This window comes from Typopeltis vanoorti, chromosome 14 (assembly GCF_054136105.1).
Source record: "Typopeltis vanoorti isolate ZY-2024b chromosome 14, IOZ_Tvanoo_1.0, whole genome shotgun sequence".
NCBI lineage: Eukaryota > Metazoa > Arthropoda > Arachnida > Uropygi > Thelyphonidae > Typopeltis > Typopeltis vanoorti.
The window spans coordinates 86,954,570-88,070,522 of NC_143562.1; the positions used below are offsets into that span (position 1 = coordinate 86,954,570).

General features: G+C 35.5%; 6 protein-coding genes across 9 annotated transcripts; 4 read left to right on the forward strand and 2 right to left on the reverse strand.

Moving 5' to 3' along the window:
• Positions 1 to 11,979: 11,979 nt before the first annotated feature.
• On the forward strand, positions 11,980 to 516,618 carry LOC150099731 (death-associated protein kinase 1-like). The gene is made up of 28 exons (XM_090403485.1): positions 11,980 to 12,126; positions 16,549 to 16,770; positions 23,913 to 24,051; positions 34,502 to 34,625; positions 45,287 to 45,362; positions 83,037 to 83,189; positions 93,917 to 93,962; positions 106,977 to 107,066; positions 131,427 to 131,543; positions 247,530 to 247,643; positions 266,901 to 266,999; positions 279,931 to 280,029; positions 292,999 to 293,097; positions 320,639 to 320,737; positions 337,475 to 337,573; positions 369,590 to 369,688; positions 384,387 to 384,485; positions 389,540 to 389,638; positions 399,389 to 399,466; positions 419,498 to 419,705; positions 420,022 to 420,138; positions 428,739 to 428,933; positions 440,302 to 440,564; positions 456,288 to 456,476; positions 480,047 to 480,229; positions 490,977 to 491,183; positions 507,381 to 507,553; positions 515,925 to 516,618. The coding sequence occupies exons 1-28, from the start codon at positions 12,065 to 12,067 to the stop codon at positions 516,616 to 516,618; spliced, it is 4,242 nt and encodes a 1,413-aa protein (XP_090259611.1). The 5' UTR covers positions 11,980 to 12,064.
• A 61,894-nt stretch (positions 516,619 to 578,512) lies between these two features.
• mRpS7 (mitochondrial ribosomal protein S7) lies at positions 578,513 to 580,630 on the reverse strand. The gene has a single exon (XM_090403911.1). The coding sequence runs from the start codon at positions 580,562 to 580,564 to the stop codon at positions 579,872 to 579,874; it is 693 nt and encodes a 230-aa protein (XP_090260037.1). The 5' UTR covers positions 580,565 to 580,630; the 3' UTR covers positions 578,513 to 579,871.
• Positions 580,631 to 606,500: 25,870 nt separating this feature from the next.
• Positions 606,501 to 767,263, forward strand: LOC150099733 (protein PRRC1-like). Its single transcript, XM_090403998.1, has 7 exons — positions 606,501 to 606,619; positions 654,381 to 654,502; positions 670,103 to 670,439; positions 679,185 to 679,398; positions 712,075 to 712,129; positions 731,092 to 731,362; positions 766,723 to 767,263. Exons 2-7 carry the CDS (start codon positions 654,385 to 654,387, stop codon positions 767,021 to 767,023), a joined length of 1,296 nt encoding a protein of 431 aa, XP_090260124.1. The 5' UTR covers positions 606,501 to 606,619; positions 654,381 to 654,384; the 3' UTR covers positions 767,024 to 767,263.
• Positions 767,264 to 794,010: 26,747 nt separating this feature from the next.
• LOC150099734 (uncharacterized) lies at positions 794,011 to 891,874 on the forward strand. Of its 2 annotated transcripts, none has more exons than XM_090404390.1 (7): positions 794,011 to 794,116; positions 817,365 to 817,513; positions 839,424 to 839,510; positions 853,554 to 853,596; positions 874,499 to 874,761; positions 883,568 to 883,697; positions 891,421 to 891,874. In XM_090404390.1, exons 2-7 carry the CDS (start codon positions 817,371 to 817,373, stop codon positions 891,529 to 891,531), a joined length of 777 nt encoding a protein of 258 aa, XP_090260516.1. In that variant the 5' UTR covers positions 794,011 to 794,116; positions 817,365 to 817,370; the 3' UTR covers positions 891,532 to 891,874. The 2 variants fall into 2 exon arrangements, with proteins under 2 accessions (XP_090260516.1, XP_090260517.1); XM_090404391.1 differs by lacking the exon at positions 794,011 to 794,116 and adding an exon at positions 828,217 to 828,334 and having other exon boundaries at positions 817,371 to 817,513.
• A 25,018-nt stretch (positions 891,875 to 916,892) lies between these two features.
• On the reverse strand, positions 916,893 to 1,057,682 carry LOC150099735 (HAUS augmin-like complex subunit 1). 2 transcript variants are annotated; one of them, XM_090404240.1, is made up of 8 exons: positions 1,057,524 to 1,057,682; positions 1,022,980 to 1,023,154; positions 1,005,193 to 1,005,325; positions 989,836 to 989,970; positions 968,117 to 968,240; positions 952,326 to 952,391; positions 945,138 to 945,209; positions 916,893 to 917,055 (listed from the first exon to the last, which is right to left on the reverse strand). In XM_090404240.1, exons 2-8 carry the CDS (start codon positions 1,023,140 to 1,023,142, stop codon positions 916,948 to 916,950), a joined length of 801 nt encoding a protein of 266 aa, XP_090260366.1. In that variant the 5' UTR covers positions 1,023,143 to 1,023,154; positions 1,057,524 to 1,057,682; the 3' UTR covers positions 916,893 to 916,947. The 2 variants fall into 2 exon arrangements, with proteins under 2 accessions (XP_090260366.1, XP_090260365.1); XM_090404239.1 differs by having other exon boundaries at positions 1,057,520 to 1,057,682.
• Positions 1,057,683 to 1,072,742: 15,060 nt separating this feature from the next.
• On the forward strand, positions 1,072,743 to 1,105,325 carry fh (frataxin). 2 transcript variants are annotated; one of them, XM_090404448.1, is made up of 5 exons: positions 1,072,743 to 1,073,139; positions 1,080,515 to 1,080,618; positions 1,086,008 to 1,086,128; positions 1,089,265 to 1,089,359; positions 1,105,116 to 1,105,325. In XM_090404448.1, the coding sequence occupies exons 1-5, from the start codon at positions 1,072,984 to 1,072,986 to the stop codon at positions 1,105,264 to 1,105,266; spliced, it is 627 nt and encodes a 208-aa protein (XP_090260574.1). In that variant the 5' UTR covers positions 1,072,743 to 1,072,983; the 3' UTR covers positions 1,105,267 to 1,105,325. The 2 variants fall into 2 exon arrangements, with proteins under 2 accessions (XP_090260574.1, XP_090260575.1); XM_090404449.1 differs by lacking the exon at positions 1,072,743 to 1,073,139 and adding an exon at positions 1,073,342 to 1,073,463.
• The last annotated feature ends 10,628 nt before the right edge of the window (positions 1,105,326 to 1,115,953 follow it).

Sequence of the window (1,115,953 nt, forward strand, 5' to 3'; positions counted from 1 at the left end):
AATTTCTAAGATTCTAGAAGTTTGGCCTATGTATGATAGTCCACATGTAAAGGTGTGCTGTAAACACCTGCATATTTGAAGGGGATCTTAAAACAGTCATCCCAAGGATACGGTATAATAGTCTATGCAAACACATCAAACAGCCACCTAACAAAATTAGAAATATTACATAGGAAAATTGTATCAACAGTGATTTGGACACATTATACACAACAGCCAATATCCGACCAGCACATGGCGATACACAGAATCTGAGCGATACACAGAATCCTGAGCATTAAAAATCTGAAACACTACATAATACTAGAAAGGAATTACTTCAACATCACCTGTCGAAACAACAGAAACACGTTTCGTATAACACCACCCACAATAACACTCTACATCCCTACACCCTTCAACTACTCATATGGTTCTTTGGTTAGATCGCATGAGATATCCACGCTACTCAACAACCTACGAAGTAATTTAAAACACACAGACAACTACAGAACATTAAAACACGAACTCTGGAAAATATGCCAACAAAGTTAATATACCATTCACACTAATATACATATCACAAATCACCAACATCCAATGCCTACATCCCATCCATAAACAGTAATAACAACATAAATAGTGAAGGCTAATCCCACTCTCTTCATAAAAGCTAACCCGAGCTTCGAAGTAGCTGGGATTAATCGGCCTCACTCATCCACACGTATTCCTCATAATCAAAAACTGGAAAGCATGTAACAAAACAGTCAGTCCAGTGTATAATAATAATGAAGGTACAGATATTAAAAAAAGCATATGAATTTGTATCCAAAGAAAAAAAAAACTTTGAAAAGAAATAATGTGACTTAAACTGCTTACAGTATAATGTACAGAGCATCAAGTGTAATATGCATTAATTGTAACTATGTAAATACTCTGTACGATGAAAATAGAAAAATTGTTATTTTATATATAATGTGTACACATGCAAAAAAAGTCTGTAATAATCATATGTATGTAATTTATCTGAGACATTATCATATTATTATTATTATTATTATTATTATTATTATCCATTATTCAAAAATTCCGTGTAAATCTTCTTTATTAATATTAAAAGACCATGCGTTGTAAATATAGATGCAAAAAATTATGATTATCAAAATTTTAATTGAAATGAAATGTAGAAAATGAATCATATGCAGTACTTAGTGCTGAATTTGTAAAAATTACTAGCTTGAATGTCACTAAAGACGATTATTGTAATTGTTCAATATTTCAGAAAATATTTCAGAAATTATTATTAATTTATTCACATAATTCTTACACATTAAAAACAAGATATCTTTGAAACAACAATTTGACTGGCTGTACAGAACAATTCAGACTCTTCCCAAGAATCCAAGAATAGTCTGTCAGGTGGAGTCGTAAAATATGGACTATTCCAAGTAATGCTGTTTTTTGTAGATCTTAAGGGAGTCACTTCGTTTATGTTTAATTGCTGCAAATAGTTGGATAACTTCTTTGAAATTGCACCAAGTGCACCGATAACTATTGGGATGACTTTGGTCTGTTTAAGCCACAGCCGGTCAACTTCGATTGTCAGATCTCGATATTCAGTACTTTTTTCCAGTTCTTTGTTTTTAATGTAGTTATCACTTGGTACTGCGATGCCCTAATCCAAACATGTCTATTTTAGAGAATTGTGATATCGGGTCTATTCTGTTCTAAATGCCGATCAATTTGTATTCTAAAGTTATAAAGAATTTTTGCTGTTTCTATTTAATATTGCCGCCAGTTAGCAGAAGTAGGAAAGCCATATTTTTTGCATACATGCCAATGCATTATTTTGGCCACTTGATCATGGCGGTATTTATAATCGGTTTGAGCTGGCTTGCTGAAGACACTAATTAGATGTTCTACAGTCTCATCATTTTGATCGCATAATCTGCATTTGCTGTTATTATTGATGTTCAAAATTTTTGCTCTGATTGCATTAGTTTGTAATGCTTGTTCTTTAGCTGCTAGAATAAGTCCTTCTGATACTTGTTTAATATATCCATATTGTAACCACTGATATGTGTTTCCTCAGTATCTCGAAGAAATTGGCCATGGAAGGATTTATTTTTCCAGCATATCGGTTATGTTGCTGATCCGTTGAATCAGATTTGTTTCCTCTTGCTTTTAGAAGGCCCTCTTGTATAATTGCTTGAAGCATTTGCTCAGAGCGATTGTCGATGCAACTTTTTATGCTAATTTCTTCTTCTTCCACAGTCAGTCTCACTTGCAGCAGACTTCCTCCACCTATTCTCCTTGGTAGCTAAAACCGGTCAACATCCCTTAGTGGATGTAATGCATGATGCATAGTCATTAATTTTCTAGTTTTGCAGTCCAATTTGTCTAGGTCTTCTTTTTTTCAAATCTATTATGCCAACTGTGTATCGGATCACTGGTATAGCCCAAAGATTCATTGCTCTAATTGTGCTTAATCCATATAGTTTTGTTTTCAGTATATATCTAACTCTTTTGGTGTATTCTGCTGCTGCCTGTTGTTTAACTTTCGAGTGGAAAATATAACTGACTTCTAATATTCCTAGGTATTTAAGAATAGTGTTCGTTAGCTGAAACTGCTTCATTTCTCTAGATCAAAGTTAAAACTGGTAGGGTTATTAATTTTTCTTCGTTTAATAGATAAAATTCTACTTAAAATTCTAAAACCAAACTCCGTTTTGATCTCCTGACTGAAAATACGAACTGTGTTCAGTAAAGAATTTATTTGCTGTGCTGATTTTCCATATAATTTCATGTCAACCATATACAATAGATGGGAAATTTTAATATTATATTTAGAAATTTCACATCAAAGTTTTGTTTTTTTCAAAATCATACACAAAGGTATCAAAGAAATGTTGATGAGTAATGGTGGCAAGGATTCACTCTGGAAAATTCCACGTTTAATGTTAATATCTCCGAATCATTTAGTTTGACACTACTAAAGTTGTTTTCCATGATTTCATAGCAGCAGCCAGTATCGAACGTACGTTTTTGCTGATTGCAAATATTTCTAGTGATTTTAGAATCCAAGAGTGTGGAAGGAAATCGAATGCTTTCTTATTGTCTATCCATATCCCGTTTAAGTTAGTTTTTTTTTTTTTTTGAATTTCTGAGAATCCTTTTATTAATTAGGATCTGGTCTTTTGTGCCTCTAGATTTTTGAAAATTGCCTTTTTGTCCAATCGGATAAATCTGGTTATATGATTAGTAGTGGTATATGTAATTTGCTATGATTTCAGTGAACAGCCTAAGCATAGTTGGTAGGTATGTTATTGGACTATAGTTACTTGGGTCTGCACCCTTATCGTTATCATTCATGAAGAGAAAAGTGCACCCAGATATCATCCAGCCTTGCACTCAGCCTGACTGCAACAAATAATTAAATTGTTCTGTCGTTCAATCGCGCAGACTTGTTAGATGCTTTACCCAAAATCAATGTAGTTCGTCTTTGCCAGGTAAACTTCAGTTTTTTAATTTTCTAGCTCGTGCATTACTCATTTCTTTTGGGATAATGATGTTTTGCATTGTTTCTGTTTCATTTCGGATACTGTTTCCTTTATTCACGAGACATCTTTATTATGTTCACTAGGATTCTTCTTCTTCTTCTTCTTATTATTATTATTATCTGAGACCTCCATGGATTCAAAAACTCATCGAGGGAGGCTATAAATCATCCAAACCAACTGTCATACATTCTCTTAAATTCATTGACACTAGATGTACTCACTACCCCTAAAGGCAAATTATTCACCTCATTCACTGCTCTCTTGGAGAAACACATTTCTTATCCCTTTCGTGACTGTGAACAAACTTAACTTCCATGGATGCTCCTGTGTTCTCTCGCAACCTTTCATGTAACGAAAAATATTATCAGACGATATCCTATAACACCGATTCAAAAGCTTATATACCTCCATCATACCACCCCACTTTATACAGTTAACCAGAGTCTTTAATCCAAATACTCTCCTCCTAATCTGAATCCCATAAATCCCAGGCCAAACTGTGCATAATAAACCGTGTGTAGATTATTGTTCTTACATGTCAAGGTTCGCTTCAACATCGCAATTATCTAGTGAGTTGTATTTGAAACTTTTACTATGTCACCTTTGAACTTCAAATTCCTATCGCCATTACGCCAGGATCACCAGCGTCATCAGTTTCTTGTAGCATAACTCTGCTATACAGTAGTTCGCCCACCACTTCTAGGTTCCTTCTTGGCTTTGTGCCAAGAATAGTCGATTCATGCTGAAGGGGAGAAAGAAATGAAGGATGTACGAATTGGTCGCCAACATGCGAAATCACGTGCTTTCTTGTCTGTCGCTGTACTAGTACTAGCTTGATTTTTGTTGTTCTCTTTTTGCATTATTTTTTTATTATTAATTTGTATATGATGGATCCAGTACAGTCAACAAGTTCTATTGTTACACGTTTCAGTAGCTCTTGCAAAAGAATATTGAATAATGTGCTGACATTCTGCGAAAAAGAATCGTCAGAAGGCCGTCTTCTTGTTCCCCTTTCTCAAGTCATAAAACGTGCAAGTGCAATTGCGGGCGTATCGGGGTCGACCGTTAAAAGAATTCGTAGGGAATCAAAAGGTGAAGGTAAGCCAAAATTTAAATCTCCTAAAAAAAAGCGCCAGAGAAAAAAAACCATCGAAACCGTAGCTTTGAATGATTTTGATGTAGACGTTATAAGAAGAACTATTCACGAATTTTAAGTGGTCGAGAAAAGAGTGCCAACTGTTCCGAAATTGATTCCTGTGCTTAAAGAAAAAATTAATTTTTCTTGGAAAAGAGAAACTTTAAGGAAAATACTTCATGAAATCGGATTTTGTTTTAAAAAGTCCCAGAATAAAAGGAAACTTATCATGGAGCGAAGTGACATTGTTTTATCTAGAACGCAGTATTTGAGAGCAATAAGAGGTTTCAGGGAGCAGAAAAGACCGATTGTATATCTAGATGAAACTTGGATTGATAGTAATTGAACTTATGGAAAATGTTGGCAGTCTAAAGAAGAATGTGGAGTGCTACAAACCGGAAATGCCTCGCGGCGCATAATAATTTTGTGTGCGGGTGGAGAAATGGGTTTTTTAGCGAATTCAAACTTACTATACAAAGCCAATTCAACTATTGGAGATTACCATGGGCAAATGAATTCTACGATTTTCGAAAAGTGGGCAGAAGAAAAACTGATTCCAAACCTTCCTAAAAATGCTGTTGTGATAATTGATAACGCTTCATATCACTGTATTCGATTAAACAAAGTTCCAAATTGGTATAATAAGAAGCAAGTTCTTATGGATTGGCTCTCGGCAAATAACATTTCTCATTCCCCAGATATGCGAAAAATTGAATTGCTTAATTTGGTCAAAAGAAACTCGCCCACAACTAAACTATTTAAATTCGACACGATGCTCAAAGAGCATGGATTTCTAGCTTTGAGGCTACCACCATATCATTGCGATATTAATGCTATTGAGTATGTTTGGGCAGAAGTGAAAAGTTTCATTCGCCATCGCAACGTAACTGGGGATATTGACATGTCGAAACTTTTTAAGCTTTCAGAACAGGCGATTGAAAGTATTACAGTTCAAAAGTGGGGAAAATATTGCTCTCATGTCATTGGAAAATTTTTATTGGAAAATATATATTGGGATAGAGACGGAATTATCGAAGAATTGTGCGAACCTTTGGTGATCAGTTTAAGTGAAAGTGATGGCGATTCGGACACCGATTCAGATGACTCTGAAGAGTAAAAGAATTTGACAATGGTATTTTTTCCAACATTTTTTTTGCATGCTATTGAGAGTCACAACAACTCATAAATAATTAATCAGTTTAGGACATTAAAGTGCCTCAGTTCTCTCAACTGTAAGTTTGGAATATCTAAGTTCATTTGAAATAATTTCTGTTTTTCTGTATAATTCTTTTTATTTTATAGAAAACTTTCTTAAAAATAAACTTAGTTACATTTTTGTTCTATAGCTTTTTTAATTTTATTAACACTCTACGTACATTTTTCCAACTGTTATACAAGCAAAATAGTTACACTTTAAAAACAGCAATGTTCGTAAAAGAAAAGCTAAATTTTCCGACCTGTAATAATAAAAAACTCAGTTTGTTTATTATTACATCCCAGAGGACAGACTGATTACCCTATTATCAGAATGGATTCTCCTTTTCTGACATGCGCAGAAGTGTCGAGGGACCTCAAATCGGTGGGCGAACTATATTATAATACACTGCTGGAAACCTTATCATGCCAAAGTGCATAAATTGACACTTACTAACTTAAACTGATCGCGAGATTCGTTTGCCGAAATTTCCAGCCTATTCAAATCGTTATGTAAGTGCTGGATATCAGTAGCCTTTCCCTGTTTTCCCCGTATATCTTGACATGATCGGCAATCAATTTCACATCTCCAGTGATCTTTCCTAATGTCATTAGAAAGGATCTTGAAAAACAATTGCCCAAGGACTGAACACTGCGGTAAATCACTGGTCACCTTAAATCTGACAGATTCACACCCATGGTATAACACTTTTTGATATCTGTCTGTCATCCACTCATCCAAGTCAAGAATTCATATTCCATTCCGATATTCTCCAGTTTATGCAACAGCCTTTCGTGTGGTATCTAATAAAATTTTTCTTAGCAAAATCCATTTGTATTCATTGGATAGTGTATCCATTCGCTTTACCCAACTGGACCGTAAGATTGTCACAAAATATGAGTAAATTACTAAAACATGATCCCCCTTTAGTAAAACCATTATGCTCCTTACAGAGCATAGCTTGTTTATTCACCCATTTCTGATGCGAGTTCTTACCAACCTCACGAAGGGCGCGCCAGTAGTGTCCTGCGCCTGTGTTGCAAAACATTAGTTGGCACACTATCCCTCCCCCCTCCAATAAAAAATGACTTTAAAAAAACGTTTTTTTAAAGTATTTCCTCCTTTTTGGCGCCTTTACTATCCTGGCGCCTGTGTGCATCGCACACATTGCACATATGGCCAGCGCGCCCCTGAACCTAATTAAAATCTTCACTACCACACCAAAGACACTTATAAGTCGGTAGTTTTTGCACCAATATTCTACCATGGAATTATCATACATTCCTATGATATCATTCTTGAACTGAGGCTCAAGTTATACAAACATGTGAAAGGCCTATCCTATTCGGCTGAACATTCCTTTAACAAAAGTGTTGATATTCCACCTGTCCCAAATTGAAAAATTCTTATCCAGGTTAAGCAATAGCTTTTGAACCTCATTTTCAAGTGCCTCTTCATTCATACATTCAATGTAGCAGTAGCACTTTGCACCATGTTACATACATCTGGTTGGTATGTCTTATGAAATTCAGCACTTATTAATTGAACAATCTCATTCGCTTCTGCACTAGTGTACCATCTGCATTCAATAAAGTTATTCTTCCATCTTCATTATTTCTTTTGCTTGCAGCATAATGATAAAATTTTGGAGTGCTTTTAGTTTGAATAACCAATTTATTTCACACTCCGATTTAGCTTCCCGTACAATAATTTTTACTTTTTGGACTGAGCTTTATATATTTCATAACTCCTCTCACTCTTATTCTTACGATATTCTTTCCACATCATCTTCTTGTGGATCACATGCTTAATAAGTTTCCACATCCCTTTCATCCCCAACTTATTTATTTTTCGAACACTAGGGATACATTCAGGTACCGCCTCATCTACATAATTTTTCAAAATTCCTATGCATTGCTGACATTTTTCCCATTCAGTAACTGATTCTTATCAAAAGCCCTACTGACGATATGAATAAACCCAGCACACTTTGACCCCGAGTTCTTTCTTTTCATGCTGCTTGAGAATGTTGTCTCGTATGAATTCAATAATTTTCTCTTCATTCTTATCATTTGATATCTCTTCTACGTAATGAATGTTTGGATAATTAATCTCAACCATATTCATTACTCATTTAGTACCCACAATGCTAAATTGACAATCCATTTCTTCATCCCCTACAATCGAGCAACCAGGTCTGTAGCAACATCCCACCATATATTTCATTCTGTTAGCTTCCACTTCACACTACATAGCCTTTTGCACCACATAACCGTCGATCATCCGATCTGTTCAACTTGGACAGTGAAATAATGTTTCACACTTTCTTTTCTTTATAAAGCCTTTGAATTATGGAAACGACTTTTATGAATAACTCATCTTTTTTTGTGTGTGGAATTTTTTTTTTTTTTTATTGTTAGTGTGATAGCATGCCCTGCAAGTCCAGATGTAAATGCACAGGGTATCTATAAGACTTGTGTTCTTCTAGTCGTATAAAAACAGATCTTCCTGATTGTCCGACATAAGATAATCTACAAGAACAAGGAATATGGCAGACGCCTGAATAATTGAGAGGTGGAAGCTTGACGTTATAAGAAGCGAGATAGCTAGAGATTTTTTTGTTAGAGCAAAAGATAACAATAATATTCAGTGGTTTTAAAACTTTCGCTATGCGTTCGCTAATGCAATGCACATAAGATTATTTCTTCTGTAATCGAAGCGATAAAGTTAACGCAATGTTAGAGCTGTTTTGATGAAAGAATCATTAAAACGATTAGAACAAAAATGTTGGAATTAATATGTTGTAATTCTCTCTATATAGTTCTGAAGAAGAAGATGAACATAAAAAATGGGCATGATGTAGTAATGTTTAAAAGTTCCAGCCTTATGTCTAGGACGGTGATGTGATTCTCAATGGATATAATGGCCTGTATGGTCTTCTTCTGAAAAACTGAAAAATGTAGGCTAACATCTGGTTGACAAAGAATTAAAAGATCTAAAATAGGCTAATTGCTTATTTACTTCTTCTAAGGTGAATTGGATCCTGGGATTAAGTTCATTTAATTTTGAAAGAAACTGCTTTAACTCAAAGGAAGAGCCATTCCAACCTACAAAAATATCATGCATATATCTGAATTAATGGGTATGGCTCGGTGAAATGTTATCAAAAATACGTTGTACAAAGTGTTCCATGAAGAATTTTCCGATAGTAGGAGAAATTGAATCGTCCACAGCTGTTCCTTCCTTCAGTTTGTTGATATGATTTGTTTTTAAAGGAGAAATAACCAGAATGCATTTCAAAATCAAATAGTTTAATAATACATGAAGGACATGCTCCTTGAAGTAATGCAATGGTGTCAGATAAAATAATATTTTAAAAAAGGATAAAATATCTAAACTAATGATAATATCCGAAGCGTCTAAATAAACATCAGAAATTTTATTTTTGAAATCCAATGTTTTTTTTTTTTATATAAGTAGCAGTTTTTCTAGTTGAAGTAACAAGTAAATTAGATAAGAATTTAAAAATTTTACTGTAAGGTCAAAGTTCATAAATTAAATTAAGACCCATCATAGACAATATAGAATGCTCCCCCTATAAAATTTCCAAATTCTTATCTAATTTACTTGCTACTTCAAGCAAAAAAAAAAAGCTTCTAAGAATATATTTTCTAGTACAGGTGATAGAGGGTTGCCCATGACTAGCCAGTAAATGCAATCCTCTATAACCTGTACTGGCAAAGATATAAGAAACATCCGTAGAAAAGCAATAAACCTCTTTCCATTGAAACCAACATTTTGCAAAAGAATCTCCATCTGTTGGCCAACACATGCCAACAGATATCTTCATGCTCAATGCCATCATTATACACTTCAAAAGTTAGGTATTATTTTAGGAACTCGTGCAGGTATTTTCATCAGCGAAGAAGAGATCTCCAAAGATTTAAAGGTGGTATTGTGAATTTTTAGAAGAATGGCTATCGTGAAAGTTGATTGCTCAACTCTTATTTAATCCTCCCACACACCGTGAAAGAACGTAATGATGTAAAAAGTTATATTACTTTTCGTACTCTCTCTATTCGTGAAATTGGCTAAAATTCTCAAGATATATAAGTTTTGTACTTTATTCATCCCATTAATAAGCTTCGATTTTGGCTTCGACCAGTAAAATCTAAACATAACTGTTTGAAGTATCCAGGTGTGTCCGTCTTTGGTGTTGCTATAATTCCCCACATTATGGACAAACGGAACTTAGTATAGTAGAACATTTCAGAGATATCAAGTATGGTAAACCAGGTTCTCAACCTTATCTCGCCATGTTTTCAATACTTCTCATCCCCATTAGCATCGTTTCACTGTTCTTCTTCTTCTCTCTTCCATCATCTATGTGGATGATAATGAGACCGAATGAACTCTTTCCACTTCTGTCTATCCCGGGAAAGTCCGAACGATTCTGTCCAGTTTGGTGTTGCTTGTTGTGATTTGGTTTTCAGGTCCTCTTTTATTTTGTCTATCCATCTAATTCTGGGTCGTGCTTTCGATCTTTTACCTCCCATCGTTGTGTTCACGGCTTTAGATGGTAGTCTTTCTGTTCTCATAGCTAAACCATCGCAGTCTTCTTACTTGGTTCTACTATACACGTAGTAAACTCGGACAGATCGAAATAATTTACAAATTGTGTGATGAACTTGAAAGAAAGAAAAGTTTTTGAATCAACAGAAATCGCAAAGTGCACTAAATTTTGTTCACTTTAATGTCAACTTCTGCCACTATCTTTCTAATTGGTGTTCCTCTGCTATTCAGCTTTTGCGGTCTCGAGGCCTCGAAAAACGATGCAGCTAGTCTGCAACTTCATTCTAACGTGAGCAATCCTTTAATTATCAGTGCGTACTTATGCACAAGCACTAGCTTGGGGACACGAGAATTTAGGGCCAATTTAAGGGTTCCCGGAGGACTCTAGCGCCTCGGACCCCGCCAGTCTCGCGAAAACAGTAAGTACGGCCCTGCTTATATTTTATAATTCAGCTTTATACTATATATATAAAGTGTGGGTTCTATGGTCGATTTTCTTGAGTTTACGGGACGAAAAAGCCTTGGGCCAGCTATCTCTGATTGGATACCAGTGGAGATTGAACTGCCCACTATCTAACTTTTCGAGACTGATAGGGCTAAAACGGCCTCACCTACTCCCTATATACGGGAATAAAAAGGCGTTAGCTGATTTTTTTGATATATATATATATATATATATATATATATATATATATATATATATATATATATATATATTAAAAAAAGCTAACGCCTTTTTATTCTTGTATAGAGTGTAGGCGAGGCCGTTTAGCCCTATCCAACTTTTGGAGACTGAGTGGACAGTTCAATCTCCACTGGAAGCCAATCAGAGATAGCTGGCCCAAGGCTATACTAATTAAGTGGCTATACTATAAAAGTTATTTTTCATAACCAGGCCGGCTGGTAGGCTAACCACTCAGCCGACCAGCCGGCCTGGTCGGCCGAGTGGTTAGCGTATCTGCTCTCCATCCAAGAGGCTACGGGTTTGAATCCTGTTAGGCATGGATGTTTGCGATTGTCTTCCATCTTCATACATTCCACCCAAGTATAGATACACTGTCTCAATATGGACGGGGTTACCATGGGAGTAGTAAGCCCCAAACCTCTTTCAATGGGAGAAGCTTTCACCCTGCGGTGGGTAAAAAAATAGGCTGTTCATCATCATCATATATTATATTTACCTTTCAGGTTCCCAAACTTGCCTTTACACACACACACACACACGCCCCCCCCCCCACAAAGTGGTATGCTTCTGTTCCGATCTCAATGTTACATTATATCAGAGTTAGCAAGATTACACTCTATAGATTTCCCAAGAATTGTGATAACCGGTATCCATTTATGTGATATGATATGACAGATGTGACGAAGGCCAATAATCGGGGGGGGGGGGGGAAGTATAATTGCCTGTATATCAGCTGTTTATGACAGTTTCTTTGTTGATACATAGGGAGCGCTGTGTTGTTTCATGTTGTTGCTAAGTTAAAAAATAGTGTCACAGAGAGTTTATGGATGCTCATCGCAGGTTTAGTTGGCATTTCAAATGTTTTCAGTTTGTTTAAATTAGTTTTGAAAAATGGCTAATGTGCAGAACTCTGTGGATTTGCTCCAAACTCGAGAATTATGATTCGATTTAAGCAAACTCCTTTTAATGATTATTATGATATCTTTGAAGAGATCGGCAGGTAAGCGCTATGGAATTGATAGAACATGTTATTCATGTGAATTTATTTATTTTTTATTGTTGTAAGTGGCATGTGGATATCGCAGTATTATGTATTTTCTTATTAAATTCCAGAAATATGTTTTATATTCGTTTATAAGGATCCACGGATTAATGCTTTCATTCGCTATTGAATACCGCCTTCGTGTCATTGGTTTCACTGACCTAGCCGGATTTTCAACCTCCACCTCCTTGCATGCCAGTGAAGCTTATGATCAGCAGGAGTGTTTCCATTTGTTTTTAAAGTAAATTGCAATATATAATTGTTTGTTCTTCTCTGCTATTCCATTCCTCCTCGCTGTTTTGCTCTGAAAATGTATTATATTTATTTGATTTTTTTGAAGTTATTGGCACATATTATAAATATATATTTTGCTTGCTGAAAATGTATTATATTTATCTGATTTTTAGAAGTCATGGCGTGTATTATATATACATATGATTATCAAAAAAGTAATCTTTCGAATGGATCATTATGGACATTGCAAGAGGGAAAAAATCAGTAGTCAGCTTTGAAATTAAAATTATGATTGATAAGAATAAATCTTGTTTGGGTTAGATGTTTTGGATTTTTGTCCAAAGCAGTAAGCCTTACTGCCATGAGGCTAGTGTGTTCTATTTGTAAATTGTGTTTCTCTGTCTGGTTTGTCTGCTTTGCAGTTTCTGGAAGGGAAAAATCCTACCACCTCTGCATGAGACCAAACTTTCCTTCGGTTGAAAAGTTCTAAAGGTTCTTTGCATTGCAGATTGGATCTGAAGCAAGGTTTTCTTTCCAACCAAAAGGAATTGTTGAAACCAACTGATCCACAGAAAGAAATTTTGGCAACTGCATTTTATGGTGGTGATATCATGAATGCGACTGACAAATTAGATATAGTAATTGCAGTGTTTGACTACAGATTTTGTTGATATTTTTGAATTATATTTTCAGTATTTTTACATTACTTATATAGACTTATTATACAATAGGAATTACATCATCTGTTAATAGCACTTCTATAGTGAATTTCAAATAGTGATGTAAAATGAACTACCATTTAGTTGCAAAAGACCAGGATTTGAATATCAGAGGAAAATTATCAATAAAGTTGAGTTAGTCATTTCATATATTTGTAGGTTACAGGTTTTCATGGAGTGGGAGATCCTGCTGCTTAGATTTGCTTTCCAAGCAGGCAAACTGGTCTGAGAACACAAATCTTCATGAATCTTTGACTTTAAGAAAGTCAATTAAAGGTGAAATAACCAGTCTCATATATGTGTGGATGACAGAGCAAAACATATCTGAGAACCCTCAGTTGACACTTTAAAATACATTGTGAAGGGATAGTTGCTGAAATTAATGGTTCAAATGGTAACTGAAGTGGTCCTTGAGATGGGTCATGATGGGAATGATGAATAATTATATTTTTTTTTATACCAAAAAAAAGTTTGAAGCATTTCAATGACAAGCAAAAATGTTTGTATTATTAAAATTTTTAGCGAATATGGAGTTAGGAAATTCATTTTGAGAGACCAAATTACTCAGTAGACCACAACATATGTTATGCCTTGCTTTGAACACATGCAGCATTGATGCACTTGATACTCACTCCATTAGTTCTAAGATTCCAGTTTGCATTCTTAGCCAACCCCCCCCTTTGTATTATTTTTTATCATCCCCACATGAAAGAGGACCTGTGACATGACAGTGCTCTGTGTGTATGCAATCAATGGAGAGAACAGTGTAGGAAAGACATGAAATGGAGGAGGAAAAGTTGGTTTCTGGTTGAACTGTATGTGCGTGTTGACCAGCAGCCTGATATATGATTAGGGGAATAGGAGAATGGTAGTGATCCATTGGAGTGGCATCCATGAAAATACTAGATACAATGTTTCCATAGAGTGTATATGGGAAAGGAACAGATGAGAAAGAAGAAGGAAGTCTGCTTTGGATGTTTTTGATGATTTTTTGTTTTCGAAGTTTATAGGCTATAGTGTAAGTTGAGTGAGAAGCTAGAGTTTTTACTTGAGCCATTGGATATGTGCTGAATTTTTGGATTGGACTGCATTGGCACATATACTGGAGAACCAGGGATAAGGGTTTTGAGTGGAATGGGGAATACAGGCAAAAAAAAAAAAAAATCGGGTAGTATTTAAATACCAGATGCATGGAATTTGCATATTACACAATTTGGTTGGTGCTAGAAGCATTCAAAAAGATGGACATGGGATTCTTCCCTTCATTGTAGTTCGTAATACTATCCACAGTGATGGTACTAATCTTCTCCGAATGTGCTTTGTTCTTGAATCTATACTACCTGAACAATTACAATGCTGTTGCTGCACTCTGCGAATTTTGTTGCCTGAACAAATGTTGACAAGGTTCACCATCTCAATGTGCTCTGTGATGAATGATTAATCATTTTGAAAAACTGGATAGTTACGAGTTAGACCTGGCAAAGTTTGCAAACCAATAAGTTTATAAGTGACTTATTATCATTCACAAGTGAATGAAGTTGATACTACCATTGTTGAGCAGGTTGTGAATAACAGCATTGGTTCCTGCAATACAAATGGATGTGCCTTAAACAGCTGTCTGGAAAATTCTACTGAAGATTCTGCATTTCTACTCATTCAAGATAACTCTAACTGGAGTTGGACACTGCTTGGCCACAGATGATTTTGTGTGGAGATGAGGCTCAGTTTCACCTGAACCATGCTGTGAATACCACAGTTGCTGGGTGTGGGCTATGCAAAACCTGCATGCAATCCAACAAACTCGCTTCGCATTCACACAAAGTTACTATCTGCTGCAGGTTTAATGATATAAATGCCATCAAAAGAAGAATGGACCATTCTTCTTTTGATGGCATTTGCCAGTCAAGTCCTATGACCTGCTCAGTTACTACTGAATGGTATCACGATATGATAAGCAATTTTGTTGTGCCATAGCTACAGCAGCATCTGTTTATAGATTCAGTCATTTTCTTGCAGGAATGGGCCCCTCCACACACCAGTTGATCCATGCAGGAAGTTCTTAGAGTACATTTCTCAGAAGCTAGAGTGTGATCAGCCATGCATTTCCTACTGACTCCTCTGTGACTTCTGGCTCTGGAGATTTCTCAAATACAGGGTTTATCAGGATCATCCCAATAACTTGCCAGCGCCGAAACATCATAACACAGCATGTATGCAGCATCAGTCCCGACCAACTGTGTTCTGTCATTGAATATGCTGTGCAAAGGATGCAGTTTGTGGCATATCAGGAAGGGCATCACATTAAACAGTACAGTCCGTGAATGCATAATGGAAGTTAATGTGTTGTTTATACTTGTCACTTCTCGTTACACACACACACAAATTACTAGATCTACATTCAATACATCATACAGTGTCCCTTGTGGTGAATTTTGAAACTACTATTCCCTCCCCCCCCTCAGATATCTCTTCTGCGTGATGTACAATGTATTCCTGCAAAGTTTTGCATCATTTGGATCACTGGGTTGCACTCCACAAGGCCTTAAACAGTGATATAGTTTTATTTTGATCACCTGTACATCTGTGATCATCTATATGGCAACTTAGAATTGGCATACCATGCTGTGGATATTCCTTCACACAGGATTAAATGGAAGACCTGTAGCTACTTCTACACAACTGTGCTGTGTAGAAGTAGCTACAGGTCTAAGAGATGATTTTAAAATCAATATTAGCTATGAAGCATGCCCCTAAATTCAACAAGTATTGCTGTCTTAATTTGCCAAAGATCTTGGAGGCAGTCATTCTAAGACAACATTGGCATGAACATTTTCTCCAAATTAACTTTGCTGTTATCTGATCCTCCAGGAGTTAGATAATAGCAAAGTTAATTTGGAGGGCACACCTTGTTTTGAACATTAATTCCTCTTCATTTAAATTTGTATTGTTTTCATAACATTCTGAGTGCTGTATGTCACCAGATTTGTAATTTGTGCTTTGCTGCTTAGAAAACCAATGAAGTATTAGCAAGTTCAATAAATTAATTCATTTTTGTTTCTTTTTCTGCTGTTTATACCATGACATGTACATGACAGCTTCAAATTTATTGACCCAGTTTCTCATTCTCTTTATTTTCCATCTGCTTCTCTTCTTTTGATTAAAAAAAAAAAAAAAAATCTCCCCAGAGACTATGAATATTAGATTTTTTTTTTTTTTTTCTTTCTTTCCCTTCAGACACTCATCCATGCTGGGATTATTGCAAATTTTGTGACTTCTGGCATGTGTGTGTGGAAGGGGTTGATATGTATAAAATTACTTTTCTGCAATTTATAATTTTGATAATTAATTAATATTTGTATAGTAATGAAGATTTATTTAAAAAAAAAAAAATGGAGTTAACACTTAATATGGAATTTCTTATTTTCAGTGGTCAGTTTGCTGTTGTTAAAAGATGCATAGAGAAAACAACCGGAGTCGAATATGCTGCCAAGTTCATTCGGAAGCAGCGAACAGCAGGCAGTCGACGTGGTGTTCCTATGGATGACATTTGTCGTGAAGTATCAGTCCTGCAGGAGATGAATCATGAGAATGTAGTTACATTGCATGATGTTTTTGATAATGGTCTTCAAGTCATATTGGTTTTAGAGTTGTAAGTCTGGATGTGGTGATATTGTGAAAATATTATATGCAGTTAGTTATTGAAAGCACAGTAACACACTATATAATTGAACACCTGATATGGCAACTACTTTTTATTTATTTATTTTTTTTTCTGGAGTAGTTGCCAAATAGGTGATGATCATTGTTGTTATTTTCCGTTCGATGTTTTCACTTTTTCTCTTTTATTGTGATTTGTTTTTAATTTTTGTTTGTTGTTAAATTTAACCTTAAAGATAAATTATGAAATATTATTAATTTTATGGCTATTTAGCCTATTTTTGTTTAGGAGTGCCCTTTTTTTTAATGTCGTTGGCTTCTTACTCAGTTCTAAGGCATTGCGGAAGTTTTACATATATAAATATATGAAGAATATAAGAGGGAAGATTCGGACAATACCTTTAGGATGCTGTTAGGTGTTTTCTTATTCAGCAGCATCCTGGCGTGTGGAGACAACATTCATCTACTGTTTGACAGGAGTATGATTGGAAGGAAGGGGGTTTTGGAAAAGGTGGGGGATAGAGCAACGTGGGAGAGTTATTGGTGAGGCAAGGGGTATGTGAATTTTTTTGAAAAACCCAGGTTTTTTATATATATTATTGAGGGTTGGTAGAGAATACTTTTTTTTTGGGGAGGGTGAATTTATGGAGAAGGAGAAGGATATGATGGGATAGGTTCAGAGTTGGGAGTAACAGGGTGTGAGCCATTTCGACAGTGTCATCTTTGGAGCTTGTGGGGAAAGTGGAGAATATGTTATGTCGGCATGGTCTTTCTGTCTTTAGTGTAACTGCGTTATTTCTTATTCAAGAGTCGTGACCTAATTTTTATGGAGCTTTCAACACTCGGAGATTATGTAGGGAGAGTGGACGTTTATTGAGTTTTCGTCATATTTTATGGCTATCGTTTCCAATATTCTAAGCATTGTTTCATTATTTTGTATATCTATAATTATGGCCTTGTCAGTTTGAGGGGTATGTTTCTGTTCAAGGGTGTGGACTTCTATTTCTGTTTTTCCTGTACTTTGTATTCGGTTTTTCTTTTGGTTGTTGCATTTTTTTATTGTTTAAATGTTCTGGAATAGGTATGTTACAGTCGCGGAAGTGTTCTTGTAGTCTTGCCCATAAAGACCTGATAGTAGAACCTGTGTAGGTGACATCACAGTATTTTTGGCAAGGAAAGTTGTAAACAACATTGTAGTGTTCTAATATTTCTTTGTGTGTGTGTGGGTGCGATTTTGTAGATTTTAGAAGTGTTGCCAATTTTTGGTTTGAGGTGAATACCAGTTTATAGTCAGTATGTTTGAAAATGTATTTGTATGCTTTGTATGTGTTCTGGGTGTATGGTAGTTTGTTGATTTTTTGTGTTGGGAAGTTTGTTTTGGTTGTTGGATTGTTTTGACAGGTTTTTGCTGTTTTGTTGGCATAATTTATTAGTTGTGTTGGGTAATTTTGATTTTGAAAAATCTGTGTTAACTTCTTAATTTCTGGTTTAGGTAATTACATGTTTTTGAAAACTTGTAAATTATGAAAGTTTGCATTAAAGTCATTTAGGTTTATTAAATCTCTGTGTGTTTTCAGTCCAGTAATGTTTTAAATGATTACAGCATGGAACCTGGTCGTTTTTTGTGTTAACGTCCGTCCTTTACAACTAGTAAAGGGATATATATTTGTGTTTAATCTACAAAATTTAATCCATAAACTCAGTTTTCTTGTTACTTGGAATTATGCATCAAAAGTAAGATATTTCACAAAAGAATGAAATTTTAAAATTTTAAGAAACACTGTTAATCATTATATCACTTCCTGTTCATTTTATTAAATTCTTAAACATTAGATTAATGATGATTACTTGTAAAGAGTGTACAGGATACACTAATGGTACTACATGACAAGCTTACATTATTAAAACTTCCAGTTGATAGTGTCCTACTAAATGGAGCTGTTATTTTGTATTTTAGTGTTATGAGGCACTTCTAGAAGGTTCAATCCATCTAAATCTCCTCCTCCTCTCTATTCTTCCTCTGGATCTTTTTCTTACCATCTTCATTAAAAAAACAGTTTGCTCACCTTTCCTCTCCAATTCTTTTAAAATGACCATACCATCTTATATTAGCTCTTCTCAAACTTTATTTCAAATCTAGCTCTAAGATCCTCAAGTTAAAATTACTCTCATCGTTGTCGTCATCATTTTCTTTATATGCACTCTTGGGAAGGTACAATAATATATTATGATAGTACTGCATGAAAAGGTTGCATTGTTACTAACTTTCTGCGAGCAGTTTTCTTCCAAATTAATCTGTTATCTGTGAGGACTCCAATATTGTCATATTATATTTATCTTCTAAGACACTTCTTACTGTATCAATCCACCTAGATTTTGGTTCTCCTCTGGGTCTTTTTCTTGTCATGCTGGCATTATGTTTTGTAATCCTTCCTGCTCCATTCTATTTAAATGACCATATCAACTGAGATTAGCTCTGCCAACACATTCTTGAATGCTAATAATGTCAAATTGCTTCTTAATATAAACATTTTTAATGATTCTCTCATTGATGCCATCTGTTCACTCTACTAATCTTTCTCAGAACTCTCATATTGTGGTCTCCAGTCTTTGATCAAGTGTTTTATTTCTAACCTGACTCTCAAATCCATAAGTTAAAATTGGTTTGAGCACTATATAAGATATATAAATGTCTTATATATAGCTAATTTAGTGTTTTGACTAATTTCTTTCATAATCCATATAAATTTATTCAGCTGACTTTCTAACATACCAGCTTTACTAACTCTGTTGTCTATTTCCATACATATTTAATTTACCATCTTCAGTAAAAACTGTGCCTAAATAGCAAAAGTGTTTCAGTTGTTTTATTGGTTCTCCATTCAGGATCTAGCTGATGTTTTTAATGTTTTTACGGATTTTCATACCAAATTTATTACATCAATTATTCAGTTGAGTTATTACAAAATCCTGCAGACTTGTATTGGACTTACTTAGGAGTATTACTTAGTTATATGGGAAATTCTCATTTCCCATATAACCTATGGGAATGGTTAGCATTTTGGTTGGTTGGATTGGAGATTAGCTTTCTGAATGATAACATTGGTTTGTGTATGATGGAGTGAAAAAGGATAGTAACCAGTGCTGTGCCCTAGGGGTATATTCTTGGGTCACTGCTGTTTAACTTATTTGTTAATGATGTTTCTTGTGGTTTGACTGGGATTCTTTTGTTCTTTACTGATGATGTAAAATTTGGAGAATCATAAGGTGTACTGCTGAAGTTAATTCTCTTCAGAAAGATTTAAATATTAGCTTGGACAAATGAGTGGGGTTGGAGTTTTAATTTTAATAAGGGCAAAATGTTGCATTTTGGATTACAGAGATATGAGGCTGTGTACTATATTGAGAGAACTATTTCAGGAAGGGGATGAGATTCAAGATCTGGGGATGATGGTGGACAGATTTAAGTTTATAGCACACATTGAAAGAGTTGCAAAAATTTTACATTGCTGCTATGATAAGGAGTACTTTTGATGTGAAGGATAAGGATGTGGTTGTGCAAGGGTCTAGTGCAAATATTCCACTTCAAGAAACTCGACAGCTTTTGCAAATAGATTTCTGTGACGACATTGTTAGATTATTCAAGTTTACTATCATTGCTGGTTATTTTAATTGATATAATAAATTATTTCAACAGATTGAGGGTACTGTGATGTGTAGCCCTATATCCTCTGTTTTTGCTGATTTCTTTATGGAGAGAATTGGATTTCTAACACCGTTTCTCTTTGACTTCATATTTGGCTATGTTTTGTGGATAATATCTTTGCATTCTGGTCTCACTTTGAAACAGAACCACTTCAGTTTCTGGATAAAATTAACTCCTTATATACTTGCATCAAGTTCACTGTTGAACTTGAATCTAACAACGATCTTCTCTTTATGGATACTTTAGTATGCTATAAGTCTGCTGAGAATATTGAATTTTCTGTTTATAGGAAGCCATCCTTTACAGGCAGGTTAGTATGATGATGTGAAGATGTATGGATATATCCACACATCTTTACATCATTATACTTCACAAAAAAATAGGTATTATTAAAAGTCTTGTGCACCGAGCACTCATAATTTGTTTTTCTGAGTCTCTTCTATTTGAAGAATTAAATAAAATTAGACCTACTCTATTACTCAATGGATACAGCTAAACCTCAATACAGAAAATAATTGATATTTTCTGTATATCATTTCCAGATTGCAATCTGATGTTAAAAGGATTCATACTCTACTTTAAAGGAACATCAGAACAAATATCAAGGATCCATCGCAGATATAATCTGTATGCCACCTTCAAACCAGCTTGGAAGTTGTCATTTTTCTTACTGCCTATCAAAGATACATTATCACCTCTATCTTTGCCTGGTGTTTATCAAATACCCTGTTTTTGTCACATTTGCTACATTGCACAGACTGGCCGTTCTGCTACAATTAAAATCCAAAGATTTTTTTTGAATCTGAAGGTTTAGGCCTGGATTCTCATGCCATTCAACACTAGACATTGAGTTCACTCGAACTATACCAAGATGTTACACTACAGTAGGTTTAAATTTGATCACCTATTGTTTTAAATTGTGTGAAGTTCTATCCTCCAACTGTCCTAATCTTAATCGGACTGTGTGCCTGTCTCTAAGTTTTGGGAAGTGATTGCTGTTAATTGTTTATATATTTTTTTAAAAATTAATTATAAATCTATGCCCATCTTTTCTGAACTCTTAATAGTGTTTCCTCCTACTTGTATAGTTGTGACCATGACATGTGATATACTTATGCTGTATGACTCATTCTTGCATTCATAATTTAAATGTTATCATTTCTTCTGCCTTCTCCCTGAATGAAGTTCTTGACATATTGAGTGAAATAGGCATAATAAATTCTATTTAGTTTTTTCTTACATGCATGAAGCTGTTATTTAGAAGTTAACTTTTTTTGAATTGGCCTTATAGCTTTAGATGTAAAGAATTTGAAGTTATTGCAAAGAATTTTAAGTTATTTTGCTTTTCTTACTCTTATATTTCAGGTCCTGAATATGACTGACTTGATATTTTAAGAATGGACAATACTGCCATCTATGTCCTTCATAAGGTTCTTTTCTTCAGACTGTGAATGACTTCACAGACATTAGGGAAGGTTATCCCATCCTCTGCAACAGCAAAGGAGTAAGCAGCTGACTTTCTCTATAGTGGTGACAACTGAAGATGGGCCTCATTCTGGACCTCCATCAACCGTCACAACTGAAGAAATGGTGGACAATTCCACAGTTTAGTAATGTCAGATTGATCACTAGGTACATTAAGTATTGTGGCATCTCACAAAAATGAATTAATCATATCCTCACTATACTGGAGATGCATAAAATGTCTTCACAGGTATTGACATTGTTGAATGCAGAAATGCAATGCACATGGCAGGTGATTCAGTGACAGCCTGATTCATTTTGAAAGGTACACAGATAATTGTGGCAAGATTTGCAACTGTGAAATGTGGAAGGCTGTTAATATCAGCATTCCAGTGGTAGCTTCTGTGGCCAGAGACAGCTTGTTTTGTCAGAGGCTAAAGAAAGTGTCAAGAATTATGCATTGTAAGAGGTGAGTTACTCTGGCTCTAAGGTACAGCAAGCAGTGTTTTATAAAGAGCATATCGGAACACACAGTGCATCAGATGATATGATGAATTTGTAAGATTAATTAATCTTACAAATCACACTTTCAATTGTTCCATACTTAGTGCCAGGATCAGATACAGTTGCAGCATCACTCAGTGGAAACATGTCAATTGGCTATACTGGTGGTGGTGTGGGAGTATTTTTTTCATAGCGTATTTGGTCTGGCTGAATAGTGTCATGGCCTACTTCAATATTATTACTGACCACTTCAAGTCCATAGTATATCTTTCTGATAACATTTACTTCTGTCAAGATAATACATCATGTCACAAGGAACAGAACATTCAGGAATAGTTTCAGGAACAGGAGGGTGAATTTACTATATTTAATTCATCAACTCATCTGCTGGTTCTTACTCAATTGAGTATTTGTGTCATGAGATGAAATGATCTGTTTGCAACAGGAATCTGCCACAGTCTACTCTGAAGTAACTCTAGAATGCAACTGAGTCTGTATGAGCTGGTCCCAGTGAGATGATTTCAACACCTTGTGGAATCAAGCTGAGGACTAAATCCATTGTTAGGTTATACCTAGTAAATTGGCAACTACATTTATATGTTATATACTATAACATATAAAGAGCACTGAGTTTTCTGAAAATACTTGATTCAATTACAGAAGAGAGCAGTTAGGTTGACTGATGACCTATCTCTCACTGATTCACTCCACCTACTTTCACAAGGCATTCTGTTTCCATTGTTTGCAATGGAAACATTATTTGTAGATGATTCTTGAATCTTCTACAAATACTTCCATAGTCACTAGCTCATCTGAAGTGGTACTGGCAATTCTTTCACCTTCTCTTAAACCTATTGAAGTATATGAAGCAGTTATTAAATACTCCTTCACAGTTCAACTCCAAACATACAGACTTGCCTTCATTCATCCCTTCTACTGTTGCCCTCTGGAACAGTCTTCCATCTTATGTGTTTCCCAAGGAATACAGTCCACTGCTCTTCAGATCAAATCAAACATGTTTCTTCTTGTGTATTCACAATAATAATGTACTGTAGGTTGATCAGCCTTTCTTTATGGGATCAACATTACAAAATAAATAAATAAAAAAGTGATGGAGGATCCCTTTTAAATAACTGATCAAAGGACATGCTTAATGACTTCCCATTTGATCACTTTAAACAGATCTATCATTTTAAATTTATTCTTTTAGTATAATTAATTTTCTACTGCACATTTATACATTTTCTTCATTGTTTAAAATTGTTTTTTGATATTTTGAAGTCCATTAGAATAATTCATTATTAAAAACCATACTAAAAATAAATAAATAAAAATAACTGTATAATTGAATTTTAACTTTGATGATAGTCCCAGTTAATGTGAAAATGATCTTAAGAAAGCATTTCTATCATCAAAATGTTTTTAAATGATGAGTTTCATTTCATTCATATTGTTTTCAGAGTTAAAGGAGGAGAGCTATTTGAATACATTTCACAGAAGGAATGGCTTAGTGAAGAAGAGGCATCTGCTTTCATAATGCAAATTTTACATGGTCTAGAACATCTACATGAAAAAGGAATTGCTCATCTTGATCTCAAGGTAGGAATGAAATATTTTGTTTCATAGTTTTTAATATTATTATTCAGTGATCATGTAGTGCCTTTATTATAACTATGTCAACTAGTATTGTTTTATTATTATGTAACACCTCCAGAGAGTTTAAAGACACATCGAGGGAGGGCACCTATTCTCCACCAACCACGTTAATTGATTTTTTAACGATACTTGCGACATGTTTACTCTTCTAATACTTAGCAATACGACATCACGCAGCTCGTTCTATGTATGAATGATCAATTGTTTGTATTCCACTTTGTTTTCTAAAACTATTCCTTTGTAGCCACTGAAGATAGTCTGTAATATTCAGACCGAAATATTTGACAAATTAAACATTATTCTTGTGCTAATGTGTATATATTTCTAACCACAATTACCTCCATCTACACCAACGCTATCTACTGCCGACCACCACTAGCATTTTCACAGACAATCACAAGCATCCATGTCCACATGGATATATGTCCTCCCCTTAATCCGGCACTCCATAAATGCAGTGCCGGATTAAGGGGAGGCTGACTCGGCACCTGCCCTGGGTGCCAAACGTAGGGGACATCAAAACTAAGGCTGGAACTAGGGCCTCTGAGCCTGCACCCCCTTCCAAAAATAATTGCCTATCCATGTAAAGTTATACGCAATATGTGGTATACTGATAATACTTAGTGAAAATTCAACCTATGCAGCCACCAAATCTGAATCTTTAACTCTCTTGAGCCGTAAATGCTGTGCCAGATTAAGGTGAGGGCTGACCGGGCACCCGCACAGGGTGCCAAACGTAGGGGGTACCAAAACTAAGGCCAGAACTAGGTCTTTGAGCCTGCGCTCCTTCCAAAAATAATTACCTATCCATGTAAAGTAATACACAATACGTGGTGCACTGATAATACTTAATGAAAATTCAACCGATGCAGCCACCAAATCTGAATCTTTAACACTAAGAGAAAAAGTTTACGACTATTCCTTTTTAGTTATGTTAGTGATGTGGTATGACATACTTCATCGGATAAACATAGTAAGCAAATCTATGCAAGCAAAAAATATGAATTTAAAAACTTATAAATTTATTAAAGCTTTTAGGAACAGATCCAAGATTTGCAGAAAAAAGAATAGAAATTATTTAATTATGAAACCAAAGACGCCATCGTTGCTGTTGATGAGAAAACAAAGTTTAGAACAACGATTTTCAGTATCATTTTAGACAATATTAACATCTCTGGAAGAAAAATTTGAGCAAATAAAAACATATGAACAAAATTGGGGTTTTCTCTTTAATTTAACTAAAATAGGTGATTTAAACTGATTAAGAAAACATTGTGTGGATTTGCATTCAATTCTTAATGATGAAAATAGTAGTGACATTGATGGGAATGAACTCTTTGAAGAAATTAAATCTCTAAACAGTTTACTTCCAGAAAACATCAATTTGCCATTAGAAATTTTACAATTTCTAACAGCAAATTAATTTAATATAAAAGCAAGCAATTTGCAGAATATAGTTCCAAATATGTGCATCTCATTGAGAATTTTACTGACAATTTCTGTAATGCTAGCAACAGCTGAAAGAAGTTTTAGCAAATTAAAACTTATCTAAACATATTTGTAATCGACAATGGGGAGTGAGAGATTAAATTCTTTAGCCTTGTTATCTATTGAAAATGCTGTTCTTAGAAAATAGATATTAATGAAAGAATAAAAGCTTGTTTTCTTTAAACTCAAGAAAAAAATATATCTAAATTATAATTGATTAAATTTAAATTACTGTGGAAAATCAATAATTTTTGTTTGTAATCATTTTTATTTGTTTCTTTTTTATGTAGTATATCTTAATGAATAAAAATGATAAGTAAAAATAATGAAGTTATGAAATTATTAATAATTTGAAAAAATACTTATACTTACAATTAGAAAGTACTGAAGTATAAAAAAAACTTAGGGGCATCACACACGAAGTCTGCCTGGGGCACTAAATTATCTTGGTCCGTCACTATGTAAATGATAATTAAGTTAATTATTTATAATACAATCTAGTTAACACAATTGAGTAAAACAATTTCCCAAACTTTTGAGATGATAAGACAGACAGTTGTTATAATTAAGGTTTGGTTGATGCAGTAGAGCTAAAGTACTTTATTGAATTGCCATTTATATCTGTACATAGATCTTACAATAATTTTGTGTTTTCTCATTGTATCCTATGGTTTGTATTTTCAATTCCATGCTCTGTCAAGCCAGATTCGTTCAGTTTGATGAGCGGGATGTCTATTGATGTTCAGAATTCCTTTATTGACTGATCTTTCTATTGGCCAGCCGTATGACAGATTGCATAAGCATGGTACTTGGTATACTTCAGGTAGCATCTTTGGGAGAGGGTAACAGATTATAAATTTGGTTAACAGGTTTGAAGGTAGCATATAAAATGGGTTTGAAGGTAGATTATAAAAAAATACCGACATAAGTTGGTATTTTTTTATAATCTTTGCTACTCGTTCAGAGATGCCTTTAATATAAGGTTTGGGACTCCTGTGGAGTTGTATTTCTTCTCTTGAATGTTGTCTTAGAGTAGCATTAACTATTTTTTTGTGTTTTTCTTGGATTGTATCCAGGTAATAGAGCTGATTTGTTTGATAGTTTCATATTCCTGTTTGAGCAGTTCCTCAGAGGAACAGATCTTATGTGTTATGATCACTAAGACTTTTATGATGCCATATTTCTGAGATGGGTGGTGTGCTGATGTATTATGAATATAGCATCATGTAAAGGTCAGTTTTCAGTAGACAGAAGAACTGACCATCCAGACAGAAAGGAAGTTCCTCTTATTGTTTCTTTTTCTAGTGTGAATTTAATTTGGGGATGTATTTTGTTGATTTCTTGTACAATTGAATGGATTTCTGACTCTTTGTGATTCCATACTTGCAAGTACAGAGTGATCAAAATTAAGGTATCCCTGTTTACAGCCTTGTGGAGCACCATCCACAAGGATAAGAAAATCATTGACAAACCTAAAGCAGAGTTCATATAGAACAAATACCAAATGGATGCCTCTTGCACATGTGGCATTTGAGCCTTGTGGTCCCTCGCAATGCTATTGAGTGTAATTTTTGTCCTTGCCTTGTGGTCCCTCGCAATGCTATTGAGTGTAATTTTTGTCCTTGTGTCTACATTTCTATCATCCTGATAGTATCATGACACCACCAAAAGACAGAGCACTCCTCTGACATAAGTCATTACCTCCAACTCTTGTAGAGATGACTAAAGTAAATTGCATCTACTACACAACAAACTGGTCACTACTTGTTTCCTCTAGTCATTTGCCTGAAGGTTAATTTTCAGAAAAATTAATAATCAGAAAAATTTTCATTAGTCTTGATACTAGTCTCCTGGTCTGATAGTATTACTCCATTTGTGCTAAAAACTTGTGTTGTATTGCCTACACAAGCTGTCATTCTTCTGGATTCTCCCCAACAGCATGGAAGCAAGCCTGTCTCTAAAAAAAAATGGACACAAAAGACACCAATCAAGCTATCATTATGGTGGGAAGTCAATTGAATAAATTCATATGGAATAAGAGAGAAATTAGTCGCAACACTAAATTAGCTGTATACAAGACAGTGTTCAAACTAGTTTTAACTTATGGATCTGAGAGCTGTGTCAGAAGTAAAACACTTGACCAAAGACTAGAGACTGCAGATATGAGAGTCCTGAGAAAGATTATAGGCGTGAACAGATGGCATCAATGGCAATATCGTATTAAAAAAGAGGATATTAGGAAAGAACTTGACATTGTCAACATCCAGGAATGCGTTAGCAGAGCTAATCTCAGGTGGTATGGTCACTTAAACAGAATGGGCGAAGAAAGATTAGCAAAACAAGTGTTCTCTGCCAGGTTGGCAGCAAAACGACCCAGAGGAAGACCAAGATATAGGTGGATTGATATGGTACAAAGTGCCTTAGACGATAGAAATATAAGATCCGATAATGTTGGAGTCTTGACAAGTAAGACTGATTTGGAGGAAAATTGTAGATAGGAAGTTAGTAATGATGTAATTTTTTTCATGTAGTACCAACATATCCTGTTACACCCCTTGAGGGTACATGGCAGGAATTTGATGATGATGATGACATTTCCTTATTATATTGATTATATTACTGATAAAGAATTCTGTAAGAGCCATTCCTGAGTTGTTGCTTGTACCATATATGTTTGGTCCTATTGTATCTATTTGGTGAATGGGATGAACTACTTTGGCATTAAAATCACCCATTAGTAAAGTTTTGATTGCTATTTCTTTTTTTTATCTAGATTGTGCTGCAGTGAGGCATAAAATGCTTCTATTTCTTCATCAGTGTGGGATGAGGTGGGAGCATATATTTGGATGATCCTGATTTTAAGTTTAGAGTTTATTTTAAGTGCAATTTCTATTATTCTTTCATCTGTATAATTAAATTCTTCTATAAGGTGTGTAATTGTTTTCTTAATTTGAAATTCCACTCCGTATTGTCCTTTAGTTTTCCCATAATAGTATAAGTAGTCTCCATTTTTAGTTTTATTAAATGTTCATCCTGCCTGCAAACTTCACTTAATCCTATGATGTCCCATTTAATTTTTAGTTCTTGCTGTGAAATGGTAAGGTCTTTCTCTTCTTTAAGTGTTTGACAATTAAATCTTCCTATATAGAAGAAAAGAGGATTGTATTGAGTACTGTTATATTTATGAATGCTTTGGGCTATTCCAGTACTGCTCATTATTTGGGAAAGCTTCCCCACTGCATCATGCTCTGGTCTCCATAAATGGTTTCAATCAGAGTAGTCATATAGTTGGGGAAATTTAGTCATATCCAGTGATTATCCATTCTGGCCATGGGCTTTATGGGTAATGCCCATTTTGGCCCTTCTTTCTTCTTCTTGGTATTGTAGTGGAGGGGTTGTGGTCTAATCTCCCATGCAGCCACATATTGTCTTGGGAGATGCATTTTATAGCTTTTTGCCAGCTCTTTGCTCAATATCAACTTTGCCGTGGCTTATTACTACACCATGTTTTCTGGGGGCATCCACGTGGAGGCATGATATTAAGACTTCCTGGGTATGACCCTCCAGACTTCACCGAAATATTGGCACTGCCATCTGTATCAGTTCCATCAGGGTTTTTGACCGTGTTCTAGGTTGCCAGCCTACCACAGAAATCCATCCAAAGATTATATACTGTGTAATATAAATATAAAGAGAATAAAATGTAAAAAACTAAACACTGTGTGTAAAACTACCAAACAAAAGTCATGGGAAGACTTTGGTAAGAACATAGAAAATAAATATCAAGGAGGCAAAATCTTCTTCCAGAATATTTTGCCGCCTCCTTGATATCTGGAAATCGGGTTAGATATGATAAAGGTAACATGAAAACGGAAGAAAAAGAGATCCTTGAAGTATGGAGTAATTACTTTGAAAAATTGCTAAATGAAACAAGCAGTGATAGCACAGTGGTAAAAAAACACTCAACAGGCATAGTCAGGAATACATATCCATACTTGAAGAAGAAAAAGCCATCAAAGGCTTGAAATGTGCAAAAGGCAGACGTTGTATGTAGATGATATTCGACCAGAAATGCTGAAGTATGGTGGTATAAAAGTCTTACAGTGGCTGCACTGCATAGTTCAGAAGGCCTGGACAGAGGGACAAATTCCTCCTGATTGGAGTAGAGCTCTCATAGTACCCATATATAAGAAGGGAAATAAAACTAAATCTGAGAATTACAAAGGTATTTCCCTACTGAGTGTTCCTGGTAAGATTTATACAAGTATACTTGAGAAACAGTTTAGAAGAATTGTGGAAGAAAAGCTTGGTGAAGAACAAGCTGTATTCAGGCCAAATAGAGGCTGTCAGGATCAGATTTTCACTTTACGACAAATAGTTGAGAAATCATGGGAATATAACAAAGATCTGTATTTAAGTTTTGTCGATCCGGAAAAGTCATATGAAAAGGTGCCAAGAGCAAAGCTATTATTATTATTATTATTATTATTATTACCACGGGCTACTCCAGGAGTCCTTAGACTCATCGAGGGAGGCCCTAAACATCATGTTCACACAGCTGTTCAACATTCTCACAGTATCTATCATACCTTGCCTTGAACTCGCTCACTGTCATAGCACCCACAACAGACTCTGGCAGCTTATTCCACTCATTTACCACTCTAAAAGTAAAGAACCCAGCTCTAACACCTCTGCTAACCACGCTCTTGCCCAGCTTCCATGGGTGTCCCCTAGTTCTCCCACCACCAGTCCTGATCTCAAAAATATCATCTGAATTAATCCTATAGAATCCTTTTAGCAATTTGAATGTCTCAATCATATCTCCCCTTTTTCGCCTATCAACTAGTTTCTGTAACCCACAAATCTTCAACCTGTTCTCATATGGTGCATTCCATAGACCTGCTATCATCTTAGTCACTCGCCTCTGGATCCTCTCAACCTCCTCCCCATCAAGAAGGAACCGAGGTGACCAAATCTGGGCACAGTAGTCGAGATGAGGTCTTATCAGGGCTCGGTACAGAGGTACAATAACTTGTTTTTCTCTGCTCGTCAAGGTATTTTTCAACAACCAAGTGAGTTGATGAGCTGATTTAGCTACTTTCGCAATGTGCCCCCTAAACTTCATCTCCCTATCCACCAACACTCCCAAGTCCCTGGCCTCATCAATCTCTTGGAGTACAGTTCCACCAATGTGGTATACTGCTGCTAATCTTTTCACTCTGAAATGCATAACCTTACATTTTGTCACATTAAATTGACATCCATTCTCCTTAGTCCAGAACTCCAATCTATCTAAGTCATCTTGCAAGACTTTGACATCTTCTGCATTCACTATCTTCCTACCCAACTTTGCATCATCAGCGAACAAATGAACTGTCCCACTTAGACCCTTCCCTATATCGTTAATGAACAGATTAAACAGCAGTGGTCCAAGAACAGAAACCTGTGGCACACCACTAGTCACAGGCCGTTTTTTGGACTCTACTCCTGAATAAACTACTCTTTGATATCTCTCCATCAACCACCCAGCTATCCATCTCACCAACCCTATATCCATTCCCATATGTTGTAGTTTACGGATTAGAATTCCATGTGGTATCCTGTCAAACGCCTTTGCCAGGTCCAGCAGTATCACTGTAAACCCATTTCCCTTATCCAGTTCAGCCGTCACCCTGTTATAAAACTTGAGAGAAAAGATGAAAAGTCATATGAAAAGGTGCCAAGAGCAAAGCTATTCAAGACGGTACAGTTATATGGTGTCAATGGGGCATTATGTCAAGCAATACTTTGTTCTTTATTTGAGTTGTAAGTCAGCTGTTAGAAACAAAGAAAGTACAGGAAGATGGTTTAATGTTAAATCTGGTGTGAGACAAGGATGTACATTATCCCCACTGTTATCCATTATCTATATGAATCACATTATGAAGGAAAGTGGTATTAAACATGATGTCAAAATTAGAGATGATGATGTCAGCTCTTTGATTTATGCGGACGATGTTATACTTCCAAATAAATCTGTTACAAGTCTGCAAGATTCCCTGACTAAATTGAATAACTGTTGTAATAGATATGGTATTAAGGCCTGCAATAAAAAGACAAAGACAATGAAAATAAGCAGCATCGTTGAAAATGTCAACTGTGTTGTGAACTGAGAACCTGTGGAACAAGTAAAACCTTTCAGCTACTTAGGCAAAATTTTTAGTGAAGATGGTAAATTAATTATGAAAATAGACAACAGAATCAAGAAAGCTGGTATGGTAGGAAGTCAATTGAATAAATTCATATGGAATAAGAGAGAAATTAGTTGGAACGCTAAATTAGCTGTTTACAAGACAGTGTTGAAACCAGTTTTAACTTATGGATCTGAGAACTGGGTCAGAAGTAAAACGCTTGACCAAAGACTAGAGACCACAGATATGAGAGTCCTGAGGAAGATTAGAGGCGTGAACAAATGTCATCAATGGCAATATTATATTAAAAACGAGAATATTAGGAAAGAACTCGACATTTTCAGCATCCAGGAATGCATTAGCAGAGCTAATCTCAGGTGGTATGGTTAGTTAAACAGAATGGGCGAGGAAAGATTAGCAAAACAAGTGTTCTCTGCCAGGTTGGCAGGAAAACAACCCATAGGAAGACCAAGATATAGGTGGGTTGATACGGTACAAAGTGCTTTAGACAATAGAAATATAAGATCTGATAATGTTGGAGTCTTGACAAATAACAGACTGAGATTAGGCTACATGGCATGACTTTGAAGATGATGGAAATAATATAATTCACCATGTCACAAACTTACTAAATCTATGCCTAGAAGAAGAGAAGATACCAAAAAATTAGAAAAATGCTACTCTGATACTTTATTTAAAAAAGGGGACAAAGATGAAGTAAAGCACTATAGACCAATTAGTATTCTTCCTAATCTGTACAAAATGCTCACAAAAGTAATAACAAACAGGTTAACACATCTTCTAGACTCAAATCAACCAATAGAACAAGTAGGATTCCGTAAAGGCTTTAACACAATTGATCATATTCATGTAGTAAAACAAATAATAGAAAAAGCAGAATTAAACTAATTGCCTCTCTGTTTAGCCTTCATTGATTATGAAAAAGCATTTGATTCTATCAAAATTAATGCAATAATCAAAGCACTCCAGAATCAGTGAGTTCCTGGAGAATATATGGACCTCTTTCAGGCTATATATCTCGCTGCAACAATCCAATTTCACTCGAGTAGCAATAAAATATCAATTGAAAAAGGTGTCCGACAAGGAGACTCTCTATCATCCAAAATCTTTACAGCAGTCCTTCAAGAAATATGTAATAATATAAACTGGACGAACCTTGGTATAAAAATTAATAACAGAAACCTAACACACGTAAGATATGCAGATAATATCAAAATTTTTGCAAACACTCCAGAAGACCTTAATATAATGATAGAAGATCTATATCATGCAAGCAGTCTAAAGATAAACAGAGAAAAAACTAAAATCATGTTTAATCATTTTGTGACACCAAAAAACATTAATAATAGAAAACAATTTCTTGGAAAGAGTCTCTTCATATACATACTTAGGTCATCTTATTGATCTAAACTATGGATTATCAACTTATGCAGTAATCTATGAAAAGCCTTTTCAAAGGTCTAATTCTCTTATCATTTCCTTTCTTCTTCTGTCCACTCCTGTTACCTTCAAGTTTCTTTGCTTTCAGAATGTAATTTTGGCCAGATAAATTGGTTTATCTGGCCAAAAGGTAAAACCTCAGCTCCTAGTAGAAAAAAAATGTTTTCATTTTTTTTTCTCTAGGACAAAATATGACATTTTGTCAAAAATATCATATTTGGCATTTTTACTGACCCCTTCCCCAAAAAGCTTAGAAATTATTTCCATCACTTAGAGGATTTGAACCCAGTTCTCTTTCCCAGACAAGCGATTTGGTAAAACGATTCAGTTATGAAGGTTTGAAAATAATTGTTTTCCATAATCATCAAGTTTTGAATATGGTATCATTTGTCATCATCTGTACAAAGGAATCTTTCTGTAAAAACAGTGCTATTCTCCAGTTATATCTAATAGGAGCCATTGACTTCAAATGCATTATAAATTAAAATTGAATGTATAGATGTATTTTTCCACATGCAGTTTTGAATTGTTGTGTGTTCAGAATACATTCTAGTAATCAGAAATGCAAACTTTTATATATGGGGTACACAGAGTTGTGTTTGCAAAACCTACAAATACCATTGCTTGATCCTTGATAAGGTTTTCAAATCCAACACTTCTCGGTTATTTTTTCCTTTCTTCATTTCACAATAACATTTCAGATAGTGTATCTAAACATTTTTTTTTTATTAAAACCTGAATTCAAAGTTTTTTCTCTATAAATTTAATGAAAAAAACATCAGATATCTATCTGCTTTTTCTTTAGAAGATTTAGAAAACCTCAAAAGAAATTGCCATACAGTAAGTGATTCTTCTTTTCAGTTTTCTGATTGAACCTTACAAGTTAACTTAAAAAAATTACTTTGTCAATCAACAACTACAAACAAACAAAAAAAAAAAATAAATAAATAAAAATAAAGTAAAATAAAAAAAACCTTACCTTCTAGGGCAAAGTTCACATGATTGAAGTCAAAAATTGCTTGGGAAATCCATGCAAAATTTTGTAGTGGCAGTTTCATTCGTGCAAATTTGTATACCAGACAAACAATCTAATTCACATGAACTTTATATATGAGATTAAGGACCATTGCTTTTATTTTACAAATATAATGAAATAAAGTTTCTATCATACTTTATGTATATTGCATATACACACACACACACAGACACACACACACACACACACACACACTGCAATTTCAGGTGTTTTCATCGTGACTAATTTTATTTGTTAGCCGGAAAATGTTCTTCTTTTGACCCGAGCTTCACAACATGTGAAACTTATAGATTTTGGCCTCTCTCAAAAGATACTTGAAAACAGTGAAATAAGAGAAATGAGGGGAACACCAGAATTTGTTGGTATGTATGATTTCTCTGAGAATTTTTTAAAAATTAATAAAATTATGAACATACTTTTTTCCATGAGTACATTAAATGTATTACAATGAAATAAATGCTATTACAAACTACTAAAAAGGTGAAGTCACAATAGCAATAGTGTATTTTAAGAGCAGAATCATTGAAGTTCAAAAATTCTCTACAGTATATTTTCTAGCAAGTTCCATCAAAATTCATTCCCTAAAATTGTTCACTTGTGAATGCAGTGAGACTTTTTTTTTTTTTTTTAATTAGCACACTCAGTACAGTAACCATGTACAAGCAAGTGCTATGCTGGCAGATCTGAAAGAAGATCATCACCATAACTCCCATCTAAGTGCCAAGTAATGTTTACAGTGATTGGTCACTAAAAAACAACTATACTATTATTATTATTATTACAGGCAACTCCAAGGAGTCCTTAGATTCATCAAGGGAGGCCCTAATCATCAAGAACAATTCAGCATTTGCACAGTACCCACAACAGACTGGCAGCTTATTCCACTCATTCATCAATCTCCAAGTAAAAAAACCTGGTTCTAACACCATTGCTAACGACATTCTTACCCAGTTTCCATGGATGGCCCCTAGTTCTCCCACTGCCACACCTGTTCTGAAAAATTTCCTCTGAATTAATATTGTAAAAACCCCCTCAGTAATTTGAATGTCTCAATCATATCACACCTTTTCCACCTATCAACCAGTTTCTGTAATCCACAAATCTTCAACCTGTTTTTGTAAGGTTCATTCCATAGACCTGTTACCATCTTGGTCACTCACCTCTGGATCCTCTCTACCTCCTCCCCATCACCACGAAACCCTGGCACCCAGATTGGTGCACAGTACTCAAAATGGGGGTCTTATCAAGGCTCGATAAAGAGGAACAATAACGTTATCTCTGCTTGTCAAGGTATTTTTCAGTAACCAAGTGATCTGATGAGCTGCTTTAGCCACTTTTGCTATGTGCCCCCTAAACTTTTAACTCCCTATCCACTAATGCTCCCAAGTCTCTGGCTTTGTCAATTTCCTGGAGTATGGTTCCGCCAATGTGGTATACTGCTGATAATCTTTTCACTCCAAAATGCATAACCTTACACTTTGCCACATTAAACCGACATCCATTTTCCTTAGTCCAGTCTGTAAATCTATCCAAATCATCTTGCAAAATTTTGACATCATGTGCATTAACTATTGCCCTACCCAACTTTGCATCATCGGCAAATAACTGAACAGTTCCTCTCAGATCCTTTCCTATATCATTAATGAACAAATTAAATAGCAATGGTCCAAGAATAATCTACTCCTGAATAAACTACTCTGATGTTTCTCCATCTCACCAACCTTATATCCATCCCTATATGCTGCAGTTTACTGATTAGGATTCCATGTAGTATCAAAGGCCTGAGGGAACCAATGGCTTATCAATCCTGTCAAAGGCCTTTGAAAAGTCCAGCAGTAGACCTATTACCGTTATTCAATTCAGCCATTGTATTATAAAACGTGGGCAAGTTACTGAGGCATGATCTACCCTTCACAAAACCATGCTGCCACTTCCATACAGCATCCCACTTTCATCTGTCCATTCCTGTATTTTGCTCTTGACCAACTTCTCCAATACTTCGATAAAGACTCCTGATATGCTGATCAGTCGGTAATTTGCTACATCCAGTCCTTTATGCAATGGAACTATTTTCCTCTCTTTCCAGTCCCTCGGGACTAACCCAGAACTGAAACTTAGATTAAACAATATGGTCAGGGGCACTGACAATTTCTTTGCCACTTCACATAAGACTTGTTGGTATACCATCCAATCCCACAGATGTATACACATTAAGGTTCTGTAATATGCTATTCACCTTAGTTCCCATATAAGCATTGGTTCCCTCATTCCTGCAACATCACCGCATGGATGATATACTCTTGCAAAGTGTTCACTTAGTAATTCTACTATTTTGACTGATTCTGTTACCTTCCCACCATCAGCATTCCCTAAAATCATCCTGCCATATGCATTTTTTCTTTTACTTGCAGCATGTCGAAAGAACTGTTTGGGATTCTCTTTAGCCTGCATTGCTAACTTCCTTTCATAATCTGCTTTTGCTTTTCTTACCACACTAGTTACTCTTGTGTCTTGTACTGTTCGTGTGCCAGCAGTTCACCTTTCTCCTTAAATTCCTTCCACAATTGTTTCTTTTTTTGCAGCTCCAGCTTAATGGTGTTATTCATCCATTTAATTCCCGCTTTATTTACTATCCTGAGTCCAGGTATGCAGTCAGCTATTACCTCTCCTTAAAACACTCCTTTACCACCTCCCATGCCCTATCAACATCCAGCCCTTGCAGTTTTATATGCCATGGCACTGATAAGCAATCTCCTAATCTTGTCATACTTACCAGCCCAGTAATTCCACAATGTACCCTGTCTTAACTGAAAATTCCACACATTTAGCTACCTTCCAGGTCAAGACCATATGATCACTCTCACCAGTTGGTGGCAACGTGGTCATATTCGTTATAGACAAATTCTCAGATGCAATTACTAGATCGAGTACTCTCAAACCCATATTATATTCCATTACATGCTGTCTCAGATAATTATTATTATTATTATATCAGGTGCAAACTTTGTTTGCTAACACTTGGATAAAGGGTAAAACCCAATTAGTAGCATAGCCAAGTGGGGGAAAAAATTATCTCTAATCCAGAGAATTTTAATAATAGGGTGCAACACCCTTTGGCAACTCGTATAGGTAAATGACTTCTCCATTACTTTCACCTTATTATCACCACCTCTGGGTCTGGCTCCCACTGATTCGACCTCAATAGAGGTCGAAACCGGTCTGGGTAATGCCCCTTCCCTTAATGCATAGCATTATACATGTCTGCAAGGAGATGTGCTTTGCATTATGGGAGCTACTGAGGCAAGTGATGAGAACTTATACCACCTTTGCCACGAGTTTCCCCAGTCCTGAAAGTACTTCAGGTGCAAACTTTGTTTGCTAACATTTGGATAAAGGATAAAACTCAATATATAATTAGTAGCATAGCCAAGTGGGGGAAAAAAAAAAAAAAAAAAATTCCATATTATTATGGAAGATGCGCTCACTAGCCCTAAGGGCAAATTATTCCACTCACTCACTCACTGCTCTCTGGGAGAAAAACCTAGCTCTTATCTCTTTCTTGACTGTGAACAAACTTAACTTTCATGGATGCCCCTGTGTTCTCTCGCCACCTTTCAGATAACGAAAAATTTCATCAGACGATATCCTATAACACCCATTCGAAAGTTTATAGACCTCTATCATATCAGCCATCTTTCTCTTGTTAACCAGAGTCTGCACTCGACATACTTTGCATACTTTGTTCTTTTGTACTTGTTCTTAATGCTCCTGGCATTAGTGTAGATAAAGTGTACATACTACTCAGAATAAAAGTTTGCTTGTGAGCCTTGGATTGCACCACTGAAAGTAATTGGAAAATTTATAATCAGTCAGTGATACAAAACATACTGTGATAATATTACATGATTAAGTTTATATTATTACTGTCAGCAATTTTCCTGGGCGACAGTTTTCTTTGCATTAATCTTATTTGTTAGTTCTACAATATTTGTCACATTTTGCAATTCAGTATTCTAAGGCAATTAACTCCACAGTATACGTAAATGTTTATAAATTGCTATAACAATTGTTCAATTTCAGGAGAGTCTGAAGGCTTGTACCATATTTGTTTAGGAGTATCTTGGGAGAGTGGATGCTGAAAGTGGCAGTGAATGTGTGTATGAAGATGGAGTATATTGCGATATGGGCGGGGAAGTTGAGACTGAGCAGAATATGTGATAAAGGTGATTGGGCATGGGTGGTAGAAAAATCATAACCAACAAGTGGCTAGGATAGGTAAGTATACATAAATGTCTATAAATTGCTATAAAAATTGTTCAATTTCAGAAGAATCTGAAGGCTTGTACCATATTTGTTTAGGAGTATAATATAGGAGTATCTTGGGAGAGTGGATGCTGAAAGTGGCAGTGAATGTGTGTGTATGAAGATGGAGTATATTGTGATGTGGGCGGGGAAGTTGAGACTAAGCAGAATATATGTGATAAATGGTGATAAAGGTGATTGGGCATGGGTGGTAGAAAAATCATAACCAACAAGTGGCTAGGATAGGACAAGTGGCTAAAAATGAATTACTGTGTTTGTTTAGAAATGCCAGAAGTATCAGAAATAACGGAGATGAAATGGTTTCACTGATTGAGTTCATTCGCCCCAAATAATAAGGAATAAGTGAGACATGGTTGAATGAAGATGATATCTAAACAGGAATAAAAATGGAAGGATGCAATATTCTTTGTGAGGATAAAAAGGACATAATTCCCTGCTGATGATAGCAGGAGAATTATGTCCACATAAAGTAAACATGAAAGAGGGAAATAGTGGCAATGGTTATGAGGCAGCGTGTTGTAAAGTGGAGGTTGATATGAAGACATATTTAGTTGGATGTTGCTATAGACTAGGGAATGTGGAGGTTGGTGATGAAGAAATGTATAAACAACTTGGAGTAGTGAACAAAGGAAGTGGAATTATTATGGGTGATTTCAATTATGGTGGTATAGATTGGAATGAAGAGATTTGGGAATAAGTAAAATGAATTTTTCAAGTTCTTGAGAGATAACTATCTCAGGCAGCACGTAAAGGAGGGCACACAAGGGTCGAGAGTTTTAGATCTGATCATTTCATAGAGGATGTAATTGTAAGTGGGATTTTACACTTTCCTCCAGTTGGTGCATGTGATCATGAAGTGATCATCTGGGTTGTGGCAAGCCATATGCAAACTTCTGTGAGGAAAGGATATGTGTGGCAGTACAAGGCTGGTGATTATGACAAGCTTAGGAGACAGCTTAGAGCTATAGCATGGAATGAGGAGTTGAACAGTAAGGAAATAAATGATGCTTGGGAACTGACAAAGAAATACATAATAACATCAATTGTGAATGTATTTTGAAGGCCAAAAGGCTGAATATGGTAGGTGTAAAATGGATGAATGAGGAGCTTAAACATGAAATCTGGAAAAAGAAGGTACTTTGGAGGTATTACAAGATGGGATGCAAAGTATACACTTGGTGGGGAAACTTTAAAAGAAGTAGTGGAGATGAGAGATCTGGGAGTGGTGGTGAACAAGTACCTGAAATTCAGGGGCCACTTCACAAGTTGTGAAGACACCACATCAGATAATGGTAGCGAAGCCTTGATCAGACCTCATGAATTATTGTGCACAGATTTGATCGCTGGGTTTTCATAGTGTGGATATGTTGGGAAAATGGTCCAGAGAAGATTCACAAAGGTGGTTAGTGTTCTTTGGAATGTTGAGTAAGAAAACAGATTGAGAGAATGTTGTTTCTCAGGAATTGTTTTCAGGTTGACATGGAAGAAATTTTTCATAGAATGGGAGATGGAGTAGAACAAGAGGCCATCACTGGAAACTGTATAAAGGTTTAACTCACTAACAACTCTCCATGTCCTGCATAGGGAGTTTTTAGTGAGTGGAATGCATTGCCTGAGTGTGCACTGGGAATATAGACACATTGAATCAGTTTAAAGCATGATTGGATAAGTATTATGTGCTTATCCAATCATGCTTTGGATAAACATTAGTGTGAGTCTGATTCCATGGAGGTCATATGATAATAATAATATCACCTATATAAAATGAAGAGCTCAGTCAAGTATCTCCTGTTTTGATATTAAATTTAATATCTCTTTCCTTTATAACGTTTTCCATATAGATGATGAATAACAGGAGGTAGCATGCATTCTTGTCTGAGAAATGATTTTATATCGAAGTATCTTTCTGTACTATCTTCAGTTCTGATTGCTTATTGTTGTATTATTATTATTGTATAGGCACCTCCAAACTATCCATACAATCTCTCATATCTCTCCATGAACCCATTAACAGACAGTGCACTCATAACTGACTCTGGCAACCCATTCCACTCATTCACAACTCTCCCACCAAAAAAAAAACTAGTCCTCCCATCCTTACTAATCACCCCTTTATTCAACTTCCAGGAACAACCTCTTGTTTTGGTCCTTCTAGCCAAGTGCTTAAACATTTGCACTGCATCCTATAAAACTCTTTAAGCAGCTTAAATGTTTCTGTTGTATCCTTCTTTTTCTCCTATAAACCAACTTCTGCAATCTGCACACCCTCAATCTGTCCTCATAAGGAACATTCCACAGACCACTCACCATCTTCGTCACTCTCTGAATCTTCTCTACCACATCCTCATCCCCCAAGAAACCCAGGAGACTAGACCTGAGCACAGTAATTCAGATGTGGATGTATCAAGACCTTATAAAGTAGAATAACTTCCTTATCTCTACTTGTTAGTGTGTTTTTCAATAGCCAAGTAATCTTATGGGCTACTTTAGCAACCTAAGCAATATTTCCTCTAAACCTTAACTCTCTGTTTGCTGTCATCCCTAAATCTCTCACTTTATCTGTTTCCTGGAGTTCAGTTCCACACTGTCGTACTCAGCCTGTAATCTGTTTATCCCAAAATGCATAATGGTACATTTTTCCACATTAAACTGATATCCATTATCTTTGCAAATATAGATAGCCTTTTAAATTGTCCTGCAAGCTCTCCACATCGCCTTAATTAACTATTACTGTACCTAATTTTGCATCATCAGCAAACAACTGAATATTTCCTTTCAGGTTATTTCCTATATCATTTATATGCAAATTAAACAGTAGTGGTTCCAGCACTGAACCTTGTGGCACACCACTAGTCACCTGTTTTCGCCTAGATTCTGCTTCTTCATATTATACTACTTTCTGATATCTGTCCAGCAGCCATCCTCTTATCCACGTAACTAGTGTCATATCCATCCTCTTTTGTTCTAATTTGCATAACAGAGTTCCATGTGGTATTCTGTCAAATGCCTTTGCAAAATCCAGCAGAATCATCATGTAGCCATTTCCTTTATCCACCTCAGTTGTTAATCTATTATAAAAAGTTAGCAGATTACTAAGGCATGCCCGATCCTTCACAAAACCATGTTCATACAGTAGCATAGTTTTATCTACCCATTCTTGAATTCTCTTTTTGACGAATTTTTGTACTATGTTTACCACCACCTGAGATACTGATTGGTCTATAATTTTCTACTGCAGTCTTAGAACCTTCCTTATGCAAGGGAATTATTTTGCCCTCCTTCCATTCCTTTGGAAGTCTACCAAAGCTGAGACTTAAAGTTCTTAGTCAGAGGCATTGTCAGTTCCATTGCACATTCTAGCAAAACGAGAGCTGATATCCCATCTAATCCCATATCTGTATTTGCATTGACGTTCTGCAATATCTTAAGAACCTATAATTCATCTATCTCTGTTCTCACAGTCTCAGTCACTCATGTTACAGCAGTAATCTCACTTAGATGATATTCCCTTGCAAATTAGTCACTCAATAACTCTACTATTTTATCTGCTTCTGTCACCATCAGCACTCATAAAGGCCAATCTTCCACAGTCATTCTTCCTCTTACTTGCCACGTAATGAAAGAACTCTTTGTGATTTCCTTTGGCCTGCTCGGCTAGATTCTTCTTATAATCTGATTTTGCTTTCCTTACCATGACCATTCTGTTCTCATGCTTTTGTAACCATTTATTTTGAATTAACAACCTGATCCTCATAACTCATATTTGGCTTGAATGAAATTTGTTTTACTAAAAGTTTTTTTCCCCACAATTCTTAGCATTTTCTCAAATTTGCTTTAAAGGTTCTCTACCAAAAGTTCCAAAGAGTATCTTTTTATTAACCAAATTGTGCTCAAATTTTGTGCTTCACAATTAACACCCATCCTATATCATATGCACAAACTTCCGTATTCATCTAGTATTTACCTGACCACATGGAAGTAAATCTATATTTGATACATTCCCCCAAAAAAGGAAGTCAGCCATTAAACTATCTTCCCATTGTCATTTTCTTAATTCTCTTGAAAATGCAGACTAGATCACCAACAGCCAATTTCTTTGTTATCTTAAGTTCCACCAGTTAATTAGCAGATACCAATCTTGATTATGCCACTCTCATATCACAGCAGATCACTCACTCTTATCACCGTTGGGTGTAAACCATGGAGAGGTTTGGTGAAAGTTGTGGTTGCTAATGACATTTTCAAGCCATTTGATTAGGTATGTGATAGAGACTTACGTAACAAGTTACCATGTTATAATCTGCCTTCAGCCCTTTATAATTGAGTCATCAGTTTCCTCAAAATTGTTTGCCAGTTCTGAAGTATGTAATGCTCTGTATCTTACTTATCCACTGCTCATGCTTTTCCTCCTTTACATTAATGATCTTCTCTCACTAATTTCAAATCCTATTCATAGGTTTGGTAATTACTGTATACTCATTTTCCTCTTCCTCATTGAAGTCTTTAATATCTTCTATGAACAATGCCTTAAACACTGATCTTCATTCCATTCTCTAGTAAGATGCGGACAACCTTGTGAATTTCAGTAAACACAATCATGTCTTCTAATGCGAAAAATCTCATTTAACTATAATGATGTTGATCTATAATGTTGATTTGATACAATTTCTCTTTTTAGTCTGATTTACACTTCTGTCTTTTACTGCACATAACTATCACATCATAAGTTTCTCAGCCATAAAAAAAAACAAAAAAAAAAAACAGTCTTTGTTTTCTCGAGACATTGCTTCTCACCATTATAATTACAAACTATATAAATTCCAATACTCAACCTTAGGATACTATTCTCATATATGGGATGGTTCATCAAAAAGCCCCCTAAAATGCTTGATGCTATCCAGAATAAGACATTGATAACTGCATAGATAACTTCTGTCATTCCAAGACTTACTCCAGTTACTTTGTCATAGAATATTCTGTCTCTTCTTTGTCTTTTCTACATGTATTTCATTGTCATTGTTCCATTTAACCAGAAGCTATTTCTCCATTTTATTGTAAGCATCTGCTTATATAGGCAGTTTCTGGTCGACATCTATACATAGTTCACCTTCAGAAGTAAAGAACAAACTTGTCATATTCTTTAATTCCATTTATTGTTGTTCTCTGGAACAACCTTTCTCATACTGCATTTTCCAACGACTATAACATTCATCATCTCCTGCACTATCATCAGGAAATGTACAGGATACTATGATAGTACTACACAATTGAGTTTACATTAGTATTAACTTCCTAGCAGTTTTCTTCCAAATTAGTCTGTCAGGATTCCAGTATTATCAGCTCTTAAATTTTGATCTTCAAAACCACTTCTAACTGCTGAATTAATATTTTTAGATCTTGGTCTAACTCTGTAGCGGTTTTTTTTTTTGTACCAGCATCAAACAGTTGCTTTGCTATTCTTCTCCCATTCTGTTTAAGTGACTATACCATCTGAGACTAGCTCTGCTCTCACACTAATCAAATCTAACAATGTCAAGTTCATTCCTAATATCTTAATGATTTTGCTATTAATGCCATTGTTCACTCTCCTGATTTTTTTGATTTTTTTTTTAATCCTCATATCTGTGGTAATAATATAGTTTCACCTTGTTTCCATCTTTTATTTATAACACTGATTTTCAAATTTTCATTGATTCTTCAGTAATGATTTTGATAAACTTTTTAACTCTGTACTTTGCATAAGATAATGTTCATTTTCTCTCTCATTCCATGGATTATTCTGTCCTTGTAACTCAACTTTTATAAATCACTGTCTCTACAACCATTGAACATCATTCTTATAGTTATTTTGATGGTTACTATTCAACTTATAAGGTCATCTCCTCTCTTTCTAAATCTGTTTGCAGTCAGCTACTCATTCACTGCTCCAATCTATATTCATAGAGTTGAAACGATCTTTTTTGTAACACCCTTCCTTCATTTCATATGATATACTATCTACAAGTTTTTAAATGTCATATTAACAAGATTTTTCTTTTTGTTCAACCTTCTTCCTCCACAGTACTAGTGTACTATAGGGTGAATAATAATAAAAAATTTGGAGGACCTCAATAGTAAGAACTTCATAACAAAGGATGCCTAGTGAAACATTAGTTTTTTCTTACAGTTCATTTCTGTTTCCACAGCTTAACATTATCTGTAATGCCTGAGCAGTGTCAAATTACTTTTTTAAGTAATAAACTATTAACATTGTTAAATAATTGCTTTTTTGAAAACAATATTTGTATCATTTGTACTTTTGTAATTTTTATACTTTATTTCTGACACTTGAAGAAGGTATGCTGTTCAAGTATATTATACCTAAATTAAATACCTTTAATTTTAACTTAAGTTTCATTATAATGTCCTTTTCAAGATGAATTAAGAATTCATCTTATTAATTTATTATAATTGAATTTAAGGAAATTATTTGTTTGTTTAATTGTTTTGAGCATTGTAATTTCTTCTAATTAAATGTTATTATTTAGATGAAATTACTATGTTCAAATGAAAGAATATATACTTATTTATTCTATTTATTATACTTAAGTAATTAGTGAAAAACTTTACTAATTTTAACTATGATAAATTCATTTGAGCATAGTAATTTTATTTGAAATTGTTTACACTTTATTAATAAAATATTCATTTCATTTTACAGCACCAGAAATTGTAAATTATGAACCAGTGTGTTTAGCCACAGACATGTGGAGTGTTGGAGTTATTACATACATACTGTATGTTTGAATTCTTTATTCATTCTTTCATTAATTCTTCAATAATAAAACAATTGTTGATATTAAAAAAAATCAATCATTAGCTGCATTTTTAAAATGTTTGCATTTATTGTAGGTGCTGACCATAACATATTTTTTCAATTTTTAAATACCATTAGTCTTGAATTAATTAAAGCATTAATTATTCACAGCATTAAATAGGACCAAATTTATTTTAGTTATGAACTAAATATTTTGTCTTTAAAATGTATTGATTTGTTATGAAATATTATAAATTAAAGATACCAAGAAATTATATACTTGGTTTAATCCTTTATCCAAGTGCCCCAGTCCTGAAAGTAGCCCCAGTCCTGAAAATAGTTCAGGTGAAAACTTTGTTTTCACCTGAACTATTTTCAGGACTGGGGCAACTCGTGTATTGAAGCTAATGACTTCACCTCCCTTGCCTTAGTATCCATAATGCAAAGCACATGTCTTTACAGGTATGTATAATGCTATGCATTATGGGAAGGGTCACTACCCAGACCAATTTCGACCTTTATTGAGGTCTCGTCAGTGGGAGCCAGACCCAAAGGTGATACTAAGGTTGAAGTGTTATGAAGTATTATTTTAGATAGTGAAAAAGAATGTACTGTATCCTTTCAGTACGAAATGATTACAAGAATGCATGGGAAAGAAACAAAAAACTTGATCAATTCATCATCATCGTCATCAAATTCCTGCCATGCACCCTCATGGGGTTGCACAGCATATGATAGTACTACATGAAAAATTTACATCATTACGAACTTCCTATCTACAATTTTCCTATAATCAGTCTGATACTTGTCAAGACTCCAACATTATCAGAGCTTATATTTCTGTCATCTAAGGCACTTTGTACTGTATCAATCCACCTATATCTTGGTCTTCCTCTGGGTGATTTTCCTGCCAACCTGGCAAAGAACACTTGTTTTGCTAATCTTTCCTCACCCATTCTGTTTAAGTGACCATACCACCTCGGATTAGCTCTGCTAACGCATTCCTGGATGCTGACAATGTCAAGTTCTTTCTTAATATCCTCATATTTAATATGATATTGCCATTGATGCCATCTGTTCATGCCTATAATCTTTCTCAGGACTCTCATATCTGCAGTCTCTAGTCTTTGGTCAAGTGTTTTACTTCTGACCCAGCTCTCAGATCCATAAGTTAAAACTGGTTTGAACACTGTCTTGTATACAGCTAATTTAGTGTTCCGACTAATTTCTCTCGTATTCCATATGAATTTATTCAATTGACTTCTTACCATACCAGCTATGTTGATTCTGTTGTCTATTTCTATATTTAATTTACCATCTTCAATAAAAATTTTGCCTAAGTAGCTGAAATGTTTTACTTGTTCCACAGGTTCTCCATTCACAACACAGTTGACATTTTCAATGATTCTGCCTATTTTCATTGTCTTTGTCTTTTTATTGCTGACCTTCATACCATATCTATTACAACAGTTATTCAATTTAATCAGAGAACCTTGAGAATTGTAGCGGATTTATTTAGAAGTATAACATCGTCTGCATAAAGCAAAGAGCTGACATTATCGTCTCCAATTTTGATATCAGGTTTAATATCACTTTCCTTCATAATGTGATCCATATAGATAATGAATAACAGAGGAGATAATTTACATCATTGTCTCACATCAGATTTAACATTAATCCATCTTCCTGTACTTCATTTAATTTTAACGGCTGACTTACAACTCAAATAAAGACTAAGTATTGCTTGATATAATGCCCCATTGACACCATATAACTGTAGCGTATTGAATAGCTTCTCTCTTGGCACCTTGTCATATGCCTTTTCCAAATCGACTAAACTTAAATACAGATCTTTGTTATATTCCCATGCTTTCTCCACTATTTGTTGTAAAGTGAAGATCTGATCCGGACGGCCTCTATTTGACCTGAATCCAGCTTGTTCTTTACCAAGCTTTTCTTCCACAATTCTTCTCAACCGTTTCTCAAGTATACTTGCATATATCTTACCAGGAACACTCAGTAGGGATGTGCCTCTGGAATTCTAACATTCAGTTTTATTCCCCTTTTTATATATGGGTACTATGAGAGCTCTACTCCAATCATGGGGAATTCGTCCCTCTGTCCAGGTCTTCTGAACTATGCAGTGCAGCCACTGTAAGACTTTTATGCCACGATACTTCAGCATTTCTGGTCGAATATCATCTACACCTGCTGCCTTTCCACATTCAAGCCTTTGATGGCTTTTTTCTACTTCAAGTATGGATATGTATTCCTGACTGCATGCCTGGTCAGTGTTTTTAATCACTGTGCTCTCATCACTGCTTGTTTCATTTAGCAGTTTTTCAAAGTAATTACCCCATACTTCAAGGATATCTTTTTCTCCCATTTTCACGTCACCTTTATCATCTCTAACTCCTTTTACAGTACTCTATCCTCCATTCCTACGCTTCTTCAACAACCTCCAGAATATTTTGCCACCTTCTTGATATTTATTTTCTATGTTTTTGCCGAAGTCCTCCCATGAATTTTGTTTAGCTAGTTTTACACACTGTTTAGCTTTCTTACATTTGTCTCTGTATTCTCTAAGAGCACAAGCTTACTTATTTGCCAGGAACTTTTGATATGCTTTCTTTTTTTCCTTCACTGCCTCTTTAACTTCCTATGTCCACCATGGAGTTCTAATTTTTCTATACTTGAAGACAATTTTACTACATGCCTCTCTAGCTGAATCAATCAGGCCTTTCTTCAAGGCTTGCCACTGAATCTCCAAGGTTTGATTCCTGTTCTCAAACTCTTTCATTTTTTCTTCAATAATCTTTGTGTATTTTAGTCTACAGTTCACATCTGAGAGATGCTCAACTTTTATTCGCTTTAAAACTTTCTTACATGTTGTTCTTTTCATTATGAAATTCAATTTTATCCTGCTCAAGACTAAATAGTGATCACTTCCAATTTCAAATCCTCTGTACACTCTGGTGTCCTGCACCAGGGAGAAAACATCACTATCAACAATAATATAGTCAATGAGACTTTTCTTATTCCTTGCCTCTTCTCTCCATGTGAATTTGTGCATATTTTTATGTTGGGACATGGTGTTAGTAATAACCAATCCATGTCCTGAGCAGAAATCCAACAGGTATTTGCCATTATTATTAGCTTTGCTCTTTTCTCCAAAATTTCCCAAAATATTTTTGTACGTCTGACAATCATTTTCTACTCTGCTATTTAGATCCCCAACAAGGACCAATTTTTCTTATTTCATCGTGTCAGTTGCTTTTTCTGAAGCCTCAGAAAATTCCTCCACTTCTACCTTAGTAGAACCTTGTGTGGTACTATAGGCACAAATAAGTCTCATTGTCCATTTCCCACTTCTCTTATTTGCCCACATTACTCTACTTGAGACTGCCTGCCATATAAGAAGATTAGCCTCGTATTTTGTGTTGAATGCTATGCCTATTCCTTCTTTTCCTTGAATGTCATTGCCTGAATATAACATTTTATATTTATTGCTCAGAAAGATCTCACCAGTTTTGGTCTTTTTTTGTTTCAGTCACCCCTATTATGTTGATCTGGTATTTATTTAATTCCTCAGCTAGCTCCATTTCTTTGCCATTCAGGCTTCTTATGTTGATAGTACCGATCTTTAACTCTGGTGATGTTGAGTTGGGGTGTGTTTTCAGATTTGTTCCAGTAGCTGACTTTTCGCTGTTCGCCATGGTTCCCTGATCAAAACAACGGGGGCCTTGTTTAACCGGGCGATGCCCCAGCCGGCATGAAATTTTGTCATGTTGTACCATCATTTTGTATTTTGGTTTAACCAATAAGAATACAATTTGGTCGGCTAAATCCCAAATTGCCAGCCCATCCTCGTTCGTTCAGTATCCAGGTAGATACCCGACAGGGTACACCACGAGAAGGTAAGGATTGGACATTAGGTCAGAAGCCGTGGTCTGTTCTTTGCATCCCTTTAAAGGCTATGTGGAGGTCTCCTCTCAGTTATACACTTTGACCCTTAAGCACCCCTTGATATAGATATTGATCAATTCATAAACAGGCTTAATTGTAAAAATTGACAATCATCAGAGGTATATTACCAGTAGTATTTTAATTAATATGACTTATGTATATTTATCTTTGTTGCATTATTCATTACAGTTATTATGATAAGTGTAGCAGATGCATCATACAGAATGCATTAAGGAGAAAAAAATAATGGCCCCCTACATACATAGACAACGTTCAGAATGAATTTTTACATTTGGCGTCAACTTTAAAGCATCATTGTGATTTTTATCCTGTATATCTAGGAATATTTTGTTTTTCATTCTTGGCTCATTCTGTATAGCACATCTCTAGACCTATCAACATGGATGTAAAATAAGGACGGTAGATATTTCTTCTTGAGGAAATGAAGCAAGATGTTACAACTTCTGCCATGTCATGGAACTAATCCTCAGAAGCTTAATGCATTAATGGAACTTTTGGTATTTAGGTGATCTGAAGCAGGTGAAGTTCAGTCAGTTAGTGGTAGCCATATCCTTTGCCTTCATGTTGATACCTTAGTGTAGTACTCAGTGATATAGACCATCACTATCCACAGGTATTAAACCATTAAGTTGGAGGAAACTGTCTAAGAGTGAACTTACTGATGGCAGGATCAAAGTGAGGTATTCATATCCCTTCATAACAAAGGACAAGCCTTTGCAATTAGCAATCACTAAGTAGTGGATAAATTTTTCACCTAGTGTAACATCAGTTGGCTTATTGGAGACTAAGATATTATATAATTATAAGACATCTTGAGCTGCTGGGTTGTATATCAGATTGAACCTAATGGTTATTTTCACAATTCTTCCAAATAAGGTAGTGAGTAATTGCCACTTATTCTGCAAGCAATAAATTTAGTGCATATATCACTTTTCTTCAAATTTCAACTATGAAAAGTGAAACAATGCAATAAATTACACACGAAGAATGGGGAGGGAAATGTAAATCTTCCAAAACTTTCAATAACACAGAATTATGACTACAAATATATGTAGTCATAATTCTGCATTATTGACTCCTATTTCCATCTCCAGTCTTCTAAACCACACCTACTTCTCTTCACAGAAACTCAACCATCAGTTTTCTTTGATATGTTATTCATCTTACTATTCCCAGTTAAATTTACAGCCTCTGAGTCTTTTTATCTCAAAATCATTTGTGTATAAATTCACTCTTATATCAGAAAGTATCCAACTTAGGATTTCTTGATATGTTTTTCTTCTTCACCTCATTCTATCATATTAATTTGTTCTCTCTCTCTCTTGATCCCTTCCTCCCTCCCTCCTAGTGCTATCATTCATCCTGAGCATTATCTATTTTTTTTTTTTTTTCAATTATTTATTCTGTCTGACTATAGTAGTAGCAACGAAATTATATTCCTTGGAAAATTCAGTATCCACGACTTTATCTGGTTTCCTCTTTCCAACTGCACCAATCTAGTAGTTAAATGTGATGAAGCATTTGCTATTACCAATGATTTCACACATATAATTAGTACAAGACTATCTTGAGCACTTTCAAAACATGCTTGATCTTTTCCTCTTCAGTAATCCTAAATGTGATAATTTCTATCTCTATAGCAAATGAATAGTCATCTCACTCCCTATAACAAATTACTAAAAAGTTCTGGCCAAAAATCCCATATGAATAGTCATCTATAGCAAATGAATAGTCGTCTCACTCCCTATAACAAATTACTAAAAAGTTCTGGCCAAAAATCCCATAGCATCATTGTTATGAAGAAAGTTCGCTATAGCAAGCCACTGCTATGACATCTCCAGTCTATTTCTTTGTTCCATGTGAGTTTGCTATAGTATAAACTTATTGTGTACTGTGGTGGTTTGTCCTCTAAATCAGAGTTCTGCAGGCTGCATGCGGCCCAAATGTGCATTTTTGGTAGCCCATAGAAGGTTGACCATACTTATATGGCATGTGGCCTGTATGTTGAATTATTTAAATAATACATTTTATAATGAATAATAAATTGAAAATAATTTTATACCTATACTTCATGATATCGGCATGCAACTTGGCATGAGTCATCATGAATGGGGATAACAAAGGCGACTTCATTCGACGACAACTGAGATTTTGGCTCACTTTTGCAGTTGTTTCCTGGTCCTTCTTTTAATATAATTCAATAACATCAACTATTATTTTCAGAGGATATATATTTGTTAAAAATAATTTCAAAAATAGGTTCAAGAAAACTTTAAATTACAGATGAAGGATGAAAGTTTAATGATGAATGGAATAGCAAGTACTTCTTTATTTCAAATGGGTAAGCCCATTTATCTTTTTTGTCATAAAAGTGTTGCTGTTATGAAAGAATATAATATCAGATGTCATTATGAGAATGAACATGAAAACCAATACAAGGATTTGAACTGTGAATTTAGAAAAAAATCAAATGAATAAATTACAAGCTTCTTTGCGACTGCTCAGCAAAACATATTTAAGAAGCAAAGTATTCATAATGAATGGGTTGTTCATGCTAGTTATGTTGTACTGGAACTGGTTGTGAAAGAAGGAAGGCCTTGTACAAATTCAAAATAATTTATTAAACCATGTTTATTAGATGTAATTGAACAAATATGCCTAGAAAAGAAGATGTTATTTCAAGATATTAGTTTATCTGCCAGAACTTGTACAAAGCGATCAGAAGAAGAAGCAGTATTACTAGCAGAACTGTTTTCTGACATAAAAGCTTTTGAAAGCAAACTATGTCTGTTGAAGAAACATATCATGGAAGAAAATCTACATCATTATATATATTGCAAGTCTGCATCTACAGTTGGATGGCTAACACAAAAGGAAACTTTTGTTGGTATTATTGAAGATTTACAAACGGAACTTTCAACAAGATTTGTGGCTTTTCATAAAAATGGCATCGAAATGCGATTATTTTTGAACCCTTTTAATGTCGACATTGATGACATACCAAACCAACTACAGATGGAAGTTTTGCACTTGTAACAAATGAAACGTCAAAGAACGCATTTTCGTTAGTAAATATCCAAAAATTTTATCGATTCTTATCAAAAAATTTGAAGGATTAATCAGTTTTGCAAAGATGATAGTTGCATTTGGAAGCACATTTGTGAACAAAATTTTCTGCCATGAGTTTTAGAAAAAATTAATTTCTTCTTGACTGACTGATGAACATTTGCATGCTTTGATTTGAATTTTGCACCTCAGGTTATAAAGTGGATATAGATAATTTGTCTAAGGGAAAACAATCACAAAAGTCACATTAAGCAGGGAGGCACACATATTGTGATGCATAAACTAGATTACTTTGTTTTTACGTGATAATTTTTCATTGAGTTTCATTTTCATGCTTTTTTCATATCTTGTACTTTAAATATTTCTGTGTTTTTTTAAGATTGATATAATAAAAATTGATAACTATTTTTTTCACTTACTATTTTCTCTTAATTACACGCTTGGCACGATTATTAAAAATAAAAGTTGAATGTGGCCTGTGAGTCTGAAAAGATTGCCGACCCCTGCTCTAAATCAATGGATGCTGAGTTTTTTCTCACATGGATTAGAATCAGGAGTAGATCATAAAGTCTAATTCTAGCAAGATATATTTTCAGAGTTGATAATTTATAGTGTCCATCCTGGATACTGTAAATTTTATAAAACCATAATGTTCCTTTCCTTTCAAATATATTAATTTTTAATTTAATTCATAAAGCAATCCATATAGGTGATGAATAACAGAGGAGATAAAATGCATTCCTGTCTTACATCTGGTATTACATCAAACCATCATTCTGTACCTCTTTCACTATCTTAGATTGCTTAGACAGCTTACAGGATTGCTAAGGTTTATGCTACATAACTGAAAATTGACCTACTTATAGCCTTTAAAAAGAGAACTGACTATGGATATAGTAGGCAAAAAAACTGTTCTGTTTTGGCTTATTAAACTATGCAAACATGATGGTATAATCTGAGAAAATTCATGCATTCTGGGATGTCATTTGAATTGAGGATGGTCATAGGCATCTGGAGAGATTGCTGTTCTAAATGAGTCGGTGTGTTCCAGGGGAGATGGTAGCAGGGGTGGCTTCTTGTGGGAATGGGTACTTGGGAGAAGGGGGTGACATCAGGTAATGCTGAGCTCAGTGGAGTTGAGGGGATAATGCTGGGTTTAGAAACAGTGGCATTTTTATGCTTTATACTAATGCCAGGAGTATCTGGAATAAAGGAGAGGAATTGTTGGTGCTGATAGCATCAGCCTGGCCAAAGATTATTGGGATCACTGAGACATGGTTGACAGAAGAGGATATAATAACAGGAAGAGAAGTAGCAGGGTACAGCATTTTTTGCCAGAAATGGAGGGGAAAGCGTAGTGGCGGAGTACTGCTTATGATAAGTGACAACTTATGTCCTCTAAGAGTGGAGGCTTTGGAAGGTGGTGACACTAATGTTTTGAAAGCATATGGTATGAGGTAGAGGTGGGCAAGACAGGATATTTAGTTGGGTGTTGCTACAGATCAAGGAACACAGAGGGGACCAGGAGATGTTTAGACAGTCGAGCTTGTCAAGTGCAAGAAGAATGATTGTTATGGGAGATTTTAACTGCAGCAGTATAAATTGGGGAGAGGAAGATGCATGTAGCAATAACGGAATGGAATTTTTAGAATTCTTGAGGGACAAATGTTTTAGGCAACATGTAATAGAGGGAACAAGAGGTTCAAGAGTTTTTGGAAAAATAATTAATATTTAATCCAATAAAAAGCAATTCCGCATCCACTTCACCAACATCTGCGACATCAGTGCAAAAATTAATGATGTGTGTGTGGGCACGTACTTACATCAAAATCCCATTTTCGTTTCCCTGAACCCCAACTGGCAACTTTGAAGACTACAATTGATCTCATCCATTCTAACTGCATCATTCATGATGCCTTTGATAAAAGGGAAGAACAAGTGCTGTTGTCAAATCAGACATTTCTTGCCAAAAGTTATTAAACTGCAGTCCCCACCTTATAATCTGCTCTGGCTCAAAATTTTCTTACTTCACTTTATAGCTCTCATATATTGGCTCTCTCCTTATTTTGAGCTGCCCTCTAAGCTGATTTCATATCTAATTACCCAAACTGAGATTATCTCCATAGAAGACTCCTTTTAGTGCCTTCACAGATCAACTTGGAAGGGAAGCAGTCATTTTGTATCAGTCATGATCTACAACAAATAGTTAACCTACCAACCAGAATCAGAATACCAGACAATCCTCATCATTCTTTCAACATATGAGACCTTTTGTTAACCAGCTCTTCCTCCAAATATACTGTAAATGTCTGTGCTCTTGGCAGTTCTCACCATAATCTTATCCACATCTTTTCTGCAGATCGATCTCCTCCAAGCCATTCTCAGCCTCTTAACCTATGGCACTATGACGGTGCCAAATTGAATGACATCAGTGATTTATATGCTTGATTACAGTCACCTAAACAGAATGGGAGAGGAAAGATTAGCAAAACTGTTCTTTGCCAGACTGGCAGGAAAAAGACCCAGAGGAAAACCAAGATATATGTAAATTGATGCAGTAAAAAATGTCTGAGTAGATAGAAATATAAGATCTGGTGATATTGGAGTCATGACAGATAACCGATTAATTTGAAGGAAAATTGCTGATCGAAAATTAGTAACAATGTAATTTTTCATGCAGTATGATCATAATATCCTGTACATCCTCTGAGGGTACACATCAGGAATTTGATGATGATAGTGATGATAAAATAAACAAAGCTAGTATAGGAGTCATCTTCCCATTACATCCTAGGTTTGAGAGCTTGTCGTTACGAAATAACTGTAGAAACCTAAATGGGCACTTAATCATATCTGCATAGTCTGCAGTGTCTGACAGTTGCATATTCTCTGGCCAGTATGTTTTTCTTGCATGAGGGAAACCCTGCCAACTTAACTTTAGATGAAAAGCACTCATGAAGGTTTTTCATCCTAGGTGTTTTTACACACTGTTTCCAACCAAAGGTATGATCATTACTGACTGAGCTACAGAAGCTGTTTAGTCAAGAGTCATTTGTTAAAAATTTATATGAAATAGCCAAATTTAGCCAAAACACTCAGCAGAAGATAGTGTTCAAACCAATGGTTAACTTGGATCGCAGAGGTGGATTAGAAATAAAGCAGTTAATCAAAGTCTTGCCACTACTGATATTAGTGTTCTGAAGGAAATATATATATATATATATATATAAAGGAAAGTGAACAGATGGCATTCAGTGACAGTCGTATTAAAAATGAAGTTATTAGAAAGTAACTTGACATTTCTTGCATACCAGACCAAGATTTGGGTGGATTGATTCAGTTAATAATGCCTTAGCAGATCAGAACATAAGATCTGACAATATTGAAGAGATGATGAATAACAATTTGGAAGAAAATTGTTGATAGGAAGCTTTTAATAACGTACTGTCATGCTAATCTGCACATCACTCTGGATACATGTCAAGAATTGATGATGATCTTCATCATCTATAACTTGCATTATATGTAATGCCTTTGAGTAATACAAATTATTTTTAAGTAGTAAACTATGCACTTCTTTAGATAATTATTTTTTAATAGCCATGTCGATCATGCTTTCATTCAAGAACTTGACTGCTGTCTAGGGCAAAATTCAGTAAACATTTGGTAGCCACTTAACACTGGGTGCAGTCTGTTAATGAATATTAAATTTTAACATAAGTTGTCTAAGAGTATGTTGAAAAATTTCTTTTGTGTCAATCTTATAAAATCCCTTTCATAACTATAAGTTTCTATCATATCCCTGTAAACTCTGCAATTCACACATCCTTATTCTATCCTCATAGGGAAAATTCCACAGACATGTCACCAGCATGTTTACTCATCTCTGAATTCTCTCCACCACTTCCTAATTCCCAAGAAACACAGCTGACCAAATCTGTGCACAGCGGTCAACATGTGGCCGAATCATAGCCTTATAAAGAAGGATAATAACCTCCCTACCTTTACTTGTCAGTGTGTTCTTCAGCATCCAAGTAATCCTCTGAGCTATTTTGCCAACTCTTGCAATATGTCCTCTGAGTTTCAAATCTCTATCCACCATATCCTCATCAATTTCCTATAAATTAGTACCATCAGTATGATATGAAGTATGTAATATTTTCATTCTGAAGTACATTACCTTACATTTTACTACATTGAATTGACAACCAATGTCCTTTGCTCACAGTGCTTTAAATAAATTAGCACTGTGGGAAAGGACAATGATTGTCAGTTCAATGTAGTAAAATGTAAGGTTTGTAAAATGTAAGGTTTGTAAAATGTAAAATATCTCCCTTCAAATCTTATGCTATATCATTAATGTACTTTAATAAAATTAAAGCGTAATGGTCCTAGTACAGATCTCTAGGGCACTCCACTAGTCACCCTCATTCACCTTGATTTCACTCCACCATAAACCATCCACCGATGCTATCTATCGGCCACTCCTTATCCATTCCACCAGCCTCATATACATTCCCATTTGTTTGCTCCAACTTATGTAATAGTTTTCCATGCAGTATTCTGTCAAATTTCTTTGCAAAGGCCAGCAGTATCATGGTGTAGCCATTCCCTTTATCCATTTCTGCTATCACCTTATTATAAAATGTGATAAATTACTGAGACAGGACCTACCTTTTACAAAGCCATGCTGTCCCTGTAGAGAGAGTATCACATTCCTATCCATTCATTCCTGAATTTTAACTTTAACCAACTTTTCCAGTGCTTTAGCCACCACTCCAGAGATACTAATTGATCTGTAATTTGCTACTTCTGTCTTGAAGCCACCATTATGTAATGGAACTATCTTACCCTTTTTCCATTCTCTTGGAACCTTGCCAGAGCTGAGAACCCAGATTAAACAACTTTGTCAGAGGCACTGCCAGTTCACTTGCACATTCTCATAGACACGAGCTGACATACTGTCCAGGCCCACTGTTGTAGTCACATTGATATTTTTCAATATACTGTCTACCTCTGTTTCATCTACCTCAATGCTCACATCAGTCTATCACCTCAGTAACATAACAGCAAACCTGGATGATATACCCTTGAAAAGTGATGCACTTAGTAACTCAACTATTTCTTCTGCTTCTGTCACTTTCCTACCATCAGCAGTGAGTAAAGTTATCTTTCCATAATCATTCTTTCTCTTACTTGCTACCTAGCGAAAAAAAACTCTTTTGGATCTACTTTGGCCCTGCTTAGGTAATTTTCTCTCTAAATTTGAGTTAGCCTTCCTTATCATACTAGCTACTCCTAGTTACTCTTTTTGTTTGTGCTTTATATTGCTCATTGGCATGCTGTGATCACCTTGTTGCTTATATTCCTTCCTCAATGCTTTCTTTTTTTTTTGCAGCTCCTGCTTTATATTGCTAATCATCCATTTTTGCTAATCATCCACTAATCTCTACTTAGTTTATCCTTATGGATAAGTAAATAATTATTGAGAAATTGATTAAATAGAGAAATATAATTATCACAATTAATGAATTACTGAGATGAACTGAAAATAAATAAGAAGTTAAGTTTCCCAAAATTTAAATAGGCATACTGTATTCTTTTCCTTTCTTTCAATCGGGAAATTAAAAATAGTTTTTTATAACATGGTTATAAATTCCATAATTTCTAAAATGAAAAATGAAGGCATACTGTATTTTATTTTTTTGAGATAAGAAAGTTAAAAAAAAAATTAGAAACTATTATTATTATTTATATGTGACACCTCCAAGGAGTCCATAGACTCATCGAGGGAGAGTGTGCCAACAGCATTGAACGATTGATCCTCTTCCAACTACTAACCACGCTCAACTTGCTTAACTTTTTGCAAGCCATTAGTAACAGAGGCTCTACCAATCGTTGAATACTTCTTTCTGACTGAACCTCAGACATACACTGACAGGCTCCTTTCCTAAGCAGCTAGATACCACATGTACTATTGAGTTATCAACCCATCTAGTGACAGACCCTAAGTACTACATTTTCACTTGCACTGAATGAGTCTGAATTTTGTCTTTCAGGATCTGCACCTACATAAAGATCAAAACAATATACGTAGCCTGAAATGCCTGCCCTCACCCACATTTTGAAACCCCATTTTTTTGGTTTTTTTAGGTAAGTATTGTTTGAGTTGTGAACAACTCAACCCTTGAATGGAATCATCATCTCATCTACACTCTGAAATTCTTCTGGGCTGACAGCAGCATGGGATGTTTCATGAAATTTTTGTAGCACTGGTCTTATACGTATTGCTTTGTCTTTATTGTTGGTAGGTAGCGTGTCTGAATCAACAAAATGCAAATATCGCCTTATGTCCTCCCATCTGTTCACTGACATAGCATCAGCTATAACATCCATGCACAGTTCATGTTCAGAAGACCAATACTGCCTTATATGTGGGTATTTCATGTATGTAGTAACAAGTACAATTCCAAGGTAAATTTTGATTTCAGATAATTTAGTCACGGTAAGTGCTAAATTATCTGTGCTTTTATGGCATGCATACAGACAGGTCCAGCTAGTGGCATGTGCGAAGTGTGCAATATACACAGGCGGCCCAGAAGAAAAGGTTCCTAAAAGATGTCAAAAAATATGAGATAAGAGTTTAAACGAACGGTACAGAATGGTACATATAATTATGAATGTACATCGTCTTCCGTTCGGGCCCTTCAGATCTTTCTGGAAACGAACAAATAAATTCTGAAATTGTATTCTGGACCCGATTATATCACTGTAATTTTTGATTAAAATTTATGAAAATATACCTAAAATAGTTCTTTATTTTTTGATGTATCATAAATCAACTTATGATTAATTCTTGAGTTCCATGTAAGGGCAGGACCACATGCATCCAATCTGATTAAAATCCGGATACTAGACAAAAAAAACAGCTTCTGTGTGCTGTCGACTATAGAGTCGCGATGTACTGTGACAGGATTTCGCTAAAATGAAAACTAGACGAGTCCCTTTTAGCAAAATGAATGTAAAGAATATTTGAATAAATCTCTTAACTTTTATATTACTATTTTATATTATTTTGAAAATTTATATAACTTGAAAAAATTTGTATAAGCAGGACTAATCCGTAGGTAACATTATACTGTAAAGTGGTTTTCATTTGTTTTTCATTTCCAGTTCGTTTTATTCACACTTTATTAAAAAGAAAAACTTTTTTGGTAAGGCGCTGAACATTAATCGCATTCACAAGAAAAATACTATGCGCCATCCTGTATACAGATTAGTTTGTTTCACAATTTCATCCATCAATTTATTTGGAAATAGCTGTGAAAAATAATCTACACTGTTCTCTCTCCATGAATATTTACTTGGTGTTTTGCTCTAAACTGTGGTTCAGTACAGCAAAGGAATTATTTTTCTCACTAACCCACACTGGTTTTCTCTGCAATGGCCTATGACCAGCAACAGCTGTATTTTGCACACTAGCTTGACTTTGAATGTTGTGAGTCTGACCAACAGGGGGAAGGACACTGAAAATCACTGTCTTCACTTGAACTGTCACTCTCTGTAGCATTTTGTGGCTGCTGGTATGTAGGATCATCATCAGAATCACTCAGCTCCAAACCATCTTCAGATTCCTCCAACAGTTTTTCAATCTCCTCTTCAGTAAGTCTCTTGTGGTAATAGGCCTTTTTTATGCCTAATTGACCTGGCTTTTGATTATCCATCAGTAAAAGAGATGATAATGCCAATTAACACACTTACTATTCATTTATGTTTGCAAAAATAAAATTATAAAGTATTGTACAAGAACTTTCTAATCTCAAACTATTTGCTGCATAGATTACCTTACAAACATATTGACCTCATGGTGAGGACAGGTTGTTTTCAATTTCGTTTTATGAATATGGTAACAAACACGAACAAATTAAAAATTCACATCTCATCTGCAAGGTATAACAATATATAAAACCATACTAACCTTTCCAGAAGACTCATAAAATTACCAAATTCAAATCAATAAAACATAGGTTTTCACTTCCTCCTTGATGCCACCATGCACTGCAGAGAGATTGGTATTCCTATAACTCTATTGAAACTTCTACCATCTGGTGTGGTTTCTAAGAACACCTTGGTCTCGCCCATATGAGGACTACATGCATACAGTAGCACTAAATTATGAATGAATAATTATTATGAGAGAAAATATGTGCTCTGTCCTCATACAAGTCCCTTATGCATGAGAGAGTTAAAATGGTGCCAAAAACACACAAAAAAAGTAATGCTAAAAAGAGCAAGAAAACTGGCCTCCTAATGAGGTTATTGGAGTTGTGGAGGAGGTTAATGAAAATGAATTAACTCCAAAATAGCAAAATTAAAGCATATCATCAGAGAAAAGGTGCAGGAATTACAAAAAGTCGAGAGACCTTTATATGAGCATAGCAAATGAGCATTTCTGTTATCTCATACCAGGTATTAGTAATGATCAGATTGAGTTGGTGGCAGAACTCCAAAAGTCTGTCTCCTCCTTCATTTCAGCATCCAAGTTCATACTTTCCCATCTTTGCCTTCACCAATGATTGCATTCCAATCACTCATGAGAATAAATTTATCTTCCTTTTTGGTGAGTTTTAGATTTTCAGTATTTACATATACTCTCTCTGAACTTCATCATCACTGTGGTCACTAGTAGGCATGTAGCTTGTATTATTATAATATTTGTTGGTTTTGCTTCTAGTTTTACTATTATCAATCTGCTACTACATTTTGCTGAGTTGATTACTCTTCTTCCCTATTCCTTATCAAGAATCACCGTGACTCCATGTTTTGCCATCTTGTCACTTGAATAAATGATTCTGTAATCACTGCTCCAAAAGTCTCCAGTTCCATTTCATCTCATCTCACTAATTCCCAATATGGCTATTTTTAATCTATTCTTTTCTCTCTTCAAATTTTCAGTTTTCCAATTTGTAGTAGGGTTATCACATTCCACATCCCAATCAATGTACAAGGATTTCGCTGGTTTATGATCTGGGAAGCCTTGCTTCTTCCCTGCCTTGCACAAGTATTGAGCCATTGTGCGCTTGACTATCTCTTAGAATATCTCTAATATCTATCATTAATAAGAGATGAAAAGGAGGTCACAAGACAGGATGTTATGATGTGCTGCTATAAATGACCAATCTTTAGATTGATGCACCAAAGAAGAAGAGGGAGAAAATGAAAATTTAGCAGCAAAATAAGAAACATCCAAGCACGGAAACAGGTGAGTTAGGAAGTAACAGAAATCAGGTAAGTGACGTTGTTAGTAAAAAGAAAGATGTTATTTGGTATGTTAATGTGAATAATGGGAATGCGCTTTGTCATGGAAATGTTGATGAGGAGAGAACAATTTCGACGTTGTGCTCGTCCGGTTCAGGCCCATCAAACATGTGCAAAGATGTCTGCTTGTACAAGGCAGAAAAGAACAGAGATATGGAAGTTGTCCAACTGTCATGCAGACTGCAGACAAGAGTATACAAAAGAATATGCAGGTAGATTATTATGTCTATACATGAATGCTATTAGTATCCGAAACAAAGAGGTAGAGTTTGTTGCCTTAGTAAATATGTTCGGACTTCAGATTGTAGGCATTAGTGAGACCTGGCTATCAGAATCAGACATACTAGCTGATATCGAGTGTAAAGGGTGCACTATTTTTAGGAAGGATAAAGAGAATAGAAGAGGAGGGGGCATGCTGCTAATGCTATCGGATGACTTGAATCCAGTTAGAGTTGACACGTATGATTGTAGTAGTAGTACTACTAACAGCATTTCATGTGGTAGTGAGTTTGAAGCCATCTGGCATGAGGTATAATCTAACAAGATCAATTACCTAGTGCGATGTTGTTGCAGACCTGGTAGATCAGTTGCTAGTGATGAAGAAATGCATCACAAAATAGACAAGATGAGCACGAAAAGAGTAATCATAAGGGGAGACTAATTATCTAAATATTGATTGGGTAGCAGTAGAATCTCATGAGATAAATGCATTTTCATTCTTGAGGACAACTTCCTCAAGCAGCATGTGACAGAAGGAACTCGAGGTCAAAGAGTGTTAGATTTAATTATAGTGTCAGAGAGCATTTTAGTTAAAGATGTAACTATTCTGCCTCCTGTTGGTGACAATGATCATGTGGAACTCACTTGGGAAGTGACTAAGTTTATGAATGTTCCATTCAGAACTACAAAGCATGAAATTATGACCAACTGAGGAATATACTGAGTTCAGTAGAATGGAGTCAGTTGATGGATGGTAAGAATATTGACAGCGCATGGGAAGCATTTAAACAATACTTAAATAATGCAATTCAGAGTGTCCCGAGAGTTCAAAGAATAAATAGGGTGGGAGTCAAATGGATGTGTAATTTTATTAAGCAAGAGATTTGTTTAAAAAAAAAAAAAGAATGTTGAAGGAATACTGAGTGCATAAGTGCATTATGAAAATTATAAGCAGCAGGCTAGAATAGTCACAACTGTTGTATGGAAAGCAAAGTCTGAGTATTAAAAGAAAACTGGTGCTGCATGCTAAAGATAACCCACAAAAATTCCATCAATATGCTAAAAGGAAAAGAAAGAATGAATATGAAAGAATAATTCTTCTAAATGCAGATTTCATGAAGGTTACAGATGTAGAAGAGGTTGTTTAACTAATGAGTGCTCATTTTGTTAAAAGATACAAACCTGGTATATGCAACATTGAGCTCACTGCTACATCTTCACTTGATGAAGAAACCCAGTTGTATGAGGACGAGGTATTAGAGCAGTTACACAAACTGAATAGGAATTCAGCAATAGGACTAATGAGATATGAGCAGATATGGTAAAAGAGTGTTCAGGTGAACTGGCTATTCCTTTGACCAGGCTGTTTAATATGCATCTCAGAACAGGAAAGAATCTGAGGAATGGAAAGAATGTATGGTAATTCCATTGCATAAAGGTAGTGCAAAGACCGATGTATCCAACTATCGACCAATTAGTATCTGAGGAGTGGTGGTGAAGATTTTCAAAAAATTAGTTAGGGCTTGCATTCAGAAATGGGTTGAGAGTGAATCTCCCCTGCAATGAGCAATATGGGTTTGCTAAGGGAAGGTCATATTTTAGCAACATGCTCATTCTATAACAATCTTACCATTGAACTAGACAAGAGGAATGGATACACCATGATACTTTTGGATTTTGCTAAGGCTTTTGACAGAATACAGCATGGTAGACTGTTGCATAAATTGGAGAATATGGGTTTGGATTATAGAATATTAGTGTGGATAAGAGGATGGCTGACTGACAGATATCAAAAAGTGGTATATTGGGGATTGTGAGTCTGCAAGATTTAAGGTAACCAGTGGTATACCACAAAGGTCAGTGGTTGGTCCACTGTTATTATTCAATCTATACATTAATGATATTGGGAAGGATTTGCCAAGTGACATGCAGCTATTTTCTGATGATACAAAGATAGGTGGGGGTAATCAGAAAGATGGCTGATATGTGGTAGTTGCAGAATGATTTGAATAGGCTGGAATTGTGGGGATGGGAAAATGGATGCTAGTTTAATGTCAGTAAATGTAAAGTCATTCACTTTAGCATGATTAGATATTCAATGTCATATTTTATTGGCAGGATTATGCTTGAAGAATCTGATGAGGCTAGGGATCTTGTAGTGTTAGTAAATAGGAAGTTGAAGCTCGGGAGCCATGTAGCAAAGATTGCAAATAGAACTCAAAAGTTAATTGCATTGCTGAAACTAATGTTCACATGTAAAGATAAGGATGTCATTTTGCATCTTTACAAGGCCTTGATAAGACCTCATTTGGACTATTGTGTGCAGGTCTGGTCTTCTGGTTTCCATTGTGATTCTGATATATTGGACAGTGTTAAAAATGATATCTGGATTGCAGAATACTGATTATCAAGACAGATTGAGAATTTGTAGAATGCAGACACTAGCAAATGGGAGAAAGAGGGATGATATGATTGAGACTTACAAACTTCTGAAAGGGTCATGCAGGATTTTAGTTGATGGAATTATTCAGTTTATGGAAAGTTGGGAAAAGACAAGAGGGCATCCTTGGAAGCTGAGAATGAATGCTGTTAAGAAGGGGATAAGGGCTAGATTTTTCTCTCATATGGTGGTGTGTAATTGGAATGGATTGCCATTGGATGTTGTGAGTGCAAGCATGTGATTGAATTCAAGAATAAGTATGATAGCTTGTGCGTGTAGTATGTGGCCTCCCTCAGTGAGTTCTTGACACCCTGGAGGTCTCTCTCTTAATAATAATAATACATCATAATTAGTGGGCTCAGACTCAACTAAGTGTATCAAAATGAAAACCAAGTTAATCTGGTCTCATTAAATACTGAAACTATGTTCCCATGTCCTCAGAAATTACAGCCTTTTTCATCTTCATCATCAGATTCCTGATGATGAAGTTGTGCTAATCTTTACTCTCCCATTCTGTTTATGTGACCATACCACCTGAGATTAGCTCGCTAACACTGTCAAGTTCTTTTTTACTATCCTCATTATTAATATGATATTGCCATCGATGCCATCTGTTCATGCCCCTAATCTTTCTCAGGACTCTATCTATGGTCTCTAGTTTTTGGTCAAGTGTTTTATTTCTAAATCAGCTCTCAGATCCATAAGTTCCAATTGGTTTGAACGCTGTCTTGTATACAGCTAATTTAGTGTTTTGACTAATTTCGCTTTTATTCCATATAAATTTATTCAGTTGACTTCCCACCATACCAGCTTTGCTGATTCTGTTGTCTATTTCTATATTTAATTTACCATCTTCAGTAAAAATCGTGCCTAAGTAGCTGAAATGTTTTACTTGTTCTATAGATTCTCCATCCACAAGGCAATAGATATTTTCAATGCTTCTGCCTATTTTCATTGTCTTTGTCTTGTTATTGCTGACCTTCATGCCAAATCTTTTACAACAGTTATTCAATTTTGTCAGAGACTCTTGCAGACTTGTACTGGATTTATTTAGAAGTATAACATCATCTGCATAAAATAAAGAGCTAAGATTAACATCTCCAATTTTGATAACAGGCTTAACTACCTTACCAGCCATTAAAGATCAAATACGCACCCTCAAAAGCTTTGTATCCATCGTAAATTTCAATGTAATATCAGTGGTATTATAATTTTAATATGCACTTCACATCCATGGAAATGTGGACGTATATATATATGTCCTGGCCAGTAGCGTGGCTGCTTTTCTTCATAATATGATTCATATATATAATGTATATCCTTGTCTGACACCAGATTTAACATTAAACCATCTGTACTACTTTCATTTCTAACTGCTGACTTACAACTCAAATAAAGACTAAGTATTGCTTGATATAATGCCCCATTGACACCATATAACTGTATCGTTTTGAATAGCTTTTCTCTTGAATCATCTATTAGCATTTTTTGATGTAATTATTTATCGATGTAAACTATAAATACAGTACATTATTTTCATTTTACATCGATTTTCATGATCTTTAATTCTTTGGGAAAAAAGTATTCAGAATTAATACAGTTTTAGTGCTATTTCATATATAAAGATGGTATATTTTATTAAAAATCAACTAATTAATTAATAACAAAATCCTAAATTAAATTATTTCAGTTTAAAAGCAAAAAAATCATAAAACTAACAAGTAAAATATTAAATTACATACACTTACCTTTTAAAAATGTATTTTTCTGTTTAAATTTGTTTCACTATAAATTTACAATTTACACTTCACTAGTGACTCACTAGACACAGAGGGCAAATGAACTGGTCTAGCTGTTCACGAATCAGAAAAAGATGAACCAAAAACCAGAGCACTTGTTTTATTGCTGCAATAAAACACTTATTCTATGGCTACCTCGCCATGGGCTGAAACAGGCCAACTCATAATAAAATTTTAAGACAGACAAAGTTTACACATAAGGTTATAAAACATAAGGTTACATATCTCAATCACTTTTACGATTATAATTTGTGGAATTTTTTAATCGAGCCCAGTGGGAGTTCCCAATTTTTGTCCTCCTCCCTCTGCAGACGCCCATGACTGTATGATTGCATTTTGCAATCATACAGTCATGGGCGTCTGCAGAGGGAGGATAACTTAATTGCAGGATAACTTTGAATACTTCTGCCTAGAATGGGGGGAACAATCTGTTTGTTTTAAGATTTATTAGAAAACAACAATGAAGGAGAATGCTATAGTTGGTTGGTATAGTTGAAATACTCAAAGATGAAAATATGTGAATCATCATTTATAAGACGTTAGAATAGGAAATTAAAAGAAAGAATAAGTGTGAATAGAAATACTTTCATTAATGGTAAACGAATTATTAATAATTGACATTTGTGTGCCCTATAAGTTGCTGGGTAGACCAAATAACACGATCCTATAAAGTCTAGATATGAATAAGTGAATTTTTTCATGACATAATTGAAAAAAAAAACTTACGAGGAGACAGAGAATGACAGGAATAAATATCGTTTGATGGAGCAGCAAATCATCTCGTAAAATTTGTTGCCCATGTTATGTGTATTTCTCAGGTTTGTGTATATTTCGCTCCGTTTTCCAAGAAATTTCTTTTGTTTGCTGAGACTCAGTATACATAACATCCGATCATCGGAATTATCCACACTTTCAAGAATCCTACATTCATCAGTTTTTTTTTTTAGTATCAGCAGTTCTTCTGTATTAATCTCACATATATTGGTATTTTTTTGTAAATCAACAATGCCTTATAATACACAGAATATTCATTTTTATTCAGGAATAGATATTTTTTTACTGTCTGTTGTTTCCAAAGACTAGAATAAAAATGTCTATATACCGTTAAAAACTTTGCAACTTCAAGAGATGCTATATACTACATAGCAAGAGAAATATTTAGTTTTTTTCTCCTAACATCCACTTTCAAATTTTCAGTTCCAGAAAAAATGGGTAACAGCTGTTTGAAATAAAGCCATCGGATATAGTAATCGCTCAACTCATGACAAGTGACAACATTCAATTGGATTGGTTGACACAATAATCAATCACAACCGCAAGGTGCTAGGTGAGCTCAAAATTTTAGCTCGCCCAGTCCTGTCTTCTCAGTGGTTTAAAAATATTAGAAACCTAAGAATTTGACCTGCTGCACCCTCTTTACATCCTTTCAAATGGCACAAAGGTGTATGCATTTCGAAAGCACACCTGGGCTATTAACGCGAATGTGACGCAATGTGTACATGGCAAAAAGTGCCTTCTTCGTGAAGCACTAATGCTTTATTACCTTCGTGAAGAGGACAATGAAGTATTAGAACAGTATATTGTGTTCAATTTTAGGAATCAAGCAAAGTCTGCAAACAATTAATGGGAATAATTGTAAAATATAATATAATATGGGTGATACTGATATTTCGTGGATGAGCACCTAGCACACCCGGAATATTCGCTCCTGTATGAGAACTACTCCAATCATCTGGAATTCGTCCATCTGTCCAGGCATTCTGAACTATGCAGTGCAGCCACTTTAAGACTTATACCTCTATACTTAAGCATTTCTGGTCGAATATCTTCTACTCCAGCTTCCTTTCCACATTTCAGGCTTTTGATGGGCTTTTTTTTTATACTTCGTATATAGATACGTATTCCTGATTGCATGCCTATTAAGTTTTTTTTTTACAACTGTGCTGTTTCTTTTAGCAAGTTTTGAAAACATTTATTTCATACATCAAGGATATCTTTTTTCTCCAGTTTTCATGTCACCTTTATCATCTCTAATTCCTTTTACAGCATTCTTTCCTCCGTTTCTGAGTTTTTCAACACCCTCCAGAATATTTTGCCACCTTCCTGATATTTATTTTCTATGTTCTTACCAAAATCTTCAAATGACTTTTGTTTAGCTAGTTTCACACGGTGTTTAGCTTTCTTACATTTGTCTCTGTATTGTCTAAGAGTAGAATTTGACTTATTTGCCAGCAACTTTCGATATGTTTTCATCTTTATCTTCACTGCCTCTTTAACTTCCTGTGTCCACCATGGAGTACTGATTTTTCTATCCTTGTAGACAACCTCACCACATGCCCTCTCTTGCTGAATCAGTCAATGTTTTCTTCAGGCTGAACCTGCAAGATTTGGTTTCTGTTTTGAAGCTCTTTCATTTTTTTCTTGAATAATGTTTATGTATTTTAGTCTACAGTTCACATCTGAGAGCTGCTGAACTTTTATTTATTTTATTCTGCTTAACTTTAAAACTTTCTTAGATATTCTTCTTTTCAGTATGAAATTGTTCTGCTCAAGACTAAATGGTGATCAATTCCAATTTCAAATCCTTTGTACACTCCAGTGTCCTGCACCAGTGAAAAAACATCACTATCAACAATGACATAGTCAGAGACTTTTCTTATTCCTTGTCTCTTCTCTCCATGTGAATTTGTGCACATTTTTATGTTGGAACATGGTGTTAGTAATAACCAATCCATGTCCTGAGCAGAAATCCAACAGATATTTGCCATTATTATTAGCTTTGCTCTTTTCTCCAAATTTTCCCAAAATATTTTTGTATGTCTGACAATCATTTCCAACTCTGCTATTTAGATCCCCAACAAGGACAAACTTTTCCTGTTTCATTGTGTCAGTTGCTTTTTCTGAAGCTTCAAAAAATTCCTCCACTTATACCTTAGTAGAACTTTCTGTGGGGTCATAGACACAAGTAAGTCTCATTGTCCAGTTTCCCATTCTGATATTTGCCTACATCACTCTACTTGATATTGCAAGCCATTCAAGAAGAATAGCCTTGTATTTAGTGTTGAATGCTATGGCTACTCCTTCTTTTCCTTGATTGTCATTGCCTGAATATGACATCTTGTATTTATTGTTCAGAAAGATCTCGCCGATTTTTGCCTTTTTTGTTTCAGTCACCCCTATTATATCGATCTGGTACTTATCCAATTCCTCAGCTAGCTACATTTCTTTGCCATTCAGACTTCTTATATTGATAGTACTGATCTTGAACCCTGGTGATGTTGAGTTGGGATGTGTTTCAGGATTTGTTCCAGTAGCTGACTTTTTGCTGTTTATCCTGGTTCCCTGGTGAAAACAACAGAGACCTTGTTTAACTGGGCAATGCCCCAGCCAGCATGAAATTTTGTAACATGTGGTAATTTTTTTAATCTTAGAAAGATGAAATACTGCTTTAGCCACTAGTCAAAGGAATGTATAACAACTAAATTGTTACTTAGGCAAGAAACTCATAGTAGCAAACATGATGCTCTTAGATCTTTTTCCCTCCCACATACAAAAAAAAAAAAAAAATATTTCACAGACAAAATGTTGCATGGCTAATAAATCATTGCTGAGTGTTGTGCACTCAACAGCCATGATTTATTAGTCTTAATGCATAACAATAGACATATCCGCAAGGAGATGTGTTTTGCATTATAGGAGATACTAGGATAGGAGTGTTGGTAGCTTGCTCCACCTTTGCAACGAGTTGCCCTGGTGTGTACCACCTTAACCCAGTCCTGAAGATACTTTCAGGCGCAAACTGTGTTTGCTCACACTTGGATAAAGGATTAAACTAAATTTATAATAATAATCTGTAATAAGGATACAGATCTTTATGGTTATGATTTATCCTGTTTGGCTTTCATTTTTCAGGATAAGGTAGGTAATTAATTTTATATTACTTGTGTGTAAATTGCATGTGTTCTCAAGCATTATACTGATCAGTGATCTTTCTCCAGTTTTCTCAGCATGTTAATATTTGTCATGCTCCTCGTTTCCCTTTCAAGTGTCATTATGATCAGATATTTTTCTTTTAAGGCAAAGATTACTTGTGAGCATTCCACAGTGTTTTTTTTTTTTTTTTCTAAAGGCTGCCCAAACCAAGTTGAATTTTTTGTATAATTTCTTCCTCAGTCTTCTTCTTCATCCCATCTGGCCCACAGGAAAGGTAGAGTCCCTTAATTAGGATCATGATGAATTAATGCAGCCGGCATCTCACTCCTCTGCTGTACCTCCCTAAGGGCAAGTATTTATGGCTGTAGATCTGTATGTTCGTGGACCAGTTTTCCTGTTCTGAGGGATGAAAAACCCAAGTATCCAGGAGAAAAAAAAACTCTACCTTCATATGAGACTGGCTAATTGAGACCTGATAAACGTTCCTAATGTCCTAAACTGGATTTGAACCTGTGTCTTTCCAACCAACGGGCTTGTCTATATCAGCTGAGCTACAGAGGCACCTTCCTTGGTCTGCTTCCACAGTAATCTTTCACCCTAAGTAAATATGTTTCTGTAGCAATGTCATAGTTTTCTGTCTCTACACACAGGACAGAGGACAAATTATTATATTACATGACCCTTCCAGGGAGTTCAATAACTCATTGAGGGAGGGCACCTACTCCACAACTCTCTGTCTCTACCACTCAAATCCTTCAACTACAATGAACTGCAACTACACCAACTCCATCTGCTGCCCACCACCACTAGTATTTTCACAGACAATCATAAACATCCATGCCTACGGTGGGATTCACAGCCTTTTGGCTGGAGAGCAGATATGCTAACCACTCGACCAGCCAGACTGGCTGGCTGGCTTGGTTGGCTGAGTGGTTATCACAGAATTTTTCAGAACCATACTTATGTGAATTGTAACAGGAAGCATGGCACTGTTTCTCATTCCAGTGTTGCAAATCATAAAGTGACTACAATGTTAGAATGGTAAATGGTAAGGTGACACTGAATCTGCCTGGCATTTTTCATTGGTTTTCAGTGATGATAAAGAAATTAAGAAAAATGGTACAGTTAACAAGATTGCATCATTAAATAGAAATCTAAGAAAATGTTGCAGTTGGTAGAATGAGTTAAAGAAGAAATATCTTCCTTCCAAAAAAAAAATTTTTTTTTTTCAACTTGAATTAAAAAAAATTAACTTGTCCTACCCTGTCAGGTTTCAGTATTATGAAAGTCTTATGTTGATTTTCCTTGCTTCAGAAAACATCCAAAAAGAAACTGCTGTGGCCACTCTTACTTAATAATTTGTTTAAGCAACTCTTTCACTTGATGAACTGTTTCTAATTTCTGTCTCCAGAATTACCATTCTTCTTTTTCTCCAAAATATGTAATACTCAGAATCTTAAATTGTGCAAACATTATATGAATAACATTGTTATGAAAAATGTATAAATTACTTCCTTAAAACAGTTTATAATGTTCTATCTTCACTTTAAGTTATTGGTTAGAACATCTCCATTAGGAGTACAATAATAGTCCATACCAAAGGAAATTAGGTTTCACTAAAACCTGTTGTACTACTTTCTTTTAGTAGTACAGCAGTATTTAAATCTTCTGGTTGTGGTTCACTGATGAAAGAAAGTCTCTCAGACAGTGTTTCAAATAAAATGAGTGTGCGTGCACACACATACACCAGTCTAAAAGGCAGTACAGCTGCCTAATAACTGCATGCACAACATGTTTCAAAATTTTTCTACTTTACAGCTAATTTTTGAAGGTACTATAAAAACAAATTATATGATGTGTCATACTTATAACTTATTTTATTTAGTAATTTCTACAGTGTCTCCATTCCAACATTACTTTAGCCCATTACTTAATACACTTGAATTAGCTACTTTTAGCCTGCACCATGTGGACAAACTGATGCTTATCAGCAAGTTGCAGAGGCATACTTTTGGAGTGTCTACTGCAGCTATGCAGATTTAAGCAAATTATTTTAGTGCTCGCAGTTTTACAGGTTATAGCTAGATGAAAAAGCGTAACATTAATATGAGAAATCTTACTTTAGTGCACACAATGAGACTGGACACTTGCACACAAAATGTTTTTCACATAAGCCAGCAAAAATTAGAGGAAGAATTGCTTTCCAATAATTCTATTGGTTTCAGTGTTTCCTTTCTTAACATTTCATTTTCCCCTCTAAAAAATTATTTCACATTCTGATATCAACACCAATTTTTACATTCGCAGCTGAGAGTTGTTCTGCTTTTTTGTTAAGTCTTCTCCCGCATGCACTTGCTTCAAATTGATAGTTAAACTTAATGGAGTTCTCCTTGTAGGAGAAAAGAACATGTAAAAAACTTTAAGATAAGAAAAATGTCTTTATTATACAGTTTGTCTATTAAAGTAAAATATGACAAATTCTTGACAGTTGATGAAGTGAATGAGTGTAGTTCTTGAACTTTGAAAACTGTCATCTCTGTGCATTTAGCTTCATTGCCATTGTAAAATATTGCTGAAGTTTAGTGCCACTTTATAACATAAACTTAAGTTACAAAGATTGTTTGACTATAATCTTTAATGTGTTTGACTACAGCCTTACAAAATAATTTCATTTAACATCAAATTTTTTTTTTACCATTCTTGTAGTGAAGATACAGACAAGTGAGTTTCCTTATTTATTATGAAAAATAAAAATCATAATTAGACAGCATTAACTATTATTGGGGGGGGGGGTAATAATGTATAATTTATTTTCCAAATTTATGTAATTTAAAATCATTCAGATATACATGATTATTATGTTTTAATAAATTTTTAATTTATTAAAGTATATGTTGCATACCTAAATGATCATCGTCAATTATAACACAGTATCATTACTTGCAGAAAAAGCCAATCCTCTGTATTTTTCCCTCTACCTTTTATTTTCACTCTCATTCTTGTACAGAAGATTTTAGTAAATTTCATTTCACCATACCTAATACACAATATTCAGTCCCCCCCCCTTGATTTTTTACCTAAAAGAGATCAGAAGAATCTTATCCAAACTAGATATCAGAAAATTTCCTGCTGGCATTTCTCTGATTCCACTGAAGGTTTTTGTGCCCCATAGTTGACTCCTGTTTTATGTTGCCTTTCTGCTTTAACTTATTCCAGTAGTATCTATCCTACAGCCTGAAAATTAACCTGTATTCAATCCATTTAGGCAGGGTGACAAATTTTTGCCATCTAATAACCATGCAATTTCACTTACTAAGAAAGAAAGAATTCACCTTCTTTCTAAAGTAACAGAGAATATCATTGATATTCAACTTCTATGTTGCCTTGAATCTTCTCAACTAATAAACAGTAACCAGTAGTATGGATTCTGTTCCTGTTGGTGAACATTGATATTCTTGTTTATTTCATGAGAAGATCTTTAGTTTAGGAAAAATTTGGAAAATCTCATGTGATTTTGGGATATCTTTAATGTATCCTTATTAAATAAGCCTATTGAATAAGTTCCATTATATGGTTTGACTACATGCCTTCTGCATCTGGGTGCCAGCTTTCTGTTTGCATGCGCAAGTGTGTGATGATGGATGGATCTAAATTTATTCTAACTTTGGAACTATTGCTTTCCATAAGGCTCTGTTCTCTCACCTACTCTCTTCCTTCTGCACATCAATGATCTTCTCCAGTTGACTACAACTCTTGTACATAGTTTTGGTGATGACAGTACGCTACACTTCTGTTTCTCGTTTGACAATCCTTACACTAACAAATCATCAGAGCTTCCAGAATATCATATTTTATAATCTTAAATTCTGATCTCCATAACGTTATTCAGTGAGTTTCTGATAACCTTGTTAATTTCTGAGCTAGTAAAGCTTAAACCTGTTTTTCTCAAGAAAGATAAAGAAACTTCCATTCTTACTTTTAACAATACTCACATTTCTAGACAAGTTGAGATTTCTTTTTAGGGAGGATTATTCTTACATCAAATCTCTTTTGGCATAAATGTATTACAATTATTTTCTCCACAGCATAAAAATAAAATGGGTTTTCTGCTCGCCCCATTGAATACTCTCATATTTGGAATGAGAAGAGTATTCAGCAGTTTGAAACATGAGCATTTTCAATCGATCGTTTCATGATTAATATCTCACCAGTTCACTTCAGTCACTTTCACGGTATTCAGCTTGCATTCTCTGCAAATATTCCCATGGATGATTATTAAGAATTGACATTGATAATTCTATCAGTTTCTTCTAAATAAATTAAAACAAGTGCAGCAGCTATTCAATATCTATTCACAGTTTAACTCCAAACTTACAGAGCAATATTTTTTCATTCCCATTCATTTTTTCTGCTGGAAATACATAAGAGGGAAGACTGTTGTTTTAGTACAGGCTTCCCTCTTATGTATTTCCTAAAGAGTACATTCAACATTTCTTCCAAGTCAGTGTTCACTTTCATAACAGGGCTTCATGGTGTAAGCAACACTAGAGGAAAATAAATCATTTATTGAGGTTACTAATATTTTGCTGGATGTCCAACCAGTCATCTTCAGAGCACAAAATTACTTGAATTAGACACATAACAGTTAATATATTCATGATAGAAACAAACTGAATTATACTTGAAAAGGAGCTAATGTCCTAACGAAGTCCACTAGGGGGGCAATAAAAACAAATTTAATTCAGAAAAATCAAGGTAAATGTGGTCTTATAATATTCTCCCAAGATCTTTGACAAATTTTTCAGTTTATTTGTTAAGGCTTGAGGAGCACTCCATAGCCACTGCTGATTCTAAAAAAAAATAGTTTCTCAGACCTATAGTGATTTCTGTACAGCAAAATTGCCTTCTTCCATTTAGTATGTGTGAAGGAATGTTCAGAGATTGGTCTGCCAGTCATATCATGGATATAGTTTTTATGTTTAAGGCAAGTGCTAACAGATCTACTAATCATCCCTTATATTCAAGGTACATAATTTGTTCTAAAGATCAGCTTCATCCTTTTGCACAAATTATGTACCTTGAATATAAGGGATGGCAATAGTTTGTTGTGATCATACATGAATAACAGGAGTATCAGGAACAAAGGGGTAGAGTTTGTGGCCTTAGTGAATATGTTGAGACCTCAGATTATAGCCATTAGTGAGACCAGCTCTCGGAGGTAGATAAAACTAACTTGTATATTGAGTGTAAAGGTACAATATTTTCAGAAAGGAAGGAGTATGCTGCTAATGATATCAGATGATTTAAGTTCAATTAGGGTAGAAAGCTATAGCTGCAATAATAGTAACAATTTTCCACGTAGCAGTGAATTCGAAGTTATCTGGTGAGAGTTTGAGTCCAACAAGATCAAATATATAGTGGAGATATTACAGTATTTTTAGAAAGGATAGGAGAGGAGGCAGTATGCTGCTAGTGATATCAGATGATTTGAGTCCAGTTAGGGTAGAAAGCTATAGCTGCAATACTAGTAACAATTTTCCACATAGCAGTAAATTTGAAGCTATCTGGTGAGAGATGAAGTCTAACAAGATCAAATCATAGTGGAGATGAGTTGCAGACCTAGTGGATTGGTTGCTGGGGACAACAAAATACATCACTATATCAATCTGACAGGTGCTAAATAAGTAATTATCACAGGTAACTTTAATTATCTGTGGTGAAATCTCATCAAAAGAATGAAACTAAATTTATTGAGCTGTTGCAAAACTTCCTCAAGCAGCATGTAATGGAGTTCAAGGTCAGAGAGTTTTAGATCTCATGATTTTGTCAAAGGGTTTCAGTTAAAGACTTGAATATTCTCTCTTTGGTTGGTAATAACAGTGATCATACTGTACTGACCTAGAAAGTGGCTAAGTACATGGATGTTCTATTCACAAAAGGGTACATGCTGAACTACAAATTACCTTGATGGACCTGTGAATTCAGTCAGGATTTCTCCATGACTGCAGGTCATAAAGAGTCCAGCTATTCCTGTCTTGGGCCTTTCTTCTCCATTTTCTTCCAATTTGAACTACAAATAAAGCAGGAAATTATGATCATCTGAGGGGTATATTACATTTGATCCCATGGTATCATTTGCTAAATGGGAAGGATATTGGCAGTGCATGGAAAGCATTAAAAAAAAAAAAAAAAAAAAAACTTCATCATCATCATCATCATCAAATTCCTGCCATGTACCCTCAAGGGGTGTACAGGATATGACAGTACTACATGAAAAAATTACATCATTACTAACTTCCTATCTACAATTTTCCTCCAAAAAAAAAAAGGGGGGGGTGCTTAAGGGTCAAAGCTGTATAACTGAGAGGAGACCTCCACATAGCCTTTAAAGGAATGCGGAGAACCGACCAGGGCTTCTGACCTAATGTCCAATCCTCACCTTCTCGTGGTGCACCCTGTTGGGTATCTACTTTGATACTGAACGAACGAGGATGGGCTGGCAATTTGGGATTTAGCCGACCAAATTGTATTCTTATTGGTTAAACCAAAATAAAAAATGATGGTACAACATGACAAAAAAAAAAAAAAAACTTAAATGATGCAATATTAGAATGTTTCCTTAAAGTTTGAAGAATAAATAGGCTGGAAGTAAAATGGATGCACACTCTTATTAAGCCAGAGATTCTTATGAAAAAGATGATGGGGAAGAAATGCAATGGGCATAAGGATGATGTCAGTTATGAAAATTACATGGCACTGACCAGAAGAGTCCCAAATATGTACAGTAAGCTATGTCTGAGTATGAATAGAAACTGTCTCTTCAAGTTAAAAAACAGCAAAGAGAATTCTGTTATTCTGCTCCAAGTAAATGAAAGAATGGATGAGAAAGAATAACTACTGGAATGCAGATGGTATGTGGGTGAAAGATGCAGAAGAGCTTGCTCAATTAATGAGTGTCTGTTTTGTTAAGAGATATCAACTTGGTGTATGCAATATGGATCTTACTGCTACCTCCTTACTGGATGAATTAACTCAAGTTTATAAGGAGCGGGTATTAGAGCTGTTGCATAAATTGAATAAGAATTCAGTAGTAGGTGCTGATAAGATATCAGCATGGATGGTAAAAGAATGTTCAGCTGTACATTTCATGGATATGTAATTTTAGCCCCAAAAGAGGTATGATTCCACAGGAGTGGAAAGAATGTAATAATTCCATTGCACAAGAGTGGTTCAAAGACTGTGAACTTACAGAAATGTAAGTTCACATACAGAACTTTTACCAAATTTTACAAAATCATCACCACCAATTCCAGAGATAATGATAGGACAATGGCTAGATACATCAGTCATTGTCCTATCAGTATCTCTGGAATTGGTGGTGATGATTTTGTAAAAGTTGGTAAAAGTTCTGTATGTGATACAGAAATGAATTGAGAGAATCTATACTTTACAAAGAGAGCATGAGCTTACTAAGGGGAGGTCATATTTGAGCAATTTGTTATTATTTTATAATGATATTCAAATAATAATTAACTTCACAATTTTGGACGTATTGTACACTATTGATATGTAATAACATCCAAAAATATCATGGGTTTTGCTAAGGCTTTTGACAGGATATAAGGCTGGATGGAAGGCTGTTGCATAAATTGGAGGATATAGGATTTAATCATAAACTATTAGTTTGCATAAGAGGATGGCTGACTGACAGAAAGTGATGTATGAAAGATGTGAGTCTGTAAAATTTAAAATAAGTGTTGTGCCACAAGGATCAACCTTTGGTCCATTGTTATTTAATCTTTACATTAATGATATTGGGAAGGATTTTACAGGGTGAAAGATAGACATAGTAATCAGGAATGTGAGTGATATGCACTATTTGCAGAATGATTTGAATAGGCTGGAATCATGGGCATGAAAATGACTGTCAGTTCAGTGTTACTAAATGTAAAATTATACATTTTGGTGGTATGAGATATTCAGTGGTGTAATTATGCTAGAAGAAACTGATCAGGTTGTGGATGTTGGAGTTTTAGTAGATAGGAAGTAGAAGTTTAGGAGCCATATAGCAAATATTGCAAATACAACTCAGAGGATAATTACAATGCTGAAACAAACATTGACTTGTAAGGATAAGGAAGTCATTTTGCCTTTTTACAAGGGGCTGGTATGACTTCATCTGGACTACTGTGCAGAAATCTGATCTCCTGGTTTCTGTGTTGATGCAGATACAGCAAAGATGAGTGTTGAAGGTGATAATGGGACTGTGGAATGTAGATTATGATCTACTGATTAAGAATTTATGGACTGCAGATACTGATAAACAGGAGAAAGATAGGGTGATATGGCAGAGGCATTCAAACTTCTGAAAAGGTCATATAGGACACAAGTAGACAGCATTTTTAATTTCATAGTGTATGGAGAGAGGACAAGAGGGCATCCATGAAAGTTGAGAGTAAGATATCTGTATTAAAATTCAGATATCCCACAAGTTAAAAATATAAAAATGAATTAAAGTTGAGTTTGTACTAAGGCATTTTATAAGAGTAGTTATTTAAATAATTTCTTTTTGTATGTCGCAAGCAAGACGTTTTGCAATGTTATTCTTATCTGTAGTTACTGAAGTCTTGCTAAGATGAGAAATCATCATCATCAAATTCCTGATATGTACCCTCATGGGGTGTACAGGATCATTATAATAGTACTACATGAAAAAAAGTTACACTATTACTTATTTCCAATCAACAATTTACCTCCTGATTAATCTGTTATCTGTCAAGACTCCAATATTTTCAAATCTTAAGGTGTCTGTCTTTTAAGGCACTTTTTACAGTATCAATCCATCTATATCTTGATCTTCCTTTGGATCTTTTTTTTTCTGCCAACCTGGCAAAGAACACTTGTGTTGCTAATCTTTGCTGTCCCATTCTGTTCAAGGGAACATACCATTAACTTTACTAACACATTCCTGAATGCAATGGCAAATTCTTTTATAATATCCTAATTTTTAATGTGATACTGCCATTGATGCCACCTGTTTACTCCACTAATCTTTCTCAGAACTCTCATATCAGAGGTTTCCAGTCTTAATTGTTTTATTTCTAACTCAGCTCTCAGATCTGTAAGTTAAAATTGGTTTGAACCCTATCTTGTATACAACTATTTAGTTTTTTGAGTAATTTCTTTCTTATTCCATATAAATTGATTCAGCTGACTTCCTACCATACCAGCTTTATTAACTCTGTTGTCTATTTCCATTTTTAATTTACCATCTTCACTGAAAATTGTGCTTAAACAGCAAAAATATTTTACTTGGTTTATAGGTTCACTATTCAAGATACAGTTGATATTTTCAATGTTTTGGCCTATTTTCATTGTCTTTGATTGCTGGTTTTCATACCAAATTTATTACAACAGTTATTCAGTTTAGTGAGGGAATCTTGCAGACTTGTACTGGATTAATTCAGAATTATAACATCATCTGCATAAAGCAAGGTGCTAAGATTAACATTGCCAATTTTGATATCAGGTTTAATACTACTTTCCTTTATAATGTGATCCATATAGATAATGAATAACAGTGCAGATAATGTGCACCATTGTCACACACCTGATTTAACATCAAACCATCTTCCTGTACCTTCTTGAATTCTAACTGCTGACATATAGCTTAAATAGGGTATGTACTGCTCAATATAATGTCCCATTTACACCCTATAACTGTAGCATTTTGAAGAGCTTTCCTCTTGGCACCTTGTCCACAATACAAAACAAAAAAATTTGCTTCTGATTTCTCAAAATGACAAAAAATCACTTGAGATGACAGCACATGTTCTCTCTTTTGGTCAGCATGCAAACATTTGGGGACCCACTTTGCTGAGATCTTCTGCATGGCTAGATGTTGGCGGATAATGATCCCAACTCGTCCCCTGGATATCTCCAGTCTTTGCAATGTTTTTGGCTGGTATTCATCTGTCACCAACATGGCATGCACTGCACCGATGTTTTCAGGTGTGTGGAAGGTCTTGCTGACCTGGGGGTGGGGGACATCTGTTGTCTCAGGATAGTTTAAAACTTGGCCACCCATCTGGCAGCTGTTCGATATGCTGGGGCACAGTTCCCTAAAGTCTCGCATAAAGTTTGGTGAATTTCAATCAGACATTTCTTGCAGCATGATAAACTTGATAACAGCCTGCACCTTTGTCTTCGAATTTCTTCAAAACCTTTGACATGTCTTCTTATATACCCTAAAAGAAAAAGAACAAATTATTACAATTTGATGAAACATGGGAGTTAAAGGGTTTTAAGATGTGTTCTTTCTTTCTTGTGGTTATATCATTTGCTTTAATATCATTTTTTGTTTATAAGAAATTTTTAGCCCCCCCACAGATCATTGTTACATTCCCAAAATTTCTGAACTATTTGTCTTAAAGTGAAAATCTGATCTTGACAACCTCTGTTTGTCCCGATTCCAGCTTGTTCTTTACCGATCATCCAGAATTTGATCCTCTGACCAGGCCTTCTGAGTTATGCAGTGCAGCCACTGTAAAACTATTATACCTCCATATTTGAGCATTTCTGGTTGAATTTCATTTACTTTAGCTGCCTTTCCACATTTCAAGTTTTTGATGACTTTTCTACTTCAAGTATGGATATTTATTCATTCATATGACATCTTATGAATATGTATTCATAAGATTTCAAATAAATTTATTAAAATTAGTTGTTAGAGGTTAATTATAGCTTTGTATGAGCTGTTAAAAGTTGTAATGCTAATGTTGTTTATTAAATATTAATTGATGAGGGAAGCAAACACACTGGTATATTATTAGAAATTATTAAATGAACTCACCTTAGTGCATAAAAGAATGTGGAATAAAGAACTGTTATAAATTTTGATGTTTCATAGTGAAAATATAATGAAATAAACTTTTCTGCACTGTGAAGAAAGAACTTCATCCTTTCATGCCCAATGCTGGAAAGTAGCATTGGGCATGTTATTTATCATTTGTTAGAAAGACTAAAAGATTTCATATGGTTTCATTTGTTCTTTCAGCATTATCATTGTGTGTCATTCTCCCCAGGAATGTACTATGATAATCTGCTATATTAGTATCATGATTGCTTTCCCTGTCAGTATCTCTTATTGTGCAAAAGAAAAAGTACATCAAATTATTTACATTTTAGTGTTTTTAATTTTTTGTGTTTTTTGGTATATACTGTCCAAAAATCAGAAACCTTAAAGTACTAACTATTTTGGATTTAAGAATTAGTACCTGTATGTGTTTGGTATACTGAATATTGTTTAGTAATACATTACCATTCCTAAATTCATAATAAGTACTTTGGATGTCAGCAAGGCTGTAGGACTGGATGAAATTTTGCCACAAGTCTTAAGGGAGTGCACTAAAGAACTAACAGCTCCCTTGACTTGGCTGTTTAATGAAAACCTTGTAACTAGAAAAGTCCCTGGAGAGTGGAAGTAGGCTAAGAAAGTGGCATTGCAAAAGGCTGATGGAAGAATGGAGACAATGGGAGTATATTTTCCTGTCTATAATTTGTACCTTGAATTATAGACCAGTTTGTGTTACTTCTGTGGTTCTTAAAGTTTCAGAAATATTGGTAAAAGCTGGTATACAAAACTGGGTAGATGAAAATAATATCGTGAAAGTTAGCATGGATTTCTTAAGTGGTGTTCCTGTTTCAGTAATCTTGTTAACTTGTATGATAAAGTAACAGTGGTTGATGATAGAAATGCATACACTGTAATTGTTTAGATTTTGCAAGGGAATTTGGTAGTTTACCACATGATAAACTGACATTTAAGCTGCAATACATGGATTTGGATATTAAGTTGGTGGAGTGGATTACCTACCAGTTGATTGTTTGATGCTATCAAAGGGTTATGTATGGAGGGCCAATGTTGCAGAAAAGGAAAGTCTAGTGGAGTTCCACAGGGCTCTATGCTAGGACCACTACTTTTCAACTTTAATATCAATGATATTGTCACTGAAATACAATTGAGTATCTCCTTGAATTTCAGTGACAATATCTTTGATATTAAGGTTGAAAAGTAGTGGTCCTAGCATAGAGCTGGGGAAGGTTATTAAGAGTAGTGCCACTTCAGGAAAACCTGATAAGCTGATAATGTGGGAAGATAAATGGGGATGCCAGTTTAATGCAAATGTAAGATTTTGGGATCTTGGGGTTATGGTGGATCAAAATTTGAAATTTAAGGGACATGTTGCAAAGGTGATTAAGACATCTCAGAGGATTGCTGCAATATTAAGACGAACGTTAATTAGCAGGGATAAAATGGTAGTGATTCCACTGTATAAGGCCTTGATCAGGCAACATCTGGACTATTGTGCACAAATCTAGTCACCGGAGTTTAGAGGGATGAAGATACTTTAGAGAGGATACAGAAGCAGTTGACAAAAATGATTTCAAGACTGTGGAATGTTAGCTATAAGGATAGACTGAAGTCATGTAATCTGCAGAGTTTGGCTGATAGAAAGCAAAGGGGTGATATGATTGGGACTTTTAAGCTCTTGAGAGGTATTTACCGGATGGATACTAGAGAGATTTTTCAGATTGTGGAATTATTTTTCACAATCTGAAAAATCTCTAGAAAGGGATGAGAACCAGAGGCCATCTCTGGAAATTGTGTGAGATTTTCCGTAAGCCTGTGGACTTGTAATACATGCAATGTCATATAATGTATATTTCTTATATATTTTTAATTGTTAATGGTATAAACCTCTCTCTCCCTCTCTTTCTTTCTCTTCCCCCTTGATGAGTCTTTAACTCCAGGAGAGTTAATGTAATAATAATAATAATAATGATAAGTAATGTTTGCATTTAGCAAAAATATTTTCATTTTTTTATATAGGCTCAGTGGTGCCTCCCCTTTTCTTGGAGAAGACAAGCAAGAAACATTTGCCAACATTACAGCTGTCAATTATGATTTTGATGATGAATATTTTAGCCATACAAGTGAACTTGCCAAAGATTTTGTATCTCGATTGCTTGTCAAAGATCCAAGGTAATTTATTGCTGCTTGTTTGGGTTCCAAAAAATCATCAGATTATGGAATTTTGTGTAATAAAAATAAAAGGTTACTCAATAAAAATGCTACCTTTGTTTTAAACATCTTAAATTCCTAATAAATATAGAAGTTTTTTTATTAGAAATAAAGAAACAAGTAATTTTTATATTTTTGAAGCAATGCAGATTCTTTCAGGCTTGTTGCTCTCACAATATAATGTTCTCTCATTTCTTTCAAGATGCTTTATTATTTCAACCTTCTCAATACTTGAGGCTTTCCTTTTACATTTACTTGGATTCTTATAACAAGGGCACTTATTCTTGTTTGGGATACTGTATTAAGTGCTTTTCTCAAGAAAAGTATGCTGAGTTTGGAGAATAGTGTGGTCATACACTCCTAGGGCAGTGTACTTGGATGAGACAGAAGATGGTGTGTGCGTGCATGCATGTGTTTGTTCTTCCATGGGTTGCTATGTTCAGTGGCATTTTTTATCTTTATCTATTGTTACTGATTAGTGCAAAGTGTAGTTATCTCATGAAAAATCACATTTTTCATAGCTAACACACTTTTGCATTTTGGTGATTTTATTCCATTTATTTATCCATCACACATGAACAAATTTGTGCATTTACAAACACATGTAACAGAAGCAACTGTATCCATGTATGTTAGTGTATTATACATAATTTTTATTATGTGCGAGTATTTTCTCATTATACACTATAGAAAGTGGTATAGTACAGTTTGGATGGTACTAAGAAATATTAGCGTGTAATTTCCAAGTTTTATAATCATCTTCATTTACTGCCTTAGAGAGGGTGTAGGATACCAGGATAGCCTAACATAAATATTTCATTACTATTTTCCTCAATAAATTTATCCCAGATTGTTATTTTATTTTATAGATAATTTGAAAGAGCCTGTGTAGCTCAGTGGATGTGGCGTTTGCACACCATCGCGCTAGACCGCACGAAGGAAGTCTTGGTTTCGAGTCTAGTCGGCAACTAGAGGAAATTTTTCTAAGCCTTTTTTCGACCGGTTCCCGAGTTAGTCGATCTCTGGCACGGGCAAGCAGGTTTTTCCTCCCAGGAACTCGGGTTTTTCGTCCTGTAAACTCAAGAAAATCGACCGTAGAACCCACATTATTTCAGACATTAAATATATTGTGTTAGGGTTAGAGACCACGAGATGGCGGCACATTTGAGCCGTCTCTCTTCACTGCGTACCGCTTAATTAGTGATAGCCTTGGGCCATCTGTCTCTGATTGGGTACCAGTGGAGATTGAACTGCCCACTCAGTCTCCAAAAGTTAGATAGGGCTAAATGGCCTCGCCTACTCCCGTATATATGGGAATAAAAAGGCGTTAGCTGATTTTTTTTTTTTTTAGATAATTTGATCAGCTTATGTTCACTTTTCGAAGCACTACTGACTGCATCTATCCATCTCTATCTAGCTCTGTCTTGGTCGTCATCTTGTATTTTCTGTTTCTACCATTCTCTTTTGGTAGCTTCACTGCCTTAGATTAGCTCTGTTTACACATTCTTGAATAATAATCACATCCAATTATTTTCTGATAGTTTTGTTTTTGATCTAGTTCTGCCTAATTTAAGTCTCTTAATCCTATTTACTGCTATTGCAGACTCGTTTTTCATGAATTTCATTGTAAATGTCCTGTTGAGAGCATTTCTTTTGTAAATGAAATCATATTTACAGATTTTATACCATACTATGAAAAGTTTTGGCATTCAGTGTAACACCGACTGTTCCACTGAATGCCAAATACTCACCCACAATATTTTTTCTGTGGATCTTTTTAGAACCTATGTCTCCCCCATCCCTGTCAACACTTTAATCAGGCCTGCGAGTTGTCTGACACACACACACAGACACAAGATTGCAAGGTTTCATGCCATGGCAGTTGTGTTTGTGTATGTAACATTAAATATGCTACATGCATATTTAATCCATGGATTACTGAGATGTGGTTGATGGAAAATATACTGACAGGCATAGAAGCAGCTGGATATAGCATTTTTTGGAAGGGTAAACACTGTGGTGGGGTACTGCTTATGATAAATAAGTGAGGAGTTGTGTCCTCCTTGAGTGGAGGATTTGGAGGGAATGACACCAATGGCTTGAGAGCATTTGGTTGTGAGGCAGAGGCTGGCAGGACAGGATGTTTAGTGGGGTGTTTTGCTATAAGGCCGGAATCATAGAGGATGAAAAGCAGGATATGTTTAGGCACTTGAGCTTGGTGAGTGCAAAAAGCATGATTGTTATAAGAGATTTTAACTACAGCAGTATAAATTGGGAAGAGGAAATTGCATTTAGTAGTAGGGGAATGGAATTTTTGAGGGACAAATGTCTTAGACAACATGTAGTAGAAGGAACAAGAGGTTCAGGAGTTTTGTATTTTGTCATAACATCAGAAGATCTGATTATAACTGAGATGGCATCTCTGCTCCCAGTTGGAGGGAGTGACCAGGTTTTGACTTGGAAGATGAATAGACATGCAAGAGTATCAAAGATAAAGGAATGTATATGGAATTATAAGGCAGATAATTATAATAATAATCTTTAATTAATAATAATAATATTATAATAATCTTAGAAATCAGTTTGAGGTAGTTCCATGGATGGAGGAATTGGAAGGGTGAGATATCATCAGTCTTCGGGAAGGAATTGGTGGAGGAATATTTATTAGCTGTAATAATGGCAAGTTGTATACTACAAATGAAAAAGAGAACACAGTGTAAAGTGGGTGACAAACAATATCATGCAGATAAAATAGAGGTTATGGAAGAGATATAAGGAGAGAGGAGGGGTGGAGAGAAGATGCATGAAGAATATAAGACTCAGGCAAGGAGAGTGACTAGTATGATAAGGAGGACAAGTAGAATAAAAGATGAGATTGGCCCTGAGATCCAAAGAAAATCCTAATATGGATAATAATGGGAGTAGAGTGACTGATGCAAACAACATAATTGGAGTTGTTCAATGAACACTTCGTTGGAGTATTTCATCCTGGAGAAGTAGATTTTAATACTAGAGGGATGGGGGTTCAAGGTTTAGAAGTGCAAGAAGAGAGTGCTTCTTGAGTGTGTTCCAAATACTAAGTACTTTGGATGTCAATAAAGCAATGGGACTAGATTGGATTTTGCCATGGGTTTTGAGAGAATGTGCTCAACTCCATTGATCTGACTTCAGTGAAAGTCTGGCCACAGGGAAAGTGCCCAAGGAGTGGAAGGAGGACAAAAATAGTACTACTGTATAAATATGGTGGTAAACTGGAAGTGTCAAACTATAGACCAGTTCACATTTCAGCAGTAGTTAAGATTTTGGAGGATTTAGTGAGGGATCATTTACATCATTAGGCAAATGAGGATAATGTTATCTGTGAGAGTCATGGATTTGTTAAGGGGCACTCTTGTTTTAGTAATCTGATAAGATGTCTTTTATAATAAAGTGACAAGAGCAGTTAATGAGGGAAAGGCATATTCTGCCTTTTTTTTAAATTTTTATTTTACAAAGGCATTTGACAGAGGTACCACATGATAAGCTAATATTTTTAAGTTGCAGCATGTGGGTTTGGATGTTAGATTAGTGAATTGGATTGGGGATTGGCTGTCTGATAGGTATCAGAGAGTGTGGTATCAAGCAAGCAGAAGGTTACAAGTGGGACTCCACAGGGCTCAGTACTGGGACTTGTATTGTTTAACCTTTATATCAATGATGGTGCTGATGTAGTAACCCTTCAAGAGGATTTGAATAAACTGGACTTATGAACCACAAATGAATGAGAATGTCAGTTTAAATCAGCTAAATGTAAAGTCTTGAAGTTTGGGATACATCGATGTGAGGCTGCATACTCTGTTGGAGGAACTGCACTGGAGGAAATGGGGAAGGCAAAAGGGGGGGATGATTGATAGAGACCTGAAATTCAGCTAACATATTGCAAAAGTAGTGAAAGTAACTGAGTGGTTTCTGCAATACTGAGAAGAATGCTGACCACTTGAGATAAGAGTTGTTGTTCCATTGTATAAAGCCCTGATCAGACCACACCTAGACTATTATGCTCAAATTTGGTCCTTAGGATTTGAATGGGATAAATTAATTGTATAAAGAGTGCAGACATAGATAACAATGATGATATCAGTACTATGCAGTCCACATTCCTTTGGTCTATCCTCGTAACTAATAATGTACAGTGGACTACCCAGAAAAAGGAGAGGTGATATGATTGAGACATTTAAACTGTTGAGAGGTAGTTACAGGGTTGACACTGAAAAGTTGTTTCATTTGGTGGAATAGGAGGAAGGAGTGAGGACAAGGGACCATTGTTACACCTGATACCTTAAGAATGTAGAATTCCCAGTTATCATGGTGTAACATGAAGAGAAAATAAAATAAAACCCCTGTATAAAAGCTAATACATAAATTACTTAAAGAAAGAAAAATATTCTTGCATCCAAATAAAATATGTCAAAAAGAGTATTGTTGAACTAAATAATAAAAGAAGGAATGTATTACAGTTGTGATATGAAAAAATTTGCTAAGTAAGACAGAAAGGATTAGTCATAAGAAATTGTATGTGAGAGGCTAGAGATTAAAATATTAAGTAAATTCATAGAAAAATCTTGGAAGGGGGATTAATTTAGAGGCAAGCAAAAGAAAAACAATAGACTATCGCTCAGGGTCATTTCCCGGATTTAGACATCGTCACGTGCTCACCGACCTCAGGGTGTTTGGCAGAAAAACACCACCCTAATTGGTCGGTGAAGTCGAATCCAGTAAGGGGCGGAGAAAAGAAATTAATGAAGGTGCCGGTAGGGGTCAAGTTATAAAAGGGTTAAACCTCCCACCCACGAGGCTTTTTTCCCGGATAGTTTCTTCACAAGCTCCTTCGTATAGGTTTCACGTGGTTTTCCTGAGTGGCGGGATTGGAGTTAATCTCCGTCGTCACAACAAGGAAACAAAAGTGAGTGGGATTTCGATTCCGTATTTCTTATGGTAAGAAATGAGGAATGCCACTTAGCTAAAGGAAAGAAGGTATTATCTATTGTTTCATCGTCCAGTGACAACTATGAGAAAAGAAAATCTGTAAAGAAGCCGGTGTCCACATGGTGAGTTTCACAGCTATGGTATAGATGATTCTAAAGTGTATTCTTAATTCAAGTACGAAAAGTAAAGATCGCATAAGCACAGTTTAATGCCAAAGGAACTTAGGAGTGACTGATTATAGGATAGATCATACTAGGATAGTTCAATCGGAAAAAGGTAGAGGCCAATATAGAAAACTCAAGAGAAAAGGGTACTGTAAAAATCTCATGTTAACTGAAAATCGTCTGTAATTGTAATCATTATTCTTTTACTGAACTGTTGAAGAGACTAAGGAAATTTATACTAGGACTTTAGTACATGACTGATTATAATGAAAATATACTTGTTAATATTAATATTATATAAGTAATTCATGTGTCCTGAGAATTATGCATGTGTATTGTAACGTATAGGAAAGTTTTAAATGTCAAAGTTGTGTGTTAACACAGTGAAAGGATAATTTAATCTACATAGTTTTAAATAGTTAAATAGAGTGAGTTGATCACATATGTTCAGGTGCTACAGCATATAGTATATTCAGACTAATATAGGGTTAACTAAGGTGTTAATTAGATCTGGGATTATACATATAATTTTATGTGTTGAATTTGTTATGGTGGCATGATCGTAATACCCATATAGGATCATAGCCAAATTACTTGTGATAAGCTAATGTTAATTTGTAAATGTTTTCTTAGTATTGAATCGAATTATATTAGAAATTGAATTGTACCATGCTAATGAGTTTAATAAACCTTTGTTCATTGATAATACAGTTGTCTGAAATTGCTGTCCAATGCACCACTTGAAACGTATGAACCTAATCATGCGGGAAATTAATGTGTTAAAAAACGAGATAAAGTGTCACGACTGCAATATTGTTTCACGTTCAGACATATTTTAGTAATTGCTCCTTGTTTTTGTTATTTAATATCTCAAACTAAATGTCCCAAAAGGCGCAGTATAATATAAATATTAGGGACACTAAGGGGAGAAATAGCTTAAATATCTGTATTTTGGGGTGATATTTCGTGCATAGATAATAGTTGAACATAGATAAGCAGAATTTCACTAGATAGAATAATAATCACAAAATGGGACACAACACCATCCCTGAAAGTTGCGAAAGGATGTTGTGAGAGTAAGAGGGCTTAGAGTAGTTTCTTTGCATGGAGCATGGTAGAACCATGGAATGTATTTGCCTGATACTGATGAGAGAGCACTAATGATTAATGAGTTCAAGGAGTGGTGCGATAGACTTTGTGCTTTCTGGAGTGGACCTCCCACGATGAGTTTTGTGACTCCATGGATTTTCTGAATAATAATAATAATATATAGCATAAAACTTAGGTAAATTTATGTGAAATTGAAAACACACTATAATTGTGTAATAATAAAATTATTATTAGGTATATTAGTTACTCGTATCATATAATACCAGTTAAAGAAAGGTGTTAATGCAAACCATGAAATAGTTAATCCTGCATGGTATTCATGTGTTTGTCAAAAATCAAGTGATACAGTCTTCAAATTATGTTTAGTTGTAATTTGGTTAGCAGTTGTATAATATTTACATCATTGCCATGAGCTGAATTGTTCTGAGTACTGTTCTTAGTTACAGTATGGCAATATATTCATTGTCTGACCATAACTGCTCACTTTAATTCATCTTTTGAAGATTTCAGAGAACAGAGTTTTTATGGGTATTGTCTAGAAGCCTGAAAGTATTGGCTGTGAAGGTAAACAGGAAATTCTAAAGCTTGGTTAAATTGTAAAACAATGGATGCTATGAATGGTTCAAATAAAATGAAGCAAATTTATTAAAATGGAATGCACAATAGAATGAATTTATTGAGTGCTTCTGAGAGATAACTACCTTAGGCAGTGCATAACAGATGGTACATGATAATAATAACAGTCTTGGGTTTGATTATCTTATCAGAGGATGTTATTGTCAATGAGACATCACGTCTTCTTCCAGTTGATGTAAGTGATCATGAAGTGATTACTTGGGTGTTGACCAGCCACATGAGGACTTTTGCGAGAAAGGGATACATGCGAAACTCTAAGGCTAGTGATAATGGCATACTCAGGAGATGTCTTACAGCAGTATCCATGAAGTGAACAGTTGGATAGAAAGAGATAAATGCTGCTTGGGCTCTGCCCGTGCAGCATTTATTTCTATCCTAGGAACTGTCTGGAGAGCAATGTCTATCCATTCCGAAGGTCAGGAAATCAAATAAGGTAGGTGTGAAATGGATAAATGAAGAGGTGAGGCATGCAACATGGAAGAAGGCATTATGTAGGCAGCCCGAAATCAATGGTAATAGTCAGTTTCAAGACTGCAAAGAGCAGGCAAAACAGATTTGCTTGGTAAAGATAGTAGAAGTGTAGTATGAGTAAGCTGCATAGTTAGCTAATGAGGCCAAAAGAATGATTGATTATGGAAGGATGATATTAGCTATAGTGAAAATGGTAAAATGATAACCACTGAGGAGGATATAGGAGAGATGTTAAATGAGCAATCATAAAGGCATTTCATCCCCATGAATGTAATATCATGCAGAACTAGACAGAAGTGGAAAGGAAGGAATTACTAATGTTGAGAGAGCAAGAGAGCAGGAGTTATATGACGATTGAGTAAACTTAATGTCAGTAAAGCTGTAATACTTGATGGTATATCCATACAGCCTAAGTCAGAGGCAATACATTCCCTTGCACATTCTTGTATTGTGCGAGCCAAAATCGCTTCTAATCCCATGGCTGTATTTTAACTGAAATTCTGCGATAGCCTAAGTACTTCCAATTCATCAACCTCTATTCTCTCATCAGTTCTTGTAACGTTTGTCACGGTAGACTCCTCACTTGGATGATAGACCCTTGCAACATGGCCACTCACTAACTCAACTATCCCTTCTGCTTCTGTCAGCTTGCTACAATCGACACTCATTAACAGTATCTTCCCTAGTTACATTTGCTTTCACTTGTCATATAACAAAAAACTCTTTGCAATTTTCTTTGGCCTGCTCAACTAATTTATCATAATCTAATTTTGCCTTCCTATCATACTTGTCACGAATCTTGCCTGAATCTTGTACTGCTCTTGAGCTTGTCATCACCTTTCTCCTTATATCCTCTGCATTATTTTTTTTTTTTTTTGTAGCTCCTGCTTAATGATTCTACTTGTCTATATAATTCCTCCTGCTTGATATATTCTCCCAACATTATATGTAGTCTGATATTTCTTTACCATCTTTTATTCTTTTACCACCTCTCATGCTTTGTTAACATCCTTCCCTTGCAGATTCTTATCTTCTCTTCTCTTGATTAGTCATGTTCTTATTTTGCACCTCTTGCTATATTCTCTTCTCAGCATTTCCATTCACCTAACATTTCTGCAGTCTTTTAATCTTGTGCTTTGCTGGACACCACATAAGCATGCTATGCATGATATTTCTTTCATGTGGTGGTCCTCTTTATTCTCCTGACTTTCTCCTGCTAACACTTTCTGGACTTCTGTCAGTATTCCTCTACTCTACTATTGTGTTTTATTCTCTCTACACAAATGGAACTCACTCTCAGGATACTTCCTACTTATTCACTCACCAGTCTTTGCTTTCCTTCTGCAAATCTTTTAACTTCCCTGCAAAGACTGGTGTGTGGCTGCTGTTGTTCTGCTTTGCATTGGAACTATAGTGAAAATGTCTGTTTTCACTATAACATCTCAATCTATCAAATTCATAAAAAATAATAAGCCACAAGACATAACTTAATATTATTAATTAAAGTAAGAAAACAATTACTTTCAGCAGTGCTCTAAACCCACATTCTTTCAGTATTTAGCTGTGAACCAACACAAACACATTACAGACACAAAGCAAAGGTTACTTCCTTCAGATACTTAGGATCTAAATAGATAATTCCTTGATCTCAGCTTTATTACACTTGTTCCCAGATCTGTGAATATATATGAAGCATCAATTCATTTACAGTTTTCTTTTTGCTTAAGTTGGTCTCTTATTACCACCTGAGGTTATGAAAAAATCTTAGTTCTCTGTCTGGCACTAGCTGGAAACAACTCTCCCTCTTGAATGGCAAATGTCATTGTGGTGGGTTCACTGACTGACTAATTACTTTAACTGCAAAGCACACTGATTACCACAACCAAACCAAACAATTCTAACACAACCTGACTTAAACTCTGCCTTACACCTACTATATACTTCACTTACATATAGTGACTTCCAGTGAATATCTTATTAGTCTTTTTAACAGCATAGAATACAACAACATTCCTCACTAAGGATGTTGGAACAAAAATTCACAAATTTCAGCTGGTCATGCAGACATGTAGAATGGTCAGTGCAATGTAGATGCAGGTAAAATCAGTAATTATGATAAAGTAGTTCAATGAAAAGATAAAATAATAGCACTATATATATAAATAGGACAGTAAAAAAAAAAAGATTGAGGGAAAGCAAAAATTCTTGAAAAATAGATACCATTGAGCAAACATAACAAGACTAATGAATAATTTTTCTTCATACTATGTGATCAATCTGTATCTTTCACCATCACATGAACTTTTGTGGTTTTTTTTTATTCTTTATGATAAATTGCAGCAGTAATTCATCATCAAGAATGAGCAGTAATGCCAATAAATCAAAGTTACCATAAAAAAAGTAAAATTCTTAAATACAAAATATGAAACAAAACAAGTGTTATTAAGGTTATCGTTCAAATCCTACTCCCCCATTAATAACAGCACATGAAAGATAAAGGAAAGAGCGACAAATAATGCTCCTTGCGTTAAATTGTGCTACATTGCGCTCATGTAATAAGTGCATATAAATATTACATTAGATGGCATACAATGATAATAAGGTGGTAAACGAAGTTACTTGTTCCTCCCCACTTTCCTATCAAATCCATACAGAAGGCCGCAAAACTTATAACTTCAGAGTGCCACGTTCGAGCAAGTAGTTAAAGAGGAAGAAGGAACCTGTTTGATACATTTTTTGAATGAAGGTGTTAATCATTGGGGGAAACATTGTGAGGAAGGCTGTTCCATATAACAAAGGTAAAGAGAGAGAGAGAGAGAGAGAGAATGAAAGAGATAGTGAATGAGAAGCTAGTTTAGTAAGTTTAAAGGTTTAAAGGTGAACTAAATTGTTAACCATCAGTTGCTCGTTTTTTATACATGCTTACAAAAAAGCATAGGAAATAATGTTGCAAAGTTTAACAGAGTGGCTCAATGAAAATACCTGTAGAAAAGGCATAAGACAGAAATAGAATATCTTTGAGAAAGTGAGTCTGTGAGATGGTGGTTGCTTGCTGCCATATTTTGGATAGCATTAAGAATTTTTAAAGAAAATTTTGGATACACAACTCCAAATGTAAGAGTGATACGTTTCTCTTAGCATACGAAAAGTTACATATGAAGGATAATATGCATCTAATTAAGTGTAGTAAATATAAACTAATTTAACTATATTTATTATCGGTGGGATTTCAAGATGCTCTCAATGAGTGAATCTTGCTCTTCTTTGAAGACTTTGTCAAATATGAGTAAAATTTTGCAGTTACAGTTTTGCAAATTATTTATATCTGTTACAATTTTTCAGGAAAAGGGCCACTGTAGAACAATGTTTAGGACATTCTTGGATTCAAGTAAGTACCACTGTTGAGCTTAACCATTTGTAACCACCAGCTTTAACTTTTTGTTTCCTTTTATCTCATGAAATTTTACATTTTTCTTTTCTAAAAATAAGCATGCAACATCTTCAAATGAAGGAATGCTGTATTTACAACTATTTCTTTGTATATTACAGTTTCCACAGAAAGATGGCAGTGCTTGATATGCAAATATTTACTGAATGAAGTTACAGTAACATGTTTTACAAATATTATGAATGACAATTTTATGAAATTTCTTAACTTGAGGTGGACAAGTTTAATGTGGATTTCATGCATAACATTGAACACATCCAACTGTAATAACTCAGCTTTTACCATAGCTAGAGTGCCTTTAATTTTTGCCTTTTCACTCCTGTAGGGAACTACTTTTGATGTATATACTGTCCTTTAGTTAACCATTATAGAAAAACACCTCAGGATGTATGATTAGGATTATGTGATGCAAGGAAATTACCCATTTCTGCTCAGCCACATATTTGAGAAAAGGTCATCCAAAGAAATTCTTAGTATATTTTAGGCTTATGTTTCTCATATTTACCAGTTTCTTTAAATTGATTAGAACACTGCTTGATGCATTTAACGTTTGGTGGATTAACATAATAGATTACCCTAATCTCTTGTTGCATATGAATCACTGACTCATGTTATGTATACCATAAAAAATTTTGAACCTCTTTTGTTGAATCATCATCTTGATTAGAATAGGATGGGTGAACATATGAACAAAACTTTTCACCATCATGAAATTCCTGATAGGTTTAACTGCATCATCTGTATATCTAACATGACTCTTAATAAAGGTGCCAGTACTACATTGTACTACTGCATACTGTCTCAAAAAACACTGGTTACACACAAGTGAAATCTTAAAATTTTTATTTTTTTATGGTTGTCACTCATGTAAGTCAGTTAGCCTGCAGTGTGCTATATTAATACCACTGTTCAATTAACTCTTTGAGTAGTAATGCTGTATATATACATCCCCATGCTTCTATCCTTAAAACAGCCTTGAAATAGTAAAGCCATAAAATTATGTTGGCTTTTGAGCTTTTGCAGGGAAGTGCTGCTATCTCTTAGCAACTTTCCCAGTTTTTTATTTCATATATGCCATAGAAGATTTGCAGTAAACAATCTTTTCAATGACTATGCAAATAGTCCAAGTTAAGATGGTCTCGGCCCAAAGGCATATAGCTGCTACTGCTGAGGAAATTGATCATATTTGACTGGACTTGAATCAAATTATGACTTTTCAGAATCTGAGGAAAGAAAAGATTTAGACAGTGACTGTGTTTAGACAAAATTTTTAGCTAAAAACTTTGACAGTAATGCTTCTAAAGTTACTGATAACCATGTGATTTTTGGTGATTCAAATAATAGGACATCACCATACAGCATCAGTGAAGTCAAAAGGATATTGGAGAAGCATGACCTGCCCTTCGTGGATAGGGTGTACTTCTTCAATACCCTTACAACTATTCATGAGATACTGATTGATACCTCTGGCTTGAAGCCCTTTTTTATTGAAAAAGCTGAGAGTTAAACTACTTAGAAGAGGCTGCCAATTCTCTTTTAAATTCTAGTAATTTACAGACTGATATTCTGTCTAATCCTATGACCTTATTTGCATTAAGGTTCTGCAGTATCCTAAGAATCTCCAGTTCACCTTGTTGGATCGTCCTTCTTCCTTGTATTTGATCTGCCATCTTGTTTTAACTTAGTTTTTAAGCAAGTAATTAGTTGCTGGTTGATTACTAATTTTAATATAGAGAAATTTATATTTTTAGACTGCACCGCTCTATATCTAGATTAGTCTATTGGAATATACTGGAACCAACCAATAACAAATTTTTTTATAGTAACTTTATTTCTTACACAGGCCAAGTTTATCTCTTAATTTTGAGGCTCCCGCTAGGTCCGATAATTTTATGAACGTGCAATAAACAAGATTCAGGCAAACACAAATTTAAAATCAATAAAACAAAACATTTAATTCAGGGTCATATATATATATATATATATATATATATATATATATATATATATATATACACTTAAGCTCAACTCTGACAAGAAAATAATATAAATATCTTAGCACACAGGTCACAACATCTTATAGAGTCAATCTATGATCACTCTGCTGTCAAACTTACAGCTTTCACAACATTGAATTAACTTCTAATAGAGTTCAGTATCACAAAATCTCTTAGTAACAATTTTTACTGTTATCACACAGTCAGCAAAGTCTCAATACATTAATGGTGGCAACAACTGCTTCACAAGTATTCACTTTCATACTTCTTACTCCGGCTGATTTCAGCAAAAAATGTTATAGTTAATGTGGGGAATAACAGGAGGAATCACACATATATTTATGCACTGAAGTAACACATGAATGGATAGTTCATACCAGGTAAATCCTTTGCTCATCAATTTCACTGTGGGAACTCATTTAATAACTGTATTTATTTAGCACACTATGGCAGCACTAATTAGAATAAATCTTCTCAATGAAACTGAACTTTTAACGGTCGCACTTTACATGTATGGACGTATTTGGATAAAGGAAAATGCTCATTCTTTCCTTAACACTATTTGATTAATTCAGTACTCTGTTAAAGTTCCATGAAACTAATGGAACACGCAGTAATTCTTTAACTTCTAGAATTATTCTCAGTTGCCTAATACTTTCCCGGTAATTTAATAGCTTAATTACAGCACTAAGGTTCTAGTTACAGCAATCCTTTGCATTCCTTTTCTGCTACTCCGTATTTTCCTCGTCTGCCTGTGCTTAAATGCTCTCCTATCCCTGAGTGGTCCGTCCTGATAAAGAAAAGAGCCTCAGTTTTCTCTGCTCTTAGCTTATATACCTCTCTTCTATTTTCCCGCCAAAATGTTTCTCATGCTCTTGTTTATGTCAAATTCCTTCTCTCAGTTCAATACAATATCTTGCCATTCACGCACGCACCAGCTATTTCTTGCCCGTCTCCATAGTAACAAACAAAATCAAATAAAAACAGAAGTATTGCATAACATTATACCTTTACATACTGGTAATGATAAATAAAAACTAAAATATTATATTTCACATAAGGCATATTAAGTTTATATATACAGTTTCTTATAATATTAAATCAGAAATAAACAAAATAAACAGAGTGATATTTCAATACAGAGTTCTATTATTGCTAACACATATTTTAGATTAATTAATAAAACTTAATAAATAAACTCAAGGCAATTACATGAATAATAATTTATAACAAGAGATTTACATAAAATAATATTTACAAATGTAGCCTTTGCCATGGTGGATTATGTTGGATTCCGAAAGGAATATTATAATTTAAATTTCTCTTCATTCAGAATCCAACAACCTACCTCTGTTCTCACATCAATCAGTGTCACATGTACTGCTGTTTTTCATTTGGGTAGTACACCATTGCAAGACGATCACTGAGTAACTCAACTGTTTCATCTACTTCCCTTCATACATTGCTGTTCCTTGTAGTCATCCTTCCAATCATCTTTCGTTTACTCACCACATAGGAAAAGAATGCTGAGATTTCCTTCGGCCTCAGCTCACTTTCTCTCATAATCTGCTTTTGCCTTCCTTGCCTTACACTGTCCATGAACTTGCTGATCACCTTGCTCTGTATATACCTTCTGCAACTTTTTCTGGAACCTCCTACTTAATGATTTTAACTAACTATTCTCCATCTAACTCCTATATGATTTATCCTCCTGACTGGGTATACAGTCTGATATTACTTCCTTCAGATACCCCATGGTAATTTTCCATTCACTGCTGACATCTTTCCCTTTAATATTCTTATGACATGTCAGTTCACCAAGCTGGCTCCACAGCATGCCATTATCATCTGCTCTTTAATTCCACATATATTCTTCCAGCTCAAGATTGCATGAACACTGTTTCTCTCCTGTTGGAGGCATTATGGTTTCCATGGTTACTGAGAAGTTGCTTTGATACTGTCTCCAGATCCAACACTCTTGAATCTGATATGCCTCATTATATGCTGTCCCAGGTTATCTTTTAGCAGCTGTGTAAATACTATTTCCATCTCTTCCTCTTTCCAGTCTACATCCCCATAACTGAAATTCTCCCCATCAGCAATTAGCATAATTGCTGATGCACCATCTACATTCTCCCTTGTACTTCCTAGCTTATAGCAGCAACTAACTATATATAGCATCCTATTACCTTTCTCTCTTATATCAGATAGCCCCTAAAGCATTGCCCTCTGCATTTCTGTCCTTCTACTAACTTCTGCAATTTTTGGCTTCAACTTTTTTTGCTGTTGTTAGCAAAACCCCTCCTCCCATCCTGTTCCCTCTGTTCTATTCTAAAAATACTCCTTGCATTTTGTCCCTGTGACTCTACTCTACTGTCTGTCAACCAAGTCAGATTAATGCATATAACTTCTGGCAAAGTTGAACCAATGCTAAAAACTTAAATCATATTCCAGATACTTCTGGAATTAGTATACATAAGCTCTTTTTGCCGGCCTGGTTGGCCTAGTAGTTAGCATATCCACTCTCCAGTCAAAAGGCTGTGCAGGTTCGAATCCCACCATGGGCATGGATGTTTGTGATTGTCTGTGAAAAATACTAGTGGTGGGTAGTAGATGCCATTGGTGTGGTTCGCTGTAGTTGGTGCCTTCCCTCAATGAGTCTTTGAACTCCCTGGAGGTGACACATAATGATAATAATAATAATTTTCTTCCCTCACATCTTGTGTTGGCTCTCTCATTTCAGAATTTGGAGAGCTATATTCAGCATCATTTGAACATTCTTCCACTCATTTGTTTCAATCATGCCTGCACACACATGCACACTAGTCCGACATATGCCTTAGCAACTTGTTTCCTTGACTCTGCACTTGCAAACTCTAACTGAACAACACTTTTTTCCAGACACCTAACTCCAAATATATTCAAATGCAACTGCCTGCAGCCTTATGTAACTTACATGCATTGAAATCACACCACACATTCATCAATTCCACACCATTTTTTTCTTCACAACCTGCATATTGAAGCATTTATGATGGTGGGCTTTTCTGCTATCAAATCAGTAAGTTTACAATTGTACTCTTCTTATTGCTTGTGTCAACAACTCTTTCATATCCTCTTGCTTGCCACACATCACCTACCAGTTTGCTTGTACCTGCCAAAATAATCATATCTTTTCCTTTACTGCTTTGCATCCTTACAGACTCAATAATATCCTTAAACTTTCATCTAGGGAATTACAATTTCATCATGCTCTCATCAAACACCACTTTTAAGAAACTCTCCTTACTAAACTCTCTCTCCTTATCCTCTTTTTGCTCTTTCATACTGCTTTCTCTTCCTTTGCACCTATCTTTTTTTTTCCCTTCTGCCATACCAGGCAATTTTCCAACTGTTCTGTCTTACATTTTCTCCTGTGAAGGACTCCATGTAAACATGTTATCTCTTTCATTACCATTGCGTCTCAAACCCAGTTTTTGAGAACTGAGTTATAAAATGAAATACTTGATCAAAGACTGAATTCCATATATTTGACATTTCTGAGAATCATTATGGGAGTGAACAAATGGCATCAGCAGTTAGAATGGAAGGAAGTACAGAAGATGGTTTGATGTTAAATCAGGTTTGAGTTAACGATGTACTTTATCTCCACTGTTATTCATCAGCTGTATGGATCACACTATGAAAGAAAGGTGGCATTGGCCTGATATCCAAATTGGAGGTATTCATTCACTGGTGTCCAAAACCTAAGGACGAACACTATTTCTGAAGATTACAACTACAAATTGAGACGAATCAGCTTGTAGCAATTTGTATAATTGGAATTTTTGAGTACAAAATGGGTACACATTCAAATTTTTGAATCGTATGCCATGTGTCATTCGCTTGGTAGCACTCAGTAGGATAAAAGGCAAAAGGCTGCGCTAAATGAATTGGGTTTGAAGGAAGCTCTTTTCATGAAGAAATAAAGTTACAAACCTGGATGTCTTGAAATGTCTCAAAGACATCACACTGGGAAGAAGGCCGCAGAATTACTGATATTGTCAGAGAATTTAGAATCTCACATAGCATTGTATTCAGGCTCTGGGTAGCATTTCAAACCAATGGAATATGTCGAATGTGTTCAGGATGTTTGCTAAGAGGTCACCCTCATTCTACCACAGATCACAAAGACAGATTTTTGGTTATAACAGCAAAACATAATAAACGCACCATGGCAGGTCAGCTTCATTCAAGCACAGGTATGTAGATCTCTGACAAGTAGGCCTATACACCTGAAGGTCTGTAGTCTGTGGCCCTTTATCCACAGCTCATTGCAGATCACATTTTCCATGGTGTTTTATCCATAAAAATTGGACAAGACACGACACGAATGGACTAATGTACTCTTTATAGATGAGTCGTTTTAGTCTTTCCTTTGATTCTAGATGACACTCAATCTGGTGGGAAAGTGGTACTGTTTACCATCACATGAATGTTCTTGAAAGGGATACAGCAGTGATTGGATCATGGTGTAGTGAGGCATTATGCTTAATGGACACATATGGCATCAGTGGCAGAACCATATTAGACATTAGGAAGGAAGGAACTTAACATTGTTAACATTCAGTAATGCATGAGCAGAGCTAGTCTAAGATGGTATGGTCACTTAAGCAGAATGAAAGAGGAATGTTTATGTAAACAAATGTTTTTCCAGGATGGCAGGAAAAATACTCAAAGGAAGAATAAGATCTAGAATTGATGCAATAAGAAGTGACTTAGAAGATTGAAATATAAGATCTGACAATATTGGAGTCCTGACAATTATCAGATTAATTTGGAGGAAAGTTGTTGATAGGAAGTTAGCATTGATATAAACTTCATGTGGTACATCATAATATACTGCACACCTCTTTTGAGTATACATATCAAGAATTTGATGAAGTTGAGCAGGTTTATACAAGAACTGTATGTAAACTGTAGACTCAATTATATAAATATTATTCAAGAAAAAAATGAGAGTTTGAAAGTAAGAGCCAAACCTTGAATTCTCCTGCCAGATTCTGAAGAAAACATTGATTGATTCACCAAGGATGCTATATGGTGAAGTTGTTTGTTAGAGAATCAGAACTTCATGATGGACTGGGAGTTAGAGAAGCAGTCGTGTAATGAAAACATGTTGAAAGTTTAACAGCAAGTAAGTCATCAGATGTTCTAAGAGAATATAGAGAGAAATGTAAAAGAACTAAGTTATGTGTAAAAGTAGCTAAAGAAAAGGCATTGAAGACTGATAATGATATAGGAAATAAATATCAGGAAGGTGACAAAATATTCTGGAGGCTGTTGAAAAAACTTAGGAATGGAGGAAAGTGTACAGTGAAAGGAATCTGAGATGATAAAGATGATTTGAAAAATGAAACTAAAGATATTCTGGATATCTGGAGTAATTATTTTGAAGGACTGTTAATTGAAACAAGCAATGACAGAACAGTTCTACCACTCAGTAGGAATGCAGTCCAAAATACATATCAGTACTTGAGGTAGAAAAAGCTGTCAGAATTCTGAAACGTGTTCAAACAGCAGTGCTCAGAGATGGAGGTATAAAAGTCTTACAGTGGCTACACTGCATATTTCAGAAGGTCAAGTTCCAGATGATTGGAATAGAAGTTAGTAAAATATTTCCCTTTTTATAGGTTAAAAATAAAAATAAAATAAAGATCTTTCTAAGTGTTTCAGGTAAAATTTATGTAAACATACTTGAGAAGAGGTTAAGAAAAATTCTAGAAGGGAAACTTGGAGGAAAACAAACTGGGTTTATGCCATATAGAGGTTGTAAAGTTCAGATTTCTGAACTTTACAACCTTTATGACAACTAGTTAAGAAAAAGAATCTGTATTTAATTTTTTGTAGATTTGGAAAAAAAGCACATGACAAGACGCTGAGAGAAAAGCTGTTCGGAATGCTACAGATATATGGAATAAATAGAACATTATACAGTTTTCAGTACATAATCCATATTTAAATTGTAAGTCAGCCTTTATAAGTGAAGGAAGTATGCAGGTTTGATATAAAATTTGGTGTGAGAGAAGTATGCACTCTGTCTCCATTGTTATTCAGCATCTGTATGGATCACATTATGAATGAAGAGGCATTAAATCTGATATCAGGATCAGAGTTCATACTTAGCTCTCTGCTTTTTGCAGATGACGTTGTTCTGCAAAAAGCAAAAGAAATCCAGTGCAAGAGAGACTAAGATTTGCTAAGCAAATTTGAACAACTACCATTAAAAAATTTTTGGAATGAAAATTAGCAATAAAATGACCAAAACTATGAAAATAAGCAGGAAAACTGAATACTAAGTGAAGATCTAGGTAACCAGAAAAATATTTTGGGTATTTAGGCACAATGTTTAGTGATGATGGCAAATTAAATGTGAAAATAGAGAACAGAATAAGCAAAGCTGCTATGGTGGGAAACCAGTTGAATAAATTTATGTGGAATAAAAGAAAAATTAGCAAGAACACTAAATTAGTACTAAACACCAAACTGTAATGTATAAGCTATCCATATACAAAACAGTGTTTAAACCTATTTTAAATCATCTGAGAGTTTAATTAAAAATAACAATTGATTATAGACTGAAGACCCCAGATAAGAGAGAAAGAAAATTAGGTGAGTGAACAGATGGCATCAATGACAGCGTCATATTAAAATTTATGGTATTAGAACAAAAGTTGGCATTGTTAGCATTCAAGAATGTGTGAGCAGAGCTAATCTAAGATGATATGTTTACCTAAACAGAATGAGAAAAAAAGGTTAGCAAAACAAGTGTTTTATGCCAAGATGGTGAAAAAAGACCTGGTGGAAACTAAAATCTAGGTATGTGTGTTCCCTAGAAGATAGAAATATTACACATGACAATATTGGAGTGCTGATAAATGATTATATGATAGGCTAATTTGGAGGTAAATTGTTGATGAGACTTTAGTAATAATGAAAACTTAATCATGTAGTACTGTTATAGTATCCTGTACACTTTTTGAGGATATATATCAGAAAGATGATTAAAAAAAAAAAAAAACCATAAGTATTTTTGGAAACAGTTCAAATTGCACAGACTGAAAAACTGTTATCCTGTCATGATGTCCTTGTCATCTTACCTCAGAGAGTGCCATGATTAAAATAAATTTTGATCAGTTTTCTTTAATGTAGCAAAACATTAACCATATTTATGTTGTTCTATAGGTGTTATCAGTTAATTGCAATTAAAAATTAAGATGTATTTGTAAAGGTTTTGTGTATTACTTAGTAGGTGGCACATATTTACTCACAGAACACAAAACTAACTACATTGTTAAGTAATAATAATAACTTTACTGCAAGCAAAGATAACTTTAAAGAAATTATCTATCTTACAGAAAAGATAGAGCTAATTATGGTGTATACTGTATGGCAGCAATCGCTGACCAAGTTATACTAGAACTGTTTTTCTTTTGTTTAAATGATCTGGACTGGAAACAACATTTCATCTGAAACAACATTTCAGATTAGAAAAGTGAAACATTATGATTGGGTAGACTGGAAAAGTTTGAAGTTTTTTTAAACATTGAAATACAGCACACGTATTTAAGCTTGTTCTCATAATATAATTTAATGGAATAACTACAGCACAAAGAGAAATAATTAAACAGGTTTAATCGTTTCAATATTTCATCTCTATCACAGAAACATCTTCAGGAATACAGTGTTAAAATTGTAATAACATATAAAAACACACAAGAAACAATAATTGGAAGAAACAGAATTCAACGAAAAAATGCCCTCCACCCTGCTGACATTATTGATCTCTTTAATTTTGCTATCTGTACTGGTTACTTTTCTTGGAAGAGCACCTTATATCAATAAAATGTTCTACCATGGGCTCTCCTCTCTCTGGCCTTTTTCTCTATGGAGCATTTTGAAAAACATGCTCTTGATATTGCCATTCTCAAACCTTCTATTTTTTAAGAGATATTTATGTGTTCTCTATTTAGCAACATAGCTCACACATTACTCTTTCCTCCTTCACCCCAAAAGTCAGCATCCTAGAATCCAGTGCACTATAGAAAAATAAAATAACAATAGCTTGCCTTTTTTAGATACTCTAATCACACAACTGCCCAATGTCAGCCTTTCTTTTCCAGTTTACAGAAAACCCACCCACACAGGTAGATACATACATAAACTTTCCTAAGGTGTTTACAAAGTTCCTTGTTCTTGCAACTTATCATATTTCTCAATATATGATGTCATCAAAACTCTTGATAACAAATCCACCTAAGCTTCCCTTACAGCTGAACTTGCCTTTTTTTTACCAAATCTTCCTGGCCAATGGGTACAGTTGCCAAAAGATTTACAAATTATCTGTACCTTTCACTCACCTTTCAACATAAAGACTACAGTAATGCCATAACTAGTCCCTATATCTGGTGCACTTGAGAAAAAATAGCCAGAACTTTAAAGAAATATATTCTGCATTGCATTCAAGCCTCATTTAAAGCCAACTTCCCTTCTCTGCTCTCCTTAGGATCTTCCACTTCCTCCTCCTCCTCCTCTATTCCAGGTATTTACAAAGTTCCTTGTTCTTGCAATGTATCATATTATGGTTAGAGTGGGAGATCTGCTAACATCTGCCTAGATGAACACAAAAATATATCCACCACTATAACTATGTGCAGTTGTGGGTCTTGCTGACATGCTTTGGATACCTTGCACAGGATCAGATGGAAGAAAACTATTATGCTCCATCATAGTATACAGTATATATATTCAAACTTAAGCTCTTTTTAGAATTAGTAGTAGATTTTAAAAAATCAGCCTAATCTTAATAAATTTGGTTCTGTTAAACTTCCCAAAATTTGGGAAACTTTAACTCTTAGGCTTCCTGCCCAACAACCATGGCAATCCAATAGCACTCATAGAGGGCACATCTCATAAGACTTATTTTTATATTGTCTAAAATTAAAGTGGAAAGTAAGTGGAAGAAATTTAATTTCTTTCACTTATTGTTTCTTGTATATTATTATAATTTTAGCATTATTATCCTGAAGATGTCTGCTAATTGTTTCTCTTTGTGCTGTAGTTATTCCATTAAATTGTATTATGAATGAAATACAGCTTTTAATATAGATTATTTGTTTGGATTAGTATTTCCCCCTTCTCCCAAGAAGTAACATATTTTTAGTCTCATCTCAGCAGAACTGACTGCAGACCATAGAAATAGATGCACACTGTTTTTTGTTTTCACCAGTCTCATGCAGTTGGATGCAATCAAAAGACCAATTGAAACTAAAGCACAAAGATGACTGATACCCAGGTAGTTAGCTTTATCTAAGTTAACTGCCTGGAGTTGGCCTTCTCTGCTGGGGATTGCTCTCCAGTCATTCCTGCAAATTGACCATAAGACCACATAAGGCATTTGATTATGGATTTATATATTCTTTTTATTTACTGTGTTATGTTCTAATAACTTTTTACATATATTTTATACTATTCATAATTTTATCTCCTTGTAATTATTTATTTATTTATTTTCCTACCAACACCTGGGTACTGCTGTAACCTGTGTCCTGGTGCAGTATGACCTTTGCTGTTCCTTACACCATAAAATCTCAAACCAATCAATCGATCCATCAATCAACCACAGCAGACTAAGAGGATGAGAACCATTTGAAAAATCTCTCATAGTAAAAATAGACAGAATTTTATCTCCTCTTTGACTATTGCATAATATGGATGGTCCACACCACCTGTGTGACTGAACAATAAACTTTCCACAATACAGTATTGTAAAGCATTTGTATATCATATTGCTGGTTTTCAAATTCATGTTTTTTCTTAACATTCCATAAATGGTAATTTAATTCATTAATTATAAAAATCAAAATTCTTTTCCCATTGCTCACAGGTGGGAGATACTGCAAAAAAAAAAAGAACATGTTCTGTTGTAAGTAATGGGAAAAGAATTTTGATTTTTATAATTAATGGACACTCCAAGTAATGGAGTGTCCAATACATTACGTAATCTGTTCCAAATATGCAGGGCAAGCGGGCAGCTGTAGAATGCATGTTCTACTGTTTCCATTCGGTAACAGATGTCACAGATTGGATCTATGATGTTCAAGTACCTCCATTTGATGGCATTTACTGGAAGTTGACCACATGCAATTCTCCAAGCAAGATTGCTCCTGTTAAGGTATCCTGTACTATAGTAAGTTATGAAACAAAGTGTTATTGTCAGTACCCAACTGTGTGTGTGATTCATGGCAAAATATATCAAGTTTTGCTTTTATTAATGGAAAGAATGTCAATGTGAGAATATTGTAGCAATCTTAGAGTTAAGCACAAAATATTGTAGTATTCATGAACAGTCTCAGCTTTTGGATTTTTATAATCATATACTCCAAATAGGGGGAAAATGAAAACCCAGGTAATACCAGAGAAGGTCTGCACATGTGTGATTAGTCTGCAACGTTTTATGGATTTTTGAAGCTGTATTGCTTAAATAGCAGAATTTTAACACCGGAAGTCTAACTCTCCATTCTTCTTTGATAGTTGAAGAAATTCTTTTTAACTTCTTGGTATTGGCTAGAGCAAAAAAAAAAAAACAGCTACTAGTGCTTTACTCAATCCTCTACCTGAGTTTGTGACCAGCATGATGTGACATAGCTACATCATGGCTTGTTTTAGATAGCAGTATAACATCAGAGTACAGACATCAAAATAGTATATCAGATGTTTAGGTTGCATAAGTGGAAGATCATATTGTTGGAGACCAGATATCATATAACTCACTGTAGAACAGAATTCACATATTTTAGGATTGAAACTATTTATATCAAGCACCAAAATTTCACAGAACTTATTTATTTATTATTGTTATTATGTTTTTAAAATTTATTCTAATTATTATTATTATTTTTTTTGGTTTCATTTTCAGCCTCGAGATCAAGCTGAAAAGTCAGAAAGGAAAAGTAAAGAAACTAATATTGAAAATTTTAGGGTGTATCTTATTCGACAAAGGTGGAAAGTAAGTCCTTATTTCAGATTTAAACACTTCTTAATATATTTGTTATATAATAAAAATCATAAAATTAAAATTTTTTTCTAGTTTATAATTTTCATTTTGCATCATATCTTTAATGAAACTTTTACCAGAATTGTTATACCATAACTTTCATCTTGTTAAAAATGAAGAGTAGAGCCAAACACATAATCACTTGTTAATTATAGATTATTTATTTCTAAAGAATTGAACCACTGTCTTGCTGAGTTTATATGATATTTACATTTAATATTAAATTAGATTTCACAGATATGTAATTATTTAATACTTAACTATAATTTTGTCACTTGTTGCAGAGTTGCCATGCTGAAAGTAAAAAATTTTTTCTGCCATTTAATATAGAAAGCAAACCTTCTTTCTGTCTGCTGTTATAATAAATAATGTAATTTAATATATGGGCATGCGATATATGAATCATCGATAATGGAACAATAAATGACTTCTGTTCTCAAGTTGGATATTTCAGCTCTCTATGGTGCATCTGTTTGCTCAGTTAGTATTGACAATGTCCTTCTATTAGTATTGAAAATTTAGTACCCACTCTCCAGCCAACGGGTCGCAGGTTTGAATCCTGCAGTGGGCATGGATGTTTGTGATTGTCTTACCTTGTGTATTGTTATATCCTTTGATATGGTGCAGTGTGCACCTTTGCTGTCCTTGCACCATTAAAAAATCACAAATCATCATCATTATCACCCTTTAGTTGAAAAGGCCTGGGTTTAAATCCAATCTGTGATGTAAGGAACCTTTATCAGGGATTTTCATCTGAAGGTAGGTTATGGCTTCATACTGAAGTGGCATGGTTTCCCCTCCTGGAAACTCAGTTTTTAATCCTGCATAAAAAGCAAACCAACCAGAAGAGCGCACACAATTTACAGCCACAATTACACTGGTCTTATAGCCTTAGTTACTTCAGCCATAAATTCAGAACAACCACTCAGTTAACTAACTACTTCTAGCATTGCTTGCCAGTGATTACTAGAATAGTTGAGATGTGATATACAGCTATAACTGATTAGGGATTTCCACTGATCCCCCCCCAATCATCAGCAGAATCTGACTTGCTAACAGTCAGCTCTCCCATTAGTGATAGAGTGAATCAAGTTACAGGGTGTATAATACAAGCTGCAAGTTTTGAACAAAGCATAGGATATTTTTTGCAGGTACCCTGCAATAAGAAATTTAATACCATTTAAAACATGCTCATACCCAAGCATGACACCATCTGTTTGTCAGAGCTAAAAGGACTTCTGGATGTAGTTTACATCTTTGTTAATGAGATCAAATAACCCCAGAGAGAGATCCTGAGATAAAATTATGGAAAATGAAGGACAAATATACCATCTGCCCACTTTCAACACAGTGGATGCACAGTTGCTGATCCCAAAGCAATTGCAGGTACCCTTCAGGAGAGCTTTGCAAAAAAACATCATCAATATCTTCATACCCCCTCCCAAATTGAATTTAAAATGCACACCATAAAAACAAAAAATTTTCTCTTCAAGCAGTTTGGAATTCTGCAGTAGACCCTTCAGAAGAGACGAACTGAACGATTCTTTATTTCATTGTCATCCAAGTCCTGTAAGAAGAGATATTGTCCATTATGAGATGGGCAGACATCTTTCACTGACTTCCATTGATCAAGTTGTATGTGAGAATAAATTTCTATATTTTGGCTAAGACAGTTATTACTGCTTTTTCAAAGCCAGGCCAGGATCCAATAATTCTAACAAATTATCATCTAATAAATCTGACCAGATGCTTATGCAAGTTCCAGATTATGCATATCACATCTGCCTTCCCAAAAATCATTTGATATTAGATCACTTAATTAAACTGGAAACATCCACGAGGAATACTCTTTTATAAAAAATGAGTTAGTATCCGTTTTCTTTTGACATGGAACAAACACTTGACACAGCTTAGGGGTTTGTTATAGATTTTGTGTGGATCTTTAGAACTATACAAATATATTAAACATGTATATAGGTGTCCATTTTTTGTTCTTGAAGGAACCTCTCTTTCTTTACATCACATATTTTATATCGCGCAGAACCTTCCAAGTTTGATGGGATCTACTCTTTTCTCTCGGCCTGTCTCTAAGGGGAGGTAGCTCTGCAAGGCACCCTGTCTTAAGTTTCCAGCTCTTTGCTGTCCAAGTTAACTTAATAGGAAATACTAATCTGAGCATCAACCAGAGAAGATGCCAATGAGACCTTATTTCATTGGTATACCCAAACTAGTGTTCTTAGCACTCCAATTTCTGGTCCTCTTCTCCTTGAAGAAAGCAGAAGTTGCTATACCTAAGCAACCGAATGTGCAACAAACATTTATTTAACAGCAGATTCATTGATGGGTAGCACCCAATGATTCAGTTTAAAAAATCACATGGGATCATCCAAGTGAAATCATGAGGGATTAAAGCTGCATAATTTTTGATGAAACCAAGTTATTTTGTCATCCTATCCTTTAAATGGAAGAAAATATTTTTTTTGTAAATTTTTCATGGCATCTTGTTAATTATAGCAGCCAGTTTTGTCTGGTGGATCCACAAAATTTTCACAATTTTGGAAGATTTTTAAAATGAATTAGCTTTTTTCTTTCTTTTTTTTTTCCCCAGATCGTCCAATTTCTGATGTTTTTTAATGTATATTTGTTTTAATTTCCTATTTGCATTTTCAGACAAACTAATTTTTTTAAGCTAGTGGCCACCTGCTTTAGGAGCTTCAGGTGTTCTTTTCTCCCACATTGTACTCTACCTTGCAAGCTGAATTCAACTAGGTTGAATTCAAAAGTCTGATTTGTGTGTGTGTGTGTGTTTCATTTATATATGTAATGCAGTATATATATGTGTATATATATATATATATATATATATATATCCAAAATTGCTTTGATTCATGCATTGCTTTTGTGAAAAATATTACTTCAAATTTTGCAAAAAAATTAAAAATGGCTAAATTTTAACCCAAAACATTATACAGAGTACCAAGCAATTTGAAATTTTTGGGAGATAATCTGATTAGGTGGCAATAAAGCAGAATTGGTCCATTCTTTTATTATTGTCCTTTCAGCTTATACAGCCTTTTAAAAATAAAGAAAGTCACAGTTTTTTGTTTCATCTTTAAATGTGTTTAGTACATCTACTTATCAAGATAATTTTTAGGCCCTCCTGAGTAGTGTGAAGTAAGTATATTGCACGTTGAATTTTTACATATCACCAACATTAATATAAAAGAATAACATATTAAAAATACGTTTTTTTTTCTCTTTTATACCAGTAATTTTGTTTTATTTAAATCCAATTTTAATTAGCTAGGTAATAAAATTAACTGGTACTCATCATTTAAATGTAAACTATTTTTTCAAAGGATATGATCTTGATATCAGTTTTAATAGCAAATCTATGGTAAATCAGTTTTAATTTTACTAGTTACCACTGTAAACACTGCACATAATCATTCATTTGTGGTGAAATAACCTTCGATGCTCCAATTTAAAACTTTAAAGCTAACTGAAGCAGAATAGTGGTAGAGAGCGACATTTTTCTCATCCACCAACACATAGCTCTGATAGATTCTTGCATAGTCAATTTTCTTTGTTTTTTTTTCAAGTCTTTCTGTAATGCTTGCATTCATGATCATCTTCACTGGACTTAAAATTTTATACCAGCTGTATTGCCAGTATAAAAGTAATCTAATTTTAAAAATAGACATGGCAATATAATCTTCAATAATGATATTATTTTATCATTTTAGTTATCAAAATTCCCTTTTTTTTACTCTCTCTCTCTCTCTCTCCTGAAAATGAAATGCAGTTAATTGTAAAAAAAGAACAGAAATTAAATTAGAGTTCTTCCAATTAGATAAATTAAAATTGACAAGAAATTATATTCTTGTTTAATCATTTATCAGTGTAAACAAACAAAGTTTGTGCGCAAAATAACTTCACGACTGGGCAACTTGTATAATGTTTTGGGAAGGATCTCTACCCAGAAGATGTGAAGTCATTAGCCTCTATACAAGTTGCCTAATCGTGAAGTTACCTTACTCACAAACTTTTTTTTTTTGCTTACAGGTTGGCCGAGTGGTTAGCATATCCGCTTCCCAGCCAATAGGCTGTGGGTTCGAATCCCATGTAGGCATGGATGTTTGTTATGTCCTCTCCCAATATGGACTGGGTCACCATGGGAGCAGTAGACCCAAAACCTCCCACAATAAGAGAGGCCTTCACCCGGTAGTGGGTAGAAAAAATAGGCTAAAATTTTTATTTTATTTTTTTATTTATTTGTATAAATGATTAAACCAAGAATATAATTTTTTTACTTCTTTAATTTATAGTATAACCAAGTGGAAAAACTTTCAACTTCCAATTCGATGTTTGGCACTTTATGTACCTATATATGAATGTTAATTTTTTTTTCTTATTAAGCATTCATTCTTTTATTTGATATTTTCCTATCTGCTTAACATTATCACATGGTACATCACTAATGATCCTTTGTTTAAAAAACAAAATTGTCATAGGTATTAAATATGCTGAAAGTGCAACAAAATAATTGCAGTTCTCATTTTCTTCAGGCACTCTAGCTGAAGGGATGAAAATAACAGATGGGGCTAATTTTGTTTTATAGCCACCTCTCAAGAGTTAGTATTTCTTATAAGCATTTTAAATATTTATTTGGTCCTGCACATAATTTTTTTTTTTTTTTTGGGGGGCGGACTTTTGTCAGATGTTTTTTAAGTTAAAAATTTGATGCAGGCCATTTTTTTTAAGAAGAAATGCTTCAGTCAAGGAGATTTTGGGCATACATAATTCCTCTACATGTATAAATAAAACACAAAAAAATCCAACTTGTGGATTCAATCCAGAGTATTGCAGAATAGAATACAAAATAGGGAAAAAGACAGCACTTGGAACCAGGGATATGCCAAAACATGATTTCACTGAGTATTTAGCTGAAGCATACTGAATTAAATTTTACAAAAAAAAAAAAGAAATAAAAATAAAAGAAATACTACTAAGTTAAAAATTGATTTTATAAAAGAAAGATTGAATATGAAAATATATATATATATTTTACATGTTAATATATATATGAACATGTAAAAATAAAATGACATGAAGTCATGATAAATTGAGATGTAATAAAACCAATTTTTTGGAAGAAATCTACTTCTGGTTCCTTCATAAATATTTCCTTCTGAAAAAAAAACTTTTTGCTGTATACACTGCTAGCTGATGTTGAAAGAAATTTTCTTGCCATTCACTGAAAATGGAAAATGTGATTTTCCATTTGCTGATCCTAATGGATCATCTGTTCTTTTTAACAGTGGTTTATCATTATCATCAATTTTCTATATGTACCTTCAAGAAGCATTCAGGTTACTATGACAGCACTACATGATTAAGTTCACATCATTATTAATCTCCTATTTACAATTTTCCTCCAAATTAGTATATTACTTACAGGCACTCCAATATTGTCATATCTAACATTTCATGCTTCTAAGCCACTTCTGACTAAATCAATCTACCTAGACCTTGATCTTCCTCATGGTCTCTTTCCTGCCATCTTGGCATTAAACACCTGTTTTGCTAATTGTTCTTCATACATTCTATTAAAGGGCCATACCACCTTAGATAAGCTCTGCTGATACATTCTTGAATGATAATAATGTCATGTTTCTTTCTAATATCTTCATTTTTAATATAATTCTGCAATTGGTGTCATCAGTTCACTCCTTTAATTTTTCTCAGAACCCTTATATCTGTGCTCGGTAGTCTTTGATCAAGTGCTTTATTTCTAACCCAACTCTCAAATCCATAACAAAACTGTCTTGAACACTGTCTTGTATGCTGCTAGTTTGGATGTTTTGGCTACATTCTCTCTTATTTCATATAAATTTATTCAGCTGACTACCCACCATACCAGTTTTGTTTATTCTGTTGTCTATTTCCAGACTTAATTTGCCATCTTCACTAAAAACTGTGCCTAAATAGCTGAAATATTTTACTTCTATAATATCTCCATTCAGAATGTAGCTGAAGTTTTTTATTGCTTATTTTCATGCCAAATTTGTTACAGCTGTTATTTATTTTAGTGAATTCTGGAGACTTACACTAGATGTGAGTCTGCATCATCTGCATAAAGCAAAGATCTAAATTTGACATCTCCAATTCTAATATCAGGCTTGATGTCACTTTCTTTCATGATGTGATCCATATTGTTGATTAATAAGAGTGGAGAATGTGCATCTTTGTCCTACCCGTGATTTTACATCAAACCATCTTCCTGTATTTCCTTCAGTTCTAACTGAAGGAAAGTGCTGACTGACAACTTAAATATTGACTGTGTATTGCTCTGTATAACGTTCCATTCACCCCATACAATTGAAGTGGTTTGAAAAGCTTTTCTTTCTCTGGGCACCTTGTCATATGCCTTTTTCAGATTTACAAAACTTATGCACAGATCCTTGTCATATTCCCACAATTTCTCAGTTACTTGTCTTAAAGAGAAAATCTGATCTTGACAACCTTTACTTGGCCTGAACCCAGCTTGTTCTTCTCCAAGTTTCTCTTCCACAATATTTCTCAACCTGTTTTCAAGCATGCTTGCTTAAATCTTACTTGGAATGCTTAGTAATTCTTTTTATTTTATATTCTTAGTAATTCCTCTGTAATTCTCACATTTGGCTTTATTTCATTTTTTTTTTATAGATGAGTACTACGAGAGCTCTGCTCCAATTATCAGGAATTCAACCTTCTGACCAGGCCCTCTGAATTATGCAGTTTAGCCATTGCAAAACTTTTAGACTTCTATATTTAAGCATTTCTGGTCGAATATAATCTTCTCCAGCTGCCTTTCCACATTTCCAGTTTGATTGCTTTTTCTACTTCAAGTGCTGATATGTTATCCTCTTTGCATTCCTCTTCAGAATTTTTTAGTACAGTTCTGTCACTGCTTTTGGTTCATTTAACAGTCTTTCAAAGTAATTACTCCAGACATGTAGTATATTCTTATCTTCAGTATTTCATGTCACCTTTATCATCTTTGATGCTTTTTACAGTATTTTTTCCTCCATTTCTAAGCTTCTTCAATAGCCTCCAGAACATTTTGTCACTTTCTTGATATTTATTTTATTACATAATCTTACCAAAGCCTTCCCATGACTTTTATTTAACCACTTTTTCACATATCTTTACTCTCTTACATTTTTCTTTGTATTCTTTTAGACCATCTGCCGACTTATTTGCTAGGAAATTTTACTATGGTTTCTTCTTTTCCAGAACTGCTTCTTTAACTTCTTGTGTTCACCATTGAGTTCTTATTTTTCTATTCTTGCAGAGAACTTCACAGCACACCTCCCTAGCTAAATCAGTCAATGTCTTCTTCAGAGTTTGACACCGAGACTCCAAGGTTTGGTTCTTGTTTTAGATTTGTTTCATTTTTTCTTCAATAATTCAAATGTTTGTATAGTCAAACCTATAATTTACCTGTAAAAACTGCTCAACTTTAATTCTCTTTAAAACTTTCTTAGATACTGTTCTTTTCAGTGTGATATCATTTTTATCCTTCTTAGTGCTAAGTAATTCTCACTTCCAATTTGAAAGCCTCTGTACACTCTTGTATCTTGAACTAGCTGATCAGATCATTATCAGCAATGATATAATCAATGAGGCTTTTCTTGTTTCTTGTTTCTCACCATGTGAACTTGTGAGCTTCTTCTAACTACTATATTCTTATGGTAAGTATTTACTGGACTTCTACTAACACCATGTTTAAACATGGTGTTAGTAGAAGTCCAGTAAATACCATTTATTAGCTTTGCATTTCCCAAAATGCCTGGTGAGATTTGTTTCCAACCCTGCTGTTCAGATCTCCAACAGGGACCACTTTTTCCATTTTCTTTATGTTAGCTACCTTTTCCAGTGAATCAAAAAAATTTCTTCACTTCCTCCTTAAAAGAACCCTTTGTTGGACTTTAGGTACAAATAAGTTTTATTGTCCATTTCCCCATTTTGAAGTTTGCCCACATAACTTTACTTGAAACTGCCATCCAATCAAGAAGTTTATTTTTGTGTTTGGTATTGAATACTATCGCTACTCCTTCCTTTCCTTGATCATTATTGCCTGAAAATAAGATCTTGCACTTAAGATCCTGTACTCACCTGTTTTTGTCTTCTTTGTCTCAGTCATGCCAATTATGTCCAAATGTTACTTTTCCAATTCTTCTGCAAGTTCGATTTCCTTTCCATTCATACTCTTTATATTGATGGTTATCTTCAGTTCTTCTGATGTTGGGTATATTTTTGTTTTTCTAAATGTTGAGTTGGAGATTGTGGCTTAACAGCGGTTTATTAAATTGTATAATCATCTCATCATGAATGTTTTTCTGCAGCTGTTTCTATTTCGAATCACATGATAATAAACATCAAACATTTTTTTAAATTTATTCACAGATACACTTTTTCATTGTTCATGCTTTGCAAAAAAAAAAAAGTGTCATCTTCATGCACCTTTAGATAAATACTTTTTCAAAGTCCTAATAGTGCATAGCACTTCTGAAATTAAAGCAACATTTGAACTCATGGTTTTGGTAATTTCCTTGAAAGGCTTCGATAAATTTAGCAGTGATTCCATTAAAATTAAACATCATTGATTTTAAGCTTTATGTATCTAAATTTTTTTTTTTACATGCTGTGTATATATATAAAAATCAGCTAACGCCTTTTTATTCCCATATAGGGAGTAGGCGAGGCCGTTTTGGTTCTATCTAACTTTTGGAGACTGAGTGGGCAGTTCAATCTCCACTGGTACCCAATCAGAGATAGCTGGCCCAAAGCTATCACTAATTAAGCGGCATGCAGTGAAGAGAGACAGCTCAACAAGTGCTGCCATCTCGTGTTCCCTAACACAATATATTTAATGTCTGAAATAATATGGGTTGTATGGTCAATTTTCTTGAGTCTACGGGACGAAAAACCAGAGTTTCTCGGAGAAAAAATCCGCTTGCCCATGCCAGAGATCGACTAACTTGGGAACTGGTCGAAAATATCACATATAGAAAATTTTCCTCTAGTCGCTGACTAGATTCAAAAGCAAATCTTCCTTAGTGCAGTCAAGCACTGTGGTGTGCAAATGCCACATCCACTTGAACTCTCCTGTGTGTGTGTGTGTGTGTGTGTGTGTGTGTGTGTGTGTAGGTAGGAGAGTTCAACTTGCCTGGAGTGTATTCAGAAAATTGAAAAGCATTTTTCAAAACAATGATGTCCCACTCTGTTTAAAAAAGAAGACATTTAACCAGTGTACACTTCCAGTCATCACATATGGTTGTGAAACTTGGTCTCTAACAAAAGCACTGGCAAATAAACTAGCAACAACTCAAAGATAAATGGAGAGTTTGATGCTAGGCATCACATTAAAAGATAAGAAGCCCGACTCATATCACTGACATAATTCTTCATCATAAGCGACTAAGATGGAAATGGGCTGGACATCTATCCAGAAGAGAAGATGAGCGATGGACCAACATACTAATGAACTGGATTTTAAAAGGAGGGAAACAAGGCCGAGGACATCCTAAAAGAAGGTGGAATGATGAATTGTCAAATTTTGTTGGGGAAAATTGGTCAACCATTGCCAAGAACAGAAAGGTGCAAAGAAATGGAGGAGGCCTTTGTCCAGCAGTGGACAGAAAATGGCCGAAAAAGAATAAGATATATATATATATAATGTCACCATGCTTTTATCCCAAAACAGTCAATGTATATATATACATTTAAATTTTAACTATAGTAAAGTGATAAATTTTAACCAGCTTTTGAGTGTTTGCTGAAGTGCTGCAATTTCATAGCTGTCTTCCCAATTTCTTTTTCATGTATTTATAAGCTATAGAAGGTGAGTTATGTTTTTAACAAGCTGGTCATCAGGTATACATTAACTGCAACTTGTAAATTAAATGAAATTCTTACACCTTCAGTAGCATTACATCCCTTAACAATATTGACACCACTGTCTTGAACCATTACTTGAATGTACAAAAATCTGCATTTGTAATGGATGCTATTGTTTAATGTTTGTATTTCACCTTTTTTGTAAACCTGCTTTGTCTCTTTACTTGTACTTGTGAGATGTCGTAAATAGTTGACTGCCATAACTATCGACTACCGCTGTTTATTTATTTATTTCTACTATATCTTATGTTCTCATGATCTATAGTTTAACAAATTTATTTGTTTCCCATCTACGCCAGTTAGACCACGTATTGAGTGCGAGATTATAAGATTTTTCAAACTAAAGACAAAGCAGATATTGTTTTATTTCCCACTTATGTTAATCTTTACCTTTAATTAGTCATGGCTAGATTATCGATCTCTTAAACTTACTCTAATGCAGGTTCAAAATTTTCGGGATAGTGCATTGACAGAATCAGTCCAATGTGTTGTTCACAAACCATTTAATTAAATCAAAAGGATTATTTATGCAGTCTGATCCACATTAACATATATATACAATTGCATTACAATTGTTTGTTCATTTCAATTCTTCCTGATTCAGACTTAGTTCTATGTTTCTTCCGTTGAAGTTAAATCACTATCTAGAATATCCTGCTATTCATACATACACAAACTGAAAGTAAAGCATACCTTGAGTAAGCTTAATTCAGTATTAATTTACATTGTCTAGCACAGTACTTTTCTTACTCTTACAATAATTATTTATACACAGTTGAGATTAAGACACACCTTGAATCAGCTTATTTCGATATTTACTTACACAATCTTGTTATATCTATACTCAGATACACTTGATGTACATTCTTGCTCAGAAATATCACATATATAAGTACTTAAAAATCTCGTTCAGCCCTGCCTTTAACATGAATCTTTTGTCCACACAAAAATGCTCTTTTCTCTTTTTCTCTTTCTTTCTGCTGGCTCATTCTTGATCTCCCACCAAATTTCTTATTTGTCCGAGTCGTTGATTATTCTATGCCCTTTAGGATCCTTAACATGGTTGCAACGTGCATCTCTTTCCTAGCAAGACGTCCTCCCAATGATCGACACAATACTTCTCATGGTGATGGATCTAGGCAGGAGAGGGTTGAGAACCCTAAGACCTATGATGCTTCTCTTTCGACTACAAAAATGGACCTCATGTGGCAGTGGACCCAGGTAAGAGAAGATTGAGAAACCTAAGACAAAATCCTTCTCGATGATTCGGTTTATAAAGGACCGGACTTCCATTGTACGCATGCACGCATCTCTCAGAACTTCCATATATGGTCATATGTTGAAATCCAAATATGACATCATACTTTGTGCATCTTTTGAAATGCTATAAATGAACACGGGTTAACAGCATTACATAATGATGTCATGTGCCACATTATTTTAATAAAGGCCTATGATTAAGTCATTACAAATACAAAATTATTACAAACAAAAATTGAAATTTTTTTAAGTGTAATTCTCCTAAAAACACGAACATAAGTTACTTATCATGAAAGATTTTACAATATTAATACACAGATATCAATATCAAATTTAATAGTAGCATGCAGAAAAATAGTAGCTCAGTTCCACTCTTTTGTTCTTCAAATTCATTACTATGCTTGCATTTTTTTCTGTCCCATCCCGAGTTATTTGTTTGCAAATTTTACATTTTGCAAATTTTGAATTTTCACACGAATCATAACATTCCTGCTTTAAAAAAAAAAAAAAAAAAAAATATATATATATATATATATATATATATATATATATATATATATATATACACACATTGCTTTCTTTTTTTTTTTAATATTCATGGCCAAAACTGTATTCTTTTTTCAGTATTTTAAGGATTAAGCAAGCACAATGAACTTTGGTATGCTTTTGCATAAAGCAAGGGGAAGGCGGTCTTTTGTATTTGTTATTGATATGATGCATGTGACAGGAAATTTTCAGTTTTGGCAGTCCAAATACTGACTGTTTCTATTGATTTGGCTGAAACTGCATATCTGCAAAACATGCTGAATCAGCCAAACGTCAAGGCAAAAACAAATATTCAGCACATCTACTTGAAATGCCTAAAACAGGTGAGTGCCATCTTAAAAAAAATTTGTCTGAAAATGCTAAATAAGAAATCAAAAAGTACACACCTTGAGTATTAAAATGACAGTAAGGAAAAATCAGAAATTGGACTAACTGGAAGTAAACTGTGATTAATTTTAAAACCCTCTAAAATTTTAAAAATTCTGTGCATCTGCTGAATAAAAATGGCTGCCATAATTAACAGGATGCCAAGAACAATGTCAAAAAAAATTTCTTCCTAAAGGAGATTGTAATCAAATAACTCCCTTTCATGAAAATACAAAATCATGCAACTTCAATGTAATTTTTAATTTCAAGATTTCACATGGAATGATTCTGTGGTGTCCATGCGATGAGCTTAGTGGTTGTGCGCTTCACAACCATATGCCTGGGGAAGGAATGTCCTAAGTTCAATTCCCATCAGTGACTTGAGGAGCTGAAGGATCTTTCTCAACCATAGCCAAGTTAGCCAGTCTTGGGTGTGGACAGTAGGGTTTTTTCCCCTAGTTTATCCTGGGGTTTTTCATCCCACATAGCAGGCAAACCAGCCTTGAGAACTCAACACTACAGGACATAGGATACACTAGGGCGTAGGACTGACCACCGTATCCTATGAATGGTTTGAGGTTGATGATTAATAATAAACCCTCGACACCGCAAGGTAAAAGAGGGTAAAAGGAAGATGAGATGTGATGAGATGATTTTCTGGTGAAAAGCAAAATCGTGACAAGAAGGTAGTGGAACATTGCTGTACCATGTGTAGCCTAACATACATAAGTTCTACATACAAAGTTTACATTTATAATTGTGGCAAAATGTGGGTCTATTACTTTGCACCCTTCCTGGTCTTGTGTCCACAAATGAAAAACCATCTAAATCTAAGGCAAGCAAAGAAAGAATAACAGCCTTCATGGTATGCAACTGGACAGGAATGGACAAGAGGAAAGCTGCTTGTTTTCTGTCTGGTCTCACCACTGATGTGTCTGTAGTTTCTAAGGTATGCTGTCTGATCAAAAATATCCAGATGCCAGCCCATCCCAACTCTCACTCTAATAGGAAATGCATCAATATGGAGTTGGTCCACTCTTTTCTGCTATAGCAGCCTTTAGTCTTCTGGGAAAGCTTTCCACTAGGTTTTGGTATTTTATTGCAGTATTTCCTTTCTATTCTTCCATAAGAGCTGCAATTTATCCCACAGGTGTTTGATAGGAATGAGATCAGGACTCTTTCCAAGCCATTCAAGCTCTTCAACCCTCCTCTCATCAAACCATTCCTGCACAGACTTTGCTTTGAAGATGAACGCATTGTCCTGTTCATACGGGCTTTCAACAAACTGTTGCAATAAAGTGGGACGCACAGAATTGTCTATGTCATTATACGCTCCAGTATTAAGATTCTCCATTTCTAAAAATAAGGGTGCCGATCCCAAATGAAAAACAGCCCCAGACCATGATGCCTCCTCTCCAAAATTTCACAGTTGACACAACATATTTGAGCATGTAGCATTCTTCTGGCATCCACCAAACCCAGCCTCATCTGTGGGACTGTCAGATGGTGAAGTATAATTCATCACTCCAGAGAATGCATTTCCACTACTCCACAGTCTCATGGCAGTGAGCTTTACACCACTCCACCTGATGCTTGTTGTTTTTCTTACTGATGTCAGGCTTGCGTGTGGGTGCACACATATGGAAACCAATGTTCTTCAGCTTTCCACAAACAGTTGTGTTTGTAGATGCCGGCATTGCTTGCAGAGGCATTTGAGAACTTGGTAGCAAGTGTGCTTCAACTGAGGACAGACTGTTTTTTTTTTTTCTTTCATGCCATGGGCTTCAGTACTTGGCAGTCTTCTCTGTGATTTTGTGTGGCTTACCAGGTCGCAATTGTGTTGTCTCCCTTTTTCTCTTTACAGTCCACCACAACAAAATCAGGGCAGAAATTTCCTGAATTAAGTTGTTGCACAGGTGGCACCCTATGATAGTGACGACAAAAGTCACTTAGTTCTTCAGTACAGCTCATTTTGCTGTAAATGTTTATCTATGAAGATTGGGATACAAGGAATATCTGGATATTTTTGATCAGATAGTGTATTTTTGAAGGAGGATGTATTTGAAAATGGATGAATATGTGTAAGATGTTGGAAGTTTATTTTGCACTTGGTTAGACTATAATAAATTTAGTTTAATCCTTTATCCAAGTGTAAGCAAACAAAGTTTGCACCTGAAAATATCTTCAGGATTTGAGGTAAGGTGGTGCAACAGTAGCAAAGGTGGACCAAGATCTCATCACTCCTTGTCTGAGTATCTCTCATAATGCAAAGCACATCTCCTTGTGGACATGTATACTGCTATGCATTTAGGGAAGGGCCACTATCCAGACCAATTTCAACCTTTATTGAGGTCTTGTCAGTGGGAGGCAGACCCAGAGTGGTGATACTAAGGCAGAAGCACTAGAGAGGTCATATTTACCTTTACAAGTTGCCAAAGGGTGTCGCACATTATTATTAAACTTATTATAGTCTAACCAAGTACAAAATAAACTTCCAACATCTTTCTCTAAATCCAGAGTAATTTAATAATAAGGTGGTACACCGGTTGGCAACTCGTATAGGTAAATATAACCTCTGTTGCTTCTGCCTTAGTATCACCACTCTGGATTACCTCCCACTGACGAGACCTCAATAAAGGTTGAAACCGGTCTGGGTAGTGGCCCTTCCCTTAATGCATAGCAGTATACATGTCCGCAAGGAGATGTGCTTTGCATTATGGGAGACAAGGAGTGATGAGAGAGCTTGGTCCACCTTTGCTATGAGTTACCTAGGATTGCACCACATTACCTCAGTCCTAAAGATATTTTCAGGTGCAAACGTTGTTTGCTTACACTTGGATAAAGGATTAAACTAAATTTATTAATGTGTATAAAATGATATGAGTATAATGCAATGCACCAACAGATGGGAACTCATGGACAAGGAATTATATGCTGATCTTGGAAAAAATGAAGAAAATGTAGCAAAAGAGAAAGAACAGGAAGGAGGAGAGTAAGAAAAGGCTGTTGCTGAATCATGAAATATGCTAGACACCCTTGGGAATTGCATCTATGCTAGAAGAGAACTGCTGCAAATGGGAGACTCTTTAGCTGCTTTAAAAAAACTTTAAAAAAAAATTTGTTTTAAATACATAAAAGAAACCAACTATTTTTGTGTGTTTTGAACTTGTGCAATACTGGAATACTTTGATTCTAGTATTGTTCAAGTTCAGTATGGTGAAATTTAAGTGTAAACAAAGTCTGTATGTGAGGTAGGATACTTTGTACAGAGACTGTTGACTTCATATAAATAACCTTAGCCTCCCATAATGCAAAGCACACTTTCTTTTGGATGTGTATATTGCTATATGCATTATGGGAATTATAGGTCTGTTCATCAGTGGAAGCCATACATAGCTGTTACTCATGTTGGATGCTAATTTCACCATAATAAATCACCATAACTTCATTTCACTGTAATTTCATCATTGGATGTTTAAGAGATACAGCTTGATTTTAAGATTAAATGTCTAAACTTTATTGAATGTCATTCAGCCACTTTATAGACAAATTTGTGTGTGTGTTTCTTCATAAACAAAAAAATATGAAAAATTTATTTATATTATATATAAATCAATGTGTATATATATATATATTGGGGGAATGAACTGGCTTGAAAAAGTTCCATGTGTGGTCTCTGGAGTAGGCTTTCCAGATCATACAAGAAATAAATAAAAATATTTTAAAAAAATGAGATTAATAAAAATAGAAAAAAATCTCTAGGCCAACCATGATATTAATGTATACTACAGATTTTTACAACCTTTCATGGGTGTGCATAATAAAGGAACATATTCATGCTGCCAATGCATATACCTTTGGTGTCATGGTGACTCTCAGTCCATAATCCTGTAAAGTCTGTCCCAATAATTATGCATAACACATAATGGCTTATTTTAATTTGAAAAATCTACTATGCAATTAAGTATTAATCTATTATACACATACCAAAATACTTCTAAATGTGGACATGGCATAGGATAGCTATCGATGCTTGATCCAATAAACATAAGCTAACAACACCCCTGCTTGTGATTTATTCCAAAATATCTCAGATATTAGGATTAAGCGGTTCTGAAAGATAAATTCTCAGTTTAGCAGTGTGTTATGGCTTCTGTTTCCTCCCTCCCTTTTATTATTTTTTTAATCTCTATAATCTAAGTAGTACTATTTCTGTCTGCAAATAAATACAGCAAATTTTGTTCAAAGTGGCCTTTTTTATTAAGAAGATTAATGCACTTTGGGATTAAATCACATGCCTTACATAATTTTAGAAATGCCAGAATAATTAATTTCAACATCTTAATTTTAAATGTCATACTTGATAATTGTTAAATTGATGTTGGTTCACCATTAATGATCACCACTTTGCTAAAAACAGCGGTCTTTTCTGTAATTTGGTGAGTTGTATGTTTGGAAGTTTAAGGGACACGATGTGATTTTAAGAATGCATGTCTTAAATCAAATAAAAGTAATATTCAACCCTTCTTCCAAGTTCGTAATCTTATCATTCAATAAAAGACATGGTAAGCACATGATGATACATTCTACTGAATCAGTCTGTTTTTTTCCTAGTTTTGACATCTTGTGAAAAAAAAAAAAAACACAGTAAAAAAAATAAAATACATTAAACAACAATATTGAATTACATCTCTTAACATTGGAGTCTCTAATTGTTAACGGATGCTAAAAGTCATTAGTAAATATTTACTAAATGCATTTAGGGATGGAATTTTGACATTTGTGAGGCATGGATAATTGGCCATAGTTTGATAAACTTAATTTCAATGATCACTTACCAGAAGACTAAAGGAGATGCGCTTGAAGTTTCCAAGTTAGATTATAGAAGCATAGATAGCCAGATTCTGTTATACTGGCTGAACAATGCCCTATTAGAATGTACACTGCTTGGAAAGAATTCAACAGACACCATAGCATGAGGAACAAACAACGACAGTGCCCAACTTAATAAGATGTATTCTTGTAGATAAGCTTATACGTTGGTGATACATAACTGTTAATTTTAAGGAAAGAACAATGTATATTATTATATTAACTAAATAACTTTAATTAATACTTCCAATATTTCAGTAATATTACATTACCATCTTCAGGGAACATAAAAATTAATGAAATGTGCACACAGGCACTAACACTGAGCAAACGCTCAGCTTATCTACAAGAATAAGTATAATCCACGGAGATTCCTTCGCATGCAAGGCTCGTCAATACGGCAAGTTAAAACTGAAGATCGCTAGACAACTGAATCGATTAGCCTTTCTAAAACGCTGCCAGGATAATAATGTGATCCCTAATTGTGTAAAATTGAAGCGCCGATTCACTTCTCCTAAAGCTCTCCACATATATAGATTTACTAGCTTCGCTTTATTATGTGAGCAAATTACCGCTACTTGCTTTCTCTTGGCCAACACTAACGAGGCTATTCGTATGCTAGAAGAAGAGCTTACCGCTATGCTAAATGATGATCTTTGGACGATCCTCTCCGATGTCTCTAATTATTCAGCAAATAAGGAATTCCAAAAAGTGCGTTATTGGCACATCGAAAAATTTGAAAGTTTGAAAAAGAACTCAGTTAGCAAACCTCAGCTGCCTCTCAACACAGTAATAAACCTGTCATTCCTAACCTTGAAGTCTGAAGCTATCAAAAACTGGCATCCCTTAGTTGGCTGAGAAAGTGTCACGGGTGACACTTTCTCAGCCAACTGCTACCCCCTCCAAAAAATCCAAAAAATACTTAACCCAGTTATCCACAACCCACCACCCCCTCCCCTTCACAAAAAAGATTACTCTAAATCCATCACTATTCCCTACATCAGAGGCACCTCAGAAAAAATCAATAAAATCTTAAAAAAACATGACTTGACCACTTGTTACAGACCACATAGAAAACTGGCATCCCTTATCCGCTCCACCAAAGACCAACCACTTCCCCTAGACCTACCTGGTGTATACCAGGTCCCTTGCAGCTGTAAACTGTCCTACTTTGGCCAAACAGGCAGGACAGCAAATATCAGAATCTCGGAACACAAGGATTACATCCGATTTCACCAGTACAGCCACTCTGGGCTTGCAGACCACGCTCTGGATACTCGCCACAGAATAAGATGGAAGAAAGCCACAGTAATACACCGCAGCAAGTTCAAGTATGAAAGACTATTCATGGAATCAGCCTCGGCCCTTAGGAACATGCCAAACCTCAACAAATTTGGATGCATGAAACTGCCCCAAATTTGGGAAACTTTTATCAAAAGAACTTCAGCCCAAAGGCCAAGAACTACCAATATAGCCCGCCAGGGGGCACCATCAGGACTTTAGGAAAACGCTAGCGTCCTAGCCTCAGTCTCATTTGTTGTATTAGTACTTGTGTGCACGTGTCCTTTTAGTAAGTTCCCAAGAAGATGGCAACGTAACGTTCGCCGAAATATCGGAAAGTGTATATTAAAGTTTATTTAATCTATATTTCCAGTATACGCTGTCAATTTCCTTAAATATTAGTTATTATGTCTAACCAGCGTATAAGCCTCTCAACAAGAAAACTGACTGCACAGATAAGCTTTCCTCCTTGCTATTAGATAGGTCTACTTACCTCCCTATAGAATATGATCCTACCAACTACCAAATCAGAACACTCCATAGGCTCCTTAAGAAGGCTATTACTTCTTGGCCTGTGGAAATTACTAATAAACTAAAACCTTTTAACTCTAGACCCCCCCCCCAGAATATATGGACTTCCAAAAATCCATAAACAGAATGTGCCATTATGTCCCATTGTGGACGGCATCGATTCCCCCACATACAAACTAGCCAAACATTTAGCCAAAGTGCTCACACAATATACTGGCAACACACATCTTCACGCGTTAAAAATTCATCCCACTTTAAAGCCAGTATAGAAAACCTCTCACTCCAACACACTGACATAATGGTCAGTTTTGATGTCTCCTCCTTATTCATCAATGTCCCACTCAAAGTTACTTTGGACCTCATCCAAGGCAAATTTCCTGCCGATATCTCAGCCCTATTTCAGTTCACCATGAACTCGGGCTATTTTGTTTGGCAAGGAAAATTCTACAAACAAAGTAGAGGGGACTGCCATGGGTTCTCCACTCTGGCCAACTTCTTTATGGAGACCCTCGAAGAAAAAGCCTTAAACTCGGCCCCACTTAAACCTATTGTTTGGCTAGGTTATGTAGATCACGTGTTCGCTATTTGGCCGCATGGCCTAGACACACTCAAACTTCCTTTCACACTTAAACAATCAACACCCCAGGATCCAGTTTACCTTAGAAAAAGAAAACAATAACAATCTTGCTTTCCTAGATACTCTGATTACACGCCAGCCTAATGGATCCCTGGCTTTCTCAGTTTACAGAAAACCTACACATACAGGTAGATACATTCACCAGCGTTCACACCATCCCTCCCAACAACATGGGATTATAAAAACCTTATATAACAGGGCAAAATTAATCAGTTCAGATAACAATGCCCTTAACTACTGAACTTATTCATATTCTTAACACCTTTGTAGCCAATGGATACAACCCCAATAAAATCCAAAAAATATTAAAACCAGTTAACCCCAATCCCTCTCCACAACAAGGACTACTCTAAATCTGTCACTATTCCTTATATTTGGTGTACTTCTGAAAAATTAACAAAAATCTTTTTAAAAAAAATGACTTGACAACTTGTTACAAACCATATCAAAAATTGGCATCTCTTATCCTCACCCAAGGACCAGCCACTTCCTGTAGACCTACCTGGAGTTTACCAAGTCCCTTGTAGTTGTAAACTGTGTTACTATGGCCAAACAGGCAGGACTGCTAATATCAGGATATCTGAACATAAGAATTATAACCATTTCCACCGTTATAGCCACTCAGGACTTGCTGACCATGCCTTGGACACCTTCCATAAAATACTTTGGAAGAAAGCTTCCTTATTACACCGCAGCAAGTTTAAATATGAGAGATTATTCTTAGAATCAGTCTCAGCCTTAAAAAAGCTCCCCAAACCTCAATAAATTTGGATGCATGAGACTACCCCAAATATAGGAGGTTTGCATTCTTAGAACATCAGCCCAAACAGCCAAGATTAATACCCAGTTTGGCCCACTAGGTGGCACCCTTTAGGACTCTAGGACAGCCTTCAGTTGTTTTCTTCAGCCATTTTTTGCTCAGTGTTAGTGCCGCCATGCACATTTCATTAATTTTTATGTTCCCTGAAGATGGTAACGTAACATTACCAAAATATTGGAAGTATTAATTAAAGTTATTTAGTTAATATAATAATGTACTTTGTTCTTTCCTTAAAATTAACAGTTAATAAGATGTAGGAGGACCACCTTTTGCTGCAATGACTGCAACAATCTTGCAGGGCATACTTTTCACAAGCATATACAATAGCAATTAATGGGAATTTTGGACCATTCTTCTTGCTGGCATATAACGAGGTCCTGGAATTATGGGGATAGATGTCCTTTGACTTCACGCAGTGCTCCAGTTCATCCCGCAGAAGTTCATTAGGGTTGAGATCAGGGCTGTATGGAGGCTAGTCACATTTGGTGATGTTTATGTTCACAAACCACGGAGCAGCTTTATGACTCTGTATGTTGTCTTTTCTATCGAACTGTACGTGGTCAGTTTGATAGAAATGCCACAAAGTAGGAAGCATTGTACTGTCCAGAATGTTCAGATACCTCTGAACATTCTGGATACAATACAATATGTTTGTGGCACCACAAACAGAGATCCAAGACAGGAGAAACGGGACCATGCCATCACACTTCCACCTCTGAATTTCATAGTTACACACTGGTAAGAGATGTTTACTGGGCATCTGCTCAGTGAAGGGTGTAGCATGATTCATCATTTCATAACGCAGCTTTCCAAAATTCCACGTCCTGCTGTACAAATTCTTCGCATCACTGAAGATGATACTGCATGTTGGCTTGGGTAATGTGGGCCTGCATATTGCAGTCCTACCATGGAAACCCATGTTGTCAGCCTCTGTTCTGAATGTTTTTGTGCAGATTCGTGTTCCAGTCAATGCTCGGAACTCCATATTCAGTGTGTCAGGCCAAGGAATGGCAGTTTTTGTTATACGTATTATTCTTCGTAGCACCCTACGGTCATGTTCAGTGATGTGGTGTGTCGGCCACTGCAGGTAACACTTACAGTTGCCGACACACTTGGAAGCACTTTATAAGACCAGATGCAGAACATTTACTCTAGGCATTGGGCATAACTTTGTCGTTCCATGATTTGACCTTTGACATCTGGGTGGTAGTAGTATGGTAATAACACCTAATGATAAGGCTAACCCTATGCCATAAATCTTCTCTTCCAACTCTTGTATAGACAACCAACAAAAATCACATCTTATTGTACCAAAAACAGCTCACTAGTCAAAAATCCTCAATAGTCTAGATCAGGGTTTCTCTGGAAGCTGAATAGGTGTTCCGCAAGAAGTTCTATAGTTTGTCATTTTATTTTTCTAAGCATTTTTCATGAATAAATATTTTATAGTAGAAATATTCTGAGGAGAATAATATTCATGAATATGTCGAAAAGCTCAGACCCAGAACGCCTAAATAACATCTGTGTATCGTTAAATTTTACACATCGAAACCTTTCAACATTTGGGAAAGGGAATACCGCTGTTTATGATGGGTCATAAAAATTGCCTGCAAGCGGATTATAACAATGTGTGCCATATCCTCTGTTCTCAAAACTGAAGGAAATGACATCTGTGTAGCAAATGTCAGTGACCAAGAGTCATATTTTTAAACATGGAAATATTCATGAATTATCGTTAATTTTCACATATCGAAATCTTTCAACAATCGGGAAAGAGAATACTGCCGTTTATGGCCGATAATAAAAATTGCCTGCAAGCCGATTATAATGGGTGGCGTGTTCTCAAAACTGAACGAAATAATATGTGTGTTGCAAAAGTCAGTGACCAATCAGCAAGGAAGTATAAAGGAAAGTTTCCACTGAAATTGAAGATCAAGGTAGTCTGTATCTGGTTCTCAAATCTATTAATAGTGAATACTTTCTTCGCAAGTTCTTATTGCATAAGTGCTTGTTCTGAAACCAGAATGCCATGGTTTTTTAAAAGTAATAGGAACACAGATTTAAATTTTAATATGAATAAGAGACTAGGCACTTTTTTAATTTTGGCATTAAGAAATCTCTTATTGAAGGTGTTTGTGACGGAACAGATAGTGAGTCATCCACCTCAAGCCTACAAAGATCTCCAGGATGTACAAAAGGAGTTGAAAACTACCAGCACACAAGAGAAAAAGTCTGCATTCACTCACAAGTACTTATAATAATATTATAAATTTTTAGTGATCAGAATAGGATATGTCAATGAAAATCAGCACAAATTAATTTAATGATGGTTTAATTGATGTTTAATTAATTATCAATTATTAATTAATAATAAAATCACCTAAATTACCCATTAATTATTACATTTGCAAAATAACCAAGGTGTTCCGTAAAAATTTAAGGATTTATGAAATGTTCCGTTGTAGAAAAAGTTTGAGAAACCCTGGTCTAGATACTGAGTTTCATGATCTGGAATGTATCTCTCTCTCCATATGTGCTAAAAACATGTACTCCAGGATTAGCACCTATTTTGTATATTTATTTGTCATACTCATCTATCCACAGCATGGAAAAGAAGCTATATCTAGCTTGTCTTTAAAAAGAGAGATAAAAGTCAGCTATTAAACTCTAGGTTTATTGTGCCCACCTCATTACTCTTGAAAATAATGGTCATTAATGGCCAACTTTGTCACTATGTGGAGGTCCACCAATTAATGAACAGCCTTGGCAACTACTGTCTGTCCCAACTATCCAAACTACATTCTGTGTATTGCATATTACAAATGCATATTTACCACCTTCTGTAAGAAGGTGGTAAATATGCATTTGTAAGAGCTGACCTTCCTTGCCATCAACTTATTTTTGTATCCCTTTCTGTGGATTGTTAGAATATTTGATGTTCATATATGGTTTACATACATCTCACAACACATATTCCTGATAAGGGTTCCTTTTGAGTGAATAATTTCATCATATTCTTTAAAATAGCATAAGACATTTTTTTCTTTGTGTATAACAGTGGAATTGCTACTTTCTGTAATTTGATTTGATATATGTATGCACTTCATCCTAGTTATTTGTTTCTGTTATGAACATCAGTTTGATGTTCACCTTCCCTAATCACATAATTTTCCCCTTGTCTGATGGAAATGACTTTCCACTGAAACAGTGAATTTTGTAATTTTGTGGATATTTCTAAAAAGGGTGATTTTATAAGCCTGTCAAAAAAATATATACAGTCTCTTGAGGGCTGCAAAAAATAGCAATATTTTCAATAAACCCAGGGGTCTCTAATGGTTAGAGAGAAAGAAACATGAGGTTAGAGAAGGTGAACATTGCAACAACATTGTGACAGAAATAAAATGGTAGGCTTAAAAAGGTAGATTGAGATATGCACATTCTCATCTATGAACCGTGCTTAGGAGTAAAGTACAGTTATATTCCCATACATGGAAGATAATTTCTTATGACACCATTTTAAAGAATCTCATTATGCATAGCAATGAAGTCACTTAAGAGATATTGTAATATACATAAGACCTCAGTTATTCTAACAAACCAGAAAAATTATTTAAAGAAATAAAGAAATATGGTAGTAAACACAATGCTTGCAAAATATGAGAAATTTAAATTTTGTAAAATATATACTATTAATAATTTTTATTGTATCATTGATAAGCTATCTTCTTTGCAGTTTATGTTAATTAATCATGACAAAGCTATCAGATACTGAGTTAGCAAAACTTGTTGGTTATTTTTTTAATTTTTGTATTTATTATAATAATAAACCCAGCTATTATATATTGCAAAGTATTCTCAACATGGAAATTGACTAGATTGAAACTTTTATTCACTATAACATACTTTCTCTGGCTTCATTGTCTACAATGAGAGTGGACTGTATAAACTCACCACATTCTCAAAAGAATATTGACACATAATGATAACTGCAACAGTTTCTAAATAGCTTCTAAATAGTTATCTATAGTTGGTTTTAATCATCCTGATTTTTCAGCACTCCCTTAAAATTGTGACATTGTGCAATAAGCTTTCAAGAAGTGGAAAACTTCAGAGTAAAAGCAGTATTGATGTACATTCCAGAGATACCTCAGATGTTTGGGGATACAGAGAGGTAAGCATTATCCTTCCTTCCTTTAATCTTTCTGTAAAGAGTTATTAAAGATTAAGATCATCATTATCAGATTGCTAATACATATACATATGTAGAAAGTTTTTTAGCTTGGGTATACTATACGTTAAAGATACCAAGCAATTTTATAAACTTGGTTTTTATCCTTTTTCCCAAGTAAACAAACATACAGTTAAGTCAAGTTTGCACCTGAAATATTTTCAGGTCTGAGGCAACTCATGGTAAAGGTAGAGTAAGCTCTGATCACTATTCTTAGTGTCCCCCCTAATGCAAAGCACATCTCCTTGCGGACATGTATGATGCTATGCATTAAGGGAAGGGCCACTACCCAGACCGGTTCCAACCTTTATTGAGGTCTTGTCAGTGGGAGCCAGACCCTGAGATGCCAAGGTTGAAGTAATGCAGAACTTATAAATTTTACCTATACAAGTTGCCACAAGATGCTTTGACCTTATTAAATAAAAATCTCAGGATGAGTTAAAGACATAGAAAGTTTTTTATCTTGGGTATACTATACGTTAAAAATACCAAGCAATTTTATAAACTTGGTTTTAATCCTTTTTCCCGAGTAAGCAAGCAAACATATAAAGATAGTGATCAGAGCTTACTCCACCTTTACAACGAGTTGCCTCAGACCTGAAAATATTTCAGGTGCAAACTTGACTTACCTGTCTGTTTGCTTATGTGGAAACCTTGTCCTTAACAAGAGTCAGAACTTCATCTGTAGGTACATTCGTAAAAAGAGACATGATGTCAAAACTCACCATTCTGTCAGAGTCTATGAGATTTAAATTTTTAATTTTTGAGATAAAATCTTCAGAGTTTTTGATGAAGGAGGAGGAATTGCCAACTAAATGTTTTAAAGAAGCTGCAAGATATTTAGACAGATTCTACGTGGGTGAGTCAACACCTTCAACAATAGGTCTTAGAGGAGTGTCAGCCTTGTGGATCTTAGTTCTGACTCTTCTTAAGGACCAGGTTTCTAAAAATAAAAGATTTGCTCTTCTAACTCACTGCATCAATTCCGGCTATTTCTGCTATGAGAATAAAATATATAAACAAACTAGCGGGTTAGCTATGGGCAGCCCTCTATCCCCAGTTTTAGCTAACATTTTTTTAGAAGATTTTGAAGAGAACTATTTTTATAGCTACTTTAAAACCTAAACTGTGGTTACACTACATTGATGATGTCTTCCTTATCTGGGAGCATGGTTTGGAGGAACTTCAAAACTCCCTAAACCATTTAAATAATCAACATCAGAACATTAAATTCACTTCAGAACTAGAGATTAACGGCATTCTCCCCTTCTTAGATCTAAAGATCAGTAGATCACCTGACTGTCTTAAATTTTCAATTTTTCGGAAAACCACCCACACTGATAGATATTTGCATGGCTCTTCTCATCATTTCCCTCCTCAGAAACTGGGCATCATCTCTTGTCCATCGAGCAAGATGTCTCACTTTCACAGAAGAAGACCTACAAACAGAGCTTAACTTCCTGAAAAACACCTTTTTAAATAATGGATATTCATCTCGTAGCATCACTAAATGTTTGAGACCATGCCAACAACCTTGACAAGAAGATGAATCCAACCCTATCACTCATATACAGTTACCATTTATCAGCTCTCTTACCTCAAAATTATCTAAGATTATGAAGAAATTCAACATAAAGACCGACTGTACTACTCTGCCAAAACTTCTTTCTTTTCGGAGTTGACCAAAACACAACCAACTGCATTATCCTGGTGTTTATAAAGTTATGTGCGACTGTGGTCAATCTTATTTTGGCCAGACAGATAAATCTGTTTCACTTCATCTTGAGGAACATAGACGTGACATCTCCTACAGTAGAACACGAGTGAGCACCCTTTCCAGTCATGTGCTCTTCTCTGCAAGCTCTAACCTCGAAGAATGGCAACATCAAGTTGATTGGGACCCCACAACCAATTTATATATATGTAAGGATGAATTTGAAAGACGTATTATAGAATCAAAAGAAATAGTTCTGGACCCTTCACACTTGAATAACAATCTAAGCTACAATTTGCCTGATTCACATAGCACAATAATCCAATACTGGTGCTCTAAAATTAGCTGTCACACACATTCTACTCATGCCAACAGTAACATGCTGTCACCTATTCAAATATTACTGTTACTATTCTGTTTCTTTTTATTAAACTAGAAAGTCCATGTTTTTTACCTTGTTATTTTTATAAGTCTTATGTTATTTCTTACTCACCTGAAGAAGTCGGAATACCGATGAAACTAGTCGTGGTTTATTAAAGGTTTTTATTATTTAAATATAAAGAGCTAATAAGCTTCATTGCGGCAATATAAACATTATTTAAATTAAGGGGATATTAAATCCCATATTGTTTTAAAACCGAAGCAGAGTATATAACCGTATAGCAGAGTATATAAGTTCTTTTCGCTTATACACTTTGGTATTAATTTGGTCTAGCTACTCACTGATGAAGCCTCAAAAAAGGCTGAAACCGGTCTGGGTAGTGACCCCCCACCATAATGTAATAACAGCATACATTTCCTAGGAAATGTGTTTTTACATTATGGAAAATACCTAAGAATAGCGATCAGAACTTTACCGACTTTGCTGCTAGTTCTCCGGTACCGGTATTGTACTACATACTAGGGTCACTTGCACTAGCTCACACTAGTGGTCGCCAATACTTTATAGTTTACTATATTCAGCATGAAACTCTCTGATTCCAATCTTTGAGTTTCTTATTCGGTTTTAAAACAATGTGGGTTTTTATTATACTTTCTCGGGTTCTAGTCAGTTAAATTTTAATCTTATATATATATATATATATATAAGAGGGGGTGCTGGAAAGGTCTGATAAACACCTAGAACAAAAATGATATTAAAGTAACTGATATAACCACAAGAAAGTACATACAAGGATATAAGAACATACCTTCATAACTCTGCTACTAGTATGTTCTTGCTTGTGGTTATATCAGTTGCTTTAATATAATTTTTGTTCTAGGTGTTTATCAGAACTTTCCATTCCCCCTCTCATATATGTATATATCAGACAAAAACTACCAACAAATGTCTGTTTTTAGTGCATGCATAAAATCAGTAGTGTAGCAGTGTGGCACTAGGGCAATTTCCAAGGGTACCAGTGTCAGAAGAATGCCAGTGACAGGATATTTTACTGATTATTGAAATCATCACGCTGAAAAAGGCACATGGCTATGAACTTGTCAAGGGTGCAAAAACTTAGCTGTGCTTTTCTGTTTTAGTAAAACTTCTTGTATGTCATATGGTATTTGCTTAGAGATTAGTTTGGTCCATTGGATTTTTCTCATAATATTGCTATTCCCATGCATCTCCTCCTATAAAGAGTCTGCTAGACTTGTCAACATACATCTTTTAATTCATTTCCTACCTACAACTGTCTTAATATTAATTAAATAATGTGTACAGCACTTCTCTTTTATTAACTGATATACCGCTGTTTACTCGTGAGGTCAGCATTAGCACAATTGCTGATAGCACAGTAACCAGTAACTGATTTTAAATATGTGCTTGTTGCATGTACATATTTGGATTCATGAAAATATAGTTCTCTAATACACAACAATTAGATTGTTTTAAATCAAGAAATCAAGCTCAGAAAAATAATTTGAGAAATTTGTCATTATTTAAAAGAATGAAATTTTGTTTCTTGCAGTATTTTGCAGTAAAGTAAAATATAAGTCTTTGATGCTTCTAATAATAACAACTGACCTCCATGCAGTCAGAGACTCATCATGGGAGGTACACACTATCACACACAAAGTTCATCCAACCATGCTTTATACTGATTCAATGTATCTACATTCATAACACACTCAGGCAATGCATTCCACACACCAACCACTCTCCATGTAAAAAAACCTGCCCCTCACTTCAATGTTTACCCATCAAAAAGTATCCTCTGCACAAAGCATTAATATAGTGTGTTTAATTTTAGGAATCATGCAAATCCAGGAAACAATTAGGGGAGTCTTTAACAGGAATAAATGCAAAAATATAATATCTGTACTTTGTAGTTTATCTCGGTCTGTTCTCATACTCCACATCACAAAGATCACTGACCACTTTTGTGAATCTTCTCTGGACCCTTTCTAACATATCCTCATCACCATGAAAACCTGATGACCAAATCTATCCACAATAATCTATATGAGGCTTGATCAAGGCTTTATACAATGATATCATAACTTTCTGCACATCAGGGTCCTTCACATTGGCATTATCCTGACGTCTTCACAACTTGTGCAATGTGGCCCCTAAATTTCAGTCCTTGTCCACCACCACTCCAAGATCTCTTATTTCCTCTATCTCCTTTAAAGTTTCCCCACTAAGTGCATATTTTACACCCCATCGTTGCTTACCAAATTTCAAACCTTACGTTTGCAAAATTGAACTGATACTTTCAGTTACCTGTCCATTCATGCAATCTGTCCAAGTTATCCTATAAGGCCATGACATCTGCTTGACTCTGCATTGCTCTTCTCAATTTTGCGTCATCTGCAAAATTGAGAAAAGCTGCTTATCACCAGCTAAACCCATCCCAATATCATCAATATACAAATTGAACAACAGTGGTCCCAAAACTGATCCCTGCAGCATACCACTAGTGACCTTCCTCTTTCAGAATACCACACCTCCATATACAACTTTCTAATATCTATCAGTATTAGAAAGCTGTATATGGAGAAGTATACTTAGATTTTGTAAAAGCTTTTGACATCCAGCCATCACTAAGTATGCCACTCCATATACAGCTTTCTAATATCTATCAGTATTAGAAAGCTGTATATGGAGTGGTATACTTAGATTTTGTAAAAGCTTTTGACAGCCAGCCATCACTAAGTATACCACTCCATATACAGCTTTCTAATATCTATCGGTATTAGAAAGTTGTATGTGGAGTGGTATACTTAGATTTTGTAAAAGCTTTTGACAGCCAGCCACTGATCCAACTCAGAAGTCTGTTTCAATTTATTTAACTGCTTGTCATGTGGCAGTGTATCAAAAGCTTTTGCAAAATCTAAGTATACCACTGTATATTCATCTCCCTTATTCAAGACATTTGTCACCATGTTATAGTACATAAGTCATCATCATCATATATCAAGAATTTAGGCCTAGCATGGCCTGTTCCGGCCTTAGAAGTTATCGTTGAATCGTTTAAGAGGATGTCCTGGTTTTCTTTTCCCTAATGGCTTGTACTTTAAGGCTTGTTTTGGTAATCTTTCTGTTTTCATTCTTTGAACGTGCTCCATCCATTTATGTTTATATTTTTTAATTTTTTCTATTACTGGTTCTTGGTTTAATTCTTTCATAATATCTTCGTTTCTTTTGTGATCAAATAGGGTATACTTTGCAGTTTTTCTCATAAACTTCATTTCTGCTGTTGTTAATCTTTGTTTGTCTTTTTGTTTTATTGTCCAGATTTCGCTTCCATACATTAAGACCGGTATGGCTAATGTATTGTATACTTTTAGCCTGGTTTGTTTTTGAACTAGGTTTGGTTTAAATATAGAGTTAATTACACCTGTTATTTTTAAATATTTTGCAATTTTTACGTTTATATCTTTTTCATTTTCATATGTGATTATACATCCTAGGTAGTTAAATGAATTCACCTGTTCTAAGATCTTGTTATCTATTACTATTTTAGTTCTTGCTGGATCTTGTCCTTTAAAGGCCATAGTTTTGATTTTTCCGTTGATATTATCATACCATAATCTTTGGATATCTCATTTAGATTTAAAATAGCTTTCTGTAAGTTATCTTCAGAATTTGTAATTATTATTTGGTCGTCAGCAAAGAGGAGAGTGTTTAAGTTAACTGTAGGTGAAAGTTTAATTCCTTGATGTAAATTTTTACTCCATTTTATTATTATTTCATTTAAGTAGATATTAAAAAGAGTTGTTGAGAGGGGACATCCCTGTCGGATTATCTCTCTTGTATATAATATCTCGTGATTTAATCTTATTTGTATTTGATTATTTTCATATATACTTGTGATAGCTTTTAGGATATTATTTGGTATTTGTCTTTCTTTTAATATGTTAAATAATATGTTTCTTTTAACTTTGTCAAATGCTTTTTCAAAGTCAATAAACAATATGTGTTTCTAAATTATATTCTCTTCTTTTCTCTATTATTAATTTTAGGCAAAAGGCTGGGTCTATACATGATCGTCCTTTTCTAAATCCATTCTGTACTTCTAGAATAAAGTTTTCAGAATATTTCATCAGTTTGTTATTTAAGATTCTGCTATATATTTTGTAACAGGAATTTAGTATACTGATACCTCTATAGTTTTTAGGGTCATCTCTATTACCTTTCTTAAAGATAGGAATTACAATTGCTTTTTTCCATTCTATTGGGGGGATACCAGTTGAGTAAATTTTATTTTAAAATAATAATTAGAGTCTTTCTTTGAATCTTGTTCCTGCGTATTTATATAGTTCTGTCTAGTATAGTACATAAGTTTTAGTAAAACACAATATCCCTTTAACAAACCTATGCTGATAACCACAGAGAATACTGTTATCAACCCATATCTGTATCCTACTTCTCACCAATCACTCTTGTACCTTCACCACAACTCCAGATATACAGATTAGCCTATAATTTGTAGCCACAGCTTTATCACCACCTCTATGCAGCGGAACAATTTTACCTTCTCTCCACTCTCTTGGAACCTGTGCTGTTGTAAGACTCTTATTAAACCAGCATACCAATGCCACTGCCAATTCCCTAGAACATTTTGTAATAGCACTAGCCTCATGAGCTAGTGCTATTAAAAGCTAGAAATGCATATTTCCTTACAGTATATCTCCAAGTTTAAATACATATATTAGATAGACCAAAGTGTATGCAGTATATATTAGAAAGAAATGTTCATTCTATAATACCTTCCACGATGAGTCTCTGACATTGATTTCAGATGATAATAATAATAATATGATTTTTTTTATCATCAGAAAAAAAAAAGGACCATGCTTTTTTATTGCAAAAGTGAAATCCATTTTACTTTTCCCAATCCATTTGATTAGGAAAATAGTAATAATTCATTAAAGTAATACAAAACCAGCTACCCATAATATTAATAATTACTAGTTCTGTTGCAATTTGAATATATAATGTTTTGCTGAAAGGTGTAAATGTAATTAAGCAGATAAATCAAATTTTTCTTTAAAGATACTTCTGAAATCATCCTAAAGTACTTTTCATAGTTTATAATGACTACACTATATACACTTTGTAACTCAGTCTTGGGGAAAAATAATAGAAGTTCTGTGAAATTGAAAATTAAAATTGTAACCATCAGTTGCAGAAAAACAAAATGGGACTTACCACCATTAATTTATTGTCGAAATTTACTATTAGATATATTTATGATAATCATCCTTTTAAACTTTTATTTTCTGCAGTTAAGCAAAAGACTTTTGAAAACACCACTTGATAATTAAATATTATTTATCAAGCTCCTTGATAAATAAATGTCCTTTGGTTCCAGGTGGGTAATTAATGTGGGAAATTGTTTTTTTTCCTGCACTTTTAGTAGAAAACATGAATAATATTATGATAATTTTTTGTCTAAGTGACATGTTGCTTTTTTTTTTGTAATGTCCATCCCATGGTGAGCATAATTCTGTTAATAAGAATAAATAATGCATACAGAAAATTGAAGTGATCATCATCATCAAATTCCTGCCATGTACCCTCAAGGGGTGTACAGGATATGACAGCACTACATGAAAAAATTACATCATTACTAACTTCCTATGTACAATTTTCCTCCAGATCAGTCTGTTACTTGTCAAGACTCCAACATTATCAGATCTTATATTTCTATCGTCTAAGGCACTTTGTACCGTATCAATCCACCTATATCTTGGTCTTCCTCTGGGTCGTTTTCCTGCCAACCTGGCAGAGAACACTTGTTTTGCTAATCTTTCCTCTCCCATTCTATTTAAGTGACCATACCACCTGAGATTAGCTCTGCTAGTGCATTCCTGGATGCTGACAATGTCAAGTTCTTTCCTAATATCCTCATTTTTAATATGATATTGCCATTGATGCCATCTGTTCACACCTCTAATCTTTCTCAGGACTCTCATATCTGCGGTCTCTAGTCTTTGGTCAAGTGTTTTACTTCTGACCCAACTCTCAGATCCATAAGTTAAAACTGGTTTGAACACTGTCTTGTATACAGCTAATTTAGTGTTCTGACTAATTTCTCTCTTATTCCATATGAATTTATTCAGTTGACTTCCCACCATACCAGCTTTGTTGATTCTGTTGTCTATTTCTATATTTAATTTACCATCTCCAGTAAAAATCGTGCCTAAGTAGCTGAAATGTTTTACTTGTTCCACAGGTTCTCCATTCACAACACAGTTGACATTTTCAATGATTCTGCCTATTTTCATTGTCTTTGTCTTTTTATTGCTGACCTTCATACCATATCTATTACAACAGCAATTGAATTTAGTCAGAGAATCTTGCAGATTTGTAGCGGATTTATTTAGAAGTATAACATCATCCGCATAAAGCAAAGAGCTCACATTATCATCTCCAATTTTGATATCAGGTTTAATACCACTTTCCTTCATAATGTGATCCATATAGATAATGAATAACAGAGGGGATAATGTACATCCTTGTCTCACATCAGATTTAACATTAAACCATCTTCCTGTACTTCCTTCAATTCTAACTGCTGACTTACAACTCAAATAAAGACTAAGTATTGCTTGATATAATGCCCCATTGACACCATATAACTGCAGCGTATTGAATAGCTTCTCTCTTGGCACCTTGTCATATGCCTTTTCCAAATCGACAAAACTTAAATACAGACCTTTGTTATATTCCCATTCTTTCTCGACTATTTGTCGTAAAGTGAAGATCTGATCCTGACAGCCTCTATTTGGCCTGAATCCAGCTTGTTCTTCACCAAGCTTTTCTTCCACAATTCTTCTCAACCGTTTCTCAAGTATACTTGCATATATCTTACCAGGAACACTCAGTAGGGATGTGCCTCTGTAATTCTAACATTCAGTTTTATTCCCCTTTTTATATATGGGTACTATGAGAGCTCTACTCCAATCATGGGGAATTCGTCCCTCTGTCCAGGTCTTCTGAACTATGCAGTGCAGCCACTGTAAGACTTTTATGCCACGATACTTCAGCATTTCTGGTCGAATATCATCTACATCTGCTGCCTTTCCACATTCAAGCCTTTGATGGCTTTTTTCTACTTCAAGTATGGATATGTATTCCTGACTGCATGCCTGGTCAGTGTTTTTTATCACTGTGCTCTCATCACTGCTTGTTTCATTTAGCAGTTTTTCAAAGTAATTACTCCATACTTCAAGGATATCTTTTTCTTCTGTTTTCATGTCACCTTTATCATCTCTAACTCCTTTTACTCTTTCCTCCATTCCTAATTGAAGTGATTGACAGAAGAAAAAAAAAGGAAAAAAGATGCATCTGAACTGTAGGTTTATTTGAAATGTAAATTGTTAGCTTTTTAAAAGTTGACAAATACAAGTTGTCAGTGATACATGTCATTTGTGCACTGTGGAGAAAAGCTTCCTATTTCGTAGTGCAAAGTTTAGTTTGCTATTACTTCACCAAATGCAAGATGAAAGTGATTTTTTTTTCCTTGTGCTCAGTTTCCTATGTATTGGCATATTTGTTTGTTGTAAGTGTTTTGTATTAATTAAAAAACACATACACTAATATTTCATATTCCAAACAAAAGTACACTTCAGGCATTTTTATTTTATCAATTTTTTTTTTTTTCATATGCATTAAAAATTAATAGTTCTTATATTTGCAACATAACCAAGAGCACTAGTATTATGATGACAAAAACTCAAATATTCGACACATAATGGCATCACACTCATGTATCATTGGAAAATCTTGAACTTCAGAGGAAAATTCTCTTGGTACTTATATTCCCATGAGAATTTCAGACAAAAATGAAGGGTAGTTCTTTGCAGACATCGCTATAGGCCACATCACTCAATGATTTCAACTAGTTTAAAATATAATTACTAAAGGTCTGAAAAATTCAACCTAATTGAATTGAAGTGATCGAGGAATTGCAAGTTAGGTCCCTTTCTTTGGAGACACTCAGATCATGTTATTCAATATTTTTTAATAAATTTGAATATAGTTATTTACCAGGCTGCTTAAAGCACTTTTTATGCACTGTAAAAATAGACTGTTCACACACACACACACACACACACACACACACACACACACACACACACACACACACACACACACACACTGTGGGACCTACACATTGCACCATCCATCCAATTTCAACAATGTATACTTCAATGTTTTATCTACTTTTAAAAAAAAATGTAACATTTAAAAAAAAAGTAAGTAATGAGAAAGCAGGAGATTACCTGCAGTTTAGAAGTGGTTGCTTGGCTGACATGGTTCTGATTATTTAGAATACAAATTTTCCTCTGAAGTTCAAGGTTTAAATAATAACCATAATAGCAGCAACAACAGTACCATTAATTATTAAAAAGAATGTCAATAAAGCAGTTTGCTTCTCATAAAAAAAAGGTTCATAGAAAGGAAATTGAAAATAAATATCAGAGAGCACTGGAGTTAAATTTAAATATTGTAGTTTGTTAAAAGAAAATTACTGATTACAGTGATTCCCTTATTTACTCTTTACTCAGTTATACATACAATGTTATTACACCAGGAGCAAAACCAGCTGATGATAATTGGCATATGTAATATTTTAAGTAGGAAAATCAAATAACAGTGCGTCATTGACACAATTTAAAAATGCTTATAGTATCATAGTAAACTACAATCTTTAATTATTGTAGTCTATTATGATAATTTTCATATATATACAAGAGTGTAGGGACTGAAAAGTTCTGATAAACACCTAAAACAAAAATGATATTAAAACAACTGATATAACCACAAGAAAGAACATATCTTAAAACTCTCTAACCCCCATGTTTCATCTAATTGTAATAATTTGTTCTTTTTCTTTTAGGATATGTAAGAAGACTTGTTAGAAGTTTTGAAGAAATTCAAAGACACAGAGGTGCAGCCGTCATCAAGTTTTTCATGCTGCAAGAAAAGTCAGCAACTGAGATTCACCAAAGAGACTTTAGGGGACTGTGCCCCAGCATATCCAACAGTTACCAGATGGGGTGGTCAAGTTTAATCTGGGTATCCTGAGACAACAGATGCCCCCAAGTTAGGAAGACCTTCCACAGCGATCACACCTGAAAACATTGATGCAATGCATGTCATGATCCTTGATGATGGACAAATACCAGTCAGAAACATTGCAAAGACTCTGGAGATATCCAGGGAACGAGTTGGGATCATTATATGCCAACATCTGGACATGCAGAAGCTCTCAGCAAAGTGGGTCCCCAAATGTTTGAATGTTGACCAAAAGAGAGACCATGTGCTGTCATCTCAAGGGATTTTTTTTTTTTTTTTTTTTTTTTTTTTTTTTTTTTTTTTTGAAAAATCAGGTGCTAATGTTTTTGCACATATTCTGACTGTTGATGAAACATGGTTTCATTACTATGACCTAGAGACCAAACAGCAGTCAGTGGAGTAGAGGCACAAAGATTTTCCACACCCAAAGAAGTTTTGTACCCAAAAGTCAGCAAGGAAGGTTTTTGGGATATACATGGTATAATCCTTACCAAGTACTTCAAAAAAAAATTAAACTGTTACAACAGCAGTTTATTCAACAGCTCTGAATTAATTGAAGGAGTTACTGAAGGAAAAATGGCACAGGAATCTGAGCAGAGACGTGTTGCTTTTGCAGGACAAAGCACCTGCTTACACTGCTCATGAGACTCAACAGACAATACACAACTTGGGCTTTTGTCTGCCTCACTCACTTTATTTACCAGACTTAGCTCTATCTATTTCCTATTCCCAAATTTAAAGAAACACTTGAAATGAGCAAAATTTACTGCAGACGATGAAGTCATATCTGTAGCTGGTTTGTGCAACAAGAGAAAGTCTTTTTTCTCAGAGGATTGCAAATGATGCAGCAGCATTGTGAGAAGTGTATAACACTTTGTGGGGAATAGGGAAAATAATGTGTAAGTTACATGGTTCTATCTCAATTCCTTCATGGTGATTATCACAACTTTTCAACACACCCTCATATGTTTATATGCAATAAGAGAGAAATTAGTGAAAACACAAAACCAGCTGCATACAAGATGATGTTTAGACTAGTTTTAACTTATGGATCTTAGGGCTGGTTTAGAAATAAAACACATGATCAAAGACTAGTGACCACAGATATGAGAGTTATTATTACTTGGGACCTTCAGGGAGTCAAGGACTCAAGGGAGGCAATAAATTACCCAAACTAACTGTCATACCTTCCCTTAAATTCATTCACACTAGATGCACTCACTATCCCTAAAGGCAAACTATTCCACTTACTCACTCTAGAATCCTAGCTCTTATCCTTTTCTTGACTTTGACCAAACTTAACTTCCATGGATGCTCCCGTGTTCTCTCATCACCTTCCATATAACAAAAAATTTCATGAGATGCTATCCTATAATACCCATTCAAAGGTTTATAGACCTCTATCATATCACCCCTCTTTCTCCTGTTAACTAGAGTCTGTAATCCATATACTCGCAATCTGCCCTCATAATCTAAATCCCATAATCCAGATATAATCTTTGCAACTCTTCTTTGCACTCTTTCCACAGCTTCTTTATCCCCTTGGAATCCGAGAAACCAAATCTGTGCACAATAATCCAGGTGTGATCTTATCAAAGGCTTATAAAGAGGCAAAATGACTTCCTTATCCTTACATGTCAAGGTTTGTTTCAACATTGCAATTATCTATAGATTCAATGTGAAGAATTTATGGAGATACAACACATGTGTTAGAAGAATTATTTTACTTAACATTAGGAAAGTAACATTCGACTTTTCGACCTCTGTATTGAGGTTATCATCAGGAAAAATACACACACACACACACACACACACACATATATATATAAAAGATACAAGCTATTAGGAAAGTAACATTCGACTTTTCGACCTCTGTATTGAGGTTATCATCAGGAAAAATACACACACACACACACACACACACACACACATACATACATACATATATATATATATATATATATATATATATATATATATATATATAAAAGATACAAGCTATATGACACTGCACTAAACAAAAGTAAAATGAATCTAAATGCTTGTTAATCTTTTAACCTAGCCCTCTTGTGGGGAAAAAAAATTAAATAAAAAATAAATAAAATTAAAATACAAATAAATTAAAAACGGAACTACATTGAACATTTCTAAAGTCCTCTGATATTGAGATTTTGTTCTGGTTGTTATAAGGGTTGCAGATTGGTCCCCCACATTCTTGGAATGATTAATCCATCATTTTTGTTCCAAGTTTGGATAATGTTTTAGCATTTCATAAGCTTATTTGAATTTTCTCTGAAACCAGGTTTTGGTGCGGTGAGAGACTTAGTGTAGATTCTGTGGCATGTTTGGAATGTGTGGTCTGATACACCTGTTTTTACCATAGTGGAAGTATTTAATGTGTCGTTTGTGTTTGTCTTTTCTGATTGGGATAGTGCATCCTGTTTCCCCTATGTAAGGTAAGTGGCAGGTACATTGGATTTTGTAAACCCCCAGGGATAGATATGGAAGAGGATCTTTGGAAGAGCTAAGTAAATTTCTTAATTTTCTCAGGTGTTTGAAGGTAGTTTTAATGTTATATTTAAGTAGTGTTCTGTCTATTTTTTCTGAAATGTCTCTAGTAAAGGGAATGGCTATGGCATTTTTGTAATCTTTTTTGTTTTTAGTGGCATTTTTATGGAGGATCTTGTGAACCCTGAGGTACACCACTAGTTATCTTAAATCTGGCAGATTCACACCCACTGTATACCACTTTTTGATTGTGGTTGATTGTGATTTTGAGTTGTGGGAAAAATTATTGGAATGGACAGCTGGCATCATTGGCAGCATCATATGATAAACAGGGATATTAGGAAATATATTGACATTGTTAGCATTCAGGTTAACTCTGCTAAAAGAAAAAAAGAATTGTAAAAAGAAAGAATTCCTTGCCTCCTCAGTTTCTTACAGCATAACCCTGCTAATAAATATGCTGCTGGAAATCTAATCATGCCAAAGTGCATAACTTTACACTTACTACATTAAACTGACTGCCATTTTCGTTTTCCCAGTTTTCCAGCCTATTCAAATCATTTTGTAAGTGCTGAATATGAGTAGCATCCCTTATTGCCTTGCCTATCTTTGCATCATCGGCAAACAGTTGTACATCTGATGTTAGAACCTGCCTGATGTCATTAATGTATAGATTGAACAATAATGGCCTAAGGACTGAACCCTGAGGTACACCACTGGTCATCTTAAATCTGGCAGATTCACACCCACTGTATACCACTTTTTAATTGTGGTTGATTGTGATTTTGAGTTGTGGGAAAGATTATGGGAATGAACAGCTGGCATCATTGGCAGCATCATATGATAAACAGGGATATTAGGAAATATCTTGACATTGTTAGCATTCAGGTTAACTGTGTTCACAGAGTTAATCTCAGGTGGCATGATCACTTAAATAGAATGGGAAAGGAAAGGTTAGCAAAACAAGTACAGAAAAATCTCGCTTAATGCAAATTCAATATGCGCTATAATCAATTAGCACAACTGAGTGAAATGATACTGTTTCCTGCTTTAAGCAAGTGATTAATCAGTTAACGCAATTTTTTACGTTATGTGAAATTTTTGTTGCCAATCTGTAGCAAGCGGAAAAGCTGGAAGTCATTAAGAAATATGAAAGTGGCGCTAGCAATACAATGATCGTGCAAGACCTGGAATACAGCAAGTCTACAATTTTGACTATATTAAATAATAATAGCAAAGAATACAAAGAAAAAGGAAAAGTTGCTACTGCTTCTTTAAGCATGCAGATCACCAGAAATAGAAGTCATTTAATGATCGAGATGGAGCATCTTCTATCACTCTTGATTGAGGATAATAACCAAAAAAGAATACCTCTTAGTACAGGGAATATTCAGGCAAAAACTCTCAACTTCATTGAAAGAGACCAAATTTCAAGAGGAATGTGAAAGCATTACTGTGAGTTTAGGATGGTTTGAATGTTTTAAAAATCGAATGGACTGCATAACGTAAGAATAACTGGGGAATCTGCTAGTGCTGATAAAGATTCTGCGGCCAAGTTTCCTGAAGAATTGCAAAGCATAATTCAGGAGGGTGATTATGACGATCTGCAAATATTCAACATTGACAAAATTCGTCTCTTTTGAAAGGGTATGCGAACAAAAACTTTCCTAGCTAAAACTAGGAAAGTTTTAGCATCTCAACCAGGATACAAAGTATCTAAAGATCATCTTAGCTTTTATTAGGAGGCAATGCAGAAGGCGACTTTAAACTCATGTCTACATTAGTTTATCTTGTGCAAAATCCAAGATCTAACATTATTGAAGAAATCAGCACAATTGGAAATGAGCTGGATTATGAAGATGTAAGAAACTTGCTCGATTTCCATTCAGCACAGTTAAGCAAGAATGATCTTCAACTAGAAGAACAGTGTGCATATGAAGAAGAAGAAGAGAATGTTACAACTAAGAAGCTAACTGCAAAAGAATTTGAGTGCTAGTTTTCAAAACAAGCAAAACAAGTTTCATTAGCATTATACTCAATCACATTGAGTATATGCTAATGAAATTTTGTTTGATGATGATTCTGATATGGAACGAAGCTTTGAAGTCCGCCGAATTCTTGATAAAGCTATCGCAAATTGCATGACAAGATGAAAGAGTCGAGCACTATTCAAACATTTGTACTTAATTTTTTTTTTGTAAAAAAAAAAAGTAGCTCATTCAAATGTTTAGACATTAAATAAAAATTTAAGCAATCGATTTTTTTAACTTTGATGATTTTATTCTCTAATATAGCTTATACTGTAACTTTTTTCCAAATTTACGCTAACTGATGGTTGAATTATTATTATTCTTATTGTTTTTTGTTCTTATTATTCTTATTGTATTTGCTTATCACGCATTAATTGATGGATTCATTAATCGCGTTAATCGAGGTTTTCCTGTATTCTATGGCAGGATAAAGATCCAGAGAAGACCAAGATCTTGTCTTCCTCTGGGGATTAACACAGTAAGAAGTGCCTTAGAAGACAGAAATATAAGATTTGATAATATTGGAATCTTGGCAGATAACAGATTAATTTGCTTGAAAATTGTTGGTAGGAAGTTAGTAATGATGTAACTCTTCATGATGTGCTATCATGATATCCTGTATACCTGCTGAGGGTATATGTTAGAAATTGATGATGATTATGTTTATATATGTAGATCCCACACAAGAGGTTACAAAAAACCTGTAATAAATAGTGCTGTGGGTCATCGTACATTACTCTTTCGCACAGGCCTACACATTTTACCACGTAAGCTTCCGTAACCAGTAATCCCACGGAATAGGTTGGTTGCTCCTTATTCCCAGTAGTATCCCATGTCTGTCAAAGCGTGTGTTCACCGGGCTGGTTTGCTTGCTTTGTGGGAGGAAAAATCCTGCTGTCCATGCCCATGATCAGCTAACTTGGCTATGACTAAGAAAGATCCTTAAGTTCCTCAAGTTGTCGACGGGAATCGAACTTAGGACACTCCTTCCCCAGGCATATGGTTGTGAAGCGCATAGCCACTCGGCTAACTGTGCGGACAGTGCTGTGGATACCTATAATAAATAGTATGGTAGAAGGCTTCTCTAAACAACTAGGTAAATGGAATGAAACCAGAGGATAAGGTGACATGATAAGTTTGGTGTGGAGTTGTTTATGAATGTTGACCAGCAGAACTTTTCATATATGATTAGAGGAAAGCAGAGGAATGGTGGTAGTAGCCATTTCATTGGAAGAACAGTATCCATAAAAATATCCATGAGAAAAACATAGATGTGGAGTGAGAGTCGCAAAATCCATAATGGTGATCACTGATTAATTGTTGAGCCTCTAGCCTCCTTTCTGAAAAAGTTGGCTATTGATAACTTTATCTGATACTATTGAATTGGTTCTTTTTATTGCTCATTTTCATGTCAAATTTGTAACAGCAGTTATTCAATTTAGTTAAAGAATTCTGAAAACTTGCCCTGGATTTCTTTAGAAATGCAACATCATCTGAATAGAGATGTTAGTTCATGTCTCAGATTTTAATATTAGAATTACTGGTGCTTTCCTTAATGGTGTGATCCATATGGATAGTAGCACACTCAGGATTTAATCTTAGAGGGGGCCGAGCATGCAAGGTTTAATCTTGGGGGGGGGGGGGGTGAGTTAAGTATACGATTTGAGAATACACACTATGCATTGCATACGAGCTATGACTGAGCATTTGCAGTGATCGCCAATGAATGATACCCATGATCTCCGTTGGCCCGGCTCGGGCAAACGAAGTAGCGCTTCATCCGACGGAGCAATACTTCGTTCGCCTCGCGTTCAACAGTGGCTGTGATTCCCAAAAGCTATAGGGTATTGCCACCTTATGTGACGGCTAATTCATAAGTAGTATAGAAATAGAAGATATGGCACAATATAAATTTAAAAAAATCATTTTAATTAGGAAAAGATTTTTGGAAAATTTTCTAGTGTTTTTTTCCTTTTTTTGGGGGGGGGGGGGTCCTTGGCCCCCTCCCTGGGTGCACCACTGCATGTGGATGTTGAATAATTGTGGAGAGATGGTTTGCACCCTTGTTTTTTTTTTTGCACAATTCCATATTGAGCTATTTATATATGTCGATCATTTCTTATATCTGACTTGCTGCTTAATTGTAGCTGTATATTACTCTATTGTTTCATTTATGCTATATACTTGTTTTTCACGTTGTTTTTCCAGATCTGCATAACTTAAAAATACAGATCCTTTTTCCTTGATTTCTCAACTGTACATTGTTAAGTAAAAAATGTTCCTTAACACCCTGTTCTACCTGAAAATTTAGCTTGTTCTTTAGCAAGTTTCTTTTTCTCTGTTTTCCATAACCTTTTTTTTTTTTCAGATAAGCTGCATAAATCTTATTAAATCATAAATCTTATTTCCACAATTTGCACTAAGTAACTTAGTGCAAAGTGTGGAAAAATTCCTATGCAATTCTGATAACTGAGTTTTGTTCATGTAGTTATGTACTTTGAGAACTCTACTCCACTCATTCAGAATTTGACTTTTTACATCAGACCTTCTGAATTATATAGCCATTGTAAAATTTTTATTTTTATATCTCCATGTTTGAGCCTTTTAGCAGAATATTGTCCACTACAGCTGTTTTCACATTTCAGGTTTCTAACCGATTTTTCAATCTCGTGTATTATGATGGGTACTTTAGATTGCCTTTCTTTTATCTCATTTAATGTGTTTTCAGAGTAATTAAAAAAAAAAAGAGTTGAATGTTTAGGGTTGTTCCAGCCATCATTCAGAATATTCTATTTTCCTCTTCTCTCCAAGGATTGAGGATTTGCATATTCTGGCTTCACTGGTTTTCATCTTGCAACTGGTCTTCCTCTCTCTCTCTCTCTCTCTCTCTCTCTCTCTCTCCCAATTTCTCTCTTGGTTTATATTTATCCACCTCTTTTGGTAGCCAATATCTTTTCTATCCTAAATAGATGATCTGATGAGATTAGGGATGAAAATATATGATTCTATATTTTCTATTTTAATATAAGATTTAATGTAACATTATATAAGATTTAATATAAGAAATAAGATTTTTTTAATAGCCTCTAGCATTTTGCTGCTTTCATGATACTGATATTTTATATTCTTTCCAAAGCCTTCCTTAAATTTTACACACAATTTTTTATTTATTTAATTATTTATTTTTAAATATTCTTCTCTATATTGTTTCAAAGCATTCTTATTTTTCTGAATTACTTCTTAACATCTTGATTCCATCACAAAGTTATTATTTTTTCTGTCCTTGTAGAAAAATAAGAACTAAATTATTGATTTAATCTTGTTGTACTGCACCATTTTATGTTAATACTTTTGTTATCTTACATTGATGTGGTTGTGAATTAAGTCATTTTAAAATAAATATCCTTGCCTCTTTTTAATAAATCGTGTTCTTTCCAAGGCATTGGAAAGAACACGATGTTTGAATTGAATCAGATTAAGATGTGTTTTTTAGCACATAAATATCAAAGTACTGTATCTATGTATATACACTATGTTGACAAAAAGTATTTGGACATCTTACATCTTCTTCTTCTGCAGCTTCTCCCACTTAAGTGGGGTCACTGTTTATTATGAGTCTCCTCCACACCTTCCTGTCTTGGGCTGTCACCACATCCAAGTTCTTCATCTTCAAGTCCTCTTCTACCAGCTCCCTCCATCTCTTCTTTGGCCGCCCACGCTTTCGCCTTCCTTGCACATCCATCTGCATGACCCTTCTTCCCACATATTCGTCCTCCCTCCTCATCACATGACCAAATCATCTCAACCTTGCCTCCTGTATTTTCGCTCCTAAGTTCGTAACTTTCACTGTTCCCCTGACATAGTCATTTCTCAGATGATCCTTTCTGGTCACACCGCACATCCACCTAAGCATTCTCATCTCTGCTACTTCCATCCTGCTAATGTTATTTTTCCTCAGGGCCACAGTTTCTATATTTGGACATCTTACATGCCGTGCAAATTTCAGATCCTACCACATGCACATAGTTAGGTGTCACATCCATGGTCTTGTTTCCATGATATTGCTACCTGTCTCAGTATACTGAAATGCACTGTTGCTTATGTCATTCGTAGATGGAATGTTGATGGTGCTACCACAGCAGGAAAATGCCCTGGGAGGCAACTGACACAGCAACCAAGATCGATGAGCTTTGTCTCAGAATGTTTGAGCATCCTGCATGTCATCAGCAGCAGCAGACCTCGCAGTCAACCTGAAAAATGCTTCAGGGACATCTGTCAGCACTAGAACTGTTTGCAGAAAGTTGAAGCCTAATGTGACCACAGCAGAGTTGCTGCAAACTAGCTACACATCACCCCCCCCCCCAAAAAAAAAAATGCCAAATGATGTTTGGACTGATATCATTCACACCATTCCTAGACTGTAGATGATTGGAAAAGGGTTCTGTGAACCAATGAATAATGCTTCCAAATGTTTCACTCTGATGGTCATGTTTGGATCTGGAGATTACCCTGAGAATGATTCTGACATGACTGCATCATTCCAACTGTCAAGTTTGGTGGAGGCCCAGTAATAGTATGGGGGGTATTTCAGTTAGGTGGTGCTTGGTCCATTGGTAGACACCCAAAACCACAACATCTAGTGGCTACCTGGACATCCTGGACAACTTCATGCTTCTGACACTGTGGAAGTAGTTTGGCAGTAACTCTTGCATGTTTCAGCACAACAATGCTCCATGACATACTGCACTTCATGTCCGAGACTGGTTTCTATAAGACAACATTGAAGTGTTGGACTGGCTGGCTGGCTCAGAATCCAGACCTCAACCTCATTGAACATCTTTAGGACAAATTAGAATGGAGAATTTGTTCCAGACCACAGCGGCTGTCATCAGCAGTGAGGATAGCTTTGCATGAGGAATCAAAGAGTATTCCTGTTGCGACGTATCAGAAATTGGTTGAAAGCATGCCCTGAAGGGTAGTTGCTGTCATTCAAGCCAAAGATGGGCCTACTCATTACTAGAATTGTAATTAAAATGCTTTTTTTTTTACCACAACTAGGTGTCCAAATACTTTTGTCAACATAGTTTATGTGTGTTTGTACACACACACACACACACACACACACTCACTCACTCACTCTTGACATAGTATATTTGAGTAGCACAATCAAGGCAAGGCTTTCTCTTTACTTCATGTCTAATTTATATAGTCAGCAGAAAATTATATTCAGGTGTTTTAGTTCTTACAATGCTAAAAAAAAACAAGCTAAAATCTCATCAGCATTACAGTATCCACATCCATCTTATTCTGATTTTAATAATGAATGCAAGAAATAAAGTTTGTCCATAGAAAAGATATGTAAAGATATTTAATTGTCTTGACACAGTTACATGATTCTATTGCTGAATGTTTTCTTTGTATTTTGACATTGGCTATTTAGATATTTGGTTCTTGTTCTTGAACCCTCTTACTTTTTCCTCCAATAATATTTGTATTTTTGAGTGTGTAGTTTACTACTTGAAAGTGGCTAAACTTTTCTTTTGAATATGATACCCATTTTTATTCTGCTCAAAACTGAATCATAATCACTTGTTGTTTCAGTTTCCCCTGTGTGTGTGCTTATGTATTTTGAATTAGCATAAGTTCAGTAATAACATAGATATAAAGACTTTTCTTGAGTATTTCTCTCCATGTGGATTTGTGCACATCTTTATGTTGAAGCATGCTAATGACTAGTCTATGTTCTGAACAGATATACAGTCGAAATTTATTGTTATTAGCTTTATTCTTTTTTTCCAAATTTTCCCTGAACAGTTACATTTGTCTAGAATTTATTTCCTACTCTGATGTTTAGATCCTCAAGAACTGTTTCCCTTTTTAATAATATTTTATAAATAAGATAACTCTTATTTGTTAAGAACAATTTTGCAGCAAATCAACTAGTTTTGCTGATGCCCAAATTGGTGGCTTCTTTAGGTCTTTTACATAAAGAAATGAATAACAACAAATGATGGTACCACTGAGTAAATCATTAGAACAGAAACAAGTTTATGTGAACACAACTGTGTCACATGGATATTAGCTATCATTTGATAGAGTTGTTAGGTAATAGTTTGACATATTAGATTTCAATTTTGTCAACAATCTAATAAGAGACTTCCAGATGATTGATTACGAAGAGATAAAGCATGAAAGTAGTACCAGTGTGAGTAGGTTTATTGAACATATCTAAGGAACCACCATTATCAGACCATTAGGATATTCAACAAGGGTGTTTACTATTATTTTAATGGCATTATATTAGTATGAGGCATTATATCAAGTAATACTTAGTCTTTATTTGAGTTGTAAGTCAGCAGTTAGAATTAAAGGAAGTACAGGAAGATAGTTTGATATTAAATCTGGTATCAGATAGGGGATAATGTACAAGGGTGTATGTTATCCACTCTGTTATTCATTATCTATATGGATCGCATTATGAAGTTAAACAGTATTAAACCTAATATCAAAATTGGAGATGTTCATTTACTTTATGCAGATGATGTTATACTTTTAAATAAATCCAGTACAAGTCTGCAAGATTGCCTGAGTAAATTGAATAAATGTTGTAATAAATTTGGTATGAAAATTGGCAATAACAAGACAAATGAAAATAGACAGAAACTGAATTGAGAACCTATAGAACAAGTAAAACATTTCGGCTATTTAGGCATGATTTTTAGTGAAGATGGTAAATTAAATATGGAAATAGACAACAGAATCAGCAAAGCCAGTAAGGTAGGAAGAAATTTATTTCCTGAATAAATTTATATGGAAGAAGAGAGAAATTAGCTGTATACAAGACAGTATTGAAACCAATTTTAACTTATGGATCTGAGAGCTGGGTTAGAAATAAAACACTTGACCAAAGACTAGAGACCACAGATATGAGAGTCCTGAGAAAGATTAGGGGTGTGAACAGATGACAATATCATATTAAAAACTAGGATATTAGGAAAGAACTTGGCATTGTTAGTATCCAAGAATGTGTTAGCAGATCTAATCTGAGGCGGTAAGGTCACTTAGAATGGGAGAGGAAAGATTAGTAAAATAAGTGTTCTCTTCCAGGTTAGCAGGGGGAAGACAATGATATATAGTGGACTGATACAGTAAAAAGTGCCTTAGAAGACAGAAATAAAAGATCTGATAATGTTGGAGTCTTGACAGATAACAGATTGATTTGGAGGAAAATTGTTGATAGGAAGTTAATAATGATGTAAGTTCATGTAGTACTATCATAATATCCTGTACACCCCTTGAGGGTACATGTCAGGAATTTGATGATGATGATAAAATAGCTAATTTTTGAAAATCCCTATAGCATAGTTTCTTCTTAAGTCAAACTTGCCTTAGAAAAAATTTGGACTTGTATTAATAAGCTATGACTACTAGATATAGAAGGAAATAAGTTGAATAAATAAATAATCACTACTTACTTGCTTAGAATAGGTTATAGTTGGCTAATGGAGACATTTTCCAACCTAGAAAAAGGTTCTGGTCACAGGCAACTCAAGAAATGTCTATGTAACAGACATGAATAGAGAAATGGAGCAGTAGTCCAAAGAAGTGTTTTTGTGAATTGAAACTATGAAAAATAAAGAAATAAAGGTGGACAATACATAAATAGAAAGAAATTAATATAAAAAAAAGGGAGGAAAAGAATAAAAAAATTAAAAAGACTTTTTTTGGGGGGGATCTCTGAAAAGAAAGGAATGGTGGGAGAGAGAGAAAAAGGAAAGGATAGTACCCTTTTCCTAAAGCATCCAAAGACATGCTCTTGGACTTATGGCCCATGTGCTCTTGAGAAAGTGTTCTAAAGAAGAAATTTATAATTTTAATTTCCAATTGACAACATTAATGGGATTCTTTTGGGAGTAGGAATTAATTTAGTTATTTTTCCCAATAAAAATATATAATTTTGTTTGGTGCCAAAAAATATAGCTTCAAAATGGCCATATGGCATCCATACTTTTCAGACTTTACTGTGACCCAACATAAGAAAAACTTCATTGCTCCTGTGTCCATAATTTGTTGTTTTACTAATTGTCTCAACATCTAACCTCTTCTTCAGATTTCTGTCTAACATTATAAACATCCAAAAATTAATGATGTTTATTATTGCAGATATCACAACATCAAACCATCTTCTGCATCTTAAATATTTCATTTTTCAATAAAACTCTTCTCCTGCTGGAATTGAAAAGGGATTGGATGTCATGTACCTCATTGTAATTGGAATTTTTAATATTATTTCATTGATAACTTGATGTCTTTTGGTTGGAAAAGACCTGGGTTGGAATCCACTATAGAATCCACTAAGAACCTTTTTAAGAGGATTCTAGGAAAATTTGCCGTAAACATTTTCGCATTAGGAAAAGTCGCTGTAAGACATTTTCCATTAATTTTTGTAAATAATCAATGGATGATAAAGGGTATTATAAAATTATTAAAAAGGCAAATTTTTATTAAGGTGAATGTCACTGATACACAACATAATGAAATCATTTAAAAATTGTCAAATTAATTATTTACGTAGCATCTCTTTTAACTTTTTGCTGCAGTTCGTCAATTTAACAAATCCATCAGTATCAGTAACACCGTGCATTGGAAAAAATGCTAATGTTGTGAAACATTTAATTTTCATGCTGAATTCAGCATCTATTTGATAGCGTAACTTCAAACTAATGCCAGCACTTTTGCAATAAAGATTTTGTGCCATATGAAATAAACAATCTTATAGTTGTTGATGTAAATATGTTAATAATAATAGAAATTAATAATAGAAAAAGCGTTGATAGTTGCTTTCTCGAAGTCAACCATTAATGTTTCAGGATCTAATGATGAACGTAAGCCCTTTAAGGCACTGAATAATCAGCTGTAAGTTAATTCTGATTTGCCAGGCAGCAAAGCTGAAAGCTGCCATGGACTCCTTAGGGGTCTCATGCCAGTCCCAAACCTGGATAAAGGATTAGAGTCGGTCAGATGAGTGTTGATGCTCTGACTGTAAAGAAAATACATGATTGTTATCTGATGCCTATACGATCAACAGCTACAACATGCTAGCTTGGACGTCACCCGGATCGACAAGGTCTGTGATACCAGTTGAGCGATCGGGGTTGGATTGAAAAGTGGAATACCAAAAGGAAACAGAAACTGAAATTAACAGAACTATTATCAGTAGGAACATGAAAAAATGTATGGACACTTTGGATGTCAGGAATTACTAGAATTACTTTGCGAGGAAATGTCAATGATATGCCAGTCCTAGTATATCATTGAGATATACTAGGACTGGCAGAGATGCAATGGACATCAGGAGAGATAAATGGATGCAGGCATGACACCAAGAACAAAGCAGGAGTTGGCTTCCTTCTTAACAAAAGAGCTAGAGAGGCACTGTTAGGCTGCAAACCAGTCAATGATCAAATCACAGCAGCAAGATTTCAAGCAAAATCATTTAATATATCAATAGTCCAGATATATGCACCCACATCTGACAGCACAGATTGAGGATATTGACTTATTTTACAAAGATCTAACAGAGACAATAGATAATGATAGTTGGGAAAGAGTCATGGGAAAATATGGTTTCGGAGAAAGAAATGAATGAGGTGAAAAAATGTTAGAATTTGCTGTGGACCATGAGATGATGATCTGTAACACAAGATTCCAGCAAAAGGAGTGTAGAAAATGGACATGGCAATCAAATGATGGGAAAACCAACAATATGATTAAAAGAAGATGGATAACATCAGGGCAGAAGTTTCGAACTTTTCAAGGAGCAGATATAGACTCGGATCATCAAGTTGAAATTAAAAAGAAAATATAAACCTCGTCATCAGAAACAAAGAGATACAGCAAGAATAAGTGAAGCAGAAATAGGAAAAAGGTACAGAACAGTGTTAGAGGAGAAACTTAAAAAGTGCGGACGAAGAAAGAAATTCAAATCTAAGAGTGAAAGGAGTAACGAAGGCGATAGAAGATGCAGTTGAAGAAACAGTATCAGAAGAAAAGATCAAGAAGAAATGGATTAGACAAGAAACACTGAAGTTTCTTGTCTAATCCATACAGGAGAAAAGAATGTTGAAGATAAGAAGGGATTCATCAGAACAAATATAGGAGCAATATAGAAAAAAAAAAGTGTAATGAGGTGAAAAAAGCAATCAGAATGGATAAGATGAAATGGTTAGAAGCCCAATGCAATAATATATGGAAACAGTACTATGGAGAGCAAAAAAGTAGGAAGGTGTACAAAATTATTAGAACTATTAATAGAAGGTGGCAACCAAAACAGACAGACCACAGTTAAAGATGAAAAAGGCCAAGTATTAATAATTAAAGATAAAATTGTACAGTGATGGACAAGATACTACAGCATTGGGAAACTGACTGAAGTATTGAATCAGATATCACCACCACCAGGTAATGAGTATGATATGGACATTTTAAGAGGAGAGGTAGAAAAAGCAATAGGACAGCTATAACACATGAGTCTTGGTAATGATAACATCACTGGAGAAATGATCAAATATGGTGGCAAAAGTATGGTTACAGAAATGCACCAACTATATAATATGGTATGGAAAGAAGGGCAAATGCCAGAGAAGTGGATGAAATCAATATTACTGACATTATACAAGAAAGAAAATAAGCTAGAATGCAAAAATTATAGAACAATTGCCTTGACAAGTCACCTTGGTAAAGTGATGATGATATTAACAGAAAGATTGAGAACACAATTGGAAGCATACTTTGCAAACAAGCAAGCAGGATTTAGGAAAAATAGAACCTATTCTTATAACTGCAATTCAATAGATTTTGACAATGTGGTTAATAGCAGAGAAAGCCAGGAGAAAAAACAAAATCATATATACTTGCTTTGTTGATTTTCAGGAGGCATTTGATAGTATTGACTGGAAAGTGACATTAGCAGTGCTAGAATCCTATGGAATTGATAGAAAACTAAAAGATGTATATTAAAAGATGTTTATCAGAATGCAGTTGCAGCAGTTAGAATAGGTAATGATTGGGGAAAATGGTTTAGAACAAGCAGAGGTATTAGATGGGGGGGGGGGGACGACCCAATATCACCAAGCATTTTCATTGCACATTTAGAAAGAGCAATGGATAAAATAAAGGAAAATGCAAAAGGAATATTAGTGCATGGGATGAGAATTAACAATCTGAGATTTGCAGATGACATTGTTATTATTGAAGAAGACTAAAGAGAACTACAAAAAAACACTGAAACTGTTAAATGAGGAAGGGAAGAGATTTATTTGTTATGAACTTTGAAAAAATGAAGACAATGGTATTTGGTGAGAAGAACATGAAACAAAAGATACAAGTGGGTGGAATTGATATAGAAAATGTAGAACAATTCACATATTATTTTGACACCTACAAGGCATCCAAAGACTCATCAAGGTAGTCTTTATGACACTCCAAGGAGTCCAAAGACTCATCAAGGATATTTGGGAAATAAAATGATGTATGATTTGGACTGTAAAAAAGAAATAAAGATCAGGATTGCAAAGGGAAGAACAAATCTGAAGGCCATGGATAACATCTGGAAAAGTAAAGTGATCAGCCTGCAAATAAAACTAAGAGTACTGGAAACATGCATCTTTAGCAGTATACTGTATGGATCTGAAACGTGGGTAATAAATAAGCAATCAAGTAAAAGAATTTTCGCATTTGAAAGTACTTGTTACAGGAAGATTCTAAGAATAGGGTGGGTACAGAAAATCACAAATTAAGAGCTATATCGGAAGATACAACCAAAGGAGAATCTAATACAGAAGATTATGAAACAGAAGTTGCGATTATTTGGACACATCTGTAGAATGAGTGAGGACCGGAAGATGAAGACATTTATGTTCGGTATTATAGATGGTGTAAACAGAAGAGGTAGACCATACAGAGAATGGATAGACGACATAAAGGACTGGTGTGGAATGGGTGAGATACTGTGCACTGGACGAAGAAAGGTGGAAGAAGATATTGAAGGAGGCATCGGATACTAACAGGCAGTGAGCCAATGGTTCATGATGCAAACAAAGAGATGTGGAATGCTAATACTTAGCCTGAATAACTGATAATATATGTTTGGGCTGCATTTAAATGTACCTTCGCATGCCCAATTCTTATTATTTTCAAGGTCTTTTAATATAGCTTGTGTACCAAATACTAAAATTCTCTCTTCATCATCTTCACCACAATTGTATAATAAAAACTGCTCGACATTTTCTAGAAATTTATACTTATCTGGAATTATATATTCACTTCTTTCAGTTGGTTAGGGGGTGCTTGGCCTTTCTTTTGCTTCCATCTAATATTACAATACAAATTTGCTGAAGACGCAACACTTCATCAGTGATGAAGTGTAGTTAAAATTTGATGAAATATTGGCAATTAAAGACCGAGCAGAGATTTGTGAACTAGTAGCTTATGATTTTAAGTTTGCCATTGCTTGATAAATTTTAGTCTCCAGAGTTGAGAAGGGTGACAATGCTTACCAAATGTTGTACATAACGGAGTTAGTGTATAGAAATGTTTATCAAAAGAAGCAGATTGTCAGTTAGAAAGCTTAATTTTAAAGAAATTACCTTCCTCTAACTAGTTGGTTGATAAGGTCACCAGATTGTTAGCTTAAATTTTTACGGCGAAAATGTTTACGGTGAATTTTCCAGCCATGCTTTTTAAGGGCTTTCCAACTGAATTAAACAGTCTCTTATGGAGGTGCAAGGGTTTTTCATTCTGATAAACAGGGAAACTGCTAAAAACACAATTCGTAGACAATATAATATTCTCATTAGTTGCTTTGGTCATAATTTCAAGCAACAACAAAATTCACCAGCTTGGCTTGCCAAGTGGTTAACCACTTGGCCAGCCAAGCTGGTGAATTTCAAATCTGCAACCTGTTAGTCCCCAACAATGGGTTGGTCTGCAACCTGTTGCCCAATGTGACACCAGTACCCTGATTATTAGAGGCCTGAAAATCAGGTGTTCCAGACTATGTAAAAATAAAATAAAACATGCAAGGGTAAAATAATAAATAATAAAATCCTTAGCCTGTCCATGGTGCTGATGTACTATAGATTTACAACTTTTTGTGGGAGTGAATCACAAAATAAATAATAAAATAGAATAAATTGATTTCGAACGAGACAATATAATTTGGAGAAGATATACTCTAAAAAGTGTTCTACAGATGTTACTTTAACAGATTTATTTGTATAGTTCATAACTATTGTGTATGCTTTTGAACAGGGGTCGGCAAACTTTTGAGATGGAAGAGCCAAACTTGTCCCTCACAACAATTTAAAAATTAGTCGAGAGTCATAAATATATTTTTACAAATAATGAAAATTTAAAGTAATATTATAGTAAATTTATAGTAATATTAGGGGTCCCCCCCCCCCCCCGAGTTCCAGGTGTAAGACAAAAAACGTTTCAAATTTCGGCTTATCTTTATATATATATATATATATATAGAATAGATATAACAAGTTATAATATTAATTATATCTTTCAAATACAAACTTATTTATTAATTACTGACCATTTACGAAAAACAAAACTACATTAGAGCCTACCAGTTTCGCCAGCAAACTGTCTGGCTTTTTCAAGGCGTTTACGGAGACATGAAAACTAGTAAATGCAAATTGAAAGGAACATAAAAAATGTTGTAAACCAACTAGTAGCTAAGGTTACACGTTCGCGTGACGGAGAGGACTTATTGTTCTAATTCATTATCATGCATGCGTGTTTGTTGTAAACGTGTAATGTGATTACTGGCAAGCTGTAGTTCAGATTGATTTAGAGAGAGGATCAGGTTTTTCCACGAACTGTTTAGGATTGCACCCCGATTTCTGTTTAGGATTGCACCCCGATTTCTGTTTAGGATTGCACCCCGATTTCTGTTTAGGATTGCACCCTGATTTCTGTTGAGGTTTCCACTGGTTATTAACACTATTGTGGCTTCCTTGAATAAACGATGTCTGTAGTCGTCATCCAGATATGGCATGGAGCTGTTTTGTCACTCTATCGTGTGGTTAGATGTACAGACATGATGTGCTAAGCCGGAAGAGATGCTTCTGTTGTGGTTTACATCATCAACATGTTCTTTTTGTCTGATTTCTAAACTTCATGAAGTTTGTCCGATGTAGGCAAGACCACAGGAGGAAGGAATGTAATATACTCCTGGATATTTGTAGAAAGCCACCTTATCTTTTGGGGATCCCAAAACTTGTCTTATGCTGGTGGTTGGTTTGAAGACCACTCTGATGTTGTAGGCTCTTAGTATTCTGGCTATTTGATAAGAAATTGACTTGATGAAAGGGATCACTACAGTAGAATCACTACAGATCACGAGAATCACTACAGTAGAAATGTGCTGGGAGCGTGATTCTTTTTGTCTGGGGTTGTCACCATATAGATATTTTTCGATGATGCTTTGAGGATATCCATTTTGTGATAATGTGTTGGCTATTAGTGAGAGTTCAGTCTGTGTATCATTCTCTTCTGATATAAACTTTCTGGCCCTATATTTCAACATGTGGATAATGCTCAATTTGTGTGTCTTGTGATGGTTTGAAGTATAATGAAGATATCTTCCAGTATCTGTGGGCTTTCTGTAAATAGATAATTTGACACTATTTTATTGTTTTTTTATCAATTGTTTCTATATCAGCTAAAAAAATTTATCTACGCGCTTCATTGGCGCTTGCAACAGAAAGGATTCAACACACGAGATACGAACTAAATGAAAGTGATATTAATTGCTGCAAGTTATTTGATGACATTTCTAACAATTTAGAATATACCATATGGAATCATTTAGATCAAATGATATAACGCAGTTATGAAAAAACTTTCAAACTTTATAAGGACAAACAAATTAGGAAATTCAATGAACTTTACAAGAAAAAATATCTGACACAAAACAGCCTCCCAAAATGGATATCCTCCGAACATCATCAAAAAATATCTATACGGTGACAACCCTAGACAAGAAGAATCAAGCTCCCAGCACATTTCTACTGTCGTGATCTGTTTCATCAGGTTAATTTCTTATCAAATAGCCAGAATGCTAAGAGCCTACAACATCAGAGTAGTCTTCAAACCAACCACCAGCAAGACAAATTTTGGGATCCCCAAAAGATAAGGTGCCTTTCTACAAATATCCAGGAGTATATTACATTCCTTGCTCCCGTAGTCTTGCCTACATCGGACAAACTTCACAAAGTTTAGAAATCAGACAAAAAGAACATGTTGGTGATGTAAACCACAACAGAAGTATCTCTTCCGGCTTAGCACATCATTTCTATACATCTAACCACACGATAGAGTGGCAAAACAGCTCCATGCCATATCTGGATGACGACTACAGACATCGTTTATTCAAGGAAGCCACAATAGTGTTAATAACCGGTGGAAACCTCAACAGAAATCAGGGTGCAATCCTAAACAGTTCGTGGAAAAACCTGATCCTCTCTCTCTCTCTAAATCAATCTGAACTACAGCTTGCCAGTAATCACATTACATGTTTACAACAAACACGCATGCATGATAATGAATAAGAACAATAAGTCCTCTCTGTCACGTGAACATGTAACCTTAGCTACTAGTTGGTTTACAACAATTTTTATGTTCCTTTCAATTTGCATTTACTAGTTTTCATGTCTCCTTAAACGCCTTGAAAAAGCCAGACAGTTTGCTGGCGAAACTGGTAGACTCTAATGTAGTTTTGTTTTTCGTAAATGGTCAGTAATTAATAAGTTTGTATTTGAATTATATAAACGACCAAATATGTTTAGTTTAAACAGTTTAATTATATCTTTATTAAATGAAGAAAAAATCACACAAAAAATTGCTCTCATTGGTTTTAATCAGTGTGAGCAATGAGCTTTCATTTCCTTACAAAGTTTCTGTATGTCTGGTTTGTAAATAGTCGTTTTTAATTTAAGGCACGATTCCAAGTTGGCATCAGTAATTTGGCTCCTCAATTTACATTTAATGAAATTCATGTTAGAAAACGATTTTGTTCACATAAATATGTAGACCCAAAGATACTGAGAACACCAAATGCAAATTTTTTTCAACTCGTGATATGAGTCCGGAAGACTATTCCAAGTATTGAAAATCATTGAGTCTGCCTTCTGTAGTTCTTTTATAGCAGTCTGCTTGTGCTGTGAAATCAGACACATTTTTCTTTTTCCAGTTCTTCCATTTCATTACCAAGATGTACAAATTTGGAGCTCCATAAGCCTTTGCTTGTCAAGTCCAGCAATTGTATTTCAAAATTAGCCGTGTCAAAGATCAAGTGGAGAAAAATTTAATTCCTTCACATTGGCATTAAGAGGATTTCTAATAAATGCTAGAGTTGCTTTATTATTTCTGAAATTCCTGAAACATTTGAAGAAAAGATTCTCTCATGTTTAAAACTGCTGTCTTGAAATAATCTTTGTTAATGAGTGCATTGTTTTCTCGGCGATATTGAAACAAGTTTGGGAAATGAACTAAAGTTCTCTCTCTAAATCTTTAGTGAATGGAATCAATTTCTTTTCAAACGAAATAACTTCCTCTAGCATTGAAAAAGCAGTATTTCCCTTGCCTTATAATTTACGATTGAGCTGATTCAGTTGTGATGTAACGTTCCACCATAAAGTACAATTTTTGCAACCACTGATCTTCTGTTAATTCTGGATATTGAACATCCTTGTTGTCAAGGGAATAATTTGATTTCATTTATGCAAGATGCAAAACACTTTAACATGTCGCCTCTGGAAAGCCATCGAACCTTGTTGTATTGGAGAAGATCTGAATACTCTCTCTCCATTTCACTGAGCAACTCTTTAAATTGTCGATGGTAAAGTCCTCTTACTATAATGGTGTTGGTAATCTTAATTACCAATTTCTTCTGTAAATGTTTGTGTACAAAGTGTTTCCTGTTGGAGTATACAATGGAAAGCAATCACTTCATGATTAATTTTTCCTTTTAAAATTGAAACAAAACTCTTTTTCGCTCCCGTCATACTTTTTGCATGATCGGTTGCAATTGACACAATTTTATTGAGTGGGATATGAATTTTTTCAAGAACAGCATTTGCTATGTCCTCTCCACATGTTTGGCCCTTGAGTGACAATAATCCCAGAAGTTCTTCTCTCGGATCCTCAGATGATACATACCACACAAAAAGGGAAACTTGGGCTGTGTCCTTGATGTCGCAAGACTCATCTACTGCAATTGATAAAGTTGAAGCTAATTTAATATCTTTGACTTTGGTTGGTCACATTTTAGGACATTGTAACTACCTGCTACTGTTTTGGCAGATAACGGTATGTTTTTAATTTTATGTAAAATCTCTGCTTTGTTTTTGAAATGCCGAAAAAGTTCTTCAGATTCATTAACAAAACAACATTTTATGTATTCACCAACTGTGAATGGCTTTTCTCTCTTAGTGATCTCATGACTCACTACGAAGCTCGCAATATTAACATCATTGGCAGACTATCTCCAATAATTAAATACAGAACTTGATTTTTCAACATTTTTCTGGAGTTCTTCAACTGCTCTCTTTCTCATGTCACCGACAGGATATTTTCTGGCAAATATGGCATATTTTGTCATGAAGTGTCTCTCCAAATTTGACTTTTTGTTGTGCGCCAGATTTTCTTGGCAAATAAGACAGGTTGGAAGGCCATCTGAGTTTGAGATAAACACGAAAGATTTAGTCCATTCGGTTTTAAAGTCATGATGCTCATCTGTTGTTTTTCTTAGTTTTTTCTTCGTAGCCATGTTGAAAAGCACCCTAAACAATATATTTTATTTAACACGTTGTATAATTACATTATATAAAAAGAAAATAAAAGAATTAAGTGATTATTCAAAATAATAAACGACAATAATTCAAAAATATAATAAAAATAAATCTCATCAGTAACACGTTTTATTGTAACAGTTGCATGTGAAATAAAACATGGCACAGTAAATCGCAACCAGCAACGTATCTAAATATAATAAAACCAGTATTATTTATATATATACATATATTTAAAATAATTGCCTTTATAATAATAATAATTGCCGGGTTGCCTTTATCACCTTAATGTAGTTTCTGGATGCACCCAGCTAAAAGAGAATACTAAGTTGCAGAAACAGCAAAGCGGAGTCGCTTTTACATTTCGCCATTATCAACGTTGCTTTGCCCAGTAGAGGGCACCCGTGTGCTCACTTATTAGTCACTTTGTTGCTCTGCAAATGACCTCAGATGTCGAGGCACCCTAAAACCTAATCCTAATTAATCACTTTGTTTGGCTGCCCTGCCTACCATGTGCTCAACCATCACCTCCACTCCCTTTGTATACCCCTTCCACCCTCGTTTTCCCCTCCCTGACATCACGCATCTTAGTGCCACGAAGTTTTGCTAGACCTATAAACCATATGAAATCACCATTATGTGAATAAAATCCTTTAAAAATTTTATAAATGAAACTATGATAGTTTCATTTTCAATTTTACTTGAGAGCCACATATACGTACCCAAAAGAGCCTTGTATGGCTCGTGAGCTGCAGTTTGCCGACCCCTGCTTTTGAACATCAGAGAGCTATTATTAATCCCCATCCTCCTTTGACATATTTGGCCCAGTAGTCTGTTACAGCTGCATAACAAAACATTTATTTCACCTAATAATTGTACTTCTTATAAACCCAATGTTAGTGATGACTCATTGGGTCACTCTTCAGAAAATGTTGAAACACTCAGATTTTCATTAAAAGAATTAATTGTTTGAGCCTTATGAAATACAGCGCTCATCAAACTGTGCCTTTTATATTTCCTGTTTTTTTTTTTTTTTTTACATTTGCCATGCAATCAGGCAATGTATTTCACTCATCATGACTCTGCTAGCAAAAAACATGGTCCTTACATCTCCTTTACACAGCTTCTGTTGCTAGTCTGCCATTCTGCTCATCTTTTTTCACTTTCTAAAAAAAATTTTTTGAATTAATTTACTACAAATCATTATTAGTTTATATGTTAGTCATGTCACCACTCTGCAAATGGTATTCCTTTAGTCTGTCCTTATATACAACATTCCACCTTAATTATTCTTCTCTAATAAAATCACTAATTTGTACATTAATGATGTAGCAGAAGATTTGAAGGGGAGGATATTCAGTTGTTTGCTGATGATGCAAAATTAGGGAATGCAATAATTGATAAAGGTGATGTAGATATTTTATGGGATTATTTAAATAAATTAGCACTGTGGGTAAAGGACAATGGTTGTGAATTCAGTGTTGTAAAATGTAAAAGGAGTGGAAGGAAGGCAAAGTGGTTCCTTTTGCATAAAGGTGGCTCTAAGACTGCGGTAGTTAATTACAGACCAATCACCATCTCGGGAGTTTTTGGGAAAAGTATTGGAAAAGTTCGTTAAGGACAGAATTCAAGAATGGGTGGATCAGAATATGATATTCTATAGGGGCTAACATGGTTTGTTAAAAGTCGATCCTGCCTTAGCAATTAACTTTTTACAATAGAATGACAACTGAGTTGGACAAGGGGAATGGCTATACAGTGATACTTCTGGATTTTGCTAAGGCTTTTGACAGGATACCCAATGGAATACTGTTGCAAAAATTAGAGCAGATGGGGATGGATACTAAGCTGGCAATGTGGATAAGAGAGTGGCTCATGGAGAGATACCGGAAAGTAGTGTATGGAGGAGCAGAGTCCAGGATGAGGCAGGTGACCAGTGGTGTGCCTCAGGGCTCTGTGCTTGGGCCGTTATTGTTTAATTTGTACATAAATGATATAGGAAATGTCTTGAAGGGAGATATTCAATTTGCAGATGATGCAAAGTTGGGTAGTGCAATAAAAAATCAATTATGTTGAGAGTTTGCAGAGAATTTAAATAAGCTGGCAAAATGGGCAAAAGGTAATGGATGTCAGTTCAGTATGGAAAAGTGTAAAGTTATGCATTTTGGGATTAAGAGATTACCAGCTGTGTACCACGTTGATGGAACAGTACTCTAAGAGATTGATAAGGCTAGGGACTTGGGGGGGGGTGTTGGTGGATAGGGAGATGAAGTTCAGAGGGCACATTGATAAGGTGTCCAAGATTGCACATAGGATTACTTGTTATTGAAGAACACACTAACATCCAGAGATAGAGGTCATTATTCCCCTTTATAAGGCGGTGATACTTCCACATTTGGATTACTGTGCTCAAGCCTGATCACCTGAATTCCTTGGAGATGAGGAGGTTGTAGAGAGGGTTCAGAGGAGGGTGACTAATTTGGTGAGTGATGCAAAAAATGCTCCCTACATTGATAGATTGCAGAGGTTGGTTGATAGGCAGAGAAGAGGGGATATGATAGAAACGTTTAAATTACTAAAAGGTTTTTATAAGATTGATGCATGGGAAATATTTCAGCTGTGTGATAGTGATGGAAGAACAAGAGGTCATCCCTGGAAATTAAGGAAAAGTGTGATTAACAAGGGTGTGAGAACTAGATTTTTTGCTTGGAGGGTGGTGAATGAGTGGAATGCATTGCCTGACTCAGTTGTGAGTTCTTCGTCTGTAAATGAATTCAAGAAGAGATATGATATTGTTTTGATAGTTTGGGTCTCCCATGATGAATCTACTGACTCCATGGAGATACCTGTAATTATAATAATAAAGTAATGCATTTCAGAATGAAAAGATTGCACACTTTGTATCATATTTATGGTACTAGTCAGAAAATTAATGAGGATAGTGATCTGCGGTAATAGTGGATAAGGATTTAAAATTCAGAGGACATGGTGCAAGAGTTGACAAAACTCACAGGATTACTTGGATGCTGAAGAACACATTGACAAGTAAAGATAGGGAAGTTATTATCCCACTTTATGAGGCTGTTATTCAGAAACATGACTACTGTGTACAGATTTGATCAACTGCATTTCTTGGGGATTGGAAGGCAGTGGAGAGGATTCAGAGATGAGTGACAGGTCTGTGGAATGTGCTCTATGAGAATAGATTGAGGGTGTGTGGGTTGAAGTTTAGCTTACAGGCAGAGGAGAGGGAATATGATAGAAACTTAAAAGAAAGTTACTAAAGGGACACTATAAGATTGACACAGAAGTAATTTTTCAATACTTTGGGAGTAAGGGGAAAACAAGGGTGTCTATGACTGTGGTTAGTAAATATTTGTAGACTAGGTCTTTACTTGGAGAGTGGTGAATGAGTTGAATGGATTGCCAGAGGTCGTGTTGAGCATCTCAACAGTTAATGGGTTTAAGGATGTATGATAAGTATTGTGTTAATGGATAGAGTGGATCTCCTGCAATTACTCTTTTGACTCCATGGAGTACCCATATAAATAATCTTTCATATTATTTTTATAATCATCAAATTCCTGGTAAGTACTCTAATGGAAGTGGAAATGTGGACAGTGCTATGATTAAGTTTGCATAATCACTAGCTTATCTATCAACAGTTTTCTTTCAAAATGTTTGTCTCTTTCCAAGGCACTATCATACTAATTTCTTCATTCCATCAAAATCATGGTCATCATAGTTCTTTCATTAAATGACTTTTGCTAGCTTTTTTTCCAGTTCTGAGTGATGTGTTAATTTAAGTAATGATACTTTTCTCTTGACCTCTGTCCATACACAGACTTTGTAGGCCTCTCTGAAAAAAAGAAAAAAAAAACATTAGCTCTACTCATTTTTGAAATTCCATTCTTGAATACTAACTGCTCAATTCTGCTGAAAGTTTTTTTTCACTTTGTAATACTATAAATTGAGGATTTAGATTATATATTCTTGGTTTGATCCTTTGTCCAAGTGTGGGCAAGCAGAGTTTATTTATGCATGGAGTGTCTTTGCAGCTTTGCTGGCTTGTGTATAGGGGCCGGTGACTTTGCATTAATTGTTTTAGTATTCCATAATGTAAAGCATAAGATGGTGGAAGTAATGGAAGAGATTGGTATAGATTGGAAAGACAGAAGGATTTCACTATATATTGGACAAACTGTCATGGTGAGAGACATATATGGTACAACAGAATCAGGTATCATCGGACGAGGAGTAAGACAAGGCTGTTCTCTATCACCGATTTTTTTTAACATGTATTCCGAAGCAATGTTAAAAGAAGCACTGGAGAATTCGGAAGAAGGAATAAAGATTGGAGGTAGACAGATATTTTCAATAAGATAAGCAGATGACAAGGCATTATTATCAAATACTGAAATAGGACTACAATATCTGTTGAACAGATTACTGGAATCCTATATCAATTATGGAATGAAAATTGACATCAGAAAAACATAGGTAATGAAAATAGCAAAGAAATAGGCAAATATGGATATCAGAATAAATGGAGGAAAATTGAATCAAGTAAAGACATTTAAATATCTTGGAAGTGTTATTAGCAGTGATGGGAGATGTAAAAGTGACATAAAAGCAAGAATAGCTATGGAAAGAGATGCCTTTAATAGAAAATGGAATTTATTCAGAAGTAAAATGGATAGAAACCTAAAGAAAAGACTAATAGAATGTTGTGTGGAGTGTTGCCCTCTATGCAGCTGAAACTTGGACATTGAAGAAAGAAAAAATTAAGACTTTGGAAAGCTTTGATATGTGGATTTGGAGAAGGATGGAAAAAATCAAATGGACAGATAAAATAACTAATGAAGAGGTCTTAAAAAGAGTAGAAGAAGAAAGAAGTCTGTGGAGGATAAAAAGAAGCCAGGGAAACTGGATGACATATTCTGAGAGGGAATGAAATCATCAGAGATGCTATCGAAGGAAAAATAGACGGAAAAAGACCCAGAGGAAGAGTAAGGAAAACAATGCTAGATAACGTGCTGAATGGAGACAGGTACAAAGAGAAAGCTCAGAAGAGAGTGGAAGGAAAGTTTCTGCTACTAAAAGAAGAACCTGCTCAATTGCAGAATACTCAAGAAGAGAAGAATGTAAAGCACACCACTTTCAGACATGTATAATGTCCATAATGCATAATATTATACTTGCCCAAAAAAAGGGGGAAGGTGATTATATTCCACAATGTGTCTAAATTGTAAAAAACTAGCTAAATTGAAAAAGATAGAATATCATTTGTAAAATAAATGTATTTGTATGATTAAATGTACATAAATTTCTAAATATATAGTTTTAACTGGTTAGTAATTCATTATTCCTTTAATCAAACTTCAATCACTCCCTGAATGATAACAAGAGCAAGCATGAATTTCAAGACCAGCATTCGCCCCTGTGTTGTTTCCCTTTGACTGTAATTTTTGTGCATTTATTTTCGCATTATTCGAATATTTGAACCACGTTGGGAATTGTTCTGATTTTGTGAATGTTTTCAAATGCCAGTTTTCTTGTAATTAATATTACATTTTTACGTGTTTACATAGTTGTATAATCTACAAAATGCGTGGATTTAGATGATGCTGGTTCATATTTCGTGATAATTATTTACAATGCAATGGGTTAAAATTGCAGGTCATTCAACGCATTTAATTTGATTGTTCTAATTTTTTGATTCGGATATGTATATTGATGGAACTGAACTGCAGTTCCATGAGACCAAGGACTTGGGTGTGGTTGTGGGTAAGAAGTTGGAAGTTTAGAGGGCATATTGCAAAGGTAACCAAAACAGCACATCATATTAAGTAGTTGTTGAAGAACACACTAACAAGCAGAAATAGGTTATTGTTCCCCTATATAAGGCTTTAATAAGACTGCATCTGGACTACTGCACACAGATCTGGATTCCTGGATGGTGATGAAGTTGTGGAGCCAGAGGCAAGTGACAAAGATGGTGGTAGATCTGTGGAATGCTCCGTATGAAAATAGATTAATTGACAATTTGTAGGCTTCAAAGATTAGCTGAAAAAGAGGAGACGATAGAAGGATTTAAGTTATGAAAGGGGTTTTATAGGATTGACACTGGTCTTTTTTTCAGTATGTGGCAAGGTAGATAAGGGATCACCAGTGGAAGTTGTATAAGAGTGTGGTTATGATGGTGACTAGGTTTTTTGCTTGGAGGGTGGTGAATGGATTGTCAGATGTAGTTCATTGCTTGCCATATGTGATATTCGTTAAATAGAACGTCTCTGTATGTGTGTGTGCATGCGCGCGTGCGATTGTATCTAAAGACGACGTGATTGAGTTTTTATATGATCTAATTTTGATAATGACAGGATTCGTTAGCTCTACTCCATAATCTGCTATGTGTATCGCTGCGTGTTTTCTCGCTGGTTTATCCGTTTCTGAGGGAGAAAAATAAAAAAAAGTTTCCATGAAGAAAAAGTCTTTCTACTTATGCCACTAGCTAACCCATCTTCCGTTAAAAAGTCTTTAAATGTTCCTTTTGTTTTCAATGTGATTAAAACTCAGGTACTTATACAGCAGATCCAGATGAAAAACCATTACTCTTGCGTTCAGATAAATTAGGGGGGGGGGAAGTATTATTGCTATATAGGATAATCATTTCACCTTTTATTTATGAAATAAAGTCATTTTCATTTAAGCTTTACCACCACATAACTGCGATTTAGGAGTATTTCCATTAAAAATAAATAAAATACGCTAACGCATTTTATTCTCTAAAGGGGATAGACGCGTCTGTGTAACCCTAACTTTTGGAGACTAGTGGGTGGCCAGTCAGAAAGCTGGCACGAGACTATCAGTGATTTTAATTGATCCGGGGTACGACAAACAATTGTCGACATCTCGTGGTCCCTAGCACTATATTATTGTCTGACATGCTATGAGTTCTGTGGTCAATTTCCTTCAGTTCCTGGAGAAAAATGCTACTTGTAGGTGCCAGAGATCGAAACCGATCTCTGGCACCTTCGATCGGTTATCGACAGAGTCGATAACCGATCGAAGAAAAACTTCGAAAAAGTTTCAGTAATAGGTGACTAGAATCGTACTTACAACCTTCTTTCTTTGAGCTGCCAGTTATAGATGCAAACACATGTCCACAGGACTACAGTCTTATTGGGGTTGCCTTAATATTTTTATGCACATTATTCATGACATTTAAAGTGATTGACGTTTACCGCTATTTAATAGCACGCATTTTAAAATCGAAACTGCATTTTTCATTAACTTCTGAAATAAAAAGTAAAAAAAAAGTCAGGGTCTCCAAAATTCAAAGGCCCAGATATCGTGTAGTTGCTGACTTTCCTTTTTACCACTTCTGGAGGTATGTGGTAATACACATAATCAATACCTGTAGAAGAAATAAACAAATGATGCATTTGCCCCACGTGGCAGGTAACAAAAAATTACCTATAAAATAGTATTGGTCTACAAAACTTGAATTCAAAAGTATTTTGCCTCATGCTTAAGGTAGCATAACATTGGCTCTCTCCGACCTGATATATACAAGTATGTGGGTGGGTGCGAAATATATTTCTCTCTCTCACACACAAATATGTATATGCAGAACATATATGCATGCATAACTTAAGTATAGGAAAGGAAACAAGTACTGTGAATGTCAGGATATTTGTTTTGTGGATAGTTTAAAATCCTTAGTTCTACTTTGTAGTTCTAACTCTTAATAGTTCTCAAAATGCCAATTATGAAATGCTGTTGTGAAGTAAATTGAAGATAAATCGCATTCCATTGTCATTGAACAAGTAGCACCCCCTTGATTCCCTCCCCCTTTATTTCCACCTGTAAAGTAGAACTGTGTCTTTTTCTCATCATGCTTCGGACAACCAACGTAACTGCATATCACCGCAGGGCAACTGTCTGTGCCACCGTAGAATGGTTGCCTGGAAATGGGGAGGGAAAAATGGGGCGGTTACTGTATACCTGTTTCGCAAGTACCTGCAGTTTACTTCCTGACTTGAGTGAGATGGCGTTTGTGGCTCGCGAGAAGGAATGTGCTTCTACTTGTATCTGTGATTTCGATGTGTTATTTTAGTCAAGGTATTTTAAGTAGATATGAATTTTCAGAAGTGATCATCATACTTGCCGTGTGTTTACCTGAGATTGCTTATTCTTATTTTTATAACGCGAGGACGTGTTTAAATTTCACACTTTACCGAGAATCCTAACTGGAAAATATTTGAAATACCTGACAGAAAAATTTTGGTGACTGCTTTCTGTACATCTTCTAGCGAGTACTGGAAATCAAGAATTTTGACATAAGCTACTGGTTAAACTTCGTTGCATGAAGTATATGCCAAGAAAGATTGTGAAGTTCAACTTTAAATCGTTTTATTTCCGTTAAAGTTTCTTTCTTTTGCTTGGAGGAACTTTTCCTTGCCTATGCTGAAAAGCCTCTATACATATTTGAATTGTGAAATCCAATTAGGCGAGGATTCATTTGAAGGGTTTGGAGGAAAGTTAAGGTTTGCAGTTATATGCTGTCATTGTATTATGACTCGGACACTAGAACAGCAGGCAGAATATGATTTTACAACTTTGTATCATCCGAGTGAAAACTTACACGATGTATAAGAGTAAAATATTGAGTTCAGGCTTTTCATTGCTTAAGATGAAAACAAAACCTTTCAAATTACTATGTGGTTGGTATTATCATATGTTCAGCATGTCTGCGTTGAAGAGGAATGGCCTTAGCTTGAACGAATTACTGTGATTTTTTTTTTTTTTTTGTTAATAAAAGTGTGGAATAATGGCTTTCAGGTGGAACAGCTACACTATACAGGATGACGACGAAGAGGAAATTGAAGAAACAATTTATTTTGATCAAGGTGTGGACGATGACGCCAGTCATTTCATTGTAGTATCGACTCTGGTAAGAGCAATCTTTTTATGCTTTAAATAAACTGATATAGTTCGCTATGCAGTATATTTGCTTGTAAGCGGAAAGTTTTCATTAAGCAAGCACATTTACTTGCTATCTTAAAATAGATAATGACAGCAGCGTGGCCAAACTCTTCACTTGGCCCCTCGAGCTGAATTAACGAACAAAGAAAACCGAAAATATTTCCTTCTCCACTATAATTAATATTTTTAATTTAAAATTATATTGTGTACAAATCCCGAAATAGTCCACTGAACTCTTATTTCACTTATTAGATGCATTTTTGTCTATTAATTGCATATCTTCTCCGCTCAATGATTACTCTGCAATCTCTATATGAGAGCTAACATATTTTCAGCGAGGGGGGGGGGGACCCTGCTCAAGGCTCTCACCTCATACTGAGATTGGAATCCATATCTTTTCCAACCACATGCAGCACGTCTCCTCCTCCAAACGACGGTATGCAAAGGTGCTGTTGAGCCAAAGCTTAATTCGTAACCAATAAGTTAGCTTTGTTTAAATTAATATTTACAATTATAATATTAAATTTATTTAACTTTTAAGAATTAATTATGATTCTTGAGTATAATCCGACTGTCCAGATAGTTTTACTCATTTTGAAATCTTCATAAGTGTATAATTATTATTATTAAGTTTTTTAACACAGTACACTTCTTCTCCAGCGAGATGTACCTCTTTCAGTGAGATCCCTTTCAAAACTAATTGCGACTCTCCAGTATTTAAAAAAAAAAAAAAAATTCTTACTTAATAAAATAACTACATTGCGTGTTGAAAGTACTCGTACCTTAAAACTACATACTGTAGTCCTTCATTGTATATTTTAGTTATTTATTCAGGGTTTCATAAGTTAATCCTAAAGTCAAATGTAGAACAACTTTGTTAAAAGCCATTTAACAAGTTGGAGAATTGCTAACCCATTAATAAACAGCAACAACAACAAAAATGTGCGGGTTACGTTAGTGGCACTATTCATTACCAACAGTTATCTAGAGCCATTTTTAGAAGTATGTGCGGTGGACAGTTATTTCATCATAAATTTATCATTTTTAATACTCATTCCACACTCAAAATTTCATTAAATTCCATTCCAATATTATCATTTTGAATAGTTTTATCCAGAGGTAAAAAAAAACCTTATCGTTTTCAGATTATTTTGCAATAAAAAACGAAATTACAATTTTTTTTATATATATATTTCACCATCCACTAATCAAAGACGACTGCGGGAAGAAAACTACTTCAATAAATATAAAATTAGCAAGTTCTTATAGTGTAGAATTATCTACTTTGAAATAAACCACCCTGCACCATACAAAGAGAGTAGGCAGCAATTTCTAGTCCCGACTTCTTGTAATTGGTTGCAGCGAAGTCTCCCATCTTTGTCATCGCCGAAATATTAGTGCAATCCAGAGGCGTAGCTAGGGGGGGGGGGGGGGAGGAGGTCCTCCCCGGGCGACACCTTGAATCTTTTTGAACTTTTGCAGTTAATTCTAAAATACAGTCTCTAGAACTCAGTTCCAAATATTGTAATACTACTGCGAATTTTCCTCACAATTGCTGTAAGTGTTGCTAGTTGCGAGAGGAGTTTTTATAAATAAAATTAATTAAGAATTACTTACATTACTATGAAATAGACTTCGTCAATGTCATCGACGATTTTGCTAACAGAAAAGCAAGAAAAATAACATTTTAGAATGTTGAAATTAAAGTTTTACTTCAAAAATAAACATAGTGTTTTAATTTTTTTCCCTATACGTCGTTTTGACTTTTTCTAGTATTTTTGGTGTATATTGAGAGGGGCGGCAAAAGCTCTAGCTACACCACTGGTGCAATCTGTATATAGCTAGCAACTGAGAATACTGCCACCATCTTTTATTCGTAATCGTTAAAACTTGAGTTTTCGGGGGTGGGGGGAGATGCGCATCATACCTACTTCTGTTGTTAAAGATAAACTAATTGGGGGGACTTTCTGAAGAAAGATCTAGAAAAAGTTCCAGTCTATGATTAGCGTCATGAACATTACCACGGGGCTTCTCATACACCCTTTTGCACGCAATATATTATGAAACTGTTCGGAGTTGAATTTTTCGATTGTCAGTATTTCTCGTTTTCGCGACCACTATGATAATATTAGTTATAGATTTACAGTATTAAAAAAAAAAAACTTTCGCGTGGAAATATTTTTGTAAAAAACCGACGAATGAGTTAAAAGTAGTCAAGCGCATTTATAAAATGTCAATTCATTTACAGGTACATTTCACAAAATTCCCCAGAATCCTATTAGATGCGTTTTATCTGGTCTCTGTCTGGATGGAGTTTGTTGAAAATTGATACTTACAAAAGTTAGGATTAAAAAAATAAATAAAAAAAGGTTCGAATCTCCCATAGGATGCGTAGAACCTTTATCAGAAAGTTGAAGGTCAGTTAGCTAGTCTCATAGAGTTGGAAGAATTTTTCTTCCGTAATATTCGTAATTTAAGCTCGTTTTTAAACTGTTATGTATAGATTTATCCTGCCCAGAAGAAGCCACCAATTAACGTGGCGAAACTAGTAGGCTGATAGTTTGTATCAAAATCTCCGACCTATTAAATCCAATTTTTATGTCATCTTATGATATATTCCAGTCCGCGCGGTTAGCCTAGTGGCTTTGCGCTTCGCAACCATATGCAATCTGGGGAAGGAGTGTCCTAGGTTCGATTCCCGTCCACGACGTGAGGAGCTTAAGGATCTTCCTCAGCCATAGCCAAGTTAGCCGGTCTTGGGCGTAGGCAGCAGGGTTTTTTCCGCCAGTTTATCTGGGGTTTTTCATCCCGCAAGCAGGCAAACCGACCCCGTGAACACACAGGTTACAGTCATAAATACTTACGGCAAGGAAGGCAACGGGAAACCACCTTGCTCATAATCATCTCTCCCTAGAATGGTAGCATATAGCTACCCTCCCGCGGCCGTATGGCAGATGGGAACCAGAAGATGTATTCCATTAAGTTTTTTAAATAAAGTTGTCACAGACAACAATATTCAGGAATACCACGAAAATATCGACAACCGAAAATTAGCTAATTTCAAAGTAAACAGTTAAAGAACTTGTTACTGTTTAAGTGTGTTGACCCCGTGCATTGAGTTTTTTTTTTTCGCGTTTAGTCCCACGAGATCCATGCATTTGAGATTGACTTTTAGATAAATTCATATCTCTTACCAGCTGGTTGAATTCCTTAATTGTTAACTTCATCCACACCGGTACAGGTGGTTTATTGTCTGTCTGTTCTGCAGTATTCTGAGGTAATGGCGAGTAGGTGCTGGATGGTTTAAAGAATAAGGCAAAAGTCTTGTGGCAGATTCTAGGTTTGGGCATACGTTATGGTTGTTTTTCATACAAAATCCAAATACATTAGTTAAACAGCAGCAACAATTTATCATCCCTTAGCTCTCTCCAAGTAACTGGCATCCCAGGATTTATATAGACCAACACTTTTTCCTGAATCTATTTGGTCATATTAACATATATAATAAGGTATGTAAAAGTAATGAAGGATCCACGCTTTATCTTCACCTATTTCACTCAAAGTAATGAAAACATTCTGTAGCCAGTTGTAAGCGAAATGTGACGTAGTAATAATCGAAAGAAAGGATGATTCGGATATGTTGGAGCACAAATGAAAACTCTAGCAGACTGAGTTTGTGTTACAGTGTTCCTTGATGTAAGGTGATTCATATGCGTACAAACGTGTTAAAATCATTGAATTTCAAACTATCGGTTACTGCATCTGACATGTGGTTGCAGTTTTTTTTTATTTATTTTTACACTTTGTTTATTAATAACGTGAATTCATTAGTAGACAAAGTGTAGAACTTTTAATAGCATTCCCAGAAATTTTAATTCTCATGAAACAAGAAGTCGAAGCATATTCCAGAATACCGTATATTGGATTAAGGAAAGAAATGACCAACTTTAGTGTACACTATACTCATTGAAGCGTTCACAGCGGGGAAAAAAAAATATATATATATATACTGTATATTTACCGTCCTTTGAGAAAACAATATAATTATAATCAAAAATATATTGTTTCATTAGCAGATTAGACAATTTTAGTTCACCCCGTTTAGAGAATAACTTTAAAAGTTTCAAATGAAATGCTGATCATTTAACCGTTCTTCCATCATTACGGTAAGTGTCTTCTTTTGGCCACATAAGATCCCAAGTCCACATTTTTTTTTTAAACTGCTTTGGTGAACTTAGTGATTGTTTCATAGATGTAATACCCGATCTTGGCATAGTTGAGTTCTGGCAGAAGCCAGAGCACAAATTACAATTCTCTCTCTCTTGCAGAGGCATAGCTGGGGGACACTGAACTTTTGCAGTTAATTCTAAAATAGTCTCGAGAACTCATTTCCAAATATTATAATACTACTGCAAATTTCAATTCACAGTTGCTGTGAGTGTTGCTAGTTGTGAGAGGAGTTTTTCTAAATAAAATTGATTAAGAATTACCTATATTGCTATGAAATAGACTTCGTCAATGTCATCGACGATTTTGCTAACAGAAAAGCAAGAAAAATAACATTTTAGAATGTTGGAATTAAAATTTTACCTCAAAAATAAACATAGTGTTTTAATTTATTTCCCTATACGTCGTTTTGACTTTTTGTACTATTTTGGTGGGTATTGAGAGGTGCGGCAAAATCAGGGATCGTCTCGGGCGGCAAAAGCTGTAGTTACGCCACTGCTCTCTTCTATTTGCATTTTGAAACGTGTAACTTAGTGTTATTACAATATGGGTTCCATGGAGTCTGACTCATCTTGAGGCTAATCTAAATACACTCGGGTCTCATTTTATGCAGTTTTGAAGTTATGCGGTGCATATTTCATGCAAATTCGGGATTTCCCCGTTGTACATAATGAACTGCTCACACGTTATATTCTGGCGTAACGTGTGAGCAGTGAGTGTCCGTGAAGTTTAATTTTGAGTAAGTGTTTGTCTTTTCATTATCGTAAGTCTAAATTTTGCTAATTTTTATTTTAAAGATTTAATTTGGCCCAATGTAGAAAAAAAAAAGCACCAAATAAAAGCAATTTCTTTGGAAATGAAAATTGCAATTTCAGATAGGTTAGCAAAAGAGAGGGATCTACTATAAGAGCAATTAAAAAGAATGAAGTCGAATAAGAAAATCTGTAATTTCTGGCACAAAACTAAGTGCCAAATTATCGTACTTAAGAGACGCTTTATTAGAAAAAACGGAACGAGCGCTGGTAATTTGGATTGAGGAATTACCTCAGAGAAGAATTCCTATAAGTGGTTATTTAATTAAACAAAAAGCTCTTCGGTTTTATGAACAGATGAAGCAGTCTACTTCCGCTTCCCACGCTGATAAAGAATTTTCGGTTAGCAATAGGTTTTGAAAAAGGAATGCATTGCATAATGTGAAGATTACAGGCGAGGTTGCAGAAGCAGATGACGAAGCAGCCAAAAATTTTCAATAGAAGTTAGCCAAAATTATTAAAGATGGTGGATATTGTCCTGAACAAGTGTTTAACGCTGACGAAACAGGATTGTTTTGGAAAAAGACGCGTAGTCGAACATACATCGCATAGTCTGAGGGAAAAAAGCAAGCAAAGATCGAGTAACGTTGTTGTTACTTTGTAGCCAGGGGCGCGCCAACCATATGTGCAATGTGTGCGTCGTACACAGGTGCCATAATAGTAAAGGCACCAAAGAGGAGAAAATCCGTTTTTTTTTTAAAGTGATTTTTTTATTGGAGGGGGGATGGGATATGGGCGCCAACTAAAGTTTTGCACACAGGCGCCGGTCACTACTGGCGCGCCCCTGTTTGTAGCAATGCATCAAGGGATCAAATGTTGAAACACCTCCTAGTAAATCGATCTCTAAGACCACGTGCTCTAAAAGGCAAAGATCTAAAACAGCTGCCTGTATATTTGATGGCTAATACAATGGGTAATGCTGCATTTACCGAACGGTTCAATAATTGCTTTGTACCAGAAATGGAAACATATATATATGAAGCAAAAAGCTCTCAATCTTAAAGTTTTGTTAATTGTTGACAGTGCACCAAATCATCCGCATTTAGAACATCCAATACAACAAGTATTATTCAGCAATTGGATCAAGGCATAATTGCTAATTTTAAAAAATATTACGTTAAGCACACTTTTCAATTTATATTGGATAAACTAGAAAATGAATCATTAACAGTAACTGACGTTTGGAAAAAACGTTTTGCTATGCATGAGTAATCTTCTCTTACTGACCAGTATAATCCTGCCCATAGTTTTCCTGATGATTGTACACTCCATTCGTCTCCTCATTTGACAAGCATTTCCAAACTTCAAGCTCTACCACACTCAGTCCCTTAAAAACTGATTTTTATGCCATTCGTTAATAGGGTGATAATGAATTGACATTGACTTTTAGATAAATTCATCTCTTACCAGCTGGTTGAATTCAGTGCTGCCAAAATGTTATATTATCTTCTTTCTAAGTGTGCCCTTTGTAGCTTAGTCATATCGATGATGCACCTTGTTTGGAAAAACTTGGGTTCGAATGTCGTCTAGGACGCAAAAAACCATTACGGCTTTAATCCCGAAGGTGATTTAGTATGGAGGTCGTAGGATTTTTTCAACCACACACACACAAAAAAAAAAAGACACGCTGGTCGATGATCATACTTAATTAACAGACATGCAACACTGCTTCATAGTTGTTTCTGCCGTAATTTCAAACACCAGTAACAGCAGTTTTCTTTCTAGCAAAAAAAAAAAAAAAAAAAAAAAAAGTACCTTTATGTCAGTAATACACAAATCACCAAATATGATCAATCTTTCTCGCTCTCTTCTTGGGGGTTGACACATGATCATATCGATAACTTCCTCAGCCTCTAAATAAACTGGATCTCTTTTCCTGCTCAAGATGCTGTTTTTCGCCCTTCCACCTAACTATATACAAATCTGTCCCCTAAAGTTTGTTGCAGGCTAGAGAACTGCGATTAGAGTAATCTCTCTCTCTCTCTTCATTTTAACTATTTTCTTCAGCTATTTTCATAGATACTGTTCCACAGAACTGACCATTATTCCTCCGTTTTCCATTTAGAATATTAACACACGAGAGCAGTTACGATCATTTGACGGGTTCACCTTCGAACTTACCGGATCTATTTCTCCTCTTGTATTTTATCTGCCCTCTGTTCTCGTGTATGGTTCCTGCATAGAGCCAGAAAACCACTTCTGATTTCCTTCTCCATCCCACCGCATTGTCACGTTAATACAAAAAGTTAAAATAAATAAAAAGTGTCAGTGTGAAACCTTTCTTTTCAATACGAGGGACAGTACCAAACTAATGGTTTTCTTTTTTTTTTTTTTTTTTTTGAAAAATACAATTGATTTTATAGTGCCTTTTACATGAATTGTCCATCTTTCGAGAGCATTGTATTTTTTTAAAGAGTCTCTATCATTCTCTATACACTTTTGCCATTGTTGAGGATGCCAATCCTGTAAAAGTGTTTATTCTGGTAATGGTGACCAATGTTTCATTAACTCGGACCGTTTGCCAGGAAGATCTTATTCTCGTAGCGCTGGAGAAATTCCGTACAGATTACTTTCCAGGCTTCTTTCTGATCATTGCTCAGCGTTTTGAGGACTCACTGTGCGTAAACCGTCTTATAGCTGAGGTAATGAATGATATCACTGTTTTTATACCAAATGCGTTACGCATTTCACGTTGTGATGCGACGATTCTCCTCGATCAGTGCAACCCTTGTTATTGTTTGTCACTGATCAGCCGCTTTGAGTCCTGTCTCTTTAATCTAGTACAGTGGTCGCCAAAGGGGTCGATATAACATTGTTAGGGGTCGATAGAAAAATATAAGACATCAATCTACGGGTAATATTTAATTCGGTTAACTTGGATTACCTCCATCCTGAATGACAACGCAATTAAGAGTGAATCGTAGGAACAGTGACATGAATAGGACCTGTAAGATGGAGAAAGGTCATGAAAATAGTTACGGAAGCCAATCAAGTAGGCCAAAATAACGTATTTACCAATAAACGAATGTCGGTGGTTCCCCCCCCCCCGGCAAAGAAGCACACTGACAACGTTAGTAAATTGTATACTAAGTTAATAAAAGTCTTATTTTCATATATGTAAGGAAGATTGTATTATGGTTATTTTGTTATCTAAATTAAATTTTATATTTTATATATTATTTATCTCTCCTATCGAATATGTAATGTTAAGAAGGACGTCAAAAACAAAAACGTATCCCTTTGACGTTAAGCCAATATAATAATATATACTATATTATACATACAATAAATACTGTAACTATAAAATAAACAATCTAAAAACTCACATAAACGTCTTTTTTGCTTGTCCTATTATAATTACGTAATAGTAAAATAGAGGGGGATCGATAAAAAGTCAAACTCTTGCAGGGGTCGACGGTCAAAGAAGTTTCGCGACCCCTGATCTAGTATCTAACTTTGCTTACGTCAATAATATCGTCTTCGTACACATTTTTCAGATGGTTATGAATTTCTATTGGCCTTGCATCTTAAGTAAGGAATTCAATTGCCAATCACTTCTTGGTACGCGCATCTCTAACAACTGCCAATTTGAACTACTTGTGGGCTGCGCTTCTATGACTGCTTGCAGCACCACTCACTGTAGTGGAACTGGAAACCACCACTGGCCACTCCTTGACATAGCTTTCTGCTGCACTCGAATCATAAAAAAAAAAAAAAAAAAATGTCGGAATTATTATTTGCGTACTTTAAACTAGATCGTGACTGTGTAAAGTGAACTTTGCAGTCCAGGCTCCTTCAGCGTCTGTTTCAGTTTTTCCTTAGTAGGTATGCATTGTAATGTTTATATTAATATTATATAACCTAAAGTTAAGCTAACAGACGTTGTAATCAAGCATTCTCTCTTAAGTCGAAAATTCAGTAGGACCAACCACAAATCGGAGCCTCTAGAGTTTTCCACAGCTTTTTTAGTCAGAATTATGGGGAGGACCCCTTTCATTCAACAATGTACAGCTTGTGATAGCAGCTCTTTATTCAGAATCGCACTGTAATGAATATCTTTCATTGGTAACATGGTCCTCATTAAATCCCAGAAAAAAAAAAAGGCATCATTGTACCTTAATAGAAGAAAGATGCCACCTTCCTGATTATATCGGTTACAGACGTTCAAATGGTTTTGCCTGTATTCGTTTGCCGAGTTGTTTGTGAACTCATCTAGCACAAACTTGAGAGACATGACATCTATTGCAGATCAGTCATAGTTCTGTTATGACTGATCTGCAGATCAGTCATAACAGAACTATGACTGATCTGCAGTCAGTTTTTGCCACTTTTATTGACAGTCACTCTCCTTTTGCTGAAAATAAGTATTTGGGTTTTTTCTGTGTACAGATTAATTGTTAATGGTAATCCTCTTCGTTATTTGTAAGTAACCCTATTTCCATATAGCTGAATTACTCGTTTACATTTCGCCCAGGCAAAACTGTTGTCATACTGTATTCCACGTCTTCGATCAGCGTATAAAAATCGAATCCGTGCAGGCTGTTCCTCTTCGGTGCCTAGATTCTACTATGGCCATGTTCACCGAAATAAGTTGATTCCCGTTCAGCTACCATACTTAAATAACATCGAGTTTTTTTTTTTAACATGTCTTTAGAGGTGGGAGAAAAATAAAATATTATGCAAATTAAGTGGATATTGAATCCAACATTATTTCTTAGCCGAATAAGAAACCCAAGGATAGAAAATCTAATAGTTTCATGCCGAATATAGAAAACTATAAAAGTTCGGCGAGTCCAAGCGTAAGCCAACACCTGGTACATGCTGGGATAACTCGTAGTAAAGGTGGAGTAAGCTCCGATCACTGTCCTTAGAATTTTCCCATAATGTAAAACACAACATCCTAGGAGATGTATGTTGTTATACATTATTGGGGAAGGTCACTACCCAGACTGGTTTCGATCTTTTTTGAGGTCTCATCAGTGAGTAGGTAGACCTAGGTGTAAATACTGAGGTTGCAGTAGTGTAGGGCTTATTTCTTTACTGTACGAGTCGCCAAAAGGTGCACTACTAAATTACTGAGATAAAGAGCCAATAGGCTACACTTCGGCGAGGTAAATTTATTCAAATTAAGTGGAAATAATGCTGAATTCGATATCTACTTAATTCGAATAAATTTCCTCGCCGAAGTGAAGCCTATTGGCTCTTTATCTCAGTTATTTAGTAGTGCTAAATAACTGAGATAAAGTTATTTAGCTTTTGGCTACTTGTACAATAAAGAAATAAGCTCTGCACTACTGCAACCTCAGAATTTACATCTGGGTCTACCTACTCACTGATGAGACCTCAAAATAGGTCGAAACCGGTCTGGGTAGTGACTAGGGATCTCCCATACGTCCCGGTTTTATTACTTCTGTCTCGGTGTCCCGTTATGTTTAGTTCGGGACGCTAAATGTCCCGGATATTTTTAGAATATAAAAATATTAACATTTCTAATAAGAATAAGTACAAGTCGTAATATTTTTGGGTGCTTTTAAAAATGTATGTTTACAAAACAAAAAGCAGGGACATATTTATTTTGTAGTTCGGTGAATTACCAGAATGTTAGAATTTTGGGAAAACGATTTAGTTCCATACATTTCATTCAGCCGGAGAAAAGAATGTCAGAATGAGGGAGACAGTCGCCCAACTAATCGCAACCACGGCATCTATTTCGTTCGTCCTGGTCGGCCGTAAATTTTTAGCAATCTTTTGTCTCAAGCTTAGTTCGCATAGCGTACGATATCCGACGGTCCGAAATGTTTCTCATTGGTCGACATGTTTTTGAATATTAACGCACCACGATAGTCCATTTTCTTTCAACCAATGAGAAACATTTCGGACCATCGGATATCATACGCTATGCGAACTAAGCTTCACCCGTCAGGCGCTAAATTGTTTTTATATCGCTACAGGGTATGTGATATAACCTAGTTTTGAACTGTTCATTTCGTATTCTTGCATTCTCGTATTAATTATGAATATTGTATTTTTTAAATTAATAAAGTTATACCGTTTGTTACAAAATGCCCAAAAGAAAGTGTAATTTCAATGAAAAATTGAAGGATCTTTTCCCTTTCATTTTCATCTTTATTCTATGTCTTTATATTTAATATACTTATTAATGTTTGATTTAAGTGTTACGTGTTTAAGTGTTGTTATTAGAATTATATTTATTTGACTTATGCATAAACATTTGTTATATACATTAATAAATCAAATTCAAATAAATATTTAATTTTTTTATTTTAAAATGCATAATTTTAACGAATAAAATTTATTTCTCTTAACCCTTAATTCTACAAACTTTATTCTGTCCCGGTTTTTTGTTTTCAAAAAATGGGATCCCTAGTAGTGACCTTCCCCCATAATGTATAACAACATACATCTCCTCCTAGGAGTTGTGTTTTACATTATGGGAAAATACTAAGGACAGTGATCGGAGCTTACTCCACCTTTACTACGAGTTGCTTATGCTTGGACTCGCCAAACTTTTATTTATAGTTTTCTATATTCGACATGAAACTTAGATTTTCTATCCTTGAGTTTCTTATTCAGCTAAGAAATGATGTTGAATTCAATATCCACTTAATTTGAATAAATTCACCTCGCCGAAGCGAAGCCTATTGGCTCTTTATCTCAGTAAAATATTATGTATGCTATTTGATTTAACCTTGTATCTGTAGCAGTCTCATATCTTATAAACTAGAAGTATACTAATTGATATGATACCAGTACTACAAGCCAGGAATTAAATGAATAGGAAACCCTACCTTTATGGAACCACTATCCTTACCCTCTCCAGAATAGATGTGTTGTCACTGGCGATGAAAAGCATCTGAACATCTGGCGTTTCATTACACACACACACACACACACACACACATCTGGGCCTACCATGTATATATATATATACATATATGTAGAAAGTTTTTTACCTTGGGTATAATATATGTTAAAGATACCATGCTAATTTAAAACTGGTTTTACTCCGTTTCCCAAGTAAGCAAACAGACAAATAAGTCATAAGTCAAGTTTACTTGGGAAACGGAGTAAAACCAGGTTTAAAATAGCTTGGTATCTTTAACATATATTATACCCAAGGTAAAAAACTTTCTACATCTATCTCTCACCCTGAGATTTTTATTTAATAAGGTCAAAGCACCTTTTGGTAACTTGTTTTGGAAAAATACTTATAAGCTCTGTATTACTTAACCTTAGTATTTCTAAGCCTGGCTCCCACTGATGAGACCTTAATAAAAGTCGAAACCGGTCTGGGTAGTGGCCCCTTGCCTTTAATGTGTAGCATCATACATCTCCTCAAGGAGATGGGCTTTGCATTAAGGGTAAATATTAAGAATAGTGATCAGAGCTTATTCCATCTTTACCACGAGTTGCCTAGACTTGCACTATTGTGAGTCAGTTTGACTCACACTACGTGCAGGCGCAAACTTGACTTAGGACTTATTTGTCTGTTTGCTTACTTGGGAAACCGAGTAAAACCAGGTTTAAAATAGCTTGGTATCTTTAACACATATATATATATATATATATATATATATATTAATGAATTGAACTTTCCATTATGCAGTGTTGGGTTCATTATAAGATACTGGTATATTTAATTGGATAAATAGAATTAAGTAGAAACCACTTATTGTGATCGGGAATAATATTATCAATCGGCTATTGTTATCAAAATCAGGCGGTCCCAAAACATACCATTTAAAATGAATTAAAAATAATCCGTCTATTATAACCAGAATTCCGGTTATTGTCAAAATCCTCGAATGTTTAGCCTTTTGCTTCTTAGAATTCTAAGAAATAAGGGATAATCAGAAGAAAATTTGACAAAGGACATTTGTCGAAATCTAATTGTTTTGTTAATCTTCCTTTAATCTTATATCTTCCAGACAAATGCAGGTGGGTAAACTTAATCTTCTTTAATCTTAAATCTTCGAAGCAAATGCAAGGAGAGGGGTGTATAAATATAGTCTAATTGTGATTTTTCGTGCTTTCTTTCAGTAAGTGAATTTGACTTTAAGTGCTCGAACAGCCCTTATCATTATGACAGAAGCAATTAAAAAATAAAGATTTATCTTTTCAAGAAAAGCAAAGAATTTTGGAGTGCTATAAGTTTCCCAAAATGGGTCAGCGTAGTGCGGCTGTATATTTAAAAATTCATAACCACTCTTGTGTAAGATCTTAAAAAACAGATCAAACATTGAAACTTCAGCTCTTACTAATGAAAAATATGGATCAGAAGAGAGCCCGATCTTGCAAGGATACTCAAGTTGAATCAGCATTAAAAATTTGGTTTAGTAATGTTCGTGAAAAGAATACTCTGATTAATAGACTTTTGATGTCAAAAAGCAGAACTTGCAAAAAAATGGGCAAAGAAAATTTTACCTTAACTGATGGTTGGTTTAACAGGTGGAAAAGCGAGAGAATATTGTGTATAAGCGTATTCATGGTGAAGAAAACAGTGCTGATTTTTTATCAGCTGATGCCTGAATTAAGACCAAATGGCTGAATATTCTCCCGAGGATATTTACGATGCAGACGAACAAAGGGCTCTGTTTTCGTGCAATGCCTGTGTTAAAAATTGAAAGCACTAAAGGATTTAAATCTTCAGAAGAGCGAGTGACAGTTCTTTGTTGTGCTAATATGAAAGTTGAGAAATGAGAGCTCCTAGTGATTGGAAAAAGTAAAAACCCCCAGTGTTTTAAAGGTGTCAGAAATGTTGACTCCGTTCTAGTGCAAATGCTTGGATGTCTAATGACATTTTCAACAATTGGTTAGTTAAGTGGGATCTTAAATTAAAGCGAAAAATTGTCTTGTTAGTAGACAACTGCACTGCACACACACACACACACACACACACACACAAACAATTTATCGTTAAAGAACATTAAAGTAATTTTCTTGCCGTCGAACACTGCATCGTTAATTCAACCGTGTGACCAAGGCATATACCAGCTTTTAAAGCTTATTATCGCAGGAAAGTTCGTGCGAGAATTATAGCTGAACTTGATTATATAAAAAACCAATCTAATGCATTGCATTTGGTAGCAATGTCATGGAAGCAAGTCTCAGAGAAAACTATTGAAAACTGCTTCCAAAAAGGTGGATTTTTTAAGACAAACTCTGAAGCTCCTTCTTTCAAAGAATTTGAATATTATTATTATTATTAGACACATCCACGGAGTCCATAGACTCATCGAGGGAGGGCACCTACTCTACAACTCTGTCTCCACCACTCAATCCACCAACTGACCGCAACTACACCAACGCCATCTACCACCGACCACCACCATAGTTATGTAGAATATCTTACAAATGAAATTTTTGATAAAACCCCAGACGGTATGTCAAAAGAAGAATTTGAAAATTGCTTGGATATTGATAACATTGAAGTGATGGCTATAATGACAGTGTCGGAAATATATCAAGCTGCTTCCGATGAGAACTTGAAACTAATAGAAAAAAGTTAACCTAATACAAGTATAGAAGAACAAATTTTAGAAACTCCTCCAACCAATGCCCAGATGCAAGAAGCTCTACGAATACTTCGTCGTGGTGTGCATAATAGAGCGTCAAACTTCGAAAGGTATTATGAGTATGAGCAATTTATTCATGAAACCACTATATTCAAACACACGACAGACAACACTAGATAAGTTTTTAAAATAAATTTTATGTTGTTGCTTATTAAAAAGTTGTTTATAACAATAAATTAAATAAAATAATGTTCATAACAATAAATTGAAATAAATGATATTCACTTTTTTATACCCTTTTCTTAATGTTATCAGCCGATTATTGTTACCGAAAAGCGACTGTACCAAAGTGAAAACAATAAGCGGGTCTACTGTATTAGCAGATGGGTTAATATTTAGAATGCCCAGATATACGCACAAGTTTAAATGTGGATTGGTATACTTGACAATGTTACTGTTGTGAATTTTTTTCTCACTAGTAAGAAAAAATCACTATAATGATACACCAAAATGACTGCACTTTATCACTATTTATTGAAGGTGAGACGAATCCTATTTCCTTTTTTCGCTTTTTTTGATACAGCTGCTGGTTCGTTTTTACTTTATATATATATATTAGGGCCACCAAGTAATTTTATAAGTTTGTACCATCTTCAGACTTGAACTATGTTTCAGGCGCAAACTTAATTGTTTGCTTACTTGGGATTAGGAGTTAAATAATCAAGCTTATAAAATTACTTGGTGGCCCTAATATACAGTATCCCCAAGTTAAAAAATCAATTATATATATATGTAGAAAGTATTTTACCTTAGGTATAATAAATGTCCTGAGATTTTTATTTAATAAGGTTAAAACACCTTATGGTAACTTGTTCTGGTAAAATACTTATAAGCTCTGTATTACTAAATCTTGGTATTTCTATTTCTAGCCTGGCTCCCACTGATGAGACCTCAATAAAGGTCGAAACCGGTCTGGGTAGTGGCCCTTTGCCTTTAATACAAAGCATCATACATCTCCTCCAGGAGATGTGCTTTGCATTAAGGGTAAATATTAAGATTAGTGATCAGAGCTTATTCTACTTTTACCATGAGTTGCCTTGGTCTTGCACTACCTGCAGGGTCACCTAGACTTGCAACACTTGCAGGCGCAAACTTGACTGTTTGTCTGTTTGCTTACTTGGGAAATGGAATAAAAACCAGGTTTAAAACTTGTGTGTGTGTGTGTGTGTGTGTGTATATATATATATATATATATATATATATATAGACATTATTCTTCCGTATCTTTAGCAGACCTAATAAAACAATGCAAATATGTAAATTCCACTATTTGGGTGCAGTTTAACTTATATTGTTTTATTAGGTCTGCTAACGATACAGACCTTTCCAAAAATACGCATGTGTGACTCATATGTACCAAACCAGGAGAAATTAGGAAATCACAGAGAGCTATCATCATACTGATGTACCTCATAAATGAATATAGAAGCTTCTGTTTTCCCGTAGTTTTACGTCTGTAAGAAATCAAATAAAAATACTGTAGACCATGACGCTGCAACAATAGTACCTGTTTATGCGGATCTAGTGAGGGTACTCACACAGAGATATAGGTTAATGTGAAAATAAAATGAAAATTTAGCCTCAGCTTTTTTATTAATCGCTGCAAAAAAAGATGAATATTCACACAGAATGAAACTCAGGTATATTGACTATGATCTGATTATTCCTGGTTTTGCATTCTTCAATTAAAAGTTATTCCCTTGCTGTTCAGAAACAGAGTAGTAGTGACTAGAACAATAGTCAGAGACTTGTCTGACATCTGGATGGATGAACCATTACGAGAATGTTCTTGAAAGGGATAGATACGGCGGTGCCTCTGTCATGGTGTGGGGAGGCAATACACACCGAATTACAAGTGCTGGGAAAATGGACTGTGAATGATATTGCAACGAAGTTCTTCAACTTCATGTTCGATTGTTCCGGGGGTGCTGTAGGCGAAGAGTTCATTTTTATGGATGACAATGCCACACCACATCGTACACGAGCAGTGGAGACCGAGGAAATTAATCGAATCGAGTGGTCAGCACGCTCCCCAGATTTCAACCCCATAAAACACGTTTGGGACGCAAAATAAGGAGGCCACTGCTGCTCGAAATTCTCCTCCATAAAACAAACACGGCCTTGTCCTTGCTCTCAAGGAGAAGTGGGCCAGTTTGCCTTAAGAACTGAATCACTTCTGAGTAAGCACATCTCTTGAGCACAATGGGTAGGATTCCACCAGGTCCGGCTGACTGTGGTATCCAAATTATTCAAGATTCTGATATCTTTCTGGCGGAAGGTCACAGGAGGCATTACATGCAATGATCTAGGCAAAGGAGGTAATTTGCCTCAAGAACTCCTGAAGTTGTGAGAGCTGTATCGCAGTTTGGGGGTGGACATATTCCATACTGAAATGTCTCTATCCGCATAGCTTTCTGTAAGCATTTCTTAATTACGTCATTATAAAATTTGTATCTTTTGCCAAAAATGTATTGCAATTTAATTTGGAGGAAATTTAAAACACATTTTTTTGTGTAATTTAATTTATTAGTATGCAGGCAATAAATTTACATCCATATTTGGTATAGTTATGATTTTTTCCCCATATATACAGGTAAAAATGTAGCTACGAACAGGTTTCTGTTTTAGAGACCAAACACGATTGATACTTTCTTTTTATCAAACTATTGTTGGCTTCTAGAACTAAGGTGATTGTCTCACGCTGGGCAATGAATATTGTCCATCATCGAAAGACATTCGCAGAAATCCATGCATAGTGGGATTCGATTCCATGGCTTTTAGATTTGGAGAGTGGAGACATTATCTACTGGACTAATTCATGTTGTTGCTTTTTCCTAACTCATTAGGCAAGTCCTCTCATAAGATCGCCACTGTTCCGCAGAACAAGCAAACGGGTTAGAAGAATAAACGTAATTTACCGACATAAATCGTCTTGGTTGGTCGAATGATTAGCATATCTGCTCTCCAGCAAAGAGGTTGCGTGTTCGAATCCCCAGAGACTTCTTTGTTTGCAAATCGTCCTACTATTTGTGGAAAGGGCATCTGTGACTCTACCACTTTTCCTAGCAGAAGGCTTCACTCCCAAAACTCGGTGAAGTAAGGGAATGACCATGCGTTATCAAGTGACGTCGCATGTGAATAAAAACTACAGACACTGGCCTTCTTTGGCTGTAATTCAGAACATGAGAACTTCCTCACAATATGCTCATCCTTATTGTAGTTTTCATGCATAATAAGCATACACTGGTTTCCCCCCCCACCACCACCACCACCAATAGGTGGGAGGGAAACCTATTAAAATTGTTCTTCATAAGTAGTAACACTCTGTGTTTTGTTTTTCCTATTTGATGTCTTCTGACAAGGCTATACATTCATTTATCTCTTCGACGTCAAAAACTTTCCTCTTTACGCCACGATTCAGAAATCTCCACAGTGGGTTGTTAATTTCGCTATTTAATCATTTGTACCCCAGAAGTTTGTTCTTCAAGATATGTGAATTAGTATATAGGGATGTGATACGATTCAGGTTACAATTTAATGTCGAATTTCCTCTTCCATTAAATCCCAGCAGCCCTCCTATTACTGTATAACATATTGTATCCCTGTTTCCTTTGGCAATTTTCCTGCGAATTATTAGTTTTTCAAGCAATTTGCAAACATTTGAAAGAGGTACTGAACCCGCTACTGCTGGAGAACCTATAATGCTTTTTGACTTGTCACTAAAATATTAAAACCGAAATATAATTTAGCCTGTCTTATAATGCAGTATATTAAAAAAAAAAAAAAAAAAAAAAAAAAAACTTTTGTTTGGCGGGGGGGGGGGTGTCTGATCATAAAGAACGTCCTTTTCTTCAAGTACTTATTTATCTACATGGTGAATGACACACCAATATATTTTTCTATGGTACATAGAAATTGTGGCTCCTTAAACCGTTACGCTTTGCGATTTTATTACAGTCTAGTCGTCGTTGATAATAAAATTCCTGCTTGCTTGACCTACTGTCCTATATAAAGTCTGAACAGACAAGGATAAAAATGAACGTTGTTTTGCGCATCTCTTAAAAAAAATAAAGTCGCCTATATCATAACCATGTATTTTAATGGTGATATAATGAACTTTAAATACATTTTTATGAATTGTGCGTTACTACATAATACCACGCACAATCCATGTGTTTCGGGATTGTGTTGTCTGATGCTTTATAAAAGTTCGAGTCTTGCCTTTTGGATATTTCTCAGGCAGTGATACTGGAAGTCTGTATAATGATCTGGATTCTCGAGTGACGATCATCTCTGCTTTTCATCCCTTAGGCTGTGCATTCGAATCCCAATATGGTGTGGATGTTTTTGAAATCCGTTAGATAATAAAGACGGCCTAAAATTTCTTACAAACAGCTGTTCGTTCTTAGAGTAAGGTTTCCGGCTTACCTAACGCGTAGTGCGCGTTTGGTTACTGATGCATGCCATATGTTTGGCTGCCATGAGTGGGATTCCCATTAATAAAATAAATAAAAATAAATTAATTGTATATTTGTATTAGTAAGAAAACTATGTAAATAAAACGTAGACAGTGATAAATTTATGGACTAGTTTATTTTCGGACAGAAACTGACACACACAAACTAGTTTTCATACCGATTTGTTGGAAGATTTTTCTGGATTCTATGACTTAATTTCAGTGGGAGATTGGAAGAAAAGAAATATAAACAAATTACTTAGAACAGTTATACTGCCATTGATACAAGCAATGTTTCTCGGCAGGCCACCGAGGAACTGCTTAGATCAGTGGCGTACGCAGTAAGTGAGAGGTGGGGGGAAGGGGATCTTGACCCCGCATTTCAGAAAGATGTATATCTGCCATATTGGATATTATTGCTTTGGCATATTCTGGATGTGATTCCAACCAGAGACATTCGTTGGTGGCCCATCTGATATCATCAAATGCCACTCTGTTTTTGTATTCACTACAATACTCAATAAAGCAAAAGGCTTATATGAAGAGTGGGGAACTTTTTACATTAGAAGTCCAAAATTCATTTGAAGTCTCCATAACGCTTCAGAGTATTGTGGAAAATTTTAATTATATGTGCAGTGTAAATATATTTTGTCATAATCTGTATGTACAGAAGTGCACACAAAAAATATTCCTTTGCCTTTACAAAAAATTATCTTAAAATGAGCCCAAAATGTATTTTTCATATAAACAATGTTTTTGAAGGAAAATGTTTAATAAATTCTTGATAAATTAACTTTTTGCATGTTATTTTAGGATTTTAAAATAATACAAAAAGTAGACCATGAAGTAAAAAAAAAAAAAAAACATTTCGCGAAAATGAGCTGCTGATGGGCCCGGTGAAGCGCAGCTTATAGTCGCTCTCTCTTTTGGTCATTCCGAACCCATCTTCTCACAGTGTGACATTTTTTCATAAATGGTGCTCTTACGAACCCGGCAAGTATCACCACCTTCAAGAACTTACCCAGCTTGGTAAGTTTTGCGGCCCCCTCGTCGCCAGTCGAGGGACTGTAGTGACACCACGGCCACCTTGCTTTTTGAACTCCTGAAATGTCTGTTGCTATTTTGTTCTCCAAAACAATGTCTGGTTAGTGTCTGCCCCTTTCTTAAATGTGGTGCATGTTGGGGAATGGATGACAAACACAGTAGCGATCCAAACCTCTTCTGACTGTGGATACAGCAGTAAACCACTTCTGTAGACCTGCCGCTGGATCATAATACAAGAGACCATAATTCAAGGTAACAAATCGGGAAGCTTCCTAAGACCAACCAGCAAATATACCCACTGCCACCTACTCTGCTAAATCAGCCTTGGAGGGATATGTGAAGGGGACTTTTCGAGGCTACGCAACGGTAGGAGACTGGGATCAATATGTGTTTATAAGTTGACCATTGAACAACATGGGTTTGAACTGCACGGGTCCATTTATACATGGATTTTTTTCAATAAATATATTGAAAAAAATAATTGAGATTTGCGACAGTTTGAAAAAACTCGCAGACGAACCGCGTACATAAATATATCGAAAAAAATTAAGAAAAAGTCAGGTATAACATGAATGCATAAAATATGTGTAGATACTAGTCTATTTTATCATTTACTACCATAAAATATACACAAATCTATTATAAAAAGGTAAAATTTATCAAAACTTGCGCACACAAACACTTACGGACCGTACATGGCGTCATTCGCAGTCGGGAGAAATGTAAACAAACGTAAAGATGCAGTATTAAATCATAACTGCATAAAATTAACTGTAGTACATACTGTACTACTGTAATAATTTCGTAGCTACCTCCTGTTATTATTGCGGTGGGTGAACTCTTGAGAGTATTATCCGCTTAAAACTCAAGCAAATGGCGGAAAAAGGATTGGTACCGTATAAAAACATTTTTAGAGAAATGAAAAAGCAAAAAAAAAAGTCAGAAATTACATTGTATTTCCGTCAAGTTTAAACCCAGTGTGCCTTCCTAATCCAGCCTCGTTATCAATTGCATGCATCATTATACCTGTAAATAAATATGAATTTCTTTTCCCTATTATCTTTTCATTTTGATGTTTAGTGTTAGTAATGCGTATAACATGTTCAGTGTTTTGTATCATATAAGACAATATTGCTGTAGTTATTGACAGACGACGTAAACTTACGGCATCGATAAATACAGTACCGTAAATGTATTCTTCTTTTCCTTATGATTTTCTTAATAGCATTTTCTTTTTCTCTAGCTTACTTTATTGTAAGAATACATATAACACAAAATATGTGTTAATCTACTGTTTTATGTTATCAGTAAGGCTTCCGGTCAACAGTAGGCTATCAAATTTTTGGAGAGTCAAAAGTTATACGTGGATTTTCGACTGCGCGGAGGTTTAGAGCCCCCTAACCCTCTTTGTTCAAGGGTTAACTATATATATCTTTTACCGCATGAGTAGCACTCATGTTGGCCGAGTGGTCAGCGTATCAGCTCTCCCGCCAAAAAGCTGCGGGCTCGAATCCCGCCGTGGGCATGGATGTTTGTGAAAATATTATTGGTGGTGATGGGCGATAGATGGCGTTGGTGTAGATGATGGTGGTTGTTGTTCGTTGTCGTTGGTGGATTGAGTGGTGGAAACAGAGAGTTGTAGAGCAGGTGCCCTCCCTCGATGAGTCTTTGGACTCCCTGGAGGTGTTACGTAATAATCATGTTACCTCTATCACTTCCCAAATTTGGAAAACCACTCTGATCTTATAGATTATTTACCACCAAAGCTCGATTTGCAGCAGTATAAACATTCATCAAGCGAGTGCATCTTCTGAGAATTTCACTGTCCACAATTCAGATTGGTTTCTTTCCTTTTCCAGTTTCTACTAACAAACGAGGAAGGATCTCGAGATATTTTGATCTTAGCAGTGACTTAAGACAAATATATAATCTTCAAAACTCTACCAATTCTGACAAGAAATTAATTCTGAGATTCTTCTGAGAGCATAACCTCGTTCAAGGTTTTGATACAGAACGTCGTTTATTCACTCACTACCTTCCATAATCATGTAACCTTTGACTTTAAATTCGTTGGGAGCGGCGGGAAGGATGACTTCTGCTGTTCCCAACGAAATAACAGAAATAATTCTAACTGCAATGTGAAAGGCTTCATCTCTCCTATCTACTTAAAATCCTCGACGATTATTCAAATGTGACAGGACACCCCAAGACAAAATTTCCATATCACGGTGGCTTGCGACTAGAACTCCGCATTCACTAAGCTCACAACAAACAAATACAGATTGATTTTTTAAGAGTTGAATGCACGAACTATTTGCCTGTTGAAACGGCATTCGTGCTTTTTCGTCCCTTTCTGGGAACCATTGAGTTCTTGTGTTATTCCATTCTTCCCACCTCTCAAACATCTGGATTGAACCATCACAACATTACCGAAAGATAGAACCTCTAGCATTGTCTTCTCCAAATCCTAGATAGAGTACTACACAAATAACCTCCCACACTAAAAGACAGCTGACCAACATGCTTTTAGTTTTTGTCAGAAAGAAACCAAAAGAGAATCCTTAACAGTTGGGATGCCAGCAGTTCATTTCCTGATGATATCCTTCCCTTGTGCTAAAATCTTGTGATCCATGTACACATTGTGTTCAGTTTTTCCTACACGTTCCACTATCTGCCGAACGTCACAGAAAAAAAGTCTATACACTAGTATCCCGCTTTCGGCGCTTTGCTTTACGACGATCCGCTGATACAATGCTTATCAATTATGACCTGTGCTCATTAATATGAGGCTTATACAATGGTTTTAGGGACATGATGCGCCCGTGAATCAACCAATGCGCAATTTACGTAAACTGTTTAGTTAATCGCTATATCTCTGTGTTTTGGCGTTTCGCTGTGGATTTGAAACTGTTTATAATTATTATTTTTTTTTTATTTTATTGTTGTTAGTAATGCCATTTAAAATTCAAAGTAAGGATATTGTTACTTCCAGTGAAAAAAAGAAGACACGTAAATATATTAGACTTGTGGATTAAGATTATTAAATTTGGTGATGATGATGGTGTATCGAACACTGAGATAGGCTACAGGCTAAACTTACCTCGTGCTACGGTTGTTAGAACAAAGCTTAAACTAAGAGTTCTTAATGAAGTGAAGAGTGCTGCACTAGTTAATGCCACGGTTATCTGTAAATGTGGCTGTCTTATTGCTAAATGTAAGAACTTTTGATGGTCTAGCTATCTGATGACAGACGGGTTGGTGTTGTTCCCATTACTCAAACTATTCTGACTTTTTTTTATTGTTGTTGTTTGCGAAAATTATTTAAAATTTTTCGTTCGCGTATCTGACGTAAATAAATGCTTTATTTACCCACATATATGACTGCTTAAAATATTATTAAGCCATGACTTGAATCTACAAGTAAAAAAAAAAAAAAAAAGATTCGCTATACGACATTAGTTTGGAACCTAACGTGTTGCATAGCAAAGGTATCATCCTATTACCACCATTCAAAAAAAAAAAAAAAAAAACCCGCAATCAGCTCTTGAATTGTCATCCCATTATTCTCAAAAGTCATGAAGGGATGGTCATCGAGAACCAATTTTTGATGGTGAAACATCAAAAACCTCACCAGTTAAACAGCGACCAACAACATGAACGCCACCATCCAGCCACAGAAGATTTCCTAGTTCTCACCACCCATCTTTTGATATTAGCCATGTGAAAGGTTTTGATCAAGTAGTGTGGGTTACCTTTGACATTTCCAGGGCATTTTGATGATGTCTGGCAGAGGTTCTTCATCAGACCAACATTTTATGGTCTGCTTTTTTACATTTCTTGCAACTAGGTCGCAGTTATCTTCTCTGCTCATTAGATATTATGAAAGATAGCTTTCCTCAGATTTTCACCTTCTTCCTGCTATACATGAATTATCTTTCACTGACGAGACATCCACATAGCTCCGCTGCTGACACTCCATTCTTCTCATTTGATAAAGTTTATAGAAAATCTTGAATCTTGGAACTTACTTCTACAACCAGTGCATTTAACCACTGATCTCCTGGCCATTTAGCGCAGATGGTTAAAAAAACCTAGATTCGAATTCCGTCCAGGATGTGAAGAACGTGTGTAAAAGTTTTCTTTGAATTGAAGGCGAGTTAGCAGTTCCTATGTACCGGGGGGAGGGGGTATATTAGGCTTTTCATCTTACAAAACAGGCAAACCGATCAGATTACACCCAGTTTATAGATAGTAAGCTTCATGGTCTTAGTTGCTTCGGCCGTTCCAAAACAACCACATCATTCTAGCCATTCTCTAGTGCAGTGTTTCCCAGACTTTCAGTAAGTGTGTGTGTGTACCTCTTTTAAAAGAGGGACACGGGTACTGAGAGAGTACTCTTTCAGTACCTCTCAAGCAAAGGCAATTTGGGAGGTCATAATATTTCATTCAAACACGAATGATTATAAAGGTTTTTATTTTTTAACACTTGCGTAATAATAAATGACAAGCATGAAATTTTTTCCGCTATTAAATATATATTTCGTTATTTATATGAATCCACAGTAGAAACAAAAATTATGAAATTTAAATTTTCAATAACAAAGTTTAATGAGACGAATGGAATTATTTCCGTTGGGAAGAAGTTTGCTGAATTCTGGTGCTAGATTTGTTACTTTAAAAAATAACAATTTAGTGGAGAGTTTCGACCATGTAGTTCGAGCTGTTTGAATTTAAACTTTTAATGCAAACAGTTCTATCAGTGCGTTTTATCGCGATAGTGTCGTCAGCCAAACGTGGCCATAACGGAGGTCAGTCGATACATGCCATGAGATACATTTCATTTTAAACTTTCTTTGGGTTTTTTAGTTATTGAAAAATTAATTATAGGAAGACCTGCGGTTATCTGCAACAATATGGCGACAAAAATATAAAAGGGGAAAAAATGGTCATCAGAATTTAAAAAAAAAAAAAAAAAAAAAGATGCCTTATATCCCATAAACACCTTTGGCGTATTCCCTCTGGGAAAACCGTCCTATACTTTGGGAAACACTGTTCTAGTGCAGTTGAGGTGAACTTTAGTGCCACCAAAAGATAGTCTTTATTGGAAGAAAGATCTCACTTCAATTCTTCTTACCTTTTGATATTCAGATCTCCAAGCAAGGTCGTATTTCTCTTCTTTGCGTTTAAACACACATCATATCCATAATTTCTTCATATCTCAAACATTTAATGTCCTTTTACGCTTGAGATATTGTTTCTCACATTTACAACTACATATATATAAATCTGAAACCCGCCCAGCCTTGGAATACTATGTATGCAACTGGAATGTTTCGTAAACTTTGCTGCTATCCATAAGAGGCATTCTAGTTAATTGATGAACTCGCGCTCGAAGATCTATCTTTCAAGACAATATCCAGTCACGTTTTCATAGATGTTCTGTTTCTACCCTGGGACTTTTCTTGGCTTACGTTTATGGGTCCTGCTCCACCGAACTGCCCACCGTCATTCTACCACTCTCATGTTCACAGTTGAGTACCACATTTACCGAACTAACTTCTCATTTTCCTCTTTCATTTTGTCTCTGTTCTTTGAAACGGCCTTCTTCACACCATTTATCTCAAGAACTAAATAAACATACAAATATATATATATATATATATATATATATATATATATATATATATATATATATATATATATATATATATATATATATATATATATATATATATATATGTGTGTAGAAAGTATTTTTAACTTGGGTATAGTTATGTTACAGATACCAAGCAATTTTAAACCTGGTTTTACTCCATTTTTCCCAAGTAAGCAAACAGACAAAAATGTCAAGTTTGCGCCTGCAATTTATGCAAGACTAGCTGATCCTACAGGTAGTGCAAGACCAAGGCAACTCGTGGTAAAGGTGGAGCGAGCTCTGATCACTAATCTTAATATTTACCCTTAATGCCAAAACACATCTCCAAGAAGGGAATGTATGATGTTTTGTATTATGTATTTTGTATTTGTATTTTTGGCCCCTTGCCTTTAATATAAAACATCATACATCCCCTTCTTAGAGATGTGTTTTGGCATTAAGGGTAAATATTAAGATTAGTGATCAGAGCTCGCTCCACCTTTACCACGAGTTGCCTTGGTCTTGCACTACCTGTAGGATCAGCTAGTCTTGCATAAATTGCAGGCGCAAACTTGACATTTTTGTCTGTTTGCTTACTTGAGAAAAATGGAGTAAAACCAGGTTTAAAATTGCTTGGTATCTGTAACATACATATATATATATATATAATTAAGAAGGATAGAAAAAAAATCCTTAATTTACCTACGGTATTGATGTGGTATAGATTTAAGCTTTTTCGTGGGCCGGAGTCGCGTAAAAATATCCCCAGGTGTTCAAGAAATACCACATTATTCCTCTTTTCCTTAACTGCTTGGCTACACACGCAGTGATCAGTTACGTTTTGCAGCCTTTCGTCTATGTGTGTGTGTGTGTGGGGGGAAGGTTTTTATATCGTGTGTTTATACACACACACACACACACACACACACACACACACACACACACACACACACACACACACACACACACACACACACACACACACACAGTGGTGTAGCTAGAGCTTTTGCCTCCCGGGGCGATCCCTGAATTTGCTGTTCCTCTCAATACATACCAAAAATGCTACAAAACAATCAAAACGATGTATAGGGTAAGGTTCAAAGTGCAGCCCAGGACGGGACCCCCCCCCCCCAACTACGCCACTGTATATCCACTCTCGCTATATAAAAAGATAAGCCGAAATTTGAAACGTTTTTTGTCTCTTCATTGTTTTGAGCCGGGTTAAGCTGATTAGCCGAAATTTGAAACGTTTCACGGCCAACAATGTGTTTTTATCCTTCATGAGACAACAATTTGTTGGAACGTTTCAAAACAATGGAGAATCGGCTTACCAGCCCGGAACTCGGGGGATTGGGCGCCAGGGGGGGAAGATCCCCCCTAGTGTATATATATATATATATGTGTAAATGTTACCTTTCTTAAATAAATAAGGCTATACTCTGTATTGGTAGCAGTGCACTGGTGGCATGCTCTCATTAGAAAGACTACGGATAGGATTTAACAGCTCCTGCGATACTTGACTATCGGTTGAGAAATCTGAAGAAAGGAAGCCATCCACGTTGAAACTTAGTGAACGGAAATTTTCTGAAAGAAAATTGTCGAAAGATAAGTTGCAAAGAGTGGGCGGAACATTACTTTCTTTAGTTGAAATGGCATAATGAAACTACTCGATGGTAAGTAGGCCTTTGTTCCAGATCCGCTGAATGCTCTTGAGAGTCAAGGAAATTATGAGTTTCACCAAATCTTTCCCATAGGTTATGTTCAAGGATAAGTGATGGTACCAAGGAGATCCACTATTGAGCAAGAGTGACGAATTCATATTAGTTGTCACTAATTAATCAGAGTTTCTAGTTAGTGAAGTTGACTGTTGATTTTCTTCATTATTTTTGAGAGCAGTGGAATGATAACTCGCTGGTTGACTTTCATGTGGTTAGACACTGGATGAATATGAAAGATTGCAAAACAATATTGTATTGAATTTAGTTTTAGAAAACACTGTATTAGTTTCGTAGGACGGAAAGTCAAGTTTTTCGAAAATCCATCAAAACTGAAACCAACCAGAACACACTGGGTAGCATAGTATCAAGACAATAAGACTTTTTTTTTTCTTTTTTGTATTCCAGCTATTCATATTTCTTCTCATGTGCCTCTGAAAAATAAAAATACTAGCACGAGCATCATACCTTGAGCAGTGGGAAGTTATTTTTCTTCTTTGCTGAAGAACGATGACTGTTGTTTTGGATGATGTCACAGTTATCCATTGTGGCTGAGAGAGAGAGAGGGAGAAATCGAAATTTGAGCCGGGTTAAGTTGATGGGATTTTAGTTGATGGAATTTATCATTTTATGGAGGGTGGGGAAAGGACCAGAGGGCATCCTTGGAAACTGAGAATGAATGCCGCTAAGAAGGGGGTGAGGACTAGATTTTGCTCTCATAGGGTGGTGCATGATTAGAATGGATTGCCATTGGATGTTGTGTGTGCAAGCAGTGTGAATGAATTCAAGAATAAGTATGATAGCTGATGCATGTAGTATGTTGCCTTCCTCAATGAGTCCCTGACTTCCTGGAGTTCTCTCTTAATAATAATAATAATCGTAATAATAAGCAAGGCAGTGGTTTCCTGCTTAAAGACAATCAAATCCGTGCCTATGACGGGATTCAAAATCATTATCTGTTGGACAGCAGGTATGTTAACCACTGGGCCCACCAGACCAAGTCATTTTCAATAATAACCACTCTCAGCCATGCTGTTGGTATTTTGCTATTAAAATGGTTCGTTTGAAATCAAAACTGCGATTGTTAAAATCTCAAAAAATGCATCGTTTCTGTATTCGATTTGTTCGACTTTAAATAATTCAGTCTTTAGAAATATATCAGTTGCATAAAGAACTCGTTATTCAATGAATTAAACATATCATCAGAGTTCACACTGGGTATAAAAGTACATGTGAATGATGCACCGCATCAAGACTCCACCCGATAGTATTTCTTGAGTTCACTACGAACTAACATATAATAAAATATATACATCTGTGTAATTCCTGTTTTTATATACAGCAGCTATATCATCTTCCTCATCTAGAATCGGAACGCTAGCTGGTAGACGGCTTCTTTGTTCAATGTCAAACCATTTCACATTAGCTGTTATCTAGTTAAGCATTGATGGAGTAAACGAAATGGATCTTTCAGGATTCATGATCTGTGACTGTTCTCTTAATTTCTACTGACAAGAGATCCTTTTGTATCTCAGTGGAAGACATGTACGTCTACCGTGCTAAACCTTGTGAAAAATGGCGACCAAGTTCATTTCCAGTCGTCGGCTAGCAGACTTTTACTAAACCTTATTTCGACCGGTTCCCGAGTTAGTCGATCTGTGGCATGGGCAGACGGGTTTTTTCTCCAGGAAACTAAGTCGATCTCTGGCACAGGCAAGCGGGTTTTTCGTCCCGTGAACTCAAGAAAATCGACCGTAGCACTCACTCATGAAACCACCCTAGAACCCACACTATATCAGACAATAAATATAGTGTTAGTGGGTGCTCTGTATAATTAGTGAGATTCTTGGACCAGCTATCGCTGACTGACCACCAGTGGAGATCGAACTGTTCCCTCACTTTCCAAAAAAGTTAGATAGGGCTAAAAAGGGCCTCGCCTTCTCCCTTTCGGGGAATAAAAAGTATTAGCGGATTTTTTTTTTTAACGTTAAGTTCAGTTTTTTCATTAATGGAATACTAGATTTGCTAACATTCACCAGAATAGTGTTCTCATTTTCATTCTATAGAAATTCTCAGTGCTATAGATGTTATAGTTATCAGCGACCTCAAAATGTTTCATCAGCTATCTAAACCCCTCCACGAAGGCAGCTGACCGTAAAAAAATAATTAAAAAAAAAAACATTTTTATGGATAGCTAAAAATAAGCAAGGCAGGTTTTCCGTAGTCGATGACACTTCAAGGATAACGTCTCGAAGAGATGATATTTTTGAAAATTGGCATTACGTTCACTGAACTGTGACATAAGGTGTACTCGACTTTGTTTTATTGATATTCACAGAAATACAATGAATATCGCTAAATGCATGGAAAACCACCTGATCATAATGTAAAACATAGAAATTTGTTTTACCTTGAATATTCCGTGGTCTCAAACATGCTTATAAACATTTAATATAATAAGTTTTATTTCTGAATATCCGAGATAAAAAATAAATTCATATGCAGTAAAAAAAAACATTTAAAACACATCGATAGAAATTTGCACAAGTACACTTTAGCCATATTCACACCACTTCGACATTTAATAGGAAGATTTAGACAGATTTCTTGCTTCCCCCCCTCTCCCTTATAGAGTAGGTATTGTCAGGAATATTCGAAAGCTCTCGCTGTTAAATCAACTGTTGCTTTAGCCTCTCTTTTCTTTTTAAGGTACCAACATTAAAAATTGTTGTTATATTAGGAAATGCAAAAAACACTATAAAAAGTATTTATCGTAAACAGTTGGTCTGCCTGCTCACTGATTATCCAAAAGAAAATGAGCAGTAACTTTAGTATTCTTGTTTATGTGGATCCATCACGCAAGATTGTAAACTTCGACGCATTAATATGATAGGTTAGATACTCAGAAACCCTGCTCTAGATACCATACATGAAACTTTTTCAAACCAGTTTCGGTATCCAATAAATTTTGTGGTGGTCACGCACGGTGTGATGAAATGCATCATCCACCTAAAAGAAGACAGTCACAAACTTCTTTGCTCACAGTGGGATTCGAACCCATAGCTTATTAGGTCGGGGTGTTGAGATATCCTCTCGGCCTACTTGTTCGTTCGCCAAACTCGGTGATTGATGTTATTCTAAACATAACAAACAGTTCTACACGACGTAAAATAGAATAATGAATTTGCAATGCTAAGAAAATAAATTACACACAAGATGCATTCCAAATTAAGAATAAATGTGGAATAGAAACGTAATAATAATATCAGGAGAAGACTTTAGAATCCTAAGTCACCTCTAACGACAAGAGAATTCATTTTTCAGCTCAGTAGTGTGGTTATAGAAGGAGGGTGAGGACAATATAAACTGTAAGATATTCCACTTGCTGGAGTGGGGAACTACTGATACATTCATAAAGAGGGGAGGAAATATAGTTTCTATAAAATTTTTTTATAAAAAAGTAGTTTTTTTTTCTTTGTTTATCCAAGCAGGACTTCTCCATGTCGTCTCTAGGACATCCTACAGCATTTGTTCTTAGCACCCTTCATATTCTTTAACACACTATTCTAATGATTGTTATTCACAGTTGTTGATGTGTTGCGTTTTCGCTTATATGAATTACTTACGTAAACATTTCTAATTCCATGTTATTCCTCTAGTGTGGCTGGACAAATTTTGGCGAAATTTGGTATCCGATAGGTGAGAATATTTGTGTAAATCGGCCAAAATTCTAAGTGCCTCTTAGCTTAAGAAGGTATCAGCGCATTGGAAGAAATTTTACGTGGCTGTTGTGTGCGCTCGCGCAAGAGAGAGATTTCATTTATTCGTGTGGGGTCTCTCCACCGTCCCTCAGGACTGGTTGAGCCCTCCTAAAATACATACTTAATGAGAGATTAAGTATGTATTTTATTACTGTAGATTCGTGTGTTTTCACGGGCAGCTTTGCCGGGTGAAAAAAATCCTCTACCTCTGTATGAGACCGACTAATTCACCTTTAGTCGAAAGAGACCAGATAAAAGGTCTCTCACGTCATGGACGGGAATCGAACCCAGGTCTTTCCGACCAACGGGCTTCGTCTATACCGACTGAGCTACGGCGTCTCTACAGAGAGAGAGATTCAAAAGAGAACAGAGGAGTGCAATTAAGATGGATTAGACGGAAGAATTCCAAGCTTGTCTGTTTAACATATAAAATTCGGTGTTTTTTTCTCCACATTAAACTGATGTCTTAAGGCAGGTAGCCTTTGTGATTAAAAAAAGGTAAAACTTACTATGCATGCGTTTCACAAGATTCCTTTCACTGAGATTTTTTCACTGAGTGAAAAATGCATCGGTTTCATTTTATGGTTGTCGTTTATTCCCATGATCCGAGACAATCATAAAATGGTAATAAAGTTGTCGTTTTTTTTGTTATTTTTGTTTTATTATTATCTTCTCGGATTATTATTTTTTTTTTTTGCTTTTATTTCATTTTTGTTAATTTCACTTTTTATTTAATTGAATGTTTTAGGTGCATTTCGCTAAATGTTTAACGCTCGTTTCATTTTTATTTCACGGCTCCTTTTGGTGACTGATTTTTTTTTTTTTTTTTTTTTTTTTTTTTGCTTTATACTGAATCCTTACTAGAATATGTGTAGTAACCTGAATTTTGGTTTCAGTTGGACTATTTTTAGTGGGAAAATGTATCAAAACTTTTTATTCGAAATGACATGAAGTATACTCGCCAATTGCTGGATAGAATTTAATTTTCTGAATAAGCCAAATGAACTATAGCTTCAGTCCGATAATACAGGGTGTTCCAAAATGAATGACCCGATTTCAAAATAATTAAATATAATTATTTGAAATCGGGTCATTCTTTTTGAAACACCCTGTACTTAGACTTGGCCAAAACGTTTCGAATTGTGAAAAGAAAAATACCTAAATCCGTTATTATTTTATGTGCTAAATTTAGAGTTTGGTGTTTTGCAATAATTAACATGTAAGAACTGCAACGACGTGTTCTTCTTGTCCAGAGTCTGGACTGTATTGACACCTGGTGGTTGCAGTTCTTTCATTTTGACTGTTCACTTGTGAGAAATCAGATGTGTTTTTCCTAGAATCAATCTTCCCGTAAATGTTTTTAGACGGACGCTGTCTCTGTGCAACCGGCCAGAAAAAGAAGGCAGATATCTTTAAGTTATGCATACATGAGGGATTATATTATGAGAAGCATCACAAGTATTATTTGGGAACACTTATAATAGTTTTTTTTTTTTTTTCTTTTCCCCGAATCACTACTTTTCATTAGAAGATTTCGAGAAATTTGTCACACTTATTAGTCAATTTGTAAATTACCAAAACAACAGTGTAACAGACGTTGAAGATGAGTGTTTAATTAACCTCAGATTTAATCTTGCTATCAATGTTTAATTGGATGAAACCTTAATCAATTTTGAATAAAAGCAAACTCCCAATATTCAGCTCTATTCATATAAAGACAATGAAAATTCGATTACTCGTTTCAACTGTGTGACGTGTGAAATAGCATTTCCGCTCATGACAGTATTTAAAAATAAAGAAATTAGTTTGCCATCGGGTTCTATACGTCTCCCATTCACATTGTTATTACAGCCTTAGCTCCAAGGGTTTTTAAAAAATAGTGCTGAGAAAGAACAACTATACTCTCGTTCTTTAAATTTATGTCTACTCTCTATACATAAAAAGATAAGCCGAAATTTGAAAAACGTTTTTATGTTACATGTTTTGTCTCCGGCTTACCAGTCCGGAACTCGGGGGGGGGGGGGCGTTTGGCGCCAGGCGGGGAAGAGGCCCCCTAATATATATATATATATATATAATTCGTTAATGGTATGTTTGTGCTTTAGTTTAATTAAAAGAAGAAATGAATGTAAAGCAATATTTTTAACCTGATTGACTGAAAAATTTAAATAAATACGCTACACGCCAATATACCTTTAATTGCCCTCTTTAGAGAAGTTAAACACTTTGTCCGTCCCTAGTATACCTTGGGTTGATAAACCGCTGATAGATTATAATTTCTTTTCTTTCTTGTATATTTAATATCTGAACAGTTCATTGGTAAAAAACGTATACTGCTAGTAGCATGTCTTTAGCACAGAACTCCATAAACTAAAAGTGTAACGCGCAACTCCTAGAAAACTTAGCATTCATCGTCGCTATTTTAATTTAATGGTTTGAAAGAAATTATTTTTACAGGTTTAGCTTCAAATAATATTCAGTATACATTAGCTGAAATACATAAAAAATAAACAAAATATAGAAAATTCTTTCACGTGCCGAAAGAGAGAGACCATAGGATTTTATTTTTACTAAATAAACATGAAATGCTATTTCCTAAAAAAATAAATAGGTACACAGATGAAAAAAATGCATTACAATGAAGTGGGGGCGGGGAATTTTATGCCAAGAAAAAAAAAAATGTCCTCGTCCTATATCTTCCTTCCCCCCCGCATATAAATGATATGCCCCAATAAGTCAGTAGGAGTTCCATAAAGTGATATTATATTAGTAGTGAAGTTTTTATTAAATAAAACATTCAGTTTTGTCCATTCTGTAGCTACTCCCCGTGTACGAGTAGACAGGCATATTTGTTGAGCTTTTATATATATATATATATATATATATATGTGTGTGACGCAATCCAAGAGATTGCGACGTTAGAATATTAAAGCGGTTACGAGTCTATCCAGCCCTTTCAGGAAATTAAATCATCGCTATTAAAACATGACATGATATACCTGTTTACAACAAATAGTTAAAATTCTGTACGAAGCAGGAAACTTTATGAAATGAAAAAAGTGTTCACAGACATTTCCTGCTTTCTGAAATGTGCTTAACTTAGGGGTAACATGAAACTCTATTGTTCCAATTTTTAATTACTTTAAAAAATGCCCTTCGAGAAAGTATGAGAAACCTCTGAAATTCCGATTTCTACGAAAATTATTATTTTCAAAATACTTAGAAATTCAGCTTTCTGACTACGTGTTGGTTTTCTCTAAATTATAAAACAGTGCCGAATGGTTCTTTGTAACGAATGAATATTATTTTTTATTTATTTTATTTTTAAATACATAGTTGACGGTGCCACTTGTAATCATGCTCTTGCACTTTTTCGCAATGATAATATTTGCAAATTCAATGTATAATTTTCAGCAGACAAAATTCAGAACAGAAATGATTAATGATTTTCTCAGTTAAAAATTATGAATACTGTTATGAAATTTTTAAATTGACATTAACCAATCGTTTATTGTATGATTACGAACTGAAACCGAATCTGAACATTCGGAAAGACGAAGAAAATTACGTCAAGGCCTTGTTTCGGCATGTTCTGAGTGGTTTCGATTTCAGTCTGTAATCAGATAATAAACGATTAATGACGGATGAGCTGTGAAGAGCAGAGTGGAAAACATCTGGACGATTTACTTATTGATTTTTTTTTTTTTTTTTTTTTTTTCATTCCATACAAGGCGAGCACCCAAATGCGCCTCTCATTGACAAGGATACTTCAAATCACTCTTCTGTCCGTTTCTTCATCAGTCAGATTAAGCGTTATCAAAGAACACTTCTGCGTTTACTGGCAATTCCTTTTCCTCCTCCACTAAAGTTTGTATCTTCCTGCTACTGTTATCCTTATTCCCCTGGTCTTCTTCCTCAACAGTACTTGTGTACCATTCTCTGGATCAACTAATTAAAGATCCCAACGAAGTTGGTTTCCTTTATTTAAAATGCTCTTCTTAGAGCCTGGTATATGATCAAGTATTTTCATGTTTTATATACTGATAACTGCATGCCTTATATCATACAAGTATATAAAACCATATGTGCATACTTGCATTATCGAGATTTGAAAGCGGCAAAGCAATCTTAAACATATAAATCAACCCAGATTTTAAAATTAACGCAGAACACTGAAACACTCATTCACTGCATATTAATAGTGCCAAATAAATCTTGACACTAATAACAAATGCTAGAAGCCACTTTTCTTTGTAAAGCTGTTAATCTTAAACTAATATTTCAGGCCATGTTTGTTATTTATTCTAATAGGTAGACTAAGAAAAATCAGTTTTCGTATAATATGATGGTTTGGTCCAATACCTATGTAAATATGTCTCCTACCCATTGTTTATTTATACTTAGTAATGCCTTCGATGTTTGCACTCGGATTCTTTTTCCAATCCCCACTCCTGATAAGTCACGAAACAGTTATAATAGTTTATAACAGTTATATAAAAAAAAATATTGATGTGGAGGTACTGAAATTAAACTCGCGCCAGCAAACTTGTTGCAGATACACCTACATTCAGTATTTCTTATGCATTCCCGTGTTATTCGGGATATCCCGGATATGCAGAGGATATGCAGTTGTTTTTTCGGATGATTATAAGAGTTATGGAAGAAGACCAAGAAAACATTAAAGATAATATTAGACAGGACGAGAACTGAGTGCAGAAAGATAGATAATTCTAGCTAACAATTCCTGTTGAAAGTTTCGAATAAAAGTTACCAGGCTATGTTGACTAATACACAGTGGCCCAGAATGCATCAAAAATACGCTATTTTACTAGAATTTTGATAATTTTCATGAATGATATAATTGATAAGGCATTTATTCAATGCCTTCGCGACGAGTGAATCAGAATTTGTTAAGCATATTTAATAAGAACAATAAATACAACAAAAAGGGTATATTAAGTCTCATATTCGCTGATTCTAGACGCTCTATGGATGTATAAATGATATGAGTTGGAGCATATCTTTTGGATTGATGCGTGCTTATGGAGAAAACATATTAATTTTTTAATGAATCCATCTGACCAGAAGCAAATGGATCAATTGTTTATTCATCTATATTTGAAATCATAGTGAAATAACGTTCACCGTGATTTCAAATATTTATTCACAGCGTCTTACTTTTCTGATGAAAGGAAATGTAAGACGCTGTAGTCGTAAATGACATTTTTGTATAGTGACATTCATTATCATAACGTTTAAACTTAGAACTATTTTTAGCATACACACTACAGACTTAATGTTATTTTCCCGACTTTTGCCATAAAACATGGTCGAGTTGTATCTAGCAAAAAAAAAAAAAAAAGTGGGGAGGGAGGGTTAATTATTAATTCATAAGATATCTTATGATTGCGAATTGCCAATAAAAATGGAATTATAACGAAAAAAAATATTCGAAAAACATTAAGCCCTGCTTTAACAATGGAAATTACTTAATTAAAACATATTAGACAAACCAGACAGCATTGACAGGCTGCTCTTATAATTGTGTACAGTGTAGATTGAAATGATTTTCAGAATTGCCTTTTCTGTTTTGATGGATTTTCATTGTTTTCTTGAGAACTAGTCTAATGTTTTTGACAAATTCAAAGAGCAAAATTCAGTTCCCGCAATTTAATTAACTAAAGTTTTTATGAAACGTCGATCTGTGATTAACTTATATAATTTAGATACATAATTTTAATTGTCGTTATTTTAATCAGAATTAAAATAACGACAAATTTTCACAGATCCATAATACCAATATTCATTGAATTCCGCTGGTACAGAATTATTAATATCACTCCGAATAATTTTGATGGATTTTTCCAATAAAGAATGGATTTGATCGAAATGAAATTTGAACTATGTGGACATCTTCCGGTTCTAAACTTAAATTCCAAATTTCAATGCAGTAGTAGCACAGTACACCATGTTGCATATACTTGGTTGATAGATCTTAGCGAATTGAGCACTGATTATTTGAACAACCTCATTTGCATTCACTAAAGTTTTCCACATTGATTTTTTTCTTTTACTGTTAACATAACGATAGAATTATTTTTGGTTGCCTGTAGCCTGCACAACCAGTTTCTTTCCATAATCCGATTTAGCTTTCCAACAATACTTGTAATTGTTTTTGACTGCGCTTTATATATCATAACTAGTCATATTCTCACAATGTACTTTCCACAATATATTCTTCGTATGAGTCTTTTACTGAATAAGATTACACATCCATGGAACACATTCCATTGGTTTGAAACCCTGCCTATTCGGGATACAATGCTATGTGAGATTCCAAACTCTCTGGCAATGTCAGAAATTCTGCAGCCTTCAAGCTTTCCAATAATTTTTCCCCGAGTGAAATAATATTTTATCCTGTTGAGTGTTACCGTGTGACCCCTTTGCGCGCGATTCGAAAATTTGAATGTGTACCCGCTTTCTACTCGAAATCGTCAGTTACACATATTACCACGAGCTGATTCCTCTGGACGTGAGAAATATTCTTCACAACATAAATTTCATAAACAATTAACTTCACAACATAGCTTTAAACTATGTGTGTTGCTGCTTTTATGAGTTCCAACTTAACTGAACACAAATCATCTGATATCATTAATAGCACTGCCATTCCCTCCTTTCGCTTCTGTCCTTCCTAAAAATATTATATTATACCGTTCCCATTCGATTCCAGTTATATCTGATTCTGATGTGGAAATTATACAGTGCTACTAATCAACTTATTTCAATAATACTAGTGATGAGAGAATCACTAACTTTTAAAACGTCTGTTGTAGCATCACTGCAAGATTTCACTTGTTAAGTCGGTACATCCATTTTATTTGTACACCTCTGACACTTTTTTTTCCTTCATAATTTTGCTATTTGTCAATGACAGAGCAATGCGAGACATTTAGAAACTACCCTTACACCCCTCTCACTATGTTGTGAACGTCGAAGATAATTTAGCCGGCCTGTTTGGCCGAGCGGTTAGCGTATCCGCTCTCCAACCAAAAGGCTGCGGGTTCGAATCCGTGGGCATGGATGCTTGTGATTGTCTGTGAAAATACTAGTGGGGGTAGATGGCGTTGGTATATGTGCGGTTAGTTGTAGTTGATAGAGATGGAGAGCAGGTGTCCTCCCTCGATGAGTCTTTGGACTCCCTGGAGGGTTTTCTTCCGAAGCACAAACAGTATACCATCTCACACTTATCAGTACACAGCCATACTTTTTTTTTCTACTATTTCTTCTTCCCCACCCACAATAGAATATAAATACCTTGTAAATTATTATTATTACGTGACAGGGGAAGAAGAAATAGTAGAAAAAAAAAGTATGGCTGTGTACTGATAAGTGTGAGATGGTATACTGTTTGTGCTTCGGAAGAAATGTATTGATTCTTTCCACAAAATCATGTCATCTGTAGTAATAGAAGAAATGCATAACTTTATTACGTTTCGTTATTCATTTCGTGTAGGGCCTGAAGTCTTTCCTGATCTTCGCTTCTTAGAAACCCGCATAATGCTTATAATAGGGCTATTCTATCTTCATTGTATGTAAATTGCGTGTGTTCTTCTAGCCGGTTGCCTGTTTTGCTGGATGAAAAACCCTTTTTACCTCGTATGAGACTGGATCAATCACTATCACTTGAAAAACCCTAATAAAGATTCTTCGCGTCCTAGATAGGATTCGAACGCAAGGTTTTTCAGCCGAAGGGCATTGTCGATACTGACTGCTCTACGGATATATATACATATATACACACATACACGCACATGATACTCATTGTTCGAATGAGAAATTTTGAGATATTCGAAATGAGTATTATGTTACAAAACTACTGATAGTAAAAATATGTGAAATACAAGTGAATCATTTCTCTACATCCTGACTGGGGGAAGGCTCTAAACGCAATTGTCAATCAATAAAAATAAAACATAAAATAGAATGATAGCATTCTGAAATATGACTGACTCTCGTAGGTCCATATTGCTATTTGTATTTTTATGTGTTAGGTTTATTGCAGTAAATCACAAGTCAATTATTGCGACGCAGTATCATTTGTTATCGTTTTTAAGAGCATTTCTCAAAATAACCTAGCACTTTAGAAGATTCGTTTCATCAATCCGTATGAAGGAACGTTATTCTTGTGCTGAATGGATTTTATTGAAATTCAGGGTGCGGGATTCTTACGAAAATTTGGCAAACGGCAATTTCGGTTTGGTTTAAATCAGATCGTTTTTAATAGCCAATCAAATAAATACAACAAAATAAATAAATAGAGTAATTAAGCCAAAAAACAACTCTTGGTTCAATTCCCGTGATAATAGTGACTTCGTTAGGTAAGAATGACGTTGCGAAACTCACTTTTTTATGACAGATAATTCCACTTCACTGTTTTATTTATTTATTTATTACGCAATATGATGACTTTTCCCCCCCATCTAGCTATTCTGATTGCCTATAGCACTTTTTTTATGTGACTATCACTTTTTTTTTTTTTTTTAATGTGATCTCACCCAAAGTTGTAAATCTCTAGTAAATTAGTACGGTGGGTTGTTAGCTTTTATTTATTTATAATTTTACATAATACGGTAACCCTAATCTAAAAACCAAACATAGAATTTTTCGGGTTACTTCAGGTAACACGGGATGTTGAAATTCTAACACTCGTTGAACTAGGCTTTCATCGTTACATTTAAGTTTAAAATCTTGGTAACAGATTGTTTTCAAGATATGCATGATACAGTAATTTTGAAATGATTATTCATTTCGGGACCACTAGCTTATGCGCAGACCCCATAGTACCATGCGAGAATTTAAAGCCAAATCGTACGAACAAGAGATCTTTTCCATATTCTAAGTATTCTATGTTTGTTAATGGCGTATATTTTCATGCCAGTTTTCGGTAAGTGAGAGAGGGGGGGGGGGGTTCTACTACCTCTGTAAGATATCGGCTCATCACCTTCAAGATGAAAAGGGCTACAAAGGGATCGTCATGTAATCGAAATGGAAAGATCCAGGTCTTTCCATCTGAAGGATAAACCATGCAAAATAGTTTCGACTGAACGTTTTGTTACCGAATATTATTATTATTAAGTAGCGCCGTTACTATGTTAAGAGATATGAATATTAATATTTCCTGCCTGACCGAATGGATCCACACTGAACAGGTTATGGGTTCAAATCTCACTGTACCATGGATGTTTGTGAATATAAAATGTACTGGAGATCTGAAGTGTGTTAAAGTTCCATGTTTGGTCTTTTGAGCAAGGTTTCCCGATTACCAAACTCCTAGCCTACCCACGACACTAAAATGTGCTATAGATTTCCACGTTAGCGGGATTGACGTAAGAAAAAAATTAGTTAACATTATATAGAATTCAGTTGATGTGTATGAAAGTAGTTAAGCTTTGTCTTTCTTCTTGCAAGACCTCTTTCCCCTCCTCTTAGTCCATCACTATTTTCGTACCACCAGACTATCTACTACCACTGCTACCCTCATATAAGCTACTACCGCAAACGTATTATTTTAACAAAGAGAGAGTGAGAAACTCTAGGCGTTATCTCATTCATCAGCTTTGTGGGAAATTTGATTGTTTATTTTCCATTTCTTAATTCACTTAAAAAAAAAAAAAAAACTTTACCGGAAATTCCGAACGACGTGAGAGAGAAAGAAAGAGCGAGACAACGACGAACACCTGAAGGGATTCGCCAGTATTATTAGTGAGAACCGGTGGATTACTGTTCGTCGTAGCGTTGTCATGCCTGACCTGAAAGTCCTTCACGGTTCGCTAATGTTCATGTCCAACTACTATCTAAGATACTTGTTCAAGCTGTGCCAGTAGCCTGTGAAAACGGCAGTCATACTAAACAAGGAGAATTTTTTTTTAAGTCTCTTCATTCGTGACAGATTTAAAACCATTAATTTTCATTTATATTGCGTAATAAACTTGAGGTTACTAGAAACGTTCATGCAAATTTTCTCGGTATGTGGATGGAGGCGTTCAGAAAACAATAACTTTCTGCACAAATTTTAGGTCGGTAGCATACACATTTCAAAAGCATTCTGTGCATAATATGCACATTCAAGAATAGTCTGTTTTACAAAAATATCCATTTTTCACAAATATTTCGTACTGAAATAGACATGTATTTCAGTTTGAAATGAAATATTCATATATCTTATTAAAACAGCTTGAATTTTTGGACTCAGCATATTAAATTATACGACAGCATGGGACAAAAGTCCCATGATCACTTTTAATATAAAATAAATAAATTACTATGCATAAAAGTTACTGAAAGTTCCTGAAGAATAATATACAATGTTACCGTGTACCGGGAAAATGCATTACAGTACGCCGTAATGTGAGCCCAGTTTGTTACACTGTGTTCACATCTAATTGGAATTCCACTTCCTGCCGCAAATGAGACGGCATAACTCTGTTGACAGCTGTAATAAACCGTGTCTCTTCAGGTTTTAATTTCCGTCACTTTTGTTGAACCGTTTTTTACATTTCTACATAATGAATATAGGTTCGGTAGTATAAGCTTTTATGAACAACTGAGCATCCAATACTGATCAATTTACTTGAGAATTCCAATCAAGGCAGACATGCGTAATCTTTCCCCTGTGTAGGAGAGATTTCTGGGACATCATCATGCTGGAATGGTACTGTTTCTACTTGCTACTTTGTAAACAGCCGAAACCATGTACGTTTCCTTTGTTATTATTGGTTTCAAAAATAAATAAATAAAATAAATTCGATGATACGGCAGAACATTAACTCGCACCACACATGTATGTACCTTGGGCTATCACGATGTTAAATAGCATGATATGGATTCCCAAAACTCCAAGTACCCATGTTGTACCGATTTTCTTGTTCAGACACGTGAAACGTTAAAATGTGCTATAGGTTTCCACGTTAGCGGGATTGACGTAAGAAAAAAAATTAGCTCACATTATATAAAATTCAGTTGATGTGTATGAAAGTAGTTCAGCTTTGTCTTTCTTCTTGCAAGATTTTCTTTTCCCTCCTCTTAGTCCATCACCATTTTCGTACCACCAGACTATCTACTACCACTGCTACTCTCTTATAAGCTACTACCACAAACATTATTTTAGCAAAGAGAGAGTGAGAAACTCGAGGCGTTATCTCATTCATCAGCTTTGTGGGGAACTTGATTGTGTATTTTCCATTTCTTAATTCACTTTTAAAAAAATAAAAATAAAAACTTTACCGGAAATTCCGAACGACGTTCGGAATTTCCGGTACTCTTGGCTTCTGCACTTAATGTTCAAGTATTTGTCACCCTTGTCCATTCACAGTATTTTCTCTGTATACGTCATGTGGTGTAGTTTATCATGGTTTTCTAAAGCATGTAAAATCTGCATCTTGTAAATTAATAGATGCCATCTTCTATTAAGTATTCAAGGCATAGTATGTGAAAGATTTACGGTTACGTAACTGCAGCTTGTGTTGACCTGATAGCTCTGCAGAAATGCTTCCCATACGACATTAATGTTTATTCCTTATGAATAGCTTGCCGCTTCTTTTCCAGTTATGAACGTTCCTAGTTTGGGGAGCGGGAGAGTAAGGAAAAACTTTTATCATGCTCTGATAGCATTCAAGTTACTGAAGGCTTTTGAAAATATATTCAAATTTTCTTGCACTCGGATGACTGATTTTGTTCCAAAAAACTAATTAAAACACATCTTTCCCTTCTGTCATCTCTATTTTTAGCTTCCTCGTTAGGTAATATTCCATGATCATCGATTCATACCTGCTACGGACATCTGTGATGATAGCGTAAATTTATAAACCTACGACTGAAATTAGCAAAGGGTGGTATCCAGTGGCAGATTACCCATTTAGACAATGAGGCACGTTCCTAGGGGGGGCCTCAAGTTTTGGGGGTCCCCAAGCTAAGACATTTTCCTATCGTGTTTTAAAATAGATTAATATTTTCAGTAAACGTCATAAAAATCTTGATTATTTGAAGCGAAAATTTTTTCAAAACAATTATTACGTTTTAATACGTATTTTGAACAGCGCGCACTATCTATGCCTTAAATAATGCCGCAATACCAATGTCGGCGCTAGTTGACAAGCTTCTTATTTTGCATTTTGAACAGCGCGCGCTATCTACGCTTTAAATTAAACCGTATTACCAATGTCGGCGCACGGCGCTGTTGACAGCTTCGAGGTCACGAAAACTGATTGCATTGCCGAGATAGGAAGTTTCGCCTGGTTGCTCCTTAACTTCATTTGTTATTGAATCGTGTAAGAGTGAGGTGTTTGTTTCAAAAATAACTTTTTAGTGTGACTTTTCGTGTTTTCATTATTTGAGTGTAGTGCAAGTAAAAAAAAAAAAACTTTGTAAAATTGTAAAAAAAAACTGATAAAAATTTTTTTTATTATTTATCATCCTTTAACAGGCAGAAAAATCAAGAAGTTCACCAAAAAATTCAAAAGTACAAAATTTCATTTATTTGCCACCTAACTTTTATTTATTTATTATTATTATTTTTTGGGGGCCCCCAAATATAATTTTCCTAGGGGCCCCCAACTATCCTTAATTCGCCACTGGTTCTATCGCTGTTGGCCGTTTCAGTGATTTCTGGAAAATTCTTAATTACGGGTAGAAAGTTGATGATGCTATATCCCAATCCCACTCCCTCTGAACCATTAATAGGTTTCATTGATATATACGTTTGGCTGTCTTGGCCACCCTTTCTCCTCAATTGTCCATAACATTAGTTGTTGGGACCTATCACTGCACTGAGTCATCCTTTATATCACTCGTATACCTATAAAGGATGCCCGCATTTTGTATCCTTTATATAAATACTATTTGCGGGCGGTAGATGGTGTTGTGTGTAGATGGAGGATTAAGTAGTGGAGTACCCGCGATGAGCCCTTGGAGGTCTCGCCTAATAATAATACTATCTAAATAGCTCGATCAGACGGAAGCAGCGGTATAGCGTGACTCATCGCTCCACGGAACCGATTTCCATTGTTCCCCTATTCAAGTTTGTGTGTGCTTTTTTTTTGCTCGTGCCAGTCGATGACATCGTTTTTGTTGTTAATAAAGGCTTGTCGATTGTAACCCGTTCATGAAAATTCATGGCACGCAAATCTCTGAATGTTGTGGAAACACTGTATGGAATTGCGTATGACTGTTTGCATCTACAATCACAGATTCTGTGCGCTGTCTTAAGACGAGTTGAGGCAATCGTCCTTCTCAAGGAGAGTGTCGACTGTCATCATTCAGCTCCTATCATCTGGGCCAGTGTTACCGCTGACTTATTTCTTAAGCATGTTGCCAAATGTGGATTTGGGAATGCTTAATTGTTGCGTAGTAGAACGTACTAACATTTTTTTCAAATTACACCCTCCTCTTTCGTGGAAAACTCTTCTCTTTCCGTGTAATCGCTATTTGGCAGAGTGGTGTAACTAGAGGGAAGCAAGTAGGGCAGTTACACTAAGAGGGAAGTGTTTCAGAAGGAAGTAAAATAGCCTGCCTTTCAAAAAAAAAAAAAATGTAGCTTTTTTTAATAAGTGGTTTTGATTTCATTATATGCACTCTGAAATTTGAAGCCTCCGAAGCTCATTATCTATCAACGATGCCATTCCGTTAGAAGACCCGGGTCCAACTCAAGTCTAGGACGCGAACAACCTTGATAACGGCATTTCAGCTGAAAGTGAGTTCGACGGTTTCATACCGTGAATGCAGAGTTTTTCCTTCCCGAACGCAGTTTACAAACATATGCCACACATCCATAGTTGCTTCCACTGTAATTCCAAATAACAAATAACTGTGAGCCAGGGGTTACAGTAATACGTCAGTTGTCCCGGGCGTAATGTTACCTAGCTATGCCTCTAGTTTAGCATTTCAAGCGCGTTTTGGATTTCCTTTACACACAATGGTTGATATTGTGTGGTAACATTCATTTTCGTGACTTTTGATTTAAAAAAAAATGTATGTCACGTTGTTTTTCCATACTATATTTTAAATATTGTTTAAAATTGCTGAAGGTCTTTTGGAACATCCTGTTTTGTGGCGAATAATGCAGGGTTGTCAGCTTTTGTTGATGTAATTGGATATCGATTTGATAATGGCAAATCCACGTCTGTTTTATATTGGCAGTTACTAATTGCATTTCATAAGATGGGATCAGAAGTTCATCAGAGCCAAGTCAAGAAAATAAGTGGCGTAGTCAAGCAGGGAAGAAGCTACCTTTTGTGTCAAATTCTTGAGATGATATTTGCAGAAGTTTCCTCATGTTTGATAAGGATTTAAATTCCCCTGCCGTTAAACACTATACGATTTAAATTTCTTTCAACATTCAATCCTTTCAGCATTTTCTTCAGTCCTGTGGGATGTTGGATTCTTTCTAGCTTTCGTTAAGTATCCCGTATTAATTTATATTGCTCGTGATAATTTTTGCCCCTCATTCACTGGTTTTAGCCTTTAAAGAGACTCGCTCGCTGATTCCGTTAACTGCATAAAACTGAAAGTCAACTTCCGGTGTTGAAATACATGCACACTCCTCGTCCCCATAGGACTAAAGAAGCAGACCCGAGCCATCGACAACAACACCGACGCAGAAAATTAGTTTCTAAGACTTTTTTTTTTTTTTTTTTTGGTACGTACCGTTGACTATCCCTCCTCCCTTATGCCATAAAATTTCCCCTGGCATCCTTGCTATTAATCCTTATAATTGCCAACATATATAATAATATGCAGAATGCGAAGTATAAAAATGCAATGACCTGTTTACAGGTTGTTGCATTTTTATACTTCATCATCCAGTAGCTAAGGGATGTATCCCAATGAGAGTTAATTGTCGGTGTAATTAAAAATTTAATCATGTCTTTGGAACTGACGGACGAAGAAAACTACAGTATCACCTTTAAATTAGAATTACGTTAGTTTGTAGGATGACATTGAGGTATGTATACCTCGCTGTCCAGGGATTACTTCTCCTTTCTGCGTATTACGCCTACAGGCCTGTTACAGGGCTCTTTTAAGTCCTTCTAAGGCGTACCCGTCCCGAGGATAAGGTGACTATCCCTATACCTCCCGGTGTATCATGTGGCTGTAGCTTGTGTGTTCACGGGGTCGGTTTGCCTGCTTGCGGGAGGAAAAGTCCCAGATAAACTGGGGAGAAAACCCTGCTGTTCACGCCCAAGAACGGCTAACTTGGCTATGTCTGAGAAAGATCCTGAAGCTCTCACGTAGGCGACGAGAATCGAATCCAGGACACTCCTTTCCCAGGCATATAGTTGCGAAGCGCATAGCCACTAGGCTAACCGCGCGGACAGGGATTACTAAAATTGTAATTTATCCCTATCCCGTTTAAGAGCTTAGTCATGGGAATATTTATTTAAATTTTAATAAAATTACAGCTATAATAAAGAATGTCTTGCCACATCACTTTAAGATAGCGTTTCCCCAACTGTGCTGCGCGGAATACTGGTATTCCATAAGAGGTTAATAGGGGTACCACTGGAAAATCATTAGCTTGAATTTTAATAAAATATGGAACAATTACAAATTTTCCATCACATACTGACATATTCGTTGTGTCTGCAAATTTTAGACGCAGTTGGCATTACGTTTCTCTGCGAATATTCGACATATCTACAGAGGTCTTCATGAATCTCGTAGTTTTGTTGCTCCCTTTTCCTTAGCTTAGCATGTTCGGATATGTTCTAATTTTACTTTCAGTAATGAAAGTTGTTTTTTTTTTTTTTTTTTTGTAATTAAGAGAATACTTGTAATATTAGCGCAATACACTTAAGTAGAATTGGTTTCGTTAGCCAAAGGTTATATTAATATATTTGTGAGATACGTGGAATAATAAATGAATTATGAATTTATAGCTAGAAAAAGAAAAGCCTGATATTCCAATAAATGGCCAAAATTTTGGAACAGTTCAAAACAAGTATGAACATTGTCTTTTATTTGCCAAAAACTTCGTTACTTGCATTAAGACGCCCAAAGGGAAAGAAAAGAAAATCCATATAATATAATAGCATACAGTTCTATAGAAACAATGCAATGAAAGACCAAGAGGAAATTATGATGAGGGTTGTTTTTCGGTTTTACTTGTGTTGGAAATAATGATTTAAAGAAGAAACACACAACTACCTCAGTTGTAGCTTTACATATTAAACTAATTTTATAAATTCGATTAAAGATGAAGGCGTAAGGTACAGATATTGTAAATATTTTAAACTTAACAGTCGCTTACGTATTTACTGTTTGTTGCAAAATAGTCACTGAAGATAACTGAAACAACGTTTCAGTTATCTTCAGTGACTATTAACAGATCTGATTTGGGCGGATTCAAGTGACCATAAAACATGGCTGAAATTTTTTTAAGTAATAATAAATACGTAAGTGAATTGTTCCGTTTTAAATATTTAGGTTTTATAAATTGCGAATAAAACGTGGGCGCGTTCAGTTCAGGTTTGTAACAGCCAAGTAACTTCATAGAAACCTTGTTAAAACTATGAACCTTTATAATGAACTGTGTTGTATTGTCATCATTTCTGTCAACTACTGGACAAAGGCCTTCCCAAAGTCCTCCATTCTGCCTTGAGTTTACTTTGTCACTAAGACTAGGTTTCTCTTCGTATTACTTTATAATAGGTCAGACAGTCGCCATACCACTTTATTACCCTTTAACAGTCACTAATTTATGTGATAATAATGCCATATTCTCTCCAAGTGCTTTGTAAAGTAATACAAATTTTAATACAAATTCGCTTTACTTATCTTAGTACATTTATTATAAAATGTAAGCTAATTATTATAATGATCCCGTCTGAACAAAGCATGGTTTACATTTTACCTATCCACTCTTGATTCAGAGTCTAAAGTTTTTTTCTGTACTTCATTAACAAACACCAGAAATGCTAACCAGCATGTGGTTTTCTGTTTCTCCCTCCGTTTTGGCATCAGTCGTGTTCAGTATATACATGGTGTTTCAAAATGATGTATATATGTTACCGCTAAAGTGCAGAAATCAGTTATTCTGCAGATTATCTAGGTATTGTGCAGATTAACTAGGGTGATCCGTTAACGTGCGGAAAATTGTTTCTTTTTTCAAATTACCTAGGTAATCTGCAAATTACCTAGATAATCTGCTCATTACCTACTAGGCACTCGTTAAAGTGAAAATAAGATCTTTGCTGGAACAACAGCAACGTTTCTGTACGCTTAAATTAACATAATGTTATTTATTTATTTTTCGATATCTAAAGAATCAAGTTAATACAATCAACAAATTAGTTGATAGAATCAATCATCAATCAATTAAAAAACTATAATACAAAGAATCAAACGGTTTAAAATATTATTACAATTAAGGAAATGAATTTGCAAAACATATGACACGGCGAAACCAAACTAAAAGTGGTGGGAGAGGGGGGAAGGAGTAGGGAAAGGAAATGAGAGAAACAAACTTTTAAACTTTAACGATAAGGAAGCCGTTAATGTGCACATTACCTAGGTAAAATGCGGAAAACTCTTGATTCCGCACGTTAACGGATCTGCAGATTACCTAGGTAATGTGCACATTAACGGCTTTCGAGCTTTAGCGGTAACATATACACTACAAAAATTTATATTTCATGAACATACACAATTTAAATTTTCTTTATCAAGCTAAGAGATAGACTTTTTCACAATGAAGTAATAATTGGACTTTATCGATTCGGTGTTACTGGTAATGGTGAAATATCTCAACATTTCGTGAAAATTATCACGAAATGCCGTGCTGTTATGCTGTAATATTAGAAACATGTTTAGAGATACATTGGTGGTTTTTTTTTTTTTTTTATAACAATATCGTGTTGGCACATCTTACGACAGTAGCGCACTCAGAATTTAATCTTGTGGGAGGGCTACTGGAGTAGACGATTTGAGAATACACACTACGCATCGCATACGACCTACGACTAAGCATCTTCAATGATCGCTAATTCATATGTAGTATAGAAATAGAAGACACGACACAACATAAATAAAAAAAAATGAATTTTAATTAGAAAAAGATTTTGGGAAAATTTTGTAGTGTTTTTTCTTTCTTTCTTTTTCTGTGGGGGTAACCAGTCTTCCCCCCCCTCGGTGCGCCACTGCCCTACGATATCATGCAGCAGTGCAGGATTATCTTGACAATGAATTTCCTGATCATTGGATCGATCTTCGAGGAAGCGCGTTTGAATACCCTCCATGATCTCCAGATCTTGGAGCGTATTTAAGGCGTTTGACGGGATACCATATGAAACTTTGTTACGCAAACTGCAAGAAATGGGGATGAATATAAAACTGGTGAAATGGATAAAAGAGTGGCTGAAGGACAGATACTAAAAAAGTAGTGTATGGAGGAGCAGAATCCAGGAGATGGCAAGTGATTAGTGGTGTGCTGCCGGGCTCTGTGCTTGGACCACTGCTGTTTAATTTATACATAAATTCAGTGTTTGCTGATAATGCAAATTTGAGTAGGGCAATAGTTAATCACTAGAGAGCTTGCAGGATGATTTGAATAGGCTGACAGTATGGGAAAATCATAATAGATCTTAATTTAATGTGGAAAAGTGTAAGTTATGCATTTTGGAATACAAAAATTACAAGCTATGTACCACATTGAGGGAACTGTACTCCACGAATTTGATGAAGCCAGTAATTTAGGGTTAGTAGTAGATAAAGAGTTGAAGTTTAGAGGGCATATTGCTCAAGTAGCCAGGGTAGCTTACAGGATTACTTGGTTATTGAAGAACACACTAACAAGTAGTGATAAGGAAGTTATCGTTCCTCTTTATAAAGACTTGATACGACCGCATCTGTCTTATTGTGCTAAGTTCTAATCAGCTGTTTTTCTTGGCGATGGAGAAGTGGTCGAGCGGATGCTCCAGAGGCGAGTGACCATGGCTGTGAGTGGTCTATGGAATACTTCATATAAGGATAGATTGAAGGTTTATGAATTGCAAAAGTTAGTCGATATGCGAAAAATGAGGGATATTATGGAAACATTTAAGTTAAAGGATTTTATAGGCTTGATGCAAGGAAAATGTTTCAGTACTTGACTAGAGGGGGGGGGGGCAGAACAATACTTCATCCCTGGAAGTTGGATAAGAGTGTGGTTAGCACACGAGGACTAGATTTTTCGCTTTGAGAGTGGTGAATGAATGGAATGAGTTGCTTGAGTCAGTTGTGAGTGCTTTGTCTGTTAATAGTTTCAAAGAGAGGTACGATAGATATTGTGTGGATAATTTGGGTCTCTCACAAAGAGTCTTTGGACTCCATGGAGGTGCCATAATAATAATCACTTCCTCCTTTGAATTTTTTTTTGTATGGGAATGCTTAAAAAAATCATGTTTACAATCGCATATCGCAAACATCGGAGGAAATGTGTATGATAATACAACCGGAAGCAGTAAATTTTCGTGTGATTTATGCCTTTCAGTTTGTAGATCAGTTGGCGAAATGCACATACCAGCCACTGAATATCATTATGCAGATGTATGTAAACGTTATTTACGCAGCGTATGTGCAAAATACTTGGTCACGGACAGCTTATAAGGGAGGGGAGTTTCTAAATTTCACCACCTGCTCTAGACAGCTTTAAGAATGCTGCTTGTCGGTAATTGTCAATAGAAATGGGGAAAACAAAGGATCTATCGGAGTTCGATAAAGTGCTTATTGTGGATGCCCGTTTGGCTGGGGCTACGATTTTGAAATGACTAGTTTCTCAAAAAGTGAATTATCTCGGGTGTTTAATCAGTGGAAAAATAATCTACGTTGCTTGTCTAAGAGGCATAAGTGTGGTCCTTATGCATTTTGTCAGGATTGTGTTCACCGTTGTCTGAGAAGATTTTGTACAAACAAAGCTTCCTGTATGCAGCATTTAATGAAGGCTGTTACCGAACTATGCACAGGAAATTGAAGAGGATTAGAATTGGCAGTCACATACCTATACGTAAACCACTGATTTCTGCGAAGTGTCAATTTAGTGGTCGGTATGTGTACACCCTCTGTCCAAAAAGAAAACCGAACTTTTCGAAAATCGAAGAAACTAGTGGCGCAACCTGTTCTCGAAAGCGACAACCTTCATTAGTGTTGTATCAACTGTTTGTGACATTTGTTTCATTAGAAGCCGAGTTATAGTGCCAAGAGTGACAGTGTGTTTTGACGGACGGTCAGAAAATGAGTTTCAAACCGAGAGCTGCGATTGACTTTTATCAAATATAGAATTGATATATCGAATAAAAAAAAAAGTTAATTAAATGCTTCAAAAAGCATAGGGTGATGAATGCTTATCCCGTACTGAAGTTTATGAGTGGTTTAAGCGATCTCAAAGTGGTCTTGAGACGTTTGAGGAAGACGAAAAAAAGCCGAGCCGCCCAAAAACTGGACTGAGCAAAGTTAACATTCAAAAATGCGTGATTTCATCAAAGAAAATCCGAAATCGTCCATGAGATTGATTGAAGATGAATTGGGGATTCCAAAATCAACTGTGCACAACATTTTGACCGAGAGTTTGGGCCTTCGTAAATTGAATTCGCGATTTGTTCCCCACAAGTTAACCGACGACCAAAAAATGTATCGAATTGAACACTGCAAGGACCTCATTATAACAGCTCGTAAGGATTCAAAACTTCCTTGAAACGATCGTTATTGGTGACGAAAAGTAGTGTTTTGAATATGAACCCGAAACAAAGCGCCGGAGTGCTGAGTGGAGACCACCAGAAGAGGAGCATCCGAAAAAAGTCGATTGGAGAAGTCAAAAGTAAAGACAAATTTTGACTTTATATTTTTAAAAACTGATATTTTTCTACGATTCCAGACGAAACAAAGAATTCGTTCCGTCTGGCTAAACGGTCAATGGTGAGTTTTATCTCGAAGTTTTGAAGCGATTGATAGCGAGAATTCGTCGCATACGGCATGAATATCGTGACGACCGACCGTTCGTCAAAACACACTGTCACTCTTGTAACTATAACTCGGCTTCTAATGAAACTTATGCCATAAAGAGTTGACACAACACTAATGAAGGTTGTCGCTTTCTACAACAAAAAGATACAACAGTTGAAGCCACTAGTTTCTTCTATTTTCGAAAAGTTCGGTTTCTTTTTGGACAGAGGGTGTATGTCGCTCATGCTAATTGCTGGCATTTTGAACATATAAACTAAATTTGTGTTATTGTGAAAAAATTCTCTCTCTCGCAGCTTTGAAATGTGATAAAGAAATTTAAAATTGTATACGTTGTTCATGAAATAAATTTTAAAGTCTGTATACATATTGAAGCTCTATATTTTATACTATCTTGTATTGAGACCAATGAAGTTCGATATTCGAGTTCCATAATTATACAATCACACGTGTACCACAGTAGAAAATTATTTATACAAATAATTTTGTACAAATAGTTCGTCTTACGTACGTAATACATCATCAGCGTGAGCGAAAAGCAGTAAGGAATTTGAACAAAAGAAACAGTAGAGCCAATTGCCTTAAATTATAAGCCCTCTAACGTGCAATCTCCTGTTTAAGTTAACTTATTAAAAATATTGGGCTGAAAATTATAATCAAAATAAATCAAACTCATTACATCACAACCTATTTAATCCATTTGAGAATAACAATTTCCCGAACTTTAAGCATGGGAAGGCGGTCATTACGATTGAGGTTTGGATGAAGTAGGACTAATAGCACTTTCTTTGAATAAACGTTCATATTTGCTCACTGATCTGTTGTAATAGCGTGTTGATTTCCCATTGGATCCCATGACTAGCGTTTTCGATTCCATTGTGTCAGTCTAGGTTTATGCGGTTTGAAAAACCGAATGTGAACTTGCTGTTCAGAAATGTTTATTCATTGAGCTTCCTGTTTATCCGTAGTATAACAACTTGTAAGAACATTATACTTGGTATACATCATCAGGTAACATCATTGTGACAGTAATCATACTTTCTTTCATCTCGTAGGATATCTCGGCACATCGTTATTTCTTTTGTAAATTTGTACACACGTCTTTTTCATTTACCACTCGAAATGTTTGTTTCATTTCATCTATTTTCACGTCACTGTTTTACATGTTTTTTTTTCTTTCTTTATTTACTTCCGACATCCTTTTCGATAGCGTCACTTTACGACTATTACGCAACTTAATACCTCGTGTTATTCTATTTCATGCGATTTTCATCAGCTTCGCCTGTTTCGTCTTCTCCCCCTCCACCCCGAAATTATCATTTTTAATCACTCTCTCGCTTCATAACTAATTTCAGCATATTGTATTAATGTAAACATTACTTGGATAGACTTGTGGAGCTAAGCCAAGTGAATTTTAACATATACTGCATTTACGCGCGCGCGTGTGTGCGTGCACGCGTTTATATATTAATTAGAGCAACTGTGTAAGCTGTTCTGTGCACTACTTCTATGAAAAAGCGTTTGAGTAATAATAATCGATTTTATTAATAGGCAAAATAATTATAATAAAAATTAAACATTGCATTTGTTTAAGTTAAAAATTAGTATATTAAAAATATACTAATTTTTAACTAATAATTATAATATACTAATTTACTAGGTTGTAATAAAGTAATATTAATTATTATTATCATCAAAATATTAAATATCATGATTTAATTTAATATATTGTTACATACTTTTGAGTAAATAAATCCTTGAGGTAGTTGAAAAGTTGTGACAGCTTATAAGGGAGAGGAGTTTCTAAATTTCAGAGCAATAGCGTTTGTCCGTAGTAGATCATTCACAATTTGTGAATGATCTCACACAAAGAAAGCCCCTTCCCATATCCCTAAACTAATTAACATAAATGTTTGACTGCAGTTTTTATTAATTATTAATTTAGTATCACCTCCTGGAATTTCCGTTATTTATCCTTAAATCTTAGCCCTTAAAGTTATTATTTAAATTAATACTTTAAAAAGATTCTTATCATAATCTTTGTGTACTTATAATTGATTTTAATACAGATTTTTAGTATTCACAGTAACATTTCACAGTTCCTAAAATCGAATAATGTTTCCGTATTTTATTTTTTTTTCTCTATGTTGTGGACACTTGCTATTTGCGCAACAAATAAGTGCTCACATCAAACTCTTTTAACCGGTTTCTCTCTCTCTTCCGCTTTATGCTCATCAGTCACTTGACTAATGTATGTGTGTGTTATATGGTACATTTCTCGGAAAACGGCATAACGTGTAAAAGTTTCGCTTGGATGAAGTTTGACGTAATCTACTTTACTATTTCCTTTAGCCTTCAGAAATGGTTGAAGATATATGATTTAATATTTACACTGTGCAGATGTTGATATACCTGCGAACATCTACCAGATTTGTTGTTGGGTCATGATTTTGTCAGGGTGTGTGCAGTATGCCATAATCGCAGTAATAAAGTTGGGCGAATATAGTTATTGAAAAGGACATTCCAGTTAATGCTGTACAGCTATTTCAAAAAGCGTAACGTATGCATTTTTAGTAAGTGAATTAATATCTCGCCACTAAAGTTGCGAATGTCAGTGAATTTTTTGTAACGTTCTGTAGTTTCTCTGGTATATATAATATTTATAATTATATACAGTACCATTGTTTACTTATTTCAGTAAGTTGTTTCAGAAGAAAAATAATTTCATCCTGTAAATATTTTGAGAGGTTAAGATAGGCGATTTTAGATTTGGGGGTCTACGTAAGCGTAAATCAGGAAGGAATACCCCCCCCCCCCCCACACACACTCAACCACCACAATGCTTATACTCCCAAGCGCTTGGCGCCCCCCCCCCACCTCGCAGTTTTATTTTTATGGTATTCCCATTGTTAAAACTAATACTTCTTTTGACAAACTGTAGATATTAAGTCACTAAAAGTGATTGCAGTTTAACTACAGAAGTATAGATTGTAATTTTTTACTTTGTTAATAGAGCATATTATAAATTTGTAATTACTAAAATAAAGAGCCAAAATGTTCAGTTTAGCGATGCCAAATTACATAAGCAAAGTGGATATTAGATCCAGCATTATTTCAAAGCCGAATGCCTAATTCGTGATTTGACCAAAGAGCTTGCTGGAATACATTCCTCGGCATTCATGAGTTGCATTAGTGTGGACTACACAGTAGTGTGTAAGACAGGCGCCGCCCAAGCGTCTATATATTCGTTTTCTATTAGTCCATTTCGATAAGGTTTCGCTGGCCTGACAGCTGCTTCGAACAGGTTGGTTCTCTAAAGAGACCAGGCTTTCAAATCACGAAACTTTCATAGTTTCTGCTGCATTTGGCTTTGAAATAATGCTGGATCTAATATCCACTTAGGGCCGTAGCCAGATTAGATTGCGCCCTGAGGTAACCAATTAAATATCGCCCCTGATGTAAGACAAAAATATAAGAAAATCTCCAATCGCTATTTTCTTTTTATTACAAAGAAACATTAATGCAAAACGACTACATAATAATATTAATTAAATATTTGCTCTACGGGGATATCGCACAATAAAACTGTTCATAAGCTCTTCTAAATTTAAATTATAAGCTATGTCCGCCTCTATCGATATAGTTGCTAGACCAAGCAATCTTTCTTGGGTCATTGCTGTTGGTAAATAATTTTTAATCAGTTTAAGCTTGGAAAAACTTCTTTCCGCACTTGCTACGCTAACAGGAATTGTCAGCATAGCGATGGCACCTACCACAATATGGCTGAATGAGCGCCCTTATTAAGCTGCTCCTTGAGGCAGGCTGCCTCTATGCTACACCCTGTCGACGGTACTGTATCCACTTATGTAATTTTGCATCGCCGAACTGAAGCCTTTTGGCTCTTTATTTTAGTAATTACTTTTACGCACCAACCGAGATTTCGCTTACGAAAAATACATTTCAAGAGTTCTTAAGAGTTTTTTTCTCTTTAAAGATTTTAGCCTTGTCTCTGAAGAGAAACAACCAGTTCGAAACAGCTGTCAGGCCAGTGAAACCTTATCAAAATAGACTAATAAAAGGCGAATATATAGACGCTTGGGCGGGGCCTGTCATTTTAGTAGTCCACACTAAGTTTTTTCTGCATTTGTTTTGAAATAATGCTAGATCTAATATCTATTTTGCTTATAAATTTGTCTTTATTCATAAAGTATCACAGGTTGAATGCTCCATTTGCAATGCTCGTCATGTTCACAAATGATTGTCTCACTAAACAGCACTGTCAGAAATACTTTACATTGTTGGATAGCTGTTCCCATACCTATTTTGGTGAAGAAAATTCTAATGTTTTTTTTTTTTTTTGCATGCACATGTGGATATTGAGTGCAAACTTTAAAAGAATTTTGACAGTGCATGTCAGAGTTTTATTGTCTGGTATAGTTCTCCCACCGATTAGAGATCCTTCGACACTTCTGCGCATCCCAGAAAAAGGAGAATCCATTCCGATAATAGGGTAATCAGTCCATATTGTGGGATGAGTTGTTTATTATTACCGGTCGGAAAATTAACTGCTCTTTTATGATTATTGTAGTTAACTATGTTGCTTGTATAAAAGTTGGAAAATTTTACCTATAAAGCACGTGATTTTGCGTGTTGGCGACCAATTCGGACGTCCTTCATTTCTTTCTCCCCTTCAGCATGAATCGACTATTCTTGGAAAGACGCGAAGCACAGACCTACAAATGGTGGGCGAACTATAACGCTATTATTGTGTCTTTTATTTATTTCCATATCTGCATTTTTTTCATCTACTAATAGATCACATTAAGTACTGAAAATTATTTCTGAAGATTGTGGAGACTGCTGGAAATTTCACAGCTGTGGGTAATTATCAGCAGAAATAGATGGAAACTATATGACTTCTGCATTTATTTAACTTCAAATATTGTCCTGTGTCTATTGTTATTATGATTTTCCTGACTTAAAAATCAACTTGTCATGTGGCACTCTGTTAAATGCCTTGGGGGAAAAAAATGACAGTGCATGCCTTACCTTCATCCACTGCTCTTGTTACTCTTGTATAAGATAATCAGATTACTAAAACAAGAGTATCCTTTAACAAATCTATGCGGGCCTGCATAAAATAATATTACCTTCATCTTCTCAATTCTGTATATGAATTCTTACCAATTTCTCCAAAATCTTAATTACTACAGAAGAAATACTAATGAGCCTATAGGTTGATACCTCCATTCTGCCTCTACTCTTATGCAGTGGTACTGTCTTACCCTCCTTGTACTCTCTAGGAACCTGTCCAATTGTGAGACTTTCATTAAATAGACAGGTTAATGGCACAGTCAGTTCTATAGCATATTCCCTCAAAACATGTAGGGAAATTCCATCTAGTCTCCCTTCCTTATTGACATTTAGTGTACTCGGTGTTTGGAATATATCCTCTTCATTTGCTTCTAACACTTCACCACTTCATCCTTCTAATCATAAAGCCTATAGTAGGATGGGACACTTAAATAAAGTTATCATTAAATAGCTCAACTGTCATTATCTTTGGTTCACCTGATTCCCATCTCCCAGTTTCGTTTTTCCTCCTCCTACTCACCACTTAGCAAAAAAAACTCCTTGGGATTCTCCTCTGAATGCAGTGCCAGTCTCCTCTCATATTCAAAATTTTCACTCCTTACAATACTAGTCACTTTCTTAACCTGAGCACTATATTCCTCATGCAACTATTCTACACCTCTCTCTCTTTATATGCCTTTCATAATCTCTTTTTCTTCTGCAATTCCCCTTTTATTCCCTTTGTCATTCATTTGACTCCAAATTGCATTATCTTCTTCACTCAATATACAATCTGTCATTGCAGTCAAATTTTTTCTTAAGTATCTCTCATGCACAAATGATCCTCCTCTTCCTTCAAATTCTTTTATTCATTGTACTGTTGCAAGTTGGTTTCTAAGTGTATAATAGCCACCTGCCTTATCCCCTGTGCCTGTTCATCTTTGAAGCCAGGACTGCATACTCATTCTCACAGTCACACTCAGATCCTCTGATGCTGTGACCAAATCCAGAACTCTTGATCCTCGTGTTCCCTCCACTACATGCTTCCTAAGACAGTTAGTTGTCCCTCAATAAATCCAAAAATTCAGTTCTCTTATTACTTGCATGCTGTCTCCTCTGCCCAGTTTATATCACTATAGTTGAAGTCCCCCCATATTGATCACTTGCTTTGTACTTGCCAAACTAATTTGTCTAAACATTTCCTGCTCATCACCATCTATATTCCCTGGTCTGTAGCAACATCTTACTAAGTATCTTGTCCTATAAAAATTCATCTCACACCATATACCCTCAAAGCAATTAGTGTTATTTCGACCGAGATTCTCCACCCTGAGAGGGCTCGATTCATCTCTTATGAGTAATGCTTCACCACCATGTTTACCTTTCCTCTCCTGCCAGAATATGCTACACCCTTTGATTTCTATCCTTGTTAAAACATTCTCTTCAGTTAACCAAGTTTCATTTATACCAACAGCCTTTGGTATAAATTGGGTATAAATGACTCAGTCAATCAATGCCATAAACTCATTCCCTTTATTCCTTTACTCCTAGCATTTGTATACAGAAAAACCAATGTATCGCAAGCTTTCTTTTAGCCATTATTGCTTCCCTCATACTCCACCAGGCTCTCTAATATGGTGCACACCCCACTGCATTTCTCATTCCCACGTGAAGTCATTCCTGCAACATTCCACCTGTGCAATTCTAGTTTTGCTGTCCTGACACACACACTCACTTGCCCAGAACAACAGTCTCTCCAAATGCCTGAATCCTTCTGCATTCAAATGCAATCTATCTCATGCATACAGTTCTCTTCTATCCTCAAATGTACTCCATGCATTCATGGAAAATTTTGGAAAAGTTGGTTAGAACTTGCATACAGAAATGGGTTGACAGCGAATCTCTACTTTGCAGTGAACAGCATGGGTTTACTAAGGGAAGGGCATGTTTCAGCAACTTGCTCACATTCTGTAATAATGCTGCTATTGAACTAGACAAGGGGAATGGATATACCATGATACTTTTGGATTTTGCTAAGGCTTTTGACAAAATACAGCATGGAAGACCATTGCATAAATTGGAGAATATGGGTTTGGATTTTAAAATATTAGCATGGATAAGAGGATGGCTGACTGACAGATATCAAAAAGTGGTATGTGTTTTGGTGGGGGGATGTGAGTCTGCAAGATTTAAGGTAACTAGTGGTTGTACCACAAGGAGCAGTCTTTGGTTCATTGTTATTCTATATATGCATTAATGACATTGGGAATGATTTGACAGGAGACTATAGCTTTCTGATGATAAAAAAATAGAAGGGGTAATCAGGAATGCAGATGTGCAACACTTGCAGAATTATTTGAATAGGCTGGAATTGCAGGCATGTAAAAATGGCTGTCACTTCAGCGCCAATAAATGTAAACTCATGCATTCTGTTGTATGGACAGTCATTAACAGTGCAAGTATCACATGTGCTGCTATTGTCATCATGGTGTTTAGCCTTATACTTTGATTATTATACATGATTTTGTTTCAGGAAATTGGCAATGTAGACCAAATAATAACTAAAAACTTACTTATTTCTAATATTTTGTCAAAGTTAATTTGAATCATCAGGGATTAATACACTTGTATCAACACGTGCATGCAAGCACACTTCAGTAAAAGAGAATAGAACAGGAGAATTCAGGAAAGCCTATAGTCTTAAAACTATGTTACCTATAGGCTTTGGTTGGACTGTTGGGCTGATTGTATGCCACTCATATAGGAAATCCTCATCTGCAACATGCCATCTGCAAAACAAACAAACCAAAGAACATATAATTAGCAGAGTTTATATGCTATCTTCATATTTTTAGTTTCTTCATCCATAACTCTAAGTTTCCATAAATAGTGGTTGTATATGTTTTCTTGATGTATTTTAGATATTTTATCATTGGAGAAGCATCCAAATAATATAAGCTACTTGAGTATTGTATTGCTGCCAATGAGGTGCATTTCATGTTCATAATTTAATGATTTTGTAATGGTTCAGAAGAATGGTTCATGGAAAAGAAAATGTTCTTATCAGTTAAATAATTCTGTTTACAAAAGCATGAAGCTGAACTTTACTGCACTGTTGGGGTTCCACTCCATAGGCAAGCCTATTTCATAGTCATTAGAAATAACCTAATTAATTATCTGTAGAATATTGTGGAATGAACCATTTGCAACAAGAATCCAAATCAGTCCTGCTTAAGACAACTGTTGAATCCACACTTCAATGTGCATTGGCTCATGTCCCTCTTAGAACACATTGGCACGTCAAGGAGTCCATGCTTAATGGATTAAGATGAGGAAGATTGACGAAGAGAATGCCCAGATAATCTAACCTCAGGACCACTCGCAGTACTAATGTGACTAAAGGCAACATTTTTGAGATAGTGTGTATGCCATGGCAGTCAAAAAAAAAAAAAAAAAAAATGGCATCTAGGCTTTAGAACGCCAACTTCAAAATAGCTTAGCTTTGTTTTGTTTATCCAACGTTAAACTTTTTTTCTATATTGAGCCCTTACCCAAGTGGTTTTTTGATCAACCTATAATACATAGTACTGTATATGGATAGTGGTTGGGAAAGGAGGAACTTGTTTACATTTGATTTAAAAGCCCGTATATTGTATTCCTTGGGAAACATGTCAGGAGGGGGGGGGGGTGTTCCACAATACAGCAGTAGCAGGGATGAAGGAAGAGGAAAAGAAACTTGTTCTGTGGATTTCAAGGTACACTGTGAAGGGATGTTGAGAAGCAGCTGCACATGTTCCAGCAGGCTTAGTACTAAGTCAGGGAATTATTGATGCTATTTCAGGTGAACATTTGCCATGGAAATATTTATAGAATACGCATATTGCAGAAATCAAATGTCTGTGCAAAAATGGGAAGAGTAAGTTGGTAAGAGATGGGTCATTAATCAATCTAATTGCTCTCCTCTGCATTGAGTCAAGCATTTTGAGAGAGCTCTTAGGGCCCCACTCCAAATGTGAGAGCAGTATTCAATAACCGGGCAGATTTGTAATTTGTATAAGGTTAACAGCTGTTCAGAGGTGAAGTAACACCTTGAGCGAAAGAGAAATTCTAGTTTTTTAGAAGCTGAGGATGTAATGTTTGTGATGTGTTTATGCCAGGAGAGGCTTGATGTCAGGGTAATTCCAAGAAGAGAAATCTCATCTGGAAATTTGAGTGTTGTCAAAAATAATACCGGGAGGAAATGGTTCTTTTTTGTGAGAAATAAGATAGAACTGGGTTTTGCTAGCATTGAAATTGATGTGGTTATCTGAATCCCTTTGGAGGATGGCTTGGAGTTCAGAATTCAGGGCAGTGGTGGTTGATGTTCTATAGGTTGAGGTGAGTTGTGTAGAGTAGGGTTTATCAAACGGCAGAGTGCAAAATTGTGTATTAGGTTGGAGGTCAACTGAAATAGGTCGTTTGATATATAGAAGGAAGAGGGTTGGTGAGAGAACAGAACCTTATGGAACCCGAACATAGTTGAATGGTGAGAGGATAAGGAACCATCCACCATCACACACCTAGTATGTGTGTGTCCAGACTGAAAGCTGGCAATTCAACTGCAGAAGTCCTGAGACAGACGAAATGATGGAAGTTTGCTTAGTAAGCCTTTGTGCCAGACCTATCAAAAGCTTTGGAGATATCAAGTGCAACCACTTGAGATTCACCAAACTTCTTCATGGCATTTGCCCAGTGATATATGTGAGTAGATCTGTTGATTGGCAGTGGAATCCATATTTGAGGTCATTTATTAGGTGGGTCCCAACTCCTATACCGAGATAGTATAGGAGTTGGGAATTGATGGTTTTCTCCATTATTATGTGCCTTTCTTGGGAATGGGTTGAATATAGGCCTAGGTGACATAGGATAGGATTCAGTTCTGGTGCACAAGCCTTCAGGACAATTGGAGGAATGCCATCAGGGCCAGGAGACTTTTTTTGTGTCTAATTCGGACAATATTTTTCTGATCTTTTTCTGCAAAAGGATATAGGGGCATTGGATGTTGGGCATCTGGAATGATTGGGGGGCATTTACCACTGTCGGTTATGCATGCATTGGAGACAAAAATGTGAAGTGAGGAGATCAGCTTTTTCCATGGGTGACGATGCATTAGAGCCATCTGGGTATGATTGGGGGAGGAATATTGTTTGGACAAAAGTTACTACCAATTGCTTTGGCAAGAGACCAAAAGACTCAGCTTCTGTTTGAACAGGCTGCAAGTTCCTTGCTTTTTTGTTCTTTCGAACTCATAGTTTTCTTGCATCTATTTCGGGCTAGAGTATAAGCACTAAAGAGGATGGAGTTCTTGGTGTGAATGAGTTATTGTAAAAATTCGATGTTGCCAAAATAAATGATCTAAAAACATCAACTTTTTTCAGGAATTCCTAAAATTTTTACAAAAAAATTTCAGGAATTCACCTGAAATTTTTTTGTAAAAATGTATATTTTAACCACCTATGTAAAGCTATCTATATAAAGAGCAAAATAAGCCCAAAGGGAATTAACTCGCTCATTGTTTAAGAAGCGATGTAGAAGTATTGAAACCAAGAGCATCGCCTGAAATTCGGCATGTCTTTTGAAGATTGTGTGCAAGACCCATCGCAAGTGACCTTCAAGGTAAATATTGAAAGGGCATGGCACGAATCAAAAAGAAAGGTCCGTAGGCAAGATTAAGGCAGTAAAGGGAGGAAGTAAGATTGTCAGCGAATTTTCGAGAATCATTACAGGGTTCTCCAAACTACTAGCAAGACTCGCACGGGGACGCTAGGGGTCTCAAAAAACTTAATCAAGGGTGCAGGGACTCTGGTGTATAAAAGGGTTGGTTTGAAGATGAGAAGGGCTTTCTTCATCTTGAGTGAACCATCCATGAGAGAGGACCCGAGGTGTGAGTTCCGGAGGGGAGGGTGGAGAGACCCATCCACCAATGTCGTTCCACTCATAGCTGAAGATATCCGGAGGCGTTAGTTTAAGGAGAAATCTTGCCATAAAGGTCCTGTAGTCGAATAAGTGTGACCAGGCCTGTGCAGAAATCCTTTGCTGGGCAGTTCAAGATGCTGGAACACCTACCCCATATCCTGCCTGCTACTACGACTATTCATCGGTGCCTGGAGTCGGAACGGGGGAGAATTCGAAAACACGGAACCGAGTAGAGAAACCTCACTCAAAATGCGATACAATATAACACACAAAATACGATAGTATTTTGTGTGTTAATATTTCTCGTAAATGTGTGTAATCACAAATGAGTGAAGCATGAGCAGTTAATTTCCCTTGGAGAAAATGTTGAGCTATTGAAATTTCTTTGATTGATTATATGTGTACTTATGATTGAATCTTTTGATAGAGTATGTTCCTGATATCATACCATTGGAATGGTTGAAACTCAATGAGCTGAATTGTATAAATATATTTGTCTAGATTTTGATTAAGTGTTTGAAAGGAATGAGATTCTGAGAGATATAATTTCTAAACATGTATGTTGTATTTTGATTGGTGCTAAATTAGGAATGTCATGGTGCAACTAACGATTTCATGTTATATGTATAACTTCCTGATATTTGTAATATAAAGTATGCATGTTGAAGGTCTAAGTAAGTGCGAGAGAATTCAATAGAAACCAAGTTGAGTGATTGAGAAAGACTAAGAATTGCCTTTCATCAATGAATCTTATGATTTCATGTGATATGTATGATTATTTGATCAGGAATTAAACTTGCTGTTATTGTTGAAAAAAATAGTTGTCCGATTCAATCTTTTTGCAATCCACTGATTCAAAAAAAAGAACACTTTTTCAGACCTGATGGCGGAACCCCAATGATTAGTAGTGATTTATGAGTAAATTTTGCCATGACTGCAAACAATTGCCAAAAATAGGATATAAGTGATTAATTGATCTACTAGGGTATAAAAACTTTCTTTTGCCTATAGGGGAATTTCAGAGGCACAGTCTTCAATCAAATAAATATTTGGAGATCCCAGGCAAGAAAAATTATACTTAAGGTAGAACAGTAAAGAAGGGAAATAATAGAAAACGAATATTAAGTTAAAGAAACATATAAGCAGAGATAAGAAGATAAGATAAAAGAATATACAGAACACAGACCTCCATATTATTACAATGCCACAGTTGACAGGATAAGATCCACAAATAGATAAAGGATTAAAAAGTGGATCAGTATTGCAAAAGATCAGATCTAAGTGCATTAACAAGTGTATATATATATATATATATGGTTAGTGATTAGAACTACTTGAAATTTTATATATAGATATTGTCAGGGCTGGCGGAAGTGGGCATGCAGTGCATATGGGCACCGCTGCCAAGGCACCGTTCATAAGTTCATTTTTAAGAAACAAAATTTTTATCATGAAAACAAAAAATTCTCAGGATGATCAATATTAAAATAAATATGGCCGGATACACCGAATAAAAATTTTAAAAAATTGTATATTGCCGCCTCTGATCAGCCGGCTGTTTACAATTTTGCAGCGAGAGCAGGCTAAATACTTGCTTGCAGAATGTTGTGTCTACTGCAGTCTATCTAAAGTGGAACGTTTTTTATGTGCAGAAACGAATTTTTGTACAAAACATTTGTTGCTAGTTAACCAGTCATATGGTACACATCTCAGTAGGCTACTGACAGTAGTGCAGTGCAGACTATTATTTCGTCTCTGTGTCGTGTTGTGTAATAATTTCTTGTGGGTATAAAATAGAAATGGAATCAAAAATTAAAAAAAAGTTATCCGATGTACAAAATCGTAAGCGTGATGCTGCAAAAGAAGCAGAATTCAAACTGGGGCTCTTAATAAATTTGTTAAAATATTAAAATATTCTGATGCAGATTGTAACCAACTCGATACATCAAAAATCAGGGTTGAAGAACCGTGCACATTCATTGAGTTTGCATCCAGTTTGCAACTATTGAACAAGATACAGGATTTAAGTGAAAAACAGTTAGGAGAAGATTTGGTTGTAGTTGACCATGAAACTAACACATTGTTAGTCTCTGTAAATTTAGAAGATCCAGGTGAATGGGGAAATATTGATGAAAAATTACAAGTTGTTTTAATTGAAATGGGGCCTGTTCAAAATAAAAATATAATATATCCCAGAGATACATATGGTCGTAAATTTGGCAACACGTATTATAATAAAAACAGGGAGCTTGTGCCAAGAACATGGCTCATTTATTCCAAAACTTTAAATTCTATTTTTTTTGCTTTTGTTGCAAACCTTTTGCACCTACCGAATCAAGTAGTCTTGTAGAAGGTTATAACGATTGGAGAAATGTAAGTACAACTTTGCATAGACATGAGACTAGTTTAACTCGCCTGAAAAATTTCTTAAAATGGAAGGAAGTTGATAAAAATAAAAAAAAAAACTACTATTGATTGCCAGACTCAATGGAAAAGAAACATTGGACGAGTGTTTTAGAATGCTTGATTGAAATTATAAAATTCCTCGGTAGCCAATGTTTAGCTTTTCGCGGATCATCTGATAAATTATATAAAAGGAATAACGGCAATTTTTTAAAATTAGACGAACTGTTTACGAAGTTTGATCCCATTATGGAAAATCATGTTGAAAGGACCCTTCAACGAAACAATAGAGTACACTATTTGAGTAAAGACAGTCAAAATGAAATATTGGAAACTTTAAGTAACACAATCAGGGATACAATTTTATTATCAATTCGACAATCTAAATATTATTCCATAATTTTTGACTGCACACCTGATGTAAGTAAAACAGAACAAATGACCATTATTATTCGCTTTGTTTCCTGTGACAATGGAATTGTCAAGATCAGGGAAAACTTTTTAGGTTTTGCAGATATATCAGATTCCACAGGACGTGGTTTATGTGCATCAATAATGGAACAACTGGAAAAATGGAACATTCCCATTCAAGACATGCGAGGTCAAGGGTATGACCATGAGGCAAATATGAAAGGGAAAAAATATGGGCTCCAAAATTTTCTTTTAAACAAAACTCCTCGAGCTTTTTACGTGCCATGTGCTGCTCATACTCTAAATTTAATCATTAATGATGCAGCAAAGTGAATGTAGATACAATTAGTTTCTTTGCAATTATTCAAGAAATATACAATTTTTTTTCATTCTCTTACAAATGTTGGGCAATCCTTTAAAAGGATTGCCCAACGTTTGTAAGAGAATGAAATGTCCTTCATGATGAGTTGGTAAAAAAATTAACATTGAAACAGCCATTAGAAATGCAATGGGAAAGTAAAATTAATGCAATCCCGCCCTCTACGATATCAGTTACGAGAAATTTACGATGCACTTTTTGAAATTTTAAATAATGAAAATTTTAATAAAGAAACTCAGCATGAAGCACAAACATTATGTGCTAAAATAAAAGACTACAAATTTATTTGCTCTCTTATAACTGGGCACGATTTACTTAGCAGAAAATGAGTAAAATGCTTATGAGTAAAATGCTTCATGACAAAAATATGAATATTACACTTGCTTTAGAATCTATCGAAAACTTAAAAATATTATCAAAAGAGTTTTGAATATTTAAATTATCCTTCCAAGAAATATCCCGGAAAGCACATAATTCGTCATATAGTTCTATTGCATTTACGTCTTTATTGTCGCCATCCTTCAAGAGAATCTCTAAATCGTCACAATTTTTTTGTAAATCTTCGTTATTAATTTGTAGTAATCTATACAAGAAATCGAAATTATCATAATATGTTTTTGGCTGTTCAAAACGTTCTATTAATGAACCGGCAAAAGAACTGAGTGAAGAGGTGGATGGAGAACAAGAATTTAAAACTGGTACGGAAGTTCGATTACGAAAATAGACACGATGATTTGACTACGAGCATCATGACAAAACGCCACAATCACTAGAAGATAAATTTAGAATCTGTTTTATACACTTCTAGACATTGCAATGTGTTCGTTAATAGAACGTTTTGAACAGCCAAAAACGTATTATGATAATTTCGATTTCTTGTATAGATTACTACAAATTAATAACAAAGATTTACGAAAAAATTGTGACGATTTAGAGATTCTCTTGAAGGATGGCGACAGTAAAGACGTAAATGCAATAGAACTATATGATGGATTATGTGCTTTCCGGGATATTTTTTGGAAGGATAATTTAAATATTCAAAATCCTTTTGATATTCTTAATTTTATTGTGTCTAATAATTTATCTTTCCCTAACTTTTCAATTGCTTTAAGAATACTATTAATCTTACCTGTTAGTGTAGTGAGCGGTGAACGTTCCTTTTCCAAGTTGAAATTGATTAAAACCTACTTAAGAACAAGTATGTCACAAAAAAGGCTTGCTAGTTTGGTGTTAAAAGCTATTGAAAATGATATATGTGCGGAATTAGACATTAAGACCGTTATTTCTAATTTTCATCATCATCATCAAATTCCTGCCATGTACCCTCAAGGGGTGTACAGGATATGACAGTACTACATGAAAAAATTACATCATTACTAACTTCCTATCTACAATTTTCCTCCAAATCAGTCTGTTACTTGCCAAGACTCCAACATTATCAGATCTTATATTTCTATCGTCTAAGGCACTTTGTACCGTATCAATCCACCTATATCTTGGTCTTCCTCTGGGTCGTTTTCCTGCGAACCTGGCAGAGAACACTTGTTTTGCTAATCTTTCCTCTCCCATTCTATTTAAGTGACCATACCACCTGAGATTAGCTCTGCTAGTGCATTCCTGGATGCTGACAATGTCAAGTTCTTTCCTAATATCCTCATTTTTAATATGATATTGCCATTGATGCCATCTGTTCACGCCTATAATCTTTCTCAGGACCCTCATATCTGCAGTCTCTAGTCTTTGGTCAAGTGTTTTACTTCTGACCCAGCTCTCAGATCCGTAAGTTAAAACTGGTTTGAACACTGTCTTGTATACAGCTAATTTGGTGTTCCGACTAATTTCTCTCTTATTCCATATGAATTTATTCAATTGACTTCCCACCATACCAGCTTTGCTGATTCTGTTGTCTATTTCTATATTTAATTTACCATCTTCAGTAAAAATTGTACCTAAGTAGCAGAAATGTTTTACTTGTTCCACAGGTTCTCCATTCACAACACAGTTGACATTTTCAATGATTCTACCTATTTTCATTGTCTTTGTCTTTTTATTGCTGACCTTCATACCATATCTATTACAACAGCAATTGAATTTAGTCAGAGAATCTTGCAGACTTGTAGCGGATTTATTTAGAAGTATAACATCATCCACATAAAGCAAAGAGCTGACATTATCATCTCCAATTTTGATATCAGGTTTAATACCACTTTCCTTCATAATGTGATCCATATAGATAATGAATAACAGAGGGGATAATGTACATCCTTCTCTCACACCAGATTTAACATTAAACCATCTTCCTGTACTTCCTTCAATTCTAACTGCTGACTTACAACTCAAATAAAGACTAACTATTGCTTGATATAATGCCCCATTGACACCATATAACTGCAGCGTATTGAATAGCTTCTCTCTTGGCACCTTGTCACATGCCTTTTCCAAATCGACAAAACTTAAATACAAATCTTTGTTATATTCCCATGCTCTCTCGACTATTTGTCGTAAAGTGAACATCTGATCCTTACAGCCTCTATTTGGCCTGAATCCAGCTTGTTCTTCACCAAGCTTTTCTTCCACAATTCTTCTCAACCGTTTCTCAAGTATACTTGCATAGATCTTGCCAGGAACACTCAGTAGGGAAATACCTCTGTAATTCTCACATTCAGTTTTATTTCCCTTTTTATGTAAGGGTACTATGAGAGCTCTACTCCAATCATCGGGAATTCGTCCCTCTGTCCAGGCTTTCTGAACTATGCAGTGCAGCCACTGTAAGACTTTTATACCACCATACCTCAGCATTTCTGGTCGAATATCATCTACTCCTGCTGCATTTCCACATTTCAAGCCTTTGATGGCTTTTTCTACTTCAAGTATGGATACGTATTCCGGACTGCATGCCTGGTCAGTGTTTTTAATCAGTGTGCTGTCATCACTGCTTGTTTCATTTAGCAGTTTTTCAAAGTATTTACTCCATACTTCAAGAATATCTTTTTCTCCTGTTTTCATGCCACCTTTATCATCTCTAACTCCTTTTACAGCACTCTTTCCTCCATTCCTAAGCTTCTTCCACAACCTCCAGAATATTTTGGCACCTTCTTGATATTTATTTTCTATATTCTTGCCAAAGTCCTCCCATGACTTTTGTTTAGCTAGTTTTACACACTGTTTAGCTTTCTTACATTTGTCTCTGTATTATATAAGAGTAAAAGCTGACTTATTTGCCAGGAACTTTTGATATGCTTTCTTCTTTTCCTTCACTGCCCCTTTAACTTCCTGTGTCCACCAGGGAGTTCTGATTTTTTTTTCCTTGCACACAACCTCATTCCTCTCTGGCAGAATCAATCAATGTTTTCTTCAGAGTTTGCCACTGAATCTCCAAGGTTTGATTCCTGTTCTCAAACTCTTTCATTTTCTTTTCAATAATCTTTTTGTATTTTAGTCTACAGTTCACATCTGAGAGATGCTCAACTTTTATTCGCTTTAAAACTTTCTTACATGTTATTCTTTTCAATATGAAATTCAATTTTATCCTGCTCAAGACTAAATAGTGATCACTTCCAGTTTCAAATCCTCTGTATACTCTGGTGTCCTGCACCAGGGAGAAAACATCACTATCAACAATAACATAGTCAATGAGACTTTTTTTAATCCTAGCCTCTTCTCTCCATGTGAATTTGTGCACATTTTTATGTTGGAAAATGGTGTTAGTAATAACCAGTCCATGTCCTGAGCAGAAATCCAACAGATATTTGCCATTATTATTAGCTTTGCTCTTTTCTCCAAATTTTCCCAAAATATTTTTGTATGTCTCACAATCATTTCCTACTATGCTATTTAGATCCCCAACAAGGACCAACTTTTCCTTTTTCATTGTGTCAATTGCTTTTTCTAAAGCGTCAAAAAATTCCTCCACTTCTATCTTAGTAGAACCTTCTGTGGGACCATACGCACAAATAAGTCTCATTGTCCAGTTCCCTATTCTCATATTTGCCCACATTACTTTACTTGAGACTGACTGCCATTCAAGATGGTTAGCCTCGTTTGTGTTGAATATTATGGCTACTCCTTCTTTTCCTTGATTGTCATTGCCTGAATATAACATTTTGTATTTATTGCTCAGAAAGATCTCACCAGTTTTGGTCTTTTTTGTTTCAGTCACCCCTATTATGTCGATCTGGTACTTATCTAATTCCTCAGCTAGCTCCATTTCTTTGCCATTCAGGCTTCTTATGTTAATAGTACCAATCTTTAACTCTGGTGATGTTGAGTTGGGGTTTGTTTTCAGATTTGTTCCAGTAGCTGACTTTTCGCTGTTCACCCTGGTTCCCTGGCGAAAACAATGGGGGGCCTTGTTTAACTGGGTGACGCCCCAGCCGCCATGAAATTTTGTCATGTTGTACCATCATTTTTTATTTTGGTTTAAACAATAAGAATACAATTTGGTTGGCTAAATCCCAAATTGCCAGCCCATCCTCGTTCGTTCAGTATCATAGTAGATACCCAACAGGGTGCACCACGAGAAGGTGAGGGTTGGACATTAGGTGTGAAGCCCTGGTCGGTTCTACGCATTCCTTTAAAGGCTATGTGGAGGTCTCCTCTCAGTTATACAGCTTTGCCCTTAAGCACCCCTATTTTTATGTATCTAATTTTGTGAATATGAAATCAAAAACCCTAAAATTTTAATTAAAAAATTTCAAGTATATTTATGTAATTGAATTTATTTTGTGTTATGCTGTAAAGATGTTATTTTTTGAATACTTATATTAAATGTTCTAATTATTTCTGAATTCTTTTCTTATTTTCTCATCTATCTTGAGTTTCTTTTATTTTCCTAAAAGAGAGTTCCACTTATAAAAATTATTCTAATATTTTTACAAGTTACTAAGAATTTAGTAACTTGTAAAATGCAAGAATTTTTGAAACCTTAGTTCAAATAAATTTTAACTTTAATTAAAATTCATTTTAATTTTGTTAGCGATTCGAGTTGGTGAGAAGGCTATAATCCCTGTATCATTATATTCAACGATTAAAGTGAAGTGGCTTTATCAAAATTTTCTTTAACTTTTGAGAATTTTTTGAATCTTCGGGTTTTTAATGATTATCCTGCCTAGTCAACAACCTTGGTTCGTTAAATTTAGCGAACCAGCATGTGGCTGTTCTGTCAAAATTTATTTAAGAAGTTTCAAATGATTTAAATTTGTATTATCGTAAAAGAATCACACACACCCAGATCGTTACAAGGGCGCTTAGATAGACATTTCATGCAGGTGACAAAGACCCTAGTGCCATCACTGGATATTGTACAAAATTTTGTTTAAAAATAAATGTGGATAATTTAAATTCTGAAGTCACGAACACAATAGGGTGAGAAAGAGTTCTTTCGAACAATTAATCCCTAACTCGTTATTCAACATTTCTCAGGGGAAGATCACAATGATGTACCATCATTTTTTAAATTTGTAGAAGAAATTAGGAACGTAGGAAATTGGTCGGATTTCCAGCTTCTGATCGTTGTGAGGAACAAATTAATTGGAAAGGCTAAAAACTACTTGTACTCTTCTCCAATATTGAGAGATACTTTAGAATATAACAAATTCAAAGATGCCCTAATATCCAAGTTCTCCAAGGTCAGAAGTATAGGTCCCAACCTATGGAGGTTGCAAAGATGCACCCAAGAAAAAAAGTAGTCCACCACAGACTACTATAACAGATTGCTAACTTTGGCAAACAGCCTTAGCATATATGCTGAAGACAGGAACCATCTAGACTGGGCAACATTTAACCAATTTAGACTAGGGGTAAGGGAAGAATTCTGTGAGACGGCATATAAAAAGAAATTAAACAATTTAGATGAGTGTTTCCTTTCTGTAAAAGAAAAAGAAGAAAGAATGGATGACGTTCATCTTGTATCTAGCACCAGTCAAATTCATGTCATAAATAAGGAATCTAATTCCAAGAAGGACGAATGGAAGGACAGAAAACCAGAAATTTTGAAGGGGAGTGCAAAAGAACAAATTGAAAAAACTGAAGACAAAAACGAAGCGTTGCCTGTAAATAAAATTGAAGATGAGAGAATGACCACCCCAAATATTAACGAATCCTTGACAAGGGAAGAAGTACAATCGATGATAAAACAAGAAGTAGAAAGATTACATCAGCCCCTAATAGAAAGACTTGATTCAATTGTTAAACAATTACATGAAGTAGTGAATAAAACAACTACAGAAAACCAGAATCAGGAACGAAGGGATAACAAGGGGAAAAGAAAGGGGGGAGCACCCCAATGCTACATCTGCAGCAAAATGGGACACAGCTAGGAACTATTTCCAAAATAGAGGAAGATTTTATGGGAGTAAACAATTTGAAATCCGAGTCAACGCAACGAGCTAATGACCGTTATTCGTGGAGAAATAAAGGGGATATACTGTGATGTTCTATTGGACACAGGATCCCAAGTCTCAGTTTTGACAGAATCCCTGTTCAAGAGACTAAAGTCTAGAATCGATAACAGAGTCACAAAATTTCGGAGCCCAATCAGATTGCATGTATAGCGAATCCTACTATTTATGCTGATAGGAAACTAAAAATAAGCATGTGGTTGCCCGATTTTGATTTGAATGTCTTACCTGAGCTACTCATTCTACCAGAGACCTCTTGACGTGGGGCTCGAATAATACTGGGAACCGACTTCTTAAAAGGTACTTTACTGGGATATGAAAGAAACAGCATTAATTAAAACAGGACATATATATAACAAGGATATGTACTAGATTTGTAATTTCATTTTTTTTTTTTCTTCTGTAAAGTAGCTGTTTGTTAATTAACTTTCCTCTCTCTTTTGCTCTATGTACAGCAAGATGAAAATTTTGTTGTTGAGGCACTGTTTTGTGCAGTTGAAGAAGGTAATCTTTCAGGCCTAGAAGAACTTTTTTCAATGTCAAACATTGATCCAAATCAGTGTAATCGGGTAGGTAAATTTTCTTTTTTATTTTTTTGACTTTAGATATTCTTAGTTTTATCACATATTGTTGTCCCCACTGAAGTGATTATATTTGTTTTTGTTATACTGTATTTCACTTATCATACATATAATTCATTAATAGGATTTTACTTGGATATTATTATACTGGTTTTATTAAATCGAACGCAATGATGTGTAGGAATTTTTAGAGTTAGGGTCATGATTGTTTTATTTTAAAAAAATATTTTGCTATCCAAAAAAAATTTCAACTTTCACTGGTACTCACTTCTGCCAAAGGACACAGAGCATACTTCTAGTTTTTTATGTGCCTCCCACCCACTTGGATGGGTTAAACCCATAGTATATTTGCACTGTGGACAGGCTAAGGATTTTTTTTCTGTTTTTATTAGCATTATATATTTATATTTATACATAAATATACAAAAACATAAAATTTATATATATTTGTGTGTGATTGAAGATATATACAGGGTGTTCGGGATAAATTTGACAGTTTCGTAAGGAAAAAGAAAATCTTCTTTGTATCTATTAAATTTAATGAATTGACAAAAAAACATTACAGGCAGAGTTAATTACAATACTATCAACAAGATTTACTCAAAATAACCACCATTAGCATCGATCACAGCTTCAATTCTGCTTCGGAACCTTGAACAAGCTGATGCTACAGTCTCCCTGGGAAGGGCCGCAAAAACTGTTTTAATTTTATCCATTAACTGGGCTTTTGTATTACTGGAAGTGCGATTGGTGTCTTTTTCAACTGCGCCCCATACAAAATAATCCATGGGGTTAAGGTCTGGGGAGTTTGGAGGCCAAACATTTGGACTGGTGAAGTCGTAGAAATTTTCAGACAACCATTTTTGACTTTTCCCAGAGGTGTGGCAAGGGGCCGAATCCTGCTGCCATACATACGGCCTACCATTGGCTACCCTTGTTATCCAGGGCTTGACTACAGTTAGCAACTCCACGAACAAAGCCCGAATTCCAATGCCAGGGTTCTTCAACACCTGTTCCTGCAGATTTGCGAGGAATTCTGCTGTACGAACGCAATCAGATCGTCTGCTAGGGATCTTTCTTCTTGCTACATCCTCGTAGTCACCATTGCAAGTCTCTAGTTCATGCCTGATTGTTTTTACTGTATTCAGGGAGCATTGGGCAGCAGTCGTAATATCCTTATTTTGATGGCGGGCACGAATCATCATGATACAAGTTATTCTCTTCCATGATTCAGGTGGGTTCCAGCTATCCATCCTTTCTGACATCTTGTATATGAATGAAGAAGGGTCCAAACTTTTAAATGAAGAGAAGTGTGTGTTAATACATGTAACTTACGGAAAAATATAATTAATTATAAATATGTCAAATTTATCCTGAACACCCTGTATATGTGTGATTGAAGATATATATTATATATATTATCTGGCCTGGTTGGCCGAGTGGTTAGCGTATTCGCTCTCCAGCCAAGAGACTGCGAGTTCGAATCCTGCATAGGCATGAATGTTTGTGATTGTTCTCTCTTCCAATATGGACTGGGTCACCATGGGAGTAGTAGACCCAAAACCTCCCTCAATGGGAGAGGCCTTCACCCTGCAGTGGGTAGAAATATAAGCTGTCAATTTTTATTTTATTTTATATATATATATATATATATTTAAATACACCCTCTGTCCAAAAAGAAACTGAACTTTTTGAAAATAGAAGAAACTAGTGGCACCACCTGTTTTATCTTTTTGTTGTTGAAAGCGGCAACCTTCATTAGTGTTATGTCAACTGTTTATGACATTTGTTTCATTAGAAGCCGAGTTATAGAGTCGTCACGATATTCATGTCATATGTAATGAATTCTCGCTATCAATCGCTTCAAAACTTTGAGATAAAACTCACCATTGACCATTTGGCCAGGCAGAACGAATTCTTTGTGGATAATGTCCTTGGAATCGTAAAAACAAATCAGCATTGTCTTTACTTTTAACTTCTCCGAGCGACTTTTTTTCGGATGCTCCTCTTCTGGTGGTCTCCACTCACCACTCTGCCGCTTTGTTGCAGGCTCATACTGAAAACACCATGTTTCATCACCAGTAACGATCGTTTCAAGAAAATTTGAGGCCTTACGACTTGAGTCCTCTAATGAAGTTCTTGCAATGTTAATTTCGATAAATTTTTTGGTCGTCAGTCAACTTGTGTGGAACAAATCTCAAATTCAATTTATGAAGGCCCAAACTCTCAGTCAAAATGTTGTGCACAGTTGATTTTGGAATCCCCAATTCATCTTTAATCAATCTCATGGACGATTTCGGATTTTCTTCGATGAAATCACGCATTTTTTGAATGTTAACTTTGCTCAGTCCAGTTTTCGGACAGCTTGGCTTTTCGTCGTGCTCAAGCATCTCACGACCACTTTGAAATCGCTTAAACTACTCGTAAATTTCAGTACAGGATAAGCATTCATCACCGTATGCTTTTTGAAGCATTTGATGCATTTCGGTAAAACTTTTATCAAGTTTAGCACAAAATTCAATCGCAGCTCTCTGTTTGAAACTCAACAAAAATCCCTTAAGTATGAATCCTTCATCTTTGAATTTTTCAGAAGCCCTCAGACGGCCCCAACCAAGTACTGATATTCTAGATACATCATTTGATAATGAAGTAAGAAATAAAAGACATCTGACTACGTTATTAGTGCACCAGTGTTTCTCATCATTCACGCAGCAAGTGAAAAGCCAATAGGGAAAATGCCACTCTTCTTTATTCAAAAGGGTTTAGAAGGACTGTTTCAACAGGTCCAAAGAAATTGCATCCAGAAAAGCAATAGTGATTTGCCTCTGTGTGGATTTCTTATTACGGTATGTTCCATTTATTTTCCACTGGATTCCAAGTTAAATGAAAGTGATCTTAATAACTTTATCTTGCAACTGCCTGATCCATTACTTCTTATGAGTGACTTTAATAGGCATTTGTGTTGGTAGTACCCCAAAGAGTATTGCCAACACAAATGGACAAGGTTGTATCATTGAGTGAATGCTTGACAATAATGACCTCTCTTTTCTGAATAATAGACTCATTACTTTCTTCCATATGCCTACCTGCTCATGTTTGTTCTGTAACAGATCTTACAATCTGATCCTCTGCCATTTTTCCACTTCTTGTATGGGATGTTGAAGAGAACTTATATGGAAGCAATCATTTTCCTGTTATTTGCAACTGTGTGCTCATAGGAACCCATGTTTTCTCCATGAATGCCCATGTGGAAAATGGACTGGATTGATTGGAATACATTTTCTCATTTGCAAAAATTAATGCTGAAACAGTCAATAAAACACCTATCAATGAAGCAGTGAATTATTCAGAGATTGTATTGTCTAGGCAGCATCATCCACACTTTCAAAAATGTCTTCTCAATTTCCACTCTATCCAAAGTCTTGGCAGAACCCTGAGAGCCAAGCTGCCAAAAGCGTTCAGGACAGAGCATGATGTATATTTTATATATACTCTGCTGCATCAAATCTCTTTACTTTCAAAGGTGCTCAGGCCAAAGCACATAGGTTAGACATCAGTCATAAGCAATCTTGCATCCAGTTTACATAACCTATTAATAGAACACCTTAAAAAATTGTATGGGATAAAATCTGGAAAATGAAAAGTAGATATATAACACACCATTTGTCTACCTTGGATCATAATGGATGTGAATCCAAATTGCTGAATCCAACGCCATTGCTGGCATTTTGGGAGAAAATTTTGCTACAATCTCAGCAACGGGTTTATATCCTATATATTTCTGCTAAATATTTCTGCAAATGGGATGCTGGAACCATACAATCAGCCATTCAATTAGGAGGAACTAGAAAGAGCACTTTTACTTTCTCATCTCAATGCAGTACAGCCTGATGAAACATCTTTCCTCACCTTCTGGATTTCCTTCTCTTACTCTACATTAAAATGCTTACAGAAGAAAAGTGTCTGGATTATTGGCATAAGCCAGTTGTCATTACAATCTAAAAACCAAGAAAGGGGTGCAACATAAGCAAACAGTTATTGGCCTATTGCTCTGATTAGCTGTCATTGTAAAACATTTTAGAAAATTTAAATTCCATGCTTCTCCTGTACTTAGAAAGCAACAAACATCTCTCCAATATGGGTTTTGTAGATGCCATTCAATGTTGGACCATGTGGTCTGTTTAGAAAGTGTATATAAGAACATTGGTTTCAGTTTTCTTTGATATGACAAAAAGCTTTTGACACACCCTGGAAATATGTCATATTGAAAGACCTTTAATTTTGGCATCAGGGTATACTTCCTGTTTTTATTAAAAACTTTGTGTAGCCGAGTCGTCAAAGTCTGAGTGAGAAGCACTTTATCTCAGCCATATCAAGAAGAGATTGTTCCTCATGGCTCTGTCTTAAATGTGATATTCTTTGCTATCAAAGTTAAATCACTGAACAGATTCCTCTCTTAGTAAGCAATGCTGTTTATGTTGATGACAATTTACTGTCATTCTTGAAATATGAGGATGATTGAAAGACAACTTGAACAATCAGTTGATTGTATCTCTTCATAAGGTTAGTAATGGGTTCAGGTTTTCAGCAGAAAAAAAAGTCGGTATTTGCTTTTGTCAAAAATGTGTTGTTCACCCAGATTTTGATTTAAGATTGGAACAAAGTATTATTCCAGTAGCACCAGAGGCTGAGTTCTTTGGACTTCTTTGACAGAAAGCTTACATTCCTTATACACATTTGTCAACTTAGGGGAAAGTGCAAAAGCGCATTCAGTATACTTCATACTTTATCCTTTACAGAATGCAGTGCAGATTAGTGTTCCTCTCCACCTTTATTGTGCATCACTTGTATGGTCAAATCTTCATTATGGGTTCCAAGCTGGACTGGCATTTTTTTCTCTTTGTTGGGAAGATCAATGTTGCTTATATGCTCCTTTGGTGTGCATATAAAAAATATTCTTATACAAGCTATTGGCATAAATGTTGACAATGTTACCAGCACCATGCATTATAGCATTCCTCAGGGGCAGGTTTACTCTCTGTCCTGTAAACCTCTCCTTCTGTCTACATGCAATTGTTTAATGCACACAGAGCAGCCTGTTCTGAATTTTTGCCCATCTTTACTCACAGTTCAAGATCTGAGACCTCTATTGCTTGTGCTGCTGTTTTGCCTCTCCAGGATCTGCAATCAAGTCAGATCCTGCTTGATTGCAGGATCTGATTTGATTGCATGCTATTCAACTTGCTCTTGTGCATATAAAATGTATCTTTATACAGATTCATTAAATTCCTTACAGCTTATCTCCTTTGTACAATCCACATCCAGTGCTTTGTGTAGCTCTACAATTGTTGTACAAAATAAAGACCCTTAATTTTGATGTTTGGATTCCTAGCCACATTGGAATTAAGAGAAATAAGACTGTAATGGCAGCTGGTAGTTCAGCTCATACTTTTTCCACGTACTGTTTCATAAGCCCTTATACAAACAGTCTATAAGATCAGAGATAATTATCTAGTGGCAGTCATCATGGCAGGAAGCACTGACAAACTAATTGCATGAGATTAAAGCTGGAATTAATCATTGGCATTCTAGTCAATGTAGAAACAAAGAGAGGAAGTTGCTCTCGCTAGTCTCTACATAAGTCACATGTAACATATTCTTATTTAATGAGGACTGGTGATCCACCTGTGTGTGAAAAATGTAACATTCATCTTACTATGTGTAATATCCTGGTGGTGTGCCAGCACTTTACACAAGAGAGATGAAATTTTTACTAATCTGGCTGAGCCTATGCACTAAAAATCTTATTAGACCTGCACTAATTCATGAAGTTTTTCATTCTTTATAGAAAGGATTAATTTATCCTTTTTATATCAGTTACTAAGGAATAATTACTTGAAATAGCATGTCGTTGTAGGGAGTAGGGGTTTGAGAGTGCTGAATCTGGTAATAGCATCAGATCTATCCTGACTACAATAGCAACTTTGCATCAAATTAGGAAAGGTGACCTTGAGAGGTTGCTCAACATGAAATTCTCAGTGTAGTAAGGGTTTATATGGAACTAGAAAGCAGATGATTATGACAAACTTCAGTTGCTGCTTGGAGCAGTGTCATTGGTCTGGGATTGTTTCAGTGAGACAGTATTTAGCTGCCTACCCAGGGTCAGGAGGATAAGCTGAGTAGGATTTAATGGATGAGTAGTACTGCAAAAGCAAGTGCTGCAAAAAAAAGTGGAAGGAACATAAATAGAAAGTTGACTAGTATGATAAGAAAGGCTAAATCAAATTATGACAGGAAATTAGCTCAGCAGGCTAAATAAATCCAAAATAGTTTTTTCATTATCTAGGTAAAAGAAAAAATGATTTACAAGGATAACCTTACTCAGTGCTGTTAGTAAGAAAAGCAGAAGAAATAGTTGAGCTACTAAGTGATCACTTTGCAAGGGTGGTATCATCCAGATGAAAACTTTGAAGTTACTGATGTGACAGAAGCAGATATGGAAATTGAAGTACATGAACTGGTGGTGCTCAGCATATTGAAAAATATCAAAATAATATAGCAGTGGGACTGGATGATATGTTAGCCCACTTGCAAGAGTACTGGCAGTGCCTCTGATGAAGTTGTTTAACACGGTGACTGCCAACTGTGAAATAACTCATAGTTGGAGTTATCACAGTTTGCATCCATATCAGGATGCCAATTGTGAGTTATCTCATATTGTATATTTCATACTGAATATTAATATGCTAGTCACCTCCTTCCGCCCTACATTTTTTTAATAAAAACACAAAGTGAAAAATGTATCAACAGTTATGTGTATCAAAGAGAAAATAAATCAAAAAGAAAATCAAAGAGAAAACTTGTCACCAATGACAACCTCTTGGCATTGGTGACAAGTTTACACAGTTAGGCCAATGGCAGTCAATGTGTTCATCTAAATCTCTGCATGGATGATATAACGAGTACCAGTTCCATTACATAAAAGTGGCTAAAGACAGAATAGCAAATTACAGACCAATTAGTATCTTAGGAATGGTAGTTAAAAGTATTGCAAAAGTTGGTTAAAGGTAAAATTCAGGAATAGATGGATAGGAATATGATACTCTGTGTGTGTGTGTGGGGGGGGGGAGTACAGCTTTGTAAGAGGTAGGTCCTGCTTTAGTAATTTATTCACATTTTATAATAAGGTGACAGTGGAATTGGATAAAGGAAATGGTTACACCATGACACTGCCGGACTTATCAAAAGCATTTGACAGAAAACTACATGGAAAACTATTACAAAAGTTGCAGCTACTGGGAATGGATATGAGGCTGACAATTAGAGTATGCTAGTCAGGGTAGTGTTTTGAGACATTCCCCAACTGATGGACTGCTCAGGGTTCTGTATTAGGGCCACTATTTAATTTGTATGTTAATGATATAGGGAAAGATATATGGGCAGATATCCAGTTGTTTGCTAAGGATGCATATAGTTGATAATGTAGATATCCTGCAGGACAATTTAAATAAATTGGCATTGTGGGCAAAGGATAATGATTGTAAAAAATGTTGCAAAATGTAAGGTTCTACACTTGGGATTGAAAAGGTTACATACTGTATATCACATTGATGGTACCAAATTGCAGGAAATTGACAAGCCTTGGGACTTGTAGGCAATGGTGGACAGAGAGTGAAGTTCACATGGCACATCACAGAAGTTGGTAAAATAGCTCAAAGGATTACTTGGATGTTCAAAAACATCTGAGTAATTAATTACCCTCTTTATAAGGCTATGATTCAGCCACATCTTGACTATTGTACACAGATTTGATCAGCTGGGTTTCTTGGGGATCCAGAGATTTGTGGAGATTTAGAGATGAGTGACCGGTCTGTGGAATGCTCTCTATGAGGAACGATATGGATTGCAAAGTTTAGTTGATAGATTAGTGACCATTGAAGACTGGAACAGGCAAATGCCTAATCTTTGAAGATAAAAAGTAGTTGATAGGCGGAAAAGAGGGGGGGGGGAGAGAACTTTAGATAACCCTGAAAGTTGTACAAGAGTATGGTTAGCAAAGGTGTGTAGACTATATTTTTTGCTTTAAGAGTGGTGAGTGAGTGGAATGGATTACTAGAATCAGTTGAGTGCCTTGATAGTGAATGAGTCTAAGGAGAGGTATGATAGGTATTGTGTATGTACAGGTTAGTGTGAGTCTCCTGCGATGAGTCCTTTGACTTCATGGAGATACATATCTGATATAATAATAATTTAATTTTGAACATATTTTTAAATTTAAATTCACTAGTTTATATCCTGTGAACAGAGAAATAATTTATAGCAAAAGTTAGTTGTTCACATATGACATCAATATGACATAGGGTTTGAGAGTGAAGCCTATGAGGATTCACTAACCACTTGGCCAATCAGGCCAGCTACCTAGCAAGGAAAGATAAAATGTTGAAAAGAAAATGTTTTTCTCATGAATTCAAAATAATGACTTTAAACTAAGGGTTGCATCATTTATTCTATTAATGGTTCTATCATTAAGGATCAAAAGTTGAACAGGATAATAGTTTGATAAAAGACTGAAAACTGTTGTTGTATTTATCTTTGAAAAATCATAAGGTGATTGATATATTGCTCCATTTTGTGTCTGGTAAGGAGGTTAAATAATACAGTTTTTAACACCATAATTAGGCAAAATGGTTAAATGTTATGAATTATGATTTAATTATTTTAATTTAATTTTGCTATCGGAATGCATTGCAGAAATGCAAAGTCATCTGTTTTATTGCATAATAAAATTATTTCATTTTCACTTTGATGTTTTTAGTATGGACAACCAATTTGACGTTAATCTAGTTGATCATCAATGTGGCAAAATGGCCACATAAAAATAACTTATTCAACAAAAACACAAAATGAATGTGTGTCCAAAACAGTGGTACTGCCATGGATTCACCTGTCTCTCCTGCTAACCAACTCTTTCATTAAATATTTTTGAACCAGAAGCTTTAAATTTTTCTATTTTAAAACCCATAGATGATCTTATGATTCATTCCAACAATATAGTATCCTTAAAATATTAACAGATAAAACCAAGATATCTGTTTCAGTGAGACAGTGCTTGTAACAACTTGATTAATTTGCCAAACACATATTTTTGCCATTGATACAACTCTTTATAAAATACTAACACCCCATCTCCCTCAAATATAAAAAGCTATAGCAAACTGCTCCTATCCCTCATATCTAGGGCATATCAAAAAATATAATGCATAATAAATATGCCCTCTATATTACATTCAAAACAAATATCAGATTATCAACCCTTATTCATTCACACATGGACAGATTTTCTTCATGTATGAAGTGCCCTTGTGCCTATTTAACATTCACCTCCAAGAACACACATCAAACAAATACATTTTGCTGTCATGATTATGACAAGTTAGTACCAGTAGACCACAATTTGGATACCTCCATTACGCACAGTGAGATGGATGAAAGCTATGATATTACGTGGACTGTTCAATAAGTAATAAGACTAATTTTACTGTGGCAAAACCACTCATCACAATATTAATTTCTGTGGAATAAAGAAATGTTGCTGTCTGTATTAACAAAAGAGGTTGATAGATGGCATATACGGGCGATGTGCCAGAGTGTCACATGACTAAACGCAAGCTTGTTTCGGCGCGCCTATGAGGCGTGAGCAGTCTTTGAAATGGAAGCGTCCTTGGAACAGTTTTATGCGATTAAATTTTGTGTGCGTTTGCAAAAATCTGCATCGGACACTTTTAACATGATATGCGAAGCTTTTCACGATGAAGCAGTGTCGAGGGCAAGTGTTTTTCGCTGGCATAAAACTTTTAAGGAAGGAAGGCAAAATGTGGAAGATCTTGAACGTGAGGGAAGACCTTCAACGTCCATCACAGAGACAATGATCAACACAGCAGCGATTATCATCAAGCACATCAAAAGGAAGCGTCCATTGCTGAAGAATGGCTTCTTATTGCACCACGATAATGCAAGGCCACATATTGCTGGACGTTTTGCAGAAGAACAACACAGATATCCTACCACACCCTCCACACAGTCCTGATCTTGCACTGTGCGATTTCTGGCTGTTTCCTCAGCTCAAGAAACCACTAGAGGCCACCCTTTAGAAAGCAACAAAGCATGTGTAAAAGCTGCAGAGGCGGTTTTGAAAGAACCCTCAAAAACAGACTTTCACTTGTGTTTAAGAAGTGGACGCAACATTGGGACAAATGCATCGCATCTCACGGTATTACTTCGAAAAAGACTATGTAAATGATGACGATTAAAGGTAATCTGTTTTCTGTATAAATATAGTCTTATTACTTATTGAACAGCCTACGTATATAGAAATCATTACAAATCAGAGAGACTAGTTGTGAGCTAGCAGTAACAGTGACCTAACTCTAATCACATAGTTATCGACTTCTTTTTAACTTGCCAAAAAATAGAATGTTAGTCTTTTCTTTTAGTTACTATAATTCTGAATGTCTACTAGTGCTTAATTGTTATCTGTGTTATACACAAATTGTGCTTTGAACTTGTTGGAAATCCACCACAACAATAGCAGGTAAATAAATAAATATATATATTTTTAAATTATTTGTCATGTTATCAAATACTGATAACATTAGTATTTGATGTTAAAAGAGATTTTCATCCAAGATGAAAATCTTTAGACTTCTGGACTGTACATTAAATGCTGTAATTATTTTTATTATTATTTACAGTATCTCCATGGAGTCGAGAGAATCGTGGGAGACTAGCACACTTAACATTTGTACACACAAAACCTATCATACCTCTCTTAAACTAATTCACTGTTAAGGCACCAACAACTAATTCTGTCAAATCATTCACCACTCTCCCTACAAAAAACTAGTTTTCACACCCTTACTAACCACACAACTACTCAACTTTCATGAATGAACCATAGTTCTCTATTTGTCATATATTGAAAATTTTCCTTTGCATCAATTTTAAAGAACACTCCTTTAATATCTTATAAATTTCTATTAAGTCAACTCTTTTCTGTCGATCAACCAAACTTTGCAGTCCACACACCTTCAACCTAACTGCATAATGAGCATTCCACAGACCTGTCACCAGCTTGATCATTCGTTTCTGAATCCTCTCTGCCATTTTCTGAGCCCAAGAAACCTAGGTTACAAAATCTGTGCACAGTAGTCAAGAGCAGCTGACTCATAGTCTTATAAAGAGGGATAGTAACTTCCCTATCTTTACTTGTTAGCACGTTCTTCAACATCCAAGTAATCCTTTGATTATTTTACCACCAACTTTTGCAATATGCCCTCTGCACTTCAACTCTCTGTCCATCATTATTCCCAAGTTCCTAGCTTCATCAGTTTTTATCTAGTGCTAATCAATGTGATACACAGTATGCAGCTTTTTCAACCCAGAGTGCATGACCTTACATTTTGCAACATTAAATTGACAACCATTATCCTTTGCCCACAATGCCAATTTATTCCAATCACCCTGCAAGATATCTACATCAACTATTTGCCTCTCCAATTTTGCATCATCAGCAAACAGCTGAATATCTTCTCCCCCTTAAATCTTTCTCTATATCATTGATATACAAATTAAAGAGTAGTGGTCTTAGTACAGAATCATGAGGGACTTCACTAATCACTCTCATTCTGTATACTACTGTCTGGTGTCTGTCTGTCAACAGCCTCCTATCCATTCTGCAAGCATTATACCCATTCCTATTTGCTCTAACTGTTGTAATAGTTTACAAGTATTGTAATAGTAAATGGATTATTCTGTCAAATGCCTTTTGCAAAGTCTGCTGGACTTTGCAAAAGGCATTTGACAGAATAAAGCTGTCACTTTATTACAAAATGTGAATTAATTACTAAGACAGGACCTATCTTTTACAAAACGATGCTACCCACTATAGAGTATCGTATCGTATCCGTATGTATCCACTTGGATTTTACCTTTAACCAACTTATCCAATATTTTAACAACCACTCATGATATATTAATTGGGCTGTAGTTTGCTCTTTCTGTCTTGGAGCCACCTTTATGAAATGTAACTATATGACCCCCCATTCCACTCCTTTGTAACCTTGCGAGAGCTGAGATTTACATTAATCAACTTCATCAGAAGCAGTGCCAATTCTCTTGCACATTCATGTAGTACACAGGCTAACATGCCATCCACTCCCACCTGTATTCACATTGATATTTTTCAATATGCTTGAACACCTTCTCTTCTTCATTTGCTTCAATTTTAACATGAGTCTCTAGCACATTAGCAATTGAAAAATCTCCATTTGGATGTAATAAATTTAGTTTAATCCTTTATCCAAGTGTGAGCAAACAAAGTTTGCACCTGAAAATATCTTCAGGACTGAGGTAAGGTAGTACAACACCGGGCAACTCGCAGCAAAGGTGGATCAAGCTCTCAACTCCTTGTCTCAGTATCTCCCATAATGCACAGCACATCTCCTTGCAGACATGTATACTGCTATGCATTGAGGGAAGGGCCATTACCCATACCGGTTTCGACCTTTATTGAGGTCTCGTCAGTGGGAGTGAGGCCCAGAGTGGAGATACTAAGGCAGAAGCAATAGGAGAGGTCATCCTTACCTATAGGAGTTGCCAAAAGGTGTGCCACCTTATTATTAAATTACTCTAGATTTAGAGAAAGATGTTTGAAGTTTATTTTTCACTTGGTTAGACTGTAATAAATTTAGTTTAATCCTTTATCCAAGTGTGAGCAAACAAAGTTTGTGCCTGAAAGTATCTTCAGGACTGAGGTAAGGTAGTACAACACCAGGCAACTCGCAGCAAAGGTGGATCATCTTTCTCTAAATCCAGAGTAATTTAATAATAAGGTGGCACACCTTTTGGAAACTCCTATAGGTAAGGATGACCTCTCCTATTGCTTCTGCCTTAGTATCTCCTCTCTGGGCCTCGCTCCCACTGACGAGACCTCGATAAAGGTCAAAACTGGTATGGGTAGTTCCCTTAATGCATAGCAGTATACATGTCCACAAGGAGATGTGCTGTGCATTATGGGAGATACTGAGACAAGGAGTTGTAAGCTTGCTCCACCTTTGCAACGAGTGGCCCGGTGTTGTACTACTTTACCCCAGTCCTGAAGATACTTTCAGGCGCAAACTTTGTTTGCTCACACTTGGATAAAGGATTAAACTAAATTTATTATAGTCTAACCAAGTGAAAAATAAACTTTCAAACTCCATTTGGATGATATATCTTTGCCAAATCATCAATCAGCAAGTTAACAGTTCCTTTTGATCTGTCGCCTTCCAGCCATCAGCATTGATTAAGGTCATACTACCATAATCATTTTACCTCTTACTTGCTATATAATGAAAAAATTTTTTTGGATTTACCAATTATATATTTGGTTTAATCCTTTATTCAAGTGTAAGCAAACAAAGTTTGCACCTGAAGTATTTTCAGGGCTGGGGCAACTCGGGGTAAAGGTGGTATAAGTTCTGATCACTAGCCTTAGTATCCCATAATGCAAAGCACATATCCTTATAGGTATGTATAATGCTATGCATTATGGAAAGGATCACTACCCAGACCGGTTTCGACCTTTATCTTGAAGTGCTGTTTAAGTAAAGACCTCTAAAAATTAGGCGATCCCTCAGACCACTCCCTACGAGTGACCGTCCAACTCAACGTTGTTCCACTCAGTGACAGGCTCACCCCACCACCAGGCAGAGCCATAATCTCAGCTGTGGCCCCCACTCAGAGACAAGCAAAAACCTATCCCAAGCAGAGCCTCTCATACCTCAAGGAAAGGGACCACTTCTGTACAAAAGCACATCAGTGGGAGCCAGACCCTGAGGTGGTGATACTAAAGTGGAGATAATGCAGAAGTCATATTACCATTTACCAGTTGCCAAAAGGTGTCAACACCTTATTATTAAAATTCTCTGGATTAGAGATAGTTGATGGAAGTTTTTCACTCGGCTATGCTACCAGTTATATATTTGGTTTAATCCCAAGTGAAAAAACTTCCATCTCTAATCCAGAGAATTTTAATAATAAAGTGTTGACACCTTTTGGCAACTGATATATGGTGAGCATTACTTCCACCTTAGTATCACCACCTCTGGGTTTTGCTCCCACTGACGAGACCTCAATAAAGGTCAAAACTGGTCTGGGTAGCGACCCTTTGCATTATGGGATACCAAGGCAAGTGGTCATAACTTATACCACCTTTAGCATGAGTTGCCACAGTCCTGAAAATACTTCAAGCACAAACTTTATTTGCTTACACTTGGATAAAGGATTAAACCAAATATATAATTGGTAGCATAGTCAAGTGAAAAAACTTCTGTCTTTTGGATTTATTTTGACCTTCCTTACTATACTAATCACCCTTCTTGCTTGCACTTCATACTGCTCATTGAGTATGCAGATAACCTTTTTCTGTATATTTCCTTCCATTTTTTTTTTTTTTTTTTTTTTTTTTTCTCACCAAGATGCCTAAGTCATAATTACCAGCTTTATAGTTCAACATAAACCCTTTCTTGACAGATACTTCCACATAGGAACTTCCCAGAACTAGACCGCATGGTCACTCTCCCTACTGGGAGACAGAATGTCTGTCCACCTTAGCTATGGATATACCAAATCGAGCACTCTCAGACATTCTGGACTGTAAATTTAATATCATTACAACATCAGCACAAAAACAGAGATTGAAGTATTGTAGTTTAGAATGTAAGAAGATTTTGTTAACTGAAAAGAAATACTAAATTCACATATAATATAAAAGAATAAATTTCAAATGCAGTATTTTCGAACAAAGGTGATGTATAATTCTAAGAATAAGAATTTTAAAAAAGAAAAAACATACTTATAGGTACATGTTTTTTTTATATATGACCTCCATAGCACAGTTTGAATAATTATATGACCCACTCTCATCTGGAAAACGTGCTCATTTGGGCTTACTTACTTGGAAGGCGAGTTCGATTTTCATCATGACATGAGAAATGGATTTTCACTTCATTTATGGGTGTTTTCATTTCATGGCAGATTTACCAATCTCGTATGGAGGTAGCAGGGTATTTTCTCCCAGAAACTTGTGTTTTTCATCCTATATAATAGGGATTCAGTGAGATAATACATGTGAATGACAGATAGAAATACTGTGTATCGTATAGTGTATGGTTTACTTCAGTGATCACCTGATATTCCTTAGTTGGTTGGTGATTTTACTCAGGTGAACAACCAAACCTGGGTGGTTCTGAGTGGATAGTGTACCTGCTCTCAAAAAATAAAAATTAAAATTAATTAATTAATTTAAAAAATAATAATAAATAATAAAAATAAACTTCAGCCCACCCATAGTACTAATGTATTATAGGTTTGCAACCTTTTTGTGGGAGAGTTACATAAAAAAAAGAAAAATAAATAAATAAAGGGTAAGCACCAATAGTAATAATGGTAGATAACTTTACTTACTTTAATGGTAGTAAATGTAACGTTATCTGTTATATGCTTGATTAAAAATAAATCATGATGTTATGATAAACTAAGATAATAAAATATGATTATTGTAATAAAACTCAAAAAGATATTTAAAAAACGGTTCCAATTTCAGTGGAAGTTAAAAAAAAGAGTGGGGAAGTAAATTGGTGTGGGTACCATGACAGTACATGTTGTAAAGGAAAATCCATTAAGTTCAAAATGCAGCATTTGAAATAATAAGAAAGATGGGAAAGGACCATGAACTCAGAATTAATGCAGCCATTGTATTATAAAAGTGGGGTGGGGGAGGATAAAATAAAAGTGCACCACTGAGCTTTGAAAGTGATGACTTGATTGTAATTAAAACTATAACAACTTTGGCTATGAAACCAATATATTATTATTATATCTGTTTAGTTATGTGTTCATTGGTTTGCCAAAAGTATTAGAACTATTAGGAATGGAAGAATAAGGTTTGCAGTGTGGTTTACTGCTGTTTAATCTACATTGTTGATAATATGTGTCTAAACTGATGACCTATCAGTATCTCTGGTGTGGTGGGGAAGATTTTCAAGAAGTTGGTAAGAACTTGCATACAAAATGGGTAGACAGACAAGATATACTCTGCAAGCAACAGGATGGGTTTATGAAATGAAAGTCATGTTTTAGCAATTTACTCATATTTTATAACAGTGTTACAGCCAACAGATAAAGAGAATGGATACACTATAATAATGTTGATTTTCTAAGGCATTTGATAGGATACCACATGAAAGGCTGTTGCATAAACTGGAGAATACGAGATCGGAATATAAACTCTTGACTTGGATAAGTAGATGGTTGACAGACAGATATCAAAAAGTGGTATATGGTGGGTGTGCATCTGCCAGATTTAAAGGTAACCAGTGGTGCACCTCAGGGTTCATTCTTTAGGCCATTGTTGTTCAGTCTATACATTAATGATACTAGGGAGGGTCTAACATGAGATATGCAATTGTTTGCCAATGATGCAAAATCAGGGATGTTACTGATATCAAGCACTTACAAAATGATTTGAAGAGGCTGGAAATTTGGACAAACAAAAATGACTGTCAGTTTTAATGGTAGTAAGTGTAAAGTTATGCACTTCAGCATGATGAGATTTCTAGCAGCATATTATATTAGTGGGGTTATGCTACGTTAAACTGATGAGGCCAAGGATCTTGCCTTAATGATGAATAGGAATTTGGAGTTTAAAGGTCACATAGCAAAAATTTCAAATACAACTCAGAGGATAATTGCAATGTTGAAGCAAACCTTGACATGTAAGGATAAGTATGCAAAGAGTTACGAAAATTATATCGGGATTATGGATTTAGATTATGAAGACAGATTGCGAGTCTATGGATTATAGACTCTGGTTAACAGGAGAAAGCGGGGTGATATGATAGAGGTCTATAAATTTCTGAATGGGTGTTATAGGATATCAGTCTGATGAAATTTTTTGTTATAAGGAAGGTGGAAAGAGAATACAGGAGCATCGATGGAAGATAAGTTTGTTCGCAGTCAAGAAAGGGGCAAGAGCTAGATATCTCTCTCTCTCACAGAGCAGTGAGTTAGAGGTAGTTACTCACTACCTCTAAAAGTTTACTTTTAGAGGTAGTGAGTGCATCTAGTGTAAATGAGTTTAAGGGAAGGTACGACAGCTGGTTTGGATATTGTATTGACTCCCTGGAGGTCTCAGATAATAATAATAATAATAATAATATAACCTTCAAGAGGAGATTTCCGATTTTCTGGTGTACAGGTGATGCAAAGCTTGGAAGTGTTATATTGAAAAATTCTGATATGAATGTCCTTTTAAGCAGATTCGAACAGACCAACACTGTTTGGATGTGATGTTAAACTTGCCAAGAAATTATTTTCTGTTTATTCCTTTATCTAAGTATAAGTAAACAGAGTTTGCACATGAAGTATCTTCACAACTAGGCTACTGTACTTTCTTATATATATATGCTCATGACTTCACAATAGTTGCTTTATTATCCCATAATGCAAAGCACACATCTGAAAGGATGTGTATAATGCTGCTCTGCATTATGGGAAAGGCTACTACCCAGACCAGTTTTAACCATTATTGAGGTCTCATCATTGGGAGCCTTCAACATCAAAACCTTTCAAAAACTTTCAACATCATTGGGAGCCAGATCCAAAAGGCAAGTTTAATTTAATTTATAGCCAAGAGAGACAAACCTTCTACATCTGTTTGGATGCTGTTATCAGTCTAGCTTTGCCAGGTGTGAAATTATCCATTTTGGCTTGAGGAGAAGGAATGCAGCTTTTAGTATTGGTAAAACTGAAGGTGAGAAGGTGGATGAAGATCTAAAAAGGATAGAAGGGAAATAAAAGAGTTCAAGTTCATTGGACTTTCATTACAAGAGTTAGAAATCATGCAGATGATTATTGTTGTTGTTATTATTATTATTACGTGACACCTCCAGGGAGTCCAAAGACTCATCGAGGGAAGGCACCTACTCTACAACTATCCGTTTCCACCAACTGCAGCTACCTTCATCATCTACACCAATGCCATCTACTGATGACCACCGCTGGTATTTTCACAGACAATCACAAATGCCCATTGCAGGATTCGAACCCACAGCCTTATAATGATGAGAACAGTACTGACAAGTACTTGATTGTGCTTGTATAAAACATTCAATAAATAAGTAATGTGGCAAGTATCACAGATTTGGTCATCTTGATTTTTGGGATATTAGGAAACGTTGAAGAGAATCCTAAGATGAGCAATCAATTGAAAGCCTGCCTGTACAACTAACATAGCTTCTTGATTCTATAAAGTCTAATGTTCATCTTATACATTGATTGTAACTGATATTAGTATTTTTAGGAAGAAGAAGATAATGTAGATGATATAATAACTAAAATAATTTGATTATTATTTGCTGTATTTTTCCAGAATCAAATTGATACCATCAGGGCACAATGCATGGATAAAGATGAGCATGCCACACCACATAAGTGAGTCAAGTGCCCAGTCAAGCCTTCTAGTGGGACTTACTAGATACATATGGCTTTGGGTTGATGGTTTCAGTATTTCCCAGATGTAAAGTATCTTTACATATCCAATGCTGATTATGATAGTTTTTACAGCATTGTCTAATTGAAGGAAGAGCATTTCTCACTTGTATTTGCATTTGCGAAAATAAGGCAGTTTTTTCCCATCACAGAATTAGATGGAAAAATGTGCTGCAATATTTCTGCTTGGGTTACCACCAACTTGAACTGCATATGACAGTTTATTTAACTTCAGAATCTCTAGGTTCAACATGTATTGTGCATGATATAATATCAGCTTCAACTTTTTTAACAACTTAATTGCATTTAACAAGCTCTTTGTTAATCACTGTTCTCAGCTTCTTTTTTCTTTTTTTGTTTTTATGAATACCGTGATCAGTTAGTTGTAAATGATTATTATTTGGCATGTTTTTACTCCAGATTTAAAAAAAAAAAAAATCAGTTTTTGTTAATTAGCATTATTCACTGAATATAAGAATCTTTTTGACTATTGTTTTTGTATGTAAAAGTTTAAGGTCAAAACATTCAACAAAGTAATGTTGGATATTGTGCTATTCACTGAGCATCTGTATATTTAATTACTAAGTTAAGAGATATTTTAAAGAAAATATTTTTAATTTTTTTTTTCTTTCTTAATAATGTTTTTAACATTAACAGCATGGAGAGACAGCCGTTCATATTGCTGCTGGTCTTGGACAGTTGGAAATCCTGAAGTTTTTGCGTACGAAAAATGCTGATATTCATGCATTGGATAGCGTAAGTATCTGTGTCTCTAATTTTGAAAATATTTTACCAAACTATGCAAGATTAGGCAAGGCCTTTTGTCTTAAGAATTCATGGCCACATTTTGTATCATTCATCTGCTACCTTTTCCCTTCTGCCAATTTGTAAAATATTCTGATCTCTTTGACTTCTTATCTTTGAAGCTCAGTTTCATTCAATCCAAATTCCCCAACAGTAACGTTCATCTTTCTTGATGATTTCACCGCAGAGATTTTTGCTGTCAGCAGTGACCTAAAACAGACCATTCATATCCCTGCCAGAATTCCCAACAATCCCCTTCACTCACCCAACACTCTGAATTTCTTCTTAACAAGTTCTCCTTCCAGCTACACTGTTGACATGTCTACTCTTCTTGGTAATTCAGATCACAATCTCATCTAAGCTTCATCTCCAGTGAAATGTCCTTCTCTCAGCCATTCACAATCTCATATACTTTGCTATCACATCAGTGCAAGTGGGAGTACTTGTGTGACTTTTACTATTTCTTTCAATGGTCAGAGCTTTATTTACTGTTTACATTCTTCAGGTCCAGATGCTTGTTGTGATCTTGTTACAGAAATAATCCATTATAAATGAAGCTTTCATTCCTTGCTGTTCAAAATTCTCACTGTATTTAACCTTATCTAGCGATAGTTTTCTAAGAGGTGTCCCAGGGCAGCCCTAGAAAGCCAATCCCAAATGATTTGAGACAAAAAACCCAGCTTTGTTCACAACAGCCTGCATAATTGCCCATATCACTTATAAAACCATAAGTAAAAGGGTTAAGCCTGATAAGGTTAAATGTAGAGCACTCATTGTCTGTGCCAATGGCAGTCATGCATTCTGTACCCTCACCAAAGCTGTTGGGCACAACTTTTGTCCTAACAGCTAAAGCTTCCTCCTCTTTCTCACCCTAACGGTTGCATTATGTCATTACCTAAAGACAAGGAAAATGACCTCCTCCATCATCTGTAACGTTGCATCACACCCTCTTGTTGTCATCTGCTAGAAAGATCCCAGAAGAATCTTGAAAAAAAAAAAAAAAAAAAACTGGATACCAAAAAGGCAGCTAATCTTGATGTAATCCCACTTATTGGGCTCAAGAGAAGTTCTCCTTATCTAACATCCATTTTTATCATCTAGGCACTATATTACACTTAGCTGGCATCCACTCTACAGTGGAAGCCAGCTAAGTGAAAACAAGCCCATATACATCCCCTCCCTAAAAAGGTGATTAGTTAGTTAGCTTATGAGAATACAACAGCTATATGGGCAGTATAGCACCATCTTATGATGCTATTTGTTATAATGTATTTTTGTTTGTCAGCTGCATGTGTTCTGGATGATTTGCCTGGTTTCATCAGAGGATGTTATTATAAATGAGGTGTCAAATCATCCTCCAGTTGGTGAGAGTGACAGTTAAGTGATTACCTGGGTGTTTGCCAGCAGTGTGAGGACCTCTGCGAGAAAAGGGTATATGTGGAACTACGAGGCTGGTGATTATGAGAAGCTCAGGAGACAGCTTGCAGGTGTAGCATGGAATGAGGAGTTGGCTGGTAATATGATCAGTGCAGCTTGGGTGATATTCAAGAACTGTCTAGTAGAAAAATGTCTAAATATATTTCAATGTCTTCATTCATCCATTTCACACCCACCTTATTTAACCTTCTGACCAAGGTTAAATAAGGTAGATGTGAAATGGATGAATGAAGAGATTAAGCATGTGATACAGGAAAAAGGCATTATGGAGGTAGCATAAGAAAAGTGGTAATAACCAATTCTATGAGGAATACAAAGAACAGGCAGGGAGGATGACTTGGTTTGTAAGGGTAGCAAAAGTGAAGTATGAGTAGCAGTTAGCTAATTAAGCCATAAAGAATCCTAGGAGGTTCATTTGATATGTAGCCAGCACAAAAAAAAAAAGGAATAATTATGGAAGATGATATTGATTGGAGAAGATGGTATAAGAAGAATTGCTGCAGAAAGTATAGTTGAGATATTTAATGAGCAGTTCATAATGGTCTTTCATTTTCTTGTGAATGTGACATCATGGAGAATTTGAGAGCAGTTGATGACGAGGAGGAGAGACTGACTGTAAGTGAACAAGAGGTATATGGGAAATTGTGCAAACTTGATGTTAATAAGGCTGTGGGACTTGATCATATATCACCATGTATTTTGAAGGGATGTGCCAGGGAGTTGGCATCTGCCTTGACATATTTTTTTTAATGAGTCTTGTACTAGGTTGAATTCTGAAGGAGTTGAAGGAGGACAAGATTGTGCTGCGTCATAGGGGAGGTGATAGAACTCAAGCATCAAATTATAGGCCTATCTGTGTGTCAGATGTGGTTTAAGTGTTGGAGAAGCTGGTGAGAACTAGAATCCAGAATTGGGTTGTGACAACAATGGTATTATTTTTGATGGGCAGCATGGATTTGCTAAAGGGAGGTCATGTTTTAGTAATCTACTTATTTACTACAATAAGGTGGTGGCTTCATTGGCCACAGCAGAGGGATGATACACAGCAGCATGTTTAACCTGTATGTTTAATGATATTGGTGAAGATTTGGATGGGGATATTCAGTTGTTTGCAGATGACACAAAGTTGAGACAAACTATGAAGACTAGGGAAGGTGTTGTGGCCTTACAAGAAAACTTGAATAGATTGAGTGAATGGGTGCAGGAATGAGGATGGCAGTTCAGTGTTGAGATGTAAGGTTTTAAAATTTGGGAACAAAGATGGGATTACGTTTGGTGGTGATATATTGTTTGAGGTGGAGGAAATAAGAGATCTTGGGATGATAGTGGATAAGGATCTGAAATTTAGATTTTGTAAAGGCTTTTGATACATTACCACATGATAAGTTGATAGCCAAACTAGAGCAGATGGGGTGGATATTAGATTAGTGCATTGGATCGGAGACCGGCTATCTGATAGGTATCAGCAAGTTGTGTATGGGGGGAGCAATATCCCAGAAGAGGAAAATCATTAGTGGTTGCCTCAGGGATTTTTATAGGGCCACTGCTGTTTAACCTGTATGTTTAATGATATTGGTGAAGATTTGGATGGGGATATTTAGTTGTTTGCAGATGACATAAAGTTGAGACAAACTATGAAGACTAGGGAAGGTGTTGTGGCCTTACAAGAAAACTTGAATAGATTGAGTGAATGGGTGCAGGAATGAGGATGGCAGTTCAGTGTTGAGATGTAAGGTTTTAAAATTTGGGAACAAAGATGGGATTACGTTTGGTGGTGATATATTGTTTGAGGTGGAGGAAATAAGAGATCTTGGGATGATAGTGGATAAGGATCTGAAATTTAGGAGACACATTAACAAAATTGTGAAGACACCATAACAAATTCTGGAAATGATGCGAAAGACACTGACTTGTAGAAGTAGGACAATTCTTGTTCCTTTGTATAATGGAACAAGAATGGAACTGATTAGGCCATACATGGACTACTGTGCACAGATTTGGTCACCTGGTTTTCAAAAGGATGAAGAGATGTTGAAAAAGGTCCATAGGCAACTGACTAAGGTAGTTTCTGATCTCCGGAATGTTGAATATTAGGAAATGTTGAGAAGATGCAATTTACAGTCTACTGAATAGGAGGAAGAGGGGTGATATTATAGAGACATGCAAGTTGGTAAGGGATTATTATAGGATCAGTGTTGAAAAGGTTTTTCATAAAATGGTGGCGATCATTCCTGGAAGATGTATGAGGAGGATGTGAACAGGGGAGTGAGAAGCAGGTTTTTTGCATGTAGAGTTGTGAATGATTGGAATGCCTTGCCTGAGAATTTGAATGTGTTTAAGATGTGGTATGATGAGCAGTGTGTATGACAAAGGGATCTCCTAGATGAGTTTGACTCCATGGGATCTTAGTGTAATAATAATAAAGACCAAACCTCTAAAGTCTAAAATGCCAATGAAAATGATGTCCTGGTCACCAGTGTGGAGAATGACAAATTCCAGAGAGGCCCAGTGAGTCTGCAGTAATCATATTCTCTGTTGATACTTTCAAACGGAGGGTCCATTTGCAGCCATGGATATACAGGGTGTTCGGGATAAATTTGACATATTTATAATTAATTATATTTTTCCGTAAGTTACATGTATTAACACACACTTCTCTTCATTTAAACGTTTGGACCCTTCTTCATTCATATACAAGATGTCAGAAAGGATGGATAGCTGGAACCCACCTGAATCATGGAAGAGAATAACTTGTATCATGATGATTCGTGCCCGCCATCAAAATAAGGATATTACGACTGCTGCCCAATGCTCCCAGAATACAGTAAAAACAATCAGGCATGAACTAGAGACTTGCAATGGTGACTACGAGGATGTAGCAAGAAGAAAGATCCCTAGCAGACGATCTGATTGCGTTCGTACAGCAGAATTCCTCGCAAATCTGCAGGAACAGGTGTTGAAAACCCTGGCATTGGAATTCGGGCTTTGTTCGTGGAGTTGCTAACTGTAGTCAAGCCCTGGATAACAAGGGTAGCCAATGGTAGGCCGTATGTATGGCAGCAGGATTCGGCCCCTTGCCACACCTCTGGGAAAAGTCAAAAATGGTTGTCTGAAAATTTCTACGACTTCACCAGTCCAAATGTTTGGCCTCCAAACTCCCCAGACCTTAAACCCATGGATTATTTTGTATGGGGCGCAGTTGAAAAAGACACCAATCGCACTTCCAGTAATACAAAAGCCCAGTTAATGGATAAAATTAAAACAGTTTTTGCGGCCCTTCCCAGGGAGACTGTAGCATCAGCTTGTTCGAGGTTCCGAAGCAGAATTGAAGCTGTGATCGATGCTAATGGTGGTTATTTTGAGTAAATCTTGTTGATAGTATTGTAATTAACTCTGCCTGTAATGTTTTTTGTCAATTCATTAAATTTAATAGATACAAAGAAGATTTTCTTTTTCCTTACGAAACTGTCAAATTTATCCCGAACACCCTGTATATATATATATCCCCTGGCTAACAGTTGATGTTTGCAGGGTGGGGGGGGGGGGTATGGCATTCACTCACAGAAAAGGCAAATTTCTGTGGTGTATTAGGCACCTCCAGGTTTAGATGACTTTCATTGTCTGGTGTAATACCACTGTTTTTGCTTATTTTCTTAGAAGCTTAAAATAACCAAAAAACATAACTGGTAATTAATTTACGGAATTAACAACGCATATAAAGTAAATTAATTAAAGATAACTTTAATGAATCACTTCTATATTTCGACAATGTCACATTGTCATCTTCAGGAACATAAAGATATGGTATGTGCACTACAGGAACTAACAAAGCAAATGAGGAAGAAATTAAGACACTAATTTTGTTCCTAAAGCCCTAATGGTGCCCTCCTGTGGGCTAATTTGGTAGTCTTGGCCGTTGGGCTGAAGTTCTCATAATGAAAGTCTCCCAAATTTGGGGCAGTTTCATGCACCCATATTTGTTGAGGTTAGGAACGTTTTTTAGAGCTGCTGAAGATTCTTTGAATAATCTTTCGTATTTAAACTTGCTGCGATGGATTATTTTTGTCTTCTTCCAACGAATTTTATGGTGGGTATCTAAGGCATGGTCTGCCAGCCCAGAGCGGCTGTACTGGTGAAACCGGATGTAGTCTTGGTGTTCTGAAATCCTGATATTTGTTGTTCTGCCTGTTTGGCCAAAGTAGGAATTTGCAGCTGCAAGGGACCTGGTATACACCAGGTAGGTCTAGGGGAAGTGGTTGGTCTTTGGTAGAGCGGATAAGGGATGCCAATTTTTTATATGGTCTGTAACAGGAAGTAAGGTCATATTTCTTGAGGATATTAGTTATTTTTTCAGAGGTGCCCTGGATGTAGGGGATAGTGATAGACTTGGTGTAGTCTTTATTGTTGAGGGGGGGTTGTGGTTTTCAGGTTTTAGTATTTTTTGGATTTTTTTGGGGTTATAGCCATTGGCTAAGAAAGTGTTGAGGATGTGGTTTAGTTCCATAGTCAGGGCCTTGTCATCTGAGCAGATTAATTTTGCCCTGTTATATAGTGTTTTTATCACCCCATATTGTTGTGAGGGGGGGTGGTGGGATTGCTGGTGAATGTATCTGCCAGTGTGGGTGGGTTTTCTGTAAACAGAGAAAACCAAAGATCCATCAAGCTGGCGGGTGATTAAAGTGTCTAGGAAGGGGAGGGTGTTGTTTTCCTCTTTTTCTAAGGTGAACTGGACTCTGGGATGTTGGTTGTTTAAGTGTGTTAGGAAGGAGTGGAGTGAGTCTGAGCCATGTGGCCAAATAGCAAACACATCATCCACATAACGAAGCCAAATAGTGGGTTTTTGTGGGGCGGAGTTTAAGGCTTTTTCTTCAAATGTCTCCATAAAGAAATTGGCCAAGGGTGGGGAAAGTGGTGAACCCATGGCTGTCCCCTCTATCTGTTTGTAGAACTTTCCTTGCCAAACGAAATAGCCTGAGTTCATTGTGAACCGAAATAGGGCTGAGATATCAGGAGGAAACTTGGCTTGGATGAGCTCAAGGGTTTCTTTGAGTGGGACATTAGTGAACAGGGAGGAGACGTCAAAACTGACCATTATGTCAGTGTGTTGGAGTGTGAGGTTTTCTATACTGGCTTTAAAGTGGGCCGAGTTTTTTATGTGTGATGGTGTGTTGCCAGTGTAGTGTGTGAGCGTTTTGGCTAAATGTTTGGCTAATTTATATGTGGGGGAATCAATGCCATCCACTATGGGACGTAATGGCACATTTTGTTTATGTATTTTTGGGAGTCCATATAATCGGGGGGGGTCTAGAGTTATAAGGTTTAAGCTTGTTGGTGACCTCCACAGGCCAAGAAGTGACTTTCTTAAGGAGTCTGTGGATAGTTCTAATCTGAGAGCTGGTCGGATTATATTCAATGGGGAGGTAAGTAGTACGGTCTCGTATTAAGGAATTTAGCTTACCTTTGTAGTCTTTTTGATTGAGTACCACAGTGGCGCTTCCCTTATCAGCTTTGGTGATTACTATTTTTTTGTTGTTTTTTAATTCTTGTAGGGCTGTGTATTCGTTTTTGGATAAGTTGGATTTTGGAGGTTTGGCTTTAGTGAGAACACCGACTACATCCAGTCTCACGTTGTTGGCGATATGGATAGGCAGGTTGCGAATTCCACGCTCTATTTGAATCATGATTTCTTCAGCAGGAATCCTTTTTGGAGCTAGGGCGAAATTGTGACCACGTGAAAGTGCGGTGAGTGCTTCAGGCTTTAAAACTGCCGACGAGAGGTTGACTACTGTGTTAAGTGGTGGCTGGGGTACAGAAGTAGAAGTCTTGGTCAGGTTTTCGTATTTTTTTACGTGCCGACTACGTATTTTTTCGAATTCCTTTCTTGCCGATGTGCATGATATGTCATGGAGTATCGACCATAGATCAAGGCCGAGTGTGTTAGAAAGCTCTTCCTCTAGCGCCCGTACGTTTTTGTTTTCGTCGGCAAGGAGAACGCGCGTCGCGGTAATTTGTTCTCTTAACAGGGCGAAGCTAGTGCGGTTATAAATGCGTAGAGCTTTCTCGGAAGTGAAACGGTGCTTCAATTTGACACAGTTGGGGATCACTTTGTTATACCGGCAGCGTTTTAGGAACGTCAGGCGATTTATTTGTCTCTATATCTTTAACCTCAATTTGCCGTATTGACGGGCCTTTCGTGCAATTGCATCTCCGTGGATGATCATGATTCTAGTGGTAAGACTTATACGTTGGTTAGACATAACTGGTAATTAATTTACGGAATTAACAACGCATATAAAGTAAATTAATTAAAGATAACTTTAATGAATCACTTCTATATTTCGACAATGTCACATTGTCATCTTCAGGAACATAAAGATATGGTATGTGCACTACAGGAACTAACAAAGCAAATGAGGAAGAAATTAAGACACTAATTTTGTTCCTAAAGTCCTAATGGTGCCCTCTTGCGGGCTAATTTGGTAGTCTTGGCCGTTGGGCTGAAGTTCTCATAATGAAAGTCTCCCAAATTTGGGGCAGTTTCATGCACCCAAATTTGTTGAGGTTAGGAACGTTTTTTAGAGCTGCTGAAGATTCTTTGAATAATCTTTCGTATTTAAACTTGCTGCGATGGATTATTTTTGTCTTCTTCCAACGAATTTTATGGTGGGTATCTAAGGCATGGTCTGCCAGCCCAGAGCGGCTGTACTGGTGAAACCGGATGTAGTGCGTTGTTAATTCCGTAAATTAATTACCAGTTATGTCTAACCAACGTATAAGTCTTACCACTAGAACCAAAAAACATGTTTGGATTCTAGAGCAGAGACACTGTTTACATTTTCCAGATTTCTTCTAGCATGCAGTATGAGTAATGTTTTCAAAATTACATCAGATATTATCAAGAGACCCAACTTATCTTCTTTTAAATCCAAATATTTGCATGGACTGTCTTGCTGAAGCAGTTCTTGTTGGCATAGAAACATTCACTTCCTGTTTCACTTGAAATTCTTGTCATTTATCTAAGATTTTTCAACAAGTGTGCTTAGTAGCATACTGTATAAAACACTGTAGCTGCTTAGTAACAGACTGTATAAAAGAAGAACAAGTCATACCATCATATTTCTAGAAATATGATGGTATAATCAGCCTTTTGGCTGATTATCTTTGTAATGATGGTATGCTATTTCTAGCATAAAGCCTTAAGTAGCTCCAAATGAACTATCATACTTCTCAAACTAATTCTGAAAGGGCTAATATCAGGAAACTTTCATCATGCACAGATATCAATCATGTTTTTTGTTCTCTTGCTAAAGCTAAAAGCCATAATGTAAGTCCAACTTTACTTCCATCTCTTTAGTATTTGCATGGTTCTTCTGCATTGTTACCCACTAGTCTTCTGGAATATTACTTTTACTATTACCTAACATATTACTTTTCTTCAAATTATTGCATACGTACTCTTAATGCATCTTTTTTCCATTCCAGATAGGTAATTTCAAATTCACTTGTCCAAATTACCAACTTATGTGGTAATTTGGACAAGTGTCTTGTCCAAATTACCACATAAGTTGGTAATTTGGACAAGACACTTAGGTGTACAAGCTGCAGAGGATGGGAATAGATAGTATATTGGTTAGATGGATTGGTTCTCTGACCAGTACCAGCAAGTTGTGTATGATGGAGCAGTGTCTCAAAAAAAGAGAGTAACCAGTGGCATGCCACAGGGTTCTGTTTACTTGGGCCCCTTGCTGTTTAACTTGTTTGTAAATGATATATCATATGCACTGACTGGGAATCTTCAGTTGTTTGCTGATAATGCAAAGTTCTGGAGAATTATAACTAGCACTGCTGATGTTAATTCATTTCAGGAAGATTTGAATAGACTTTTGATTTGGACAAAGCAGTGGAGTTATAGTTTAGAATTAATAAGTGCAAGGTGTTGCATTTTAGAGTGCAGAAATATAAGGTTGTGTACTATATTAATGGGGCTGTACTGCATTAAGTGGATGAGATTCTAGATCTAGGGTGATGTTGACAGTAGACTGAAGTTTAGAGGGCATATTGCAAATGTTGCAAAGACTGCACATCATAATGCTGCTATGATAAGAAGTATACTGACATGTACAGATAAGGAGGTAGTTGTGGCACTGTATAAAGCACTGGTCAAACCACACTTGGACTGTTGTGCTCAGATTTGGTTGTGTGGATTTTGTTGTAATGTGGAAAATTTGGAATGAGGCATTTAAGTTAGTGAGGAGATTTTATTGAATTAATCCAGAGGGGGATTATAAAAACGGTAGAAGATAAGAGAGGAAGAACCAGAGGCTATTCGTGGAAGTTATTTAAGAGTGTGGTGTGAGGAGTACATTTTTTACATGGAGAATGGTGAGTGATTGGAATACATTACTGAATATGTTGTTAATGTTGGGGGTGTTAAGGATTTTGAGATTCAGTACGATAAATATGTTGTCAGTTGAATTAATCTCCCATGATGAGTCTGCCAACTCCATGGAGGATATAATAATAATAACTAAATATCAGAAAGTCTTCTGGGTTCTGATAGCATTGTACTCCAAAGTTTACTTTTGGTCTGTGCAACCTCTTTTTTACTCCTCTATTCCAGTGGTATCCAGTCTACGAATTAGCCCATAGTTGACCCATTCCTAAGAAGAATGAAAAATCTTCATCATTTAATTACTGCCGAATTTCACTCATTCAGTTCTTTCTAACATGTCAGAGAAAATCATTTACACTGAACTTGCCTCTAACTATGCTTTGAAGCCTGTAAAGATCATCTTGGTTATGTCACCCATCTTTGAACAAATGCCATGAAAAAATATAAGGAATTCTGTGTGGTAGCTCTTTATCTTAGGACATTTAATGAGGTCTGTCATAAATGTCCTATTAACTAAGTTCCCATCATATGGTCTGTCTTCTGACTTCTACAACTGGGTTGTCATCTTTCTGTCTGGCTGCAAATGACCTGTGATAATGTTTGGATCTTTATATTCAGACTTTGCAACTAATATTTGTATCCTATAAGGTTCTGTTTATTTTTTTATTTTTTACCCACTCTTCACAGTTTTGCTGATGACTGTACGCTACATTCTTCTTCATGTCTCTTTCTAATTTGGCAAACTTGACACCACACAAATCATCAAAATTTCCAGAATCTTAAATTGTGATCTTCACTCCACTTAGCAGTGGGTTATGATAGCCTCATTAATTTCTTTACTATTAAAACCCATTCCCCTTTCATTTCTTACAAAAAAACACCCTTTTCTTCTAGTCTTGCATTTGACAACACCCAAATCTCTAGACATGACGAGATCTTTTTCTCTTCTTGGAATTGCTCCAACTTCAACAATTTGGGATTACTGTCTCTCTCTGGGTAGAAATATGTATTTCAATGACTTCAGTATCTTAATAAAAGGCTTCTCTTTTGCTGGAGAGGTTACTTTCCTTCTGATCATTTAGTAACTCTATACAAATCAAACATCTGTCAGTACTTGACTTAGTGCAGAAGAAAACAGTTAGATTTATTAATGACCCATCTCTCATTAGTTCACTCCACTTTCACACCAACATTGAATTTTTTAACCTTATATTTTGTACAAATATAATTTCAATCTCCATGGTAAACTTTATACAAGGATGTAAGGATTTGATACTGCTTAAAAAGGAAGGTAAGAAGTCTCTGTTGTGAGGCCATACAGTAAAGTTTACCATGGAGATTGAAAAAGTCAACAAGTTATCATTTTTAGACATCCTTCTCATCCATTCACCTTCAGGTATTCTTACAACAACAGTTTACAGAAAACCAACTTTCACAGGTCGTTATTTTCTCAAAGAATCTGCTCATCATCCTTGTCAAAAAACAGGAATCATAAAATGTTTAATCCGACGAGCCAAAACTAACTGTTCAACTTCTCATTTATTACAGAAAGAACTTTCGACTATCAAACATCACATGAAACTAAATGGCTTCTCCGAAAAGAGTACACAACATCTTTTCGATTCTTACAATCCAACACAGAACAGCAAAGATTCAATACATCGAGTTCCAATTCCTTGCATTTCCGGGATTTCAGAACCAATTTCAAGAATTCCGAAGAAATATGATTTAACAGCCACTTTATACACCTATTAACAAATTATCCACCCATTTTCCTTCATCTAAAGATAAACACTCAACCTTGTCTCTACCTGGTGTGTATCAAGTTCCTTGTAACTGTAATCTTTCCTACTTTGGACAAACTGGACGTTCTATAGAAAAAAGAATTCAAGAGCATCAATCATCAATTCACCACAACAAACCCAAGAAATCTGGATTAGCTCAGCATGGATTAGAAACAAGCCACAACATCCTTTGGTCCAAGACTCTCCTCCTACACAGATGTTGCTACAAATTTGAACGTTCTAACTTGAATCGTATTGTATATCTATATCAAAAATTTGGGAAAGTTTAATCAGGATAACACATTATTTTTTTAAAATTTAATTTAATTTTATTTATTTATTTATTTTTATGTAAATTTCCTATATTAGTCTAATGTTATTTAAGATGATTATATGAATTTCTGAATTAATATCTTTCATTATGACTTTAAAAATGTTTACTCTTCTAATACTTAGCGATATGACATCACGCGGCTCGTTCTATGTGTGAATGATCAATTGTTCGTATTCCACCTTGTTTTTTAAAACTATTCCTATGTAGCCACTGAAAATGGTCTGTAATATTCAGACCAAAATATTTGGCAAATTAAACATTATTCTTGTGTAAACGTGTATATATTTCTAATTTTCATGATTGATGTTCAGAATTGCCATCAGAAATTCCCCTGCTCTTATAAATCTTAAAATGCATGTAGCAGCTATTTAACATCCATTCGTAATTCATCTTCCTGAACTCGCAGAATAAATTTTTCTTTCTTTATTCCTTCTGTTGCTGTCTTTTGGAACAAAGTTCCTGCTTAAGTATTTACTAAAGGGTACAATCTGCAGGACTTCAAATCCAGTGTTAACAAGTTTCTTCTTTTTCGCAATGTTTTGCTCATCCATGGTGCTAATGTATTGTAGGTTGATTAACTTATCATAGTAAGATTACCATAAAAAAAAAAATATATATATATATATATATATATATATATATATATATATATATATATTATACTGTTGTGACCTCTAGTCACGTACATGAAATGTGTTTGAAAGCCATGACTAACACTGCCATCAGATTGTCTGTAGACTCTGAAAAGAGATAACATATATCTCTTTTCATATTTCAGGTCTTCTCTAAGCAAGAACTTGTGCTGGGCAATGAAAATCTTCATTAATTATTCATTGTTCCAAGTTATTATATAGTTTTGTATGAATGATAAAAACTGAGCTTGCTTTATGCACACATATGTATTTATTACTTTTTTTTTATCTTAATTTTTTATAGCATGGTGATAGTGCCATATATTGGGCTGCACGTCAAGGGCATGATCATGTTATCAGATACCTGTATGAGCAGGGAGTATCTGTGGATACACAAAACAAAGTAATGACTTTTCCTTAAAATTTTATTATAGATTTTTTATTAATTTTAAAATTTGGGATAATTATTTTGAATTGTTAGATGCATTTATATCAGTTATATTATGGTGTTTATCCTGAATCATACTTGAATGCTATGTAATAATGTAACTTGGGTTTAATTTAACTTAATTTTAAGCTGTAGTGGACATTCACTGTATGTAATAAAAAAAATGCCATCACATTTCACAGATCATTCATTGTGTTTCGACATTATTGAAATCGGCAAAGTTAATTTCAATAATGTTGTAGTATATTAGTAGTAGACTATAACTATAAATCATAAAAATAAGGTATTATATTTACGGCTATTTGTGTGCTTCTGTTTAGGAGTGCCCCAGTTTAATTGCCATTGGCTCTTTTTCTCATGGATTCTTAGGGCATTGTAGATGTATATTTATCAATAAATATATGTTGCACAGAGGACAAGAAATTTGCACAAAACTTTTTCTGGGTGTTGTGGCTCTTCTTCTTTTGCGTTGTCCAAACTACTGTGTGTGTGTGGGGGGGGGGGGGTGGCAAGTGGGAGAATTGAAATAACAAATGGAAAAAACCCGGGTTTTTTTTTGAATAACATATATATACATATATATTATAAGGGATGGGCAGAGCATTTTTTATATATTTATATGAGGTGGGAAAGGGGTGGAAAACAGCAATGATTTTTGGAGGGGGGGGTTGACGGGGTGCAGTCCGTTTCGACTATTCGTGGTCGTCGTCTGAACACATGGAGGAAGTGGATGCTATGTCAGGTCGGGTAGGTGCTTCTGCTTTTGAAGTGTTTGTGTTATCTCCTATTGGTCGGGGTTGTGACCTCAATTTTATGTTGTGTAGCTTCCAAACCTTGGAGATTATGTAGGGCCTGTGTACATTGATACCCCCCCCCCCACACAGTAGTTTGGACAACGCAAACAAAGAAGAGCCACAGCACCCAGAAAAAGGTATGTGTAAATTTCTTGTCCTCTATGCAACATATATATATTGATAAATATACATCTACAATGCCCTAAGAATCCGTGAGAAAAAGAGCCAATGGCATTTAAACTGGGCACTCCTAAACAGAAGCAGGCAAATAGCTGTAAATATAATAGTTTGTAAAGAGGAGTAACGTGGGATTTTTCCCAGAAATAATATCCATAAAAATAAGGAATTAATTTACATTGGAATTAAGTTACGGTTGATGAATATGAGGTTCACAGCTTTATTTATACAGTCTTTTTAACAGAAATTAGTTCGATGGAACACTTAAGCCTTATTCCAGTGAATTCTGGCAAGATCCATTGGGTGAGAAAAGCCATACTGTGAGAGAGTATTTAAAGAATCCAATTAGATTGCATGACACATTAAATCAGAATTAAGGATTAAAGTTACATAAGCTTTGGTAAATAATTTTCCTACTATAAAAATCTAATCGTTTGGTAATTTCAAGTAAGTTTGAAGATATTGGGAAAGTCTGATGAAAATGCTCAACGTTCTGTATTATACACTTGAAAGAAGTCAATAGACACCATAGTGTGAGGAACAAACAGCCACGGTGCCCACTTTAATAAGATCTAGGACCTCCATTTGCTGTGCTGACTACAACAATTCTGTGGGATGTACTTTCCACAAGCATAAGATAGCAATCAATGGGAATTTTGGACCATTCTTCCTGCAGGCATGTAATGAAGTCCTGGACTTTTGTGAGCAGGCATCCCTTGTCCTCACACAATGCTCCAGTTCATCCTGTGGATGTTCAATAGGATTAAGATCAGGGCTGTGTGGAGATAAGTCATATGTGGTGATGTTTATGTTTATAAACCACACAGTTACTACATTAGCCTTATGACACTGCATTGTCTTGCTGAAAAAAACAGTGCCTCAAAGTAGGAAGCATTGAATTGTCTAAAATGTTCAGATACCTCTCAGCGTACAATGTTTGTGGCACCACAAACAGAAGTCCGAGGCCATACCAGGAAAACAGGACCATACCATCACACTGACACCTCCAAATTTCATAGTTAGGGTTACACACTCTGCTAAGAGATGTTCACAGATTAATCTAAATTCATCTATTACTTATCAATTCTCCAATATTGTTGTATCTAACAGTTTGTTTTTCTAATGCGTTTCTCACTGAATCAGTCCACCTAGAATTTGGTCTTCCTCGGGATTGTTTTCCTGCTATCTTGGCAAACACCTTTTCTCAGACTTTCTTCTTCTATTCTGTTTAAGTGCCCATACTATGTTTGATTAGCACTGCTCATATGCTATTGAATGCAAACAATGTCAATCACTTTCCAAATTTCTTCATTTTCAATATGATTCTGCCATTGATGTCATCTTTTTGTGCCCCTAATTTTTCTCAGAACTGTCATATCTGTTGTCTCTAATGTTTGATCAAGTCCTTTATTTCTAACCAAACACTCATATCTGTAACATAAACTGGCTTGAACATTGTCTTGTATGCTGCTAGTTTGTCACTTTGGCTAATTTCTGTCTTATTTCATAAATTTATTTGACTGGCTTGTCACCTTACTAGCTTTGCTTATTCTGTTATCTATTTCCAAATTTAATTTGCTATCTTCACTATATAGCTGAATATAGTTCGTATATAGCTGAAATATTTTGCCTATTTTCATAGTTTTGGTGTTTTTATTGCCAATTTTCATGCCAAATTTGTGACAGCTATAATTAAATTTAATTAGTGAATCCTGGCAATTTGCACTGGATGTGTTTAAGAGTACAACATCATCTTCATACAGCAAAGAGCTAAGTTTGATATCTCCAATTCTAATATCAGGTTTAATGCCACTTACTTTAATAATGTGATCCATATAGATGATAAATAAGAGTGGTGATAATGTGCATCCTTGTCTTACCCCTGATTTTTAATCTAACCATCTTCCTGTATTTCCTCCAATTCTAACTGCTGACTTAACTTAAATGTAGACTATGTGTTGCTATGTATAATGTTCCATTTACCCCATATAATTGTAATGTTTTCAAAAGCTTTTCTCTTGGCACCTTGCCACATACCTTTTTCCAGATCTACAAAAGTTAAGTATTCTTGTCATATTCCCATGATTTCTCAACTAATTGTCATAAAGTGAAAATCTATTTTTGCCTTTATCCAGCTTGTTGTTCTCTCAGTTTCTCTTCCACAATTTTTCTCAGCATATTTTCAGGTATGCATGCATAAATCTTATCTGGAACACTTGGTAGAGAAATTCTTCTGTAATTCTCATATTCCACTTTATTCTCTTTTTTTTATAAATAGGAACTATGAGAGCTCTACTCCAATCTTCTGGAATTCAACCTTCTGACTAAGCTGAATGATGCTGTGTACCCCTGTAAAACTGTTGTACTTCCACATTTGAGCATTTCTGGTTGAATATCATCTATTCCAGATGACTTTCTCCACATTTCAAGTTTTTGATGGCTTTTCTATCTCTTTGATGACTTTTTTCTACCTCAAGTATTGATATGTGCTCCTGTTTGCATTCCTCTTGAAAGTTTTCTACTACTGTTCTGTCACTGCTTGTTTCATTTAACAGTCTGTCAAAGTGATTACTTCAGAGATTCACATTAACAATTATATTAATGACAATATCTTTCCTAATATCTACATTTTTCATATAATTTTGCCATTGATACCATCTATTCACTCCCCTAATCTTGGTGCTTCATTTCTAACCCAACTCTCATAATTTAAATTATGGATCTCAGATCCATAATTAAAACTGGTTTGAACACAGTCTTTGGGACAGTGTTCAAACTGTCCCAAAGACAGTTTGAACCCAGTATGTTTATATTCCCCAAGAATATAAACATACTGCTAGTTTAGTAGTATGTTTTGTTGTATATAAGTGGTATAGTTAATTTCTATCTTATTCCATATAAATCCAAAATCATAATATAAATTTTAAAAATTTATCATAGAAAACAAGTAGTTGCTCTCATCGGATGTCTTTCAAGGAGTTTTTTATGTGTAAGTGTTTGTTGCCAGTATATTGTGTGAACACTTTTGCTGAATGTTTGTCTAATTTGTATGTGGTTGAAACAATGTCATCCATAATGGGACCTAATGGCACATTTTGTTTATGAATTTTTGGTGGTCCATATATCCAGGGGAGAGTTAGAGTTATATGGTTTTAGTTTGTTTGTGACTTCCCCAGGTCAAGAAATAACCTTTTTAAGAAGGTTAAAAAGGTAATATTTTTAACAAATTAAAACTGTATAACTGTTTTTCAGAATATCTGTTTTGAAAAAAATAACTTTTGAATTAGAACTAGGAATATACTTAGCCTTTTGTAAATCTTACTCCTTAAGATAAGTTGTAGAACAGAAAGTGTAAATGTGAAATACTTCTTTGAGTCATTCCATGTGAAATTAACAATTCTAAATTGTTAATTGAAAGTGCATAATTTTATATTTTGATGAAAATGAATTATTTGGTCCATAACATAGACTATATCTTTGACCAGTTTTTTTTTTCTTTTCACACTTAGACATCAGGCTAGTAGAATAATGGTTGACTAAATTAGCATTATTTTGGCATACTGTTTGAATTGAAATACAGCTTTGTGTGCGTGCGCGCGTGCATGCGTGAGTGAGTGAGTGAGTGCTCCAGATCACAACATTGGAAATTAAAGTTATTAATCTTAACATGGTAGTAGCTGCCATAATGTAACAAAATGAATGCCGATCTTTATGTCACATTAGAAGAAAAGATTTAGCTTCAAATATTCTAAAGATTTTATGCTGAACATCTTAAGAGCACAATTAGTTTGTCACAGTACAGATGGCCATGACAATCAGTTATAAGTGGGAACAATTTTAAAATTGTAATGGACAAATACCAGGAACTATGATCCTGATTTTGGGTCATCCATTAATATAGTGATACTTGTTGAGATTTGGGAAATGTTTCATAGCTCCTGCTGATACCCAAAACAGCATTCACTAATTTTTAATGACTTCCATGGAGCTCATTAGTTTGCCAATCTCAAATTGCCATAATGTTGGTGGTGAATTATAATAGACAAAAACTTGTATTCTTATTTTAATCCTATAATCAAGTGTAAAAGCAAAGTTCATGTGTGAAGCATCTTTACAACTAGGCTACTTATATAGAAAGGCTTTTGGCTTCCCATCATTTGCCTTAGTATCCCATAATACAAAGCACTTCCTTTCATATGTAGTGTGAGAAAGGTCACTATACAGACAGGTTGCAACCTTCATTGACTTTAAAAGACTATCTTAGGATCTCCTGGATTAGTGTACATGCAAACAGTTTATCAGGTTACAATGACAGAAACTAGGACTCATCCTGTCAACCAGAAGTGCCCTAAGACTCGGTCCCTTGGACAACTGCTCAGAGTCTGCCAGCTGAATATAGAAAGTATCAGCAGGGCTAAGAGTGAATGTCTTACTAGACTTCTTTATGACAATAGAATTAACATTGCCATCATACAAGAAACCCATGCAAGCAATGAGTCACAACTATGAGAAAGAGGCTCCATTCCAGATTTCAATTTTATAGAAGCAAGATACCATCAGATGTATGGGGTAGCCACCTATGCCCTAGTCACTTACCAGGGGTCCATTTCATTTCTGTTGGCAATGTTTCAAACATATCTACCGTTATTATAGAAGTTAACGACCTAACAATAATTGATGTCTACAAGCCACCATCTGCAAGCTGGCTTGATGAAGTTTTGCCATCCTTAATGCATCCTGCTGTTTATATTGGAGACTTTAAAGTCATCATACCCAATGTAGTTATAGAGGAAACTAATACAAATAGTGCCAAGCTATCTGAGTGGGCAGAGGCAAACAACATACAGCTGATTTTCAATCCCAAGGATAAATGCACTTTTAACTCAGCTAGATGGAATAGTGGTACCAATCCTGACTTATGTCTATTATTAATTAACTTAAGGAATTCACAATGTACACTAGAATATAAATTAAATTAAACTTTAATATATATTTCCAATATTTCGGCAACATCACGTTGCCATTTTCAAAGGAACTTAAAATAAAGACACGTACACGCAGGCACTACACACAGTAAATGAGGATGAAGTGAGGAAGCTATTGTTTCTCCTAAAAATCCTGATGGAGCCCCCCTAGTGGGCTATGTAGGTATTCTTGGCCATTGGGTGAAGGTCTCCTGATGTAAGTCTCCCAAATTTGGGGCAGTCTCATGCAACCAAATTTGTTGAGGTTTGGCATGTTTCTTAGGGCTGAGACTGATTCCATGAAAAGTCTTTCAAATTTGAACTTGCCACGGTGTATTATTGTGGCTTTCTTCCACCGTGTTCTGTGGTTTGTATCCAGAGCATGGTCTGCAAGACCACAGTGGCTATACTGGTGAAAACGGATGTAGTCCTTGTGTTCTGAAATTCTGATATTCTCTGTCCTGCTTGTTTGGCCAAAGTAGGACAGCTTACAGCTGCAAGGGACCTAGTATACACCAGGTAGGTCTAGGGGTAGTGGTTGGTCTTTAGTGGAGCAGATAAGGGATGCCAATTTTCTATATAGTCTGTAACAAGAGGTCAAGTCATGTTTTTTTAAGATTTTGGTAATTTTTTCCAAGGTGCCTCGGATGTAGGGAATGGTGATGGATTTGGAGTAATCCTTGTTGTGAAGGGGGAGAGGGTTGTGGTTTACTGGTTTCAATATTTTTTGAATTTTTTTTGTGGGGGATAGCCATTGGCTGAGAAAGTGTTGAGGATGTGATTTAGTTCAGTAGTTAGGGCATTGTAATTTGAACAGATTAGTTTAGCCCTGTTGTATAGTGTCTTAATAACTCCATATTGTTGTGTGTGTGTGGGGGGGGGGAATTGTTATTGAATGTATCTGCCTGTATGGGTGGGTTTTCTATAAACAGAGAAAACCAAGGTTCCATCAGGCTGGCAGGTGACTAGTGTGTCTAGGAAAGGGAGGCTGTTGTTTTCCTCTTTTTCCAGGGTGAACTTGATTCTGGGATGTTGGTTGTTTAAGTGTGTTAAAAAGGAGAGGAGTGTATCAGAGCCTTGTGGCCAAATAGCGAACACATCATCAACGTAGCGAAGCCATATGATAGGTTTTTGTGGGGAAGAGTTTAAGGCTTTCTCTTCAAAAGTCTCCATAAAGAAGTTGGCCAAGAGTAGGGAGAGTGGTGAATCCATGGCTCTCCCCTCTATTTGTTTGTAGAATTTTCCCTGCCAAACAAAATAGCCTGAGTTCATTTTGAACTGAAATAGAGCTGAGATATCGGGAAGAAATTTAGCTTGGATTAGCTGTAAGGTTTCCTTGAGTGGGACATGTGTGAATAAGGAGGAGACATCAAAACTGACCATTATGTCAGTATGTTGGAGTTTAAGGTTTTCTATGACTTATGTCTTGTTACAACTAATCAAGGGGGGGGGCTCCCAGTGCTGACCAGCCATCATGTTTTAGGAAGATTCCCACATGGTCAACACCGTCCTGTCTTTATTGAGATGGGCCCTCAAATCCCAATTACTGAAACTACATCAATGCCACGTTGGAATTTTGCCAAGGGAAACTGGAACAGCTTTTCATCAGATCTAGATAAAAATGTGTGCTGAATTCCACTGCAACCTTATAACTACCAAAGAATTGTGAAAATTGTAATTTCTACAGCCAAAAAACACATACCTAGAGGTGCTAGAAAAGAATGCATACCTTGCTGGAGCAAAACCAACAAAGCACTTTATAATGACTTTCTGAATAGTGGACATGTGGATTTTGCAGATGATCTTGTTGACAGCTTAAATGAAGCTAGAAAGAACAAAAAGAACACCATCTCAATCCCCCCAAATTTTATCCTGGCACGGGACTGGCATAGCTGACAAATCAGGCCTATGGTTAGGTCTTAAGTATTCCTAACTGTAATCCATGTGTTCGCGAGGCCGGTTTGCCTGCCTCATGGGAGGAAAAAACCCAGATAAACTGGAGAGAAAAATCCTGCTGTCCATGCCCAAGACCGGCTAACTTGGCTATCTCTGAGAAAGATCCTTAAGCTCCTCACATCAGCAACGAGAATCGAACCCAGGACACTCCTTTCCCAGTCATTGGCTGCAAAGCGCATAACCACTAGGCTAACCGTGCAGACTACAATAAAGACTGCTCCATCATATTGGCTAACAGTTCTGAGCCACATACAACTGCCACAACCACGATGCCAAGACAACCTAATTCATAAATATAACAAAATTTGCCAGAACCCACTGCTTCCTATACATTCTGATATTGACAGCTTTACATCACAGAGGCTTATATCAAGACATCCACCTATTATAACAGCACAACAACTTGTCACTGAGAACTATGATGCAACAATAGCATGGCAGATGGAATGGACTGCCAAAGTCCCAGTAATTTGGCAGACTGTCTTTAATCCAAACTGCCCTCCATCAGGGTTCAACCTACCACGAAAAATATGGACATCTCTAAATAGGATTCACACCAGCCATGGTAGATGGAGCTTCTTTATTTACTTTGGGAATAAGACCAAACATCTTGTGACAGTGGTGAGGATAACCAAACTATACAACATATCACATTTGACTGTTCTCACAGAACCATGGGACCAGTAACTGACTTGATAACAGTTTCTACTGATGCTGTTGACTGGTTGTCAAACTTAGACATTCAATTTTAATTTTATGCTTATTTGTATATTTTTATATGTATATATGACTATGGTGTCACTTCACACTATTGTACTCTTTTATGCATTTTGTTGTCTTGTACGTGGCTTTTTTTGTGTGGTGGCATATTCATGTCTCCTTCTTCTTAGCCAAATGCTAAATAAATAAATTTAAAACACTATGGATCAGAGATAGTTTTTTTTTTTTTTTTTTTTATCTTTATTGAGCTCTTCTCAGTGGGAGCTAGACCCAGAAAGATACTGAGGCAAAATCGATGCAGAAGTCATACATTTTCCATATACAAATAGTAAAATGGAGTATTATTGTTTTACTACTTGCATATGCAAAACATACAATGTCAGTAAAAGTGGAAAGCTATTTGGGTAGTAACTCTTCCTATAATGCTCAGTACACATCTGAAAGGAAGTGTGCTTTGCATTATGAAGTACTGAGGCAGTTGATGTGAAGTCATTAGCCTCTATATACAAATAGCCCAGTCATGAAGTGATTTCATGTGCAAACTTTGTTTGCTTACACTTGGATAAAACCAAGAATATAATTTCTTGGCATCTTTAATTTATTCATGTGCAAACTTTGTATGCTTACACTTGGGTATAGTATTAAAACAAGAAGATAATTTCATGTCTGTTATAGTTTACTTGATTACTAAGTGAAAATACATTCCACAGTGATCGTTGTTGGTGAATTATTTCTTATGTTCTGCTAGGTGCATGTCAACATATCTTTCTGCCTGCTCATAGTAATTAAAGGAAGAATGATAAGGAGCAAAATTCTCTGTACAAAAAATAATCAATAACAGGTGTTTGATTGAAGTGTGACTTAGTACAGGGATCACAGTGTGTATGATAACATGATTTGTGCTGGCATTCCATAACTCATGTATGCGTTTATGAAACTCCTAGCTTACAAAACATTTAGTTTGGGATCTTATTTCCAAGAAATTAAAGAAAATCCTTGCTTATGAAATGTATTTACCAGATTGGAGAGATTTTTCATTGTAGAATAACGGGAAGAGCCAAGGACAGAGACCAAGTTGAAAGAGCTTATTCAACTTCTCAAAGGATGTCCCTGACCTACCCTGGAGTGTACCATAGTGCACCTATAACTTGCCTTATATGGGTGAAACTGGATGTATAATTCTATCCAGAAAATGGAACGTAAATGACACATTAAATTTAATTATGGTGGTTAATCTGACATTTCTGATCATGCTTTGGTGGATACTCTACACAGAATTGGCAGGAAAGGAACCCATATCTCACCAAAACCTGATAGGAGGACAAATTTAAAGAAGTCTGTGAAATTCTAATCAACCACCCTAATCTCAACAACAGTGATGGTCTAAAAATCTCATTAATATGGATGGCATATATTTGACCCACAACAGACCACAATACTTATTTTAAATACTGATTAGGTCATTACTATATTAAAGATTAATATGAGTTGATTCGCTGGCCATGGGAAATAGAATATAGCTTTGATGTTTTTTCACACACTAGAGTTTAGGCTAGTAGAATAACATTTGACTAAATTAGTGTTATTGCTTTGGCATACGGTTTGAAATTCTAATAGCTTGTCTGTGTGAATGTGTGTGTATTCATTCCAGATGTTGACCTTAATATGAAGATTGAAATGTCAAGAAATTAAAGTTATTATTCTAAACACGGTAGTACCCATAATTTCCAGAGTGGCTTGAAAAAAGTTCCATGTTTGAACTTTAGAGCAGAATTTCCAGACTATGTGAAAAGTAGATTCAAAATAAAAATATGTAACATTGATAAAAAAAGAAAAAATAGAAAAATAAAATCTTTAGCCCATCCCACAGTACCAAATGTACTATAGGTTTGCAAATAGCCTTGCATGGGTGGGAGTAACATTTAAAAAAAAATGTTGTTGGCTTCTCATAGAGACAGTGGCAAATTTGTTTGCTTACTTAGCTTTACTACTTTTTGGATGGCAAGAGCTTGAGATTCTTTTTGTCAATATTTATAATTTATTCACTGGTCTGTTTTGACTGAATATTTAGTATGTTCAGTTTTTAGCCAACATGCTGTGGTTTGAAATCTCACTGTGGATATTATGAGGTGATAGGTATATTTCATTTCCTGGTGAGTGACTGCTTATGGGAGGCCTGAGTGGCTTAAAAAAATTCTGTGTATTATTATTATTCAGGCCTCCATGGAGTCAAAGCAGGGTTTATGGATTATCAAAACCTTAGCCCCTTCAGTATTAAAAAAAATTTTTTTTTTCATTTTTATCAATTTTATATATAGGGTTATCAAATTTAAAGTATCGCTGTTTAAGGCCTTGTGGAGCACCATCCAGTGATCCAAATGCTGCAGAATGTATTCATCCAGGAATGCATTCTGCATCATGTGCAAGCAAAATCTGAGAAAAAAAAGGCCCTCCAAAATTCACCACCAGGGGCAATATAAATACCAAATGCATGGAATATGCATATCACAACTGGACAGGTGACAGGAGAGTTTAAAAGATGGACACTGGATTCTTTTCCTTCATTCTTGTTGTTAATACCGTCCACAGTGATGACACTAACCTTGCCCCAAAGCACTTTGCTTTCTTTACTACCTAAACAATTGCAATGATGTCTGCACTCAATGAATTTTGTTGCCTGAACAAACACAGAGTACATGGAGAGAGGGACCATGTACTCTGCAATGAATGATTAGTCATTTTGAAGAAACAGGATCATTGGAAATTAGACCTGGCAGAGGTTGCAAACCAATCGGTTCACAAGTGAATGAAGTTGCTACTGCTGTTGTGGACCAGGCCATGAATAATAGCATTGGTTCTTGCAGTGTATGTGCTGTATCAAGACACACGGATGTGCCTTACAGAACTGTGAGAAATTCTGCGGAAGATTCACTGGAGTTGCGCCCACAAGACTTTGAAAGTCGACTGACATTCACTTTAACCTTCCTTGCTCGAGTGGTGGTGGATGTTGCATGGCTGAGGATGATTTTAAGGAGAGATAAGGCTCACTTTCACCTGAACAGAGTTGTGGATACCCACAATTGCCAGATATGGGTTACACAAAATCCAACAAATTCCTTTGCATTCACCTAAAATTACTGTCTGGTACAGGTTTACAGCTTTGAAGACATTTGCCAGTCTGGTCCTGTGACCTACTCAGATACTACTGAGAGGTATTGCAATATGATAAATAATTTTGTTGTGCCACGCTTGAGTATGGATTTAATCATTTTTCATGAAAGATGGGGCCTCTCCACACATCAGTCGATCCATACAGGAGGTTCTTCAAGAATATTCTGTCGTTGAACACACTATGCAAAGGATGCACTTTGTGGCATACCAGGCAGGGCAGTGCATTGAGCAGTACGGCCTGTGAATGCATAATGGAAGTAAATAAAAATGTATTATTTATATATAATATATTTATATATATTATATATACATCATACAGTGGCTCCTAGTGATGAATTTTGGAACTACTTTTTATTCCCTCAGATATTGCTTCTGCATGATGCACAATCTATTCCTTCAAGGTTTTGCAACATTTGAATCACTGAGTAGTGCACCACAAGACCTTAAACAGGAATACTTTAATTTTGATCACCTTATCCTGTTTTTTTTTTGTTTTTTTTTTTTAAATTTATTTTTTATATAGTCTGTAAAGCCTACTCTAGAGACCAAACATGAAACTTTTTAATGCCAATTCAGGCCTCCAACAAGCAGGGCTGTAGTCTAACACCAAACAATGAAATTCATGTACTACTTTTTAAAAACAGCCACAAACACCCATGCCCACAGCAGAATTCGGATCTGCAGCTTGTTGGTTGGAGAGCAGGTATGCAAACTACTTGACCAACTTAAGTATACTTATAGATAGACTTAGATGTTGGTTGTTATATAATGATGCTTCATGGTATAAAAACATTAGACATGAAAAACAATAATAAAAATTTATTGATATTTTGCTGAGGTTTTGTAGTAGTACTAACATACTATAGGTTGTCTTACCAAACTCTTGTATATGGAATTAGCATAAAATAACAAAATTAGAGTTTGATCATTCTCATCGGACAAACAAAAGTTCGAAACTAGTTTCAAAGGCAAGCAATGTTGGTTATAAAATAGCAATAAAATATTTATTATTCTTTTTAGTTTCTCGTGATTTTTTTTTAGGCTTCTCTTTTTAGTCATTTCTTTTAAATGGTAACTGTGTACATTTTGTGCTGTCTTAATCTTCTATTAGCATACCAAGTTTATATATTTTTATATTTTAGGCCAAAGAGACAGCTCTCCATGTTGCTGCACGTTATGGGCATAGTAATGCTGTACAACTTCTTTGTAGGTGCTGTTCTGATGTTAACATTCCAGATGAAGTGAGCATATTTGTTAATTTTTTGTTGTTGTTGTAATGTAATTTGTAATAAAAAATATCAGATTATTAGATCACAGAGTTTAAATCTCCAGAAGAGAAGAGAATACTCCAGAAATTTACTTCAAATGTATTCCAATAAAAATAAACATGTATTTGCATGTTTTTTTTTTTTTAAATCTGTATTTACCATTCCTCTATTATTCTAACTGAATTAATATATTGCATGTTGTATCATTATTTTACAATAATATGTTGAGAAAAACAGATGTGTTGGTTCATCAGCATAAATAATTAGAAACAGAAGTTGACATCATATGAGAAAAAAATTGAAAATTATAAAATTTTCATCCTTTTAAAATGATAAAAGTAAGAATTACTAATTTATTATCATTTTTTTTTTGCAGTTGATGTTATGTGTAATGCTTGTTTTCATAGCTTGCTTTTTATGACTGATTTTCATGCCAAATTTGGCATGAAATACTGATATTAATTTAGACTAAATTAACCAAATTCTATGGAAGACTGGTCTGGTTTAGTTAGGTGTATAATATTATATGCATAAATCGTATTATTAGATTTAATGCTGCTTTTCTTCATAATATGATCCATATCGATGAAGAAGAAGAGTGGAGATAGTGTGTATTATACATATAGATTATTACTGCACTGTGTAATGTTCCATTTACCCTATAGAATTGTAACATTCTGAAAAGCTTTTCTGTTTGTGCTTTGTTATGTGGCATTTCCAGATCTCCAAAATTTAAATACAGATCCTTGTTATATTCCCATAGTATCTGAACTGTTTGTCCTAAAGTAAAAATCAGATCCTCACCCTGACAGTCCCTGTTTGGTTTTAATCCAGCTTGATCTTCTCCAGATTTCTCATCCATCATTTTTTTCAGCTTCTCAGATATGCTTGTAAAAACCTTATATGGAATATAAGGTTTTTGCAAGCATATCTGAGGAATATTCTGTAAGGAAATTCCTCTGTAATGCTTGCAGTTTGTTTTATTTCCTTTTTTATAGTTGGGTACTATGAAATTTCTTCTCCAGTCATTTCAAGAATTTGCCACTCTGACCAGGCCTTTATAATGCCCAAATATAGAGCTTAAATTTTAAGCTCCTTATTTGAGCATTTCTTCTGGCAGCAGGCATAGACGAAATTTAATAAAATTTCAAAAATTTCAACTACTCCAGCTGCCTTTCCCCATTTTGGTTTTCTGATACTGTTTTTTACCTCAAATATTAATTATGTACTCCTGATTACATTCCTCTTCAATATTTTTTACCATAGTTTGATCACTGCTTATCTTAATAATCTTTCAAAGTTTCAAAGACTTCAGACTTCAAAAATATCTTCAGTTTTTTACCACTTTTATTATCTCTGATTCCTTTTACAGTACTTTTTTTTTCTCCATTTCAAAGTTTTATCAATGGAATAAGGATGTAGCCTCCTTATTCACCAACATACCATATCATGAAACTTTCAAATCTTACATGAAGATTTTCCAGCAGTTTTTAACATTTAAATTCAGGATCAGTGCAGGCTGTTTCATTTGAATAAAAGATATATAACTTTTATTCAAAAGTTATACATCAAAGTCTACTCAAAGTCAGCTAATGCAGCTTTGAGTAGCTGCATTAGCAGACTCTGTGGAACACTTAGAAAGCAAACCTTTTAGTGCTATATTCCCTCAACCTTATACTTTGCTTCATTTTGTAGATGACATCTTTACAGTCTGGTCTGGTCTGGTCACACCCAGATGGAATCACTACAATTTCTAAATAAAATAAACTTCATGTACAACCGTATCAAATGTACCATTGTATGTTGATCAAACAACAGCCTGGCCTTTCTGAATGCCTTAATAACTGCATATGTACAGGTAAATTTCAGCTTTCTGTTTATCAGAAATCTTCTTTTTCTGTCAGATACATCTGTCCTCATATCATCACTCATTGCAGTATCAAAACTCTTTATGTACTGAGCTCACTCCATCATTCTCCTGAATTTCTTATGTGGAAAGAAAAAAATCGCCGATTTTCTAATGGATATTACCAAGCCTCCATTCAAAGAATCTTTGATAAATATTATCTGTCAGCCAGATTACAATCAAATGTTAAAAGATTTTCCAAACCTTACATTAATGGAATCTCATCTCATCTTCCTTTTATCCTCTTTTACCTTGCGCTGTCGAGGTTTTATTTATCAACAGACCTCAAACTGTTCACAGGATAAGGTGGTCAGCCCTACACCCCAGTGTATCCTATGTCTGTAGCGTTGAGTTCTCAAGGCCGGTTTGCCTGCTTTGCGGGATGAAAAACCCCACAATAAACTGGGGAAAAACTCTACTGTCCATTCCCAAGACCTGCTAACTTGGCTATGGCTGAGGAAGATCCTTCAGCTCCTCACATCTCCGACGGAATTCGAACCTAAGACTCCTTCCCCAGGCATATGGTTGCAAAGCACACAGCCACCAGGCTAACCGTGCAGACACGTTAATGGAATATTAGAACAAATAGTACAAGTTCTTTAAAAGTTTAATCTGTGCACTACCTTTAAACCATTCTGGAAACTGTTTTCTTTTTTTACCCTCTGCTGGGAATCCCCCCCCCCACTTCTTTTATGACTGAAATAAATTTTCTGTGTTGACTGTATGAAATATTGGGCTTTGAAATGAGACAATCAGAATCATAATGTGTATATTTCAGTGACAGATTGTCAATTGACTGAAGCCACAGTCTACAACTGAGAATAAATTATTTTTAGAAAAAATTAAAGAAAGAAACTCAAACGTACATGAAATAAATTTATTAGCTGTTAATTTTTCACCTAAGTATCCTCACTATAATACAACACAGTAAAAGAATCGATTTCAAAAAGTGCTGCTATAGTGTCAGTAGGACACAGATGGTTAGTAAATTCCAAATTTAAAAAAATTACAATGATATAATAATCAAGAATTTGCATAAAAATGATTTAATAATATTTTCCATAAAGGGAATAAACCAATGGCCATCAGATCTATTTAAGTTCTGTCGGTGCAGAAAGGCCTCAAAGCTCTCTTTATAAAATAACCGCTCTATAAGGAATCTGCTTTTATGTAAAAGTTTAGTTTTCTTCCAAAAAAAAAATTGTTTAGTCGAGATGGCATGTTGTGCTAGACCAAACTGCTCACATTCAAGATACTAGATATAAGATTTATGTTCTTCACGATGGATGGCTGCTGATCTTCCAGACTGTCCAATGTAAGACAAACCATAAGGAGCATGGGATATGGTAGACACCAGGAAGGTTGAGCAGAGAAGGCTTGTCTTTAGATGAAGAAAGAAAGGTCGAAATCTTCCTGCCATGATGAAAGGATACTGATACAATATTAAGAGATTTTAGAACTTTAGCTGTATGTTCAGAAATCTCTTTAATATATGGAAGTGGAAATCAAGTGATATCTTCAGGAGATCTAGAGAGAATAGGACTAAATACTAATTGTCTGAAGTTGTTGTCCTCTTGATAATATCAAGAGGACAACTTGTTTAAATAAATTAATAGTATCTGCCAAAGGAATGTTTGTGAAAAGAGATACTATATCAAGACTAAACAAAATATCTGAAGGTTCTTAATGTAGATTGCCAATTTTTGTTTTAAGATCTATGGAGTTGATGCGAGAAGTAGATTTTCTTCATTTTTAGTAGATTAAGATAATAACATAGACAAGTATTTAGAAACTTATATGTCGGACAGCTGATAAAATTTATGACTGGTCGAGAGCTGGGTCAGAAGTAAAACACTTGACCAAAGACTAGAGACCGCAGATATGAGAGTCCTGAGAAAGATTATAGGCATGAACAGATGGCATCAATGGCAATATCATATTAAAAACGAGGATATTAGGAAAGAACTTGACATTGTGGCATCCAGGAATGCATTAGCAGAGCTAATCTCAGGTGGTATGGTCACTTAAACAGAATGGGTGAGGAAAGATTAGCAAAACAAGTGTTCTCTGCCAGGTTGGCAGGAAAACGACCCAGAGGAAGACCAAGATATAGGTAGATTGATATGGTACAATGTGCCTTAGACGATAGAAATATAGGATCTGATAATATTGGAGTCTTGACAAGTAATAGACTGATTTGGAGGAAAATTGTAGATAGGAAGTTAGTAATGATGTAAATTTTCCATGTAGTACTATCATATCCTGTACACCCTTTGAGGGTACATGTCAGGAATTTGATGATGATGATGGTCGTAATGGAATACTTGATTTGTGAATCTTGGGAAGACCATATAATCTAGCTGGATGAGCTCGAAAACTTTTTAGTTTTTTTCTTTAATTCTTCATCCCAGCTGGAGATATTATCAGTCAGTTTGTTGACATTATTAATTTGACTAGAAGTTGGATCAGATGAGAGGGAAGATAAGCAGAGAAGTTGTGTAACATTAAGGAAATGTCGGCGGGATTCTAACCCGCAGTCTTTTGGCTGGAGAGCGGATACACTGACCACTTGGCCAACCAGGCCAGCAACTTGATCATGATCTTTGGCTAATACGGAGATCTCTACCTCAATAAGAGGACATCCTGAATCATAAATTTAAATACCATAAATTTACTACTAATTTCTCCTTGTTCTGTAATATTACTAAAATGACTGATAGAACAGTTAACTAGTAAATTAAATTTCTGCATAAGAGAGCTATGAGTAAAGTTGAAAACTCTCTTATAGGAATCCAAAGAAACGTGTCAAACGATATTTGAAAATTCATTGGATAACAATTCTGAAATGGAGTTATATAAAGATAATTGATTTCAATATTTAACAAAGCCAAGGATTTCTTTGTTTCTTGTTGTAATGTTAATAGAGATTTACTAGCTCTAATATATATATATATATATATATATATACAGGGTGTCCACAAATGCTTACCCTGATTTCAACTGGCTATAAATGAAACTAACGGAATAAATTTTGTTGCAGGTAAACTTGAGTACTCATAAAGTTTCCTTACTGGTATCTTCAGTATACTGCTTCTGCTACCAGGAGCGCTGCTGCTGATTTTCTTTAAAAATGGCTTCAATACAGGAAAAAGCCCAATGTGTTCTGTGTCTAGCAGAAACAAAATCTCCAGTTACAGTGCAACGAATGTTTAGGGCACAGTATGGAAAGAACCCACCTGATGTCAAGCTCATTAAATCATGTAAGACAAAGTTTTTAGAAACAGGTTCAGTTCATAAGGGTACAAGCAGTGGCAGACCATCGGCTTCTGAGGAGACATTTGAGGCAGTTCAAACTGCCTTCACCTGGTCACCACAGAAGTCAATCAGAAGAGTTTCATTAGAACTTCAAATGCCAAGGAGTACAGTCCACAAAGTGGTAAGCAAATGTTTGAAACTGTTTGCATACAAAGTCCAAATTGTCCAGGAGATAAAGACAGATGATTTTCCAAGCATGAAGAATTTGCTAACCTCATTTTGAACTGCATCAATGAGGATAATGATTTTTTGCAATGTGTTTGTTTCTCTGATGAGGCAACATTTCACATGAGTGGAGTAGTTAACAGACACAATGTAAGGATCTGGGGATCTGAAAACCCACATGCCATAAGAGAACACATTCGAGCTAGTCCAAAACTCAATGTGTAGACTAATACATGATTGAGTGATTGGCCCTTTCTTCTTTCTTAAAAAAGAAATTAATGTAAATGTGTACTTAGACATGCTTATGCCATTCCCCAGCTACAGGAGATGCAACCAAATGTTATCTTTCAACAGGATGGATGCCTCCCCCCCCCTCATTGGTCTTGTGACATTTTTTCTATATGTTATGCATTGAAGTTATAATATATTATAACCAGGGTAAACATTTGTGGACACCCTGTATATATCATGTGCTTTCAGCAATCAAAAAACTTCTTTGATTCTGCAGCAAGTAGGAATAACTTGTGCTGTTTCCATCTCTTTTGAAATATGACTCTATTAATGTATTTAACATGTATTAATGTATTTAGATAATTAGTTTATGGCCTGTTGATTAAGCAAGCTGTTGTAATTTGTTTGCTCTTCATTTCTTGTCAGTTTAATTTAAAATTATTTTCAGTGCAGTATGAGTGTCCTCAAATATCAAGAAAGAGGAAAATTGAATTTGAGAATATAAAATTCTTAAGAAAGCTGAAAGGAACAACATTAGAAAATAAACATGAAAAAGCCTTCATTCAATCAGGAATGAAGTAATAGAACTTTCCCAACTTTCAGTTGTGTTTTAAAGAATAAACAAAAAAAAAAAGTCTGTATTATGTTATTTTAGTTCTAAACTCTAACCCCAATTCATAGCCTACAAGAAATTAGAGTTTGATTTATGGCAGCTTGATTAACAATGGTTTCCAGGATCCAATGAGATTATAAAGTGAGTGTCTTAATGATACTGAAATTTCACAAAATAATAAATTTCTTACCAAAACTAACAGCATCATTAGTGTCAAACAAACAAGTAGTTCATAGACACATGAACAAGGCAAATACATGCTTTTAACCTACAACAGCAAGTTACCCACACGAGAAAGATAATATCAAACATATAATCATAATCAAATTCATGACATGTATCTTCAAGGGGGTGTACAGGATATGATAGTACTACATGAAAAATTTACATCATTACTAACTTCTTATCTACAATTTTCCTCCAAATAAATCTGTTACTTACCTGTCAAGCCTCCAACTTCATCAGATCTTATATTTCTGTCTTCTAAGGCACTTTTTTACTGTATCAGTCCAACTATGTCTTGATCTTCCTCTGGGTCTTTTTCCTGCCAACCTGGCAGAGAACACTTGTTTTGCTAATCTTTCCTCTTCCATTCTGCTTAAGTGACCATACCATCTGAGATTATAGCTCTGCTAATGCAGTCCTGGATGCTGACAATGTCGAGTTCTTTCCTAATATCCTCGTTTTTAATATATTGATGCCATCTGTTCATGCACCTAATCTTTCTCAGGACTCTCATATCAACAGTCTCTAGCCTTTGGTCAAGCGTTTTATTTCTGACCCATCTCTCAGATCCATAAGTTAAAATTGGTTTGAACACTGTCTTGTATACAGCTAATTTAGTGTTTTGACTAATTTCTCTCTTATTCCATATAAATTTATTCAGTTGACTTCCCACAATACCAGTTTTGTTGATTCTGTTGTCTATTTCCATATTTAATTTACCATCTTCACTAAAAATCGTCTCTAAGTAGCTGAAATGTTTTACTTCTTCTATAGGTTTTTCCATTCATAATGCAGTTGATATTTTCAATGCTTCTGCCTGTTTTCATTTTCTTTGTCTTGTTATTGCTGACCTTCATACCATATCTATTACAACAGTTATTCAATTTAGTTAGGGAATCTTGCAGACTTGTGGCAGATTTATTTAGAAGTATAACATCATCCGCATAAAGCAAAGAGCTGACATTAACATCTCCAATTTTGATATCAGGTTTAATACCACTTTCCTTCATAATGTGATCCATATAGATAATGAATAAGAGAGGGGATAATGCACATCCTTATCTGACACCAGATTTAACATTAAACCATCTTCCTGTACTTCCTTCGTTTCTAATGGCTGACTTACAACTCAAATAAAGACTAAGTATAGCTTGATATAATGTCCCATTGACACCATATAACTGTAGTGTATTGAATAGCTTTTCTCTTTTGCACTTTGTCATATACCTTTTTCAGATCTACAAAACTTAAATACAGATCTTTGTTATATTCCCACAATTTCTCAACTATTTGTCGTAATGTGAAAATCTGATTCTGACAGCCTCTATTTGGCCTGAATTCAGCTTGTTCTTCACCAAGCTTCCCTTCCACTATCTTTCTCAATTGTTTCTCACGTATACTTGCATAAATCTTACCAGGAACACTCAGTAGAGAAATATCTCTGTGATTTCTCACATTCAGTTTTATTTCCTTTTTTTATATATGGGTACTTTGAGAACTCTACTCCAGTCATCTGGAATTAATCCCTCTAACTCCAAGCCTTCTGAACTATGCAATGGAGCCAATGTGAGACTTTTATACCTCTATACTAGAGCATTTCTGGTCGAATATCATCTACTCCAGCTGCTTTTCCACATTCCAGACTTTTGGTGGCTTTTTCTACTTCAAATATATGTATTCCTGATTGCATGTCTTTTGAGTGTGTTTTTTTACCACTGTGCTGTCATCACTGCTTGTTTCATTTAGCAATTTTTTTTGAAGTAATTAATTACTCCATACTTCAAGGATATCTTTTTCTCCAGTTTTCATATCACCTTTATCATCTCTAATTCCTTTTACAGCACTCTTTCCTCCATTTTTGAGCATCTTCAGCAACCTCCGAAATATCTTGCCATCTTTTTGATATTTATTTTCTATGTTCTTATCAAACTCTTCCCATGACTTTTGTTTAGCTAGTTTTTACACGGTGTGCAGCTTTCTTACATTTGTTTCTGTATTCTCTAAGAGCACAAGCTGTCTTATTTTCCAAGAACTTTTGATATGTTTTCTTCTTTTCCTTCACTGCTTCTTTAACTTCCAGTATCCACCATAGAGTACTGATTTTTCTATCCTTGCAGACAACCTCGCCACATGCCTCTGTGGTTGAGTCTATCAGCGTTTTCTTCAGGGCTTGCCACTGAATCTCCAAGGTTTGGTTCCTGTTTTCAAAGTCTTTCATTTTTTCTTCAATAATCTTTGTGTATTTGAGTCTACAGTTCACATCTGAGAGCTACTAAACTGTTATTCGCTTTAAAACTTTCTTACATGTTATTCTTTTCAATATGAAATTTAATTTTATCCTGTTCAAGACTAAATAGTGATCACTTCCAATTTCAAATTCTCTGTACACTCGTCCTGCGCTAGTGATAAAACATCACTATCAACAATAACATAATCAATGAGACTTTTCTTATTCCTTGCCTCTTCTCTCCGTGTGCATTTGTGCCCATTTTTATGTTGGAACATGATGTTAGTAATAACCAGTCCATGTCCTGAGCAGAAATCCAACAGATATTTGCCATTATTATTAGCTTTGTTCTTTTCTCCAAATTTTCCCAAAATATTTTTGTTCCTGACAATCATTTCCTACTCTGCTATTTAGATCCATAACAATGGCCAACTTTTCCTTTTTCGTCGTGTCAGTTGCTTACTCTAAAGCCTCAAAAAATTCCTCTGCTTCTACTTTAGTAGAACCTTCTGTGGGACCTTAGGCACAAATAAGTGTCATTGTCCATTTCCCTATTATGATATATAAGTGTCATGTTGTACCAAAATATAAAATGATCGTACAACATGACTCTTTATTATGAATTAAATAGTAATATTTGCTTTGTATTCTCTCTCTCCGAATTGTTTGTTTGTCCCACACTGATGATGCACTATTAGTTTTGATACATAATATTTACTAATTTTCAACCAAGCTAACATTTCACTCTTGATAACAATGTCTTGGTTGTCATCTTCAATTTACAATAAAATATTACTAGGGAGATTTTGAGTCCACATCCCAAAATGTGAGAATGGTATTCTAATGTCAGTTAGATTTGACATTTATATTGGTGTGATATCTAAAGTATTAGGAATTGGGTTGGAGTGAGATGGAATATTTCTTTAGTAACAAGATTGGACCTTTTTTTTTATATGGAAATTCACTAGATTATATTCATCTCACTTAAGAGTGGTGAGATTGCTGTTTAAGATATTGCTTGTAGAAGATCTTAAAGCATGATCCAAGTTTTTATTATGAGGTTTCTGAAATGGAAAATTATAAACAGGGTTAAGTTAGTGAGGGAGATCGTTGATGTATAAGATGAAGAGCATGAATAAGAGTACAGAACTTTGGGGTATTCTAGTACCAATAAAGGAAATCTGATGAGAGAAATCCATCCATTGTGACATACAATGAATAACCAGAGAGGAATTTGACAATTCATTGAAGGAGATGAGAGAGATCATAAGTTGATAGCTTGGTAAAAAGAAGAGTTCACTATCAGACATAATCAGATGCCTTTGAAATAACAAATGTTATTACACTAGTTTCTCTAAATCTTTCCATCGCATGTCATCCAATGGTGAGTGTCATTAGCAAGTAGGTCTGCTATATAACAAGAATTACAGAATCCATACTAATGATCACTAATTAACTGATGAGTCTCCAGGTAGTGAAGAAGCAGGTAGTTTGTTATTTTTCTTCATCATTTTGGATGAAATTGAGGTGAGAGTAATGGAATGATAGTTTGATGCCTGACTTTTATCTTCCTTTTTTGGGATAGGCTGGATAAAGGCTTGCTTTCATTTTTAGATAATTGCCAGATAAGTATGACAGCTTATATAAGCGATACATAATGGGTGTTAATTTTGGAGTACATGTTTTGAGCCCAACTAGAAGGATTCCATCTGGACCAAGAGACTTAATATTACGAACCTAATTAGCTTTTCTTTCTTTCTTTTTTTTTTCTGATGTCCTTTTGGAGAAAACTCAGGGAAGCATGCTGTGAGCACTTCAGAGTATTGTAGGAGGTGATTTCCCTTGATCTTCTATTCAAGACTTGTAGGAAAACTCATATCAAGAGGTCTACCTAATTTTTGGATGATGTTACAATGGAAGAACACATTGTGCAAGACGCAGAAGCAAGTAACAGCAGACGTTATGCCCAAAAGCTGTAGTGAAGGATAGAACTGGACTGCTAAATTGCATTTGATCCTTGAAGCTTGATTTGGATTTGTTGATGATTTTTCTATGCTTGTTTTGAGCTAGTGTAGTTTGAGTGACAAGCTCAAGTTTTTGATTTGAGCCATTGAATATATGCTGTATTTTTGTCATGGACTGCAAAGTCATTTTTAATTGAAGCAGGGGATCATTGGAAATCAAGGTTATTTGCAGTTATGTGGAGAATGAAGTCCCTTATTCCTTGAAGAATTATTCAGTTATCTTGTTGGAGCAGGTGTTTGTGTCATGAGAGCAGAAACAGTAATCAGATAATGGAAAAGATTCAGAAATCTTGGGGTTATTCTACTTGGCACCACCCTAGTGCCATAAGCTACTATTGATTCCCAGATTGGCTAGGAGGAGATTGATCTGTAGAAAAGGAGTTGTAAGGTTATGAGCAAACATGTACTTTGTATTTGTAAGAAGAGCTGGTTAAGGGAAAAGGTCCACAGAATACTTGAAGAATGATGAAGACCATTTGGTATTCTGGTTGACAGATTAACAATTTGTGTTTAGATCATGACTGTTAGTAAATGATTCTGCTTCCCTTCTTGGTTAATCATTGAAGTAACAGAAAGAAAGCCAATTTGTGTTATGGACAATTAAAGTCATTTAGGGAGATAAGTAATCAAAAAGGACCTCTCTGTCTCAGTTAGTATAAACAAGCCCTTTAGTTTGAAAGATGCAGTTTCAAATCTTATCTCTGGCATGAGGAATCTATCAGGTCTTTTCAATCAACGTGAGTTAGTCAGTCTTATATGGAAGCAGTGGATTTTTCTTCCCTCGAAACAGGCAAACCAGCCCCCATGAACACACAGATTTATAGGCATAAATACTTGCTCTTAGGGGGATGCCTCAGAGAGGCATGCCAGCGGTATTAATTTGTCATAACCCTTGATTAAGGGGCTCCACCCATCGTGAGGGATGGATAGGTTAAAGAAGAAGTCAGAAAAGGAAGCATAGTCTTCTGAATTAGACTGGTAAAGGTAGCAAATTAAAGCTCAATGAGTCTTTGGACTCCCTGGAGGTGTCACGTAATAATAATAAAGCTATAAAGTGAGATAAGAAAATCTAGAAAGATCAGACTGTAAGTTGGAATTTTGTAGTTAATAACCTTGCAAGGAATATCTTATTTTATAAAAGCTCATGTTCCTCCTTTTTTTTTTTAAAGAGGGTTTCATGTAAGATGTATATGGGGATAACTGAAGTGGACCATATTTTGTGAGGGTGCTAATTGTGATTCAGTTAGGCAAGTCCACTCTAAGCAATAGTGTGCATCATTAATGTTTGTGTTGATGCCCCCAAGATGTTGATGAAATATGGAAGTCCTTTTTATTAGATGAAATTTTAGTGTTTATTTGCCTTTTTTTTTTGAGTAAATTTTTATTATTTTCTACATATTTTTGTTGCTTTTCTTATTTTTTGTGATTTTATGCTGCTTTTTTTTGTGGGAATTTTTATATTTGCAGTGACACCACTATTTGTTTAGTTATCTTTCATGGGCTAATGCATGAAACTTTAGCTTTTCTTTTACAGGATTCAGAAAACTTACTCTCACAGGCAGATATACTCACAAACTTTCTCATTGTTTCTTCCTTCCTCCCTGTCCCCTCTCAACAGAATTATTAAAACTGTAACCAGTAGAGCCAACAGTCTTTGTTCCAGTGAGACTTCTCTTACAACTGAACTTAATCATATATGTTTATGTTTATATTTAAGTAATTAACTACAAATAGTTATATCAACCATGAATGATTAACCATGTTTGTCTTATAGACTCTTTTTTAATAATTAAAACTGAACGTTTCTTTGACATGTTTCACTGTCTTTATGGCTGACATCATCTTCAGGAAGATATTTAATGCAAGCAAAAAAAAATTATAGAAATATTTCTATAAATTGTTTATTTCTATAAATCAAAAAATACTGATTATTTTTACAGAGATTACAGAATATTTTTCAATTTATAGAAATAACAGCTGTTAGAAATTTTTTATTTATTTATTTATTTTTTAGTTAAATATCTTCCTGAAGATACTATCATCCATAAAGACAGAGTTTTAATTAATAAAAAACATTCAGTTTTAATTAATAAAAAGTCCAAGTCAAATCTGGTTAATCATTCATGGTTAACCATATATGCCACACCTTCCAGCCATTTCACTAAGAACTAAGTATTTCAACAAAATACTTAGTCCTTTCACTATGGCGGGGATTTGTATGAAAAGAAATAGCCAGAATTTTGAAAAAATACAATCTGTGCACTGCCTTTAAGCCTCACCTGAAACTGGCTACCCTTGTCTATTTCTATAATGATCAACACCTTGTTCCATATTGGCCTATTATGGACAGATGGGAAGATGTATTTATATACAACCTCAGATGTTCTTCCATGTGGAAGAGCATAAAAAATAGATCTGTAATCATGACCTTGGTCATTCAGATTTAGCAGACCATGGTGTGCAGCAGCTAGGTTCTCATTCCTGCACCCTGTTAGTGTCCATTAGGGGAAGCTAAAGCTGCTGTCAACCAAACACAAGTGATCAAACTAAAATGCTCCCAAATTCTTGCCCTAAAGGTTCCCATCTGGGGCCAGGCCTAAAAATAATATCATTTAATATTGAAGGTTTCTCCAGTGTCAAGCAAGATCTCATTGCAAATATTTGCAGAGATGATGACTGATGTACTCTGCCTGCAAGAAGCTCACAGAGGGGAAGGTGATGCAAGGCATGACATCCATGGCATGAAACTTCATCAAAGAGATGCCCCATGATAAATATGGTAGTGCGATATTTACGAAAGAAAACTTAATTCCATTGTCCATTGAATCAACGAACAACAGAAATGTTGAGATTATTAGAATCACATTTAAAAATATCTCAATCACTTCAGTTTATAAACCACCAGAAGAATCTTTCTCCTTCCCTGACATTCTCCTCGATAATAATGCATGCATGACTAATGTTGTATTAGGTGACTTTAACAGCCATAGTATTAATTGGGGTTACACAAAGTCCAATGAGGATGGAGAACGTGTTGAAAAATGGACTGAAAACCTTTCTCTAAACCTGATACATAATCCAAAACTCCCTGCATCTTTCAACAGTGGCAGATGGAAGAGAGGCTATAACCCTGACCTCATATTTGTTAGCTCAGAAATATCCAACATTTGTGTCAAAAAGGTTTTAAATCCCATTCCACATACTCAACATAGACCTATAATGCTTCAATTCAACCAGCGATTATTCCTAACACAGTCCCTTACAGAAGACGATTTAATATCAAAAAAAGCTAATTGGAAGGATTTCATGGAAGATCTTGACCACTCCATAGAACAAGTCCTCCAAACCCTCAAGAGTATCCCGAATTCATAAAAATACTGAGGAAAATCTCCTCCAAACACATTCCCCGAGGATGCTGCACAAACTATTGTACATTCCAGGCCTTTCCAGTGACATACAAGCCCAGTATGCTAATTACTTACAACAACTTTTCAACCCCTTCTCAGAGGAGACTATCCAAGCAGGAGAAAAATTATGCTCCAAGATGGCAGAGGAAAGGCATTTCTCATGGAAAAAAATAATGATGGTAGCAGAAAGGCATGGAACTTAATCAACAGAATTAGGAAGGATTTCACTAAGCCATAGGAGCATCCACAGGTAACAGCTAATCAAATTGTTCACCAGCTGTTGCTAAATGGAAAATTCTCTAAAAAGCACCCAAAAAATAAGATACTTAGAACCCCAAATGAGGAACAAAATATGATTAACTCAGATTTCACCATCAGTGAACTCGTTGCCATAAACCTATTAAAACCTAGAAAATCTTAAGGCCTTGATGATATCTGTAATGAACAAATTAAGCATTTTGGATCCAGGACTAAAGAGTGGTTATTAAAACTATACAACACCTGCCTCAGAACTCTAAGGATACCAGCTATCTGAAGGCATGCTTCTGAAACCATGGAAAACTCCAACCAAAGCAAAAAAATACAGACCTATATCACTACTCAGCAACCTCTTTGAACTCTAGGAATGATTAATTTTGAATAGGCTACAACCTCTAATTGAATCCCATCTTATTGCTGAGCCGGCTGGTTTTAGACCAGGCAAATCCTGTACATCACAAATTCTCAACCTCACTCAATATATAGAAAATGGTTATGAGCAAAAACTAGCCACAGGAGCAGTCTTTGTAGACCTAACTGCAGCATATTATACCATAAATCATCTCACACTCAGAAATAAAATATACAGAATAACTAGAGACTATCTTGTTCTCCTGACCCAATCACTCTTGGAAAATAGGGCTTTTTTTTGTGGACCTGGGGGGGGGTAGGAAGACCCACTGGCATCCCCCCAAAATGCCCCCCCCCCCCCAGGGAAGTATGTCATCACCATTACTTTTCAACATTTACATCAATGATCTCCCCATCTTTCCAGGAAGTAGATATTTTATCTATGCTGATGACCTTGCCATAGCTACTCACTCAAAAAATTTCAAGTCCGTTGAAACTACTCTATTGCCTTAAATAGTCTAATCGCATATAGCAGCAATCAATTAAAACCAAACCCCTTGAAAATCCAGACTGGACCTTTCCACCTTAACAATAAGGAAACGAACATGAAGCTACAGATTTTTTGGGAAGGCTCTGATTTTGAACATTCCTGGAACCTGATCTACCTCATTGGGATTCTCGATTGCATCCTTTCATATAACGCACATATAGAAAAAATGAAGGCAAAAATGAACAAGAAAGCTTACCTCCTCCAAATGAGATGCAGACCCTAGCACCCAGAGATCTTCTGCCTTGGCCCTTTGCTATTCTTCTGCTAAATATGCCTGCCTGGTATGATCCAGATCCTGCCATGCTGAAAAACTTGACCCAGCATTGAATGAAAGCTGCCACTTAATTACAGGATGCAAAAAACCAACACCACTAAAAATACTTGTATACTTTGGCTGGTATTGCACCCCCCCCCCTCTTCAATTCAAATATCTGCATTCTCGGCTGACGAAAGATGCAGACAAATGAATGATGAACGCCATCCACTATTCGGCCAGACCATGGTGTGCCAAAGACTAAGATATCCCAACATAGCTTCCTAACAACTGTTGAACCACCTAAAAACTCTCCAGAGACAAGACTTCAACAATTGCTTACACTATACCCTGAGAATAATACTGGTATTCCAACAGTCGAACATTTTCCACATGGTGCCCACTTGGACTGAAATTGGAAAAGCCTCAACAGACTTCAAACAACAGGACGCTGCAAACAAAACCTCATCAAATGGGGCTACCTCACTGGACCAGATAATTGTGAGTGTGGGACAACCCAGTCCATGGAACACCTTCTTCTTGTCCCTTTCTTCAATCACCTTGCACAGAAAGAGCAAATTGATTGTGCAAGACACTGGAGGAACATCTGACCATATTTATTGTATATAACTTATGTATAGTTTCTTTTTTCTTCATATTTTACTTATTATTCCCTGTATAATTCACCTATCAAATTTAAGTGTTCTCATTTGTAATGTATCCTAATTTGTTTTAAATAATATTGTACCACTTACTTACTGTTCCACTTGTGTTTGGATACATAATAAATAAGCAAACCATGGTTTGGATATGCAGACGGGATCAAATGAGAAAACTCGCCATACTCCGTTGCAGAAAGTTTAGATGTGAAAGCCTTTTTTTTAAGATTCTGCAGCTGCTGTTAAAATCCAAACTAATCTAAATAAGTATAGGCACATTAAACTTCCTAAAATGTAGGAAACATTAATTCTTAGGGATCCCATTTTTACAATTGAGGCTTCTGACTGGTGCTTATAGATGCTCTATCAATTAAGCCTCTAGACTTGTATCTACTAAGTTCCACAAAGTGAAACTTAGTAGATACAAAGTGAAATGTGTTACCTTTTATGTGTCTCTTGCAGTGAAAATATTTACTCACTGCTTCATCGTGCATAGCTAAACTTAATGCAAAGAGAAACAAAACTGTACCTTACTATAGAATGAATGCACTATGTTATTACATAGTGCATTCATTCTATGATATTCCTACTATTATTACATAGTGCATTCATTCTATGATATTCCTACTGTTATTACAAAATTCCAATCACAAGCAACTGTTTCAAACATTACTGTTTGAAACAGTTGCTTGTGATTGGAATTTTGTAATAACAGTAGGAATGATTTAGGAAAAGTGCATTATGAATGAATTGGTTTCAATGTGTGAATATTTTGATATTATTTGAAAAAGACTGAAGATTATATATGGAACTAAAAATACTAGAACTACTGGAACTAAAAATACTAATAGAAAGATCACTTGAAATAAATAGGAACATGTACATATGCTTCATAGACTTTCAGAAGAACTTCGACCTGGTAAAACATAATAAAATGTTCAATAGTTAGACATAGAAGATCATGTACTTAAGATTATAAAAATGATTTACACCAAACAGATAATTCAGCTGTTTAACTCTGAGACTCCTAAAGTGAAAATGAAAAGAAGAGTTAGACAAGGGTATATCCTTTCACCAAATTTATTTAATATCTATAGTGAGACAGTGATGAAAAAGATTGAAAAAAAAAATTAGGCATTATTATCAATGGTATAAAAATATAACAATTTTAAATATGCTGATGATATAATTCTAATAGCGGAAAACACAAACAAATTAATCAAATTACTGCAGCAACTAATTGAAGGAGGTAAAGAGTTTGAATTAGATATGAATGCAAAAAAAAAAAAAAAAGACCAAAATTATAAAAATCTCAAAAGAAAACAGATCCGAGTCAGAAATATTCATAAACAATATGAAAATTGAACATACAACAGAATACAAATATTTAGGTACCTACTTTACTGCAGATGGAAAGCAACATAAAGAAATAAAAATAAGAACAGTCATAGCTAAAGATGCCTTCTGGAAAAATAAAGATCTACTCAGAAGTTTTGTGGGTATCGACACAAAGAAAAGAATGATAAGAACATTAGTGTGGCCAGTTTTCACATATTGAAGTGAGAGCTGGGTATTCAAAAAGAGAGTAAGACAACAGATAATGTTCTTTGAAATGTGGTGCTATAGGAGAGCTCTGAAAATCTCATGGACAGATTACGTAACAAATACAGATGTCCTACAGAGAATGAGAACACAGATCTTTATTACAGGAAATGATCCAGAGAAAGATACGATTAGCAGGACATGTACTGAGAGGTTCAGAAGGACAGAAGATACTAACATTATTTAAATTAAGGGGATTAATATCCCCTTAATTTAAATAATGTTTATATCGCCGAAACGAAGCCTATTGGCTCTTTATATTTAAGTAACTTAATGGTTGCACCTGTTTGACAACTCGTATAGCAGAGTATATAAGTTCTTTTCGCTATACCCTTTGGTATCTATTTGGTCTAGCTGCTCACTGATGAAGCCTCAAAAAAGGCTGAAACCGGTCTGGGTAGTGACCTCCCACCATAATGTAATAACAGCATACATTTCCTAGGAAATGTGTTTTTACATTATGGAAAATACCAAGAATAGCGATCAGAACTTCACCACCTTTGCTGCTAGTTGCCCGAGATTGTACTACGTACTAGGATTACTTGAATTAGCTCACGCTAGTAATCGCCAATACTTTTATAGTTTACTATATTCGGCATGAAACTCTCTGATTCCAATCTCTGTGTTTCTTATTCGGTTTTAAAAAATGTGGGATTAATATCCCCTTAATTTAAATAATGTTTATATCGCTGAAATGAAGCCTATTGGCTCTTTATATTTAAGTAAGGATACTAACAGTGTTAGAAGGAAAAATGATGGGAAAAGGATCAAGAGGTAAAAAACGAAGGACATGGTTTGAAGATATAAGATCATGGACAGGATCACATGTCTATGCAGAAACAAAAAGGAAAGCCACCAACGGAGAGAACTGGAAGGACATGGTGCTGCACTCTCACTGAGAAAGCTACATGAAGAAGGAGGAGGTTATATGACATGGATTTTGCTCATGTGTTAATTCAGGATAGGTGCATGCCAGAATTAGCTACATAAACACCATAACCTACTCTCTTGGGTTTGCATTCCCTGCTGCACTCAGAATATAGTGGATAGGGAATTGTTTTGCTGTGGTCTTTTATGTCTTTTTGTGTGTGTGTGTGTGTGTGTGTGTGTGAGAGAGAGAGAGATAATCTATTTCCATGAAAAATGAGATTTTACTATCCTATTTTGTGATTGATTAACTTGTCTTGCTTAATGAGGTGTCACTAATGGAGATATCAGTCCAATTATGCTATGAGGTGACACTAATGGAGACATCATTCCACTATAATTATGATAGTTAGTAATTGATGAAAAATTACTAAACATCAGTAGTGATATAGACTAAGTGAGCATTATAGGTTTTTTTTTTATTTGTAATATTGACCCCATACATAACTGGTCTCAAGACCTATAATTATCACAACAGTGTCATATGTGGCAAGTGATCTAGTGACAAGTTTCTTGAAATGCTGGAGATTGTACTCATTGGGAAAAACAATATAAGGAATGCTGTTCTAAAGAACACAGGCTGATGGAATGAAGGAAGATGAAACATTGGTTCAATATGTTTGGAATTGGACTATATATAGATATGGACTAGGCTGCTTTAGTTGTTACATTATTAGAGGAAAGGAGGAATGTAGTGGCCAGTTCAGCAGAGAAATGCCCATGAAAGTACCTATAAAAAAAAAGTTATAATATGCAAAACAGAGAATGTATGGGAAAGTAACTGGAAGGGTCTCTTAGAGGCATCTGTTAGGCTGCCCTCTTCTATATACAGTCAAGAATTCTTAGGGAGATTTTTGGTGACCACCCCAAATGTAAAAATAGTATTCTTGTTTGGATTTCAGATTTATGAAGTGTTAAGAGTTGAGCAGAAGAGAACTACTGTTTTGAATGAAAAAGAACACCAAGTTTTTTTGAAGCTGAGGAGGCTATTAATGTAGTATGCTTATACTAGGATAATCTGAATGTGAAAGATAGCTGAAGAAGGGGAGAACTGATCTTGAAAGGATACCTGAATATTATCAAAAGTAAGAGGAAGTGAAGGAGAATCTTTCTTGTGGGTAATAAGACAGAACTGCATTTGAATAGCATTGAAATTCACTAGGTTGTCTTCACACCACTTGAGAATGGTGAGGCACTCGTTATTTAAGACTTGTTATTTATTTAAGGAATTTATTAGTCGTTAAAATTTGAAAATTATACCTACTAGTTTCATGCACCTACAAAGAACTGGTGGCTTCATCAGGACTTAATTAACATCAGAAATATATAAATAGATAACAAAGTTGTCTAAACATTGAAAAACCATTCAAGAAAAATAAATAAATTCACGTCAACAAATAAACATGAAGTTGCATGGCATTTATTAGCTGTCAGCTGTTAAAGACAGAAGGTGATTGTTAACATAGTTGAAGTCTATGATGTTAAAAGATTTAATAAGTAGTACTATCTATATGTTATGTAATATCAGTCCTTTGTTTTTATTCAATGATCTGTGTTGAATGGATGACTATAATGCTGGCCTGGTTGGCTGAATGGTTAGCACAGCCAAAAGCGGGTTCGAATCTGCTTTTGGAGGAGACGGAGATTTGTGGAGTAGGTGCCCTCCCTTGATGAGTCTTTGGACTCCCTGGAGGTGTCACGCAATAATAATAATAATAACTGGTGCTTCAGAAATGTGGCATGAAAATTTTCTTCTACATAAAGCACAGTACAAGCATTCCAGTCACCTGCATGGTTGGTATTGTAAGTATGGTTGGCCATACTTATTTATTGGACATATATATATATATATATATTTCTGATGTTAATTAATTCCTGATAAAGCCACCAGTTCTATGGTGTGTAAAACTAGTAGGTGTAATGTTCAAATTTTAATGACTGATAAATTCCTTGTTATTACTGAACATCCTTTAGTCATAAAACAGTTTTTTTTAAAATAATACAGGATTTCTCAAAAGAAGAAGAGGAATGAGGAGTGCTGTCATCAGCAAAACTATGAATAGGATTTTAAGTCAGAGAGAGAGAAGGTCATTGATGTAAAGGAGGAAGAGTGAGGGTAAGAGTACTGAACACTGGGATACTCCAGCATTGATGAAGAAAGGAAGCCATTCACCATGACACCCAAAAATGACCAAAGGGGAATCTGGTAATCCAATCACATAAGACAGGAGGGAACCATAAGATATTAGCTTGTTGAGAAGGCCTTGGTACCAGACATGGTCACATGTCTTGAAAATTTCAAAGGAAACCACGAGTTTCACCAAATTTTTTCATGGCCTGTGTCCAAAGGTGATCACTTATTAATTGATGGAACTCCAGCTAGTTGTCGATAACCTTCTCTATCTCTTGCTTGAGTACTGCAGTGATGGCATTGGGATGGTAGTTTGATAGCTCTCCTTTTTATGTATAAGCTGGGTAATGGCTTGCCTTCAATGCTGTTGATCAATATTAGGTGATACAGGATTGTTGTTAGTTCTTCTGTGATGTTCTTCTATGATCTAGACCAGGAGATTTATTAGTATCAAAACTAATGTGAATTTTTTTGATGTCCTGTTAAAATGTCAGAGGTGGTCTTCAGTGGGGAGTTATGGTATTGCAGAGGAGTGATTTGCTTTGGTCAGCTAAGCATGATTTGAAGGAAAAGACTAATGCCAACAGGTGTACCCTATCTTTAGGTGATGTAACCATGGTACCATCAGGCTGTGATGGGGTGGGTAAATTAAAGGAACAGCAGAAGTAACAACTAACAGCCCTTATGAGAGAACAGAAGCTTTGACTGGGACAATTGAGTTGGAACAACTTATGGCACTCTTAGTTCGATTTCTCATTTAGCTTTTTTTTTTTTTTAACATGTTTCAAGCAAAAAAAAAAAAAATGAGAAATTTAAGTTTTTGACTTGAATCACTGAACATGTGCTGCATTTTTTTATTTCTGTATTTTGCTAAATTGATCTGCACAAGCATAATTTTTAGAGAATCAGGCTTTGTATAAAAAGTCAGGGGTTTGTAGTAGAGTGGGAGACTGAAGGCCCTCATTCCATTAAAGATTATTTTAGTTATTTCAGATCAGGTGTTCAGATCAGGAGATCAAAAACAGTAATCCACCCATGGAAAAGAGACATACGTAGAAATCCCAGAGGTCATACCTGGCACCATTGTAGTGCCATGGGTTTGCACTGAGATTGACTAGAAGGATTGATCTGAAGGAAACATGGATAAGATTACGTCAGAGCTGCCAAGAGGAGAGTAGATCTGGAGTGTTGGAAAAATGATGAAATCTGCTATTGTGGTTAACTATTTGTGTTAGATCATGACTGATAGCAAATGACTGCGCCTCACTTCCATCTTGATCTGTGAAGTTAGAGAAGGAGAACCAGTTTGTATTATGAAGTTTCCTAGGAAGATTATCTCTGAGTTTGGGTAATTTACTCAAAGTTTGGTTAAATCATCTTTTAGAAATAAGTAATCAAAAATAGCACATGGTTGTCTGAATTAGGAGAGTGGTAAATGCAACAAGTGAAAGCCGTAAAGAGATAATGTAATGGAAAAATGGAAATTCCAGGTTGGATAAACTTATAAGTTTATCCAACCTGGAATATAAGTTTATATAAACATCATCATCATCATCATCAAATTCCTGCCATGTACCCTCAAGGGGTGTACAGGATATGACAGTACTACATGAAAAAATTACATCATTACTAACTTCCTATCTACAATTTTCCTCCAAATCAGTCTGTTACTTGTCAAGACTCCAACATTATCAGATCTTATATTTCTATCGTCTAAGGCACTTTGTACCGTATCAAACCACCTATATCTTGGTCTTCCTCTGGGTCGTTTTCCTGCCAACCTGGCAGAGGACACTTGTTTTGCTAATCTTTCCTCTCCCATTCTATTTAAGATTAATTTGCCTTTAAACTTAGAGGCAAATTATAAATTCCACTTTGGTAAGTTCATTATTTTAATTTGCTCTTGATTGTATATCATCATTGTTATTCTCTGGATTTCTCCTGAGAGCCTGGGTATTCATTGTGGGTGGCTACTCGACCCATACAACAATTGTCATATTTCTTGATGAATTCATTCACCATGCACTCACTACTCCATTTCACCATTCACCATGAGAAAATCTTACAATTGCACTCTTGTTCATCTTTTAGAGAAGATTCCTTGTTTTCCTTTGTTCCATATATCTACTCACCACCGTACTCTCTTTACTGTTTCTTAGTCCTGGAGACCAAACTGTGTTCAGTCTAGTCTCCAGGGCTAAGTCGAAATGTGGTCTTATCAAGGCTTTATAATAAGACAAAATTACTTCCTTAGATAGTATTCTTGGCAGTATTCTTAACAGCTGTTATTTCTTGTTTGCAATGCTGCCCAGCATTCTTCAATATCCTCTCGACTACCACTAAAGTGATAGTGGAGAGGAAAACCACTTATTATTTTTTTTGAGCAAAGTCCAATCAATGTAATTTTCCATTTCAATTCTCTTTAACCCAAAATGCTCACTTTTCCAAATGGTAACATTCAACTAATACCTGTTTTCATTTGTTTTACATATATATATATATATATATATATATATATCATGACCTTATTCATCTTGCAAGACTGAACAGTAATGATCCATGTATAGAGACCTGTGCTTCACCGCTGGTCACACTCTGGCTTTTAGACTCCATCCCTCTGTACACTACTTTCTAATATCAGTTGATCTTCACCCTGCTTGCTCCTTCCATGCTGTCTTTTTATTCAAATATCTTGGCATAGTCCAATAATATCATTGTTTATCAATATTCCCCTAGTCAATGCAGTTCTAACTTTATCATACAAATGAAAACAGATTGCTAAGATAGGAACTCCCTTTCAGATCATGCCTTCTTGAGACCAAGACTAGCTCATAGGCATTTTAATTACACATTCTTAAGATGCTAACCTTAAGACTGATCAATATCTCTAGTTTGATCTGCTATTTTTGTAATGCTGTAATCAATATTGGTGGGAAAAATAGTAAAAAATTGTCTTCAAAAAAAAAAAAAATCAAAGAAAGAATCAATTTTCACCTGTTTAAGTTTCAGTTTCTCATTCAGAATAAACCCATAGCTCAATATGAAAATCGGTGCCTAAGCAAGCCTTAAATGCTCTGTCATGGTCACATGAAAACAATGATTTTGGTTCATTTATGCACATTATCAATAGTTTCCTTCAGATTTTCACCATGAATTTCTTTTGTATTCTGTATATTATTAACATCTGACCTCCATGGAGTTGAAGACTCATTGTTGGAGGTACACACTATTGCACACAATGCTCATCCAACTGTGCTTTAAACTGATTCAATGTGTCTACACCCACAACACATTCAGGCAATGCATTCCACTCTCCATGCAAAGAACCTACTCCTCACTCCACTTCTTACACCCTCCTTATACAGTTTCCAGCGATGACCTCTTGTTCTACCCCCTCTCCAATTCTGTGAAAAATCTCTTCCATATCAACCTGATAAGCCCTTACTAGCTTATATGTCTCAATCATATCCCCTCGCCCTCTCTTCCTCCTTTTCACAAGGCTTTGCAATTTACATATTCTCAATCTGCCCTCCTAGAGTATGAGAGCAGATTGAGAGAAACAGCACACCTTTAAATTTTCTCCACAGAACGTATACTTTGCATCCCATCATTGCTTACCATATTTCAAAACCTTACACTTTGTAACATTGAAATGATAGTTTCACTTTCATGCCCATTCATGCAATCTGTTTTCAAGTCCTTTTGTAAAGCCATAACATCTGCATTGCTCTCCCCAGTTTTGCATCATCTGCAAACAGCTGCATATCACTAGTTAAACTCATCCCAATATCAATAACATACAAATTAAACATATACTAATTCTGACACACTCTTTTTATCAATGTTGAGGATTTTTTCTTCAAGATATCTTCATGCTTCACTACTTCTTCTGATGTCACTTGAAGGCTGAGATTTTCTCCAAGCTGTGCCATTTCTTCAGTTACTTTTTGCTGTTGTTATCTCTCGTTGGATTTGAACATTTCAAAATCAGGCACAATTTGGGGTAACAAATTTTCCATGCTGTTAGCTTTGATTTCTGGCTCATACTTGCCCATTAGCATTTTTGATGTTATAACTCATTTAGAATTATTTTATTATTGGCTTGCCTTTCCATCCTTCATCATGAAACAGTATTCAAACGGAAATGGTACTTCACATTATAGTTTGCAGTAGCATTGGCATGCTTATCCATTGGTTGGATCATTGATGTGGATGGATTTAATGACAATGAATATTGTCATTAAATCCATTCGAACCTGCAGCCTTTTGGCAGGAGAGTGGATACGCTAACCACTCAGCCAACCTGGCTGGTAGTATTACAGACATACTGCAAACTATAATGTGAAGTACCATTTACATTTGAATACTGTTTCATGATGAAGGATGGAAAGGCAAGCCAACAATAAAATAATTCTAAATGAGTTATAACATCAGAAATGCTAATGGGAGAGTATGAGCCAGAATAATAAAGAATACCCAAGGTCTAAGCTCTGAGTTGAGTAATTGACAAATGGGAAAGCATTCTTTGCCAATTTCTTAGGCCAGAAATATCCTTCTACTGCTTGATATCATATAATTCACAAACAAATCTTGAACAATTTCAAGGATCACCTACAGCTTTTAATTACTACTCTTAAAAATGACCGGAAGCCAACACAGTAACATTCTTCAGCAGTCTTGTTTTTAGAATGATATTTCATTTGAGTATTCACCTTGGATCTTCTTTATTGGAATCAGAAAATATGGTCTCTGCCTTCTCATAAATCATTATGATGATATGTCTATATCTTCTCACATCTGCAAACCACTTTTCAACAGTTTTCTTTTGAGAAGCAAAATTTCCTCCCTTAGCTGAACCAGTTTTGTTGTTCTTTGTACAAGTCTTACTGATGATAATGTCTTTCACAGTTGACCATGACACTGATTATATGCTATGAGTGCAGTCTCCTGATTGAGTGAGTCATGTGCAACATGTGTCCTTATGATTTTTATTACACCTCTTTTCAGTTTGTTCTCTCCATATGATATAACTTGTTATATTGCATGAGCTGAGATGAAAAGCTGAAGATTTATTTCTCACTCATTAATTGAAAGCAAAAATAAATCTGTATAAATACATTCTATAAATGCATTTTTTTTTCTTAAATTGAATCAAATTTTCAGAACAACTTTATTTAATAATATTAGAGAAAACTCTAATTTGAAATGCAAATAACAAAAAAGTGGGCCAAAATCTGGTGAGGATAAAAAAATGAATTGAGTGCATGTTCTGGTTAATATTTATTTTATGGTGCAGCATCTTATAGGTTCAGCACTTTATTCCACTTCAATGCATATTCAGGTAACCTCTGATTTACACATCCCCAATTTATGTGAATTCATGTTTTTGGATTCACTCCCCTCCACCGTATACATATATGTTATTCCACTTGTCAGTATATTGTTGTTATTATTGTTATTTGACACCTCCAGGGAATCCAAAGACTCATCGAGGGAGAGCGTGCCAACAGCATCCAACAGCCAACAAACGATTGACCTCCTTTCAACTACTGACCGTGCTCAAACTTGCTTAATTTTTATGTGAGCCATTAGTAGCAGAGGCTCTACCAATCGACCAACATTGTTACACACATGCCATTTGTGTAGCTCATATCTGTAAATTCAACATTCGTTGCTGATTTGAAGACAAACTTTAAAAAAAACAAAAGAACGTACATGCTGGTTCAATACACTTTTGATGCTATTGTTTCCACACACACACACACATACATAATTTATTACAGTTTAATTTCCATCCTCATTAAACTTATCAGTAAGACCAGTGAAGGAAAGTCACAGCAATGAAGATATGCAGGAGTAAAAAGAAGCATGCTACTATCAATTTGGATAGAAAGTTCAAAATGATGCAAAACCTTGGTCCAGTTTTAAGATTATTTACCTTGCACATGAATTTAAATTAAGCAAGTCAACAATAAGAACAATCTTTAAAGATAAGGATAAAAGAAGTAGATGAAAATGTTACTCCCTTCTCAGCAAATGAAAATAAGTCTCTCAATTTGTAAAAAAATAGAAAAAATCAATAAAAACAATCAAAAGATATGGGGAGAAAAAAAAACAGTATTCCCTTTTTAACATGGAAACTCACTTTACACAGATTTCTTGTAATGCATCTCCCACATAAAAAGTGCTTACCAGTACTTGTTATTTGCAGGTGCTATTCCATTTAACTCACTTCAGTTGGGGGAGGGGTTCTCAAAAAATCCCAGTCAAGTAGATTTGGCTGTGGTTTTTTTTTTTAAATGTGTTTCAAAAGAAAAACTCATGGTAATGAAAATGCCATAAATAGTTTTTGATATCAAATTTAAGTAGACATCCATTATATGTGTGTGTGTGTATATATATATATAATATTTAATTTTTACAAATGTACAGAGTGCTATCCTTTGCACTTATATCCATTTTGTAGTTATAATAACATGAACAACGAAGAAGCTTTCATTAGTTCATCTAAAAATAGACATTTGGAATGGATTCACTTAATTTACGTACCGTATATTATTGAAAATACCCTAGTACTTTTTTATTTGTTTCTTTTCTCTACCTAAAGTTTATTAGTTTTTATATTTCTGTGAGTTTGCATGAAAATATTTAACTTCTTTTTTCATATCAGCATGGTGAGACAGCACTGCACATTGCTGTATGGCATGGTTTTCCCAAGATTGTTGATACCTTATGTGATTTTGGTGCTCACACAAACCTCCGAAATAAGGTTTGTCTCCTTTATATATTCTTATTTCTATAAATGCATTTTTTTTTTCTTAAATTGAATCAAATTTTCAGAACAACTTTATTTAATAATATTAGAGAAAACTCTAATTTGAAATGCAGATACCAAAAAAAAATACCAACTTTATAAAAGCTTTAGTTTATTTGGGTGAAACCAGGAACTCATTATTTCTTCAGAAATAATGAGTTCCTGGAGTGAGAGACTTGGCTCTTTGATTCACTTGGCTCTTTGACTACTACCTCTCCTAATCTGCTTTTACTTCCAAAAGCTTTCTGTGGCTCTCACTCATGAAAGGTTATTATTATTTTTTTAAATATTTTTTGTATTATTATTTATTTTTATATAGTCTGGAAACCCTGCTCTAGAAACGAAACATGGAATTTATTTTCTTCCCATATTCCTTGCTCTACTTCTCCTCAGTCTTTTTTCTATCCCTTTTTCCAGACCACCATTACTGGGATCCAACACCCTATCACCATGTTTGCCATGCTGTGCAACCTGTAGATATCCAGGAAGGGGGATCCCAGTGGGTATAATCTGCCCACAGTTGAGAGAACTGTAGCTGGCAGAGTGCCAAGAGGAGTCAGTTCATGTTGAAGGAGAGAAAAGAATAAGGGATATACAAATCCATCACTAACACGTGAAATCACATGCTTTATACATAAAATTTTCCAACTGTTATACAAGCAAAATAGTTAGTACTTTAAAAACTATTATGTTCATAAAAGAAAAGCTAATTTTCTGACGTGTAATAATAAACACTCATCCCACAAAATGGATTGATTATCCTATTATTGGAATGGATTTGCCTTCTTCTTCTGCCATGCAGAAGTGTCAAGGGTTCTCTCATCTGTGGTTGAACTATAGCTTTGCACAACTTGGGCCTCTGCTTCGTTCGGCAAGACAGATAGTCCTAGATGGCCCAGCTAGGATCATTTTGCTAGTAGGCTTGAATGCAAGGGGTGTTGAAGTCTCTCACTCCATGGTCTGGGGGTTGGGATCCAAGGCTTGCTGTGGTGCTGGTATAGCATCCAGGGTAGCCCTGATGTTTCACTCTCAAGTGCAGTCATTGCTTGCTGGTCAGTGGGCAGCCATGTGTGGTGCTGAACGAAAAATCCCCTGAACATGAATTCTTCATCCTCAAATGTTTCAGGGGACTTAACAAAACCCCAACCAAGTATTGATACCATAGATACATCATTTGGTAACAGAAGTAAGAAACAAAAGATATATGATACTAGTATAAATGTACCTGTATTTTTGATCATCCATGCAACAGATGAAAAGCCAATAGGGAAAATGTCACCCTTCTTTCTTCAAGAGGGTTTAGAAGGACTGGCAGGATTTCCCAAAACTGTTAAGAAATTACGTTCTGGTGATATCCTTATGGAAACATCATGTCAGCACCATTCCGAGAAACTACTGGGAGCTACATCAATGGGTAAAATACCAATCATAGTAAAGCACTCAACTCTTGCAGAGGAGTGATATCAGAATGGAATTGCCTTGTTCCTGATGAGGAGATATGTTCAGAGCTTAAATATCAGGAAGTGGCAGGTGTAAGGCACATCATAATACATAGGGATGGTCACCTGGTTTCAACTAGGAACATCATCTTTGCTTTTGATACATCTAAGCCTCCAACATCTATAAAAGCAGGGTCTCAACTGTCCTGTTAGAGCATACATCCCTAATTTACTGAGATGCTTTAGATGTCAGATATCGGCATGCTTAAACTGCCTGTCTTGGCTTCACCACCTGTGCCCAATGTGGTAGTAAAGAGCATGATATCAAATCTTGCTCTGCAAAAAAAAAAAAAAAGCCAAATGTGTCAATTGTTGGGGAGATCATCCAGCTTATTCACATTCATGTCAGAAATGGAAAGATGAAAAAGAAATACAAAAAATTAAAAACAGAACAAAATATATCATATCAGGATGCAAAAAGGAAGTCAATCACTACTACACCTGTTTTGAGATCTTTATGCTGAGAAGGTGGCAGCTAAGAAAATGTCAACAGCATCTCAAATAAGTATGTCTTTTCCACTATCTGATAATTTCATCATACCTGAACTTTATAATCATGGGTGCTTCTCTGTAGAGTGCATCAATCGCATGACCTGTGGTAGTCACTTATTCCAGAGACATCTCCAAAAATGGTTCCATTCAACGAGAACCCACTTGTCAAAAAAATTATAACAAAGATACCACTTAAAGATTAAACTCCCAGCCCCCCCCCCCCCCCCCCCACACACACACAGAAAAAATTGACACTTTGGTTTTCACCAAAAGAAAATTAAACTTGCCAACTAACCCTGACACATCAGATGTATTGCATGTTCCAAAAAAAAGTTGATTAATGTAAACCTGACAGAAGTAAGCTCTTAGCCTTCAGATTCTCGTGATTTCTCTCATTAGAATTATTTCTCCCATGAATTAATAATTTTTGAAGACTCGTGACATCAAACAGATTCTAGCATAGGCCATCACTCTTATACAAATCTAATCTTCCCTTGGACTCATTCCACACATCCAAAACTTGCATCCATTCCTTCTATGCAACATATGAATCGAATATTTGCCATAATAGCCCTTCTTCGTAATTCATTTCCATCAAAGCTAAGTAGTATACTAACGATTTTTACTTTCTCACTCTTCACTCTAACTTCTTCCAATAACTTTTTCATATCCTCTCTCATACTAAATTTATTGCTAGTTAAGTCATTGATACCTACCAGAATTACAACCTCTTTTGTTTTCTTTTCTGTTTTTTAGTTGTTTGTGTTACATTTTTAATTTTCTCTGGGAAAACTTAACATTATAACCCACTCATCAGTGGCATGTTTATGATAGTCACCATACCAAATAACATCCTTCTATTTATAATTACTTACCAGATTTTCATTATTGCACACTAACTTTCCTGATTCCATGCTTTGTTGTTTTCCATTTTGCTGCTGAACTTTTTTTATACTTCCTACATTCCTCTAAACAGATCTTGACTTTCTGTAATTCCCTCATTGTCTCTCTAATAATCTGTTTTAATCTAGAGATTTTGCTGGTTAAATTATTTTCAGTATCCTCCTCGATATTGTCTCTAGTGGAGAAAATTTCTTGTTCACTACTTGGCTGTTCTTGTTAGCTTCTTTCTTATGCTTTTTCAGTGCTATTTTACAGCTGTATTTAATATTACAATATCACAATAAAAATATGTTATAAAGACACTAAATACTCTAAAAACACAATCTACTCCAATATACTATAAAACTAATTTTCTAAGGAGAAAACAATAAAACAGATAAATATTACCAATTTTACATGAACTAAATTACACCAACCTCTCACAATATAACCCCAAATCCCCTGGGGTGCTTAAGGGTCAAAGCTGTATAACTGAGAGGAGACCTCCACATAGCCTTTAAAGGAATGCGGAGAATCGACCAGGGCTTCTGACCTAATGTTCAATCCTCACCTTCTCGTGGTGCACCCTGTTGGATATCTTCTTGGATACCGAATGAACGAGGATGGGCTGGCAATTTGGGACTTAGCCAACCAAATTGCATTCTTATTGATTAAACCAAAATAAAAAATGATGGTACAACATGACAAAATTTCATGCCGGCTGGGGCGTTGCCCGGTTAAACAAGCCCCCCCATTGTTTTCGCCAGGGAACCAGAGTGAACAGCGAAAAGTCAGCAACTGGAACAAATCTGAAAACACACCCCAACTCAACATCACCAGAGTTAAAGATTGGTACTATTAACATAAGAAGCCTGAATGGCAAAGAAATGGAGCTAGCTGAGGAATTAGATAAGTACCAGATCGACATAATAGGGATGACTGAAACAAAAAAGACAAAAACTGGTGAGATCTTTCTGAGCAATAAATACAAAATGTTATATTCAGGCAATGACAATCAAGGAAAAGAAAGAGTAGCCATAGTATTCAACACAAAATACGAGGCTAATCTTCTTGAATGGCAGGCAGTCTCAAGTAGAGTAATGTGGGCAAATATGAGAATAGGGAACTGGACAATGAGACTTATTTGTGCCTATGGTCCCACAGAAGGTTCTACTAAGGTAGAAGTGGAGGAATTTTTTGATGCTTTAGAAAAAGCAACTGACACAATGAAAAAGGAAAAGTTGGTCCATGTTGGAGATCTAAATAGCAGAGTAGGAAATGATTGTGAGACATACAAAAATATTTTGGGAAAATTTGGAGAAAAGAGCAAAGCTAATAATAATGCCAAATATTTGTTGGATTTCTGCTCAGGACATGGACTGGTTATTACTAACACCGTGTTCTAACATAAAAATGTGCACAAATTCACATGGAGAGAAGAGGCAAGGAAAAAGAAAAGTCTCATTGGCTATGTTATTGTTGATAGTGATGTTTTCTCCCTGGTGCAGGACACCAGAGTTTGCAGAGGATTTGAAATTGGAAGTGATCACTATTTAGTCTTGAGCAGGATAAAATTGAATTTCATATTGAAAAGAATAACATGTAAGAAAGTTTTAAAGCGAATAAAAGTTGAGCAGCTCTCAGATGTGAGCTGTAGACTAAAATACACAAAGATTATTGAAGGAAAAATGAAAGAGTTTGAGAACAGGAATCAAACCTTGGAGAAAGCCCTGATTGATTCAGCTAGAGAGGCATGTGGTGAAGTTGTGTGCAAGGATAGAAAAATTAGAACTCCATGATGGACACAGGAAGTTAAACAGGCAGTGAAGGAAAAGCAGAAAGCATATCAAAAGTTCCTGGCAAATAAGTCAGCTTGTGCTCTTAGAGAATACAGAGACAAATGCACGAATGCTAAACACTGCGTAAAACTAGCTAAACAAAAGTCATGGGAGGACTTTGGCAAGAATATAGAAAATAAATATCAAGAAGGTGCCAAAATATTCTGGAGGTTGTTGAAGACGCTTAGGAATGGAGGAAAGAGTGCTGTAAAAGGAGTTAGAGATGATAAATGTGACATGAAAACAGAAGAAAAAGAAATCCATGAAGTATGGAGTAATTACTTTGAAAAACTGCTAAATGAAACTAGCAGTGATGATAGCATAGTGGTAAAAATCCATACTTGAAGTAGAAAAAGCCATCAAAGACTTAAAATGCAGAAAGCAGCAGGAGTAGATGATATTCGACCAGAAATGCTGAGGTATGATGGTATAAAAATCTTACAGTGGCTGCACTGCATTGTTCAGAAAGCCTGGACAGAGGGACGAATTCCCGATGATCGGAGTAGAGCTCTCATAGTACCCATATATAAAACAGGAAATAAAACTGAATGTGAGAATTACAGAGGTATTTCCCTAATAAGTGTTCCTGGCAAGATCTATGCAAGTATACTTGAGAAACGATTGAGAAGAATTGTGGAAGAAAAGCTGGGTTAAGAACAAGCTGGATTCCGGCCAAATAGAGGCTGTCAGGATCAGATCTTCACTTTACGACAAATAGTGGAGAAATCATGGGAATATAACAAAGATTTCTATTTGAGTTTTGTTGATTTGGAAAAGGTATATGACAAGGTGCCAAGAGAGAAGCTATTCAATACACTACAGTTATATGGTGTCATTGGGGCATTATATCAAGCAATACTTAGTCTTTATTTGAGTTATAAGTCAGCAGTTAGAATTGAAGGAAGTACAGGAAGATGTTTTAATGTTAAATCTGGTGTGAGACAAGGATGTACATTATCCCCTCTGTTATTCATTATCTATATGGATCACATTATGAAGGAAAGTGGTATTAAACATGATATCAGAATTGGAGATGTTAATGTCAGCTCTTTGCTTTATGCAGATGATGTTATACTTCTAAATAAATCCGCTACAAGTCTGCAAGATTCTCTGACTAAATTGAATAACTGTTGTAATAGATATGGTATGAAGGTCAATAAAAAGACCAAGACAATTAAAATAGGCAGAATCATTGAAAATGTCAAGTGTGTTGTGAATGGAGAACCTGTGGAACAAGTAAAAGATTTCAACTACTTAGGCACGATTTTTAGTGAAGATGGTAAATTAAATATAGAAATAGACAACAGAATCAGCAAAGCTGGTATGGTGGGAAGTCAATTGAATAAATTCATATGGAATAAGAGAGAAATTAGTCATAACACTAAATTAACTGTATACTAGACAGTGTTCAAACCAGTTTTAACTTATGGATCTGAGAGCTGGGTCAGAAGTAAAACACTTGACCAAAGACTAGAGACTGCAGATATGAGAGTCCTGAGAAAGATTATAGGCGTGAACAGATGGCATCAATGGCAATATCATATTAAAAACGAGGATATTAGGAAAGAACTTGACATTGTCAGCATCCAGGAATGCGTTAGCAGAGCTAATCTCAGGTGGTATGGTCACTTAAATAGAATGGGAGAGGAAAGCTTAGCAAAACAAGTGTTCTTTGCCAGATTGGTAGGAAAACGACCCAGAGGAAGACCAAGATATAGGTGGATTGATACGGTACAAAGTGCCTTAGACGATAGAAATATAAGATCTGATAATGTTGGAGTCTTGACAAGTAACAGACTGATTTGGAGGAAAATTGTAGATAGGAAGTTAGTAATGATGTAATTTTTTCATGTGGTACTATCATATCCTGTACACCCCTTGAGTGTACATGGTAGGAATTTGATGATGATCCCCTGGATTCGAGGTTATGTTATATCACCCCTTAAGTCTTCTGCTATATCATTCATGTATAAATTAAAGAATAGTATTCCTAGTACAGAACCCTGGGACACTCCACAAGTCAATTTCATTTTGATCCCAATCTGCCATACACTACCCTCTGGTGTCTGTCTGTCAGTCACCCCACCTTTCCCCCATTCATTCCACCAGCCTCATATTCATCCTCATTTGCAATAGTTTCTATGCAGTATTCTGTGAAATGCCTTTGCAAAGGCCAGCAGTATCAGGTGAATTCATATCCTTTATCCAATTCTGCTGTCAATTTATTATAAAATATGAATAAATTACTAAAGCTGGACCTACTTTTTATATATTTCTATAAAATATGGAGAGAGTGCAAAGGGGAGTGAATGTTATCAGGATTGTGGAATACTGATTATGAAAACAAATTGAAAATTTATAGTCTGCAGACACTAGCAAACAGGAGAAAGAGGGGTGATGTGATTGAGACTTACGAACTTTGAACGGGTCATACAAGATTTCAGTTGATAGAATTTTTCAGTTTATGGAGGGTGGGGAAACTACAAGAGGGCATTCTTGGAAGCTGAGAATGAATGCCACTAAGAAGGGGGTGAAGACTAGATTTTTCTCTTATAGGGTGGTGCGTGATTGGAATGAATTGCCATTGGATGTTGTGAGTGCAAGCAGAAGAATAAGTATGAAAGCTGGTGTGTGTAGTATGTGGCCTCCCTTAATGAGTCTCTGAATCCCTGAAAGTCTCTCTTAATAATAATAATAATAATAATAATATATTCCTATCAACCCATTCTTGAATTACCTTTAACCAACACTCCAAAGATACTAACTTGCCTGTAATTTGTTACTTTGAGCATGCTAAATTTTTTGATTTATTTTATTTATTTATTTTTCTATAACTTATTTTTAACTTGTTTTTCTAATTTTTTAAAATAGTCTGCATGGTTAGCTGAGTGGCTGTGCGCTTCGCAACCATGTGCCTGGGTAAGAAACATCCTGGGTTCGATTTCCATCTCTGACATCAGGAGCTTAGGATCTTTCTCAGACATAGCCAAGTTAGCTGGTCTTGGGGATGGAATGCATGGTTTTTCTCCCCAGTTTATCTGGGGTGTTTCATCCCTCAAGCAGGTAAACCGGCCTTGAGAACTCAATGCTTCTACATACACGGGATACACCGGGAGGCATGGAAACATCCATTCTCACAACAAAATTCTAACCCCAAGCATATTGATTGGAGAGCAGGCGCATTAGCCTTGCCGACAGCAGCTAATAAATAGCCAGTATTATAGGCAACATGATCTTCTACTGAAGAGTGATAGATATACTGAATACAAAACAACTTGTGAAATTATAATTGTGGAAATTGAGATAAAGTAGTGCTTTGTTGAAATTTGAGTTTCTGCTAATAAACTAGGTATTGTTTTGTAGACTGGAGGTAGACATGTACATTGTTAAGATTGGAACTAAGACCACATACAGTAACACCCCTTCTTTACACTTTCTAGGGGACTGATGGAAAAAGTGTAAATAGCAGGAAATGTTAAAAACATTAAAAAAAAGTCTAAAAGATGACTTACTGCTGTTATGTGACTCTACTTAATAGATTACAAAATTTAATAACTGAAAATAAATGAATTTACAATTACTTACATTTATCTAATTAAAAAAATCTTTGATTGTTGATTGTTTTTGCTTTTTCTCCACTCATATAAGTTCCACCTGCCTCTCCACAGTGTATAAGGCATTAAATGCCCCATCGTTTCCTGATGCTTGCAATATACTGCCTCAAAGCAGAGATAGCTTCCATTGCTTCTTTACTAGTAGGGACAGTAGGTTCTTGATCACAGTCTTCTTCAACCACTTCTTCCTCTTCTTCACCAAGGTGGTTGGAAAGGATGTCCTCCACACTTGGTACCATTGATGTGATCATATCAACATCAACATAGTCTTGAAATGAGGAAGATTCATCCATCACATACCAGTTGTTGGATACTGACATAACTTCTTCCTCCTCTTCTGCAAACGTAACTTCTGCCTTCCGGAAACAGTTGGATATGGTTTCAGGAGTAATATGCAACCATGCTTTGGCCACATAATGCATCGCATCATGATTGATATGGTCATTTGTTTTGGGTCCATACAATTACCATGCATAAACACAGCTTTTTCAACAAGCATTTTTCTATATTTCCATTTAAATGCATGGATGATGCCCAGATCTAATGGCTGAAGCTCACGTCTACAATTAGGGGGAAAGAACACTAATCTAATGTTTCTAAGCTGCAGATATTCAGGGTGTGCAGGACATTTGTCTAGCAGTAGTAGTATTTTGTGGTGATTTGTCCCCATTTTAGCATCCAGAGCATGCATGGTGGATGTGAGGATGTGCTGGTTATCCATGCTGTGCTGTTGGCATCATACTTAATAGGCAGATTTTTCACATTCTTAAAACACCTTTGCTTTTTAAATTTACCAATTACCAGTGGAGGTAATTTTTCTGATCCATCAGCATTGACCATGAGAAAAACAGTTACCCTTTGCTTGTTGAGTTTTCCACTGTGACACTTTTCTCCTTTAAAACACAATGTTTTATTTGGCAGAATGTTATAAAAGAGCCCAGTTTCATCAACATTGAAAATATTTTTTGGTTCATAGTCCTGAATAATAGTCTTTAGTTCATGTTTCCACTGGTTTTATAGTTTCCCCTGCAATACCATTACTTTCTCCATGCACTTGATTATACACAATATTGTGACGAGTCTTGAAACGATCAGTCCGTCCATTTGACGCATTAAAACCATTAAATCCCCAACCTCGCAGCAAATTCAAGAACTTTCGCTTGGAGTATTCCATTGACTGGAATACCCGACGCTCTTGTAGAAACAAATCACTCCACCACAAGTTTATCCAAATCATCGTATGTCGATGTCCGGATATATTTTCATTTTTTTGACATAGCGCCAGATTGCTTTGAATTGAGTTCAATGCTTGACCTGTTTTTTACTATCGTGTTCAAAGTGGACACGGAGAGTCCAAAATCTTTTGCTAATTGCACATGTGTGTTCCGGCATGCCAATCTACACGTCGCAGAATTGCCATCTTTTCTTCTACCGAAATACATTTTCTGTTTTTTTTCTCTATGTTACTGCCACTACATCCACCATCGCAACTTGAAAGCAACTATTTCGTAGCAGAAATTCTACAATATCAGTTCATACTGTGATTGAAAAATCATGGTATCGCTCATCACTACATCACTGCTGCAACCGTGCAAGTCATGATGGTGAAAACGAAACTACAGCCAAAAGCAACTCCATCTGGAAACAGAAATGCTCAGATTTCTGCAGAAATCAATTTGAATGAGAGGAAATCGATTCGAAAATCAGTATTGCCACCCGAGAAAAAACCACAAATCACGGGAAATAACATCCATATTAAGTTGTTAATGGTGGGAAAACAATATATTGTAAGAATAGGCCTTAAGATGGGAAAAAAAGGAAAATGACGTAAATGGCAGGAAAGCGTAAATTGCGGGAACGTAAAAAAAGGGGTTTTACTGTATGTATTTATGAAATGAATGTGAAAGAATTTGAGAAAGTTGCCTTTATTCTTGTGTAATTTCCCAATTTCAGATAAGTTGAAATTTGGAGGGACCTACAATATACAGTAATGAATTCCTTATTAATCCCCTACATATTTAGAATTTCATCCAACTCCTCTACAAATCATGTGCTTGACAGTGCCTCCTCACATACTGCTACTCAGATGGCTTCTAGGAACAAGATTGTTTGCCAGCCTCTTCTCTTAGGCACCTGTCTGTGGTGGCAGGAACCTCCCAATGATGGTACTGGCCCTTTTCATTCTTACTGTTTTTCTTTGCTTTTCTTCCCATCTTCTTTGCTCTGATTCTCCTGAGTCTTTTATGCTATTGTCTTCCAGACCACCATCACTGGGAACCAAAACCTTGACACTGTTTTTGCCATGCATTCTACAATATCAATCACAGTATGAATTGATATTGTAGAATTTCTGCTACGAAATAGTTGCTTTCAAGTTGCGATGGTGGATGTAGTGGCAGTAACTTAGAGAAAAAAAACAGAAAATGTATTTCGGTAGAAGAAAAGATGGCAATTCTGCGACGTGTGATCTATCAACATCCAGAAAGGAAGATCCTGGTAGTCTGGCACTACTTTTGCCTCTGCTTCTTTAAGAGAGATGGTCCTGAATGAATCATTTTGGCTAGTAGAATTGCCTGCTAGGGTCAGTGGTGTTTCAGTAAGTCTTCCACCCCAACCCACTATCCGAGGTCAGGGCCCATAACTTGCTGTGTTTCTGATGTAGCATCCAGGGTAGCCCAGTATTTCTCTCCTAAGTGCAGTCATTGCTTGCCAATGAGTGGACATCCATGTGTGGCTCCATGGTGGGTGAAGAGCTCAGGTGGTGAACAAAAAATCTCTTCAGCATGAATCCTTCATCCTCAAATATTTCAGGGTCCCTAAACAACGTCAAAACCAAGTACTATATTGTAGATACATCACTTGATTACAGAAGTAAAAAACAAAAGACATGACAACACTATAAATGTACCAGTTTTTCTCATCATAAATGCAACAGGTGAAAAGCCAATATGGAGAAGGTCACTCTTCTTTATTTAGAAGAGTTTAAAAGGACTAGAAGGATCTCCCAGAACATTACGACACTGTTATCTGGTGATATCCTTGTGGAAACATCACATCAGCTCTGCTCGGAAAAATTATTCAGTGCATTATCGATGGGTAGAATGCCAACTACAGTAACACCTCATAAATTGCTAAATTCTTGTTGTTTCAGATGAGGAAAACATGTTCAGAAATTAAAGATCAGGAAGTGACTGGTATGAGGTGCATCCTGATGCATAGAGATGGTCACCTCGTTCTGAGAATGAATATCATCCTTACTTTTGATACTCCTAACCTAAACCTCCAATATCTGTAAAACCAGTGCATCTTAATTGTCCTGTTAGGCTGCACATGCCTTATCTGCTGAGATGCTTTACATGTCAGAAATACAGACATACCCAAACTTGCCTTTTGTGGCTCTACCACCTGTGCATGATGTAATAGTAAAGAGTAGGATGATAAACCTTGCTCTGCAAATAAAGCTAAATGTGTCAGATGGCAGGGAGATTATCCTGCTTACTCCTGTGCATGCCATAGGTGAAAGGATGGGAAAAGAAATGCAAAAGATAAAAACAGAACATAACATATCAGGATACAAAGAGGAAGCCAGTCAACCCCACACCTATCTTGAAATCTTCTTATGCTGAAAAGGTGACTAAGAAAATATTAACAACTTACCATATGTCTATTCCACCATCTGATAATTTCCCCATACCTGAACTTTGTGATCGTGAGTGCTTCTCTGTGGAGTGCATCAGTTGTACCACCTATGGTCTCAATCCTGAAACAACTCCAAAAATTATCCCATTTGAAGAGAACCCACCTGTGAAGAAAATTATGGCAAAGATCTCACCTAAAGATAAACCACCAAACACTCCCATAGAAAAAATGGATATATTTGTATCTACTGAAAGTAAATTAAACTCACCAAATGATCCTGACACATCAGATACTATATTAAAAAAATTTCCAGAACAAAATGGACACTGTGTGTCCATATATTCCTAAATCAATAGATAAATAGAAGCCTAGCAAATCTAAGCCTTCAACATCTTAGAAAATCAGATAAACCTACAAAGCTAAAACAACAACAAAAAAAAAAAAAAAAATTGTACAGTGGAACTGTTGTGGGTTTCACTGTAATGTCGATGATATCAGGGTTCTGCTGCAGGAACACAAACCTTTCTCTTTCTGTCTGTAGGAAACATATTTAAAATCCAGTGGGGATCCAACCCCTAAAGCATTTTACTTGTTTTTATAAGAGCAAAACTGGAGATACCCCAGCTCATGGTAGAGTAACTATCCTAATGGGCAATCAAACACATGCATCCTTAGCACTTGGCTGTCTGAAGAAAGACAGTTGTATGTTTGATGCTAGTTGCTGACTAGAAAAGCTTTTTGCAGGCCTGGTTGGCCGAGTGGTTAGTGTATCAGCTCTCCAGCCAAAAGGCTAAGGGTTCGAATCCCAACATGGGCATGGATATTTATGATTGTCTGTAAAAATACTAGTGGTGGTGGTGATGGTGGGCAGTAGATTGCATTGGTGTAGATCAGTGTTTCTCAAAATGGGGCATACGCTCCACAGGGGGGAAATTTGAATATTTTGGGAGATAATTATAAAATGATGTTGCATTCGTCACCTCATCACTGATATACTCAAAACACTCACCATTGTGTGTGTGTGGGGGGGGGGGGGACATCAAAATCTTTCAGCCGTTGAGGTGGGGCATGATCCAAAAATGTTGGGAAATACTGATGTAGATGATGTTGTTCATTGTAGTTTGTGGATTGAGTGGTAGAGACAGAGAGTTGTAGAGTAGGTGCCCTCCTTCGATGAGTCTTTGGATTCCTTAGAGGTATCACATATTATTAATGATACTCCTTTCCAACATGTCCAGCTTAATATTGCTTTGGAAGCAGTAGCAATTTGCATATCTGTGGGATTTCTTATTACAATATGTTCCATTTATTTACCACTGGGTTATGAGTTAAGAACTTGATAATCTTATATTGCAGTTGCCTCAGCCATTACTTCTCATAGGTGACTTGAATGGATACAACATTTTATGGGGTAGTACAAACACAAATGGACGAGGTCATAACATTGAGCAAATGCTCAACAATCATGACTGTTCCCTTTTTAATAATAGTCAATACCTTCTTCCATATCCACTTCAACATGCCTATCCACTTGTATTCTGCATAAATCTTACAGTCTGCTTCCCGGCCATCTTTGCACTGCTCATTTGGGATGTTGAAGGGAACGTCTATGGAAGCGATCATTTTCCTTTAAAAAAAAAAAGCACTGTTATTTGCACTATGGCTTCGCAGGAACCGTGTTCTTCTACATGGATGCCTGTGTGGAAAATAGACCATGCTGACTGGAATACCTGTCCCTATTCTTGCAAAATTTATTGCTGAAACAGTCAGTCAGACATCATTCAATGAAGCAGTGAAATCTAAGTGGAAAGCATGTTATCTTATCAGTATAATCAATAAGGTGTTCCTCAAGGCTCTGTCTTAAACGCAACACACTTTGCTATTATTGTTAATTGTCACTAAACAGCTTCTTCCCATAATAATCAATGCTCTTTATGCCAATGACTTCATAATTTGTCACTCCTGCAATATACAGTAATTGAAAGACAACTTAAGCAAGCAGTTAATTGTCTCTCTTCATGGCTCTCAGTAATGGGGTCAGGTTTTCAGAAATAAAACGCATATACTTCTATTGAAACATGTTCACCCAGATTCTGATTTAAGAATGGGACAAAGTATTATTCGGGTAGCATCAAAGGCCAAGTTCTTGGGATTCATCTTTGACCAAAAACTTACATTCTTTATACACATTCTTCAACTTAGGGACAAATGCAAAAAAAGCACTGAATTTCCTTTGCACTCTATCCTTTACAGAATGGGGTACTGATCAGTGTTCCTTGCTCCACTCAAGGAGATCATACTCCAATGGTTGGACTCTATACAACATCACAGTATGTGAATAACTACCAGTGCTTTTCACACATTGCTCATTCAAAGTCTTTATGTTGAAGCAAATGAATGTACTACATCAATTAGATGAAAATATTGCCTCTTAATTATGCCCTAAAAATTAAGTCTTGACCAGAGCATCCTGCATGGTCTATACTAGTATCTTTTTTTTTTTTTTCTGCATTGAGAAGCTCAATATTACATGTCAGACTGCCACTCATCCCTTTGGTTTGCATGCCAAAGAGATTATGGAAGCTATTGGCATGAATGTTGACAATATTATCTGTGCCAAACATAACAAGATGTCACCCACCTTATTATGGGTCATCAGCTGGGGTCATTATGTGTGAAAAGTGCTACATGCATCTCACCATTGTCATATTCTGGTTGGAGTGCCAGCACTTCACATGAGAGAGAAATGAAATTTTTACTAATCTAGCTAAGCCATATACACTCAAGCAGATATTATCACACTTGAACAAATTGCATGATGTTAAACTTTTTACAAAGAATTAATTTAAGCACATATGATTATTAATTCTATTTTTGTGTAGATACTGAATTGCTTAATTTATCACTTTATTACTATTTATTATTAATTTGTGTACTGCTGTAACCTTTGCTTTGGCTCAGTATAACATTTGTTGTCCTTGTGCCAATCATTCAGTTTGCCAGCTGATTTAGGATCCTCCTATAGTGTTACCCTATGTGGAATAACTATTTTAAAGCTATAAAATTTTTTGCTGCTTCAAGCTTTCTGTAAGCAACATTGATGGTATTACACTTAGCAATAAAACACATATATCACCTAGTAATGCCTACTATCACAGAGGTTTGGTGTTTCATTTGAGAGGTGTAGATACCACACCTTGACCTCTACCTAAGTTAGTCCACTCCTAAATAGTTTCTTCCATTCTTATTAGCTCATAACTGTTATCCAAGTTATTAATGGAGCCCACCAGTATAAAGATATGGGCAAATAATCTGGTTGCTGCAGACTGGCTCACACTTCACAAAAGTAACATCTATCCAACTGTTACTGTTAAAATATTAGTCTCACACTACTGCCATGCCTCTAGAAATGTGGTTTACCTCAAGCACATAAAAACAACTCCCTGCTTTATCCTCTTCTAGACACCCCTAACTATTATTTAACCAGGAAGCTAGTGGCAGCAGCATTCAAGGAATTAGTAGATTTTTCCTTTGACATTAAACACACAGTGTGAGATCCTTAGTCTTGACACAAGACTCAGGATCTCACACTTAGCACTAAAGATATTATATTCATCAGTTTAGACATCCCTGCACCAAAGACATTATCAAATCAAAAACATAATGTACAGATAGAGGACACAGTTATGAGCTTTGTCTCCCTTCCCACCTCCAAAGCAAATTTTTACATGTGTGTGTGTTGGGGGGAGGGGGGTGTTCTTTTTTACATTTGTTCATTCTGCACTTTGGTAGTTTTTTTCCAGAATGTTGTGATTTACAGTTTATCATATTAATTTCTTGATATATTAAGTACAAAGAGAGAGAACAACTGAGTGATTATTGGCCTATCTCTCACTAGTTTACTTCACTCCTTCACAGAAACATTCAGTTACTGCTCATGCATTTTCATGCTCACTGTTCATCAGAATCAGCATCATTAATTCTTCCCACTCTTTGAAACCTGTTAAAGCAGATGTACTTCAATTACAGTTTACAGTCCAAATGTTAACAGAACAATTTTTTCCTCTCATCATTCATTCATTTCTTCTATTGCTGTTTTGTAAAACACTTTTCCCTGTTATGTATTTCCTAGCACACAGTCTACAGATCTGCAAATCCATTGTTAAAAACTTTGAAAAAAAAAAACTTTACCCTCCATGTTCAATTTTCTGCCCAGCCAATGATACTGATACTATAGATTGAAAAACCTCGGGTGTATAGGATTACCATAAAAGAAAAAAAATTACCACATCATTGAGAAATGTAAAATTGTTTATTGCAGGTGTTTGTTATTGATAGTTTTGCATACATTCTCCCATACAAGTATGATATTTAAATACTCAATTTCCACAGAGTTGTTATCGTATTCGTTCAGGATAAATATGATGTAAAGACTTCCAGAGGCCACTTATTTGGCATCTATTGCAGGAACTACAACACATTAAGTATGTATTTAAAGAAATATTCAACAGGAACAAGACTAATGAATCTATGAATCATCACGATCATAAATATTTTTTATTTATTCAATATTTTATTTTATTCAGTATTTTAAGTATTCAATTCACTGTTCTGTACCAGTACTAATAATATGGTATCTCTATTTTTTTATTTTTTATTTTTTTGTTTAATGAATAATTGATATTTTAATAATCATTTTGGTTTTTTGTGGGGGGAATCATAATACAGGAGGAAGAAACCCCTTTACACTGCTCTGCAGCAAGAGGCCATACCGAGTGTGTCAAGAGTCTCTTAGAAGCAGGCGTAAAAACAGATATAGTTGATAAGGTACGATCTGTTATTGTATCTGTTATTTTTTAATATATTGTTTGAAATTTTACTGACATTCTGTTATAGCATTGCTTATTAATGTTCAAATAAATTAAAGAAGCCAAGAAATTATATTCTTCGTTTATTGTTTATCCAAGTGTAAGCAAACATATAAGGTTGCACATGAAGTATCTTCACGATTAGACTTGTATATAGAGACTAAAGACTTCACATTAATTGCCTTAGTATTCCATAATGAAAACACACATGCACACTTTTGGAGATATATATATATATATATATATATATGTATATGTAGAAAGTATTTTACCTTGGATATAATAAATTTAAAGATACCAAGCTATTTTAAACCTGGTTTTACTCCATTTCCCAAGTAAGCAAACAGACAAAAAAGTCAAGTTTGCGCCTGCATGTAATGCAAGTCTAGCTGACCCTGCAGGTAGTGCAAGACCAAGATAACTCATGGTGAAAGGAGAATAAGCTCTGATCACTAATCTTAGTGATCACAACAAGTTACCATAAGGTGTTTTAACCTTATTAAATAAAAATCTCAGGAGGAGATATAAATGTAGAAAGTATTTTACCTTGGGTATAATAAATGTTAAAGATACCAAGCTATTTTAAACCTGGTTTTACTCCATTTCCCAAGTAAGCAAACAGACAAATAGTCAAACAGTAAAATATGTAACTTGCTCTGGTAAAATATTTATAAGCTCTGCATTACTAAAATCTTGATATTTCTAGCATGGCTCCCACTGATGAGACCTCAGTAAAGGTCGAAACCGGTCTGGGTTGTGGCCCCTTGCCTTTAATACAAAGCATCATACATCTCCTCCAAGAGATGTGCTTTGCATTATGGGTAAATATTAAGATTAGTGATCAGAGCTTATTCTCCTTTTACTATGAGTTACCTTGGTCTTGCACTACCTGCAGGGTCAGCTAGACTTGCATTACGTGCAGCTGCAAACTTGACTTATTTGTCTGTTTGCTTACTTGGGAAATGGAGTAAAACAAGGTTTAAAATAGCTTGGTATCTTTAACATATATATATATATATATATATATAATGCTATGCATTATGGGAAGGGCCACTACCCAGACCAGTTTTGACCTTTATTGAGGTAAAAAAGTAAAGGGGTGTTCATCATAGGTCTAGAGTAATTAATATAGGGGCGCATGAGAGCCTGATAGTACAGGATGGTCCATAAGTCATGAAACATTCCATAGAAAGGGAACTGTCTTGGTGAAGCTAAAAATGGCAGGTATTTACTTGATGTGGTTTTTCATAACTACTAAAAAATATTGGTGATATTGGTGATGTTTTGTGAAGCAACATATACAGTTGCTTCACAAAAATAGGCCGCCCTGTATTAGGAAAGAGAAAAGACTGATGGATAGTATAAGAGGTAGAAAAAAAGGCCTCAGGTCTTTTATATCATCTTTGAAGCCAAAGGCTACCATTTTTTCATTTTCACTTTTTCATGCAGCTGAACAACCAAAAGACCAATCGAAACTAAAGCATAAGGATGATTGATACCCAGGTGGTTAGCTTTATAAGTTGAGAAGGCCAGCTGGTTAGCCATATATCCCCCCCCCCTTGTATATTCACTAAGGTGAAATACCAAAAATTTGATATTTCTTAAATCAGTGCTTTCCAAACTGTGTGTCACGACACGTTAGTGTGTCGGCTGCAGTGTGAAGGTGTGTCACGTGAACATAAAGCGTTAAACAGAATAATCGCTGAAAATTTCCACAGCGGAATCCATTTCGCAAAGTACCGGTAGGACTTTTAGTTAGTGCCGTTAAAGACTATATTTGGTCAACCGCTCGGAACCCCCTCCCTGAGTCTATACTGACTTGCATGCAACCATGACCATCAGTTTCGTTTTCATTGAGGTTTTCTATAGTTCATTCAAGTATGAGTGACAGTAAATGTAAACAGAAGCTAAATTGTGCAAAGCCACACTAAGGAGTCCCAAAAATACTTTACTTTAAATAGAATGTAATTGCAAGATGTTTTACTTTCTAGAATTTAAATTTCACTTTCAAAATTATATATACAAACTATCTTTTAATTATTTTTAACCTTTAAAAATATTTCATATCAATATATTTCAATAAATAATGGGGAATAAATACAGCTGAATTCCTCCCTTTTTTTATCACGTAGTAATCACTCGGTTTTATTATCATTCGACCAATAAAAATAAAGCGCCCCACTTATTCATACAAATGCTATTATTGATGTTTATTCTAACTGCAACATGAATAAACGAAGAGCTTTATTTTATGTTTAGTTACTGTTAAAGCTTTACAATAAATTTGCATAGTTTTATTTATCAAATTGGTGTTAATTACCTGTAAAATGGATGAGTTTCTAATTAATAAAAGAAAAGCTGAAGGTGACGTTTGTGATGAACAAAATGTATCGACTATAGAGGAAACTATGCAAGAATCAACTGTTGAACGGTCTGCATTAATATGGAAGAAGTGTAAAGGAAAATTTTCCATGGCTCGTTTATACAATAAAGATTATATGAAATTGGGGTTCACATTTTTTGGTAATGAAAACCATCCTTGTCCTCAGTGTTTAGTTTGTGGGGGTGATACTTGCAAATGAAAGTATGGTACCAAACAAATTAAAGAACCATTTTACCTCAAAACACAGTCATTTGTCAGAAAAGCCAGTAGAATACTTTATTGAACTTTCAAAATCTATAAAGAAGCAGTCTACATCGTTCACCAAGAGAATGAAGACATCAGAGAAAGCTCAAAAGGCAAGTTACTTGGTTGCTCAAATAATTGCCAAAAACAAGGAGCCACACACTATTGCCAAAACCACTATAAAGGAATCTTGCTGTGCTATTGTTCGAACAGTGTTTGGGCCCAAATTTGAGATAGAAGTTAATAAAATCCCTTTGGCAGATTACACGATTGGAAGACATATTCAAGACACATGTCTGCTGACATTAAGCTGAATAAAAGATATTTTTCAAGATGATAATATGATTTTTACATTGCAGTTAGATGAATCAAGAGATGTCAGTGGGTTAATGCAATTATTTGTTTTTATACATTTCATTCATACTAACAGAATTATTGAGCAATTCTTGTGTTGTCTAGAACTTCCAATGAAAACTAGAAGCGAAGATAATTTGCTATGGTTAAATTGTGTAGGAATATGCACAGATGGTGCTCCTTCAATGGTTGGTTCAACAAAAGGTTTCACAACTTTAGCAAAGAAAGAGAATGAAAATATTATAATTACTCATTGCTTTTTACATCGCGAAGCACTAGTCGTGCAAACCACTGGTAATGAATTAAAAAGGTTATGGACAAAGTTGTTCAAATGGTCAATTACATTAAAAATAGACTTCTTAAATCAAGATGATTTGCTAAAATTTGTGAAGACATGGGAGCAAAATTTAAAAAAACTTATATTACACTCAGAAGTTCATTGGCTGTCAAGAGGTTGAGTGCTTTATTGTGTATATGAATTGAGGGAAATGAACAAAATGAATTCCGCGATCTAATTCAAAACAAATTATGGTGCACAAAATTGGCATATCTTGCTGACATATTTGAACATTTGAATAAAATAAACACTAGTATGCATGGAAAAGGAGAAAATATCTTAACAGCAGTGGATAAAATTTGTGCTATGAGAGATAAGATGGAAATTTGGAAAAGGAAAGTGAAAGAAGGAAATTTTGAAATGTTTTCCAAAACTGCAGACTGTGAACTAAAATGTGATATCAGCTCGTTAATTGTTGACTATTTAACAATGCTCGAAGAGAAAATTCATTGCTACTTCCCAAATATTGAAATACAAGACTATAATTGGATCAGAAATTCGAGTCTGTTAATGATGTATGAAGAGGGTGATTTAGACAACTTTTGGATTCGTGTTTCAAAAATGCATCCAAACATAGGTAAAAAAGCGTTAAAAATTCTTTTGCAGTTTTCCACTACATACATGTGAAGTATTCTTTTCAATGATGGCAAACAAGACATTGAAACGTGGAAACTTAAGAATGCTTGATGATGAAATGCAAATGTCTTTATCTACTATTCCACCAAATATTGAAAAGCTGTGGTCATCCCATGAAGCTCATATATCTCATTAAAATTCTATTATTATATATTTCTTTCTTTTCTTTCTATTTTTTATAACAATGACATTAATCTTGGAAATAAATATAAATATATTATATATTTTTATTTTGTATATTTTGTTATATATAAAAATACAGTATGATCGAAAAAACTCAACAAGCGAGCTATGAAATCTGTTTTCCTTATATTAAATACATTGAAAAATTAAGAAGAGAGAATCATTTCAGCTCACTTGATGTGCTTTTTATTCGATCATACTGTATTATATATTTTTAATAAAAATGAAAGGTTTTCATGAGATAGGTTGTGTCATGAAACAAGTTTAACCTCTGGTTTGCTAATAGACTCTGTCGTGCCCTCAAGACAAGAGTATAGTCTAACTATATCATGCAACCTTTAAAGGAGTTATATGATATTTGATCTTATCAAATATCAAAAGGAGTTGCTTGTTATAGTAACTTATAATTTTTAAAAGGAGTAAGTGATTAATCACTTACTATAAATAGTGAATTTTTATTAACCCGGTATCGGATGAACAGGAAGAGATTTTTAAATAAACCTTCTAAAAGTTATACAAAATATAATTGTAAAATCATATACTTAAAACTTCATCTGATCTGGCTACATGACCCATGAGAGGCACATCAGATTGAATTACTGTGCTGCGAAATTATGTTTGTCTAAAAAGTGTGTCACCAACATGAAAAGTTTGGAAGGCACTGTCCTAAATGCTTCTTTCTAAATACAAAAATCATCTGACTAAACATAAAATTTCCACAATACATTGTAAAGCATTTGTATTGCTGGTTTTCAAATCCATGTTTGTTTGTTTTTCCCTAACTTTCCATAAATACTATTTTAATTCATTAATTGTAAAAAATCAAAATTCTATTCCCACTGCTGACAGGTGAGGATACTGTAAGAAAAGAACCTGTTCTGTTGTAAGTAATGGAATGCCCAACACATTACATAATCGGTTCCAAATATGCAATGCAACGGCTATCTGTTGAATACATGTTCTACTGTTTCCAACTATAGATATTACAGATTGGATCTCCAATATTAAAGTACCTCCATTGAATGGCATTTACTCAAAGGTGACCATATGCAGTTCTCCAAGCAAGATGCCTCCTGTTAGGATATCCTTTGACCTTCAATATAGGAAGCAAAGTATTGTCAGAACTCATCTGTGGAAGGTCATGGCAAAAGAAGTTAAAGATTTCTTTATACCAAGTTGTGCTTTTATTAATGGAAAGACTGTAGCAATCTTAAGCACAGAATGTTGTAGTATTCAGGAACAATCTCAGCTTTTAGTAAACGAGTATTTAGGCTTAGATGCTGGTTTACATTCATGTCTCACTTTAATGGAATAACTTATAGCACAAAGAAAAATGATTAAACATCAGGTTTAATTGATGTCATTATTTCATCACAGTCACAGGGATATCATCAGGAATACAATGTTAAAATTATAATAACACACAAGAAATGATAAGTGGAAGAAATAAGAGAGAAAAAATAAAGACTATAGGCCTATGTTGGGCAGGAGGCCTAATAATTAAAGTTTCACAAATTTTGGGAAGTTTAATACAACCATATTTATTAAGATTAGGCTGATTTTTTATTATTATCATCATCCTAAGAGCCCATGAAGTCAAAGAGTCATTATGAAATCCTTTTGTCATACACACACAGCTCATCATACCATGCCTTAAACACATTCAAATTCTCTGCAGACACACTCTCTCAGGCAAGGCATTCCAATCATTCACAACTCTGCATGCAAAAAATCTGCTTCTCACTCCCCTGTTCACACCCTCCTTATACAGTTTTCAGGGATGACCGCTGGTTTGCCCGTGATCTCTCGTGATAACAACCACATACCAACTTGTATGTCTCTATCATATCACCCCTCTTCCTCCTATTCACTAGACTCTCTAAATTGCATCTTCTCAACCTTTCCTCATATTCAACATTCCAGAGATCAGAAACTACCTTAGTCAGTTACCTCTGGACCCTTTCCAACACCTCTTTGTCCTTTTGAATACCAGGTGACCAAATTTGTGCACAGTAGTCCATGTGTGACCTAATCAGAGCCTTATACAATGGAACAAGAATCTCCTTACTTCTACAAGTCAGTGTCCTTTACATCATTCCCAGAATTCATTGTTGTAGTCACAAATTCGGCAATGTATCCCCTAAATTTCACATCCTTATCAACTATCACCCTATCACCCCCACGATCTCTTATTTCCTCCACCTCCAACAATATATTCCCCAAGCATAAATTCTGCATACCATCTTTGTTCCCAAATTTTTAAACCTTACATTTTGTAACATTGAACTGGCATCCCCATTCATGTGCCTAATCACTCAATTTATTCATGTCTTCTTGTAAGGCCACAACATCTGCTCTACTCTTCATAGTTCGTCCCAACTTTTTATCATCTGCAAATAACTGAATATCCCCATCCAAATCTTGCCAATATCATTAACATACAGGTTAAACAGCAGTGGCCCTAAAACAGACCCCTGAGGCACACCATTAGTGACTTTCCTCTTCTGGGATATTGCTCCCCTATACACATCTTGCTGATACCTATCAGATAGCCAGTCTCTGATTTAATGCACTAATCTAATATCCAACCCCATCCACTCTAATTTGACTATCAACTTATCATGTGGTAATGTATCAAGAACCTTTGCAAAATCTAAGTATACTACTGTGTATCCCTCTCCTCTGTCCAATGAAGCCATCAGTAGTAAGTGAGTGGATTGCTAAAACGACCTCCCTTTGACAAATCCATGCTGTCCATCAAAGATAATACTATTGTTGTCAACCCAATTCTGAATCCTAGTTCTCACCAGCTTCTCCAATAATCTTCTTAACCAGACCTATAATTTGATGCTTCAGTGCTAAACCTACCTTATGAAGCAGCACAACCTTGCCCTCCTTCCACTACTTTGGAACTTGACACAGTACAAGACTCGTATTAAAAAAATATGTCAAAGCAGATGCCAACTCCCTGGCACATTCCTTCAAAATATGTGGTGATATATTATCAAGTTCCACAGCCTTGTTAACATCAAGTTTGCTCAATTCCCCTTATATACCTCTTGCTCACTTACAGTCACTGATGCCATATAAACTGTGAGCAGTTTAACTGCTCTCAAACTCTCCACGATGTCACATTCACAAGAATGAAAAGACCTTTATTAACTGCTTATTAAGTATCTCCACTATATCTTCCACATCAGTGTGCCATTTTCTCCAATCATTGTCATCCTTCCATGATAATTTTTTTTTTTTTTTGCTGGCTATATATAGAAAGAACTCCATAGTCTGCTGCTGTAGATGCTAAAAAGAGTCTTTTAAGTTTGTATTTTACTTCGATGGAGTATGGTAGTTTTCTTCCAGCTGATTTTATGTAAGGTATCCATAACATGGTCTGCTAGACCTGATTAACCATAGTTGTGGTGGCAGATGTTTTTTTTTTTAATTATTATTTTATTTATTTTTTATTTTTTTTATGCAGGTGATAGCCAATCTCTCAGTCTGACCATAATATAATTTGCAAGAACAAGGAACTTTGTAAACACCTGCAATAGAGAGGGGAGGAAGTGGATTCATAGAAGAACAGAGAAGAGACGTAAGCATCAAACAAGGTTTGAATGTAGTGCAGAAAGTATATTTCTTCAAATTTTGGGCTAATTTTTCAGAAGTGCCCCAGATATAGGGAATAGCAATGACATTACTGTATTCTTTATGTTGAGAGGGATGTGAGGAGGTGGAAGGGACAGATAATTTGTAGATTGTTTTGGCATTGTAACCATTATACAGGACGGCTTAGCAAATAAAGACAAGTTCTGCTGTAAGGGAAGCTTGGATAAAACAGAGGTTTGAGGCTCTGTTGACAAAGTTTTTGATGAACCCATATTGTTGAAAAGGGGAATGTTGGAAAAGTTTATGAATGTATCTACCTCTGTGGGTGGGTTTTTTGTTAACTGAAATCATGTTAATCATTGGGCAGACGTGTGTGATTAGAGTTTCTAAAAAAGGAAAGCAGTTGTTGTTTTTTTCTTTTTCAATAATGAACTGGATTCTGGGGTGTTGATTGCTGAGGTGGAGTCTAATGTGAGGAAAAATTGTCTGAGCCATGTTGCCAAATAGAGAAAACATCATCAATATATCTCAACCAAATAGAAAGTTTGAGACTTGTGGTATCAAGAGCATTTTTTTCAAAATGCTTCATACAGAAATTTGCCAGAGGGGGAGAGAGGGAAGAGCCCATGGAAGCACCTTCTATCTGTTTATATAAGGTGCCCTTCAAGGAGAAGTAACTGTATGGATAGCAAAATTAAAAAGACCAATAATGTCAGGAGGAATATTTGTGAATAAGGAAGAAACATCAAAGCTCAACATGATGTCATTATTCTCTAAAATAAATTGTGGGATTTGAAATGAGTGGAATGTTTTACATAAGTGTGGCCTTGTCCTTCCTTGTCAGATGTCATTTCCTTCCAGGAGGTTGACTACCATGAGCTTCCACCATGTATGGTTTTGTGCTTCTCTTTTACATTCTTCATTGGACAAAAAGGTCCAGTCCTTAATATTTCCCATCCAATCTGTTCTTTGTCTTCCTCTTCTTTTTCCTTGTATCAGTCCTTCTAGAAGTGTTTTTTGTATGGATTCATGCCTTAGTATGTGACCAAGGTAGGTGGTTTTCCTTTTCTTAATTGTTTTCAACAGAGTTGAAATTAATGAAGGGGATACAAATCCTTTGATGAAATCCTTAGAATGAAAGCCTTTTGGCTTTCATTCTATGTTATAATAGAGTCGAAATTAGTTTTTTTGGCAGTCCATGGGACTCTAAGAATTCTTCTGAGGATCTACATCTCAAAGGTTTTTAGTTTATTTTCACAATATTTTGATATTGTCCAGGTTTCTGCTCTATATAGCAGGGTTGACCATACGTAGCATTTGGACAGCCTAATTCTGCTTTTTTGTGAATTTCCCTTTAGGTCAGAATGTTTTTCATGCTAATGAAGGTTGATCTAGCAATTTCTATTCTTCTCAATATTTCCTTATCACACTTTCCATTTTAATTAGTTGACCCAAATATATATAACTCTCAACTTGATCTAAAGTATTTCCTCTGATATTAATATTTATATCGGGTATTTTTCCTTTTTCTCTTGTTACCAACATGATTTTGGTTTTTTTAAGTTGAAATTAAGTCCATATTTCCACTTAGTTTCAGTGTCTCTTCTAGTGGGTTTTGAAGATCTTTTTTATTTTCAGCTAGCAGTACTGTATCGTCTGCATATCTTAAGTTGTTTATATTTCTGCCTCCTATGCTGACTCCTTTAAATTCTAATTGTTGGAAGATATTTTCAGTATAGAGGTTAAACAAATAGAAGAAAGAACATAGCCTTGTCTGGCACCCTTCTTTACTGGAAATTCCTCTGAGGTTTCTCTTGATATTTTTATTGAGGCAGTTTGCTCCCAATGTAGATTTATCAGTAATCTGATATCTTTACCATCTACTCCTAATTTTCTGATGCATTCGATTAGTTGTTCATATTGTATATTGTCAAAGGCCTTTGTGTAGTCAATAAACACAAGTAGACTTCTTTCTGCTTCTCCAGATATCTTTCTATAATAGTTCTAATGTTGAAGAGTCCTTCTCTATTTCCTTTATTTTCCTGAAAACCAGATCGTATTTCATTAATTTCCAATTTGATTTTATGTTTATTTCTTTCTAGGATGATATATAACATAACTTTTGCTATCTGACTGATCAGACTGATTGTTCTGTACTCTTCACATTTGATTATCTTCGATTTTTTAGGTATTGGTAGGAATGTCGAGTGCTTAAAATCTTTTGGCAGGTGTCCAGTTTTGCATATTTTGTTATATATGTCAGCCATTGATCTTATAGCCTTATCATTTAAAACCTTTAAATATTCTGTCATAATTCCATCCATTCCTGGAGATGGAATTATGGCAGAATATCCATAATATGGATATTATGGCAGAATAGACCAGGAAATCCTGGTCTCAGTTTCCTAATAGCATTTGTAAGAATAGTAGGCCCCTCCAAATCTTCTTGCATTGGCTTATCTATTCTATTGTGATTGTAGAGTTCCTTTGAATACTCTACCCATCTATCCCTTATTTTGTCTTTCTCCATTAGGATGTTTCCATTGGTATCTTTAATGCAATGAGAGTCTACCCTTTTGCAAGATTTGCTAGTTAGCTCTCTAACTTTTTCATGAAGTTCTCTGGTTTTGTGCTTTTTGTCCAAAAGTTCAATTTCCTTGCATTTGTTGTTGAGCCATAGTTCTTTTGCAATCCTACATTCTTTTCTGATATCCTTGTTTAAGTTCTTGTATTCAGGACAATTTTTGTGTTTCTTTCTTTCCTCCATCATTTTCAATATCTTGTCATTCATCCAGGGTTTACTCATCTTCTTCTCAAATTTGGGAATTGTTTGGTTTACTGCCTTTTTTTATTTCTGCCATCTATCCTCAATCTCATCTTTAGGGTAAGTGTGGCCAGTAAATGGAATTAAAGATTTCGCTAATTTAAAGGAGGTTGAGTCAGTGGTGTCTACTATGAGGCAGAGACTGTAGCAGGATATATGGATTTTTGACAATCCATATATCAGGAGTGGACTAAAAGGCTTAAATTTTTTAAAAATTCAGGAAGCCAAGATGTGACATTTTTAGAAGCCTTTTTTCTGAGACTTACTAGGACCATACTCCAGTGGTTTATATGTGGTACAATCTCTGAGTAAAACATTCATTTTTCTTAAAGACATATTTCGGTGATTACACCACATTTTTTTATTATTCAGTTCTATAAAACACTGAAATAATAGTTCCTGACAAGTTTCGTAAATCGTAGGATTTACATCTTCAGGGGGTAAATAGTACAACTTAAAGTTTAAACAAGAGAATTAATAAATACAAATCATACTCGTCTGGCTATTCATAAAACTCAAATAACAGAATGCAGATATATAACGTTATTCACGTTGAACAATACTGGATGATGTCACATGTGCTTGTTCTCATTCATACAGTCCGAGCTCAGATTGAGGTAGATTTTTAATTAGAGCTGACCACACTTGATGGAGAATTAAACTTTGATTTTTATTGCATTGGGTTGGGTTTTTTAGCATATTTAGCAGCTTCTTTAAATTTTCTTATATAACTGTTGTTTTCTATGTATGACATCGTCGTTTTTTGCCAGAGTACATCGTGTCCAGTGGAAGTGGTATGGAAAGATTCCTACATCCACCAAAACCACCTCATCATCCTCTTAAAAAACCAGGCGTCTACAAAATCCATTGCTCTTGCGGGATTTGCTACGTAGGACAGACAGGAAGATCTGGAGAAATACGCATGGCTGAACACCAAAAAGACGTACAATACAAAAGAGAACAAAAAACGGGTCTTGCTTTCCATACCACTTCCACTGGACACGATGTACTCTGGCAAAAAACGACGATGTCATACATAGAAAACAACAGTTATATAAGAAAATTTAAAGAGGCTGCTAATATGCTAAAAAACCCTACCCAATGCAATAAAAATCAAGGTTTAATTCTCCATCAAGTGTGGTCAGCTCTAATAAAAAATCTACCTCAATCTGAGCTCGGACTGTATGAATGAGAACAAGCACATGTGACATCATCCAGTATTGTTCAACGTGAATAACGTTATATATCTGCATTCTGTTATTTGAGTTTTATGAATAGCCAGACGGTTATGATTTGTATTTATTAATTCTCTTGTTGAAACTTTAAGTTATACTATTTACCCCCTGAAGATGTAAATGCTACGATTTACGAAACTTGTCGGGAACTATTATTTCAGTGTTTTATTGAACTGAATAATAAAAAAATGTGGTGTAATCACCGAAATATGTCTTTTGAACCAATTAGCCACAGAAGTTTACGCCTGCAATTCATTTTTCTGTTGTAATCACTGGAATTGAAGACAACAGTAGCATTACCTTTGTCAGCTCTAGTAATAATTATGTTGTCTTTGCGGAGTTTACGTAAAGCATGGTGTCAACATTTGTGATAACATGTTAGCTATGTTGAGCCTGATGTTGTTGGTAACATTAGGAGGTAATCATACACGATACTCTATATGCCACATGATTTGCCTTCTTCCAATTTTAAACCCATAGGAGGAATAGGATATATTGAAGAGGATATACGTAAAGCATGGTGTCAACATTTGTGATAACATGTTAGCTATGTTGAGCCTGATGTTGTTGGTAACATTAGGAGGTAATCATACACGATACTCTATATGCCACATGATTTGCCTTCTTCCAATTTTAAACCCATAGGAGGAATAGGATATATTGAAGAGGAAAGAGTAGATTTTAGGAAAAATATAGGCCAGAAATGGAAAAACCCTATCATTTTGACCACTTCCTCATTAAAAATAAATAAATAAATAAAATAAGATTACCACTTAATGGCTGCAAATAAGAAAAGAAAGAAAATTTTTAGCCATTCTAAAAAAAAATTTAAAACATTTTTTTATTAAACTAGATTACTAAATGGCACAAATATACATTGGCTATATGAACAAAGAATTAACCAAAAATTAAATTAAATAAAATTAAATGAAGTGTTCATTTTATTAAGCCATTCTGTTTTATGAATTTATTTATTTATTCATATGGAGTTTCCTCCCTTTTCTCCCCGTTCCTATTGGGGCAAGTTGAACCCCCTCATGGGGGGTTAAGTATTTATGGCTATTGATCCGTGTGTTCATGGGACCGGTTTGCCTGCATGCAAGATGAAAAACCCCAGATAAACGGGGGGGGCAAAACCCTGCTGTCCACGCCCAAGACTGGCTATCTCGGCTATGGCTGAGGAAGATCCTTAAGCTCCTCACATCAGCGACAGGAATTGAACCCAGGACACTCCTTACCCAGGTGTGTGGTTGCGAAGCGCAAAGCCACTAGGCTAACCGCGTGGACTTTTTTTAATTTTATTTTATTTTATTTTTTTATATTAAGCCATTCTATTTTATCATTTATTTTATCAATGATAAAATAGAATGGCTTAATATAAAAACAGTACTAAATACAGCAGCAAATGAAAGGTTAGGAAAGACCAAAAAATTCAATAAAAAGAAAAAACTGAAGATATTGGATAATACAATCAAAGAAATAATCAAAATAAAAAAAGAAGCATATCATAAATGGTTAAGCAGTAAAAGGTTAGAAGATGAAATAGAATATAAAGGAATAAGAGCCATAGCTAAAACAGAAGTCAGAAAAAGACATAGAGAATCATGGAAAAAATTTGTTTCTAATTTAGAATGTGATTTATAAAAAATAAGATCCAATGTATATAAGATTTTGAAACATTTAAGTATAGATACTAAAGAAGGCATAAAATTAAACACTGAATTGAAATTAGAGGAATTTCTATACTGAATTGTGGACAGATAGTTATTTTAAAAAAGATAACTGACAAACATTTAATGAAAATGAAAAGGAAATAGCTAAAGAAGAATTAGAAATCAGCCTGAAAGAAACAAGAAATGGAAAACCACCTGGAGAAGAGAAGATAGGTTCAGAATTATATAAATATGCAGGAATAAGGTTTAAAGAAAGACTCTTAGTATTTTTAAATAAAATCTATTCAACAAGTAACCCACCAATAGAATGAAAAAAAGCAATAGTAATCCCTATCTTTAAAAAAAGGTAGTAGACATGACCCTAAAATTATAGAGGTACAAGTATTCTAAAATCCTGTTATAAAATATTTTTAATTTTAAATAACAAACTAATAAAATATTCTGAAAGCTTTATTTAGAAGCACAAAATGGATTTAGAAAAGGATGATCATGTATAGACCCAGCCTTTTGCCTAAAATTAATAATGTAAAAAATAAGAGAATAATTTAGAAACACATTACATTTATCGACTCTGAAAAAGCATTTGATTAAGTTAAAAGAAGTATTTTATTTAACATTTTAGAAGAAAGACGAATACCAAATAATATTCTAAAAACTATCATAGGTATATATGAAAATAATGAAACACGAATACGATTAAATTATGAACTATGATATCCTTTTTATTTAAATTTAAATATTTATTTAAATGAAATAATAATAAAAGGGAATAAAAATATCCATCATGGTATTAAACTTTCTCCTACTGTGGACTTAAAACTCTCCTTTTTTTTTCTGATGATGAAATAATAATTATAGATTCTGGAGATAACTTACAGAAAGATATTTTAAATTTAAATGAAATAGCCAAAGATTATGGAATGATAATATCAACAGAAAAATCAAAAATGATAGCTATTAAAGGACAAGATCCAATAAAAACTAAAATAATAATAGATAAATGAATTAACCTTTTCTAAAATCTTGTTAATTACCTAGGATGTATGATTACATATGAAAATGAAAAAAGATATACATCTAAAAATTGTGACTATTTAAAAATAACAGGTATAATTAACTCTATATTTAAACCTAACCTTGTTCAAAAACAAACTGGACTAAAAATATACAATACATTAGTCCTACCAGTCCTATTGTATGGATGTGAAATCTGGACAATAAAACAAAAAGACAAACAAAGATTAATGACAGCTGAAATGAAGTTTATGAGAAAAGCTACAAATTATACTCTGTTTGATTACAAAAGAAATGAAGAAACGATGAAAGAATTAAACCATTAATCAGTAATAGAAAAAAGAAAAAAATATATAAACATAAATGGATGGAATATGTTGAAAGAATGAAAACAGAAAGATTACCAAAACAAGTTTTAAATTACAAACCAGTAGGAAAAAGAAAACCAGGACATCTTCTAAAGATATTCACCGATAGCTTCCAAGGCCAGAATGGGCACTCTAGACATAAATCCTTGAAAAGCGTGATGATAATGATTAATTATTATTAACATCTGACCTCCATGGAGTCAGAGACTCATTGTGGGAGGTACACAATGGTCATCCAACTGTGCTTTACACTGATTCAATGTGTCTATATTTACAACACACTCAGGCAATGCATTCCACTCTCCATGCAAAGAACCTGCTCTTCACTCTCCTGCTCACACCCTCCTTATAGAGTTTCCAGCAATGGCCTCTTGTTCTACCTCCCCCTATCTCCTAATCTATGAAAAATCTCTTCTATGTCAACCTGATAACAACCCCTGACTAGCTTATATGTCTCATTCATATTGCCCCCTCCCCTTCCTCCTATTCATGAGGCTCTGCAACTTACATTCTCTCAATCTGTCCTCATACTTTACATTCCAGAGACCATTGACCACCTTTGTGAATCTTCTCTGGACCCTTTCCAACATATCATCATCATCACCATGAAAACTGGTGACAAAATCTGTGCACAATAATCCATATGAGGCCTGATCAATGCCTTATACAATGATATCACAACCTCTCTATTTCTGCATGTCGGGGGGGTTCTCTGCATCATTGCCATTATCCGATGCGATGTCTTCACAACTTGTGCAGTGTGGTCCCTGAATTTCATGTCCTTGTTCACCATCACTCCTAGATCTCTCGTATTCCCTACTTCCTTTAAAATTTCCCTGCCAAGTGTATATTTCACATTCCATCATTGCTTACCAAATCTCAAAACCTTACACTTTGCAACACTGAACTGACAGTGCCACATACCTACCCATTCATTCGATCTATTGAAGTCCTCTTATAAGGCCATAACATCCACTTTGACTACATTGCTCTCCCCAGTTGTGCATAATCTGTAAACAGCTGCATATCACTAATTAAACCCATCCTAATATCATTAACATACAAAATGAACAACAATGGTCCCAAAACTGACTTCCACGGTACACCACTAATGACCTTTCTTTTTCGGGATACCCCACTCCTACATACAACTTTCTGATTCTTGTCTGACAGCCAGTTACTGATCCAACACAGGAGTCTGTTATCCAATCCCATCTGTTTCAATTTATTTCCAATTTATTCCAATATTTCAATGGTGCCAGAATATAATGGCATTTTTTTTACAGTGATGCGGTACTCACTACTTGCTTTTTGGCCTTTTTCAGGAAGATAAGATTGTTTTTTGGTATATTAGTATACCTACTACATTCGCATATTTAGAAATTAATAAGTACTGGCCAGATGCTAGTTTCAGCATTTTTTTTGTATAATTTTCTCTTAAAATGAGGATATTTCAAATATTCCAGTAATGTTTGTTCATGGTGAATCATCACAGTATTCTCACCGTTTTATTTAAATAAAAGAGGAGAAAAAAAAATTAGTACCCTGGTTTTAGAAATTATATGCAACATCAGTATAGCGAGATGGTAGCATAAATTATTATAACACCATCAGTATAAAAGAAAACAAAGACATTATTCAAGCATGTATGCTTGTTTGAATGTTGGCTAAAACTCATTGTGGTATTGCAAGAAACATTAATTTAATGATTCCAATTTTTTCTCTCTCTCTCACACAGACATCAGTAAGGGTCAAAATAAGACTATAGCATGCATGTAGATAACACAAAGAGAGTGAAAATGGTTAGATTTATATCCTGAAGGACACTGGATACTAGTTGATGGTGTTGGTATTAAAATGACAATGTTTATATTTTTGGAAATTTCATACATCAGTTTTTAAGACCAGCTGCAAGAGGAGGACTTAAATGAAGTCATGGAAGACTATTATTATTACATCCTCCACAGAGTTGGCATACTTATTGTTGGAGGTTCATTCATCTGACAAAATTTTTATCATACTGAATCTTAAAATCCTTAACACTCCCTGCATTAAAAAATCATATAAAAAATCTACTTCTCACACCATTCTTCACCACACTCTTACATAACTTCCAGGGATGGCTAATGGTTCTTCCCCTGCAAACTGTTCTGGCAAGGTGGATTGATTGGACCGGTGGCCCTTTAATCCTTTGTTGGATTTGCAATGAAATTTCTATATTAAGGAATGTTATTGAGCACTTGGTTCTCCCATGGTGCTACTGACCACCAGTAATCCCCCCCCCCTTTTTTTTTTTTTAAAAAAAACTACTTGTTTGATATGATTATTTGGGATGTTTGGCCTCTATGTTTGTTTTAGTATATTGCTTGGTGGAATACTATTGAGCCTTTAGCTAGTCCATTTTGAGCTTTTGGCAGTAGGTTGTAAACAACTTACCCGTTCCGCATAGTTTGGGGACATTTATGTTCTGCAGGATCATGCTCACTGTAGTCTACCACTTGGCAGATTAGTGGGTTATGGTGAATAGCAGCATCTGCAAAGAATTTTGCAACCTTTTCACATAGGAAAGTTTTGATTTCAGGGGCATCTGCTTCATGGTGAAGCTGTATGCTTCTTACAAACCATGGTGTGTTAAACGCTGTTCGTAAATACTTGTTTTGCATTGTCTGTAGTTTGCTAACATTTGAATCCTCTGTGTGACTCTACATGGTGAGCTGTACATCTGGACGTGGCCAATCAGTATTTTGTATAGCAGTAGTTTAAGTTTTGTACTTTAGGAGGAAAAAAAATTAGCCAGCTACAATGATTCAGTAACAGATATAGCAACTCCATTGCTCTATTTGCTTTAGAATAGACATGATCAATTTGAACTTGTAAAGTGAAGCCATTTATCTAGTTATACCCCTATTTGGCTACTGACTGACATGGAATGGGAGTGCCAAACATAACAACTTTGTCCTCTGGAGACACTCGTGTTCTTGTGAATAGCAGTGCAGTGCTCTTGTCTGCATTAACATCAGTTTTGCTATTTTTTGAACCATTGTTCTAGTACTGCGACTGCATTTTGCAGTTTTTTGGTTGCCAATCTAGGTTACAAGGAGCAGACCAATATTGCAGTATCATCTGCTTATAGGACCATTGTAGTGGCAACTGTGAGATGTCAGTCACATAGACAGCAAAGAGCAGAGGTGATAGCAGGAAGCTCTGGTAGACACCCTCAGTGATGTTGCATTCAAACGATCTAATCCCTGTAGCTTCACTCAGAGTTTGCAATCGCTGAGGTATGATTTAGTAAGTTTGACTAGTCCTTGTGGGAATTTGACCTACAGGAGTTTGAAAAGAAGCCTATTATGTCATATTTATTTCATCAGATGCTTTGGCATTGTCCAGGAAGATTGCTCCTATGTGTTGCTTCCAGTTGAACCCTACATTGATGTTTGCCACTACTCTGAGAACTTGTTCTGTGGAGTGGTTTTTCTGGTATCCAGATTGCTCATCTGATCTGGGATGAGATTTAATTTTTTAGTAACTTTCTGCAGACTTATTAGTATTACCCTCTGAGCTAAAGCAGGCTGATTGGGCAATAGTTTGGGGTAAGGTGTGCTGTTTTTCCTGGGTTTGGGATTAAAATTACATCTGCTACTTTCCATCATGCAGGAGAGTAGTGATATTTTAATATTGCATCATCAATAGCAACAAAATTTCTAATGAAATTGATGATTTTGTTAGAAATCCCGTCTGGACCTAGTGCTTTCTATTCTTAAGTTTGGTGATGATTTCATATGTCTCAGTAGGTGATGTCAGTTGGATGAGACTTTAGCATACAACGTACCCAGGTGGGTACTTTACTGGTGAAGTCTAGATCTGCATGGCTGTAATTTAGACTATACAGCTTCTCTAGGCTGTCAGCAAAGTCCTCAATTTTGTCTATGTCACAGTAAACAAAACCACATTCACCATGTTTTGGTGGGAGAGGTTTATGGTCTATGCATAGAGCTTTAGTTGTTTTCCAGAGCACCTGGTTTAAGGACTGCAGTTTTGTCTCTTACTGTTGATTTTATAGTTTTAAAGCATCGAACCTCCTTTGTAATCCTATTTGAGTGCTTGGCAGCATTCTGTGGTATGGGTGCCTGGCACTGTTTTTTTCATGGATTAGGTTTTTAATCACATCTGGAAGTCGGTCAGAGTTTGTGCATGTCACATCCATGGTGGCAGCTGTTTTCTGCTTTTCTAAGCTCAAAATTGAGTTTGGAAAAGTTCAATATTTTTCCTTTGAGTCAATGGCAAGAACTGGGCTAATAGATTCATGTAGAGCAGATTCCACCTCACAGTTGGAACCCAATCTGGGACATTTTCATGTATGACCAAAAGAAATAGCATATTGAGCCAGACTGAACTTATCAGACTCTTAGTACATAATGCAATCTTGATATTCTTTAAAATGCACCAACATTGACTTTCCTGTTTGACCAAAGTATGAGAGGATGCATGTGCAAGGCATGCAGTAGATCACTGCATGGATCTGACTTGTCTTATTGTTAGGCAAAATGCAACCAACAAATTTCAAACTTTTGTATTGCAAGATGTCTGATTCTTCTTTGAGGCATTGTAAACATTAAGTAAAGGAGACTTTCCTTTATGTTTGCAAATGTCTTCTGGAGAAAGTAGAAACAGTGATTGTAGTGTATTATTTTATCTATGCAAAAATATTGGAAAGAAAAAATAGAAAAAATATTGGAAGAATGCAAAATATTGGAAAGAAATATGAATTTGATAAACTGTTTGTAATAATGCATCTGTGGAACAGAAGGTGTGAGCATGGTGGATTAATATTTTAACAGTATCCAACTTTTTGGCTAGGAAGTCAGTATCTCCATATATTGGTGTTATGTCTGTAAACAAAGAACTAAGGATGTAACATCTGGTTGTTAAAGTGAAAGGGATCTAAGAAAGAAGACAGTTTTTAGATTTGCTTTTTAAAATAAACTAGATGTTATGGCAGATGGAATTCATCTTGTAGAACTGCTTACAATTGCATTTGAGAATTAAAAATCATGAAAATATTCACATAATGTATCTATATCAAAGGACATGGATTGATCTAATCACTCGAGGGTAGCTCATAGTTGGCATATACAGTCAGTCGACTCTCACTATGGGAAAAGTTATATGAACCAAAAAGACAATTTATAATAATAGCAGGTTTGCTATGTTGAATTTCCTTCAGTATGGAATTGATGCTGTAGTGCTATGCTTGACATTACAAATTTCAGAAGTTTATTACTGAGTGATTTTTCTTTAAGTGGCTGTTTGTATATTGAGAGTTGACTCAGTATACAAACTGTTTAAATGTAAATTAAATTAAAAATGCCAAGAAATTATATTTCTTGGCATTTTACCCAATCCTTTAATCCTTTACCCAAGTGTAAGCAAACAAAGGTTACACATTATGTATCTTCACAACTAGGCTACTTGTATGTAGAGGCTAATGACTTCACATTAACTACCTTAGTATCCCATAATGTAAAGCATACATCCTTTCGGGTGTGTATAATGTTATGCATTATGGGAAGATATACTATTTTGTCCTGTTAGCCTCTATCTCACATCAGATAGCGTCAAATGCGCCTTTCTATAGGTTAATGTGTGTGTGTGTGTGTGTGTGTGTGTGTGTGTGTGTGTGTGTGTGTGTGTGTGTGTGTGTGTGAATAAGTTTTTTTTTCGTTTTTTTTTTTTAAATAACCAAGTTTATAAAATTACTTGGTAACCCTAATATATATATATATATATATATTTGCCCACATAGGTCAAATTATGGTGTGTTCTACTATTCTTTCATTACATAAAAAGGTGATTACAAAGATATGTTTCAAACTGTTGGTTATTTATTCTTGGATAAATTAATTGTGGCTTTTGGTAGCTATTTGAATCACTCCATGAGGTGAGGTGTTAATTCTTCCTAAAAGTAGACTATAAATGGTCAGTCTGGAACAGTCTATTTTTCAATTCCTTTATAAATTAGTATTAATTCAATTGTGAATTGTGATGCTTTTCTCATTAATAATTTATGAATGCATCATGCAATCAATAAATTTGTACATATTCCTAAATCAACCACATATAAAAGAGAAGAAAATTATATATATATATCCCTCATATTTGTAGATTTAGGGACTCAAAAACACACGTGTTGAACAGATTATTTTGTTAATTATAAATAATATAAAACTTGACGTTTCGACCTCTATATTGAAGTCATCATCGGAAGAATACAACTGTATACAGAACCAAGCTACATGCTCTTGCTTTCTATACCAGTAAACTAAATCTACGTAGTTAATAAATCTTTTTTCTAGCCTGACCTCTAGTGATAGAAAAGAAAAACAAAAATAAATAAATAAAGAAATAAAATTATAAAAAAAAAAATAAATAAAAAAATAAAAATAAAAAAATTATATATATATATATATATTATAAATAGATAAATGCAACTACAATAAACTGTTAGAGTCCTCATGTATTAATATTCTGGATAGTTACAAAATGATTTCTTTCAGTTGCTATTGAATGTTCTAAACACTTCACCAGGTCACCAGGTTGTTTTCTTGTAGTGGGAATTTTTCTAATGCTAGTTTAGGATGTTATTATTATTATTACCACGGGCTACTCCAGGAGTCCTTAGACTCATCGAGGGAGGCCCTAAACATCATGTTCACGCAGCTGTTCAACATTCTCACAGTATCTATCATACCTTGCCTTGAACTCGCTCACTGTCATAGCACCTACAACAGACTCTGGCAGCTTATTCCACTCATTTACCACTCTAAAAGTAAAGAACCCAGCTCTAGCACCCCTGCTAACCACGCTCTTGCCCAGCTTCCATGGGTGCCCCCTAGTTCTCCCACCACCAGTCCTGATATCAAAAATATCATCTGAATTAATCCTATAGAATCCTTTTAGCAATTTGAATGTCTCAATCATGTCTCCCCTTTTCCGCCTATCAACTAGTTTCTGCAACCCACAAATCTTCAACCTGTTCTCATATGGTTCATTCCATAGACCTGCTATCATCTTAGTCACTCGCCTCTGGATCCTCTCAACCTCCTCCCCATCAAGAAGGAACCGAGGTGACCAAATCTGGGCACAGTAGTCGAGATGAGGTCTTATCAGGGCTCGGTACAGAGGTACAATAACTTGTTTTTCTCTGCTCGTCAAGGTATTTTTCAACAACCAAGTGAGTTGAGCTGATTTAGCTACTTTCGCAATGTGCCCCCTAAACTTCATCTCCCTATCCACCAACACTCCCAAGTCCCTGGCCTCATCAATCTCTTGGAGTACAGTTCCACCAATGTGGTATACTGCTGCTAATCTTTTCACTCCGAAATGCATAACCTTACATTTTGTCACATTAAATTGACATCCATTCTCCTTAGTCCAGAACTCCAATCTATCTAAGTCATCTTGCAAGACTTTGACATCTTCTGCATTCACTATCGCCCTACCCAACTTTGCATCATCAGCGAACAAATGAACTGTCCCACTTAGATCCTTCCCTATATCGTTAATGAACAGATTAAACAGCAGTGGTCCAAGAACAAGAACCCTGTGGCACACCACTAGTCACAGGCCGTTTTTTGGACTCTACTCCTGAATAAACTACTCTTTGATATCTCTCCATCAACCACCCAGCTATCCATCTCACCAACCCTATATCCATTCCCATATGTTGTAGTTTACGGATTAGAATTCCATGTGGTATCCTGTCAAACGCCTTTGCCAGGTCCAGCAGTATCACTGTAAACCCATTTCCCTTATCCAGTTCAGCCATCACCTTGTTATAAAACTTGAGCAAGTTACTGAGGCATGATCTACCCTTCACAAAGCCATGCTGTCCTCTGTACAGTATCTCATTTTCATCAATCCATTCCTGTATTTTTCCCTTGACTACTTTCTCCAAGACCTTGACAACGACTCCTGATATGCTGATCGGTCGGTAATTTGCAACCATAGTCTTGGATCCTCCTTTATGCAGTGAAACTATTTTCCCCTCTTTCCACGCCTTCGGGACTAAGCCAGACCTGAGACTCAGATTAAACAACATGGTCAAGGGCACTGATAATTCATCAGCCGCTTCATGCAAGACCCGTGCCAGTATACCATCCAATCCCACAGATGTATTCACATTAAGGTTCTGTAATAGACTATTCACCTCCACTTCATTCATCACAATTCCCATATAAACTAATGGTTCCTTCATTTTTTCAACGTCACCACCTGGATGATATACTTTTGCAAAGTGTGCGCTCAGTAACTCCACTATATCGACTGGTTCAGTGAACTCTTTACCATCGTCATTCCTTAAAATCATTTTGCCATGTACAGTTTTTTTCTTGCTTGCAGCATATTGAAAGAACTGTTTGGGATTCTCTTTTGCTTGCATAGCTAGTTTCCTTTCATAATCAGCTTTTGCTGTTTTTACCACACTCGTTACCCTTCTGGCCTGTACTTTATACCGTTCGTGTGCCTGCAGGTCACCCCTTTCTTTAAATTCCCTCCATAGTTGTTTCTTTTTTTGCAGCTCAAGCTTAATGGTGTTATTCATCCATTTAACCCCTCCTTGTTTCACTATTCGGACTTTAGGTATACAATCAGCCATAACCTCCTGTAAATGCTCTTTGATCACTTCCCATGCTCTATCGACGTCCAGCCCTTGCAGTTGTACATGCCATGGCACTGATCCAAGCAATCTCCTAAGCTTGTCATACTTGCCAGCACGGTAATTCCACATATACCCTATCTTAATCACAAATTTCACACCTTTAGCCACCTCCCAGGTCAAGACCTTATGATCACTCTCACCAATAGGTGGCAACATGGTCATATTCATTACAGTCAAATTCTCAGATACTATTACCAGGTCAAGCACTCTCACACCCCTAGTATTTTCAATTACATGCTGTTTCAGATAGTTATCCCTTAATAATTGAATAAAATCCATTTCCTTCCTCACATGTGTCCTCTCCTCCTTCCAATCAATGTTACCATAGTTGAAATCCCCCATAATAATTACCCTCCTTCCACTCATTTCATCAGTTTGTTTATGCATACCATCTCCACCATCTATTCCATCACCTGGTCTATAGCAGCACCCAACTGTATATTTTATTCTGCCAGTATCAATCTCACACCAAATAGCCTCAAATGAGCTCCTTTCAAATGAGCCAATCAAGGCCAAAAATTCTTCCTTCTTGTTCCTAATACTCCTGGCATTAGTATACATGAATTGCAGTGTTCCCTTTGTCCCACCCCCCTATCTTGATGCGTTATTCTAAATATCCCATTCCCATTTTTTGTCCTTATTGCTGGCTCAGGTACATTATATACATTTTTACACTCAACTGTCTCACTGATGTCTGGATATCCACTTCCCCCCCTCCTTGGTAGTTCTAGTTTCCCTGGTTCTGCACATCCATTTTCACTTCATTCAGCAACACTTTTTCCAGTCTCCGCACACCAAGTCCATTCAAATGCAGGCCATCCATCTTGTATAAGTCCTTTCGCCCATCAAACTCATTCCACACGTCCACAAATTCCACACCACACCGTCTGCATAACCTGTGCATAATATCATTTGCGATTATGGCCCTCCTTCTAAACTCCTCTCTGTCATACCGCGGTAACAGACTCACCATTCTAACTCTGTCACTCTTTTCTTTCGCTACCTTTAACAATACTTTCAAGTCCTCTCTCATAAAAAATTTATCACCTTTCAATTCATTCGTACCAGCCACAATTGTTATTTCTTTCACCCTCTGTTTTTGCACTCTAATGCTCTCACTTACATCCTTAAATTTCGCACCCGGTAAGTACGATTTAGTTACACTCCCATCTATTACTCCTCTTAATAACGAGTCACCATACAACACTCTCTCCTTCATTTCGGAAACTCGCCCACGCTGTTTATTTACATTAGCGTTATGTTATACAGGTTGTAGATGGGTCCTCCACATTCTTGAAATGGTGAGGCCATCATTTTTGTTGAGATTTGGGTTGTGTTTGAGCATTTCACAAGACTCTTTAAATTTTCTCTCAAACCAGGTTTTGGTGCAGTGTAGGGACTTGGTATTTTTCCAGTCAATTCTATGGTATGTTTGGAGTGCATGGTCAGAAAGGCCTGTTTTACCGAAGTGGAGGTATTTAATGTGTCGTTTGTGTTCGTCTTGTCTGATTGGGATAGTTCGCCCTGTTTCCCCTATGTATGGTATGTTACATGTGCAGTGTATTTTGTATACCCCTGGGTGTGCTAGGTGTGAAAGAGGATCTTTAGAGGAACCGAGTAGGTGTCTTAGCTTATTTGGGAGTTTAAAGGTGGTTTTAATGTTGTATTTGCGAAGTGTTCTGTCTATTTTTTCAGAAATGCCTCTAACATAAGGAATGGCAATAGCATTCTTGAAATCTTTTTTGTTCTTACTGGTATCTTTATGGAGGATCTTGTGAATAGTTTTTTTATTGTATCCATTTTTGATAAATGTTTGGTTGATGATTTTGTATTCTTGGTTTAGAGCCTGTTCATTCGAACAAATAGTTAAGGCTCTGTGTTTAAGGGTGCTTATGACACCTAATTTTTGTGTTGGGTGGTGGTAAGAATTTTTGTGTATATACTGGCCTGTGTGTGTAGGTTTGCGGTAAACTGAGAAGGAGAGACAGCTAGAGGGAAGACGTGTGACAAGTGTGTCTAGGAAAGGAAGAGAGTCATTTTTTTCAATTTCAATAGTGAATTGGATACGTTTGTGTTGTTTGTTTAGGTGGCTAAGGAATGTATTTAGAGCTTCGCGGCCATGGGGCCAAATGGCGAAAATATCGTCGACGTATCTGAGCCAAATTTTGGGCTTTAGATATGCTGTCTCTAGAGCACGTTGCTCAAAGTCTTCCATATAAAAGTTAGCTATTGGGGGAGAAAGTGGTGAGCCCATGGCTGTACCTTCTTTTTGAAGGTAAAAATTGTTTTGCCATACGAAATATCCGGAGCGGAGTACGTGGGCAAAAAGGGCCGTGATGTCATGTGGAAATATGTTCTGTAGGAGCAAGATCGTGTCATTTATTGGGACATTGGTGAAAAGGGAAGTTATGTCAAAGCTGACTAATAAATCTTGGTCGGTGAGTGTAATGTTTTTGATTTTACCGATGAAATGTTGTGTATTTTTTATGTAGGAAGTGGACTGACCTACCAATTCCTTGAGTGTGGCAGCTAATTTTTTTGCTAAGTGATAATTTGGGCTGTCAATTCCTTCAACGATCGGGCGAAGTGGTGTGCCAGATTTGTGTATTTTTGGCAGGCCATAAATTCTGGGCGCACGGGCATACTGAGGTATTAATTTTTTTGTCGTTTCTTCGGGCCATGTGTGGACGGATTTGATTAATTCAGTTGTTTTCTTTTTGTTACGTTTTGTGGGGTTGTAGTTAACCTTTTGGTAGGTGTTATGGTCCGATATTAACTGGTTCGTTTTTTTCAATGTATGTCGTACAGTCTAACAGGACGGTGGAATTGCCTTTATCAGCTTTCGTTATTATAATATCCTGGTTATTTTTTAAGGATTTAAGGGCTAGATTTTTGGTTTTGTTTATGTTGGTGCTTAGTTTTTTGTTAGAATTTAGTATACACGATGTTTCCATTCGTATTTTATCAGCCAGTCTTGTGAAATGCTCAAACGCAACCCAAATCTCAACAAAAATGATGGCCTCACCATTTCAAGAATGTGGAGGACCCATCTACAACCTGTATAACATCCTAAACTAGCATTAGAAAAATTCCCACTACAAGAAGACGACCTGGTGAAGTGTTTAGAACATTCAATAGCAACTGAAAGAAATCATTTTGTAACTATCCAGAATATTAATACATGAGGACTCTAACAGTTTATTGTAGTTGCATTTATCTATTTATAATATATATATATATATATAATTTATTTATTTATTTTTTTATAATTTTATTTCTTTATTTCTTTATTTTTGTTTTTCTTTTCTATCACTAGAGGTCAGGCTAGAAAAAAGATTTATTAACTACGTAGATTTAGTTTACTGGTATAGAAAGCAAGAACATGTAGCTTGGATCTGTATACAGTTGTATTCTTCCGATGATGACTTCAATATAGAGGTCAAAACGTCAAGTTTTATTTTATTTATAATTAACAAAATAATCTGTTCAACATGTGTGTTTTTGAGTCCCTAAATCTACAAATATGAGTGCTGATCCCCGTGTAACCCTAAAAGAAAGAATATATATATATATATATATATTTTTTTTATTATCATTTTCATGTTTCTTATGACCCTTTTTCAGGAGAAAAAGAAACTATGTTCTAATTGGTTTAATTAAATTTATGGAAACACAAAAAATTGATTTATACATAATTGTGTATAATTGTATAACAAGTGAAGATCATCCACTGCTCTGGCAACAAACTGAAATGGCATACAGTTGCTTTTATTGATTTTATTAACAATATCACACAAATAAATGACATAGCTTATATGCAGATTTTCATTTTAATTATCCAACAGTTAATTTTGTTACCATGTTTGCATGTTCATTTTATCTTATTATAATATCATATTTTTGTACTTTTCTACTTGAAGAAGCATGTCACAAGGAACAAAAACTAGTAGAGGATAAAAAAAAAAGTTTTCTCATAATGGCTTCCAAATTAATATATACCATAAAATTTTATGAACAAAGACTTAGATTTTTACTATTAAAAAAAAAAAAAATGGCATTCCACAATATAACATACCAATCAAGAAATGCATATTTGTCAGTTTGCTGCTTAGACTACTGACATACTGCTTGGGAAGAAGTCAATGAATACCCTATGGACAAGGTGCATCGTGCCATGTAATGAGTTGTGTTTGTAGCAGATGGATAGGTGTGGGTGTGGGAATGTCTGGTGAACACCTCTTACCACAGTGCATAACCCTAGCTATGAAATTTGGAAATGGCAGTGTGATCGTATGGTCCTGTTTTTTGCCTGGTTTGGCCTCAGACCTCGGTAGTGCCATGAACATTGACCTCCAAGAGATATCTGAACATTTTGGACAATGCTTCCTACTTTGTGATGTTTTTACAGAACTGACCATTGTCTCTTTCAGCAAGATAATGCACCATGTCATAAGGCTGCTGCTGCTGTAACTACTTGGTTTTGCAGACATGAACTTCACTCACTTGACTGGCCTCACAGAACCCTGATCTCAATCCTGTTGAACATCTGTGGGATGAACTGGAGTGTTGGTTGAAGTCAAGGAACATCTGCTCCGCAAACAGTCCAGGACTTCATGATAAAAGTTTAATGGAGTGAAACAACATTCGTAACTATTAAAAATAGTATTTAATGCTTCCAGTATTTCATCTCAGTTACAGAGACATCGTCAGGGAGTACAAAATGAGACTTATAACACACACACACACACACACACACACACACAAGGCAGCACAAAACTAACTGAAACATATTGACAAAAGTCTAGAGTCCTTAACTTAGCCTTCTGAGATAGCTAATAACATTAGGTTTTACATCACTAGTTCACTGTCTAGATCTTTGCCTCCCAAAAGAAATCAGCTCATTGCCCTCAATAAACTACATAAAGATAACAGTATAGTCATCACTAGATCTGACAAGAGAAGTGCTATAGTTATCCTCAACACCAGTGAATATAATAAGAAAATGGATATCATTCTTAGAGACTGCTCCACCTTCAGACCTTTAGATTATGATCCCACAAAATTGCAAATCAAGAAATTAAGAAGCCTTCTCAAAAAAGTTTCTTTTGGAGTTCTGATATCGCAAAAAAAACTCAAACCCTTCTGTGTCATATGGCTTGCTTAAGATTCATAAACTCAGTCTCCCAGTCCCCCCCCCCCCCATGATCCATAGTAGATACCACTGATTCTTCCTGCTATAAATTATCAAACAGTTAGCGAAATTTCTTTTCCCCTTTTACTGATCGTACCACATCATACATAAAAAATTCTTTCCATATTAAAAACTCCATTGAAAATATAATTGTTAATAATACTAATATCCTTGTTAGTTTTAACATTCACTTAAATGACACCTTGTTCATTTAAAAAAAAATTTTCTCCCTTCATATCATTGGCTTTTTTCCCTTTTCTATCCATTACAGTTATTTCTTTTCGAAGAAAAAAATTTATAAACAGAAGGTACCTGTATGGGGGTCTCCCCCTCTCACATCCCCCCCTGCCAATTTTTTTATGGAAGATTTTTAAAACAAGCCCTTGACTCAGCGCCTGTCAAACATATCTAGTTAAGATATGTAGATGATGTCTTTTCTATTTGGTCTCGTGGTCCAGACATTAGATATTTTTTTATGTCAACTCAATAGTCTTCACCCTAGAATTCAATTTACATTGAAAAAGGAAACTAATAATAGTCTGACCTTTCTAAACATAGGAAATCCACTCACACAGGCAGACATTCACAAACTTTCCTATCGCTTCCCCCTCTGAACAATATGGTGTCATAAAAACACTAACCCATAGAGCTTATAACTTTTGTTCCAATGACACCACTCTTGCAACAGAACTCAATCATATACTCCATGCTTTTCTATCCAGTGGCGATGGTTCTCACAAATATCAAAAAAATAGTCAATATCTCAATCCACGTCCTTCTCTTCAGAAAGATTTTAGTAATGCTATCACCATCCTCTATGTCCGAGGCACATCAGAAAATATGTCCAGAATCTTAAATGCAATTTTTGCACCACTTTCAAGCCCCAATTAAAACTAACTACTCTTATCTGCTCCACTAAAGCCAAACTTCCTCCCCCTCTCAGTTCCTTGGTGGCCTACTATGGACAGACAGGAAGATCAGCTACCATTCAAATAGAAGAACATAAGAAATACATCTGCAGTCATGTATAGTCAGTCTAGACTTGCAAACCGTCATGCTCCATCACAGTAAATTTAGAAGAGAAAGACTGTTTTTAATATCTTCTGCTACTCTTAAAAATCGGCCTAATTTAAAGAAATATGGTAGCATAAAACTTCGCAAAATATGGGAAACACTAATACAGTCATACCCCGACTTACGCGAATCCGGAGTTACGCAGTTTCTTATATGTACGTATTCCCGTCCCACTTCACGCCTCACCACTAGTCGTATCTTTCCGGCGTCGGCCGCATTCACCAGTGTCGCACATGCTATGAACAAGCACTGACGTGCTTCGCGTGGTCTCCATTCATACACGATTTTTATAGTCTACAAACCTTGCGATTGTTTAATGTTATGTTCTTGATAAAAATTTTATCACATAAAAAATAATAATTGTCGTCCAAAAGAGGCAAGTCCGATTCTTCTACAGCTAGCAAGAAAAGAAAAACATTGACTTTGGAAACAAAACTCAACATTATTATGAATTTTGAAAGCGGAATGAAGATTTGTGAGCTAGCAAAGAAGTTCGATTTACAGGAATCCACAGTAAGAAGAATCATAAAATAAAGGTTTACAGATTTTGGAGGACATAGATTCTGATGAGGAACGAATTGTAGCCACAAGGCAAGGAATAAAAAAACCTTGGCTTGCTATGAAGAAATTTTGCATGACAAGAAAAAGACATTATGCCGTCAGACGAATCTATTAGATTTTATGAAACCATCGACATCGAAATAACTTTCTTTTTTTTTTTATGTATGAAAAACTACAATTATGATTACATTTCTTAAAAATATAGGTGTTTTTGTAAACCTTTCCCAATTAACTAATATTTTGTATGTTTGTATATATAAATTACATGCAAAATTATACCCCGAGTTATGCAAATTCGACTTATGCACTTTTTGTTGGTCCCACATATCACATAACTTTGGGGTATTACTGTACTTTAAGATCCCAGTTTACATCCTAGGCCACTGACAAGTGGCCTAGGATGTAAACTGTTGTTTCTTTCTAAGCAGTGTATAAAGAAATTTAAATAAATAAATAAAAATATAGAAAACTCTTATGAATAAAAGCATCAGTAGCCTACTGAGAAATTTAATAATTATCTTTTGTGGGTTATTTGAACTATAGTAGGACGTATATTGATTTAAATATCCACCAGTTTGAAAATATTCTGTTAATTTCCTCAGTTTACTTCAAAAATTCTGAAAAATTCTATTCTGCAGCAGCAAAAAAGAGTGACCTCACTTCCCAAGGCTAGTTAGGCAGACCAAATATTGTGTCTCGGATTACAGTGCTGCTTTACTTTACAGTGAATTTATTTTAAAACTCAGTTTATGAACTTGATTACTGTATTGTATTTTATAATCACTGTGCTACAATTTCAAGGTTTATTCTTTACTTTTTTGCTTTTTTTTTAATAGTTCTTTAAAATAAAAAGTTTATAACATTAGAAGAAAAGTTGGATGTCATTAGAAGAATGGAGGATGGGACAGTCATGTCCAACCATATGTAGAGAATAATATATCTCTCCATCCACTGTAACAGCAATCATGAAAAATGCTGATAAAATTAAAAAGACGGTGAAACTTCTATGACTCTTAGATACACATAGGCCTGTGATTGGAAAATTGGAACAGTTACTCTCCTTGTGAGTTCATGAGTTAAACAAACATTCTCCCAAAGTGTTTTTTTTTATGCTCAAGCAAAAGATTTGCTCCAGGAGATAAAAGGAAGTGGTGACAAAATTTTCATAGCTTGCAAAGGCTTGTTAACATCAAGCAGCAAACTCAAATCGAGAGAATTTTAATAAGTATTTCAATGGGATGTGCTCCTTCTGGAGCACATCCTATTGAAATACTTTATAATTCAGTTTCATTTATGCCAATTCAATATTATATGCTGTCATCTCAAGGAACCTAATTTTGGAATAAATCAAGAGCCTACTGTATTTGCATATGTGCATTTCATTGATGTTATCCTGCATGGCAGTTACTGATATAGTGATTGGTAGCAACAAGGATGTCATAGACATGCATTTAGAAAAACCTACATGTGCATTTAATGTATTTGACTTATATTTTTAATTATTACTCTTAAATTAATAAATTAGTTGCTTCAACAAATAGATCTATATATACAGTTTCATTATTCTTTTATAGAATGGATGTACAGCACTTCATCTATCATTAAGAAGACATCATGTGGCAGTTGCACTATTGTTGTTACAAGCAGGATGTCAAACAGAAATTCTTGATCATGTATATATGATTATGTATATTTGTATTAATCATGTCTTAAGTTTAGTCAGATTTTCATAAATCATATACTGATGTGCTTTTATTGACATTTTCAAGAATTTAAACACTTTTGATTTTAGCTTCTAACATTTATTATTTTTTTTTTCATTTCAGTAAAATGTTATCTTTTCAGTATCCATTTCAATTCATCATCATCATCATCAAATTCCTGCCTTGTACCCTCAAGGGGTGTACAGGATATGACAGTACTTCATGAAAAAATTACATCATTACTAACTTCCTATCTACAATTTTCCTCCAAATCAGTCTGTTACTTGTCAAGACTCCAACATTATCAGATCTTATATTTCTATCATCTAAGGCACTTTGTACCGTATCAATCCACCTATATCTTGGTCTTCCTCTGGGTCGTTTTCCTGCCAACCTGGCAGAGAACACTTGTTTTGCTAATCTTTCCTCTCCCATTCTATTTAAGTGACCATACCACCTGAGATTAGCTCTGCTAATGCATTCCTGGATGCTGACAATGTCAAGTTCTTTCCTAATATCCTCGTTTTTAATATGATATTGCCATTGATGCCATCTGTTCACGCCTCTAATCTTTCTCAGGACTCTCATATCTGCGGTCTCTAGTCTTTGGTCAAGTGTTTTACTTCTGACCCAGCTCTCAGATCCATAAGTTAAAACTGGTTTGAACACTGTCTTGTATACAGCTAATTTAGTGTTCCAACTAATTTCTCTCTTATTCCATATGAATTTATTCAATTGACTTCCCACCATACCAGCTTTGCTGATTCTGTTGTCTATTTCTATATTTAATTTACCATCTTCAGTAAAAATCGTGCCTAAGTAGCTGAAATGTTTTACTTGTTCCACAGGTTCTCCATTCACAACACAGTTGACATTTTCAATGATTCTGCCTATTTTCATTGTCTTTGTCTTTTTATTGCTGACCTTCATACCATATCTATTACAACAGCAATTGAATTTAGTCAGAGAATCTTGCAGAAGTGCAAGAGAATTGGTAGTGTTCCTGACCATGCTGCTTAATTCAAGTCTCTGTCCTTGTAGGGTCCTCAAGGCAGAAGTTGCAAGTTAGTCAATTATAAATTATTCGTGATCTCAAGATTGATGATTTAAATATTGAAAAGTTGGTTAATGGCAGAATTTAAAAAGGATGGATAGGAATATCATACTTTTAGGGTAAGCACAGCTTTGTGAATGATAGTTCCTGGTAATTGATTCATTTTCAGTAATAAAGTAACAATTTGTTGGATAAAGGAAATGGCTACGCTGTGATATTGCTGAACTCTCCAAAGCCATTTGATAGCATAATATATACTGTATGGAACATTATTACATAAATTGAAGCAAATGGGAATGAATTTAATAATATCATATTGTACGGTAATAACAGAAGATATCACTATGATTCCACCAACTGGGAAGAGTGATCATGTCATTTTGATGTGGGGAATGGCTACACAGATGCAATCTTCATATAATAAAAATGTCTGGAATTGATAATTGTAGACTGATTAGTGATCTGCCATGTCTGGATCAATTGAAGGAGAGCGAGAAATCAGTAGTACTTGTGCTTGGTATGAAATCAGTTACTTATGGCAATATCAGATTATATTATTATTTTCCTGACCTCCATGGAGTCGCAACACTCATTGTGGGAGGTCAACACAAAGTCTGTCATACCACTCTTAAACTCGTCCACTGCCTGCATGTTCACTACCCTCTCAGGCAATGCTCCCACCACTCGCCATGCAAACTTATATCTTACCATTTTACTCACCATCTCCTTTTGCAACTTTCAGGGATGGACCCTTGCTCTTGCTTCTTTCCCTCTCCCTCATTCTGCCGTATGAAAAATTTTAGTGTTAATACAGTGATAACCCTTCAGCAGCTTAAATGTTTTGATCATATTCCCCCTTTGCCTTCTGTCCATCAAACTCTGCAGTCTGTCCTCATAATCAACATTTTACAGTCCTGATATCATTTTTGTTATATATCTCTTCACCCTTTAGAAGGTTACTTCATCCCTTCAAATCCTGGTGACCAGATTTGAGCACAGAAATCCAGATGTAGTCTGATCAAAGCTTTTTCCAATGGGACCACCATACTTGTATCTCTTGTAGTCATTGTCCTTCTCAACATTACAGAAATTCTCTGAGATGTCTTCACAACCTCTACAATATATCCTTGGAACTTCAAATCTCTATCCACAATCACCCCAAGATCCCTTGCTTCCTCCACTTCTTCCAGTATAAGCCCCACCAACTGAGTATGAAGCATCCCATTTGGATCCCAAATTTTAAAACCTTACATTTAGTTGCATTAAACAAACATCCTCATTCTTTTGTCCACCTTTCTAGCCTATTCAAATCCTCTTGAAGAGCCAAAACATCAGCATTACTAATAACACTATCAAGCTTCACATCTGCAAACAGCTGAATTTCTCATTTCTCCTTTCTCGCTACACTAGTCGCCATCGTAGCCTGTGCTTATACTGCTGAGAAAAGGGATATATGGAGGCAGTATAAGCACAGGCTACGATGGTGACTAGTGTAGCGAGAAAGGAGAAATTGGCATATGAAAGGATATTGGCTGATGCATAAAAGCAAAACCTTAGAGAATTCTATTTATGTGGCTAGTAAAAGAAGGAATGGATATGAAAGAGTGACTTTAGTTGTTAGAAATGGAACATGGATCATATCCATGGAAGATATAGTGGAAATGTTCAACAAGTATTTTGTTAGTGTATTTCATATTGGAATTGAGTATAATGTTATTAAATAACAAGGAAGGAAGATAGAAAGCTGACAGTTCAAGAATACAAAGTGATTAGAATTTTAAGTAAGCTTGATGCTAACAGGGACTGGATGGGATATCACCATTTGTATATAGGAAATGTGAAATATCTGAAGTGTCCTTGATTTGGTTGTTCAATAAGACTAACAACAGAAATGATCCCAAAAAAATGGAAGGGATGAGGAATCGATGCCACTCCATGAGGGAGAATTCAAGTCAATTCAAGAATTCAACATAGAGAATCCATGCCTGTGTTGGAGACTAAGTGCTTCTGAAAATGTGTATGGTGTTATAGATAGAATACAAACCTGCATTGATTGATGGGAATGAAAATCTTTTGAGAAAGGCTCACTTAAGCAACTTAATTACATTTTATAATAGGGTGACTAGTGTATTGCTTATGGCTGGATTTTCCTGAGGTGTCTTGGATAGAGCACCATACAATAAATTACTATCGAAACTAATCAGGTTAGAGATGGATAGTTGATAGTTTGGTTATACGAAAGGTTTGCTAGATGGAAACAGTGAGTTATGTATGGAGGTGCACTGTCCTAAAAAAGAAAGGTGACAAGTGGGGAACCATAGGATACTGTTTTAAGGCTACTATTGGTTAAGTTATGTACCAATGATATACTTTGAGGTTTGAGAGATGTTCATTTTGCCAATAATGCTAAAGTAGGAAGAGAAGCAATGTCAGGAATCTCCAGTGTTGTTTTTACAGAAGCATTTAAATAAGTTGGTACTTTGGGCTGAAGAATGGGGATGTCACTTCAGTGGTGCTGAATGTAATGGGCAGAGAATATAGAACAAGGTGTATCGTATTAGGAGAACTTTACTACATTAGGAGAAGGTGAGAGAGGGGGAGGGAGGATCAATGTCAATACATCCCACGGATGTATTGACATTGAGGTTATGCAATAGACTACTCACCTTCACTTCATTCACCACAATTCCTGTATAATCTACTGGTTTATTTGTTTCTGCAATGTCACCACCTGGTTGATATACTTGCAAAGTGCTCACTCAGACTCAACTATATCAACTGATTCAGTTACCTCCCTACCATCGGCATTCTTTAAAATCATTCTGCCATGTACATTTTTCTTTTACTTGCTACATATCTAAAAAACTGTTTAGGATTCTCTTTAGCCTGCATGGCCAATGTTCTTTCGTAATCCTTTTTTGCTTTTCTTACCACACTTGTTACCCTTCTGGCCTGCGCTTTATACCGTTCATGTGCCTGCCGGTCACCTTTCTCCTTAAATTCCCTCCATAGTTGTTTCTTTTTTTGCAGCTCAAGCTTAATGGTGTTATTCATCCATATAACCCCTACTTGATTTATTATTCGGACTCAGTTGATATAGTTGAGTTACTGAGTGAGCACTTTGCAAGTATATATCAACCAGGTGGTGACATTGCAGAAACGAATAAACCAGTAGATTATACGGGAATTGTGGTGAATGAAGTGGAGGTGAGTAGTCTATTGCATGACCTCAATGTCAATACATCCGTGGGATTGGATGGTATACCAGCTCATGTTGTACGAGAAGCAGCTAAAGAATTGTCAGTATCCTTGACCATTTTGTTTAATTTGAGTCTCGGGTCTGGGTTAGTCCCGAGGGGGTGGAAAGAGGGGAAAATAGTTCCACTGCATAAAGGGATTGTACCCAGAGGATGTAGTCAAAACAATGGAATGTTTGCTTGATATTCTATATATATTCTTATTCAAATTACTTTGTCTTCCATATAATCCTTTTTCCTTGACATGTGAAATGCTATAATAATTTTTTTTTTACTTCTTTGTTGTGAATAACTAATAAAGAGATTTAATTGTAACCAAAAATCATTTAAGCTGATACCATTACTCATTTTCATTTCCATTTTGTTTCTTCTTTTATCTTACCAGTCCCCCAGTTCTACTATATCAGTCACCTGCATTCATTTTATTTCACTTCTGTGATCTTTTCTAGCTTAGTTTGTATTTATGATGCCCGTTTGGAATGACTTAGGTTCTAATTCCATCAAGATGTAAAGAACATTGTATAGAGGCTTTACAACTGAGCATGAGTTAGTTGATCTCATTCAGAGGTAGCAAGGTTTTTTTTTTCCTCCCAGAAATATGGGTCTACCAAACAGACAAACTGCCCAAAACAAAATACGGTATTAACAGACAATACGCTGCTTATATAGCCTTAGTTGCTTTGGCTATAACTTCAAATAGTCCACTTTCTCTGTGCCTGTGCCACTTGTGATATTATTCACACTACTTTTAATGGTTTCTTTCATAACAATATTTGTTGGCTTCAAAAAAGTGCATAAACAAGAAATTCAACTATACTCTATTGTGGTCAGTAGGAAATCCCCCCCCCCCACACACACAACTCAAGATGTCTATTCAAAATTATTATTTCCATATGTAAGCAAAACAGACCCTTATATCAAATTTACTTGTGCAGTAGCACATAAAGAAGAAAGCAGCCATGGGCTGACATCCACTTACAACATCATACTGCTGTCCATCACAGAAATATTGCTTATTGAGTGATGAAAAATAGAATAACTTTTACAAACTAGAATTCTTAAAGGAAATCATAACAAAATATTTAAAAATATATATAAAAAAAACAAAACAAAACATATAAATTGTGTCATATCACCAGCATACATCCAAACCACTCTCCTTGTTTTCGACCAAACCACAAATTATATCTACAGCCATTGCATGTGTTGAGACTTAAGTGCTGCGAAGAATTCATGTTTGAGGTTTAATGGAATATTATCAGCACTGAGAAAGGATTAAAACTAATTTTTAATGCTTCCAATATTTCGTCTCAGTCACAGAGACATCTTCAGGAATTACAAAAAACTTTTTGTAACAACACACACACAAATACAATACAACAGTTAGTGAAACTAAAGTCCTATCTAAGTGGTGCACCCTCTATGGGCATTTGCAGGTGGCCTAGGATGTAAAGAGGGATCTTTGATAATTAATGTTTCCCAAATTTTGGGAAGTTTTATGCAACCATATTTGTTTAAATTAGGTTGATTCCTGAGTACAGATGCAGATTTAAAGAACAGTCTTTCTTTTTTGAATTTACTATGGTGGAGCATGGTGGCTTTTTCCTGGAGATCCTGTAGGTTGTATCCAAAACATGATCTGCAAGGCCAGATTGACCATGACCGTGATTGCAGATGTATAACTTGTGTTCTTCTAATCGGATGGTTGCTGATCTGCCTGTCTGTCCGAAGTAAGCCAATTTACAGGAATAAGGTGCTCTATATACTCCAGGCACTGAGAGAGGAGGGAGCTGATCTTTGGTGGAATGGATAAGGGTAGCAAGTTTACGGTGGGGCTTAAAAGCTGTATGGATGTTGTACTTTTTTAATGATCTGGCTATTTTTTCTGATGTGTTACGTATGTAAGGTATGGTGATGGCATTTCTGAAGTCCTTCTGAGGAGATGGTTGGGGAATGGGGAAGGAATTAATTATTTTTTTAATTCTGTAATCATTGTAACCATTGGAAAGGAAGGTGTTGTGTATGTGTTTGAATTCGGTTGGAAGGGCAGTTTGACTGGAACAAAGATTGTGGGTTCTATTGGTTAGAGTTTTAATAATGCTATATTGCTGAGAGGGGGTGGTGGTGGTGGTGGGAGAGTTGTGAATGTATCTGACTGTAAGAGTTGGTTTTCTATATACAGAGAAAGGAAGGTTACCATGAGGAATGGTAAACTATTGTTATTTTCCTTTTCCATCGTAAACTGGATTCTTGGATGTAGACTATTGAGGTGACTGAGGAAGGAGTCTAATGTGTGTAGGCCATGAGGCCAAATAGAGAACACATCATCTACATATCTTAGCCAGATAGAAGGTTTTAGAGGGGAAGAGTCTATGGCTCATTTTTCAAAATTTCCAGGTAAAAATTGGCAAGAGGGGGGAGGGGGGGGGCAAACCCATGGCAGTTCCCTCTATCTTTGTAGATTTTGTTCTTCCAAGAAAAATAAGAGTGTTAAGGTGTTAATTAGGGGAATTAGGGAAACAATGAGATGATGTCAAAGCTGACCAATATATCTGTATTATTTAAAGTAAGATTTTCAATTAAGTTTTTAAAATGGGTTTTTTACATTTTTTACATGAGTTTTTTTTACTTACACACCACTTGAACACGATCTCACAAAAACTCAAGTTAAAAAATTAAAAACCTACCTAAAAAAAGTCCCCTCCTAGCCTCCTGACATTACAAAAAAAACTCAAACATTTCAGTCCCCCCCCCCCATATATACGGTTTACCTAAAATCCACAAACCCAATCTCTCCTAAGACCTATAGTAGATGCCACTAATGCCCCTTGCTACAAATTGTCAAAGCAGCTAGCTAACTCTCTGACCCCTCACTGGTCCTACCACATCTTATGTAAAAAAAACTCTATCCATTTTGCACCACATGGGTGGCATATGTGCTTTTGTGCAGTCTGACCTTCTCTGGCTTGGTTCTTGTCATATTGTGTATCATTCATATGCTCTTTACTGCTCCCCTACTTATAATCAGTTTGATCTCTTTGACTTCTTAAGCCTTGATTTCCTCCAGTCCAATTACCCAGACAGTAAGATCATCTTCCCTGATGACTGACTTTGGTGTCCACAACTCTGGCTGTCTCCCTTTCTCAAATTCTACTGACCAGGCTGGAAGAGAAGCCATCATATGTGCTGTAAGCAGAGAACCTAAAGCAAATTGTTCATTCACAAACCATAATACCAGCCAATCCTTCCCACTAACCTAATATGAAATATTTTTGTAACAGTTCTCTTTCCAGGTACAATTTTGAGGTCACCTCCCCTAAATCAAATCATATCATATAAGTCTAATCTCTAGTGAAACACTTTTCCCTGAATCATTCTTAAATTCATGTGATTTGTCATTAAAACAGTGCTGAGTGGGAAGAATCCAGGACTTCTTCTTTTCATGGTTAGCTTACTATTTCCATTCTTCAGGTTCAGATCATTGCTCTGAATGAGTTACGTTAATTATCTATGTTGAAATGAGGACTTTCATTTTCCACTCCATTCATAATTTCCACCCAATATCTAAGTCATAATTTTCCAAGATGTGTCTGAAGGGGGGGGGGGGGGGAATCACTCACTGTGGGCATGAAACAAAAACTCCAGCTTCATTTTCAGCCAATTTCTTCTACTAATGGTAGCCACTCCTTTCTCTAGCAAAGGTTTAAAAGCATTGGGTACAATTTCTGAACATCCATGCACTGCCCCCCTCTCTCTCTCTCTCTCTCTCTCTCTCTCTCTCTAACCAAGACAACACTATTACAATTCCTAAAGACAAACTTGTCTTCCTGTAATCATTCTGCTCTTCAACCTCCTGCATAAATGGCCAGGGCATATCATCCCCAAATATACTAGGAACACAGTACACATCATGCTTTCTCTGGCATTTTAGCATTCTTTATCTACCAAAAAAAAAAAAAAAAAATCAGAAGAATATTGAACAGCTTGGATACCAAAAAGGCTTTTGGTCCAGATGGTATTCATCACCAAAACTATACTTAAGAGATGTACTCTTGATCCTTTATCATCTTTATACTCTCTCTCTCTCTCTTATAGAAGCCTCTAAAACTCAGTCGACATTGATGATATCCTTTGGTCAAAAATATGTGGGTTTGAATCCCAAGGATGCAAAAAAATGTTCCATAAGTTTTTCAACTGAAGATGGATGAGTTAGTCATTCTCATATGGAGGTTGCAAGGATTTTCCTCTTGGAAAATTGAATTTTTAATCTTGCAAAACCAGCCAGAAGAACACACACAGCCAATAGCCATAATACACAGTGCAGGCAGGAGTTCAATTGAGGAGAATTTGGGTTCTTCCTCCCATAAAGCAGACACACTGGTCTCATAATCTTAGTTGCTTTGGCTATATTCCACCCTCCTTTCATGTTAGGCACTGTGTCCTGTCGCAGCCAAGAAACTTGGCATCTTAGAAATCTGATTACTTATGACAGGACAGTTAATCCTATTTGCTATGTCTATAAATTGAATGTGTTGTTCTGGTAGTTTTGTTTGTTTTGAATTTCCAGAAAGGAAAACCCTGCCACCTCCATGTCAGACTGGCTAATTCATCTTCATTTTAAAAGCCCTGATAAAGATTCTTCACATCCTAGATAAGATTTGAACCCAGGTCTTTCCAAACAAACATCATCATTGGTACTGACTGAACTATGGAGGCCCTGCTTTGCCCATATTTCACAAACAAAACAACACCTGTTGTTATTATTATTATTATTATTACATGACACCTCCAAGGAGTCCAAGGGCTCATCATAGGATTGTTATACTCAACTAGTTTCTGTTCCAAAGCATGGAACTAAGGTCATATTCAGTCCATACAAAAAAAAAAAAAAAAAAAAAAAAAAAGGAGGGGGAAGGAGTTAAGTGTCTGCTATCAAACTATTGATCTGCTGCTTTCACCTCAGTGCTCTCTGAAGTAAAGTGTTCATTATCATCATTACCTGGAGAACTGCCAGCTAATCAGTAATCACCAATATGATTCACAGGAGATCTTGCTAACATCATCCATATACTATGGAAAGGTTTGGAGAAACTTGCACTGTCATGTTTGGGATTTCCAAGGCATTTGATAGGGTCTGGTATAGAAAGCTTCTCAGCAAATTGCCTTTTTATGATCTGCCTATCATTCTTTATAATTGGATTTTGTTTTCTCTTGTTTGCTGCATGTATAGGCAAATAGTTTTCTCTGCTAATGTAGATTTATTCCTTAGATTTCTCTAAAGAAAACTGCATTAGTAGAGAAATAACCTAACATGTAGCACACCTCGCATCCATGACCTTTAACCCTGTCCATAGTTTTGTTAGTGACAGCACTCTTCATTTATCTTATTATGTGATAAACTTTTCATTGCTCAACCATTGCAAGCTTCAAGATGTTTTATAATCAGCTCTAAACATTGATCTCCATCCAAGTTTTCAATGGTGCAGTGATAACTTAGTCACCATCTCTGTTTCCAAAACATTTTTGTTTTTATCACAAAAAAAAAACCTTAGTTCTTCTTTCCTTACCATTGATAATACTCGGCTGAACAGTCAAGACCTGATCTCTTCATGGACTGACACTCACCTGCAGTTTTTTCTTGCACAAACATGTCACTTCTATAGTGGGCTTCAGCTTCGATCAAACATGCCCCTCCCTCCCCGACATTACTTTTCATCTTTTTAGTTGACGACGCAAATCCACCCATCCTTAGAATACTGATCTTTCATTTAGATATTTAGGTTGGTACACCAAATACTTATCTTATATGTATAAGACAAAAGATATTTTATATATCTTATTTTGTCTTATCTTTTTTATATATACCTTATTTTATTTAACAAATAATATATATTATTTGTTAAATAAAACAAGGCTAGGCTATTCAGAAAAATCAAAAGGTGAACAAAAAAATATATAAATAAAAAAGAGAGAGCATGTGCAGTCAGACAGCCAAGCCTACCATATGACAAAAGTACCAGTAATCTGGCAGAAGACCAAGTTATCCTACATCTTATGATAGCTATATTAAAACATTTAAATAAACCAAAGAGATTCTCATCACTACACACAGTGCAAGAGGAACCAAGGCTTGATAATGAATTACATGTAAACTACTATCCTCAGTTATTAGTTCAACTTAGTAAAATATGGGATATAAAAAATATACCAACAGTAGCAGTTATGCATTCTGTTTGATATTGTAAATTGTTGGAAGACTAGAAACTTTTAACAGATCATTCAACTTTTGAGTGATGTAAAATCACACACACATATATATATATATATATATATATATATATATATAATGTCTATTTAGTTTATGACTACAAACTCTATAAAACTAATAGACTAAAATAAAAAGTCACAATTTCTGCAAATGTAGTGGTCTTTAATTAGTAAAACATAACTCTCACTATCTTTTTTAATATACTTTATTTTTTTAATATAAATATGTTTGAAGGAATGTGAAAAGTTTTTTCCCATTACAGTACATATATACTGTAATGGGGAAAAATTAAATATACACAAAAGCAAACATTGCTCTTTATGCTGTCTGTGAGCATAGCAGATTCTTCAGTTTCTATATACTAATGCCAGAAGTATCAGGAACAAGAGGGAGGAGTTTGGGGAATTGGCTAGTGCAACCTCGCCAAAAAATTATATGCATTAGTGAGACTTGGTTACCAGCAGATGATGTAGTTACAGGGAGAGAATGTGAAGGGTTTAGTATTTTCAGAGAAGATAGGATGGGGAGGGGGGGGGGGGGTACTGCTGATGATAGCTGATGAATTGCAGCCAAAAAGAATAGGAGATAGGTGGGAGGGTGGCTGTTCATTTGAAGCAGTGGTGCAAGATCAAGGCCAGTAAGACAAAATATAAGTTGCTTGTTGCTATAGGCCAGGGGATTCCATGGATGATCTGAAAGACATGCATTGCCAAATTACTACAATGAGTACAGGTCGAGTGATTATTATGGAGGACTTCAACTGTGGAGATATAGACTGGAAAGAAGAAATATCACATGGTGGTAGGAAAGAAATGGAATTTATACACCTCCTGAGAGATAATTACTTGAGGCATACGGAAGACACTAGAAGTTTGTGAGAGTGGACCTGGTAGGATCAGAAGAGCTATCTAACCAAGGTGACCACATTGCCTCCAATTGGCAACAGTGACCATTCAGTCTTGACTTGGGAGATTGTAAGTGGAACTTACAATCTCCCAAAAAGGATTAAACTAAATTTATTATTGTAAGTGGAACTACAAGGCAGATGATTATGACAAGCTTAGGAGAAAGCTTAAATTTGGGCATTGGCATAAAACATTGCAAGGGAAGAATGTTAGTAGTGCATGGGAGGTAGTTAAGGGTCATCTAGAGGAAGCAATATTAAATTGTGAACATAAAGTAAGGAGGGATTAATCAGGTAGGAGTTAGATGGATGAGTAATGTCATTAAGTATGAGCTGCAGAAAGAGAAAATGCTGTGGAGGGTATATGAGATGAAAGATAACCAGCAAATTCACGAACATTACAAGGCTCAGTCAAGAAAAGTGACCGGCATGGCAAGTAAGGCAAAATCAGATTACGAGAAGAATCTGGCTGAGCAGGCCAAAGGAAATCCCAAAGAGTTCTTTCATTATGTAGGAAGTACGAGGAAGAATGACTATGGAAGATGAACCTTAATGAGTGATGATGTTCATGAAGTGACAGAAGCATATAAAATAGTAAAGTTACTAAGTGACCACTTTGCAAGGATATATCATCCTAGTGAGGTTACTGCTTTAACATATGTGACACACACTGATGTGGGAACAGAGGTGGATGAATTGGGGGGGTTTTTAGGATATTGCAGAATCTCAACATAAATACAGCTGTTGGATTAGATGAGATATCAGCTGGAGTTTTGCGAGAATATGCAAGGGAATTAAAGAGCCTAGTTAAAGGCAATTCCTTTGACTAGACTCTAAGTCTTTTTAATTTAATTTAATAAAAATATGTAGATAATTTTGTCATTAACCTGTTTTTCTCTTCTTTTTTTTTGCTTGGTCTTTATTACTTCAGACCACCTGCTTCTTCCTCTTTTAAGCCCTGCTAATCTCTTGCTGCTTCTGCAATTTTTCAATTTCATGCTTTGTTCCTGTGAAGGATAAGATTCAAGCATGGTTATTTATGTCCATTTCATTCTCCTCTGTTTTCACAGCTGCATGTTTGACATTAATTCCAACATTTTCCATCCTGTTGTCGATACTGTCCGCTCTGCTAATATTTGCTTCATTCTCACCACCTAATAGGCATTCATTTTTGAAACATTTAATCTCTCTCTCTCTCTCTCTCCAATTATTACTCTACTTAATTTTGCATCATCAGCAAACAACTGAATATTTCCTTTCTGGTCATTTCCTATATCACTGATGTAGGAAATAACCTGAAATTCGACTGAAAATTGAAATTTAGGAAAAAAAAAAACCTTTATTCAACTTCTAGGGATGGCCCCTTGTTCTGGTCCCTCTAGCAAATCAGCTGTTACTCTATTATAAAAAGTCAGTAAATTACTAAGGCATGACCAACTCTTCACAAAGCCATGTTGACTCACATACAGTATCAAATTTTTATTTACCCATTCTTAAATTCTCTTTTTGATGAATTTTTCTACTATATTTACACAACACCTGATATACTGATTGGTCTATAATTTTCTACTGCAGTCTTATAACCTCTCTCTTATGCAAGGGAATTATTTTGCCCTCTTTCTACTCCTTTGGAACTCTATCAGAACTTTAATTAAATTAAAGTTCTGGTAGAGTGGTAATTAACTTAAATTAAAGTCTCAGTTCTGGTAGAGTTCCAAAGGAGTGGAAAGAGGGCAAAATAATTCCCTTGCATCAGTGAGGTTATAAGACTGCAGTAGAAAATTATAGACCAATCAGGTATATCAGGTGTTGTGTAAACATAGTAGAAAAATTCATCAAAAAGAGAATTTAAGAATGGGTAGATAAAAATATGATACTGTGTGAGCGTCAACATAGCTTTGTGAATGGTTGGTCATACCTTAGTAATTTACTAACTTTTTGTAATAGAGTAAGAGCTGATTTGCCAGAGGGACCAGAACAAGGGGCCATCCCTAGAAGGTTGAATAAAGGTTTTTTTCCTAAATTTCAATTTTCAGTTGAATTTCAGGTTATTTCCTACATCAGTGATATAGGAAATAACCGGAAAGGAAATATTTAGTTGCTTGCTGATGATGCAAAATTAGGTAGAGTAATAATTTATCAAGGCAATGTGAAGAGCTTGCAGGATGATTTAAGTAGACTGTTTATGTGGGAAAAAGATAATGGGTGTTAGTTTTATGTGGAGAAATGTAAAGTTATGCATTTTGGGACAAATAGATGACAAGCCATGTATTACATTGATGGCACTGTACTCCAGAAAATAAATGAAGCTAGCAATTTAAGGGTGGTGGTAGACAGAGAGTTAAAGTTTAGTGGACATTGTTAAGGTTGCTAAGGTAGCCCATAAGATTACTTAGCTATTGAAGAGCACAAAGAAGTAGAGATTTGTTATTCTTCTTTATAAGGATTTGATATGGCCACATCATGGATTACTGTGCTCTGGTCTGGTCTCCTGGGTTTCTTGGGGATAAAGAAGTGGTGGAGAAGATTCTGAGGTGAGCAACCAAGATGGTGAATGGTCTATGGAATGTTCCCAATGAGCATAGATTGAGGGTGTATGGATTACAGAAGTTGGTTGATAGGAGGAAAAGAGGGAATATGATAGAAACATTTAAGTTGCTTAAAGAGTTTTATAGGATTGATGTAGGGGAAATGTTTCAGCACTTGGCTAGAGGGGCCAGAATAAGAGGTCATCCCTGGAAGTTGAATGAATGTGTGGTTAGTAGGGGTGTGAGGACTAGATTTTTTTTTTTTTTTTTGAAGAATTGTGAATGAGTGGAATGGGTTGCCAGAGTCAGTTATGAGAGCTTTGTCTGTTAATGGATTCAAGGAGAGATATGATAGATTGTGTGGATTGATTGGGTCTCCCACAGTGAGTCTTTGGACTCCATTGAGGTGCCTGTTCAATAATAATAACATCAATCTTGTTAGCAATATGAAATAAATACCACAGAAAACTGACTTTATATTGATTAAGCAGGTAATTTTAGTGCAGTTGTAATTATTGAGCTGCCACTGACGGTTAACAGGATTTTATGTGAGAAGAATTTATTTATTGATGTTATTATTTGATAAAAAGTATTGTTTACTAGTTTTCATGGTCATGCTTATTTCTATATTAGTTTTTTTTTTTTTTTCTTCCATAGTATGGTGAGGCACCAATCCATATTGTTGCCCAGGAAGGGCTGTTGTCTCTTGCTCAGTCTTTGTGTGCTTTTAACTGCAAAGTAAATGTGCCAAATAAGGTAAAAATCAAACTGTTTTTTATAAGACAAAAGTTTAGCATAATTTTTTTTTGTTAGTATTTATTTAATAATTTTACCATGTTGCCTCATACAATTTAAAGTAATTCAAATAACAATATTGTTCTAATAGATTTTTATGGTTTACTATTATTTCATCTCTTACCCTGCCTTACTAGCTTGTCATGGCCAAGTTACTCTTGATTAGTCTGTCACTAGTCAGTACGTTAATTTACTTAGGTCTTCTTCTAGGTCTTTAGTTTGCTGTTTTTGCACCAAACACTTGTTTTGCTACTTCCCTCTCCCATTCTGTTTAAAGTAACTAACCATATTATATTAGCTCTAATCATACATTCTTAAATGCTAACATTGCCAAATTCCTTCTTAAATGTATTAGCGTACTGGAAGTTGTATTCATAAAGTCAAATTTGGAATCACCGAACATGTAAAGAATTAAAAACCTTCTCCCATCTGTGTAAGAGAATGAAGCATGTGTTAGTAAATTAGACAGTATCGATGGTAGACTGGACAATGTTGATGTCAGAATAACTGTTGAAGATGCAGTGGTGGAAGTTCAGGATAATGAAGTGGATCTCAATAAGGAAATAGTACACTTGCATGTTATTGCATATTATACATGGCTGGCAATACCAATCAGGAGAAAGAGAGAGTAGCCATAGTGTTTAACACTAAATATGAGAATAATCTTCTTGAATGGCAGGCAATACCAAGTAGAGTGATGTTGTCAAATATCAGAATGATGAACTGGATAATGAGACTTATTTGTGCTTATGGTCCACAAAAGATTCTAACAAGGAAGAAATGGAGGAATTTTTTAAGGCATTAGAGCAGGCAACTGGCTCAACAAAAAAGGAAAAAAGTTGGTCCTTGTTGGAGATCTAAACAGCAGAGTTGGAAATGATTACCAGACATATAGGTATGTTTGGGGAAAATTTGGAGAAAATTGCAAAGCTAATAATAATGGTAGATGCCCGTTGGATTTCTGTTCAGGACATGGATTAGTTATTACTAACACCATGTTTCAACATAAAAATGTGTATATATTTGCATGGAGAAGAAGATGCAAGAAATAAGAAAAGTCTCTTTGGTTATAAAAAGTATTGTTTACTAGTTTTCATGGTCATGCTTATTTCTATATTAGTTTTTTTTTTTTTATATTTTGTATTTTTGTATTTTTATATTATATTATACTTTGATAGCAATGTTTTCCAACTGGTTCAGGACAAGAGTATACAGAGGATTTGAAATAGGAAGTAATCACTATTAGTTTTGAGCAGGATAAAATTGAATTTCATATTGAAAAGAAGAGTGTGTAAGAAAGCTTTAAAATGAATCAAGGTTGAGAAGCTCTCAGACTTTGAACATCATTGAAGAAAAAATGAAAGAAAGAGTCAGGAAACAAGAACTAAACCTTGGAGATTAAGTGGCAAATCCTGAAGAAAACATTTACGGATTCAGCCAGAGAGGCATGTGATGAAGTTGTCTGTAAGGATAGAAAAATCAGAATTGTATGGAGGACTCAGGAAGTTAAAGAGGCAGTGAAGGAAAAGATGAAAACATATTGAAAGTTCTTGAAAGTAAGTCAGTCAGCTTGTGCTCCTAGAGAATACAGAGAACAATGTAAGAAAACAAAGCACTGTGTAAACCTAGGTGGCAAGATATTCCAGAGGCTATTGAAAAAGCTTAGAAATGGAATAAATGAAACAAGTAGTGTCAGCATGATGGTAGAAAACTCCCAACAGGAATGCAGTCAGGAATACATAACCATACTTGAAGTAGAAAGAGTCATCAAAAACCTGAAATGTGGAAAGGCAGCTAGAGTATATGAAATTCGATCAGAAATGCTCAAATATGAAGGTATAAAGGTTTTACAGTGGTTGCATTGCATAATTCAGAAGGCCTGGTCAGAGGGTAGAATTCCAGACTAATTAGAGCATAGCTATCATAGTACCCATCTATAAAAAGCAAATTAAAACTGAATGTGAGAATCACAGAGATATTTCCCTACTGAGGATTTTCCTGGTAAGATTTATGCAAGTATACTTGAGAAATGAATAAGAAAAATTGTGGATGGGAAGTTTGGTGAAGAATAAGCTGGATTCAGGACGTTGTCAGGGTTGTCAGATCAGAGGTTGTCAGAAACAGAGGTTGTCAGGATCAGATTTTCACTTTAAGACGAGTAGATGAGAAATCTTGGGAATATAACAAGGATCTGTATTTAAATTTTATAGATTTGGAAATGGTATATGACAAGGTGCCAAGAGGAAAGCTCTTTAAAACACTACAGGTATATGGCATAAATGGGACATTATATCAAGCAATGCATATTCTCTATTTAAGTCAGCAGACTTGATATGAAATTAGGTGTGCGACAAGTATGCACATTATCTGCACTATTATTCATTATCCATATGCATCACATTATGAAGGAAAGTGGTATTAAACCTGATATCAAAATTGGTTATGTTAATCTTAGCTCTTTACTTTATGCAGATGATGTTATACTTCTGAATAAATTCAGTACAAGTTGCAAGACTCCATAAGTTGAATGACTGTTGTAATAAATATAGTATGAAAATGACCTAAGAGTTAAGAAGTATTCTGTGAGGGAGGATGTGAAGGAGTTGTTAGACAAACAAAGCAAGAAGGTGAAGACTGCAAGTCTCCTGCCACACTACAATAGGGGTAAAATGAGGAGGAGGGCATCAACAAACAAAGTAATATGCATATTGTGCAGAAGGAATAATAAGGGGCTTGTGGACATGTGATCTGAGTTTGATGGATGGAAAGATTTGTATAATGCTGATGTACTCCACTTAAATTCTTTTATTGTTAGTCATCTAGAGAGCTTTGTTTACTGAGTGTGTGGAAGCACAGAGTCATGAAAACTTAAGCAGTTGGGATGGATGCAAGTGAGTGTGTATATGAAGGCACATGAAGCGAGTGAGTGTGAGAATGACCAACAAATGCAGAATCTAGTCTCTCAAACAACAGTCATGTAGGGGAGTCATTTCAGGATGTAAAGGTAGTTGGAAGTCTAAAGGGATACTACAGTTTCTGTTATACTAATGCCAGAAGTTTAAGCAACAAGAGGGAGTTTTTTTTTTTAAGACAAGACTTATAAACTCAAGGAGCTATGCAAACTCGTTCAGAGTAGGCTTTTACAAACATCCATGCCAGTGGTGAGACTTGAGCCCGTGACCTCCTGGTTGGAGAGTAGGTTTACTATCCACTCAGCTAACCAGGCCATTGATTGGTTAGTGTCACTTCTGCACACCTTGAGGGGTTCATATCAGGAAATTAACCCCTCAAGGAATTGCCGACGATGGCAATCCTCCTTGTATTCTAAATTCATTCTCATTATTGTCCAAACCACTTAAAGTGATAGTTCCAAAGCATTTTTTCAACACTTTCTGGCCCTCAAAACATCCATAAAGTCCTATTTCTGCCAACATTGTCCTCAAACTTTTCATTTTCATTGCTTGTATTCTACTTTTGTCTGTTTTTGTTAGTCTCTATGTCTATGTTACATAAAACAAAATAGGGAAAAGGAGAAAAGTAACTTCTGTTAATCCAAAACTTACACTTCAGTGGAGCTTCACTATCCCAAAGTAGACCAATCATGTTGTTAAAAAAAAGTTTGACCTCATGACTCCTCTGATATCTTGACCTAAACTTCCATCCCTAGAAATCAGTTTACCACTGTTAACTTATACATTTTCTCTGTGATTTAAAACCATTTTCTCACTTTTCTTGCTGTTAATATGTAACCCATAGTTCTTGTTGCAATGTTCCATATTTTGTCCTTTTCTGAATGTATCCAAATCGCCACATCATCTGTAAACACAGCTGTTTCTCCTGTCTGGTTATTAATCATATCTAGGACACTATTCATCATCATCATCATCAAAGTGTACAGCACTGGAGATAAGATGTGTCTTAATTGCAGTACGTTATTAAGGGTAATCCACTTCATATTGCTAAATTTAGTCTTAAGACAGCTGTTACACTTAACATGCATATTCTTGATTATAATTATTTCTTCTTTTCCTATGTCTAACTTTCCCAGACTTTTTTCCCATTGCACCCAATCAAAGATTTTTTTTTTTCCTTTCAAAATCAAGAAATGCCCTAAATAGGTTTTTGGTAAATTCTCAGTGTCTTTCCATCACGTTCCTTATAGCAAAAATTAAATTAACTATTGATCACTCTTTTCTAAAACAAAATTCCTTTACTCTTCTCTTCTCTTAGACCTTCCTCTGTTTTAATATCCCTTATTCTTGTTGGCATTATCCTTTTATAGATCTTGGCACAGTTACAAAATAATGTTATTTTTCTGTAATTACTACACTCCATTCTTGAACCTCCTTTTAACAGCAGTCTGTATAGTCCAGTCGTCAGATATTCTTCTTTCTTTACATCAGTCTAAAGATGGCACACTCCCATCTGCTCACCCAAGATGAAAAACATATTATTTATGTTGTAGATATTGAAAAATTTAGTCACAATCAGTGAATTAGGATTTTTTAAAAGTTTTTGGTTTAGTATATATATATATATATATATAATATTAGCAATAAATAATTTGTATATTTTACCATGCATATACCATGTCTGAATCTAGGTATCTTGGAAAATGCATTGAGGAGGTATGAATTTTATTGCTTAGTGTGAGGTAATCATCATCTTACTAAGTGAAGCCTGAAGTGTCAAAAAAAAAGTTGCAGTGTCTCATTTATTCCTTAGCCCATTCACAGTACACTATATATAATATGTGGCCTCAATCTTTGTGCGTGTGCATGCACTCACCTTTAAAATTATCCAAAAAAGAAAATGGCATGCCCATTTATATTTTCTTATATTCATGTTTGTGTGAAATCACTTGCAAACTGCAATTTTTATGTGATTAAAAATTGCTAAATGAAATTTCTAATAGTTATCTGAAAATAACATGCATACTAATATTATATTTTAAATATTGCTGTTTGGTCTTCCTTTATTTTCAAAACATGTTGCTATTTTGTTTTCCTTTCCAGATGGGGTTATATCCTCTTCATCTAGCAGCCAAGAATGGTCATATTGAAGTAGTCAGATGCCTTTGCCTTTCTGGTTCTAATTCTGAGCAGAAAAACAGGGTATGTCTTTAATTTTTAAAAAAATTGAGGTTATGTATTTTCTTTCTTAACCAACTTTGTGTGATCATCTTTAGTAAATAATAATAATAATAATAATAATTTTTATGAGTTGCATGATGGGAGCATATGATTTGTGTTGTTTTAAGCACACTAATAACCCTACTAACCATGTCAGTCAGTATGGTTAGTAGGGTCAGTCAGGTTAGCTGAGTGGTTAGTTCATCTGTTTTTCCCCCTCCAACCTTTCTTCTTTTCTTTTCTTCTCAAAATTCTTTGCCTTACTTCTCCTGTCTTTTTTGATATCAGACCAGATCACTGGGATCCAGTGCCTCACTGCAGTGTTTGCTGTATGATGCAACTTGTGGACGTTCAGAAATGGTGGTGGTGGTGGGGGGGATCTTTAGCTTCTACTTTGGTAAGTTGGGCAGTCCTGAATGGGTTTGCCAGGATCAGTTGGCTAGTGGGCTTGCCTGCAAGAGTCAATGGTGTTGTGTAAGTCTTCTTCCCCACGGACCAAGGACAGGGCCCAAGACTTGCCTTGGTGCCAGTATAATGTCTGGAGTAGCCTTAGCATTCCACTCCTAAGCACAGTCATTGATTGCCATAGAGTTGGCATCCATAATGGATTTGTGGGGAGCTCTGGTGTTGAACTAAAACTCCTGAGAATGAGCACTTTCATCTTCTTATTTATCAGAGACCTTAACAAGTCCCTACCATGTCAAGAAACCATTACAATATCAAATTAAAACAAAATTAAAAAAAAAAAATTATTAGCAACAACTATAATAACAATAATGCCAATGTTTTAATACTGCACTCAACTGGTGAATGGGTACTTGGAAAAATGTTGCCCTTCTTCATCAAGAAGAGTGTGAAATAATCGCAAACTCAATTACAGCATTTCCTTTCTGCATCTTTTGGTGAATACCAATCATTCTTATCCCCACAAAAACATTGAAGTACTCTTGAGGAGTAATCGGAATTGGATCTCCTCGTCATTCCTGATGAAGAGATCTGCTCTTAAATGAAAAATCATGAGGAGAATACTTATATGTAGGGATGGCCACCTGGTTCCCTCCAGTAACATCAAGAAAATTCTTGATTTCCTGAACAGCCAATTTCTTTTCATACTCAGACTTAACTTTCTGTATAATACTCCTAACTTTCTTGGGCTGTGCTTTATATATTTCATAAGATTGTCATAATACTCTTTCCATGCCATCCTCTTTTTGTAGATCTTTTGCTTAATAAGGTTGCACATCCATTTCACTCCTACCCTATTTGTTCTTTGAACTCTAGGGATGCATTCAGATACTGCATTATTTAAGCTTCTTCTCAAAGCTTTCCATACATTGCTGATATCCTTCCCATAATACCAGGGAACCAAACATAGTTTGTCATACTTTGACATTTTGTATTTTAGCATGTAACCTCTCCTAACTTCACATGCTGGCCGAGAAATTTGTCTCACAACACCTCTGTTACATCTTCATCTTAATCAGGAGTTTTTCTTGCAATCCTAATCATTGTTTGGATAATTTAAGTCACCCATAATGAGTACTCATTAGTACCCATCAGGGTAATTTAGCAATGTATATCCTCATAACTGAACTGCCAGGTCTCTCATTGGGCATTATTGCTTTTACTAGTTTTTACCTTAACTGGACCCAAACCATCTGATATCACCCCCTGCTCTATCTCTTCTGTCCTTTCATTACACTTGATTCCAGTTATTACATTTGACTCTGAGAGCCAGATTTCACTCATGTCAGTAATCTTAGATCACGCCATATTCACCAAAGCAACAAACTCAACTCTTTTTTGTCTGATGCTCTTAACATTTGTGCATAGACAGAACAAGTTACATCTTGGCTTTATTGTGTACTTACATCTGCAGTCTGCTTGACCCTGTTGGGCAACTTCCTCTTTTCCATCCCCAGATGCACTTATACAAAAAGTCTGAACCCAGGGCATATAGGTCCACCCCTTTACCAGATTCATAAACATACTCATTAACATTCGCATCATTATCATGGTTGCATCCCTGAGCCTGACACACAAATTTGTTCAGTATCTATATGAATGCTGAATGATTGAGGAAGTATTCACAATTTGGGATTTTGCCAACCAAATTTTATTCTTATACTTCATGCCAGCTGGAACATTGAATGGTTAAATGGGATCTCTGCTGTTTTCATCAGAAAGCCAGGGCAAATAGTGAAAAGTCAATACCTCAGAGGTCTTAGATGATGGAGAGGAATTTTGTGAATAGACAAGGGTAGCTGATTTTTTTATATGGCTTGAAGGAGGTCTGTATGTCATACCTTTTTTTTTTAAAAAACACTTGAAATTTTTTCTATGGTAACCCAGCTGTATGCCACTGTATTATTGGGGGGGGGGGGGTACAGAAAGTTCTCTTGATTTAGTGAAGGGGAAAGCCATTAGCTAAAAAAGCAGCCCTGGATGGCATTGATTTCTGTGGATTTCATTTGTGGATTCGCTGAGTAAGATCAACATTTTTCAATCATATTCAGAGCACTCATTTTTGGCATTGCTTTTTAAGTGTGGGGTTCTGCATATGATAGATTCCTTTTCAGAGGCTGTGCCAATTTTGAAATGTTGGCTACATCTAACCAGATATTATTGGCAGTATAGAAGGGGAGGTTGTACACACTCCATTCTATATTTACCATGATCAAGCTGTCAATGCCCTCAGCATAATGTTGCTTTAGCTCCAGAGCAAGTACCCAGTCTTCAAATCATGGTAATATTAGAATCAAACATCTACTGATGGATATCCAATTCTTTATACCTCCTCCATAATATCCTCTTTCTCAGAAGTTCCCACATAATCCCAGGCACTACTGATTTCTCTCCCTTTCAAGTGATTGAACTAATGCATATCACTAATCTGTTTCTTTAATTTATTGTAATCCCTTGCTTTGCCATTCTTCACATATCTCTTGTTTCATGAAGCTTGTATTCTAATATTCTAGTATTCTAAACTAAGGTGGATCTCAGATTAGTCACAAAATTACTAATTGTACAGGAAAGAAATGGCATCTAGAATAGAGGAGGATATGCCCATTTTTAATGGAGGCCTGAGGAAGGTAAATATCTAATATGTGAAAAGGCTAGAGATAATTATCACTCCAATAAGAGAAATTAATAGTGTCTGAGGTCAAGGCATTATCATAGGCAATAAGTTTTTTTGTTGTTTTTTTTCATTCAAGAAAGAAGAAATTACTATGTTTTAATTGTATTGAAGTTGACTAGATTTGCTTACTGCCATTAAAGAATAGCAAGATGATCAGAATTTGTGATGTTTACTGTATATGACTTGGAAGTGTCAAGGAATAAAAAACTCCTTGAGATCTGGAAATGTGGAAAAATTTTAAAGACTTTCAAATCTATATTATTATGTCAAAACCCATTTTAAATCTCTTTTATTAAAGAGAGAGAAATGGCACAGAGATTTTTCCCAAAAATTTGGTGTCTTGTATAATGAAACCTGTGGAGCCTCCATAATTACAAAATCATATGTCTATCACAGTGAAAATTATTTACGGTACAAATATTTAATCTTGAAGATATCATCAGTGTAAGTGGAGAGCAACAGTAATGAAATTTATATAAAGGATACAGTAGTGTGTGCTTTACATCAGAATCCCTCTATATATGTTTTTATCCTAACTCAGTCCTGTGTTAGGATAAAAACACTGTGGGGATTAACTCTTAATTAGTCGCACCTTTTTTGTTACACAAGTAGTCCCATGGGGCCTGTTTGATCCCAAAATTAAAGTTATATTTCTTTAATATCTCATGAAATGTTTTTATTTATTATAAGGTTGATCATGGTGAGTAAAATGAAATAAATCATTAATATTATTTTATTTTTATATGAATTATTAACATTTTTATTCAGTCTTAATTTTCCATACAGTTGTTTCATCTTACAGTAGACTGCTCATTGCAACAAAATCTAAGACATTTTTCATGCTTTGACCTTATATTACGATCCTTCGATCTTGGACATATTACAAAGCAGTCCTGGGAATATCCAGAAGTTCTTGGTTCTGGTTGTGGAGTTTCTGGAAAAATACTTGTAAGTAGTTACATGAGGTCAGAATTTAAGCAATAACTCCTTACTTCACAACTGATTCCACCAATGGCTGGCATGCAACTGATTCAGCATGGGGGCCACAAGAAACTCAGCTACTCGAAATCGCAACAAAAATTCATTATTGGTTTTGTCAGAAATCGAACTTGAATAACAGCTGGGGATCAAATTAATCCCATGCTTAAAGGTTAAAAAACTATTTCATGCATTTGAGAATAACAATTTCCCAAACTTTAGGGGCAGAAGGGCAGTCATTATTATTAAAATTCAGTTGATGAAGTAGGACCTCAACACTTTCCTTGAATAAATGTTCATATTTATGTGTTGATCTAGGTAAAAGTTTGGTATTATCCCATTGGATCCTGTAACTAGTTTTGTCAGTTCTGTGTTGTGCCCAGGCAAGCATTCATGAGGTTTGATAAGCCAAATATAGTCTTAATGTTCAGAAATACGCATTTTGACTGATTTTCCTGTTGTATTGAAGTTGTTCATAATAAGACTAGTTGCACAAATTTGGAAATGGTAAGGTAGCATCATTGGTGAAAATTTTTCCTTTGGAGAAGGAAAGAGATTGCAAATTTGGTTATGGGCCGGAAGATAGCAATGAGTTTGTATTTCCTCATAATTCTATGCATTCGGAAATGCCCTTAATATAAAGTATAGGAGTTCTGTGAACTTTTTCCCTTGGGTGCTGTATAGGGACTATTAATTATTTTCTGTGTTGTAGCTATCTATCTTGGGTTCAGCTATCTGTTTGATAGTTTCCAGTTCTTGTTGGAGATATTCCTGTGGAGGAATAAATTTTGTATGCTCTAGACACTAAGGATTTTACAATAGCAATGCTTCTACTTACCACACTTTTGAGATGGATGGTGAGCAGGTGCATTTTAAATATAGCAACCTGTAAAGGTTGGTTTACCATAGACAGAAGTCAAACACGTGATCCATCTGGTTCCCATTTATTGGGCATGTCCAAAAAGGAAATGCCTCTTGATGATTCTTTCTCCAGGATAAATTTAATTTTAGGATGTAAATTATTCTTTTTTTTTTTTTTTTTTTTTTTTTGTAGAAATGAACAGATTTCTGAGCCTTTATGATTCCAGTTATTTTTAGCCCAATTGTGTTTTTAACCTAACTGACATGACTGCATATATAGAGGGATTCTAATGTAGCACATGCACTATACTGTTTCTTTTGTTCAAATTTCATCACTATTGTTCTTCACTTACAGTGATGATGCTTTATGATATGCAAGATGAAATATTTGTACAATAAGTAATTTTTACTGTGGTAGACATGTGATTTATGTCAGAATAGGAGAATGTCCAAAAAATGTATGAATAAAATGATACCTTGTATTCACTTGGTTTAGATCAGCAGTTGACAACCTTTTCTGGAGTGAAGAGCCATGTTTAAAATTATATCTGTTAAAAAAAAAATTTAGGGAGCTGCACGCAGTGATGAGCAACCAATGGTCCGCAGACTGCATGTAGCCCTCTCAGGTTTTTTGTGCAGTCCATGGTGTTCGTTTTGTACAGCAGAATTAGTATATTTTAATTAAAAATCTATTTTACGAATGTTGATTTTTACATGTGGATTTATTTGTGCAGGTTAAAAAATTTAAATATACCTAAATAATGGAAAATAAATTAATACTTTCTTATCAAAGAAAAAGAAAATATTCTTTATGTGGATCCAACCAAGTATTTTATTTATTATTTAATTGCTCATCACTGCTTTAAATTTAGAAACTACATTGAAAAATATTATTATTATTATTCGTGACACCTCCAAGGAGTCCGAAGACTCATCGCGGGAGGAAACCCACTGTACAACTCCCTGTCTCCACTACTATACCGAACTTCTACTCCCAAGCATCTACACCACTTCTTGGGATAGTTTCTCAATATGTGGCGAATACGCTGTAATTTTCATTTTCAAACATGATGAAAGACTCGCGTTGTTTAGTTGGTTTCTCAACTTACTTTTAATAAAATTCATATTAGAAAATATTTGCTAACAGAAATATGTCAATCCGAAAATCAATAGAAATCCAAATGCATATGTTTTTAACTGAATGTAAGTGTCCGGTAAACAATTCCACATATCAAATACAATCTGATCTTGCTTTTTAAGTTCTTCTATTTCAGACCATTTGTGTTGTATTGGAAGGGTAGATTTTTGTCTTTCCAACTCCTCCAGGTCATCTGCAAGATTTCTAAATTTTGAATTCCACAAATCCTTGGTTTTCAGGTCCTCTAACTCAAGTTGAAATGCAGCCTCATCAATTCCAGCAAAAGGTGAAAAATTTAATTTGGCAGGATTAATTTCAAGTGGTCGCAATAAAAATAAAGAAAGAATAAGGCAACTATCCCTGTAGTTGCCTTGTTCTTTCTAAACTCCTCAAATCTCCCATTAAATTCAGATCGCATATTTACCACAATTTCTTTGAAAATGGTTAAATTTATGGAATTATTATCAGCTTGTTCTTGTTAATATTTCTTCAATGTAGGAAAATGTAATAATGTGCCTTTCTATAAGTCTGTTGCAAACAAATATAATTTTTGTTCAAACGAAATCACTTCTTCTAAAAGCAAAACTTCTGTATTTCCCTTTCCTAGTTTCTTATTTAATTTGTTTAAATAGGAAGTGATATCCACCATAAAGTGGAATTTTTGTAACCAATGAGTATCTTCTAGCTGTGCATATTCAAGGTCTTTTTGTCTTAGAAACAACTTAACCTCTCCAAAGCAGGTGGCAAATGGCATGAACTCCGCACCTCTGGAAAACCATCTTATTCTTTATGCAAAAGAAGATCAGAATATTCGCAATTGATTTCTTTAAGAAGTTCACAAAATTGCCGATGATGTAGCGATCTTGCCATATTTTGTTAACAATTTCTACAACCAAATCCATCACTACTGTTATCTCTTTTGGAAAAATTTGTGCACAAGATATCTCTTGATGGATTATGCAGGAAAGAAAAACACGGCATGCAAAATTTTCGGTGCCCCATCGGTCGCAATAGATATTATTTTGTTAATATTAATATCCTTACTTTTCAAGCAAGTGGTAACAGCAGATTCAATGTCTTCTCCATGAGTTTGTTCCTGTAAATGGTGGCAGTACATCGAATAATTCTTCCTGAGGTCCTTGAGAGTTTACATATCTACAAATAAGTACAATCTGTGCAATGTTATCCACATCGCATGATTTGTCACAGACAATGGAGAATCCTGGTGTTGAATTTAGATCTATAACCTACTGATTTGTTATATCTTCTGTCATTTGTATAGTTCTGTCCCTTACAATCTTAGCAGATAATGGCATTTCTTTTATTTTGTAATTATTTCTGCTTTGTTTTTAAAATTGCAGAAGAGAAATTCTGACATTTTAATAAAACATTCTTTCACATATTCCCGGTCCGTAAAAGGTTTTCCTCGTTTAACAACTTCTTGAGCAGCCACAAAACTAACAATAGTTGTATTTCTTAATGCTTTTATCCATTTGGAAAATGAACATTTAGTTAGGTTTACTTTGTGTTGCAGCTCTTCTACTGCATTTTTTCTTTCATCTCCCTGTGGATATGCTTTGTCAAATGTATCGTATTTATTTAAAAAATCTTTGTATATTTGCTTTTTTATTGTTTGAAAGCTTTTTATGGCATATTAAACACATTGGAAATCCTGCTGTATTTGCTACAAATGCATAGGTTTCGGTCCATTCGCTTTTAAACTCCCGATTTTCTTGTTCTATCTTTCTCTTCTTTGCTGACATTTTAAATACTATAAAAATATTTTTATTTTGTTAATATTTAATTTAATGTTATAATATTCACGTTACCTAACACAATCAGTAAATGAAAGCACTCTACATCCACTACAAAACCTTTACTTATTTTAACAAAGTGAGCAGATTTACATACCACACCTGCACTATATGCAAAGACAATGGGTGTGTTCAGACAGGCAAGCGCTACTGTAGCACTGCATGCCTAGCATGACATATTTGGTTTAATAAATTAAAACAACATAAAACATAACTTAAATGTAAAATGTCCTTAATTTATTGCAAATGCTATATTTAGGGTTTTTAGTTTCTAATTTAATAAATAACATTCATTTTGCATTATTCAAAAATAGATTGTTTAATAATGAAAAGAGCCACAATTATTCATTCAAAGAGCCGCAGGTTACTGACCACTGGTTTAGATCATCCAAAAAATCTTTCAAGATGTCCTGGCCTTCCATTTAATAACCTGGTTTAGATCATTCAATAAGTTAACTCTTTTACTGCTGCAAATATAGAAGCTGGTCCAACTCTCCTTGTTGACTTATTTTCTTTTATAAGTCCAATTAAAAAATTGCACATAACACTTCAGGCCATTTTCAAATCCAGGTTAACCAAAATTGTGATGCATTGTTTATGTTTTATTGAAACATTGCTCGGTAATTTTGTACAACATTGAACTGTATCACTTCCATCATATTTTCAAAATTAATCAATTACATTATATTTTTCAAAACAAGGAGTTGATACATAGGGCACCCAATTTTTATCACACATATATCTCCCTCTCCTTCTCTGCAATGTGTATTTGGACACACATTGCAATGCCTAGTGATGGTTTTTGGAGAAAAAAGAATCAGAGTTGGGAAGTGTCTTTCTTTTAAAATTTTAGTGGTTGTTCTTCATATATGGAAGACATGGGTCCAGTTTATGTTAAGCCAGAAATTATGGTAATGGATAGAGGTTTAACAGTTTACTACCAGCTACTTTACTATAAGCTTGTATCTCTTTATATACTTTTGAAAGTGATCTTACCACTGACGCTGAAACATTAAGCATGTTTAATTTTGCTGAGAAATTTTTATTCTCCAGATAGTAGTTTAATTTGTAAATCTTTGTGCAGTGAATGCTGTACGCAGGCTAACTTTTTGTGAGAGGACTATAAATCCCACAATGAGATCTTCAAATAAATTTCCCATACCACTTAACTTTTTTAGTAGCTATTAAAACCTGAAACTACCAAAATTTTATAGCTGAATCTGAAATATTAAATTCGTAGGCTAAATTTGGATTGTATCACCCAACACTTAGAAAATTTTTCTACATTAGCTTGAATGTTCCATCAGGGTGAGTTTGTCATTATGAGCTATTTATTTGTGCTAAAAAAGTGAATGAAAGATGTACAAAGTTGTAAAGCCTGGTAGGAAAAACTGAAATTCTCATGAATGCAAAAGCTAAACAGTTATCAAGTATTTGCAGTATGGATGGTAACAGCGAACAATGTTTTTTATTTAAACTTATAATCTGAATCCTTTGCTATATATGCTAAGTAAGAGACGTGATACCATAACATAATTTGCAAATTATAAATGACGTTGCTGCTCTGTTGTGAAAGAGAGGGTTACACAAGTTTAATACCAAAATGTATTAAACATTTTGGTATTAAATATATTTTGGAATCAAAATTATGTACTTTTTTTTGCAGGGTGGCGGGGGGAGGAGGAGTTGAAACTACCATAAACTTCACATTTCTTTATTATTACATTACATTTTTGTCACACCTCCTTCTCTCTTTGAAAAAATGGGATATATTTAATTATATATTTATATATTATTATTAGGAAGGTATAACACCTGAAATAACAGCTCTTGCCCAAGGATTTAGCGATATTGGAGACCTCTTGAATAGGCTTAAGAATGTAAGTTATTTAGTATCGTAAAAGTCTTATAATTTTTTTATAATATTCTTTAATTATATTAACTCTTTTTTTATGTCACTTCTATCCATGAAAGATGGCAATCTTATAGTGAATTCATACTGTGAGTGGATCAAAGTTTTCTTTTTATTATTACAGCTAATTTTTAATTACTAAAGCTAAAAAAATAAATTAGTATTTTTTTAGCTTTAGTTTTTGTGTGTAATCTTCCAGAATAGGAAATGATTGTTAGACATACAAAAATATTTTGGAAAAATTTGGAGAAAAGAGCAAAGCTAATAATAATGGCAAATACCTGTTGGATTTCTGATCAGGACATGGACTGGTTATTATTAACACAATGTTCCAACATAAAAATGTGCACAAATTCACATAGAGAGAAGAAGCAAGGAATAAGAAAAGTCTCATTGACTATGTTATTGTTGATAGTGATGTTTTCTTCCTCGTGCAGGACAATAGAGTGTACAGAGGATTTGAAATTGGAAGTGATCACCATTTAGTCTTGAGCAGAATAAAATTGAATTTCATATTGAAAAGTAGAACATCTAATAAAGTTTTAAAGCGAATAAAAGTTGAGCAACTCTCAAATGTGAACTGTAGACTAAAATACACAAAGATTATTCAAGAAAAAATAAAAGAGTTTGAGAATAGCAACCAAACCTTGGAGATTCAGTGGCAAGCTCTGAAGAAAACATTGATTGACTCAACCAGAGAGGAATGTGGTGAGGTTTTCTGCAAGGATAGAAAAATCAGAACTCCATGGCGGATGCAGGAAGTTAAAGAGGCAGTGAAGGAAAAGAAGAAAGCATATCAAAAGTTTCTAGCAAATAAGTCAGCTTGTGCTTTTAGAGAATACAGAGACAAATGTAAGAAAGCTAAACACTGTGTAAAACTAGCTAAACAAAAGTCATGGAAAGACTTTGGTAAGAACATAGAAAATAAATATCAAAAAGGTGGCAAGATATTGTGGAGGTTGTTGAAGAAGTTCAGAAATGGAGGAATTAGAGATTAAAGATTAAAATTAGAGATTAAAGATTAAAATTAGAGATTAAAGATTAAAATTAGAGATTAAAGATTAAAATTAGAGATTAAATTACAGGTGACATGAAAACTGGAGAAAAAGATATCTTTGATGTATGGAGTAATTACTTCGAAAAATTGCTAAATGAAACAAGCAGTGAACAGCATAGTAGTAAAAAACACTGACTAGGCATGCAATCTGGAATACATATCCATACTTGAAGTAGAAAAAGCCATCAAAAGCCTGAAATGTGGAAAGACAGCTCGTGTAGATGATATTCAACCAGAAATGCTGGAGTATGGAGGAGTAAAAGTCTTACAGTGGCTGCACTGCATAGTTCAGAAGGCCTGGACAGAGAGACAAATTCCAGAAGGTTTTAGAAGTAAGATTATAAGATTTATGCAAATATACTTAAGAAATGATTGAGAAGGATTGTGGAAGGGAAACTTGGTAAAGAAAAAGCTGAATTCAGACCAAGCTGTCAGGATCAGATTTCCACTTTACATCAAATAGTTGAGAAATCATGGAAATATAACAAAGATCTGTATTTAAGTTTTGCAGATCTGGAAAAGGCACATGACAAGGTGCCAAGAGAGAAGCTATTCAAAACGCTACAGTTGTATGATGTTAATGGGGCATTATATTTATATCAAGCAATACTTAGTCTTTATTTGAGTTGTAAGTCAGCAGTTAGAATTGAAAAAAGTACAAGTTTTAAAAGAGGTAAACCGTGAGTAGACATAACTATACATAATAAATAACGGAAAAACTCACGTAGAAATATTATTTAATAGTATAATTTTCGCCTGTGTGTCACAGGCATCTTCAGTACAATTAGGCACAAAAATTAAACACTAACTGACATTTCCAAAAAGCGCCACCTAAGTAGCTGGTGTAAGATAACTAAAAAGGTCAATAACTTTCCTAAAAAAAAAAAAAAAAAAAAAAAAAAAAAAAAAAAAAAATTTAATACAATAAAAAGTTAGGAAAGATTAGCTGATTTGTAAAGTACTATCTCCCATAAAGGGGATAGACGTAAGGTCAGCAATAAAAAGACAAAGACAATGAAAATAGGCAGAATCATTGAAAATATCAACTGTGTTGTGAATGGAGAACCTGTGGAACAAGTAAAACATTTCAGCTATTTAGGCACGATTTTTACTGAAGATGGTAAATTAAATATAGAAATAGACAACAGAATCAGCAAAGCTGGTATGGTGGGAAGTCAATTGAATAAATTCATATGGAATAAGAGAGAAATTAGTCGCAACACTAAATTAGCTGTATACAAGACAGTGTTCAAACCAGTTTTAACTTATGGATCTGAGAGCTGGGTCAGAAGTAAAACACTTGACCAAAGACTAGAGACTTCAGATATGAGAGTCCTGAGAAAGATTATAGGCGTGAACAGGTGGCATCAATGGCAGTATCATATTAAAAACGAGGATATTAGGAAAGAACTTGACATTGTCAGCATCCAGGAATGCGTTAGCAGAGCTAATCTCAGGTGGTATGGTCACTTAAACAGAATGGGCGAGGAAAGATTAGCAAAACAAGTGTTCTCTGCCAGGTTGGCAGGAAAACGACCCAGAGGAAGACCAAGATATAGGTGGATTGATACGGTACAAAGTGCCTTAGACGATAGAAATATAAGATCTGATAATGTCGGAGTCTTGACAAGTAACAGACTGATTTGGAGGAAAATTGTAGATAGGAAGTTAGTAATGATGTAATTTTTTCGTGTAGTACTGTCATATCCTGTACACCCCTTGAGGGTACATGGCAGGAATTTGATGATGATGATGATGATATTTTTTTTTTTTTTTTTTTTTTTTTTTTTTTTTTTTTTTTTAGGAAAGTTATTGACCTTTTTAGTTATCTTACACCAGCTACTTAGGTGGCGCTTTTTGGAATTGTCAGTTAGTGTTTAATTTTTGTGCCTAATTGTACTGAAGATGCCTGTGACACACAGGCGAAAATTATACTATTAAATAATATTTCTACGTGAGTTTTTCCGTTATTTATTATGTATAGTTATGAAAAAAGTACAGGAAGATGGTTTAATGTTAAATCTGGTGTCAGACAAGGATGTACATTATCCCTTCTGTTATTCATTATCTATGTGGATCACATTATGAAGAAAAGTGGGATTAAACATGATATCAAAATTGGAGATGTTAATCTCAGCTCTTTGCTTTATGTGGAAGATGTTATACTTCTAAATAAATCTGCAACAAGTCTGCAAGATTCCCTGACTAAATTGAATAACTGATGTAATAGATACGGTATGAAAGTCAGCAATAACAAGACAAAGACAATGAAAATGTCAACTTCATTGTGAATGGAGAACCTGTAGAACAAGTAAAACATTTCAGCTACTTAGACACGATATTTATTCAAGATGGTAAATTGAATATGGAAATAGACAACAGAATTAGCAAAACTGGTATAATATGGTATGGTAGGAAGTCAACTGAATAAATTTATATGGAATAAGAGAGAAATTAGTCAAAACACTAAATTAGCTGAATACAAGACAGTGTTTAAACCAATTTTAACTTATGAATCTGAGAGCTGGGTTAGAAGAAAAACACTTGATCAAAGACTAGAGACTGCTGATATGAGAGCCTGAGAAAGATTAGGGGTGTGAACAGATGGCATCAATGGCAATATCATATTAAAAAAGGGGATATTAGGAAAGAACTTGACATTGTTAGCATCCAGGAATGTGTTAGCAGAGCTAATCTCAGGTGGTGTGGTCACTTAAACAGAATGAGAGAGGAAAGATTTGCAAAACAAGTGTTCTCTGCCAGGTTGGCAGGAAAAAGACCCAGAGGAAGACCAAGATATATTTGTTTTTTTATCTTTTCTCATGTTGGGTCACTCAACATTTTATTTTTACCATTGCTCTGTAGTAGAACTCTCATTTTGGCTTTTAACAATGAGTGTGTGAATAACAGACTGTATTCTCCATTGTGGATAATAGATATATTCTTACGTATATCTTTACAAAATACTTTTATTAGTTCCACATCTCATCAGAATTCCAGATTTATATAAGCATTTCATGAATGTATCCAAGAGATAAAGCTTTTTCTTATTGCATTATATCTGCTGAACACCATCAGGCTCTTCCAGCACATTGTTTAGATAAGACCTTAATTTTATTTGGCAGTAAAATTCAATAAAAGATAATTTTTTTTTTTTTGGTCTTTTACTGAATATTCAATATAATATTCAGTAAAAGACCAAAGGATGTAGCAGAGGCATGGCAAGCTGGCTACATTATTTGCCAGTAACTTTCATGAGCAGGAGAAAGTCTACAAACTGAGATAGTGCTACTGCATACGGGACAACCGACGCACCTACTCGAAGACCACATAGAGTAGGTGAGAAATCAGCAATGTGGTCAGCCAAGGATGTGAAACGTAGCCATCCTCAACATAAGATCACTATACCGACCTGGAAAATTCCAATTAGTCCAGGAAAATTTAAAAAGACTGAAATGGAGTATTTTAGGTTTATCAGAGACACATTGGTGCAGAGATGGATTCATGGATTTACCAGAAGGAAGACTGTACTTCTCAGGAAGAAAAGATACATACATACATACATACATACATACATACATACACAGAAAAGGAGTTGCATTATTAATTGAAAAGAAACTTACACACTCAGTAATTGAAATAAACCCGGTGTCTCCTAGAATAATCACAGCCAAACTTCAAGCAAAAGAAAAAGGTCAAACAATTAAAATAATCCAAATATATGCACCAGACAGTAACCATTCAGAGGAAGAAATAGAAAATTTCTATGAAGAACTACAACAGGAAATAGATAATCCCAAAAATAGAGAACTCATGATAGTGATGGGAGATTTTAATGCTAAAATAGGACAGTTCACAGCAGACAAAAAATATGTGATGGGGAAATTTGGATATGGAGAGCTTAACGACAGAGGAGAACAATTACTCCACTTCTATAAAGCAAACAATCTAATGATTACAAACACATTGTTCTATCAACGCCCTAATAATAAATATACATGGACATCCCCAGATGGTAATATAAAGAACTGCATAGACTATATCATCATAAACAAACAATGGAAAAGATCAGTAAATAATGTACGAACATTAAGAAGTTTTGATTTTGACACTGACCATGAAATATTAACTGCCAAAGTGAAGATAAAATTCAACAGGAAAAACAATATCAGAAAAGAAGAAAACATCAACCTATCAAAACTAAAAGATAGCTCAAGCAGAAGTCGATTTCTAGAACAGATGCGCTTGAAATTAAAACCCTCCATCTTCCAGAACAGCAGAAAATACTAGGAAGAAGGAAAAGAAACAGTGTTATCAATTGCAAAAGACACTCTAGGTTCCAAACCCAAAATTAACAAACAGTAATTAACCCAAGAAATCATAGCTACCATAAAAAAAAGGCCAAGATACTTGTAAACCAACAAAACAATGAAGAGAACAGAGAAAAATACAGAGCACTAAAAAATAAAGTTGATAACCTATGCAAAAAAGCCAAAGAAAAATGGTTAGAAGATAAAGCTAAGAAATGCCAAGAAGCATACCAACAAAACAACCTAAAAGTTTTCCATGATACTGTAAGAGAAATTACAAAGGAATTTTCAGCAAAAGCAGTAACAATGATAAACAACAAGATGACTGAAACCGGGAATATTGAATATATAAGAAAAATCTGGTCAAACCATTTTAAGACTATCTTCCACCAAGGAAACAAAACTACGATGCCAACAATAGAAGAAAATAATGATCACCCAAAAATTTTAGAAGAAGTAGTTAGATACGCAATAAAACAGATGAATAACAATAAAGCACCAGGCATTGATACTATCCCTACAGAACTGTGGTCATATGGAGGCAGCATATCAATAGAATATTTAACAACCCTATTCAATCAAATACTACAAACAGGAGAGATCCCAGATGACTGGAGAACTGGAAAGATTATCCCAATATACAAGAAGGGAGACAAAAGAGACTGCAGAAATTACAGACCAATCAATTTACTCCCTCACACCTATAAAATATTCATAAGAATTATACAAAATAGATTAAAAAACACCTATGAAGAAATGATAGGCATAGAACAAGCTGGTTTCCGAGGAAACTATTCAACAATAGACCAAATTTTCACATTGCACCAACTAGCAGAGCTCAGCTGGGAAGACCATAAAGAACTATATTGTTGTTTTGTGGACTTTAAACAAGCTTTCGATAACATCAACAAAGAAATCCTTCTTAAAATTCTACTAGAAAAAGTAATAGACAAATATATAATACAGTTTCTGATAAAATATTACTCTAAGACAAATGCAATAATTAAAAAGGACACACTCACAACAGAACCCATAGAGATCCAAAAAGGAGTAATGCAAGGATGCCCATTATCCCCATGCTTATTCAACATATATCTAGAAGAAGTTGTAAAGAAGGCAATAGACAGTGAGCCTGGAATCAATGTCAATGGTTTAAACATAAATAATATCAAATATGCAGATGATCTCGTCCTTCTTGCAGGAACCCCAAATGAACTACAAAAGTTGATCAACAAGCTAAACGAAACCTGTAAAACATATGACATGACAATAAATATACAAAAGACAAAAGTGATGAAAATTAGGAGGAACGGAACTACCATCTCAGCCACTCTAAACGGAAAACGAATTGAACGAGTAGACAACTTCATATACTTTGGATCAAAACTAACAAACAATAGATTAACTCAAAACAATCAAACACAGAATAGCGATAGGATGGACCACCATGGGAAAATTACAGAAAATCTGGAAAACAAACAAGATATCCAAGCAAGCCAAAATCAAATTATATGAAGCAATAATTATACCAACAGTCATCTATGGAGCAGAAGCGTGGACAGTTAAAAAAAGAGAGGAGAAAAAACTGCTGGCATTTGAAATGAAATGCTTAAGAAAAATAAATAGAACAAGTTGGATAGAAAAGAAAACAAACATCACAATCAGATAAGAACTATTATATAAAAAGACAATAATAGAAAAAATTAGAAAACAACAACTGAGATGGTTTGGACACACTGTACGCATGGACGTACAGTGTGTCCAAGGCGTTAGGAAGTCTGTCACAGACAGACTTCCTAACGCCCTAATCAGTACTTTTCCAACTGAAAAAAGAAGACTGGGAAGACCAAGAATTACCTGGCTGAAATTAATAAAGAACATCTCAGGATGCAGAACATATAAGGAACTTTTTTGAACAGCAAGGAATAGAGAAGACTGGAAGATCCTGCTCAAGAGAAGACTCAACCCGTCTTAGATGGAAGAGAAGAAGAAGAAGAAGTAAAATTCAGGACCAGAAAGAAAGCTTCACAGCAGGCTTATTGGTCTCACTAGCTGACATTTATGTGACAGCTTTTGATCAAATGGTCCTAAAAAGAACTACCTGAAATCAACAAAAATCAATAGATAAGATAAATTTAAACAGTGTTTATTATTACACACACACATACACACACACACACACACACACACACACACACACACACACACACACACACACACACACACACACACACAAAAGATTGCAGATAATTGATGTGTGTGTGTGTGCGTGCGTGCATGTGTGTGTACACAAGAGGTTGACGAGAAAGGAATCTAATGATATGTTTCTTGAACAGCTAGATGAAATAAAAGAGTAATATATGCATAGAGAGAGAGAGAGAGAGAAAAACAAGTTATATTATAGTTCAAACAGTGTGCAAAATTAACTCTGATTTGGTCAACCATTAGTATACTGGCCTGACCTCTGGTGGGGAGGGAAAACACTACATCAAAGCATGCGTGTGTGTGTGTGTGTGTGTGTGTGTGTGTGTGTGTGTGTGTGTGTGTGTGTGTGTGTGTGTGTGTGTGTGTGTGTGTGTGTGTACACAAGAGATTTATGAGAAAGGAATCTAATGATATGTTTCTTGAACAGCTAGATGAAATAAAAGAGTAATAACACACAAAGAGAGAGAGAAAGAGAAAAACAAGTTATATTATAGTTCAAACAGTGTGCAAAATTAACACTGATTTGGTCAACCATTAGTATACTAGCCTGACCTCTGGTGGGGAGGAAAAACACTACATCAAAGCTATATCCTGTTTTACATGTCTAGAGATCAAATTCATACCATTAATAACAAAGTAAAAGTGGTAGCCTAATCAGTATTCAAAATAATGACTGAGATTTGTTAATAACAAAGCACTGCTAAGATCCTGGGGTACTAATTCTTATGGCCTGTTAGAATAAGAGGTTATGTGGGTTGAATATATGTCATTCGTATTCTTGAGATTTTTTTGATTATCATTATTGTTGTAGTTAGAGTAACTGTTGATTAGAATTTCAAAGGCTTTTTTAAATTTGACCCCATACTAAGTTTTGGTGCGATGTAAGAAACAGGTGCCTTTTCTGTCAGTTCTGTGTAGAGTATCCAGGGTATGATCAGAAATGCCACATTTACCATAGTTATTAAATTTAATGTGTCATTTATGTTCCTTTTTCTGGGTAGGAATCATGCATCCAGTTTCACCTATTCAAGGTAAGTTACAAGTGTGTTGAATACAAAACACTTTAGGATGGACTACAATAGAAAGGGAATCCTTGGAGGCATTGAATAAGTTCTTTAATTTTATGGGAGGTTTAAAAGTAGCATTAAGGTTGTATTTGTTTAGTAGTCTTTTTATTTTATCCATTATTCCTTTAATGTATGGAATGTAAATTTATTGTAATTTAGTTTATTTTTAGATGCAATCTTGTGAAGACTTTCAAAGGTCATATTTTTGCTGTAGCCATTTTTTAGAAAAAAGTATTGATGATAATATTTTATTCCTGCTTAAGCTCTTGTCCTTTTTATATTTATATCTCTATTTTTAGTATGTTAATGACAACCTAGTTTTATGTGTTTGATAGTGGTAAGAGTTGACATGTATGTATTGGCTGGTATGTGTAGACTTATGGCATACAGTTAAGGAAAGACTGCCCGGGGGAAGATATGTGATAAGTATATCCAGAAATTGACGTTTGTTTTAATTTTAAATTTTAACGCTGAATTGCAAGTGGTTGTTCTAATTGGTCATAATAATTAGGACCATAGTACTCTAGAATCTTAGCATAAATCTTAGCTTTCATTTGAAATACTATTAGGCTTCCATTTTTGCTGTATCATTAATGGTAATATGAATTTAATCTCTGGGCATGTAAAACAGGATGTAGTTTTGGTGTAGTGGTTTTTTTTTCATCATTTTTTTTTTTTTCCCAACTGTTATTACCATGATGGTATGGTAACAGTTGAATAAATTTGTGTTACTTTGGCATACTGTTTGAATTGTTATGTAACTTATTTCTCTCTCTCTCTCTCTCTCTCTCTCTCTCTATGTGTGTGTGTCCCTTCAGATGATGGTGACTTTAATATAAAAGTTGAAATGTTGGGAAATTAAAGACAATTATTATTCTTAAGATGGTAAAACATCTTAAGCGTATCAAAGTCTTCATAATTTTACCCAAATGATATTTGGAGATTTAGATATTATCAGAAGTAAGGAAAAGTAAAGTGTCATCTTTCTAATCAGAAAAGCCTGTGTTTTAGTAGATCGAAGTAGAATGTCATGCTCATCCCACCTGCACATAGTAAGGAGGTCAGAGTTTGAGGCATTGGTTAAGTAAGCTCTTGAAGCTTTAAATGATTATGAACTACAAAGTTTGTCAGTGAAAAAGAGGAATGAAATGTATTGTCATCAGCAAAGCTATGAATAGAATTTGAGATCAGTGAGAGCAGGTGAAAAGGTTGGGTACGCCAGCATTTGTGGGTAATTCTCGAAGGTTCTAGGACATTTGATCATGGCTTGTGTCCAAAGATGGCTAGGAGATAGGCTGTAGATCAAAAGGCACTAAGCTTGCCTCCTGTCCAAATGTCAGTTGAGCCTTCTATTCTTCTGTTTCTACCTCTCTCATATCCTGAAGATTTCGCGGTATCAGTCTTTTCCTCCATTATAGACAACTAAGGCAGATTTCTTGCCACCATTCCAGAAATTCTCCATAGCATGCCTTCCCTGATCTTTCATCAGAAGGAAATCATAAATTGCCTTATAACAAGTCATGCCTTGATGGTATCCCTCCAGTAGTTGCACCAAAAGCTTGTTCTCCAGAACTACCACCCATTTTATATCACCTGTACTAGCTGTCATACTCAATTGGCATCTGTCGTGTAGCTTGAAAGCATGTTTTTACTCAGCTCATTCCCAAACTATATAATCCATTTATAAAATATTAATACCAGAAACACTTATGTTTAATATTTTTATTGTAAAATTTTCAGCTAAGTTTCATAGCCATTGTCAATACAGTTATAGGAAAACTCAAAAAAAAAGAACAATTTAATTGAAAGTATGTGATATTATGTGCAATATTGGCTACAGGAGAATAGCTCCATCTGCACACAATAAATTAATTTAGTTAATTAATTATTTTAAATTATAAACAAAATCATCATCATCATCAAATTCCTGCCATGTACCCTCAAGGGGTGTACAGGATATGATAGTACTACATGAAAAAATTACATCATTATTAATTTACTGCCTACAATTTTCCTCCAAATCAGTCTGATACTTGTCAAGACTCCAACATTATCAGTTCTTATATTTCTATCGTCTAAAGCACTTTGTACAGTATCAATCCACCTATATCTTGGTCTTCCTGTAGGTCGTTTTGCTGCCAACCTGGCAGAGAACACTTGTTTTGCTAATCTTTCCTCGCCCATTCTGTTTAAGTGACCATACCACCTGAGATTAGCTCTGCTAACACATTCCTGGATACTGACAATGTCAAGTTCTTTCTTAATATCCTCGTTTTTAATATGATATTGCCATTGATGCCATCTGTTCACGCCTATAATCTTTCTCAGGACTCTCATATCTGTGGTCTCTAGTCTTTGGTAAAATGTTTTACTTCTGACCCAGCTTTCAGATCCATAAGTTAAAACTGGTTTGAACACTGTCTTGTATACAGCTAATTTAGTGTTTTGACTAATTTCTCTCTTATTCCATATGAATTTATTCAATTGACTTCCCACCATACCAGCTTTGCTTATTCTGTTGTCTATTTCTATATTTAATTTACCATCTTCAGTAAAAATCGTGCCTAAGTAGCTGAAATGTTTTACTTGTTCCACAGGTTCTCCATTCACAATACAGTTGACATTTTCAGTAATTCTGCCTATTTTCATTGTCTTTGTCTTTTTATTGCTGACCTTCATACCATATCTATTACAACAGCTATTCAATTTAGTCAGAGAATCTTGCAGACTTGTAGCAGATTTATTTAGAAGTATAACATCATCTGCATAAAGCAAAGAGCTGACATTAACATCTCCAATTTTGATATCATGTTTAATACCACTTTCCTTCATAATGTGATCCATATAGATAATGAATAACAGAGGGGATAATGTACATCCTTGTCTCACACCAGATTTAACATTAAAACATCTTCCTGTACTTCCTTCAATTCTAACTGCTGACTTACAACTCAAATAAAGACTAAGTATTGCTTGATATAATGCCCCATTGACACAATATAACTGCAGCGTATTGAATAGCTTCTCTCTTGGCACCTTGTCATATGCCTTTTCCAGATCGACAAAACTTAAATACAGATCTTTGTTATATTCCCATGCTTTCTCGACTATTTGTCGTAAAGTGAAGATCTGATCCTGACAGCCTCTATTTGGCCTGAATCCTGCTTGTTCTTCACCAAGCTTTTCTTCCACAATTCTTCTCAACCGTTTCTCAAGTATACTTGCATAGATCTTGCCAGGAACACTCAGTAGGGAAATACCTCTGTAATTCTCACATGCAGTTTTATTTCCCTTTTTATATATGGGTACTATGAGAGCTCTACTGAAGTCATCGGGAATTCGTCCCTCTGTCCAGGCTTTCTGAATTATGCAGTGCAGCCACTGTAAGACTCTTATACCACCATACTTCAGCATTTCTGGTCGAATATCATCTACTCCTGCTGCCTTTCCACATTACAAGCCTTTGATGGCTTTTTCTACTTCTAGTATGGATATGTATTTCTGACTGCATGCCTGGTCAGTGTTTTTTACCACTGTGCTGTCATCACTGCTTGTTTCATTTAGCAGTTTTTCAAAGTAATTACTCCATACTTCAAGGATATCTTTTTCTCCCGTTTTCATGTCACCTTTATCATCTCTAATTCCTTTTACAGCACTCTTTCCTCCATTCCTAAGCTTCTTCAACAACCTCCAGAATATTTTGCCACCTTCTTGATATTTATTTTCTATATTCTTGCCAAAGTCCTCCCATAACTTTTGTTTAGCTAGTTTTACACAGTGTTTAGCATTTTTGCATTTATCTCTATATTCTCTAAGAGCACAAGCTGACTTATTTGACAGGAACTTTTGGTATGCTTTCTTCTTTTCCTTCACTGCCCTCTTTAACTTCCTGTGTCCACCAGGGAGTTCTGATTTTTTTATCCTTACAGATAACCTCACCACATGCCTCTCTGGCAGAATCAATCAATGTTTTCTTCAGAATTTGCCACTGAATCTCCAAGCTTTGATTCCTGTTCTCAAACTCTTTCATTTTTTCTTCAATAATCTTTGTGTATTTTAGCCTACAGTTCACATCTGAGAGCTGCTCAACTTTTATTCGCTTTAAAACTTTCTTACATGTTCTTCTTTTCAATATGAAATTTAATTTTATCCTGCTCAAGACTAAATAGTGATCACTTCCAATTTCAAATCCTCTGTACACTCTGGTGTCCTGCACCAGGGAGAAAACATCACTATCAACAATAACATAGTCAATGAGACTTTTCTTATTCCTTGCTTCTTCTCTCCATGTGAATTTGTGCACATTTTTATGTTGGAACATGGTGTTAGTAATAACCAGTCCATGTCCTGAGCAGAAATCCAACAGATATTTGCCATTATTATTAGCTTTGCTCTTTTCTCCAAATTTTCCCAAAATATTTTTGTATGTCTCACAATCATTTCCTACTCTGCTATTTAGATCCCCAACAAGGACCAACTTTTCATTTTTCATTGTGTCAGTTGCTTTTTCTAAAGCCTCAAAAAATTCCTCCACTTCTACCTTAGTAGAACCTTCTGTGGGACCATAGGCACAAATAAGTCTCATTGTCCAGTTCCCCATTCTTATATTTGCCCACATTACTCTACTTGAGACTGACTGCCATTCAAGAAGATTAGCCTCGTATTTTGTGTTGAATACTATGGCTACTCCTTCTTTTCCTTGATTGTCATTGCCTGAATATAACATTTTGTATTTATTGCTCAGAAAGATCTCACCAGTTTTGGTCTTTTTTTGTTTCAGTCACCCCTGTCGATCTGGTACTTATCTAATTCCTCAACTAGCTCCATTTCTTTGCCATTCAGGCTTCTTACGTTGATAGTACCGATCTTTAACTCTGGTGATGTTGAGTTGGGGTTTATTTTCAGATTTGTTCCAGTAGCTGACTTTTCGCTGTTCGCCCTGGTTCCCTGGCAAAAACAACGGGGGCCTTGTTTAACCGGGCGACGCCCCAGGCGGCATGAAATTTTGTCATGTTGTACCATCATTCTATATTTTGGTTTAACCAATAAGAATACAATTTGGTCGGCTAAATCCCAAATTGCCAGCCCATCCTCGTCCGTTCAGTATCCAAGTAGATACCCAACAGGGTGCACCACGAGAAGGTGAGGATTGGACATTAGGTCAGAAGCCCTGGTCGGTTCTCCGCATTCCTTTAAAGGCTATGTGGAGGTCTCCTCTCAGTTATACAGCTTTGACCCTTAAGCAAAATGTAATTACGATTATGGAATGGTGAGTATTGGTTAATATGACTTCCCAAAAGTGAAAAAGTTTTAGGTAGTCATTTTTGTTCAGCTTTCTTTGTAGAGTTTTTCTAGAAGAAAGTAACTTTTATGTAAGACTTTGGTTTTATTCCACTGAATTCTGTGTTTTGTAGATAAAGTGTGGTTTGCTAAACTGGATTTGTTGAGTTCATTAAGAGAAATGCATTCCTGATTTTTTTCGAGATGAATTTGTGCTGATCGACCAGTTTGTTTATCATTTAAAAATAATTAATTAACCAAATCATTTCATTGTAATTTTTTTTTGCATATCTGTTAATGCAGATGAAGCTATTCTCCTGCAGCTGATATTGCAGAATGAATCTATTCGAAATGAATGAGACAAATATATAATCCATTATTTTGTTTACTCTCTATTCCCAGTTTATTCTCTGATTATCATAACATAAAAGATTCATCCTCAACTTCTATTTTTTTTTTTAATTCCTTAAAAAATCCCATTTTTCTGTATGAAATACTTCAAAGAAAAGCAAACCTTACAAAAACAAACTTGCATATATTCTTCCTAGAGTACTATGCTCTCTTTATTTGCACATGTGCCAACATGTCTTTTGGTTTCTTTCTGTTTCAGTCATGAAACTACACAGGTGCATTATTGTGAAGGTGGTTATTTAAAAACAGCATACTCATACACTAAGAAAAACAAGTAAGTTAGTTTCTCATATACATTCACATCTAAAAGTTAATATTTCAAATTATAATCATCATCATCATCATCATATGTATCAAGGATTTAGGCCTAGTATGGCCTGTTCCGGCCTTAGAAGTCATCGTTGAATTGTTTAAGAGGACGTCCTGGTTTTCTTTTTCCTAATGGCTTGTACTTTAAGGCTTGTTTTGGTAATCTTTCTGTTTTCATTCTTTGAACGTGTTCCATCCATCTATGTTTATATTTTTTAATTTGTTAATTTTTAAATTTTAATTTAAATTTTTAAATTATAATTATGGAATCCAGAATTATATCTGTTTCTAATTAAGTCTTTATATTCCTTCAGTTGGAAAACACAAGTTGTCATATGTGCCCTAATGATATGTAAAGAAACAGATAGATTTTGCTATAATAAAAATATGGTTATATCTTTTATGTGCTTTCTTCATAAAGACATCAATAAAAGGACATGGATATCCCCAGATGTACAACATTTAATCTGATTGATCATATACTTATAGATAAAAGAAGAGAGAAAAGATCAGCATCAAGTATTATAATAAATTTAGTTTAATCCTTTATCCAACTATAAGCAAACAAAGTTTGCACCTGAAAATATCTTCAGGACTGAGGTAAGGTGGTACATCCCTTGGCAACTCACAGCAAAGGTGGACCGAGCTCTCATCACTCCTTGTCTCAGTATCTCGCATAATGCAAAGCACATCTCCTTGCAGACATGTATACTGCTATGCATTAAGGGAAGGGCCACTACCAGACTGGTTTTGACCGTTGTATTTGTGAAGCAGGCTCTAAAAATTATGTGCTCCCGAAAGATTGCCCATCTCAGCGTTGTTCCACTCAGTGACAGGCTCACCCCATCACCCAGAAGAACTTCTCAGCATTGGCTCTACCTAGACTGGTTTCGACCTTTATTGAGATCTCGTCAGTAGGAGGCAGACCCAGAGTGGTGATACTAAAGCAGAAGCAATACAGAGGTCATGTTTACCTATACGAGTTGCCAACCGGTGTACCACCTTATTATTAAATTACTCTGGATTTAGAGAAAGATGTTGGAAGTTTATTTTGCACTTGGTTGGACTATTATAAATTTAGTGTAATCCTTTATCCAAGTGTAAGCAAACAAAGTTTGCGTCTGAAAATATCTTCAGGACTGAGGTAAAGTGGTACATTTGGCAACTCTTAGCAAAGGTGGACCAAGTTCTCATCAATCCTTGTCTCATTATCTCTCATAATGCAAAGCATTATGGAGATAATGGACATGCAGAGTATTGTATATTGTAGTAAAGTATCTCCATAATGCAAAGATGAATATTATGGAGAGGCAAAGTATTATGGCGATACTGAGACAAGGAATGATGAAAGCTTGGCCCACCTTTGCTGCGAGTTGCCAAGGGATGTACCACCTTACCTCAGTCCTGAAGATATTTTCAGGTGCAAACTTTGTTTGCTTACACTTGGATAAAGGATTAAACTAAATTTATTATAGTCTAACCAAGTGCAAAATAAACTTCCAACATCAAGTATTATAGTCATAGTGGAGCTTACTGTGATTCAGATCATTATCTGATCAAAATGAAATATATAAGTGCAGAATCACAGAGAAGAAACAAGAAAGAAAGTAAAGAGCACTAAATTTTAATTTTCAGAATCTGAAAGAAATTGAATTTAAAACCTATTTCCAGAACAAAATTCAAGAAAAAATAGCAGCTGAAAATAGAACGAGATATAGAAAGAAGCTGGACATCCATTATATAATGGATTCTGAATACTGCAGAAGAAACTGTGTGATATGAAAACAAGCAAAAGGAAAAGAGATTGGTTTAATGAAGAATGTGCTCAAGCAGTAATAAATAAAGAAGAAAAGAAAGCCTTTAATGAAATGCATGATGCTAAGAAATGAAGAACAAGGTCAATCTTAGATGAGCTTATAATATAATTAAGCAAATTAAAGAAAAATATAAGCCTTGTCTCTAGATATATGCAGAGATGAACAAGGAAACCTTAACAAACAAAGAAATTACTTTGTTAGAAATTTGAATCTTGAATTGCTGAATAAGAACATTATCTCTGGAACTCAAAATTATATACCAACTATTGAAGAAGATGATTCTGTAGAGCTACCATTAAGGCAAGAACTTAACCATATAATACACTCGTTCGAGAATAGCAAATCCCCAGGAATAGATAAAACCCAATCCCTGCAGAGTTACTGAAGCGGTATTCAGAATCCATTATATAATGGATGTCCAGCTTGGGGAGAAACTAGAAGACAAATTATATGAATTTGTTTTAACCATCTGGATAGAAGGAGCAAATGCCAGAGGAATGGAGAAAAAATCGGGTCTGTCCAATACATAAAAAGAATGACAAAACAGTTTGTGGAAATTATAAAGTTATTTCTGTTATGTACAGCATACAAAAAGTATTTACCTCTATTTTGAAGACCATATTAAAAACTTATTTATGGAGAAGATAATTGGTGCCTATCAAGGAGGTTTCAGGGAAGGCAAACCCACTATTGATCAGATACATATAGTTAATTATTAGAGAAATTTTGTGAATTTGATATAAATATTCATTAGATTTTTGTTGATTGCCAACAAGCATATAACAGTATTAATTAGAGGAAAATTATATAAGACTATGATTCACTTACCAAATAAGCTAGTAACAAGGTTAACAATGGAAAATTCAAAAGCATAGGATAAAATACAAAATGATTGACAGAATTCAAATAAAAAATGATTTAAAGATCCCTTTCCAATAACTCAAGGATTAAAATAAGGTAATAATCTTGCTCCAGTACTTTTTACCTTGGCTTTGGAATACATTATTTGTTCATTGTTTATGGAGGCCTGAAGTGGCTTGAAAAAGTTCCATCTTGTTTATCTCTAAAGCAGGGTTTTCCAATTATTTAAAAAAATAAAATACAAGAAAGTATAATTGTAATTAATAAAAATAGCCTTCTAGTTTTACATATGCCTCTTCTTAATCAAGCTCTGTCTCACATGAATTATCACCTTTCAGGTTAAAACTGCATGATCACTTTTGCTAAGAAAGCATGGAAATGCTTTCTTCTTCTGTCTGTTTTTCCATAGTTGAAATAATTGGTAATGATTTTATTTTATTTTGTATGATGATACAATGGCTGTGAGTCCCTTTTATGGGGCAGTAAGGCACCACCTCAATTCCCCCCCCCCCTATTTTATCTGGGCTCAGGACCGTCATAGCTGATGAATCTGGCTTATGGCTGGGAGGGACTGTTTCTTAAGTGTTCCTGACTGTAATCTGTGTATGTTGAATTATTCAGTTGAATTTGACAATTTATACCATTATGTATAAATGTTTTATCTATAAACTCTTAAGTGATATCTCATATGTAAAAAAATGTTTTTTTTTACTGAAATTATTCATGTCAAATATTGGGAAATTTAAAGTAATTATTCCTAACATGGTTGTAGTCTTCATAATTTTACTGATATGGATTCATATCAAAATTTCTGGAACAGAAAACTACATAGACACTCAGTGAAGACACAAAACAAAAAGAATGTATATTGTTAAAGTACCTATGATAATCCAGTGTTAAAGGTTTAATGGAGTGACACAGCACTAGGAATGAATTAAAAAGTAGTATTTAGATATATTTTTATGTGAATCTCACACATAAAAGGTTTTATAGCTAGTGATATATTAGTATTCTGGGTGGACTAAGAGTTATATGCAGGTTAAAAAAACTGCATGATCACTTTTGCCAGTTGGAGATAATAATAAATTCTCTTTTAAAGACCATACATGGAACTTTTTAGAGAGAGAGAGAGAGAGGTGCTTTCTACTTAGCCAACCTGGCCAGCAGAAGAAAAATATATATATATATATATATATATATAATAATTTTAGAAAAATATTGCTCCCACAGGATACCATGTGTGGGCAGGTACATACATATTTTGATAATGGTAGTGCATCGCAAGAAGACCTTGAGTGAGCAAATAACTTTGAAATCAGACTTAATTAATCTCTGCCTGCAGCAAAGAGTAATCAGTAAATAAATACAGCACATTCTACAAAACAGGTTCTATCTATGAAAATCAAATAATCTTCAACCAAATAATGAGTGAGAATTAAAATAAAATATGCTATTACAGTGTTAGCCCGAAAGAGATCACCTTCAAAATTGCTTTAATCGATGTTGTCATCATTTATTGATTGTTAAATGGATTGTCAGGGATGGATCTGGGAGTAGGGAGGAGACAAACCACATAACAATTATACATCACAGTAACAAATTAGAAATAAAAATGTTAAAATAACAATGGTAAGTGTATCACATTTTAAGAGTATTAACCTTGTAGTTCTTTCAGTTTAGTTGCATGCTCTCATCAAATATAAATTTAAAATTTGGCTTCTATTAGTTGATGCAACTGAAGCTTTTTTTTAAGAATATTGTATCAAAATAACCTACAAAAAAGAAATAGGTTTAAAAATGATTTTTGTTATAAGATAAAATACACATATCATTTTGGAAATTTCTGGGATAGAAGTACATATGAGCGTGGTAATTTACAAAGGTTCTGTCTTATAAGCCAACTTTTATTGGCTTATAAGATAGAAGCTTCAGAAATATTTTTGAATTTTCTAACTGAATAGTGTAAATGTAAATATTCTTAGTCGCTGAAATAAAAATAGAAGTTGCAGAATTATAGCTTTACTATTTGATTAAATAGTATGCATTGAAATTTCAAATAAAACAGTAATTCATTTTCCTAAGCCAACTGATTATGAAGGGTCTTTTTTTTTTTTTTCATAAGATTTTGATAGAAATCATATTTGGCTCTGCTGTTAAAATTTCTTTACTAAACTTTTTAAGGACTTTTATGAAACTTTATGAATGTATAAAGAAATATAACAAGAATGCAACAGGGAGTGAAAGTCATTACTGCATTTATTAGGTTTTTAATTTGTAAATTACAAACTTAGATTTTCTTCCTTCCACGAAACAGATTATCCACCTTAAGAACAATCCAGTTATTCCTGCTCCACCACTTGCCCTTGAATGTTATGGAATGTTATATAAATTTCATAAATTTATATAGAATTTGTCATTTGTGTAGCACTTTCGAAGTCTGACACCAAAGCTGAGTACATAATTAATACAGTGATAGTATATTTCACATTGTAATGTAATTCTTTCATCTCCATCCCCAAATGTTTAGATTGTTTTTTGAGTAGAAGTTGAAATTCCAATTTTCAGTAGACATTTGCTTAGGTAAAGTGGTATAAAATAGTATATATATTGGAAAAATATTGCTTTGTATTTATTGACTTTAATTTAGAAGCCATGTATATTTTTTTTTATTTTTTATATTAGGAGCAGCTTCGAGAAGAATACATAACACATCTGATTTCCTCAACCCAACCTATTTCAAGAATTAAACTGGCAGTGTTTGGACATAGCGGTGTTGGTAAAACCACATTATTGGATTCGCTGAAGTGTGGATATTTTAGTAGTTGGTTCCGAAGGTCAAAATCATCTTCTGCATCATCAGTGTCAAGTACTACTGGAAGATCAAAACTTAGTAATAACACTTTTGCGAAAAGAGTCTTCCCACTTTTGTTTAGCTGCATTCATGCTCTTTCCTTGTATTTATTATTATTATTTTTTTTTTTTGGAAATTCATTCAGAAAAATTTTAGCATTTTATAACTAGATTATTTAGCATAAATAAATATGCTAAGTTATCTCAAAAAAACAATTTTCATTGCAAGTGATTCGACAAGAAGTGGCCTGTGATAGAATAAGTTTTTTGGTAGTAAAAAAATTAAATTGAATAACTTGCTTGTAGAAAAAATAATGAAAATGATATTAAATATGTGCATATTTAATTTTTAATAGGTATGCAGACTTCCCGATCTGGTTCTGAAACAAGTAATGATGATCTTTCTTTGTCATTTGAAACCAACTATGAAAGCTATACAAGAGGCATTGATATTCACCAAGTTACTATCTCTGGTAATTAAATAAAATACTTTTTTATTTTATTTTTAAACCTTATGATGATCAAAGATATTTTACAAAGTATTAGTATTAAAATAAATATTTTAATACTAATGCAGTAGGCCTTTGATTTATGCCAGAGTTAGGTTCCTGTAGATGCTAGCATAAAGGAAACCAAATTATAACATATTTCACTGAGATACAGTCCAGATATATGAAAATTGAGACTTTCATACAATAATACAAAAATTTCAATATTTTAAACATTTTATATATATATATATGCATGAAAATCAAATTTTTTTGTCATTCATGCCTACCTAGTTACTGTATAATATACAGTAACTAGGTAGGCATTATTGATGATGAGAAGGACCTGGTTGAAGATCGACTGGCTTATTTTCTTCCATTTTTGGATCCATTGGAGGCTCCAGATTTCTTTTCAAAATAAGAAAGGAAGGGGCTGTTTGCATTTGTTGACTCCTTTTGTTCTGTAAAACATGGTAGCAACATTGCAACAGTATATTGACTCCTCTTGTAATTGAATAGCTTCATTCCCAATCAGAATCAATGCCACCTGACGTCTGCAGGTATCTCAGTCTCAACTAGAATTGTTGCAAGTGATGGGTCTTGTAGATCGTAAAATGAACTTCTTGTTCTTGCTGTTCATTAGTCAGCTGTGCAGCCCAATCATCTAGTTTGCTATGTAAGAAACTGAAAATGGTACCAACTCAACCACATTATCAGGCTCAATGTTGTCAAGCCCTGTCTCCTGAACAACTTCAGCAACTTTATTTGCAATCTGTAGCAGCACTTCCTCAAATCCCCTGAAATCATGTATATACTCCATTCATGCAAGTTGATGTGACTTCTTTCCAAGCAGCATCTATGTTGTTGCTCCTTTTCAGGAGCATCAACATCATGACAAATTTTAAATTTGCTCAGATGCCCTAATCCATTGTTTTTATTTTTTTTAAAAAAAAAAGGAGGTAGTATTTGGGCTGCAGAAATTTAACTTTTATTTTCACAGTCATCCTTATCTCTCCAATGTTTTGTGGATACCCAGGAGTGTTATCCAACAACAGTGCCCTCCTTAGATAATTATTTTCAGCACAGTAATGATGCACAGTTGGACAAAAACGATCTGCACACCATTCTGTAAAGACATCTTGTGTCACCCAAGTCCTTCTGTTTGAAGTTCAAATAATTTACATGTTTGCTTTAATTGAGCCTCTTCATCACCCTTGACATTTTAGAGTAATAGATGACCATTTACTTCAATTTTACAGTTGTTGATACATTTACTGAGAAGAAGAAGAAGAAGAATTAATAGTTCTTGGCTAGTTTAAGTCCAGAAATGTGTTTCTCATCACAAGAACTAAAAGTTCTTGACATCAAAATCTTCCGACAAAGTTCCACTGAAGCTCAAGATATGCCATTGCTCTTATACGGAGGCTGTTCAATAAGTTATAAGACTATATTTATACAGAAAACAGATTACCTTTAATCATCATCATTTACATGGTCTTTTTCGAAGTAACTACCGTGAGATGCGATGCATTTGTCCCAACGTTACATCCACTTCTTAAACACATGTGAAAGTCCGTTTTTTGAGAGTTCTTTCATGAGAGTTCCACTACACAACCAGCAATATGTGGCCTTGCATTATCGTGGTGCAATAAGAAGCCATTCTTCAGCAATGGACGCTTCCTTTTGACGTGCTGTACCATTGTCCGTAAAACATCCGCATAGTATGAGCCATTTACGGTATTCCCGGGTTCTACAGCGTGTTGGTAAACAATGCCTTCGTAGTCAAAAAACATTATGGTCATAACTTTACCAGACGATTTTACAGTTTTTGCTTTCTTGGGGGTAGGCGAAGACGGATGCTTCCATTCACTGCTTTGTTGTTTCATTGTAGGGTCATAGTGATACAACCAAGCTTCATCTGCTGTAATGATGCGTTTTAAGAAGTTGTCACCTTCTTGTTCCAGTCTTTCTTGCCATTCTGCACACACATCCACTTGATGCTGCATTTGCTCCGGTGTTAAGAGTTTGGGAATCCATCGGGCGTAAACACGTTTCAGTCCCAAATGTTCAACCATGATTGAGTGAACACTTCCCACAGAAATATTCAGGACAACATGCAGCTAGCGTACTGTAATTCTGCGATCCTCCTTGATGATAATCACTGCTGTGTTGATCATTGTCTCTGTGATGGATGTTGAAGGTCTTCCCTCACGTTCAAGATCTTCCCCATTTTGCCTTCCTTCCTTAAAAGTTTTATGCCAGCGAAAAACACTTTCCCTCGACATTGCTTCATCGTGGAAAGCTTCGCATATCATGTTAAAAGTGTCCGATGCCAATTTTTGCAAATGCACACAAAATTTAATCGCATAAAGCTGTTCCAAGGATGCTTCCATTTCGACGACTGGTCACGGCTCATAGGCACGCCGAAAACAAGCTTGCGTTTAGTCACATGACACTCTGGCACATCAGCTCGTATACGCTATCTATCAACCTTTTTTGTATAATTAACGGCTATTTTAGCCTGTTTTTGTTTAGGAGTGTCCTTAATGTTGTTTATCTTTTGGAATATTGTGTCTCTGTTTGGGTCATTTTCAAGTTTCGCTTGGATTTCGATGATGATGTCTTTTTTCGGTACGAATTTAGGGGATATTGCGAAGTTAAGACCTTTGTTTAGGATGATGATCTCATCCGGTGTGAGAACGTGGTATGATAGTTGATGGAGTTGTCAAGTGTGGGTCGTGAGGCGGAGGTGTCAGAAAGATAGGGAACAGTATGTGTAATGTATTTTGTGCCTGTTAAGGCATACCATTTTTTTGTGTGTCGAGCTTCAGTTAACATCGCGTAGTCGTTGATGTGTGTTTGGGTGATTTCAGAGAAGCCAGCCCACTCTTTAGGGGACATTAAGGTTTTCAGTCTACGTTTAGTATCGTGGATGTAAGAATAAGCTTGATTTTTCTTTCTGAATCTGTCGTGTATGGCCTGCTTGATGAGTGCTCGTGAAGCTCGATAGCAAATTTTTTTGTTCCTGGGAATGGAGCGGTTACCACATACAGTGGCAAAGTTTGGCGTGACGTTGTGATGTAGGCAGTGCTTGAGGAATGATATGTGCATTTTTTGCACGATGTATGTGAGGATGGTTTTTTGGTAGTTTGCTTTTGTGAAGGTTATACAATCGTCAAAAGTATGACGTGAGCCCATGACATAGCCTAGTGTTTGGAGCGAGTGCTAAAACGATCTTATAATTAAAGTGTATTTTGTATCACGGGGGAGAAGAGGGTGGTATGAGTAGAGAGCCAATGGTTGAAGGGTTTTATGGTTACAAACACAATAAAAATTAAGTATAATTTCTGGGAAATTCCCATGCTACTCCTCTTAAACACTATTAATATAATTAACGGCTATTTTAGCCTGTTTTTGTTTAGGAGTGATTGTGATGTGAATGGTTTCGTGACAGTAAAATTAGTCTTATTACTTATTGAACAGCCCTCATACATATCAGTACTGGCAACCTTGACTGTTATTTTTATGTTATAAATTTGAGCTTGCTGCTTGAAATGAGCAAACAAGCCTTTTCTTGCTATAAAAGTCTTATTGTCACCATTTTCCTTTCCTCTTTTTTTTAATCTCTTAATTCTCTTCAATTTATCACAAATAACACTGTGTGACTTTTCTTTCATTTAACTTGTCAACCTACAATGAGAATACCTGTTTTTTTTGTTGGTTTGTTTTTTCCAATCACAGGACTATGTGAATATCTAAAGAGTTGTAGCAGTTTTCCTTTTTTCATTAGCCTTGCCTGTTATTTTTATGTTATAAATTTGAGTTTGCTGCTTGAAATTAGCAAACCAGCCTTTCTTTGCTATGAAAGTCTGTGTTGTCACCATCTTCATTTTCTTTTATCTCGTAATTCTCTTTACTTTATCAGAAATAACGCTGTGTGTGGCAGAAGTGTTTCTTGGAAGTTTTTCCACTTGGTTATATTATAAATTAAAGATGCCAAGAAATTATATTCTTGATTTAATCCTTTATCCAAGTAAGCAAACGAAGTTTGCACCTGAACTATTTTCAGGACTAGGCAACTCATATATAGAGGCTAATGACTTCACATCACTTGCCTTAGTATCCCATAATGCAAAGCACATATCCTTGGGGACATGTATAATGCTGTGCATTATGGGAAGGGTCACTACCAGACCGGTTTTGACTTTTATTGAGGTCAAAAAGTAAAGGGTGCTCATCATAGGCCTAGAGTAGTTAGTATAGGGGTGCAAGAGAGCCTGGTAGTATTACAAGAAAGAAAAGACAAATAGATAAATAGTATGAGAGAGAGAAAAGGTACAGCTTCTTTATATCATCATATAGCCAAAGGCTATCAGTTTTCCTTTTTCACTAATCTCATATAGATGAATGACCAAAAGACCAATTGAAACTAAAGATGACTGTTACCCAGGTGGTGAGCCTTATCTGAGTTAGCAGCCTGGAGTTGGCCTTCTCAGCCTGGGATTGCCCTCCAGTCATCCCTACAGTTGACTTACAAGATGATGATGATGGAACTATTTAAAAAACCTCTATTAAAGGAACTATTAAGATGATGGAACTATATAAAAAACCTCTTATAGCAGAAATAGACAGAATTTTATCTCTTCCTGGTGAATATTATATAATGTGGGTGGTCTACACCACCTAGCCAAAAATTTAATATCTCCTAGAATGCTTCTAAGTATAAAAATTGTCTGACTAAATAATAAAATTTCCACAGTACAATATTATAAAGCATTTGGATGTTATATTCATCATCATCATCATCATCACGAACCATGGGCTCACTGTCCGTTGATGTCCAATGCCTGCTTCACTATCTTCTTCCACCTTTTTTTGTCCAGTGCACAGTGGCGCAGTTTTTGTAGACCCATTCCACACCTAATTTTTTATATCGTTTATCCATTCTCTGTATGGTGTACCTCTTCTGTTTAAACCATCCAAAATACCAAACATAAATGTCTTTATCTTCCGGTCCTCACTCATTCTACAGATGTGTCCAAATAATTGCAGCTTCCATTTTATAATCTTCTGCATTTCTTTTTTGGTTGTATCTCTCGATAGAGCTCTTCATTGGTGATTTTCTGTACCCACCCTATTCTTAGAATCTTCCTGTAACAAGTTCTTTCAAATGCCATAATTCTTTTTCTTGATTCCTTATTTATTACCCATGTTTCAGATCCATACAGTACACTGCTGAAGACGCATGTTTCCAGCACTCTTAGTTTTGTTTGCAGGCTGATCACTTTACTTTTCCAGATGTTGTCCATGGCCTTCAGATTTGTTCTTCCCTTTGCAATCCTGATCTTTATTTCTTTTTTACAGTCCAAGTCATATATCAGTTTACTTCCCAAATATGTGAATTGTTCTACATTTTCAATATCAATTCCATCCAGTTGTATCTTTTGTTTCATGTTCTTCTCACCAAATACCATTGTCTTTGTTTTTCCAAGTTCATAACAAGTCCAAATCTCTTCCTTTCCTCATTTAACAGTTTCAGTGTTTTTTTGTAGTTCTCTTTTGTCTTCTTCAATAATTACAATGTCATCTGCAAATCTCAGATTGTTAATTCTCATTCCGTGTACAGATATTCCTTTGGCATCTTCCTTCAGTTGTCCATTGCTCTTTCTAAATGTGCAATAAAAATGCTTGATGATATTGGATCCCCCTGTCTAGTACCTCTGCTTGTTTTAATCATCACCTATTCTAACTGCTGTAACTGCATTCTGATAAACATCTTTTAATATAACTATTAGTTTTTTATCAATTCTATAGGATTCCAGAACTGCTAATGTCACTTTCTGGTCAATACTGTCAAATGCTTTCTGAAAATCAACAAATCAAGTATATATGTTTTTGGTTTTTCTCCTAACTTTCTCTGCTGTTAACCTCATTGTCAAAATCTGTTGAATTGTAGTTCTATCCTGCCTAAATCCTGCTTGCTCATCTGCAAGGAATGCTTCCAATTGTGTTCTCAATCTTTCTGTCAATATGATCATCATCACTTGACCAAAGTGACTTGTCAAGGCAATTGTTCTATAATTTTTACATTCTAGCTTATTTCCTTTCTTGTATAATGTCACTAATATTGATTTCACCTACTCCTCTGACATTTTATATATGAATGTTATATTGCTGGTTATCAAATCCATGCTTCTTTCTAACTTTCCATAAATGGTATTTTAATTCATTAATTATAAAAATAAAATTTCTCTTCCCATTCTGACAGATGGTGGGTACTGTAAAAAAATAACCTGTTCTGTTGTAATGGAATGCCCAACAAATCTGTTCTAAATACACAGGGCAAGAGGGCAGCTGTAGAATGCATGTTTTACTGTTTTCAATTGGTAACAGATGTCAGAGATTGGATCTCAAATGTTAAGGTACCTCCATTTGATGGTATTGACTATCAACTTTGTTGTGGACAAACTGGACATTTAGTGGAATAAAAAAAAATACAAGAACACCAGTCTTATATCATCAGTAGGAAATTCAAGAAATCAGGCCTTTCAAAACATGGAACAGATACAGACCACAATATTCTATTGTCTGAAACATGCTTACTCCATCATTGTTACTAAAAATTCAAATGTCTCTTTAAAGAAAGCGGCAAAGCCATACTTCATCTTTTGAACTTGAATCAGAACAACTGCCTGTCTATATCAAAGATAGGGAGAGGCTTATTTTAATTACTCATCATTAAAGTTTTAATTAATAATACAGTTAATTATTAATATAATGGCTCCTCATTATGAATTTGCATTGTTTCGTGTATAACATGAAACAATGCAAATGTATAACAGGCTGAGAAATTATCAGCCTCTATGTTTTAATAAGGAAATACCATGAGTAGACATATGAATTAAAAATTATAATAAAATCCAATCTCTGACATCTGTTACCAATTGGAAACAGTAGAACATGCATTTTATCAGCCTCTATATACAAATAACCTATTTGGGAAGATACTTCACATGCAAACTTTGTTTGCTTATGCTTTGATAAACGATTAAACAAGAATGTAATTTCTTGATGAGTTTAATTTTCATCTGCTGTATTGCATAAATTAGAGCATGTATAACCAGCACAAAAACTTGCCTTAGTAGCGCAGTTAAAAATCTACTGCTCGATCTCCATGCAACTTTCAAACCTCTCATTCAGCTTGCCACCTTCATACAGTAGCCTAAAGATCAGCTACATCCTATTGAACATCCCGGAGTGTATAAAGTTTCCTATGCCTTGCAGTTTGGCTTACATTGGATAGACTGGTATTTTAGTTAACATCTACCTTGAAGAATGCACAAATTACATCCATGATCATCTGCATGACAAGTTGGGATTTACAGACCATGCTCTGGATACTCCTTCACATAGGATCAGATGGAGGAAAACATCTTTATTATATAAAAGTCACTATAGGTCTGAGAGACTATTTTTAGAATTAGCATCAATTATGAAGCACTCTCCTAACCCCAACAAGTATCTATCTATCTGTCTCAATGGTTTTAACAGGCCTTTAAGGCGGCCCACAACCCTCCAAACATGCTTGGATTTTGCAAACGAAATACGATAGAATAATATGAGGATAGAATGGTCACCCCTATGCCTTGAAGTATTCCTGGCTGTATCCCTGTGTATGTTCACGGGTTCAACAAGTATGGTTGCATTAATTTACCAAAGATCTGGGAGACTATCATTTCAAGACCTGATTTCTCTAAAGTAACTTTATGGTTATCTGATTCACAGAGGGTGCCATGCTAGGACATTAGTTCTGTTGTCATTTACAATTTGAATTGTTTTCCTCAATTACATAGTTTAGTGCTGTGTGCCTATCACAGTTATAATTGTGCTTTGATAATGCTCGTTAGAAAACCAGCAAAATATTAGTGAATTTAATAAATATATTTTTCCCTCTTTTAGTGTTGTTTATACCATAAAACATTATTATGTTTTACACAATATAATTTTTCTACCAAAAGTTCATCAGTCTTTATTTGGTTTATCTAACAAATGACCCTATGTTATATAGCTGATAAAATTTAAAGAGAATAGTTTCAACTAAAAAATTCAGTTTCCAAATTTTCAGTTGTCTTCAAAGAAAGTAAAATTAAGATGGTTGCTCCCCACCCCTTCCAATGAACAATAATGATTGCTAAACAATTTATTTAAAGACATTTCCCTGATGAATTTTATTGTTCGAGTAAATGCAATGTGATTTTCAGTATATTCACAATATCACTTCTGAAAAAACATTAAGACTCCTCTTCAAAACTTCTTTTGATGGGCTTGCTAGAAATTACAGAGCTTACTCTACTTTATATAGTTTAAATGAAATAGATTAAGTTCATTCATGTTGATATAAAAGTCAATGAAGATACTTTCATCCTGTACAGGAAGTGAAGTACTGTTTTGCAAAGCTAGTTAAGTTTATTTTCTTGTGTGTTTCTTGTAAGTTTTAGCTGAATTTTAACTAATTTTTTAAGTACTATATATATCAACTAAGGAGGAATATATATATATTTAATTATGTGGATCTTTTTGTGCAGGTGTCGGAGATATTAGTCTCTGGGAATTTTCTGGTCATGAGCCTTACTATGTTGTGTATGACAAGTTTGTTGGCAATACACACTGTCTTCATGGCATAATGTTTTCACTTGAAGACCCTTATGAAGTCCAGTTGCAGCAGGTAGTATTTTGGTTGTCATTTCTTCAATCACGCATTACACCACAAGAACCACTTGGTAAGCAGATTATAATATGAGGTGTTTTTAAATGAATTATGCCTAATTAGAAATAATTTCCTCACAGTATGTGCATTGTGTTGCAAAATTATATAGACATCTCCATTTTTCTCAAATATTACATACTAGTGACAAATCACATGGTGCAAAAAAGTATAGCTAATTAATCTATTCTATCTGCTGTTTTCAATTATTATGGGAATTGTAATAAAATAACTAACACTGTGTTTATAGGTTGTAATAATTATTTAATAAATCTACTAGTTTCGCCAACTAAGCTAGTGGCTTCGTCTGGATTAGGATAAACACACAAATAAATATACAACACATGTTAAATATGATCATTGCATAATTAAAAACACTGAATGTATAGGAACTGTTATACAAAAGTATAAGTAAAACAGAAGCAAGCGGAGCGTGGAAGCTGACACATAGCCAGTCATTGTTCAGCAGGTGTGCCCAATAGTTTGCAGAAAAATTAAAGTCTGATGTGTTTAAAGATCTAATGAGTGACTTCCAAATGTCACACAAAATCATTCCTTGGTAATTCACTCACAAGGCACTCTCAACAGAAACCAAAGGATGGTTTTTGTGTAACATTTGGAAGTCACTCATTAGATCTTTAAACACATTGGACTTTTAATTTTTCTGCAAACTATCGAGTGCACCTGCTGAACGATGACTGGCTATGTGCCAGCTTTGACTCTTTGTGCTTCTGTTTTTATTTGTACTTTTGTGTAACGGTTCCTACACATTTGGTGTTTTTATTTATGTAATGATTCATATTTAATACTTGTTGTATATTTATTTGTGTGTTTATCCTAACCCAGATAAAGCCATTAGCTTAAGTAGCAAAACTAGTAGATTTATTAAATAATTATTATGACCTATAAACCCAGTGTTAGTTACCGCATTTGCCAGCATATAAGACACACCTTTTTTTTTTTTTTTTTTTTTTTTTTTTTTTTGAAAATAGGTGTGAAAAACAGGTGCGTCTTATACACTGATACTCAGTTTTTTATTACTTTCATTTCTGGAAATTTTCTTTGTTCCGAGTTATGTGATTTCTTTCTTGCTTCCTTGAAGTGTGTGAGAGCATTCCAGTTACGTAGAGTTCAGTGGATGCACATACATTGTCATCGACGATCACAGCTGTGTTCCTGTTCGTTTAAACTTTCCAATTGTTGTCGCGGTTGTTGTGAATGGTGATAAATTTCTGCCATTAAATGTTCTCTAAATTTCTTTTCAAATTATGGCTGAAAAACGTCGGCATTGCTACAATATTGCATACAAGCTATGTGTGATTGCGTATGCTAAAGAACATGGAAACAGGGCTGCAGAGAGGCATTTCGGGCCACCCTCAACTGAGAAAATGATAAGAACTTGGTGGAATCAGGAAGAGGATCTCAAAAAAGCAACTCACAGCAAACATAACCTACGAAGTGGAACTGCAAAATAGGCAGAACTGAATACTTGAATAGGTATTTGTTGAAAGTAGGCCTACTTATTACTTTATATTTAGAATACTGTAAATTCATTATAATATTCAGTGATAAAGTTTTTTTCCTAAAAAATGTGTACAAAAAAAGAGAATTATACACCGGCAAATAAGGTATATTTTATTAGTTTTTTGGTTGAAAAAAAATCAACATACTTATTATGGGAATTATTTGGGTGAATCAAGATTTAAGGTTTAGTTTGGAATGAGAAATATTGGCCTGCATTTTAACAAGAACTTCTTGATAACTTATAGCAAGCAATCATTTCACTCTAGTTATTATTACCATATGATGAAATAATGTATTTGAGATCTACAAGAAAAGGTATCACTATCTTATTAAACTAATATATATTACTGTTGGTCTTAATGTATTTTGTCTGGAAATTGTGTGTATTCTCTAGCCAGTTTGTTTTATGGGATGGAAAGCCCAAGTTACTGGGGAGGGAAGGAAAACTGTCATCTTTGTAGGGCTAATTCACCTTCAGTTAAAAAAAAAAAAATTACAAAGATTCTTTGCATCCTAGATGAGATATAAACCTAAATCTGTCTAAACAAAAGGTATTGTTACTGAGGCTTATTTCACTCTAAAGAAAACAGTTTAAACAGGTCTCCCATTTGGCACTAATTACATTAACTTATCACTCAAAATCAACTGCACATGTAAAATAAGTACAGTGAATTCCATTTTATTCAATCTTGGATAATTCAGTACCCAATTTAATCCAAATTGAATTCCATCCCTCCACATATGAAACTAGTTTTATATGCTTTTCTACACATTTAATTCAGGTACAAATATAGGGCTAATTCACCATCATTTTGGGTTGACTAACATGACGGTTATAATATTGTACTTCCTCCAAATAAAAATGCTTCTTTTTCCCTGTGGTTTCTTTTTTTACTCTGAAGAACTTTTCACAGTTGATCTGAATGGCAACTAAATTCCATCTGAATATGTAGTGTCACCATGCATTAAAATTATACTTGTGATTACTATGGCATAAAAGCAAAGGTTGGTCGATTGGTTAAGTTAAGCAAGTTTGAGCGTGGTAGTAGTTGGAAGGGGTTCAATCGTTCGATGCTGTTGGCACATTTTCCCTTGATGAGTCTTTGGACTCCCTGGAGGTGTCAAATAATAACAAATAATAATAATAATATAAATAAAAATAAATCAGCTAACACCTTTTATTTTCCCTAATAGGGAATAGCGAGGCCTTTGTACTCTATCTAGCTTTTGGAGCCTGAGTGGGCAGTTCAACCTCCACCAGTAGCCAATGAGAGATAGCTGACCCAATGCTATCACTAATTATAGGCAGCTACTGATGAAGAGACCAGTAAACAAGTGCTGCCATCTCTTTGTGCCTAACCATAGCAGGGTATGTTATTGTCTGAAATAATGTGAGCACTACGGTCGATTTTCTTGATTTTACAGGACGAAAAACACAAATTTCAGGGAGAAAAATACCTGCTTGCCTGTGCCAGAGATCGACTAACTCGGGAACCAGTCAAAGATAGGCTTAGAAAAAGTTCCTCGAAGTTAGACCTAGGTTCAAGTAGACTTGACCTAGGTCTAACTTCGAGCGGCCAAATGCAGAGGACGCAAGCGCTACTTCCACTGAGCTACAGAGGCCTTTTTATATGGCATTTATTCAACAAATACAGTAAGCTGAGCTTTTGTTGTTCAGTCAATCGATGATGCTTGTCAGTTGGAAAGAGACCGGAGTTTGAATGCCATCTAAAACAAGATGCTTTGTCAGCACTTTTCAACTGAATGTGAGCTAGCTGGTTTCCAATAGTGATGGGTGGCAATGTACAGGCATAAGCAGATGATGCAGATAAAATTAACTGTGCTGTCATAAGCAGTAAGTGTGGTTTTTAAGAAGCCAAATTACTTAGCTGTGACAGGCCATTGAACCTAAAATGAAAGTTAAGATGGGATGGAATGAGCTGTGAGCAAATATAATGACATACTGCTTGTGGCCACACAAACAAATACTTTTGTTTGTATCCTTTTTCATATATATTTTAATTTATAATTAAAACATGAAATGCAATAGCATGAATAATTTTATTTCAAATTGGGATTAATTCAATATCCTACTTATTTCACTTACTGGGTGAGAATTTTATTCTGTAGTGTAACTGTCTGTAGAGTAAATACACCTGGGAACAGTGTTGTTAAACAAAAAATTTTTTTTAAATGTATGGGTATATTCTATAATTATTGGGCTACATAAATATAAGCAAAAAATATTTTTGAAGCAAACATATTATTCATTATATGAATAATGTAATGAATGCTAACCTGATAGTGCTTCCATTCTCCAACCAGTAGGCCATGGATTCAAATCCCACTATAGGCATGAATTCTTGCAAATGCTTTTAAGCAGGAGATGAATTTTGTTGCTTGATGTGAGCCTTCCATGTGGGACACCTGTTTGTGGTGGAGAAAACCTCACCCTTTTCATTTTTCATCTTTGTCTATTTATTCTTTTCTTCCCTTATTCTTTGCTCTGCTTCTCCTGAGTCTTTTTTCCCATTTTCCTGGTCATTATCATTAGGATCCAACACCGTGCACCTGTGGGCTTCTAGAAAGGAGGATCATGATAGTTTTGCACTGCTTTCGGCCCTGCTTTGACAAGACTTGGCAAGCCTGGCTAGCCCAGTCAGGATTAGTTTGAAATTAGGTTTAGCCATCAGAGATCAACAGTTTTGCAATAAGTCTCCTTCTCCATGGTCCACGGACAGAACTGAAGACTTGCTGTGGTGAGTACTATCCAGAGTATCCTTGGCATTCCTCTTCCAAATGCAGTCATTGCTATTTGGATAATAGCCATCTGTGTGCAGCTCTGTTGCAAGTGGGGGAAAGCTCTTGTGCCAAATTATTCCTCCTTTTGAGAATAAGTTTTTCATCATCATGCTTATCAATAACATCAACAAGAAAACAGAAACAGCAGAATCACCTACAAACATACCTCTTTTTTATTTATACATTCAACAGGTGAATATCCAATCTAGAAAATGTCACCCTTCTCTATCTGGAAGGAGTTAAAAGGATTGGAAGGATCCCCAAAATCTGTGAAAATGATTCCATTCAAGGTGTCATTCTCATAAACAATCACAGTAACACTTCTTCAGGCAACATTATTCAGGGGAATACAAACATAGTATCTCCCATAATGCAAAGCATATCTCCTTGAAGACATGTACGTAGGCTGTTCAATAAGTAATAAGACTATATTTACACAGAAAACAGATTACCTTTAATCGTCATCATTTACATGGTCTTTTTCAAAGTAACAACTGTGAGACGCAATGCATTTGTCCCAACGTTGCATCCACTTATGTGAGAGTCCGTTTTTTGAGAGTTCTTTCAAAACCGCCTCTGCAGCTTTTACACATGCTTTGTTGCTTTTGAAATGGCGGCCTCTTAGTGGTTTCTTGAGCTGAGGAAACAGCCAGAAATCGCACGGTGAAAGATCAGGACTGTATGGAGGGTGTGGTAGGATATCTGTGTTGTTCTTCTGCAAAATGTCCACTACACAATCAGCAATATGTGGCCTTGCATTATCGTAGTGCAATAAGAAGCCATTCTTCAGCAATGGACGCTTCCTTTTGACGTGCTTGATAATAATCGCTGCTGTGTTGATCATTGTCTCTGTGATGAACGTTGAAGGTCTTCCCTCACATTCAAGATCTTCAACATTTTGCCTTCCTTCCTTAAAAGTTTTATGCCAGCGAAAAACACTTGCCTTCGACATTGCTTCATTGTGGAAAGCTTCGCATATCATGTTAAAAGTGTCCGATGCCGATTTTTGCAAATGCACACAAAATTTAATCGCATAACGCTGTTCCAAGGATGCTTCCATTTCGAAGACTGGTCACACCTTGTAGGCGCGCCAATGAGCACTTGCGTTTAGTCACGTGACACTCTGGCACATCAGCCTGTATACGCCATCTATCAACCTCTTTTGTTAATACATACAGCAACATTTCTTTATTCCACAGAAATTAATATTGTGATGAGTGATTTCGCCACAGTAAAATTAGTCTTATTACTTATTGAACAGCCCACGTATAATGCTATGCATTAAGGGAAAGGCCACTATCAGACCAGTTTCGACCTTTATTGAGGTCTCATCAGTGGGATACAGACCCAGAGTTGGTGATACTAAGGTGGAAGCAATGGAGAGGTCATATTTACCTATATGAGTTGCCAAAAGGTGTCTCACCTTATTATTAAATTACTCTGGATTTAGAGAAAGATGTTGGAAGTTTTTTCCACTTGGTTAGACTGTAATAAATTTAGTTCAATCTTTTATCCAAATGTAAGCAAACAAAGTTTGCGCCTGAAGTATCTTCAGCACTGAGACAACTCGTGATAAAGGCAGGGCCGGTTTTATCATTAGGCGAACCCAGGCAATCGCCTAGGTGCGCTAAGACTTTGAGGCGCCACATTTTGCTACATAGTTCGGGGAAAAATTAGAACCTTTGAAAAAAATTAGTAAAAATTGATTAATTAATAAAAAACAAGCCGTCCTGGTGCACGCTGATGATCCTACATTATTTTCGCCTTTCTCTATTTCTTCCACTCTTCTGCTCTTTGTATGCTTAACCTCAAGTTCAGAGATTTTTTATAGAGATATATTTTATAGAGATATATTTTAGAATATATACGTTGTCTCTATTATAGAGACAATATATAGGGTCGCCTAAATTTTCTTTGCCTAGGGGCATCAGATACTCTCTCAGACCGGCCCTGGGTAAAGGTGGACCAAGTTCTCATTACTCCTTGTCTTAGTATCTCCCATAATGCAAAGCACATCTCCTTACAAATATGTATAATGCTATGCATTAAGGGAAGGGCCATTACCCAGACCGGTTTCGACCTTTATTGAATGTTCAAATACAGGTCAAACTCAAAAAAACTCAGCGTTGTTCCCCTCAGTAACAGGCTCACCCTGCATCTGAAAAGAACTCTCAGAACCGGTTGGCTCTACACCGTGGCAGGCTCACCCCACCACTGAGCAGAGCTGCTCATTTGCTCATATCTCATCCAAGGGGTAACAGCAACAGCCGTGCATCAGTTAACTTCGCGAGTCTTCTCATTAACCATGTTAATGAGAGGACAATGACAAAGCTACAGCATTGTCATTCATTACTCCACCACCACCACCCAGGACCTGAGTGACAGCAGTAGCCGTGCCTCAGTTAAAACTTCATGGGCTGCAGTATTGCCATTCATCACCCAAGCTTCCAACCGGTTTCGACCTTTATTGAGGTCTCGTCAGTGGGAGCCAGACCCAGAGGTGGCGATACTAAGGCAGAAGTAATGGAGAGGTCATATTTACCTATATGAGTTGCCAAAAGGTGTCCCACCTTATTATTAAATTACTTTGGATTTAGAGAAAGATGTTGGAAGTTTTTTCCCAATTGGTTAGACTATAATAAATTTAGTTTAATCCTTTATCCAAGTGTAAGCAAATAAAGTTTGCACCTGAAGTATCTTCAGGACTGAGGCAACTTGTGGTAAAGGTGGCCTAAGCCCTCATCACTCCTTGTCTTAGTATCTCCCTTTTGGCAACTCGTATAGGTAAATATGACTTCTAAATTGCATCCACCTTAGTATCACCACCTCTGGGTCTGGCTCCCACTGACGAGACCTCAATAAAGGTCGAAACCGGTCTAGGTAGTGGCCCTTCCTTTAATGCATAGCATCATACATGCCTGCAAGGAGATGTGCTTTATATTATGGGAGATACTAAGACAAAGAGTGTTGGGAACTTGGTCTGCCTTTACCATGAGTTTCTTCAGGTGCAAACTTTGTTTGCTTACACATGGATAAAAGATTAAACTAAATTTATTATAGTATCCCCACCCCCTTGTAGAACTGATATATTTGCTCAAAATTAAAAGAGAAAAGAATTCTTGTATGTAGGGATAGTATTCTGGTACCTACCAGGAATATCATCCTAACATTTAATACATCCCTTCTCCACATCATTAAAAGCAGGGTATCTGAATCATCTTGTCCAGCTCAACATCCCTAACTCTTTGTGCAGTTTCTAATGACAGAACTATTGTCTTGCTCAGACTACCTATTGTAGGCCTACCATCTGTCTGATGTGGATAAAAATAAAGATTGTAAAATTTATTGTAGTCTAAAGTACAAGCCATTAGGAAAAAGAAAACCAGGACGTCCTCTTAAACGATTCAACGATGACTTCTAAGGCTGGAACAGGCCATGCTAGCCCTGAATCCTTGATACACATGATGATGATGATGATGAAATACACTGAAATTCTTCACTAACTGCAAGATAGCTCATCCAGTATACTTCCAGGCATGCCAAAAAGGAAAGATGAGAAAGAGATTCAAAAGATCAAGGCACAGCTGAACATAACAAATCAGGATGTGAAGAGGAAGAATACTATAACAGCATCTAGTGGAAACCATCTTACACTGAGAAGGTGGCAGTAAAAAAAAAAAAAATAACTATGTAGACATTAGCATGCATCACTCTCCCACCCCTTCACCACTACCTCTCTCTCTCTCTCTGAACAGTATGATATACAATAATACGTCACCTTATGATGCTTCACGTTACGATGCTCTTCAATTATGACCAGTGCCCATTTGTACAACATGCATTTGCTCATACAACAGTTTTAGTGACATGACACTGCCAATCGGTGTTCTGCCATTGAACACCATGCAAAGGATGCAGTTTGCGGCATAAAGGGAAGGGCAGCACATTGAACAGTACAGCCTGTGAATAAAAATGTGTTATTTATGCTTGTGTTACTTTTCTTCTTTTTAGACACACAGAATAATTACTACATCTACATTTGGTATATTATACCACCCTGGTTGGCCAACCGGTTACCACATCCGCTCTCCAGCCAAAAGGCTGCTGGTTCAAATCCCGCTGTGGGCATGGATGTTTGTGATTGTCTGTGGAGATACTAGTGGCACAAACTTTGTTTGCTTACACTTGGATAAAGGATTAAATTAAATTTATTATAGTCTAACCAAGTGGAAAATAAACTTCCAACATCTTTCACTAAATCCAGAGTAATTTAATGATAAGGTGGTACACCTTTTGGCAACTCATATAGGTAAATATGACCTCTCCATTACTTCTGCCTTAGTATCACCACCTCTGGGTCTGGCTCCCACTGATGAGACCTCAATAAAGGTCGAAACTGGTTGGAAGGCTTGGGTGATGAATGGCAATGCTGTAGCCCATGAAGTTTTAACTGAGGCTCGGCTGTTGCTGTCACTCAGGGCCTGAGTGGGGGGGGGGGAGGTAATGAATAGCAATGCTGTTAATCACAAACAGCCTGTGAAGTTAACTGAGGCACGGCTGTTGCTGTTACCCCTCAGATGAGCAAATGAGCGGCTCTACTCAGTGGTGGGGGAGCCTGCCATGGTGAAGAGCCAACCTGTTCTCAGAGTTCTTCTCTGTGGCAGGGTGAGCCTATTATTGAGGAAAACAACACTGAGTTTCTGAATTTTTGATCCTGCCGGTCGCTCATTATTGGGTGATCTCACGAGTTTTTGGAGAGGTTACCTCGCACTTAAACAGGGAAACCGGTCTGGGTAGTGGCCCTTCCCTTAAAGCATAGCGTTATACATGTCTGCAAGGAGATGTGCTTTGCATTATGGGAGATACTGAGACAAGGAGTGATGAGAGCTTGGTCCACCTTTACTACAAGTTGCTTCAGTCCTGAAGATACTTCAGGCACAAACTTTGTTTGCTTACACTTGGATAAAGGATTAAACTAAATTTATTAAAGAGTAGGTGTGTTGGTTCAGGAGCACAACTGGTGAGATTATTAGAACCAGAAGTCTCTTTTGATATCCAAATTGTCTGAGATTCTTCTGATGTCTTTCTGGCTATAGTAGGCATTGATGCAATGTTCCAGGTAAAAAAGGAGGAGGTAATTTGCCTTTATCAATTTATGTATGAAATGGACGTGAAGAATGATGCTAGGAGGTTCCTATGTGTCTCAAGCCACTTATAATAATCTGTTTTCTTTTCTCAGGCTATCCTGGTATTTTTTTGGGGGGGAAACCATTACTTGGATAAAGGGAGGGAATTTGGAACATGAAGGAAAACCTATATTTCATCATGGATAATTTCTGTAACAAGATCACAAGTATATGGATCTAAAAAATGGAAACAGTAGTCGGACCATGGAAAGGAGAAGTAAAATTCATGGAGATGCTTTCACTTAGCATTGCTATTGTGCCAAACTTCTGAATGAATGACTGAGAGGAGGACATCACAGAAGAGATGGAACCTGGATATGGTTGTGATCTGAATTACCAAGAAGAGCACCTCAGCAGTGTAACTGGAAAGCGAATAGTTAAGAAAAGATCCCAGTGTATTGGATGTGTGGAGAGGATTGTCAGGGATTTTGGTTAGGAGATTAATGATTTGTTTTATCTTCCAGTTTGGTCAGGGAAATTAAGAAAAGGGAACCAGTTAAAATTATATACATAAAATCACCAAGGAAGATCACTTTGCTGTTTAGGGAATTTGGATTGTATGAAATCAAGCTTTCTGGATAAGGAGTTAACAGGTAAGAGTGATTTTCAGAATTTGGGGAATAGTAGAGACAACAAAGGAAAACAGAAGATCAGGTTCGAAGTCTGCAGATGATGATGCATCAGAGCTATCAAAACCTTAATCAGAGCACATAACATTTTTGTTCTCCATCTTTATAGCAAGAGCTTCTCGCAATCAAATCAATAATGGAACTGAATTTCCTATAACTCTCATCATATTAAAAGGATGTTTAACTGCTACAGGATTGCAAAAGGATGCCATATGTTTTGGGCATTTCTGAACCTATCAGCAATCTTGAAGTTTTACCTGATACCCACATATTGTCCAGTCAACAAAATTTCTGATCTCTTGCTAACTACCGAAACTTTCACCTCTTCCTCTAGCCAGTATTTACTAGATTGCTTGTGAATTTAATCTAACATACTTTGGATAGACTTGTTGGTCTGTGGGAGTGGGAAGATAAATGAACATCAGTACTACATTAAGTACCTTAAACCTCAAAAGTCAGATCCTACACAACACAGTATTGAGACTAAACACAGTATCTGAAGCAGTGTTCACCTGCTTCATGGAACCAGTTGAAATATTAATATCTTTTCAAATAAACTTATGAGGCCTAGTTACACCATCAGAATTTAAATTGGAGTGATTGTCTCCTATCCCAAAAGTTTAGGAGACCCTCATCCTTTGTAAATAAAAAAAAAAAAATATTATCTATTTGATAAGATCCTTTTCACATTGCTGTTATAGGATAGCCATTTGTTATATTTAAGTTGTATTCTACCATTTTGAATTGCTGTTTTGTTATGAAAAATTTGTTACTGATTTCAGTATAAAGTTAAATACTGTGTCTAATGTGTTTTACCCTTATCAGATTATGTAATAATAAAAAAAGTTCAGTTCACTGTTATGAAATGTCATAGTATGTTAAACAATGGATATATTTAATAGTGTTTAAAATGTTCATGTATAGAAATTAGTTGGTACACAGTTTTGGGCTGTAATGTTTTCATTTGATTTGCGCAAAGCATAACTAACCATCAGTTAAACTCCACTAACTTAGGAAAAAAACATGTTGTTTTGTTTCTAACTTAGTATGAATCAGAGAAATCTAAAAGATATAATAATTTATAAGTATAAAGAAGAATAAGCTTTAAGTAATGAGATTACACATATTGTATTCAAGTAATAGATACATGTTTAAATTGTGTACTGTATGCATGTTTGTGAATGCACCTGTGTATATGTGTATGTGAGTATATATATATATATATATTTGTGTTTTATATTAGGACACTGTGGAAGAAGTAGCAAGGCTGCTAAAGTCATTTTAATAGCTTCTCATGCAGATTTGGCAAATTGTACAAAACACTCAACAACTGGAGAATATGTTAGTTCTGAAGCAAATGTTGTATTACAAACTGTTCATCAGCGATTTCAGTTTATTTTTGATTTTCATGACACAGTAATTGTTTTGGATGCTCATGTTGTTGGTTCTTCAGCAATGAAATCACTGAAACAGTATGTTAGCAATACAAGGATAAAAATAGTTCAGGTAAATCTTAATTTTATATAGTATGTAATTTATATTATATATATAGTAAATATTTTTCTTTCTTTTTTTTTTAATTTTAATGCATCTTGCCTATTTTAAATTCCATGTCACATTAACATGAAGTTTAAAATTCACTATCTGATCAAAAATATCTGGATGCCCTTCACAATAGTGAATATAGTTGTGTACATCACAACCCAACCATGGCTCACAGAGGTATAAAAGGAAGCACAGTTTTGCAATCTTCATGGACATACATTAACAGTAAAATGGGCATGCTGAAGAGCTCAGTGACTTTCGCTATGGCACTATCATAGGATGTCACCTTTGCAGCAACTCATTTTGGGAAATTTCTACGCTACTGCAGCTGTCCCAGTCAACTATAAAGTGATGTTATTGTGAAATGGAAATGGCTTGGAGCAACAACAGCACAGTTGCAACCTGGTAGGTCACATAAAATCACAGAGCAGGACAGACCAGTGCTGAAGAGCATGGCACAAAAAATCACAAGTCCTCAGTTGAATGCTTTCTACCAAGTTCCAAAATGCTTCTGTAAGCAACACAGCACCATAACTGTTCACTGGGAGCTGAAGAACATGGGCTTCCATGGTTGTGCAGCCTAACATCAGCAAGGACAACACCAAGCATCAGGTGGAGTGGTATAATGCTTGTCCCTTTGGACTCTAGATCAGTAGAAGCATGTTCATTGGAGTGATGAATCATGCTTCATTGTCTGGCATCTGACAGATGAGTATGATTTTTGCAGATCCAAAGAGAATACTACTTGCCCAAATTTGTTGTGCCAACACTGGTTCTCCTAGTTCCAGTTACAGACAACAAATCTTAATACTCCGATCAGTAATGACATTCTAGACAAGATGAGTATGTTGATTTTTTTTCGACCAAAACACTAAGTTAATAAAAAATAACTAACACTGTGTTTATAGGTCATAATAATTATTTAATTAAACCTACTAGTTTCACCACTTAAACTAGTGACTTTGTCTGGGTTGGGATAAACACACAAATAAATATACAACAAGCATTAAATATGAATCATTACATAACTAAAAACACTAAATGTGAGGAACTGTTACACAAAAATACAAGTAAAATAGAAATCCGTGGAGCATGAAAGCTTGCACGTAGTCAGTCATTCTTCAGCAGGTGTGCCCAATAGTTTGCAGAAAAATTAAAAGTATGATGTGTTTAAAGAGCTAATAAGTGACTTCCAAATGTTGCACAAAATCATTCCTTGGTGATTTTGTGCAACATCTGGAAGTCACTTATTAGCTCTTTGTGCCTTGTGAGCGGATTACCATTGTAGCCTATTTGATGTTGCCGCCACTGAAATGGTATTCTCTGTATGTGGCATGGAGCTCTTGTTGTTGTATGGAATTCAATGTTGTATGGAAGAAATGGAATGCCAAACCTGAGCTGTCTTCTCTGTTGTTATTGACATCTCCAATCTTCTCCTTTTGTCTTATTTCTATACTTCTTGATGTTTGCCTTATGTAATTAAGGCCAAAGAACATTGAATATTGTAAACTGTTTGTTGAAAAGGTTGTGTTCTTGGGCAAGCATAAGAGATTTCATACTGTCATAATAGGTTTGAAGACCACTCTAATGTCATGAGATTTCAGATTTGCAATTTTTAGCAAAAGTTTGCCAATAAAAGGGAGAAACCAAGGTTCTGTAATGAATGTCATGGATCTGTTGTGGAGAGAGAGAGAGAGAGAATATCTTGGTGCGATTTTTTTAGGATATCCATTGCTGATCAGTAGTTAGAGAATAGAATGTAATTTTTCTGCTAGTGTTCCTTCGTCTCTTATAATAGAGATCGCCCTCTTTTTCAGCATATGTACAATATCTATTACGACCCATAAACCGAATGTTATTATTTTTTATGACATTGTAGACAGTTTTGTGCTACCAACTTTATGGCAACAGTTCAGTGAAGGCCCGTCCCTGTATCAGCATGACATTGATCCTACCACAAAGGAGAGTCTGTACAGGAATGGTTTGATTGAATGGGTGTTGAATAACTTGACTGGCCTGCACAGAGCTCTCATCTCAATCCCAATGAACTGGAATGCTGTTTGTGAGCCAGGCCAAATTGCCCTACATCATTGACTGATCTCTCTCTAATGCTCTTCTGGAAGAAAATTACTCCAGCAATGTCAAAATCTAGTGGAAAGCTTCCCAGAAGATTGAAGGCTGTTATAGCACCCACCAGATAGTGCAATAACTCCATATTAATGACTTTCATATTAGAGTGAAAGTTGGGATGAACAGTCATCCAGATATTTTGGATCAGATAGTACAGCACCTTAAACATTTTGCTGCACTTGTTGTAGACATGAAATCATATAAAAATTTGCTTACTGTATTCTGAATAAAAATTAAAAAATATAAACATAAATGGATGGAACATGTTCAAAGAATGAAAATAGAAAGATTACCAAAACAAGCCATTAGGAAAAAGAAAACCAGGACATCCTCTTAAACGATTCAACGATGACTTCTAAGGCAGGCCTTGCTAGGCTAAATCCTTGATACGCATGATGATGATGATTCTGAAGGGAAAAAAATGCATTTCATACACTATCGTACATAACTGTGAATTCAGATGTGAGTTATTGATGACCCTTTGGTTGGAAAGGCTTGGTGTGAATTCCATCTAGGACATGAAGAACCTTTATTAGGGCATTCCAGTTGAAAGACAAAACTGGTTACACAGGCTCATGTGATGGAAACTTGGGTTTTTCATCACTCAAAAATAACAGGCAAACTGGCTAGAAAAGAAACAATTTACAGACAGAATACACTGGCCTCATAGCTTTAGTTGCTTTGGCCATAAATCTTAGCAAACTGGAATAATTTTTGAGACAATATTTTGAGTTTGTATACAGATTTGTATACTTCATTATTTACTTTTTTTGTGACTTGCAGGTCATAATTTACAACCATTTGTAGGACCTTCAAATGGTTGTAAAAGTATAACACATCAGTACTATGGGTGGGCTAAGGGTTAAATAATCTGGGAACTCTGGTCTAAAGAAAACAGTTTCCTCCAATAAATAAGATAACGGTCTCACAAAAGATGATAAAATATATATGTCATTCACAACATCAATGTCCCAAAGGATTTGAATATACACTCTTTGAAAGTTAACACTAAGATAATTCACAGACTTGATGAACTTATTTTGCACACAAATTGCGTAAAGAAAAAAAAAATTTAATACAACACACAATTTCATGATGAGTATCTTGTCACATCTTCAGAGTGAATACATAAAAAGATGAACATTTACATGATGCAAGAATGGAATGACAACAGATGATATGGAGTGCTTCTCTTCTGAATCACTTTCTGGCAAGTCACATAATATTATTAGAAATCAATGGGGGAACCGTAAACATTAGTCATTGACATAGCAATAAACAAACTTAGCCAGTGGGCAAAAGAGCACGTGTTTTGTTACTAGAACAAGAATATACAAATAAAATATACATATAGGGGTGTTCAATGGTCAAAGCTGTATAACTGAGAGGAGATCTCCACGTAGCCTTTAAAGGAATGCAGAGAACTGAACACAGCTTCTGACCTAATGTCCAATCCTCACCTTCATGTGGTGCACCTGAATACTGAACGAACGAGGAAGGGCAGGCAATTGGGGATTTAGCTGATCAAATTGTATTCTTATTGGCTTAAACCACAAATAAAATGATGGTACAACATGACAGAATTTCATGCGGGCTGGGGCTTGGCCCGGTTAAACAAGGCCCCTGTTGTTTTAGCCAGGGAATCAGAACAAACAGCAAAAAGTCAGCAACTGGAACAAATCCTGAAATCCATCCGAACTCAACATCACCAGAGTTCAAGATCAGTACTATCAACATAAGAAGCCTGAATGGCAAAGAAATAGAACTAGCAGAAGAATTGGATAAGTTCCAGATCGACATAATTAGGGTGGCTGAAACAAAAAAGACAAAAACTGATAAGATCTTTCTAAGCAATAAATACAAAATGTTATATTCAGGCAATAACAGTCGGGGTAAAGAAGGAGTATCTATAGTATTCAACACTAAATACAAGGCTAATCTTCTTAAATGGCAGACAGTATCAAGTAGAGTTATGTGGGCGAATATCAGAATGGGCAACTGGACAATGAGACTTATTTGTGCCAATGGTAATACAGAAGGTTCTACTAAGGTAAAAGTGGAGGAATTTTTTGAGGCTTTAGAGAAAGCATCTGACACAATGAAAAAGGAAAACTTGGTTCTTGTTGGAGATCTGAATAGCAGAGTAGGAAATGATTGTCAGAATACAGATATATTTTGGGAAAATTTGGAGAAAAGAGCAAAGCTAATAATAATCACAAATCCCTGTTGAATTTCTGCTCAGGACATGGACTGGTTATTACTAACACCATGTTCCAACATAAAAATGTGCACAAATTCACATGGAGAGAAGGGGCAAGTAATAAGGAAGGTCTCATTGACTACTTTATTGTTGATAGTGATGTTTTCTCACTGGAGCAGGACACTAGAGTGTACAGAGGATTTTAAATTGGAAGTGATCCATTTAGTCTTGAGCAGGATAACATTGAATTTCATATTGAAAAGAAGAACATGTAAGAAAGTTTTAAAGCAAATAAATGTTGAGCAGCTCTCAGATGTGAACTGTAGACTAAAATACACAAACATTATTCAAGAAAAAATGAAAGAGTTTCAGAACAGGAACCAAACTTTGGAGATTCAGCCAGAGAGGCATGTGGTGAGATTGTCTGCACGGATAGAAAAATCAGAACTCCATGGTGGACACAGGAAGTTAAAGAGGCAGTGAAGGAAAAGAAGAAAGTATATCGAAAGTTTCTGGCAAATAAGTCAGCTTGGGCTTTTAGAGAATATGCAGACAAACATAAGAAAGCTAAACAAAAGTCATGGGAAGACTTTGGTAAGAACATAGAAAATAAATATCAAGATGGTGGCACAATATTCTGGAGGCTGTTGAAAAAGCCCAGAAACGAAGGAAAATGTGATGTAAAAGGAATTAGAGATGATAAAAGGTGACATGAAAACTGGAGAAAAAGATATCCTTGATGCATGGAGTAATTACTTTGAAAAATTGTTAAATGAAAAATCATTGACAGCACAGTGGTAAAAAACACTCAACAGGCATGTAATCAGGAATACTTGTCCATACTTGAAGTAAAAAATGCCATCAAAAGCCTGAAATGTGAAAAGGCAGTGAGAGTAGATAATGTTCGACTAGAAATGCTCAAGTATGGAGGTATTAAAGTCTTGTAGTGGCTGCACTGCATAGTTCAGAAGGCTTGGACAGAGGGAGAAATTCCAGATGATTGGAGCAAAGCTCTCATAGTACCCATATATAAAAAAAGGGAAACAAAACTGAGTGTTCCTGATAAGATTTATGCATGTATACTTGAGAAGGGTTGTGGAAGCGAAGCTTCGTGAAGAACAAGCTGGATTCAGGCCAAATAGAGGCTGTCAGGATCAGATTTTCACTTTACAACAAATAGTTTAGAAATCATGGAATATTACAAACATCTGTATTTAAGTTTTATAGACCTGGAAAAGTCATGTGACAAGGTGTCAAGAGAACAGCTATTCAAAATGCTAGAGTTATACGGTTTCAATGGGGAATTATATCAAACAATACTTAGTCTTTATTTGAATTGTAAGTCAGCAGTTAGAATTGAAGGAAGTACAGGAAGATGGTTTAATGTTAAATCTGATGTTAGACAAGGATGTACATTCTCTGTTATTCATCATCTACATCATGGGTTATCAACCCTATGCTCATGGTCACCTTGGCACCTGCCAACCTATCCAGAAGTGCCCACTCAGCCATAGAATCTTCTATTATTCTATTGATTTTGTTGTGTGAGATCAACTGGTGAGAGAACCATTGGCAGGAAATCAGCATGGGAAGATCCTGCATAAAAAGTCGCTCACTTTCAGTGTGTTAACAGCAGTTAGTTTTTCTCATCAAATTTTACTCTTCAGCTAAAAGTCAGTATCAGTCAGTTTGAATGCATCTTTGTGAGCAGTTCTTGAGTTTTAAACAGTTATCATCTTCCCCTAAAATGAATGTGGATAATAAAAAAAAGAAAATGTATAATTATCATTCGCAATGGGAAGAAGCCTACTGCGTTGGTAAAATAAAAAACAAATATGTGTTTGGTATTTGGCAATGCTGTTGCAGTTATGAAGAAACATGATGTAGAGCAGCATTTTAAGACTAGTCACTCCTCGTTTGACCACAACTGTCCTGTTAATTCTGAACTGAGAAAGTATGTGAACCAAAGTAAAAACTTATATCTCAACAGTTAGTTTTTATTAGACCAATAGTAGTGCATAAAAATGCCAGCATTGCTTCTTATAAAATTACTCACTTCATAGCAAAAAGGAAAAAACCATATCAGGATGGTGAATTGATAAAAGAGTCATTTCTTGCAGGAGCAGATTCTTTATTTGAGGGCTTTAAAAACAAACAAGAAATTATGACAGCAATATCAGACCTGCAGCTTTCAAATAAAACAATCAGAAGGTGATTGAGCTCAATTTCTCTTGACATGCATGCCCAACTGAAAAATGATTTAGGAAAATGTGAATACTTATCCCTGCAATTTGATGAGTCAATGAATTTATCAGATACAGCAGAATTGGTGTTGTAGTAAGAATGGTATTTGAGTGAGCCAAGAGAGGAATTTTTTCTTTGATGCAGGATAGACGAAATCTTATTTACTGGCTTGATAGTTATCTATAAGCCAATTTTTTATGGATGCATCTCAAAAAAAAAAAACTTTTGAGATGCATTCAAAAGTGCATTTTATATGGAATGGAAATTATCTTATTATCTGATGATGAGTTATTATTAATAAAGTAATTACCTAAGATGTATGATATATCCATGTAACCACAAGAAAGATATTTATTTAACCAAATATTTCGGTCTGGAAATAGCAGACCATCCTCAGTGGTATTACAAGAACAGTTTTAAAAAATACAAGCTAGAATACTAACAATAGATCGTTAAAAATAGAACACGCCGCACGATGTTATATCACTAAGTATGAAACGGAATATTTTGAAGTAGAGACATGATTGAAAAAAAAAAATTTAATGAGTAATCTTGATTAGACTTTCCCAGATTTTTGATATAGATATACAGTCATTACGATTCAGGTTGGGATGGTGGAGCAAGGCCTCCATGCTTTCCTTGAACAAACGTTCGAACCTATAATGGGATCTATGTAAGAGGCGAGTCCTGGACCAAAAGATGCTGTGGTCAGTTTCAATCCCGTGTTGAGCCAATCCAGACTTTTCAGGTTTGTTGTGAAGAATGGAGGATTGATGTTCTTGGATTATTTTTTCAAGAGAACGTCCAGTCTGTTTAAAATAGGAGAGATCACAGTTGCATGGACTTTGATAAACTCCAGGAAGAGATAAAGTTGGGCGTTTGTCTTTAGGAGAAGGAAAATGAGAAGACAATTTGTTAATAGGTGAATATGTAGTTGTTAAATCATATTTCTTTAAAATTCTTGCGATAGGTTCTGAAATACCGGAGATATAAGGAATAGGCACTCGACGTGTTGAAACTTTGATGTTTTATAGAGGATTATAAGAATTGAGAAGACGTTGAGTACTTTTTTCAGAAAAGCCATTGAGTTTCATGTGTTGTTGGATAGTAGAAAGTAATACCACTGAGGATGGTCTGCTATTTCCCGACCGAAATATTTGGTTAAATATCTTTCTTGTGGTTACGTGGATATATCATTCGGTCTTATGTCACAAGTATCCTTAAAACAGCAAATACCTAAGATGTGTTTTAAATAAATTTCTAGATTGGAAGGCAGTTTCAAGTACAGTTATGTAGGCAAACTTCAAATGGGGAAATTAAAATTGAAACTTATTTTTGCCTATGGTTTTTGGAGAACTTTCCCTCAGAAAGTTCTCCATAGGTAGAAATGAAGCAATGTTTTAAGTCATTAGAGAGGCAGCTGACAACTAAAATGGAAAAAGTGATCCTTGTTGAAGATTTAAACAGCAGAGTAAGAAATTAATCCCACCAAGCATATAGCAATGTTTTGAGAAACTTTGGAGAAAAGGGCAAGGCTAATGATAATGGTAAGTAAGTAAGTACCTGAAGGATGCAGACTAGTCATTACTAACACTATGTTCCAACATAGAGATGTCCACATGCTCACATGGAGAGAAGTCACAAGAAATAAGAAAAGCCTCATTGAACTATAGTGATATCTTCATGCTGCTTCAGGTGGAATGTTAGGTGGTGTATCATTACCACATACAATTATATGTGGTTAATGGAACATTATGCAGAGCAATAAAAGTCTATATTTGAGTTGTAAGTCAGAAAGTTAAAATTGAAGGAAATACAGGAAAATCATTTGATTCAAAATCAGGGGGGGGGTAAGACAAGGATTCATATTATCTTTACTCATATTCATCATCTATATGGATTGCGTTATGAAAGAAAGTGCCATTAAACCTGATATCAGAATCGGAGATGTCAAACTTAGCTCTTTGCTTTACGCAGCTGATGCTGTACTCCTAAACACATCCAATGCAAGATTCCAGGATTCTCTAACTAAATTGAATTACAGCCATAACATAATTTGACATGAAAATCAGCAATAAAAAGACTAAAATTATGAAAATAGGCAGAAACTTAGAAAACTTTGGTTGCACGTTCTTGCAAAACCCTACCTGATATTTCATCTAATCCCACATCTGTATTTACATTGAGATTCTGCAATATCCTATGAACCTCCAATTCATCTACCTCTCCACATTAGTATCTGTCACATATGTTAAAGCAGTAACCTCAATCGGATGATATACTTTGCAAAGTAGTCACTAAGTAACTCAACTATTTTATCTGCTTCTGTCTCCTCATGACCTTAATGAGTTTCATCACTCATTAAGGTTAATCTTCCATATTTATTCTTCCTCTTACTTGCTACGTAACAAAAGAACTCTTTTGGATTTCCTTTGGCCTGCTTGGCTAGAGTCTTCTCATAATCTGATTTTGCCTTCCTTGCCATGCTGGTCACCTTTCTTGCCTGAGTCTTGTACTGTTCATGAGTTTGCGGGTCACTTTTCTCTTTATATACCCTCCACACCATTTTCTTCTTCTTCTGCAGCTCATGCTTAATGATATTACTCATCCATCTAACTCCTATCTGGTTAACCCTCCTTACCTTAGGTATGCAATTCAATATTGCTTCCTCTAGATGACCCATAACTATTTCCCATGCACTACTAACATCCTTCCCTTGCAGTGTTTTATGCCATTGCACAAATTTAAGCTCCGTCCTAAGCTTGTCATAATCACCTATGTTGTAGTTCCACTTACAATCTCCCAAGTCAAGACTTTTTATTATTATATCACACCTGCAGGGAGTCCAAAGACTCGTCGAGGGAGGACATCTACTCTACAACTCTTCGTCTTACTACTCCACCAACCTTCATCTAATACCAACGCCATCTACTGCTGACTACCACCACTAGTACTTTCACAGACAATCACAAACATCCATGCCCACGGCAGGATTCGAACCCGCAGCCTTTTGGCTGGAGAGCGGATACACTAACCACTCAGCCAATCACTTTCACCAATCGGAGGCAATGTGGTCACCTTGTTTATGGATAGCTCTTTTGATCTTGTGAACAAGTCCATTACTCTCCCACCCTTAGTCCCCTCCATCACATGCTACCTTAAGTACTTTATACACCTACTAAATATATTTAGTAAGTGTATAAATTCTGTTTACTTCCTGCTATATAATCTTTCTTCCTTCCAGTCTATATCTCCATAGTTGAAATCTCCCATAATATCACGCGACTTGTACTCATTGTACTAATGCACTTCTTCCAGATCATCTGTGGAACTCTCTGGTCTATATCAACAGCCAACTGTATATTTTGTCTTACTGGCCTTAATCTCCCAACATACTGCTTCAATTGAACAGCCACTCTACTGCCTATCTCTTATTCTTTTTGGCATCTGCTATCATGAACAGTACCCCCCCCCCATCCTATCTTCCCTGAAAATACTGAACTCTTCACATTCTATCCCTTACTACATCATCCACTGTCAGCCAAGTCTTACTAATGCCTATAACTTTTGGCGAGGTTGCACTAACCAATGTCAAAAACTCCTCCTTCTTGTTCCTGATACTTCTGGCATTAATATATAGAAACTGCAGCATCACTTTAGTCCTCTGCCCACCTTTACTTCATGAATTGATCACCCTATTCAATAGTCTTGCTTGAGAGACTAGATTCTACACTTGATCATTATCACACTCAATGACCTCATGGGTGCTTTCACACAAACTCGGTTGTTTCCACCCTAATTGCTTAAGTTTCTCTGAATTTGTATTTCAGCATGCTTAGTGAACAAAGCTCTCTCTCTCTCTCTCTCTCTCTCTCTCTCTCTCTCTCTCTCTCTCTCTCTCTCTCTCTCTCTCTCTAGACACCTAACACCAAAACCATTTAGATGCAGTCCATCAGCATTGTACAAATTCTTCTTTCTGCCAGACAGACCCCAGATCAACAAATCCTACATCATTCCTTTTGCACAATCTACATATAGATTAATTGGCTGCTGCCCTCCCCCTCAGTTCACCTCTATCATAATTTGGTAGAAGATTTACAATCTTTACCTTTTTGCTGTTCAGTTTTGCCTCTTCTAACAACTCCTTTACATCCTCCCTCATAGAATACTTCTCACCTCTCAAATTATTTGTACCAACCAAGATAATCATTTCCTTTGACTTATCTTTTTGCAACCGGATGGCATGGCTAATATCATGAATTTTTGCACCTGGAAAACACGATTTTGTCACACTTTCATTAAGTACTCCCCTGATCATCGGGTCTCCATACATAATTTTCTCCCTAACTGTTTTTTTTGTTTGGTTGGTTGGGCTTTATTATTCCTACTGGCCACCTGCTTCTTTCTCTTTTCAGCCCACTCGTCTCTTGCCACTTCTGCAATTTTTTAATTTCGCTCTTTGTCCTATGAAGGATAACATTCAAGCACGCAATTTCTTTATTAGTCCATGCAGTTAGCCGAGTGGCTATGTGCCTCACAACCATATGCCTGGGAAAGGAATGTCCTGGGTTCAATTATTGTCACTGACATGAGGAGCTTAGGATCTTTCTCAGACATAGCCAAGTTAGCTGGTCTTGGGCCTGGACTGAAGGGTTTTTCTCCTCACAAGCAGGCAAACCGGCCTTCAGTACATAACGCTTCTACAGACATAGGAATACACCCGGAGACATAAGGCCAACCACCTTATTCTCATATAAGGTGGTTGGCCTTATATTTGGCTGTGGTTATAAGGAATAGAAATCCTCGACACCATAAAGGTAAAAAAGAGGGAAAGTTTAAAAAGAGGGAAAGAAAGAAAGAATTTCTTTATTAATGTCCATTTCATTCTCCTCTATTTCCATAGCTGCACATTTGACATTACGAATCCATCTTGCAGTTGAATGATGTTTTCTATCATTTGGAGTTTTGCTTCTGAGAGTTTCCTGAAAATAATTGACTAAGTACAGAAAGAGAGCAATTAGGTTGATTAATGATTCATCTCTCACCATTGACCCCATTCACATACATTTAGTTCCTGCTGCTTTCATTTTCTGCAAATATTTCCATGGTCACTGTTACTATGATATATGTATGTAACATAAAAACTAAGTAAATGCCAAATCTATATTTACTTAGTTTTTTATGTTACATATATCATCCCTGATTCCTTTCACAATACTCTTTCCACATATCAAAGCATTTCCAGTAATCTCCTTCAGAATACTTGCTACCTTTATGATAATTATCTTTTATATTCTTCCCAAAGGCTTTCCACGATGTATTACAATATAGACTGTAAAAGGCTTCAATTGGCAAGCTGAAGCCTTATAATATGAAAGATATTATTAGTCCATCAATATCCAGATAGAAATTAAACTAAAAAGTTTCAAAAATTAACAGTGTGCTAACAAGAATATAACCTTCGACAACAAAGTTGCCTTAATATGCACAACAACAAAGTTGCCTTAATATGCCCAAGAGCCCATATGTTCATTTATGGGCTCTATGGTTCAAAGGCTACCATATTGAGTAATTCATAGATTTATATTTTTAATTTTTTTTTCTGAATACCTCAGGTTTAAGAAAACTTTAAAATATAAATCAGGTTTAGCCTATACAGTTGCTCCATTAAACATAATGCATGCTATAGATGCTCTCCTTCACCAAGACCATACTACTTGGCAAAGAGTCACATCCTTCCAGAGGTGCCCCCATTTTCACAGAACAGTATAGATCTAGACTAGAAAGTTGAAAAATATTCCAGAGGAAGGCAATGGCAAACTACCTCTGTACCTTGCCAAGAACATGCCATTCTATGAACATGCCAAAAATGAGAAAGTACAATATGGTTCATACTTCTAACAACTTGGAATGTTATAAGTATGAACCAAGGTAAGCTGGAAATAATAAAGATGGAAATAGAACACAAAAAGCTGGATATATTGGGAATAAGTGAACTTAAATGGACAGGAATGGGTCATTTTCAGTCAGGGGACTATATGGTGTATTACTCAGGACATGAGGCAATTCTGGTAAAAAAAAAAAAAAAAAAAAAAAAAAAAAAAAAAAAAAAAAAATGGAGTCTCTTTCATACTCAGAAAAAAGATGGCTAGGCATGTATTAGGTTATAATCCAGTGAGTGGCAGAATCATTTCTCTCAGAGTCAATGGACATCCAATGAATATGACCATCATACAGGTTTACACACCCACTACAGAGGCACCAAAGGAAGACATAGAAGAATTTTATGGCAAGTACAAGAAGTGATAGATACAACACCAAAGTGAGATTTATGGCTACTTCTCGGAGATTGGAATGCAAACATGGGAGAAACCGAGGAACAAGGAATAAAAGGTCATTTTGGTTTAGGTATTTGTAACACTGCAGGGAAGAGACTAGTTGAGTTTTGTGCAGAGAATTCTTTGTTTGTTGCTTTAAACAGCACAGACAGAGATTGTACACATGGATATCACCTGATGGACAATACAGAAATCAAATTGGCTATATACTTGAACAAAGAAGATGGAGAAGTGCAATTCAGTCTGTCAAGACTTTTCCAGGTGCAGACTGTGGAACCGACCATGAATTATTATTGGCTACGATACATGTGAAATTACGGAAACTGAAAGCAACACAAATGTCGATCAGATTCGATCTTGGAAACATACCGGCTGAATACAATATTAGTATACAGAACAGATTCAACATGCTCAGTTTGTGTGAAAGAGAACCAGATGAACTATGGGAAGAGATTAAAGAGTGATATAATTAAAACAGAAGCAAAGAAGAATATTGCAACAGTTTGTAAGAAGAAGTTTAAATGGCTGTCAGACGATGCCATCAGAACTGCTCAAGAAAGGAGGAAAATGAAGTCCACAGGAAATTTGCAGGAAGTACGGGCATTTGAATGCAGAGTTTCAATGACAGGCCAGAAGAGACGAGGAAAAATACTTTAACTAGGAATACCAACAAACAGAAGACCAAAACAAGAAAGGAAAAACGAGAGATCTTTTCAAAAAAGATCAGGGAACTGACAGGGAAGTTTAGTGCCAAGGTGACAATTTTGAAAAGTGAACAGAAAGGATATCTTACAGAAGTTGCAGACATCAAAGAAAGATGGAAAGAGCATACAGAAGCCCTTTACATAAAGGACTCCAAAAATTACTGAGAAATTTGAAGAGCAGGATTATACACAGGAGCCAGTACCACTGGAGAGTGAAGTGAGATAAGCTCTGCAACTGCTATCCAGTAAGAAAGCACCAGGAGGGGATGTAATACCTATTAAGCTGCTCAAAGCCCTGGGAAAAGAGGCAGTTAAAATTTTAACAGCTCTATGTCAGCGAATTTGGATTACAATTACATGAGGAAGAACAGAGGCCTAGAGAATAGAAAAAATCAGTTTAGATACTTTATTGACAAAAGGCAATGCAAGAGAGAGTGCAAAAATTACAGAACTATAGCACTGATTTCTCATGCAAGTAAAGTCTTACTTAAGATCATTCAGAAAAGACTGGAACCATTCATGAAGAGAGAAATGCCAAATGAACAGGCAGGATTTCGGAAAGGCAGAGGAACACGCCAATGTGAGATGGATAATAGAAAGAACACATGAATATCAAAAGAATGTCTACCTTTGTTTCCTTGACTATAGAGGCTTTTGACTCTGTAGATCACATGAAACTGTGGAATGTGTTAAGAACAGTGGGAGTACCAGAGCATTTCATTATCCTTCTGAGGAATCTTTACTATGAACAAGAAGCTACTGTCCAAACAGATCTTGGAGAAACTGAGTATTTCACAATAGGTAAAGGGGTGCGACAAGGATGTATTTTATCTCCATACCTGTTTAACTTGTACAGCAAATACATTTTAAGAATGGCAGGGCTGGAGGAGTCTTCAGTTGGAATGAAAATTGGTAGAAGAAATATTAATAATTTAAGGTATGCAGATGATACCACCTTGCTAGCAGAATGCAAAGAAAATTTGGAGGAACTTATTATGAAAGATAAAGAAGAAAGTGCTAAATATGGCCTTAAACTTAACCTCATAAAGACAAAAGTTATGGCAACATGTGAACTTAATGATTTTGAAGTAGATGGGGGAGAAAATGGAAGTAGATAATAGTTTGCTCCCAGAATCCCAAATTGATAATGATGGGTATTGTATTCAAGAAATTGGAAGATTATTACTTGGAAAGAACGCAATCACAAATTTAAGCAAGATATTTAAAGATATCAGCCTCGCAACAAAAATCAGAATTGTGAAAGCAATGGTATTCCCTTTGGTACTGTATGGATGTGAAAGTTGGACCCCTAAGAAAGAGTGAAAGAAGGAAGATAAATGCATTTGAATTATGGGTTTCGAGACACTCACTAAGAATATCATGGACTGCAAAGCAAACCAATAAATCAGTGATAGACAGAATAAAGCCAGATTGCTCCCTCGAAGCTATGATCAGCAAGCAAAAATTGTCATACTTTGTACATATTATGTGAGCAAATGACAGTCTAGAGTAGATGATGATGCTTGCTAAAGTTGATGGAAGCAGGAGAAGAGAAAGACCAAGAATTAGATGGGTGAATGGAGTTAAAGAAGCAACTGGAATGTGCATCGAAATTCTGAAGGATATGGCCAGGGACAGATCTGAATGGAGAGTGTATGTTCGTAGAATCACCAGGAGTCAAAAACGACTCAATGGAACCTAACACACACGCTATAGATATTTATATTCATTAATCTATATCTTTGTCTGCCCAATAGAGACTAAATCATCTGGCAGATGGCCAATAGTAACAATAATGCATTTTGTTAATTCTTCAGGTGATCATGTACATAATAATAGATAATTGTATTACATTATAATATTTAACCACTAACATCTTTTCTCTGAAATTACGTTTGCTATAGTCTTGAATGCAAACCTCATGTATTTTGATCTGATGATATTTTAATGTGTTAAATGCTGAGTAATTCCTTAAAGGCTACTTATAATTTCTTTTTAAAAATAAAGAATGTTATTTCTTTATAAAGAATGATCGTACAACTAAAACTGTAAATTAATAATTGTTTAGGGTATTCCAAAACATTCTGGTTTTCTTGATTCTATGATTTCCCATCTTCAAAACTGGCGAAAATCCTCAACCACATTTCCTGTACTCTCTTGGCAACAGTTTGTTGATATGATACATACTCAGGTCAATCCCTTGGCTGGAATGGAGCATATAAAGGAAGTTGTAGAGCAGTTGCAGCTAATGGGAGAGGTATTCAGTCCTATTTAATAGTGCTTTTAAAACAGTTAATAAATAATAATAGCACTAAGAAAAATAATCTATAAATATTCTAAAATAAATATAATTCAAATGGATTTTAAAATTGTACATGTAAATAATCATATTGCTAACACAATATATACTTTATTCTTGTTTAATTTTCTTTATCTTTGCAGACCACCAGGAAATCATATTTACAATTTAACATTTAGATAATTAGAATCTTATACTCTATATTGTGTGTGTATTATAAAGTCCGTGCAGTTAGCTTAGTAGCTATGCACTTTGCAACCATATGCCTGGGAAAGGAGTGTCCTGGATTTGATCCCCCATTGTTGATGTGAGGAGCTTAGGATGTTTCTCAGACATAGCCAAGTTAGCCGATCTTGGGCATGGACAGCAGGGTTTTTTCTTCCCCAGTTTATCTGGAGTTTTTCCTCCTGCCCACAAGCAGGCAAACCAGCCCAGTGAACATACGCAGCTATAGCCATGGAATATACCGGGAGACATAGGGCTAGTCACCTTATGCTCAGGATGGGTATGACTTAGAAGTGCTTAAGAGAGCTCTGTAACAGGCCAGTAGGCCTAACACGTAGAAGGGAGAAGAAGAAGATATTATATTATATTCTCTAAGCTTAAATGACACAATTTCTTGGACCATGGATTTTTTGGACCATGATTCTTTATATGTATACAATCATCAACCAGTTTTGTCAGCTTTGGTCTGTCTGGCTTCAGGATGAGGATGGTTACATTAACATTAACTGCTACAACAGAAGAATTCAGTAACGACCTTAAAATCAGTTTAAAAAAAATTGAAAAAAAGACGCGCGACATTAAGAGCATAAAGCATGGAGAATTAATCATTGTTAATAGATCGCATTTTATAGTTTTTCGCGTAATTCAGTTCTGCTAAACATAGTGAATTTATTAAGCATTTCCAAATGTCTTTTAATATGCCTTGATTTCTACTGAGATTGTCTCTTGTATGGAGTACCACTGCAGCTTCTTTAAAGTTTCTACATTTGAAGTCTTCTTCAATGTATGGCATGGAGCTGTTGTCCCAATCAATGGAATGGTTCAAAATTGAGAAATGATGAGCTAATCCTGAGGTGTCTGTTCTGTTGTTGTTGACATCTCTGATATGTTCTTTTTTTTTTATTTCTACGCTTCGTGATGTTTAGCCTACATAATTCAGTTCACAAGAACATGGGGTGTTGTATACTCCTGCGTATTTGTAGAAAGTGATGCTGTCCTTAGGAGATCTTAATATGTGCCATGTAGTTAAAATAGGTTTAAAGGCAACCCTGATGTTGAAAGACTTCATGATTTTTGCTATTTTGGTAGAGACTATTTTGGTAGATTTCTGCTCAGGACATGGACTGGTTATTACTAACACCATGTTCCAACATAAAAATGTGCACAAATTCACATGGAGAGAAGAGGCTAGGAATAAGAAAAGTCTCATTGACTATGTTATTGTTGATAGTGATGTTTTCTCCCTGGTGCAGGACACCAGAGTGTACAGAGGATTTGAAATTGGAAGTGATCACTATTTAGTCTTGAGCAGGATAAAATTGAATTTCATATTGAAAAGAATAACATGTAAGAAAGTTTTAAAGCGAATAAAAGTTGAGCAGCTCTCAGATGTGAACTGTAGACTAAAATACACAAAGATTATTGAAAAGAAAATGAAAGAGTTTGAGAACAGGAATCAAACCTTGGAGATTCAGTGGCAAACTCTGAAGGAAACATTGATTGATTCTGCCAGAGAGGCATGTGGTGAGGTTGTGTGCAAGGATAAAAAAATCAGAACTCCCTGGTGAACACAGGAAGTTAAAGAGGCAGTGAAGGAAAAGAAGAAAGCATATCAAAAGTTCCTGGCAAATAAGTCAGCTTTTACTCTTACAGAATACAGAGACAAATGTAAGAAAGCTAAACAGTGTGTAAAACTAGCTAAACAAAAGTCATGGGAGGACTTTGGCAAGAATATAGAAAATAAATATCAAGAAGGTGGCAAAATATTCTGGAGGTTGTTGAAGAAGCTTAAGAATGGAGGAAAGAGTGCTGTAAAAGGAATTAGAGATGATAAAGGTGAAATGAAAACAGGAGAAAAAGATATCCTTGAAGTATGGAGTAATTACTTTGAAAAACTGCTAAATGAAACAAGCAGTGATGACAGCACAGTGATAAAAAACACTGACCAGGCATGCAGTCAGGAATACATATTCATACTTGAAGTAGAAAAAGCCATCAAAGGCTTGAAATGTGGAAAGGCAGCAGGAGTAGATGATATTCGACCAGAAATGCTGAAGTATGGTGGTATAAGAGTCTTACAGTGGCTGCACTGCATAGTTCAGAAAGCCTGGACAGAGGGACGAATTCCCGATGATTGGAGTAGAGCTCTCATAGTACCCATATATAAAAAGGGAAATAAAACTGAATGTGAGAATTACAGAGGTATTTCCCTACTGAGTGTTCCTGGCAAGATCTATGCAAGTATACTTGAGAAACGGTTGAGAAGAATTGTGGAAGAAAAGCTTGGTGAAGAACAAGCTGGATTCAGGCCAAATAGAGGCTGTCAGGATCAGATCTTCACTTTACGACAAATAGTCGAGAAAGCATGGGAATATAACAAAGATCTGTATTTAAGTTTTGTCGATTTGGAAAAGGCATATGACAAGGTGCCAAGAGAGAAGCTATTCAATACGCTGCAGTTATATGGTGTCAATGGGGCATTATATCAAGCAATACTTAGTCTTTATTTGAGTTGTGAGTCAGCAGTTAGAATTGAAGGAAGTACAGGAAGATGGTTTAATGTTAAATCTGGTGTGAGACAAGGATGTACATTATCCCCTCTGTTATTCATTATCTATATGGATCACATTATGAAGGAATGTGGTATTAAACCTGATATCAAAATTGGAGATGTTAATGTCAGCTCTTTGCTTTATGCGGATGATGTTATACTTCTAAATAAATCCTACAAGTCTGCAAGATTCTCTGACTAAATTGAATAGCTGTTGTAATAGATATGGTATGAAGGTCAGCAATAAAAAGACAAAGACAATAGGCAGAATCATTGAAAATGTCAAGTGTGTTGTGAATGGAGAACCTGTGGAACAAGTAAAACATTTCAGCTACTTAGGCACAATTTTTACTGAAGATGGTAAACTAAATATAGAAATAGACAACAGAATCAGCAAAGCTGGTATCGTGGGAAATCAATTGAATAAATTCATATGGAATAAGAAAGAAATTAGTCGGAACACTAAATTAGCTGTATACAAGACAGTGTTCAAACCAATTTTAACTTATGGATCTGAGAGCTGGGTCAGAAGTAAAACACTTGACCAAAGACTAGAGACCGCAGATATGAGAGTCCTGAGAAAGATTATAGGCGTGAACAGATGGCATCAATGGCAGTATCATATTAAAAACGAGGATATTAGGAAAGAACCTGACACTGTCAGCATCCAGGAATGCGTTAGCAGAGCTAATCTCAGATGGTATGGTGACTTAAATAGAATGGGAGAGGAAAGATTTGCCAAACAAGTGTTCTCTGCCAGGTTGGCAGGAAAACGACCCAGAGGAAGACCAAGATATAGGTGGATTGATACGGTACAAAGTGCCTTAGACGATAGAAATATAAGATCTGATAATGTTGGAATCTTGACAAGTAACAGACTGATTTGGAGGAAAATTGTAGATAGGAAGTTAGTAATGATGTAATTTTTTCATGTAGTACTGTCATAGCCTGTACACCCCTTGAGGGTACATGACAGGAATTTGATGATGATGATGATGATGGTAGAGACTGAGCCTGCATTAGGTATGACGATGGAACACACACCTCAGGATTAGCTCATCATTTCTCAATTTCGAACCATTCCATTGATTGGTTCGAAATTTAAAGTTTCTACATTTGAAGAAGACTTCAAATGTAGAAACTTTAAAGAAGCTGCAGTGGTACTTTGTACATTTGGAAATGCTTAATAAATTCACTATGTTTAGCAGAACTGAATTACGCAAAAAACTATAAAATGCGATCTACTAACAAAAATTCCAGTAATGCAGTGGTTCTTTTTACATTTGGAAATGCTTAATAAATTCACTATGTTTAGCAGAACTGAATTACGCAAAAAACTATAAAATGCGATCTACTAACAATGATTAATTATGCTCGTATGTCTCTTGTCTTTTTAAAAAATTTTTTAACTGATTTTAAGGTCATTATTGAATTCTTGTGTTGTGGTATTTAATGTTAATGTAACCATTATCGTCCTGAAGAAGCCAGACAGAACAAAGCTGGCAAAACTGGTTGACGATTGTATACATATATTTATAGAGAATCATGGTCTAAAAAATCCAAAGAAAATGTGTCATTTAATATAAAAAAAAAGGACCAAATATCAACAATCAAAATGAAAATTCTCTAAGCTTATTCAGTAAGAATATAAAATATCAGGAAGGTGGGAAAATGTCCTGAAGGATATTGAGGGGGGAAAAAAGCTTAGAAATGGAGGAAGGAGTACTATAAAAGGAATTAAAGATAATACAAGCAACATGAAAACTGAAGACAAGGATATCCTAGATGCCTGGAATAAGTCCTTTGAAAGACTGTTAAATGAAAAAAGCAGTAACAGAACGATAGCAAAGTTTTCAAGAAATGGCCAATAATAATAATATTAGGAATGCAAAGGAGTATATCAATTCTTGAGGTAGAAAGAGCCATCAAAAACTTAAATGTGGAAAGGCAGCTGGAGTAGATGATAGTTGACCTGAAATGTTTAAATATTATTATTACGTCAAACCTCCAAGAAGTCCAAGGACTCATCGAGGTAGGGCACCTCCTCTACAGCACTCTGTCTCCACCACTCAATCAACTAACTGCAACTACACCACCACCACTAGTATTTTCCACAGATAATCACAAACATCCATGCCCACTGCAGGATTCGAACCTGCAGCCATTTGGCTTGAGAGCAGATAGGTATACTAACCGCTTGGCCAGCCAGGATGGAGGTATAAAAGTTTTGCAGTGGCTGTGCTGCATAATTCAGAGGTCCTAGTCAGAAAGTCAAATTCCAGATGATTGAAGCAGAGCTCTCATAGTTTATAAATAAAAAGGAATAAATCTGAATGTGGGAGAGCCAGTTAAATAAATTTGTATGGAATAAGAAAGAAATTAGCCAAACCACCAGACTTGCAGTATACAAGACAGTGTTCAAACCAGTTTTGAGTTATGGATCTGAGAGTTGGGTTAGAAATAAAGCACTTCATCAAGGACCAGAGATCTGAGAGTTTTGAGAAAAAGTAGGGAAGTGAACAGATGGCATCAATGTTAGAATCATATTAAAAATTAAGATATTCAAAACGAACTTGGTATTGTTAGCATTCCAAAATGTATGAGTGGAGCTAGTCTAAGGTGGTATGGTTAGGAAAAGAGATCTTTGATGGCAGGAAAGAGACCTATTGGAAGACCAAGGTCTTGATGAATTACTTCAGTCAGAAGTGCCTTAGAAGAATGAACTGTTGGATACAACATTGTTGCAGTGCTGTACTGACAAGTAATAGACAAATTTGAAGGAAAAATTGTTGATAGGAGATTAATAATATTGTGAACATAATCATGTAGTGGACACTCCTTGAGAGTGCATATTCAGGAAATTGATTATAGTAATTAGAAGGAGACTGCTACATAACCTATAAAGAATATAGGTTATGTGGCATAATATTGTAAACATGATCATGTAGTTCTGTCATAGCAACCTAACACTCCTTGAGAGTACATATCAGGAAATTGATGATGATAATTAGAAGGAGACTGCACATAACCTATACACAGCATTAAGCATCACTTCTAATGCTTAATTCCCCATCCACACCTTCTTGTGATATATTCCTGTTAGTATTGTGATTGTTTGGAATTACAGCCAAAGAACCTAATGCTATGATGATAAAAGTATATATATATATTTTAATTGCATGTTTTGTTCAGCTATGTTCCAATTTGTCAGCCCATTCTCAGAGCCATAGATATTCTAAAAACTTAAGAATAGCCATAGATGTCACACCTCCAAGGACTACAGAAGGCACTCTGCACCACACAAACTCCATCATCTACACTAGTTAATCCTCCATATGCTTTATGCCACTATTCATCATCTACATGCTATGCCATTTACTGCCCACTAATGGTATTTTTGTCTAATAGTATTTGTTATTTGTGAGCCTTCGTATCTCAGTCGGTATAGACAAAGCCCTTTGGTCAGAAAGACCTGGGTTCAATTCCTGTCCAAGACTTGAGGAACCTTTATATGGTCTCTTTCAACTAAAGGTGAGTTAGCCAGTCTCATATGGAGGTAGGGTTTTTTCATTCCCCCAGAACAAGCAAACTAGCCCTGTACACACAGGCCAGTTGATAGAAAGAAGAAGAGGAGTATTTGTTATTTGTTTATCTCAGGCTAATTTACTTGTATGCTGGATGAAAAACTTGTTTTGTTGTTTATTTATTTTTTCTTTTTGGGAGAGGGGGGGAAGAACCTGCTATCTCTGTATGGGATTGGCTTTCTTACCCTCAATTGAAGGTGAGATAGCCAAGATAGGATTGCGTTGCTAATTAGGCTAAACTTCAGAGGTCAAATATGTAGGTTTTTAGACCACCTCACAAGATGAATGCTTAACTTCAGTGGTCTGTTCAATTTTTCAGCAATAAAATCCTCTGGCTACATCTGAATATTACTATGCATTTTATTGGCCCTGTATATATTTCCAACTAACAAGCATTTAATCACAGGAGTAAACCAACAGAGGCAAATAATTCAAGGTGCAGTGACCACACCATTCAGACCAGAGGCCAAACCTTAGCACTGTTGCTGGTAGATGAGTTTCATTGTCTGGTGTAATGCTACAACTTTTCTTATCAGAGTCTTAATATGGATAAAACCATGTTTTATCTCCTATCAATTTCTCAATTTTTTTCTTCAAATTAGTCTATTACTTGTCAGCACAGCACTGCAACATTGTCATATCCAACAATTCATTCTTCTAAGGCACTTCTGACTGAATTAAAGCAAAGTTGTGATTTTTTATTCTGTTTTTTTTTCCAGCAATACAACTAATGTTTTCAGGAGAGATCCAACGTTTCTTCAAGACTGGTTGCTAAATAGTATATTGCACAAAACCTAATAGTAATTCTTAAGAAGACCTCCAGGTCAGCTAGAAAGTAATTTTACTGCAATTGTTTTTCCAGATGTGTGTGAAGGGAGTCCAAGTTGTAGTAGGTGGAGCACATTGTCTTCCCATTGTAGAAGAGTTAATTGAAATTCTCAATATGTTTGGTAATAAAGAATGATTTAATGCATATTCTATATTCCTTTCAATTACCTTCAACAACAACCATGAAAATTCTAGCAAAGTGAAGTCCACTTTGTTCCACTTTGCAGTGTCTCATTTGCATTCTGGGAAAAAGATCAATTTTTCCAAAGTTCATTTCTAAAATGTCACACACTTTTCCTAACAGAAATTTAACTTTCAGCTGTTACAATCAACTCCATTATCTCACTTTTCTCAAGTACTAACTCTTTTGATTCATTTCAAAGGCAGCACTTGGGGATATGTTCACTGTATTTTATTTTTTCTTTTAAGTTTGCTGGATCACTCAGCATTGCATGACCATAGCCTCCCTACAGTAGAACAAACATTTATTTTCTCAAAAAAGCATCAAACACTTAGCATTCCCAGTGTTTGATCTCTTTGGCTAAATTTTTTGCCTTATTCTGTCAGATTTGTTTGTTTTCTCTATCACTCTTCTAAATCCCCCCAACTATTCTGAACATTTTCCATTCTTTAAATGTTGAGTTTCTCTAGTCACATTACTGATAGTGAAACAGTCTTCATCAGACATTTTAGTGTGCATAATTATGAATGGTTTCCTTTTTTTTTTTTTTTTTTGTCAGGACTCCATTATTGTCAGATCTTACATTTCTGTACCTCTAAGACACTACTAATTTCATCATTGTACCTACGGTTATTGGACCTTCATCTTCTGAATCTTTTTCCTGTCATTAGTCATCTGTCATCAAGCACTTCCACTTACATGGAATCTTTCACAAGACATAGTGTGAGCTCACGACTAGGTAAATAGCTAATGAATGGCCCAGCAACAGGGCCAGCTCTATCGACAGTAGTGCAACACATGCATTTACATGGGGAAGCAAGCTTTTTTTGGGGGGGGAGGAGAATTGCATTTACTCTGCGTGATTTTAATTACCCATGCAGATGCATATTTTCAAAACAAAATTCCACCATTAAAGGGTTAATTGTCTCTCTCTTTTTCTGTAAAAAATATAGTTTATGATCATTTTTCATTAGCTAATGCTACTATTTAGAATTTACAATCAGACATGTTGAAGCCTAGCTTAACATCATGGCTTTTAAGACATCATTAAAATTTTTTTTAGAGGGAAGGGGCAGCAAAATTCCTAGGGTCGGCCCTGTCCAGCAAAGAAAAGAAAGAATGAAGAGATGCATGGAAGGGAATCCTTTCTTTAATGTTACACGGTGATCAGCATTCATTTCAGACAAATTATGGAAGCTACAACCATGTTAGAAATAGTTAATTTAATTTCCTGACATTTCAATCTTCATATTAAGGTAATTATCTAGAGTAAGGGTTCTTAACCGGGGTTGCACGTATCCCTTGGGGGTATGTGGTAAAATTTTTGGAGGTACACCTTGAGAGCTCAAAAGTCACTAAGTTGGCAACACTGATACTGATTAATTTCTGAGAACTGAGTGATGAAGTTCGGCACTGTAGTTCATGTCTATACACATTTGTCAATCCTTCCTCTCCTCCCCTACCTGAGAGCCGAACCTACCTGAACACCTGATTGCCCAGTCAAAACATCCATTCAGTGAATGTGCCTTCTTACTGCTCTATGTATTTGCTGTGTTAAAGTTATTTTTAGTTTTCAGTTTACTGTGAAGTTAAATGAATATGTTTCTAAAGTGTTTATCAATATATGTAATTTATGAATACAAAATTTAATATGTGTGTGTGTGTGTGTGTTATTTTATTCCCATGTTAAACTATAACTAAAGTTTTATCTATCTATACAAGGGGTATGACAGTTATGTACACATTTCCAGGGATACATGAAGCATAAAAGGTTGAGAACCACTGATCTAGAGTACACATACCTATACACAGAGACAAGCTATATTACATTTCAAACAGTATGCCAAAGAGACAATGATTTGATCAACTGTTATTCTACTGGCCTGACCTCTAGTGAAAAAAAAACTACATCAAAGCTATATTCTATTTATAACATCATCAGAGAACAAGTTTATATGGATAATTTTATTACAGCAAAAGTGGTATCCTAATTTAACATGAGAGTTGTTATATTACAGTTAATATCCTGAATTACTTACAGTCCTATTTATAATTAACTCTTAGACAAAAAGGGTAGAATGTGTGCCTTCCATATTCTTGGGATTTTTAGCCCATCATTATTGCTAAGATTAGGGTGGTTGATAAGAATTTCACAGGCCTCCTTAAATATTACTGGGTAAATATTGAAAGAAGCTTAAGATTTCTCCCAACTTAAATTATAATTGGAAACCTCAAACATTTTAAATAATACAAAAATAATAACTAGCAACCTAACCAAATATGAATTGGCAGCTATGAAATTATTAAAGTCAAATCAGGACATCATAATCACTAGTGCTGATAAAATGATTTACAAAAGCATTTGACAGAATACCACATGGAACTATGTTATGCAACTTAGAACAAATGTGGATGGATATGACACATCCACATTTGGATGTGTGGTCTAAACTATATAGGACAGATGTCAAGAAGCCTCAAAATCCGTAAAAAATAACACATAGAAGATGTTAATAACAACAGAACAGACAACGCAGGTCTACCCCATCATTTTGCAAGTACTAACCATACCATTGATTGGGATAGCAGCTCCATGCTTACCTAGAAGAAGATTTCTGTTGTAGAAATTTCAAGGAAGCCGTTGTAGTCCTCCGTTCTGGAGAAAATCTTAACAGAAACCAGAGAATGATAATAGCTGACATATGGAAAACCTTAATAAGATCACTCAGTCTGCCAGAATTTAATTTCACTCAAAACTACAGAACGTGCTTTCATAACAGTGACTAACACAACACACTCCATCAATGTAATGTCATGCGTTCTGTTTTAATGTTTAATTTATACGATAGTGTTACTCCATTTTCTCTGTACTAGCCACTTTGAGTTTTTTCTCTTACCATTATAAGCCCTGAAGAAGCCGGACAGCCCAGTTGGCAAAACTTGTTGGCATTAGATGTTTATAAATCATGGTCAATTAAAGATCAATATATATTTCATTTTAAATTTCCAGTGTATTGAACTAATTTAATAAGCCGAAAGGCTATTTGACCGGCGACCATTTTAATAGAAAGGGGGGATGGAAAATTCCTTTATGTTTTTAATAGCCGGGTACGAAACTCGGATCGTAATCCATAGAATTTCATGCCGAAAAAAACTATCGGCAGGCCCAAGTATAAATGATCACTTGGATAGTGATCATTTATACTTGGATTTATACAACACCAGGACAACTCCATGCAAAGGTGGCGCAAGCTCCCTCACTAACTTTAATATTCTTTCATAATGTAAAATCCAGCTCCTAAGAGATGTGTGTGTGTATATATATATATATATATATATATATATATATTGTTTTATATAGCCTTTCGGCTTATTGAATTAGTAATTAACATTAAATATAGGAGTACACCACTTCGGCAATTCGATAGTAGAAGTATGTAAGTTCTTGTTCACTTAATACCTTGATATTCCAGGTCTACCTACTCACTGATGAGACCTCAAAAAAGGTTGAAACCGGTCTGGGTAGTGACCTCTTCTCATAATGTAAAACAATATATATATATATACATCTCTTAGGAGCTGGGTTTTACATTATGAAAGAATATTAAAGTTAGTGAGGGAGCTTGCTCCACCTTTGCATGGAGTTGCCCTGGTGTTGTATTATCCAAGTGATCATTTATACTTGGGCCTGCCGGTAGTTTTTTTCGGCATGAAACTCTATGGATTATGATGGATTTCGATCCAAGTTTCGTACCCGGCTATTAAAAACATAAAGGGATTTTCCATCCCCCCTTTCTAGTATTGAACTAACTTGTTTTCCTTTTCCTCTGTTCATTCCATCTGCTCTTTTTGAACAACTTCTCTCATTCTGTCACCTGTTTAGTTGTTCAAGAAACATGTCAACAGAGTCCTTCTTTTTCTTAACTTCTTTCATGTGAGGCTTTAATATCTGAAAGAATTTTTAAAAAATTTCCTCTTTTGGATATTATCAAGAATTTTTAAGGAGAATTTTAGTGCACATCACAAATGTGAGAATGATCTTTTAAGGTTGGGCATATTTGGAAGCTTTAAGGGTGTGGATGTGATCTCTTTGTGCCAGGAAAGGCTAGAGGTAAGTCAATTCTTTTTTTGAGATCTAAGCATCAACAAGAATAAGGAATTGTGAGATAAGATTTTTCTTGCCATAAAGAACAGTAGACTATGTTTTGAGACCATTGAAATTGACATGTTTGTTTGAGCATCATAAGTTTGTCCAGTGAAAAAAAAAAGCAATGGAGTGTATTATCAAAACTATGGACAAAATTTGAGGTTAGTGAAAGCTTTGTGCTATGAGGTACTCTTACATTGTTAGAGAAACCTAAAGAACCACTCAACATTAACAACAGCGAAAAACCAGAGAGAGAGAGACAGGATTACATTCCAATCACAAAGGGATGAAAGCAGACCATAAGATGATAATTTGGTAAGAAAGCATATTACCTGACCAAGTGGCCTAGGGAGCCTCCATAGCTCTGTTGGATATAGACGAGCCTCTTTGGTTGGAAAGATCCTAGTTTGAATCCTTTTTTATACAATGAGACCTGTGGTGAATTCATCACTAAAAAAAAAAAAACATGTACTAACCATAGTGATAAGTTTTAATACGTAAATATTTCATTCCAAGTATCTTGAGGATGTCCCAAGATACTTGGAATGAAATATTTATGTATTAAAACTTATCACAGTGTGTTTTTTAGTGATAGTTTCAATCCTGTCTCTGTGAGGAACCTTCATCAGGTCTTTTCAATCAAATGATGACTTAGCCAGTCATATACAGAGGTACAGAGTTTTTTTCTCTCCTTAACTTAGGTTTTTCATCTCTCAAAAGAGGCAGACTGACCTCATGAACACATAAAATAAAATATTTTATGTGTTCATATATGACCTCATGAACATAAAATAATTACCCCTAGAAGGATGCAGCAGAGGAATGATAGCCAGCTGCATTAAATTGCCTAAAACCCTTAATTAGAGGTTTCAATCTGTCTGGGATGGATGGAAATGGTTTGAAAATGCCAGAAATGATACATAAGTTACTAGGAGAGTCATTGTGGATCTACAGTAACAATCTGTATTGACAGGCACTGATAAATTGGCAAGGAGGGCTCTGGATAGCCAAGAAATTAGCTATTAATGACCTTCTCTGTTATTTTTGAAGGAATCATAATCAGGTCACTGAGATGGTAGTTTATTGGCACTGACTTTTATCTCCCTTTTTTAGAATAGGCTGAACATAGACTTTTTTCAATTCAGTGGAGTAGATTCTAAATGAGCATGAACAGTACTATAAAGCCATTATTCTGAAACACAACTGGTGGGGGGGGGGCAATCTCATTAGGGCCAAAAGACTTTGAGGTATCCAGGGTATTCAAGATTCCTCTGATGTCTTTCTGGCAAAAGACCAAACATATTGCTCTCTCCATACAGTAACTTAATTGTGTAATACTTCTTACCAAAACTTTTGTTTATTCTGCAGTAAACATAAGACGTGTAAGATAATTCAGGCACAACAGCTGTTAAAAAAGGATCTCTAATAAAAGTTTTTAATCATTATCACATGCTCTCTTTTTTTTTTTTTGTTTTCATTTTATAGGCAAAAGTCCTGTTTGTTTTAATTTATACTCAGTTTTATTGATTCATACATATACTCTTAATAGTTTACACACTTTCTGTAATTCACATTTTATGCTTTAGTAGATGGAAGATAGCAAATTGAAATAAATTAAGTAACAGTTTAATAATTCCAGTATTTCTTATATGTCATGGATATTTTGGGGGCACAGTATGAAATGCACATGCGTGCGTAACATTCACACAAGCAACACAAACCAAACTGAAAATATTTACTATACTAAAATGTTCCTAAGAAAGATGCCTTCTTTGGTCACTGTTAAGAAGCCCTGATTGTTTAAGAGAAGGCTATGAATTAATTTCACAACCACATTTCTTGAGGTTAGATTGATTTTAAGTTCAGCTACTAAATCCAAGAAAGTCTTATGCTTGTACTTGCTGAAACAAAGCAGTGTGTGTGTTTTTCCATTTGATTCTGTAAGTGGTGTCCATAATTGTGGTGTTGGATGTACGAGGTTGGTCTGAAAAGTTCTCGACCTAACAATGAAAAAACGAATCTATAATTTCATTTTTATTTTTATTTATTTATTTTTTTAATTAATTTTTTTTTTATTATTATTTTTATTTTTCAACATGATTTGGCTCTCTCTAACTTCTATCTCTTCCAAAACTTAAACTTTTCCTCACTGGTCAGCAAAATACCCCTCTACAGCTGCAATCACATCTTGATTCAAAGAAAAATGCTGACCAGTGAGGAAAAGTTTAAGTTTTGGAAGAGATAGAAGTCAGAGAGAGCCAAATCTGGGGAATAGGGTGGATGTTCCAACAATTCATAGTGCAGATCCCTTAATTTTCCCATTGCCAAAACACTTTTGTTGGCAGCTGCATTGTCCTGATGAAAGATAATTTTCTTCTTCTGCAAACCGGGTCTTTTCTCACGAATTTTTTCGTCTTGTCTGGTTAAAAGATCAGAATAATATTCCCCGGTTATTGTTTTACCCTTTTCAAGATAATTAATAAGCAAAATGCCTTTAGCATCCCAAAACACCGATGCCATGACCTTTCCTTCTGATGGAACCGACTTTGTCTTCTTTGGTGCTGAACAACCAGCTCTGTCCACTGTTTTGACTGCTATTTGGATTCTGGTGTGTAATGATGAATCCAAGTCGCATCCATAGTAATAAATCAATGCACAAAATCAGTTTTATTCTTGTTAAAATGCTCCAAGCACTGTTCAGAGATTTTCGTGTGAGTGTTTTTGATTTGCTGTGAGCAAGCGCTGTATTCATCTTGCACAAAGCTTTTTCATATGTAATTCTTCATGCAAAATATATTCTACATGTTCTTTTGAAATACCTATAGTCTTAGCAATTTCACACACTTTGACTCGCCAGTCATCCAATACCATATCATGCACTTGATCAATGATGTCTGTGTTGTTACACTTTTTGGATGTCCTTCATGCGGATCATCTTCAAAGCTGATACAGCCATGTTTGAACTCAGCAGCCCATTTCTTAATTGTCAAAAATGAAGGCGAAGAGTGCTCATAAACTTTTATGAACTTCTAATGAATTTCTTTTGGCATTAAACCTTCTTTTACAAAGAATTTTATAACTGCATGATACTCAATTTTATCCATTTCAAGGGATACAGACAACACTTTTGCTTCCGACAGCTGTATACAACAAACTACTTGATAGAATGACTTGTAATTTCACATGGATGATTATGACAGATGTACCAACTTAGAAAAAAAAATCTCTCGCCAGTGGTGTTGCCATCTATGGCTGAGGCTGAGAACTTTTCAGACCACCCTCGTATATGTTTTTCCAGGTGGACATTGGCAGATCTTTGACCTTTTATGCAAAGAACTTTATACATATATCAGGAATTGAGTAGGAAGGGAGATGGTCTTCTGTGGAGCTGATAACTGCTGTTCTAGTCAAGGTGTTAGAGAGATTAGTTAGGAATAGAATACAAGATTGAGTTGATGGATATAGCATTCTTTATGAAGATCAGCAAGGGTAAGTTTTGTTTTTGTAACAGCAGCCAGCTTGATGTGGATTTGAAATCAGTACAATGATTATTATATTTCTTGACATTTTTATCTGTTTTTATAACTCCTACCCACAAAAGGTGGTAAAAATCTATAATGATTTTTTTTCTATTTTTATTAATGTATATATATTTTTCTATTTCTTTTTTTACATAATCCAGAAACCCGGCTCTAAAGAAAACATGGAATTTTTTCAAACCATTCAGATCCCCAATAAGCAGGACTATGGTCTCACACTGGAGGATGATTTTTCATCTCTCACCTAAAAACAATTGCAGACATCTATACTCATGGTTGAATTAACTCCTGTTAGTTGGAGAGCTGATACACGAACCACTAGGCCAAGCTGAAGTGCTCCAGATGTAGAGGAATAGCAATGGCATTGCTATTTTATTCCTCTTTTCCTAAATTTGTAATTCATCAAAGCCTTCGATATCTATGCAGCCTTGTTACAACAACAGCTGTTAGCTCACCACAAATAAATCATTCCTGTATTCTTTTTTTTTATTATTATTATTATTTTATTTTTTTTTTTTTTTGTATTCTTAGTTGATAACTTTAGTGCATTCTTTCTGATGTTCCGAGAAATCTGCACACAAAGAATTTCTAAAAATAAGGAATAAATAGATTGAGAGATATATAACAGCCTTCTTGCCTATTCTAGAGCCTAGCTGCAGATTTAACCTCTTCAGATTGTCATCATCCTTTTGTCTAAAAGACACTGAAGTGGCCATTGAAAGGCAGATGTTAAGGGTGCTGAAACAGCACTCTTAGCATCTGCCACAACTTTGCAGTATTGTCTAATTGAGTACCAATGTAGACCTTATATTGCATATAAAACATGGGTTCCACAAGTTTTTGATAGCACTTGTGATATAGTAATGATTATCAGACATACCTATTCACAAGAATAAAGAATAATAATTTTATTATTGCAAATATTTCAGCCAGAAATGAACTGATCATCAGGGTAATCATAAGGTGAACTTAGAACACAAAGAACATTAATCCTATTAACATAGCTGATCCACATGTGGTTACAAAATAAAATTATTATTATTATATGTGTATAATTATTATTATTATATATATATAATAATAATTAATTACTCGATGGTGTTAGAAGACTCATCACACATGACCCACATTAACCTTAATACACACAACACCTAACTTATCATCCCTCTTCTTGAACTCATTCACTGTCAGGGCACTCAACTAATTCTGGCAACCCATTCCACTTATTCATTCTCCAAGCAAAAAAGTCTAGTGTGCATACCCTTACTAACTGCACTCTTTCACAACTTTCAGGGGTAACATCTAGTTCTCTCTCTATTTGTTATGTATTGAAAAATTTTCTTTGTGTCAATCTCACAGAACCCTTTAATATGTCAATGTGTATAGAAACCTTTAATAACTTATGTTTCGATCATGTCTCTCTTTTTCTACATATCAATCAAAACTGCAATCTACACACCTTTAGCCTATCCTCATAAGGAGCATTCCATAGATCTGTCACCAGTTTGGTCACTCATCTCTGGATCCTCTCCGCCACCTCCTAATTAACTTTGAAATACAATAAAATACAAAAATTAGATAACTAAATTGATTGAATGACATTATACATATTTTAAAAAAAAAAGGAAGAGGGAGGAAAGAAAGCTTTCTATTGCTTACTACTTATTATTATTATTATTATTGTTGTTGTTGTTGTTGTTGTTGTTCCGGGCAACTCCAAGGAGTCGACAGACTCATCGAGAGAGGCCCTAACATCATGTCAAGAACAACTATTCGACATTGACACAGTATCTATCATACCTTGCCTTGAACTCATTCATGGTCGTAGCACCCACAACAGACTCTGGAAGCTTATTCCACTCATTCACCACTCTCCAAGTAAAAAACCTAGCTCTAACACCCTTGTCAACCACACTCTTGCCCAGCTTCCATGCATGGCCCCTAGTCCTCCCCCCACCACCACCAGTCATATTTTCAAAAATATCTTCTGGATCAATCTTATAGAAACCCTTCAGTAATTTGAATGTCTCAATCATATCACCCCTCCTTCGCCTATCGACCAATTTCTGCAACCCACAAATCTTCAACCTATTCTCATAAGGTTCATTCCACAGACCTGCTATCATCTTGGTCACTTGTCTCTGGATCCTCTCCACTTCCTCCACATCACGAAGAAACCCTGGTGCCCATAACTGGGCACAGTAGTCCAGATGGATCTTATCAAGGCTCGATACAAAGGAACAACAACTTATTTGTCTCTGCATGTTAAAGTATTTTTCAGAAGCCAAGTGATTTGATGAGCTGATTTAGTCACTTTTGCAATGTGCCCCCTAAACTTCAATTCCCTATCCACCAACACTCCCAAATCCCTGGCCTCATCAATCTCCTGGAGTACGGTTCCACCAATGCAATAAATTGCTTACACCCCAAAGTGCATAACCTTACACTTTGCCACATTAAATTGACATCCATTTTTCCTAGCCCAGTCCTCCAAACTATCCAAATCATCCTGTAAAATTTTGACATCCTGTGCACTCACAATTGCTCTACCCAACTTTGCATCATCAGCAAACAAGTGAACACTTTCTCTCAAATCCTTTCCTATATCATTGATGAACAAATTGAAAAGCAGTGGTCCAAGAACAGAGCCCTGTGGCACACCACTAGTCACAAGCCGTCTTTTAGACTCCGCTCCTGAATAAACCACTCTCTGGTATCTCTCCTTCAACCACCCTCCTATCCATCTCACCAACCCTATATCTATCCCCATCTGCTCCAGTTTACTGATTAGGGTTCCATGTGGTATCCTGTCAAAGGCCTTGGCAAGGTCCAGTAGTATCACTGTAAACCCATTACCCATATCCAGTTCAGCCGTCACTGTGTTATAAAACGTGAGCAAGTTACTGAGGCATGATCTACCCTTCACAAAACCATGCTGTCCCCATACAGTATCCCATTTTCATCTATTCATTCCTGTATTCTTTTCTTGACTAATTTCTCTAAGACCTTGACAATGATTCCTGATATGCTAATCGGTCGGTAATTTACAGCAGCAGTCTTGGAAACACCTTTATGCAGTGGAACTATTTTCCCCTCTTTCCACCCCTCAGTACTAACCCAGACCCGAGACTCAAATGAAACAAAATGGTCAAGGGTACTAACAATTCTTTAGCTGCTTCTCGTACGACACGAGCTGGTATACCATCCAATCCCACAGATGTATTGACATTGAGGTTATGCAATAGACTACTCACCTCCACTTCATTCACCACAATTCCCGTATAATCTACTAGTTTATTCGTTTCTGCAATGTCACCACCTGGATGATATATACTTGCAAAGTGCTCACTCAGTAACTCAACTGTATCAACTGATTCAGTTACCTCCCTACCATCGGCATTCTTTAAAATCATTCTGCCATGTACATATTTACTTTTACTTGCTACATATCTAAAAAACTGTTTAGGATTCTCTTTAGTCTGCATGGCCAATGTTCTTTCGTAATCCTTTTTTGCTTTTCTTACCACACTCGTTACCCTTCTGGCCTGCACTTTATACCGTTCATGTGCCTGCCGGTCACCTTTCTCTTCAAATTCCCTCCATAGTTGTTTCTTTTTTTGCAGCTCAAGCTTAATGGTGTTATTCATCCATTTAACCCCTACTTGATTTATTATTCGGACTCTAGGTATACAGTCAGCCATTGCTTCATGCAAACACTTCTTAACTGCCTCCCATGCACTATCAACTTCTAGTCCTTGCAGTTGTACATGCCATGGCACTGAACCAATCAAACTCCTAAGCTTGTCATACTTTCCAGCCTGATAATTCCCCATGTACCCTGTCTTAATTGAAAATTCCACACCTTTAGCCACCTCCCAAGTCAAGACCCTATGATCACTCTCACCAATTGGTGGCAGTGTGGTCATATTTGTTACAGCCAAATCCTCAGATGTAATTACTAGGTCAAGCACTCTCTGACCCCTAGTATTTTCTATTACATGCTGTCACAGATAGTTATCCCTTAATAACCTCATAAAATCCAATTCCTTCCTCCCGTGTGTCCTCTCCTCACTCCAATCGATGCGACCATAGTTGAAATCTCTCATAATAATTACCCTCCTTCCACTCATTTCTTCTATTTGCTTATGCATACTGTCACCACCATCTTTTCCATCACCTGGTCTATAGCAGCACCCAATTGTATATTTAGTTCTGCTAGCCACAATCTCACACCAAATGGCCTCAAATGTGCTATTTTCTCTATCCTGCAATTCAACTTCTATTCTCCTTGGCTGCAGCTCATCAGCTATCATCAACAATACTCCTCCCCCCATTTTATTCTCCCTGTCATTCCGGAACACACTATACCCATCACATTCAATCCCACTAACTATATCATCTACAGTCAGCTATGATTCACTAATACCAGTAACCTGTGGTCTGGAAGTGCCAACCATGGCCAAAAACTCTTCCTTCTTGTTCCTAATACTCCTAGCATTAGTGTACATGAATTTAAGACCCCCATTAGCCCCAACCCTACCTTGATGCCTTATATTAACTATCCCACTCTGATTTGTTGACCTTATTCGCTCGGGCATATTATATTCATTCGTACATTCAACTGCCTCCCTAAGGACTGTATATCTACTCCCCCCCCTCCCACCAATAAATCTAGTTTCCCTGAATTTGCACATCCACTACATTCAGCAACACTTTCTCAAGTCTCCTTACACCGTAACCATTCAAATGCAAGCCATCCATCTTATATAGATCCTTTCGCCCATCGAACTCACTCCACACGTCCACAAATTCCACACCACTTGTCATACATAACCCACGCATAAAGTCATTCGCAATTATGGCCCTCCTTTTAAACATTTCACTGTCATACCGTGGCAAAAGACTAATCATTCTAACTCTCTCACTCTTTTCTTTTGCTACCTCCAACAATTCATTCAGGCCTTCTATCATTTCCATTTTATCTCCTTTCAAGTCATTCATACCTGCCACAACACTCATTTCTTTCACCCTTTCCTTTTGCTCTCTAATACACTCAGTTATTACATCCTTTATGGTCGCACCAGGTTGGTACGATTTTGTCAAATCCTGTACTAACACACCTCGTACTAACGAATCTCCATACAGCACTCTATCCTTCATTTTGTTCATGTTCACACTCATACGCCTATATTTCCTGTCATACTTTTTATTATTGGCTGGTTCATTCAGTCGACTTTTGCTCATACGCTCTAGCTGCTGTTTTGCCCTTTGTATCGCACCATTCAACAACGCGATCTCACTCATTGCATTTATCTCATCTTTTTTATTCTCTGTAAAACCATTAATACTATCATTCACACTTTCTACATTCACACTCTCACACTTCTCTGGTACAACCTCGCCGTTTCTTGTCATATCCCTATTTTCTTCATTCTGAAGTTTGACAAAAATATCACACTCACGATCTGAAATACTCTTCAATTTCTCATTCTCCCTACATTTTCTACACACATTCACTCCTTTATTATCATCTAACCACACTCCGACCGCACTCCGCAAAGCGTACATTTCACAGATAGTACACTGAATCATCTCCTTTATATCTTGAAAGAAGATGGCGTACCATCATTACTGGCCGCCATTTTCCTTCGTACTGGAGCCATACTTGTAACATATTTTATCAAATGATAAACTATAAAACAAACAAACAGACGCACTAAGATACGCAAGGCAAACAAAACTACGCAATATTAAAATAAATTTATCAACGATAACTGAAAGTAACACTTATCTTATCAGGAGCTATCACGAACACTACACACTACGAATCCCTCTAGCAGGGATAAGATTCTCCCAAATCTTTGCAATGGATAGGCAGTCATTCTGATTTAAGTTTGGCCAGTGTAGAAGTGCTTCAGCACTCTTAAATAACCCCTCAAATCTAAACCAGCACTGATATAAAAGGTAAGTATAGGATCAAAGGATATTGTGATTATTGACCACTCCATTCTGTGCAAAAACCAGATTTTTCTGATTTATTGTTGTTGTTGTTGTTGATAAAAGTCGAGTATTCTTGTAGTAATTTTTCAAAAACAGGATGTTTCTATCAAAACGGCATAGCTGCCGTAGCGCAATTGGAAGAATAGCAGAACATTGCGCCCTTCGATTGGAAAATACCTGGGTTCGATTCTCGTCATGACAAGGGGAATCCTTATGTGGGCTTTTTCGGTTGAAGGTGAGTTAGCCAATCTGATACAGTGGTAGCAGGGTTTTTCCTCTCGGAAACAGGTTTTTCATCCAATGTACAGACAAATTGGCCTTCAGAACACACACACAATTTACAGACAAAAAATACTGGTGTTGATGATGATGGGTTGATAGATGGTGGTTGATGGTAGTAGTGTCATAGTTGGAGAATTAAGTAGTAGTGGAGAGGATGAGATATATTTAGCAAAGTAGAGTAGTGTGCCCTCCCACGATGAATCCTTGGTCTCCCTGGAAGTGTCACGTAATAATAATAAAATGACATCAACAACAATAAACCTGAAAATAGCCTTGCACAGCACCCACAAGGCCAGATTGTATTAATTTTATTTTATATAATTTTATTATATTTCAAAGTTAATTAATTTAATTTTAGTTTTAGCTTCAACTGCAATTTCATTTTATTTTGTAATCTCCTGTATGATGGCACTCTGGCACATGGCTCAATTTTTGTAAATTAGGATTAATGTTTTTGTTCTAGTTTCACTTTGTGATTATGCTGCTGTACTGAATGGGATCTACAACTTGTTTCTACATATTTCCAATAACATCAGGTTCAGTATAGCTAACATCCTACATGTCCTTCACTGCTATAAAGAAATCTCTCCAGAAGCTAGTGCTCTTCTCTCAGTAATCTTTTTTTGGGGGGGGGAGGGGGTTATACAGATAATCCCACTCTAGTTCTAATACTAGTGAGCGTAACTTGTAAAATGAACATCTTTTTGCAGACTGCCCAATATTTATAATCCTACCAACTCCAAGGAAAAAAAGCATTAAAAAGATTACACAAAAATTTCATTAATTAAAACCTCCAAACGTTTTAGTTCCTACTCCCTAGATATATGAATCACTAAAAATCCATAATCCAAGTAACCCTCGTTGGTTCAAATAGATGATTCGTCTTTCAAATAAACCAATCAGTAGAAACCCACTCACACTTGCCATATATTTTCTTAAATAAAAAATTGTACCTTTTCTTAGTATTTGGTCCAGCTTTTTAATTTAAAAAAGCTCATATGATTGATTATGATCATATGATACCCCTGCTGATATCCCATCACTCATAGATGTCTCATTCCCCGTGGCATCACATATCTGTATAATTTTGGCATTCATACTGGTTTCTTCACTTGGAAGAGAAAAATATATGAACATATGTTGAGTGACAATTACTTTGAGTTCTCCTGTCTTATCCTCTTACATAGCTACTCTTAAATCTTCTATCTGGTTAAAATTATTGATTATGTTTCTATATGACCACATGACTCAAATACACTGGCATATTCCTTCTCCATCTCAACAGTCAATATCCCAAAATCCAGTGTACAGTAGAAAAAAGAAAACCACAGTATTTTGGCATTTCTTTATCACAAAGTAAATGATTTGAGTTTAGAATTACAATGGAGACAACTAAGACCATGATATTAGTACATTATATCATTTGATTGCATTTGTTCTTTGGCCAGTTTGTCTGTTTTGAAGAAGGGAAAAAAAAATTCTACTTGAAAAATCCTTATCAATTGAAGACAAAGTTGCCAGTCTCCCATGCATTATAAATGGAATCTGAATCCATTTCTTTCTACTCAAGGGTAAATTTCATATCATCTTTGTAACTACACTATGGAGACACTTTTGTAGATTAGGGTACCATATCACATGGTACATTATGGTTTCCAAAGTACTGAGATTACATACATTTCAACTTTACATACCTATCTTTACAACAAAGAATATCCATTTTTTTTTTCTTTGTTTGTTTTGAATGAGCAGTTTACTCAGAAATGACCTGTGTCATTAATTTGTACCTAATTGTTGTAGAGTTAGATCCACAGCAATTAGGTACTTGGTCATGTTGAAGCATCAGTAGTTGAATAAAAAAATGAGCCATTTCTATTTCTCTTTACAGATGTTATAAATGATTTTATGAAATTCCAAAATGTACAAGCACTAGGTTTCCTTTTTCATGGTAAATGGCCGGTGGATTTCATGTTTTAAAAATATGTGCATTCTCCTGACTAAGACTTAAAAGAATCTTTGTTATATTGTTTTGTTTTATTTGGGGACAAAAACTGACTGGTTACAAAGACTGCAGATATAAAAATAATTTCTGCTAACACAGTTCTTGCTATTTCATGAATTATTATTTTATACTTCTAATTCATGAATTAGAAGTATAAAATAATAACATTATTTTTTACCCATTTTTTAGATACTGTATTTAAAGTCAGATAATCAAGATTTGGTGGTGCTAAACCTGAAATGGTTGTGTACAGATATTATAGGTCATTTTTTATCCCAAGAGCATTTGGAGTCAGCAAAAATGACTGGATCCTATTCTGTCGATGATATCCAGCAGCTTTTCCCTGATACAGATTCACTTGATTTATTACAGGTATTATTAGTCAAATAAGTTGTGTATACATGAACACAGAAGCAGTTATGATTTACATTATTTTCAGTGTAAAATTCTGTATTGTAAATATGTACTCAAAATTGACGACGAGTCAGACATTCTAAGGATTTAGTTTTATAATGATAAGAGTTTATTCAAAACTAATAAATGGACGTGTTGAATTCATTGCACCTAGCATTATGACAGTGATTCTCCCAATTTCAACTAAGATAATACTATGCTTATATCCAAAATAATTAAGAGTCATTAACACTCAGCTACATATCGCACACATTGTGCATCAGGCAAAAGCTTACTTAACTGCACATTATGTGGCTTCTTTCTGCATTGGACAAGTGCATTTTTATGAAATTCATCAATATTTAAAGTCATAAACTAGGCATCTTTCTTTTAAATATGCATTAGAGAAATTATTTGGTTTTTGTTTGTTTATTTGTTTTTCCCTAATTTTATTAAGTGCTGTATTATCAGTCAAAGTTTTGAAGCATATATACTAGTTATCTGAACAGCTGTGATAACATATTTGCTACAATAGATTTTTTTTTTTTATCTAAAACAGAATACTACAGTCGTTGTTACTTTTATAAACTAATCACATACTTTTTTATTTCATTTATGAAAGAAAATTCTGAATCCTGCACTATAATATTTTGTACATATTTCTGTATCAGATAGTCTTGGATATGTTAGCAGGTTTTAAAATGCAGATTTTGCATAATGTTTCATAATATCTTATTCCACCTTCTCCCCAGGATGATTTCCAAAATTTAAAAACAGATTAAAAGATTAACAAAGATTGTCTTGAAATAAATCCCAAAAATAAAAATAAAAGAAATCTTTTATTTTACCTGGGGGGGAGACAGAATGTGAAATCATCAAAAATTCTTAGAATTATTTTTCCTTATGAGTTATTTGAAATTGGGTTGTTAGCAAACTGTATGGTATTTACCGAAAAGATAAAATTTGCCTTGCTTTCCGCATATTTATAAAATACCATGAAATGGATTCGTCATCTGCCTCCATGCTGCATGTTGTTCCTTTCTTTTAGTGTTGCACGGTGATCAGCATTCATTTTAGAAATTATGGTCTTTATAACCATGTTATAAATAACTATTTTAATTTCCCGACATTTTTGACCTTCATACTAAGGTCATCATCTGGAGTATATACAAGGACAAGCTGAGTTACATTTCACACAGTATGCTAAAGAGACAATGATTTGATCAACAGTTATTCTATTGGATTGACCTCTAGTGAAAATATAATATATATTTTTAAAAAAAAATCATATGTATATGTGTGTGTGTGTATATATATATATATATATATATATATATATATATATAATAAAAAAAAACAGATGAAATTAGTTAATTATTTAGAAACTACATCAAAACTAAATTCTATTTAAGATAACATAAGAGAAAATTCTTTCATATAGATAGTTTTCTTACAGTAACATGTTAAATTAGGACATCATTGTTACTGTAAGAAAACTATCTATATGAAAGAATGTTTCTCTTATGTTATCTTAAATAGAATTGAGCTTTGATGTAGTTTCTAAATAATTAACTAATTTTATCTGTTTTTTTTTTTAATATTATATATTTTATATTTATATTTAGCATACTGTGTGAAATGTAACTCAGCTTGTCCTTGTATATTTGTATATACTCCAGATGATGACCTTAATATGAAGGTCGAAACATCAGGAAATTAAAATAGTTATTTATAACATGGTTGTAAAGTCCATAATTTCTAAAATGAATTCTGCATGTTGTAGACAATCTCCTTTTTAAGGACCTTCAAGAAATCTTCTGAAGTCATGCTCTCAAGGTACCTTGAACAAGAACTGCAGCCTTGTTCCATTGATACTTAGATGTCTTTTGCATACCTATATAATACATCAGACCTCCATTCTGCTAAAAGTTGTTTGTGACAATGAACTGCTTGTGCCTGTTGATTGCCTGGATAATGTATGCTATTATGTTTTTTCAAGACAGAACTGTTGTTAGGTTGGTTAACTTCCTGAAGGGGAGTAGTGAATGAATTGAATAGGTTGCCAGAGTCTGTTGTGGGTGCCATGACTGCAAATGAGTTCAAAGCAAAGTATGATAGATACTCTGCAAATGTTGGATAGTTCTTGACATGTTTAGGGCCTCCCTCAGTGAGTCTAATAACCCCTTGGAATAGCCCATAATAATAATAACTATTAGACTTCAGTTGTTTAACAAAACAGTTGAAGTTTATTTGTTTCTATTAAATATATGAGCAAAGTACTATATTCTGTAGACAAGTGCCATGTGACATAAATGGCATTAATATATTGAAGAACACTATAACAGGTGAGATTCAGCTAAATAATTATGATTAGATGTGATATTCAGGCAATAATGGTCAGAAAAAGGAAAGAGTAACTATAATATTAAACATAGAGCAAGACAGTAAACTCTGATATGGCAGACAGTTCCAAGTGGGTGATGTGGACAAATATCAAAATTGGGAATTAGACAATGAGACTTACTTGTGCCTATATTCTCAAGAAAGTTCTAATGAGAAATATTTTAAGAATCTTTCTCAGGCATTAAGAAGGCAACTGATACTCAGAAAAATTTAAACAGCAGATTAAGAAATTAATGTAAACATACCAAAATGTTTTAGGAAAATTTGGTGAAAAGAGCAAAGCTAATAACAGAGGTGGGTAGCTCTGGATTTTCCATTGAGAAAAATAAACTAATCATTATTGATACCATATTCCAACATAAAGATATGTACGAATTCACATGGAAAGAAGGCACAGAAGAAAAAAAAAGTTTTATTGATCTTGTTATTGTTGATATTGTTCATAATTAATGTCTGTGACTATATATTCATATTCCTCATGACTTGCAACATTTGTCCTGTTATTGATTAAGTCACCTAATATTTTCCCCTAAGTTTATAGGTTTTTTCCTCAGGCATGTTTATTTAATGTTTCACTATGCAACATACTTGAAAACTAAGTTTCTTTTTCATATATTTATTAACAAAGAGAGAGTACATGCATACTACTTGGAAAGAAGTCAACCTATACAGTTAGTGCCATGAAGAAACAGCCATGGCACCCACCTTAATAAGATGTAGGACTTCCTTTCGCTGCAATGACTGCAACAATTCTATGGAGAGTACTTTCCACAAGTATAAGATAGCGATTGATGGGAATTTTGGACCATTCTTCCTGTAGGCATGTAATGAGGTCCTGGACTGTTCTGGGGTAGACATCCTTTGACCTCAACTCAGGCTCCAATTCATCCCACAGATGTTCAGTAGAGTTGAGATCAGGACTCTGTGGAGGGCAGTCAAATGTGGTGACATTCATGTCCACAAGTAGCACAGTGCATTCTCTTACTCAAAGAAACAATGGTCAGTTCCATAGAAACACCACAAACTAGGAAGCATTGCATTGATCAGAATGTACAGATACCTCTTGGAGTTCAATGTTTGTGGCACTATAGAGGTCTGAGGCCAAACCAGGAAAAACAGGACCACCTCCAAATTTCATAGTTGTGGTTACACACTCTGATAAGAGATGTTCATCGGGCATCCACTGCACCCAAACCCTTCCATTGGCTTGATAGAGGTTGTAGCATGATTCGTCACTCCAGAGATTTTCAAGCCCCCACATCCCACTATACATGCTCTTTGCACCACTCAAGATGACACTGCATGTCAGTTCAAGTAATGTAGGGCATACATATTGCAGTCCTACAATGGAAACCCATGTTGTGAACCTAGATTCTGAATGTTTTGTGCAGATTCGTGTTCCAGTTGATGCACTGACTATGCATTCAATGTGCTGCCTGACAAATTATCATCCTTCAAATGCAAGGTAGCACTTGCAGTTGACTCCTGGCGCTTTCATCTCGGTATGCTGTCACTGATTGTTGACCTGGGATGACCCAATTTGCCAGACAGATAGGCCTGCAATGTATTCATATTCATAGCATCATATTCCTCCAATTTATAGATTTCATACTTTAAAAGATCCAAATTCATGCTTTGAAAGGTTAGAATGCAAAAAACATTTTGGCAATTCAAGTTCCATCTCCATGTTGGGACAGGAAATCATCATACACTTCATGTAAATGTTTATGCTGTTCTCTTGAAATAATTCAAATTTAGAGCATACATATACTTCTTCCTTATCCCAATGTTAAAAAGGCTGTCCTGTCATGTTCATTGAATTTTTTTAGACATAAGAAATTGGAATCAGTTTTGTATTAAACTAGAAAGACAGTAACTTCGTTATCCAGTTGTTAAAGCCTCAAGGTGTCATAACTATAAATTCACATTATGCCATAGTAATTAACTTTTTAATAATATGTAAATATTTTGTGTTAAGTATCATAAGACATCATCAGTACAGTTATAAACAACAATAGGAATTATATTCAAAAAAACACATTAGTGCACATGCTTACATTGGAATCCATCTATGTATACAGTAGCATGTTTAAGGACTAATTACTATTGGGCTGTAATTAAATTAAATTAAAACTGATGAATTTATTTTCTACAATTGAGATAACATTTTCACAAACTTTTGGGTTAGTGAGATAGTCATTACGGTTAATATTGGGTCTGTGCCATAAGGCTTCAACACTTTCTTTATACAAAGCTTATGTTTATATATGGATCAATGTAGTAGCTTGGCATGTTGGTATTGGATCCTGTGGTTAGCATTTTCAACTCCATGTTGTGCGAGACCAGATTTGTGAGGTTTGATAAGAAGGATTTGGTTTTGATATTCAGACATACATTTATTTACAGATCTTCCTGTTTGTCCATATAAGACAGGTACAAGAACATGGCACTTCATTTGTGCCAAGTAGCATCAGTGGTGAGTGTTTGTCTTTTGGAGAAGGTAACAAATTGTGAATTTGGTTTATAGATAGCAGCGAGTTTGTATTTCTTCAAAATTTTTGACAAATGTTCACAGATACAAATCCTAAAACTTACCCAACCTCAACATCACCAGAGTTCAAGATCGGTACTATCAACATAAGAAGCCTGAATGGCAAAGAAATGGAGCTAGCTGAGGAATTGGATAAGTACCAGATTGGCATAATAGGGGTGACTGAAACAAAAACAAACAAAAATTGGTGAGATCTTTCTGAGCAATAAATACAAAATGTTACATTCAGGCAACGACAATCAAAAAAAAGGAGTAGCAGCTATAGTATTCAACACTAAATACAGATCTAATCTTCTTGAATGGTAAGCAGTCTCAAGTAGACTGGTGTAGGTAAATATAAGAATGGGGAACTGAACAATGAGACTTATTTGTGCCTATGGTCCCACAGGAGGTTCTACTAAGGTAATTTTTTGAGGCTTTAGAGAAAGAAACTGACACAATGAAAAAGGAAAAGTTGGTCCTTGTTGGGAATCTAAATAGAGTAGGAAATGATTGTGAGACATACAAAAATATTTTGAGAAAATTTGGAGAAAAGAGCAAAGCTAATAATAATGGCAAATCCCTGTTGGATTTCTGCTCAAGACATGGACTGGTTATTACTAACACCATGTTCCAACATAAAAATGTGCACAAATTCACATAGAGAGAAGAGGCAAGGAATAAGAAAAGTCTCATTGACTATGTTATTGTTGAAAGTGATGTTTTACCACTGGTGCAGGACACCAGTGGGGAAAACATCAATTTCAAATCCTCAGTGTACAGAGGATTTGAAATTGGAAGTGATCACCATTTAGTCTTGAGCAGGATAAAATTGAATTTCATATTGAAAAGAAGAACATGTAAGAAAGTTTTAAAGAGAATAGAAGTTGAGCAGCTCTCAGATGTGAACTGTAGACTAAAATATATAAATATTATTCAAGAAAAAATGAGAGTTTGAGAGCAGGAACCAAACCTTGGAGATTCAGTGGCAAGCCCTGAAGAAAACACTGATTGATTCAGCCAGAGAGGCATGTGGTGAAGTTGTGTGCAAGGATAGAAAAATCAGAACTCCATGGCAGACACAGGAAGTCAAAGTGGCAGTGAAGGAAAAGAAGAAAGCATATCAAAAGTTCCTGGCAAATAAGTCAGCTTGTACTCATGGAGAATACAGAGACAAATGTAAGAAAGCTAAACACTGTGTAAAATTGGCTAAACAAAAGTCATGGGAGAACTTTGGCAAGAACATAGAAAATAAAATATCATGAAGGTTGTTGAAGAAGCTCAGAGATGGAGGAAAAAGTGCTGTAAAAGGAATTACAGATGATAAAGGTGACATGAAAACAGGAGAAAAAACTATCCTTGAAGTATGGAGTAATTACTTTGAAAAACTGCTAAATGAAACAAGCAGTGATGACAGCACAGTAAAAAACACCAACCAGGCATGCAGTCAGGAATACATATCCATACTTGATGTGGAAAGGCAGCAGGAGTAGATGATATTCGACCAGAAATGCTCAAGTATGGAGGTATAAAAATCGTACAGTGGATGCACTGCATTGTTCAGAAGGGCTGGACAGAGAGACGAATTCCAGATGATTGGAGTAGAGCTCTCTTAGTACCCATATATAAAAAGTAAATAAAACTGAATGTGAGAATTACAGAGGCATTTCATTACTGAGTGTTCCTGGTAAGATATATGCAAGTGTACTTGAGAAACGGTTGAGAAGGATTGTGGAAGAGAAGCTTGGTGAAGAACAAGCTGGATTCAGGCCAAATAGAGGCTGCCAGGATCAGATTTTCACTTTACGACAGATAGTTGAGAAATCATGGGAATATAACAAAGATCTGTATTTAAGTTTTGCAGATCTGGAAAAGGCACATGACAAGGTGCCAAGAGAGAAGCTATTCAAAATGCTACAGTTGCATGATGTTAATAGGACATTATATCAAGCAATACTTAGTCTTTATTTGAGTTGTAAGTCAGCAGTTAGAATTGAAGGAAGTACAGGAAGATGGTTAAATGTTAAATCTGGTGTCAGGCAAAGATGTACATTATCCCTTCTATTATTCATTATCTATGGATCACATTATGAAGGAAAGTGGTATTAAACATGATATCAAAATTGGAGATGTTAATCTCAGCTTTTTGCTTTATGTGAATGATGTTATACTTCTAAGTAAATCTGCAACAAGTCAGCAAGATTCCCTGAATAAATTGAATAACTGATGTAATAGATACGGTATTAAAGTCAGCAATAACAAGGTGAAGACAATGAAAATAGGCAGGAGCATTGTGAATAGAGAACCTGTAGAACAAGTAAAACATTTCAGCTACTTAGGCACGATATTTATTCAAGATGGTAAATTGAATATGGAAATAGACAACAGAATCAGCAAAACTGGTATAGTATGGTATGGTAGGAAGTCAACTGAATAAATTTATATGGAATAATAGAGAAATTAGTCAAAACACTAAATTAGCTGAATACAAGACAGTGTTTAAATCAGTTTTAACTTATGGATCTGAGAGCTGGGTTAGAAGAAAAACACTTGACCAAAGTCTAGAGACAGCAGATATGAGAGTCCACAGAAAGATTAGGGGCATGAATGGCAATATCATATTAAAAACGAGGATATTAGGAAAGAACTTGATATTATCAGCATCCAGGAATGCATTAACAGAGCTAATATCAGGTGGTATGGTCACTTAAACAGAATGGGAGAGAAAAGATTAGAAAACAAGTGTTCTCTGCCAGGTTGGCAGGGAAAAGACCCAGAGGAAGACCAAGATATAGGTGGATTGATACAGTAAAAAGTGCCTTAGAAGACAGAAATATAAGACCTGATAATATTGGAGTCTTGACATTTAACAGACTGATTTGGAGGAAAATTGTAGATAGGAAGTTAGTAATGATGTAAATTTTTCATGTAGTACTATCATATTGTATACATGCCCTTAGATTATATATCAGGAATTTGATGATGATGTAAGAGATGCCTTTGATATATGGTATAAGAGTCCTGTGGGCTTCTTCTTGTCTAGATTGATGTTTTGGAGGGCGGCTAATAAGTTTTTGAGTTGTTATTGGATTAAATCCATTTAGTGTGGCTGTATCTTTAATAATTTCCAATTCTTGTTTTAAAGATTCTTCAGAGGAAGAAAATTTGTGTGCTCTGGATACCAAAGATTTTATGATGCCATATTTTTGAGATGGATGGTGAGCCAATGCATTGTGGATGTAACAACCTGAAAAAGTTGGTTTTCGATAGACCGAAGTGAAAATGGAACCATCTTGATTAAATTGGATGTATACATCAAGGAAGGAAATAAATTGTTAATTAAGCCAAAAATTTCCATCTAATATTGTGGAATTATTCAATTTACAATCACATCATGTTACTTCACATGGAAAAATAAAATATATAAATAAAAGGAAGGAACAGCAGTGAGCTCACCCTTATCACCTAAGTTAGCCATCATTTTTTTTTTTTTTTTTTTTTTTTTTTGAACACTTAGAAGAACGAATTTTCGCCCTTGACCAAAAACCAAGAATGTGGCTATGACATGTTGATGACGTCTTTGCAGTCTGGAGTCACACGGAACAAGAACTTTATTCATTTCTAAACAATATCAACAACCTTCATCCTTGCATCAAATTCACACTAGAAAAGGAATCATCGCAAGGTATTCCCTTCCTCAATGTACACATACAACTTAATCAAGATGATTCCATTTCCACTTCAGTCTATCAATATGCAATACATTCATACTAAAGATTTTCATCTTTAGTATGAACATATGAGAAATATCATAATCATCTGTAAAGTTTTATATATCGATCTCTTTAAAATAAAAATGGAAAATGATGAGCATCATACCATTATCAGATATTCTGTAAAGATATGTTCAACTCCAAACCAGTATGGATGATACTTTAGGGAAATCTGCTCCTTTTTACAATAGTAAAAGAAGTTGGCAGCTATGTTTTAAACATGCTAGAAAGAGAGCTCCTGTATACCCCTTGAGGATACATATCAGGAATTTGATGATGAGAAAGAGAGCTTGGAAGGTGGCCCTTGCAGTAGACAGCAACAAATGAAGAAACCATTGAGAAAAATCCACATGGTATTGAAAGACCACCAAATTAAAGTGTATAATATCATCAAGGCTATGGATTTAACTGAATGGGTGCACTATATATCCTAACTCAAGAATTTGGCAAGTCAAAGATGTCTGCAGTGTAAGTGCCACATTTGCTGACCTCTGAACTAAAACAGGTTCAGTTCAATGTAAAATTTTGAAAGTGTTTTGGAGTGTTTCATGAAAAATCCTTCAGATTTTCTTAGGAGATTTGTGACTACTGATGAGACTGGATCCACTACAAACCAGATATAGAAAGTTTATTTTTCACTTGGTTAGAGTATAATAAATTTAGTTTAATCCTTTATCCAAGTGTGAGCAAACAAACTTGGGCCTGGCTCCCACTGAAGAGACCTCAATAAAGGTCGAAACTAGTCTGGGTTGTGGCCCTTCCCTTAATGCATAACATTAGACATATCCACAAGGAGATGTGTTTTGCATTATGGGAGATTTTGCATACTGGGGTAAGGTGTTATATCACCTTACCCCAGTCCTGAAGATACTTTCAGGCACAAACTTTGTTTGCTCACACTTGGATAAAGGATTAAACTAAATTTATTAAACCAGATATAAAAGAACAGTCAAAATAATGGGAACATTGTGAATCTCCTCCTTCAAAGAAGGAAAAAGTCCTTCCATCTGATAGCTAGCAACTTCACAGAATTAGTCTTTTGAGATTACAAGGGAATAATAATAATCATTTATCTTTGAATGGCCAAACTATAAATGGACAGTACTGTGCTAACCTTCTACAACAATTACATGAAAATTTATGAGAAAAGGCCAGGACTAGACAAGAAAAAAGGTGCTGTTACAGTAGCTAAACATTGATGGCTGGAAAGAAATTTTTGTCAGATGAAGAAATTATTATAGCAGCAGCAAGAATTGTTTTTTTTTTTTTTTTTTTGCAGTATCACTCGACCAAATGTATTAGTCTAAAAGAAAATTATGTTGAAAAATAAAAAGGAATTCAAACTAATCTTGTAGTTTGTTTCTTTGTCAAAACATTAACTTTTCAAACACCCTTTCTATGGCATGTTAACAACAAACAACCTACTCACAAGAGTATACAAAACTACTTTGCATATAATAGCCTGTTTTTATCTGAAATAAAGAAGCAAACAGCAATAAGTTAAATGCATTATTTGCAGTAACCTACTGAGTGACCTTACTCCAGTGTTTGTCATATACTGCACAGTGAAAGTACTATTGATGCTCAGTTTACCACTTCAGAGATGAACATCTCTCAAAAGCACATCTCATTTATGGAATGTTAATGTCAGGAGTGGAAAAAAAGGTGTAAATATTACACGAAAAAATAGTATATAAATACATTTCTGAACTTTGAAACTAGACAACTCTTGCATTAGAGAACTGCAATTAGGTGATTAAATAAGTAAAGTGTGTTTGTCTAACTGTTTTTAACCAGATAATTGCATATGAACCTAGTGTTCCCATAATTTAAAACAAAAAATAAGACAGATGGACACCCTAAGGAAAAACCACAATTATGAATTAGATCAGTAGCTGTTCTAAGTTATATTTGTTCTGCAGGCATTTGGTATTACTATTCTTTATTAAAATTTTTAATATCACAAGTAAATGTTCAAAATAGTTTTATTAAATGTTGTAAATTGCTTTTTTCCCCCTAGGTGTTAGAATCACTACAATTGTGTACACAGTGTGATAATGATGGAGATATAGAATATGAGTTCCCTAGCTTTAATGCCATACTAGCTACTGATACAGTCTGGGAAAAAAATGATTTAAGATATGCAAATGGAGTTTATGGTGGAATAAGAATATGCTGCTGGCCATCTGAACGGCATTTACTACGTTGCATCATTCCTAAATTACAGGTATTGCTGCTAGGATAAAAATGTATTGGATGTTATTGTTATGTTGATATTCAGAAAATGTCTACATTGCATTTATTAAAATTAGCATAGTAGTAACATAGAATGTCTGAGTATTATTTCTCATCTAACCCCCCCCCACACACACACACACTTGCTTTTAGATGAAAAAGCAAGTGTGATACACTTTCTTTTTCATTTGCTTTTTAGATACACTTAGTCTAGTGGCATAACAAATCTTTGGATGTTGTTGTGGTTGGGGAGGGAGGGAGTGCTTGGCAAGAATACACATACACTGCCTCTGTCACCTCTTTATTAGTACAAAATGACAGCATTTCAAAGCACTTTTTTTTGGCAACTCAAACAAGATATGATCTGGTCCAACTTCAAACCATAACGTTAGGAGTATTTCAACAGTTTAGTCTGTAGTGTAGGGAAGGGGGATTCTTGTGCAACAACACATTCTCTTGTAACAGCAGTCTCATTAGTATTTACTCCACATCACTAGCTCAAATTTATTAAACAGCATCTTGTTATACTGTGCATAATATGCTGTTATTGAAACTGTTTAAAAATTGTCTTTGTAATTCTCAGAAAAGTGTGATTTTTTTTTTCAGTGAATCAATGGCTTTAGCTTATTAAGCTGCCTCTCACTATAATATGCATACATAATTTGTTGTCACATTCCTTTCTTGATGACATTAAAGGATTGGTTCATGTGAATCTTAGGAAAATGCAAATATTGTTAAGGTTGAAAAGTGCCTGATTGCATACTATTCGTTTTTTAGTAACAGCTTTTATCCATTGTGTTGAGCATGTGATTTCACACATATGCACTTTGCTGTAGGGGGGGAAAAACACTTAGTCTTTGATAACTAAGTAAGATCCGTAGATTTCGCACTATCAACCCCGAAAAATTAAATCACTGCACTATTCTTTTTCTGTGCATATAGTCATTGGAATTGCAATATTTTTTGGCTAAGTCAGCAACACAAGTCATTATTATTATTATTATTACGCAACATCTCGAGGGTGGACACCTGCTCTCCATCTCTACTGCTCCACCAACCGCAACTACCTTCATCATCTACACCAACAGCATCTACCGCCAACCATGACTAGTATTTTTACAGACAATCACAAACATCCATGCCCACGGCGTAATTAATCGAACCCGCAGCATTTCTGGAGAACGGATACGCTAACCACTCGGCCAACCAGGCCGGTTGTGGTCATGGTCATGGCCAACCAGGCAGGTCATGGTCAGATATATTTATAAAAACATTATTTGTGAACTGCCTTAATGATATAGAATATCTCAAACACAATTTTGATTTTTTGATTTCAAGTGGTACATAAATAAATCTGCTTTTGAAAATTTGATTTATATAAATCACAGGGTTTCTTCGCCCAACAGGTGTCATCTAGTATTCTCTGCAACTGAAAATTTGAAAGAGGATGTTAGGACACATGTATTTAGTTGGAAACTGTATTTGATGCTATAGTAAAACTTTGCTTGCCTGTGTGGTATAGTGTCTGTGGAGGAGAGTTGTCTTTCATTAAGTAGGCTCAGTTTCATTCTAATTCTTACTGTACTGTTCTTTCTTTTAAGGTTACATGGTGGTCAGCATTCATAGTGAGAGACACAATATGTGTTAGAATAATTACTTTACTTATCATTAGGAAAGTAACATTCGACGTTTCGACTTCTGCATTGAGGTCATCATCAGGAAAACATACATATGTACAGGATACAAGCTACATGACACTACAGTATACGAAAGTGAGATGAATCTAAACGTTTGTTAATCATTTACCATAGCTTGACCTCTGGTGGGGAAAAAAAATAACAGAACTACATTAAACAATTTCTAAAGTTCTCTCATATTAAGATTTTTTTGTTTGGGATTGTTCTGGATGCTATATGGGTTGAAGATGGGTCCTCCATATTCTTGGAATAATTAATCCATCATTCGTGTTCAGATTTGGATGATGTTTCAGCATTTCACAAGCTTCTTTGTATTTTCTTTCAAACCAGGTTTTGGTGTGGTGTTAGAGACTTGGTACCTTTCCAGTCAATTCTGCAACATGTTTGGAGTATGTGGTCTGACAGCCCTGTTTTACCATAGTGGAGATATTCAATGTGGCATTTGTGTTCATCTTTTCTAATTGGGATGGTGTGTCCTGTTTCCCCTATGTAAGGTAGGTCACAGGTACATTGAATTTTGTAAACCCCTGGGTGGGCAAGGTATGGAAGAGGATCTTTGAAAGAGCTAAGTAAATTTCTTAATTTTGCAGGGGGGTTTGAATGTTGTCTTAATATTCTATGTAAGTAGTGTTCTATCTATTTTTTCTGGTATTCCCCTAATGTGTGGCATGGCTATGGCATTCTTGTAATTTTTTTGCTTTTAATGGCATATTTGTGGAGGATCTTGTGAACCTTTTTTTTTTTCCTGGTAGCCATTTTTTATGAATATTTGGCTAATAATTTCAAATTCTTAGTTTAGAGCATTTTCATTGGAGCAAATTATTAGGACTCTCTCTTTGAGGGTGCTGATGAGCCCTAGTTTTTGTGTTGGATGGTGGTATGAATGTATTAGCCTGAGTCGTGTGTGTGGGTTTGCTGTAGACTGTGAAGGAGAGGCCACATTAAGGAAGACATGTGTCTAGAAAAGGAAGAGTTGGTTTCGATCTCGATGGTGAATTGGATACATATATGTTGTTTGTTCAGGTGGCTTAGAAACTAACTTCTGCAATCCACAGGCCATTCACCATCTTGGTCACTTGCCTCTGAATCCTCTCCACTGCCTCCTCATCTCCCCCCCCCCTTAAGAAATCCAGGGGACCAGACTTGAGCACAGTAATCCAGATGTGGGTGTATTAAGGCCTTATAAAGAGAAATAAATTCCTTATCTCTACTTGTTAATATGTTCTTTAATAGCCAAGTAATCTTATGGGCTACTTTAGCTTCATCTATTTCCTGGAGTACAGTGCCATCATAATGGCTTGTAATCTATTTATCCCAAAATGCATAACTTTACATTTTTCGACATTAAACTCGCATCCATTATCTTTTTCCCATATTGACAGCCTATTTAAATCGTCCTGCAAGCTCTCCACATCACCTTGATTAACTATAATTCTACCTAATTTCGCATCATCAGCAAATAACTGAATATTTCCTTTCGGATTATTTCCTGTATCATTTATGTGCAAATTAAACTGCAGCATGAACCTTGTGGCACACCACTAGCCACATGTTTTCACCTTCATTCTGCCACTTTTGATCTGTCCAGCAGCCACCCTTTTATCTACTTAACCAGTGTCATATCCATCCCCATCTGTTCTATTTTGCGTAACAGTGTTCCATGTGGTATTCTGTCAGATGCCTTTGCAAAATCATCATGTAGCCATTTCCTTTATCTAACTCAGCTGTTACTCTATTATAAAAAATTAGTAAATTACTAAGCCATGTTGACCCCCATACAGCATCATATTTTTATCTAACCATTCTTGAATTCTCTTTTTGACAAATGTTTTTAGTACTTTTACAAGCACACCTGAGATATTGATTGGTCTATAATTTGTTGCTGCAGTGTAAGAACCTCCCTTATGTGAGTGAATTATGTCCCTCTTTTCACTCTCTTGGAACTATACCAGAGGTGAGACTTAAATTAAAGAGCCTAGTCAGAGGCATTGCCAGTTCTGTTGCACGTTCTCGCAAAATCCTAGATGATATCCCATTTAATCCCACAGTTGTATTTACATTGAGATTCTGCAATATCCTAAGAATCTCCAATTCATCCACCTTTGTTCCCACATTAGTGTCTGTCACATAGGTTAAAGCAGTAACCTCACTAGGATGACATACCCTTGCAGAGTGGTCACTCAGTAACTCAACTATTTTATCTGCTTCTGTCTCCTCGTGACCATCATCGCTCATTAAGGTTAATCTTCCATGGTCATTTTTCCTCTTACTTGTCACATTACAAAAGAACACTTTTGGATTTCCTTTTGCCTGCTTGGCTAGATTCTTCTCATAATTTGATTTGCCATGCTGGTCACCTTTTTTGCCTACATCTTGTACTGTTCATGAGTTTACTGGTCATCTTTCTCTTTATATAACCTCTACAACATTTTCTTCTTCTGCAGCTCATGCTTAATGATATTACTCATCCATCTGATCCCTACCCGATTAACCCTCCTTACTCTAGGTATACAATTTAATACTTCTTCCTCTAGATGACCCTTAACTATCTCCCATGCTCTACTACCGTCCTTACCCTTCAGTGTTTTATGCCATGGCACAGATTTAAGCTTCTTCCTAAGCTTGTCATAATCACCTGCCTTGTAGTTCAACAAATACCCCTTCTAGAGAGAATATTCCTCATGTTTTACAAGTCAAGGTTGCATGGTCACTTTCACCAGTTGAAGGCAGTGTAGTCACCTCTGTTGTGGACAGCTCTTCTGATCCTATGACTAGGTCTAATATTCTCCCATCCCTAGTCCTCTCCATCACATACTGTCTTAAGTAATTATCTGCAGGTGTATAAATTCTATTTCCTTTCTGTCATGTGATCTTCCTTCCTTCCAGTCTATATCTCCATAGTTGAGTCCTCCATAATAATCACTCGACCTGTACTCATTGGACTAATTTGGCAATGCATGTCTTCCACATCATCTAAGGAACTGCCTATAACAACAACCAACGGTATATTTTGTCTAACTGGCCTTCATCTCACACCAGATTGCTTCAAATGATTAGCCACCCTCCTCCTTGTCTCCTGTTCTTTTTGGTTGCAATTCATATGCTATTATCACCAGTACTCCTTCCCCATCCTATTTTCCGTCTTCCCTGAAAATACTAAACCCTTCACATTCAATCCCTGTAACTACATCATCTGCTGTTAGTCAGGTTGCACTAACCTATGCCAAAAATTCCTCCCTCTTGTTCCTGATACTTCTGGCATTAGTATATAGTAACTGCAGCATCACTCTAGTCCCCTGCCCATCTTTGCTTCCTTAATTAACTACCCAATTCAATATTTTTGCTTGAGAGACTAGATTCCACACTTGGTCATTCTTAGACTCAGTCGCCTCATGGGTGCCTTCACACAAACTAACTTGCTTCCACCCTAATTGTGCTTCTGCATGCTCAGTGAACAAATCTCTCCAGACACCTAACACCAAAACCATTTAGATGCAGTCCATCGGCATTGTACAAATTCTACTTTCTGCCAAACACAGACCCCCAGATCAACAAATCCTACATCATTCCTTTTGCACAATCTATGTATAGATTCATTGGCTACCAATGCCCTCCTCCTCCTCCTCAATTTGCCTCTATCATAACTTGGTAATAGACTTATAGTCTTCACCTTCTCGCTCTTCAGTTTTGCCTCTTCTAACACCTCCTTTACATTCTTTTTCATAGAATACTTCTTGCCTCTCAAATCATTTGTACAAACCAAGACAATCATTTCCTTCAACTTATCTTTTTGCATTCGGATGGCATGACTAATATCGTGAATTTTTGTACCTGGAAGACAGGAATATGTCACACTTTCATTAAGTACTCCCCTGATCATTGAATCTCCGCACATAATTTTTAACTAATTTTCTTGTTTATTCAGTCGGTCAATATTATTCCTTTGGACCACCTGCTTCTTTCTTTTTTCAGCACTGCCTAACTCAAACTGCTTCTGCAGTTTTTCAATTTTGTGCTTTGTCCTATGAAGGATAACGTTCAGCATGATATTTCTTTATTCCATTTATCCATTTTATTCTCTATTTCCACAGCCACACATTCAACATTAATAACATCATTTTCCATCTTATTTTTGGCATTTGCTGCATTCTTCATCACCTAACAGACAATCAACTGTGAAACACTTAATACATACTCTCTCTCTCTAGTTTCAATTTCCTACCACATATTCTTTGATTTTTCTCAATGAATACATTTCATACACACTGCACTGAATAAAATCCAGCAAATTCAAATTGCCATACAATGTAGTCTTTGCCCATTGTTCTTTGCATTGGTGAATTGCTGACAATATCGAATAATGGCAGATAAAATTCAAAGTAAGGGTGCTGTTGCTTCCAGTGAAAAGAAGAAGATGCATAAACTTGTTAACAGTAGCTAAGATTCAAGTTATTAAATTTTGTGACAACGGTGTATCAAATACAAAGATAAATTAAAGATACCAAGAAATTATATACTTGGTATAATCCTTTATCCAAGTGTAAGCAAAAAAAGTTTGCTCCTGAAGTATTTTCAGGACTGGGGAAACTCGTATAAAGTAGTTAAGACTTCACATCACTTAACCAATGCCTTAGTATCCTATAATGCAAAGCACATCACCTTGTTTACATGTATAGTGCTATGTATTATGGGAAGGGTTACTAACCAGACTGGTTTCAACCTTTATTGAGATCTCTTCAGTGGGAACCAGACCCAGGGGTGATACTAAGACTGAAGTACTGCAGAAGTCATATTTTCATATACAAGTTGCCAAAAGGTGCACACCTTATTAAGTTACTATGGATTAGAGAAAATTGTTGGAAGTTTTTTCACTTGGTTATACTATAAATTAAAGATACCAAGAAATTATATACTTGGTTTAATCCTTTATCCAAGTGTAGCAAACAAAGTTTGCGCCTGAAATATTTTCAGGACTTGGGCAACTCGTATAAAGAAGCTAAGACATCACATCACTTGCCTTAGTATCCCTTAATGCAAAGCACATCTCCTTGCAGACATATAATACCAAGGCAAGTGATGTGAAGTCTTAGCTTCTTTGTACGAGTGCCCCAGTCCTGAAAATACTTCAGGTGCAAATTTTACACTTGGATAAAGGATTAAACCAAGTATATAATTTCTTGGTATCTTTAATTTATAGTATAAACGAGCGAAAAAAACTTCCAAAAACAAATATAAGCTGCAGACTAAACTTACCATGCATTACTATTGTTATAAATATTAAAAATAAAGTTCTAAGTGAAGTGAAAAGTGCTGGACTAGTTACTGCTCCAGTTATCCATAAATGTAGCAATCTAATTGCCAAAATGGAAAAACTTTTAATCGTGCATATTGATGACCAAACTGGTTGGCAAGGTTCCTTAACCCCTTAACACACAAAGACGTCTGTGACACGTCTTTTGTTTATTGCACCAAAATTGATTTTGAATTTTGGTTTTGCATATAAATACAACCGAATATAGACACTAGACAATCCTGTGCCTATTTCCTTTCAGCCGAGAAAAGTTGCCAACGCCTTGTATCGGCTATTTTGTTTGCATTTGCACAAATTCATCATTATTTTTCAAATAATGTTGAATTTGATCCAGCAACCCTTGCCCAAAACTCGCCCAAAAAATTGGCAGAAAAACGACCGCTTTCTGATTTTTAATTGGTACGTTAAGGGGTCAATCCGATCTATTCAGAATAAGTTTTTCATTTGCAAAAATTATTCTAAATTTTTCGTTTGCAAATATGACATAAATGAATGCTTTAGTTATGCCATTTAATGCATTTATATGACTGCTTAAAAATGTTATTAAACCATTACATGTATCTACAAGTAAAGAAATAAAAAATAAAATGATCTGATGGCCAAGCCAACAAAATCACTGCTCTGATGGCCAAGCATGGCATTCACTTCTTGGGTCTTCAGTAAGCATGCGGTGATGTTTCGCCAGACTATGAAGGTCATCTACTATCTGGTGAATCTAATTGGCATTTCCTCCAACTAGAAAGATATCTGTTTGCAGTGGGAATGCTCACCTTGTTTGCCAGAGTCCCTTTTTCAGATCATATTATACCACAAGAAGGCAAGGAGAGGCTATATATTGCACATTGCCTTCCCATTAGTGGTAATATATAGATACACTTATTACTTATTACATACATTTATTTATTCAAAAACACAGAAATAAGGCTTTTTTTATTAATTTAATTTTATTTTATTTTTCTGCAATACCATTAAGTAGAGTTTGTTTATCCTTTACAACTCTAATTACAACTTTACAACTCGGAAGTTTACTACTGATAGCAGTAGTAAACTTCAGAGCATGGTGCTTAACTTATATTATTAGAATTTCCATCCTTGTCATTAAACTTTTACAAAATGTCTGTTCTAATTATTTTGTTTTTTAAGCATAAAGACAATGTGTATGCATTTCACGTGCACACGCAGCTTTCACATATGATGACAATAATTATATGAAATTCTTAAAAATTTCTGTTGGCATTCACCTTCTGTCATTCACCTCAGTGCAAAAGCAAAACACTCCTAGATATTAGAATTCCAAGAAATTAAAATTTCTTGGGAGGAAGACTCTTCTTAAAACAGTCTTCCATGAAAAGGACAAACCAAAACTCTCACTGGGCATTGGTGGGTATATCTAAAAGAAACAACCTCTGAGTAATTGTCATTTGTCATCCAAAAATAGTTTCAGGTTAAATGGAGTTATTCTATTCTCTGTAAATACTAAACATTTCTTGTAAAGCCACAAAGTTGAGTCTGAAAGCCTCTAACTTATAGTGGCTTCTTACAGAAATAAGTTTCTTTTTGATCATTCATCAGAATGATGACATAAATGACAGTACTTGTTATTATGACAGTTTTCTTTCCTTTAGTCATCACCATCTGAGCAAACTTTTACTTTACCTAGAACCAAGTGATAATTCTCTATTGAAACAATAATAATAAAAAATAACTAAATTTTAAAGAAATTGCCTCTATCCTACTATTCCTAGAATTTGCAATCTTTCCCTAAGCTTCCATTACATACTTGACCCAATTTCATCTCTTCCAGTTTCATGGAATTTTCATTGACATGGAAGAGATTCTTAATAGAATGGGAGAGAACAAGAAGCCATTGCTGGAAACTGTATATGGAAAGTGTGAGTAGAGTTAGGAGTAGGTTCTTTGCATGGAGAGTGGTTGGTGAGTGGAATGCATTGCCTGAGTGTGTTGTGAATTTAGACACATTGAATCACTTTGAGAAACAGTTGGATGAGCACTGTGTGCGATAGTTTGTGCCTCTTACGAAGAGTCTGACTCCATGGAGGTTAGATGATAATAATAATAATTTTCATAACTACTACTACTGTTGCATTTTTTTATGCAAGAGAATGAGAAGGAATTTAACATTCTGTCCAAAATATTAACAAGTACAGGATACCTCGCTCATACAACAAGTTAGGTTCCACACCATCACTGTATAGCAAATCATTGTTTTTTTTTTTGTTTGTTTGTTTGTTTTACTTGTAGATACATGTAATGATTTAATAACATTTTTAAACTGTCATATGTGCATTAAATGGCATAACTAAAACATTTATTTGTCATATTTGCAAATGAAAAATTTAGAATAATTTTTGCGAGTGAAAAAATTATGCTGAATAAATTGGCATAAGGAACCATGCCAACCAGTTTGGTCATCAATCTGCACTATTTAAAGTTTTTCCATTTCGGTAATAAGATTGCCACATTTATATATAACTGTAGCAATAACGCGTCCAGCACTTTTCACTTCACTTAGAACTTTATTTTTAATATCTCTAACAACAGTTAGAGATATTAAAATTAGTGCAAGATAAGTTTAGTCTGCAGCATATCTTTGTGTTTGATACACCATTCTCACTGAATTTAATCATTTTTTTCTTAGCATATAATGATAATAGATTTATGCACCTTCTTCCTTTTACTGGAAGCAACAGTATCCTTTGAATTTTATCTGCCATTATTAACAATGAAGTAACAGTTATAAACAGTTTATATTTCACATCAAAACACAGAAATGTGATGAGCAATGATATCGTAATAAACTGAGTTCACAAATACTATGCATTCATTGATTTACAACTGCATCACGTTGCTAAAACTGTTGTATAAGCAGATGGTGTGTCATATTATGGGCATTGGCCATAATTGAAGAGCAAAGTATGAGCTGATCGTTTGTGAAAGGAAAGCGTCATAAGGCTGGGTATTAATGTAATGGGAACTGATTAACAGCATTTGACTAAATAAGCTATGCTAAACACATTATGTTAATTTATTTCAGCTTAATATTTTTATCAGTATTCCTATATTAATCATTTTATATGCTGATATGGAAGCAAAAGTAAATATTTCAATCCTCAATTTGAGAATCTTTTAGAAAAATTAATAGAGGACGGTGAATATCCATTATTGTTTTCTATTGTGTAGTAAAATCCTTAATCAGAAGCACTAATAAAAGAATTAGTAGTGCGATACAGATTAACTCTCATGTCAAAGTTGTATTTTCATCAGCTCTTAGTCACTTTAAAAACTTTTAACATATCATAGGCAAACATTACCTTTGAAATTTTAAAGGCAATGTATTTTATTATCTTCTCTTTTAATATTATTTAAAGCTAAGATGAGGTTTTTGGGACTCTTTTTTTTTCCACCCATTTCTTAAGAATAATTCTCCAGTCCTTATTTTATGTGACGTTGCCAATTTGTTTTTTTTCCATGACACAGCCATACAAGATGGTGAGGTCTTTTACTAAAGACCTCACCAACTCCTCTATAACATCTTTAAAGTGTTATAGAGGAGATTAGTTACAGAACTGAACAAAAGGAAGATTTGTAAAAATAAGAGACCATCCCTGAAATTTCAGTAAAAGTGTGGTGAGAAGAGATTTTTTTTAGTTTGCGAGTATAATCATTTCCAGAGAATGTGATGTATGCAGAATGATGCATGAATTTAAGGCACAATATGAAGACTTCTATTACACTTAAATACAAGATTTGAATCTAGGTCCCATTTCCAGTTAAAATGGCACTTGCTATAACGACTCAGCTGCAAAGACATATTCAGTATTGATGGATTTCAATTTGCACAATTAATGCATTTGGGATAAGGGTATGGGAGCCTGAGCTCTCTTTTGCAAGAGCATAGCTTAGAGACTTACAGCTTATATCATTTACATCAGTAATATTTTGTTGGGTATCCTGAAAATCCTTTTCTTATAAAACATAGGATTCATTTTTATTCACAGGAATAAATGAATTTTTACTCGCTATGCCTATTCTTTCAGAAGACTAAAATGAAAATTCTCCATACAGTAAAAATATCTCTTCCGAGAGGTACAATATTGTAGATGCAAGAAAAAGAAGCAGCTTTATTGTATCACCAAATACAGTATAGTAACAATTAGAATGAAACTGATCTTGTATAATGATGTAAATGGAAGGCTATTGCACCATTGTAATCTCTATGTCTAGCTATTATATCTATTTGTATACCTTCTATTTATTTTAGCTTTGTTATCTTCTTCTATATTTTTATTTCCTATTACTTTTCTTCTATACTTAGATTTACTTTATTTCTATATCTCTATTCTTTATTATCCTTATTCTATCCTTACTTTATCTTTATCTAATCCTTTCATGTATTCTAGTAACTTTATTCTCCTTGCTCTACCTTCAGTATTCTTTACTTATACCAGAGATTTCTAGCAATTTATTTTTTAATAATGACTACACCACTATAGGTCTCCCTATGGTATAAGAAATATCAATACTTCCAGTAAAGTTCGCTTTCTATACTAATGCACTTCTCAATAATATTTCACAGTTGTGGGTAACACTTAACTTCAAGTCGTAGCAATTATTAAACTCCCCGCTCACAGGATCGTGTTTATTTTTAAACAGTGCATTGCATAAAAGATCAGGCAGCACTCTTTGTAAATAAAACAGAGATGTTTATTTATACTGAAACAATTATACAATTTATAATGAATTTCTACTTCTTACTCCACTCTAAGATTAACACTTTAGAGGAAAAACTTCCTTTTGAACAATTACATAAGCATGCAACATAATATAAATCATTAAACAATTTAAGAAAAAAACATCACACAAATCATTAAGCAATTTAAAGAAAAACTATCAGCCCATTTACAATATAGGAATTAATCATGCCTTGTTAACTATACTATAGATTCCAGCCTTCACTTTATATAAACTTCTCTTTATGCAAACTATTCTCATTGTACTATATATAGTAACTATAAATTTATCAGTCCTAAAACAGTCTTTTATGGCATAGACAAAATTACATAAAAAAATAAACTCACATGACTTCTTTATCAGTATAGAGCACTTGTTCACATTTCCTTTACAGATTCCCTAGCTTCCTTTTTGTATCAGGTCTTGGGCTATTACTTAAGAGGTTTCATGGACACCGTTGTCTCCTGTGGAATGGCTCACAGGACCTGGAATGCAATTTTCCCAGCGTTATAGATACTCGGGCGAAGGGTCAGACAATCGAGACCTTATGCATTCTGGTCCTGTGCTGCTAATTCCCTCTGTAAGTTTTCGGCTCTGGTGGCTTCCCTCCACGACCTCATCCGGATTCAACGAAATCCATGGATCGACTTGTTTTCTCCTCTTTTTCTCCTGTCATCAATTCTGCCGATGGTCGATAATGATCCTTTTTCTATGATCCTTATATTTAGTTTTTTGCAGGACCCTGGATGAAGGTTTGAGACCTCCGAACATTCCCGCGCAATCTGTCTTGGCCTTGGTTTAACATGGACATCTGGCTCTCCAAAATGCACACTTAATGCTTTTTACAGAATAGCAGAACTGCATCTGATGTATACCGCCCTCTTTTACCATTGACCTTGAAGGCGGTATCGGACTCTAGCTTAGGATACAATAGGTTTCCTTTTCACTCTATACTAAATACTAACATCAGATATGTTTCCGATTTCAAAGGCATTGCCTTTGAAATTTTAGATTTTAAGATATCTTCTGTTTACACAATTTAGTATGTTAATTCCTCTGGGTTTTAATACATGGGCTTTTCGTATTACTTACATAGACAATTACAATATATTTCCGATTTTTACAACATTGCCCTTGAATTTACAATATAGGAATTATAAATATTCATTGTAAAATTCGATGCAGTGTAAATTTTTCCATTTTTTAATTCCATAGACTTTCACAGGGGTCACATCCAAAATTCACAAAAGTAAACTTGTAATTTTATATGTAAATAACACTAAAAGCCCATGTATTAAAACTCAGAGGAATCATCATCTTCATCATCAAATTCCTGCCATGTACCCTCAAGGAGTATACAGGATATGACAGTACTACATGAAAAATTTACATCATTACTAACTTTCTACCTACAATTTTCCTCCAAATCAGTCTGTTGCTTGTCAAGACTCCAACATTATCAGATCTTATATTTCTATCGTCTAAGGCACTTTGTACCATATCAATCCACCTATATCTTGGTCTTCCTCTGGGTCGTTTTCCTGCCACCCTGTCAGAGAACACTTGTTTTGCTAATCTTTCCCCTCCCATTCTATTTAAGTGACCATACCACCTGAGATTAGCTCTGCTAACGCATTCCTGGATGCTGACAATGTCAAGTTCTTTCCTAATATCCTCATTTTTAATATGATATTGCCATTGATGCCATCTGTTCACGCCTCTGATCTTTCTCAGGACCCTCATATCTGCGGTCTCTAGTCTCTGGTCAAGTGTTTTACTTCTGACCCAGCTCTCAGATCCATAAGTTAAAACTGGTTTGAACACTGTCTTGTATACAGCTAATTTAGTGTTCCGACTAATTTCTCTCTTATTCCATATGAATTTATTCAATTGACTTCCCACCATACCAGCTTTGCTGATTCTGTTGTCTATTTCTATATTTAATTTACCATCTTCACTAAAAATCGTACCTAAGTAGCTGAAATGTTTTACTTGTTCCACAGGTTCTCCATTCACAACACAGTTGACATTTTCAATGATTCTGCATATTTTCATTGTCTTTGTCTTTTTATTGCTGACCTTCATACCATATCTATTACAACAGCTATTCAATTTAGTCAGAGAATCTTGGAGACTTGTAGCGGATTTATTTAGAAGTATAACATCATCCGCATAAAGCAAAGAGCTGACATTAACATCTCCAATTTTGATATCAGGTTTAATACCACTTTCCTTCATAATGTGATCCATATAGATAATGAATAACAGAGGGGATAACGTACATCTTTGTCTCACACCAGATTTAACATTAAACCATCTTCCTGTACTTCCTTCAATTCTAACTGCTGACTCACAACTCAAATAAAGACTAAGTATTGCTTGATATAATGCCCCATTGACACCATATAACTGCAGCGTATTGAATAGCTTCTCTCTTGGCACCTTGTCATATGCCTTTTCCAAATCGACAAAACTTAAATACAGATCTTTGTTATATTCCCATGCTTTCTCAACTATTTGTCGTAAAGTGAAGATCTGATCCTGACAGCCTCTATTTGGCCTGAATCCAGTTTGTTCTTCACCAAGCTTTTCTTCCACAATTCTTCTCAACCGTTTCTCAAGTATACTTGCATAGATCTTGCCAGGAACACTCAGAAGGGAAATATCTCTGTAATTCTCACATGCAGTTTTATTTCCCTTTTTATATATGGGTACTATGAGAGCTCTACTCCAATCATCGGGAATTCGTCCCTCTGTCCAGGCTTTCTGAACTATGCAGTGCAGCCACTGTAAGACTTTTATACCACCATACTTCAGCATTTCTGGTCGAATATCATCTACTCCTGCTGCCTTTCCATATTTCAAGCCTTTGATAGCTTTTTCTACTTCAAGTATGGATATGTATTCCTGACTGCATGCCTGGTCAGTGTTTTTTATCACTGTGCTGTCATAACTGCTTGTTTCATTTAGCAGTTTTTCAAAGTAATTACTCCATACTTCAAGGATTTCTTTTTCTCCTGTTTTCATGTCATCTTTATCATCTCTAACTCCTTTTACAGCACTCTTTCCTCCATTCCTAAGCTTCTTCAACAACCTCCAGAATATTTTGCCACCTTCTTGATATTTATTTTCTATATTCTTGCCAAAGTCCTCCCATGACTTTTGTTTAGCTAGTTTTACACACTGTTTAGCTTTCTTACATTTGTCTCTGTATTCTGTAAGAGTAAAAGCTGACTTATTTGCCAGGAACTTTTGATATGCTTTCTTCTTTTCCTTCACTGCCTCTTTAACTTCCTGTGTTCACCAGGGAGTTCTGATTTTTTTATCCTTGCACACAACCTCACCACATGCCTCTCTGGCAGAATCAATCAATGTTTCCTTCAGAGTTTGCCACTGAATCTCCAAGGTTTGATTCCTGTTCTCAAACTCTTTCATTTTCTTTTCAATAATCTTTGTGTATTTTAGTCTACAGTTCACATCTGAGATGTGAACTGTAGACTAAAATACTCAACTTTTATTCGCTTTAAAACTTTCTTACATGTCATTCTTTTCAATATGAAATTCAATTTTATCCTGCTCAAGACTAAATAGTGATCACTTCCAATTTCAAATCCACTCAGAGGAATTAGCATGATAAATTTTGTAAATAGAAGATGTATGAATATGTTATTTACACAATTTATTCGAAGCTTCTTGTTCGGCATCCGATGACCAAGCGAGTCAGTCCTCTGCATTTAGACCACTTCACGTGGCTAATCCCAAACCCGAAAATACCTACCCATACAGACAGACGAGGAATTGCCTGATCATCACTAGGAACTAGAACTGATTCACCCCATCCTGAGTGGTAATGGTCGGCTGATCTTATTTGAGATCAAGACAGAGACCTTGAATTTTACAATGAATAACGACTCTCCTCCACAGACACTGTACCACACAGGCAAGCAAAACAAAGATTTACTAAGGCACCAAACAAATACAGTATACAATTAAATACATGTGTTTTAACATTCTCTTTCATATTTTCAGATGCAGAAGATACATGGTCACATCTGTAGATGATGCAATCATTGGGTGAAAAAACCAAATGATTTATGTAAATCAAATATTGAGGATATCCATCCAAAAGCATAAAAAGGCAAATATACGTGCTTTTGGGGAGAATCTGTGTGTTAAGTAGCGGCAAGCCAAAGCAACTCCAATGCTAAATGGAGTTATTATGATAAGCATTCCAGTAAACTTCAAAACTTTACGTTTCAATTCTTTTTGGCTATAAAAAGATGATTGAGCTATAACTTCCTCAATATCAATTACACATATTGCATTTTGAAGAAAAAAATAATTTGTTTTGATATTTATTGCATATATCATTTCTTATAATAATATTAAATCTAATGGTAAGTTTTGTTGGTTATCTATCTATTGTTAGGTACAGTTAAGGCGATATGCTCAGGATCATCCAAATCCAGAAAGGGATCTTTATCAATGGCATCTTGGAAGCAAATTCTCATGCAGCAGCATTGAAGGTTTGATAACATTAGGTGAACAAGGAGAGTCTATCGACATTAAAGTTCGAGGACCATCTTACATGAGATCTGAGAGGTTAACAAATTAGTTTTATATGTATTTGGCAATTGAATATTTTATATATTTCTTAATTTAATAGGGGTGTTTAAGGGCCAAAGCTGTATAGCTGAGTGGAGACTTCCACATATCCTTTAAAGGAATGTGGAGAACCAACCAGGGCCTCTGATCTAATGTCCAGTCCTCACCTTCTCATGGTGTACCCTGTTAGGTATCTACCTGGATACTGAACGAACGAGGATGGGCTGGCAATTTGGGATTTAGCTGACCAAATTGTATTCTTATTGACTTAAACCTCAATTTAAAATGATGGAATTTCATGATGGCTGGGGTGACGCCAAGTTAAACAAGGTCCCTGTTGTTTTTGCCAAGGAAATAGGGCGAGCAGCAAAAAGTTAGCTACTGAAACAAATCCTGAAATACATCCCAACTCAACATCAGAGTTCAAGATTGGTACTGTCAACATATAAAAAGCCTGAATGGCAAAGAAATGGAACTTGCAAAAGAATTGGATAAGTACCAGATCGACATAATACAGGTGACTAAAACAAAAAAAAGACAAAAACTGGTGAAATCTTTCTAAGCAATAAATACAAAATGTTATATTCAGGCAAATCAAGGAAAAGAAGGAGTGGCTATAGTATTCAACACTAAATACGATCTTCTTGAATGGCAGGCAATATCAAGTATAGTTATGTGGGCAGTATTAAAATGGGGAACTGGGTAATCAGACTTCTTTGTGCCTATGGTCCCACAGAAGGTTCTACTATGGTAGAAGTGGAGGAATTTTTTGAGGCTTTAGAGAAAGCAACTGACACGATGAAAAAGGAAAAGTTGGTCCTGGTTGGTGATCTAAATAGCAGAGTAGGAAATGATTGTCAGACATGCAAAAATATTTTGGAAAAATTTGGAGAAAAGAGTAAAGCTAATAATAATTGCAAATCCCTGTTGGATTTATGCTCAGGACATAAATGTTCCAACAAAAATGTGCACAAATTCACATGGAGAGAAGAGTAAGAATAAGAAAAGTCTAATTGACTATGTTATTGTTGACAGTGATGTTTTCTCACTGGTGCAGAACACTAGAGTGTAAGGATTTGAAATTGGAAGTGATCACCATTTTAGTCTTGAGTAGGATAAAATTGAATTTGAAGTAAAGAAGAACTGTAAAGAAGAACATGTAAGAAAGTTTTAAAGCAAATAAAAGTTGAGCAACTCTCTGATGTGAACTGTAGACTAAAATACACAAACATTATTCAGGAAAAAATGAAAGAGTTTGAGAACAGGAACCAAACCTTGGAGATTCAGTGGCAAGCCCTGAAGAAAACATTGATTGATTCAGCCAGAGAGGCATGTGGTGAGGTTGTCTGCAAGGATAGAAAAATCAGAACTCCATGGTGGACACAGGAAGTTAAAAAGGCAGTGAAGGAAAAGAAGAAAACATATCAAAAGTTCCTGACAAATAAGTCAGCTTGTGCTCTTAGAGAATATAGAGACAAATGCAAGAATGCTAAACACTGTGTAAAACTAGCTAAACAAAAGTCATAGGAGGACTTTGGCAAGAATATAGAAAATAAATATCAAGAAGGTGGCAAAATATTCTGGAGGTTATTGAAGAAGCTTAGGAATGAAGGAAAGAGTGCTGTAAAAGGAGTTAGAGATGATAAAGGTGACATGAAAACAGGAGAAAAAGATATCCTTGAAGTATGGAGTAATTACTTTGAAAAACTGCTAAATGAAGCAAGCAGTGATGACAGCACAGTAGTAAAAAACACTGACCAGGCATGCAGTCAGGAATACATATCCACACTTGAAGTAGAAAAAGCCATCAAAGGCTTGAAATGTGGAAAAGCAGCAGGAGTTGATGATATTCAATCAGAGATGCTGAGATATTGCGGAATAAGTCTTGCAGTGGCTGTACTACCTACTTCAGAAGGCCTTGACAGAGAGATGAATTCCAGATGATTGGAGTAGAGCTCTCATAGTACTTATATACAAAAATGGAAATAAAACTGAAATGTGAGAATTTCCCTCACTCAGGAGGGAAATACAGAGGTATTTCCCTCCTGAGTGTTCCTGGTAAGATGTATGCAAGTATACTTGAGAAACGGTTGAGAAGGATTGTGGAAGGGAAGCTTGGTGAAGAACAAGCTGGATTCAGACCAAATAGAGGCTGTCAACAACAGATTTTCACTTTATGGCAAATGTTGGGAAATCGTGGGAATATAACAGAGATCCGTATTTAAGTTTTGTATACCTGCAAAAGGCATATGACAAGGTGCCAAGAGAAAAGCTATTCAAAGTGCTACAGTTATATGGTGTCAGTAGGCATAATATCAAGCAATTCTTAGTTTTTATGTGAATTGCAAGTCAGCAGTTCGAACTGAAGGAAGTACAGGAAGATGGTTTGATGTTAATTCTGATGTCAGACAAGGATGTACATTATGCCCTTTGTTATTTATTATCTAAATGGATCACATCATGAAGGAAAGCAATATTAAACCTGATATCAGAATTGGAGATATTAATCTCAGCTCTTTACTTTATACAGATGTTGTACTTTTAAATAAATCCAGTACAATTCTGCAAGATTCCCTGACTAAATTGAATAACTGTTGTAAAAAATTTGGTATTAAAATCAGCAATAACAAGACAAAGACAATGAAAATAGGCAGAAACATTGAAAATATTAACTGCATCATGAATGGAGAACCTATAGAACAAGTGAAACATTTCAGCTACTTTGGCATAATTTTTAGTGAAGACAGTAAATTAAATATGGAAATAGACAACAGAATCAATAAAGCTGGTATGGTAGGAAGTCAACTGAATAAATTTATATGGAATAAGAGAGAAATAAGTCAGAACACTAAATTAGCTGTATATGAGACACTGTTCAAAGCATTTTAACTTATGGATCTGAGAGCTGGCTTAGAAATAAAACACTTGACCAAAGACTAGAGACCACAGATATAAGAGTCCTGAGAAAGATTAGTTGTGTGAACATATGGCATCAGTCGCAATATCATATTTAAAATGAGGATATTAGGAAGGAACTTGACATTGTTAGCATAGGAATGTGTTAGCAGAGCTAATCTCAGGTCACTTAAACAGAATGGAGAGGAAATATTAGTAAAACAGGTGTTCTCTGCTAGGTAGCAGGAAAATGAAGAGGAAGACCAAGATATATGTGAATTGATGCAGTGAAAAGTGCCTTAGAAGACAGAAATATAGGATCTGATAATGTTGGAGTCTTGACAAATAATAAATTGATTTGGAGGAAAATTGTTGATAGGAAGTTAGTAATGATGTAAGTTTTTCATGTACACCCCTTGAGGGTACATGTCAGGAATTTGATGATGTTAATTTAATATTTCACTGACACACACTAGCTAAACTTTTATTATTTCTGCCATTTACCTTGAGACATATCTAGATTGGAAACAATAGAAACTTGACAACTCAGCCAATTCCTGTATCCTGAAAGAATATAACGTTATTAAAAAAATGTGAGTCCATTTTTGTGTTTCTGAGAGGGAGAAACAATGCAAAACGCTTCGCCCGAGGAGAAATGATTCAAAATTACCACATTGAGACAAAAACTCAGTGCTGGCAATTTAAAGAGAGTTTGCCAACATCTGAGCCATTCCCTTGTGCTTATTCGCATTCATAATTACTCCTTTTACCCTTACCTCTTTATTATTATTATTTTTAAATCTATCTGTTATACATCAGCATCTTGAGGGAGGTTTGAGAGGTAATCAGGAAATCCTGCTGTAGAAACGAAACATGGAACTTTTCAAGCCATTTCAGACCTTTAGTAATCAGCTGGTCTTATACCTGCAATGAAGTTCATTTTACACCTAAAAGCATTCACAAACATATCTGACCATGGTGGGATTCAAACTGGTAGACTATTGGTGGAGAATGAGTACACTATCCATTCAGCCAACCAGTTTACCAAGAAAGATGGAAGTTCCTCAGTGAAGACTAACTCACAACCTTCAGATTATATGAGACAGAGGAAAAAAATAATAAGTTACCTCTGAAATTCTCAATAATTTATGCACATGCAAATAGAGCTAATAATGCAATGCTAGAGCTGAATTGATTAATAAGAAGAGTATTTATTGGCATAATGAGGATCTAATGAATGAATTTATGTGGTCATTATCAAGATTTTCATTTCAGGATCCATAGACATTTTTATGCGATGCCACCCTACAGTATTAGTATATGGGTGGCTAAGGAATTTTGCTTCTATTTTTTTATTAATTTTTAAATATTTTTTTTGTATTTTTATTTATTTTTTATGGATTGGAATGATTTCCTTTCATCCATACAGATGGTAGGGGCAGCTAATGCTACCATACTAGGGAAGTGACTATGAGCAAGGTGGTTTCCCGTTGTCTTCCTTGTGTTATGTCCTATGGCTGTATACTGTGTTTTCATGGGTCTGGTTTGCCTGTTTGATGAAAAATCCCCAAATAAACTAGGCGAAAACCCTACTGCCCACGCCCAAGACTGCTAACTTAGCTATGGCTGAGGAAGATCCTTCAGCTCCTCACGTCTCCGGCGAGAATCAAACCTAGAACACTCCTTCCCCAGGCATATGGTTGCGAAGCTCACAGTCACTATGCTAACTGTGCAGACATTTAAAAAAAATTTTTTTTTTATTTTATAATCCAGGAGAAAAAAAACTGTTCTCAAGGCCAAACACGGCACTTTTATTTTCAAGCCACTTCAGATCCAATAAGTGGAATGGTAGTCTCATACTATGTGATGAAATTCTTCTTCCATCTAAAGATGATCACAACTATCCGTTCACAGCAGCAGCAGCCAAGCCTGCTGCTGTGAACGGATAGTTGTGATCATCACAAGCCTGCAGTCAAGATTACTTGACTCAACTATGAAATAATGAAAATTACGAAGATTCAAAGTTAAACTGTTACCAACAAATGGTCAGGAGAACTTTGAAAACTTTTAAAATCTTGATTTTCTTATGCCCCCCCCCCCCAAAAAAAAAAATTGGTTTAACTTTATAGAAAAAAATTACCATGTTATATTGGGATTTTAAGCTGAAGCATTTTTTTATATGGTAAGTTTTCTGGGAGGAGGTTGGCTTGCTTTCATTTAATAGACTTGATATCCTTGAATTATTGTTATATAAATATTTCTGTGTGTATTTCCATATCAATGCATGAATTAATTTTGATGATGTGGGAAATATATGACTTCTGCATTAATTGAAACTTAGTACCTTTCTGGTTGCGGCTCTCACAGATGAGATCTCAATAAAAGTCGAAGCTGGCCTGGCCTTTTCCATAATGCATAGCAATATACACATCTGAAAGTGAGTGTGTTTCAATTAATGCAGAAGTCATATATTTTCCACATCATCAAAATTTATTCATGCATTGATATGGAAATACATTATGGGATACTGAGGCAATTGTTGTAACATTAAGCCTCTATATACAAGTAGTCTAATTGTGAAGAGACTTCACATTCAAACAAGATTATAATTTCCTGTCATGTAATTCACCAACCAGAATACACAACAATCCTCTCCATTTCACTCAACATGTGGGATCTTCTCTTAACTACTTCACTTTCCAGGTATGCTGTTAGGTGACTTCTGTTCTTGGTAGTTAAGATCATAATATTATGCACGCTTCATAGCTGTAGTACCTTTGTTACTATAACAACATGAAATGGGAAGGGCTAAGGTGACCACATTGCCTCCAGTCAGTGAAAGTGACCCAGGTGGTCTTGACTTGGGAGATTGTAAAACATGAATATTCTGTCAAGAAGGGATATATGATGTGTGAACTAGGGATGAGTTATTCATCCCTTTATTTTTTTGATTTATATTTTATGTGTAACAAATATATATCAAGATTATTTTAACTGTAGTGGACTCCTATTTAATACCCATACACATTATTTAATCTGAAAATTTGTAATTTTTGCTCGTTTTGAAAGCATTCTACTTAATTGTACATATAACAAGTAGTAACGTTTCTTAATAACCACGCTAAGAAATACACCAACTCTTTTCCTAGACAGATTGAGAAATGTGCTCTTCCCACATACTTTCTTTCTGTCCATTGTGCCATGACATGAGTTTTTCAAAGACTCCACTTTTATGAACCAAATATTTTGTTGTGTGTGTATAAAAGCAGCACCCCTGGCTTCTACGATCATTAGAACTACAACAACAGAAGGCAGCTGCAGTGATGAAATGAATTGCAGATGAATGACAGTTCTCCACCAACACTCCAATGACCCACAACAAAGGGAACCCCTATTTTCTTTATATTCTAATAGATGAGGCAATAAAGGAACTCTAAAAGCGAAGAATCATAGTTGAAGCACTGGCAGCTGCTGAAACTCCAACAACAGGTACAGATTTATGACTGTTGGGTCATACACCTTCAGCTTTCTTATAGCAGTAAGTGCTCAAAATTAAAAGTTAGCTAGACCAAGGTGTGTGTGTGGAGGAAAATGTTAGGATTGTGAATACCCCTGTAGACTGAGACTTTGTTGCTTTAAGCCTATCTAGGCTTAACACAATGCAAACACATGGTCAGTTAACTAAGTGCCTTGAAATATCTAGCTTGCACACTAGTTCAGAGAATACTGGTAGCATTTGATAAGAAATAGGATTTCTTTTTCCTTATGGTGACATCTTGGGTTGTACGTCTACTAATGCAACTAGAGTTCAGTCCTTCCCCTCTGTGGCACCTGAACTTGCTACCATTGGAATAGGATTAGGCTAAAGCTGATAATATTAGATAATATGGTTTGTTATTTAAGCATGTTTATTTTTTTTCTAATGTGAACTTGTAAGATATATATATATATATAATAATGAAAGCAAAAATCAGTGGCCTAAACTAGAATAATGCCTAACCGAACGGAATGCAGTATGCAGGTACTTCAAAAAAAAAAAACACTTCTTAAAAACTACACTGATATTTTCTGTGTGCATTTGATGCCTTGTAAATAAGGGGAAACTGGCTTTCTTGTTATTAATAGAAAGCTATATTTTGTATGGAAGTTGAAGAATTCACTGAATAAGATTCTTGACCAGGCATGTTTTATCTAGGCTAAGTTATTGAGACTGTAAGAGCACATATGTCTTCAGTGGAGTTCTTTAGTCCTGCAAATATTTAAGCCTAATTTAATGTGATTACTTTTAGAGAATTCACTGAGCTTGCAATTATGATTTCAAAAAGAGAGAGAGAGAGCCGAACACTACTGACCTTCATTAAGTCTACATTCCCCTTATTCTTTCCCCTTTCCAATTTCACAATGCCTGCCTGCAATCAGCTCAAGCAGCCAGAGTACAAATAAAATCTTAATAGTGTATACTTATTGCAATTTTTTTCATTTTCTGCTGTTGGCTCCTGCCTAGGTTATATTTTTATTCCTTTTTATTGTTATTATTATGTGATACCTTCAAGAACTCATCATGGGACGGCACATTATTCCACTACACGAAACTCACCGTCTCCACCACTTAATCTTCTAACCACTCACGACAGCACTACCCTACCATCAACACACGATGCCATTCACTGCCTATCACCAATATTCTTTTTTGTCTGTAAATTGCATGTGCTCTCTTTTTCATCGTACATCCCTGTATGTATGATGAAAAACCTGAGTTTCCAGGGGGGGGGGGGGGGAACTACTTATTTCTGTTTGAGATCAGCAACTCACCTTCAATTAAAAAAAGCTATATAAAGATTCCTCTCATCATGATGAGAATCAAATTCAGGATTTTTCCCATTTGAAGTATGCAGTGTCTCATTCTTCCAGTTGCAATATGGAGGCACTTAGAGATATAAAGAGATTTTGCATACTGCTATAGATTCTACCGAAATATGCAACTTTTGTATATTCACAGGTACCATTATTCATAGCTGCATTTTTTTTTTTTAGAAGATATTGTGAATGAATCAAAGAAAGAAACAGAAGTGTATATTCCCCTCTCTCTTGAAATGCCCAGTCATGTTACTGATAACACCTGTACATTTTGTACTATCAGCTCACATTGCTGTTCAGTTTGAGTGTACTTAAATGCCAAGATGTTACTACGATGTGGTAGGGATGGGTAGTGCGTGAAGAATAAAATTCCATTCAGTGAAAACAAAGTCTGCGATGAGTGTTTTGACTACATGGAGGTCTGATATTAATAATATTTATAGTGCATAATTTTATGAATCAAATACTTAGTGTAAATTAAGGAAGGAATCATATACAGATAATCAAAAGTACACACCACACATATATATATTGCATTTTATATATATATATATATTGTATTATTAACTTGGCTAACAACATAAAAGTAAAGATATTTTTATATTTTTAATTGCAGTTTTTATTTCTTACATGGTTTACTTGGAGTTGTCGATCAAACTCTGACTGATATTTGTCCAGGAATGCTTTTTGAAAAAGTTCTACTTAGCCCAGCAGAACTCCATGATCATGTAATGCATCCATCTGTTTATTCATCAAAAGATATAATGGTGGCTCTTATGACAAAAGGGCAGATGTCTGTGATCCAGAGCAATACATCAAGAAAAGAACAAGTGTTTGATGTGCTTTTATTTGGTTCTGCTGATATTATTCAGCAAGAAGTAACTACTAGTAACAATAGTAGTGGTATTATATTAGGACCCAATATACATTTCTCTACCCTTTTTTTACCAGTTCTTCAGCATCTCTGTGCTCTTCTTGATCCTCCAGAACCAATTGGAAGGGACTGGTGTATGTTAGGTGTGCTGTTGGGAATGACTGATATGCTACCCCACTTAGATCCAGGTGATAATCCTGCTTTCAGTCCCACAGCTCGTATATTGCAAGAATGGACAAAAGAGCCAAACAGCACTACTGGATCTTTGTTAAAAAAATTAGAAGAACTTGGTCGTAGTGATGCCATGGAAGTAATACTGCACACTGCTCCGCTTCTGAAGGTCTTCTCATCAGATGAAGATGTTACCAATGATGATATTGGTGGTGGGGGAGTTTGCAGTGGATCTCATACATCTAGTTCAAACATATCTAGGTAATTGATGTTTGCAAATTGTTTATTGTAAAATAATTTTTATCTCAGGAACATTTAATAAGTTGAGTCATCTTTGTTTAATTTTATGGCAGAAATACGTTTATTCTGTTTACGTCTAATAATTGTTAATATTTTGCAGAACTTTTATATCAGATTCTAGTAATGCATTCCATTACATAATTTCTTTATTCAGTACTCATTTGAAATCCAAACTGTCCTATATATGCATAAAAATAATCTCATAACTTTAAGGCATAAGGAAAAGCTGATTTCAAGTTATTAATCAGTTATCAGCTGAACCAAAGACTTAGCTAATAATAACCAAATTTTAATTGACCTACCTCTTTTGATCCTTTTTTTCAGTTTTTTTTACTTCATGGATCTCTCTGTACTTCTACATAGGAACATATATTCACTATATACAGATTAAATAGCTTTTGGCACAAATTAGTTTCATTAATGTTGACAGCTGTTTGCAATATGTTTTCAGTATATCTTTAAAATGATTTCTTGAGAGAAAATTTGGCTCTGTGTATTTTAACAGACAAAGTTTTAGTTCAATTGATTCATTGATATTATAAATTTTTATATATTTGTGTTAAAATTGGTTAGTTAATTGCAATTATTTTTAGCATTGATTTATATACAGACTTAAGTTCTGGAATTGGGATATTTGATGAAGTTATACCAGAACAAGTTCTGCTTTACACTTTTCAACACAAAGTAATAGCTGTTATTCCAAGAGATCAACCCTGAAAGTTAATTTATAGTAACACTATGAGATAAAATGTAGAGTAATGCAGTGTATTGTTTTTTAAGCAAACTCATTAAGAGGGTATGTGTATTAGACTTAAAAATACTGTAGATTCACTCACTATTTATCAACCTACTTAATTGCTCTGCCTTTTTTTTTTTTCATAACAGTTTTATTTGATGTGTAATGTTCATCTTTCAAGACACTTCATAGTATACAAATGTGTAGTGTTTCTATCTGTTATCTGTATTATTAGGCAATATTTGCATTTATTCATAACTCCCAAGTTTAATCACAAATCTGCTGCTATAGTTCGCCCACAGTATAGAGAGCTGTCATTGGCAGGCTGCCAAAAAGAATCCATTCATGTTGAAGAGGAGAAAGAAATAAGGCGAATATGAATTGGTCACCAACACACGAATTTACATGCTTTATACGTAAATTTCCAACTGTTATACAAACAAAATAGTTATAACTTTAAAAACTACGATGATCATAAAAGAGAAGTTAATATTCCAATGTGTAGTAATAAACAACCCATCCCACAAGATGGATTGATTACCCTATAATGGGAATGGATTCTCCTTCTTTTCACATGCGCAGAAGTGTCAAAGAGTCTCGAATCTATGGGCGTACTATAGCTGTAAATATATATATAAGACCGTAGATAAATAATACTAGTATTAAATACAGTATTAGACAGGATTCTCAGAATCCTTATATATATAAACTGTTTTTCATATAAATAGAATTAAATGAAATGTAATTTTATTTGATTTATTCATTATTTTAAGATGATGAATCTTTTGAAAAATTGCTTTTTCAGATGTGAAAATCAATTTCGAAATCTGTTTAGATTAAAGAATATTGCAACATAGGATTAAATTAATTTAAATTTGTTATACAAATTGCTTTTGTACACCATGTAGTTCTGTATTTACATGAGTTGTATTAAAGATTATAAATTATTTCTATTTAATTATTTCTAAATAAGTGATACTCTTAATAGACCATAATGTTGAGAATGCATAACATATCTTATATTACATTATAAAAATTTAAAAAATGTGAAGAAGAGAATCTCATTTCATTAAAAGTGATTCATTTCCATGAAAGAACAAAATTGCTCAAGAAACAAAAATTCAGAATATTCTTAATAAACTTTTTTTTTTTACACTGTTAATGCATTTTAAATCTCTTATAGTTTAGTTATATCAACTGATAACTAATATGAATTCAAGAATGAAATTTATCACTGGATGACTTTCTGCAAAAACATCAGTTATTCTTTATTTTCAGAGGTACTTCAAAAGTATCTATAAAAATTATTATTGTATGGGCATCTTTGTTGAGTTCAGGAGGCCCACATTAATCATATCTCTCATATTTCTTCTTGAACTCATTTACTGAAAGCACGCACAGCCACCCTGTGGCAATTCATCTCACTCATTTACCACTCTCCAAGCAAAAAGATCCTCATTCTTCCTGACCACACTCTTACACATTTTCAGGTGTGATCTTTGCTTCCTCCTTAATTTTTTTTTTCTAGCTCAAAACCTTTCCATTCATGTTTTATTCGATGCACACATATGCAACTTTTAAGATATTTCCTTATACAACAGCACTGTATACATGCTTATTGAAAAATGTTGTCATGTATTGAAAATTTTTTTTCTACATTAATCCTGTAAACCCCTTTTTGTAATTTGTTTCTATCATGTTTTTTCTACAATTTTTATAACCCACAAACCTTCAGTTTATCCTTATAGAGAGCATAAGCCAGACCTGCATCATCTTGGTCACTCATTTGTAGATCTTCTCCACCACTTCATCCCCAAGTAGCAAAATCTTTGCACAGTGTAATTTTATAAACACCAATAGTAATTAAGGTAATGGTTTTAATCAGCATTGGCTTAAATCACAACCCCACCTTTGCATTTAACCTACACTACAACATCTGTGAAAATAAATAAATAAATAAAATAGAACTTTGTACGATGCAAATACAAACATTTTGCCTCTTGTTCTAATGTGAGTCAAGCCTTCTGGTATCACTTGCTAAGACTATTTTGGACATAACTTTTGCCTCTTTGTTCCCATTTCCACCTTTCTCACATTCAGATAATGCTATGGCAACATCATCTAAATATAAGGTTGACTTCTTTGCATCATTTTTCTCCACCAATTCTTGATTAGATAACCAAAACCTTTCACTTTATTACGAACAACTCATTGTATGCCTCCTGTTATCGTTTGCAGAAAGACATCAGAAAAACAGTATGAAAATACTGTCTAAAATATTGTTCCATATCTAAAAAGAGAAATAAAAGCCATTGTCTTAATCAAAATACTCTCAAAAGTAATGGAGAAATTGTGTGCGTGCATACTAACCGATCATAAACTTGGAGTTATCAGTATTAGATTATGAACTAGATTTGCACAGTTATTTTTCCCTCTTTGTATTTTGAGCTTGGTCTTTTTCATTTTTTACTTGTTTGATTTTCACATTTGAATGTATATTTGTGTTTTTATCATCCACATTTTACTGAATTCAGATGCCCTGAACCCAGTGAAGACTAAATGCATTAAAACTGCTTGCTATTCTGACATCAAATTATTTGTTTTGGTTTCTGTATGCCTGATAAGTTGAAAAATGACTTATATTAACAAAAGATATTCAATAATATTTTAGTAAAAGATTTAATTTTTTAAACTATAGTAATATTACTTTAATGAAATTAAACTTCATAATATTTAAATAACCTGGTCATAGGTACTACTAGTTGCTAGCCTGGTTGGTAAACTGGTTTAGTATATCTTCTCTCCAGCCAACAAGCAGTGGGTTTGAATTCCACTATGAGCAGGTTTAGGTGATAGATGAATTTCATTACCCGATACGCAACTACTACCATGCTTATTGGATGCGTGAAATTGTTTGAAAAAGTTTCATGTTTGGTCTCTAGAGCAGGGTTTCTGGCGAATGTATCATAGTAGCCCATCCACAGCACTATAGGCTAACATTTTGTAGTATTTTAGTATCATTGGCTGTTAGTCTATTCTGCATTCCTTTAACATATATCTGATATTCTATGGATGTTCTCCTTGGGCAGTTTGCCTGGTCATAGTATGAAAAACCTGAGTTACTGGGAGTAAAAAAAAAACCCTAACAGGAAAAAAAAAAAAATGATACCAGCTAATTCACCTTCCACTGAAAAGTTCTGCTAAAGATTCTTTACATCCTAGAAAGGATTTGAACCCAGGGCCTTCCGAGGAGCTTCATCAAAATCAGCTGAACTGCTGAGGCTCATCCTGAATAGTTGTATCAAAATAATTACTCAGTACTTCTGCTACTCTTACCGCCCCATCATCTATGTCAGTAAATCTTCCTTTGATCTGCCACATAGTTAAAGAATTATAGATTAAAGATACCAAGAAATTATATTTTTGGTTTAGTTCTTTATCCAAGTGTAAGCCAACAAAGCTTGCACCGGAAGTATTTTCAGGACTGGTCAGCTAATTGTCTCCAGTAATCTAATTTTACCTTATCATGCCTGTTACTCTTCTAGCTGTGCTTTGTATCCTATCATTAACTTTATCACATTTTACCTTATATTCCTCTCACATGATCTGCTGGATGTTTTACTTATCCAATTTATCTCCTTGGAATGCAGTGTAAAACTGCTTCCTTCAGTATCCCATGCTGACTTCCCTTTGTAGTTTCTGCCATGGTACAATTAATCTGTTTTTTAAGTTTGTGATATTATCTTCAAATGTCCTTTCATAATTTGAAACTCTGCATGTGTCTACCTCCTGAGTCAAGAACACATCATTCTTCCAAATTGCAGGCAAAGTGGCCACTTCTGTTATGAATAAATTATTTGATGTTATCACTAGAGCCAACACTCAAACTCCTAGTCTTCTATCCCCTCCCCCCCTTGGCTATAAATTTCCTTTCATTCTGTATTCTCATAGTTAAGTGCTTTTAACAAATATGCTTGTAATGATCCACTCATTTGAGCTAATATGCCTAGATATTTGATTCATCTTCCTTGGCATCTTTAGACCTATAACAGTGTCCTGCTATTTGCATTGTTGATCACTGTTATGCACCAGCTAGCTTCAGATGCATTGCCTCTTAATACGCTGCTACTGTCTTTATGCCAAACTACTATTGTTGGTATCAATTCTTCTGTTATTAACACTGTCACCATGACTATATCATCCTTTATGAACTTCTAATGCTAAGTCTGAGAACTGAGATTTTTTTTATTATTATTATTATTTTACACCTCCAAGGAGTTCAAGACTCATCGAGGGAAGACACCTACTCTACAACTCTGTTTCCACCACCACCACTAGTATTTTCACAGACAATCACAAATATCCATGCCCCCAGTGGGATTCAAACCCGCAACCTTTTGGCTGGAGAGTGGATACGCTAACCACTCAGCCAACCAGGCCAGCAAAAAAAAGTTTCAAGTCAAACTGATTAATATCAAGAATCCCTTTCTCCATATCATCAGTGCTTCTGGCATTCATTTTGGTATAAAGATCTTTTATGGCCCCAGATGTTTCTGTATCATTCATTGACCATCATATTCCAGTCATCCCTTCTCCAGCTGTTATTTCTATCTTCATTTGGTGAACTAAATCTTCCCACAGGTGGGATCATCGCTACTATCTTTTCATTCTCCCAATTGATATCTCTCATCTCAGGAGAAGTGGACCACTGTCCACTTCTCCTGACCTTGTCCTTTTACCTCTTATTTTTTATTATTATTATTGTTATTTGTTACCTCCAGGGAGGGCATCTGCTCTACAGCTCTGTCTCCACCAACGCCATCTATCGACGACCATCGCTACTGGTATTTCTACGGACAATCACAAACATCCATGCCCATGGCAGGATTTGAATCCGCAGACTTTTGGGTGAGGAGCAGATACGCTAACCACTAAGCCAGCCTCACATTCTCACAGACTAGCATTGTCTCAAAGCACCCAATCCAAATCCATTCAAATGTAGTCCAACTTGCTGATATAATTCCATTTATCCACATATTTTATGACTGTTTATTCTTCAGATTACAATGTATGTTCAGTATTATGAATTTCTTCATTTTTTGCACTTTGAAATTTATGATATACAATCCATTGTAGATATAGCAGAGAAATTCCTATACAGGCAAGTTCCTAGATTGAAAGGAAAAAGAAAATAATTTTCTTTCATATTGCATATCTTTTATAAAAAAATTATCTCATTTGAGATCATGAAGAGGGGTGCAGCCATTGATCATTATTCCACCTGGCACAAGAACACTTCCTCCACTGTAAGTGTGTTCCTTTCTCTGATGTTGAAGGGATGGTACATATTACACTTTCACATATGTGAACATGGATTCTCAGCAGTCACTGCAATGGAATAGAATATCATAAATGCTTTGTAATAGTGCTCCACAGTATAAACACCACCAAGAGAAGAAAAAATAAATTTATTGAACTTAGTATTTCGCTGGTTGTCTATCCACATCTTCAGAGCACAAGTTATCAATTTCAATTAAATCATCATAGAAACAGTTCAAATTGTAACTGAAAAAAAAATAATGTCTTAACATGGCCCCCATAGGCCAGATAACCATAAAATTAATTTGGAGAAGTTAGGCTAGCTGGTCTCAGAATGAGTATTTCCCATATCTTTGGTAAATTAATGTAACTATATTGTTGAGGTTTGGGGGAGAGCTTCATAACAGATGCTGACTCTAAAAATAGTCTATGACTTGTAGCAACTTCTGTGTAATATTTATGTCTTCTTCCATTTTTGTTCTATTAGGCAGATGTTAACTATCTACTAGTCTGTCCAAAATAGAACAAACTGCTGGCACAAGGAACTTTATGCATTCCAAAATGTGCAAAATTCCAAAGCGGATGAAGTTGATCTTTAGGAGAACAGATAGAAGTAGCCAGCTAAATGAGTGGTTTGAAAGTGCCACGCCACAGAGATTATATTTACTGAGAAGTTTAGCTCTTTTCTGATGTACCTTTCATATACTAAATGTGAATAACTTTGCTGTGATCTTGTGTGGTGGTAGTGGTTGCAGGAGGGATGGGGTGCATGCAGTCAAGACTGTCGCCAGATTAGATCGCGCCCTGAGTCAAACAATTAAATATTGCCTCTGGTGGGATACAAGACATCTACAATTGCCATTTTGTTTTTATGACAAAATGGCAACTGGAAACATTAATACAAAACAATTACATGATAATATTAATTAAATGTTTGCTCTATGGGGATATCGCACAATAAAACTGTTTTTAAGCTTAAACTAAATGCCATATATTTGTAAAATATCTTGTTGCCGTAACACGGCGCCTACTGCAATATGGCTGAACGAGCGCACATATTGAGCAGTGCTGTGAGGCAGGCTACCTCTATGCTACACCTGTCGACGGTACAGCATGCAGTAGTTTATTTATAGGGTTTGTGGCTGTTGGCCAGAATGGTTTTGCAAAGGTACCTGAGCTGAGTTTTAATAGCTGAACATTATTTAGTCCTGGTTCGGTGAGCAAGTGTTTTGAGAATGCCATACTCTTGGAAAGGGGGGGCAATTGCTTCTGTAAATACCCTCTTGTATGTGTAGGTTTTCTGTAAATGGAAAAGGATAATGAGCCATTAGGAATTCATGCCACTGGTGTATCCACAGAAAGGGAAAGATAATTCTTTCACTTAAACTCATTTAAACCAATAGCCAAACTATTGGTTTAAGTTAGTGTAGCTGGGTTGAGTGCTTGGTTTTCAAAATGTTCCATATAGAAGTTGGCTAGTAAGAGAAAAGAAAGGAACAGAATATGCCATGAATCTGAAAAATTCAGTTGTGTCAGAGAGGAAATGTGGATTAATGAAGTTACTATTAAAGTGCTGACTATACAACCTTTCCTGATCAAGATTTGCATATTTAAAAAAGCTAAGCTGATTGGACAAGTGGATAGATCATAGCTCTTCAACCAATAGCTTTCATTTTAAATCCCACCTTGAGCATGGATGTTTGTCAATGTCTATAGATAATAGATGAATTCCATCACCTTTATTACTTAAGCAGCTTTATTTTTAGACCAGAATTTCCAGATTATATAACTTTTTCAGCTTTCTGATATTATTAATGTACAGTAGGTTTTAACCTTTGGTGAATGGTATTCACTAAAAATAAATATATCATGCAAATCATTTTTTTCTCTTTCCTATATGACAAAGAAATGTAACTGTTTTTATGCCAGTTTATTATTATTACATAGCACCTCTAGGGAGTCCAAAGACTCATTGAGGGAGGGCACCTACTCTACAACTCTGTCTCCACTAATCGCAACTATCTTCATCATCTATGCCAACGCCATCTACTACCGACCACTAATATTTTCACAGATTTCGTGATACACAAAATAAATATATCATGCAAATCATTTTTTTCTCTTTCCTATATGACAAAGAAATGTAACTGTTTTTATGCCAGTTTATTATTATTACATAACGCCTCCAGGGAGTCCAAAGACTCATCGAGGGAAGGCACCTACTCTACAACTCTGTCTCCACTAATCGCAACTACCTTCATCATCTACACCAGTGCCATCTACCACTGACCACCACTAATATTTTTACAGACAAACACAAACATCCATACCCACGGTGGGATTCGAACCCACAGCCTTTTTTGGCTGGAGAGCGGATACACTAACCACTCGGTCAACCAGGCTAGGTATCTCAGTAGATTAAACATTACTTACATGTTGCCTTGTAATTTGTGCAAATAAGGTCTCTCAATAGCCTAAGCCTACTAGCTTGAACATTTTAAGACTTACCAATACCATAGTTTGATAGATTTTGAGTACCACATGATAGAATGACCTAATTCTTTGAAAACTTTGCTCGTAATAATATTGTCTATGCTATGGAGATGTTCTCCTAATCCTTTCATGAGCATCTGTGATTGGATATGTGGTATCTCATCAGAACTGTTAAATTTTCATATAAAAAGGGATAGAAAAAAAGTAAATTGTATGCAATAGTGTTCTTACATTTCATCTGATTTTTTTTTTTTTTTTGTATAATCACTCCTGTAGATATAAATATATGGTAAAATGCATAAACTTGCATTGCAAGAAAAATTGCTAGATTTTTTGTAGATTGCTTGTAAGAAGAAGTACTGTGGATTTCTAAAATTTAAAACCTCACAGTAATGATAACATATTGCCCATTATTCTGACAGTATGTAGTTATATACTTTGCCATTATAATTTTATTGTTCTTGTTGTTGTTGTTGGGGTGTTGATTCTACCTCATAGTTTCACATACTCCTTATGAACAACCAAATTGCAGAATAGGCTGTTTTAAGATTGCCTAAAACTAGATTTAAAAATATTTTAAATATAAATTTATATCTAAAAGAATATTATTTAAAGGTTGCTATGATCACAAAAACTTGTGGTTCCATAGCAACCTTTAAGTAATTCTTTTATGATTGATAAGTCCTTTTATGATATCCTGAATAAAATTCTTTTATAAGTCCTTCCATTCCACTCACTCACCTACCCTCATACAATAACTTCTCACTCTTTCACATGATACCCTTTTGCATCATCTTTAAACAACTGAATGTTTCCTTACCATCTTTGAACAGCTTCTTTTGTTGTCCCTCCGATGAGATAACTTATATAAACTGCTCTGTGCTATATCTGATAATCTCTTTGCATATCTGATTGGTTTTTCTCCAACATTTTCTTAATCTGTACTCCTATTGAACATTTTCTATGGAGTTATTACTCACCTCTATATTAACCTCTCCCATATTTCCTTGTATGCTATATATTCAGAAGGCCAGATCTGTGTGTAGCAGTACAAGTGTGGCATAATCATTTCCTTACACAGTGACATGCTCACATGCTTATCCTATCAAGAACGTGTCTTTCCCAATGTGACAGCAAGTTTCTGGATGACTTTCAAAACCATCTGTTTTTATCTCCCTCCAAATTTTGACCTATCCTTTATCATTTTCTTGAACTCAATTTCACGTATATTAAGTATGCTGTATTGCATTTTGGCCAGAGAAAATGGAATGATTGCACTCTTACCAGAGTGCAAATCATTGGCAAAATGCCCAAAGTTGATGTATCTAACCACATTGGAATTCTCTGCTGTTGCCATCTTCAGTTTTGCATCATCTTTAAATAACTGAATGTTTTCTTACCATCCTTGAACAGCTTAGCTCATATCAGCAGACATGGGTTCTAATCCCATATGGGACGTAAAGATTAAGGGCATTTCAACTGAAGGTGAGTTTGCCAGTCTTATACAGAGGTGGTAGGATTTTTCCTCTCTGAAACTCAGGTTTTTCATCCCATAAAACAGACCGGCCAAAATAGCATACAAGTTAACAAACATAATACATAGCCTTAGTTGCTTCAGCCATAACTCCAAATAGCTGAACTATTATCATCCATACATATATTAATTGAATGACATAGTCCTAGGACAGCTGTGTCAAAGGTTCTTCCTCATATCATCCAGTCTTCTGTCTATTCTTGTTTCCTCAATTTGTGATATTATATCAAATGCCTTTGCAAAAAAAAAAAAAAAAAAATTACTTATATGCCTATCTTGGTCAAACCCAGTTGTCTTACTATTATAAGATTGCTGAAACAAAACAGTGTATATCCACATCTCAGGACTTGTTTCTTGTAAGATTCTCATTGAACAACCAAGTCATGTGCAATATTAGTTTTCTTGCAGTCTTATTAATATAAAACCAGCTTAATATCTCATGCTATTCACATTCAACTTCTGGACTCCCATTTTTTCACATTGTTGTATTCAGTGCTGTTCTTTCTCCCTGCATTACTCTAATGAAAAATTCATTAAACATTTTCTCTATCATCTCCTGTAGCAAATTGGGTCCTTCCTTGTTTACTCTTCCTTTTATTAGTTGCTATCTGAAGATTCTATTGTTTAGCTTATTCTGCCGGTTTCTTTTCTATTTGATTTTCTCCTTATCACACATTTCTTTCCCTTGTGCTTTATGCTCCTCATGCACTACTGACTGTTCTTTATTTTTACAAGATCATCTGCACTTTTTTTTTTAATACTACCATGCCTTCTGGTAAAGAAGTTTATATCATATGAGACAATGAAAATATCTCCCACTTACTCCTCTCCCCCTTAAATGCACATCACTGTATAAATTTGTTTTGGTGTAAAATCCAGTTTCTCTTATCCACAGAAATATTCTTTATTATAAATTTCTGATAGTTTCTTTATTATTACTTTGGATACTTTCATGCTTGGAAATTCAATACACATTACTTTTGTTCACATTCTGGAATGAAATAAATCGAATATTATCAAGCTTTTTTTTGTTTGCAGAGGTACATGAAATTAACATGATAAAAGTGTTATCAAATTAGATTATTAGTTTTACTTGATTAGTACAGCTGTTTTATCCCATTCCTCTTATAAATGGCATTATAAGAGGAATGGGATAAAATCTATCCCATGGGATAGATTTCATCTAATGGGATAAAAACTGCCATTTATAGAAGATGGCATCTTCTATAAATGGCAGTTTTTCTTTGTACCATTAATAATTCAGGCACATTAAGAGATCCAGATTTACAGCTGTACTATATTTTATATGAAATTTCATAAATGGTTTCTGTTTTTGAAAATTATAAGAATTTTTTTGTCTAGAGTTCTGCAGGTGTTTAACAAACATCAACTGAACACACGCAATAAAAATTCCATAAGTACCACAAATTGTCTACAATGTGAAATAAGGTGTCCTATAATAGGGGAATTTTTTTTTTCTTAAATACTTGGGGATTTCATGCTTTCTGAAGTGTCTTGATTTCATTGTGGCCTCATGAAAAGGTAAATGGATAAAAATCTTGTTACGTATATGTATATATGTATGTGTACCATTTTTCTGTATTTTTTGAAAATGGAATACTGAATCCCAAATATGTCCAATGGATAATTCATATTTTATATATTTTCATTTGGAACAAAAGAGGTAGTTCATAGCAAACAATTGAAATTGTATTCATAAAATTCTATGCGATTTATGTTATTAGCATTTTTAAATTATCAAGTTTCAGTCACTTGGATTTTAGTGTTTAGAATGTTTATTCTACATATATGCACTTAATTAAAATCAAGAGAGCTAAATGAATTAAGGTATACATTTTAAAGGTTTTTTTTTAATAATGTTAACTCAATTGCAATACAGTCAACTCTCAGTGTAGTAAACACCATTAAAAATTCTCATTATAAAAAAACTATCAGTGAAACCTTAATCAAAAGCATTAATAAAAGGCAAACATATAGATGCCTGGACAGTGCTCATCTTAATGAGAATTACTTAACGAGAATGAGCTTCTGAGGATTGTATTCTCATAAGCTCTCTGGTCAAATTTTTAAAACTTTCATATTTTTGTATTTATTTGGCTAAAAAATAAGGATGGATCTTTAATATGCTCTATTTCTATTTATTTTACATCACCAAACTGAAGCTTCTTCACTCTTCTTTTAATAAGTACAATTATGCATCGACAAAAAGGTCACTTATGAAAAATAAGTCTCTGCTGACATTAGATTGCTTTGGCATTGAATGATGTTTTTTGCCCCTCTTAAGGTTCATTCCTGGTCTCTTATGAGTACCAATAGTTTGAAACAACAAATCTCAATCCAGTGATACCTTGTGAATAGGTGGATGCCTGGGCAGTATTCATGTCTTAAGTAGTTCAAGCTAAGGCAACTCCAGTGCCAAGGAGTGTATTCTCATAAGCTGTATGGTAAAATTTTCGAAATAAATAGTTTCTATATTTTATTTGGCTATGAAATAAAAATGAATCTTTAATATCCCATATTTCTGTTTATTTACCATAAGCACATCTCTATTTTAAAGGAAAGTTGCTATCCTGCAGTCCATAAGGTTCTTTATAGTGAGAGTTAACTGTACCTTGAATGTAGGTTTTCAGACTTTGAAATCATAGTGCAGTTTGTAATAAATCAGATGGTGCCAAGTTGTTTTTCTTGTTTTTGGTATAGATATATGTTTTAATTGTATGTACATTTGTAAATAATATTTAAGTTCTTGTAATATACATATATATTAAATGATGAATCATGTGCAACAATTATAACTAATCATACAAGTACGGAGGTAAATCAGAAATCTTCGCCAACATAAAAAAAAGTTATGAACAATTTCAGAATAATCAAATGTAGAGAACTGAATTAATATATTGTTCTCATCATTTGAATTAGTGGTATGAAAAGAAGCAATCATGCTTCAGGATGTATAATATTTATTATTATTATTATTTTCCTGATCTCCATGGAGTCACAAGACTCATTGCGGAAGGTCAACACAAAGTATATCATACCACTCCTTAAACTCATCCACTGTCTACATTCACCACCTTCTCAGGCAATGCATTCCATGCTCCTACCACTCTCCATGCAAAAAAAAAAAAAAAACTTCTTACCCTTTTACTCACCACTCCTTTTTGCAACTTCTGGGAATGGCCCTTTGTCCTTGCTCCTTCCCCCTCATTCTACCATGTGAAAAATCTCAGTGTTAACATGATAACCCTTCGACATTTTAAATGTCTCAATCATATTCCCCCCCCCCTCTCTCTCTTGTCTTCTAATCCACCAAACTCTGCAGTCTGCATGCCCTCAGTCGGTCCTTATAATCAACATTGTACATTCCTGATATCATTTATGTTATCCATCTCTGCATGGTTACTTCCCCTTCAAATCTCAGTGGACTAGATCTGAGCACAGAAATCCAGATGTGGTCTGATCAATGCTTTTTCCAATGGGACCACTGTACTTTTATCTCTTGTAGTTCATTGTCCTTCTCAACATTGCAGAAATTCTCTGAGATGTCTTCACAACCTTTGTAGTATATCCTTGGAACTTCAAATCTCTATCCACAATCACCCTGAAATCCCTTGCTTCCTCCACTTCTTCCAGTATAACCCCTACCAACTGAGTATGAAGCATCCCATCTGGATAAAAATTTTAAAACCTTACATTTAGTTGCATTAAAACAGACATCCTCATTCATGTGTCCACCTTTCTAGCCTATTCAAATCCTCTTGAAGAGCCAAAACATCAGCATTACTAATAACACTATCAATCTTCACATCATCTGCAAAAAAACTGAACATCTCCCTGTAGTCCTATGACAATAGCATTGAAATAAAGACTGAACAGCAGTGGTCCCAATACTGAATCCTGTCGAACTCCACTTGTAACCTTCCTACTACCTGATACTGCTCTCACATATACAACTCTCTCTGATATCTATCAAGAGCCAATCTCCAATCCAGTCCACTAACCTGATATCCAAACCCGTATGGTGCAAATTAAAAATTGACTTGTCATGTGACACCCTATCAAATGCCTTGGAAAAATAAAAAAAAAAAATGATAGTGTATGCCTTACCTTCATCCACTGCTCTTGTTACTCTATTGTAAAAGGTAATCAGATTACTAAAACAAGAGTGTCCATTACGGATTTGTTAGTATCCTCATCTGTCCAATTCTGTATATGAGCTCTTACCAATTTCTCCAAAATTTTAACTACAGAAGAAATGAAAACAGGCCTATAAATTTGATACCTACATTCTGCTGCACACCCCTTATGCAATGGCACTATCTTATCCTCCTTCCACTCAACAGGAACTTGTCCCATTGCAATACTCGTTAAACAGCCAAGCTAATGGCACAGTTAGTTCCTGGGCAAATTCCCATAAAACATGTGGCAAAATTTCATGGTCCCCATGCCTTATTAACATTTATCATACTCGGTATTCAGAATATATCCTCTTTCTTCACTTCTAACACCTCATTATTCACTATCCTTCTAGGAAATAGCTTACTGTACCAGGATAAAACACTAATAAAGTGTTTCATCAAAGCAGATGACATATTTGAACTAATAAATAGTTCAAATATGTCATCTGCTTTGGTCATCCACTATCATTTTTCCTCCTACTTGCCACATAGCAAAAAAACTCCTTGGGATTCTCCTTGGATTGTATTTCTGGTCTCCTCTCAGTACCAGTCACTTTCTAAGCCTGAGTCCTATATTCCTCATGCAACTGTTCTCCACCTGTCTTCCATAATCTTTTTCTTCTGTAATTCTCCCTTTATTTCTCTTGTCATCCATTTTATTCCAAATTGCTTTATCCTCTTCACTCGAGGTATACAATCAGTCATTGCTCTCAACAGTCTTTTTCTTAAGTATCTCCCATGCACTAATCATCTCTTCCTTCGAATTTTTTCCATACATTGCACTGCTGCAAGCTGGTTTCTAAATCTATGATAGTTGCCTGCCTTATAATTCCACATAAATTCTTTCTGTTTTGATACCTCCACATGCCTATTCATTCTCCAAGTAAGGACTACATGGTCACTCTCACCAGTTGGGGGGGCGGTCTGAATCCAAAATTTGTGACCCTCTTGTTTCTTCCCCCACATGCTCAAGATAGTTATCCCTGAATAAATCCAAAAATGCAGTCTCTTATTGCTGCATGCTGTAACACATTTTCCCAGTTTATATCATTAATCATTATAGTTCAAGTCTCCCCCTAATGATCACTCACTTTGCACTAGCCACATTAACTTGCTTAAACATTACCTGCTCATCACCAGTTATATTCCCTGGTCTTTAGCAACATCCCACTAAGTATCTTGTTAACTATCCTGCCAAAATATGCTACATTCCACCTGTGCACTTCTAGTCTCTGCCCAGAAACAACAGTGTCTCCAAATGTCCATGTTCCTTGGCATTTAAATGGAATCCATCACTTGCATATAACTATCCTGAAATGTACTATACACATCCACATATTCCAGACCTCTTTTCCTACACATTCTCACTATCATCTCATTCGTTATTACTGCTCTTCTCCTTCACTCCATATATCATACCAGGATAACATGCTATCTTTCCTCTGACACATTTCTGCTGCACTATGTCTAATTTCAACCTCACATCTTGAGCTACACAATGCACACTACCTTTCAGATCATCTCAATTCCATTTCATTCATTCCACCCATTATCATGTCCTCTAGATTTTCACAGCCAGTGCCACACTCATTCCACCAGGCAAGCACTCCTGTGACACTCTACTCTGCAACCTTTAATCATGGGATCTCCATACATGATGCTCCAAACAGATTTATTCATCCTTCTCTCACTGGCATTTCTGACTCTTACAACTTCCAGTTGCTCTCTCTCTCCCCTCTGTCTCATTTCTATCCCTTGCTTCTACACTCTCTCAACTTTCTGCGATTTTCACTCTTCTCCTGTGTCTCTCTCTCTTGCTCTCTGATGCCATTTTGTTACAGCTACTCTTGTTTTTCTCACACTAGCCAACCTCTCCATCCTCCTAACAATTGTGGGCCTCTATCTTATGAGTAATTTGATATTATTTGGCTGGAAATATAAGAATGTTTGAATAGCATACAAATTTTATTAATATGAGAATAAAGATACAAGCAAGTGCAGCTTAGATGACAGCTAAACTGTAGTCTGAAGTTGCTGTTAGTACAGAATATTCATAACTAAGATTTTGCCCATTATTTTTAAAACAGACAAACAAAGTTTCCTGATTTTCTTATGAAATGTGAAACAGTCACCATTGTCTGGATCCTTTGGAGATTCCAGGACATGATCCAACTTCTCTTGCCCAGAAGCAAAATAAAACTTTCCATATGATGGCCAGTTTTATTTTGTTACTTGTAAAATGTTAGCTAGCAAGGTCTGTCTTTAGAGGGACTAAAACAGATGGCAACCACTAAGCTCAGAATTATAAGGAGCATAAGATCTACAGCAATGTTGAGCTAGATCCATGTTGCCCAGGCATTGTCGTAAAGCAAGAGTATGGCTCAATTACAATTCTGAAAACCTTTTTTGGAGAGGGTTAAGGAGGAATATTCTCACAACCACTGTATCTTCCTCTTATGATATAACAGTTGAACCTGCATTCATCCCCATAATCTAGCACTATAGATATTTCACCTAAATACATATGCATAGCTATTTGGTCCTCAGTAAGATTTTTGGGCTTTTCACATCATTGCTGATTAGCCATATTGGAACTGCTTATAATACCAAGTTATTGTATGGCACAACAAGCATTTCTTTCAGTTTAGCACAGCACACCTCAATATTGGTCACACAGCAACACTTCTTTGTTCCTCTTCTAAGAGAGGAATGCCATAACAACTAGTGCAGTACCACCACAGCCAGAAATTATAAAAAACATTTTGGAAATACCAATATTAGAATACATTAAAATAAAGAGTTGGCAAAGAGTGTTCAATTTACTCTCATATCATAAATGTGTAAATGTGATCAAATATTACTACTACAAAAAATTATATCTTGCAATCTCAATTTTTTATTGTACCTTTTAAAACAGACCATGTAGACAATAAGTATGTATAACTATTTTTTATTAAGATCTTTAATTTTATAGAGAATTTTTAATACTAAAGCTTTGTAGTTATATTTTTCGTATACAGAACTGAAGCTAGAATTTTTATAAAACTGCCTTAGAAGTTCTGATTTATTACATATGATGTAATCCCACAAAAAGCATTATGCATTGTTATTTTGATTAAAAGAGATCCTCTTATGTTGTAATATATAATTGAAAAAAAAAATGTTTATTCCTATAAACCAAATGTTTTGTATTATATACTTGGAAATGATTGTGTATTAATAAATAAAATTTCTAATTAACTGATTCGAGGACTGTACCCATTCATTAAATTTGCATTTTTGTCTGTTTCCTTTACACTAAGTCATGCATTAGAAATGTTCAAATGAGTAACATGGAATTAGCTATATTTACATTGTTTCTCAGACTTCCTATATTCATGTTCTCTTTTGACTAGCTTATACATCTCAGTTCTAATTATGTTTTTTAAGTTGGAGGATGATTGGTGCATACAATTTGCTAACTTAACAGATAAATTAAGCAACACTGATGAACTTGGTAACTCTGGTTGATCGAGTCAATCTCTATTCACAAACAAGACGTAAATTTGAATCCCCTGTATGTTTGTGAATCTAAATAATGGCTGGATTTCATTGTCCTATGAGACAGGAAAACAAACAAACATAGGGAGGCCAGGTGGACAGGGAGACATGATATAGGAAGAGTGGATGTTGGAAGGAGCAGTGAATGTGTGTATGGAGATGACCAGCATAGAAATGGAATATATTATGATGTGGGTGGGGAAGTTGAGAAATCACAACCCAAGTGGCTTGGGTAGGACTTGTTATAGACCTAAAAATGAACTAGTTGTCAATATTTTGTTGTGGCTAGATTAGATTTTGTAAAAGCTTTTGATAGACTGCCACACAACAAGCTGTTAAATAAATTGAAACAGATGGGATTGGATAACACACTCTGAGTTGGATTGGTGACTGGCCGTCAGATAGGTATCAGAAAGTCATACATGGGGGTGCAGTATCCCAAAAGAGGTGTGCTGCAGAGGCTACTTTTTGGATCATTGTTGTTCAATTTGTATATTAATGATATTGGGATGGGTTTAACTGGTGATATGCAGCTGTTTGCAGATGATGCAAAATTGGGGAGAGCAATGCAGAGTCGAGCAGATATTATGGCCTTATATGAGAGCTTCAATAGATCATGAATGGGCAGGTAAGTGGAATTGTTAGTTCAATGTTTCAAAGTGTAAAGTTTTGAAATTTAGTAAGCAACAATGGAATGCAAAGTACACTTGGTGGGAAATCTTGAAAGGAGGTAGAGGAGATGAGAGATCTGGGAGTGCTAGTAGTGGACAAGGACCTGAAATTCATGGCTATATTGATTGCACAAGTTGTGAAGATGCCACATCAGATAGCGGCAATAATGTGGAGGACCCTACATGCCGAAACAAAGAGGCTATGCTTCCATTGTATAAGGCCTCGTATGGATTATTGTGCACAGATTTGGTCATTGGGTTTTCATGGTGATGAGGATATATTAGAAAAGATTCGGAAAGGTGGTCAGTGGTCTTTGGAAAGTGGAGAACGAGAACAGATTGAGAGAACATAAATTGCAAAGCCATGCAAATAGGAGGAGGGGGGGGGTGATTGAGAAATTAATTAGGGGTTATCAGGCTGACGAAGAGATTTTTCATAGAATGGGGGGAGTTGAACAAGAGACCATCCCTGGAAACTGTATAAGGAGGGTGTGAGGAGAAGGTTCTTTACATGGAGAGTGGTTGGTGAGTAGAATGCATTGCCTGAGTGTGTTATGAATGTAGGCACATTGAATCAGGTTAAGGCACGGTTGGATGAGCTTTTTGGGTATGGTTGTGTACCTCCCACAAAGAGTCTGACTCTATGAAGGTCAGATGTTAATAATCATAATAATACTTAATCCTAGTACACACTACCATCTACACACTATTTCTCTATTCAACATCATTTCTGCATAACACCATCTACAGCCAAGTAATTATATTTGTACATACTCTGGCCAATTTGTCTGTATGTGGAATGAAAAACCCTGTTACCTCAATATGAGATTGAACTCACCTTTAATTGAAAAGCACAAATGAAGATTCCTCTGTCATCACAAGGAGAATGAAACAGATCTTTTCCAGTTGCACCAAAGACACTATGTTGGCCTGAAGTAGCTTGAAAAAATGTCTATAGAAAAACTAGAGCAGTGTTTCTAGATTATCTAACTTTTAGCATATTCACAGTACTAATGTGCTATGGGTTTTGTAGAGTGCGATTCACATAAAAAAAACCTTAACAGATATAAGACCTTCACATACTAAATAACATAATGCACTTTAATAAATAAGCCCTTCTACTGTTTTCAACAACACATTATTGCTTGTCATCCTCATAGGCATATTAACATCATGTATGTAGTGACCGTGCAATATATGCATAGCCAGCAACAGCTAAGTCAACCCTGCCTTCCTATGGTACAGCCTGTTTCCATAAACATGGCTCTGGTGAAGTGAGTATTGCTGTCTTAAAAGCATACCCCTCCCTAGTTGGAGGAAATGCTAATGAAACCTTGTGATAGATGAACTTCACTGCATGGTCAAATACCACTACCCTGCTTATTAGATGTGTGAATTGCCATTGCCATGTTTCATCTCTAGGGTTTCTGGTTTGTCCTCTCTTCCTACATGCAGTGATGGACTTGTGTTCAGCCCTCCACATTGCAATGTTTAACTAGAGAGCAAGCACCATCTCCTCCATTTGAGGGTATGGTAGTAAAGCAGTTTCCATTGGCCAGCTACCATATCGCATGCAGGACCAAACCAATTGGTAACACTTGAGAAGGCTTCTCAATCAACTCGCAAATCTTGCTGTTGCTTATCTTCCAGGTTGTGTCTAGAGGGGAGTCCAGGTATAGCAGCTTGCAGGAGATCATGTAGAAGCCATGCTTTGATTGGAATCTGGACACTTCCTATGTGGGGATCATGACTACAAGTCTTTAACTCCTGCTGCATGCCTCTGCTCTAAATTTTCTTAACATTCCACTTGCTCTCATGAAAGACAGCATAAAAATTATAGTGTCACTGCAGTTAAAAAATCTCCCACAAAAACCCAAAAAAACAAATATATCCATTAACTACAAGTAGTTTATAATCAAATTATGAATAATTAACCAGACTTGACTTGTAGACTTTGTTACTCCTACATGTTACACTATCTTTATGGCCGATAGCATCTTCAGGAAGATATTTAAAATGAACAAAAAAATCTCAGACATTTTGGCAGACTACTTTTAATAAAAGAAAGATTACTTAGTGCTTATTAAAGTTATCTGTCAAGACGTTGCATCACAGCATTAGAGAAGAATGCTTTAAGAAGTTTGTGACAATGATGAAGTCATGGTACTTTGAAGCAGACAAAGGAAATTCACTCATTTTAAATAGTGCCAATTATGACAGCAAGATCACATCCATGTTAACAGACTTTTCCACTTATTTAGAAATGGACTATGATCCTGCTTGGTTGTCTCACACAAAAACCAATGATATGATCTCTAATATATTCAAATTCATAGAAGATCTTAGAAAATAAGTCAAGGCACTCAATCACTCCCAGATTGTATGGAGTGCCTGAAGTACATAAATAGAATATCTCTCTCTCTGTTTGATAGCAGATGATAGGAGCTGTCTTATATATCTTCTTTCTAAATACCTATCAAAACTCAAGCTTCATTGGATATTCAGATCCCTTTCTTGAAAAACTCAGTGCATTTTATAGAGAAACTTTCAGAAGAAAAATTACCCACTTCAAAATGTCATTTACAAACATCTCTGTGGAAGAATCAGTAGATATCTTTGCAGACCTATTTCCTCCTGACATTACACATCTAATCCTCATTCTTTACTTAGAAAAAGGTTTTAGTACCAAAAATATGATCTGGCAATGGGCTCACCTCTATTGCCCCATTGCTAACTTATATATATATGGAAGAATTTGAGGAATAAGCTATAGCACAGATGATCTGAAAGCCATCTAGATATGCAATATTTTTATTATATGGAAGCATACCCACAAAAACCTTGAAGATTTTGTACAATTCTTGAATAATTGCCATCCAAAAATCAAATTCATATTGGTAATAGAAAAGGATGGTTAAATTACCATTTTTGAAATCCTTGTCAACAAAAACAGTGCTATAGGATTAACATTAGAAGTTTACAGGAAACAAATGTATAGATAGGTTCTATACATTTGTACATTCAAGCTCTTTTCATCACTCTAAACAAAAATAAGTATTATCAGAACCTTAAAAAATTAAAGTTTTAAATATACTCAGAAATGATGAATTAAAAGAAAACCTTAAAATCCTATTTGATCAATTCCTCCAAAATGGCTACTCAAAGAAGTTACTAGAGAAACTTATTTTCCAAAGAACCATCCTATTTTTTAACCCAAATTAATTACAAAAGCAGTCTTCTTACCATACATTGGCAACAGATTAAGAAAAATAGCCCAATTATTAAAATCAGTTCAACATCAGAATATCCTTCACAACAGTTAACACCTTACAAAGTTTCCTACATTCCCCTAAAGACAACATTCTGTTCTACAGATGTCCTGGAGTATACAAGATTCCTTGTTCTCGTGGAAAGGTCTACATAGGTCAAACTGGTAGACATTTCAAAATCCATAAAAAAGAATATGAAGGCAATGTTGAAAATGAGTAAATAAAGAAGCAGGTTTGTAGCTTATATCTCCTCACAAAACATCACATGGTAGATATACAAGCTTCCTCCATGAAGAGAATACTCTCGTCAGATTGTTCAGGCTTCCAAAGTCATTTACTCACACAGCACACTAAATATAAACCAAGGACTCCATGACATCTAGACGTCATTAATCAGTGTGTGTGTGTGTGTAACATTCAAGTTTACCAGTATCAGAGGACTCAGCTCTAACATTAGAGATGTGCACCACCATTTACAATGGTGCCCTTCACCAGCAGGATAGGCTTGTGTCTGATATCCTATGACAGTTACTAGACCTGGAATCTATATGATTTACTTTGATGAAGATTTCCTTGCCTAACTTTGTTGCTTTCATTTACTGACTGACTTCACTGACCTGTTTGACTATCTCAAAGTCAATCACATACACTGTAATTTACCCTAACAGTGAGCTTCCTGAAAGATTTCAATATCCATAATTCAGACTATCTTTGCTGATATCGAGCTAGAAGAGAAACTGAGCTGTTTGTTGCTAATGATGGTTTAAGACAATCAGACAAGATCCTAACAAAATTCTGTTATCTTATCTATAAATTACATAATAATCGTGAGAGGAGTTGGGGGGGGGGGTCATGATGGCTCCTTTCTACTGGTTAAGTGTTACATGACATTTTCTTATTATAACATATCAATTATCATCAGTATAGCATAAGTTTTTTAAAATATAAATAATAATTATTATTATTTGTGACACCTCCAAAGAGTCCGAAGACTCATCATGGAAGGATTAGATGAGCATTGCGTTATGGTTCATTGATTATAGTTTATTTTGACATGAATTTTAAGTCTCACCTTGCAGATCCTTATCCAATTGAATGTTAAAGTACAATGTAATATTGAAATGTGTTTGTGACATTAAGACATGTTCCTTTATGGCTGTTTAATAAAGAAACAGAAAGAAGATTATTACAAGATTCTATTCATTGTGCAATTAATATCTGAAGAATTGATTGAAGTCCTTGGTCAAAAATTTACTTGACTTACAAGACTAAAAATTAGAATATGAGTTTAATAAAGAAAACATTTACAGAGGATTTGAAATTGGAAGTGATCACTATTTAGTCTTGAGCAGGATAAAATTGAATTTCATATTGAAAAAGAATAACATATAAGAAAGTTTTAAAGCGAATAAAACTTGACCAGCTCTCAGATGTGAACTGTAGACTATAATACACAAAGATTATTGAAGAAAAAATGAAAGAGTTTGAGAACAGGAATCAAACCTTGGCGATTCAGTGGCAAACTCTGAAGAAAACATTGATTGATTCTGCCAGAGAGGCATGTGGTGAGGTTGTCTGCAAGGATAAAAAATCAGAACTCCCTGGTGGACACGGGAAGTTAAAGAGGCAGTGAAGGAAAAGAAAAAAGCATATCAAAAGTTCCTGTCAAATAAGTCAGCTTGTGCTCTTAGAGAATATAGAGACAAATGCAAGAATGCTAAACACTGTGTAAAACTAGCTAAACAAAAGTCATAGGAGGACTTTGGCAAGAATATAGAAAATAAATATCAAGAAGGTGGCAAAATATTCTGGAGGTTGTTGAAGAAGCTTAGGAATGGATGAAAGAGTGCTGTAAAAGGAGTTAGAGATGATAAAGGTGACATGAAAACAGGAGAAAAAGATATCCTTGAAGTATGGAGTAATTACTTTGAAAAACTGCTAAATGAAGCAAGCAGTGATGACAGGCTGTCAGGATCAGATCTTCACTTTACGAGAAATAGTCGAGAAAGCATGCGAATATAATAAAGATCTGTATTTAAGTTTTGTCAATTTGGAAAAGGCATATGAAAAGGTAAAAAACACTGACCAGGCATGCAGTCAGGAATACATATCCATACTTGAAGTAGAAAAAGCCATCAAAGGCTTGAAATGTGGAAGAGTAGAGCTCTAATAGTACCCATATATTAAAAGGGAAATAAAACAATGTGAGAATTACAGAGGTATTTCCCTACTGAGTGTTCCTGGCAAGATCTATGCAAGTATACTTGAGAAACTGTTGAGAAGAATTGTGGAAGGAAAGCTTGGTGAAGAACAAGCTGGATTCAGGCCAAATAGAGGCTGTCAGGATCAGATCTTCACTTTACGAGAAATAGTCGAGAAAGCATGGGAATATAACAAAGATCTGTATTTAAGTTTTGTCAATTTGGAAAAGGCATATGAAAAGGTAAAAAACACTGACCAGGCATGCAGTCAGGAATACATATCCATACTTGAAGTAGAAAAAGCCATCAAAGGCTTGAAATGTGGAAAGGCAGCAGGAGTAGATGATATTCGACCAGAAATGCTGGAAGTATGGTGGTATAAGAGTCTTACAGTGGCTGCACTGCATAGTTCAGAAAGCCTGGACAGAGGGACGAATTCCCGATGATTGGAGTAGAGCTCTAATAGTACCCATATATTAAAAGGGAAATAAAACTGAATGTGAGAATTACAGAGGTATTTCCCTACTGAGTGTTCCTGGCAAGATCTATGCAAGTATACTTGAGAAACTGTTGAGAAGAATTGTGGAAGGAAAGCTTGGTGAAGAACAAGCTGGATTCAGGCCAAATAGAGGCTGTCAGGATCAGATCTTCACTTTACGAGAAATAGTCGAGAAAGCATGGGAATATTAACAAAGATCTGTATTTAAGTTTTGTCAATTTGGAAAAGGCATATGAAAAGGTGCCAAGAGAGAAGCTATTCAATACGCTGCAGTTATATGGTGTCAATGGGGCATTATATCAAGCAATACTTAGTCTTTATTTGAGTTGTGAGTCAGCAGTTAGAATTGAAGGAAGTACAGGAAGATGGTTTAATGTTAAATCTGGTGTGAGACAAGGATGCACATTATCCCCTCTGTTATTCATTATCTATATGGATCACATTATGAAGGAAAGTGGTATTAAACATGATATCAAAATTGGAGATGTTAATGTCAGCTCTTTGCTTTATGCGGATGATGTTATACTTCTAAATAAATTCGCTACAAGTCTGCAAGATTCTCTGACTAAATTGAATAGCTGTTGTAATAGATATGGTATGAAGGTCAGCAATAAAAAGACAAAGACAATGAAATTAGGCAGAATCATTGAAAATGTCAACTGTGTTGTGAATGGAGAACCTGTGGAACAAGTAAAACATTTCAGCTACTTATGCACGATTTTTAGTGAAGATGGTAAATTAAATATAGAAATAGACAACAGAGTCAGCAAAGCTGGTATGGTGGGAAGTCAATTGAATAAATTCATATGGAATAAGAGAGAAATTAGTCGGAAGACTAAATTAGTTGTATACAAGACAGTGTTCAAACCAGTTTTAACTTATGGATTTGAGAACTGGGTCAGAAATAAAACACTTGACCAAACACTAGAGACTGCAGATATGAGAGTCCTGAGAAAGATTATAGGTGTGAACAGATGGCATCAATGGCAATATCATATTAAAAACGAGGATATTAGGAAAGAACTTGACATTGTCAGCATCCAGGAATGCGTTAGCAGAGCTAATCTCAGGTGGTATGGTCACTTAAATAGAATGGGTGAAGAAAGATTAGCAAAACAAGTGTTCTCTGCCAGGTTGGCAGCAAAACGACCCAGAGGTAGACCAAGATATAGGTGGATTGATACGGTACAAAGTGCCTTAGACGATAGAAATATAAGATCTGATAATGTTGGAGTCTTGACAAGTAACAGACTGATTTGGAGGAAAATTGTAGATAGGAAGTTAGTAATTATGTAATTTTTTCATGTAGTACTATCATATCCTGTACACCCCCCTTGAGGGTACATGGCAGGAATTTGATGATGATGATGATGAACATTTACAGTGGACATATTTCATTCCACATATACTACTTCCTTAAAAGCCTAATTTTCTTAAAATCAATTTCACAACTTTCCTAAATGTAAAACCCATATTTATCTTATCAGTGTAATACACAGTTTGTAATCTTTTTATCCCAAAGTGCCTTACATTGACCACATAAGAAGTGTGACAAGTATGGCAAGAAAGGCTAAATAAGATTGAGAAGACATTAACTAAGCAGGCCAAAGTAAATCAAAAAAGTTTTTTCAATATATAGTGAGTACATTGGGAAAATAATTATGGAAGGATAACTGGCAAGAAGGTGACAGAAACAGAACAAATAGTTGAGCTACTGACTGATCACTGATGTGTCATCATGGTAGAAATTTTGCAATTGATGTGATGTGTTCAGCTTATTGAAAAATTATTATTATGCAACACCTCCAGTGAGTCCAAGACTCATCAAGGGAAGGCACCTACTATACAACTCCGTCTCCAGCAACTGCAACTATCTTCATCATCTATAAAAACACCATTCACTGCCAACTGACAGAAACAGAAGAAATAGTTGAGCTACTGACTGATCACTGATGTGTCATCATGGTAGAGATTTTGCAATTGATGTGATGTGTTCAGCTTATTGAAAAATTATTATTATGCAACACCTCCAGTGAGTCCAAGACTCATCATGGGAAGGCACCTACTATACAACTCCGTCTCCAGCAACCGCAACTATCTTCATCATCTATACCAACACCATTCGCTGCCAACCACCACGACCAGTATTTGCACAGACAGTTACAAGCATCCATGCCCACTGTGGGATTTGAACCCACAGCCTTTTGGCTGGAGAGCTGATACACTAACCACTTGGCCAACAAGGCCGGCAAAAGAAGGCTTAGAAAAGTTTCCTTTGGTCACCGACTAAAGTTGAACCTAGTCGGTGACACCTGGATAATTAAGATGTGGAAGCTTGTCCTTAGGAGAAGTGAGAAAGGCGGAGATTTTTCTGACTGGTCGAAAGGCAACAAAATGTAACCTTTCTCACTTCTCCTAAAGACAAGCTTCCACATCTTAATTATCCAGGTGTCTACCAGATTCCTTGCTCTTGATTATCTTATTTCGGACAAACAGGAAGATCTGCCTCTATTCGACTAGAAGAACACCAGTCTTATATTCAGTACCTTAAACCTGAACAGTCTGGACTTGCAGAACATGCCATCTTAACCAGACATAGAGTTCATTGGAAAAAGACAAGAGTCCTTAACAAAAGTCGGTTCCTCATAGAACGGCTTTATAAAGAAATATGAAACTTTACTCCACTCTCCTAACTTAAACAGATTCGATGGTTTACGTCTATCCCCTTTATGGGAGATAGTACTTTACAAATCAGCTAATCTTTCCTAACTTTTTATTGTATATATAGTTTTTTTTTTTGTTAGGAAATTTTATTGACCTTTTTAGTTATCTTACACTAGCTACTTAGGTGGCGCATTTTGGAATTGTCAGTTATGAGAAAATTATACTATTAAAAAATCTTTTTACATGAGATTTTCCGTCATTGATTTTGTATTTATATGTCTACTCATGGTATTCCCTTACTAAGAGTTAATATATTTATATAATGAGAAAAATTGGGGGTGCTGCAGTTCCGGAGTGCCTATGCACAAAATGTCCCTGCCACTACATAAAGTAACAGAATAGTGATCCGTAAATCATCGCTTATAAAACTACGGGTAAACACCAAGAGATGGCGAACATAATCAGTGAGTGAATTAGCTAGTTCACTAATCCTTTATAGTTAAGTGCTACGTTTTGTGTTGATAATGGAAAGAGAGGAGATATGCAAATTTGTAATAAAAAATAAAGGAAAAACATACGCACGCCAGAGAAACGATCATAACATAAACATGTGCAATTTATATTTTGGGCTTCCCAATTTTACTCGATGCTAAAAATGTATTATATCCGAAAATTATGGGGGGAGAGGAAACAAAATTGATCAGGCCCAACATAAGGTTTAAAAGTTATGATGCCTCTAAAATTTTTAAACCCTAGGCTATAGCCTGTAGGTAAATCCGGTACTGTGCAAGATCAGCAGAAGATTGACTGGCCGAGTGAATTGCATATCTAATCTCCATGTTGTGGGTTCACATCCAAAATGGCCACGAATGTGTGTAAAAGCCTACTCTGGGAGAGCTTGTATAGCTAATTGAATTTTATTATTTTAGTAATTTCCATAGAGTCAACAGGCTCATTGTGGGAAGGCCAACCAGCAACATGTCTATCATAATGAACTTAACTTCGAAGTTACATTGCCCGCATTCACAATACAACTCTCCACCAAAATAATCTATTCCTCGCACTCTTCACCACATCTTTATACACCCAACACCCCCTAGCCAAAAAGAAGCCGAACTTTTGATAGAAAATAAAACACAAGCCAATTATAATTATTCAAATCATTTATTTCAATCAATATACTCTCCCTCGGCTTTGATACAGCTTTTGGCACGGTCAGTTAATTCGTTAAATGAGTTTTTTTATATCGGTTTTTGGTATACTGTTGTTACTGCCGCTTGAACGTTTAAATGGTGTCGTATCGTTTTCCTTTCATTGGCAAATTAAGGTGGGGGAAGAGAAAGAAGTCACAGGGTGTTAAATCAGGTGAATACGGCGAGTGATCCAACACACAAGCTTGGCTTTTGCTCAAAAACTCAAAATGTTCGAACGACGAGATGGTGCATTATCGTGCAAAAGTGACCAGCTGCCTGCATCACGATATTCATGCCGCAAGCGACGAATTATCGCTTCAAAACTTTATCGTTTCAAGGAAGTTTGAGTCCTTACGAGCGGTTTTAATGAGGTCCTTGCAGTGTTCAATTCTATACATTTTTTGGTCGTCGGTCAACTTGTGGGGGAACAAATCGCGAATTCAATTTACGAAGACCCAAACTCTCGGTCAAAATGTGCACAGTTGATTTTGGAATCCCCAATTCATCTTCAATCAATCCCAGGGACGATTTCGGGTTTTCTTTGATGAAATTACGCACTTTTTGGATGTTAACTTCGCTCAGTCCAGTTTTTGGATGGCCCAGCTTTTCGTCGTCCTCAAACATCTCACGACCAGGGCCGACGGAAGCAGGCATGCGGGCGCCGCTACAAAGGGGGAGCCAGACCATGGGTCATAAGTTCATTTTTAAGAAATAAAATTTTTATCATAAAAACAAAAAATTCTTAGAATGATCAATATTAAAATAAATAAGGCCGGATACACCGAATAAAAATTTTTAAAACATTGTATATTGCTGGCTGTTTACAATTTTGCAGCAAGAGCAGGCTAAATGCTTGCCTTCAGAATCTAAAGTGAAACGGTGAATGGTTTTTATGCGCAGAAACGAATTTTCGTACAAAACATTTGTTGCTACGTAACCAGTGATATGGTACTGTAAAAACTCGATTGTAGCTTAAATATTCCAAAGCACATTACATTCGATTGTTTACTTAGGTTAAGTCCCATGTGAATATTGTAAAAATAAACTTTGTTTGTCTCTGTATAGTTTGTTTTAGATGTTATTGTAAATAACACTCTAGAAGTTAACTGTATATACTGCTTTAATAAGAATATGTTAGAGTGTTAAAAACAAAGGCAATGTTTATATCGCCGAAGCTGCATGTAATAGATCTACATGGCGGCATTAGAAAGATTGTTATTAAAATATGTTTGTATGAGAAAAGCTTGCAGGCTCTAAGTGTAAACATCTGCTAAGTAAGTCAGAAAGGTTCAAACAACTTTCCGATGGCCAGCAACTTACAATTAAAAGAAAGCGGAAGAGAACAAAAAGCGTGTCGAACTTGAAACTTAAGATGAAAGAATCATACTGATTCTTTGGGGGTTGCCAAACTTCATGCAAGGTCTCAGAGGTGGTATAATAAAAAGGGACCGAAGCAAACAGAAGGGGTTGCACGGATCCAGGGATTGCTGCAGAAGTAGAGGGGGCCCGGTTCCAGAGACGTCCACAGAGAGACAGGAGAGGCTGCCCGGTTCCAGACGCTGTCAAAGAGAAGGCAGCTCGTTTCCAGACATTGTCAGAGAGCATCCCAGATCCAGAGGTTGGTTGAGAGAGGAGTTTTTCGCTTCCAGAATGGAGCTTCTCGGTTCGAGACATCGCTAGAGAGAAACGACTTCTAGGCCACAGACAGAACTTTCAAATTGCCGAAAGAAGAAGTCCCAAACGCCATAGAAAAGAAACGTTTCCAGTCCAGAGGATCCTGATTGACGACAACAGTTTCATTTTTCTTGGAGGCGGCATTTTCAGTTTCTTAGAGGCGGCAATTCAAGCTACTTGAGACGGCAGTCGTCCAGGCATTTTCGACGAGCCCAAGTAGAGGAGAAAAGGCGAGGCAAATTTCCCGAAGTACCATCGCTCATAAGTTTTTCTTTTCGCCGTGGGAGAATAACATTTTTCCGGAACTGTACGAGTCCCGCTACATTCCCAATTGATATAGCTGAAGCCAAAATTCCAGATGAAGATCTGAGATGAAAGAATTGCCATAGAACTTTTAGTGAAAGACTTTTGACTAATTGTGAGATACAGAACCTTTGTAAGTTCAAAACTTTTATATAATTCCTCTTATAGTTGTATTTGAAAGACTTTTAAGATATATGTTTAAGTTTAATAAGGTTAAGAAGTGTCCTTAAGAGAATCAATTGGCATGTTAGAAGTTGATATCAAATTTGTAAAGATAACAGAGAGATTTAGTTAACCTCTTTGAGAGTAAGCTTGGAGTTTAATAAGTAAAATTTGTAAACTTAGAGTAGATAACGTTTTGTGTTAAAGAAAGTATTTTAAAGTTGAAGAAAAAAGGTTCTAAATTTTGCTAAAGAGGTTTTATAGAAGGATAGAGAAAGCAATCTCCCTAATGTTTAAATTCGTGTACATTTTATAGTAATGTAAATAAATGTTATTTGACTTTCTTGTAAACATAGCACCTAATAATATAAACAAGAGAGATTCTGAGAGAGAGAAAGCGTGCACAGCTATATTAGAATAACGGAGAATAAAGTATAAAGTAAAGAAAAAAGACATCACAAGTAATTAATAGAAATTACAAGTATACAAAGTTAAAATAATAATAAAATTTTACAATGTCACAGTAGATTTATAACAGTACGCATCTCAATAGGTTACTGACAGTAGCGCAGTGCAGACTATTGTTTCGTCTCTGTGTCATGTTGTGTAATAATTTCTTCTGGGTATAAAATAGAAATGAAATCAAAAATTAAAAAAAAAAGCTATCTGGTGCACAAAATCGTAAGCGTCATGCTGCGAAAGAAGCAGATATTAAGAAACAAACTGGGGCTCTTAATAAATTTGTTAAAATATTAAAATATTCTGATGCAGATTGTAACCAACTCGATACATCAGAAATCAGAGTTGAAGAACCGTGCACATCATCCAGTTTGCATGACAGTACTATTGCAACTATTGAACAAGATAACAAGACGCATGATTTAAGTGAAAAACAGTTAGGAGAAGACTTAGTTGTAGTTGACCATGAAACTAACACATTGTTAGTCTCTGTGAATTTAGAAGATCCAGGTGAACAGGGAAATATTGATGAAAAATTACGAGTTGTTTTAATTGAAATGGGGCCTGTTCAAAATAAAAATATAATATATCCCAGAGATACATATGGTCGTAAATTTGGCGACACGTATTATAATAGAAAAATGGAAAACGGGGAGCTTGTGCCTAGAACATGGCTCATTTATTCCGAAACTTTAAGTTCTGTTTTTTGCTTTTGTTGCAAACTTTTCATACCTACTGAATCAAGTAGTCTTGTAGAAGGTTAAAACGATTGGAGAAATGTAAGTACAACTTTGCATAGACATGAGACTAGTTTAGCTAACATGAAAAATTTCTTAAAATGGAAGGAACTTGATAAATATTTAAAAAACAAAACTACTATTGATTGCCAGACTCAAAGCATGTATGAAATGGAAAAGAAACATTGGACAAGTGTTTTAGAACGCTTGATTGAAATTATAAAATTCCTTGGTAGCCAAAATTTAGCTTTTTGCGGATTATCTGATAAATTACATGAAAGGAATAACGGCAATTTTTTAAAATTAGTCGAACTGTTTGCTAAGTTTGATCCAGTTATGGAAAATCATGTTGAAAGGGCCTTACAAGGAAACAATAGAGTACACTATTTGAGTAAAGACAGCCAAAATGAAATATTGGAAACTTTAAGTAACGCAATCAGGGATACAATTTTATTATCAATTCGAAAATCTAAATATTATTCCATAATTTTAGACTGCACACCTGATGCAAGTAAAACAGTACAAATGACCATTATTATTTGCTTTGTTTCCTGTGACAATGGAATTGTCAAGATCGGGGAAAAACGTTTTTAGGTTTTGCAGATATATCAGATTCCACAGGACGTGGTTTATGCGCAACAATAGTGGAACAACTGGAAAAATGGAATATTCCCATTGAAGACATGCGAGGTCAAGGGTATAACAATGGGGCAAATATGAAAGGGGGAAAATATGGGCTCCAAAATTTGTTTTTGAACAGAAATCCTCGAGCTTTTTACGTGCCATGTGCTGCTCATACTCTAAATTTAATCTTTAACGATGCAGCCAAAGTGAATGCAGATACAATTAGTTTCTTTGCAATTTTTCAAGAAATGTATAATTTCTTTTCATTCTCTTACAAACACTGGGCAATCCTTTTAAAGTTCGTAAAAAATTTAACATTGAAACGCCATCAGAAGCGCGATGGGAAAGTAAAATTAATGCAATCCGCCCTCTACGATATCAGTTAGGAGAAATTTACGATGCACTTTTTGAAATTTTAAATAATGAAAATTTTAATAAAGAAACTCAGCATGAAGCACAAACATTATGTGCTAAAATAAAGGACTACAAATTTATTTGTTCTCTTATAATTTGGCATGATTTACTTAACAGAATAAAGCCTGTGAGTAAAATGCTTCAATACAAAAATATGAACATTACACTTGCTTTAAAATCTATCGAAAACTTAAAAATATTCTTACAAGCGTATCGATCAGATACAAATTTTAAATAAGTTCTAAAAACGGCAAAAGAACTGAGTGAAGAGATGGGTGGAGAACAAGATTTTATAAAACTGGTACGGAAGTTCGTCGACGAAAGAAGACACCACAATGTGACTACGAGTATCATGACGTAACGCCACAACCGCCAGAAGATAAATTTAGAGTGAATGTGTTTTATACACTTCTAGACGTTGCAATGTGTTCGTTAATAGAACGTTTTGAATAACTAAAAACATATTATGATAATTTCAATTTATTGTATAGATTACTACAAATTAATAACGAAGATTTACGAAAAAATTGCGACGATTTAGAGATTCTCTTGATGGACGGCGACAATAAAGACGTAAATGCAATAGAACTATATGACGAGTTATGTGCTTTCCGGGATATTTTTCGAAAGGATAATTTATATATTCAAAACCCTTTCGATATTCTTAATTTTATTGTGTAAAATAATTTATCTTTCCCTAACTTTTCAATTGCTTTAAGAATACTATTAACCTTACCTGTTAGTGTAGCGAGCGATGAACGTTCCTTTTCCAAGTTGAAATTGATTAAAACCTACTTAAGAACAAGTATGTCACAAAAAAGGCTTGTTAGTTTGGCGTTAATAGCTATTGAAAATGATGTATGTGCGGAATTAGACATTAAGACCATTATTTCTAATTTGGTGAATATGAAATGAAGAACCCTAAAATTTTAATAAAAAAATTTCAAGTATATTTATCAAAAAAAAAAAAAAATCAGCTAACGCCTTTTTATTCCCCGTATACGGGGAGTAGGCGAGGCCATTTAGCCCTATCTAACTTTTGGAGACTGAGTGGGCAGTTCAATCTCCACTGGTACCAATCAGAGATAGATGGCCCAAGGCTATCACTAATTAAGCGGTACTCAGTGAAGAGAGACGGCTCAAATGTGCCGCCATCTCGTGGTCCCTTACCCTAACACAATATATTTAATGTCTGAAATAATGTGGGTTCTACGGTCGATTTTCTTGAGTTTACAGGACGAAAAACCCGAGTTTCCGGGAGGAAAAACCTGCTTGCCCGTGCCAGAGATCGACTAACTCGGGAACCGGTCGAAAAAAGGCTTAGAAAAATTTCCTCTAGTCGCCGACTAGACTCGAAACCAAGTCTTCCTTCGTGCGGCCAAGCGCGGTGGTGGGCAAACGCCACATCCACTGAGCTACACAGGCTCACAAGTATATTTATGTAATTTAATTTATTTTCTGTTATTCTGTAAAGATTTTATTTTTTGAATACCTATATTAATATTAATAAAATGTTCTAATTATTATTTCTGAATTCTTTTCTTATTTTCTCATCTATCTTGAGTTTCTTTTATTTTCCTTAAAGATAGTTCCACTTATAAAAATTATTAAAAAATTTGTACAACTTACTAAGAATTTAGTAAAATGCAAGAATTTTTTAAACTTTAATTCAAATAAATTTTAACTTTAATTAAAATTCATTTTAATTTTGTTAGCGATTCGGGTTGGTGAGAAGGCTATAATCCCTGTATCATTATATTCAACGATTAAAGTGAAATGGCTTTATCAAAATTTGCTTTAACTTTTGAGAATTTTTTGAATATTCGGGTTTTTAATGATTATCCTGCCTAATCAATACCCCCGGATCGTTACATTTAGCGAACCAACGTGTGGTTGTTCTGTCAAAATTTGTTTAAGAAATTTCAAATAATTTAAATTTTTATTATCGTAAAAGAACCACACACGCCTGGATCGTTACAGGGGCGCTTAGATAGACATTGCATGCGGGCGGCAAAGACCCTAGCGCCGACTCTGCTCACGAGCATTTTTTATCGTATGCTTTTTGAAGCATTTGATGCGTTTCGGTAAAACTTTTACCAAGCTTCACACAAAAGTCAATCGCAGCTCTCTGTTTGAAACTCATTTTCCGACCGTACGTCAAAACACACTGTCACTCTTGGCACTATAACTTGGCTTCTAATGAAACAAATGTCATAAACAGTTGACACAACAGTAATGAAAGTAGCCGCTTTCGACAACAAAGATACAACAGGTTGCGCCACCAGTTTCTTCTCTTTTCGAAAAGTTCGGTTTCTTTTTGAACAGAACGTGTATATGCACCGGCGATCACGTCGGAAAGTTCAGGGTTTTTCCCAACTCTACAGCCATATTTGCAAGGCCCTCACAATGTAATTGTCGGAGGTGACTGGAACTGTATAGAGAATCCACAAGTCGACAAGGTTGGGGTAATCCCCATAAAGGAACAAACGGATATTATAAGTTGGCCCAATGTTTGAAAACATTTCAACTAACTGACACCTGAATAGAGGCTTTTAAAAAATGCTGTATAAGAAATCCCCAGGTCTTGGAAAAGAGTTCTATAGCGAAGTCTGGGACAGTGGCGGTGAAAATTTTAAGTGGCGGGGGGGGGGGGTGCTGCATATACAAAATAAAAAAATCTTTTTTTCGTAATCAGTAACCAATTTATTAATAAATAAATTTACACATTAAAAATATTATCTTCACCACGAACAAACGCCAATAATAAAAGTTTCGTATCTCACAAAAATAACGCCCAAGCATACGATACACTGCCCAAATGAGCAGTGTCGAGAATGATTTGTAACGTGCAATCACAAGCGCAAAGGAATATCGGCGAGATTGCTGCATTTGGCCAAACGCGATAATAATGACACTGCGTTAGATTGCAGTGTATTTGTTTCGTGTAACAATAATTGAAAAATATAATTCTTTTCATAATTTCAACAGTGACACTCATCATAATTCAGCCTTGTATCTATAATAAATAAATAATTATATGTTATTTTAACAAAATAAAATTATCTTTACAAAAAATAGCTCACCCTCACCACGAACACGCACCAATAATAAAAGTTTCGTATCTCACAGAAATAGCGCGCGCAAGCATACGATACACTGTTCAAACAAGCAGTGTACTTGTAACGTGCAATCACAAGGGCAAACGAATATCGGCGAGACTGGCTGCAATTGGTAGAACGTGATAATATCGACACAGCTTTAGATCGCAGTGTATTTGTTTCGTAATCTAAAGCGTTAATAGAACAATTCCAATTATTAACTATTCAATCACTGTCGAAAAATAAGCTGTAACCTTTAACATATTGTATTGCATTTATATAATGTTGTAAGCATTGTTATTATTTATAAACACAAACAAAATTTTCCCCTTGGGGTACTGCTGTGTTGCAGTGCTTATGTACGGGCCGCCACTGGTCTGGGGGTTCGTCGTTCCAATCCTGGGCTCAGTGTATAACTTCACACAGGAAGAATACCCTTCGAGTTTGTTTCCAGTATCATTGCGTTTATTCCTAAGCCCAACAAAGACAGAGAAACATCAACAACTGGAGACCAATTTCATTGTGCAACCTAGACTACAAGATCCTGTTCGGGTAATTAACAACAGGCTAAAGATGGGATTAGGAAGCGTTATACAAAGTACACAAACATATGGCATCCCAGGCCGCGCCTCAGAATTTAATTTGTTCCTCTTCCGAGACCTAATAAAACTAATCGTCAGCAAAAACCAGTCTATGGCCATCCTCTCGGTGGACTTAGCCAAAGCTTTTGACAGCGTGCGTCACTTCAACCTATTCAGTATCCTAGAGCAGGCAGGAGTAAGAGGAAAGTTACGTAATATCAAAAACGCCTATCAGAACACCTCAACGTGCCTATTAGTCAACTGATGTCTGTCATAGCCGATCTTAATTAGGAAAGGTGTACAGCAAGGTTCTCCATCAAGTCCCTTACTGTTTGCGCTAGCGCTATAACCATTTTAAGGAAAGTAGACAAAGCATATACAGTGCGAGGAATTGACATTCCCTCCTCAGGAAAGCAGAGCAAGATAATAGCTTATGCAGACTACATAGAAAAGACTACGTACTAGGAACACCGAAGGATAATAAATCCATACATAACATCCTAGTCATTCTAAATGAATTCTCAAATATCAGTGGACTTCACATCAATACAGACAAAACCAGACTACAAGCCTACGGGAGATGGAAGGTGCAGGAAATCCTTCCTGGAATATCATTAGCCATTGAACCAGTCCATTATCTAGGGATACCTTTCTTAGACGCTCGAATATTATCTAAGAGCAAATTAGAAGAGAAAATTGTAAGCACCATCGAAAACTGGAACATTGACCCTTTCAATTAAACAGTTTTTCCAACATCACAACATGTAGCCAACATAACAGGAATCTCAGAAACAGAAAAAAGATTATCATACAGGCAATATTTAAAATTCTTTTGGCAACGCAGCTACAAAGAAGTAGAAACGGAAATCCTGCAATTATCCTTAAACAAGGGAGGATATGGTTTAGCGGTCCCACGCTATAAATACTGTAGCAACACCATTTGTACACTCGGGAAACTATTGCACTCAAACCACCTGAGTGCAGAAACAGTAAAGCACTTTTTAGGTCACAATCTTCGGCTTTTCGACATTTTTGGGTCCTACTTTAGACAGAAAGTAGGACCCAAGGCTGAAATCTTGCCCATTCATTATTGTGACGCATGTCAAATCACGACTACTAAAGCAGTCAGGTATGAATATTCTAGAAAGTCCTCCAATAAAAGCTGTTATGAGAAAATATTCCACTTTCTAAGACCTCAGGAGCCACAGCGGGGCACAAACAACGCTATTTTCTTTCCCAATTTAACGAAAATAAAGGGCAACCTAAGAAAAAGAGACCTTGCTTGGAGAATTGCTCACGGAAAATTATCAACAAATGCAAACAGATGGCGGTACACCGGTTATGGAGATTCCTACTGTGAAACTTGTCCATTACTTGACACCGCAGATCATGTTTTTTTTTAATCCCCCTTTGGCCCAAAAAATCTGGGACAGACTGTGTGCAAGGACCAAAACAACAATGCTCACAATAGAAGTACTGTTTTTGAAATTCCTCTGACCACTAAAGAAAGCGGACAAAATTAGAATTTTCATTACAAACGAGCTCAAGATCCATATTTGAAAAGTCCGAAAGAAGTGTTCTGTCTTCTTCCAAGAAACTAACATAGAACAGGCCTTTAACATCACATTAAGCACGTTTTATGGCCCAGTGAGGAAATTTCTACAAATAGAGAGAAGCATCTTAGGGGATAAGAAATTCAAGGCAATTTGGTTCATCCCAGCGACATTCTGCGCATTAAAAAATGGTCTGTTCATGTTCTGAAGGAATATAAAGAACATCTTAAAGGCTGGATTTCTGGGAATGACTGGCTGACGAATCTGGGCTGCTCGAGACGGTTGGTCCGGAAGGACCAATCACCCGGGCGCCAATAATCCCCACAACTAGGCAAAATGCAGAGAGAACTTTCATGTAAAGATACAGGCAATTAGAACGAAAATGACAAATAACAGGAGAAATAACTTTGAACCTAAACAGGAGAAGGGGACTGATAGAGTTTGAAACAAGTGTTGTGATATGATGCCATGTGGCAAGTCCGTCTGTTCGGCATATTGTTGACAAATTGGACCATCCCAGGTCAACAATCAGTGATACCATACTGAGATGGAAGCACAAGGATTCGACTGTAAGTGCTATCCTTAGTGGATGACCTGCCACACCCCACCGAACTTGCCCGTATGGTGCCACGAATGATAATAGGAAAAACCGCCAATCATCGGCTAGCACGTTGAATCCAGAGTTCTGGGCATCGACTAGAACGCGAAGCTGCACAAATACATTCAGAACCGAGGCTCACAACTTACGAGGCTACCCGCACCGACATGCAGCGTTTTCAGTTGGATGTTTAAGCTTGGAAAGCTGAGTAATAGGGCGATGTAGCACTCTGCTACACAGTAGATGGACAGATGCCCTGTGAATACCTCTCACAGAATGCATAATCCCAACTATGAAATTCGGAGGTGGCAGTGTATTGGTATGGTCCCGTTTGGCCTCGGAACTCTTTTTGTGGTGCTATGTACAGTGAACTTCTAGATGGATCTGAATATTCTTGACAATGCAATTTCTATGGAACTTGACCATTTTTTCTTTCAGCAAGACCGTCATAAGGCTGCTACTGTAACTGCGTGGTTTTTGGGCATAAATGTCACCACATTTCACTGGTCTCCACAGAGCCCCGACGCAACCCTACTGAACATCTGTGGGATGAACTGGAGCCTCGGATGAGGTCTACAGACGTCAGCCCCACAACATTTCAGGAACTTGTTACATGCTACAGGAAGAATAGTCCAAAATTCCCATCCTAATTCCAATTGTAGAAAGTATGCCCCGTATGATTGCTGCATGCATCCCCGCAAAAGTAAGTCCTACATCTTATTAAGATTGGTACGATAGCTGTTTGGTTCTCACACTATATTTTCCGTTCCGTTGACTTCTTTGCAAGTAATGTAGTTCAATAAGAAAAACTCCACAGGAGCTAGTAAAATTCCAGGACTCTGTAGTATCTGGTTTTTGGAAAAGAGAAACTTGTAGCACTGGTCTCTCAGCGCAACGTGAGGTTTCGACATGAGTGGGTGTAAGACAGTATCACAACAGAGAAGAATGAATTACAAGAGTTCTACGGAAGAGAGATCCACTGTGTGTTAATCTCGATTATCTAACATATTCTACAGTACCAGTTCAAGTAACAAACTAACCCTAGTACTAATAAGTCCGCGTTCTTATTATCTCTGTCAGAGTAGTCAAAACATACATTTTATAAAACGTAGTCTCACTGTATAGCCCATCCTTCCTCTAACGAGTACAACATGCAACTAAACAAAACTGATAAATTCTGTTTCGATTAACAACCGACAAGACAAAATTAGATATAATCTCTTTTCGTTATGGAGATATCACATTTTGACTTTCTTAACAAACGAATCTCATTCGTGCAATACCTCACAAATGCGATTAATTTTTTAAGTTAATTGCTGGCTACAGGTTGATTTTATATCATTTTGGAGATTCCCTATCTCCATAACTACCGCTATCAAAAGAATGAGTAATTTCCCTAGTAAAGAGATATACCTGCTTGAATCGCTAGCACATCTCAGAACTATCTAACTTTATATCTTACAATACTTAAAAGTGCTTTCTTTAGTGGTCATAGTAACAGACAGTTGCCTAGTTAGCCTAAATGGTAGGCTAACTAGGCAACCGCCTAGGGTGCAAGCCATGAGGGGCTCAAAACTTCAAGCTATGCTTTATTCATACTTTACTAAAATATCAAAATTAAATAGTGATACATGATTTAGGTATCGATTCTTTTTCCTTATCCGTCACACATCACACTATTTTACTATTTAACTCTTGGTTCTTTTTTGTTCCTTACCTAAATGATTTGAACTTACCGCTATTCAAAATTCAGTTAAGATAAATATTTTAAAACGTTAACATTTTAAAATATTAAATTTCGGTCAAACGAAACGAAGATATTATGAAAGAATTAAACCAAGAACCAGTAATAGAAAAAATTAAAAAATATAAACATAAATGGATGGAACACGTTCAAAGAATGAAAACAGAAAGATTAGCAAAACAAGCCTTAAAGTACAAGCCATTAGGAAAAGGAAAACCAGGACGTCCTCTTAAACGATTCAACGATGACTTCTAAGGCCAGAACAGGCCATGCTAGGCCTAAATCCTTGATACGTATGATGATGATGATGGTGGTATTGTATAACTCTTTTTTTTTTTTTTGTAAATGAATTATAACAGAGAATTTTCAAATTAATTAAAAAAGAAACTAAAAAAAGCCTATTAATTTACCTATTAATTTAACCTTAAAGACAATTTTATTTTGTTTAATGTCAATTAGAAACATTTTCATTTATGAAATAAGGGGCGCGCTCGTGAACTTTGCCTACAGCGCAAAATAACCTAGCAGCGACAGTGGGAAATTTATATCTCCAACTTTGTATTAACCCCTTAACGTACCAATTAAACATCAGAAATTCGTTTTTCTGCCAATTTTTTGGGCGGAGTGATTTGCCGGATCAAATTGATCATTATTTGAAAAATGATGAATTTGTGCAAACGCAAACGAAATAGCCATACATGCAACTTTTCTCGGCTGAAAGGAAATAGGCACAAGATTGTCTATATTTGGTTGTATTTATATGTGAAACCAAAATTCAAAATCAATTTTGGTACAATAAACAAAAGACGTGTCACAGACGTCTTTGTATGTTAAGGGAGTTAATATCATATCAACCCTTGGACAAATTTTCGACAACCTGAAATATTTTAAACTGTACTGCAGTAAAAGTTTTTCTTAAGACAAACATAATGTGCTCTTCTTTTACTGTAATATACTGTAAAATTTACAACAAAAATACGTTATATACAACAGCAAAAGTCCATATCAACATCTACTTGTCAGCACTGTTGGTTTTAACACGAAAATAATGTGCACCCTTAGTATCAAACAAAACCTGGTCATAGGACCATCATTACTGTCCATCTTATCCATCTATGATTATGTCTTACATAATTCTTTACAGGAAAAAAGGATACTACTGATACATCAGTCAAATCTTCAATCTAGTCAGTGTGCTATAATCTGAGAAATCTCTATTATCTGCTCTTACTTAAAATTCCCTTTATCCCTCTCCAAATACTAATAATCACTGACCTTAATTATCTCTTAAGTATGTTCTGCGTCCTACTGTACACTGAGGTTATTTTGCTTAGCTACTGAGTTTTTACAATTCAAAACAGCTTCCCTTTTCTAATTCTACTAACTAGCCTCCAAGAAATGCTTAAGTATTTGCTATTATTAACCATCAAACATATATTAGCCATCCAATAAGTAAGCCGAATAATTCTCTGTATTTTTCTGTCCTGTATGCTTTATATTAACAACTATTTTCCAAAAATATTGTTTGCTATCTTTTAACTCACGCCACAACATTGTTCAGGCTTATCTATGGACAATCCTTCAGTCATTTTTCATCATGTATCCTTAGGCGCTACATTTATCCAAATGGGATGATTTATATTACGGATATTTTTGTTTCTAATCTCTCAATCCAAACATCTGAACTGATTATGTGAAATGATCTAGGCATAACTCGAGTGGCTTGAACTCAAAACCTAGCTTTGCACTTAGCCAACACTGAAACTCGTATAACCTTTAAATAATATATATCCGAATGAGGTCCAAATGCAGAAACTTTGCTTCCATCTCAAACAGCTTTCATTTCTTCTAGTTTCTCATCAAGGGATTATAAGAAATGAAACACTCACGCACACACATACAACTAATGCTATCATATGACCATTTAAGGATCAGGACGATCTCTTGAATTATTTTTATTTTTTTTTAACAGATGGACTACCAAGGAAAATCTCTGATAACTATAATAGGACTAATTCACTAGGTACCTCTCGTGATCTTTTCCCAGAAAGACATAGGTTCCTTAAAAGTGTTGTGGTCTTTGACGGTATACTGCCAAATGTGATAAAAAAACAGTCTGAATTTATCCCCGTTTCATATTCCTCGGAACTCGAACTACAGTCTCTACAACAGAATCTGTAGTTATTGGACATTTGTGTCTGGAGCTGTTTATGTAATATGCTTATGCCATATGTTGGATGTGAAAGTCAACCAAAGAAAGGAAAAACGGTATTGAAACATTATCAAAATGTAAGAAAGATCTTACTTCATTCCCACTTACAAGTAATAAGACAGGTCTGTTTTAAGAGAATTGAAATTCACTAGTTTCTCTTTCCCCAGTTGACAATAGTGAGATCAGTGTAATATTCCAGCATGCTAGCATACGTTTCGAAATGTTTAAGGTATCTAAATTTAATACACTTCCTTTTCCTATAGTGATGTGAGAATTTTATGCTCAATGGCAAATGATCATGGTGAATAATTGGATACTACAGGGTTTCTCGAATAATGCAGAGGAATGGAGAATACTGTCAGGAAACTGAATAGGTGTTGAAATTCGATAGAAAGTCTTGATGTAAAGACTTTCTGTCGAAGATAAGCATTTGTGAAAGTACAGAACCTTGGAGTACACCAAACTTAAGACGAGATTGTGACATTCAATGAATGACCAGAGAGGAAGTTGGCAATCGGATCACAAAGGGCACAAGGAAGATCATAACACAGTAGCTCGTTGAGAAGACCAGGATGCAAACAAATGCGCCTTGGAAATATCAAGAGCGATCAGGTGAGTTTCTCCAGATTTCTTCATGTCCTATGTGCAGAGATGGATAAGGTTAACATGGAGGTATACTGTAAAACGCAAATAACTGAATCCATGCTGATCTCTAATTAGAAAAAAAAATCAGCTAACGCCTTTTTGTTCCCGTATAGGGAGTAGGCAAGGCCGTTTTTAAACCCTACTAGCTTTTGGAGACTGAGTGGGCAGTTCAATCTCGACTGGTAGCCAATCAGAATAGCTGGCCCAAGGCTATCACTAATTAATCGGCACGCAGTGAAGAAGGCAGCTAGTAAGTGCCGCCATCTGGTGGTCCCTAACACAATATATTTAATGTCTGAAAATAGTGTGGGTTCGACGACCGATTTTCTTCAGTTTACGGGATGATAAACCCGAGTTTCCAGGAGGAAAAACACGCTGGCCCTTGCCAGAGATCGACTAACTCTTGAACCAGTCGAGAAAAGGCTTAGAAAAAGTTCCTCTAGTCGGCGACTAGATTCGAACGCCTTTTATCGTACGGCCAAGCACTGTAGAGTGCAAACGCCACTTCTACTGAGCTACACAGGCTGCTTAGTTAATAGTTCATCTCTAATTAACTATTTGGTCTATAGGTAGTAAAGCAGCTGGTTACTGATAATTTTCTCCGTCACTTTCGAGACTACTGTGGTAAAAGGCATGAGACAATAGTTTTTGATGGCTGGCACTCATTCCCCTTTATTGGCACAAGTCAGATAAAGGCTTACCACATTGCTTTTAGGTAGATTCAAAATGACAGCTTATTGAAGCGATACAGGATGGTGTCAATTCTGGAACATAACTTTTGAGTGCAACTTGGGGTATATTGTTTGGATCAGAAGAATTATTACCATAATACTAACTGGGGTTTTTCTGATGTTCTTCTGGTGAAATATCAGAAGGCATGCAGTGAGCAGTTTGTATTACTGGATGAAGTAATTTTAAGCCTTAGTTGTCTAAACAAGAATTGGAAGACGCCAAGGGAGTTAAGTTGCCTTTTCTTTGGTTCCTGACACCATTGTTCTGTCAAGGAATCAGATGAGTCATGGCACATGCGCTGTAATAGGAGCATATTTTTCATAACACACTAATGCTAATATTCCCGCATGCTATCATACATTTCGAAATGTTTAAAGGTATCTAAATTTAATACACTTGCTTTTCCTATAGTGATGCGAGCATCCAAGAATTACAATAGCTAATGCTTCCCGCCAATTTTATGCCACTGGTCTAGTAACTGAATAACATTCCATCCATCCTCAGTGAAGTAAAAAAAAAAAAAAAATTCTTAGTCAAGTTATTTCACAATTATAGATACAACAAATGTCTTGAAATAAAATACATCACTGGGAACTTCAGACAAGCACCATTTCTCATACAAGTAACAGACAAATTACACCTCATTTGCGAAGTGACGATGCACGTGTGCTGTAGGATGTTATGATTCGGCTCATTATAGGCTGCCTTTCAATATGAAGACACATATACCTTTATCTTCTACGTGCAGTAAAGAACTTTTGGTAATGCAGTGAGTAATGCTTTATTCGTTTCCAGTTATTCCCAGGCTTTCTTTTCTTTTGGAAAAAACGATTTCAATTCCAGCTGATGAGCAGAATTTATAACGAGTTTTTCAACTAAAATTAATGAGCTGAATTCATGTGGATGGGTCAGTGTTTCCTCTTTTAGCTTGATTTTTTGTTTTTTAAGTAGTAGGGGTGGCACTTCTGACCAGATCAAGATCAAGATAAGATAAGGAAAGTGGGCGTGTCTTCCTGACGTCATTGTGAGTGACGTCATGATTTTGGAATTTCCATGTGGGCAAGTGTGTGAATGGCTTCAGTTCTTGTGTTTTGGTTCGCGTATGGGATTATGGGTGATTTTTTTGGTTCGCCTATGGAATTATGGGTGATGATAGAGATAAGGATTCGTGTTGTGATTGGTGGGACAGTTTAAACCAAATGCTTCCGTTGTGCGTGGCTTCCTGAGTCAGGAATTTCCCTGGGAGCATATGTGGTCACTGGCTTCAGTTCTTGTGTTTTGGTTCGCGTATGGCATTATGGGTGATGGTAGAGATAAGGATTCGTGTTGTGGGTGTGTGTTGTTTTCAGATGTAGATAAGTGACGTCATTTGTTATTTGTAAATAAATGTCGTCATTTGTAAATAAGTGACGTTGTTGTTTTGAATGGAAAGGAGGATATTAGTGGATAAGAAATCGTGTCGTGATTGGTGGGACACTTTAAACCAGATCAAGATCAAGATAAGATAAGGAAATGTGACGTGAATATTTGTTGTTATTTGTAAATAAGTGACGTTGTTGTTTTGAATGGAAAGGATGATATTAGTGGATAAGAAATCGTGTCGTGATTGGTGGGACACTTCTGACCAGATCAAGATCAAGATAAGATAAGGAATCGTGACGCGAATGTTTGTTGTTATTGAGTTTGGAATTTCGCTGGGCCCTCTTCTGTCAGAAATATCACGTGGTGTGATGATAAGATATCTTTGAATTTTCCCAGGGTGGCACACATCCGTCATTGTCGTCTATGGGAATTCTTAGAGTATGTCGTGATGGCGGGTGTGATTAGATTTTTCTGAATAATTAATTATATACTAGTGTCACTCAAACATACGGTTTTTTTTTTATTTTATTTTATATAGATGTTTGTACTAATTTCCTATACATTTGGGGTATTTGTTTCCTGTTAAAGGGTGGGAATTCTTAGAGTAAGCCGTGATGGCGTCAGTCTTTCGAGCTTTTCTGAATAATTAATTATATACTGATGTCACTCAAACACACATACTTTTTTCCATACTTCATCTGTATTTTCTTCTATATTCATATTCTAATCAAGTTCATATTTTATTCATAATTCATCCGGATATTTTGATTTGTCTAAAAGTAAGATCTTAAAGTTCAATAAATAAATAAATAAACAAATCGTGTGTGTTTTCACGGTTATTTCAAAAGTGTTCTTACTTAAACATACATAACACATCAAAGACACTGTTTGTTCTTTTAAGTTTACATATTTATTTCACAGATATTATTTACATTGCCATATGCAAGAAATAGGAATTGAATTTACATATATCACCAATGCAAATGGTGCTTTTCTTGGCGTAACATTTCTTTGATGAGGCAAGTTTGATTGCCTGAATTTGATACTGCTTCCCAGATGATAATGGCAACTTCAGCTGTTACTAATATTACCAGTACTGCTATAAAAGCAAGTATCTGGCACTTTTGCGATAGTTCTTGATTTTCACCTGCAAAGAAAAAAAAAAATCATTGAGCTCAGTGGATGTGGCGTTTGCACACCATCGCGCTAGGCCGCATGAAGGAAGTCTTGGTTTCGAGTCTAGTCAGCGACTAGAGGAAATTTTTCTAAGCCTTTTTTCGACCGGTTCCCGAGTTAGTCGATCTCTGGCACGGGCAAGCAGGTTTTTCCTCCCGGAAACTCGGGTTTTTCGTCCTGTAAACTCAAGAAAATCGACCGTAGAACCCACATTATTTCAGACATTAAATATATTGTGTTAGGGTTAGGCACCACGAGATGGCGGCACATTTGAGCCGTCTCTCTTCACTGCGTACCGCTTAATTAGTGATAGCCTTGGGCCATCTGTCTCTGATTGGGTACCAGTGGAGATTGAACTGCCCACTCAGTCTCCAAAAGTTAGATAGGGCTAAATGGCCTCGCCTACTCCCGTATATACGGGAATAAAAAGGCGTTAGCTGATTTTTTTTTTTTTTTTTTTTTTAATGCCACGTTCCCTTGCTACAGGCATATAAATATGTGCGATTATTATATGTTATTAATAGAACCACCAGCTAAATGCTTTTGATGAACAGATCGACAAACAGGCTGATGAAAGTGTTAGGTGCATATGAAATCGTGATTGAGAAGCCCGAGTTATGAACAAACGCGCACACACGAAAAAAAAAAAAAAAATTGCTCAGAGTTTGCACTAATTTATAGCCTTTGCAGTAAAAACAAGCAGTGGCTTTATCAAAAGCGAGTTGATAAAGTTAATTATGCAAACCATGTCAAATTTTAAACAAAACTAATATCCTTATTAGCACTCTCTATGGGCCAGATAATTATAAAGTTAATTTAGAAAAGTCAAGCTATCAGATCTCTAAATGACAGTCCACCATATATTTAGTAAATTAATGCAGCCGTATTACTGAGGTTGAAAGAGGGCTTCATAGATGATTTCAAAAATAGTCTCAGACCTTTTATGTAATACAGATGTTTTCGTCCATCTAATCCTATCTGAATGAGTATCCAGAGCATGGTCTACTAATCCCGACTTGCCACACAAATGATTACGGATGTATTTTGGGTTCTTTTATGGGAGATGTTAACTGATCTAACATTCTCTCCAAAGTGGGTCAAACTGCAGGTAAAGGGAATTCTATATACACCAGGATATTCAAGGAGTCAGCTGATTTTAGTAAAGTAGATGAAAGTAGCTAGCTGCATTGAGTGTGGCATTTGGAGAACTTTCTGATGAGCCCTTAATGTATAGGATAGGAATAGTTTTGTGTAATTCTGTGTATTGCTTGTAGGAGGGTTGAGGGTGCATATTTTATTTATTTTACAAGTATATCCATTGGATAAAAAGGTCCACGAGCTGTTTCAAAGGCGGTGTTATTTGAACAAATAGCTCTGACGCAGCATTTGTTCAAATGAACCAGTTGAAGAAAAGCTTAGAAAATGTTCTGCTGGTTAGAGATAAGAATAGGGATTCGGTCTTTCTTCCAGCAGCCTTGTGCTATGACTGCAAGACGTTATTCCCACAGGCTTTTATAGTTTTTAATCTATTTCTAAATTTTAATATAATTTTTCCCCGAATCGAATTTCCAAAATTTTGATTCTGGCCGCTGATTAGAGTAATTTTTCACGCCCTTTTTTAATTGGTTTTCCCGTTTCAGGTTGTTCTCAAGTCGGTTCGCCGTTGATAGACACCTGCAATTCTTTCCCCTTCTCTCTGAATCTCAGACCGTTAATCCACGACTAAAAAAAGCTACCTATAAGCTCTATTGTTATGCTCTCTCTCTCTCTCTCTCTATATATATATATATATATTGTTATGCTCTATATATAAGTTGACGTCTTTTATTCCCCTATAATAGGGGTAGGCGACGCAGCTTTAGACCGTCTAACATTTGGAGTAAGGCTGTGAGGGGGAAGTTCAATCTCCACTGTTAGCCATCAGAGACAGCTGGCCAAATGCCATTTTATTCACGGCATCCAGTGAAGAGAAGCAGCTGAGAAGGTGCCGCCATCTCGTGGGCTTAACATTATGTTTATTGCCTGATAATATTGTGGGTTCTACGGTCGATTTTCTTGAGTTTATGGGATGAAAAACCCGTTTCTATGATAAAAAAAAAAAAAAAAAGTTTGCCCGTGCAGAGATTGTCTAACTTGGGAAACAGTCAAAAGAATGTCTTCATAACAGTTCCTCTAGTCGGCTACTAAACTGAACTAGACAATTTCTTTGGGCAGTCTGAAGCTGGGAATGGACATTCCACTTCCATTCACCTACAGAGGGCACTAGTTAACACAAGAATACATTAAGTATAACATATTTGGGCATTTTTAAACCAGAAACTAACAGATCTTCAGTGGAAGTCTATTATGAAAAAATAATTGCTAACGCTCTACCTTGTTATACTAACCTACCATTGAAGATGACCTGTTGAACTTGTAAAACTTTTTCGGAGAATAGTTCTGTTTTAATTAATATATTGTGTATACATCTTTCATCATTATGGCAAAATTATGTTTTAAACATAGTCTATAATTCAAGAAAACGACATCATACTGTTTCAGTTCATACACCTATCAGGGTTTAGAACATGAGATGGAGGTAATCTTTGGTACCATACCCACATCTTTCATAGAAGTGATATACATTATATCACTTCATCAGTATATCACTGATATACTGATGCCAAGCTTAAGGCTAGAGATTGGCTGCCCTCTATCTAAATCATTACTAAAAAGGGTTCTGCTTTTATTTCCTTTGGGAATAAAATGAGTTGGATGATTTATTTTTTTAAAGAACTAATGCAGAAAAAGATCAGTTTGAAATTTAACATATTTCAAGATTGCTATTGTTTGATGGCATACTGTAACTATTATCCACGAATATTGTTATGAGAGTGAGATAAAGAATCTCATTTCCAAACATAGAGGAAACCTATAGTTAATATGATTAGAATCTGAAAATAACTTATTTTCAGATTCTAATTATATTATCATCATATTTACATCATGCTTATTATAAACAACACGATATCTTCTAATTAACCAGAACACTTCACCTTAAGATGTCTATTTTTACACATTTCAACTGAACCCTATGGATTGTAACAATGATCGCACCTGGTGCATCAATATTTTCCTTTCTTAGACACACACCCGTCTCCACCCAAACTTCTTCACCCAGTCACATATACACTGTAGCAAACAACTTTAATAACAAATCTTAAACGCGCACCATATGTGCACACATTGCACATATGGCACGCTGGCCATATGTGCAATGTGCACAGGTGCCAAAGAGGAGAAAATACTTTAAAAAATTTTTTTAAAGTGATTTTTTTATTGAAGGGTGGAGGGGGATAGGGGTGCCTACTAAAGTTTTGCACACAGGCGCCGGACACTACTGGCGTGCCTCTGAATTTAATTGGCAATAGAAAATGCAGTGAACAGGTAACTAGAACCTTTTGAACTGGAATGTTATATCAGTCAGTATTAGTGGAATTAATGGTATCAATATAGCTTCATCCTCCACTGCAAGTCAAAACAGTACCTTCAATTGTTTTGCAGCAATTGCCCAGTATAGTCTCCTTTCACTGCAGAGAACTTAATACGAGATAATCTGTACAGGCTGAGAGATACCAAAATTTTGATGGTTGGAGTTAAATAAGACTAAATAATAAGTCTAATTATTCAATTAGACTAAATATAACAGGCGAGTTATATTTAGTCTAATATAACTCGCCTGTGTAGCTCAGTGGGTGTAGCGTTTGTACACCATGATGCTTGGCTGCACGAAGGGAAGACTTGGTTTCAAATCTAGCCGGCGACTAGAGGAAGTTTTTTAATCCTTTTTCCGACAGATTCCCCAGTTAGTCGACCTCTGGCATGGGCAATCAAGTTTTTTTCTGCCGGAAACTGTCTTTTGTCCCATAACTCAAGAAAATCAACCGTAGAACCCACACTATTTCAGACATTAAATATGTTGTGTTAGGGACCACGAGACGACGGCATTTGTTGAGCCATCTCTTCACTGTGTGCTACTTAATTAGTGATAGCCTTGGGCCAGCTATCTCTAATTGGATACCAGTAGAGATCGAACTGTCCACTCAGTCTCCAAAACTTAAAAGGGCCAAAAAGGCCACGCCTACTTCCTATACGAAAATAAAACGACATTAACTGATTTTTTTTTTTAACTAGCCCTGCCACCCGATTTTATTTTACGAAAAAAGAAATTAAAAAGTTTCACATATACCTCGCACACGAGGAATATGTGAAAAAAGTTTAAAACTTTAAGAAATAGACATTGAATGTTGTTATGGCAGTTTCAGATATTCTGCGAATCAAGTGAACTGAGATCAGAAGAACATAAAGGGTAAGGGAATTCTGTGAACCTCAAAATGAGCCATCCAGGAAAATGTTCAGATAAATAGGCTCTAGAACCACGTGATGTGCGACAGATTGCTCCATCCTGTTGGAATATCTGTGCATGAAATGGAATGTTTTTTTCCCGCCACATCCTATGCAAACCCTAGGGCGAATGGAACCAACATTCTTGATGTAGAGCTCACTGTTCAAGGTCATGGTTACATCACCGTCTTCAATGTAGGGCCAAATTATGCCATGGTCACTGCATGGTGTGCAGTGACCTTCTTGTTGTGAAAAGGTTTCTCTTGGATAGATTCAGGTCTCAAGAAACTATTGGTTTCTGTTTACATGACTGCTTAGATGGAAATGCACTTTGTACTAGAAGCAGACATTATGGAAGGACAGATCTTCATAGACATTGGTCAGCATGTCTGCAATGTTCCTGCAGTGCAGTGTAATCAGTTGCAGTTAAACATTGACCCACCTGAATGATATACAACAATCCAACCAGCACATTAAGGATTCTCTGTAGTGACCGCCTCAGTATCCAGTTTTACTGCTGCTCAGCGTTGATTAGATTTCAGACTGTAACATTTACTCCACACACACACGATTCTCATTTGTGTAACCAGTTCATGGTCTCCCTGAGTGCACTTTGCATTGCAACAGATCACGTCCGGTATGTCAGCAAACAATAAACATCTTTTCTTACCTCAATGGCATTGCTAGAGCTACATGTAATAGCATAGACTATACATGCTCTTCTATTAATGTGTATGCAGTTGAAAGGCATATCTCATAGCATTGTGTACTGAAGAGGGTATCAAAGTTCAGTTTTCTTTGCACCATGCCATATACTACTTAAGGTGAGCTGTTTTCATGAGACTTCCCCCCATCCACAAAAGGTAAAGAACATTATTAACGTAGTCAGCCTAATGTTTAGATCCACTGGAGCATTTGAATTGTATAGCCCTTAAGCAACCTACAGCAGGCCTAGTTGGCTGAGTGGTTAGTGTATCCGCTCTCCAGCCAAGAGGCTGCAGGTTCAAATCCCATGTAGGCATGGATATTTGTGATTATCTACTCTTCCAATATGTACTGGGTCACCATGGGAGCAGTAGACCCAAACCTCCCACAATGGGAGAGGACTTCACCTTACAGTGAATAGAAATATACGCTGTTCATTTCATTCAATCATTTCAAGCAACCTCATTAAAAATGCTCTACATCTAGTCACCTATGTGACTAAATATGAAATCTCAAGCCACTTTGTTAATTTCCATTGTTAATAATAGTGAATACAATAGAAAAATTGGAAATAAGGATATTTTACGTATCTTGGATAACTGCTTTAATAAATGATGTACCTAACAGAAAGTGGCAAAAAACCAACAGTAATGCTTCCAGTAGCATTTAACACTGGAAGCATACAAACTTCATGAGTGTTTCTGTATGTCAGAAATGTCTAATATTTACTTTAGGGGACGTTAAGTAGATAATATCAAACAATAAATAGCCAAACATGAAAATTATTCTTGTTGAGAGGCTTATACGCTGGTTAGACATAATAACTAATATTTAAGGAATTGACAGCGTATACTGGAAATATAGATTAAATAAACTTTAATATACACTTTCCGATATTTCGGCGAACGTTACGTTGCCATCTTCTTGGGAACTTATTAAAAGGACACGTGCACACAAGTACTAATACAACAAATGAGACTGAGGCTAGGACGCTAGCGTTTTCCTAAAGTCCTGATGGTGCCCCCTGGCGGGCTATATTGGTAGTTCTTGGCCTTTGGGCTGAAGTTCTTTTGATAAAAGTTTCCCAAATTTGGGGCAGTTTCATGCATCCAAATTTGTTGAGGTTTGGCATGTTCCTAAGGGCCGAGGCTGATTCCATGAATAGTCTTTCATACTTGAACTTGCTGCGGTGTATTACTGTGGCTTTCTTCCATCTTATTCTGTGGCGAGTATCCAGAGCGTGGTCTGCAAGCCCAGAGTGGCTGTACTGGTGGAATCGGATGTAATCCTTGTGTTCTGAGATTCTGATATTTGCTGTCCTGCCTGTTTGGCCAAAGTAGGACAGTTTACAGCTGCAAGGGACCTGGTATACACCAGGTAGGTCTAGGGGAAGTGGTTGGTCTTTGGTAGAGCGGATAAGGGATGCCAGTTTTCTATGTGGTCTGTAACAAGTGGTCAAGTCATGTTTTTTTAAGATTTTATTGATTTTTTCTGAGGTGCCTCTGATGTAGGGAATAGTGATGGATTTAGAGTAATCTTTTTTGTGAGGGGGAGGGGGTGGTGGGTTGTGGATGACTGGGTTAAGTATTTTTTGGATTTTTTGGAGGGGGTAGCCGTTGGCTGAGAAAGTGTCACGGATGTGATTTAGTTCAGAGGTTAGGGCTTGATCATTAGAACAGATTATTTTTGCCCTGTTGAATAATGTTTTAATAACTCCATATTGTTGTGAGGGGGGGTGGTGGGATTGTTGGTGGATGTATCTGCCAGTATGGGTGGGTTTTCTATAAACTGAGAAAACCAAGGTTCCATCAGGTTGGCGGGTGACTAGTGTGTCTAGGAAGGGGAGGTTATTGTTTTCCTCTTTTTCCAGGGTGAATTTGATTCTAGGGTGTTGGTTGTTCAAGTGTGTTAGGAAGGAGAGGAGTGAATCCGGGCCATGTGGCCAAATAGCAAAAACATCATCAACATAGCGAAGCCATATGGTAGGTTTTTGTGGGGCTGAGTTTAAGGCTTTCTCTTCAAACATCTCCATGAAAAAGTTGGCCAAGGGTGGGGAAAGTGGTGAACCCATGGCTGTCCCCTCTATCTGTTTGTAGAATTTTTCCTGCCAAACGAAATAGCCTGAGTTCATTGTAAACTGAAATAGGGCTGAGATATCGGGAGGAAATTTAGCTTGGATTAGCTCTAAGGTTTCTTTGAGAGGGACATTCGTGAATAGGGAGGAGACATCAAAACTGACCATTATGTCATTGTGTTGGAGTGTAAGGTTTTCTATACTGGCTTTGAAGTGGGCTGAGTTTTTTATGTGTGATGGTTTACAATGAACTCAGGCTATTTCGTTTGGCAGGAAAAATTCTACAAACAGATAGAGGGGACAGCCATGGGTTCACCACTTTCCCCACCCTTGGCCAACTTTTTCATGGAGATGTTTGAAGAGAAAGCCTTAAACTCAGCCCCACAAAAACCTACCACATGGCTTCGCTATGTTGATGATGTTTTTGCTATTTGGCCACATGGCCCGGATTCACTCCTCTCCTTCCTAACACACTTGAACAACCAACACCCTAGAATCAAATTCACCCTGGAAAAAGAGGAAAACAATAACCTCCCCTTCCTAGACACACTAGTCACCCGCCAACCTGATGGAACCTTGGTTTTCTCAGTTTATAGAAAACCCACCCATACTGGCAGATACATCCACCAACAATCCCCCCCCCCTCACAACAATATGGAGTTATTAAAACATTATTCAACAGGGCAAAAATAATCTGTTCTAATGATCAAGCCCTAACCTCTGAACTAAATCACATCCGTGACACTTTCTCAGCCAACGGCTACCCCCTCCAAAAAATCCAAAAAATACTTAACCCAGTCATCCACAACCCACCACCCCCTCCCCCTCACAAAAAAGATTACTCTAAATCCATCACTATTCCCTACATCAGAGGCACCTCAGAAAAAATCAATAAAATCTTAAAAAAACATGACTTGACCACTTGTTACAGACCACATAGAAAACTGGCATCCCTTATCCGCTCTACCAAAGACCAACCACTTCCCCTAGACCTACCTGGTGTATACCAGGTCCCTTGCAGCTGTAAACTGTCCTACTTTGGCCAAACAGGCAGGACAGCAAATATCAGAATCTCAGAACACAAGGATTACATCCGATTCCACCAGTACAGCCACTCTGGGCTTGCAGACCACGCTCTGGATACTCGCCACAGAATAAGATGGAAGAAAGCCACAGTAATACACCGCAGCAAGTTCAAGTATGAAAGACTATTCATGGAATCAGCCTCGGCCCTTAGGAACATGCCAAACCTCAACAAATTTGGATGCATGAAACTGCCCCAAATTTGGGAAACTTTTATCAAAAGAACTTCAGCCCAAAGGCCAAGAACTACCAATATAGCCCGCCAGGGGGCACCATCAGGACTTTAGGAAAACGCTAGCGTCCTAGCCTCAGTCTCATTTGTTGTATTAGTACTTGTGTGCACGTGTCCTTTTAATAAGTTCCCAAGAAGATGGCAACGTAACGTTCGCCGAAATATCGGAAAGTGTATATTAAAGTTTATTTAATCTATATTTCCAGTATACGCTGTCAATTCCTTAAATATTAGTTAAAACATGAAAATATAAAATTTTTAATCCTTCCAGACTTGAGCAGAGTTAACACTGCATCCTATAAAAAGGGAAATAAGAGTAATTACAGAGGAACTTCAGTAATGAGCTTTCCAGTTAAGATTTATACAAGTATATTTAACAAGATGTGAAGAAAAATTTCACAAAAGCTAATTGGGTAAATGCCAAATATCCTTGTCATGTTTAGATTGTTTACTTTAAGACAAACAGGAAATCATGAAAATATAACAAGGATACATATTTCAGTTTTGTAGATAAAATATAAAGTTCCAATGGGAAAATAGTTCAAAATTCAATTTATATGATGTAAATGAGACACTGAGCAGTATAACTTACTAAAGTTTTAATTTAGCAGCTAAAATTAAAGGTTATACAGGATTGCATATCCTTCAATTCTGATGGATAAATAATCCTGTTTGATACACAAGCCTTGTATGATGGAACTTAAGCATAAGGACAAGTATGCATGGTATTCCCATGATTATGTTTCCATTAAGGAGTACCACTGTACATTTATTCATAATCACACTGAGGATACGTGCACAGGGCAAAAATCCTTCATCCCATGCCATTATTCACATTTGTCCACTCAATAGCAACTTCATATTTGGCTAGTGATCCAGTCATCTATGCAGACAGTGATGAATTGCTGGTTACTAACTAGCAATTTACTCTAATAATAATAATAACAGTAGAAGCTTGGTCAACTGTTTTGTACACAATACTTATACTAAAATCATTATACAAGTATTCACAAGAATGTAGTGATTTTATTACTGTAAATATTTCAACTAGAAACTAACTGGCCATCACCACTGTATCAGCATAATCAAAAGGCAATGCTACAACAAAAAATGTTAATCCTATTTACAGAGCAGAGCCACATGCTGGATGCTACCTAGTGGATGGTTACAATAAAATAAGATTACAATTCAGCTCCAAATTTATAATTAAGTGATCTGAAATTTGAGTTATTGTAACCACCCACTAGGTGGCATCTGACACTTGGCTCAGTTCAGTAAATAGGATTAACATTCTTTGTTGTAGCTTCACCTGTGATTATGCTGATGCACTGATGACCAGTTAGTTTCTGGTTGAAATATTTGCAGTAATAAAATTGCTACATTTTTGTGAATACATATGTATAGTAAATGTTATAATGGCACAAGTTCTATTAAAAATTTGACTAATATTAAAAATGTTTCACAGAATGTTAATATTGAAGAAAATGTATAACTGGTGTGGGTGATCTATAGTCTGCCTCGGACTACTTGGAGGTCTCCAATAATAATATCTAGTGTCTGATTGCAAAATAGTGTGTTAAAAGGTATAATTCATCCATTTCATTTTAGTATGTTTATTTTTTTTGTCGTTTTTTTTTCTTCTGAGAACTAGCAGAACAGCCATGGAAATAATGCGTGATAGGCTTACTTTTTATCTGAAAAAAAAAACATGTTATTTTTGATTCTGTGAAAGCATTTTTAATATTAGTCAAATTTTTAATAGAACCAGTGCAATTATAACATTTACTATAAACAGATCCACTATTATCATCTACTGGTCACTTTACATCCTTTTCCATCCAACAAGGTAATTTGTCCACAATCATTTTTCCTCCTACTGGTCACATAATGAAAATCCTTGGATTGTAGAGGTACTCGTAATCTCTTCTCATATTCCATTTTGATCTTCCTTACTATATTCCTCATGCAACTGCTTGCTTCCTCTTTACTGTTTTCCATAACCTCTTTTTCATTTGTAGTTCCCATTTCATGAATCATTACACCAAATTGTTTTAACTTTTTTCACTTTAGGACTGCTATTTGCCATTACTGTTGATAAATATTTCTTCACTAGCCTCACTGCACTACTGACATCTCTCCCCTTTCATCCATGGAAATGCCTTAAGCTGATTTCTAAGATTATTATAGTCAGCTGCATTATAATTACATATAAATTTCTTTCTCCTTGGAACTACTGCATGTCAGTTCAGCCTCCAAGTCAATATGGAATGGTCACTCTCACCAATGGGGGGGGGGCAAGATTGACATCATCAGTTCCTCTGATGAAAGGACCAAATCTAAAGCTCTTGATCCTTGTGTGTTCCTTCTACTCATATTGCATGAGGCATTAGTCAGCCTCAAGAATTACAGAAATTCCATTCTCTTACTACTGTATACTGCTTCATCTTCCCAATTTATACTGCTATAGTTAAAATCTTCTATAATGATCACTTGTTTTATACTCAAACTGATCTGCCTAAACATTTACTGCTTATCACCCTCTGTGTTCCCTGGCCAACAGCAACAGCCCACAAAATATTTTGTCCTACCCTTCTTCACCTCTCATCATACACTTTCAAAACTATTAGTGCCATTTCCTTCAAAATTCTCTAATCTGAGAGGACTCACCTCATCACTTATAAGTAATGCTCCACTGCTGTTTGCCTTTGCTATCCTGCCAAAATATGTTATACTTTTCTACTTCTATTCTTGTCAGAACATCAGCCACATTTCACCAATTCCAATAATTTTAGGTCAGGCTGGGGCTATATATACCATCAGTTCACTTCCTTTATTCCTGATACTCCTAGCATTTGTATAAAGAAACATCAGTGCTTTATGAACTATTTTTGTACCCATTATTATTCCTTCTAGACTCCACTTGACTCTGCAATAAAGCATGCATTCTCCCAAGCGATTATCCTCAAAAGAGGCTATCCCTGCAACCATAAACTGTCATCTTTAGTTTCCTCCTAACACTTACAATAGCAAACAAATTAATTCAAACACTCACAGTTTAAAGAAAAATTTTAGTTTCACAAGAAATAAGTGCAAAAATCAAACTCCAACTTTACCTAACAATTGATATGTGCTCCTCTGTTCCTAATAAGTTCATTAATTCGCTTAGGCATGGACTCTACCAACATAGAACATATTTTTCTTATTTCTGCATCTCTAAACCATACCTTTATAATGGATTGTATTAAGTTATCCTTTGTATCAGAATTTAATTTTACAAGTCTCTATTACACTGTGGCCCACAAATTTTCTATTGGGTTAATGTCAGAATAGCATCTGGCCACTGAAGCAATTGTGATTTTGGAGGAACTCACTTTTTTGAAGTGTGGCATGAGATCCTTTTGGAATCCAAGTTCTTTGTCTTTCTGTGGAACCACTCTTTTCTTCAATATTTTTATGTATTGGTCACGTTACATCATACCATCCTGGACTGTCCTGTGTAAAACAACCTCAAAATCTTTTCAGCTGTGTTTAACAGCTTGTTGAAGGTGGGCAGAAGAAGTCTTCTCAGCAACTGATTTGCAGACATAAGGTATTCACTCTCCTTGGACAAAGAAATGGCTCTCACCTGAGAACATAAACTTCTTCCACTCCTCAACAATCCAATCATTGTACACTTTTGTGCACCGAAGCTTTTTTTTTCTGCATAGCATTCATCAAAAGTTGTTTCTTTTTTGGTGTGTGGGCAGTCCTCCCTGCTTCCAACAATCTTCGATGGAATGTCCTGAGAAACATTAATCATACTGGCTGTCAAGTCTCTATATAAGTCTACAGTAGATAATCTTGGATTCATTTTGCTTTTCCTAACTAGTAAATGATCTTAAGTGTAGTTTTCCTTTTTCACCTACAGTTTGCTTTTCTGTCAGGAGAAAAAGGTGCCTGTATCCCTAACCCACTTTAAAATCACATTAACAGTACCCAAACCACCACCCATCTGCGTGGTTAGCCGAGTGGCTATGCACTTTGCAACCATATGCCTCGGAAAGGAGTGTCTCGGGTTCGATTCCCGTCACAGACATGAGGAGCTTAGGATCTTTCTCAGATAGCCAAGTTAACCAGTCTTGGGAGTGGACAGCAGAGTTTATCTCCCCAGTTTATCTGTGGTTTTTCGTCCAGCAAACAGGCAAACCAGCCCCCATGAACACACACATGGATTACAGTCAAAAATACTGCCGTTAGGGGATGCAGCAAGGAGTGACAACCCGGCTGCATTAATTAGTTGCAAGCCCCCCCCCCCCCTCATGGGGGGGGGGACTCAACCAGTTCTAGGATGGATGGATGGATGGATGGATGAGTAGGATAGAATAGCAAACCACCACCACACACATTGGTAATTTGTCTCTGATTCATGGATGTGTGCTGAGAAAGGCATATTTTTGAATGCTTTCTTGGAGATGTATCCATTTTATAGCTACAAATGCTAACTTGTTTACACTATTAAAAATACATAACACTATTAATAAACATCGTAAAGACAGTCAAAACAAGCAGCAATGAACCAAAATATTGAAGTAAAACCAAAAACAGTAAACTGAAATCAAAATTATTGTGAATTGAAACAAAAACCAAACAAAACTTGACAAAAATTTGGCTTGTTCGGATTAATTTGTTCGTTACTGTACATGCCCTTCCCTTTAACACTTGCCTATCCTTTCTCTTCAACTGATACTGTGGAATCAAGTATAGTATTCTTAGTTGGTCATAATTTCCTACTTGATAGTTCAGCACATAGCCTTTTCTAAGCACCTACATTCAGATACACAGCCACATCCCAGATCAGCACAGCATAATCGCTGGCACCAACTGGTGGGATAACAGTTACATCTAACCCAAAATCCTCCACACTTAAGTCCAACACCACTGATCTGTAGTTCCTGCTGTCATACTATATGAAGAAGTTGTCCTGCCACAGCTCAAATTCTACCTTTCTTCTCATATTTCTTAATTTCACACTCACAAGACTAATTTTGTGATGCATTTCATCTTCACCAACAACTGATCTACTAGGTCTGTAACAACATCTCACCATGCATTTCATCTTGTCAGACACCACTAGAGATAGCTTCTAACTCACTGCTACAAGGAACACTGTAACTAATACTGCATTCATAGCTTTCTATTGTGACTGAAATCAAATCTCCCAATATCATTAGCAGCAGACCTAGGCAACAAACTCAACCCCTTTGTTTCCACTACTCCTGGCATTTGCGTACAAACAAAAAGGTACCACCTGTCTTCTTTGTATACTAACCTCTGTATCTTGAGTGGCTTAGTTAGACAACTTGCAGATCTGTATTCATATCTAATACCTTGCTTATGCAAATATCCTTGCCATACCTATTAAGTGTCACAAACCTGCCAAGAGCACAATCTCATCCTTTTGTATATCACAATTAATGAAATTAGTTGATCTTGTGCATGCACACAACTTGGAAGGAAGTCAACAGACACCAAAGAGTGAGGAACAAACAGCCATGGCACCCACCTTAATAAGATGGACTTACTTTTGCTGCCATGGCTGCAGGAAATCCTATGGTGCAAATTTTCCATAACCATGTAATAGTGATCAATGGGAATTTTGGACTATTCTTTCTGCAGGCATGTAACGCAGTCCTGGCCTGTTGTGAAGTGAGTGAATGGCCCTTGACCTCACCTGATACTCTATTTCATCCCATGGATGTTCAATAGGATTGAGATCACAGCTCTGTGGAGGCAAGTCAAGTGTGGAAATGTTCATGTCCACAAACCACACAGTGCATTGTCGTGTTGAAAGTAACAATGGTCAGTTCCATAGAAATGCCACAAAGTAGGAAGCAGTGCATTGTCCAGAATGTTCAGATGTCGCTTAGAGTTCAATGTTCACAGCACCACAAATAGAGGTATGAGACCAAACCAGGAAAAACAGAACCATACCATACCATCACACTGCCACCTCTGAATTTCATATTTGGAGTTAAGCAGTAAGAGACATTCACCTGGCATCTGTCACACACCCATCCATCTACTCAGCAGAGGGTAGAGCATCACTCCATAACAGCTTTCCAAGCTTCCACATAGCACTGAAGATGCTGCATGTCAGTTCAGGTGATGTGGGGCTTGCATATTGCAGTCTTACCATGGAAACCAAAGTTGTGAGCCTCAGTTGTGAATGGTTTTGTGCAGATTCGTGTTCCAGCCAATGCCCGAAACTCCACATTCAATGTGTCAGCAAATGAATAGCAGTTTTTTTTTTTATTTTATTTATTTATTTATTTTTTTTTTTTTTTACACACTCTCCTTTGTAGCACCCTATGGTCAGGTTCGGTGAGTGTGTTGAGTCGTCCATTGTGAGTTGCAGTTGACTGCTTGGTTTCTGTCTCAGTATGGTATCACTGATTGCGACCTGGGATGGCCCAATTTTTTTTAACAATTTCCTGAACAGATAGGCCTGCAATATGGTATCTTATTGCAATGTCTCTTTCAAACTCCATCAGTTCCCTTCTTGTAGCCATTTCACCCAGACATAATTACACCAACTTGGGAGTATCATACTCCTCCAGTTTAAACCGGTTACAAACACAACTCATTACATGGCACGATGCACCTTGCCCATGGGGTATTCACTGACTTCTTTCCTAGCAGAGAGAGAGAGAGAGAGAGAGAGAGAGAGAGAGAGTGTGTGTGTGTGTGTGTGTGTATACACACAACACACACCATTATTAGTTTTAAGTGATATTTACTTCCAGGGCACTATTATATACAAAGGTGAGAGGTAATTAGATTTGTTAATGATGAGAATAGTTATTTTTCATATTCTGTATTATAATTTTGGTGTTCTCTAGATTTGATATAAAAAGACAAGTTGTATTTGATGACAAATCCATATTCCCAATATTCTGTGGTGTTTAATAGATCATTTCTCTTGTCATACAGCAAATGTAAGAATTGGTTTTTAGTAATCTCCCCCCCCCCCTCCTCAGTTCTACCATTAGTTAGTTGTATAAAAAAATTATTTTCTGAGGGTTCTAACAGAGCGCTATTTAACAAATCATTTTCTTTTAATCAGTTTCATCATCTTTTAACATTAATATAACAATCAACAAAATTTTCTTTAAAAAAAAATTGAACAGTTGTTTAATCTTTTAAATACAGTAAAGTTTTATATAGTTTTATTTAATGTTTACAAGCTTCCCCCCCACATGTCTGTTGTTAAAAGCTTCTTGAAGGTGATAAGTAAAAGGAAACTTAAAACTAGATTTCATCAACATCTCATGGCATCATTGAAGTATACAAAAAATATTATGCAATAAAAGAAACACTATTTTATAAATAAAGATATAAATAAACAAAATAAAGATGCCATGCTAAACAACAATTCAACCACAACAGTAAAGTTATGACCCATTTCAGTCGCTATGTAATAAAATTATGATCTTGCTGAATGCATCATATATATATATATATATATATACTGATATACTTAAAGAAAATCTCTTTGGAGACATTGAGACATTCAGAATACTTTAATGGCTTCAGTCCAAACAGTACATCCAAAATAAAGGATGTTAGATCTAAAAGGTATTCTGTATATAGGGTCTTTTGAATGACGGTGACATCATGTTATAATCTTTATCAGACTACGACTACTGCACTTTTCACTGGAGGTGAGAAAAGAAACCTTAAGATTTTATATACATCTAGCCTAAGTTTATGATCAAGGCTTGGGATTCATTGCAGCACTAAGTTTTACTATATGTTGAACTTATTTCCAAAAACTTAATTCATTTTTGAAATCTATGCAAGTTTAGAAAATACAATATTAAATTACCAGCAAAAAATTAATTTTATAAAAACTAAAAATTGCCCTTTCAGTGTTGGAAATTTTTAAGAATTGATTGAAAAATTTATCAAGATTTCTATAAAGTTCAGCAAATCAGTTAAAAGTATAGATCCTTGGGATCTAGGCTTAATCATTATGTTCCTCAAAGGAGTTCCAGACAAATGCAGCTAAGCAATCTTGAGTTCATCTGGCATTTTTTTTTCTCCCCATTAGGATGAAAACACAAGTTTTCCAGAGGAAAAATCCTACCATCTCCCTATGAGACTGGCTAACTTGCCTTCAGTTGAAAAATCCTCACTTGTGAGGCTTTCCTATATCAGATTCAAACAGAGAATATCAGTGCCAACTAGTAAATAGAGGCTTTTCGGCATAGCAGCACCCTTTATGAAGCATATAAATATTTAACCTTAATGTACAATGTTTATTTTAGCTCTTTTCCCTTTCCTTTTTGGTTTCATTTTAATAATGTTCATCTATGCCCATCTATAATGGGCATATGCTTTGTTAGCCTCACAAGTTCTATGCAGCTCTTGTTTCTTCCTCACAACACGTCCTTCATTGTAGTATGCATCAAGGAGTTCTTTGGCCATTTGTTCCGGAAAATGAATTGTTCTCTCTTTATCTGAGGCAGCTATGATTAACCATTTCATTGCATAGTATCTTGATCTACCATCAGTAATAGGAACTGGAACCCTGTAAGTTATTCCTCCTCTTTTAATACGAGTTAAATCCAATAAAGGTTTACTGTTTTCAAGAGCCTGATAAAAAATTTTGCGTGGATTGCATTCAATTTTCTGTTTTTCCTCATCACTCTCAGCGGCATGATACTTTTCTATCTGAATTCGTTTCACATTCTCAAATGTTTTTTCTAGAAGACTGCGAGCTAATTGTTTCTTACCACATTTCATTATCATATTCACGAACTTATTAATCATATCATCATGAAAAACCGACGAACTAACATTACTTGGTGAAGGTTTTATAGGTACGAAAGCCAATTCCTTCAGCTTACCTTCCTCTTCAAGTTTTCGAAGTTGTTCTTTGTTCACGATGGGTTCAATATAATTCGAAGGAAATATGCTCCATCTAACAGTAATCGAAGAAGGCACTACAGGAACATATAATGATAATCTAGAGCTACAAGTTTTAAGTAATAAAAGTGCCATTGCATTAACAATCAACAACTGATCAATACAAGCATCGCACTTCTATAAAGACTTGTCTGTAATTGAAAAAAAAAATACATATGCTGCCACCTATTGAAGTTATAAGAGCAATATCTTGTGTGTATGTATATCTGTAATTGAAAAAAATACATACATATGCTGTCACCTAGTAAAGTTAGAATATTAATATTCTATATACAGTATATTATTATAGAAGAATCATCGATTCATCGTGGGAGTGTCATTCAACTGACATATTTCTCATGCAGAATCTTAAATCCTGAAAATTCCTTGTACTAACAACATATTAACTTAAATATCTCTGTCACATCACCTCTTTTCTTCCAATCGCCTCACTCTGCAATCCACATTCCTTCAACTTCAATTCATAGATAACATTTCAAATCCCCGATATTGTGTTAGTCATTCGTTTCTGGACCCTCTCCAATGTTTCCACATTACAAGGAAAACCACATGATCAAACGTAAGCACAATAGTCCAAATGTGGTCTAACCAGTGCTTGATATAGTGGCACAACCACCTCCTTGTCCCTTCAAAGTGACCTTCTTATCATTCCGCCAATGCGATGTTCAGTCTTTGATAGTTTATTGCCTTATATTTCTGCACTACAAAAGGCAACAGCTTGTACTTATTCATATTAAAACTAAAATTTCACTTGTTTCTCCAAGTATAAAGTCTATTCAAATGAATAATAATATTTTTGGTTTACAGATCAAGTGTTGATCAATTTTATTAACTTAACCAACTAGTTTCGCCACACTTTAGCTGTTAGCGTCTTCAGGGCACTTACATATAGGCTGAAACAATCTCACAATTATGTGTAACTATAAAACTGACAAGAATAACTGTAAAAAACTGACTAGAATAATTACAAATAAAATAGTATAGAACGTACGTGAAACACGTATCGTGTGTATAAACTACTAAGATCTCCAAAAGACAAGCACCCCTTCTATAAATATGCTGGAGTTTATAATATTCCATGCTCGTGTGGCTCTAGTTACATCGGACAGACTTCGAGAAGCCTTGAAATCAAGCAGAAAGAGCACATTGGCTATGTCAAAAACAACAGACAGGAAATTTCTGGCCTATCGTCTCACTTCTCTACGACTAACCATGTCATCAAGGAGGACAAAAGTTGTTCCCCTTACTTAGAGGAAGATTACCATTCAAGAATTTTCAAAGAAGCAGCCACAGTCGCCGGTTCTACTGTCAATCTTAACAGAAATCAAGGCCTAATACTCCCAGAGATATGGAAAACCCTAATCAAATCCCTAAAAACAAAAGAAATGAACTTTAATACAAACTACAGAAAGTTCCTTAGCAACAGCTAGCTAATATTGTACACACGATGCGTGTTTCACGCACATTTGATACTATTTTATTTGTAATTATTCTACTCAGTTTTTTTAGTTATTCTTGTCAGTTTTATAGTTACACATAATTGTAAGATTGTTTCAGCCTATATGTAAATGCCCTGAAGACGCCAACAGTTAAAGCGTGGCGAAACTAGTTGGTTAAGTTAATAAAATTGATCAACACTTGATCTGTAAACCAAAAATATTATTATTAATTCTCATGATCAAGAAAAAAAATCTTCATTATAGTCTATTCAAATGTTCCTGGAAGTAAAATTAACATCAGCCGTGCACTTTTCATCCCGCATAGAGACAAATCGGCCCTTCAGAACACACACAAAAATTACTAGTTGTGGTGGTGGTGGCATCAGATGGCGCTGATGTAGATGATTGGTAGTAGAGGATCGGTGTGGTGGTGGTGGTGGGGACGGAGATTTATACAATAGGTGTCCTCCCGCGATGAGTCTTTGGACTCCTTGGAGGTGTCACGAATAATAATAATAATAATAATTTATAATTCTCCCTCAACTTTTCATCATCAGTAAGCAACTAAAGATCCCTAGTTAATGCACATGATACATCATTTACAAATAAGTTAAATAGCAGATCCCAAGAACAGAACCCGAGGGAACGCTACTGGTAACCCTCCTTTTTGAGGCACTGCTCCATAATACACAACTTCTTGGTACTGTTTAGAAAGTCAGGTTCCAATCCAACTGACTGATATACCATCCGTTCCTCTACTGCTTGAACATCAACTTATCAGGTGGTAATCTATCGATCGTTTTTGTAAAGTTTAAAATTTTCACTATATATGATTCTCCCTTATCTAACACATTCTCTATCTTCAGTGCAGTAACGAGGGTATGAAGCTCCTGTGGGAAGTGTCTGACTTGTGCCCCCCCCCAACCCAAAAATGACAAAAATTTTGTAAAAATTAAATGTAACAAGTTAAATTTTAATAAATGCAATATGTTAAGTATTTAGTATTAACCCCATCAAAATGAGTTGCCTGTAAATCCAATTATGCATTTGTATAAATAAATAATCTATTAAATAAGAACAAATGTTTATTCATATTCAATGAAAATAAATTAAAGAAATACACGACATAGGTATAATATAAAATAATATAACAAAAACATAAATAAATTCAGCATATTTCATAAAGAAATTTTTCTAGCTTTTTCATTTGCAAATACATCTATTATATTATATATCGTCATAATTTATTGTTTTTGCAATATGTTTTTCAATTGATATTATAATTTAATAATAAGCAATTTTCAATTTGCTAAACGAATTCGCAGGAAGCTGTTGTTACAGGCATTGTTATGAAAATCCTTAAGGCTGTGTCTAGATTTTGATACGTATTTTGTAATGAGAGTTCGTAATTTTTTTACAAGATTTGAAAAGCGTCCATATCGCCTAAATTTTCAAAAACTTCCATGGCTTGATATTTGAAAGTCTCAATTTCATATACAAATTCTGGAGCATCTAAGTCGCTATTATATTTCAATGCCAGGTCAGCTGCGCATGGTTTCAGATCATCTAGCTGAATAATTTTTAAAGCGTGTCCATTAAAAAAAATGAAGTCATTTGTGACCTCTTGTAAAGCAGTAAATCTATCATTGAGTTGTATGAATATTAAATCTAAAACTTCACACATTTCTTTTTTAATAATGCAGTTTCATTCATGGCAAACGAATCATTAATAGCTTTCTCACCAGGCATATTTTTTATTTTGCACCGTCTCTTTTCTGGAATGTAAGTTTCAATATTTATTGTTTCGGCTAAACGTTTTGCCGAATTGTGAAGCGAATCGAAAAAATCATTTCGGTACTGTTGAATTTCATTTTTTAGTGCTTTTATCATTTTCGCAGCATTTTCGACTGTTTTTTTTTTTTCTTGTAAAACTAAATTTACTTTATTTATCTTTCCTAATATTGTATCCCAAAATATTACTAGTGCAACAAAATTATAATTTGTTAATAATTTTAGCAACATTCGAGCATTTCTTAGAGGCTACTATAATTTGTCTTTGTCCATCACTCATTTCACTAAGAAGTTGTATTATCAACTTTTTGGGCATTTGATTTCGTAAGGTTTTTACCGCGTTAGCTTTCTCGGATCACCTCATGTCACTTAACACTTTAACAGGAACATAATTTTTCCTTTAAAAGATCCCATCTACTAGTAGAATTTACAAAAAAGTTAAACAATTGTTGAATTGCTCCAAATCATGATTTCATTTGAACAGATGTTTGTGCAGAATGAACGCCTATTAAATTACGGCTGTGAACAGTGTATGGAACAAACCTCGCCATATTGTTTAAACGTAATTTCTTGGATTGTACCTCCTTGTATTTACCTGCCATATTCGTTCCATTATCATATGACTGTCCTCTTATATTTCTAATATTTAATCCGTCTGATATCAACTTTTTTCGATGTCATTCGCAAGTACTTCGCCAGTTTTTGCATGTGCCACAATAAAATCTATTAGGTTTCTTCAATGCTACATTTATTCGTGTTAAGATCAATGTTAACATAGCGCAAAAATTGACTTATCTGTTCCTGGTGAGAAGTGTCAGGTGTGCTATCAAATAAAATAGAAAAATATTTTGCTTATTGAATATTTGAAATAATATGCTGTCTAATTTTAGAAGCAACTATATTAATTATATCATTTTGTATTATAGGAGAGAAATTATTAACTTGATTTATGACTTCCAGTATGTTGTGCAATAATAGGATTGTAATGACTAATTATTTCTATCGTGTTCAAAAATTTTCCCCATTTGGGATGACCGATTTTTTCACAAGTTTCTCTCAATGCGTCATTATTTTTTACGCAGTGCAGAATGGCATCCAAAATAACTTTTAAAATATGCCTCCACTGTTCTTTTTCTTTTAAAATTGCTTCTTGTAATTGATCGTCTATGAAACCACCTTTCTTAATTTTTGATTCGAAAGTTTTCCATTCAACATAATTTTTTTTTATGATATAATGAATTTTCATGACGCGGTAACATAGGATTAAAATGCTGCCAGTCTCCAAACCCAGCAGCGGTCCATACATTCTTATTTTTTCCAAAAGGAATACATGAAAACAGAACAGTACATCTTTTCGCTTGCAATATATCAACCAATTTCTGAGTACTTGTTCTCCGTTTGACATGGTTTTTACAGACCATTTTTCATCAAAATGTCGATTTTCTGTATCAGGATAAACATTTATATTATCGCACAACTCGAGTCCATGTTGAACAAATATTTGTATGTCACTATTGGTTATATGCCATGTTGTGGGATCATTAAAATCTATTATTTTTGCATTATCAATAATTTCTTATTTAACATCCACCATATAATTATCATTATTACATTTTTTCTCGATTTCCTGGTTTTGAAGTGCAATTGTACTTTTCTTTTCTGTTTCAAATTCACATGAAACACGCCTACTTTTGATATTTTCAGAATTTTTATGCATTCGTTGATTATTCGAAAAATTTTCTGCCTTGATCATTCAAAGGATATTTATTTCATTAATTTACTTGAATAGGATCTTTTTTATAAGTTCAATTCTAGTTTTGTCATCAAATTTCTCTGGCCAGTAGAATGGACCAGATTTAATAAAATAATCTTGATTTTTAATTGGATCATCTGTTCGCAATTCCTATTTGTCGCCATTATCGTTTACTTCATCATTTTTGGAACAACCACAAATGGTTGTTATGTCAGTATCAGGGGCTGATGCGAGGGAATCTTTGGTATTGGTGGATGAGGATGTAGAAGCTGCTCCAATGGCTGGTGCTGAAATTTTTGGTGCTGGTTCTGTTGAAAACTTGTTCTCTTTGGTGTCTTTCGTTAAACTTCCAAATCTCCTTATATCGCTTGTTGCTTACTTTACTTGCTCTTCATTGTCTCTTTTCCTTTTGAGAAAAGCAGCTACCGATGACTTTTTCTCTTTCAATTACTGATCTAAAAAAAATCAGCTAACTCCTTTTTATTCCCGTATACGGGGGAGTAAGCGAGGCTATTTAGCCTATCTAACTTTTGGAGACTGAGTGGGCAGTTCAATCTCCACTGGTACCCAATCAGAGATAGAGGCTCAAGGCTATCTCTAATTAAGCGGTACACAGTAAAGAAAGACTGCTCGAATGTGCCACCATCTCGTGGTCCCTAACCCTAACACAATATATTTAATGTCTGAAATAATGTGGGTTCTACGGTCGATTTCCTTGAGTTTACGGGACGAAAAACCCGAGTTTCTAGGAGGAAAAACCTGCTTGCCCATGCCAGAGATCGACTAACTCGGGAACCAGTCGAAAAAAGGCTTAGAAAAATTTCCTCCAGTCGCCGACTAGACTCGAAACCAAGTCTTCCTTCGTGCGGCCAAGCGCCGTGGTATGCAAACGCCACATCCACTGACTACACAGGCTCCCTTTCAATTACTGATCTAAATAGCAATAAATTTCGTATTAATAAAGTATTCTTTTTCTATTATTAATTATTCATTTTGAGTTAATTTATTTATTATTTTTAAGAGTTTTAAAACAATAAAATTTTAAATCGAATGGACAACAGCAGACTACAAAAATATATATATATATTATACAGATATAAAATAAGTGGAAGAAGGAGAATCGGAAGACCGAGAAAGAGATGGCATGAGACTGGAACAGGCCACTTGGCCTAAATTCCATGTTAGGAAGAAGAAGAAGAAGAAGAAGAAGAAGAAGAAGAAGAAGAAGAAAACAATAAAATCTTAATTAAAAAAAAATCGATTTAAAACAGTTGCCTTCTACGAATTTTTACTGTAAATTATTAATTTATACAATAATTTGAAAATTTGATAATTAAAGGTAAACTGTAATTATTGAGGGCAATGTAAGACGTAAAGTATGTTGCCCAATGAACGATTTTGGCATTTTAGCAAAATGCACCTCTGATTTAAAAAAAAAAAATCAGCTAATGCCTTTTTATTCCCGTATATTGGGAGTAGGCGAGGCCATTTAGCCCTATGTTTATAATTTATAAACTGTTATCTTTAAAATTTTATTTGTCTATCAAAAATCCAAAATAAGTACACAATTAAAATCAGTCAAAAATTGTCCAAAGTCAATTAAACACAAAATTCACAATACACTCAATATGGTTCACATTTAAAATTGAAATGATGCTGAAAAAAATGTAAGAAGTGCATATCGCGCTGTTTCGTCTATTTAAATTTGAAGCGGAATTTAAGAAAACTAACAGCGTAATAAACGCCTATATTTCAGACTAAACCTGCCAGTCACAATCTTGAGTAGTGATGACCGCCCTTTCATCAATTCAGGTGAATGTATGTATAACAGTGTATTGTCAGTTTCTGATGCTACAGTTAATTCTCACCTGCCAGTCACAATCTTGGGTAGTGATGACATCAATCCTTTATTTTCAAGTTTTGTTATGTCATCTGAGTCAACCATTTCTTCTGTAGTTGCTAGGGATGTCAATCCAGATTACTTAACATCTTTATCATCTTGCGTTTCTATGGTATCCCCTCTTGAATCTGATGCCAAGGTAGAAACGAAAGATTGCACAATCCATTTCACATCTTCTAATATATCAAATGTTTTGCCTGTATTAATTGACTTGTATGATCACAGAAGTTTTAGTGTAATATATGATGATACATTTGGTTTGACTAATATCCCAAGTTTAAGTGATCATTAAGACTTCGCAGTTAGCTACCATCAGTCTCATAGGGAACATACATGTTTTATACAGCCATATCTCAATGTATCTGATGGAAGCATGTGGAGTAGACTGTGTTGTGCAAGTTCTCCTGAAACAAATGAACGGACATTTTTAAATGACTGTAATATATTTTATAATTTTGATCTGACCAAATTGTATAATCTATCTTTCAGAATTCCAATATGTTCTAATGTTTTTTATGGAATAGAAAGTATGGGGGATTAAGAATGACAAAATATGAGAATGACAGAAGTGAATATGTGCATGGAATAAATAGTGCAGAAATAGATACACACAGATTGCTGAGTGATATACTAAAGAATGTGAGAGAAGATCAGGGACAAAAACAAGCATCAGTGCGAGTAAACGATGTCAAGTTAAGAAGCAAAAAAGATGTGCTGTATGTGAATTCTATAATTAAGGGTGTGAAGGTTGGTAGAGTAATTAAAGCGTGTTATCCAGGGTCAAAGATTAAGGATATCACTGAGGCTGTGAAATTGCAGAAAGATAGAGTGAGTGAGATTATTGCAGTTATAGGGACGAATGATCTAGGTAGTGAAAGATTTTCTGTAAGACGGGATTTGAAGGATTTAATGATAGAAATGAATGCAAAGAGTGAGAGTGGAAAGATCATGAATGTGCTACCATGATTTGATAGTGATGAATTGAACAGAAGAGCAATTATAGTAAATGGAATGGTGTCAAGATTGTGTAAAAGGTTTTGCAAAGAAATGAAACTGAATATTCATTTTTTGAATGTCTGGGATGAGTTTGATAAAAGGAAGGAGTATTTTAAGAGAGATGGTTTGCACTTAAATGGATTAGGTGCTTGGCATTTAGAACATTTATTGATAAAGGACAGAGTAAAGGGTCATAAACAGGGAAATGGGATTTGCTAGGGAGGCAGGTGATAGAGTCAGCTGTAAATAGTACTAAGGTCATTAATCGCTGTGAATTTGGGATTAATTGTTCGCAGATTGTTAACTGTATACAGATTGGGCTAATTCGCACACAGGGAGATTATGGGAGGAAGGGAGTATTGCAGTTTATGTATACTAATGCTCGAAGTATTAGGAATAAGCGTGAAGAATTTTTGTCATTACTTAGTAAAACATGGCCATAAATTATAAGAATTAGCGAAACGTGGTTAACTAAGAATGATATAGTTATTTGGGATTGAATGTAAGGGGTACAGTATTTTCAGGCAGGACAGAGATGACAGAACGGGGGAGGAGTTTTATTAATGATAGACGAAACATTAAAGCCAAAAAAGATAGAAGTACCTCAGTGTGATAGGTATGTAGAGGGCAGTTCATTAGAGACTGTTTGGTGTGAGATAGAGATTAACAATGCGAAATATGTAATTGGTTGTTGCTATAATCCAAGGGGAATAAGGGAGAATGTAGATCGCATGTATTGGCAAATTAGCACGATGAGTGAAGGTCAAGTAATTATTATGGGGGATTTTAACTTTGGGGATATAGATTGGTGGAAGGAATGGTCACAAGAACAAAGGAAATGGAATTTATACAGTTGTTAAGATATAATTACCTGAGACAGCATGTGATGGAAGGGACGAGAGATTCTAGAGTGTTAGATCTGGTCATAGCATCGGAGAACATATCAATAAGTACTTTAATTACAATGTCTCCACTTGTGGAAAGCGATCATGTGGTCTTAACCTGGGAGATTTTAATATGTGGTGAATATTCTATTAAGAATGGGTATATGTGGAATTACAAGGCTAGTGATTATGACAAGCTGAGAAGTCAGCTTTCAGCTGTACTATGGCATGAGAAATTCAAGGGGAGAGATGTTGATGGTGTGTGGGAGATTCTCAAGGAGATTTTGAAGAAAGCTATATCAGACTGTATTCCCAGAGTCAGAAGGAGAAATCAAGTAGGAGTAAAATGGATAAATAATACTATTAAACAGGAGTTGTAGATAAAGAAAAGGTTGTGGAGGATGTATAAAGAAAAAGGTGATGAGCGTTCCAATGCAGGCAAAGAGAGTAACCTGTATGGTAAGGAAAGCCAAAGCTAATTATGAGAGGAAGCTAGCTGATGAATCCAAAAGAAACCCTAAAGAGTTCTTTCACTATGTGGCTAGTAAAAGGAAGAATATCCATGGAAAGATTACTTTAAAAAGTGTTGATGGTAGGAAAATTACTGAAGCTAATCAAATAGTTGAGTTGCTTAGTGATCATTTCGCAAAAGTGTACCATCTTCGTAGTGATAGTGCAGTGTCAAATGTGCCATTGACTGATGAGAGTATAGAGATAGACCAGGGGTCGGCAACCTGCGGCTCCGGAGCCGCATGCGGCTCTTTGAATGAATAATTGCGGCTCTTTTCGTTATTAAACAATCTATTTTTGAATAATGCAAAATTAATGTTATTTATTGAATTAGAAACTAAAAACCTAAAATTAGCATTTGCAATAAATTAAGGACATTTTACATCAAGTCAAGGATATTTTACAATCGAAAATAGTACATGCGATGCAGAAAAAATTAATACTTTCATGTTTGAACTCTTTGAAATCATACGCGATAATCCTTCTTTATATTCTATTTACATTTTACAAAAATTCTACTTTATGGTGGATATGACTTCCCATTTAAACGCACTAAATAAGAAACTACAGGGAAAGGGAAATACAGCAGTTTTGCTTTTAGAAGAAGTGATTTCGTTTGAACAAAAATTATATTTGTTTGCGACAGACTTAGAGAAAGGCACATTATTACATTTTCCTACGTTGAAGAAATATCAACAATAACAAACTGATAATAATTCCATAAATTTAACCTTTTTCAAAGAAACTGTGGTAAATATGCGATCTGCATTTAATGGGAGATTTGAGGAATTTAGAAAGAACAAGGCAACTATGTCATTTTTATTGCGACCACTTGAAATTAATCCTGCCGAATTGAATTTTTCGCCTTCTGGTGGAATTGATGAGCCAGCATTTCAACTTCAGTTAGAGGACCTGAAAACCCAGGATTTGTGGAATTCAAAATTTAGAAATCTTAAAGTTGACCTGGAGGAGTTGGAAAGACAAATATCTACCTTTGCAATACAAAAAAAAATGGTCTGAAATAGAAGATCTTAAAAAGCAAGATCACATTGTATTTGACACGTGGAATTGTTTACCGGACATTTACATTCGGTGATTTCAAACATACGCATTTGGACTTCTATCGATTTTCGGATCGACATATTTCTGTGAGCAAATATTTTCTAATATGAATTTTATTAAAAGTAAGTTGAGAAACCTACTAAACAACGTGAGTCTTTCGTCATGTTTGAAAATGAAAATTACAGCGTATTCGCTGCATATTGAGAAACTGTCCCAAGAAGTTCAACAGCAAAAGTCGCACTGAGAAGATATTTTAAATTTAAAAAAAAAAGTTAAAAGAAATAGGTATGTTATTGGATTTTATACACGTTCATGTAAGGAGGAGCAAATCTTTGTTTTATTATTTAATATTTATAAACGTCATATAATTTCGTGTGACATGCCACCCCTGTATTTTACAAGTATGATAACGTGTTACTGTAAAATATATATATATATATATATATTTTTTTTTTCAATGTAGTTTCTAAATTTAAAGCAGTGATGAGCAATTAAATAGTAAATCAAATATTCCGTTCGATCCGCATAAAGAATATTTTCGTTTTCTTTGATAAGAAAGTATTAATTTACTTTCCATAATTTAGCTATATTTTAATTTTTTTAACCTGCACAAATAAATCCACATGTAAAAATCAACATTCATAAAATATATATTTTATTAAAATATACTAATTCTGCCGTACAAAACTAACACCGTAGACCGCACAAAAAACCTGAGAGGGCCTCATGCAACCCGCGGACCATTGGTTGCTCATCACTGCGTGCGGCTCCCTAAATTTTTTTTAACAGATATAATTTTAAAAATGGCTCTTCAATCCCAAAAGGTTGCCGACCCCTGAGATAGACGAAATTGAGGTGCATAATATATTAAAGAACCTTAATGCTAACACTGCCATTGGGTTAGATGGCATATCAGCCCCTGTGTTACAAAAATGTGCAAGAGAATTAGCAACTCCTCTAACCAGGATGTTTAATTTAAGCCTCAGTTCTGGTAAAGTGCCAATAGAGTGGAAAGAGGGGAAAATAGTTCCATTGCACAAGGGAGGCTCTAAGACTGAGGTTGCAAATTATAGACCAATCAATATATCTGGAGTGGTGGTTAAGATTTTGGAGAAATTGGTTAAAATTAGAGTTCAGGACTGAGTGGAGAGCAATGTGATACTTTATAAGGGGCAACATGGTTTTGTGAAGGGTAGGTCTTGCCTAAGTAATTTGCTTACTTTCTATAATAAAGTAACAGTGGAGTTTGCAAAGGCTTTTGACAGGATTCCACACTCTGTAACATAAATTAGAGCAAATGGATATGGATCTGAAAATGGTGATTTGGATTAAAGAATGGTTGGTGAACAGATATCACTGAGTGGTTTATGGAGGAGCTGAGTCCAGGAAATGGCAAGTGATCAGGGGTGTACCTCGGGGCTCAGTGCTTGGTCCTCTATTGTTTAATTTGTACATCAATGATACTGGAAATACCTTGAATGGAAATATCCACTTGTTTGCTGATGATGCAAAATTGAGAAGAGCGATAATCAATTCAAATGATGTAAATATTTTACAGGATGACTTAAATAGGCTGACGGTATGGACTGAGGTAAATGGCTGTCAGTTCAACGTGCTAAGTGTAAGGTGATGGGAGGATGACATCACGCTGTTTACTATATTAACGGAACTGAACTGCAGGAAGTTGATGAGACAAGAGAGTTGGGAGTTATTGTGGACAGAGAACTTAAGTTTAAAGGGCATATTGCAAAGATTGCCAAAACATCACATCAAATTACATTGTTGAGGAACCCACTAACAAGCAGGGATAGGGAAGTTATTGTTCCACTCTATAAGGCATTAATAAGGCCGCATTTGGACTATTGTGCACAGATCTGGTCGATAGGATTTCTTGGTGATGCAGAAGTGGTGGAGAGGATTCAGAGGCGGGTTACAAAGACTGTTGCAGGTCTGTGGGATGTTCCCTATGAAGATAGATTGATGATCTGTGGGCTCCAAAAACTAGCTCCAAAAACAAAAAATGTGATTTAATTTTAATAGAACAAAATTTATAAAGATACTATACATTTTTCCTTAATATAAATAATTTATCATCAATGAGAGGAGTGAAATTGTTCATTTCTATATCTGCTATATTACTCTCTTTTGTGCGTTCTATAAATCCACACTTAAGAATTTGAAAGCTAAAAAGAATACCATATTTACTCGAATATAACTCGCACTTTTTTTCCAAAATTAAAGCAAAAAATCGTGGTGCGAGATATGCGGGGATTTTCGGAAACTAAAGTTTTCAGGAAAAGAAAAAACTGAAAATGGGTATGACTTACCAAGAAGCTTTTATTCTCCATCACTTCTTCTGTCCTCGAGAGCGGTTTCCTTGTGTGCAATCAAAGTTATCTACCCAAGTAGAGTCATCTACTTTCCCATTATATCAAGCGAAAATTACCAGTAATTTTAGACTTGAGATACATAATGAACAATCCTTGACAAATTACTAATGAGAAGTGAAAGATGTGCGCTATTGTAGGCCAGTAGAGAAAGAGAGCTATTAAGAAGTGCATACGATTGGTGCGGTGTTATCAAAAGATCGCGCGACCCAAACAAAAAGCAAGCTGACAGTTGAATGGAAATGCTAATTCTCTTAAACCAATTTCCATAATATCTGAAATACATTCACTATAGATTTCTTAGTTTTAACACGTTCATGACGTGGGTAGTGTCAAGCAAAACCACATGTTGCACACTACATGTGGTTTTGCTTGATTTTACATTATGGGAAAATACTAAGAATAATGATCAGAGCTTTACCTACCTTTACAACGAGTTGCCCTGGTGTTGTATCATCTTTAGACTTGAACTTTATTTCAGGCGCAAACTTAATTGTTTGCATACTTGGGATTAGGTGTTAAAATAACCAAGTTTATAAAATTACTTGGTTATCCTAATATATATATATATATATATATATATTATAAGAGTTTATAAAATTCACATCGTATGATACTTTATGAGTTGCTTCCTTAAATATCTAATAAGTAGGTTCTAAAATGTTTAGTTCTAGTATGTATGACTATAATTTTTTTATTAATAAAATATAATAAGCACATATTTAACTGTCAATGGGAAATGGCACCTTTTTATTTGGTAAACTAAACGGTGTATTATTATTATTATTATTATTATTGCCGTAATACGACTGAATGAGCGCCCATATTAAGCAGCCCCGTGAGGCAGGCTGCCTCTATGCTATACCCTGTCGACAGTAGTGATTATGACACAGCAACAACATGACTGATCTTATGAATGACAACAAGACTAATAATAATTATATGATTTTGAAATTCTCTAATCTACAAAAAGTAGAGACGAATGGAAATATTGAGGGTGGGAAGATTGTGATTTTCATTGGATCCTGGGTTTGATGGGTGTAAATAAGGGCTGGCGAATAATGTTTGTGGGTGGGTGGGTCATGAAACGAGGGATTAAGGTAGATGGAATGATATCGAAGGAGGTCATAAAGGGATTAAAATTATAATATGGAAGGTAATAAACTTGGGATCGGCAGATAGTCACATTAGGAGAATAACGGAAGAACGTATTAGATTATCTATGCAAATATTTAGGATTAGACGGAATTTGGAGATACAAATCATAAAATGCGAAAATACATTCATTAATAGTTAATGGTGCGAAGGAACAATTTGCTTGAGACAAAAACGAGAATAATTGCAAAGAAATGTTATGTTCAAATGGTTCAAGTCGTGATATTAGGCACTGTTGTTACCAGTGGCGCACTCAGGATTTAATCTTGGAGGGGGCCGAGCGCTCAGGATTTAACCTTTGGGGGGGGCTGAATTGAGTAGACGTTTTGCGAATATACACTACACATCGCATACGACCTATAACTGAGCATCTGCAGTGATCGCTAATTCATAAGTAGCACACAACATAAATAAAAAAAATGAATTTTAATTAGGAAAAGATTTTTGGAAATTTTTCTAGTGTTTTTTCCTTTTCTTTCGGGGGTGCCCAGGCCCCTTCCCCCCCCCTCTGGGTGCGCCACTGGTTGTTGCCATCTAACTCGAGACGAATTGGAACTCACCGGTGTCAAACGTAACGAATTCCTCTGTGTTGCAGAATTTTTATATCTAAAGCGGCGTATTGTCGAAATTTAATAATACAATATAAAATAGTGAACTTTTATATCTATTTATTTATTTTTATTTTTTACATTTTTTACGTTTTGCGTCCCAAAACCGAGTTGCGCCCATGGCAGGCGCCTCTTTCGCCATGCCCTCGTTACGGCACTGTCTATCTTATCACAAAATTAAAATAAATTGCTAAAACAAAACCTTTCCTTTACAAATCTATGCAGATCACAATAAAGAATAATGGTCTATAAATCCAGTCTTCTATATTCCTAACCAATCTCTTCAACACCTTGAAGGGATTGCTTAGGTGAGAATTATTAACAGAGTTCTTTTCTCCTTCCTCTCTTCCCATCTCTGTATCCCTCCCTTCACTTTCCTATTTCCTTCTTCCTTACCTTTCCTCTTTCCACACCTTCCGTTTCCCTCTTTAATATAATTAGGCCGATGATGACTTCCTTTACTCTTTCACTGATATTAACGAATTATATGTGCGAGAGAGATGGGTCGTTCTATCGCCCAAGTGCTAAGAATCCTGGGGTTCTCGAGGACAACCGTATTAAGGGTATACTGCAAGTATACCATCAACGGACGTACCAGCGCCCAGCAAGCAAATGGTGGCTGATCACACGTTATTGATGACTGGAGGCGACGTGGACTGTCCAGGCTCGTACAAACAAACCGCAGAGCAATGGCAGCACAAATCACATCTACTTTCAATGTCAGAGGTCCAAGCAGTGTCACTGAGTGAAAGGTACGGCGTACCCTCCATACCATGGGCTACGGGAGCCGAAGCTCTAATCGTGTACCACTGTTGACAGCTCGAGGCCCCAAGGTCCCAGAATTTAAATCCTATCATTTCCACTGAGCGAGACATCAGATCCATGTATCTGGGATCAATGTTTAAGGAGCAGTTTTGGACAATGCTGCAACAGGCATGGTTGGAATTATCTCTAGCCTTGGGGAGTACAGGCTGTTATTCAGTCTAGAGTAGGACCGCCACGCTACGTGATAGGCATCTCTGATGTTTTGTCCATTAAGTGTATAAAATGAATTTCGTAGTCCGGTGTGAAACCACTACTTCGCTTACTGGAGGCATGAAGTGGCATGAAAAATTCCCAGGGTTTCTGGGTTATGTTAAAAATACAAAAATAAAATAACATTAATAAAAATAAGACAGTTCTTAGCGCACCAACAGTACATGTGTTCTGTAAGTTTATAAAAATCTTTCATGGGTGGGGGCTACATAAAAAATAAGTAGGAGAATATGCAAAAGTAAATTTAGTAAAACAAAAGTGTTATGCCACACACACACACTGATCTGCATTTCAATCATCGCGCCTTAAATTTTGACATGATTATGAGGTCTGCAAATGTACCAGCTTCTAAAAGTGTTTCATATACCATAAATCTGTCATAATATCATGATAATTTTGTGAAAACTATGAAACACAAAGAGTCAGCTAACTTGATGCTTATTTGTTTATATAACTAAAGTGTGGTAGTAATTTTCAATTTTATGTTTAAGATAATAATAATAATAATAATAATAATAATAATAATAATAATAATAATAATAATAATAATAATAATAATAATAATAATAATTTTTTAATATTTTATTATGTCTCAGATAAATTACATACATAGATACAATAATAATTATATATACACGTATATATATATGTATATATAATATTTATAATACATTACAATTGTGAATAACAGATACTTGCAGGTTAGTAATATTTTAAAATAATAATAATTTTTTTTAAAAATAAATAATATTTTTGTTCATTGCTAAAATATTTACACATATATATATACAATAGTTATCTTGAGTATAATTTTACAAAATTTTTCTACATTGGATTTCAGTTAAAAATTTTTGTAATTCCCTTATTGTGCATTTACAATGCATGTTCTAATATTAACAGTGATGATTATACAGAATTTTTTTTTTTGAGTGAATAACTAATATAATAATAATAGTTTGGGAGGCATTTTTGATTTCTTCCTCGAAGCTTTGCAGTGCTTATCTGAGGAAGATAATAGATGGCGGTAGTTTTGTAGTTATGTTTCTATACTGGTCGCAAGTCAGGTGTTGATTTTACTGTTTGTTGGTACGTGCTTGGAAGGCTTCAACTGCTATTACACAGTTTACCTGTTTTTTTTTTGTTTTTTTTTTGCAAGTAGGTTGGATTTGGATATGGTGTGTTTGTTTGTGTCCTTGTAGTGGTGTTTTTTTTTGAGGGGTTTGTCATGTGTGTGTATGTGTGTGTGTGTGTGTGTGTGTGTGAGTGAGAGAGAGAGAGAGAGAGGGAGAGAAACAGGAATTTCTCTAATTTTCTTTCTCGCTTTAATATTTATATAGCGCCTGTTTCAGCTCTCTGTATGTCCCTAGGTTTCTGTCGTCGAACGGCAGTGTGTTTATCATGTCAGGTACATAGACGTTTCGGGTGGCTTTGCCATTGTGATTGTTGTACTTATGTGTTATATAGTTTGTTGACTGTGGTCTTGTTATCTGATATGTTGTTCTGGTTACTCTATAGGTTGGGCTGTAAAAAAAATAAAATAAAATAAAAATAAAAATAAAAAAAATCAGCTAACGCCTTTTTATTCCCGTATACGGGAGTAGGCGAGGCCATTAGCCTTATCTAACTTTTGGAGACTGAGTGGGCAGTTCAATCTCCACTGGTACCCAATCAGAGACAGATGACAAAATGCTATCACTAATTAAGCGGTACGCAGTGAAGAGAGACGGCTCAAGTGTGCCACCATCTCGTGGTCCCTAACCCTAACACAATATATTTAATGTCTGAAATAATGTGGGTTCAACGGTCTATTTTCTTGAGTTTACAGGACGAAAAACCCGAGTTTTCACCAGGAAAAACCTGCTTGCCCGTGCCAGAGATCAACTAACTCGGGAACCGGTCGAAAAAAGGCTTAGAAAAATTTCCTCTAGTCGCCGACTAGACTCGAAACCAAGTCTTCCTTCGTTGGTCAAGCGCGGTGGTGTGCAAACGCCACACTGAGCTACACAGGCTCTTCTGTTGGGCTGTAGTGTTTTTTAACATGACTGTGTAGTGGCATAAGTGTTTCACCTTAAATATTTTGTGTTGTGTCCGTGCTACCTGCATAAGTGTGGGTTGTTCCCAGAATATCAGTTTTACCATTTTATCTTGCAACCTTTCTAACCTGTTGAGTCTGTAGTCTGTGCAGAATGCATATGATGTGATTGCATATTTTAAAATGTTTTCACATGATGCTTTATAGATTAGTATTTTTATGTGTATCAGGACTATGTCTTTTAATCGGTATAGTTTGCTTGCTATTATCCTAAGTTTGGTGTGTTGGTAGTTTATATGGCTATTCCAACTTTGATCAGCATCGAAGTGAAGTCCGAGATAGTGTGTTGTTTTCACCTGTGTGATGGTTGTGTTTTTAGGTTCAGCACTTTGTATATAGGTGAGTGAATGTCGGATAGTGAGGTATTTAGTTTCGATGGGAAGAGTTTGGGGATTTTTGAATATCATTAGTTGAATATCATTGAATATCTTCGTTTTCGGGAAAACCTGTTAGTGATTTGAATGATGTCATGTTGCATATTTATGTAAGCAATATTTGCGTTGTTGTGGATGGATACTACTATTACTACTACTAAAAATAATAATTATTATTATTATTATAACTTGTAAGGGGATATTAATAATAATACCTCCATAGAGTCTAGAGTCAAAAGATGATCGCGAGTGACTCCACCGTGTCTTCGCGCTCACCACACTCTCGGGCAATGCATTCCAATCACTCACCACTCTCTATGCAAAACACCTGCTCTTCACCCCCTTGCTCACACTCTCCTTATACAGCTTGCATGGATGACCTCTTATTCTCTCCCTATCTTCACCAATTCTATGCAAAACCTCCTCGACATTAATCTAGTGATAACCTCTTAACAGCTTATATGGCTCATCCTTCTATCCACCAATTTCTGCAAATTGCATTTTCTCAATCTGTCTTCATACTCAATATTACATAGACCAGAAATCACCTTCGTTAATCGTCACTAGATCTTTTCCAATACATTTTCATCTTTTTTGAAAACCAGATAACCAAATTTGTGCACAATAATCCATATGTGGCCTGATGAAAGCCTTAAAGTTAACCATAACATTCTTACTTCTACAGGTAGGTTCCGTCCTCATCATTCCCATTATCTGCTGTGCTGGCTCCACAATTTTAGCAATATATCCTCGAAATTTTGGGCCCTTGTCCACAATCACTCCTAGATCTCTCATCTCCTCTAGCTATTCCAAGATATTTCCACTGACTGTGAACTGTAAATTCCATCTCTGTTTCCCAAATTTCAAAACCTTACAATTTGCAAGATTGAATGATATCCCCACTCATTTACCCATTTAGTCAGTGTATTCAAGTTTTCTTGTAAAATCACAGCATTAGCTCTACTCCTGATAGCTCTCCCCAACTTTGCATCATCTGCAAACTGTATATCACAATTCAGACCTCTCCCAATATCATTTACATACAAATTAAATAGCAATGGACACAAAACAGACCACTCGGGTACACCACTAGTAACTTTCCTCTTCTGAGATATCTCTCCTCCATAGATAAGTCGCTGATAACTATTAGACAGCCAATCTCCAACCCAGCGAAATAATTTACTGTTTAGCTCCATCTGTTCCAATTTAATTACCAACTTGTCATCTAGCAATTTATTAAAGTCCTTCGCAAAATCTAAATATACCACAGTGTATGCATCATCCTTATCCAATCATTTGTCACTTAAGTTTAATAAGAAAGCAGATTACTAAAACACGCTCTTCCTTTACCAAACCTATGGTGGCCACCAAAGCGTATTTTCTGTTGTGAACCCAATTCTGAATTCTGGTTCTAACTAACCTCTCTAACACTTTAGCCACAACCCCACGGCCTGTAATTCAAAGCCCTAGTCTTATCATCTCCCTTATGAATAGGGACAGTTTTTCCCTCTTTCCACTCCTTTGGAACTTGGCCCAGTGCAAGACTCATATTAAAAAGATATGCTGTTGTTAATTCCCAGGAACATTCCCTCAAAACACGTGGTGATATAGCATTAAGTCCTACAGCTTTATTGACATCAAATTTATTCAATTCCTCACATACCGCCCTGCTCACTTACTAACACTTCCTCCTTCTTTCCTACTGCATTCAAGTTCTGGATGTCACATTCACAGGAATGAAATACCTTTAATAATAGCTTATGAAGTACCTCAACTATATCCTCTGCAGCGGGTTTTATTCCTCCATTTTCAACAATCAATGCCATCCTTCCATAATCGTTCTTTCTTCTACTGGCCACATATCGAAAAAATTCCCTGGGATTTTTTTAACCGTATTAGTAACTGCTGCCCATACTACAATTTTGCTACTCTTATCAATAATTAATGTCAATCGAGTCACCTTCCATGCCTTCTCTTTGTACTTCTCGTGTAACTGGTTGTTACAATCACTCATCTTGTGCTTCTTCCAGATTGCATACCTTACCTCTCGATTCAACTATTTCGCACCTGCTCTATTTACCTTCTTGACCTTTGGAATGTATTCTAATATTGCCTCCACCAAATAGTTCCTGAGTGGGACCCAAGCAGCATTGATATCCTTTCCATCCAGTTCTTTCAAATTTTTTGCCGCAAGCTGTTTCCTAATCTTTTCATAATTGCCAGCTTACAATTCCACATGTATCCTCTAACAGATATCCTGAAATGGCTGTCACTCTGCAAGTGATCACCTCATGGCCACTCTCACCAACTGGTGCAAGATTTGACAACTCATTTATTATAATGTCATCTGATCAGATTATCAAATCCAATACCCTTGATCCTAGTGCTCCTTCTGTTATAAGGCCTCTTAAAAAATCCTGAAATTCATTTTCTTTGCCTCCAGATATAGTCGCTTGATTCCATTCTGTATTACCCTAATTAATGTCATAATGATAACTCATTTCTTGCTAGCAGGCTAAATCTGCCTATACATTTCCTTCTCATTACCCTCAATATTACCAGTTCTATAATAACTGATCATTTAATGAAATTTATTGTTGTCTGGTGTTGGTGAACGTTGGCGTATCACCGTTAACACACGTCATAGGTTCGCCATCACTGCCATAAGCGTGATAGGGTTAGATGATGATGACATCCTGACAAGAATAGAGATGAATAGATATAATATTTTTTTGAAACAGACAGGGAAGAAGGGAAGGAAGAGTACTGTTGATGGTTGCAGATGAGTTGTGCCCATCTAAGGTAAATTTGCAGAGTACAAATAGTGGCCGCCAAGTGATATGCCAACGTTGACCAACACCCGACAACAATAAATTTCATTAAATGATCAGTTTGGTGGAATATTTAATTATTTTAGAAGTTTAGAACAGACAATTAAAATAATTAATTTCCGGATGTAGTAGTATACACCTTATGGAATTAAACGATTTCCTTTCTTTCTTAATCTACCTTTTACGTTGTCGAGGTTTTTTATTCTTGCAACCGCGACCGTCTCGAGGATAAGGCCTTATGCCTCTAAATGATTCCCAATGGCCACAAATTAAAGGATTAGAGCTGCAGTTAAAGTTTCAAGCCAGCATCTGAACTCAAGTGTTTGTCGATCTGAGGTCTCAACTTGAGGATTTGGAAAGAAATCGCCTGCAGAATAAAGATTGCCACTACGACCAAGAAATTTTGATTGCTTGGAACCTAATACTGGAAATTTTTAGCACCCTTAAAAATCTAGTAATGCCTTTACTCACAATTTTCCCTTCTACATATACTCTTACGAGACCTTATTTTCAGTGTTAAAGAAAATTAAAAGGGACAAAATAAACCGACTGACTGACGAAGTTAGTGTTATACATAAAAATATAACGGAAAAACTCACGTAGAAAAATTATTTAACTTAGGTGGCGCTTTTTGGAATTGTCAGTTAATGTTTAATTTTTGTGCCTAATTGTACTGAAGATGCCTGTGACACACGGGCGAAAATTATACCATTAAATAATTTTTCTACGTGAGTTTTTCCGTTATATTTTTATGTATAGTTATGTCTACTCACGGTTTACCTCTTTTAAAACTTGAAGTTAGTGTTGCCTGCTTGGGCTTGAAGTGCACAAAGTAATTGCCTTCAATTTTAAGCTAATCCGTTAAGACTCAGCAACAAAAAAAGTCATTGATGATGTTGATAAAATCATATGCAATGTGTTCCATTTTTTTTTTTTTTTTTTTTTTTTTGAGTTCAATACAAAATTACGATAGTCTGTGTAGCTCAGTAGAAGTGGCGTTTGCACTCTCAAGCGCTTGACCACACGAAGAAAGGATTTGGTCGTTCAAATCTAGTCGCCAACTAGAGGAAATTTTTTCTAAGCCTTTTTTCGGCCGGTTCCTGAGTTAGTCGATCTCTGGCACGGGCTAGCGGGTTTTTTCTCCCGGAAACATGAGTTTTTCGTCCCATAAACTCAAGAAAATCGACCGTAGAACCCACACTATTTTCAGACATTAAAAATATTGTGTTAGGGTTAGAGACCACGAGATGGCGGCACTAGCTTGCCGCCTTCTTCACTGCGTACCGATGAATCAGTGATAGCCCTGGGCCAGCTATCTCTCTAATTGGCTACAAGTGGAGATTGAATTGCCCACTCAGTCTCCAAAAGTTAGATAGGGTAAATGGTCCCGCCTACTCCCTATACGGGAACAAGATAGGTATTAGCTGATTTTTTTTTTTATATACAAAATTACTATTAAGAGCAGGGTAATGTTATTGCACTATTTTATCTTCTTCTACTACGCGTTATTCCCGCTTCCCATGCAGGGTCCGCGTGTTACTTTGGATGCGACTTCTTGTTAGTACTACTCTCAACCGACCCGTCGCCTGGTCTGCCACTGAGGGGGGGATATATTTTTGACTGTAGAGGCGTATGTTCATGGGGCCGGTTTGCCTGTTTTGCGGGATGAAAAACGCCAGATAAACTGGCGGAAAAAACCCTACTGACGCGCCCAAGACCGGCTAACTTGGCTATGCCTGAGGAAGATCTTCAAATTCCTCACGTCTACAACGGGAATCGAACCTGGGACACTCCTTCCCCAGGCATATGGTTGCGAAGCGCAAAGCCACCAAGCTAACCGCGCGGTTATTGCACTATTTTATGCCAGTGTAAATTGATCAAAATATATACGAAATATATATACCTTGAGCCCTTCGGTTAGAATATCGTGTTTTATATTGTAAATCACTGATTTTTCATTATTATTATTATCTTAAGATTGCCACTAAGAACAAGACATTTTGAATGCTTCGAACCAAATACCGGAAACTTTTAACACACTTAAAAATCTAGTAATGGCTTTACTCACAATTAATGGTTCTATTATTTTGTCTGAGTTTGTTTTATTTGTATTTCATTTTTGCAATTATTTGGCGTTTTATTGGACTATATATTTTTTAAATAAATGAATATGTCGAGAATTGTTTCTCTTTTGTTCGAAGGGGGGGGGGGGGACACGCCAGCAGAATCAAGTTAGACGTTTTCGGAATTTTTGACACACAGAACCTAAAAGGTTAGCCATCACTGGCTTATACCAATAATTTTGGTTGGAAGAAATTCAATCAATGCAACAATTTCATGCCCCTTATTTCGAATACTTCTGGCATTAGTAAACATAAGAATCCGGGTTCTACTGGTCCTAAGAATCACTTCTCCGAAGTGACTCTTCAACGTGCCTCCCCCCAGTATATTACTACAAATTCTACACACTTTCCTCACACCCAAACTCTCCCCCCCCCCTTTTACGATAAAAATACTCCCTGTTTGGCCTGTGGAATTTAATTACATTTTCTATTTGAGAATTTTTTTTTTTTTTTTTTTTTTTACGTGGTTTCCACCCACGAAAGTTTATTAGTCAGTGCATTTATACCGTGGATGGGCTAAGGATATAATCAATGCATCACTATACATGAATAATGATTTTACTATATAAACATTATTTGAATGGGGGTAATTCCGCAAAAAACAGATAAACTGGCCATGTAATAAATGCAATCTAAAACCATATACCACACAATACGAATGAGGTTAACTGACCTATCATACATTAAGTAGGTTTTTATCCAGCCAGTATTTGGCAGTCGTGACTGGCCAAAAGCCTAACACTTACGAGGAAGATTGATGTAACTGGTAAATCTTTTAATCATACGCTCATCTGGATTTTCTGTTGTGTAAATTATGTCTCTTTCCATTTAGATTAACATTTAGGTAACGTCTAGGCATTCATCTTCAATTTTAATCAGAGTGATTACTACTCTTAAGAAAGTACGAGAAATGATTTTTAACATACTTAGTTTCGTGGGGTTGGGTCTGTGAGAATATCACTAACTGCTTCTTCTTTTTTTTTTTTTTCAATAAACCAGGAGGTGACTTAATAATGTGAAGTATGTTTCCTAGGCAGTGCTTGAATCATTATGAATGAAAAGGATGGCTTCAAAACTCGTCTACTCCCTATAAAGGAATAAAGGGTGTTAGCTGATAGCTTGGTATCTTTAAATATATATATATATATATAGGTTAGGAAATTCTTGGAGGAGCGATATTGCTTCGTCTTTTTGAAAGACTTACTGAGACTTTCAGCTGATGTGTAAATTGCTCAAAATATATACGATGGTACATTGTGCCCTTCGAATAGAAAATGCCTAAGTTCGATTCTCATCATGACGGAAGGAATCTTTATATGGACTTTTTTTCAACTGAAGGTGAGTTAGCCGATCTCATATGGAGGTAGCAGGGTTTTACTCCCGGAAACTCGGGTTTTTCATCCCACATACAGACAAATCAGCCCTTCAGAACACACAATTTACAGACAACAAATACTAGCTGTGGTGGTGGACAGCAGATGGCGCTGATGTAGATGATTTGTAGTAGAGGTTCGGTGTTAGTGGTGGAGACGGAGAGTTGTACAATAGGTGTCCTCCCGTGATGAGTCTACGGACTCCTTGGAGGTGTCACGAATAATAATAATAATAATAATAATAATAATAATAATAATATGTCATAATTAACCAGTAACAATGCCGAGTGGGTTTGCAGTTGCTTATAACATTTCTTTTTTCTTCCCCCACCCTCCTTTGTGTCTTAGGTAACGATGTAATCTTGATATATACTGTATCTCAACAGCTATAAAGTAAGTTACAAACCGATTGCTGCCATTTGAGGGCGTTCTGGTTCCCAAGGTATTGTAGTAGATATTATCTCATGTGTGCCAAAGTTGGGGTAGCTTTGGAGTAACAGTCAGAGAGGTTATAGCTTAGATTATATTAAGATAGACCGGACTGATGACAATTTCTGTCGATTCAGCAGTTCTTCTCTCAAGCTTATCATAGCATTGAAAACGTTTCCTGATTTTTCCTCCCATTAATTTATCCCAAATTACTGGGAGAGTGATAGAATCTTCATCATCAGGGTTAGCAGAATTAAGAACGTGATTAGGTAGAGCGGTGGCTGTAGTTCTGTCGTAGGTGACATCTCTCATTCGCAGTGGCGCACCCAGAGGGGGGGGGGAAGGGGTTCCGTCCCCCTAAAGAAAAAGAGAAAATTCACAAGAAAATTTTCCAAAAATATTTTCCTAATTAAAATTATTATTTTTTAGTTATGTTGTGTCGTGTCTTCTATTTCTATACTACTTATGAATTAGCGTTCATTGCAGATGCTCAGTCATAGGTCGTATGCGATGCTTAGTGTGTATTCTCAAATCATCTACCCCCCCCCCCCCCCAAGATTAAATCCTGAGTGTGCTACTGCTGCCCAAGACTCAATATATTCACCTTTTATTAGTGCGCTGATGGTTTATGGTTTCATTGGCCTGACAGCTGTTTAAAATTATTGGTTCTAATCAGAGACCAGCCAGAGAGACCTTAAAAGGGCATAAAACTCTCTGCTTATATGTTAGGCCTGCCTGGTTAGCGTGTCCGCGCTCCAGACAAGAGGCCGTGGGTTCGAATCCCCCCCATGGGCATGAATGTTTGTCATTGTCCTACAAACTTCATGTGGAAAGGGAATCTGCGACCCTACCACTTATTCTAGCAGAAGACATTGCCAAAACCATGTGAGGTACGGCAGTGACCACACGGCGTCTACGGATCAAATGTGAAAAAAATATTATATGTCAGAAAGTAAAATTTCATACGTGAACTCTCAGTAACTGCATAATCCAAGGCAACTCCAATGCCGAAGATTATTTTCTCATAAGCTCTCTGGTAAATTTCTAACCCTTTAAGTTTCTTTCTATATTTGGTTATAAAACGTGAATGGATTCATAATTTCCTCTATTTCTCTATCTTATATATATGGGAAATTGAAGCCTTTTGCTTATATGAGAAATTATAAGAAATTTGAGTTATAGAGGGCAAATTTAATCATTTGAGAGTATTAATTTTAGCACGTAATTGCTTATTAATGGTGAAAATGGCAGGTGAATTGTGAAAGTTAAAAGATACAGTATTAGTAATAAGTTTTATTTAGCAAACACGAGATGGCAGCTCTATTCCAATAGTAGTGGAAAGTGAGTGGTTGCTGGAGTCAGTACGTGGCTTCATAGAAGATATTTAGGTTGTATGTTTTATAGTTATTTATAAACTTCGTTTTGTTTATATATTTATTTTTAAATAAAAGTTTGTAGCGATCGTAACGTACTGTTTGCGCAGAATTTGTGCAATGTATATTCCTACTTGAGAATACACATATTTATAAACACACGCAGAAAGTAACATATGAGCTACTCAGTATGTTTTTTTGTAGGTATTATGAAACAGTTGAGAGTTTTTATAGAGAGAGTTGAAGGATGGGTATATAGAATAGCTTCTGAATTTTGCCACACATCCTGCCTATGTTTCTGACGTATTTACTTGGTTTATATGAAGTATCAGTTTATAACCGCGTGCTATATTTTTCAGCGTAACGACTAGAGGCTATAATTCACAATACTGTCATTCTACTTGTCACTTAGCAATGTGAAGGGCATTATCTGTAGCTCTAACCGAAATATCATATTAAATAATGTCATGGTTTTGTCTTATTCTTATTTGGTGCGAATATATTTTGAAGTAGTAGAGATTCAGAATATATAGCATGCTCGACCAGTTGTTTTATTGCAACATATTTGTAGTGTGCTGATGTGAAATTAGGACCACTGGATTCATTGCATTCCTCTCATAGTTTCTTATGGTATTCTGCTAATATTAGATTTAATGCTTCTATTTGCGCAATTCTTCTTGGTGAAAATGGTACTGTTTCTAATGGCCTTCTTACCATATTGACAACTGGTATTCTTTGAAGAAGAAAAAAAAAAACTGTGTGGATAGCAACATTTTCAACACACCAGGAGTGTGGCAAAAAGACACTCTGGTAATGATTGTGAGGAAGAACACAGAAGAAGAAAGGGGGGGGGAATTGCAGAAGATATACTAAACCAAAAAAAAGAAACAAAGATAGAACTTCTATTTCATACAGTACCCTAATATGCATTTTATACCAGCTTGTGCATAGATTGCATCTCCACTTCCCAATTAGCAGGCTCTGGGTTGAATCTTGATGTAGTTACAGGCATTTCTGAATTGATATGCACACACACACACACATACTAGGGGGAGGCTCTGGTGCCTACAGTGCCCAACTCCCTGAGTTCCGGGCTGGTAAGACAAAAAACGTGACATAAAAAAGTTTGAAATTTTGGCTTATCTTTTTATATAGAGAGAATATATATATATATATATATATATATATATATATATATATATTATCAAGGGGGCCAAAAATGGTTTTGAACCAAAATAAAGTGTTCCTCTCCCAACAATTCAAATTAAATGTTTTTTTATTTTTTTTCTCTAATTGCACAAATTAATAATCCTGGATAGCAATTTTTTTATCCACCCAGATAGGAACAACTTACTTGTTTCTCTGAAGATATTCTAGGTTAGAGCAAAAAATTTCACCCCCAGAAAATAATGCTCTATCTGGGGAAAAAAAAAAAAATATATATATATATATATATATATATTATTTATATATAATATAAATAATATATATTATTATTATTTATATATAATATATATATAAATAATATAAATATATACATAGATATTATAGCCAAACTGAGAAGTCCATCCTCCTGCATCTTGAAGAACATCAGAGAGACATCGCTTATAATAGAACCAGAGCAAGCGCCCTTTCAAGCTATGTCCTGTTCTCAGTGAATGCAAATAATGAAGGCCGCCAACACAAAATAGTCTTAAATACAACATCAAACATTCATATATGCCATGATGAAGTAGAACACTGCATAGTTGAATCCAAAGAAATTATCCTAGACTCTTCTCACATAAACAGTAACCTTAGTTATAGTTTGGCAGACTCGCATAGCTCTGCTATCAGATACTGGTGCACTTATGAAGTCACATGCTCACATATGCCTAACATTAGAACTTTAGCTTCAGCTCAAACTTAATTCCAATTCATGGTCTGTTATTGTAGTGGCACAATGTTTCTTTAAGGTGTTTTTTATGTTTGCTTTTAATGTTCTCATGCCTGAAGAGGTCAGCATTCCGACAAAACATGTTGTGTGTTAAATTAAATTAATTTGTTTTTTCTAATTCTGAGAATTCAGTGAGTAAATAATATGAACATATATATATTTTTTAGTATTTTTTTTTTCTTGACTATTTAGTAGAGCCTGTGTAGCTCTGGAAGTGATGTTTGCACTCCTCAGCATTAGACTGCCCAAAGAAAGTGCATCGAGAGTTCGATTCTGGTTGCCAAATAAAGGAACTTTTTCTAAGCCTTGTTTCCAACTGGTTTTCTCAAGTTACTTGATCTCTCACACAGGCATGCTTTTCATCCCGTAAACTCAAGAAAAATCGACTGTAGAAAACACACTATTTTCAGACATTAAAAATATTATTTTTTTTAATATTAACTTGTTAGTCATCTCTTATTATGATAGTGAAAAAAATGATGCAAAAATGGTATTTCTTTATTTATTGTTACTATCCACAAGGAAGGATAATATTAATAATTTAAATTTATTGAAATACAAAAAAATTGTAGCATTGGATGAACTTAAGAGAGGAATTAGGATAGGTTGTAGATTGATCAGTACTCTGAGGTATGCTAATAATATATTGAACCTTTGTAATGAAAACGGAAAAAACTAGTACAAATTCTTGACAAAGTTAATGAGATCATTAAGAACAGAGGACTTCAGCCCAATCCTAGGAAGAAAAAAGCTATGACTCTCAAAGGAAATACAAACAGGGAAAGTGTACCTTAATGGAGAAAGAATTGAGGAAGTCGGCAAGTTCAAGTATTTGGGATTCATTATTAACGTGAAGAATTGCTGTTTAGATGTCAGATGAAGATTAGGAATGGCTAAAACAGGTCTAAAATTTGGAAGGATGATTTATCACCATAGAAACAAAGTTGAGGATTATGGATGCAGTTATTTTTCCAACAGCAACTTATAGATGTGAGACTTGGAGCCTAAAGACGTCTGATAGAAAAAGGATAGTTGCTTTTGAGATGTGGTGTTACAGAAGGCTGTTGAAGATATCATATACTGAAAGGTGGACAAATGGATTGTTGCTAGAAAGGATCAGTAGAACTTTAAGGCCCCTTAAGGATATTGAAAAAAAAAAGTCGCAGTACTTTGGGCACATTGAAAAGATGGGAGGCGGATTTCTCAGAACAGCAATAGAAGGTCTACCTCCTCCTCTCTTTCCAGGAACTTATATAAGCCTCGAAAAAGAGGAAGGGGTAGACTGTCAGGTGGATGGCGTGTGTGTGATCTTCATAAAGTTGAAGCCTCCAGAAAAGCATATAACAGGACCACCTGGCAAGGACTGGTGTGGCACATCACTGAGCATCTGGGTGACCATATGGTCTGTTGATGTCCAATGAATAATGGATAGAAATAAAATAAGAGTTTTATTTATAATTGAGAAGATATAAGCAGTGTGTATGTTTTGTTATGGATTTTAAAAATTTGTTATGGTTTTTTTTTTTTTTTTTTTTTCAAATGGAGCATTATTTTCTGAGAACAAAAATTTTTTGTTCCAAACCAGAGCAAAAAAAGAAAAGAAAAAAAATCGTTCCTCTGGATTAAGTAAATCCTCGAAGAAGTAAATCCTTGAACCGAAACATCAAAAGTTTCAGTAGGATAGAAATTTATTATTATTATTACACCCTCCATGGAGTCAGCAGACTTATCGTGGGAGGTTCATTCAACTGATAACATATGTATCATACTGAATCTTAAAATCCTTAACACTCCTAGCATTACAACATATTATGGTAATGCATTCCATTCACTGACAACTCTCTCTGTAAAATATCTCCTTCCTTGCACTCCTCTTCACCGCACCACTCTTATATTAGTTCCAGGGATGGTCTCTGGTTCTCCCTTCTCACCTTCTATGCTTTTTATAATCCCCTCTCAATTAATCTGATCAAATCATCTCACTATCTTAAACATCTATCATATGCTTCTTTTCCTCCTATCTACCAAAGTCTGCAATCAACATTTCTTCAACCTCTTTCCATATTTACCAAAAAAATTTATCATTTCACTCCCGAATAATTGTCTGAGGATCAAAATGGATTTGTTATTTGGATATTTATCTCAATCCCTTGTGTGTGCATGCGAGAGAGAGAGAGAGAGAGAGACGAGCACAATATAAGTATGGCTACATGTCTTAATCATAAATTTGCTTGAACCAGTAGGTTGTAGGTTTGAATTCTACTACAGATAAGGATAGTTTGCAAATGTTTTTAGGTGGTAGATAAATTTCATTTCCCAATGTGAGACCTACTTATTAGAATCCTAAAGTAGCTTGAAAAAGTCCTGTGTTGTTCTCTAGAGCAGAGTTTCTGGATTATGTAACCCTAAGCTGTCTATAGAAATGCACTACAAGTATACAAACCTAGGTGAGTGAGATTAACATATATATTATTATTATTATTATTGACCAATCAGCATCTCAGGAATGGTGGTGAAGATTTTGGAATCTTCACCACCGCTCCCCTGTCGCTAATGCCCCCAGTTCTGGGCTAGTAAGCCGGTTCTCTGAGCTGGTAAAATGCAGGGGCGAATGCTTGTCTTGAAATTCATGCTTGCTCTTGTTATCATTCAGGAAATGAGAGGTGTGATTGAAATCTGATTATCGGAATAAGGAATTACATATAACCCTCATATAACGCGGATGTTAGGTTCCATAGAAATGCTGCATTATAAAAATCGCATTATGCAAGACTCAGATCACATACAAAAAGTAGGGTTATGTTTCGAAATTGTTTTTTTTTTTTTTTAAATTATATAAACAACAATGACATATCCAACAAAAATATATTTTTATTTAATTCAGGTAATTCAAGTAAGTTAAGAAAACATATAAACTATGAACACAAATACATAGTATAAAGTTATAAAAATTACATATTGTAATTAAGCTTCATTGCACGTAATGCATAAATATTTTAGGCGAAATAAAAATAAGTGCATATTTTAATCTTTCATAGCACGAGGATTTGAGGATCGGTTAATAAACGTTAGTTTTGTCATGTAATCACCTGATGCATTACTACAAAACAGTAGAGTAATTCTGTCTTTGGAAACTTTGAATCCAGGAGCTGATCTTTCATTTTTCGAAATATAGGTGGTGCGTTTTGGCATATTTTTCCAATATAACCTGGATTCGTTAGCATTGAACACCTGGTTTGCATTATAAATGTTTATAAACTTTGAGAGTTTTGTGTTTAATAAGATTTCCATCCAAAGGAATTTTATTTTGAGTGCATCTTCTTTCCAAATCATTAGAGATTTCTTCATTTTTCTCTTAGAAAATTGCGTATACAAGCAGCGAGCTTTGCACTTACCGTTGACCCAGCAGTAAACACTTCCTCATATTTTATGTTCATTGTGTTTGATTGTTTGAATTCTTGATTCATTTAAATTCAAAGTCCTTACAACAACTGGTTTTTCTCCATTTTTCAACCGATCCGTGATTTTAATTTTTTTTCTTCGAGATGAATTTTCTTTTCAATATTTATTTTTTTCCCTTTCAATGCAATTTGTGGCCATTACTATAAAAATAATTTTTTTACATAAAAAATCATTACATATTAATTATGCATGTAACTCACCAGAAAATAAAGTGCTCATCTTGAGATAACACACTTATGATTTTCGATGTGCTTTCCTGGCAGAAAACGAAGACAAGTTTCAACAATAAACACTTTACACGGTATACAATTGACGTACATGCGTGCTAAAGGGTGTTTACCCTAATATAAATTTGCTACTTATAACTACCTGCGCGATACGGGCAGACACAAATTTAACGAAGATAAAATTTGATTTTTAAGTCACGCAGTGAAAAATATATGAAAAGATAAAGGGTTACTACGATTTCTAGACTCTGTTTTTGTCAAACCGAGTTGTATAAGTGGCGCGTTGAACAAAGGTTACTACAATTTGTAGACCGAATTATATTGAAACCGCATTGTATGAGTACCGCGTTATACGAGGGTTACCTGTACTGACCATTTAAAACTATATATTTAGAAATTTATGTACATTTAATCATACAAATATATCATTTATTTTACAAATGATATTCTATATTTTTCAATTTAGCTACTCGAATACAAATTCTACCCTACGGTTCTTCTTTATGAACTGGTCAATAACATCGTCATAAAAAGTTGGTTATAACTTAATTTTCCCAAGCAACATGCACACTTGTAAAGGCTACTGAAGATCACTGGCTAGAGCTACGTTGACTGCATATGACCTGTGTTTAAGCAACAGAGTGAGATGACGTGAAATGGCTATGCATGCATATGAAATCACAGTGCTGCTGCAAGGACCTGTAAGCTCCTACAACCGAGCAAGCATCGGCCTTTGATACACAGTGCAAAGCTCAATTATTGCCACGCAAGCTTAAGACGTCTTCTGGTTATAAAAATAGAAGCCTAAATGGAATACTTATAAATGCATGCATTTATTAACAAATAAAGAGTACTTCTTTCTTAATCAATGAGCTTGCATAGCAAGCATGGAGAATTCGCTACTGGTAAGCTGGTTATTTTTGGATCAGATGTTCGGAGCTTGCTCCACCTTTGCCACAAGTCACCTTGTTGTTGCACTACTTCCGAGTTGCCCTCATTTTGCACTACTTGCTAAGATTTGAAAACAGCCATTTTTGTTCAATATTAGCTGTGTCTTATATAATTAAAAATATCTATAAAAATAGTGCAACGTTTAATATTTTTCTATTAAAAAAATTTATTATATAAAAATAGTGCATTAATATTTTTCTATTTAAAAAAATATATATATTATTTTCCTTAAATTTTTTATATAAAAATAATTACACAACTCACACCAATATATGTTAAAAATATATGTTATATTATATGCTGGACAAAAAACGTGACATAATGTAAAGGGGGGGCGGTGGCTGGCCTCTATAATCTTATATCTTATTTTATCTTATCGACTGTGGCATTGTAAACGTTTCGGTTTCCTTTACTTATATATCCTGGGATGCTTTACTTATATATATATCCAGGTGATGCTGCAACACTGTAATATATCGTCACTTAATTTTTTTACGTTCCCCTTTTTATACCCTACATTCCTACCTTCTGTATTCTATACTCCTACCTGAGAGCAATGGAAATATTTATTTATATTTTTGACTGTGCCATCCATGCCTCGATATGGTGCAAGAAATATAGTACTTCCAGTAGGTTATTAAATCTTTCGCAACAAAGTCTCTTTATCATCCCCAAGTTATCAATTTGCTTTGCAGTCCTGGCCCTTTTCTCACTTACTATTTATATCAATGTTTTCTCACTTAGGTTCGATTTTTATTTTTTTGAATCAGTGCATTGCAAAAGACAAGAAAATGAGACCAAACCATTATGTACTAATATATAAACAAAATTTAATTACTGATATAATAGTTGCTATACAATACATGAAATCAAAACTTCATTCATACAAGAAATTCATTAATCTTGAATAGTTACTCAAATGTAATACTTAGTGAACTCTTATTTTTTTCTAATTAAATCTCAGATAATACATTCTATATCACAAATACTAAATATTATTCACACAGAACAAGAAGTTTCTAGGTGTGCATTAACAATCGTAATTAGTCATCAACCATGCACCACACACACACATTATATGACTCTTAGATTCTCATCTTAAAGACTTAGTTAATTGAGTGATAATCACTCAATTAACTAAGTCTTTAAGATGAGAATCTATGAGTCATATAATGTGTATGTGGTGCATGGTTGATGACATATATAGAATGCATAATCACTCAATTAACTAAGTCTTTAAGATGAGAATCTGAGTCATATAATGTGTATGTGGTGCATGGTTGATGACTAATTATGATTGTTAATGCATGCCTAGAAATTTCTTGTTCTTGTCAATGATATTTAGTATTTGTGATATAGAATGCATTATCTGAGAATTTAATTAGAGAAGAAAATAAGAGAATTCACTAAGCAATGCGTGTGTTAATTTAATTGCTTATTATTTCATTCCCTTTGATTAAAACAGCTCTATGATGTGATAATAAGCAATTAATTAACACACATTAATTAAAGGAAATCTTGATTAGCCCAATCCTTCCTAGGGAAATTAACTACGCTCACTTTAAACTCAATAATAATTTTTACACAAATCTACAAGCATTTCATGTACCTTAAACCATTATTTTTCTATATTAAATAGTTCAGCAGTTCCTTGAGGGGAATTCTCTTAAATCACAAACATAAAATAATTAACATTCAGACTCACGTGGGTCTCTGACTGTCTTGCATACGCCTTCCCTCCTTATTTCTTTTCCTTTTCTTTTCTGGGGCTTGAGGGGTTTCTTCTCCATTCTGTGTTTTCTTCTTTTCCTTGATGGGAGTCACATGGCACTATCAAGGGATCGCGTCAGCCATCGGGATACTGGATAGGTTTCTCCCAGCATCTTGAACTGACCGGCGAGGAACTGTGTAGATCGGTGGGCATGCACATACTCAAACAGAGCTGCAAGGCTTGAACCAATACGGCAAGATTTCCCCTTAGACTGTAACTGCTGGTTTATCCTTGGCTTCGGACTGGAAACTCTCTTTGTGGACGGACTCCCATCTCTCCCCCTCCGAAACTAATCAGCACCTCTCCTTCTCAACCTCTTGTGGACAGATCACGCAAGATGAAAACAGGAAGCCCTTCTCAACAAAATTCCAAGCCTTATATTCTCAATACCCCTGCACTTTGGGTTAAGTTTATTGGACCCCCAAATGTCCCCATACATGTCTTGTGCGTAGTTACAAGAACCCCGTACAACAGCACGTGACTGGCAGTTCTCGAACTTTTGCTGACAAATCCTATTCTTCCCCTTTGATGTCCTTAATCCGGCTATGTTGCCTACGGGACTTTCCGACTGATGGGGGCTGTCCCTTTTCAATACTGACCTTGAAGGTCACCTACTACAGGACTCGTAAATACGTTTCAAAAGGAACTGCCGACTTACAGACACTATCCTTGGTTTCGAACATCCAACTTCTGCTCTTAAACAATGAGTGAGTTAATTCCCTTTGGGCTTATTTTGATCTTTATACAAAGTTTAAACATACAAAACATAGATACATTATATACAAGATTTTTAAGGTGTGTTCCTACAGTAAAAATTGATGTACTAGAGATTTTATTAATTTTTGTAACATCGAGTTTTTACAATAGAAACATTTCAAATTTCGGCTTATCTTTTTATATATAGAGAGAGTGGATATATATATATATATATATATATATATATATATATATATATATATATATATATATATATATATATATATATATATATATATAAGTTAAATTGACATAAGGAGAACCATATACTAGTATAGAAATGCACAATCTCAAACAGTACATCAGTAAATGAGATAAAAAAAGAGAAGAAAGGTAGGCCTATCTTAAATAGCACCTCTGCCCTCATCTCATTAGGAAACCCTCATTCACATTTGTCTATCAGTGCATGAGTTTTCTAGAGGGATGGGGGAAGCTGGATTTAACCATATTTGTTATCATTGGTGTATTCTATGAAGGCTCCATGTTGGAGGTTTAATGGAATATTATCAGCACTGAGAAAGGATTGAAACCAATTTTAATGCTTCCAGTATTTCGTCTCAATCACAGAGACATCTTCAGGGATTCCAAATAACTTTCTGTAACAACACACACAAATACAATAGAATGATAAGTAAAACAAGTGAGTGAAACTAAAGACCTATCTAGGTGGTGTGCCCTCTATGGACATTTGCAGGGGACCTAGGATGTAAAGCGGGATCTCTGATAATTAATGTTTTCCAAATTTTGGGAAGTTTTATACAACCGTATTTGTTTAAATTAGGTTGATTCCTGAGTGCAGATTCAAAGAACAGTCTTTCTTTTTTGAATTTACTATGGTGGAGCATGGTGGTTTTTTCCCAGGAAATCCTGCGGGTTGTATCCAAAACATGGTCTGCAAGGCCAGATTGACCATAATCATGATTGCAGATGTATGACTTGTGTTCTTCTAACCGGATGGTTGCTGATCTGCCTGTCTGTCCAAATAAGCCAGCTTACATTCCTGTAACAAGGTACTCTATATACTCCAGGCACTGAGAGAGAAGGGAGCTGATCTTTGGTGGAACGGATAAGGATAGCAAGTTTACGGTAAGGCTTAAAAGCTGTATGGAGGTTGTACTTTTTTAACGATCTGGCCCTTTTTTTCTGATGTGCTATGGATGTAAGGTACGATGATGGCATTTCTGAAGTCCTTCTGAAGAGATGGTCGGGGAATGGGGAAGGAATTGATTCTTTTTTGAATTCTGTAATCACTGTAGCCATTGGAAAGGAAGGTGTTGTGTGTGTGTGTTTGAGTTCGGTTGAAAGGGCAGTTTCACTGGAACAAAGACTGTGGGCTCTATTGGTTAGAGTTCTAATAATGCTATATTGTTGAGAGGGGTGGTGGAAAAGTTGTGGATGTATCTGCCTGTATGAATAGGTTTTCTATGTATACAGAGAAAGAAAGGTTACCATTAGGAAGGTGTGATACTAAGATGTCTAGGAAGGGTAAACTATCATTATTTTCCTTTTTCCATTGTAAACTGGATTCTTGGATGTAGGCTATGGAGGGGACTGAGGAAGGAGTCTAATGTATCTGGGCCATGAGGCCAAATAGAGAACACATGATCTACATATCTTGGCCAGATAGAAGGTTTTAGAGTGGAAGGGTCTCAGGCTTGTTTTTCAAACTTTTCCATGTAAAAATTGGCAAGAGCAGGTGAGAGGGGGGGGGAAACCCATGGCATTTCCCTCTATCTGTTTGTTGATTTTGTTCTTCCAAGAAAAATAACCAGAATTGATGGCAAAGGAAAAGAGTTCTAAGATAAAAGAAGGAAAAACGTTTTTTAAGAGTGTTAAGCAGGGCCGGTTTTATCATTAGGCGAACCTAGGCAATCGCTTAGGAGCGCTAAAATTTCGGGGCTTATGTTTGTGTGAGTATGACAAAATATATATAGAGAGACAATGTATAGGGCACCTAAATTTTCTTTGCCTAGGGGCATCAGATACTCTTGGCCCGGCACTGGTGTTAAGATGTCATTTAGGGGAATATTGGTAAACAATGAGATAATGTCAAGCTGATCTGTATTATTTAAAGTAAGATTTTCAATTAAATTTTTAAAGGGGGTAGAGTTTTTTACATAAGACGTGAAAAGAATAAACTCTATCCACTTCAAAAATTTAATTGAAAATATTACTTTAAATAATACAGATCAGCTTTGACATCATCTCATTATCTACCAAGATTTCCCTAAATGACACCTTAACACTCTTAAAAAAAGTTTTTCCTTCTGATATCTTAGAACTCTTTTCCTTTGCCATCAATTCTGGCTATTTTTCTTGGAAGAACAAAATCTATACAGGGTACTGCCATGGATTCCCCCACTCTCACCCCCCTCTTGCCATTTTTTAGATGGAAAATTTTGAAAAACAAGCCTGCTCTAAAACCTTCTATCTGGCTAAGATATGTAGATGATGTGTTCTCTATTTGGCCTCATGGTCCAGACACATTAGACACCTTCCTCAGTCACCTCAATAGCCTACATCCTAGAATTCGGTTTACAATGGAAAAGGAATTCCTAATGGTAACCTTTCTTTCTCTGTACATAGAAAACCTACTCCTTCAGGCAGATGCATTCACAACTTTCCCACCACCATCCCTCTCAACAATATGGCATTATTAAAACTCTAACCAATAGAGCTCACAATTTTTGTTCCTGTGAAACCGCCCTTTCAGCCGAACACATACACAACACCTTCCTTTCCAATGGCTACAGTGATTACAGAATTTAAAAAATAATCAATTTCTTCCCCATTCTCCGACCATCTCTTCAGAAGGACTTCAGAAATGCCATCACCATACCTTACATCCGTGGCACATCAGAAAAAATAGCCAGGTTGTTAAAAAAGTACAACCTCCATACAGCGTTTAAGCCTCGCCGTAAACTTACTACCCTTATCCATTCCACCAAAGATCAGCTTCCTCCTCTCTCAGTGCTTGGAGTATAGAGTACCTTATTCCTGTAAGCTGGGTTACTTCGGACAGACAGGCAGATCAGCAACCATCCCGTTAGAAGAACACAAGCCATACATCTGCATCACGATTATGGTCAATCTGGCCTTGCAGACCATGTTTTGGATACAACCCACAGGATCTCCTGGGAAAAAACCACATGCTCCATCATAGTAAATTCAAAAAAGAAACACTGTTCTTTGAATCTGCATCTGCACTCAGGAATCAACCTAATTTAAACAAATATGGTTGCATAAAACTTCCCAAAATTTGGGAAATATTAATTCAGAGATCCCTCTTTACATCCTAGGCCACCTGCAAATGCCCATAGAGGGTACACTAAGTAGATAAGACTTTAGTTTCACTCACTTGTTTTACTTATCATTGTATTGTGTGTGTGTGTGTGTGTGTGTGTGTGTGTGTGTGTGTGTGTGTGTGTGTGTGTGTGTGTGTGTGTGTGTGTGTGTGTGTGTTGTTACAAAAAGTTATTTGTAATCCCTGAAGATATCTCTGTGACTGAGATGAAATATTGGTAGCATTAAAATTGGTTTTAATGCTTTCTCAGTGCTGATAATATTGCATTAAACCTCCAATATGAATTCTTTACAGCATTTAAGCCTCAACACACGGATTTGTGAAGGCTGTGTGACTCAAGGAAAAGTCTCTCATATTTATGCTTGATTTGGATGTCTGCTAAATCTGGACAGTGGTAGAAATGGATGTACTCTTGGTGCTCCAAAATCCTTATGTAGACTGTCCTGTTTGTTTCGCTAAACAGGAATAAGAAGAAAAGAAAGGTTGCATCTGCAGGGTAGGTACATGGTAGAACCCAGTTAAACCCAGAGGTTCTCACTTGTCTTTAACATCCTTTTAAGATAAAGGATGTTAATTTCTTGTGGTCTGAAGTTGGTCAAAGATTGTATTTCTTAAGGATCATAGCCACCTTTCAGAAGTGCCACGAATTGCTGATGGATTTATTGTAGTCCGTGTGTGTGAAAGAAGGGTGGGGGATATGGGCTATTTTTAAAAATGATCTGGTGGTGGTTATAGCCATTAACCAAGCAGATATTATATATTGTTTTTTAGCTAATTGCTCTTGGGGGGACCCTGTAACCCCCTAGAGAGCACGTCCCCTGGGTGGCGGATGGGGGAGCCCACCATGTGTGTGTGTGTATGTGTGTGGTGGAGTGGTCCGAATATACTGAATAAGGACTCGTGGACCAACAGGGCCATAAAGGGCAATCATCTTGTAAGGGAAGCGGCACTCCCATGAACCCCTTGCTTGATCTATCCTCTCCTTCTTCTACTTTGAATAAGATCCACTTACTTTAATCTTTCTTATAAGGCCTTATCAGCCAACTCTTATTATTTTATGACCCTTATGCTATTAGAGTGCTTGAGGGCCATGAGGTCTTTTCATTTCTGGCCTTACAACTATGTCCTCTCTATAAACCTTACTATAATTCTTCTATAATCTACTCTTTCCCCCTTCAATATACCCTATTCCTCCTATGGGTTTAAATTCAGAAGAAGGCTAGTTCAGAAGCCTTAAGGTAGCAGCCCTACCACTGAACTATTCCATCATCAGGCTAGTCCCCTGACATGGAGAACATAATTCTACTTGTAAGCTGACAGAAAAAGATAATCGGATTGAATCTATGGGAAACGACTCTGGAATGGAAACAACAAAATATAATACACATAGCAAACTGGAATGTAAGAGGAATAGAATATAAAGAAATAGAATTAGACCAATTATTAAATGAAAGAAGTTTTAAAATAGCAGTAATCACTGAAACAAAAAAGAAATTAAAAGGAACTATGAGAACCAAAAATTTTAATGTGATATACAGTGGAGTCGACAGAGACCAAAGAGCATAAGCAGTAGTCATGATTTGGATTCATAACTCCCTTTCAAAACAGTTAAAACATTATAAATTATGGATGAAAGAATAATAGAAGCTAGAATAAAAATAGATAGAGGCTATTTAACAATAATTGGTTTATATGCCCCAGAAGGAGGAAGAGAACAGGATGATATTGATTTTTATAATCAGCTACAAAACATATAAAATAAAAATAATTACGTAATTTTAGTAGGAGACTTAAATGTAAGAATTGGAAACACGAAAATTAATAATAATATAGGAATACATGGAGAACATACTCTAAACAGGAATGGTAAAAAATTGATTGACTTTGTAGTTTATAATAACCTAAAAATAATGAATTCTTTCTATAAACATAAAGACATACATAAATATACTTGGCAGCAAGAGGATGGAAATCAATATTAGATTACTTTATATTAAATGAAAAGACATCAAAATTTTCACTAGATGTTAGAGTTCATAGAGGATATGAAATAAGCAGTGACCACTTCCTTGTTAAAATAAAATTAAGATTACCACCTAAATGGCTACAAGTAACAAGAATAGAAAGAAAAATTGAAACATTTGTTTATAAAATTAGACTATTGAATGACACAAATGTACAATGGCTATATGAACAAAGAATTAACCAATATCTAGATAAAATAAAACAAAATGAAGAAATAGAATGGCTTAATATAAAAACGATACTAAATGCATCAGCAAATGAAAGCTTAGGAAAGACCAAAAAATCTAATAAAAGGAAAAAACTGAAGATCTGGGATGATACAATCAAAGAAATAATCAAAAAGAAAAAAGAAGCCTATCACAAATGGTTAAGCAGTAAAAGATTAGAAGATGAAATAGAATATAAAAGAATAAGAGCCATAGCTAAAAGAGAAGTCAGAAAAAGACATAGAGAATCATGGAACAAATTTGTTTCTAATTTAGAACATGATTTTTATAAAACAAGACCCAATGTATATAAGATTTTGAAACACTTAAAGGCAGATACCAAAGAAAACATAAAATTAAACACTGAATTTAAATTAGAAGAATTTCTAAATTACTACACAGGACAAACAAATATTTTAAAAAAGACAACTGGCAAACAATTAACGAAAATGAAAAGGAAATAACTAAAGAAGAATTAGGAATCAGCCTGAAAGAAACAAGAAACGGAAAATCACTTGGAGAAGATAAGCTAGGTTCAGAACTATATAAATACGCAGGAACAAGATTTAAAGAAAGACTTATTATTTTTAAATAAAATTTACTCAACTTGTATCCCCCCCAATGGAATGGAAAAAAGCAATTGTGATTCCAATCTTTAAAAAAGGTAATAGAGATGACCCTAAAAACTGTAGAGGTATCAATATACTAAATTCCTGTTACAAAATATATAGCAGAATCTTAAATAGCAAACTAATGAAATATTCCAAAAACTTTACTTTAGAAATACAGAATGGATTTAGAAAAGGATGATCATGTATAGACCCAGCCTTTTGCCTAAAATTAATAATAGAGAAAAGAAGAGAATACAATTTAGAAACACATATTGCATTTATTGACTTTGAAAAAGCATTTGACAAAGTTAAAAGAAACATATTAAAAGAAAGACAAATACCAAATAATATCCTAAAAGCTATCACAAGAATATATAAAAATAATCAAATACAAATAAGATTAAATCACGAGCTGTCGTATACGAGAGAGATAAACCAAGGGGGTCTGACAGAGATGTCCTCTCTCAGCAACTCCTTTTAATATCTACTTAAATGAAATAATAAAATGGAATAAAAATTTATATCAAGGAATTAACCTTTCTCCTACAATAAACTTAAACACTCTCCTCTTTGCCGATGACCAAATAATAATTACAAATTCTAAAGATAACTTACAGAAAGCTATTTTAGATCTAAATGAGATATCCAAAGATTATGGTATGATAATATCAACAGAAAAATCAAAAACTATGGCCTTTAAAGGACAAGATCCAGCAAGAACTAAAATAGTAATAGATATCAAGATCTTAGAACAGGTGAATTCATTTAAACTACCTAGGATGTATGATCACATATGAAAAAGATATAAATGTAAAAATTGCAAAATATTTAAAAATAACAGGTGTAATTAACTCTATATTTAAACCAAACCTAGTTCAAAAACAAACCAGGCTAAAAGTATACAATACATTAGCCCTACCAGTCTCTATGTATGGAAGCGAAATCTGGACAATAAAACAAAAAGACAAACAAAGATTAAATTAACAACAGCAGAAATGAAGTTGGGGTGCTTAAGGGTCAAAGCTGTATAACTAAGAGGAGACCTCCACATAGCCTTTAAAGGAATGCGGAGAACCGACCAGGGCGTCTGACCTAATGTCCAATCCTCACCTTCTCGTGGTGCACCCTGTTGGGTATCTACTTGGATACGAGGATGGGCTGGCAATTTGGGATTTAGCCAACCAAATTGTATTCTTATTGGTTAAACCAAAATAAAAAATGATGGTACAACATGACAAAATTTCATGCCGGCTGGGGTGTTGCCCGGTTAAACAAGGCCCCAGTTGTTTCACCAGCGAACCAGGGCGAACAGTGAAAGTCAGCTACTGGAACAAATCTGAAAACACACCCCAACTCAACATCACCAGAGTTAAAGATCGGTACTATCAACATAAGAAGCCTGAATGGCAAAGAAATGGAGCTAGCTGAGGAATTAGATAAGTACCAGATCGACATAATAGGGGTGACTGAAACAAAAAAGACAAAAACTGGTGAGATCTTTCTGAGCAATAAATACAAAATGTTATATTCAGGCAATGACAATCAAGGAAAAGAAGGAGTAGCCATAGTATTCAACACAAAATACGAGGCTAATCTTCTTGAATGGCAGTCAGTCTCAAGTAGAGTGAGCAATGTGGAAATATGAGAATGGGGAACTGGACAATGAGACTTATTTGTGCCCACAGAAGGTTCTACTAAGGTAGAAGTGGAGGAATTTTTTGAGGCATTAGAAAAAGCACTGACACAATGAAAAAGGAAAAGTTGGTCCTTGTTGGGGATCTAAATAGCAGAGTAGGAAATGATTGTGAGACATACAAAAATATTTTGGGAAAATTTGGAGAAAAGAGCAAAGCTAATAATAATAGCAAATATTTGTTGGATTTCTGCCCAGGCCATAGACTGGTTATTACTAACACCATGATCCAACATAAAAATGTGCACAAATTCACATGGAGAGAAGAGGCAAGGAATAAGAAAAGTCGCATTGACTATGTTATTGTTGATAGTGATGTTTTCTCCCTGGTGCAGGACACTAGAGTGTACAAAGGATTTGAAATTGGAAGTGATCACTATTTAGTCTTGAGCAGGATAAAATTGAATTTCATATTGAAAAGAATAACATGTAAGAAAGTTTTAAAGTGAATAAAAGTTGAGCAGCTCTCAGATGTGAACTGTAGACTAAAATACACAAAGATTATTGAAGAAAAAATGAAAGAGTTTGAGAACAGGAATCTAACCTTGGAGATTCAGTGGCAAGCCTTGAAGAAAGCCCTGATTGATTCAGCTAGAGAGGCATGTAGTGAAGTTGTCTGCAAGGATAGAAAAATTAGAACTCCATGGTGGACACAGGAAGTTAAAGAGGCAGTGAAGGAAAAGAAGAAAGCCTATCAAAAGTTACTGGCAAATAAGTCAGCTTGTGCTCTTAGAGAATACAGAGACACAAGCAAGAATGCTAAACACTGTGTAAAACTAGCTAAACAAAAGTCATGGGAGGACTTTGGCAAGAATATAGAAAATAAATATCAAGAAGGTGGCAAAATATTCTGGAGGTTGTTGAAGAAGCTTAGGAATGGAGGAAAGAGTGCTGTGAAAGGAGTTAGAGATGATAAAGGTGACATGAAAATGGGAGAAAAAGATATCCTTGGAGTATGGAGTAATTACTTTGAAAAACTGCTAAATGAAACAAGCAGTAATGACAGCACAGTGGTAAAAAACACTGACCAGGCATGCAGTCAGGAATACATATCCATACTTGAAGTAGAAAAAGCCATCAAAGGCTTGAAATGTGGAAAAGCAGCAGGAGTAGATGATATTCGACCAGAAATGCTGAAGTATGGTGGTATAAAAGTCTTACAGTGGCTGCACTGCATAGTTCAGAAAGCCTGAACAGAAGGACGAATTCCCAATGATTGGAGTAGAGCTCTCATAGTACCCATATATAAAAAGGGAAATAAAACTGAATGTGAGAATTACAGAGGTATTTCCATACTGAGTGTTCCTGGCAAGATCTATGCAAGTATACTTGAGAAACGGTTGAGAAGAATTGTGGAAGGAAAGCTTGGTGAAGAACAAGCTGGATTCAGGCCAAATAGAGGCTGTCAGGATCAGATCTTCACTTTACGAGAAATAGTCGAGAAAGCATGGGAATATAACAAAGATCTGTATTTAAGTTTTGTCGATTTGGAAAAGGCACATGACAAGGTGCCAAGAGAGAAGCTATTCAATACGCTACAGTTATATGGTGTCAATGGGGCATTATATCAAGCAATACTTAGTCTTTATTTGTGTTGTAAGTCAGCAGTTAGAATTGAAGGAAGTACAGGAAGATGGTTTAATGTTAAATCTGGTGTGAGACAAGGATGTACATTATCACCTCTGTTATTCATTATCTATATGGATCACATTATGAAGGAAAGTGGTATTAAACATGATATCAAAATGGGAGATGTTAATGTCAGCTCTTTGCTTTATGCGGATGGTTTTTGCAGAAAGAAGTATAACATCTTCTAAATAAATCCACTACAAGTCTGCAAGATTCTCTGACTAAATTGAATAACTGTTGTAATAGATATGGTATGAAGGTCAGCAATAAAAAGACAAAGACAATGAAAATAGGCAGAATCATTTAAAATGTCAACTGTGTTGTGTATGGAGAACCTGTGGAACAAGTAAAACATTTCAGCTACTTAGGCACGATTTTTAGTAAAGATGGTAAATTAAATATAGAAATCTTCTTCTTCTTTGAGTGCAATCTCCTATCGGAGGTTGGCGACTACCTTGGCACATTTTGAGCGATTCTCAGCTATTCTGAGCAGTCTCTCAGAGTTCATACCAGTCCACTGTCCTATCTATCTCCTATCAGAGGTCAGCGACCACACAAATTTTGAGCAATCCTCAGAGCTCAGTCCATTGTCTATGTCTGCCAGCCAAGATTTTCTTCGTCTTCCTTGTCCTCTTCTTCCATTTATCTTCCCTTTTATAATCAATTGAAGTATCTTATATTTTTCATTACGAAGTAGGTGACCAAGATATGCAGTTTTCCTTCTTTTTATGGTATCTAAAAGTTCACGCGATTTCCCCATTTGTTTCAGTACTTCCTGATTGGACGTTTTTGCTGTCCATGGGATTTTTAACATTCGTCTGTATAACCACATCTCGAAGGCTTCAAGTCTTTTTATTGATGTTGTCTTCAAGGTCCAAGTTTCTGCACCATACAGCAGCACAGACCATGCATAGCATTTAACCATGCGTGCTCTAAGTTTAAACTGCGGTTACACAGTGTTGATTTCATCAAGAGAAAATTTTTTCTTGCCATTTCAATTCTAACTTTTATTTCCGTTTCTGGATTGCAATCTTCATTTAACCAGCAGCCGAGATATTTAAACTTTGCCACTCTTTGTATTTGTTTCCTATTTAAAGAAAGTGCTAAATTAAGAATTGGTTTCTTACTTATGACCATGAATTTAGTTTTGGTGATATTTATTTTTAATCCCATTTTTTCACTCTCTGCATTTATTAGCTCCAAAAGATTTTGAAGATCCTGAATATTGTCAGCCAGAAGAGCTGTATCATCAGCATATCAGATGTTACTGATGATTTCACCATTTACACTAATCCCTTCCTTTCTTCCTTCCAAGACTTTTTGAAATATGGCTTCTGAGTAGATGTTAAAAAGAAGAGGTGACAGCACACATCCTTGCCTTACTCCTCGTTTGATGTTAATGGAGTCTGTAATAATGTCATCAACTTGAACAGATGCCTTTTGGTTCCAATATAAGTTTTCAATGATCCTGATGTCTTTACCATCTAATCCAGTTCTTTTTAATAATACAATCATTTTAGCATGTTGGACTTTGTCAAATGCTTTCTCGAAGTTGGTGAAGCAAATGAATATTACCTTGTTTTGGTCAATACATTTTTGAAATAAGATCTGAGAACAGAAAAGAGCCTCTCTTGTTCCCAAGCTGTTTCTAAAGCTGAACTGGGTATCACTGATGGTGTCTTCACATTTTCTGTATATTCTTTTTTGAATTATTTTCAGAAACATTTTGAGAACGTGACTCATTAGGCTGCTCATTCTATAGTCATTACAAGTTTTCGCATTTACTTTTTTAGGTAGCATGATGTAGGTCGACTGTAACCAGTCTTGAGGGATTATGCCTGTATCGTAGATCTAGGGCTTTACCATTTTTAGCTGAGTTCAATGCACATTCTACCTCTGATTTTAGAATGCATGGACCTTTCATATGTTCATAAGTATTTTCTGGGTTCTGTCTGTCATCAGTAAAGAGTTCTTCTATATATTTCACCCATTCTTGTATTTTGTCATCCTTTTTGGATATAATTTCTCCCTTTTTGTTTCGAAGGATACAGAATTGTTTTTTCTTATATATACCTGAGGTCTCTTTCATCTTTTTGTGTAGATTAAAATTGTCATGTTTTTCCTGTAGAATTTCTATTTCTTTACATTTTTCATTCATCCAGATTTCTTTTGCTTTTTTGATCTTGTGTTTAATAATTTTCTGAACCTCTGTATATTTTGTTGGATTATGATTTTTATATGATCTGCGTTGATCCATGAGAGAAAGAATTTCGTCAGTCATCCAATCTTTCTTTTTTACTGCTCTATTAGGACATAAGGTATTGGTACATTTCTCTATGAAGACAGATTTCAATTTGTCCCACGATTCATCAACCCTCATGATGTCATCATTCTTGATAAGTGCTAGCTCTTGATTCAGATCTTGACTCAATTTGCTTCTTATCTCTGTGTTTTTTAATTTTCCCAAATCAAACCTTTTTTGTTGATGTTTCTTAAGCATAGCTTTCAGTCTAAGTTGTAACTCTGCCACCAGTAGGTTATGATCAGAAGCAATATCTGCACTAGGATAGGTTTTTGTACTCTTTATAGAACTTCAAAATCGTTGATTAATTAGTAAGTAATCAATTTGGTTTCTGACTATATTCCCATTATTATCCTATGGTGATCACCAAGTATACTATCTTCGAGGTGGCAGCTTAAACCATGTGTTTGTGATTATTAGCTCCTCTTCCTGGCAGAATTGAAAAAGATGGTCACCTCTGTCATTTCTTGTGCCCAGTCCATGTTCGCCAACTACATCTCCACTTCTACCTTTCCCAACTTTAGCATTGAAATCACCCATGACTATGTTAATATCATGCTTTTTTGTATTTTTCATTAGTTCTTTTAATTGATCATAAAATTCTTCAATCTCGGTATCACTCTTGTCAGCAGTAGGGGCATAGACTTGTATAAGATTAACATTTAGTGGTTGTCCTTTCAGTTTTAATAACATCATCCTATCTGAGTAAGGGATGAAGCTCAACAGTGACTTATTGATCTCTTTGTTTATTATTATTCCAACTCCGTTTTGATGGTTGTTTTCACAACTTCCAGAGTGATACATTGTCATGTCATTGACTTGAGTTTTGCCTGATCCTGGCCACCTAACTTCACGCATTCCTAAAATTCCAATTTCAATTCTTTTCATTTCTTGGATAGCATTTCTTAGCTTACCTGCTTCATACAAGGTTCTGACATTCCAGGTTCCTAGTTTTACTGAGCGCACCATGTTGAGCCCGGGGATTCTTCGCACCCCTGTCCCATTTAAGGGACGCCAGTAACTCGGGGCCATTTGTGTAGATTTTTTCGCCATGGTGGTTAGTCTGGAGAGAGAATAGAGCAGTAATTTCTCCATTTGCTTTCTGCTCTGCAGTATTACAGACATACACAATAAACTGTATTGCCATCTGCAATTTTCTAATCACAAGCTTTACCGTCATCATGAGACTTCAACCTTGTGTTAGTATACTGACAAAGCTGCTTCCCTTTGCCAGAGGATTGAATCCTTTATTTTTCCTTGTAACCCTAGGTAGGGGGCCCTAACCGGATACTGACAGCCGGAGCCCCCTGAGCCCGTGTTGTTTATAGAGGTCTGCTCCTCTGAAGATTCTTCTGCACATTTCACTGTTGGGATACAAATCCTCTTCCACTGATTTGTCCGTTGTTCAAATAGCTGGGTCAGAAGTAAAACACTTGACCAAAGACTAGAGACCGCAGATAAGAGAGTTCTGAGAAAGATTATAGGCATGAATAGATGGCATCAATGGCAATATCATATTAAAAACGAGGATATTAGGAAAGAACTTGACATTGTCAGCATCCAGGAATGCGTTAGTAGAGCTAATCTCAGGTGGTATGGTCACTTAAACAGAATGGGCGAAGAAAGATTAGCAAAACAAGTGTTCTCTGCCAGGTTGGCAGCAAAACGACCCAGAGGAAGACCAAGATATAGGTGGATTGATACGGTACAAAGTGCCTTAGACGATAGAAATATAATATCTGATAATGTTGGAGTCTTGACAAGTAACAAACTGATTTGGAGGAAAATTGTAGATAGGAAGTTAGTAATGATGTAATTTTTTTCATGTAGTACTATCATATCCTGTACATCCCTTGAGGGTACATGGCAGGAATTTGATGATGATGATGAGAAATGAAATTTATGAGAAAAACTGCAAAGTATGCCCTATTTGATCACAAAAGAAATGAAGAAATTATGAAAGAATTAAACCAAGAACCAGTAATAGAAAAAATTAAAAAATATAAACATAAATGGATGGAATACGTTCAAAGAATGAAAACAGAAAGATTACCGAAACAAGCCTTAAAGTATAAGTCATTAGGAAAAAGAAAACCAGGACGTCCTCTTAAACGATTCAAAGATGACTTCTAAGGCCGGAACAGGCTATGCTAGGCCTAAATCCTTGATTTGAGCCGAGATTCAGATTAAACAATGCAGTCAAAGCCACTGCCATTCCTTAGCATTGTAATATTTATTTCTGTCCTGTCACTACTGCGCTATTGTAAACGAATGCTGCGCCACTGTAATCATATGTTATTATTTATTTATTACTTGTAATGTCTTTTGCTCTATACTTTCTATTTTCTCTATATCTTTATATATCGTTATTCTGATTTAGCTGTGCGCGCTTCCTCTCTCTCTGAATCTTTCTTGCTTGTATTGTATTATTACGTATATTTTTATCTACCCTTCGCACTATGGGTCTTATGCCTAAGATACTAGAAAATTTATTTAATTTAGACTGTGCCACTAATATCATTTAATTAGCATAAAACTCAATAATACGGCCGGAAGATTTCTCTCTCTCTCTAACACATTCAATAAAACTTTACACAAATAGTCGTGGTCTATTCTTTTACTTAACTTTACGCTTCGGCTATCTCACTTAGTTTCCCTGCTTACAAGTCCGATTTATTTAGGAACAGTGCAGTTGTAAAAATAAACAATCGGGCAGCACTCCTTTTACAAAAAAATCAAAACACATTTATTTACATTACTAGGAAATATACATGAATTTAAACAATAGAGAGATTGCTTTCTCTATCCATCTATAGAAATTCTTTAGCACAAATTAGAACCTTTTTATTTTAACATTAAATAATCTCTTTAACTCGGAACTTATTAACTCTCTGCTTACAAATTCAACTTATTAAACTCTTAATTTACTTTGCAAAGAGGTTAGCTACCTCTCTGTTAAGTTACTTTTGCAAACTTTATATCAACTTCAAATATGCCAATAGATTCTCTTAATGACACTTCTTGTTACTGTTAATCTAAATCTTAATTGTCCAACTAAAACACATTATAAGAGGAATTGTACATATAACTTACAAAGGCTCTGTATCGCACATTCAGTCAAAGGTCTTGCACAAAAAGTTCTAAGGCAATTCTCTCATCTCAGATCTTGAGCTTCCTTCAGGAAATCTGGATTCAGAAATATCTCATCGGGAAAATAGAGGGCTATAAACAGCGACCTGTGGTACTCATACATACAGCTCCGGCAAAATGTTGTTCTCCCACGGTGAAAAGAAAAACTTCCGAGCGAAGCTGCTTCGGGTAATTTACATCGCCTTTTCTCCTCTGCTTTGGCTCGCCGAAAATGTCGGGATGACTGCCGTCTCAAGTAGCTTGAACTCCCACCTCTAAGAAACTGTAATTGCCGCCAACTATCTCTTTTGACTCTCGAATGGATCCCTCTCTCTTCTCGGCGACTGGAAGCTCTTCCAAAAACTGAAACTGCCGCCAACTCTCTGCTTCAGGAATTTACATTGGCTTTTCTCCTCTGGCTTGGGATCGTCGAAAAGCCTGGAAGTTCTCTGGTGACTGGTCTTTGAGTCGCCTTCTGGCGACTCAAAGCTCCCTCTCTGGTGGCGTCTGGAACTGGCCAGCCCACTCTCTCTCTAGTGACTTCTGGATCCGAGAAGCCCCTATGCTTGGCTCTGTCCCTTTTTATTATGCCTTTTCTGAGACCTCACATGAAGTTTGTAACCCCGAAGAATTCGGCATGATTCTTTCATCTTAAGTTTCAAGTTCAGCCCGCTTTCTTTTGATTGTAAGTTGCCGGCTATCGGAAAGTTGTTTGAACCTTTCTGACCGACTTTGGAGGTGTTAACGTGCAGAGCTTGTAAGCCTTTCACATACACACAAAGTTTATAAACAACCTTTCTTATGCCGCAATGTAGATCTATTACATACAGCTTCGGCGGCAAAACATTGCCTTGTTTTTTAACACTGAAATATTCTTATTAAAGGAATATATACAGTTAACTTCCAAAGGGTTATTTATAATCCTTTATAAATAGACAAAATATACAGAGATAAACAAGTTATTTTTACAACATTCTCATGGGACTTGACATCTGTAAAAAATCGATGTAAAGCACTTTGGTATTTTTAAACTACATCAAGATTTTACAGCACCTCTTAAAACTCAAACCAGCATACCATCCACATTTCCACAGTTGTATTCACATTAAGGCTCTGCAATATGCCACACCTCCAGTTCATTTACCTCAATTTCCATATATAATCTTTTGCCTCTCTTCTTACTGCAATATCTAGATGATACACTCCCTGCAAAGTATTCACTCATTAATTCTACTGTTGCACATGATTTAATCATCTCCTAACCATCAGCACTCATCAAAATCATTGTCAGACATCCCTTTTACTTGAAACACAAACACCAAAATAACTCCTTAGGATTGTCATTGGCCCACACTGCAGATTTCCCCCTCATGCTTTGCTCCTGCCCTTTCTACCACACTGCTCACCCCTCTGGCCCATGAAAAGTAAAAACCCCTTGTCAGCAGTGAGATACCTATTTCTGATCTAGAATATTTTAATAATAATGTGATATGCCATTTTTACTATTCATATATGGGAAATGTATGAATCCTGCTTAATTTCTTTGCTCTCACTGGCGTGGTTTTCCACAGATGTAATTTTCGTTAGTGGTTTCCTGCTGAAGTATTCTTGATTACTGCATTCCATCAGATGCTTGCCTATGGTAAGCTTCTACTGATATTGGTCTTGATTTGGTGGATGCTGGTCCTAGGTGATGAGTGGTGCTGCCTATCTGTGGGTCACTCATTCAGGTCAGAGTGATCACCTTGGTTTTGGAGAAGACTCCATTACTTACAAAGAAGTCAAAACCAGTTTGAGTAGTGATCCTCTCTTAGTACATAGCATCATGTGCATCTGAAAGGGTATGTGCTTTGCATTATAGGATGTGAAGTCATCAGTCTCTATATACAGGTAGCCTGGTTGTGAAGATAATTCACATGCAAATGTTGTTTGCTTCTACTTGGATAAAGGATAAACCAAGAGTGTAATTTTTGGCAAGTCCAGAAATGTAGAAAGTCCAGCTTTCTACAACTATGTCGGAACCAGAGTATTTTAATAATATTTAAGGTGGTGTGTAGTGTTAGAAAAGTTAGAAAAGAGCTCTGGAAAAGATAAGTTCTATTTTGAGTAATAATCGGCAATATTGTCTGAATTTTGGTGTTGTACTGTTTATTTTTGGTAACATATTGTGTCTGGTTGTTTTATTAATTAAAATTACCTTATTTAAACAGAATGCAATAGCAGTACTCACGAGGTCAACCACGTAGGTGTTGACCGTGTGAAAATCAAGTTAATGACATGGACTTTTCAAAAATGATTCAATGTCATGAGTGTAATATGTATGATGGAATATAAGAGATATGTTTGTGGAGAGAAAGTGTGGATTTGTAGGAAGTGCAATATATTATTAGACCACAAATTAGTTCATGAATTCATTAGTTCATGAATGTGAAATAGACTGAAAAAAAGAAAAGATGGTGTAAATGAAAGAAACAAAAATGAAACAAAAAAACTAGTCAAACTTAGGAAGCAAAAAAAACCCAAGAATGTAGAAGCAAAAGTTAGTGGTAAGGTAAGTGAAGTGGTAAGCAAAATGAAGTATGAATAAGGAAATGGAAGTAAGTTGATGCAGAACGAGAGGTAGCGAGACTATGTTGGAATGCAAGATTTGATGTAACAGTTATTGAAACTGAAAAATTACATGAGATGAGGGATATGCGGAGTGATATTAGACATTTAGTGGAAAACTAGTGAAAGTATGCAAAAGAATAGAATGAAAGAAAAAAGGATAAAAGAAGTGATGAGAGAGTCCATAAGGTCTGCTGTCCAGGAGGGAGAATGAGTAAGATAATTCAGGTGTTGGGCATGAGGAAGAAATGAGCAAGAGAATTAGTGGGGACGAAGTGGACATAAGGAGCATGTGAGGGCAAATATCAAGAGGTTATTGAGAAGAGTGAAAGATAACAGTATAGTGGGAAAGGTTGTCAGGTTATGTGAGGAAAAGGGACTACAGCTTGTGGATGTATGGCATGTGTTTGAGGGAAGAATGGAATTATATAGGTGTGATGGGTTACATTTGAATGGCTTTGAGTGACTGCACTGGATAAAGTGTTGCTAGATGGAAGTGCAGTGATGTAAGCAAGAGATCAGGAGAGTAATATTGAAGAGGCAGAAGTGCTTGGCAGCGAAAACAGTAGTAGCATGAGAGATGAAGAGAGAATGGGAATGCAAGAGGAACAGGGAAACGGGGGGGGGTGACTTGGCCTCATTTTCCCTGCATACATGGAGACATGGCATACAGGCAGTGGACGTTGAAAGTAGCATTGAATGTGTGTGCATGGAGATGGAGTATATTGCGATGTGGGTGGGGAAGTTGAGACCAAATGGATATATATGGTAAGCAGTGCTAAAGGTGATTGGGCAAGTGTGGTGAGGAAATCCCAACCAACAAGTGGCTTGGATAGGATTGGTTATAGACCTAAAAATGAACTGCCGTGTTTATTATTGTTAAATTATTTGGTCACTTAACATTAAAATTGAGTTATTTTCTTTTGGTTTATTCATTTTCTTCTTCTTCTTCAACCTTTTGGTTCTGTCCACTGCTGGACGAAGGTCTCCCCCATGATTTTCCAGATCACTCGGTTTTCTGCCTCTCCCATCCATCTCACTCCTGCAATTTGTTCCAGTACATCCATCCACCTTTTTCTCGGTCTTCCTCTTTGTCTTGCTCCATCCATTGGTCTTCACTCTGTTGTTTTTCTAGTCCATCTCCCATCACTGCATTTGGCAATATGGCCAGCCCATCTCCACTTAGCCTGTTTAATATATTTTGCTATATCCATGACACCTGTTTGAGATCTTATTCAGGTATTTGTCATCCTATCTCTTAATGTTATTTTTAGCATACTTCTTTCAATGCGATATTGTGTTGTTCTCAGCTTTTTGTTTAGGGCTTCTGTTAAAGTTCGTGTTTCTCCTCCATATGTTAGGACAGGAAGTATGCACTGGTCGAAAGCTTTCCTTTTTAGACTCATAGGGATGTCACTTCTGAATATGTCTCTCATTTTCCCATAAGCCATCCATCCAAGGTGAATTCTTCATTCAATTTCTTTTCTTTGACACTCCTCAAAGGATAACAATTGGCCCAAATATACATATGAAGTAACTTTTTTTATTTCATGGTTTTCAACTTTGACAGTTCTATGGTTAATATATTTATTCATCATTATTTTTGTTTTTTCTCTATTTATTTTTAATCCAATTATTCTGGAGGCTTCATTTAGCTGATTTAGCCTTTCTTCCAGATCCTCAAGATTATCTGCTATTAGGACAATATCATCTGCAAATTTCAGATGATGCAGCCTTTCTCCATTTATGTTTATTCCTTTTGTTTCCCAATCAAGGCTTCTAAAGACTTCCTCTAGTGCAGCTGTAAATAATTTGGGAGATATGGTGTCGCCTTGCTGGATGACTTTTTGTATTGGGAACTTTTCACTGTTTTTATATAATTTAATTACAGAAGTTGCATTATTGTAAATATTTTAGTGTTTCGATATATGGTTTCTCAGTTCCCTGGGTTTAAAGTGCTTGCAGATGTTTTAACTGAATCAAATGCTTTTTCGTAGTCTGTATAGGCCAGACATGAGGGTTTATTGTATTCAATTGATTTTTATGAGCTGTCTTAATGTGTGAATATGGTCCAAAGTATTGTAATTCTTTCTAAATCCAGCTTGTTCACAGGATTGCATTCCCTCTGGTTTAGATTTTATTCTATTATTTATAATTTTTGTGAAAACTTTATATATGGTGAGAGTAGGCTTATAGGGCTGTAGTTTTTAATTTCTTCCTTATTGCCCTTTTTAAAAATTAATATTAGAAGTGAATTGTTCCAATTTTTTGGAATTTTTCTCTGTTTTAGGCATTTATTAGAGAGTTTAGTCAGCTGTTTGATGACAGTGCTTCCTCCCAGTTTTAAGAAGTCTACCATAATTCCATCTTCTCCTGGGGCCTTTCCATTCTTCATTTCTCGGTGCCATTTCCACTTTGCCTTGTAAGATCTCAGGGCCATCTTGTTCTTCCTCACTCAAGTTATCCATATATGATTCTTGGATGTCACGGTCTTCGTCTTCATAGAGTTCAGTATAAAATTCCTGAATTCTTTTGATTATTGTATCTGTATTTTTCATAAGTTCACCATTTTTTCCTCTTACAGCAGCAATTTCCTTTGTTCCAACTGATGTTGATTCTCGTAGACAGGCTTATACGTTGGTTATGCATTATTAAAACACTTAAGGAAATGAACATTGTAGTTAAGGATATAAATTAAATTATACTTTAATAAATATTTTCCGATATTTTGGCAACGTCACGTTGCCATCTTCTAAAGGAACTTACAAAAAAGGACACGTGCGCGTAGGCACTACAAACACAGTAACTGGGAATGAAGAGATGAAGCTATTGTTCTCCTAAAAGTCGTGATGGTGCCCTCTAGCGGGCTAAGTAGGTGTTCTTGGCCATTGGGCTGAAGGTCTGCTGATGTAAGCCTCCCAAATTTGGGGCAGTCACGTACAACCAAATTTGTTGAGGTTTGGAGAATATCTTAGGGCTGAGGCTGATTCCATAAATAGTCTTTCGAATTTGTATTTGCTACGGTGTATTACTGTAGCTTTCTTTCACCATATTCTGCAGGGAAAATTCTACAAACAAATAGAGGGGACAGCCATGGGTTCACCACTCTCCCCACCCTTGGCCAATTTCTTTATGGAGACCTTTGAAGAAAAAGCCTTAGCCTCTGCCCCACAAAAACCAACTATATGGCTTCGCTACGTTGATGATGTATTCGCTATTTGGCCACATGGCTCTGAAACACTTCTCTCCTTCTTAACACACTTAAACAACTAACACCCCCAGAATCAAATTCACCCTGGAAAAAGAGGAAAAAAACAGCCTCCCTTTCCTAGACACACTAGTCACCCGCCAGCCTAATGGAACCTTGGTTTTCTCAGTTTACAGAAAACCCACCAATCTGTTCAAACGACTTGGCCCTAAACACTGAACTAAATCACATCCTCAACACTTTCTCAGCCAATGGTTACCCCCCCCCCCCAAAAAAAAAAGTCCAAAAAATATTAGAACCTACAAACCACAGATCCCCTCCCCCCCCTCCACAACAAGGATTACTCTAAATCCATCACCATTCCCTACATCCGAGGCACCTCGGAAAAGATTACCAAAACCTTAAAAAAAAGCATGACCTGACCTCCTGTTACAAACCTTACAAAAAATTGACATCCCTTATCCGCTCCACTAAAGACCAACCACTTCCCCTAGACCTACCTGGTGTATACCAGGTCTCTTGCAGTTGTAAACTGTCTTACTTTGGCCAAACAGGCAGGACAGCGAATATCAGAATTTCTGAACACAAGGACTACATCCGGTTTCACAACTACAGCCATTCTGGTCTTGCAGACCATGCTCTGGATACACACCAAAGAATACGGTGGAAGAAAGCTACAGTAATACACCGTAGCAAATACAAATTCGAAAGACTATTTATGGAATCAGCCTCAGCCCTAAGAAATTCTCCAAACCTCAACAAATTTGGTTGTATGCGACTGCCCCAAATTTGGGAGGCTTACATCAGCAGACCTTCAGCCCAACAGCCAAGAACACCTACTTAGCCCGCTAGAGGGCACCATCAGGACTTTTAGGAGAACAATAGCTTCATCTCTTCATTCCCAGTTACTGTGTTTGTAGTGCCTACGTGCACGTGCCTTTTTTTGTAAGTTCCTTTAGAAGATGGCAACGTGCCGTTGCCGAAATATCGGAAAATATTTATTAAAGTATAATTTAATTTATATCCTTAACTACATTGTTCATTTCCTTAAGTGTTTTAATAATCCAACTGATGATGTTCATCTGAAGACCTTCATATCACTATTGTTTTCTATTGTTTCTTTAATTTTCCTAGTATTCTATGATCTAAGTTCATGTTTCATCCTTTTACATATTGTTTTACAAATTTCCGCATATTCTATTTTATTGGTGTCATTCAAATCTCTTTTCTTCATCAGATCTAAGGTTTCCTGTCTTAGTTTTTCCTCTCTTTGGTGCCTTTTTACACCTCCTATTTCTAGTGCACAATTCAAGATAGATTTTGTTAATATTTCATTAGCATTATCGATGGTAGTAGCTGTGTTTAACTTTTTTAGTTCATTTTTGAGTGATTCTCTATAACAGCTTTTATTGTGGTAGAGGTTTTGTAGATTCACTAAATTGAACTTTTTTCTTATGAGCTTATTCCGTTCCCAGTTTTTGTTGGTCCATACTTTTGCCCTTACTAGTCTGTGGTCACTTCCTGTATTAAATCTATTAAGCACTTCGGTATTATTTATTATATATCTTCTGTTGGAGAGGATGAAGTCTATTTCATTATAAGTTTGTCCATTTGGGCTTCTCCATTTTCAGTTGATTTTCTTCTTGAAAAAGCTGTTCATAATAAAGAGGTTATTTTCTTCTGCGAATTCAATCAGTATTTCTTTGGTTTATTAGTTGACCATAAATATTAAAAGATCTACACAATTGTCAACAAGTTTCACCAGCTATTCTGTCTGGCTTCTTCAGGACAAGAAAGTCGGTACAATAACGTTTACTAGTAAAAAAAGAATGGAGTAGCACAGTCAAATCAAATAAAATTAGAACTGACGTGTAACATAAGCATGGGGCGTCAGTCATTGTTCGTTGAGCTTGTATAGTTTTTCGCAAAATGAAATTCTGGTAAGCTAAGTGAATTTATTAGGCTTTTCCAGATGTCTTTCAGTGTCATACCTTGATTTCTGTTTAGATTATCTTCTGTCTGGAGTACAACTGCAGCATCTTTGAAATTTCTACATCTAAAATCTTCATCTATATAAGGCATGGAGCTGTTATCCCAATCGATGGAGTGGTGAGAAATCGAGAAATGATGGGCTAATCCTGAAGTGTCTGTTCTGTTGTTGTTCACATCTCCTATATGTTATTTTTTTCTAATTTCTAGGCTTCTTGAAGTTTGGCCTATATAATTTAACCCACAGGAACATGGGATGTTGTATACACCTGTGTATTTGTAAAAGGCATTACTGTCCTTAGGAGATCTTAAGATGTGTCATATAGTTTTGACAGGTTTAAGAGCAACTCTGATGTTGAAAGACCTCATGAGTTTGGCTATTTTTGTTGAAACTGAGCCAGTATAAGGGGTGGCAATAGACAATGCATATTGTGTGACAGGAGGTAGTTGCTCTGGATTGTTTCTATGAAGAATCTTTTGGATTATATTTTTTGGATAACTGTTGTTTACTAGCGTTTGAGATATGAGAGTGAGTTCATTAAGGAAATCTTTTTCTTCTCAGATAATATTGGTTGCTCTATTTTTAAGCATTTTGTATAATGCTGAGTTTTTGATCTGACTGTGCTACTCCATTCTTTTTTTTTTTTACTAGTAAATTATTGTACCAACTTTCTTGTTCTGAAGAAGCCAGACAGAATAGCTGGTGAAACTTGTTGACAATTGTGTAGATCTTTTAATATTTATAGTCGACTAATAAACCAAAAGAAAATAACTCAATTTTGAACTGCTGTGTTTGTTTACAAATGCCAGAAGTATCAGAAATAAAGGAGATGAAATGGTTTCACCGATTGAGTTTCCTGAAATCATTGGAATAAGTAAAACATAGTTGAATGAAGATGATATCCTAATGAGGGAATAGAAATAGAAGGATACAGTATTTTTTATGAGGGTAGAAAAGAAAGGACAAGAAAGGAGGAGGAGTGCTGCTGATGATATCAACTTTATGTCCACATAAAGTTGATATGAAAGAGGGAAATAGTGGCAATGGTTATGAGGCAGTGCGGTATGAAGTGGTGGTGGTTGACAGGAAGACATGTTTAGTTAGATCTTTAAAGGTACCTGTAGCATGACTATAAACAACAAATTACAAGTTCATTAAAGTTAATTTTTTTATAAGTTAAATCAATTGGCATTGAGTTTTATTGAATTATCATTACATATAGAGAAAGAGTTATGTCCATACAAATTAGAGATGCAAGAGGGAAATAGTGCCATTGGTTTTGAGGCAGTATGGTGTGAGATAGAGGTGAATGGAATCAAATACTTGGTTGGATGTTGTTATAGACCAGGTAATGTGGATGGTGGTGATAACGAAATGTATAATCAAATTAGTAAAGCCAATAAGAAAAGGGTGATCATTATGGGCAATTTTAATTATGGCAATATAGACTGGAATGATGAGATAGCATCTGGAAGTAAAGAAAATGAGTTTCTTGAGTTTTTGAGGGATAACCATCTCAGACAGTATGTAACAGAGGGCACGTGAGGATCGAGGATCTTGGATTTGGTCAGCTCATCAGAGGATGTAATTATAAATGAGATGTCAAATCATCCACCAATTGGTGAGAGTGACCATGAGGTGATTACCTGGGTGGTTGCTAGCAGTGTGAGGACCTCTGTGAGAAAAGGGTATATGTGGAACTACAAGGGAGGTGATTATCAAGAGCTCAGGAGACAGCTTGCGGGTGTAGCATGGAATGAGGCGTTAGCTGGAAAAGAGATCAATGCAGCTTGGGGGATTTTCAAAAACTATCTAGTAGATGCAATGTCTAAGTGTATTCCAAGGTTGAGAAGGTTAAATAAAGTAGGTGTGAGATGGATGAATAAAGAGATTAAGCATGCAATACAGAGAAAGAGGGCATTGTGGAGGCAGCATAAAAGAAGTAGAAATAACCAATTCCATGAGGTCTACAACATGGAATTGCTAATATAAGACCATGCGAAGGAGGGTGATTTGGCTGGTGAAGGTAGCTAAAGAGAGGTATGAACAGCAGTTAGCTAATGAAGCCAAAAAGAATCCTAAGGAGTTCTTTCGATATGTAGCCAGCAAAAGAAAGAATGATTATGGAAGGATGACATTGATTGGAGAAAATGGTATAAAGACAGCTGTTGCAGAATATGTGGTGGAGATACTTAATGAGCAGTTCTTACAGGTCTTGAATGTGACTTCATGGAGAGATTGAGAGCAGTAGATGATGGGGAGGAGAGACTGACTGTAAGTGAGCAAGAGGTGTATGGGGAGTTGAGTAAACCAGATGTTAATAAGGCTGTGGGACTTGATAATATATCACCACGAATTCTGAAGGAATGTGCCAGGGAGTTGACACCTGTCTTAACATATTTTTTTAATACGAGTCTTGCACTCTGTCAAGTCCCTAAGGAGTGGAAGGAGGGCAAGATTGTGCCACTTCATAAAGGAGGTGATCGAACTCAAGCATCAAACTATAGACCTATCTGTGTGTCAGGTGTTGTGGTTAAGTTGTTGGAGAAGCTTGTGAGAACTAGGATCCAGAGTTGGGTTGACAACAATGGTATTATCTTTGATGGACAGCATGGATTTGCTAAAGGGAGGTCATGTTTTAGTAATCTACTTATTACAATAAAGTGACTGGTTCCTTGGACAGAGGAGAAGGATACACAGTAATATACTCAGATTTCGCAAAGGCTTTTGATAGAGTACCTCATGATAAATTGATAGTCAAACTTGAGCAGATGGGGTTGGATATTAGATTAGTGCATTGGATTGGAGACTGGTTATCTGGTAGGTATCAACAAGTTGTGTATGAGGGAGCAATATCCAGGAAAAGGAAAGTCACTAGTATATAATATAATATAATTTAATTTGTATATTAACAATATAGGTGAAGATTTGGATGGAGATATTCAGTTGTTTGCAGATGATGCAAAGTTGGGACGAACCATGAAGAGTAGTGAAGATGTTGTGGCCTTACAAGAAGACTTGAATAAATTGAGTGATCGGGCACAGAAATGAGGATGTGAGTTCAGTGTTGCAAAATGTAAGGTTTTAAAATTTGGGAAACAAAGATGGGATGCAGAATTTATGCTTGGTGAGAATATATTGGTGGAGGTGGAAGAAATAATAGATCTTGGGGGTTGTAGTGGATAATGATCTGAAATTTAGGGGACACATAGCCAAAATTGTGAAGACAACACAAAGGCTTCTGGGAATGGTGTGGAGGAACTGACGTGTAGAAGTAGGAAGATTCTTGTTCCGTTGTATAAGGCTTTGATTAGGCCACACATGGACTAGTGTGCTCAGATTTGGTCACCGTGTTTTCAGAAGGATGAAGAGATGTCGGAAAGGGTCCAAAGGCAATTGACTAAAGTAGTTTCTGACCTCTGGAGTGTTGAGTATGAGGAAAGATTGAGAAGATGTAAATTGCAGAGTCTGGTGGACAGGGGGAAAGAGGGGAGATATGATAGAGACCTACAAGTTGGTAAGGGGTTGTTATAGGATCGATGCTGGAGAAGTTCTACAGAAAATAGTGGGAGTTCGGGGGAGAACCAGAGGTCATCCCTGGAAACTGTATAAAGAGGGTGTGAGTAGGGGAGTGAGAGGCAGGTTTTTTTCGTGTAGAGTTGTAAATGATTGGAATGCCTTGCCTGAGAGTGTGGTGTCTGCAAGGAGTTTGAATGAGTTCAAGGCACAGTATGATGAGCTGTGTGTGTGATAAAAGGACCTCCAAGATGAGCCTTTGACTCCATGAGGTCTTGGGGTAATAATAATAATATATCATTACATTACATTATTATTTGCATATCATTACATTACATCTCATTAATTTAAATTTTCTTTCAAAATGATAGAATTGTAAAACAATGACATCATATGTATAACCCAAAAGCTTGAGCTCATCTGGGTTACAAGAAGTATAACAGTTACACAGCATAAATAGTACACAAAAATATTTACAGTATATTTAGAGAATTTGTGTGTGTGTGTGTGTGTGTGTGTGTGTGTGTGTGTGTGTGTGTGTGTGTGTGTGTGTGTGTGTGTGTGTGTGTGTGTGTGTGTGTGTTACTCATATGTACACGTGGAATAAGAACAGTGCAGTTCAGTAATTCAAAAAAATGATAATGATACACAAAGATGTTGACAATATATACAGAGAATAATGTATGCATTTATATTGCACATATGTACATGTGGAATAAGAACAATGGAATTCATTAATTATTACTTCAATATTTTGTATTGGTTAATTTCTATTGGCATAAATTAGTTAATTAGTTTTTATACAATTATTCTAAACAAGCTTTCAACATTCTTATAAAAGTTTAGGTACTGTATAATCAGATTTCTGTATGTGTTAGTGTTATTTTCCTTTCATATTAAGCCAGTAAGCCATTGATGATTTTTGGAACCAAATAGATATAATATTTGTTTATTATTCCTTTCTTTTAAGCTTACACAGTGATCTGAATGCATTTTTGAAAATTATGGAGACAACTACCGTGTTTGAATAAAAACTTTAGTTTAATATAACTAAAATCTGCATTCAACGTTTCGACCTTTATGTCAAGGTCATCTTCTGGAGCATACAACCATAAACAGAAAACAAGCTACACTACAATCAAACTGGTTTGTTAAAGACACTGACCAACTGCTACAACAATTGTTGGCCTGACCTCTGGTGAAAAAAAAAAAAATTAAATTAATTTAAAAAATAATAATAATAATAAAAAATATAAAAAAATTATACATCAATGCTAGAGTACTATTATTGGCGTTATCTATTGGTTGTAGAAATACATTGGGCACAACAAGTATCTATCTATATACATATATTAACATCATGTACATTCCAGCTAGTTGGTATGGAATGGTTTCTAATACTAGCTGTAGATTGACTAGAGCCCTGACTTATGCTGGATCTTATATATTAGGTAAGATGAATGTGTGCCATCCAGATCTTTGGAATTTTCATGCCATCTTTGTTGTTGATATTTGGGTGGTTTATCAAACTTATGATAACCAAATATCAGCAACAAAGCTGGCATGAAAATTCCAAGGATCTGGATGGCACACATTCAGCCTACCTAGTATATAAGATCCAGCATAAGTCAGGACTCTAGCCAATCTACAGCTAGTATTAGAAACCATTCCATACCAACTGGCTGGAATGTACATGATGTTAATATATGTATATAGATAGATACTTGTTGTGTCCAATGTATTTCTACAACCAGTAGACAACACCAATAATAGGACTCTAGCATTGATGTATAATTTTTTTATATTTTTTATTTATTTATTATTATTTTTTTAAAATTTATTTAATTAATTTTTTTTTTCTTTCACCAGAGGTCAGGCTAACAATTGTTGTAGCAGTTGGTCAGTGTCTTTAACAAACCAGTTTGATTGTAGTGTAGCTTGTTTTCTGTGTATAGTTGTATGCTCCAGAAGATGACCTTGACATAAAGGTCAAGGTCATTTTTTTATATTTTTTATTTATTTATTATTATTTTTTTAAAATTTATTTAATTAATTTTTTTTTTCACCAGAGGTCAGGCCAACAATTGTAGCAGTTGGTCAGTGGTGTCTTTAACAAACCAGTTTGATTGATGATTTTTGGAACCAAATTCAAACATGGTAGTTGTCTCCATAATTTTCAAAAATACATTTGTTTATTATTATTTTTTTTCACTTTAGTGATAAAATATTTTAAGTCTGTTTTTCTGCAGAAGTATCTTTTCTAATACTTACGTACTGGTTATCAGTCTTTGGGAAAAGTAGCATACTGTAAATACATAGTTGTCTAAGTGGAAGGATATTTAATATAGTATAATTAGCATTTACTGTAGTGTCTCTATGTTTAATGTTGGTTAAAATGTGTATTAACTTATTTTGTAAAGAGATTAATGGTGCCAGTGTGGTGTGATATGTTCCTCCCTTCCTAATCACTGTGGTTATCATGTAATTTGTTGTTTATATTTAGTTGGATGTTGCTAATAGGCCAGGGAACGTGGAGGGTGGTGATGAAGAAATGTATAAACAACTTGGACTAGTGAACAAAGGAAGGGAAATTATTATGGGCAGTTTTACGGTATAGATTGGAATGAAGAAATAGCATTTGGGAATAAGGAAAATTAATTTCTTGAGTTCTTGAGAGATAATGGCAGCATGTAAAGCAGGGCATGTGAGGATGAAGAGTTTTAGATCTGATCATTTCATCAGAGAATGCAATTGTGAGTGGGGTTTTGCACTTTCCTCTAGTTGGTGAGAGTGATCATGACAATCTTAGGAGATAGTTTGGAGCTATAGCATGGAATGAGGAGTTGAGTGATAAGGAAATAGATGCTACTTGGGAACTGACAAAGAAATACATAACAGCATCAGTGTGTGAATGTATTCCAAAGGCCAAAAGGCTGAATAAGGTAGGTGTAAAATGGATGAATGAGGGACTTGCCTCATGAATAGGAGGAGGAGGTGGTGAGATATGATTGAGACATATAAGCTAGTCAGGGGTTGTTATCAGGTTGACATAGAGGAAAGTTTTCATAGAATGGGAGAGGAGCATAGAACAAGAGGCCATTGCTGGAAATTGTATATGGAGAGTGGTTGGTGAGTGGAATGTTGTGAATGTAGACACATTGAATCAGTTTACAGTTGGATGAGGCATTGTGTGCGATAGCGTATACCTCCCACGATCAATCTCTGACTCCATGGAGGTCAGATGTTAATAATAATAATAAGATAATACACCTTTTTACTACTGGCATATGGGAAATATGTCTTTTGCATTAATTCAATCTTGTTATTGTCCTGAGTCCAGCTCCCACTGATGAGGCCTCAATAAAGTTGAAACTGGTCTCGGTAGTGACTTTTCCTTAATGCATAGCGTTATGCATGTCTGAAAGGAAGTGTGCTTTACATTATGTGGGATATCAAGGCAATTGATATGAAGTTATCAGCCTCTTCACATGCAAACTGTTTGCCTACACTTGAATAAAGGATTAAACAAGAATATAATTTCTTGACAATTGTAATGATGCTCTTATGTATTTCCCTAAAGTTTAACTTTCCCCACTTCTTCAGATGTATATGAAGTTCCTTGTACTCACAACTTATCTTATTATGTGCAAACTGGAAGATCCGCCACAATTCATCAGGATGGATGTTAATTCTGATGCATGAGTTTTTAGTACAACTGAAGGAATACCATCTGGGCCAAGGGACTGATTAGTGTCAAAACTATTGATATATTTTCCGATGACCTTTTGGCAAAAGATCAAAAGCAGCATGCTGTGCACAATTTGTGATATAGTGGGAGGAGATTTGCCATGGTTGTCTACAAGGGGGGGGGGGTCTGGAAATTTCTGATAAACACCTAGAACAAAAATTATATTACAGCAACTGATATTATTATTATTATTAGACACCTCCAGGGAGTCCAAAGACTCATTGAGGGAGAGTGTGCCAACAGCATCGAACGATTGAGCCCCTTCCAACTACTAACCGCATTCAAACTTGCTTAACTTTTTGCTGAGCCATTAGTAGCAGAGGCTCTACCAATATAAGAATAATAAAGGTAAGGGATATCCCTCCCCTTTTACTATTTAAGCAGGATACAGTTATTTACCCTGCATTTCCTTTTTTTTTTTTTTTTTTTTTTTTTTTTTAACCACACATTTTTGCACTATAAGTACAATAACAAACCACAAGAAAGAACATACAAGAATATAAGAACATAAGTTACCTTCATAACTCTGCTACTAGTATGTTCTTTCTTGTGGTTATATCAGTTGCTTTAATATCATTTTGTTCTAGGTGTTTATCAGAAATTTCCACTGAATTTTTATACACACACACACATCTTATTGGCTGTGGTGTAAGCCGAGTGATGAGCTAGTGTTTTTGACTTTAGTTTCAATTGCATACTAATATTCTCTGACTAAATTAATTTCAAGACCTAATAATGGGTTGAGACCTGAAGTTTGAAAAACACTAATCAAGACAACTTTTTCACCTTTCAATTTAAAATGGAAGGTGATATCAAAGCTGATAAATAATGATAAAAATAAATCTAATTCCTTTCATTCCCCAAAGGTATTAAGTGCTGTTTTGTTTTTCGGATCAGTTTTGTTGAGTTGCATGAGATTAAAAACCCAGGTTTTTTTTCCACAGTTTGGAAAATGATATTTGCCTGTCCTGCACTAAAAATTAGCTAACTCTCTGGAATGGCTCTTGGGTGGGGGAGTAAGATAACTTCCTCTCCATGACTGTAAATAACCAAAATTTTGAAAAATGTTGGGTTATTTTCAAAACTAGGGAGAGAGAGAGAAAGGGTGTTGTCTATGGGAATCAAATTTAAAAAATTTGATCCTCAATATAGGAAAATTTTAAAAATTTTCTATTTTTTTAAATTTATAATTGGAAGTGTCAGTACTTGTAACTGTCTACTGCTGGCTAAGAGTATTGGAACTGTAAATTTTATGGATCCTCTGTCTTTACCATGTTTGTATTCAGCTTTTTTTGTAATTTCTTTGTGCCAAAAAGTGACCAGTAATTGTATACTTTTTTCTTCTGTATTATTATTATTATTTGTCACCTCTAGGGAGTCCAAAGACTCATCGAGGAAGGGCATCTACTCTACAACTCTGCTTCCACCACTCACAATCCACCAACTGACCACAACTACACCTATGCCATCTTCCACAGGCCACCACTACTAGTATTTCCACAGACAATCGCAAATATCCATGCCCACGTGGGATTCGAACCCGCAACCCCTCTTGACTGGAGAGTGGGCACGCTAACCACTGGCAATTAGCAGAATAATTACCTACAGTCTGCTGGCAGGTTGTATCTACAATTTTTCAATTTTTCCTGCAGGTTTGAATTGCAACATGGGCATGGATGTTTGTGATTGTATTTAGGTGGAAGATGAATTTCATCACCTGGTGTGAGACCATTTCCCTGCTTATTGGAAACCTAAAGTGGCTTGAAAAGTTCCATTTATTATACACATATATTTACAAGAATATAGTAATTTTATTACTGCATATATTTCATCCAGAAACTAGTTGGTCATCATCAGCATAATTACAATGTGAAGCTACAACAAAGAATGTTAATCCTATTTACAGAGCTGAACTATGTGCTGGATGCCATCTAGTGAGTGATTACAGTAAAATAAGATTACATTTAAGGCCTAAATTTAAAATTAAGTGGTTTTAAATAAAATAAAATTTAATTACATAATGAAATGACACAGTATTGTATTAAATTAAAAAAAAAAATAATTAAAATGGAAGGAGGAGAAAAACATTATTGCTTGCCATTTATGAGGATGAGACTCCCAAATTGTGGCAATAGAGAGACAGTCATTCTGATTAAATTTGGGTGGTGTAGAAGTGCTGAATACAGGATATAAAATATATGCAGGAATATTAAAAGAGAAACTAAGCAGCATTGTAGAAAACAAATTACTAGAAGAACAAAATGGCTTCTGAAAAGGCTGATCCTGCATAGATCCAATTTTTACTTTAAAATTATTAATAGAAAAGAGAAGAGAATTTCAAAAAGAAACACATGTGGCATTTATTGATTATGAAAAAGCTTTTAACAAAATTAGTCGACAAAAATTGTTTAAAATATTAACCAATTTAAACATACCAAACCAACTTTTACAATCTATTCAAGAAATATATACAGGAAATAAAATAGCAGTTAAATTAGAACACACCTCAGAATGGAAAGATATATCAAGAGGAGTACGACAAGGATGTACCCTCTCACCTCTGCTTTTCAATATATATATAAATGAAATATTAACAATCTGGAAACAGCATAACCCGTTTGGTATACAAATGACCCCGCAAATGAAGATAGATACACTACTATTTGCAGATGATCAAATAGTATTAGCTACATCAGAAGATGACTTACAAAGATCATTAAAATCATTAAATGATATCTCAAAGCAATAGTGAGTAAGACAATATGTCATAGCTGGCCTCAGTAGTGAGGCCAGCTATGACATATGCTATAGAAACTGTGGCCCTGAGGAAAAATAACATTAGCAGGATGGAAGTAGCAGAAATGAGAATGCTTAGGTGGATGTGCGGTGTGACCAGAAAGGATCATCTGAGAAATGACTATGTCAGGGGAACAGTGAAAGTTACGAACTTAGGAGCGAAAATACAGGAGGCAAGGTTGAGATGGTTTGGTCATGTGATGAGGAGGGAGGACGAATATGTGGGAAGAAGGGTCATGCAGATGGATGTGCAAGGAAGGCGGAAGCGTGGGCGGCCAAAGAAGAGATGGAGGGAGCTGGTAGAAGAGGACTTGAAGATGAAGAACTTGGATGTGGTGACAGCCCAAGACAGGAAGGTGTGGAGGAGACTCATAAGAAACAGTGACCCCACTTAAGTGGGAGAAGCTGCAGAAGAAGAAGAAGAAGAAGATATCTCAAAGCAATATAATATGACAATATCCAAAGAAAAAACAAAAATAATGGCATTCAAAGGAGAAAACCCAATAAGAAGTAAAATAGTGATAGATAATAAAATACTAGAACAAGTAAACACTTTCAGATACTTGGGATGTGATCTATCATACGGAGAGGAAAAAGACATAGACACTAAAATATCAAACTTTGTCAAAGTAAATGGCATAATAAACAGTATATTTAAGCCATCCCTGGTACAAAAACACACTAGAATCAGACTATATAATGTCTTGTCAAAACCAACTCTACTATACGGAAGCGAAATATGGACCATGAAAAGGAAAGATGAAAAACGAATTCAAACAGCAGAAATGAAGTTCTGCAGAAAAACAGCTGGATATACCAAGTGGGACCACAAAACAAATGAAGAAATCTTACAATCCCTAAAAATCAAACCAATTAATTACTACATAAGACAGTATAAACAAAAATGGCTAGAACATTTAAATCGAATGGACAACAGCAGACTACCAAAAATATTATACAGATACAAAATAAGTGGAAAAAGAAGAATCGAATCGGAAGACCAAGAAAGAGATGGCATGAGACCGGAACAGGCCACATGGCCTATATTCCATGTTAGGAAGAAGAAGAGAAGAGAAGTGCTTTGGCATTCTCTTTAAATAATTGCTCAAACCTAACCTGTGCCAATGTAAAAGGCAACAAACAATAAACCAGACTTTTCAAGTTTATTGTTGTTAATATAAGATCGGTGCTCTTGTAGTCGTTTTTCAACAGAACATCCTGTTTGTCCAGGGTGGAAGCAGAGGCACTCACATTAAACTTGGTAAACATCAGGGGGAGAGAGAGTGGGTGAGGGAGGGGGACTATTTATATTTCATGGATGCTAACCAAGATGAGATTTTGTTGATAAAAAAAAAGTAAGAACAAAATTATCTTTTGAGGATCTTATCAAGCGTCTCACCGATGCCTGCAATATATGGGATAGGGACCTGCTGTATAGGTTCAAGGTTTTTGGCAATGGGCTTGTAAGAGTCCAAGATGCCTTTAAACTTCCTTGAAGTGAAATCATTCTGTAGTAAGATGCACTGGATGGTGTTCAATTCTTGTTGGATAGCTTGGGAATTGGAGCAGATGACTTGCTCAGTTGAGCAAAGATTTGAAGATGCCTATTTTTTTTTTTTTTTTTTTGAAATGGATGATGTGCTGAATCTTACTGTATGGTCTGTGAAGGTAGGTTTATGGTGAATAGAAGGAGCAAGTATTTCAGAAGGGGTACAGGAAAGGAGGATGTCCAGGAAGGCTAATTGTCCATCCTTAAAGTTGATGCATGGGTGTAAACTGTTGATAAAAAACAAAAAAAAAATTATGTTGAAGGATGGATAATCTCAATGGAAGATTATCTTACTTTTTAGCTAATTAGACTGTATATGATCAACTTTCACATACATGTACATTTGACATGCTCAAAGAAATCAGCATGGTCATCTGAATTAAGAAAGGTATAAAGGTAGAAAATGAAGGAAACAAGTGAGACAAGGATATCTTGAATCAGAGCAGAGCATATAGAAGAGATTCATGGTTGTAACCTTTGGCATAGAATATCAGACCTCACAGAAGCACATGTTCCATTGTTGTTAAAGAAGGCTTTATGCATGATGTAATTGTGAACTTTGAGGTGAACAATGGTTGGAGAGGATGCCACGTGAGGTTTGATAAAAAAAAAAAATATATATATATATATATATATATATACTCAATAATATAAAATGATAAGGCTTTTTTGTAACGTTTTCGTGTCATGTTTTTTGTCAAGTTATTTGAAACTCGGGGGCTAGCCTGAGTGTTGAGTCTTCAAAATTCAAGTCATCAGAATTCAAGGAGAACTGGCCTACCAGTCCGGAACTCGGGGGGGAGTTGGAATACTTGAATGTCCTCCAAGCAAGACCTGGCAGAGTAAGCCACAGCCAGATTATTCATTCATCTTATTGGGAAGCCTCCAGACACATTATCAACAGGTTTAATCCTGTATGCTACAAGTGGGTAGCATACAGGATTAAACCTGTTAATAATGTGACTGCTAATAACAGAAGTTATTAGCAGTCAACTTTGTTACTTTGTTGTTTTAAACTAAACTGATATTGGAACATGTATGACAGTCATGCACTTTAAATGTTAATTAATTAATTAAAAATATGCTTTTGTTTATTTTTCTATTTGAGCAACCAGAACATTGACAGGTGTGTGTATGAAATGAATTTTCTCATTATTTTAATAAAAGGTGAGAAATTATTGGAAATAATGTCTTCCATCCTTCTTTTTTGTTGCATTTTAAATGGTTAATTATCAGATGTATTTTGTAATTGTACTACCAGACAAACAAAATAAATAATGCTTACAAATTACTCTAACTTAACATATGATACTAGATGCATTGAGCATCCAGAAAATTGATGCGATAAGATTATTATTAAATGTGATATGCCATTTTGTAAAAGGTAGGAAGCACTAAAATCAAAATATGATTCTCTATAATATTAGAAAATAAAATATTTGTTATATTTCGAAATATAACATGGGATTTTTCATTTCCTAAAAAACGTATTCCATCTTTTATATTTTCCCCCAGCTCATTACTGGCTGCAAAACTAGAATAAACTGGATTTAACTGACAGGATAAACTGAAATTCCATGCATGGAATTCCAGTTTATCCTGTCAGTTAAAATATTAAATTGAAAGGTAAATTTGTTTCTTTTTTTTAGTTGCTTCTTCAAGTGTTGAATTGGGTTTTATGTAATCAGATTTCAAGGAATGTCCTTCCTTGAAATACAATATATATACCTGCATTAAAGCTGCAGAGCATGCCATTAAAATCTGTAGAAAGATGGCAGAAATTGATATGTCACTTGTTTTTCATGATCTGTGAGAAAAATTGGAAAATCTCTGCTTTTATGCCAATGAAATCAAAGTACAAATTAAAAAAAAAAAGTTGGTCTAAAAAAAAGCATCTTTATCTAAACAAAACTTAGTTTTTCATAAGCCCTAGAACATTCCTAATGCTCTCCTGCAAATTCAGAAAAAGTACACATATCTACTTCTGCAATTTGAGATGAGGCTGCTAGAGGGACTCATGGTCTGTAGTGTTTGTTGAGAGCTCCTGATAAGTGTTATTTTAGTGTTATTTTAAGTTGACAATTTTGCTGGAATATTACGTAGCTTTGTTTGCTTTTTTTGTCTTAGTGTGTCTGTTTTTGGTGTTTCAATTATTAATTTGATAAAATATGATAGAAGCCCGCACATGGCTCCGGTAAGAAGGAAAATGGCGGCTAGTAATAATGGTTCGCCATCTTTGTTCAATAACTGTAATATAAAGGAGATTATTTAATGTACTATCTGCGAAATGTATGCTTTGTGGAGAGCAGTTGGAGTATGGGTAGATGATGATAATGGAGTGAATGTGTGTAGAAAATATTAGGAAAATGAGGAATTAAAGTGTATTTCAGGTCATGAGTGTGATATTTTTGTCAAATTTCAGAATGTAGAAAATAGCGATATGGTAAGAAATTGCGAGGTTGTACCAGAGAGCTGTGAGGGCGTGAATGTAGAAAGTGTGAATGAAGGTATTAATGCAGAGCAAATTAATGGTTTAACAGATAATAAAAAAGATGAGATAGATGCAATGAGTGAGATTGCACTGTTGAGCAGAATGATACATAGAGCAAAGCAGCAGCTGGAGCGTATGCACAAATGTCTACTGAGTGTACCAGCCAATAAAAAAAAGTATGATAAAAAAATAAGAGTATGATTGTGAATGTAAACAAAATGAAGGAGCGAGTGCTGTATGGAGATTCGTTAGTACAAGGTGTAATAGAAAATTTGACAAAATTGTACCAACCTGGTGCGACCATTAAGGATGTAAATGAGTCTATTAGGGAGCAAAGGGTGAAAGAAATGATAGTGGTGGCAGGTACGAATGATTTGAAAGGAGATAAAATGGAAATGATAGAGGACCTGAATGAATTGTTTGAGGTAGCAAAAGAAAAGAGTGAGAGAGTTAGAATGATTAGTCTTTTGCCGCGGTATGACAGTGAAGAGTTTAGGAGGGCCATAATTGCAAATGACTTTATGTGTGGGTTATGCATGATGAGTGGTGTGGAATTTGTGGATTGGAGTGACTTCGATGGGCGAAAGGATCTATATAAGATGGATGGTTTGCATTTTAATGGATTTGGTGTAAGGAGACTTGAAAAAGTGTTGTTGAATGAAGTGGATGTGCAGAATCAGGGAAACTAGATTTATTAAGGGGGGGAGGGAGAGTAGATATCCAGACCTTAGGCAGTTGAGTGTATGAATGAGTATAATATGCCCGAGCGAATAAGGACAATAAATCAGAATGGGATAGTTAGTATAAGGCATCAAGGTAGGGATGGGGCTAAAGGGGGGGGTCTGCAATTCATGTATACTAATTCTAGGAGTATTAGGAACAAGAAGGAAGAATTTTTGGCCTTGGTTGGCACTTCCAGACCACAGGTTATTGGCATTAGTGAAACATGGCTGACTGAAGATGATATAGCTAGTGGGATTGAATGCGAAGGGTATTGTGTGTTCAGGAATGGCAGGGAGAATAAAATGGGGGGAGGAGTATATTTTTGTTTTCAGAATTTCTAATTTACAGTCAATAATTTTTGAATATATTATGAAGCTGGATTATATATAAATCATGCTTATCACTTTACTTTTAGCCTACACCACGTGGATAAACTGACATTAGCATGTTGCAGAGGCAACTTTAGAGTACTGTCTAGAGAGCAGTACAGTCACTTGACCTTGTGTAAACAGTGATGGATTTTTGTAGCTATGCACATTTAAACAAATTAATTTAATTCTTGCAGTTTTACATATTATTGCTAGATAAAAAAAAAATTGCATAAATATGAGAAATATTATGTTAGTGATTTTAGTGTATTAAACCTCAAAATGTTACTGCAAAAATTAAACTAGAAAAGAACTGCAAATTCTTGTAAATTTGAGTCACCTGACAAATTAGGTTTAGAAATATAGAAATATTTATCATGTGATGTACAAGATCTTGTAGCAGATGTTATCAATTTTAGGTGTATCAAGAATCTATGACTTCTATTATTGTGAGCACAGGCTACTGCACAGATTGATTCAGAAAATGGAAACTTGTACACAAAATGTTTTTCGTGTGCACATGGGCCAGCAGAATTAGAGGGATTTAATCACTCTTAAAATACATAAAACCTGCAACTCTATCTAACATTGTAATTGCATAATTATGAGTTCTAAAGAAATACAAAAAAAATCTCTCATACTTAATAACTTTACAGACAATAATAGAACTGTTTACATGGTGTTCACATTATTCTGGAAGTAAATTCTGCATAATGATAACCATGTTAATGCAGTCTGTATTAGAACAACTCTAATTTTTTTTTTTTTTTACTTAAAGAATTATGATGGAGGAAGTCAGTGATGATACAAATGGTGAATCTACTTTTGAATTTGTAAGTGACAAAGGCGATGATTCTGCTGTGTCATTATCTTCTTCCTCATCATCTTTTCTACCTTTATGTAAGTGTATTTCACTTTAAATCTTTTAATTATTTTTAATGAATATGATTTGTCATGTGTGACAAGTTCAGAAACATAATTTTGTGTCAAAATTTGTCAATGTTGTATAATTGTGCTGCATAATGAAATACAAAAGCCTGCTTTAATGTTTTAATTTTACTTATAATTTCTCTTTCCTGATAAGGTTTCTTTTATTCTTTGTATTTGCTCGTGGTCCCAGTTTTATCCTATGTTGCTGCCATTGTATTATTATTATTATTTCGTGACACCTCCAAGGTATCCAAAGACTCATCGAAGGAGGGCACCTACTCTACAACTCTACATGTCCACCACTTAATTCACCAACACCAAACTGCCACTCACATCATCATCTACATCAATGCCATCTACTGCCCACCACCACCAGTATTTTTTGTCTGTAAATTGTGTGTGTTCTGAAGGCTGATTTGTCTGCATGTGGGATGGAAAACCCCAGTTTCCAGAAGGAAAAAACCCTCCTACCTCCATGTGAGATCGGCTAAATTGCTTTTAATTGAAAAAAAAAAAAAACATATTAAGATTCCTCCCGTCTTGACGAGAATCGAACTTAGGCCTTTTCCAATCGAAGGGTACAACATACCATCATTCTTCCCACTGAGGTATGGAGGTGCTATGTTTACATGTTTTTGGAAAGTATTTGAAAAGTAATATTTTATTATAAATACAATGAAATTTAAACACAACTGCAGAACCATGAAGAAATATGATTGAAAATAAAGAATTGAGCTGGTCAGTATTTTGGTGAAACAAAGATTTAAGATTTTGCCAAAAAGTGAGAGCCATCAATATTATGATCATAATTATTACTGCTTGAAATTGCCATGCACAGATATCTGTTCATCATAATCTATCATGAAGGTGGTGTGAACATGTTTTGAAGGCTAGAGGGAAAAAAAGCTTACAAATGGAAGAAAGAAAAAGAAAATACTGTAAAAGGAATCAGATGATAATGTTCCAGAGGGTAGAAAAAACTTACAAATGAAGGAAAGAATAAATACTGTAAAAGAAATTGGATGGCGAATGGGATTTTAAAAATGAAGATGTATTATTCTTCTTCTTCTTCGAGTGCTATCTCCTATCAGAGGTCAGCGACCACACAAATTTTGAGCAATCCTCAGAGCTCAGTCCATTGTCTATGTCTGCCAGCCAAGATTTTCTTCGTCTTCCTTGTCCTCTTCTTCTATATATCTTCTCTTTTATAATCAATTGAAGTATCTTATATTTTTCATTACGAAGTAGGTGACCAAGATATGCAGTTTTCCTTCTTTTTATTATTATTATTATTATGCGACACCTCCAGGGAGTCCAAAGACTTATTGAGGGAGAGTGTGCGAACAGCATCGAATGCTTGTCCTCTTCCAACTACTAACCGTGCTCAAACTTGGTTAACTTTTTTCATGAGCCATTAGTAGCAGAGGCTTTACCAATTGACCAACCTTTGCTGGCGGTATCTAAAAGTTCACATGATTTCCCCATTTGTTCCAGTACTTATTGATTGGACGTTTTTGCTGTCCATGGGATTTTTAACATTCGTCTGTATAACCACATCTCAAAGGCTTTGAGTTTTTTTTATTGATGTTGTCTTCAAGGTCCAAGTTTCTGCACTATACAGCAATACAGACCATACATAACATTTAGCCGTGTGTACTCTAATCTCTAAATTTAACTTGTGATTACACAGTGTTGATTTCATCAGGTGAAAAATTTTTTCTTGCCATTTCATTTCTAACTTTTGTTTCCATTTCTGGATTGCATTCTTCATTTAACCAGCTTCCAAGATATTTAAACTTTGTCAATTTAAATATCAGCACTTTCTTTAAATACCATTTAAAGAAAGTGCGGAATTAAGAATTGGTTTCTTGCTTATAACCATGTGTCAAGTTTTGGTGATGTTTATTCTTAATCCCACTTTTTCACTCTCTTCGTTCACTAGTTCCAGAAGATTTTGAAGATCCTGAATATTGTCAGCTAGGATAACTGTGTCATCAGCATATCAGATGTTACTGATGATTTCACCATTTACATTAATCCCTTCCTTTCTTCCTTTTAAGATTTTTTGAAATATAGCTTCCAAGTACATGTTAAAAAGAAGACTCAACAGCACACATCCTTGCCTTACTCCTTGTTTGATTTTAATGGAGTTTGTAATAATGTCATCAACTTGAACAGATGCCTTTTGGTTCCAATGTACGTTTTTCAATGATCATGATGTCTTTACCATCTAATCCAATTCTTTTAATAATTCAATAATTTAAGTATGGTGGACTTTATCAAATGCTTTCTCGAAGTTGATGAAGCAAATGAATACTTCCTTGTTTTGGTCACTACATTTTTCGAATAAGATTTGAGAACAGAAAAGAGCCTCTCTCTTTCCCAAACCATTTCTAAAGCTGAATTGGGTATCACTAATGATGTCTTCACATTTTCTGTATATTCTTTTTTGAATTATTTTCAGAAACAGTTTGAGAATATGACGCATTAGACTGATCATTCTATAGTCATTACAAGTTTTCGCATTTGATTTTTTTAGGTAGCATGATGAAGGTCGACTGTAACGAGTCTTGAACAATTATGTCTGTATCTTAGATCTTATTAAATAGCTTTACTAATATAGTAATGTTGTCATTTTCTAATAACTTTGCTATTTTTGATGGTATTCTATCAGGGCCTAAGGCTTTACCATTTTTAGCTGAGTTCAGCCAGCACACATTTTACCTCTGATCTTAGAATGCATGGATCTTCCATCTGTTCATAAGCATTTTGGGTTTTGTCTGTTATCAGTAAAGAGTTCTTCAACTTATTCACCCATTCTTGTATTTTGTCATCCTTTTCGGATATTATTTCTCCCTTTTAGTTTCGGAGGATGCATAGTTGTTTTTTCTTGAATATAGCCCAGGTCTCTTTCAGCTTTTTGTGTAGATTAAAACTGTCGTGCTTTTCCTATAGAATTTCTCTTTCTTTACATTTTTCATTCATCCAGATTTCTTTTGCTTCTTTGATCTTGTCTTTAATAATTTTCTGAGCCTCTTTATATTTTGTTGGACTATGATTTTTATATAATCTGCATTGATCCATGAGAGAAAGAATTTGTCAGTTATCCAATCTTTCTTTTTTACTGCTCTATCAGGACACAAGGTATTGGTAAATTTTTTTATGAAGACAGATTTTAATTTGTTCCATGATTCATCAACCCTAATGACATCATCATTTTTGATAAGTGCTATCAAAAAAGTTTTTTAACTTTCCTATAGCAAACCTTTTTTGTTGTTATATTATATATACGAGGGTGATCTGAAAAGTTCTCGTCCTTACAATAAAAAAATGAATTTATAATTTCAAAATTATTTTTGATTTTCAACATAATCTCCCTTAAGACTAATACATTTATTCCAGCGATGCTCCAGTGCATTATTCCATCCCTGTAATGGTTCTCAGTAAGATCTGCAAAATATATAGCCCCTCTACAGCTGCAATCACCTCTTGATTCAAAGAAAAATGCTGACCAGTGAAGAAGAGGATTTTAAGTTTTGGGAAGAGATAGAAGTCAGAGGGAGCCAAATCTGGGGAATATGGTGGATGTTCCAACAATTCATAGTGCAAATCCCTTAATTTTCCCATTGCCAAAACACCTTTGTGGGCAGGTGCATTGTCCTGATGAAAGGTGATTTTTTCTTCTGCAAACCCAGTTTTTTCTCACGAATTTTTTCGTCTAGTCTGGTTAAAAGTACCCTTTTCAAGATAATTAATAAACAAATGCTTTTAGCATCCCAACACACCGATGCCATGACCTTTCCTGATGATGGAACCGACTTTGTCTTCTTAGGCACTGAACAACCGGCTTCTGTCCACTGTTTTAACTGCTGTTTGGATTCTGGTGTGTAATGGTGAATCCAAGTCTCATCCATAGTAATAAATTGACACACAAAATCAGTTTTATTCTTGTTAATATGCTCCAAGCACTATTCAGAGATTTTCATGTGTGCCTTTGATCTGCTGTGAGCAAGCGCTGCACCCATCTTGTGCAAAGCTTTTTCATTTGTAATTCTTCATGCAAAATATATCCTACACATTCTTTTCAAATGCCTATAGTCTCAGCAATTTCGTGCGCTTTGACTCACCGGTCATCCAATGCCATATATTGGGTACGGTATTGGATGATTTCTGGTGGTGTTACACTTTTTGGACGTTTTTCACATGGATCATCTTCAAGACTGGTACGGCCATGTTTAAACTCGGCAGCCCATTTCTTAATTATTGAAAATGAAGAGGTAATGTGCTCATAAACTTTTGTGAACTTCGAATGAATTTCTTTTGGCGTTAAACCTTCTTTTACAAAGAATTTTATAACCACACGATATTCAATTTTATCCATTTCAAGGGATACAGACAACACTTTTGCTTCAGACAGCTGTATAAAACAAACTACTCAATAGAATGACTTGCAATTTCACATGGATGCTTATAACAGATGTACCAACTTAGAAAAAAAAAATCGTGTCCTGGTATTGTTGGCATGTATGGTCGAGGCCGGAAACTTTTCAGACCACCCTCTTATTATATTATATATAATTATATAGATATATTATAGATGTGTAAATTAATTACTCTGAATGATTGTTAATAAAACAGTGATAGAAAATATTCAAAAGTCAGGAGTCCATATGCAGAAACTATCAAAAACTTGAAATGCAGAAAGAAAGCTAGAATAGATGATATTTAACAGAAATGCTGTTGAGCCTTCATAGTTCAGTTGGTATTGACAAAGCCCATTCTTTGATCAGAAAGAGAAAGACATGTTTAATTCTCATCCATGATGTGAGGAACCTTTATCAGGTCTTTTTCAATTAAAAGATAAATTAGCTGGTCTCGTGAAGGTGAAGGAATATCCTGGATACTCCCATTAACAACAATAACCAGAAATTCTCAAATATGGAAGTATAAAAGTTTTGGTGGCTGCGCTGCATAATTCAGAAAGTCTGGTCAGAAGGTTGAATTCTGGATAAGTGGAGTAGTTCTTTGTTTAGTGTCCCAGATTAGATTTTATGCAAGTATACTTGAGGTAAGATAAATTGAAGAGGAAGTAGGAGAACAAACTGGCTTTATATCAAATAGGAGTTGTCAGTCAGATTTTCAATTTACAAGAAATAGTTGAGAATATGGGAATATAACAAGGAGCTATATTTAAGTTTGGTAGATCAAGAAAAGTCATATGACAAAGTACCAAAAAAGAAAATCATGTTACAGACACCTCCATGGGTCTGTAGGCTTATTGCAGAGAAATCTACTAAGATTCCAAAAACCAAACATTAACCATCATTTACACAATACTTGTTATACATTGAGCTCATTTATCAATGCAGCACTCACAACTCTAGCAACCCATTCCATTCATTCTTCACTCTCAAAGCTAATTAAACTTTCTTAATTTCCAAGGATGACCCCTCGTTCTCTACACTAGTCAGGTACTGAAAAATTTCATCTGTATCAGTACTATAACAATCTTTAAGTAACTTATATGTCTCTATCATATCTCCCCCTTTTCCTTCTATCAGCAAGTTTCTGTAACCCACAGATTTTAAATACAGGTAACCTTCGTATAACATACATTTTAGGTTCCACAGAAATGCCCCGTTGTATAAATCATGTTATGAGAGACTCAGATCACAAAAAAAGTAGGGTTATTTTCCAAAATCGTTTTTTTTTTTTTTTTTTTTTTTTAAATTATATAAACAACAATGACATATCCAACAAAAAATATTTTTATTTAGTTCAGGTAATTCATATAAGTTAGGAAAACATAAAATATGAAACGAAATACATAGTATAAACTTATAAAAATACAAATTGTACATAAACTTCATTGTACATAGTGCATATTTTAATCATCATCACTGTCTTCAAAATGAACATTTCGTAGATATTCTTTATTTATGATTGGCCAGATGTCATCATCACTTGAAATCTCTTGGACATTATTTGTATAATTCTCATTGCATACTTTGGCTGGTTTAATTATCAAGAAGTCAGTAATAAGACCTTGCTTATCACTATGCTGCAATTTTTTATTAAGTTCATAATATGGAGCTAAACAAATATCCAATTGCCTCGTGAATTTTCCAGAGTGCTCCATTGAGGGATTATTCCATAAAATAACTTCCTAACTTTCTTGCCAAGTCCAATCCTTCTGCTAATTTCTTTAAACTGAATTTTTTAAGGGATTCATGACAATCAGAATCTTCGGCAAAACTTTCCCCACCATTTGGTTCAACGTCATCTGTAAATTGTACCAGTTCCTCTTAATTTAAATCTTTTCCCCCATCAATTAATTCACTAATTTCATTTTCAACCATATCGCAAAAGCCCTCTAAGTGGCCATTACTATAAAAAGAAATTTTTTACATAAAAAAAAGCATTACATATTATATGTAACTCACCAGAAAATAAAGTGCTCGTCTTGAGATTAACACACTTATGATTTTTAATGCACTTTCCTGGCAGAAAACGAAGACAATTTTCAACAATAAACACCTTATACAGTAAACAATTGACGTGCATGCATGCTAAAGGGTATTTCCCCTAATATAAATTCGCTACTTATAACTACATATGCGATATGGGCAGACACAAATTTAATGAAGATAAAATTTGACTTTTAAGTCGTGGGATGAATATATGAAAAGATAAAGGGTTACTACAATTTGTAGACCGTGTTTTTATCGAATCTGCATTGTATAAGTACCGCATTGAACAAAGGTTACTACAATTTGTAGACCGGATATATCGAAACCACATTGTATAAGTACTGCGTTATACGAGGGTTACTTGTATATCCTCATAAGGAGCCTCCCTTAGACCTGTCACCATCTTGGTCGCTTTTCTCAAAATTCTTTAATCTGAATATGATTACCTCCTTTACTTGTTAATGTTCTTCAGTTTGTCAGCACAGTTAGCCTAGTGGCTGTGCGCTTCGCAATCATATGCCTGGGGAAGGAGTGTCCTAGGTTCGATTCCCATCACCAACGTGGGGAGCTGAAGGATCTTCCTCAGCCATAGCCAAGTTAGCCGGTCTTGGGCGTGGACAGCAGGTTTTTTTCCCCCAGTTTATCTGGGGTTTTTCATCCCACAAGCAGGCAAACCGGTCCTGTGAACACATGGATCTACTCGCCCCAATAGGGATGGGGGAGAAAAAGGGAGGAAACTCCATATGAATAAAATAAGTAACTAGGCAATCCTATGAGATATTTTAGTCACTTTTTCAATATGGCCTCTAAAATTTAATGCTGACTCCACTGGTCTAGCACCTCCAAATCCCTAGCCACTGTAATTTCTTGTAGTTCATTTCCATCAATGTAGTACACAGGTGGTAATCTTTTCATCCCAAAATGCATAACTTGATATTTTGCCAATTAAACTGACATATGGTTAGTCTATATAAGTCATCCTTTAAGATCTTCACACCATCCTTATTAACTATTGCTCTACCTAGTTTCACATCATCAGCAAATTAAATATTTCCGCTCAGCATTTCCTATATCATGAATATACAAGTGGCACACATGTGCTCTCTCCAGGACTGAACTCCTCCATAAACTCCTCTCTGATATCTATCCATTAACCACCCTTTTATTCTCCTTACCATTTTCATATCCAAACCCATTTGCTCCATTTTACATAAGTCTGTGCAGTTCCCTGTCAATTGCTTTTCTGTTTATCCATTATCATTTATCTCTGCAGTTAAACTAAAAATAAACTCTTAAATTTCCCTACCTAAAAAAGACAACCTCCAAAATCTCACATAAAAAAAACAAAAAAAAACATATCCACTTTACCAACATTAGTGGTATTAACAATGACTTGAATGACATACATCATCGCTTTCAGACGTCCAAACCTGATGTTCTGTTTCTGACTGAACCCCAAATTTCTATTACATCAACCACAGCCTATCTTAACTGCCAAATTATACTTTTATTATTTGGCCATAAGGGAGATGTTTATGCCTTTGTGCAATCTGATATTCCTTGGCAAAGGATGCCTAACCCAGAATCTCACTTCTTTGACCTCCTGTGGCTTAAAATTTCTTTGCCACATTTTGTTTCATTCATCTGCTGCCTCTACTGTTCTCACATTTCTGAAAATCATTGACCTTTTTTTTACTTCCTATCTTCAAATATTGATTTCATTCAGTCAAAATTTCCAAACAGTGAAGTCATCCTTCTTTGTAATTTCATTGGCTAATCTGGAAGAGAGGCAGAGATTTTCACTGTAAGCAAAGACTTAAAACAAATCATTCAGCTCCCTACCAGAATTCCTGCATTTCAGATCGCAATCTCATCCTAGTTTCATCTCTTGTGGAACATTCGTTCCTTCAGCCATTCACAACTTTATATACTCTGGCATTACAACGATGCCAATTGGGAAGACATATGATTTTTACTCCTCATTTCTGTGGTCAGACCATTGTTTTCTGGATTCTTCAGATCCAGATACTTGTGATTTTGTTACAATGTAGAATGCCACTGACCAGTCATCCCTTCTGATTTCTCACCAGAGCTTTTGTGTGCCAGTTTTGTCCACCTGTGTGATACCTCCTCTTTCTCACCCTAACCATAGTTTGGTATTATCACTTAAAGAAAAGACTAACATCCTGGTTTCATTCTTCTTTTCATAGATGACCATGGCAAATTATCTGCTTTGCCTAGAACATTGCATCACATGACTCCTATGATATTCCAGCAGAAAGACATCAGAAGAATAGTGAAAAAAACTGGATGTTACACAGGCAACTGGTGCTGATGGAATCCCACCTTTATGGGATTCCATCAGGACCAGTTCAACACATGTGCTAATAAACCAACACTTGTTCTTTATTATCTTTATATTATACGCAGCTGGCACCTCCCCCACACACACAGAATGCAAGCAAGCCCACATACAGCCATTCCCCCCCCCCCAAGTGATAAATGTCTATCATCAACTTATTGCTCCCACCTTAGTTTTGTCCAAAGTAATGAAGAAGGTTATTATCGCTACAGTCAACTTCTTTGACACTTGGAGAACTGCAAACTAATTATTAACTGCTAGTATGGATTTTGTCTAGAAAGACTTTTGATAGTCTAGCATTAAGGGTTTCTCAAAAATTACCATCTTATGCAATGCCTTCCTTTGTAACTTGATTGCCAGTTTTCTCTCAAATGGATCCCAACATTTAACAGTGAATGGTGTTCGATTCAGATTTCCTGTTAATTCAGGTGTCCCTCAGGACTCTGTCATCTTTCCCACCCATTTCCAGATTTATATAAACTACCTGCTCTCATTGAGTGTAAACCTAGTTTTGTTTATGAGAGCTCTCCACTCATCCTGCTCATATGACAAGCCTTTCAGTGTACAAACTCTCAAGCTTCAAGATCATCTATAATAAGTGCCCTGAATACTGATCATTGTAGTAGATTGGAACAAAAACAACCTATTCACTTTCAATTCTTCCAAAACGTAGTTTTACTTGTTTTCTCCCCAAAAAAGACCTTGGATCTTCTCTACTTACTTTTGATAATGCTCAGCTCAACAGTCAAGACCAAAATCTCTTTTCTCAGACTGACTTACTCCAAATCTTTCCTGGCATAATCATATCACTTCTTTATCATCCTCAGTTTTCAAAAATCTTGACATCCTTTTTCATTTAAGACAGTATACTTCTCTTATGACCAATTACTTACTCTATTTAAATCCCAAATCTGGACAACCTTGAATACTGCTTTCATGTTTGGGGTGATGCACGACACATCTCTTAGACTCTTCAGCTAGTTTCTTATAGGCAATCAGCTTCCACATTATATCTGTGAAAATACTAATGGTGGTGGTGGTGGTGATGATGATGGTGGGCATTAGATGGTGTTGGCAATATTATGCAGTTCACTGTAGCTGGAAATGGTAGGTGGAGACAGAGAACTGTAGAGTAGGTGCCCTCCCTTGATGAGTCTTTGGACTCCTTGGAGGTGTAATAATAATAATAATAATGTCTCTTATATAGATATTTCCATGGCTGCTGAACAGCAGCCATGGAAATATCTATATAACGAATATCGTGCTATTCGTTATGGCTTCGGTTTCTGCCAGATGTACAGGAACTTGAGCAACAGCTGCTCAGCATCCTTTATAGTCAAACTGCATGCACACCAAACCTGCTATTTCCATCTACCTTTCATTCAATCCGCCTCAGTTCTGTGGAACAGCCTCTCCCCTGAAGCATTTCCAAAGGACTACAACCTCCAGCTGTTTAAGAAGAATATTGACAGATTATCACTTACCACATCAGCATTTATTTGCTAGGCTCTGCTGCCTATCATGTGGGATTAAAAAGAAAGAAAGAAGAAAGCCATTCTCCTTATCCAAGTCATTTTTTACATTATTATAAAAAGGGAATAAATTATTGTGGCACGACCTACCCTTCACAAATCCATGCTACCCGACATATAGTATCTGATTCTTATCCACCCATTTCTGAATTTTGCATTATTTAACTAACCTTGATTGCTACTTGTGAGATGCTGATCAGTCAATAATTTTCTACTTCTATCTCAGAGTCTCCCATTTACAATTGAACTATTCCCCTTCCCCTCTTTCCACTCCCTTGAGACTCTACCAGAGCTGAGACTCAAACAATCTGATCCAAGCCTCTGCCAGTTTCTAGTCCATTCTCGTAATATCCTATCTAATTCCATTGCCCTACTGTTTCAATAACAGCCCTTGTCACATCTGTTATTTAATATCTCCATCTGGATGATACACATTTGCAATTCAGTAATTCATCTATTTCATCTGCTTCAGTAACCTCACTACCATCAGAATTATCTTGTCATAGTCATTCTTTCTATTACTTGCCATGTACTAATGGAACTCCTCTGGATTTCCTTTGGCTCACCTAGCTAATTTCCTCTCATCCTCTGATTTTGCCTTCCTTACTATATGGTCATCCTTCTGTCTTGTGCTTTATATTGCTCTTGAAGCTTGTGAAAGAAATGTCTTTCACAAGCCTTTCTTTTTTAGCAACACTTGCTTAATGATGTTACTTATCCATTTAATTCCTACTTTTTTTTTTGTCTCCTGACTCTGGGTATGCACTGCTCTTCCTTCAAACTCCCTTGACCACTTTCCATGCATTAATAACATTGTTCCCTTGTAGTTTGTCATAATTACTAGCCTGTAGAAAAAAATCTTTCCACACATACAGCCACCTCGACCTCCCAGGTCAAAACTGTATGATCGCTCTAATCATTCGGTGGGAATGTAGCCACCTTCATTATAGACAAATCCTTTGATGTAGTCAAAATCTAGCACACTCATTTCCCTAATACCTTCCACCATGTGCTACCTTAAATAATTATTCCTTAGTAGCTGTATAAATTCCATTTCCTTTCACCCATTTGATCACCTTTCCTCCTTCCAGTCTTATGTCCCCATATCTGAAGTTCCCATAATAATTATCTGCCCTTCCCTCATCAAATTTATTTGCCAATGCATACCATTCAGCAACTAACCATATATTTTGTCCTGTTAGCTTCAATCTCACACCAGATGGCCTTAAATGTACTGCTTTCAATTTCACTGATCCCCTGTTGAACATATACTCTTTTTGGCTGCTCTAGTCACATCTGTTATCATCTCAGTTATCAATTATCTTATCACGTCTGTTATCAGTTCATCTGCTATCATCAGGAATATCCTTTCCCCATCTTGTTTGCTTTATCCACCATGAAAACTACCATAGGCTTCACATTCTATACCCACAACTACATCATCTTCTGTTAGCCATTCTTGCTAACACTAGTAACTTTGAACCAAAATGTCCGAAACCTCCTTCTTGTTCTGAACGTTGCTTACATGTACATGAAGCTTAGTTGCTTCCTGCATCCATAGCAATCTGTAACCCCACAAATTAATCCAACTTTTTCCATCCATTCATGTGCTCGTTTGCCTTATTAGTGCTTGCATTCTTCCTAATAGCTCTAGTTTCCCTGTCTTTGCATTCCCATTCTCACAGTAGTTAGTAATTTTATCACCCATCTTAATAAACACACTCAAGAACTCATTAAACCCCCCTCCCATCACACAATTCCTTGCACTCATAGGACTAAACCCTTAACTCAGCTATGTCTATTGAGACAGTCCCTGAAACCATATCATGCATCCCACCACTATCCACCACATACCTATTGTGAGAGATCATGCTCAGAAACCCATTGTCTAGTTCTCATTTCCTTGTCCACGCTCAACAGCAATCTACCAAGATTCTCACTACCATTCTTGCTGAGTTGCAAACTATGCTCAGTAAACAGCTCTCTCTTATCCTCAAATTTATCCTGTGAATCAGTATACAAGGATGTGTAAGAAGATCCATCTTCTTACACATCCTTGCTATCGTGCTATTCAGAACTCTACAGTTATTGGGTTGGAACATTATACAGAACAATACAGTTAGTTGTAAGTCAGCAGTTAAAACTGAAGAAAGTGCAGGAAGATGGTTTGATGTAAAATAAGATGTAAAACAAAGTTGCACACTATTGTAAAAAGAATCATAATTTACAATTATGAATGTAAAATGAATTATATATTCATTTATATTCATATAAAATGAATTTTATATGAATATAAAATTGTATTAGAATTTTTATTAGCTTCAGTTTTATAGCCACGTATGATAACAGATTGATATTTATGTTTAAAAAATGCAGAGTGTTTGAGATTTCAATGTACTTATCAGAAATCTGAAAATTGCAATAATTTCACTGGTAATTTGTCATAATTCACAAACAAACAAATTTGCAATAAAAAGACAAACCGTGAAAATAGTCAGGAACATGGGGAAAACATCAGTTGCATTCTGAATGGAGAATAAGTATATTTCAGCTGCTTAAGCACAACTTTTAGTGAGGATAGTGGGCAGTCAGTGGAATGACTTTTCACCTTACTTGGAGTGGAAATTAGTCAAAACACACACGTGTTTAGGCTTATACATTGACTCTCCAGCATCATATATTGTTTAAGGAAATTGACAATGTATTTGTTAATAAATAAATTTGTTGTTCTTTTTTTTTGTGACAATCTCATGACTACATATAAACTACACAAAAAGCTAACAGCCCTTATCTGCTCCCCCAAAGACCAGCTGCAACCTCTGAATTTACCTGGTACTCTGCAGCTGCAACATTTCCTATTATGGACAAACAGGTAGGACAGCCAACATCCGTATAGCAGAGTACCAAGATTACATATGATTCATCCACAATCATCTAGCCTTTTTAGATATATTGATTCTTCATTAGCCAGGTGTGGTAGTTCACAATTTTCAGTTTTTTTTTCAAAAGCATGCTACTTATCATCACAGTCAAAAAAAGTTGGAACCATGAAGCATTATTTCAAAGCCGAATGTAGAAACTATAAAAGTTTCCTATGATAACTTGACCAGAGAGCTTACAGAAATACATTTCCCGGCATTAACGAGTTGCCTCGGTATGGACTACTTATAGGTACCACTCAAGTGTCTATATATTTGCCTTTTATTAGTCCATTTTGATAACGTTGCAAAATATTTTTGCAAACCTAGAAGAAAATTGTCGGTTGTTTCATACTGCTTTTCAAAATGAATTTTAATGCATTATGATGGAAAAATTAAAGCGGTACATACAAAGGTGGTCTGAAAAGTTCTCAGCCTCGACTATAGATAGCAACACTATTGGCACAATTTTTTTTTCTAAGTTGGTACATGTTCTTTTGAAATACATGCTCTTTTGTCATAAGCAGCCATTTGAAATTGCAAATCATTCTATCAAGTAGTTTGTTTTATACAGCTGTCTGAACAAAAGTGTTGTTGTTTGTATCCCTTGAAATGGATAAAATTGAGTATCGTGTGGTTATAAAATTCTCTGTAAAAGAACGTTTAACGACTAAAGAAATTCATTCAAAGTACATGGGCGCTCTTCTCCTTCATTTTCGACAATTAAAAAATGGGCTGCCGAGTTTAAATGTGGCCATACCAGCCTTGAAGATGATCCGCATGAAGGACATCCAAAAAGTGTAACAACACCAGAAATCATTGATCAAGTGCATGATATGGTATAGGATGACCGGTGAGTCAAAGTGCATGAAATTGCTGAGAGTATAGGTATTTCAAAAGAACTTGTAGGATGTATTTGGCATGAAGAATTACAAATGAAAAAGCTTTGCGCGAGATGGGTGCCACGCTTGCTCGCTGCCGATCAAAAATGCACTCGCATGAAAATGTCTGAACAGTGCTTGGAGAATTTTAACAAGAATAAAACTGATTTTGTGCATCGATTTATTACTATGGATGAGACTTGGATTCACCATTACACACCAGAATCCAAACAGCAGTCAAAACAGTGGACAGAAATTCAATGTCAAAGAAGACAAAGTTGGTTCCATCATCAGTAAAGATCATGGCATCGGTATTTTGGGATGCTAAAGGCATTTTGTCTATTAATTATCTTGAAAAGGGTAAAACAATAACAGGGGAATATTATTCTGATCTTTTAACCAGACCAGGCAAAAAAATTTGTGAGAAAAGACCCGGTTTGCAGAAGAAAAAAATCATCTTTTCTCAGGACAATGCACCGCCCACAAAGGTGTTTTGGCAATGGGAAAATTAAGGGATCTGCACTATGAATTGTTGGAACATCCACTGTGTTCCCTAGATTTGGCTCCCTCTGACTTCTATCTCTTCCCAAAACTAAAACTCTTCCTTGCTAGTCAGCGTTATTCTTTGAATCATGAGTTGATTGCAGTTGTAGAGGGGTATTTTGCAGATCTTACTGAGAACCACTACAGGACGGGATAATGGTGCTGGAGCCATTATCCCATTGCTGGAATAAATGTATTAGTCTTAAGGGAAATTATGTTGAAAAATAAAAATAATGTTGAAATTATAAATTTGTTTTTTCGTTGTTAGGCCGAGAAGTTTTCAGACCCCCCTCAAGTTAAAAAGTTAAAAAGAAAAACTTACCCAGCTAAATTGCATCCAAAGTCATATTATGATAAAAGCTTGATGTTTTTCAAAGCAATGATATTTAATTCATTGTTTTCTGTATCATTCTATGTATCGCATGTTTGTGCTATTAGGTTGAAGACTTCTTTAATATTATGATGCGAGGCAAGCTTTTATCTCTCTCAGAGTTAATGTAGAAGACAAAATGCAACACAAAACCATTGTATTGATTAAGTGTTCTCACTAAAATAGCTTCTTTGAAAAGCAATTCATGTAGCTCATCTCTGAAACTCTTGATATTTATGATATCACAGAAGATTTTGAAGATAGTTAAAAATTTTTTTCAGTCTTTATTGTTATTCCTATTTCTTTTGAGCATAATTTAATCTTGAATAAACTTGAATTGGTTTAATAAAACTACATTTTATGATTACATGAAAAATGCCATTGTAGCATTTCAACAACAACAAAAAAATTGCCTTTTTATCTAAAAGCTTTTTTAAAGTGATTATGACATATGAATTTTTTTGTTTTTAAAAATATGTTATTTTTCTTTTCAGCTATGCTTACTGAAATAAAATCAAATTCTTCACAGTCCTCTACTGTTATAACAACAGCCATAACAACTCCTCTTACTACAACTCTTCCTTATCCCCCACTTTCTGCTTTACCATTTCCTTCAGAACCCATTATTCCTTCTCCACCTCTACATTCCTCATCAAATGAAGGATCTAATAACAGTACAATTCCATCAAATTTGACTCCACAGCCAGTACCTATGTATTCAACCATTCCATCAGAAGCATCTGGCTCTCATGGATCATTTATCACAAATCTTTCATCACCAGAGAATGTTTTGTCTCCAGTATTAAGTGGAAATGTTTATTCTCAGACAAGGTTAGTTTTTTTTTTCCCCTCTTATTTGTTTTATTTTATTTATTTCTTTATTTTTGAACAATGCACACTAAAGTTTCAATTTAATTATTACTTTTTTAAATTATTAGCACTCTTAGTTCATGAAGCCTTTTATTCTTTGTTGTATTTTATTCTTTTTAAGATATCTCAGTATTACTGCTTCTGTTATTATGGTAATTTTTCATATTATTCCCAGATCTTTACATAGCCACAAGACTTGTAGCAGGAGTCCATTCTAACTATTACTTTTATTATTTTTTATTTATTTATTATTATTATTATTTTTTATGTGCTTATACTTGATTTACTAATTTTACTCGTCCTCTATACTAGACCATCAAATGCTATTCAGTAAATAAATGTGCAGTCACAAATCTGCAGCAGGTTAGTAAAAGAAAAACCGTATGCAAACATAGCTCAGCAACATTACAAACATCATTCATCATAAGCTCTTAGTATAATATCCCACTAACAAAACGTTTACAGTCTTTTGTTGGCGGGATATTATACAAACCATTTATAATCATTAAAAGTTTTTAATGGTTGTATGTTAAGCAATGGAGCAGGTGCATAATGGATGCTCGTTCTGCTGAACAACCAAAGGAAATATCTGCAGAAGAGACATAATGCAGAGACTGATTAATAGTCTGAGACAGTGGCTAAAGAGAATCTATGAGAAGAGCTGATAACTAATTGAACTGATCTCTGCTGAACAGCATCAAGAATTTTTAGAGTTAGATGAACCATCACAAATGTGAGAGTATTCCAAGGTTGAGTGAATATGGAATTTGTACAGTCAGTAACTGAAAAATTTACATCATTACTAACTTTCTGTCTACAATTTAGCTCCAAATCAGTCACTTGTCAAGACTCCAACATTATCAGATCTTATGTTTCTTTCACCTAAGGCACTTTTTACCGTATCAATCCAACCTATATCTTTGTCGTCCTCTGGGTCGTTTTCCTGCCAACCTAGCAAAGAACACTTGTTTTGCTAATCTTTCCTCGCCCATTCTGTTTAAATGACCATACCAATTGAGATTAGCTCTGCTAATTCATTTCTGAATGTTGACAATGTCAAGTTCTTTCCTAATATCCTTGTTTTTAATATGATATTGCCATTGATGCCATCTGTTATTGCTGCTAATTTTTCTCAGGACTCTCATATCTGCAGTCTCTAGTCTTTGGTCAAGTGTTTTACTTCTGACCCATCTCTCAGATCCATAAGTTAAAACTGGTTTGAACACTGTCTTGTATACAGCTAATTTAGTGTTCTGATTTCTCTCTTATCCAATATGATATTCACTTGACTTCCTAGCATACCAGCTTTGTTGATTCTGTTGTCTATTTCCATATTGAATTTACCATCTTCACTAAAAATCGTGCCTAAGTAGCTGAAATGCTTTACTTGTTCCACAGGTTCTCCATTCACAACACAGTTGACATTTTCAATGCTTCTGACTGTTTTCATTATCTTTGTCTTCTTATTGCTGACCTTCATACCATATCTATTAAAACAGTTATTCAATTTAGTCAGGGAATCTTGCAGACTTGTAGTGGATTATTTAGAAGTGTAACATCGTCTGCATAAAGCAAAGATCTGACATTAACATCTCGAATTTTGATATCAGATTTAATACTACTTTCCTTCATAACGTGATCCATATAGATAATGAATAACAGAGGGGATAATGTACATCCTTGTCTGACACCAGATTTAACATTAAACCATCTTCCTGTACTTCCTTCGATTCTAATTGCTGACTTACAACACAAATAAAGACAGAGTATTGCTTGATATAATGCCCCATTCACACCATATAACTGTAGTGTATTGAATAGCTTCTCTCTTGGAACCTTGTCGTATGCCTTTTCCAGATCTATAAAGCTTAAATACAGATCTTTGTTATATTCCCATGATTTCTCAACTGTTTGTTGTAAAGTGAAGATCTGATCCTGACAGCTTCTATTTGACCTGAATCCAGCTTGTTCTTCACCATGCTTTTCTTCCATTATTCTTCTCAACCATTTCTCAAGTATACTTGCATAAATCTTATCAGGAACACTCAGTAGGGAAATACCTCTGTAATTCTCACATTCAGTTTTATTTCCCCTTTTATATAGGGTACTATGAGAGGCTCTACTCCAATCATTGGGAATTCATCCCTCTGTCCAGGTCTTTTGAACTATGCAGTGCAGCCACTGTAAGACTTTTATACCTCCATACTATAGCATTTATGGTCTAATATCATCTATTCCTGCTGCCTTTCCACATTTCAAGCCTTTGATGGTTTTTCTACTTCAAGTACGGATATGATTACTGAATGTATGCCTGGTCAGTGTTTTTTACCACTATGCTGTCATCACTGCTTGTTTCATTTAGCAGTTTTTCAAAGTAATTACTCTATACTTCAAGGATATCTTTTTCTCCTGTTTTCATGCCACCTTTACATCTCTAATTCCTTTTACAACAATCTTTCCTCCATTTCTGAGTTTCTTCAACAACCTCCAGAATATCTTGCCACCCTCTTGATATTTATTTTCTATGCTCTTACCAAAGTCTTCCCATGACTTTTGTTTAGCTAGTTTTACACGGTGTTTAGCTTTCTTACATTTGTCTCTGTATTCTATAAGAGCACATGCTGACTTATTTGCCAGGAACTTTTGATTTCCTGGCAAACAAGATTCCTTCACTGCCTCTTTAACTTCCTGTGTCCACCATGGAATTCTGATTTTTCTATCCTTGCAGACAACCTCACCACATGCCTCTCTGGCTGAATCAGTCAGTATTTCTTCAGGGTTTGCCACTGAATCTCCAAGGTTTGGTTCCTGTTCTCAAACACTTTCATTTTTTCTTCAGTGATCTTTGTGTATTTTAGTCTACAGTTCACATCTGAGAGCTGCTCAACTTTTATTCACTTTAAAACTTTCTTAAATGTTCTGCTTTTCAAAATGAAGTTTAATTTTATCCTTCTCAAGACAAAATAGTGATCACTTCCAATTTCAAATCCTCTGTACACTCTGGTGTTCTGCACCATGGAGAAAACAGTACTATCAACAATAACATATTGAATGAGACTTTTCTTATTCCTTGTCTCTTCTCTCCATGTGAATTTGTGTGCATTTTTTATGTTGGGACATGGTGTTAGTAATAAACAGTCCATGTCCTGAGCAGAAATCCAACAAGTATTTGCCATGATTATTAGCTTTGTTCTTTTCTCCAAATTTTCCCAAAATATTTTTGCATGTCTGACAATCATTTCCTACTCTGCTATTTAGATCCCCAACAAGGACCAACTTTTCCTTTTTCATTGTGTCAGTTGCTTTCTCTAAAGCCTCAAAAAATTCCTTCACTTCTACCTTAGTAGAACCTTCTGTGGGACCATAAGCACAAATAAGTCTCATTGTCCAGTTCCCCATTCTCATATTTGTCCACATTGCTCACTCTACTTGAGACTGACTGCCATTCAAGAAGATTAGTCTCGTATTTAGTGTTGAATACTATGACTACTCCTTCTTTTCCTTGATTATCATTGCCTGAATATAACATTTTGTATTTATTGCTCAGGAAGATCTCACCAATTTTTGTCTTTTTTTGTTTCAGTCACCCCTGTTATTTCGATCTGGTACTTATCTAATCCTTTAGCTAGCTTCATTTCTTTGCCATTCAGGCTTCTTATCTTGATAGTACCAGTCTTTATCTCTGCTGATGTTGAGTTGGGGTGTGTTTTCAGATTTGTTCCAGTAGCTGACTTTTCACTGTTTGCCCTGGTTCCCTCGCGAAAACAACAGGGGCCTTGTTTAACTGGACAACGCCCCAGCTGGCATGAAATTTTGTCATGTTGTACCATCATTTTGTATTTTGGTTTAAGCCAATAAGAATACAATTTGGTCGGCTAAATCCCAAATTGCCAGCCCATCCTTGTTCGTTCATTGTCTAGGTAGATACCCAATAGGGTGCACCACGAGAAGGTGAGGATTGGACATTAGGTCAGAAGCTCTGGTCGGTTCTCTGCATTCCTTTAAAGGCTATGTGGAGTTCTCCTCTCAGTTATATAACTTTGAACCTTATGCACTCTGAGATCAGTGTTTCGGATACTTATTGTAGATGAGCTTGAAGCGTGAGATGTTTGAACACTACAAGTTCGAGATTTGTCATATGAGTATGATGAGTGAAGAGTGTTGTCATATGGCAAATCTGGAACTTGTTCAAAACTGTGAACATGGTTTGAGGTCAATGAGAGAGAGCAGATTGTTTATGTATACAACAAAGAGGATAGGGGACACCTGAGGAATATCTGCATTAATAGAAAAATCTGAACATACCTTCTGTCATTACATGCTGTTAATAACCAAAGAGAAAACTGGTTGTCCAATTACAAAGGGAGGAAGGCAGACCATAAGACGAGAAGTCCTCAGTGCCAATCCCTATTGAATGATTTGAAAATGTCAAATTCAACAGCATGGTTTTCTGTAAACCTTTCCATGTCACGTGTCCAAAGATGGGCGATGTAGGTGAGATCAGTTCTAGAAGTTGGGGGGCAAAATAAATCCATATTGATGTTCACTGATTAGTTGGCAATTCTCGAGGTGTCGAAGTCGACTGTTGATGGCCTTCTCCTTTACTTTAAACAACGGTGAGGTGAGAGCAATAATTGATCACTAGGTAAAGTTAGACACTTATTACTTTTTTTTTTTTTGACATTTATGTAGGTCTCCTTGCATGCTGTAGAGTGGATGCCAGCTAAGTACAATATAGTATATATATAAAGAACAGGTGTTAGTTCAGGAATGTATCTGTTGAACACAATTGGTAGAATCACAAAAGGTTTCATCAAGACCAGAAGCTGTTTTTTAGTATCCAGGTTTTTTAACGATTCTTCTGTTTTCAGACAGTAGATCACAAGAGACCTGCAATATAATGTTCCAGGTAAAGGAGTTGATTTGCTTTGGTCATATGCTCTGGAACTGGATGAGAAGAATGATGCCAGGCAATTGACTTTATCTTTAGGTAGTGTTACAGTACTGTGGTTTGGATGATAAAGAGATGGAAACACAGATGAATAAAAGTTGTGCCCAACAGCTTTTGTAGGGAGACCGGAAGGTACAACTACTATTGGCACTGATGGTGAGTTTTCTACATGCATAGCTCTGTTAATGATGGATTTGTAGTTTTTGTGCACTTCAGTGTAGGATGTGAATGAAGCTGGAGTTTTGTCCCATGCCACTTAAAGTAAGCTATTTTCTTTTCTTGCACTGTCCAGGCACACTTTTTGAAAAACCAGCTTGGGTGTAAGATGGGAATTTTGAATAGAGTGGGTGAATGTTAGAATGTTAGCATGTTAGAATGAAAGCTTTCATTCTAACATGCTAACGTGGATAACTTCTGTAACAAGATGGTAACAAGTTACGTTAGCATGTTAGAATGAAAGCTTTCATTCTAACATGCTAACGTGGATAACTTCTGTAACAAGATGGTAACAAGGATCTGGAGAATGGAAACAGTAATCTGTGAAGGAGTAAAAAAAAACTTTTAACACTTTATGGTCTTGGAGAAATAGGGGGGGTGATAGAGAGGCTCGAGAGCAGTGTTACTCAAAGTGTGGTACAGACCCCTGGGGGTCCGTGGCAATTTTCGGCTATGCATCATTAACGCTTGGAATAAAATTGAAGTTTGAGATCGTAAAACGTTCCTATCGTATCACTGAATAAGGTGCAGAGACATCTGCAGGCTGTGTAATATGTTTCTCAACAAAAAGTGCAATTAGAGACAACTGGGTAAAAATGGCACTAACTAATGAATCGCATGACCCCTCCCACATAAAATGCTGTATAGTAGACAATCAAAACCATATGGTGCACCGGCAATATATGGTTTTGTTTGAGTGAACGTGTTAAAACTAAGAAATATATAGTGAATGTGTTTCAGATATTATATAAGGAATTCGGTTGAAGAGAATTAGCATTTCAACTGAACTGTCGGCTTGCCTTTGTCAATTAGTAGCGTGATCTTTTGTTAATACCGCACCAATCAAATGAACGTGTTCATAGCTGCTTTATCTCTACTCGCCTGCCATTGCTGTCTGTTTCGAGTTCTCCTTTCACTAGCCATTTGTTGAAGGACTGTTCGTTAAATACGGTAATCTTTTTTAGCTTTCAAATTCTTAAGTATGGATCACTGGTTAAAGACTGGATTTTTAAAATGCTCAAAAGAGAGGAACATAGTAGATACAAGTAGCTGTCAGCAACAAGAAAATGTTGATATTGTATCTGGATCAAGTGAAATTGATAAGTGTGTGTGTGTGTTGTCTGACATCTCTAAAGAACCAACTAGGAAGAAGATGAGAAAACTTCGTAAGTATGATATAAATGACTTGAAATGTGGATTTTTATGGACGGGAAATGAAGAGGAACCTATTCCATTATGTGTAATTTGCGGTGAAACTTTAAAAAACGAAAGCATGAAACCATGTAATTTAAATCGCCATTTTGAATCAAAACATGATGAATGCAAAGACAAACCTGTCGAATTTTTTCAAAATAAACTAAAAAATTTAAAAGAATCTCAAAAAGTGATGTCGATCGTGTCAGGAAATGAAAACATGAATGCTTTAGAAGCTTCATATAGTGTGTCGCTATTAATAGCAAAAAGTGGTGCAGCGGAAACAATTGGTGAAATTTTGGTCAAGCCTGCAGCAAAAATAATAGTGGAAATTATGATCAGAGATAATGCAAAAAGATCTTTTGATTGGATTTGCCTTTCAAATAGTACATCGAAGAATCACTGAAATGGCTGAAAATATAAAACAAACATTGTTATCCGATATATATGTAAAAGTCATTATCATGCGTTGCAGGTAGATGAATCCACTGACATTACAAATTTTGCAAATCTTCTAGTGTTCGTTAGGTACGAAAAAAATCAAAAAATTCATGACGACCTTTTATATTGCCAACCAGAACATACAACAGGAGAAGAAATATTCAACAGTATAAATACCTTTATGCATCAAAACAAGCTTGATTGAAAAAGTTGTGTTGGAATAAGCACGGACGGAGCGAAATCCATGATCGGATCTAAAAAAGGGCTTGTTTCAAGGATTCAAGCTGTTGCACCAAATGCAAAGTCGACACACTGCTGCATACACAGGGAGGCTTTGGCTACACATATGATGTCTACAGACCTAAGAAAAGTTCTTGATGAAGCTGTAAAAATCATAAGTTATATTAAAGGCCGTCCTCTAAATGCCAGACTTTTCTCTCAACTTTGCAAAGAAATGGGAAGCAACTATACATAACTTCTTTTCCATACTGATGTTTGTTAGCTTTCTCGTGGAAAAGTCCTTACTCGTTTATTTGAACTTCGGAATGAACTACAAGTTTTTCTTGATGAAAAGTTTGAATTGAAAAAGCATTTACATAATTAAAAATGGCTCAGTCAATTAGCATACCTGGCAGATATATTTACTGTATTAAATAGTCTTAATTTATCTTTACAAGGCAAGGAAATTTCTCTATTTCATGTCCAAGATAAACTGAACGCCACGTTGGCAAAAGCGGGTTGGTAATGGAGAATTTGACGCATTTCCATCGCTTCATGAATTGCTCGCAAGTTCAAATGAACGAATTGACGATGATGTGAAAATTACTATCATGCAGCATTTAAAAAGCTTACAAATGAATCTAGAAAAGTATTTCCTTGAATTGGACATTATTATTGAGTGGATAAGATACCCTTTCAATAAAAACAAATTTATACCAAAGGGTCTATCGTCAATAGAAGAACAATAACTTTTAGAATTAGCTTCTGATGGTTTCCTAAAAAATAAATACAGTGAGAATACGTTATTATCATTTTGGCTACAAATACAGAATGAATTTCCTGAATTAACAGATAAAGCTCTAAGGTTCATTTTTCTATTTCCAAGTTCATATCTGTGCGAAGTTGGATTTTCGGCCCTTGTAGATATTAAGACGTCGCATTATAGATGTCGAACCGCATCTTAGATTGAAATTAACAACTATAGAGCCAAATTTTGCTGAAATTTTATCTCACCATAAGTAATTTCACTCCTCTCATTGATGATAAATTATTTCAAGTAAGTAAAACTTTATAGTATCTTTATAAAGTTTGTTCTATTAAAAATAAATCATATTTTTTGTTTATACGAACGTATAAATTCAAATAAAATAGATATTTAATTTTTTAATATTTTAAATTAATTTATTTATTTTTAATTAATTAATTAGGGGGTACTTGGTAATAATGAAAATTTAAGAAGGGGTCTGCAGATATCTGAAGTTTGAGAAACACTGATCTAGAGACAAGTGACCATAGTAGTGGTCTGTATATACTGAATAATTATACTACACACATTAAAAGACTAACAGTTTTAAGTTTGTGTGTTTATTTACACATACAACTCATTCAAGATGTTGTAAGTTTACAGTCTTTTAGCGGTATGATGGTCATAAAAAAATGGGAGGGAAAAACTGCCAATAATTTCTCTTTGCTTTCAGAATTAAGAGTTAGTCTCAGGCTGTATTTTTGGAATTGATTTGTTAAGAACATTTTGGTTTCTCTCTCCCCCCCCCCCACCCATAAGTTACTTCATGAATGTGTGATAATGAAATTTACTGTTGTATTTTTCTTTTGAATTACTTTCATTAATTTTGCATAACGTGGATATAGTTTATTTGAATTATTCTTTTTTTTTTTTTTTATAGCCACTTACCATTGATGGAAAGTGGCACTCCCATAAAAACTCCTCCGCAACCATCATGTGTACCATCTGCCACTGTGCCTTTGCAAAGTGCAACATTGGATCTGCCTCTTGAGGTTTCTGTTCAGGCATCGCAGTCTCTTCAGACTAATTCCACTGGAGTTTGGGGGTGGTTCAAAGGAAGCGAATTTCTAAATAAGGTTGCAGAAAAAGCAAAGGTAATGTACAGGTTTATGTTTGTTATTTAGTTTTAGCTGGCATTAATATTTCCATTTATTCCTGACTTACTCATTACATGTTTTGTACGCATACCATCCACTGAATTAGAAACTTTACAGAAATTAATGGTTTCCATATAGGCATGCAACTGCCAATACTGATCCTTTTCAATACCCTGCATGTAGTTTGGTGAGATACAGGTTGGGAACAGCCTTTATTAAATACTTCGGTCAATTGCTGCACACAGGAAGTGCTTTTTTTTTTTTTTTTTTTTTTTTGTGCATTCCTTCAGATGATAGCAATCTCATTCCTGGACACACTCTCTTAGAACCACAGTTCTGCCTCTTAGACAAGCAATGTGGATTCGCCTGAGATATATTACCTTTTGAGAAACCAGTCCGCTCTGCTGTTTTCAAAATCATAACTTTAGCCAGATGAGTGCATTTTTTGCCTTTTTGAAAATTATGGAGACAACTACCGTGTTTGAATAAAAACTTTAGTTTATTATAACTAAAATCTACAATTCGACGTTTCGACCTTTATGTCAAGGTCATCTTCTGGAGCATACAAATATACACAAGAAACAAGCTATACTACAATCAAACTGGTTCGTTAAAGACACTGACCAACCGCTACCACAGTTGTTGGCCTGACCTCTGGTGGGGAAAAAAAAAATTACAAATTAAAAATAAAAAATAAAAAATTATACATCAACGCTGGAGTCTTATTATTTGTATTGTCTGCTATATACATATATTAACATCATTCCAGCCAGTTGGAGTGGAATGGTTTCTAATACTAGCAGATTGGCTAGTCCTGACTTATGTTGAATCTTTCATATTAGGTTGGCTGAATGTGTGCCATCCAGATCCTTGGAATTTTCATACCATCTTTGTTATTGAAATTTGGGTGGTTTATCAGGATTTTGCAGGATTCCTTAAATTTTCTTTCGTACCAAGTTTTTGTGCGGTGTAAGGAGCAGGTGCTTTTCTAGTTGATTTGGTGTAAGGTGTTAAGTGCGTGGTCTGAGAGGCCTGCTTCACCATAATGGTTATATTTGATGTGTCTAATGTGTTCTTTCTTGTGTATAGGGATTGTTCGTCCTGTTTCACCAATGTACGGTAAGTTACAGGTGCAGCGGATGCAATAGACTCCAGGATGTGCTAATGGGAGGAGAGGATTCTTAGAGGAGCTAAATATGGTTTTAAGTTTAGTGGGTGGTTTAAAGGTGGCATTGAGGTTATAATGTTGTAGGATTCTGTTGATTTTTTCCGATAGCCCTTTAATGTATGGGATGGCTATGGTTTTACTGTAATCTAGATTCATTTTTGTTGTGGTTTTATAGAGTATTTTATTGACAGTATTTTTGTTATAGCCATTATTTATGAATGTGTCACTAATGATTTTTAGTTCTTGTTTTAGGGCTTGCTGGTTAGAGCAAATAGTTGTGGCTCTGTTTTTAAGGGTGTTAATGACTCCGTATTTTTGTGCTGGGTGGTGGTATGAATTCGCATGTATGTATTGGCCTGTGTGTGTGTCGGTTTTCGGTAGACCGTGAAGGATAGACTGCCTGAAGGAAGACGTGTAACTAGTGTGTCTAGGAACGGGAGTGAATTTTGGTTTTCGATTTCGATGGTAAATTGTATGCGTTCGTGTTGTTTGTTTAGGTGGCTGAGGAATGTGTTTAGCGTTTGTCGCCCGTGCGGCCAGATCGCGAACATGTCGACGTATCTGAGCCAGACTGTCGGTTGTAGCGTGGTGGAATCAAGAGCCCTTTGCTCAAAGGTTTCCATGTAGAAGTTCGCGATTGGGGGGGATAATGGTGAGCCCATGGCTGTACCTTCCTTTTGTAGGTAGAATTTGTTTTGCTACACGAAGTAACCGGACTTTAGTACGTGGGCAAAGAGGGCCGTAATGTCGGGCGGAAATTTGTTCTGTAGTAGGAGAATTGTGTCATTGATGGGGACATTAGTGAAAAGGGCAGCAACGTCAAAACTGACTAATAAGCCGTCTTTGTTGAGTGTTATGTTTTTGATTTTGTTTATAAAGTGTTGTGTGTTTTTTATGTAGGAGGGGGAATGACCTACCAACTCCTTGAGTGTTGCCGCTAATTTCTTGGCTAGGTGGTAATTGGGACTGTCTATTCCTTCCACGATTAGTCGAAGGAGCACATTTTTGTTTGTGTATTTTCGGAACCCCATATATTCTGGGGGGTCGGGCATAGTGGGGTTTGAGTTTTTTAACCGTGTCTGGTGGCCAAGAAGTGACGGACTTTAGTAGTTTTTCTGTTTTATCCTTTATTCTTTTTGTTGGGTTATAATTTACCATTTTATATGTGTTGTTATCGGCTACCAGTTGGTTCATTTGTAGTATGTATGTTGACCTGTCAAGGACAACAGTGGCACTGCCTTTATCCGCTTTCGTTATTATTATGTTTTGTTTGGCTTTTAATGATTTAATTGCTGCTAATTCTGTTTTAGTCAGGTTGTGCTGTATGGTTTTCTTGGTATTTAGGACATTACTGGTTTCTAGTCGTAGTTTATCTGCTATATTGTTAGGTAGGGATCTGATGCCTCTTTCAATGGTAGATAAAATCCAATTTGTTTACCTTTTTCGGTGCTATTGCATAGTTCAGTCCTTAATTCAGTAGCGTAAGTTCGCCGTTGTTCAGGGTGTGGCTTGATAGGTTAATCACATGGTTCTTGCTTGTCGGTGGTTGGTCGCTCCTTGTCTCCCTTGTTTGTTGTTCATTGTTGTTTCTCAGGGAGGAAGTCCTCTGATTGGATGGATTCCTGTGATTGGCCGCCATATTTTGCCGTTGTTTCAAACTGTGGAATTTTTTCTCGAGTTTTTCCTTATTCTTTTCCAGGGTATGCTTGGCCGAATTGTCAGTAATTCTTTCATGTGTTTGTAGAATGTCTGGATTAACATAGTTCGATAGTTCTGATTGTAATTTAGAAACCAGATTTTGTGTTGTAACTAGGTTTTGGCGGGCTGTTTGAATCTGTTCTCTAAGCATTGCTTTTTCTGTGCGGTCATAGATACGGAGTGCCTTAGCGGACGTAAATTTCTTTTTTAGCTGAGGTCAGGCCAACAGTTGTGGTAGCGGTTGGTCAGTGTCTTTAATGAACCAGTTTGATTGTAGTATAGCTTGTTTCTTGTGTATATTTGTACGCTCCAGAAGATGACCTTGACATAAAGGTCGAAACGTCGAATTGTAGATTTTAGTTATAATAAACTAAAGTTTTTATTCAAACACGGTAGTTGTCTCCATAATTTTCAAAAATGCATTCGGATCACCGTGCAAGCCTAAAAGAAAGGATTAGCCAGAGAGCACCAACAGTAAGTCCTTTAATGAACACTGAAAGATCCTTTGTTTGTCCCATTGTGATCAACGCTATTGACAGTTACTGACCAGCATCATTCTTAAATAGTTGCTTAGAACACGTGGTTACACATGTGACCAAGTATTTTGCATACATCTGCATGAAGGTTTCTAATTTAGTGGCTGCTGTATGTATTATAGTCTAATAGGATTATATCTCTCATTCAGTGAAATGCTTTGGTTCAAATTCCATTTGGAATGAAAGGAAGTTTTCCTGCATTGTCTGAAAATTGGTTAAGGTGGTCAGTCTTGGAGCGCAAATGTTTTTTTTCTCCATAAACAGACCTGTTCGAGATATGCAGTAAAAAAAAAAAACTTTTAACCCACCATTCTACTAATTTTTACAACCTTTTGTGAGTGAGTGAGATTTAAAAAGACATGCATATTCTGAAATCAGTACTTCAAAAGTAGTATAACAGTTTGGTATCAGCATGGGAATGTGTGATAATTTGAAAGTATAATGAAAAGTATAAATTATGTTGGTACAAGTGATAGAAGAATAGTGAACGTGCAGCCAAAGTTGTACTTTTTACTTAATTAGTATCAAAGTAAATATATTAAGTATTAGATAGGGATTGTTCAGAGTCAAAACTTGATAATTGGGATATCTCAACATAAACTTTCTCATCTTATGACCTTGTTATTAAACATCTTAAATCACAAATGATGATGGTACAGCATAATGAAATGTCATGCCAAGTTAGGACTTCCCCAGTTTAACAATACACCCTCAAAAAAAACTCTTCATCAAGGAATCGGGAGACAACAGTGAAGTCATTGAACAAACTATCTTACTAGAATCGAAGATAGACAGTATAAGAAGCTCCAAGTATTAACACGTTGACCGCCGTATGAATCAAATACGATTCACACTACATTTGTTCAATGCGTTGCGTGAATCATATTTGATTCGCATAAAGATTTTTCTTTCAGGCCGTGTAGTTCACCCGTGATTCGTATCTAAATGAAATGCGTATGGGTAATGGAAATGTGGGGCCTGGTAAACAGGTTTATATGGTTAGCACAGTAGAATTTCAACTACACGACCTATTATAGGGGTTTTATTTTTACCTGATTTAGGCCAATTTCTAATGTTGAATAAAACAATAACAATGGTGCTAAATATTTATTTATAATATATGTCATTAGAAATGTTACAAATCATAAATTTTTCTTCTAAACAATTGAAAAACTAATAAACAAAAAAATGTCAAATAATAGACAAATTGATATGAAAAAAATAATTAGGTGAAATTATTATTAACAATTACAAACTACAGTTATGCACAATAGTAAAACAACGAACACAGTAAAATTTTTTGCACTGAACACATTTCCACCGTGTTTGTGTCGCCTTAGATGTTGCATATTTTCTATTATGTTCTTCGGTTAACTTTTTGTAGCAAGATGTACATCTTCTCCTATTACTGGTACCAACCTCTTCTAAAATATGTTTTTCCTTGTCTGAAGTCGAAGCGACATTATTTTCCTTTGGTGTAATTCCTAATAACTCTTTTGCGATTTTTTCTCTAAATTCTGTGATGCTAATGTTTTTATCAGTAACTCGCTTATATACTATAAAAGCGTTCACCACAGCAGAACCTAAAAGAATTTCAACTGCGAGTTTTCGATACCATTTCACACTTCTTCGAAGACAAGAAGCATAGGCTTTTATCTGATCAGATAGATCAATAAAACTTTTGCTTTTGTTATAGTCCATAATAGCTTCCGGCTTTTGCACTTCATTACCATTTCTTGCTGTAAGGGATTTCATTTTGTTTGTGTGTTTTGTTGATAACATAAGCACTTCACGTTTATCGCACCATTTTATTACCACCACCCCTGTGTCACTTTCTTTACCAATTATTTCACCCTTTTTCAATTTCTTCTGGGTAACATCCTGTGGAATTCCCTTTCGATTTTTTCTCAAAGTGCCTACAAGGTGTGTTTGTCTATTCAAAAGTTTGTGCGCTAATTCAATACTGGTATAATAATTATCTACAAATATTGTGCGTCCATGGTCAAGAAGATTCTCACAAAGTCCCATAACAATTGAAGTTGGAACACTATTAGTAGCATTGGTCTTTTCTGCGCCGCAGTATATCTTGAAATCATATGTATATCCATCTTCAATACACAATTTGAATAGTTTTATGCCAAATTTGTGTCGTTTATTCTTGATGTACTGTCGAAAGGCAATACGACCTCGGAAAGGAACTAAAGTTTCATCAACGCAAATATTACTCGAAGGCGTCATTATTTTCTGGAAATTTTTTCTTATATGATTTATGAGAGGTGTAATTTTATAAAGTCTTTCAGAAGTATTTCCACCCTCGTTGTCTGTGAAGTGCCAGTTACTGAGAAGAAGATCGAACCGATTCCTTGACATAACTTGTTTGATTTCTGTAGAATAGAGGATGTTATTCGACCAATAACACTCTAATTTTGGCATCTGCACTAAACCGAACCAAATTTGCAGACCCAAAAATATCTTCATTTCATTGGGATTTGTGTTTTTCCACTTTCTTATCCTTGCTTTTGGTAAACTTCTCTTACTGAGTTTTTGAAGAGCGTATCTGTTAGTTTCTTGCACCATTAGGTCCAGCAGTCCTTCATCAACAAACATAAAAAAGAAGTCTACAGGCTGTTTATCATGCATTTCTTCAATAACATTTTGTTTTATTCCAAAATTATTATCCACAAACTGAAAATGTTTTAGTTTATCACCTGTAATTTCATTCCATTGTAGGTCGGTTGAATTCACATTTCCAAGTATTTCATCTGAGGAATTTCTTATAACATCATCAATTGTTTGGTCTACAGAATGAGCAGCAGTAAACTGAGATGTACTAGGAGCGAAAACTTCGGTATTACCAGTTGTAGATACTTTTATTCTCTTCCTAGCAATGAGAGAATCAGAATCTGAAGACACAGAACTAAGATCACTTCCGTAGTAACTTTCCGTAGAATATTCATATGGTTCGTCATCAGATAGAACTTCATTTATCAAGGCTTCTAAATGACGTTGCTCTTTTTCGTAGTCTCCCATATTAGGGCAATTTATAACAATATTTATCACTATAACAAATTTATTCCACCGGACAAAACACTCAACACATATAACTGTTCGTAAGCGTCATATATATCCAAGTTTGACCTTGTGTGAAGTGCGAATCACGTGTGCACCGCTCGGCCCAGCAGTAAAAAAATTCTTCTCAGGCCGCGCGGTGCACACGTGATTCGCACTTAAAAAATCTATTTAGCTGCATGAAATAAATAAAAAATCATAAAATATGATTATTTTATGTTACTTTAAGCAAATTGTAAAACAAAAAGAAGTTGGCCTGGGGATCAAAAAATTTTTTAACATTACGGCAGTCAACGTGTTAAAAGTCAGATTTTCGTAATTTGTGTTATATTGATATTATAATATAATATTATATTATATGTTATGTTATAATATAATGTTATAATAAAATGTGCTTAAAACAGCGAGTTAGTTAGATAGATACTGCTTAATAACTAAAATGTTATATTTAGATAAGAGTGATAAGGAAAGGTAGCTATAGTTCAAGCAGCAAACATTAACTTGAATGGCACTTAGCTTTAATGATACTTGCAACATTGAGAGTGAAACATGTTAGACATAGTACTTAACCTCATTGCAATTAGCAACAAATATTTCCTACTGAAGTACATTATCAGTGGGAACATTAAAACAGACTGAGAAATCATTGCAATCTTAACAAGCATTTGTATTTAAAATTTGTAGATCTGGAAGAGGCATTTGACAGCTTTTCTATTGGCATTATGCCAATAGAAAAGCTGTTCAAACCACTACAACTATGTGGTGTAAATGGACATTTCAGAGCAATATATACCCTACATTTAAGTTTTAAAATCCCTTAAACTCAGCAGATAAAATTGAAGGAGTTTTACAGGAAGCCAGTTTGTAGCACAAGGGATCACACTTTCTGCATTCTTAGTTATCTAATTAGGTTGCATTATAAAGGAAAGCAATATTAAATCTGATCAAAATCAGATATGTATTCAAATCAGTAGTAAAAAGACCAACTATGAAAATAGGCAGGAATGTAGGAAAGAAATGAGCTTCTTTCTCAGTAGAGAATCTATAGAACAAAGAAAATATTTCACTTACTTAGGCATAGTTTTTAATGATAGATAATTGATAGATACTACATGGTGACCCATAAGTCACAAAGGATTTTAAACATTCCAATCACTTTATTTATTAATTATTTTTCTTCTTTTTCTTATAATGAAATACAAAACCTGGAGATGTTCTTATTAGTCATAAAAAAACTACATCACATAAGTGCCTTCCATTTTTGGCTTCACAAAGATGGGCCCTTTCTACAGCATGTTCTATGACAGCTGTTAATATTTCTGGCTGCAGTGCCCTAATTTCTGCTTGAATGTTCTCCTTCAGCTTTTGCATTGTCTGGGGTTTGGTCCCATACACCTTTTCCTTCAGGCATCCTCATAGGAAGTCACGAGCTGTCAGATCTGCAGAACATGATGACCAGTTAATTGCAGATCTGCATGAAATTATTCACTTCCCAAAAAAATGTACCTTAGGGGTTTCATAAAATTGCACGCTTTTGGTTTGTTGTTGGGTTGCAAACTTTTCCATGATTAATTTCCCAAATGTTCCTTAGAATACATGGAAAAAATAAAATAAAAGCATTAATGATCAAGAAAGTTATTCCCATTTTAAACCCCTTCATGACTTCATGACAGTGAATCAGGTGGGTTTCCTGATTATATAAAAATATGTATTGGGGTGGCAAATAAGTTCGTTTGGTTTATGCATTAGTACACGTTTATGCCGCTTCGCCTGTCGCTATTGTTGCGCTACCATGCAACGCTATTGCGCATTTGAAAGACAACATTTCACATAACCTTTCAGTGAATTTTCGTTTGGCCTACTTCAGTTGCGTGTTTGTAACATATTTTTAGAAATGGAAAGAAATAACGTACATTACCGGCATATTTTGTTTTTTTATTTCAAAAAAGGCAAATGAGCTGCAGAGGCCCATAAAAAAATATGCAGCGTATATCGGGATGGTGCCTTAACAGAACGTGTATGCCAAAAGTGGTTTGCCAAATTCCGTTTTGGAGATTTCGATGTCATTGATGTGCCGGTCTCCCAACTGAAGTTGATTTGAGTGTTGCAAAGGATATTATCGACAAAAAAATCCATCACAAACAGTGCAGGAGATTGCTGCAGTACTATACATATCCCATACAAGCATTGAAAACCATTTGCACAAGCTGGGATATGTTTCAAAACTCAATGTTTGGGTGCCTCATGAATTGACTGAGGCCAATATGACTGCTCGCATATTCATCTGTGATTCGCTGCGATGTCACCAAGAAAACGACCCATTTTTGAAGCAGATGATTACAGGAGATGAAAAATGGGTCATGTACGATAACATGGTATGTAAAAGATCACGGGGCACAAGAACAAACTGCCGCAAACAACCTCAAAAGCGGGATTGCACCCAAAGAAGATCATGCTCTCTGTGTGGTGAGATTATAAAGGTGTTGTCTGCTACGAGGTGTTACTGTTAGGCAGAACGATTGATTCAACTGTCTATTGCTCACAGTTAACACGACTGGTGTGCAATTAGTATAAGATGTCCTGAATTGGCAAATCGGAAAGTTCACCACGACAACGCCAGACCCCACACATCGTTAACAACCCGGAGTAAATTGTTACGTCTTCCGCATCCTCCATATTCACCGGACCTGGCACCTTCCGATTACCACTTATTCCAGTTTTTCGTTACAGAATTCTCTGAACGGGAAAACCTTCGCTAATGAGGAGACTGTCAAAAGACAACTGGATCAGTTTTTCACCAGTAAACCTCAGTTTTATGAACGCGGCATAATGAAGTTGGTGGACAGATGGTTAGAGGTCATTGATAAAGAGGGTCAATATATAACTGACTAGTATGTATTATATATATTAAATAAAATGTGTTTCATTCCACTCTGAAAAATCAAATAAACTTATTTGCCAACCCAATATAAAAGTATAAACAAATATTAAAATAAAAATAAAAAAATTTTAAAAGTCACAGTCATCCACCATGCTAATGTACTATAGGTTTACAACACACACACACACACACACACACACACACACACACACACACACACACACACACACACACACACACACACACACACACACACACACACACGACACTGAAAAGAAAGCTGGTATGCAATAAGAGAGAAATTAGTCAAAACCTTGAACTAAAATTTGGCTGCCTGATTTGCTGAGTGGTTCGTATACCTGCTCTACAACCAGGTATAGTTAGAGAGCAGGTATGCTAAATCCTACCACATTGATGCTTGTGAATATCATTAAGTGGGATATGAATTTCATCACCTAGTACAAGACTAATTGGTGATGAAATTTATATCCCCCTGAAGTTGATTCAAAAAATTTCATGTTTGGTCTTTGGAGGTGGGTTTCCTGATTATATAAAACACTTATAAAAGAATAAACAAATATTAAAATAAAAAAACAAAATTTAAAAAGTATAACGTGTGCATGCACGCACACACATTATTAAATTAAAATGAATTTAATATTAAATTATTAATTTAATATCAGTTTGGGGTTGTCTTGCATACAAGTGCTTTCTTTGCAGTTCTGATGATGACCTTCAATCCTGTTTTGGAAATCTGTTTGAATACTTATATTGTTGAGCAGTTAATGTATAGCTAATCACCTGTTCAGCAATGCAATTTGTACAGCACTGTACGAATTCAGTGCTCTGAGTTTTGAAATTTGAAGTATTTAATTTTTAAAGAGAATGTTTTACGACTAAAGAATGTGCAGTAATAACAAGTAAATTTATTAGTTGTTAAAATTTGAAAATTACACCTTCTAGTTTTGCACACCTACAAAGAACTGATGACCTTTTGGGGCTTAATAAACATCAAAAATATATTAAAAACTAAAGTTGTTTAAATGCTGAAAAACTTACAAAAAAAAAATAATAAATTCATGCTAACAAATAAACATGAAGTTACATGGTGTGCATTAGCTGTCTGCAATCAACAACGATTTCCACATGTCACTCAAGTGACATGGAAATCACTTATTGTTGACTATGCTAACAGTCACCTTCTGTTGTTAACCGCAGACAGCTATTGTATGCCATGCGACTTTGTTTGTTAGCATGAATTTGTTTATTATTGATGAAGTCACCAGTTCTTTGTAGGTGCGCAAAACTACTAGGTGCAATTTTCAAATTTTTACGACTAATAAATTTCCTGTATTACTGTATCATTTCATTACTGTGATCTCCCATGCTTTCTCCAATTTAATGATTTTTGTCACTAACAGGTTGTGAAATGTCAAAACAGTAGTTAGCGCTCTTTCATACTGTACTAGATGGAAACTGTCATCACACTTTTACTCTAAAGATTTGTGTTCAAAGAACACACAAAGACATCCAGTGAATTTGATGGCATCTTGAATGGTTAGCAAATTCATCCTGTCTCAGCTATTTATACCCTGAATAAATGTTCTGACACGTGAAATATATGCATTGTATCCTCCTCCATTTGGTGATGGTGAGATGCTTTGTATATACAATGGTTACTTACTGATGGATACCAACGTAGACGTCTAGAATCAATGCCAGGATCGATGTTTCTGTCATATGCATGAAAGGCAACTCAGCACAATAGGAAATGGTCATATTCAGTATCATATCAGTGAATTTTGGCTGTCAAAATATCTACAGAATATTAAGTTATATAACTTAAACAACCTCCTTTATCTCCAATATTTTTACACTACCATTTTTTAGTCAGGTTTGCAAGTGTATATCTCTTATTACTTTAATCCTCTCTCTTTCTCTCTCTCTCCAATAACTTGAAAATGGATGAGTTGAGTTTAATGACACTTAATATTTAAAGACTTTGAGAGGGAATTTGTTGAGCAATTTTAATTGTTTTTTTTTTTAATTTGACAAATAACTGCTGATATAATTGGTTATGAAAAATGCATTTTGGTCTTTATGTAAATGAAATGAAAGTGGTACCAGAATGAAAAGCTGATGAAAATGTGCAAATTCCAAAATCCAAGAAGCTTACATATGTATTTTTATTATTTTTGTAAGTAAAAATACATAAATTGCTGAAAGATTTACGTTGGAAGTACAACAATGGTATTCAGAAATGAATATACTTAAATATATTCACAAATACATTTGTTAAAACATTAAAAATGAAACATGTAATGGTTATAAATATATTCTCTTCAAGCATAGTCAGGGTTTCAGGTGATTTAAAGCAGAAAATATTTGTTTGGTGGATACTGAAGTTATACACAAAATTGATATGTAAATTTAATTGGACTTTATAAAATTATAAAGTATTTTGTATTAATCTGGGAAGTAGGCACTTCTGCTTTATGTATAGTTTGCCTTTTGTGTGTTGGTTTTTAACTGTGACACCTCTTTGTTTGTATTGCCTGTTCACTTTTTGACTTTTTTTTTTTCTTTTTTTTTTTTTTTTTGCTCCAGAGAAAGACTCCCCCAGTATTTGAATATTTTAAATAAATGCAACTGTTGCAGTTGACTCTCACAATAGCAAACATCACTATGAGAAACTTTCTTGCTATAACACGCTTAGCAAACTACTGAAAAGACCAGAGCCCTATGAGCACAATGTTCTGTTAAAAGAAATTTAATATAACAAGCTATTCCTGTGGTCCTGCAGGTTTGTTATAATGAGAGTGGACTGTAATTTATTATGGAATCTTCATTACTTGTATATTTAAATATATCTTTTACCAGAAAATACACAAACTGATTTTGCCCATTTTTGTTTTAAACATGAACCAAAGTATTTTAAATTTGTGGAAAATTATAGCTTCCAAAAATTTTATCTAGCAGCTGTATTTTGGAAATTTCAAAAATCCAAGATCATGTTACATAATAAGGAGTAGCACATTAACAAGAAATTTTTCTTTCAGTCATGTTGATCCATTCAGTGAGGAAAAATCTACAGTATATAGAACGTTTATCATGTGATAGACTGAAAAAAAAACATTAATGGAATAAATGGTCAAAGCTGTATAACTGAGAGACCATCTCCAGATAGCCTTTAAAGGAAAGAGAACCGACTAGGACTTCTGACCTAATGTCAGAAGCCCTGGTTGGTATCTACCCGGACTGACCAAATTTCTACCCTGTAATACCTCGCCCTCCATAAAATCTAAAATTCCATCTACTGGTATCTTGTATGGTCTTGAGAAGTTTGTAGCTCTCTCTATCTATCATATTGCACATTTTTCTCCTGTCTGCTGGCATCTCAGTCTACAGATTTTCAATCTCTCTTTATAGTCACATTCAACAATTCCTATGTTATCTTTAACACTCTCCTTTGTACCTTTTCAACTGTATCTGCATCACCTTGGACCAGATCTACACACTGTAGTGTAGTCCAGATGATGTCATATCAAAGCCTTGTAAAGAGGCAAAATGACTTCCTTATTCTGACATGTCAGTGTTTCATTGCAATTATCGTTTTAAGTTGTATTTGCAATTTTTGCAATGTGACCTTGAACTTCAGCTTCCTATCTATTAAAACTCCAAGATCTCTGTTCCTACCTGGTGTCAGTTTCTTCCAGCAAATCCTGCCAATATAATACACCATTGGATATCTCATTACACCAAAGTGCATAGCATTACATTCACTAACATTGAACTGATTAGCCATTTTCATATACTCACATTTCCAGCCTATTCAAATCATTTTGCAAGTATTGCATGACAGTAGCATTCCTGACAGTGGTGGTGGTGGTGGTGGTGGTGGTGATAGGGATCGGGTCTTGGCCTATTGTTAAATTGTTGCCAATGTCATTAACATACAGATTGTATAACAATGGGCCAAGGACTGATCCCTAGAGTGCACCGCTGGTTCATCTTAAATCTTTCAGACTCCTGTCTCCCGTACACCACTTTTTTTATATCTACAGCCAGCCATCCTCTTATCCAAACTAGTAGTTTTTAATCTAACCTCATATCAACTTATGTAACAGCCTTCCATGCTGAATCCTATCAAAAGCTTTAGCAAAGTCCAAAAGTATCATGGTTTATCCATTCCCATTATCTTACTGAATTGTTATATTATTATAAAATGTGAGAAAGTTACTCAAACATGATTTTTTCGTAGTAAATACTTGCTGTTCATTGCAAGGTATAGGGTATAGATCCTCTGTCAACCCATTTCTGCATGTGATCTCTTACCAACTTTTCCATAATCTTCACCACCACTCCAGAGATACTGAAAGGTCAACTGTTAGACATGCTAGTTTTTGCACCACCCTTGTGTGTTGGGATTATTCATTCCTTTCATTCCTTGGAAGCTTCCCTGTGTTCAGACTCAAATTGTATAGCCAAGTTGAGCTGGACATTGGCATTTATGTAATTTTCATGAAATTGCAAAACTTGAAGCAATATAACATATAGCCAAATGTGATTATAGTCACAAACTGTAATAGACAAACATCCATAATTAAAATAAGCAGTTTGGTATGACTATGTTATGTGTTGTTTCCTCAGTACTTTGTTGAGACATGTTTTTGCTTCATGTTGGAAATCAGATTCCATACAGTATCTATGCTGAATTCATAACACCATACTCATATTATCAATTCCTGGATTTTCCTTTTTTGTTCTTGATGCCCTTTCTCATATTGTTATGCTCAGCAAATGCCAGCAGTGCCCAGTGAGATTAAGATCCAGACCATGGTAGCAAATTGATGTACATATATTCTTTGATCTGGGGAGGAGGGGAAAAAATGCTAGTAATAGTTTAATCATTCACATACAGCATGCTGAAAATGAACTGAATTTCACTCAGATATATAATAGCATATAAAAATCATCAGCTGTAGGTTTAACAATCCCTCAGAGCATTAGTTAGGTTTCTCTGAAGCCAGACCAGGTTATTTGGCTATGCAGGCCATTGAATCTGATTTGTAAGGGGAAGATGAGATCATTGGAAGTGTCAGTACAAAACTAGCTTTTTAGTGCTGAAATTCAATTTGCAAATACATCAAACTGTTCACTTATGTCAGTAACTCTGCTTTCATAATGTCACACTGTAGCTGTTGGTTTTTGTTTTTTTTCCAAAAACTTCAAACTCTAAAATTTGGCTGTATCCAGTCTCACCAAGTGTGCTTTCTGACATGCTGAATTCCACTTGGCATGTTGCTCTGTCCATTTTAAATGTGCATTATATGTTGTTGTTGTTTTTTTAAATAAAACAATAAGCTTTCAAATTGCTGTTCACTAACTAGGTTTATAGCAACTAACATTCATGCCACTTGCTGTGATTCCTGCACCAACATTTCACTGTTTCAGTTCTTTTGATGTAGTCTTAAGATTTTTTTCCATGATAAGTGTTTCAAATATATTTCCTATTCGCATCATTTGTGTCACTTATATATAATCAGTTCAGTTTATGCCAATAGCCTGCAGTGAATCTCTCCACACAATAAGCAAGCATTCTCTATATGGTGGTATTGATGCCATCATACTTACTAGTGTAATTGCATCTGAACAATGTAGATCGAACTTAGATTTATCCAAAAGAATTGTTGTCCTAATGATTTGAATTTCACTTGGCATGTTCATTACTTATTTCAGTATGCCATGTTCGGTACATATGCTTATAGTCAATGTATCTCTCTGGAACAGTTGAAATTGCTGTCATTTCAGTACAATAACCTTGTCACTTGCAAACTTTAACTTGTTGTGATGTGATGTGATGTGAAATGTATTATGCAATGAACTCTTATTTCATCACAATTGTGATGGCTGTTACAAAATCATTTAGCTTTGTTTTGTCTATTTATTCACATTGAATACCTTTTTTTTGGATATTGCATTCTTTTTTTTAACAAGATGTGTATATAACAGTTGGTTAAACTAATCACTAGTAGATAATTATTGGTGACTAGTGATACCTATTGATATTATCAGCAGTGAACATTCTAGTATTATTATATTGCAATTAATGCCTTTAGACTTTGAAATTAGTATTAATGAAAGTGTTAATTTAATATTATTATAACAGTATGGTGGGAAGTGAAGGTTGATAGAATGAGATATTTGGTGGGGCATTGCTAGAGGCCAGGGAATGTAGAAGGTGGACACAAAGAAATCTATAGACAACTTGGGGTGATTTTAGTTATAGCAATTGACTGGAATGAAGAGATAGCATCAGGGAATATGGAGAATGAATTTCTTGACTTCTTGAGGGACAACAATTTTAGGCAGTACATAACGGAGGGTATATGAGGGTTAAGAATTTTAGATCTGGTTATATCATCAGAGGATGTGATTGTGAGTGAAGTGTCTAATCTTCCCCTGATTGGAGGGAGAGAGAGAGAGAGAGAGAGTGAGTGAGTGAGTGATCATGAAGTGATCACATGGGTTACAGCCAGTCACATGAGAACTTCTCTAAAGAAGGGATATAGGGAAGGGATATGTGGAACTACAAGACTGGTGATTATGGAAACTTAAGAGACAACTGGGAACTATAGTGTGAAGAGGGGTTGAGAGGGATGGATATAGATCTTGCATGGTTTGATCAAGAGCTATTTAACTGCATCAGTGTGTGTTCCAAAGGTGAAATGGCTATCACAATAGGAGAATAAAATGGATGAATGTTGGTAATGATCAGTTGCGTGAGAAGTACAAGGAGCAGACTAGGAAGGTAACTTAGTTGGTAAGGGCAGCAGAAGTGGAGTATGAGAAGAAATTAGCCAATCAAACTAAGAAAAATCATGGGTTCTTTCGATATGTGGCAAGTAGAAGGAAAAATTACTATGGAAGGATGACACTGGTAGATAGGTAACCAATGTGGAGGATATAGTTGAATTATTCATTGATCAGTTTATCAGTGTATTTCATCCTCATGGTGAAGCTGGAGTGTATAGACCAATCTGTTTGAGGTTGTTATTGAGATATTAAAGAAGTTGGTGAGGACTAGGATTCAAAAGTGGGCTGATAATAACAGTATTCTTCATTGATGGTCAGCATGGGTTTGTTGGGGAGGGGGGTCATGTTTTAGCTAACTGCTTATGTATTGCAACAAGGTGACAAACTCGCTCAATAAAGGAGATGCATATACAGTGGTGTACTTGGATTTTTGAAAGGCTTTTGATAGACTGCCACATGAGAATCTGGTAGTTAAACTGAAACAGGTGGAATTTAGATAACAGACTAGTAAGTTGGATAGCTGATTGGCTGTCAGACAGATATCAGCAGGTTGTATATGGAGGAGTGCTATCCCAAAATCTAAGGACTCTTTGAGATAGGTAGTAAGCAATATAGAAAGGATCTTATGTGCCTATCATATAGGCACCTTTTGAACACATTCACTGAAAACACATAATATCAATGTGTTAGTCCTTCTACACATTCACTACACACCATCAAAACAACCTGGACTTTGCATGTCCTAACCACCCTTACTCAGCTTCCAGGGATGAAATTGAGTTTTCCCTCCACCTACCATGAGCTGCAAAATGGGACATGTATCTATATTGTAAGATTCCCTCAACTTGTAATCTTTCATATCTCCTCTTGTAACTTTGACAACCAAATCTCTTCAATGTGGGTTTCTGCTGGATCTTTTTGATTCCACAGAACCCAGGTGGCCATATATGAGCAAAACAGTCCAGACGTGGTTAGTGAAGTGTAAAGTGAGTTGTAAAGTGAGAAATCGCTTCTTTATTCCTACAAGTTAGTGTTCTCTTGAACCTTGCAGTTATCTGAAGTAATGATTTAATCTTATAACTGCCTTAGCAGTGTCCCTTAAACTTCAACTCTGACCTCCATCATTCCATCATCTCCATTGACCACTTGCAGCAAATTCCAACTTGCAAGTACATATCACTTCATGCACCCAACATTCTGCACACCATTTCTCCACACAGTCTGCATATGAAATCATTTACAATAATAAATTTGGTTTAATCCTTTATCCAAGTGTAGGCAAACAAAGTTTGCGCCTGAAAATATCTTCTGGACTGAGGCAAGGTGGTACATCTGTTGGCAACTTGTAGCAAAGGTGGACCAAGCTTTTATCACTTCTTGTCTTAGTATCTCCAATAATGCAAAGCCTATCTCCTTGCAGACATGTATAATGCTATGCATTAAGGGAAGGGCCACTACCCAGACCGGTTTCGACTTTTATTGAGGTCTTGTCAGTGGGAGGCAGACCCAGAAGTGGTGATACTAAGGCAGAAGCAATGGAGAGGTCATATTTACCTATACAAGAAATTTACAAAATCATTTACAATCATAGCTGTTCACCTAAGCTCACCCATGTTATTCCTCAGCGCAGTCTTGCTGCTGAGGAATATGAGTGAGCTTAGGTGGACAGCTGTGATTGATGATCAGCATGGGTTTGTTAGGGGGGGGGGGGTAGTCATGTTTTAGCTAACTGCTTATGTATTACAACAAGGTGACAAACTCATTCAATAAAGGAGATGCATACACAGTGGTGTACTTGGATTTTTGAAAGACTTTTGATAGACTGCCACATGAGAATCTGGTAGCTAAACTGAAACAGATGGAATTTAGTGCCAAAAAGTTCATTGCTGCATGAAAAAGAATTTAGCAGTTAGGTTTTGAAATGTATTTCCAGAAATCTTTATAGTTGGACAGAATAATTACATTGATTTTTCTTATTAAAATGAAATGAGATTCAAAAAGAAATCAAACTTGCACCTGTGTAAACTCTAACATAGCATTTGGTGTCATTCATATTGGGATACATGTAAAAATCTTACATAAGTGTTTTGTTTCTTATGTTTGTTTTTTTTACAAGTTATATGTTTGGTGAGAATTTTATTTAATGAGAAATATGGATTGTTATGTGATTTGTTATTCAGTATTGTAATTGTATGCTTGGTATTATTATAACTGTCATGTGGTTAAACGGTGGTGATATAAAATAATTTAATTGTAGAGAAATGTTGAATGTATATTATAAATTATGTTGTTTGCTGTAATGTTCGTATGTCACTATTACTGTGACACAAATTCTGAGATAATGGTAGCTGTGTGACGTGGAGTTTTGCTTCGGATCTCAGGAAGAGACATGCACATTGGCTGGTAATTTATTTTGTATAAGAGCTGTCATTTGGTAACATGAGCAGAGGGGAAAATAAAAAAAGAGGCAAGCAGGAGCGCTATCATTTGGTAACAGGGAAGGTGGGAAAGTAAAAAAAAAGGCAAGTAGAAGAACAAAGCGGCAGAAGTTTAAATGAACTGTGGAGTTAAATTCAAAAGAATGTTGGAGAAGTTTTGTATGCATTTAGAATTACTTTCTGAGGATAAGGAACTGTATAGCTAATTAAACCAGGAGTAATCTAGAATCTACAGTGAGAGTTCTAGAATTGGAATTGCGTGCGGAACTGCTCTAGTAATCTATTTCTTGTTGTTTGTGAGACTCTTTCTTTATGTCTGTTTCAGATAATTAAAAGATAGATGTATTAAAAGAAGCTTCTATATGGCCAAGTGAGATTATATATGTTTAACTAAAATGCTATTTTCAGTTTGTGTTTGTAGAAATATCTTGTTTCGTCTCTAAATATGAAATAGAATATGAGAGAAAATTATTCAGCTTATTTATTATTTATGTTTAAAAAAATTGTCATTTAATTGTTTCTTGTAGTTAATATCTGTTGTACATAAATATATGTTTAAAATAATATTTTGAAATTTTATATAAGTGAGCTTCATTATTTAGAATGCAACATGCTGATCCTGAAGTCAGTGCACTATCACAGATTCATCGAATCTGGAACATTCTTACCAACAAATAATAAAATTGAGTATACTGCTATTTTTACTCCATAACTGTCTTTAAATATAGATTGGACATAGATGGGGAATAACATTTGTGGAGCAGAACAAGCTTGCACACTTATTAAAGTATAGCAATCTCACATTCTAAATATTAACAAAATGGTGCAGCCTACAAGGGTGTGAGAATGTGAAGACTTCTAAATATTAACATACACTTCATAATGGATAGCCTATTCTCACATGGTGAATGATGTAAGATTGACTGGAGAGTATAAAGTCACAGGAGATAGTGGAAGGGAAAACATATTGATTTATGGAATAAAGAAATTCATATATGCAGCCTTGGAAGAGGGGAGGGGAGTTACTTAATGGTGAAGAAAAATGAAAATTTAGGACTTGCTATACTTTAAGAAATAGAAGAAAAAATGAAAACATAACTTTTGCAGTGTTCTTTTTTTATAATGGACTCATACAAGGTAGTTTAGCCTATAATACATTATTATTAGTATTATGCTTGAGCTAAGAGTTAGATAAACCAGAAACCCTATTATGAAGACCAAAAATGGAACATTTTTGATGCCTTTACAGCACTCTAATAAGCAGCATGGTGGCCTTGCACCAGGCAGTGAAATATATTTCATACTTCTAAAGATATTCACAAAACATCCATACCCATTGTCAGATTCAAATAACTTGTTTCTCGGAGAAAAGTTATGCTGATCTCTTGGTCACTAACAACTTATTTACCTTATCTGTTTGCTTACTATAGTTTACCTATACAAGTTCCATGAAAATTAACTGTCTATTTAGATAATTTTTTCTTGTTTTTCAGCAAATGTCAGTAGTTCAGTGGCAGAAATAAAAATAAATTTAAATTCACATTTTAAAGGGAAATCTTTGTATATCTTTCTCACCAACCTGGTGATGAAATGCCAGGATGAGAGGGGGTAAGTCGCAAAAGCTGGACATAATGACCCTAAATAGCATACTTGTTGAATTACAAAATCAATTCAACAAAAAATGTATTATTAAATTTTTTTCTTTTTTTTTTCTTTCATTCCTTCACATATTTATGGCTAAATATTTTTTCTTTATATGTCTCTTATACCATATAAATTTTAAGTTAAGGGGATAATAAATCCCCTTAACTTAATTTACACTGCCGGAAAAATAGCCTCTTGGCTCTTTATCGTACCATATAAATTTATTCGATGTATATGAAATAAGATCATTATCAAATTTGTGATGTTAACCTCAGGGGATGTACAGAACATTATGATAGTACTATGTGAAAAATACTTCATTATTAAGTTTCTGTTGACAATTTTTCACTAGATTAATCTGTTATCAGTCAGTCAGTACTAAAACTGTTCAGCATCTTATATTTTAGTCTTCTGTAACACTTCTTACTGAATTAGTCCACCTAGATCTTGGTCTTCCTCTGGGTCTTTTTTCTTTTACCATCCTTGCAAAAAACACTTATTTTGCAAATCTTTCCTCTCCTGTTTTATTTAAGTGGCCATTTACCACCTGAGATTAGTTCTGCTCACATATTTCTGAAACAAGAATATTGAGAAAGTTCCTCTTAATATCTTTGTTTTTATATGATTCTGCCATTTATGCCATTTTTTCACTTTCCTCATGTTTCTCAAACTCTCATATCTGTGGTCTCCAGTCTTGATGAAGTGCTTTTATTTCTAATAATAAATAAGTTATAATGGCTTAAACGCTGTCTTAAATACAGCTGGTTTACTTTTTTGACTTATTCCATATAAATGTGTTCACTTGACTTTCCTATCATTTGTACCTATGGTCCCACAGAAGGTTCTTAGGAAGAAGTGGAGAAATTGCAGCAGATATAAAGAAAATGGAAAAAGTTGCCCTTGTTGAAGATCTAAACAGTAGAGCAGGAAATGAATCCCACTAGACATATAAAAATGCTTTGGGAAAATTTAGAGAAAGGAGCAAGGATTCTATATCTGCTCATGATATGGAATAGTCATTACTGTCACCTTGTTCCAGTATAAAGATGTGCACAAGTTCATGTAGAGAGAAGATGCAAGAAATAAGAAAAGCTTCATTAACTGTCATTGTTGATATCTTCATGCTGGTTCAGGATACAATAGTGTACAGAGGATTTGAAACTGAAAGTAACCATCACTTAGTTTAAGTAAGACAAAAATGAATATTACATTGAAAAGAACAGTATATAAAATATTTTTTAAAAAAATGAAAGTCGTGCAGCTTTTACAGGTGAACTGTAGCCTCAGCTATACAAACATTATTGAAGAATTTCAAAGAATTTTCAAACTGAAACAGTTTGAAAACAAGTAAACCTTGGAGTCTCAGTGTAAAGCTCTGAATAAAAAATTGATTGCTTCAGCTAGGGAGGGAGGTATGTGGGGAAGTTGTCTGCAAGGATAGAAAAATAAGAAGCAGTCCTGGAAAAGAAGGAAGCATACTGAAAGTTCCTAGCAAATAAGTCGGTAGATGCTCTAACAGAATACATAGAAAAATGTAAGAATTCTAAACTATTTGTAAAAGTATCTAAACAGAAGTCATGAGAAGATCTGGTAAGAATATCAAAGATAAATATCAGGAAGGTGACAAAATTTCCCAGAGGCTATTGAAAAATCTTAGAAATGGAAGAAAGTGTGCTGTAAAAGGAATCAAAGGTGACATGAAAAGTCTAGATAAGGATATCCTAGATGTCTGGAGTAATTTCTTGGAAAGACTGGTAAACAAAACAAACCATGACAGAACAGTATTAGAAATTTTTCAGGAGAAATGCAAACAGGAAAACATATCATATTTGAGGTAGATAAAGACATCAAAAACTTGAAATGTGGAAAGGAAGCTGGAGTAGATGATATTCAGTTAGAAATGCTTAAATATGTAAATATAAAAGTTTTGCAGTGGTCACACACTGCATAATTCAGATGGCCTGGTCAGAACATTGAATTCCAGATGATTGCAGCAGGTAGAGCTCTCGTAGTTTTCATCTAAAAAAAGGAAGGAATAAAGCTGCATTTGAGAATTGCAGAGGAATTTCTCTACTAAGAAATACTACTATTACAGAGTTCCCAGCTCCATGAGAAACTGGGAAAGAACAAGCTGGATTCAGGCCAAATAGAGGTTGTCAAGATGATTTTTACTTTGCAGAGTAAAGTTTTGTGGATATGGAAAAGGCATATGACAAGATGCCGAGAGAAAGGCTTTTCAAAACACTACAATTATATTTGGTAAATGGAACATTATACAGTACAGTCTATATTGAAGTTTTAAGTCAGCAGTTAGAATTGAAGGAAATGCAGAAGATGGTTTGATGCAACATCAAGAGTTAAACAAGGATGCACATTATCTCCACTCTTATTCATCAGCTATATGGATTGCATTATAAAAGAAAATGATGGCATTAAACCTGATATTAGAATTGGAGATATCAGTCTTAGTTCTTTGCTTTATGCAGATGATGATAATGTACTTCTGGACACATCCAGTGCAAATCTTCAGGATTGTTTTGTTGTTCTTCCTATCATGGATTTTTAGGTCAAGTGACCTGTCTCATTCCATTGCGTTCTTGGTTTTTCAATTCTTCTTTTTCCATTTATTTAATATCCATATAGTATTTTTGTTAGTCTGCTATTATCCATTTGATTTAGATGTTCTAACCATTTTTGTCTATATTTACTTATATAGTAATTAATTGATTTTGTATTCAAGGATTGTAAAATTTCTTCATTTGTTTTATGGTCTCACTTGATATATCCAGCTTTTTTTTTTTTTGAGAAATTTCATCCCTTCTGTTTGAATCCTTCATTCTTCTTTTTTATGAATCATGTTTCACTTCCATGTAATAAAGTTGGTTTAGACAGAATGTCATATGGTCTGATTCTGGTTTGTTTTTGTACCAGGGATGGTTTAACAAAATCTGATATTTTAATGTCTTTCTTTTCATGTATTTTATTTTATTTTAATGTATTTTTTTCATCTTCATATGATAAGTTAGATCCCAGGTATTTGAAAATATTGACTTATTCTAATATTTTATTATCTATCTGTTTTACTTCTTATTAGGTTTTCTCCTTTCAGTCATTATTTTTTCTTAAAAAGAAAAAAGAATAAAAAGTCATTTTTGTTTTTACTTTTGATATTCTCATATTATATTGTTCTGAAATTTCATTTAATGATTTTACTGATAACTAATAATTAAGGAATTGACAGCGTATACTAGAAATATAAATTAAATAAACTTTAATATATACTTTCCGATATTTTGGCAAACGTCACGTTGCCATCTTCTTGGGAACTTAATACAAAGACACGTGCACACAAGTACTACATAACAGCAAATGAGAACCGAAGCTAGGAAGCTAACGTTTTCCTAAAGTCCTGATGGTGCCTCCTGGCAGGCTATATTGGTAGTTCTTGGCCTTTGGGCTGAAGTTCTTCTGATAAATGTTTCCCAAATTTGGGGCAGTCTCATGCATCCAAATTTGTTGAGGTTTGGCATGTTCCTAAGGGCTGAGGCTGATTCCATGAATAGTCTTTCATATTTGAAGTTCAAATATGAAATCAAACATGCCATCTTCACTAAAAATTGTGACTGAATAGCTGAAATATTTTACTTTGTCTGTTTTCATTGCTTTTTTATTGTTGATTTTCATACAAGATTTATTACAGCAGTTATTCAATTTTGCTAAAGAATCCTGCAGACTTGTACTGTATTTATTTAGGAGTATATGATTTACATAAAAGTGCAGAGCTGAGATTGAAATCTCCAATTTTGATATCGGGTTTAACTCCACTTTCCTTCATACAAAATGAGAGTTATGTTTATTATGTGTATTTCTGTATTTAATTTGCCATCTTTGCTAAAAGTTTGTGCCTAACTAACTTAAAATATTTTACTTGTTTTATAGATCCAATTATAATGCTTCTGATGGTTTCCATGTTCTAGCCTATCTTTATATTGACAGTTTTCATGCTAAATGTGTTAGTATTGTTCAATTTAGTTAATTTATTTAATAGTATAACATCATTTGCATAAAGTAAAATGTTGGAATTAACACCAAAGTTTGATATCAGGCCTAATGCTACTTTCTTTTAAGGATGTGATCCATATTAATGACGAATAAGAGCAGAGATAGTGTACGCTCTGATTTTATATCACATTATCTTCCTGTTGTTAAATCTTAAATGAAAGGTTTAATTTGTCATAAAACATTTCATCCGGGATTTAACTAGGATACCAAAATTTCCCAAAGAAGTACTTGTATATGGGTATAAATGAAACTGTTAATAATGTATTAGTCCTTTGTTTTGTAAATTCTTCTAAAATTTTTTTATATTGTTAACTGTCCTGTGAATAAAAGACAAAAATTGAAATTTAGTGAGAATTGTAATGGAACAGGAAAGGTTAGCTCCAGGTTCACAGTGAAATAATCGGCTTAAAGGCATAACCCAAGGCAGTCGCGTGTGCGAGGTCCCAAGTGCGTGCAAGATATCCACTGCAAAATCGTAATGAGGAGAAGATAGTACCGAGTGCAAAAGGCTTAGGTGCCATGAGGAGTCGGTGACGTAGTAGGGAGAGCAGCTACACGAGGATATAAGAAGTTGGGCGGCGTGAACTCGAGGCTTTTTTTGCTTCTTCTCCTTTTTGGTTTTTGGGTACCAGTGGAAGTCGTTCGAGCGGCCGGGAAGAACAATGGTCAGTGGTGGCTATGCGGCGAGGTAGCGTTCCAGTCCAGGCATAACAACGGTGCAGCTAGACTGTCAGCGAGGATCGAAGTTTCATGCCGAACCACGAGGACCTATCCAGGCAGAGCAGTTTCGCCCACATCGGCAAGAAGGTGATTCGTGAATGTAATCACTAGTTGGTCGTATCCGAAGACAACAGGCTAGTTCTAGTTCCATTGTATTCTTAACAAAGCTAGAGTGTAGAAAAATGTCTCACATATTATGTGATAGGACTTATTAACTGGTAGCAGGACTAGTATTTAATCCACTAGCTAATTGTTGTAATTCTAGAGGTGTGTTGTAGTAGAGTTTGATATTGAATTGTTGAGGCATGTCATAGACTAATAGCCTTAGAATGAATGTAATAATCTCTTGCATAATGTGTTAAATGAATGAGAGTAGGACAATCTTAAATCAGTATTGTCTTTTAAATGTGAGGTGTTGATTGTGGTGAGAATTTGTCTGATTAAATAGCGTTACATGCAAGTGTAACTCTACTAAAGAATGAATAAACATTCCTGTTTTCTTTACCTTATAAAATTGCCTGATCTCTGAATCAATGTACCACTCATTAAGGTTAGAGCCTGTACGAATTCAAACGCAGGGGATTAGCCCCGACTGTATTTAGAACAAGTTCATTGAGGGTTTGAAATTGGGTATATTAATAGCTAAATTTCAGAGTCATATGTTAGTCTGGTTGTTAACTCTCTGACAAGGAGGCTTCTCTTGTATAGGAAATAAGATGACGCATTTTTAACAAACAAATTTTTCTTAATTCTAAAAAGGAGTTAATTCCAGATTTGCATCCAAGAAAATTTGGCTCAAACCCAAGACATTCTCTTTGTTTGCTGAGATTTGCACACATATCCAATAGAAGGAGTGACCACAGAGAGGATAGAGTTTAGCTAAAGCAGATTGTAGTAGTAGTAGTAGAGGGGTTTAAATAGGACAAAATACTGTAAAAGCAAGAATTAATGAAAAGAGAGTTAAGACAAATATAATTAATAAGATACGTATATAACACTGTGCCTCTTTCATTTCTAACTGCTGACTTACAATTTAAGTGTATGCTGTCTATTGTTCTGCTGCTGAAATGAGTTTTGACTTTTCATTTTTTGCAGTTAATCATCTCCAAACAGGTGATGCATTCCAGATGTAATCATGCTTAAATTGTTAAAATTGTAATGGTTTTCCCCCCCCCCCTCTGATGGCTTCTGTATTTTTTCTTGTCAACTTTAGGTTTATTTACCCTGAAGAAAATATATCCCTTGGTGGTGAAACTGGTCAGTGTTTCCTTCTGTTTTTTATTTTGTCAATGTGCACTGATATACAGTACTTGAAGAAAGATTTAAATAAGCTTATACTGGCAAATGATAATGGCTGTCAATTCAATGTTAGTAAGTGTAAAGTCATGCATTTTGACATGATGAGATTTCCAATGGCATATTACATTGGTGTGATTATGTTACAAAAAATTGATGAGGCTAAGAATCTTGGAGTTATGGTGGCTAGAAATCAGAGGATAATTGCGATGTTGAAATGAATATTGACATGTGAGAATAAGGAAGTTATTTTGCCTCTTTACAAGGCCTTGATATGACTGCACCCAGACTACTGTGCATGCACAGATTTGGTCTTCTGGTTCGAAGGGAATAAAGAAGCTGTGGAAAGGGTGCAAAGAGGAGTAACAAAGATATCAGGATTATGAAATATAGGTTACAAGGACAAATTGTTATATTGACTCCAGAACACTGGTAAACAGGAGAAAAGGGGGGTGATGTGATAGAAGTCTATAAACTATATTGTTTATAGATAATTATTGGTGACATTCTAGTATTATTATATTACAATTAATGCCTTTAGACTTTTGAAATTAGTATTAATGAAATTGTTAATTTAATATTATTATACCAGTATGGTGTGAAGTGAAGGTTGATAGAATGAGATATTTGGTGGGGCATTGCTAGAGGCCAGGGAACGTAGAAGGTGGACACAAAGAAATCTATAGGCAACTTGGCTTAGTGAGCAAGCAAAGGGTGATCATTATGGATGATTTCAATTATAGCAATATTGATTGGAATGAAGAGATAGCATCAGCGAATAAGGAGAACAAATTTCCTGACTTCTTGAGGGATATCATCAGAGAATGTGATTGTGAGTGAAGTGTCTCATCTTCCCCTAGTTGGAGAGAGAGTGATCATGAAGTAATCGCATGGGTTACAGCCAGTCACATGAGCACTTCCTCTAAAGAAGGGATGTATGTGGAACTACAAGACTGGTGATTATGGAAACTTAAGAGACAATTGGAATTGGGAGCTATAGTGTAAACAGGAGAAAGAGGGGGGTGATGTAATAGAAGTCTATAAACTTCTGAATGGCTGTTATAGAATAGCATCTGATGAAATATTTTATTACATGGAAGGTGTGTAGAACACAAGGGGGAATCTGTGAGGTTAAGTTTGTGTGCAGTTAAGAAAGCATTAAAACCTAGATTTTCTTTCAGAACAGTTTCCCTGTTTGCAGTAGTGAGCACATCTGGTGTGAATGAGTTTAAGAGAAGGCATGACAGCTGGTGTGAGTGATATACAAGAGTGGTCTGAAAAGTTCTTGGCCTCAACCATAGATTGCAACATTATCGGCAAGATTTTTTTTTTTTTTCTAAGTTGGTACATCTGTCATAAGCATCCGTGTGAAACTGCAAGTCATTTTATCAAATAGTTTGTTTTATACAGCAGTCTGAAGCAAATGTGTTGTCTGTATCCCTTGAAATGGATAAAATTTAGTATCATGCGGTTATAAAATTCTTTGTAAAAGAAGGTTTAATGCCAAAAGAAATTCATTCGAAGTTCATAAATGTTTATGGGCACTCTTCTCCTTCATTTTCAACAATTAAGAAATGGGCTGCCTAGTTTAAATGTGGCTGTACCAGCCTTGAAGGTGATCCACGTGAAGGACATCCAAAAAGTGTAACAACACCAGAAATCATTGATTAAGTGTATGATATGGTATTGGATGACCAGCAAGTCAAAGTGCGTGAAATTGCTGAGACTATATGCATTTCAAAAGAACGTGTGTAGGATATTTTTTTCATGAAGAATTGCAAATGAAAAAACTTTGCGCAAGATGGGTGCTGCGCTTTCTCACAGCAGATCAAAAATGCACTCGCATGAAAATGTCTGAACAGTGCTTGGAGCATTTTAACAAGAATAAAACTGATTTTGTGCGTCAATTTATTACTAGGTGAATCCAAGTCTCATCCCAGGGATGAGACTTGGATTCACCATTACACACCAGGATCCAAACAACAGCAGTCAAAACAGCGGACAGAAGTTCAGTGCCAAAGAAGACAAAGTTGGTTCCATCAGCAGTAAAGGTCATGGCATCGGTGTTTTATGATGCTAAAGGCATTTTGTCTATTAATTATCTTAAAAAGGGTAAAACAATAACCGGAGAATATTATTCCGATCTTTTAATGACCAGACAAAAAAATTCGTGCAAAAAGACCTAGTTTGCAGAAGAAAAAATCATCTTTCATCAGGACAATGCACCTGCCCACAAAGGTGTTTTGGCAATGGGAAAATTAAGGGATCTGCACTATGAATTGTTGGAACATCCACCCTATTTTCCAGATTTGGCTCCCTCTAACTTCTATCTTTTCCCAAAACTAAAACTCTTTCTTGCTTGTCATAGTTTTTCTTCGAATCAAGAGGTGATTGCAGCTGTACAGGGATATTTTGCAGATCTTACTGAGAATCACTACAAGGGTAGGATAATAGCACTGGAGCATTGCTGGAATAAATGTATTAGTCTTTCAACATTTTTATTTTTCAACACAATCTAGAGTGATTGTGTTGAAAAATAAAAATAATTTTGAAATTATAAATTTGTTTTTTCATTGTTAGGCCAAGAACATTTCAGACCACCATCATAAAACCTACCTCAATGAGTCCTTGACTCCCTGGATGTCTTGAATAATAATAGTAATAACCAATTAAAATCCAGTTTCTTGTAATTTATAAGTTAACATTGGTTTGAATTCTCTCTTGTATACTTTAGTTTAGCGTTTTGACTAATTTTTCTTATTTAATATAAATTTATTAAGTTGATTACCCAATACCAGCTTTTCTTATTCTTTTGTTCTACTTTTATACTTAATTTTTCATCTCCACTGAATTTTTTGTCTAAATTAATAGTAGTGTTTTACTTGTTCTATATCTATCGGTACTCTGTTCAGAACAATTGATATTTTCATAATTTCTCTTTTTATCGCCAATTTTTCATGCCAAGTTTGTTGAGCAGTTATTTAGTAAAGAATCCTGCAGATGTGTACAGGATTTATTTTGGAATATACAATAACATTATATAAAGAGATGTTATATATGAAGAGATGATGCAAGAAATAAGAAAACTCTCATTGACTATGTTATCGTTGATAGCAATGTTTTCCCATGGATTCAAAACACAGGAGCATGCAGGGGATTTGAAATTGGAAGTGATCACCATTTATTTTAGTGCAAGATCAAATTCATTATCATATTAAAAAGAAAAGTATGTAAAAAAGTTTTAAAACAAATCAAAGTTTAGCATTTTTCAGGAGTGAACTGTAGGCTCAAACACACAAGAAGAAATAAGTAACAACAAGAACCAAACATTGGAAATTAATTGACAGACACTGAAGAAAACAGCTTGATTCAGCCAAAGAGGAAAATGTAATGTAATGAAGTCTGCTAGGATAGAAAATTCAGAACACTCCATAATAGACTCAATAAGTTAAAGAGGCAGTGAAGGAAAAGAAGAAAGCATGTCAAAAATTCCTGGCAAGTAAGTTAGCTTGTGATCTAAAAGAGTATAGAGAAAAATGTTAGAAAGGGAACAGAGTTGCTTCCTTATGCTGTGGATTCCTGTCAATTGAGAGCAGAACATATGTCAACTCTGTGCTCACCTCCATCAACATCTACAACAGTTCACATAGGTTCAGCAGTCTAAGTACTACAGCTGAACATGGAAGGTTTAAGATATAGTAAATGCCAGGTTTGGGGAAAACTGCTTCTCTGAAAGAGAGCATTGACATAGTTATTGTAATATCCCATAAAATGTATGAATGTGCCACACATGCAAGAAACACTATCACTGGAATATCACTCTGCTCACAGGAACTAGAACAAACCCATGATATATATCAGCAATAACTTAAAATAATAAATGTTTATAAACTTCCCAGTACATCATGCCCACAGTCAGTTTTACCCGTACATGACCACCTCACAATATATACAGATGATTTAATAGTTACCATACACAGTGGTAATATAAGAATAGTGATTAATATAAAAGGCCCTGGTATATGGTAGATATTAATAATTTGCAACTTTTCTTTAGCAGCTAAGCATCTTCCATTCTGGACACTGGAATATTGACACCAATTCTGATTTATGTTTTGACACTACTGACGGACTGATGCCAGTCCCTGTAACTCGACAAACACTTCCCAGCTTTGTAGGCCTGTGAGTCCTGTTAACCTTACTGATGAGATGGAACTTCTGCAAGGCAAATTGAATTATCTTTATGAGGAAACTCAGTGATGTACTGTTCATTAAGCCCAAACCAAACAACTATGAAAGACTTGTAGGAATGGCCTTCTTTGCAGACCAACACTACATCCAGGATACTGAAAGGAATATGTTCCCTGTTGAAATGCAGACACACTTGTGATCTCATTTTATGACTTAGGACCTCCAGACCAGCATTACATGCCATATCCACAACATTTCAAGTGAAACTCTACGTTCTGTGGTTGAGCATGTGATTTTGTGATTTCACCATGTTGCCAACATGCTGAAATTGGAGTTTTTGGATGTATCATTCAAGAGCTTGCATTGGGAGGCCATTAGATCTTCTGATGTGACCAAGCCAAATAAATTGTTTCCTTCAAATCTTAGTTATGATAACTCTTGGACTGGTGAAATAACTGATTCTTCAAAATTTGTGACATTATCAGTGTATGGTATCTTTAGGGAGGACAGCATGTCAAACATGTTGTTGTGTAATCACACAGCGCACCATGTGTACCTTCCTTTTGTGACATTTTGAATTACCTCATGGTATTACAGTTCCATGTATCGTCCTAGTGGCAACTTTTAGAGCTAACGTTGGTTTTTCTGTAAAATTACAATTTTAATTCTAACCTATTTTAGAGTTGGAGTTAAGGTCACATCTGTTATGGCAAATCTGGAAGCTTTATCTGCAATTAACCAATTGGCCAAATAGACTAACCTAGTTGGCTGAGTTCCCACAGCCCATCACTGTAACCAGCTGGCTGTGGGTTTGATTTTTCCGCCATGGGCATGCATGTTTTTGCTTGTCCTCAAGTGATCTTCATGTCAATTCAATAAGCAAGGAAGTGATTGTGAGATCACTTCCTTGTTTATTGAATTGACATGAAGTGGCTTAAAAAAGTTCTGTGCTTGGTCTCCAGAGCAAGTTTTCCAGATTGTACAAAAAAAAAAAATAATAATAATAATAAGACAGAAAAAGAAAAATATAATAATTAGAAAAAAAAAATTTCTATCCCCTCACAGCAGCACTAATGGACTATAGCTTTGGAACCTTTTGTTGATTGGGAGTCAGAAAAGAGCGGAAAAAAAAGTTGTTTTGACTGCAGCAATGATTGCATTTGTTCTCTAAATGGAACACGGAATGCAGTTTTTGGATGTACTTTCCACTGCTTTTCAGTAAAGATTGAGTGACTTCTCTTCTTCCCATAGTCCACAAAGGACTGTCAAGTAGATATCAGGAAATATTCCTCGCAGAAATCTTCCACACAGTCCTTGATTGACACTTAGATTTCAGCTCTGTAAAAAAAAACACCCATCTATTTTTTTATATTATCTATCCAGTTATTCTAGGATGCCCCCCCCCCCCTCTCTCTCTCTCCCTCTCTCTCTTTTTTTTTTTTTTTTTTTTTTTTTTTTTTTGAGTTCCTTAAATAATTCTTTCAAGAATTATTTAATCATGAGTAGGGAAAATGGTTATCGCAAAATTGAACACTGCATTTAATAGCAGGTCATACCAAAAATCAAGACCTAGTATTTGTGTCTGAAATTGGTAACAATATAGCATTTTGCACTCTTTTGCTTGGATTCCAGAATTATGTTTGCATTCTAGGCTTAAGTTGAGATCTCCCTCATATGGAGGTTGCAGAATTTTTCCACTCAGAAATTGTTTTTTCCACAAAACAGGCATACCAGCAAGAAGAACATATGCAATTTATAGACATAATAATACACAATAGCTCCTCATAGCCTTAGTTGCTCAGACATTTTCTAAAAAACAACCACCTTTGGAATCTCCAACCTATGTTTAATTTAATATACTGTAATTTCAAGCAGTTCAGTTCTAGTTAGTTATATAGTCAAATAATTATATTATTTGTATTATCATTTGAATACAGTCAACTCTCACTAAAGCAAACATGTATTCTCACTGTAATGAATTCATACTATCACTAACAAACTTCAAGTCCTACCCATATCAATAATATTATTTTAAAAGAAATTATCTATTGCAAACCTTGTACTGTAACAGATTGCCCTTGGGCTTACATGCTTGCTATGACAGTTGACTGTATCATTAAACAAAACAAAGTTAATTAAGAGTTTTAATTACAGAATTCAGTGGATACCATGATAACTACTTTGGACCCTGGAATGAAAGAATTTATATGTGAGTATAATAGTCAAGCTTTAGTTACTAACAGTAGCAAGTGAGTTGGTCTTCTTTCCTACATTGTTTAATTTCAATGTTAGGAATTTGTAGGAATAGTTACATATTACTGCATTATTTTTTAAAGATAGTTGAATACTAGGTAAAGTACTGAAACATTTTTAAATAATGTTTCAGTAAAATTGAATCATATTAACAGAATGAGAGCTAACTCAAAGTATTTCAAAGGATGAATTTAAGCTTTGTGATTACTAAACATCAAACAGTTGATGATTAGGTGGAATTTCCATTGAATTTTGCTAGCATCTACAGTAGGTCTAAGTAGAACGCCCTCATTATGAATTTTAGGGGTACCATATATATTGCTAAATTATGAGTTAAATGGATAACTTACACTACTAAAACCTCAAGTCAAAGACATTTTTGTATGATTGAAGGGAGTAATTGGGAATTTAGGAAAAAATAGCAATATCAAATTGCATTCTGTTATATATGGAAATGTTATGGGTAAATTCAGAGAAAATGGCAAGACTAATAATAATGATAAAAAATAGTTGCAGAATAATAACACTTATGTAAGGAAAATGTTTGTTTATTGCATACAAAAATTTTGGTTAAGCTTCATAGCCATTGTAAGTGAAAAGAAACAAATTAGAACAACACTTGAAATCTAAGTGCATGTATGACAATATATGCTATTAATTGGGTCATGTAATTTGAAGCTCCTGTAAGATAGGCATTTTTTTTTTTATTTATTCAGTAATTTTTTTTTTTTAGATTAGTGATTTTTACTATATTACTGTGGTTTTTACTGATTTTATTGTATTTAGTATATTTGCTAATACAGGGTGTTCGGGATAAATTTGACAGTTTCGTAAGGAAAAAGAAAATCTTCTTTGTATCTATTAAATTTAATGAATTGACAAAAAAACATTACAGGCAGAGTTAATTACAATACTATCAACAAGATTTACTCAAAATAACCACCATTAGCATCGATCACAGCTTCAATTCTGCTTCGGAACCTCGAACAAGCTGATGCTACAGTCTCCCTGGGAAGGGCTGCAAAAACTGTTTTAATTTTATCCATTAACTGGGCTTTTGTATTACTGGAAGTGCGATTGGTGTCTTTTTCAACTGTGCCCCATACAAAATAATCCATGGGGTTAAGGTCTGGGGAGTTTGGAGGCCAAACATTTGGACTGGTGAAGTCGTAGAAATTTTCAGACAACCATTTTTGACTTTTCCCAGAGGTGTGGCAAGGGGCCGAATCCTGCTGCCATACATACGGCCTACCATTGGCTACCCTTGTTATCCAGGGCTTGACTACAGTTAGCAACTCCACGAACAAAGCCCGAATTCCAATGCCAGGGTTCTTCAACACCTGTTCCTGCAGATTTGCGAGGAATTCTGCTGTACGAACGCAATCAGATCGTCTGCTAGGGATCTTTCTTCTTGCTACATCCTCGTAGTCACCATTGCAAGTCTCTAGTTCATGCCTGATTGTTTTTACTGTATTCAGGGAGCATTGGGCAGCAGTCGTAATATCCTTATTTTGATGGCGGGCACGAATCATCATGATACAAGTGGGTTCCAGCTATCCATCCTTTCTGACATCTTGTATATGAATGAAGAAGGGTCCAAACTTTTAAATGAAGAGAAGTGTGTGTTAATACATGTAACTTATGGAAAAATATAATTAATTATAAATATGTCAAATTTATCCCGAACACCCTGTATTTTAAGTCATTGTTAAATGAATTTTTAAAGATACCTATGGCATAACTATAAAACAATAAAAATTACACAATAACCACAGGAATAAACTTTAATTAAAAAAAAATACAAATATAAAACATACAACTATTGTGGTTATCATCTAATTTTTGTTGTTTTATTGTTAAATTAAGATACTTATGAAAGATGGCACCAAAAACCAATCAGAGCAGTAGAGCATCATTAAAAGCTAAGGATAACGATAATGTGGAACCTGGAAACAAGAACCTTTTATATCGATGACAAATGAAGAAAACATGAAATTTCCAGGTTAAAAGGAATTATTAGAAAATCATCCTGGGAGTTAGAGAAAGCAGAGAGAGAGAATCTAGAAATGACACTCATGAGAATGCTATTTTTTGCCCCATGGAAAATGTATTGCATGGAAAACTAAACTGGAATATGAAAAGAAATTGGCTATGCTTTGAGGGTAGCTGAAAAAAGTTTTATCATTATGCCACAAGTATATCTCAAGGGCTTACTTTAATGAGTATGGAAGTGGCAAACCCAAGGTACCTGATTCTGGACCATGCGTTACTGCATGTAATATACATTGTTATATTATCTGTAGACTGGTACCTACCCTTTTTTCTTTTCCTCTTGCTCCTTCCCCCAAATGCTATTAGAGTATGTGGGCTAGGGGTGAATCTTTCCTATTTTACTATTTCTTTTTCTTATGCAGCAGGAGTCTGCCTTCTCTCCCAGGTATTTATACCTAGGAGGCTAAAGACACCTTTGGTCTCCTAGGTGTAGCATGGGATGAATTGGGATCAAAACTCCCCAGATATGTGGAAGGGGCCTCTGCCCTACCACTTTTTTTTTTTTTTGCATGCACTGACTTTACTCCAAAATCCTAATATGTTTGTGCTCTATAATACATCTCATGCTGTATCATTTTTTACACAGAATAATCAGCCATGTTCAGGGCTTAGGCAGAGGATCCTGTTCAAGAAGTATATTAGTCTCCAACACAAAATCACTGTTACTGTGAATGAGGAATACAGAAAGTATGGGATTAATCTCAGATGTGAACTTTATATCAGCACTGGGTCTACAGAGGGATACACTGGTTGTTGTTTGTAAAGAGATGGAAAGGTATAAAATTGACATCCTGGGAATTACAGAAACCAGATGGAATGGAGAGGGTTACTTCAAAAGACAGGATGATAAGTTAGTTGTTTATTCAGGAGCTGACTCAAAGCATCATGGGATAGCTGTGATACTGAAAACAGTTCAGGGAAGAACCCTTCTTAGTTATAATCCCATTAATGACAAGATACTTTGTATTAGACTTAAGGCCCATCCCGCCAATATGTCAATCATGGCAATTTATGCACCCCACACAGATAAATCTGACGAAGAGAGTGAAGAATTCCATGAAAACTTACAGATTGTTTTGGACTGCCTACTAATGAGAGATGTACTTCATACCTTAGGGGACTTTAATGCAAAAGTGGGAAGGAGTGTGGCATGTTTGGTCTGGGTGAATGTTACACCCATGGTAAAGACAGTTGGAATTTCCCATGCTAATAGATTAGTTATTACCAATATCTGCTTCCAGAAGCACCCCAACAAACTTATACTTGGATATCTAACATTGATATTGATAGGTCAAGGCACCAGATTGATTACATCCTGGCTCTCCAGTGGTGGAAGACCAGCATCTTCGATGTGCATACTTGTCCAAGAGCAGACTGTGGTACTGACCATCAGCTAGTAAGAGCCAAAGTAAGAATGTGACTCTAAAAACCTTCCAAGTCAGTCTCATCCCTTAGGGCTGAATGTCACAGAAGGACACTGCAAAAGTTATGTTTTCAGTTTTTCTTCTGTTTCTCAAAGTATAGTCAAGTCCTAAAACATCTAATATGTGTAATTAATTGTTAATAAGCTTTTGTTGTGTAAAACTTTTATGTACCACTACCTCTGATGATGTAAGTCTTACAATGCACAAAACTTGTCAGGTTTTAATTGTTTATTTTTAATAAACTCCTTATATTACTATGTGGTCTCAATACCGAAAACTTCCTACAGAAGAATATCAAGTTTTTTAGAGGCTATGGATATATAATATGTTTATGTAAGAATAAGCTCTATGTGAATGTCATTCCAAAGAAAACTGATCATGAAAGGAAATCCGAACATTATCAAAAGTAAGATTAAGTGAAGTAATTCTGGGTAATAAGACATGATTGCATTTTACTAGCACTCAGATTCATTAAGTTGTCCTCATACCACTTAAGAATGATGAGATCAGTGTTGAAGAAAATTGGTTATGGAATGTCTTCAATCATTTTAGTGCTATAGGTTCCTCAGATGAAGAAGAGGAATGGAGAGTATCAATGTTGGTGTCAGTAACACTATAAAGTTTGAAATGATAGACAGAAGGTAATTGATGTACAAGACAACGAATGTGGGTGCGAGTTCAAATATATTCCAGCATTGATGAAGAAATATGAGAGGAAGATGATATCTTGCTGAGAAGACTGTGATGATACACACAATCAAATCCCTTAGAAATATCGAGAACAACCACATGAGTTTGTTTCTTCAGATCTTTTCGTTACCTATATTCAAAGTTGGGTAAGGTTAGTGAGCTGGTTTGCTCTAGAACATAACAGAATCTACATCGATTGCTAATTAACTGGGCGGTCTTCAGATAGTGAAGCAGCTGATTGTTGATGATTTCTATCACTTTCCCTTGAGTTGAGAGTAATTATTATTATTACGTGACACTTCCAGGGAGTCCAAAGACTCATCGAGAGACACCTATTCTACAACCCTATGTCTCTATCACTCGCAATCCACCAACTACAATGAACCGCAACTGACATCATTATCTATATCTACCGCCCCGCCACCACCACCGCCACTAGTATTTTCACAGACAATCACAAATATCCATGCTCATGGCAGGATTCAAACCTGCAGCCTTTTGGCTGGAGAGCTGATACGCTAACCACTTGGCCACCCAGGCTGGCAATGGGATGATAGTTTGAAGGCTTGCTTCCATCATGGGGATAGATGACACATGATTATTACAGCTTACAATGGGCCACAGGATGGGTGTTAATTCTGGAGTACAACTGGAGGAATACCATCTTAACCACGAAACATATTAGTATCAAGACTAATTAGCGCTTTTCCTGATGTCCTGCAGAAGATCAGAGAAGACAGTTGTTGTAGAAGGTGATGTACTTTGTGTATACACTAGTTGGTGGAAAAGAAAGGGCTGATGCCAAGAAATCTGCAGTGTCTTTTGGTGATGGTACCAACAGGAGGTGAGAAAGGTGGAAACAAGCAAGGGTAGAGGTTATGCTCAAGAGCTTTAACAAGAGATCAGATTTGACTTCCAGTTTAGCAAGAGGCAAGCTTATTGCATTTTGCCCATATGTGAAGTGTTCTTTGGATTTGTTGATGTTTTTCTTGCACTTCAGATAGTGTAGGCTTAGTGAGAAGCTGGAATTTTTGACTTGAGCCACTGAAGATATATGCTGTATTTTTATCATGGGCTGCAAAGGCAATTTTTAAGTGGGCCTTCAGTACACATTCCTTACTGGAATGTGGACTGAAGGCCCACATTCCAGTAAGGATTTCAGTTATTTGATCAGAGCAGAAGCAGTTATCTGACCATGGAAAAAATGCATAGAAATCTCAGAGGTCATCCCATTTGGCAATGTTGCCGTGCCATATGGCTTTGAGGAGATCACTTTGTAGAAAAGGAGGGTGTGGATTAGATTTGCAGTGTTTTCAGGAGAAGAACAGACATGTGCAGTATATTTGTAGGGAGACATGATTAAGTAGAGATCCAGAGTAGCATAAAAGTGATGAGGACTGTCTGGTATTCTGGTTGTAGATTTACTATTTGTTTTGAATCATTTGCTATCATTCATGATCTGATTTCTCTTCTGGCTTGATCTGTGAATTTAGAGAGAGAGAAAGAGAGTGTTATGAATGGTCTTCTAAGAAGATAATCTCACAGGTTTGAGTAATTACTGTATGAAATCTTTTTTTACAAATAGTTATGGTCAGTGGTTGTCCTGAATTAGGAAAGCTGTAAAGGCTGTAAATCAGAATTATAAAGTCAGGAAAGTCATCTTGGGATGACTTTCCTGACTTTATAATAGCAGATCAAAAGCCAGGAATTCCAGGTGTAATAATCTTAGGCAAGAAATATCTGATTTGACAATAGTGCACATTCCTCCCTTTTTACAGAAGGCATCATGCAGGATGTTGTTAACATTACTGAGATGAACTGTAGTTATGCAGGTAAGCCAGTTGTGTATAGTTAGAAATAGCAAATCAGATTTTGATGCCTGTATGTGGTGTGGTGGCTTGATATAATTTTTTGTATTGATGACATGAATGTCAAAATTGACTGTATTTTTTATTGGATAAAGTTTTGGTTATTTTGGCTTTTTTTGAGCGTAGTTTTTTTTTTGTGGGAGATTTTTTTTAATATCCCACAAAAAAAAAAAAACATTGACATTAGCGTTTGTTTAGTTATCTTTCATGTTGGAGTTAGTGGAGGAAGCTTACAGCGGGTGTATGCAATTGAGGTGAGGGAATTATGCACCTATTCCTACACAGGGAGTGCTGAGACTTCGAGTATAGCCTCGGCACTGCTACTTTGCATGCTGCTCAGACTCCCCAGGCACAACCTTGCAGAATAAGTAGTACTAGCAGATCAGGAAGCCTGCACCAGATGCATTGCCATTGGGTTCAGTTGCTTGTACTGTCTAGCAGTCATCTTTACTATACTCTGGCTTTCCAATTCATTAATAATGGTGTGTTCAGCATATCTAGCAAGCTCATCATACATACTGCATATGAGAGGTGGGGGGGGTAAACCAGAGATCCTACTCTGGAGATAAAACATGGCCGTAGTGTTTCACTGAGTAATGAAAGACATCTACCACCTGGAGGTCTAGTCAGTATTCCTTGCCACTAGGAAAGATATGGTGTTCTTGCAAATTCTTTGAAAATATCTTTATATTGTCACACTTGCTTAGCATTTAGGAACATGCACATTCTTGGTCTGCTTTTGGGTCGTTTCCCTGCCATTTTCAATTCATTCGTCTCCCATTCATTTTAGTGATCATATCATCTGTTTACATGTTCTTGAATATTGATAATACTGAGTTCTTTCTGACACTTTCCTTTTTTAATATGGTTGTTGTCATTAGTGTTATCATTTCTCTTATTTTCCTCTATATTGCTTGTAATCCAGTTTCAGATCTGTCTGTTAAAATTGGTTTGAACATTCCTTTGTATGCTGTCAGCTTGTATTTTGGCTGATTTCTTCCCTCTTATATATATATATTTAGTCATCTGGCTTTCCATCATGGCAGCTTTGTCTTCTTATCTATTTTTATATATAATTTGCCATCTTAACATAAAATTGGGCCTAAATAGCTATTCATAATCTGTTTATTCCTGAGAATGCAGTTGTCTTTTGTGTCTGTTTTTATAGTTCATTTTTATTGTTAATAGCAAATTTGTGGAAAGAATTATTTCATTTTTGTAAAAGACTTTGGAAGACTTATAGCAGATTTAAGATATGGTTATTTGCATAAAGTAAACAGTTAAGCATATCTCCTATTTGAATATTAGGTTTTATACCATTTTTCTTAATATGGTCTATAAATAACAATGGAGACAGCAAATCCTGCTTATACCTCAATTAGCATTCCATCTTTATAATTTTTTCTTTATATTTTATATTCTTCATTTCTAACTCCACTTCGTAGTGGCAAAAGGTAAGGTTATGTACTTTAGGATGACAAGATTTCAAGCTGTATGATAAAGTGGTGATGAGAATCCAAGATGGTGATGGATCTGTGGAATTCCCTGCAAAGATAGATTGAAGATTTGTTTGTGGATTACGAAATTATATTGGCAGATGGATAAGCAGGTATGTGATAAAAAACATACTAAATGAGTTGAATAGAATAGATGCCGAAAAAAGTTTTCAATCCATGGCAAAGAAGATAGTCTTGGAAGTTGTGTAACAATGTAGCTAGTTAGCAAGGGCATGAGAAATAATTTTTGCTTGTAGGATGTTGAATGAGTGAAATGGGTTGCCAGAGGCCAAGAATGCTTTATGAATGGTTTCAATGGGAGATATGATGTGTGAATAATGGTTAGAGCATTCCTCTTGCAATAAGACATGGAGATACCTGTGTAATTGATTCATCTGTATGGATCACATTATGACAGAAAGTGGCATTACACCTGATATTAGAATATCAGGTATAATGCCACTTAGCAATATCAAACTTAGCTCTTTGCTTTATGCAGATGATGTACTTCTAAATACATCTAGTGCAAGTCTCCAGGATTAACTGAATCTTTAACTAAATTGAATAACAGTTGTAACAAATTTGTCATAAAAATCAGCAATAAAAAAACCAAAACTGTGAAAATAGGCAGGAACATAGAAAACTTCAGTTGTTTTCTGAATGGAGAGCCCATAGAACAAGTAAAATATTTCAGCTATTTGCCACAGTTTTTAGTTAAAATGGCAAGTTACATCTGGAAATAGACTACAGAATAAGTAAAGCTGGCATGGTGGGGAGCCAGTTGAATGAACTTATATGGAATAAGAGAAATTAGCCAAAAACACTCAACTGCTGTTAGAAATAAAGCACTGGATCAAAGATATGCAAATTCTTAGAAAAATTAAGGGCCTGAACAGATGGCATCAGTGGCAGAATCATATTAAAAATGATGACATTAGGAAGGAACTTGACATTGTTTGCATCAAGAATGCGTAAGCAGGGATAATCTAAGGAGGTATGGTCCCTTAAATCGAATAGGAGAGGAAATTTTGGCATCAAACATGGCAGGAAAAAGACTCAGAGGGCCACCAAGATCTAGATGGATTGATTTGGTCAGAAGTACCTTAGAAGAATGAAATGTTACATACAACAATATTGAAGTGCTGACAAGTAATAGACTAATTTGGAGGAGAATGGTTGATAGGAGACTATTAATAATGTAATCTTAATTGTCTCCTATGAAGGAAAGCTACTTGTACTTAGCTTTCCTTCATCTTTACTTGTATTCTCTAAGAGCACATGCTGACTTACTCCAAGAACATTTTAGATTATTTATTATTTTCATAGACTGCTGCTTCCATCATAAAGTTTTTTCCCCCTCTCATCTTTGCACATATTTTACCATTCAAGTTTATTAATTATTTTTTAGATTCCATCACTATTTTTTAAGCATATTGGATCTGTATATTTGATTCTACATTTCACATCTAACTTTTTGAACTATTTTTCTACTTCAAATTCACCTGTACATATCTTGGCCTATCTAAGACATCAGCAATAATGTAATAATTTCTTGTTTGTATGTATGTATGTGTGTCTTTATGTGAATTTATACACATTTTTATGTCTGAATGTGTTATCAGTAATGATAACACATCCTTTGTCTTGAGCAGAAATCTAATTTTCTCATTTTCCCTTCTGTATTTTTATTTCTCCACCTGTTTAGCACCATAAATGACCTGCTTTTCATTTTTATTTATATTAACTATCGTATGTAATGACTCAGTTCCTCATTACTTCCTAACCTTCCTTGAGATTATAGACACAAATAAGTGTTATTGTATTGTCTGACTTTTCCACTTTGAAATTTGCCTCCATTGCTGTTCTTGAATTGGCTCTCATTCAAGAAGTTTGTGGGATCACAATTTTTATAGTGATCCCACACATGAAAGGTAACAAGACCTACAATACAACAGTGCCATGTGTAGGCTAGTAGTTAAGGAGAAAGATGTAATCTGTTAATGTTTCTTTAAAAGTTGAGGATTGTACTCAGTGGGAAAATCAGTATGGGGGACACTGTTCCAAAGAACAGGTTGATGGAACAAAGGAAGATAAGTTTGTTTGGAGTTAACCAGTGTATGATGTTGACCAGTTGCTGCTTTAGTTCTTATGTGATTAGAAGGAAGTGAAGAAATGGTAGCACTCAATTCACCAAGCAATGTCCATGAAAGCATCTATGGAAAAGGCACAATGCAGAAACAGAGTGCCTGTGGGAAAGAGACTGAAGAAAGTTTGAGAGAGGAGCCTAAGTGGATTGTCGTCTTCTGTATATGAAGATACTTAGATTTTGGATGCACCACCCCAAAAGTGAGAGCAGTATTCCAAGGTTGGTCTGGTCTGGGACTTATGAAATGTTAGGAGTAGGTCAGGAGAGAAGTAATGTTTTAAACTAAATTAATTAGTTTTCATGGGTTGAGAAGGTACTTGATGTAATATTTTTGTGCCATTTTGTGTGATAAACTGGCTGTGACATTCAGTCCAAGAAGAGAAAGCTGATCTTGAAAGGATATTGGAACATGATCAAAAGTAAGTAGGCATGAAGTAGGATCTTTCTTGTGGGTAATAAGACAGGCCTGGATATTAATAGCATTGAAATTCAATAAGTTGTTTTCATCCCATTTGAGGACAGTGATGAGATCAATATTTAAATAATCAGTTACGAGGCTTCAATCGTTTGAATACTACAGGATTTCTCAAATGAAATGGGATTACTGACATGTGCAAAACTATGAGGAGGATGTGAAGTCAGAGAGAGAGAGAAGGTCCTTGATGTCAAGGAGAAAGAGTGTAGGTGAGGGAGTATGGAATCATAGGATATTCCAGCATTGATAAAGAAATCTGATGGGAGATTTTCTGATGGAAATAAAGGAATCTGATGGAAGCTGGCAATCCAGTCACAAAAGGCAGGAGGGAAACCATAAGATGGTAGCTCGCTCAGAAGGCCTCAATGCTAGACACTATCAGATGTTGGAGAAAATCTTTCCATGGCCTCTGTCCAGAGGTGAGTAAGGTCAGCATGCAGAAAGTTTGCTCTAGAATCTGGCAGAATTCATATTTCTATTATTATTGTTAAGAGAGACCTCCAGGAAGTCAGGAACTCGTCGGGGGAGGCCACATGCTACATGCAGCAGCTGTCGTACTTGTTCTTGAATTCATTCACACTACTTGCAACATCCAATGGCAATCCATTCCAATCATACACCACTCTCTGAGAGAAAAATCTAGATTTCATTCTCTTCTTAGCAGCATTCATTCTCAGCTTCCAAGGTTATTAGTGATTGCTAAGTAATTAATGGGTTTCAGATAGCAAAGCTGGTTTTTGATGACCATGCAAATGTTATAATGAGATAACAAAAAAAATGCATCAATTAAATTGTATTAGGAATGTTGTTAAAATGTTTAAGAATTTTTGTAAAAAATATCTGCAATTCATATTGAATAGAATAGTGCTTAGTCCAACCATAAATACGGTTACAACTTGAACAGCACATAAACGTTTAATCTATCAGTAAATCATTTACAGCTTTCAGCACATACAAACTACATGTATAATGTGCATATAGCAGCACTTAATGTTCATAGTGTCCCCTTTGCCTTCATGCATGCCCGAAATCTGTGAGGCCACATATTGATGGTGGCACATACAGCATCCAAACAAAAAACTGCCACTGCTCAATCCAAATCCATCTTCAGGTTGATGATACTTGCAGGCTACTCTGTCAAGCTCTGACCACAATTTGAAGTCCCATGAATTCAGATTGGAACTTCAAGATGGCCAATCAGATGGTGATATGTGGTCAGACATATTCGCTTCCAACTACTGTTGTGTGGTCCTCACCTTGCATGCAGGGTCCGAGTCCTTTTGTAAGGTCTAATGCCTACTGCGAAACAAGGTGGTGTTCAGGAGCCATACCACAGCTTCCAGCACTGTGTCTTGATACACTTTGTCAAAGTTCTTGACACCTTTCTCACAGAAATGCAACTTGGATACCATCGATATATCACCCCACCCCACCCCCCACCACCATACCATAATTGACATGAGGTGATGACCTCTGAATCCTGGATGCAACCATCTGGAACATATACCCAATCGATTTGTTGATTAAACAACTCTTCAGTGTGAAAATCTTCTCATCTTTGAAGAGGATATCTCTATGTCTATTGTTCATGTACTGCTGGAGAAGTGCCTTTGATTTTATCACCCTCTGCCACATAAGTTGCTGTGTTAGGAAGTGTCCAGCAGAACGATGATAGGCTCTCACTCCTAAGTCATCATTTAGTACATGGGAATTGTTCATCTCTTGTAACATCACTTTCTGCATTCTCACAGGATTATGGCAGAGGCGTGCCTTCACAACCCTTACAAGCTGTTTTGTCCTAATGCAGCATGGTCAACCTGTTCTTTAGCAGTCAGATATGTTGTTCTCTATCATTATAATGGTTAATAGTCCGATTCATAAACATCCTACTGATCCCGAGTGTTTTTAGCATGTTGAAAATAACAGGTGGCTGCATTCCAACCTTGTTAAGTGCTATTACAGCTACACGGTTCTCATAATCTCCTCATTGCATGTTAACCCATACAACTAGACAATTCTCTCTCTACTGATGTGAATGTTAACTGTGGGCAGTGAGTGGGGCATGTGTGTGTGGAACTTGTAGCAGTATTTATTGCAAGACTGTGTATTATCAAAGGTCAAAATGTTTTCATATTACATATCCAAGTATCTATTTCAAAGCTGACAAGAAAGGGTGACAATTTGAGACTTAGCTAACCAAATGGTATTCTATTTTACATACACTTTATGATGGTTTAGCATAATCCATTTATCATACTGGTTGAGGTACTTGTCAGTTATACAAAGTTTTCCTGTTTTTGTGAGGGGAGGGGAAACTAGGATACATATTTCAGCTAATGTTTCAAAAATTCAGCTAATGGAACAACCTCAAGAAAACTGAACTGTCCATTTACTATTAAAAAAGTATTGGTGGAAAAGAAGCAGAGCTAGCGATCATATGATCATTTGTCTGATCTCATGATCAGAGAAAGGATAAAGATATAGAATTCAACACTAAACAGAGATCATCTCACTGCTCTCACATTGGTAATCTTGAAAGTGAGAGCAATGTGATGATCTTTGTTTATTGTTAAATTCTGTATCTCCATCCTTTCTCTGATCATGAGATCAGATCTCTAGTGCTTGCTTAAAGAAATTGCATTATTATTTAGGTTCTCAGCTGCTTTTAGCTTAGTTTTAGTAACACTAAGTATGTGAATGTGGTTATTTTTTTTAATTTCTGTGCTAGCTCTGCTTCTTTTCCACCGTTACTTTTTTTAGTAGTAAAGTGACAGTTCAGTTTTGTTGAGGTTGTTCCATTAGCTGAATTTTTGACTATGTATCCTAGTTCTCCCTCCCCTCACAAAAACAGGAAAGCTTTGTATAACTGGCAGTATACCTCAGCCAGTATGATAAATGGGTTATGTTGGACAGTTTTAAAGTGTATGTAATACAGAATACTATTTGGGTAGCTAAGTCCCAAATTGTCAGTGTTTCTTGTCAGCTTTATGCAATATGAGAACTTTTTAACCTTTGATAATAGTATTTTTCAGTATGAACTGCAGATATTTTTTACAAATCTTGTTATGCATTTCTCCTAATACTATTTAATTGATGCATTTTTTTTTTTCATTATGACATTTGATAGCAGCACTTTACCTTTTATTTGACTTCAGCCATCAGGTGTAAAAATTCTTGTGTAGAGGCTTAAGTGCTGTGAGGACATTATGTTGGAGGTTTAATGGATTTTTTACAGCACTCAAAAAGAATTAAAATAGAATTTAATACTTCCTATATTTCGTCCTAGTCACTAGGACATATACGAGGATTACAAAGACAATTAATGTAACATGCACACAAAAACTTACAATACTAAGCCCAACCATGTGGGTGACAATAAAGTCCTATCTAGGTGGAGCGCCCTCTAAGGGCAGTTGTAGGTGGCCTGGAATGTAAGGTGGGACCTCTGGTGATGACTGTTTCCCAAATCTTCGGAAGCTTAATGCAACCGTATTTGTTAAGATTTGGTTGGTTTTTGAGAGCTGCTGCTGCTTCTAAGAAAAGTCTCTCTTTCTTGAATTTGCTGTGGTGGAGCATGGTGGTTTTCTTCTATGATACTCTGTGGGTGGTGTCCAAAACATGGTCAGCCAAGCCTGAATGGCCATAGTTGTGTTTAACGATGTACGACTTGTGTTCCTCTAGGCGGATGGATGCTGATCTGCTTGTCTGTCCAAAGTACGCAAGCTTACAGGAACAGGGTACTTTGTAAACTCCAGGCAGAGAGAGAGGAGGGAGCTGATCTTTCGTAGAACGGATAAGGGTAGCCAGTTTGCGGTAGGGCTTATATGCTGTGTGTAGGTTATACTTTTTTAGTATCTTGGCTATTTTTTCCGAAGTGCCACGGATGTAGGGTATGGTGATGGCATTTTTAAATTCTTGTTGACGAGAGGGACGGGGAATGGGGGAGGAATTGATTATTTTTTTGATGCTGTGTTCGCTGTAGCCATTGGAGAGGAAAGTTCTGTGTATGTGGTTAAGCTCAGTAGTGAGGGCGGTTCCACTGGAACAAAGATTGTGGGCTCTCTTGGTAAGGGTTTTAATGATGCCATATTGTTGTGAGGGGTGGTGGTGGGAGAGTTTGTGAATGTATCTGCCTGTGTGTGTGGGTTTTCTGTATACAGTGAAGGCAAGTGTATCATTAGGCAGGCGCGTGACTAAGGTGTCTAGGAAGGGTAAACAATTGTTCTTTTCCTTTTCCATAGTAAACTGGATTCTTGGATGTAGGCTATTGAGATGACCAAGGAAGGAATCTAACGTGTCTGGGCCATGAGGCCAAATAGAGAACACATCATCTACATATCTTAGCCAGATAGAAGGTTTGAGTGGGGCTGAGTCTATGGCTCGTTTTTCGAAATCTTCCATATAGAAATTGGCAAGGGGGAGCCCATGGCAGTTCCCTCTATCTGCTTGTAGATTTTGTTATTCCAAGCGAAATACCCAGAGTTGATGGCAAAGGAAAAGAGATCTAAGATGTCAGAGGGAAAAACGTTTTCTAAGACACTTTATCTCTCTTAGAAAACGTTTTTCCCTCTCACATCTTATATCTCTTTTCCTTTGCCATCAACTCTGGGTATTTCGCTTGGAATAACAAAATCTACAAGCAGATAGAGGGAACCGCCATGGGCTCCCCCCTTGCCAATTTCTATATGGAAGATTTCGAAAGACGAGCCATAGACTCAGCCCCACTCAAACCTTCTATCTGGCTAAGATATGTAGATGATGTGTTCTCTATTTGGCCTCATGGCCCAGACACATTAGATTCCTTCCTTGGTCATCTCAATAGCCTACATCCAAGAATCCAGTTTACTATGGAAAAGGAAAAGAACAATTGTTTACCCTTCCAAGACACCTTAGTCACGCGCCTGCCTAATGATACACTTGCCTTCACTGTATACAGAAAACCCACACACACAGGCAGATACATTCACAAACTCTCCCACCACCACCCCTCACAACAATATGGCATCATTAAAACCCTTACCAAGAGAGCCCACAATCTTTGTTCCAGTGGAACCGCCCTCACTACTGAGCTTAACCACATACACAGAACTTTCCTCTCCAATGGCTACAGCGAACACAGCATCAAAAAAATAATCAATTCCTCCCCCATTCCCCGTCCCTCTCGTCAACAAGAATTTAAAAATGCCATCACCATACCCTACATCCGTGGCACTTCGGAAAAAATAGCCAAGATACTAAAAAAGTATAACCTACACACAGCATATAAGCCCTACCGCAAACTGGCTACCCTTATCCGTTCTACGAAAGATCAGCTCCCTCCTCTCTCTCTGCCTGGAGTTTACAAAGTACCCTGTTCCTGTAAGCTTGCGTACTTTGGACAGACAAGCAGATCAGCATCCATCTGCCTAGAGGAACACAAGTCGTACATCGTTAAACACAACTATGGCCATTCAGGCTTGGCTGACCATGTTTTGTATACCACCCACAGAGTATCATGGAAGAAAACCACCATGCTCCACCACAGCAAATTCAAGAAAGAGAGACTTTTCTTAGAAGCAGCAGCAGCAGCTCTCAAAAACCAAAAATCTTAACAAATACGGTTGCATTAAGCTTCCGAAGATTTGGGAAACAGTCATCACCAGAGGTCCCACCTTACATTCCAGGCCACCTACAACTGCCCTTAGAGGGAGCTCCACCTAGATAGGACTTTATTGTCACCCACGTGGTTGGGCTTAGTATTGTTAGTTTTTGTGTGCATGCTACATTAATTGTCTTTGTAATCCCTGTAGATGTCCTAGTGACTAGGACGAAATATAGGAAGTATTAAATTCTATTTTAATTCTTTTTGAGTGTTGTAAAAAATCCATTAAACCTCCAACATAACATCAGGTGTTAAGTTTTACCACTTGAATATCTTCAAAGAATGTTAACATAATTCAATTATAATTGCTTCTTAAACTTGAAAATGTAAGCATATTATATTATTTGATATCATCCTTTATACATTTTGACAACATTTAATTTAGAATGTATGTGGTCATTGAAAAATAAATTATGTTAAAGAAGGAAGAAATACAATCAACGTTTTTTTTTTTTTTAAATCATCATCATCATCAAATTCCTGTCATGTACCCTCAAGAGGTGTACAGGATATGATAGTACTACATGAAAAAAATTACATCATTACTAACTTCCTATCTACAATTTTCCTCCAATTCAGTCTGTTACTTGTCAAGACCCCAACATTATCAGATCTTATATTTCTATCGTCTAAGGCACTTTGTACCATATCAATCCACCCATATCTTGGTCTTCCTCTGGGTCGTTTTGCTGCCAACCTGGCAGATAACACTTGTTTTGCTAATCTTTCCTCATCCATTCTGTTTAAGTGACCATACCACCTGAGATTAGCTCTGCTAATGCATTCCTGAATGCTGACAATGTCAAGTTCTTTCCTAATAGTCTCCTTTTTAATATGAAATTGCCATTGATGCCATCTGTTCATGCCTATAATCTTTCTCAGGACTCTCATATCTGCGGTCTCTAGTCTTTGGTCAAGTGTTTTACTTCTGACCCAGCTCTCAGATCCATAAGTTAAAACTGGTTTGAACACTGTCTTGTATACAGCTAATTTAGTGTTCCGACTAATTTCTCTCTTATTCCATATGAATTTCTTCAATTGACTTCCTACCATACCAGCTTTGCTGATTCTGTTGTCTATTTCCATATTTAGTTTACCATCTTCAGTAAAAATTGTGCCTAAGTAGCTGAAATGTTTTACTTGTTCCACAGGTTCTCCATTCACAACACAGTTGACATTTTCAATGATTCTGCCTATTTTCATTGTCTTTGTCTTTTTATTGCTGACCTTCATACCATGTCTATTACAACAGCTGTTCAATTTAGTCAGAGAATCTTACAGACTTGTAGTGGATTTATTAGAAGTATAACATCATCTGCATAAAGCAAAGAGCTGACATTAACATCTCCCATTTTGATATCATGTTTAATACCACTTTCCTTCATAATGTGATCCATATAGAATAATGAATAACAGAGGTGATAATGTACATCCTTGTCTCACACCAGATTTAACATTAAATGATCTTCCTGTACTTTCTTCAATTCTAACTGCTGACTTACAATTCAAATAAAGACTAGGTATTGCTTGATATAATGCCCCATTCACACCATATAACTGCACCGTATTGAACAGCTTCTCTCTTGGCACCTTGTCGTATGCCTTTTCCAAATCGACAAAACTTAAATACAGATCTTTGTTATATTCCCATTCTTTCTCGACTATTTGTCGTAAAGTGAAGATCTGATCCTGACAGCCTCTATTTGGCCTGAATCCAGCTTGTTCTTCACCCAGCTTTTCTTCCACAATTCTTCTCAACCGTTTCTCAAGTATACTTTCATATATCTTGCAGGAACACTCAGTAGGAAAATACCTCTGTAATTCTCACATTCAGTTTTATTTCCCTTTTTATATATGGGTACTATGAGAGCTCTACTCCAATCATAGGGAATTCGTCCCTCTGTCCAGGCTTTCTGAACTATGCAGTGCAGCCACTGTAAGACTCTTATACCACCATACTTCAATATTTCTGGTTGAATATCATCTACTCCTGCTGCTTTTCCACATTTCAAGCCTTTGATGGCTTGAAATGTGGAAAAGTTTTTTTTTTTTAAACAGATACAAAATAAATAATAGTTGTACAACTATTATTTATTTTGTATTTTGTATCTCAAGGCAGAACAAAAAAACAGCCATTTGTTCTGCCTTGGGTAACTAAGAATTATTGTTCCATGTAGTTCAAAGATAACTTGAATTTCTGGATGCTTTGTGTTAAATTTATTATGTTTTTAGTTACGATCAGTTTTCACTAATGAAAAGTGAAAACTGATCATTGGCTCTTCTAAAGCTATGATGAAGTAACCATTATATTATTTCATTCATTTTCTAGTATGGAAAAAAGCAGAATAATACTTGTTGTACAGTTCATTATTAATTTTAATGTTTAACGTGGATGCTAAGATGGATGAATGGAACATCAAGGAAAGAGCATAGGAAAATGAGGATATGATAGAAAAATTAGCGACAAAGTTAAAGAAAGTAGATTGAGGTGGGCTGGCCATGTATGGAGAAGACCAGTAGCCCAAATCAAAGGGTCACAACAATGGAAGTGAACGGCAAGAGAAGAAAAGGAAGACCAACGAAAAGATGGTAGGAAAACATCAAACGGGATATGGAAGAAGTTAGAGTGGAAAGGAGGGATGCCCAAGATAGAAATAAGTGTAAGAAAATTGTCAGAGTGGCTGACCCCCAGACTATCTGGAATTAAAATGCCAAAAAAAAAGAACAACATGAATGCATAATTGAAAATAGTTATTGCTCAAGAGTAGATTGAATGGTTAGTTATAACAAAGATCATTTAATGATGAAATAAAAGACATTCAGTTCTGTTGAGAACATTCTGCAGATATTAATGATGTCCTTTTTGAAACACAGTATAATGAAGTGAAAATCTTTGTGTTTAGTTCTCACTAAAGCAAATACTATTAAACATTCACTCAGTATAACAAATTACTAAAAATCCCATAATATCTATGCTGTGCTAAAGGAAATTTGATATAACAAATTTCCTTCTGCTTCTTCCATTATTATGAATTATTCCTTTAGTCCCTGTGAATCTGGTATAATTAGTTAACTGTGATATTCCTAATATAACTTAACATACATAATATAAATAATTTCTTTCAGATTCTGGAGGAGATGTTGATGTTGTAGTTGCATCTGATAAAGAAATTAAAGTGTCACCAATCCGTGAAGCCTTTCAGCAGGTATTTGGAAGAGCCACTGTTAATGGATTAGCAGCTCAAGCTTCAAGCATAGCAGCTCAGCCTGTTGGCTATTCTGCTGGTTTGAAAGCTGCAGAAGAAAGAATCAGCTTTTTGAGGCAACATGGAATCGTTCATGAGCAACAAGCAGTTATAGCTGTAGAAAACTTTTTGGCTGAACTAACTCCAGAAAGGTAATATCATTTTTTTTTGTAACTAATTAAATGAGATTTTTCATTATTAATCTTTTTACTTCTGAGCTTGAGTATTCTTGCACACCCTTTTGCTTTTAAAAAATCTCCATTGAAACAACGTTAAAAGTTGTTGGAATTTCACAGATGTATGGAAACATCTATTATGAACATAAATCATTAACTCTTGCACAGCTGTCTTCATCTGCTATCTGGAGGGAAATATTTGCACTTTTGCCTATAATGAAAGAAATCTCCCAGCCAGATTTGGCTAGCTTCTATATTGTGTCATATGTTAAGTGTCTTTCCAGGGATTAAAAAAAGTATTGGAAAGTTTGCATGCTGACCATATGAAATCATTAGGAAAGAGAGAGAGAGAGAGAGAGATCAAGTTAGATCACTCAGCCAATAATGAAGTCCTATTGCAAAATAGAATAGAAAGCATAAGAATAGCATGAGTTTGACCAGACAGACATGATGAGTAGTTCTGAAGATTTGAAGTGGTACAGAAAGTTATCTTTTTACCTCCTGCACAATTTGAAATTCTTAAGCAGTGTAAGAAATAAATACAGGGAAAAACATATTTGCAAATTTTTAACTGATCCTTATAAGAGAAAATTTTCAAATCTTCCATATCTGAGAGCAACCACTAAAATGGAATATGTGTCACCTTGTGACCCCCCCCCCCCCACACACACCTCTGATTGAAAAGAAAATGCTTCTCAACACAGACTCATCACACTCTATAAGAAAGTCCCCAAAGATTGCAATATGTATTTAAACCTGATTTGAAGAAAATAATTTGGCGTGGTGGGGGGGGGGGGAGAGAATGCAGATATATTTGTAACAAATGTTGGGTATCCTATGTGCTTCCTGTTCTGAAAAAATCCCATAATTGCTAAATTTTCAAAGTATGATGAAGATGATACTGTTCAGTATTATATAAAAAAAATACTGAACAAGATTTTCAGTAAAACAAAGTTTGTCAGAATTTTGATTAACCTTGAATGAAAAAAAAACCTAAAGTTTTACATGTATTTGTATTTTGGTATTTTGGTTTAACCAATAGGAATACAATTTGGTCGGCTAAATCCCAAATTGCCAGCGCATCCTCGTTCGTTCAGTATCCAGGTAGATACCCAACAGGGTGCACCACGAGAAGGTGAGAATTGAACATTAGGTCAGAAGCCCTGGTTGGTTCTCCGCATTCCTTTAAAGGCTATGTGGAGGTCTCCTCTCAGTTATACAGCTTTGACCCTTAAGCACCCCCTGTTAACTGTTGTAATAGATATGGTATGAACATCAGTAATAAAAAGACACAATGAAAATAGGCAGAATCATTGAAAATGTCAACTGTGTTGTGAATGGAGAATCTGTGGAAGAAGTAAAACATTTCAGCTACTTAGGCACGATTTTTAGTTAAGATGGTAAATTAAATATGGAAATAGACAACAGAATCAACAAAGCTGGTATGGTAGGAAATCAATTGAATAAAATCATATGGAATAAGAGAGAAATTAGTCGGAACACTAAATTAGCTGTATACAAGACAGTGTTCAAACCAGTTTTAACTTATGGATTTGAGAGCTGGGTCAGAAGTAAAACACTTGACCAATGACTAGAGACCGCAGATATGAGAGTCCTGAGAAAGATTATAGGCGTGAACAGATGGCATCAATGGCAATATCATATTAAAAAGAAGACTATTAGGAAAGAACTTGACATTGTCAGCATTCAGGAATGCATTAGCAGAGCTAATCTCAGGTGGTATGGTCACTTAAACAGAATGGATGAGGAAAGATTAGCAAAACAAGTGTTCTCTGCCAGATTGGCAGGAAAACGACCCAGAGAAAGACCAAGATATAGGTGGATTGATACAGTACAAAGTGCCTTATATGATAGAAATATAAGATCTGGTAATGTTGGAGTCTTGACAAGTAACAGACTGATTTGGAGGAAAATTGTAGATAGGAAGTTAGTAATGATGCAAATTTTTCATGTAGTACTATCATATCCTGTACACCCCTTGAGGGTACATGGCAGGAATTTGATGATGATGAAGTTTACATACAGTTTTTTAATTGAAATTATAAAAACAAAAAATAAGAAAGCAAGAGATATTGGCTAGCTTCTTTATGCTCAGCAGGGAAAGGGTATGCATGAGAGATTTGACATGCTAACTTATTTGGGTTAACATGTCAAATGATGAGACTAATTTAAAGTTCATCTAAGATTTATGGTTCATTTTATCATTAGGAATGATCAGATAACCATGGAACTGTATTGATTCTGAACTTAAGTTTATGATGCTATGTTTTATTGTGTTTAACTGTGTTGTACTATTGTATGATTGTAAATATGCAATTGTATAGTATTAGCAACATTGTTTACATGAACCACTCTCTAAATGTCCATATAAAATTAAGGATATTATTGTCTGTTGTAAGGAATGGTATTAATTTAAAATTGAAGAAAATTAATGTCTTTTTTTGCATAAAGTCATGCATCCAAAGATGACCAAAGGTATGTTAGAGGATTAGGGAAATGAATTCATCACAGTTAAATGTTTCCAGTATTTCATTTCATTCACATAGACATAATCAATTACCAAAGTCACTTTTGATCAAGTAAAACCATTCATGCTGCAGTATAATGATGATTTTAGTGACTCAGATAAAGAAGTGGTAGGAGTATACCTCATAAGATGGCTTCATAAAGATTAAAATGAAGAATGACAAAACAACAAGGAACATAAAATTAATATCAACACCTGACACTGATAGAAATTTAGGAAACTAATTGTAAAATTAAAAATTAATGAAGTCATTGGCAGGTAACTAGAAATATTAAGTGAGCTGTATGGGAGTGATGGACTGCCTTTGAGTGGTTATGGTGTGAGTCGCTTGGAGAGACTGCTGCTGGAAGGTAGAGAAGTGAATAGAGAGAATGAATCAAATTGAGAGGGGAGTGATGTGGAAGAGCAGGAGAGATTGAAGAGGTGGATATGAATGGGGAAGTAAGTGGTATGAGTATAGAAAATGAGATTATGGGTGTGCAAGAGGAGCAGGGAAATGGGGAGGCTCAGGGTGGACAGGGGTACACAGTGTGAGAAAGGGGGATGCTCCAAGAGGAGGTGAGAGCATGTGTAGGCAGGAAAGAAATGGGATGACCAGGGATCAAGAGGAAACAGTTGGAATTGAAAAGAGTTCTAAAATGAAGAAGCAGAAAGGGAAATGGTCCCAGTCAAGCATGGAGAGATCACATCGAGTGAGTAGTATTAGTGGAACTAGCTGTAGATCCAGAAATGAGCTGTTGTGTTTGTATACAAATGCTAGAAGTATAAGAAACAAGGCAGATGAAATGGTTGCACTAATTGCCTCTGTTCACCCAAAGATTGTTGGAATAAGTGAGACATGGTTGGAAGAGGATGACATCCTGACAGGAATAGAGATGGAAGGGTATGGTGTGTTTCATGAGAATAGAAGGGGTAAAAAGGGAGGGGGAGTGCTATTGATAATAGAGAAAGAGTTATGTCCATACAAAGTGGAGATGCAAGATGGAAATAGGCCCAGTGGTTTTGAGGCAGTATGGTGTGAGATAGAGGTGAATGGAATCAAATACTTGGTGGGGTGTTGTTATAGACCAGGTAATGTGGATGGTGGTGATAGTGAAATGTATAGTCAAATTAGCCAAGCAAATAAGAAAAGGGTGATCATTATGGGTGATTTTAATTATGGCAATATAGACTGGAATGATGAGATAGCAACTGGAAGTAAAGAAAATGAGTTTCTTGAGTTTTTGAGGGGTAACTACCTCAGACGGTATGTAACAGAGGGCACATGAGGATTAAGGGTCTTGGATTTGGTCATCTCATCTGAGGATGTAATTATAAATGAGGTGTCAAATCATCCACCAATTGGTGAGAGTGACCATGAGGATTACCTGGGTGGTTGCCAGCAGTGCGAGGGCCCCTGTGAGAAAAGGGTATATGCGGAACTACAAGGGGGGGGGGGGGGATTATGAAGAGCTCAGGAGACAGCTTGCAGGTGTAGCGTGGAATGAGGAGTTATCTGGAAAAGAGATCAATGCAGCTTGGGGGATTTTCAAAAACTATCTAATAGATGCAATGTCTAAATGCATTCCAAGGGTGAGAAGGTTAAATAAGGTAGGTGTGAGATTGATGAATAAAGAGATTAAGCATGCGACACAGAGAAAAAGGGCATTGTGGAGGCAGCATAAGAGAAGTGGAAATAACGAATTTCATGAGGTCTACAAAGACCAGGGAAGGAGGGTGATTTGGTTGGTGAGAGTAGCTAAAGAGAGGTATGAACAGCAGTTAGCTAATGAAGCCAAAAAGAATCCTAGGGAGTTCTTTCGATATGTAGTCAACAAAAGAAAGAATGATTATGGAAGGATGACATTGATTGGAAAAAATGGTATAAAGACAGCTGTTGCAGAATGTGTGGTGGAGATACTTAATGAGCAGTTCATAAAGATCTTTCAATCTTGTGAATGTGACTTAATGGAGAGATTGAGAGCAGTTGATGATGGGGAGGAGAGACTGACTGTAAGTGAGCAAGAGGTGTTTGGGGAGTTGAGTAAACTAGATGTAAATAAGGCTGTGGGACTTGATAATATATCACTGAGTATTCTGAAGGAATGTGCCAGGGAGTTGACACCTGCCTTGACATATTTTTTTAATATGAGTCTTGCACTTGGTCGAGTTCCTAAGGAGTGGAAGGAGGGCAAGATTGTGTCACTTCATAAAGGAGGTGATCGAACTCAAGCATCAAACTATAGGCCTATCTGTGTGTCACGTGTTGTGGTTAAGTAGTTGGAGAAGCTTGTGAGAATTGGATCCAGAGTTAGGTTGACAACAATAGTATTATCTTTGATGGATAGCATGGATTTGCTAAAGGGAGGTCATGTTTTAATAATCTACTTACTTATTACAATAAAGTGACTGCTTCCTTGGACAGAGGAGAAGAATACACAGTAATATACTTGGATTTCGCAAAGGCTTTTGATAGAGTACCTCATGATAAGTTGACAGTCAAACTAGAGCAGATAGGGTTGGATATTAGATTAGTGCATTGGATTGGAGACTGGCTATCTGATAGGTATCAACAAGTTGTGTATGGGGTGCGATATCCAGGAAAAGGAAAGTCACTAGTGGAGTGCCTCAGGGGTCTGTTTTAGGGCCATTACTGTTTTACTTGTATATTAATGATATTGGTGAAGATTTGGATGGAGATATTCAATTGTTTGCAGATAATGCAAAGTTGGAATGAACCATAAAGAGTAGTGAAGATGTTGTGGCCTTACAAGAAGACTTGAATAAATTGAGTGATTGGGCACGGAAATGGGGATGTGAGTTCAATGTTGCGAAATGTAAGGTTTTAAAATTTGGAAAACAAAGATGGGATGCAGAATTTATGCTTGGTGAGAATATATTGGTGGAGGTGGAAGAAATAATAGATCTTGGGGTTGTAGTGGATAATGATCTGAAATTTAGGGGACACATAGCCAAAATTGTGAAGACAACACAAAGGCTTCTGGGAATGGTGCGGAGGAACTGACGTGTAGAAGTAGGAAGATTCTTGTTCCGTTGTATAAGGCTTTGATTAGGCCACACATGGACTAGTGTGCTCAGATTTGGTCACCGTGTTTTCAGAAGGATGAAGAGATGTTGGAAAGGGTCCAAAGGCAATTGACTAAGGTAGTTTCTGACCTCTGGAATGTTGAGTATGAGGAAAGATTGAGAAGATGTAAATTGCCGAGTCTGGTGGACAGGGGAAAGAGGGGAGATATGATAGAGACCTACAAGTTGGTAAGGGGTTGTTATAGAATCAATGGTGGAGAAGTTCCATACAGAAAAGTGGGAGATCAGGGGAGAACCAGAGGTCATCCCTGGAAACTGTATAAAGAGGGTGTGAGTAGGGGAGTGAGAGGCAGGTTTTTTTCGTGCAGAGTTGTAAATGATTGGAATGCCTTGCCTGAGAGTATGGTGTCTGCAAGGAGTTTGAGTGTGTTAAGACACGGTATGATGAAATGTGTGTGGTGATAAAAGGACCTCCCAGATGAGTCTTTGACTCCATGATGTCTTGGGGTAATAATAATAATAAACATTAAAAGAAGTTAAAGAATTAATGCTTGGAAAGGGGAGAAGATTTTCTTTTTCTTTTTTTTTTCTATCATCCACGGGGAAAAAAAACACTTGTCATTAGAGATGTAACTTAGTGCAAATTTCACTTATACAGCAGACTAATGCAAGATAGTTGAGAAATGACAAATTCCAATGTCCAAATCCTAAATTAGCCATGATGCAGTTGGAACTAGGTCAGTCACATTATATTTTATATTAGATGAAACTGTATATACATTATTGATGGTAAAACAGATGTATTCATTGGGAAATGGCAGTAATTTGTGCACAAAAAAAAGAGAAATGGGTACAAAAATTTTTCAGAAATCTGTTGATTAAACAGAGAAGTATGAAGTTTTGAATATGAGTGAGATTTCTAACAAAGAAAATTTTGAAATCTTGCATATGCAACCACTGAATTGGGATGTGCCACCTTGTGATCCCAACCCCCTCACCCAGATTGAAAAGAAGACACTTCCCAGCACTTCACATTGAAATGTGCTGTGTGGAAAGATTGTAAGAGTGATAAAGGTGTGAAAGAAGAAAGATTGTGAGGTCATATGGAAATAGTAGAAACAAAAACTACTGTAGTGTGGCAGAAATTTCACGATCTGTGATTAGTGCTTCACAATACCAATGAGAGCTGCAGAGACTGGAAAAATCCTTAGTAATTATCAGAAAATGTAAGAAATGAGATGAAAAAAGAGGGAAGAGGAAAGGTGTGAAAGAACAGAAAAGAGCAGAAAAGGATATGGTAATGTACAATGATTACATGATTGAGGTGTTGCTAGATGAATGAACAACAAAAGCATAATTTCTGAGATTGAAGATTCATGATGTGACAGATTACATGTAGGCAGGTAGAATGAGTGGAGAATTTGATTGCTTTGGTTGGAACAATGACTTGAAAGGAGATAATATGGTATGAGAGAAGATATGAAACAATTATTGAATGAGGTAAATAAAAAAAACAGAGGGGGGGGAGTCAGCATAGATAGCTGAGGTGTAAAGCTGTGATTGCAAGTGATTCAGTTTGTGAAACTGTTCAGAAGAAATGATGTGCAGCATGTTGAGATATGAGGTGGCTTTGATGATTGAAAGGATTTATATTTATACTTAAATGGATTTGGTGTGAGATGCTTAGGTAAATTGTCTACTGAAAAAGTGAATTAGGTATTCAGAGAGAAACTAGGTATGACAGGGTGCTGCACACACATGCACTAAGATAAGATGTTGAGATTATTATGAAAGAGAGAGACCACCCTGAGAGGAGTGGAATTAGTTTTGTCATACAAAAGGAATTAACTCAGGCAACTTATTGGACCATTCAGATTATGCATCAACCTATTGGTATCTCATGCATATTTCACTAATATCAGAAACATCGAGAATAAAGGCTATGAATTTTTAGCATAGATAAATGAGACCAAAAATTATTGGCATTAGTGAGGACTAGCCAACAAAGGATATCTTCAGTAATAGAATACAATGGTAGCATTGTATTTCATGAGGACAGGTAGAATAGAAAGTGTGGTGGGGGGAGGGTATTGCTTAGGATTGTATAATTAAACCCAACCAGAATAGTGATAGTGGTGTTATCGATAAGCAGTGGGTTTGAGGCTGTTTGTTGTGAGATAGATTAATAGTACAAAATACACAATTGAGTGCTGCTACAAACCTGGGTCATCTGAAGAGGATTGAATTTCATAGACAGATGCGATGATGGGGGGGGGGGCTGAAAAGTTTTGATGAACACCTAGAACAAAAATGACATTAAAGCCACTCTTCTTATATATCCTAAAAGAAAAGGAACGTATTATTACAGTTTGATGAAACATGGGGGATTAAAGAGTTTTAAGATATGTTCTTTCTTGTGGTTATATCAGTTGCTTTAATATCATTTTTGTTCTAGGTGTTTATTGACCCCCCCCCCCCCATATACCTTATGGGTGCAAGTATGGCTTGGCTACTCAGCTTGAGTCTCAATATAAGCACAGTTCCTAATGAATGGAGGGAGGACAAGATAATTCTCTTATACAAGGTTTGAGGTAACCAGATAATATCAGTTCATTGGAATGGTCACTAAGGTGATGGATGGACTAATTAGGATCTGTATCCAGAGGTGGGTAGAATAACAGATTAATGCATGGAGATACTAAGAGATGAAGATGATCAGTGGAGTGTTATAGGGTTCTACATTAGGGCAGTTATTCAACCTTCATAATAATGATATTGGGGTTGGACTGGATAGTAATATACAGTCGTTTGCTGATTATGCAAAGTTAGAAAAGGTGATAAAGGATATTTATACAGAATATTTTGTTGTTTCCAAACAAACTAATTCTATTAGCACTCACAATAAGTGTTACTTCATTGTTGTGAAGTGCAAGATTATGGTAATAGTAAATTTGCTACAAGCAGTCATTGAAGTTAGAGATCTGGTGATAATGGTAAATATAGAGTTAGTTTGGAGTTACATTACTATTGTAGTTAAGTCATCACATAGGATAACTGTAATGCTGAAGAGACCACTGACATGTAAGAATAAAGAAGTTATTCTTCTGCTGTACATGAATTTGATAAGACCACATTTTGACTAAGATCAGGTATAGCCAACTAGGCTCAGAGAAGATTGGATGATTCTAAAGATCCGAACATTGTAAAGATATCTGGCCTCTTGGATTGTGCATTATGAAGAGAGTGTGGTTTTTTCAAGTTTGAGTAATACGTAAAGGAGAGGAGATAACATAGAAACATAGGTTATTGGGAACTTGCATTATAAACAGAAGTAATATTTTAAAATGAGAAGGACTAAGAGTCATTACTGTAACTGAGTAGGTAGGAGCTTGGTTAGGAAGTTTGTGATATACAAGCTCTTCTTGTAACATGTCGTGAATGTGTGTGTGGAATTGAGCTTCCAAAAGATGTTGAGTGCATCTTTTGTGAATGTTTTAGGTATTGTTTGACTTGCTGTAGAAGCCTGCATAATAATAATAATAATATCATGCTAGTTAATGTTTCTTGGTTATATAAAGATATCTGCACTCCTCAGCAGGATATACAGCAAAAATAAGCTGTTGGTTCACCTTTAAAATCAGCAGAATTGATGATAGCTAAACATTATAAGATGCATCAGTGAAATGAAATTGAACTTTGTTATTATCCAAAAGATTTCAAGAAATACTATGCTAACATAACGGATGTTGTTCAGAAGACAAAGAGTAAAGCCGATTGAAATACTTCTGAATAAGATGATTTATTCAGACCTTAAAATTCGGGATAAACTTCTTGAATGGAAGTTGATTTCAAGTAGAGAATTTGGCAAATTTCAAAGTGGAACAATGGTCAGTGAAACTTATTTGTTCCCTTTTCTCACTAAAGGTTTCATTAAAGTGGAGACATTTCAGTCATTAAAAAGGACAACTAAGATAAGGTAAACCTAACATTAATCTTCTGTAGATTCTGTTATCCATTATCATGATTCTGATATAACCACACGAGTATGAAAGTGTAAAAACTTATTTATTCATTCAGCTGTTTTCTTACACATACTGAAAAATTTTTAATACAGAAATATTACAGTGGAATTATACATATTAATACAGTGGAATTGTTGTTAAACTGATAAGCACATCATGATGAGATTTCATACAGGTGCTTATTAATCTGTGCTTGGTAACATTTGTCATAACTTAATTCTGTATATTTTAGTTTTTTAATGTATTCTTACCACAGTTGGTTTAGGATAAAGCCTTGATTTTTTTTTTTCCACTGTGTTGGGCATGTCATTTTAGTGGCTTTAATTCAATATACAGCATTTTTGTTAGTCCCAAATTACCTGATGTTTATCTGCAGTAGTAGTAGGAGGAAGATAAGCCAAGGTGGCTGATTTGTGTGCTTTCACGTGAATTTCTCCCGAATGTTCCATTTTTAAGGTGTAATACATACTACATGCCCAAAATATTTTTTGCGTCTGCAATATGTGTTGCATCATGATGATTTTTTTTTATAGATGAGAAAGCAACTTGGAGGTCATACCATTTCAGTATACTATTTTACTTGGTGTTTTTGATATATGGTAAAGTGACAGCACCCTATCCATGGATTCTTGCATGTTTGCAGAGACGTTGGCAGAAGGACGGGGGGGGGGGGGGTATTATTAATAGTTTTTAAACTGTAGCCATTCTTTAGAAGCACTTCTCTTAGAAAATCTATTATTGTATTTTGTCACTAGATATGGTGCGTATCTGTCTTTAATGGCTTTTATGTTACTCCATTCTGGACAAGGTGATGGTGAGAAAAAGAATATAAACATCTACCAGTGCTATTTTTTCTGTATACTGAGAAAGCTAATTTGTTTTGTTCAGTGACTGAGATAAGCACGTCCAGAAAGGGAATGTTCTACTTGGTTCAATTACTGTCATAAAATTAATTTTAGGGTTTTTAATATTGAGGAAGTTATTGAAACTGTTCTTTCTTTAGCCTCTGGCCAGCTCCTTGCCGAACAACTTTATTTGCCTCTCAAGAGGCCAAGTGTGTATAAAATATTCTGTGTGTTTTTTTTATTGTTCCTACCCATGAAAGGTTTCTGTAAACCTATAGTACATCCGTATAAATATTCATACAAACCTATAGTACATTCATGTAAACATGCGTACAAACCTATAATACATTCATATAAACATTCATACAAACCTATAGTACATGGATAGGTTGAGGATTTTTTTCTTCTATTTTTATTAATTTTATATATGCTTTTGTCTTTTTTAGTTTATTTTTACATAGTCTGGAACCCTCCTCTAGACACCAAACATGGAACTTTTTTTTTTTCAAACTATTTCAGGCCTCCATTAAGTGGGGCAGTGGTCTTACAACAGCTATGAAGTTCATCTCTCTCCTAAAATACGTGACATGCATTATTATTATTATTATTATTTGTCACCTCTAGGGAGTCCAAAGACTCATCGAGGGAGGGCATCCACTCTGCAACTCTGCTTCCACCACTCCCAATCCACCAACTGACCGCAACTACACCAACGCCATCTACCGCTGACCACCACCACAGACAATCACAAACATCCATGCCCACGGCAGGATTGCGGGTTCGAATCCCACAGCCTCTTGACTGGAGAGAGCGGACACGCATATGTGTCATATGTCTCACATATGCCAAGTATGCGTGTCATATGTGAGACAAAGAAATTTGGACAAAAAATTCACATGAAAGAATGTTGAGAAGGTTCAGATAAAAAGAGCACACTCAGGAAAATTATGCTGTATATTAAATTTGATAGTTATATTTGCAAGTATAAAGAAGGTCTCCAAAATGACATGTCCAGCATAGTAAAATCAAAGCCTTATCTAAACCAGCTCTAGTCAGCATACATAAAAGATCTGAAATATAGGACACTATTACGACAGTTAATCGATGCTATTATACAATACAGATTAACAATGAATAACAAGTAAGTGATTTGCAACACAGTATGCACCTATCCATTTATGTATTTAAAATCATTCTGTTGTTATGTTTTCAAATTGATATTTAGGTAGAGGGATAAAGTTTGTTGCCTTGGTCAATTTGTTGGAACCTCCGATAGGCATTAGTGAGACCTGACTATCAGAATCAGACTGGTATTGAATGTAAAATGTACATTATTTTTAGAAAGGATAGACGAGGAGGGGGGGGGGGGCATCTGCTAATGATATCAGATGACTTGAATCCAGTTAGTGTTGAGACCTACGATTATAGTACTAGTAACAGCATTACATGCGGCAGTGAATTTGAAGCCATCTGGTGTGAGATGGAATCTAACAAGATTAATTACATAGTGGGGTATTGTTATAGACCTGGTGGATCAGTTGCTAGTGATGAAGAAATGCATCACCAAAGAGATGATGGACACGAAAAGAGTAATCATAATGGGAGATTTTAATTATACAAGTATTGATTGGGTAGCAGTAAAATCTCATTAGAAGAATGGAACTGAATTTATTGAGCTGTTTGAAGACAACTTCCTCAAGCAGCATGTGACAGAAGGAATTTGAGGCCAAATAGTGTTAAGATATGATTATAGTGTCAGAGGGCATTTCAGTTAAAAACGTAACTATTCTGCTTCTGGTTGATGACAGTGATCATGCAGTACTCACTTGGTAAGTGACTAAGTTTATGAATGTTCCATTCAGAAAAGGTTACATGCTGTGAACTACTCAGGAGGAAATTATGGCCAACTGAGGAGTACGTTGATTTCGCAAAATGGTATCATTTGCTGGTTGGGAAGAATATCGACAGTGCATGAGAAGCATTTAAAAAATACTTGAATGATTCAATACCAGAATGTGTCCTGAGAGTTTGAAGAATAGATAGGGTAGGAGTCAAATGAATGTGTAATCTTATTAAGCAAGAGATTCGTAAGAAACAGGTGATGTGGAAGGAATACCATGTGGATAAGGATGATGTTTGTTATGAAAATTATAAGCAGCAGGCTAGAATAGTCACAACTGTTGTACGGAAAGCTAAGTCTGAGTATGAAAAGAAACTGGCTCTGCAAGCTAAAGACAACCCACAAGAATTCTATCAATATGCTGCAAGTAAAAGAGAGAATGAATATGAAAGAATACCTACTGAATGCAGAAGAGGTTGTTCAACTAATGAGTGCCCATTTTGCTAAAAACCATCGACCTGGTGTATGCAACATTGAATCCACTGATACCTCTTCAATGGATGAAGAAATTAATGTGTATGAGGAGGCGGTATTAGAGCTCTTGCACAAGTTGAATAAGAATTCAGCAATAGGGAATGATGGAATGTCAGCACACGTATTAAAAGAGTGTTCAGCTGAACTGGCTAATCCTTTAAGCAGGCTATATAATTTCAGAGTCTCAGAACATGGAGAATTCTGCCGAAGTGGAAAGAACGTATAGTAATCCCATTGCACAGGAATGGTGTAAGACTGATGTATCCAACTATAGACCAATTAGTTTCTCAGGAGTGGTGGTGAAAATTTTGGAAAACTTGGTTAGGACTCGCATTCAGAAATGGGTTGACAGTGAATCTCTACTTTGTAATGAGCAACATTGGTTTACTGAGGGTCATGTTTTAGTAACTTGCTCATATTCTATAACAATGTTACTATTGAACTAGACAAGGGGGAATGGATACACCATGATGTTTTTGACAGAATACAGCATGGTAGACTGTTGTATAAATTAGGGAATATGGGTTTGTGTTATAGAATATTAGTGTGAATAAGAGGATGGCTAACTGACAGATATCAACATGTAGTATATGGGGGATGTGAATCTGCATGATTTAAGGTCAAGTGGTGTAACACAAGGATCAGCGCTTGGTCCACTGTTCGTTAATGATATTGGGAAGGATTTGACAAGTGACATACAGCTATTTGCTGATGATGCAAAGATGATAGGGTAATCAGGAATGCTGCTGATATGCAGAGTGATTTAAATAGACTGGAATTGTGGGCATGGGAAAATGGATGTCAGTAAATTCAAAGTCATTCACTTCGGCATGATTAGATATCCTATCCTATCCTTCTCATCTGTCTAGGATGGATTGAGTCCCATCTTAATGAGGGGTTACTGGCGTATTAATGCAGCCAGTTTGCCACTCCTCTGCTACATCCTAAGGGCGATATTCATGATTGTATCTATGTGTGTTCACAGGGCCGGTTTGCCTGTTTGTGGGGTTGAAAAACCCCAAATAAACTGGGGGGGAAGGGAACTCTGCTGTCCACACCCAAGATCGGCTAACTTGGCTATGGCTGAGGAAGATCTTTAAGCTCCTCACTTCATCAACAGGAATCGAACCTATGACACTCCTTCCTCAGGCATATGGTTGTAAAAAGTGCATAGCCACTAGGCCAACCGCACAGACAAGTGATTAGATATGCAGTGTCATATTATATTGGTGGGATTATGCTAGAAGAAACTGATGAGACTAGGGATCTTGGAGTGTTAGTAGATAGGAAGTTGAAGTTCAGGGGCCACGTAGCAAAGATTGCAAATACAACTCAAAAGTTAATTGCAATGCTGAAACGAGCATTCGTATGTAAAGATAAGGATGTTATTTTGCCTCTTTACAAGGCCTTGATAAGAACTCACTTGGACTATTGTGCACAGGTCTGGTCTCCTGGTTTCCATTGTGATTCTGATACAGTGGAGAGAGTGCAAAGGAGAGTGTTAAAAATGATACAAAGATTGTGGAATACTGATTATGAAGACAGATTGAGAATTTGTAGACTGCAGACTAGCATACAGGAGAAAGAGGAGTGATATGATCGAGACTTAGAAATTTGTTAAGGGGTCATACAGAATTTCAATTTATGGAGGATGGGGAAAGGTCAAGAGGGCATCCTTAGAAACTAAGAATGAATGCCTCTAAGAAGGGATGAGGTCTAGATGTTTTCTCTCATAGGGTAGTGCGTGATTGGAATAGATTGCCATTGGATGTTTTGTGTGCAAGCAGTGTGAATGAATTCAAGAATAAGTATGATAGCTGGTGTGTGTATTATGTTACCTCCCATGATGAGTCCCTGACTCCCTGGAGGTCTCTTAATAATAATAATAATACTACAGTAAACCCTCGATTTAACGGACTAATAGGGGCTAAGGGGTGTCTGTTAAATCACAAATTTTTTAAAATAAAAATATCTGTAACATTATGCTGCAATTTTATCAATATTAGCGCTGTAATAACAAAAAAATTGTTTTACACACAATTTTCACATTTTTAGATAAGTTAATGTGAAGTTGATGTTCGATGTTGAGGCACTTGATTTAGGTAATTCTACTTTGAAAAAACGATGAAGTTTTTTTTTGAACTTTTGAATTCTGCTTTTTTTTTATAATTAGCTCCCTAAAATTATGAAAATGTGTGTAATAAAACTGCTGCAGAAAGTCATGCCATGCGACAAAAGAACCAATTACAGTGCGATTGGTGTGATCACGTCCTAATCATTCGCCATGTTTTATGAGCGGTGACTCATTTATGTCGGCTAAATTACTATAGTGTTTTTCCAACATATGATGATCTATTCGCCAAAATTTATTAAAAATAACCTATTAATTTAATTATAAGCAAATCTTGGTTAAAAGCATTTTAAAATGAATAGGGTGTTAATTTTCAGATGTGACATACGGACTGGAAATTTTGTCCATTAAATCGAGGGTTTACTATATGTAACTTTATTACTGATGAAGTACACAACAGTGTACCAGAAATTAATTGAATGAATAAATAAGGTTATTGTAAAAATATATGATATTTTTGAGTTCTTTAAAATTCCTTATTTAAATATTCACTATTTTTATTCTTTACTTATTTCTTATCTTAATTTTACTTTAACTTTAACTTTAAGTCGTAACACTGAATATAATCTCATTGCTTGAAATAGACTATTACCTTTAATCCTTTCAGTCTATCAATTTAATTCCCCCCCTTCTCAAGGTCGTGACTATGCTTCTTCATGTGTTCTTATTTTAGAATTTAGGAATTTCCACTGGCTGGAGCCAATTCCTTTGTCTAAATAGCTGGCCTTTTCTCACAATGATCTCTGAAAATCTATTTGTAATTACGGCTGTGCCATCAGAAATCACATAGAGGAGTTGTATATCTTCCAATACATGAAAAAAAGCTCTCAGCACAACACAGAAATTTCTCTAATATTTATCTCTAAGTCAAGCAACGTTTAAATCTACTGTTCATCAGTCCTCATAGAAAAACTTAGACGTTAGTTGTACATGCTTACTAAATGACTTAATGAAATTACAACGTACAATAGAATATACATTAAATTAAACTTTAATATATTTCCTAATATTTCGGCACCGTCACATTGCCATTTTCAAAGGAACTTACAATAAAGACAGTGTGCATGCAGGCACTACACACAGTAAATGAGGAACAAAGCAAGAAAGCTATGGTTTTCCCAAAAGTCCTGATGCCCCCTAGCGGGCTAAGTAGGTATTCTTGGCCATTGGGCTGAAGGTCTACTGATGTAAGCCTCCCAAATTTGGGGCAGTCTCATGCAACCAAATTTGTTGAGGTTTGGCATGTTTCTTTGGACTGGGGCTGATTTCATGAATAGTCTTCTCGTATTTGAACTTGCTATGCTGTACTATTGTGGCTTTCTTCCGCTGTATGCTGTGGTGTGTATCCAGAGCATGGTCTGCAAGACCAGAGCGGCTGTATTGGTGAAACCGGATGTAGTCCTTGTGTTCTGAAATTCTGATATTTGCTGCCCTCTTTGGCCAAAGTAGGACAACTTACAACTGCAAGGGACCTGGTGTACACCAGGTCGATCTAGGGGGAGTGGTTGGTCTTTAGTGGAGCGGATAAGGAATGTCAATTTTTTGTATGGTCTGTAACAAGAAGTCAAGTCATGTTTTTTTAAGATTTTTGTAATTTTTTCCGAAGTTCCTCGGAGGTAGGGAATGGTGATGGATTTAGAGTAATCCTTGTTGTGAGGGGGGGGTTGTGATTTATTGTTTTCAATATTTTTAGGATTTTTTTGGGGGGGGGGAGTAACCATTGGCTAAGAAAGTGTTGAAGATGTGATTTAGTTCATTGGTTAGGGTGATGTCATTTGAACAGATTAGTTTAGCCCTGTTGTATAGTGTCTTAACAACTCCATATTTTTGTGAGGGGTGGGGGGGGGGGGATGTTGGGAATGTTGGTGAATGTATCTGCCTGTCTGGGTGGGTTTTCTATACACTGAGAAAACCAAGGTTCCATTAGGCTGGCAGGTGACTAGTGTGTCTAGGAAAGGGGAGGCTGTTGTTTTCCTCTTTTTCCAGGGTTGTTAAAAGGCTCTGTTAAAAAGGAGAGGAGTGTATCAGAGCCATGTGGCCAAATAGTAAACACATCATCAACGTAGCGAAGCCATATGGTTGGTTTTTGTGGGGCAGAGTTTAAGGCTTTTTCTTCAAAGGTCTCCATATAGAAATTGGCCAAGGGTGGGGAGAGTGGTGAACCCATGATGGCTGTCCCCTCTATTTGTTTTATTACAGAAAAAATTGAGTTAAGTATCAATCAAATTACCAGTATTAAATTAATTAAATTTTCCAAGTAAATCGGTATAGAAGAATTTTTATTCTAAAATCCTTCTATACAAGATTTTACATTATACTTTAATGTGGCAATTATACTTGATTGTGATGATTCCTGTATAATCACAATAAGAAAAGGCTGTTTCTTTTATGGAGTCGATAGTAGGGTAAGAAATAAATCACACACATACAAATGCTTTTATAAAATTTAGCAAAAAAAATCAGGACTAATAATAATAAAGATTAGTATCTAGATATTTGGTCAGGATAGTCATCATTAACACTTTGTTCTAATATAAAAATGTTAAAGAGAAAACACAAACAAATTCCTCCTGGATGATATTATTATTATTACTATTGCATAACACCTCAATCCAAAGACTCATCGAGGGAGGGTACCTGCTCTACAACTCTCCATCACCATCAACTGCCTTCATCATCTACACCAACGCCATCTACCACTGACCACCACCACCACTAGTATTTTCACAGACAAATATCCATGGCCACAACGGGATTCGAACCCTCAGCCTTTTGGCTGAGAGCTGATATGCTAACCATTCGACCAACCAGGCCAGCATGATATATATTCTTGATATATATGTGTATATCTTACATATCAGTCTGGGATCTGAAGAGTAAATGAGATTTGAAACTGTTACCACCAAGTGATGAACAGCATAAAAATTAGTATTACATCAAAAAAAAAAAAAAAGTATACTAGTTTCCTAAAGAATGGTCATTGAATAACTCATTCAATAATTCAAAGATCGATCATAGTAGCAATTCTTAAGATAATTACTGCATTGAGTTTTACTTATTACAGTAATCATTGGGGCCAAAATTTTTCCTGGTGTGGGTCTGAATTTTATCTGTTACCTTTTTTTAACAGAAGTAATTCAATAGGACACAGCCTCTCAAAGTATCAAATCCAGTTTTTTAAAAACTGGATTTGATACTCTGAGAAAATTTGATACTTGGAAAAAAAAAAAAAACAATGTTGGTTGATTTTCTCCTCTACATATCCCTCCATGAGTTACCATTCAACAGATATAGTCTAAATTTGTTCAAATAAGATATAACATGTAATTCTTAAATTGCTGAAGGATACCTGAGAAATGCAGCCTAATGAGAATAAAATGAAGGGAAAGATTGTGTGGTGAGTTTCCTCCGTACAGGAAATGGAGAAAAATTCTGTTTTGACAGAATTTGGAATATAGCTATTTCTGACTTTCTTATGGTCCTTTCAAAAGTTCACCCCATCATACTCAAATGAAGGAGCTTGCTTGCTTGTTGCTCTTTGCACCTATGAAGTCATGAGTTTAGCATGCCATCATCTTTGTCTAATTCTGCCTCTCTTGCTCTCCTCCAGCTCAACCATCCTAGTTTGTTTCGTTCTTCAATTACCATCTGGTGCCATGTCATTTTTAGGTCTTTCCCTCTTCTTTTTACCCTCAGGCACCCATGTCAGTGCTGTTCCTGAATACCATCTGATGTTGGTATTCTCAATTTTGGCATATTTAATTTTACCACTGAACATAAGCTGCATTTTTATCATGGACATCAGAGGCACTTTTTTGAGAACCAGGGCTTGGATACAGGTTGGGGATTTGTGGTGGAGTGGGAATGAAAGCTCTCATTCCAGTGAGGAATGAGAATATTTCAGTTACTAGTTTAGTGCAGATGTTTGGATCATGAGAGCAAAAGTAGCAATCTTGCCATGGAAAATCAGCATAAAAATTCTGAAGGGCATCCCAGTTGGCACAATTATAGTTCCATAGGGTACAAGGCTGAGATTGGCTGGGAAGAGGATGAACGGTAGAGAAGGAGACTTGAATACGATTGTGGTCACCGTTACCAAGGTGAAGCAGACATCCACAGTATATTTGGAGGGAAAATTGGTTAAGTAAAGGTCAAGAACGTTAGTAGAATGATGAGGATTGTCTATTATTCTGGTAGGTAGATTGACTATTTGTGTTAAGTCATGACTGATGGCAAATGATTCAGCTTCCCTTCCAACTTGATTTGTGAAGTTGGAGTAGGGGAGCCAGTTCCCAAGGAGGACAATCTCACAAGTTGGGTGATTGGTTTGTAAGAAATCAATTTTTAGTGATAGGTAGTCAAAAAGAGAAGCATTATTGAGGATTCTTAGTTGGATAGCAATTGACAGATTTCACAAAAGCACATGTTCCACCTTTTTTTGTGAAATGCTTCATGTTGGGATAGTTGAGGTGAACTGCAGTTGTGTAGGATGCAGTTGAGGTTCTGTTAGGGAAAAAGAGATCAGGTTTTGATGTCTCTAAGTAGTAATGTATTTCTGTTGTTGAAATGAATATGAAAGTGTTTCTTATTGGAAAAAATTTTAATATTTTGGGTGGATTGGGGCATATTTTTATTATTTGTTCCGGTTTTTTTGTATGTTTTGCATATTTTAATTTTTTTTTTTTTTTTGTTATTTTTTATGGGAGATTTTTTCCTATCCACAGTGAAAACTTTAGTATTTTTATGATTGACTTTCATGTGCAAGTGCCTTGATTCAGAAAATAAAGAGAAGGGGCATTCAGCTGGGGCAAAGGACTTATGACCATAACTCATACATCGAGTGCCCAAAATCCAATCTAAGTGTGGCCTCAAACATTGCCTCCTTGCATACCATTAATCCGGTCTCCCTTCAGTCATGATCTGGCAGGGTAAGCGGCAGCAGGATTATTCACCAGCTGATTAGGAATCCTCCAACAGATGCATTACCATTTTTTTCAGTCCTGTGCACTGTCTGGCAGCCAACCTGCGGAAAGCTGTTTTACTACTATACCCTCAAATGGAGCAGAGACAGCTCCTAATTGAAAATGATAATAGTGTAATGAGTATGCCCAATAAGGCCATCGTCCAGACTGCATGTGAGAAGAAAGAGGTACAGAAACCAGAGGCTCTACTCTGGGGATGAAACATGGCAAAAGCCACTTCACACCTCCAAAAAGCAGGGTGGTGGTGGTGTTTCACCAGGAGATGAAAGACATCTACCACCTAGTCTAGTATATTATACAATATATTATTTGTCTGAAATGGCATTGGTTCTGTGGCTGATTTTATTGAGTGTATGGGGTAAAAAGCATGAGTTTCCAGGAAGAAAAAACCTGCTTGTCTATGCCCAAGATCAATTAACTCAGGAAAAGGTCAAAGAAAGGATTAGAAAAAGTTCCTCTAGTAATGACAAGATTCAAACTGAGAATGGCTTTCTGGAGATAGAGAATTAGATTGATGGGTAAAAAGAGGAGGAATTGTTTTGGTGACACTGAAAAGATACTATCTTTCTCTTATTTTTATTAGTTTAGAGGAAAGCAGTATATGCCACAGTTCATCTGAATACTCCTGTGAAGAATTTCTGACTTATGCTCTTGTAGAACAGCATATAGTTTTATATGGTTAATTTTTTCTATATTAGACTTTCATATATATACAGCTTAATAATAAAATAGTGAAAGACATATCTTATATTGCTGATTTTATTTAGACACTTGAAAATGCATTCCTAAGTTTTAAATGAGTACCTAATAAATCATCAGATATATAGACTCCGAGATGATAAGGAGGAGAAAATTCTTTTCAAGATTTCTTCTTCAAAACATCCTGATCCATGGTCCATAGGAGTAGCTCATCCCTACAGGATTTGAAACAATTTGTTGTACACAAAAGTATATTAATACAAGAATTGGAGGAATTAGTGAAAGCAGATCCCTGGAGCATTCTTTTGCTGGTAAGAAATGCTGTAAACAGAAAGCTGTCCATCCTGCCATTTAGGAATTGAGGAGGAGATGGATATGTTCAAAGAAGACCTTTGGATTTCAAATGGAATATATTTTATTTTGTATTTTAGCATGAACTTTGCCATAACAGGAATACAATTTTAGAGAAAACTAAGATGAAGAGAGGCAGTATGTTGATAGTTTGACGGGACATTTATCTTGCTTAATGGCATTGGCTAAAGTATCGATTCATACCATTAGAACCAGGAGACTGGAACTACCGTTGTTGTTATCCACGGGTTTGCTTTCTGTGGTTTCAGTTACCCACAGTCAACCTTGGTCCGAAATATTATATAAAATATTATAAATTATTATTATTTTCGAGGGAGACCACATACTACATGCACAAGTGTTGTATGGTTTCTTCTCAAATACAACTACTTTAACCCATTTACTGTATCTCCTTGATACACTCTATCAGGTAACATGTGGTACCTCTGAGGGACATTGGAACTTCCTCGAGATCGAGGCAGTACCAGAGTATCAGAGTGTCTGAGATTTACCCCTCTTAAAACGCCAAGAAATTTGTTTCGCTGCGCCACTTAGCGCTATTAGATTAATTAATATTAACAACCAAGAGGTAATCTCAGGACAGTACTTAGTGATACCAATTAACTCTGCAGACGTGACCAAAATTTACTCTTTTCAAATATCCCGCATAGGTTCATATTAATACTTTATAAGCGGTGCATCGGATTCCAGAAATCACAGAAAGTCTTTGTTAGAATCAAAAGCAAGGTTTATTTTACTCAAAGATTGTTACACATAATAACACTATATTAAATCCCATTTTAAGGGAGCTTCAGACAATATATATAATATTCAAGCACTACTATTACACTTATAAAACATTATACAGTAGCTTCCTAGAGTAAGAATTATATTAACCTCCTCTAAAACATTAGTCATGTACTATTATTATATTCAATCTAAGACTCCGTAGCTTTGTCAGACTACACAAGATAACATTCATATCTTTCACAATCTCTTTATATTATGCCAGTTCTTTACTCTAAACATATCCATAATTTCATTCAATATAATGGCGAACTTAAACACAACGACATATAATAAACATAAATTCAATATCCTTCTCAAGTCCTAGTAATATCACCTTATCCTATATCGTTAATGTTCTCTTTTACAACATGTTAACATGGCACAAATCTTTTACTCATGTATAGTGAAACACAAACAAAGTCTACTTATCTTCCTTTATGGTTCTTTATGACATAAGTTCACAGGATACTGGCCTTCTGTGGACAGCCTGACTTGTCTTTTTCCGCGGAGATACTGCCCCGAGACCCGCGACTCTTTTTTTCGGATTCCCTCCGGTACGGGGCACCGGCACCTACCACTACAAGAGGGGAACACACCCGAGATCCAGGAAAAAAGTCTTGTTTCAGGGTTGCATGACCCTTATATTTCCCCTATCCTTCTCGGCGATTCTCACCCCTTTCGATATGACCGGCCGACTCACTCTTGCTGTTACGTCATAGCGTCTATATCTCTCCATATCTATCTCACGTACGCTGACGTCATTGTTTACTTGGGGCGATCCCTCCCTTGCGTTACGACTCCGTAACCTTTGGACCTGACTCCCCCCCAACTGTTGGATTTGTGCTTACATTTTATAATTCTTTTACACAGGTTAATTTCTAAAGCTCTGGTAATGTTTTACATTTTCAACACTAAATTAATCACATTCGCGAATGGTACAAATTATACACTTATTTAACCTTTTCATAACAGAATACACTTGATTTATGTATACATAATACTTATTCTACACTTAGAGGCAATTTATTGTATTTATCTCATTCTCTTGTTTGGAAAAGCATGTTAGACTGTGATAAGATAGGAATACTTAATTTTCCACTTTATCACAATCTAACACCAGCTATCATACTTATTCTTGAATTCATTCACACTGCTTGCACTAGCAGCATCCAATGGCAATCCATTCCAATCACGCACCACCCTATAAGTCAGAAATCTAGCACTCATACCCTTCTTAGCAGCATTCATTCCCAGCTTCCAAGGATGTGTCCTCTTGTCCTTTCCCCACTCTCCATAAATTGAAAAATTCCATCAATTGAAATCCTGTATTACCCTTTAAGAAGTTTGTAAGTCCCAACCATATTACCTCTCTTTCTCCTATTTGCTAGTGTCTGCCGTCTACAAATTCTCAATCTGACTTCATAATCAGTATCCATAATCCTGATATCATTTTTAACACTCTCCTTTGCATTCTCTTCAATATACCAGAATCGCAATGGAAACCAGGTGACCAGACCTGTGCACAATAGTCCAAGTGAGGTCTTATCAAGGCCTTGTAAAGAGGCAAAATGACATCCTTCTCTTTACACGTGAAAGTTTGTTTCAGTATTGCAATTATCTGTTGATTTGTATTTGCAATCTTTGCCCCATGGCTCCTGAACTTTATCTTCCTATATACTAACACTCCAAGATCCCTAGCCTCTTCAGTTTCTTCAAGCATAATCCCACCAATATAATACAACATTGGATATCTAATTACACCGAAGCAAATGACTTTACATTTACTGTCATCCATTTTCCCATGCCCATAATTCCAGCATATTCAAATCATTCTGCAAGTACTACATATCAGCAGTATTGGTGATTACCCTACCTATCTTTGCATCATCAGCAAATAGCTGTGTATTGCTTGTCAAATCCTTCCCAATATCATTAATGCATAGATTAAATAACAGTGGACCAAGCACTGATCCTTGTGGTACACCACTGGTTACCTTAAATTTTGTTGATATCTGTCAGTCAGCCATCCTCTTATTCACACTAATATTCTGTAATCCAAACCCATATTCTCCAATTTATGCAACAGTCTACCATGCTGTATTCTGTCAGAAGCCTTAGCAAAATCCAAAAGCATCAATGGTGTGTCCATTACCCTTGTTTAGTTCAATGATAACATTGTTATAGAATGTGAGAAGTTGCTAAAACATGACCTTCCCTTAGTAAACCCGTGTTGCTCATTGCAAAGTAGAGATTCACTTTCAACCCATTTCTGAATGCGAGCCCTAACCAATTTTTCCAAATATTAATATAGATACTAATTGGTTGATAGTCGGATACATCGGTCTTTGCACCACCCTTGTGCAATGGAATTACCATACTGAGACTCATATTAAACAGCCTGGTCAAAGGAATAGCCAGTTCATCTTTGAACACTCTTTTATCACATGTGCTGATATCCCATCAGTCCCTATTGCTGAATTCTTATTCAGTTTGTGCAACAGCTCTAATACCTCATCCTCATGCACCTGAGTTTCTTCATCCAGTGAAGAGGTAGCAGTGAGCTCAATTTCTCATACACCAGGTTGATAGCTTTTAACAAAATGGGCACTCGTTAGTTGAACAACCTCTTCTGCATCTGTAACTCTCACACCATCTGCATTTAGAAGCATTATTCTTTCAATTTAATTCTTTCTTTTACTTGCAGCATATTGATAGAATTCTTGTGGATTGTCTTTAGCTTGCAGAGCCAGTTTCTTTTCATACTCAGACTTAGCTTTCCATACAGTAGTTGTGACTATTCTAGCCTGCTGCTTATAATTTTCATAATGCACATCATCTTTATACACACAGTATTCCTTCCACATCATCCTTTTCTTACACAATCTCTCTCTTAATAAAATTACACATCCATTTGACTCCTACCTTACTTATTCTTCAAACTCTCGGGACACTCTGATATGGCATCGTTTAAGTATTGTTTAAATGCTTCCCATGCGCTGTCGATATTTTTCCCATCCATCAACCTATCCCAATCCACTGAATTTAGTATACTCCTCAGTTGGTCATAATTTCATGATGTGTAGTTCAGCATATAACCTTTTCTGAATACATATTCAGAATATGTATATATACATATTCATATACATATTCCATTCACAAACTTAGTCACTTCCCAAGTGAGTACCTCATGGTCACTTTCACCAACCGGAGGCAGAATAGTTACATCTTTAACTATAATCTACTCTGACATTATAGTCAAATCTAACACTCTTAGACCTCAAGTTCCTTCTGTCACATGCTACTTGGGGAAGTTGTCTCAATAAATGAATTTTCATTCTTCTCTTGAGAATCTACTGCTAGCCAGTCAATATTTGGGTAATTAAAGTCTTTCATTATGATTACTCTTTTCGTGCTCATCTTGTCTATTTGGTGATGCATTTCTTCATCACTAGCAACCGATCCACCAGGTCTGTAACAACACTCCACTGTGTAATTGATCTTGTTAGATTCCACCTCACACCAAATGGCTTCCAACTCACTGCCACATGAAATACTGTTAGTAGTACTACAATCACAGGTCTCAACTCTAACTGGACTCAAGTCATCCGATATCATTAGCAGCACATGCCCCTCCTCTCCTATCCTCTCTATCCTTCATAAAAATAGTGTACCCTTTACGCTCGATACCAGTTAGTATGTCGATTCTGATAGGTCTCACTAATGCCTACAATCTGAAGTCCCAACATATTGACTAAGGCAACAAACTCTCCCCCTTTGTATCTGATACTTCTAGTATTCGTGTACAGACATAATAATCTGCTGCATATTCTTTTGTATACTCTTGTCTTCAGTCTGTCTGACTCAGTTGGACAACTTATTAAATGGAAAATTCCAGAAATAAATAATTTATAATTACATAGGCAAAGTGGATACTAGATCCAACATTATTTCAAAACCGAATGTTTGTAGAAACTAAGGCAACTCGGCATCCCCGAGTTGCCTTAGCTTGCAGTACTTAAGTAGTGCAAGCTAAGGCAACTCTCAGGTCAACTTATGAAACTTTCATAGTTTCTACAAACATTTGACATTGAAATAATGTTTGGTCTAGTATCCACTTTGCCTATGTAATTTTACATAATCAAAATGAAGCCTTATGGCTCTTTCTTTTAGTAATAAACAGTTTATAAGTTTTAAATTGCACGCAGTTCTGAGTAACTTGAAATCTCGTACCATCCTGCCCAGGACATGAATAGTCCCTTTGTCCAGCGTATCCACTCTGTACCGTATACACTACCCACCAGTGTCACTTAGTAGCCATCTAAAAATATTAAATGGGAAATTCCAGAAATAAACAATTCATGTTTTAAATCTTGCACTGTTCTGAGTAATTCTCTGTTATCAGGTCAACTGTCACAGTATTGCAGTGCTTGTGTTCAAGTAATCCTTATTTTACTTAATAATGGCCCTAAAATGCGAGAGTGGTGATGCTGGCAATTTGGCAAAGAGAAGCTGTAAAGTGCTTCCTTTTATGTGAAAAAGTGAAGGTTCTAGACTTCTTAAAATAATAAATAAATAAATAATATAAAAAAAAACATATGCTGAGGTTGCTAAGATTCCATTCACATTCAGATAACGTTTATTACAGTATGTTGTTATAACTGTTCTATTTTATTATTAGTTATTGTTGTTAATCTCTTACTGTGCCTGATTTATAAATTAAACTTTATCAGAGGTGTGTATAGGAAAATACATAGTACAGTAAAACTTGTTCAAAGCAGAATCGCAAGGGACCGAATATATTTTCCACATTGGCCAAGTTTCCGCATTATACAAAATTGCAAAAAAATTTAAAATCCATTAAAATCATATTACATGGTACATACCTGCTTATGAGTGAAAATCAATGGTGCTGGCTCTTGTAAGTAGGTGATACTTGTAGACGTATGTTATTAAAATAATAGTAATAATTATAATGAAGAGCCAAAGGCTTCAATTCGGTGACAGGAACTTATTTAAGTTAAGGGATATTATATCCCATATTGTTTCTTAGCCGAATATGGAAACTATATAAAGTTTGGCGATTCCAAGCGTAAGCAAATATCTGGATAGTGCAGCAACTGACCCTTGAAGGTAGTGCAAGCTGAGGCAACTCATGTAAAAGGTGGAGCAAGCTCCAATCAATATTCTTGATATTTACCCATAATGTTAACTTAACTCCTAGGAGCTGTATTATGTTCAACATTATGAGAGAAGGTCACTACCCAGACCAGTTTCGACCTTTTTTGAGGTCTCATCAGTGATTAGTAGACCATGTTAATACCAAGTTTGTAGCGAACAGAACTTGCATCCCTTTAATGAGAATTGCCAAGAGGTGTCCTATTAAAGTATTAATTATAATGAAGAGCCAAAGGCTTCAATTCGGCAACATTATCTGCCACATCACTTTCACAAAACCCAGCTTTAGCAAAACACTTTTTTACTGTTTCTGCTTTAATTTTCTTCACCGCCAACCTGATCCAATTCACAGCATCCAGAATCGATGCAGATCTTGATAATTTAATGAAGCCTTTGGCTCTTCATTATAATTAATACTTTAATAGGACACCTCTTGGCAATTCTCATTAAAGGGATGTAAGTTCTGTTCGCTATAAACTTGGTATTAACGTGGTCTACCTACTCACTGATGAGACCTCAAAAAAGGTCGAAACCGGTCTGGGTAGTGACCTTCTCTCATAATGTTGAACAATAATACAGCTCCTAGGAGTTAAGTTCACATTATGGGTAAATATCAAGAATAGTGATCGGAGCTTGCTCCACCTTTTACATGAGTTGCCTCAGCTTGCACTACCGGGTCAGTTGCTGCACTATCCAGGTATTTGCTTACGCTTGGAATCGCCGAACTTTATATAGTTTCTATATTCGGCATGAAACTCTTTGAGTTTCTTATTCAGCTAAGAAACAATATGGGATATAATATCCCTTAACTTAAATAAATAGTAATAATAATAATAATAACACATTATTAAAGTACTAATGCTCTATTACACTGCACATGACATGTTTCCAATATACAAGTCATTGAGATTTCTTCCACAGATCCAACAAAGAAACTTGTTTCCACTTTTTTTGTGATCATGTCTTTTTTTAATGCAGTCCTTAGCTGTATGCAAGAGTTCGAGAAGGCTGGAAGAGTTTGAATCAGTTGCAAACTGCATTACTTCACTGATGCAATGAAGGGCCTGTTCATGCATACGAATTTTTGTTGAAATATCCTGTTCTCCGACTGCTTCTCTTCGTTCATCCTCTACATCTTTGTTTTGTGTATTTCTTACCACTAGTAGAGCTTAGCAGATTCAAAGCTGTAATGTGTGGCCAGATGATCATCACTCCAAACAAAGTTCTCTGATCACAAAAAAGTTCTTTTCCTCGGCAGAGATTGGATATTGCAGCAATGTTTTCACTCGCCTCCTCCAAATTATCTGCCACGTCACTTTCACAAAACCCAGCTTTAGCAAAACACTTTTTTACTGTTTCTGCTTTAATTTTCTTCACTGCCAGCCTGATCCAATTCACAGCATCCAGAATCGATGCAGATCTTGATAATGCATAAGCGCTATCGGCTTCTTCTACATTTGAAATCAAAGATTGCATCAGAAATCGTATGTAGTGCGATTTGAATGTGTAAATAACACCCATATCCATCGGCTGTAATATACTTGGTTCAGTGTATCATAACAGAACCACTTGTTGCATTTTCTGTGAACCGGGTGATTTTCACATTTGAAAGTGTGTTACCTTTGGGTAGCAGGTAGCATTATCAAGAAAAAAAATGACATTTCTATTTTCCTTCTTCATTTTTGCATTAAACATGTCTAACCACTCTTCCATTGTAACTGCAGTCATTCAAGCTTTTTTATTGTTTCTCCAAATCACTGGTAAATTATTACTTTTCAGGTTCTTGAATCATCTTGGTTTTGCTGCTTTTCCATTTCTCCCACCATATTCCCACACAATAACACTGTAAGTCTTTCTTTGAACATTTTACCCTCAGTACACTTTTCTCCCTTAACCGAGAGTGATTTTGTTGGTGATGCCCGAAAAAACAATCCTGTTTCGTCTGCATTGTAAACGTTTTTAGGTTCATATGGTGAAATCAATTCTATCAGTTTTGGTTTCCCACTCACTCACTACACTTGCATCCACATCTTTAGATTCCTCACAGACTTCGTTCCACACAATACTGTGCCTCTCCTTAAAACTATCCAACCATCCTGTAGACGCCTTAAACTGATCATTCTCGAAAGATTTGGCTACCGTGAGAGCTTCACTTTGGGTTCTTATGGTGAAATCAATTCTAGCAGTTTTGGTTTCCCACTCACTCACTATACTTTCATCCACATCTTTAGATTCCCCACAGACTTCGTTCCACACAATACTGTGCCTCTTCTTAAAACTATCCAACCATCCTGTAGATGCCTTAAGCTGATCATTCTCGAGAGATTTGGCTAATGTGAGAGCTTCACTTTGGACCTGTTATACGAATGTTTTTTGATCTTGCATTCGTGAACCATTCCCACACTACCTCGTTGCCTTTACCTTTGCCTTCCTCTTCATTCGACCATTTCCTTGCAGACACTCGTTCATTATTTTATCCTTTTGTTTAAGTGTGTTGTATACTTGCGTTTTGTCACACTTAAACCGCATCATTATTTCCCATACCAAGAGTTTATACTTTTCTTTAGCTTCAATGACTTTGACTTTTTCGTTTAGCGACAATGCCACATATGATTTAGTCATGATGCAAAAAAATGAACTGATGGGTTTGTTAAAATTCGGGTTACTGAAATGTTTGGACTTACCGGAAACTGACCAACATTAATTATCAAATGAAACAGTAAAAACAACACAAGTGCCAAAATTTAATAAATATAGATGTATTTTTAAAACACTTTCCGCTTTATACAAGTAATTTTTAATAAATTCTTTAAATATTGCTTTCCGTTTTCATGTTGGGCAGATTCCACATTATATAAAATAAATAACACTGTAATGCCTATTCTTCTGGCCGAGTCTATATTATTTGTTCACATTGAGCAAGTTTCCTCCTTGGACAAGTTTTACTATATATATAGGGTTTGGTACTATCCACTGTTTCAGGCATTCACCGGTACACCTGCAGATAAGGGGGAGGGGGGCTGCTGTACTCTTGCAAAGAAATCAGCTTGTTTGTTCCAGGTATTATGATGTTTTTGTGCTCTCAACTGAATCATCTTCACTATGATACCATGGAAACCAAAACCAAACTTTCCTTAAGAAACCTTTGGTCTCTTAAGGAAACCAAAGGCATGACTGCTGTTTCTGCAGCAGTTGAGATTTTTGCATTTGAAAATTTTAAAGGAATTTTTTCCTTCCTCAGTTTGTTGCTGCTTTCAGTATAGGTTCAGAATGCACAGAATTTTTTTTTTCTCAAGCTTTTCATGACATTGTCAAATCTTTTATTACACTAATAGCAAAGGTATTTTATTTTCAAATAGTTTGTCACAAAATATAAATAGTCATGAAATACAGTTAAATTATGCTGGCCCTATTAGAACCCTCTATGAATTAATATTATTATTTTTTTTTTTTGTCACTTGCATTTATGAAAGGTAAACCTATAGCACATTAGTATTGTAAATGGGCTATCTAGAAATATTAAAGCTTTCAACAAGGCAATTTACACTGATAATGAAAATCATGTGTCACCTAAAGGTTTACAAAATCCATATTACAATTGAATATGACTTCCAGCCTTTTGGTTGGGAAGTAGAAATGGCCATCCAAGGCTAGCTGCCTTAGCACATTTCTTTATCAGAGTAGTTGCTTTGATCAGAAGAGTGGAAATGCTAATCATGTTATAATCAGAAAACAATAAATATCTAGATATTCATGTATATTTCACTTAGTGCTAACCCATTTATATAATGCACAAGATTTTTAAAAGGAAATGTTATATAAAATCTGATGCAAAATAAGGAAAACATTACGTTTGAGATATTTCTATACCATGAAGATAGTTCATAAAAGTTTTAAACAGAAATTTTACTGAAAAGCCTTGAAACTGGTGTGCCATACATACATGTTGTAAAATGTGCTTGCCTGATGCAACGTGGTCAAGTGAGTTCTTGGTAGATGCGATATACATGCAAAACAACCTGGATATCTGTTGGAAGTTTATCCACTTGGTTATACTATAAATTAAAGATACCAAGAAATTATATACGTGGTTTAATCCTTTATCCAAGTGTCAGCAAACAAGTTTGTGCCTGAACTATTTTCAGGACTGGAGCAACTCATATATAGAGGCTTATGGCTTCACATCACTTGCCTTAGTATCCCATGATGCAAAGCACATATCCTTATGGGTATGTATAATGCTATGCATTATGGGAAGGGCCACTACCCAGACCAGTTTCGACCTTTATTGAGGTCTCATCAGTGGGAGCCATACCCTCAGGTGATACCAAGATTGAAGTAATGCAGAAGTCATATTTTTTCATATATGAGTTGCCAAAAAGTGTCACGCCTTATTATTAAAATACTCTGAATTAGAGATAGTTGTTGGAAGTTTATCCACTTGGTTATACTATAAATTAAAGATACCAAGAAATTATATACTTAAATTAAACCAAGTATATAATTTCTTGGTATCTTTAATTAACAACTATCTCTAATCCAGAGTATTTTAATAATAAGGTGTGACATCTTTTGGCAACTTGTATATGAAAATATATGACTTCTGCATTACTTTAACCTTTTTATCACCTCTGAGTCTGTCTCCGACTAATGAGACCTCAATAAAGGTCAAAACCGGTCTGGGTAGTGGCCCTTCCCATAATGCATAGCATTATACATACCCATAAAGATATGTGTTTTGCGTTATAGGATACTAAGGCAAGTGATGTGAAGTCATAAGCCTCTATATATGAGTAGTCCCAGTCCTGAAAATAGTTCAGTGCAAACTTGTTTGCTAACACTTGGATAAAGGATTAAACCAAGTATATAATTTCTTGGCATCTTTAATATATAAAACATGGATGTCAATGTGTTAGTCATCAAGGAAAATATAGTTGGATTGCAGAAAAAGTCGAACTTAGAGATGTTCTAGTGATTTTCAGAATCTAGATACCAATTTGAAATAGCAAATGAATGCTGGATTTTGCAACAGAATGAGGACAATGAAATATTATGCCATAGCTGATCAGAATAAATTCTACATTTGACATACTCTGGAATGGAATGTAGATATCCTGCAATGTTCAGAGATTTTTGTAGCTGCAAATTCATACTCAGGAATTTGTTGGGCTTCAACAGCCCTGGTTCAGCAGAAGATGTATGAAAGCATAAAGAAAGGGGGAAAAATACTCAGCCTATGCAGAAACATGCAATAAATGTAATCAATTGTCAGCAAATCAAATCCATCTTCATAAAGGCCAATAGCAGAAACTTGTCCAAATGATAGCCATGCCTTCTTTCAAAAGCCATTGAAAGCACCTACTCAAATACACTTCCACCTCTCTCCTATCCAGATGGCACCACTGTTACAGCACCAAAAGAAAAGCACTGAGCTCCTAGTATAACTTTTCCTTTAACTCCTGCTGAGACGACAAAGGCAAATCACCTTTTTCTATACCAACAACTGAGCACCATATGCCTCCTGTGGCCTTTCAGCAGAAAGACACAAGACTATTAGACACCCTGAACACTATAGTCATCTGATTCCAATGGCATCTCAAGTATTGTACTCGGATGTTGTGCTCCAGAACTAACACCTGTTCTTTCTTCGATCTTCTGTACTCTACTGGCACCTATCCCATTGTCATAGAAACTAACATATATCCACCCATTCCAAAAAAGGAAGACTAAAACCCTGCCATCCTACTACTGACCAATTGCCATCACCTCAGTCTTCTCCAAAATAATGGAGAAAGTTATCAATGGTGAACTTCTTCACTACCTAGAAGCTCTCCCGTTAATCAATGATCACCAGTAGATTCTGTCAAGGTGAGTGATGAGTGATATATATATATATCCAGTGGTGAGTGATGTAGGCTAAGATATCAGCCAGATCCATGGCTGATATCTTAGCCTACATCACTCACCACTGGATATATGCCATGGAAAGGTTCGGAGAAAGATGTCTGTCACCCTTGACATTTCCAGGGCTTTTGATCATGTTTGACATCAAGGTCTGCTTTGCAAACTGCCTTCCTCAGTCTACCTGCCATCTTCAATCACTACAAATCTTATCCATAGCTTTGCCAATGGTAGCACTCTTTATTCATCCTACTCATTTGACAAATCATGCAGTTCTCAGACATCTTTTACATCAATATCATTGGCAACCAGTACTTTAAATACTAATCTCCATACCATCTTTCAGTGGAGCAAGGATAATCCCTAGTGACTGCCAAAACACAGTTCTGCCTTTTCTCTCACAAAAGGGATCTCAGCTCACCTTCCCTCATCCTCAGTAATGCACACATCACCAGACAGGATGAACTCTCTCTGTCTCCTTAGAGTGACATTTATCTCCAACTTCTCTTGCACAGACACATCACATCAATTGCTTCGTCAACTTCTAAAAAAAACTAGGCATTCTTTTCTACTCCGTAAACTATTTTACACCCACCCAGCAGCTACTAATCCTATACAAATCCCAAATCCTCCCATCCTTAGAATACTTTACACACACATTTGAGATGGTGCACATAAAATCTCCTTAAAAATTCTTGATGCTGTTTAGAGGAGAGCAATTTGGCTCATAGATGATCCGCATCTATCTCACAGATGCAGTGTTTCAGCTCTGTTTCTCTTCTACAGATAACTGCCTAATCCTTATCTGCACCTCACACATGGCACTGATGTGCTATAGGTTCTTGTACCTCTGATGTGGAATTTAAAAAAAAAAAAAATGTTTATTGTGAAGTGACTTACAGAAGTTCCATGTTTAGCTTCAGGATTATGACTCAATGCTTCTGGGCTATGTGGAAAAAATAATAATAATAAATGTCAAAAAATGCATAAAATTAATAAAATTAAATTAAAAAAAAAATAGAAGAAATCCTGACCCACTCACAGTACTAGAATAACATAGAATAACAACATGCATCAGGCCATGTAACAAATCATGTTTATAGCTGGTATAAATAGAAGGAATTTGATGACTTCCAGTCAGTGCAACTGTGTCAGTTGCAATGACTGCAAGAAGGGAACTGATAGAGTTTGAAAGAGGCTTTGTAATAGGATGCCATGTTTGCAAACCTATCATGTTTAGCAAATTGTTGACAAATTGGACCATCCTGGGTTAACAATCAGTGATACCATACTGAAATTGAAGTGCAGGGAGTCAACTGTAAGTGCTATTCGCAGTGGAAAACACGCCACTCACCAAACATTACCCTAAGGTACTATGAAGGATAATATGTTAAAAATGGCCATTCGTCGGCTGACACTTAGAATGTAGTGTTTCAGGCATCAACTGGAACATGAATTTATACAAAACATTCAGAACCGAGGCTCACAACATGGGTTTCCATGGTAGGACTGCAATATGTAAGCTGCACATTAGCCGAACTAACTTGCAGCATCGTGGTGCAAAGCGCATATACAATGGGACATGGAAGCTTTGAAAGCTGTGTTATGGTGCAGTGAATCACGCTACACCCTCTCCCGAGCAGATGGACCGGCGTAGCGCATGCCCACTGAACATCGCTTACCAGAGTGCGTAACCGTAACCCTAACTATGAAATTCGAAGGTGGCAGCATAATAGTATGATCCTGTTTTTCCTGGATTGGCCATGAACATTTAACTCAGAAAGGTATATGAACATTCTGGACAACTTTGTGGCATTTCTACAGAACTGACCTTTGTCTCTTTCAGCAGAACAGTGCACTATGTCATTAAGGCTGCTGTTGTAACTGTGGTTTCTGAACATGAACGTTATCTCACTTGACTGACCTCCACAGAGCCCTAATCTAAACCCTATTGAACATCTGTGGGATGAACTGGAGGAGCATTGGGTGAGGTCAAGGGACGGCCACTTACACAAAGAATGGTTCAAAATTCCCATTGATCATTATCGTACACTTGTGGAAAGTATGTCCTATAGGATTGCTGCAGTCATCACAGCAAAAGGTCCTACATCTTATTAAGGTGGGTACCATGGCTGTTTTATTCTTCACACTAAGCTAGTATGTATTACTAAACAATGAACATTATTAACCTGTACCTTAAAGTATATAGTGTTGAAATAATAAATGTTGTCTTCAGTAATGCTGTTAATTATAGTAATATAGCATAGACCATTGCAGTTTTGGTGTGAAATACACACTTTGTTTATACTTTTCCCTTGAATCATTTTCCTCAGAATTTTTATTCTGCTCAGTTTTCAATTTTTTAAAATTGCTTTGTGTGATATCCTGCTTATAAAACTTGTTGAAACTAAATAAACTTCCATGAGAATAGAAGTACTATTATTAGTACCTCTATTCACTAATCATTTTTTAATATTTTTTTTTAATAATAGGTGGTATGATTTGGGTTGTCTTCTACTTCATGATCCTGCTGTTGGGATTAATCTTCATGTCTACACCCAGGCTACTCTTGTACCAACATCATGTGTCATCCAGGCTCAAGAACAGACTTCCCCTGACTATCCCTTAAGATGGTCAGGTTTAGCAGTAACAATTGGTGAGGTTGTTGGAGCTGCATTTGGTGTATCTCGCACAGAATGGCATCAAGCCATGACAGGCATTTCACGTAGAGAGATATTGTTATTAGCGGCCAAATCACTAGCAGGAATGTATAAAATACATCTAAGAAGATAACAAATATAATGTGTTGGTTGTGTGTGTGAGTGTGTGTGTGTGTATATATATATATACATATAGATACATGAAAATGGTTATATCCAGTTGCACAGTATAGGACAGCACCGATTATGGCCTTAAATGCATTTGTCATCTGATGTAGAAAAGAAAGAAAAAAAAATTTTTATATTATTCAAATAGGGAATGTGCATATATAAATATGAAAATGTTTATTATATTTATTAAAGTGCTATATAGTATGTTTCATAGTATATTATTTTTTATTTTTATTATTATTTTTTTTTTTGTAAATAGAAAGGGTTTTTTAAACCTTTCCTTAAAAAAAAAATTAAATCACAAACGTGTATATTAAGCATAAATATTAAATTTCTTTTAAAAATTGAATAAAATATGCTCGTAAATTGATGCTGTTATTATTACTTATATTTTGTTGAAGTTTAAAAAAAAAATCATATTAGTTTAGAAGTTATTTAGTGTTATTTCTAACCCAGCTCTCAATTATTTCATGAAATGATATATTAGTTTTGTACAACACAGATATAATATAAAATTTAATTGATAGGAATGAAAAGTGATCCTTATATATATATATATATATATATATATATCATAAACAGATATTTTTATCTGGATTACTTATTGCAAAAAACATATGCAACAATGTAACAGCACAATGAAGTTGGAGAAAACACACCTTCATATTTATGTCAAATAGACTGCTCTATTTTGTTTTATGAAACAACCTAAAGTTTTGTAAAACACATATATGGGATCATGCTATGCATGAAATATGAATTATAACACAAACAAGATGCTCCATAAGCCAGTTTTCTTCAACTTCCTGATATGAAGTGGTATACAGGCTATCGTGACAGTACAACATGAGTGAGTGAGTATACAATTTCCTAAATAGGTTTCCTCGAAATTTGTCTGTTACTTATCATCATTCCAATATTATCATATATAACATTTAGTAAGGCACCTAGTACTGAATCAGCCCACCTAGATCTTCATCTTCCTGTGAGTCTTTTTTCTTCTCATCAAATACCTGTTTTGCTTCTTGTTTTACATCAAACATTTCCTTTCCCATTCTATTTAAATGATCATATCACCTCAGTTAGGCCTGCTCACACATTCTTGAATGCTAGTACTTTCAGGTTCTTTCACAATATCTTCATTTTTAATATGATTCTATCATTGATGCCATCTGTTCAGGCCCTTAATTTTTCTCAGAACTTTCAGATCTTAGATCAAGCATGTTATTTCTAACCCAGCTCTCAGATCCATAACTAAAAACTGGTTTGAACACTCTTTGTATATTGTTCCTAGTTTAGTGTTTTGACTAATTTCTCTCTTATTCCGTATAAATTTATTCATCTAGTCCCCACCATACCAGCTTTGTTTATTCTGTGTTTAATTTGCCATCTTCACCAACTGCTATTAACTAGCTGAAATATTTTGTTCTATCAGTTCTACATTGAGAATGCAGCTGAAGTTGTCAATTTTCATGCCAAATTTTTTACATCAGTTTTTCAGTTTATTTAGAGAATCCTGGAAATTTGTTTAGAACTATATCATCATCTGCATAAAGCAAAGAACTGAGCATCCACATTTCGAGTGCTTCCAGTTTTTTCACACACAGATTGGTCCATGTCTCTACTCCATACATTAATGTGGACCATATGTAACATTTGGAGATTCTTAGTCTTATTTTCAAATTTAGTTCTCTAGATGTCAGTAGATTTATCATATTATTGAAGTTTAACCTGCTATTTCAGTCTTCTAATTTCATCTTCTGTCCTTCCATTCTCTGCGATCAAGTGTGTGTGTGTGTGTGCGCGCGTGCGTGCTTGTTCTAGTTTATTTCCATTTTATATTGATGTATGTTTTTGGTATTTCCTTTTCTCTTGAAATTATCATGCTTTTTGTCTTTTTAAAGTTGAAATTCAGACCATACTGTTCACTCTATTGGAAGATTTCCATCTGTAAGAATCTTTAGGTCATATTTGTTTTTATCTAGAAGGACCATGTCATCTACATCTCTTAGGTTATTAATATTTCTTCCCCTACATTGATTTCTTTGAGGTTATTACTAATTTAATTAAATATTTCTTCTGTGTATAGGTTAAAGAGAATTGGAAATAAGACACAGCCTTGTCTCACACCTTTCTGAACTGGAAATTCTTCTGAGGTCTCTCCATTCATTCTCAGAGATATAGTCTGTTCCCAGTAAAGATTAGTTATTAGCCTAATGTTTTTTCCATCCATGCCTGTTTTTGAAAGAATTTCAATTAATTGCTCATGTTAAACATTGTCGAATGCCTTTTTGAAATCTATGAAACAAAGATACACATCTTTTTGTTTTTCTAAATATCTTTTTATGATGGTTCTGATGTTGAAAATATCTTCTCTTGTATTTACATTTCTATATTTATTTTTCTTTCATTTCTTTCAAGAATAACATATAAGAGAACTTTTGATACTTGACTGATGAGGCTAATTTTCCTGAAGTCTTCACATCCTGTAGCTTTTGTTTTTTCGGAGATTGGAACATAAATTGAGTGGTTAATATCTTTGGGTAGAAAACCAGTCTCATATATCTTATTGCATAATTTTGTTAGGAATTTTAGTCCTCCTTCATCTAAAGTCCTCAACCATTCTGCCAAGATATTATCTATTCCTGCAGCCTTATGTTGTTTTAGTTTTCTGACCGCATTTTCAACATCACAAAGTAAAATGGATGGTCCTTCTAAATCTGTCTGTCGAAAATATTGTTTCTTTGTTGTTCACATAATTTCCCAGTGTAATTATGCTTCATAATTTCTGAATTATGAAGCATAGCCACTGTAACCTTGTATATTCAACCCATCTTTCCATGATTTCTTTTGTATCAATTAGTATATGGCCTCTTGAATCTCTAATGACACGCGTGATTTACTTGATTTGTCCTGTTTGTCATTTCTCTGGTTCTGTGCTTTCTATCGAGGTTTTCTATGTCTGTACATTTATTCTTAATCCATTCTTCCTTGGCTTTCCTGCATTCTTTTATTTTTTATTTTTTTCAGGCTTTTATATTTGGGTTTGTTCTTTAACTGTTTTCTTTGTTCCATCAACTTGAAGATGCTTTTGTTTATCCAAGGTTTATTCTTTTTCCTTTTTAATTGTGGAAGCATATTTTTAATTACTTCGTTAATACTATTTTTGAATGTTTGCCAGGTCATGTTAATTTCATCAGTTTTTCTATTTTCTGTGTGAGTTATGGTGTCAGACTTGTTAAGGGGCTTTGTGAATTCTTTTATAAAGCATTCTTTAACATCTCAGTTGTCAAGTGAGTCTGAATGATGCATTTCTTTTATGAATGATTGGTTTGATATCTTGAGTTTTATTTTGAAGTGGATCATTCTTTCACCTCTTTCATTTCTACTTCCAAGTTCTTGATTACTCATGCAGAATGAGATTTTTTTCTAAACCCACTTTTGCAATTAGGTCGCCCATCATCAACTGACTTTTCACTAGAGATTGCAGTTTGTATGTTTTCATAAAACTGTTCCACCTCTTCATCTGGGTGATCTTGAGTTGGTCATACACTTGAATAATATAAAAGTCAAATGGCTGTGCAATTATTTTGGTTGTTATGATTCTGTCATTTATGGGCCAATGACCTTGGAGAGATTTTGCTGTTCTATTACTTAGAAACGAGTGCTACTCCGTTAAAATGTTTTAGTCACTGCCAGAATAAATTATAGTATGATTTTTCCTTCTTATTATGCCTATATCTGTCCACCTCACTTCACTGATACCCGCAGTATCTGGATTAAGTTGTCTAATATGGCTACCTCATAGAATGTCCTGACATTCCATGTTACTATTTATAAGTGATTGCTCCTTGTTTTCAATAAGGATCATCTGAGAATATCCTCCCTGGATAGGGTTTGGGATATCATCTTCATGTACTACCTTGGTAGTTCCGTTCCTACAGTTCCCAGTTTTAAGCTCTTCTTCCCTGTAGCTATAAAAGCTGATATCTCTAACTTTATATTGTGACATGGTGTATTTCATGGTTGACTATGGATAAATATCAACTGCTGATATACAACTTAAATATAGACTATATACATATATTGCTCTGTATCAAGTTCCATTTATTCCATATAATTGTAGTATTTTGAAAAGCTTTTCTCTGGCCATTTTATCATATGCCTTTTCCAGATCTGCAAAACTTAAGTCCTAATCATTGTTATATTCCCATGATTTCTCATCTGTATGTTATAAAGTGAAAATTTGATCTTCACAACCTCTATTTGACCTGATCACAGTTTGTTCTTTTAAGTTTCTCTTCCACAATTTTTCTCTGCCTCTTCAAAAGTAAGCTTGTATAAATCTTACTGGGAACACTTAGTAGAGAAATTACTCTGCAATTCTTGCATTCAGTTTTTTTCCCCTCTTCAACCTACTGATCAGGCTCTCTGAATTATGAAGCATAGCCATTGCAAAACTTTTATACCTCTATATTTGGGCATTTTTGGTTGGTTCAATATCATCTACTCCAGCTGCCTTTCCACATTTCAGGCTTTTGATAGCTTTTTGTATCTCAAATATTGATATGTACTTCTCTTTACATTCCTCTTGAATATTTTTATTACTGTTCCACTTAGGAAAATTATGGTCTGAAAATTGCCTATGTAGGTTTCTACTTATTTTTAGGTTTGTATCCCACTGATGTCAGAAAAAGCTACAAGTTCCATCTGAAATTCTATATCTTTTTATTCTTTTTCAGCTTCATTCCCACTCAAGTAGAGTTGCTGAAATTTCATATAATGAGTATAAATATATAACCAAAAGTACCTAATGAAGGTGTCTGAGCATTCTTTTAAAAGCTTGTGCCATCCCCTGATGTTCAGAATAATGAATTTTCTTTGTAGTTCTCCATAATTTGTATCATCATCATCACATTCCTGATATGCATCCTCAGGCGGTATACTGGATATTATGATGGTAATTATGTAACTTTTTCATATAATACTAACTTTCTATCAACAGTCTTTTTTCAAATTAATCTTTTACCTGTCAGAACTCCAATATTATCAGATCTTATATTTCAGTCTTCTAAGGCATTTCTTACTGTATCAGTCCACCTAGATTGTGATCTTTCTGTTGGTTTTTTCCTGTCACTGTGGCAAAGGGTAAAAAAAAACAAAAAAAAAACTTATTTTGCTAATCTTTCCTTTACCATTCTGTTAAAGTGGCCATATCAACTGAGATTACCTCTGATCTGAATTCCTTTCTGTGAATAACTTTATATAAAAGCAGTTAGAGTGAATAAAATCATTGGGGTATGAAAATTTTAATTTCATCTATTAATTTATGAAAACTTTTTTTGGGTATTAACAACCTTTATTATGGATTCTTCTCTTGATGGAAGCATAAACATACTATAATTAAAATTGCAAACCTATCTTAAGACTGTCATTCATCTATGAAATCACTAACAGTTCATTGCTCCTATCTGTATGAAATCAGAGATAGTTATTCCTCTTTCCATGTTTTTTTTTAAATAATGTTTTGTCTTTTTGAATTAGATCTTATATTTTAAGTTTACTTTTTTTGGTGCAGTCTTAAAATTATTCTTTCCAATAAGAAAAATGCTTCTAAACATCTACTTCAGTGTGCTACATGATATAAAATCAATATTTAAATCCACAGCAATTCTTTCCATATATTTTCTCCTTTCCATATACTTTTAACTGTAGCTGCAACACTTATATTTTACAGCGAGTGAGAGTAGTTTTGAAAGAGCATATCGATAGGATATTTTTTACACATTTATTTAAATAAGTAAAAAATGAATGTATAGCATAGTAGCAAAAGATAAAACTATTTCACAAATTTTATGTACATAATGTTCAGTGTAAAATGAATACATGAATCGATTTTTGGGAGCATTTGAAAAATTACAGTCGATATTCAAATGCCAGTTATCACTATTCCTTAAAAAAATGAAATTTTTTAACCAGTGCATTTCACATGTATTGATATATGACTTTGAAACATAGATATCAAATCAACACAATTTCCTAAATTGTGTTGATGGAAAGAAGTATTCTTGGTATTGCAGGTCTGGATCATAAAAGGAATACATGATTTAGAACTCAAACCAAAGTCTCTGACATTATAGCAAAAGTGTAATATCTGAAGTGGAAGTTGGCAATGAGTTGGGCATATTACTTGAAAACCAGACCATTGATGAACAAAAGAAGTACAGGATTGGATTCCACAAGAGGACCACAATACCTGCCAAAATCACAATGGAGAGATTAAATCATCAGATTTGCAGGAGTAGCACAGTGAAGAAAAGCTATTGACTGACAGTCTTGGAGTCACCTTTGAAAAACCTTCATCTGGCAGTGGATCAAGCTGACGATGATGATGATACAGGATATAAATTTGAAAGACACAATTACAATAAAATATTTCTAGCTCACAGTTTGACTGAATTAGACCATGGAGAAACAAAGCATCCAAGCTCTTCCTAATACATGCTCTTGATTATCATGTTGGGACAGCTGATGAAAGACATGACAAATATGAAAAGGAATATGGAAAAATTGATAAAAGTGAGAAAATGGAAGTGGGGAGGGGTGATGAGTAACAGATCAGCTATGGGGAAAAACTAAGTCTCTTATGTAGTAATGATATTAATCTGTCTAAATTTATTATCTTCTTGGTAAGGGAAAACAGTCATATAAGTTATAAAATGCAACTTTAATAAGAGGAACCAAAATAAAAAATTTCATTGTCCCAATATTTAGGTGAAACTATAGGAGCTTAAGGGTGGGATGCTGGAGGTAGTAGGAATATAGCAAATTTAGTGGTCAGATGGATGGGAGTGGCAGTGTGATGGTATGGTCCTGTTTTTTCTGGCTTGACCTTGAGCCTCTGTTTGTAGTGGCATGAACATTGAACTCCGAGATGTATCTGAACATACTGAACAGTGCAATGCTTTCTACTTTGTGGTGTCTTTCAGCAAGCCAATGCATTGTGTCATAATGCTGTTGCAGCTGCATTTGTGGACATGAATGTTACCACACTTGACTAGCCTCCACAGAGCCCTGATCTCAACCTTATTGAACATTTGTGGGATGAACTGGAGCATTGGATGAGGTCAAGGGACATCTGCCCCACAACAGTCCAGGACCTCATTACATGCCTACATGAAGAATGGTCCAAAACTCCTATTGATCACTGTTGTACACTTGTGGAAAGTATGTCCCATGTGGATTGCTGCAGTCATCACAGTAAAAGGAGGTCCTACATCTTATTAAGGTAGATGCTATGGCAGCTTGTTCCTCACATTATGGTGTCTGTTGACTTCTTTCAAGCAATGTATATATTTGTATGAATGAAGGTTAAAGACAGTCACAAAATCCATACCCTAGGCAGAATTTGAACTTTCAACCTTTTGGCTGTAGTTTTGCCAACTAGCCTGGTTCCATCAGTATAGTATTATTAAAACCCTCTGTTCCAGTAAGGCATCTCTTACAGCTGAGCTTTACCATTTACATCACACCTTATATAATGACTACATTTCCAACAGGATCAAAAAGCAAAATAATCCTTCTTTGCAGGCAGATCATAGTAATGCAATCTCTACACTACCTTCTAGCCCCACTTGAAACTGCTGCCCTTATCCATCTACCGTAAGGACCAATCCCTTCCTCTCAGTTCCTGGTGTATATAAAACGTTCCTTGTTCCTGCATGTTAGTCTGCTATTAGCATACTATGAGAAGAAAGATCAGCCAACATCTGCTTATGGCAACATGAAAAAATAAAGGTTGTGTTATGACACAGTCAAATGGAGATGGAGACAACTGCTTCATTGCAGCACATTCAAATGTGAAAGTTTTTAGAATCTGCAGCTGCTCTGATTTTAAATCATCCTAATGTAAATAAGTACTGGATGTGTTAAACTTTCAAACATATGGAAAATGGTAATACTTAGGCATCCCACATTACAACCTAGGCTTCCAAACAGCATACATAGAAGGCATTCTTCCTAGTTAGCACTCTAAGCTTAAGTCTGCTAAGTTTCACTTCAGTTTGTGTTGTTTGCTTGTTACAATAGTATACTGCCTGAGAATGTCTGTGAGAGAGAAAATATTGTGAGCATTAAGCTGTTAATTCATTCCTTGTGTTGTTCTCATTCCAACATGATATATACTGTATGTATACAGAGCATTTCAAATTAAAGTACCCTATTCAGAGCAATCTATAAAGAGAACAAGTAGATAAAATACCCTCAACTCAGGTACCCCCTAACCAGATCATTGGAAAGAGATTCTGACATTAAAAAAAAATTAGTTCAAAAATGACTGCTAGTCGAAATATGGTGTGATGTGAGCAAGAGAAAATTACATTAATATGAACCGAATGGTGTGCGATTGTGAAAAGATTCTGAAGCTGCTTGATGTTTATTTCGCTTATTTCATAAAATAATGGGATACAAAAAAACATCACATAAAGCTGGTATCAACTAGGTCCTACACAAAGGCCAACACATTGAACGTCACCTCCACTGACCATAAGGATCTCCTCAAGAGCTTCTTGCAGCATATCAGTTTTATGTGATATGTTTTTTTGTATCCCATTATTGCAGTATTGTGTACAATGGAACACAGCTGATCTGTCAAAAGGTTTCTTACATGTTTGTAAGAAACCTTTCGACAGATTTTGTATTTCAAATTTGCGAGTTTGTATTTCAAATCTGCTAGGTGAAGAACTTTGCCCTGATATACTATGCTTTTGAGGTAATCCCCAAAGCCATAACTTACGGGTTAAAGTCTGCTTAACGTTGATGGCCATTTCATAGGAAATGAGCAACACTGATTATTCTATCCTCTGTGAAATATTCTTGCAATAATTGTTTAACTTTGTCTTATGTGGGGAGGTGTTCCATTTTTTATCATCACTGTTGTGTTCAAGCACCTTTGCTGCAATTGCTGGATGACAAAACTACCTATCATCTCTTGATAATGCGCAGTCATGACGTGTAGGTCACAGATCCTATTTGATAGATTTCTTCAAAGAAAAACGGCCTGAGAATGAACTTAGCAGTAAATCCTATCCATACTGTGACTTTCAGTGAATGTAAGGGAACTTGTTGAAATGCATGGGGATTCTCTGTGGCCTAAATATTGCAGTTTAGGGTGTTTATTGTTCCAAAGATATGGAAATGTGCTTGACCTCCTCCCTTATTTGTTAGGAATTGTTACTAACAACTTGCTACGCTAACAGGAATTGTTAGCAACGCCGCGGTAGGCGGCATTGCTAACAATTCCTGTTAGTGTAGCAAGTTCGGAAAGAAATTTTTTCAAGCTTAAACTGATTAAAAATTATTTGCGAACAGCAATGACCCAAGAAAGATTGGTTGGTCTAGCAACTATATCGATAGAGGTGGACATAGCTTATAATTTAAATTTAGAAGAGCTTAAAAACAGTTTTATTGTGCAATATCCCTGTAGAACAAACATTTAATTAATATATTATGTAATCGTTTTGCATTAATGTTTGTCTTGTAATAAAAACAAAATAGCAATTGGAGATTTTCTTATATTTTTGTCTTATAATCCACCAGGGGCAATATTTAATTGTTTGCCTCAGGGCGTGATCTAATCTGACGACCGCCCTGAGCATGGCAATTATTGTTTCAGAACTTTGACTACATTTATATAATATAATATTCCATGTTTTGATCACAAATCTTATTTACAAACAAAATTCATGTTCTTTATGTTTATGGAAAGGTCATTGTCTCAGTAGCACATTTTTCATCTCTCCTGATGTTTTCAAAAAGATGATGCAGTCTTCTTCCCAGGCAATGACGAATCTAGCATGACATTCTTTAAGGTTTTCTTATCTAATAGTACTTAAGGACAGGCAGTACCTATTTGTAAGGCAAATACCTGGGAGACCCAAGGTATTGGGTCAAGACAAAAAGAAATAATAAAATAGGAAAAATTCACCCTACCCTTCGAATACTCTAGTAGCATGGGGGGGGGGAGAAATTTTCTGTATATACTACTGTATTGTAATTAATAATAAAATATGAGTGTACAGTGTTGTCAGCTGGAAATACATGATGCAAGTAATTCTTCACAGCTCTGCTTTCTTAATTGGACAAATTATCATTGAAGGCAGAGTGCAGAGAAGATTGGGTCATCTGTAACCAATTCTTTAAATACAAGAATTGGAAAAAGAAAAAAAAACATTTTCTGAATATGGTTGACCAGATGTATAATTTATGGAAGGACTAGATTCATCTTCAGGGGTGAAGTGAACTTCTTTGAAAAAAAATGTGTGAATTCAGTCCAATTAGTCTACACAGTTTGCATTTCTTTTCTACATAAATTTCTAGCAATTGCTACTTACATCATTCTGCCTACTTTGCTAAATCTTTTCATATTCGTGTCTATTTCCTTAAACAACTGAAATTAAAAGAAGCATTTCAATTTTACCTATGCCAATTTTTTCACTGTACATCTTCCTTGTCAACCTCTAACTCTTTACTTAGCAGAACAATTTTGTAAGGCTTGATCATTGAATCCTGTGAATCTAAGATAATACATATTTTCAGTAGCTTCTTCAAAACACCACTCAAATACATTGCTGTCACCACAATCCGTGCGGCTTTTACATTTCATTGTACAAGGTCAGATGATATATTCCATCCAAAAGTCTGAGGGTATTGCCTGAGCAAACGTATTTCTTAAAAAATGTAACTTGAAGGAAGGCAACAATAACACCTTGGTCTTTGAATTGCAGGAATGAGGTAATATTCTGTGAATGTTAATGGGCTGACCATTGTATACATGCTGGCCACTGAATTAATATGCAGATACATGTAAACATCACTTATGCAGCATATATGTAAAAATTTGGTCACATGTATCACTTGTTCTAGGCAGCTATTTAAGAATGCTGCTGTTTAGTGATAGTGTTCATCACAATGAGAAAAACAAAGGTTATTTTGGAGTCCGATAAAGGGCTTAGTTTGGGTGCCCATCTGGCTGGAGCCACAATTTCTCAAAAAGTGAGATATCCCAGGTGTTTAAACAGGGAAAATAACCACTCATATATCATCTTGTTTAAGAAGCATAACTGTGATCCTAAGATAGTCTGTCAGGAACAAGATCGCTGTCATCTGAGATGGCTTGTATGGACAATGAACTTATGTTAAGCAATTGACCAAAGCATTTAATGAAGACTGTTCCCAACCCATATCTCACAGAACTATGTGCAGGGAATTGAAGAGGATCAGTATTAGAAGTCGCATGCCTATATGTAAAATAAAAGTTTCTAATTCGGTATCCAGTATGTTTGAGAATGAATGGTCATTAGGTGAACACTAGCTGTGTTGTATGTGCATTCTGAGAGAAAAAGAATGTATCAGAGTTGAACCTAAATAATACTATATCCTGCTCATGTGCATCAGCCATAGATACAAAACAAGACATCTGGGAACTAGCCTCCATCCTTAGCTTATCAGAATAGCTGTCCAAAAATATAGTGATTTTAATTGGCACCTGAGTGGAGTACTGCCGACAAATGTTGCCATATTCTCTAACACCACATATTGTCTGAAATAGTGAGTACTACGGTTTTTTTGAATTTACGAGACAGGATGAAAAACCCCAGTTTCAGAAAAGAAAAAAAAAAACCTTGTACCACTGCCAGAAATGGGTTAACTCAGGAACTGATCGAAAAAAAAGTTGGAAAAAGTTCCTCTAGTCTGTGTTTCTCATCTGTCCCGATAATCCCAAAGATGCTTTTGGAACTCCAATATGTCCTGCATTTCGATATATGATTTCAAAGTTGAAAGGCTCTCATTTAATAGTCAAAGCATAAACTTATTCACGTCTAGTTGCCAACTAGAGGAACTTTTTCTCGAGCCTTTTTTCGATCGGTTCCCGAGTTATCTCTGGCACAGGAAAGCAGGTTTTTTTCTCCCAGAAACTTGGGTTTTTCGTCCTGTAAACACAAGAAAATCGACCATGGAACCCACACTAGTTCAGACATTAAAAATATTGTGTTAGGAACCACGAGATGGCAGTACTTGTTGAGCCATCTCTTCACTGCTGGCTGCATAAATCAGTGATAGCCTTGGGCCAGCTATCTCTGATTGGCTACCAGTGAAGATTGAACTGCCCAGTCTCCAAAAGTTAGATAGGAATAAAACGGCCTTGCCTACTCCCTATACTAGAATAAAAGACAGCTGATTTTTTTTTATAACACTCCAGATTTCCTCTGCTTTTTTTTTTTACAATAAGTTCATTTGGTCAATTCTTTTTGGTTCTTTTCAAAAGTAACGGGTTGCAGCATGCTTTTTGCCATAACCCACATTTTGGTCAGCATACATGCATGGTGCACTTTGTAGAAAAATGTTTTGTTGAATGGACTCATTTGAAGTCGGAATCCATTGTTTAAAAGTTGGCATAGTATGACTTCTCTTTAATGTCCTGGGTACTGAGGTACAGAGAATTGAATCTAGACGGATTTTTGTATATTGCTCGTGATTTGGTATGTGGTAACTTCTGTATGCTGTAATTTTCTGCTACAAACTGGCAGCCATTTTAATGAACACTAGAGGCGGTCATTATTTATTATAGAGAGAGAGAGATCTGATGATTTTGTCAGGAAGGCATTTTTGTAGAAGTGCAATTCCGTATCTGTGGTATGAATAATTATACTTTATCTGTCCATTATCCGTGGTATGGAATTTTCTACTACAGTCGAGAATCTAAATATTTGTTACAAATCCTGGCTTTACCTCTCACAGAAACTTGTCTTCTACTCATATTGCTTATTATTCTGAATATTGTTTCATTCAATCGGTCTATATAAATATGCAGGCATCAAATTTTGATTCCTAATACCGGTAACTTTTTTCTTTTTTTTTTTTTTTCCCTCGACATTCCTGCTGGGAATTTTGCAGTTGCCAGTTATCATATAGTGAGATTTGTCAGGTTTAAGACTTCGCAGAACACAGAATGATACTGAATTGATGGGTATAGCATAAATGCTTTTCATATTCTGCTTTATCTGAGAGGAAAGTTCTTCGAATGGAGAGTTATTCAGCTTTAAGCTCGCCCTGGAAGGGCAGTGAGATTAGCTGAGCATAGAATTGACTTGGGTCTTTTGTATTTGCATAATTCTGCTTCATTGTAGTCTGAAGTTTGCTTGATCAGCAGGTTTGGATGATTGTTTGTCTTGGTGAAGAACTTTTCTGCTAGGTCATGGAGGAGGGATATGATATAAGGAATGTTGACTTCTCTGTGAATCTGGGAGTTTCTGATAAACCATGGGGCATCCAGAATCATTCTCAGGCATTTGTTCTGTATTCTCTGCAGCTTTTGAATATTTGTATTCGAGGTATGGCTCCATGCAGGAGATGCGTAAGTGATTACTGGGCATATTACCATCCTGCATATGAGTAGTTTGTTCTGAGTATCCAGTTTGCTTCTGTTGATCATGGGGTAGAGCTGTGTGATTACTTTGGATGTCTTCGAGCTTATGTTTTATATGACTGGTGTGAATTGTAATTTTTTGTTGAGCATCACATTGAGATATTTGACTTCGCTCTGCCATGGAGTCTTGACTCCTAGCAGATGTATGTCTTCTTTGGTCTGAAACTTCTTTTCAGTGAACAGTATGGCTGAACTCTTCTGTGGGTTTGCTTGGATTCTCCAGTCCATCAACAATTTCTCCAATGTATGAATACTGCTTTGGAGTCTTCTGATAGCTAGTTTGGGGATGATCTTGTTAATCTTGTTAATAATGCAGTATCATCTGCATATAATGCAGTGATTGTTGAACTTGGGTTTTGAGGGATATTAGCTATCTATGTAGATAGAAAACAGCAGGTGGGGGGGAAGGAGTGAGCCCTGTGGCACACCTGCCAGGATCTTGCATCTGGTTGACACAGTTTCATTTATTTTGACTTGCATGAATCTGTCTGAAGTATATGTCAATTATTTTTACTAGATACTAGATTAGTTGGTATATTGAATATGATGAGTTTGTAGAGAAGACCCTGATGTCACACCTTATCAAAAGCCTTCACAGCATCTATAAAGACTGCAGCTGTGTGGAGGTTCCATTTGAAACCTTTGGTGATGAATTTGTATCTGTTGTACGGTGTTATGGTTTTTTCTGAATCCGAACTGCTCATTAGGAATAATACCTAATTTATCCGTTGCTGATTGAAGCCTTGTAAGGATGACTTTTTCTGCAACCTTTCCAAGGCTGGACAGAAGACTGATAGGTCTGTAGCTTTCGGGGAGCTGAGAGTTCCTTCCAATCTTTTTGATTAGCGTGATATCCGCCATCTTAAAGGAAAATACTTGAGTCTGAGGATGGCATTGATTATATTGACTAGATGCACAATGGCTTTTCTGAGGAGTAGTTAGATTATTTTGTTTGCGATTCCATCTGGACTTGGAGCCTTATTGTTCTTCAAATAGGTTATGATATTTATAACTTCTGCTGGAGAAGTGGATCTGATCGGTTCTGAGTCATCATTTTGTTGTGTTATGACCTGCTTGACTCGGCAGTGAATCTTGTAGATAAGATTGATGTTCAGATTTTCATAAGAGGGGTTACATTGAGTTTTCAAGCTGTCTACCAGAGCCTCTGCCTTTTCCTTGTCAGCATGGGCTATTCCCTTCTTGGTCTGAATTGGGGGGTATAAGTTGCCTTTTAGTGCCGAAGTTCTCAAGAATTTCCAGATGGAGTTGTCCTCTGGGTTCAGCATCAGTTTGGATTCCCAATCTTGGTTTCGATGTTTTTGCAGAGCTTCATGGACGTGTCTATTTAGATTATTCAGAGTTTTATCTTGTGGGGCTCTTGTGTTATGGTACCTCTGTCTGGCTTTGTTTTTCAATCTGATTAGATCCATGATTTCCTCGGAGATCCGACCACTAGGGTGAAAGGCTAGTTTGGGTGACTGACTTTATTGCTTTTTTGATTTGACTGGTGAGGTTGTTTACAGCAAAGTCTATCTCCTCTTTATTGTGAAAAACAGATTGGGCCAATGTGGTCTGGAAGAATTCTGGAGAACTTGTCCCAAGATATGAAAGAGTGCAGAGGAGAGAATTGCTCTTGTGTACCGAGCATAAGCAGAATGGGATTGTGGTTGGAAGAAAGTTCATTTAATGTTTCCAACTGATACTGGTATCTGATGTTTTTGAGGATGACTATGTCAAGTACATCTGCGCTTCCAGCTGGGTTGTGATGGTTGTGCTCTGTGGGTCTGGCTATAACAATAGAAATTTGCATTGGGTAATGGTTTAGAGTACGACCTTTGTCATTGATTGTGGAGCTGTACCAGGCTGTATGCTTGGCATTAAAGTCACCAGCCATGATGATGGAGTCTGTGAAGCCGAGATTGGATACCAGTAATGGAATGCTGGGTGGATTGCATACAGCATAGATTTTGATACTTGTGGATTGGTCAGGACATTGTGGCTTAGGTATTTTTTAATGTATATGGTTGTATACCTCCACTGCTGGTGAGTCTGTTTTGTACATTATGTAGTTCCGTAATTTGGGGTTATTAGCTGGCCTGAGATGTGTTTCATTTGCTAATATGTCCGGATTTTGTCTGTGAGTGAACTCTTGCAATTCCAGAATTTTGTTGCTCAGTCCATTTGCGTTCCATGCAGTGATCATGAGAGAGTTGGGCTGGTATTTTCTTTTATTCATTATTGAGGGCTGTCAAAATTGAGTGGGTACCTCGTAGGAATCTTTGTGGAGGATGGCGAAGGATTTGTCATGCTGAATTCTTTTAACATGGTAGCTAGTGAGGCAGTTAATACTGTCGTTAGATTACAGTTTATTTGTTCATGGGATGGAACAACCTTAGTTCATGTGGCCTCGGCATAAGTTTTGGTCATTGCTACAGCTTGTTTTCTTTCCTGAGTTGTCGAACTGGAGATTATTTGGACCAGGGTGCGACCTTCGCAGCTGCCTTGAACGTTGCTGTAGGGTTGGAAGGGCAGCTTTTGCTGACCCGCGGTTCTTTGGGTGTGTAATGCACCCCTTGTAGTTACAGGGTGAGGTCCTTCACAGTTGGTGCATTTAGCTATCATGGATCTTGGTTTGGTGCATATGATGGTCTTGTGGCCCTCACCTCATTTTAAACACCTGAAATTGGCCTTGCAAAGTTTTTGGGCACAGCCAAACCTATGGCTTTGCCCAGCTGATGACTTTTTCCTTAGTGGCTCAATAGAAATTCTGAGGCCACATAGCGGTCACTTCATATATCTTTTTCTGCATCTTGTCAATCTCTACCAGTGGCATTGGCCATTTATCTGACCTAAGCATCCTGTTCACTTTGACTGGGATCATGCCCTGACTCATAAGGTCAGCAGTGATTTCTTCAGAGGTGACACCTTCGGTTACCCCACGAAGAGATTCTTTTTCACTGGGTAAAGTAAATGTGTGATAAGGAAGACTTGTTATCCATTAACTTTGTCATTTGTCTGTAGTCAGTGACTGAGGCTGGCTGGATTTTGACTCCTTTACCTTGGTTTTTAACCCAGGAATATGAGATTTTATGTTCCCTAAGGGGTTGATGAGACTGTGGTCCATTTGTCCTTGTCTCTTAATATAATAGGTCTTAATGAAAAGGAAACCTTTTCACTATTCCTCGGGACATCTGGTGTTGGTGAGTCTTCATCCATTTGGTCCTCTGTAGTTCTGCGTCTTTTGTTAGAATGCTTCCCCTGTGAGTTGTTTTGAAAGGGGATTTTGGTGACAGAACAGTAATGAATTCTCTTGTGATATCTCCTCTCCATCCTGGTCATTAGTTTGGATGTACTGCTTTATAAAACCTGGCCAGTCAGATTCAAGCTTGTTCATTATGAGCTTCAGTACCTCTAGGGACTGCTCCTTATTAAGGATCCGGATCTGCTCCTTGATGTTTTCCATGTCGGAGCAGGGTCTCCTGCTGGCTGAAATTGTTTGAGAGCAGTATATATATATATACAGGGTGTTCGGGATAAATTTGACATATTTATAATTAATTATATTTTTCCGTAAGTTACATGTATTAACACACACTTCTCTTCATTTAAAAGTTTGGACCCTTCTTCATTCATATACAAGATGTCAGAAAGGATGGATAGCTGGAACCCACCTGAATCATGGAAGAGAATAACTTGTATCATGATGATTCGTGCCCGCCATCAAAATAAGGATATTACGACTGCTGCCCAATGCTCCCTGAATACAGTAAAAACAATCAGGCATGAACTAGAGACTTGCAATGGTGACTACGAGGATGTAGCAAGAAGAAAGATCCCTAGCAGACGATCTGATTGCGTTCGTACAGCAGAATTCCTCGCAAATCTGCAGGAACAGGTGTTGAAGAACCCTGGCATTGGAATTCGGGCTTTGTTCGTGGAGTTGCTAACTGTAGTCAAGCCCTGGATAACAAGGGTAGCCAATGGTAGGCCGTATGTATGGCAGCAGGATTCGGCCCCTTGCCACAACCTCTGGGAAAAGTCAAAAATGGTTGTCTGAAAATTTCTACGACTTCACCAGTCCAAATGTTTGGCCTCCAAACTCCCCAGACCTTAACCCCATGGATTATTTTGTATGGGGTGCAGTTGAAAAAGACACCAATCGCACTTCCAGTAATACAAAAGCCCAGTTAATGGATAAAATTAAAACAGTTTTTGCGGCCCTTCCCAGGGAGACTGTAGCATCAGCTTGTTCGAGGTTCCGAAGCAGAATTGAAGCTGTGATCGATGCTAATGGTGGTTATTTTGAGTAAATCTTGTTGATAGTATTGTAATTAACTCTGCCTGTAATGTTTTTTGTCAATTCATTAAATTTAATAGATACAAAGAAGATTTTCTTTTTCCTTACGAAACTGTCAAATTTATCCCGAACACCCTGTATAATCCTGCAGGGCTAGGGGCCTGCCAGCAAAAAATCCTGTGGTCTACTAGCAACATTTAGACTTGTTGCGTCCTACTAAATGAGGAAAGGAGTGTCAAGAACTCACTTGGCCATAGATTGTAATCCTACCTCCCTATAATACCTTAAACCACTACTGGACCTCATAGCGGGTTGGGCCTATTGGCCATCAAACCTCTTGCATGTTTCATGCAGAGGGGGAGACAGTAGGAACTGTGTCAGCACCAGTGCAATGTGAGATTCCTGAAAAACGTATGCAATCTAATCAGGCTCAATCTAAAATAATATGTCTGTTCTTGTCAATAGCAGAATCGGTTTAAGACTTCAGGTCTTTCCGAACATTATATATACGGTATGGCACAAAAAAAAATAATAACTAAATGGTATATGTTATGGAGTAAACGGGTTTGTTAATAAAAGAAATATGTTTACACGTTATATGTACATCCATTGGTGGTATCCTTGCTGAATAAAGCATTAACGATGGGAATTACGTGCTTGATATAGGCATGTCTGTCAAGACAGCTTTCGTAGCACGTGAGAAGATTCTCTCTCATCTTGGAGAACAAAAGTTGGGACATCTAATGAACATATCGTGTAAACTTATCCCTGAGATCAAGAGTTGAAGGTGGGTTATGGTGGACTGCCCATTCCTTCAACACACCCCAAACGACGGCATCAAGTGATCTGAGATCAGGAGAAAGTGAAGGGTATACTGGAATTCTGTGAACCTCAAAATGCGCCTTCCGAGAAAGTGTTCTGGTTAACAGGTTCTAGAATCACATGATGTGTGACATATTGCACCGTCCTGTTAGAATACCTGTGCACGAAATGGAATGTTTTTTGCACGAGGCATCCTATGCAAATCCTGGGTGAACGGAACCAACACATTCTCGATGTGGCTTTTGCTATTCAAGATCACTGTTACACCACCCTCTTGAACTAAGGCCCAATGATGCCATGGCTAGAAACCGCACATCATGCGGTGACCTCGCTGTGAAAAGGTTTCTCTTGGATAGATTCAGGTCTCGAGAAACCAAGAAATATGTAGGTTCGTCTGTTTACATGACCACTTAGATGGAAATTCGTCTGAGAACCAGACATTATGAACCAAGGATGGATTATAGATATTGACCAGCACATGTGCGAAGCATTCCTGCTGTTCATCATAATCCGTTGCTGATAAACACTGACTGAATGACGTACGAAAATGCACCCAGCTCCTTAAGGGAGATCTCTGTAGTGTATGTCCTCGGTATCCCAAGTTTACCACTGTTTGGCATTTACTTCGTTTCGGAGACTGTAACACTACCTCAGCACACGCCCATGATTCTCTGTGTTACCTTAATCGAAACATCTCGATTAAGTCTGATTAAAAAATGAGACTATTGTTTGTGGCACCCTGATGGAAATGACCAAACTGCTCACAAACATGTAGGCTTGTACCGTTTGCTCTACCAACTCCGTATGAATGAAAATAAAGCTCAACAATAAACGTCTTTTCTTCCAACGTCAACCCATTGCTACAATCAAATATAATGGCATACACTCTACACGTGCTCTTCTATTAATGTGCATGCAGTAGAACGCATATCTCAGAGCGTGAAATAAATGTAAGGAATATGCTATAACCACGGTGGCCAAATTGTGGCTCTTAAGTTTTACTGCAGCTCAAATAAAAAATGTAATTTTTCTTAATTTTCTAGCAGACATGGGGCAATCACCTAATAGTTTTTCTGAATGATGATAATAATTTAAAAAAACTCGAGGCAAAACCAAAAAACGGGAAAAAAATCGATATTTTTCACTAAAAATCATCGATGTTTTTTTGCTATCCCTAATAAGCTGTATTTTGCTGCTCGATTGGTCAATGTTTTTGAGTGGCTTGATGAAATTTGCTGTTCGGCAATGTAGTTAAATTTATATTACCTTGTCAGAAAATTTAAAAAGATACATTACTGAATTTCGTACCTATATTAATAAAAAGGTAATTTAAATTCCAAATGATTTAAATATAAAAAAAATCAACTAACGCCTTTTATTCCCTAATAGGAAGTAGGTGAGGCCTTTATACCCTATCTAGCTTTTGGAGATTGAGTGGGCAGTTCCATCTCCACCGGTAGCCAATCAGAGATAGCTGGCCCATGTCTATCACTAATTATAGCAGCCACCGATGAAGAGGCTGCCATCTCTTGGTACCTAACCCTAACAAGATAGGTCACTGTTTGAAATAATGTGGGTACTACGGTCGATTTTCTTGAGTTTACAGGGCGAAAAACCTGAGTTTCCGGAGGAAAAACCTGCTTACATGTGCCAGAGATCGACTAACTCGGGAACCGGTCGAAGATAGGCTTAGAAACAGTCAACGATTAGACTAAAAGAACCTAGGTCTAACTTCAAGCGCAGAGGACGCAAGCGTCACTTCCACTGAGCTACACAGGCAATGCTATGATTTAAATATTAATATTTTATTTTAAAAATTTTTTTATAGAATATTTTGCAGCATGACTCTTGAAAATATACAGAAGCGGAAGTATATCCACGAACATAGAAATTTTAAGGAAGAATGGGAAGAAGACTATGCTTTTATTGAGAAAAATGGTAAAGCTTTTTGCCTCATCTGTAGTTCAACGGTGAGTAATTTCAAAGTAGGGAATTTAAAACGTCATTATGAAAAATTGCATCGCGAGTTTTCGTCTCAATATCCAGAAAAATATGAAATACGAATTAAAAAGCTTAAATCGTTGAAATCTTCTTTTATACCCAAATTAACTTCATGACAAAATTTACCGAAGAATCTAAAACTGTAATAGAGGTAAGTTTTAAAATATCATGGAACAGCGCACGTTCAAAACGGCCTTATACCGAAGGGGATTTTATTAAGCAAAACATTATTGATGCAATTGAGTTACTGGACCCTAATAATTCAAAACTTTAAAAGTTGAGGTAGGAATGTCGGTAATTAACTTTAAAGTTTAAAGTTAATTACCGACATTCCTACCTCACGACATGCAATTGAACGTCGAATTTCAGAAAGAAACGTGGATTTCCTGTCAAATTTAGAAAACGATATAAAAGATTGTGTAGCATTGAGTTTGGCGCTTGAAGAATCAATTGACATTACAGACCAACCACAATTAGCCATTTTTATTCGTTTCATTCTTGAGGATGGAGTGACGCGAGAAGAATTATTAGATTTAATAGCATTAAAAGATAGTACTCGTGGCGTTGATATTAAGGGAGCTTTTGATGTTGCCTTTAAAAATGTTCTAAAAAGTAAATTAGTAAGTGTGGCTACTGATGGACGAGCCGCAATGGTGGATAAGAATGTAGGATTAATTGGACTTTTAAAAAAAGATGAAAGTTCCCGATTTCATTCCAATTCATTGTATTTTGCAGCGAGAACATCTTGTTGTAAAACATGTATATATACCACTCGTAAAAATCATAAATTTCATTCAGACCAATGCAAAAAACCACCATCAGGTTCGAAATTTTATTGATGAACTTGATTTGAATGAACAAATAAATGCTTTATCGTTGTACTGCATAGTGAGATGGTTATCTACATACGATGTATTGAACAAATTTGTAGCTTTATTGGAACCTATTATCGAATTCCTAGATATAAAAAAGCAATCATATCCGCAATTAAAAAACCATGAATGGATCCAGAACTTAAATGTTTTTTTACAGATATAATGGAACATTTACAAAATTTCAATGTGTCACTGCAAGGCAAGGACAAGAATGTTTCAGAATGGAGTCAGAGCATTTTTGGTTTTTTAAAAAAATTACAACTTTTTCAAAAAAAATATAAGTGGAAAGACATTCAATCACTTTCCACGTTTGAAAAAAAAACGACTTCAGGATGTGATATTCTTCCTACAGCCATCAATTAATTAACCGCAATTAACAACGGTTTCCCGCTTTTAAAAAGCTTACTTCCTGGAACGGCATCAGGAGAAATGGATTTAATAGAAATGCAAGAAGACGAAGGTCTTAAAATGTTATATAAATCAGTAAATTCAATCAATGAATTTTGGAAATATGTACAGCCATTTAAATAAAGTACAGCCATTTAAAAAATGCAGCATATCGTTTATTATCAATTATTGTAATTACAGCTATTTTGCTTGCTTCAGTTTAGGAGTGCCCCTGTTTAAATGTCATTGGCTATTTACTCATGGATTTTTAGGGCATTGTGAGTGTAAATGTACCAAAAAGTATATGTAGCATAAGGAATAGAAATTTACACATACCTTTTTCTGGGTGTTGCGGCTTTTCCTCTTTCTGTGATTTCGAAAAACTACTGAGTGTGTGTGTGGGAGGGTAGGCAATTTGGTAGAATTAATTTAGAAAAACCCGGTTTTTTTTTCCGTAATATATATAAACATATATATTATATTATATAGGGGGGAAAAGGTGAAAGGGTTGATTTTTTAAGATAGGGAGGGGGAAGGGGAAAGGTGGTTGACGGGGTCCAGTCCGTTTCGACTATTCGTGGTCGTCATCTGAACACATTGGGAAAGTGGATGTTATGTCAGGTCGGGTAGGTGCTTCTGCTTTTGAAGTGTTTGTGTTGTCGCCTATTAGTCGTGGTTGCGACCTCAATTTTATGTTGTGAAGCTTCCAAACCTCGGAGATTATGTAGGGCCTGTGTACGTTGATAGAGTTCGAGTCACACTTTATGGCTATTGTTTCCGATATTCTGAGCATTGTTTCATTGTCAGTTTTCATTGGGAGTTTTCCCAGAAATAATATACATAGTTTATTATCAATTTTTGGATCGACGTATGATGTTGAATCACTGTACTCAATGATGAAATTTGTAAAATCCAAGTATCGTTCTCAATTAACAAACCAACATTTGAAAGATTGAACTGCCCACTCAGTTTCCAAAAAGTTAGATAGGGCTAAACGGCCTTGCCTACCCCTTATACGGGAATAAAAAGGCGTTAGCTGATTTTTTTTAAATTTGAAAGAATTAATAAGAAGTTCAATTACTAATTACAAACCAAATTATCAAAAATTAGTTGCTAACTTAGAAATCCATAAACCTTCTACTAGTAAAGAGTAAATAACAAAATGTAAATACATGTAAAAAAATGTAATAATAAATATGTTTCAAAAACTTTTTTTCCTTATTCCTAATAAATGATATTGTATTTATATGTGTACGTATATGACTGACATAGACCTTTGGGATGTGGCTCTTAACAATTTCTGGTAGGTAACTAGGGCTCTTGCTGCAAAAACTCTGGCCACCCCTGTGCTATAACACACAAATATGCATATACGATTACTATCAGTTGACCAATAGGCTACGCGTATTATTAAATTTAACACCGGGAGTTATGAGTACATCATTGAAGTAGTAAAATAAATATTTTTTCTATAAAAATAATAAACTTAAAGAGCTGGGTGAAGTTTTTATCAGAATGCAAAAATTCGAGCAATCATAAATAACACACTCTCCCCCCCTGCACAGTTCCAAACAACTTTCCGTAAGACATGATGAACCTCTGTCAATGGCTCGTTTCGTATTAGCACCTGAACCACTAATTAGGGCAATATACACAAATAAATTAATAATAAACATCAATGACTCAATATAAACATGGATATAAATCCTCGTAAACATGAAAATGGGATTTGCTAGAGAGGTGGGCGATAGTTAGCTGATAATACTACGGTCAATAATCGCTTAGAATATGGGATTAAATGTTCTCAGAAAATAAACTGTATATAGAGTGGGCTAATTTTCACACAGGGAGGTTATGGGAGGAAGGGATATTGCAGTTTATATATACTAATGCAAGAAGTTTTTGGAATAAGTGTGAAGAATGTTTGGCATTAGTTAGTACAACTCGACCAAAAATTTTAAGCATTAGTGAGACTTAGTTGAATGGTATTGTTATAGAGATAGAATGAAAGGGATACAGTATTTTTAGGATGGACAGAATGTGGGGAGATTTGCTAATGATAGACGAAGAGTTGAAGGAAAAAAAGGTAGAAGTTCCATGCCAAGATGGAAGTATGCGGAGAGCAGTTCAACTGAGGCTATTTGGTGTGAGATAGAGTTTAACAGGATGAAATATGTAATCGATTTCAGCTATAATGCAGAGGGTATAAGGGAGAATGCAGATGGTATGCATTGGCAAATTAGCATGATGAGTGAAGATCGAGTAATTAATATTGGAGATTTTAAATATGGGAACATAGATTGATAGAAGGAATGGTCACAAGGAAGAGTGGAAATGGAATTCAAAGAGTTGGTATGATAACTACTTGAGACAACATGTAATGGAAGGAACAGAGGTGAGAAAGTGTTGGATCTGGTCATAACATCGAAGTACATATCAGTAACCAATTTAGTAACCTATTTCCACTTGGGGAAAGCGATTATGTGGTCTTGACCTGAGAGATTGTAAGAAGTGCTGAATATTCGGTGAAGAAGGGGTATATATGGAATTACAAGACTGGTAATTATGACATGCTGAGAAGTCGACTTTCAAAAGTGTTATGCATGATAATTTGAAGTAGAGAGATATTGATGGTGTGTGGGAGATTGTTAAAGAGTGCTTAAGGAAAGCAGTATCAAACTGTATTCCCAGAGTCAGGAGGAGAAATCAAGGAAATCAAGTAGGAATAAGATGGATGGAAGTATTATTAAGCAGGAGTTGCAGATAGAAGATTGTGGAGGAAGTATAAAGAAAAAGGTGACCAGCATATCCATGAACAATACAGGCAAAGAGATGTCCTGTATAGCAAGGAAGGTCAAAGTTAATTATGAAAGGAACTAGCTAATGAGTTCAAAAGAAGAAATCCTAAAGAATTCTTTCTTTATATAGCAAATACAAGGTCATTAAAAAGTGTTTATTGTAGGGAATTAACAGAAGTAAATTATATAGTTGAGTTACTTGGTTGTGATATTGCAGTGCCGAATTTTTCACTAATTGATGAGTCTAGTGATGGAAGAAATAGAGATGCTTATTGTATTACAGAACCTTAACTAACACTGTCCTAGGGTTAGATGAGATATCGGCTCATGCGTTACGAGAATATTCAAGAGGATTAGCACCTCCCTTGACCAAGTTGTTTAATTTAAGCCACAGTTCTGGTAAAGTTCCAACATATATAGCAGAAAGAAGGGAAAATAATTCCACTGCATAAGGGAGGCTCCAAGACAGAAATAGCAAATTATAGGCCAATCAATATAGCAGGAGTGGTGGGTAAGGTTTTGAAGAAATTGATAAAAATTAGAATTCAGAACTGGGTGGACAGAAATATGACACTTTATAAGGGGAAACATGATTTTGTGAAGGGTAGGTCTTGCCTTAGTAACTTACTTTATATATAATAAAGTAACAGTGGAGTTGGATAAAGGAAATCCTTACTCGGTGATACTGCTGAACTTGCAAAGACATTTGATAGGATTTCATACGGAGCTCTGTTACATAAATTGAAGCAAATGGGAATGGATCTGGTGATTTGGATTAGTGGGTGGCTGATGGACAGATATCAAAAAAGGTTTATGGAGAAATTAAATCCAGAAGGAGGCAGGTGACTAGTGGCATACCTCAGGGCTCGGTTCTTGTTCCTCTGTTATTTAATTTCTACATTAATGATATAGGAAATAATTTGAAAGGAAATATCAACTTGTTTGCTGATGATCGCTCCTTCCAATTTTGCATTGGTAGGAGCGATAGTCAATGAAAGTGATGTCGATATCTTGTAGGATGATTTAAATAGGCTGGCGGTATGGGCTAAGGTAAATAGCTGTTAATTTAACATGGCTAAATGTTAGGCGTTTCGGATGAATGGGATCACATGCTGTGTACTATTTAATGGAACTGATTACTGAACTGCGAGAAGTTGACGAGGCAAGAGACTTGGGGGGTTATTGTGGACAGAGAACTTAAGTTTAGAAGGCATATTGCAAAAGTTGCCAAAACAGCACATCAAGTTACATGGTTTTTGAAGAACGCACACTGAGGAGCAGGGATAATAAAGTCACTGTTCTACTTTATAAAGCATTAATATGATCACATCTGGACTAGTGCGCACAGATCTGGTCATCTGGATTCCTTAGTGATAAAGGAATGGTAGAGAGGATGCAGAGGCGAGTGACGAAGATTTTTGCAGATCTGTGGAATGTTTCCTCTGAGGAAAGATTGAAGTTCTGTGGGCTCCAAAAACTAGCTTATAGGTGTAAGAGAGGAGATATGATAGAATATAAGTTAATAAAGGGGTTTAATAGGTATATTGATACTGATGATTTTTTTTTTACAAAACAGGAAGGGAGAGAACGAGGGGTTATCTCTGGAAATTGTCTAAGAGTGTGGTTAAGAAGTGTTATAGGACTAGATTTTTTGATTGGAGGGTGGTGAATGTGTGGAATGCTTTGGCAGAGATGGCTGTGAATGTTTCATCTGTGAATGAATTTAAGAAGTATGATAGGTATTGTGTGAATTATGTCAGTGTAGGATCTCCTGCGATGAGTTTTCTGACTCCATGGAGACATCGTTATAATAATAATAATATTCCCGGAAAAAGTGATGCAAAACTGCTAGCTTATGTAATGATATAACACTCAACCCTAAAAAATGAAATATTCCTAAAGGAAATAATGAACAATGGCCATTTTCACAGGCCTCGTTTCTTTTGATTACTATCTAATTTTAAATTCATGTTAGCTAGTGTTTCTTTAATTGTTCTTTTATTTCTTTAATTATTTTTATTCTTTGTTTTTCTTTAAAAAAGGGGGAGGGACGGATATTTGGTATCTTCACATCGGAATCTTTTGCATTCTTGCATTAATTGTTACCTAGACCACTGCTTATGCGTAGATACTGTCCTGCTTGATATTCTTTGAAGGTTTTAACTTAATTTTTTTAAATATATTTTTGTTGTTATGTTTTATTTCGCCGATTAAAAGGAAAATGTGTACCCTGATCGGTCTTTCAAGCTTCTACAAACATACGGTCTGTTGATCTTTTTACGCGTAAAGGCCGACTTCCAAAAATTATAAGCAAAAAGCAGGTCTTATAATTTATGATATCATGAATAATTTCAATTTAATAAATCAACCTTCTTAAACTTAGCTGCGTGTAAGTATCTATGTAAAACATTGCATTAATCAAATTTACTCGGTACAGTTTGTTTTATTTTAAACCTCATTAATGGTTATTATAGTATTGCGCAATTGAACAACCACTTATTTGTTGTGGTTTGCCACAATGAATCATGGTAGCCACCAGAGTTGGGTGGTTGAAACACCTGATATTTTCAAATTGCAATTTATTACTTGACAGTCTAGTTTTATTTAATACAACATCAGGAGCCGTGGTTGAAAATGAGTATGATTTCGTGTGTATGTGCGCGTGCCGAATTAATTTTATTAGAATATATGGAATCCTCAAATGTTGCAAAGTCTCTATACCACAACAAATTTTTAACTAAATTCTCAACTAAATAACAAAAGTACTTGGTATTCTTAGTAAGGGAAAACCAGATCATGATGATAGGAATGGTGAGGATCTGTGACTAAGATATGCAACTGTATTAACGATATGAATGTGCTTAATCATGGAAGTGATTATGTACTCATCTGGTTAGGACATTTAGTATGGGTAAGGATGTCCATATAAGTGAGACATTAGAATAGAGATCTGTGGGTCATGCAGACTACAGAGGGTAATATATAAAGAAGCATGGAGTTAACACATTCTGTCTGTACACGAATGCCAGGAGAATCAGGCACATAGGGATTCAATTTGTTGTCTTAGTGGATATGTAATAGCCTATTAAAGGGTACAGTATTTTGGGGTGGGATAGACAAGATGATAGGAGGAGTGTGCTGCTAATGATATTGGTTGATTTGAGTCTAGTAAGGGTAGAATATATGGTTGTAATATTAATAATAACTCCCTGTAGTAGTGAGTTTGAAGCTATCTGGTGTGAGGTGGAGTCTAATAAGATCAAATACATGATGGCATATTGTTACAAATTCAGTAGATCAGTTGCTGGTAGTGATGCGCCAGGGGGGGGCCCCTCCCCCAAAGAAAAAGGAAAAATAAACTAAAAATTTTTCCAAAAATCTTTTTCTAATTAAAATTCACTTTTTATATTAATGTTGTGTTGTGTCTTCTATTTCTATACTACTTATGAATTAGTGATCATTGCAGATGCTCAGTCATAGGTTGTATGCGATGCATAGTGTGCATTCTCGTATTCTCAAACTGTCTACTTATCCCCCCCCCCCCCCACAAGATTAAATCCTGAGTGCGCTGGTGGTTGCTGGTAATGATGATGAAATGCATCACCAAGTCACCCTAATGGGTGCTGAATGATTATTCATCATCATAGGTGACTTTAATGATGTGAAGTGGGTAGCAGTGGAATCTCATTAGAAGAATGAGATTTTACTGCTGTTTGGTTATCCATTGCAACAAAACTTTCTCAAGCAGCATATTGCAGTAGGAACTTCAGATCAAAGAGCGTTAGACCTGATTATAGTATCAGAGGGGGGGGGATTAGTTAAAGAGGTGATTGTTCTGCCTCCAGCTGATGACAGTGATCATGCTGGATAGAACGGGAAAGAGGCTAAGTATATGGATGTTCCATTCAACAAAGGTTACCCTCCAACTTATGCAATGGCCTTCTTTTACATAAGTTCTATGCTGCATCCTGTCAAAGCTTTAAGTGGCTATTGTATATTTCATTTGACATAAAATATACATCTGCTTGCTGATGATGCAAAGATGATAGAGTAATCAGGAATATGACTGTCAAGCATCACTTGCAGAATGATTTAAAAAGGCTATATTTGTGGGCATGTGAAAATGGCTGTCAGTTCACTCTTAGTAAATGTAAAATTATGCACTTTAGTGGTATGAGATCTTCAGTGGTGTATTATGCTAGAAGATCAGGCTAGAGATGTTGGAGGTTTAATGGATAGGAGATTAAGTTTAGGAGCTACATAGCATGGTTGAGTTTGTTAACCCAAAAATTGTTGGAATAAGTGAGACATGTTGGATGAGGATGACATCCTGACATGAATAGAGATGAAAGGGTGTGATGCTGTGAAGATAGAAAGGGTATAAAAGGATGTGGAGTCTATTGATGATAGAAAAGAGTTATGTCCATACAAGGTAGAGATGCAAGGGGGAAATATAGTTTGAGAGGCAGTATGAAATACTTCATTGGATGTTGCTGAAGACCTAGTAATGTGGAAGGTAGTGACCAGAAAATTTATAAACAAATTAGCCATGCAAAATGGGAAAAGAGTGATCATTATCAGTGATTTTAATTACAGAAATATAGATTGGGATGACAAGATAGCAACCAGAAGTAAACAAAATGAATTTCTCAAGTTTTTGAGGGACAGCTACCTCATGCAGTATGTAACAGAGGGCACACAAGGATTTGAGGGTCTTGGATTTGATTATCATCAGAGAATGTTATTATAAATGAGATGTCAAATCTTCCTCCAGTTGATAAGAGTAACCATGAAATGATTACCTGGTTGGATGCCAATCATGTGAAGACTTCTCTGAGGAAAGGGTATATATATATATATATATGGAACTACAAGGCTGGTGATTATGAGAAGCTCAGGAGACATCCTGCAGCTGTAGAATGGAATGAGGAGTTGGGTGGTAAGGAGATCAGTGCCTTGGGTGATATTCAAGAACTATCTAGTAGAAGCAATGTCTAAATGTATTCCAAAGGTCAGATGGTTAAATAAGGTAGGTATGAAATGTACAGAGAAGAATGGTGTTATGGAGGCCACATAAGACGAGTAGAAGTAATCAATTCCATGAGGAATACAAAGAACAGGCAAAAAGTATCTCAGTTGGTAAGGGTAACAAAATATCAGTATGAGCAGCAGTTAGCTAATGAAGCAAAAAAATAAAAAATAAATAAAAGAGAAATTTCTTTTAATATGCAGCCAGCAAAAATAAGACTGATTAGAGTAGAATGGCATTGGTTAGAGAAAACGGTATAAGGACAACTGCTGCATTGGATATAGTTGAGATATTTAATGAACAGTTCATATTGGTCTTTCATCCCTGTGAATGTGACATCATTAAGAATTTGAGAGCAGTGGATGATGATGAGGAGAGACTGACTGTGAGTGAGGAAGAGATATTTAGGGAAATAAGCAAACATGATATTAATGAGGTTGTGGGATTTGATCATATATCAATGCATATTTTGAAGGAATGTACTAGGGAGTTGCCATTTACCTTGACATATTTGTTTAATATGAGTCTTACATTGAGTCAAGTTTCAAAGGAGCGGAAGGAAAGCAAGATTATATTGCTTCATAAAGGAGGTGACAGAATTTAAGCATGAAATTACAGAGCCATCGCCAAGATAGATCGTGCCCTGAGGCAAACAATTAACCATGCTATCAGCCAAGATGTCTATAGACGTCAAGGTTATCATGGATGTGAAGTGCATATTAAAATTGTAATACCATTGATATTACATCGAAATATATGATGGATATGAAGCACATGAGGATGCGTATTTGATCCATAATGACCAGCATGGTGGTTAAATATCACCTCTGATGGATTGTAAGACAAAAATATAAGAAAATCTCCAATTGCTATTTTGTTTTTATTACAAGAGAAACAATAATGCAAAATGATTACATAATAATATTAATTAAATGTTTGCTCTACAGGGATATCGCACAATAAAACTGTTTATAAGCTCTTATAAATTTAAATTATAAGTTATGTCTGCCTCTATCAATATAGTTGCTAGACCAATCAATCTTTCTTGGGTCATTGCTGTTCACAAATAATTTTTAATTAGTTTAAGCTTGGAAAAATGTCTTTCTGCACTTGCTGCACTAACAGGAATTGTTAGTGTAGTGACGGCGCCTACCTCAATATGGCTGAAAGAGCACCCTTATTAAGCTGCATGTGAGGCAGGCTGCCTCTTTGCCATGCCCAGTCAACGGTACTGTGAAATTTTAGGCCAATCTGTGTGTCAGGTGTTGTGGTTAAAGTGCTGGAAAGAATGGTGAAAATCAGAGTCTAGAATGAGCTTACATTTGAGCGTTTTGACAACAATGGTATTATCATTGATGGACAGCATGTATTTGCTAAAGGAAGGTCATGTTTTAGTAATCTGCTTACTTATTACAATAAGGTGATAGCAGCATTGGATGTGAGAGATGGATATAAGTAATATACTTAGACTTTGCAAAGGCTTTTGATAGATTACTACTTAAGTTGATAGCAGACTAGAGTGGATGGGGTTTGATATTAGACTAGTGCATTGGATTGGAGATTGGCTGTCTGATAGGAATGAACAAGTTGTGTATGTGAGAGCAATATTTGAATAGGGATATACAGTTGTTTGCAGATGATGCTAAGTTGGGACAAACTATCAGGAGCAGAGAATATGTTGTGGCCTTAAAGAAGACTTGAATAGATGGAGTGAATGGACACGGGAGTGGGGGATGCCAGTTCAGTGTTGCAAAATGTGAGTTTTAAAATTTGGAAAGCAAAGATGGGATGTAGAATTTATGCTTGTGTTTAGCCACCATCATCCCCAAGATCCAAAATTTAGAGGACATATTGCCAAAATTGTGAGGACAACATAACGAATTCTGGAAGAGCAATGATGCCGAGGATACTGACTTGTAGAAGTGAGGAGATTATGGTTCCATTGTACAAAGCTGTGATTAGGCCATATATGGACTACTGTGCACAGATTTGCTAACTTGGTTTTCAAAAGGATGAAGAGATATTGGAAAGGATCCAGGTGGTTTCTGGAATGTTGAGTATGAAGAAAGGTTGAGAAGATGCAATTTACAGAATCTAGTGGATAGGAAGAAAAGGGGTAATGTGATAGAGATGTACAAGTTGATAAGGGGTTGTTATAGGATTAATGTTGAAGAGGTTTTTCATAAAATAGTGGAGATTGGGGAAGAACAAGAGGTTATCCCTGGAAACCGTATAAGAAGGGTGTTAGCAAGGGAGTGAGAAGTAGGTTTTTTGCATGGATAGTTGTGAATGATTGGAATGCATTGCCTGAGAGTGTGGTGTCTGCAGAGATTTTGAATGTGTTTAATGCATGGAATGATGGGCTGTGTGTATGAGAAAAGTGACCTCCTAGATGAGTCTGTGACTCCAAAGTATCTGAGGATGATAATAGTAATAATAAGGATCGCAAATAAAACTTAGAGGATACAATGCTGAAACAAACATTGATATATAACGATGAGGAAGTCATTTTGCCTCTTTACGAGATCCTAATATGACATCACCTAGTCTGTTGTGTGCATTCAGTTTCCTGGTTTCCAAGGTGGTGCAGATATAGTGTTGAGGGCAAAGGAGAGTGTTAAATAAATAAATTCCATGTGATGATACAGCGTTCCCCCTTTTTTACTGGAGTTCACGGTACCATCTAGTCCCCCCAAATTTTATCCAGGCTCCAGAACCGGCATAGGCTGATGATTCAGAATTATGGTTGGGTCAGTATTCCTAACTGTAATCCGTGTGTGTCCTCTGACCGGTTTGCGGGATGAAAAACACCAGATAAACTGGCAGGAAAAACCCTGCTGTCCACGCCCAAGACCGGCTAACTTGGCTATGGCTGAGGAAGATCCTTGAGCTCCTCACGTCATTGACGGGAATTGAACCTAGGACACTCCTTCCCCAGGCATATGGTTGCGAAGTGCAAAGCCACTAGGCTAACCGCACGGACTGGAGAATAAATGAAACGGATTGCCAGACAATTGTGAATGCTTTGTTTGCCAATGAGTTCAGGGAGAAGTACGATAGATATTGTGTGGATGATTTGGATTGCCTATGATGAATCTTCATATTCCATGGAGGTTTTTGTGCAATAATAATAGCAACCTACAACCATACATTAAGGTCACATGTATGGTATAGGTGAGGGTTGAAGAATAACAAACCTATTGATTCTAATCTTCAAAGATACCTGTAGCATGGCAATAAACAATAAATTACACGATAACCACAGCATTTAACTTTAATGTAATGAAAGTACAGATATTTTGTACTGAAAATAACAGAATATCATCAGCATGTAGAAACAAGCAAGTCTTTAATTAATAGAGCACATAAGGTGTGCTGCTCTCCCTCAAGCTTACAACAAGAACTTCTCACTATCAAAATGTTAATGGAATTTAATGGTTACAATCCTGATCAAATCCAGCAGATAATTGACTCCTATGTTTTAACACCTCAGGATTCTTCAACAGACTGCACAGTTCCAATCCCTTATATTTCTGGCATCTCTGAACTGATTGGTAGAATTTTGAAGAAGTATCATCTCATTTCCACATATTTTCCTATCAACAAAATTTCTCATCTGTTGCCATCTACTAAAGACAAACTGTTACCTCTATCATTAGCTGGCTTTTTCCTTCAGTAAACGCCCGCTAATGATGGATTATATTATTATAGTATACAGCACTGGGCAGATGAGGGTAATGTGATTTGTGAAAGGGTGCTCTTGTTTTAGCAATATGCTAGCCTTTTATAATAAAGTTACAAGAACATTAGATGAAGGAAAGGCATATACTTCAATTTTCTTAGACTTAGCAAAGGCATTTGACAGGGCGCCACATGATAAGCTGATATTTAAGTTGCAACACATGGGTCTGGATGTCAGATTGGTCAACTGGATTCAGGATTGGCTGTCTGATAGGTATCAGAGAGTTGTGTATGGTGGAGCAGTTTCAAGGAGACAGAAGGTTACAAGTGGGGTCCCACAGGGCTCAGTACTAGGACCTATATTGTTTAACCTTTATATCAATGATATTGCAAGGGGATATTCAGTTGTTTGCAGATGATGTGAAGCTGGGAAGGATTATTAGTAATAGTGCAGATATGGTAGCCCTGCAAGAGGATTTAAATAAGCTAGATAGATGGGCAAATGAATGGGGGGTGTCAGTTTAATGCAGCCAAATGTAAGGTCTTGAGGTTTGGGAAACATTGATGGGATGCTGCATACTCTATGGGAGGAGTTATACTGGAGGAAGTAGGGGAGACAAGAGATCTGGGGTTGATGATTGATAGAAACCTGAAGTTTAGGGGACATATTGCAAAGGTGGTAAAGGTAACACAGAGGATTGCTGCAATTATGAGAAGGACACTGACCTGCAGAGATAAGAGGGTTATCATTCCGTTGTATAAGTCTCTGATCAGACCACACTTGGATTATTGTTCTCAGATTTGGTCCCCAGGATTTGAAGGGGATAAATTAACTGTAGAAAAGATACAAAGATGGTCTCAGGACTGTACAAGGATAGTTATGAGAATCGGCTGAGGGAATGTGGACTGCAGAGTTTGGCGGATAGAAGAAGGAGAGGTGATATGATTGAGACTTTTAAACTGTTGAGAGGTGGTTACAGGGTTGACACTGGAGAGTTCTTTCACTTGGTTGAACAGCGGGAAGGTGTGATGACAAGAGGCCATCCCTGGAAGTTACGAAAGGAAACTGTGAGCAAGAGGGTGAGGAGTGGTTTCTTTGCATGGAGGGTGGTTGAGCCGTGGAATGCATTGCCTGATAGAGTGGTGAGGGCGAGAACGGTCAATGAGTTTAAGGAGTGGTATGATCGATTTTGTGTTTCTTAGGGGGAAACCTCCTCTCGATGAGTCTTGACAGACTTTATGTTCTTAGGAAGGACCTCCCACGATGAGTCTTTTGACTCCATGGAGGCCTGAATAATAATAATAATATTGAATACGTGAAACCTCAAAAGTCTGGTTTGGCACAACATAGTATTGACACTAAACACAGTATCCAGTGGAATGAAGCTTGTTTTCTACATAGAAGCATATTTAAATATGAACACCTTTTCAAAGAAAGTTGTGAAGCCCATTTACATCAGCAAAATATGAATCGGAACGATTCTCTCTCTCTCTCTCTCCCAAAAGTTTGGCAGGTTCTTATCTTATGTAACCATCAAAATTAGTTTGTAATAATATTTTTAATATTATTATTTATTTATTAATATTAATTTCTAGCACATGATAACAGTTTTTAATTGGTAAACCACCAACTGCTGTATGTACCTTGTATTCCCGTTCCTTTGATTTGCTTGTTTCTACACACTGATATTGTAGTTATTTTCAGTATGAAATATCTTTATTTTCATTTCATTAAAGTTAATTATGGTTACTTAAATATATAAAGAGAAGGTGTTTCTTATTTGGTTTTAAAATAATGTGGGATTTAATATCCCTTTAATTTAAATAATGTTTATATCGCCGATTGGCTCTTTATATTTAAGTAACTTAATGGGTGCACCTTTTTGACAACTTGTATAGCAGAGTATATAAGTTCTTTTTGCTATACCCTTTGGTATTAATTTGGTCTAGCTACTCACTGATGAAGCCTCAATAAAGGCTGAAACCGGTGAGATTGCTAATATGAGTTCGCTCTCTTAAGGTTTTTGCCTTAAGAGAGAAATTTGAGTCTCCAGGGAAAGTGTTTTCTGGCACGGCACAGCGAGGGGCTTTGTCGGTGAATGCTTTTCTTCGGAATATGAGCGGTTCTACTCAGTGGTGGTGGTGGAGGGTGGAAGGCCATCACTGAGTGGAGCCAACGCTGAGATAGACGGTCTTTTGCCCACAATTGAGTGGCCTAGGGATCATCCGAATTTTTAGAGACGGCTTTACTTATTCATAAGGCTGAAACTGGTCTTGGTAGTGACCTCCTACCATAATGTAATAACAGCATACATATTCTAGGAAATGTGTTTTTACATTATGGAAAATACCAAGAATAGCGATCAGAACTTTGCCACCTTTGCTACGAGCTGCCTGAGTTTGTACTATGTACTAGGACTACGTGCATTTGCTCACGCTGGTAGTAGCCGATACTTTTATAGTTTATTATACTATATTTGGCATGAAACTCTCTGATTCCAATCTTTGAGTTTCTTATTCGGTTTGAAAACAATGTGGGATTTAATATCCCCTTAATTTAAATAATGTTTATATCGCCAAAATGAAGCCGATTGGCTCTTTATATTTAAGTAACTTAATGGATGCACCTTTTTTGACAACTCATATAGCAGAGTATATAAGTTCTTTTCGCTATACCCTTTGGTATTAATTTGGTCTAACTACTCACTGATGAAGCCTCAATAAAGGCTGAAACCGGTCTGGGTAGTGACCTCCCACCATAATGTAATAACAGCATACATTTCCTAGGAAATGTGTTTATACATTATGGAAAATACCAAGAATAGCGATCAGAACTTTGCCACCTTTGCTACGAGCTGCCTGAGTTTGTACTATGTACTAGGACTATGTGCATTTGCTCATGCTAGTAGTCGCCGATACTTTTATTTTATAGTTTATTATACTATATTCGGCATGAAACTCTCTGATTCCAATCTTTGTGTTTCTTATTCGGTTTTAAAACAATGTGGGATTTAATATCCCCTTAATTTAAATAATGTTAATTACGGTGGTTATCGTGTAATTTATTGTTTGAACCTATTGATATTTTCTTGAAATGCTGAAAGTGATAATGGTTTGAGAACACTTCTTGAGGAAGGCTGTTCCAAAGAATAGAGGCAGTGAAATAAAAGAGGAAGATTCAGCGAATGTGTAATTGGATTGTAAAAGCATATTGAGCAGTTACAGCTTGTGTTTTAACAGGCTCATTTGAAAGCAGAGGATGGATGCCATTTTGTTGTAGTGGTATTCATGGAAGTACTTGTAGAAGTTAAAGTGAACTGGTGAGAGAGAGAGAGAGAGAGAGAGATGAGTCATCTGCCAGCTGAATTCTTCTCTAGGTAGTATCAAGAATTTTTAGAGTGGGGTGCACCATCTCAGGCATATGAATAGTATTCTAAGGTTGCCAGAGGGGGATAAGATTTGTGCTTAGTATAAAGAAAAAGGAATGCCTAGTTTTTTAGTGGTTGATGAAGTACCGATGTGATATTTGTATCAGGAAAGATCCAATTTAAACGTCAGCCCAAGGTGAATATCTTGGTAGACATGAAAGAGGGAAATAATGGCAATAGTTATGAGGCAGTTTGGTGTAACATGGAGGTTGACAGGAAGACATATTTAGTTGGATGTTGCTATAGGCCAAGGAATGTGGAGGGTGGTGATGAAGAAGTATAAACAACTTGGATTAGTGAAGAAAGGGAGATAATTATTATGGGTGATTTTAATTATGGCATGTATAGATTGAAATGAAGAGATAACATTTGGGAATAAGGGAAATGAATTTCTAGAGTTCTTGAGAGATAACTATCTCAGGCAGCATGTAAAGGCAGGCACACGAGGATCGAGAATTTAGATCTGATCATTTCTTCAGAGGATGTAATTGTGAGTGGGGTTTGACAGTTTCCTCCAGTTGATGAGAGTGAAGCAAGTGCAAGTTCAAGTACAATATACAAGTAACAATACAAAGGAAGAAAGCAGCAAAGAAAGTTTCTGATGCTTCCCAGAGGGATGAAGATCATGAACTCTATAGAGAAAAGAAGAAAGAAGCAAAAAAAGCAGTGGTGCAAGCAAAAACAAAGGCATATAAAAATTTGTATGATGAAGTAGAAACAACTGAAGGACAGAAAAAGGGCTACAGGTTGGCTAAATATTGGAGTAAAGCAATGAAAGATATCTCCCAAGTGAAGCAGATGGAATTATAATAAGAAAATTAGAAGGTATTCAGATTAGGTGGAAGGAATATTTTGAGAAGGTGTTAAATGAGGAAAAGGGGGGCTCTCTGAGGAAGAGGGACTACCAAATGAAGTAATGACTAGAGAAATCGACAGAGGGGAAGTGGTGAAAGCAATGGCCAAAATGAAGAGTGGAAAGGCTGTTGGACCAGATGAAATACCTGTGGAGGTGTGGAAAGCATTAGGAGATGAAGGCATTGAATTAACATGGAATCTGTTGAAAGAGATCTATTGCTAAGATGTAATTCCTGAGGAATGGAGCAGAGTGAAGTGGTACCTATATATAAGGGAAAGGGAGATATACAGGACTGTAGTAATTATAGAAGAATTAAACTTATGTCTCATACGATGAAGTTATTTGAAAAAATCGTAGATGGAAGGCTGAGAGAAGAAGTTAATATTGAAAAAGAACAGTTTGGTTTTCTGCCTCAAAGAGGAAAGGAACTATGGATGTGATATTTATTTTGAGGCAGATGATTGAAAAATGTATTGAAGAACAAAGGCCTCTACATGTCATTTTATAGATTTAGAGAAGGCATATCACACAGTACCTAGAAAAGAGATATGGAGGAGTTTAAGAGAAAAGAGAGTATCAGAAGAATATGTTAGATTGATGCAGGAAATGTACAGAAATATGCAAGAAACAGTTAGGAGCTGTTTGTGAATAACAGAGTTTTGACGTAACAGTTGGTTTACACCAGGGATCAGCAATCAGTCCTTTTCTCTATGTAGTAATAGATATGTTGACAGAGTAAATCAGCGAGAGAGAGAGAGCACCTTGGAGTATGCTATATGCAGACAATATTGTGTTGTGTGCAGAAACAAGAGAGGAAGTGAAAGAAAAGCTAATAAGGTTGAACAGAGTATTAGAAGAAAGAGGACTGAGAGTTAGCAGAAGAAAAACTGAATAGCTGGTGTGTGATCAAGATGTCGACCCTGAGGAAGATGTGGTGTTGAATGGAGAAGTCATCAAGAAAGTAGATAAATTCAAATATCTGGGTTCAGTAGTGGATAGTAAAGGTGAAGTGGAAAGGGAAGTCAATAACAGAATTCAGGCAGGATGGAAAAATTGGAAAGAAATGTCAGGAATTTTGTGTGATAGAAAAGGGCCAGTGAAATTGAAAGGAAAAATATACAAAGCAGCAGTGAGACCTACAATGTTATCATATTAACTGCCATGTGAGTTGTATTTAACTCACGCTAGTTTTGAGTGCGGGGCCTCATGAAGCATATATAACTTGCACATCTCTTTACCTCGGGAGCCGCGTGGTGCACAGGCAACTCTTGCTGCCATGCTGTAACATGCATGTTACGTGATGGGTGCCCCCCCCCCCCCCCCCCGGGGCAAAACTCTGCAGTTGGTTCATGAAAATCTTACTTGTTGACGTTCTTTTTGTTACGTTTAATATTGACAATTTAATTCTAAAAACGTGGATCAAATGAATAGAAGTCAATAAATTTCGTTTTTATATTTATTTTTACCTGTTTTTATTTATTTGACAAGTCAAGAAAAGCACTTTACCCTTATGAACTATTTTTCAAGTTTTCACGTTACTTTTTACATTACTAATTTTCAAGTTTTTATATTACTTTTTTATTGATGTATGTTTTAGGAAAAAGCATTCTATACAAAAGTACACATTACATTTGCAGCATTTCCATGCTGTCTGTTTACATCTTTTCATGGCATATTGACGTCCTTTCTCGGCTTGTGTTTTTTCATAGCACACAGTACATTTTATTCTGGCAGAGCCCATGTTCATGAGAAAACAAGTCACAGATGGCGACGGAAGGGACAGCGCTGCAGCAGTTTTAGGCAAACTTGTTCTTTGAATTTTGTGATCGAGATCTTCTTTTTGTTCACAACTTTTGTTCATACTTAGGGGGTATGATTCAGAGCTCATTATCCAGGACCACCCAAGGTCCACTCCAGACACAACTAAATACTTGTGACAAACTTGTTCTTTGAACAAGTTTGTGATCGAGATCTTCTTTTTGTTCATGACTTTTGTTCATACTTAGGGGGTATGATTCAGAGGTCATCCAGGACCTCTGAATCATACCCCCTATTATCCAGGACCACCCAAGGTCCACTCCGCACACAACTAAATACTTGTGGAATGACAAAAGACTCAATTCTCAGAAACAAATTCAATAAGTATGTCGTGAGTCACATACAACTCACGTGGCATGCAGTGTAAAAATTGATTCTAGTGCCATGTGAGTTGCATATAACTCATGCACAGAAAACAATAAAAAATAACAAATTTTTCATTAAATTAGAAAGGATCATTTTGTTTTTGAAGTTTTTATTCTATTTTTATAATAAAACACTGTGGCCCCAAGGAAAAAAATTTTTTTTCTAGTGTAGCAGTCAATGTGTTAAATGGAGACACTGCCTGTGAAGAAGTCCAATGAAAGCAAGATTAGTACTACAGAAATACAGATGCATTGATGGCTGTGTGGAGTAACAAGGAAAGACCAGGTGAGGAATGAACACATCAGGCGTCCTGTAAAGGTGACTTCAATTACAAACAAAATACAAGAAGCACGATTAAGATTATATGGACATGGAATGAGGTGAAATGAAAAATATGATGGACAAAGTATCATGATGATGGACATAGAAGAAGAGGAAGACCAAAGAAGAGGTGGAAAGATGATGTAGAGGAAGATCTGAAGAAGAAAAAACTGGACAAAGATGCAATCTACAATAGAAAACAGTGAATAAGACTCATCAGAATCTGTTGTTTCAAGGATACTTGCGACATAAGGCTGAATGATATAATCACGTAATCACAAGAAAGATATTTATTTAACCAAATATTTCGGTCTGGAAATAGCAGACCATCGTCAGTGGTAATACAAGAACAGTTTAAAAAAATACAAGCTAGAATACTAACAATAGATCGTTAAAATTATAACACGCCGCGTGATTTTAAATCCCTAAGTATGAAACGGAATATTTTGAAGTACAAACATGATTGAATTTGCTATTAAAAAAAAAAAAAAAATTAATTAATGAGTAATCTTGATTAGACTTTCCCAGATTTTTGATATAGATATGCAGTCATTACGATTCAGGTTGGGGCGATGGAGCAAGGCCTCCACTCTTTCCTTGAACAAACGTTCGAACCTATAACGGGATCTATGTAAGAGGCGAGTCTTGGACCAAAGGATGCTGTGGTTAGTTTCAATCTCGTGTTGAGCCAATCCAGACTTTTCAGGTTTGTTGTGAAGAATGGATGATTGATGTTCTTGGATTCTTTTTTCAAGAGAACGTCCAGTTTGTCCAAAATAAAAGAGATCACAGGTGCATGGAATTTGATAAACTCCAGGAAGAGATAAAGTTGAGCATTTGTCTTTAGGAGAAGGAAAATGAGAAGACAATTTGTTAATAGGTGAATACGTAGTTGTTAAATCATATTTCTTTAAAATTCTTGCGATAGGTTCTGAAATACCGGATATATAAGGAATAGGCACTCTATGTGTTGAAACTTTGTTGTTTTGTAGAGGATTATAAGAATTGAGAAGACGTTGAGTACTTTTTTCAGAAAAGCCATTGAGTTTCATGTGTTGTTGGATAGTAGAAAGTTCTTTCTGTAGATAATCAAAAGTAGAACAATTAGTTTTGGCTCTTCTGATGAGGCATTTTAAAATTCCTGTTTTTTGACATGGATGATGGATGATGATGGATATTTCGTATATCAAAACAAATTTTATAGCCAAGTAGAAGGAACGGCCATGGGAAGTCCTCTTTCTCCGGCTTTAGCCAACTTTTATTTAGAACGTTTAGAAAAAGTCCTCTTCGCATCTATTTTCCCTCAACCATTTTTTTGGGTAAGATATATAGATGACATATTTACTATTTGGCCTCACAGCAAAAACGCTTTACCTTCCTTTTCAAACAGTATTAATTCCTTGAATCATCGCATAAAGTTTACTATGGAATTAGAAGAAAACAACCAGTTATCTTTTTTCGACGTTCTCCTCATCCGATCACCTTCAAATATTCTTACAACTACAGTATACAGGAAGCCAACATTCACAGGTCGTTATATTCTTAAAGAATCAGCCCATCATCCATGTCAAAAAACAGGAATTTTAAAATGCCTCATCAGAAGAGCCAAAACTAATTGTTCTACTTTTGATTATCTACAGAAAGAACTTTCTACTATCCAACAACACATGAAACTCAATGGCTTTTCTGAAAAAAGTACTCAACGTCTTCTCAATTCTTATAATCCTCTATAAAACATCAAAGTTTCAACACGTCGAGTGCCTATTCCTTATATATCCGGTATTTCAGAACCTATCGCAAGAATTTTAAAGAAATATGATTTAACAACTACGTATTCACCTATTAAAAAATTGTCTTCTCATTTTCCTTCTCCTAAAGACAAACGCTCAACTTTATCTCTTCCTGGAGTTTATCAAATTCCATGCAATGATCTCTTTTATTTTGGAGAAACTGGACGTTCTCTTGAAAAAAGAATCCAAGAACATCAATCATCCATTCTTCACAACAAACCTGAAAAGTCTGGATTGGCTCAACACGGGATTGAAACTAACCACAGCATCCTTTGGTCCAAGACTCGCCTCTTACATAGATCCCGTTATAGGTTTGAACGTTTGTTCAAGGAAAGCGTGGAGGCTTTGCTCCATCGCCCCAACCTGAATCGTAATGACTGCATATCTATATCAAAAATCTGGGAAAGTCTAATCAAGATTACTCATTAATTAATTTTTTTTTTTTTTTTAATAGCAAATTCAATCATGTTTGTACTTCAAAATATTCCGTTTCATACTTAGTGATTTAACATCACGCGGCGTGTTATAATTTTAACGATCTATTGTTAGTATTCTAGCTTGTATTTTTTAAACTGTTCTTGTATTACCACTGACGATGGTCTGCTATTTCCAGACCAAATATTTGGTTAAATAAATATCTTTCTTGTGATTACGTGATTATATCATTAAGACTCATCAGAAACAGTGACCCCGTATAGAAATGGGAGCAGCTGAAGAAGAAGAAAGTGAGAGAGTGATGAAGTGATCACCTGGGTTGTGGCTAGCAATATGCAGACAGACTTCTGTGAGGAAAGGATATATGTTGAATTATAAGGCTGCTGATTATGACAAGCTTAGGAGACAGCTTGGAGCTATAGCATGGAATCAGGAGTTGAGGAAATAAATGTTGCTTGGGAACTTACAAGAAATACATAACTGCATTAGTGTGAGAATGTATTCCAAAGGCCAAAAGGCTGAATAAGGTAAATGCAAAATGGATGAATGAGGGGCTTAAGCATGAAATCTGGAAGAAGGTACTTTGGAGACAGTACAGGATGAATAATGGTAATAATCAGTTACATGAAGAGTATAAAGAACAAGCATGGAGAGTGACACAGTTAGTAAGGAAAACAAAAGTAGGGTATGAGCAGAAATTGGCAAATCAGGCAAAGAAAAACCCTAGAGAATGTTTATATGGCAAACAGAAAAAAAGGAGAATGATTATGGTAAGATGATGTTAATGGATGGAAATGGCTGAATGGTAACTGTTGCAGAAGACATTGTTGAGATATTCAGTGATCAGTTTATAAGGGTGGAATCATAAGGAACTTAAGTGTAGAGAACATAACAGAGGATGGCTTAATTGTGAGTGAGCAGGAGGTATTTGAGGAAATAAATAACCTTGATGTGAATAAGGCAGTAGAATTTGATGACATATCATCATGTATCTTAAGGGAATGTTCCAGGGAATTGACATGCTTCTTTAATAAGAGTCTTACAACAGCACAGATTCCAAGGGAGTGAAGGAGGGTAAAATTGTTCCACTGCATAAAGGTCATGATAAGGTTATAGCTTCAAATTAAGTTACTAGGCTAATCTGTATATCTGGAGTTGTGGTGAAGGTACTGGAGAGATTGATGAGAAGTAGGATACAGAAATGGCTTTATAACAGCAGTATTCTCTGTGGTTATCAGCATGGATTAAAGGGATATCATGTTTTATGAACTTACTTATGTACTATAACAAGGTGACATATACCTTGGACATGGGAGATGCATATACAGTAGTGTATTTGGATTTTGCAAAAGATTTTGTTAGATTGCCACATGACAAGCTGTTAAATAAATTGAAACAGATAGGATTGGATAACATGCTCTGAGTTGGATTGGCGACTGGCTGACAGCCAGTCACCGATCCAACGTGTATATCCCAAAAGAGGAAGGTCACTAAGTGGTGTGAGGCAGAGGTCAGTTTTAGGACTGTTGTTCAATTTGTTTATTAATAATATTGGGATGGGTTTATTATTATTATTTGACACCTCCAGGGAGTCCAAAGACTCATCGAGGGAGAGTGTGAAAACAGCATCAAACGATTGTTCCCCTTCCAACTACTAACCACGCTCAAACTTACTTAACTGAGCCATTAGTAGAAGAGGCTAACTGGTGATATGCAGCTGTTTGCAAATTATGCAAAATTGGGGAGGTAAGTGGAACTGTCAGTTCAGTGTTGCAAAGTGTAAGGTTTTGAAATTTGATAAGCAGCAATGTGGTGCAAAGTATACAATTGATGGAGAAACTTTAAAGAAGTAGAGGAGATGAGAGATCTAGGCGTGATGGTGGACAAGGACCTGAAATTCGGGGGCCACATTGCACAAGTTGTCAAGACATCACATCAGATAATGGCATGCAGAAATTGAGAGGTTATGATGCCATTGTATAAGACCTTGATCAGGCCTCATATGTATTATTGTGCACAGATTTGGTTGCCAGGTTTTCATGGTGATGAGGATATGTTGGAAAGGATCCAGAGAATATTCACAAAGGTGGTCAGTGGTCTTTGGGATGTGGAGTATGAGGACAGATTGAGAGAATGTAAGTTGCAAAGCCTTGTGAATAGGAGGAAGTGGGGGAGGATATGATTGTGACATGGAAGAGATTTTTCATAGAATGGGAGGGGAGGGGATAGAACAAGTGGCATTGCTGGAAACTGCATAAGGAGGTTGTGAGCAGAGGAGAGAGGAGAAGGTCTTTGCATGGAGAGTAGTTGGTGAGCAGAATGCATTGCCTGAGTGTGTTGTGAATATAGACACATTGAATCAGTTTAAGGCACGGATTGGAGTTCAGATAATAATAATAATAATAATAATAATAATAATCTGGTTATGTTTGGTGATTTGGTTATTCAAGGTTTACTCCATTAAAGAATGGAATAAAGATTTTTATTATTATTATTATGTGACACCTCCAGGGAGTCCAAAGACTCATCGAGGGAGAATGTGGCAACACCATCGAACGATTGGTTCCCTTCTAACTACTAACCACGCTCAAACCTGCTTAACATTTTGTGAGCCATTAGTAGCAGAGGCTCTACCAATCGACCAGATGAGTAGTTGATGTGTTGCCAAGGAAATGTTAGCAGAAATGTGTGAAAAGAAAGGAGTGCAATTTGTGAATGTATGCAATGAGTTTGAGGAATGAAGCTAGTAACTTAATTGAAAGGAATGGGATTGGATAAGAGACTAACTAGTAAGCTAGATAGGTAATTTTTAAAGGTACTTGTGGCATTGACTATAAACAATGAATTGTTTATAGTCATGATACCTTAAACAAAGATCTTTGTTTAAGGCACACGGTTGTATTTTAAAGCTTGGAATATTTGTGCACTATAAGGGATTGGCATGTGAGTAGCAGGAATGATATGTGTTAACATTAGCAACACTCTGAGGATGAGTTTTGATCAGTGAGAGAAAGCAGTTAGGCAGTGAAACAGAGCCCTAAGGTACTCCTGCATCCATCATAACACACTGTAACTGACCAGAGGGAAACTTGGCTATCCAATAACAGAGGATGGAAGAGAGACCAGAGAATGACAGCACTTTATTGACCAGGCCTTGATGCTAGTCTGTTACTTTGGAAATATCAAGACAACAGAACAGGTTTCTGCAATTTTTTTTCAAAGCAGGAGTCCATATATGAGCAATGTAGGTTAAGAGACTGAGGTTGGGATGATAGTTTGAGGTCAGTTGTTTGATGACAGACTTTTTTTTCTTTCTGGAATGGACTGATGATGGGCTTGTGCATATTGAGATAAATGTCAGCTGAGTTTAAACGAGTATAGAGATGATATAAGACTACAGCACAACTTTTGAGTACAATTATGACCAGTTTTTATGTTATTAAAGATTCTTCTAATGTCTTTTTATTGGAAGACCAGGAACATGAACTGCCCTCCATTGCATGTTCACAATACCAGAAAAACAGTGCAGTTTCTGCACTTTTCTGGTATGTCAGGAGTTGATTTGCCTAATGGAGCTGATATCTTGGCATCATTCTTCTCCACCATCTCCTGCCAGTATGTGAGCTTTGTCTTTAGGTGTTGTTATAACAATGATGTCATTTGTATCAGAGAGAGAGGTGGAAACAGGTGAGCAGAGGCTGCACCAAATGGTATTTGGAAAGGACCAGAAGAGAGAGGAAATACACTGTGTGCAGATTGTTCTGTCACAACAACAACACCATATGTACGGACATCAGTCTGTATATATACTCTGGTTGGACATTTGGGATCCTTACAAAAATTTGTAAGGATCCTTTCCTTCATGCTTACATGGTGATTGGAATACATCATGCAAATTATGGAAACAACTGCCGTGTTAGAGTAAAACTTTAGTTTAATATAAATCAAAATAAACACTCGACTCAGAGGTTAGGCCAATAGTTATAACGGTTGGTCAGTAACTTTAGCATGCCATGTAGATTGTAGTGCAGCTTGTTTCTTTGTATATATGTATATACTCCAGATGATGACCTTAATGTGAAGGTCAAAACATTGTGTGTTTATTTTGGTTTATATTAAACTAAAGTTTTACTCTAACACGGTAGTTGTTTCCATAATTTGCATGATGTGTCCTTCTGGCAAGTTTGTCTGTTTGTGGGATGGTAGTATGGAGAGAGCTCTGCCCTACATGAAAAGCATCACATCAAGGTATCTATACTGTTGGAACTGTTACAGTTCCAAAAGTATAGATCATGTTATAGTACTCATAGTTTATGCTTTAGAATTAAAACCTCTATCTTTATAATGTTTCGCACAGCCAATCTTAACTGTCCAAACCATACTCTATATGATTTCTTTCAGTGGACATGATGGTACCTGTGCTTTTGTACAATTCTATATTCCTTGTTAGAGAATACCTAATCTTGACTTTCTGTGGTGTAAAATATTTCCTTGTCTCGTATTTATCATTCATCTTCTGTATTTACCACATTCCTGATTTTGAAAATCATTCTAACCTGTCTGACTTCTTATGTTTGAAGCTTGACCTGGCTGGCCGAGTGGTTAGTGTATCCGCTGTCCAGCCAAAAGGCTGCAGGTTTGAATCCTGCCGTGGACATGGATGTTTGTGATTGTCTGTGGAAAAGCTAGTGGTGGTCGGCAATAGATGGCATTAGTAGTTGCGGTCATTTGGTGGATTGAGTGGTGGAGACAGTGCTGTAGAGCAGGCGCCCTCCCTCGATGAGTCTTTGGACTCCCTGGAGGTGTCAAATAATAATAATAATAATTTCCTGCAATCCAAATTTCCTAACAGCAAAGTTATCTTATTGGATGACTGTCCACTGTCTCCCTCTTTCCATTTCCACTGACCAAGCTGGAAGAGAAGCCGAAGTATATTCTATTTAGCAGTGATCTAAAGCATATTGTTCACTTTCCAACCAGAATATTTGACAATCCCTTCCAATCACCAACACACTTGATCTTTTCTTTTATCCAGTTCTCCTTCCAAGTGCATTATTGAGGGGACTGCACCTCTTAATAATTTGGACCATAATCTCATCATCCAAGTATAATAGAATTTCATCTATAATAGAATGCACCCCCCCCCCCCCGAGCCATTTCCAACCTCATCCTTTGACATTATTCCTCCTTTCCATGGTCAGACTGCTATTTCTAGATCAAGATAAAGTTGCCACCCAATATTCACGCCATGGTTTTTCAAAAAGTATGGTGGGGCAGTCCACAAAAAGAAAACTTATTTTGGCTTGAGACAAAAACTCTATTTACAGCTTACAATGTAGCCTATGACACTTGAATTAACTGAGCTACATTTAAGTTTGAGAAGTTACATCTCTTTTTCACCCAGATGGTAATATTGCAATGTCACCCTGACCTCCTAACATTATTCTTCTCACCCATCTTCTGCACAGATGACCAAGACCTGCTTCTTTACTTGGAACCTTGACCTTCATGTCTCCTATGGCCTTTGGCTGGAAAGACACCTGAAAATGTTGAACAACTGGATACCAAAAAGCTTTTAGTCCTGATGAAATCCTACCATTCTGCTCAAAAGGTGTGCTCCTGAACTGATACCTGTTGTTGATCAACTATACGCTATATTATACTCAGCTGGCATCCACCCTACATCACAGAAGTAAGTCTATATAGAGAAAATTCCCTCCCTTGCCCTTCCCCCCCCAAAAAAAGTGATAATTGTCTACCTTCAGTCTGTTAACCTGTTGAAATCAGTCATCTCATGTTGTTGAAAGTAATGGAAAAGGTTATCAGCATTCAACTTCATCATCTTTTGGAGAAGTGTCAAGTAATCAGTGATCACCAAAAAGGATTTTGCCAATCAGGATCCATAGCTGATCTTATAGCCTTCAGCACTCACCTTTGGACACGTACCATGGAAAGGTTTGGTGAAAAAAACCTGTGCTGTTGCACTTGACATTTTCAAGGGATTTGATATGGTGTAGCATTGAGAGCTTCTTAGTAAATTGTTATCTTATGGTCTGTCTTTCTTCCTTTGTAATTGGATTTGCCAGTTTGCTCTCATGTTATTCACCATATGTAATGGTGAAAGGTGTTCTCTCTTCAGATTTTCCTATTAATGGAGATGTTCATCCAGTCTCTGTTATTTCATCCAATCTATACACAAAAATCATTCCAAACATTGTGTATTTTTGAATTGTAGTGATATAATATTGCTTTTTGTATGCCTTTCCAATTATTTCATGATATGAGATGGCACAAAATAAAAAAATAAAAGCTAGAGGTTTGTTTCTACTCAGTACCTTGGATTATCATAATTACATTTTCCCTGCTTGGTCTGAAATGCCAACTATTGGAAATAATTTGGAGCTGCTGGTTTTGTTAACTGAATAATCAAAAATTTTATTACTATTACTGCATCTTCTTCTCATGCTTTCCTTTATTATTATTATTACTATTATCTCCAATCTACCACCTGCAACTACCTTCATCTGCACCAACAGCATACCACCGACAACCACCTCTAGTATTATAATAACGGCTATTATAGCCTGTTTTTGTTGTCCCTTATTTTAAATTGGGATTAATTGAATTCCAGGATGTCTTCCAATTTCATGATCGGAATGAGCGTAGAGCTAACCATAGCCCTACGCTCATTCCGAAAAAGTTCCGACGATGGTCAGTCCACTGAAACGGTCCGCACCCCGTTAACCCCCTCCCCTGTCCCAGTTTCCACATAAGTAAACCCTTCCCCTTCTCTCCCCCCCCCCACAAAATGCACCCCTAAACACAATAATATATATATATATATTTATATATATATTATTAATACATAACCTGGGTTTCCAAATTTATTTTCATACGTCAAAACACACCCCACGCTCCCTTCCTCCTTCCTCCCCCCCCCCCCCCTTATAAACAACCTTAAGCAGGATCATGAAATTGGAAAACATCCTGGAATCAAAACAAGGTATATACAAAATTTTTCCACCTCTTTTATTCTGCTATAATTGCCTTCTATACTCACCTATAATGCCCTAAAATATATATATACCCCTTTATTGAGTAATAATAGTCAATGTATTTAAAATAAGGGCCACTCCTAAACAAAAATAAGCTATAATAGCCATTATTATAATAATAATGTTTAAGAGGAGTAGCATGGGAATTTTTCCAGAAACTATACCTAACCACCTCTAGTATTTTCACAGACAATCACAAACATTCATGCCCACGGTGAGATTCGAACCTGCACCCTTTTGGCTGGAGAGCGGATACACTAACCACACCACTTGGCAAACCAGGCCAGCATACCAAACAGTATCTGGGAAATATGCAAAATGTGTTGTACAATCACATAGTAATGAAATAGAATGATATTTTATTTATTTATTTGTAATAATAATTATTATTATTTATTTTTTAGGCTGTCACATTCCAAGTGTCTTTCAAATGTCATACTGTGTTTATTTATTACAGTTAATACATGTTGTATAATTTTGCAATTTTTCAAGTGATTAAATATAAGTGAGCAACCAGTTGCATTTAAATTTGTTATAAATTATTTTATATTTTTCTTTAACCATCCTTCTGGCTATGGTGAATGAAATGTATTAACCATTTTATGCCTCATATCTATATTATTTCAATGGAGCACTTTGCATTCATGTTTTGAATGATGTCTAAACACATCATGGCTGGTAGGGTGGTTAAACCTTTTCATGACCACCTGTAACATTCCATGATTCTACATGAAATGTTACAATCTTGGTTGTAATTCATTTCGTAAATGCAACCCAAAGAGTGAGAAATACTGATTTATGGCAAATCATATTTTGTAATTACTTGTATTTTAATATGCATGATATTTCTGTTATTAGTGAACCATGCAGAATTCATTCTGTATTCAAAATATTTCAAAATCTGTTTTCAATGAGAAGGAGCACTATGATAATCATCAAAATAGTGGTGAAAAACAAGATGTTTTATATAAGGAAGCTTTAATGCCATATGGACTTCCATTTGGAAGGTATTTTTCCTTTTACTTAAGCATGAAGTATGCATCCATTATGTTCAGTGTCTAGTACTTGTGTAGATCATGGCTGTTTTCCAGTAAAATTCTTTTTAAAATGCAAATGTGTTTGGAATCATTTGGTATATACTGATGTATATTGGTGTTTAGTATATACCATTTGTATATTGTATTTATGTGTGTGTATATATATATATGTGTATATCATTTGTATATTGTATTTATGTATGTATATATATATATATATATTATTATTAGTAGTAGTAGTAGTAAGCAGATTGACTCGGTTTCTAGACATGTTAATTATTATCTAATGAGTGAACTCTGAGATTATAAGGAAACAAGTAAATTTAATATATCCACACAACTAGTTTTGTTGGGATGCTGACTTCATCAGGTGTGACTGAAAAGTTATCTTTCTCCGTCTTGAAGAACACCAGAAAGACATCTCATATAACAGAACCCGAGCCAGTGCCCTCTCCAGCCACATCTTGTTCTCAGTTAACTCCAATGATGAAGGCCACCAATATCAAATAGACTAGAATTTAACATCCAACATACACAAATATTATCATGAACTAGAACGTCGTATCCTTGAATCAAAAGAAATAATCCTCGACTCCTCCCACATAAACAGCAATCTCAGTTACAGTTTGCCAGATTCTCATAGCTCTGCTATTCAATATTCATACGCTTGCATGTGCATAACACTAGATCTGTAGCTCGGACTCCAATTCAAACATTTTTACAATGTTTTTACAGTCTTTTATTTACTTTTATGTTATCACACCTGACGAAGTCAGCATCCCGACAAAACTAGTTGTGTGGATATATATTAAATTTACTTGTTTCCTTATAATCTTGGAATTCAGTCATTAGATAATAGTTTACACACAAACACACACGCGCGCGCACACACACGTGTGTGTGTGTGTGTGTGTGTGTGTGTATTGGCGTAGATAATGGTATGAAAAAATTAGTTTGAATGACTATAATACCAAGAATAAAGTTTAATGCTGAGATACTACTAGTTTCGTTGAACAAAATTCAACTTCTTCAGGTATCAAAGACAAAGATTTATGTAAAATAACAGAGACATAATAAAATTACATCAACAGAACTAATATAAAAGACCGAAGTACAGTTTAAAACAGGAATGCATGCTGGAATTCCAATTAAAGTTGACTACATGCAAGAGTTGTCACGAGATATATATACGTAGGCTGTTCAATAAGTTATAAGACTATATTTATACAGAAAACAGATTACCTTTAATCTTCATCATTTACATTTGTCCCAACGTTGCGTCCACTTCTTAAACACATGTGAAAGTCCGTTTTTTGAGAGTTCTTTTAAAACCGCCTCTTAGTGGTTTCTTGAGCTGAGGAAACAGCCAAAAATTGCACGGTGCGAGATCAGGACTGTATGGAGGGTGTGGTAGGATATCTGTGTTTTTCTTCTGCAAAACGTCCACTACACAACCAGCAATATGTGGCCTTGCATTATCGTGGTGCAGTAAGAAGCCATTCTTCAGCAATGGATGTAAAACATCCGTAAATTGTCCATAAAAAAAAAATTGTCCGTAAAACATCCGCACAGTATGAGCCGTTTACAGTATTCCCGGGTTCTACAGTGTGTTGGTAAACAATGCCTTCGTAGTCAAAAAAACATTATGGTCATAACTTTACCAGCCGATTTTACAGTTTTTGCTTTCTTGGGGGTAGGCGAAGACGGATGCTTACATTCACTGCTTTGTTGTTTCATTGTAGGGTCATAGTGATACAACCAAGCTTCATCTGCTGTAATGATGCATTTTAAGAAGTTGTCACCTTCTTGTTCCAGTCTTTCTTTCCATTCTGTGCACACATCCACTCGATGCTGCATTTGCTCCGGTGTCAAGAGTTTGGGAATCCATCGGGCGCAAACACGTTTCAGTCCCAAATGTTCAGCCATGATTGAGTGAACACTTCCCACAGAAATATTCAGGACAACATGGAGCTGGCGTACTGTAATTCTGCGATCCTCCTTGATGATAATCGCTGCTGTGTTGATCATTGTCTCTGTGATGGATGTTAAAGGTCTTCCCTCACATTCAAGATCTTCCACATTTTGCCTTCCTTCCATAAAAGTTTTATGCCAGCGAAAAACACTTGCCCTCAACATTGCTTCATCGTGGAAAGCTTCATGTATCATGTTAAAAGTGTCCGATGCCGATTTTTGCAAACGCACACAAAATTGAATCGCATAACACTGTTCCAAGGATGTTTCCATTTCGACGACTGGTCACGGCTCGTAGGCGCGCCGAAACAAGCTTGCGTTTAGTCACGTGACACTCTAGCACATCAGCCCGTATACGCCATCTATCAACCTCTTTTGTTAATACAGACAGCAACATTTCTTTATTCCACAGAAATTAATATTGTGATGAGTGGTTTTGCAACAGTAAAATTAGTCTTATTACTTATTGAACAGCTCTCGTATATATATCATTATAAACTACTTGGTAACCAAATAGTTACTAAATAGATTTCTCAAAGATGGTTGGTTGTTGTGGGTACATATGTATGCATGTGGATATGTGAAGGATGAGTTTGTGGAGAGACTGACTTTGAAGATCTACACCTTGTTACAAAAGAAAAGAGTATGGATCTGCAGAAAGTTGCATATTTTGATGGATTACACGTTATTAAATTGAGAGTAGTGAATAAGAAGTGAATGGAGTAAAACAAAGGTCAGAGGGCAGTAAATGATATTGTGAGTGGTATTTAGCCAGAAATATGAGTGAGTCAAGAGAATATGGGTGTAGGTGTGATTACATAGTAATGAAAGATAGTATGACTGACAGATCAAAAGCAAGCATGATTATTATTATTACTATTATTATTATTATTATTATTACGGGCAACTCCAGGGAGTCATTAGACTCATCGAGGGAGGCCCCAAATCATTTTCATCACAACTATTCGACATTCATACAGTATCTATCATACCTCGCCTTAAACTCATTCACTGTCACAGCATCCACCACAGACTCAGGGAGCGCATTCCACTCATTCACTACTCTAAAAGTAAAGAACCCAGCTCTAACACCTTTACTAACCACACTTTTGCCCAGTTTCCATGGATGTCCCCTAGTCCTCCCACAACCAGCCCTGTTCTCAAAAATATCTTCTGAATTAATTTTATAGAAACCCTTCAGTAATTTGAATGTCTCAATCATATCTCCCCTCCTCCGCCTATCAACCAATTTTTGCAACCCACAAATCCTCAACCTGTTCTCATACGGTTCATTCCACAGACCTGCTATCATCTTGGTCACTCGCCTCTGGATCCTCTCCACCTCCTCCCCATCAAGAAGAAACCTAGGTGACCAAATCTGAGCACAGTAGTCGAGATGAGGTCTTATCAAGGCTCGATACAGAGGAACAATAACCTGCTTGTCTCTGCTTGTCAACGTATTCTTCAGCAACCAAGTGATTTGATGAGCTGATTTGGCCACTTTTGCAATGTGTCCCCTAAATTTCAATTCCTTATCCACCAACACTCCTAAATCTCGTGCCTCATCAATTTCCTGGAGCACGGTTCCACCAATGCAGTAAACTGCCTCCCATCTTTTCACCCCAAAATGCATAACCTTACATTTTGCCACATTAAATTGACATCCATTCTCCCTAGCCCAGACCTCCAATCTATCCAAATCATCCTGCAAAATTTTGACGTCATCTGCATTCACTATTGCCCTACCCAACTTCGCATCATCCGCAAACAAATGAACTGTTCCTCTCAGATCCTTTCCTATATCATTTATGAACAAATTAAACAGCAGTGGTCCAAGAACAGATCCTTGTGGTACACCACTAGTCACAGGCCGTCTTGTGGACTCTACTCCTGAGTAAACCACTCTCTGATATCTCTCCGTCAACCACCCTCCTATCCATCTCACCAACCCTATGTCCATTCCCATATGCTGCAATTTACTGATTAGAATTCCATGTGGTATCCTGTCAAAGGCCTTAGCAAGGTCCAGCAGAATCACTGTAAACCCATTACCCTTATCCAGTTCAGCCGTCACTGTGTTATAATACGTGAGCAAGTTACTGAGGCATGACCTACCCTTCACAAAACCATGCTGTCCCCGATACAGTATCCCATTTTCTTCTATCCAATCTTGTATTTTCCTCTTGACTATTTTCTCTAAGACCTTGATAATGATTCCTGTTATGCTGATTGGCCGGTAATTTTCAACAGCAGCCTTGGAACCACCTTTGTGCAGTGGAACTATTTTCCCCTCTTTCCACCCCCTTGGGACTGACCCAGTCCTGAGGCTCAAATTAAACATAATGGTCAAGGGCACTGACAATTCTTTGGCCGCTTCACGTACGACACGAGCTGGTATACCATCCAATCCCACAGATGTATTGACATTGAGGTTCTGTAATAGACTAGTTACCTCTACCTCATTCATCACAATTCCAGTATAAGCTGTTGGTTCCTCCATTTCCGCAAAGCCACCACCTGGATGATATACTCTTGCAAAGTGCTCGCTCAGTAATTCCACAACATCGACTGATTCAGTTACCTCCCTACCCTCAGCATTTTTTAAGATCATTCTACCATGAGCATTTTTCCTTTTACTTGCAACATATTGAAAAAACTGTTTGGGATTCTCTTTAGCCTGCATGGCCAATTTCCTTTCGTAATCTGCTTTTGCTTTTCTTACCACCCTTGTTACCATCCTGGCCTGAGCTTTATACTGTTCATGCACCTGATGGTCACCCTTCTCCTTAAATTCCCTCCACAATTGTTTCTTTTTTTGCAGCTCAAGCTTAATAGTGTTATTCATCCATTTAACCCCTACCTGATTTATTATTCGGACTCTTGGTATACAGTCAACCATTTCCTCCTGCAAACAGTTCTTGACCACCTCCCATGCACCATCAACATCCAGCCCTTGCAGTTTTACATGCCATGGCATTGAGCCAAGCACACACCTAAGCTTGTCATACTTACCAGCCCGGTAATTCCACATATACCCTGTCTTAATTGTAAATTCGACTCCTTTATGGGAATGAAAGGGTGCACAACTGATGATACAAAAGCAATAATGATTTCTACAAAAGGGAATATAATTGCCAGAATGCAAGACTTAAGAATTAGATGACCAAGATTATAAACAAAGTGAGGCATTTCCGGGATGAGTTTATATGTTTTCTGAATATGAAGAGAATACGAAGGTTAGAAAGCAAGATAGTAGAGAAAAAGAGATGATGAATGATTTAAGAGCAGTATATTGTGATTGATGCTTTGGATATTAAAAGTAAACAAGTGAGAGAGTTATTGGTAGTTATGGGAACAAATGATATGATTGGTCATAAGGAGAATGAGAGAACTAATATCAGGATGATATTGTTGAAGAGAGTGAAGGGTAATAGTGTGGTAGGAAGAGTCCTTAGAGGTGTCTAAGTATGACAGTCATGAGTTAAGATGCAAAAATCACAAATGTTATGTTGGCAAAGCTGTGGGAGAAAAAAGTTTGTTAATGTGTGATATGCATTTGAGGAATGGATGGAATTGTATAAAAGGGATGAATTACATTTAAATGGATTTGGTGTGAATAATCTGGAGAGATCATTGCTGGAAGAGAGTTTACTGAGTGATATTCAAGAGATTGGAAGTAAGATGTAATGTAAAAGAGTAAGAGATGGAGTATGTGAGACTGAAGTGCTTATGAACATACAGTAGAGTGATCTGAGATGTGAGAATAAGAACAGGAATATGGACAGGGGATAGGGGTAGGGTGGACAGTGAGACATCATGAAAATCGAGTTGATGCTGGAAGTAGTAATGAATGTGGGTTGGGCAGTGGCGCAGCTAGAGCTGTTGCCGCCCTTCTCAATGCACACACCAAAAATACTACAAAATGTCAAAACAACATATAGGGAAATAAATTAAAACACTATGTCTATTTTTAAAGTAAAACTTTAATTTCAACATTCTAAAATGTTATTTTTCTTGCTTTTCTATTAGCAAAATCGTCGATGACATTGGCAAAGTCTGTTTCATAGTAATGTAGGTAATTCTTAATCAAGTTTTATTTAGAAAAACTCTTCTCACAACTAGCAACACTTACAGTAATTGTGAGGAAAATTCGCAGTAGTATTACGGTATTTGGAACTGAGTTCTCGAGACTATATTTTAGAATTAACTGCAAAAGTTCAAAAAGGTTCAAAGTGCTGCCCGGGGCAGACTGCCCTCTCTGCACCCCCCCCCTTGCTATGCCACTGGGGTTGGGAATGGTCTAGGATGGAAGAATATTAGTTGAGACCAGGAAGATATATTAGGTAAGCAGTGATAAAACTGAGTGAGCAGGGGCAAGTAAGAGATGACATGGGTAGGATTACAGACCTAAAAATGAATTGCTATGCTTATTTATGGATGCCAAGAGTATCAGAAATAAGGGATATAAAACTGCCACACCAGTTGATCGATTCATCCAAAAATTGCGAGAACAAGCGAAACTTTGCTGGAGGAGAATGATATCCTGATGGGAATAGAAATGAAAGGATATAATGTTTTTTTCTGATGAAGGGCAGGAATAAAAGTGGGGAATACCATTATGGATGATTAAGTACACAAGGTAAAGATGTGTTGGCAAAATAGTAGCATCCATTTTGAGTGAGTATTGTGTGAAGTGAAGGTTGACAGAATGAGATATTTAGTTGGACATTACTGTAGACTAGAGAATATGAGTGGAGACAAAGAAATGTATGGGCAGAGAGGATCCCAGATGTCATCTCCTTATTCCAATTTATACTGATTTTAATTATGATAGTATAGATTAAAATGAAAAGATGACATCTGGGAATAAAGAAAATTAATTTCTTTAGTTCTTTAGAGACAACTATCTCAGGCAGGATTTAACAGAGTCAGAGGACTCACAAGGATGAAAGCTTTAGATCAGGTCATATAATCAGAGGATGTAATTGTAAGTGGAGTGTCTAGTCTTTCTCCTAAGGTGATCACTTGGGTGGTGGCTAGCCATATGAAGACTCTCTGAGGAAATGATATATGTGGAACTACAAACCCGGTGATTGTGAAAAGCTTAGGAGACAGCTTTGAACTATAGCATGTATGAGAAGTTAAGCAGAAAGGAGATAAATGCTGACAAGAGCTATTTAACAATAGCATTGTCTGAATGTATTCCAAAGGTTAGGAGGTTAAATAAGATAGGTGTGAAATGACAAAAAGGTTAAGTGTGCAGTCTGGAAAAGAAGGCATGAAGGATACAGCACAATATGAGGATAATAAACTGTTCTCTAAGAAGAACAAGCAAGACAAGTGACTTCATTGGTAAAGAAAGCAAAAGTGTATTATGAGTAGAAATTAGTCAAAGGAAAAATTCAAGAGAGTTCCTTTGATTTTTTTTTTTTTTTTAATATCTGATTCACACATAAAAGGCCACAAGATCTATAGAACACTAGTGCCGTGTGTGGATAAGAGGTTTAGAATAAGGTTCTATATAAATCAATCCCACAGCATCATCCTTATTCTGAACCTTCAGAAATAGTGCACACTCACCCCATTCCTGATTCTCTTGTGTTTTCACACCGGCTCAACCTTCCTTTCTCATCACTCTAATTCCTTGTTTCCCTGGACATGATATTTTTTCAGTCTGTTAAAGGTCTTTTTTCAGATAGACATTCTCTCTTTACGATTTTACAAAAACTTATAGAGTTTTCCTTCTGGAAACTTGGGTTTAATCTTACAAAATAGAAAAACCGACTAGAAGAATATATCGGTTTACTCATTTTACTCAACTGCATAATTTTACTCATCCTTCCTCTAATTAATCATAGTAAGCTGTATTCCACGTGAAGAAGTGGACACAATTTGATGCTAAGTGGATGACAAACAATATCAAACAGGAACTGCAGGTGAAAAAGAGATTATGGAAGAGATATAAGGAGAGGGGTGGAGAGCGGATGCATGAAGCATATAAGACTCAGGCCAGGAGAGACACTAGTATGGTGAGGAAGACGCAACTAGAATATGAGAAGAGATTGGCACTAAGATCCAAAGAAAATCCTAGGGAATTTTTTAGCTATGTGGCCAGTAGGAGAAGAAATGATTGTGGGATAAAAATGGGAATAGAGTGACTGATGCAGAGGACATAGTGGAGTTGTTCAATGAGCACTTTATTGGAGTATTTTTTATCCTGGAGAAGAAGGTTTTAATATTAGAGGGATAGGGCAGGTTCGAGGTTTAGAGGCGCAAGAGGAGAGTGTGTCAAATACTGACTACTCTGGATGTCAGTAAAGCAGTGGGACTGGATAGTATTTCACCATGAGTTTTGAGAGAATGTACTAAAGAACTGACAGTCCTTTGACCTGGCTTTTCAATGAAAGTCTGGCTATGGGAAAGGTACTCAAGGAATGGAAAGAAGGTAAGATAGTGCCACTGCATAAGGGTAGCTGGAAGGGTCTAATTATAGGCCAGTTTGTGTGCCATCAGTAGTTGTTAAGGTCTTGGAGAAATTAGTGATGGACTATATACAGCGTTGGGCAGATGATGGTAATGTTATTTGTGAGAATCAACATGGATTTGTTAAGGGGTACTCTTGCTTAAGAGCACCCCCCTTAACAAATCATAATTGCCTTTTATAATAAAATGACAAGGGCAGTTGATGAGGGAAAGGTGTGCACTGCCATTTTTTTGGATTTTGCAAAGGCATTTGGCAGGGTGCCACATGATAATCTGATATTTACAGCACATGGGTTTAGATGTCGGATTAGTCAACTGGATTCAGGATTGGCTGTCTGATAGGTATCAGAGAGTGTATTGTGGGGCAATATCAAGGAAGCAGGTTACAAGTAGGGTTCAACAGGGCTTAGTACTTGGAGAACCTATATTGTTCAACCTTTATATCAATGACATTGTCAATGGATTGCAAGTGGATATTCAGTTGTTTCAATAAACTAGACAGATGGGCAAATGAATTGGGGTCGGTATAATGCAGCAAAATGTCAAGTCTTGAAGTTTGGGATCCATCAATGGGAGGTTGCATACTCGATTGGAGGAGCTGTACTGGAGGAAGTAGGAGAGACAAGAGATCTGGGGGTGAGAATTGATAGAAAACTGAAATTCAGGGAGCACAGTGCAAAGGTGGCGAAGGTAACCTAGAGGATTGCTGCAATACTGAGGACTCTGACCTGCAGAGATAAAAGAGTTATCATTCCATTGTATAAGACTCTGATCAGACTACACTTAGACTATTGTTCTCAAATTTGGTCCTCAGGATTTGAAGGGGATAAATTAACTGTGGAATGGGTACAGAGACAGATAACAAAGATGGTTTCTGGACTGTACAATGTTAGTTTCAAAGATCGGCTGAGGGAATGTGGACCACAGAGTTTGGTGGATAGAAGAAGGAGAGGTGATATGATTGAGACTTTTAAACTATTGAGAGGCAGTTACAGGGTGGACACTGGGGAGTTCTTTCACTTGGTGGAACAGTGAATAGCGATGACAAAGGGCCATCCCCAGAAGTTACGAAAGGAAGCTGTGAGCAAGAGGGTGAGGAGAAGTTTCTTTGCACGGAGGGTGGTTGAATCGTGGAATGCATTGCTTGAGAGAGCGGTTAGAGCAAGAACGGTCAAGGAGTGGTATGATAGACTTTGTGTTTCTTAAGGAGGACCTCCCATGATGAGTCTCTTGACTCCATGGAGGCCTGAATAATAATAATAATTACTTTGTGCAACTGCGATTTCATCAGTGGAAAGATACAATGTTCATCAACATTATGGTACCCAAGACATTGCCAATTTCACAATGTGCTTCAAATTGATGTGGAAACATTAAGTATGGATCTTCATTATCACTCTAAAGCAGGGTTTCTCAAACTGTGTTCCACGGAACACTAGTGTTCCGCAGAAGGTGAATAGGTATTCAGCGAGAAGTTCTGGGATTTGTCATTTTAGTTTTCTAAGCATTTTTCATGAATAAATATTTTGTAGTAAAAATATTCTGAGGAGAATAATATTCGTGAATATGTTGAAAACCTCAAACACAGAACACCTAATAACATCAGTGTATCGTTAATTTTCACACATCGAAACCTTTTAACATATGGGAAAAGGAATGCCGCTGTTTATGACATAGCATAAAAATTGCCTGCAAGCCCATTACAACAATTGGTGTCATATCCTCCATTCTCAAAACTGAAGGAAATTACATCTGTGTAGCAAATGTCAGTGACCAAGCAGCATATTTTTAAACATGGAAATATTCATGAGTTATCATTTTTCACACATCGAAATCTTTCAACAATCGGGAAAGAGAATACTGCCGTTCATGACCGATCATAAAAATTGCCTGCAAGCCGATTACAACAATGGGCGGCGTGTTCTCAAAACTGAACGAAATAACATCTGTGTTGCAAATGTCAGTGACCAATCAGCAAGGAAGTATAAAGAAAAATTTTGCACTGAAATTGAAGATCAAGGTAGTCTGTATCCGGTTCTCAAATCTATTACTACTGAATACTTTCTTCGCAAGTTCGTATTGCAGTGTGTAAGTGCTTGTTCTGAAACCGGAGTGCCGTGATTTTTTAAAAGTAATAGGAATACAGAGTTAAAATCTAATATGAATAAGAGACCAAGGCACTTTGTTTAATTTTGGTATTAATAAATCTCTTATTGAAGGTGTTTGTGAGGCAACAGATAGTGAATCATCCACCTCAAGTCTACAAAAATCTCTCTCCAGGATGTACAAAAGGAGGAGAAAACTACCAGTACACAGGAAAAAAGTCTGCATTCACTCGTAAGTATTTATAATAATATTATAAATATATTTGATGATCAGAATGGGATATGTCAATGAAAATCAGCACAAATTAATTTAATGATACTACGATATGCTACGAGATTTCATTAGTCCAGTGATTTATAACTAATTTAAATGTAATTTATATTTGTCAACATGTATGCATAAGTGTACTAATACTCTTTATGATTATGCCATAATTAATTATTAATACTTATGTTAATGTATGAACTTTAAAAAAATTTGGAAAGGTATTTACGAGTAAATTTGTTGGAACCGGGCCCTCAGGAAAAAAAAATAAGCTAACGCCTTTTTATTCCCGTATATAGGGAGTAGGCGAAGCAGCTTTTAAAAAAGAATTGTTCTTACCCTTTTAACTAATTTAATAATTAATAACTGATTTATTTCGAACTGTTTAATTTTTGTTACTGAACATTTTATCAAATCATTCTTATTAGCTTTTACATTATTTGATACGGTTTAGTACTTTTCTTACAAGTATTGTTACAATTCATATTTACTTTTGTGTGTTGCAGTCTTTTTTTACAATTTTGCAGCATTCATTTACTTTTATATTATTTTATATTAAAGAAATGTTTAATATTATATTAAACATTTCTTATTTATAATCTTATTGTTTTTCATACTAAAGTTACCTTTACAGCACAATTCTATTTGTCTTTATTATAGCTCTGACAAATATTGGAATTTGAATGTTATTGAAAAAATACCCATGGATTCTTGTTTAAAGACAGGAACTTTAACACAAGGAGGAGCAAGTACTTCTGCTGACACATCAATTCGTATGATTGGAGAAGATATGGAATTGCAAACTGTGGTTTCTTCAAAAGCTAATATTAAAGAACAAGAGTCATCTAATAACAGACCAAAATGGAAGTGCCATGAGAGTTATTTAAATTATGGATTTATGTGTATTGGCAATACACATGCTCCTGATGCAATGTGTGTTTTATGTAATAAAATACTAGTAAACAGATCTTTGGCTCCAGCTAAACTTCGTAGGCACTTCGAAACGAAACACACACTGATTACAAAGGAAAGGATATACATTTTTTTTGAGAGACGAGGTGACTCGCTAGAAAGATCTAAACTTCAAATGGCTACAATTGCTACAACTGAAAATGCAACAGAAGCATCTTTTCGCATGAGTTACCGCATTGCACTTCATGGTGAAGCTCATACAATTGGTGAGACGCTCATTAAGGCTTGAGTGAAAGATATTGTATTATGCATGTTAAATGAGCAGATTGCTAAAAAATAGATGCAGTACAATTATCAAATAATACTGTTTCACGGCGCATCAAAGATCTTTCTGCTGACATAGAAAAAGAGCTAATTTATCGAACTTAGACTTTGCAGTGAATATTCATTGCAAACGGATGAATTTATAGATGTCGCAGGACTCGCTGTATTACTAGTGTTTGTTCATTACATATTTAATAAAAGTATTGAAGAAGATTTACTAATGTGCGAATATCTACAAGAAAAAACTACCAGAGAAGATATATTCAATTGTATTATTAATTATATTACAAAACAGGAAATCGGTTGGGAGTAGTGTATTGATATTTGTACAGATGATGCTCAAGCAATGGTAGGGAGTTGTAACACGTATCCTGCAAGTAGCTACAAGAGCCACCAAAAGTCATTGTGTTTTGCATAGACAAGCACTAGTAACAAAAGGAATTCCTACATATTTAAAGACAATTTTGGACGAAGCCGTAAAAATTATCAACTATGTAAAATCTCGACCACGTCAATCCATATTATTTAAAATTTTGTGCGATGAAATGGGTAATGTACATAACCCACTTTTATTACATACTGAAGTGAGATAGATATCCAGAGGAGAAGCATTATTGAGGCTTTTTGGCACTTCGAAGTGAGTTAATGGTCTTCTTGACGTCGCATAATTTAGGACAAAATTTTATTGAATTATTAAGAAATCCTTCATGGTTGATGAGTCTTGCATATCTGGCAGATATTTTTACAAAGTGCAATGAAATTAACTTATCATTACAAGGAAAGAATATTACAATTTTTAAAACAAGAGATAAAATTGCATCTTTTGATAGGAAGTTGCAGTTCTGGATTTCTACAGTTGAACAGAATAATTTTGATTGTTTTCCCGCCTTGCATGAATTTCTGACTGAAATAAATTCTAAAATAAATGAAGAAGCATCTAACGTAATTTTAGAACACTTGCATGACTTGCAATCAACCTTTTTGCAATATTTTCCAAAATCCAGTGAGGACAATTCCTGGGTTCTGAATCTATTTACAGTGACAACTAAGCCAGCAGGCTTCAGCGCAAGTGACTATGAAAATCTAATTGATTTAATTAATGAGTCTGATTTAAAACAAAAATACAAGGAACTGCCAATAAATGATTTCTGGACAAATTTAACAGAACCCGGCGTGTCAAAACTAGCTATTCTTGTTTTACTTCCTTTTACAACGACATATTTATGCAAGGCAGAATTTTCATATTATGCTGCAACCAAATCAAAATCCAGGAACAGACTCGAAGCTACACCAAATATGAGAATTCAACTTTCTAATATTGTGCCTGATATCAAAAGAATTTTTAATTCAAAGACCCCAAAACATCGGAGTGTTTTTACTAATTAGCATTTGACAATAAATGATTGTTTTTTTCTTAACGCTTAGATTTACTCATTTATTTTATTTATACATTTACCTACCCTACAAAACCAGCACACACAGGAGAAAAAGTCTGCATTCACTCATAAGTACTTATAATAATATTATAAATTGTTGGTGATCAGAATGGGATATGTCAATGAAAATCAGCAAAAGTTAATGATGGTTTAATTGATGTTTAATTAATTAATAATTGATAATAAATTATCAATCATTAATAATTGATAATAAATTATCAATCATTAATAATTAATTATCAATTATTAATTAACAATGGCATAAGCTAAATTACCAATTAATTATTAATTAATACAATACAAAATAACCAAGGTGTTCCGTGAACATTTCAGGATTTGTGAAGTGTTCTGTCGTAGAAAAAGTTTGAGAAACCCTGCTCTAAAGTATGCTGGTTGTCACAAGGAAAACATCTAGAAAAGTGTTTAACACTGCAAAAACCAATTACAAATTTTTACATGGAACAAAATAAACAAAAAAAAAAAGGGCGGATACTGGGACACTTGGGAAGGAGCGATGACAAGGGGCCAACCCTGGAAAGTATGAACAGAAGTTGTGAGCAAGAAGGTGAGGAGTGGTTTCTTTGTGTGGAGGGTGGTGAAACTGTGGAATGCATTGCCTGATAGAGTGGTGAGAGCAAGAATGGTCAATGAGTTCAAGGAGTGGTATGATAGACTGTGTTTCCTAGGAAGGACCTCCCGTGATGAGTCTCTTGACTCCATGGAGGCCTGAATAATAATAATAATTGCAATGCCACTGGTCTTTCAGCATCTCTTTTATAATATTACTTTTGGCCCCTGCCCTCTCACTTTTGTCTGCTGTTGCTTCTTAATTTGTTTACATTACCTCCCCTCCACCTATACATTTCATTTGGTTTCATTTGAGCCAACAAATTTCAGTATATATTACTAACATTCTCATCCCCCATCTATTCACTCTGCTTTGCTACAGACTTCTCTATATTCTTTGTTCTAAATACAAAATGTAGAAAAAACTAGAAATATAAATTTCATCTTCATTATTCCTTGGGAAAATGGTCATTCAAAACAAATTTTGAGTTGTGGTTGTTATATTCTGTTGAATAGAACTTTTGCAGACTAATATTAATTCCCAACTTTGTCTGTGATGAAACACTTTCATTGTCAAGTGTGCAATGCTTCCACCTTTCTTATTGAACCTGAAATGAATAAAACCATGTTTAGATTCCAACTCTGGACTCCAAATTTTTGGAGTCCAGATATCTGACTTAAGATTTCTCTGCTACAGTTCAGTTGGCTGTCTTCACTCCCCTTAACCCATCAAATCATTGAGAACTTTTTAGCTTGCTTTCTTTCCTCCAGTCTGTGTCTCCTCCAACAATATTATTATTATTATTACTACCCCAAGGCCTCATGGAGTCAAAGACTCATCTGGGAGGTCCTTTTATCACACACACAGCTCATCATACTGTGTCTTAAACACACTCAAACTCCTTGCAGACACCACACTCTCGAGGCAAGGCATTCTAATCATTTACAACTCTACACGAAAAAAACCTGCCTCTCACTCCCCTACTCACACCCTCTTTATACAGTTTTCAGGGATGACCTCTGGTTCTCCCCTGATCTCCCACTATTTTCTGTAGAACTTCTACTGCATTGATCCTGAAACAACCCCTTACCAACTTGTAGGTCTCTATCATATCTCCCCTCTTCCTCCTGTCTGCAAATTACAATCTTTCCTCATACTCGACATTCCAGAGGTCAGAAACTACCTTAGTCAGTCGCCTTTGGACCGTTTTCCAACATCTCTTCATCCTTCTGAAAACCAGGTGACCAAATATTGCACAACTCTGATTATCTATCATATTTTACAGATCTATTTGAAAGTGATGTCAAGGCATTTGCCATCAGGAACAATCTAGTATATATATCCACCAGAATTCATGGTAATCCTCTCTGCTTTGTAATCCTAATCCCCAACATCTTTCCTCCCCAGTACTAATTCAATTGATTGATGTCGTCATCAGCCTCCATATTCAAGTAGCCTAGTAATGAAAGATGCTTAACGCACAAACTTTGTTTGCCTACATTTGATAAAGGATAAAACAAGAATATAATTTCTTGGCAAGTTTGATTTAATTTGCAACCAAGTGAAAACAACTTTATAGCCTGTTTTACAGTTTTAATGTCATTTTATCTGCAATCGTTATCAGGCTTATAGTTTGATACTGTGACAATGCTAAATGAAATAATACCTGCCGTTTTTAGATTAATTTCTATCTCTGGATATTGTTTTTAGTTTTTTCTCGATCCATTTCTGTCTTGAATTTTTTCTCATCCTTTATTGAAGAATGGTTCTTTAATAAATATACCAAGATAGTCAGCAACAACAAAAAAAAAAGCATATCATAATCTTTTGAAAACAAAGTCCACAGCCTTACTCCTTGTGTATATTGAAGCTCATACAGCCAATTTAAAATCATAACTTAATCCAAATCAGATTTTATACAAACAACTGTGAGCGACCCATCTCATTTCTGAAAGACAGTTATGCTTTCTGATTTCTCACAGGAACAAATTTTATGTATACTATAGTCCACTAACAGACATTGCTCTTAATATCTTGGACAGTTTCTTCCTACTACTGTATGTATCAAATATTTCAACTCATTGTATCCAATAATCTTCTATCAGATAAAAAATCAAAAAAGAAAGAGCAGCTAATGCCTTTTTATTCCCGTATGTACAGGGAGTAGGTGAGGCCGTTTAACCCTATCTAACTTTTGGAGATTGAGTGGACAGTTCAATCTCCACTGGTACCCAATCAGAGATAGCTGGCCCAAGGCTATCACTAATTAAGCGGCACGCAGTGAAGGGAGATGGCTCTACAGGTGCCGCCATCTCGTGGTCCATAACTCTAACACTTGTATTTAATGTCTGAAATAATGTGGGTTCTACGGTCGATTTTCTTGAGTTTCCGGGACAAAAAACCCGCTTGCCCATGCCAGAGATCGACTAACTCGGGAACCGGTCGAAAAAAGGCTTAGAAAAATTTTCTCTAGTCACTGGTTTCGACCGGTTCCCGAGTTAGTTGATCTCTGGCATGGGCAAGATTGATAAGAATAATCTTAAACAACTTGGATAATAAAAAGTATTTTGGCCCTAAGAGTGCCTTCTGAAAGTCTTCAAAATTTGTGTAATATGTGTTCCATTCCACAAATACTCTTCTTGTATTTTTTTATTTCTGTTTATTTGCAGCTTGAAAATTAGCCATTTGCAGTCATACTGTGCATAAGTTCAACATTCACACAGTCTAGTTTTGCACCTGCCAAACTGCCTTTTATTATTATTATTATTATGTGACGCCTCCAGGGAGTCCAAAGACTCATCGATGGAGAGTGTGCCAACAGCATCAAACGATTGAATCCCTTCCAACTACTAACCGCACTCAAAATTGCTTAACTTTTTTTCACGAGCCATTAGTAGCGGAGGTTCATTTCCTTGATCCCTGTTCACTGAAACAACCTTCTTTACCCAGTATTCTCTAGAACAGGAGTGTCAAACTAAATGGGACCTTGAGCCATTTGCCATAAAAGTGTATCCTGAGTGGGCCGAAAAATAATTTTCCACTAAAAAAACTGCAATAATTAGAATTGAAGGGAAGTGAAAAGAGGAGTATAAATAAACTGGAAATTTAATAATGAAAATTTAATTTATTCTAAGTCATTACAAGACATAAAATAATAGTATAATGATTATGACAATTCAAAAAAATAAAGAATATTTTTTATTATATTATATCATTTACAATATATAGCATTTAAATCAAAGTAATCAAAATTAAAATATTATTTGAACAAATCAAATATTTATACAGTCTAAAAAATTATATAAAGTCTCATTAATAACCATCACAAAAATTTACAAAGCCTCCTATTAATTTGAAATTTTTTTGTATTTGTGTTGAAATAAAATACTTATATTTTTTTGGAAAAAATAGCTATATTTTGGGAAATTTTTTAAATGTCAATGATAATATTTTTGGGTAAAAATATATATATATATACTTGTATAATATAATTCTAGTAATTTAATTTTTTTTCCAACACTTGACAACATTTATTATTAACTGGCTTGCCAAAATTTGGATTCAAAGATTGAGAGCATACGTCCTTAATTATGGCAGAAAGATTGAAGTCCATTAGTCTTGATCTGTGGGCTTTGTTACCTTTCATACATGAGAATAATTGTTTGCATAAATAGATTCCAAAATAACATAGAATATTTGCTGCAAACTTTTTTATTTCCAGATATTTTTGACCTAAATATCAGGAAATATTTTTAGAACAATGACTTCTTGGTATTTCTCTTTTAGAATGGAATCATTTTGGAAATCAATAAGTTTCATTTGAATAATGCAAATAGGAGCTTTTTCAAAATTAAAGGAAAAAGGACCTGTAAAAAGCGCAAAAACTCCTTCTTGTTCCTTAAAATCTTTAAATTGCCTATCAAATTCTTCTTTAATCTTTTCTAGTTTGGGACAATATTGAGAAAAGGTAAAGCTTTGATTCTTATTGTTCAACTGTTCACACATAGGAAAGTAATTTAGAATATTCTTTCTTAAATGATTCTGAAACAAAACCAATTTACATCTAAAACTTGCCAGTCATACATGTGTGTTATTAACTGATTTTTCCCCTGATCATTAAGAAATGCAACATCATGACTTTTTTCATTTCTAGGAAAAATTTTATCTCCTCTAAAAAAAAAAAAACTTTTTAGAACTTTATGACAAAATAACCAAGGAATCTCTGTGTAATAAGGTAGTCCTTCACTTTAAGAAATTGTGCAAACTGGCAGTGATTGGATCAGATGAAGCTCACAGTATTTATCACACCTTTGAGTACACTGCTCATTTCCAATACTTTGGAGCACAGGACCTACTGATGAGTAATGCAGTGGATAGATTGCAGTTTTGGAATGTCTGGATACATTTCCTTTAACTTTGCTGCAAGTCTTGGTACAAAACCTTTATTTTTGCTTGTCATTGATGGAGCGCCGTCGGTTGTCATAGCTATGAGCCTGTTCAGAGGAAGTTGGTATTTTTCCAAAATGCTCAACACGTCATCAAAAATGTCTTCTCCTGTAGTGGTTCCATGGATAGGAATCATTTCCAAGAGCTCTTCAGTAATATTCATATTGTTGTCGCAAGCCTGAAGAAAACTTTCGTTAATGTGCAATTGAAATGCACTGTACGTTTGCAGATAGTTCTTGCAACTGGTCATGCAGATTATCTGCCATTTCGGTTATTCTTTCAGTCACAGTATTTCTGGACAAAGAAATTTTGTGAAATACTTGCACATTTTTGGACAGACGTTCTCAGCTGTTTTTATCATACACTCCTTAACCAAGGAACCATCGCTAAAAGGTTTGGAATGTTTTGCCAATAAATAGCTGATTTCATAACACACTCTCACTGCTGATTCATTGTCTTTCATAATTTTTGAAAATACTTGTTTGACCTTCAAGTGAATTCTTCACACTTTTTATTTTCTTTTCACAGTTTACCCTCAAAGCGTGAATGTTGTTCTTTGTGAATTTTATTGTAATGCCTTTTTTATATTATATTCTTTGGTGAGACTGTTTTGTTATAAATAATGCACACAATTTTGTCCTTTGTTTTAATGCAGAAGTAATTCAATTCCCATTTTACTTGGAATTTTCTCCCCTCATCAGCAATTTTTCTTTTTCTTGTTGTTTTAGAAAGCGACATTGTCTGGGTAAATAAATATATTATTATTATTATCATTACATGACATGACACCTCCAGGGAGTCCAAGGACTCATCGTGGGAGGGCACACTATTTTACTTCGCTAAATACATCTCATCCTTTCCACTACTACTTAATTCTCCAACTACAACACTACCATCAATGCCATCTATCACCCATCATCACCAACAATAGTATTTTTTGTCTGTAAATTGCGTCTGTTCTGAAGGCTGATTTGTCTGTATGTGGGGATGAAAAACCCGAGTTTACAGGAGAAAAAACCCTGCTACCACCATATGAGATCGGCTAACTCACCTTCGACTGAAAAAAGCCCACATAAGGATTCCCCTCATCATGACAAGAATCGAACCCAGGTCTTTTCCAATCGAAGGTTGCAATGTCCCACTATTCTTCCAATTGTGCTATGGCAGCTACATAAATATATTCATCATCATCATCATGCGTATTAAGTACTGGAATAGGCTTAGCATGGCCTGTTCCGGCCTTAGAAGTCATTGTTGAATCGTTTAAGAGGACGTCCTGGTTTTCTTTTTCCTAATGGCTTGTACTTTAAGGCTTGTTATAAATATATATAATATATACATATATAAACATAAATATATTATTAATAATTTTTATAAAAATGTATTTATATAATTACTTACATTAAAAACTAAATTTATTGAATAAAAATGCATAAAACAGTAGACCAGTGCACGATGCTATTGCAAATAAAATAATAAAAAAAAAGGGATTCCCTCACAGCTAGATTATGTTGCTTGTGTCATTGGATGTGTTCGGCACACACTGACATGTGCTTCAGAGATCACTGATTGACTGTAGAAGGCAATTATAAAACCCTGGATTCACATGGGCGCATATGCTACATGTCACTTTGGTCACGTGAACAGCTGCTAGCCAATAGACTTCAATTTTTTCAGCACGCCACCAATTTATACCACAGTGTGATATAAATTAACAGTGTTAATTTATATCAATAAATAAATATAGTTTATGATTGATTAGGATCAGATCTAGCATTGAAATTGCAATATAAATTTTATTATTGCAATTAAATGTTGGTCGATTGGTAAGCAAGTTTGAGCACGGTTAGTAGTTGTAAGGGGATCAGTCGTTCGATGCTGTTGGCACACTCCCTCGATGACTCTTTGGACTCCCTGGAGGTGTCAAATAACAATAAATGTCATATGAAAACAAATAAATCTAATGTTTAAATTGATATTTCTGTTTTATTATAAAAAGCAACCATCCTTTTTTTTTTTTTTTGTATCTTTCCTTCAGGCATCGTGGGCCACAGGAAATTGCTTTGTGGGCTGCCAGTTTTATACCCTTGCTCTAGAATTATAACCTTGTAGCTGTTTAAAAAGAATATTAGTAGGTTCTTTTTCAGCTGTCCTGTTCTGGTTCATACATGATACTAATATCTTGTAGATTTTGCAACTTCTCATGTAGAATTAGTATATAAAAAAACAAAAATGATCTGTACATTAATGATATCTGTATGTTAATGATATTGGGAAGGATTTGACAAGCGAAATTTTGCATCATCAGTTATTTGCTGATGATGCAAAAATAGGTAGGGTAATCAGAAATACTACTGATATGCAGTCTTTGCAGAATGATTTGAATAGGCTGGAATTGTGGGCATGGGAAAATGGGTGTTAGTTCAATGTCAGTAAATGTAAAATCATTCACTTTGGCATGATTAGATATCCAATGTCATATTATATTGGTGGGATTAGGCTAGAAGAAACTGATGAGGCTAGGGATCCTGGAGTGTTAATAGATAAGAAGTTGAAGTTTTGGGGCCATGTGGCAAAGATTGTAAATACAACTCAAAAGATAATTGCAATGCTGAAACGAATGTTCACATGTAAAGATAAGGATGTTATTTTGCCTCTTTACAAGGCCTTGATAAGACCTCACTTGGACTATTGTGCACACGTCTGGTCTCCTGGTTTCCGTTTTGATTCTGATATATTGGAGAGAGTACAAAGGAGAGTGTTAAAAATGATATCAGGATTGTGAAATACTGATTATGAAGGCAGATTGAGAATTTGGACTGCAGATACTAGCAAACAGGAGAAAGAGGGGTGATATGATTGAGATTACAGACTTCTGAAAGGGTCATACAGGATTTCAATTGATGGAATTTTCAATTTATGGAAGGTGGGGAAAGGATGAGTGGGCATCCTTGGAAGCTGAGAATAAAAGCTGCCAAGAAGGCTGAGGGCTAGATTTTTCTCTCAGAGGGTTGTGAGTGATTGGAATGGATTGCCACTGGATGTTGTGAGTGCAAGCAGTGTGAATGAATTCAAGAATAAGTATGATAGCTGGTGTGTGTAGTATGTGGCCTCCCTTGATGAGTCGCTGACTCCCTGGAGGTCTCTCTTAATAATAATAATAATAAAATGAGGCTTGGAGAAATTCAGCTGGATTTTCATGAAATTTCTGTGGCATTTATCAAGTTTGTATGATCAGTTTTCATTTCTTTTCTTTCCCTCCCCCTCTTATTTCTTCCTAAGCAACTTGAAATTATGTCATGTATTGTATATAATAATTTTCTTCATTAAACATGTTTAAAATGAAGTTTATGATTGTTTCTGTTTTTAGATCATCTGGGCCAGTAAGACGTTCATTAGGCCTATCAAACTGGCATGAGAATACAAGTGAATGTACTTTTTTGGAAGATGTCCAAGGGTATATATTAGTATTATTGTATAGTTTAGATTTTTGGTCATACAATTAAAACATTTTAAATTATATTTATCTTTTTAGATATTTATTTTTTGTTTTTATTTTTATTTATTTATTTGTATTAAAACAATACTAATAAATAGTGTTGAAAGTCATTGATTTATGAAATTTTGGATTAATACTGTAATTTGGATTTTTGGATTAGTACTGTACCTCTACAAACTGGTATTAGAGATTTCAAATTTTTGTTTTGGATTGTATGTATAGAATAATCAGAAAATCACATGTAACTGTTGCAGAAGGAAAGACATGACTATTCAGGAAAGTTTGGATGAATACTTTTTTCTATATCTGATTTGCCAGTCTGTCTTACACAGTTAAGCAAAATTCCGATTTTGATTATGATAAAACAGGGACTACAGGAAGCATGCTCACCTTTTCAAAATTTTATTATTCAGAAATTTAGTTCTTATATCTATAAATACTACTAGTTTAGTTTGATTGTTTAATAATATGATGTTGGAAGTTTTTCCACTTGGTTATGCTATAAATTAAAATGCCAGGAAATTATATTCTTGGTTTAATCCTTTATCCAAGTGTAAGAGCCTGAAGTAACTTTAGGACTGGGCAACTCGTATATAGAAGCTAATGACTTCACATCACTTGCCTTAGTATCTCATAATGCAAAAGGCAAGTGATGTCATTAGCTTCTGTATACAAGTTGCACAGCTGAAGTTACTTCAGGTGCAGACTTTGTTTGCTAACACTTGGATAAAGGATTAAACTAAGAATATAATTTGCTGGCATCTTTAATTTATAGTATAACAAAGTGCAAAAACTTCCAACATAGATCTCTAATCCAGAGTATTTTAGTAATAAGTGTGATACCTTTTGGCTACTCATATATGGAAATATGACTTTTGCATTACTTTAACCATGGCATCACTTCTGGGTCTGGCTCCCACTGATGAGACCTCAACAAAAGTTGAACCTGGTCTGGGTTTGATCTTTGTTGAGGTCTCCATAATGCATAGCATTATACATGTCTATAAGGATATGTGCATTGTATTATGGGATACCAAGGCAATCGATGTGAAGTTATCAGCCTCCACATACTTCAGATGCAAATTTTGTTTGCTTACACTTGGATAAAGGATTAAACCAAGAATATAATTTCCTGGCATCTTTAATTCATAATATGATGTTCATTATTATTATTTTTTTTCCCTGGATTCCATAGAGTCACAAAACTCATTGTGGGAGATCAACATTGTCTATCATGCCACTCCTTAAACTTGTCCACAGTCTGTCTCTATCCAATAATCTTCTATCAGATAAGAATAATCTTATTCTCTTTGCCTCATGGAACATAAGGCTGAGATCCATATCTTCCAGTTGTCTCTGTATCATGCCACCACTTCAGCTTCTCTCAAACTCTACCATCCAGCCATTCTTTCCTTTTCTGTCATTCTCTGTCTAATTAATTTAGGCCTTCCCTTTTTCCTTCTGGAATCCATCGCAAAGCTACTCTTGGAATCTCCCTGCTATCCATTTTCAGCATGTGTCTAATCCGTTTCCATCTGCATGTTTATATTTCATTGTTGTTACTTTTTTTTTTTTTTTTTTTTTGCTCAGTAATCATAAGTTATCATTGAGGCCAAAATATTTTTAATATGTTACACAGACATTTTGTCCAAAAAATATTTAATTTAGCTTTTTGTTTTTTTTGGTCAGTTTTCCATGTCTCTGATCCATATAATATGTCCTTAACATTACTAAATCACTTAAGGAATTGACAACGTAGATACGAATATAAATTAAATTACACTTTAATTAATATTTCCGATATTTCAGCAACATCACGTTGCCATCTTCAAAAGGAACTTACAAAAAAGGCACGTGCACGTAGTCACTACAACACAGTAACTGAGAATGAAGTAATGAAGCTATTGTTCTCCTAAAAGTCCTGATGGTGCCCCCTAGCAGGCTAAGTAGGTGTTCTTGGCCATTGGGCTGAAGGTCTGCTGATGTAAGTCTCCCAAATTTGGGGCACATCCAACCAAATTTGTTGAGGTTTGGAGAGTTTCTTTGGAGAAAGTGTGTTAAGACACTTAAACAACCAACACCCCAGAATCAAGTTCACCCTGGAAAAAAGAGGAAAACAACAGTCTCCCTTTCCTAGACACACTAGTCACCTGCCAGCCTGATGGAACCTTGGTTTTCTCAGTTTATAGAAAACCCACCCATACAGGCAGGTACATTCACCAACAATCCCACCATGCCCCCTCACAACAATATGGAGTGGTGAAAACACTATACAACAGGGCTAAACTAATCTGTTCTAACGACATGGCCCTAAACACTTTCTCAGCCAATGGCTACCCCCCCCCCCCCAAAAAAAAAATTGAAACCTACAAACCACAACCCCCCCTCCACAACCAGGATTACTCTAAATCCATCACCATTCCCTATATCCGAGGCACATCAGAAAAAATTACTAAAATCTTAAAAAAACATGACTTGACCTCCTGTTACAAACCATACAGAAAATTGGCATACCTTATCCGCTCCACTAAAGACCAACCACTTCCCCTAGACCTACCTGGTGTATACCAGGTCCCTTGCAGCTATAAACTATCTTGCTTTGGCCAAACAGGCAGGACTGCGAATATCAGAATTTCGGAACACAAGGACTACATCCGTTTTCACAAGTACAGCCATTCTGGTCTTGCAGACCATGCTCTGGATACACGCCACAGAATACGGTGGAAAAAAGCTACAGTAATACACCGTAGCAAATACAAATTCAAAAGACTATTTATGGAATCAGCCTCAGCCCTAAGAAACTCTCCAAAGTTCAACAAATTTGGTTGTATGAGACTGCCCCAAATTTGGGAGACTTACATCAGCAGACCTTCAGCCCAATGGCCAAGAACACCTACTTAGCCCACTAGGGGGCACCATCAGGATTTTTAGGAGAACAATAGCTTCATCACTTCATTCTCAGTTACTGTGTTGTAGTGCCTACGTGCATGTGCCTTTTTTGTAAGTTCCTTTTGAAGATGGCAACATGACGTTGCCGAAATATCGAAAATATTTATTAAAGTGTAATTTAATTTATATTCGTATCTACGTTGTCAATTCCTTAAGTGATTTAGTAATGCATAACCAATGTATAAGCCTGTCTACGAGTCCTTAACATTGTTACTGAAGATCTGTCAGGAATCTTGAAAAACTTGTAACTGGTATGAGACCTACCACAGAGAGTCAGGGAAACTAAATTATAATGGGAGGAATGGTGAGAATGTGTGTAAGAGTGGCAATGGGCGTTATCATGGAAATGAATACAAGGAGAGAATGATTTTGACTTTGTGTTGATTTGGTTCGGACCTATCAAACATGTTGAAAGATGTCTACACGTATAAGGTACTAGAGAAGAATAGAATAGATATCTGCAAGTTGTCCAACTGTGTCATGCAGACTACAGACAAAAATTATACAAAAGAATACGCAGGTAGTTAATTATGTCTGTACATGAATGCTAGGGGTATTGGAATAACGGGATAGAGTTTTTTGCCTTGGACAATATGTTGGGACTTCAGATTGTAGGTATTAGTAAGACCTGGCTATCCAAGTCAGACTTACTAACTGGTATTGAGTGTAAAGAGTACAGTGTTTTTAAGAAGGATAGACAGGATAGGAAAGAAGGGGGCCGTGCTGCTAATGATATCAGATAACTTGAATCCAGTTAGAGTTGAGACCTATGATTGTAGTACGAGTAACAGTTTTTCACGTGTGCAGTGAGTTTGAAGCCATTTGGTGTGAGGCGGAATCTAAAAGATTAAATATATAGTGGGATATTGTCTCAGACCTGGTGGATCAGTTGCTAGTGATAAAGAAATGCATCACCGATGGATGAGAAAAATGTAATTACCCCACTATTGATTGGGTAGCAGTAAAATCTCGTGAGAAGAATGAAACTAAATTTATTGAGCTGTTCTGCGATAACTTTCTCAAACAGCATGTGACAGAAGGTACTCAAAGTCAAAAAGTGTTAGATTTGATTATAGTGTCAGCGGGTGTTTTCAGTTAAAAAACGTAACTATTCTGCCTCCGGTTGGTGACAGTGATCATGCAGTGCTCACTTGGGAGGTGGCTGAGTTTATGAATGTTCCATTCAGGAAAGGTCACATGCTGAACTACAGAGCAGGAAATTATGACCAACTGAGGAATATACTGTTCAGCACAATGCTATCAGTTGCTAGATAGGAAGAATATGAACAGTGCATGAGAAGCATTTAAAAAATGCTTAAATGAGTCAATATCAGAATGTGTTGTCCTGAGAGTTCTAAGAATAAATAGGGTAGGAGTGAAATGGATGTGTAATCTTATCAAGCAAGAGATTTGTAAGAAAAGGATGATGTGGAAAGAATTCTGTGTGCATAAGGATGGTGTCCATTATGAATATTATAAGCAGCAGTCCAGAAGAGTCATGACTGTTGTACAGAAAGCTGTCTAAGTATGAAAAGAAACTGACTCCGCATGCTAAAGATAACCCCAAAGAATTCTATCAACATGTTGCAAGTAAAAGAAAGAATGAATATGAAAGAATAACTCTACTGCATGCAGATGGTGTGAGGGTGACAGATGCAGAAGAGGGTTGTTCAACTAATGAGTGTACATTTTGCTAAAATCTATTGACCTGGTGTATGCAACATTGAGTTCACTGTTACGTCCTCTCTGGATAAAGAAACTAATGTGTATGAGGAGGAAGTATCAGAGCTGTTGCACAAACTGAATAAGAATTTAGCAATAGGGACTGATGGAATATTGGTACAGGTACTAAAAGAGTGTTGAGCTGAACTGGATATTCCTTTAAGCAGGTTATATAATTTGAGTCTCAGAACAGGGACGATTCTGCAGAAGTGGAAAGAATGTATGGTAACCCCACTGCACAAGAGTGGTGCAAAGACTGATGTATCCTACTATTGACCAATCAGTATCTCAGGAGTGATTTTGAAAATTTTGGAAAAGTTGGTTAGAGGTTGCATTCAGAAATGTATTGACAGAGATCTCTACTTTGCAATGAACAGGATGGTTTACTAAGGGGAAGATTATGCTTTAGCAACTTGCTCACATTCAAGACAAGGGGAATGGATACATTATGATACTTCTGGATTTTGTTAAGGCTTTTGACAGAATACAGCATGAAAGACCATTGCATAAATTGGAGAATAGGGGTTTGTATTATAACATATCAGCATGGAGAAGAGTATGGCTTATTGACAGAGAGGTGATATACAACTATTTGCTAATGATGCAAAGATCCTATCCTATCCTAATTTACATGCATGTGTGCACATTTTATTGTGTAGGTATTTGGAACTGAAATCCTACAGAATAGGTTAGTTACTCCTTATTCCTGGAGGTGTTCTATGTCTGTAGAACGTGTGTTCATGGGGCCAGTTTGTCTCTTCTGGGGAATGAAAAACCTGAGTTTCTGGGTGAAAAAACTCCCTACCTCCATATGAGACCGACTAACTCACCTTTAGTCAAAAGAGACCAGATCAAGGTTCCTCACATCACTGACAGGAATCAAACCCAGGTCTTTCTGACTAAAGGGCTTTGTCTATACTGACTGAGCTATGGAGGCTCGATGCAGAGATAGGGTAGGGTAATCAGGAATATGGCTGATATGCAGTACTTGTAGAATTACATGAATAGGCCTGGAACTGTAGGCATGGGAAAATGAATGCCATTTCAATGTCAGTAAATGTAAAGTTATGCACTTTGGTGTTATTAAATATCCAATGTCGTATTATATTGGTGAGATTATGCTAGAAGAAACTGATGAGGCTAGGTATCTTGGAGTGTTAATAGATAGGAAATTGAAGTTCAGGGACCATGTAGCAAAGATTGCAAATACAACTCAAAAAGATAATTGCAATGTTGAAACAAACTTTGACATATAAAGATAAGGATGTCATTTGTCTCTTTACAAGACCTTAATAAGTCCTTGCTTGGACTATTGTGTACAGGTCTGGTTTCCGTTGTGATTCTGATACAGTGGAGAGAATGCAAAGGAGAGTGTTAAAAATTACATCAGGAATGTGGAATACTGATTATTATTATTGTTATTATTTGACACCTCCAGGGAGTCCAAAGACTCATTGAGGGAGAGTGTGCCAACAGCATCGAACGATTGGACCCCTTCCAACCACTAACCGCGCTCAAACTTACTCCAGTGATTATGAAGACAGATTGAGAATCTGTAGACTGCAAGAAAGAGGAATGATATGATTGAGACTTCCAAACTTCTGAAAGGGTTGGAAGTTTTTTTCACTTGGTTATGCTATAAATTAAAGATACCAAGAAATTATATACTTGGTTTAATCCATTATCCAAGTGTAAGCAAACAAAGTTTGCACCTGAAGTATTTTCAGGACTGGGGCAACTCGTGGTAAAGGTGATATGACTTCACATCACTTGCCTTAGTATCCCATAATGCAAAGCACATCTCCTTGAAGACATGTATAATGTTGTGCATTAAGGCAAGGGTACTACCTAGACCAATTTTGACCTTTATTGAGGTCTCTTCAGGGGGAGCCAGACCCAGAGGTGATACTAAGGTTGAAGTAATGCAGAAATCATATTTTTTCGAAGTCTTTTTCCTCCTATTCACAAGATCCTCCACAGAGACACCACTAAAAACAAAAAAGATCTCAAGAATGCCATTGCCATTCCTTATGTTAGAGGCATTTCAGAAAAAATAGACAAAACACTACACAAATCCATCAAAACCACCTTTAAACCCCTGACAAAATTAAGACACCTACTCTGTTCTTCCAAAGATCCTCTTCCACACCTAGCCCATCCAAGGGTTTACAAAATACAATGCAACCATTATAGTAACCAGAACAAGCCAAAGAATAATCTCAATACAAGAAGAGTTGGTGAATTTTTTTATCTTTTTCTAAACGTTCAATAGTATAATCTTAGTATAAGCTTTTCTTCAGAACTGTACAAGTCCTGAAGAAAAGCTTAGTACAGGAAGACTTTAGCATGTTTTTTTTTTTTACCACTAGAGGTCAGGCTAAGTAAAATATCAATTAACAGCGTAGAGTCAATTTACCTTTGTAGAGTGCAACAGCATGTAGCTTGTTTTCACATTCACATATATTTTTCTGATGATAACCTCAATATAGGGGTTGAAACATCAATTGTTATTTTATTAATAATAAGTAAAATAATCTTTTCAACATGTGTGTTTTGTGTCCCTAAATTTGTAAATATGAATAAGAGGAGAAATGATTGCAGGAAAAATGATGTTGTTAGATGAAAATGAAGGTTGAATCACCTATACAGATGACATAGTGGCATTGTTTAATGATCACTGCATTGGGGTATTTTGTCCTGTACAATAGGTTTTTTTACTAGAGGGATGAGGAGGGTACAAGGCTGTGTTCAACTACTAAGAACCCTGGATATCACTAAGGCAGTACGACTGCATGGGATTTTGTCATATGTTTTAAGAGAATGTGCTGAGGAACTGAGAAGAGTACCATTGCCCTGACTTTTTATCAAAAGTCTGGCTATGGGAAAGATGTCCAAAGAGAGAAGAATAGGGTAAGATGGTGCCATTGCACAAGGGTGGTAGAATGCATCCATCAAATTATAGACCAGTTTATATTTTTTCTGTATATATGTAAGATTTTGGAGAAATCAGTGATAGATTGTGTACAGCATTTGGCAGACAAGGGTAATGTTATCTATGAAACATTGTAGATAATATATATGACATTATATAATATATATGTGATAATATATGTGGCATTGTTTAATCATCACTTTATTGGGGTATTTTGTCCTGTACAAATAGGTTTTTTTTTACTAGAGGGATGAGGAGGGTACAAGGCTGTGTTCAACTACTAAGTACTCTGGATATCACTAAGGCACTATGACTGGATGGGATTTTGTCATATGTTTTAAGAGAATGTGCTGAGGAGCTGACAGCACCATTGACCTGACTTTTTATCAAAAGTCTGGCTATGGGAAAGATGTCCAAAGAGCAAAGGATAGGGTAAGATAGTGCCATTGCACAAGGGTGGTAGAATGCATCCATCAAACTAATAGACCAGTTTATATTTTTTCTGTATATGTAAGATTTTGAGAAATCAGTGATAGATTGTGTACCACATTTGGCAGAAGGGTAATGTTATCTATGATTGTCAACATGGATTTTTTTAAGGGGCACCCTTGTTTCAGTCATTTGTTTACCTTTTATAATAGAGTAAGATATTAGGTTGATAATGGAAAAGTATATACTGCCATATTTTTGGTTTTTAACAAAGGCATTTGTTAGCATGCCACATGATAAGCTGCTGTTTAAGTTACAGTATATGGATTAAGATATTAGGTTAGTGAAATAGATTGCAGTGTCACTGTCTAATAGATACAAGGATGCAGATGGTCACAAGTGGGGGTACCACAGTTCTCTGTTCTGGGACCTATACTGTTTAAACTTTGTCAGTGGTATGGTTACAAGAATTTGAATGGGATAAATTAACGTTGAAGAGGATGCAAAAACAATATCAAGACTTTACATGTTAGCTATAAGGATAGACTGAGAGCATGTAGGCTGTTGAGTTTGATAGAAGATGAAGTGATATGATTGAAACATTTAAACTATTGATAGGTAGTTATAGGATTGGCACTGGTGAGATTTTTTGTATGGTAATACAAAGGAAAGGAATGAGAACAAAGAGCCATCTCTAGAAGTTGCAAATGGAGGTAGTGAGAAGAGGGTGAGAAATGCCTTTTATGCATGAAGGATGGTTGGACCATGAAATGCATTGCCTGATATAGTGGTGAGAGTATGAACGATGATGAGTTCAAGGAGTGGTATGATAGACTTTGCATTATAATACAAAGTCTGGACAACACACAATTTGCCTCTGAAATGAAAATAGCGATTCTTTACTAATTTCGATGTGCTGAACATGAAAATGACAATAAAATCTGTCGATTGGCTTTTGTTTAGAAAAAACTCAGTCTGCATTGTGTACATATTGTATCAGCCAGTCATACACAACACCCCAGGAGCTATTGCATCATTGGCTGATGCAATGCAGTTGAGTCATGACATCGCTGTGTAAGATGATGCAATCATTAATATAATGTGAAGTCTCATAGGGTGAGCAAGAGTTTGTGTGACTTCCTGGGCTACACTCCCATTTCCTCCTGTGTCACAAGTACTACATAAGTGATCCACACAATTCTCACACAAGAAGAATTGAACAATCTTGTTTGCGATATGGAGCTATCCAAAGGCCAAAACAGAGTTACTGGGATCAAGACTTCTACGATGGAATCTTCTCATGGAAAATATCTGCGTGATGACTTCGTTTTGCACTCTTCATGAGCATTTGCACCTTACTTCCAAAAGGAAGATTACCTTATGTTCTGCTACGATGTAGATGGCCTGAAGAATGCCTTTTGAATCAAACGACCTGCATGGATGACGACTATTCATGGACTCATCAAAATTGAGTCTCAAGGCATTGTTGCTGCATAATGAAATGAGCTTCCATCCATTCCAGTTGGACATGCTGTCTGCATGAAAGAAATCTATGACAACCTAAAACAGCTGTTGGACTGTCTTCAATACAGTAAATACGACTGGCATCTCTATGGTGACTTGAAGGTAGTGTCTGTGTTGATGGATCTACAGCTGGGATATACAAAGTACTGCTGTTTTTTTTGTGTGTGAATGAGACAGCCGAGCAAGGACTTTGCACTATGTGAAGAGAGAGAGAGAGACTGGCTTGTGAGGAAATCTCTGAAGGTCGGAGAGAAGAACGTGCAACACTTAGCACTGGCAGAAATGCACAAAATTCTGCTACCATCCCTACACATCAAACTTGATCTGGTAAAAAACTTCGTAAAAGCTATGGACTGGATTGGATCAGCTTTCAAGTACCTGGCTGACAAATTCCCTCGACTCAGCAAAGCGAAAATTAAAGAGAGTTTTTGTGTGTCCTCAGATACAAGAGATCTTCATTGACAATATGTTCGACAACCTGCTACAGGGTGATGAGAAAAAGCTTGGAACGTGTTTCGTCTGGTGTCAACTAACTGTCTCAGATATGTCAAAGCAGAAAATTACAAGGAACTAGTTGGGGACTTGTTGTCTCTGTATCACAAACTTGGCTGCAATATGTCTTTAAAAATACACTTGCTCCATTCCCACTTGGATTTCTTCCCCCGACAACTGCTGCATGGTGACGAGTACGGTGAATATTTCCATCAGGAAATTGCAATGGTGGAGAAATGATACCAGGGAAAGTGGTCCACTTCTGTGTTGGCTGACTACTCATCCGACATCTGATTCCACATCCGACATTGTTTTGCCTGACAGAGAGGTGACAACCTCTCTGTCAGGCAAAACAATGTCGGATGTGGAATCAGACATTTACCAGTATATGTAATAAGCACATATTACCTCATTATATAAGAAACTATTTTAGGTCTCTCACAAACTGTAGCCAGTTTTGCATTTTCATTGTCATATTTGTGTTCAGCACCTCAAAATCTATAAGAAATTACTAAATTAATCTTGGGGGAAGGGGGGGGGAAGACATGACTTTTGTAAAATTTGGTTGTTCAGTGACACAAACTTTTCATGATAAGTCCTATGACTTCACAGAGGTCATGATCAATAATAATAATAATTCAATCCTGTAACCACATTATTTGCTGTTAGCAAGTTTCACTAATGCCTATAACTTTTTTTTGTTATGTTCCTGTAATCAATACCAAAAGCTCCTTCTTATTCCTGTTACTTCTAGTATTAGTAGATATAAACAGATTCAATGTTGTTCTTTGAGAGACTAGATTTTACATTTTTTTTGGTCATTCTTGCACTCACTTGCCTCATGGGTGTCTGCATGCACCCACTCTCACCTGTATCCATCTTAATTGCTTTAGTTTTCCTGAGGTATCTAGAGAAAGATTTGTTCACTGCTTCCACACTCTCAGTGAACAAATCTCTCTCTCTAGACACCTCACAATGAATCCATTTAAGTGCAGTTCATCAGCATTATATACAGGGTGTTCGGGATAAATTTGACAGTTTCGTAAGGAAAAAGAAAATCTTCTTTGTATCTATTAAATTTAATGAATTGACAAAAAACATTACAGGCAGAGTTAATTACAATACTATCAACAAGATTTACTCAAAATAACCACCATTAGCATCGATCACAGCTTCAATCCTGCTTCGGAACCTCGAACAAGCTGATGCTACAGTCTCCCTGGGAAGGGCCGCAAAAACTGTTTTAATTTTATCCATTAACTGAGCTTTTGTATTACTGGAAGTGCGATTGGTGTCTTTTTCAACTGCGCCCCATACAAAATAATCCATGGGGTTAAGGTCTGGGGAGTTTGGAGGCCAAACATTTGGACTGGTGAAGTCGTAGAAATTTTCAGACAACCATTTTTGACTTTTCCCAGAGGTGTGGCAAGGGGCCGAATCCTGCTGCCATACATACGGCCTACCATTGGCTACCCTTGTTATCCAGGGCTTGACTACAGTGTTTAGCAACTCCACGTAGCCATCTGAAGTCAACCTGAGGCCCTCTTGGAAAAAATGCGGAGGCATCACATTACCTTCAGAGGATACACATCCGAAAACCATCACAGTTTGGAGAAATTTAGTCTGCATTACACGAGGAATGTCCTTTGTACTGTATGCAAGCCATCTGTTATTCTGCGTGTTGTGTTTTTGATCCTGGCAAAAGTTTTTCTCATCGGAAAAGAACCAGATTGTTTGTGGTTCCGCAGGATGTTTCACTTTGCTTAGAAGTTTCTTCGCGTTTATCAAACGTTTTTCACGGGCCTTTTCTGTAAGCAGCTGACCTTTGCGGCACTTGTATGAGTAGTAGCGGAGGTCTTCATTGAGTGCAAGCTTCATAGTAGAGGCTGCAACGTTCATTTCACGTGACAAAGCCCGAATTCCAATGCCAGGGATCTTCAACACCTGTTCCTGCAGATTTGCGAGGAATTCTGCTGTACGAACGCAATCAGATCGTCTGCTAGGGATCTTTCTTCTTGCTACATCCTCGTAGTCACCATTGCAAGTCTCTAGTTCATGCCTGATTGTTTTTACTGTATTCAGGGAGCATTGGGCAGCAGTCGAAATATCCTTATTTTGATGGCCGGCACGAATCATCATGATACAAGTTATTCTCTTCCATGATTCAGGTGGGTTCCAGCTATCCATCCTTTCTGACATCTTGTATATGAATGAAGAAGGGTCCAACCTTTTAAATGAAGAGAAGTGTGTTAATACATGTAACTTACGGAAAAATATAATTAATTATATATATGTTTTCCCGAACACCCTGTAAGTCCTTCTATCCATAGGTGTACAAACTTTATACTATCCCTCCTGAACAACCTGTGCATTGCATAATTTGCAATCATTGCCTTCATCTCCAATTCACATCTATCACAGCATGGATGCAGACTTAGTCTTCACTCTCTCATTCTTTTTTTTTGCTTCTTGCAATAACTCTTTCATATCTTTTTTCATGCAATATTTTTTACCATTCAAGTCATTAGTGACAGCCAAAACAATAATTTCGTTCACCTTTTTGCATCATGACAGCTTCACCAGTATTAATTGTCACACCAGGAAAACAAGATTTTGTTACACCTTCATTAAGTATTCCTCTTATTATAGAATAACAGTAAAGAATTTTCTCTTTACCCTATTTGCCTTATTCATTCAAACAATCTTCTTTCTTACCTAACACCTTTGCTCCCCCCCCCTCTTTTCAGGTCTACATAATCTTCTTTAATAACCTGTACTAATCTCCTCTAATAACCTTTACTTATACTCCTCAGTAAAGCCACCACAAATCTTCAGAAACTGCCGTAATAAATTTGACATGAAATCAGCAATAAAAGGACAAAGACTTAGAACATATGCAGAAACATTGAAACATTAACAACATCTGAGAACCTCTAAAAAACAAGCAAAATATTCCATAATATTCCAGCAAAAAATTTCAATGAACATGGCAATTTAAATGTGGAAATAGACAACAGAATAATTAAAGTTGATATTGGGGGGGGGGGAGTCTGCTGAATAAATTAGTGAAAACACTAAGCTCACTATATGTTTCGAGAGAAGCAACGGGAGCTACATCTGGTATTTATCGATCTGGAGAAAGCATATGATAGAGTGCCAACGCAAGAAGTCTGGAGGTGTCTGAGGGAGAAGAAGGTACTGGAGACATATGTCAGGCTGGTGCAGGAGATGTACAGAAATGTGAAGACAAGAGTTCGGACCTACCTGGGAGAGACAGAAAGTTTTCCAGTGACAGTTGGCTTGCATCAAGGTCAGCATTAATTCCGTTCCTGTTCAATATTGTGATGGAGGAGATGAGAGAAGACATGCCTTGGACTATGTTGCATGCAGATGACATCGTGCTGTGTGCAGAATCAAGAGCAGAAGGGGCAGCTAAACTGGAAAGTTGGAGGAAAGTACTAGAAGAGAGAGATATGAGACTGAGCAGAAGTAAGACAGAGTATATGTTTTGCAAAGTGGATGGCAGCCAGGAGACAGATCTGGAGCTGGAAGGAAATGTCATCAGGAAGGTCAGTGACTTTAGATACTTAGGTTCAACACTGAAAGAGGATGGTGAGGCTGAGAAGAAAGTGGGATACAGGATAAAAGCAGGATGGAGGAACTGGAGAGTTCTCCTCCAAAACTGGAAACTCTCCTCCTGGAGAGTTTCTTCCAAAAGGAGGAAAATTGTTGATAGGAAGTTAGTAAGAATGTAAACTTTTTGTGTAGTACTATCCAGTCAACTCTCACTTGCCATAGTGAGATTTGACTGGAATATGAAGATACTATAGGTGTACAACCTTTCTTGGAGAGGATTCACTTTAAAAAAAAAATGCTGTTATTCATCTAATTTTAATGTAGAAAAAATCATAAGCAACCAATACCAAATTTAAGTATTAACTTTACTTTTGCAGGGTCTTGCCTTGGGCTGTCCATACTAAAAAACCAGTTGAACTAGTAAGTATTGAAGTTGGATTTAATATTTTGATGTTGAAAATATATAAAATCATCTTTTGTTTTTTGGATTGCATCTGATAATTACCAAACCTGTAAAATTTTCATGTATTCAGGTAACTTAAAGATTCATTATATTTCTGTACACAAATTATTGGTATAAATGAGACACTTTTGACAGAGAATGATGTACCAACAGGAACAGAATATGATTGCATTGCATTTTTTGGAATACAGAAAGTTGATGCTCTCAGAAAAATCCATATGGAACTTCAAGAAAGTAGTGATGATGTCTTTGAGACCATTTAGTGTCAAGTTCACGTGATCAAGATTTATATGTATTTAGTGGGATGTTGCTAAAGGCCAGGGAATGTTAGAAGGTGATGATTCTGAAATGTTCAGCTAGATAAATATTCAGCCAGATAGGTGATAAAAGTTGGATGACTAACACTGGAAGCATTGATAACAAGCAAGAAAAAAAATGTATGAATAGAGAGAGTGAATTGTTTTAGCTGCTTAGGAGTAACTATCTTACACAACATATGATGAAAGCAGCACGTGGAACATGAGTGTTGGATTTAATAATAATAATGCCTGATACAGTGATAATGGATAAAATCGCCATAATGCTACAAGTTGGCGAGAATGATCAAGTGATGTTGATATGAGAGGTAGTTAAACAGGCGTAAGCTTTACCAAACAAAAGGGATGGATGGAATTAAAGAGGTAGAATGTGAAAAGTTAAAGAAACAGATTGGTAACTTGCCATAGTATTACTGATTGAATGCTAGAAAAATCACTATTGCTTGGGACTTTATTTGAGATCAGTTACTGATGGCAATGTCAAATCATAGTTTTAGGAGGATTAAATAGAGTGGGATAGAAATGAATGAATCATAAAATCATGCAAGAGCTACAGAGAAAGATGTTATGGATGAGATGTCAGCAGCACAGGCTAGGAAGATGATGAGTGTAGTAAGGAAGATATTAAGAAAGGAGATTGGCTAAGCTAGAAAAATGAAATCCTAGAAAATTCTACAGTTATGTGGCTAATTGAAGAAAGGATGAATATGGAACTGACTAGTTACAGAGATGGCACACAGGTCAAGTCGAATCCATTAAGGTTATAGATTATTTAATAAGTATTTTGTTACTGTATTTCTTTCAAGTTGGGGAGGTTAGAATGGTAAAAAGAAGTAAAGAAGAAGCAGTGGATACCTTTATGGTTAATGAAAGTCACATGTTTGAAATTTTAAGTAAGTGTAATGTTAATAAAGCTGTGGAACTTGATGAGATATCACCACAGGAGGAGCGTATTGTACTTATGAAGTAGTTTTACTCAATTTTGCAAAGGCATTCAGTAGAATACCACTTGACAAACTACCACTGAAACTGAGTAGGATGAAGATGAATTAGTAGCCTGCTAGTAGTCTGGTTACAGGGATGATGGGCTTATAGGAGATAGCAAGTTGTGAATAGAGGTGTAAATGTCTCAAAAGGGAAAGGTAACAAGTAGGGTACCACAGGGTTCTGTTCTATTCTGGGACCACTGTAGTTTATTTTGCATATTGATGATATAGTGCAAGGTTTGAGAGGAAATATTCATTTATTTGCAGATGATGCTACATTGGGAAGAGCAATTTCATGAAGCTGCAATGGTATTGTTACAAGAGGATTTAAATAGGTTGGCACTTTGGATAGATGAGAGGAGATGCAAGTTCAATATTACTCTGTGTAAACTGATGCCCTTGGTCAGAGAAGATGGCATGAGATAATATATCTCATTCCATCTTCATTATCATTATCTCATTCTTTGCTCCAGGAGATGAAGTAAGTAAGAAATCAGTGTCAGTGGACAGAGAGTTGAAGTTCCCCGAATACATTGCAAAAGTTGTAAAGGCTGCCTACATTTTTTTTTTATGTGACTCACACCCATAAAAATTTATAAAACTAGTATGTTAATACCCTGAGTGTGTTGAGGATTATTTTTATTAATTTTTATAATTTTTTTGTTAAATTTTTACCTGGTCTGGATTCTAAAAACATGAAACTTTTTCAGGGCTTCAATAAGCAGGAGAGTGGTCTCACACTGGGCGATGAAATTCATCTGCCAACTAAATACAGTTGCACACATCCATACTCGTGATGGCAAGATTTGAACTTGGAGACTGTTGGTTGGAGAGTGGATATGCTAATCACTCAGCCAATCAGGTCAGCAAATTGCTGACATATTGAAAAGATTGCTGCAAAGTATAAATGAGAAAGATAGTTCACTATATAAAGCACTAATCAAGCAACATATAAATTTCTATGCGCAGATCTATGTGATAAAGAAATATGTGTGTGAGAGAGAGAGAGAGAGAGTGATTAAGAGTGCCTCATCTCAGTAGTACAAAAACTTAAGAGAGCATGTTCTTCAGAGCTTGGCAGATAGAGAGGTGATATGATTGAAACATACAAGTTGATAAGAGGAGCCTATGAGATAGATAGATATAGAGAAGATATTAATTAGAGTAACAGGTGATGGGAGATTCATGACAGCGCTTTACGGTATAAACAACACCAGAAGAAGAAACAATAATTAATTTAGTTTATTGAATTGGCTAATATTTCACTGATTTTCTAATCAGTATCATCATTAGAAATTACAACTACCGTGACACACACACACACAGCACTTAATTAGAATGTTATGGGAGCAATTCAAATTGTAACTGAAAAGGAATTAATGTGCTAAAAAAGGGACTGGATAACAGCAAAATTAATTTGGAGAAATTAACTAATGAAGAGAGAGATGTGGTCAAAGAATGTTTGAAATGTTAATACAGCTATACTTGCTTGTTAGAAGAGTATACAAATGTGTCACCATAGATGTAATTTTTTCTCTGATGATGCATGAAAAAAAAACTAGCAAAATATTAGTAAGTGCAATAAAGTGATTAATTATTGTTTCTTCTTCTGATGTTTATATCACAAATCACTGTTTTGAATAATAACAAAACACTTTTGTATGCAAATAGTTTTTGGAAGAATGAGAGGTTATGCCTGGAACTGTATAAGAGCCAAATGAGTAAGGAAATGAAGAGGAGTTTTGCATGGTGTGAATGAATGAAGTGCATTACCACAGTGGATTGAATGCTCCAAAGATGAATGTTTTGAAGTTTAGGTATGATATGTATTGTGGTCTGTGAGAGTTTGGCATCTTGGAATGTCTTCTGAGTTCTGGTGGTAAGACTTATATGTTGGCTGTTTCTTTATTATTATTAATTTCTTATTAATTTTTTTAAATTAATACTTCCAATATTTTGAAAAAATAAAAAAATATAAAATATACAATACAAAATAAAAAATATAAAACCCCCAAACACACATACCGACCCACCCACTCCTCTCCAGAACAGAGACTACACCAAAGCTATCACTATTCCATATATCTAAGGCACATCCAAAAAACTAAAAAAAAAAGTCTTTAAAAAATGCAACCCTTCAACCACTTACAGACAATATAAAAAAATCATCATCCCTTATCCACTCCACAAAAGACTAGTCACATTCTTTAGACCTGTCAGATGTTTACCAGGTCCCTTGTAGTTGTAGACTATCCTACAATGGAACATAAGGACTTTATCTGTTTCCATTACTTACAGCCACTCAGAACTTGCTGACCATGCTTTGGATGCCTGCCATAGAATGCACTGGAAGAAAGCCACTCTACTCCATCGCAGCAAATATAAATATGAAAGACTTTTCCTTGAATCTGCTTCTGCCTTAAGAAACTACCTTAACCTCAACAAATTTGGGAAGTTTTCATCCTCTGCACTTAGCCCAACAGCTAAGCCAGAGGTGCCCAATTAGCTCACTAGAGGCACTATATAGGACTTTAGGTCTACTCTAAGTCGATATGCTTTGTCTTCATTACTTGGTGTAGTGCCCGCATGCATGCATCTTATTATATTTAGTTCCCTGATTATGGCAGTTTGACATTGTCGAAATATTGGAAGTTTTCTGATGTTATAATGAAATATTTTGTAGTACATTAAAATTATCATTATTCTGGACCTTCTAGGAGTCACAAGCCTCATTGTGGGAAGCTCATCTCAGACAACAAAGTATCGTACCACTCCTTAAATCCATTCACCACTATCAGGCAACGAATTTCATGGTCAGACCACCCTCCACCCAAAAAAAGTCACTTCTCACCCTCATACTCACCACCTCTTTCACAACCTACAGGGATGCTCCACCCTCACGGCCTTATTTCATCCTTCTTCTAATAGATGAAAAATCTCCTAGTGTCATTCCTGTAAGTACCTCTCAAAACAGTTTAAGTGTCTCAGTCATGCCACCCTATGTCTTCTATCAAGGAAACTTTTTTTTTTTTTTTTTTTACATAACTAACATTGTGAACTCCTGATAAAATTTTTGCTATCTGCTTCTGTACCCTCTCCAAAGTTAATTGTTAATTTAACCTCTTCAAAATTCCACTGACCAGATTTGATACATAATCCAGATGCACTCTGATCTGAACATTATACAATGGAATTGCCATTCTTTTATCTCTAAGGTCAGAGTCCTTCTTAGTATTGCAGTAGTTCTCTGGGTTACCTCACTATCTTTCTAACATTTGTCCTAAACTTCAAATTTTATTACCCCAAGATTTCTTGCCTCCTTCACTTTCTCTAGTATAGAACCACCAGTACAGTATGCAGCCTCCCATGGGTGGATCCCAAATTTCAAAACTCTATATTTAGTTACATTATACTGATATTCCCATTCATTTGCCCATCCATTTAGCTTATTTAAATCATCTTGAAGTGCTACTACATTGGCATTATTACTAATAACCCTCACATCATCTGCAAATAACTGAATAACTCCTTGCAACCCAGTGACAATATTATCAACATAAAGATTAAAATGCAAAGGTTCGAGTACTGTCCCTGTGGAACTCCACTTGATGCCTTCCTTTTCCTTGACGTTACTCTCCATTACACAATTTTCTGATATCTAAGACAACCAATTTGCAATCCAATTTACTAACCCAACACTTAAAATCATGTGTTGCAACTTAAATATAAACTTATCATGCTGCACCCTATCAAATTTTTTTGAAAATAAAAAAATGGCAGTATATGACTTTCCCTTATTAACCACTCTTGTCACTTCATTATAAAGGGCAAGCAAATTACTGAAACGACAGCACTCTTTAGCAAATCCATGCTGATCTTCACAGTTAATACTCTCATCTGTCCAAATCTGTATATGATCACTCACTAATTTCTCCAAAATCTTAACTAGAGAAAAATTACAAACTGGTCTATAGTTTGATGGCTGCATTCAACCACTACCCTTGTGCAATGGCACTGTCTTACCATCTTTCCACTCACTGGGAATTTTCCCAGTAGCTAGACTTTCATTGAACAGCCAGGCCAATGGAGCTGTCAATTCCTCAGCACATACTCTTAAAACATATAGTGAAATCCCATCCAGTCCTACTGCCTTATTGACTTTGAGTTCTTAGTGTTTGTAACACATTCTCCTCATGCACTTCTAAACTTTCCATGCTTCTCATCATTCCAGGAATATAACCTGCTTTTCCAGGATGAAATTCACTAATAAAGTTTCTAATATTCTATTTTTATCTTTCTTATTATACTAGTTACTTTTCTAATTTGAGTCTCATATTCATCATGCAACTGCTCTCTTGATACTTTTTCATAATCTTGTTTTCACCTGCAGTTCCTATCTGATTTCATTATATACCCACTTTACACCAAATTGTAATTGAAGAATACAATTTGCCATTGCTGTTGATAAATATTTCTTCATTAGCCCTTATGCATTGCTGATATCTCATCCTTGCAATTCTTTCATCCATGGAACTGCCCCTGGCTGATTTATAAGATTATTATAGTCACCTGCCTTATAATTCCATGTAAATTTCTTTTTACTTGATACTTCTGCATGTCTATTCAGCATCCAAGTCAAGACTGCATGGTCAACTTTCACCAATGGGAGGCAAGATTGACATCTCAGATACAATTAGATTTTCCAATGCAAGAACCAAATCCAAAACTACTAATCCTCGTCTTCCCTCTACTACATATTGCCTAAGACATTTGTACCTCAAGAATTCCATTCCCTTACTGCTGTATGCTATTTCCTCTGCCCAATTTATACTGCTTTAGTTAAAATGTTCCATCTTGATCATTTGCTTTGCACTCAATAATGAGATAATGAGATAGAAATAGAATGTGATGAGAGAACTCATCACATTCTATTTCTATTACTGTCAGGACACCATCTTCAAAACCATTCAAAAAGTCTCAATTTCATACTAAATAAAGTTCATGCTAAGGAAGCTAATACATTCTAAGTTAGTCAAACACACTTAGTTAGTCCAAATTATTAATCAAGCTAGATAAGGTAGAAAGCAAACACAATACCACATAAATTTATGATCCCTTTCCACTCATTAATTACATATTATACATTCTGGTGTTACTCAATTAAAGGCTATCTGCAATCTTAATTTCACTTATCAAACTCAGTCATACTCAAATATGAGAATCGCTTCCGAACAATTATTTTGTTCAATGGAAACTAGCTATTCCAAATAAGTAATCTCATTAAAGTTCTCTAATAAATTGTCAACATCTTATAATTACACAATTTTCTTTCTTCTAATACTTCCGAAACACATAATAAAGTTCTCTACGTTACCGAGTCCTTTCTGGAGGTCTAGTCGCTACCACGTGTTGGTTCTGGTTACCTTCCAATTAGGCTGTCTCTGCGCCTGGCATAGTGGCCACATCATCCTCATCGTGTTTCTTCTGCATCTAAGGGAACTTTCTCCGCTTCTTCCAATGGGACATTCAGCGATGGCACGATTCTGCAAAGGCCGATAATTCACGAATGGTTCCGCATGGAATCTCTTAGGCATCTCCAGGAAAAGGTCCACTGTCTGACATCACAGCATCTACGCTCCTCACTCTCACAAACCACCCATCAAAACTCACCAAGCAGGAACCAGGAAAAAGAGAGAAGAGAGCTCAATATGGCATGCATCACCTTATATTCTCCTCTCATGCGCCCCCTTTTTTGCTGGGTCTTTTCCACATGACTCTTTTCGTTTATGCCCTTAAGTTGCTCCCTTACTCTCCCTTTGCTCTTAGGTTGCTGTTTTCATGGAAAACGTGCTACCGTTACCTTCCGCATAAGCCATTGCTTCCGGTGCTACGCTCAACTGGTACAGTTCACATGCGACTTATTACCTGTCTGGTGATTTACAGTATACTAGATAGCTTAATGAGACCAATAATAAGCCAACATTTCTCTTATATAAATTCTCTATTTTTACATAAATTCTCTAATTTGATTTTCCGTTAGATAGCAATAAATTTCTATACATCACATATAAGGAATACATATTCTCACATATATTAAACAAGTTTTCTTTATTTTCTGCTGGTGTGCAGGTATTTCCTTAAGTAGTTAGATTTTGCATGTTAAATCCTTAATGAACAATTTCCTTGCAAAATTTCTCCATTCAGGCTCTAACAGGAGGAACCACCCTGCTGAATTGTTCAGTATGTCTCAATCTCAAAGTTACCAATCAATCATCTTCATTCATTAACAGCATCTGATCATAATCACTCTTTCTTCTACTTGTTGCATATCAGAAAAACTCTCTAGGATTTTTTTTGGCCTGATTGCTAATTTCTGCCAATACTGTAGTTTTATTGTCCTTACCAAATGTGTAAGATCCTGGCCTGCTCTTTACTCCTCGTGTAACTAATTATCACCATTATTCATCTTATGCTGCCTCCACAGTACCTTCTTTCAGATTTCGTGCTTAATCCCTTATTCATCCATTTGTCCATGTACCTTACTCAGCCTTTTGACTTTCTGAACAGGTATTTAATAACATTCACACATTGATGTTATTAAATACATCTTGGTCATTTCTCAAGCAGTATATAATCCCCCCCTCCCTTAACTCCTCATTCCATGCTATAGCTCCAAGCAATCTAAGCTTCTCATAATCACTAGCCTTGTACTTCCACACATATCTGGCCTGGTTGGCTGAGTGGTTAGCGTATCCGCTCTCCAACCAAAAGGCTGCGGGTTTGAATCCTGCCGTGGGCATGGATGTTTGTGATTGTCTGTGAAAATACTAGTGATGGTGGTCGGCAGTAGATGGAGTTGATGTAGATGATGAAGATAGTTGTGGTTGATGAAATGAGTGGTGGAGACAGAGAGTTGTAGAGTAGGTGACCTCCCTCGATGAGCCTTTGGACTCCCTGGAGGTGTTACGTAATAATAATAATATCTTTTCCTCACAAGTCTTCATATGGATGGCCATTGCCCAGGTGATCACCTCATGGTCAGTCTCACCAGCTGGGGTGGGGAAACATGCAATTCCCCATTCCCAGTGAAATGATTAGATCTAAGACTCAATTCTTGCATGCTTTCCCTTACATACTGCCTAAGATGGTTGTCTTTCAAGAATGGAAATTCATTTTCCTCATATCCAAAAGATATCTCTTCATTCCAATGTATATTACCATAATTAAAATCCCCTATAATGACCATTCTGCTCTTGTTCACTAACCCAAGTTGCTTATACATTTCTTTATCCCTTCACATTCCCTGATCTATAGCAGAACCCAACTAAATGTGTCTTCCTGTCAGTTTCCACTACCTACCACACTGCCTCAAAACTATTATCACTGTTTCTGTTTTGTATCTCTACTTTGTGCAGATATAATTCCCCTGCCTCATCAGCAGTGCTTCCTTTTCCTTCTTGTCCTTTCTGTCTTCACAAAAAACATTGTACCTTCCTTTTTCTGTTCTCATCAGGATATCATCCTTATATAACTCTTTTTTCAAAAACTTTAGGCAAATAAATTCAATCAGCAGAACTATTTTATCTTCCTTATTTTCGTTGCTCCTGGCATTTGTAAATAAACATAGCAATTCAGTTTTAGGTCTACAAACAGTCTTACCCATGCTGCCTGTTATTGTGATTTCCCCACACCTGCCCATGCCCTACCTTTATCACCACTTAACCTATATATCTCCTCAGACTCAACTACCCCCACACACACACATCCTAAGCCATTCCCATACACACATTCACTACTGCTTCCAATATCCACTCCTCTTATATTGTGTTCCCTTGTTCGCTCTGGCTCCAACCTATTTTCCTGTCAATTTGCATTCTTGCTCTCTCTCACATTACTACTACTAACTTTATTCTCACAAGTTCCTCTTACCTGATCTTTCACTACATCTCTTACTTCCTTTGATCTCTTGTGTTTGCAAACATAACCCAGTTATTTTTAACCGAATTTTGCAAAATGTAGACACCTATTCTATTGGATATTGACAAGATTACATGTCAATCATATCAGCCATCTCTACTAAAACCTATGGGAGGTAGAGAAGAGGAAAAAGGAAAATATACATATGGAAAAGAGGCTAAAAGTAAATTTCACATTGAATCTTGAAATGTGAATACCTTACTTCAAATCGGAAGATTGGAGATGTTAAGAATTGAAAATGGATGTTCTGGGAATGGCTGAGTTGAGATGGAAAAGAAAAGGAGATTTTAGAACAGAGGATGGAATGAGAGTAATTTACTCAGGAGGAGAGGAGAAACATCAAGCAGGTGTAGGTATAATACTGAATAAACAAGTGGCAGGATGTGTGGAAGGCTAATGGCAAATCTCAGACAGAGTTTTGGTGGTAAAGATGAAAGCAAAACCAAGAAATATTTTACTTATTCAGATATATTTACCTACTTCTGATTATGAGGATGAGGAGGTAGAGAGTTTATGGTGATATAGAAAAGGATTTAAAATGTAAAGACTCAAAGGATATAATTATAATACAGGGCGATATGAATGCAAAAATCAGAAGAGAAAGGGAGGAAGATATTATTGGGTTGATATTCTTGATTTGATATTCTTTCTGTATAGCTAATCTTTTCCATCCTTCTATAACACCACATTTCCAATGCATTAATTCTTTCCATATCTCTCTTTCTGAGTGTCCATGACTCACTTCCATAACTTGGATTGGGAGTGAGAAATGAAGGAGGAGAGAGATATGTTGTGATTTCTGTAAAAAACATCAGAAGATTGTATACGTGGAAAGCCCCAGGGGAGGATATAAATAATATCCTACAGGAAATCAGATAGATTGTTTTGATAAACAAAATATATAAAAATAATATAAATGATATGACAACATATCCAGGAGCAGACTGTAATACAGATCATATATTGTTATCAACTAAGATGAAAATTAAGTTAAAAAAAGTAATTACAAAGAAACAAAATAAATCATGAAATATAGAGCAGCTGAAAATACCAAATATGGCTAGTAAATTCACAAAGAAAGTAGAGGAAGAAATGAAGGAGGGAGATATACAAGTAAGTGATGTAAAATGGAAGATTCTGTAGGAAAGCATAATTACTGCTACAGAATTACATTTAGCTAAAAAAGAGGAGGAAAGAGAGAAAAGAAAAAACCATGGATAACGGAAAGTATTTTGAGAAAAATAACAAATAGAAGAAAGTTAGTTAATAGTAAAACAGAGGAGGAAAAAAAGCAGTATGAAGACTTGAATAGGGAGTTACAAAGAGAGAGAGATAAGAAGAAAAAAAGGAAGAATGGTTACATGAAATGAGTCAAGACACAACAGCAAAGGCAGAAAGAAATGACATAAAAGATGTTTATAAAAACATTAATATGACAGGAATGAGAAAGATACAAAAGTTTGGAGCAGTCAAGAATGAAAGAGGTGAAACTTTGATAGAAAAAGAGAAGATATTGTTGCAGAGATGGGAGGAATATGTAGGTAAACTGCATGAAGACAGAGAAAGAGAAGAAAATCGAATGAAAGAGTATAGTGGGCAGAGGTTATACATCATGAGGGAAGAATTGAATCTAGCAATTCAAAAGATGAAAGAAGGAAAATACCATGGAATAGATAGTATACAGATAGAACTTATAAGAAATATAGGTGAAAAAGGTATGGAAGAGTTATGGCAAATTATTAACGGAATTTACAAGGGACAAGAATTACTAGAGGAGTTTAGAAGATCAATTTTTATCCCCATTCCAAAACAGGTGGGAGTTTTAGACTAATAATTTTAGAATGATAAATCTTATAACTCACACAGCAAAAATTCTGGCACAAATAATTTTGGAGAGAATTATGAGTAAAATAGAAAAAGAAATGAATGAAGAGCAGTTTGGTTTCCAAACTAACAGAGGAACTAGAGAGGCTATAATTTGTTTATAGAATTATTGGGGAGAAAACACTAATCCATGGTGGAAAGGTGTTTTTGGGATTTCTAGATTTTGAAAAGGCATTTGATACACGGAAACATAAAAGGCTTTTTTTGATATTCTAGAAAATATTGATATTGACTTGTATGATTTGGAAATCTTAAAGAGAATATATTGGACACAAACAGTGTCGGTATATGTAAATGGAGAGGAAACAGAATTCCTGGTGGAGAGAGGAGTTAGACAAAGATGTAAGTTATCACGATTATTATTTAACCTTTATAGTGAATGCTTAGAGAAGCACTTGAGGATGTAGGAGGAATAAAAATAAACGGAAGAATCATCAATAACTTAAGGTATGCAGATAATGTAGTGGTGATGGCAGAAAGCGAAAATGGATTACAACAAATTGTTCAAAGAATTGAAAACTCCTGTGAAGAGTACGGACTAAGGATTAACACAAAGAAGACTAAGATAATGATAATGGGCAGAAAAATAAGAGATAATGCAAAGATAAGATGTGGAGGAAAGATTTCAATATTTAGGTAGTTGGATCTCAGAGAAAGGAACTTCAGAGTTGGACATTAGAAATAGAATAGGTAAAGCTAAATTGGCATTTATGAAAATGAAGAGAATTTTAATAAATAAGAATATTAAAATAAGTGTGAGGAGTAGTTAAAGAAACAGTCTGGAGTATTGCAAGTTATGGAAGTGAGTCATGGACACTCAGAAAGAGAGATATGGAAAGAATTAATGCATTGGAAATGTGGTGTTATAGAAGGATGGAAAAGATTAGCTATACAGAAAGAATAGCAAATCAAGAAGTTTTAAGAAGAGTTGGGATGGAAAGAACACTGCTTAAAAACATTATGAAAAGAAAGAGCAGATTTGCAGGACATCTGACAAGAACTATATTACAAGAGAAAGCTGAAGGGAAGAGAAGACGTGGAAGGCCAACCAAAGAGTGGTTTAATGACATTGTGGAATGGACTGGTTTAAGAATGACGGAGGCAACAGACCAAGAGAAATGGAGAAGAACTGCAACCCTCTTTTTAGAGGATGCTACCAGACGACGACAAGATACCTATTGAATTCATTTTGTTTATTTTAAGACCACAAATTGTTATGGAATTTTGGCTGAATTATTGTATTGCTATGTGGTATTTGGTATTCCCACAAACATTTGTTGAGTCATTCAGTTTTTGTTTCAGTTGCATTATTTGCATTGCACATAGAAGTGAAATGTATCAAAATGATATATTGTAATAACACTGACTGGATGAAATTTAATACAATATTCATGAATATGTAAATATTGTATCAAAATGTGATTCAATTTTGGTTTCATTTGGATCATTTTCATTGGCAAAATTTTACAGAATGATTCAAACTGATGATGATTCTGAATTGGTTTGATGGTATTTAATAAAATTGAGTAATCTAGGATCTGTTATCAATTTGTGAAGGCATTTTAGTTTTACTTTGACAATTTGAAATGGCAAAATAAAACTATGTCTAAGACATAAACCAAAAGTCAATAACTTTTGGCAGGGCAGTGTGTGTGTGTATGTATGTATGTACACACACCACACATACACACATTATTTCTATGTAATATTCTAAAGATTACAAGATGTCAGACAGAAAACATCACCCCCCCCCCCCCGTAAAGTTCAAACTTTTCATATCATATGATTACCTTACCTTTATAATATTACAGAACAACCTTTTTTTTTTTGAAATATCAGACTCTGAAAATTGGACTCTTTTCCATGCCAATAGTCTCCTAGTTTAATAGCAGTCTGAGGGAGCAATAAAACAGGGTTGTTCAGAACAGTGATTTGGGTGTTAGTGTAGAAAACATGGAAAGAGTCCAGTTTTCAAAGTCTGATATTTCAAAACTACTGAAAAGTTTTAGGTGCACCAGCATCACATCATGGTGGTGTGCGTGTGTGTGTGTGTGTGTGTGTGTGTGTTGTTGGTGCGTGCATGTCTGTATTGGTTTTTTGGCATTGTTGGCTGTTTTTATTTCAGTAGGAATGGTCATATGTTGATTATACTGAGTTTAAAAGGTCAGGTTACCCTTTGATGGCTGCAAGTCAGAGGCGTTTGGTTCCTTGTATCCACATTTCTAACACTGCCGTGGGTGTGTGAAGAGATAATATGTTGGTTTCATTAACTTCACAAGGTCAGATTAGATTTTATTGGATGAAGGCCAGAGATGTTTGTCTTGTGTCATTTTTCTTCTTCTTATGTTAATGTTTATGTTGAGATTCCTACATAATGTTTATGTCGAGACACTTGATGTCAGTGGTATTGCTGATATTTCAGTTAGATGTTTTCCTTTTTTTTGGAGTGTTTCTGCTGTGTTTTCACTTTGGATTCTCTGACATTTTACCTGTTTTAGCAAAAAACAAGTATCTTAATGAGATGAGATGGGATCAAAATACTAAAACATGAGCTCTCCTTAACAAACCCATGCTGACCCTCACAGATAGCATTACCCTCATCTGCCCAATGCTGTATATGATCTCTCACTAATTTCTCCAAAATCTTAACTGATTGAAGTACAAACCGGTCTCTAGTTTGACGCTTCCATTCTACTACCACCATTAAGCATGTAGTCTGCATCTCTTTATCCTATCGTGTGTGTGTGTCCCTTCATCCCATCATATAGCACGTTTTCACTGGTGCTATATCCATAAAAATTGGACAAGACACCAACAGGCTAATGTACTCTTTACAAGTGAGAGTAATTTTAGTGTTTCTTATGTTAATGTTTATGTTGAGATTCCTACATAATGTTTATTATAGACAATACTTGATCTGGTGTGAAAGTGGTACTACTTACCATCATGAGAATGTTCTTGGAAGGGATAGATATGAAGGTGCTGGGGTCATGGTGTGGTTAGGCATTATGTTTAATTAACACACCAAGCTAAAAGTGCTGGAAAAAGGGACTATAAGTGGTGAACAATATTGCAATGAAGTTCTTCCATGTCATGTTCGATTGCTCCGTGTGTATGTGAAGAATTCATTTTTATGGATGACAATGCCACACCACATTGTACATGAGCAGTGGAGATTCTTCTGGAGACCAAGGATATTAATCAAATCGAGTGGCCAGCAGGCTCCTCAGATCTCAACCCTATAGAACACATTTGAGACACAATACAGAGAGGCATTGCTGTTTGAAATTCCCCTCTACAAAACAAAGCTTTATGCTTGCTTTGGAGGAGGAGGAGCGGGCTAATTTGTCTCAAATATTCAGGTGCAAGAACTCCTGAATAATTTGATGTCGTACCATGCTAAGCATGATATGAAACTGTGAGTGCTGCATTGCAGTGGGGTGGACATATTCCATACTGAAATGTCTCTCCACATAGTTTTCTGTCAGCACTGTAAATTAATTCCTTAACTATGTCCTTAGGAAATTTGTAACTTTTGACAAAAATGTATTGCAAATTAATTTGTGTGAAATTTATAACACATTTTTTGTGTAATATAATTTATTAGTATGCCTACAATAAATTTATATCCACATTTGGATGTAGGCATGAAAATTTTTTCATATGGAGATAAAAATGTAGTTCATCCTTAGCTTTTGGATACTAGTCTGTATATGCACAAAGACAATAGATAGAATTCTATATGTTGTCATTCACTTTCTTTCACAGTCACGAAGAACTTCATAGGACTTTGACAAACTTTTCTGATGTGCCTTGGACAGAGGGAATAGAATTAGTGTTTTGTTCTTGTGTGCTTCATGAGGGGAAAGTCAGAAGACCATGTAGTATTTTGTCTACAATAGTGGGAACTCATTGCAGTACCATTAGTCTGTTTATAGATTTTTCCTTGCAATTTAAAGTGCATGGAAAAAAGAAATTCAAGGACAAATGTACAAAATTCATAAAATGGTACTCTTACTTCTCCCTCATCAAGTACACAAAAATGAAACACCACTATTCCTATTCTCTATTTCTCAGGTATCATAGAAGATAAAGTACTAAAAAATATGACCTTTGCACTAAATGTTAAATAGCAACTCTGATCTGCTTTCCTAAGGATAAACTCCATTCCCTAGCACAGGGTTTCTCAAACTGTGTTCCACGGAACACTAGTGTTCCGTAGAAGGTGAATAGGTGTTCAGCAAGAAGTTCTGGAATTTGTCATTTTAGTTTTCTAAGCATTTTTCCTGAATAAATATTTTATAGTGGAAATATTCTGAGGAGAATAATATTCGTGAATATGTCGAAAACCTCAGACCCAGAACGTCTAATAACATCTGTGTATCGTTAATTTTCACACATAGAAACCTTTCAACATTTGGGAAAGGGAATACCACTGTTTATGACCGGTCATAAAAATTGCTTGCAAGTGAATTATAACAATGGTGGCATGTCCTCTGTTCTCAAAACTGAAAGAAATGACTTCGGTGTAGCAAATGTCAGTAACCAAGCGCCATATTTTTAAACATGGAAATATTCACGAATTATTGTTAATTATCACACATCGAAATGTTTCAACAATCGGGAAAGAGAATACCGCCGTTTATGACCGATCATAAAAATTGCCTGCAAGCCTATTACAACAATGGGCAGCGTGTTCTCAAAACCGAACGAAATAACATCTGTGTTGCAAATGTTAGTGACCAATCAGCAAGGAAGTATAAAGTAAATTTTTCCACTGAAATTGAAGATCAAGGTAGTAGTCTGTATCCGGTTCTCAAATCTAGTAATACTGAATACTTTCTTCGCAAGTTCGTATTGAAGTGTGCAAGTGCTTGTTCTGAAACCAGAGTGCCGTAATTTTTTTAAAAGTAATAGGAATACAGATTTAAAATCTAATATGAATAAGAGACAAGGGACTTTGTTTAATTTTGGTATTAAGAAATCTCTTATTGGAGATGTTTGTGACGGAACAGATAGTGAGTCATCCACCTCAAGCCTACAAAACGATCTCCAGGATATACAAAAGGTGGGGAAAACTACCAGCACACAGGAGAAAAAGTCTGTATTCACTTGTAAGTACTTATAATGATATTATAAATATATTTGGTGATCAGAATAGGATATGTCAATGAAAATCAGCACAAATTAATTTAATGATGGTTTATTGAAGCTTTAATCAAATCAATCAAATTAAACTATAATTAATGTTTAATTAATTATTAATTTATAATTAATTGCCAATTATTAATTAATAATAAAAACCAGCTAAATTACCAATTAATTATTAATTAATAGAATACAAAATAACCAAGGTGTTCCGTGAAAATTTCAGGATTTGTGAAGTGTTCCGGCATAGAAAAAGTTTAAGAAACCCTGTCCTAGCATATCATGGAGTGTATGAGGTTCCCTGTGACTTAGCCTACTATGGACAGACAGGAAGATCTGTTAACATCCACCTTGGAGAACATAAAAAATACATTTGCTACCATTATTATGTCAAGTCTGGACTAGCAGACCATGCTTTGGACACTCCATCACACAGGATTAAATGGAAGAAACCATTGTGCTACAAAGAAGTCATTACAAGTCTGAAAGATTATTTTTAGTCATCCATGGTTACATTAATTTGGGAACCTTATCTTATACATAGCTGTAATACTTCTTTTTTACAACATTAGAGGATGCTAAATTAGGACTTTAGATCTTTTGTCCATTACAATTTGAATCGTTTCACTTAGTCATTATCACATGTAAACTATAACATGTTGTTTTGTGCTCTGAAGATGCTGGTTCCTGGATGCTACCAGTGTCAAGTGCTTTCCTAATATCCTTGTTTTGCTGTCTCAAAAGACAGTAAAAATTATTAAAAAAAAAAAAAATAAACAAATACCAACATTCATTTCTTAAAACAAATATATATATATGTGTGTGTGTATATTAACTCCTCCACTCACAGTGGGGGAGGGAGAATATTCCAGAGAAGAGAGCTGGATAAAATGAAAGAAGTGAATGAGAATTTGGTGCATTGAGTTTGGATATAGATATTGACCAGCATCTCTAATTAGAACATGGCTGTGCTAATCTTATACAATTAGAGAAAAGGGATGATGGTAGCTAGTTCAGTGAAGTAGCATTCATGAAAATACTTGCGGTTGACTCCTTGCGCTCTCATCTCAGCATGATATCACTGATTATTGACATGGGATAGCCCAATTTGTCAAACAGATGGGCCTGCATCATCCTATCACACCTCCTCTTTCAAATTTTGTCAGTTCCCTTCTTGCAGCCATTTCACCCAGACACAGTTGCACTGACTTGGGACATATCAAATTCCTTCAATTTATACTGGCTACAAACATGACTTGTTACATGGTACGATGCACCTTACCCATGGGGGGGTGCCCTTTGATTTTTTCCAAAGCAGTGTACACATTCATTTCTCTCCCAACCTGTTTATATTTCAAACTTTAGGGACACATTCCAATTAGCAATGTATTTTTTTAAACACTTCCCACGCAGTACTGATATTTTTCCTGTTTAGCAACCAGTACTGTGGGATTGAAGTCAGTATTCTCCTCAGTTTTTCATAATTTCCAGCTTTCAAGTTCAGTATGTAACTTTTTTATAAATAGTATATCCATATATACTTGGTTACTTTCTAGGTCAGTACAACATAATCACTGTTACTAACTGTAGGCACAACATTCGTATCTTTTACTGAGATCCTACCCCCCCCCCCCCCCCCCCCCGATGCTATAGTTGAATCTAATACTCCTTTATCATGAACTCCTTCTGTAACTTGCTGTTTAAGGAAATTGTCACACAACAGTTAAAAAATTAAGCTTTGTTGTTTTCATGACATTTCACTGGTACCAGATCAATGTTCAGATAATTAAAGTCACCTGTGATGATTATTCATTTAGTACCGATTAGATTTATTTGCTGATGCACTTCATAGTCACTAGCAGCTGATCTGTTAAGTCTGTAGCAACACAACACCATGTATTTGATCTTGATAGATACCATCTCACGCCAAATAGCTTCAGACTGATATTTCAATAATTGGACTGAAATCATCCCATAGCATTAACATCAACACCTCCTCCTCTCTTGTCTGTCTCTCCTAAAAATTCTAACTTTTACAGTCAATACCAGTTAGTATATCTGCTTCTGAGAGCCAGGTCTCACTAATGCCAGTATGAGGCTACAACATATTCACTAAGGCAACAAAATTAACATCATTGTTCCTTATATTCCTAGCATTTGTGTACAGATATAAGTTATCCCCCTATGCTTTTCTGTATAGGGGGATAACTTATATGACTCAGACACAATTGTCTGAGTCATGCAGACTACAGAGGAGAGTATACATGACTCAGACAATTGTGTTATGTCCCTTTCTATCTTACAATTTTGTTTGTCCTACAAACTGCCTTCGTTTATATTCTTCTAACTTCTACTTTCAAGACATCACCAAAATTTCTACTAATATCTGAGTTATTGTTCCCCGTAGTATCCCTAGTATTTGTATTTTAACTGCGCCCTTTGGGATATTTAGTTTTAAGATATTTTATACATAAACAGAGAAAAGGAACTCAAATATCTGAAAGTGTAACTATTGCAGTCGTGACACTATTTCTTGCTATTCAACATTAATTCCTTAACTTCCCGTTTCTTAACATTAATTCCCCGCGTGATTAGGCTCGAATGTTTCTAAGCGGTGCATTGGATTAGCAATATCAGACAACCTTTTTTTTTTTTTTAAACAAAAGGTTTATTATTTCTCTAAACATGGTACATATCAAAATACTCAACTAAATTACTTATACACTAAAATTAGCTTAATACAAGTAGTTGGGCTATGATTTGACAAAAGTTACTACGATCATGCCGCCACAAAATTTCATACAAAACATGAATTTACTTAACATGGACAAATTAGATTACCACACACTATTAGATTATTCAACTTCAAGTACACTAACAAAATCATTAACTACTCTAGCACATATTTATGACAATTCCGATTCTCTACACATCACACTAGGCATTCAAATTCCTCAGGCTACTTGATTACTCAATCCACACTAATCTAACTCAATATTAACAAAACCATTTACTTCATTAACACACAACTATGTCATTAACTTTCCTTTTACAATATAGTATGCACTCAAGATTCTTAGGACAATTAATTATTCACAAATTATCAACACTAGCTAGCTTACTTTTAACACTCTCTATCAAATTCTAAAGTCCTATTATACTTTCTCCCTAAACACTTTAACAGTTCCGTATTATGACAATGGTACCTATCACAAACAACTTCTAGTTAACATAAGACAAAATTCACAATACCTTTCTTTAGCTTCACTTACGGGCCTTTACCTTCTACTGAACGAACTTGCTTGCATAACTTCTTGCAATTCAGGGCTATATAAACATCTGTGCCGACGGCTGTACTATCCGAAATGAGGACATCGATATTGTCACAGCTTCCTATGACTCTATTTTGCTTTCTACATAGGAATACGGGAATAGCTTTCCCGCTCACCTTCGATTCCTTGTTGTGGCATGAGGATATAAGCCATATCTCTCCACTCAGAAAAACCAAACTAAAACCACCGCGACTATCCAAACGTTTCTTCTCCTCTGGCAAAAGGCAAAAAGGCCTAAAGCCTCCTTGACTATCTAAACATCTTCTCCCAAACACCCAAAAGAGCCTACTCTTCTCAAAAAGCCTCGAGGGGGGGGTTACCAACCCTTTTATAGCTGCTCCCCTAGCGGCGGCCTTTCTTACTTCTTTCTCCCGCCTCCTACTTGTTTTTCGTCTGTCTACCAATTGGGTAGCATTTTGCCGCCATACGTCATTTTGATCGGCAACTCATAACGAAGTTTCTATCCGGGTATAGGCCCTAAGCGATATTCCGTTATTTCTCTTGTTAGCCTCTATCTTAACCCCCTTTCAAACCTTTTCTCAGAATTCTACTTAATGCTTAATCTGTAGCCTCTTACATAGCGTATTTCATGACTCATTCTTTTATACTTATGCACTTAACTCTTTCATTCTTAATCGCATTACTATATTAATTCTTAGTTAGCTACTTATTTAATACAAATTCCTTGCTTAGTCATAATACATCTTAATACATTCTTTTCTTTTGTTATCTTAACTAAACAATAGACCTTTACATTTTACTCAATTTATACTGGATGCAAGAATATTTTATTAATTAAATTATCCTTTTTATGCAGGGGTTTTTATTTATGTTATTTATTTTTCATGTTACACCATGATGACTGAGGATATTATATTCTCAAGATATCAGGTGTAACAATTGTTCAGATGTAATGCTTTACTTATACAAACATCCTTACACAAACTTAGCAAGTCCAAACAGGATGAGCACACAGTCATCTTTTCATCTTCATCATTAATATAGTTGTATAATCTTATAATTGGTAACATTGAATTGATATTCATTATCATTTGGCCATATTCATGATAGAGAATTCCTGCCGGGTTAACCGGCAGGAATTCTGTATCAGCAGTATTCCTCTCTTAAAATATCTGCTAAATTGTTTTTCGCTTTATTTTTCATACCATAAGCTAACAAGGGTTAGCTTATAGATATTTTCTTCACTAATCTTAGGAAAGCAGGCACTTTCCTCAAAAATCCAGTGATGACATAACTTGTATCAAGTTGCACCCATTACCATCCACTATAGGAACATTCCACAGTAAAAAGAATAAAACTTTCAACACATATGGTCTTCCTCATCCTAGTCAGTTACGAAAAAAGAAGACTAAGCATAAAATAAATATATTTCAAAATATAGGCAGTGAGGTTGGATCTCATATTCAACAGTTACATCGCAAAAAAGAGGAATATGGAAGCTGGCAAACAGAAGAAAGGTATGATTTAAACATAGAAATTATACTAAAACTTTTTTTTTTTTATATATATATATAAGTGTTTTATTAAATACTAAAAAATGACAAAATAAGCTTGATATTGCTGACATGAATAATGACATGCTTAATTGAAACTTAATATATATACTTGTATTTTATGCTTATCACTACTAGATAAGCTGTGTCTAAAGTTGCAAAAAATAAATATACTACATGAAACTTAACAATCCATGCAGTATCATAGATTACTTAGTTAACTTCATTATTTTTGAAGTAGTCCTATTTGTTTACATGACCTGAAGATTTTATTTCTTAGAAACATAGATAACTTGGATGCTTGTTGCTAGATGAAATACATAAAAATCATATCTATCAAAGTGACCTAAGCAACTAAGAATAGATTTGGTCACTTTATTATCTTGCTAAGATTATACAGTTGACTCTCAGTATAGCAAGCTTATAGGGACCACTAGTTTACTGTAGTAAACTTCCTTTAGCATAGCTTCTGCCATTGAAGCTTAGGTTGGGATTTTTCCTTAGTTATAACAGTGAATTTAATATGTCTTTCATAGTAAGAATCAACTGCACCAAATTTTGTGGGCAAATTTGTGATGCAGCTTTCAGAAATTATGAAGTGCAAATCGAAATGTTAGGGGAATGACTTCTAGAGGACTCTGCTTATACCCTATTAATGGAAGTAACAGTTCTGATATGGATTCATTCATTTCACATCATTAAGAAAATACCTAAAAGTTCTTCATTTTTAAGTGTGAATGCTTGTGGTGCCTCCACTTTCAAGACCATCCCATCATCTTTTCATTGGTCTTCCTCTGTTTCTCTTTCCCTATGGTATCCAGTTCTTTACTTTGCTTATCTGTTATCTTGCATTCTTTCCATATGATTTTTCTCTTCTATTTTTGGAACTAATCATTCAATGGCTGTATTTTACAATTTTCTCTGATTTGTGAGCTCCAGATTTTGCTTAATAATATTGTTATACCTTCAATTTTTCTCAATGGTTTCATTGAGTTATCTGATTTTTATAGTTGCTGCACATGTTAGTACTGTCTGATTACTTGTCAATTCTTATTTTTGTTTCTTTGCTTATGTTATTCTTTCAGATGAGACTGTTCGACAACACCAGATATTCTACTAGCTTTTATTGCTTGTTCTTGTGTATGTTGTGTGAGCCATAATTGTTTATTTCTATTACTAAATATATATTATTTTCCATTTGATTTCAAATTTGCATCTTATGGGTTCCTTGGCAACTGTCATTTAGTTTTTACTATTGATATCTTCATATTTTTCATTTCTGCTGCACTTTTGAATGTATTTAGTAATCTCTGTGGATCATAATTTTCTGCTGATAAGATTATATCAGCATAACCAATTCTTTTCATTTTTAATTTGTACTCCGCATTTTTCCATTTGTTTACTTCTATTCTTTCATCCATCACTAAATTAAATTAAATAAGATGGGATGTTATGAATCTTACCTGTACCTCATCATGGTGTGGAGGTGAATAGGTGATGCATGTAGGCAAAGCATACCAGAAGTGTATACTTCCAGAAGGCCCACATAGGTATGAAGCTTACATCAGTATACCAGGCTAATACAGGAAGTGTTTTCTGGTTCGGCTAGCAGCTTTCCAGAAAACACTAAACCCAATTATTCAAAGAAGCCAAAGTTTAAAAGACCAGATGACTACCTAAAAGTACTGATATTAATTTGAGTACCAAGAATTAGTAAGAGCTTGTTCTTAAATTACAATGGTATGGAGATTTTTGCTAATTTAAGAGTCCACTTTTCTCTAGTAGAGTGATAACTGCATGATACATACAATAAAAAAAATGCATACACAGTTTTATTAAAAATTGCATTTAATTTTTTTTTAATATAGAGGCTCTTAATAGTACAGTAGTTTTTCATATAGTGCTTTGGTGATACAAAGAAAGATTGCCCCTCTTCATGTGCTTGCACTGTTGTTTTTTGAATCTTTCAAGTATTCATTCTTTCACACTTATGATAGTTTAACTAAACCATAATATTTGTATCTAATTTTTTACCTATATTAACTTTTTACTGAATGTTTTTTTTTTTCATGTCTTCTACCTCAAAAATTTGTCAAAACTTTAACTGGTATTTAAATTCATAGTAATGATTTAGGGGTGTCTGATGGCATTTTTTTTTATTATTAAAGAGGACATCACTTTTTATTTAATGACATTTGAAATTTCATAGTATTCTTTCTTATTCTGTTTCTTTTGTTTATATTTTTCAGGTGTGGTGTTTTTAGGCTATTATTATCTTAATAATAGCCTCAAATGCATATGTAGTTAACATGCTTTCTCTCTTCCTACTCTTCTGCCTTTGTGAAATGTTTGTCATGCTATTGGTAGTATTCGAGTGTAGCAATGTGGCAAATGCAGATAGGATTAACCACCACACTGAAATGTGGTTAATCCTATCTGCATTGTCTGCTGTGTATCTGAACTGTGTGTGTACCCAGAGCCGGCGCTAGGGTCTTTGACGCCCGCATGCAATTTCTATCTAAGCGTCCCTGTAACAACCCGGGAGTGTGTGTGGTTCTTTTACGATAATAAAAATTTAAATTATTTGAAATTTCTTAAATAAATTTTGACAGAACAGCCACACGTTGGTTCGCTAAATGTAACGAACTGGGAGTGTTGACTAGGCAGGACAATCATTAAAAACCCGTATATTCAAAAAATTATCAAAAGTTAAAGCAAATTTTGATAAAGCCACTTCACTTTAATTGTTGAATATAATGATACAGGGATTATAGCCTTCTCACTGACCCGAATCGCTAACAAAATTAAAATTAAAATTTATTTGAACTAAAGTTTAAAAAATTCTTGCATTTTACAAGTTACTAAATTCTTAGTAACTTGTAATAATTTTTATAAGTGGAACTATCTTTTAGGAAATTAAAAGAAACTCAAGATAGATGACAAAATAATAAAAGAATTCAGAAATGATTAGAACATTTAATATAAATATTCAAAAAATAATATCTTTACAGAATAACAGAAAATAAATTAAATTACATAAATATACTTGAAATTTTTTTAATTAAAATTTTTAGGTTTTTGATTTCATATTCACAAAATTAGAAATAATGGTATTAACGTCTAATGCCAAACTAACAAGCCTTTTTTGTGACATACATGTTCTTAAGTAGGTTTTAATCAATTTCAACTTGGAAAAGGAACGTTCACTACTCACTACACTAACAGTTAAGGTTAATAGAATTTAAAGCAATTGAAAAGTTAGGGAAAGATAAATAATTGGGCACAATAAAATTAAGAATATCGAAAGTGCTTTTGAATATTTAAATTATCCATCTGAAAAATATCCCGGAAAGCACATAACTCGTCATATAATTCTATTGCATTTACGTTTTTATTGTCGCAGTCCTTCAAGAGAACCTCTAAATCGTCGCAAATTTTTCGTAAACCTTCGTTATTAATTTGTAGTAATCTATACAAGAAATTGAAATTATCATATCTTTTAGTTGTTCAAAACGTTCTATTAACAAACACATTGCAACGTCTAAAAGTGTATAAAACACATTCACTCTATATTTATCTTCTGGCGATTGTGGCGTTTCGTCATGATGCTCGTAGTCAAATTGTCGTGTCTTCTTTCGTCGTCAAACTTCCGTACAAGTTTTAAATTCTTGTTCTCCGTCCACCTCTTCACTCAGTTCTTTTGCTGTTTTAAGAACTTCTTTAAAATTTGTATCTGATCGATACTCTTGTAAGAATATTTTTAAGTTTTCGATAGATTCTAAAGCAAGTGTAATGTTCATATTTTTGTCTTGAAGCATTTGTAGTCCTTTATTTTAGCACATAATGTTTGTGCTTCATGCTGAGTTTCTTTATTAAAATTTTCAAAAAGTGCATCATAAATTTCTCCTAACTGATATCGTAGAGGGCGGATTGCATTAATTTTACTATCCCATCGCGTTTCTGATGGCTGTTTCAATGTTAATTTTTTTAAACTTTAAAAGGATTGCCCAACGTTTGTAAGAGAATGAAAAGAATTGTATATTTCTTGAATAATTGCAAAGAAACTAATTGCATCTGCATTCACTTTTGCTGCATCGTTAATGATTAAATTTAGAGTATGAGCAGCACATGGCACGTAAAAAGCTAGAGGATTTTTGTTCAAAAGCAAATTTTGGAGCCCATATTTGCCCCATTGTCATACCCTTGACCTCACTTGTCTTCAATGGGAATGTTCCATTTTTCCATTATTGTTGCACATAAACCACGTCCTGTGGAATCTGATATATCTGCAAAACCTAAAAACGTTTTTCCCCGATCTTGACAATTCCATTGTCACAGGAAACAAAGCAAATAATAATGGTCATTTGTACTGTTTTACTTGCATCAGGTGTGCAGTCTAAAATTATGGAATAATATTTAGATTTTCGAATTGATAATAAAATTGTATCCCTGATTGCGTTACTTAAAGTTTCCAATATTTCATTTTGACTGTCTTTACTCAAATAGTGTACTCTATTGTTTCGTTGTAGGCCCTTTCAACATGATTTTCCATAACGGGATCAAACTTCCCAAACAGTTTGACTAATTTTAAAAAATTGTCTTTATTTTTCATATAATTTATCAGATGATCTGCTAAAAGCTAAATTTCGGTTACCAAGAAATTTTATAATTTCAATCAAGCATTCTAAAACACTCGTCCAATGTTTCTTTTCCATTTCATACATGCTTTGAGTCTGGAAATCAATAGTTTTGTTTTTTTAAATTTTTATCACGCTCCTTCCATTTTAAAAAATTTTTCATGTGAATTAAACTAGTCTCATGTCTATGTAAAGTTGTACTTACATTTCTCCAATTGTTATAACCTTGTATAAGACTCAGTGGGTGCGACAAGTTTGCAACAAAAGCAAAAAACAGAATTTAAAGTTTCGGAATAAATGAGCCATGTTCTTCGCATGAGCTCCCGTTTTCCATTTTTCTATTATAATATGTGTCGCCAAATTTACGACCATATGTATCTCTGGGATATATTATATTTTTATTTTGAACAGGCCCCATTTCAATTAAAACCACTCATAATTTTTCATCAATATTTCCCCGTTCACCTGGATCTTCTAAATTCACAGAGACTAACAATGTGTTAGTTTCGTGGTCAACTACAACTAAATCTTGTTGTAGTTGACTAAATCCTAACTATTTTTCACTTAAATCATGTTCAATTATCTTGTTCAATAGTTGCAGTAGTACCTTCATGCAAACTGGATGATGTGCATGGTTCTTCAACTCTCATTTCTGATGTATCGAGTTGGTTACAATCTGCATCAGAATATTTTAATATTTTAACAAATTTATTAAGAGCCCCAGTTTGTTTCTTAATATCTGCTTCTTTCGCAGCGTGACGCTTAAGATTTTGTGCACAGGATAACTTTTTTTTTTTAATTTTTGATTCCATTTCTATTTTATACCCACAAGAAATTATTACACAACATGACACAGACGAAATAATAGTCTGCACTGCACTACTGTCAGTAGCCTACAGAGATGTGTACCATATGACTCATACAAAAGTACAAAACATTTGTTGCTTTGTACTTTCGTACAAAACAACAAATGTTTTGTACGAAAATTTATTTCTGCATATAAAAACTGTTCACTGTTTCACTTTAGATAGACTGCAGTAGACACAACATTCTGCAGGCAAGAATGTTGTGTTTAGCCTGCTCTAGCTGCAAAATTGTAAACAGCCGACTGATCAAAGAGGCAGCTACATTTTTTTTTAAATTTTTATTCAGTGTATACGGCTTCATTTATTTTAATATTGATCATTCTAAGAATTATTTTGTTTTTATGATAAAAATTTTGTTTCTTAAAAATTAACTTATGAACCATTCCCTGGCGCCGGCACCCCCATTGTAGCGACGCCTGCATGCACGCTTCCGCCGGCCCTATGTGTACCATTTGTCTTTGTCAGTACAAAAACACACACATATATATACACAGACACAGACAAACTAAATTACATTTCAAACAGTATGCTGAAGTGACAATGGTTTGAACAACTGTTATTCTACTGGCATGACCTCTAGTGGAAAGAAAACTACATCAAAGCTATATTCTATTTATAACATATCAGATAACAAATTCATATAGTTTTAATGTAGCAAAAGTGATGGCATAATCCATAATTTAACATAAGTGTTGTTATATTAAAGTTAAGATCCTAGATTACTTCCAGTCCTAATTATAATTAATTCTTAGACCAAAAGATTGTGTGTGTAGAATATGCACCATCCATATTCTTGGGATTTTTAGACCATCATTATTGTTAAGAATTTCACATGATTCCTTAAATTTACTCTCATACCATGTTTTGGTGTCATGTAAATGGTGCCTTTCCAGTCAAGTATTTAGGACACATTCAGAAAGGCCAGTTTTACCCTAGTTGTTAAATTTAATGTGCCATTTATGTTCATTTTTTCTGATAAGAATTGCACATTGTTTCACCTATATAGGGCAAATTACAAGGTCAATGAATATGGTGTACTCCAGAGTGGGCCAGCAGAGGAAGTGGATCCTTGGAGATGAGTTGAGCAGGGGGTTTAAAGGTGGCATTAAGGTTGTATTCTGTTTATTTTATCTGATATCCCTTCAACGTACGAACAGCTACAGTTTTATTGTACAGTACTTTAGTTTATTTTTAAATAGAGTCGTGAAGAATTTTGTTGATACATATAAGGGAGGACTGTTCCAAAAGACAGCAGTAGAAGAAAGAAACTATGAAGGAATGTTGAATAGTTGTTTCATGTTTGACAGATTGAGGAGAATGGGAAAATTACATATGCCAATTTTGATCAACAGTGACCAAGGAAACATTCATAGAAAATGCAAAGGCAGTAACAGAATATCTCATTCATTTGGTGCATGAAGAATTGCTACATAACAGCAGTTGTGGCAGCAAGATAGGTTTTACAAACTAATAGGATGGCAGTCATAACATTTTGATTAGACAGTTCCAAAGATATGACTGCCATCCTATTAGTTTGTAAAACCCATCTTGCTGCCACAACTGCTGTTATATAGCAATTCTTCATTCACTGAATGAATGAGATATTCTGTTATGTTAATATATTCTGTTAATGTTTCCTTGGTCACTGTTGATCAAAATTGGCATGTGTAATTTCTCCAAATCTGTCACACATGAAGCAACTATTCAACTTTTATTTCTTCCACTGGTGTCTTTTGGAACAGTCCTCCCTCGTATGTATATCCTAGAAGTTTACAGGAAGAAGAAGAAGATGGGCACAAGGAAGGTGTTTACCTAACCTTTAAAAATGTACAAATCTGATTAATTTCCCTATTACACGATCTGCCTGCAGGTTTTGTCATTAATTGATGGCTGTGCCAGAAGTTGTTTCAACACCACAATGCCATTCTTTGAGCAGTTTTTCACAATCTTCTACCTACACCAGACAAATAATTGTAAATTTAATGAACGTTTTTTTCCTTAGTTACAAAGAAAAATTTTGTTTTAATCCTTTCCTCAAGCATTAAGCAAATAATTGCCTCAGTAATATTCCTTTTGGACGTGTATATTGCTGTGCATTATGGAAAAGGTTGCCACCCAAACAGGTTTTGACTTTTGAGGTCTCAGACTCTCGGCTAGACCCAGGAAGATACTAATAACATAGAAGCCATTTTCCATCTAGAATAATCTACCATTTATCTGACCACATCAAGAAGGCATTTTGCCATTCTGATAATGAAAGGATCGGATATGATTAAAGTACAATTACATGATGCCTTACGAGAAGTGGGTTGACTGGCATGCAAGGGTCATTGTTTTGAAGGTCCATTAGTGAAGGATAGGAACTGAAAAAAGATGGCTGGAGTCTATGTGATAAGAGGGTGCTGGTCACCTCTAATGGGAAAAATCTACAGGACAGTGGGAGACCAGCTATGATGTATGCTTTGGAAACTGTGGCCCTTAGAAAAAATAACATCAGCATGATGGAGGTAGCAGAAATTAGAGTGCTTAGGTGGATGTGGTGAGACCAGAAAGGATCGTCTGAGAAATGACTCTGTAAGGAGAACAGCGAAAGTCACGAACTTAGGAGCAAAGATACAGAAGGCAAGGTTGAAATGGTTGTGAGAAGAAAGGTCATGTAGATGGATGTGCAGGGGAGGAGGAAGTGGGGTGAGAGCTGGTGGAGGAGACTCATTAGAAACAGCGACTCCTACTTAAGCAAGATAAGCTGCAGAAGAAGGTTTTGAAGGTCAAATAAATGATTGATTACTGTACAAGTAGTAAAATGGTACATGGGCTCCAATTACCATATTAAAATACTATGGATCAGAGAGTTGTAGAAAGCCTTGGTTACAAAGTATATTATATGACAAATTATATTTGAGGTTTAATCCTTTACCCAGGCATCTTCCTAAGTGTAGCTTACACTGATAAAATCTAAACAAAAAAGTTGAAGCCAGTCTGAGTAGTAACCTTTTCTATAATAGCAACACAAACATCCATAACAAAGTGTGTTTTGCATTATGGGATAGTGGAGTTGATATGAAGTCAATAGCTTCTATATACAAGTGCACCAGCACAAGCTTCAGTAAATAATTAAATTGAATATAATTTTTCAAGTATAATATACATTTTATGCATATTGCTCATATTTCTGTCATACTTTTTAAAATGTTTTTAATAGGCCAAAAGCTAATAAAATTATAATTTTTCATCACAAAGATAATGCAGTTAAAATATATTTTGCAGTCCTGAAATATCTGCACTAAATTCAGGGTTTGACATTACTGGATCAGTAACAGGAGTACCAATGCATGTACGAGTCAGAAGACCAGACAGCTTTCTTTCTTCTGAAAGTTCAAATTTCAATAGTTATCAGGTATGACTCAAACTAATATTTTATTAATGATGGATGTAGGTGCATGTGTTATTCACTTCGTAAGGTAAGTATGCTGTTGTCATAAATCCTCAACATAGTAGGGAAAAGGATTTTAACAGCAAAATGTCAGTTGAAGCAACTGCAGGAGTGTAATTTAGATTTTATATCATGCTGTGATTTATAAAATTAATAATATGCTTTTGTGCAGTTATATTAGAACTAACTGGCTACATTGGAGAGAGGACAAAAAATGCATTTTGCATGTCGTAGCACTGCTTTATATGTCATGTATGAGAGGGGGGGGGGGGGTCTGGAAAGTTCTGATAAACACCTAGAACATAAGTTACCTTCATAACTCCGCTACTAGTGTGTTCTTTCTTCTTTATATATCAGTTGTTTTAATATCATTTTGTTGTAGGTGTTTATCAGAACATTCCAGATCCCCTCTCTTGTATTCAAGGTGGTAAAAAAAGAATTCTCAGGTAGTTGTAGAACTTAATTTAATATGCTTACCAAAGTAATGTTATATTAAGCTACCTAATCTTTTATCAAAGCATTTCTGATCTCCAGCCAGTAGATTGTGGGTTCAAATCCCACTGCAAGCATGGTTATTTATGAATTATGTTGCCTAGTGTGAGACTACTGCAACTCTGGATGCCTTAAGTGGCTTGAAGAAATTCTATGTTTTAGTTTCTAGAGCAGCAGTTTTCAATTTTTATCGTATGCCACACTAAAACTCTACAGCACACCATTCAGGTATGAAGAAAAATATCGACCGTTTCAAATAAAGATGAAACCCTCTTTGTGAAACATCTTTGAAACCCCATTTATTTATGATACCTTGTAATGAAATACAAAAGAATAATCAAAGTTATTTATGGCAGTAATTATTTATTAATTTTTTTCTAATAATATACATACATGGCCTTGTGTCAAAAGTGCAGCACTCAGTTTTTACTAAAATTCACCACCATTGAAACACAAGGAAACAGATTTTACAGATTTGAAACAATTCAGCTGTGTCAGGAAAAAAAATGCTCAATGCTCAAAGATTTGTTGTTCTCTGATTAATAGTCTCGTCTTTATATGGCACCAACACTACAGTATAAGCTATAACCGTTGCACAACTGGAGGAACCCGTAAAAACACACAATAATGCATATCTATAATAACAGGTATAATAAATCTTTATTATACCAATATAATCATAAATTTTATTGACTCTTAACAGTTCCATTCAATGCTATATAAACACCAATTCCTCATGTACGTTGTATTAAATGTGCAAAAAAACTTCTTTTATGTCAATTTTTATTCCTTTATATCAAAATCTTGCAGTACACCAGATGAAAATTGCTGCTCTAGAGTAATGACTCTAGGTTTTATTACCCATAGAACTAATACACTGCTTGAAAAGAAGTCAGTGGACATCCCCCTATGGGCAGGGTGCAGCATGCCACGTAATGAGTTGCATGTTTGTAGCCTGTATAAATTGGAGGAATATCGTACTCCCAAGTCAGTACAATTGTGTCCAGATGAAATGGCTGCAAGAAGGAAACTGAGTTTGGAACTTTGCATCCGTACTAACTTTCTACTGACAATTTTCATCCAAATTAGTCAGTTATCTGTCATAACTTCAATATTGGTATTTTGGTCTTCTAAAGCATTTCTTACTGCATCAGTCCACCTAGATCTTAGTCTTCCTCTGCATCTTTTTTTTGTCATCAAACACCAGTTCTGTTAACCTTTTCCTCTCCTTAAATGGCTATACTGCTTAGGTTTAGCTCTGCTCAAACATCATTAAATGCTAAGCTAACCATGTCAAGTTCCTTCTTAATATGATTCTACCATTGATGCATCTGTTTACTCATTTAATTTTCCTCAGAACTATAATATCTGTGATCTAGTCTTGGATCAACTGATTACTTTTAACTCAGATCTATAACATAACAATGGTTTGAATACTCTTGATACTGATCCCCCTCCCCTCTATTACCATATTTAATTTGCCATCTTCACTAGAAATTGTCTGAATAGCCGAAATGTTTTACAAGTTCTCCCCCATTTAGCTTACGGATGCAGATGCTTGCAGTTTTATTGCTGATTGTAATGCCAAATTTCTTATGACAGTTATTCAGCTTAGTTAAAAAATCCTGCAGACTTGTAGTGGATTTATTTAGCAGCATATTATCTGCATAAAGAGCTTGAAATTAACATTAACAAATAACACTGATTTTACATCAAACCATCTTCCTGTACCTTCTTTTCTAAATAAAATAAAGATTATGTATTAATCAACATAATATCCCTTTTGCATCATAATTGTATCATTTTGAACTATTTTTCTCTTGGCATCTTGCCATGTAATTTTTCCAATATACAAAACTCAAATATTCCCAGTAATTTTTCAACAATTGTTCTAAAAGTGAAAATCTGATCCTGACAACCTCTATTTGGCTTGAATCCAACTGATTCTTCTCCATGTTTCCCTTCCACAAATCTTGTGTGGAAATACCTCTATGAGGTATACTACACTGATCTGGAATTCAACCTTCTGAATTATGCAGTGTATTCTTACTATGACTATTAGCTACTTTTACACACCACTTTGCTTTCTGCCATGTATCTCTGTATTCCCACATATTACATTGCAAGTTACTTGCTAAGAACGTTTGATAGGCATTTCTTTTTCATGACTGCTTCTAACTTCATATTAATGTGGATGTGCCATGTATCCATAGTGTGATGGTTTTTGTAGACAAACCTATTGCAGGGGGACTAATGTGTTTGTTTTAGGATATATTAGAAAACAATAAAGAGAATGCTCTATTTGGTTTGTATATTTGAATTACTAAAAAGTGTAGATATGAGAATCATCATTAATAAGCCATGTGAGGATGGGAAATATAAAGGAGAGGAAAAACACTTATGAACAGATATACTTTCATTACTGGCAAACAAATTATCAACATTTGTGATTTTTTTTGTGTGTCCTATAAGTTGCTGCATGGAGCAAACAGCACGTGATCCTATAAATTCTAGACTAGCGTTTCCCAGATTTTTCCTACAACGGAACACTTCACAAAACACCTTGGTTATTTTGTAATTATTAATTATGTCATAATCATAAAGAGTATTAGTACACTTATGTATATGGTTGACATGTTGACAAATATAAAATTACATTTAAATCAGTTATCAATCAACACACTAATGAAATCGTGTAGCATATTGTAGCTTCCTCAGGCTAACATAAATTAATTTGTGCTAATTTTCATTGACATATCCCATTCTGATCACCAAAAATTTATATTATTATAAGTACTTACGAGTGAATGCAGACTTTTTCTCCTGTGTGCTGGTAGTTTTCCCCTCCTTTTGTACATCCTGGAGATCGCTTTGTAGGCTGGAGGTGGATGAATCACTATCTGTTGTATCACAAACACCTTCAATAAGAGATTTCTTAACACCAAAATTAAATAAAGTCCCTTGTCTCTTATTCATATTAAAATTTAAATCTGTAGGCCTATTAGTTTTAAAAAATCACAGCACTACGGTTTGAAACAAGCACTTTCACCCTACAATGCGAACTTGCGAAGAAAGTATTCAGTATTACTAGATTTGAGAACCAGATACAGACTACCTTGATCTTCAATTTCAGTGGAAAAATTTTGTTTATACTTCCTTGCTGATTGGTCACTAGCATTTGCAACACAGATGTTATTTCGTTCAGTTTTGAGAACAGAGGATATGCCGCCCATTGTTGTAATCGGCTTGCACGCAATTTTTATGACCGGTCATAAACAGCAGTATTCCCTTCCCCGAATTACTTCCATGTAAATACACGGCTTGGTCACTGACATCATGATACACAATTTGGGAAACCCTGTTCTAGACACTGCATGCATTTATGATGGCATGATTAAAAAGAAGAAAGAAAAAGCATATGAGAAGGAAAGAGATTTGTTTGCAAAGTATAAATAACTAACCAATAATAGAAAGTCGCTGCATATATTTGGTAGCTCAGTAAATAACTATAGCGAGAGGATAATCCAGTGAACTAATAATGGTGATCAGGTGATTCATTTAGGTGTGACATGAATACAGTGATGGAGCAACAAATTATCTTTGCATTTCTCTGCAGAACGTGGAGTTTTTTTTAATTAGTTATGAAAAACCGCATCTCATAATTGCCTTTCATTTTTTTGCTTCACAAAGATGGATCCTTTCTGCAGCATGTTCCATGACAAATGTTAATTTTCTGGGTGCAACACCCTAATTTCTGCACAAATATCTCCTTCAGTCATTCACATGCATCCTTTCCTTCAGGTAACCCCAATTGTGGAACATGCCTTAGAAAGGGCTCGTTTTTGTGAAGCCTTAAATGGAAGGCATTTACCTGTGGTTTTTCATAACTAATAATAAAAAAAAATGAAATAAAAAGTATTAAATGTTTAAACCTTTTCATGACTTATGGGCTGCCATAGGTCATGATGTTCCTATACCTATAGCACAGTAATAATAGATGTTTCAAATTATTCCATAAATATTTCTAATCATCATGGGAGTTATCCACATTTTGCAAATCCTACTTTTTTTTTTTTGTCAGCAGCTCTTCTGTCTTATCAATAATAGATGTTTCACATATGCTAGTATTTTGTTTTACATCAACCACTTCATATTACATTATAAAAAGAAGTATAAATTTTTACATCTGTTGTTTTCGAAGCCTGAAATTAAAATGTTCCTATATCATGAAATTCCCACCTCAACAGACACAAGTAGTTTTACTGTATCACTGAATACAGTTCAGAGACAACTGGAATGACATTTCATAATGAAAAACACTCCCCTCCTAGAGATGATGCTGCATGCAAGGAAACAGATTTATTATAAGACTAAACACATTTGTCCTAACATCCTCTTTCAAATTTCCTGTTCCAGAAAATATGTGAAACAGCTGTTTTGTAATAATTATTGGGTACAGAAAGCATACAATTTATGTACAGCAAAAGAATGTGTGTGGGGGGGGGTATTTATGTATATATATATATATATCCAGTGGCACACTCAGGATTTAATCTTGGGGAGGGGGTGAGCGAGTTAAGTATATGATTTGACAATACACACCATGCATTGTATATGACCATGAATGAGCATCTGCAGTGATCGCCAATACATGATATCCATGATCTCCCTTGGCCCGGTCCGATGGAGCAATACAGTACTTCGTTCGCTTCAGGTTCAACAGTGGCCGTGATTCCCAACAGGGTATTCGCACCTTATGTGACTGCTAATTCTTAAGTAGTGTAGAAATAGAAGACACGACACAACATAAATAAAAAAAATTAATTTTAATTAAGAAAAGATTTTTAAAATATTTTCTAGTTTTTTTTTTCTTTTGGGAGGGGCCAGGGTCCCTTGGCCCCCTCCCTGGGTGTGCCACTGTATATATCTACCCTATATATATAAAATGATAAGCCTCTTTATCCGGTCACGTTTTTTGAAACCCTGGAGCTACCCTGAGTGTCGAGGCTTCAGAATTCAAGGAGAACCGGCCTACCAGTCCAGAACACGGGGATTTGGGTGCCGTAGGTGCATAGCCCCCAGTGTGTGTGTATATATATATATATAAAACTTGAAATCCATCCATTCAAAATTACATTTGAAATATTCAATCATCAAGATACTTTGCATATAAAATTCTACTGAAAATGTTAACTAATATGCTGCATAAGCTTTGTGAAAATGTGACCACCCATAACAGAAGCAGCATACATATGCTAAAGCTAATTCCTGCTGTTGGTTTATGCACATGCAGACACTGCCCAGTGTGAACTTGTTAATTGGGAATTACTTTTATTAATAGATTATTAAAGTAAATTAAGAAAATTATCATTTGGAAGTTAAGTAACACAACAGACAGGAATTTACATCACCTGGGTTTCTTGGGATATGAATGCTAGAGAGGATTTATAGGCAAGTAACAAAAATGGGTGACTCATTTCTGGAGTGGCATCTACTACAATAGATGAAGTTTGTGCATTAATAAAATTTAGCTAATTAGCAGAAAGGAAGGAATTCGATAGAAACATAAGTTATTAAAGATAATAAAATTTGGCTAATTAGCAGAAAGGAAGGAATTCGATAGAAACATAAGTTATTAAAGACATTTTGTAGAGTAAATGCTTAAGAAATTTTTTAGCAGATGACTGAATGGAAGAAAACGAGATCATCCTCAACGTTTGTGTAAAATTGTGGTTAGCAAGAGTGTATTGGACTATATCTTTTAATTGGTAAATGAACAGAATAGGTTGACTGACAAGGACTCAGGACAAGAGATGATCCTGGGTGATTGTCAGTCAACAATATGATGGGCATTGCATCAAATAATGGTTAATGTAGGCCTTCCACAATAAATCTTTGAACTTTGTGGAAATGCCCATGTAATAACAATAATAAAAGTTTTTTTATGATTTTATACGAGAACAAGCCAGTCATGTGCATGCAACAGTTCTTTCTGTACATTTGTTTAGGTTACTAGGCTGTGGGGAAATGTGCTTATTCTATTGAAAATGTTAACTAATATGCTGCATAAGCTTTGTGAAAATGTGACCATACATATGCTAAAGCTAATTCCTGCACATGCAGACACTGCCCAGTGTGAACTTGTTAATTGGGAATTACTTTTATTAATAGATTATTAAAGTGAATTAAGAAAATTATCATTTGGAAGTTAAGTAACACAACAAACAGGAATTTACATCACCTGGGTTTCTTGGGATATGGATGCTAGAGAGGATTTATAGGCAAGTAACAAAAATGGGTGACTCATTTCTGGAGTGGCATCTACTACAATAGATGAAGTTTATGCATTAATAAAATTTAGCTAATTAGCAGAAAGTTAGGAATTCGATAGAAACATAAGTTATTAAAGACATTTTGTAGAGTAAATGCTTAAGAAATTTTTTAGCAGATGACTGAATGGAAGAAAACGAGATCATCCCCAACGTTTGTGTAAAATTGTGGTTAGCAAGAGTGTATGGACTATATTTTTTAATTGGTAAATGAACAGAATAGGTTGACTGACAAGGACTCAGGACAAGATATTGTCCTGGGTGATTGTCAGTCAACAATATGATGGGTTGCATCAAATAATGGTTGATGTAGGCCTTCCACAATAAATCTTTGAACTTTGTGGAAATGCCCATGTAATAACAATAATAAAAATTTTGATTTTATACGAGAACAAGCCAGTCATGTGCATGCAGCAGTTCTTTCTGTACATTTGTTTAGGTTACTAGGCTGTGGGGAAATGTGCTTATTCATGATTGTGAAGTACTCCCTAGTAATGATAATGTCGTCACATCAACCGTCTTTGACTTGGATTTTTCAAAACAATTTGTTTCAAACTGGTCCTCTTTGCACTTCTCCTTTTCAGCAGTTATGAATCAGTTGAAATAAATTGCTTTTATTTTAAAACTGTTGTGAAAAATCCATGTTACAATTAAACTATATAATAATTTAATAGTATACTAATATACTATTAAATTTCTTCTAGTTCCAATTTGAGGAAAGTAAAGCTCATGCAACTCAAAATTGCCTTCTCTGGTTATTAATATTAAAATCCTGTTGAAATTTAATAGAAACACATAATAATAATGATACATTAATTTGGCATACCAGATTTACAAAGGTTATATTATTGTTTATGCAATTTTAGGACACTGAAGGAAATATGCAGAACTCAAGACTTGATGAAGATCATGCATTGTTTAGTATGTCCCACACAGAAAAATTCAATTTAATCAGTCCTTTTCTTAGAGAAGAATAAAGTTTTTTACTATTGCTACTTTTAAAAAAAAGTTTAATTTAGAATTCACTTTAAAAACTACAAATATTTTTGTTACAGTTTATCTGTAATGTTTAAGTTGCCCACGAACTGTTACTAACGTTAATAAAATTTCTTTTTATAAATCCAAAAAGAGTTCAAAAAGACATTTGCTTATAATGTTGTATGTTACTGATATCATTAAGGTAAAAGTCTGTAAAGTTTTGTTAGCAGTAAGTTACATAGTCAACTGTTACTACAGCAGACACCACCATAGTAAATATACTTGCCACATACTGCTGTAAAGTCCCATATATTAATGTTGTGCTGAAAGAAATTTACTATAACAAGCTATGTATTTTTTTCATATAAGTTGGGTATAGTAATAGTTAATTATCAGAAAGAAGAATTGTTAAAAGCTGCTATTTGTATAATTTCATTTATGCATTTTACATATAACATTTATACTCTTACATTATTAAGTGATTTTTTAACAAATGTTTATTCTTGGATTTTCATACTTACCTTGGTTTGAATCCATCTCTTCCTCCCACACCTGTTCTTAATTTTTCATGCAATCCCTACACATTTTCAATGGCATTTCGTATACTCACCTACATTCCAACACTCATATTATTCTACTGAATATTAAAATTTTGGTTTGTATCACTATTTAAACAGTGCGCAGTATATTTTTCTGCAATACTGCACATTTATAAAGTGATACAAAACAAAATTTTAATGGCATTGAAATATTTTAAGCTCAGTCTGAATTATTTACTTTGTGTTTTATAATGTTGTTGGAGAATTTTCGTATAATAAATAGAAATCCTTTATATGTCCTTTTATTTTATTCATCTTTACACATATACTTTACAAGTGACAAAATACCTTACTAAACATATCTCCATTCACTGGAAAGCCTATTTCATTTATTAAAAATTTCTAGGATTTTTTTTTTTTTAAGTTGCCCACCATCCTGCACAGATTTACTGAATAGTTAAGATAATGTGCTGCTCTGTATACACAACAGTGTAATTATTAAAGGAAGATTTTTCTCATGATAAAAGTTTAATGGAGTGAAACAGCACTAGAAAATGATTAAAAATAGTATTCAATACTTCCAATAAAGAAATGCAATCTTTGCACACTTGAAACTAGCTATCCTTGTCCACTCCACTAAAGACAAACTCCCTTCCCTCTCAGTACCAGGTGTGTATGGAGTTCCTTGTCCCTGTAAGTTGGCCTACTATGGACAAACAGGAAGATTCTAGGTTCTACCATTTGAATGGAAGAACAAAAAAATACACCTGCGGTCATGACTATGGTCAATCTGGCCTTGCAGACCATGCTTTGGATACAGCTTACTGAATCAATTGGAAAAAGATCATCATGCTCCATCACAGTAAATTTAGAAGAGAAAAACTGTTTTTAGAATCTGCTGCTGCTCTTAAAAATCAGTCTAATTTAAATAAATATGGTTGCATAAAACTTGCCAAAATTTGGGAAACACTAATACTTTGAGATCCCAGGCTGCTGACAGGTGTCTAGCCGCACCTAGTTGGTACTCTAATCTTTCATCCATGTTTCATTTAGTTTTGTGCAGCCTGTTACATGTTACAAGCTCATTTTGTATTCCCTGATGATGTCTCTCTGAGTTGAAATATTGGAAGCTTTAAATACTATTTTTAATCGTTTTCTAGTGTTTCACTCCATTAAACTTTTATCATTACTTTTTCCCAGCACTTAAGCCTTAACACATGGACAAAGATTTTTCTCCTGACTGAAACTCTGGAATAGCCATGCCTCATTCGTACTCTGACATTTTTTTTCCCTCCAGAAGTTTCTATCTATAGAGCAGTGTTTCTCACAACCTGTGGTCCACAGCAGACTTAAATTAAATAAATATACATTTTTTAATTATCCAAACAAAATAAATTAAAATTGAATAAGTAAAAATTATTGAAATCAAATGGAGACTTTAAAAAACAACAAATAGCGCCAGAATGTTCAAAGGCAGAAGCAATAAAACAAGTATACTGTTGTTCACTTCACCCCTCTTTTATTATTCATCATTCTGCCGCTAAATTGGTAGTGGAAGAATGACGAATAATAAAAGAGGGGTGGAGTGAACAACAATATAGTTTTATTGCTCCCGCCTTCCCTTGCTGTTTTGTCAGATTTGAAGTGAATATGTGTTATCCACATTTCAACAAATTGCTTGTTGTTTATTGATTTTTATTACTGAAGGTTTTTTCCTCCTTCAACCAAGGCTCAGTATATCTTCAGAAGTGCTAAGTGATACTTGGACAAAGTGTGTCACGAGTTAACCCCAGTATTTATATATATTTTTGGAAACGTTTTTTAATAATGGAAAAGTGACTTAGAACTAGGACTTTGAAAAGAAGAGCAAATGGAACAGGTAATGCTAACCCTATTGTAATACACATGTTGTAACAGCCAGTAAATCTGATACTATTAAAGTAGAAGAAATAAGCAGTTCAAAGAAAAAATACAGTAAGAAATATAACAGTTCATATTTGGAATTCAGGTTTACTTGATGTGGAGATGAAAGTGAACAGAAACTTCAATGTGTTTTGTGTTATGAAGTGTTGTCGAACGAGTGCATGAAACCTGCGAAACTCCAACCACATTTAGAAACTAAACATTGTGATGTGAAAAATAAGCCAATTGAATTTTTTCAGCGACACAGGGACATTAAATCATGGGAAAGGTAAAGTTTTGGCCACGGGTTCCATTAATAGCAAGGCACTGGAAGCATCCTATCTCTTAAGTTAGAGCATAGTGAAAACAGAGAAACCTAATTCTATCGGGGAAATTTTGCTACTTCTAGCTATAAAAGTTGTGGTAAAAACTATGTTTGGCAAGTTGCTAATAGATGTTGATTTGATTAGTCTTTCAAATGACACCGTCGATCGCAGAATTAATGATAAGGTACAGTGATGTAGAATCTCAGTTAATCGAAAGAGTTAAGAGCCCTTATTATGCATTACAAATAGACGAGACTACTGATGTTACAAATGATGCGCAGTTAATATGCTACGTAAGATATAAGCATGATACAACATTGATGATGGTATTCTGTTTTGCAGAACTTTGCCAGCCTGAACAACTGGAGAAGGAGTTATTTCACACTCTCAATAATTACATAATACACAAGGGATCCAGTTGGAAACACGTATAGGTTTCTGTTCGGATGGAGCTCTCGCCCTGACAGGCAGGCATAGTGGGGGTTATTTCTATGGTCAAGGAAGTAGCTCCAGATATGAATTGGGTACATTGTTTCATACATAGGGAAGCATTAGCTTCCAAAGGAATGCCACCAGAATTTAAAACTGTGCTATACAATGCTGTAAAGCTAGTTAATTTTATTAAAGCTCGACTGTTAAATAACAGATTATTTTCAGTACGCTGCAATGAAATGGGCAGTGAATATACACACAACTTTTACTTCATTCTGAAATTCACTGGCTTTCCAGGGGCAAAGTACTAACAAGGTTATTTCAATTAAGGCACGAAGTTTTATTATTTGTAAATGAACGTAATTCTGATTTTGCATCACTCCTTGTTGACGAAGAATGGTTATCAACACTATCCTATCTTTCAGACATTTTTCGAAATTAAATGAACTAAATCTCTTCCTTCAGGAAAATTCTTTAACTGTTCTTGATGCCTATGACAAAATAAAGGCATTCAAGAGAAAACTGGTTTTATGGATTAATTATGTAAAAGACATACAATTTACACCTTTTCCAACATTGGAATTTTTTTAGTGGAAAATGATCTTTTTGTTGAGTCTGAGTTTCTGGAAAGGTTTGTGACCATCTCAAAACTCTGAAACAGAATTTTGAAACATATTTTCTGAATAACTTTTATAATAAATTTCTATGGGTTAGCGATCCATTTCAGGCTTAGAGTCACGAGAACGACCTTTCGTTATCGAAAAAAGAACAGTTAACTGAGCTTTCAAGTGACAGTGGACTTAAAATGCAATTCCGTGATCATGGTTTGACTCATTTTGGATCTTGCCTTCAGTGAGAAGTGAATTTCCCCAATTATCTGAAGAAGCATTGAAAATCGACATGAAGTTTTCTACAATCTATTTTTGTGAGAAAAGATTTTCATCGCTCCTTCAAATAAAAACAAAGTACAGAAATCGTCTTAGTGTGTGTTCCTATCTTCGACTGAAGTTGACCAATATTGAGCCATATATCCAGCAGTTCTGCATGGGCAGAGAAGCTCAACCATCTCATTAAAAGTAAGTAGTAACATAATTATATCATATTATTTATTGTTTAATAAAAATTAAAACTTTGTTCAATGATGATACACTTTTAATCTTTTACTTCCAATATAATTATGTTTCTATATGTATTCAAAACATGCTTTTAGATTTATTATGTTATAAAAGGAACAGTTTTTCCGAAATGTTGGTAATTCCTACATAGGATTTTAAAAATATTGCAAAAAGGCAAAATGAAGTATAGGGAAATAAATTAAAAACACTATGTTTATTTTTGAAGTAAAACTTTAATTCCAATTCTAAAATGTTATTTTTCTTGCTTTTCTATTCGCAAAATCATCGATGACATTGTCGAAGTCTATTTCATCACTTAGTTGCTGTTTTATAGACAGTATGGCAAGATTTCTTAAACACCAAAAAAGTGCCACCCGGAGCATATCGCCCTCCCCCAGCTACGCCTCTGTAACTTAGTGGTCCATAGAATTGTTTTAGGCATTTTACTAGTCCTTGAGCTTAGAAAGGTTGAGAAATGCTGCTATAGAGGATTAGAACTGTATGCAACTCATCTTCACCCATCCACTTAGCTTCAATATCTAGATGATATTTATGCTGAGAAAACAATTTCAAGGATATCACATAATTATGTTTCTTGCAAAATTTTCAGCATAGTACCAAGGCCATCATTGCTGCAACAATAACTGAACATCAACCGAGCAGAACAAAATAGAATATTTTAATTTAAAACACATGATGACCTCCTAAATTGGGAAATAAGGTAGTCAGCCACATTTAAATTTGTAGAGCAGACCTTCATAGATATATTTAAAAGCTTTCCATTAAGAAATGACTTTTGTTAAGGACTGGTTTTGTTCCACTGTCTGGTAGATATAGCATATACTCTTGCTGAAGTAAAAGAGGTATACCATAGTTCCCCCCCCCCTATTAGCTGGCTTGCAAACTGCAGTCAATCCCAATCTGAAAACATTAAATGAAAAATTCCAGAAATAAACAATTTATAATTACATCGGCAAAGTGGATATTAAATTCAACATTATTTCAAAGCCAAATGTTTGTAGAAACTACGAAAGTTTCTTAACCCTTTAACATACCAATTAAAAATCAGAAAGCGGTAGTTTTTCTGCCAATTTTTTGGGCGAGGGTGATTTGCTGGATCAAATTCATCATTATTTTTCAAATAATGATGAATTTGTGCAAACGCAAATGAAATAGCCGATTCACGCCGTTGGCAACTTTTCTCGGCTGAAAGGAAATAGGCACAAGATTGTCTAGCGGTTGTATCTATATGTGAAACCAAAATTCAAAATCAATTTTGGTTAAAATAAACAAAAGACGTGTCACAGACGTCTTTGTATGTTAAGGGGTTAAGTTACCTGAGAGCTTACCAGAATACAATCCTCAGCATCCCTGAGTTGCCTTAGCTTGGACTACTTGACTAAGTAGCTAATGCAATTCAGGGATGGCGAGGATTGTATTCTGATAAGCTCTCAGGTCAACATACAACACTTTCATAGTTGTTGTCAAGGTACTGGAGAAGTTGGTCAAAAGAAAAATACAGGAATGGAATACTGGGCAACATGGTTTTGTGAAAGGGTAGGTCATCCATCAGTAACTTACGTTTTATAATAGTGATACTACTGGACTCTGCAAAAGCCTTAGACAGGAAACCATATTGAATTCTAATAAAACTGCAGCACACGGGAATGGATATAGGGTGGTTGATGGAGAGATATCAGAGAGTCCAGAAGAAGGCCTGTGACTAGTGGCATACCATAGAACTCTGTTTTGGACCACTACTGCTTAATTTGTACATTAATGATATAGGAAGGGATCTGAGAGGAACCGTTCAGTTGTTTGCCAATGATGCAAAATTGGATAGAGCAATAGTTAATAGATAATGTTAAAATTTTGCAGGATGATTTAGATAGAATGGATGTTAGATTAATGTGGCAAAGCGTATGGTTATGCATCTTGGGGTAAAACGATTACCAGCTGTATAGGAAATTGATGAAGCTAGAGATTTGGGATTATTGGTGGATAGAGAGTTGAAGTTGAGAGGGCATACAGCAAAATTGGCTAAAGTAGCTCATTGGATTACTTGGTTAGTGAAGAATACTTTGATGAGCAGAGACAAGCAAGTTATTATTCCTCTTTATCGAGTCTTGATAAGACCTCGTCTTGACTATTGCGCACAGGTCTGGTCACATGGGTTTCTTGGTGATGAGGAAGAGGATCCAGAGGAAAATGACCGAGTTGGTAGCAGGTGTATGGAATGACCCTTACCAGAACATGAAGATTTGTGAGTTACAGACATTGGTTGATAGGCACAAAGGGATGATTGAGACATACAAATTACTGAAGGGTTTTTATAAGATTAATACAGAGGAAACTTTTCAGAAAAGATCTGGTGGTGGGAGAACTAGGAGCCATCCTTGGAAACTGAGCAAGACTGTGAATGAGTTCAAAGCAAAGTATGACAGATACTGCATAAATGTTGGTTAGTGCTTGGTATGATGTTTAGGGCCTCCCTCGGTGAGTCTAAGGACTCCATGGAGTAGCCCGTAATAATAATATATTTGTATATCATTTTTATTTTTTGTTTATTGGTTGGTTAGAATGTTTCATATTTCTTATTTCAGAAAATAAAAATTAAAATTAAAAATTGATTTAAATTTAGTTCAGGAAAGTGAATTTTTAAGCAGTTAATCCTAATCGTCATCCCCACGTTTTCTGGAGATGATAAAGAAAATATTGAATCATGCTGTATATATACAGAAAAACAAACAATTACCAAATTGGTCTGATTTTCATTTATTAATTATCCTTAGAAATAAGTTGGGAAAGCAAAAGCCTATTTAAACTTCAAGAGAGAGAGACTATGGATTACAGTACTTTTAAAAGTTTATCGATCTCAGAATTTTCAAATGTTAGAGATGGAAGTTCAGATTTATGGAAGTTACATCCATAATGCATCCAAGGAAATAAAGAAACAGTTTGTCAATATTATAACAGATTGCTAACTACAGCTCACAAATTTGGTGTCTCAAATGAAGAAAAATCACATTTAGAATGGTCTATATTTCATCAGTTTAGAGCAGGTTCTAAAAGACAAATTACAGGAAGTAGCTTATAGCTTGTTATAAAGCTATTACGGGAAAGAGAGGAAACACTCAGAATTATATAGCAATCCTCTTATTCTAATACAAGTAATGTAGAATATAATAAAATTTTATTAATCAAAAGGAAAGTCAAAACCTTCTTTAATGAAAAAGGATGTTAAGAAAAATTTTAAGATTCAAATTATGGATGATAAATTAGAAAACATTTCTAAAGCAAATAAAGAGGAGATAGAAAGACAACAAAAAACTTATATTAGAAGGTCAAGAAATATCACTTAAAATGATATATGATCTTAAGGTAACTAATAATTCTCCCAGTAAATTAGATTCTCATGAATTATCTAATAATGCTGAATCTGATTCTAAACTTATGCATAATAAAGTTGCAAAAGCCATTGATTTCCCTCTGTATAAAGAATTATTAATTAGTTTAGAAGCAGCAGAATACTTCACAGCTAGATCTGAACTCTAGCATTTTTCCATCTTCCTCAAGAAGCTAGAAACTCAGCTAAAGGGGTCCGAGTCAAATAACTGGGAGGAGCCCTCTGCATAGTCTTTCAGTAATCCAGAGAATCGACTGAGGCTTCTCACCTATTGTCCCATCCTCACCTTCATGTGGTACTGAACGAATGAGGATGGGCTGGCAGTTTGGGATTTAGCTCACCAAATTGGCTTAAACTACAAATGCATATGATAGTGGTAGAACATGATGAAATTTCATGCCAGCTGTAGTGTTGTCTGGTTAAACAAGGCCCCTGTTGTTCCTTGTCAAGGAACCAAGGCGAACAGTGAAAAGTCAGCTACTGAATTAAGCTCCAAACTCAACATCTTGAAGAATTGGAAAAGTATCACGTGGACAAAACTGGCATTATGGAGACAAAGACAAAAACAGGTGAGATCTCACTAAATAATAAGTATAGAATGTTATTTTCAGGCAATAATAGATCAAGGAAAGGAAGGAAGGAAGGAGTAGCAACAGCATTCAACACCAAACATGAACTACTTGATTGGAAGGCAATTTCAAGTAGAATTATGTGGGCAAACTTCAAAATGGGGAAATGGACAGTGAAACTTATTTTTATGTATGGTTCCTGAAAACAAACATTGACTTATTCAGCTAGGGGAGGTATGTGGTGAAGTTGTTTGCAAGGATAGAAAAATAAGAACATCATGGTGGACACAAAAAGTAAAAGCCTTGGAAAAGAAGAAAGCATACCAAAAGCTCTTAGTAAATAAAGTCAGCAGATGCACTAAAAGAATAGACTGAAAAATGGTACCATTAGGTATGCAGTTCCATAAGAGAGCTAAGCTATGTGAAAGTGGCTAAACTAGTCATGGGAAGACTTTGGTAAGAATATAAAAGATAAATATCAAGAAGGTGGCAAAATGTTCTAGAGGGTATTGAAAAAGGTTAGAAATGGAAGAAAGAGTGTTTGTTGTAAAAGGAATAAAAGATGATAAAGGTGATGTGAAAAGTGAAGATAAGGATATCCTAGATGTCAGGAGTAATTTCTTTGAAAGACTGTTAAATAAAACAAGCAGTAGTAGAAAATTTTAAGACAAATGTGCCAATATTGGAGGTAAAGAAAGACATCAAAAACTTGAAATGTGGAAAGGCAGCTGGAGATGATATTCAATCAGAAATGCTTAAATATGCAGGTATAAAAGTTTTGCAGTGGCTACACTACATAATTCAGAGAACCTGGTCAGAAGGTCAAATTCCAGATAATTACAGTAGAGCTCTCGTGGTTCTCAATTGTAAAAAAAAAAAAAAAAAAGAATAAAGCTGAATTTGAGAATTGCAGAGGAATTTTTCTATTAAGTGCTCCAGGTAAGATTTATGCAAGCATGAGAAAGACTGTGGAACAGAAACTTGGAGAACAAGAAGCTGGGTTCAAGCCAAATAGAGGTTGTCAAGATCAGATTTTCACCAGGTGTTTGATGATTAGATGGCAGGAAAGAGACCCAGAAGAAGAGCAAGGTCTAGGCGGATTGATTCAGTCATAAGTGCCTTAAAAGCATGAAATGTTAGATATGACAATATTAGCGTGCTGACAAGTAATAGACTAATTTGCTGATAAGAGATTAATAATAATGTAAACTTAATCATGTAGTGCTGTCAAAGTAACCTGAACACCCCTTGAGGGTACATATCAGGAAATTGATGATGAGAAATCAATCAAGTTACAAACCCATTGATTTCTTTCTATGTAAACTGAAGAAGTATTAATTAGTTTAGGAGTAGAATACTTTACAGCTAGATCTGAATTTTGGCTATTTCCAGATTTCATTAAGGAAGGAAGATTAAAAATACTTTGCCTTCACCACAAGATGTCACTGTTAAGTACTAATATGCTGCCTTCTTCAGGGAGCTAGAAATTCAGCTGTCTTTACAGTCACTAATGGATCCATTTCCATTAGATATGGTGGGTAAAATAGTTATTTGTTTCCAATGATTATTATATACTCTAAGGACCTAACATCTCACACAAATATTTTATTGAAAGCTGTGTCTAGACTAGATGATGCTAATTTATCCTTAGTTTTTAAAATGTCAATTCTTTTTAAAAGAGGTTGAATACTTTGGTCATAAAGTTAGTAAAGCAGGAATAATTCATATTCAATCTAATATAAATGCCATTTGCCAAGATAGATGAGTTGAATAAGATTAAGGGTAAATTGCCTCAAAACTGGGAAAAATCTCTTAGTTGAATCCCATTTTGAAAAATGGCTATGAAAAAATTCAAAGTGATAAATCAATTCCTGAGGAATTTTCTTTCTTTGATGCCCCTATAAATGGTCTATTTTGATAAAGATAGTTTACTATTATCAAAGCAGATAGATGAAGGTAAAATAAAAATGAAAATTTTAATTCCAGTTATAATGAAATCTTGGATTCTCTATACTTTTCATAATTCTGATCTATCTGGTCATCAATAATTTGAAAGAACCTGGTGCAGAATTAAGATTAGGTATTTTTGGAGAGATATGCAAAGTGATGTCAATTTATATGCAAAGCCCTGTCACCTATGCCCAACTAGATCTACCTTTACAGGCAAGGCAACTTTACAACCATGTTCTATACCATTTATTATTACATGACACCTCCAGGGAGTCCAAGAACTCATCATAAGAGAACACACTACTCTACTTCACTAAATACATCTCACCCTCTCCATTTTAAATTTAAACCCTTTTAAGCTGTAGCTATTGATGTAATGAAACCCTTACTCACAACGAAGCAAGGAAATAAATACATAATTGTAGCTATTGATATGTACCATGCTTTCCAGAAGAAGTGACTATGAAGGAGCATACTGCTAAAACTGTACTTAATAAATTTTTAAACTGATAATTTCAAAGTAAGATATATCACAGGCATTTATCTGATCAAGAAGCAAAATTTACAGAACTTATGTTGCAATTATAAAGAAACTTTTTTTTTTACTATGCCTTACCATCCACAATGTGATGGAATGCGCAAAAGGCTAAATAAGACTAAAACAGACACTTTTCAAGCTAGCTAATATGAAACTGTCTACTTCAGATTTTGACTTGTAACAAGCTTCATACAGAACAGCAACTGATTCTGCTATAAAAGAAAAACCTGCATTTGTATTATACGGTTTTGATTCTAACTTTCCAAATGAGTTAGCATCTACACATATTAACAAAGGTTTCCCAGATATCGCTGAATGTCTTGAAATAAGATATTCATAGATAAGAGCATTCACAGATTTAGAAAATATAAGAATCTTACTCCTGGTGATTTCGTCTTTAAAAAGATTGGTAAGTTAGGTAGAAACACTTTTTGCCCTTACAGGATATTAGAAAAGTTGTCTCTGGTAAATTTTAAAATACAAGATATAAAGAATCTGATCAAGAAGCAAAATTTATAGGAGAACTTATGTTGCAATTATAAACTTTTTTTTAATAAAATATTATTATTATACGACACTTCCATGAAGTCCAAAGACTCATTGTGGGAGACCCAATCTATCATACCTCTCCTTGAACCCATTAACAGATAAAGCACTCACAATTGACTCTGGCAACCCATTCCACCTATTCACAACTCTCCAAGCAAAAATCTAGTCTCCTCACACCCCTATTAATCACACCTTTATTCAACTTCCAGGGATGACCCCCTCCCCTTCTTCTGGACCCCTCTAGCCAAGTGCTGTTTCTAAAATGTTTCTATCATATCCCCTCTTTCCCCTATCAACCTACTTATGCAATCCACACAAACCTTCATTCTATCCTCATAGGGAACATTCTACAGGCCACTCATCTCTGAATCCTCCTCACTGCTTCCTCATCCCCAAGAAAACCGGGAGATTTAAGCACAGTAATCCAGATGCGAGCATATTAAGGTCTTATAAGAATAACAACTTCCTCATCTTTACTTGTTAATGTGTTCTTCAACAGCCAAGTAATCTTGTGGGCTACCTTAGCAATATGTTCTCTAAACTTTAACTCAATCTACCACCATCCCTAAATCTCTAGCTTCACCTGTTTTCTGGAGTACAGTAGCATCAATGTGATACACAGCTTGTAATCTATTTATCCCAAAATGCATAACTTTACATTTCTCAACATTAAATTGAATCCATTATCTTTTGCCCATACTAACAGCCTATTTAAACTGTCCTGCAAGCTCTCCACATCGCATTGATTTACTATTATTACTCTACCTAATCTCACATCATCAACAGCAAACAACTGAATATTTCCTTCCAGGTTATTTCCTATATCATATATGTACAAATTAAACAGCAATAGTCCAAGCACTGAACCTTACAAGTACACCACTAGTCACCTGTTTTTGCCTCAATTCTGCCCCTCCATACCACCTTTCGATATCTGCTGCCCTCTTATCCACTTAACCAGTGTCATATCCATCTCCGTTTGTTCTAATTTGCATAAGTGTTCCATGTGGTATTCTGTCAAATGCTTTTACAAAATCATCGCGTAGCCATTTCCTTTATCCAACTCAGCTGTTACTCTATTATAAAAAGTTAGTAAATTACTAAGGCATGGCTGACCCTTCACAAAGCCATGTTTTTATCTCCCCATTCTTGAATTCTCTTTTCTACCAATTTTTCTAGTACTTTTACCATCACACCTGAGATACTGATTGGTCTATAGTTTGCTACTGCAGTCTTAGAACCTCCCTTATGCAAGGAAACTATTTTGCCCTCTTTCCACTCCCTTGGAACTTTACAAGAGCTGAGACTTAAATTAAAGAGCCTAGTCAGAGGCATTGCCAGTTTCCTTGCACATTCTTGCAAAACCCAACCTGATATCCCATCTAATCCTACAGCTGTATTTATATTGAGATTCTGCAATATCCTAAGAACCTCCGATTAATCCAATTCTGTTTTCCCACATTAGTGTCTGTCACTTAGGTTAAAACAGTAACCTCACTATTATTATATACTCAATAACTCAACTATTTAATCCGCTTCTCTCTCCTCATGACAATCACTAATTAAGGTTAATCTTCCAGTCATTCTTCCTCTTACTTGCTACATAAAGAAAGAACCCTTTAGGATTTCCTTTGGCCTGGTCAGCTTGATTTTTCTATAATCTGATTTTGCCTTCTTTGCCCCTTTCTCTTTATATACCCTCCACAGCATTTTTTCTTCTGCAGCTTGTGCTTAATGATATTACTTATCCATCTAACTCCTACTTACCCTAGGTATACAATTTAATACTGCTTCCTCCAGATGACCCTCAACTATATCCTATGAATGTTAGTAGTATACCCTGCAGTGTTTTATGCCATGGTACAGATTTAAGCTTCTTCCTAAACATGTCATAATCGTCTCCCTTGTAGTTCCACAAATACCCCTTCTTGATAGAATATTCCTCATGTTTTATAATCTCACAAATCAAGACCATATGATCACTTTCACCAATTGGAGGCAATGTTGTCACCTTGGTTATGGATAGCTCTTCTGATCCTATGACCAAGTCCAATACTCTTCCAGCCCTAGTCCCCTCCATCATATGCTGCCTTAAGTAATCATCTTTTAGCAGGTCTATAAATCCCATTTCCTTCCTTCCTTCCAGTCTATATCTCCATAGTTGAAGCCTCCCATAATAATCACTTGATCTGTACTAATTTGGCAATGCATGTCTTCCAGATCATCTATGAAACTCCCTGGTCTATAGCAACAACCAACTGTATATTTTGTCACTGGCCTTAATCTCACTAGATTGCTTCAAATAAACAGCCATCTTCCTGCCTGTCTCCTATTCATTTTGGCTACAATTCATCTGGTGTCATCAGCAGTACTCCTCCCCACTACCCCATCCTATCTTCCCTGAAAATACTAAACCCTTCACATTCAACCCCTGTAACTACATCATCTGCTGTTAACCAAGTCTCGCTAATGCCTATAACTTTTGGTGAGGTCGCACTAACCAATGCCAAAAACTTCTCCCTCCTGTGCCTGATACTTCTGGCATTGCATAGAGGAACTGCAGCATCTCTTTGGTCCCCCATCCACCTTTACTTCCTGAATTGACTACCCTGTTCAATATTTTTGCTTGAGAGACTAGATTCCTCATGTGGTCATTCACACATCGCTAAATATTAAATGTTCATTCTGGTAGGTTAAGATTATATTATATCTATTAAATAATGATACCTTAATATGTTTAGGAGATAATTTAAATTGAGTATTGAAGGATTTCCTAACCTAAATAATAAGAAAGTAAAATCTTATAACAATAAAACATGTCAATCTAATTTCTCTTTTTCTAATTCAATTTTTTTTAAATTCTGGATAACAAAGCCATAGCAACTGTAAAAGGTCATCTAGTTATATACTGAAGTATAAGACTAAATCTAAGTTCTCTAAAGAGAAACTTGACAACATTTCAGGCCATAAAGACAATTATAGTTCAGATGAGCTAATATCAGAATATAAGTGTACATACAGTCAATTAGTCTACACCATAGGTTGCCAAACTTTTTTGGGCCACCGCCAAACTTTGCAAGACATAAATTTTGTAACCCCCCCCCCCATTTTTACAATAGCAAAAAATGAATAAATTTTTTAAGTATATAAAAAATAGAAGTTAAAATATCCTGTATAACACGTTCGATTTTTTTTTTCACGCAAACGCATTTTGTTTGTCCGACCACGTCATTGTCCGAATAATTATAAATAGTAATTCATAAATAAAATAATTACACAAGATATAAACAACAAACCTACAAAACATAACCACAGAAAACAGTATAATAAGTTTCGAATAATATTTGCTTTAATTTAATTTATGAGGAGAGAAGATAACAATATCCAACTGTCCATTTACGAGAAACCCACAGATACAGGTAGATATCTACATTATTCGTCCAACCATCATAGATCACAGCATCATTCACATGCTCCGTAATAGAGCCTTAAGGTCTATTTCAAAAGAAGCAAATGTACAGAGAGAACTGTCACTAATAGCTAACACTCCATCTCTTAATGGATACCCTTCTAACATTTTAAACAAATGGCTATTTAAAGACAACCACCACCGTGTTACGGTGCCCCAATATGTGTCCACAGCTGTCATTCCATATGTTAATTCAGTTTCCACAAAATTGGCGAGAATGTTAAAAGCTCATAACATCAGAGTGGTTTTAAACCAACTACCATGATCAGACAAATCTTAAGATCTCCCAAAGATGAGGTACCTTTCTTCAAATGTCCTGGAGTATATGAAATTCCATGCACGTGTGGCCTTTCTTACATTGGTCAGACTTCTAGAAGTTTTGAAATAAGACAGAAGGAATATGTGGAGGATGTCAATCATAATAGAATCATCACATCACATTATAGATTGGAAAAACAGTTCTATGCCTTACATCGAGAATGACTACAGACACAGAACTTTAAAAGCAGCAGCTGTGGTACTACGCACAGGCAATAATTTAAATAGAAATCAAGGTATTATTCTTAAAGACATATGGAAAAATCTCATCATCTCTCTCAGTTCAACAGAACTACAATATGCAAAAAACTACACAACACGTGGTCATGTACCAGATTCTGACTGAAGCATTCGAACACATGCACGCCATCAAACACGAATGATCAAATGTAACAGCCTAACAGTTACTAAAGTGTATGTTTTAAATGTAACTTAATGCATTTGTTTTCACACCAGTTCAGCCTTGAAAATGCTAGACAGTGGCTGGTGAAACTTGTTGGCTCTTTGTATATTTTATCATTTATCTTCTGGTCTTTTAATAATAAAAGTTCTTTATTTTAATATTTGCTTTGTTTTTTCCCTCTAGTTAGCAATATACGTTAGTACTAACTAGGCTAACTAAAATTTACGATTTTATTTTTTTCTTGCCATTATTATTTTTACTCGTAATATTAAATTATATAAAATTGGGTTTATTTTTGTACAAATCAATTAGAAAAGTGGTTTTAGTGTAGACCATAGGTTCCCAAAGTGGGGGGTATATTTGCTACTGTAAACATAACCTATTATACACACACATATACATGCTCTATTTTTCTCATTGACATAGAAAATTGTCAATGAGAAAGCTTGTTGGCTATTTCTATCTGACATGGTAAATTTTCAAATGATTAAATTCATGTAAGACAGGCATAAGATGAATTAAAATGCAATATTTAAATTTTAAATGATTATCTAATTGCAAAATCACGAAAATAATTAATTTCTTCTATAAAGAGCCACCAATCCCTAGACAACCTGAACGCCCCCAAATGCTTCTGATCCCACTATACCCCCCCCAAAGACCTCAGCGCCCACTGGGGGGGGGGTATCGCCCACTTTGGGAACCTATGGTCTACACTAATTGAGAATTCTGCAGAGTTGAATAAACTATTAGAGTTATAAACAGGATGTGAATAATTTTGCTCATATTTGCGATAGATTTTCATATGATGTGAGTTATCACTTTCTCATGAAAGTGATAACTCACATGAGAAAGCTTGTTGGCTATGAGATTGATTGTTTCACATGAGAAAGCTTGTTGGCTATGATATTGATTGTTTCATGAGAAAGTGATAACTTTCATGAGAAAGTTATCACTTTCTCATGAAAGTGATAACTCACATGAGAAAGCTTGTTGGCTATTTCTATCTGACATGGTAAATTTTCAAATGATTAAATTCATGTAAGACAGGCATAAGATGAATTAAAATGCAATATTTAAATTTTAAATGATTATCTAATTGCAAAATCACGAAAATAATTAATTTCTTCTATAAAGAGCCACCAATCCCTAGACAACCTGAACGCCCCCAAATGCTTCTGATCCCACTATACCCCCCCCAAAGACCTCAGCGCCCACTGGGGGGGGGGGTACCGCCCACTTTGGGAACCTATGGTCTACACTAATTGAGAATTCTGCAGAGTTGAATAAACTATTAGAGTTATAAACAGGATGTGAATAATTTTGCTCATATTTGCGATAGATTTTCATATGATGTGAGTTATCACTTTCTCATGAAAGTGATAACTTAAGCGATTAGACTTCATGCCTGCTTCAGCAAATGAAAGAAAGATGTTTTTGATGAGATATGCAAGTATAATTAAATTCACAGGCTATATAAGAACAATGGATGCGAGTTTTTGGATGTGTGGAGCACGTCTGATGGTAGAAAAGATCTGTATAAGAGTGATGGCCTGCACTTAAATGTATCTGGCATCAGGTACCTAGAAAAATTATTTATTGGAATGAGACCTAATGCAGTCAGGGAAACTAGATCATCTTGAGAGGAATGCTGAGAATGTGCGTGAGGTTCAGCTAAGATGTGCAAATACAGTAGTGATACAAACATCATTGAGCACAGTTATGAATCTGCTGAAGGGATGGACTTGCTTTTAGTTCGGGCATTTTGAAGGTGTCCAGGAACGGAAAAGAGATAGTTGCCTAACCAAGGCAAGCAGATTGCACATGTAACTATATGAAAAAGTGAGGAAGTAATATGTTATGTTTAAACACAAATGCCAGGAGCATTAGAAACAAAGTGGTTGAGTTTGTTGCTTTGGCGACAATGATGTGGCCTAAATTTGTTGGTATTAGTGAAATCTGGCTCTCAGTCTGATATAGTAACTGGAATCAAGCATAAAGGGTATAGTATTTTTCTAAAGAGATATGAGAGGAAGTGGGAGTATTACTAATGATATTAGATGACTTGAATCTAATTAGAGTAGAAAGCAATAATGACAATAACGTCCCTTGTAACAGTGCGTGTGGAGTTATTTGGTGTGAAGTAGAGGATAACAGGATGAAATATATGGTGGGGTGTTACAGACCTGGCAGTTCAGTTGCTGAGGACAAAGATATACATCACCAACTTACCCTGATGAGTACTAAATGAGTAATTATTATGGGTGACAAATTATCCAAATATTGACCTGGATGGTAGAGAAAACTCATGAGAATGAAGGAGAATTTATAAAGCTGTTGTAAGACAACTTTTTAAAGCAGCATGTGAAAGAAACAACTCAAGGAGAAAGTGTAGATTTCATTATAGCATCAGAAGGTGTCTCACAATTAAGGACACGATTGTTTTGCCACTATTTAGTGAGAGCGAGCATGCTGGATTACAAAGATGGAAATTATGACAAACTCAGGAGAATACTATCTTTGGTCCCATGGCATTAGTTATAGAAAAGATATCCTCAATAGTACATGGGAAGCTTGGAAAATATGCTTAAATAAAGCAGTATCTGAATGTGTCCCTAGAATGGAAGTGAAATGGATATGCAGTTTTATTAAGCAAGACATCCATAAGAAGATATGGAAGGAATATCATGAGAATAGTAGAGAAAGAAGTTATGAAATATACAGAGTGTAGGCAGAAATGTTAAAAGTATTGTGCAGAAAGTTAAGTTGGAATATGAAAGAATATTGTGTGTAAGAAACAAATGAGATTGTTCAATTAATAAATTCTCACTTCACTAAGATCTATCAACCTGTAATATGTAACAGTGCACAGTGTTACCACTATAATAAATTTAGTTTAATCCTTTATCCAAGTGTGAGCAAACAAAGTTTGTGCCTGAAAGTATCTTCAGGATTGGGGTAAGGTGGTACAACACCGGGAAACTCATTGCAAAGTGCTACCACTACATTGAATGAAGAGACAGAGGTGCACGAGAAAGAGGTCCTAGAGCTATTGCATAACTTGAATAAGTATTCAGCAATAGGGACAGATGGGATATCAGCACATGTGCTAAAGAAACGTTCAGTCAACCTGGTTAGGCCTTTGACGTGTTTGTATAATGAGTCAGCTCAGGAAAGATCCAATAGGAATGGAAAGAATGTATGCTAATCCCATTGCACAAGGGCGGTATTGCAAAGACTGAGGTGTCTATTGACCTGTCAGTATCTTTGGAGTGATTGTGAAGATTTTAGCATAGTTAGTAAGAACATATATACTGAAATGGGTTGATAAACAAGCTACACATTGCAAGAAACATCATGGAAGTCATGTCTGAGCAATTTGTCTTATTTTTGATAACAGGAAGCCATAGGAAGTCACAAGAAAGGCTGTTGCATAAACTGAAAAATATAGGATTGGAATATAAACTATTGGCTTGGATAAGCAGATGGTTGAAGGAGCAGTAGTCTTGGACCATTATTGTTCAATCTATACATCAATGATATTAGGAGGGCCCAGACAGGAAATAAATTGTTTGTTGATGATGCAAAGATAGGCAGGACAATCAAGGGATACTACTGATATACATCATTTACAGGGTGATTTGAATAAGCGGGAAAACAGCAATGATAATGGCTGTCAGTTCAATGTTAGTAAGTGTAATATTATGTACATTGGTGCGATGAGATATCCAACAGTATATTAGTGGGATTATGGAGTAACTGATAAGGTTAGAGATCTTGAAGTTATGGTGGACAGGAAGTTGAAGGTCAAGGGTCACAGCAGAAATTGCAAATACAACTCAGAGAATAATTGCAGTGTTGAAACAAACTGACACATAAGGATATGGAAGTCATTTTGCCTCTTTACAAAGCTTGATACAATCACACCTGGCTGTATATAAATCCAGTCCCCAGGATCCCAAAAGGATGAAGAATTTTTTGAAAATCTGTAAAGAAGAGTTAGAAAGATATCAGAATTATTGAATGTAGATTACAAGGATAAATTGAAAGTGTGTGAGCTGCAGACACTGGTAGACAGAAAAAAGGGTGGTATGCTAGAAATCTTAACTTTCTGAGGGTGTTATAGGATATATAATCTCAGTCTTCTTCTCCTCCCTTCTACATGTTAGGCCTACTGGCCTGTTACAGAGTTATCTTAAGCCCTTATAAGTCGCTGGCCTAAGGATAAGGTAACTAGCCCATGCCTCCCGGTATATTCTATGGCTGTAGCTGCATGTGTTCATGGGGCAGGTTTGCCTGTTTGCAGGAGGAAAAACCCTGCTGTCCATGCCCAAGACCGGCTAACTTGGCTATATCTGAGAAAGATCCTTAAGCTCCTCACTTCGGCAACAGGAATCGAACCCAGGACACTCCTTTCTCAGGCATATGGTTGCGAAGTGCAAAACCACTAGGCTAACCACGCGAACACATTATAGGATAATGATTAATAACATTGTTCATTATATAGATGGTGTGAAGAGGACAAGAGGGCAGCTTCCATGGAAGTTTAAGTTCATCTGCAGTTAAGAAAGCAGTGACAACTCAATTTTTCTCTCACAAAACTGTGATTCAGTGGAAATGAGTTTAAGAGTAGATATGATAGCTGGTGTGGGTGATGTGTAGCCTCCCTTGATGAGTCCTTGACTTCATGGAGGTTTAATAATAACAATCAAGCAAATATTGTGATTATGGAATTTTAAAGCTAAGAATGAATGAATAAGTAGAAACAATAATATATATAAAGAGGAATGAAGTGATAAAATAAATGCTGAAAAAGTAAGTTCTCATAAACCATCATAGATGAAGTTTTGTATGGTGAACTGTCTTCCATAAATTATGGAACAAAAAAAATCACAATAATTTAGAGGGGAATGAAAATCAGGTACATTATGTAAAAAGTGATGCTTAGTCTGATTATTGTACACAAATGAGTAGTGCTGTCAGCTGTATATGTAAATGAGCCAACATAAAAGTAAGCATTTTGGAGTGGGTTTCCATTTCATGTCTTGAGTGAGAATAAGAAATTTTGTGATAGCAGAATTTTTGGATATGGCCACAAGACATAATTTAACTGATGAATTCACTTGGCAAATCATAAGCCTAGTGGCCAGCCAAAGTCAAGCAGAGGTAGCCAGATGATTGCATATGAGCTGCTTCATGGTTCACAGACTGTGGAACCAATTCTAACAGTCACAAACAGCATCCCAGAGATACAGTGAAAGAAGGCTACAATGGAAGCAGGTGACTGATATCTCAGATTAATGATCAATGTTTTCTTGGAACTCATATTGTATAATTCTTAGAATGGTTATAGTTATTTTTTGTATGTAATAAGAATTTAAAAGATATATAGGATAATCAAGAATAAATTTTTACTAATTGAAATTCTGAAGAGAATATGAATGTCAGATTTCAGTGAAATAAAGAGAATGACAACATACTGATATCTATTGCATATGCGTTGATAGAAAATACTTTAATTTTTATATCTGAGGTTCATTCTCTGAAATTCTAACCAGCCAATAAAAAAAAAAATTATATTTCATTTACTCTCCACAACTGACTTTTCAACATAAAAGGTCGGATATAGATAAAGTCAGGGATTATAGGAATATAATCCTGGGAGAATGTGTCATAATCTTTTAATTCCTTGCTCCAAGACATCATCTCATCTAACAGCTTAATATTTTTATCTGATATTGCACAGAATTTCTTGAGATACAATGGTAAGGATCGTGATAATAATATCAAGTGTTTTTTCCTCTCTCTCTACACACACACACACATATATATATAAATTAAACTGTATGATGAATTACTCATACTTTCTGTTCAAAATGGAAATCTGCAGTCAAGTTCTTTTTTCTCATAATTGCCTTTGGAGCTGTTCAAATGTACTGTTGTCTTGAATGATTAAACTTCATGCCTACTTCAGCAAATGAAGGAAAGATGTTTTTGATGAAACATGCGAGTATAATTCAATTCACAAGCTATTCAAAAATTTTACATGAAAAATTTATCAAATCCACATTATCTGATCGTTTGCAGTAGTACTAATGATGCTCTAATAAACAAATTAGTACAGACTGAGACTGCAGCATATGCAGATAATATTAACATCATGTCAAAAAACAGAAAGAAACCAAGAACAAATATATATATCTGGAACAATAAATATATCTGGAATTAGAAAATTCAGCATATAGATAATGCCAAAACAAAATGATCAACAGAAAATAAAAAAAAAAAAAAAAAAATTAATACCAGGCAAAATCAATTAACTGATTAGTGTGAAAATTTAAATTAAAAAAAATCAGCTAATGCCTTTTATTCCCTTATAGGGAGTAGGCGAGGCCTTTATACCCTATCTGGCTTTTGGAGACTGAGTGGTCAGTTCAATCTCCACTGGTAGTCAATCAGAGATAGCTGGCCCATGTCTATCGCTAATTGTAGCACCCACTGATAAAGAGGCTGGCAAACAAGTGCTGCCATCTCTTGGTACCTAACCCTAACAAGATATGTTATTGTCTGAAATAATGTGGGTACTACAGTCGATTTTCTTGAGTTTACGGGATGAAAAACCCGCTTGCCCGTGCCAGAGATCGACTAACTAGGGAACCGGTTGAAGAAAGGCTTAGAAAAAGTTCCTCCAGTCGACAACTAGACTTGAACTTAAGTCAAACTTCGAATGACCAAGCGTAGAGGATGCAAGCACCACTTCCACTGAGCTACACCAGCCTTTTGGAACCTTAAAATAGAAAAAGTTAAACAATTCAGATATTTGGAAGTAATGATTGCAAGCCAGCCTAATGAGATAGTAGAAGTGAGAATCAAATAAAGAGAGGTAATCAGGATCTTTTTTATTCTCTCTCTGCGTCATGTGTATTCATCTCAAAAGATATCCACTGAAAGACTGAAGTACAAATAGATCAATAATTTATCCACTTGTTAACAATGGATGTGAACTCTGGATATTTACAGTGAGAGTAGAAAATTTGATTTGAGCTTTTGAAAGAAAAATATTTGGTCCAATGAATGACAATGGACTCTGGAAGATCAAATGTAACCATTAGGATACCAACTGTATAAAGCACCTACAATATCTAGTATAATCAAGTTCAAAAAGTTGCAGTGGGTGGGATGTGTTTCATATGGTAAATGATGGTTTCTTAAGAAGACTATAAATAGCAAAATTCTTGGTAAAAGACCAAGAGGAAAATCAAGAACAAGATGGATAGATACTATTAGTCAAGATAGCATTATTTTGTAATATCCAAACTGGAGAAGTAAGGTCTTGAACAAACAGGGTTGGAGCAACAAATCCAGGAGGCCAAGGCTTGATTTGGGCTGTAGAGCCATGGGAGGAAGAAGTTGACAATTCAAAAAAATAATGAGAAACTATCATCACAATTCCTACATTCAGAAAGGTTGTATTCCTTATATCAAGTGTCTCACAGAGGATAGACTTCTCTGAATTTTCATATTTTCTATTGCCTTATCCACAAGTTTCTCCTAAAAACAAAATCCACTGTTCTATGTGAAAGCTTACCAAGTGGCTTATTTATGCAGCCTCTTTTTAATTTGGACAAACAAGAATGTCGACATCCATTTACTTAGAACACTAAATTACAATTAGATATCTTGACAAGTCACCATTCTTGCTCAGCATACCATCTCTTGGAAAGACTATAAATAGAGCTGTGCTCCACAAACCAAATACAAATAGGAATGATTGTATAATATAGCCTGTCATTTCAATGAAAGTTTGTAAATAGGTTTATAACCTTTTGTAGGTGAAATACAGTGTATTCGATACTCTGACAACTTTCTCAGGCATAGGAGGGAAATACTTGTCAGAGGTAAAAAAATAAACTTTGAAATCACCACAAGTCTCAATCCAAAATCAGCAGAGTTTAAGATTGGCACCATCAACATAAGCATAAATACCAGATTGACATGATAGGTGTCATCAAAACAAGGAAAACAGGTAAGATGTTTCTGAGCACAAATGTCTGACAATAATAAGAGAAAAGAAGTAGCTATATCATTCAATACTAAATACAAGGATAATCTTCTTGAATGGGAAGCAATATCAATTGGAGTGATGCAGGCAAATATTTAAGAATGGGAAATTGGAGAATGAGACTTATTTATGCTAATTGTCCACAAAAGATTCTACTAAGAAAGATGTTGAATTTTTTAAAGCATTAGAAGAGCCAGCTGACACAATGAAAAAGGAAAAATTGGTCATTGTTGGAGATCTAAACAGAATAAGAAATGTTTTGGGAAAATCTGGAGAAAAGAGCAAAGCAGATAATTGTAAATGCTTACTAAATTTCTGTTTTCAGGACATGGACTAGTTATCACTAAAACTATGTTTCAACATGAAGTTGTGCACAAATTCACACAGAGAGATGGAGAAATAATAAAAAAAAAATCTCATTGATTATGTTATTGTTGATAGTGATATCTTCATGTTGGTTCAAGAGTATATAGAGGATTTGAAATTGAAAGTATTCACCATTTAGGATACAAGCAAAACTTGAAGATTCGGTGGCAAGCCTTAACAAACACATTGATTTAGCCAGAGAAACGTGTAGGGAGATTGTCTACAAAGACAGAAAACTCCATGGTGGACTCGGGAAGTCAAAGAAGCAGTCAAGGAAAAGAAATCGTACTGAAAGTTCTTAGGAGGTCAGTTGGCTTGTGCTCTGAGAGAATATAGAGAAAAATGTAAAATAGCAAAGCATTGTGAAAAACTAGCTAAACTGAAGTTGTGGGAAGAGACGTTGGTAAAAACATAGGTGCTAAATAACAGGAAAGTAGTAAAATATTCTGGAAGCTATTGAAAATGCTCAGAAATGGAGGAAACTATACTATAAAATGAATCAGATAAAGGTGACATGAAGCCAAAGATATTCTAGATGTCTGGGGTGATTACTTTGAAAGACTAAACTGAAACAAGCAGTCTCAGTACAGTGATAGAAAACACCAAACAGGAATACAATCAAGTATAAAAAGCCATCAAAAACCTGAAATGTGGAAAGGCAGCTGAAGTAGATGATATTCAACCAGAAATGCTCAAATATTGAGGTATGAAAGTTTTACAATGGCTACACTACATCCAAGGAATTTCTAGATATTCTAGCCGATCAGAAACACTGGTACATTTGTACTGGTATCATATCTTTAGTTTCTTACTTCTGTTACTAAATGTTGTATCTACGGTATCAGTAATTGGTTTGGACCTTGCCAGGGCCACTGAAACATCCAGGAATGAAGAATTCATGCTCAAGGGATTTTTGGTTTGGCACCAGAGCTCCACACTCACCATGGAGCCACACATGGATGCCCACTGACCAGCAAGCAATGATTACACTGGGGGGGGGGGGTGCCATGGCTACCCCAGATGCTATAACAGCACCACAGCAAACCTTGGGTCCCATCCTTGGGCCATGGGGGTGGCAGACTTACAAAACACCATTGACTCTTGAAGGCAAGCCCACTAACTGAGTGATCCTGGCCATGCTATCCAGGACCTCCCCATCTTGCTGAATCAGGATCCTCCTTTCCAATGTCTACGAGTCACACCACACGCTGTTGTAGCCCAGTGATGGTGGTTTAGAAGAAAGGATAGTAAAAAGACTCAGGAGAAGTACAACGAAGAATAGCAAGGAGAAAGAGGATGAATGAAAAGGGCCAGTACCATCACTGGGAGGTCCCATCCATCACAAACAGGTATCCCCACAGGGAGGGGAACTTAATGTAATACTAGAAATAACTAACTTAGGAGGGAGAAGGTGCATCCACTTGTTTTTTTTTTATTATTGTAATTTGGAAAATGTACATTCTAAGAAAAACTAATTACTAAAGGGATCCATTAAGATAATATCTTGAAAAATTTCACTCTCAAGTCTTGATAATTCTTGCCTTGCTTCTTCAACTTTAATGGCTGCTAATGTTTCATTCTACAAAATGTGGAAATGAAAAATGTGTAAGTAAATCAACAAATTAATTTAATTACAGATCAATCTAACTACAGTTAAAAAAAAATACAATGAATGTTTACAGGCAATTTTTCATTACCTAGTAGTAGGATAACAGAAAATAATTCCATTGTGATAAAATTAAAATAAAATCAACTGAAAGAACAGCCCAAAATAAATGGTGCAAATTACTAACTGATTGGTTGAAGATTCACTTAATGGTTAAATCCAATCACTAATTTCAGCTGCCAGTCATCAACTATTGTTGCATTTGAACACTAAACAACTCAATATTAGTTAATCAAATTATATTACTCCATCTGTTCACAGCAAAAGTGCATAACAAACATACAAATTACCTTTTTACACTTTCACTCATACCATGCTGATTATCATATAAAATAAACTTCTAGACTAACTTTCCTTGTACAATACTATTCACTGATATAAACAAGCTAATGAAATATAAATTGCTACTGGTCATGATACTAGTATCAATCGTACTGTGTTATCAGTTGACCTTGGAAAGACCTTTATAAGGGCTTTACAACTCTTCAGTCCTCCCACCCCCCACTCCTGGAAGCTAGTTTTTAATCTAGTGCATAGGTTCCCAAAGTGGGTGGTACCGCCCTCCAGTGGACGCTGAAGCCTTCTGGGGGGGGCTATAGTGGGATCAGAAACATTTGGGGGCGATCTAGGGGTCGGTAGCTCTTTATAGAAGAAATTAATAATATAATTAATATAATAATTAATAAATAATTAATATAGTTAATATAATTAATAAGGGGTGCTTAAGGGTCAAAGCTGTATAACTGAGAGGAGACCTCCACATAGCCTTTAAAGGAATGCGGAGAACCGACCAGGGCTTCTGACCTAATGTCCAATCCTCACCTTCTCGTGGTGCACCCTGTTGGGTATCTACTTTGATACTGAACGAACGAGGATGGGCTGGCAATTTGGGATTTAGCCGACCAAATTGTATTCTTATTGGTTAAACCAAAATAAAAATGATGGTACAACATGACAAAATTTCATGCTGGCTGGGGCGTCGCCCGGTTAAACAAGGCCCCCGTTGTTTTCGCCAGGGAACCAGGGCGAACAGCGAAAAGTCAATGATGTAATTTTTTCATGTAGTACTGTCATATCCTGTACACCCCTTGAGGGTACATGGCAGGAATTTGATGATGATGATTAATAATATATATTTAAAAATATTTTCGTGATTTTGCTATTAGATAATCATTTAAAATTTAAATATTGCATTTTAATTCATCTTATGCCCGTCTTACACGATCAATTTTTTTTATCAATTTTCTATTTCAATTATTTAATTTGAAAATTTACCATGTCAAATAGAAATAGATGTCAATTTTCTATGTCAATGAGAAAATAGAGCATGTATATATGTGTGTGTAATAGGTTATGTTTACAGTAGCAAATATATTCGTTATATTTCATTTTGAAATATATAAAACCACTTTTCTAATTGATTTGAACAAAAATAAATCCAATTTTATATAATTTAATATTACGAGTAAAAATAATAATGGCAAGAAAGAAATAAAATCGTAAATTTTAGTTAGCCTAGTTAGTACTAACTTATATTGCTAACTAGAGGGAAAAAACAAAGCAAATATTATTCGAAACTTACTGTTTTCTGTGGTTATATTTTGTAGGTTTGTTGTTTATATCTTGTGTAATTATTTTATTTATTAATTATTATTCAGACAATGTCATGGTCGGACGAACAAAATGCGCTTGCGTGCAAAATAAAAAATTGAACGTGTCATACAGGATATTTTAACTTCTATTTTTTTTATATACTTAAAAAATTTATTCATTTTTTGCTATTGTAAAAATGGGGGGGGCGTTACAAAATTTATGTTTTGCAAAGTGGGTGGTGGCCCGAAAAAGTTTGGCAACCTATGATCTAGTGAAACATGAAAACGAGCCGAAATAACATTCACATTTAAGACATTTAGTTGCTTCACCTATAATTCCAACTACTCAACCCACTTGAACTCTACTGATTCAAAATTAAGCAAGTACCTCAAGCATATCAGTAATTTTATTTTATGAAAGAATAATGTTGTCTTATTAGATTATGGAAGATAAGACTCATTTTTCAAGATGAAGTAGCATTTATGGCAGATATTAATGCAAGTGCTGAAAACAATCAAAACAATGAAAACAAAAAAATAACGAAATAGTGCTATCATAACAAATTTGTCCCTTTATTGGATGTTGTTACACTACTGCACGAATTTCCAGTTTTATTTGCTTGAGCACTACTGCAGGTTTGCCATTGCTCAGTGCCAATAAGTACTAATAAACCAATAACAATCACTATTTCAAATGAAATCATGTCCTTTTTTGTTTTGAAGAAAGCAAAACTAAGTGATGTCTACTACTAATAATAATAACACTGTGCGTTGGCATATGTATCCTGCTATATGGCCTTGGTGGGGGGGGGGAGGATATTATGATAGTATGACATGAAAAAATTACACCATTACTAACTTCTGATCAACAATTTTTTTCCAAATTAATCTAACAGTTAAAATTCCAACATCATCATATCTTATATTTCTGTCTTTTAAGGTGCTTTTTTACTGTATCAATCCATCTACATCTTGAACAATAAATTACACGATAACCACAGTAAATAACTTTAATGAAATGAAAGTACAGATATTTTGTACTGAAAATAACAGTATATCATCTGTGTAGAAACAAGCAAATCGAAGGAACGGGAACACAAGGTACATACAGCAGTTGGTTTACCAATTAAAAACTGTTGCCAAGTGCTGGAAATTAATATTAATAAATAATATTATTAAAATATCATTGGCCTCATTCTGAAAATGAACTTACCACTTTCCTACAACAGATCAATAGCCTTCACCCATGCATTCAATTCACAATGGAAAAAGAAAAGGCTGGTAGTTCCTTCTTACGTCTTCTTATGATAATTTACGGACAGCCTCGGTAATTTATCAGCCAGTGTTTATCAAAAACCTACCTTTACTAGCAGATACATTCATCAAAAGTCTGCTCATCATACCTCTCAAACAATTGGTATCATCAAGCCTTTAATTAATAGAGCACATAAGGTGTGCTCCTCTCCCTCAAGCTTACAACAAGAACATCTCACTATCAAAACATTAATGGTTATAGTCTTAATCAAATCCAGCAGATATCGACTCCTATGTTTCAACACCTCAGGATTCTTCAACAGACCACAAGGTTCCAATCCCTTATATTTCTGACATCTCTGAACTGACTGGTAGAAGTTTGAAGAAGTATCATCTCATTTCCACATATTTTCCTATCAACAAAATTTCTCATCTGTTGCCATCTACAAAAGACAAACTGTCACCTCCATCATTAGCTGGCGTTTACCAGATACCTTGTGAATGTAATCTAATACTTCGGCAAACAGGCCATTTCAGTGGAAAAAAGAATTAATAACATCAATATTATACTGAATACATGAAACCTCAAAAGTCTGGTCTGGCATAACATAGTATTGGCACTAAGTATCCACTGGGATGAAGCTTGTCTTCTCCATAGAAGCATGTTTAAATATGAATGCGTTTTCAAAGAAAGTTGTGAAGCCCTTTTACATCGGCCAAATCTGAATCAGAATGATTGTCTCTCTCTCAAAAAAGTTTGGGAGATTCTCATCTTATGTAACCATCAAAAATAGTTTTTAATATTATTTATAAATATTAATTTCTAGCACGCAGCAACAGTTTTTAATTGGTAAACCACCAACTGCTGTATGTACCTTGTATTCCCATTCCTTTGATTTGCTTGTTTCCACACACTGATAATGTACTGTTATTTTCAGTATGAAATATCTGTACTTTCATTTCATTAAAGTTAATTACTGTGGTTATCGGGTAATTTATTATTTATAGTCATGCCACAGGTACCTTTAAAGATTACATCTACATCTTGGTCTTCCTCTGGGTCTTTTTCCTGGGAAAGAATACTTATTTTGCTAATCTATCCTCTCCCATTCTGAGATTAGCTCTGCTAACACATTCCTGAATGTAAACAATAGAGAACTCTTTCCTAATATCCTCATTTTTTGATTTGAAACTGATGCCATCTGTTTACTTCATTAATCTTTCTCAGAACTCTCATATCAGAGGTCTCCAGTCTTTGATTAAGTGTTTTATTTCTAACCCAGCTCCCAGATCCATAAGTTAAAATTGGTTGAACACTAATGGGGGAGAACCACGGCAGTAGGCAGTACTATTAATCTGTTTGTAGATTTTCCTCTCCGTGTAAAGTAACCTGCATAAATAGTAAATTTGAATAATTCAAAGATATCAGGGAAAAATTTAGACTTGATCACATCAAGTGTCTATAAGTGGTACGTTGGTAAATAAAGAGGCGGCATCAAAAACTAACCATTATGTCTGAATTTAAGGATATGATTTTTAACTTTGAAATAGACTGAATTTTTTTACAAAAGTAGAGGAGTTGCCAGTAAGGGGAGACAAGAGACTTGGCTAACTGTTGGGCAAGTTTACACATGGAACTATCTATGCTCTCGACTATGGGGCATATTAGATTTGTGGATTTTTGGTAATCCATAAATGCGGGGTGGTTTAACATGAACTGGTTTTATTTTTTTGATGATTTCTTTTGGCCAGGAAGTCACTTTTTTTCAATAATTTGCAGACTTTATTCCTTTGAGACATAGTGGGATCTCGTTCTATAATTTGGTACTGCTATGCCCCCCCCCCCCCAGCAAACTTTTACTTGGAACACTTTGAAAACAAAGTCTTTACCACGGCTACATACATGCCCCTAGTGTGGTTAAGCAATGCAGATTGTCTTTGCCATTTGGCCTCATGGACAAGACACTTACTTTGGATGCATTTGTCACCTACCTAAACAGCCAACACCCAGTCCAACAGTATGGCATTTTAAAAACACTTACTTACAGAGCCAGAGCCATTTGCTCTAACAATACAGCTCTGTCTACAGAACTCAAATATCTGCGGCATACGAAATGGACTTGGCTAATGGCTAAAATTCCTACAAAATAGATAAAATACTACATAGCCCATTATCCCTCCCTCCCCTAATACACAGGAACACAACGTCAGAGGAATATCAGAAAAGATAGCCAAAGTACTGATGAAACATGGCCTTCACACCACATTCAAACCTCATGCTAAATTAGGAACTCTGATCTGCTCACCTAAGGATAAACTCATCCTCTAACACAGAGCTTCTTAAACTGTGGGTCACAACTCCAAATGGAGTCACGCAACCGAATATGGAGGTCACGAAAAATTTGGCAACAGTAAAAGTTTTCTGAACGTGCAACGATCAAAAATTAATTCAGATTCGAGGCTATTGTTTGTAATTCTATATGTAAATAGAAAAATTATATGTATACCAAAGAATTGTTTTAAAATAAATTTCTTTATGATTTATTATCAGTAAATGTTTGACTTGAATGTTTGACTTGTATACCTATTTTATAGAATAAAATAGGTATACAAGTCATGTAAAAATTTCTTGGGTGAAAAGGGATCACGGGTGGAAAAAGTTTAAGAAGTGCTGCCTAGCACACCCTGGAGTGTATGAAGTTCCTGTGACTTGGCCTACTATGGGCAAGATCTGTTAACATCTTCCTGGAAGAACATAAAAAATACATTTGCTTCTATTATTATGTAAGGTCGGGACTGGTAGGCCATGCTTTGGATACTCCTTCACACAGGATTAGATGGAAGAAAATGAATGTGCTATTTAGAAGTCGTTACAGATCCAAAAGATTATTTTTTGAGTCAGCCATGGCTATGAAGAATTCTCCTAACGTGAACAAATATGATTGCATTAATTTGGCAAAAATTTGGAAGACTTATCTTGAGCAACTTCCACATAGCTGTGATTTTCTCTTTTTTTTTTTTATGACATTAGAAGGCACCAAAATAGGAATTTAGATCTTTTGTCCATTACAATTGCATTGTTTCACTTACTGTCATGTATACATGCTGTGTTGTGCTCTGATGATGCTAATGTGAAATTCAGTGAAATATAAGCAGTTAATACCATTAAAAATAAGTCATAGTTTTGAACACTGTTTTGTATATAAATAATGTAGTATTTTGACTGATTTCTTTCTTATTGCATATAAATTTATTTAGCTGACTTCCTACCATACCAGCTATACTAATTGTTGTCTATTACCATATTTAATTCGATGTCTTCACTAAAAATTGTCCCAAAATAGCTGAAATGTTTTACTTGTTCTATTGGTTCACCATTCAGGTTACATTTGATGATTTCAATATTTCTGCCTATTTTCATTGTCTGTGTCTTTTTATTGCTGATTTTCATACCAAATTTATTACAACAGTTATTCAATTTAGTCAGGGAATCTTGCAGACTTTTATTAGATTTATTCAGAAATATAACATCATTTGCATAAAGCAAAGATCTAAGATTAACATCACCACTTTTGATATCAGATTTAATACCACTTCCCTTCATAATATAATCCATATAGATCAGTGCTGTCCTAAACTTATGGATATAAAGCCCCCTTTGGAAAAATTAAAATATTTCACGGCCCCCATCAAAAAAAGAAATCGTGATACATATATTATAATATTTATTGTATTTATATTCAATACAAAACATACACGGCGAATATAGAAAAAATCAAATGCAAATATTACATTTTTAGCATCGTAATGTTCCATAAGATAGATATTATTTATCTTATTAGTCTTAAAACATTTAAAATTAGTTTTCATTATTTCTGTGGAGGGAATTTAAAGAAAGGGGTGACCTGCAGGCACACGAACGGTATAAAGTGCAGGCCAGAAGGGTAACGAGTGTGGTAAAAGCTGATTATGAAAGGAAACTAGCTATGCAAGCAAAAGAGAATCCCAAACAGTTCTTTCAATATGCTGCAAGCAAGAAAAAAACTGTACAAGGCAAAATGATTTTAAGGAATAACGATGGTAAGGAGGTCACGGAACCAGTCGATATAGTGGAGTTACTGAGTGTGCACTTTGCAAAAGTATAACATCCAGGTGGTGACATTGAAAAAATGAAGGAACCATTAGTTTATATGGGAATTGTGATGAATGAAGTGGAGGTGAACAGTCTATTACAGAACCTTAATGTGAATACATCTGTGGGATTGGATGGTATACCGGCACGGGTCTTGCGCGAAGCAGGTAAGGAATTATCAGTGCCCTTGACCATGTTGTTTAATCTGAGACTCAGGTCTGGTTTAGTCCCGAAGGCATGGAAAGAGGGGAAAATAGTTTCACTGCATAAAGGAGGATCCAAGACTATGGTGGCAAATTACTGACCGATCAGCATATCAGGAGTCGTTGTCAAGGTCTTGGAGAAAGTAGTCAAGGGAAAAATACAGGAATGGATTGATGAAAATGAGATACTGTACAGGGGACAGCATGGCTTTGTGAAGGGTAGATCATGCCTCAGTAACTTGCTCAAGTTTTATAACAAGGTGACGGCAGAACTGGATAAGGGAAATGGGTTTACAGTGATACTGCTGGACCTGGCAAAAGCGTTTGACAGGATACCACATGGAATTCTAATCCGTAAACTACAACATATGGGAATGGATATAGGGTTGGTGAGATGGATAGGTGGGTGGTTGATGGAGAGATATCAAAGAGTAGTTTATTCAGGAGTAGAGTCCAAAAGACGGCCTGTGACTAGTGGTGTGCCGCAGGGTTCTGTTCTTGGACCACTGCTGTTTAATCTGTTCATTAACAATATAGGGAAAGATCTAAGTGGAACAGTTCATTTGTTCGCTGATGATGCAAAGTTGGGTAGGGCGATAGTGAATGCAGAAGATATCAAAGTCTTGCAGGATGACTTAGATAGATTGCAGTTCTGGGATAAGGAGAATGGATGTCAATTTAATGTGACAAAATGTAAGGTAATGCATTTTGGGGTGAAAAGATTGGCAGCAGTATACCACATTGGTGGAACTGTACTCCAAGAGATTGATGAGGCCAGGGACTTGGGAGTGTTGGTGGATAGGGAGATGAAGTTTAGGGGGCACATTGCAAAAGTAGCTAAATCAGCTCATCAACTCACTTGGTTGTTGAAAAATACCTTAACGAGCAGAGACAAGCAAGTTATTGTACCTCTGTACCAAGCCCTGATAAGACCTCATCTCGACTACTGTGCCCAGATTTGGTCACCTCGGTTCCTTCTTGATGGAGAGGAGGTGGAGAGGATCCAGAGGCGAGTGACTAAGATGATAGCAGGTCTATGGAATGAACCATATGAGAACAGGTTGAAGATTTGTGGGTTGCAAAAACTAGTTGATAAGTGGAAAAGGGAAGATATGATTGAGACATTCAAATTGCTAAAAGGATTCTATAGGATTAATTCAGAGGATATTTTTGAGATCAGGACTGGTGGTGGGAGAACTAGGGGACACCCATGGAAGCTGGGCAAGAGTGTGGTTAGCAGGGGGTGTTAGAGCTGGGTTCTTTACTTTTAGAGTGGTAAATGAGTGGAATAAGCTGCCAGAGTCTGTTGTAGGTGCTATGACAGTGAGTGAGTTCAAGGCAAGGTATGATAGATACTGTGAGAATGTCGAATAGTTGTGTGGACATGACGTTTAGGGCCTCCCTCGATGAGTCTAAGGACTCCCTGGAGTAGCTCGAAATAATAATAATAATTATTATTATTATTATTATTATCATCATTTCACGATCCCCTCACCAAAAACTAACAGCCCCAAGGGGGCTGTGGCCCACAGTTTGGGAAGCGCTGATATAGATGACGAATAAAAGTGGAGATAACGTGCACCCTTGTTGTACACCTAATTTAACATCAAACCATCTTCCTGTACTTCCTTCAATTCTAACTGATGACTTGCAGCTTAAATAGGCTAGTATTGATTGATATAATGTCTTATTTACACTATATAACTGTAGTGTTTTGAAGAGTTTTCCTCTTGGCACCTTGTCATATGCCTTTTCCAATAAATACAAATCCTTGTACAAATCTTATACATAAATGATATCTCATTAACCACAAATCTTTTGCTGATGATATTCTACTATATTCCTCTTCTTCCTTTGGCAAACTTTATAATGCATAATCATTCCAAGCTTCGAGATTTTTCATAAACAATTCATTAGACTCGAATTCAGTGGGATGAAGATAACCTTGTGAACCTTCAATACTACCAAAACACAAATCTGTCTTCATCTGAAAATCGAGACATGAGCAAAAGAATTCATTATAAAATATTAATACCAGAAACACATTTAATATTCTTATTGTAAAATTTTCAGCTAAGTTTCATAGCCACTGTCAATACAGTTATAGGAAAACTCAAAAAAGAATAATTTAATTGAAAGCACGTCATTATGTGCAATAGTAGTGGTGGTAGGCAGCAGATGGCATTGATGTAGTCGAGGTTCATTGCAGTTGGTAGAGACCGAATTGTAGAGCAGGTGCCCTCTCTCGACGAGTCTTTGGACTCTCTGGAGGTGTCACGTAATAATAATAATAATAAATATTGGTTGCAGGAGAATAGCTCCATCTACATTAATGGATATTCAAAATAAATTACAATAAATTGATTAGTTAATTATTTTTAAATTATAAACAATATTTAATTAAAATTATGGACATGAATGGTGAATATTGGTTAATACGAGGGTTGTCTGAAAAGTTCTCGGCCTCGGGAGCTTTTCAGACAACCCTATCGGCAATTTTTTTTCTTTTTTCAGTTGGTACATCTCTCATAAGCATCAATGTGAAATTGCAAGTTATTCTATCAAGTAATTTGCTTTATACAGCAGTCTGAAGCAAAAGTGTTGTCTGTATCCCTTGAAATGGATAAAATTGAGTATAGTGTGGTTATAAAATTCTTTGTAAAAGAAGGTTTAATGCCAAAAGAATTGATTTGAAGTTCATAAAAGTTTATGGGCACTCTTCTCCTTCGTTTTCGACAATTAAGAAATGAGCTGCCAAGTTTAAACGTGGCCGTACCAGCCTTAAGATGATCCACGTGAAGGACATCTAAAAAGTGTAACAACAAAATCAATGATCAAGCGCACGATATAATACTGGATGACCGGTGAGTCAAAGTGCATGAAATTACTGAGACTATAAGCATTTCAAAAGAATGTGTAGGATATATTTTGCATGAAGAATTGCAAGTGAAAAAGCTTTGTGCAAGATGGGTGCCGCACTTGCTCACAGCAGATCAAAAACTGCACTCACATGAAAATCTCTGAACAGTGCTTGGAGAATTTTAACAAGAATAAAACTGATTTTGTGCATCGATATATTACTATGGATGAGACTTGGATTCACCAGTACCCATGAGAATCCAACCAGCAGTCAAAACAGTGGACAGAAGCCGGTTATTTAGTCCCAAAGACGACAAAATCTGTTCCATCAGCAGGAAAGGTCATGTCATCAGTGTTTTGAAATGCTAAAGGCATTTTGTTTATTAATTATCTTGAAAAGGGCAAAACAATAACCAGGGAATATTATTCCAATCTTTTAACCAGACTAGATGAAAAAATTTGTGAGAAAAGACCCATTTGTAGAAGAAAAAAAATCATCTTTTATCAGGATAATGCACCTGCCCACAAAGGTGTTTTTGGAAATGGGAAAATTAAGGGATCTCACTATGAATTGTTGGAACATCCACTATATTCCCCAGATTTGGCTCCATCTGACTTCCATTTCTTCCCAAAACTAAAACTCTTCCTCGCTGGTCAGTGTTTTTCTTTGAATCAAGAGGTGATTGCAGCTATAGAGGAGTATTTTTCTGCTCTTACTGAGAACCACTACAGAGACAGGATAATGGCACTGGAGCATCGCTGGAATAAATGTATTAGTCTTAAGGGAGATTATGTTGAAAAATAAAAATAATTTTAAAATTATAAATTCACATTTTTTCATTGTTAGGCCGAGAACTTTTCGGACCACCTCGCAGAACTGCCCATAACATAATTGAGAAAGTTTTAGGCAATCATTTTTGTTCAGATTTCAGTTGTGAATGTGTGCTTCAGCTTTCTTTGTCAAGTCTTTCTTGAAGAAAGTAACTTTTGTGTAACATTTTGGTTTTGTTCCACTAAATTCTGTGTTTTGTAGATAAAACAGAGCTTGCTGAACTGGATTTGTTGGGTTCATTAAGAGAAATGTATTCCTGACGTTCTTCCAGACAAATTTGTGCAGATCGACCAGTTTGTCCATAATAACATAATCCACAAGAGCAGGATATTCTATAAACTCCAGGATAAAATAGAGGAGGGTCTTCTGTGAGATAAGGAATGTATTAAGTTTGCAAACTGGATGGAAACTGATCCATTAATCTGACAAAGTAATCTTGCTATTTTTTCAGAAAGTCCCTTAACATGATGGAATACAAATTCTTGTAATTTCTTCTTGAGAATGGTTAGGATGATGGCCATAATTACTGATTATTTTTTGATAGTTTTGTATTATAACCATTTGCATGCACTAAAGGTAGTTCTGATAACACAGTTCTTTGTCGTCGTTTGAGCAATTCAGGTACAGGCTTTTTATGTCTTAAAGAAGAGGTCACAGATGAAGTCCGTGGTCTCTTCTTCCTGTAGGTTTATATTTATATACTAATTTGGGGATCCTATTGTTATTCATCCTTTCTATGTGGCATAGCCAATTTTGCTGATATTCTTCTATTTCTTGTATGATGTTTTTTATATCTAATTGTGCTCTTATTTCGGTGTTTTTCTTTTTATCTAACCTAGTGAGTCCCAGGAGAGGTCTTAGAAACTTCACCTGTGCCGCTTCTAGTCTTTATTTGTTTCAGAATCCAAGTTTTACTTCCAAATTTGAGAGATGGTTTAGAGGTCATGTTATGTAATCTTGAGTTTCTTTAGTCATTTGTTTTCCAAAATTTCTTTTAATTATGCCATTCATTCTATTGTAAATTTGTAGTCTTGCTTCCAATTGTGAATCAGTATTGCATTGCAAGATTATATTTCCCAAGTATTTGAATTCTGTAACTTGTTCTATTATTTTATTGTTAAGCATAATTGAACTTTATCTGACTTTTTGAATGGTGTTTCCTCACATTGCCATAGCTTTTGTATTTGTTTCAGAGATTTTCATTTAAAATTTTTTTGATATTTCATTTAGATGGTTAGTTGCAATTTGGAGTTTATCTTCTGAATTTGAAATTAGTACTTGATCATATGCATAAAGTATTGTATTTAGCTGTATATTATTTTTTAGTTTAACTCCATCTTTGACAGTTGTTTTCCGTTCTTTTAGGATTCTGTTTATATAAATATTGAATAGGATTGGGGATAAGCCACAACCTTGTCTTATTCCTTTATTTATAGTTATAGATTCTGATAATGTTCCATCTGAAAATTTTTGTTTCTCTGTATAGACTTTTTATTGCATTAATTGAGGAGGTATTTTATCATCTTGTAATATTTTCCAGAGTAGATTTCTGTTCATTTCATATGCCTTTTCATAGTCAATAAATAGAAGAAAAGTGGGCAGATTAAATTCTTTTCTGTTTTCTATGATCTGTTGCATTGTGAAAGAGGCATCTGTGCATCCTCTCTCCCTCTTTTAAAACCACACTGTTCTTCTTCTAAATAATTTTCTGTATATTTAATTAGTCTGTTCTTTAAAATGTTTGCATATAGTTTAGATGCTGTTATTAAGAGAGTAATGCCTCTATAATTTCCACATTTATCCTTTGGACCTTTTTTTTTGTGAATATTTAATACTGTTCCAGTTTCCCATTCTTTTGGGATCTTTTAATATTTCCATATATTATTGAAGAATTTAAGTAGGTTTTCTTTTAAGCTATTGTCTGCATATTTAAAGAGCTCAAAGCATATTCCATTTTGGGCTTTTTCTATTTCTGGAGTTTTTAAATTCTTTTTCTAATTCTTCCATTGCTATTTCTTACTTTCCTGTGCATTGATATCTTTAATTTTGTATTTCTGGTTTCTCATTCCAATGTTTTATAGTGTTCTATCCAATCTACTTTGGAAATTAGATTATTTCTTAATTGGTCATTTTCTACTGTTTGTAGTTGCCTGAAAATTTTACAACCTATTTTTTGTGGTCCAGTGATATCCTGCTCTAATGATTTAACATATTTACTCCAATCTTCTCTGCGTATACTTCTGGAAAGCTTTCTGACTTTAGCCCGTAGTTTCTTATATTCTATATAGTCAGCAGTGATTTTACTCTGCAGATAATTTTAAAAGCCTGTTTTTTTTCTCTTTCAATTAATTCCTTTAAGTTCTGAGCCATGTTTTTCCTTGATTTATATCCTAAACTTTCTTCTGCTGCTTTTAGTATGGTTTCCTTTATATTTTTCCAGTCAGTTTCAATATTGTTTGTGGCTGGTTTTATTTTATCTCTTATTCTGCTTTTATATAAGTTTCTGATACTCTCCTGTTCTAGGAGGTGAATTTTAAACTGTTTATTGATGTTGGTACATTATCTTTTTTTCTTTTGAAGTATGTGGTTCTTTTTATGAATTCAAATCTGCTTTCAACTAACATGTGATCACTATCAATTTCACTTCCTCTAAAAACCATTGTATCCTTGATATTATTATTTAGTTTGTTGTTAATAATAATGTAAGCTATTATTGTATTAGTTCCTCTTGTTTTCCATGTGTACTTATGTATATTTTTATGCCTGAAGAAAGTATTGCTGATTTTTAGACTGTTAAATATGCAGAAGTTTCTTAAATTTCATTGTTATTGATTACTGGTTCTCCCTCTGATCCAATGCATCCTGTTATTGGGTTACTTCCCACTCTACTGTTGAAATCTCCCATCAAGATTGTTGCTTCATTTTTATTTGTTTCATCAATACATTCCTGAAGTTTTCCGTAAAATTCTTCTGTCTCTTCCTCTTTTCCATCCACTGGTGCATAAATTCGAAAAATATTGAATGTTTGATTCATAATTTTCATTCTAACTTTGATTATTCTGTTTGATACCCAAGTATAATCCAAAATTTTGTTTTCCATTTTTTATTAATCCAAATTGCAACCCCAGATGAAGCCCATTTGTCTTTTGGAACTCTGGAGAACATCATGACAATCTTCCAGAATTTGAGATCCCTTCTTTTTCTTTTTTGTCTCAGTTATTGCTGCTATATCAATGTTTCTATTTCTTAGTTCTCGGTCTAGCTCATCAATTTTGTGAGTGATTCCACAGATATTCCAAGCAGCTATTTTTAATTTCTCAAAGAGAAGTCCCTGTCCATTAGCTGGTTCAATTCCGATAAAATCCATCCTATTTTTCTTCTTCTTCAGAGCTTTGCAAGTAATTGTAAATTTTCCCTGGATAGGTAACCAACCTTTCACAGGGTGAGTTCGGTGGTGGGGCTGCCACCTTAAAGCCTCCAAAACCTGCCTTTTGGGAGGGAAAGCAGACTCCCACTGCATGAGATGGAAAAAACATAGTATAATGGGAAAGATTCACCCTTAGCCCTCGACTACTTTAATAGCATTTGGGGAAGGAGCAAGAGGAACAACAAGAAAGAAAGAAGAGTAGGGACCAATTTACATATAATATACAGATGTATATTACATGAAGTAAGGCACAGTCCAGCATCAGGTGCCTCGGGTTTGCCGCTTCTGTATTCGCTAAAGTGAGCTCTTGAGGTGCTTCTTTGTTTAAAAGATAATTTGTAGAACAAATTTTATGAGCTCTGTCAACTAAGGATTTGATTACACCATATTTCTAACAAGGGTGATGATGAGAGTTAGAATCAATGTATTCAGTATGAGTTGGTTTTCTATATATTGAGAACTGTAAACTGCCATTTGGTTGACGTAGAATGAAAACATCCAGAAAAGGAAGACAACTGTTGTCTTCTACTTCTAGGGTAAATTTGATTCTTGGGTTAATTGAATTAATTTTTCTAAGAAATTTATGAAGATCAGTTCCATACAGCAAACACATCAACTTATCTGTACCAAACCGATGGTTTAGGTGAAAAAACGTCCGGAATATGTTGTTCGAAATGTTCCATAAAGTAATTGGCTAGAGTTGGAGATAGGGAAGACCCCATAGCTTTTCTCATTCTAGCATCTAAAGTATCTTGAATTAATTATGAAGCTGAATAATTTTACAATATCTGAAGTAGTCTTTGTAAAGCAAATAAATTGTATTTGTCAGAGGGATATTTGTAAAGAGTGAGATTTTGGGATTATCTTTACAACTGTGGGTTGTAAGGACAACCCTGAAATTTTATTCTTAAAATCTGTTGAGTTTTTTTATGAAAGAAGTAGAATTTCCAGTAATTGTAGAAAGAAGATAACATAAATATTTTAAAATTTTATACATAGGACATCCTATGCAATTCATAATAGGTCTTAATGACACATCTTTATGCAATTTAGAAAGGCAATACAGTTTTGGAGCAAAAGCATGAACTTTTTAGCCTCTTTACTCTTCATCCCAAGAATAAACTTCGTCTAAGAAACTATTAAGTTTATTGATTTGTGATGTGCATAGAATGATCTCTAAGTAGAAGACTAAGTTTTCTAAAATGATTATTCTTAATCGTGAATTACAACTGCTCGACCTTTGTCGACTTTAGTAATAATTAGATTTTTATTATGTTTTAGAGACGATAAGGTTTGAAATTATTTTCTAGATAAATTACATTCAGGAGTTATTGATTGATTAGAAGAGTTACTTTCATCCAGAAAGACTACAAAGAAAGCTGTGAAGTGCACATTCACAATCCGAATCTGAACAAAAAAAAAAAAAAAATTGCTTAAAATTTTCTCAATTTTGGGAAGTTACATTAACCAATACTCACCATTCATGTGTTTCACATAATTGTAATTAAATATTGTTTATAATTTAAAAATAATTAATTAAATCAATTTATTGTAATTTATTTTGAATATATATTAATGCAGATGAGCTATTCTCTTGCAGCCAATGTTGCACATATCAATTAAACTGTTCTTTTTTGAGTTTTCCTATAACCGTTTTCATACCATTATCAATACAATGGCTATACAACTTAGCCAAAAATTTTACAATAAAAATATTAAACGTAAGTGTTTCTGGTATTAATATTTTATAACAAACCTGTCTGTTACTCACAAAGAAGTCTCGCTTCACCTTACTTTTGAAAATATCTAGTACTTCAAATAAGATTGATTTCTCTTCTTGGGCTAACTTACACTTCTAGCTTATGGCACAACATATCAACATTCATAACCTTTCCAGCCTTAAAAAACTAGCTGTATATTATCACTAAGATACTACTTCTTGACTGAATAACTGTTACTCCATATAAATCACAGATCTGTTTCACCTTTGAATACTGTTTCCATATTCTGCATTGTACACCAACTCTCCACCTAAAAATGCTTGATGCTATCCAAATGGGAGCAATTGGGACACTCCCTCTCCACTTTTCCAAAGATTCACTTTGCTTACTTAAACATATTTCCATTGAACTTCCACTGCTTCTTCTAGGTTCCAATGAACTGGCTAGGACCACTGTAAGAGTATGTTACCCCCCCCCCCTAGGCAAGCACTATTTTGCTGCCCCTAAATTCATGAAATTAAAAACAAACTTTTTATGGTCAAGATACAATCTTGCTGATTCTCTCTGCTCTCCAAACTTATCACTCCTAGGCATTGCCTTAGTTGCTTAGTAGATTACAACAGCCCTGGAAATGGGCATCATTCACCCCAGTTTATCTTTCCACAGAAATTGACTGTAAATTCACAAGTCAATTTCTTGTCTTCCTCTTTCATTCCATCTGTTTATTGTTACTGATTTTCTGACTTTTGTTAGTTGGTATATTAAAAAGGACTGGTAATCTATAAATGTTTTGTGATTTTTAAGTGGTAATATTTTAATGTTCAAATTTATGACTTCCCTTTTCGGTATTATTTAAAAAAAGCATTTAATAATGACAATAAAATTTTTCCATGTGTTATTTTCTATCTAACGCACATCTGAATAGCTGAAGATCGTAGCCTCTAGGAAATACAGAATGAGTGAGGCTATTCAAATGATTAATTCACCTAAGCTTACTGACTGTTCGAATCCATTCTATTAATGTATCAGTGTGAAAAGTGAAAAATAAGTTTCTGTACATCAAGCATGATAACTTTATCCCACTCAACTGCATTTCAATTATTCTGACAGTACTAATGTTTACACTAAGCAATACAAGTTATTTTAAAGCATATTACATTAAATATTAAATATGATAAACTCTTGACTTCTGGACTTACTATAGACTGAAAAAATTAGTGCAGATTTTGGATCCCAATTTCTTTTTTGAATACTCAGGAGTCGATGCTTGCAACATACTTATGTCAGGAAAGATTGAGTTTTCTAACTAGCAACGTTTCAAAGATTTGGAGTTATTGTTCAAAGAAAGTAAAATGGAAAATAACGGTTCATTATTGCTAAAAATTAGACGGAATTAATGTTTGCATTAAAATGAACAAGATTATAAGATTCCCATTAGAGAAAGGCAGATCCAATTTTAGAGTTGGTGTAATAGTTAAATAGTAGTTATTCAGATAATAGTTATTCTAGAAATTTTGTTCATTTGTTTAGTACATTTGTCAAAAGAAAAAAAGTGCTGTCATCAGCAAAACTGCAGATTAAATGTAAAATCAATTGGAGAAGGTCATTATTATATATATACAATTAAGGGTACATAAACCACAGAGCCTTGTGTTATTCTATCATTAACTATGAAGTTTAAAGATAACTATCCATCACATGTGTGACCACAGAGAAAGAGCATCCAGTTGAAAAGTCTGAAGAAAGGCCACAAGAGGGAAGCTTATTTAGATATATCAAATGCAGCCAGATGTGTTTCTTCAAATTTTTCTCATGGCAATTTGTCCAAAGTTCAGGGATATAAGCAAGCCAATGCCCTATTGATCAACAGTGGCAATAAAGTAGCTGTCTCTCAATAGATTCCTCTATCACTTTAAAAAGAATCGAAGTATGGACAACAGAACAGTAAAACAGTAATTTGATAGTAAAGATTTGCTTCCCTTCTAAGATGTAGGATAAATCCCAGGAATGGTAGAGCATTAAAATGTCACAAAAAAAACAATCAATTACAGAGTAGAAACTAAGAACAATAAGAAAAATGCAATCAGGACCAGAATATATAGACTGATTTACCGTATATCAAAATATATTTATTTATATTGTGACATACAGATTGAATAAGATTCTTCTGATCTCTTTATGATGCAAAATTTAAAGCTAACGAATGTTAATGGGATATTTACCAGAAGAATGGATTATTCTGTGTATGATAATACAACAGAACCATAAAAGTGCAAAAGTGAAGGAAGCAGTCTTGGGACAAAGGTTATGTCCAACAGCTTTCCAATTTTAGGAAACTGAAAATTTGCTTATATCTATTAAAAAGATTTCAAGAAAGCCATCTGTGATATTCTTGAGGTGTTTTTTTTTTTTTTTTTTTTTTTTTAAACAGTTTGGTACACTTTTTGGAGAACCAAGGTTTAAATGGTTGAGAATTGAAAATGAAATCAAGAATAAATATTTTTATCTAGAACTGTTTGTGATATGCTCAGTACAAATATTTGGATGAAGAGCAGAAACAATAATTCAACAAAATGATACAGAGAAATTATGAATTTCATCCCTGCATTCTTATAATGCCAGACAACATCCAGTGCATCTTGTTGAAAGTGGTTAGATTTATCTGATATTTCTGGTAGTAGGCATGTGAATAACTGATGTGAAATTTCCTAGCAATAACAAATGCTTTAGCAACTTTTTGTTGCTGGATCAGTGCAATTGAAAAAGGGAACCCAAACAGAGTTGTGATTATCTATTAGTTAGTCGAGTTGGAGAATAACATGTAAGAAAGTTTTAAAGCGAATAAAAGTTGAGCAGCTCTCAGATGTGAACTGTAGACTAAAATACACAAAGATTATTGAGGAAAAAAATGAAAGAGTTTGAGAGCAGGAACCAAACCTTTGAAATTCAGTGGCAAGCCTTGAAGAAAACCCTGATTGAGTCAGCCAGAGAGGCATGTGGTGAGGTTGTCTGCAAGGATAGAAAAATCAGAACTCCATGGTGGACACAGAAAGTTAAAGAGGCAGTGAAGGAAAAGAAGAAAGCATATCAAAAGTTCCTGGCAAATAAGTCAGCTTTTGCTCTTAGAGAATACAGAGACAAATGTAAGAAAGCTAAACACTGTGTAAAACTAGATAAACAAAAGTCATGGGAGGACTTTTAATAAATACCAAGAAGGTGGTAAGATATTCTGGAGGTTGTTGAAGAAGCTTAGAAATGGAGGAAAGAGTGCTGTAAAAGGAGTTAGAGATGATAAAGGTGACATGAAAACAGGAGAAAAAGATATCCTTGAAGTATGGAGTAATTACTTCGAAAAATTGCTAAATGAAACAAGCAGTGATAGCACAGTGGTAAAAAAACACTCAACAAGCATTCAGTCAGGAATACATACCCATACTTGAAGTAGAAAAAAGCCATCAAAGGCTTGAAACGTGGAAAGACAGCAGGAGTAGATGATATTCGACCTGAAATATGGTGGTATAAAAAGTCTTAAAGTGGCTGCACTGCATAGTTCAGAAAACCTGGACAGAGGGATGAATTCCCGATGATTGGAGTAGAGCCCTAATAGTACCCATATATAAAAAGGGAAATAAAACTGAATGTGAGAATTACAGAGGTATTTCCATACTGAGTGTTCCTGCCAAGATCTATGCAAGTATACTTGAGAAACGGTTGAGAAAAATTGTGGAAGAAAAGCTAGGTGAAGAACAAGCTGGATTCAGGGCCAAATAGAGGCTGTCAGGATCAGATCTTCACTTTACGACAAATAATTGAGGAAGCATGGGAATATAACAAGGATCTGTATTTAAGTTTTGTCGATCTGGAAAAGGCATATGACAAGGAGGCAAGAGAGAAGCTATTCAATAAGCTACAGTTATATGGCGTCAATGGAGCATTATATCAAGCAATACTTAGTCTTTATTTGAGTTGTACGTCAGCAGTTAGAATTGAAGGAAGTACAGGAAGATGGTTTAATGTTAATCTGGTGTGAGACAAGGATGTACATTATCCCCTCTGTTATTCATTATCTATATGGATCACATTATGAAGGAAAGTGGTATCGAACATGATATCAGAATTGGAGATGTTAATGTCAGTTCTTTGCTTTATGTGGACGATGTTATACTTCTAAATAAATCAGCTACAGTTTGCAAGATTCCTTGACTAAATTGAATAACTGTTGTAGTAGATATGGTATGAAGGTCAGCATTAAAAAGACAAAGACATTGAAAATAGGCAGAATTGTTGAAAATGTCAACTGCGTTGTGAATGGGGAACCTGTGGAACGAGTAAAACATTTCAGCTACTTAGGCACGATTTTTAGTGAAGATGGTAAATTAAATATGGAATTAGACAACATAATCAACAAAGCTGGTATGGTAGGAAGTCAATTGAATAAATTCATATGGAATAAGAGAGAAATTAGTCGGAACACTAAATTAGCTGTATACAAGACAGTGTTCAAACCAGTTTTAACTTATGGATCTGAGAGCTGGGTCAGAGATGTAAAACACTTGACCAATGACTAGAGACCGCAGATATGAGAGTCCTGATTAAGATTAGAGCCGTGAACAGATGACATCTCGTAGACAGGCTTATACGTTGGTTATGCATTTCTAAATAACTCAGGGAATTGAAACAACGTAGATCCGAATATAAATTAAATTATATTTTAATAGATATTTCCGATATTTCGGCAATGTCACATTGCCATTTTCTAAAGGAACTTACAAAAAGGCAGGTGCACACAGGCAATAACAATACAGTAACTGAGAATGAAGATTTGAATTGTTCTCCTAGAAGTCCTGATGGTGCCCTCTGGCGGGCTAAGTAGGCGTTCTTGGCCGTTGGGCTGAAGGTCTGCTGATGTATGCCTCCCAAATTTGGGGCAGTCGCATACAACCAAATTTGTTGAGGTTTGGAGAGTTTCTTAGGGCAGAGGCTGATTCCATAAATAATCTTTCGAATTTATATTTGCTCCGGTGTATTATTGTTGCTTTCTTCCACCGTATTCTGTGGCGAGTATCCAGAGCATGGTCTGCAAGACCGGCTATACTTGTAAAACCGGATGTAGTCCTTGTGTTCAGAAATTCTGATATTCGCTGTCCTGCCTGTTTGGCCAAAGTACGACAGTTTACAACTGCAAGGGACCTGGTATACACCAGGTAGGTCTAGGGGAAGTGGTTGGTCTTTGGTAGAGCGGATAAGGGATGCCAATTTTCTGTAAGGCCTGTAACAGGAGGTGAGGTCATGTTTTTTTAGAATTTTGGTAATTTTTTCTGAGGTGCCTCGGATGTAGGGAATGGTGATGGATTTAGAGTAATCTTTTTTGTGGGGGGAGGAGGAGGGGGGGCTGTGGTTTGTAGGTTTTAATATTTTTTGGATTTTTTGGGGGAGGTAGCCATTGGCTGAGAAAGTGTTGAGGATGTGATTTAGTTCAGTGTTAAGGGCTATGTCGTTAGAACAGATTAGTTTAGCCCTGTTGTATAGTGTTTTTACCACTCCATATTGTTGTGAGGGGGGGGGGATTGTTGGTAGATGTATCTGCCTGTATGGGCGGGTTTTCTGTAAACTGAGAAAACCAAAGTTCCATCAGGCTGGCAGGTGACTAGTGTGTCTAGGAAAGGGAGGCAGTTGTTTTCCTCTTTTTCCAGGGTGAACTTGATTCTGGCGTGTTGGTTGTTTAAGTGTTTAAGGAAGGAGAGGAGTGTTTCAGAGCCATGTGGCCAAATAGCGAACACATCATCAACGTAGCGAAGCCATATGGTTGGTTTTTGTGGGGCAGAGGCTAAGGCTTTTTCCTCAAAGGTCTCCATAAAGAAATTGGCCAAGGGTGATGAGAGTGGTGAGCCCATGGCTGTCCCCTCTACTGGTTTGTAGAATTTTCCCTGCCAAACGAAATAGCCTTAGTTCATTGTGAACTGAAATAGGGCTGAGATATCGGGGGAAAATTTAGCTTGGATTAGCTCTAAAGTTTCCTTGAGTGGGACATTTGTGAATAAGGAGGAGACGTCGAAGCTGAGCATTATGTCAGTATGTTGGAGTGTAAGGTTTTCTATGCTGGCTTTGAAGTGGGCTGAGTTTTTTGTGTGTGATGGTGTGTTGCCAGTATAGTGTGTGAGCTCTTTGGCCAAATGTTTAGCTAATTTGTATGTGGGGGAATGAATGCCAAGTTACCAACAGATTAAAACCATTTAACTCTATACCCCCCCCCGTATTTACGGACTCCCAAAAATACATAAAGAAAATGTGCCATTACGTCCCATAGTGGATGGCATTGATTCCCCCACATACAAATTAGAGGGCACCATCAGGACGTCTAGGAGAACGATAGCTTCAAATCTTCATTCTCAGTTACTGTATTGTTATTGCCTGTGTGCACCTGCCTTTTGTAAGTTCCTTTAGAAAATGGCAATGTGACATTGCCGAAATATCGGAAATATCTATTAAAATATAATTTAATTTATATTCAGATCTACGTTGTTTCATTTCCCTAAGTTATTTAGAAAAGAACAGATGGCATCAATGGCAATATCATATTAAAAACAAGGATATTAGGAAAGAACTTGACATTATCAACATCCTGGAATGCGTTAGCAGAGCTGATCTCAGGTGGTATGGTCCCTTGAACAGAATGTGCGAGGAAAGATTAGCAAATCAAGTGTTCTCTGTCAGGTTGGCTGGAAAACGACCCAGAGGAAGACCAAGATATAGGTAGATTGATACGGTACAAAAGTGCCTTAGACGATAGAAATATAAGATCTGATAATGTTGGAGTCTTGACAAGTAACAGAATGATTTGGAGGAAAATTGTAGATAGGAAGTTAGTTTTGACGTAAATTTTTCATGTAGTACTATCATATCCTGTACACCCCTTGAGGGTACATGTCAAGAAATTGATGATGATGAGGTTGGAGAAAAAAAAGTTTTAAAGAAAATAAGTTCAGAATAATGATATTAGTATTATAGATATAAGTATTTGGAGAACAACAGAGACAGATTCAACAGAATGAGGCAGAGCAAACATTAGAATATTATAGCAATTAAAAACCAGCTACATTGCCTTTCATTTGAAATTTTTTAAAATAAACTAATTTTGACAAATTCCGATATGGATTTCTTTCATGCTTGCATGTAGACTCATACCTTATCATGTGGGCATTTGAAATCAAATCTGAAGGAACAGGTTGGTTAATCCTTATTCGTGTATTCTCCTATGTCTGTATATCATGTCTGTTCTTCTGGCTGGTTAGTCTGTTTTGCTGGATGAAAATCCCAAGTTTCCAAAAGAAAAACAACTGCTACATCTGTATGAAACGGACTAACTCATCTTCAATTGAAAAGCCCTGATAAAGATTCTTTATGTCCTAGATGATATTCAAATCCAGGTCTTTCCAACTGAAGGGCATCGTCAAAACCGAATGACCTACGTAAGCTCATTTTGATTGACAAATTAACTTGTCAAAATTAGTTCAGTTTAACAAACTACTTTTACAACTTGCATACATTTAGTCAACTGCTGTTAATATAGACAAACCATAACATCACTTCCTGAGCAAACCATTATTGTTCAGGTAAGATCAAATTGGTTAGAATTATGACCTCAAGGCAACTAATGCTATGAGACCAATATGTCTGTTAATCATCTATTTTCTAGGAAGTATGTATGATTAACAGAGGCAAAAGCCTGACACCTCTGCTCAAGTCTGACTAACTCACATTTAATTGAAAAACCTTAAGGTTCCTTGTGTCCTAGATGGGATTTGAATACAAGTTTTCTAACTGAAAAGCAAATATTCTTGTGACTGCCCTACAGAGGTGTTTGTTTTCTTAAAACATTATGATAAAACCTTGTTGAAAGTAAGAACATGATGATATTCAAAAAGAAATGCTTAAACATGGAGCCACTGTGAAGTTTCACAGTGGCTACATTTGCATAAGTCAGAGGACCTCGTCAAAAGGTCGAATTCTAGATGACTGGAGTAGAGGCAGAGCTCTCATAGTTTCCATCTATTTAAAAAAAAAAAAAGAAAAGAAAAGAGAATAAAGCTGAATGTAAAAATTACAGAGGAATTTCTCTACTAAGTGTTCCAGCTATGATTTATATAAGCATACTCAAAAAGAGACTAAGAAAAATTGTGATTTTTGAAGAACAAGCTGGGTTCAGGCCAAATAGAAGTTGTCAGAATCAGAATTTTGCTTTATGACAAATAGTTGAGAAATCATGGGAATATATCTGTACTTAAGTTTTGTAGATCTGGAAAAGGCATACGACACAGAGAAAAGCTTTTCAAAACACTACAATTATACTGGGATAAATAGAACATTATACAGAGGAATACATAGTCTATATTTATGTTTGATATCAAACATAATCAGAATACATCATCAACTGTGTAAAGCTTTGCTTTACACAGGTGACGATGTATTCCTGCGCAAGTCTCCAGGGTTCTCTAGCTAAACTGCACATCTTGAACAAATTTGGAATGAAAATCAGCAATAAAAAGATCAGAACTATGAAAATAGGAGAATATAGAAAACTTCAGCTGCATTCTCACTGGAGAATCTATACAGAAATAGAAAAATATTACAGCTATTTAGACAGTTTTTTTGTGAAGATGGCAAATTAAATTTGTAAATAGACAACAGAATAAGTAAAGTTGGTATAACAAGAATTCATTGTCATTATAAATTTTTTTATATGTACCAATAAGGGGAGCCAGTTGAATAAATTTATATGTAGTAAGAGAGAAATTAACCAAAACACCAAACTAGTAGTATACCAGACAGTGTTCAAACCAGTTTTAAGTTATGGATCTGAGAATTGAGTTAGAAATAAAACACTTGATAAAAGACTAGAGACCACAGACATGAGAGTTCTGAGAAAATTAGGAGAGTGAACAGATGGCAGAATCATATTTGAAAATGAAGATATTAGAAAGGAACTTGACATTATTAGCTTTCAAGAATGTGTGAGCAGAGCTAATCTATAGTGGTATAGCCACTTAAATAGAATGGGTGAGAAAAGATTAGCGAAACTGGTGCTTGATGTCAAGATGCTAGGAAAGAGACCAGAGAAAGATCAAGAGTAGGTAGAATGATTCCTTCAGAAGTGCTTTAGAAGCATGAAATGTTAGATACAACAATATTGAAGTGCTGACAAGTAATAGACTAATTTGGAGGAAAATCGTTGACAGGAGATTAACAATAATGTAAACTTAAATTAATCATGTGGTTCTGTAATAGTACCCAAACCCCCCCACCCCCCTTGAGAGTATTTATCAGGAAATTGAAGATGATGATGTCATAGCCAATGCTTATTGCAATTGCTTTCAATATACAAAAAAGTGCACTTCGTAGATTCGTTTGAGTATATCAGAGCAAAATATGAATGAAAACAAGAATGCAATTCTTATTGAGATGATATGCAACATAATTCAACTTACCAATTTTTTTTATTATTATTATTAAAAATAAAAGGACATTCTAAAAAAGAAACGAAAGAAAGAAATCATGTTAGAAAGTGAAGATGTGATTAACATTTACACAACTACTAATGCAGAAACATTGATGAATCAACATGCATGCAGTTTCCAGTTGTGGAACTAAGCAGATCTATGTTTTAGATTCCCAGAATTATTGTCTACAATCTCTTCAGATAAGGCATTTTTATTGTTTTTCTACTCACATCAGTTGGCTACATTCTAGTGATTTATTTGGCCACCTACTAGTGACATACTTATGTATTATATTTATCATAAGATTCATCTTATAGTGAAAGCAACGTTCAAGATAGGCCTACTTCCATTCAGTCATCAAAAAGTAAGAGATAAAAGGTGAACAGAAATGTATATTCAGCTGATTTTTGTGCCTTTCAGCTAGATCAGCCAGACTTTCAGCTAAAGTGAATAATAACTGATATGGCATATCTGAAACTTATGCTGAGCATTTCTTGCAAACAGATTAGCTTGTGACTGCATGCTTGACATTGAAAACCCATAATAGAAGAAACTTGTCAGCTTCTTGAACTTGTAATGTTAACTAGAACTGACCAAAAGTCAGGCTTGAAAATATACTGGAGTGCCTGATCAACTATTTCAATTACCAATCTTCAATCAGGTAATGTAAACTGCTTTGTACTTATTCAGAAATTCCTACATTTCAATGATAACTTAGCCATTCCAGAAGGCAACACATTTTATAAAATAAGATTTCTCTCAACAAGGGCATGCTATAGTGGAAAAGGGCATTTATAAACTTTGAAGTTCAAATTTATAAACCTAATGAACCAGATAAATATGAAATTAAAGCATATATTGTCATAGAATCATGATCTAGGTATGTTTGGATTTATGAAGTATACTCAGGAGCTGATAATCTAGGCAAAGGATATAAATCTATGTGGGCAATTACTACAATACATTTCAGTTAGCTGTATACTTTCAGAAGGAGAAAACTTATATTGGTGGAACTTTTTGGTTTGTGTTGGGCACAAGCTAAACAAATGAAGTCAGTTGCAAAATAAATAAAGGAAAAACCAAATTCTGGAGTAAAAGGCAAGTGTTTCTGCTGATATGGCAAGAGAAGAGTAGTAATTATTTTTTTCAAAACACTGAAGTAGACAAAGAAGTTATTTTTCCATCTGTATATATTATAATGTCTTTATACCTTTGTATTGTGGCAAAATATGTACAATAAATGAAAGTAACAGAACATGAAACAGAAGTCTCAGAAATAAATTCTCCAGTTCCAGAGTGTACAAGTTATCAATCATCATGCCCCCCTAAAGTAGACCCAATAAAGAGAATTTCAGGCAAGTAAGCAATGCACTACACTATCAAGTGTTCCCAGTACTAAGAAGAAAAAGTTTCTCTAAAGAAATGCCATGCTTATGCAAGGAATCCTATCGTTCCCTTTGCATGGGTTGAGTTTCCCCTAATGAGGGGCTTACAACAAATTAATGCAGCAGGTTCGTCACTCCTCTGCTGCATTCCCTAAGGGTGATATTCATGACTGTAATCAGTGTGCAAGTGTTCACAGAGCCAGTTTGCCTGTTCTGGGAGACGAAAAACCAGAATTTCAGGGTGAAAAAAGCCACCTGCCTCCATATGAGACCAGATAAAGGTTCCTCACATCCCTGACAGGAATCAAGCTCAGGTCTTTCTGACTAAAGGGGCTTCGTCTATATCGAATGAGCTAAGGAGGCTCTATGCAAGGAATAATATTGAAATTTGGAGCATCCAGATATTATTGTCTTAAGTGCAATCTGACTATGTAAAACTCCATGTTTTCAGTTATTTCATACAGAGAAATCAAATTTATAAATTATATTCACTAAAATATTTTGCTCTGAAAATGTCTGACTAAGAAAGAGATTTCTTCAGAATACATGCCACAAAGTGTTTATAAGATTTGGTCAGCTAATATTGGCACAAGCACATCAACTACGGTGCACATGCTTTACATATCATGTTTAGCATGGTATTTTTATTTAGTCTAACAAATATAGATAATTTTTTGCTGCCTATTCTTCATAGTTTTTTTCAGTACTCTGATCATGATAATATTGCAGGTACAGTCAGTCTGGTTCCCCCCCCCCCCCCATAACGTGTCATATCCATTTATGTAAACTGGCCAGAATGCACGACTGACAGTCATAACACACTATGCAGATAGGATTAGCCATACTATCAGGGCATTAATAAGATTTCAAATAAGCAAATAACTTAGCTTTGACAGACCAGTGAGCCTCACACATAACGGAAGATGGGATGGGAAACTATTCCTGCAATCCTTATTAGTTTGTTATAGTGAGAGTCAACTGTAATGAACTGTGGTGTAATTGCCAACTTTGAGAGAACTATAACATTACTTTTTAAATAATTTAAATGATGGTGGCTTTGATTACCAAATATATGAAATTGTCAAATACTTACTGGAGTGAGGTCAGCATAACATTTCAGTTTGGCAGAAAGTGGTGATAATTTCTTCTGAAGTTCTTTGATTTCCTTAAAAATAAAAATGAAGAGATTATGGAACAATTTTCAATGTAGAAGAGAGGAACAGAAAAAAAAGCCAAAATCTCACAATTGTTGGTTACACTTCAGTGAACATAACCCATATTGGGTCCATAAATACTAATTTCATTTTAGTAATTATCACGATTACTTATATATATATATATATATAAATGATCCACACACACACACACACACACACACACACAAAAGGCCACAAGACACCTAGTGCCGTGTGTGTGTGTGTGTGGGCAAGAGGAATAGAAGAGAAGAGGAGTCTGTTCACAAATTGCTTGAACAGCTGAGGGTAGTAATCTTTGGGGAAGGCAGAGTGGGAGAAACTGTTTCAAAGGACAGAAGTAGATGGAATGAAAGAGAAGGCAGTGAAGTTGGTTCGGTGAGTTTTAACATGGACTGTAAAAGGGTGATGGTTAGAAATAGCTCGTTTTAATGATTTTGGAAGAGAGAAGAGGAATAATAGTGGCCAATTCAGCAGAGCACTGTCTGTGAAAGTATCTGAAGGCAGAAACTGAACATCTGTGAGAGAGGAATTGAATTGGGTTTGTGAGAGAGAGAGAGAGAGGGAGGGATCATTAATTAGCCAGATTTGGGCTTTGTACAGAGTTAGCAGCTGTGAAGGTAAGTAGCATTTTGTGTGAAAAAGTACACCAAGTTTTTTGGCTGCTGCTGCTGCAGAAGCTATAGTTGAAATATGATCATGTTTGGATATTTCAGTATTACTGAAAATAAGGGGGGGAGGGATGCAAGCTCTTTCTTGCAAGAGATCAGACAGAACTGAGTTTTGGTAGCATTAAAGTTTACAAGGCTGTCATTGCCCCACTAGGATATAGCTAGGAGATCTGAGTTCAGGTCCCAGGTTGCGGTAGATCTTGAGGATTCTAATACTTGAGCACTACAAGTATTAGTGTTGAGTGTACTGGGAGGGATGCGAGGTACTGATTGAGTATACTGGGAGGGAAGTCTATGAGAGCAGGTCGTTATCTACAAGAGGAAGAGAGTGGGTGAAAGAACAGAACCCTGGGGTACTCCTGCATTGGTGGGGAAACCTGAGGAGAGTAAACTGTCCACCATGATGGATAGTGAGCAACCAGTGAGAAAATTGGTGATCCAGTTCCAGAGTGACGAAGGCAGACCAAAGGATGGCAGTTTGGTGAGTATGCAACTATGCCAAACACGATCTAATGCCTTTGAAATGTCAAGGGCAACCACGAGTTTCTCCAAATTTCTCCATAGCCTGAGTCTATAGGTGGGTGGTGAAAACAAGAAGATCAGCTATAGATAGTGAGTGGCAGAATCCATACTCCTATTCACTGATTAGTTGATATGACTCTAGAGGGTTCAGGAGTTGGTTGTTGATTACCTCCATAATTTTTGAGAGCAATTGGATGGTAGTTTGTTGGTTGACTTTATGACCTTTCTTTTAGATGGGCTGAATGTGGACCTGTTTCCATGTTGTAGGGTAGATGCCGGTTGAATAGGATAGATTTATACATAGCAATACAGGATAGGTGTTGTTCTGGGGAACAATTTTTTAACACAATAAGTGGGATATCATCAGGACCAGATGCCTTGTTTGTGTTCAGGCTATTAAGGATCTTCGAATTTCTTTTTGTCAGAAGACTATGGGACACATGAAGGGAGTCATTCTTTGAGGAGTGGAAGGAACTCTGTCCAGGTGATTGATGCAGGAATTGGAAGAAAAGAGTGATGCCAGTAAGTCAGCCTTGTCTTTTGGTGAAGTGACTACACTACCATCGGGATGTGAGAGTGGTGGAAACGTGGGTGGACAGAAGTTGTGCCCAATGGCCTTGGCAAGGGACCAGAAGGAGTGACTGCCATTTAGATAGGAGACAAGTTTGCAGCATTTGGCCCTTTCAAAGTCTGACTTGGACTTCATGATGATTCTTTTACAACTGTTTTGGGCTGAAGCATAGGTAGAGAGGGCAGCTGGAATTTTGGTCTTGAGCTAATTGTGGTAAGCAGAAGTTTTTTCTTTTACAGCATTGGCACACTTTTTTGAGAACCAAGTCTTGGATGGTGGCTAAGAATTTGGAGTGGAATAAGCGATAAAAGACTTCATTCCTGTGAGGATGATTTCAGTCTGAGAATTCGATCAGAAGAATTGAAGCAGTAGTCAGACCATGGGAATTGGGAGAGGAATAGAAGTCACAGAGGTCCTCCCAGTTGGCACCATTATAGTGCTAAAGAACACAAGACTGTGACCTGGTGAGTGGAGGTTGTTCTGTGGCAAAAGAGACTTGTATGAGGTTGTGGTCCAAGTTTCCAAGAGGAGAACCATGAACCACAGTATACCTGAAAGGGTTAGCTAGCTTTGCCAGCTGCTTGTAGCTACTAGAGTTCTAAGTCCAGCTCACCTTCTCAAAACTTTTGCCAGTTATGACACCCACCAAAGATTCACATTACCTGCCCATGAAACAGAATTCTTCATGTGTTCATATGTTAATGTTACCATGTAAATTTTTGGTGAGCTTTATGAAAAATGCTAAGTAATTCATTTCTACATTTACAAGATTAGCACAACTATGTGCATGAATTTCTAAAGGACAAGTTAATGGAATAGCAAGAAGCCAGAAATTATGAATATGTAAAAACTAAGCTCACATAAATAACAGCTTCAAATGTTCATGTAAAAATGGAAAACATATTCCATTTTTACATAAAGCATCAGCTGATTATATACACAAGAAGCTGAAAATCATATTGTTGATTTCTTTTTGAAGATAGCATATAGCAGGAAATAGCAAAGAGGAAAAGAAAAGAGGAAATAAAAATTCAAAGATCTGGATATAATCAAACTCACTTAAAGCTTCGCATATTGTTGGATTACAAAATAAAAATCCTTATTTTCTCCAAGAAAAGGATTTAAAGCCTATTCAGACTACATTACATTTCATGTTTAATTTTCATTTTCTTACTCCAGAAAACCAATGAATTTTGCTAATTAATTATGAATTAAAATTAATTATCACTATGGTAGTCCTTGATTTACAAGTGTCTGATTTATAGACATCTGCCAGTTCGAGTTTTAATTTCTTAAACTGAAATGACATGCAGCAAACGTTTGGCTGGGAATAATAGTTACCCTCAGATGCCAGGCAACACCAATCCTGACTAGGAACAAAGATCAGAATCGATACATACCATGTTGACTGCTTTTTTTTTTTTTTTTTTTTTTTTTTTTTTTTACTATGTTCGTAGGAAACACGCATCAAGAAATGCAAACAATCCTTCTCTCTTATTTTAAAAAAAAAGAGCCTTCAACTAATCCAAAGTTGGCAGAATATGATCAAGTCAGTCCTGATGATCCACAGCCACAACTTTCCTCTCACCAGTAGTGTCTACTTATTTAACATATATTATACATGTATTACAAAATAAATGCTATTTTAATGCATATATATAATGGTGAAAATATTAAAATTTTTGTATTACTGAATGAAAGAATCAATTTTCGAACAACTGGAAAGCATCTCCCTAAAATAAAATTTGGGTTTCATTTATGCTGATTCAATATATACATCCACTTCTATAGGAACCTAATCCCCAGAATAAATTAAAAGGCCTAATGTAGTTGATTCATGCCTAATTAAGCATAAACATGGGTTTTATAAGTGTGTGTGCGCGCGTGTGGGTAGGTGTATGTGTAACTTCAAATAAATTTTAATTACCTTTAACTAGTTTCATCTTTCTGAATAAAATATATCTTTTTTTAAGAGATCTTAATGAGCCCTTCCCTCTATGCCTATACCACTGTTTTTATTCTGTTTGATAATGAAAGTTCTATAGTAATAAATGTAAAGAGATAGATTTCCAGATGAGGAGGCGCAATTATAAAAGGATGTTTTATTTAGTTTGTAACTTAAAGCACAAGTTTAAGCCAAAATTTAATGTCATCAAAGACAGGAATTGAGCATTACTAACAGAAGAGTTGGAAATCAAAAACAGATGGAAAGAATACTGTGAGGAACTGTACAGCAGAGTGGATAAAGAAAATGTGGAGCCCTCTCACCAGGAAAATTTTGATTTGGAACCTCCTCCACTTAGGTATGAAGTTGAAAGAGCAGTTAAGCAGTTTAACAGCAATAAGGCCCCAGGTGCAGATGAAATCCCAGCAGGGTTAATTAAGGCCACAGGGGGGTGGAGGGATAAGAGTGTCTCATAGATTGATTACAAGGATATGGAAGACGGGATCAAGGCCTAGAGACTGGAAGAAGTTGGTTTCATACCACTATATAAGAAAGGTGATATGAAGGCATGCAAGAACTATTAGTTTAATATCTCATGCAAGCAAAATTTTATTGAAGATCATGTTAAATAGGATTGAGGCCAAAGTTGAGGCAGAGATGCCCGCGAAACAAGCAGGTTTTAGGAAAGGTAAGGGACCAGAGATCAGATCCTTTGCCTTAGACAGATCATAGAAAAATACAAAGAATTCAGACTCCCTCTGGTAATGTGTTTCTTAGACTACTCTAAAGTTTTGACTGTGTGTTGAGCATGTGAAACTGGGAAGTAATGAAAATAATGGGTTTTCCTCAACACACTATCAGGTTGATAGCCAACTTGTACAGGGAGAAAGAAGCCACACCGTGTTAAGAACAGGTTCAGTCAATCTAACACCTGTTCTTAACACGGTAAAAACAGGTGTTAGATTGACTGACTGGCTTCAAGTTGGAAAAGGAGTTAGGCAAGGATGTTTACTTTCTCCTCACTTGTTTAGTATATATGCAGAAGACATCGTGCATGAAGCATTGGATGAGCTCAGGACAGGAATTAAGATAGGAGGTAGATTGATCAGTAATCTAAGGTATGCTGATGATACAGTACTCCTTTGTAATAACATGGAAGAACTAGGACTAATTCATGAAAGTTAACAAGATCAGTAATAACACAGGACTTCAACTCAATCCTAGCAAGACAAAGATTATGGTTCTCAAAAGAAATACAAACAGAGAAGCACCAGGTACCTGGGAGTTACTCCAGGTACTAATAAAAAGGAGGAGGTTAGAAATGGCTAAAAGAGATCTGTCTAAAATCTTGAAGGTGGATCTATCTCCATAGGAACAAAGTTGAGGATTTTGGATACAGTTGTTTTTCCAACAGCAACTTATGGATGCGAGACGTGGAACCTAAAGCAGTCAGATAAGAAACAGATATCTCCTTCTATAACACCATAACACTAAAAGGCATACAAATGAATAGGTGTTAGAAAAGATCAGTAGAACTTCAAGGCTTCTTAAGGGTATTGATAGAAGAAAGTTATAATATTTTGGACACATAGAAAGGATGGAAGTGGGACTTCTCAGAACAGTAATAGAAGGTAAAGTTCCTGGAAAAAGAGGAAGGGGTAGACCATCAATGAGATGGATGGATGGTGTGTGTGAAGTGACTAATCTTCAGAGAGTTGAGACTGCCAGAAAAGCAAACAACAGGACTACGTGGCGAACCTGGTGTGGCACATCACGGGTATCGGAGTGACAATATGGCATCTATAGATGCCCGGTGAGCATATAGATATAGATAGATCTTTTTTAAGAGATCTTAATGAGCCCTTCCCTCTATGCCTATACCACTGTTTTTATTCTAACTGATTGATAATGAAGGAAAAGGTGCTCAATTTTTTGTGTTCATCATCAAATTCCTGATATTTACCCTCTAGGGGTGTATAGGATATGATAGAACTACATGAAAAATTACATCATTACTTTCTATCTACAATTTTCTTCCAAATCAGTCTGTTACCTATCAAGACTCCAATATTATCAGATCTTCTTATATTTCTGTCTTCTAAGGCACTTTTTACTGTATCAATCCACCTATATCTTGGTCTTCCTCTGGGTCTTTTTTTTTCTCCTGCCAACCTGGCAGAGAACACTTGTTTTGCTAATCTTTCCTGTCCCATTCTGTTTAAGTGACCATACCACCTGAAATTAGTTCTGCTAACGCATACTTACATTGATGCCATCTGTAATATTTCTCAGGACTCTGCAATCTGCAGTCTCTAGTCTTTGTTGATTGTCATTGCCTGAATATAACATTTTGTATTTATTGCTCAGAAAGATCTCACCAGTTTTGGCCTTTTTTGTTTCATTCGCCACTATTATGTTAATCTGGTACTTATCCAAATCCTTAGCTAGCTCCATTTCTTTGCCATTCAGGCTTCTTATGTTGATAGTACTGATCTTGAACTCTTGTGATGGATGGGTTTTAGGATTTGTTCAAGAATGACCAGATCTTTTGTTCTTAATGTTCTATAATTAAATGTTCCTATTTGTAATTTTCTTTGTTTTAAGGTTGATCCTTTTAGGTTGTCCTTTTCTGTTGTTTTTCCTGCTTCATCATCTAACAAGGTCCTCTTTTTCAGGGTTAAGACATTGTCTCCATTTATCTGGAACAGTCTTGTGAATAAATTAATATTTCAAAATATTATAAAATTTTAATTTTTAGCCTGCCTTTCACTCTCAAAAATGTCCCAGTTTTCAAAACAGAAGAGGAAAGGTTAGTAAAAGGTGTCTTTTCTTTCTTTCTTTTTTTCCCCCAGAATGGCAGAAAAAAAAAGACATCCAAAGGAAAACCAAGATCTAGGTGGATTGATACAGTAAGAAGTGCCTTAGAAGACCACAATATGAGATCAGATAACAGAGGTCCTGAGAGAGAACACATTAATTTGGAGGCAAACTGCTAACAGGAAGTTAGTAATGATGTAATCTTTACATGAAATACTATCAAAATATCCTGTGCACTCCCTGAGGGTACATATCAGAAATTTATGATTAGTAAAGTCATTGAACTAGCCAGGTAAAAACCAGTGGAAAAGATGATATAGTATATGCAACTATATTGAGTAGTTGCATATACATACTTCTACTACTCACAGGGATTAAAGAAATGGTATGGCAAAACATTTACAATAATGAATTTCTTTAAAAATACTAAATTGCTTTGGGTGAGACCTATAAGCAGTTTATTATAGTGAGTCCGTTCATTGTAATGGTGTTTTACTGTAGTGAGAGCGAGTGTAAATATTGTGTGTATATATAAATATTATCGCTTGAAAACAAGTCTTACCTCCACTTTTCTAATGAGGACATCATGATATAATGTTGGATCTGCTCTAGCTGCCTGTAATTTTTTCTAAAAAAAAAAAAAAAATAGAAACATTCAATATTTCATATCAAAAATATGCATATCGCCAGCTGCTATACTTGGATGGAAGTTGGTAAAAATACAATTCTTTATTAAAAAAAAATTAAATGTATTAATTTTAATTTATACATTTTTCAAAGTACTAGTTTATAAATTTTATAAATTTCACAGTACTAGTTAATGGAGACAAAACAGACAGTTTTCCTATCACCACAGGAGTCCTACCTGGGGATACTCTGGTCCCATATCTCTTCATCATAGTGATTGGCTATATTTTTAAATTAATGCAAGTTAAATCTGGAATTCTTATCAAAGACTCATATATACAGATGCACCTTGAAGACCTGAGCTTTGCAGATGATATAGTCCTCAATGACTCCAACATTACAGAAGCCCAAAACTGCTTCAGCAGCCTTAGGAGAACCGCAGAAATATTTGGACTAAAAATAAACGCCTAAAAAACAAAGATATTAAAACATCAGATAGATGAGCACATCTATATACATCAAAATGATCACCTTGAATTAGTAGAGGACTTTGAATACCTTGGATCATGCATCTCAGATTCCTTAATAGACGTTAAAACAAGAAAGCAGAAAGCACTGCAGTTCCACAGGTCTTAATAAAGTATGGAAGTCGAGCCTCATCTCAAAGGAAAGAGAGACGAAAATTCGTCTTTATAAATGCACCAGCCAGTCTATCTTTCTGTATGGCTCACAAACCTGGAACATCTCAACAAAAGCAGCGACCAATATTATAAATAGCTTTGGAACTACTTGTCTAAGAAATATCCTGGATTACTCCTGGGAAGGCCACATTCCTAACTATATTAGTCTATATTCAGTCTATATTATATTATATTAGATGAAACCCAGCAAGATCCTCTAGTCAGCACTGTTCAAAGAAACCAAATAAAATGGCTCAGCCACCAACTTAGACATCCACCCTCTGTACCCTTTGATGCTCTGGACCTCTACACCCCTACAGATGGAAAAAGAAAATAGAGGCAGACCCTGAACTCCATATTGGAAATACATCAGCAATATTCTCCTCGTTTTCCCCCAACTCTCTGCATCAGAGATCCGTCAATTAGCATATGACAGAGAAGCCTGGTTTTCCTTCGCATCATAACAACCTCCAAGTCCTATCTTAGTGTACACAGACTACTTATTGGTTTTGATTGGTTTCCCAATTTATAATTGTAAAATTATAAATAAATGATGATGATAAATTTTAATACAATAAAAAAAAGTACATATTCATTTGTTTTGGTAATTTTAGATACCATAATGAAGATTAAAAATTGTATGAGTTCTGAAAACTTAATAAAATTTTTACCTAACTAGGCAACCATATTGATTATAGTAATATATATTTTCCAACTCAGGAAAATGGAGTTCATTTGATTTCCTGTGATTTCATTAATGGCAAAACGGATGTCTGACATTGCCACTCTCCATGTTCTTTCCTCCTTCCCTTTAACTTGCAGCACATGCTTCTGTGATTTTTCATGAGTAGATTTGTATTTCTTGAAAAGAAAGTCCTAACTTTTTTTTTTTTTTTTTAATGTGCTCCAACCCATAAAACGTGGTCCACCTACAGACCATTAGTACTGTAGGTGGACCACGAAAGCTATGGATTTTTAATTTTTTAATTTAATCTCAAAATCCTGCCCAAAGCACAAATATGAAACATTTTCAATCCACTTCAGGTCTCCAATATCTGTGATGACGATCTCACACACAGTGATGAAATTCAGATTCATGCCCAAAAAGGATTTGAACCCACAGCCTGTTGGGTGAAAAACTAGTATATTAATCATTAAGTCAATTAGATTGCTAAATGCTCTTGTATCTATGTTTAAATGATGTTTGTACACTAAATTTTCAACCTTCTCATTGAATGATGATGCCAAAAAATACCAAGCTTCATTCTTCTGTTAAGCATTTTGAAAATAACTAGTTTATAATATACCAACAAATTTTCTCTCTCTCTCTCTTAAATACATCCTGTTTTTAATGCATACAGTTTAATGGTTCTTTAATTCACTCTCTTTTTTTTTTAATTACAAAAATATACCAAAATGAATATACTCAAAGTTCATGACAGTCATGCATAATTTATGCAAATTTAATTTTTTTAATACTCCAAAAACTATGATCTAGAGATTAAACATGGAACTTTTTTTAAAACCAATAACTGAAGAGTGGTCTCAGAACAGACAATGAAATTCATCTCCCAAAACTGAAATATACACACAAATTAACACAAATACAATCTGCCCAAACAGAAAATGGAATGAGAGCCTAGCAATGCTCCAAACATACATGTTCATGGCACAAGCCATTTTTACTCCAATCAAATTGTATGTTCAAAACTGCACATATGATTATATGATAAATGGGGCATACCAATACAGTCTATATCTGAGTTGTAATTCAACAGTTAGCATTCAAGGAGGTACAGGAAGATGGTTCAACATAAAATAAAGTGTGAGACAAGGGTCCACATTATCTCCTTTGTTATTCATCATCTATATGCATCATATTATAAAGAAATTCTGATATCATTGTACCTGATATCAGAATTGAAAATGTTAATCTTGGCTCTTTACTTCAAGCAGATCATTATAGTCCTAAAGTTATTCAATTTACTTAGGATTCCCTAACTAAATTGAATCTGGTATGAAAATCAGTTTAATGAAAATGACTATGAAAATGGACAGGTACATTCAAAATATTAACTACATCCTGAATGAAAAAACTATAGAACAAGTAAAACATTTCGGCTATTTAGGCACAATTTTTAGAAGACTGCAAATTAGATAGAGAAATAGTCAAAGAATTAGCAAAGCTGATATGGTAGGAATCCAACTGAATAAATTTATATACAATAAGAGAGAAATTAAAAAAAAAAAATTAAACAATTTGTATACAAGACAGTGTTCAAACCAGTTTTAATTTATAGATCTAAGAGCTGGAAATAAAAAAAAACTTAATCAAAGATTAGAGACTGTGGATGAAAGAGTTCTGAAAAAGATTACTGCTTCAATATAGATATGTAAGCTGACATACTTTGGAAAATTAAAGATGGAAACTTAAACTTATGTGATATAAATTTATTAGCTGTAAAATTTTCACCTAAGTTGCACATTTTCAGTACAATAACAATGGAACACAAAATAAAATTACAATAAAAGAATTGTTTTCAAAAAGCACCACTATAGCGTCAGTAGGACAACAGACGGTCAGCAAATACCCAATTATTAAAAAATTACAATAAGATTAATGTTTGGCTAATTTATCTCTTATTCCATATAAATATATTAAACTAGCTCCCTGCAATCTGTTTCCAAATTTAATTTGCCATCTTCACTAAAAATTATACCTAAAAAGCTGACATTTTACTTGTTCTATAGATTCTTAGAAGTGAGAATGCAGTTGGGTTTTTCCATGTAATTACTCCTGCCCACATTTCTCATAAATTTGTTGATTTTCATACCAAACTTGTTAAAGAAATTATTCAATGTAGTTGGTCACGAAGATGCACTGAATTTTTTAAGCATATTATATCTGTATAAAATAAGGAGCTAGGGTGGATATTTTCAATTTTAATATAATATTTAATGCCATTTTCTTCCATGTGATCTGACAAATAACAGTAAAGATAACTGTACTATATCAGACCATTTCCCTGCACTTACTTCAATTTTAATAGCTATTTACAACTTAAATACATATTATATATATTGCTGTATATAATGTCTTGTTTAGTCCACATGATTACACAGTTTAAAACAGCTTTTCTCTTGCTATCCTGTGTGCTTTTTCCAGATCTATCAAATTTAAATACAGATCTTATTGTAGTATCATGATTTCTCAACTATTTATCTTGAAGTAAAAATCTGATCTTCACAACCCTTATTTGATCTGAATCCAGATTTTCTTCCACAAGTTTTCTTGGCCTACATAAATCTTACCTCAACAGAGAACTTCTCTTGTAATTCTCACATTCACTTTTATTTCTCTTTTATTGTTATTTGACAACTAACACTCTCATGTAGCAAACCGTTAAATGAGAGTACCTTTCTCAAATATCTTTCAAATAATTTCAGATGTACAGAATACTTTTATGTCAAAAGAAATCAGATGGAAGTCGTCTATGTGATATACAATGAATGACTAGAGAGGAAGTTGACAAACCAATCACTAATGTCAGGCAGGGGATAAGATGGTAGCTTAGTAAGAAGACCTCAATACCAGACACTATCAAATGCCTTGAAAATATCAAGAGCAACCACAAGCTTCTTCAAATCTTTCCATGGACTGTGTGATAATTAACTAATGGGCCTCTATGTATTAAAGAAATAACTGGTTGTTAATGACTACAGGTCATTAACAGGAGGAAATGGAACAACATTTTGATGGCTGACTTATTTCCCTTTTAGGGACAAACTTATCTAGTGATATAGGATGAATGTATGGATGTTAATTCTGGAGCACAATTTTTTAGCAAAATTGGACAGATATCATCAGGACCAGGAGAGAAGGCTTATATGTATCAAGACTGAGGATTTTTCTGATGTCCTCCTTCCAGTAAAAGATCAAAGAAGACATGCTGCAAGCAGTTCATGGTATACACCCTCTGTCCAAAAAGAAACCGAACTTTTGATAGAAAATAAAACACAGGCCAATTATAATTATTCAAATCATTTATTTCAATCAATACACTCTCCCTCAGCTTTAATACAGCGTTTGGCATGGTCAATTAATTCGTTAAATGAGTTTTTTATATCGGTTTTTGGGATATTGTTGCGGGTCGTGGTTACTGCCACTTGAATCAATGGTGTTGTATCACTTTCCTTTCATTGGCAAATGAAGTCGGGGAAGAGAAAGAAGTCACAGGGTGCTAAATCAGATGAATACGGAGAGTTCTCCAACACCCAAACTTGGTTTTTGCTCAAAAACTGTCTCGCAAGGTTCGAACGATGAGATGCCGCATTATCGTGCAAAAGCAACCAGCTGCCTGAATCATGATATTCATGCCATACACGACGAATTCTCACCATCAATCACTTCAAAACTTCGAGATAAAACTCACCACTGACCATTTAGCCAGGTGGAATGAATTCTTTGTGGATAATGACCTTGGAATGGTAGAAAAAAATTAGCATTGTCTTTACTTTTGACTTCTCTAAGCGACTTTCTTTCAGATGCCCCTCTTCTGGTGGTCTCCACTCAGCACTCTCGCGCTTTGTTTCGGGCTCATACTCCCATGTTTCATCACCAGTAATGATCGTTTCAAGGAAGTTTGAGTCCTTACGAGTGGTTTTAATGAGGTCCTTGCAGTGTTCAATATGATACATTTTTTTGGTCGTCGGTCAACTTGTGGGGAACAAATCGCAAATTAAATATATGAAGGCCCAAACTCTCGGTCAAAATGTTGTGCACAGTTGATTTTGGAATTCCCAATTCATCTTCAATCAATCTCACAGAAGATTTTGGGTTTTTCTTTAATGAAATCACGCACTTTTTGGATGTTAACTTCGCTCAGTCTGGTTTTTGGAAGGCCTGGCTTTTCGTCGTCCTCAAGTGTCTCATGAGCACTTTGAAGTCGCTTAAACTACTCGTAAACTTGAGTATGGGATAAGCATTCATCACCATATGCTTTTTGAAGCATTTGATACGTTTCAGTAAAACTTTTACCAAGTTTAACACAAAAGTCAATTGCAGCTCTCTGTTTGAAACTCATTTTCCGACCATTCGTCAAAACACGCTGTCACTCTTGGCACTATAACTCGGCTTCTAATGAAACAAATATCATACACAGTTGACACAACACTAATGAAGGTTGCTGCTTTTGACAATAAAAAGATACAGTAGGTGGCGCCACTAGTTTCTTCTATTTTGGGGAAAGTTCGGTTTCTTTTTGGACAGAGGGTGTAGTAGGAGATTAACCTTGTTCTTCTATATAAAAGGTGCAGGTAAAACCGATTCCTCTCTCCTTCAACATTATATTCAATAACTCCCCAACCATACTTTCCTTATTCTATTATCTATTTCAGCAAAAGTTTGCAATTTTCACCAAAAACGGCACCTAAATACTACAATGTATTTAACAGGATTTGCATAGATCATAAATGAAGTGGTAATAGTGTATAACTCCATCCTATTCAACTTGATTTAACATAAAACATGAATATACAGGCAACTTCCCCAAACAGCATAGTACTTCTTTCACTCTAATATGATTAGAGAACAGTAACAATTCTCACACAACACAGTACTTATATAACACGATTTCACCTTAACACAGAAAACCACTGCAAACCTCATAACAGTATTTTTGAACTCTTGTGTATAGAGGAGAACTCAGATATTATGGTGGATGTAAATTTTTCATCATTTCCATTCTTTTTGGTGAATCCTGCTGCGGATTGCTAGGAGGGGAAGGCTTTGATGATGTATGACTACTGAAAACATTCAAGAATTGAGTAGAAAAACATGTTGATGGAGCAAATTGGTAGAAATGGCACCAGAAAACCAAATCAATTCAGAGGATAATAATGTGGATGAAAATTCTGAAGTTCCCAATTTTACACTAAAATACATACCATTCATCTATTCCTTGGACATCAAACAGATACTATATATATATATATATAGTCACTCAGAATGTGCCATACCAGTCCTTGCAAGGTGGCCCTATTGTATGCTTTTCTGGAAACTTTAACTCTCTGATGATGTCACTCCAGACATGCCACCTATCCATCTCATTGATGGTCTATCCCTTTCTCTTTTTCCAGGGACTTTACCTTCTATTACTGTTTTGAGAAGTCCTCCTTCCATCCTTTCAAGTTGTTCCAAGTATTTCAACTTTCTTCTTTAAGGAGCCTTAAAGAAGTTCTTAAAGTTCTGCTGATATTATCCTTTCTAGCACCCATCTGTTTGTCTGCCTTTCAGTATATGATATCCTCAACAGTCTTCTGTTACTCATCTCAAAAGCAGCTATCCTTTTCCTATCAGACTTCTTTAGGTTCCAAGTCTCACATCCATAAGTTGGTGTTGGAAAACAGCTGCATCCACAATCCTCAACTTTGTTCATGTGAAGACAGATCCATCCTTCCAGATTTTAGACAAGTCTCTGACTGTTGTTTCTTTGCATTAATAATGGATCCCAGGTACTCAAACTTGCCTATTTCCTCAATTCTTTCTCTATTAAGGTACTCAAGGAGATAATTAAGGTTCAGGAGATAATTAAATAATTAAGGAATCAGATCTATTAAGGTTTCTCAGGATATACCCTCTCTGTATTTCCTTTGAGATCCATAATTTTTGTCTTGCTAGGAATGAGGTGAAGTCCTCTGTTCTTACTGATATCGTTTTCTTTGTCAAAAAAAAAAAAAACATATGGGAAGGCATAAACTTAGCTGAGCAATTAGAATCTTATTTTTTGAATGCAGATCCATTGACTGAAAGGAGCATAAAGTTCAAAAGGGAACTTTAAAAATGTTTAGCTCCATATCATGAAATTTACCAAGATCCATGAAGAAAAAGCAAACAAAACCATATTACTGATTTTTTTTAAAAAAGAAGATACATGAAATTTAGATACCGCAGAAGAAAGTTCAGAAAGTGCAACAGAGAAAACATTCTCATTTAATTGTGCTTAATAGCAATGAAGAGGAAGAAAATTAACTGAGCATTACATTATCTTCTGCAGTATCTAGATTTCATGTATCTTCTTTTTTTTTTTTTTGAAAAAATCAATAATATGGTTTTGTTTGATTTTGATTCATAGATCTTTGTAAATTTCATGATATAGAGCTAAGCATTTTTAAAGCTCCCTTTTGAACTCATTTTAAAAATTTTATGGAATTTACAACCGTGTTAAAAAACTTTTTTTTTATTATCCCGACGTTTCGATCTTCACATCAAGATCATCATCTGGAGCATACATAAGTATACAGAATAAGTTGAGTTACATCATTAACTGTAAGCTAGAGAATCAATGATTTGATCACATGTTATTCTACTGGCGTGACCTCTGGTGAAAAAAAAAAAAATAAATAAATAAAATAAAAATAAAAAAATAAAAATAAAATAAAATAAAATAAATAAATTTTTACATCAAGCTAAATTCTATTTTTACAATGACAGGAATAAACGTTCTTTTAGATGGTTTTCTTTCAGAAACAATTGGTGTCCTATTTTTAGTATTACAATACTCCCTTTTTAACTTTATGCTCCTTTCAATCAATAGATCTGCATTTCAAAAAATAAGATTCTAATCACTCAGCTAAGTTTATGCCTTCCCTTAGAGTGAATGGATTCACTCTAAGGGAACTCAAAATCAATTCTGACAATCCATTCCACTCACTCACCACTCTCTCCAAGCAAAAAATCTGGTCTGCACACCCCTACTAACCACACTCTTACACAACTTCCACATATGGCCCCTAGTTCTCTATTTGTCATATATTGAAAAATTTCACTTGCATCAATTTTATAAAACCCCTTTAATATCTTAAAAGTTTCTATCCTGTCCCCTTTTCTGCCTATCAGCTAGACTTTGTAACCAACAAACCTTCAACTTATCCTCGTAAGGAACATTCCACAGACTTGTCACCATCTTGGTCACTCATCTCTGAATCCTCTCGACCACCTCCTTGTCCCAAAGAAACCCAGGTGACAAAATCACAGCCTTATAAAGAGGGATAATAAATTCCTTATCTTTACCTGTTAGCATGTTTTTCAACATCCGATTAATCTGATGAGCTATTATACCAACTTTTGCAATATGCCCTCTGAATTTTCTCTTTTGCCATCATTATCCCTAAGTCCCTAGCTTCATTGATTTCCTGCAATCCAATACCATCAGTATGATACACCATATGCAACCTTTTCAACCCGAAGTGCATAAACTTACATTTTGCAACATTAAATTCACAATCATTATCCTTTGCCTACAATGCCAATTTACGTAAATCATCCTGCAGGATATCTACATCACCTTCATTAACTATTACTCTCCCCAGTTTTGCATCATCATCATCATCATCATACAACTGAATATCTCCTCTTAAATCTTTCCCTATGTCATTGATATACAAATTAAATAGTGGCCCTAGTACTGAATCCTGAGGTACTTCACTAGTCACCATCATTCTCCTAGATTCCACTCCACCATATATTACTCTCTGGTGTTCCCCCTCCCCTGCACATTCATGTTATTATCATGTCCATTCCCATTTGCTCCAGTTTTTGTAATAGTTATCCATGTGGTATTCTGCCAAATACCTTGGTAAAGTCGAGCATTATCATTGTGTGGTCATTACCTTTATCCAATTCTGATGTAACATTTATTATAAAATGTGAATAATTTACTAAGACAGGACCTATCCTTTACAAAGCCATGCTGCCCACTATAATGTACACATCTCTATCCACCCACTGTTGTATTTTACCTTTCACCAACTTTTCCAATACTTGAACAACTACTCTTGATATATTAATTGGTCTGTAGTTTGCTACCTCTGTCTTGGAGCTATGTTTATGCAATGATACTACCTTACCTGCTTCCCACTCCCTTGGAAACCTTGCCAGAGCTGAGACTTAGATTGAACAACTTTATCGGGGGCAATGCCAGTTCTCTTGCGCATTCACATAGTACATCGGCTGATATGCCATCCAGTCTCACTGCTGTGTTCACATTCATATTTTTAATATGCTGAACACCTCCTTTTCATCTACCTCAATGTTGATATGCATCTCTGTAAAATAACCACTTGGATGATACACCTTTGCAAAATGATCACTCAGCAACTTAGCTATTTCTTTTGGTTCAGTCACCTTCCTACCATGAGCATTGTTTAATGTTATTGCCCTAGTCATTTTTCCTCTTATTTGCTACATAAATACCTCTTTTGGGTTTATTTTGGCCTGTTTGGCTAATTCTCTCTCAAAGTCTGATTTTGCCTTCCTTACCATACTAGTCACCCTTTTTGCTTGCACTTTGTGCTGCTCATGAGTATGTTGATCACTTTTTTTTCATTATATTTCCTACACAATGTCTTCTTTTTTTGCAGTTCTTGCTTTATATGCATACTCATCCACTTAATTCTGACTTGGTTTATCCTCCTGACCTTGGGTATGCAGTCTGATACTACTACTACTCTCAAGCAATCTCTGACCACTTGCCATGCACTACTGGCATTCTTTCCTTATAGCCATGACACTGTTCCAAGTTGGCTCCTGATGTCATGACCTTATCCTCTATATGTGTTGTATATTCTTTAACTATATTACCTTTATATCTTTATCTAATCTTGTAAGTTATATACCCTACTCACTCATACAAATTTCCCTTTCTTTAAACAAGCTAAATTTAGGCCGCTCTTAAGTTTAGTCACGTGTAATTTATTTAATGATTAGGGCTTTATCCAAGTATGGGACGCTGCCATTAAACATATCCTCTGAGACAGTTCACCTGGTAATATTGACAAATTTATATTTTAACTGCGCCAGCCAATACTGAGGATATCCAAGGTGACTCGTTCAGGGTACACAGTACTAAACTTCCAACAATAAATAAACTAATTCCTATTCTCTTTATCTTTGCAAGCTCGTAGCTCGAAATATTAATTTATACTCGTGGGTCCCTCCCGCTAGGTTCGATGGTAATTTTATGAGTGGCTATTTGAATTCATATAACAAGCTGGACTCAGGCAAGTGCTATGAAACATATTTATTAAATCAAGAAATTATACATGAGAAAATATAAGTGCTTGGTTAACTATATTGCGTTACTAGTAAGATCTCAATTTCAATATTAACATTACAATACAAGAACAAATTACTTGGACCACTTCTATATATAATTTAACAAACTTCTAGCTTATGTAGCCTATCTTTTATCACTCACGTGGTCACTAGTTATATCTCACAACATATCACAACCATCTCTTATACAAATCCCTTCTAGGGAGACATTTCTCAAACAGGGACAGGTCAATGCCAAAATAGGGATAGTTCCAAAAGTTCTTTACAATATGTCCATTACACAAAATATCCTATAGAATTCACACACAAATCTTCAACTGGGAATTAGAATATGACAATCTACATTACCGTTCCTGGAATGACTTTCAGTTCTTTCTTCAGCCTTGTCAGGACATCAAGGCTCCTTTAAGGTCTACAATTCTCTGGGTCACATACGATAGCTGTACGGTCAGGTTCTCACAAATTGGAAAGGTGATGTGCCACTCAGGACTTTCACCAGTATCGCAGGCACACATCTGGATTACCGTTGCACGATGCAGCATAGCTATCCTGATCTGAGGAAATAGCTAGTCCTAACTTGCACACTACGGCAAGCCTAGAATCTTCTCCGCTGGCAGAGACCGAGAGCCAATGTCCACGAGGTCAGGAAACAGGAACAAAAAGCCTCGTGTGTGTGCGTGGAGGGGGGGGGGGGTTTGGAGTTTATATTGCCCACTTCAATCTCAGAGATTTGTGCCCTTCGCCACGTTGTTTATCACATTCTGCGCACTCCTCCACGTGCACGTGATGTGTTTTCCTAGAAAGCGTTCTAGCTTCCTTTTCGTATAACTTCACTTTCCCTCCGGCCATACGTTATTCTGGACGGCTAAAGTGTGACCCTTGGACCCTAGCTTATACACTTTGCTTTCTTATAATACATGAAATGGGATACTTTAAATAAATTAATACCCTAAATAAATTTCACTACTAGACTTCCTACAAAACAGGTTAAGTCTCACATATTTTTCATATTAATTATTTCTTCACTTCTATCTTAGTGTTATTTATATATATATATATACACGGCGTTCATTGTCAAAACACAATATTCTCTATCTACAATCAAAGATAGTTGTTCCTGAATAAATTAATGTTTTGTCCCACTTATATTTTGATTATTCAGGACACAACACTGAGTCTCTCATAATAACCAGCCTTATAGTTGAACATAAGCCACTTCCTTGATAGAGAACTCCACATGTTTGGCAACTTTCCAGAACAAGACCGCATGGTAACTCTCCCCAATTGAAGGCAGAGTGTCTACCTCGATTATGAATACATCTTCTGAAGCTATTATCAGATCCAACACCCTCAAATCCTCTGTCTCCTCTATAACACATTGTTTCACGTAATTATCCCTTAGCAACTGTATAAATTCCACTTCCATCTTGCTATGCCCTCTTTCCTCCCTCCAATCAATGTCCTCATAGTTAATGTCTCCCATAATAATTGCTCGGCCTACACTTATTCTGCTGATACATGGCATTTACATCTTCCTGTGGAATTCCCCCCCCCCGGGTCTATAGCAATACTTAACGTATTTTGTCCTATTTGCCTCCTTTATCTCATACCAGACAGCCTCAAATGAATTATCTCTTTCAGACGTAAAACCCTCTTTTAACTGCTAATTTTGTTGTTTGTAATTCTTCAGCTATCATCAGCAATATTCCACCTCCTATCCTGTTCCATCTATCCTTCCTGAAAATACCTTTATATTCTATCCCTGTAACTATATCATTTTCTGTCAACCAGGGCTCGCTGATGCCTATAATTTTTGACCAAGTCGAGCTTACCAATGCCAAAAATTCCTCATTTCCTTATTCCTAATACTTTTGCATTTGTGTTCATTCATTTCAACATCCTTTTGTACCCATAGTTACCCTTGTGTAATGTCATTATCAACCCATCCAAGTTGGAGACCTGTGAAATCCCATTCGGCATTGCATAATTATTACTATACACGTGCTCATTTATCACAGGGGGTGGTTAGACGCGTTCTTGATTTCACATCTCTATCCACCCACTGTTGTATTTCATCTTTCACCAACTTTCACCTCCTAATAGCTCTAGTTTCAAACATGTAAATATAGTCTGTCTTTTGTTCATAATGTCAATAAACTGGACACCATTCCTCCTGCACAATGCTCCTGTAAAATTAAGGAATAAAACAGAAGTTTTATTAAGAAATTCAGGAACATATACTGTTTAACAGCAATTCATGCTGATATTTTCAAAGTACTACTAATAGGAGAAAGCAAAGTGACTATTGCTATTTTCTGTCATTAGTGGTTGGAAGAGAACTTAATATATCACTCAATTATGTTATGTAAGCACTGTCATTTCTTCATATTGCATGGAGGTACTCAAATATAACTTGCCCTCGAACTCCTGATTTTACTTTAGGAAAAAAGAAATTCAAAAGTTTCACATATTTCGCACATGAAAAAAAAAAAAGTTTAAAACTTTAAAAAATAGATAGTGAATGCTGTTATAGCAGTTTCAGATATTTTGGAATTCAGTTGAAGAGAATCAGCATTTCAACTCAACAATCGTCAGCTTCCTTTTGTTGTTAAGTTGTGCGATCTTTTGTTAATATGGCACCAATCATATGCGAGACTGAAAGTAGTGATAGCAAATAGTAAATTCTTGGTAAGCCATATCCATTTTCAGCATTTTTGAACCATGTTGGTCTTATGATTCCAAAATGATAAAAGGACAAGCAATAATGAAACTATTTGTTTTAATTTAATTACAGAAGTATTGTCACTGAAGATTCAAATATATTGAGTGATGAAGGGAGCCACCAATCGCACAAATCACATTGAGAATTAAAATTTAAATGCATTCATTTTATAAATAATGTGAGCAATTATAAATTATAATGAATACTGAGAATTTAATTAACGTATTTAATTTTTTCCTGAAAAACTTTAGTTTCTGAACCCCCCCCCCCCCGCATATATATCTTGCACCACGATTTTTTAACTTTTTGGGGAAAAAAGTGAGAGTTATATTCGAGCAAATATAGTAGTATTTATGAATATTCCCTAGTACATGAGGGTAGTTCTAGTTAGTATCTTCAGTTAAACTCTCTTTCTCTCTCTCTCTCTCTTGTTGAAAGAATCAATGCCTAATAATAAATTTTGAACTGAAAATGCAGTGTGAGGATTTGATATAATCATCTTTTTTGTAGTCTACTCAGAGAGAACTAACACTGTTGAACATTTACTTTGAAATTTGACTTGAAATGCTGTTTGATGAATCACTGATATTATTTCTTGATATAGACGTTTCTTACAATGAGTTTGTCAAATTTATTTGAGCTCAATGCACAGCCAACTTTATTGTACAGCTTAAATTGAAAGAAAGCACGAGAGTGAATTAACATTAGTTTGCAATTTATATATGACTTCTGGAAGTAAAGCACCCTATCAATACTAATGACCATAGATATAAAGGTTCTGAGAAAAATTAACATATGGCACCAATGGCAGAATCATATTCAAAATGACTATTATTAAAATTGACGATTTGAAAGAAAGTGTGAGTGAATTAATATTAGTTTACAATTTATATATAATTTCTAGAAGTAAAGCTCATTCAAGAATGTGTAAGCAGAGCTAATCTAAGGTGGTATGGTCACTTAAACAGAACGTGAGAGAAGAAAGGTTAGTAAAACAGGTGTTTTATGCCAAGATGACAGCAAGGAGAACCAGAGGAACACCAAGGTCTAGGTGGATTGATTCAGTAAAAATGCCTTAGAAGCACGAAATATTAGATATGACAACAGTAGAGTACTGACAAGTAATAGGCTAAATTGGAGGAAAATTGTTGATAGGAGATTAATAATAATGTAAAGTTAATCATGTAGTGCTGTTATAGCAGCCTGAACACCCCTTGAGGGTACATATCAAGAAATTGATGAGTTATAAAAATAAAATGGTTTGTTTTTATTAGCTTTTGGAATGCAACCCCCCTCCTTTTTTTTGGTGTTGATTCTCAGTCTTGTATAACACAGTTTCAAAAATTAGCACAGAAAACAAGACTGAACTGTAACTACAGCTAATTCATTGGTATCCAGCCATATTACAGGACCAGCTGCACAAACTTGATTCTAAAATCTGCTGCTACGAGCAGATTCAAATCTTCTCCCTGTACTTAACATAATTCCAGTCATTATACATTATCTTCTACATTATGTAAATCTGTATAATATTTCAAACATGGCTTCCTTTGAAAACTATGCTTCAATTAATAAACTCACTCTCATCACACTCAGAATTAAGTGATTAAAAGTTTAATGTCAATAATTCATATAAGCAAGTAGTTTTACTATTAAATTTTTCCATACTGTTCTTTCAGTAATAAATCAACATCAGTGTAAGGTATTATGAATTATAATATAATTATGGATATTAATCTTATATACTAATCAGTAAGATCTGAGGCATCAAAATGTTTCCAACTGTTCACAAGAGAGGAGTATCAGAAAGTCACCGTCATATAATTTGGCACAATTTCACCACAATCAGAAACTTTTCCAAGAAGTGACCACTAAGTGGTTACATAGAGATTTCACAAAACAAACATCTCATTCAGACAGCTTCAGACTCATCAGGTATGATATTGAAACAGACCATCCTTAATTTTAAAATTTAAAAGAAATAAAAAAATATTCATTAAAATTTTCAAAAATATTAAGATTTTAAAATTAATAATTACCTACTTCAATTGTTTGAAAACACTTTAAATATAAAGTGCAGAATATTGAATGATGAAACATAATTGAGTTAGAAAATGTTTATTATGCTAATGAATATTTTTTTTTCAAGTTGAAATATTATCGTATGTCACAATATAAAACATGTTTTGTGTTATAAATAATTTTCTTACCTCCAATTTCTGAATGCTTCCACTATATTCCTTGGCTTTGCTATTCAAATAGGAAGTCTGTTTAATCTTTTTTTGTGTATCTGGAGATTTTTCTTCTATCCATTCTTTGGCCAAGCTCAGTTCCCTATGATCAGAATGCATGATTCATTTACAAAATAACAAAATGATTAATGTCATATAGTACATGAATATAATTCAGAACAAAGAGTCTCCTTTTTTTAAAGATAAAAGAGAAAAAAAATCTGAATTATATACAGTAGTGGCTTCATAGCCACTACTGTATTTTGTTTATAAATTGTGCGTGTTCTATTGGCATGTTATGAGAGAAAAAACCTTGCTACTTCTAAATGAGGAAGTCTAACACAACTTCAGTTGAAATGCCGTATAAATCACTAATATACAATCCTGTGTATTAGAAGCTATATTAAAATAAGAACACATACATATATATGATAAAATCATTATAAATAAAAATAGTTTTAATTATTAAGTTTTGAAGAAAGTGCTTTCAAGAAATAAAAACCTTTTAATCTAATATTTTAAAATAGACTAACGAAAAAATACTATACATTTTCTGAATTCTTCACAACTGGGATAAATCTAGTAGGTTAAGTAAAGCTCATTTTGATTATGACTCATGTTAGGTGAATTGTAACTGAGCTAATACAGTAATCAACTTCAATGGATTGTCTATTTCTCTCCTTTCACCATTCCTTAAGTATAATTCCCTCTGTATTAATCTAGTAAAATTGTTCAACTTAATGCCTATCAAATCATAGCTTTTCTACCTATCCACTAAGTTTTATAAATTAGATTGCCTCAACCCCTTCCCATAACCACCTTTCCTGAGTCCTGATATTATCATAGCCACATCTTTGGACCTTCTGATGAGTTCTCTCATAAGATGACCTGGTAACCAACTATGAGCACAGAATTCCATGTGAGCTGATTAATGTCTGAAGGAGCACCACAGCCACAGTCCTTATCTCTAGTAGGTTACTTTTTTCACAGCAATAATGCAATGCATAATTTTTGCAATATATGCAATGTGCCTTCTGAACTCCAAATCTCTGCAGATAGGGTTGGAAAAGTTTGGCCATTTCAGAATTATCAGGAATGCTTCAGCATTCAGTCAGCTAAGTTCCAGATAAATAAAATATAAATAATATCAGCATGCATTTAAACTTCTGAGAGAAGCAGCAGTTAGAATGTAATCAATTTAGATTAATTCATATAATTGTTAAATATAGTGAAAAAACGTGTCTTCTTCAGTATTTTTTCCAATCATCTAACAAAGTAGAAAGTGGGCACAACAGTAATAACTATTTACTTATGGGCATAATTAATGTAAATGAATTATTATAAACCATGTTTAGAGAGTGGTTAGGGTTTCAGGTATTCCAGGAAGCATGTTAACAATTTGATATAGTAGAGATGTTGATACTTCTGCTAACACCATTCATCAGCATCTCTGCCTACCCAATCTGTGAATTTAGTGAGAAGTAAAAAAAGCTGATTAAAGAATAGATTACATATGAGTTCTGAGGAAAATTAGAAGCATGAAGAAATGGCATCAATGGCACAATCATATTAAAAAGTAACTTGGCTTTTTAATATTCCACTCACCATTAGTTCCACTGACACGTGTGAGTGGAACTAATTTAAGACAATATGGTCATTGAAAAGGAAACGTGTTCGATGACATGATACAGACCCTGATTAAGACCAAGATCCAAATGATTGACGAAGTTTATAGGAACTCAGACCTAAATGCGAGATCTAAAAATATTGTGGGCTGACAAATAACAGACTAATTTACAGGAAATAATGTAAACTTAATTATATAATAAAATCATAATATCCTGTGCATCTGTTGAGGGCACTGGCAAGAATTGATGATGATAATAAATATAAAATGGCCTTTTTATATATATATATATATATATATATATACCATTAAATTATTTGTTTATACTATACTAGATAAGAACTCAGTGAAAAAAAAGTTTGCAATTTAAATTTACTTTGCAAAAAATACAAAAGCAATTGTATTGTTCAGTTGGTAGAGGGTGGGATGCCACTTCTTAGCATTTTTTTTTACAGTTGTATTTAAACAACTTTACAGGATACCTCCATCTATCAAAAAATTAGTTATAACCGAGCCCTTTGTTAAATTTTTCTCTAAGTTGCAAGCCCTTGTTCTTCTTGTTTACTTCTTGTTTTTTTTTTTCAAAAAAAAAAAATTTTAAAAAAATTATGAATTTTTTGAAATATATTAAGCGACAAACTCATACGGTAACCTAACAAAGTGATTTTATTAAATAAAATATAGTTACTGTTACCACCATTTTACAAATAAGAATTCACTTTTGGTAATCGCATATAAATAAATAGGACTATAAAATAATGGCCATTGATTATCACTTGAAGTATAAAAACAAAAGAGAAATAAAACGTACTTCAATATTATTATGTTTAGATAATATTTATTTATTCTTTATACATTGTTTGTCATAAAAACTTCTATCGCAAAACAAAAGAAATTTATTTTGTTTATAAAAAATGCGGACTATTTCATATGTGCGAATATTTCGTTTAGATCATACTTTTTGATTGGCATTTGTGCACAAGCTGTATTAATAAAAGTTTTTTTTTGTGAAATACGGCTTTTTTTTTTGCTCGATGATGCGAGCCCTTTGTTAAAATTTCCATAGCTCACCACTGGTTATAACCTTACAAAAACACAAATTGAACAAATAAACTGCTTGAGAACTGTTAGTTGGGATCAAAATACTTCGGACAAGTTGAGCACTAATTTTGGAAGAACTTCTCATTTATATGGTCTCCCAAAAATTCATAAAGGTTATCCAGTAAGACCAATCATGAATTGTATAGACTCTCCCACCTATAGAATTGCTAAATGTCTGTTACATTAACTGCCCGTACTGGACAATCCAGATCATTCATCAAGAATTCCATACAAGCGTCAGATTTGTTAGTCAGTTTTGACATTGTTTCCCTCTTTACCAACATTACGTTATCAGACTGTTAATTTACTATACGATGATCCTCCTGATATTGCAAGGATTTTTGAATCTGTTACAGAATCAGGATATTTCAGCTGGAAAAATAAGATCTATAGATGGGTTGAAGGCACTGTCATGGGTAGCCCTCCATCTTCACCTTTGGCAAACCATTTTTTTGAACTATCTGGAAGATACCTTGTTTTCATCACCCCCTATCATTCATCCCCAGCCCTCTCATTGGTTTTGTTAAATTGATAATTCCCCCCCGTTTGTCTTCATTTTGAAAATGAACTTACCGCCCCTACAACGGATCAATAGCTTTCATTCGCGAATTCAATTTACCATGGTAAAAGAAAAGGCTGGTAGTTTACCATTCTTGTACAAGCTTCTTATGCACACAGTCTCCAGTAATTTGTCAATCAGTGTTTATCGAAAACCTACCTTTACTGGCAGATACATTCATCAAAAGTCTGCTCATCATACCTCTCAAAAATTTAGTGTTATCAAGTCGTTAATTAATAGAGCATAATGTATGCTTCTCTCCCTCAAGCTTATAACAAGAACTTCTCACTATCAAAACTTTAATGGAATTTAATGGTTACAACCTTCATCAAATCCAGAAGATAATTGAATCCCATGTTCCAACACTTCAGGATTCTTCAAAAGACTGCATGGTTTGAAACCCTTATATATACATATATAGTATCTCTGAACCTACTGGGAGAATTCTGACCAAGTATCACCTTATTCCCTCATATTTTCCTATCAACAAAATTTCTCATCTTTTGCCATCTGCAAAAGATAAACTGTCACCCCTATCATTAGGGATGAATTACATTCACTTGTGAATATTATTCACCCCTAATGTTAATGAATATAATTCACCCCTATAATTCACTTGTGAATGTAATCTGACATACTTTGCACAGACAGGTCATTTTCTGGAAAAAAAGAATTAATGAACATCAGTATTATAGTGAATACACGAAACCTCAAAAGTCTGGTCTAACACAACATAGTATTGACACTAAACACAGTATCCAGTGGGATGAAGCTCGTCTTCTCCATAGAAGCAGCTTTAAATATGAATGCCTTTTCAAAGAAAGTTGCAAAGCCCTTTTACATCAGCCAAATCTGAATCAGAATGATTGTCTCTCTCCCAAAAGTTTGGGAGATTCTCATTTCATGTAACCATCAAAAACAGTTTTAATATTATTTATTAATATATTAATTTCTAATATGCAGCAACCGTTTTTAACTTGTAAACCTATTTGTATATACCGTGTATTCCCGCTTCTTTGATTTGCTTGTTTCTACGCACGCATGATGTACTGTTATTTTCAGTATGAAATATCTGTAATTTCTTTTCATTAAAGTTAATTATTAATTACTATGGTTATTGTGTAATTTGTGTTTATAGTCATGCTACAGGTACTTTTAAAGATTAAATTTAAAAAAAAAAAAAGTTGTGTTTAACTTGATACTGAGTTTAACTGTGTAACTTTAAACAAAGAGAAAAGCAAATTCTACAATTTATAACTCATCTACAATATCATTGCAGATGAGTTATAAATGGGAAAATAATGTCAAATCTTGCATTTCACTCTTGCACTACAACTCCATCAGTCCATCTAAATGCTTGTTTTCTTCCTGGCATCAAACATGTGTTTGATGCTAGAATGTCAGGAAAAAGTCTTTAATCTTTCATCTTCCATTCTGTTTAAGTGACTATACCACCTTAGTTAATGATGCTCAGATATTCCCGAATACTAACAATGTAAATTTTCTTCCCAATATCTTCATTTCTAATATATGATTCTGTCATTGATACCATCTGTTTATGTGTGTATATATATATATATATATATTTTTTTTTTTTCTTTCAATTGTCTCATATTTGTCTAGTCTTTCAATTGTTTTGTTTCTACCAAAATATTAGATCCATAATTTAAAATTGGCTTGAATACAGTTTTGTATTTTGCCACTTTTTTTTTTTTTTTTTTTAATTTCCACCTTATCTGTTTCGTATTGGGCTCAATGGTCCAATAACTTTGCTTTTTAGAAAATCTGTATACAACAGGGCAGTTATACCTCTTTGAACTGCCTATAGTTTCCCTGTTTTTGAACATTTTTTTTCACTCTCAGAAATCCTGCTGATAAAAGATGAAAAGCCTTATAAAGCTTCTTTACATCCTAAGTAGACAAGATTTGAACCCAGGGCAATGTTGACACCAAATGAACTACAGAAGATTCTTAAAGTGCAGATGCAAATATTTCAATAACATTTCAATACTACTGGAAAAAAAGCAGAGTTTATAAAAACATCTAAATATTAGAAACTAAGCAACTATAGAAATAAGTGGTAAAGTTGTCTAGAAGAATAGAAATGCAAGATATGCTTATATAAATCTTATCTGGAACACTCAGAATCTGAAATTCCTCTATAATTTACAAATTCAGTTTTATTTTCCTTTTTACAGATGGGTACTCTGAAAGATCAACTTCATCAAATTCCTGATGTACCCTTGGGGGAGGGGGTACAAGATCATATGATAACACTACATGAAAAAAAGTTACACCATTACTAACTTCGATCAATAATTTCCCTCCAAATTAATCTGTTATCCGCCAAGATTCCAATATTATCAGATCTTATATTTCTATCTTTTAAGGTGCTTCTTACTGTATCAATCCATCTACATATCTTGGTCTTAATCTGAATCTTGTTCCTGCCAACTTGGCAAAGAAAACTTGTTTGCTAATCTTTCCACTCCATTCTGTTTAAGTGACCATACCACCTGAGATTAGCTCGACCAACACATTCCTGAATGCAAACAATGGAGAGCTCTTTCCTAATATCCTCAATTTTTGATCTGATACTGCCATTGATGCCATCCATTCACTTCATTATCAGAGGTCTCTAGTCTTTGAACAAGTGCTTTATTTCTAACCTAGCTCTAAGATCCATAAGTTAAAATTGTTTTGAACAGTCTTGTATACAGCTAATTTAGTGTTTTGACTAATTTCTTTCTTATTCCATATAAACTTATTCAGCTGACTTCCTACCATACCAGCTGTACTAATCCTGTTGTCTATTTCCATATTTAATTTACCATCTTCACTAAATATTGTGCCTATATAGCTGAAATGTTATACTTGATCTATAGGTTCACCATTCAGATTATAGTTGATGTTCTCAATATTTCTGCCTATTTTCATTATCTGTCTTTTTACTGCTGATTTTCATACCAAATTTATTACAACAGTTATTCAATTTAGTCAGGGAATCTTACAAACTTGTATTGGATTTAATCAGAACTGTGACATCATCTACATAAAGTAAAGAGCTAAGATTAACATCACTTATTTTGATATCAGATTTAATACCACTTTCCTTTATAATGTGATCCATATAGATAATAAACAAGAGTGGAGATAATGTGCACCCTTGTCACATACCTGATTTTACCTCAAATCATCTTCCTGTACCTCCTTCAGTTTTAACTGCTGCTTTAGCTTAAGTAGTAAACTGAAATGTTTTGAAAAGCTTTCCTCTTGGCACCTTGTCATATGCCTTTTCCAGATCAACAAAACTTAAATAAAAAATCCTTGTCATATTCTCACAATTTTTCAACTATTTGTCTTAAAGTTAAAATTTGATCCTGACAACCTCTATTTAGCCTGAATCCAGCTTGTCTTCAGTATGCTTCCCTTGCACAATTTTTCTTAGCCATTTATGAAGTATACTTACATAAATCTTACCAGGAACACTCAGTAGAAAATACCTCTAATTCTCACATTCAGGTTTATTTCCCTTCTTATAGATGGGTATCTGCTCCAATCATCTGGAATTCAACCATCTGACCACGCCTTCTGAATTATGCAACGCAACACTGTAAAACTTTTTATATACCTCCATATTTGAGCATTTCTGGCCAAACGTTATCTACTCCAGCTGCCTTTCCATATTTCACATTTTTGATGACTTTGTCTACTTCAGGTATAGATATATATTCCTGAGTGCATTTTCTGTTGGGATTTTTCTATCATCTACCTGACTTACTTACCAGGAACTTTCCATATGCTTTCTTCTTTTCGTTGACTGCCTCTTTAACTTCCTAAGTCCACCATGAAGTTCTGATTTTTTTATTCTTACGGACAACCTCACCCCATGCCTCTCTGGCTGAATTAATCAACGCTTTCTTCAGGATTTGTCATTGAATCCCCAAGGTTTGGTTCTTGTTTTGAAATTCTTTAATTTTTTTTTAGACTTAAATACGCAAACAACACTGGAGAAAAAAATGAAAGATCTACTCCAATCATCTGAAATTCAACCTTCTAAATTATGCACATTTTCACTATATAATTTAAGGAAATTACAACGTACTAGGATATACATTAAAATTAAATTTTAATATATTTCTATATTTCGGCAACGTCACGTTGCCATTCTCAAGAACTTAAGTACAAGACACATGCACGCAGGCACAACAAACAGTAAGTGAGGAAGAAGTAGGAAGCTCATTATTTCTCCTAAAGTCCTGATGGTGCCCTCTAGCGGGCAATGTTGGTATTCTTGGGCGATTGGGCTGAAGGTCTTCTGATGTAGGTTTCCCAAATTTGAGGAAGTCTCATGCAGCCAAATTTGTTGAGGTTTGAATCGTTTCTTAGGGCTGAAGCTGATTCCATGAAAAGCCTTTCATATCTGTATTTGCTACAGTGTATTATCCTGGCTTTCTTCCACTGTATTCTATGGCAGGTATCCAGAGCATGGTCAGCAAGACCCGAGTGGCTGTATTGGTGAAACCGGATGTAGTCCTTGTGTTCTGAAATTCTGATATTTGCTGTCCTGCCTGTTTGACCAAAGTAGGACAGCTTACAACTGCAAGGGACCTGGTATACACCAGGTATGTCTAGGGGGGGGGGGTCTTTAGTAGAGCGGATAAGGGATGCCAATTTTTTATATGGTCTGTAACAAGAAGTTAAGTTATGTTTTTTTAGGATTTTTGTGATTTTTTCCGAGGTGCCTCGGATATAGGGTATGGTGATGGATTTAGAGTAATCCTTGTTGTGAGGGGGTTGTGGTTTACTGGTTTCAATATTTTTTGGATTTTTGGGGGGGATAGCCATTGGCTGAGAAAGTGTTGAGAATGTGGTTAGGGCATTGTCATTCGAGCAGATAAGTTTAGCCCTGTTGTGTAGTGTTTTAATGACTCCATATTGTTGTGAGGAGGGGTGGTGAGATTGTTGGTGAATGTATCTGCCTGTATGGGTGGGTTTTCTATATATTGAGAAAACTAAGGTTCCATCAGGCTGGCATGTGACTAGTGTGTCTAAGAAAGGAATGCAGTTGTTTTTTTTCTTCTTCCAGGGTGAATTTGATTCTGGGGTGTTGGTTGTTTAGGTGGGTTAAGAAGGAGAGGAGTGCATTGGAGCCATGTGGCCAAATAGTGAATACATCATCTACATAGCGAAGCCAAACGGTTGGTTTTTGTGGGCAGAGTGTAAGGCTTTCTTTTCAAAAGTCTCCATATAAAAGTTGGCCAAGGGTGGGGAGAGTGGAGAACCCATGGCTGTCCCCTCTATTTGTTTGTAGAATTTTCCTTGCCAAACAAAATAGCCTGAGTTTATTGTGAACTGAAATAGGGCTGAGATATCGGGAGAAATTTAGCTTGGATTAGCTCTAAAGATTCTTTGAGTGGGACATTCGTGAATAGGGAGGAGACATCAAAACTGACCATTATGTCAGTGTGTTTGAGTGTAAGGTTTTCTATGCTGGCTTTGAAGTGGGGTGAGTTTTTTTTTATGTATGAAGGTGTGTTGCCAGTATAGTGTGAGAGAGCTTTGGCCAAATGTTTAGCTGGTTTGTATGTGGGGGAATCAATGCCATCCACTATGGGACGTAATGGCACATTTTCCTTGTGAATTTTTGGGAGTCCATAAATGCGGGGGGGGGGGGGGGGGGTATGGAGTTATATGGTTTTAATTTGTTAAAACATCTAAGCCTTTCCACGAGAATCATAAATTATGCACAGTGCAGCCATTATAAAATGTGTTATCCTTATATGAGAATTTCTGGTTGAATATCAGCTATACTAGCAGCCATTCCACCTTTTTTGATTTTTGATGGCTTTTTCTACCTCAACATTTAATTTTTTTTTTTTTAATATAAAAATTGAAGACAAAGTGTACCTAACCTTATTATGCCTTATCCAAATCAACAAATCTTAGATACGAATACTTCTTTCTTATATTCCCATGATTTCTCAGCTGTTTATTTTAAAGTGAAAATTGGATCCTGACACCTCTGATTGACCTGAACCCAGCTTGCTTGTTCTTTAAGTTTTCCTTGGAGAATGAGCTTTATTTCTTAGCCCTTTCTCAAGTATGCTTGAATAAATCTTATATATATATATACACTCAGTAATCTCAGATTAATAATTTATTCAGATAGATAAGTACCGTGAAAGCTCCACTCCAATCATTTGGAATTTGATTCTCTGACTAGGCCTTCTGAATTATGCAGTAGACACTGTAAAACTTTTATATCCTCATATTTGACCATTTCTAGTCATTTACTCCAATTGCTTTTCCATACTTGTTTTTTTTCCCCTACTTCAAGTACTGATATTCTTTCTTTCCTAATGAATTCCATTGTCCTATCACTGATTGTTTCATTTAGGAATTGTTCAAAGTAATTACTCTTGAAATGAATATCTTTTTCTTCAGTTTTCATGTCACCTTTACTATCCCTGATTCCTTTTACAGTACTCCTTCCTCCATTTTCAAAGCTTTTTCAATAGCCTTCAGAATATCTTACCACCTTCCTGATATTTATATTCTATGTTCTTACCAAAGTCTTTGCATGGCTTCTGTTGGGCTAGTTTTACCAAATACTTTACTTTCTAACATTCTTTCCTGTATTCTCTCAGAGCACAAGCTAACTTACTTGTCATCTTCTTATCCTTGACTGCCTCTTTAACTTCCTCAGTCAAAATGGAGTTCTAATTTTTTTTTTTTCTCTTCATTTTATTTTTGCAGACTTCACCATATGCTTCTCTGGTAAAATTAATCAATGTTTTCTTCAGGGTCCATTATAGAATCACTGAGGTTTGCTTTGCGTTTTCACTCTCTCAATTTTTTTTTTTTTTTTTTTAATAATATTCGTGTATTTCAGTCTACAGTTCACTTCTGACAGCAGCTGAACTTTGATTCTTTTTAAAACTTTATGTATTTTTCTTTTCAATAATATGATATTCAATTTTATTCAGCTCAAAACTAAATTGTTATCACTTTCTATTTAGAATTCTCTGTATAGTCTAGTGTTCTTGAACAGGTGTGAAGATACTACTCTCCACAATAAGACTCTTATTATTCCTTTAACTTCTCTCCATGTACATTAATGCACATCTTTATATTGGAATACAGTGCTAGTGATGACTAGTTCATGTCCTGAACAAAAATCCAGCAGGCACTTACCATCATTATTAGCTTTGCTCTTTTCTCCAAATTTTCCCCAAATATTTCTATATACCTAGTAATCATTTCCTAATCTGCTGTTTAGTTCTCCAACAAGGACCAACTTCTCCTTTTCTTTGTGTCAGCTATCTTCTCTAATTATTCAAAAAATTTCTCCATTTCATCCATAGTAAAACCTTTATGTGGGACCATAGGCACAAATAAGTCTCATTGTCCAATTACAAATTCTGATATTCACTGACATCACAGTACTTGATATTGCCTGACATTCAAGATTATTCTCATATTTAATGTTGAATACTATAGCTATCTTTTCTTTGATCATTATTGCCCAAATATAACATCTTCTATTTGCTGCTTAAAAATCTCCCCTGATTTTATCATCATCTTCTTCATTTCAATAACATCTATTATGTTGATCTGGTACCAGAGTGAATTCTAATTATTAATAATTGCCTGTCTTATAATTCTGAATAAATTCTTTTCCCCCATGATACTCCCAGATGCCTATTCATTGCAAATGAAAACTACATGATCACTCACCAACTGTGCAAGTGTGATATTTATCACAATCAGATCACCTTGATCGAATTCTCGATCCTTATGTTTCCTCCAAAACAAAGCCTAAGACATATCAAGCATTCCAAAAGAACTACATAAGATTTCGGGTAAAATTTATGTAAGCATACTTAATAGGCTAAGAAAAATTATGGAAGAGGAACTCAGAACATACTGAGTTCAGGTCAAATAGCAATTGTAAGTATTAGATTTTCATAAATCATGGGAATATAACAAGGGTCGCTAAGTTTTTTTTGTAGATCTACAAAACATACATGATAATGGTACAAGAAATACTATTCAAAATGATACAATTATATGAGGTAAATGGGACATTATATCAGACAAAACTTAGTACATATCTGAGTTGTAAGTCAGCAGTTAGAATTCAAGAAGGTGCAGAAAGATGGTCTGATGTAAAATAAAGTGTTAGACAAGGGTGCACACTTTCTACTGTTATTCATTATTTATTTAGATCATATTATGAAGCAGTATTAAACCTGATATCAAAATTATATTTTAATCTCAGCTCTTTACTTTATGCAGATGTTATACTTCTAAATAAATCCAGTACATGTCTTCAAGACATATTTATATAGAATAAGAAAGAAACATTATAGAATACAATATGAATAAAAAGAAATAGTTGATTAAAGACTACACACCAAAGATATGAAAGTTCTAAGAAAAATTAGAGGATTAAACAGAGGAATAAATTAAACAATTGCTGTTAAAATTCTGGTATGAAAATTAGCAGTAAAAATACAGACTACCAACATGGGGAGGAACACTGAAATTATCAACTGCATCCTGAATGTTGAATCAATAGAACATGTAAAACATTTCAACTATTTAGACACAATGTTTGTAGCTCCCTACAGTCATATTTGGTTAGTATGGTGGGTCATCCACTGCAGGTGGCATTTGCAGTTTACTCCCTATGCTTCCACCATCTCAGTATGGTATCACTGATTGTTGATCTGGGATAGCCCAATTTGTTAACAATTTGCTGAAACAGATAGGCCTGCAACATGGTATCCTATCACAACCCCTCTTTCAAACTCAATCAGTTTGAAAGAGGGGTTGTGATATCCACAACTCAGTGCAACTATGTCCATTTCAGCTGGACACAGTTGCACTGACTTGGGAGCATCATGTTCTTCCACAATTTATGCTGGCTAAAAACACCTGACTCTTTGCATGGCATGATTAGCTGAGTGGTTAGCATATCCACTCTCCAGCAAAAAAAGGCTGCGGGTACAAATCCCACCGTGGGCATGGATGTTCGTGATTGTCTGTGAAAATACTAGTGTTGGTGTAGACGATGAAGGTAGTTGCGGTTCATTGTAGTTGGTGGATTCCGTGGTGAGACGAAGAGCTGTGGAGTAGGTGTCCTCCCTCGATAAGTCTTTGGACTACCTGGAGGCGTCACGTAATAATAATAATAATGCACCTTGCCCATGGGGGGGGGGGGGGGCGTCTGCTGACTTCTTTCCAAGCAGTATATATGTCTTACATAGATACTGCAATGGACACTATTACAGATTCATCTATATTTTACAACAAAATATGGAAATAAAGTTAAGCAAGAAATGTCGAAAAATTTTAAGTATAAGACTTTTTTTTTGATTTATTATTGGACCATGATTCTTTATAAATATATGTATACAATCTTCTACAAGTTTTGCCAGCTTAAGTCTGCCTGGCTTCTTCAGGACTTCACCTCACTTACATTAAATGCTAAAAAAAAGACTGCAGTAACGACAATAAAATTAATTAAAATTGAGAAAAGACGAGAGACATTAAGAGCATGGAGCATGGATACTTAGTCATTGTTTGTAGATCGCGTTTTATAGTTTTTCGCGAAATTGAGTTCTGCTAAACAGTAAATTTATTAAGCTTTTCCAAATGTCTTTTAATATCATGCCTTGATTTCTGTTGAGATTGTCTCCTGTCCGGAGTACCACTGAAGCTTCTTTAAAGTTTCTACATCTGAAATCTTCAATGTACAGCATGGAGCTGTTGTCCCAATCGATGGAGTGGTTCAAAATCTAGAAATGATGGGCTAATCCTGAGGTGTCTGTTCTGTTGTTGTTGACATCTCCTATATGTTCTTTTTTTTCAGATTTCTAGGCTTCGTGATGTTTGGCCTATATAATTCAGTCTATGGGAACATGGGATGTTATATACACCTGCATACTTGTAGAAGGCGATGCTGTCCTTAGGAGATCTTAACATGTGTCTTGTAGTTAAAATAGGTTTGAAAGCAACCCTGATGTTGAAAGACGTCATAATTTTTGCTATTTTCGTTGAAACCGAGCCAGCATAAGGTATGATGATGTATACTGAGTAACTTGAGGCTGTCGCTATGGGCTGTTTCTATTGAGAATCCTTTGAATAATATTTTTTGGGTAACCATTTTTGACTAGAGTTTTAGATATGAGTGAGAGCTCATCAAGCAGATCTTTTTCTTCTGTCATGATATTTGTTGCTCTATTTTTAAGCAAATGTATAATGCTAAGTTTTCGTACATAATGGTGAGTAGATTTAAAGTTTTATCCATTCTGTTGTTTTTTTATTAGTATGTCCAAAAAAGGTAATGATTGTTATTGTCCGACTCTAATGTGAACTTAATTTTTTGGTGGAAAGCATTTTTTTTTGGAGGAACTCATGTAAGGCATTTTCTGTATCTTTCCAAATGATGAAGACATCGTCTAGGTAAAATTTTCTTACTTTTAAAATATTATTATAAAGCTTATGAGAACTCTGGTAAATTTTCAAAAGTTTCAAGTTATTTTTTCTATATTTTGTTATAAAATATCTAAGGATCCATAATATCCTCCATTATAATGTCTCACTTATTTCCAACTGAATCATCTAGGTCAGGTGTGTCAAACTCAATTGGACTGTGAACCATTTGCCAAAAAAGAGCATCTCAAGTGGGCCGCAAAAAATATTTTTGACTCAAAAACCTGCACTAATTAGAATCAAAGGGAAGTGAAAGGATGAGTATAAATAAATTGGAAAATTAAGGGGTCAGCAACCGGCAGCCCATAAAAGGTTGACCATACTTACATAGCATGTGGCCCGTATGCTGAATTATTTAAATAATACACTTTATATTATGAATAATAAATTAAAAATAATTTGATACCTATACTTCATGATATCCCCATGCAACTTGGCGCAAGTCAATCGTGTGAGTCATCATGAGTGGGGATAACAAAGGCGACTTCATCCGACAACAACCGAGATTTTGGTGCACTTTTGCAATTGCGTTCCCTGGTCCGTCTTTTAATATAATTCAATAACATCAACTATTATTTTCAGAGGATATATATTTGTTAAAAATAATTTCAAAAACGGGTTCAAGAAAACATAAAATTGCAGATGAAAGAAGAAGGTTTAATGAAGAATGGAACAGCAAGTACTTCTTTGTTGAAAATGGGGGTAAGCTGCTTTGTCTTATTTTTCATAAAAATGTTGCTGTTGTGAAAGAATATAATATCAGATGTCTTTACAAGAATGAACATGAATGCCAATACAGGGATTTGAACTGCGAATTTACAAAAAATTAAATTAATAAATTACAAGCTTCTTTGACTGCTCAGCAAAACATATTTAAGAAGCAGAGTATTCATAATGAATCAATTGTTTGTACTAGTTATGTCGTAGCGGAACTGGCTGCGAAAGAAGGAAGGCATTATACAGATTCAGAATTTAGTAAGCGATATTTATTATCTATAATTGAACAAATATGCCCAGAAAAGAAGACGTTATTTCAAGATATTAATTTATCTGTCAGGAAATGTGCATATACTTTATATGCACACTTTATACAATTATATAGAATGTATAAAGTCTCATTAATAACCATCACAAAAATTTCCAGATCCTCCTGTTACTTTGAAATTTTTTGTTTGTGTTGAAATAAAATACTTCTCTCTCTCTCTCTCTCTCTCTATATATATATATATATATATCTTTTTTTTTTTTTAAGGGGGGGGGGAGAAGTCTATATTTTGGGAAATTTTTTAAATGTTAATGAAAATATTTTGGAGAAAGATAATATTTTGGGGTTAAAATATATATAGTTGCATAATATAATTACAGTAATTTTAAGCAATTTAATTGTAGTATTTTATTTTTTTACCAACACTTGATAACGTTTATTGTTATGAAATTCATTATGGCAGAAAGATTGATGTCCATTAGTCAATCAGTGGGCTGTTTTGTTACCTTTCATACGTGAGAATAATTGTTCGCATAAATAGGTGCTTCAAAAATAACAGAATATTTGCTGAAAAATTTTTTATTTCTGGATATTTTGACCTAAATAAGTGTATATTTTTGGAACTCTGACTTCTTGGTATTTCTCTTTTAGAATGGAATCATTGTGAAAATCAGTAAGTTCCATTTGAATACAAATAGATTTTTCGAAATTAAAGGAAAAAGGACATGTAAAAACCGAAAAACCTTCTTGCTCCTTAAAATCTTTAAATCGCCTATCAAATTCTTCTTTAATCTTTTCTAGTTTGGGACAATATTGAGAAAAGGTAAAACTTTGATTCTTATTGTTCAACTGTTCACACATAGGAAAGTAATTTAGAATATTCTTTCTTAAATGATTTTGAAACAAAACCAATTTACATCTAAAACTTGCCAGTGCATCATACATGTGTGTTATTAACTGATCTTTCCCCCTGAAGTCTACCATTTAAATCATTCAAATGTGCTATAATATCAACTAAGAATGCTAGATCTTGTACCCATGTCTGATCATTAAGAAATGCAACATCATGATTTTTCATTTAGAGAAAATCAAATTGTGGGAACAATTTGATTTTCTCTAAAAGAAAAAAAAAAGCTTTTCAGAACCTTATGACAAGATAACCAGTGAATCTCTGTGTAATAAGGTAGCCCTTCAAATTCACTCTCCAAGTCTTTAAGAAATTGTGCAAACTAGCGGTGATTGAGGCCTCTGGATCAGATGAAGTTCACAGTATTTGTTACAGGCTTGAGTATGTGCTCATTTCCAATACTTTGGAGCATGGGACCTGCTGAATACATTTCCTTTAACTTTGCTGCAAGTCTTGGTACAAAACCTTTATTTTTGCCTGTCATTGCTAGAGCACCATTGGCTGTCACAGCTACAAGCCTGTTGGAATTTTTCAAAAATGTATTTCTGAAAAATTTCAAAAACTCTTCAGTAATATTCATATTGTCTTCGCAAACCCAAAGAAACAGAGAAATTTGAGCCACGTTGTGAATATTGAAACTTTTGTCAAGTGCATTTGAAAAGCACTGTACATTTGTGGATATTTCTTGCAACTGGTCACACAGATTATCTGCCAATTTGGTTATTCTTCTGATCACAGTATTTCTGGACAAAGAAATATTGCAAAATATTTGCACATTTTTTGGACATATGTTTTCGGCTGCTTTTATCATACACTCATTAACCAAGGAACCATCACTAAAAGGTTTGGAATGTTTTGCCAATAAATAACTTATTTCATAACTAGCTCTCACTGCTGATTCATTGTTTTTCACAATACTTGTTGACTTTGAAGTGAATTCTTTATACTTATAAAAAGCAACCATACTTTTTAATTTTTCTTCTCTCAGTTTACCCTCAAAGCGTGAATAACGTTCTTTGTAAATTTTTATCGTAGTGTCTTTTATTATATTCTTTGATAACACCAATTGTTTCGTTACAAATAATATACACAATTTTGTTGGTGCAGAAGTAATTCAGTTCCCATTTTTCTTGAAATGTTCTTCTCTCATCAGCAATTTTTCTTTTTCTTGTTGTTCTTAGAAAGCAACATTGCCTGGGTGAATAAACATATTATTAATAAAATGTTCATAAAAAAAAATGTTTACGGGGTGCTTAAGGGTCAAAGCTGTATAACTGAGAGGAGACCTCTGACCTCTGTTGGGTATATACCTGGATACTGAACGAATGAGGATGGGCTGGCAATTTGGGATTTAGCCGACCAAATTGCAATTCTTATTGGCTTAAACCAAATTACAAAATGATGGTACAACATGACAAAATTTCATGCCAGCTGGAGTGTCGCCAAGTTAAACAAGGTCTCCGCTGTTTTCACCAGGGAACCAGGGTGAACAGCAAAAAGTCAGCTACTGGAACAAATCTGAAAAAAACACCCCAGATCAACATCACCAGAGTTAAAGATCGGTACTATCAACATAAGAAGCCTGAATGGCAAAGAAATGGAGCTAGCTGAGGAATTAGATAAATACCAGATCAACATAATAGGGGTGACTGAAACAAAAAAGACAAAAATTGGTGAAATCTTCTGAGCAATAAAATACAAAATGTTATATTCAGGCAATGACAATCAAGGAAAAGAAGGAGTAAGTTTAGTGTTGAATAGCCATTGTATTCAACACTAAATATGAGGCTCATCTTCTTGAATGGCAGGCAGTCTCAAGTAGAGTGATGTGGGCATATATGAGAATGGGGAACTGGACAATGAGACTTATCTGTGCCTATGGGCCCACAGAAGGTTCTACTATCAGGACATGGACTGGTTATTACTAACACCATGTTTCAACATAAAAATGTGCACAAATTAACATGGAGAGAAGAGGCAGGAAATAAGAAAAGTCTCGTTGACTATGTTATTGTTGATAGTGATGTTTTCTCCCTTGTGCAGGACATTAGAGTGTACAGAGAATTTGAAATTGGAAGTGATCACTATTTAGTCTTGAGCAGGATAAAATAGAATTTCATATTGAAAAGAATAACATGTAAGAAAGTTTTAAAGCAAATTAAAGTTGAGCAGCTCTCAGATGTGAACTGTAGACTAAAATACATAAAGATTATTGAAGAAAAAAATGAACGAGTTTGAGAACTGCAACCAAACCTTGGAGATTCAGTGGCAAGCCTCGAAGAAAACCTCGATTGATTCAGCCAGAGAGGCATGTGGTGAGGTTGCCTGCAAGGATAGAAAAATCACAACTCTATGGTGGACACAGAGGTTAAAGAGGCAGTGAAGGAAAAGAAAAAAGCATATCAAAAGTTCCAGGCAAATAAGTCAGCTTATGCTCTTAGAGAATACAGAGACTAATGTAAGAAAGCTAAACACTGTGTAAAACTAGATAAACAAAAGTCATGGGAGGACTTTGGCAAGAACATAGAAAATAAATATCAAGAAGGTGGCAAAATATTTTGGAGGTTGTTGAAGAAGCTTGGAAATGGAAGAAAGAGTACTGTAAAAGGAGTTAGAGATGATAAAGGTGACACGAAAACGGGAGAAAAAAGATATCCTTGAAGTATGGAATAATTACTTCGAGAAATTGCTAAATGAAACAAGCAGTGATAGCACAGTGGTAAAAAACACTCAACATTGAAATGTGGAAAGGCAGCAGGAGTAGATGATACCTGAGAAATGGTGAAGTATGGTGGTATAAAAGTTTTACACTGCATAGTTCATTAAACCTGGACAGAGGGACGAATTCCTGATGATTGGAGTAGAGCTCTTATAGCACCCATATATAAAAAGGGAAATAAAACCGAATTTGAGAATTACAGAGGTATTTTTCTACTGAGTGTTCCTGGTAAGATATATGCAAGTATACTTGAGAAATGATTGAGAAGAATTGTGGAAGAAAAGCTTGGTGAAGAACAAGCTGGATTCCGGCCAAATAGAGGCTGTCGCGATCAGACCTTCACTTTACAACAAATAGTGGAGAAATCATGGGAATATAACAAAGATCTCTATTTGAGTTTCATAGATCTGGAAAAGGCATATGATAAGGTGCCAAGAGAGAAGTTATTCAATACGCTACAGTTATATGGTGGCAATGGGGCATTATATCAAGCAATACTTCGTTTATTTTAGTTGTAAGTCAGCAGTTAAAATTGATGGAAGTACAGGAATGTGATTTAATGTTAAATCGGCTGTGAGACAAGGATGTACATTATCCCCTCTGTTATTCATTATCTATATGTTAATGTCAGCTCTTTGCTTTATGCGGACGATATTATACTTATCAATAAATCCGCTACGAGTCGTCTGCAAGATTCCTTGACTAAACTGAATAACTGTTGTAATAGATAAGGTATGAAGGTCAGCAATAAAAAGACAAAGACAATGAAAATAGGCAGTGAACAGAGAACCTGTGGAACAAGTAAAACATTTCACCTACTTAGGCACGATTTTTAGTGAAATGGTAAATTAAATATGGAAATAGACAACAGAATCAATAAAGCTGGTATAGTAGGAAGTCAACTGAATAAATTCATATGGAATAAGAGAAAAATTAGTTGGAACACTAAATTGGCTGTATACACGACAGTGTTCAAATCAGTTTTAACTTATGGATCTGAGAGCTAGGTCAGAAGTAAAACACTTGACCAAAGACTAGAGACCACAGATATGAGAATCCTGAGAAAGATTAGAGGCGTGAACATCTGACATCAATGGCGATATCATATTAAAAACGAGGATATTAGGAAAGAACTTGACATTGTCAGCATCCAGGAATGCATTAACAGAGCTAATCTCAGGTGGTATGGTCATTTAAATCTTTCCTCGCCAAATGGGCGAGCAAAACAAGTGTTCACTTGCAGGTTGGCAGGAAAATGATCCAGTAGAAGACCAAGATATAGGTGAATTGATACGGCACAAAGTGCCTTAGATGACAGAAATATAAGATCTGATAATATTGGAGTCTTGACAAGTAACAGACTGATCTGGAGGAAAATTGTAGACAGGAAGTTAGTAATGATGAAAATTTTTTATGTAGTACTATCATATCCTGTACACCCCTTGAGGGTATATGGCAGGAATTTGATGATGATGATAAAAATGTTTACATAAAAACACGCAAATAAAAAATAATAAAAAAGGAATTCTCTCACAGCTAGATTATGTTGCTAGGTTGTTGTTTTATAATGTTTGGCACTATTTGTGCTTCAGAGATTGCTGATTGACTGTAGCAGGCAAGTATATACTCATAGCCTAGATTCACATAAGCACATATGCTGCATGTCACGACATGTATGCTGTACGTCACGTGAACAGCTGCTAGCCAATAGAATTCAATTTTTTCAGCATGCTATCTGCAGTGTGCTATAAATTAACAATGAAAGCATTAATATAGTTTACAATTGATTAGAATCAGATCCAACATTGAAATTGCAATATAAATTTTTACTATTGCAATTATATTATAGCAGGTTGTTGCATCCATATTGTAACTATAAATGTTGTATGAAAACGAATAAACTGAATGTTTAAACAGATATTTCTGTTTTATTATTATAAAAAGCAACCACTCTTTTTTTTTTTTTTAATTCTTTCCTTGAACCGTTGCAGGCCACAAGAAATTGCTTTGTGGGCTGCATGCAGCCTACAGGCCACCAGTTTGACACCCCTGATCTAGGTTCCGTGCTTAAGGAATTTGACAGTTATTACATTTATGGAAAGCAAAATTCTATTTTTCCTTTTTATCAAAGATCCTAAAAATCTTCATTTTGGAAATGGAAAAATAAACAGAAATAGATGACATTAAAGATAAATGCTTATTTCATAGCTGAATATACATATATATATATAGAAACTTGGAGAGATTCAAATAAAGAGAGCTTATGAGAATGCAATTCTCAGCATCAGAATTGCCTTAGCTTGCAGTATTTAAACTTAAGTTTCATAAGTAGTGCACGAAATATGAATTTATCTGTTTTTACAATGTTAAAATTAATACATTTAGGCTCTTGCTCTTAAGAATGACTGTTGTTCACAATTTTCTGAAACCAAATTGCTTTGGTATTGAATGAGGTTTTTTTTTGTTATTTTAAGGTTTTTGCCTGATCTCTGATGAAAACTAGCAATTCAAAACACTGTCAGGCCAGTGAAGCATAATTAAATTTTATAAACAAAGCTTTGAACAAAAAATACACACTCGTTAAAATTTATCATTTTTAATGAGTATTATTATCATTATTATTATTTTGAAAACATTTGTTTATAAAATCTAATTTAATATGCTTTGACTAAATTTCAAACCAAATATTTGGTACTTCAGTCAAACCCTGCTTCAATCCATCCCTACTTGCTAGAGAGTTTCTCAATATTAAAAAATAGTATTCCTGGATCACTATAAATAAATCAGACTACTCTGATTTCTCTTCAATGATTGAAAGATTTTCCTCAAAACGTTACCCAGATGCACTGACAATCTTAAAACCAAGCCATTCACTTTAACTTTAGCAAACGTTTCAGATCCAGAGGAGCCTATTTACAACTTATCACTAATTTTTGATCACCTGAGTCATCAGCAAGCCTCCATAAGAGAACTGTCAACATTTTGAAATCTTGCAAGCAGGAGTGTAGAAATTCTGTAGTAGTTCAGAGTTTGAAACAATGCCACGATGAAGTTAAATTTGTGTATGTATAATTATACTGGTCAACAATTTGTAAGTGAAATTATAATTCGGGTAATTCTAGGATATTTCAAAAAGGTGGTGTTATCCATAACTGCAATCCAAAAAATTCCATATAAAATGTATTTATATTGAAAATTCATCACAATTCAAGTTTACTGAATTCTAAACTAATATTCTTAAAATGAAATACACTTTCAGAATTAAAATTATGAATATTTAATAAAGAAATAACAAACTTTTTAAACTGCTGAACCTTCTGTAAAATATTTTTTGTCTTGGTCAATAAATTTACAAATGATTTTTGTTCTGATGAATGATTTTCCTCAATTTCCATTTTCTTTTGAAATAAGGTGTGTAATCCTAGAAGAAAACTAAAAAGGAAAAATTAAGACATTTTTACTATATTTAATTTCTGTTATAGGTTTCAGTATAATGACTATAATAATGTATATAATAATATACAATTTAGTATAATAACTGGCAACAATTATCATTATTATACTGGTGTCCAAAACCTAAGGATGAACACTATTTCTGAAGATTACAACCACAAATTCAAATGAATCAGCTTGTGGCAATTTGTATAGCTGATGATTTTGGTTGTGCTAATAGGACACTACTAAACACTGTGATATGGTCAGGTCATCATATAATGATCATACCGCATCATCCGTCGCACGGGTTACCAAGGGACGCATTTGGGTTTTAGGCAGAGGGACCCACTCGAAAAATATGTTACAGTCTCCCTTAGACACCATTCCTCGGCACTCTGGTAGAGGAAACTCCATCAATGGGCCCGCTACCTGTTTGGGGAGGTGTTTAGGGGCAGCGCAAAGAAATGGTTCTGCAAAAGGATGGAATGGCAACAACAACGACACCAGACTATGGCTTTAGGCAACTGGAACATCTTTTGTCTGACAGGGAAGGAAAAGGAACTGGTCGAGGAAGCCAAGCGCTACCAACTAGATTTAGTCAGGCTTTCTTCGACCGAGAGGAGAGACTCTAAAGCTGTCGACCTGGATGAGGGGTGGAAGCTCTACTGCTCTGGTGTAAGGCTGACAATGTCTACTTAGGTGGGTGTGGGGAAACTCACAAGCCCCTGGCTGTCAGACCGTGTTGCTGAGTGGAACCTATTGGAAAGACAGGTATGTGTGTTAAGGCTCCAGATGAAAAACCACAACTTGACTGTGGTGCAAGCCTATGCACCTAATCCGGAGTCAGAATACTCTGCCTTCTTAGAGGAAGTGGATGCTGCTTTGGACTGGTTCCACGTGCCAAACATGGAACCAGTCCTGCTAATGGGTAACTTCAATACACATGTTGGAACAGATGACCAGATATGGAGGGGTGTGATTGGGAGGTACAGAGATGTTGACCTTAATGCGAATGGGTTGAAATTATTGGATTTCTGCTGTACAGACAACTTGTCCATAATGAATACCTTCTTCCAGCACCGAGAAGTCCATAAGTATACCTAGTATAGGGATACACTTGGACAAAGGGTCTCTGATTGACTTCTTTATAGTCTCAGCAGACCTATTTTCCTCAGTACTGGATGTTCGTGTGAGGAGAGGGGCAGAACTGTCAACCAACCACCACCTTGTTGTCTGCACTCTACAGCTACAGAAACCAAATGCTACCATCACTGCTGGTAGACCTAAGCAGCTATACCACATGAAATGAGGCTGTGAGGAAGAAATTTACAGATAACATCTCCTCTGGGTTCAAAGAGATTCCCAGACATACTGCAGATGTTGAAGAGGAATGGGAACTGTTCAAAACAGCTGTCACTGCCTCTGCACTCTCATGGTGTGGCAAAAAGCAGCTCAGCATGGCGACGGGCAGTGAGAAAAGGACACCTTGGTGGAATCAAGAGGTCCAAAAAAAGCTGTCCGGGCAAAGGGTCAGGTCACCTGAGATGCATTTCTGGTACACTGAGGCGCTAAAAGCTGCTGATGGGGCAGTAAAGACAGCAAAGCAGAGGGCTTGGGAATCTTTTAGAGAAAGATTAGACTCATCCTATGCAAATGCAAACAAGGTATTTTGGCAGACCATCTGCCAGCTTCGAGGGAGGAAATCGTGCACAGCAAGGGCAATTAAGGCCTCTGATGGTGCACTTTTAACAACCAAGAAGGGTATCCTCCACAGATGGAGGGAATACTTTGAGAGCCTTCTTAACCCAGGTGGCCCAGCAGCTGTGGACATCCAAGAAGTGCAGATCGTGGCAATGACTAGTCTCACAGTAGAAGAGGTCCATTTAGCAATAAAATTGCTAAAATTGGGCAGGGCTGCTGGTAATGATGATATTCGGCCCGAAATGCTAAAAGCCTTAAATCGAGCCCATGTTCTCTGGCTGTCAGGCTGCTTGGATATCTGGGGGGAGCACCAAAGCAGTGGCAGACAGGCATAATAATACCAGTCTTCAAGAAGGGAGACCAGAGAGATTGCAGCAACTATCATGGCACCTCTCTGCTCAGCCTGCCTGGGAAAGTATATGCTAGGTGCTTGGAAAGACTGTGCAGGAGCATAGTTGAGTCAAAGTTCCAAGAAGAACAATGTGGCTTTCATCCTGATAGAAGCACAATTGACCAAATCTTCACTTTAAGGCAAGTCTTTGAGAAATTTTGGGAATATGCCAAGAATGTCTACACGTGTTTTGTGGACTTGGAAAAGGCATATGACCGGGTTCCTCGGGATAAGTTTTGGCAAGTAGTACAGGAGTATGGAGAGAATGGCCAACTATTAGATGCCATCAAGTCCCTGTATGAATGCCCGGAGTTTTGTCAGGGTAAACAGCACAAAGTCTGAATCTTTCACAGTTTCCGTTAGTTTCCTCAAAGGGTGTGTCTGTCAACCCTCCTTTTCATAATATTTATGGACTGGATTGATAGGCGCAGCTGAGGCAGTGAGTGTATCAGAATTGGAAGATGTGGCATTGGACATCTGCTTTTGCAGATGACCTAGTTCTGCTTAGCTCTGCAACAGATGACCTCCAGCGGACCCTCGATAGGTTTGTAGTTGTTTGTGCAGAAGCCGGGATAAGATCAGTGTGGCCAAAACAGAAACATTTGTGGTCTCAAGACAACCATCCCAGTACACTCTACATGTGAGTGGAGTCCCACTGAGGCAGGTGGAGAAGTTTAAATACCTTAGGTCCATATTCACGAGTGATGGAAAGTGGGAAGTAGAGCTAGATACTCGAATTGGATCAGCAAGCGCAATATTGCAGGAGCTTGGCCGTTCAGTAGTATTGAAGTGGGAGTTAAGTCAGAAGGCAAAACTGGCTGGCTGTCTTCAATACAGTCTATGTCCCCGTCTTCACCTATAGTCATGAGAGCTGGGTAATGACCAAAAGAATCCAAGTGGCTGAAATGAGGATCCTTTGAGGGGTTGTGGGGATGACAAGACTCGACACCTGCCTCAGAAGCTCTGCAATTTGGGAAATCCTCAATACTCTCAGCTGCTGCTTCTCTGTGTTGAGAGATCACAGTTACAATGGTACAGGCACATGGTCAGAATGCCACAAGAGGAGGCTTCCCCTGCAGGCCCTCTTTGCCAAGCCAGAGGGTGGGAGGCAAAGGACTCGCTGAATAGACTATATCCAAAACCTTGGATGGACACATCTGGGAGTCCCACCAGAACACCGAGCTTGGTGGTGGAGGATTGTGACCATTGGAAGTCCCTCTTTTGGCCTCTGCCCCCCCCCCCCCCCAGAACCCAATTAGGAAAGGTGGGCCTTGAAGATGAATGGATGGATGATTTTGAACAGAAAGTGGGTATACATTCAAATTTTCAAATCTCATGCAAAACAAGTCACATAGTAGCACTCAACAGGATAAAAGGCAAAATGCTGTGCTAAGCAAATTGTGTTTGAAGTAATCACATTTTGTGAAGGAATAAAACTGCAAACTTGGATGTCTTGTAATGTCTCAAAAACATTATCTAGATGATTTCACATGGGGAAGAATTATTGGAAAACTTGAAGAAGGCTGCAAAATTACTGATGTCGCCAGAGTTTGGAATGTCACATTGCAATGTATCCAAGCAATGGGCAGCATTTCAAACCAATAGAATGTGTTCCAGGTGTTTGCTAAGAGGTTGCCCTTACTCTACCATGAAGCATGAAGAGATTTTTGGTTATAAAAGCAAAACATAACTGATGCACCATGGCATGTCAGCTTGCAAGTCTGCTCCATTCAAGCACAGGTTTGCAGATAAATCCTCAAACTGTGGGCAAGATGTCTTAGCATCAAATCATGCATATGCTTGTTTGCTCATACTTAGGTAAAGGATAAAGATAAGAACCTAATTTCTTGTCAAGTAGGATTAAACAAATTATTTTCAATAAACTTTCTGATCACATATTATACTTGACAAGTAATTATAATTATATTGCTGGCCTGGTTGGCCGAATGGTTAGTGTATCCGCTCTCCAGCCAAAAGGTTGCGGATTCAAATCCAGCTGTGGGCTGTTTGATGTTTGATTGGCTGTGAAAATACTAGTGGTAGGCGGTACATAGCATGTTGGTGTAGATGATGAAGGTAGTTGTTGGTGGTGGATTGGTGAAGACAGAGAGTTGTAGAATAGTACCCTCCCTCGATGAATCCTTGGACTCCCTGGAGGTGTTATGTAATAATAATATTCTTTTCTTTATCCTTTAAGATAAAAACAAGAATTTAATCTATGTTAACTTCTAATTAAATATAATTAGAAGTTAACATAGATTAAATGTACTGTGAAAGCACAGTAAAAATTTTCTCCAGTAAGGCTGTGGTTTATGGCAGTCTGTTGAGTTCTTGTACCAAGCTTAATACTCCAGCATACATTAAACAGAAATAATTATCCAAATAAGGCAGTATATAGCACATATCTAAATTGTTTTACAAAAGATGGTGAATTTTAAAATAACATTGCTATGCCTCATATTCTGTTTCAAACAGGGTAAAACAGCAACTCACCTATGGTATATTAAATACAGTCAACTTTCAATATATCACACAAGTATATGGACCACAAGAACAGTTTGTTATGGTGGCTTATTATTTGCTACCTGCACATTACAGGTCCTGAGACTGGTAATGTGAAGGATTGTTATAAAAACCATGAACTCATGTGCAAAGTTGCTATAAAAAAAGCAAATATTTGAATGATTTGCAAAATTCAAAGTGCAACCACTATAACAGATGAAAATATGCTGGAAATTAAGAATAAGACATCAGAAAAAGCATCTCGCCATCTACAAGTTGAACGAGGTAGGTTGTTGATTCAATCATGTCAAAGCATTTTGACATGATATTGATTTCATTTGACAAGAAACTGAAAGAGAATTCTTATATATCAAATGTCTGATATATCGAGTCATCTCTGTCAAATTCCAACAAATCCATTCAATCACAGAATACTGTTCTTGTATCTAGAGTGGTGCAAATAAAAACCTAGAAACAAACCCAAGACTAGATAGATTACATTTTCACACAAGGAAATAAAATAAACTTTAACTTTCAATTATTTCAACTTGAAATTTACAGATCATCAGTGGCAGGAAGGGTAGTAGTACAAGATAAAACAATAACAATGGATTAGTTAAAGTTGTATGACCACATGATTGTATAAAAAGGAAAAATGCAATTATGTGTAAGCATAATATTTGATATCTATATATTAAAAAAAAAAAATTATGGATGTCTAACAAGAATGAGGCTTTTGCAGATATTTGATAGAAGAGGAAGTTGCTGTAATTCAGATTAGGACAACAAATCAAGGTTTCAGCACTATCCTTAAATAAATGTTTGAACTTGAAGCAACATTTAAGAAGTAAGCATGTTCTAGACCAGATTTCCCTGATTTCTTATTAATGATGTAGGATTGATGCTCCTGTAATCATTTTTACGCATTTTATCTGAAATAGGAAAGGTGGCAATCACAGGGAACTTGGTAGATACCAGGAAGAGAAAGAGGAGATAGTTTACCTTTAGAAGAGGGAAACCATGAGGAAAGTTTGCTGAACGGAATAAATATAAGCACTAGGTTATGTTTCTTAAGGATCCTTGAAATTGGTTCGGAAATATAAGGAACTGGTATTCTCTATACTGTTTCAGAGTTGTTGAAGGGAGGGAGGGAGATTTGTAAGAATCAAACACATATAAAGTCTGTGTTGAGAAGCCATTCACAGTTGTATAATATGTTGTATGTTGAAAAGTTCTTGCTTGAGATCTTGTGAGTTGAAGCAAATAGTATGAGCCGAATGCAGCAGAGTTTTTATGATTGATTCCAAGTTTTCAGGAAGGATGGTTGCAGATTGCTGTTGTATGTAGCAACCAATGAAAGAAGGTTTGTGATACAGAGATACTTAGTTCAACTGAAGGACAGCAAGATTTTAAAATATCTAAGAATGCCAGTTTATTGTTCTTTTCTATTTTCATGGTAAAAATTTATCCAGGGTTGTATATTATTTTTTCTAGAAAGGCTGATAAAGTGTCCTTATGGCCTTTACAGAAAGTCAAGGCTATATGGAAGAGAAAAAGAGTTTAAGTGTTCCAGATAAATATCTGCAAGAGCAGGCAGTAGATAGAGATGGAGGTCCCTTGTAAAGTTTATTTTGGCATATGAAATAACTGGAATGGATTACAAAGTCAAATAATTCGACTATATTTGGAGGAAAGACTTGTTCAAGCAAATAGAAGGAATTTTCAAGAGGCAAATTGGTGAATAAGGATTCAATGTTAAAACTAGCCATGAAATCTGTTGGTCGAAGGGATAGATTCCCACTTTTACTAGAAAATCTGAAATTTCTTATGAAGGAGCACAAGTTACCAATTTGGAAGTTTAATAATTGGGATAAAAACCTGCTATGTGATAAGTAGGAATCAGTGCAGTCCATGACTGGGGGCAGAGAGGCATACCTTCTTTATAGAACTTAGACCATAAAAGCAAAGAGGGTAGAGCAAAGTAGTCTTTAGTTTATCTATGGTATCTCCATTAAGACTAGTCATTTCATGAAGCAGCGAGTTAAATTTTTTTATTTGGCTATTCATGGAGTTGCGGTCAATTTCCTGATAGGCAGATCTGTCACATAGTAGGAAAGATATTTTTCTTTTATACTGAAAGGAATCCATGACAACAGTAATTTTCCCTTTGTCCAGTTTGGTAATGGTGAGATGGCTATTGTGTCTCAGTGATTGCAAGGCTTTAATTTCTACTACTGAAGAAATGCTAGAACATGGAAATTTGGCTAGTACAATGGTGATTACTAGACAAAGTTTGTTGGCATCATCATCATCACTAGAAAGACTGGATAAATTGCATTCGATGTTGTGGAGGAAATCCAAATATGGTATTTTTTTTTGAGAACTATAGCAAAATCATGTCCTTTTGATAGAACAAGAACTTCATTCTGAGTTAGTGGATGGCCTGAAATGTTGACTATTTTTCTGTCTGCTAAAAAATAACGTCATGTTTAGAGAACAGGTTGTTAAATTTGTGATCTAGTCATAATTTGTGTTTATTAAATGAATGATGAAGGGAGCACTTGGAAATAGTTAAAAGTATATTTAATAGTCGAAGGTCTAAATATAGTTTTAAGTGTTTGAAGTTGATTAAGCACCAGAGATATGCTTGAGGAGAAATAAACAACCTGAATGCTAGGAGATTTGATAGCTTCTTTGAATTTCACAAAATTAGGAATTATCTTGGAATCACAGCATTTAAAAATAAATCTGAGCTTGAAGCTTGCTTGTTGGACAGAGAGTTTGCCTAATTTTCCAGTCTTTAGTCAGCTCTTCCCCATGAAGGAATAATAATCAATGCTTAAGAAATGCTTGTGCTATTGTAAAATCTCTGATGATAATTCCATAACTTATCATATGACAACTGAAGGACAGCAAGAGTTTAAAATATTTAAGAATGCCAGTTTATTGTTCTTTTCTATTTTCATGGTAAAAATTTATCCAAGGTTGTATATTATTTTTTTCTAGAAAGACTGGTAAAGTGTCCTTATGGCCTTTAAAGAAAGTCAAGGCTATATGGAAGAGAAAAGGAGTCTAAGTGTTCTAGATAAATATCTGCAAGAGCAGGCAGTAGATAGAGAGAGAGCTTCCCATGGAGGTCCCTCGTAAAGTTTATTATCATGTTTGGTTTTACAATGGTTTTAATTCAGGAAATATACAAAAAAAAAAAAGAAAAAAAAAAGTGAAATGTTCAATGAAAAGACTGCAGGTTCGAATCCTGCTATGGCCATGAATATTTGTGATTGCCTGTAAAAATACTAGTGGTGGCGGTCAGCAGTAGATGGCGTTGATGTAGAGGATAAAGGTAGTTGCGGTTGGTGGATTGGTGCCCTCCCTCGACAAGTCTTTGGACTCCCTGGAGGTGTTACGTAATAATAATAATAATAATAATAAATATTATTCCTTGTAAGTTATTGTGTTCAGCAAAAAGGAATTTCTTTTGTTAATATAATGTGGCACATGAGTCAGCAAATTTACGGTAAGATTAGTAAAGAACAAAGAGGATCACCACTAGAGAAAAGTTACAGAGACTTGCAAAGAATGATGTCATCGCATCAAACAGTCAGCAAGTGCCAAGAACAAAGAATTCGAAAAAGCACACAAAGATGACATCAACACGCATGGAGGTAAGCACATGACAAGTTCGAAAAGCGCACGAATATGAAAACAAAGGAAACCTAGGCCTATATAAGATACCTAGTCAGTAAGCAAAATTGTCCCAGATTCTCAATGCTTAATCTTGCCTGTGATCGCCACCATCCTTGGTCAGGAAAAGAAAGAGAAGCTTCACTGGTTCATCTTCACAGTTCTCAAGACATTCTCTTAATTGAAGATCTCAGTTGTTTGTGGTCGGGAAAAGAAAGAGAAGCTTTGGCTATCCTCTACGCGGATCACTATTACAAGAGAGACATCATGTCAAGACGTTAGAAAGGAAAAGGGCAACACTGAGTTAAAGAAAAGATATGAAGATTCCTGTGGAACATTTGATTCAAGGATTGTTTGTGAAAAGGAAACCTGTAACTGTATTTATGAAAATACGTGTAACGAATGCATGAACCTATTGTATGTAATGTGTCAATGAGACTTTGTATAGGTAAATAGTAATTTAGGCTTGACTAGTCTGTGTCACAATTGTATAATGTTAAGTTTAGGTCCTATGATAATTCAGAATTAAGGTTTAGAAAAATAAGGAATTTGTATCCATCTAGTGTGTATACTGTAAATATTCTTTGAGTTTTAATAAATGGTTTGTAAACAACATACTGAACTGTAGCGTGTCAATGCACTACCTCCAAAAAAATTCTAACCTGTGCACGAGTAATATGTACGATTTTTGTTTAATTGCCATGACTGACTAAAGGATAAAATAAGTAAAGCAGAGAATGTGAATACGATTTCAGATACCTGTATTGTCTTTGAATAACGTCTTATACTCTCATTCTCAATATATAGCCTAGCTGGGCACAGTTGATAAACAAATTTTCTAGACTACAGAGCACGAGAGATAAGACATAGCATAAGTATATATATTGCAGCAGTCAGAAGTTAAGACAGCCGACCATAAGAACGAAAGACAAGTATAGTAAAGACAAAGGCAAAGCAGGATAGTGAAATATACATAATTTTAACACTATAACTGGAAGACTAGATTACAACAAGAAATAAAATAATAAACTTTAATTGCCAAATATTTCAACCTGAAATTTACACACAATCAGTGGCTCCCATAAGGAAGACAACTTACTTACCTGTTTTTCTAGTACAAATAATCTACACCCCTAGAAAAATTTTATCGTGGAAATAAATGACAATAAACTGACATAAAATCGATTTAAAAATGGGGATCTCGAGGGTCACTGGATGGTCCCAAACTCAGATGAGTATTCCTCAAGCCATGCCTAGGTGGGTGTAGTCTGGTGGGGGTGCCGCATTGTCCTACTGAAATAGACCATCAGATGCAGGATAAAGCTATAAAAGTGTGTAGATGATCAGCCAGCAAATTCTGGTAGATCGCAGTGTTTAATAACCTCTCCAGACACACTAAGGGACCTAATGTCACATGAGAAGGCTCCCTCAAATCATCACAAAGACACCACTTCCTTGAATAGAGCCAACTTGGCACAATGGGACCGTGACCTCATGCTGTTGAGGCTACACTTGCACCCTCCCATCAGTTCGGTACCACACGTCTGGTCCACTCTGTAGATGTCCAGTTTTGATGGTTCCAACACCAGGTAAGGCGCAATGCCTGATGACGAGCTGTCACCACTGATACATGATTAGGGCATTGGCTCCCATAGCCCATGATATGCAGGGTATGGCATACTATTCACTCACTGATGCTGCTTGGACCTCCGATATTGAAACTGGATACGATTTGTGCCACCCTTGCCCTGCAATTGGTCTTTATGAGCAATTTCATCAATGCCATGTGGTCAGCTGTGACTTACTCACTTGGTGCTGGCATGTCTGCTGATGGTATACTCATAGCAGACCCTTGATACAGTTGCCTTCGAGAACCCCAGAGTTCTTACCACTTGGGCAACAGAATGACCCATCTGACTTGCGCTGATAACGCATCCACGATCAGAGTCACTAAGATCACATTTACCTATGTTCGTTGATTGCAATACACTGTTGGTAAGCCCGATGTCTGCCTATTTACCATCTGCATTCAGTTTGGATATGCTTCACTCTGTGTGGGGGATGCCAGTGTCAACTTCCCATCGCCCCTATCTCTAATGTTTTGTCCATTAAGTGTAGATGGGTACCTAATATCCTTTATTTTGATATTTATAAAACTATTATTTCAAAGAGAACATTTTATTTAAAAAACAATACAGAAAAAAATATACTTATTTTAAATTGCATGGAACTTATTTTAAAATGTGAAATATCAAGAATAATTATGGATTTAATAATCAAAATGAATTCAAGATAAATTATGATGTAAGTAAATCAAGTTTTCAGCATTTTTGAAGTAGCATATGCCTAGTTTCTTCATAAATATTTGACTTCTGACAAAAAAAAAAAAAAAAAAAAAAAAACTTTTTCAAGTAATACACTGGTAGCTAGTGCCAAAAGAAATTTTCAAAGAAATTGAACTGCAGAATAAGTTTACTCATTAGCTCTGGAAATCCTTCTATTTGAACAGTCACAGAAGATAAGGGAAGACTTTTCTGGATTGGTTTCATTTGTTATGGTGCATGTAAGAGGAATTTTTCTGCTGATTTGGCCAAAGCCTTATATCTGAAAAACATGCCGAATCAGCAGAATATCAAAGCAAAGTGAATATTCTGCACATCCCTAATGCATACCACAAGCTATATATTCTTCCCTGACTCTAGAATATTCATGCCCTTTTTTTTTCAAGACCTAGTTGTGCATTTAAATGCTATTTCAGGTCATCATCATCATCATCAAATTCCTGCCATGTACTCTCAAGGGGTGTACAGGATATGATAGTACTACATGAAAAAAACTACCTCATTACTAACTTCCTATCTACAATTTTCCTCCAAATCAGTCTGTTACTTGTCAAGACTCCAACATTATCAGATCTTATATTTCTATTGTCTAAGGCACTTTGTACCGTATCAATCCACCTATATCTTGGTCTTCCTCTGAGTCGTTTTGCTGCCAACCAGGCAGAGAACACTTATTTTGCTAATCTTTCCTCGCCCAGTCTATTTAAGTGACCATACCACCTGAGATTAGCTCTGCTAACGCATTCCTGGATGCTGACAATGTCAAGTTCTTTCCTAATATCCTCATTTTTAATATGATATTGCCATTGATGATATCTGTTCACGCCTATAATCTTTCTCAGGACTCTCATATCTGCGGTCTCTAGTCTTTGGTCAAGTGTTTTACTTCTGACTCAGCTCTCAGATCCATAAGTTAAAACTGATTTGAACACTGTCTTGTATACAGCTAATTTAGTGTTCTGACTAATTTCTCGGGTGCTTAAGGGTCAAAGCTGTATAACTGAGAGGAGACCTCCACATAACCTTTAAAGGAATGCGGAGAACTGACCAGGGCTTCTGACCTAATGTCCAATCCTCACCTTCTCGTGGTGCACCCTGTTGGGTATCTACTTGGATACTGAATGAACGAGGATGGGCTTGCAATTTGGGATTTAGCCGACCAAATTATTCTTATTGGTTAAACCAAAATGAAAAATGATGGTACGACATGACAAAATTTCATGCCGGCTGGGGCGTCGCTCGGTTAAACAAGGCCCCCGTTGTTTTCGCCAGGGAACCAGGGCAAACAGCGAAAAGTCAGCTACTGGAACAAATCTGAAAACAAACCCCAACTCAACATCGCCAGAGTTAAAGATCGGTACTATCAACATAAGAAGCCTGAATGGCAAAGAAATGGAGCTAGCTGAGGAATTAGATAAGTACTAGATCGACATAACAGGGGTGACTGAAACAAAAAAGACAAAAACTGGTGAGATCTTTCTGAGCAATAAATACAAAATGCTATATTCAGGCAATGACAATCAAGGAAAAGAAGGAGTAGCCATAGTATTCAACACAAAATACGAGGCTAATCTTCTTGAACGGCAGTCAGTCTCAAGTAGAGTAATGTGGGCAAATATGAGAATGGGGAACTGGACAATGAGGCTTATTTGTGCCTATGGTCCCACAGAAGGTTCTACTAAGGTTGAGGAATTTTTTAAGGCTTTAGAAAAAGCAACTGACACAATGAAAAAGGAAAAGTTGGTCCTTGTTGGGGATCTAAATAGCAGAGTAGGAAATGACTGTAAGACATACAAAAATATTTTGGGAAAATTTTGGAGAAAAGAGCAAAGCTAATAATAATGGCAAATATCTGTTGGATTTCTGCTCAGGACATGGACTGGTTATTACTAACACCATGTTCCAACATAAAAATGTGCACAAATTCACATGGAGAGAAGAAGCAAGGAATAAGAAAAGTCTCACTGACTATGTTATTGTTGATAGTGATGTTTTCTCCCTGGTGCAGGACACCAGAGTGTACAGAGGATTTGAAATTGGAAGCGATCACTATTTAGTCTTGAGCAAGATAAAATTGAATTTCATATTGAAAAGAATGACATGTAAGAAAGTTTTAAAACGAATAAAAGTTGAGCAGCTCTCAGATGTGAACTGTAGACTAAAATACACAAACATTATTCAAGAAAAAATGAGAGTTTGAGAACAGGAATCAAACCTTGGAGATTCAGTGGCAAACTCTGGAGAAAACATTGATTGATTCTGCCAGAGAGGCATGTGGTGAGGTTGTGTGCAAGGATAAAAAAATCAGAACTCCCTGGTGGACACAGGAAGTTAAAGAGGCAGTGAAGGAAAAGAAGAAAGCATATCAAAAGTTCCTGTCAAATAAGTCAGCTTGCTCTTAGAGAATACAGAGACAAATGCAAGAATGCTAAACACTGTGTAAAACTAGCTAAACAAAAGTCAAGAAGGTAGCAAAATATTCTGGAGGTTGTCGAAGAAGCTTAGGAATGGAGGAAAGAATGCTGTAAAAGGAGTTAGAGATGATAAAGGTGACATGAAAACAGAAGAAAAAGATATCCTTGAAGTATGGAGTAATTACTTTGAAAAACTACTAAATGAAACAAGCAGTGATGACAGCACAGTGGTAAAAAACACTGACCAGGCATGCAGTCAGGAATACATATCCATACTTGAAGTAGAAAAAGCCATCAAGGGCTTGAAATGTGGAAAGGCAGCAGGAGTAGATGATATTCGACCAGAAATGCTGAAATATGGTGGTATAAGAGTCTTACAGTGGCTGCACTGCAAAGTTCAAAAAGCCTGGACAGAGGGACGAATTCCGATGATTGGAGTAGAGCTCTCATAGTACCCCTATATAAAAAGGGAAATAAAATTGAATGTGAGAATTACAGAGGCATTTCCCTACTGAGTGTTCCTGGCAAGATCTATGCAAGTACACTTGAGAAACGGTTGAGAAGAATCGTGGAAGAAAAGCTAGGTGAAGAACAAGCTGGATTCAGGCCAAATAGAGGCTGTCAGGATCAGATCTTCACTTTATGACAAATAGTCGAGAAAGCATGGGAATATAACAGAGATCTGTATTTAATTAAGTTTTCGATTTGGAAAAGGCATATGACAAGGTGCCAAGAGAGAAGCTATTCAATACGCTACAGTTATATGGTGTCAATGGGGCATTATATCAAGCAATACTTAGTCTTTATTTGAGTTGTAAGTCAACAGTTAGAATTGAAGTACAGGAAGATGGTTTAATGTTAAATCTGGTGTGAGACAAGGATGTACATTATCCTCTCTGTTATTCATTATCTATATGGATCACATTATGAAGGAAAGTAGTATCAAACATGATATCAGAATTGGAGATGTTAATGTCAGTTCTTTGCTTTATGTGGACGATGTTATACTTCTAAATAAATCAGCTACAGTTTGCAAGATTCCTTGACTAAATTGAATAACTGTTGTAGTAGATATGGTATGAAGGTCAGCATTAAAAAGACAAAGACAATGAAAATAGGTAGAATTGTTGAAAATGTCAAATGCGTTGTGAATGGGGAACCTGTGGAACGAGTAAAACATTTCAGCTACTTTGGCACGATTTTTAGTGAAGATGGTAAATTAAATATGGAAATAGACAACAGAATCAATAAAGCTGGTATAGTAGGAAGTCAACTGAATAAATTCATATGGAATAAGAGAGAAATTAGTCAGAACACTAAATCAGCTGTGTACGAGACAGTGTTCAAACCAGTTTTAACTTATGGATCTGAGAGCTGGGTCAGAAGTAAAACACTTCACCAAAGACTAGAGACTGCAGATATGAGAGTCCTGAGAAAGATTATAGGCGTGAACAGATGGCATTAATGGCAGTTTTTATTATCATATTTTAATATCATATTAAAAATGAGGATATTAGGAAAGAACTTGACATTGTCAACATCCAGGAATGCGTTAGCAGAGCTAATCTCAGGTGGTATGGTCACTTAAACAGAATGGGCGAAGAAAGATTAGCAAAACAAGTGTTCTCTGCACCAGGTTGGCAGCAAAACGACCCAGAGGAAGACCAAGATATAGATGGATTGATACGGTACAAAGTGCCTTAGACGATAGAAATATAAGATCTGATAATGTTGGAGTCTTGACAAGTAACAGACTGATTTGGTGGAAAATTGTAGATAGGAAGTTAGTAATGATGTAATTTTTTTCATGTAGTACTATCATATCCTGTACACCCCTTGAGGGTACATGGCAGGAATTTGATGATGATGACTAATTTCTCTCTTATTCCATATGAATTTATGCTATTTCAGGTCTTATGTAATATTTATCAGCATTCCATTTCTATGTTTTTGAAGTCTTAGGCTTTCTTGCGTTATGCATTTATTCAATTGTTTAAATGCCATATTCTGAATCTAATCAAAAATGGTTCATTAAAAGAATGTGCAGTTGTTATTGTAACATGCCACTGACCATATAAAGAACTTACTTTTAGTTCACATGCATTTCAAATAAAGTATATTAATTAATGCATTTAAGTAATAATTATTTATACAGAAATATACAGACCACAAATGGAAATCATACCTTGTAGAAGATGAATCCTTCAAACCAAGAATATAAGCCGCTGATGATAAAGCTATAATATCTGCTTGTCCATTTTGTGATAACGTGTGAAATGTAATTCCTGTGTGCTGAAGTATTCTATCTAGTCTTTTAGCTATAAACGGGAAGAAAAAAAAAAAAAAAAAAAAAAAAAAAAAAAAAAAAAAAAACAATTATGTGACTTCCACACACAAAGGGGTTTTAAGCTTATAGTGCACATGTACTATGAATAGATACAGGCTTTTTTTTTTGTATTATTATTATTATTAATTTGATTATAAGTGCACTGATTATATTACTTTTAACATTCATTTTTGTCAAGTAAATTAATTTTGTTCAGGAAATTGGCTGTTCCCTAAATGAACTAAATTCTCTAATATTAGGTTACTTTTGAAGCTGATGAGGTGTCCCTTATTAATTAAAATAAGGCATGCATATATATTGCCATCACATTAAGTTACCACTGAATACTTGAATTATTAATATTCATGATATTAATAATTATGCCAAAAGAAACTAAGGTTGAGTTTCATGGAGAAAAAACTGTCTTTCTTCCTAGAAACTCTGGGGGGGGGGGTATTTCTTTGAAAGGATACTCTTAGATTAGAACTAATTAATCCACTTTCTTTCAGCCAAGAAGTCCTCATATAAATGTATTTAGATTCTAAGATGAAATTCAAACTCAGATCCTTCAAACCAAAGAGAACAATTATAAAAAGACTTATAATGGGACTATATTGATCAAATTTTGTTATTTAGGAACGTTCTATGGTTGGCACCGTAATTCAGTTCTGGTGAGTTAAGAGATCTAATAAGGGTCTTCCAGATCATGGGCAAGATTAGTTCTTGGTTCCTGTTAAGATTTTGTGTACAGCGGGCAACTGCTGTGGCTTCTTTAATAAATCAGGAGCGGAAGTCCTCCTCTATATAAGGAATTGTGCTTTTATCCCACTCTATGACATGGTTCATTCTTGAGAAGTGAAAAGCTAACCCTGATTTTTCTCCTCTGTTATTACTGACGTCACCAATGTGTTCTTTTTTTTTGCCTAATTTCACGGATCACGAGCAGGGTATGCTGTAAACTCCAGCATATTTGAAGAAAGGTTATCTTTTGGAGATCTTAAGAATTATCTAATCGTTTCTGTAGGTTTAAAGGTCACTCTTATTTTATGTGGTCTAAGGAGTCTTGCAATCTTATTCGAAACTGTCCCTAAGTAAGGAATGATGATAATAGAAATATAACGTATGTCATCTTGTTGTCTTTGTGTGTGTGGAGGTCTATCCCTGATATCTAACAACCTTGCCACGAATGGATTTCCTCGAAGACTCGCCAAGAGATACTTTTCTCTGATCCTCAACAAAGACAACGAGATGACATACGTTATATTTTTACCATCGTCATTCCATACTTAGGGACAGTTTCGAATAAGATTGCAAGACTCCTTAGACCACATAAAATAAGAGTGGCCTTTAAACCTACAGAAACGATTAGACAATTCTTAAGATCTCCAAAAGATAACCATCCTTTCTTCAAATATGCTGGAGTTTACAACATACCCTGCTCGTGCGGCTTGAATTATATTGGCTAGACTTCAAGGAGCCTTGAAATTAGGCAAAAAAGAACACATTGGTGACGTCAATAATAACAGAGAAGAAAAATCGGGGTTAGCTTTTCACTTCTCAAGAACGAACCATGTCATAGAGTGCGATAGAAACACAATTCCTTATATAGAGGAGGACTTCTGCTCCTGATTTATTAAAGAAGTCACAGCAGTTGCCTGCTGTACACAAAACCTTAACAGGAACCAAGGACTAATCTTGCCCGTGATCTGGAAGACTCTTATTAGATCTCTTAACTCACCAGAAATGAATTACGGTGCCAACCATAGAACGTTCCTAAATAACAAGTGAGATCATGCACGCTCAATGCATGTTTTGTACGCACTATGTTCTTTTGTCTAATATAATTTGAATCGGTTGATTATAGTTTGTAATGGTTATTTACTTTTTAGTGCCTTACATCAATTATGTACCCTGAAAATGCCAACAGCCTTAGTTGTTAAAGCATAGTTGTTTATTATATGTACTTGATCAATATAGTCCCATTAGAAGTCTTTTTATAATTGTTATGGTCAAGAAAATTAACATTTTTTTAACAAAGAGAACAATAATTTTTTTTCTCCTGTTTGCTACAGATACACTTTTAATTTCCTGCTGTTAACTAACTATAGTATATTCAACATGCTTGCTAGAAAACTATAAGCTATCATGTATTAACTATGATAGATCTAACTCACATAAATGCTTCAGGCTTAGCCTACTTTTATTAAACTGAAAATTTATTCAAGTCCCTATAATTCATGTTGTTACATCAATATTCATATTTATTTATAAATTCTTTTATTAAAAATTATGTGACAAATTACACATCTTCTGGAGAGTCACTGAAAGATCCAAGATAGCTGGGAGAAGACCTACATAGCTTTTAAGGAATACAGAGTTAAAAAAAAACCATGGCTTCTGACCTCATGTCTAATCCTCACTTTTTCATAATGAATCCCACTAGTGGGCATCTACCTGGATATTGGACAAACAAGAAAGGACTAACAATTTGGTATTTAGCCAACAATTATATTTTGTATTAAACCAAAAGCAATGATGATGACGACACAGCAATGTGAATGTCATTTATTTAGCTGGGACATTGCCCGATTAAATAAGGAGTCTGTTTTGTCAGAGAACCAGCATAAACAATGAAGTTAGCTACTAGAACAAACTCAATCAGTAGAATTCAAGATAGACACTAACAATGCAAGAAATATTGATGAAGAAAAAATGTAGAACTAGCAGAAGAATTAGAGAAGTACCAGGTTGACATAACTGAAGTCAACCTGTCAACTTAAAAAAAATAAACACAAAAACAAATACATTTTTTTTTTAAATAATGGCTACCAGATATAAGATGAAAGCAATAATGTTCACAAAAAGGAAAGAGTATTCAATCCTAAAAATGAAAATAATCTTCCTGAACAGCTAGCTTCATGGCAAAGTGATGTGTGCAAACATCAAAATACTAAATTGGCCAATAAGACTTATTGGTGCCTATGGTCCCACAGAAGGTTCTACTAACAAAAATACGTATTGGAAAAATTTGGAGAAAAGAACAAAGCTAATAATAATGTTAATTACTTGCTCATTTCAGTTCTTACTTTTCTTTTTGCCCATCTCAATTCATTGTCATACCTGAGCAACATATCAACTACTCTTATGGCTTAAAAATCATGTCAGCTTCACCAATTTTGTTAATCCCTCTCAGTGTAAAAAGAGACTGTTTTTACACTGAGTGTTAAGGAAATATACAAGAATTCAATTTGACTTGTGCAATAACTTCACAATTTTTAGAATCCAGGAAATAACTCAACTGCATATAAAATAAAAAAAAACATATATTTAATGAAATAAATAAACAATATACATCCTAAATAAAATTTAATGTATAAACTATAAACCGATTTAGATCCAAGGTCTTCTAAATTAAAACTATACTTCAGAACCTTTATCTTTAAAGGATAAATTTATTCTCATTCTGACTCATTCTATTATTGGTTTATTTCAAGTGTACTTAATCGGTCTACCAGACTAAACACTGTTTTGAAAACAAATTCTTACAAAAACAATAAATGTTCATTAGTCATTTCTTTGTCAAAATACAAAACTTCCATGAGACTATGCAGTGTTTACTTATTTAGCATATATGCTCATGTTCATGGAAACCACATCACCTTACATAATAGTGTTTAGTAGTTAAATGATCCTTTTCGTTGGTTTATCATTAGATATTTCGTTGTATTGCATCATCTATCATTACCATAGGTTTCTGTGTAATGTAATAGTTGCTGCTATTGCATCAGAATTTATGCTATAAATAAGAGTTAGCAAGTTAGCAGCAAAAGTTAGTTTTTGCATTTTTGTGCTGTTGAGATTGCTATAGCTAGTTATGTGAACCATGCAGAAAAAGCATGATTAAAGTTTTAAATAGAGAAGGCCATGAAATACCATATTTACTCAAATATAACTCACTCTTGTGTATTTATAAATACACTGCATCAAAGTAGAACTCTTTATTAAAGCAACTTTATGGTTTCAGATTTCACTACTTCCATCACTTGTTCTGAAAAAAAAAAAAAAAACTGTTACCACTGTCCCTCCTTGAGACAGAAAATGAAACCTTCTATTTTGCATTTTGTCAAAAGTTGAAATAGAACATCTACTTAATATCTCCTTTTATTTAGTATTTACTTGTTGACAGTCTCGCTTTTCCAGTCAAAGGAAATTCCCTTTTCGGAATTCTCTATTAATTTATTCGAACTGTCAAATTTTCAAAAAAAAAAAAAAAAAATCTTCCTAAAACAATCTCTGGTCTACATTCTCAAACTTCCATTAAAATCAACCTGTTCATTCTTTCTCCTGGAAAAGAGACCTCGTGCACCTTCTCATCCACCACATATTTAATAACAGAATCTCCTTCACTACCTTTTATTCTACTATCTTCCATGTTATTCTTTTGCCCTATTCCTTTCATATCCATCAAATGTTTAATCTTATTTTTGCATTCACCTTATCTTGTTCCTCATCTTAATTATCTCATTCAACTCTTGTACTCCAGTAAGAGTTGAATGAGATAATTAAGATGAGTAACAAGCTCTCTTTCATATCAGCAAATCATGCTCACTTTCATTCTCAGTCACTTTTGCTGGGTTCATGCGCTCATTTCTGCAATCATTTTTGCTGCATCAGCCATGCTCTCATTTCACTTTTGTAGTCTCTTCTATATTCACAATTATATTTTGGTCATTCATTCTCTCTCTCACATGCCAAGCCTCCATACCTCAGTAAGTCTTTCCAACCCATTGATTGGAAAGACCTGGGTTCAAATCCCATTTATGATGTGAGAACCTTTGTCAGGGCATTTCATCTGAAGGCAAGTTAGTCAGTTTCATATGGCGATTGAAGGTTTCCCTTCCTGAAACTTCATCATCATCATCATCAAATTCCTGCCATGTACCCTCAAGGGGTGTACAGGATATGACAGTACTACATGAAAAAATTACATCATTACTAACTTCCTATCTACAATTTTCCTCCAAATAAGTCTGTTACTTGTCAAGACTCCAACATTATCAGATCTTATATTCCTATCGTCTAAGGCACTTTGTACTGTATCAATCCACCTATATCTTGGTCTTCCTCTGCGTCGTTTTCCTGCCAACCTGGCAGAGAACACTTGTTTTGCTAATCTTTCCTCTCCCATTCTATTTAAGTGACCATACCATCTGAGATTAGCTCTGCTAACGCATTCCTGGATGCTGACAATGTCAAGTTCTTTCCTAATATCCTCGTTTTTAATATGATACTGCCATTGATGCCATCTGTTCAAGCCTCTAATCTTTCTCAGGACTCTCATATCTGCGGTCTCTAGTCTTTGGTCAAGTGTTTTACTTCTGACCCAGCTCTCAGATCCATAAGTTAAAACTGGTTTGAACACAGTCTTGTATACAGCTAATATAGTGTTCGGACTAATTTCTTTCTTATTCCATATGAATTTATTTAATTGACTTCCCACCATACCAGCTTTGCTGATTCTGTTGTCTATTTCTATATTTAGTTTACCATCTTCAGTAAAAATTGTGCCTAAGTAGCTGAAATGTTTTACTTGTTCCACAGGTTCTCCATTCACAACACAGTTGACATTTTCAATGATTCTGACTATTTTCATTGTCTTTGTCTTTTTATTGCTGACCTTCATACCATATCTATTACAACAGCTATTCAATTTAGTCAGAGAATCTTGCAGACTTGTAGCGGATTTATTTAGAAGTATAACATCATCCGCATAAAGCAAAGAGCTGACATTAACATCTCCAATTTTGATATCAGGTTTAATACCACATTCCTTCATAATGTGATCCATATAGATAATGAATAACAGAGGGGATAATGTACATCCTTGTCTCACACCAGATTTAACATTAAACCATCTTCCTGTACTTCCTTCAATTCTAACTGCTGACTCACAACTCAAATAAAGACTAAGTATTGCTTGATATAATGCCCCATTGACACCATATAACTGCAGCGTATTGAATAGCTTCTCTCTTGGCACCTTGTCACATGCCTTTTCCAAATCGACAAAACTTAAATACAGATCTTTATTATATTCCCATGCTTTCTCGACTATTTGTCGTAAAGTGAAGATCTGATCCTGACAGCCTCTATTTGGCCTGAATCCAGCTTGTTCTTCACCAAGCTTTTCTTCCACAATTCTTCTCAACCGTTTCTCAAGTATAGTTGCATAGATCTTGCCAGGAACACTCAGTAGGGAAATACCTCTGTAATTCTCACATTCAGTTTTATTTCCCTTTTTATATATGGGTACTATGAGAGCTCTACTCCAATCATCGGGAATTCGTCCCTCTGTCCAGGCTTTCTGAACTATGCAGTGCAGCCACTGTAAGACTCTTATACCACCATACTTCAGCATTTCTGGTCGAATATCATCTACTCCTGCTGCCTTTCCACATTTCAAGCCTTTGATGGCTTTTTCTACTTCAAGTATGGATATGTATTCCTGACGCATGCCTGGTCAGTGTTTTTTATCACTGTGCTGTCATCACTGCTTGTTTCATTTATCAGTTTTTCAAAGTAATTACTCCATACTTCAAGGATATCTTTTTCTCCTGTTTTCATTTCACCTTTATCATCTCTAATTCCTTTTACAGCACTCTTTCCTCCATTCCTAAGCTTCTTCAACAACCTCCAGAATATTTTGCCACCTTCTTGATATTTATTTTCTATATTCTTGCCAAAGTCCTCCCATGACTTTTGTTTAGCTAGTTTTACACACTGTTTAGCTTTCTTACATTTGTCTCTGTATTCTGTAAGAGTAAAAGCTGACTTATTTGCCAGGAACTTTTGATATGCTTTCTTCTTTTCCTTCACTGCCTCTTTAACTTCCTGTGTCCATCCACCAGGGAGTTCTGATTTTTTTATCCTTGCACACAACCTCACCACATGCCTCTCTGGCAGAATCAATCAATGTTTCCTTCAGAGTTTGCCACTGAATCTCCAAGGTTTGATTCCTGTTCTCAAACTCTTTCATTTTCTTTTCAATAATATTTCTGTATTTTAGTCTACAGTTCACATCTGAGAGCTGCTCAACTTTTATTCGCTTTAAACTTTCTTACATGTTATTCTTTTCAATATGAAATTCAATTTTATCCTGCTCAAGACTAAATAGTCATCACTTCCAATTTCAAATCCTCTGTACACTCTGGTGTCCTGCACCAGGGAGAAAACATCACTATCAACAATAACATAGTCAATGAGACTTTTCTTATTCCTAGCCTCTTCTCACCATGTGAATTTGTGCACATTTTTATGTTGGAACATGGTGTTAGTAATAACCAGTCCATGTCCTGAGCAGAAATCCAACAGATATTTGCCATTATTATTAGCTTTGCTCTTTTCTCCAAATTTTCCCAAAATATTTTTGTATGTCTCACAATCATTTCCTACTCTACTATTTAGATCCCCAACAAGGACCAACTTTTCCTTTTTCATTGTGTCAGTTGCTTTTTCTAAAGCCTCAAAAAATTCCTCCACTTCTACCGTAGTAGTAGAACCTTCTGTGGGACCATAGGCACAAATAAGTCTCATTGTCCAGTTCCCCATTCTCATATTTGCCCACATTACTCTACTTGAGACTGATTGCCATTGAAGAAGATTAGCCTCGTATTTTGTGTTGAATACTATGGCTACTCCTTCTTTTCCTTGATTGTCATTGCCTGAGTATAACATTTTGTATTTATTGCTCAGAAAGATCTCACCAATTTTGGTCTTTTTTGTTTCAGTCACCCCTATTATGTCGATCTGGTACTTATCTAATTCCTCAGCTAGCTCCATTTCTTTGCCATTCAGGCTTCTTATGTTGATAGTACCGATCTTTAACTCTGGCGATGTTGAGTTGGGGTTTGTTTTCAGATTTGTTCCAGTAGCTGACTTTTCGCTGTTTGCCCTGGCGAAAACAACGGGGGCCTTGTTTAACCGGGCGACGCCCCAGCCGGCATGAAATTTTGTCATGTTGTACCATCATTTTTTATTTTGGTTTAACCAATACGAATACAATTTGGTCGGCTAAATCCCAAATTGCAAGCCCATCCTCGTTCGTTCAGTATCAAAGTAGATACCCAACAGGGTGCACCACGAGAAGGTGAGGATTGGACATTAGGTCAGAAGCCCTGGTCGGTTCTCCGCATTCCTTTAAAGGCTATGTGGAGGTCTCCTCTCAGTTATACAGCTTTGACCCTTAAGCACATTCCTGAAACTTGGGTTTTTCAATTTACAGACAAAATACACAGGCCTTAGTTGTTCATAAAACCAAACCCCTCTCAGCCTTCTGACTGATACCATTTTCAATCTTCAGCTCCTTACTGCCTTCCTCCCTTTTTGTCTAATATTTACTCCTCATTCAGCATCTCAGAGTTCATCAAAATATCATACTTTCTCCAAGTCAACCAAGGCGTGAACCCATACTGTTTACCTTCCACAATTTTTCTTAGCTTCTTTTCAAATAGGCCTGCCTAAATTTTACCTGGAATACTTAGTAAGAAATTCCTCTTTAATTTCACATTCACTTTTAATTTGTACAAATGGAAGCTAGAAGAGCTCTACTCCAATCATCTGGAATTTTACTTTCTTAATTATGCAGTTTAGCCACTATAAAACCTTTATATTTTCATATTTCTGGTCAAACAGCATTTACATCAGTTGTCTTTCTATATATTTCAGATTTCTGATGGCCTTTTCAATCTCAGGATCTCTACTCCAATCACATGGAATTTGACTTAATTATTGCAGTTCGGCCACTTTAAAACCTTTATACTTTTCATATTTGAATATTTCAAATAGCAGTTACTTCAGCTGCCTTTCTACATTTCAGATTTCTGGTTGCCTTTTCAATCTCAAGAATTGATATGCACTCTTGATTGCATTCCTCTTGAATGTTTCCCATCACAATTTTATCACTGCTAATCTCATTTACTAATTAATTACTAAGATTATTAAGTAATTATTCCAAACATCCAGAATATCTTTATCTTCAATTTTTTATATCACCTTTGATCCCTTTGACAGTACTCTTTCCTCTATTTCTAAGCTTCTTCAAATAGCCTCCAGAATATTTTGCTACCTTCACGATATTCATCTTCCATATTCTTGGTAGTGTTCCCACGACTTTTGCCTACTTTTATATACAGCTTAAATTTTTACATTTTTTTGCAGCTGTCAAATTATTAACAAATTTCTCAATGCTGTTGATCTGAATCCAATAAAAGTGTCGTAGTCTTCTTTCTCAACCATTTTCGATCCACTGCTAAATGAAGGCCTCCCCTGTCATCTTCCTGGTCTTCTGCTTTGCCATCCATCTCTTTCCATCCAGTTTTTCTATTTCATCTACCCATCTTGTTTTTGGGTGTCCGAGTCAGAGGCGGGTACTGGTAATATGCACTGGTAATACTTTAAAGCTTTTCAGGCAGATGGGTAAGTTATTTTTAAAGATATAGTTCAATTTCCCAAATGAATACCAGGTTAACTGTATTCTTCTTTTAATTTTGCTCTATAATCCATTTTCAATGTCAAAAAGTTGCCCCAAGTATACATAAGACGCGACTATTTCTATTGTCTCACCATCAAGCTTTATTGTTTTTGCTTTCAAGTACCTATTGAACATAACTTTTGTTTATCCTCTATTTATTTTAAGACCTATCTTCTTGTTTTCTATGTCCAGTATATTTATCATTTCCTGTAGGTTTTGTGCTAATTTTGAAATTAATGCAATATTATCTGCACATCTTAAATTGGTTAACTTTTCACTTTTTATTGTCATGCCTTTGGAACTCCAATTAATTTTATAAATAATCTCCTGAAGTGCTGCTGTAAAAATTTTAGGGGATATAGAATCACCGTGTCTTATTCCCTCTCGTACAGGGATCTTGTTGCTTTCTATTTGTTGTCTTATAGTTGCTGTTCTATTGTTGTATATTTTTTTTTATTTCGTGTCCATTTCTTTTTTGGGTTTTTTTAAAGAATGTGTTCATGATATAGTGCATTGGCTTCTGTAAATTCTATTAAGATATTTCCATTTTCATTTCTCTCCACTAACCCACGAGTTCCAATTGTTTCAATTTGAGAAAAAATTTTCCCTATTTTGGCATTAAAGTCTCCCATTATGATCAAAAAATGTTTTTTTTTTATTATTATTATCTACTGTTTTTTACATATCCTCATAAACAACTTCTTTCTCCTCCTCAGAAATAAGAATGTGTTGGGGCATAAATTTGTACTAATTTTAGCTTGTACCTATTGTTGATTTTAAGCTTGTACTAATTTTAGTTTGTACCTATATTTTCTTTTAAGGATTTTTTGATGATAAATCCTACTCCTCTGGTTTGTTCCATAATGGTAAAAGTAGCAACAGCTTTTAAGTTGTATAAATTCCTCAACCTTCCTTTATACCTCATTTAATCCTATTCTATCCCATTTTATTCTCATTAGCTCTTCTTTAAGAATGACCAGATCATCATCAAATTCCTGATATATACCCTCTAGGGGTGTATGGATATGATAGTACTCTCTTACATGTTCTTCTTTTCAATATGAAATTCAATTTTATCCTGCTCACAACTAAATGGTGATCACTTCCAATTTGAAATCCTCTGTACACTGAATCTCCAACGTTTGGTTGCTGTTCTCAAACTCTTTCATTTTTTCTTCAATAATCTTTGTGTATTTTAGTCTACAGTTCACAACTGAGAGCTGCTCAACTTTTATTCTCTTTCAAAATTTCTTACATGTTCTTCTTTTCAATATGAAATTCAATTTTATCCTGCTCAAGACTAAATGGTGATCACTCCAATTTGAAATCCTCTGTACACTCTAATGTCCTGCACCAGGGAGAAAACATCACTATCGACAATAACACAGTCAATGAGACTTTTCTTATTCCTTGCCTCTTCTGTCCATGTGAATTTGTGCACATTTTTGTGTTGGAACATTGTGTTAGTAATAAACAGTCCATGTCCTGAGCAGAAATCCAACAGGTATTTGCCATTATTATTAGCTTTGCTCTTTTCTCCAAATTTTCCCAATATATTTTTGTATGTCTGACAATCATTTCCTACTCTGCTATTTAGATCCCCAAGTTGCTTTCTCTAAAGCCTCAAAAAATTCCTCCACTTCTACCTTAGCAGAACCTTCTGTGGGACCATAGGCACAAATAAAACATTGTCCGGTTCCCCATTCTCATAATTGCCCACATTACTCTACTTGAGACTGCATGCCATTGAAGAAGATTAGTCTCGTATTTACTGTTGAATACTATGGCTACTCCTTTTCCTTGATTTTCATTGCCTGAATATAACATTTTGTGTTTATTGCTCAGAAGGATCTCACCAGTTTTTGCCTTTTTTTTGTTTCAGTCACCCCAATTATGTCGATCTGATACTTATCCAATTCCTCAACTAGCTCCACTTCTTTACCATTCAAGGCTTCTTGTGTTGATAGTACCAATCTTGAACTCTTGTGATGGGTTAGTTTTAGGATTTGTTCCAGAATGACCAGATCTTGTAGGTGTAGGTTTCTGTGGTTTAGCAGTCATAAGAAAGATTCTGGTAATTGGAGCACATGTTTATTAAGATAAATATCAATAAAAATAAAAATATAAAAATGTTTATATGATCCTCAAAAAAAAAAAAAAAAAAGGTTATGAAGCTAAGACAATAAAAAGAATCCTCAACCCACCTCCTACAAGCATCTCACAAAAGCAAGATTTCAAGAACGCAATCACGCTTCTTCCTTACATCAAGAATGTTACAGACAAAATGGCCAAATTACTAAACAAACATAACATCAAAGTTGCTTTTCTACCTCTGGAAAAAATTTCAAGATTTCTACATCTGCCAAAACCTCCACATCATCCTTTTAAAAAAAACCAGGTGTTTATAAAATTCGTTGTTCCTGTGGCATCTGCTACGTAGTCCAGATGGGAAGATCAGGGGAAATTCGCATGAATGAACACCAAAAAGACATGCAAAAAAGAAGAGAACACAAATCAGGCCTAACATACCATACAACTTTCACCAGCCATAATATACTCTGGGAAAAAACAAACATGTCTTACATTGAAAAAAATTGTTACATAAGAAAAGTTAAAGAAGCTGTAAACATGATTAGAATTCCAACGCAATGCAACAAAAACCAGGGCCTAATTCTACACCAAGTTTGGTCTGCATTGATAAAAAATATACCCAAGTCAGACCTCGGACAATGTGAATGTGACAGCTTCCAGCATTGTTCAAACTTAGTATTGCACTGAATCTGCATTCGGATATTTAATTTAATGAACAGTTAGACGGCCACAACTGCACTGAATGAACTATTTGAGTAATTTCTCATTTTTTGTGTTTAAACTTTTAGTTACCTTTCACTGTGAAAGATGCAAGTCAAATGACTTACAAAACTTGTCAGGTTTTTATTTTTAATTTTTATTGATATTTATCTTAATAAACATGTGGTCCAATTACCGGAATCTTTCTTATGACCAGATCTTCTGTTCTTAATGTTCTATAGGTGTATGGAGGTGGTGTATGGAGGAGCCGAGTCCAGAATGAGGCAGGTGACCAGTGGTGTGCCTCAGGGCTCTGTGCTTGGGCCAATGTTGTTTAATTTGTATATAAATGATATAGGAAACGGCTTAAAGGGAGATATTCAGTTGTTTGCTGATGATGCAAAGTTGTGTAGTGCAATAAAAAATCAAGCTGATGTTGAAAGTTTGCAGGAGGATTTAAATAAGCTGGTAAAATGGGCAAAAGAAAATGGATGTCAGTTCAATGTGGAAAAGTGTAAAGTCATGCATTATGGGATTAAAAGATTACCAGCTGTGTACTACATCGATGGAAAGGTACTCCAAGAGATTGATGAGGCTAGGGACTTAGGGGTATTGGTAGATAGGGAGATGAAGTTCAGAGGACACATTGCTAAGGTGTCCAAGATTGCACATAGGATTACTTGGTTGTTGAGGAACACACTGACATCCAGAGATAAAGAGGTTATTATTCCCCTTTATAAAGCATTGATACTTCCACATTTGGATTACTGTGCTCAGGTCTGGTCACCTGGATTCCTTGGAGATGAGGAGGCTGTGGAGAGGGTTCAGAGAAGAGTGACCAAGTTGGTGAGTGATATAAAAAATGCTCCCTACATTGATAGATTGAGAGCTTGTGGATTGCAGAGATTGGTTGATAGGCGAAGAAGAGGGGATATGATAGAAACATTCAAATTATTAAAAGGTTTTTATAGGATTGATGCAGGGGAAATGTTTCAGCTGTGTGATAGTGATGGAAGAACAAGAGGTCATCTGTGGAAATTAAAGAAGAGTGTGGTTAACAAAGGTGTCAGAACAAGGTTTTTTGCCTGGAGGGTGGTGAATGAGTGGAATTCATTGCCTGACTTAGTTGTGAGCTGTGTCTGTAAATGAATTCAAGAAGAGATATGACAGATATTGTTTTGCTAGTTTGGGTCTCCCGCGATGAGTCTACTGACTCCATGGAGATACCCGTAATAATAATAATAATAATAATTAAATGTTCCTATTTGTAATTTTCTTTGTTTTAAGGTTGATCCTTTTGGGTTGTCCTTTTCTATTATTTTTCCAGTTTTATTATCTAACAAGGTCCTCTTTTTCAGGGTTACAATATCTCTTCATTTATCTGGAACAGTGTCTTGTCTGGGAAGTGTCCTTTCTGGCCTTGAGCTTTACAGCCTTTATTTAAGTCCCAGACCACTGAGGAAAAAATAAATTCAAAATTGATAACAGAGATGTATCTTTTAATAGCAGCATAATTTTTACTGAGTTCATTCGAGACTTCTAAAATTTGACTTAGTGCCCAAAATTATAAATATATAAAAAAAAAATTTTAAAAAATAAATAAAATAAAATAAAAAATATATATAGTGCTTTTTTCTGGCATAACGCACCGGAATGGTGTTCCGGGACCTATTTTTTTACAGTTTTTTTCAAATTTTCAAAAGTAATTTTTGAAATAATGTTCGCATGTACATAACATGCATGCCATTAGCAACTATGTTTGTGGCTGTATAGACATGTGATTGACAACATGCGAAGATTTTCATTAAAACACTTATTTATCTAAAAAATATCTTTATTGAATTGACATAAATTTAACGTCATTATTTTCATATCCTTTTAGCATTTTTTTTTTTTTTTTTTTTAACTTTTTAGTGTAAAAGTCTGATCCCAAGTTTGAAAATGAAAAAGATTTCCAATTACTTCTCAACCACCGGTCCCATTAATAAAAAGCCCAGAATAATAACAGACACGACGTCAAAAATTATGGAAATGGTGCCAGTTGATGTTTTCGAATCATCTCAAGCTAATCTTGAAGAGCAAGGCCAAACTGAAAATGACTGGCTGAATTGCTGGACATTAGATCAAAAAAATGATTTTTGCTCGAAAAATGAATGGATGTATATTTGCAAAAAGAAAGTTGGCTGTATGCCTTGCAAAAAAGTTAGAACTCTTGGAATCTAAACAAAGATGGGAATGAAAATTTCCAAAGAATGGGCCAACAATGAGATTACATATTCTGGCAAAGATAGGAAGCTACAGATGAGCTCATTTCGAAAAAAAAAGTTCGATCACAGAGAATCTGCTGCACACAAAAAGCAGTGTTAAAAATTGTTTCTGAAGCCGAAAAAAAGACCCTTGAAAAAGTTTTTTTAAAATCATTATCTTGTGAAAAAGAAATAATTTCAAACTGCATATAAAGTAGCAAAGGTAAACCAATCATTCCATAATTTTGAAAGTGAAAATGATCTGCAAGAACTGAACAGAATTGAAATGGGTCGTATTCTTCATTCAACAAATGCATGTATTAATATTGTGAATCATGTAAGTGAAGAAATGAGAAAAAATGCGTTTAAAGAAATCGTTCAATCCAAAAATATAATTTCATTGATAATCGATGAATCAACAACAATAAGCAATAAAACCACTCTCATAGTGTATATTCGATGCTATATCGAATGTGTTGGAATTAATTCACCGATAAATTTATTTTTGGACTTGATCGAACTTGAAAACATAATGGCAAAAAGTGTATTTGATTCCTTACTCCAAAGTCTTAACTATTATGGGATGACAGAAGATTATTTTAAAAAATATTTAGTTTCTCTAGCATGCAATGGCACTGCTGTAATGTTAGGGCGTAAAAGTGGAATGAAAAAATTTCTGTCAGAAAAATTTCCTTCTATTATAGTTTGGCATTGTGCTAATCACAGACTAGAATTATCAGTAAGTGATGCTGTAAAGGAAATTTCAGGAATCAATAGATTCAAATCATTTATTGATAAACTTTATGTCCTATACCACGCTTTACCAAAAAACAGTAGAAAGTTGCATTTATGTGCAGAATCACTAGAGGTTGAGCTGCTGAAAATTGGAAGAATTTTAAGTACTCGATGGGTGTCATCTAGTTTCCATTCAGTTTTGGCTGTGTGGAATAATTTTCAATCTCTATTGCATCATTTTGAAGATGCGATGCATGATCCTAGGAGAGATAAAAATGATAAATGTACTTATGATGGCTTAAGAAGAAAAATAACATCTACAGACTTTTTATTGGATCTAGGATTGATGTGTGACACTCTCCAAGAATTGTCTGAATTAGGTTTGGACCTGCAAGACAGTGAGTAACATGAACCTTTACATGGCAAATCAAAAAATAAATGCACTTGTACAAGTTTTTGAAGAAAGATGACAGAATTTTGGACCCTATTATAGATGTGCTGCAGCTGCTGAACACAATCTGTGCTTTCGTGGCTTCACGAAAAAGCTCCAAAAAATAATCCTCCTATTGACCCAAAAACATCTTATACCAAATTGAAAGAGTCAATTGAAAAAAGGTTGCTTGATAGCGAAGATGTTGAGCTAGCACTTTGGGCTCGCGTGCTTGACCAAAAACATTGGCCTAAAGATATTGATGCTCAGCTAACATTCGGAGAGGTGGAAGTTAGAAATTTGTCAATCAGACTGCAACTAAATGAAAGAGAAATGATTCGTGGATTCCGTGAATACATTCTCGATAAGACATACCCAGAAAAACCATTGCGTTTGGTACATGCTCTGAATACCATTCCCATTTCATCAAGTGAATGCAGATTTTCGCAGATGAATTTAATTATCACCCCAACAAGAGCTTCAGTGAAGACTAAAACAGTTTCGTCACTTCTATTCATCAAACTCGTTGGACCACTTTTAAGACTTTTCGATCCTTCAAAGTATGTTGATATGTGGTTACTTAGAGGACGACATTTGGCCTTAGATATTAAGAGCAAAGAAAGGAGTCAAGACGATTTGTTCGACGAGAATTGGACAAAACTTTGGAAAACACTATGAACTTCTCTTAAATTATATAATGTTTTTACAATACTTTAATATTTGGTCTTTGGTTGTATATTTTAATTTGGTTGTCTAATTTTACATTTGATCATGTCTAAAATAAAAAATACTGAAGATAAAGTATATTTAATTCATTTATGTGACTCTGTAACAGCAACAGCTGCTTTATATTTCATTTAAATTAAGATTTGAATATCATTTTCTTGAATAAAAAGCTTAACAAGATGCGAGTTCGGCACCTTTTTTTCTAGAAAAAAAGCACTGTATATATAAGGTATGTCAGTGCGATGTGTAAGCAGGAGATTAAGAAGAGAAGAAATACTGCATGTTTCTTGAATACCTGAAGTCTTTGAGGGAGACTGAATGAGTCTTCCTCATCACTGAGACATCACTCATTCAGCAGACACCCTTAAACGTCAATGTATGAAATTCAATGGCTTCTCAGAAAGCACCAAGTAACAGCGTTTTAATTCCTATAATCCTAGCTAAAATAAAAAGGAAACAGTATGTTGAGTTCCAATCCCTTACATTTCTGACATCCCAAAATCCATTTCCAGAATTCTAAGAAATACAATTTAGTGGCTACTTTTCTTATCAACAAATTATCAGCACGGTTTCCTTCTTCCAAAGATAACATGTCTCCTCTGGCTTTTCCTGGCGTCCATCAAGTTCCTTGTGACTGTCATTGTTCTTACTCCAAACTGGACACTTAGTAGAAAAGAGAATATAAGAACACCAATCTTATATCACCAACAGTAAATCTGAGAAATCTGGCTTGGCACAGCACAGAATAGATTTAGACCATAATATCATATGGTCTGAAACATGCTTACTTCACTGATGTCAGTATAAATTTTTACATTTGTTTAAAGAAAGTACTGAGGCCTTACTTCACTGTCCGAACTTAAATTGGAATGACTGCCTCTCTCTGTTTAAGATATCGAGAAAGTCTCATTCTAATCACACATCAAATTTTTTTTTTTTTTTTTTTTTTTTGTAAATAGCTAATTTAATATTGTAACATTCCCTCAGCTGAAATATATAGCCTTAAATAACTAGTATTACTCATTCCTTGTGTTATTAAAAGAACCATTGCAATTAAAATAAACCCACTGAGGTTAATCATTTTTATTTTCTTATTTTTGTCTGCGTGAATCCCACCAAGAAAAGAAACCTTTTGTTGGGGGATTCACAACCTTTTCTTGTTTCAATGTAAAATCAAAGCCTTTACTTGCCTTCAATGCTGTACTCTGATGTTTTAGTTATGCAATCTTTAATAATTTCTGTCGTATCCTTTTCCATTTCTTCATTGAAGCACATAATATTATATAAATTTTCGATAGACTGCTCATTGACTTCACAATAAGGAATTTCACTATTTCCATATATCTTTTTCATCCATTGCTGAACCTAAATTTAAAAACAAAAAAAGTTTATCCATGACGTGGGCATGACTTTCTGATAAAACCTCAACACTGACTTCATATTATGATTTACATATACATATACACTTTACAAGTAATGTATTCTCAAGAATATTCAAACACCAGTAATGAAGATAAACAATTTTCAGCAACAAAAGTAACTTGGAATTGCCTTTGAACCCAGTTTTTTGCAATGACACTATAAGTGGTACTTGAAGCAACCCAAAGATAGATTTAAGTTCAAGTATAGCCTCTGAATGGAGGAACTTTTTCTAAGCCTTTTTCGACCTGTTCCCGAGTTAGTTGATCTCTGGAACAGGCAAGCGGGTTTTTTTTGTCCCATAAACCAAAGAAAATCACCATAGAACCCACATTAAGTAACAGTAACACAGTAAGTAGACAGTAACACATCCTGTTAGGGATGTTAGGGTTAGGTACCAAGAGATGGCAGCACTTGTTTGTCTCTTCATCGGTTGCCACTTATAATTAGTGATAGTCATAAGCCAGCTATCTCTGGTTGACTACCAGTGGAGATTGAACTGCCCACCCAGTCTCCAAAAGCTAGCTAGGGTTAAAAGGTTCTACTCCCTATAAGGGAATAAAAGGTGTTAGATGCTTTGATATTTTTATATGCCAAAAAGCTAATGAAGTTCATCCTTAGGAAATGCTATTATTAATCTCAGGCAAGTGTTTAATTCGATACAAAGATACCTTATCTTAATTATTCTGCCAAAAATTACACCAAGTATATCAAAGTAAGTAATTATTTACAATAATTTTATATGAACTGATTTAGTATAGTATGGATATACAGTAATAACCCGACTTACACAAATCCGGAGTTACGCGGCTTCTTATATGTGCGTATTCCCGTCACGCCTCACCACTAGTCATATCTTTCCGTGCCGGCTGCATTCGCCAGTGTCGCACGTGCTGTGAACAAGCACTGACGTGTTTTGCGCAGTCTTCATTCATACACGATTTTTATAGTCTACAAAATCACATAAAAAATAATAATGTCGTCCAAAAGAAGCAAGTCCGATTCTTCTGCAGCTAGCAAGAAAAGAAAAAATTGACTTTGGAAACAAAACTCAACATTATTAAGGATTTTGAAGGCGGAATGAAAATTTGTGAGCTATCAAAGAAGTTCGATCTACAGGAATCCACAGTAAGAACAATCATGAAATATAAAGAAAAAATTCTCGCTGCTGTGAAAAATGCCCAATCATTGAATTCAAGCATAATTCAAGCACGTGAAGAAAAAAAAAAAATGTCCAATCATTGAATTCAAGCATAATTCGTAAACATCATGGGATTATTGGTGAGATGGAAATGATGCTTAAATTATGGTGTGATAATCAAGTCAGAGTAAAAAAATTGCCCAGTTGATCAAACGACGTTATGTAGCCAAGCCAAGCTGATTTTTGAGAGGCTAAAAGTAGAAGCTGGAGAAGCGGCCAAAGAAGAAAATTTCATGGCCAGTAATGGTCGGTTCAACCGATTTAAAAATTGCTGTAACTGGCACCGCATCACAGAGAGTGGAGAGGCGGCAAGTGCTGATAAAGAGGCTTTGTCTGCTTTTCCTGAGACACTTAAGGCTATCATCGAGGAAGGTGGCTATAGCAGTCAAACCATATTTAATGTAGACGAGACCGGCTTGTTCTGGAAAAAGATGCCTAAGAGAACTTTCATCGCATGTGAAGAAAAAACGGCTTTTTTTCCTGGCTTTAAGACTTCCAAAGACCGGTTGACAGTAATGCTTGGTGGAAATGCAGCTGGTGATTGCAAGTTAAAAACCTCTCTTAATTTATCGCTCCGAAAATCCAAGAGCACTGAAAAAAAAATCTAAAGCTGGCTTGCCAGTGATTTAGAAGTCAAATTCTAAAGCTTGGGTGACAGCTTCTATTTTTGAAGACTGGTTTGGTCACCACTTCATACTTGAAGTTGAATGTTATTGTCAGTTTAAAAAAATTCCATTTAAAGTTATGCCCATTATTGATAATGCACCTGGTCACCCTCCTGCAACTTTAATTGATTTTGATCCACGTGTAAAAGTTTTCTTGCCTCCAAATACAACCGGCTTACTTCAACCGATGGACCAAGGAGTTATCAAAACATTCAAAGCGTACTACACACGGCGTTTGTTTGCAAGTCTGAATGAAGCTATGAGGCAAAATGAGCAACTGTCTGTTAAAGAGTTTTGGAAACAGTTTTAGATGCTGTAAAGATTATCGAAGATTCTTGGGATGAAATTTCCCAAAAAACCTTGAATGGTGTCTGGAAAAAACTTAGTCCATTCTTTTTTAAATGCGAAACGGAAATGTTGCCAGAAACTGATCAAGTTGCTGAGGCAATAGAAGAAGTTGTCAACCTTGCCAGGCAATTAGATTTAGAAGTCGACAGTGGAGATGTCAGCGAGCTGTTAGACTCGCATAACAAGGAGCTTACAATCAACGAGCTCATAGAGATGCGTAAGCAAAGCGCTACTGAAGAGACCGAAACCTCAGATCCAGTTGTACCAGAAAAGCACATGACAACTGCAAAATTAGCAGAAGGTCTCAGCTTAATTAAGGAAGGTTTACAGATTTTGGAGGACATAGATTCTAATGAGGAACAAATTGTAGCCACAAGGCAAGGAATAAAAAAAATCACTGGCTTGCTATGAAGAAATTTTGCGTGACAAGACATTATGCCATCAGACGAATCTATTAGATTTTATGAAACTCAGCATTGAAATAACTTTCTTTTTTTTTATGTACGAAAAACTACAATTATGATTACTGTATATTTCTTAAAAAATATAGGTGTTTTTGTAAACCTTTGGTCCCAATTGTATGTTTGTATATATAAATTACATGCAAAATTATACCCCGAGTTACGCGAATTCAACTTGCGCACTTTTTGTTGGTCCCACCTACCGCGTAACTTTGGGGGTATCATTGTATATAGAATCTATTAAACTAACAAAATTAATAATAATTCACTGTCGCACTTTCCCTCAATTTAAACTGTACAATAAATAAAGTTAGCTGTGCACTAAACTAAATTTAACAAACTCATAGCAAGAAAAACATGGGCTAAGAAATAACAAGTAATTCATCATAATGCACTACATCCAAAATTTCAAATAAATTTGACACTGTTAGTTGGGAGGGGAATCAAAGAAAAGTAAGTGAATTATATCAATCCTTGTATTGAATTTTCAGTTAAAAGTTTATTAGTCATCTGTTCCTTTTTTAACAATAGAATTTAACAGAATAATCTAAATCTACCTTCCATTAGGAATATTTGTCAACAGAAATACTTACTACTGACATGCAATATGAAGAAATGACAGATTTTACACAGAATAAAGGAAGCACATACAGTATATTAAAATAGGTGTAATTAAAATTAATTTCTTCTGTTAATAATGAAATTAATTATCTACAGTCACTTTGCTTCCCAGTTGTTTTTATTAGAGTGCATGTCGTGTACTTCTTATAAAAAAGGAATAAAAAACTTTCATTTTATTCCTTTTTTTTTTTTTACAGATCTCAATTCATATGATTCCATAAATTCAAAGTTTTCATTACTTTTCTTTATTTATACTTTTCCATCCAAGCAGCTATTTTCCAGCATTCTCTTGCTGCTAGTCAATAGTTACTGTGCAACATCATACAGGTTGCATCATTGTCAATAGGTACATTTCTCAGGAGGTATAAATTCACGTCTTATAAATTCACTAAAAAATATTATTCAAACATTTCAATATTGACAGGATACATGATAAGCTGATATTTAAGTTGTAGCACATTGGTTTAAATGTCAGTTTAGTGAACTAGATTTGGGATTGGCTATCTGATAGGTATCAGAGTTCTGTATGGGGAGCAGTATCAAGGAGGCAGAAGGTTACAAGTGGGGTTCCACAGGGACCAGTACTGAGACCTGTATTGTTTAAACTTTATATTAATGACTGTCAATGGATTGCAGGAGAATATTCAGTTGTTTGCAGATGATGTGAAGCTGGGAAGTTATTAATAATAGTGCAGATGTGGTATTGTAAAATACCACATCTGCACTATATCGTTATTTCTATTTGTTATTAATTACTTTAATTAAATCCTGTCAGCTGCGCCATTGTTAAAATTTATATGTTGCGCCATTGTAAAAATATGTATGTTGATATATTCCCTTACCTATCTACCTTACTTATTCATTTGTCTCTCATAATTCTCTTTTTAAGTCTCATTAATTCCTTCCTCGTACAAGTCTTATTAATTCTCTATCTGTTGGCCGCTATAAACGTATTGAATGATAGTGCACCCCACTATTAACAAAGACACTGCTTCAGGCTAGAGCTAATCCTCTTGTTATAATTTTGGTGTTAACCCCGTTTCTAATTTTGGAAAAATTTATTTGTTAACGCTGCGCCATCCAAAATTATTAGACTAGAGAAGCTTCATCATCTGGGAGAAACACTCAGAATGGTACAATATTCAATACTCACATAATTACTATTCCAAATTTCACCAAAAACTTGTCTTAATTTTACTGCAGTCGTGGCTATCCCCCAAAATTCTGATTCGCACAGGTTCTATTTTATGAGTGGTGCATTGAGAACACAGATCAGGGAAGTTGTTAGGTTGACAAGAAAGGATTTATTCATAAAAATAATAAGGTATAATTACTGATAGTTACTTAACTAAACTAAGTCAATCATGCAGGTGTAACCTGGGCATTCTTAATCTTTCTCAACATGAAGCAATATCTAATACTAAACTCATTATGAATTTCTTCTAAATACTGAACATTCATAGGTAATCATTTACCATATATTGTTTACCATATATGGTAAATGTTTACCATTTACCATATGTTGTGATTGAATATATACTATATATTCAATCACAACACCTTTCAAGTCCTCATACACAGAGCTAAAACATTTTATATGTGGTTCAGATACTAAAGTCCTATTACACTTCGAAAGTCCAATAACTTATCAGTTCCTATCTTCGTTACAATCTAACATTCCTGTATATACAAAAGATTTAAAAAAGTTTTTACATTACCAGGGCATTAGGATCACTCTGGCTTTCTCTTTTGATCATCTGTTATATTCTTGCGGTTCGTTGTTTCTTCTTCCGGTTTACTGCCTTCAGAAAAGAATGGCTAGCGAATACGTTCACGATTCATTTCCTTCGATGTAGGTGAAGCTGGTCTGCGGGGGATCGCTCCACGTGGTTCCGCATATAACCTCAGCCTACGCTGATTATACCATTGTGACGAGACCTATGCTAGCGCTGGATCTGTCTGACCGCATAGCTGCCTATGGATATCGTCCTTCTCGACCGCACTCAAACTTCCTTCTCCAGGAACAAGATGGAAAAAGCCTCAAGTTGGCATTGCCAAGCTTTATATATTCACTGCTGTGATATTCTCCCTACTACGTCATTGTTTTTACACGGCACCTAATTTTTCTGCACTCCGTGCCGTTGCTCCTCCTTGCGTGTGTACGGGAAACTCCCATGCGCCCTTTAGACCTTGCATACTTGACTGCCTCCGGACATGTTTTTAATCCGCTCATCTCTTCTGTAACTTTGATCTAAGCTTTGGCATACTAACTTTTTTTTTTCTATTTTCAACCTCAGTTGTATTCACAGACTCTCAATATTATATTACATAAGGAAATTTTTTTTTTTAAATCACGAATTTTATCATTATTTTACAATCGATTTCACCTTTACCAATATACACGTATTCTCTGAGAGTTTTTGATACTTGTTAAATCCAAATGAAATGTAGTACAATAAATTTCTCCTTCATTCTAGATTTAACAGTATCCTTTCAAGAGAATTTGAATAAATTGGACATATGGTTGAAAGAATGAAAGAAAGTGATGATTGAAACCTGAAACTCAGGGAAAATATTGCAAAGGTGGTGATGGTAACCCAGAGGATTGCTTCAAATCCTGTGGACCAAATTTGAGCACAATATCCAGATGCCACCTGATCAGAGCTTTATGCATTGGAATGACAACTCTTTTATCTCTGCAGATCATTGTCCTTCTTAGTATTGCAGCAATCCTCTGGGTTACCATCACCACCTTTGCAATATTTTCCCTGAGTTTCAGGTTTCAATCATCACTTTCTTTCATTCTTTCAACCATATGTCCAATTTATTCAAATTCTCTTAAAAGGATAACTATGCATTGGAAAGAGAGCAGAGGCAGATAACAAAGATGTTATCAGGACTGTACAATGTTAGTTATGAAGATAAGTTGAGGGAATGTGGACTGCAGACTTTGGTAGGTAGAAGTGATATGATTGAGACTTTTAAACTGTTGAGGGTGGTTACAGAGTGGGGAGTTCTTTCGTTTGGTGGTGGGGAAAGAGCGAGGACAAGGGGCCATTCCTGGAATATGAAAGTTGTGAGCATGAGGGTGAGGAGTAGTTTCTTTGCATGGAGGGTGGCTGACCCGTGGAATGCATTGTCTGATAGTGGTGAGAGCACGGTCAATGAGTTCAAGCAGTGAATTTCCATTTTTGGATATTTTGGTATGATAGATTGTGTTTTCTAGGATGGGCCCCCCATGATGAGTCTTTGACTCTGAGTAAGCCTGAATCATCATGACCATGACATCAGTTTTGGCTGGAACTGCTCTGCAGCGAGGTCAACAACAATAAATCCTAAAGTCAGTCATATATGCTTTAAATTATTTACATTAGTTCATGGCTACTTTCATATCAATATTTCACAACAAAATATACATTAAAATAAAAGATATTTTAATATTATCCAGATAGAAAGCTAGTAATGATATGTCATTACTGACTTCCTATGAACAATGATTATGATAGAGTTCTCTACTGCACTTGATTTGTCTAACTACTGTTCAAGACTAAGCAATAAACAAAGTTCTAAATCAAGATACTAAATGCTTAATAAAGTTCCTCCTATCACAGAGAGGATTTAAGGTCCAGATAAGTGAGGTTTGACAAAACCATCCATCTGTGGAGATATTCTCTAATAAGAAACAATTAAAATGTAAAATTAACTTAAGAAACCGTGATTAGATATTTTGGAGTTGTGACCCAAACAACCACACTGCATAAACTTAATAGCTCACAGTAAAAAAAATGCTGAAAGGATAATCAAATATTTTTGAAAACTTCATAAGTTCCTTACAAAATTCATTAAATGCTATTATTTTCAGAGAGATCTTAATGATTCCATACATTTTCCATTGCCACAGGCTCACTTATACATAAGGTGCAGGAAATATTGTGCATAACTTTAGCTTACAGCAGATGCTTCTTGAATGAAAAACTTCATATAAACATGAAATCAACTCCAAATAATTAGATCTATGGCTGGTTTAATTTTAAAAAATGGCTATGGAGATTTAAATTAAAAAATTTGAATGTCTTAACTGCATAAAAAAAAAAATGTAGATGTGATAAAGTGTTTATTCAAGAGGTCGTGTTTGGTATAGGTTATCAGCTTTTTTTTAATTAGTTGAAGTAACTAAGACCATAAGGTAAGCGTATAACATCTGTTAACTGCATGCTTTATTCTGACCAGTATGTCTGTTTTTTGGGATGAAAAATCCTGCTTTCTCCACATGAGAACAGATAACTTACTATCCATTGGAAAGTCTTTGTAAAGATTTTCTGTGTCATAGATAGGATTTAAAAGCTACATCTCTTTCCAACCAACAGAAATTATTAATACTGACTGAAGTTCTTCAAGTTCTCAGAAATAATATACCTGAATTCAACATATAATTCACCTCATCTGTATAGGGCACACGTAGTTCACATTAGTTTATTCAAACTAACATTTATAGAATTATATGCATATAGATGGTATTGCATGTGTACCGTGCGGTTAGCCTAGTGGCTTCGCGCTTCGCAACCATATGCCTGGGAAAGGAGTGTCCCAGGTTCGATTCCCGTTGTAGACGTGAGGAATTTGAGGATCTTCCTCTGGCATAGCCAAGTTAGCCGGTCTTGGGCGTGGTCAGTAGGGTTTTTTCCACCAGTTTATCTGGCATTTTTCATCCCGCAAACAGGCAAACCAGCCCCGTGAACATACGCCTCTACAGTCAAAAATATATCCCCCCCCAGCAGCAGACCAGGCGACGGGTCGGTTGGGAGTAGTACTAACAAGAAGTCGCATCTAAAAGTAACACGCAGACCCTGCATAGGAAGCAGGAATAATGCCTAGAAGAAGAAGATGGTATTGCATGTCAAGTTTACTCATTTGTCTGATACAACAGGTCTTTCATCCATCCCACCGAGAAAGCCAAAGAAACAACCCAGATACCTGGGTTAACAACCATGTACATCACCATGACCACTCGTCAGCCAGGAAGTAATATTGAAAGGCATTGTAACTGCACAGGTAAAACGTGGAGCTCCATTGTATACATTTTATATGTCAGAGGTAAACCATTCAACAGTAGAAATCATAGATAAAGTCACCTGTAAGACCATCTTTGAAAACAAAGACCAATAAACTGATTACAGAGGATGCCACACTACATCCCACATGAAACTGGAGAATGTTATAGCCAGCCTGAATGGCTAAATGAACAATGTACACAGTCTCAAAAAACCAGGCTGTGTGAAGTTCAAATACTAATGTGGACATGATGTTTTGTAAATGTCTTTAGGAGATAAGAGAATGACACTGTCCAATGTGAAATTACAACATAGATTATTAGAGACCTGAAATGGCTTGAATAAATTTCCATGTCTGATCCCTAGAGCAGAGTTTCTGGATAATCTAATTCTTAGCCCAACCACATAACATTACTAATATAATATAGGTACCTTTCACAGGTGGGATTCACACATCAAAATTCTTACTATACATTGAATTTTGCCATTGTTAACACTGTCACTGATGAACTGCGATTGTCACCAAATAAGGTATTAGTATAATCTGCATTTTATCAATTACAAAATTCACATCCACTGGGCATGATCCCTAGGTTGAAGATACTAAACAAGCTCCACGTAGTACAGATACTTTAGAACATTCTACATATTCTAATTTGTGGAAATCAAGATTCATGTAAACCTTCTTTCAGGTACTTGCACAAGGACTCAGCTGTACCACCACAAAATTTTCTTGTTCAGCTACATCATATTCAGCTGCATGTTCAAATGAAACAATTGCTAGCAAATGTTATGCTGTCTTACAATATTCTGAAAACTGAAACACAGTTTCAAAATCCTTCAATTTCAGAAATGCCACAAGTATTCAGCAATAATATTTCCATAATAAAATTCATAAGAATACAGCATATTGGTATTGACTGACCTCATTGGTCAAGTGGATAGCATTTCTGCTGTCCAACCAAACAGGACATGGTTTGTTGGACAGTAACTTTGATTGGATAAAAGACATTCACAAATGTCCATCCTGGTAGATGAATATCATCAACCATGTGAGATCACCACCACCCTACTTCTTGACAGAGGTCCAAAGTGACTCAAAAAATAAAGCTTCGAGTTTGCTATCTAGAACAGTGTTTTCTGATTATCTTCTTTCTCTATAGCATAATCGACCAAATGGGTCTAATGCTGTCACATCAAGTTTCTCCATTGGTCTCTATCATTAGCTGCATCTGGAGTAAAGTACTCATCCAGCTGTCTTAGGTCTTTCATCATTACCACATCCATATATATATAATGCTCAGGGTCTTCCTGCAGGTCTTTCTTGGTGTATGATCAGATAAATATCTGCCCTTCAAATATGACCAAACCATTCAATTTTCTTACTTCTTATTGTATCTTATTTCTTATAAACATTATCTTTCTTACATATCTTATTTATCTTACACAACATCTGTTATTTCTTAAAAAAAGATATCATAGTTCCTCATTATGTCTTCATTCACACAGCCCAATACTTTGATTGCAAGATGGTCCAAAAATCTTTCTCAATACTTTTTCTTTCAAATGTAGTGTTTCCTCTATTATCCCCCCCCCCTTTTTTTTTCATGTTGAGTCCATACACAAGAAGTTGGTTAATCGATTATATATTTTTTTCATGTTTCACAACTGTAGGTTAACACAGTGTAAACAACTTAAAGGTTTTCTTTGGATTTTCTTGATAATATTCTGGATTTTAGAGTAAGAGTGCTGTTTATTTACTGCTAGTCAAACATCCTAAAATATCATAAATTTAGTTTCATCCTTTATCCCAGTGAGAGCAAACAAAGTTTGCACCTGAAAATATCTGACTAATTGTATGTATTAGTATACTAAAAAAATATATTTTTTAGTATTTTTATAGTAATGATTTTCAATTTATATCCATATTTTCCTATTTCCTGGGAAAATATTCTTGGACTGGAAGAGATTCAAATTTGAATCTCGTTATGATGAGAGGATTCTTTATATGGGCCTTTTCAACTGAAGGTGAGTAAGTTGATCTCAAATAGAAATAGAGTTTCTTCAAGAAACTAGTTTTTCATTCTGTGTACAGGCAAACAGGATAGATGACATACATGAAGACAAAAAATAGTATTAGTGGTATATGGATAGTGGCATAACATGTAGATGGAGGATTAAGCAGCGTATACAGTGAGTTGTGTGGAGTGTCCTCTCGCAATGAGTCCTTAGAGGCATCATATAATAATAATGACATGCATGTCACTTCAGCAGTAAATCCTGCTCTTTCTCAATTTCTGAACCTTATGGTCTGACTAGTTGCAGCATATGCAAAAGAAAAAAGGATGACAACATTCTGGTATGCTGAAATCCTTACTGTAGTACAGAGAATTGGAGCAAAATGTGCACACAATGCAATTTTTTTTTCAAAGTTGATATTTTCATTTCAAAAATGATATTAATGCATATTTTTTTGGGTAAGACAGGTAATTTCAAATAAACAGAACCAAGTTTTGAGAGTCAGTGAATCTAATCATAAAACAAATGTTAGCATTCTATGGTCAAGGCCTGAACTGAAGGTTGGTATTTTTTTTTTTTTTTTTTTTTTTTAAGTTTAATACCATTTCTTATAGCTTAAAAAATTTTTAAAAATCTGATGGGAGACCTGGTTATCTTAGGGATAAGCTGCCTTTTTTTTTTTTTTTTTTTTACCTTTTTGTTTGCTAACTTCCAAAATCTCACCAGTACTGAAGCAATTTGTTTCAAATGGACAGCCAAATTTTTGAAAAAAATAAGGCAGATTCAATTTAATATTTCTATGAAATTAATCCTCCTCTGTCCAATACACAATTCACCTTATTATAAATGTAACAAAGTTACTAAAGCGTGACCTCCCATTAATAAACCCACCTTTTCTGTTAATAATCAGAACTGAAATGATACAGCGAGAACATAATTAGTATTATTTCCAAGCCTCCACTGAGTCTAAAGACTCACAGGATGTCAAACACTCACAGATCACTATAACCATCATACCTTGCCTTGATGACCTTTGTACAGTTTCCAAGAGCGACCTCCCATTCTTGATCATCCTGTGCAATAAAACAAATAAATAAAAATAATTGGAACTGATATGATAACAGCGAGAACATAATTAGTATTACTTCCAAGCCTCCACTCAGTTCAAAGACTCACAGGATGTCGAACACTCACAGATCACTATAACCATCATACCTTGCCTTGATGACCTTTGTACAGTTTCCAAGAGTGACCTCCCATTCTTGATCATCCTGTGCAATAATGTCCATGTATCTATTTTATAGGCTCCTTTTATCAACTTATGTCTTAATCATTTCATGCCCTCCTCCTATCTGCCAAACTCTGAAGAACACATTCCCTCAATCTGTCTCATACTTAATATTCCAGAGTCCTGAGGTAGTCTTGGTTATTCAGCTCTGCATACTCTCCAATGTTTAATACCAATATAGCTAGGTGACCAGAACTATATACAAAAATTCAAATGAGGACTAATTAGTGCCTTACAGAGTGGAACCTATCACCTCCTTAGTTGTACATGTCACTGTTCCTTGCATTATAACAACAGCTTTCTAGGTAACATTTATAACTATCACGATGTGTTCCTCTCAACTTGCTGCCTATCTACCAAGATCTCCATATCTCTTGCCTCCTCCACCTCCTAAAGCAATGTTCCTCCCATATGATAAACCTCATTCTATCTTTCTCTGACCAAAGTGCACTTTGCACCAACTATTCAAATCCTCTTGTAACAGCCTCACATTAGAATTTCCTAAGATTGCTCCTTTCTAATTTAGCATAATAAGCAAATAACTGAATGCCTTGTTTCGTACCCTGAACTATGTCACTGATATATAAATTCAACAGCAGTGGTCCCAGAACAGAACCTAGTGACAGCTTGCTCACCACCTTCCTTTTTTCAGGACACTGCACAGACAAACACAACTCAATGACCTCTAACAGTCGACTATCTCTGTAACCAAGCTACCAAATGATTATTCATCCCCATCCTATTCAATATCAGCAGTAGTTTATCATGTTGTACTCAAATGCTTTAGCAAAATCCAGATAAATCATTGTCTAAGCATCTCTCCTCTGTCCAATACACAATTCACCTTATTATAAATGTAACAAAGTTACTAAAGCGTGACCTCCCATTAATAAACCCACCTTCTCTGTTAAAAGATTTCTATTCTCTCATCAATTCAGTTTTGTATTCCATCTCTAATCAGCCTCTCTAACATCATCACCACAACACTTGGCATTCAAGTTAGTTTGATACTACTAACTTGAATTCTCCCTTATGCAGTGGCACTAATTTCATGCATCTGGGATTATTCCTGCCGAACAGCCATTTTAAGGACACTGCTAGCTCTTTCACACATTCCCATAATATATGTCATGATATCTCATCCAGTCCCACACCACAGGTCTTATTAATATCTAAGTTACTTAATATTTTAAATTCTGCCCATGGTGGTATTAAAACCCGTCAACAGAGCCTTTGTTCCAAAAGCTTCTCTCACAGCTGAACCTCTCATTTACTCAACATACCTTCCCCTCCAATGGCTATAATGTCAAAAAGATCAACAAAATTTTTCCTCCCATCTCTCTCAATATACAGATTACAGTAATGCTATTAGTACTTCCTGTATCTGGGGCACCTTAGTAAAAATAACTAGAACTTGAAAGAAATATAATCTCTGCAATGCTTTCAAACACCCCCCCCCCCCCGCCTCAACTCTGTTCCAGGTGTATACAAGATTCCTCATCCTTGCAGCTTATATTATGGTCAGACCAGGAGATCTGTCAATGTCTGCTTTGGAGAATACATCCAATGTCCCAAATATGGTCAGTCAAATCTAGATGACCATTCCTTTGATACCTTGAACAGAATCTAATGAGGAAAAAAATCCACTACACGTGACTTTTTTTAGAATCAGCAGCAGATACAATAATAATAATAATCTCATCTAAATAAATGTGGGTATGTTAAACTTCCAAAGATTTGAGGAACTTGGGCCTCCCATCCAACAGATAAGACTAACCAACAGCATCTATAGAAAGTGACCCTCATAGGACTATAGGCTTCTGGTAAAACTGCTTCCATTCATTGTTCTGCACGTGTGTGTGTGTGTGTGTGTGTGTGTGTGTGTGTGTGTGTGTGTGTGTGTGTGTGTGTGTGTGTGTGTGTGTGGTACTTTGTACCCTATCAAACCACCTATATCTTAGTCTTCCTCTGGGTCGTTTTCCTGCCAAACTGGCAGAGAACACTTGTTTTGCCAATCTTTCCTCGCCCATTCTGTCTAAATGACCATACCACCTGAGATTAGCTCTGCTAACGCATTCCTGGATGCTGACAATGTCAAGTTCTTTCCTAATATCCTCATTTTTAATATGATATTGCCATTGATGCCATCTGTTCATGCCTCTAATCTTTCTCAGGACTCTCATATCTGAAGTCTCTAGTCTTTGGTCAAGTGTTTTACTTCTGACTCAGCTCTCAGATCCATAAGTTAAAACTGGTTTGAACACTGTCTTGTATACAGCCAACTAATTTCTCTCTTATTCCATATGAATTTATTCTATTCTAATATAGACATATATTATTATAATATTTATTGTATTTATATTCAATACAAAACATACACGGCGAATATTGCAAAAGTCAAATGCAAATATTACATTATTAGCATCTTACATACACGTTTGACATGGCACATTATCTCATATTTTTGTATAGATAGATATATTGTTATTGTACATATGCAGTACAAGCACATGAAATGTAAAACGATTAGTAATAAAGAAAGAATTAAAAAGATAAAAGAAGTTTAATAACAATTTAACGTGATGGACGTGTTTCAATACTGCTACACAAAAAGTCAATATCAGGTGAAATATTTGAAACTGCAATTCTTAGATTTTTGCTTTGAAATGAAACTTATACGAATAAGCATGTATTTACTAATATTCATTAAGTGCCAAAATATGCAGGAAGCAAAATTTGTGAACCCGCACCAAGGTGTGATTTTTTCCATTAAAATATAAAAACTAACAAAAATGAAATAAATAAAAATTAAATATGTTTCTTTTAAGATAAAAAACCTACTTAGTCTTAAAACATTTTAAATTTGTTTTTATTTCATGGCCCCCTTCACAAAACCTACGGCCCCCCAAGGGGGCCGCGGCCCGCAGTTTGGGAAGTGCTGCATTATGAGTATATAGATTAACGTGCTTGACAGGAGATGGGTGGCTGATAAGTATCAGCAAGCCTTGTTTGTATATGGAGTAGAACAATATTCCAGAAAAGGAAAGTCACTAGTCGTGTACCCAAGGATCTTTTTTTGGGACTGTTGCTGTTTAACTTGTATGTTAATAATGTTGGAAAAGTTTTCAATGCCAATGTGCAGCTGTTTAAGCTGAGGCCAAGTTAAGAAGAATTATGAGGACTAGAGCAAATATGGCTTTAAAAGTAAGCTTGAATTGAGTGGCAAACATTCAGGAAGCAAAGATGGGATGCAGATTATAGAAATGGTGGTGATATCTTAAAGGATTTAAGAAAGGGATGAAGAGTGATGGCAGATAAAAACTGAAAATTCGGGGTATGTATTGCTAAAATTGTGAGGCCAGTATAATGAATTATGGCAACGATGCAGAGGACACAGATGCGTACAAGAAAGGAGATTATGGTTCCACAGATTTAGTCATCTGGTTTTCAAAAGGATGGAAAGGGCCAGAGACAACTGACCAAGGTTGTTTCTGGTCTCTGGAACACTGAATAAGAAAAAAGATTGAGGAAACAGAAACTGAAGAGCCTAGTGGATAGGAACAGTGGGGATATGACTGACAAACGTGTTAGTAAGGGATTAACAACTGATTAATCAGGAAGAAAGTTTTTCATAGAACAGGAAACACAAGGAAAGAACAAGATGCCATCCCTAACGCTGTAAGGAGAGTGTGAGCAGAAGGAAGAGGGGGGGAGAGTGTAGTGAGAACTATTCTGTATGGAGTGGTGGGAAACAAACAATGTTTGGGAATATGGGATGGCAGCACAATGAGTCATGACTCCCAAGTAAATCTGATGATAAAAATAATAATGGTGAATTATATGAAGCTTGAGATGCCACCCACCTTCAGATGCAAAATTGACCAAATGAGCATGTGATATACAATACAAGATGTTTAATTAAAGTACCCCTATCAAGAGCAATCTGTAAAAAGAACCAGTAGACAAAACAACCTCAAACTTGGTGGATACCCTAACCAGATCATGGGGAAGACAATAAAAAAAGTTACTTCAAAAATGACTGATGGAGCTGTGCTGTAAGCAGGAGAAAATTATATTAATGTGAACCAAACCGTATGTGACAGTGAAATGATTCAGAATCAATGATAAACAAAGTTATTCAACGATGTTTATTTCACTTATTTCATAAAATAATGTGACAGAGCTGACATGCTGCAAGGAGATTCGGATGATCAATGGAGGTGACGCTCAATGTGTTGGACTTTGTGCAGGACCAATAGCTGATACTGCCATACAGCAGAACGTAGCTATTAAGGTTTTGCACATGATGTGTCTAAACAAACACAAGTAATAACCACAGTAATAAGTTTTAATAAGTAAATATTTCATCCTAAGTATCTCAGGACATCATCAGTACAGTTAATTCAAACAATACTAGGAATAACATACAGTTAAGGCACATGATTACAATGGAATACCAAAATGCATGCAGTAGCAGGTTACAGAATTAAATTAAAATACATCTGGAGGGGAAAAAAAAAAAAAAACAGATTACATTAAAATAAGATAACATATATAAAAATTATTTTACACAATTTTGTATGACAATTTCACATACTTTAAGAATAGCAAGAACATCATTACGGTTTAGATTTGGTCTGTGAAGTAGGGATTCAGCACTTTCTTTATATAAACATGAACGTTTATATACAGATCTATGTAGAAGTTTGGTTTTTTCCCCAATGGATCCTATGGTTTGGGTTTTCAACTCTATATTGTGCAGGGACAGATTTCTGCAATTTGATAAGACAGATATGGTCTTGATGTTCCAAAATGCGTTTATGAACAAATCTACCTGTCTGTCCATAGAAGACAATTTAAATAGAAGACAATTACACCAGATAGCATCAGAGGTGAGAGTTTGTCTTTAGGAGAAGGTAACAAGTTATAGATCTGATTGATTGGTTTGTAGGTAGTAGCAAGTTTGTCTTTCTTCATAATTTTTGAAAGAAGTTCAGAGATGCCTTTGACATAAGATATGAGAAACTATGAGCTTGTTCTTGTCTAGGTTGATGTGTGGGGAAGTGACTGATGATTTTTTGAGTTGTTTTAAGATTGTATCCATTTAGTATGGCTGTATTTTTGATTATTTCCAATTCTTGGTTTAGAGATTCTTCAGAAGAGCAGAATCTGTGTGCTCTGATTACTAATGATTTAATGATGCCAAATTTTTGAGATGGATGATGAGCAGAAGAATTGTGAATGTAGCGACCTGAAAATGTTGGCTTTTGATAGACAGAAGTGGAAATGAAACCATCTTCTTTTCTTTAAATGTTTAAATCCAGAAAGGAGATACCCTGTGGAGATTCTTTTCCTAGCGTAAATTTGATGCGAGGATGAAGGTTTATTTTATCTAGAAATAGTTCTTGTTCAGAATGACTCCAGATAACAAAGACGTCATTGACATATCGTAGCCAAATTTTTGGTTTGGGTTTACATGTGAAAATTTTTTTTTCGAGGTATTCTAGAAACAGGTTTGCTAAGTTTGGTGATAAGGGAGACCCAACTGCTATTCCTTCCTCTTGCTTGTAAATTTTTCTTTCCAAGAATAACATATTCAGTGGATAATAACCGTTACATAGCCATTTTGGGTTCACCTTCCATCACTATGGCATCTACGAATAAAAAGCGTAAATCAAGTGATTCTTGTCAGGTTTTTAATGAAAAGTGGACCAATTTGTACTTTTTTTGTGCCGATCGACGATAAGGCAGTGTGTTTAATTGTCATGAGTCATTGTCAGTATCAAAAGAATACAATATAAAATAGCAATATGAGACAAAGCATGCGTCCAATTTCGATCACCTTCAAGGGCGGGTTCGTGTGGACAAAGTGAACCGTCTCCAAATTGATTTAAAATGCCAGTAGGGTACGTTTAAAAGGCAGAGGGAAGAGTGTAATAGCTGAAAAAATTGCTAAAATATCAAAAGCTTTCTTGGATGGAGAGTTTGTGAAAGAGTGACTGCCATCCCATATTCTCATCACTGCTGGGGGTTATTCTGTGCCCATATAATAAGGAAGCATTTAAAAAATCGAGTTTGTCTGCGGTAACTGCAGCACGACATGTCGAAGAACTTGCCAATGACATTGAAGGAACTTAAAAAAAAACGGTTGTCCAAATTTACGTCATGTTCACTTGCTTTAGATGAGAGCAGATGTGAAGGATACAGCGCAACTGGCTATTTTTGTCCATGGCATTGATCAACAATTCGATGTAACAGAACTGCTAGCGCTCATACCTATGAATGGAATGACGAAAGGCACTGATATTCATGAAGCCACCAAGAAAACACTCCTGCGTTTCGACCTCAGCTTAACCAACCTCAAGGGTGTGGTAACTGATGGTGCCCCTGCTATGGTGGGAAAGAACGAAGGGTTTGTTGCGCTGCTACGGAAAAAAACGGAAGATTTCGTCCATTACCACTGTTTAATCCACCAGGAAAATTTGGCAACGAAAACTATTGGATTTGAGAATGTCATGAAAGTTATTGTGACTGTCGTCAACATTATTAGGGCAAGAGGATTGAATCATCATCAATTCCAAGAGTGCAAAGTAGATCACGGTGATATGGTTTATTATAGTGATGTGCGTTGGTTGAGCAGAGGAAAGGTTCTTAAAAGAGTCTTTGACTTAAAGAGCAAAATGCAGTAGTTCATGCAAACCGAGGGGAATACGATTGCGGAATTTAACGATCCTAAGTGGATGAGAGACTTTGCCTTTGTGACCGACATCTCGCTGCATATGAATGACCTAAATACACAGCTACAATCCAAAGATCAACTGCTGCACACTCTGTTTGATCACATCAAAGCTTTTGTGGCCAAGCTCAAACTTTGAGAGGCACAATTCTCAAAAAAGACAACTCATTTTCAGCTTCTCGCTGGGTCCACTGTTCATCTCTTGATGAATACGCTACAAAATTAGCCATGTTCCAAAGTGAGTTCAAAGAGAGATTTAGTGATTTTCATAACCAAAAGTCTTCTTTAGATTTATTTTCAATGCCATTCAGCATCAATTCTGCCAAAATGCCAGGCTCGGTACAAATGGAGCTGCTTGAACTCCAAAACAACTCTTCTTTGAAAGAAAAATTATTCAATGTGCCCTTACTTACATTTTACAAAGACTACATTTTTGAGTACTCATTCCCTAATCTTTGCCGGCATGCTTTGAAGATGTGCGTTTTGTTAGGAAGCACATACTTTTGTGAGCAGTTCTTCTCCAGAATGAAGCATGTGAAATCCAAGAAAAGAACTCATATTATGGACCAACATCTCCAGAATACTCTGCGCACAGCAACTTCCAACATTGATGCCAACATTGACAAGATTGTCAAGGAAAAACATTGCCAAGTTGCTCGTTGACATTGTAAAAATGAATGTCTTAATCATTAAATTATCTTTTTTCAAGTATTGATTGTATTTACTTATCATGAATCCGACTCCTACCTATGCTCTTAAAGCTGAATTTGTTTATTTTTATAGGATTTTATGTAAAGTATCAAATACACAGCGTTCCTTGTGAATCTTGAAAGCATCTTACAATTCTAAATACAGCAGTATAGCTTAATGGCCCATGGGCTTCATTGAAATTTTTAATGCAGCCAGCACTGTCTGAAAGGTCGAAGACCCCTGCTCTAGAGCAATATTTCCAGATAATGTAAAAAATAAATTTAAAAAATATATAAAATCAATAAAAATAGAAAAAATCCTTAGCCCATCCAATGGTGCAAATGTACTATAGGTTTATAAATAAACCTTTCATGGGTGGAAGCCACATAGAAAAATGGTTCACCTCCCAACCAGAATACCTGACAATCCTTTCTACTCAACAAGCAGTCTGGATCCTTTCTTAACTAGTTCTCCTTCCAGATATATTCTTGAGATGACTTCTCTGTTTGGCAATTCAGTTCACAATCTCATCTGAGTTTCATCTATTGATATAATGGAATGCCCTGCCATGAGCCATTAACAACCTCTTGTCCTTTAACACGACAATGCCAAGCAAAAATATCAGACTTTAGTTCTTTTCATGGTCAGAATACAGTTTGTTATCCAGATTCAGATATTTGTTGTGAATCTTGTTACAGAAATTATCCATGTTGGAATGAAGTCCTTCATCTCCCACTCTTTTCAAAATACCTACCCTACATCCAATCCATGGTTTTCCAAAAAAAAAGTGAAAACAGCTTATTGTAAGTGACCTGAGACAAAAAAACTCCAGCTTCATTCACAGCTTACCTACAGCATTTATGGGAAAAAAAGAGAAGGAATAATGGTGGTGGTGGTGGATGCCAAGTTATAAAGCATGAGGTTTCATCCACTATAGTTAAATATTGAAAATGTTGTGTTATAGACTATTGCACCACACAGAGAAGAGAAACAAGGGATTTAGGGGGAGAGGAAATTTAAGGAAACAGAAAAAAAACACACAGAAGAAACTGATTAGAGTAATGGACAGCAAAGAATCAGAAAGTAGTTCATGCAGTGGATAAAACCTTTATCATATCACAGTGGGACTACTGTTCAAATTACATTGTGGAAGAGGAGAAAATTTGTGGTCCAGAAACAAGTAATAAAATTTTATCAGGATAATGAAATATCAGTTATGTGAACATAGGAAAGGAATGTGGGTTTCGAATGCCCAGCAGCTAACAGAAAAATTGAAAGATACAGAGTAAGATGAACTTTCGTCCTGGACTGGTGTCCTAGCCTATTTTTTCCTCAATTTCTGACTTTGCCTTCCATAGCTGCTAAAACAAATATTTGCTTACATGCAAAACATTCAAGTGAGAAACTGGCAGCAAATCCTAATACACACCAAAGAAACACATTCTCTGGAAAAAATATTCCACCTGCTGTTAACTAACACATTCTTTTTTAAATTAGATAGATACAAATGATTAGATATAGTGCTTAGGGATCTAAGCTGGATAACAGATAAGAAACCTCCACATAGCCGTTTAAGGAATGCAGAAAATCGACCAGGGCTTCTGACTTAATGTCCAATCTCACCATCTCATGGTGTACACCATTAGTATCTACCTAGATACTAAACGAACAAAGATGGACTAGCAATTTGGAATTTAGCCAACCAAATTGTATTCTTATTGGCTTATACCAATAATGGCATGATGGTACAACATAACAGAATTTCATGCTAGCTAAGGCATTGCCTAGTTAAACAAGACTCCTGTTGTTTTTGTCAAGGAACCAGGTCGTACAGCAAAAAAATCAGCTACTGGAACAAACTCCAACTCATCATCATCAGAGTACAAGATTATTAGCATCAACAACTTAAGAAACATTAAAGGAAAAAGAAATGGAATGGAAATGAACTGAAACAAGCAGAACTGGATAAATACCAGATCGATATAATAGGTGTTTCCAAAACAGAAAAGAACAAATTAACTGAGTTTTTCTAACCAACATCAGGCAAAAACAACCAAGGAAAAGGAGTGGCTCTAGTATACAAAGGTAAATATCAGCATACTTTTCTTAAATGGTAGGCAGTATCATAGGTGATGTATGCAGATATTAGGAATGAGGAACTTGCCCCAAAGAAGGTTCTAAGGAAGAAGTGCACGAATTTTTCAGAATTGGTCCTTGCTGAAGAAATAAACAGCAGAATAGGAAATAATTACCAAACATATAGAAATATTCTGGGAAAATTTGAAGAAAAGAGTTCAGGTCACAGACTAGTTATTACTAACACCATGTTCCAACATTAAGATGGACCCAAATACATGCAGAGAAAAGACAAAAAATAAGAAAAAGCTCATCGACTATGTTATTGTTGATAGTGATATCTTCTCACTGTTCAGGAAAAAAGTATACAAACAATTTGAAATGAAGCAATCAGCATTTAGTTTTAGACAGAATAAAATATTACTCAAATCAGAACATCATATTACTCAAAAGAAAAATATGTAAAAGTTTGAAAAAGAATCAAAGTAGAGAAGCAGCTTTCAGAGGTGAATTGTAGACTCAAATACTATTCAAGAAAAAAAATGATAGTTTGAAAACAAGAACCAAACTTTGAGGATTCAGTGGTAGACCATAAAAAAAAAGCATTGATTAAGCCAAAGGTTTCTGCCAAGGTTTTCTGCAAGGATGAAAAGTTCAGAACTCCATAGTGCACTCAGAAGGTAAAGAGGAAGTAAATGAAAAGAAGAAAGCACATGGAAAGTTCCTGACAAGTAGACTAGCATGTGCTCTTAGAGAATATAGAGAAAAATGTAAGGAAGCAAAGCACTGTATATAACTAACTAAACAGGTCATGGGAAGTCTATGTTCTCTTTGGTGAGAACATAGAATATATCAGGAATGGCAAAATATGCTAGAGACTATTGAAAAAGCTTAGAGATGGAGGAAATAGTACTATAGTAGGGGGTTAGAGATGATAAAGGTGACATGAGAACTTAAGATAAAGACACTCTAAATGCCCGAGTAATCCCTTTGAATGACTGTTAAATGATAAAAGTGACAGCAAGTGATACAAAACAATCAGGAGTACACATCAATAACCAAGGTAGAAAAAAAGCTATCAAAAATTTAAATGTAGAGAGACTGTTAGGGTAGATAATATTCAACCAGGAATGCAGGACAAATAAAGAAGTATAAAATTTTACACTGGCTGCACTACATAATCCAGAAGTCCTGGTCAGAGAGTTGAATTCAGGATGATTGGAGTACAGCTCTGATAGTACCCATCTACAAAAATGGGAAATAAAACGGAATGTGAAGGTATTTTCTACTGAGCGTTCCTAATAAGATTTATCCAAGTATACTTGAGAACAGGCAATGAAAAATTGTGGAACAGAGGCTTCTAAAAAAAACAAGCTATCAGGATCAGATTTTCACTTAAAGAGAAATAGTTGAGAAATCATGGGAAGTTTAGCATGGGAGTGTTCCTAGTAAGATTTATCCAACTATACTTGAGAACAGGCTATGAAAAATTGTGGAACAGAGGCTTCTAGAAAACCAAGCTAGGTTTAGATAAAATAGAGGCTATTAGGATCAGATTTTCACTTGAAGAGAAATAGTTGAGAAATCATGGGAAGTTTAAAACTTATATTACCATGACTTAACTTTTATAGAACCAGGAAAAGGCATATGACAAAAGCTTTTCAGATTTTCTTATTTATCGTATGGCTTGTACACATGTTAAAAGACAATAAGATATAATACACATGAGTATAGATAAGATACACATATATATGATTAAAAAAAAGAAAGTCTACATTCAGGCAAATACAAAAGTGAAATTTATGACAAGCATCAGACAGAAGATGAGTCATATTTTAACATTTAGGTTTTTGATCCAGTTGATCGCCTCTGGGGGATAGGTCAAAATATCCTTAAAGTCACCAGGATATGCTGTCAGCTTGCATTCCTATACTATATGGTAAATGGTTTGGGTCTCGGCTCCACAGGGACAGTGGGAATTTGGTATCTTACCCCACTTTGAAAGAGTCTCCACATACACCATGGCCTGTACGAATCCTATTAGCCGTCGTCCATATATTCCTGGGCAGGTCAAATCCAGATGGTTTTTGGAAGATGTTTATGTGATTGCAAACTTCAGGTGATACTGCTTGGGACCACAGTACATCCCACCTACTCACCATACTGTCATTCTGGCTAAGATTACAGGCAGTTTTTACGGTAGGTCTTCTGGATTTTAGTCTATTAGATAAAGCATCTGGAATAAATTCATGTATTGGGAGATTTGGGTTATTTAAAATTCTTTTATATTCACGAAGCAAGGCTTCCTGTAGTTGCAGTTCTGAAGGAGCAATATGGCTCAAAGTGGGGAGCCATTGTAAGGGTGTACTCCTAATGCAACTTGTTATTAAATGCAGAGTGGAGTTAAGTTGAGTATCTATCTAGTTTATTGACATGGTAACTATTGAGCCACACAGGAGCACCATACTCTGCTGCACTGTAAATTAGACCCATTGCAGTGCACCACAGAGTTGTGGCACTTGAACCCCATATAGTACCACAAAGCTTCTGAATTATGTTATTTCTGGTACGAACTTTAGCAGTGATATTAATCATATGCTATTTATATGTCAGAGTTCTGGATAGAACTCTGACATATAAATAACTTTAATCTGACACCTAAATATCTGGAAATAACTCTGGATAGAGTTATTTCCAGATATTTAGGTGTCGGATTAAACAAAATTAATGTTCCATCAGCATATATCTCTGGTTTTTGATTTAAAGACTATTGTTCAGGTGAAAGCAAGAACATTCGGTTTTACCAGAATTCGGTGTTAATCTCCATTTTTTATAGAACTGCCAAAAAGCTGACAGATCGTGTCAATATTTCTTTAGTTCTTTTGATAGACTTGTCGCTGATCGCCAAAGCTAGATCATCTGCATAAGCAAACTTCCTGCAGGCTGTTTCAGGAATATGTGATGTAAAGGCTAAAAAGCAGTGGTGCGAGCACTGAGCCCTGAGGTAATCCATTCTTAAGCACTCTCCGTTTACTGATGCTTCCTCCAGTGACTACCCTGAAATATCAATCACACAGTAAGTTGTTCAGGAGATGACCTTAAGAAATTTATATACGAGTCCCTCCCTCCAAACGGTATTGTAAGCTGCTGTTAAGTCAATAAAGACTGCAGTAGTCTTCAGGCATCTTTGAAATCCTGCTTCAATGTAGGTTGTTAAGCTGAGAACTTGATCTGTGCAGCTGCGATCCTTCTGAACCCTGCTTGTTCTATTGGAACATGTTCCAAAATTTTATCACCGATCCTGTTCAATATTAGTATCTCCAACAATTTGTAGGTTGCACTTAAAAGAGCTATGGGGCGATAGTTTTCAGTTCTGTCTGCTGGCTTACCTGGCTTTAACACAGCAATGATTTCTGTCCTTTTAAATTCTTTAGGAACGCAGCCGCTTTCAAGTATATCGTTAAAGAACTTAGCCAGCCACAATCTTGCATAAGGTCCACAGTGCGTCAGGAATTCATTATGAACATTGTCAAATTAAGGAGCCTTCCCCATTTTGATATTTTGAAGCACCGAGGATATTTCCTCACGGGAAAAAGGCAAAGAGAATTGTTGATTCTTTTGAGTTACAGACTTCATAGCCTTTAGTTTGCGTTTTACCTCTTTAGTATGTTCTTTATCTATCGAAGCTCTAGAAAGCAAAACAATATGAGCAACTATCTGATTTGGATCAACAAGAGATTTCTTTGGTACAGAGGGGCTTGAACCAAGCTTTTTAAGTAGCGACCAGGCTTTTCTACTAGAGTGTTTGAAATCTGTTTTCAGTTATTTGAATCCACTTTTCCCTACGAGCAGCGTTGAGACTATGGAGCAGTTCTTCTATCTCAGGATCCTTACTTTCAAGGAATTCTCGATACAGGGATTCGCTTTCATTGGTCCATCCAGGCACGTATTCTTTTTGGTAGCTTCGAGGAATGTGCATTTTTGCCACCACTATAACTACTCCAGTGAACCATGTATAGTTTATGTAAGTTGGGGGAATTCTTCTAAGGCATGCATCTAGATCTACAGTGAAGTTTTCCCAGTCGGCTTCTTGGAAATTCCATCTTGGTCTAGGAAATGATGTTATCACTGGAATTTGGGCTCCTAATTCCATAAAGATGGGATGGTGCTGGCTATTTGGAAAAACCTCAAGAATATGTCTGAAAGTCTGTAGAGGCCGATTTTCACTATCAGTGGAGACGAATGTCAAATCTGGGTTATATTCCTTATTCCAGGCTCTTGATTTAAAGGTGCCTTTTTCCTTGGCATCAAAAACAAAGTGAAGACGGTGTTGATCTGCCTATTCAGCTAATATTTCCCCGTTCTGATCATTCCGATAGTATTTCCAAGTATGATGACTGTTGAAGTCCCCAGAGTACACTGTTGGGTGGGAGTATGTCTGAAGAACATCAATTGGCCAAACAGTTGCAGGTAGTTTATATACATTCACAATCGTAACGTCCGCTATTTTAACAGTGATCTTATGGATTTCGTCATCAGTCGAAGAAGATATCAGCACAGCATTCCCAATACCATTTTGGACATATGTCATGTTGCCATAGCTATGACTGTAAGTAATCCCGAGAATGTCGTAGCCAGGGATTATTGCTCTAGATTTAACTTGATCATCAGTTTCGATGTGTGATTCTTGAATGAGAAGTAGATTGACGTTTTTTTCTCGTAGAAGTTTAGAAAGACATTGACATTTTGAGGAGCTAATACCCTCAACATTTAACTGGAAGATACAGATATTATGTCCAATATTTCCTTATCAGCTGGTTTGAAGAAGAACCGTTGTGAAAGTATGGTCAGGAGATTGCACAATGGTCTAGCTCTTTAGCATGACCCAGGGTGCACCACGAGGAGGCAAACTAGAATTGCACCCCAGAACACTGCAATTATATCATGTAAATAGGTCAATATATTGAGCAATACATAGTCTATATTTGAGTTGTTAACTATTAGAATTGAAGGGATTGATGTTAAATCAAGTGTGAGACAAGGGTGCACATTAGCCTCACTGTAATATATCATCTATATGGATTACGTTATGAAGTAATTATTAAACCTGATAATAAAATTAGATATTCAACTCAGCTCTTTACTTTATGCAGACGATGTTATACTTCTGTATAAAGCAGTAGAAGTCTGCAGCATTCCCTAACTAAATTGAATGCTGCCATAAATTTGGTATGAAAATCAGCCATTAAAAGGCAATCAAAATAGACAGAAACATTGAAATTAGCAACTGTATTCTGAATAGTGAATCTAAAGAACAAGTAAGACATTTCAGCTATTTAGACACAATTTTTAGTGATTACTTGACAAATTAGTGACAAATCAAATACGGAAATAGACAACAGAGTTAGCTAAGATGGTATCATAGGAAGTCAATTGAATACATTTATGTGGAATAAGGCAGAAATTAGTCAAAACACTAAACTAGCTATACACAAGACTGTTCAAACTAATTTTAACTTAATGCTATGAACTGGGTTAGAAAGAAAATACTTGATCAAAGACTGGAGACCAGATATGAGTGCTGAGAAAGATTATAGCGACTAAATGGCATCAATGCCAGTATCACATTAAACACAAGGATATTTGGAAAGAGCATTACACTGTTATTATTCAGGAATGTATTAGCAGAGGCAATGACAGGTGGTGTAGTCATTTACAGGAGAAATAAAGTTAGCAAAATAAGGTTTTATTTTTTTGCCAGGATTCTACAAAAAAGATGACAGAGGAGACCAAGGGAAAGGAAGTTACCAAAACAAGCATTTTTTCCAAGGATGTCAAGAAAAAGACAAGAGGAATACCAAGATCTAGGTGGATTGATAAATAAGAGTGTTATATTTCACTCTTCTAAAGTGCCTTAGAAGAGTGAAATATAACATCTGACAATATCGTAGTCTTCATGGATAGCAGCTTAATTTTGAGGAAAATTGTCAATAGTTAGAAATGATGTAACATTTTCATGCAGTACTATCATATCCTTTACACCCATTGAGGATAGACATCAGGAATTTGATGTGAAAATGAAATGCATGTAAAAATATTATTTAAAACTGGTGTCTCACCATCAGTAAGAGAAAAACTGTGTTTATTATAGACAAATAACGTGATGAGAGAATATCATCAGATAAACCACAGGAAGACTTTTTTTTCATGTTATAATATGGCATTGCAGTTTAAGAGAATAAGCACATTCCTGAAAAATAAGTGTAATTAATAAAGTGGTGCATGTTAATGTTGGAATCACAAAGAAACTGAGGCAATGAGGTCAGGATATATTATTTTCTGGTAGCTGCACGTGTTTTTCTGATCCGTGCAGGATAAAATCTGTTTTCCACACCTTTAGCTGAAAAGCTTTAATGGTGTTTCCTCAGATCCATTCTAGATGAAATTCAAACAAAGAACATGCATCCCATTAATCTTGTGATTGCTCTATGAAGATGTTTCAGGTGTAAGACACAGATATTCTTTGAAGAAGTAAAATGATGAAAAAGAAGTAAATTCAAAAGAGATGTACCAGTACATAAAACTTATGGCAAATATATAATAAGTAGTGGTAGTGACAGAGTTATCACCTTTGGTGAATATCGGAATTCCAAGAAACTAAGGAGATTAGTTCACTCACATGAACATTCTTAACGTATTAGTTTCTCAGTTATAGGTTTCAGGTCGCTACTTCTATAGGTTTAATCAAGAAACACTAGATTGTTGATCTAGTGTTTCAGTGTTTCAGATCCACAAGAAATTGAAGAATAATTATGAAAACTGCTAAACTAAATGAGACAGTTTCCTGGTTTGGGGGAGAGAAGATTAAAGAGAAAATAAAACAAAGCAATCAATGTTAATTGTTTTCTCTTTAAATTTATTTTCTTTTTAACTTTATAACAGTCATAAAATATGACAGAAAATTTTTCAGTCATGAAATGATATTTTACTCTAACTTAAGTGAATCCACTTTTATTTTATTACCTAGTCTACTGAGAGTTTATTTTTCACTTGGTTAGACTAAAAAGTTTAGTTTAATCCTTTATCCAAGTATGAGCAAACAAAGTTTGTGCCTGAAAGTATCTTCAGGACTGGGGTAAGGAAGTACAACACCAGGCAACTCGTTGCAAAGGTGGAGAAAGCTCTCTCATCACTTCTATCTCAGTATCTCCCATAATGCAAAGCACATCTTGCGGATATGTATAATGCTATGCATTAAGACAAGGGCCACTACCATACCGGTTTCGACCTTTACTGAGGTCTCGTCAGTGGGAGCCAGGCCCAGTAGTGGAGACACAAAGACAGAGGCAATGAGAGGTCATCCTAACCTATAAGAGTTGCCAAAGGGTGTACAACCTTATTATTAAATTACTCCGGATTCAACACCAGGTTGAATCCGGAGATAAAGGATAAAAAACTTGGATAAAGGATTAAACTAAACTTTTTATTGTCTAACCAAGTGACAAATAAACTCTCAACATCTTTCTTTGAATCTGGAGTAATTTAATATTAAGGTTGTACACCCTTTGGCAACTCCTATAGGATGACCACTCATTGCTTCTGCTTTTGTGTCTCCACTACTGGGCTGGCTCCCACTGACGAGACCTCAGTAAAGGTCGAAACCAGTATGGGTAGTAGCCCTTGCCTTAATGCATAGCATTACACATATCCGCAAGGAGATGTGCTTTGCATTATGGGAGATACTGAGATAGGAGTCATGAGAGAGCTTTCTCCACCTTTGCAACGAGTTGCCCAGTGTTGTACCACCTTACCCCAGTCCTGAAGATACTTTTAGGCACAAACTTTGTTTGCTCGCACTTAGATAAAGGATTAAACTAAACTTTTTTTTTTTTTACCTAGTCCAGCGCTTCCCAAACTGTGGGCCACGGCCCCCATGGGGGCCGTAGGTTTTGTTGAGGGGACCGTGAAATAATGAAAACAAATTTAAAATGTTTTAAGACTAAGTAGATTTTTTTTTTTATTTTAAAAGAAACGTATTTAACTTTTATTATTTCTTTTTTGTTATTTTTTATATTTTAATGGAAAAATTCACGCATTGGTGTTGGTTCACAAACTTTGCTTCCTTCGTATTTCAGCGCTTAATGAATATTAGTAAATATTGCTTATTCATATGTTTCATTTCAAAGCAGTGGTTAATTGTATTTACTTCAAATGCTCTCCAGGGAAGTTCCAAATCTTCCTGTCCCTTTCATCACACGTTCGTAATCAGGGGCCGTTGATATTGACTTTATATACATATCAAAACTCGTTTTATATTATCACTGTCATCCGAGCTAGTTTTCTGTCACCAATAAAAGTTTCGCATATACTTCACACATGAAAAAAGCTTAAACATATTCATGTGAGGAGATAGTAACTCCCTTGCAGTGGTAAACAACACCCCTCTCTAACAGCAACTATACTGCAGAGGCAATAAAAACAAGTACTTTTATTATGCTAGTGAATAAGGTATGAGGCGTCTGTGTAATATATTTCTCAACAAATAGTGCAATTAGAGACAACTGGGATAAAAACACTAATTAATGAATCACATGTCCCCTCATACAGAAACTATGCTGTATATATAGACAGAAACAAAACCATATGTTGCATGGGCAAACAGTATCTAACTAAAAACTATTGTTATTAATTAGATGTGTGTGAGTTCGATTTCCCAAGGCAGCAATAAAATCCAACCGAACGTGTTAAAATTCGTAAAAGTTAAGACTAAGTAATATATATATATATAATGAATGTTATGGCAGTTTCACATATAGAATTCAGTTGAAGAGAGTTAGCATTTCAACTCAATTGTCAGCTATGCTTTTATCTTTCGGTTGCGCGATATTTTGTTAATACCGCACCAATCATATGCACTTTTTATTAACCTGCCTTTGCTGTCTGTTTCGCGTTAGGCTTAATTACCGTAAAGGGAGAAAAGTCACAAAAGAGAAAAGTGTTCCTGGTCCGGGGATTCCTTTATTCAGGTAATATTCACTAATTTCATGTTATCAGCTGTGGTGTGCCAGTATCGGTAAGTGGTGATATTATTTGATCGATTCTACGTTAAAAACTTTAACCCTGAGATGGATAAGTGGCTGACAAAAAAAAAAAAAAAAAAAAAAAAAAAAATTACGCGAACAATCAGAAGAAGCAGAAACAGACTCAAAAAAAGGACAGTATTTCATATTTTACCAGAACAGCTCGCATCATCTTCAGAACCAAACAGTAAGAGGCAAAAAATGTAATATATGCATTTGGTTTTTGCAATATTCACTGTGTATGTTTTGTATTGAATATAAATACAATAAATATTATAATAATATATCTCTCTATTACGATTTTTTTCGAGGGGGGGCGTGAAATATTTTAATTTTGCAAAGGGGACCCTGACATCCAGAAGTTTGGGAAGCACTGACCTAGTCTACTGCTTATAAGCATAAATGTGTTGACATTACAAGGATCTCTATTTCAGTTCTGAAGATCAACAAAAGGCATGTGATACAGTGCTAAAAAAAAACAGAGGGAGGGAGTTCAAAACCATATACTTAGAGTAAATGAGACATTATGCAGAGCAATATGTAGCCAAACTCAAGTTGTAAGTCAACCTCAGGAGTTTTTTTCTGTAATACAGGGTACACCAGTGATTTTCCAGCAATGGATGATCCAGCACCTTCTTTCTTTAGTCAAAATTACTAGGGTGCACTTCTAATTTACGCAACAGCCCAACTGCCCCAATGATGATGCATGTGACACATTTGCTTAATCATTTCCACTAGAGATAGTGTTGCATGCAGTGCACTCAATCATTTACACCTGCACATCGTGACACTTGATTCTAAGTGATTCTTAGCTTATTTGCTACATTTAACCCACACTAGAGTTTCTAAGCAAGGTTCATTTCGCAGCGGTGGAGGTGGTGGTTAGTTGTTTTGGATTTATAGCTAACACAACTCAAGCCATGATGGCAATGTGTTTGTTAATTGCATGTTCTTATGGCTGGTCTGTCTGTTTGCGGGATGAAAAACAATGTCACCTTCATATGAGACCAGGTAATTCACCTTCAACTGAAAACACATAAAGGTTGTCACAGTATCAAGCCAAAGTGTATATCCATATCCACTTGTAGTGTATCATTTATACTTATTTAATTCACATTTAATATTTATGTTTCTAGCAGTCCATGGTACTTTAGAAACATGGGAGAGGTATAATTAGTGGGTCAGAAGTGTATTGATGAATTGTTATTACATGACCTCTGCTGGTCCAAGAAAATGGCTAATTCAGCAAGGGTCTATGAGGGTTTGCTGAAAAGTTGTGATAATCACCATGAAGGAAATTAGGTAAGACCATGTAACTTACACATTCTCCTACATGTTCACAATGAAGTGTTATATACTTATTACAATGCTGCTGCAGCATTTGCAATCCTCTGAGAAAAGTCTTTCCCTTGATGCATAAACCAGTCCTCAGCTACAGATATCACATAATTATCTGTCATAAATTTTGTTCCTTTCAAGTGTTCTTTAAATTTGGGAATAGAAAATAGTCAGATGGGGCCAGGTCTGGTGAATAAGATGGGGTGAGGCAGACATTTGAAAGCCCAACTTGTGTATTCTCTATTGGGTTTCATTAGTAATGTGAGCAGTTGCATTGTTCTTCAAAAGCAACATGCCTCTTCTCAGCTTTCTGCAGTGTTTTTCCATCAGTACCTCCTTCAATTCCTTCCGAGTTGTTGAATAAACTGCTGCTGTAACAGTTTCACCTTTTTTTTTGCAGTACTTGGTAAGGATTACACCATCCATATCCCAAAAGACAATGGTTCGGAACTTCTCTGGCTGTGGAGAATCTTTGTCTCCACTCAATTAACTGTTGTTTGGTCTCTGGGTTATAGTGATGAAGCAATGTTGCATTGCCAGTCATAATACAAGCCAAAAACATTTGCAGCTGAATTTTTCAAAGTAACCCAAAATCCCTTGAGATGAGAGCACACATTCTCTTTTGATCGGCATTCAAACATTTGAGACCTACTTTGCTAAGAGCTTCTGCATGTCCAGATGTTGGCGGATAATGATCCCAACTCGTTCCCTGGAGTCTTTGCAATGATTTTTACTGGTATTAATCTATCATCAAGGATGGTGGTATATACACTACATTGACATTTACAGGTATGATCACTGTGGAAGGTCTTCCTGACCTGGGGGAATCTGTTATCTCAGGATGCCCAGTTTTAAACTTGGCCACCGATCTGGCAACTGTTAGATATTCTGGGGCACAGTCCCCTTAAGTCTCACACAACATTTGGAGAATCTCAGTTGCAGACTTTTCTTGCAGCAGAAAAACTTGATGACGGCCCGCACCTCTGTGTCTTTAAAACCTCAGACGTAGTCTTATATCTCCTAAAAGAAAAAGAACAAATTATTACAATCTGATGAAACATGGGGTTTTAAGGTTTTAAGATATGTTCTTTCTACCGGTTATATCAGTTGCTTTAATATCATTTTTGTTCTAGTAGTTCATCAGAACTTTTCAGCCTTCTCCCCTCACAGAACCAAGGGCACCAGAAAATTAGTAGTACATGTGTAGTATGTAACACAGTAATGAATGTAGCAAGAACTAAAGAAGCTGAATCCTTTTCATTAGCATCAATAAAAAGGATTCAACTGCCATTTAACTAGAAAATTAGGATTTTTTTTCACCTCTGTGAACAGGGGTTTTGCATTCCACTGGGTATATCAATGAACTAATATACTAGAATGTAAAATATTATTCATATTTACGAATTTAGGAACACAAAACGCATGTGTTTTGTGTCTCTAAATTCGTAAATATGAATGCTGATCACCATGTAACCTTAAAAGAAAGAATCATTATTATTACCCAAGACCGGATGGAGTCAAAGACTTATCTAGGAGGTCCGTTTATCATGCACACATCTCATCACACAGTGCTTTAAACACACTCAAATTCTCTGCATACACTACACTCTTAGGCAAGGCATTCCAATCATTCACAACTCTGCATGAAAAAAACCTGCTTCTCACTCCCCTACTCTCACCCTCTTTATAGTTTCCAGGGATGACCTCTGATTCTTCCCTGATCTCCCACTATTTTCTGTAGAACCTCTCCAGCACTGAACCTATAACAACCCCCTTAATAACTTGAAGGTCTCTATCATATCTCCACTCTTCTTCCTGTCCCATGGAACAAGAATCTCCCTACTTCTACAAGTCAGTGTCATCCGCATCATTCCCAGAAGCCTTTGTGTTGTCTTCACAATTTCAGCAATGTGTCTCCGAAATTTCAGATCCTTATCTGCTATCAACCCCAGATCTCTTATTTTCTCCACCTCTGACAATATATCCTCACAAAGCATAAATTTTGCACCCCATTTTTGTTTTCCAAATTTTAAAAAGTTACATTTTGCAACACTGAACTCGCATCCTCATTCCCGTGCCAATCATTCAATTTATTCTTCTTGTAAGGCCACAATAACTTCTCATGTTTCATCCCAACTTTGCATCATCTGCAAACAAGTGAATATCTCCATCCAAATCTTCCCCAATATCATTAATATACAAGTTAAACAGCAATGGCCCTAAAAGAGACACCTGAGGCACACCACTAGTAACTTTCCTTTTCCTGGATCGACAATGTCATGTTATGCTATGAACTACTGTTTTGAAAATTAAGGTGCTCGCTTGTGTTTTGCTGTTTTATTGTAATTTTGTTTTTTAATCACTGATTCTAAAATGTAGCAATTTCCCTGTTAGTTTTTTGGGTATACAAGTGAAATAAGAATATAACCAGGAAATGTTGAATTTTCAATTACGTGGTTATAATAATCTGTCCCTTCCTTAAGAAGACCACACAAAACCGTATTAATTCATACTGAAGATCAGAAATGGAAAAATATCAGCAGGTATGATAGCTTTGGAGCAGCCGGAACAACAAACAATAGCGGAGGAACCAAATTCAAGTTTACTCGCAACACAATAAAGAATCAATGGGCGGGCACAACATTTAGGCTGGCATTTCCACTTCAACCTCAATCGCAAGGTAACTAACGGTTTGCTCAACTGAGCAAGTATCGCCAACTAAATTATATTACTTTACCTGCCTGTTTTTCTCCTCCATTTTAATGTCAGTGAACAAACTTAGCAAAGCCTATACCCAAAATTCTGGTCTGCATTAATTCCCAAACATATAGCAACAGTAATTTGTACAGAGCAACCAGTCTAAAATAAAACCTATACGAAAAGCCAGCAGTAAATTTACATTTCGCGGGAAACGCAAGTGAATAAATGAAATAAGCGCCTCCTGTCCATTGGTATCCTGGTGCTAGAGAAAAACATCAGTGGACGAAAAAAAAAAGCTGGAAATTCTTAGAATCTTGCAAATTTGCAATGGACATACTCCTCCAAAAATTCCCCTTAATATTTATTTATTATGGCAAGAATGCGGATAGTATCCTCTGCACTAGTTTTATATCGATTCTATCAGCAACGCACTGAATGAAAAGATTAACACTGCCCAAGTCTCAGTCTCACCAATAGGAAAGAAGATCCAGTTCATTAATTTCCTTAATTATCAACAGACACGAACAATACTCCACAATCAATTATCACAAACTGATAATTCATTGAAAATTACATCCACTTTTGAGTTATATAACTCCTAAATATACATACACCTTCAACATAAAAAAAAAAGAAAAGAAAAAGCCACACAGACCAATTGGGTGAGTAAGACCACATAATATACATGTATAATTAGGCTGACCATACGTACCGTTTTGAACGGGACAGTACCATTTTTTTTTCGTATTTCCAGGCCTTCCCGTCGTTTTAATAAAAATGTCCATTTTGTCCCGTTTTTAATAAAAACTATAAATATACTTTAATATTGGTCAATCATAAATTATGATTCGTAACCTATAATCGCATATCAATATCATGGATACCATTAATTTGTATAACCATGGAGTGGCATTGTTCCATACTAAATATTGATATCTGCAGTAATATATATATATATTCAGAGAAAATAATAAAAATGCATGTCAGCAACACTTACACATCTCAGACGCGGCGTCTGTTTTCTTGTACCGTTAGTTTTTGTCTTGCCTGTATACTAACATCCCCATGGGGCTTGCGACTTGCAGGCACGGGCATGGCTAACCCAGGGTCCCAGAGCTAAGTATAATCTATTTCAAAGCTTTTAGTCATACTTTTCTCTAACTCTTCCATTTCCTGCTTCTACCCTCATACTAACATTCTTCCTAATGAGGATTCTTTACTTAAAACTTTCTGTCTGTCTCTTTTCTTGTTTACTGACCTCAGGAGGAGGTCCTCCATTCTCCCTGAAGATATTAGAGTACTCGAGGGTTAGGGGTGTTTCCTCCTCTTTTAACTAACCACTAATAGTTATAGTAGTGGGCAGCGCTACTTGTACTAACCTCCTGTAGCATGCATGTTACAATACTGCGATGTGCAAGGCAAGGGGAAACCACCACATTACATTCCCAAGTTAAAGTAGCAATGGAAGTTAAAAATCAAATCAAGATTGGCGATGGAGCTTTCACTGAAGGAGTCATGCCCGGCAGGAGAAGTAACCAGGCTTCTCAGGTCGACAGCCAACGAAATCCTGGTACTTATTCAAAAATGAAGACAAGAAATAAGCTGAATATTGGAACACGGAATGCAAGAACACTGCTAGAACCAGGTAAAATAGAAAATGTTAAAAAAGAAATAGAAAGACTTGAAATTGACATTCTGGGCATTAGTGAGACGAGATGGGAGGGACAGGGTAATTTCTGGAGTGAAGAATTTCGAATAATATATTCAAGACAAAAGAAGGGCGAGTCAGGTGTTGCAATAATAAAAAAAATCAACTAAACGCCTTTTATTCCCTAATAGGAAGTAGGCGAGGCCTTTATACCCTATCTAGCTTTTGGAGACTGAGTGGGCAGTTCAATCTCCACCGGTAGCCAATCAGAGAGAGCTGGCCCATGTCTATCACTAATTATAGTAGCCACCGATGAAGAGGCTGGCAAACAAGTGCTGCCATCTCTTGGTACCTAACCCTAACAAGATATGTCACTGTCTGAAATAACGTGGGTACTACGGTCGATTTTCTTGAGTTTACGGGACGAAAATCCCGAGTTTCCGGGAGGAAAAACCCGCTTGCCTGTGCCAGAGATCGACTAACTCGGGAATAATGCTTCATAAAAAAGTTGGAAATTTAATCACTACAATAATTAGCTATAGTGACAGAATCATGGCGATAGGCATTCAAAATGAACCAGTAAACCTCAATATTATAAATGTCTACATGCCAACATCACAACATAGCGATAAAGAAATAGAAGAAATTTATGAACAAATAGAAGAAATCTGGAGCAGCTTTAAAGACAGAGACAATACAATAATAATGGGAGATTGGAATGGTATAGGGGGAGAAGAGAGCGATGGTAATGTTTCAGGAAGATTTGGTCTTGGACGTAGGAATGAAAGAGGAAAGCAATTAATAGAAATGTGTACACAAAAACAGTTAATTATAGCAAATACACTATTTCAAGTTCCAAAAAGAAGAAGATACACCTGGAAAGCGCCTGGGGATTCAAAGAGATATCAAATAGATTATATACTGGTCAAGAAAAGATACAGAAACCAAAGAAAAAATTGCAAAAGCTATCCAGGTGCCGACATTAGTAGTGACCATAACCTTGTCTTAATGAAAACAGAACTGAAACATAGGAAACAAATCCAAAGATACAAACCAAGAAGATGGAACCTTGAAAAATTCATTAGTAAAGAAGTAAAGAGAAGATACCAAGAGGCAACTGATCATAACATTCCAGAAAACATAAATAGTCAGAATGATATTGAAAACCAATGGAATATGATTAAAGAGTTAATTACAAATTCATCAACTTAATTATTGAAAAATGCAGAAAAAGAAAAAAGAAAACATTGGATAACAGATAAAATACTTGGCCTAATGGATGAAAGAAGAAAATATAAAAATGCTGTTAAAGAAGATGTGACCAAATACAAATATCTTAAAAATCAAATTACAAGAAAATGTAGACAAGTCAAAAAAGAATACCTGAAAGAACAATGTAATAACATGGATGAATTATTTAAAAAAGAAAACATAGAGAAAGCCTATAAAAAAATTAACAAACTGACTTTCAAATTTAAAAAGAACCGCAAAAACAATGCCATTAAAGATGAAAATGGAAAATTACTAATAGAATCTGAGGATATATTAATAAAATGGAAGAATTATCTTGAAAATCACTGTAATGGCGACGAACTTGATGTTGATATCAGCATAGAAAATCAAAATGAAGATAATCTAGGACCCCCAATAATGCGAGAAGAATTTGATAAAGCACTGTCCGAAATGAGTAAGGGAAAAAGTCCAGGTGTAGATAATATTGCTATAGAACTGCTACAAAATCTAAGTGATGAGACAAAAACCTTACTCTATCAATTAATCGCCTAAATCTATGGTAGAGGAGAAATACCAAAGGAGTTTATGAAATCAACCATAATACCAATATCGAAAAAGAATAATGCAAACAAATGCAGACAATTTAGAACAATAGCTTTAATCCCACATGTTAGCAAAATTCTGCTAAAAATTATTCAAAATAGAATTTATCAAATATAGATTGTCTATTGGGTGAAGACCAATTTGGATTCAGAAAGAATAAAGGAACAAGAGAGGCAATACTCTGTTTAAGAACAATAATAGAGTGAAGATTAGACCTTAGTCAAAAACTTACATTTGCTTCCTTGATTTAGAGAAAGCGTTTGATAAAGTAAACCAGCAAATACTCCTAAATTGTCTAATTAATATCGGCATAGATTTGAGGGATAGGAAAATAATTTATCAATTTTACAAAAATCAAAATGATAAGGAAAAATAATAAATATCAGGAGTGGAGTAAGACAAGATATATACTTTCACCACTTTTATTTAATTTAAATATTGAAAAGGCCATTCAGGAAACTAAAGATAAAATAAATAGTGGCATAAAGATAAATGGTGAGCAAGTCATGAGTATAAGATTTGCTGATGACATAGCCCTTGTAGCAGAAAACAGAAGAACGTTAAAAACAATGCCAGAATTACTAAATAATAACCTTGAAAAATATAAAATGAAAATCAACACAGATAAGACTAAAATCATTGCTACATGCAAAATCCCTATCAATACAGACCATATAGACATCAGCGGGAAACAAATAAAACAAGTGAAAAGCTTTAAATATTTAGGAAGCCTAATAACAGAAGATGGAAGAACAAGAGAAGACATAAGATCAAGAATAAATAACACAAAAGCCCAAGATGAAAGCAATTTAACAGGAAACCTCAACCTACAATTGAAAAAAAATTAGTAAAGACATTGTTATGGAGCATTGCACTGTATGGATTTGAAACCTGGATTCTAGGCAGAGAAAATGTAAGAAGATTGGAGGCTTTTGAAATGTGGTGCTGGCGTCGCATGAATAAAATAAAATGGACAGAAAAAAATCAAACGAACAAGTCCTGAGAGAGATAAACGAAACAAAACCTCTAATAAAATCGATCAAAATTAGAAGGGATAAGTGGTTTGGACATATACTTCGACATGATGGACTTGTGAAAAAAATAACTGAAGGCAAAATAGAAGGGGAAAGAAGAAGAGACAGAGCAAGGAAAAGCTTTCTGGCCCAAGTCAAAAACAGCACGGGTTTGAGGAGTTACCAGGAGGTTAAGAAGAAAGCCAATGACAGAGAGTGATGGAGGAAATTGCTGCTGAGCTACCAGTCCCAAGACTGATGCAACTGATGATAATGATGTATGCTAACCGGTGGCTTTGTTATTCAATGCAGGTGGTTTGAATTTCATATTTTTTAAAAGTTTCAAGTCTTATTTTTTTAACGTTTTCCTTGAAATATCAAAGAGGCGAAACTGCAGTTTTAATGATGATCTCCAGAAAGAATTCAAATTTATTTAACTGGACAAGGTGTATAGCGATGGAACAAAAGTAGTATGCCAACATTGTATTGAATTTTTCCGTTGCTTATGGAGGAAAAGCGACATCAACTAACATCCATGTAGCCAAAAATATAACAATGCTGAAAAGTCTGGATTCAGTTCGTTTATGATGAGACGTGAGGGGGATAGTGAATGCGATAAAATTGCAGCGAGTGAAGCTCTTGTTGCTTATCATACTGTGCGTCACGGCCAAAGAGTACGAAAATGACTGCTTTTCGACATTGATAAATAAAATTAATGAACCAAAATTTTCATCAGCACGTAACAAATCAGAAGCAATAATTACCATACATATTGAGCGAAATAATAGAGGATTTGAATAAAACAAAAAGCATTACAGCCAGTTTAGATGCATCAAGCAAAAAAGACATCAAACTTTTTTCAATCGTTGTGCGGTACATTTTGCCAAATTGTGGTGTGGTATTGTGATGTATGTGTATATATATATATGCATACATACATACATACATACATACGTATGTATGTATACATATATATATATATATATATATATATATATATATATATATATATATATATATATATATATATATATATATATATAACAGCAATTCCGTTGTCCTAAAAATTGAACATACGAACTAGTAATTTCAACTCGTTACTTTTGTACCCCATTAACTGCGCGTCATGAAACATATCAAATACCACAGCAGTGAACTGCTTGGCGACTCTACTTTTCAAATACAAGCTGAGAGTTCGAGTACACTGCGACAGATGGTTGTACTTTACCGTAATGGCTAATTATCTACATTTGGAAACTTCAGGTATCTAATAAAAAAAAAAGTATCATATTAGGGCTCTCAAATAAGGTTCCGACATTATTTAACACTTAAACTAATAAGAGGACAAATGTGCTATTGATTTAAATTTTTGAACTGCTCGAATGACCAAAGAAAATAAAACATTAACACAGGTGAAGGCATTTCAAAATATCTCTGCTGTTCCGAGATAGAACTGCCATTAAGAGTGCGCATACCCATGCATAAGATATGCGAAACATATCTGATATGCGAAAACATTAAGGTCATCTTGACAACTTTTAGTACTAACGAAACTAAAAGAAAGAAGAATTTTTAAAAAAAATGAGCAACATCAGAATAACATTCCATACATTCTTAGTATTCCTCGGATTGATGATTCAAATCATTGATGTACAAGCCAAAATATAGACGCTAATGGAATCCAAGAAAGTTGCAATCAGGATCGATAAATGTGTACGGATCTTCAAAAACCAAACCAAGATCTTACCATCACACCTTAAATACCCCATTGAAAATCTCGCGTTCTCAATATTTTCCAGTGTTCTCTGTTTGCCATCGTACTCGATAAATCCATGATTTATCGAGTACTCGATAAATCATTCATAATGTATATGAATGATCATTAACTCGGTTAACATACATATTTTTTAAAAGATTTGAATGACTAGAACCGAGATTTAAGTTAAAAGGTTTTAATATTAAAATCATATTTAATATTATAGTATTCAATTCTGTTCATCTAAATAAGAACTTGAGCTACAACCTCCCAGATTGTCATTCAACTGTAATCATGTACCGGCGTTCACGAGATACTACTAGCGCACACTTTCCAAGCAATACAACTAACGAAAGAACAGCTTTAAATAAACCACAACGATTTAATGTCAATTATGTATAGAGACTCTCTATGATGTTTATAGTTTAAGCTTCAGTGTTTTAGTGTTTTTTCTTTTTTCTTTCTTTTATAATGTCACCTGATGACGGCTGTTACAAGCCGAAACTAGTCGTGTTTTAATATTAAAACCTTTTTAACTTAAATCTCGGTTCTAATCATTCAAGTCTTTAAAAAAAAAAAAAAAAAATATATATATATATATATATATATATATATATATATACAGCGAGAATAATTGTAAGGTTTTAATGGCATAACATACTACTAGTTTCGACTTCCGACAGACTTCTTCAGGTGTCTTTTAAAAAATAGGAAACAGCAATAAAAACATTGAAGTTTTACAAAACTGAGAAAAACAGGAAAAAATTGCAGTACATAATTAACATGAAAAAACGTTGTACTAACATTTAAGTTATTTTTTCGATCGTGGCATTATTTGATAAGTGCGTGTTTGCAGTCTCTCATGAACGCCAGTACTGAACAACAAAAGAACGGCTATCTGGGAGGTTGTAGCTCAAATTGTTATTTAAATGTTCATGATTAAGGATGATTTCTCTGGACTCCACAATTTTTCTTTCAAACTCATCATGGCAACGAAAGATGTTTTTGGATCTATCCCAGCAGACTGAATGACCCTGGTGTTCATCATCAGGATTGTTCGAGAAAAGAACATCACTGGACAAGGCACCGGTGCGTGTTCTTTTGTAAGAGATGTCTCTCTTATGCTCCTCTATACGTAATTCAATAGATTTATCTGTTTGTCCAAAATAAGCTGATATTATATTCACACCTTATCTTGTACACGCCAGGATATTTCAGATTATGATGATGAGGCTTCGGATGGCTTACTAGAGAGTGGAGTTTTGGAAGTGTAGTAAATAAAGTCCTGATGTTGTATTTCTTAAGAACTCTAGCTACTTTTCGAGAAACTGAACTGATGAATCAGCTGGATAACCCTTAATATTGGTAATTTCTTCAGTGCCGTGGCTAGGAGGACCTAGAAGGAATTTTTAATGGTTTATCAGAATATCTATTTTGTCTAAAGACATATGAGAGGTTATTAATTTCTTTTTGTAAAAAGAAAATTAATAACCTCTGTTATTAATTTTCTAGTTATAATATACTAGTTATAAATATTAGTTATTAATGTAAGAAAGGCTTTGTGGAACATATTGGGGTGCAAAGCCATAAATCCTCAAAACTACTTACACTACAATTGCCTTTTACAATGGATTCCTGCTCATGTAGGCATTGATTACAATGAAGAAGCTGATAAATTAGCAAAAGAGGCCAGAGAACTCAAACAAGAAACTCAAGAGTTATCATATAACTCTTACTAATGGCAATGCACTAGCAAAAGCTAAACTAATTCCACTGAAATCTGTGATACAACATCAAATTCCCGAAATTAGTGCTGACAGAAGGACCTCGACCACGATAGCAAGACTACGAACAGGACATTATAGAGGAATGAAGATCAATACCGATGATACGAGAACATATAGAAACTGCAACAACTGCCCCAATACTGAACTGACACCCACTCACATCTTTACCCATCCAGCAATTACAGCAGCCTTGCAAGAAATAGATCCTAATCCTGAACAACAGCTCTATACAAACAAAATCATCGACATAGCCAAAGCAGTACAAGGAGCACACAGAAACATCTAAGACTCTTCAAAGGACAAGACAACAACAACAACAACAAACTGTTCTTGTAGTGCCACTGAAGATGGTCTGCTATTTCCAGACCGAAATATTTGGTTAATTAAATATCTTTCTTGTGTTTACGTGCTTATATTATTCAGTCTTTGTCACAAGTATCCTTAAAACATCAAATTTTAATCCTTCACGGGGAAAATACCACCAATATAACCGGTAAATTAGAAAAACGTTCAGTATACAAGGTAAGTTACAAGCAAAGATCAAATTTTTTTAAAAAATGCCGCGACAACAAGATTATTCCCAATTTCGCTAAGATTAAAGAAAACTATAAAATCTCCTGGAGCTCATAATATTTACAGGAACACCAGTTTATCGTTAATACGTAACCAACTTAAAGCTGCTAAACATGATCTTGCTATTCACAGTCATCATATTTCTGATCTTCGCACCTATATTTTCACAAACTTGGATCCACATCTTTCACACATAGTTCTAAATGTGGCTAAACGTTCTGCTCAACGAGCATATAATAAACTAAGTCAACATCTAAACTAAAAATATGAAGTTCTTTCGTCTAAACAATTCAAGCCCTTCAATACTCCAGATAATTGGATTTTCAATTTATCCGGACGTCCTCTAACTGATAACGAAACCCTCATCCTGTCAAAAGAACATGATTTTTCTGTTTGTTCCTAATAAGATACCATATCTAGAGTTCCTAATTAACATTGAACGGAATCTCAGTCATCTAACTAGTGATGAAGCAAATACTCTTCGCCCAGAAGTCGCTTCTTCTCTACTTAAGACCAAACTTCTTCCTTCCAACATATCTCTTTCTGAAATGAAATTTCAGAAAGAGATATGTTGTCCATGAGAAAAAACAATTACCTCATTATCACCAAAGCTGACAATGGGGAAGCACCAGCAGTTATGTACTCAGCGAATAACAGAAGAAAACTTTCTCTTTTACTTCGAGATCGCTCCACATATCAAGAAGTTGATTGTAATCCAACCAACAGACAACTAAAGAAATTAAATTCTCGCTTAGATGAAGTCATCAGTTTAGATAGAGACAGAAATGAAAGACTTAGAACTTATTTTGCAAGACCTCGCAGATTTTATGGAAATACATAAGATTGACTTTCCTCTTTGTCCAATAGTACATTCTATTGATTCTCCTACTTACCGTATAGCCAATTAACTAGATAAATTATTGAAATCTCACATAGGTAACTCTAGTTCATTTCTAAAAAACTCCTCAGATTTCTTAGAAAAATTGAAAAATATGTCATTGCAACCCACAGATCTTATGGTGAGCTTTGATATAGAATCTTTATATAAATGTACCTCTCAAGGAGACTTTAAATTATTTGCTGACATCTTTCCAGAAGACATTTTAAAACTATCCGATTTCGTAATACACTCTGGATATTTCTTATGTCAAAACAAATTTTACAGCCAAGTAGAAGGAACGGCCATGGGAAGTGCTCTCTCTCCTGCTTTAGCTAACGTTTATTTAGAACATCTAGAAAAAGTCCTCTTCTCATCCATTTTCCCTCAACCATACTTTTGGGTAAGATATATAGATGACATCTTTACTATTTGGCCACACACAGCAAAACTCTTTACCTTCTTTTTTAAACAGTAATAATTCCTTGCATCATCGTATAAAGTTTACTATGGAAATAGAAGAAAACAACCAGTTATCTTTTTTAGACATTCTCCTCATCCGGTCACCTACAAATACTCTTACAACTACAGTTTACAGGAAACCAACGTTCACAGGTCGTTATATTCTTAAAGAAGCAGCCAATCATCCTTGTCAAAAAAAACCGGAATCATAAAATGTGTAATCAGAAGAGCCAAAATTAATGGTTCCACTTCTAATTTTCTACAGAAAGAACTTTCGACATGAAACTCAATGGCTTTTCTGAAAAGAGTACTCTACATCTTCTAGATTCTTATAATCCACCACAAAACAACAAAGATTCAATACGTCGAGTTCCAATTCCATACATCTCCGGGATTTCAGAATCTATCGCAAGAATTCTGAAGAAATATGAGTAAACAGCTACGTATTCACCTATTAACAAATTATCTTCCCATTTTCCTTCACCTAAAGACAAACGTTTAACTATGTCTCTTCCTGGAGTTTATCGAATTCCCTGCAGTGATCTCTCCTATTTTGGACAAACTGGACATTCTCTTGAAAAAGGAATCCAAGAACATCAATCCTCCATTCATCACAACAAACCTAAAAAATCTGGATTGGCTCAGCATGGGATTGAAACTAACCACAATTTCCTTTAGTCAAAAACTGTCCTTTTACATAGATCCCGTTATAAATTTAAACGTTTATTCAAAGAAAGCGTAGAGTCCTTTCTCCATCGTCCTAACCTAAATCGGAATGACTGTATATCTATATCAAAAATCTGGGAAAGTCAAATCAGGATAACTGATTAATTCATATTAATTTTATGTTTTTTAATATTATTAATTAATATCTTTATTTCAGTCATGTCTCTACTTAAAAATATTCCCTTTAATACTTAGTGATATAACATCACGCGGCTTGTTCTAATATTTAAATGATCTATTGTTAGTATTCCACCTTGTATATATATATTTTTTAAAAAAAAAACTGTAGTGGCACTACAATAATGTAGTGGCACTACGAGGTGGTCTGCTATTTCCAGACCGAAATATTTGGTTAATTAAATATCTTTCTTGTGTTTACATACTAATATTATTCAGTCTTTATGTCACAAGTATCCTTAAAACATCAAATAGAGTGGGTGAGATTATTGCAGTTATAGGGTCAAATGATCTAGGTAGCGAAAGATTTTCTGTAAGACAATATTTGAAGGAATTAATGATAGCAATGAATGCAAAGAGTGAGAGCGGAAAGGTCATGTGTGTGCTACATCGATTTGATAGTGATGAATTGAACAGAAGAGCAATTATAGTAAATGGAATGGTGTAAAGATTATGTAAAAGGTTTTGCAGAAATGAAACTAAGTTTTCATTTTATGAATGTCTGAGATGAGTTTGATAAAAGGAAAGAGTATTTTAAGAGAGATGGTTTGCACTTAAATGGATTAGGAGCTTGGCATTTAGAACCTTTATTGATAAAGGATAGAGTAAAGGGTCAAAAACAGAGAAATGGGATTTGCTAGGGAGGCAGGTGATAGAGTCAGCTGTAAATAGTACTAAGGTCATTAATTGCTATGAATTTGGGATTAATTGTTGGCAGAATATTAACAGTATAGAGTGGGCTAATTCGCACAGAGAGAGAGAGAGATTATGGGAGGAAGGGAGTATTGTAGTTTAGGTATACTAATGCTCGAAGTATTAGGAATAAGTGTGAAGAATTTTTATCATTATTTACTACAACATGGCTAAAACTTATAGGAATTAGCGAAACGTGGTTAACTAAGGATGATATAGTTATTTGGGATTGAATGTAAGGATACAGTATTTTCAGGCAGGACAGAGATGACAGAATGGGGGGAGGGGTTTTATTAATGATAGACACAGCATTAAAGCCAAAAAAGATAGAAGTACCTCACTGTGACAGGTATGTAGAGGGCAGTTCATTCGAGGCTGTTTGGTGTGAGATAGAGATTAACAAGGCGAAATATGTAATTGGTTGTTGCTATAATCCAAGGGGAATAAGGGATTATGTAGATGGCATGTATTTGGAAATTAGCACGATGAGTGAATGTCAAGTAATTATTATGGGGGATTTTAACTTTTGTGACATAGATTGGGGGAAGGAATAGTCACAAAGAACAAAGGAAATGGAGTTTATACAGTTGGTAAGAGATAATTACCTGAGACAGCATGTGATGGAAGGGACAAGAGATTCTAGAGATCTCGTTATATCACTAGAATCTCTTGATTAGATCTGGTCATAACATCAGAGAACATATCAATAAATAATTTAGTTACAATGTCTCCACTTGGGGAAAGCGATCATGTGGTCTTGACCTGGGAGATTGTAATATGTGCTGAATATTCTATTAAGAATGGGTATATGTGGAATTACAAGGCTGGTGATTATGACAAGCTAAGAAGTCAGCTTTCAACTGCACTATGGCATGAGATATTCAAGGGGAGAGATGTTGATGGTGTGTAGGAGATTCTCAAGGAGTATTTGAAGAAAGCTGTATCAGACTGTATTCCCAGAGTCAGAAGGAGAAATCAAGTAGGAGTAAAATGGATGAATAATACTATTAAACAGGAGTTGCAGATAAAGAAAAGGTTGTGGAGGATGAATAAATAAAAAGGTGATGGGCGTGCCAATGAGCAATACAAGGAACAGGCAAAGAGAGTAACCTGTATGGTAAGGAAAGTTAAAGCTAATGATGAGATGAAGCTAGCTGATGAATCCAAAAGAAACCCTAAAGAGTTCTTTTACAATGTGGCTAGTAAAAGGAAGAATATCCATGGAAAGATTACTTTTAAAAGTGTTGATGGATAGAAGCTAATCAAATAGTTCAGTTGCTTAGTGATCATTTCGCAAAAGTGTACCATCTTGGTAGTGATAGTGCAGTGTAACTTTTGGAAACTGAGAGGGGAAGGTCATTCTCCCCTGTAGCCAATCTGATATAGCTGACCTAAAATTATTACCAATTTTATACGATATCCGGTGAAGAGAGGTGACTGAGAAGTGCTGCCATGCTGTGAGTTCTGATCCTAACACTATGTTAAATGTTTGAAATAGTGTGGGTTTTTCGGTTGACTTTCTTGAGTTTACGGGACGAAAACCCACTTTCCCTCTCCGCAGATCAACTAACTCAGGAACAGGTCTATGAAAAGCTTAGAAAAGGTTACTCTAATTTTTGGGCAGCCAATGCCGTGAACGCTCATGTCACTTCCACTGAGCTACATAGGCTCGAAAAATTTAAATAGGGCTAAACTGGCCACGCCTATTCTAGAGAATAAGGTCAGAGATTGAAAATCGCTTTCATATTTTTTACGAGCTTTTTTCTGCACTGTTCTAAACTGGTGTCTTTGCACGATTTGGTCCCCAAACCAGCCATTTGATTAGTTGATTTTTGCACAGGTACTCTGAATTCAGGCCACTGAGTTAGAATGCTTTATGCCGATGTACCTGAACGTCACTTACAGACGGTATATGCAAAATGCTTGGTCAAGTGCCTCGCACATATTTTAGGAAACTAAATAATAATGCTGATGGTCAAAATGGGAAAACAAATGGTTGTTCGGAGTTCAATAAAGGCCTTCTTGTAGGCGCCCATCTGGTTGGAACCATAATTTTGAAAACAGCAGAGCTGACTGGTTTCTCAAAAGGAGAGATATCGTGGGTGTTTATTCAGTAGATATAGAGACATAACTGTAGTCCTAAGACAGTCTGTCAGGAATGAGATCAATGTTATCTTTTTATACAGCAGGTGATGGTTGGTTGCCTTCATGGACAACAATACTGTTGTCCTTTGTTCAAGAATTATTCAGCAGTGGTGTAGCGAGCATGACAGTGACTTCCGCCATCCTATCTAGCCATTATAAAGCCAGAAATTGAGCCCCATTCAGGATGTACTGGATATGTTAGTAAACCCTCAGGGAACAAAGTATTCGTCTGTCAAATCCGAGCAAGTTAAAGGCGTGTCTGGTGAAAGTCAGTATGTTGTGGACGTAAACGCAACCCAACACCTTGAGTAATCTATGCCAAAATGCATATGTGCTGTAATTTGGGCTAAAGGAGGTCCAACGTGGAATTAAATAAAATTTCTAATTCAGTGGCCGTATGCGTAAATATGATTCTCCTGACGAAAATGCGTATTTTTAATACTATAACTGAAGGAAATCTTAAATATCATTCACACTATTTCAGGCGGTATTGTTAAGAATTATTTCGAAACGACGGTAGTTGTCTGGAGTACTCTTACTTCCGGATTCCTGTGGAATGATTGTTAATTAGGTTTGCTATCAGTGACAGCTAAGACTGGCGGTGGCTGCCCACGATCATAAAAAAATACAGTTCGGATGAAATTCCGTCGCCAACTCCATTTGAGGAATAAAAGGTCTTACAGGGGATTTAATAATAATAATGCAATCTCTCAAACTTTTTTTTTTTTAAGAGATATGTGTAAATTAAAAATTTTATGCAAAAATTTCTAAACTATTCACTTTGATGGCTGCCCACGATCATCAAAAAATACAGTTCGGATGAAATTCCCTCGGCAACTCCATTTGGGGAATAAAAGGTCTCACAGGGGATTTAATAAAACAAATCAGCTAACGCCTATTTGTTCCCGTATAGGGAGTAAGCGGGGCCGTTCACCCTATCTAACTTGAATAATAATAATAATAATAATAATAATAATAATAATAATAATAATAATAATAATAATAATAATAATAATAATAATAATAATAATGTAATCTCTCAAAGTTTTTTCAAGAAATATATGTAAATTAAAATTTTTATGCAAAAATTTCTAAACCACTCAAAGTATGCCTGAAGGTTATTAAAAAATAGAAAGTTGTACAACCTCCTCCCTGGGACATTAAAATTTCTCAGGTAGTCATTGTCTTCTTCTATCAGAATATTCAAAGCAGAATTGCTGAATTTATTATTATTATTCGTGACACCTCCAAGGTGTCTGAAGACTCATCACGGGAGGACACCCACTATACAACTGTCTCCACCACTACTACCGATCATCTCCATCCACGCCATCTACCGCCCACCAAATTCATAAATTCAGGACTTCATAACCTTTGTCTTTCGGTTGGAAATAACTTGGGTTCAACTGTTATGAATGCGAAGAGATCTTTATCTTTTGGAAATTTTGGTTTATCATTTCCGCAGAACATGCAACCTTTAATTGAAGCTTTTATTGCTTATATTCCAATATATTTCTTATATTTGTTTCTGCATAATTCCAACCAACCAACTTCTCCTTCTGTGCATATGAAAATTTCAAAATAAATTTATCCTGAACCCTTTTGACTGAATCACCGGTATTTATATTTGTCAGGAAGCAGTTTCACGCACTTTCAATTTGGCCCGATTTTTGCTTTTCGGAAAAATAATCACCCTATTGACCAAGCCAATCGTATTTTTATTTGTAGCGGTAGTGGTAACCAGCTTGCTTTCGTCGTATGAGATGTCTGTTTTTTTAATTTATTCATTTCAAAGTTGATTTTTTGGGATGTTTTCGAAGATTTCCAACGCTTCGTTTTGGAATTATACTTTAAGACATTTTACTTTACTCTGCTCTTCTTCACCGTTAACCACTTCTTGGAAACGGCAATATTTACTAGCAACACGTGCAGTTTTTTATAAAATAGTTCAACATCGTACACTTGTGAGTGTTATTTAATAACATGTATTTGATTTAAGCAGTTATTTGTAATATTGTTCTTAAACGTTATCTTTTATATTCAGTTTGTGACCTTGACAGGATTATCTAAGGTAGGGAATGAAAATGTCTGTGCCCCGATTTTTCCTGAATTACGAGTCAGTGGGGAGAATCACCGGCTTCAATTTTATCACGAGGAGTTACAGTTGGAAATTTGCTGAACTCATTTTTGATGTAATTGACCTTTTCGGAGTGAAATAAACGGCCTGTTTAACCCATAATAATCGCCACAATACTTTTTGTAGTATTCTTCCTTTCCCCAATTCCATGGTTAAGTTTTCACATCAGATGTCTCACTCATTTTTATAGATGTAGATCTTTTGCTAAATGCTGCGTATAAGTGATTTTAGGCTTTTATTTTAGTGTTTACAGTATTAACTTATTCAAGAGGTTATTAGTAATGCTTTGGATGTCGCTTTCCAAATTTTTCTAGCGTTCGCGTGACATTTGCTTTGGCGCAGATTGTGTTTAAATCCAAGTGCATGTATTCCCTTGTGTTATGATCCATTCCCCAGGCAAGTGAACGTTGTTTGGTCTGAGATTATAATTGTGGCTTGGTCTAATAATATTAGATAAGTATTTTTTTAAAAAAAATAATAAATGGTTATTAAATTAAGAGATGACAGTGTGCTTACATCCTTGTCAAAGCAGATATGCAATGGGTTGTCTGAGCCTTAGTACTTCATGGAGGTGCCTTTGCAATAATAATAATAAGGAAATTATTCTACCACTTCACAAGACTAATAAGACCACATCTAGACAACTATGCTTAGATAAGGTTTCCTGGGATATGTGGAATGCAGGGATAGTTGAAAATATTCAGTGATGAGTAATACCAGAACTGCTGTAGCTCAGTTGGTATAGATGAAGCCCTTTGGTCGAAAAGACCTTGGTTTAATTCTTGTCCATGACATGAGGAACTTTATTCGGTCTCTTCCAACCAAAGGTGAGTTAGCCAGTCTCATACAGAGGTAAAGTATTTCACCCAGAAACTGGGTGTTTATTCCTTCAGAACAGGCAAACTGGCCCTGTGAATACTCGCAGATTTACAGCCATCAGTACTTACGATAATATGTGGAAGAGATTGGGTCCTCACCACATGTCATTATGCCAGTGGTCAACCATGAGTCACATCATGGTAGCCAACCTCTTAAATAGGAGAAGACACATGAATGGAAGGGGAGTAACAACCAAGATGACATCTAGTCTATGGAATTTTACATGTGAGGATTGATGGGATGTGGTGTTCAAAGTTTGAGAAATAGATGAATAAGAGAAGATATAACCAATTGGTTTGTAGGGATATATTTCAGTATAAATACATGAAAGATTTTGCTGTTCGTGAGAGGTAGGGAGAAAACCTTGGAGAGGTTGAGGGAGGGAGGAAGGAATCATGCCTTGAGGATTATTATTACAAGAGATCTCCAAGGAGTCGTAGACCCATCAGGGAGCAACATATCATTCGCACATCTCATACTTCCTTAAATTCATTCAAAATGTTCTACGTAAAAGTTAGCTAAAGGGAGAAAGAGGGGGACCCATAGCAGTACCATTATTTTTCCTCCCCATGTAAAGTAACCTGCATTCATTGTAAATTCGAATAATTCGAAGATATCAGTGGAAAATTTAGACTTTATTAAATTAAGAGTGTCTATTAGTGGTACATCAGTAAATAAAGAAGTGGCATTAAAATTAACCATTATGTCTGAAATTTTAAGGATATAATTTTCAACTGATTTGAAATGGATGGATTTTTTTACTAGGGCAAGAGACTTAGCTAACTGTTGTGCAAGTTTATAAGTAGGACTATCTAAGCTGTCAACTATAGGGCATAGAGCAATATTAAATTTGTGGATTTTAGGTATGCAGTTAAATGCATAGAAAACTCCTCAACACTGCAAAGTAAAAGAGGGAAAAAGGAAGGATTTTAGGTACTCCATAAAATATAGGGCAGTTAACTTGGTCCAGTTATAATTTGTTGATGATTTCTTAGATTGTGACTTCTTGGCCCAAAGAAATCTGTGTTATCAGCCCAGTTCTTTATACTAGCTCTTACCAGTTTCTCTAATACTTTTAACAGCAATAGAAATAATGCAAGCTGGTGTACAGTTTGATGCCTCCATTCTCCCATTACTTTTATGCATTGGCACTATTTTATCCTTATCCACTCTCCAGGTACTTTTTCTAGTTGCAAGACTCATTAAAACAACTATGTTAATGGTACTGTTTTTTTAGCACATTCCTTTAAGACATGGCAAAATATCATCCAGTCCCACTCCTTTTTGATATTCAGAGTGCTTTGTTCTTCACCCTTTTTCCTCCCCTTCAGAGGAAAACTATCTTTGCCATTTTCATTTTCCATATGCCATATTCATACTATACTCATTTTGCAATTGGTTAATTAGATATGTTCTGGTTTGAACTCTAAGGTTTAATGGAATAAATGCAGCACATATAATTATATTGGCTGATTAAATAATTATATTTATATTTAATCAGTCCTATATTTTGTCTGTCACTTAGACATTGTCAGGGAAGCAATATTAAAATTGTAAAAACAAATGCAAAATTGCACAAAACAATAAGCAGAAAAGATTGCACTGAAAATCTCAAGTCTTATGAGGGGGGTGCCTCTATGGGTGCTGTTGGCTAGAGAATACATCAGAGAGCATTCTCCCAGCTTCAGATGAGGTGTGAATGCATTGCAGAGATTGTACTTTTTAGATTTCTGGCTATTTTTTCTGAGGTTCCACAGATATAAAGAACAGTGATGTCATTACTATAGTTGGCATGTTGAGAGGAATGTGAGAACATTTAATTTGATTGATTAATTTAATTAATCACAAATCTTCCCATTGGTACACTTTCTTTCTCTCTCTTTTTATTGAAACCCACATGCACAGTTAGGTACGCACACAAACTTTTCCTTGTTAATAGACCCTCCAATCCATGCTGAACTTACTACTGAATTCTCCTCTATTTTCCAGGCCTTTTGTTCAATGGTTATAATGCAAAAAAGAATCAACTAATTAATTGTTCCTTATATCTAGTGCACCTTGGAGAAAATAGCTAGGACTGTAAAAAAAAAAAAAAAAAAGTACAATCCCTGCACTGCATTCAAACCTTGTCTGAAGCTAGCCATCCTCATCTTCTCTCCCAAGGATTCTCGACCTCCTCTCTATCTGTACCAGGTGTTTATAGGTTCCTTGTTCTTGCAACTTATCATATCATGATCAAACAGAGATCTGCAAACATCTGCCTAGAAGAATATAAAATATACATCTGTCTCCATAGGTAAGTATGGTCAGTCAGGTCTAGCTGACCATGCCTTGGATACCTTGCACAAAATCAAATGAAAAAACTACTATGCTTCACCACAACAAATACAAATTTGAAAGACTTTTTATTTTATTTTTATTTTTAGAATTAGCAGCAGATTTAAAAAAACAACAACCTAATCTTAATAAACATTGTTTCCCCCCTCTAAACTGGGAGGGGGGGCAGCCCCTAGTATCATATAAAATATTTCTAGAATATTATTAAATAGATCAACTATTTAATAATATTCTTTAATAGACCATCCAGCAAGGAAATCTGCCCAAAATAATTTTTTCTCTTATTGGCCACACAGAACAAAAACTCCTTGGGATTTTCCTTGGATTGCAGTGTTAGTCTCCTCTCTTATTCTAGTTTTTCTCTCCTTACTGTGCTCGTCATCTTCCTAGCCACGAGACTTATATTCCTCATGCAACTAGTCTCTGCCTCTCTCTTTATATGGTCTCCATAATCTTTCTCATCTGCAATTCCTGTTTATTTTCTCTAGTCATCTATTTTACTCCAAATTGCTTTATCTTCTTCATTTGAGATATACAATCTGTCATTGCTGTCAACACTTTTTTTTCTTAAGTATCTTCCATGTGCACTAATGACCTCTTTGCCTTCAAATTCTGTCATCCATTGAACTGCTGCATGCTGGATTCTAAGTCTGTGATAGTTGCCTGACTTATAATACAATAAACAAATTCCTTTCACCTTGATACTTCGACATGCCACTTGCTATTCATTCTGCAAGCAGGATTACATGCTCACTTTCACCAGCTCGAGACAAGTATATGACATTTCAGTTAGTCTTACACCCTCTCTTATCATGAGTAACACTCCACCACTGCATTTATCTGATTCTCTGATATTTGACCTCCATAAGCATTGATCCTTGTGTTTTCTTGATAATGTATCATGTGCTGCCTGAGACAGTTGTCCCTCAAGAAATCAGATAATTCACCTTAATACTATATGCTGCTTTTTTTCTGCCTGGTTTATATATTGCTATATTTTAAGCCCCCCCCCCCATTGTGATTACTTGCTTTGCTTCCCAGTCTAATTTGCCTAAACATTTCCCACTCATCATCATCCACATTTCCTGGTCTATTTCATCAACATCTGACTAAATATCTTGTCTTATAAATTCTGTCTCACATCATATACTCTCAAAGCCATTAGTGTCATTTCCACCCCTGATCTTATGCCCCCTCTTATCATGAGTAACATTCCACCACTGCATTTATCTTCTCTCTCTCTCTCTCTCTCCTGTCACAATATGCTATAACCTTCAGTTTCTATCCCTGTTAAAACATTTTCCTCAGTTAACCAACTTTCACTGATACCAAAAATCTTTGGAGAGATGGAGTCAATCAATGCTGCAAATTCATTTCCTTTATTTTTTTTTTCTGTATACAAATGCTCTTAGCATTTCTATACAGAAAAACCATTGCCAGTATTCATATAGTTGTTATTACTCTCTATGTATTTCACTTGGCTCTACAATATAGTGTTCACCTATCATTTCTAGCCACCTGAGGCAATCCCTCCTTCATAGGAAGGATGCTTTCAAATAGGAACAGTCTTAATTTAGTGCAGTGGAATAGTTTTAGTGCAGTCGTGAGATGCCATGCAGTTACTTTATGCGCTGCATTTGAGATCAACTTATTCCTAAGTATTCTTTTAAATTGAAAAAAGTATGAAAATAAGTTATATCCAAGTACTTCTCATAACCAAAAAGCTAATTGACATAGAAAATATTTATTATTATTATTATCGGAGCCTGTGTAGCTCAGTAGATGTGGCGTTTGCATACCACGGCGCTTGGCCGCACGAAGGAAGACTTGGTTTCAAGTCTAGTCGGCGACTAGAGGAAATTTTTCTAAGCCTTTTTTCGACCGGTTCCCGAGTTAGTCAATCTCTGGCACAGGCAAGCGGGTTTTTCCTCCCGGAAACTCAAGAAAATTGACCGTAGAACCCACATTATTTCAGACATTAAATATATTGTGTTAGGGTTAGGGACCACGAGATGGCGGCACATTAGAGCCGTCTCTCTTCACTGTGTACCGCTTAATTAGTGATAGCCTTGTGTCATCTATCTCTGATCGGTACCAGTGGAGATTGAACTGCCCACTCAGTCTCCAAAAGTTAGATAGGGCTAAATGGCCTCGCCTACTCCCGTATATGGGAATAAAAAGGCGTTAGCTGATTTTTTTATTATTATTACCACCCCAAGACCTCATGGAGTCAAAGACTCATCTGGGAGGTCCTTTTATCACACACACAGCTCATCATACCGTGTTTTAAACACATTCAAACTCTTTGCACACACATTCTCAGGCAAGGCATTCCAATCATTCACAACACTGTACAAAAAAAACCTGCCTCTCACTCCCCTACTCACACCATCTTTATACAGTTTCCAGGGGTGACCTCTGGTTCTCCCCTGATCTCCCACTATTCTCTGTAAAACTTCTCCAGCATTGATCCTATAACAACCCCTTACCAACTTGTAGGTTTCTATCATATCTCCCCTCTTCCTCCTGTCCACCAGACTCTGCAAATTACATCTTCTCAATCTTTCCTCATACTCGACATTCCAGAGGTCACAAAACTACCTTAGTCAGTCTCCATTGGACCATTTCCAACATCTCTTCATCCTTCTGAAAACCCGGTGACCAAATCTGGGCACAATAGTCCATGTGTGGCCTAATGAAAGCCTTATACAACGGAACAAGAATCGCCCTACTTCTACACGTCAGTGTCCTCTGCATCATTCCCAGAAGCCTTTGTGTTGTCTTCACAATTTTGGCGATGTGTCCCCTAAATTTTAGATCCTTATCCACTATCACCGCCAGATCTCTTATTTCCTCTACTTACCTATATATTCTCACCAAGCATAAATTCTGCATCCCATCTTTGTTTTCCAAATTTTAAAATCTTACATTTTGCAACATTGAATTCACATCCCCATTTCCGTGCCCAATCACTCAATTTATTCAAGTCTTCCTGTAAGGCCACAACATCTTCACTACACTTCATGGTTCGTCCCAACTTTGCATCATCTGCAAACAACTGAATATCTCCATCCAAATCTTTGCCAATATCATTAATATACAAGTTAAACAGTAATGGCCGTAAAACAGACCCCTGAGGCACTCTAGTGACTTTCCTTTTCCTGGATATCGCACACCCCATACACAACTTGTTGATACCTATCAGATAGCCAGTCTCCAATCAAATGCACTAATCTAATATTATCCAACCCCATCTGCTCTAGTTTGACTATCAATTTATCATGAGGTACTCTATCAAAAGCATTTGTGAAATCTAAGTGTATTACTGTGTATCCTTCTTCTCTGTCCAAGGAAACAGTCACTTTATTGTAATAAGTAAGTAGATTACTAAAACATGACCTCCCTTTAGCAAATCCATGCTGTCCATCAAAGATAATATCATTGTTATCAACCCAACTCTGGATCCTAGTTCTCAAAAAATTGAGCTAAAAGCTCTAGTCATGGCTGAGTAACAGCGTTAAGCATTAGCCGAGCCTCACTTAAAACTTCATTGGCTACAGCATTGCCATCCGTTACCCTGGGAGTCCTAAAAAAGGACTGGAGCGTTCTCCCCTCCAAGGATAAATTATTAATGAGCTATTAAAGCTCTGATCATGGCAGGAGGGTAACAGCAATGGCCAAGCCTCATTGGCTGCAGCATTCTCATGGTCTCCTTTGTATTCATAAAATCTTTATTTGTATAAAGATTTTATGAAACTAGGCTTCATATCACTCCTGATTTTAAATCAGTAGCAAAGCTTATATCACTCTTGATTTCAAATCAGTAGCAAAGCTTATTTAGGTAATGGATCTTGTTTGCTATTTTTTATAATTATTTGAAAATATTGTATTTGTTTTAATATTATTTATGAAACAAATACTTTATGTTGAAAGATAAATTATTTTCTGTCATTGAAATAACTTTTATATCTGTTTATTTTTACCAGAATCTAAATGTCCCTTCTGTAAATAGAATACTAGGGATAAAAGAAAAAGCAAAAGAGTTATATTTCCACAGAACTTCCTTTTGTCAGAAAGCTAAACAAAATGGGTATGAAATTGAATTATTATATGTACAAAACATTTATAGTTGTTATAATAATAAATAATAATAATAATTAGCTAACACTTTTTATTCCCTTATATGGAGTAGGTAGGCAGGGCCTTTTAACTCTGCCTAGCTTTTGGAGATTGAGTGGGTAGTTCAATCTCCACTGTTAGCCAATCAGAAACAGCTGGCCCATGACTAATTATAAGCAGCAACCAATGAAGAGACAAACAAGTGCTGGCATCCCCTGATACCTAAGCCTAACAGGATATATTACTGTCTGAAATAATATGGGTCTCAAGGGCGATTTTCTTGAGTTTATGGGATGAAAAACACGAGTTTAGGGGAGCAAAAACCTGCTTGCCCATGCCATAGATTGGCTAACTCAGGAACCAGTCTAAAATAGGCTTAGAAAAAGTTCCTCCAGTTGGCGACTAAACTTGAACTTAAGTCTATCTTTGGACAGCCCAGTGCAAAGGATGCAAGCATCACTTCCACTGAGTTAGTGAGGCCCTTTGGTTTGAAAGACCTGGATTTGAATTCTGATTAGGGTTGTGAATTTTCAATGGAATGAAGCTCTCATTCCAGCAAGGGTTATTTTCAGTTATTTGTTCAGAGTAGATGTTTGGATCTTAATAGCAGAAACAGTAATTAGATCGTGGAAAAGATTAAATCCCTAGAAGAGCATTTCATTTGCTTCCATTATTGTGCCATAGGACACAAGGCTGATTTTGGCTGGGAGAAGATCAGTCTAGAAAAGGGAATGCAGATGCAGTTATGGTCAGAGTTGCCAAGAAGAGAGCTATCATCTTCAGTGCATTTGGAGGGAGAGGAATTTATTACTGATAGCAAATAGTTCTATAAAGTTAGTAAAGGGGAAGCCAGTTTGAATTATGTATATGAAATCTTCAAGGAAGATGATCTCACTATTAGGTGTTAGAATGTATGAATTCAACTTTCAGAAATCAGTAATTAAAGAAATCAACATGGTCATCTGAATTAGGAGTGTGTTAAAGACAGCAAAAGAGGCAAAGAAATCTTAAGTTAGGGCAGATCATATAGAGGGGAATTCAAGGGGAATTTGAGACCAAACATGGAATTTTCAAGCCATATCAGCCATCCAGTAATCTGGGCACTGGTCTCACACTAGACCAGTGGTTTCCAAACTTTTTCAGTTCATGGTGCCCTTAGTGTATCAGGATTTTTCCAAGGTGCCCAAAGTCAATACATAGGCCTACCTAACAGTTGCGGTGCACAGTTGGTGCAGTTAAGTTAAAAAAAAAAAAAAAGATGAAACATGTATTTAATTCATAAACAATTTATGTAAAAAGTATTAAATAAGTACGTATTTTAAACAATCAAATCATTAAATAAATAAATCATAATCAGTAGGACGGGTGAGCCTATTGTTCACTACACATCTTCTCAAATCTTGAAATCAAGCTTGTACAGTGTCCATTAGATGTCCTTCCTATCATCACATCGATGGTCCAATTCTAAAACCACGGCTAAGTGTCATTTCAGTGAAAATATTGGAATATTTCGTGGTGCTGCTGCATACAGTTTGGGAACCACTACACTAGACGATGAAATTCATCTTCTACCTCTACCACCCATGACAATCACAAATATCTATGCCTAGAATTTTAACCCACCATGAGGTTAAGATATCTACTCTCCAACCAACAGCCTGTTAGTTGAAGAGCAGGTACATGAAATATTCAGCCAACCATGCCTGAAGTAGTCTTTGTAACCATTGGCATGGAATGCCACACCTGACAAAAACATATTCTGCCTTTCTTATGGAGTTCATCATATAATGTAGTTGGGATAATTGAGGTGAGCTGTGAATGTCTGTTGAGGTTTGGAAAGGAATTTCTGGTTGGGTTTTTATGTCTCACATTAATGGTGGTTTTTATTGGGACTTGAATGTTGGTAAAATAAATGTAGAAGAGTTTTTGCATTTTGCATTTTGAATTTTTTTCTAATCTTTTGTTGCATTTTTGATACTTTTTAATGATTTCTGTTGACTTTTTTCAATCAATGTTATTATTGTTTATTATGCTGTCTTTGCCCCTGCTCTATTTCCATTGTTGGAAATAGAGCAGGGGCAAAGAAGTTGTGGATATAATTCTCACAGAGTGTGCCCAGGCTCCTTTCCATGCATTGCCTCAACAGTATTCTTCATCTTGTATACTCAAACTCTCCAAGGTATGACCTGGCATAACAAGGAGCAGTAGGATTATTCGCCAGCTAGTTGTGGGATGTTTTGTAATGCATTTCCATCAGGTTCCATCATATGTGCTATCTAGCAGTAGGCTTGCCAAATCATTTTACTGCTGTACTCTCAAATTAATAAGATGCTAGCTTTCTGTTAGTTAATCACAGTATGTTGAGCATGCCAGGCCATTACTTGCTCTCTGTGAAAAAAAGAGGAGGGGGAAGAGAAACGGGAGACCTTACTCTGGAGATACAGCTGCTTCATACCATTATCATGCTAATCAGATGTATGATTCATCAATCAGCAATATTTGCCTTTTCAGAAGAACACTGTTTGTGGAATTGGGACCACACTGAGATCTCAATTATTTGGCTACATTAAAAATTCAGTTTTAATAACTATGAATAACTATGATAAAGTGCTCTTTCAGAAGTTAATCGTGCTAAAATGTTCAAATGAAGGACTGGATAAATTGAAATTTACCGATACAAGAATAAAGAATGTAAGTTCTGTTTTCTTCTATGAGATGTCTTCCGATGTTGACTTATGTATCAACATCTTCAAGAGCAAATGCTCCTGTTAGTGTCATACAAGCATCTAATCTGGTAATCTGAACTTTAATTGAATTGATCTTTAAACACATTAATGTGTCGGTATCCTTCTAGTACAGCACCACATGGTTGTATCTTAAGTTATGTGATCATTCAGTTATTTGGCAAGCAAATTAATTTCCCACTGTAGTCAGATAACTGAGGGATTGCTATATTTAATAAAGTTTCACTATCCAAAATCTAGCCAAAGGGCCAGTTTTCTGTAAGTTGATGGTAGTTCACAAAAATATTAATTATATATCTACACATAAACTGAAGAAAAATTATTTCATAACATTTCTTCAATAAAACTTATTAATACATATATTTAAAATAGTTATATAATAATTTTCTAAAATAAGTACATTTATTATTTAACATTTTGTCTATGATATTTGTTGTTGCAATTTGAATTATCTGTTCAAGTGTTGTGTCAATGCAATTCCCATGTTTTGATTTAATAAATTTCATATCAGAAAATACTCATTTGCAGATATATTGCCAAATGTCAAAGTTTTATTTGAAGGCTAATGTCTTTCAGGTTTCAATATTTTTCTTTTGACAGAAGTTTGAACAAATCAGACAAAGCTAATAATGAAAAATCAAATCTTGGTTTTTCGTTATTAGCTTATAAGGGATTGTTGATTAGCAGTACAATATGTGTAAGTGCATCAGACTGAGCAAAAGTCTATTATTGGAATTCTCAATAAGAGAATCTAACTTTGGAACAAATTTTTCAAAATTTAATATGTATACCAAGTTGCATCATTTCATTAAAAAAAGCTCCTTGCAGCTAAAATTAATTAAATTGGTTTTTGGGGATGTCACTTAGGGGTCAAAGGCCAGGAGTTTTGATCTAATGTCCAGTTCTCATCTTCCTTTGGTGTACCCCATTAGTAGATACTTGGTTAGCAAACATAAGGATGGGCTAGAAAGTTTAGTATTTAGCCAACCAAATTGTATCCAGTATTGCCTCGAACTAAAAAAACATTGATGGAATGAGGTCAGGCCTGATCACATCTTCACACTATCTTCTTGTCTTCTTTTTCAGCCTCAGTTGCCTGCAGCTCTTCCATGAAAAAGGACACAGGAGAGTCTTTCTTGGCATATTATTACGTGACACCTCCAGGGAGTCCAAAGACTCATCGAGGGAGGGCACCTATTCTACAACTCTGTTTCCACTACTCAATTTACCAACTACACCAACCAACACCATTAGTATTTTCACAGACAATGACATACATCCATGCCCACAGTGAGAATTGAACCCACAGCCTTTTGGCTGGCGAGCAGATATGCTAACCACTCAGCCAACCAGGCAGAAATATCCTAGCTGTTGTACCCAAACCACTGTAGCTGTCTTTTGTGTAACCTATTTAGGACGTTTTCTGTTTAGCCCAACTCTTCTTTCAGATTATCACTTGTCTTTTTTCAGTCCACTTTCTGCTCGATTTTTCTTACACTTTGATTCAAAACCTTTTAATCTGTCTTTTTGTTTGCCCTTGATCCAGCTCTTTGTTCTGTACAGTACCACCATAAGGATCATTGGGATGAAGAGTTTAGTTTTAGGTTATGACTATTTTTTTTCTTTTCCCATTGACGATCTGTTATCTTCAGAGAGAGAGGTAACAGGTGGAGAGTATGATTTGAGGGTGGGAGGGGTGGTGGAATCAGCACTATTGACCGCAGGTCTTATTGGGGTATTTGTGCACTTCTGACAATCTATAAATCTGAAAGAGGAAGGATTTTTAAAGCTTTTTAACTATTTCTGATGGCTAGAATATGATGTTACATTATAATCTCATTCATTTGCCCATGCCAGGCAACTTTGCTATAGACTCTGAAACCTGTAGTGTGTGTGGAGTAATCCACAAGCAGTGAATATGCTGTAGTAAATATACAGTAATCCCATAATTATCCAACCACAGTGGGAGAGCAACTTTCCTGTGGGATAATTGAAGGCAGAATTACATGTGCTGTACCAGAAGTCACTTGACACACTAATCCATTCAAGAGATGGTCAGTTGAAGGTTCGTTCATTTGAAGAATTGAATAATTGAGAGATTACTGTGTGTGTGTATATAAATTTCAAGACCCCCTAAAAAACTAGACTCGGGTATTGCAGACTATATTGAATCAGAGAATCATATCCAATGGAAGAAACTTCATTACTATAAAGGTGTTGATTCAAATGTGAAATTTTTCTTTGAACTCATCTCAGCTATGGAACATATCTCTAACTTAGTACTTAGTAAACAAGTACTACTTCAGACTACTAAAAATGTGGGAAAATGTTATCATGGGACATTCACTGACCCAACTCACAAGATTGCTTTCTGTACCTGTGAGGGACATTAATTAAGACTATAGAATACTCAGTCTGTTCTTTGCTTTTCCCTTTTATATGTATATCTTATCTTTGTGGCCATGATGACTAAAATAAATCACTTAGTATTTCACTTCTTAACTATTTAAATCATAGAATGGCGAGTTAAAGTTTCATGCAATTTAAATAACATTTTTTCCCCAAATCAAAATATTCCTATAAGAAACCAATTACAATTGTCTATTTCCCTTTTAGGTTAATAGATGTAATCACATATGAAGAGATATGTGAAGAAACCCTAGAATCACTGTCAGATTATTTTGAAGAACTTCTTGAAAATTGTAAAACTCTAGATGACTCTGATGTTTCTCTAAGTGTAAGTTATTGGCTTTATCTTAAGTGTAAGTGCATGCTACCAGTTATCCTAAGGCAGTGAGATGTATTTTATGACTGTGCACCATTGCCTTAAGATATTATAAAAAATATATCTGTCTGAAAATTATAATGCTTGGATGAAATTCCATATCTATATTATGCTAATATCAAAGCATTAAACTTTAGCTCATTAACGTTACACTTGGCTCTCACTATAACAGACATTGCTATAAGAAATTTGCTGATTATAACAATGTATTGAAAAGTTTAGATCAAAGCCTCACAGCTAGAATGCTATGCTAAAAGAAATTCGTTTTGGCAAACTATTAAGTGTAACAAATTCCTATGATCACTACAAGTCTGCTGTAGCAAGAGTTGATTGTATACAAAGTTTATGCTATATTATAAAATATGTATTTTATAATATTTATTTTATAAATATGTATTTTTACCTAAAAATACATATTTAAAAAAACAGTATTTTTACTGTTTCAAGTAAAGTACAGTATTTAAGAAAAGAAAACTGCAATTGAATTTTTTAAATAAAAAAAAAAAGTTTAATTTATTATTATTATTACAAGGAGTTCAAAGACTCATCAAGGGAGAGCACCCACTCCACGACTCTCCATGTCCATCACTCAATCCACCAACTACAGCAAATCACAACTACCTTCATCATCTACACCAATGTCATCTACTGCCCACCATCACCACTAGTATTTTCACAGACAATCACAAACATCCATGCCCACACTTTGATTTGAACCCACAGCCTTTTGGCTGGAGTGTGGATATGCTAACCACACAGCCAAAATACAAAATGAATTATTAAAATTAATATTAATTTTAATAATTCATTTAAATTAAATTATATTAAATTTAAATTTAATAAATCATATTAAATTAATAAAAATAAAATACAAAATATATATATATTGAATACAAAATGCTGGAATTTTGTATTCAATATATACTGCATTTATTATTCAAGGTACATTTCAATAAAACAACACTGAGAGTAAAAATTTTCAGTATTTATGAATTTTCTTTGCTACTGTATTAAGAACTTCTTGGGTTTTTTGGTTTTTCTTCTCTTGCCTCATTTTATGCTGAGTAATTTTGAATACTGTCATCATCTGCTATACTGCAATCCCCCACCCCCCATGTATAGTATTTTCCCCATTATTTTGTCAGCATTGATCATTGCATTCTCTTTAGTACAATGGATACATAGATAAAGCCCATTATTCATATAGAATTCATTTAAAAAATTCAGAGAAAAATTTCATTAAAAAAGAGATTTAATAACTTTTTTATAGAATTTAAAAACTCCATTCCAATGTTAGTATGATTATATTGAAGTAACACAAGTGAAACATAGACATTCACAAAATGTGTCACTTCAGCACTGCTGACAGACATGGCTGGAGTTAAGCAAATAGCTAGAAGCTTGCTGTGATCAAGTAAACTGGTTTTCATAAATCTGATTTTGCAGTGATAGGATGGTTTATCCTTACCCCATAGTCCACTGTTTTACTCTCAGTGTTGTTTTATTGAAATGTACCTTGAATAATAAATGCAGTATATATTGAATACAAAATGCCAGCATGGTTTGGCTGTGTAGTTAGCATATCCACACTCCAGCCAAAAGGCTGTGAGTTCAAATCATGCCGTGGGCAAGTCAGATGTGTATATGTTCAGAAGACTTTTTTATGGTAGGGTAAAAAACTGCTTTCTCTAAGATAGATTAAATTAGCTCTGTCTGTAAAAGGTCTGATTAGATTTTCCCATCACAGATTATATTTGAAACTAGTTCTTTTTCTTAGACAAATAGTTGCATTTATGAACCTGTCAACTATGAAGTTGTGTTGTACATACACACATGCATCTTTCTGCTACAGGTGGCACCAAATCATTTTCACTGTAGCATTACTATGTCAGCTAGAATATAAAATGATTTATAAAATACTTCATCTTTAGAGAGAGAGAGAGAGAGAGAGAGAGAGAGAAAAAAAAAAGAGGATGATGGAAACTGTAGCAACACGTGTTGATGTTTTCCATCTTTTTTTCTAATATTGTAGATAGAAGCTTAACCATTATTGTTGAGTACATCCTGTATCTCAATTTTCCTTCTCTCTTTATTATATGTGTGTGTGTGTGTGTGTGTGTGTGTGTGTGTGTGTGTGTGTGTGTGTGTGTGTGTGTGTGTGTGTGTGTGTGAAATGGCTATAGTTATGTGCATTTAATATCCTTTTTTAAAATATGATATACTTGTTTTCTTCCAAGAATGGAAGACGTTGAAGAGTTTTTAGAATCTCAAATATTGAAGAAAATACACAGAATGAAATATACAGTTTCGTAAAAAAAAAAAAAAAAAAAAAAAAGGGGGGGGGGTGGATAGTTGAATAGGGATAACATTCAAACTTTTGACATGTCAAGAATATGATCCCAGAATAGATTACACATTGCCAACAGCATGTGTGTGAATAGGCATCTCCTGCATAAGAGAAAACATCCCTGATGACACTGAGCTACTACAAAGTGGTAGTCTGAGAATAAACAGTGGGAATATTTTCAGTTTTTTTTTTTTTTTTTTTTTTTTGTGATGAAAGAAGGTGAACTATTCACAGTTGTTGACATAAATGGTGCGAGTTGGGAGAAGACATTCCCTACCACAGCTGAATTTGATGTATAAGTGCAAAGTCCTTAATGAGCATGTAGGGCTTTAAACAGTTTATGGTGAAGGTCATAGTGTCCAAGTCTGTTTTTTGAGTCTCTGATGAGTCTCTTTTTTTTTTTTTTTTTTTTTTTTTTTTTTTTTTTTTTTTTCAGATGAGACAAAAAAAACACCTATATTTATATTTCAATTGTATAAGGTGATTTAAAAGTCTTCATGGATAGGGAATTTTTTATATTTAGATGCTCTTCTAAAATACCTGTCTAAAGAAGAGTGGATCCATGGAGTTGCAGCTTTTGATTGTTTTATTTATTTCTGTAAGTTCTGTTGTATTTCTTTTTCCAATTAGTTTGTATTTTTATTTCTAATATTTTTTCCCCTTTCCTGTAAAATGCTCTTTATTTATAATAAGAAAGATTTATTATCTTGAATTAGTTCTGATATATTTTTTTGTTTATAGGATGGTGTATTAACAGTAAACCTAGGAGTTCATGGCACATATGTTATTAATAAACAAACTCCAAATAAACAGATTTGGTTATCTTCACCATTGAGGTAAGAATTGAAATAAGAAATATTAGGCTTTGCTAAAGTTAGAATGAATTAAGAAGAAATAACATCAAGCATCCTAAAGTTCAGTAACTTCAAATTGTATGAAATTTCATTTCAAAAACATTTTGTCTATACTGTATATATATTTTAAAATATTTTTGTTATGGTTGCATAAAGCTTACAGTTTATGCAACCACAGACATCTTTCTCTGGTAATTAATTTATAGACTTTCCCTGAGAATTTTCTGCAAATGCTAGTAGCCAGATTATACCTTTTACAGATAAGCAGTTTTTAAAGATTTTTCTGATAAATAAAGCAACAGTTTCTTTACATTATAGTATCATGAATGCAGTTTTCTTTTGAGAACTGCATTCATGATACCACTTTTTTTCAACATTCAGTAAAAAATAAAGTAGAGAAACCATTACAAGAAAGTTAGTAGAAAGAGCAATTGATATAATCCAGCCTGGTTAGCGTATCCACTCTCCAGCCAAAAGACTGTGGGTTCGAATCCCGTCGTGGGCATGGACGTTTGTGATTGTCTATGAAAATACTAGTGGTGGTGGTGGTTGGCAGTAGATGGCATTGGTGTAGATGTTAAATGTAGGTTGTGGAGTAGTGAGACGAGGAGTTGTAGAGTAGATGCCCTCCCTCGATGAGTCTTGAGTCTTTGGACTCCCTGGAGGTGTGATGTAATAATAATAATAATAATAGTTGTAGCTTGTGGATTCAGTGGTGGAGATGGAGAGTTGTGGAGTAGGTGCCCTCCCTTGATGAGTCTTTGGACTCCCTGGAGATGCTATGTAATAATAATAATATAAAGATGGGTCATTATTAGAAACTAGAAGAATAGATTAAATGTTTCTCAGACTAAAGAAATGTTTGGGGTAAAATCTGGAGAGAAGGGCAGAATAAATTGAAAGTGGTAAATGCCCGTTGGATTTCTGCTCTGAAGTTAGATTAGATTAGTTATTACAATCATCACTAGTACTGGCATCTAGACTCTCACTAGAGTAAACACCATTATAATGAACTCATTCACTGTAACAAACTACTGACAACTTATCTTAATCAAATCCATATAACATCAGTGCTATGTTAAAGGAAATTCACTATAGTAAACCTTCTGGTTGACTTTTTCCTCTGTAATTTCTATAGTGAGATTTCACTTCTTGCTGTATGATTCAAAGTAAATTATACTTGACAGTTTATTCTTGGTTTTATCCTTACTTAAAAATGAACAGACTAACAAAAGTTTGCACTTGAAAAAACTTAGTGACTGTATTACTTGTATACGAAGGCAGATGACCTCCCTATATGGGATAGATCTTCCCATAATGCATGCAGTATACATGTCTGAAAGGAAGTGGTGTGCATTATGGGATACTAGGGCAATTTGATGTGAAGTTCTTTTTCTCTGTATGCAAGTAGCCAAATCTTGAAGTTACTCAGTCCAACCTTTGCTCATGCTTGAGTAAAGGATAAAAGCAAGAATATAATTTCTTGTCCAGTAGAATTTACTTCTAACAAAAGAAAAAAAAAAAGAAAAAAAGTACTACAACTGTCTTTCATCAGAGTATACCCAGTTCTCCATTTATACGGTAGATTGGTTCCAGAAAAAAACTATGTAAAAAAGAATAGAGTGCATATGAAAAAATAGAACAATGGTTCCAGCTGTGAAAACCCGATACAAACAATAAGTTATTTTCAAACAAAACATATGAAAATCATTAAATAAAACTCTATTTAATTTTAATGGAGTAGTTTTTTATTTTAAATACTTATTTAAAGTATATACATATGTATCTTTCTTAAAGAAAATAGTGTGTCACTAATGAAACAGAAATTTGAAAAGGCCCAAATACACCTGTGCATATGGTTATTAGTTAAATTTTATGCGCTTTCATTTTCTGACAGTAGCTGCATTCTTTTGTGAGGTATTAAACCAATTCCATCATTTGAAACACTTTGGCTGTCCTTTTCATACTGCAATGGCAAAACGTTTTCTTCAGTAAAAGGAACTAAATTAGCACTAATTTCCAGTAATTCTGAAGGTTGATTTTTTTTTTACCATGAACTCTGTAATTAATCATTTAGATCCTGTTTTGACTAGATCTTTGTATAATTCTTCATATTGCACCATACATGACTTCAGTATTTGGATCATGTGTAAGAAAATGACTGCAATTTACTAGCCATTTAAAGCCTTCTTTAATTAATCCTGCAGTGAGTGGAATCTCTTCATCATCATCACATTTTTTTTTTTTTTTTTCATTGAGATTCTCAAGGATAGCTTCTATTATTTCGTCATACTAACAACCTTGTCTAAGATCAATTCTTCAATATCTGCAGACAAAAAATTATCAAATCCTTCTCTGCCACTTGCATGTGCTAATTTGATGATATTGGGATATTCAATTCTGATAACGCCAACTTAGCCAGTTTGATGCAATCCAAAATAGAAAATTTCTTCCACAGATCAATACCTGTTAGTAAATTATCCTTATCTAGTTTATCCAAAATGTATTGGAATGCTCTTCAGAATGGCCAGGCACATTGTCTGTAATCAATAAAACTTTAAAGTCTGGATTTTTTTCCATCAAATAGCATTTAACTTTTGGAAGAAAACATTGATGGAACCATTCATTAAAAATTTCTTTTGTAACCCAACTTTTTTGTTTGAATTCCAGTGCAATGATAATGTGTTAAAATCCACACCTTTCATTGCCCGCAGTCTTAGGGATCGATTAAAGGTCAGTTAACCGGTCTCATATGAAGAGGGAGTGTTTTTCTCCCAGTAACTTGGGTTTTTCATCCCTCAAAACAGGAAAACCAGTCCCGTGAACACACACAGCTATTGTTATAAAATATACACCCTCTGTTCAAAAAGAAACCGAACTTTTGATAGAAAATAAAACACAGGCCAATTATAATTATTCAAATAATTTATTTCAATCAATATACTCTCCCTCAGCTTCGATATATAGCATTTGGCATGGTCAATTAATTTGTTAAATGAATTTTTTATATTGGTTTTTGGGATACCGTTGAAGGTCATAGTTACTGCTGCTTGAACGTTTTCAATGGTGTCATATCGCTTTCTTTTCACCGGCAAATGAAGTTGGGGAAAGAGAAAGAAGTGACAGGGTGCTAAATCAGATGAATGTGGCGAGTGATCAAACACACAAGCTTGGTTTTTGCTCAAAAACTGTCACAATATTCGAGTGATGAGATGGTGCATTATCGTGCAAAAGTGACCAGCTGCCTGCATTATGATATTCATGCCGTACTTGACGAATTCTCACTATCAATCGCATCAAAACTTCGAGATAAAACTCACCATTGTCCATTTGGCCAATGGCGAGTTTTATCTCGAACAAATTCTTTGTGGATAATGGCCTTGGAATCGTAAGCATTGTCTTTACTTTTGACTTCTCCAAGCGACTTTTTTTTTTTTTTTCGGATGCCCCTCTTCTGGTGGTCTCCACTCAGCACTCTGGCATTTTGTTTCGGGATCATACTCAAAACACCACGTCTCATCACCAGTAACGATCGTTTCAAGGAAGTTTGAGTCTTTACGAGCGGTTTTAATGAGGTCCTTGCAATGTTCAATTCAATACATTTTTTGGTCGTCAGTCAACTTGTTGGGGACAAATCGCAAATTGAATATATGAAGGCCCAAACTCTCGGTCAAAATGTTGTGCATAGCTGATTTTGGAATCCCCAATTCATCGATCAATCTCACGGACGATTTCGTGAAATCATGCACTTTTTGGATGTTAACTTCACTCAGTCCAGTTTTTGGATTAATTATCTAATCTGGAAACCCTGCTCCTGAAATTTTTTAAAGCCACTTCACACCTTCAATAAGGAGTGTTGGCCTCACATTGAGCTGTGTAATTCATCTCTCACCTAAAAATGTTTACAAACATCCATGGATGTTTGTAAACATTTTTAGGTTGGAGAGCAGGTATGCTAACCACTCAGCCAACTATGCTGGCATATGAAATTTTTCCATAAGAGTCATGTTTTAATTACTGAATTTCTCTCTTTCTTTTTGCTAAATATAAAACTAATTAAATTGACTTCATTAGCTTAGTTGAAGCTTAATTTAAATTTCTTTCTTTAAACACATTGACTCAAAGAAATAATACATCATTAAAAAGTTAAAGAATATTTTTGAATATATAGCAGTTGAAAACTGTTTAAATAATCTGCAGATCTAAATATGCAGCCTTTGAAGAAAATAAATAAATCAGCATGGATTGAAGTGCAAATCAAATCAATCAGGAAGAAAAGAATTAAAGTACCATATTCCAATAATAAATAGCAAGAATTATTTTTTAAAAAAGTTAACAGTGGTATGGACATGTGCACAGAATCTCTACTAAAAGATTTTCTCAGATTTCGTAAAACAAAAGAGTAGCAGTAATGAAGGATACTGCCTGAAAGGACAAGAATGAAATGGATAGAAAACATCAAGAGTATAAGTGGGCTGAATTTCTACAGAAATTTAAATAATTTGGCTACAGATAAATTCGACTGGAAAATTGTTATTCGTGGTAGCCTCGATTCACATTAGGTAGCTGAGATGATGATGAATGTCTCCAAATTTTTCTTTATTTTTTCTAGTTATTTAAAAATGTACTAACTGATTATTAACAATTAATTTGTTTGTCAATGCTAGGAGGCGTTTAAAAAACATCAAACACTATTTTCATGATTATCTGGTTAAATTTCATAAACATCAAATCAGTGTGTATTTTATTCTTAAATTTTATTGCTCTAAAGTTCATCTTCTACATATTACCATCACAATCATCAAATTCCTGATATGTACAAGGGGGGGGGGGGGCGATGCAAGATGAGAAGGTTACATCACTAGTAACTTCCTGTCGACAGTTTTCTTCTAAATTAATCTCTTATCTGTCAAGACTTTAATATTGTCAGATCTTATATATTTCAGTCTTCTAAAGCATTGCTTGCCATATGAATCTACATAGATTTTCCTCTTCTGCAAGATTTTTTTCCTATGTTATCCTAGCAGAAAAACACTTGTTTTGCCAACCTTTCCTCTCCCATTTTGTTTAAGTGACCATACTACCTGATATTAGCTCTGTTCAGACATTCCTAAATGCTAACAATCAAGTTCCTTCCTAATATCCTCCTTTTAAATATAATTCTGCCACCTGTTCACTCCCCTAATCGTTCTTAGAATTCTCATATTAGTAGTTTCCAGTATTTGATAAAGTGTCACATATTACCATACTATTATTATCTTCATGCTATGTTTTTTTCGGAGACAGATTAAAGGAATGATGTATGTTTAATGTAATCTTAAGAGTCATTTTCAAAATGTGCAGAACTCGGAACCAATGATGCATATGATTTTTTTTGTTTGTTTATTTCAAAGAAAATTGATATGAGTTATCTGATTAGATATGAATGACCCATCATTGTGAGAGAAAGAAGCGAGTGTATATTAGCTTCAGGAGATCCAGAGACTGGTTGTCTAAAGCTGTTAAATGCTTTCTTAATAAAAGATTCATTAAAGCCATTTTTCATAAAAGCAGATTTGATATAATTCAATTCTTGTTGTAAAAGGTCTTCAGTGGAACAAATATAAGCACAATGTAACATTTAATAGTTCCAATCTTTTGACTAGGACGATGATGAGAATTAGCATGGATATAATGATCAGTATCAGTTTCTTATCTAAAAACCGAAAATTGTAAACTGCCATCTGGTTGACAAAGAATTAAAATATCTAAAAACAAAGCCAGTTGATTGTTTTCTTCTTCTTCTAAAGTAAGCAGAATTCTCAGGTGAATCATATTTATTTTTGAAATTAATAGTTTTAAATCTGATGATGGACCTTTCATGTTGCAAATATATCATTTACATATCTGTGCCATACTTTAGATTAGGAGAAATGTCTTTAAGCAGACAATCTTCAAAATGCTCCATGCAGTAATTTGCAAGGGTAAGAAAGATAGGACTATCCATGACTGTTCTTTCAACTTGGTATAATTTGTTTTGTACACTGAAATAACCAAAGTGGCTTACAAATTCAAATAGTTTGATGATATCAGGAGGAAAATCTTGTTTAAATAAATTAATAGTATCCGCCAAAGAAATGTTTGAAAAGATGCCATATCAAGACTAAATAAAATATCTGAAGGTTCTAAATGTAGATTGCAAACTTTTTGCTTTAAAATCTAGGAAGTTCTTTATGTGAGAAGTAGATTTTCTAGTAAATGAAGATAATAACATCGACAGTATTTAGAAACTTTATATGTGGGACAGTCGATACAATCTACTACTGGTCTTAATGGAATACCTAGTTCACGAATCTTGAGAAGACCATATAATCTAGATGGAATGAGCATGAAAAATTCTTTGTCCCAACTGGAAATATTATCAATTTATTGACTTCATTAACTTGGCTAGAAGTTGGATTAGATGAGAGGGGACTATAAATAAAGAAATCACGTAGTATTAAGGAAATCTTTCTAAAACATCCTGTCTTGTATGACTACTGATAAAATTATTATTCATTTTTAGGGAATTAAGGGTTTTGAATTTTGATGGAGTTAAGTTAGAAAGTGGCAGTTTTGCTTTGAAAAGTATCATGGCTGATGTAAAACAAACTTTGTTCGCAGTCTCAGCAGGAAATGAATGTAAGCCCTTATCTGTAAGATGGAAAAAAAAGTCCATAATAGATGATTTACTTGTAAAGACAAATGGTTTTTACAAGTAAATTTGTCTCTACAAGTAGGTCAGAAATGTGACCTTTGGCTTAACTGAGATCTCTTCCAGAGTAGGAGGATATCCTGATAAATTTACCACTAATTTCTCCTTGTTGTCTGTAATATTACTAAAATGAATGATAGAGTGGTTGACTAGTAAATTAAATTTCTGTACAAGAGAGTCACAAGTAAAGTCGAGAACTCTCTTATAGGAATTCAAAGAAATGTTTAAAAATTCAGTGGATAACAGTTCAAAAATGGAGTTATAAAGGGAATTGATTTTGATATTTAAGATTGCCAAACATTTCTTTGCAACATTAAGTTCTAATATTAGTACTAATTACTAGTTCTAAAATATATACCATGTGCTTTCAGCAACCAAAAAAGATTCTGCAGCAGGTAGGATTCATCTGAACTGTTCTACATCTTTTTAGAAATATGATTCTATTAATGTATTTAGTTTTCTTGACTAAAAGCTTACCATGTGTGTTATATTGCTCAGACACAGGCTTTCCATAAAGTCGAGATAGCTACTTTAATATCGGTATGTAAGTTGTACATACTTAGAAAAATTAAACATGGAAACCTTAAACTTATGTGAAATAAATTTATTAACTGTAAAAGTTTTGTCCATGTATCGTAGCAGTACATTGATAATGGAACACAATATGAAATCATTACTTAAATTAAGGGGATATTAAATCCCACATAGTTTTAAAACCGAATAAGAAACTCAAAGTTTGGAATCAGAGAGTTTCTTGCCGAATATAGTAAACTATAAAGTATCGGCGAACACTTAGCGTGAGCTAATGCAAGTGACCCTAGTACGTAGTACAATACCGGACGACTCGTTGCAAAGGTGGGGGAAGTTCAGATCGCTATTCTTAGGTATTTTCCATAATGTAAAAACACATTTCCTAGGAAATGTATGCTGTTATTACATTATGGAGGGAGGTCACTACCCAGACCGGTTTCAGCCTTTTTTGAGGCTTCATCAGTGAGTAGCTAGACCTAATACCAAAGTGTATAGCGAAAAGAACTTATATACTCTGCGAATGAGTTATCCAAACAGGTGCAACCATTAAGTTACTTAAGTATAAAGAGCTAATAAGCTTCATTTCGGCAATAAAAACATTACTTAAATTAGGGTCACTTGCATTAGCTCATGCTAAGTGTTCGCCGATACTTTATAGTTTACTATATTCGGCAAGAAACTCTCTGATTCCAATCTTTGAGTTTCTTATTCGGTTTTAAAACTATGTGGGATTTAATATCCCCTTAATTTAAGTAATGTTTTCATTGCCGAAATGAAGCTTATTAGCTCTTTATACTTAAGTAACTTAATGGTTGCACCTGTTTGGATAACTCATTCGCAGAGTATATAAGTTCTTTTCGCTATACACTTTGGTATTAGGTCTAGCTACTCACTGATGAAGCCTCAAAAAAGGCTGAAACCGGTCTGGGTAGTGACCTCCCTCCATAATGTAATAACAGCATACATTTCCTAGGAAATGTGTTTTTACATTATGGAAAATACCTAAGAATAGCGATCTGAACTTCCCCCACCTTTGCAATGAGTCGTCCGGTATTGTACTACGTACTAGGGTCACTTGCATTAGCTCACGCTAAGTGTTCGCCGATACTTTATAGTTTACTATATTTGGCAAGAAACTCTCTGATTCCAATCTTTGAGTTTCTTATTCGGTTTTAAAACTATGTGGGATTTAATATCCCCTTAATTTAAGTAATGTTTTCATTGCCGAAATGAAGCTTATTAGCTCTTTATACTTAAGTAACAATATGAAATTACTATTAAAGAATCATTTTCAAAAAGTGCCAGTATAATGTTCCATCTTGCATAGCAGAACATGCTATCTTGACTAAATATAGTTTTTTTGGAAACACTTACCTAACTTAAACAGATCTGGCTTTTGGGAAATATTATTACACTGCTCAAAACAATTAGGGGATATTTTAGTTTCTGTCGGATAATTATAAATTTCTGCAAAACTATTGGTTACTTTATACATGAATAAATATTTCTTACTTATGGATAGGGTGTAATTGATGAAATATTATGTAAATAATCGATATTTATTACAAATTTAACAAATTATACATTTTAGCGTGAAATAATTTTTAATAGGGCATATGGTCTCCATTAACAGCCAAAACAGAGGTAATCTTGATTGCATGGACCGGATAAGATGATCAAACAGTTCTTGTGGGATATTTCCCCGCTCTTCTGTGAGAACCATTTTGAGCTCTTGAAGAGATCATGGTGGCACCATTCGAGCAGAAATGCGCCTACCTAAAGCATCCCAGGCATGTTCGATTGGATTACAATCCGGTGAACAGGCAGGCCAGTCCATTCGTTCAATAACTTCTTCTTCAAACCACTCTTGTACCAAATTTACACAGTGTGGACGAGCATTGTCATCCACAAAAATGAATTCTTGGCCAATTGCAGCAGCATATGGACGAACTATAGGTTCCAAAATCTCATCACGATACCTTTGGGCTGTTAAGGAATCGTTTCTGATAAAATAGAGATCAGTATGGCTATCTATAACAAATATTCTAGCCCATACCATCAAATTCCCACCTTGATGTTGGGGTCTTTCATGAACAAACTGTGGATTATTTCTTCTCCCACTTGCACGCAATATCAAGATATGTTGGTTATCTGGTTGCAGACCAAACCTGGTCTTGTCACTAAAAAGTACACAAGCCCAATCCTCATTTGTCCAATTGCGGTGTTCCTGTGCCCAAATTCTTCAGGCTCTTTTGTGATTTGCAGTAAGTGGAATGCAAACCACTGGTCTTTGAGCATATAAACCTATGGCATGAAGACGATTTCGAACATTTCCCATCTCCAGAAAGCGATTCCAAAGTTGCAAAATTACGCTTTGAGTACATGACATGCTTGAGCGACAACTTGCTGCATTTGTCCAGCTTCTAATCGACCAATGGCTCTCCAAATCATGGATTCCGGGATATAATGTTGCTCTACCATTTTTAACAAAATAATGGGTGGTGGGTGACACAAGTTTACAATTGAAGTGATAATTATGCACTGTGGAAATGAGCGCAACAAGCCACGCTTTTATATCCCCCCACCTGCTAATACGGCTAAGACACGTTTCAACAAGTCTTAACATGATTTTGTACGCAGTTGCGTATTCTACACTGTTGTATATTGAGAATATTTTAAAATAAATGTGTTACATTTGTAAATTATGTTTATAACTTTATAATTTACAAGAAAACCAAAATATCCCCTAATTGTTTTGAGCAGTATATGTAATTTTTATGAAAATTTCAGATTATTATATTGTAAAATTTTTAAATAAATAGGAAGTTTTAATTTTTCAGGAAATGACAACGTATACTAGAATATTAATTATAAAAAACTTTAACTAATACTTTCCTGTATTTTGGCAATGTTACATTGCCATCATCAGGAATTACAAAAAAAACAATGACCTGTGCATGCAGGTACTAACACTGAGCAAATGAGGCTGAATAAAGGCAACAGAAGTTTTGCCTAGAATCCTAAATGGTGCCCCCCTAGTAGGCTAAATTGGTTAGTCTTGGTTGATGAGCTGACAATCTTAGAATGTATGCTTCCCAAATTTGGGGCAATCTCATGTACCCAAATTTGTTGAGGTTTGGAAAGTTTTTCAAAGCTGAAGCATATTCAAGGACTAGCCTTTCAAACTTGTATTTAAAGGCTAGTCCTTGAATATGCATGGTCAGCAAATTTGTTGAGGTTTGGAAAGTTTTTCAAAGCTGAAGCATATTCAAGGACTAGCCTTTCAAACTTGTATTTAAAGGATATAAAGCATCCTTGAATATGCATGGTCAGCATATCCAAAGCATGGTCAGCAAGTCCTGATGGCTGTATTGGTGGAACCGAATATAGTCCTTGTGTTCAGATATCCTGATATTGGCTATACTGCCTGTTTTGCTGTAGTAAGACAGTTTACAACTGCAAGGGACCTGGTATGCTCCTAGTAGGTCTGGTGGGATGTGGCTGGTTTTTGGTGGAGCAGATAAGAGATGCCAATTTCTTATGTGGTCTGTAACTGGTTGTAAGGTCATATTTCCTTAGGGTTTTTTTGTTAATTTTTTGGAAGTGCCCCAGATATATGGAATGGTGATAGATTTTGAGTAAGCTCTGCTTTGAAGTAGGTGAGGAGGGTTGCTTTATGTGGTTTTATTATTTTTTTGGGGTTGTAGCCATTGACTAAGAAAGTGTTAATTATATGGTTAAGTTCAGTAGTTAGGGCTCTGTTATCCAGAAAGATTAATTTTGCTCTGTTATATAGGGTTGTTATAATCCCATATTATCGAGAAAGGGGGAGTGACTGTTGGTGAATTTATCTACCTGTATTTGTAGATTTTCTGTAAATGAAGAATGCCAGGGATCCATCAGGCTGGCATGTAATCAGGATCTATGAATGGGAGACTGTTGTTGTTTTTCTTTTTGAAGGTAAACTGGATCCTGTGGTGTTAATTGTTTAGGTGTGTTAAAAAACTGTAGCATAGCCAGACAGCGGGTTTTTTCCTTCAAAAGTCTCCATCAAGAAGTTGGGCAGGGGGGGGGGAGTGTGGAGAATCCCATGGCACCCTCTATCTGTTTGTAGAATTTTCCTTGCCAAACAAAATAGCCTGAGTTCATGGTGAACTGAAATAGGACTGAGATATTGGGAAGAAATATGATTTGGATGAAATCTGAGGTATCTTTGAGTGGGACATTGGTGAATAAGGAGGAGGCATCAAAAATGACCATTATGTCAGTACGTTGGTGTGTAAGGTTTTCTGTACTGGCTTTAAAGTGGGCTGAATTTTTTTTGTGTGTGAAAGTGGTTTGTTGCCAGTATGTTATGTGAGCACTTTGGCCAGTTTGTATGTGGATGAATCAATGCCACCACAATGGGACGTAATGGCACACTTTTGTTTATGGATTTTTGGTAGTCAATATATTCAGGGGGGGGGAGTCTAGAGTTATAAGGTTTTAATCTGTTTGTAACTCACACAAGCCAAGAGGTAACTTTTTTAAGGAGCCTATGGAGTGTTCTGATTTGTGCTGATGGCATCATAGTCTATAGGGAGGTAGGTGGAATGATTTAGTAGAAAAGAGGCAAGCTTACCTGAGTAATCTGATTGGTTTACAACCACAGTGGCATTTCTCTTATCCACTTTGGTAATTATTATTCTGCTGTTGCTTTTAATCTCTTGCAGAGCTTCGGTTACTTTTTGGTGGTTTAGCTTGGGTGGAACACTAGTCACACCCAGTTTGATGGTGTTAGGAATTTGGTTGGGAAGGTTGTGAATATCTCATTCAACTTATATCATTATTTCCTCTGCAGGAATTTTCTTAGGTGTTATTGCAAAAGTTATGGCCATGTCTGAGTGCTCTAATTGCTTCAGAGTAAGGAAAAATAGGTTTTTACCGTGGCTAGTAATAAACCAGCCACGGTAGTTGAGGTTTGGAAGCTGAGTTTTTTTGTAGTCTCTCAAATTTCTTAATGTGCTGACATCGTATTCTTTGAAATTCTCTGTCTGCTGAAGCATTCAAGATGTCAGAAAGGATTGTCCAAAGGTCAATGTTCAGCATTGTGGCATGCTCTTCTTCTAGAGCATGGACAGCTTTATTGATGTTGGCCAGGAGAACATGGGTGATGGCAATCTGCTTCTGTAGAAGAGTGAAGCTAGTGCATCTGTAAATGCTCAGAGCATCGGTGACGTAAATCAGTGTTTTAATTTAACACAATTTGGGATCATGTTGTTATCCCGGCAGTGTTTTAAAAAGGCTAGTTGATTTGGTTATCTAGATATCTTCAGCTTCAACTTGCCATATTGGCAAGTCTTGCGTACAATAGAATCTCCGTGAATGATCGTAATTCTTGTAGATAAGATTATACGTTGGTTTTATGTAGCTTTTAATTTTTCAGGAAATGATAACATATACTAGAATATTAATTATAAAAAATTTTAATACTTTCCTATATTTTGATAATGTTACATTGCCATCATCAGGAATCACAAAAGACAATGATATGTGCATGCAGGCACACTGAGAAATGAGGCTGAATAAAGGCAACAGAACATTTTTCACTATACATATTGGTTATACTATACATTAAAGATGCCAAGAAATTATATTCTTGGCATATACTGAGTGAGCACTTTGCAAAAGTATATCATCCAGGTGGTGACATTGCAGAAACGAATAAACCAGAAGATTATACGGGAATTGTGGTTAATGAAGTGGAGGTGAGTAGTCTATTGCATAACCTCAATGTCAATACATCTGTAGGATTGGATGGTATACCAGCTCGTGTTGTACGAGAAGCAGCTAAAGAATTGTCAGTACCCTTGACCATTTTGTTTAATTTGAGTCTCGGGTCTGGGTTAGTCCCGAGCGGGTGGAAAGAGGGGAAAATAGTTCCACTGCATAAAGGTGGTTCCAAGACTGCTGTTGTAAATTACCGACCGATTAGCATATCAGGAATCATTGTCAAGGTCTTAGAGAAATTAGTCATGAAAAGAATACAGGATTGGATAGATGAAAATGGGATATTGTATGGGGGACAACATGGTTTTGTGAAGGGTAGATCATGCCTCAGTAACTTGCTTACGTATTATAACACAGTGACGGCTGAACTGGATAAGGGTAATGGGTTTACAGTGATACTACTGGACCTTGCCAAGGCCTTTGATAGGATACCACATGGAACTCTAATCAGTAAACTGGAGCAGATGGGTATAGATATAGGGTTGGTGAGATGGATAAGAGGGTGGTTGAAGGAGAGATATCAAAGAGTGGTTTATTCAGGAGTGGAGTCTAAAAGACGTCTTGTGACTAGTGGAGTGCCACAGGGCTCTGTTCTTGGACCACTGCTTTTCAATTTGTTCATCAATAATGATATTGGAAAGGATCTGAGAGGAAGTGTTCACTTGTTTGCTGATGATGCAAAGTTGGGTAGAGCAATTGTGAGTGCACAAGATGTCAAAATTTTACAGGATGATTTGGATAGTTTGGAGGACTGGGCTAGGAAAAATGGATGTCAATTTAATGTGGCAAAGTGTAAGGTTATGCACTTTGGGGTGAAAAGAATAGCAGCAGTATATCACATTGGTGGAATCATACTCCAGGAGATTGATGAGGCCAGGGATTTGGGAGTGTTGGTGGATAGGGAGTTGAAGTTTAGGGGGCACATTGCAAAAGTAACTAAAACAGCTCACCAAATCACTTGGCTTCTGAAAAATACTTTAACATGCAGAGACGAACAAGTTGTTGTTCCTCTGTATCGAGCCTTGATAAGACCCCATCTGGACTTCTGTGCCCAGCTATGGGCACCAGGGTTTCTTTGTGATGGGGAGGAAGTGGAGAGGGTCCAGAGACGAGTGACCAAGATGATAGCAGGTCTGTGGAATGAACCTTATGAGAATAGGTTGAAGATTTGTGGGTTGTAGAAATTGGATGATAGGCGAAGGAGGGGTGATATGATTGAGACATTCAAATTACTGAAAGGTTTTTATAAGATTGATCCAGAAGATATTTTTGAAAATATGACTGGTGGTGGGAGGACTAGGGGCCATGCATGGAAGCTGGGCAAGAGCGTGGTTGACAAGGGTGTTAGAGCTAGGTTCTTTACTTGGAGAGTGGTAAATGAGTGGAATAAGCTTCCAGAGTCTGTTGTGGGTGCTACGACCGTGAATGAGTTCAAGGCAAGGTATGATAGATACTGTGTGAATGTTGAATAGTTGTTCTTGACATGATGTTAGGGCCTCCCTCGATGAGTCTGTCGACTCCTTGGAGTTTCCCGGAACAATAATAATAATAATAGAGGCTAATGACTTCACATTAATTACTTAGTAGCACATAATCCTTATAGACAGGTATAATGCTATGCATTATGGGAAGAGCCCAGACCAGTTTCGACCTTTATTGAGGTCTCATCAGTGAGAGCCAGACCCAGAAGAGATACTAAGGTTGAAGTAATGCAGAAGAAATATATATATTTTCTATATACAGTTAAATGATATATGCACATAAACACAAGAAAGATATTTAATTAAACAAATATTTCGGTCTGGAAATAGCAGCCCATCCTCAGTGGTATTAGAAGAACAGTTTTAAAAAAAAATACAAGCTAGAATACTAACAATAGATCGTTAAAAATAGAACACGCCGCGTGATCTTATATCACTAAATATGAAACGGAATATTTTGAAGTAGAGACATGATTGAAAAAAAAATAAAAATAAAAAATTAATGAGTAATCTTACTTTCCCAGATTTTTGATATAGATATACAGTCATTACGATTCAGGTTGGGACGATGGAGCAAGGCCTCCACGCTTTCCTTGAACAAACATTTGAACCTATAACGGGATCTATGTAAGAGGCGAGTCCTGGACCAAAAGATGCTGTGGTCAGTTTCAATCCCGTGTTATTTTGTAAACTCAAGATAATGAGGAATGATTATGCTCATCATGCTTCTAGGAAACAGTAATTTTTAATATACCATATAAATGTTATTTTTTTAGAAAAAACAGCTTACATATGCTTATTTGCACACTAAACTCTTATAGTTCTTGTGGTATGCAGACTATACTGTTTTGTTTATTTTGAAGTTTAGCTTATTTAAATTGGTGACATTCTGAGTTTTGCTATTATGTATATGTGTACTTCAAAATGAAATAGATAATATGAGTATACTGCAAGATCATAAATATCATTAAAGTCCAGTGTGCAAATATACATATTTTAGCTAAGTATCCAAGAAAGCATGGGAGTATTAGGTTCATAAAGTTTGTTCTATTTCACTGAATTATTAGTAAATTCAGTGTAGTTTCCCTGATTGTGAGTTTTATAAAAAATCTATTCTTAGCCTAATTTACAGATTTTCTGTGCTACTTGAAATTAACATTCGAGCATGAAAAATCATGTATAAAACTTGAAAAGTTTTATTTTAATCATATTTTTTTTTTACAGTGGTCCCAAAAGATATGATTTCAGCAATAAACAGTGGATATACAAACATGATGGGATGTCTTTACATAATCTACTGAATAGAGAAATTCAAAAAATTCTACAAACAGAAGTAAAGTTCACAGATTGTGCATATGGAAAGCCAAGAGACTAATTGATGTAAATATTATGAACTAATTTATTAGCAAATAAAAGGTTTGATTTACAAAAGTGTGTGTGTTGCAGTGATGTCATACTTTTTTTTTTAACAAATATATATTTATCCCAAAATGAAATATGTATTTATTTCTCCATTAATTGTAGAAATATACATTTTGTTACTATTGTTAGAATAACATATGAACACATGTAATCCATGTTATTGTGTAGTATCTCATTAAAAAAAAAATATATATATATTTTAATAAGCATGGCCTTTGCCAGCCTATTGAAATGCTGAATTGTTCTCTAACACTATAAGATAATACGTACCATTGAAAAATTATAATGGGAGACTTAATTGTAAATTTAGGAAGAAAGTGCTTTAACACTGTGCAAGTTGCAGGCCAAAGAAATGAGAGAAGATCTGTTGTTAATCAGTTTAATTATGATGGTGGTAATAGGTCATTCCACTCATTCACCACTCTCCAAGCAAAGAAATTAGTTTGCATACCCTTACTAACCATACTCTTACACAACTTTCAGGGGTGACCCTTGTTCTCCCCCATTCCTCATATATTGAAAAATTTCTTTTGTGTCAATCTTATAGAATCCCTTTAGTAACATAAGTTTCTTCATGTCCTCATCTCTTCTGTCTGTAACCCACACAACTTCAGCTTTTGCAATATGTTCCTGAACTTCAAACATTTATCCACCATCAGTCCCATTTCCCTAGCCTCATCAGTTTCTTGTTATCTGGTTCCATCAACATAATAAAAGTATGTAATCTTTTCACACTAAATTATATTACTTTGTATTTTGCAACATTAAATTGACAACCACTGTTCTTTGCCCACTATGCCAATTTATTTAAATTATCCTGCAAGATATCTATATCACCTTAACTATATGAGAATTAGTTTCCCTACCGGGTGTTCCTAGTAAGATTTATGCAAATATATGTGAGGAATGGCCAAGAACAATTGTGGAAGGGAAGCTTGATGAAGAACAAGCTGGATTCAGGGCAAATAGAGGTAATCAGGATCAGATTTTCACTTTAACACAAACAGTTGAGAAATCTTGGGAATATAACAAGGATTTGTATTTAAGTTTTGTTGATCTGGAAAAGGCATATACAAGGTGCCAAGAGGAAAGCTCTTCAAAATGCCACAGTGTTATATGGTATAAATAGGACATTATATCGAACAATACATAGCCTCTATTTAAGCTCTAAGTCAGCAGTTAGACTTGAAGTACAGAAAGATGGTTTGAGGCAAAGTCGGGTGTGCAACAAGGGTGCACATTATTTCCACTGTTATTCATTATCTATATGAATCACAATCTATATGAAGGCAAGTAGTATTAAATCCAATATCAAAATTGGCAACTTTAACCTTAGCTCTTTGCTTTATGCAGATGATGTTATACTTCTGAATAAATCTAGCACAAGTCTGTAAGATTCTCTGATAAATTGAAAACTGCTGTAATAAATCTGGTATGAAAATCAGCAATAAAAAGACAAAGTCAATGAAAGTAGGCAGAAATATTTGAAAAAACCTCAAATGTATCTTGAATGCAAATATATCCAGCTATTTATTTAGGCACAATTTTTAGTGAAGATAGCAAATTAAATATGGAAATAGAACAGAATTAGTAAAGCTGGTATGGTAGGAAGTCAGCTGAATAAATTTATATTGAATAAGAAAGAAATAAGAAGCCTGAATGGCAAAGAAATGGAGCTAGCTGAGGAATTAGATAAGTACCAGATCGACATAATAGGGGTGACTGAAACAAAAAAGACCAAAACTGGTGAGATCTCTCTGAGCAATAAATACAAAATGCTATATTCAGGCAATGACAATCAAGGAAAAGAAGGAGTAGCCATAGTATTCAACACAAAATACGAGGCTAATCTTCTTGAATGGCAGTCAGTCTCAAGTACAGTAATGTGGGAAAATATGAGAATGGGGAACTGGACAATGAGACTTATTTGTGCCTATGGTCCCACAGAAGGTTCTACTAAGGTAGAAGTGGAGGAATTTTTTGAGGCTTTAGAAAAAAGCAACTGACACAATGAAAAATGAAAAGTTGGTCCTTGTTGGGGATCTAAATAGCAGAGTAGGAAATGATTGTGAGAAATATATTTGTGAGAAAAATATTTTGGGAAAATTTGGAGAAAAGAGCAAAGCTAATAATGGCAAATATCTGTTGGATTTCTGCTCAGGACATGGACTGGTTATTACTAACACAATGTTCCAACACAAAAATGTGCACAAATTCACATGGACAGAAGAGGCAAGGAATAACAAAAGTCTCATTGACTATGTTATTGTTGATAGTGAGGTTTTCTCCCTGGTGCAGGACACCAGAGTGTACAGAGGATTTGAAATTGGAAGTGATCACTATTTAGTCTTGAGCAAGATAAAATTGAATTTCATATTGAAAAGAATAACATGTAAGAAAGTTTTAAAGCGAATAAAAGTTGAGCAGCTCTCAGATGTGAACTGTAGACTAAAATACACAAAGATTATTGAAGAAAAAAAAAAATGAAAGAGTTTGAGAACAGGAATCAAACCATGGAGATTCAGTGGCAAACTCTGAAGAAAACATTGATTGATTCTGCCAGAGAGGCATGTGGTGAGGTTGTCTGTAAGGATAAAAAAAATCAGAGCTCCCTGGTGGACACAGGAAGTTAAAGAGGCAGTGAAGGAAAAGAAGAAAGCATATCAAAAGTTCCTGTCAAATAAGTTAGCTTGTGCTCTTAGAGAATGCAGAGACAAATGCAAGAATGCTAAACACTGTGTAAAACTAGCTAAACAAAAGTCATGGGAAGACTTTGGCAAGAATATAGAAAATAAATATCAAGAAGGTGGCAAAATATTTTGGAGGTTGTTGAAGAAGCTTAGGAATGGAGGAAAGAGTGCTGTAAAAGGAGTTAGAGATGATAAAGGTGACATGAAAATGGGAGAAAAAGATATCCTTGAAGTATGGAGTAATTACTTTGATAAACTGCTAAATGAAACAAGCAGTGATGACAGCACAGTGGTAAAAAAACACTGACCAGGCATGCAATCAGGAATACATATCCATACTTGAAGTAGAAAAAGCCATCCAAGGCTTGAAATGTGGAAAGCCAGCAGGAGTAGATGATATTCGACCAGAAATGCTAAAGAATGGTTGTATAAGAGTCTTACAGTGGCTGCACTGCATAGTTCAGAAAGCCTGGACAGAGGGACGAATTCCCGATGATTGGAGTAGAGCTCTCATAGTACCCATATATAAAAAGGGATATAAAACTGCATGTGAGAATTATAGAGGTATTTCCCTACTGAGTGTTCCTGGCAAGATCTATGCAAATATATTTGAGAAACGGTTGAGAAGAATTGTGGAAGAAAAGCTTGGTGAAGAACAAGCTGGATTCAGGCCAAATAGAGGCTGTCAGGATCAGATCTTCACTTTACTACAAATAGTCGAGAAAGCATGGGAATATAACAAAGATCTGTACTTAAGTTTTGTCGATTTGGAAAAAGCATATGACAAGGTGCCAAGAGAGAAGCTATTCAATATGCTGCAGTTATATGGTGTCAATGGGGCATTATATCAAGCAATACTTAGTCTTTATTTGAGTTGTAAGTCAGCAGTTAGAATTGAAGTACAGGAAGATGGTTTAATGTTAAATCTGGTGTGAAACAAGGATGTACATTATCCCCTCTGTTATTCATTATCTATATGGATCACATTATGAAGGAAAGTGGTATTAAACATGATATCAAAATTGGAGATGTTAATGTCAGCTCTTTGCTTTATGCGGATGATGTTATACTTCTAAATAAATCCGCTACAAGTCTGCAAGATTCTCTTGACTAAATTGAATGGCTGTTGTAATAGATATGGTATGAAGGTCAGTAATAAAAAGACAAAGACAATGAAAATAGGGAAGAATCATTGAAAATGTCAACTGTGTTGTGAATGGAGAACCTGTGGAACAAGTAAAACATTTCAGCTATTTAGGCACGATTTGTACTGAAGATGGTAAATTAAATATAGAAATAGACAGCAGAATCAACAAAGCTGCTATGGTAGGAAGTCAATTGAATAAATTCATATGGAATAAGAGAGAAATTAGTCGGAATGCTAAATTGGCTGTATACAAGACAGTGTTCAAACCAGTTTTAACTTATGGATATGAGAGCTGGGTCAGAAGTAAAACACTTTACCAAAGACTAGAGACCACAGATATGAGAGTCCTGAAAAAGATTATAAGCGTGAACAGATGGCATCAATGGCAATATCATATTAAAAACGACATTGTCAGCATCCAGGAATGCGTTAGCAGAGCTAATCTCAGGTGGTATAGTCACTTAAACAGAATGGGCGAGGAAAGATTAGCAAAACAAGTGTTCTCTGCCAGGTTGGCAGCAAAACGACCCAGAGGAAGACCAAGATATAGATGGATTGATACGGTACAAAGTGCCTTAGACGATAGAAATATAAGATCTGATAATGTTGGAGTCTTGACAAGTAACAGACTGATTTGGAGGAAAATTGTAGATAGGAAATTAATAATGATATAATTTTTTTCATGTAGTACTATCATATCCTGTACCCCCCTTGAGGGTACATGGCAGGAATTTGATGATGACGACGATTGGTCAAAACACTAAATTAGCTGTGTTCAAACCAATTTTAAATTATGGATCTTGGAGCTTGGTTAAAAATAAAATACTTGATCAAAGACTACAGACCTCAGATATGAGCATTCTGAGAAACATTAGGGGAGTGAACAGATGACATCAATGGCAGTATCACATTAAAAATTAGGATTATTAGGAAAAAACTAATATATATAATATATATAAGATACTAATACATTCCTGTTATTGTTAATGTCAGGTGGTATTGTCACCTAAACAAAATGGAAGAGGAAAGATTAGCAAAACAAATGTTCTTTGCCAAGTTGGCAGGTAAATGACCCAGAGGAAGACCAAAATGTAGATTGATTGATACACTAAAAAAGTGCCTTAAAAGACAGAAATATAAGATCTGATAATGTTGGAATTTTGACAGATAACAGATTAATCTGGAGGAAAAATGTTGATCGTAAGTTAGTAAGGGTGTAACTTTTTCATGTAGTATTATAATTATCCTGTACACTCCCTGAGAGTACATATCAGGAATTTGATGATGATGGTGTTTCTAAAATGGATGTGAAAGAGATATTTTTTGGTATGATTGGAATATTGTGCTTGATTTGATTTGCTTGAATATATCAGTTGTTGAGAGAGATTTATTTTGATCACAGCGTCACCATTATTGTTTGTCTGTTTCATTTTTAGTTTATCATTGCATAAAAGGAAAGAGTGGGGACATGCAGTGAGATGAGATAGACACTCCGGATATGACACCATGCAGAGAGTGACCAGTCTACTTTTCATTACATGGCCTCAGTAGTGCCTTCCACATATCAATGCTGGCCTGGTTGGCCGAGTAGTTAGCATATTTGCACTCCAGCCAAGAGGCTGCAGGTTCGAATCCCACCAAGGGCATGGATGTTTGTGATTGTCTTTCACCTTCATACAACTGTATAAACACTCTCCCAAGAGTGTTTATATAGTTGAGTTAGGAGCACTAGCTTCCTAACTCATTACTGATAGGTTCTCATCTGGTGGCTAGCCTTTGTCTCATTTGTCTTATATATACTTGTGGTGTTTTGAACAGCTTTTCTCTCAACATCTTATAGTATGCCCTTTTTAGAAAATTTAAATATCAATCCTTATTTTCTCATGATTTTTTGGCTGTTTGTCTTCAAGTGAAAATCTGATCTGACAACTCCTGTATAGTCTGAACCCAGCTTATTATTCTCTAAATTTCGCTTCCACAATTTGTTGCAGTCTCTTCTCTGGTATCCTTGCATAAATCTTGCCTAAACAAGTAAGGAAATTTCTCTGTAATACTAACTAAAATGAAATAATGAAAAACTAGCTGATAAGCATAAGAGAGGAGATATGATATAAACATATTAAAGGGATTTCATAGGATTGATACTGATTTTTTTTTTCTGTACAGTGCAGGAAGGGAGAGAACAAGGGAGTCATCCCTGGAAATCATGTACGAGCGTGGTTGATAAGTGTTAAGACTAGATTTTTTGCTTGAAGAGTGGTGAATGTGTGGAATGCATTGCCAGAAGTGGTTGTGAGTGCTTCATCTTTGAATGAGTAAGGAGAAATATGATAAGTATTGTGTGAATAATGGTTAGTGTGTCAATATAGGGTCTCCCACAATGAGTCTTCTGACTCCATGGAGATACCTGTTGTTATTATTATTATAATACTCACATTCAGTTTTATTTCATTTGTGTAGATGGGTTTAAAATCCAATCATCCATTTAATTTAACCTGCTGAGGTTTCACAAACATTCATACCCCACCGCAGGCATGGATGTTTGTGATTGTCTTTAACTTGTGTACTGCTATAACCTTTGCTATCCTTGTGCCAATACAAACCATAAATTATCATCATCTAGAGATCAAACATGGAACATTTACAAGCCACTTCAGGCCTCCAGTAACTGGGATGGTGGTCCCACATTAAGTAATGAAATTTATCTTCCACCTGAAGGCAATCACAAACATCATTGCCCATTCCAGGATTCAAACCCATAACCTGTTAGTTGAAGTATATTAACCACATGGCCAACAGGCTAGCGACTCCATTCTTTTCCTGATCACTATTACTTGACATGATATTTCTGTAATTTCGCCCCTAGCTCCAAATCTTTTCCAGGATTCAGGTAAAAAACTTCTTTTTTGCTTTTCACCTGGTTTCCTGATAAAAATTGTGGTGGGCATATTTATCACATACTATCATATCTGTCTGTTGTTTAAGACAAGAGAATACAGTTAGCTACTAAGTCCATCCTCATGAAGACTGGACATTGCATCATCAGAAGTCCTGGTTAGTTCTGAGCATTCCTTACTACGTTTGTTCATTAAGCAACTCATAATATTATCATATTATCCGAAACTTGAATATATATATATATTTTTTTTTTAAATATATCATTCCCACAAACAAGCAGTTTGCTCTGAAAAACTACTTGCAAACAGGCAAGTTGTGAAATCATTATCTGTATTTAATTTTTATTACAATGTCAGCTTATGTCTCAAAAATGAAAGTCATCCCAACAGTCAAAGAGAAGAAGAAAGATAGAAAGCTTATTACTTGTAAATATGCATGTGCCTTCTTTAGAATATAGAGAAAAATATATAAAGTTAAATGACTCATAAAAGTAGCCATACAAAAGTCATTGAAATACTTTAAGAATACAAAAGAGTATTATTATAGCTAGCAAATGACAAATCAATAGTACTTTGTAGACTCCATCCTAAGAAATGATCTCTCCATTCACAAAGCTAATCCACTACTCAAACCAGATGCAAAGTAGACATTGTGGTACTCACACAGAAGTCCACGAATTGATGGCATCAGATCCAAAAATATTAAACAGTCTGATTATACTAAAAATAAATAAATCTTGAAACTGAACATATACTCAGCATGTTAAAGACTAATCACTACACTACAACTACAAGTGCACTATACCTAAGACTACACCTATACTAATTACACATACAAACATGGAAAAAGAAAATCAATCACTAACTACAAACCTTTTGCTACACTGTCAGTTATCTCTCACATTATGGAGCAGATCATCCTTAACAAACAACATATACAGTAAAATTTCATATAATTCCAAAAAAAAAAAAAAAAAAAACAGTTTCCAGGAGAATATGGAAATGATGTTTCTCTTGGAAATGTCATTAGCAGAGTTAACTTGGAGCTAGTTAACTCTGCCTTAGATAAAAACAAAATTGTGATAATTGTCTTTACTAACTTGTCTAAAACATTTGACACATTCATAAATAAAATTCTATTAGATGAGGTAAGACATGATAGAACAGGTAGACTTCTGCACTCATGGTTTAGAAATTACCTTCAAAGCAGAAAACAAATCGCATGTATCAGATCAGCCTGCAATAGAGAGTTACCACTAGATTGTAAAGTCCCACAGAGAGCAGTTCTCTCTCCAATTCTATTCAACATCTATGGATGACATTAACTGGTTACCACTCAAAGGCAAGATTTTCCAATATACAGATGATACTGCTTTGTATCCATCCATAACAATGCAAGCATAGCCCAAGTAAATATGCAATATGACATAAATCTGATCACTAACTTGATCACCAGAAACTTTTTCCCAATATCACATTCCCATCAGTGTAATACCCAACATGTCATCTTTTCAGTCCAAAGTGAATAACTTTATGCTTTGTGACACAGAACTGGCAGCCATTATCCTGTGCTCACACTGTCAGTCTATTTAAATCATTGTGCAGAATCTCTTCATCTTTATTAATAAGTCCTCCTCATTTTAGCATCTGAAGTAAACAAGTAGAAATACTCAATATCATTAATGCAAAAATTAAACAGCATCACAAGATCAGTTCATTCTGCCGATCTTGTGGTACACAATTGGCCATTTGCCTTCTCCTTGATTCTGCTCCATCATATGCTATTCCAAAGAACAGCATATGATGGATTTATTATAGAAAGTTACTTCTGTACATTATCAACAAAGCTTGCATGTGAAGTCACTTCACATGAAAAACCAAGTGAAAAAACTTTCAATGTCCATCTCTAATCCAGAGTATTTTGGTAACAACGTGTGACAGCTATTGGCTACTTGTATATGGAAATATGACTTCAGCATTACTTCAACCTTGGTATCATTTCTGGGTCTGGCTCCACTGATGAGACCTCAATAAAGGTTGCATTATGGGATGGTGACCCTTCCCATAATGCATAGCATTACATATGTCTGTAAAGATATGTGCTTTGTTACTGCTTCTTCTTCCCTTCACGTATTAGGCTTAGTGGCCTATTACGGGGCTATCCTTAGCCCTTCTAAGCCATACCCGTCCTGAGGATAAAGTGGCTAGCCCTATGCCTCCTGGTGTGTCATATGTCTGTAGATGCGTGTGTTCGTGGGCCGGTTTGCTTGCTTGCAGGAGGAAAAACTCCAGATAAACTGGAGAGAAAAATCCTGCAGTCCATGCCCAAGACCAGCTAACTTGGCTGTCTGAGAAAGATCCTTAAGCTTCTCACATTGGCGGCGGGAATCGAACCCAGGACACTCCTTTCCCAGGCATATGGTTGCGAAGCGCATAGCCACTCAGCTAACCGATCGGACATATGTACTTTGCATTATGGAATATTAAGGCAATTGATATAAAGTCATCAGCCTCCATATAGAAGTAGCCCAGTTGTGAAGTGACTTCATACACAAACTTTGTTTGCTTACACTTGGATAAAGAATTAAACCAAGAATATAATATCTTGGTATCTTTAATTTATAGTATAATCAAGTGAAAAAACTTCCAACACAGTGAGTTATAGAAAAATATGCTCATATTATCAGCAGATCCAACACACTCTCAAACCTCCAGATCCCCCTCTATCGCATATTGTTTTAGGTAGTTATCTCTATCAGTATGAGCACAAATTCCTATTTCTTTACCCTATGTTATCCTCGCTTTCATTCTCTCTTCTATCATTTTGTACATATCAGTCGGTGTATAAGATCAAAATAATGTCCAAGCAAAGTGCTGATATGCTTTATAGGACAAAAACTTTACATGTTGCATAATTCCATCCATTTTCTTGCAACTAGAAGAAAATCTTAGGACTTTTAGTGGGATAGTATTTGTCATTTTAATGTTTTTTCAGTGCATGAAAAAAAAAGCCCAGAGGATGGTGTGAAATGTTTGGACTTTTAATAGCCACTGTGTTATATATCATGGGAATGATTATTTGTTAACATTCTTCTGTTAATATTTTAATTGTTGTGATCAATTTTATTTGCTGTTTTTACGGTATGGTATTCTGATTTTAAGCCAAAAGCATTTAAGTAGATGCAGAAGTGCAAAACATGTCCCTGATAAATAAACAATAATCACCAAATATATTAATAATAAACTCTTAATGTAATATAATCTAATAAATAATATATTTTTTAAGAGTGACTTGACAAAAAAGTCATGCAAACATTTAGAAGTAAGTATAGCTCTTCTTCCCCTTATGTGTTAGGCTCAATGGCCTGTCAAGGCTATTGAGCCCTGATATGGCTTCATAGAAGCAGCTGACTTAATGCTCTGAAAGGGCAATTAATCATATTTACATAATCTTCTTTGACTATAAACTCATATATTTTCTAGCCAGTATGTCTTGTGGGAGGAAGGCCATGCCATCTCCATATGCGATCAGTTAACTCGCTTTTCAATCAAAGAACCTTTGTGTCTTGTTCAGGACACACTCCTTCAGACACTCAGGAGTATCTGCAATTAAAGGGTACTGGCTGAGCTACAGATGCGCTGTAAATATTATAATAAAGTATATGATAAATGAAGTAATAAACCAGTAATGACATTTCATTCATAAGCCAAAACATGACAACCACCCACTCTGTTTCTAGCCAACCAGACTTGCATAGCTGTCCAGAAACAGGCTAGTGGTGGTATCAGTATCTTGGTATATTCTCATGAACATAACATCTCCACTGAACACACCTGGTAATCATACCTGAGGATTGTATTAGACCAGATACTGCCATACATAGTGAAAAATGAAGCTGGACTCTT

Bases quoted from the DNA above. Each gene is read 5' to 3' on its own strand.
- LOC150099731 (XM_090403485.1), top strand. From the start codon at position 12,065: ATGATTCGATTTAAGCAAACTCCTTTTAATGATTATTATGATATCTTT. The intron at 131,544-247,529 runs GTAAGCATTATC...CTCTATGTACAG, and splicing joins ATGTTTGGGGATACAGAGAG to CAAGATGAAAATTTTGTTGT. The intron at 247,644-266,900 runs GTAGGTAAATTT...TAACATTAACAG, and splicing joins ATCCAAATCAGTGTAATCGG to CATGGAGAGACAGCCGTTCA.
- mRpS7 (XM_090403911.1), bottom strand. From the start codon at position 580,564: ATGGCACTTTTATTACTTAAAACTTGTAGCTCTAGATTATCATTATAT.
- LOC150099733 (XM_090403998.1), top strand. From the start codon at position 654,385: ATGATGGAGGAAGTCAGTGATGATACAAATGGTGAATCTACTTTTGAA. The intron at 654,503-670,102 runs GTAAGTGTATTT...TTTTCTTTTCAG, and splicing joins ATCATCTTTTCTACCTTTAT to CTATGCTTACTGAAATAAAA. The intron at 731,363-766,722 runs GTAATATCATTT...TTTTAATAATAG, and splicing joins GCTGAACTAACTCCAGAAAG to GTGGTATGATTTGGGTTGTC.
- LOC150099734 (XM_090404390.1), top strand. From the start codon at position 817,371: ATGCAGAATTCATTCTGTATTCAAAATATTTCAAAATCTGTTTTCAAT. The intron at 817,514-839,423 runs GTATTTTTCCTT...TTCTGTTTTTAG, and splicing joins TATGGACTTCCATTTGGAAG to ATCATCTGGGCCAGTAAGAC. The intron at 874,762-883,567 runs GTATGATTTAAA...TATATTTTGCAG, and splicing joins AGCTGGCAAACAGAAGAAAG to TCCTGAAATATCTGCACTAA.
- LOC150099735 (XM_090404239.1), bottom strand. From the start codon at position 1,057,540: ATGGAGGAGAAAAACAGGCAG. The intron at 952,392-968,116 runs GTAAGAAAATTA...TTTTTTTTTTAG, and splicing joins GAAGCATTCAGAAATTGGAG to AAAAAATTACAGGCAGCTAG. The intron at 945,210-952,325 runs GTAAGACTTGTT...TTTATTTTTAAG, and splicing joins TCCTCATTAGAAAAGTGGAG to GAAATCAAAGAACTTCAGAA.
- fh (XM_090404448.1), top strand. From the start codon at position 1,072,984: ATGTTTTCGAAGATTTCCAACGCTTCGTTTTGGAATTATACTTTAAGA. The intron at 1,073,140-1,080,514 runs GTGAGTGTTATT...TATTTTTACCAG, and splicing joins TAGTTCAACATCGTACACTT to AATCTAAATGTCCCTTCTGT. The intron at 1,080,619-1,086,007 runs GTATGAAATTGA...TTTCCCTTTTAG, and splicing joins CAGAAAGCTAAACAAAATGG to GTTAATAGATGTAATCACAT.